Source organism: Geotrypetes seraphini, chromosome 12 (assembly GCF_902459505.1).
Source record: "Geotrypetes seraphini chromosome 12, aGeoSer1.1, whole genome shotgun sequence".
Lineage (NCBI taxonomy): Eukaryota > Metazoa > Chordata > Amphibia > Gymnophiona > Dermophiidae > Geotrypetes > Geotrypetes seraphini.
This window is the reverse complement of record NC_047095.1, coordinates 84,922,049-86,075,481: the sequence shown is the minus strand read 5'-3', so window position 1 is coordinate 86,075,481 and position 1,153,433 is coordinate 84,922,049. Positions and strand designations below refer to the sequence as shown.

The window sequence follows — 1,153,433 nt, the reverse complement described above, 5'->3', positions numbered from 1 at the left end:
GCCAGACCAATGGGGGGTGAAGAAAGAGATGGAAGGAGGAGGCATAAACTTTCTGAAAAGGGAATAGGAGAGAAGATGCCATATAGAAGGGGCAGAGAGAGGGTAGACAGTGGATGAGGAAAGCAGAAATCAGAGAAGACAAGATAGAAAAAAATTCTATTTTTTTTTTTTTGGTTTTTTTTTTTTTTGCTTTAAGGGAGATGCATCGCCGTTTCTATGGTGTTGCATTGTATGCAGAGTCCAGCTTCTTGATGCTTCAGTTTAACCTTTGACTACGTATTTTTATTCTATCTCCCTATTTACAAAACTCTAGAGCATTTTTTAACTTTGGCATCTGAGCTGTTACCACCATGGCTAAACACCACACTACAGTTTTGTAAAAGGGGGAGGGGTTAGTTTGTGATTACATACTAGGCAAAGGTGTTTTCTGTGTTCTGTGTGTTCGAAAAGACATGGTTTTCTGTTAGGATTGACTGTGTAGGATTGATCTGTACTAGTCTGGCTTGTTTAGTTTTACAATGGGTTTATTGATGTACTGCTCACTGCAGTATGTAAGATGTTGCCTTTTCCTAGGTACACTCTTGTGTGACGTGTGGATTGTTACTAAAAATCATGTTTTTCATACAGATGGGGGGGTGTCAAAAAAATGATGGGCCCCAGGTGTCACATATGCTAGGTACGCCACTGTTGACAAGTAGAAAGAAATAGCCTTAATCTTTCTTGGTTAACTGTTGCCACATCTGGAAAGACCCATGGGGCTTGATTCTCTAAAGGACACTGATCTCGACAGCTGCCTAAGATGCGGCCGCCGATCACATGTAAATCACGCATCGGCGTCCTTTAGAGAATTGTGTCTACTTTTACTAATAGATGCATTTTACAGGCCTACATTTAAGGAGTCTGTCTACAGAAAAGCTTAGGGACGCATACGGATGCCCAAGGCCAATTCCTATTGAGACCATGCCCACGTTACATCTTTGATGTCCATAAGCATTTCTACATGTCTCGATATATGCGATATACGCCTACAATGTAGGCATCCTTCCCCCAGCTGCATTTATTTTTTAAAACGTGCATCCTGATTGGCTGTGAGACGGCGGTAGGATGCCAACCACCACCTACAATCGGGATGCCCAATTGTTGAATCATCCCCATAATCTTTGCCCCAAAAGTATAACTTGAGAATTCCCAAAGTAGAGATGTGCCAGTCTATTCAAAATCTTGCTGAAAAACATGCAGCACCAGTAAAGTAGTCTTTTCATGTACTTCTACTACATATGTAGTTATATCCAGACTATCAACTGTTAATGGTGCCTCTAAAGCAGTGGTCTCAAACTCAAACCCTTTGCAGGGTCACATTTTGGATTTGTTGGTACTTGGAGGGCCTCAGAAAAACTAGTTAATGTCTTATTAAAGAAATGACAATTTTGCATGAGGTAAAACTCTTTATAGTTTATAAATTTTTCCTTTTGGCTAAGTCTTAATAATAATATTGTAATTTATAGCTAAAGAGACAGACATATGATCAAGAAACTGTTTTATTTTACTTTTGTGATTATAATAAATATACCGAGGGCCTCAAAATAGTACTTGGTGGGCCGCATGTGGCCCCCGGGCTGCGAGTTTGAGACCACTGATCTACACCTTCTTCTTCCTAGGAATTACTCTGCTTCCCTCTTGGAAGAAAAATATTTTATTCACAGGTGGAAGACACTGCTGGAAGACACAACACTTCCATTAGATATTTCTAAAAATCAAATAATTACTAAGGACACTATATAGGCAACTTTGAAGAAATTTAATATACAGAGATTTCAGCATCTTAAAAAGTTATTAAAGCCAATGTTTTGAATCCACTTGCAAGGTTGTGAGATTTCTGACACAGGCACAGTTGCCGAAACACAGCTGTTTTGAGCCCTTTCAACATGTGGATTTGTTATTAGTTCAATAAAGTTTCTTATATCGCACACTATTAAATTTTGTTCTCTGGGTGTCTCACTTTCTCCTCGTTTGCTGTTGCACACCTGTGAGGCTTGTATCTCCTGTTCTGTGCCCCAGTTCTGTTCAATACATTTGTGAGCAAACTTGTCAACTATTTGGAAGGAAAAGTTTGCCTTTTTATGGATGACATGAAGATTTGCAATAGAGTAGATATACTGGAGGGAGTAGAGAACATGAGCCGGGATCTACACAAACTAAAAGAATGATCTTTTGTTTGCCACTTAAAATTTAATATGAAAAAGTGTAGAGTGATGCATTTAGGAAGAAGAAAGCCAAAGGAGCTGTATGTGATTGGGGAAAAGAGATTCATACATATGGACCAGGAGAGGAAGTAGGGGGACCAATATTCAGACCACAGGAGGGAAGCCGATTAATTCCTGCGGTCGGGGCCGAGCCCAATGCCAGCCTGTTTCTGTTGACAGGCATTGAATATTTGGTCTATTTTTGGCTGGCTCAAACTTAGCTGGCTAAGTCAATTTTAAGTGCTGACTGGTTAAGTTATAGCAGCCAAAGATAGACCAGCTATTTGTGTGGCCCGATTTGGCTACTAAACTTAGCTTGTCAGTACTTAAAATCGATGGTTATCAGGTGATATAGCTGGCTACGTTTTAGCCGCTAAGCACTAATATTCAGTGGAGATAGCCAGCTATCTCCCACTGAATATTAGCACTTGGCCAGCCAAACACTATTTAACCAGTCAGGAATCATTCCTGACCAGTTAAATAGCTATGTATATTGGGCAGTAAGGGTCTGAGGATCTCAAGGTAGCAAATCAATGTGACAAGGCAATGACCAAAGCCAGAAGAATCCTAGGCTACAAAGCGATTGGCATAACCAGTAGGAGGTGTTAATGCCCCCATGCTAGTTATTGGTGAGGCCCCACTTGGACTATCGTGTACAGTTTTGGAGGCTGCTAAAATCATATAAAGATCTGAAGTGATTCAGATGGCAGCAACAAATGTATGAGAAGAGACTCAAAGATCCTAACGATATACACTATCCCCCTCTTTTACTAAGGTGCGCTAACCGATTAGCGCACGCTAAACGTTAATGCTTCCATAGACTAACATGCACACGTTAGCATTTAGCATGCACTAAATCGATTAGTGCACGCTAATTGGTTAGTGCATCTTAGTAAAAGAGGGCCTTAATCCAGTGATTTTCCACTTTTATCGTTCTGTCAGAAAAATATGGAACGAAAAAAAGTGGAAAATCACTGGACTAAGTGTTCAGCCCTCAATGGAGAATGCCCTGACTTTGTTGACTGGGCTAAGAACATTTCAGCGGCCCCATGTAAATGACCTTTAAACAAGGCATAGAGGAATATAACCTGCACGAATTGGCAGGTTCAACTCTAGCCACCTTGTTGCACAGACAGATTATACAGGTTATCTACTGTCATTTGCTATGTTACAACATCCTGCTCTATGGTATATTTACACTGAGAGTGACTGTAAGCTCAGTATACTAAGCTGCAAGTTCCAAACACTGATTCAAAAGAGAGACATCCTGTTCCAGAGGCATCACAATTATACAGAACAAATTTATCCCAAAGTATCCATTTATTCTAGTTCAGCCTTACATTATTATTCAGAGATCTCAACATTCTAATAAAAATCTCTCAATGTAATTTCACCGCAGGTGTTTCCCCAGCACTCGGAGCCCTTAAGTGTCTCGTGTTTCCAGCAGGGTCGTTCTGTTCCTTTCAACACCATTTTTATGGCTCCTTCTGTCTCAACTACAATGCTTTCAATACCTGGCGGGAATAACTCACAAGCCATTAATTGCATCATTTGCTGTTAAATAACTTGACCTTTTCAAGACAGCAGCTCCCAGGAAGCTACTGGATTGCCATGGACAAAAATACGCAAGGAGAGAGGATTATAAAATGATTTGAAAAATCCATTCATCTGTCTACCGACAAGCACTCCAACCTACATAGACATTTACTTTAAGCAATGCAAGGCATGAAGCAGAACCTGTCCCCCAGCATCACTGCAGCCCATGTAATACTCAAACCGAAACACATTTAAAGTGAAAGAATTTAAGGTGTGATTAGACAGTTAATTACTCTGGTGTTTCAAAAATATTTTAGTGTAATAAAATGATTGAGGAGGTGAAGCTGTTATTATTTTCAGTGCTTTTCTTCTAGAAAGAAGTGTACTGATCTATCTGCATACTCCCCTTCCAAACAGATATCACTTGAGCTGCATCACTGTCTCTCTCGTGCCCTGCCTTCCCCATACATTGCCTTTTCCTTTGCCTTCACGCTCTCACCAACTTGCCTATCATTTGTTCTTTCGCAACGGGAACTCCAGCAAACAGCCTCCACCAGGAGACAGCCCGAAAGCGATCCTATTCCTATAGCATACTTAAATTATGGAATCAACTCCCTCTTGCCATTACGGCAGAAGATACAAAATCACAAAGCAAAAACATCAATACAAACTCTATCCTAGGAGAATTAGAGAAATTAAGGGGAGGAGAGAACCATCAATCAAACAGTAAACCCTTAAGGAAATCATAAGAAATAATCATAAGAAATAATTAGTCTTATCTAACTAAACCCTGTGTATATTGTATACAAATTACCTAATATACCGGTAATCACTCGTGTTAACCCTTACCAAAAAATGTAGACTTGGCTGATTTCTACATATGAATTAAGCTTTCTAATTGTTTAGAGTCTTGAAAAATATAATCTTTTCCCTGAAATTTCACCAATGTCTGGGGAACTTCAAGAAAAAAAGTCATACCCAAGGACATAGCCCTAGGTCTCAATTTAAAAAATTCTGTATGGATCACTTGAGTTCTCCGAGTAACATCATGAAAAAAATTTATAGGGGAACTATGAAAATAAGCCATCACCAAATCATTCTCCAACAAAGCTACCTTGGAGGCTGCTTCCCCTGTAAAGGAGCACAATTGGTTAATTTTAATATTTATTTATATTCTGCATATCCTACAATTCTATGCAGATTACAAATTATTCAGATACTCAAGCATTTTTCCTTATCTACCCCAGCAGGCTCATACTCTATCTAATGTACCTCAGGCACTGGGGGATTAAGTGGCTTGCCCATGGTCACAAGGAGCAGTGCAGGATTTGAACCCACAACACCAGGGTGCTCTAACCACTGCACCACACCATCTCAGATGTTAACCTTCAAATTTCCACATTCAAAACTTCCTTTGGGACTATTGTTAATTCAAAATCCAGCCTCATACAGCCTCCAAATGTAACTGGTCTAAGAGAAGACTTTATAATCATCTTATCATCGGAAGACAACTCAGTAGTTGACAACATCATCTCAGACAATGCTGCAACAATTGGTTGAGAAGTTCCCCCAATCTCTGTTTGATGACACAAACCTCCAGATCCATTCACACCTCTTAAGGGGTTAGAAGTTACTGGAGTTCAGAGAAGGAGCCTCTACACTACTTTCACTCTTTGATGGAGAAATGTTCTTCACAGCTCTGGTGGAAGAAGCATCTTTAATTACAGTAAAGGACTCCATAGGACTCCTTTGTCCTGTAACTGATCCTTTCCTTTCCCCCCATATCAATAATTTAAGAAAAAAAACCACAAAGTACCTTAAAAAGGAAAGGTTACAGCAGTCCATCAATACAAAGTTTGAAATCCTCAGCTGCACTTCAATAATTCCATATCGACTCCTCAATAACTCCTCAGTTGGCTCCAAAGGGGCTCCAAAGTGGCATGCCCCTTTGGCCATCCCCCTTCAGGCACATGCCCATGGGTCACATACCACGGCACTAAGATGTTTAGATATGCCACAGCTTGACATTTGCAGATGACATCAGATTCAATCAATAGTTCTCAGGAACCCTGCGCCCCTCCTCCACAGCACTCCAGTCGGGGACAGCCGACTCCTCTCCTCCAAAGAGGACCATGGCACTAAGCTGTTTAAATCTGCTGTAGCTTGGCATCTGCAGATGACATCAGATGCTGGTGAAGGTTCCCAGGAACTCTGCTCTCGTACTCCACAGTGCTCCAGCTGACTCCTCTCCTCCAAACCCATGATCACTTTAATCTCTTTCAGTGTGCAGTATGCACCAGAGAACAGCTATAGACTAGATTGGCAACTCATGTGCTTTCTCTTTTTCCTCAGCTCCTAGATCAGGGAGCCAACGCTCAGATGGGACCTGGAGTAGGGTGCTCACCCTATGTGTATTTCTACATGCCGCTTCACTGGACCACCTCCGGAAGAAGATAAGGTTCTAAGTTCAAAATTATGTACTTCCCTCTAAAAACTAAAGTTTTAATTCAATTGGGCTATTTTCCTTGAATAAACCACCCCCTATTCAGATTTGATTGGTACCTTACTGGAGCAGGGGCCCAAAATGTTCTTCCTGTAACTGCATAGGAAAGTGTTTGGCAGCCTGTAATAAGGCTTTAGGCAGAGCGTGGCAACCAGATTTCTTTGCAAAGCAAGTACAGTTGATCATATTTCCCTTGTTCTTAAGAGGTTGCATTGGTTACTATCACTTTCAGATTAAGATTCTGACTTTGATCCAGTGTACTTTATATGAAGGTCTTCCTTCTTCCCTAAATGCATTGATCTCTCCCGATGCCCCAAGTTATTCACTTTATTCAATCAGTGTGTCCAGCACTTCAGTCTATGGGAGTAACATTTTTATGTGCCTTTTTGTTTTGTAAAAGGAAAGAAACTGAAAGATACATTTTATATCTGGATTTTTACAAATAAAGTTGGATTATAACTGTAAAAAAAAACAAACAAACAAACAATGCTTGATTCTTCCGTCCCTGCTCAAACGTATCTGAAATCTTCATGTTACTCTGCTCTTATTTGTATCTCAAGATATAATAATTTAAGAATTTGAGTGCTAGTAACTAAACATTATTAGAGTAGTTAACTTGAGTTTTAAATTAGATAGTAATTTTCTCTATGTATTGCTTTTATGCTCCTAGTACCCCTCCTGAAGAAGACAAATCTCGAAACTCGAGTTGGGGGGTAATTGAAACTCAAGGAGTCAAGTTTACAGCACTACAGCACTTTTGCACAAGTTCACTTTTATAATTTATCCAGTGGTTACGGACGAAATCCAACCTAAGGAGAGACTATCTAATATAATAAAATGATAGGCCGCGCATGCGCACTAAAAAAAATGTGTTCCCTGATCTGTCGCAAAAATACAAGTGCGCATGCGCGGGTTCTACGTCACCACCTACTCGCTTTGTACTCACGGCTGCGGCGGCGGCTTTCAAATTTAAAAAAAAACCTTACACATCTGCGGCGGCCTTCCTCACCCCCACCTCTCACTCTGCATGCTACCGGCTCCTCTCTCGAAATGCACAAAACTCTGCTGTTCTTCGGTCTGCCCTGCTCCTTGCCTTACTATATTTTTAAGTTGAAAGACGAGGCAGCAGCTCCTCTCAGGATTCCCACCTGCGTCGGAAGTCCAATGCAGTCGGGGTTCTTGAGAGGAGCCGCCGCCACTGTGTCTTTCAAATTAAAAATATACTAAGGCAAGGAGCAGGGTAGAACGATCTTCAAAATGGCGGCAACTCGATCTCGAAAGCGTGCATCCCGGTCCCCGCGCCTGCCTACCCCCCCAACACAGCGCTTGAGGCGGTCCCCAGCTCTCGCCAACTCGCATGATTTCCTGCAACATGGAGCGGAGGCTTCTGGGAGGAGGGCTTTGAGGCAAGCGGCTGTCGGCTGAGGGCAGACGCAGGGCCAGGAGCGGCTTACAGGAAGAGTCGGTTTCGGCGCGAGCGGCGGCTGCCAGGAGGAGGCCTTCACAGAGCAGCGCTGGTGGCCCTTCTTCAAGGCAGCACAGCTAAAGCACTCAGGTAGGAAGGGAGGCCTACTACTGGACAGGGGGAGCAGGAAGAGGTGCTGATGGACAGGGAGGGCAGAAAAATGAAGGGAGGCCTACTGCTGGACAGGGGGAGCAGGAAGAGGTGCTGATGGACAGGGGGGGCAGAAAAATGAAGGGAGGCCTACTGCTGGACAGGGGGAGCAGGAAGAGGTGCTGATGGACAGGGGGGGGGCAGAAAAATGAAGGGAGGCCTACTGCTGGACAGGGGGAGCAGGAAGAGGTGCTGATGGACAGGGGGGAGGTAAAACAAAGGGAGAAGGGCTGCTGCTGGATAAGGGGAGCAGTGAAGGGGTGGTGGACACAGGGGAGGTAAAAATAAGGGAGAATGGACAGGGGGAGCACGCAAGGGGTGGTGGTGGACAGCCAAAAGAAAGACAGAAAGAAAAAAGAAAGACAAAAATACAGAAAGCGGCTAAGGAGACAGAGAGAGAAAGAAATAAAGACACACACACATATATATTCTAGCACCCGTTAATGTAACGGGCTTAAAGACTAGTATATAAATAAGTGTGTTACCTATTGATGGGTTGGTAAAAGGCAATGAAGATCAAGACAGCCTAAAATTAACCGCTGAAGCAAGTTATTAATGCATGAATTATTTTCACTGAGCACTTTATTAAATTATAAAATAAAAAAAGTATTTTTAAAGAAAATATATCAATAAAGCTGAGATTTTAGATATTAATACTCTGCTCTTATTGCCATGCCTTTGATGTGGAATACTCTTCCCATTCCTTTATGTAAGGAATTATCTTTAAAAAAAAGTTTTAAGATCTCATTGTTCTTTGTTTTTATGACAAAAAAGGTATCTGACTTCTAGAAATCTTGGGACAAGTACATTGGATCTCTCTTTTTTAAAAAATTTGTTACAAATTATATAACAAACATAAAGGTATATCAGTTACAGCTATCAGCATAAAGAAAATGCTCAATAATACAATCTAAAAAAACTAAGAATTCAATGATCTAGTCCACATTACCTGGCCGCTAGTACCAATTTTAGCAGATTACATTCAGTAAATAAAAACTATCAAACTTTTTGGCAGGCAGAGTATGGCATATATTTTTACATGTCGTCAATTATCCTCCCTAATAAGAAAAACAGAATTAAAAAATTCTAAGGTACTGTCTGCACTGGTTTATCTTTTAGAAAACTATCTAACTGGACTGGGTCTGAGAAGACATATTTATCACTTGCATATGACATAAGGCATTTACAAGGAAATTTTTAAAAAAAGGTCGCACCCACCACTAAAGCTCTAGGCCTAAGCGCTAGGAATTGCTTCCTTTTGAATGAGTCTGTTTAGAGACATCGGAGAAAATCATCACTCGCTAGCCACAAAACAGAGCTTGTTTTTTAGTAAAATATAACTTCAAAATAGTTTGCTTCTCTAGCTCCGTTTTGAAAATTACCAAGAGTGTAGCCCGTTTTGTAATTGTGTCTTTAGATGACTCCAAAAATTGAGATAAATCCAAACTATCAGGTGAAACTAATTTATCAATTTCCCCTTCATCTACCTCTTCCTTGGAAGCCCTCAGAATGTAATAGAGGTTATCAGGTTTGAATGTGTCCACATTAGCATATTGCAAAATCTCCCTCATATACATTCTTACTAGTTCCAATGGAGATAGGGAGTGTGTAATGTGGAAATTGAGGAAATGAAGATTCCTGACTCTTATATAATTCTCCATTCTTTCCATCTTAGCATGAAACAATATACTATCTTTAACATTAGCAAGAGTAGTTCTCTGTAAATTACCCACAGACTGATTCAATTTATCTACTTTATTTCCTAGCTCTGTTATTTGATTTTCATGCTCATTTACTTTAACTGTGGAGAACTGACACAATTTCGAAACAGTATTCTGCAATGAAGATTCAATTCTATTCACAGTAAGCCATATGTCATTTAAAGTGATAACTTTGTCCTTGGGGAGAACATCATGGGTTAACTCCGTAACCATTTGAACAGGAGTCAATCCTTTTGATTTCACACCCTCCAGACTGATCTAATACATTAAGTCCAGTTTGATCACAAGATTGTGAGGAAGAGGCTACAATCTCCACCTTAGAGGGTGTCACTACTCTTCCAGCAAAGGTTGATGGCTGGGGAGGTGGTGAGGGAGGAGAGGGAGATAGACTGCACACTTAGGGCTCCTTTTATGAAGGTACTCTAGCGGGTTTTAGCATGCGCTTAGCACGCATTACAATGCCCCATGCACTAGACGCTAACGCCGCCATAGAGCTGGCGTTAGTATTTTCCAAGTAGCGCGGGGTTAGCGCGCGTGGCATTGTAGTGCACGCTAAAAACGCTAGCACAGCTTCGTAAAAGGAGCCCTTAAAGTTACCTGCTCTTCCATCTGTGTCCTAGAAGGAGCCAAAAGATACTGGTTCAAAGGTCCCATTCCTGAAGGTAACGAATGTAGTTTCGCCTTTCTTTTGCCCATGGTGGAAGGAATTAGTACGTGCCTTCTCCTGACTCCTCACAGACTCCGAAGGGGCTCAAAAGGGGCATGTCCTGCCCCTTTGGGCCACGCCCCTTCAGACTTGCAGCCTCGGGCTCGCAACCGCGGGCCACGGTTAGATAGACTTTTAAGGAGTCCTCCAGGACCCCTCTCCTTGACACTGGCTAGCGTCGGGCTGCTGCAGGGGCTGCCTGCCCTGATGAAAAAAAGTTGTGCTGAAAGCGGCACCGGTGGCTACATTGGATCTCTAAGGGAGAGGAAGGGTTAGTACACGGCATGGATAGGTAGACTAGATAGGTCATGTGGTCTTTATCTTCCTTCATTTTTCTCTGTTTCTATTAAAGACCCATCTGTTTATACTGTTTTTTAAGTCCTAGACTTCAGGGATGTCTTCACAAACCAGGGACCTGGAGCCTATTTATTTGCATTTTTTGTTTGCTTGTTAAGTTATGACTGCCCTATTTTTAATAGAGTTCTGTTTCTTTTATTTCTGTTCTCAGTATTATTTGCTTTAATTGTAAATTACCTTGACCTGTTCACCCCAAAAAAATGGTATAGCAAATTTTTTAATAAACATAAACATATGCTCCTCAAATCCAAGGGGAACAAAGCACCTGATAAAATATCCTCAACCTTTATATATCTGCAAATAATAAATCAATTTGTCTTCTGCTCCTGTACATTATCAGAATAGACAATTAACTAAGCCTGCAATAGCTGACTTAAGAGACAATTTTTTAGTGCGTTCTCAAAAAACTTCTTTCATGTTAGCTTTTCTGATGCAGGACGTGTTAAAATGATCAGGCTGGTATTTTCTAGCATCTTGCTTCTTATACATTAGTCCTATTAATCAAACTATCAGCGTGAGAGGAGAGCAGGTGGGAATTGTTACTCACATTAGCAGTTTGTTATTTCATGTTTTACAGCAATCAGCAGAACAACCGATGACACAGTGCATTCGTGGTCTGTGTGGGTATTATGAACTCATTTATGTAGGAAACAAAACAGCATTTCTGCTGGGGAGGATACAGAGACTATAGCTGACTGAAAGGTTTCCCAGAGCTAAACTTGACGTACCATGGAGGAAAATGCTTGGATTTTCAGCAATCAGCAGAATGCAAATTTGTGCAGATAAAGTACACAGTGCCATTCACTATATAAAAAGGAAGAGAGAGAAGAGGGAAGAGGAAGAGAGAAAGAGGGAAGAGGAAAGAGGAAGAGAAGAGGGATTAAGATTTTAAAAACAGTAGGATGGACTTGGTTTTTCTTTCCCATGAAAGTTTATTGAAATTTCAAAAAACAGATAACAAGAAAACAAAGGAAAAAATACAGACTCTGCACAAAGGTACTGCAGTGGTACTGCGCAAGTCACCAGCATCCTCTGAATAGGAGGAATGAAGTTGGTGCAACCAAGCCCCGTTTAGATTTTTAAAAAGGTAAACATGGCCCCTGAAGTTCAACTGACACCATCCCCAGGATTCTACATAGGTCACACAAAGTCGGATGTGCAAATCTGCATACAAACTAATTAGTTAATAAGCAGTTAATAAATAATTGGTGTTAATTGGCATTCATTTGGAGTTATGTGCAGATCTGGCCTGTGCTCTGTTCTATAATATGCTTGCCTAAATTTTATAACCACCCACTTTGCAATCTTTTATCTTTCACACTTTATATAGAATCAAAATTCCTAAATAAGCTGGATCATTTAGAAGTATCTTACTAAAAATCATTGATCCGCTAAGTTCAACTTCACTTTACATATTCTTTTCATACTTTCTGATTTTGTCTTCTATTTTGTAAATCTTTATATACAACATGAAACTTATCTGCTCATTTTTAAGGACTGTCGGCTGGGCAGGATCTAGTTCTAGAGGCTATGATGGTAGAGGCTGAGTTGGATTTAATGGTGATCACAGAGATGTGGTTCACGGAGAACCATGACTGGGATATAGTTATACCAGGCTATAATCTGTTCAGGAAGGACAGGGTTGGAAGAAACGGAGGGGCATTATATGTTAACGATCATATTATAGCCACACAATTGCTTGATCTACACGGTAAAGAAGAAGTATTGTGGGTCAATCTAGAAGGAGTGGACAGAGATTTAATAGTAGACATTAAAAATATAGCTGGAAAAAGGGAAGTACTACTAATAGGTGATTTTAATATGCCAGATGCTGACTGGGGTATCCATATTGTGGGATCTCCTAGAAGTAAGGAGATCCTGATTCTCTGCAAGAACTGTTCCAGCACTTGGTAATGGAAACCACGGTGGATGGGGCTATACTGGATTTAGTATTTACAAAAGGGGGAAGTGTTTCTGATGTTATAGAGGGCGATCATCTGGCATCCAGTGATCACTGCATGGTGTGGTTTAATATTAAGACAGGTGTAGAGAGGGCTCATTTGAAAGTGAAGGTTCTAAACTTTCAAAAAACCAACTTTGTTCAGATGGGAGATTATGTCAAGGAATTGTTGTCTGGATGGGATCATCTGGAAGAAGTAGGGAAGCAGTGGGCAAAATGGAAAGGAGCTACTGTAAGGGCAGCAACAAACCGTTTTGTAGGAAAAGTAAGAGGAAAAGAATGTGACTTTAGCTCTCAAAAGTAGTAACTGAAAAGGTAGCTTTCATAAACTACAAAAGATTACAGAAACAGGAAGACAGGCTAAAATATCTGTAAAAGTTAAGAGAGGCTGGTCGACTAGCCAGGAAAGCAAAGTTGACTATAGAAGAAAAAATAGCTGACATGGTAAAATGGGAGGACAAGACTTTGTTTTAGGTATATTAGTCATAGGAGGAAATGCAAATGTTGCATTGTGAGACTCAAAGGTAAAGGGGAGACATATGTAGAAGCTGATAAAGATAAAGCAGAATTGTTTAAGAAATATTTCTATTCCATGTTCACAACTGAAGCGTGAGGAGCGGGACTGAAAGGATTCGACAAAATGGAGCAGGGAAAGCAGTTATTTACAATGTCCAGTGTGACACGGACAAGAGGACATAGACTGAAGCTGAGGGGGGACAGGTCCAGGACGAATATCAGGAAGTTCTGTTTCACGCAGCGAGTGGTGGACACCTGGAATGCTCTCCCAGAGGAAGTAATTGCAGAATCCACCGTTCTAGGATTTAAGGGTAAACTAGATGCACGTCTCCTTAAGAGTGGCATAGAGTGATACAGGTAAGGGTAAATTAGATGTCCATCTCCCTTGAGAAGCATACGGTGATATGGGGACTAAAACTAAGCCAGGGAACACCTGGTGTGGCCTCCGTGTGTGCGGATCACCGGACTTGATGGACCCGGGGTCTGATCCAGAGATGGCAATTCTTATGTTCTTATGGGACCACCGAAGACAAATACAAATAGGGATGGAAGTGTGGTAGACCCTTATCGATTTTCAGAGGATTGTAATTGTGAGGAGCTAGCTAAACTAAAGGTATATAAAGTGATGGAGTCAGATGGTGTACATCCAAAGGTACCGAAGGAGCTTAGGGAAGTTCTGGCAGCTCCATTGGCTGACCTTTTCAATGTTTCTCTAGAATCAGGACTGGAATCGAAGCACAAAAGTAGAAGTAAGAAAGAAGTAGGGAACTACAGTCTGGTAAGTAAATTTATGGACACACTTTTAGAACAGAGAATAGTGCAGTTTCTGAAAACCGGTGAATTAGAGGACCCGAGGCAACATGAATTCACGCAGAGGATGTCTTGTCAGTCAAATATGATCAATTTATTTGTCTGGGTGACCAGAGAATTAGATAGAGGTGTATATAGATTTTAGCAGTCTGTGACAGTGTTCAAAATAGACATCTAATAAATAAACTAAATGCCCTCGGGATGGGCCCTAAAGTGACGGACTGGGTCAAGAACTGGTTGAGTGGAAGGCAACAGAGTGTAGTGGTCAATGGAGATCGCTCTGAGGAAAGGGATGTTAGTGGTGTGCCTCAGGGTTCGGTTCTTGGATCTGTCCTTTTTAACATTTTTGTAAGCAATATTGCTGAAGGGCTGTCAGGTAAGATTTGCCTCTTTGCAGATGATACCACAATCTGCAATACAGTAGACACCCCTGACGGAGTGAATAACATGAGGAAGGACCTAGCATAGCAGGTCTGAATAATGGTCTGAAATTTGGCTGCTAAGATTTAATGCTAAGAAATGCAAGGTCATGCATTTTGGCTACAACAACCCAAGGGAACAGTATAGTTTAGGGGGTGAAGAACTTTAGTGCATGAAAGAGGAATGGGATTGTGATGATCTTAAGGTGGCTAAACAGGTTGAAAAGGTGATGATGAAGGCTAGAAGGATGCTAGGGTGCATAGGGAGAGGTATGGAAAAAGGAGGTATTGATGCCCCTGTATAAGACTCTGATGAGACCTCATTTAGAATATCGTGTACAATTCTGGAGACCGCACCTTCAAAAAGATAAAAGATGGAGTCAGTCCAGAGGAAAATGGTCGGTGGACTTCATCATAAGGTATATGGGGACAGATTTAAAGATCTAAATAAGTATACTTTGGAAGAAAGGAGGGAAAGGGGAGATATGATAGAGACATTTAAATACCTAAGTGGCATAGATGTGCATGAGGCAAATCTCTTATTTGAAAGGAAGCTCCAAAACGAGAGGACATAGAATGAAGTTAAGAAGTGATAGGCTCAGGAGTAATACTTTTTTAATAGAAGGGGTGTTAGATGAGTAGTATAGTCTCCCACTGTGCCTGCTTCTTCAGTGTCTCAATGGAGGACTTCATAAGGGTAGCCTGCTTTTGCAGCTAGGTAACCTCCTCTTTCTTGTAAGTCAAACAGTTTCTTAACTCTGTGGCCTCATGTTCTCTGCCACGAGTTAGGGGCAAGATTTCCTGGGTCTTTGACTTCCAGCTATGCATTCTGTCTCTGCAACCATTCTCTCTCTCTCTCTCTCTTACTTCAACTGCTCCTCTCGGGAGCTCAGGGAAATCTCCAAGGTCTGGAGCTCCTCCGGCCTTGTTTGTATTTCTGTCTCTGCAGGGTCCCTTCCTAGGGACTTGGCACTTAGTTGCCTTATCTCCTTAGTCTTCCTTTCAAGGGGTCTCCCAAATTTGTTTTCTACCTTTCCATGCACTGCAACATGCCCTCGTATTCTCTCCTTCCTTTCCCTTGATTTTGCAACTGGTTCTTAACCTCTACCAGTTGCTTCTAAAGGAACTTTTTTCCCTCCCATAAGTGACCCATATATGTAGAACTTGTAGCCATTCTTCATCCAGCATTTTAAGCCAGTGGTCAGTTTCCTCCAACTCGCTAACTAGATCTTGAAGTGGGTCCTAAACTTCTACCAGGTGATCTTCAAAGGGTTCCTGCTGCACATGGGGTAGGTACTTAACCTCTACCTGCAAGTCCCCTTTTCGTAATTGGGGCTTCTGAGATTGTATCACAGCTCACTCTTCTGCCACACACACCTGGCAGGCAGCATAGTATTCATTTCCCTCCCTCTCCCCCCCTCCCCAAGTAACCCACCAGGCCTACTGTGCTTCCCTGGTGGTCTAGCAGCATTTTGAAGCAGGAGTGATTTCCACTCACTCCTGCCCATAATTTCCCAGCAGCTTCGCAAGACTGCCACTGGAAATCTCAGCAGCCATTTTCACTGCAGAGAGAGCATGGGCAGGAGCGAGTGGGAACCATTCTTGCCCCAACACACTGCTAGACTACCAGGGAACCATTGTTGGTTATAAATACCTGTTTGGAGGGAAAGGGAAGGAAGGGAACGCTACACTGCCAGTTTGTGGAAGGGCGGTGGAGGAGGGACACTACCAGGTAGGAGTGGTAGGACACCACAGGGAAAGAAAGATAGAAATGGTGCATTGTCTGTTATTGAGAAAGACATGGGGGAAGCCACTGCTTGCGCTGGATCGGTAGCATGGAATATTGCTACTCCTTGGGTTTTGGCCAGGTACTAGGGACCTAGATTGACCACTGTGAGAATGGGCTACTGGGCTTGATGGACCATAGGTCTGACCCAGTAAGGCTATTCTTATGTTCTTATTCATAAGAACATAAGAAATGCCACTGCTGGGTCAGACCAGTGGTCCATCGTGCCCAGCAGTCCGCTCATGCGGTGACCCTCAGGTCAAAGACCAGTGCTCTAAATGAGACCAGCCTCACCTTACATTCCAGTTTAGCAGGAACTTGTCCAACTTTGTCTTGAAACTCTGGGGGGTGTTTTCCCCTATAACAGACTTTGGAAGAGCATTCCAGCTTTCCATCACTCTCTGGGTGAAGAAGAATTTCCTTACGTTTGTATGGAATCTATCCCCTTTCAACTTTAGAGTGCCCTCTCGTTCTCCCTACCTTGAAGTCTATCTATCTGTCTATCTCTACTAAGTCTATTCCCTTCAGCATTTTGAACGTTTCTATAAAGTCCCCTCTTTTCAAGAAGAGGCCTAGTTTCTCCAATCTCTCACTGTACGGCAACTCCTCCAGCCCCTTAACCATTTTAGTCGCTCTTCTCTGTTCTTATCTCTGTTTATATTCAGATAGGTTTGTAAACAAGTATATTCAGTACTCTCTCAGCACTTCAATGAAGGAAAAGCCTTCAGAGTTAACTGCTTTTCCATTTTTAAATTCCTGCTAAGTCTCTGGTTACTTGTGTCTTATGCTAAACCTACCTCATAGACTCTATTGAATGATTATGACCATTTCAGGACAGATTTTCTGTAGCTCATACTGCACTCCCAGAACTGAAAACTCCAAAAAGAAAAAAAAAAATCTCCTGCGTATAAACTTCTTATAATTTCTCTATCCGGCACAGCTAGTCTCTTTAGTGCATGTATGAACCCTACAGGACCATGCTGAGGTTCCCAAGCCCTGGAGATAAGTGGATTGTCTCTTCTACAAAGAAGCATTTTTCCTATCACCAGGTTTGGCAAGGCTGTGAGATAACATCTTGCGGTTGCTGACTGATATATTAGTATATTCTTCATTCTAATGGTCACAGTAGTGCCTAGGTTTACATTTTATCCTATCACTGCCACAATGGCGGGCTTTAGGACCTCACACAAATGTGGCACACTAAGATATAGGTTGTAGATTTTTTTTTCAAAATGTTAAAAAAGTTATTTATGTCCACAGAGGGAGAGTAATCAGCTCTGTTACTTCACAGGCTTGGTCCTTTTAATGAGAGTCTCTCTCATACACTCTCTCACTCTCACAGTCTCACACACTCTCTCACACACTTTGACACTCTCTCACTCATCACAGAAAATGCTCATAATAGATCTGCCTCCTAGCCAGGCCCAGTCACATTGGCTTCTAATGCTGTCAAAGGCCCCATCTGGGCAACCTCCAGAATCAGGTACTCTTTGGATATACTTCCAGGTCATCTCCCTTGGAAGTCATCATAAGATGACATTGGCCTAGAGACTCTTGCGTGTCATGCATTGCCCCTTGACTGTCCTGTTTAGTCCATGGCCCCACAGTCATGTTGATTCAAAGTTGAAATTCAGATCTTATTCAAGAGTTGCACCACTTGCGTGGCAACCTGCTCTCGTTTCTGAAACAGACCAAGAGTTAAAATTCACCTGTCAGAGTGAAAGAATGCAGGACATCGATGCTTGTTTCCATCCTGTCTCAAAATAAAGTACTATCCTTTCATTTCTGAATTGCCAGCAATTAGTCTTTCCACATTTCAATCTCCTTTTGTGAATGCTGTCGCTGGATTTGATTGCGCATATGCAAATTTGAATGCACTCCACCACTCTGACAGGAATTATAGTGGCTACTAGTTTCATTTCAAATAAATTATGGACTTTTATTGTTGGCCTATAAAGCTTTAAATGGAATGTCTCGGGGGTATCTTGCAGAAAATGTAAATGATTGTCATCTAGTTATGGCTATTGCTCTAGACAGCTTCTGCTCTCTGCAATAAGCTACTTTTCACAATTAGAAAGCTACTATTAGAATGTTTAAATCAAGGATGAAACTATTTTTGTTAAATCAAGCATTAAAATAAGCTTAATTGTTTATGTAGATTGTCATTTAGGACCTTGCTTCATTTTCTAATTGTATTTCAATAATTATATCTTATGCTTTGCATAAGCTGACTTGTAGTGGTTTATGGCTTTTGTTCCAACAGAGATTTTAGTGTTTCTGGATTGCAGTGATGATGCCTGCCAGCTCTGTGCCATGGGAAAATGCTAAGAGCTGATTCTGGCAGCTAGGACTTCTTTTTTTTATTATAACTTGTAAACATATGTTTAACCAATTCCCAGAGTAGACTGCCATCATCAGCTCCAAGACCTGAACAACAATTGTGTTGTGGAGGGCAAACAGAGCTCTCCCTATGGCAGGGGTCTCAAAGTCCCTCCTTGAGGAGCGCAATCCAGTTGGATTTTCAGGATTTCCCCAATGAATATGCATGAGATCTATGTGCATGCACTGCTTTCAATGCATATTCATTGGGAAATCCTGAAAACCCAACTGGATTGCGGCCCTCAAAGAAGGACTTTGAGATCTTCAACAAACCCCACTTCAACAAACCCCACCATCCACTTCCAAGATTGTGTGTAAATTTAAAGATATAGTTAGATAGATAATCTTCATTAAGGACTCCTTTTACTAAGGTGCGCTAATGGTTTTAGCGCGCACTAGACGCTAACACCTCCATAGAGCTTGCGTTAGTATTTCCGTGTAGCGTGGGATTTTGCGTGCGCTAATCTTCAGCTCGCACTAAAAACGCTAGCGCTTCTTAGTAAATGGAGCCCTACGTCAATTGCTATACTAGAGGCCAGGCTCTTAACTTGACAGACCTGAGGTTGCTCCAAGAAGAAAAAAAACAGAAATCTGAAAAGATTCTGCTAGTTTTCTTTTTCTCCCCCTCCTCTATGAGAGTATTAGGCTCCAAGCTTCTCAGTTGGACTTGGCTATTCGCTAGAATTTTATTTGGTCCAATGATGAGACTGCTCTCTAGTGCTTCCAAACATAGTGAATGACAGCCGAAAAAGACCTCTATGGTCCATTCAGTCTGCCCAACAAGGCAGTCAGAGTTATATCAGCCACTCCATGCAGGTTGCGTTCCTCTGTGTTGATTGAGGTTGATAAAAAAAGACCTGCTCTCTGTTCTTGAAACACTGTATGAATTGGGGGCTCATTGAACTAGCCTGAATAATCATAGTTCTAGAAGGCAATAAACGAGGGTGTTGAATCAGTTCATGGGAACTTTGTGCAACAATTTTTTTTTAAAGTTCACCAAGGTTTATCACCGCATTTAGCACCCGAGTGCCAAGCAGGAATCACCCACAAACATCATGTAACACACCCTGCGGCTAATGAAATCTGTATTTTTAAATTATTAGTTAAATATTTAAAACATGCAAAATTTCCCACAATCCCCAGTGCCACAATAATCTGGTTCAAGAAGTCAATAAAACACTAAAAAGTGTTAAATCATTTGAAAGTCGTTCCTACAGTGCCAAATAACAGTGTATCAATCTTCCAACAATCAACTATGGCTATTGAAAAAAGGAACTTATCTCAATCAAAAAACCGCTGACGTTCATCAGTCAAAGAGTCTGTTTTCAGGGATTGCCCTACAGAGCCCCGTTTACTTGTCCTTCATCAAGGGCAAACTCAGGGGCATCTCCCATTGCAAATTGAATTAAGTGCTGGTTCTCTTCGGTGTGGCATTCCTCTATGCCTAGTTTAAAGTGCTGAGGTCATTTAAGTTTGATTTGATTCTATCCACATTCCACATAGAGATCCTCTGTTGATCCTGAAAGACTTCTAAGAACACTTCACCTTCCTTCTCTTTCCCTGGAATGGGTTTCCTGAACCCATGAGGACTTTGGTTTGACAAATCACCTCAAACTCTTCTACACACTTCCATACATCTACTGTGCCTTTGGGAGATTTATCGACCAGCAAGAAAATTGAGATCTGAAGGAAGGATGCAGCTGATTAGCATGAAGGAAGATGGAGTTCATTATGTTAGATCAAAGACGGCTATGTTTTCCATAGCTGGAATAAAAATGTGGAACTCCCTTCATGGAGTTTTGAGATTATGTAGGGGTGATATGAAAACCCAACTATTTGTAAATGCTTTTCTGTAAAATCTAGTCGGACTTGATTCTTCCGTTTGGGTGGCTCATAATTTTAATAACAGAGAAAGGTTGAGAAGGGATGATTTAAATTTGTTATACTATTTTATTAAAATGTTACCACCAAATATAAATACTCCTGTATTTCTGTAACTACTTGTTATTATACTGTTTGTTTTAATAATTATGTATGTTTGATATGTACACTGCTTAAGATTTAAGCGGTTTATAAATTTTAAAAATAAAGACTTCACTCCAAATTAAACTTCAATAAGCACTTCTCTTGTCTGTGACTTCCACCCTGACAAGCCACTATCTGCAGTCTCCATTCCACTTTTCCAGAAAAAAAATACTCAAATGTGCACTAGTGTGAAAACTCGACTGTTTAACAAATTCTAAATTCCTATACCCAACTCTTCCTCGCCATGACCCTTCCACCTCGCCCCCTAATTCCAAGGCCTGAAACTAATTATACTTTCCACCTTGAATCTCATGTACTGACATAATGTATCTTTATTGTAACCCACCTTCACCCCATGTACAGACAAAACGTATCTTTATGGTAACCCACCTGTATCCCTTACTGACAAAATGCACCTTGATAGTAAACCACTTGTATTGTAACCCACTTGCATACCATGTACTGACAAAATATATCTTTACTGTAACCCACTTGTATCCCATGTACTGTCAAATGTATCTTTATCGTAAACCGCTTCGAACTTCGCATATAGCGGTATTATTATTATTATTAGTGTGGTTCTGATACTTAAGGGCCACCTTCACCAAAATCAGAGGAATTTTCCTCTTGAGCACCAAGCGGGGAATTCTTCAAGGGGTGCAAACCAATTGAGCATGGGCGTCATAGCATTTAGCACATGCTAATCGTTAGTGTGTCCTAAATTGGTTAGCACCCCTTGATAAATTCCACCCCCATCCCCCCATGTGTGTCTACAGGAGGCAGAAAGAGATAAAATACACCCTCTTTCCAAAAGCACTGAGATTATATACACCGTGTTTCCCTGAAAATAAGACCTACCCCGAAAATAAGACCTAGCATCATTTTCGGGGTAGGTCTTAATATAAGCCCTACCTCCAAAATAAGACCTAGTCCCAAGATTCGCCGGCAACTCTTCAAATCCCCCCACCCCCCACCACTGCCTCCCCCCACCGTGCAGCTGAACCCCTGCTGACTCTCTATCCTTCCCTCCCTGCTGACCGCGAGCAAGCCCTACCTTCAACAGAAGCAGCGTTGGGCCGGCAGCACTCTAAACAGGCTGCTTGGCCTTGTCTGTCAGTGATTTCACTCTGCCACGTTCTGCTGCACAAGGGATGCTGCACAAGGGATGGGAGGTAGGGAAGGATAGAAGCTGGGCAAATTTCTACTGGGAGGTAGGGAAGGATAGAAGCTGGGCAAATTTCTACTGCATAGGGGGATGGGAGGGAGGGAGGGAGAAGAGGAAAGATGCTTCACATGTGGGAGAGAGAAAGGAAAGAGGAAGAATTAGGGTGAAGGAGAGGAAGGGAGAGATGATCATGTGCATACCCCAAAAATAAGACCTAGTCCCAGGATTCACCGGCAACTCTTCAACCCTCCCCCCCCCCCGCCACTGCCTCCCCCCACCGCGCAGCTGAACCCCTGCTGACTCTCCATCCTTCCCTCCCTGCTGACCGCAAGCAAGCCCTACCTTCAACAGAAGCAGCGTCAGGCCGGCAGCACTCTAAACAGGCTACTTGGCCTTGTCCTTCAGGGATTTCACTCTGCTGCGTTCTGCTGCACAAGGGATACTGCACAAAGGATGGGAGGGAGGGAAGGATAGAAGCTGGGCAAACTTCTACTGCACAGGGGGATGGGAGGGAGGGATGGGAGGAAAGATGCTGCACATGTGGGGGAGAGAAAGGAAAGAGGAAGAATTGGGTTAAGGAGAGGAAGGGAGAGATGATCATGTGCATACCCCAAAAATAAGACCTAGTGCCTTTTTGGGGCCCCAAATGAATATAAGACACTGTCTTATTTTCAGGGAAACGCGGTATATATATATATATCCTATGTGACCTCAGAGTCATGACTCCAGCCTTGACTGTTTCCCAGTCAGGAGAGTCAGCTGCACAATAGTTTATTTGTATTATATGATGGCCTGATAGCTGTGTATGCTGAAGCCTCTAAACATCTATTGTGGTCACTGGATAAAATAATCATAAGCTATAGGACAATAATTAAATTTAATGCAACATTAGTCATATATTCACCTTTATCCTTAAAAACAGGTAAATAGCGTGAGATGTAATACTGGAGAAAAAAAAGTGAACTCAGAACATATATCACCCACTACAATCGCTGCACACAAATCAAACCCCCAAACTTTCAAAATCTCAGCAGAATGCAGCAAGCAAAAAAAGAGAACCTTATCACGTTCAATTACATGCACAAGCACTTGATGATGTTCAGTAGCCACCCATAGCAGACTTGAAGTGGGATATCAAAAGAGAGAACTAGAAACATGTCCAATCTCTATTACTTTGGAGGAAAGGCGGGAGAGGAGAGATATGATAGACGTTTAAATACCTACGTAATGTAAATGCACATGAGTCGAGTCTCTTTCATTTGAAAGGAAACTCTTCAATGAGAGGGCATAGGAGGAAGTTAAGAGGTGATAGGCTCCGGAGTAATCTAAGGAAATACTTTTTTACGGAAAGGGTGATAAATGCATGGAACAGTCTCCCAGAAGAGGTGGTGGAGACAGAGACTGTGTCTGAATTCAAAAGGGCCTGAGATAGGCAGGTGGGATCTCTCTGAGAGAGAAAGAAATAATGGTTACTGCGGATGAGCAGACTAGATGGGCCATTTGGCCTTTATCTGCCATCATGTTTCTATGTTTCTAAAAAAGGCTTCCACTTATTGTATCAACATGGTCAAGCTGCAGGTTGCATCAGCTCGTAGTAGGTCCAAACTTCAAATGTACTGTTTACCTATTTTTAAGGATAAAGATGGTGAGATGACCATTGCTGCATTACATTAAATTCTCCTATACCTTTTCTTATTATTGGACTTATTGCTAAGTTTATTTCCATTTGTGGTTCCCCCACCCCCTTTTTTATTTTTTTTTTTGCTGTGCTACTCGATAAAACAGCCACATTAGTGACAGCAATAATAAATGAGACGGGACGAGATTTGATATGGTGTGAGTGTGGTGTAGTGGTTAGAGCCAGTGGCGTAGTAAATGGGGGGCGAGGGGGGCGGTCCAGCCCGGGCACCATGTTGGTGGAGGCACCGGCACCTCTCCTCCTCTTTGCCACCCCGCCGCGCCCCCTTCCCTTCCCCCATATCTCTAGTTGAAGTTGTTCTTTGCGGCGGTCAACGACATGCTCTTCACGACCCCGTCAGCTCTCCCGCTGGCGTCACTTCTGGGTGCTGCGCTTAGGCAGTGACATCAGAGGGAGAGCCAACAGGGTCACGAGGTGCATGCTGACATTATATTACATTACATTGTGCTTGTTGACCGCGTAACCACAAGTTCAACATGGTTTACAAAAGACTATTAACAATAGCAATGTACAAAATGAGTTAATTAATCAGATACTTAGAAAAAAGATGGGTCTTCAGCTATTCTAAAATGTTTATAAGAATGGGCTGTGAGCAATAACACTCAGAATTCTTTATCATGAGAGGCTGCTTGATACGCTAGTGTATGATCAAGACATTTATTACTTCTACAGCCTTGGACTGAAGGAAAGTTAAACAAGGGATGAGTTTTTCTACTGTGTTTATATGAAGCTAAGGAGAATCTATTGATCAAATAAGAAGGAGCTGATCCATACAGTACTTAATAGCAAAAACAACCCAGCTTAAACAGCACCTGGGCTTCCATAGGAATCCAATGTAATTCACAGTAATAAAATGTGACATGGTCATATTTCTTCAGGCCGTAGATCAGCCTGACCGCTGTGTTCTGTATTAGTATCAGTCACCCTAATTCTTTCTTAGTGATTGTCAGATAGACAATGTTGCAGTAATCGAGAAGACTCAGTAGTAGTGATTGCACTAATAGTCAAAAAGCAGCAAACTTATTATGACCGGGATAGCCATGCAAATGGTTACTCGTAATTGGAAAAATTGGGATCGCCTTAGTTTTACTTTTTGGTGGGCGAATTTATGCTTAAGTTATAAGAATGAGAAAATGAATGCTGACATGCTAGGGCATACTAAGGTGCGTTAGGACATTAGCGCACGGAGTAGCCCACGCTACAATGCCGCGCGCACTAAAACGCTAACGCCTCCATAGAGCTTGCATTAGTATTTTCGTCTATCACACAGTTTTGCGCATGCTAAAAACGCTAGCGCACCTTAGTAAAAGGAGCCCTAAGGTATTCAAATTAGTTTGGGGTCCATTGACGTCTTTTGTGGCTTCGTTTATAGTTGTCTTTTATCTATATTTTCTGTTGTTTTAGCACACATCCAAGGGAGGCTGGATGGGAGGGGGGAATCTCTTTTGTTTGGTTTTATTTCCTGTTTGAAAATATTTGACGGGGGTTGGGGTTTTATTCTTTATGTATTGTTGCTGACAGATTATAAGTGCTTATTGTGATTATTTATATATTTATGTATAGTGTTTGCACTTGTTGCTAGTTTGAAAATTTAATAAAGAATTAAAAAAAAAGAAAAGCAGCAAACTGAAAATAAGATTTAATTGTTCTTAACCTCCATAAGGTAAAATAACTTTTGCGTACTACTGTATATATCTGAGTCTTTATAGTGAGATGCTGATCTAAAACAACTCCTAATATTTTAATCGTATAATGAATTGTATATGAAGTTGAATTTATACTAATGGAGGATTCAGAAGGAGTTTTGCTAAGAGATGCCACAAAAAATTTAGTTTTGTCAGGATTTAGTTTAAATTGCTGCATCCAAATAGACATGTGTTTCATTCTAGTCTCAATTTTAGTGGTGATCTGAGATAGAACTGAGTTAAAAGATATTACAATAGTGATGTAATCAGCGTAACCGAACATTACAATATCCAAACTACTCAAACGCAATCCTAATGTTGAAAGGTAGACATTAAAAAAGAGCAGATCCCTGAGGAACACCAAGGATTTCTCCAAATCGAGGAGAACCGAGTCTTAAACCTGATTTGGTATAGTCTAGTTCAGCGATGGCGAACCTATGGCACGCGTGCCAACTGTGGCACGCGAAGGCCTTGCAGCTGGCACGCACAGGGCCGCCATCAGGGCAGTACTACCAGGGGGTGCACAGGAGAGAGAGCTGAACGGGGAAGATGGGGGACCCGCGGGGTTAAATATAACTCGAGCCGCGAGGCTCGTCTTCTACTCCGACTGCCCTGCCACTCACACAGCCGATCGGAAATCTTCCCCAACGTCAGCGCTGACGTCGGAGGGAGGGCTTAAGCAAAGCCCGCCCTCCGACGTCAGCGCTGAAGTCGGGGAAGATTTCCGATCGGCTATGTGTGCGCGGCGGGACAGGCAGGAAATAGAAGACAAGCCTACGCGGCTCGAGCTACATTTTGCTGAGAAAGTTGCTAAGATGGGCTGGGAGACAAACGGGGAACACAAAAGGGGGAGGGGGTGCGTTTTGGACACAAGGCATGAACTTGGGAGAAAGGAAGGGAGGGAAAGAGATGCTGAGGTGGGGGAGGGAATGGGTTTTTGGACAAAGAAGGCATGAACTTGGAAGAGAGGAAAGGAGGGAAAGAGATGCTGAGGTGGGGGAGGGAATGGGTTTTTGCACACAGAAGGCATGGACTTGGGAGAGAGGAAGGGAGGGAAAGAGATGCTGAGGTGGGGGAGGGAATGGGTTTTTGGACACAGAAGGCATGGACTTGGGAGAGAGGAAGGGAGGGAAAGAGATGCTGAGGTGGGGGAGGGAATGGGTTTTTGGACACAGAAGGCATGGACTTGGGAGAGAGGAAGGGAGGGAAATAGATGCTGAGGTGGGGGAGGGAATGGGTTTTTGGACACAGAAGGCATGGACTTGGGAGAGAGGAAGGGAGGGAAATAGATGCTGAGGTGGGGGAGGGAATGTGTTTTTGGACACAGAAGGCATGGACTTGGGAGAGAGGAAGGGAGGGAAAGAGATGCTGAGGTGGGGGAGGGAATGTGTTTTTGGACACAGAAGGCAAGGACTTGGGAGAGAGGAAGGGAGGGAAAGAGATGCTGAGGTGGGGGAGGGAATGTGTTTTTGGACACAGAAGGCAAGGACTTGGGAGAGAGGAAGGGAGGGAAAGAGATGGTTGTGTACACGGGGAATAGAAGAAAGGAGAATTTTTGGTCATAGGGAGGGAGTGAGGTATAGACAGTGGCATACCAAGGTGGGGGTGGGGGCGGTCTGCCCCGGTTTTATGCCCCAAGGGGGTGCACAGGTGGCCACCCTCCAGTGTTCTCCCTAGGCTGGCAAACTGCGTCTCTTTAGCCACTTGAGTGCCACCGCCGCCATTGGGAACAGGCCGGTACCAAGTTCTCCCTGCTTTTCCCTGTGGGGCCGACCAACTCTCGCCACCCGCGTCAATTCTGATGTCGGAGAGGACGTTCTCGGCCAGCCAATCGCTGCCTGGCTGGCCCAGAACGTCCTCTCCGATGTTAGAATTGACGTCGAGTGGCGAGAGTTGGTCGGCCCCGTGGGGAAGAGAAGCAAGGCGAACTTGGCGCCGTCCTGTTCCCGATAACGGCAGTGGCAGCCTATTCCCCAGTGGCGGTGGCAGCATTTTCCCAATTGTGGTGGCATAGGGGAGGGCAAGGAGAAAGAAAGAAAGGGGGGGGACAGGGAGCAAAAAAAAAAAAAGAAAGAGGGCTGGGTGAAACAAAGAAAAATGGGGCACGGAGAGAGAGAGAAAGACAGACATACAGAATGAAAGGGGGTATGGAGAGAGAGAAAAAGAAAGAAGGGGGCAGGGTGAAACAAATAAAAAGTTTGGGGAGGGAATGAGGTCTGGAGGAGAGAAAGCATACAGGAGGCTGAAAGAAGGGAAGAAATATTGGATACACAGTCAGAAGAATAAAGTGCAACCAGAGACTGATGAAATTACCAAAGGTAGGAAAATGATTTTATTTTCAATTTAGTGATCAAAATGTGTCCGTTTTGAGAATTTATATATGCTGTCTATATTTTGCACTATGGCCCCCTTTTACTAAACCACAATAGCGTTTTTTAGCACAGGGAGCCTATGAGCTTCAAGAGCAGCGTGGGGCATTCAGCGCAGGTCCCTGCGCTAAAAACCGCTATCGCGGTTTAGTAAAAAGGGAGGGGGAATATTTGTCTATTTTTGTATAGTTGTTACTGAGGTGACATTGCATAAAGTCATCTGCCTTGACCTCTTTGAAAACCCGCGGAATATAAATGATAATTAACATTTTCTCTGCGTACAGAGAAAATTTTATTTTTGGTAGATCATTTTGACTTGGCCACAAAGGTAAGGGGGAGGGAGGGGAGCTGCTGAAAGAGTCTACCTTGACGTGGTTGCAGGCTTACAAATCTTTTGGTCAAAGAGTGCGGCGACAGAGAAAAGTATGTGTGTATTCGGCCCATGAATGAAATCATTAAAACATTATAAATTGCCAATAAATTGAAATGAAAACCAAAGGATTGTGAATCAAATTGATTCTCTGACAATACAAAGATTCCAACCTTTAAAAATGATGTTACATAGTTCAGGCAATTTTATAAAGAGTTTTTAGATACTAAAATCTTGTTATTAAGGTTTAATTGACGTGTTGGCACTTTGAGGAAATTCTTTTAGTTTTGTGCGGCAGTTTGGGCACTCGGGCTCAAAAAGGTTAGCCATCACTGGTCTAGTTTCTAGAAATCCTTTAAACCATGAAATATACATTTCCCTGGATACCTAATGCATCCAGGCAGATCAGCAGAATAATGTGGTCTACAAGATCAAAGGCATTACTGCAAGCAACAATTTCAACTGGAGGTATGGGGAAGGGAAAGGGGGCACGCGAAGCAGGCAGGAGCGGGGGTGGGGAGAAAGAGGAACACCTCGGGTACCTCTCACCTTTGCTAAACCACTGGTTAGAGCTACAGCCTCAGCAACCTGAAGTTGTGGGTTCAAACCCCGCACTGCTCCCTGTGACCCTGGGCAAGTCACTAAATCCTCCACTGCCCCAGGAATATTAGATAGATTGTGATCCCACTGTTTTGAATATGGTTGTATAACTACAAAAAGGTGGTATACAAATTACTTTTCCATTCTGCAGTTATATACTGTATTGCCATCCTGTATGTCAGCAAGTTCTAGGCAAACACGGTCATCATATGTCCCATTCAACGGAGTTACTCTCTCTCTCACTCCTTTCACTGTTTACACTCCATCCACGGCATGCAGAAGTGACCATCTCAGGCGATGGAAAGGTTTGTGAGAATCCAAGCTTTTGTGGGAAGAAGCTACCTTCTGACTATCCATTACACTTCCCCCTCCGTATTCGCGGGGTTAGGGGCAGAGCCGGCCCACGAATATGGAAAAACCGCGAATAATATTTGGGCTGGTTCTGCCCTTATCCCCCGCTTCCCCCAGCTATTTGTAGCCCTGTAAGCCCCCCCCCTTAAGCCTTACCTGGTGGTCTAGCGGGTTTTCAGGCAGGAGCGATCTTCTCACGCTCCTGCCCCGTGCAGATCCCTCACAGGAAATGGCTGCCTTGAGCTCCCGTAGTCTCTCGAGCCATTTCCTGTGAGCGATCTGCATGGGGCAGGAGCGTGGGGAAATCGCTCCTGCCTGAAAACCCGCTAGACCACCAGGTAAGGCTTAAGTGGGGGGCTTACAGGGCTAAAAATAGCCCAAAAAATAGAAAAAAAATTTCTGGGCAAAAATCGTGAATAACCGAATCCATAGTTACGGAATTCGCGAATACAGAGGGGGAAGTGTACTAGTTCCCACTTAGTGCCTTCTGTGAGGAAATTGCCACTTAATTACTACACAGCCCTATCTCCACTGGAACACCTGACCTATAGACTGCTCATATCATCTGAGCACGTATAGAATGTATAACTCAGAGAAAGCAATATTTCAGCACTACCATAGGAACTTGAGGGATTTATATTTATTTGAAATAGTTGCAAGATTGTGCGTCATACCCTGTGAGGCATACGACTATGTTTGAAAAGCAGTTGCCATCTGTTAACCTGTCATCTGAAAATATTGCGTATGTGTTGTCGAAATAAATATAGAATTGTTTTGAGGTGCTGCCATGGTGGTGCTGAAATATTGTATTGCCTGGAGTTTCTCCTTTCATGCCTCTTCTTTTTCTCCCTGTTCATGTTACCTTCACTTCCATCTTTCCCTTGTACTACCACATCTCCTCCATCTATAACCCCAATGCCTGGTATTAGCTGAATTTTTACACGGTATTTAAGTCTGAGTTAATACCTAGCCCAAAGCTGTTTAAAATTTAGGAGTTATAATGCAGAGATCTCAAAGTCCCTCCTTGAGGGCCGCAATCCAGTCAGGTTTTCAGGATTTCCCCAATGAATATGCATTGAAAGCAGTGCATGCAAATAGATCTCATGCATATTCATTGGGGAAATCCTGAAAACCCGACTAGATTGCAGCCCTCAAGGAGGGACTTTGAGACCCCTGTTATAATGCATATACTAGACCAGGGGCAGGCAATTCTGGTCCTCGAGAGCCGGAGCCAGATCAGGTTTTCAGGATATCCACAATAAATATGTATGAGATAGATTTGCATCTCAAGGAGGCAGTGCATGCAAATCCATCTCATATATATTCATTGTGGATATCCTGAAAACCCGACTAGATTGCGGCCCTCAAGGAGGGACTTTGAGACCCCTGTTATAATGCATATACTAGACCAGGGGCAGGCAATTCTGGTCCTCGAGAGCCGGAGCCAGGTCAGGTTTTCAGGATATCCACAATAAATATGTATGAAATAGATTTGCATCTCAAGGAGGCAGTGCATGCAAATCCATCTCATATATATTCATTGTGGATATCCTGAAAACCCGACTAGATTGCGGCCCTCAAGGAGGGACTTTGAGACCCCTGTTATAATACATATACCGTATTTTCACGCATATAACGCACGCGTTATACGCGTTTTTACCTACCGCGCATACCCCTCGCGCGTTATATGCGTGAGCGCGGTATACGAAAGTTTTCAAACATAGTTCCCACCCCGCCCGACGCCCGATTCACCCCCCCAGCAGGACCACTCGCACCCCCACCCCGAACGACCACTCGCACGCGCTCCCACCCGCACCCGCATCCACGATCGGAGCAAGAGGGAGCCCAAGCCCTCTTGCCCGGCCGACTCCCCGACGTCCGATACATCCCCCCCCCCCCGGCAGGACCACTCGCACCCCCACCCCGAAGGACCGCCGACTTCCCGACAATATCGGGCCAGAAGGGAGCCCAAACCCTCCTGGCCACGGCGACCCCCTAACCCCACCCCGCACTACATTACGGGCAGGAGGGATCCCAGGCCCTCCTGCCCTCGACGCAAACCCCCCTCCCCCCCAACGACCGTCCCCCCCCCCAAGAACCTCCGACCGCCCCCCCAGCCGACCCGCGACCCCCCTGGCCGACCCCCACGACCCCCCCACCCCCCTTCCCTGTACCTTTGGAAGTTGGCCGGACAGACGGGAGCCAAACCCGCCTGTCCGGCAGGCAGCCAACGAAGGAATGAGGCCGGATTGGCCCATCCGTCCTAAAGCTCCGCCTACTGGTGGGGCCTAAGGCGCGTGGGCCAATCAGAATAGGCCCTGGAGCCTTAGGTCCCACCTGGGGGCGCGGCCTGAGGCACATGGGCCCAACCCGACCATGTGCCTCAGGCCGCGCCCCCAGGTGGGACCTAAGGCTCCAGGGCCTATTCTGATTGGCCCACGCGCCTTAGGCCCCACCAGTAGGCGGAGCTTTAGGACGGATGGGCCAATCCGGCCTCATTCCTTCGTTGGCTGCCTGCCGGACAGGCGGGTTTGGCTCCCGTCTGTCCGGCCAACTACCAAAGGTACGGGGAAGGGGGGGGGGGGGGTCGTGGGGGTCGCCAGGGGGGTCGCGGGTAGGCTGGGGGAGCGGGCGGAGGTTCTTGGGGGGGGCGGTCATTGGGGGGGAGGGGGGTTTGCGTCGAGGGCAGGAGGGCCTGGGATCCCTCCTGCCCGTAATGTAGTGCGGGGTGGGGTTAGGGGGTCGCCGTGGCCAGGAGGGTTTGGGCTCCCTTCTGGCCCAACTACCAAAGGTACGGGGAAGGGGGGTGGGGGGGTCGTGGGGGTCGCCAGGGGGGGTCGCGGGTCGGCTGGGGGGGCGGTCGGAGGTTCTTGGGGGGGGGGTGGTCGTTGGGGGGGGGGGGGTTTGCGTCGAGGGCAGGAGGGCCTGGGATCCCTCCTGCCCGTAATGTAGTGCGGGGTGGGGTTAGGGGGTCGCCGTGGCCAGGAGGATTTGGGCTCCCTCCTGGCCCGATATTGTTGGGGAGTCGGCGGTCCTTCGGGGGGAGGGATGTATCGGACGTCGGGGGGGGGCATCAGGCTTTCAGGATGGGGACAGACCTTCAAGGGGGGACAGTGCACGGAAGTCAGGGGGGGTGAACGGAGAGTCGGGACAGCGCAGGAGAGGCGGGGCAGTGCACGGAAGTCAGGGGGGGTGAACGGAGAGTCGGGACAGCGCACGGAAATTCAGGGCAGTGCACGGAAGTCAGGGGGGGTGAACGGAGAGTCGGGACAGCGCACGGAGAGGCGGGGCAGTGCACGGAAGTCAGGGGGGGGTGAACGGAGAGTCGGGACAGCGCACGGAGAGGCGGGGCAGTGCACGGAAGTCAGGGGGGTGAACGGAGAGTCGGGCAGCATGCGCGGTATAATCGTGAGCGCGTTATGCCAAAGTTTTTGTGCTTATCATCGTGATTTCTGCGCGCTATACACGTGTGCGCGTTTTATACGGGTGCGTGTTATTTGCGTGAAAATACGGTACTAGACCAGGGGCAGGCAATTCTGGTCCTCGAGAGCCGGAGCCAGGTCAGGTTTTCAGGATATCCACAATAAATATGTATGAGATAGATTTGCATCTCAAGGAGGCAGTGCATGCAAATCCATCTCATATATATTCATTGTGGATATCCTGAAAACCTGACCTGGCTCCGGCTCTCGAGGAACGGAATTGCCTACCCCTGTACTATTATTTACTGTGTAACCACCCATATTATTTACCATGTACCCACCAGCCCCTGAATTCTATAAAAAGTGCTACAACTTATATGTACAAATTTGGGCATACACTCTATTTGCATGCGTGGAAACTGTAAACAAATAAGCACTAGCTTGTGCTCTGAATTAACAATTGTTTATTAATATATCAATATATGAGGACATACACGTCCTAAATGTAGACAAGGTATGTTCTAAATTCTGATCAGAAGCCAGTCCTTTATATAGGGAACATGGCACCTTAATTACGGAGAAATCACATGACTAAATACAAATACATTCATAATCACAGGTGCCTAGATTAATTTACTTTTCCATGATACTCTTTCACGCCTTGACCATCTGGTTGCTTAGTGGAATTTGGAGCTATAAGTTGTTCACTACTCAAATTTAATTGAATTGCAAAGTTTTAGTTCTAGAAAAATCCTAGCTTAATACCAGTGATACATTTTTTCCACACATGTGTAATTTAATTGAATAATGAGACAATTAGTACCAATAATTGGAATCTTAATGAGCAATATTGGTGCTAATTCATTTTAATTAAAGTTTTATACATATAAATTTAGGTGCAGGATCTGGGCCTAAATTTTACATGTAAGTCCAAAAAGGAGACAAAGAAATGGGAGGGTCATGGGTGGATTGAAAGCGTTCCTCCAATTTATGCACATAGATACGGAATGAGAGGGATCCAGGCTTAATTTAGGTGCGAGAATTTGTGCCACGTTTCTGTTGGTGTAAATGACCACATCTAAGTTAGGCACAGTTACCAGCACTAAGCGCTGCTAGTCCAGTGATGGCTAACCTTTTTGAGCCCGAGTGCCCAAACTGCCGCACAAAACCAAAGAATTTCCTCAAAGTGCCAGCATGTCAATTAAACCTTAATAACAAGATTTTAGTATCTAAAAACTCTTTATAAAGTTGCCTGAACTATGTAATATCATTTTTAAAGGTTGGAATCTTTGTATTGTCAGAGAATCAATTTGATTCACAATCCTTTGGTTTTCATTTCAATTTATTGGCAATTTATAATGTTTTAATGATTTCATTCATGGGCCGAATACACACATACTTTTCACTCTTTGACCAAAAGATTTGTAAGCCTGCAACCACGTCAAGGTAGACTTTTTCAGCAGCTCCCCTCCCTCCCCCTTACCTTTGTGGCCAAGTCAAAATGATCTACCAACAATAAAATTTTAAAAACACAAAGCACGCTGTACGCAGAGAAAATGATAATTATCATTTATATTCCGTGGATTTTCAAAGAGGTCAAGGCAGATGACTTTATGCAATGTCACCTCAGTAACAACTATACAAAAATAGACAAATATTTCCCCTCCCTTTTTACTAAACCGCGATAGCGGTTTTTAGCGCAGGGACCTGCGCTGAATGCCCCATGATGCTCTTGAAGCTCATAGGCTCCCTGTGCTAAAAAATCCTATTGCGATTTAGTAAAAGGGGGCCATAGTGCAAAATATAGACAGCATATATAAATTCTCAAAACGGACACATTTTGATCACTAAATTGAAAATAAAATCATTTTCCTACCTTTGGTAATTTCATCAGTCTCTGGTTGCACTTTATTCTTCTGACTGTGTATCCAATATTTCTTCCCTTTTTTCAGCCTCCTGTATGCTTTCTCTCCTCCAGACCTCATTCCCTCCCCAAACTTTTTCTTTGTTTCACCCTGCCCCCTTCTTTCTTTTTCTCTCTCTCCATACCCCCTTTCATTCTGTATGTCTGTCTTTCTCTCTCTCTCCGTGCCCCATTTTTCTTTGTTTCACCCAGCCCTCTTTCTTTTTTTTTTGGCTCCTGTCCCCCCCTTTCTTTCTCCTTGCCCTCCCCTATGCCACCACCATTGGGAAAATGCTGCCACCGCCACTGGGGAATAGGCTGCCACTGCCGTTATCGGGAACAGGCCGGCGCCGAGTTCGCCTTGCTTCTCTTCCCCACGGGGCCAACCAACTCTCGACATTCGACGTCAATTCTAACATTGGAGAGGACGTTCTGGGCCAGCCAGGTAGCGATTGGCTGGCTGAGAACGTCCTCTCTGACATCAGAATTGACGCGGGTGGCGAGAATTTGTCGGCCCCACAAGGAAAAGCAGGGAGAACTTGGCACCGGCCTGTTCCCAATGGCGGCGGTGGCAATCAAGTGGCTAAAGAGACGCAGTTTGCCAGCCTAGGGAGAACACTGGAGGGTGGCCACCTGTGCACCCCCTTGGGGCGTAAAACCGGGGCAGACCGCCCCCACCCCCACCTTGGTATGCTACTGTCTGTACCTCACTCCCTCCCTATGACCAAAAATTCTCCTTTCTTCTATTCCCCGTGTACACAACCATCTCTTTCCCTCCCTTCCTCTCTCCCAAGTCCTTGCCTTCTGTGTCCAAAAACACATTCCCTCCCCCACCTCAGCATCTCTTTCCCTCCCTTCCTCTCTCCCAAGTCCATGCCTTCTGTGTCCAAAAACACATTCCCTCCCCCACCTTAGCATCTATTTCCCTCCCTTCCTCTCTCCCAAGTCCATGCCTTGTGTCCAAAAACCCATTCCCTCCCCCAACTCAGCATCTATTTCCCTCCCTTCCTCTCTCCCAAGTCCATGCCTTCTGTGTCCAAAAACTCATTCCCTCCCCCACCTCAGCATCTCTTTCCCTCCCTTCCTCTCTCCCAAGTCCATGCCTTCTGTGTGCAAAAACCCATTCCATTTCCCACCTCAGAATCTCTTTCCCTCCCTTCCTCTCTCCCAAGTTCATGCCTTCTGTGTCCAAAAACCCATTCCCTCCTCCACCTCAGCATCTCTTTCACTCCCTTCCTCTCTCCCAAGTCCATGCCTTCTGTGTGCAAAAACCCATTCCCTCTCCCACCTCAGCATCTATTTCCCTCCTTTCCTCTCTCCCAAGTTCATGCTTTCTGTGTCCAAAAACCCATTCCCTCCCCCACCTCAGCATCTCTTTCCCTCCCTTCCTTTCTCCCAAGTTCATGCCTTGTGTCCAAAACGCACTCCCTCCCCCTTGTGTTCCCCGTTTGTCTCCCAGCCCATCTTAGCAACTTTCTCAGCAAAATGTAGCTCGAGCCGCATAGGCTTGTCTTCTATTTCCTGCCTGTCCCGCCGCGCACACATAGCCGATCGGAAATCTTCCCCGACTTCAGCGCTGACGTCGGAGGGCGGGCTTTGCTTAAGCCCTCTCTCCGACGTCGGGGAAGATTTCCGATCGGCTGTGTGAGCGGCAGGGCAGTCGGAGTAGAAGACGAGCCTCGCGGCTAGAGTTATATTTAACCCCGCGGGTCCCCCATCATCCCCGTTCATCTCTCTCTCCTGTGCACCCCCTCGTAGTACTGCCCTGATGGCGGCCCTGCGCGTGCCAGCTGCAAGGCCTTCGCGTGCCACAGTTGGCACGCGTACCATAGGTTCACCATTGCTGCGCTAGTCTATAAATGGCAGCAGTAGTTGCGCAGTGGATGGAGCTACAGCCTCAGCACCCTGGGGTCATGGGTTTAAACCCTGGGCAAGTCACTTAGTCCTCCATAACCCCAGGTACGTTAGATAGATTGTGAGCCCACCGGGACAGATAGGGAAAATGCTTGAGTACTTGATTGTAAAACTGCTTAGATAACCTTGATAGGCGGTATATAAAAACCTAATAAACTTGAAATGGCATGCAACTTAGAGCAGAAGACAAGCAGGAAAAACTGCCTTCACAATGGTGAGGGGCACGAAAACAACAATGAAGGAGACCAGATGGTGCTCAATCCTTTTATTTTAAAGCAGATTCTACACGATCATGTTTCTGTCCATGAAGGCCTGCCTCAGAAGTCTAAAATGAGACGTGTATTGAAATTATACAAATATATCGGAAAACCGCCACATAAAACAAATACAAAACATACACATAAATGTATTCATAATATACAAATGGGCATAAATACTGAAGGGACACGTCTTGTAGTTTTCCTTAAGCTATATTTAAAGCTGTAAGAAAACCAGACCCCGTTTGTTTTTCCTTCTCTGAAATAGTGCAAGGACATTTATGTTTGAAAAGATGTGTGTTATCTTGTTGTGAAGTGACTTCAATTGTTTTCATAAGCCATATTTGCAATCAGCTTTAGATAAGAGGCTCTGCTGACCACAGCACCCTCTGTGGACTTCAGTCTCTAGATAGTAAAAATGCTTGTTATTTTCTTTAAAGTTTCATGTGACCTGTGTCCATATATGGTTTGTGTTTACGTCATATGCTGACAACACTGATTCATGTAAAATGATATAAAAGAGATGTAAAGCTGACAATAAATTGGACATGTTTCGGAGATCATTTTTTGCCTCTACAATATGTCCCCAGATGCATCTGACTTCCAAATGACAGAGAGAAAGTATGGGGCAGGAATTGGGACCTAATCCTTTTCAAATACATTCATATATATTGTAATATTATAAATATAAATAACATTATAAATCAATAAAAACATGTTACAGATAACCTTTATTAAAAACAGCACATTAATATCAAAAATAAGTTAAAAAAAAAAAAGAAACAAATAATAATAACTTAGAGCGTCATTTATAGACCAGCACTCAGCGAGGTGTTTTTGTACTGATTTTTTTATATGTCATGTATAGAATCTAGTCCTAAATGCTATTTTGTCCTTATCATGCTTTATGTGTCCATATAGTCCTAAACTTCTACTGGGTGATCTTCAAAGGAATTCTTCTTATCCCCTAGCTGAGACACCATGAAAGACAAACAATTCAGGTCATAGAAACATAGAAACATAGAAGATGACGGCAGAAAAGGGCTACAGCCCATCAAGTCTGCCCACTCTGCTTACCCACCCCCTGTCTATGCTCTAATGACCCAATTTCCTTATCTTGACCCTCGTAGGGATCCCACATGGGTATCCCATTTATTCTTAAAGTCTGGCACGCTGTCTACCTCGATCACCTGCACTGGAAGCTTGTTCCAATGATCAACCACTCTCTCTGTGAAGAAATACTTTCTGGTGTCGCCATGAAATTTTCCGCCCCCGAGTTTGAGCGGGTGCCCTCTTGTGGCCGAGGGTCCCTTGAGAAAGAAAATATCATCTTCCACTTCGACACGTCCCGTGAGGTACTTAAATGTTTTGATCATGTCTCCCCTCTCCCTACGTTCCTCGAGAGTGTAGAGCTGCAATTTGTTCAGTCTCTCTTCGTACGAGAGACCCTTGAACCCCGAGATCATCCTGGTGGCTGTCCGCTGAACCGATTCAATTCTGCGCACATCTTTACTGTAATGTGGCCTTCAGAATTGCACACAGTACTCCAGATGAGGTCTCACCATGGCCCTGTACAACGGCATTATGACTTCAGGCTTTCGGCTGACGAAACTTCTATTGATACAACCCAATATCTGCCTTGCCTTAGATGAAGCCTTTTCCACTTGATTGGCAGTTTTCATGTCTGCACTGATGATTACTCCTAAATCTCGTTCTGCTGAAGTCCTAGTTAAAGTTTCTCCATTCAAGAAGTATGTACTGCATGGATTTCCGCTTCCGAGGTGCATGACCTTATATTTCTTAGCATTGATGCCTAGCTGCCAGGTTGAGGACCAACTTTCCAATGTAAGCAGGTCCTGCGCCATATAATTCTGTAAACTGCATTCACTTACTATATTACATAGTTTGGTGTCATCGGCGAATAGTGTTATTTTACCTTGAAGCCCTTGAGTCAGATCCCCTATGAATATGTTGAAAAGGAGTGGACCCAGGACCAAGCCCTGCGGCACTCCACTGGTCACCTCCGATGTTTTAGAGAGGGTACCATTAACCACCACCCTCTGAAGTCTGCCACTCAGCCAATCATTGACCCATGCAGTTAGTGTCTCTCCTAACCCCATCGATTCCATCTTGCTTAGCAGCCTGCAGTGTGGGACACTGTCAAAAGCTTTACTGAAGTCCAGGTACACGACGTCCAAAGACTCTCCCAAGTCCAACTTTCTTGTTACCCAGTCAAAGAAGCTGATGAGATTGGATTGGCAGGACCTTGGTGAATCCATGCTGACTGTGATCCCGAAGATTCCCTTCATTCCCTTCAGTCACCTCTGGACTACACATGAGGTGGGTCATCACTTGGGCTGCACATAAGGTAGGTACCTGATTATAAAACCGCTTAGATAGCCTTGATAGGCGGTATATAAAAACCTAATAAAGTTGAATAATAAACTTAACCTCTACCTGCAGCCCTTAACAGGTCCCCTTTTCTTCTTTGGGGCTTCTGAGCTTGGATCACAACTCACTGTTCTGCAATCATGCCTTCTGTGGACAGTCCCACTTCCTTATGCTGCATTGCCACTTGTTTTGCTTCTGGCTTTCTGCTCTTGTCAGGGTACTTAAACACCTGAAGCCCTTTGACCTTGGGCAGGTCACTGCTGGTTTCTTTCTAGTAGCTCCTTGGCAACCCTAGGTGTTTTTTTTTAGCAGTCATCCCTTGAGACTGTTTTATGGCCCTCTTCTTGGTCTTGCTTCTCTTTTCTAAAGACACTTCAGCAGGGCTTCCCAAACTTCCTGTAATTCCTGACCCAGACTTCCATTTTGGAATCTTTTTCTATCTCTCAAGCACACCAACTGGTCTCCCACTAGTATAGCTGGAGCACTGGCTTAAAACAGTTACTCAGGCTTTCCCAACTGCTCCAGTAGTTGAATGGCAGCAGTTTACTTTCACTAATATAAATCCTTCGCTTCTAAAATCACTCATCAGTGGGAGAAGCTGATTGGCATAAAAATACCCAGTGGAGGAAAAAGACCTCAGAGAATGTCTACGGCCCAATAGATATAGGGCTAAATATCTCCATCATTGGTCAGAAAAAAAACCCTCCACTGATCAAAAGGAAAAACTCCATTCTAAATTTGAAAAATGCTTTATTTCTTCTTATATGTATAAAAGTGTGCTCAACAGCTCCATGGAGTGCAACGCAACACACTGGGACCCACCCCCTGTCTATGCCCTAATGACCCAATTTCCTTATCTTGACCCTCGTAGGGATCCCACATGGGTATCCCATTTATTCTTAAAGTCTGGCACGCTGTCTACCTCGATCACCTGCACTGGAAGCTTGTTCCAAAATAGTATAATTCAGTGACCAAAGCTAAAACATTTTCCGGCGTAGCTGAAATCAATAGCTCCCACTAAGTGGGGAGAGTGTGGCACAGTGGTTAAAGCTACAGCCTCAGCACCCTGAGGTTGTGGGTTCAAACCCGCGCTGCTCCTTGTGACCCTGGGCAAGTCATTTAATCCTCCCATTTCCCCAGGTACTTTAGATAGTTTGTGAGCCCACCGGGACAGATAGGAAGAAATGCTTGAGTACCCGACATGTAAACCGTTCTGAGCTCCCCTGGGAGAACGATATAGAAAATTGAATAAATAAATAAAATAAAGAATTCACAGTAGATTTTCAGCCAAACTGCTACTACCTGACAGGAACTCTCCGTTTCACCTATAGTTACATCAGGGACTGCTGAAGATCTACAGTGAATTGGAGGGATCTGCTCCCAGCACTTTGGACAACCACATAACGAACGTGGGGCAGCAGTCATCTACCAGATGTTAACAGAATGGACAACAATGTGGAATGTCTTGAGAGGTGTGGCAAACTGGCCCACATTATCTGGAACATTAGCCAACCCTATGGTTATTTGGGAGATGTTGCAGGGTGTCACACCTACCCCGCTCCTGTTCACGGCAGCGAGCTGGCACGCTGCGACTGTCCCTGTCCATACGTGTACCCTTTTAACCAGGGTACCCTTCAGGCCTTCCTAGGCGTCTGCCTAGGGTATAATATCAAATTCCATGACATTACCAAAAGAAAAACAGGCAAGGGAAAAGAAACTCACACACCTCAAAATCCAGTATAGTAGAATAATCAAACAAAGGTTTTATTATGTTCACTGGTTGCATTGAACAAAAGGAAAAATGCTTCAGCTTAGCAGACCTCAAAACAAGCACTCAAAACTATGAGGCAAAACACAAGCTGTTCAAACAGAGCAAAACTTTCAAAGAAATCCAGTGTCCAGGTTTTTCGGTGTGTCTCATCTTAACCTATCGTTCCACAGCCTCTGGACTTTGTTAGCACATCTATAAACAGTGTTCACCAGAGTAGTTTGGATTTAGTAATTTTCACTAAGCTGCTTCAGCTCCAGCAGCTGGGTCATTTCACAGGCATGAAAAAATTCAGAACAGAAACACACTTTAAACCACAACTGGGCAACAAGAAACCTGGCCAGCATGTCACCTGGTTTTCACAGCCTAACGTGGCTTATCACATACTGTAGCTCTGTAAACCGTATTCTCTTCTTTAGCACAGAATTCACAAGGTCCGTGCAGGCTCTCAGCACAGCTCCCTGCTTTCAGGTAATTAATTATGCACAGCTGTGAGGAAGAAGCTCCGGCTCAGCTTGGCTGCTAGCAGAGAGAACAAAAAAAATGCCACAACATTTGCTAGCTTTGTACCTAAAGCTTTCAAGCAGCAATTAACAGTTCATTATCAGCAGGGAGAGAAATACAACTCCCCTTTAAACTATCACTGGCATAACTGGTAGCTTCACTACTATGGACACAGGCAATACACATCCCCTTACTGCTTATCAATGTCCATGGACACCTCCTCCGGTCCTACCAGACTCTCCTGGATTTCCATGGGTTCCCCTGGGGTTCCTTCCTCACTCCCTGGGTCAACAGTAAGCTCTTCTGTGTCCAACATTTGCCAGTCTTGGTTCAGCTCCTCAGCATTCCGTTGAGGAGGAGAGGGTTCTCCACCGAGCACACCCTGAAGCCTCCTCAGCTCCTCCTCCCCCTGAAGCCTCCTAGCTGCTCTGTTTTAACCCCCTCTAATTCGTCCCTCCCTGCTCTGACGAGGGGGAAGGGAGAGAAAACTCTCTGCAGCTGTGCCTGTCTCAGTCACAGCTTCCTGTGCTGAGACTAGCCTTCTGGGAGCTGTAGTTTCTTAGCTCCTGGGATAGTCCAAGTGAAGTCAGCTTTTCATATTCTGCAGGGCCAACCTGACCAGCTCTCCTGCCTCGGGGACTACCTATCTTCTTCACCCCTGTGTCAAAGCTAGGGAGAGAGCTAGATTTGTCACAAGGGGCAGAGTCAGGACTTGGCTGGTTAAGTGCCAATATTCAGCACTAAACAGCCAGGGCAGCTGCATAAATGGGACCACATAAAACAAAGTCCTATCTTTGTGCAGTAACCCATGGCCAACTGGCGCTGCAGAAACCGCATATTCAGTGCCGAAACCTGGACATGGCCTAGCATTGAATATCTGGGAATAGCACTGGCAGTAGTCAGCAAAACACTCATCGCCAACAGCTGAACTCCGCCCCTAGGTCTTTAACACAGCATTTAGCGCATGGTAACATTTAACATACTGAGTTAACCGATAATGCAATGCCATGCTGTAATACTCATAAAAGTCACGTTCAGCACATAACATAATTTACTAAATATCGAAAGTGCAATATTTATTTGTCCAAGAAGGTTGCAAACATGTCAGTAGTGAAAAATAAGTAAACTAAGAGAATATTTTGTGATGGAGTGGCAAGGTTTTATGTAGCTTTCAGTTTTCAAAAGCACCCATGCACTTGGCACTGAATTCTAACCATATAAGTGCTTTCAATTAAACAAGCTGACCTAGGAAACAGATAACTTTTGTACTATGTAATAAAATGTGAGAAAAAAATCTCATACTAATTTTTTATTGCAGATTTTCATTTGCTCATAAATTTTAAAAATATGTCAATGTCTGCAGTATGCTAATGACACTAATGCATCCGTCATTATGAGTCCACAGTAGCAAAAAAATAAGCTTATAGTTTATAGATTTACTACACTTTCTATCCAGCTTGGCTTACCAAAATGTAAGATCACAGTGGTTTACAACATAAAATCATGCATAAAAACTGGAAAAGAAACACCATTTAGTAGATTGTAACAACTCAAATTCACAAGACCATACGTATCTTTCTTGGGATTGGTGATAAAGTGTATTCTTGGTTTTAAGAATTTTTGATGAGGAAAAATATCTGAAGAGTGGACAGCGTTAAGTGGTGTGCCTTAGGGCTCACCACTTTCTCAAATACATTTTGGGCTCCTTTTATCAAGCTGCGCTAGCAGTTTAACGCGTGTAATAGCGCACGCTAAACTGCCAGCCGCGCTAGCCGCTACTGCCTCCTCTTGAGCAGGTGGTAGTTTTTGGCCAGTGCAGGGGTTAACGCGTGATTAAAAAGTTGCGGGCGTTAACCCCGCTAGCGCAGCTTGATAAAAGGAGCCCTTTAAAATGTACAGATGTCAATCCTGGGATATTAATCTTGGATGAGAGAGGCCGTCTATATTTTTCCCATGCAGATGATTTGTCTTCCTGTTTTTTAAGAATGAAAATAAGATTAACAATGTGATATGTGAAGTTATAAGTCTAGCTGATGATTGGGCAGATTACATGAAACTGAAAATGAACAAAGATAAAACCAAGTGATTATACTCAAATGGTATTTCATAATACCCCATTGAAACTGGAATTGGAATTGAGAATTTGGGAGATTATATTTGATAGGCATCTGAAATAGGAAGCACAGGTATGAGCTTTAACTAGGAGTGTTTGTGACATTGAGAAAATTAAAACAACCTCATCATTGCTTTGATAGAGGTCACTTTCAGCTCTTGTTTCCATCACATGTATTGTCTCAACTTGATTACTATGTAATATTCTCTATGCAGGTTGTACAGTAACTATATGTGAAAATTACAAACCATCCAGAATGTTGCTGCTAGGCTTATACTCAACAACAAGATATGATAAGGTGATACCTTTATATCTCCGATTGTATTGGCTTCTTTTTGAAGCAAGGGGTATTTTTAAATTATGTGCTATGGTTTTCTTGATCTTACATGGAGAAATCCCAGATTATATAATGAATTTAGTAGAACTAATGTTTGTAAAGAACTATAGCTTGATTTGCAGTCATCTGAGGTTAAGATTTTTGAATCCTAGAGGTATTAAATATAAAAAAAAATACACTCTATATCTTTTCTTTATTTGGCAGCAAAATAATGGAAATCTCTTCCAGAGAGTTTCCATAAAGGTCTGAAGACCTATTTATTTGCAAGATCTCTCATTTATCCCAGGACAAGCAGGCATGATATTCTCACATGTGGGGTGACGTTGTCTACGGAGCCCCGATGCGGAAGCATTTTCAAGCAAACTTGATTGAAGATTTAAGTTTGCTCTGCTGCTCCACGCATGCGTGCCTTCCTGCTCCACTAGGGGGTGCATCCCCTCGTGGTCTCCAGTTCAAAATTTTCCGCGAGCCTAGAAGACGTGTTTTTCAGGCTCTGCCCCAACTGCCTTCTAGCACCGCGATTTTTTCTTGTTTTTCCACGATTAAGTCGCTGTGCGCGAATTCCTTACCTTTTTACTTGATTCCTGCTTCGTTTTCGACGACCCGGAGGCTTCCGGGTCCCCGTGGCCGCGTGGCTAATCGAGCCGCGGCTACTTTCGATTTTATGTCCCGGCCTTTGACCGGCTTTAAAAAGTGCACCCGGTGCGAGCGGCTTCTTTCTCTCACAGATCCGCATCGCCGGTGCATCCTTTGTCTGGGGGCGGCTCATCCAACCGACTCCTGCCCCCAGTGCGCTATTTTCCAAAACCGGGCCCTTCGCCGAAGAAAAGCCCGCATGGCGGATCTCTTCACCCCGGACCAACCCTCCACCTCGGCCTCGAGGTCGGCCCTGGCCTCGGCCCCGGCCTTGACCTCGGCCCCGGAAACCTCGGCATCGCCTCGAGACTCGACCCCGAAGCCCTCGGGACAACAGAAAGCCTCGGCTCCGGGTAAGTCCCCTCTTCCCTCTTCAGGTTCTGTAACAGCGAAGAAGCCAGCCTCGGGGACAACGGCGATGCATGGCGGAAGCCCCATGCTTACAGCCCCGTCTAAGCCCTCCAAGCCTTCGGGCCGTGCCTCCACCACACGGGAATACTCTGATACGAGGTCGCCCCCGGTGGAGCGCACCGAGGCAGTGGACATGCCTTCGATGCTGTCCGTGCCCGTCTTCCAGGACCTACTCCGAGCGATGATCACGTCGGAGCTGTCCGCTGCAATGGCCCAGTTTCAATCGGCCTCGACCTCGAATGTGCCAGACCAGCCTGAGCCTCATACCGAACAACCTCGAGGAAAGATGCGCAACTCTCGCCGCATCCCATCCTCCTCGGACTCCTCGCCGAGACGCCCGAGACGTTCCCCCTCTGCGGACCGCCGAAGGGCAAAACGTCGGGCTAGAACGACAGAAACCTCGAACCGCCGTACCTCCAAGAAGGCCCGAGGTTCACCAACCCTACGAGGCCGTTCTCCCACACCTCGTACGGGACCACTAAGGGTGGCTGAGTTATCACTCTCCAACCCGCGCATCCTCCGAACTCCCCCTCGGACGCATTCTCCGAGGGAGTCCGGATCGAGGTCACCAATCCGACATCGATCGGTACCCCTAACCCCGGCATCGTCTCCGAGGGGCTCCTCGAGACGCCGAAGATCGACAACCCCGGAACACTCTCACAGTGCTTCCCCAGCCTCGGAGCATGGATCAGAGCATGAACCTCGATACTCGAGGGAAGCCTCCTTATCCTTCTCCACCCGACGAAGGTCTCGTTCCCCGACCCCGCACGGGGCCCCGGGGACATCTCGCCCATCCTTCACTCGCTTTGTCCAAGACATGGGCCACGCATTGGACTTAGACCTCCAGTCCGACTCCAGATACTCTAAGGAGTACCTGGCGGAGCTGGATATGCCATCACTGCCCAGAGAGTCCCTTCGCTTACCACCTAACCCGGTACTCCAACAGGCCTTCTTCAGGAACCTGGAGACCCCCTACATGGTCACGGCTGTACCCTCCAAAATGGAGGCCAAGTACCGCACAGTACCTTACCCGGGATTCGAGCAACCACAGCTCTCCCACCAATCGCTGCTAGTGGAATCCTCCTTGAAAAAGGCTCACCCGTCCCGGGTCTCAGCAGCGGTCCCCCCAGGCCGAGAAGGCCGAACCCTGGACAAGTTCGGCAGGAGACTATACCAAAACGCAATGATGGCCTCTAGGGTGCAAAGCTACACTTTCACCTTCACATCATACCTCAAACACCTCATTGGACTATTGAGAGCCTTTGAGACTGACCTACCGGCCTCCCGACAGGGAACGTTCGGCCTACTCTTAGAGTCCCTCTCCAACCTGCGCCTTCATTTATTCCACGCGGCCTACGATGGCTTCGAACTCTCCTCCAGAGAAGCAGCCTTCGCTATCGCCATGCGCCGACTAGCTTGGCTGCGCCTGGTCGACATGGACCCCAACTTACAGGACCGGTTGGCTAACCTCCCCTGCGTGGGAAAGGAATTGTTCGATGACACTATTGAGGCGGCAACAAAACGCCTCTCCGAACATGAACGCTCGTTTGCCGCCCTTGTCCGGCAAAAGCCTAAACCGCCAGCGCCCAGGCCATACAGGGCCCCTCCGCGCCGCTACCCACAAAAGTCCACCCCTGCTTTCTCGCGGCCCCCACCCAGACGTCCGCAAGCCCATCACAGGGCCATGCCCAAGTCTCAACCGCCCGCGACCACCAAACCATCCCCGTCCTTTTGACGGGACACGCGGAAGGGGGCGGGCCCCCTCCGCCATAGTCCCAGGCCGCCTTCCCATCGGAGGTCGACTCAAAGCCTTTTACCCTCGCTGGGAACAACTCACGTCGGACACATGGGTCCTTGGCGTGATCTCATCAGGGTACTCTCTCAACTTTCGGGCCATTCCCCCGGACAATCCCCCAAGGAATTGCCCTCCCAACCGGACTCAGCTACCTCTACTCTTCTCCGAAGCTCGAGACCTGCTTCGCCTGAGAGCAGTGGAGAAGGTCCCCCGACCAACGGGGGAAGGGCTTCTACTCCCGTTACTTCCTGGTACCGAAAAAAACGGGAGACCTACGCCCAATACTAGACTTGAGACGCCTCAACAAATTCCTGGTACGGGAAAAGTTTCGGATGCTCTCACTACCAACACTCTACCCCCTGATCGACGAGGGCGACTGGCTCTGCTCCCTCGATCTCAAGGAGGCGTACACACATGTCCCAGTGCACCCCGCTCACCGCAAGTTTTTGCGTTTCCAAGTAGGGGACTGGCACCTACAATACCGAGTCCTCCCCTTCGGACTAGCATCATCACCTCGGGTCTTCACCAAGTGCCTCGTGGTGGTAGCAGCAACCTTATGCTCCCAGGGCCTCCAGGTATTCCCCTACCTGGACGACTGGCTAATCAAAGCCCCGTCCAAAGAAGGGGTTATCTCAGCGACCCAACAGACTATTACCTACCTACAAAGTCTGGGGTTCGAAATAAACTTCCCAAAATCTCAACTACGCCCCTCGCAGTCCCTACAGTTCATCGGGGCCACGCTGGACACGGTTCGCCTCCGTTCCTTCCTCCCCCCTCCGCGCCTGGAGGCGTTAGTAAGTCTGAGCCGAAGGATCTCTCGGCTGACCTCAGTATCAGCTCGACAGATGATGACCCTCCTGGGCCACATGGCCTCCACCGTCCATGTCACACCCTTCGCCCGCCTCCATCTGAGAATCCCTCAATGGACCCTGGCGTCTCAATGGCGTCAATGGACCCGATCGACCACTCCGTGACAGTGACTCCTTCATTGCAACGATCGCTCCGCTGGTGGGCCGACTCTTCAAATCTTTCCAAAGGTTTGCTCTTCCTCACCCCACCCCACAGCAAGGTACTCACCACGGACTCGTCGGAGTACGCTTGGGGAGCCCATCTGGACGGCCTACGCACCCAAGGAATGTGGTCAGCACAAGACCGCCGCTGCCACATCAACGTGCTAGAACTTCGGGCCATCTACCTCGCAGCTGTAGCCTTCCAACATCTGCTCCGCGACCGAGTGGTTCTTATCCGAACCGACAATCAAGTAGCGATGTACTACGTAAACAAACAAGGGGGCACAGGGTCTTGGCCCCTTTGTCGGGAAGCCCTGCGCCTCTGGAAATGGGCAATCTCCAACAACACCTTCCTTCGAGCGGTGTACATACAAGGAGAACAAAACTGCCTGGCGGACAGACTCAGCCATCTCCTCCAGCCACACGAGTGGTCACTACACTCTCAGACCCTGCGAGGAGTGTTCGAACAGTGGGGGACACCTCAAATAGACCTGTTCGCGTCCCCTCACAATCACAAGCTGCCTCTCTTCTGCTCCCGGATATACTCCCCGGACCGACTCGAGGCCGACGCCTTCCTCCTCGACTGGGAGGGAAGGTTCCTATACGCGTTCCCGCCGTTTCCTCTGATACTGCGGACGCTTGTCCACCTGAAAACAGTACAAGCCACCCTGATCCTGATTGCCCCTCGCTGGCCACGCCAGCCCTGGTTTTCCCTGCTACTTCAACTCAGTGTCAGAGATCCACTGCCTCTGCCTCTGTTTCCCTCTCTACTGTCACAGGGTCAGGGTTCACTATTACATCCCAATCTTCAGTCTCTTCATCTGAATGCTTGGTTTCTCTCCCCCTGACTGCTCTCCCCGTGTCTCAATCAGTCAAGGAGATATTGGAGGCCTCCAGAAAAACCTCGACGAGAACCTGCTACTCCCAAAAGTGGACCAGATTCTCAACCTGGTGCTCCTCCCACAGCCAGGACCCGGTGTCGGTCCCCGTCCCCCTGGTCCTTGACTATCTACTTCAACTATCTCATTCCGGCCTAAAGACCGACTCCATTCGAGTACACCTCAGTGCGATTGCGGCCTTTCATCAGCCCCTGGAAGGGAAAGCCCTCTCGCTCCATCCCTTAGTCACTCGCTTCATGAAGGGTCTGCTGAACGTCCACCCCCCTCTCAAACCTCCCCCGGTGGTTTGGGACCTTAACGTGGTTCTGGCTCAATTAATGAAACCTCCATTTGAGCCACTAGACAAATGCCATCCAAAATTCCTCACTTGGAAGGTAATCTTCTTACTCGCGCTCACGTCCGCACGGCGGGTTAGTGAGCTGCAAGCGCTGGTAGCGGACCCACCCTTCACGGTATTCCATCACGACAAGGTGGTACTCCGCACCCATCCAAAGTTCCTACCTAAAGTAGTGTCTGATTTCCATCTCAATCAGTCCATTGTCTTACCTGTGTTTTTCCCCAAGCCCCACTCTCACCCCGGAGAAGTGGCGCTACACACTCTTGACTGCAAAAGAGCGTTGGCCTTTTACCTCCAACCAGTGGCGTACCTAGGGTATGTGGCACCCGGGGCCCATCATTTTTTGACACCCCCCCCCCCCTCATGGAAAAATTTTTTTTTTTTTTGCAATAACCATGAAATGGAATAAATGGTCAGAATAGAAACAGGCAGTGAAAATTTTCTTTTATTGAACCTCATTTATGTAACCATTATTCCAAACATAACATAACATAAATTATGTCGGAATTGTCATGACATCAGAAGTACATATGGAGTAGTTGCAGGTGATGCTTGGGACAGTTCTGATTATGTTAGTTTGGTTTTATGTGTTTTTTGAATAGAAGGGTTTTTATTTCTTTTTTTAAGGTTTTGTAGTTTGTGGTCGAGGTCAATAGGTTGTAGAGTTGGGGGTCAAGTGTTGCAGCTCGAATGGCTAGGAGGTTGTCGAACAGTTTTTTTCTTTTGACGTTTTTGGTTGGAGGGTGTGTGAATGGTGCGTGAGTTCTCCTATGTCTGTTTGAAGTGGATTGAATTATTTAGCTGAAGAAATTAGTTACCCCCCCCATTCCACACACATTAATTCTCTTCCATTTTTGTTCCCATTATAAAAAAACACTGATAAGTTCCCAGGAAAAAAATACATTAAAATAAGAAGTGAAAACAAAGGCCCCTACAGATGAGAACATAACATAAGAATAGCCTAACTGGGTCAGACCAATGGTTCATCATGCCCAGTAGCCCATTCTCATGGTAGCCAATCCAGGATACTAATACCTGGTCAAAACCCAAAGAGTAGCAACATTCCATGCTACCGAACCAGGGCAAGCAGACACTTCCCCCATGTCTTAATAACAGACAATGGACTTTTCCTCCAGGAATTTGTCCAAACCCTTCTTAAAACCAGCTACGCTATCTACTTTTAACATAACTTCTGGCCACTTCATTTTTAAGCTTAGATCTTTCCTTCCAAACAGAGACCTTGCTAGATGTCAAATACAGCACAAGGTAACTTCACATGGACTTAACTGTGCAGGAAATGAATCTCCTCATACACCCACCATATAGTGCAAAAATGTGCAAAGGTCTGTTTTTTTCTTTCGATCACTACATAGCCTAATGCCACACAAGCAGCGCTGTTACAAACATATTCTGAAGGTCAATGCTAAGGTTGACAAAGTTTCCTTCCTTGGACCAGAAGGAGATACTGACAAACCACTGGAAGAGATTCTAAAACAACTACCCAGAAATAACACCCAAAGACCCACTCAGTGTGTGAACCAGTTGAGTGGAGTGGACTAACTGGGGGTGGAAATGGGCCCAGAGTTTGCTCAGCAGAATTTCCCAGACTACCTCTTCCTCTCAACACACTGACATGCTACCACCACCACCAACACTAGGAACACCTCACCGAGTATGCCAGCAATGCTTATAAACTTTATAAAACACATTATTATATTTTCTTATAAAGCATATATTTTAACTGAACTCAGCCTTGCCATTCACAAAAATAGAAAAGTTCCCTTTTCAAGCTGTCTCATGTACACTTTTCAAATCTAACATATTGTAATCACAAAACAGAAAATAAAATTATTTTTTCTACCTTTTGTTCTCTGATCAATATTCAAATCTTGTTGGTCCCAGGCTCTTGTTGTCTTGCTTGCCAGGGTCTCCTTTCTCCGTGCTAACCATCCGTCTGCCATCTCTGTTCTCCCCTTCCGTTTCCCTTCCCTCTCCCGGAGATCTGGCATCTTTCCTTTTTTTTGTCTCCATCCACAGATTCACCTTTTCTCAACTCCCCACCACCCCAGGATCCACCATCTCTCCCTTTCTGTTCCCAACTATCCTCCTATACAGTATCTCTATCCCCCCTCCACACCATCCCCTGTTTCCAAGTTCTCTCCCTTTCTGTTCCTTCCCTCCCTAAATCCCATTATGCACCATCTCTCTCCCACTCCTCTGTTTTTAGACCCATTATTTCTAACCCCCAAAGTCTGGCATATGCACGTATCTTTGAACCCCCCCTTCCCTCTCTCCCTCTGTGTACTTTTACACCAGGACCCCTCTCCCCCGAAGGTCTGTCCCCCATCAGAAGGGCTACACCCCACCCCTGAAGACCTGCACCCCCCGAAGGACTTTACCTCCCACCCGAAGGTCTGTCCCCCTCTGAACGCCTAAACCCCACCCCTGAAGGCCTGCACCCTCCCCGAAGGATTGTACCCCCCACCCGAAGGTCTGTCCCCCCCTGAAGGCCTGCACCCATCCCGAAGGCCTGCACCCACCCCGAATGCCTGCACCCACCCCGAAGGCCTGCACCCACCCCGAAGGCCTGCACCCCCGAAGGCCTGTCCCCCCCCCCTTGAAGGCCTGACCCCCCCCTTGAAAGCCTGCCTGCTTGTCCCCCCTTGAAGGCCTATCCCCCCTTAAAGGTCTGCCTGTCCCACCCCCTTGTAGGCCTGTCCCCCCCTTGAAGGCCTGACCCCCCCTTGAAGGCCTGCCTGCTTGTCCCCCCTTGAAGGCCTGTCCCCCCCTTGAAGGTTGGCACCCCCCCAAAGGCCTGCACCCCCTTGAAGGCCTGTCCCACCCCCTTGTAGGCCTGTCCCCCCTTGAAGGCCTGCCTGCTTGTCCCCCCTTGAAGGCCTGTCCCCCCCCTTGAAGGCCTGCACCCCCCCCCTTGAAGGTTGGCACCCCCCCAAAGGCCTGCACCCCCTTGAAGGCCTGTCCCACCCCCTTGTAGGCCTGTCCCCCCCTTGAAGGCCTGCCTGCCTGTCCCCCCCTTGAAGGTCTGCACCCCCCCCCGAAGGCCTGCACCCCCCCGAAGGCCTGTCCCCCCACTTGAAGGCCTGCCTGCCTGTCCCCCCCTTGAAGGCCTGCACCTCCTTGAAGGTCGGCACCCCCCCTGAAGGCATGCACCCCCCTGAAGGCCTGTCCCCCCTTGAAGGCCTGTCCCCCCCCCTTGTAGGCCTGCACCCCCTTGTAGGCCTGTCCCCCCCCCCTTGAGGGCCTGTCCCCCCCCCTTGTAGGCCTGTCCCCCCTTGAAGGCCTGCCTGCCTGTCCCCCCCTTGAAGGCCTGCACCCCCTTGAAGGTCTGCACCCCCCCCCCCGAAGACCTGCACCCCCCCTTGAAGGCCTGCCTGCCTGCCTGTCACCCCCCTCCCCCTTGAAAGTCTGCCTGCCCGCCCGCCCGCCCCACCCTGAAGGCCTGATGCCCCGACCCACCCCGAAGGACCATTCGCCCCCCTGGCCTCCCCGCACTACCTATGAAGCAGCCGCAGCAGGATCGCGACGTCAGCTATCTTTGCGCTGCTTAGGAGCTGCTTCCTGCGCCGGGCTACCTTAAGCTACTGCCCCCCCCCACGCCCGAAGGACCGCTCGCCCCACTGACCTTCCAGCACACCTATGAAGCAGCCCGCACCAGGATCGCGACGTCAGCAATCCCGCAGCTGCTTGGGCGCTGCTGCCTGCGCCGCGGTCCCGCCCCCTCCTCTGACGTCAGAGGAGGGACGGGACCGTGGCGCAGGAAGCAGCGCCCAAGCAGCTGAGGGATTGCTGACGTCGCGATCCTGCTGCGGGCTGCTTCATAGGTGTGCTGGAAGGTCAGTGGGGCGAGCGGTCCTTCGGGCGTGGGGGGGGACTGAGCGGCAAGGCCGGGAACACCCCCTCAGGGCTGGTACCCGGGGCGGCCCGCCCCCCCCCCGCCCCCCCCTAGGTACGCCACTGCCTCCAACGCACTCAGCCACACCGGAAAGTCCCACAACTGTTTCTGTCCTTCGACCCAAACCGGTTAGGCCACCCAGTTTCCAAACGCACCTTGTCCAACTGGTTGGCCGATTGCATCTCCTTTTGCTACGCTCAGACTGGTCTCGCACTGCACGGTCGAGTAACGGGACACAAAGTCCGAGCGATGGCAGCCTCCGTAGCGTTCCTCAGGTCCACACCTATTGAGGAAATCTGCAAGGCTGCCACATGGTCTTCGGTTCATACGTTCACCTCCCACTACTGTCTGGACTCCCTGTCCAGAAGCGATGGCCGGTTCGGCCAATCGGTATTGCGAAATCTATTTGCTTAAATTGCCAACTTCCCTCCATCCCTCTTCAGTAAGCTTGGAGGTCACCCACATGTGAGAATATCATGCCTGCTTGTCCTGGGATAAAGCACAGTTACTTACCGTAACAGGTGTTATCCAGGGACAGCAGGCATATATTCTCACAACCCGCCCACCTCCCAAGGTTGGCTTCTTGGCTAGTTAAGTGAACTGGAGACCACGAGGGGATGCACCCCCTAGTGGAGCAGGAAGGCACGCATGCGTGGAGCAGCAGAGCAAACTTAAATCTTCAATCAAGTTTGCTTGAAAATGCTTCCGCATCGGGGCTCCGTAGACGACGTCACCCCACATGTGAGAATATATGCCTGCTGTCCCTGGATAACACCTGTTACGGTAAGTAACTGTGCTTTACACTAAGGGCTCCTTTTACGAAGCCGCGTTAGCGGCTTTATCACGCGTGACTTTTCATCACGCTCCAACCCCCGTGCTAGCCCGGAAAACTACAGCCTGCTCAAGAGGAGGCAGTAGCGGCTAGTGCGTTAAACCGCTAACGCGCCTTCGTAAAAGGAGCCCTAAGAGATGATTTTGTAAAGGTTTGAAAACCTATTTTTCTGCAAGATATCTCATTCACTTTAACAGATGAAAAGATCTTCTATATATTTACGCTTTGATTTTTAATGTTAAGATTGTAATTCTTTTTTTAGTTCAAAAATTTTATTGATTTTAATGTACAAGAAGTACAAAAAGAGAAATGTTAACGAGGCAAGACACAGACAAGTTGTTTTCCTGATGATGGCCAGCTTCTTATTAACTTGGAAATGGTATTGAACTTGTATTAGAATATATTAGTGATTCATAAATATTTATGTAATGTAATGTATAAAAATCTTCTAAAAAGAGTTCAAAATCAAATCAGATTCTAGTCTAAAATCATGCTGTAGACCAGGGGTGTCCAACCTTTTGGCTTCCCTGGGCCGCATTGGCCGAAAAAAATGTTTCTGGGGCCGCGCAAACACTGCAGCAAGACAGAGGAGGGAGCCGGGAAGACAGTAAACACCCAGGGGCATCAGAAGAAAACACTGCATTGCCCTCGACTGGGGCCGCACAAAATACTTCACTGGGCTGCATGCGGCCCTTGGGCCGCAGGTTGGACACCCCTGCTTGTAGACCCTAAATAAATATTAATGATAGACATGGCATTGACTAGTGGCACTAATTCTTAAATGGAAAATTTTAAATAAGGCAATATCTAAAACACTACTAGAAATGCATGATGTAATCAGCATTCATTATGCTCCTTATTACCACATATATCAGCCTTCCAGATCCTCCGCGGGGCCACCATATACTCAAATCATTCTCATAGTATGTGACTTTATGCTCCAAATCGTCACTGGATCAATTATAATATTACTTTTTTTATATTTTAGCTTATTTATCCTTTAATAATTATGTACAAAAAAAAAATACTTAGTTGAATGGTCTCGCCTCGTACAGGGATAGATACACCAACATGTTTCACCCATTGAACTTTAATAGGTTTTTTCAAGGCTACTATTCCCTATAATCAGTAAAGAGAAAACACTTACCCCCCCCCCCCCTCTTCTACAAAGCCGCGCTAGCGGCTGCTGTGTGGCAACAGCCCCAAAACCCTTTAAATCTCTATGGGCTTCGGGGCCATTACCACGCGGCAGCTGCTAGCACGGTTTAGTAGAAGAGGGGGTTAATCCCTAATCTTCCCATAACCCAGCTTGCTAACAAATACATAAATATATCATTGTTAGAACTCCTACTTAAAAACTCTAACCCGCCTAATTTCTTACCTATTTTGCTTTAAGCCATTCCAACAGACCACAGCATCTAGTAAGAATGGCAACCGCTTCTTCCTCATTCAAATTTAAGCACGCCCTAGACCCACCAGCTGACGCTTACGTCAATGCTTCAAGCATCAACATCAGACGTCCGGGCATCCTCTACAGCGTCTCTGTACTGCCTTTGTAATGCCAGATGATACTTCAAAGGACCCACCCCCAAAACGTCCCCACTAGACAAGAGTGGCCCATTCCAACTCATACATATTTACATTGGGTTGCTTGCTAAAAATAATGGAGGGGTAGAATGCCTAATGGAAAGGGTTCCTCAGGAAAGCCCTTGATTCACTGGTGGCCCTGTGAGCCCCATGAAACAGATCCCCTGGGAAGAGGCCTCAAACCCTGGTGGCAGTTGACCCTGGTTACCATTTCTGAAAGCAATTGCAATGTACTATATGTGGTGCACATCTGGATGGAGTATTGTATGGCTGTCCCCTGACATAGCCCTATGAAAAAGCAAAATAGGAGGACCCCAGTTGGGAACAAATTAGGGAACATGTTCCAGTTTAAGAAGTCTAATCATTCTTGAAAGATTGAGATAAGTAATTTTCTGATAATTATCAGAACCCACCCCATAAGATGTTATGAGCACTATAGACAGTAACATTATATGGCTGTCCCTTCAATAGATATAAAAGTGTAATCACTTATCTTCAATCTTTTTCAGTTCCCCTTCCAGAATTGACGTCGGAAAGGCTTCCGAGTTCAAGTAGTTTGCAGCAGAGGAGCAGCGGCGGTGGACCTAAATCGGGCCTGGAGGGAGGCTTTTGTTTTCCGCGGTAGGGAGGGGGAGGAAGTAGGCATGCATGCAGGCAGGCAGGCTGGCTGGCTGGCTCTGGGGGAGGGAGGTAGGTAGGCAGGTTTTGGGGGAGGTAGGCAAGCAGGCTGGCAGGCTAGCTGGCTCTGGGGGAGGGAGGGAGGTAGGCAGGCAGGCAGGCTCTGGGAGAGGCAGGCAGACTGGCTGACTTTGGGGGAGACAGGCAGGCTGGCTTTGGGGGAGGCAGGAAGGCTGGCTCTGGGGGAGGTAGGCCGGCAGGCTTTTTGGGAGGGGGTGGGACAAAGACTGGAAGCAGTGAGGGGACATAGGAAGGAGGGATGAAGGAAGGAGAGAAAATGGCAGAGAAGGGGGAGGGGATTGTAAGTAGAAGAAAGACTAAAGAGATAAAGGCCTGGACCAAAGGGGAAAGACAGGAGGCAGAAGCAGCACTTTGGGAGGTGCAGACAGAGGGGGAGAGCCCCTGAGGAAGAGCAGAGAGAGGCAAGATCATAACAGAGGAGGGAGACCTGGAAAAAGGTACAAAGGAGAACTGACACTGGATCTGGAAGCACTAAGGACATAGGAAGGAGGTACTGGGGGCACTAAGGACATAGCAAGGAGGCGCTGGGGGCACTAAGGACATAGGAAGGAAGTAGGGAGGGAATAGAAAGGGACAATTGTTGGGCCTGAGTGCAGAAAGAAATGAAAGATAGGATGCACAGTCAGAGGGAAACGCAATTTGACACGGACTAGAGGAAATGTAATGAAGCTAAGGGGGGACAGGTTCAGGACTAATGTCAGGAAGTTCTGCTTCACTCAGAGAGTGGTTGACACCTGGAATGCCCTCCCAGATGAGATTATTGCGGAATCGACCGTCCTAGGCTTCAAGAGCAAACTAGATGCATATCTCCTTAAGAGAGGCATGTAAGGATATGGTGGACTATAAATTACGACAGGTGTACACCTGGCAGGGCCTCCGCGTGTGCGGATCGCCGGACTTGATGGACCGAAGGTCTGATCCGGAGATGGCATTTCTTATGTTCTTATGTTCTTAACCAGAGACTCATGAAATCACCAGACAGCAAAGGTAGAAAAAATGATTTTATTTTCAATTTAGTGATAAAAATGTGTCAGTTTTGAGAATTTATATCTGCTGTCTATAATTTGCACTATATTTGTCTATTTTTCTATAGTTACTGAGGTGACATCGTTGAAAACCCCCCAAATATAAATAATTAACATTTTCTATGCGTATAGGATGCTTTGTGGTTTTTTTAAAATTTTATGGTTACCATTATGAAATAATAAGATATTGTGGTGTACATGAAAAATGAATGGAAGAAATTGAGGGGGGGCTAGGGTGGGATTGGGGGCGGGGCTAGGGCAGGATTGGGATGGGGCTAGGGCAGGATTGGGGGCGGGACTGAATATTAATAGATGTCCCGTTTTGATGAAAAAAATAAATGGTCACGTTACATATGAGGGAGGAGGATGGGGTAGAGCTGTCCCAGGGACCATGGGGGCTTTGGAACCTCTGGGCCACCAGGGACTTGGCATCCATGAAAAGGGCCCAGATAAGAGGTTCATTGGTTTAAAGACCTTGGGTTAGTAAGTCTCTTGCTAAAGAGTCTTATGTCAGATGCTCTATTGCACAGAGGTCCACAAATTAGGGAGCCCAGATTTTAAAATGTTAATTTTTAAAATCCATTTATTTCAGTAAAAGTATATTGAAATAAAAACATTTACTGCTTTGGCTAGCATTAAAACCATCACTATGATATAAAATTAAAATAACTTCAGTGCATGCCTGTGTTAGAAGTAATTTCATATGCAGGTCTTTTTCATACATTTGGATGGAACATATGGTAAAGCACATTATTAGCATATGTTTTCCTTGCTAAAATCCATATTAAGTCTGGGAGTAAAATTAGGGTTACAAAGATGTCCATTCCCCCGCTGCAATAAGAATTGCATATCCATCTTTTGGCCCTTCTATAGTCCCACCTAGAACACGCCCAGACCATGCTCCCTTACCCATATGGATGTACTACAGATTTAAATGTCCATATCCTGGCTTTATAAAATCAGAATTTGAGGTTAGATTCACTAAGCAAACCGATCGTGTACCGATCGGTTTGCGAGCCCTTTGCGACCCGATTTCCCTCCTGCAGTATTCACTAACCTGTTTTGCGATCCGATTCTGATCCGCGCATGCAAATGAGGGAAACTGCATACAAAGTAGGCAGGGACGTGATTCACTAAACAAATCTGCCGATTCGACTGTGCTGGCCGATCAACCCAAACAGCGACTGCTGAGGACCAGTTGCTGAAGCCCTTTCCGACTGCCTTCTGCCACCCTGCTCTCAGCCCTGTCATCCCCGATCTACCTGCCTGCCCCAACTGTAGCTGCCCTGATCGCCTGCCTGCCCCGATCTGCCTTCCTGCCCCGACGCTACCTTCATCGCTTGCCTGCCCCGACTCTCCCACCCTTCCCCACAGTGTAAGCCCGTGGTTTTAACCCGCAGGCTATAAAGCGGCTTAAAACCACGAGCTGTAAAAAAAAGGGTTTTTTTTTTTAAAAAAGTGCCGGGCCGGAGGTTCAGCGTATACGCATCTAAAGATGGTCTGTGCATGCACGGGGATCACTATAGAGTGATCCGTGTCGGCAGATGGGGGCGTTCCTCCAATCGCCCCATCTGCATGTTGCAGTTTGGTGAATTCATCGGACCTGCCCAGATTGGGCCTGATTGGGCAGGTTAGTGAATCTAGCCCTTGGATGCTCATGCAATATGAACATCTAAATTCTGGTTTTCAGACATCCAAAACAGGAATAGAGCTTCTAAAATCACTACCACAATGCCCGATAAAACCCAAATCAATAAGTGTGTTGAGGCTGGCCTTCTTTATTACATGAGGGAAATCCACTGGTGAAAAAAGTGGCCTGAGAACCAAGGACTCTATAGTCTAAAGCGCACTTGATCCATCGATGCTGCACATGACTTTGGGCAAGTCACTTCACTCAGCATTGTCTCAGGTACAACTTAGATTGTAAGTTCTCTTGGCAGGGAAAAATAACTACTGTACTTGCCCTGTAACTTGTCATGAGCACAGATTTGGAAATCCCCAAAAGAATAGGGTTGCCAACTAGATTCAGATTCGACTGACAGGTTGATCCAGTACTGAGTTTAACCCAGTGCATGCAGGGACTTGTAGTTCTAATTCCCCCACTGCATTCCCTAAGAAAAGCAAGACTACAAGTCCCTGCACTTGGTTAACAGAAGGCACAATCATGACCTATGGTTAGTTATATATTTGTTACTTGCAAACCTTTTGTATTGCTATTGTTTGCATTGCTGACCCTGGGGTGGGGGAGGGAAGTGGGGTTTGGTTTTATTGGCTGTGTTCTTGTGCATTGTACCGAAGAATTTCAGTACAACATTTTGCGTTATTGAGAATTTGAGGGGTAGAGAGGGACTGTTTAATGTGGATTTTTGATTTGTATTTGTAAGCCTCTGAGACTTTGTATTTTTTCTGAAAAAGTTTCAATAAAAATAAAACCAAAAAAACACAAGGCACAATTGAAGATGTCCAGAATCATGGATTACCGACAAGGACCAGAGCACAGATATAGGAACTCACATGATAACCAGGAACCTGGAAACAGAACAAGAACAGCAAAAACACTGGATCAATAGGGAAAAGAGTCAGAAGTAGGGAAGAAATGTCCCAGTCAATCTGAGCTGGTTCTCATTGGGCCAATCAGAACACAGGCAGCAGTAAACTCCCTGGACAGTGACTTGCAGAAAGCCAAATAATTTTCTGTAGAACAGTGGGCTCTGGAACTAGCAGGGCAGTGAGCCAAAACTATCCCATGGCTAACATATTCCATCCCTTAGAAGTAAGATAGAATTTTTATGAGAGCAAAAAGATGTGAAAGTTTCATAATAAGAGAAAGTATTGCTTTCTGTCATAAATGACCTTATTCATTGATTCGTTCAGGTGGGCAAAGATGCAAATTATACATTGAAAAGCTGGTATGATTTTTACATTCATTTTTATTTGTGTTCTGGCACTTTAAATGTCACGGTGTTATACATTAAATTAATCACTGATCCATGCAACACACCACATCAACAACTAGGTCTGGCACATCATTTAATATCTAACTAGCACAGATGGAACACAAAGGCAAGAAAACTCAGTTCTACTGAAACGTAAAACCAGAGACATCCCAGAACTTTTCAAGCTTGTCCAAACCAGAATGAGGATTATTTTGCGCACCTGTACGAATGATACATTCGGGACATGCATCAGTTGCCAATTTCTCATGATCTTGCATGACAGGTTTGGTGCACTATAAATTGTGATTTCTTTTGACTTGAAATTGTTCTGTGGGAGCACTAATAGTTACAAATTCAAACATGTATTGATAGAAAGGGAATGACACCTTGAATGGCCTCTGAATAAATCACAGCTTGTAATGAAATATCTGCCACACTTTCCTTTGTATTCTTCTTAAAAAGACAAATTCATGCAGGAGTTTTGCTTTCTCATCATTGGCTATAACACTGCCTCAAAAAAAAATCATCTTTAACCTGAGCCTGTTCAAGAGAGCAAAAGTCAATCCTATTGCTTAGCTGTAATATAAGAAAAGAGCACATCGATTCTCCCCTCCTCCAGGTTAGAGAGGGAAGCCCATAGTACACTGTATAGATTGAAGCCCTCTTCTGATGACCAGTGAACATATAACTTGCCCATCTCTAAATTTTTGGTCACTGACCCCCAAATTCTGTATATAGCGCCATACACTGTATGTGCAAATCGGTGCGCACAGATAATTTGCATGCACAATTGAATTTTTTTTTTAAATATCTTTATTCATTTTGAAGCCAAAAATAAGTGCAACATATTATACAATCATATTACACTATAATAGCACCTAAATTCAATCAAATTGTAATCTATGACAAATATATATTGTCTTCAAATTCAAAAATTGCACTCAAATTAAAGACTAAAAGTATATTCCAACCCCCCTCCCATCCCCCCACCCTGGACGTGCATGATCAAGGGGCAAAATCAACAGCAATCACTCTTTGCAATATTTTGTCAATGGCTCCCAAATATCCAGAAACTTCTTATAATGTCCCTGTTGTATAGCTATAATATGTTCCATTTTAAAGACGTGACACAGAGACTCCCACCAAAAGGTATAGTTCAATCGATCCCAGTTTTTCCAATTCCTTAAAATAAGCTGTATGGCAAGTTGGCAACCCCTGTCATAATAAAGAGAAGTTTGTTATTGTGAGATGATATTTGGCTTTTAGCTCTCATCAAAGTGCCAAATATCACAGTGTCATATGTTAGTGCCACTGGATTTTCTAGTTCTTTGTTCACTTGATCCCAAACGGATCTCCAAAATTGAAGTATCAAGGGACAATAATATAACAGATGATCTAACGTCTCAGGTTCAAGATGGCAGTGCCAGCATTTATTAGACTTGGAACCATCTAATTCCTGTAATTTAACCGGAGTCCAAAATGCCCTATGTAACAAGAAAAACCATGTTTGTCTCATAGATGCAGACACCGTACATCTCATCTTCCAAGTCCAAATTCATGACCATTGAGATGCAGTAATCTGATGCTTAATCTCTTTTTTTTTTTTTTTAATTCTTTATTCATTTTTAAATCAAACAAGTGCACAAAAATATATCATAAATGGATTCCAATATAGCACTATAAAATCTAACACATAAAGTCTAATAGACCATTAATGATAAAACCCTATCCGCCCACCCTTCATCAATTATTCTATATAAAATATATTATACTATTATTATAAACATAGTTATAAAAATTTCCTCCACAAATCCTCCCTCCCCCCTGAGTGTGCATATAATAAATCTAAAAAAGGAAGAAAAATGATGCCTATTCATTACAATACTTTTCCAATGGCCCCCAAATCTTTGCAAAGTTATTATAATTCCCTTTTTGCAACGCTATTGCTCTTTCCATCTTAAAAATATGACATAACGAATTCCACCAGAATGTATAATTAAGATTATTGTAATTTTTCCAGTTATTGGTAATATGTTGAATGGCAACCCCTGTCATAATCAATAAGTTTGTTGTTGTGTGATGATATTTGACTCTTTTTTCTCATAACCATTCCAAATAAAACAATATCATAGGAAAGTGCAACATGGTTTTCCAATAAAGAATTTACTTAAGTCCAAATTGAATTCCAAAATAACTTAATACAGGGACAATAATAAAGTAGATGATCTAATGTCCCTGGTTCCAGATTACAGTGCCAGCATCTATTAGATTTAGAGCTATCTAACTGATGCTTAATCTCAATGCTCCAAATGTCGCGAAAACCAGTTTTTGGTTTCTTATTTAAAAATCCAGGTATTAATTTAGACCACTGAGCGGCCTGGTGACCCAGGAAATCCGCCTGGAAACACAGGAATGACAAACTATCCTTTGTCCTATACTGATTTTGAAGATTTTTACAATCAGGGAACCCTCCTGACACAATTGAATTAACAAGGCTAATTGGCACCAATAATTGGAAATTAGCACCTCATAATCGATGCTAATTGGCTTAAATGAAAAGTTACGCACTCTATTAAGAGGTGCACACCATCAGTTCTAGTGCACAAATCTGAAAAAGGGGCATGGCCAGGGGAGTAGCATGGGTGGTCCATGGGTATTCCTTAAAATTACATGCGCTGTTATAGAATACAGGTATTTAGGTCTGGTTTTACCTTGGTCTAAATGGGTGCATCTAAATGTTATGCTGTGTATGTCCGCTAAGCATGATTCTATATATGGTGTGTTCAGGGCAGGATTAACCAATAGGCCAAGTAGGCACCGTGCCTAGGGCCCGAAATGGTCAGGGGGGCCCGATGAAGGAGGGCATCAACATTGATTTTTCCAAATGGTGATGGGCCCCTATAGCATCGATTGGCAATGCGGGACCCCTGATCAGTAGCGCGGGCCCGCCCCCCATCGACGGAAAGTAAGACAAGCAAGCAACGGGATCTGTAATTGTGCAAGCGGTGCTGCTTGCCCAAAGCTTCCCTCTGACGCAGCTTCCTGTTTCCACCTGGGCGCATGGTAGGGGTGAGGCGGGGCAGGGGGCCCAGTGTACTTGTGTGCCTAGGGGCCCGCGACTAATTAATCCTGCCCTGGGTGTGTTCCTTTTATAGAATCATAGAATCACTCTAAGCACCATTATGATCGGCACCAATTTTTGTAGGCACTATGGGGCTTATTTTCAAAAGAGAAAAACATCCCAAAAATGGCATAAAGTGGCATTTGGACTTTTTTGCTAAAACATACAAATCACTATTTTCAAAACTCATATTTTAGACATTTTTCTAGGCTTGATGTCCCCTGTTCGTCTAAATTCCAAGATGACTTGTTGAAGGCATGTTTTGGGTTGACTTGGGACTTAGATGTTTTGCAGTGATACAAATTTTTTTTCTTGGTGCCTTGGGTTTTTTTTTAACCTGTTCCTAAGGTTATTTTGGGCGCTGATTCAGAAAATTGCATTGGATAGACCACATCAGCTCTAGTTTCTTAGCTAAGTTTGAATTTATTTACTGCTATTTCCAAGATCTCTTCTGCAGAATCGGGATGTCATAACATCCTCTGAAGGAATATATGGTGGTTGGAGGACAAAATGTAATCAATGAATCTTTGGTAGTATGAAATAGAATCATATTGCCACCGCTACATATAAAGCTAGGCCTGATGCAACAATTTGTAAACATAACAACATAAGAATTGCCGCACCTGGGTCAGACCAGTGGTCCATCATGCCCAACAGTCTGCTCACATGGCGGCCCTTAGGTCAAAGTCCAGTGCCCTGAGACTAGTCTTACCTGCGTACGTTCTGGTTCAGCAGGAACTTGGCTATCTTTGTCTTGAATCCCTGGAGGGTGTTATCCCCTTTAACAACCTCCAGAAGAGCGTTCCAATTTTCTACCACTCTCTGGGTGAAGAAGAACTTCCTTACGTTTGTACAGAATCTATCCCCTTTTAGCTTTAATAATAATAATAATAATAACAGCTTATATACCGCAATACTGTGAAGTTCTATGTGGTTTACAAAGATTAAGCAAAGGTACAAATTGATTGACTTTAAGAGGGGAGGAAGAAAGAGGGTTAATAGGACAGGAAATCCATTTTTGAGGAGAGAGTGATCAATAGAGCAAGTTAATCGCTATAGAGGGGAGAGAGAAGAGAGGATCAGTTCTCTAGATACTTTAGGAACAGGTGTGTTTTCAGATGTTTCCTAAATTCCTCATAAGTAGTGGGCGAAAGCAATTGTTCTAGGTCTTTACCCCATGATGCTGCTTGGTGCGAGAGAAGATGTTCATGGTGTTTTTTCAGTTTACAACCTCTCACTGGGGGAGAAACAAAATTGGAATGTGAGCTTCTCTTGTGTCTGTTGGCTGAGAAGACGTAAAGGTCAGTTATATATTTAGGGGCAAGTACGTGTAGTGCTTTAAAGTAGAAGCAGGTAAATTTAAACTTTACGCGTGCTTCCATTGGCAGCCAATGCAGCTGCCGGTAGTAAGGTGTCACGTGGTCAAACTTCCTCAGCCCAAAGATCAGTTTGACCGCTGCATTTTGCATCAATTGTAAACGCTGCATGTTCTTTTGGGAAATTGTTAAATAGTCGATGTTACAGTAGTCAAGTAGACTCAGTACGAGGGACTGGACTAGGGTTCTGAATGCCGCTGTATCGAAATAAGCTTTAATGGATCTGAGTTTCCAGAGAGTGAAAAATCCCTTTCTGATCAAGGAGTCCACCTGGTCTCTCAAGGATAGGCACTGGTCCAAAGTTACACCTAGTATCTTTATGGTAGGTTGTATAGGGTAATTAAGATTATTGATACATAGTGGTGATTTGATGTCAAGCGGATGAGGCGAAGCAACAAAGAAAGTTGTCTTTTCTGAATTAAGTTTGAGCCTAAAGATTGTCATCCAGTGCTCTAACACGTTTATGGCTTCTGAAGCTTTAGGAATAGTTTCAGAGATAGAATTAACGAATGAGATGATGATCGTAAAATCATCTGCATAACTAAATAGTTTTATCCCTAACTGGGTTAGCTGCGTGCCTAGTGAGGACATGTAGACGTTGAAGAGCAATGGAGATAGCGGAGACCCTTGTGGCACACCGGATGGATTGCTCCAGGTATCTGAAAGTTCATAATTAAAACGTACTTGATAAGTGCGGGACATAAGGAAGCCACGGAACCAATTCAGCACCTCATCCCTGATACCAATGGCGTCTAGGCATTGCAGCAGTTTCCCATGGTCTACTAGATCAAAGGCAGAAATCATATCGAATTGCATAACCAGGGCATTAAGGCCCTTACTAAACAATAGGCGCAGATTGTCTAAAATAGCCACAATTACTGTCTCAGTACTGAATAACGGTCTAAAACTGGATTGAGTTTCATGTAGGAGAGAGAACTGATCCAGATAATCCATCAGTTGGGTGTGTACCAATCCCTCCATAATTTTTACAATAAACGGAATGGATGCTACTGGTCTGTAGTTGGATATTATAGCTAAAGATTCTTTTTGATTTTTTAGAATTGGGGTTATTATTATGTGACCATTATTAGAGAGGAACTTCCCAGTTTTTAGGTTATGAGCCAAATATTGCATCAACGATAGTTTAAATACTAAAGGTGCCGCTTTCATGATTTCTGGGGGGCATGAGTCCAGAACGCAATAGGATTTAGAGTATTTGTTATATAATCTGCTGTAATTGTTCCACTCTAAATCTTGAAAGGAGCTCCAGATCATGTCTGCCGGTGTATCATTTCCTTGGGTGATAGGTATCGGATGATCACTAGGGTCATTTGTTGAACAATGAATTCTAAGGTTTTTAATTTTCGAATCGAAGTGTAGTGCTAAGTCATTTGCAGAGGGTAACTTAGAGTTGTGTGTGGGTGTGGTGTAGCGAGCGGTGTCAAATAAATTTGTGATCAAGTTGAATAGCTCTTTTGTATTGATTCCTTGTGAACCATTACAAGATGAGTTGATTTTAATTGAGTAGAATGCTTTACATTTGTCTCTTATCATTTGTTTGTAGATTTTTATGTTAGCTCTCCATTTGTACGGTCTGTTAGTTCTCCTGTTTTTTTCCAAGTTCTTTCTAGTCGTCTAGCTAGTTGTTTCAGTTTTAGAAGTTCGGTGTGAAACCATTTGTTATATTTATTTGCATTGCTTTTGCTATTGCGTATAGGGGCGATTTTATCTAAAATGGATGTGCTGGTTGTCATCCAGTGATCCCAGAAATCGATTCCTTCTTCTATCTCTGATTGCAATTCATATTGTGACCAGAAATCTATTGGATTAATATAGCCTCTGGTGTGATGTTCTCTTTTTATTATTGTGCATGTTTTAGATTTAGAATAAGACCAGATTAGCTTGAAATAATAAGTAAAATGATCAGACCAGATATCATGATACCAGGTGCCTTTACGTATAGAGATGGCAGGGTTTGGGATGTCCTTTGTGGACATGGCTACCATATCTAACTGATGGCCTTTTTCATGTGTTTGTGTGGGTAGAGGGAGGTTGTAATTGAGTAGGGATAGAAAGTTTTTAAACTCTTTCGCGTTTATATTGTCCTCTTCATCTAGGTGTAAGTTTATGTCTCCTGCGATGATATTGTAAGAAGAACCGAGTGAATTGTTTAGGACAAATGCACAAAAGTCTTCTTTGGCTTTTGGCCAGCTTTTTGGTGGGACATAGAAGAATATGCATGATAGGGATTCTTCTAGATGACGGTTGCTAATTTTACAGGCTAGAATTTCTAGTTGGTCGGTCCTCTCATTTTCTCCGCCTCGGAGAGGATGAACAATCTCTCTTTCTCTACTAAGTATTCCCTTCAATATCTTGAATGTTTCGATCATGTCCCCTCTCAATCTCCTCTTTTCAAGGGAGAAGAGGCCTGGTTTCTCTAATCTCTCACTGTATGGCAACTCCTCCAGCCCCTAAACCGTTTTAGTCACTCTTCTCTGGACCTTTTCGAGTAGTATTGTTTCCTTCGTTTAAGGAATGGAAAAGGTCAAAAATGAACGAAAACTGGAAAAAGCACAAACATCAAAGCAGGTGCGATAAGGCAGTAAGAGGGGCCAAAAAAGACAACGAGGAAAAAATAGCCAACGAGGCAAAAAACTTCAAGCTGTTCTTTTGATATATTAAGGGGAAACAACCCGCGAAGGAAGCGGTGGGGCTGTTTGATGATCATGGAATAAAGGGAGTGCTAAAGGAGGGCAAAGCCATCGCCGACAAACTAAACAAACTTTTTGTGTCTGTATTTACCGAAGAGAATATACACAACATACCGGAAGCCTATGCAGGAAAAGAAGACGGGAAACTGACGGGGGTTGACGGTCAGTCTAGAAGAGGTATGCAGGCAGATTGATAGGCTTAAAAATGATAAATCCCTAGGACCGGATGGCATCTATTCGAGGGTAATCAAGGAACTGAAAGGGGCTAGAGCTGAACTGCTTCAACTAATAGCCAATCTGTCAATCAAATCAGGAAGGATTCCAGTAGACTGGAAAGTGGCGAATGTTACACCGATCTTCAAGAAAGGTTCGAGGGGTGATCTGGGAAACTATAGACTAGTGAGTCTGACCGGGAAACATGGTAGAGGCGTTGATAAAGGATCATCTTGATGGACACAATTTAAAGAGGACCAGCCAGCACGGTTTCAGTAAAGGACGATCTTGCTTGACGAACTTGCTGCACTTCTTCGAGGGAGTAAACAGGCAGCTAGACAAGGGTGACCCGGTCGACATTGAGTTTATGATACAAATTTTGTGCTTTTGGTATGATCTTTTATATTGTACACTTTTCTTTTAATTTTTAATGTTTTTCCTTCAAGCTTAAAAGATATATATATTAATTTAAACACTACATTAAAATATCCTGCTTGTATAATGGCAGAGCAGAGTGAAGAGTAGTATATGGCACATGTTCTGTATCTCAAAAACTAGAGCTGGTAGGAGAAAACAAGTGCCATTTTTGGTATCAGCAAGTCAAATATACCCAGAAACAGGACTAACATATGAGGTACCAAAATGAGTGTTAGCCAATGTAATAAAATAACAAACCGTCCAGGTCACCATTTATACATTTGAGACTATACCTGTTTCAACAATGAATAAGGGCCACAAAGATTCCCAAACTGACCAGATTACACTAGAGAGATTATAACATGGCCTCCCCTTATACCCCCAGTGGTCACCAACTCCCTACCTCCAACCAAGATGTGAAAATAATAGTACATTCCAGCCTAAATGAGTTTCACATGGTCACACAAACATATCTGAGTAAAGCAGAGGGACACTCTAGGGCAGGGGTGCCCACACTTTTTGGGCTTGCGAGCTACTTTTAAAATGACCAAGTCAAAATGATCTACCAACAATAAAATTTTAAAAAAACACAAAGCACACTGTATGCATACAATTGTTAATTATCATTCCTATTTCGGGGTTTTTTCAAAGAGGTCAAAGCAGATGACTCTATGCACTGTCACCTCAGTAACAACCATACAAAAATAGACAAATACCCACCCCCCTCCCTTTTTACTAAACCACAATAGCAGTTTTTAGCGCAGGGAGCTGCGCTGAATGCCCAGCGCTGCTCTCAACGCTCATAGGCTCCCTGCGCTAAAAACCTCTATTGCGGTTTAGTAAAAGGGGACCTTAGTGTAAAATATAGACAGCAGATATAAATTCAGACATATTTTGATCACTAAATTTAAAATAAAATAATTTTTCCTACCTTGTCTGGTGATTTCATGAGTCTCTGGTTGCACTTTCTTCTTCTGACTGTGCATCCAATCTTTCTTCCCTTTTTTTAGCCTGTATGTTTCCTCTCCTCCAGACCTCATTCCCTCTCCCAATTTTTCCTTCCTCTCTCCCTGCCCTTTCTTTCTCTCTGCCTCCCTTATTTTTTTTTCTGTTTCTCTTCTTTCTTTCTGTCTCCCTGCCTGCCCTTTTTCTTTCTTTCTCCCTGCCCTCCCCAAGCCACTGCCACTGCCATTGGGGACCAGGACCCAAACCGCCACCAATAACAGGCCCCAAACCACCACCAATAACAGGCCCGAAAGCCGACGCCACCCCAAGCTCTCCCTGCTTCGGCCGACCAGCACTCCTCTCCCCGACGTCAATTCTGCCGTCGGGGAGAGGAAGGCTCATCGACCTATTGGGGGAAATGCTGACGGGTCCTGCCTTCGCGGAAACAGAAAGTAGGCAGGACCCAGCAGCAATAAGAGGAAATGCTTCACTAACCTGTCTCCCGCCTTAGCCCATAGCGAACGCTTGCTTCAGGGCTCTCAACATGTGCGCGCCGGCTTCCTTTCTCCTCCACCCTCCCGGACATAACTTCCGGTTTCGGAGGGACGAGAAGGGAAGCCGGCACGCACACGTTAGAGCCCGGAGCATAAGTTCGCTGCGGGCTGAAATCTCCAAGCCGGGTTTTTTTTTTGTTTTTTTTTATGTTCAGCGGCGGCAGCAGCAGTAGATGACAGCTGGGCGGACCGCCCAGCTAAAGGGCCCTAGGGAGAACATTGGAGAGGAAGGCTGATCAGCCCGGTAGATCAGGACGGCAACACGAGTCTTTCACGGAACCCGGGATGGGCTTCGGGATCGACCCACGTTGCCTTCCTGAGCTACCGGTCGATCGCGATCAACGTATTGGGCACCCCTGCTCTAGGGGATGCTGCAGTAAATGTTACGTTAAAAAGTCCCAGGTACATAGCTCACCATAACCTGCTTATGATGAGCCCTCCAAAACCTACTGTACGTAAATAAAGATGACTGGATGGGTTTTGGAAATTTACTAGTAAGATTCTGGCTTTAAAAATAGTGATAAATTGATGTGTGCATGTGTGTATATACAAGGATGGGTCTGATTCTGTATAGGACGCCAGTTTCTGCAGCCGCCCAAGAAGCTGCTGAGAATCACACACCGACGTCCTATACAGAATCGCGTCTGCCCTAAGGGACAGATGCCCAACCCCACCTAACTGAACTGATTCTCTAACCGGTGCGCATGTCACAGGCACCAGTTAGAGAATTGCACCTGATTCCTTGCCATCAGCAGATCACGGCAAAAGAATCCCCCTGATGCTATCAGCTGAGCAGCTGCAGCAAAGAACCCTGACCCCCTCCCCATGAAGTAGGCTGGCAGGAGGGATGCCCACTTCCTCCTGCTGGAATCTCCAAACCTCCATGTGAACTTGGCTGGCAGGAAGGATACCCATCCCCTCCTCCCAGAACTCACACCCGCAAAGTATGATGGGTAAGAGGGATGCCCACTCCCTCCTACTCTGGAACCCCCCTCAAAAGCAAGCTGGGCAGGAGGGATGCCCACTCCCTTCTGCTCCAGAGCCACTGGGCTGCTCCTGGAAGGCTGCAGGCACATAAGTCTCAAGCCGTTAGGCAGGAGGTGAATAAATTAAGTCCAGCTGATACTAGGGGGAAATTAGAGCCCAGAACACACTCCTGCCTGGACATTCCCTCCACAGAGGAAGAACTGCAACCTTTTGCCACTCAGAGAAGGACAAACAGAAATTCCCCAAGCAGCTAAGAACTAGGACTTTGCAGAGGAGTTTGTAAGGGAAAGGCAAAGTTATTCTACAGGGGGGAAGGGGAAGTTTGGCAAGACAGATCCTCTAACTCTCATGAAGGGGGATGGGAAGTGGAAAATGTAGAATAAGATATGGAAATGAATGATTATGACTGTGACGCCAGTAATATGGGGTGGGAGAGCCATGCCAATACACAGGAAGAATATAGTATACTAGAAGAAAGTATGGAGTTTTAATTTAACTGCTTGTCAGCACTGCTCTTTTTGACATTTTTCTAGCCAGAATAATACATAAGCTGGGGGAATGCTGAGGAGGGCTGAAGAGTGCTAACAGGAAAAGGATCAAGCAGAAGAACCAGGGGGTTTGGCAGTTCCCCTGAACAATATTCCCAGCTGCCTTGAAGTAGAAAGGGGTCTCTGGAAACTCAGGTGGTGCATAAACAACTGTATGCAACGGAAGGGTTGTTTGTTTCCACCCCCACTGCTAGGCAGCACAGGAAAGGTCCCAGGAAATAAAACCAGTGAAATCCAAGAATGTGAAAGCCAATAAAAGGTATTTTTTTCTTTTGGACTGGCTATAATGTACAAGTTATTGCATTGAAGAAGTGGAGTGAGCAGGCACAACACTCCCATAGATTGGGGCCCCACTACCCAGGGGTAGGGGTCCAAATACAGACTGCTATATTGTTTTTGCTTTATTATTGTGGGCAAATGAAGCTCTGTTAGGAATTAACTTTAAAACTGAAATACAGCCTAATTGAAACTATTGCTTAACTCAGGTGGCAGTGAGGACTGAAGTGTGCAAGAACCATTAGTGGGTTTAAGCCTGATATTCCGCTATCTTGCTTTACATCAGAGCTGCTAAATTCTCTATCATCGATTCTAAATCAGGTTGAACTTTGGATGTCAGCGTTTCGTTTAAAGTTAAACCCAGAAAAAACTAAATTCTTCTTGGCAGCCCCAAATGACAAAATCAAGGAAACTACGCTACATTTGAATGGGCTGGACTACTGTATTGAGCAATCCTTAAAAACACTAGGCGTCACTTTAGATAAGCATCTCACTTTGGAGAAACACTCCGACCTAGTATTTAAGAAAAGTATCTCGGTGCTCTGGAAACTCCGCACCATAAAAAAATACTTTGATGACGCCTCCTTTCGTCTGCTGGTACAATCTTCTATGCTGAGTGTTCTGGACTACTGTAATATCATATACTTAGGCGCCTTCAAGAAAATCACCAGGAAGTTGAGGTTGGCCCAAAATACTGCCGTCCGTCTCATCTTTGGCTTGAAGAAATGGGAACACATAACCCCTTTCTACCACAAGCTGCACTGGCTGCCATTCGAATCCAGAGTTCTATTTAAGTTCTCATGCATCTGCTACAAAACAGTATTCGGTATGTCGCCGGATTATCTTTATCCTCACTTCAACCTGAGCCACAACAATAAGAGCTCCCGCAGAATAAACCTGTTCGCTTTTCCCTCACTAAAATCGTGCCACCTGAAAAGATTCTTCGAAAGAACCTTCTCCTTTCAAGCGGCCAAACTAAATTCATGGCTCGCCCAAATTATACTTGATGCCTCTTCATATCTCCATTTTAGAAAGCAGATTAAAACTCAGCTATTCAACAGACCGAATCCTTAATCTTACCCCATGACCTTCCCCTCTCACTTTTCTAAGATTGTGGCTCCCTTCTTACGGCTTGTATACTTTTTTTCCTATAGGCTCCTTCCTTATGGCGTGTATGCAGTTCTCCTCTCTTAAACTGTATGCATGTACTTATTGTACCTATTGCATGTATTTTGTTGCATGTACTTACTGCTGCATGTAATACTGCATGTTCCTATGCATGTCCTTATTCCATGTACTTATTGTTCTCATTGTACAAATTGCATGTATTTTTTTGCTCCCTTCACTTAAATTGTAGACGTATAACCAGCATGTTACTTTTATAATTGCTTTGCTCATTTTTGTTGTCAACTTCAACTGCACTGTTTGTACTGAATCTAACTGATGTGAACCGCCTAGAACTCCCTGGGTATGGCGGTATACAAAATAAAATTATTATGATTATTATTATTATTATATTCCTTTTGGGGGGTTTTAGTGTGGTTGGAAGAGTGTGACAATAAATTGTGACCACTGTTTTGAACTGAATCCAAGGATCTGTGTTTTTCCTTTTTCTACCAACCAAACCAAAGGTGCTGAAAATCTTGCCTGCAGTCCAAGCCGGGTCTTTCTCTAGCCAAGAGCCATATATATATATATATATATATATATATATATATATATATATATATATATTTCACTATTTTTAAAGCTAGCATCTTACTAGCAAACCTTTAAGTAACATCAAAACTATCTACTTTGGAGATCCTTCCAAATACTTTTGACCTGGATTGACCTCTGATGGAAATGGTATACTAAGCTTGATGGACCTTTGGGCTGACTCATTACAGCAATTACTCCTATGTTATGTTCTGAAGAGCGAATTTGCCCTGAAAGCAATTGGTAATTCTATTCTCTGATACCTTCCCTGCCTCAATAAAAGTAATAATTTCAGGACCTTGGACAGTTCTAATAATCCAACAAAGGATTCCTTGCAAAGGTTGAAATCTTTTCTAGACCAAGTAAAAAGGTTTCTGCATAGAAGTTATGTACATGAGATTTTGAGGATGTCTTAGTTCCTGTCTTCAGAATTTTAATACATAAAGGACAATGCAGGCTATTTCTAATACTTCCATAAGGCTGTGTCATTAACACATTAATCTAAAACCCTCCATAGTAATGTTTCTAGGTAAAGGAGATGTGGTTCATAGTGACATTTTCTCCAGGATCAGTTAAGTATATCTATGGAGGTATAGTTATCAAGTTCAAGTTTATTAAAATTTTGATATAAACGCAATATCAAATATTTTCAATGCATATAACAATTAAAAAATTTGGGGGGGAGGACAACATAAAACAATTTAAACAATTTAAACATACCAACAATGTACACAATCAATAAGTGATACATAAGGAAAAAGGATTGTATCAAAAGATTTCCACAAGAGAGTCCTCAGTCACTTATATCACACAGGAGTCCTTTTACTAAGGCCCGCTAGCCGATTTAGCGCATGCTAAATGCTAACGCGTCCATCATATTCTATGGACGCGTTAGCATTTAGCACATTCTAATATTTAGTTTGCACTAAATCGGCTAGCGTGCCTTATTAAAAGAGGGGGACAGTTATTAAAAGAAAAAGAGTCTATCTGGAGCTGGAGCACAAACTTCCTAAAAATGAAGAAAAAGACTTCAGTGCTCCAACGGTGACACATTGTCTTCAACAGTCGCATACTTTTGAATCCCTGTGATGTAGTTTTAGCATAGGTGAACTTATCTAAACGGCGGGGAAATATTTTTTAAAACAGTTTTGAGGCAATGGAAACAGAAATGGATTTTTTTGCCTACACACTGTGGAGCCAATTGGGCTTGGTCAGCATTTTTTTAAGGTGTATTGAAAGTTTGCGCCAGAAAAAAGAGAGCAGCACGAGGATTGGTTGGAGCAAGAGGGGGCGTGTTTAAAGTTTTAAATGCTGGTGTCTTTGGGTCTCAGGCGCCATTCTTTCCAGAACAGAGCCATAGAAAGGAAGCAGGATCTATTTCCCCCTGACATGGCAGTAGTAAAACAGGGACTTCCCTATTGTGGTATCTAGACAAAGCAGGCATCTGATGACAATGAGAGACGCTTCAGGGACAATAGTCAAGATAAGTAAATAATTCATTTCTTTGTTATATGGTATATTCCTGCCCTTGAGGGGAGGTTTTTTCTGTAACTGGTTGCACTGCTATAGTGGGGGGGGTTTTCTGACAAATGATGCTATGTGGGCCTCTGCCCTTATATTGCTGAGGTAATGGGAGGGTGCAGTTATATCTGGTCTTTTTTCTCCACGTTTAGCAAGTTTGTGCTCCAGCTCCAGATAGACCCTTTTTCTTTCAATAAGGTATAGTTATAATAACATGCATTAACATCTGTACCACCTTGCCTGACCTTTTTCTACCTCCCTTTCCCCAGCATTAAAATAAAATGTAGTGTTGGATGTTTAATGCAGAATGTAGTGCCTTCTAATGATAGTTACTAATAATGATATTTTAGCATTCATTTACTGCTTAATACATGTTAAAATTTATGTTAGCACCTGCTGGAATAACCAGCAGAAGACGGTTGGTGTTGATGCCCCTGTATAGGTCATTTGTGAGGCCGCACATGGGGCCTGTTTTACAAAGCCACGCTAGCAGCTGCTGCATGGCAACAGCCCCGAAGCCCTTTAAATCTCTATGGGCTTTGGTGCCGTTACCGCACAGCAGCCGCTAGCATGGCTTTGTAAAACAGGCCCTTGGAGTATTGTCTTCAGTTTTGGAGGCCTTATCTGGTGAAGGATATAAAAAGACTTGAAGTGGTCCAGAGGAAGGCGACAAAAATGGTAAGGGGTTTGAACCAAAAGAAGTATGAGAAGAGACTGGAAGACCTAAATATGTATACTCTGGAGCAGAGGAGAAAAAGGGGAGACATGATAGAGACATTTAAATAATTGAAAGGTATTAATATACAACCAAATCTTTTCTAGAGAAGAGACAATGGTAAAACTAGAGGGCATAATTTGAGATTGTGGGGAGGAAAAATCAGGAGCAATGTTAGAAAATTATTTTTCATGGAGAGGGTGGTAGATGCCTAGAATGCCCTCCCGAGGGAAGTGTTGGAGAGGAAAACAGTGATGGAATTCAAAAAAACGTGGGACAAACATAGAGAGGATCTCTAATTAGAAAATGAAGAATATAAATTAAAGAGCTAAGGCCAGTACTGGACAGACTTGCATGGTCTGTGTCCCATATGTGATGATTTGGTGTAGGATTGGGCTGGGGAGGGCATCAATGGGAACTCCACTAACTTGGAACACGAGGATGTTACTGGCCAGACTTTATGGTAGATATCCTGCAAGCAGGCTAGAGTGGGCATCTGGAACCTAGGACAATACCAGGTGGACTTTACAGGCTACAACCCAGAAATATCAAAGAAGAGACAAGTTAAATTAATCATGTATTTTTAATTGGTATAACTAAAGGGCAGACTGGATGGACCGTTCAGGTCTTTATCTGCCATCATTTCAATTGCTATGTTACTATGTTAAACCCCTAATCCACTTTAGTACATAGCCATAATAATATACAGAACTTTTTTTGTTTGGTTCAATAAGTTTCACAACGTCCAGAAGTATCCCACATGTCTTGGAATGCAGCAGCAATCAGTTTTATTTCTGCAAAGAATGGCAATAAAGGACTATGGTTTTACACAGCACTTTCTGAAGAATTTCACCTCTCTTTTTATCTGTTTATAAAGCCTAAAGTAATAGGAATATCAAAAGTACTTGAAGTATTTTTTTTAATTTGTTTGTTTCTTTAATTTCCTCTCCAATTAATGCCTTTTCTATATTGCAATACAAAATGCTATAGGGGATAGAAGAAAATATTAGGGGGAGAGAGGTTAAGCACACGGATATTAAGACACAGATTTAAAGTTGATCATTTTTTTAGTCATTTCTAATGCTAAAATCCTCATTTAGTTTTACTGATATTAGGATTGATGTTAAATTGAATCCAGATCACTTCATTTCTATACATAAATGAAATAGCAATCACTTTTCTAAGAAAACTATCATCAGATCAGAAGGAGACAGGTGGAGAACACCAAGAATATGGTTTCCTCTCGCATTTCTTTTCACCCATGGTTTCATCAGTTATAATACTGCAATTAGACTTTTTAACCAAATGCTCAAGATGGTTTACATTATACTTCTGGCATGCAATTTGCTTCTTCATTCGAGGGACCTCAGAACGCCACCCAAATCAACGTGATTGGTGTGGCAGCACTCCTCACAGATGCCCTTCTTTTTCCGGTGTGTAAATTTTTTTATAAATATTTTGTTATATAAAATGCATTCATTTGGAACCTTAATCTTCAAATATTTCATGGGTTACCTCTATATGAAATGATTCTTAAAGTGAATTAGTCAGAGAACTTGGCTCTTAATGTTGCTGCACCAGTCCCCACGGACTTGATTTGGGTGGTGTTCTGAGGTCCCGAACGAAGAAGTAAATTGCATGCCAGAAGTATAATGTGCTAGTGATTGTGATGTTATGTGAAGCAGTAATAGCGTGTGCCTATAAGAACAAGATGGTTTATAGCATTGTTAGAATTCTTCAAAAAGCATGTGATATAAATGGGTACCTGAGGAACCATAAGTGGGTAGGGCCTTTCCATAGGAAAGAGCTTTTTTTTTTTTTTTTTTTTTTTTAAAAGGGGGGCTTGTTATTCAAAGCAATTTAATTGAACAGGGGAGCCTTCTACCCAGTTAAAATACTTGTGCCTGTCTAACCACTGATATTCAGTGGCACTTAACCAGACAGTGCCACTAAATATCAGCAGTAGCCATCCCTGCACAGCCCAGTTAGTGCTGGGCAAACTTTGAGTAATGCTCAGGCAGAGCCCTCCTTAACTGGTTAGCAACAATATTTCATTCATTTCATTTCGCGTATTAAAATTTATAACCCACCTTATCTCAAGGCAGGATACAAAGTAAAACCACTAATATTCAGATCACTAACAGGTTAAATACTGTAAATGGCTATTGCAACTCCATTTACTCGGGCATCAAGACCACGCCAATCCACAAACTTCAACTCATCCAGAACACAGCTGTAAGACTGATTTTCAACCTAAAGAAATACATTTCGATCTCAACCTTCCTCAAACAACTACACTGGCTTCCAATATCATCCTGGATAAACTTCAAAATATCATGCATCCTACACAATATATTGCATGGAAAACTCAGCTGCTCCCCTTATCCAGATATTCCCATCGACTTGGTCTACATCCAGAAGAATCCTTAACAGAATTCAGCTGAGCCTGCCGTCCATAAGGAACCTTCAATACAGGGGAATCTTCAACTTCATGCTAACCTATCTGGGAGTAAAAACCTGGAATGACCTCCCAGAAACAATCAGAAAGGAGGCCAACTATACCTTATTCCAAGAAACCCCCCTGAAAACTCACCCATCTGCCTTCTCTCTCTTTCCTCCTACCTGTCCTCTGTCCCTCCCTTCTCCCCTCCCCTTCCCTCCCTGTTTTCTCTTTCAGTCGCCTAGAGCTTGTACAGGTTTATACGACTCACAAATAGAAGATTAGATTAGATAGATTAGATTAGATTAGTGTTAGGAAACCATAAGGCTGTGTTAACTTTAGCCACCAAGCTAACTGGGCACCATTCTGAATATTGGTCAGTGCCTGGTTAATTTCCACATAGATGCACAAAGGAACTCTGGTACCCTCTCCCTTCCTCCTAATCCTAATCCCATTCCTTTTCCCCTGAAGACAACAGAACCCCTTTTCCCAACTCCCCCATTCTACCCACCTCTAATAGGGCTACCTGGCAAATTCCACGGTTTGGGGCAGGAGCTTTATATGAGTCTTAAGTTGGCCTCCCTAAATCAAAAATCCCAATGGCCTTCATTTGAGGGAGTCAGCGTTGTGGGGTCATCTAGGGAGGTTGAGAAAACAGAGGCTTTTGAAGTGAAAATAGATCAGCCTGGCCCGTATAAGAAATAGCCTGGGATCATTGGGCCACAGCTTTGCAGCTCAGTGCTCCAAGGATGAAATAAAATACTAACAGCTCTTTGCTGGCAGTATTTCCATGAATAATACAGTTTTGAATTGTTCACTACAAGCCACATTATTCAATTTACATAATAATACGTTTTTCTGAATGCATTGCATTTCATTACTATATATCTCATGGTACATCATATTAATATAAGTTATGGTAATACAGCCCTTTAATACATATTAAAGGGAAAACTACACATGTTAGGGACAGGGGTTTAGGGTCCTCTAGACCTTTTTTCCAGCAATTCTAAGGAAGCCAGTGAGTTTTAAAGATAGTTTCATAAATTTATCTGGGCAACTCTGTCCAATGACATTCAACGGTGAATAGTCAGCTACAGTTATCCAGATACCTTTGATGCAGCGGCCTAATATGGGAGGAACCTTAAGTGCCTGAGCCAATTAGGGCCTTAGGCCCCTCCCGGTGCATCCCAGGATGCACTAGGAAGGGGAAGGCCCACCATTCTGTAGAAGCAGGCCTGCTGGCCAGAGGGAGTAAGCATCCCTACAAGAAAAAGGTACAGGGGGATCCAGGTGGGCTTTGAGGGGTGTCAGGTGGGAGCAAGTTTTCAGGAGGAGTTCTGGCAGGAGGGAGTGAGCATCTCTCATTCTGTGATCTTTGGGAGTGGTTCCGGAAGGAGGGACTGGGCATTCCTCATGCTGTATCTCTCATGCTATTGATCTTCGGAGGGGGGCTTGGTCCCTTTCCAGAACTGTTCGAATTCTCCGTGCAGAAATTAGTGGAATTTGGAAAGATTGTTGCTTCTGGACGCTGTCTTACCAGTCCCTCCAGAAGAGTAAGGATAGGCAGTTACTCCATTTACTTCATAGTTTGAGTTTGAACTTGAAGAAGGTCAACAAGATCTTACAAATCCTTTTGTTCCAGACAGAAACCTTATGATCAGTGATGGTAGCCATATGGCAGAGAGAGTTTTTTCATCTTTCTGGATTGCACAGAAGCATATCTTAATATCGTTGCTCAGTCAGAGCACCAAATGATCCTGTGCTTAGTAGTGTTAATTATGAATTGCTTATGATCCACTTGACCCCACCCCACCTACACATATGCACACACACAAACATTTCTACTTCATACAATAAATCATTCTTCATGGACAATGTTTTCTTCATTGAATCCAACTGTAGCCTTTTTTCAGCATTGTTTTAATATTCAGTCTCCCCATTATTCTCTAGAAAATACAATACAATACAGCACAATACAACGTGATCTTATAGTTCACATATACCGTAGAGTTTAATGCAGATAACAAGATAAAAGAAAAGCGATCAAACCTTGAAAATTATAAGAAAAATAACCAAAAATCAACCTCAAAATATTAGATATCATGGCTTAAGTATTGAAGTAATTCATAAAAAGAATTTTTAAAATATGTAAGAATTTTTAAAATATGAGTACAGTATATGATTCTATTTTCCTAATAGAAAGATGAGTTGAGAAAACCAGTTTTGGGTTGGGGATAAACAGGGTTAAAAGATTTATGGAATCACTCCAGAATCTCATACCTCAAATGTTCTATTCTACATTCCGTATGGCTGCAGGAGCCACTTAAAAAAGAGTTTTGGGGGTGTTTAGGGCAGTGCACATGTTTCAGTATCAATGCAGTGATTACAGGGGCTTATGGGCATGGGTCCTCCTCTCTATGGGTCCCTAACCCACCCCCAAGACGACTTAAGCTTCCTCTGGGCTGGACAACTAGGCTTTCCTATGCCAAGCAGCCAGGTGATGATGGCCTGGAGGCTGAAATTTAAAGTTGTGAATAAAATTTTTATGGGGGTGGGGAGGGTTGGTGATCACTGGGGTAGTGTGTGGGGGTCTGTGTTATGTGTCTGCAGTGCTTATCTGGTGAGTTTAGGTGGGTTTTTGTGACTTGTGTTTTACATGGTCTAAATCACAACGTCCAAGTTCCGTCTAGGCTCTGTTGTTAAACTTTCGGTTATATATACTGTACGACTAAGTCTAAGCTGGCCCATGTACCACCCAACTCCCGCCCTTGACACGCCTCCGGAAACCCCCCGTTTAGCTTTGGACGTTGAGCGGCAGTATGAAGGCCTAGGTTGTTTTTAAATACGTCCAAAACCCGGTTTTATTATCGGCGCTTGGATGTTTTTGAGAAATGTTCATCCAAGTGCCGACTTAGGCCGTTTTTGGGATGTTTTTCTCTTTCGATTATGAGCCCCTTAGGGTTCCTTTAACTAAGGTGAGCTAGTGGTTTTAGCGTGTGCTTAGCACGCGCTACAATGCCATCTGCGCTAAATGCTAATGCCTCCATAGAGCTTACGTTAGTATTTTTTGTTTATCGCCTGGTTAGCACGCTAAAAACGCTAGCGCACCTTAGTAAAAGGAGCCCTTAGTCCAGTGATCTTCCACTTTTTTCGTTCCATTGGAAAAATACGGAATGAAAAAAGTGGAAAATTGCTGGACTAAGGGCTCCTTTTACAAAGCTGCGATAGCATTTTTAGAGCACACAGAATTTTAGCACGCACTAAACCCGCGCTTCGTGGCTAGAACTAATGCCAGCTCAATGCTGGCTTTAGCATCTAGCATGCGCAGCAATTTAGCACGCGCTAAAACCGCTAGCGCAGCTTTGTAAAAGGATCCCTAAATGTATAGCCCTCAATGGAGACTGCCCCAACTTTGTTGGTTAGGATGAGAACTTTTCAGCTGCTGCTCGTAGATATCATTTATTCTATAATTTTTATTATCTTTATATTTTATTATATTATTATATACATATTTCATATTTTGTTTTTAATTTGTATTTTTTAAATTTGAATTGCCAATTGTGTTTTACATGTTATTTATGTGTATAAAACAAGAGGAGCTCATAGATGGGGCATCTTCTTGTATCTCAATATACCCACCTAACATTTATGAGACCTCCAAACATTCATTCTCCTTTTTTTATTCCCAGCTATCTGTTTACATAGATCCATAACTGTACCCCTGAGGAAAGCTTTCTCTATGCTGAAACGTGAATTCATGTTGGGTTCTTCTTTTACAATAAAGACCTCTGGAGAATTACTGCCAAACTAGGAGTCATCACTCTAACCTTTTATTGGATCCTTATCCTGTAGTTGTTTGCAAGGTTTTCTTTGCTCTTTGTTTGCAAAATTCCTAAGATGCCTTTGTCCAGTGGTACTCAACAAAACAAAAAAATAGGAACTATGTAACCAAAGCGGTGCTCAGAACCATGTAACGGTAAGAAAATCACAAATCGGGAAATACTCCCCTGTAGGTGTTTTCAATCATCTATCAATTTACCATCTTCATTTGGTAGAAAGGTGATAAAATAAACTTCAAAAAAACTTTTGTCCAGTGGTAGACAGAAAATACACACCAAGTGCAGATCACATTAAATCTCACTTCTCCCTTTTCTCATAGCATTTCACTTATTTGGCTACCTTTACCTCTACCCAATTTGCCTTCTACTGCTAGATCTCTCTGGTATTCACACTGCCAAAGAAGAGATACCCGTACTCCTTTGTGAGAGTGCTGCCTTGAACTTCAGCTTGGGTCTCATTGGATCCTCTGTGGTATTCTTGCAGATCTCACCACTGCCATGATGTGTAATAAAGTAGGCTGTCTCTCAGACTGTATTTTGTTCCTCAGATTTCTTTTCTGCTCCTGTTCTGATTGCAAGATGCTGGTCCACCTTAAAATATCAGAGTTTCACAGGCTGTTATATTTAATTTACTGTAGGTTCATAATGTCCCTCAGGCAATGGCAAATCCCTCAGACATTTAAAGAATATTTCACGAGAGCTCCTCAGCTCCTAAATAAACAACTCAGACTGGCACTTTAGCTGAAATTCAAAAGAAAAATAAAAGATTTCAATCCTCATTATAATCTTTAAACAGTCTTTTTTAAAAAAAAAATTAATTAAGAGGACACGTTCTCAACCATCTCTACAGTTCTTTCAGATACAACTTTTTACACTGTAGTTCACAAAGCAAAAGAAAAGCCTGTTTTCTGCCATCCAATTGTAAATTCTGAACTTTTCACTGGCATTAGAAGTCAGCACTACCCAATGACAAACATTATTAGTGAAAACTGAGTTTACAGAGGAACTACTCTATCCAAAAAAAATCCAACTTATCCAAGAAATAATTCTTTATCTTGTTCTTCTTTGTGCAGACTGCAATCTTTTCTACCTTCAGTCCCATTGGAGAAACAGCTCTCATCCTTTTGTCTGGCTTTTATACTGCTGGAGATTTGCCACTTTTGCACCCCAGTCTTCCCCATTGCCCTGGAAACTAGGCCCTCCCTCTTACCACAGAGGTTGAGGATAATTTGTCGGTTGCTGCAGTCTTCCTGTTTGTCTGCTGAGGTTAATTCTCTGGTTGCTGTTTCCTCCCTTGGTCTTCTTGTTTTGAGTGGCTAGGAAATACCAGGTGGACTCCTTAATCAGAAAGGGTTTTTTCACTGTCTGGAAACTTAGATCCATCAAATCATATTTTGATAAGCCAGCATTCAGAATCCTGGTACAATCCCTTGTACTAAGTCAACTTGATTACTGTAACATCGCCTATTTAGCAATTTCTCAAAAGAATATGCGACGTTTACAATTAATGCAAAATGCAGCGGTCAGACTAATCTTCGGACTAAAGAAATTTGATCACGTGACACCTTAGTACCAGCAGTTGCACTGGCTGCCAATGGAGGCACACATAAAGTTTAAGTTCGCTTGCCTCTGCTTTAAAGTACTATATGAACTAGCCCCTAAATACATAACTAACCTTTTCTCCTTCTCAGCCAACAGACACAAGAGAAGCTCACACTCAAACTTCGTTTCCTCCCCCAGTTAGAGGATGTAAACTGAAAAAACACCATGAACACCTTCTCTCACATCAGGCAGTATTATGGGGTAAAGATCTAGAACAATTGCTTTCGCCCACTACTTATGAGAAATTCAGGAAGCGCCTAAAAACATATCTGTTCCTGAAATATCTAGACAGCTGACCCGTACATCTCTTTCTCCTCAATACGGTTCTCTTGACCTATTAACCACTTTCTTTCACCTCTTTTAAGTTCATTCAATTTGTAACGTCTTTTAATCTTTTGTAAACCGCATAGAACTTCACGGCATTGCGGTATATAAACTGTTATTATTATTATATATACCATCACACTCTCTCAGGGTAATTCTATAAAGAGCCACCTACTTTTTAGGTGGTAGTAATGCACCTCAATTGTGTTTTTCTAATCATTCATGTACATAAGTGGCCACTTAAGCGTGTAAATACAGTCAGAATTTACATTTATCTATATAATAAAACCGTAGGCGGCGCATGCGCAGTCTTATCGGCGTGCTTCCATGATCCGTATGTCCGTGGCCGCCAAGACTGCAGCATGCCCCGCGCTTACTACGGCCCCATGTGCAGCTCAGTTCGGCACGGCAGTTTCCCCAGATAGGGGAAGCCGAAAAACTCAATCCCGCCTCATGGTCCTGCCGCCGCTCACGAATTCCCCCCCCCCCCAATCCTCCTGCAACAGCCGCTACCGCTCCTGTTCAAAGCGGCCTGCTGAGGTTCGCGGCCGCTGTAACGAACCTCGCAGGCCGCTCTCCACATGGTAGCACGTTCCCTCTGACGCAATCGCGTCAGAGGGAACATGCTACCGAGTTGGAGAGCGGCCTGCGAGGTTCGTTACAGCGGCCGCGAACCTCAGCAGGCCGCTTTGAACAGGAGCGGTTGCGGGAGGAGGAGGGGGGGAGTTTTAACAGGAGGAGTCGCCGAAAAAAACCTTCAGCCGCAGCAGGCCAGCACACGGGAAGGGAAGGGGGAGGGGCCGAACGGAGCAGGGCAGCTCAAGGTAAGAAGGGAATGGGGGGTGGGGGAAAATGTTTCTACTACTCAGCAGGGACCTGGAGGGGAAGGGAAAACCGCTGCTGCTTCTGCAAAGGAAAGTGGGGGGGGGTAGACACAGAAAGAAATACAGACAGACAAAGGAGGCTAGGGAGAGAGACAGACAGAAATAAAGACAGACAGGGGACCAGAGAGACACAGAAATAAAGACAGACAGGCAAAGGGTGCCAGGGAGAGAGAGAAAAAAATTGCAGGAGGGAGAAAGACAGAAAGAAAGGAAGAAAGAAACAGGAGCAGGGAGAGAGACATAAAGAAAGAAAGACAGACAGCCATATATTCTAGCACCCGTTAATGTAACGGGCTTAAACACTAGTATTTATATACTTTTATAATTGATAAATTTGTATTAATCAATCATTTTTAATTTCATTTGTTAATTTGGATGTTATAGGACATTATGTATTAGAAATGTTGTTCTTTTTTTGCTTTCCTCTTTACATGGAGTTCTTTTCATATATTTGATTAAGTTATATTGTAAACCGCTTTGATGCTTTGTGGCTGTATATGCGGTATATAAAGATTTTAACAGACATAAACATAAATGGCCTCTTACAGAATATCAACTAGAGGAAGGCAATGCACTGTTTAATGACGCATCCTTTACCTGTAGACATGCACATGGTTGGAGATGGGTGGAACACACAAATAGATGTTTTAGCTTTCTACAATTGACCTGCATTCTGGCTAACATCTAGGTGCCAGTACTTACACAATTGGGTTGGTGTAAGCAATCATACCTTCAATGAGTGTACATTTTCAACCAGTTACACTTGCTTTCTCTAAAGAAAAGTAGGTGTTTGCTTACCCTCTTATCCTAGGCATCCTGTTATGGGTTGATCCTTTGAATCATTGTTCTAATGTATAGAATCCTAGGAAAAGTGGACACAACCACAAAAAGTGGATTATTTCATTTAATTTGAAAACCTGTATTATAAAGCAATATATAACATGGCAGTACACAATATGAATGCATACACAGTCATAAAATTATGATCATTCTAAAATGACTGTGTTTCAACACAATTGTCTTCTTCAGAGCTTTGAGCTTGCAGTCTTAGCGCAGAGATTATCGTTGCAATTAATCCATAAGTCTATAGGACCAATAGAGACGCCTGAAGAAGACAATTGTGTCGAAACACGGACCGTATTGGGTCCACATGTTTCCAGTGATTCAGGCCCTAGATGTTTTTATGTGGATTATTTATTTGTCTTAATAAAGCCTTCATCTTGGACATCAACTCTCCACAAACCTTTTGTTTTTTGGTCGTGTCCTCTTTATGGAGGGATCAGGGTCAATTTTCTTAGTCTAAAATTACTAAAATGTTTCCCACAACCAGCCTACAGTTACAACCCAGCCTCCTTTATTAGTAGCAAAGGATTTACATCTAATTGTCTAGGTAACTAAGGACTTTACCTTCTCTAGGTAAATCTCTATCTCTCTCACTAACAACTACTCAAAATCTTTCAATCTCACTACAGTTTCTAAAATGGTAAAATGGTCTACCAGTTTATCCCTTGAACCTTTATTCTCACCAGTTTTGCTCAAATCTTTCTCATCTGTCCCACCAAAAGAAAATCTGCCAAACATTTACACTCTGGTCTGCTCTGGTCAGAACACCTATTACCTATCCCTGCCCTAAATAGCCTATTCACGCCTCAACAGCGCCTCTATCACATCTGAGAAATGATTTCTTTTAATCCTTTCAAATAACTGCTAGTATTTTCTAGCTTCCATCTACTAATTATTTTTATCTATGATAGTCTTACGGCCTCTTTTACAAAGCCGTGCTAGTGGCTGCCATGCGGCAACAGGCCCAATGCCCTTTATATCTCTATGGGCTTCGGGGCCATTAGCAAAGCGCAGCCGATAGCGTGGCTTTGTAAAAGAGGCTATTAGTTTTTCTTCAATGATACTCCATTGCTCAAGCAAGCATCTTTGATCTTTCGATTCCCCACTAAACCATCCACTTCTCATATTGATTTTCTTGTGCCTTAATTTCTTTACAACAGTATCATCCAATACTCCTTTTATATCCCTCTACCTACACCTCAGCAACTTATCCACTGTCTGAACTGAAGGAGGGAGGAGTAGGTAATCCTAAAAGAACAGGAATGCGAATAGTCTGATTTGATGATCTGGTGGCTGACATGGAGGGAGAGCTATGTTTTTCTTTTATGCGTTGATGATTAATGAGGTTATATGTGCATTTGTATTGCACCCTGAGTGGGGTGGCTGCCAGACTGACAAATAATAAATGTTCATAAATAAATAAATATTATTTATCATGGACCTTTTCAGCCTCTCTCCTGAATCTATAAGAACATAAGAATAGCTATAATGGTCCATCTAGCTCAGTATCATATTTCCAATAGGGACCAATTTAGGTCATAAGGACCTTGCAGAAACCCAGATATTAGCAATATTGCATGCTACCGATCCCAGACCAAGCAGAGGCTTTCCCCTTATTTCTCATCCACTGCAACCTACTTTTTCCTTAATCTAACCCTACCTTCCCCTCTTTCTAACTGAAAAAATCAACAGTAAGTGGTCTGAACAAAGTGCATCATGCTTTTCTAAAATCTTCACCTTCTTTTTTTTTTGTGTGTGTGTGTGGTTCTGGGAATCAGGAGTGGATTGACAGTGATCTGGGCCCCTGGACACAGAGGGGCAAATTCTATAAACGGCATCCCGATTGTAGGCGGCGGTAGGTGTCCTACCGCTGTCTAACCAGCCAATTGGGACACACATTTATAAAAAATAAATAAACCATCCCGAGGCAAGCAGTCTACATTGTAGGTATTTTTGTGAGCCTAGGAAGCCTAGGGTGTTATTGCTGCCTAAACTCACCCAAGGCTAGGCAAAGGTGTGGTTTTGCCTGGAAGTGGCCTTAGGCGAGCTTAGGAAGCCCTAGACTTCTCTATAGGGCTAGAATAGGCACCTGAAATGTAGGCCAGCAAAATGCTGGCCTACATTTCAAATAGACACGGCTGCTGAACTGATCGTGGCAAAGGAATCTCCCTGCCGCGAGCAGTTTAGCGGCCGCAGCAGGGAACCCACCCCCCTTTGAAGTCAGCCGACAGGAGGGACACCCAGTCCCTCTGACTAGAACCCCCAAAGCCCCCCCAAAAAATGTCCGTGGCAGGTTGAGTGCCCAATTCCTCCTGCCGCCATCCCTGAAGATCACTGGCAGGAAGAATGCCCAGTCCATCCTGCTGGAAATACCCCCATCTCCCCCAAAGATCAATGGCAGGTGGTATGCCCAGTCCCTCCTGCCAGAAAAAACTGCCCCCGAAGATCAACAGCAGGAGGGATGCCCACTCCCTCCTGTCAGAACCCCCCGTGTAAAACTTGCCCCACCCCAACACCCACCAAGCCCACCCAGATACCTTTTTCTTGTTGGCCTGCCAGAGAGATGCTTACTACTTCCATCCAGCAGGCTCACCTCAACAGCAGTCTATCCCATTCTTGGTGCATTCTGGGATGCACTGGGAGTGGCCTAAGACTCCGATTAGTCAGATCCCTTAGGGTACTAAGACTGTAGCTTTAACCACTGCACCACACTCTCCCCCACTTGAAGTGGTCCAGAGGAAGGTGATGAAAATAATATCAGGATTGCATCAAACGACATATGAGAAGAGGCTCATACGAGTTATCTGAATATGTATACCCTAAAGGAAAGAAGGGAAGAGGAGATATGATGCAGACATTTAAATACTTAAATGGTATTAATGTACAAACAAATATTTTCCACAGAGGGAGAAGATGTAAAACAAGAGGACATAATATGAGGTTGTGGGGTGGTAGACTTAGGAGTAATATTTATTCGTTTTTTGTGCCCTTACTGGGGTGATGTGTTCATCATCGGTTTTGATAAAGTGACGTGTGCAAATTGATTTTTAAATTATTTTTAACAGACTCTTTAAGCACTTTATAACTTTATAGAGCTTGTTAAAAATAATTTAAAAATCAATTTGCACATGTCACTTTACCAAGACCGATGATGAACACATCACCCCAGTAAGGGCATGAAAAACTAATAAGTAGTGCCTTGGATGTTTGTGGTCTGGTAATAAAATCTACTTGATACGAGTTTGTTCTCCATTGATTTCAAGTTAGTTTATTGAAGATCTCTGAATTTTTCCTTATTCAGTTGATTGAGACTTAGGAGTAATGCCAGGAAATACTTTTCATGGAAAGGGTGGTGGATGCCTGGAATGCTTTCCCTGCAGAGGTGGAGGAGGCAAAAACAGTGATCGAGTTCAAAAATGCTTGGGATAGACACAAAGGATCCCTAAATAGAAAGAGGATAGTATCAACATGAAACTTAAAAGATCATCAGATCAACAACTATAATTTCATTTATGATGTGCAGAAGTAGCACTTAAATGCAGCCCCAGTTGTGGGGAAGTGAAGCTGATGCCGGATGGACTTCTACAGTCTTTTTCCCGTATATGACAAAATGGATCAGGAGCAAGTATGCATATTTTATACCACATTCAGAAACTTGTCCAAACCTTTCTTAAACCAGCTATGCTATCCGCTCTTATCACAACCTCTGGCAATGCGTTCCAGAGCTTAACTATTCTCTGAGTGAAAAAAATTTCCTCCTATTGGTTTTAAGAGCATTTCCCTGTAACTTCATCGAGTGTCCCCTAGTCTTTGTAATTCTTGATGGAGTGAAAAATCGATCCACTTGTACCTGTTCTACTCCACTCAGGATTTTGTAGACTTCAATCATATCTCCCCTCAGCCGTCTCTTTTCCAAGCTGAAGAGCCCTAATTGTTTTTCCTCATACGAGAGGAGTTCCATCCCCTTTACCATCTTGGTCGCTCTTCTTTGAACCTTTTCTAGTGCCACTATATCTTTCTTGAGATAAGGAGACCAGAATTGAACGCATCGGGAGCAGCCTACAACTGCCATCGCTCCTTAGCAAAGGGGGGGGTTAAATTTGGATTTATAATAACTCGCCCCCTATCCAGAGTGCAGGTCTTGCTTGTTGTGGGGGGAGGGGAGGACATCTTATAGAGAGACTTAGCAAGTAAAACAAATAATTACTACATTAATGTGATTGGGTAGTCTGGATGGACCACGCAGGTCTTTATCTGTCGCCATTTACTATGGAAACTAGGGGATAGTGGGTCTGATTTCATAGGATGCATATGTTAGAAATCCATAAAGGCACCTATTTGAAGCCTATTTTTTTAAGGCAACATAGGAACTGATGCAATGTTTTAAAACAGGCAACCAGATCCAGTCTCAATAGTGCACAAATACACACATTTACAACTGCTTCAGAGCAGGAGTGAATGAGTGCATGGAGGAAGCTTGCTCCACTTGACTGCCAATCAAGTGGAGCAAACTTCCTCCAAGGCAAGGCAAATCATAGGTTGCATACGCAGGAGTTTCGTCAGCCGTAAACCTGAAGTCATTATGCCATTGTATAGATCCATGTTGAGACCTCAACTGGAGTACTGCGTGCAATTCTGGTGGCCGCATTACCGTAAGGATGTGCTGAGACTAGAGTCGGTTCAGAGAATGGCCACCAGGATGGTCTCCGGACTGAAGGACCTCCCGTACGAGGAGCAGCTGGAGAAGTTGCAGCTCTACTCGCTAGAGGAACGCAGAGAGAGGGGAGACATGATCGAAACGTTCAAGTATCTCACGGGCTGCATAGAGGTCGAAGATATCTTCTTTTTCAAGGGTCCCACGGCAACAAGGGGGCATCCGTGGAAAATCAGGGGCGGGAAACTGCACGGTGACACCAGGAAATTCTTTTTCACTGAAAGGGTGCTTGATCGCTGAAATACTCTTCCACTTCAGGTCATTGAGGCCAGCAGCGTGCCTGATTTTAAGGCCAAATGGGATAGACACGGATCTATTCACAGTGATAGGTAGGGGAGGGTCATTGGGGTGGGCAGACTGGATGTGCCGTGGCCCTTATCTGCCGTCTATTTCTATGTTTCTATGGAGGCAATTCTTTAAAGGGCGCTAAAAATTAGGTGCACCATATCTTTGCCCTAAGATAGTACAGTGTTCCCCCAGTTGTTCGCAGTCATGGTATTTTCAGACCGCGAACCACCAACAAGGAGAGGACAGCGGGAGAGGCAGGAGAGAGCAGCTGAAGCGCTGCGAGTGCAGGAAATCACTCGCGGTTCGCTCCGACCGCTCTTCCTGCACGTAGTAGGGCCTTATCCAATCTGCAGCCGCTTTGACACGCAGATCCTGATTGGATAAGGCCCAACTTTGTGCAGGAAGAGGCAGTCGGAGCGAACTGCGAGTGATTTCCTGCACTCGCAGCGCTCCGGCTGCTCTCCTGCTGTCCTCTCCCGCTGCCCTCTTAAGGCTCCCCCATGAAAAACCGTATTCACGTTTTTTTGAGATTCGCAGGAGTTCCTGGAATGGAACCCCCATGAATCTTGGGGGAGCACTGTATTCCAAAATTGTGCCAACATTTAGGCACCAACATTAAGTGCTAAACGTTAGTCAGGTATAAATATGACACCCAAAAGTTAGCATCTAGGTGCACAACTTACAGTATTCCATATCTTTGGCATCTGATAATGTATGAGGAGTCACTGAAAAGTTCTCAGCCCAACCAACAAAGTTGGGGCAGTCTCCATCGAGGTCTATACACTTAGTCCAGTGTCTATACACTTAGTCCAGGTCTATACACTTTGTCCACTTTTTTCATTTCGTTGCAAGAATATAGAATGAAAAAAGTGGACAATCACTGGACTAAGTGTATAGCCCTTCATGGAGACTGCCCCAACTTTGTTGGTTGGGCTGAGAACTTTTCAGTGGGCCCTCTTAACCTGCTCATTTATCACTCATGTCTTACCCACATGCACACCTCCTTTGCTTTTACGCTCTAAGGCACTTAAGCACTCAATTATAGAATAGCGCCGCGGCCTAAGGGCTCCTTTTACAAAGATGCGTTAGGGCCTTAATGCACGAAATAGCGTACGCTAAAACGCCGCACGCACTAGACGCTACCGCCTCCTCTTGAGCAGGCGGTAGTTTTTTGAGTAGCATGCGCTAATCCTATGCGTATGCTAAAAACGCTAGCTCACCTTTGTAAAAGGAGCTCTAAGTGTCATTTAAGCCGTGTTTTTGCACCTAACTTCTGTGTGAGCATCTAAAACTAGGCGTCTAATCCACTGAGGTCTTCTCAATGTATGTATATTAAAATCTTCCAAAGCAATGATTTTCAACTTAAAAAGAATTTCCTAATTCCTCATGAACCTCAACCTGAATCCTGGTAGGCAATAAACCAGTATCAACCATAAGTCAGCAGCCTGCCCAACCCTAACTGTAACATGCTCACAATCCTCCACTTGCTTAAAATGCTACTGTTATATAGTTTATTTGAATTATGAGATATCTTCCTCCATTTGTGGGCTAGATGGATATTTCCCCTTAGGGGTAAAATTGGTTCTTTTGTGGATAACGTATATTTTCTTTGTATTCCATATCGTATTATGTTTATTTAAATGGATGTAATAATGTTGAAAATTTTTAATTTAAAAAAAAAAAAAATGCTACTAAATGCTCTAGATAAATGAGAGAAAAAGTCTGCCTTTAAGTAAAACTCAAGTTTTCATCTGTGTTGTGGGAAAGAACAATATAATGAACAGGTCTGGAAAGAGGTTTTTTTTCCTACTCTGCTGGGACATTTTAAGATGCTCACTTGGCTTAGTCATATGGGCTTGCCTCAGGGAGTTTCTCAGTATAAAAGCTATTTTGCCTACTTCTTAAGATCTAGTGGCACTTCAGTCGGTTTTAGTAAAGTAAATTTAAGCAGGAGTGAACTGAAATTTGCAAAAGACTTTGTAAAAAAAAAAAAAGGATAGACCTATGTCCTCATCTGGAGATGTGCCTGCCCTGTAGGGCAGAGAGATATAAATGGAACACTTAATCGTGTTAATGAGACACAACCAAGAAGCTTTTAGCAGATTGTCATTAAGTTTCAAGGTTTCACTGCAGCTAATTCCAATCTGTTAAGAATGAAAGAATTTCATTCTCCCTCTCCTTCCCTATTTCTCTCTCCCTCTTCTCGTTTCTCTGATCTCTGCGAAAATTCAAAACAAAAGAGTTGTGTCCTGGCCAACTGTTCTTATGCAGGATATATAGAAACATAGAAGATGACGGCAGAAAAGGGCTACAGCCCATCAAGTCTGCCCACTCTGCTTACCCACCCCCTGTCTATGCCCTAATAACCCAATTTCCTTATCTTGACCCTCGTAGGGATCCCACATGGGTATCCCATTTATTCTTAAAGTCTGGCACGCTGTCTGCCTCGATCACCTGCACTGGAAGCTTGTTCCAATGATCAACCACTCTCTCTGTGAAGAAATACTTTCTGGTGTCGCTATGAAATTTTCCTCCCCTGAGTTTGAGCAGGTGCCCTCTTGTGGCCGAGGGTCCCTTGAGAAAGAAAATATCATCTTCCACTTCGACACGTCCCGTGAGGTACTTAAATGTTTCGATCATGTCTCCCCTCTCCCTACGTTCCTCGAGAGTGTAAAGCTGCAATTTGTTCAGTCTCTTCGTACGAGAGACCCTTGAGCCCCGAGATCATCCTGGTGGCCGTCCGATTCAATTCTGCGCACGAGGAATAGCAACATACCAAGAACGCAGACTGCTAAAGACTTACAATACACCAAAGAGAGGCACGTTATTATATAAAGACTGCTTGTATTCATAATTACAAATTTCAGAAAGGTACTCTGAAATAAGCAAACAAAGACAAAATGAGATCAAGGCTTCAAAACCTTTGATAGATTATAAATGGTTAGCAAAACTGCACCAACTCTCCAATTTACTGACCTCAACCACAGACTATAAAACCTTCAAAAAAGAAACAAAAACCCTACTTTTTAAAAAATACATTAAACATAATAGGTCTTTGATTGTGAGTTAGTTTTTGTTTGTTTATTTTGTTTATTTATTTTCATGTACACCCAGGGAAGAGTGGGAGGGGAGGGTATTTCTGTCCTAATTTGACCTTTGAGTATTTACACTTGGGGTGGATGGGAGGATGGGAGGGTATTATTAATTTGAAATGGGTAAGGTTATTGGGAAAATCTATGTTTCTGTGTTTTATTGAATAATCATTGGGTCATTGGGTGGGAGAAAATGGTTGGTTATGTATATTTGTAGGTTGAATGTGCTTTTATTGACTTATTATATGTTATATATTTGTATATTTGCACTATTGAAGTTTGGAAAATCAATAAAGATTTAAAAAAAAAATAATACATTAACCAAACTAACGCAGCCAGATCTATCCCAAGCATCACCTGCAATACTCTCCAACCCTCGCAACTTAGAAACTGACCAGACTACTCCTAATTTTCTTCTAATTTCTTATGTAATCCGCCTTGAACCGCAAGGTAATGGCGGAATAGAAATCACTAATGTAATGTAATAATTAGATATCATCCTTTCTCAGTCTTGCTGCTGTCTCCAAATAGGGAAAGAACCAGCCTGATCTCTATTGCAAATATCAAAACAATTATATATATTTTTATCTTGCAAATAAAAAGCATGTTAACAATAATGTTCAAAGCAATATTCAATTTCTTCCACAATCCAAGTTTTGTCCATGCACCTACATTTTGGTCATTTAAAAATAATAGAGACATCCACTGAATATTTTTTTAGTTCATTTACCCCCTTTTACTAACGCATAGCGTGGGTTTTAGCGCTGGCAGCAGCAGTAACTGCTCCAGCACTCATAGAATTCCTATGAGCGTCGGAGCAGTTATTGCCGCTGCTGGTGCAAAAAACTCCCGCTACATATTAGTAAAAGAGGAGGTTAAGCTTTATTTAATTTTATTTATTTATTTTGTTACATTTATTCAAAACAAAGTAAAATACAACAAAATTGAAAAAAGAACAAAAAAGTAAAATGAAAACACTGTCCCTACCTATTAAATGTTTTTAAAACCCTCACCAGGTTTGTAGACTATCCCTTTCAGGTCCTGCCAAGCTCATATCTAATCCCTTTATGACCCCAAGTTATGCCTTACCCTCATCTGCCTGTTCTTCTACTGCCCTTTGGATCCTGTATTTCAAAATGGCAGTAATAGACCTGAGTCTAGTGCCATTTTGAATCTTTGCCATAAAAATACAGTATAATGATTATTCAAAATGGCCTCTTCAGGTCAGCTACTACTACTATTTTATAAACTGTAGACAAGGAGCAACTGAGAGTCATTCTTCCCCCTCCCTCCCCTCCCCACACCCAAGGCTTCACAGATGGGTTAAGGTACAGAGTTGGGGTCCCTCACAAGCTTGGGAGTCCTGGAGAGGCCCAGCCATGAGCATGGAAGTGATTTATTAAATTTCAGTCAGCAGGAATTAGTTTTCACACAGACTGAGCCTGGCTCCAAATTTTGAAAATGAAACGAAACAAAAAGTGAATGAAATTTTGTTCATTTTTATTACATTTTCAAATCACAATGAAATGAAAATGAAAATATTAGTTGACTGTTTTGCTTCATTTCAATGGAAAGCAAAGCCCTACAAATTAGTAACAGGTGCAAATTGATACTTTTCCCAGATAGATAGCCAGAGGGATGCCTATTCCCTCCGGTCAGCTGGCCTGCCTCTTCAAAATGGTGGGACTTCCCCACCCAGTGCATCAGAGCCTCAGGCCCCTCCATGGGGCATCCCATGCCTTCTTGAATTCAGACACAGTCTCTGTCTCCACCACCTCTTCCAGGAGACTGTTCCACACATCTACCACCCTTTCTGTAAAAAAGTATTTCCTTAGATTACTCCTGAGCCTATCACCTCCAAACTTTATCTTATGCCCTCTCATTCATTCCAGAGAAAGTAGAGAGGGACAGATTCTTCAAACTTTCAAAAACTACAAGAACGAGAGGGCATTCAGAAAAATTGAGAGAGGACAGATTCAGAACCAATGCTAGGAAGTTCTTCTTCACCCAAAGGGTGGTGGACACCTGGAATGCACTTCCAGAGGATGTGATAGGACAGAATATGGTATTGGGGTTTAAGAAGGGATTAGACGATTTCCTGAAAAAAAAGGGAATAGATAGAGGAATACTAAATAGGTCCTGGGCCTGATGGGCAGCTGCATGAGCGGACTGCTGGGCACGATGGACCTCTGGTCTGACCCAGCAGAGGCACTGCTTATGTTCTTGTGTTCATTTCAAATTAAAGAGACTAGACTCATGCGCATTTACACCACATCTCTATCATAACTCCCCTCTCCCACCTTTCCTCTAAAGTATACATATTGAGATCTTTAAGTCTATTCCCATACACTTTATGACAAAGACCATGCACCATTTTAGTAGCCTTCCTCTGGACCAACTTCATCTTTTTATATCTTTTTGAAGATGGGGTCTCCAGAATTGTATACAATATTCTAAATGAGGTCTCACTAGAGTCTTATACAGGGGCATCAATACCTCCTTTTTCCTACTGGCCATACTTCTTCCTATGCACCCTAACATCCTTCTAGCTTTCATCATCACCTTTTCAACCTGTTTGGCCACCTTAAGATCATCACATACAATCACACCCAAGTCCTGCTCTTCTATCATGCATATAAATTCCTTCGGGTTTTTTGCAGCCCAAATGCATGACTTTGCATTTCTTAGCATTAAATTTTAACTGTCAAATGTCAGACCATTCTTCAAGCTTCACTAGGTCCGGGGAGTCTACTCTTTTGCAGATTTTGGTATCATCCGCAAAGAGGCAAATATTACCTGATAGTCATTCAGCTATATTGCTTATAAAAATGTTAAAAGAACAGGCCCAAGAGAACCTTGAAGCACACCACTGGTAACATCCCTTTCCTCAGAGCGATCTCCGTTGATCACTACCCTCTGTCATCATCCACTCAACCAGTTCTTGACCCAGCCCATCTTTTCGGGGCTCATCCCGAGGACACTCAGTTTATTAGATGTCTGTGTGGAACACTGTCAAAGGCTTCGCTAAAATCTAAATACACCACATCTAGCACACTCCATCTACCCAATTCTATGGTCACCCAGTCAAAGAAATTGATCAGATTTGTCAGACAAGACCTGCCTCTAATGAATCCATGTTGCCTCTGGTCCTGCAATCCATTGGCTTGAGAAACTTGATCATTCTCTGTTTTTAAAAAGCATTTCCATTAATTTGCTTACCACAGAAGTCAGACATACTGGCCTGCAATAACCTACTTCTTCCTTATCAACTGTTGGAACAGTTCTGCTTGTAGAGAATCCAGGATTTTCCTACTTCTAGAAGACCCTGCAATAGGGATACCCCAATCAACATCCAGCATGTTAAAATTACCTATTAGTAAAACTTCCCCTTTTTTAGATATATTCTTAGGCCCCGATTCTATAAAGGGCACCTAAGTCATGCCTAAAGTTAGGCATGCTTTAGGCATCCAATCTAAGTAGTTAATGAGCCAATTAAGGGTCATAACAAGTGATAATTAGTACTTAGGTGTCCAAAGGATGTAGATGCAGCCACAATTTTATGGACGCCATTGTTTAAAACTCGCACCTAACTTGAGCGTGGATGTGGAATGGGCAATGACTCAATTTGGACGTCCTTTGATTCATTTACATAGCACTGAGCAACCTAGGGCGTCCATATCATGCCTATATTGTAGGCGAATGAAAACCAGGTCTACTTTTGAGCTTAATTTGGGCTTCAAATAGATCTGTGTTCTATGGACGGAACTTAGGCACTCTTTGGACGTTCATAATGCAATCTGCTAAATAGCTCGCTGGGATTTATTTTTGCTTTATTAAGCTCAAAATACATTTAATAAGGCACCACATAAATGGGGCACATCAAAACAGATATATTGAATGCAAAGCCTTCTATTTTTGTGAACAAACAGCAATGCTATTTGCTAATTAAAGGAAAAGATTCATTAACTGAAGCACAGCACATGAAAAACATAGCTTTAGTTTTCTTGCTAAAAAAGCTACCCTTTTTTTCTGACTAAACAGTGCTCCAATCAGCTCATTCTCGAAAGCAAAGAAAGCACATGACAAAAAATATATAGATTGCATATATAACTTCATTTGGAAAAGGTTAAAAACAGAAAAAAAAAACAGATACAGACCTTAGCATGGTTTCTACTTAATTGCAAATGGAGGTTTACAGCTGCACAATGGTGATTTCATTGTGAGATTATCAAGGTGTAAGGTAGAATGCCACAATTAAAATATGTGCTGGGGGAGCTGGTTGGGATTTGAACTTATGACCTCTAGAAGAAGAGCATAGGGCTTTTACTTACTGAGCTATAGCACCTTCCAGGCAGTCCAAGACACCTGCCTTTAGTACATATGTAAAAGTATTTGACTACTAGCACTTTAAGGTACTTTTTAAGCACCTTGAAACTATTGCACTTTAAAAACTGCACTTTAAATATTGAAATCTGATTAGGATAAAAATGTGGGCCAGTGAGGAGACAACACGTCAAGCTTATTGCTATGATAACTATTTGAGCGATGAGTGGTGTTTCTGAGGTCTGAAGCTTCAGTAAAGTTATGAAATTTATAGCTATTAAGAGTATATTTATCACTTGGAATTTATCACTTGAAATAAGAGTTATTTAAAAGCTATATGCGATTCCAAATTAGATTAATATTGAAGAAATAACCATCTTATTGGGACTCAAAGCATGTTGATATGCATGACCTACAGCTTCCATGGAGTATTCAAGATCTCATCACATGCTTCCTAGCAACATTAGTGAATTATCTGTCTTAGCCAAAAAGCAAGCAACATCTTTGTGCCTCAGTGAGCCTGTCCCAAATCCAACAATCCTTCATTCCATGGGCATTAATGGCTAGATTCTATAAACCGCACCTAAATCAGTAGACACCTTGAAAAAAGTGTCAGACTAAGGCGCCGTTTACAGCATCGCACCATACAACGCCTATCATAAAACTTAGGCGCCAGTACTATAGGCCAGGGTTTTACTGGACTACATTGCAGGCACCTAAGTTATTTTCGGAATCATACATAATAGCGCCTATCTCTGTCTCTACCCCAAACACACCCATTTAGGTGTTAGGCGCCACTAGCCACCTTGCAATAATAATAATAACTTTATTTTTGTATACCGCAAATACCACAAGCAGTTCAGAGCGGTTTACAGAGGAAGAGACTGCACAAAGACAGCGATGTCACAGAAAATATTTTCAAATTACATTGGTAAGTCAGGAGGGTTAGATATATCCGGAAGAATAACATGGATACAACAAGTATTTCGGGAAGGAGTCAAATAAATTTATCGAAAGATAAGTTTTAATTGCTTTCCTAAAGGAATTTATAGAATCAGGTAGGCACCTTTCAGCCATTTTTTTTTTTACAATTATGAGCTTGTTAAAGCTCATTTAGGGCCTGATTCTGTAAATGGTGCCTAGGTTAGACATTACTAGGTGCTCTAATCATAGATGCCTAGCGACACCTAACTAAAGTTTGTGCACAATAATTTTTAATCAGCATGGTAATTGACCACACCATTAAAAACCAGTTTAAAAAAAGTAAAAAAAAATAGTTAATTAGTGTTGTGTGCAGAATACCATGTGGTGCCTAGTATTACCTACCGACGCCTAATGACACCTACCTAAAAAGTAGGTATGGATAGGGGCAGAGAATAAGAATGGTTGACTAAGGCCTGGCCTAATATGCCAGCGCTTACCACAAGGGCACCTAGCAATGCCTAAGCACGCCTATGCACTGCTACAAGTGGTTCTATGAGCGGTGCCTAGCAGTTGATTGACAACCACTCTGACTGCCACTTACAAGTTAGGTGTGGTTAGATGTCATTTATAGAATCAGGCCCTAACCACCAGATTTTATACAAGTAGGTCGCCCAACATTGGGCATGCAATTTTGATTGTGGACTGCAATTTTGATTGTGGTGCTTAAACTAAATAGCTAATTAGATGATATGTATTGGTGTTAACAAGCATTTAATTGGCAGTAATTAGGAGTTACGCATAAATCTGCCCTACCCCTAATTCTATAACATGCATGCTTACATTTCTAAAGAGGCGTGGCCATGGGAGAGGCATGGGTGGTTTGGGATATTTCCAGAAATTAGGCACGATGTTGTAGAATACCTACATTTGCATTTGCATGCCTACCTGCCATCAGTTGGGCACAAGCATTTATAATAGCCTTTACACCTAACTTTGAGTTTGAGCATTTAAGCCTGCCAAAGATCTACACTATAAAAGACATCTGCAATTAGGCATCTAGATCAGTATTTGACAAAGTACCTCGTGAAAGATTTCTGAGGAAATTAGAGAGTCATGGGATTGTCCTATTATTGATTAAGAACTGGTTGAAAGATAGAAAGCAGAGAGTAGGTTTAAATGGTCAATATTCTCACTGGAGAAGGGTAAATAGTGAGTTTATCAGGGGTCTGTGCTGGTTCCGCTGTTTTTTTGTTTAAACATATTTATCAATGAACTAGAGAAGAGAATAACTAGTGAGATAATTAAATTTGCTGATGACACAAAGTTGTTAAATCTTTATTGATTTTCCTATCTTCAATAGTGCAATACATAAATATATCATATATAATAAGTCAATATAAGCACATTTAACTTTCAAATATACATAGCCAACCAATTTCTCAACCCCACCCACCTAATGATAATTTAATAAAACACAGAAATATAGATTTCCCCAATAACATAGTAACATAGTAGATGACGGCACATAAAGACCCGAATGGTTCAATCAGTCTGCCCAACCTGCTTCAATTTAAATTTTTTAAATTTTTTCTTCTTAGCTATTTCTGGGCAAGAATCCAAAGCTCTACCCAGTACTGTGCTTGGGTTCCTACTGCTGAAATCTCTGTTAAAACCTACTCCATCCCATCTAAACCCTCCCAGCCATTGAAGCCCTCTCCAGCCCATCCTCCTCCACATGGCCATATAAAGACACAGATCGTGCAAGTCTGCCCAGTACTGGCCTTAGTTCAATATTTAATATTATTTTCTGATTCTAGATCCTCTGTGTTCATTCCACGCTTCCTTGAACTCAGTCACCGTTTTCCTCTTCACCACCTCTCTCGGGAGCACATTCCAGGCATCCACCACCCTCTCCGTAAAGTAGAATTTCCTAACATTACTCTTGAATCTTCCACCCCTCAACCTCATATTATGTCCTCTGGTTTTACCATTTTCCTTTCTCTAGAAAAGATTTTGTTCTACGTTAATACCCTTCAAGTATTTGAACGTCTGAATCATATCTCCCCTGCCCCTCCATTCCTCTAGGGTATACATATTCAGGGCTTCCAGTCTCTCTTCATACGTCTTCTGGTGCAAGCCTCCTATCATTTTCATCGCCCTCCTCTGGACCGCTTAAAGTCTTCTTACGTCCTTCGCCAGATACGGTCTCCAAAACTGAACACAATACTCCAAGTGGGGCCTCACCAATGACCTGTACAGGGGCGTGAACACCTTCTTCCTTCTACTGACTACGCCTCTCTTTATACATATAGCCTAGCATCCTTCTGGCAGCAGCCACTGCCTTGTCACACTGTTTTTTCGCCTTTAGATCTTCGGACACTATAACCCCAAGGTCCCTCTCCCCGTCCGTGCATATCAGCTTCTCTCCTCCCAGCATATACAGTTCCTTCCTATTATTAATCCCCAAATGCATTACTCTGCATTTCTTTGCATTGAATTTTAGTTGCCGGGCATTAGACCATTCCTCTAACTTTTGCAGATCCTTTTTCATATTTTCCACTCCCTCTTCGGTGTCTACTCTGTTACAAATCTTGGTCTCATCTGAAAAAAGGCACACTTTTCCTTCTAACCCTTCAGCAATGTCACTCACAAACATATTGAACAGGATTGGCCCCAGCACCGAACCCTGAGGGACTCCACTAGTCACCTTTCCTTCCTTCGAGCGACTTCCATTAACCACCACCCTCTGGTGTCTGTCTGACAGCCAGTTTCTAACCCAGTTCACCACTTTGGGTCCTAACTTCAGCCCTTCAAGTTTGTTCAAGAGCCTCCTATGAAGAACCGTATCAAAGGCTTTGCTGAAATCTAAGTAAATTACATCTAGCATATGTCCTCGATCCAGCTCTCTGGTCACCCAATCAAAAATTTAAATCAGGTTCGTTTGGCACGATTTACCTTTTGTAAAGCCATGTTGCCTCGGATCCTGTAACCCATTACATTCAAGGAAGTACACTATCCTTTCTTTCAGCAACACTTCCATTATTTTTCCAACAACCTTACCCTATTAGCCATATCCTTCCATCCCCTCCCCCCCTCCCCTGCATGTGTACCAAAATAAACAAAAACTGATTCACCATCAAAAACCTATTATAGTGAGGTAACATAAGATGTCAACGGCCCCCATACCAATTTAAATATATTACCATGCCCCAAACTATCATCATTCATCCTTTCAAATCTATAACACCGTGTGGATACAAAGTTGTTAAATTGCAAGAGAATTGTGAAAAATTGCAAGAGGACCTTGTGAGACTGGGCATCAAAATGGCAGATGTCGTTTAATGTGAAGAAGTGCAAAGCGATGTATGTGGGTTCTGTGTTAGGAGTCACTGCCCAGGAAAAAGGATCTAAGTGTCATTGTTGAGGATACGTTGAAAACCTCAGCTCAATGTGCGGCAGCTGCTAAGAAAGCAAATAGAATGTTAAGAATTATCAGTCAAGGAATGGAAACAAAGATGAAAATGTTATGATGCATTTGTATCGCTCTATGGTATGGCCAAACCTCGAATACTGTATGCAGTTTTGGTCATCATATCACAAAACAGATATAGCGGAACTAGAAAAGGTACAGAGAAGGCGATAAAAGGGATGGGACAAATTCTCTATGAGGAAAGGCTAACATGACTAGGGCTCTATTGCTTGGAGAAGAGATGACTCAGGGGTGAAATGATAGAGGTCTATAAAATAATGAATGGAGTGGAAAGGGTAGATGTAAATCGTTTGTTCACTCTTTCCAAAAATACTGGGACTAGGGGACAATCAATGAAGTTACTAAGTAGTAGATTTAAAACAAACCAGAGAAAATATTTCTTCACTCAACGTGTAATTAAACTCTGGAATTTGTTTCTGGAGAATGTGGTGAAAGCAGTTAGCTGAGCAGGGTTTAAAAAAGGTTTGGAGAATTTCCTAAAAGTCCAGAAGCCATTATTGAGAAGGCTTGGGGAAATCCACTGCTTATTCCTAGGATAAACAGCATAAAATTTGTTTTACTCCTTGGGATCTTGCCAGGTACTTGTGACCTGGGTTGGCCACTGTTGGAAACAGGATACTGAGCTTGATGGACCTTCAGTCTGCCCCAGTATGGCAACTTTTATGTTCGAAAAGAGTGCGCCTAAGATCACTTTAGGTGCCGCTAGGCACAATTCTATAAACAGCACCTAACTAATGATTGACAATTGCGCTCCTCAGCACCTACATGTTAGACATTGTTTGTAGAATCATGGCCAAAATATGCTTTAAGCTAGCTTTGTATAAAAGTTGTTCCACACAGAGCTCCCTTTACAGAACACTAGCTTAACGTGGATCATCCCAGCACCTAATTTTGTTCATCATTTAATGAATTTTCCCCTAGTAGTAGCAGTAAATACCTAAAGCACTCCTTTCTCTCCTAGCTGTACTATTAACTCAATCCCTGAATGCTGAGCTCCCCTTAGCCCTTCCACGCCTGCTTCTCAAATGGACACAGACGCCAATGCATTGCTTTCCACTGTAAATGAATCTTAGCATCATTTTATTTTAAGCCCTGTAAGTGCCAGTTAGTAAATTGATTTTCTTCCAGGGTGGAAATCCGATTCATTTAGCAGTTAGATTGCTCTTGTTTACCAGGCGGGCTCTGTAGCACTGTAGCTTTTCATGCTTTTCTGTACTGGTTTATTTTTTATTCATAGACACACTGTCTGCCTGGGAATATTCATTTATTCCTTTCTGCTCCATTAAGAACTCGGAGAGTCTGTTGCTGCTTTATTGAATTGGCTCATTTTCCTTCCCTGATAAGATGAATGACAATGACACCGCAGAACCAGAGTGATGTCATCTGCACCATCTTAATGGGTTCTGCTTATTACCTGTGCTCACTAACCCTCGCTTTTACAAAATCGCAGAAGCGGTTTGTAGCACAGGCTGACGCGCTGAATGCTCTTCGCTGCGTCTGACGATCATAGAGCTCCTATGAGCGTCGGGAGCAGCGCAGAGCATTCAGCGCGCCGGCCTACACTAAAAACCGCTTCTATGGTTTTATAAAAGTGGGGGGGGAGTAAGTTAGGCCAAATTTAGGCATAGGTAACTACCTAGGACATCAGATTTTGAAGGTACCAAATACCTGGGCCAGAGAGGATCCTGCACCAGCTTTCTATGGGACTTTACATATGTGCTGGTTCAAAGAGGCAATACTGTGGAAATATGGTTTTCCTCTGCTCCTTTTGGGATCTCTGACACCACTTCTCTCCATGCTTTGGGATCTGCTGTTTAATTTTGCCTCTAGGCACCCAAATCTTAAACGCAGCCCTGATTACAGTTTGACTTATCAAGGGGGGAGTAGGATGATGGTTTTCCTTCTTTCTTGGGGCAGTTGTTTGCCAACTGGCTCAATTTTTTTCAAGATGGATGACTCCAGTGCTTGGTTATACCTCATTGTATACATGGACACATAGATCTGATTTCCTTAATGAAAGCCAGATACACACTGTGCACATAGTTGGGTAAAACCATATTGGATAAGCCTGTCCTAAAGAGACGGAGCCAGTCAACAAATATATAAACAGTATAACAGATAGCAAATGGGTAGAACTTGTAGAGAACTAACTTGTAGGCAGCACAGAAGTGCATGTCACACAATCTCAAACGTGTATATTAGATTTCCAGTGTTGGCGCATTTTGGAAAGAAAAAAAAATGGTTGCCATTGTAGGGTCAAAATGTAGGGTCATGAAATAGTTAACTGTTGTTTAAAATATTGCTCTGGCCTACATAGCTAAAAACAGTGTATAATCTATTGACTGCATCTGCCTGAAATGTATGTCCTTGCCCTACCACATTGTAAGCTGAATAGATAAGAGTTTGAGCCATGATGTGCCCTGCCCTTCTGTACATGTAGCCTTTAGACCTGTAAGATTTAGATAAGCAGAGAAATGAGCTAGTTTCCTATAGGACTATAAGTTGTATCCCTGAGCCTATCATAAGTGCTGGCTTAGGACCAATAATAATTGTAGAAAGTTATAGAAGTAACAAATGAAAATTGTAGTTTTTGCATATATTAGTTTGCGAAAAGGGCATAAAAGTCCGTGTATTTCCTGTTTCTGACACTCTAGTAGGCAGGCTATTAACTGCACTAGAGTCCCGGCATGCTGTGAATAAAACTTGTATTTTCTTCACGCCTCTGACTTTGTGTATCCAAGTGACCTTTCATTTGGCGCCCGAACAGGGACTTGAAGGTCTCTTGACCACTGGTTACTCGATTGGTCACTTGTTTCTGGTCCTACGGCTGATATGTCTGCTTAGCCGGCTGCCTTCCTTTTGGGGGGTTGGCAGACCTCAGGACGTTGGACCGCTTCAACTGACTTATCTAGTCTCAGTTTAAAGTACAAGAATCTGTATCTGTATCTGTATCTGTACCTGGAGTGGCCACTATCTGGTAAGTGGGGATTGATCATCCCTATCCTGTCTCTCGTCTCCTGCCTAGTAAGCCACGTGATCTGTCGCTGAAAAGTTGTGGGAAAGGGATTCTAGGAACTGTTATTTTCTGGTTGAGTAACTGAACTGAAATCTGTTGTGTTTTGTGTGTTTGAGAGTGTCTGAGACGTCCTTGAGGACGAAGCGAGTGTGGACCTGTTAGTACTGCGTTTCCCTATTCCGGAGACGGGCGGGGCCAGGAATTCAGGGAAGTGTTTTTGTCCTCCATTGCACAATGGGGGGATGTCTGTCTACCTGTGGGGATCCCTTGATATGTTAGCTAATTTTAAAAAAGGAATTTGTCTTTGATTATACTTAACAAATCAACCCTTATTTGTCTGTGCCAGTTAGAATGGCCGATATTTGGTGTGGGCTGGCCCCCTCTGGCTCCCTGGAAGAGGACATAACTCGTCAGGTTTTTATGCATTCGTTTGCTGTCAGTTCCTCTTCCAGTCAGCCAATTTTTGCATTCCAATGGGAAAACCCTTCCACTGGACAAACCTCCTAAGTAACCTGGACCCGTCTACCCCAGGGCTTTAAAATTAGCCCCTCTCTATTCAGCACTGCCCTTGCTTCAGACCTTGCCAAATTCTTCCCTTCATCTGATTCCCAAGTCCTGCAGTATCCCGGGTTCTTTATGACTTCTGTCTGTTCAAATGTATCAGTGAAGTTTAAACTGTCAGTTGTTCACAGCATGAGAGGAGAGTACTTTTCCTTTTGTGCTGATAAGGGCCATGAAGTGTGTAGCACTTCCAATGTGGTTTCTCCTGAAACAGATAAGTGGTTTTGCATTTGAAGTTTTTGGCTATGTTATAAAATGTATATGCATATTCAGAAATGCATATAAACGAAAAATATGATTTCTGGAACTTATATTCCATGCTAAAAAGAAGTTCTTTGTCCAAATTTAGTAGTTATTTGTCAAATTTAAAAGTTCTGAAAAGGACTACATCTGTAATTTGATCTCTTTGATCTTTAAGCAACTCTCTCTCCTTTGTGAAATTCTGTAGGAAGGGGGAGTAAGTCTCTACTGAGACCCATGTTGATTGTAAAAAAAAATAAAAATGAACAATGTTTAAACTTGTGAGTACAGTAAAACTTTGGTTTGGGAGCATAATTTGTTCCAGAAGTATGCTTGTATTCCAGGGCACTAGTGTACAAAAATATACATACTTGTATTGCAAGCCCTTGCTCGTTTGGAACAGTTACTGCATTCCTGCAGCGTCATATAGAGAGGAACCATTGGCTCAGTTGTGAAAATGTGATGCTTCTATACTGTATGTACGTGTATTGCAAGACGTTGCTGGTATAGCAAGTTAAAATTTAATCATTGCTTGTCTTATAGAACACTTGCAAACCAAGTTATTTGCAATCCAAAGTTTTACTGTATATTCCAATCTTTGTTTTGTATTTCTGTATATAAAAATGTAAGTTTAGGTATAACAATGTAATTTTTAGGAATGCTTTTGTATTGAAGTAAATATTTTTGCCAGTCAGCTGATAGTGAAGGGACTGCTGCTTTAGAGAGCGCTTGTGTCAGACTACCCTGCTTAGTGGGTGGATCCAGAACTGCATTTAGCTTAATTTTATAAGTCAGCTCTTTGGGGTAGGAACCTGATATAGAATAGGGATTGAGAACAATTCTTATGTGTTAGTGCACATCTTAAGTTCAATTATTTTGTACCTTCTCTAAGCTTTTGTAAACCACATAGCTCTTCACGGTATTGCGGTATATAAACTGTTATTATTATTATTTATCTGTCTTTTAAATTTTCCGGTGACCATATTTACATTGATTTCAAGTATGCCTTCCTCGTGTCACCTACCTTGGCTTTCAAATCTCCAAGGGTACCAGGTCCCTTCCTACACCGAGGTCTAGGCTGTCTGTAGTCTCCCTGTCCCTGATAACTGCAAGGCTCTGAGCACCTTTCTCAGTATTGCAGGATACTGTCCCATCTGGATCCCTGATTTCTCTACTATTGCTCGTCCTCTGTATGATTCCACCAAAGGCGCTGACTCAGCCCCTTTTGTCTGGACCCAACTTCAGGAGCGGTCTTTTCGCTGCCTCCAAAAACTTCTGACTCAGGCCCCTGCCTTCTGGCCCTTCTGCCCAAGAAGCTGAGCTTTATGCCCTCACTTTTGCCCTGCGCCACTCTGCCTCTCAGTCTTGCAATATATATATACTGACTCCAAATATGCTTTCCTTAACTTGCATTCCCATAGGGCCATCTGGAAACATCGAGGTTTCTTTATAGCCTCCGGCCGCCTGATCCATCATGCTCCCCTCATTCTTGACCTTCTTGAGGCCGTACAACTACCCTCATGTGTTTCTGTTATGCACTGCCATGCTTACAGACGCGTGATGGACCTTGTCTCTCGTGGCAATGCCCTTGCCGACCGCACAGCCCGAGCTGCCAGTCTCTGCCCCCTCTTTCGGCTCCTCTGTATACAATCATTCCTTTTCTGGATTCCCTTACACCCCAGTACGCTTCTCAGGAACAGACTTGGGCATGCATTATTTTGGGCCAGTCTGTCCTGAAAGGGGGGTGGATACAAAATGCACCAATTCAAGTGCCGATCCAGACCCACACACTGATACTTCAAATGCAAGCACAGCACCCTCATAGTTATTCCTCAACACCTGGCCCTCACGATTGTCAAAAGATGCCATGATCTGGCACACTCTGGAGAACCCGCTATGAAAATTGACTCTCAAGAGACATTTCTTTATCAATCACCTTGATCAGCTAGTCCGGAATATGGTCCGACAGTGTGTTGTCGGTTCTAGAATAAAATTCCCAATCAGATGACTGCCACCTCTTGGATACCAACCTATTGGAACATATCCGATGCAGGTTCTGTCTGTAGATTTTACCCACATGCCCATTTCCCGTTCCCTCAGTCACTTCCTAGTCTTCACAGACACCCTGATTAGATGGGTCAAAGCCTTCCTTACTTGCACTGAACGCGCCAGAGACGTAACCAAACACCTCCTGAATAATTCCGTGCTTTGGTCTCCCTGTTTTTATAGGCAGTGACAATGGCCCTGCTTTCATTGCCGATGTTGTCCAACAAATTGCTCAGGCCCTCCAAATTGAATAGAAATTATATGCTGCTTACCATCCTGAGAGCTCTGGTCAGGTCGAAAGAATAAACAGAACTCTTAAGACCCTTCTCACAAAATGAATTGAATAAACTAATCTGTCCTGGCCTGTCCTGCTGCCTTCTGTTCTTTTTCAGATTAGATGCATCCCATCTAAGCCCCATTTGAGCTCATGTCCGGCCGGCCACCACCCATTGTGAACCCAGATCCTGGTTCCTTTGCTACTCTGGTATCAGATATCCTCCAGAGTCAGGTCCAGTCTTTAGCTAAAGCCCTTTAAGAGCTCCACAAATGGGTCCTGGAAAGGGCCCCACTATCGATAGCTACACAAGTCCATGGGTATGTCCCTGTTAAATACAGTATGGCTAAAACTTGGAAGTCAGACCCCCTGAAACTTAGGTGGATAGGTCCTTTTACTGTAATAATTTCTTCTCTTACAGTTGTCAAGGTGTCCGGACATGAAACTTGGTTCCACTACAACACGGATCTTCAGCTGAAGCTTTCTAAGACCTCAAAAGTTCTGAATATTTACCACTGTACTTAGCAGGTGTTCTGAATATAATTCTTTATAAGTGTTTGAGTTTAATTGACTGCCTGTGGTTCACACTGCCTTTAGCAAGTGTCTTGAGTATAACTGTTTGAAGTTTTCTAAGTTGTGCCTGAAAGAAAAATGAGCTTCCTATGTTAGTATATATAGATATGATATTTGTGTTGCCCTCACTTATGTTTCTTTCTTCTGTATTTTGTACTTAACAAGTGCAGCCCTTTGCCTGATGTTTGTTTGCATGAAGGAGTTAAGTACAGAAAGTGTCAAACATTTGAGGGTATTTTCTGTTTCCAACCTACTGGTGATGAAGTTTAAAAGTGGGCGGAAATCTGCATTGATGATGTTGAGGGTCCACTTATCAACTAGACTCTTATTGTAGACCCCACTCGCCTGGTGTCTTTGTATTGTGATACATGTGTGCTATTTGATGTTTCTCAAGGTCATGGTACTACCCCTAATTCAGTTTTGTGTGGCTCCCTAGATTGACAGCGTTATTATACCAAATGTGCTAAGTATTTAGGTCTGTATAACCTGATGCCTTTAAGAACTGCCCCTATGAGGAAACCTTCACTAATGGTGGAGCCTGTCCTTTATGAGAAAGAATACCCCGTCTGCCTCCCTTACTATAGGTCCTAGCTCCGGCCCCTTGTGTACTACAGGCTACTGTAATCCCATGGTTTTCACTATCACTGACCCATATAACTGGAATGCCAATGTCCAAGTCCAGAAGGCCAGAGACTGCATGGCATTGTATATTGATGGTAAAAGGTGAGACCCAGGTACTGATGTATATGTCCGAATTGTATCCCATTCATGTGCTCCTGTCTATCACTCTGTGGTGTTTCCCCAGTTTTATGAAATTATGAAAGTAGATACTAATATCCTGTAATCACTAGAAATCTGTTTATATAGTTTGCTGAAACTATAGGTCAGACTCTTAGGAGTAAATTCTCTATTAGTACGTTTAACTTAGGCGTGCTTTGGACGTCCGGTAAACGTAAATACCAATTAACTATATTTAGGCGTGAGATAGACGTCCCGCAAAATAGACGTGCGCAAAATAGACGTCCCTCGTCGCCCAAAATAGACGTGCTCAAAATAGACGTCCCTCGTCGCCCAAAATAGACGTGCTCAAAATAGACGCAGGTTTATGAAACGTCTCCAATGGACCCGTGATAGACGTGAGTACGGGTTTTTTTTTTCTTATTTGTTTTTTTTGTTATTATACTTTATATATACTCTTTATTATCACACATTCAAGCATTGATAAGTATAGGATGATGAAAAACATAACTAAAACACAGTATCAGAATGTTATGTTTCAAAGGAAAACTAGAAAATGAAACGTACCGAGTGGGTGTTAAACTTACATTATCAGTATGGAAGGTGGGAACCGGTAGATGTGTGCTACACAGAAAGCTGTACAGGAATGTCATACTCACCTCCTATTAGAAGTGGAAAGGATAGGACTTTGAACACCATATAGACTTTTTATAAACATCGTTTAACTTCTACAAAGACTGGCAGGAAAGGCACCCTAAGTCATCCAATAAGCTTTCTCTCGATTTGCCAGAGACATTATTTCAGAGAGGATAGTTTAGAAGTGATATCTTGCTCGAAAGAACACTCTCCTGCTCTTAAAACATTGCAACAATCACCTCATTCTTCACAACAAGAAACAGAATCAAAACACAGATTAAACCTGAATGTGGCTTCCAGTTCACAGGAAGAGGAAATAGCAAGCAGCACAATGCTGATCTCATTGTGACATCATCAAGGTGCACCTGGAAGGTAGATATGCCACAAGTAAAAGACAAGCCGGGACTTGAACTCACAACCTACAGATGATCGATATAGTGCTTTTACTCACTGACCTACACCTGTGTCTCTAATTCCCCTGTCATAGCATACCTTAGTAATGTGCTAAAGTATACTCTACTTAGCTATCATATCACAGTCAGTTGAGGCAAAAGACTGGTAGCTCAATGGTGTAAAGCACTGTTGTCACGGATGCAACACCCATATTCTTAAGTATGGTTCAATAAATGTAATACAGAATCAAAATTATGCTGTTTATTTTATCAAACCCAAGCTCAACTTTGTAATGTATTGTGTATAGTCTTGCTAATGTGTTTGTGATGAAACTTAGATGCGATACGTGTATATATATAAACCCTAGCCACGCATGCGCACATACCTGCGTGCTTCTGTGATCTCTGCTCTGTGATCAGTAGGTCTGTGGCCAGCAGGAGTGCAGATGCAGCAGCCAGGTGACTCCCCCCCTCCCTCCCTCCCTCACCACCAAAATCACCACCGCCAAAGCTTCCTCCTTCTGGCCAGCCGGGAGGAGGGCTCTGAGTCGCTGAAGACTGTCCCAGATCGCTCAAAAATTAACCTTTTCATCTGAGGTGCGAGGCTGCGGGGACCTTCCTCCCCGGCTCACTAAGGTTTCATCTTAAGAAATTCAAATGCATTGTAGAAAATGCAAGTGACTATTCTCTGTCATCCTATACACCCCTGCAACACCCCAACAACACACTCCTGCAGCATAAACCCCTCATGTTATAATCAAGTAAAAGACAAGCTGGGAGTTGAACTCACAACTTATGGATAACTGGTACAGCATGTTTACTAACTGAGCTACCGAGCTACTTAACTGTAGCCCTAACCCTAACCATAAAGTAGCATCTGACATTATAGAAGCCGTTAGAATTTTAAAATCGTTTTGGACGTTCATTGGGTGTTCTCAGATCAAATACACCTGTAGATACTTGCAATGATTACCCCTTGTCAAATCTTGTACCTAAAGCCATTTCTGGAGACTTCCATTCCCAAGTCCCCAACATAGCTCAGTGCTTAAAAGCACTGCATGTATGTTGCAAAGGTCAGGGGTTCAAGTCCTGACTAAGGTTACCAAAGGCATAATATTTTTTTTTCCACCCACCCAAACATGCATAGCTAAGCATGTGAACCTCTTCATTTATTTAATTTATAACGTCATTGTGTTTGGGGGGGGAGGTGAAGTTTCATTAGGTTTACATGGTAAGCTTCTAAGCTTGTACCTAAAGCCATTTCTGGAGACTCCCATTCCCAAGTCCCCAACATAGCTCAGTGCTTAAAAGCACTTGCATGTATATTCCAAAGCTGAAGGGTTCAAGTCCTGACTAAGGTTACCAAAGACATAATATTCTTTTTTTTTTCCACCCACCCAAACATGCATAGGTAAGCTCAAATATGTGAACCCAATCTTCATTTCTTTAATTTGTCATTGTGTTTGGTGGACGTAAGCTTTTAAGCGTTCTGCTGTACTTTTTTATATAACAGCGATATCGGCGTACTATACAGTATTTCTGTAGCGCGGAGCGGCTGCTGCAAGCACGCCCAAGCGGCACAAATACGTCATCGCGTTTTTTTGCGTTGTGACGTCATAGAATCGTCCGTTCTTCATACGCAGTTATTTCTCATAAAATGGCTGCCAGAAGACAGCCAAATTTTACCACACAGGACACCAGGCTGCTAGCCAGGCTGTTTCTCTCCCGGGAGCACCACTATTTTGTAGTGCCTGGCCATCGCAGGTCATACCTGCAATTCAGGGAGTCATGGAGCCGCCTGACCCGGCGGTACAATCGCAGAGCCTCCTGTCCCAGGGAAGTAAGTATTCCAAGTCAGGCCCTCACAAATAATCATGTAAAATGTAATGATGGAAACCTGTCTCAATCAAATTGTTCATGTTTTGTGTGTAAATTTTGATTCCTTTTAAAAACTACAATTGTGCATAATAAATCTTTTACATTGAATACTGAAATTAAAGCACATCCCAAAGGAGCAGTAGTAGGATTTCAAATGACAAATTCAGCTCCTAGAAGGCATCTATTCCATTCACAACATGCACACAACTAATTTTTGGGTCACAAGCTTCGCATTTGTAATAGAAACATCTTGAAATCAACTTTGCCAAAGGAAAACAAATACCTTCACCTTTCCTGTATCAATCTGGTGGTCTAGGGAGATAGTGGCATGACGTTTAAAGTGACAGCATCAGTACCCTGACATCAGGGGTTTCAAGCCACGCTGCTCCTTCTGACCAAACTATTTTATTGCCCCTGCTGCATGATTGTAAGCTCACCAGGACATGCTGTAATGTGGGGCAGTGCTGATAGGCTACAGCCTCAGCACCCTGGGGTTGTGAGTTCAATCCCACACTCCTCCTTGTGATGCTGTCCATGTCACCTCACCCCCCCCCCCCCCCCCCCCCCCCCCACTGTCCCAGGTACAGTAGAGAGATAGCGATGCCTCCAGCACAGAAAGGTGAAAATGCTGGAGTACGTGAATACATTCATGTAAAACATGTGGCAGAAGGGGGTGGAGGCAGACAGCAAAGCGGATAGGGGCTCTTGGAGGGCAGCGTACTCCATTTTTATGTGCTTATAGAGGTCAAGACTTAAATAAACATGTTATGCCACAGTGCTAGATGGCACTCATCATATCCCTCCCTCTCTGTTCTTTCTCTCTCTCTCTCTATTATCCAGGTTGAGGATCTCAGGAAAAGGGGGCGGCTGCTGAGGCGCCAGGAGCGGCCCTTCCTTGAGGGGGTGAGGGAGGAATTGCGCGCTGAAGCCGGTGAGTAATGAGTCCAGCGTGTGTTTCTTTGTGATCAGCCTACCAGAATAAATAGATGAAAATGCTTGAGTAGCTGTCAACCATTCTTAATCATAAAATCTGCAGTAAAGCTGCTATTGTGATATCATGTCACAATGGCGTTATGGTGTTCTACTTGCCTCACTTACTTACGCTACATTTTGATGTTTACAGTGGAGTAGGTGTTTTGCATCCTGTTATTAGCATTTGAAGAAAATAACGTAGTAAATAATGTCATGTTCAAAAGTGTTGTGGACATATCTGACTGTATCCTATTTCTCTCTTGTCAAGCAGCAGCGCAGGCACCCCCTCAGGAGGCCCCGCAGGTGATGGAGGGAGCCCCACCCTGGTCCTCAGCAGAGGAGGAAGAGGAGGAGGAGGCCTGGCAGCCCTCAGGACCGCCCACACCACCACTGCCCCCTGGACCTCCACCACTGCCACCTGGACCTCCACCACTGCCCCCACCACTGCCCCCTGGACTGCCTGCCCCACCACTGCCCCCTGGACCCCCACCACCTGCCCCACCACTACCTCCAGGACTACCACCACCATCCCCTGTTGGACCTTCCCCTTCCCCCACCCATAGCCCTTCCCCTCACTCTCCTGCCCTTCCTGTTCCCATCCCACCCCCTTTCCTTGCTGTTCCCCCCCAGGAGCAGCCCGACCAGCCTCAGGAGGGGGCGGCCAGTGAGATGGCGGCCTACTCTGCCATCTTGGAGGAGGTGCAGGTAATGAGAGGGTGTGTGGAGAGGATGGAACATGCCCTCTTGCGGCTGGTAGCCGAAAGAGGGCATGGTGCCAGCAGCCATACACCCTCTCAATGACTGCACCTCTTCCGCCCCCCTCGCCTGAGGTAGCTCAAGCTGCTCTTGGGGGGCACCCACCCTCTTTCCCTGCGTTGTGTGTTATGTAAATAGTTATTTTTTTCTAAAGTTTACATTTAAAAAAAAGTTTTCTATTAGAATAAACATTTTTTTTATAGTTTAAACTTTCCTGTGTGGTTTTAACCTTGTAGCATGAGCAGTTTAGTGGACAGAGTCCAAGGTAGATAGGGGTTCAGGAGGGACTGCTGAATGGGCCCTTTTCAATATAACAACAAGGTGACATATAGAAAGTTTGACAATCTTTATTGGGGTCTGTCATTCATTCTATTACCTGCTAGCCACTCTGATGTCAAATCATTGCAGAATCTAGGAAAAAAGTAAGTGAATGCAAGGGTATATGCAACTGTAGGTAGATGACGACATCTCAGCTATGATGTGCAAAGTAAGCCAGTCCCTGTTCCAAAGTAAATGGCTACATAAGGAAGAGAATATAAGTCACTGTGGTAGATTTGTTGTTAAGGAATAGGGTTACTGCTACTAAGAGTTGGCTCCACACCAGGAGAATCCAAATGAGACATGTGGGTTTTTCTTCCTTTCACCGAAGGTGATGGAAGTAAAGGCCAGATACCTCAATCTATCCTCCTGGTTCTTGAGCTGCACTATTTTGGTTAAGCAGGTGTGGAAACCACAAAGATGCTCACAGCTGCAATGCTCTCAGTAATACAAAACTCCATCTGACAATACTGCAGTTGCCTGTCTAAGACACCTGAAAACAGAAAAGAGGAGAAGCTGGTTTACACAAGGTTCACAAACAGGGGGTTCAACCCCCAAGGTCCATATCTGTCCTCCCTTCCCTGAAGCAATGTGTTAACCTCATTTATGTTGAGCTGCTTAGATGTCACCGTGGTAGAGTTGTTAAAGCAATAGCCTTAACTCGCTGATGGTGTGGGTTAATATCACCTGTAATCCTCCACTGCTACTGTTTAGAACTCATGTGAGGGAATAGACTAACTGAAAACAAAAAGTTTGTGTGCATATAACAGCAGGCATGCGTGCCATGGTGTTCTATGAGGCCAACATTATCAATTTACTATTGTTCCTGAAAGTCACAATAGAAGTGTGAAACATTTATTTCACTCATCAGAAGAGTGACTCAAGTGAAGAATAGTAGAGTATCATTCTCACCTACAACTGTTTGGCTAGGTGCAAGCTGGTGTGCTGAGCTGATGAGCATAGTTAACCTGAAATGAAGAATAGAGAAACTGTTAACAAAGACCTATGTCTCCAAAATGAAACACTGAAGTTGTGGCAGAACACACACCTAGAAGTAACAGAGGTGCTAACATACCTTTAGACTCCTTATTAAAAATGGCAGCCATTAGCCACTCATTAGGAATTTTCCACCTGAACCATGTACACTGATTGGATGTCCACTGAATGGCAGTGTTTCCCCCCCCCCCCAACACACCCAACCTATTCTTATCAATGAGTTAGTACACAGAACCATTCCTCACCTGATTTTAACTTGCCTGTAATTTGATTCTACAAAGAATTAACTTTAGCTCTATGAGTAAACCCTCTCAGATGTGTGAACACATCCATTTTACTTACATATCCATATTTCTACCAGTAAAATATCTACCAGCATGGTCTTTATCAGTCTTCTCAGTCATTTTTGTCAGCCCTGTGGAATGGAGAGTAAGAGATATCAGAAATAAAATAACTATTATAAACAATTGCACACAACGAAAGCCCATAAAGAGAAGTCAGTTGTTGCTGGTTGGTTTCTTTAGTTCTATCATAAGGACACCTAAGTAGCTTACAAATTATCATTCTCACCTGGACTTACTATCTGAGCTGCTTCTAGAAAAGATAAAAAAACATATTAGAATGACATGTAGCTTGTTAATGGCTCTGTAGAATAGAGAGAAATGGGAGGCAGAGATAGGAAAAAAAAAGTAAAAGACTAAGACAGAGTAAAGTCTCAAACATCTGCATAAGGAATAGGACAGAATAGAAAAGAAACACTGCTCACCTAGACCTTCTTATACCCATGCACGCCTACTTAGCGTCTGACGTCAGTAGGACGGGAAAAGTTTCTCAATGCCTATTGGGCACCGTTCGGGTGCGGTTCCTTGGCCCGCTTCCTAACCACGCCCATCACACCTCATTGGCTATCCTATGGGGGGGTGTTTGAACGTGTTCTACAAGTAGCCTGAAAAGATATCTTCACCTTACAACATGGCTCCAAAACGGAAATCGAATTTCTTGCATGGAGAGTTGCAGATATGGAAAATGGAAGTGGGGCAGACATTATGAAAGCTGGGAGAGTGGTGGGTGTAGGCATCTGTGTGTAACCTGGCCTGGCCCCTTCTTTTCCCTAACAATTGATTCCCCTCCACACTTAACACAAAACCTAAGTCCTCAACAATCCCTCACACCAACACCCAGAAAAATCCATAAACTAAAGAAATACAGATAATGGGGGTGGGGAGGAGTGTCAAAGGCAGAAGGGAGTATAAAGGAGAACAGGCAAGTCATAGCACAAAGTTTCATCATTGAGGAAACGGAACACCACAAACACCAACTCACATGAGGGGGTCTTACAAAGGAAAAATGGCTGTGCCAAAGCTTTCTATATACTAAGGACGCCTAATTAGCGACTGACGTCATAGGAACCGTTAGGATTCAAATCTAATTGGATGTGCATTGGATGTGGTTTTGCAATATACAGCTGTAGTGACATTGTAGTAATTTCCTTCACATCTCTAAGCTCTATGTTCTAAACAATGTTACCTCTATAGCTCTATGCCTTAATGCATTGCTTTTCATCTTCCATACATCAGGGGGTTCAAGTCTTGAGTAAGGTTAGCAAATAGTTTATATTCATTTCTCAGCCAGGACACCTGGTAACTCTTTAGCCTTGCCTTTCCATATCAATATTTTGCTTCAGCTTTTATTATGTGCAGCCCATTGTCTAATATTTAATGCAACCTGTTCTCTCTCATGCTGAACACCCTCCCCCCCCTAACTGGATCATTCTTCAACACCTGTCCAAGCCCTCTGAAGTTTGATTTAACTCATAGCTGTTGCCCAATGCCTATATTGCATCAAAAGAAACACATTCCTACTAGAATGGCTTGCAGTTAGGAGCAAATGAAAATATCTCATGCACCTGTGGCTGCAGAATGCTGAGGAGAAACAGCAAATTCCACCACTTCTGAGAACTGTTAGGATGCCAGGAAACAAAAGTGAACAACAAACAGCAGTGCAATCGGCTCTCTTTTGAAAGCAAAGAAAAACCAGCACACATTATCAGCACTTAAAAAGAGAATAAACAGATACACACCTTAACATTCCAGCTTCCCTCATTGCAAAATGGAGGTGTTCAGTTGCACAAAACTGACCTCATTGTGACCTCATCAATCTGCATTTTCCAAAGTAATATGACACAATTAAAAGATATGCCGGGTGTAGAACCCACAACCTCTGGATCTTAGGAGCACAGGCTGGTTCCTAAGCCACAGAGCTACAGCTGCTTGACTGAGCTGTCTGTGCTTCATTAGGAATCATATCAGGATGAACTCAAATAAGTTTAAGCAAAGGAATGCCTAAAGATTTGGAACGTTTTCAAGTAGAAAACAAATATGAAATATGTATTAAAGAATTGCAGCACAAAGAACGCCTACACGGAACAGATTATTTACAGTCCTATATATGCATTAGTACAGTGCTTAAAATGAAGATTAGCGTGTGAGAAAAACGGAGCTCCACCTCACATGCATTCAAGCACACTTGGGAATATGGGTTTGGGGCTCAAGGAAAGCAGCGCTTTTAACCATTGAGCTACCACTTGTTTTGTCTCAGCCTACTATGACATTATAGCTAAACTCCTTTTCCCTTAGCACTTCACTAAGATATGATATGACAAGGGAGCCAGAGGCATTGTAGCTGTGGGTCAGTGAGGAAAGGCACTCTCTACCAATCTTCCGGGCTTTGAGGGTTCAAATCCCAGCCTGTATTTTACTTGTGGCGTATCTGCCTTCCAGGTGCACTTTGATGATGCTTTCCATTTCTTATAGGAGTTGAATATAACATTTCTCCATTTAAACATGGCATACTTTGTTAGTTTTTATCGTGGTAAAGTATACATTTCTGAAATGGTGAAGAAACAATAAGCGGTATAAGCAAATCCAAACTGCTGTAAGCACAAGAAAGCATGTGTAGCTCAACATGCTAATGCTCCTCTTCTGAGCTCTGACCTCTGAAACTCCCCGGTTCGACTCCCACCTTTGCTCATTTTAATAAGGTGCTAGTTTTTTCCTGTTAGCTCTTATAACATTTCCCTTTGCAGGCAAACCTATTTTCAACTTACCATGGCTCGGACATCCTACGCAGTGATGAGAGAAACCTTTCCTCTGACAGCAAGATGACATTTGTGGATCGCCTGCTTAATGTGCTCTCATCACTGCGTAGGATGTCCGAGCCATGGTAAGTTGAAAATAGGTTTGCCTGCAAAGGGAAATGTTATAAGAGCTAACAGGAAAAAACTAGCACCTTATTAAAATGAGCAAAGGTGGGAGTCGAACCGGGGAGTTTCAGAGGTCAGAGCTCAGAAGAGGAGCATTAGCATGTTGAGCTACACATGCTTTCTTGTGCTTACAGCAGTTTGGATTTGCTTATACCGCTTATTGTTTCTTCACCATTTCAGAAATGTATACTTTACCACGATAAAAACTAACAAAGTATGCCATGTTTAAATGGAGAAATGTTATATTCAACTCCTATAAGAAGTGGAAAGCATCATCAAAGTGCACCTGGAAGGCAGATACGCCACAAGTAAAATACAGGCTGGGATTTGAACCCTCAAAGCCCGGAAGATTGGTAGAGAGTGCCTTTCCTCACTGACCCACAGCTACAATGCCTCTGGCTCCCTTGTCATATCATATCTTAGTGAAGTGCTAAGGGAAAAGGAGTTTAGCTATAATGTCATAGTAGGCTGAGACAAAACAAGTGGTAGCTCAATGGTTAAAAGCGCTGCTTTCCTTGAGCCCCAAACCCATATTCCCAAGTGTGCTTGAATGCATGTGAGGTGGAGCTCCGTTTTTCTCACACGCTAATCTTCATTTTAAGCACTGTACTAATGCATATATAGGACTGTAAATAATCTGTTCCGTGTAGGCGTTCTTTGTGCTGCAATTCTTTAATACATATTTCATATTTGTTTTCTACTTGAAAACGTTCCAAATCTTTAGGCATTCCTTTGCTTAAACTTATTTGAGTTCATCCTGATATGATACCTAATGAAGCACAAACAGCTCAGTCAAGCAGCTGTAGCTCTATTAGTTAGGAGCCCAGCCTTTGCTGCTAACATCCAGAGGTTGTGGGTTCAACACCCACCACATCTTTTAATTGTGGCATATTACTTTGGAAGATGCAGATTGATGAGGTCACAATGAGGTCAGTTTTGTGCAACTGAACACCTCCATTTTGCAATGAGGGAAGCTGGAATGTTAAGGTGTGTATCTGTTTATTCTCTTTTTAAGTGCTGATAATGTGTGCTGGTTTTTCTTTGCTTTCAAAAGAGAGCCGATTGCAGTGCTCTTTGTTGAGACAAAAAAGGGGGATGTAAAAGCCATGTGAAAATTATATTATGGTTTGGGCTGAAATGTGGTTTGTTATCCATGCAATATAATGTGTTCCATTGTTATGGTGTCATTATATTTATTAGGACAGAGAAAATATGAAAACTACCTATTGAAATTCACTATTGGAATTATTGATGAAAAAACACAGTGGACGTCTGCCTCGCGTGTAACAAAGAGCCGCAATTACGATAGTTGAAACGGCATTGAAATCCAAGTTAGACCAGGGTTTCTTACGTCTACATAATTCACGAGATTTAGACGCACAGGTTCGCCCAGGTAGCGCCTATCCAGCGTCCCCACGTGGCACGCCCACGGAACGCCCACGGAACGCCCACGTCCAGAGCTGCAGACGGGACTATGCTTTCGATAGACGTTAGTTCGTTATGTACTACCTAGGGACGTCTATGTGTCGTTCATTACCCAATTAACATTAATTAACACCCTTAACTCCGTGATTATTCAATTATATCCGACGTCCAAAGCACGCCTAAGTTAAACGCAGTAATAGAGAATTTAGGCCTAAATGTTAGCAATTATTTTGTATGAGGAGGGACTGGTATGGGAGAACAGTGGCTATGGGAGGCAATGCAGCTGGACATGTTAAACCTGACTTCACAGACCCTCACTTTTACGTTAGGTCCACGACCTTCACGATGGGCCTTGTGAACCTCCATTGTTGCTTCCCACTGTCTTCAGCCCTTCAGACACTGCTTAATGGAACTTCCTATGAATTATGGTCAGCTCCTGATAGTTGATATTGGCTCTGTGATCCGTTTGCCTACTCTTGGTTGCCTGCTTAATGGACTGGTACATGTGTGCTTTGCATGATCCGTCCCAGCTTCTTCCTGTTACCGCTGGCCGATGGTGAACACCTGGGAGCCCCTGTATTCAACACCAGAGGTCGCCAAAAGCAGTCTACTTCCACCAATTCCCTTAAAATAGGTGAATGGGGTGATGACTGGCCTGCAGAACGGATCATTGCTGCTTATGGACCTGCCACATGGACCGAGGATGACACCTGGGGCTATCGGACCCCAATCTATATGCTGAACTGCATTATTTGTCTATAAGCTGTACTTGAACTGATAACCAATGAGACCTCCCGAGCTTTGAGTACCATTGGCAGAGCGAATGCTAAAATGCGCACTGCTATTTATCAGAATCGTCTAGCTTTGGACTATTTACTAGCTGCTGTGCCTGTGATAAATTCAACCTCTCCAACTGCTGCCTTGAACTTGAGTAAAGTGATTGAGAACGATGTGGATCGTATCACCAAACTGGCTCATGTTCCTGACCAGACCTGGCGTGACCTTACTGCAGACTGGATCTCTGGTACCTTCAGCTCCTGGTTGCCCTCTGGTTCAGCATTGAAGATCATCTTGCTGGTTGCCGCCCTGTCTTCTCTGCTCCTTTGCTGCCTGCCCTGTATGGTCCCCATAGCCATAAAGCTGCTCCACTGAACTATGGACTCTGCTGTCAACCGTTCCACTGCTGAATTGGCCCTTGCCCTCTCCCAGTATCGTCCCTTACCCACTGGGGACCCCGACTTTTCTGACCCCTAACTTTATTTTGTCAGGCTTGGCTCCTTAGGTACGCCAGCCTGAAAGGGGGGAATGTAGGGTCAAAATGTAGGGTCATGAAATAGTTAACTGTTGTTTAAAATATTGCTCTGGCCTACATAGCTAAAAACAGTGTATAATCTATTGACTGCATCTGCCTGAAATGTATGTCCTTGCCCTACCACATTGTAAGCTGAATAGATAAGAGTTTGAGCCATGATGTGCCCTGCCCTTCTGTACATGTAGCCTTTAGACCTGTAAGATTTAGATAAGCAGAGAAATGAGCTAGTTTCCTATAGGACTATAAGTTGTATCCCTGAGCCTATCATAAGTGCTGGCTTAGGACCAATAATAATTGTAGAAAGTTATAGAAGTAACAAATGAAAATTGTAGTTTTTGCATATATTAGTTTGCGAAAAGGGCATAAAAGTCCGTGTATTTCCTGTTTCTGACACTCTAGTAGGCAGGCTATTAACTGCACTAGAGTCCCGGCATGCTGTGAATAAAACTTGTATTTTCTTCACGCCTCTGACTTTGTGTATCCAAGTGACCAAAAATGTAGGGTAGCAAGGAAAAGCATTTAGGCCCATATTCTATAAATGGTGACATAACTTAGGAACTGGTAGGCGCCCTAACAGTACCTATGTTAAGAGAAAAACGCTCTTTAAAAGTGCTGCTAAAAGATACTTTCAGGTGCCTATTGGCCCTAAAAATGGTGCTGAATTACGCCAACATAGGCACTTTGACGTCTAAAACCACTGTAGGCGTGGCTAATGCCAGAAGTGGCGTTAGGCACTGTAAAGTGCCTCTATTGGTGCAATTCATGTCAAAGGTAGGCAACGAAAATGTAGGCCTTGAAAACTCTGGCCTGCATTTCTGGTGCCTACTTTTGCCAGAGGCATGATTTTCTAAACAACACTGTCGCAGGATGGATACATGATTGGCCATTTTTAAGGCAGTCACCAACAATGGCACTGTATAGAGAATCTGGGCCTTAGGGCCTGATTCTATAAATGGTATCTAGCAGTGCCTAATATGTAAGCGCCCCACCACGCTAGGTGTCCTTTATAGCAGTGTTTCTCAACCTGTGGTACGTGTACCCTAGGGGGTACACGGGCCACCTGTTGGGGGTACGCGGTCTGACCACCGCCAGGGATCTCTCCCTGCCCACTGAAGCTGCCACAGCACCCACCACAGCCCCATTCAATCATCCCCCGCCGCCGCAACTCCGGGCAAGGTGCAGGCAGCGATTGCACACCGCCAGCCCACAAGCCTTCCCCCCACATCAATCTGACGTCGAAGAGAAGGTCCAGGCCAGCGCATGTGTGTGACATCATCACGTTGCCATCCATGCATGCACAGAGACCCTCCTGAGCTCGGGGTCTTCAAAAACCCAGACAAATTCTAAAAAAAGGACATGTCCAGGTTTTCCCAGACATTTGGTAACCCCAGGAAGAAAGCTCTCCATCTTCTGCCTCACTCAGAATAATGGCTCACTACTTTGTACCTTCTTTCTCCTGATTCCACATCTCCCCCAGTTTTGGAAAAAATTTTCCTAGATATTCAAGATTCCCTACTCTTTTTTCCTTCTGCTCTCTTTTCAAGGCACATTTCTTCTGACTGGCTGTTCCTTAGTCTCCTCGATTTGTGCCTCTTGTGGTTTTGTTCTGTTTGTTTATGTTGTTACTGTGAACATCTTGTAAAGCAGCCTGGTCAAAGGCGTTACATACATAAATAAATACAAAACATTATTTTAAATTGACTTAAAAACAATGAACAATCAAACTGGCCACATTTCTGCGACTGTTGTGGTTAGATTTTACTCAAAAGACTTGCCAGAATAATCAAAGCAAATGTACGTGGGTAGATTTGCTTTGGTTATTGTCCAACTAAACAGAACCCACACAAATTTGGACCTGCTTTATGTGAGGTTGTTTTTTTCAAGGCAAAAACAAGCACACGGTCTGATTGCTTGAAACAGTACATGTATTTACCTAAACAGATCTATTCCTGCTCTGGGAACATCTCCAAATGCCCACAGATAAAAATATACACATTATTGATAGACTAACATACTTTTTCCCTGTCTAAAGCTTAAGCGGAAATCAAAAAGCCAATATCCGTGGGTAAAACAGCTTTTTACTGGAGGAAAGGGCTTTCATTATTTCCCTAAAAGCATCTGTCAATACAATTTGTAGTGTATCTAACTTCACAGATAAGAGCCTTTCCCATTAGGTCACTGGAAACTGCTATGTGACATTGATACTCTGTGTTCTTCAAGTAAAAAAAAAAAATCAAGCAATTTCTTCTTGTTCCAGAAAAAATTTGAAGCAAACTCTCTCTCTCAATTTTCTTAGAGTACATAAGGCCTAAAAACTTAATTACTCTTTATCATATAGAATGAACTCCCAGCATCTCTCTCTACAAGAAATCAGGAAGGACGGTCACTTAACTCCATTCACCTGACCCTCCCAGTACCATTAAATCATTTAGTTCTTTGTTAGCAGTGATCAGCAAAACATTCCCCTTGCTCACACTGGCCCAAGCTTTCCCTCTGATCCAACTGCCTGTTTGCAGGACCAGGAAGTTGTGTCAGAGGGAAGGCTCAGTCAGCATGAACAAAAGGAATGAGTTGCTGCTCACTGCCGGAGAAGACCTAAAGGATTTAAAGGTATTGAGGGGCAGGGCAGGATTAACCAATAGGCCAAGTGTCTAGGGCCCGAAATGGTCAGGGGGGCACGATGAAGGAGGGCATCAATATTGTTTTTTCCAAACGGCGATGGACCCCTCCAATCGGCAACGCGGGCCCCACCCCGATCGGCAACGTGGGCCCCCCCCCCATCGACGGAAAGTAAGACAAGCAAGCCACGCGGGTAAGAAAGGCAACGGGAACTATAATTGTGCAAGCGGTGCTGCTTGCCCAAAGCTTCCCTTTAAGGCAGCTTCCTGTTTCCACCTGGGCGCATTGTGGGGCGGGGCAGGGCAGGGAGGCCCAGTGTACTTGTGTGCCTAGGGGCCCTCGACGAATTAATCCTGCCCTGCTGAGGGGGGGAGGGTTAGGGGAGCAGAGTTACATGACCACCTCAAATCATTTGGGGGAGAGAGATAAATGCCGGGCAAGGGTGGGGTTGTTGTGCCCGCCCACTTTGGGCTCAGGAAAGCCCGAAATTGGGTGTTTTGGTTACTCCCTTGTAGTTAGAGTTGGATTAAGGATCATCAACACCAGGGTTTTGCCGAGCAGCCACAAGGCAGACATCATTTTGGTACCATTCACTGCTGAGAAGCCAAGTCTGTGCCCCATCCTGACTGACATCATCAACAGCAGTAAACAATGTAAGACCCGCTCTCTTATTCTTGAAAACACCTTAAGGGTACAGGGCTCTAAAGGTTGATTTGAATCAATAAAGATTTTTTTTTATATATAAAATTACTAACTACAGGGTATTAAATCAGTTCATGGGAACTTATGTGAAAGTTTATCTCAACTTCACCAGGGTTTGATACCGCAAGTAGCATCCATAAGTGCCAAGCAGAAATCACCCACAAACATCACATTATACACCCTGTAACAATCAAATCTATAGTCTATATTAATAAATAGTTTTTTGTAGTGTTTTAAAACATGCTAAATAGCCCAAATACCCTGGTGTTTAAACAATTAAGTTCAAGAATGAAAAAATTCCTGCAGTGCCAAAAATTCATGTGTCCACTTTATCAACAATTAATAAGGCTACTAAAAAACAGGAATCTTATTCAACAGACCACTATCATTCTTCAAGGAGTGCCAGCTGATCGCTCTACAGAGCCCCGTTTCGTGACCTTCATCAGGGGCAACCTCAGGGGCATCTCCCGTTGCAGTTTAAATGAAAGTGCTGGTTCTCTGCGGTGTGGTTTAACTACAAATGAAAGCGAGTACTTAAATATTCAGGAGAACTCCACAGCCCTGCACTCCAGCTTATCCAGATTCTGCTAATCAGAATAGATCTCGTTTGATTTCGGGGCTGTGCATAGGTTGGAAGGGTTGCTTTGTCATATGACGAGATCTATTCTGATTAGCAGAATCTGGATCAGCTGGAGTGCGGGGCTGTGGAGTTCTCCTGAATATTTAAGTACTCTCACTTTCATTTGTAGTTAAACTGCACCGCCATTCTGTAGAAGCCGACCAAAACTGTGTTTTTCACTTTGGGCTGAAACTGAAACTATCTAACCTAGTTTTCAAGTTTCAAGTTATTATTAAAATTTGATTGATCGCTTATCCAATTTCTATGCAAATTTACAGGTTAAAAAAACAAAGAAAACACAAACGAAAACATGATAAAAAATAAAACAGGGAACATTTCAGGATCCAAGATGGCCGACGGGGCAGCTAGCTGAGCGTCCCGATTAGAACCGAGAGCGAGTACCTGCTTGTTTTTTCCTCCTTCGCGGTGTTTACCTCATCCAGCAATGCCGAAGAGACGGGGATGAAGTGCCGCTGTAGCCTCGCGGCGCCCTGACCCCGCTAGACTCGGCAGTATCGAGGAACGAATATGCTGGATGCAGGAAGTGTCGGCGGTGGCGTCGGCTTCCCCGCTGGGAGCACTCGTTGGTGAGCAGGGGCTTGGAAATATCGCTAAGCCCCGACGCCAGAACTCCACCCCCTCTTCCTCAGCATACCAGCTCCCCTCGGACAGTAGAGCCATCTGAGGTTGGTGAGCTCCTGTCCAGTGAGGCTTTGGTCATCGGACAGGGGAGAATGGATGTGGACTCCTGTGTCGTGAGTCCGGTAATGGCTGAGGCTCAGAGCAGCAAGAGGGAATGCAGCTTCCAGGAGAACAGCATGCAGGAGGAAAGGTCAACTATAGCAAATTTTCCTATACAAAAAGTACAAACTGTTGAAATAGAGAAACCCAGAGAAATAACTCTTGAGGGGATATGGGATCTGGTGGCAGATTTGGCAAAATCTATAAAATCCCAAATTTCCCAAATTGAATCAAAGCTAAATATCCATGAAACAAATATTAAAGGTTTGCAAACAGATTTTCAGGACCTTAAAGATTCAAATGCTGCCACTAAACAACTTAGTGAAACGTTAATGAAAGACAATATAAATATGAGAAGAAAATTGGAAGCTTTATATAATCTTTCTCGTAATAACAATCTTAGGTTGATTAATTTTCCTAAAGTGGCAACAATATCTCTGAGAGAGATGATAAAAAGATATATGGTAGAAATTTTGGATATCTCAGAAGAACTGCTTCCACCTTTAACTCAGGCTTATTATCTGCCTATTCGGAAAATTGAAGGACAACATCAACAATATCAAGAACCACAACAACTACCTATAGAGGTCCAACAGAATTTAAATGTTTCACTGATATTAGAACAGTCGGACAAGGAATTTGGGACACCAGCAACTTTACTTCTCACTGTTGCCTTGGCACCGGATAAAAACTGGTTGCTGAGACTTTTCTTCAAAAACAAGTCAAAAGAATTTTTGGGATTTAAAATACAAATATTTCCAGATCTGGCTCGAGATACCCAAAGGCGTCGTCGTGAATTTCTGATTTTGAAGCCGGGAGTTATCGCTCTTGGAGCCTCTTTCTTCTTAAGACACCCATGTAAATGTGTGATATTATATCAAAAGCAAAAATATGTTTTCTTTGAGCCTATACAACTGACAACCTTTCTGTCAGCTGCACACCTGAAAGCTGGGATTAATACAACATGAGCGTTCATTATTTGATTAGGTCACTTCCTTCAGCTAAGTGTTCCTGTTCTTCTTCTTATTGATATATTGCTAAGATTTGTGTAAGGCTCACCGTTTTACATCTTGGATCCATAATATGAGGACTTGAGGAGGAGATTAAGATTATTTTTCTTTGATTATAATTATTGTCTCGCTTGGAATGTGTTCTTTAATGCCTCTCCTTTCTGTACAAGTGTATACTTGATTGTTTATTTGAAAATTGATAAATAAATAATAAAAAAATAAAAAATAAAACAATGCCATTGACATTACCAGGGAAAATACAATTAAAAGAAAAAGAAAACACCATCTAATGAATGGCATAATGAGGGGGACAGATGAAATAGACAAATGTGAGTCAAAAGGGAAAAGGGGTTGGAACTACAAATTTGTTAGGAACGGAAGCCAAATAAGGGAAAAAAACAAAAGGAAAGGGAGCAATACTACTTGTTTCTAAGAAGGAATTGGAAAGATACTCTGAGGAATTAAATCAAGTGTTGAAAGCATCTTTGAATAGATGACTCTTAAGTAAGCCTTTGAAACGTATAAGCTTAGCCTCCTCCCATACGGGAGCTGGTAGGGTATTCCAAAGTTGTGAGGCTACAACTGAGAAAATGTCGTGCTTTTTGGTTCCAATTATTCGAAGGGAAGGGACCGTAAGCAATTTACGATCAGATGATCTACGGATGCGGGATGGCTCATATTGAATACGATATTTATCAATAAATTGGGGTAATTTGGAATGAATTGGAATAAATTGTTATTAATGTGATTTTGGCCAACACTGAAACTGCAGCTGAAACTTGCTGCCTGGTTTCAGCTGATTCCGAAACCAAAAACGGCAGTTTGGTTGTCTCACATGCTAATCCTGTGCTAACCAGTTAGCATGCGGTAATGTATAAGAGGGTGCTGAAAGGTTCTCAGCCCATACAACCAACTTCTTAAATTTTGAGCGTTATTTTGCCACTGTAGCTGAAAAGAGTGTTATCTTATTTTGTTAAGTGCCTGCTTTCAGAAACTAAATTCTGTTTTGACTTTGTTTCAGATCCTTGATTGAATCATATCCACTTCATCCTCTTCCTAGTTGGGTTGAGAACTTTTCAGCACCCCCCTCATAGCTGCACTAATTGATTAGTGCAGAAACTTCCGCTCTCCACCCTCAGGTATGCTCCCTCCATGGAAAAATTAAACTATATATTTTAGCATGAAGTTTGCACGTGCTGATTAGGAATTTACCAGAATGCCTGAGCGCATCCCGCAGTAATCTTTTTTAAGCTGCGGTAAGTAGGGATACCAGATTTTCCGTTTGGAAAATCCGGAGCCCTACACCCATCCCCAGGCCCGTCCAGTTCCACCCATTCCCGCCCGTCACATCCGCCACCAGTCCTGCCCTAGCCCCACCCCCTGCTCCCTGCTCTCATTGGGCAGGAGGGCATCCACGCATGCGCTATGCAACGCGATGATGTCACGCGCACGTGCACATGCGTGTGGCATCTTGCATGATGTGCGGATGCCCTCCTGCACGACGGCAATTTGAGAGAAGTTTTTCAAAACCCTGACAGAGTGCCGGGTTTTGAAAAGCCATCAGGACCCCTGGACTTGTCATCAAAAGGAACCGGAAGTCTGGTAACCCTAGCATGTGCTGGCTCTTTCTGCAGTGTAGTAAAAGGGCCCCAAATTGTTCTAGAGATGGAGATCCAAACTGGGAGCTCAGCTCTTCCAGGAGTACCTGCCAGATCTCTAGTATTCCTTGCTGAGCTCTCACTTTGATCTAGTGGAGGATTTCCACTGTTTTTGCTATATAGCCTGATAGAAATTGGATGTTACACAATGTTTTCATGCTAAAGACAGAGTTTTCTTGGCCATGAGGTGATTATCTCTCATATCCTGTGTAAAACAATCTTGGATGCAAACAGGAGAAACTGCCTTCATACCGTCTGCTGTTCATTAGAGCTGCAGTTGACCTATAGTTTACTACGACTCCTGAAGCAGGCCTTTGTGGGCCGAAACAGTGTCAAGTCTACTTACAAATAAAGAGACTGAACACCAATTGGTCACCTTTGTTGTTGTATTTGCTGTGTAAAACAATACCATAAAGATTTTTTAAGAAAAAAGAAAAAAGGTTGTCTCCTCAAATACATTTCAGCTGTAAATATTTTTTTTATGAATTAGGACAACTATAAATCACCTAAGAGTTGACTTCACCCCCACAGAGTGCCCACAAAATAGACAGTTTTCAATTAACCAGTTAGTACACCTATGTACTAACCATCTAGAGCAGGGGGGCTCCAAAGTATGGCCCATGGGCCACATCCAGCCCACGATATGATTTCATCCGGCCCACAGAAAAATTGTGTGGAAATGCACCAATTGGACTAATTTTCCAATGAGAATCCACAAAAACAAAACAAAACATGGGGTGTTAATAGATTTCAAATACAGTGGTACCTTGGATTACGAGCATAATCTGTTCCAGGAGCATGCTCGTAATCCAAAATGCTCATTTATCAAAGCGAGTTTCCCCATAGTAAATAATGGAAACTCGCTTTGATAGGTTCCCCCCCCCCCCACGAGAACCAGCATTGCTCCCCCCGAAGGACCCCCTTGCAATCTAGCACCCTCCCCCCCCCCACGATCCGGCACCCCCCCCCCCTGATTCCCCCCCCCCCCCCGACACGATTGGGCACCCCCCCCCCACCGTGATTGAGCACCCCACACCACTTCTTACCATCATCTGGGCACCGGCACCGGCATGTCCTGTGCTTGGTGCCAGTACCCGAAGATCGGCCTCCTCTTCTGCTGGACCTTGAGCATCTGCGCATGCTCAAAGCCTGCGAGTTCAAATGCAGACAGGAAGCGATTCGCAAAAATAAAAAAAGCAACACCGACTGGGCTGGCCGATCCAAAGTAAGCGACTGCTGAGGACCAGTCCTTTCCATCTGCCCTGCCTTCTGCTGCCCTACTTCTCTGTTGTGATCTACTCTCTGCCCAGTCTTAGCCCTGATCTCCTGCCCTTCCCTGCACTGCGAGCCCATGGTTTTAACCCGCGGGTTTAAAGCGAGTTTAAACCACAGACTCACTGAGCTATTTAAAAGTAAAAGTTTAAAAAAAAGTTGCGTATCTTAGACGCATGCACAGACCATCTACAGATGGTTTGCGCATGCATTGGGATCACTCTCTAGCGATCTGTGCGGTGGGTGGGGGGGCATGTCAACGATCATCCCCATTTGCATGCAGGCTTGTTGTGAATTTGTCGGCCTACATGCAATCAGACACAGATCGGATACGGAATCAGGGGTTAGTGAATCTAGCCCCAAGTCTTCAGAACTCCAGATCAACCAAGACAATGTTCATAGCCTCTGACAAGCAAATGAGTTGTCATCAACAGGAATGGCATATGGTCGTTGGGTTTAAAACCTGTGATGTGGAGCATAGGCTTCCAGGACCAGATTCTGTATAGGATGCCATTAGGCACTGCTAGGCACCCTAATCGTGCACGCCTAGCGATTCCTAACTGGCATCCATGCCCAACTTTTTTTTAATTGGCGTGGTTATTCAACACCCTGGTAATTAGCCAATCAAAAATAAAATTTTGATTACGAATTAAGATTTCAGCACTAAACTCTTAGGATGCCTAGCAATGCCTAAGTCAAGGCACCCTCCAACACCTAATGACACCTACCTGAAAAGTAGGGAAAGGGACTGGGACTTGGATACCACCTTTTTGTAGTTTTACAACCACACTCAAAGCGGTTTACATACAGGGACTTCAAGCATTTCCCCTATCTGTCCCGGTGGGCTCACAGCATGGTTAGGGATGGAGAATAGGCATGGTTGACTTAAGCGTTGCTAGGCATCCAAGTTAGGCGCCAGTAAATTAGGTCAAGTAAAACCTGCCCTAATATACTGCTAGATGTGATTCTATAAATGGCACCTAGCGGTTGATTTGCTGAGGCGCTAGGTGCCATTTATATAGAATCTGACCCTCAGAGATGTTTGGGGAGGCTAAAGTAGGCAGGCTTGAGTGGGCAGGGCTGTGTTAGGGCTAGAGCATGGCAATACGGGATGTGGTGGAGAGAAACAGAATGGCAACATACCCCCAATTTTTTTTTTTTTAATAAATTTTTATTGATTTTCCAAACCAACAATAGTGTAATAAACAAATAGATGTACATATAGTAAAACAAGAAAAAACACCTTTGTCTTTCATAAAAACAAGAACAATCACTTTTACCTTTCTCACCCACCCACCCACTTGACTGAACAAGAAAAAATAAATATTTATACAAAGATTTCTTCAATATTCATCCCCAATTTAAGATATACCCAGTCCATCCACCCATCCCTTGGATGTGTAAGTTATAACCGAAAGTATATTAATAAATCAGTCAACTATTATTAATAAAGTTAGTCAATGGACCCCATGTTAATTGAAATACCTTAGTAATTCCCCGTTGACCATTTTTTATTTTTTCCATCCTGTAACAAAGGCATAATGAGTGCCACCAAAAACTAAAATTTAAGCAATCAAATATTTTCCAATTTTTTGTGACCATTTGGATGGCTAACCCAGTCCTAATTCCTAATAGCCTATTTTTATATTTATCAATTGGTGGCTTAAGGGATAATAAAGAAGAACACCAGATTCATCTGGTGTGCTATAACATTAGCTGAGCTGATGTCACCGGCTGGTAATATTTATTGAATGATGGGGGGAGGGAGGACAGAGGGTAAGGGGAATATATGAGGTGTTATCAAGGGTCTGTAGAATAAGGATTGACAATTTTATAAGAGGAAGTAAGAAAGGGTTAATAGACAGAGCTTGTAAGAAAGAAAAAATGATTAGGGAGGTTGCTAAGGTGATGGGGTGGAGCAGTCACGTGATTGGTTGGATGTTGTGGCAGGCTGGAGTGAACTCTGTGAGGAAAGGGGAACAGTAGAGTAGTCTCTTCAGGAAAAGATTATCCCTCCCATTTGTGCTGGTGTTATGTTTTGTGTTAGTGTTGTGGGGTGGGGTGGGGGATGTACATGTTATATGTCGACATGGGTGGATTTGGTGGAGCTTATGGGGTTGGGGGGAGGTGGTCGCAGCTTTGGGTGGGGCGGAAAATGGGGTTTGGCCCAGTTGGATCTGGGAGATGAGCAGTTAATAAATAAATAAATGTAACATTCGTATGCGATACCGCTGCGAGGGGAAGCATGGCCTTGCGTCACCGTGGATCATGTTTGGGGGGAGGGGAAGCATGACCTTGCATCACCGTGGGTCATGTTTGGGGGGAAGGGAAGCATGGCCTGGCGTCACCGTGGGTCATGTTTGGGGGAGAGGAAGCATGACCTGGCGTCACCGTGGGTCATGTTTGGGGGGAGGGGAGGGGAAGCATGGCCTTGCGTCACCGTGGGCCATATTTGGGGGAATGTTATAAATTTAAAGACTTAACGGGAGCTAGTTTCGACACCGAATAGCTCCCTGGGAATGTGTGAAATATGCATTGGGGGTTTGTTGGTTTTTGGACATAGATTGTATTGTAAGTGAAGATAATATTCAGATAGATAATAAAGCTGCGGCCAAATATTTATTCCAATAAAACTGAGTTGTGTGATTATTGATTGATGGTGATTAGCTTTCAGTTGCAGGTGACGGGAATGCGAATGCTAATGTTATGATCCACAGATTATCGTTTCATAAGATAATGGAATCACAGTCTCTAAAATCAAATTAATATGTCCCCATATTGATTTCCGAAAGATGAGTATCAAAGGACAATAGAACAGCAGATGATCCAGTGTCCCTATATCAAGATGACAGTGCCAGCATCTATTAGATTTAGAACTATCTAATTTCTGTAAATGAACAGGGGTCCAGAAACTTCTTTATAACAAAAAAAACATGTTTGTCTCATAGATGCTGATGCCGAACATTTCATCCTCCAAGTCCAAATTCGTGGACATTGAGTCGCAGAAATATGCTGCTTTATCTCAATGATCCAAATGTCTCTAAGACTAGTTTTTGATTTTTTATTCAAGAATTCAGATATTAATTTATACCACTGGGCAGTCTGATTTTTTAAATTATGCCAATCAGGGAACCCCTTCTGAATGGCTTGCTTCAACTGCAACCACTTACCAAAAGATTGTTGCAGTCATGAAAAATCAAGCATTTTCCCATTTGAAATAACATCATCTAGTGTACGTACGTCTATCTGCATCCAGTGCTTCCAGGCGATCTTAGACTCGCCAATTTGAATCTTGGAGTTTAGCCATAAGGATTAACACATGGATTTCTCTACTAGAATTTCTGTTAAATTGTTAATAAATTTCAAGGTTTTCCAAGTGTCCAATAAAATACTATTGTCCTTAACATAACTAGGTAACTTGATACTCAACACATGAGACAACCGTAATGGGGACATAAGTTGCCACTCTAAGTACAACCAATCAGGAAGATGTTCCATGAGCTCAGGAAGGACCCAATACATACCCTGACGCATTATGTAGGCCTGATAGTACTTATAAAAGTTTGGGAAATTTACCCCACCCACTGCAATTGGTTTTTGTAACGATACTAAAACAATTCTAGCAGTTGGTAAGAATGCTATTCAACTTCTTGTAAAAGGACCCCTGAAAATAAACTGGCAACATACCCATTTGGTAGCAAACCACAGGCAAAATCATCATCTTAACCGTTTGGACTCTCCCCCACCAAGACAAATGTAGTGGGTTCCATTGCTCACACATATTTTAACTTTTGAGGTGTGTTCCAATTCTGTCTTTCTCCCCTCACTCCCTAGTAGTCCTTCTCTCTCTTTCCTCCCATGAGTCCCATCCCTCACCATCATCCCATCTCATCCCCTCATCCCATAATCACCCCATCTCTGACTCACTGATACCTATGTCAGGCTGCTGCCTGCCCGAATCCATGGTAGAAAGAACAAATAGAAAAGGTAATCTTCCCGTCCTTGATGCTGTCTCCCCAACTCTGGAGGCTGCAAAGAAAATTAAATCATACACTGGGCCAGAGCCCTTTTTGTACCGCTGCCGGCTCTGCTTGTCTCCCTTCTCTTCCTTCTCATCCACCCTTCCCCGTGATGTAACTTCCTGTTTAGGGAGAGGGAGGAGGAGAAGGAGGAAGAGGGGGATGAGCAGAGCTGGCAGCAGTATGCACAGGGCTCTGGCCTCATGCATGATTTAATTTTCTTTGAAGTCTCCAGAGTCAGGGAGACAGCAGCAGGAAAAGAAAGATTACCTTTCCCCCACAGACTCGGGAGGGAGGGAAACTTTGTGCTAGGGGCTGGGAAGGCTTAGCCTCCTCAAGTCTCCTATAAGGGATATCTATGACATGGGGTTAGCAGATATGTGACTCCAGGTTTCAGGATTATTACTGCTTTGATTGGATCAAGAAAGTGTGAGAGGGGGCATGGTCCACTAAGGCAGGAAGAAAACATTCCTGGAAAGTCTCATAACACCCAAATTCTAGCCCTGATTCTAACAGAAGGGGAAGAAAGAATGAAATAGAAGGAATTTTGGTGCATAAAAAAAGAAAAGAAAATGATAGAGGTGACTTGAACTGAGTTTGGCAATGCAGCCTCACAGAGAAATTTTGAGACAAAAACTGTAAATTAAACATGAAAACTCTAACACCTGATTCACTTCATTTTCTGGTGAGGGGCTGTAAGAAATGCTTGACAGGTTAATGGTTATGAGCTGATGCAGGAACAACGGGTTTGCAGGAGAACCAATCAGAGCAAAGTACCAGGAGCCTGAAAAGAGCAATTGCATCCAAATGCTAAATTCAGGCCATTTGTGCTCTGCAAAAAATGCAAAATTCATCACTAGATATTAACTGAATCCCACTAAATTTGTGACACAAGCCGTAAAGCCCCTGGAAACTTGAAATAGCATCCAAGAATGTGATAGTTATTACAATGGGGATTTTTGTTCTGATGGTACAATGACAAAAAATGATTAGACATTAAATCAAAGGAATGGGATAACGAAGCTGCAAATCACAGCAAATGGGGGAGTATGTAGCCTCAAGGGAAAAATGTGTGTAAAGGTACAGGCACTCCCATAACATAGCACTGCGGTTTAGCACTTGCTCAATAGCAGTAAATCCCCTCATTAAAAGGAACTTTCAACCTGTGCAAGCTTCAATCAAAATAATGAAACATTAAATGTCTTGATCTTTTACGAATCAGCTGCAATTTGAGAGATAAAGAGGGTGAGAGTTGGGAAAGAGGCTGTATAATAAGTGGAAGATGGAGAAGGTGGTAGGGAGCGAAAGGAGGCAGAGAAGGAGGGAGGGAATAAAGCCTTTTGATTATTACATTACATTACATCGGTGTCTTCTATCCCGCCAATACCTTTCAGTTCTAGGCGGTTTACAACAAGAGTTGGCCTTTGAGTTAATTATGGGATGTTATAATCTTTTTTTTTTTTTTTTTGCACTGAATGCTCTCACCTAGTCTGATGTTTAATAAAGAAGCACAGGCCAGTCAGCGCCTTGTAAAGGTAGGCAGGATAGTACAGGGCACATTGTACTCTTTGAAAGCTAATATCTAGGGCCAGGTGGCCTAAACATTTTGCCTCTGTCAGAAAAATAGTAAATCCTGCATAGTGTCAGGACAGGGAACAGGCAATTTGGAAGTACTGTAGAGTCTCAATTATTTATTTATTCAATTTTCTATGTTGCTCTTGCTAGGGAGCTCAGAAGGGCTTTTACATGAATTTATTCAGATCCTTGTCTGTCCCAGTGGGATCATAATCTAGCTCAGTGATTCCCAACCCTGTCCTGGAGGAACACCAGGCCAATCGGGTTTTCAGGCTAGCCCTAATGAATATGCATGAGAGAGATTTGCATATGATGGAAGTGATAGGCATGCAAATTTGCTTCATGCATATTCATTAGGGCTAGCCTGAAAACCCAATTGGCCTGGTGTTCCTCCAGGACAGGGTTGGGAACCACTGATCTAGCTAATGTACTTGGGGCAATGGGGGCGGTTAAGTGACTTGCCCAGGGTCACAAGGAGCAGCATGGGTTTGAACCCACAACCTCAGAGGGCTGAGGCTGTAGCTTTAACCACTGCGGCACTCTCTGACATAAACGGGACTGGCCCATTGTCGAATAATTGAAAAGTCGGTTAACACGGAACACATTGAAATTGCATAGAAAATGTGTTTTCATGTGCTGCAGTGAAAGCAGGGACTCAATAGCAAATCCAAACAGAGGGTAGGTGCTCCTCTTCCACTGAATCAGATGCCAGGAAGGTATGAAAAAAGCCATGATGACATCATCAGGGGGGGCCTGTCAAATATGCCAGATGGTCAGATTAAAGAAGGTTGGATAATCAAGACTCTACTGTACATATAAAGAGAGACATGCAGAATAACTTTAAAGTCTACACCCTTCCTGACTCTTCCAGTGAGTGTCAGCTCTTCGCGACCTTAGAATTACAGGGTTCTAAGTGACAATTTTTAGAATTTTTAACTCCGATGACTTCCGGGTTCTATCTGACATGTAGATGTTACAATACTCACGAGGATTTATTGCAACTTAACCGTTCCTTCATTTCATAAGAAATTACATGGTTCTATGTACAGAAATTAGTCTATGCATGGGATTACAAGGTTCTAACTGCGAATGACTTTCGGTACAGTTTGAACCATGTAATTCTAAGATCACGTCTTGCTTGTCAGTGTCCTGACCAGGGAGGTCAGCATATAGCAAGCCTTAATAGAGAGAAAAAAAGGGAGCAATCTTCATATAGCCCATATGGTTGTCTGATTTATTTATTTATTTTGTCTTTGAAGACAGCATTTCCAAACTTCTTAACAGTATGCATCCTAGTAGTTGCCCACGAAGATCAAGAAGCAAGAAAGGAGTTTTTTCGCCGTGTATACTTCCAACTATATTTCACAGGGAAAATACCAATATTGTTTCCCTTTGAAAATTAGCAGCCACAAAGAATATGCACTAAAAGTGACCGCAACTATTCGTGCAGACAAGTCTGTTGGGGCAAAATAGCACAGGTGTATTGTATTTGAAAATCATGCAAGCTGTTTCAGTCCTTTAACCTAATCCCACCCACAACAATGCCTCTCCTTAATCTTGCTCAAATTATAGATACAGTGGAAGCCTGCCTCTTAGCATTTTTTTTTATTTTTTTTTTATTTTTTGCTACTTCAGTTTATCTGCGGTGTTCTTTGCTCACATGTTTAAAGACAATAGACTGTTTTCAGTCCAATTCTTTAAATGTGAGGTTACAAACCATTGGACCCCTGAGGAAGGCGTGTTTGCCAAAACATGGACCGTGTAGGGTCCGGTTGGAGTTTTATCACAGTATTTTTTTATCATTGTACTTTTTTAATTGAATTTTCATGGTTTTCTATGTCAGTGTTTAATAAATTATCTCCAGAACATCTGTATCCACAGTTTTTGTTTTTGTTTTCACCGGTGGATTGTTTTCACTGTGGATCATTGGGTCTCCCCATTTTTCTTTGTTAGCCTGCTGGATATTTCATGAGTGTGACCATTATGAGGGAGTGTGTGGTGCAGTGGTTAGTGTTACAGTCTCAGCACCCTGAGGTTGGGGATCAAATCCCACACTGCTCCTTATGATCCTGGGCAAGTCACTTAATCCCCATTCCCCCAGGTACATTAGTTCCAGTGGGAGCCCACCAGGACAGTTAGGGAAAAATGCTTGAGTACCCGAATAATTTGTAATCCGCATAGAATTGTAGGATATGCGTAATATAAATTATTTAAAATAAATAAATACTGTATGTTTTCCTGGGGCCCATGTAAAAGATTTTCCACACTAAGACCTACCTGGATCATTTGAAACTCCCTTCTGGATGAATTAAGAGCTGGGACTCACATTACCACCTTTGGGAAGAGCTTTAAGATCAGGCTTTAAATGTTTTTGATACTCAAACTGTGGGGTCAGAGGTCCTCAATCCCAGTCCTCTAGGTCCACAAGCAGCCTGGTTTTCAGGATGTCCACAAGGACTATCTATGAGATCTATTTGCATGCAATGGATCCTCCTATCCTTGCTATGCCACTGATTGAATATTCAATTCTGGTCACCAGTAGAGAATGACACGGTGACAAAATTCATCATCGTCCCCGTCCCCGCAGATAACCGCGGTAAACCATCTTCATGTCATTCTTTAAGGAGAGAGGGAAAAATCAGAATATGAATAACCACAACCACTGACCCTTAAGCTTTGCTTTGAAGAATGCTGGTGTAGAAGGACTGAGGCTGAAATAGACACAAAAAAATGACATGGGATTATTTCCCACGGTTATCCGCGGGGACGGGAACGGTGATGAATTTTGTCACCGTGTCATTCTCTAGTCACCAGAAACAGCATGGCTTAACACAACAGCGGACAGCAAAAGCACTGCTTGCCGGTGGTTGAATATCAGGCCCTAGATCCCTGATTTCACATTGCTTCTTTTATGTTTTGTTATGTTAACGCTGAATGCCCATTCATATTCGGTCTAATAATATTTTTTCGTTATTTATATTCGGTCAAATAGTAAAATATTTAGGTCAACTTTAACCAATCAAAATATTCAAATTATAGCCTAGGAGGAGTGTGTGGCGCAGTAGTTGGAGCTACAGCCTCAGCACCCTGGGGTTGTGGGTTCAAACCCCGCGCTGCTCCTTGTGACCCTGAACAAGTCACTCAGTCCTCCATAGCCTCAGGTTTGTTAGATAGATTGTGAGCCCACCAGGACAGATAGGGAAAATGCTTGAGTATCTGATTGTAAAACCGCTTAGATAATCACAGTATATAAAAACCTAATAAACTTGGAAAACTTGTGCTGCTTATAAAGTCAACACAATATACATTGTGTCTGTATTATATGAACTGTATAGGTTTAAGCAGGGTACAAGTTTATAAATAAATAAAACATCTTAATAGAGACAACAGGTTGTAAACAGAGGTGGAACATATAGACAGGTAAGCTAGAGTTAGATTAGGGTACCAGATGTCCGGATTTCCCCAGACATGTTTTCCTTTTGTGGACTTGTCCAGGGGTCCGGATGGCCTTTCAAAACCCAGCACTTTGTCCAGGTTTTGAAAAGCTTTCCTTCGTGTAGGAGGGCATCTGCGCATGCGCGGATGTCCTGCCCAATGAGAAAAGGCAGTGGGGGGGATTGGAGGCGGGCCATGGGGCGGGCTTGGAGATGTGATAGGGCAGAACTGGGGGCGTGACGAAGCAGGGATAGATGGGTCTGGGCAAGCCTGGGGGCAAGTCTAAGGGTCCGGATTTTCCAGACGAAAAATCTGGTAACCCTAAGTTAGACAGAAAAAAAAGTTTGACTAACATCAGGAAAGATTACACCCAAAGTCAGAAAAGATGCAGGAAAATGATTTCAGTTAGATTAGGACTGGATAAGCATATTCTGTTACAGTATGTACGGCTAGTTTTAGTCCATGTTAGTTGCTTCTTTCATTATTTTCTTCTTACTATCCCTCACATATTTTTCAATTTGCAGCCTATGCCAGAATCTCCACAAATCCACAGCTCTTTCCTTGCATTGCAAAGAATATAAAGGGATGGTTAAAATCTCTGTCTTCGCACATGTACTTTACCAAAGACACAAATAATAGATTCAAGGAACATGTTTTACAAGTAAAGACAGCAGAGTTTTGGTTTGAAAATCTGACTGGGACACCCAGGCAGGGGCAGGTGGGGGCAGGGCAGGGTGAGGCCTATCTATAGCAATTTTCCACCATAAAAATGTTAGCATTTTACTAAGCTGTGCTAGAAAGTGGCCTGCACTATTTTTAGTAAGTGGGTTTCCCGCACCCTGAGGCCACGTCTAGCATGGCTGTAAAATGGCCACACACTCGTAATTTCCCAATTCGCGTGTGGCCATTACTGTGTAAGCTCTTACCACCACCTATTTTCTGGGTGGTAGGGGCTCTCTCACTAATCTATTTTAGAGCATGGGTAGCATGTACCATTTCCATAGGTACCTACTGATGTAGGCGCAATTTACAGAATCAGGCCCTATGTTTAAGTTGAAAATAAAAAAGTGAAAAAAAGAACTCATAATTGGTGAAATTTTAAGAAATTAAGAGTCCCTTTAATAAAGCGGCAGTAGCAATTCCCTTACAGCAAATACAATGCAGCCCTATGGACTGCATCACATTTGCCCCGCCAGGACTTGCTACCACAGCTGTCATAAAAGGGGCCCTAAAGTGAGTGATATTTATCAAACTGTTCCCTTCCAAAAAATAGGCTGATGTTAGACCCAAAAATTCATACACCTAATTCGAATTGACTTAAATTGATGAATTAGGATCTCAAACGCTCGCAGTTATGAGTTAACAAAACTAGTTTTGGCTCATAACTATTTCGCGAGCTATCATCGGTTCTTATTTCTCTTTCATTCAATTTAAAGTGTATGAAAATTTTCCTTTTTTCAATTATTTTTCCTATATTTTCACTACATTTTTAATACTCTTCTTTTAAACACTAATCTTGTATAATACTATTTCTTAAGTTCATTTTTATCCTTATTTCAATTTTATAATGTAGAAGTACCGATACTTAGCTCGGGTGTATGTTTTCATACCCGGCCCTCTGACCACAGCAGCGACGAAAGATCTCCATTTCGCTCTCATTTATGGTAGAAGAGCTTCATCAGGACCAGAGTGGTTAATTAATTAACACTGGCTCTGAAGACAAGAATCCTGAAGGTAGGCTTTCTTCAGCCTACTCTCCTCTCATTTCCCAGTCAGGGCTGGGAAGCTGCACTGCCTGGTCTGGGGTAAACTCAGAATGGGACAGGAAGCTCAGGATGGGACTGAGCTTACCCCAGACCAGGCAGTGCAGCTTCCCAGCCCTGACTGGGAAATGAGAGGAGAGTAGGCTGAAGAAAGCCTACCTTCAGGATTCTTGTCTTCAGAGCCAGTGTTAATTAATTAACCACTCTGGTCCTGATGAAGCTCTTCTACCATAAATGAGAGCGAAATGGAGATCTTTCGTCGCTGCTGTGGTCAGAGGGCCGGGTATGAAAACATACACCCGAGCTAAGTATCGGTACTTCTACATTAGAAAATTGAAATAAGGATAAAAATGAACTTAAGAAATAGTATTATACAAGATTAGTGTTTAAAAGAAGAGTATTAAAAATATAGTGAAAATATAGGAAAAATAATTGAAAAAAGGAAATTTTCATATACTTTAAATTGAATGAAAGAGAAATAAGGACCGATGATAGCTCGCGAAATAGTTATGAGCCAAGACTAGTTCTGCTAATCATAACTGCGAGCGCTTGAGATCCTAATTCATCAATTTAAGTCAATTTGAATTAGGTGTATGAATTTTTGGGTCTAACATCAGCCTATTTTTTGGAGGGGAACAGTGTGTTACACAAGTTTATTGAAGTGACGTTTTGATATTTATCAAAAGCATAACGAGATGTTGAAGAAAATAGGAATATGAAAGATTTTATTTGGAATTGAATAGTCTATAGCAGTGGTTCCCAACCCTGTCCTGGAGGAACACCAGGCCAATCGGGTTTTCAGGCTAGCCCTAATGAATATGCATGAAGCAAATTTGCATGCCTATCACTTCCATCATATGCAAATCTCTCTCATGCATATTCATTAGGGCTAGCCTGAAAACCCGATTGGCCTGGTGTTCCTCCAGGACAGGGTTGGGAATCACTGGTCTATAGTATATTAAATCAAAATAGAGATAGTTGGGTTGATGATGAAACCATAAGTTGGAAGGCTTAAACAATGACATGAACTTTCTGATTTGAGCTTAACTTTCCTAACTAAGGCCAGCTTTTATCAAGCTGAGCCAGAGGTTTTTAGCATGAGCCAATGCAGTAAATGGTCCAACGCTCATAGACTTCCTATGAGTGTTGGAGCACCTACCCTGCTGGCCTGTACTAAAAACCTTTAGCACAGTTTAATAATAGAGGGGGGGTAAATCAATGTAGATATTTTTATCAGAACAGAGAGACTATACTGATGAAATTTTGTATTTTGTTTAGATGGTTGATTATCAGGTCTTTAGAAAATAAACATAAAATTTGTTGTAGGCAACCCTGTTATAAAAGTCCCTTTGTAGTGTTGTACCTTCCAGCATTATAACCTTGAACATATCCCTTCAGCTCTTAATTATATTTGCTATCAAACATCACTCACATTTATCTCATTACATTTTTGTATAAAGGTATAAGCTAATTGATGTTACACTCAGGACTTTATTAATTTTCAGTTAATTAGGCAATTAAAGGCATATCTTTGTCAATCTGGCTTAAGGCAGTTTATATAGGCTTTAGTTTTATCTCATGTAGACTACTGCACAATCTTGGTCTTCCTAAATGATCATTAGCTTGATTCCTACTAATTCCAAATACAGTGTTAAAATGATTGCCAGCAGTAAATGTGTGAGCTGGACAATTGCTCTTGTCCTTGCACTGATTTTTGAAGTAACAAACTTCTTTCAAACTTCTTGCTGTTGTTTTTAAGACATTGAATGGTAATGGCCTCCAATATATGCCAAGCTAGAGATTCTGACTGTTCAACTATGCAGTTTTCCGATGAGGCTAGAGTGTTTCTTCCACATCCCCTTGCATCATTAGTTGTTGTCTAGGGACACTTGAAAAGACCTACCTGTTTAGTTCAATAAGTTCAGCACCAAAGAGGCAGAGTCTAAGGGGCATGGTTCTCTCTTTGGGAGTCTTGAGGGCAAGAAGAAAGCAGCAGATTTTGGGAGGTTGGTCCCATGCTAAATTTTCTATTTTGTTTGTTCATTTATGTTTTTAATATTTGTAATAATTTTTCTCATTTCTATTAGCTTTGAGTACTTTATACTCTTTTCCCTACTGGATTTCTGGTCGTCTTTCTCAAAACATCCCAAACTCAGACTCGGACGTCCTATCAAAATGCCTTCCAAATTATGCAATCTATTCAGGTAGTTGTAGGAAGAGGTAGATCTGCTGGTTGTTTTAAAATGGGCCGCCCTTTGCACAAACCTAGAAATGGTGTTATTTTATATAAGAGCATAAAGAACAAAAGATTTGCCGCTGCTGGATAAAAGCATCAGGTAAAACTAGAAAAGGTTCACAGAAGACCGACCAAGATGGTAGAGGGGATGGAACTCTTCTCATATGAGGAAAAACTAAAAAGGTTAGGGCTCTTCAGCTTGGAAAAGAGGCGGCTGAGGGGAGATATGATTGAAGTCTACAAAATTCTGAGTGAAATAGAACGGGTACAAGTGGATCGATTTTTCACGCCATCAAAAATTACTAAGACTAGGGGGACACTCGATGAAGTTACAGGGAAATACTTTTAAAACCAATAGGAGGAAATATTTTTTCACTCAGAGAATAGTTAAGCTCTGGAACATGTTGCCAGAGGTTGTAGTAAGAGCAGATAGCGTAGCTGGTTTTAAGAAAGGTTTGGACAGTTTCCTGGAGGAAAAGTCCATAGTCTGTTATTAACATAGACTTGGGGGAAGCCACTGCTTGCCTGGATTGGTAGCATGGAATGTTGCTACTCCTTCAGTTTTGGCCAGGGACTAGGGACCTGGATTGGCCACCGTGAGAACTACTACTACTACTACTATTTATTATTTCTATAGCGCTGAAAGGCATACAATTTAACATACAATAGACAGTCCCTGCTCAGAAGAGCTTACAATCTAATTTAGACAGGACATTTCAGGGTTGGGGAGGTCATAGTGACAGCAGTGAGGGGGAGTTGAAGAGCTGAAAGCAGTTTCAAAAAAAGTGGGCCTTTAGCTTGGATTTGAACACTGCCAGGGACGGAGCATGATGTATTGATTCAGGCAATCTGTTACAGGCCGCAAGAAAGAAGGGACGGAATCTGGAGTTGGCAGTGGAAGAGAAGGGTACAGATAAGAGGGGCTTGCCCGATGAGCGGAGATCACAGGGGGGTGGGGGGCGGGAGCATAGGGGGAGATGAGTGAGGAGAGATATCAGGCTACTGGGCTTGATGGACCTTTGGTCTGACACAGTAAGGCTATTCTTATGTTCTTATGAGAGGACTGACTTTTATGAAGTCCTATTTATGAAGTTGACCTGGCCAGTTAAGTTTTGAATATCAGCACATAACTAGCGGTAGAGCACCCTTAAAATAGCCCATTTTGAGTTTAGTGCTAACTGGTTATTTTCAGCAGCGCTAATAGTTTATAGTTTATAGTTTATTCAATTTTTGATTAAACGCTTTTTCGTTTCTTCAAAGCGTTGTACAGAATAAAAATAACTTTACAGATAAAAAATAAAACATTTAATACAAACTTTTAAGATCGACATGACTGACGTGTTAGGTAATTATAGACAGGCATGCAATAGACACGATTGGTAAAGGGGGTAAGAAATACAATTGATAAAATAAAAATAAGAAACATTTAAGGTAAACACAAAAGGAATTAGGGGGAAGGGTATAAATTAAAAACTAGTATTAATGATTTGATGTCTGAAATGTGCCTCTTTTTTTTTTTTTTTTTTTTTTCAGTTAAAAGCTTCGTTAAAAAGGAAACATTTTAAGTTACTTTTAAATTTTTTTAAGTTTTTTTCCATTTTTAAATATAGTGGAAGAGTGTTCCAGATTGTTGGGGCTGTAACTGAAAAAATTGAGGTGCGGCGTGTGCCGATATTTTTTAGGGAAGGAATGTTGAGGTTAAATTGAGATATGGACCTTAAGGATCTTGGTGGGTCGTATGGAATCAGTAATCTGTCTATGAAGGCTGGGGCATTTGACTGCAGAGTTCCGAATGTTAAAAGGGCGATTTTATATGTTACTCTGATTAAGTGCTATTGAAAATGACTGGTTAGCCTTAAAAATGTGATTTACCTGGCCAGGAGTCTGACAGGCTTAGAAAACATCTATATTTCTGCACTTATATCACATTTTTGTACCATGTTAGGTTGTCTTTATATTTTTTTGTTAACTTCCATTTTCTTGGTGATGGCAAGCGAATGTTCACAGTTCCTTTAAGGCAATTATACAATGCAAGTAACTGGGAGGTTAATAAACAGCTGTGAGAACATAATTAGTGCTCTCCAACATCTCTTCCCATCTTTAACACCTTAACACGACACAGCCTGCAACATCTGTGCTGCTCGTCAGCCAAGTCGTAACACTTCTCTCAGCACTCCTGATGGAACAGCTGTCACCTGACATGCAAGGTGAGGGTGCAAGTTATAAGCTGTTCTCAAGTGAAGCAAACTGTTAGAAATCTAGATGCTGGAACCACTGAGGTGGAACGCTTTTCAATAGAAACCTGTAATTAAACGTTATTTACGGAGGTAGCAATTGTTTATCACTGGAAGACATATACACATTAATATCTCCAAATTAGTTTGTTTTGTACATTCCATAATGAGAATGAACCTCAATCCTTTGTCATATATAATGTAGATATGTGAGTGGTCTAGTCGTAGAAACATGATGACAAATTAAGGCCATATGACCCAACCAGTCTGCCTATCCACTATCTCCTCCTCTTCCACTGCTGGAGTAGAGAAGTGAAAATGATTCCATTGAATGTTTAGCAGATCCATACACACACCCGTTTACAAAGCCATAGAGCAGTTTTTAGCACCGGTCGCAGCGGTAACAGCTCTGACGCTCACAGAATTCCTATGAGCGTCGGGGCTGTTACCGCCGTGGCCGGCACTACAAGCTGCGCTTACAGTTTTGTAAAAGGGGGAGTTAGTGAAATTTCAAGAATTACATCTCAAATCCAGTGAAAGATGCCAATGGATTTTCAATCTTGAAGTAAAGGGCCTCTTCATACCATACTGGGATATTTTTAGCAATGGAAAAATCCAAAATTTGGTTTACAGATTACAGTCCACCAATTGGCTAATGATTTATAATTTTTTGTGTGCTTTTGCAATCCCACCTAATGATACACATAGATTTCAAATTCACAAATTATTTGGGGAATCTATAAGATCATCAAAGGTAAGCCAAGCTTCCTTTACTTCGCTCATCACACTCTTGCACGTTCTGTGTCTGTGTATGGCCGTTTGGTGGAGGATGGGCAGGGGAGGGCTTCAATGGCTGGGAGGGTGTAGATGGGCTGGAGTAAGTCTTAACAGAGATTTTGGCAGTTGGGAGATTTTGGCAGTTGGAACCCAAGCACAGTACCGGGTAAAGCTTTGGATTCTTGCCCAGAAATAGCTAAGAAGAAAAATTAAAAAAAATAAAATAAAATAAAAAAAATTTAAATTGAATCAGGTTGGGCAGACTGGATGGACCATTCAGGTCTTTATCTGCCGTCATCTACTATGTTACTATGTTACACTCAGAGGGTGATTTTGTAACAGGGTACCCAGGCCGTGAAAGCTCTCACCCAAATGTACATTTGTTCTGAAGCAGACGTAACTTTCCTGCCTAAGTTTGCACGGATGCACATATATTTTATAGTTAAATCATTTTTACTGAGAAAAAGAGCGGTTACAGCTAGGGCACAGAAAATAATAATCTGCAATCAATAATGAACAACATTGCGGCACATGAACAAAAACTTGTACAAAGCAGAAAACTGTGCCCCACTGTACAATACACCAACAATTCACAGGCCCTCCCCAAAAAAACACACAAAAAAATTCTTGGTGCCTTGGGTTTTTTTTACCTGTTCCTGGGGTTATTTGGGGGCGCTGATTCAGAAAATTGCATTGGATAGACCACATCAGTTCTAGTTTCTTAGATATGGTTTTGGGATAAGAGATATGCCTTTGGGATAGTAGAGCCAAACATGAACATTGGGCAAAAAAGATTGGCCTCCAAGGGAATGGTGGTTGAATGACAAAATGTAATCAATGAACCTTTGGTAGCACAAGATAGAATCATACTGCCACCACTACATATAAAGCTAGGCCTGATGAAACAATTTGTAAAGGCTTTGAATAAAGATGGTCCATGCATTAAATACATAGCACATACTGTATGTTACCTGGACTTACCATGGAAAAACTGAAGGCAGGAATTTTCGATGGTCCACAGATCAGACAACTTATAAATGACCCACATTTCATAGCATCAATAAATGAAATTGAATCATGTCTTCATTTGTTCTTGTTGTGAAAAACTTTCTTGGCAACAAGAAGGCAGACAACTACACACAACAGGCTTGGCTGTAACATGAGTGTAAAAGTCCCTTATCTGCACAGTCCCTTAGATCACTTTCCAGAGAACCTTGATGACTTAAGTGAAGAGCAAGGTGAAAGATTTCAAGACATAAAAACAATGGAAGTCAGATGCCTAGGAAGATGAGATGCACACATGATGGCAGACTACTGTTGGAATCTTCTGCGGGATTGTCCTGGCAGATCCCACTCTCAGAAGTCTTACAAAAGGAGCTTCTTGTGTGTCGAATGACTGGTAATTTTGTATCATAAGCTTGTGCTTTTGGTATGAAATAAGTAGATTTTCATGTATACTTTTCTTTTAATTTCCTTCAAACTTAAAAAATATTAATTTAAACACTACATTAAAATATCCTGATTTTATAAATGGGCGAGCAGAGTGGTTTATGGCACGTGTTCTGTATCTCAAAAACTAGGGCCCTCTTTTACTAAGGTGCGCTAACCGATTAGCGCACGCTAAACGCTAATGTGTGCATGGTAGTCTATGAAATCATGTACTAGTTGTCTAAATATTACACCATCATACCAAAGGCTAACTGTTCAATATCTCATTTCCTTTCTACTTTATTACTGATACTTCTTCTTTTTAGTAAAAAATTTTCATTTGCAATTAATTTTTTGTATGGACCTTCAGGAAGCAATCAGGCAAACAAAGCCAGATGCTTGAACTCTGCATCAGTCCAATCTTTATTAATCTCGTTTATTTTTATTTTGATGTGACTTTTTCTTTATCTTATTAATATGAAATAAAAGGAACCTCACTTAACTTATAGTGAAGTGCTCCTGTGTTCTCCTCTCCCAACATGCATGTTTCAAGATGAAACCTTTCTTCAGGGTCGAGGGATACTATAAAACAAAGTTAGAGATAATTGAGCCTTATTTACTCTTGAGAATCTGACAACGTATACAGCAGAATCTGCCTCAATTCACCTAACTTATTAAACAGAAAGAGCAGAAACACTTACCGTCTGCGGTGCTATCACGAGTTGTAACCATGGCCACGGGTTGAAAACTAGGCTATTAAATACAGCTGGCCCGACGCACATATTGAAGCGTGTGACATCATCAACGCAGCCTCAGCCAAGCGGCACCATTTCAGCCAATGGGCATATAGAGCTTCATAAGATTGACAGCCATTCAATCTCCTCATTTAGACCTGAAGGAGCTAAGGATTTAAGATTGTATATCCATCTTTATTCCTTAACAGCTAAAGCTTTATGTATGTTACCACCCTCCCACCCTGTTGTCACAGAGTCTATTATTCTCCATCTGATATCAGACCATTTATGTCCCATCAACTGCCAGTGTCTAACTAATGGTGCAGTGTCACGCTTAGTACGGACTCGAGATTTGTGCTCATTTAAACGGACTTTAATGGACTGCATGGTACGCCTCACATAGATTTTATCACATGGGCATTGGATCAAGTATATCACACAGGTGGAGTCATAGTTGATAGAAGTGTCAGTATAGTATTTAATGCCTGCGTCAGGATGAACCCAGGCACGACCCAGGCATGTCAACGCCAGCCCGCACCATTGGCATCTACCTTCCCCATGGGAACCTTTCGTGGGCGTGCATTTAGCCAACTCACCGATGTTTCTAGTACGTTTAAAAGAGAACATTGGTCTGTCAGGACATTCAGGGACAGCTAGCCTGGCAACATGCCAGTATTTAAGAATTATCTTATTAATTTTGGCGGAGAGCAGAGTAAACTTCTGCACAAAGATTAATCCTATGTCCTCCTTGTCATCATGATAGGTCAATAGTGTTTCTGCTCTTTCTGTTTAATAAGTTAGGTGAATTGAGGCAGATTCTGCTGTATACGTTGTCAGATTCTCAAGAGTAAATAAGGCTCAATTATCTCTAACTTTGTTTTATAGTATCCCTCGACCCTGAAGAAAGGTTTCATCTTGAAACATGCATGTTGGGAGAGGAGAACACAGGAGCACTTCACTATAAGTTAAGTGAGGTTCCTTTTATTTCATTTTAATAAGATAAAGAAAAAGTCACATCAAAATAAAAATAAACGAGATTAATAAAGATTGGACTGATGCAGAGTTCAAGCATCTGGCTTTGTTTGCCTGATTGCTTCCTGAAGGTCCATACAAAAAATTAATTGCAAAAGAAAATTTTTTACTAAAAAGAAGAAGTATCAGTAATAAAGTAGAAAGGAAATGAGATATTGAACAGTTAGCCTTTGGTATGATGGTGTAATATTTAGGCAACTAATACATGATTTAATTGAAGGTACAGCAGTGACACTTCTGTTGGCATGTTAGTCTATGGACACGTTAGCATTTAGTGCACGCTAATTTGATTAGCGCGCACTAATCGGTTAGCGCACCTTAGTAAAATAGGACCTAGAGCTGACAGGGGAAAACTGGTGCATTTGGAATCAGCAGGTCAGTTATACCCAAAAACAGGTCTAACTTTTGAGGCACCAAAATGAGTGTTGGCCAGTGTTATGAATAAGAAATGCTCTTCTTCTGTCCCTTAATACTTAAATTTTGGCAATCCATTTGGAGTCAAATCAATAGAATACTGGAAGTTCCAATGGCATTGACATATAATACAGTGCTGTTTGGCACGTTATTGAGGGCCAAGAGTCCAATAACCTCATGCAATAATAGACTACTTTTCATCATGATGGGAGTTGCCATACAGCTCATTTTAAAAAATTTGAAAAATTGGGATAGGTTAAACTACAGTTTTTGGTGGGAATCCTTGTGCCAGACTTATAAATTTGAATGTATGAGTGCAATACAATTGGGACATTATAAGAAATTCAAGGCGGTTTGGGACCCATTGACAAAATTTTGTAAAGATTGAATATTAGTTTAGCCCTTTGATTCTATACGTCCAGGATGGGTGGGTGGGAGAGGAGGGGGGGATATATATGCCTTTAATTTATTATTTGATCACACTTTTGTTTGTCTTGATCATTGGTGTTACTCTTGATTGTCTTTATGCTGTATGAAAGGGTGGATGGGTGGGGAGGAAGGGATATGTATTTATTATATCATTTGATGGAATTAAGTGCTGTTTATTTGTACATTGTTTTATAATATGTTGCACTTGATGTTAGTTTTTAAAATGAATAAAGATTTAAAAAGAATAAGAAATGCCCCTATCCATCTCCCACCACCACCAGACTTGAGAAAAGGATATTTCAAGGTTTTAAGTTATTTATTTATTTATTTCATTTTCAATCCCATTCTCCCCAAAGAGCTCAGTACAGTTTATAGGTTAACATACATAATATACAGTTAAAAGGTAACAACTTGCATAGTTACAATGCAAGGTTTTTCAATAAACGTTTTTATCCTAATGTGACACATATTGAGGATCTAGTACCATAGTTAATAATAATAAACTTTATTCTTGTATACCCGTCCAACCATGAGTTCCGGGCGGTTAACAATCAAGAAGGATTGTACAATCAGTGAAGCATACATGTAAACAGGTTAAGAGAATAATCATGATACAAACTTATCAAACAAATAGGTTTTCAACAACTTTCTAAAGGCATGATACAACTGAGTTTGAGGAATCAGAGAACTTAACCAGGAATTCATCTTTCCTAACTGGAAAGCAAAAATCTTATCTAAAAATCTATTGTAACAACAAGCTTTTACAGATGGAAACATAAACATACAGAAGTTACGAGTATTTTTATTTGACTTATATATTTTAAATTGGGAGGATGGAGCCAAACCAAATCATGGAGCCAGACCAAAAAGAGCTTTAAAGCAACTGCAGCCAAATTTAAAGAGTTCACTTTTCGAATGGCAACCAATGTAGTTGTTGATAAAAGGCACTCACATGATCATATTTTTTTAATCCAAAGATCAGGCGCACTGCTGTGTTCTGTATTACTCGAATGCGATTTAAAGTTTTCTTATAAGATGCTAAGTGGATGATGTTACAATAGTCAAGAGCAGATAGAATTAGAGATTGAACTAATAATCTAAAACAAACAAAGTCAAAATACTTTTTTACAGTTCGTCAGTGTCAAAGTAATCCAAAAGGGTTCTAATATCCTCTGAAAGTGAACCCCTTTGAGTCACATCAAATAATAAATCTCCAGTCTTTTCATCATTAAGAGCTGTATCATATGTGATATCCACTTCGAGATGTGAAGAACATCTTTCTGCATCCAATTGGCCAATAGACATTTTAGAGATTAACACTACACGCTTCCAAAAATCCCTCAGGCCCGGAAGCACAGAAAGGAATATCTTAAAGGAATTAAACAAAACTCTGGGTTCCGCACTAATAGTCCGAGTCCACATTTTTGCTACTGTAGACAAGACAGAAGGCCATAATTGCATTAGCACATGTATTTTATAACTAGATCCCTGAGTTCCGAAAGTGCCACATTGCTGAAAACAAAGGATAACCCTAAATATGCCATGACTTTCACATGTGCAGGAGTCAAGCTATGGAATGGCCTTGTTGGCCAGATTCGAAAATGTTGAGAGGAATTCATTTAGGAAAATGTTAAAGACTCAACTATTTGTAGATGCATTTCTTTGAATGATTGATTTTATGTAAGACTGAATTTGTCTGTTTTTTAATTTTTATTTTGTATAGACTCAATATTTTATGTATATAACTCCTTGTAAACCGTTTTGGAAAAAACGGTATAGAAATTTTAAAAATAAATAAATTCTTTGTGGTTTACAAATGATAACCGTAGGGGTTGATATTCAAAGAAATGTAATTGGGCAGGATAAATCATTCTGTCTGGCCCAGGAGCTGATATTCACGATCACTTGATGATCCAGGGGCAGAGTCGGGGAGGAGCCAGAAATTATGCATCAGTGATATTCATTGCTGGTGCACCATAGTTATCAAGACGCACAGAACTACACAAAAGGCAGTCCTAACTATATTCATTTAACTATACAGATACAGCACCGAGTATCAGCCATATCTGCATAACCTCTTTGTATTATCAGTGACTCAGATATTCAGTGCTGCGGTCCACATAGGACCTGGCACTTAATATCTAATTCTAAATTAGCCAGTATTAAAAAAAAACCCAAAACACGTCAACCACCATTGGCTGCATATTAACCCATTTGGTGTTTATTTTCTAACTAATCGGAGATTCTTCATGAGTATAAATTATCTGTGTTGTCATGGCACAGGTCCTATTGCTGGGTACCTTTTCCAGTGGAATCAAATATGTACATTATGCAACTAAGGTATTATTAGTGTGGAAAAGACACAAAACATGATGGATGATCCTCGACAGGCAACAGAAAGGATGAGAGAAATAGAAAGCATTAGGGTCCATAGTCCTATCAATGTTTATTAGAAGCCTTATTTATAACACATCTACATCTTTTCCAGCTCTGTCCAACCTCCACTCCAGGAATGCCTCCATATAATCTCATAAAAATTTGCACATGTGGTTCAGTAGTGCATGTGTCTGTGTGTATAGCCCTGGGCAATAAAAGAATATAATCACAGATCAGGGTGAGATCAATAGAAAAGCTTCAGTATATTACATGACTTACTATGATTTCTAAAATCCATCCAAATAAGGCACCTTCAGAGCTATTTTCAAAAGCAAATCAGTGTTGTCTGTAACTGTTTACAGCAGTGTCTCTCAAACTGTGTGCCACGACAAAGTGTGCCCTGAAGAGATTCCAGATGTGCTATAAGGGATTCCAGAATGTTACTCTATTTTTTTTTAATTTCCTTCATAAATATATACTAGAATAGATGACATGTATGTCATGTACGCAAGAGTCTGTCAATGTTATGAGCATCTGTGTGCATAAGAATACAACTGCCCAGACAAGAATCATCATTCTTTGACATAATTGGTCCTTAAAAACAAAAGGCAAATAATTTTAGTTTTATTCTTATTTTTATGCAGTAGTTATCCTAACTTGAGCAAAACAGCAATCAAAGCTATTTGTCCATCACAGCCTGTGATACATTAAGTAGAAAGATGTAGATAGATGGTTTTTCTGATTTGGAAGGCCAATGGAGGAGGTATGGAAATCTGATGGTGTTGTATGCTAACATAAAAACTCATAGTTAGGGAGGGTTTTGTTTATTATTATTATTTTCTTGCTTCTTTTCTGCCAAGCATCCAGAAGGGCTCAAGTAGAGTGAATACCTAAATCCTGAGGGGCCCAGGGCAAAAAATTAAAAAAAAAAAAAAAACAGTTTTCCTTTGTTCCAATCCAGCTAAGGGTTGAAACTCAAGGCTGGAGCTGACAGATTTTCTTAAATGTGATCCAGTGTCCAGTGCTGGTTTAAAGAAGGAGCTGAGTTACGAGTTTGTCTAGTTCTGAAAACCCACCTGAGTATAATTAAGCCCTAATACTATCCCAACACTAATACAATACTCAAAGAAAATTTATAGTCCACTATTATCTTACAGCTCAGTAGAGATTGCAAAAGATTAACTAACCATTGCTAGGATATCACAGTCATAATTTATATTTCACAAGGATCATTACAAAAATAACATTATTACAAGATCACTGAGGAGGGAAGTTATCTATGTGGGCTACCATTAACATAGTAAGATAAAGACCTGAATGGTCATCCAGTCTGCCCAATAGTTACTTGCTTTATGAATTCATGATAAAAAATTTTCTTTGATATTTCTGGGCCATAGACTATAGAAGTCTGCCCAGTACTGTCCTTAGGTTCCATATACAGAACACAGACCTTGCAAGTCTGCCCAGTGCCAGCCTTATTCCTTTAATTTATACCATTCATTTTCTTTTTCTTTTTTGTAAATCTTTATTAAATTTCCAAACTACCGTAGTGCAAACAATTTCAATATACATAAGTTTACATGAAATGCACATTAACTTACAGACATTAATGTACAACCATCCCCCCCCCCATCAAATAATCAGAAAAAGTACATACCTACAGGAAACCTCTATATATTCCCCAAATGAAATTTCAATGCAAAACCCTCCCCCCTCCATTCATTCATTTTCTAATTAGAGATTTTCTGTGTTCATCCCACAGCATTTTCATCTCCACCATCTCTCTCGGGACGGCATTCCAGGCATCTTCCTGGTCTTATAGCATAAAATGAGTCCTCTTCTGCCAACTCCAGACCCCATCCTTTCTATCTTGCTGCGCTGTATGCTTGAAACAAACTGCCCAAATTCCTACAGTGTGCTCCATTGCATGGCAATGTTCAAGTTAAAAGCCCCCTGATCTTATTTAAGCGCAGGTTACCTATGGACCTGAGGGAGGAGGAGCAAGTTCACATATGGACCTGAGGGAGGGGGGATCCAGGTTCACCGCAATCTTCCCAGTCTCAACCTTATCCTAACTTGCCCTCCATATTTGGCTGACTCATTTCTCACACCCATACCTCGCAGACTCTTGCTTTCCCACTTTCCCACACCTCCTACTTGATACCTGTCTCTCCACCTCCCTTCTATTTCCACTCACTCACTCACCTTATTTTCTGTCTTTTTTCTGTCTCTATCATGTGCCAGGAGCTGCAGAGTGAGTGTCTTACCTGTGTCTGTCTGCTATGTCTGAGGGGGGTGGGTTGTCTGATTGAGGACTGCTGTTGTTGGCTGTGTCTGGGATAGCGAACATCTGGGGGGTCATCTGTCTAGGGAGAGGAACACAACCTTAGGTAGTTGGTGGTAGTTAGTGGGGATAGTGTGCTGTACCTGTGGTAGCAGGTCATGGACGGAATTAATGGACTGGTGGTGGCTGAAGCTCTGCTGCAGGAGGGAGAGAGAGTACAGAGGGGGAATCTTTAGGGCTAGCTCCTCTTCCAAGACCTCACTTTGACAGGGCACCTATACTGGATCTCTGTCAGCAGCTGAAACCCTTCCTGTAGGCACTCACACACAGGAATAACTCCATGCCCATCTACCTCAAGGTCACTGCTTCTCTTGCATTCCTAGACACCAGAAGCTTCCAGTTTCTCCTAGCAGCCAACACAGGACTCACACAGCCTGCCATCTCAAAGTGCCTCACCCAGTTCCTACAAGTCTTCCTCACCCAAACCCATGACTACATCACCTTCCTTACCACCCCCAGACCCTACAGAGCACCATGTTTCAAGTTTCAAGTTTATTTAAAATTTCTTATACCGCCTATTCGGGCTTCTAAGTGGTGTACAATAATCATAAAAATATACATCGACTAAAATACAGACATAAAATTACAAGGTATCCTTTAGGGATAACTAGAACATTCAAAGACGTTTAAAACTTGGACAAACAGAAATGGAAGGAAAAAAGGGGAGAACTACACAATAGCCCACTTCCTATTGGTCATAGATATCATAGACTCATCACACTCAGCCCCTCCCCCCCGATCAAACGAGGTCACCTACAGAAACAGGAAAGCACACCATTCAATGGACATGTAAGTTGTGTGCAATGCCCAGGGGAAATAGTAGACGTGTGTGCTTGATACTCTGGCTCTACCCATGATGCCTACATCTTACAGCACTCTGGAATGTACAGGAAAGTGACCTGAGGGGAGTGCAAATGTGATTGGCTGCTAGGTAAGCACTGAAGGGACACACCAACCCTACACCCTTAGCTTTCCTATCATCCCCCCAAACACTCCCTCCCTACCAGCTCCCACCAATCTCCTCCTGCAAGTCAGCTGGAACTCACTACCCCCACCTATGTCTCTCCCTCTCTTTGCTTTCCTCCCACAGGTGACAGAGGCTATCCACAGCAAGCCTGGCGGTGATAACGAAGAGGGGGCTACTCTTGGAAAAGCACAATGCGAAACATGTTGATCAGTCCCTTCCCAGCACAAATGAGTAACCAAACCGAAAGTTAAAGCTGACAGCAAAGCAGCGTAAAAGCTAAGTGGAGTTTATATATAACAATTGAATGCTCTGTAGCATCGTATTTTAAGTAAAAAAAAAAAAAAAAAACTGGATAAAAAGGAAGGTTTTATGCACATGAAGCATTTTTATATAAACAAAATTTTGTAATAAAAAAGCAGATTTAATGATAAACTTAATGTCTAAGAAGAATTCACACAGCCGTGTTTTTTTAAGCACAATTAGGCTGGTGGGGGCATTTCTGAAGAATCTGTAAAAACAAACAAAAATATTTGATTTAAATAGATGGGCACCACTAGCAATTAACTGGTCACACATTTCCACCATATCATCTATGGCATTTTTTTCTCTGGTGTTCACAAGGTCTCCATCATCACTATTATCCTCAAGCTGTTCTTTATTTAACACCATTTCAGCAATCTCGCCATCACCGAAGAAATGCTCAACAGGTGCATCTTTGTCAATATTCAGTACTTCATTAATATCAGCTGCCTCTAACTTATTAACATTTTCGGATGACTTCTGTCATAAGCAATGAGGGTTGATATCATCAGCGTTTCATCACTGACTTGGACACCTTCAAAGTCTTCCTCTATAGGTTCATTTTCATTGAACATTGTTGATGGCCAAGGTTTATGCCAAACATTTTGTAATGCTGATCTAGTTCAATTTTTCCAGACATTGGCAAGTGTATAAATAGCATCCGTAAGACTGAACTCAAGAAAGTCTTGAATTCTTATGTGTCTGTTAAATGCATCAAGCATACAACTTGGAAAACAGTTTTTATTTTCTTTTATACATGAGTTTTCCTGTTTAAATTTTTTTTATTGAATTTATATAGACAGATGTGAACCAAATTAAAGTCACATAATATTTACTACAAAGGCAAAGGTACCTGTAAATTAAATTGAAGTCTGACAATAGTCATCTAAGGGGTCCTTTTACAAAGGCGCAGTACATTACATTACATTACGGATTTCTATTCCGCCTATACCTTGCAGTTCAAGGCGGATTACAAAAGATTTGACTGGACATTTTCCAGTGAAGATACAATTTTTTTTTTTTTTTTTTTTTTTTTTTGACAGAGGAGAGATAGCTGGATAGATTCCTAAGGGGATTTAGGGGTTGGATAGTAAAATGACAGTGCTGAACTGTGTGATATGGACAAAGAGAATATTGTTAGAGTAGGTAAGATTACCATCTAATTTTTGGGTCTGTTTGCTTGGAAGGTGTTTAGGTGGGTTATTTGGGGACGTAATATCTTGAGGTAGGTGAAGAATGGTTAAGATATTTGGATGAATTTTTTGAAAAGCAGGGTTTTGATTTCTTTTCGGAATGTTTTGAAGTCGTCCGATGTTGTCAGCAGATTGGAGATGGTATGGTTGAGTTTTGCTGCTTGTGTTGCCAGAAGGTTGTCAAACAATTTCTTGCGTAGTGTGCCTTTGAGTGGGGGAAAGGTAAAAGGGTTTGGGGTTCTTCTGTGTCTTGAGGTGGAGATCTGGTATAAGCGGTTGTTTAGGTAGGAAGGGGAAGAGCCATGTAACGCTTTGAATAATAGGCAGTAGAACTTGAATTGAATTCGTGCTTGTATGGGTAACCAGTGGGAGTCTAAGAAGGCAGTAGTTATGTGATCATATTTTCTGAGTGAGTAGATCAGTCTGAGGGCGGTGTTTTGTATGGTCTGGAGTCTTTTTATCATAGTGGCTGGACAAGGAAGATAGAGGGAGTTACAGTAGTCCAGCAGACCTAAGACTAGGGATTGGACAATTAGTCTGAATTGTGCTGGGTTGAAGAATTTTCTGATTTTACGTAGATTTCTCATGGTTAGAAAGGCTTTCTGGGTCGTCTTGTTGATTTGGGACTGCATTGTGCAGCATCTGTCTATTATAACTCCTAGGAGTTTTAGTTCGGGTTGTATTGGGTATTTGGTGTTTTTGATTTTCAGTTCTGTGATGGCTGGCGTTTTGGCCTGTTCGAGCAAGAGGAATTTTGTTTTTTCTGAGTTTAGTTTTAGTTTGTGATCCAACATCCATTTTTCTACTGTATCTAAGGTTGTTTCCAGCTTTGTTGTGGTGGTGGTATCTGATGGGTCGAAGGGGAGGAGTATGGTGATGTCGTCTGCGTAGCTGAAGGATGTGACATTTAGGTTATCTAGAGTGGCTCCTAGGGAGGAGAGAAAGAGGTTGAAGAGCATAGGTGAGAGTGGAGATCCTTGTGGAACTCCGCAGGGGTTTGCCCATGGCTCTGATTTTATATCATTGTACTTTACCCTGTAGGTTCTTGATTTGAGGAACCCTTGAAACCAATTGTAGACCTTGCCTGAGATCCCTATGGTGTCGAGTATTTGTAGTAATATGGTGTGGTCAACTAGGTCAAATGCTGCGGAGAGGTCTAGTTGTATTAACACCATCTTTTTTCCCTTACTGATGTGTTGCCGGGCTGCATCTAGAAGTGAGACAAGTAGTGTTTCTGTACTATGGTTAGTTCGAAATCCTGATTGTGAGGGGTGGAGTAAGTTATGTTTTTCCAGGTAGTTAGTGAGGTATTGAGCTACTAGACCTTCTATTATTTTAACGTATATTGGTATTGAAGCGATAGGTCTGTAGTTGGCGGGGCTATCTATTGGGCCTTTGTGATCTTTCATGATTGGAGTGATTAAAATCTCTCCTAGGTCCTGTGGGAATTGGCCTTCTGTCAATGTGGTTTGAATCCATAGCATGAAGTTAGTTTTGAATGTGATGGAGGCGTTTGATAACAGGTAGGTGGGGCAATTATTTAGGTCGCTGGAGGCATGGCTGTATTTATTGTATAGTCGATTCATATCCGACCAAAGTAGGATTGGGAAGTTGGACCAGCTTCTGTCTGCAGTAGCGGTTTAACATGCGGAATACCGCGTATTAAACCACCTGCCGTGCTAGTACCTAACGCCTCCATTTAGGAGGCGTTAGGATTTTAGGCTGCCGCGGGGTTTAGCACGCCTTGATAAAAGGAGCCCTAAAAGTCTCCAAACCTTGTTAAAAATGTTTGATAAATTACACATTTTGAGGTCCTTTTACTAAGGGCTCCTTTTACGAAGGTACGCTAGCATTTTTAGCACCGGATTAGCACACGCTATAGTGCGCGCTAGCCAAAAAAACTACCGCCTGCTCAAGAGGAAGCAGAAGCAGATAGCGCACAGGGCATTTTAGCACGCACTATTCTGCACATTAAGGCCCTAACACACCTTCATAAAAGGAGCCCTAAGGCGCGCTAGCCAATTTAGCACACGTTAAATATTAGTGCACACTAAATGCTAACATGCCCATTATATTCTATGGACACATTAGCATTTAGTGCATGCTAAATCAGCAAGCGCACCTTAGCAAAAGAGGGACTTTAACAGCAGCTATCTCTTCATATTTCCTTTCTAAGCAAACAGCATTCCACCAAACACATTCAGACAAAACTGAGTTATTTTTCCAGTTTGCTATTTGTTGTATCGCTATTTCTAATAAAATATCTAATAACCTAGCTTCTGATTTTTGCAAAATATGTGATAAAGCTAAAGATCGTAAAACAATATTTATAAGACAATAAAATTTGAAAATGAAATATGATTTCAATTTTACCCCATATGGAGCACCAAAACTGCTTCACATGAATATGTTTGTTTGTTTTTTTGCGTGACTTTTTCATTTTTAAGAAGAGTCTTTTGCAGCACAATAGACTTTTAAGCATATCCACATGAAGCTTTTATAAATCTAGGGTTTTCTTAAGGCATAGCTTTTCACAGTTTGTTACAGCATTCTGCTGTTCACTTTCCCCCCTTTTATGAAGCCGTGTTAGGAATTCTATGAGCGTTGGAGCTTTTAGTGCCGTGGCCGGGGATAAAAAAAACACTAATGCGGCTTCATAAAGTGTGTGTATGTGTGCGGGTTATTATTAAAGCTACACATTGCTAAGGGTAACTGTTCTCTCTTGCTGCATAAGATTTTTTCTTTTATACATCTCCACACATCTTCTGTTGTTCGTTGAAGTACATTTCAGTATATATTATGTTGGATGCCATTAATGCTGCTTTCTACCTGTTGTTAAATATTCTGTAATATCTTTCAGCTTTCCTTGAGGATAGCCCTCCTTTTATATATATATACCTTTTCATATATTATTCATCAACGTAACAATACAGTTATGGTCATATGGCTTTTATATGAATTCTTAACCATTTGAACATCAAGTATGTGCTTATGATTATTTTAATTTCCCTTAGGGCAGTGGTCTCCAACCTTTTTCATGCACATGGGCCGCAGTGTGAATATGAGAATGCTCTGAGGGCCACCAGTACAATAAATAGCTTGAATTTCTAGCTTAAAACTAATTTTGTGAAGCGCCTTGACCTGCTTGCTCAGACTGGATATTAAACATTAAAAATTAATACTGATATTGATTCTACAATGTTTTGAGGATATATTTTAAAAACTCATTTTATTCTGGATTGTCAACACTAGCAAATTCCATAAATGAGGCATCTGAGTATCACACTTAAAGAGATTGTTTGCAGGTTACTATATCAAGTGGGCAAGATTGAAATGAACACATTTACAGGATTTGAAGAGCCACAATGGAGGACTTTGGGGGCCGCATATTAGAGAGTATTCATTGTATTAGTGGCTTAGTAACCTGCTAGCCATGACTCATGCAACTTTAGCATATGGATGCATTGGTAGGTCTCCTTTGATTGAACTTTGCACTTTGTTTCTACCCAGGCCCTTTCATAACTAATGCCCCTGCTTCAAGAGCTACCCTCTTGATCATGTTAAGTACTGAAAGTGATGATTAGGGTGTTAAAAGCATATTTTGCAAAGAAAGAAGTTAATTGTTGTGATAAATTTGAGTTTTTCCTGACATGGCTAAAGTCACTCGTACTTAATTTAAAGACTTGAGTATCTGCAGTACAAGTAGCTTTTTTTTTGCAATTTTATTGTAGATGTTCAGTTACTTATATCAACATGAAATATGCCTTTTTTGATGATAAAGAAGATGAAATTTGTTCTTATCTGCTAACTTTCTTTCCTTTATTCATACTAGACTACTCCAACCCACCTGGGAAAACTAAAGCTCTTCAGGTTATTCTCAATTTTTCTCAAAATCTGGATTTAAGTCTCAATTTTATCTTTGCAAAGAAGCTCAAAGGTTGTTTACTGCGTACATCGGAATTTTTTTATTTTTTTTTTAAATGTGTAAGTGTTTTAGTCTTAACTTTGGGAGTAGTATACTGGGAAGTTCTATTTCTTATACTGTTGATGACATCACAGAATGTCAGAGTTCTCTGCCTCCATCTTCTTGTTGGGTAACACAATCCACTTGTCTGTACTAGGCCAGCAGAAATCTAGGACAGGAAATTAGTGGATAATAAAAAATATTTCACAATTGTAAGCCATGTTACTATTCGCATGATTGCAAGGGAGACAAGCTCAGAAATCCACATTTTAATATTTTTCAGTCTATTTGTGCTGGGAATAAATAAGCATTTGTAACTGGTTTTTTAAGGAGGGTGTGGAGGAACTGATTAGGAGGAAAATTTACTTCAACAAGATAATGCACCCTTGACCTATAAAAAGCCATTAATCTTGCATAAAACATGAAGATATAATCAACATCAATATTAAAAAAAAATGAAAGCAACACCTGCAATTGGTGACTAATAATAACATACTCTATTTGTGTTTTTCAGAGGAAACTAATTATCTCCAAAATAGATCCCAAGCAGGAGTGTCATGCATTAGACTGCAAGATCAGTTACTACTACTGTAAGGATTAGCCCCCAAAATGTAAGGTTTTGGAGGGGTAATGTTGAAGCAAATAAGCCCCAATGATATAATGTGGCGGCCTTACAATCCGCCAGGCCCTGGGTTCGATACTCTCGTTGAAGATTCAGTAGGAAGTAAAATCAAATGACAAGCACAGCCAGAAGTAATTACATAAAGAATATAATGTGCAGAAATAGGCTTAATATTACAGAAAGCAAGATTTATAAAGATACATCAAGCATATATTGGGTTACAATTGTACAGAAAGAAATAGAAATAAGCTTTACAAATACAGAGTGGATTCAGAGACTACTTGTGTGTGTGCCAGGAGAGAGAGGACAATTTACCTGCATTTAGAGTCCAGAGGAAAGAGAGAGAGAGGGGAGGGGGTGATGGTCCAGACTTTAGGTTCAAGAGAGAGAGAGAGTGGGGAGTTCTAACCTCCCATATTTATAAGTTTGAGGCTTGTTCTAAAAATAGAATCTATTGAAGTTAAGTACCCCTATCTTTTGTAAACTGTTTGAAACAAAGGTGAATAAGGTCAGTGGGGTGTGAGAGACTTGGAGAAGAAAAGAGGGAGAAACTGTCACTCACAGACTGGAGTTGAATGGAATTTCCAGTATCACTCTGACAATGGTTTCTGATTAACTCTAAGGGACTCATAATCGAAAGAGAAAAACGTCCAAAAACCGGCCTAAGTCGGCACTTGGACGAACATTTTTCAAAAAGGTCCAAGTGCTGATAATAAAACCGGGTTTTGGACGTATTTCTAAACGACCTAGGCCTTCATAGTGCCGCTCAACGTCCAAAGCTAAACGGGGCATTTCGGGAGGTGTGTCGAGGGTGGGAGGTGGGCGGGACGTGGGCCGGCTTAGACTTAGTCGTACATGTAAAACCAAAAGTTTTACAACAGAGCCTAGACGGAACTTGGACATTGTGACTTAGACCATGTAAAACATGGTCTAAGTCACAAAAACCCACCTAAACTCACCAGATAAGCACTTCAAACACATAACACAGACTCCCACACACTACCCCAGTGATCACCAACCCCACCCCACCCCCATAAAAATTATATTCACAATTTTAAATTTCAGCCTCCAGACCATCATCATCTGGCCTGGCAAAGGAAAGCCTAGTCGTCCAGCACAGAGGCAGCTTAAGTCGACTTGAGGGTGGGTTAGAGACCCATAGAGAGGATGCCCCATGCCCATAAGCCCCTGTAATCACTGCCATTGATATTGAAACATGTGCACTCCCCTATACACCCCCAAAACCCTTTTGTACTGACATATAAGTGGCTCCTGCAGCCATAGGGGCTATTGGGGTGGTCTAGGGGTCTAGGGGATTCTGGAGGTGGTTTGAGGGGCTCACCGTAACCTATAAGGGAGCTGTAGTGAGGAGAAGCCATGGCACCCTTTTTGTGAAGTTCACAGCAGTGCCCTGGGTGTGCAGTCCATCACTTTGCAGACCCCTCCCACGTCCAACAGTGCTTGTTCTAGGCGTTTTGGACTTGGAAGGAAAGTTGGATGAAATTGTGGTATTAAGATGGACGATTTAGTGGCTTGGACAATCAGATCGGCAGGACGTATAATTAGACGATTTTCAAAACTAAAAAAAAGTTGGACGTATCTTTCGGAAATGTGTCTTAAGCTGTTTTTAACTTTGGACGACTTGCGACATGGACGTAAACGGACTTAAGATGTCCCTTTCGATTATGCCCCTCCACCTATCTGTGTTAGACCATGCAGCTGGGCTTACTGTATATCTTAAGCACAGACATTAACACCTCTTCGCACCTCAGGGTTGTATCAAAGTCTTTGTTACTTTATTCTAAGGCTGCTAGTCTATCTACACTGACATGCCCTAAGGTCAGATATGAATGATATGATTTCCTATAAGCCTTTCCTGACATTGGTAAGGCCACCAGAAAATGCTTACAGCTAGGGCTGGGCTGAAAACTACTATTTATCATTTCTATAGCACTGAAAGGCGTATGCAGCGCTGTATGTTCAACATGAGAAGATCCCTGCTCAGAAGAGCTTCTAATTAGGACAGACAGACAGAACAAATGGACCAGATAGGGAAAGCACTAAACTTTGAACAACCACCTGAAAATCAGACTTCATCAACAAAGGCTTCAAGTTACTTAAAACCTTTAATTTAAAAAGCAGCATTGTACCAACTTAGATACTTTAGCCTACATTGTCAACTGTAAGTCAATAATAATCCCTTAGTAGTATGTTGGTCAAGCACCTGGGCTTGGGTATCTACAGCTTTAGTAATCAAAGTTAAATCTCCCACAAATTTAGAGGATAAATTCAATACAGAAACAGTGAATACCTGAATAGCATCCCCAAATGACTCCATAGTCACTACTGTCGGTATCTGCAAGTCTTCCACATCAAATCTTGATGCCACAACTTCCCCACTCAGTATGAATTCCTCAAAACCTCGAGACCCGAAGCTGGCAGCAGATCTGAATATTGAGGCATCTCCTGGAAACAGCACCTGCGAAACGTGGATCCATGCAAAGTCCTGTTCAACTGCATAAAACGCTATGAAAAAGCTAAGTTAAAAAACGAATTTATTGCATAAAAATTATTTATAGTATAAAATTAAAAATGAAGAATATTTAACATAAGGAGGACCAATGAGGAGGCCAGCTACGTTTTGAAATCTGTACTTAACAGACTTGATCTTGTGCAGATGTAGCCACTGAAGTCTATTCCCGTAATGAAAAATAAGAGGAGTTGAAAAGTTGAAAAATGATGAATTTACTATTATGAACTGTAGAGATATATTAGAGAAAAGTGTCTACTAAACTTCTCAAGCTTATATGAATCTGTTACTGAATGAGGATATTGCTGAGATATATACTTTCTGTTACCCCCGCCATTTCTTCCCTCTTTTGAATTTGTGGGGAGTGGATATCCACTACAGCTCACATCCCCACATTCATTTGAGCCCACAAGTTTTATTCCCATTCATTAGCTAACCTCTAAAAATGCATAACATTTCACCCAAGTGTCTGAGTGTTCATTACATTAGGGATTTCTATTCCACCATTACCTTGTAGTTCAAGGCGGATTACAAAAGAATTATCAAGGAAGTATTACAAAAAGATCTTACCAAAAAGAAATTTGGTCATTTTCAAAGAGAGTAAGAAATGAGTATGGCTTTTTGTTTAGGGTAGTTGGCTTTAGTGAGAGGCGGTGTTTGAAACTTGCGGTGTTATTTCTTTTTCAGGGATTTCTTGAAGAGTATGGTCTTTATTTCTTTTCTAAAAGTTTTGTAGTCTAGGAATGCCGTTATTAGATTGTCAATTTGGTTGTCTAGTTTGGCTGCTTGAGTGGCTAGGAAGCCATCATATAGTTTTTTCCGTTTGACCTCCTTAATTGGGGGGTACGAGAATAGGGTGTGATTTTTCCTATGTCTGGTTGAGGTGTTGTGGATGAGGCGGTTGTTCAGGTAGTTTGGATTGTCTCCATATAAAGTCTTAAATAATAGACTAGAATTTAAATTGTATTCTTGCTGGGATTGGAAGCCAATGCAATTTGAGATATGCTTCTGTAATGTGGTCATGGTTTTTCAATGGATAGATAAGTCTCAGTGCTGTGTTTTGGATTGTTTGTAGTTCTTTTGTTATTGTTACAGGGCAGGGGAGATAGAGTCCAATAGTCCAGGAGGCCTAGTATTAGGGACTGTACTATGGGCTGGAATTGTGTTTTCTCGAAGAATTTCCGAACTTGTCTTAAGTTTCTCATGACTGAGAATTATTTTTGTATTGTTTTATTGATTTGCGGTTGCATGGTGCAGCATCTGTCGATTGTTATTCCTAGTAATTTTAGAGTGGGTGTATGGGGTATTTGATTGCGTTGATTTCAATGTTGGTTATGGTTGGTATTTTGTTGTTTTCAAGGAGGATGAATTTAGTTTTGTCTGGGTTCAATTTCAGTTTGTGATCTTTCGTCCAGGTTGCTACTGATTTTAGTGTTTGGTGTATTGTGTCTGTCATGGAGAGTTTTGGTTGATCGGAGGGTATGAGAATGGTCATGTCATCTGCATAGCTGTAGGAGGTTATGCCTTGTTTGTCCAGGTGGGAGTTGAGGGAGGCTGTATAGAGGTTGAAGAGTGTAGGGGATAGAGGGGATCCTTAGGGAATTCCACAGGTTCAGATTTTTCTTTGTCTGATTTTACTCTATAGGTTCTTGATTTTAGGAATCCTTCAAAACACGAGTATACTTTATCTGTGATACCTTTTGTATCTAGGATTTGTAGTAGGATGTTATGAATCTGTTACTGAATAAGGATATTGCTGAGATATATACTTTCTGTTACCCCCGCCATTTCTTCCCTCTTTTGAATTTGTGGGGAGTGGATATCACTTCAGTTATTCTGCTCAGCTCACATCCCCACATCTCATTTGAGCCCACAAGTTTTATTCCCATTCATTAGCTAACCTCTAAAAATGCATAACATTTCACCCAAGTGTCTGAGTGTTCATCCCTCAGTGCATAGAAACATGATTGCAGATAAAGGCCAAATAGGCCATCCAGTCTGTCCATCCACAGTAACTGTTATCTCTTCTTCTAGAGATCCCATATGCCTATCCCACACTTTCATAGATACATGATTTGCATATGAAGTTACCTCTCTGCACACTCAGCCATGAAACTTTCATAAATTGGATACAATCCTGCAGTCAGATATGTGGCAGATGTTTTTTTTAACATAAACAAATAATTGCTGGTTTCAAACTCACTGTCCGCAACTTGCACCTCTTTCTAAGCTCGGTCAGAAACCCACCCCCATGAGGGTTTCACACACATACTACAGGTAATCAGTGACAATTTAAATCCTAACAGGACTTTTAATGCACATCTTGTCCACATTAGTATCATTCAGGTAATTGTAGGATTGCCAGATGGTTTAGGATCCACAGGGATAGGACAGGTGAGCTCTGATTTTATCCCACTGGCTCCAGCTCTTGTACTATTGATTTATTTAAAAACAGCAGGATTACAAGTCCCTACTTACAGCTGAACAAAACCAGGATTGAATCCCCAGGTTCTTGACAATCTGTAGCCATCTGGTAAATGTAAAGTTCCTAAAATGCATCTAAAGAATACATATTGCTAACTTTTATGATTTGAATCAGAAAAATGTCCTTTATTATGCTATAGTGATGGCGGTGCATGTTTATATAAAGTAAGCATAGATATGGCTCATCTGCTTCATCGTCATGGGATAGTTCTTATATTCATTCAATGAAATGAATCATACCTTGTAAAGGATAAAGTTTCCTCACCAAACTAAATTCCAGAAATCTACAATACAGGGAAAATGATTTCTTAATATATGTCATATTCAAGTCCAGAAAAATACAGGATGTGTTGTGCTTGATCAGCTGACCCTCCAGCTGTCGCTATATCATGCAAGCACAGATGGACATGTTTGCTGTTAAAATCACCATGGGCTTCCCAGGAAAGTATACAGTCTGTTCAATTTAACATTTTATTTGCATTGAAAGTGGTGATATTTGAAATTCAATACAACTGTCAACCTGTTTTATGAAAGCAGTAATACTCCACAGGAAATTTGGAATAGACAACAGAACAGGGTGGGTCTCTGGGACCATGGTCCAACAAACCTTTTACCACACATATCATCAGTGACTGGGAAGCTTGGGGGGAGGGGCAGGAGTAGAGTTTGGTTCGGTTGGTACCACCTGGCTAAAAGATGTTCTGAGCGGACTTAGACTTGGATGTCTTGCAGCTAATTAAACTTTCCCCCAAGACGTCCTGAACAGAATTTAGCCGTTCAAAACATGCCTCCAACACTCCCCCTTGACTTTTGGATGCACAGCAGCTAGGACATCTCGCAAGATGTCCAGAAAGACAGTTTTGAAAATTGGCACTTGGATATCCTGGCTATTTTATGCCACCTTTTGGACATCTTTTTTCCTTCATCCCTTTATCCTCCGGCCCCACTCTTCAGCTCGAGTTTTCAAGCAAAGTCCTGGGCATCATCATAGACTCTTCTCTCTCCTTCAATGACCACCTCAACTCCTTGGTAAAAAAATGCTTCTTTAGCCTTCATATGCTGAGGAAAGTGAGATCCTGCTTTCATCATTCTCACTTCGCCGTCCTTGTTCTATCCACCATCCTCTCTAGACTGGATTATTGCAACTTCATCTTTATAAGCCTAACTAAGAAAAACCTCCATAGACTTCAGCTAATTCAGAACGCCGTGGCTAAGCTTATTTTTGCAAAAGGCAAGTTCGACCACATCTCTCCACTCCTGTCCAAACTCCACTGGCTTCCAGTGCACTCTAGAGTCCTCTTTAAATGTGCCTGCTTAGCCTTCAAGATTCTACACGGCATCCTTCCTCCCGTTATTCCACTCCTTTGGAACTCCTCTAACCCTAACTCCACCAGATCTTCCCAAAAACTGAAACTATCATTCCCTTCTACAAAAGGTATATCCCGCGCAGGAAAACTAGGAACATCCCTCCCCTTTAGAACCACAGAACTCTGGAACAACCTCACATCCCCGCTCAGAAATTCAAACTCCCTCCAATTCTTCCGCAAACACCTGAAAACTTGGCTCTTTTCAAAAATCTAACACCTCCTGCTCTCTAGGACCCTTGTCCCTCTCTTTCTTCTTGTTCCTTTCCTATAACCCTTCATTGGAGTTCCTTTCTTCCTAACTCTGTAAACCGTGCCGAGCTCTACGCTTGTGGAGATGGCGCGGTATACAAACCTAAGGTTTAGTTTAGTTTTTTGAAAATGCCCCTAATTGGGTTTAAGGACTTTGTGAAAGGATCCATCATCTCTCCTTCTTCCCCATCAAGCATGTTTCTGTCCATGCCCCCCTCCCCCATCAGAAAATCCTTTTCCCTTTCACTATTATTTAGTCTTCCTCCTTCTACTTCATCAGTCATGTCTCATAGTACATGCAGACAATTCTATAACAGGGCACCTGGTAGGAGTCTATTCTGTAAGGGAACATACGTAGATGTCTAAGAGGATTAGATTATATGCCTGCTATAAAAGTGATGTAAATGCTTGCACCACAATGTCAGAAATATGCATGTAATTTACAGTATTCTATATTACACACAAAAGGGTACATAAAGGGTATATTTACAGAAGAATACTTAAATGGAATTTTGGCAGTTACACATATATGTTAATAGTTGTTATTTATGTTTTATTACCTCACACTGTATGTATAATCTGATAACTTTATGTAGTAAACATATTTAACTGTATTAAAAATTGTAAGTAATAATATGTTGCCTGTAACCCACCTAGAACTCTAATGAGGATTTGACGGGATACTTGTAACATAACATATATGTGCATAGTAGGTATGTAACGGATATAGACTTATGTTATAGATTTGCCCCTGTACTACACAGCCCAGTCCAGTCCAGTTATTTTCCCCCTTTCCTCCCCATTTTCTACCAGCATCCCCCTCAATCAGTGACACATCATCATGTTGGTCAGGGAGACTGAAAGCAGCCCTGGCTGCTTGCGGCTGAATCGTTAATATCTTTATCCCTCTTTACTCTCCAATTGCTGAAACACGCTTTCCATACTCTTGTGCATCCAAGATATCACCCGGGTCTCCTTGGCACTCTGAATATCACTCATTGGCAGATGTCGCAATTTTTTTTTTTCTTATGTGGGAGGAGAGCAATTGGATTATACCTCTATCTTGGATGCCGCTGTCACTCAGTCCTCCAACTTGGAAAATCGTAACTATTTTTTCTTTCTCACTTCTCCAGGTTTCTTGAGCTCCATGGAGTCACTCAGAGTTTTGTTTTTGGCTTCCTAAACCACCACAGGTAGTGAGACAAATACACTTGAAAGATCTCAGGTTCTTCAGTTCCTCAATCACCCTTGATTTGATAGGGTGATTTAGAACAGTGATTCCCGACCCTGTCCTGGAGGACCACCAGCCAGTCAGGTTTTCAGGCTAGCCCTAATGAATATGCATGAAAGAGATGCATGTAAAGAAGATGATAGGAATGCAGATCTGCCCCATGCATATTCATTAGGGCTATCCTGAAAACCCGACTGGCTGGTGGTCCTCCAGGACAGGGATGAGGACCACTGATTTAGAAAATGTTGAAATCATATCTTTTAAAGAAGTTCTTTGGAATTTATGCATTGAGAGGCTCAGTTATCAAGGCGAATTATTGTTAAGATGTTATTTTTCAACAAACATGCTAATTTAGGACTCTGCTACTTCTACTATTATTTATCACTTATATAGCGCTGAATGGCATACGCAGGGCTGTATATTATGACATTTAATAGACGGTCCCTGCTCAGAAGAGCTTACAATCTAACTTGGACAGGCAGATATGACATATAGGGTTGGGGATGCAGAACCCAAGGTGAGAGGAGTTAGGAGATGAAAGCCCTCGTAACCCACAGCTTAAATGTCACATCTGTGGAACATGTCCTTTCCCATTTAGCAGGACTATTTGTTTATGCTCTACTTTGTGACTTCAGGGCAGGTTCCTCCAGGCAGTAAGGACATAGATACATATATATCTTGCTTTCTTCATGGGCAGAGCCAGTGGGGTGAAACACCTAGCCGACTGAAAACAAATTCAGTTCTAAATGCTTGAGGCCTGCCCCACCAGGGCCTTTCTTCTGCCGGATCACTTCCGATGTGGCAGAGGAAAGGCCCTGGTGGAGCTGGCCTCAAGCAACCTGTTTATAGCATTTCCTCTGCTGGCCAGCTGCCGCTGCTGCTTTGGGAGGACCCTCGGGTAAGAAACACCGGCTCCACAAAGGGAGAGGGGGTTGATTGGAGGCCAGATCGGCAAGGGGGCGAGAGGGGGTTGTCGGTTCAGGAGCAGGACGGCAGGGAGATGCCAAGGGATGTTGGTCGTAGAGTGATATAGGGCATAGGATGTCAAATTTTCCAATTGGAAAATTTGGACCCTCCCTAGAGCCGCCACCAGGCCTATCCAGTTCCGCCCATCCCTGCCCTGTAATGCCCTAATCCCATCCCCAGTCCCGCCCTGGCCCCGCCCCCCTGCTGCCTGTTCTTGTTGGGCAGGGAGGAAGTCCGCACATACGCAGATGCCACACGATGATGTCACGTGAATGCACATGTGTGCGTGACATCCTCGCTTTCACGGATTTCCTCCCTGCCCGACGCGATTTGAAGTGGTTTTTCAAAACCCAGACAAAGTGCTGGGTTTTGAAAAGCCATCCAGACCCCCGGACATGTCCGGGGAAATCCGGACGTCTGGTAACCCTAGAGAGGGCAGACCCACAGGAGGAGGGTGAACCAGAATTGGGGGGGGGGAAGGAGGGGACATGGATGGTGTGGCCACAGGGTGAAGGGGCTGTGTATATAAGTGTGAATTGAAAACTGGTTCGGAAAAGAAGGATAGAAATAGAAAAGGAAGTTCTGGAAAGAAGAAAAATTGTTTTAATTTAAGTTGAAGACTAAGTTTAAAATAAATAGCCTATTTTGTCATGTCCTCCAATCTTCACCCTTGAACAAAAATCTGCTTACTTAGCTTGCACCCAGGTATTCAAACTCAAGTCTAATCCAAGCGTAGTTCTCTCAGTCTAAGATCGTTTGCACCCCCCTGGCTCAGATCCTGGCTATGCCCATGGCTGCCCTTGTCTAGCAACACCACTTCCACTGGGTTTCTCCTGTCCTGCTATTGTCTGTCCATGTGGAGATGCTGTGTCAATGAAGTGGATCGATTTTTCACTCTGTCAAAAATTACAAAGACTAGGAGACACTCAATGAAATTGCAGGGAAATACTTTTAAAACCAATAGGACAGTGGCATACCTAGCATATGTAAGGAGATAAACACTTTCAATAATGATTACTGTGACGTCCTCGGGTATAATAAAATAAAATATGAGAACAGCATAGGCTATAAACTCATTCAAAAAAAGAAGGAAAAAAACCTCAGAAAGGGTCCTCCCACCTCCACCAAAAGGTTTTAAAGAGGTGGTTAAGCGGTCAATTCATTGGCAAAAACCTTCAATGTGTGTTGAAGCCTTATGCTGTGCTCCACCCTGAAGAGTCAATCAAAAGTCTATGATAGAAGAAAAAACTTTTCTACTTATCTTCACTGATCAGTGTACACACATTGAAGGTTTTTGCCAATGAGGTGACCGCTCAACCACCTATTTAAAACCTTTTGGTGGAGGTGGGAGGGCCCTTTCTGAGGCTTTTTTCCTTCTTTTTTGAATGAGTTTATAGCCTATGCTGTTCTCATATTTTATTTTATTATACTCGAGGACATCACAGTAATCATTATTGAAAGTGTTTATCTCCTTACATATTGTGTTTTCATGATATCTGAGTCACTAGTACCTAGCATATGTGACACCCGAGGCCCATCATTTTTTATCACACACACACAGACACACTGATCTGTATGAAAAACATGATTTTTAGTAATGCAGTTACAAAAATCCTTAATACGAGTTTATTTTGCAAAACAAACTTCCAGTCCTTGAACTGGAAACGACAAACAATAAACAGGAAGAAAAGGGTTTATAATGTTTAAATATGTCATGCTGCCTAGCCTAATCAGCCTTATACATTCAACGGGAAAAGGATATATGAATTAAAAAACAAAAAACCTAAGGAGAGCCTACAAGGACACAGAGAAAAGAGTATAAAACTGCGGAGAAGAGATACTTACAATAAAGGGGGAAAAAAGCCATATAAGCCGAAAACCATAGCAATAAAAAACAAAGATAAAATCCTCAACAGTGCACAAGAAAACCCATAGTCAGAAATAGATGACTTAGACGAATTACTTCAGAAATGCAGGGGGAAAAATTCAATCCTCCTGAATCAGCCCTTTGTTGCAGTACTCACTCCCGGAAGGAACATGCCTGAAACCCGCGTGTGCCCTAGGTTCAGAAGGCGAGAATGAATGAAAGAGCAAACATTTGAACACTCACATCGGTGAGAGTGCACGCAGTTAGGCTCCCACCACTGACGAACGCCTTACCATCTCCCCGTGTATCTCAGCAAAGCACCGCGCTGCCTCTACCATGTCTTTCTCACCTGGCCATCATAGGTTCTTCCTGCACCTCAGCTTGGCTGCCGGTCCACCTCCTATGACATCAATTTGTTCCTGAACAGAGATGGCAGACGCAGTTTCAAGTTTCTTTATTTTTTATATACCATCTATCAAAATAAGTGTCTAAACAGTGTACAATATACAAAATTGCAAAAAACAATTTCAATAAATAAATAAAAGCAATATTTTATCAAATATTTAAAAAATCTTAGACTACCTTGCTATTCCTCCCCACGGCTGCTGGCTCTGCTCCGGAACAAGTACGTCGGTGGGGGTGGACCGACAGCTGCGCTGAGGTGCAGGTCCCATGGCAGAGTAGGGCAGGAGGTTCTGGATCCAGCCAGCTGTGCACTCCCCTAAGTCGTGCACCAGGGGTGGTCCCTCCTTTCCCCCCCCCCCCCCCCGCCCTTGGTATGTCACTGCAATAGGAGGAAATATTTTTTCACTCAGAGAATAGTTAAGTTCTGGAACGCATTGTCAGAGGTTGTGGTAAGAACAGATAGCGTAGCTGGTTTTAACAAGAGTTTGGACAATTTCCTGGAGGAAAAGGCCATTGTCTGTTATTAAGACATGAGGGAAGCCTCTGTTTGCTCTGGATCAGTAGCATGGAATGTTGCTACTCTTTGGGTTTTGGCCAGATACTAGGGACCTGGATTGGCCACCGTGAGAACAAGTTACTGGGCTTGACGGACCATTAATCTGACCCAATAAGGCTATTCTTAGATTCTTATCCTGTTTACTGACAGCGTGGGGATGGATAAAAGGGGAAGTGTGTGTGCGTGGCTAAACCTGTGCTTTAGAGCCATGTCAGAAAGTCAATGGAGCACTGTTGATGTCTGTTCAGCCTATTGTTCATAATGCTGTGGGACATTTATGGATTGTTAAGGATCGTGATGATTTGGGATCAATAGTTATATGAGCATATTTAGAGAATGGAATCCCTTCATGTTCCTGCAGATATGCTTCTTTCCAGAGGATGGTCTGATGGGCACATGTGTGCAGTCAGTGGCCCCAAGGATGGAGGGGAATTGTGTCAGCCTATAAGAAGCTATCATACCTCGGGAGCAGGTGTAAATGTTTACACACATATTTTATGAAGTGTGTGCGTAAATTGCGACTCTTCCCACTTTCCACTCCCAAGCATACCAAGTCACATAAGAGGATTTACATTCTTGTCACCACATGTCCTTTTACACAGGAGGATTTTGTTAACTTGCGTATATTACATTACATTACATTAGTGATTTCTATTCCGCTTGTGCCTTGCGGTTCTAAGCGGATTACAAGTTAGAAGACTGGACATTTCCAGTAGCATTGCAGTACATATAAACAAGAATGCGTTAAGTTACAATTGTTGTTCTGGACTTTTCCAGGATAAATTGGTAGTAGATAGTAGATAGTGATAGGTTGTTTAGACGAATAGAGATAATATTGTCCGGATTCTGTTGTTTAGACGAGTAGAGATAATACTGTCCGGGTGTTTCTGGTGGTGGTGTTTGGGTAGTCATGAGAGCATTTTCTAATACTTTTGTGAGGTTATGATGATGGGAAGTGTTTTTTGAAGAGATGAGTTTTGATTTCTTTTCGGAATGCTTTAATGTCTATTGATTTGGTCAGTAGATTGGTGATGGTAGTATCGATCTTTGCTGCCTGTGTCGCTAAAAGGCTGTCATATAGTTTCTTTCGTCGTGTTCCTTTGAGAGGGGGGTGAGTGAATAGGCTCTGGGTTCTCCTTAATCTGTGTGAGAGGTTACGGTGTAGTCTGTTGTTTAGGTAGCTGGGTGCTGTTCCATGTATTACCTTGTATAGTAGACAGTAGAATTTGAACTGAGATCTTGCTTTTATTGGTAGCCAGTGTGAGTCTAAGTATGCTTTGGTGATGTGGTCGTATTTGCCTAGCGAGTAGATGATTCTGAGGGCTGTGTTCTGAACTGTCTGTAATTGTTTTATCATGTAATTTGGGCATGATAGGTATAGGCTGTTACAGTAATCTACAATACTCAGTACTAGGGATTGTACTAATATCTTGTATTGATCTTTGTTGAAGAATTTTCTTATTTTTCTTAGGTTACGTATTGTGAAGAATGCTCTTTGGATGATTTTGTGGATTTGAGACTGCATTGTGCAATTTCTGTCTAGTAGGATTCCCAGGATTTTGAGTGTGCTTTGCATTGGGTACTTGATTGTGTTTACTTCTAGTTCTGTGAGAGATGGTTTTTTTTCCCTTTCCAGTAGAAGGAATTTAGTTTTTTCCGAGTTCAGTTTTAGTTTATGACTTGACATCCATTTTTCTACCGTTTCCATTATCATTTTCAGGTGGTTTGTGGTTAAGGGGTCTTGAATATTAAAGGGGAGGAGGATAGTTATATCATCTGCGTAGCTGAATGATAATGTGTTTAGGGCGTCTAGGGTTATGCCTAGGGATGCTATGAAGAGGTTAAATAATATGGGTGATAATGGTGATCCTTGTGGTACTCCACATGGGTTTGACCATGGGTCGGATATGTGCTCTTTTGATTTGACTTTGTAAGTTCGTGTTTTGAGGAAGCTTGAAAAGGTTTTTATAAACTTACTTTCTTTTTGAATGGAAATAAAGGTCAACAACCAAATTGTAGGGTGATACCTTTTCACTGGACTAACGCAATGAATGTGACAAATTCTTTTGAGAGCTACCTTTTCTTCATCAGGTCTGTGGAAAAATGATACTGTTATACTGGGTTTAAATAGTACAATCTCGAATAGGTTTTAGGTTGTCTGCAAGTTATTGCAGCTCAGCAAAAGCAGATGGGGGGGATAGACAGAGCTGATGAGCGCAGGCCCTGTACCTGATAATGAGTGAGAAAGCCAACATCTCATACTCAGAGTGTTTGATCATTCTAATTTTGAATGTTTTCCATTCCTAAGTGCTCCTGAAGTTTTCATTAAGCACCTTTATTGTAAGGTCATTAAATTAGTGGTCTTCACCTCAGAAAAGTTAGCCTGTTCTGCTATTACTGTGGTATTATTTTATAGTAGTATAAGTTAGGTCTATATATATTTATATGTGTCCTCAACTTTTAGCTTGTTTCTCGGATGTACCTTATGTTTTCACATTTTCTTTTTTATATATATATATCTTTATTAATTTTTAATAACTCATGTCCTCTACAAAAGAAGAATACAACAACAGTGTTAATTTACAAGTCTAGTACAAAGATAAAACACTATAGATTATCACAATAGCTAATTGGTAAAAGTCATCCATTGGAGCCCAAACCCTCCTCAACCACTGCACCCGTCAGTGTTTAACAAAAGCCACCTCGTCATATTTACGCACAAGATACACTCTAGCCCACCATGCATTCAAAGATAATGGAAGAATAGTGCTGCACGCTGACAAAATGTGGGGAGTGTGTGGCACAGTGGTTAAAGCCACAGCCTCGGAACCCCGGAGTTGTAGGTTCAAATCCCATGCTGCTCCTTGTGGCTCTGGGAAGTCACTCAATCCCCCATTGCCCCTGGTACATTAGATAGAGTATGAGCTTACCAGGACAGATAGAGAAAATTGTTTGAGCACCTGAATGTGAACCTCTTAGGCTATAAGTGGTATATAAATCCTAAAATAAATAAAATGTGCTGAAGTGCCAAACCCATAAGAATGTCAAAAAGCCTAGCTTTTCCCTCTTGCACCGGAGGAGGCCAAGCTGCTGAATGTAGAATAATAATTTTATAAGTTAACTCTTCCTCAAGTGTTAAAACATCTTGAATCATGCGCCAGACCAAATCCCAGAAAGCTTTTATATTAGGACAACCAAATAACTTATGATAAAAGCTACCCTTAGTTGACTTACAAGTCCAACATAGGCTAGACCACAGGTGTCAAAGTCCCTCCTCGAGGGCCGCAATCCAGTCGGGTTTTCAGGATTTCCCCAATGAATATGCATGAGATCTATTTGCCTGCACTGCTTTCATTGTATGCCAATAGATCTCATGCATATTCATTGGGGAAATCCTGAAAACCTGACTGGATTGTGGCCCTTGAGGAGGGACTTTGACAATCCTAGGCTAGACCTATGAGCATCGAGAGCAGCGCAGGGCATTCAGCGCAGCTCCCCGCGCTACAAACTGCTATCGCGGTTTAGTAAAAAGAAAGGGGGTATATTTGTCTATTTTTGTATGGTTGTTACTGAGATGACATTGCATAGAGTCATCTGCCTTGACCTCTTTGGAAAAAAACCCCGGAACATGAATGATAATTAACATTTTCTCTGCCTTTCGGTGTGCTTTGTGTTTTTATAAAAATTTTATTGTTGGTAGATCATTTTGACTTGTTCATTTAAAAAGTAGCTCGCCAGCCCAAAAAGTGTGGGCACCCCTGCTCTAGGGTCTCCACAGCAGCAAACCAAAACACCGCAACAGCTACAAGGAATGCATAATGATGCAATTTAAAATCTGGAAAATTCACCGCAGCCCCAAACTCTTTGAGCAACTTAAGCTTCCGTAACACGATAGGCAGAGGTTTCCCTTTCCAAAGAAATTGGGATATTTTACCCTCCAGAGCCTTATAATAATTCTTAAGTTTCTGCAACTTGGTATATGTATTCATAGGCCTGCCATGAGACCTGGTGAGATAGGAGGGATCCCTCCACCTCCTGACCCAGCTGATTCTAATTATTGCTATCTCCCTTCCGCCTCCCCACATACCTGTAATTTCCCTGGTGGTCCAGCAGTGAATCGCAGCAGGAACTCTATGTGATACTCTCCATAATCCACAAATGAGCATCACCCTCAACTATTCATACCGTATATCATTTTTATTTTGCTAGGTTTGTCATATTTTATTTTATTTTTTCTATTTCTTTTCTCCTGCCTGTTACAGTAAATTTATATTATCTTGTTAGATTTACTTTTCTATCTTTTTCTCTATAATGTAACCAATCTGCTTCACTTTTCCTGGTTCTCTACATCTCTCTGGGGCTCCTTCTTCCTTCTCATCTTCTTTCTATTTTTATCTAAGAACATAAGAATAGTCTTACTGGGTCAGACCAATGGCCCATCTAGCCCAGTAGCCTGTCTCCAATCCAGGTGACTATTACCTGGCAAAAACCCAAAGAGTAGCAACATTCCACGCTACTGATCCAGGGCAAGCAATGACTTCCCCCCATGTCTGTCTCAATAACAGACTATGAACTATGAACTATGAGCAGGCAGGCGAACGCAGAGGCTTCAGGGCTCGCTGCCGATTCCAGCGGCAGCGAGCAGGAAAGCGGAGAGGCGAGGGGGACGCGGTGAGCCAGGGGCGGGCGAGAGTTAGCTCCGCCCACCCGCATCGCGTCAGCGGCTTCGGCCAGCGGGCTCCCCCTTAAAAGGCAGGGAGCCAACGGCGTGCAGCCGTTCGGCGCGCGGCGAAGGCGCCTTTGCGGAGGAGCCTTAAGGAGGAGCCAGGAGCACAGGCAGCACAGTAGAGAAATTCCTGAGGTACATTTTCTCTAAATTTATTCTCTACTCATTCTCATTCTCTTTCCCTCTCTTCTGTTACAGAACACAGGAAAGAAAACAGAGAAATGGAGGCTGCAGGAATCCAGCAGGGCTACCCAGTATACTGCATCGCATGTCATATGTATGGCTACCTCCCCTCTGGGAGGCAGGCATACACATGCAATCGATGCCAGGAACTGGATAGCCTGAAGAGGGAGGTCGGAAGACTGCAGGTTAGAGTTCAGGAACTGGAGGGACTCTGCTCAATAGAGGAACAGTGTGGGGAAATTGAGGATACTACCAGAGAGAGCCACATCACAGAACAAGTCAGAGAGCTCGAGAAGTTCATAGAGGAGGCCTGGCAGATGGCAGAGGCCCAGGACCACCAGCATATCAGACGGGAACCGGCAGCCGGAGGTCAGGAACCACCAAACACCATGGGAGAAGGACCTTGCGAAAGGTCTGAAAATGCGGATGATGACACCCAACAGGACCTGGCGGAAGGACCAGCGGAGATCCAGCAGAGCCCGGAGGACACGGACCTGAGACCAGAGAGACATCTGAAGAAAGGGAAATCTGCTGTTGTAGTGGGAGACTCAATCCTGAGAGAAGTGGACAGTCACATTGCCGGAGGGAGGGAGGACCGACTTGTGACATGTCTCCCGGGGGCAAGAACAACGGACGTCATCAGCAGAATTGATAGAATCCTGGAGGGAGATGAGACGGAAGAGACGGCAGTTGTAATCCACATTGGAACCAATGACGTCAGCAGGAAAAATTTCAACCGGACTACACTGACAGAGCAGTTCAGGATCCTGGGGCGGAAACTGAAGCTGAGATCAAAGAGGATAGCCTTCTCGGAGATCCTGCCAGTACCGAGAGCAGACGCAAGAAGACAGAGCGAACTACAAGAAATGAACGGATGGCTGAGGAGATGGTGCGAGGAGGAGGGATTCCACTTTGTTCGAAACTGGACGACCTTCTTGGGGAAGAACAAGCTCTACAGGAGAGATGGACTGCACCTGAGCACAGCTGGGACGAGGCAGCTGGCAAGAAACATCCAAAACGCCATAGATCTAGCTTTAAACTGAGGAGAAGGGGAAAGCCGGAAGTCGATCTGGCCTCGACACACCGGACATTGGTATCAAAAAATGATGCTGAGCAAGGACATTGCAAAAGAGAGCTTGGGACCGAGTGGGATCTGATGGACAAAGGGACTGAGAGAAAATTCTTGGGCAAAGGGACTATGAGGGGCTTCTTGGACAAAGGGACTGAGGGGACACTTTTTGGTAAAAGGACCGATTGGGAACTCTGGGACAAAGGGGCTGAGAGGGACTTTTTGGACAAAGGGACTGGGAGGGAACTTTTGGACAAAAGGGATAAGTGGAAATCTTCAGAAAAAGGGCCCACAGATGCAACAGGAGAGCCAGGGGACCATCCAAAAAAGGGGATACTGGCTGGGGGTAGAACAGACACGCCACGGGAGGTGGAGGACTGAGTAAAGGAAAGCCAGGTGGGACTGTTGAGCCAAGGAAAGAAAACAGCAGGGCGGGCGACAAATCAGGACCTATATTGCCTCTACACGAATGCGAGGAGCCTCAGGGCCAAAATGGGAGAGCTGGAAATTATAGCCAGTCAAAAAGCCCTGGATATAATTGGAATCACAGAAACATGGTGGGCTGATGACAATAAATGGGATGTGGTCATACCAGGGTACAAACTTTACAGGAGAGACAGAACACACAAGAAGGGTGGAGGAATAGCGCTATACATAAAGGACTCCATACCCTCAACCAAAATGGAAACAACAGTAAGGTCGGAAGGCTTGGAATCAATATGGGTTAAACTACCAGGAGGATCTGGAGCAGACATCAAATTGGGCCTATACTATCGTCCGCCTGGCCAATCGGAAGAAATCGACCGGGACCTGGAGACGGAACTGCGGCAGGTATGCAAAAATGGAAGTGTGGTGGTGATGGGGGACTTCAACTACCCTGGGATAGACTGGAGTATCGGGCACTCAAGTTGCGAGAGAGAGACCAAATTCCTGGAAGCCACGAGGGACTGCTTCCTGGAACAGCTGGTCACGGAACCTACACGAGGAGTAGCCACTCTTGATCTAATCTTCGGTGGACTGGGGGGACCTGCAAAGGAAGTAGCAGTATTAGACCCACTGGGGAACAGCGATCACAATATGATCCAGTGCAGACTAGAACTGGGATCAACCAGGGTGAAAAGAACCACAACGACAGCGCTCAACTTCAGAAAAGGGAATTATGATGCAATGAGGAAAATGGTGGGGAAGAAACTCAACGGCAGCACAAAGGAGATAGAGTCCGTAGAAAGAACCTGGTCCCTGCTCAAATGTACGGTGCACGAAGCACAGAACCTGTACGTCCCCAGGTTCAGAAAAGAGTGCAAGAAAAATTGAATTAAGAACCCAGCATGGATAACGGCTGCGGTAAAAAAAGCGATCAGTGACAAGAAAGCATCGTACAAAAAATGGAAACAGGACCAAACGCAGGCCAACCAAAAGGAACACAAGGAAAGCCAAAAGGAGTGCCACCGAGTGGTTAGGAGAGCAAAGAGGGAATATGAAGAGAGACTAGCGGGAGAGGCAAAAAATTTCAAATCATTCTTCAGGTACGTAAAGGGAAAGCAACCAGTGAGGGAGGAAGTGGGGCCCTTGGATGATGGGGATAGAAAGGGAGTATTGAGGGAGGAAAAAGAAATAGCGGACAAGTTAAACGACTTCTTTACGTCGGTCTTCACGAGGGAGGACACATCCAACATTCCGGAACCAGAGGAAATAGAAAATGGAGATCAAGATAGCAAGCTGGTCCAATTAGAGGTGAGCCAGGAGGAGGTCCTCAGGCAGATAGACAAGCTAAAGAGCGACAAGTCGCCAGGCCCGGACGGCATTCACCCAAGGGTGCTCAAGGAATTAAGGAATGAAATAGCAGAGACACTTCAGCAAATATGCAACCTATCCCTAAAAACTGGAGAGATCCCGGAGGACTGGAAAATAGCAAATGTCACGCCCATCTTCAAGAAGGGTTCAAGGGGCGACCCGGGAAACTATAGGCCGGTAAGCCTCACATCGGTCCCGGGAAAGATGATGGAGGCGCTGATCAAAGACAGCATCTGTGACCATATCGAAAAAAATGGACAGCTAAGGTCGAGCCAGCATGGGTTCTGCAAGGGTAGGTCGTGCCTCACAAACTTATTGTACTTCTTTGAGGGGGTAAATAACCAGGTGGACAAAGGTGAACCCATAGACATAATCTACCTAGACTTCCAAAAAGCCTTCGATAAGGTACCACATGAGCGGTTGCTCAAGAAGCTATGGAATCACGGGGTGCGAGGGGAGGTCCACCGATGGATCAAAAACTGGCTGGCAGACAGGAAGCAGAGGGTTGGTGTAAAGGGCCACTACTCGGACTGGCAAGGGGTCACGAGCGGGGTTCCTCAAGGGTCAGTGCTGGGACCGCTCCTGTTTAACATATTCATTGACGACCTGGAGGCGGGAACAAAATGCGAGGTCATCAAATTCGCAGATGACACCAAACTATTCAGCAAGGTTGAAACCACGGTAGACTGCGAGAATCTCCAAAGGGATCTTACGACATTGGAAGAATGGGCGAAAAAGTGGCAAATGAGCTTCAATGTAGGGAAATGCAAGGTCATGCATATAGGGAGAAGGAACCCGATGTTCACTTACAAAATGGGGGGATCAATGCTAGGGGTCAGTAACCTTGAAAGAGACCTGGGAGAGATGGTAGACACAACACTGAAGGCGTCGGCACAATGCGCCACAGCCTCGAGGAAAGCAAATCAAATGTTAGGTATCATTAAGAAGGGTATCTCGACCAGAACGAAGGAAGTCATCCTGCCACTGTACCGGGCTATGGTGCGCCCGCACCTGGAATACTGTGTACAGTACTGGTCACCGTACCTCAAAAAGGACATGGCAATGCTTGAGGGAGTCCAGAGAAGAGCAACTAAACTGATTAAGGGTATGGAAAACCTTACATACACTGACAGACTGAAGAAGCTGGGGTTGTTCTCCCTGGAAAAGCGGAGACTCAGAGGAGATATGATAGAGACCTTCAAGATCCTGAGGGGCATCGAAAAGGTTGACAAGGATAGATTTTTCAATTTGAAAGAAACCACAAGAACAAGGGGTCACTCGATGAAATTGAAGGGGGACAGGTTTAAAACAAACGCAAGGAAATTCTTCTTCACACAGAGGGTGGTGGACACATGGAACACCCTTCCGGAGGCCGTAATAAGAAATAGCACAGTACAGGGTTTCAAGGATGACCTGGATAGGTTCCTGGAGGACAAAGGGATTGAGGGGTACAGATAAGAGCAGTGGAAAGTTTAGAGATAAGTGTTGAGGTAGGCATAAAATTAGTCAAGGACCGCAGATCAGGCAATATGCCTAATGGGCCACCGCGTGAGCGGATCGCCGGGCTAGATGGACCTCTGGTCTGCCCCGGCGGAGGCGACTACTTATGTACTTATGTACTTAACTTTTCTTCCAGGAAATTGTACAAACCTTTCTTAAAACCAGCTAAGCTATTCGCTCTTACCACAACCTCTAGCAATGCGTTCCAGAGCTTAACTATTCTCCGAGTGAAAAAAATACTTCCTCCTATTGGTTTTAAAAGTATTTCTCTGGAAATTCATCGAGTGTCTCCTAGTCTTTGTAATGACATAATGACTCTATGACATTAGAATTTCACATAAGTACTCTCTGTTCTTGCCTACACACTTGCTGAAACAAAAATGTTTTCAAACCTTTTTTTAAATTCCTTTACATCTAGTGATATTTTCAGATAATAAGGTAATGTATTACAGAGTTTTGGCCCAATAATAAAGAAAATAGTCTTACAACTTGAAATGAAGGCATATCAAATTAGCTTGACTCACTGATACAATTTTATTTTTTCTCATTTTAATATTTATTGAATTTTTTACATTAATCACAAGAATATTCCTCTTGCACAAGTAAAACAGAAGATAAAAGAAATTAAACAAACTCACATTTAGTGCTTCAAAGAAATTAGTCCTTCTTTCTTAGACCACTAATTCACAGGAGAGAGGAGAAATCAATATATTGAGAAGATAACAAAGATAAGAAATAACTAATTCTAATTTGAAAAGTTTAACAATCTTTAACCCCCACTTTTTTTTCTTCCTGCTCTTAAACATTCCGAGTAGCTAGACTTTTTCTATCTAAGAAAGCACGTAAATGTTCTGGTGCATAGTAGACATATTTAACACCTTGATATTTAATCAAACATTTGCATGGGGATGCTAATAAAAATGTCGCTCCAAGGGTCAAAGTCTCTACTCTCATTGCCAGGAATAGTTTTCTTCACTCCTGCGTTGTTCTCGTGACATCTGGGAAAGTCCATACTTTCTTTCCCAGAAACATTTGTTGAGGATTTCGGAAATACAATCTCATAATTGCATTCATATCTTGTTCGAAGACAAAAGATATGAACAATGTGGCCCTCTCTGTAGATTCGGAAACAGTATTTTCTAATAAATCAGTGACATTGAGCATCTGTTGTCAAACATTCCTCTGCTCCTGGATTAATACCCTCAATTTTCTTCTTCGGCAAATAATAAATTCTATTGAGTGGAGGTAAATGCTCAGGGGAAATCTTTAATATTTCAATTATGTATCTTTTCCACATATCAATAGTTGTAACTCCCAGGGTTTTCGGAAAATTCAACAGACGCACATTTAATCTTTGGTTGTAATTTTCAATTTGTTCAATTTTTTTACTCAAAACTGTTCGTTCCTTTATCAAATTATTAGTTATGGCTTGAATATTTACCACATTGTCCTTAACTTCTTTTACCTCCATTGAAAATTCTCCTTTAGTTTACTCCAAGGATTTCCCCAAAGCGTCCACAGTACTTACAAGTGTTGTCAAATCTCTTGAAGATCTAGCCACTTGGATGTTAAGCCTCTCTAGAGAGTCCCAGATCTTCTCTAGGGTGATCATCTCCGACTTTGCTGGTTCAGAGCCAGTGAAACTACTGACTCTCTCTTCTCCCTGCTCTCCTTCCCTTCTCGCGAGTCCAAGCCCGTGGTACAGGATCTCCCCAGCGCTCACTTCCGCCGTAGAAACCTCCATTCGGGCCACGAGTTGAGCAGGGTGCAGGGGTGGAACAGGCTCCGGAGGGGAGAGTAAAACCTCCTGCCCAAAGTCATCAGCCTCTCCTCCAGCCGGAGAGAGCCCGGGCCTACTCCCAGAGCATCGGTGTTAAAGGGAGCTGCGGCGAAATCTAGGATTGATCTCTGAAGGGGGGTAGACGTCCGGACCACAGCGGGCTCAGCACAGACATTACCCTTCCGTTTGGAATGAGGCATAAAGTAATCAAAAAGGAAAATTTCCCCCAGACCGCTGTTACCGCCGCTTGCTTCAAACTGCCGCCATCTTGACTCCTCCTCCCCTTGGCTGATACAATTTTAATCTATCTAAAAGAACAACAGAGATGGTATTACTCACTGCCTTAAATACCAACAAAAAAACCTTAAGTTTAATTCTTTGTTGGATCAGCAGCCAGTGTAACCGTTTTAAAAAGGTGTAATGTGCTCTAAATATCTACCGAAAATTACTCTGGCTACTACATTCTGGGCCACTAGTAGTGCTCTCATTAAGGTCCTGATGCACAAAATGTTTCCTTGTAAGTAAAACTGAATTTAGTCCCCTGGGAAGGACCCTAGGCACCTGAGCCAATCAGAGCCCCAGGACCCTCCAAGTGCATCTTTAATATATGAACGATGTTCTTTATCTCTTAGGCACTTTAGTTTAGATTGTGAGCCTGTTCGGGACAGAGTGTGAAGTCCAAAGTGCCTAATGCATTTAGTTTGTAAACCACTTAATACTCATGTACAAGCGGTATATCAAATATAATAAATACAATACAATTCTCCTGAGTCCATCACCTTTCACCTTCATCCCTTATCTATTTGTATTAGAGCTTCCTTTCTTTTTTTTTTTGTATTTCAGCGAACAATAATAAATTATTATTAATAATGACAGGGGTTGCCATTCAACAAATCACATATAACTGGAAAGATTGGAAAAGACTAAATTATACATTTTGGTGGAATTCTTTATGCCATATATATAAAATGGAAAGGTTTACTGCGTTACAAAAGGGATATTTTAAAAAATTTCAGGATGTATGGAAACCATTAACACAATATTGTCAAGATTAAGTAGAAATATTTCCCTTATGTTTATTAATTTATGAAGAAAGGGGGGGATATTTTATTTTAACATATATCATACAAAAATGAAGTTTAGGGATGGGAGGGAGGGAAGAGGAATAGAGATATAAATAACACTTAATGTAATTTATGAATATGAATAAAGAATTTATATGATTATAGAACATATGATAGAGAGGGATGGGAAGGAGGATGGGGGAAAAAAGGATGTACTGCACAAATAATAGAATGTTAAATGATATATTTATTGTTAATGTGATTAAATATATATATACATTTAATGTAATTATGAAAATGAATAAAGAATTATAAAAAAAAAAAAAAAAAGAGCTTCCTTTCAAATGAAAGAAATCTGTCTCCTGTGCATATATACCATAGAGGCATAGGTGTCAGAATGAGGGGGGACATGGGGGCCATGGCTTCCCCAACAATTCAGGGTAGGGTTTCTAAGGGCTTCATTCTGCTAAAGGCAAGCTTCAGGCCGCTGGCAGTGTTAGTCAGCTGAACATGCTGCCTTCAGTGGCCCAGAAGCTTTGCCTCCTTGGGGACAGGAAGTTAATGCTGAGGGAAAGCTTCCAGGGCCACTGAAGGCAGCATATTCAGCTGCCTGACACTGCTGGCAGATTGAAGATTGGAAGCAGCAGCCTGCCCCAGAGAAGAAAAGAAAAGAGAGGTACCCATCTGATGGAGGAACCAGGGGAGCAATGTCACACCCATTTTGGGGGAGGGAGGAGTAAAAGAAGAAGCCAAATTGGGAGGAAGGAGAGAAGAAAGCGGAAGTCCATGAAATGAAAGGGAGAGGGGAGAGATGCCAGACCACAGGGTAACGGAGGGAAGGGAAGGGAAGCAGAGGAGAGAGATTCCAAAACACAGGGAGGGGGAAAGAGAGATGGAAGGGAAGGATACATAGATGGCAGGCCATGGGATGGGGCAGGGAAGAAAAGAGAAGAGAAGGGTGAGAGAAGAAAGATGCTGGACTATGGGAGTGAGGGAGGGATGGAGAGGAGAGGAGAGAAATTCCAGAGCATGAGGAGAAGAGATAGAAGGGAAGGAAACATGAGATGCCAGACCATGGGGTGGTGTGGAGCGGAGTTGGTAGGGAAAGAAGGAAGGAAAGCAGAGGAGAGATATGCCAGAGCATTGGGAAGCAAGAAGGGAAGGAAACAGAGATGCCAGACCTTGGGGTGTGGCAGTGGCGTACCAAGAGCAGATATTGAATGGAAGGGGTAGAGAAAGAAAGGGCAGATGTTGGATGGAAAGGAGAGTGAGGGGCAGATGCTTGATAGAAGGGCAGAGAAAGAGGACAAACACTGAATGAAAGGGGTAAACTAAACTAAACTAAAACTTAGCATTGTATACCGGGTCTTCACCCAGAAAGGAGCTTGACTTGGTTAACAGTAACAAAAAAAATACTTTAAAAAGTAACAATCAGAAAATATTAATATGACTAGTTTCCAAAGTGTTTGGCAAATAAAATAGTTTTTAAAGATTAACAAAAAAATTGAAAAGGACCAGGACCCCTTAAAATAAGAGGAAATTCGTTCCATAGTTGAGAAAATTTGAAAACCAAGGGTGAAAAGAGAATAATAATAATAATAACTTTATTCTTCTATATCGCCATAATCGTGCGACTTCTAGGCGGTTTACATTGAAGAGAGCTGGACAATCAGCGAGTTACAATATGCAGATAGTCAGTGGAATTACAGTATGCAGAATCTTAAAAAGTAGCGAATTACAATATACAGTTTGCTTAGGATTTCAAAGGGGCCCTTTTAGAAAGAAGTAGTGAAATACAAAATACAGTATGTTAAGAGTTTCAAAGGGGGCATATTAGGGAAAAAAAGAGATGGAATTAGTGTTTGGTGTAGTTAATATTTAGGTGATATATCTGTCAAATAAAGCAGTTTTTATGACTTTTCTAAAAGCGAAGTAGGTCAGTCTAGCTCCATTAATGTAGTTGTCTAGCCATTGCTGTTTGTTTGCTTGGTACATAAATGTTCTATCTAGAAAGGTTTTGTATTTACAGCCGGTAATGCTTGGATATGCAAATAGATTGCTGTTTCTGGTTTGTCTTATGGGATTGTATAATATGAAGTGAGATAGCAAGTATGTAGTCCCCAGACTAGCTTGAAGCATATGCAAGAGAACTTGAAAATTATTCGTGCCTCGACTGGCAACCAGTGCAGCAGTCTATAGTAGGGGCTGATGTGGTCGCTTTTTTTCAATCCAAATATCAAGCGGGTCGCTGTGTTCTAGACAATTCTGAGTTTCCTCACTGTTTTTTTGGGTATACCCATATAAACGACATTGCAATAATCCAGTGTAGAAAGTACCAATGATTGCACTAGTATTCTAAATGAAAGAGCAGTCTAAAAGAAAGAGCAGATGCTGCATGGAAAGGAGAGAGAGGGGCATACGTTATTGATTATAGTGTGGCAAAATTGTTCTGTTGGCCATGAGTGACATTTTGCATTAATTAACAATATGCCTGGTACAGGTTTTGGGATTTGGATTAATATCATATCCTTCTCAGTAATAACTCCAGTGCATGTTACATTCTGGTACAGTGGGTATTTTGCTGGCTCCTGGAGGTTTGGCATCTCTCTCCTCTCCTCTCCTCCTTGTAGCCAGCACCTGAGTCTTGGAACTGGACTCTGCAGTGCCTCCAGTGTCCACAGTCCAAAATTATACTAGCGTGTAACTCAGAGAGGAGTCACCCTGCAGGGTTTAAAGGAACTATACAAAAACCACCAACACAGTTCCAGGATGATAACAAAAGAAAATTTACTGATCAAAATAAAGTTCAGAATGGCTGAGTCTCCCAACATACTACCAAAAAAATGCATATAACAAAAAGAAATGGCCAGCAGAAAACTCTCTCAGTGAGTCAGTCTTTATCTTGTTATTTCATGTTTTTTTCTGACTCTGGCTGATACATTGTCCCTGCTGTTGTGGAAACACAGCAGAAAACTCTGGCAACCTTCAGGATTTTCACTCCTAATAGAAACAGTTCTCCCTGTGATTCACTCTTTCACAGAGCCACTTTTCAATAAAGCTTCCTTCTCCCAAGTCTGCTCCTAGCAGCGCTCAGGTAAGCACAGTTCAGAAAACCAAAGTTCAGTTCCTGGAGAATATGCTTTCTCACTCAAACATTCCTAGCACCAACACATAAAAGCCTCCAGCCTAAAATGTAGCAGGGCTGGGCAAAGAGGAGTGTCTCAAGTTTGCTTAGCAAAGCACTAACTGCTTTTCAAAATTCCCATCCAGATGAAAGCAAACTTCTCCCCACAACACTCCCAGCTTTACAGAAAAATATACAGTCCAGGAAGTCCATGAATGTGACTGGGAGCAGAAAAATAACCCAGCCAACAATAGTAAAAAAAAAAAAAAACCCTCACAGTCTTGTTCTCAGCTAGAGCTGGTTGCCACTCCTACTTCCATCAGCTCAGTTCACCTTGCAACTCCATGGGCATCTCCTAATCAGTTGCTAATAACTCTGAAGTGGCTTCAGACTCCTCCACTTCCATAGGCACACAGGCATTACCCTCGCTTGAACCAGGCAGCAAGACTTCAGGGAGAGCTCTAAGCTTCCTCCCTAACCTTCCTATCAACATGTTAAGGACTGCTGGTTTTTCAAGGGGGAAGACACGCCCTGTTCTACCTGAGTCAGTACCTAGCTGCTCTTTTCTTTGGCTCCCCCGGTGGTGACCTGGATAATAGTTATTCTGCTTGCTCTCAGGTCTGGCTTTACCCTCCAGGATCCTAGCTCTGCTGTGTTCATGAGAAGGTTTGTGTAAAGTTTTCCCAACTCCCGGCTCTTGGCTGCTAGCAGGCTTCAGGGAGATCCAAATAGTGACAGGGCCGGGCCCTGGGCACCCCCTTTTTGGGTTTCCTGTCCCCTTTCCTTCCAACACCCACAGGGACCTTGGCAGGCACGGAGCCTGACTGGTCACATCCTCCCCAGTGGTCTGGCATCTCTCTTTCCTCTCCCTTCCTGTTCATTTTCTTGCCTTCTCTGGTTTTCTTTCTTCCTTCCTCCATCCCTCCCTTCCAATTCTATGACAATGCACCCTGGCCATGGCTTCTTTTCAAATGCATGCACTGCAACTGGCGCATACTTTTTACAGAATAGTGCTTTCCCAGTTATGCATGTAACGTTTAATGAGTCCAAATTTAGCAATAATTATGAGGTGTTAATTGCCAATTATCATGCTGATTAAGTTGTGCACATACAATGGCTAGGTGCACAGATATACGTGTACAACTTTAAGTGCCATATTTAGAATTTGGGGATAGTGGGTAGGAATGTTAGGCAACTTTTCCTTAGTATGAGCTGAGATCACAGCTGGACCATGTTCAGATGTCCTCAAATAAATTCTAGCTACCTCAGAGGTGCCAACCTACCTAGTTCCAGGCTGAAGATTTTTTAGCTAATCGTGGTTTTGAACTTATATCCTAGAGCAGTGTGGGATTTGTAGTGCATGATCCTGCCCATTGAAATCAGTACTACAAGTCCCTTATTGTACCAGGATAGGGTAGTCATAAATCCAAGACAGTCCCAAAATCTCCAGCCTGGAATTGGGTAACTCAGCATCTCTGTCATTTTTGTATCAGGAAAGAGATGTCCCTATATCTGACCAGGAATAATAAGGGTTATGAATATTGTCATGAATCTACTAATTTTTATTGTCTGATTTGGAGTTGGAAACACTCAGTAAAAGGGGTTTGATTTTCTTGAGATATGTGGAGTCCCTGAACTACTGGTGGGCATTAGCACAGGCTAGAAATATTTTTATTCACTGAACTAGACTAGATTTTGCCAGAAATGTTGAGACATCTCAATGTTGGCTGAATTGAAACTTTAAATGTGCTGAAATCAGAAAGATCTTGAACAGCCATTCAGTGTAAAGAGTGAGAACACACCCGATAGCATCATGTGTTATAAAAAACATTCTTAATTGGTTACAGTTTATATTTTCTGTACCCCTTTAGCGAGCAGTGTTAGTATTGGCACTTTTCGGAGCTTCCCTTCAGCTCAGCAAAAATGTAAATGTCTGCTGTTTCTATTCTCTGCAAAATAAGGAGAAAAAAATCATTCACCATTATTCGTTCGTATATATACATTTATAAAAGTTCTATGGAGTTCTGTAAAATAGACAATGGACATGAAGATTGCCTCCTTTAAATCAATGGATTTAGTTTGTGATACTCTTTTCTTTCTTACTTACTTTTTACATTTTTATTGAATTCAAATTTGTGATGCCATTTTCTATGTAGTAATGATTGTAGTCTTGCAATCCTGTTTGATCTCTAAGGCATTTACCTATATAGCAGGTAAATGCTTACCTATGACCTTTGCCATGGAGTTTGAGCTCCAAATCAAACGGCTTTTAGCCTAGACTTACATGGTAAATGATAAGATGGATATTATGCCTCTTAATTGCCCAGAGATTACCACAGAGGTTCTGGAGCATCAGTTTAATAAGGTAACCTCCAAATTGAAGTATCTTGGTATATTATTTATATTGTATTGTGATTCATAGATGTGCTGTATGATTTCCTTTAAATACCAATAAAAATGTATTGAACTACAAAATCAGACTCCAAAATGAAGTAACTTGGGGTGAGAGAGAGTAAATCTAAGCCAGATTGGTTTGGAACATTCCATTCCACATAAAGATTTCTCTTCCAAAAGCGGCACAATCTGAAAAAGTAAGCATGTAGTTTAGTCCATCAGGACTGAGAAACTTGCACTTTATGGAATAAACAGTTTCTAAACATGTTCTTGATATAGTGTCACATGTCTTATTCCTTCTTTCTCATTGCTCTCCTCCTCCCCCTTAGGGCTGACTTGCACTGCCAACCACATGTGCAGCTCAAAAAAATCAGTCAGGCCTTAGGCAAGTGATAATGGTGGAAGACTTGGTCTATTGCACAGCTGTTGTCCTCATCCTTCTGATGACTCAGCAGCCACCAAGAGGAGTGGAGGAGCAGGGAGGGGTTTCATCTCTGGGCTGGCATGGACAAGTTCCATTGGGTTGCCTCAGTCCTACTACTCCTACTGTGTATTGTTTCTATAGTGTTACCAGGCGTACGCAGCATCATACATTATCCTCCTCCACTTCCCAGGATATGATCAGGGCTGAAGATGCAGTCTACTGCTCAAGAGCCTTGACTACAGCAGACTCTACATCTTCCTGGTGGGACCCACGGGCCTGATTCTATAAATGGCACCCTAATCGCGGACGCCAAGCGACACCTAACTAGAAGCTGTGCGCAATTAAATTGGTTAAATTAATTGGTTAAATGGTGTGGTAATTGACCAAGCCATTAAAAAATGATTTAAAAAAATTTTTTTTATTGCTATTTAACCCCCCCTTTTACAAAACTGTAGCACTTTTTTTAGCGGCGGTAACAATTCTATGGTTTTGTAAAAAGAGGGGGGTAAAGGTTGTGCACAGATATCCCCACAACACCTAGTGATGCTCTAATGCCTACCTGAAAAGTAGGGGTGGTTAGGGGTGGAGAATAAGCATGGTAAATTATGCCAGTTAAACCTTGCCTAATATACCAGAGTCTACCTCAACCATGCTTAGCAACACTTAAGGACACCTAGATGCACGCAGACCGGCATCTATAAGTTAGACACTGTTATAGAATCGGGCCCTATGGCCCGAATTCTATATACAGTGCTGCGATTGGCAGCCATCCACAAACGCAATGCCGATCGCATGTCAATCGCACAATAATGCTGTTTATAGAATTACACCTACATATAGATAGGCATTGGAAATATAGGCCAGGGGATTCAAGGCCTACATTTTCAGTGCCTGTAACAAGGATCATGACTATGGAAGCGCCTATTTTACAATTCCGGTGCCTTTTATAGAGATGCTGTTTTTTTTTTTTTAATGTGATTATAATTGTTTTTAAACAACATGATCAATTATCACATAACATAACATAAAACTCACTTGTATACCGCAAATACCATTAAGTTCAATGCGGTTCACAAAGACTAGTAATACAAATGAATAAACATCCAATATCTAACTTCCGAAAGATTCCCTAAAAAGATATGTTTTTAAGGCACGTCGAAATTGTTGATATGAATTTAGGAATATGAATATATGAGTTAAATCCATAAGGCTGCCTGAAAAGATAGAAATCCTGAAATTTCTTATATTTACATCCCTTTACAGAAGGGAATGAAAATAATGAGTGAGATTATTTAGAATATTTAGAGTTTGTAATGATATAAGATACTCAGGAATTAAGCCTTAAAACAAATACAGCCGAGCTTAAATTGAACCTGTTCATCAATTAAAGGCAATTATACCAATTAACTAGCTAGCAGCCTAACTAGCAGCGCTGTTTATTGAATTTTGGTCTATGTGCGTAATGCATGTTCAGTTGAAAAATGGCATGGCATGGCATGGCACAGAAGGTATGCCACATAATATGTACTAAAAAAAAAACCACTTAAAAATGTACAGAGAGGAAGTTTTTACCCAAACAACTTATTTTCTCAGCCATTTAATTATGACTTGTAACACTCTGCTTTATATTAAAAACATACTTGTTCAATAAATTCCTAGTATAGCATTAAACCTTGTGCTCTTTCCACGTGTCTCACACGTTCCTCAAGACAACAATAAAGCTCCATGCACAATTTCATACAACTCTTACTCCTTGTGCCCCCCTCTACCCATTTTTGGGTCTCCATATCTATATAAGTACCGGTTATCAAAAGCTGTTCACTCACTTGAGTTCTTCTTTTTTGTCATATTAACTTACCATGATTGTATTTGATACTGTCTTGCTCTTAAGTTATTTTCATTTGTACCCTTACCTCTCATGTACGGTCTTATAATTAATTCCTGTTAACTGCATCAAACTTCACAGTGTATTGCGGTATACAAATAAAATTTTATGTTATATTTCCTTTTAAATCACTGCTTTATATCTACAGATGCTACAGAGAAATGTTCTATATGCGTCTTCCTTCCCTTTTCATCTATAATCTTGGCTCTTTCTGCCATCTGTTGGTCTATCCTGAAATCTGATGGATTAATAAAAATACTATTAAATTATATATGTGTACAGTGAGCAGTTAAGGGACCAAATGTCTAGGACCCAAAGCAAACGGAAATTGTTCCCTGAAGTAGGTCTAATTAGAAAAGCACTAATGTAAAGAAGCAGGTCAAGTGCAATTACTTTGCTTATTGATCATACCTCATAATAGATCTTGGTGGCAAACTGGAGGGCGAAACATTCTGTAATTCCTCCCTCCATATGAACATCCTCTTTCTAGGTCTGACATTCTCAGCATTTCGGAATCCATTCATGTTTTATTTTCTAGTCCATCAAACACCTAAGTAGATTACAAAACAACATACGTAAAAAATAAAAACAATGAAAACCACAATATACAATCTTCACACATGCTCTGTATTGTCAACTACCTCTAAGCATGAATAGGAGCATTTTCAACTGCCTTCTAAATACACTAATATCTCTAGATTGTCGCAAACTAGGAGGTAATTGATCCTAAAAGGGGTCCGCTATTGAAAAGGTATAATTTCTATTATCTTCAAAACATAACTTTCCTAAAGAGGGGACTGGCAGCTGACTTTCCTCATCTGATCTCAACGTCCTAACAAGATAATAAAACTGTAATTCCTGCTTAAATTGGAAAGGAAAGTCTAATCTAATCTAATTTTCTATTTGTGAGTCGCACAAACCTGTACAAGCTCTAGGCGACTGATAGAGGAAACATTAAGGGAAGGGGGAGGGAAGCAAGGAAGGGATAGAGGGCAGGAGGGCTGGGAGGAGAGAGAAGGCAGATAACATTAGTTGTCAAAAAGGTGAGTTTTCAGGGGTTTTTTTGGAAAGAGATGTAGTTGGCCTCTTTCCTGATTGCTTCTGGGAAGTTGTTCCAGTTTTTACTTCCAGATAGGTTAATATGGAGTTGAAGATTCACCTGTAGTGAAGGTTCCTTATAGACAGCAGGTTTAGCTGAATTCTGTTAAGGATTCTTCTGGACATAGACCAAGCTGATGAGAATAGCTGGAAAATCCTGCAAATCATTTACAAAATCATACGTTTACAAAACCCATTTATTAGAGATGGCTTATATTCTCCTAGTATTTTACTTCTCCTCCACTGTTTCATTCAAGTCTATGAGCCAAGGCAAAGGGAGGATGATGAAGGGGTTGCAGTACTGGAGACAGGGAGCCATTAGCATCTGAGTAACATTTGAAGCAGACCTTAAGAGACAACCTATATTCTCTTTTCACCTACAAGGAATCTTCTACTTGTTATTTATATCTCTTCTATTCTTAGATGTTTATCAATTATACATTTAGGTATTTACAGTGGCGTACCTGGGGGAGCGGAGGGGGCGGTCCACCCCAGGTGCACGTCCTAGGGGGGTGCATAGCGGTCCAGGTCTGGAACGTCCTGCCCTACTGTTGAGAAAGACCTGCACCTCAGCGCAGCTGCCGGTGCACCCCCTCCAATATACTTGTTTTGGAGCAGAGTAGGCAGCCGCACCTAGATGCAGAAAGGTTCCACGATGATTACGTCTGCCGTCTCTGCTCCGGAAGAAGTAAGTTATGTCGGAGGGGGTGGACCCGGAAGATGCAGGGAATTGCGATGACTGCGTCTGCCTGGTCCACCCCCTCCGACGTAACTTACTTCTTCCGGAGTAGAGCCGGCAGACGTACTTATCGCGGGACCTTGCTGCATGAAGGGATCAGGAGTTCAAGAGTGGTGGAGGGAGAGAAAGGGGGAAGGGTGGTACTGATGGAAATGGTGTGCAGGGAAAGGGAAGAGAGGTATAAAGGGAAAGGATACTGGATGGAATTGGATTGGAGGGAAAGAAAGAGGAGAGAGAAAGGGAAGGCATTGGATGGTAGGGGGAGGATAGAGGGGGAGCCTATGCTAGATGGAAGTGCGGATGGGAGAGATAAGGGAGCAAATGCAGGAAGAAAAAGGGAGGAGAGAAAGAGGGGAGCAGATGCTGGATGGAAGTGGACAGAGAGAGGAGAAGGTACTAGATGGAAGGGGTAGAGAAAGAGGGCATATGATGGAAGGCGGGGATAAATAAAAGGAGGGCACATGATGGGGTAAAAAGATTGAATTAGTGAAATACTGGAGGGGGTGAGGGAAAGAGGTGGCGAGCTGTAGGTAGACAGTAAAAAAAAAAAAATTGATGAGAGGGTAGTAAGAATGTAATCTAGACGGATGCAGAAAATAAATTGAAAAGGAAAATGAGGGAAAAAAGGGAAAGGGTTTGCAAAATAGAGGTGTGGGAGAGGGAAGGAGAGGAGAGAGATGCCAGACCAACGGGGGTGAAAGGAGAGATGGAAGGGGGAGGCATACAGTTTCTGGAAGGGGCATAGAAGGAGAGATGCCATATAGGGGCAGAGAGACGGCAGACAGTGGATGGAAGGAAGAGAGTAACAAGAAGATGAGGAAATCAGAAACCAGAGAAGACAAAAGTAGAACAAAAATTTTGTATTTATTTATTGCTTTAGGAGACATGTGTCACTGTTTCTGTGGTGTTGCATTGTATGCAGAGTCCAGCTTCTTGCTGGTTCAATTTAACCTTTGTCTATGTATTTCTATCTTATCCCCCCTTTTACAAAACTGTGGAGCATTTTTTTAGCGCCAGCTATGATGGTAGCAGCTCTGATGCTCAGAATTCTATCACCATGGCTAAAAACCACACTACAGTTTTGTAAAAGGGGGAGGAGTTAGTTTGTGATTACATATTCCATACTAGGCGAAGGTGTCTTCTGTGTTCTGTGTGTTCAAAAGACATGGTTTTCTGTTAGGACTGACTGCAGGATTGATCTGTACTAGTCTGGCTTGTTTAGTTTTACAATGGGTGGACTGCTCACTGCAGTATGTCAGATGCTGCCTTTTCCTAGGTATACTCTTGTGTGACGTTTGGATTGTTACTAAAAATCATGTTTTTCATACAAATGGGGGAGTGTCAAAAAACGATGGGCCCCGGGTGCCACATATGCTAGGTACACCACTGGGTATTTATTTCCCAGCTAATTAGAGGTTATTGAGGATACAAAAAACTGTGTGTTGGTGTTTTTGTATCACAGGCACTATTGGTGACTTACTTTTCCCAGTGGAATCAAATATGTATAGACTTAGTAGATAAAGATAGAAAACGATAGGGCACTCGCTAAAATTAAAAGAGGATAGATTCCGTACAAACATAAGGAAGTTCTTCTTCACCCAGAGAGTGGTAGAAATCTGGAACACTCTTCCGGAGGCTGTTATAAGGGAAAACACCCTCCAGGGATTCAAGACAAAGTTAGACAAGTTCCTGCTGAACCAGAACGTACGCAGGTAAGGCTAGTCTCAGTTAGGGCACTGGTCTTTGGCCTAAGGACCACCGCGGGAGCAGATTGCTGGCCACGATGGACCACTGGTCTGACCCACAGCGGTATTTCTTATGTTTTTGTTTGTTTGTTTTTTATTTATTTAATAGATTTTCAATTTAATTACCAAGATAACTTGTACAGAAAGCAAAATTAGACATATAATTATTCCATCAATGTTGACAATATCCAGATAACAAAAATAAATTAGACTAATTATGCTCAAGTCCTCAAATTGGATCCAAAATGTTATAATCTAGCGAGAAACAGAAAGCAAATTTAAAACATTAAGCATTAAGTTAGGTGTATATTTCATCAAATAGGGCTCAGGATTGTTCTGTTTCCAAGCAGGATAGAGACAAAAAGGTTGTCAACTGGATTGGTTCATAGAAGACATATTTAACAGCTTGATATAAAACAATACATTTACAAGGGTGCCTCAAATAAAAAGTGGCACCCAAAGATATAACCCCAGGCTTCATTAACAAAAATTTTCGATGACGCCTCTGCGTCTCTCGTGTTAAATCAGGAAACATCTGTACTTTAAGACCTATAAATTCCTTTTGCCTATTTTTGAAGAACAATTTCAACAAGCATGTTTTATCAATTGAAAGAGCTACTGATATAATCAAAGTGGATGGCACCACTGCCTCTTTATCAGATATTTCCAATATTTCAGTTACATTTAAAGATTTTTGAACTTGACTTTTTCCAGGAAGATAATATACTGAAGAAAATGGAGGCAATGTCTCCTCCGAAATATCCAATATTTCAAGTAAATATCTTGTAAGTATTTCCCTAGTAGTTACAGACGTAAGCCTAGGGAAATTTATCAATCTTAAATTATTGTACCGTGAGTTATTTTCAAGTGTCCACTTTTCTTCTAAGACTAACATTATCTTTTATCAAGTTCGCATGCAATTGCTTAAAACTTATCATGTCCTGGTCATGTTTCTGAAGCAAAAGATTAGAGGCAGTCACTTCAACTTTCATATCTTTAAGCTCTTTAGAATGTTCCAGTAGTTTCCCTTCAGTTTGTTGAAGATTGGGACTTATGGCCTTAACAAAACCAGCCATAAGATCCCATAAAGACTCCAGGGTTACCACTGCTGGTTTCTCAGGTAAAATCAAGGATTTAATGTTAAGAATACTCTCACTGGTCTGTAAATCTTCTTGTCATTCACCCACCTGGCCTAGACCGTCCACTGATATAATAGCCTCAGATGATCCAGCTGGAATTCCTAGAATTGGGGTTCCAGCCTCCAGGCTCACCTCCAAGGTATCCCTCGCCTCTTGGGAAGAGTAGACTCCGAGGCTGCGGGGATGGGACCCTAACATCAGGGCTTAACGTTGTTTCTAGCCCAGGAGGAACTGCATGGCCTCACCTGTTCCCTGCGTCCTCAGCAGGCTGCTTCCCAACTCCACCGACACCTGCTGCATCCGTCTTAGAAGATCATCAATACTGCCGACAACGGGCAACCTGGAGCGCCACGAGGTGGTAGCAGTGTTTCAGCCCCTCCATTTCAGCATATCAGGTAGGAAAAAGTTCTCCAAAGCACAATTCTAGGACGGAGCTCTCAACGCTCGTCCATTCAAGTCGCCATCTTGGATCCAATTCTTATGTTATTATTGTAAACCGTCCAGATACCTGTGATGGTCGGTATATGAAGCTACAAATAAACTTGAAACTTGAAACTTCTTACGTATGTTTGTGTCACTTGAGTCATTAGAGCAGAAAAGGCACAGAAAATGAGGGAAGGCTACAAGATGTCAGGGGAGAGGGCGATAATAAAAGAGGAAGTGGTGGTTTTCCAGTGTTTATCCAATAAACACCTATTTTATTTTATTTGTTATTTACATGGGAATTGTTTTATCAGTGTTTATCCTTTAAAACCTAAAATCAGAAGCCTATTTATTATAGCACCTGCCTCAGGATTTGGTCAGTGATGGCCAGGTGTCACATAAAAGATGAAGTAAATATTGAAGATGAAGTAAATATTGAATAACTGAACAGCAGCAGGGGTTTTTAAATGTGCAAGACCACGGGGTTTTTAAATGTGCCACCGGGTTTTTAAATGTGCAAGACCAGGGGTTTTTAAATGTGCCACGGCTTTGTTGAGAAACAAGTGTGGTTTGAGTAAGGAGGAATAGGGAGTTGATCAGAACAGAAGTACACCCCCAGGAGGGGGGCACACACCGAGGACACAAAATGGAGGGAGGGAGGGAGGAAGAGGGGCATATTGGAACACGGGAGGAAGGGAGAGGGCATGAACATGGGACAATTTTATTTATTTTGAATGTAGTTTCTACAAAGTTGTGGTCAACCATTATGAGGACAAAATAATCCTGCAGTCAACTGTTATATGGCCAAACGTTGGCAGCCAAATGTTACCAGCCAAACATGGTCTCCCCAGTAGTTAACACTCTTATTGCTGGAAAGGAAAGGGATGTTAGGGTCAGATAGTTAGAGAAGTTGTAAATCAAAAGCTGCAGAAAAGAATGCATTCTTGAATTTAGGATGCTGACAGCATAGTTGAATGATTGGCTTTAACTGGGAGTTTGTGATTTGTAGTGAGAATTTCTAAATCACCTGCATTAGAGTCCTGATATGGTGAATGTGGGAGAAAGCAACTGAACTCTAGAATTTCTGTCAGAGGAAGCTTGTCTCCTGTGGAAGAGAGAACTCTCATTCCTTCTCTTTCTTCCTTTTTGGAAATTAAAGATTCGATGGTTTCTAGATTGTATTAATCAGTCAGACCTTGCTAGAGAAAAGCAGACTGTTTTCTTTCATCCCTTGATTGTAGTTTGTTGGCTGGTAACTATACTTCTCTTTATCGCTTCTTTTTTCCAGATATTCCTTGATAAAGATTCTTTTCTTCCTGACTCCCTCTTGCTGTTCCAGCTTTCATAATCCAAATCCAATCTCTCTCTCTTTCTCCCCCCCCCCCCCCTCGTGGCGTACTAAGGGGGAGCGGGGGGGGCAGACCGCCAAGGGTGCCATGTCAGTAGAGGCGCTGGCACCTCTCCACCCCACCCCGGCACACCATGCCACACTCGTGCCATCCCTCCCCTCCCACCTCGAACCTCTGTAAATCTTCGCTAGCATGAGCAACTTCTGTCTATTGCTCGCGCCAGCCTGGTTCACCTCTGAATCGCTTCTGGGTCACGGATCAGGAACTGACTTCAGAGGGAAATCCAACGCTAGCATGAGGAGCATGCTGCAGAAGCCACTCATGCTGGCGATTTGGAGGTACAGGGGGAGGGAGGCTTAAGTGTGGAGTGGGAGGCAGGAAGGAGTGGAGGTGCGGAGAGGAGGGCAAGGGGAGTGCGGGGGGGATGCCACTAACCCAGGTGCCTTCTAACCTTACTAAACCACTGTCCCATCCCCCCATCATTGAAGGAAGTTCTTCTCGCCCAGTAATCCCCCCTGAAATACTATAACTGATTGGTGCTTCCACTTACTTTGGTCAATTTATTGTCGAATCAAAGGTGTGGCCTGGATGGTACGTTCCCTCTAATCAGAACATGTGAGCAATCACTCATACATTCTAGCAGCGTCGCTCACAGATTTTACATGGTCGCTCATAAAAATACATGCTAATCTGGAAAATTGTTGGTTTTTAGAACTTGAGCACATGAAAAAAAAATTGTAGAACTTGCTGCAAAGTTGAGAAAAAACTTGCATGTACCCAGCCAATCCTTGGAGAGAGCATTGCCTGAAAGCCGTTCACAGTGCACTGACGTCATGCCACTGCTTCAGCAAGTTTGGCTGAAATGCTCTTTCTCAGATCTTGCAGTCCTGAGAATCTGACCCCCCCCCCCCCAAATCTCCAGGGGAGATAGTTCACAAAATCCACACTATTGCATTATGAAGGCAAGGGCTAGAATTATTACTGTAGCCCCTGCTCCACCCTTCTCGTGGTCTGTGGTCCCTGAGTGTGAATTCTCTGTAGGGAGATTCAAGTCACATACTTCGTGGAAGGCAGCACAGTCCTATTCCAGTTTCCTGCCTGTGGATTTCAGGGTTCTGGAATGGAAGCAGATAATCTGGGTTTGGCCCTACTTCCACTGCTATTTATCACTTCTATAGCACTGAAAGGCATATGCAGCGCTGTACATTTAATAGACAGTCTCTGCTCGGAAGAGCTTACAATCTAACTTGGAGTTAGGAGTTGAAAGCAGTCTCGAAGAGGTGGGCTTTTAACTTGGACTTGGACTGCCAGGGATGAAGTCTGCCGTAGGGATTCAGGCAGTTTGTTCCAAGCATGCAGCGCAGCAAGGTAGAAGAGGTGGAGTCTAGAGTTGTCAGAGGAGGAGAATGGCACAGATAGGAGGGACTTACTACCAGCTGAGTGGAGCTTGTGGGGGCACCATTTCCCTTAACAGTATCCACAATATCCTGTTTGTCTTGGCTGTTTAGATTGCAAGCTCTTTCGAGCAGGGACAGTTTTCTTCTTCTTTGTGACTCTGTGCAGCGCTGTGTGCGTCTGGAAGCGCTATAGAAATAATTAATAGTAGTAGTAGTAAAGAGACGGCTGAGGGGAGATATGATTGAAGTCTACAAAATCCTGAGTGGAGTAGAACAGGTACAAGTGGATCGATTATTCACTCCGTCAAAAATGACAAAAACTAGGGGACACTCGATGAAGTTACAGGGAAATATTCTTAATACCAATAGGAGGAAATTTTTTTTCACTCAGAGAATAGTTAAACTCTGGAACGCGTTGCCAGAGGATGTGGTAAGAGCAGATATTGTAGCTGGTTTTAAGAAAGGTTTGGACAAGTTCCTGGAGGAAAAGTCCATAGACTGTTATTGAGAAAGACAAGGGGAAGCCACTGCTTGCCCTGGATCGGTAGCATGGAATGTTGCTACTCCTTGGGATTCTAGAATCTTGCTACTCTTTGTGGATTCTGCATGGAATATTGCTACTATTTGGGGTTCTGGAATCTTGCTTACTCTGAGATAATGGAATGTTGCTACTCCTTGGGTTTTGGCCAGGTACTAGTGACCTGGATTGGCCACCGTGAGAACAGGCTACTGGGCTTGATGGACCATTGGTCTGACCCAGTAAGGCTATTCTTATATATGGTCTTATGTAGATAAGTGAGGAGAGATAGTGGGGGACAACCAAGTGAATGCATTTGCAGAGAAATTTGAATTGTATTCAAACTGCCACCTACTACCACTTCCACAAACTCAGTCCGGTCCAGACATTATGCCTGCTCAAGAGCAGATGCGCATTTAAATTCATGTTTTATAATCTAAGTACAGTACATACTACATGGCTCGGCCTGTGGTTTGTCCAGGTCGCACCCCCAGCAATACCTACAGCAAGAATACAAGCATGCATGCCATCGAGGGTACTTTCATGCTCGGCACAATTTTATGAGCCATTTTAGGTGAACATTTGTTTCATACGAGTGAAAATCACTTTATAAAATCACCCTTTATATGTGGGCGGGAAGAACTCTAAACAATATGTGTCACCAACAGTTTGAGTCATCGCATTTTCTGAAACCAAAAATTAGAATGACAATAAAAAGTGCACGAATCGACATTACACATTAAACTGTCTCTCAAACGTCGTCCTCAGATTCTATATAGGGTGCCTAATTGCCACCGATTTGGAATCGGTGTACACTTTGCGACATGCTATTCTATAATAATGTGCACCTATTAATCCAAACGGCACTCAATTTTTATATATAAATGTTTTTGTGAGGGTCACCAATCAAACTCTCACCAAGGTATATACCAAGCTCAGTATATTTTAGGGCCCTGACCCACCCATACGCCTACTTTGGCCACATCCCCTTTGAGTTGTATGCTATAGGATTTGTTGTGACTCTCAGTATATATCTCAAACTCCTCACCTCCAATATATAATCCCCAGCACCACAGAAGTACCACCTGGGCTTAAAGGTTTTCACTGCCCTAGGCTTTATGTACTACCGCCTCATTGGAGCCGCAATTAAAAGCTAAGTACCCTTGAAATATGCTAGAAGGGTTATTAAATAAAAATTTTAAAGTAAAGTTTGTTAGTAAAAATTGATAGCGGCTCCAGTGAGGAGGTAGTAAATAAAGCCTAGGGTAGTGAAACCATTTGAGCCCAGGTGGTACTTCTGTGGTGCTGGGGATTATATATTGGAGGTGAGGAGTTTGAGATATATACTGAGAGTCACAACAAATCCTATAGCATACAACTCAAAGGGGATGTGGCCATAGTAGGCGTATGGGTTGGTCAGGGCCCTAAAATTTGCATGCACTATTATAGAAATCTGAAGATGTGCACCCGCAAGGAATTACATCTATTTTCAGCAGGCATAAGTCCTAGCATCCAACTTGGATGCCGAAATCAACACTTAACTCTAATTCTATAATGATTGTTCACCTTTGAGTGACAATTTATTTTTCAGTGCCAGTGTTTGAGCGATGTTTACTGAATCTAAGCCCTGTATGTCTGCCTTGAAGATGTGACTTTTTCAGCAGGCTTTTAGAGTTCTGATATTGTACATGATGCTTGATCTTTATTTCATCTTGTTATTCTGTTTTTGGTTGTATTCAGCACTGGTTCTGCCAGAGTGCTACTGATGTACTTGTATGCATTATGGTTTTGCCTAATAGAGATTGTACTAAAAAAAAAAAAAGTACGGAGGGGGGTTCTGGCTGGCTGCTATTAGACATGCCTACCATTACATGTGCCCACCACTAGACATGCCCTGTACCCTGTCCCGGCCTACCAGTAGACCACCAGAGGGGAGACAGGGTACAGGGCACACCATTTGGTTCAGAATTTTTTTTCTTGGTTTTTCCTTCTCTACAGGTGGGTGCGTCTTATGGTCAGATATGTCTTATAGAGCGAAAAATACGGTATGTAGATTTTATGACATGGTTTATTTTATCTTATATATGTTCTAAAAACAAGTTTGATGAGGATGAACTTGCCATTTGAGTGACTGAACCTAGAATCAATTGGCTGGTAGTTTGTGATTTGTAGTGAGAAGTTCTAAATCATCTGCATTAGAGTCCTGATAGGGTGAATGTGGGAGAAAACAACTGAGCTTTCCATGCTCCTGCCTGGTCCTGCGCTGCTTTCTGATTGGTTGCTGTAAGTTCTCGTGGGACTCGCAAGAACTGACGGAAGCCATTCAGAAAGCAACGCAGGGCCAGACAGGAGCGAGGAAAACTTGCACCTGACCTCCACGCTCCTGGCCGGGAAATAGGAGACAGCTAGCAAGGGAGGAATCACACTGAACCACCAGGATGTTTTTAACAAGGTACGACGGCGGCGGGTGTTTGCAGGGGGGGATGTTTTTTAAAAAGATGCGGCGGTGGGTGTTTGCGGGGGGGATGTTTTAAAAAGGGGTGTGCAGCAGGGGGGATTTTTTTAACGGTATGGGGGGGTTTAAAAAAATTATACCTTCGCTTCATAAGACGCACTGAGATTTCCACCCACTTTTGAGTGGAAAAAAAGTGCGTCTTATGCAGCGAAAAATACAGTAATTAAACAATTTCTTCTCTGCAAATGTCAACTGATAAATCACAAGAACACAATAGCAAACATGGTTAAGCAGATTCTTTTCTTCAAATGCCAATTAATAAATCACAAAAATGCAGTAACAAACAACAGAGTTTTTAACAGTTTCTTAAATTGAAACCAGTTTTCACACAGTTGCAATTGGCCCACCAGAACATTCCACATTTTAACACCAGCAATACAGAAAGTCATTGTTCTAGTATCTACTTAATCTCCCTGCGCTATTGGAATTAATAGCTTTTGATTTTTGGATCGTAAAGATCTATTAGGCTTATAAAGTGCTACAACTTGTCGAAAGTGCCATGGTGTTTGATGGTAAATAATGTGATGGACCACAGAAACAACTTTATGTTGCACCAAACTGGGAACAAACTGGGAGAGTGGTTGAATAAATGGCAGATGAACTATAATGTAAAGAAATGTAAAGTCTTGCATACAGGAAACAGAAACCCGATGTACAGCTATACGATGGGAGGGCTGGTAATGGGTGAAAGTAGCCTAGAGAAGGACTTACGGGTACTGGTGGATAAGACGATAAAGTCGTCGGCACAGTGCGCAGCGGCCTCAAAGAAGGCGAACAGAATGCTAGGTATTATCAAGAAAGGTATTACAACCAGAACGAAGGATGTTATCCTTCCGTTATATCGGGCGATGGTGCGCCTGCATCTGGAGTACTGCATCCAGTATTGATCGCCATACCTTAAGAAGAATATGACAATACTCGAGAGGGTTCAGAAAAGAGCGACGCGATTGATAAAAGGTATGGAAAACCTTTCATATGCTGAAAGATTAGAGAAACTGGGGCTCTTTTCCCTGGAGAAGCGAAGGCTTAGAGGAGACATGATAGAGACGTACAAGATCATGAAGGGCATAGAGAAAGTGGATAGGGACAGATTCTTCAAACTCTCGAAAACTACAAGAACGAGAGGATATTCGGTAAAATTAAGAGGGGATAGATTCAGAACCAATGCTAGGAAGTTCTTCTTCACCCAAATGGTGGTGGACACCTGGAATGCTCTTCCAGAGGGTGTGATAGGACAAAATACGCTATTGGGTTTCAAGCAGGGATTAGATGATTTCCTGAAGGAAAGGGAGATTGAAGGGTATAGATAGAGAATTACTGTACAGGTCCTAGACCTAATGGGCCGCCGCGTGAGCAGACTGCAGGGCGCAATGGATCTCTGGTCTGACCCAGTAGAGGCATTTCTTATGTTCTTATGTTCAAAAATATAACTGTAATCAATGTAATTGCTTCAGAACTAGCATAAATGTCAACTCCCATTACTAACCTAGCTGCGGTATTTTGTACCAATCGTAACACTCTCCCTCTTGTTTTCAAAATTCTAAGGTAGAGAATATTACAATAATCTAACCTAGGCAGAACCATCCCCCGCACAACAGTCCGAAAATCAGAAGGCAAAATCAGCGATTTCAAGCGATAGAGATTTCAAGCGATAGAAGTTGGTTGAAATATGCTTAACAGTCTTAACTATTTGCGGCTTCACAGTCAGGCCTCTATCCAAACAACCCCCAGAACAGTCATTTCTTTCCTCACAGGCAGTCACCCCCCCCCCAAAAAAAAACAAAAAACACTTAAGGCCACAGCTCTTCCCCACTCCTTCCAACAAACATTACCTCTCTGATTTCCCACAGTTAAGCATAAACCATGCTTTCTCAACCAATCTTCTATCTTCAACATGTAATGATTTATGGACTGTTGCAAATCCATCCCCCACTTATGTTCTGGGAAGAAAAATAACAAGTCATCTGCATATTGTTGGTATGAAATCTGCAATTGTTTGAATACTTTCCCCGTTGATACTACATAAATAGCCTTTTCATGAAGAGATTCACCCAAAGCAGTTTACACTACATTGAAGAAGTGATCAGGTACTCTTAAGTAGCTTCCTTATCTGTCCCAGCAGGCTCATGGGACAACAGAAAGTTAAATGACTTGCCCAGGGTCACAAGAACCAGTGCTGGGATTGAATTTGCAATGTCAGGATGTTGAGGCAGCAGCTCTAACCACTAGGCCACGCCTCCAATCCACTTATGAAGTGTTGATTGCCAATTATCAACACCGATTAAGCTTATTAAATAATTGTTAGGCACCTAGATTGGCTAGGTGCATCAACTTAGGTGCCTGACTATAGATTTCTTTTATAGAATCTGGGCCGAAATGTGTTATGCATGCCCAATAAAAAGATATCACCTTTTACTACAACTACTACTATTTATCACTTATATAGCACTGGAAGGCTATAGACTTTTATATGTAACTAGTCTTTAAGCCCGTTACATTAATGGGTGCTAGAATAGATGTGTGTGTGTGTCTCTTTCTTTCTTTCTCTCTCCGTGGCCGCATTTTGTCTGTCTGTCTTTCTTTCTTTCTTTCTGTCTGTCTCTTTCCTCGGCTGTCCACCACCATCCCTTGCCTGCTCTCCCTGTCCAACAGTAGCCCTTCTCCCTTCCTTTTATCTCCCCCATGTCCAGCAGCACCCCTTCCCTGCTCCCCTGTCCAGCAGCAGCCCTTCTCCCTTCCTTGTATCTCCCCCATGTCCAGCAGCACCCCTTCCCTGCTCCCCCTGTTCAGCAGCAGCCCTTCTCCCTTCCTTATATCTCCACCGTGTCCAGCAGCACCCCTTCCCTGCTCCCCCATGTCCAGCAGCACCCCTTCCAACAGGGAATTTTTACCAGCATGGGACACCTCGCAGCACCTGCACAACACCCTCCAGCCATTCCTCTAGGTGCCAGCTATCAGGAGTGAAACCGCCACTGCCGCTCAAATCACTGCACGTGCAACCAGCTGGCGCAAATCAGCGCACATGCCGCCAGCTGGCGCAAGCCTCAAATAGAATACGGCCACGGAAGGACACAGCACGCTGTCAGGTATCACGGTCTCCTAATTGCGCATGCACGCTTAGGTTTTTATTATAGAGGGTATTTTTTTGGGTAAATCTTTAATTCCATGCAGATTAACTGGAGATTAACTGACATCACCCTATCTGTTTCATTTATGATCTAAGTTAAACTCTATCCAATGAAGTCCATTCACTGGTGAAGTACTAACAGGGTATTCTATTGAAATTCCTGTTGTGCCTTGTATTGATTTTGTCAATCTTTTTCTGCATGGTGATGGGTGACAGATAGCTCCAGTGTAGCCAGCACAATAGATTACATTTCCCAGCCAGGCATTGCTAAATCATTTATTTCCTAGCTCACTAATCAATATTTTATCACTAGCAGCAGACATCAATGCAGTTCAGTTCCTCTTGAGAAAGAATCTAGGAGTCTATATGCACTATAATATAAAGGAGCATCTGTAAATGTTTAGATTAAATATTTTCTCCTGTTTTCTATTTCAAAATATCCACGATTAGAACAGTCATGGAAGCAGGACTTGCAGCAATTAATAAATCCTAATAAATAACAAAAGATACTTCAAAGAAGTATTGTGGAGGGCTCTGGGAAATGGGGTTGGAACTTTGGGAACTGTCCTTCTGCAACACTTAACACAAAATACATTATATCAGGAATACATTCTGGCAGTTACTACAGACTATGAATTATTACAATAGTTAGGGTATTCTGTCTCTCTTTATAAATATACAGATATAGATATGTGTTTTCATAATTATGTCAATATTATCAATGACCAACCCCCAAAATGAGTAGTCAAGGATTTGTCTCACCCAGTGCTCCAAGAATATGAAGTGTGTCAGGCAGTCTTTCCTGTCCCCACGTTCCTCTTGCTCCTTATGGTGGACATTTCTCTTCTATTCTTGCTGTGCTGTTGTAGCTTTTCCTGCTTTTTCTGCAGGTATTATCTGTTCAGTATTTTTTATGTGCTGTTGCAGCTTTTCCTGCCTCTTTTGCTGGTGTTATCTGTTCTGTTTTTTTCTGCCCAGCTGAGTCCCATGGCACATCTCTACATTTGCTGAAAGATTTGCCCCTAATGATACATTTGTGGAAGGGGGTTTTCATCCAATATGCTAATGCTAGGCTAAAGGTCTTTTAGTTGGATAGGTATACCATTTTACAGGGCCATGTCATTCTGCATGTCAATCTTTCTCCCCTTTCTCTCACAGCAAGGATCAGTCAAACAAAGAGACAAATCCAATTCTGCCAGAAAAATCTAACCCGGCTTTATCAAATAAAAATAATAGTGCCTTGGGTTTAAAATATGTGGGAACTGAAGGCTCTGCATATCTACAAAAAAAGCAAAACAGAGGCACTTCCTTTTCCATATCATTTAACTAGCCTCTGCAGTATAGAAGTCAACTTTTTAAAATAATTGTGGGTGCTAAACCCAACAGAAATTATCCCTCCCTGGACACAGATAAGGAATTACCGTAAGAACATAAGAATAGTCATACTGGGTCAGACCAATGGTCCATCGAGCCCAGTATCCTGTTTCCACAAAGGTCAGTCCAAATCATAAGTACCTGGCCAAAAACCCAAAGTGTAGCAACATTCCATGCTACCAATCCCAGGGCAAGCAGTAGCTCCCCCCATATCTGTCTCAATAGCAGACTATAGGCCTTTCCTCCAAGCCTTTTCCAAACCCAGATACATTAACCATTGTTACCACATCCTTTAGCAACAAGTTCCAGAGCTTAACTATTCTGAGTGAAAAATATTTCCTCCTATTGATTTTAAAAGGATTTCTATGTCCCCCCTAGTCTTCGTAATTTTTGATAGAGTAAAACATCAATTCGCTTGTTTCCATTCTACACCACTCAGGATTTTGTAGACCTCAGAATGAAAAAATATTTCCTCCTATTGATTTTAAAAAGGATTTCTATGTAACTTCATTGAGTGTCCCCTAGTCTTCATAATTTTTGATAGAGTAAAACATCAATTTGCTTGTTTCTATTCTACACCACTCAGGATTTTGTAGACCTCAATCATATCTCCCTCAGCCATCTCTTTTCCAAGCTGAAGAGTTCTAACCTCTTTAGTCTTTCCTCGTATGAGAGGAGTTCCATCTCCTCTATCATCTTTGTTGCTCTTCTTGGATCCTTTTCTAATTCCACTATATCTCTTTTTTTTTTTTTAGAGAGAAAGAAAGTAACCAAAATTGAATGCAATGTTCAAGGTGAGGTCGCAACATGGAGCAATAGAGGCATTCTAATATTCTTGGTTATTTGTACCATCCCTTTCCTAAGAATTCCTAGCATCCTGTATGGTTTTTGGCTGCCACCACACATTGCGTTTGTTCAATACTGGAAGTGCTCAAGCACCCACAGAGCTGGCTCCTATGCTCTGCAGTAAAAATAGTAATATACAGTATGTAGCTATTCTATCATTGTGAATGCTTCCATGTATTCAAGAGATACTCATAAAAATGCTTCCAATTCCCAGGTTCTTATCCAAAACCCAGGGTCGATTCTCTGGTAGGGAAAAGGGTATACCCTTCAATATGACTGACATCTCTTTAGATCTTATAATAGCTTGTGAAGTTCTATGTTCCTGCCTCCTTCATGCAGACACACCCCTTCAAAAAAAAATAAATAAATAAGTTTTTTATATTACTCCTATCATTTCCCAAAGAGATCTAGGATCTGGACTTGGTAGAAATATTAAAACCAAGGAAAAAGAACAGCAGCATAGGTGATAATTAGGGGCATTTTAAAAACACTAGGACGTCCAAAAAATTGCATAAATTAGCACTTGGAATTTTTTCTTGCCAAAATGTCCAAGTACCCATTTTGAAACCATACTTCTGGATGTTTTGCGAGGTGTCCTAGCCTCTGTACATCCATAAATAAAGGGGGGCACATTGGTGGCATGTTCTAGGTAGGCTTAGACTTGGACATCTTGCGGTAATAAACCTTTCCTAGGACGTCCTGGATAGAACTTTGACGGTCTAAGCTAGACCTGTTTTAAAAGCATCTATGTGCCAAAAAGGTACCCAAACTGACTAAGTGACCACTGGAGGGATTAAGTTATGACTCCCCCACACTCCCCCAGTGGTCATTGACTCCCTCCAACCCCCCAAAATTATGAATGAAACAGTACATACTTGTTTCTAGAACAGCAGCACCGAGTACAGTGGTCTCAAACTCGCGGCCCGGGGACCACATGCGGCCCTCCAGGTACTATTTTGAGGCCCTCGGTATGTTTATCATAATCACAAAAGTAAAATAAAACAGTTTCTTGATCATATGTCTCTTTAGCTATAAATTACAATATTATTATTAAGACTTAGCCCTCCAAGTACCTACAAATCCAAAATGTGGCCCTCACGTTTTGGTGGGTAAATGTGTGTACCACATATAAGTATGAAAGAATGATGGCAGAACGTTTGGGGACTAGTAAGTCCTTTAATGATGTATGGAGTCCATTTACTACTTTTGTTGCATTACAGTAAGAGTCATGTTTCTCCCCTTTTCATTAGATTTCTTTACACATCCAGGGAGGGTGGGTGGGAAATGTACTATGAGGAGTTGAAATATTGAAATAACATCATATATATTATTGTACTAATAATTAAGATGAGGATGAGAGTAAATGACTGTTTAATGTAATAATTGTATAGTTATTAGTGCATTCTATGCAGTATTTATGATTTACCAATTGTATTGCACTATCAAAGTTTGAAAATCAATAAAGATTTAAACAAAATGTGGCCCTGCAAAGGGTTTGAGTTTGAGACCACTGACCTAGTATATATAAATTTTTAATTATGTAAATAGTATGGGAAAGCCTAGTAGATTATCACACAGGTGTTTTAAATCGCCTGGTGAGTGGGCTAGTGAGGCATAAAGAGGAAGACCCAGGCCCATAAGCCTATCTAACCACTATATTTATGATGAAAAGTATGAGGCCACCAAAACCCTACTCTACTACTATATAGCTATTGGGGTGGAAGACAGGTGGGTAGAGTAGGTTTTGTGAGAGTTTTGGAGGTCTCACTATAAATTATAACCCCATTATAATTTATGGTGAGATATACTTCTACCACCCTTTATGTTAAGTTCACAGCAGTTTCCTCTAAGAAGCCCCACTGCTCGACTGGCATGTCTATGTGGCCAGTCCATTACAATCCATTGGTCCCTTCTGCATCCAAATGGTCTAGATCTGGTCATTTTTAACTTGGATGGTTTTGTGGTCAAAAATGGCTTACAAAATTGAACATCCCAGTAGCCAAGTTGTCTAAATAGATGATTCCCCCCCCCCCCCCCAAATATTGAGACTTCTTGTGGTATTGCTGGTTTCGAAAATGGCCGTTTCTCCGTCTTCAACTTTGGACGTCTTGCATGAAATATCCATAGTTAAACTTAGACACCCTATCGAAAATGCCCCTCAACATAAGCTAGGAGCATCAACTAGTTTAATTTTCTGTCCAGCCAAGCCTAGCCAATCCAAAGTTTGACCCCCACCATATATGTGGAGCTATAGTGCTGCTTTTATTTTGGGAGGGAAATCAAAACTACAAGTCTATGAATGCTCTGGGGGAGAACGAAGACTTGTTCAGTCCATCCTGAAAAGGTAATCAATAAGAAATCAGACAGAGTTCATGAGGCTCAAGAAACAAGGGAGAAACAAAGTATTGTAGAGTTTTTAACAAAAAGGCTACAGATGCAATGAGAGAAGCTAGCAAGGTAGGAGCTGCAGAAGTCAGGCCTGTTTTAGCTGGTGATATAAATGATTGAATGTAGGAAAAGTGCAGCAGTCGGCAAAGGTATGATTTATGATATTGGAGGAATGAGCATAAAAGGAAAGAAAAAAGATCAGATTTGTAATCAAAGGAATAAACTTGCCTGTGCATTTACTGATTTTGTTGGCATACTGTTTGATCATCTTGGCTAAACAGATGTACTATTTATAACTGGCTCTGTATACCCGGACTGTAACTAGAGATGGATGTGAGGGCAGCTGCCCAGACTTTAAAGGGAGGATCAGAAAAATTACTGAAATTCAAATATTAACTTGCAGATGAAAAGTCAAGAGGCATCGTCAGTGGCGTAGCGAGGGTGAGAGGTGCCCCTCGTCTGCCCTCTTCTCCACACTCACACACACCTCCACACACCCCTTCCCCACCCCCTGCTGCCACGCGTGTGCTGCTTAAAACAAACTGGTAATTATGATAGACCCCTTCAAAATAAACACACGTATAATTTCCCACTGACTGTATCATGTAGGAACTTTGAGAAACACAATGGTATCTTTAATTGATTATAACATGTTTTAATGCACAAAGTTTCTGATACGCTGTGATAGTTCGCCGAGGCTAAAAGTGTTTTCCTGCTGATTTTCATTTGTACTCAGTGTCCAGTGCATCTCGTTGCAGTGTCCAACAATAGTCAGCCAGCATTGATGGATTCCAGTCACCTGAATATCTTTTCTCCATAGTGGCAATGTCCTGTTGAAACCTTTCGCCATGTTCATCGCTGACTGCACCAAGATTTACGAGGAAGAAGTCCTGGTGTGAATGTAGAAAGTGTATCTTTAGTGACATGTTGCACTTCATGGTTTTGTATGCTCTAAGAAGTTTGTCAACCAGTTGAACAGAGTTTGGCACTCTGTAATTGCCATGAAAATTCTCAACAACATTCTTGAACGCTTTCCAGGCAATTTTCTCTGGCCCGACTAACAGATCTTCAAATCTCTCATCATTGATGATGTGTCTGATCTGTGGACTGACAAAAATGCCTTTCTTAATCTTGGCATCAGTTGGTAATTATTAATTGCATTAGCCTGAAAGTATAACAAGAAATTGTAAAAATGTACTTTTTTGTTAAAATGATACGATACATAATTTTAAACGTGATTGATGTGATCAGCAGCCAGAAATCTGTAAGATACACCCGAAAATGTTGAAGAAGCAAAATCTTTGTTGTCTAGTGTTATTACTAAGGCCCTCTTCTATCAAACTGCGATAGCAGTTTATAGCACAGGGAGCCACGCTGAAAGGCCCGCGCTGCTCCCGACGTTCATTGAGTTCCTATGAGTGTCGGGAGCAGAGCGGGCTATCACAGTTTGATAGAAGAGGGCCTAAGTCTCATTGTATAAAATGGGACCTGTGCTAAAACATCATGAGTTCATGTTAAAATAACATTCTTAGGGGGGGGTAAGTTATCAATCATGTGCTACCATTAAACTGTGTTATTTTGGTATTTAAGGGGAAGGTTATCAACAGGCTACTATTGGGTTACTTTACCACAAATTGTTTTAGCAGAGGGTTTCATTGCATAAAAAGTGACCTGTGCTAAAATAATCCAACTTGTGGTAAGATAACTCTACCACTGCAGCCCATGTTGATAACTCATGCTACTTTAGCACAGGTCCCATTTTATGCATAGAGTCCTAGTTACTAATAACTATTACAGTAGACTCTCAGTTAACCGGTACCCATGGGGATTGATAGATGCCGGATAAATGCATTTTCTGTTTGCTTGAGAGTTACTATTAAAATAGGCCTAATACTATACCCCATTCTATGCCATACCAAAAACTGTTCCAGACAAACTACCGGAAATGTGGTAGGCATAGCATGGGCGTATTCAGGTGTGGCATGCCAAGTTTACACTTAAATTTCCACCAGAAATTAATTTTATTTTCATTTTTATTTAAAGTATTACAGTATTTCTTTGAATTTTTATTTTTTTTTTTGCTGGTTGCTTGAGTTCCGGTTAACAGAGAGTCTACTGTATTAACAGTAAAATAACCTGTTTTAACAGAAAGGGGGGGGGGTAGTATACTCATTACCAACTGATTTTATTTCTTTAATGGTTTTTTTTTATAAAACAAATATTCTAAACAAGAGCATGACTTACCAGTATCCCATGTTGATAACTTTTGATAGCAATAATATTATTAAGCAGGATATAAGGAGGACCCATAACCCAATATGTATGAAACACTCCTTGCCTGGGAAACCTGAAAATACACCAGTATATAAATAAAAGATGATGTTGAAGAATATAGAAATGCTTCAGTTACAGTAAAAAGAATATTGCTTGGTTAGATGTCTGACTCAGTTACATCCTGTTCCATTAACATATTAGAGGAAGTACTTAAGGTCAGTGTGCCCTAAATGGACACGTTGTTACAAGTTGAGCAATGCACTGAAATAGAAATCACCTCTAATGCTACCGGATGTGAAGCTGAATAGCATGTGATAACTAAGTCATTATTGCTATGGAAAATTACTAAAGAAATAAGATTGGAAAGAAATCATGTGATCAAAATTAACCAAAAGAATATTGCTGGAGTAAGCATTTTATCACTGGATCTTAATAAAGTAACTATAATTCAATTGGAAGATGTACTAACTACATACTGTATGTTTACTAATGAAGTAAGTGATGTCATAAACCCAATAAAATGGCCAGTCACTTGTAATTCAGGGAGATTCTTGGTTTGTATTCTACCAGTTAGTAGAAAGCCAAGAACTCCCAAGGCCTTGAAATGTTTAAACTTAAATTGTGTCTGGTAATTATTTCCTTAGCCTCCACCAGAGATGGAAGAAAGAGCTGAGGGGTATGAAACCTGTTTGTATAGGTATTCAGAGCAAATAAATATTGTAAACAAGAGCATGATTTACCAGTATCCCATGTTGATAACTTCCTCCCTATATCTCCTAAAAAGATGTATATTCTCACACAAATTTAAAATTTACAAAAAGATAACATAGTATATGATGGATACTAGACAGACATTATCCATAAGAGTATTGTCTTCATTTTTTGATACCCAATGGGCTCGTTGACTGGAGTACTAAACTACTGATATTCATTTCTGTTCCTTCTAAGTCTTGTTTAGAGATCTCTATAATAGGCACATTAAAATCATTTCATAAATGGACATTAATTTCACTGATGTCTCATTTCAGTGTTCATAGTGAAATGTAGCCAGTAAATCTTTCTCTACAAAGGCGTGTGGATTCATTAGATTGTGCAGCAAATGACAGTGTTATTAGTATTACATAATGTATTATTGGCTTGTAAATGTACCTTATGAACGTTGAAAATCAAGTTTATTCTACTGCTTTATTTATGCATACATAATAATAATTAAAATAAATCTCTGTATAAGCTTTTCATTTTTAGTTTTATTTATCTTGTGGACATCCAACAGTATTCAAAATGTGTAAAGAAAATATAGCTGATAAGTGCTAGGTCTTGGGATAAGATGCCATGGTGACTGTAGTCCTGGGTAACAGCATGCAGGTTTTTGTGACTCTATAGAATAACTTCTCCCAGTGAAGCCATGTCCATATTGGAGAATACTATGCCCTATAGCCTGCCACTGCAAAGTAGTGGGCCATCAGAATCGCTCTAGGGAAAAAAAAGATAGAAATTGTGAGGCAGTCAGTTCAATGCATGTGATAATTAACTAGTAGGTTATGCTGGGGTCTCATACAGGGACAAGCAGGAATACAGGAAGCGGCAGCCAAGAAACAAACCAGGAGCAAGGATTGTTCTGCTTTTTGCAGCTGTTGACCTCCACAGGCTGAGCAGTTGGGTTCAGGGCTGGTATGACAACCAGGGCAACTACCCTGGGCCCATGTAGGGACTCCAAGCCTGTCTCAAGATGAAGTAAAAAGATTAAAGGATTTTAACAACAAAAGAAAAGCCATAATATAAAGCCCCCAATCTACTACTAACATATTAAAAGAGTCTACTGAATAATATATACTGTATAAATCTATGAGATTATCCCCAAATCCTAAAACTATATATATTATTACAATTATTAACCTCTTTTACCATATCATATTTTGTGATAAAATATAGAGCCATAAGTATACTCTGTGTTAACATAAGAGCATAAGAACATAAGAATTCCCATACTGGGACAGACCAAAGGTCCATCAAGCCCAATAGGAATATCGAAAGGAAAGAGAACCATAGCGACAACTTTTAACTTCAGGAAAGGAAACTACGAAGCAATGAGGGGAATGGTAAGGAAGAAACTTAGAAACATTTCCAAAAAATGGCAAATGGTAGAACATGCCTAGTCTTTTTTTAAGGACACGGTGAGCGAGGCGCAAAATCTGTATATCCCCAGATTCAGAAAGGGGTGCAAAAAGAGTCAAACAAAAGACCCGGCATGGATAACTAATATAGTGAAGGAAGCGATAGGCAATATGAAAAATTCATTCAGAAAATGGAAAAAGGACAAAACCGAGGGGAACTGGAAAGAGCACAGGCAGTATCAAAAAGAATGTCACCGTGTGGTTCAAAAAGCCAAAAGAGAGTATGAAGAGAGGCTAGCCAGGGAAGCACAAAATTTCAAACCGTTCTTTAGATATGTTAAAGGGAAGCAACCGGCTAGGGAGGAGGTGGGACCGCTGGACGACGGTGACAGGAAGGGAGTGGTGAAGGAGAAGAAAGAGGTCGCGGAAAAACTTAACATCTTCTTTTCGTCTGTATTTACAAATGAAGACACAATCAACATACCGGAATCTGAGCAATTCTTCAATGGAAATCAAGCAGAAAAATTAACATCCATGGAAGTGAGCCTTGAAGATTTGCGCAGGCAGATAGAAAAACTAAAAACTGACAAATCCCCAGGTCTGGATGGAATCCATCCAAGGGGTCTTAAGGAACTAAAGGAGGAGATAGCGGAACTACTGCACCAAATTTGCAACCTATCCCTGAAAACAGGCGTGATCCCGAAGGATTGGAAGATAGCCAATGTTACGCCCATCTTTAAAAAGGGAAACTACAGACTGGTGAGTCTGATCTTGGTTCCAGGGAAAATGGCGGAAGCGCTGATAAAAGAAAACATCAATGAACATTTTGAAAGAAACGAACTTCTGATAACCAGCCAACATGGTTTCTGCAGGGGGAGATCGTGCCTAACTAACTTATTGCACTTCTTCGAAGGAATTAACAAATGGATGGACAGAGGAGACCCCATAGACATCATATACCTAGATTTCCAAAAAGCCTTTGACAAGGTGCCTCATGAACGTCTACTCCGGAAACTGAAGAACCATGGGGTGGACGGAGATGTACATAGATGGATCAGATACTGGTTGGTGGGTAGGAAACAGAGGGTAGGGGTGAAGAGCCACTACTCGGACTGGAGGAGGGTCACGAGTGGTGTTCCGCAGGGCTCGGTGCTCGGGGCGCTGCTATTTAATATATTCATAAATGATCTAGAAACAGGGACGAAGGGTGGGATAATAAAATTTGCGGACGATACCAAACTATTTAGTGGAGCTCGGACTAAGGAGGACTGTGAAAAATTGCAAAGAGATTTGAACAAACTAGGGGAATGGGCGACGAGATGGAAGATGAAGTTCAATGTTGAGAAATGTAAAGTATTGCATGTGGGAAGCAGAAACCTGAGGTACAACTATATGATGGGAGGGATGTTATTGAATGAGAATATCCAAGAAAGGGACTTGGGGGTAATGGTGGACATGACAATGAAGCCGACAGCACAGTGCGCAGCAGCCGCTAAGAGAGCGAATAGAATGCTAGGTATAATCAAGAATGCTAGGTATAATCAGGAACAATTACTATCAGAACGAAATAAGTTATCCTGCCGTTGTATCGGGCGATGGTGCGTCCACATCTGGAGTACTGCATCCAATATTGGTCGCCGTACCTTAAGAAGGATATGGCGATACTCGAGAGGATTCAGAGGAGAGCGACACGTCTGATAAAAGGGATGGAAAACCTTTCATACGCTGAGAGATTGGAGAAACTGGATCTCTTTTCCCTGGAGAAGAGGAAACTTAGAGGGGATATGATAGAGATTTACAAGATCATGAAGGGCATAGAGAGAGTAGAGAGGGACAGATTCTTCAAACTTTCGAATAATAAAAGAACAAGAGGGCATTCGGAAAAGTTGAAAGGGGATAGATTCAAACCAAATGCTAGGAAGTTCTTCTTTACCCAACGTGTAGTGGACACCTGGAATGCGCTTCCAGAGGACGTAATAGGGCAGAGTACAGTACCTTTTCCTGCTGGAAAAGGGGATAGAAGGGTATAGATAGAGGATTACTGCACAGGTCCTGGACCTGTTAGGCCGCCGCGTGAGCGGGCTGCTGGGCGCAATGGACCTCAGGTCTGACCCAGCGAAGGCATTGCTTATGTTCTTATGTATCCTGTTTCCAAGTGGCTAACTCAGGTCCCAAGTACTTGGCAAGATCCAAAAAATCCTAAGGAGAAAACCAGATTTAATGCTGCTTATGCTAGGAATAAACAGTGAATTTCCCCAAACCATCTTAATAATGGCTTATGGATGTCTCTTTTAGGAAATTATCCAAACCTGTTTTAAACCCTGCTAAATTGATTTCATCACTTTCTCCGGCAATGAATTCCACAATTTACTTATACGTTTGTGTGAATAAATATTTTCTCCAGCCTGTTTTAAATCTACTAAGTACAGTGTCTCTCAAACTTTCTCGAGCTGGGGCACATTAAAGGTAGTGGTCACGACACAAGGCACCCGGAAGTTCACAGACGTGGCCGTGATGACATCACGCGCATGCATCACATCATCACATCGACGTCCATGCATGCACAGAGGCCCTCCAGACAGGCCCTGAGATGCCAGTAGGGGGTGTCAGCATGGAAGAGGGCCAGAGAGAAGGAGAGGCATTGACACAAGCTGATTGCCTACAACAGTGTTTCTCAACTATTTCATGCTAAGTACCCCCTATGTCTAACAAATATCAACTGAGTACCCCAACCACAGACCTCCCAAGCTCCACCCTAGGCCCACCCAAGCTCTGCCCCCAAATCCCACCCCCTTTACTAACTGGAATGCAATTTTTTCCATTCATTTTTCATATACACACACAATATACACAGCAGATATAAATTCTCAAAACTGACACATTTCAATCACTATATTGAAAATAAAATCATTTTCCCTACCTTTGTTGTCTGGTTACTTTATTTTTGTGTGCTTTTAACTATGTTTCCAGGGCTTTCTTGTCCATTGACTGTTTTTCTCTCCTTCTTCACTTTCTGCCTTGCATACATCTTTATAATAATATCGGAACACTGCCCAAAAAATTACCTAAATGAAGCTATACATATGTAAAGATCAGCTCAGAGACATAGAGGGGCTTTTTCAGAAGGTAACCCCCCCCCCCCTATTTTGCCGATATTACTATATAAAAAGTTTTTCACTGCCTGTCTTCTTCTTGAGGTATCTTTACTCCTTCACCCTGAATCTTTTTTGACTGAAGTTTGCATCCATCTTTGGCATTAACTTAACATTCAATTTTTTCCATTTTTCTGCTTTCTTCTCATAATCTACTTTTCCATGTCTTATCTTCCTTTCCTATCTCTCCCTCCTACCCTCCCTGTTTCCATGGGCTGGCATCTCTCTCCTTCCCTCCTTTCCCCCCAAGTAGTCCAATATCTCTCTCCTTTCCTGCCAGTAGTCCATCTATCTCCTTCTCTCCCTCCTCCCTGTGGGCCAACATTTCTCCCTCCTATTCACCAGTCCAACATTTCTTTCTCTCTTCTTCCTGCATGCTGCTTCTCCTCCAGTCCTCCTTCGCTCCCCAAACCTTCTATCCATGAGTCCAACTTTTCACTCTCTTCCCACTCCCCCTTCCCCCAAGTGTGACATTTCTCCTTCCCTCCTTTCTGCCCTCCCCATCCAACTCACCCTCTCCATGAGTCCAACACTTTCTGCCTCCTGCATGCTTTCTCTCTCTCTCCTTGCCTCTTCCCTCAAGTGACATCCCTTCTTTCCACCCTCCAACCCAACATGCTCTCTCCCTATGCACCATTTCTCCCTCTCCTCCACCCCATGTCCATTTCTCTCTCTCTCTCTCTCTCTCTCTCTCTCTCTCATCATTCTCACTCCTCCTGCAACAATTTTCTTTCCTTCTCCCCCAACCCACTCACAACTAATATGATCTCTCCCCATGCACCATCTCACCCTCCCCTCCAGTGTACAGCACCTTTCCTTTCCCTCCCCTTCTGCCAGGTCCAGCAGTACCTCTTTTCCTTTCCCTTTTCCTCTCCCCTGTCTAGCAGCACATCTCTTTCTCCCCATATTCAGCAATGCCTCTCTTCCCTTCTCTTTCCCTCCTCCCCATCCAACAGTACTTCTCTTCTCTCTAGTAGCATCTCACTGTACCTTTAACTTCCCCACACAGCTGCCGCTAGCATTAGTATAGACGTGGTTCCATCAGGCAGCCTTGAAGTAGACCAGCCTAGCAAAGACCCCGAGACTGCCTGAAGGAACCACATCTGAACTAATGCTAGCGGCAGCTATGTGGCAAAGTTAAACACGCACTGAGCTGCCGCTGCTGGTCCGGGGGTGGGAGAGAGGATAAGGAATGCGGGAGTCCCGGGAGATAAACAACAGCAGCAGGAAGTCGCTAGACATGCAGCACTGGCATCGTATCACGTTTTGAGAACCTCTGGCCCTACAGGACGTGCCTCTCGCAGCAAGAGGCACGCACTGTAGGCAAGTCAGCTGGCCGGCGCCTCTCTTCCTCCTCAGTGTGCTGCAGCACACGTAGAATCTCAGGAGGCACACGGTTTGCAATACACTGACTTAGTAGCTTCATTGCATGCCCCCTAGTCTTAGTATTTTTGGAAAGAGTAAACAAGCAATTCACATCTACCCTTTCTAATCCACTCAGTATCTTATAGACCTCTATCATATCACCCCTGAGCAGTCTCTTCTCCAAGCTGAAGAGCCCTAGCCACTTTAGCCTTTCTTCATAGGGAAGTCGGCCCATCCCCTTTTATCATTTTTGTTGCCCTTCTCTTTACCTTTTCTAATTCCGCTATATCTTTTTTGAGATATGGCAACCAGAATTGCACACAGTATTTGAGGTGCGGATGTACCATAGAGCAATACAAGGGTCTTATAATATTTTCATCTTTGTTTTCTGTTCCTTTACTGATAATTCCTAACATTCTATTTGCTTGCTTAGCCAGCACCGCACATTAAGCTGAGAATTTCCATGTATCTTCAATGACAACAATGACATCTAGATCCTTTTCCTGGGCAGTGACTCCTAATGTGGAACCCTATAGGTCAGGTTCTTCTTTCCCACATGCATCACTTTGCATTTGCTCACATTAAACTCCATCTGCCATTTTGACATCCAGTCTCCCAATCTCACAGGGTCCTCTTGCAATTTTTCACAATCCTCTTGTGATTTAACAACTTTTAACAACTTTGTGTTATCAGCAAATTTAATTATCTCATTAGTTATTCCCATCTTTAGATCATTGATAAATATGTTAAAAAGCAGTGGTCCCAGCACAGACCCCTGGAGAACCCCACTATTTACCCTTCTCCATTGAGAATATTGACCATTTAAACCTACTGTCTGTTTTCTATCTTTCAACTACGTACATGATGGGAGTCATTAGCCAGGATCGCTGCGGATAGCCTCTATCACCTATGGGAGGGAAGCTGAGAAAGAGAGGGAGAGACGGGGGAAATTGTTAATTCCAGTTGATCTATAGAAGCGGGGAATTGGTGGGAGCATGCAGGAAGGGAGTGTTTACAAGGGGGTGGTCAGGAGGCTAGGGGTATATGGTTGGTGTGTTCCTGTAGTGCTTACCTAGCAGTCAACCACCATTGAACTCCCCTTGGGTTACTCTTCTGTACATTCCAGAATGCTATTGGATGTAGGCATCATGGGTAGAGCCAGAGGATCTAGCACACATAGCCAGAGGATCTAGAAGGGTAAATAGTGGGGTTCTCCAGGGGTCTGTGCTGGGACCACTGCTTTTTAACATATTTATCAATGATCTAAAGATGGGAATAACTAATGAGATAATTAAATTTGCTGCATCACCCTGGGCATTGCACACTAATTACATGTTCATTGAATGGAATGTTTTTCTGTTACTGTAGGTGGCCTTATCTGCCCGAGGGGGGGTGAGGTCTATGTGCAACAAGTGTGCAGTGTAAGACACCTATGACCAAGTGTAGACCACACCCATGCTGCTCTGTAGGTCCTGGAGGGTTGGTAGGAAAGGTAATGTAGTCATAGGAGTGGGTGAGGAAATCTTGTAGGAACTGGGTGAGGCATTTAGAGATGGCAGACTGGGTGAGTTCTGCATTGGCTGTTAGGACAGACTGGAAGCTTCCTGTTCCTAGGAATGTGATGGAAGCGACCTTGAGGTGGACGGGTATAGGGTTATTCTTGCATGTGGGTGCCTGCAGGAGGAGTTTCAGCTACTGACAGAGATCCTGTATAGCTGCCCTGTCAAAGCGGTATCTATACATTGCTGGTCTGTGAGATCTAGAAAGCAGGAGCGAGCCCTGAAGACTCTCATGTGGAGGTATTTCCCCTGGCTCTACCCATGATGCCTTCATCCAATAGCTAATTCGTAAAAATTTTATTATGCACTATTTTGATAATTTTAGTGTCTCTAATTATTGGCTTTTAACTTTTTTAGTTCTATTCAACTTCTTTTATTGTTTGTTTGGTTTTTTTAACTATTGTAAAACGCATAGAATTTTACGGCCTTAAGGTATATAAACTGATTATTATTATTATTTCCTGTGGGGCTCTCCCTCATCTCTCTCTTCCTCCTGCAATAGAATGTCAACCACCACCAGTGCATTAATTCCATCCATGACCCACCACCACTGATGCAGCCCAATATCCCCACGAAGTCCCACCTTCTACCAAGGGTTATGCTCCCCTCCCTATTCAGACAACACCCAGGCACTTACAGATACTGCCTGCAACAACAGTCCTCAATGAATCAGCCCACCCCCCTCAGGCAGACACAGGTGAGATAATCAGCACTCACTCTGCACACAGGACAGACTGAAAGCAAGGTGAATGAGTATGTGTAAATAGAAGGGAGGTGGACAGGTAGTGAAGTATCAGGTAGGAGGGGTGGGGAGGTGGGATGGCTAGGGTTGCCAGATTTTACGATTGTAAAATCCGGATACCCTAGACCCAACCCCCCCCCCCCCAGGCTAGCCTATCTCCGCCCCAGTCCCGCCCTAGCTCCCCCCCCTGCTGCCTGCTGTGGTCGGGCAGGAAGCAATCCGCTCATAAGTGGTTGTCTCCTGCCCAGCGCGATTGAGAGGAGGCTCATAACCCGGACAAAGTGCCTAACATTACTGATGATTTCATGCCTGTTTCTTCTCTTTTTTATGAGCATGAAGGGCCTACAATTTTTTCTTGCCTCACAGAAGGGGATGCTAAGTTTGTAAAAAAAACAGCAGGAAGATGAGAAGCTGAGGCGATCATGTCACTGAATGCAAATTTAAGAGAGAGATACTATGGCCATAAATTGTAATATCCCTGCCTGCAGACATTTGAATGATATCTTATCAGTAATCTTTATGCTCTGAATAACATTCCAGACATGTAGATACATATAATGTATGCGCATACAACTCCAGGTGCTGATACAATTTTTTTGTATGCAAAATATCGATTCTGCTGCTAGCGCATACTCATGTGTACATGTTTCCATGGCAACCGGCATGTCCTCACATGTTTGCACAAATCTTTTGAATGCAGACTATTTGCATATGTTTAATTGCTGCCCTGCCTGGGCACAAACATTTTGCTGTGTGTACATTAGGGAACTGTGCTTCAGTGCGGTGCTATAACCCTGGCTTACACATTACTACAAGGCCATACTATTGTTTGGGAGAGGGAAGGGGGCAAGCTGCCTGGCAGTTTTTCTTCTGCTTCTTCAGATTACCTGGTCCAATCTTTATTTGCAACCACTCAAAGTTTTCTGTCATTTTAGCTGCTCTCCTCCTAGCCATCATTGTGACTGTTTTTTGGCATTGGTCTCAGGCTGTAGCCAGGACCGGATTAACACTATATTGTGCCCTAGGCAAAAAATATTTGTTGGTCCCCATACCAGGGGGACCCTTCCCACTCTCCCTGATTTACTTTTTCTTACCCTCCCCCTTCCCCCCCCCAAAAAAAATGTTTCACTTTTCTAGAATTAACAGGGAAAATGCACAGAGCCTGTCTGTGGACATCAGAAGCGAAGCCATACCTGTTTTTGGGTGGCCCTGGGGTGGACTGGGTGGGCCTGACCCATACATTTCTGCTCTATCCTACCTGCCCCACCCCCTCCAACCCACCAAAAAAATAAAAATAAATACTTTAGCTAGCGGGGATCCCCAGGCCCCACCAGCTAATCGGTCCTTTCTGAAGTCCTGAGCAGACATCCTCCTGGCAATCAGTGGCGTGTTTTCAGCTGCCGATACCATAGATAGACATGATGTCAGTAATAGTTTGTGGGTGAGCAGGAGGGCCCTGCAAGCACATGCCTCAAATGGAGAGGCTTAAGGTTAGAGCTGGAGAACTGCCAAGTTACCCAGTTCCAGCAGGGAGATTCAGAACTAGTCCTGCAACCCTATACTGGTACATTATAATAATAATAGTTTATATACCGCAGGTCCATGAAGTTCTATGCGGTTTACAATGATTAAAAGATGGTAAAGAATGAGTTAAAAGCTAGTGATTAACAGCTCTAGGGATCAGTTATTGTGGAGAAAAAGTTGTGCTGGTCAGCTGCCTAGATACTTCAGGAACAGATATGTTTTTAGAGGTTTCCTAAATTCCTCATAAATAGTAGGCGTAAGCAATTGTTCTAGATCTTTACCCCATAGTACTGCCTGATGTGAGAAAAGGTGTTGATGATGTCTTTTGAGTTTACATCCTCTAACTGGAGGGGAAACAAAGTTCAAATGTGAGCTTCTCTTATAGACGTGAAACACAGATTTCACATGGCAGTATCAGAGACTACAAATAGCACACTGAATTGGAATGTATGTTTAACCACCGGACTAGCCAAAAGTCTCCTTACTGGAGCTGGGTAACTTGGCAGCTTTGCAGCAGTGAGCCGAGAACCAGAGAAGCTGTGCAAGCTATTTTCACCCTCCATTGCCTCTAGTGCAAACTAGAGGTGCCAAGGATCAAAGTAATTGAGGTACATCAGACCATGGGAAATCGCTGGCGATCTCCCACGATCTGCAGTGATACCGTAAATTCAATGCCAGAGCCGATTCCGGCCGCCAGCATTGAATTTACCGTCTATTTTCGGCAGGCCGAGATATAGCCAGGTATGCCATTATTCGGTGACTAGCCAGCTAATTCTCAACAGTCAAAGATATATCATCGTTCTAGGCAGGTGTCTATTGACCCCTAAATTTAGGCCAGCGAGCTGCTAAATATTGGTGGTAGTCAGCTATGTTGTGTGGCATATCCGCTAAGCTGGATTATCTCATGCTGAATTTATTTTATTTATTTAAAAAATGTATATACCGCATACAACTATGTGGTTTCCATACTGCATACATAAAATCTTGTTTCCCTCCGATTATCACAAATAACATAGACATGTCTTAACAACATCGTTAATCGTCCCTGTTATAATAGGGATAGAGCACAAATTCATTCAATTTAGAAATACAAGCAAGCTTTAAATCATACATTGATGTCAGAAAAATTCTAAAAGACGATTATCAACTGAAATATACCTTAGCATAAAAAGGCAGTGGCAAATAATTGAGCTTTTAGCATTTTCTTAAAATACTTAATTTCATCCCATTTACATCTCTAAGCTCTCTTCTCGGTTTATAGATGTGGAAGAAATTCTTGAATATCAGCAGATAGCTGGCTACGTGCTATTTAGACGGCTGCAAGCCATTCCCAGCCATCTAAATAGCACTGCATATTAGGCTCTATAATTATAAAGTTCTACCTGTGAGAAAAGATTCACAGAGATAAGGCAATATTAGAACAGCCTTCAAAGGAATTTGTTCAAGAAACTTAATAGCTAGCTGGGTAAATACTCCAAACTGAAAACGTCCCTTTGTTTAATAGGCATACAAGTACATTAATAGCAGTGGACTTTCAAAGGGAAGCTCAACCCACAATTCAAAGGGAGGCTAGGAAGGTTTTATTTATATGGCACAGAAATTTAAAAAAAAAACAAAACCAGATGCACTTGCTGCCAGTTCTTTTTCTCAGCCTTCACACTTTCTCCCATTCTTCTTAAATTCTCCCTCCCTTACAAGTTTTCAAGTTTCAACTTTTATTTAACATTTGAAGCAAACGCTTATAAATATTTCTTCTTTTTTTAAACATTTTTATTATTTTATTAAATTACAATAGTGTAATACATTTAATTGAAAATAGCAAAATGTTATAAAGAATACACTTTCAAACAAATAATATATAAAATCATAACTATAGCCCAACCCCCTTTCATCATTATTAATATTAGCAATATTAAACAACTTAAAATGAAAATTTAATATCCATTTTCCCAATACCTTTCCCTACCCTGCCCCCCTACCCCATCCCAGATTGTGTAATGAAAAAACTCAGAAGGCAATATATATTATCTTTTAAATGTGAAGCAGCAAATAAAGCCAATGGACTCCATATTTTGTAAAATAAAACCCTAAACCCTAAACATTCTGCGTTCACTCTCTCATATCTATATGTATTACATACATTTGTCCGCCAAAATGTATAATTTAATCTGTCATGGCTTTTCCAAATTTTTGTGATCATTTGAACCGCAATTCCAGTTAAAATCAAGAAAAGACGGCTTTTAAATTTATCAAGGGGAGGTTTAATATGTAAAATAGTACCACAAATTATTACTTCGTATGTTAATAGAATATCCGATTCTAAGACTATATTTATTTGTCCCCAAATTGACTTCCCAAAACTAAATATCAGCGGACAAAAAAATATCAGATGATCTAAAGTCCCTATATCTGAATGACAAGCTTATAAATATTTCTAAGCGATGTGCTGTGCCTGTACTGATACAAATAAACTGACAATCCCATTCCCCAGAATAATCAGTAGTTCTACCTACTCTCCGGCCCTTGTAGCTCAGCCCCTCCTTCCTGTGAAAAGTAGCCCCCACCCCCATTGGCTGGATCCTATCACAGCCTCTGCACTAGTGCTGCCCGATTCGCTGATAAGGATCAATTTGTCACCCAAAAAAAATTGGACTCACTGATTTAGTGAAAATCACACACACACCCCGGTGAGATCTGACATAACTCCAGGCCTCCTAAAGCAGCAGCAGCAGCAGTGGTGGCGGTGGCCAGTCAGCAGAGGCAACACTCTGAATGGGCAGCTCGTGGCCTGCCACACCGGGGCCTTCCCTCTGCCATGTCACTGATGACATCACTGATGATATGGCAGAGGAAAGCCCTGGCAGGGCAGGCTGCAATCAGCCTGTTCACAGCACTGCCTCTTCAAGGCTGGCTACCACCATGTTGCTGCTACTTTGGGAGGCCCATAGGTATGTCAGGTCTCATAGTGGGAGGGTTGGTAGGGTGCTGCTGCACATGGGGATGAGAAGGAGGGATGGAAAACTGCTGCACAGAGGGTGGGTGGGAGGGGAGGAAAGCTGCTGCTCAGGTGGATGGGAAGGGAGGAAAGATGCACCTGGGGGAGAGAGGAGAGGAAGAGAGAGATGAAACAAAGAGGTAGAAAGAGGTAAGAGGGAGAAATCCTACATATGGTGGAGAGGATGGAGATATGCATGAAGAAGAAAGAGGGAGAAATGTTGGGACATAGGGTGGAGGGCAGGGAGAGATGGTGCATGGGAAGAGAGAAATGTTGCACATGATAATGGAGGGGAGGAAGGAAAAAATGATGCATGGAGGGGAATAAAGAGGTTTGACCCAGGATATAAGGGAGAGAGAGAGAGATGATAGTGGGAAATAAACAAATGTTGAATATAGCAGTGGAAGATAGAAAAATAATTTTAGTTTCTATTTTGTATTATAATATGTCAGTTTTGAAATATGTATCCTACGAAAGCTGGTGTTAGAGAGTGAGCATGAGCTAGGACCTAACAGAGAGAGGAAAAGTCTTTTTTGTTTATTTTGTTTACACCAGGGGTGCCCAATAGGTCGATCGCAATCAACCGGTAGATCACCAAGGCAAAGTGAGTCGATTGCGGAGCCCATCCCGGGCTCCGTGATAGATTCATTTTGCCTTGGCGATCTACCGGGCCGGTCAGCCTTCCTCTCCCTGATGTCAATTCTGCCGTCGGAGAGGAAGTTTGGGTCAGCCAATCGCTGCTGGCTGGCCTGGAACTTCCTCTTCGACGGCAGAATTGACATCGGGGGAGAGGAATGCTGGTCGGCCTGACGCAGGGAAGCAGGGAGAGCTTGGGGCGGCGGCGGCTTTGGGGTCTATTACCCGATGGTGGCGGCGGCTTGGGGCCTATTCCCTGATGGTGGCAGCAGTGGCTTGGTGGAGGGCAGGGAGAAAGAAAGAAAGGGGGCAGGCAGGGAGAAAGAAGGAAAACAGAAAAAAAAGAAAGAAAGGGCAGGGAGAAAGGAAGAAAAAGTTGGGGGAGGGAATGAAGTCTGGAGGAGAGAAAGCATACAGGCTGAAAGAAGGGAAGAAAGATTGGATGCACAATTAGAAGAAGAAAGTTCAACCAGAGACTCATGAAATCACCAGACAACAAAGGTAGGAAAAATGATTTTATTTTCAATTTAGTGATCAAAATGTGTCTGAATTTATATCTGCTGTCTATATTTTGCACTATGGCCCCCCTTTTACTAAACCACAATAGTGGTTTTTAGCGCAGGGAGCCTATGAGCGTCGAGAGCAGCGCTGGGCATTCAGCGCAGCTCCCTGCGCTGAAAACTGCTATTGTGGTTTAGTAAAAAGGGAGGGGGGTATATTTGTCTATTTTTGTATGGTTTTTACTGAGGTGACAGTGCATAGAGTCATCTGCCTTGACCTCTTTGAAAAAAACCCCGGAATAGGAATGATAATGAACATTTTCTATGCGTACAGTGTGCTTTGTGTTTTTTTTAATTTTATTGTTGGTAGATCATTTTGACTTGGTCATTTTAAAAGTAGCTTGCAAGCCCAAAAAGTGTGGGCACCTACACCATAGCGCCAGTGTGGGATTGGAGAGGGAAATTGGGGGGGGGGTCAAAAGGCTACAAAATAAACCCACCAGGACGTTTGGGCAGGAAAATAGAATCAAAAAAATCAATTCAATAGACCAAATCGAATTGAATTGAAATTTTTTTCCCTGAATTGGGCAGCACTACTCTGCAGTGTCCCATGCACACTTGCTGTCCATTTTCTGCCCTCCTGCATACAACACTCATGCAGTCTTCTCTCTTTGCTCCCCTCTCTTGTTACCCCAGGAGCTGGAGAAAGTTTTCTCAATTCTAGATGCTAATTGGCTCATTCTGCTAGCCCAGCCATTCCCAACCCAGTCCTTGGGGCATACCTGGTTCCATCAGGTTTTGAGAATAGCTACAATGAGCAATCATGAGACAGATTTGCATACACTGCCTCAACTGCATGCAAATCTAACTCATGAATATTCATTGTGAATATCCTGAAAACCTGATGGAACTAGGTGTGCCCCAAGAGCTGGGTTAGGAATGGTTGGCCTCTAGACCAGTGTTTCAGTCCTGGAGTACCCCCTTGCCAGTCAGGTTTTCAGGATATGCACAATGAATATGCATACATTTAATTTGCATACACTGCCTCCATTATATGTAAATGTCATTCATGCATATTCATTGTGGATATCCTGAAAACCTGACTGGCAAGGGGTACTCCAGGACAGAGTTGAGAAACACTGGCCTAGACTCTTAGGACTGCATGATACAGACCCTACTCCTGTCTGCCAGCCTGGGTTTTGGGAATATTTAACCTCCCTAAGTGTCTTATATAGGACACCTATGGTAAAGAACAACTTTTGTTTTCTATCATTTTTCAAGCTCTAGAAAGCCTTTGTGATTAGACAATGCTGATTATTTTATCCTTGATGCCTGTCTGGAATCATGTCTCTTGTGCAGGGTTAAAGGAAGCCTTCTTTTACTTCCACTAGTAGATCTGAGGGCTTTACAGTACTTTTAATGCGTTGATAAGATTATGAAACTCAAAAAACTGAAGCTTCAGTGTACTCTGGGGCACATTTTCAAAAGTGGCACCTAGGGAATGACATGGGGACAAAGTTTGTCCCTATCCCCACCTCATCCCCTCCAACTCTATCCCCGTCTCCCCACGAACTTTGTCTGAACCCATCCGCCCAAGCCTCGAATAGTTATGATTTTATATTGAAATCATTTTATCAAAGCATAAAACAAAACAATATTCTGTATATCTGTCATTTTATAAATCACAAATACAGAACAAGGATCAACAAAACCTCTTCTCTCCCCTTCCCTCCCTCTTACAAATATCCCCTCCACTATCGAGACAACTGAACAAGCCAGATTGCCGAGAAAAATGCTGCATAGAAAATCATGCTAACAGAATATCTCGGTCACACACACAGAACACAAATGCCAAATCCATAATAGCTGACCCAAAAATGATAAACCTTAACATAGGGGGAGAGTGTGGTGCAGTGGTTAAAGCTACACCCTAAGGTTGTGGGTTCAAACCCACACTGCCCCTTGTGACCCTGGGCAAGTCACTTAAGCCCCCTATTGCCCCAGGTACATTAGATAAGATTGTGAACCACCAGGACAGAGAGGGAAACATGCTTGAGTACCTGAATAAATTCATGTAAACCGTTCTGAGCGCCCCTGGGAGAACGGTGTAGAAAATTGAATAAATAAATAAACCAAAATCCCAAGAAGCCACACCCTGCATATAGTACAACACTTGACTAGACATATAAAATAAAGAAAGTTGGGGTTGAAGGTTGATGTAACGACTCCACAGCCCTGGTACAAACTCCTCAAGAACTGAAGCTCATTGATGTGAATCCAATACTAAATAATTCCCTGGGGAGCGGGGGGCAGTAGAAACTTGTCTTGGTATGGAAGAAAGTATGATTTTTGATTAAAAAAAGTGAGAACAAAGCAGCAAATTGGAAGGAAAAAGTTAATTCTAGAGAGGGTATGGAAAACACACCACCGCAGCATTTTATGTGTCTTTCCCCTTTAAACTACCGTACAGTTGTTAATTAAATCTGGCGCTTACCTCCCCTCCCAAGTGGTGACATTATATTTGCCTAATCTGTAGCGTATTCACACTTTTCTTAGGAGAGCATATGGTGGTGGCCAGAACAGAAAGTGTAAATGATAATAGCTGAAACAAGAAAATTAATTAACCCCCTTAGGATAAGGAGATTACTTCAGAGAATAACAACCTGATTACTGAAGAGATGGGGCCCAGTAAACATAGGACTTGTTCAATGGAAGATTTAAATTAAATACTGAACACAATCGGTACCCCCTAGAAAAAACAGTGGAAAAGCAGAGAAGAACAGGGTCAGAGAGCAGCAGACATGAATAGCTCTTTGCCTATTTAGGAGTGACACTAGAGCTAGATCCTTAGGATGGTGTATTCTACCTTGTCAGTCTCACATTTCATGAGGGCCGCTGAAAAGTTCTCTGCCCAACCAAGAAGAGAATGATGTAGAGCAGGGGTCAGGAACCTATGGCTCGCAAAGCCAGATGTGGCTCTTTTTGATGGCTGCATCTGGCTCGCTGCCAACGTGACACTCTGACTTCCGGGGGGGCGGAGCCTAAAGAGAGCGGCCGCACACTACTAACGAGCTCCTCTGCTGCAGCGGAGAAAAATCTTCTCCAAGACATGCAATGCAGCAGAGGACACCCGAGGAGACCTACCCAGACCATCAGGGACATTCTGCGGTCACCCGAAGCGGGAGGCTGCCTACACAGAGCCGGATCGGATTTGAGCCAGGACGGGGCAGCGGCGGCCATCTTCTGACGCTCTGCACAGTGTGGCACCTCCCCCAGCTGCAGATTCTAGCCTGGACCGCAGCAAGCTATACCAGTGAAGGGGACAAGTTGTGAATGTGCCTACTTCATTTGTTATTGCTCCAGAACCCCCCTTAATCTCCCCAGTGCCCCTCTGTGACTATATGAACGCATGGGAAAAATCCGTGGCTGGGGCATGCTGGAAAGAAGAACACGTCTTCTTTCCGCCCGAGCGCAGGCCACGCCCTCCTCTGCATCGCATCCGCATTCAGCATCCCTTGGGACCACACCCTACCTTGCCCCGCATGCAATCCGCGGCCGAACGGGCCTGAAGCCCGCATCGTCCTTCACAGGCAGCCCAAATCGAGGCCCCGGCCAGTGGCGTACCTAGGGGGGGGCGGGGAGGGCGGGCCGCCCCGGGTACCAGCCCTAAGGGGGTGTTCCCGGCCTTGCCGTTCAGTCCCCCGCCACCCCCGAAGGACCGCTCGCCCCCACTGACCTTCCTGCACAACCTGTGAAGCAGCCCGCAGCAGGATCGCGAAGTCAGCGTCAGCATCCCTGCGCTGCTTCCTGCGCCGCGATCCCGCCCCTCCTCTGACGTCAGAGGAGGGGCGGGGACCGTGGCGCAGGGAAGCAGCGCAGGATCGCTGACGCTGACTTCGCGATCCTGCTGCGGCTGTTCATAGGTGTGTGCGGGGAGGCCAGGGGGGGCGAGCGGGTCCTTCGGGGTGGGTCGGGGCATCAGGCCTTCAGGGTGGGGCGGGGCGGGGCAGCAAGCAGGCTTTCAAGGGGGGGAGGGGGTGACAGGCATGGCAGGGCAGGCCTTCAAGGGGGGACAGGCCTTCGGGGGGGGTGCAGACCTTCAAGGGGTGCAGGCCTTCAAGGGGGCAGGCAGGGCCTTCAGGGGGTGCAGGCCTTCGGGGGGGGGGTGTAGGCCTTTGGGGGGGGTGCAGACCTTCAAGGGGGTGCAGGCCTTCAAGGGGGGGGAACAGGCCTTCAAGGGGGGAAAGGCAGGCAGGCCTTCAAGGGGGGGGACAGGCCTACAAGGGGGGGGGGACAGGCCTACAAGGGGGGACAGGCCTTCAAGGGGGGGTGCAGGCCTCAGGGGGGTGCAGGCCTTCAAGGGGGAGACAGGCCTTCAAGGGGGGGAAAGGCAGGCAGGCAGGCCTTAAAGGGGGGGACAGGCCTACAAGGGGGGGACAGGCCTACAAGGGGGTGGGACAGGCCTTCAAGGGGGGGGGACAGGCCTTCGGGGGGGTGCAGACCTTCAAGGGAGTGCAGGCCTTCGGGGGGGGGGTGCAGTCCTTCAAGGGGGTGCAGGCCTTCAAGGGGGGAAAGGCAGGCAGGCAGGCCTTCAAGGGGGGGACAGGCCTACAAGGGGGGGGAGAAGCTACAAGGGGGTGGTACAAGCCTTCAAGTGGGGGACAGGCCTTCGGGGGGGGGGTGCAGACCTTCAAGGGAGTGCAGACCTTCGAGGGGGGTGGTGCAGGCCTTCAAGGGGGTGCAGGCCTTCAAGGGGGGACAGGCCTTCAAGGGGGGAAAGGCAGGCAGGCAGGCCTTCAAGGGGGGACAGGCCTACAAGGGGGGGGGGAGAAGCTACAAGGGGGTGGGACAGGCCTTCAAGTGGGGGACAGGCCTTCGGGGGGGTGCAGGCCTTCGGGGGGTGCAGACCTTCAAGGGGGGGACAGGCAGGCAGGCCTTCAAGGGTGGGACAGGCCTACAAGGGGATGGGACAGGCCTTCAAGGGGGGTGCAGGCCTTCAAGGTGGGACAGGCAGACCTTTAAGGGGGGACAGGCCTTTGGGGGGGGACCATGATTTAGAAGTACACGGAGGGAAGGGGGTGTTGAAAGAGACATGCATATGCCAAACTTTGGGGGGGGGAAGAAATAATGGGTCTGAAAATAGAGGAGAGGGAGAGAGATGATGGACCATGGGATTTAGGGAGGGAAGGAACAGAAAGGGAGAGAAATTGGACACAAGGGATGGTGTGGAGGAGGGATAGAGATACTGGATAGGAGGGTAATTAGGAAAAGAAACGGAGAGATGGTGGACTCTGGGATGGTGGGGAAGGAGGGAGAGATGCCGGATGAAAGGGTATTTAAGAAAAGGTGGATCTGTGGAGGGAGATGAAAAAAAGGAAAGATACCAGACTTCCTGGGAAGGGAAGGGAAATGGAAAGGGAGGACAGAGTTGGCAGATGGATGGTTAGCATGCAGAAAGAAGGAGACCCTGGCAAGCAAGTTATCAGAAGAAAACCAGAGCCTTGGACCAACAAGATTTGAAATATAACCAGACAACAAAAGGTAGAAAAATTAATTTTATTTTCTGTTTTGTGATTATAACATGTCAGATTTGAAATGTGTATCCTGCCAGAGCTGGTGTTGGACTGCAAACGTGAGCTAGGATTTAACAGAAAGAGGAAAAGTCCTTTTTGTTTCTTTATTTTATTTACACCACAGCGCCAGTGTGGTTAGGAGAAGCCAAAGGGGGTGAAAAAGCTATAAAACCCACCAGGAGTTTTGAAAAAAATCACCCAACTGGGCAGGAAAATCGAATTGAAAAACCAATTCAATTTGGCTGAATCGAATCAAAAATTTTTTTTCCTGTATCTGGCAGCATTAGTTTGCGCTACTGTCTTAGACTTTAGGACCTGGGATTGGGGAGAGATGGCATCCTCAGTACTTTATAATGCAAGTGAAACGAGGATTTGGTCAGACTTTTGAAGGGTCTGCAGAAAAAAAATATTGTATAGGCCGGGGACATGAGACAGCAGGAAATGGGAACTTTTCTTCCTTCTATTTTTGTGAATGGAAAGGCTGAGGATGTCAGAGAGGTCAGTTAAAATATGTGCTTTATAAGAAAATATAATAATGTGTTTTATAAAGTTTATAGCATAGCTGGCCTACCCAGTGAGGTGTTCCTAGTGGTGATGGTGGCAGCGTGTCAATGTGTTGAGAGGAAGAGGTGGTCTGGGAAATTCTGCTGAGCAAACTCCGGGCCCATTTCCACCCCCCAGTTAGTCCACTCCACTCAACTGATTCACATACTGAGTGGGTCTTTGGGTGTTGTTTTGGGATCTCTTCCAGTGGTTTATCTCCTTCTGGTCCAAGGAAGGAAACTTTGTTATCCTTAGCATTGACCTACAGAATATGTTTGTAACAGCGCTGCTTGTGTGGCATTAGGCTATGTAGTGATCGAAAGAAAAAAAACAGACCTTTGCACATTTTTGCACTATATGGTGGGTGTATGAGGAGATTCACATTTCCTGCACAGCTAAGTCCATGTGAAGTTACCTTGTGCTGTATTTGACATCTAGCAAGGTCTCTGTTTGAAAGGAAAGATCTAAACTTAAAAATGAAGTGGCCGGAAGTTATGGTAAAAGCAGATAGTGTAGCTGGTTTTAAGAAAGATTTGGACAAATTCCTGGAGGAAAAGTCCATAATCTGTTATTAAGACATGGGGGAAGTGTCTGCTTGCCCTGGATCGGTAGCATGGAATGTTGCTACTCTTTGGGTTTTGACCAGGTATTAGTGTCCTGGATTGGCTACCATGAGAATGGGCTACTGGGCATGATGGACCATTGGTCTGACCCAGTTAGGCTATTCTTATGTTATGTTCTCATCTGTAGGGGCCTTTGTTTTCACTTCTTATTTTAATGTATTTTTTTTCTGGGAACTTATCAGTGTTTTTTATAATGGGAACAAAAATGGAAGAGAATTAATGTGTGTGGAATGGGGGGTAACTAATTTCTTCAGCTAAATAATTCAATCCACTTCAAACAGACATAGGAGAACTTGTGCACCCTCCAACCAAAAACGTCAAAAGAAAAAAACTGTTCGACAACCTCCTAGCCATTCGAGCTGCAACACTCGACCCCCAACTCTACAACCAATTGATATCAACCACAGACTGCAAAACCTTCAAAAAGCAATAAAAACCCTTCTATTCAAAAAACACATAAAACCGAACTAACACAATCAGAACTGTCCCAAGCATCACCTGCAACTACTCCATATGTACTTCTAATGTCATGACAATTTAGACATAATTTATGTTATGTTATGTTTGGAATAATGGTTACATATATGAGGTTCAATAAAAGAAAATTTTCACTGCCTGTTTCTATTCTGACCATTTATTCCATTTCATGGTTATTGCAAAAAAAAAAAAAAAAAAAAAAAAATTTTTTACATGGGGGGGGGGGTGTCAAAAAATGATGGGCCCCGGGTGCCACATACCCTAGGTACGCCACTGGCCCCGGCTTCCCATCACACCAGCTACACCCGCAATTGGCTACCCTGCCTTCATTACCTCTGCCCTGCCCCACAGACCACTACCTGGGGTGGTATCCTCCTCACCTCAGTCAGCTAGCTAATTGCAGAAACCCTTTTATTGAAGAAGATGGCTAAAAGAAAAAAAGATGAGGAGTATCGTACTTTTCAGCAGGAATGGACAGAGGAATTCGCCTTTGTGGAGAGAGCAGGTTCTGCAGTGTGTCTAATATGCAATGATAAAATTGCATCGATGAAACAGTCAAATATAAAGCGGCACTTCGACATATGCCATACTACATTTGCATCGAAATATCCTGCGGGGGACAGCAGGAAGAAAGTATGTCAAGAGCTACTGTGCAGAGTGCAAGCAAGTCAGCAGCAACTCCATGTTTGGACCCAACAAGGTGATTGGAATTCAGCTGGCTTTGCTGGTGCTTTAGCAATTGTGAGAAACGGAAAGCCATTCACAGATGGGGAGTATGCCAAAACATTCATGCTTGATGTTGCCAATGAACTTTTTGATGACTTTTCGGATAAAGACAAGATAATCAAACGAATAAGTTCTTGCCTCTGTCGGCAAGAACTGTTCACGATCATACCATCATGATGGCAAATCAAATTGAGGCAACACACGTGAAGGACATAAATGCAGCACCATTCTTTTCTCTCGCTTTGGATGAGTCAACAGACGTAAGCCATTTATCCCAGTTCAGCGTGATTGCAAGGTATGCTGTCGGTGACACACTATGTGAGGAAAGTCTTGCTGTTTTGCCTATGAAAGGGACAACAAGAGGGGAGGATTTATTCAAGTCTTTCACTGAGCTCGCTAAAGAAGAAAATCTACCGATGGATAAACTTATTTTGGTGTGTACTGATGGTGCTCCGTGAAAGGTGGGGAAAAACAGAGGATTCGTAGCGCTTCTCCGTGAACATGAAAAGAGACCCATCCTAAGTTTTCACTGCATCCTACATCGGGAGGCGCTTTGTACTCAAATGTGTGGTGAGCAGCTTAGTGAGGTGATGTCGCTGGTCATTCAGGTGGTCAACTTTATTGTTGCCCGAGCTTTAAATTATCGTCAGTTTAAAACACTGTTGGATAAAGTTGGGAATAATTATCCTGGTCTGCTTCTGCACAGCAATGTACGTTGGTTGTCAAGAGGGAAGGTGCTTAGCCATTTTGCGGCTTGTCTGAGCGAAATCCAGACTTTTCTTGAAATGAAAAACGTCGAGCATCCTGAGTTAGCTAACACTGAGTGGCTCCTGAAGTTCTGCTATCTCGTGGGCATGACTGAACATCTGAACCAGCTCAATGTGAAAATGCAAGGCGTTGGAAATACAGTCTTATCCCTTCAACAAGCAGTGTTTGCATTTGAAAACAAGCTAGAACTCTTCATTGCCAACATTGAAACAGGTCGTTTACTACACTTTGGAAAAACTGGGAGAGTTTAAAGATGCATGCACAGCAAGTGACCCTGCTCAACATCTTGATCTTCAGCAGCTAGCGGGTTTCACATCTAATCTCCTGCAGTCATTCAAAGCACGCTTTGGAGAATTTCGTGAGCGCGCTCGTCTTTTTAAGTTCATCACCCAGCCACACGAGTGTGCGGTGGACAGCGCCGACTGAGTTACATCCCCAGTGTCTCCGTCAGAGATTTTGAGCTCCAAGCTGCTGATCTGAAGGCCTCAGACATGTGCATGAATAAGTTCAAGTCACTGAATGAAGATTTGGAAAGACTTGCACGAAGCAAGCAGAGTTGGCGAGCAAACAGAAGTGGGGAGAAATGAAAAAACTTCAACCCGCAGACTAGATGATTGTCAAAACTTGGAACGCGCTTCCCGTCACATACCACACACTGCAGCATATGAGTATTGCTGTACTGACAATGTTTGGCTCTACGTATGCATGTGAGCAGTCTTTCTCACATCTAAAGAACATTAAGACCAACCTACGATCACGTTTAATGGATGGAAGTCTCAACGCCTGCATGAAACTTAACCTCACCACGTATCAACCAGACTACAAAGTCATCAGCAAAACCATGCAGCACCAGAAGTCGCATTAATGGTAAGAACTACTTTATTCATCATTGGTTAGCAACAGCATAACAACGTTATTAAAAAGAATTCAGAGACTTATTGTACTTTAAAAGTATTGGACTTACATAAAATGCACACATTTACTTGCATTTAGTTTTAAACATATTGTATGGCTCTCACAGAATTACATTTTAAAATATGTTGTGTTTATGGCTCTCTCAGCCAAAAAGGTTCTTGACCCCTGATGTAGAGCCATGAAACTTACGAGTTATTCCACACAAATGCATCTAGTAAATGGGCACAAATATAGCAAAACCAAACCATTGTGACATCATTGATGAGGCTGGCTCTTAGGCATTGGTGGAATGAGGCTTTATGACATCACATGAGGCAGTATGACATCACAATATGAAGAGCAGCTGAAAGGTTCTCAGCCCAACCAAGAAGAGAATGATGTAGAGCCAAGAAACTTATGAGTTATTCCACACAAATGCATCTAGTAAATGGGCACGAGTATTGGGAAACCCAGCTATTATGACATCACTGATGAGCCTTGCTCTGAGGCATTGGTGGAATCACAATACGAGGGGCCGCTGAAAAGTTCTCAGCCCAAACAAGAAGAGAATGATGTGGAGCCATGAAACTCACGAGTTATTTGACACTTTTCATTTCAATGATATGAAATGAAACAAAAAGTATGAAATAACTTGTAAGTTTCATGGCTTCACATCATTATCTTCTTGGCTGGGCTGAGAACTTTCCAGAAGGCTCCTCATATATAATGTATGTAGGCCCCCCTCCACCTTGGACTGCCACCCAATTTACTTATTTATTTTTAAAATTTCTATATCGTTTTTATCCAAAACGATTCATAAGGGGTTACAAACATAAAATGTTAAAAGTCTATAAGAATATAAGTCTATAAGTCTTATAAGTCTATAAGAATATAAAATTAAAATACTCAGTATAGCATGAATTCAATATAGTATAAATCAATTGCTCAGAAAAATGCATTAACAAATAGCTAAGTCTTCAACATTTTCTCACCAGCTTTCCCCATCCCCAAATTTCATCGCTCCAAATGCAACAGGGACAAGTACAGAGCCTAGTGGCTGGTATAGTGGTAGGAATAATTTGGGAGTGAGCATGGGGAGTAAGCAGGCACAAAGTTCACATGGAGTGGCATAATGGTTAGAGCTGGGGAGCTGAAATGTTTTCCGATTCTAGGAGGATGTTTTTAGGCCAGTCTTGGATGTCTGACAACTCTATCCTGGTACATTATGGAATCTGAATCACTGATTTCAATTGGTAAAATCAGGGAGCACAAATAGCATAGAGGGGCATAATCAAAAGGGACGTCTAAGTCCGTTTACGTCCATCTCGCAAGTCGTCCAAAGTTAAAAAGAGCCTAAGACACATTTTCGAAAGATACATCCAACTTTTTTTTACTTTCAAAAATCGTCTAATTATATGTCCTGCCGATCTGATCGTCCAAGCCACTAAATCGTTCATCTTTATACCACATTTCCGTCCAACTTTTTGTCCAAGTCCAAAACGCCTAGAACAAGCCCTGTTGGATGTGGGAGGGGTCTGCAAAGTGATGGACTGCACACCCAGACATGCCACCTAAATAGTGGGGTACCTTACAGGGCACTGCTGTGAACTTCACAAAAAGGGCGCCATGGCTTCTCCTCACTACAGCTCCCTTATAGGTGATGGTGAGCCCCCCAAACCACCTCCAGAATCCCCTAGACCCACTTATCTACCACCCCAATAGCCCTTATGGCTGCAGGAGCCACTTATATGCCAGTAAAAAAGGGTTTTGGGGGTGTATAGGACAGTGCACATGTTTAAGTATCAATGCAGTGATTACAGGGGCTTATGGGCATGGGTCCTCCTCTCTATGGGTGATCACTGGGGTAGTGTATGGGGGTCTGTGTTATGTGTTTGCAGTGCTTATCTGGTAAGTTTAGATGGTTTTTAAGACTTAGACCATGTTTTACATGGTCTAAGTCACAATGTCCAAGTTCCATCGATCCTGGGCTGTATAACTTTCGCTTATACATGATGTACGACTAAGTCTAAGCCAGCCCACGTCCCGCCCAACTCCTGCCCTCCACACGCCTCCCGAAACGCCCCATTTAGCTTTGGACGTTGAGCAGCACTATGAAGGCCTAGGTCGTTTAAAAATACGTCCAAAACACGTTTTTATTTTCGGCGCATGGACATTTTTGAGAAATGTTCATCCAAGTGCCAACTTAGGCCGGTTTTTGGACATTTTTCTCTTTCGATTATGAGCCCCATACTGAATTAGGATGTAAATTTAAAAAAACAGGACTGGTCATTTGATCTAGTTCACTTTTGTATTTCAGGCCAAATTTTCAAAGGGAATCTAGTTATATAATACTGTCCTCACCAGAGACCCAGAAACATACATGCATATTCTCTTTCATCACATCCATAGAGAATGACACGGTGATAGAATGTGTCACCATATCTGTCCCCGCAGGAAACCATTCCATGTCATTTTTTAATTTCTATCTCAACTTCAGTCCTTCTACACCAGCATTCTTCAATGCATGGCTTGAGGGTCAGTGGCTGTGCCCATTCAGACTCTGATCCTTATGTGAGCCAAGCATAGGATAATGAAGCCATTGTGACATCACTGATGTGATTGGCTCTTAGGCATTGGTGGAATGAGGCATTATGACATCACAATATCTGTTCTGGATACCAGAGACTGGCTCTTAGGCATTGGTGGAATGAAGCATTATGACATCACAATATCTGCTCTGGATACCAGAGACTGAAATTCTTTAGTGTCTATCTCAACCTCAGTCCTTCTACATCAGCATTCTTCAATGCAAGGCTTGAGGGTCAGTGGCTGTGCCCATTCAGACTCTGATTCTTCCCTCTCTCCTTAAAGAATGGCATGGGGATGGTTTCCTGTGATTATCCACGGAGACAGTGACTAATTCTGTCGTTCTCTTCTGTCACTCTTCAGAAGCATGCATGCACATTTATTTAAGTTTATTTGTATTTGATATACTGCCCATCAATGCAGATCTAATCAGGTACTCTTGAGTATTATTCCCTATCTGTCCTGGTTGGATCTCAATCTGGCTATTGTACTTGGGCCAATGGAGGGTTAAGTGACTTGCCCATGGTTATAAGGAACAACATGGGGCTCAAACCCAAAACCTCAGGGTGCTGAGGCAGCAGCTCTAACCACTAGGCCACTCCTCTACTTCCATGCTCACTCCCAAATTAATCTTCAGGCATGTACATGCATGTGCTTTCACTTTGTCTTTAGCATTGCTTTGAGATGTACTGCTCCATTCTTTTAATGCCAGTGACCTATCAGGCATTGGATTCATTCGCGTGTTGTAGTTTTCCAAAAGAAACATCCTGGACCCCTGAGGAAGATGTTTTAATCAAAACACAAACCGTGTTGGGTCTTTGTTTCTCTTTAATACAGTTGGACCACTTTTTATACGTTTCATTGATTTCAATAAAGATCCTTCATCAAGTACATAAATTCTGCAATTTCTCTTTTGGCTTCCGTTGCTCGACACTTACTGCAGATCTGCTGGATCTCATTTTTCTTTGTATTCTTTCACTTATCAGATACACACTCTCTTTTCTAGTGCTGCCTCGCTGTTCATCTCAGTCAGCCCCACTCCCCATCAGGTCTGCCCACCATTATGTACGGTTCTGGCATTTGCTGCCAGCTCTTTTTCTCAGCCTATCCAAATAAACTAAACACAGCAGCAGACCCTTTATACTTACCACATTCCTCTTACATTCCTACTCCTTCTTGACAATCCCCCTCCTCCAAAAGCACTAGCTGGCTTCACTGGCGCTTGCAAGGCCCTATGCAAAGCTTCATTTCCAACTAGGGTTGACAGCACTTTTACAAAGAAAAACCCAGCACCTTTCCTGATCCAAGTCCCTCCCTTGCATTTCTATACTAGGGTTACCATATGGCTTCAGAAGAAGGAGGACAGATTGAGATATCCAGGTTTTACTTCTACTGAAAGCAATGGAAGTAAGGAGGACAGATAGGGGCATCTGGGCTTTACTTCCATAGAAAGCCATGGAAGTAAAACCCAGATGTCTCAGTCCTAGGTTACCATATTTTTCTCTGGGAAACACCCAATTCCGCTTCCAGCCCCGTCCAGTTCTGCCTCCAACCCCACTCCCACAAAGCCTTCTCTCTTCTTCTGGACAAGCTCCAGCAATGTCTGGAGAGCCTGGAGCATGTGCGGATGTGTATGACATCATCAGTGCATGCTCAGAGGCCCTTCAGATAAGGCCAAAGTTCATTGGGGCTTTCCAAAACCTAGACAAATGCTGGGTTTTGGGAAGCCCATCCAGAAGCCCAGACAGTCCTCTACAAAGAGGACATGTCCTGGTTTTCCCATATGCCTGGTAATCCATCCTCCTGTACCTGGAGCCATATGGTAACCCTATCGACAACCAACTGTCCACACTAGGATTAACATCTCTTAAAAAAAAAAAAAAAAAAAAGCTGCCACATGTACATATGTTCTATGATTATTTCATAAACTTTTGACATAACAGTAGCAGAGCTCCAGTTACCAGTCCTTGCAGAAAACAAAAACATTCCAGACCTATTTAGAAAATCTTTCATAATAAAGCAGCACTAATGTTCAAAATTCAAACAGCAGCAACCCTACCTATAAAAAAAAGTATCCTAGGATACCAATAGGCTTCCTGCTGTAAAAATCTTGATGTTAGTTTATAAGGTTCACTACTCTAGACTACCACTCTATTTGCTCAACTATTGATTCTCTATGCTCCAATTAAATTACTAAAATCTTCACAACACAACTGTCTAGTTATTATTCCATATTATCTGCCTCACCATTCTCAGAATGAAGCTTTTCAGAATAACAGGTCCCACCCACCCTCTAACATTCTCCTCCTATATCATGGAATGCTCACTCCAAAACTTTAAACATGGCCTAAAGACATTCTTATTTCAAGATTATTCACTCTTCACCACTTAAAGATCAATCCAGAATAATTCCCCATTTCCTTCTTTACCACCTTTGGTCCCTCCTGGGAGACAATAGGCAAATTGTAAAACACAGATAGACCCTCAACAAATATGAAATAAGGGACCACACTTCAGCAAAAGTGGTTTGAAGGCATAAAAGTGAACTAGAAATCTCAAGAAGTCAGACTCTGCAGATCCAACAGTACTAGAGAAATAGAAACTGAAATGCAAGATATCAGAGATGAACATTTTGTCAAAGCTGATGTATTCTTTAATAAACTCAGAATAAAATATTTTCTATCTTTTTTTTTAATTGTTTATTTATATTTTCAAAAATAATCAACCAAGCATAAAACATCTTGTACAGAAAGTTAGATTATGATAATATAAGATCAAAAACTAAATCCAAAATATGGAATTAAACTTTAAAGAAAGTACATTTCTTAATCTATCTCAAGTCCACAATAAATTGAGATCCAAGATTAAATCAGAGTGATAGAACAAGAAAATAATGAATATAATTATTAAGGCTATAGTCTGCAGCTGGTAGAGTCATTCTATTCTTTAAAGGTTGTTATATTGTTTTCTTTTCCAAGACTTTGAGAGATATGAAGATGGCTCCAGAAAAACATATTTTGCTGATTGGTATCTTATTATGCACTTGCATGGAAATCTAAGAAAAAAGATTCCACCCAATGAGGTTACACCAGGTCTCAATAACAAAAACTGTTGCCTCTTTTTTTGTGTTTCCCTGGAAACATCAGGGTAAATCTGGATCTTGTGTCCCAAAAATTCTTTAGATCTGTTCTTGAAATACATTCTCATGATCCATTCCTTATCGGGCAAAAGAACCACTTTCTTCTGAGGCTTCCAATAGATTAGTTATGTTGGCTTTTAACCTCGACTTGCTGTCCTTGTTTCTGAGGAATACAATAATCTCTAGCAAAAGGAGCAATAGACTGCTCAGGTATATTTAATACTTCCATAAAATAAATATTTTTCTATCTTTGCTGTCTGAGCATTTTATTCCTCCATTTGCTATGGTTCCAGTGTCTCTTTTCTCTAGTTTAATTCTCTCTTGCCAAAGTTTCCTGTCTATTTGACAACTTCTCATTCCACATCTACCACATATCTTCCCTCTGTATCCCTTATCCAGCTTATCTAGCATTTATCTATGTCTCTCTTTCTATTCTCCTTACTTGTTCTTCATCTGCCTTTTGTGTCCCTATCCCCACCAACACACACACACACACACACACTGGGGCAAATTCTATAAAAAGCATCCTAATTGTAGGACGTGGTAGACATCTTACTGCTGTCTAATCAGCCAATCAGGACACGTTTTCTTTTTTTAAAAAAATCCGAGGCAGGCCGCCTACATTATAGGGGTCTGTTGCGGGTGCAGGGAGGCACCTGACACTTAAGCTTGCCCAAGGCTAGGTGTGGGTGTGGTTTCGCCTGGAAGTGGCCTTGGGCGAGCTTAAGCAACCCTAGGCATCTCCTTAGGGCCGCAATAAGCGCCTGAAATGTAGGCCAATAAAAAGCTGGTCTACATTTCAAATAGACATGACCCGGAAATCTCCCTGCAGCAATCAACTGGAATCAGTAGAAAATCTCCCTACAGCAATCAACTGAGCAGCTGCAGCAGGGAACCCCTGAACCCCACCACAAAGTCGGCTGGCAGGAGGGATGCCCACTCCCCTCCTGCCACCACCCCAAACCCCCACACGACACTGTCCATGATAGGAGGGATGCCCACTCCCTCCTGCCACTGACCACATCGATCCCCCAAACCCCTGACACTCCTGATATCCCCCCTCACACACATACACACACTCATCCAATTGGGAGGAGGGATGCCCACTCCTTCCTGCCACTGGTCCCATCGATCCCCCGAATTCTCAACACGCTCCAACACCCACCCAACATTCCCCCACCTGACTCTCCCTGACACTCCCCAACACTTCCAAACATACCCTAACACCCCCCAACACTCCCTCACATCCCAACATCCCCCCTGACACCTCCCAAATGCCCCTTGTATCTTTAGGAGATGACCGTCCATGGAAGTGGCCTTTGGTATTTGGCCAGTCAGAGACTTAGGAAATGCACAATGCACTGGGGAGGCGTAAGACTCCTATGGGAGGGACCTTAGGCATCGGGGCCAATCAGAGTCACAGACCCCTCCCCAGTGCATCCCATAATGCACCAGGAAGGGGAAGGCCCACCATTTTGGAAGAGGCGGGCCTGCCGGCAAGAAAGAGTGGACATATCTCTTGCCAGCCATCTCCTAAAGGTACGGGGGGGGGGTTTCAGAGGGTATCACGGGGGATGTTGTGGAGTGAGGGAGTGTCGGGGGTGTCATGTGCATTGGGGAGTGTTTGGGAATGTCAGTTGAGTGTCGTGGAGTGTCGGGTGGTTATAGGAAGTTTCACCCCCTACATTTTGCCCCAGGTATGTTTCACCCTTGGAATGTTCATCCTCACACTTTTCACCCCCAGTAAGTTTTGCCCCTCCACTTTTCACCCCCAGGATGTTTTACCCCTCCACATTTCACCCCTGTGTACTTTTTGTGGAATTCTGTCACCTGTGGTATGAGGGATAAGCCACCTCCTATGTAGCCTTCCCTGTCACTTACTATCTCCCACTGGCAGGGCCTCCCTTATTCATCCTAACTTTACAAAGGGGTTTAGGGACTACCCTCACACCCAAGTTGTTTTCTGGTATTGTCTTTCCCTGAGGATTATCTCCCAGGGACATTTGGCTCCCCGTGATGGGACGTACACCCTGTCACACAGAATCTCAGCACTAGAAAAGAGGATCTTGGAGAGCTTTAGTAGGCTAAACTCTTGAAAAAATATCCACACACTTATCCATCCTTCTGGATGGATCCTTTTTGGAATCCTGAAAAAATCTAGACAGTTGGCAATCCTAGTCTCCTGAATTGTGAGCACATCTGACAGAACCCCTTAAACTGAGATATCCTGAAAAAATCTGGAATATAATGAATGGCTATCCTGGAGGCGTTAGAAAATACCCAGGGGCGATATGTGTGTGTGTGGGGGGGGAAACATCCTGGGGCGTGTAGGCATGAACCATCCTGGGGCAAAAGGTGTGGGGGATAACATTCCAAGAGCAAAACAAACCCAGAATGAAATGGGGGGGGGGGGGGGTTTGAAACTTTCAGATCCCACAGTTGCAGGGAGCCTGAGGTGACAAAAAAATCAGCTTTTTTTGTTTCCAGTTTTAAGGTCTGCCAGCAGCCAGCTCGGCCACTGCAAAACTGGCTAGGCCAGCTGAAAACCAGCCAGTTAGCAACCCTTTCTCCAACAGAGCACTTGCAGCTCAACCACTCTTCCCTGTGACTAGAGCAGTCTTCCCACTGACTGGATTTCACCTCAGCCTCTACTCTGTAAGGAAGAGTTTTAGAGGGCTAAACTCTAAAAAGTAACCAAACACTTAAGCCATCATTCTGATTTTGAAACAGTTAATTTAAAAATCTATAGACTCCTGAAAAAATCCGGACAGTTTGTAATCCTAGCCTCTGAAGTCCTGAGCACTTCTGCCAGGGCATCCTAAGCTTGTGGGCCCCAGACACTACTCACCTTTCTTGCAGTCAGGCACACGACCTCCTGGATCCTCACTGTGCCAGCCAATTTACTTACTAACCCTTCTCCTCTTCTTCCCTTGCCCTGGGCCAGGGGTGTCAAAGTCCTCCTCGAGGGCCGCAATCCAGTCGAGTTTTCAGGATTTCCCTAATGAATATGCATTGAAAGCAGTGCATGCACATAGATCTTGCGCATATTTATTGGGGAAATCCTAAAAACCCGACTGGATTGCGGCCCTCGAGGAGGGACTTTGACACCCCCTGCCCTGGACTGAGTACCTCAAGCTCCTCATTATCTCTTGCTCCCTCCAAATTATTTCATTTCTTATCATTGACACGAAAAGTGTGGAATAACTTGTAAGTTTCATGTCTCCATATCATTCTCTTCTTTCTTGGTTGGGCTGAGAACTTTCAGCAGCCCTTTGTAATGCAAATATTTTGTACTGTTTGTAATCTTTTCTGTAAAAATTTACACTACCCTAGTAAATAATATTATCCTACAATAGTAGTCCAACTGGGATAATACATGGGACTGCACTAACAAGCTAAATTGTTCCAATTGAATATATTTTAAATTCTTCTTAGTTTTTGTAACATCAGAAAGGATTTTTTTTTATAAGTGAATTAACCTGTGGCTCCATCGATAAGCAGTAATCAATTATTATTCTTAATATTTTCAAAGATGTCTCAAGATGATCATCTACATTGTCCAATTTAAAAGAATAATTAGAATTAAAATCTCCATCTACCTCATTAATAAAAATTTAGCTTTCTCCTTTTGTAATTTAGATAGTGATTAGCCATCCATGTTTCTATTAAGGAAATACATTTATGAATTATCTTTAAGAGTAAAATTCACTGGAAGCAAGATTGTGATATCATCTGCATTAAACTATCTGTCGATGTCTTCTAGTGCTAGTGGAAGAGCAGAAACTTAGGGCTTCTGTTACTAAACCATGGAAGAACTTCTTACCGTGGGCTGGCGAGATAAATGCTCTGACGCTCATTCATTTCCTCCGAGTGTTGGAACATTTACCTCGCTGCGAATCTTAGTCACTTGTACTATTGCCAGGGCAGGATTAACCAATAGGCCAAATAGGCACGTGCCTAGGGCCCGAAATGGTCAGGAGGGCAGGATGAAGGAGGGCATCAACACTGTTTTTTCCAAACGGCAATGGGCCCCTCCAGCATCGATTGGCAACGCGGCCCCCCCCTACGGCAACATGGGTCTCACCCTGATCGGCAACGTGGTCCCCCCCCCATCGACGGAAAGTAAGACAAGCAAGCAACACGGGTAAGAAAGGCAATGAGAACTGTAATTGTGCAAGCAGTGCTGCTTGCCCAAAACTTCCCTCTGATGCAGCTTCCTGTTTCCGCCTGGGCGCATGGTGGGGTGGGGTGGGGCAGGGGGCCCAGTGTACTTGTGTGCCTAGGGGCCCCAGACAAATTTATCCTGCCCTGATTATTGCAATTCTTTATTTACAGGACTGGCCAGAGAGAACTTAAAGAACTCCAACTGATTCACAACTCCCGTGGTAAAGTTGTTGTATGGTGCCAGGAAGTTTGTTCATGTCAGTCACCCCGTTGCTGTATTAGGTTGGGATTTGTATACCATCTTTTTGTAGTTATACAACCACACTCAAAGCAGTTTACATGCAGGTATTTCAAGTATTTTCCCTATCTGTACCAGTGGGCTCACAAATCTATCTAATGTACCTTGGGAAGTGGAGGATTAAGTGACTTGCCCAAGTTCACAAGGAGCAGTGCAGGATTTGAATCCACAACCTCAGGGTGTTGAGGCTGTAGCTCTAACCACTGCACCACTCTTCTCCTGTACTGCAGGCATTGGCTCCAATGGCGTAGCAAGGGTAGGAGATGCCCGGGGCAGTGGAGCCCTCTGCACCCTCCTCTCTGCCCCCCAATTCTTCTGTGCCATGCCCTCCTCTCCACTCCCCTGCTCCTTCCACACCAACCACTTCATGCCTTCCTCTCCGCTCCTCCCACTCCTTCTGCGCCAAACTCCCCCCTCCACACACATACACACATACATACACCCCACACTCAAGCCCTCCCTTCCCACCTCCGTACCTCTTTAAATCTATGCCAGCACAAGCAGCTTCTCTGGCCTGCTGTTCACGCTGGGGTTGGCTTTCCCTCTGACATCACTTCCTGGCCCCGCAACCTGGAAATGATTTCAGAGGAAGCCAGGCTGGTGCAAGCAACAGATTAGAGTACTTGCTCGTGTTGGCAAAGATTTTAAAGAGGTACGGGAGAAGGTAGGGCATGAGTGTGGAATGGGGGGGGGGGTGGAGAGTTGCCGGTGCACCCACCAAGACGGCGCCCAGGGTGATCTGCTCCACCCCACCCCACTTACTACACCACTGACTGGCTCCCAGCTATTTTTCATATTACTTTTAAGATTTTGGTGAATTGGAAAGGTTTGGCAAGAAAAACATTCATCTGCCCTGTTATGCCACATTTTGGACATTTTTGTCTTTTGAAAATGAGCCCCTAAATACGGTATCATCTTATTTTCTTTCTTTGTTGTTTTTTTTCTTTTATTTCAATTTATTACCTGTTTTATCCTGCAACCAGTGCCATATTTCTGAATCTTGGGTCCTTTGGTTCACCTGCACTAACAAGAAGACAGTTAGTGGATCATTCAGGAAAACTCTGTTGCTTGTTTCAGAATTTCTCTGGGTCATTCCATTGCGGGCAAGGGGAGATATGATATGATAGAGACGTTTAAATACCTACGTAATGTAAATGTGCATTAGTCGAGTCTCTTTCATAGGATGAAGTTAAGAGGTGATAGGCTCTGGCGTAATCTAAGGAAATACTTTCTTACAGAAAGGGTGCATGGAACAGTCTCCCAGAAAAGGTGTTGGAGACAGAGACTGTGTCTGAATTCAAGAGGGCCTGAGATAGGCATGTTGGATCTCTCGGAGAGAGAAAGAGATAATGGTTACTGCGGATTGGCAGACTAGATGGGCCATTTGGCCTTTATCTGCCATCATGTTTCTAATTTTTAGCGTCATTGCCAGAACCCTACTTTACAGTAATCATCCTCATTTTGGTCAGATTTTCTAATCATGACTTAAAAGCAAGTTACAACAGGGGAAAAAAGGCAAGGGAGCACTGGAAGAGAAAGAAAGGGAAAACCGTTCCCTGGTGCTCACCAAATAAGGGGAAAGCTATTTAATGGGCATTGATTTTAATGGACCTCCTGGATTTGAATGCTGTCTCTACCAGCACGATTTTATCAGTGCCTGTGCGTGGCTAATGATTAGCATAGCAGCCTTGACAGGTTTGTGTGACTACAGCATCTCTGAGTGTTGCAGCCCACAAACTCTCGCCATCCCTACAATTCAGAACTGAATTGTCGAGCTTTGAAATTACCATGGAGATATATTTATGGGTTGATGTTTCAGAAAAAAAAAAAAAAAAAGTTTCTCCATGTACTGTGACTAAAATATTTCAAGGTGACAGATTAAAAGTACATTACTCTTACTAGAATGATTGAAAAGTCCCTGTGCAAATCCCAAAACAGCATAGAAAGTGGACCTATTCCAAGTTGAAATAGCTGATATATTTTTGATAGATACCATGACAACCTGCAGTGATCACCTCAGCTTACCTGTTTCCCTATTCATTAGAGAGAAAAAGTGTTGACACGCTAAATGTCTTTACTGTTTATGAAACCAATGTGCTAAAATGTGTTAATGGTATTGGAATTGTTAACAGGCATTAAAAGTGCTGTTAAAATGATCAAGTTTGGTTTCCACACAATAACGGTACTGTTAATGTGCATAACTTACCCCCTCCTTTATAAAGCTGCGCTAGCGTTTTTTAGTGCTGGTCGCCGCAGTAACAGCTCCAGTGCTTTGTAAAGGAGGGGGTTAGTTTGAGATAGTTAACATGCAGACTCTTTGCTAATAAGGTAATGAGATGCAAAGCAGCTCCTTACCTATGAGTACAGTGGGAAAAAATGCACAAAGTAACAGAATGAAAGATTAGATTCTTACCTGGATAGTTTTCTTTCTGTTAATACACACAGAAGTCTGTACGGCCCGCCCTGTGGCTTTTGCAATTCACCTGCTTTCTGACTCAGCCAACTCTATAATCCAGAACTGGAGTTCTCCTGTCAGTTGGAAGAGCATGTATGAATAAATTACTAATAAAGTACTGAATGAGTTGAGCTTTGAAGTAGAGAATGACACGGGGACCATTTACTGTGGTAAACAGTGGTCACCGCAGTAAATCAGCAGGAATGGAGACATTTGCAACTGGTTTACCGCAGGAATGGGGGACAAGACCTTTCACCACCCCGCGGCATTGAAACAAGACCTTATACCACCATGGGAGTGGTGAAAAGACTTGCTCCTGTGCTAAAAACAATTGCACCCGTGTCAGACTCGGCATCTCCTCCCCAGCTCCTCATAGAAACATAGAAATAGACGGCAGATAAGGGCCACAGCCCATCTAGTCTGCCCACCCCAATGACCCTCCCCTACCTTTCTCTGTGAATAGATCCCACGTTTCTATCCCATTTGGCCTTAAAATCAGGCACGCTGCTAGCCTCAATAACCTGAAGTGGAAGACTATTCCAGCGATCAACCACCTTTCAGTGAAAAATAATTTCCTGGTGTCCCCGTGCAGTTTCCCCCTTGTTGCCGCGGGACCCTTGAAAAAGAAGATATCTTCTTCCACTTCGATGCGGCCCGTGAGATACTTGAATGTCTCAATCATGTCATCCCTCTCTCTGCGTTCCTCAAGTGAGTACAGCTGCAACTTATCCAGCCGTTTCTCGTACGGGAGATCCTTGAGTCCCGAGACCATCCGGGTGGCCATTCTCTGGTCCGACTCCAGTCTCAGCACATCCTTACGGTAATGCAGCCTCCAGAATTGCACACAGAATTCCAGGTGGGGCCTCACCATGCATCTATACAATGGCATAATGACTTCAGGCTTAAGGCTGACCAAACTCCTGCGTATGCAACCTATGATTTGACTTGCCTTGGATGAAGCTTGCTCCACTTGATTGGCAGTCTTCATGTTCTCACTGACGATCACCCCTAAGTCTCGTTCTGCTTCAGTTCTTGTTAGGATCTTGCCATTAAGGGTGTAAGAATCAGTGGCACTTTGCTGTACCAGAATAAAGCAACCATTGCCAAAAGGGTCTGGTGAGCATTCCAGGATCTAAAGGGTTAACTGCAAACTGAATCTGAAACACTTCTTTAATCTACATTAGTGTCTTTCAAACTGAGATTCCAGGTCTGCCATGAGAGATTCCAGAATTTTATTTTATATATTTTTTTAAATTCCCTTCATAAGTATACACTAGAATCGATGACATATACATCACGAATGCAAGAGTCTGTCAATGTTATGAGCATCTGTGTACGTAAGGATACAACATCCCAGACAAGCATCATTCTTTGATGTGATTGGTCCTTGAAAACTAATGGCAAGTAATTTTAGTTTTATTTTTGTGCAGTAGTTATCCTAACTTGAGCAACAAAGCAATCGAGGCTTTGTTACTGTTTGGAACTTCTTATCTTTGCAAACTTGGATTTTCAACTATGACAGAAATTAAATTGTAAAAAAAAAAAAAAAAAAAAGAGAGAGACTGACTGCAGATGGTGGATGATGAAATGTGTGTTTGCTTGTCAACTATCGAGCTGCATTTTGAGTTAATTTGCATTGAAAACCAAGCACATCCATTGCATCGATTCGCAATTCTATTCTATTTACACACACACCCCTTTTACAAAACCATGATAACGTTTTTTAGCGCAGGCCTGCTTGCTGAATGCTCTGCGCTGTTCCCAACGCTCATAGGAACTCTGTGAGTGTCCACAGCAACGCAGAGTATTCAGCGTGCCGGCCTGCACTAAAAAACACTATCACAGTTTTGTAAAAGGAGGGGTTACATAGCTTAAAGAACTTTAAATAAATAACTCAAATTTAATTTTCTGTTGGGTTTGCAATTTTATCATTTCAATTATAGTGCACCACAAAAAAACATTTGGTGTGCCAGAGCTAAAAAAAAAAAAAAAAAGGTTTGAGAAACACTGATCTGCATTAAGAGAAATAATACTTTGCTGCATATTTTATACTCAGGAAAAAATGGCCAAGAAACAATTTCCAGGAGGAGCAAAACTTTCCTGCATTGTGCTGGAATCATTTGCATGAAGCCATCCATCACATCACAAAGAGCCAGTGGTGCCGGGCCTTGGGCTCCAATCTGTAACGGTTACTAAGAATTTCATTACGCTCTCAAATTACTGCAGTTAACTTGTTACAAAAATGCACAACTCCATAGGGTGATTTTCTTCCTGTTTTTTAAGTAGGTAGTATTTAACCTATTTAACAGTGAGCAGCTCATCTTTAGCTACATTTCTTTTTAAATCAAAACTATGTCACCAATTAAATTAAAGAAAGTATGGTGGACTTTGCTACATAATTTAGATCACTGTACAGCAGTGGTAAAAAAAAAAAAAAAAAAAAAAAGCTATGTGCCAGCTTATTATAACAATCCAGCACAAGCTAGCCCTGAGGGTGTTATCATAAAAAGATTTTTCCAAGGCAATTATTAATCGCAGCAATTAAAATATGCAATCATTGTGTGGAAGAGCTGTGATTTGTAGTATTGGAAGCTATCTCTTTCTCTGACAGAGGTAATAAGAGTAATTCTATAAATTAGCATGTCAGTCTCAGCATTCCAGTGCTGTACATAGAACCATTTCTATCACAACATGTAGGTGTCAAGATTCCATTATAGAATACTGGCCATCATTGGTGCGCCTTCTCATGCCATGTCAATGGCAGATGCAAGTTGGTGCATCTAGCTGCACCATATGATGCATGCAGTTTATAGTATTTTACAAATTATGCATCTAACTGGAAGATACGCCCATGACTCACCCATGCTCCACCCATCTAAATCCCCTTGTAGTCAGGTGCTATGACATTCAGGCATTTCCTTAAAGACACTGCTCCCTAAGCTGAGCAGGAGTCCTCCAAATGCATTGCTACCAGTAGGGGGTGATGCTTCAATATTGTGTTTTTAATTGCTAGGGACAGGCAGGTTCTTGCCTCTATTATGACTCTCAGTGTTTATCTAGGAAATAAAAATAGACTTTTAGTTGATACATGCTACACCTCTTGGGATTAAATCATGGAGTGACAATCACTTCTATTAATTAGGACTGCTGGTTAGTCATTATGGCTTTTGGACTTGTCCCTGTTTAAAACGGGGAAACGGGACTGTCTTTTGAATAATGGCTTCCTAGTTTGTATTGTCCAGTTGAGATGCTGATTTGGAGCCTGCCTAGATCTAAAGATAGAGTGGGATACAAATTGTTTAAATAAATAATAAAATACTTTAAAATACGGTTGTTGTGTTAGTAGTTATTTTTTTTGTAATTGTGGTTCATTGTTATGTCCAATAAAGCTAGAAAATCTCATAATACTAGGGTTACCAGACGTCCGGATTTACCCATCACAAATTGGGGTGGAGGCTGGGTGCGAAATTTGGTTGACTTGTGTGTACCTCTAACATCACAAGCAAAAGGGGAATCTGCTGCTCTTGTTTTCACTGGTCACTTTATCGTAGAAGAACACAGGTTACAGGATCCAGGACACAAGTGTACCTCACGAACCCAAGATCACAACAGCATTTCTAGTGCAGTGTGTCTAGTGGTACTGAATGCTAGGATCTTGTATCAACAGTTACCAGATGTCCAGAAAAACCTGGACATGTCCTCTTTTTAGAGGACTGTCCAAGTGCCTGGAGGGATTTCCAAAACCCGACAGTTTGCTCGGGTTTTGGATGGCCTCAAGTTCAGGGCTGTGTCTGGATGTCCTCTGCGCATGCATGGATGTCGGCGTGATGATGTCACACACATATGCATGACCTTCTGTCAATGTCCGTGCATGCGCAGAGGATATCCAGACACAGCCCCAGGCTCAGGGAAGGAGCAGTGGCGTACCTAGGGGGAGGCGGGGGGGCGGGCCGCCCCGGGTACCAGCCCTAAGGGGGTGTTCCCGGCCTTGCCGTTCAGTCCCCCGCCACCCCCGAAGGACCGCTCGCCCCACTGACCTTCCTGCACCATCTGTGAAGCAGCCCGCAGCAGGATCGCGAAGTCAGCGTCAGCATCCCTGCGCTGCTTCCTGCGCCGCGATCCCGCCCCACCCTGAAGGCCTGATGCCCCGACCCACCCCGAAGGACCGCTCGCCCCCCTGGCCTCCCCGCACCACCTATGAACAGCCGCAGCAGGATCGCGAAGTCAGCGTCAGCATCCCTGCGCCGCGATCCCGCCCCTCCTCTGACGTCAGAGGAGGGGCGGGACCGTGGCGCAGGAAGCAGCAAAGGGATCGCTGACGCTGACTTCGCGATCCTGCTGCGGCTGTTCATAGGTGGTGCGGGGAGGCCAGGGGGGCGAGCGGTCCTTCGGGGTGGGTCGGAGCATCAGGCCTTCAGGGTGGGGCGGGCGGGCAGGCAAGCAGGCTTTCAAGGGGGAGGGGGGTGACAGGCAGGCAGGCAGGCTTTCAAGGGGGGACAGGCCTTCGGGGGGGTGCAGGCCTTCAAGGGGGGCAGGCAGGCCTTCAGGGGGGTGCAGGCCTTCGGGGGGGGGTGTAGGCCTTTGGGGGGGTGCAGACCTTCAAGGGGGTGCAGGCCTTCAAGGGGGGAAAGGCAGGCAGGCCTTCAAGGGGGGGACAGGCCTACAAGGGGGGGACAGGCCTACAAGGGGGGGGACAGGCCTACAAGGGGGGGGGAGAGGCCTTCGGGGGGGGGTGTAGGCCTTTGGGGGGGTGCAGACCTTCAAGGGGGTGCAGGCCTTCAAGGGGGGGAAAGGCAGGCAGGCCTTCAAGGGGGGGACAGGCCTACAAGGGGGGGGGACAGGCCTACAAGGGGGGGGACAGGCCTACAAGGGGAGGGACAGGCCTACAAGGGGGGGGGACAGGCCTTCAAGGGGGGGTGCAGGCCTTCAAGGGGGGTGCAGACCTTCAAGGGGGAGACAGGCCTTCAAGGGGGGGAAAGGCAGGCAGGCAGGCCTTCAAGGGGGGACAGGCCTACAAGGGGGGGACAGGCCTACAAGGGGGTGGGACAGGCCTTCAAGGGGGGGACAGGCCTTCGGGGGGGTGCAGACCTTCAAGGGAGTGCAGGCCTTCGGGGGGGGTGCAGTCCTTCAAGGGGGTGCAGGCCTTCAAGGGGGGGAAAGGCAGGCAGGCAGGCCTTCAAGGGGGGGACAGGCCTACAAGGGGGGGAGAAGCTACAAGGGGGTGGTACAAGCCTTCAAGTGGGGGACAGGCCTTCGGGGGGGGTGCAGACCTTCAAGGGAGTGCAGGCCTTCGAGGGGGGTGGTGCAGGCCTTCAAGGGGGTGCAGGCCTTCAAGGGGGGACAGGCCTTCAAGGGGGGAAAGGCAGGCAGGCAGGCCTTCAAGGGGGGACAGGCCTACAAGGGGGGGGAGAAGCTACAAGGGGGTGGGACAGGCCTTCAAGTGGGGGACAGGCCTTCGGGGGGTGCAGGCCTTCGGGGGGTGCAGACCTTCAAGGGGGGGACAGGCAGGCAGGCCTTCAAGGGGGGGACAGGCCTACAAGGGGAAGGGACAGGCCTTCAAGGGGGGTGCAGGCCTTCAAGGTGGGACAGGCAGACCTTTAAGGGTGGACAGGCCTTTGGGGGGGGACCATGATTTAGAAGTACACAGAGGGAAGGGGGTGTTCAAAGAGACATGCATATGCCAAACTTTGGGGGGGGAAGAAATAATGGGTCTGAAAATAGAGGAGAGGGAGAGAGATGATGGACCATGGGATTTAGGGAGGGAAGGAACAGAAAGGGAGAGAAATTGGACACAAGGGATGGTGTGGAGGAGGGATAGAGATACTGGATAGGAGGGTAATTAGGAAAAGAAACGGAGAGATGGTGGACTCTGGGATGGTGGGGAAGGAGGGAGAGATGCCGGATGAAAGGGTATTTAAGAAAAGGTGGATCTGTGGAGGGAGATGAAAAAAAGGAAAGATACCAGACTTCCTGGGAAGGGAAGGGAAATGGAAAGGGAGGACAGAGTTGGCAGATGGATGGTTAGCATGCAGAAAGAAGGAGACCCTGGCAAGCAAGTTATCAGAAGAAAACCAGAGCCTTGGACCAACAAAATTTGAAATATAACCAGACAACAAAAGGTAGAAAAATTAATTTTATTTTCTGTTTTGTGATTATAACATGTCAGATTTGAAATGTGTATCCTGCCAGAGCTGGTGTTGGACTGCAAACGTGAGCTAGGATTTAACAGAAAGAGGAAAAGTCCTTTTTGTTTCTTTATTTTATTTACACCACAGCGCCAGTGTGGTTAGGAGAAGCCAAAGGGGGTGAAAAAGCTATAAAACCCACCAGGAGTTTTGAAAAAAATCACCCAACTGGGCAGGAAAATCGAATTGAAAAACCAATTCAATAGGGCTGAATCGAATCAAAATTTTTTTTCCCTGTATCTGGCAGCATTAGTTTGCGCTACTGTCTTAGACTTTAGGACCTGGGATTGGGGAGAGATGGCATCCTCAGTACTTTATAATGCAAGTGAAACGAGGATTTGGTCAGACTTTTGAAGGGTCTGCAGAAAAAAAATATTGTATAGGCCGGGGACATGAGACAGCAGGAAATGGGAACTTTTCTTCCTTCTATTTTTGTGAATGGAAAGGCTGAGGATGTCAGAGAGGTCAGTTAAAATATGTGCTTTATAAGAAAATATAATAATGTGTTTTATAAAGTTTATAGCATAGCTGGCCTACCCAGTGAGGTGTTCCTAGTGGTGATGGTGGCAGCGTGTCAATGTGTTGAGAGGAAGAGGTGGTCTGGGAAATTCTGCTGAGCAAACTACGGGCCCATTTCCACCCCCCAGTTAGTCCACTCCACTCAACTGATTCACACACTGAGTGGGTCTTTGGGTGTTGTTTTGGGATCTCTTCCAGTGGTTTATCTCCTTCTGGTCCAAGGAAGGAAACTTTGTTATCCTTAGCATTGACCTACAGAATATGTTTGTAACAGCGCTGCTTGTGTGGCATTAGGCTATGTAGTGATCGAAAGAAAAAAACAGACCTTTGCACATTTTTGCACTATATGGTGGGTGTATGAGGAGATTCACATTTCCTGCACAGCTAAGTCCATGTGAAGTTACCTTGTGCTGTATTTGACATCTAGCAAGGTCTCTGTTTGAAAGGAAAGATCTAAACTTAAAAATGAAGTGGCCAGAAGTTATGGTAAAAGCAGATAGTGTAGCTGGTTTTAAGAAAGATTTGGACAAATTCCTGGAGGAAAAGTCCATAATCTGTTATTAAGATATGGGGGAAGTGTCTGCTTGCCCTGGATCGGTAGCATGGAATGTTGCTACTCTTTGGGTTTTGACCAGGTATTAGTGTCCTGGATTGGCTACCATGAGAATGGGCTACTGGGCATGATGGACCATTGGTCTGACCCAGTTAGGCTATTCTTATGTTATGTTCTCATCTGTAGGGGCCTTTGTTTTCACTTCTTATTTTAATGTATTTTTTTTTCTGGGAACTTATCAGTGTTTTTTATAATGGGAACAAAAATGGAAGAGAATTAATGTGTGTGGAATGGGGGGTAACTAATTTCTTCAGCTAAATAATTCAATCCACTTCAAACAGACATAGGAGAACTTGTGCACCATTCACACACCCTCCAACCAAAAACGTCAAAAGAAAAAAACTGTTCGACAACCTCCTAGCCATTCGAGCTGCAACACTCGACCCCCAACTCTACAACCAATTGATATCAACCACAGACTGCAAAACCTTCAAAAAGAAATAAAAACCCTTCTATTCAAAAAACACATAAAACCGAACTAACACAATCAGAACTGTCCCAAGCATCACCTGCAACTACTCCATATGTACTTCTAATGTCATGACAATTTAGACATAATTTATGTTATGTTATGTTTGGAATAATGGTTACATATATGAGGTTCAATAAAAGAAAATTTTCACTGCCTGTTTCTATTCTGACCATTTATTCCATTTCATGGTTATTGCAAAAAAAAAAAAAAAAATTTTTTTTACATGGGGGGGGGGGGGGTGTCAAAAAATGATGGGCCCCGGGTGCCACATACCCTAGGTACGCCACTGGGAAGGAGACACGTGGTTCATGTGAGGGTGGGGATAAGGGCAGAGTGGGGCGAGCCAGGTGTCCTCTTTTTTTAAGAGGAAATCTGGTTATCCTGCTTGTATCTGAACTAGCAAGTTGCTTGCAGAAAACTGTCGATCACGTTTTCAACTCCACCTCCTTCCCAGGGAGCTGCTCCTGTCCCCTCAGTTTGTTTTCTGTAAGCAAGTTACTCAGAAGTGTTTTTGATCTGTTCTACGGTTTTATTATTTTCAGGTATTTTTTTTCTCAGTGTTCTATGGAGGCTTGGTACCCTTCTGCCTCGGAGAAGACGCAGACTCACACGGCAAACGTTTGCTGTTAGCAGGATCAGCCCTTGGAAGCACCTAGCTAGCCAGCCTTCTTTTATATTTTTTGTGCTCAGGAGCCATCCCCTGCATAGCTGCTCACATCCCTGATTTAGCACAGGTTTGGGTTGGCTGGGACTAACAGTGGCCCAGCTGCATGGTCCTTCCCCCCTGTTGTGGCAAGGTTTTCCAGGGGTTGAGGTTCAGTCCGACCTCAGTCTGAGTGGCAGCCAGAAGACCAGGTTCATTCAGCGAATCTGTGAGGCAGATTTCTTCTCCATTGATTCCAGCTGAAATCGTATGCTGAAGAAGGCAGGCACCACATTGCACAGTGAGTAAGGCTATTGTAGCCTATGGGGAAAATTGTGTGTGTGGGGGGGGTTCCACAAGAGTTGAGTTTGAGGGTTTCTGACCCAAGAGCATCTCCTCTAAAACCCCTTTCCCTGTGATTTTTTTCCCTTCAGAGAGGTTTCCAAGGGCCATTTTTGTCGCAGTTTTTCTGGCAGAGGTCATCTTGGATTTTAAACAATTTTTTTCTCTAGCCTCCATTTGCCTCAAAACCCTTCTATTTTGTTCAAAATCAACTGGAGTGGACTCCTTGGGCCTCTTCACCCCTATATCATGCCAGGTTTGCGCTGGCTGGCCAAGGAGTGTCCCATGTTCCATGTGTGAATGAACACATGGGGAGGGGCGGGAGCCTTGGGCTCAGCCTCCTCCGAGTTCTCCAGGGCTGGGAATCCACAGGATGCACATTCCCAGTGGAAGAGACCCTTCAAAACTGTACTGGTCAAGCAAAAGTCAAGTGGGGTTCGCGGAGCCCAGGAGGACTGGCAGGGGTCCCTGCTGGGGTCAGTGAGACTCCCAGTATAAGGCTTCACCCTGGAATTTGTGAGCCTTATGTGGAATGCCTATTTGAACTGCCAAGGGTCCTCAGCATCTGTTAGCGCACCTATGGCAGCGGTACAGGGGTTCCCCCCTAAGCAGGTGCCCCAACCAGATGAAGATGCAGACTTGGACCAGGAGGTTCAGTCTGTCACAGAATGGGAGGATATTGCAGAGTAAAGCCTTAAAACATCAACCTCCACATATCAAATTGCTTATAGGAAAAAAAAGGGGGTTATCCAGATGATCAAAAATGGACAATTTGAGTGATGAGTTTCTCAAACAGATTTTAAACGTTATGATAACAAATCAACTATTGTCATCAATTCCTACCATTCACTTTTTTGCATATGTCTCTATTGATGTTTTTCTTATTCCCTCTCTGAGCAGTTAAACTTGTGGTGGACATATCATAACTATACAGACATCAATCTTTAGAACTTCTTATGATATATATATCATTTCAAGTTCCTGTCTTGTATATTTTTATAATTATTTATGTCCACCACCTCCTACCAATCCCTTTTGAATCTTTATTTATAATCTTTAAATTTATTTTTATTTTTAAATTAATAGTATCCATAAATAATTTCTTTAAAAAGCATTGAAAATCATGTGAACAAAAGACTTCTAATTCTAATTGAAAGGCAACACTTATTTTAAAGTTTGGTGGATCCTGCCACCATCAACGTTGATGTTTAACAACTCCCGACCCCCTTCCTTTTTGTGGGTGTTTCAACCCCAAATGGGTCTTCCTCGGGGGATAATGAACATAAGCTGTCTCTCTAGTATTTATGCAGACTATCTTTTAAAAAAATGGGAGCATATCACTCCTTTCTATCACAAACTGCACTGGCTACCCGGTGGAGTCTAGAATATTGTTTAAGTTATCTTGTATTTGTTACAAAGTAGCATTTGGTCTGTCACCAGGTTATCTTCTTTCTCATTTTTCTTTGAGTCATTTTAATAAAAATACACGGAGAGCGTAGTTATTTACTTATCCTTCTATAAAATCTTACCGCTATAAGAGGTTCCTTGAGAAAACTTTCTCTTTTCAGGCCGCTAAAATGAATATATGGCTCGGAAAAATGTTAGAAGCTTCTTCTTATTTAGATTTTAGGAAATTACTAAAGACTCAAATATTTAATAGGCTGACATAAGAACATAAGAAATGCCTTCACCGAATCAGACCCTTGGTCCATCTAGTCCGGTGACCCACACACGCAGAGGCTTAAATAGGTGCTTCCTGATGAAGACCTAGGTGTTCCCAGATGAGACCTTGTTTACCTGTATCCCTCAATGTGATTTGCAAGGAGGTGTGCATCCAACTTGCCCTAGAATCCCATAATGGAGGTCTCCGTCACAACCTCCTCCGGGAGAGCGTTCCAAGCGTCCACCACTCGCTGTGTGAAACAGAACTTCCTGACATTTGTCTTGGGCCTGTCGCCTCTCAATTTCATAATGGTTTCCGCCGTTTCTCTTATTTCAACCATGTTGCATTTTATGCTTATGTTTCTTACCTGCAAGGTTTGCACTTTCATTTTGATCAACCTTATTGAAATGTATGTACTGCCTTTTATTGTATTATCAAGATTTTTATTGAAAATGTATGTATTGTTTTTTTCATGCTGTGAGCCGCTTAGAATCTCCCCGGTATGGCAGCATATAAATAAATTATTATTATTATTATTACTATTATTATTAATCTCCTCGGCGTGTATGCATTTATCTCAATTTGAGTTGCGACTGCCCAACAAGCAGTGTAACTTCTAACATTTGTGGCATATAGCTCAAAAATCTTCACAGAAGAGAGAAGTACTTTCCTATAAACAGAATGGGAGGATGGCAGGTCCAAATTCATGCCGTTTTTATCCCAGGATGAAGTTTCCCTGGAAGAGTCTGCTTCTGTGCAGGAGGACAGCGGTCATGAGATGGTGGTGACTTTGGAAAGGGTAGATGTGAATCACTTGTTCACTCTTTCCTAAAATGCTAGGACTAGGAGGCATTCGATGAAGCTACTAAGTAGTAGATGATTCAAAACAAACCAGAGAAAATATTTCTTCATACAACGTGTAATTAAACTCTGGAATTCATTGCTGGAGAAAGTGGTGAAATCAGTTAGCTTAGTGGGGTTTTAAAAAGGCTTGGATAATTTCATAAAAGAGAAGTCCATAGGCCATTATTGAGATGGCTTGGGGAAATCCACTGCTTATTCCTAGGATAGGCAACATAAAATCTGTATTACTACTTGGGATTTAGCTAGGTACTTGGGCCTTGGTTTGGCCACTGTTGGAAACAGGATACATGGCATGATGGACCTTCGGTCTGACCTAGTATGGTAATTCTTATGTTCTTATGTCCTGATGGCCAGTGTGACAGACCGTTGCCCCAAGTCCTTACTAGAGAGCAGAACCCAGACAGCCCTGAGTTCGGGACAGGGCAATTTTTGAGGATCCTGAAGATTTTGTACATATTTAGGAGGCCAAATAACACAAAGACCCTGGGAAGGAGGTGAAGTTGAAAACATGATTGACAGGTTTTCTGCAAGCAACTTGCTAGTTCAGATACAAGACCCTAGTGTTCAGGACCACTAGACACATCTACAAGAAAGATTACCAAGATAATCTTTCTTACTTGCAATTGCAGTACAAAAAAAAAAAAAAGAAGAAGAAGAACCCTTGCAATCCCTGGTAGTCTAAAGGTGCAGTACTCACAGAAGTGATGCTCCAGTCACAGCAGAAATTTTGAGACAGAATCGGAATCAGCAGGAACAAACGGGAATCACTCCTGCCCCAACTAAACTCCTAAACTATTCAAGATCACATTATAAGTCCAGGGAGGCAATTGGGTAGGGGGCTGTGGTGTATTAAGGGGGCGAGGTGGGCAGTCTGCCCTGGACGCCATGTTGGTGGGGGTGCCGGCACCCCTCCTACTCCTCTCCACCCACATTTTCCCATTCCTCCCCTTCCCTTCCCGCATGCCTCTAGTTGAAGTTGTTGTTTGCGGCAGTCAATATACTCTTCGCGACCCCATCGGCTCTCTCATTGACATCTTTTCTGTGTGCCACACATAGGAAGTGACATCAGAGAGAGAGCCGACGGGGTACACGCTCTGGTTGGCTTCTGATAACTTACAGGCTGTCGTCGTCTTCAGGAGCACGTTGACTCTGCCAGTCCCGCCCCTCCTCTGATGTCATGGGCAGGATCGCGGCAGATTGCACATGCTCCTGAAGACGACGCTGCTGTAATTAAGTGAAGGTAAGAGCGGGAGGCCAAGGGGGAAGCTGGAGGACACCAGCACTTCCTGACTGACCCTTGCCCCCTAAAGCAGGAGCGGCAGTGGATGGCCAGCAAGAGGCAGCACTACCACTCCTGCTTTAGAACACTAAAGAAACAGGAAGGAGGGTTGGGCCCCAAATCGTTGAAGCCGATTTTTTTGTAAATATAAATCGATTCGAATCGTAAATCGGGCAGCACTAGTCCTGAGAGCTGGGTCAAAAATTACTGCTCTAAAATAGCATCTCTAAATCCAGTCCTTGGAACACACCCACCCAATCTAGTTTTCAGCATATCCACAATGAATATGCATGAATTGATTTGCATGCACTACATCCATTGTATGTAAATCAATCTTCTTCATATTCTTTGTGGATATCCTGAAAACAAGACTTGCTGGTGCATCCCGAGGACTGGGTTCACAACCACTGTTCTGAAAAATGTAAAAAAAATTAAAAAAAACCCTGATATAGAAGGAGTATAAGCGAATATTTTAAGTTATTGTGAGGAAAAGAGACATTCATATCCCCAGAACTGCAAAGTCACTTTTATTTCTTTTTTGTCTTTTCAAAATAACCAGAATGCTGCATTTTAAGCTCCCGGTCTCAGCAAGATTGAATTCGCCCTCAGCCCACCAAGTGTGTCATGTCTGGCATTACATGGTCTTGCCACATGTCAAACAAAAAGCCCACACTGCAGCAAGTGGACTGCAAAAGTAACACTGCTTAGCCTTAGAGGCAAAGAGAGAAGGAAAGTGGAACTGTGCACCCTGAAGTTGCTTGTCATCACAATGTCAATAATATTGTGCAAGTGCTGTGCAAACTCCTTCCATTTAGAAGGAAAGGCTTTCTAAAAATGTCTGAGCATAGCAGGGTCCATGATAGGGCACTCACTATCAGTGTCAACCTGCCACTCAGAACACAAACACTGTTTCCTAACAATAGCAACAAACGATCCCATTCTTCCAGTTCTGACACGTCAGCATTAAGCTGTTTCGCATTAGTGCACAGACAGATCCATCTTGATGGCACATCATGAGAGATGGAGGTGTGGTTAACAACTTGACACAGGGTTTCACAGACCTGTCCTGGAGACTCCACATTCAATTGGGTTTCCAGGATATTCAAAGTGAGATAAATTATCATATACCACTAGGGCCCAGATGCACTAAAGCCAGTGATCGTCGCTAAACCGGTTTGAACAGCTTTAGCGATGATCGCATGTGCCGACCCGAAGCGCATGTGTGAGAGTCATTCTCACAGCGATCCATGTGAATAATTGCATGCAGACTTTTTAGTGCATCAATAGCTCTTTCTGAATCAGCCCCAAAATTGGATCAGTGCAGACCCACATGGTCTCACCGATCCTGCCACTCTTTAATTTAAATTGGGGAAGGGGTCAGGTGTATGGGGGTTCTGGGTGGCCAAGGCAGGAGGGAGTGGGTTTCCCTCCTGCCAATATTTTTTTTTTTTAAGTTTGAGGTGTGTTGACTGTCATGGGGGGTGTCCCAGCACAACTTTTAAAAAAAATTTATAATGGGGACAAATATTGTGCATAACTCGCACTACATCTATACCCATTTTTTTTTTTTTAAGTTGTTATTCAGTGCTTTTTTAACACTACCAGCACCTCCAGACCTGTCAGAGATTTTGGAGAATTAAAAACCGATGCTTCATTTTGTATATCATATGGGCATTGATTGGGATGCTCATTTTATAGTTATACACTTCTCCCTCCGTATTTGCAGTTTCAGCAATCGCGGTTTCGATTATTTGTGGTTTTTAGCTTGCTGGCTCCTCCCCCCCAAATTACATCAGCTTGCATAGAGAAATCACGGATTCCAAGCATTTGCAGAGAAAATCGCCAATTCCCAGCACTGTCTTCACCGTGCTTTTCCTCTCCTTCAGGAACAGGCCAGGTCTCCCACCATGTTATTTGCGGTTTCACCATATTCACGAAGGTTTTTAATAGAAAACCATGAATAACATATGAAAAAGTTATTCGCGATTTTGTTAATCCCCTATCACAGCGAATATGCGTTTAGAGGCAGGGGAAAGGCCTAAGCTGGTTTTAGATACGTCTAAAACCAGCTTTGGTTATGGGTACTTGGATGATCAGGCTTTTTGATCATCCAAGTACCCATTTAGGCCACCTTTTAGACTTTTTTTTTTTATTATGAGCCCCTTAGGCTATAAGTGGTAGATCAATGCTATAAATAAATAAGCAAAACACATACTTTGGTGCTTTTGGTTACAGAGCATTGTAAAAAGTGAAGTGCTTGGAAAACCAGCAAGAAATCGACCCTTAATTCCACAGAAAATGCAAATCCAGCGAAAACAAAAACTCTGTGGAGATGGTGATGTTCAAGATACAGGCTTTATTTAAAAATATACAAATTCATAATCCACATAAAATATATCTAGGACCCAAGCCGTTGGGAGATATGAACCCAACACGGTCCGTGTTTCGACAACGTTGTCTTCCTCAGGGGTCCTTAAAAATCCTGATATTAAAACACGTGGATTAAGACTAAAAACAGTAGTGAATCGTAACAGTGCATGAATGAGGAATACTCAAGAGTGAAGTGCTAACAGCTTTATTAGATATTATTCGGTTCCTTTCTCCCCTGTATTTCTCTCCTATGAAGCCCTCTTTCTCTTCCTACCTAACCGCTCTAGTTATCACAGACCAATGTTAGTAACTTGTATGATGTAAGGACAGAATGGGGCTCAGACTAGCTCTGCAGGAGCCTCTGTGACATGAAGAAATGCCCAGTAATACAAACTATTTGTAAAGAAAATGGGAAAATATTTAGGAAAGTTGTGCTAGTGACATTTCCTGTGAAATCACTTTGTATTCATGTCATCTCTATGTCTGCTTTGTATTTCTTCTTTTGGCATCTGACTGAGGAAGGCATTACCAAGGAGGGCTAGGATTTGACTTCTGAGGTCCTGCTGGTGTAGCACCACATATTTACTCAAGGGCCTCATTTACCCTGTTACATCAAGGCAAGTTCATATAGCAAATTGAATCTTGGGCAAGCCCTGAAGCAAGAAGCCAGATGGGCATCATTCTTATCACCGAGGAATGCTCGAGTTTTTCAGAGCCAGGCTGCTGCTCATTTTCAAAAGAAAATCTTTCCTTTCACAAAGACATTTCCAAAAAGCATCCCTCAACACGCATCCTGCCACCCCACAAATCTCATCCACCCCCCTCCTGCATTTGTGGTGCAGCCTGGAATCTTGCCAGGTTAGATTTGATGCCAACTGAGACGCTAAACGCCTTCTAGCAATGGAAACAATTATATGGCCATAAAGCTAGCTCTAATAGATTCAGAGACATTGATTTCTTTTGGCTATACAGTACTTTGTTATTTTCTGTCATCTAAACATTGAAGGCATCCAACCGTAGTATAGAGTAGCATATGAGATGGACAGGACCCTTTACGGATAGGGACTTCACAGGAAAACAAAAAAACATCTGTTACAAAGCATAAGACTCTTTCACCTAAAAGTTAACATGTGAGAGTTGAAGAACCAAACTATTGGGAGAGTTCCCAGCACTTTAAAAAAGACAGATGTCCATTCGATTCAAGGCCCTCCTTATCATATAGCGCTATGCTTCCACCAATTTGATCCACCCTATCACTGCAATATAGTTTGTACCCCGGTATGACAGTGTCCCATTGGTTATCGTCCTTCCATCAGGTCCCAGAGATGCTTATTATCAATCATAATAAAACCCTAAGCGCGCATGCGCACTTCTAACGCTGTGATCCCTGCCTCCGTGATCCGTAGCTCCATGGCAGAGACATAGTAGTACAGCGAGCAGTGTATGCACGCGTGGCAGTTTGCAGCGCTTTCCTGAACTTCCTCCACCTGGAGCCTGCGGCAGTTTGTGTACAGCTGTTTCCCTGCGTCAGACCCTGCCAAGACGAAGAAAAATGCTGCACAGGGAAGTAAAAGGTGAGAGAATGCTGCTGATGCTGCACAGGGAAGGGTGGGAGGGAAATGCTACTGCTGCACAGGGAAGTGGAGGGGAAAAGGGACAGGGGGCCAGGGAGCAAACTTGCTATGCTTTGGAGGGAGGGGTGTGCTGGGGGGCAGGCAGAGATCTCGGTTTGCTCTGGGGGGGGACATAAGGGGGCCACGGAGAGAGACAGAAAGAAAGGCAGGCAGGCATGGTGCCACAGCGAGAGACAGGCAGGCAGGGGGCCACGGAGAGAGACAGAAAGTCAGGCAGGCAGCACACGAGAACAAAAGACAGACACACAGAAAGACAGCTGGCAGGGAGAGACAGAAAGCAAGAAAGACAGACAGTGGGCCAGGGAAAGAGACAGACAGAAAGCAAGAAAGAAAGACAGACAGACTGGGGGCCAAGGAGAGAGAGACAAAGAAAAAAAATACAGACAGACAGCGGCCAAGGAGAGGGAGACAAAGAAAAAAAAGACAGCCAGCCAGAGAGACCAAGGAGAGAGATAGAAAGAAAAAAAGACAGACATACTAGAAAATCCAGAGGAAAAGCGGGGAAGTGGGGTGGCGGGAATGTGGGGAAACCGAAAGCTACAAGGGTAAAGGCTGAGGGCAAAGCTACGAGGGTAAAGGCTGAGGGCAAAGCAGAAGCACAGGAAACAGGAGAACTGCCCGAAGTTCAAGGGGAGGCGGCCCAGGTAAATACAGAGGTGGAGGAAAAACTACGGGACCTGCGGTGCTTGTACGCAAATGCAAGAAGCCTCATGGCCAAGATGGGTGAACTAGAGGTCGTGGCCAAGGGGGAAGACCTGGATATAATTGGAATTACAGAAACATGGTGGACAGAAGAAAATCAATGGGATGTGGCGCTGCCGGGGTACAAGCTCTACAGGAGGGACAGGACCCACAAGAAGGGGGGGAGGCATAGCAATATATATAAAGGACTCTATCTACTCGGTCGGGATGGATATGGCAAAGAAGGCAGAGGGGCTGGAATCGCTATGGGTCAAATTGCCAGGAAACAAGGGTGCAGGCATAAAACTGGGGCTGTACTATCGCCCACCTGGTACACCGGAAGGAGTCGGACACGACTTGGAAGCTGAACTGAGACAAGAATGCAGGACTGGAAGTGTAACAGTGATGGGGGACTTCAACTACCCGGGGATTGACTGGAGTATGGGTCACTCCAACTGCACTAGGGAAACAGGATTTGTAGAAGCTGTGAGGGACTGCTTCATGGAGCAACTAGTCAGGGAACCGACGCGAGGGAGTGCTACTCTTGACCTCATCCTAAACGGATTAGGGGGGCCTGCAAGAGGGGTAGAAGTGGGAGGACCACTAGGCAACAGTGACCACAACGCGATCAGATTCACATTAGAAAGGGGGGACACCCACAGTAAGGAGGACCGCAACGACTGCGCTCAACTTCAGGAAAGGGAACTATGTTGCTATGAGGGAAATGGTGGGGAGGAAGCTCAGAAACATCCTTAGGATGGAGACTGTAGGAAGCGCCTGGACCTATTCAGGGACACCCTGCAGGAAGCACAAAGAATGTACGTCCCCAGTTTCAGGAAAGGCGGCAAGAACAAGCGGTCAAAGGACAAGGTTTGGATCTCAACAGAAGTAAAGAGGGCAGTAAATGACAAAAAAGTATCCTTCCGGCGATGGAAAAAGGACCCAACGGAGGAAAATCACCAGGCGCACAGGAAATGCCAAAAGGAATGCCACAGAGAGGTTAGAAAAGCAAAAGGGAAATACAAAGAGGGGCTGGCCAGGGAGGCGAAAAACTTCAAGGCATTCTTCAGTTACGTAAAGGGGAAGCGACCAGCGAGAGAGGAGGTGGGGCCGTTGGACGATGGGGATAGGAAGGGAGTGATTAAGGAGGATAAACAGGTAGCTGAGAGGTTGAACACGTTCTTCTCGTCGGTTTTCACGAGAGAAGACACATCTAATATACCGGACTCAGAGGAACTCATGAGTGGGGAACAGGCTGAAAAATTGGAACACATAGAGGTAAGTAAGGAGGATGTCCTCAAACAGATAGACAGGTTAAAATGCAGCAAATCGCCGGGCCCAGATGGGATCCACCCAAGGGTTCTAAAGGAACTAAGACAAGAAATAGCGGGCACAATCCAGCATGTTTGCAACCTATCCTTGAAAACTGGAGAGGTACCAGAGGACTGGAAATTGGCAAACGTCACACCTATCTTCAAGAAGGGATCGAGGGGTGACCCCGGGAACTACAGGCCGGTGAGCCTGACTTCAATTATAGGGAAGATGGTGGAAGCTATGATCAAGGACAGTATTTACGAGCACATCGAGAGAAATGGCCTACTGAGATCAAGTCAGCATGGATTCTGTAAGGGAAGGTCATGCTTAACGAACATTCTGTACTTCTTCGAGGAAATAAGCAGTCGGGTGGACAATGGGGAACCTATAGACATCATTTACCTCGATTTTCAAAAGGCTTTCGACAAGGTGCCACATGAAAGGCTGCTTAGAAAGCTGTGGAACCACGGGGTGGGAGGGGATGTGCACAGATGGATCAAGCACTGGTTGTCGGGTAGACTGCAGAGGGTCAGGGTGAAGGGCCAATATTCTGACTGGCAGGGAGTCACTAGCGGTGTGCCACAGGGATCGGTGCTGGGGCCGTTACTCTTCAACATATTTATTAATGACCTGGAAAAGGAGGCAAAATGCGAGGTTATAAAATTTGCAGACGATACCAAACTGTGCGGTAGAGTTAGGTCCAGGGAGGAGTGTGAGGACCTGCAAAGGGACCTGGACAAGCTGGAAGACTGGGCAAACAAATGGCAAATGCGCTTTAACGTGGAAAAATGCAAGGTCATGCATATAGGGAAAAAGAGCCCGTTGTTCAACTACAAATTGGGGGGGGGGGCATTGTTGGGAGACAGCAGACTTGAGAGAGACTTGGGTGTACTGGTGGATGCATCACTGAAGCCATCTGCACAGTGCGCAGCAGCCTCGAAAAAAGCCAACAGGATGCTGGGCATCATAAAGAGGGGCATAACAACCAGGACGCGGGAAGTCATCATGCCATTGTATCGAGCGATGGTGCGTCCACATCTGGAATACTGCGTTCAGTATTGGTCGCCGCACCTCAAGAAGGACATGGCGGTACTTGAGAGAGTCCAAAGGAGAGCAACGAAACTGGTAAAGGGGCTGGAGCACTGCCCATACGCCGAGAGATTGGATAGGCTGGGGCTCTTCTCTCTGGAAAAAAGGAGGCTCAGGGGAGATATGATAGAGACCTACAAGATCATGAGGGGCATAGAGAGGGTGGATAGGGACAGATTCTTCAGACTGAAGGGGACAACAAGTACGAGGGGGCATTCGGAGAAACTGAAGGAAGATGGGTTCAAAACAAATGCAAGGAAGTTTTTTTTCACCCAAAGGGTCGTGGACACTTGGAATGCGCTACCGGAGGAAGTGATCAGGCAGAGTACGGTACAGGGATTCAAACAGGGATTGGACGGATTCCTGAGGGATAAAGGGATCGTGGGATACTGAGAGAGGTACTGGGATGTAACACAGGTATAGAAAGCTAACAAGGAAATAAGTAAAGAAACCCAACAGGTCGTGCATGTGCAAGATCGGAGGATTAGGACTACGATGGGAAGATAGGACTTAAATGAGAAACCAAGGTGGCAAGGGAGCCCCTTCTGGTGATTCAGACAGGAGCGGACTGCCGGGCAGGATGGACCTATGGTCTGACCCGGCGGAGGCACTGCTTATGTTCTTATGTTCTTATACACACAGCGGCCAAGGAAAGAGACAAAGAAAAAAGACAGACAGTGGGCAAGGAAGAGAGACAGAAAGAAAGGGGGCAGGGAGAGAGAAAGAAAGACAGACATACAGAAAGAAAGAAATAAATTAAATAAATAAATGCAGGGAAGGGGTGCTGCTGGACACGGGGGAGGTAAAAGTAAGGGAGAAGGGCTGCTAGCACAAGTTAATGTAATGGGCTTAAAAACTAGTATAAGATAAGCAGCATAAAATCTCTTTTACTACTTGGGATCTAGCTAGGTATTTAGGACATGGGTTGACCACTGTTGAAAACAGGATACTTGGCTTTATGGACCTTCGACCTGTCCCAGTTTGGCAATTCTTGTGTTCTTATCTACTATGTTATCAGTTAATTCATATTAACAATACTTATATTAATTGCAAGACATATTCCCTGCTCTTTTTTTGCCCTTAGTTTGAATTTTCACATTAAGGGGTAGATTCCAGAAAGAGTACCAAAATTTAGGTGCGGGATGATGCCACTCTAGGTATGAATTCTAAATGGTAGCTCTGTGTAGAACTGTTGTTATAGAATACTGGCATAATTCTGCAGTTTTGCACCTCACGTTAGCCGCAGGTACACATGCTATGTCAAAGACTGGTGACAGTGCTTGTTCTGAGGCTTATCCCAGAGGATCCCAGACAGATAAACTCATTAGGTCTGTAGCCTATAATATTACCATGCTGGACTCTGTGATTCCTTAAACAAGCTTTTTTTAATTCAAAACTTAAAACAAAGAAATAAATAAATTTACAGTTCAGTTGATCTCAAGGAATTTCTTCTTTACAGGATCCATACTCTACAAGCACCTCCTATGGATAGGGAAAGCCAGAAGTGTATATCACATACTCTTTGTGATAGTGATAATACTGTTCTCCAACTTATCCAACTAAGCTGTATTTAGATTAATAGTTTCAAAGGTCAAAATCAGAAGGGGAACAGTACTTTCTCTATGGCCACATGCAACTCTAAAATGGAGTCTACATGAATATGGGGACAGAACAGTGCTTGCACCTAACTCATGGCAATTAGGTCCATAACTCTTAGTATTCCGTAGCATGCGCTTTTAACTCCTAGGTATTTCTTTGCCTTCCCATGCCCCTCCTACATCCACATCCACTATAATAGAATTTGTGCATGCAGCTTCTGGAATAGCAACTAGGGGCTGTTGGCAATTAACACCAAGTTAAGCCAATAATTAATGCCAACAGCCAAGTTAAACCAATAACTAAGTTGCATACACAACTGACCTTATTCTATAAATTGTGAGCACAAATATATGTGGGCTTCCCTCCTGCCAATTTTCTCTCACACAGGGAGGGAGTCACCATGGCAGGAGGGAGTGGGCATCCCTCCTGCCAATTTTCTTTCACGTGGGGGAGAGTCACCATGGCAGGAGGGAGTGGACATCACTCCTGCCATTTTTTCTCATGCTTGGGAGGGGGGGTCGACATGTCAGGAGGAAGTGGACATTCCTCCTGCCGTTTTCGCTGCTGAAGGGGGTGTCAGTTCTCCAGTGCCAGTTCATTGGAGAGGGCTGTCATCGGCGGTGGAGGGAAGGGGCATTTTTCTTTTTTTTTTTATAATGGGGCAGATATTGTGTGTGTGTGTAACACGCACAGCATCTATGCCCATTTAAAAAAAAAGGTTTCCTGCCCCGAACAGCTGAGTGGCAGGGGGCTGATTTTGGGGCCTCCCCTGCCTCTCAGCTGTTCGAGCTTTCCCTACCGGCTCTGTGCATGTGTGAGTGTAGGGTTGCCAGATTTTACATTAGTAAAATCTGGATTCCCCCCAAGACCCGCCCCTCAGACCTGCCCAGTTCCACCCATCCCTGCCCTGTTACACCCCAATCCTACCCCCAATCTAGACCACCCTTCAAGAACCTCTGCTATATTCCCAATAATTGTTATATGTGACTGCAAAACTTGTATTATTCCTTAAATGTTGTAATTTGCTGTTTTCTCCCTCTTTTTTCATTCTGTAAACCACTTTGAACTGAAAGGCTTTACTGTTGAAAAGGATTAAAACTATCTGCAACGATACCAGGTGGAGAAAAAAGCCTTAGAATAAAGTGACAGTTAAACAGGTAGTATAGTGGTGTCATGAAATCAGTCACTGGCATAAAAAAAACTCCAACCTGTATAACCATACCTTGTAGCATAGTTGAAACACTCACAGCTGGGTTAATGGTGCATTAGAGGTCACTTATCTAGTACGGTCCTGTAAATCCGGGCTTCTTCTCACAGCTATATAGCTTCCAAATACTGCCCAAGGATCAGTTCCATTCAGATGAAAACCCAACAGGAAATCTTGTTTCACCAGTCAAGCCAGCCACTTCAAGGGAAATCTACCAACCCTGTGTCCTATCTTTGGGTGCCATTTACAGAATCCAAAGTACAGTAAAACCTTGGATTGCAAGTAACTTGGTTTGCAACCGTTTTGCAAGACAAGCAAAATATTTTCTTAAATTTTAACTTGATATACAAGCAATATCTTGCAATACAAGTATATACAGTATACACACATCACAGCTGAGCTCATGGTTGTGATGTGTGTATACTGTATATACTTATATTGCCAATGGTTCTTCTCTCTCTGACGCTGCAGAAGTGTAGTGACTGTTCTAAATGAGTGAGGTCTTGCAATGCAAGTACGTATAATATTTTGTATTAAAGTTTTTGGGCTGTGGAAAGAATCATCTAAGTTTCCATTATTTCTTATGAGGAAATTCACTGTGATATACAAGAGTTTTGGATAACAAGCATGTTTTCGGAACAAATTATGCTCGTAAACCAAGGTTTTACTGTCCTCGGTAACCTGATAGCCCTGTCATCTGATAGACGTATAAGGAAATGCATCATAACTAGGCAGCTTTCAAACATGGCTTTCGTGATTGTTTTTTCTGAATCCATACCATGTGTGCTACAGAACATTGCTATTATAAAAGATGAAAACAAAACAAAACATCCCTGTGCCCTTGGTGGATCATTAACTTGAGGCCCGAAACTCTTGATTCAGAGCCCCTTTGAATGAAGGGTTTGACCCCTCACTGTTACTGTTTACACTGTAGGAGTTCTGCCAAGCTCCATGACAATCCATCTGTCTTAATACTCTCCAAGTTATAGCTAAAAAAAAGGTCTGGCAAAGGATTTTTTTTAAAACCCTAAGCTGTGCAAATATTGCCACCTTCTGTCTCAGGATGCTTGTGCCTAGGCCAAAATCATAGCATATGTTGGGAGGTATATGCTTCTCCCCTGCCTGCAGCTCCAGATGCTGAATACTGATGTTCATTCTCTGGGCTAAAATGCAGACCCATTCACCCTAGACCAGTAGTCTCAAACTCATGGCCCGGGGGCCACATGCGGCCTGCCAGGTACTATTTTGAGGCCCTCGGTATGTTTATCATAATCATAAAAGTAAAATAAAACAGTTTCTTGATCATATGCCTCTTTAGCTATAAATGACAATATTATTATTAAGACTTAGCCAAAAGGAAAGATTTATATACTATAAAGAGTTTTACCTCATGCAAAATTGTCATTTCTTTAATAAGCCATTAACTATTTTTTCTGAGGCCCTCCAAGTACCTACAAATCCAAAATGTGGCCCTGCAAAGGGTTTGAGTTTGAGACCACTGATCTAGACAGAACTGGGATAGAGGTGGCTGACAAAAAATCAGATGTCTCTGCTTCCTCTCCCATCCCCCTTTTATCCATGTGTGCACTGAGATTTATTAATTGATTTTTGTTCTTTAGCTCATCCTCCCAAAAAAGCCCAGAATGGGTTACAAAAATATTTACTGTAACAGCCTTTAATTCACCTTGAGCTCTTACTATAAAAAGGTATGAGAAAAATCCCTTCCCCTTCCTCACTTTCAGTGTTGTTTGCTTGTTTTTTACCTGGGTGGAAAAATGTACTCCAAGTCCAGAGATACTAAGTTATCCAGTTCCAGGCTGCAGACGTCCTGGTTTTGACCTTACATTTCAAAGCAGCATGGGATTTGTAGTGCATGACCCTGCCCATTGAAATCAGTGCTGCAGTGCAAATCTCTCATAATGCACCAGGATGGGGGTTGTCAGAAATTTAGGACTGCCCCAAAATCTCCATCCTGGAGCTGGGTAACTTGGCATTTCTGCAAGTCACGCCTCCAAAATCCTTGATTGTATACCAAGCGTATCGCTTCTCAGACTGTCGCGCTCATAAAAACGCCATCACTTTGGATGTACCCTAGAGCAATATAGAGGCAATCACCAATGAATTCAAGCAACTGTCTTGTTCCAGAGGTGCCGCAGTACAGAAAAAGGCCAGTGAACATGCAATGAGTGAATTCCTGATGTATAGGTTTAAAAAAAAAAAAAAAAGTGTAAAAAAGCCCTCTGCTGACATTATCCACCTTACATTTCAAGAAAAATAGAAACTGAGATTTTGGAAGTGCTCCAGAATATCCTGTCAATCAGGAAGGGCAGCCAGAGGAAACCAGCAAGACTGGACTCCTTTTCCGCCCATCCTAAAAGGGCTCAGAGGCTTCAGAATTGCAAATGGCTCATTAAAGCGAGACCTACATACTGGGAGAAGCCTTAAAATCTCTCATATTTAAGCATGAATCATTTCCCCGTCCTGTGCCTTTTCAAAATGCTCCTTGGCAATTCAATGTATGATTGAGAGAGCTTTCTGTCTGCTCTACTGTCATTCATCAGTGAGGCTCTACAGAGGAATCGGTGCAGGGTGAATGGCAGCGAGGTTGGGATCCAAGAGGGAAAAACATTTTGTTGCAAGCAGTGAAATGTTTTCAGTATTTAGCATGTCTTCCGTGCTATGTTTCGTCATGCACACTTGCCCTACCATTTTTGCCAAGATGTGTCATATTATATTAGCCATACTTTGTAATACTATGTTTCCCATGCTATGTTCGCCATGCTATATTATTTCACTACAGTACTCCACCAATATTACATTACATTACATTACATTAGTGATTTCTATTCCGCTTGTGCCTTGCGGTTCTAAGCGGATTACAAATTAGAAGATATCTGGACAATACCGAGAGAATTATATAACAAAGATTCAGGTACATTACATGATACAGTTGAGAGTTACAAATTAGAGGATATCTGAAGTTATCCGATGGAATTATATAACAAAGATTCAGATACTTACAGGAAACAGTGGAGAATAACAATATATTCGGGTAACTCAAGAGGGTTACCTAACATTGAAGGGATAGGTTTATTGGATACATGTGGTAGATGCTTGTTTAGCGGTCTGGATATTGACTAGTGTGTTATTCACGGGGGAGAAAGCATGTACGAGTGGGAGGAGATTAGTAAGTAAGGACGTGTTTTTTGAATAGAACTGTTTTGATTTCTTTTCGAAACACTTTGATGTCTGTTGTTTCGATCATCAGTTTGGTGATGGTGGGGTCAATTTTCGCTGCCTGTGTCGCCAGAAGGCTGTCGTAAAGTTTCTTACGTTGGGTACCATTATGAGGGGGGAGGGTGAATAGGTTCTGAGTTCTCCTTGGTCTGGGTGAGTGGTAGCGGTGTAGGCGGTTGTTTAGGTAGCTGGGGGCAGTACCATGGGTTACTTTAAATAGTAGTCAGTAGAATTTGAATTGAGTTCTTGCTTTTATCGGAAGCCAGTGCGCGTCTACATAGGCGGGAGTGATGTGGTCAAATTTGCTAAGTGAGTAGATGAGTCTGATGGCTGTATTTTGAACGGTCTGTAGTTGTTTTATTATGTTATTTGGGCAAGGTAGATAGAGGCTGTTGCAGTAATCTAAGGTACTAAGTATGAGGGATTGTACAATGAGCTTGCAGTGTTCTTTGGTAAGGAATTTTCTTATTTTTCTTAGGTTTCGCATGGTGAAGAATGCTTTTTGTATGATTTTGTGGATTTGTGTCTGCATTGTGCAGCATCTGTCTAATTGTATTCCTAGAATTTTGAGAGTGCTCTGTATTGGATATTTGGTTGCGTTTACTTCCAGTTCTGTTAGGGATGGTTTTTGTTCCTTCTCGAGTAGTAGGAATTTGGGTTTCTCTGCATTCAGTTTCAGTTTATGGTTCTTCATCCATTTTTCTACAGTTTCCAGTGTTGTTTTCAGGCGTCTGTTGGAGATGGGGTCTTGGATGTCGAAGGGGAGGAGGATGGTTATGTCATCCGCGTAGCTGAAAGATGTTATATTTAGGGCGTCTAGGGCAGTGCCTAAGGAATCTATAAAGAGGTTGAAAAGTATGGGCGAAAGAGGGGATCCTTGTGGTACTCCGCATGGGTTTGTCCAGGGGTCGGATAGAAGATCCTTTGACTTAACTCTGTATGATCTAGTTTTAAGGAATCCTTGGAACCAGTTGTGGACTTTACCTGATATTCCTATGGCATCTAGTGTCTGGAGTAGTATTGGATGGTCAACTAAGTCGAATGCTGCTGAAAGATCGAGTTGGATGACTAGTAACTTGTTTCCTTTGCTGAGGTGCTGTCTGGCTATATCTAGTAAAGATACCAGTAGTGTTTCTGTGCTGTGATTAGCTCTGAAACCATGCACACTTGCCCTACCATTTTTGCCAAGATGTGTCATATTATATTAGCCATACTTTGTAATACTATGTTCGCCATGCTATATTATTTCACTACAGTACTCCACCAATATTCGTGGGGGTTCCATTCCAGGAACCCCCGCAAATGTTGAAAAACCGAGAATACGGTTTTCAGCGGGAGAGACAGGAGAGAGCAGCCAGAGCGCAGGCAAGTGAAGGAAATCACTCACGGTATGCTCCAACCGCCTCTTCCTGCACTAAAGCCGGACCTCACCAATCAGGAGCTGCATGTCAAAGCAGCCAGAACAGGAATAATGTTGTTGAAATGTTCCTGTATTTTCATGACTGGTTTACCTTTTTTTTTTTTTTATACAGTGGCTGATTGAAAAGTAATGAGACTGCCTCTGTTTTTCTTTCCAAGTAAACATACAGCGGTGTAGTAAATGGGGGGCGGTCCACCCCAGGCGCCATGTTTTATGGGGGCGCCAGCCCCCCTCCTCCTCTCCACCCCAGCCTCTTCCCACCCCTCCCCTCACCACATGTGCCCCTTCCCTTCCCTTGTTCCTCTAGTTGTTCACCACTGCAACAACACCAACGTGCTCCTCGCGAATGCGTCATCTCTCCCGGGTGCCACGCATAGGAAGTGATGTCAGAGGAAGAGCCGACGGGATCATGGGGAGCACATTGAAGTTCTTGCTGCTTGCGGCGGTGAACAACTAGAGGTACGGGGGAAGGGGCGCGGCAGGGGGGAGCAGGAAAGGAGCAGGGGGCAGAGACAAGGGCAAGGGAGGGGCACCACCTGCCCTAGGCACCTCTCACCCTCACTATGCCACTGTAAACACGGCAACGCTTGCTGGGTTTTGTGAAGCTCCTACGTCAACATTTCAGAACTTGCAATTGGGCTACCGTAGTCTTCATTTTTGGGTTGCAACGAGAGGAAGAACTTCATACATAAGAACATCGTCCCACTGCCCCCTCCCCCCCCCCACACACACACACTCCATTTCAAATTGTACTGCAGATTTATCTTTCGATATTATTAGAATGCGCTCTTTACACCCATGTTTTAGCCTTTGCTCATGTGAGCCAAAATTGATTGATATTGATATCTATTGGTATTCAACAAATTCTCCAGCATTGGAAATCTGCATCTTTATTGAACTTTACCTTTTGGTGGAATTCTCTATGTCTATATAAGCAGGTTGTCCTGGAATCCCATTGACATTTATCTACATTCTACACAACAATTTCCCTGATATTTGTATATATCATAACATTGACTTTTGTGAACTGTAAATGTTACTTAATGTTACCTTTTTGTTAGTCTTCAATAAAAAGATTGAACTAAGAGAACATAAGAATAGCCTTACTGGGTCAGACCAATGGTCCATCAAGCCCAGTAGCCCATTCTCACTGGTAGATGAAGATGTGTCTGTGAGAGTGTGCCAGAGGTGTATGATTGAATTTTGTGTTAAACTTGGAAAGAGCGGTAATGATACTGTTGAAATGTTACGGAAAGCATAGCATACAGTCCAATCACATTCCTCTGGCACACTCTCACAGCCACGTCTTCCGCATCTGCCATGACAAAAACGTACACAGGTCTTCCTCTCGCTGTGACCCAACAATGAAGATTATGGAGGAGCGTCACAAAACCCAGCACAGCGCTCCCACCTCTACGTCTTGAAAAAGAAAACCCGAGGCAGACTCATTACTTTTCAATCAGCCCTCATCCTTAACTAGATTCTCGATATGCTGCCTTTCCGTGATATGGCCAAAGCAGTTTGCATCCTACATTCAGGTGCCTGCTCTGTCCCTAGTGAGCTCACAACCTAAGTTTTGTACCTGGGAAAATAAGAGGGTTGAGTGCCTAGCAGTGGGCATCAAACCCTGCTGTCTCGCTGTTAAGACCACTGTACCTCAAACAATGGAGGGTTAAATGACTTGCCCAAGATCACAGTAGGATTGGAACCAGTGGCTTAGTAAGGGTGAGTGGTATGCATGGTGATGGAGCCCTCCCCCCCTCCGCCACACATTTGTTTGTTTATTTCTCACTGCTCTTATCCAGGGCAAGTTACAGATTTACATACAAAATAAAACATTTACATTGGTCATACAAACTACATTTGCCCCCTTCCCGTTCCCCGTGAGCAGCATGTCCACATCGGTGTTGGCTCGCCCTTTGATGTCGCTTCCTGGGTGCGGGTCCCGGAAGTGACATCAGAAAGAATGCCGACGCGGGCAGCAACCTTGCAACCGGGGAAGTAAAAAACGTACGGGGAAGGCAAGGGGTGAGCAGTAAGGAGTAGAGCAGGGGAGGGGGGCAGAGAGGATGAGGAATGTTGCACCCTTAACAAGATGGCGCCCGGGGTGGACTGCTCCTCTCCCCCCTTACTACACCACTGGAACCCTTGTTTCCTGGTCTGTTTGGATAGCTGTAAGAACAGAAATAACTTGGTCAGATACCTGACTCTAGGTCACACATGCCAAACACAAGGCCCAGGGGCCGAATCCGGCCCACCTGGCCATTTTATGTGGCCCGCAGTAACTTTGCAGCCCCAGTCCCAGTGGCGCTCCACGCTCCTCACCACGCTGCCTCAGTACCCATTTGCAGGCAGAAGAACCCAGTCCCAGTGTAAAAGCTAGGTTGGAGCATGGCACTCCACACAAGTGCCTGACCGCGCTACAGGGGTGTAAGGGTAAAGAAGGATCTATGCTTCTACTAAGACTAAGTATCTTAATAAAAAATTTGGCCCTCGACAGCCTATGTTTTAGATTTCAACCGCTTATGTGACACCCCTGCTCTAGGTAGTTGGAGTTTTTTTGCAGCAGCTCAGTGGTTTGGCTTAAGAAGAGAAGGGCACAGGGTGTGAAATAATCAGTAGTCTTGTATGCTCATGTAGTCTGGGGGTCAACTGGATCCTCCTTACGCTCATATGCTGAAGATGAGATCTTGCTAATAATGAAGACAGTGAGAAAGGTTCTGGTTGAACAATTAAATATTTTAAGCACTCGCACTCCCTGGCTGGCAGTTGACATACACCCTTTTCAAAGTGGACAGCAATAACTGGACAGGCTGCATGGACTGCTCAGTCTTCCTCTGCCTTCATCGATGTTGTTCAGACATATTCTGCACATATGATGGATTAATTAACTCATGAGGCTATCACAGACACGCAAGAGGCTGTCCTAGATTTATGACTTGGCAGAGGTATAATCATAAGCGCCACACAATTACTTTTCTTCAAAAGAGCTCAATTAGAAAAACAACAAAGACAGAATCTTGACACTGTCATATTCATTGTATGTTGAAGTGGTTATAAATTTAGTCCTCATCTTTTAATTAAGGAACTTATATTTTAAAAGATTGTGCAGTTGGGTTGGTGCCCATGCTGACAGTGAAAACATAAGTCTTTTTTTTATTATTGTGCTTCTGTGTACAGTTTTCTGCACAGGTATTGTCACTGTAGATTATATGCATAAATCTTATGCACAGGCAGGGAGGCAGGGTTTAGAACAGGGATCTCAAAGTCCCTCCTTGACGGCCGTAATCCAGTCAGGTTTTTAGGATTTCCCCAATGAATATGCATTGAAAGCAGTGCATGCACATAGATCTCATGCATAGTCATTGGGGAAATCTTGAAAACCCGACTGGATTGCGGCCCTCAAGGAGGGACTTTGAGACCCCTGGTTTAGAGTGAATTATGGGTGCTAAAGGTGTACATAGAGGAGAGTAATCGATAAAGTAGGTGTTAACATATACACACCAGTTATGCGCATAAACGTTCAGAATTCTGTTACATAGGCACATACAGTGCTCCATAAATCCAGGGTTTTGGCCCTGGGTGCATCCTTCATTTTAAAATTTCCTGCGAAGTGCTGTGTTTCACTACAGGGGAATTTTTTTTTATTTTTTGAACCAAAACAATTGTTGGAATTTATTTTGGCCAAAGAGGAGGGGGGGGGGGGCGTGATGATTTGCCTGATAGCTTTTCCTGCAGTTTAAAGTGTCGGCTGTTGGGGGGGTTTCTATCTTACTCTCCCAGGGCTGCCCTTGAGATTGATATGTATTTGCATTACTGGTGTAACTGATGTTAGCTTTTTTTTTTTTAATTATTATTACAAATCTGTATTCAAGTATTGATTTGCTTGTTTAAAATTTGAAAAGTTGAACAAATAAATAATAATTTTTTAAAAACCCTACAGTATATGCATATCTCCAATAGCATGAGTCTGGGCCACTTGGGGCGGGACACAAAGTTACACACATAACTTAAACACAGGACACAGGCACACACACTTATACCAGTTCTATAGCTGGCATAAGTGCTCACACCTGCACATATGTACCCAATTACACTAGTATTCTGTAAAGGAAAATAGGTGCCTACTTTCCTTCTTAGAATATGTGCTAATCAGGCATTCTTTGGGCATCCATAAATAGGGGCACAATTTTAGAATTACTCCCAGAGTGACAACATTCAGCCAGTCTGCATATACCTTCTATATGTAAATTAGACCAGTAAAAGAAGGCCTTACTTATGCAGAGAAGTGACAACACAGTTGAGACTTAAATATATATGGGCTAGCACCATAGAACATATGGTTAACGTAAAGCACTGTTCAGTATTCAGCTCTTATGTTATTAATGCCTTGCTCACTCATCAATTCCAACAAACTACAGATTTAGAGATATAGCATCAGCATAAGCTCTTTTATTAGGGCATCAGATGTGTTTTCCTCATTTGATCACTTTTAATCAACGGAAATATGTGTAACGATAACATGAATTTAATCGTTACTTAGCAAAAGATAAGTGCTTTTTAAGCATATTTAAAAATCGAAATTTCTAAAATGTATCAATAAAATGTGTAAAACGTATAAATAAAATGTAAAAATAAAGCGTATGAATAAGACGCATAAAATTGGGTCAGTGAAGAGTGCTAAGTAACGATTAAATTCATAATGGCATTACCTAAGCTGTGCACATATTTCCACATATTAAAAGTGATCAAATGCGGAAAGCACATCTGATGGCCTAACAAAAGAGCTTATGCTGATGCTATAGAGGCTCTACTCCTCTCTCTATTTAAAGTAAAGCACTGCCACTTTATTTTATCCAGTGGCCAAGGCTGCTGAAAATCAGACCCTAAGTTGTTAAATAAAGATCGTTTTATTGAGCCACAATTATATGGCAGTTTTTATGTGAATCTGATAGCTCTTAATTACTGGTTACAGTTTATGGTTTGTTTATGAGCACTCTGTTTTGTCTCTCCTTTTCCAACAAAGCTGAAGATATGACAGTGATATCACTCTTGGACAGCAAGGATTGGCAAGCAACCCTCCATCTCTTTTGGTACCCTAGTTTCCCAGACTTCTGTCAACCATTTGAGGCATAGGCCGAACCCTGCTCTTCACCCAGCCTGGACTAACGGGAGGAGCATAATTTAACCATGTCATCAGCTGCTGCCACACAAAGCCAGGACTGTGGTAGGACTTGGATCTCATGGCTCATATTGCAAGTCTGGACCCACATAGAAGCAGATAACATGCAATTAAATTCTGCTCCGGCTGCTGGCGCAAAGGAGAGGATGGCAATCAGAAGAGCGAGCAACTACAGTATGTCATAGTGAAAGCAGAGTTCATGACAAATCCTGATATGCCAAGGAGGGTAGAGTGAAAGAAAGGGACTGTCCACACTACAACTACTTATGGGGAATTTAGGAAACACCTAAAAACATACCTGTTCCTGAAGTATTTAGGTAACTGATCTGTACAATCTTATTCCACAATAACTGATCTCTAGAGCTGTTAATCACTTTAACTTTGTTAACTCTACTCAATTTGTAGCATCTTTTAACCATTGTAAACCGCTTAGAACTTCATAGTCCTGCGGTATATAAACTGTTATTATTATTACTACTTTGGGCAATCTATGGAACTGGGGAAGCCATCTATAAATCTTTAATACAAATAAAGGTGTACTGGAGGGAAGGAGTGGAAGAAAGGAGGGGCTAAAAAGAGTGAAAAGTATACAGAGGGAGAGGTAGAGAAAGGAAGAAAGTGTCTGGATGGAGGTTTGGAAAAAGGAAGAAGGGGGAAGTGTCTGCAAGGAGGAAAGGGAGAAGGGAGGATGGGTGAAAGAAGAGCACTGGGAGGGCAGATTGATGGAGGAAGAATGTCTGGAGGGAGAAAAGCAGAGGGAAGGAGAAAGTGTCTAGATTGAGTGTCTGGTAGGCAAGTAGCAGGAGGGGCTGAGAAGTATACATGGTCAGGGATAATGACTCCAAATGGGTTAATTTTGCACAAATCATGGCAGGAATGAACTCCACTCATATTCAAAGGTATTTATTTATTTTTCTATATCGTTCTCCCAAGGGAGCTCAGAACAGTTTACATGAATTTATTCAGGTACTCAAGCATTTTTCCCAGTCTGTCCCAGCAGGTTCACAATCTATCTAATGTACCTGCGGCAATGGGGGGATTAAGTGACTTGCTCAGAGTCACAAGGAGCAGCGTGGGTTTGAGCCCACAACCTCAGGGTGCTGAGAATGTAGCTTTAACCACTGCACCACATATTGTGGAAATAATTGTTGCACTGTTCCAAAGAGAACATTTTTCTGGTTTCAGGGGGGTATGGAAGGGATGACAGATTGAAGAAAGGGATAGATCTATGAAGAGGATGTGTAGAAATGAAACTGTGGAAGAGCTGAACGACAGGGCATGGGAAGCTGGGTAGGGAAAGAGGCTGGATGTTGTAATTTTTTAATATTTTTTTTTATATTTGATACTGATATTTTTGATATTGATATTCTCCACTTTTGTAGTTGGTTTTTCAACAAGTGTGTGTGGTGGGTTTTTGTCTTTTTTTTCTGTCACTCGCCTATCGAATTAGCTGAATGTTGTTATCAAAGAATTTCAATGGTACTTTTGCCGGGTGGTTGACATTGGCCAAGGTTTTCTTCTAATGCCTTTTATAGCTCATTTAAAGGTGATGGGGGAAAGGGGAGCAGTCCTTTGGAGATGGGTGTGGCATATGAAAATGTCATTTGGGCTGACCTCACCCCACCTTGCCCACTTGACCCAGATGCTTCTGTCCAGACAGACCACTACCTGCTCTGCTAGCACACATCACACCATCACCGTGAAATGATTCAAATTTTACTTTTTATTATAAACATTAGCAAAATAGTATTCCATAATAACATTTGATATATGCTTAATTATAAAATAAAACCAGCTCTGCATTACAATTTAAGAATTATATATAAATTTGAACAAATAATTGCAATTTTTGGTATTCCCAAGTTCCTCTTTTTCTCTTGGGTGAAGCATGTAATGCAAAGTCTCAGAGCAGAAACACATATCTGTTTCAGGCTGTAGCTCCTCCCCATGTGTGCAAATAACTAAACAGAGGACATCTGGTAGACTATATGGAAAACCTCAGTATTTTCCTGATATAAGCACGTTGAAGGCTTTGATGATGAACAACATCCCCCATATCTCTGTCCAGAAATTTGTGTGATTGTGATATAGAATATTAGAATAGCCTTACTGATCCGACCAATGGTCCATCCAGGGATTTCAAAGTCCCTCCTTGAGGGCCGCAATCCAGTCAGGTTTTCAGGATTTCCCCAATGAATATGCACTGAAAACAGTGCATGCACATAGATCTCATACATATTCATTGGGGAAATCTTGAAAACCCGACTGGATTGCGGCCCTCGAGGAGGGACTTTGAGACCCCTGATCTAGCCCAGTATCCTGTCTTCACAGTGGCCAATCCAGGTCTCAAGTACCCGTCAAAAACCCATATGGCTGTATAGAGATAGGGATGCAGTTAAAGGGCAATTTTCAAAGCTATTTAAATCTATAAATAGCTATTTAAAAAACAAAGCAAAACTGCAGGAAAATATACAGGGTACAGGAATTTATTCAAATAACAAAAATGTTAAAACAGATGCATAAAATACATAAAATATATCCAAAGAATTGGTCCTAATATTCATGTGAACCGGACCCGACACGGTCCATGTTTCGAAGAAACACTCAATCCTCAGGGGTCCCAAATATTGGTAATTAGAGTATCAGAAAACCAGAATGGATGAAATAAACAAAATCGAAAGTAAACAGGTGTGAAAAACTCCTGTGTAAGGCGCTGCACTATGTTTTGCTTGTTAAATAGCTCTTTATCCAGGTGAAATGGCTGAGCTGAAGTTGCCTGCAGAGTGGCTAAGCGCGGATACTTTCAGCTGCAGGAACAAAACATTCCCCTGGGCATTTTAAGTTGATATCAACCGCAACAGGTGAGGACTCCAGTAGAAATCAATCCTTGCTGATTATAATACCGCTCTCAGAACCCTGTGATGTCCTAACACAATAGTGTTTGGAACCATATTACCAGGTAAATGATGTCTTTCATTGAGTCGGTAAGTTGTGTGCAAAAAACCACAAACATGCAGCAAGCTCATATGAAGTGCTAAATGTAAATATAATAAATATGCTAAAAGTTATATCAAAACATTTTTTTGCACTTATCTTTCACAGAGCTGGCTTGTAGTGCATAATTGTTCGTGCATGGCTAAACGCCCAACGGGACCCGTTTCACCACAAATAAAGGGCTTCTTCAGGGGTCATGCGTTTAGAAACTGCAAATGAACAACAAAAACAAAAATGTATAAGTAAATTATCTAAATGAATATCTAACCAAGCAAAAACTTCTTCTACATAAATGAGACGGGTGTGCTTACTGTGCAACCGTATTGACGTTGACACAAAAATGGCGCTGGCGAAATACAAACGCCACACATGCGCCTTATATTGTCTTCTGAAAACATCACGTGCGCATGCTCATGCAAGTGTAAATCAACATTTCAAAAAAATATATAAAAAAATTTTGAAAAATATACAAAAAATGAATTAGAAAAAACATTAGAAAAAACATATGAATGAACATTAGAAAAAGGAATACCAATCAATACCAGAATTCAACCCATTCGGTTTGATCGTGTTTAATCGAAATATCCAACGGGACTCTCGCTGATGCAACCTACGTTGCCTATTGCCCCCTCTCGCATTCTGTTCCTCTTTATCAATCCCAAAACTTATTAAATCGGAAAAAGCATGGTTCATCCTGATGCAATGTTCAGCTAGGGGTGCATTACGTTTAAAGCATTTGATGTTGGACTTATGTTCCCCCAGCCTCGTCTTCAAAGATCTTGTGGACATCCCTACATATAACTTGTTGCACGGGCACCGGATCACGTAAACAATGTGATCCGTAGAACACGTTAAAAAATGTTTAATTTTAAAGATCTTCCCATCCAAAGGATTGATGAATTCATTCTGAGTGACCGTGATACCACAAATACTACAATGTCCACATTTGAAGAAACCGACCACTGGAGAAATTGGAGGCTTGACAATGTCACAGACGGTCGGAGACAATATATCTCTTAAATTCTTATTCCTAGAAAAAGCTATTCTAAGATGAACATCTTCAAACAAAGGATTAGTCTCCATAATTTTCCAATTCTCTTTCAGAATATGAGCAATGCAATTCCCATCATTAGAATAACGGAGGGCACACGTCATAATGGAGTCATCTGATGTCACTGCTTCTGATTTCTTATGAAATAGCCATTCCTTATGATAATGTTTAGTTCGCTTCAAAGCTCTTTTCAACGTTCTTTCAGGATAACCTCTATCCTCAAATTTTGCTGTCCATTCTTTAGTTCTTTTTTTATATGTTTCTTTAGATGAACAGTTCCTTTTTAATCTCAAAAACTGAGAAAAAGGAAGATTGTTTCTTAGACTGAGGGGATGACAGCTGCGATAATCTAAGAACATATTTCTGTCAGTGGGTTTGGTAAAAACGTCAAATTCAAAATGATCTCCTCTTTGAAAAATACACAGATCTAAAAACTCAATCTTGGAACCAGACCAACTCATGGTAAAATTCAAATTGATATCGCAGCTGTTAAGCCACCGAAGGAAATCCTGAAGACGCTCTTCTCCTCCTTTCCACAAAACTAGAATGTCATCAATGTATCTGTACCAACTGTACAGTTCTTCATTAAAAGGGGAATGATCAACCCAACATGACTCAAAATCCGCCATGTAAAGGTTAGCAACCGAGGGGGCAAACACCGCCCCCATTGCTACCCCTTTCCGTTGTCTATAATACAGTTGATTGTATATAAAGAAATTCTCTTTCATCGTGATTTCTGCAAGTTTTGCTAAAAATTCAGTGGGAATGACTTGTGGTCTTTCTCGCTTGTCCAAAACCCCCGTGATGATATTCAAAGCGGCGTCCTGGGGAATGGAAGTATACAACGCAGTCACATCAAAAGAAACAAGAATGAAGGGGAACGCCTCATTAGAAATGTCATTCAGCTTCGTTATGACATCTCTAGAATCCTGTAGATAAGAGTGTATTTTAGGAACCTCCTGTTTTAAGAATTCATCGAGGAATGTTGAAAGGGGTTCCAACAACGAGCCTCTGGAGGACATGATAGGTCGTCCCGGAGGATCTATCAAGCTTTTGTGTATTTTAGGCAACACATAAAAAGTAGGTGTCATAGGTGTTTTTCTGTTTAAATATTTGTGAGATGTCATAACGAAGCTGAATGACATTTCTAATGAGGCGTTCCCCTTCATTCTTGTTTCTTTTGATGTGACTGCGTTGTATACTTCCATTCCCCAGGACGCCGCTTTGAATATCATCACGGGGGTTTTGGACAAGCGAGAAAGACCACAAGTCATTCCCACTGAATTTTTAGCAAAACTTGCAGAAATCACGATGAAAGAGAATTTCTTTATATACAATCAACTGTATTATAGACAACGGAAAGGGGTAGCAATGGGGGCGGTGTTTGCCCCCTCGGTTGCTAACCTTTACATGGCGGATTTTGAGTCATGTTGGGTTGATCATTCCCCTTTTAATGAAGAACTGTACAGTTGGTACAGATATATTGATGACATTCTAGTTTTGTGGAAAGGAGGAGAAGAGCGTCTTCAGGATTTCCTTCGGTGGCTTAACAGCTGCGATATCAATTTGAATTTTACCATGAGTTGGTCTGGTTCCAAGATTGAGTTTTTAGATCTGTGTATTTTTCAAAGAGGAGATCATTTTGAATTTGACGTTTTTACCAAACCCACTGACAGAAATATGTTCTTAGATTATCGCAGCTGTCATCCCCTCAGTCTAAGAAACAATCTTCCTTTTTCTCAGTTTTTGAGATTAAAAAGGAACTGTTCATCTAAAGAAACATATAAAAAAAGAACTAAAGAATGGACAGCAAAATTTGAGGATAGAGGTTATCCTGAAAGAACGTTGAAAGAGCTTTGAAGCGAACTAAACATTATCATAAGGAGTGGCTATTTCATAAGAAATCAGAAGCAGTGACATCAGATGACTCCATTATGACGTGTGCCCTCCGTTATTCTAATGATGGGAATTGCATTGCTCATATTCTGAAAGAGAATTGGAAAATTATGGAGACTAATCCTTTGTTTGAAGATGTTCATCTTAGAATAGCTTTTTCTAGGAATAAGAATTTAAGAGATATATTGTCTCCGACCGTCTGTGACATTGTCAAGCCTCCAATTTCTCCGGTGGTCGGTTTCTTCAAATGTGGACATTGTAGTATTTGTGGTATCACGGTCACTCAGAATGAATTCATCAATCCTTTGGATGGGAAGATCTTTAAAATTAAACATTTTTTAACGTGTTCTACGGATCACATTGTTTACGTGATCCGGTGCCCGTGCAACAAGTTATATGTAGGGATGTCCACAAGATCTTTGAAGACGAGGCTGGGGGAACATAAGTCCAACATCAAATGCTTTAAACGTAATGCACCCCTAGCTGAACATTGCATCAGGATGAACCATGCTTTTTCCGATTTAATATGTTTTGGGATTGATAAAGAGGAACAGAATGCGAGAGGGGGCAATAGGCAACGTAGGTTGCATCAGCGAGAGTCCCGTTGGATATTTCGATTAAACACGATCAAACCGAATGGGTTGAATTCTGGTATTGATTGGTATTCCTTTTTCTAATGTTCATTCATATGTTTTTTCTAATGTTTTTTCTAATTCATTTTTTGTATATTTTTCAAAATTTTTTTATATATTTTTTTGAAATGTTGATTTACACTTGCATGAGCATGCGCACGTGATGTTTTCAGAAGACAATATAAGGCGCATGTGTGGCGTTTGTATTTCGCCAGCGCCATTTTTGTGTCAACGTCAATACGGTTGCACAGTAAGCACACCCGTCTCATTTATGTAGAAGAAGTTTTTGCTTGGTTAGATATTCATTTAGATAATTTACTTATACATTTTTGTTTTTGTTGTTCATTTGCAGTTTCTAAACGCATGACCCCTGAAGAAGCCCTTTATTTGTGGTGAAACGGGTCCCGTTGGGCGTTTAGCCATGCACGAACAATTATGCACTACAAGCCAGCTCTGTGAAAGATAAGTGCAAAAAAATGTTTTGATATAACTTTTAGCATATTTATTATATTTACATTTAGCACTTCATATGAGCTTGCTGCATGTTTGTGGTTTTTTGCACACAACTTACCGACTCAATGAAAGACATCATTTACCTGGTAATATGGTTCCAAACACTATTGTGTTAGGACATCACAGGGTTCTGAGAGCGGTATTATAATCAGCAAGGATTGATTTCTACTGGAGTCCTCACCTGTTGCGGTTGATATTGCTTTGTAGAAGAGGACTTTTTGCCTTTTAGAGTGGTCATGTTTAAGTTGAGCAAGGAAAGCAGCATGCATTCATTTGCTCCCCTCCTTTACTAACGTGTAGTGCGGGTTTCAGCACCGGCAGCGGCGGTAACTGCTCCGACACTCATAGAATTCCTATGGGCATTGAAGCAGTTACCGCCGCTGTCGCAGCTAAAACCCACGTTACGTGTTAGTAAAGGAAGGGGCTGATTTGCAAACATATGTGCATTATTTTTCCCTCCTGCCCCATCTTCCTCTCCCACACACAATAGCAGGAGCAAAATACACGGATGCTATTAACACGCACACTTTACATTCACTAATTTTCACAGAGAAACTACACAGGTAATTCCTCTTGCGACCTGAATAAAGCATAAATGTTAGAGGGACCTTTACAGTATTCAACAATACAGGCAATTTAAACATTTCCTCTTTGATATTTAGCTTTTGGAAAGCTAAATTTTTATGCAAGCAAATTCAGTACGTTTAATTTTTTTTTATATATAACATTTCTCTATAATAATTTGAAAGTCTCTCCATTGCCTTTTTTTCCCCAAAAGTCCTATATATTTGGGGAAATTGAAAAAGAGTAAAGAAAAACACAGGTATATTAATGGCAGGGAGGTTAAATGTTTTGACTAGCAGTGTCTTATACTGAGAGGTAAAGTTTTTACAGCTTTCATTGCTTCTACTCATGAGGTTTCACAGGCCTCCAAAAGTAATCCGTATCCCCAACTGCCTACAGTATGGTCTTCCTATAACTTTGCTACAAAATCTGTTTAAAATGCATGTACACAAATGTATTAGAAACACGAAAATCTACTGTAAATAGAAGTAGGGCAAATTATCCCCACCCAGAGAAGGTAAAAGCACCTTCTGTGTCCTACAAACATAAGGCACAGCAAGTCTGAAATCTAGATTAAATTGTTTGTTCTTGGTGGCTGTGTTGGGTAACGTCGCTGAGAAAGCCTCCTGGGCTGGTTCAGGGTATTACTCCTGGCAGTGGAAAGCTGTAAAGAGAAAGATATTCCTTTTATGTTATATACAGTCTCTCTTCACAGAGTTCTGGACACAAGTAAAAGTACAAAGTTAACCACTTCTATTAGAAGTCAGGGATGTGTAAGTTTCCCTGCACAGCTCTACCAGCGCACCACAATCTCACACTAGACATTTCCTTGCTGATCTTTTAGGAAATTGCAATAGATAACCAGAAAAAATATTGATATATGAAAATTTGAACCATGACACCAAGAAACTATTTAACATGCCCCATAGAAATAAAAAAATGCAATGGGACAGGACAGGTGCAAAGCCCAACCATTGTTTTAAACCTGCTTTGATACCCCCTGAGATTTTCCTTTGCCTTTCTACTACTTTGTCCTTGTTCCAATTTATCTTAAATGCCTTACTGTTTCTGCATCCACTGGCAACAGCAAACTCACCCTGAGTAAGCCCAGACCCCTCATCAGAGGCAGATTGTGACCAAAATTTGGCCTGGCCCTGAGGACCCTAATCCTGGCCTGACTTCCCTCAGTCTTTCTCTCCCTCCATCTCCCCATCTAATCTTGATGTTGCAGCCTGTGAAGTGTCGTCGTCCGTCCGTCCCCCCCCCCCCACCCCCTCCCCCCCGGTTGCTATCCCTGCATACCCTTATCTCAACTGATATAAACAAATTCCAGCAGAAGTGTTCCCTCCAAGACTTCTTTCCTAAAGGCACAGGAGTTTGTGAACTGGCAACTGTTCCTATATTACTGCTCTGCAAACCCCTGAGCCTTTAAGAGAACAGCCTGTTTGTTTAGACAGCAAAAGCACAAACAAAAGGTTGACCCTTGATGCTCCACAGAAATAAAAATCCAACAACACTGTGGAGAGGATGATGTTCAAGATGCAGGCTTTATTAAAAATACAATCCAATAATCCACATGAATAAACATTTGGGACCCAAAACGTTGGGGATTTTGGACCCAACATGGTCCATGTTTCGACAGAAACTGTCTTCCTCAGGGGTCCTATGAATAATGATATGATAAATGGAATGTCTACTAGAGTAATGAAATGATTAATGTGCAATAAATCATGCTGTAATTTACCATGTTACTATATTACTATTGACATGGCATTAGTGAGTGCACTTAAATGTTTGCACATAAATTTTGATATTCATAAGAACATAAGAATAGCCTTACTGGTTCAGACCAATGGTTCATCAAGCCTAGTAGCCCATTCTCACGGTGGCCAATCCAGGTCACTAATACCTGGCCAAAACCCAAGGAGTAGCAATATTTCATGCTATCAATTCAAGCAGTGGCTTCCTCCATGTCTTTCTCAATAACAGACTATGGACTTTTCCTCCAGGAAATTGTCCAAAACTTTCTTACAGGTGAAGGAAGCCATAAACCATACAGGTGAAGGAAGCCATAAAAGAAAAGAAGGACTCTTTCAAAAAATGGAAATGCATAAAGACAACCGAAGCCTGGAACAAACATAAATGTCACAAGGCGGTGAGGGATGCAAAACAGGAATATGAGGAAAAAATAGCCCAGGAGGCCAAAAACTTCAAGCCCTTCTTTAGATACGTGAAAGGGAAAAAACCTGCAAAATAGGCAGTGGGACCCCTGGACGACCAGGGAAGAAAAGGGTACATCAAGGAAGATAAACAAATCGCAGACAAACTAAATTCCTTCTTTGCGTCCGTCTTTACGAAGGAGGACACCTCAACAATACCTGAAGCGGAGAAAGTGTTTGCAGGAGAAATAGAAGACAGCCTCACCACAGTTGAAGTGGACTTAGACCAGATATACTATCAGATCGACAAACTTAAAAGTGACAAATCCCCTGGACCGGATGGGATTCATCCGAGAGTCTTAAAGGAATTGAAGGTTGAAATCGGAGAGTTATTGCAAAAACTTGCAAACCTGACAATCAGAACTGGACAGATACCGGACGACTGGAGGATAGCGAACGTCACCCCAATTTTCAAAAAAGGATCGAGAGGGGAACTGGGCAACTATAGACCTGTGAGTCTTACGTCTGTCCCTGGCAAGATGGTTGAAGCACTGATCAAGGATAGCATAGTCCGGCACTTGGACGCACACGACTTGATGAAACCCAGTCAACATGGATTCAGGAAAGGGAAATCATGTTTGACGAATTTACTCCAATTTTTTGAGACCGTGAACGAGCAAATTGATAGTGGGAAGCCGGTGGACATAATATACTTGGACTTCCAGAAAGCGTTCGACAAAGTTCCACACGAAAGACTTCTCAGGAAACTACAAAGCCATGGCATAGAGGGGGATATACAAAGGTGGATAGGCAAATGGCTGGAAAACCGAAAGCAGAGAGTGGGCATAAATGGGAAGTTCTCCGACTGGGAGAAAGTGACTAGTGGTGTACCCCAGGGCTCGGTACTTGGGCCGATCCTTTTTAATATTTATATCAATGACCTGGAGGAAGGAACATCCAGTGAGATCATCAAGTTTGCAGACGATACAAAACTATGCCGGGCGATCAGATCGCAGGATGATAGAGAGAAACTCCAGAGCGACTTGTGTCGGTTAGAAACATGGGCGGAGAAATGGCAGATGAAGTTCAATGTGGAGAAATGCAAGGTAATGCATTTAGGCAATAAAAATAAGGAATACGAGTATACAATGTCAGGTGCAACTCTGGGGAAGAGTGAACAAGAAAAGGACCTGGGTGTACTGATAGATAGGACCCTGAAGCCGTCGGCACAATGCGCGGCAGCGGCAAAGAAGGCAAATAGAATGTTGGGCATGATAAAGAAAGGAATCTCGAGTAGATCGGAGAAAGTTATAATGCCGCTTTATAGGGCAATGGTCAGACCACACTTGGAATACTGCGTCCAACATTGGTCTCCCTACCTAAAGAAGGATATAAAACTGCTGGAGAGGGTGCAGAGACGAGCAACAAAACTGGTGAAGGGTATGGAGAAACTGGAATACGAGGACAGACTTATAACACTAGGATTGTTCTCCCTTGAGAAAAGGAGACTGCGTGGGGATATGATCGAGACCTTCAAAATACTGAAAGGAATCGACAAAATAGAGCAGAGAAGATTATTTACATTGTCCAATTTGACACGGACTAGAGGACATGTAATGAAGCTAAGGGGGGACAGGTTCAGGACTAATGTCAGGAAGTTCTGCTTCACTCAGAGAGTGGTTGACACCTGGAATGCCCTCCCAGAGGAGATTATGACGGAATCGACCGTCCTAGGCTTCAAGAGCAAACTAGATGCATATCTCCTTAAGAGAAGCATATAAGGATATGGTGGACTATAAATTAAGCCAGGTGTACACCTGGCAGGGCCTCCGCGTGTGCGGATTGCCGGACTTGATGGACCGAAGGTCTGATCCGGAGAAGGCAGTTCTTATGTTCTTATGTTCTTATGTTCTTATGTTCTTAAAACCAGCTACGCTATCCGCTCTTACCACATCCTCTGGCAATGTGTTCCAGAGCTTAACTATTCTCTGAGTGAAAAAAAGTTTCCTCCTATTGGTTTTAAAAGTATTTCCCTGTAACTTCATCGAGTGTCCCCTAGTCTGTAATTTTTGACGGAGTGTAAAATTGATCCACTTGTACCTGTTCTACTCCACTCAGGATTTTGTAGACTTCAATCATATCTCCCCTCAGCCGTCTCTTTTCCAAGCTGAAGAGCCCTAACCGTTTTAGTCTTTCCTCATACGAGAGGAGTTCCATTCCCTTTATCATCTTGGTCGCTCTTCTTTGAACCTTTTCTAGCATCAATATATCTTTCTTGAGATAGGAGACCAGAATTGAATGCAATACCATACTGCATCTTACCACCTAACCTTTGGTGACCTTTATGTAATTACCCCTGAAAAACACATTAGTAACAATGCCTGTAAGTATGTTGGGGGGGGAGGAAACAGAGAAAAATAAATCCATGTTATTGCAAATACAAGTTGATCGCACCAGATCGCAGCCGTCATTCTGACTAAGCTAGAATTATAAAAGAAACTTCTGGGTCAAAAAACATAACAAAACTCCAAAACACACCAAATTTCAACTAATCACACAATAGAAGCTCCTATCAGAGAAATTCAGAATACATGATTAGACCAGCTCTGAAGAGAGCCACAGTCTGTGGCCTTTTAGACTTTAGTAGGAAGTCCTAATTGGAGAAACTGGGTAATGAAATCCTATGGCACCTCAGTTTTGAGCCCTTTCTTATAAATGGCAGTGAGTGGAGGACAGTTTCCAACAGGGCTGAAGGTTCAGATATGGAGAAAGGAGCCAGTATAAAACATGAAATGACCTCCCTCTACTAACATTGTAATTTGGTGAAACTATAGCCTTCCGCCCCCAGTTTTTATAGCATTAGATAGAACCATGAGGATTATTTTGCTTCTATTTTCTTCCAGATCTTATTTTATACTAACTTTCTTTTCATATACACCTCTTCTGCCATAAATTCAGGGAGCTGAGAGCCAGACCCAATAGCAACTGCTGTCACCAACTAAAAACTGTCCCTTGGGAATATAAAAGATAAATACATAGGGGCTGATTCTCCAAACAGCATCCTAATTGTAGGCGATGGTGGACGCCCTACCTCCATCTCACCAGCCAATCAGGATGCACATTTAAAAAAAAAAAAATCCATGCCGTAAAGGACACCTACAATATAGGAATCTGACTCACACCTACAGCGGTATCTAGGCACACCTAATAATGCCCAAAGCCGGTGTGAGCATGGTTTCCACCAAAAGTGGCCTTGGGCACCCATAAACGTCCCTATATTTTTCCATAGGTGCAAGACAGACACCTTAAATGTAGGCCTGTAAAATGCTGTCTTACATTTAAGGTCTCTTTAAAGGACGCCGATGCGTAATTGACAAGCGATCGGTGGCCGCTTCTTATGTTGCCACCGAGATCAACATCCTTTAGAGAATCAGGCCCGTAGTACCTTTCCTTCAGATACAAAAAATATGATTCCTCTTTAGACCACTTGGGTATAGGGAAATAAGGGTCAACAAACAAATTGTAGGTGATACCATTTTATTCGATTTACTGAATGAAGGTTTGAGAGTTATCCTCTCCATCACTGACCTGAGCAAGACAAAATAATGCTTAAAAGCTTTTAAAAGATAATTTAAATTACTCCAATAAAAATGTGTCACCCAAATTCCAAATGCCAAATATAGAAAATGCCACTAGAATTCAGAAGAGCTGAGATGCATGCTCCTACCTCTTGGGGATTAAATAATGGTACAGTCCCTTCCAGAGGCAAAGGTGTGAAGGCAGGTGAAGGATTAGATGTGCCCTCCTAAAAAAATAAAGGAAAGAAAATTATTGACATTTACACACAGCGCTCTTAAAATCCCAATAGCACACTATGAGGGTGGTTTGAAAAGTTTGGTAAAAAAAAAAAAAAAAACAACCAAGTTAAACAACGTAGTGTCCAGTTTTTTCCATATCATATGAAAATAGCTTACGAAATAATCTGGAAACTCGCTGGACTAAGTGTATAGCCCTCCATGGACACTACGTTGTTTAACTTAGTGTTGTTTTTTTATCAAAACTTTTTAAACCGCCCTCATATTAAGTTCACTAAAAAAGAGTTGTTGCATGATGGAAGGGAGACAACATGCCAACCTTAACAATGAACAAAACTCACCTGGAAATATAAGTTAAAAATAAAGTCAAAGGCTCCTATAAAATGAGTTTTAATTTAAAAAAACAAAAACATTACTGCACTTGATAAGCTGTGCTAGTCCAAATAACCAATGAGGCTCATAACTGAAACGGAAATACATCTAAAAACCAGACTAAATAGGCACTTGGGCGATCAGTAAGACAAGTCATCCAAGTGCTGATAATCAAACCGGGTTTTAACATATCTAAAAACGACTTAGGCCTTTTCAGTGTTGCTGTACGACCACAGCTAAAAGGGGCATTTTAGGAGGAGTGGTGATGGTGGGATTTGGGTGGGACGTAGGCTGATCTACACTTAGTCGTACTGCAAGTATAACCAAAAGTTTAACGAGGCCGCCTGGATGGAACTTGTACGTTGTGACTTAGGCCATGTAAAACCAGGTCTAAGTGAAAAAAATGTATTCAAAGTGCCCTGATAATCACTGCAGACACAAAGTACAGACTGCCCCAGTGATCACTGACCCCCCCCCCAACACCATAAAAATCGGAATTAAAAACATACATACCTGCCTCCAGAACATCAGAACCTGGCATAGCAAAGCCTAGTAGAGCAGCACAGAGGTGGCTTAAGTAGTGTAGGGGGGTGGGCTAGTGAATCATAGAGGAGGAACTAGGCCCATAAGCCACTCTAGCTACTGCATTTATGGGGGAACATGTGCACCCTCTCCCAAACCCTACTGCACTGCCATATAGGTGCCACCTGCAGCCGTGAGGACTATTGGGGTGAGTCTAGTAGGTTTTGGGGGTGTTTGGGGGTACTCAACCTGACCTATAAGGGAGTTATGGTGAGATGTTTATGGGTAACCCTTTTTGTGAAATTCACAACAGTGCTCTCTGTAAGGTGCCCCACTACTCTGTTGCCATGTCTAGGTGTCCAGTCCATTACTTTGCTGGCCTCTCCCATGTCCATAAGGTCCTTTTCTAGGTGTTTTTGGCATGGACAAATTTTTGGACGAGAATGGAGTATAAAGATAGATGACTTAGCAGTCTGGGCGATCAGACAGCTGGACGTACAGTTAGATGACTCTAGAAAAACAAAATATTTTGGACGTATTTTTCGAGAATGGACTTTAGACACTGCCAACTTTGGGCGACTAGCGACTTAGGCCCAAAACAGACAGTTTCTTTTGAATATGCCCCTCCACATTTTTAATAAAACTTTGGACTGTTAAAAGCAAGACTAGTGATAAAGATGCCAAGGCCAAGGGCAGAAATCTGGAAGATTGGTGGATATCCTGTGGCTTGGAGCTCCCTATAGTATGGAAGTCTAGGGTAATCTGCCATATTTGCACTGTCCCTAGTGGCAGCCCTGAGTAAAAGGATAAGTATGCCACGTTAACGTTTCCCCAGCAGTATGAAAAAACAACAAAACAACCAACTAGCCAAATTTTGTGTATAAAAGGATCCATTTTGTTCAGCCAGAGGACCCTTTTACTAAACTGCGTGAAGTGCTAACATGCTTAACTCAGAAGTAAGGCCTAAAGCAGGAAGCGCTAAAGTGTTCTGCGCTAGTTTTGTGTGTGCTAAGCACATGGTTTGTTTACGTTTTTTTTGAGGAACCATGTCGGAGGAAGGGAATGAATGTGAAACTGCTATTCAGCTAATCTACTGTAATTATCAGCGTTCTAGCTGGTTACACATCCATAATGTAGAAGCCTTTAGGGAGAAATTCTGTATAGGACGCTGGTCCTCAGCAACTGCCTAAGTAATGGCTGGGAATCGCAGACTGGCATCCTATACAGAATCGCGTCTGCCCCTAATGGACAGACACCTAACCCCGCCTAACTACTATGATTCCTAACCGGCACCATGTACACAGGTGCCGGTTAGAGAATCGCACCTGATACCTTGCCATCAAGCTGATCGCGGCAAGGAAATCTCCCTGCCTCGATCAGCTGAGTGGTAGGGACCCTTCCACACACAAAGTTGACCAGCAGGGGGTATGCCCACTCCCTCCCGTTGCCACCCCCGAAATCCACAGCAGGAGGGTACAATTTTAAACTAGCACTTCTTTTCTCAAGGAATCTCAGCTAGGAAGATTGGATGGGTCATTTTGTTCTTTCTCTGCCATCATCCACTAATTATTGTGATTTCAATTACTGATACTTCCATAAGGGAAAAACTCACACAGAAAAAAAGTTCAGCAAGATAAAATCTGCATTAAGCACCGAAAGATTTTTTGCCATATCCACAATGAACAGCTCTTTTCACACAAGATTTCTAATGTGTCAATTTCAGGATTTTTCCCTTTGCAATCAAACTGACTTGCAGATATGTTAGATTTTTTAACCTCCTCCTTGTCCTGTGAGCATAAATGTTATATAGCTGAATTCTGTATTGTTCCCTAGCCTGTAAGTCTCTTGAATTAAATGAGACTTAAGAAAAAGAGCCTAATTTTGTGACTTATGAAAAAGATCCTAGTCTTTCCTTAACTTTGATTGCATTTCAAGGCATATTCCTCAGCACATTGGAATGGATCAATCATTTTGAGTTGACTTGAGTGAAACAGTAACCGTCACACACGAATCCATCCTTTATCTCCATCCCGTGTCACAAACATTCTGGACCCCTGACTTCTCTACACATCTTCTCTGCAATATAAGAACATAAGAATTGCCGCTACTGGGTAAGACCAGCTGTCCATCATGCCCAGCAGTCCGCTCACGTGGCGGCCCCAGGTCAAAGACCAGTGCTCTAAAAGAGTCCAGCCTCACCTGCGTATGTTCCAGTTTAGCAAGAACTTGTACAACTTTGTCTTGAATCCCTGGAGGGTGTTTTCCCCTATAACAGACTCTGGAAGAGCATTCCAATTTTCTACCACTCTCTGGGTGAAGAAGAACTTCCTTACGTTTGTATGGAATCTATCCCCTTTCAACTTTAGAGAGTGCCCTTTCGTTCTCCCTACCTTGGAGAGGGTGAACAATCTGTCTTTATCTGCTAAGTCTATTCCCTTCAGTATTTTGAATGTCTCGATCATGTCCCCTCTCAGTCTCCTCTTTTCAAGGGAGAAGAGGCCCAGTTTCTCCAATCTCTCACTGTACTGTACTGTATTAAAGTCTCCCACTGAAAACAGGCCAGAGGTTTTCTAAATAAACCAGCTGCTAGGGATATGCTTTGACATTGAACCCCCCTTGCCCACTGCCTTTTTAATCAGTACCTGATGCTCGCCTTTTCCCGATACTGATACTCTTCTGATGGTGCTGTCCTTTGTCTCCTTTGTTCCTTCATGAACAAAATAAACATAAAAACTCAGACGCAGTATCATTATCATATTTTCACAGCATGAACATATTTTCCAAGGCCATGCATGAGAGAAAATGGACACGTGACATGTGCAAGGTAGAGGCGAAATCTGTCCATAATTTAACCTGCCGTTCCTAGAGAAAGGATTGATACCAGTGTGAGGTAGGTGAAGAGATGGAGGGGAGGAGGAAGGTAATGAGATGAAGGGCTTGTTGAAACTGGAGGAGGCAGAGGAGGTGGAGGTAGTGCTGCCGTCATTTCCTGAGGAAGTAAGCAAGGTTGCATTAGAAAAATCCTTCCGATCTCTGCCCCATTATTAAAAGTTTGATACCCTAAAAATTACAGAAGTGAATATACCACCTTTGCAGAAGATTTATTATCTAAAAAAGGACAATAAAAGAGACTGAGACAACTACTAAACAAGACGTATCAACCTTTTTAGAATCATCAAATCTTGAATTGTCTGGACGAGCTACATTAATAGTATCTTTTGTATTCCATCAGGATAAAGAAATGATTTTGAGATTGTATTATGGTCTAAAACAAGTTGCTTTTTTGGGAGAAAGAATATATATATACCCGGATGTTTCAAAATGGACTCAGTCAAGAAGGAAAGAATTCCTTACATACTGGGAAAAAAGTTGTATCATTAGGAGCCTCCTTTTTCAGTTAAGATTTCCTTGTAAATGCTTTGTTTGTACATCAAAACAACTAGATATATTTTTTATGATTCAGATCAATTACGTTTCTCTTAGAAGGAAAGGAGTTTTGTTTGCACCATAGTGATTTTCGGTATAACTCAAGTCTATTATTTGTGCCATCGGTTTTACACTTAATTTCCTTTTCAATTTACAATATGTGATCTTTCCCTGGAAGATTTTCTCTCTTGTCACCTCCCCTCTCTATGATGAGGACTATGTTTAAAATTAAATATGGGTTTTTCCTTTTTGTTATATTATATTGATACCAATAGGAAATTGGAGGTTATTTTTGTATTGCCTTTTTGATTTATTTTGTTTATTAATAGAAAATAATTGGATGTACTAATATCGTAATGTTGCCTGTAAGCACAATTGTTGATACTTATCTAAAAAATTAAAATAAAGTAAAAAAAAAAAAAAAGTTTACAACCCATTATGCTTTCAGTAGAGTGAACCCTATGTGAATAGAGGGGTCTGCACATAACACCATTTTGTTGAGTTATTCAGTCTCCAGTTTTCTACTTGTAAATCGCACTGTGTTACAGCTGTTTGCAAGTGGTGAGATTACAAAATCCGGCCAAGTGGATGACGGCAAAACCAACATGGCCTATCAAGTCTACCCAGCAAGCTTGTTGGAGTTGTACCTTCCATACAGTGCAGATTACTTGCCCCATGATTTCTCAGCTGTTTTGAGCTGAGATACAAGGCAAGAGGATAAAGTACATACTGTTATTTTTTATAGAATTCAATTTAAGATTTTAATGTTGGCACGTTCCAGCGGGGGCACCTGACACTGTCTTCACTCCTCCCCCATTCCAGCAGGGGAGAGCCAACGAGAAAGGGATCGCTGAAAGCACTGGGGAAGACAAAGAGGTGGAGAAGGACACTGAAAGCACATAGGGAAGACAAAGGGGTGGAGAAGGACGCTGAAAGGACATGGGGAAGACGGGGGGAGAAGGACGCTGAAAGGACATGGGGAAGACAGAGGGGGGAGAAGGACACTGAAAGCACATGGGGAAGACAGGGGGGAGAAGGATGCTGACAGGACATGGGGAAGATGGGGGGGAGAAGGACGCTGAAAGGACATGGGGAAGAGAGAGTGGGGAGAAGATGCTGGCAGGGAAGAAGACAGAGATGCCAGACTATGGGGGGAGCAGAGGGAAGAAGATGTGTGCCAGACCAATTTGGAAGGGGGGAGAAAGGGAGGCACAGTAACAGAGCAAATGGAAGACGCAGAGAGAAGAGAGACAGTGGATGGAAGGAATTGAATGAGAACACGAGGAAAGCAGAAACCAGGCAACAAAGGTAGGAAAAAAAATTATATTTCTTTTTTTTTTTTGCTTTAGGTTAAAGTAGTATATTAGTTGTGTTGATAAAAATTTATAAACATTAGAGGCTCTGGTCGAAACCCTTTTACAAAGTATGTATTCTTCCCAATTAATATTTCCAAATTAATAAAGTCTTTTTGCTTATTTGTAAATGGGTTTCTACCAGAGCCTTTAATTCAGTGCATAATTAAATGAAATAACTATTTCTGTTTGTTATATGGACAGGTGGGGACAGAGGGGATTCCTCGCGGGGACAGGTGGGGACGGAGGGGATTCCTCGCGGGGACGGGGGGATTCCTCACGGGGACGGGTGGGGACGGAGGGATTCCTCGTGGGGACGGGGGGGGACGGGTAGGACTTTGGCAGGGACAGGTGGGGACGGGTGGGATTTCTGTCCCCGCGCAACTCTCTAGTTAGAATGCCTGCCTCAGCAGCCTGAGAATATGGGTTTGATCCTGGGCAAGTCACATATTTTTTTTAAAAACCTACTAGCAAGCTCCTGTAATTAGGATCTGTACTGGGCCTATGCAGAAAACTGATTTGCTGTTCTGCACAGTTCTTCCCCCTTTCACCAGGCTGCTCAGTGCAAATAGCATGCATATAATTTGCATGCCATGTGTGCTGAGCATAGCCAGATAAATAAATTCACTCCCCACCAAGTATTTTATACCGAGTTGCCAGAGCATTGTCATCTGGTCCTTAGTGGTTCCTTCTTATTGAATTATAGGATTATATAGAATATGGACAAAGATATTCGGTTATACAAGTCCTACATTGTGGAATAATCTACCACAGTGTCTTTGTGAGGAACATTCAATACATATTTTTTAAAAGGAACTGAAGACGTTCTTATTCAATTATATTTCTAATTAGCTTGATTCCTTGAGATCAGTAGGCAGATCTTGGTGAAACACCATCAGAGCACTAGAATTTTTATCTTTATTAACATTATAGATGGATTCAACTTGTGCATTGTATTAAATCAGCTCATTCACATGTTAAATTTAAAGATGAACAACCAGACTGTTTAACTCTTTGCCCTCGTTAATGAATTGGAACGGTACAATTTCTCAATGGCTAGCAATAGCCAACCAAAGGGGCAAAGTACGTGGGAGTTTGATATGAATATAAAGTTGAATGAAACTCAGTGGAAGATGATATGGTTATCTGTTACAAATTCACTTCATTCGGTAAGTGTAATACAATCTCTCTTTTTCCTAATGCACAAAACTTCATGGATGCTACTGAAGTTATCCAAAATAAATGCTAATCAGCAGAACCTTTGCTAGTCCTGTAATTTGGCAGTTGGAACTTTAGAACATATGATATTTGCTTGTCCTTACGTAACTGCATACTAGTGGAAAATCTGGTCATCTATATCTGTGATATTTTCTATATCAGAACCCTTAATATATAAGATAGCTATTTATTTTCATTTTTTACAAATATTTTATTGGATTTTAACATAATAAATGTACAAATAAAATAAATCAAGGATATTTTACAGTTAAGATATCACTTACATTCAAATCACAAATAAATTAAAATCAATGATATTATATAATTAAAATGTTTCTTACAATCAAATCATAGATGCAGTGAGGACTAAAAGCATCTATGTTATCAATCCAAAGTTTGTATGAAGTCATTTATTCACACACAGCTATAAAAACTCCATATAGATCAGATATTAGATCAATTTTGATTATAAAACCTACTAAAATTATTTATGCAATATACTATTCACAATAATTACCAGTTGGAAAATGTCCCATGTCCATGAATTAGGTTAAAAAGAAAAATTTCCTATTAGTGACCAAATTTTTTTAGATTTGAAGCTTTTATTAACAAGGGAGTTGGCTTTGCCACTCATATTTACAAATCATCATAATCGTCGCTCACCCAGAAAGACAAATTTAACAACTGAGCTGACTTTCAAGGAGAAAGAATCATTTGGAATGCCATTTATTCAAGTCTATCAGGCAAAGCAAGGGATCGAAAGAACAATTATTAAATAGATACTCTTGGTTTGAATATTTAAATTAGAAAATTATAAAGCGCCGTTCTTAAAAAATTTAGGCAATTATAACTTTTAAATCTATCCCCTCCTTTTACTAAACCACGATAGGGTTATTAGTGCAGAGAGCTGCGCTGAATGCCCTGTGCTGCTAGACCATTCAGCGCGGCTCCCTCCGCTACATAACCGCTATCGTGGTTTAATAAAAGGGTGGTATATTAGCAAACCTGGAAAGACTTTTCAAATTCGGATTATAATATACTGATGAATACGCTGTGTTTATATGTTAAATATGAAAAAAATGTTGGCTATTAAGAGAGGAAAACATGGGGAACTTTTATGTAAAATATGGAAATAAATGTGGGTATTATATAAGATGAAGTACAACATCCGAGGACTATTTATAACTGTAAACAATTATTTGATAAGTATAATTTTAGTTGTTTGTACATGTATAGTATTGTTCTATTTGTTTTATAGTTTGTATTCTCTAAAAAAAAAAAAAAAACACCTCAATAAATTATTCTATGGAAATAAATTAATAAAATAATTTAATAAACTTGAAACTTGACTTAGGTAGCAGCACTTGCTACCAGACAAATATCTCTGAATATCAAACCGACTGAATCTTTCCCAGCCCCTGTTGTTACCTGCTGATCTGGCAGAGAAGAGTCTGAGACAGAGGGGCCAGTGCTGCTACTTTTCTTGGACAGCCCAGCGGTATTTACAGGCTTCGATCGAAACCAACCAAACCAGCCATACCCTGAGCCCTATATAAAATTTTTTAAAAAGGCAAAATTAAAATTAGATAAATATTAAATCAATGAATACCATAAGGAAAGAGACTTTAGATTGAGAAGGTGGTTTTAAGAAAGGTTTGGACAAGCTCATGGAGGAAAATACCATAAACTGCTGTTGAGACAGACATGGGAGAAGCCACTGCTTGCCCTGGATCGGTGACATGAAATGCTGCTACTATTTGGGATTTTGCCAGGTACTTGTGACTTGGATTGGCCTCCACGAAGACGGGATACTGGGCTAGAAGGACCATTGGTCTGACCCAGTACGACTATTATGTTCTTAAGGAGTATATTATGCTTAAAAATTTGATTAAGTGGTATAAAAACATTTTAACTTAACTTGAAACTTGAAAGTAAGGAGTATTATGATTATTATTCTTTTCTTTGGGATACATTGTTTGACTTTCATGGCAAAAGCTAATGTTGAACGCAATAGTGTAGCTAGAATAGGCTTCATGAAAACAATTCCTGAATGCTCCATTCCTCCAAATTTATAAAGAAGCAGATAATGCTAAATATAAAGGAAGTAAACGTGAACTGCTGTTCCACTATCAGCAAGGAGATTAAGAATTTTCCCAAATTTACCTAAGAACATAAGAAAAGCCTTACTGGGTCAGACCAATGGTCCATCAAGCCCAGCAGCCCGTTCTCACAGTGGCCAATCCAGGTCCCTAGTACCTGGCCAAAACCCAAGGAGTAGCAACATTCCAGCATCTCAGAGTAAGCAAGATTCCGGAACCTCAAATAGAAGCAACATTCCATGCAGAATCCACAAAGAGTAGCAAGAATCCCAAGGAGTAGCAACATTCCATGCTACCGATTCAGGGCAAGCAGAAGCTTCCCTCATGTCTTTCTCAATAAAAGACTATGGACTTTTCCTCCAGGAAATTGTACAAACCTTTCTTAAAACCAGCTACATTAACTGCTCTTACCACAACCTCTGGCAATGCGTTCCACTCTTATTCATCATTTCAGTCTTTCTAAACAAAGTAGCAAAAATGGGTGGAATTGTCCAATCAGAAAGGTGCACAAATAAAAGTGTCTTTCAACTCATCTGTTATCTGCGCGCAGTCTTTCTAAACAAAACATTCTAATTCCCCTGTATCAGACAAGTTCAAATGCATCTATTTTTGTGGCTTAAGAACACAAGATGTGCCATGCTGGGTCAAAGATCCAACAACACCAGCAGACTGTCTCCAAGAGCACCCAATCCAGAACACAGGGAAGCACCCAGCAGATCCCAAACAGGTGAATATTTGTTTTAAAAGCTAGCTGTGGCATAGAAGCAGTGGTATTATATATGTAATACACTGGAGCAGTAAAGGGGGCAAGGGGGGGCAGACTGCCTGCGCAACTCTCCTCTTCTCCCCACCCCACCACACCCCATACTTCTTCGAATCTTTGCTTAGTCAGAAGCAGCCTCTCTTACCATGCTGCTCGTGCTGGCTTTATCCCTACCTATGACATCACTTCCTGTTTATAGGGACCAGGAAGCTACTTCAGAGGGAAGGCCAGCGAGTAAGAGATGCTGCTTACAGCCGTAGAAGATTTGAAGAGGTACAAGGGAGGAGGGCAGTGGGGAAGGGGGAGCACAGCTCGTCCTATGCTGGATGCCAGCTATCCTCACTACACCATTGATGTAATGTGAGTATTCAGCACTAACTAGTGATATTCAGCTGCTGTTCTGGAAAGCTATGAGGTTTTCTTCAACGGGTGGTGGACACCTGGAATGCGCTTCCAGAGGGCGTGATAGGACAGAGTACAGTATTAGAGGTCAAGAAGGGATTGGACAATTTTCTGAAGGAAAAGGGGATAGAAGGGTACAGATAGAGGACTACTACACAGGTCCTGGACCTGTTGGGCCGCCGCGCGAGCAGACTGCTGGGCACGATGGACCTCTGGTCTGACCCAGCAGAGGCACTTCTTATGTTCTTTTTTTTTTTTTTTTATAACTGTTTATTCAAGAGACAAAATACACGCAAGAAGCAGAGATCACAATTTCCAATACATAACAAGTACCAAACAATCAACAAAGAGAACCATGAAAACATGTAGAGTCCGTGCCTGTATGTTCTTATGATCTTATGTTCTTAAGCTGTTGTTGTTAGCAGTGGCCTATCAAAGGTAAGAGGCGCCAGGGGTGGTGGTGCCTCTCCCCCGCCCTCTTCTCCGCCCCCCTCTCCTTCTCTGCCCCTCCTGCTGAGCACGTCCCTTCCCTTCCCCTCCCCTGTACTTCTAACTTTCCCGGCACGAGCAGCATCACGAACTTGCTGCCGGCGTCGGCTCTCCCTCTGCTGTCACTCCCTAGGCGCAGGACCCAGAAGTGATGTCAGAGGAAGAGTTGACTCAGGCACAAGCAGCAGGTTGGAGTTGCTGCTTTCGCCCCAAAGGGGAGGGGGGAAGGAGTGGAGAGGAGGATGGGTGCTGGTGCCCCCAGCAAGATAGTGTGCAGGATGGACCACCCCTCCCTTACTACGGCACTGGTTGTTAAGAGCTATTGACTCATTTTCAAGTCCCAGTGACTTGATGGATATCATCAAGTCTTTGTGGCAGAATACAGAAGTAGATTGCCGGGCCTTCCTTCAGTGTAGTATAAATTCAATGTTGTCACCATTGTCGCATCCTCCACCTTCAGCATTGCCCATCTGCTGCTGCCAGATGGGTGGTACATTATTAGTCTGACATCTCTCTGAGACCTGTCCACCTTGGGAGTGTTCCCTCTAAGCGGGCGGGTGTTGTGAGCAAACTTTTTTCACTGTGAGCTAAAAATATCGGGCGCCAGCAAGTTATGAGCCAAATAAATATGTTGCTTTCTACCACAGAACTTCCTTACGTTTGTATGGAATCTATCCCCTTTCAACTTTAGAGAGTGCCCTCTCGTTCTCCCTGCCTTAGCTACTAAGTCTATTCCCTTCAGTACCTTGAATGTTTCTATCATGTCCCCTCTCAATCTCCTCTGCTCAAGGGAGAAGAGGCCCAGTTTCTCTAATCTTTCGCTGTACGGCAACTCCCTCCAGCCCCTTAACCATATGTGACAAAAAATCAATTCATGTAGCAAATGCTACATTTATCTTTTGGCATGGCCCATCATGTAGCAAATGCTATAACTGATGGGCCATGCCAAAAGATAAATATATATATACTAAAAAATAAAAAATAAAAATAAATATATACTAGGAGTAAAGGGGCATGCAATAAAGCTTTTAAGTAGTAGATTTAAAACAAACCTGGGAAAATATTTTTCATTCAACATGTAATTAAAAAAAGATTTGGATAATTTCCTTAAAAAATCTGCATGACATTATTAAGATGGACTTAGGAAAGCCCACTGCTTATTCCTAGAATAAACAGCATAAAATCTGTTTTACTCTTTTGCACTGTTGTGCTTTCAGCAAAATGTTTTAAACACAAAAACAGAAAATCACATGCACAGGCATTAGGTCACCCAGGCAATCTAGAATTAAGCAATCTTGCACAGCCAGCCTATGATTGACAGGAGCTGCCAAATCACATTGAAAAGGATGATAAGGAAGGCAGATAAGAGATGGTGGAAGGAAGACAAAACGAAAAGGCAAAGAACAAAACTGAAGTAGAAACGAGCCCAAACATACAGTATAGCATACAAAAAATGTATGTTTTCCTTTGGCTTCCAAAAACTGATTGGCATCCAAGTTCCCTAAAGTTTCACACAGTCATCTTCTAATAATGTCACCATATACAGTTGGCCTTGCCAGAAATATGTTTAGGATGCCACTGCAACTCTACCAACAGCATATTAACTTAACAGTGTAGCTTCAAAATAACTGCATCTCTATCCTTCCCTCCCCCTGTGGTTTATTAGCATATCTCTCTTCTCATTTCCTCCACTCAGATCTGATCATTCTCTGCTCTCTCTTCCCTTTTCTTCTCTGGTCTTCCTTCTCTATTTTCTGCCTCCATCTAAATTAAATTCTTTCTTACTATTTAGTCCCGTTTCCCTCTTTTCACTGTGTCTACACACAGCTTGTCAGTCACCCCTTTCCCTCACCCCTCCATTATCTACTATTTTCTTCCCCCTTTATTTATCTCCTCCTTCCATCCAGTATGTGTTCTTTCCCCACTTCCATTCAGCATCTGCTCTCCCTTCTCAACTGACATCCATCTGCCCTTCTGCTCTCTCTCCCTTCTTCTCACTTCCATCATCTGTCCCCTTCTCTCTCTCTCTCATCTCCTCCATTCCATCATCTGCCCCTTCTCTCTCTCTCTCTCTCCCCCCCCAACTTCCATCATCTGCCCCCCATTCCCCTCACCTTTGTGGGTCACTTTCTTTCCCTGAGGGTGGCTCATGTCACAGGGGAAGCTTTGGCCGAGCAGAACCGCTTGATTGACAGTGGAACTTACTTGATTGATGTCGATGCTGGGGCCCGTTGCCGTTTTGAAGGAAAAAAAAAAAGGTGGAAAAAAGGAACCTGTAAAGGCGGAGAGGAAGGGAAACCTCCAGGACAGCTGCTTTTTTGCCCTCCTTCAGCGGCCCAAGAGTTCAGGACCAGCAGCGGCAGCTCTGTATGCTTTTAACTTCGGCACAGAGCTGCCCTAATCAATAGTTTAGCGCGGTTTCATGAGGCAGGCCTCGGGGCCTTTGATAGCCGGCCCGCTCGATGATGCGATGTGGGGCCGGCCTAGGCAAAGGCCCCGAGGCTGCCTTATGAAACCGCGCTAAACTATTGATTAGGGGCAGCTCTGTGCCGAAGTTAAAAGCATACACAGCTGCCGCTGCTGGTCTGGAGGTGCGGAGACAAGGCAGGAGGCAACGCGGTGGAAGGCAGGAGTCCCGGCGCAGGCAGGAGTCCCGGCACAGCGACTTACAACAGGAAGTTGCAAGTCAGCTGACGCCGGCCTTTCGTTGCGGCGGGGACCGAATCCTTCGCGGGACCGGCAAGATTTTGTTTGCGGACCGGGCGGTTGAAGAACTGTGCTCTACACTGTGTGCGCTGTGACGAGAAACTTGTGCGCTGCGAGGTAATATTTTGTGCGCCAGCGCACCCCAGCGCAGCTTAGCGGGAACACTGATTTAGGCCCTGGTGGTATGAAACTACTGATGGCATAACATTTAGCTTCTCTAATTGCACGCAAGCCCCAGTGGCATGACAAGCCCATTTACCATGGACCTGCACAGCTAGACAGATATGGATGAATGTGACCAACTGTCCATGGAGTTATGTAGAATGCCCTCATCATCTGGATAATGTACACAGCAAAAATCAGCAGGTCAGCTGTATATAATAATCTTCACAGTGGTAAGCAAATTAATGGAAACGCTTTTAAAACAGAGAATGGTGAAGTTTCTAGAACCTAGTGGATTATAGGACTGGAGGCAACATGAATTCACTAGAGGTAGATCTTGTCAGACAAATCTGATCAATTTCTTTGACTGGTTGACCAGAGAATTGGATAGAGGGAGTGCACTAGATGTGGTATATTTAGATTTTAGCAAAGCCTTTGACAGTATTCCACACAGACGTCTAATAAAGAGTGCTCTCAGGATGGGCCCCAAAGTGACAGGCTGGATCAAAAACTGGTTGACTGGAAGACAACAGAGGGTACTGGTCAATGGAGATCACTCTGAGGAAAGGGATGTTACCAGTGGTGTGCCTCAAGGTTCTGATCTTGGGCCTGTTCCTTGTAACATTTTTATAAATTATATTGCTGCAGGGCTGTTCGGTAAGATTTGCCTCTTTGCGGATGATACCAAAATCTGCAATAGAGAAGACATCCCAGATGGTGTAAATAACATGAAGAAAGACCTAGCAAAGCTTGAAGAATGGTCTGAAATTTGGCAGCCAAAATTTAATGCTAAGAAATGCAAGGTCATGCATTTGGGCTGCAAAAACCCGAAGAAACAGTACATAGAAATATAGAAACATTGAAGATGACGGCAGAAAAGGGTTACAGCCCATCAAGTCTGCCCACTCTGCTTACCCACCCCCTGTCTATGCCCTAATGACCCAATTTTCTTATCTTGACCCTCGTAGGGATCCCACATGGGTATCCCATTTATTCTTAAAGTCTGGCACACTGTCTGCCTCGATCACCTGCTCTGGAAGCTTGTTCCAATGATCAACCACTCTCTCTGTGAAGAAATATTTTCTGGTGTCGCCATGAAATTTTCCGCCCCTGAGTTTGAGCGGGTGCCCTCTTGTGGCCGAGGGTCCCTTGAGAAAGAAAATATTATCTTCCACTTCGACACTTAAATGAGGTACTTAAATTTTTTGATCATGTCTCTCCTCTCCCTACGTTCCTCGAGAGTGTAGAGCTGCAATTTGTTCAGTCTCTCTTCATACGAGAGACCCTTGAGCCCCGAGATCATGCTGGTGGCCGTCCGCTGAACCGATTCAATTCTGCGCACATCTTTACTGTAATGTGGCCTCCAGAATTGCACACAGTACTCCAGATGAGGTCTCACCATGGCCCTTTACAACGGCATTATGACTTCAGGCTTTCGGCTGACGAAACTTCTATTGATACAACCCAATATCTGCCTTGCCTTAGATGAAGCCTTCTCCACTTGATTGGCAGTTTTCATGTCTGCACTGATGATTACTCCTAAATCTCGTTCTGCTGAAGTCCTAGTTAAAGTTTCTCCGTTCAAGAAGTACGTCCTGCATGGATTTCCGCTTCCGAGGTGCATGACCTTACATTTCTTAGCATTGAAGCCTAGCTGCCAGGTTGAGGACCAACTTTCCAATGTAAGCAGGTCCTGCGCCATATAATTCTGTAAACTGCATTCACTTACTATATTACATAGTTTGGCGTCATCGGCAAATAGTGTTATTTTACCTTGAAGCCCTTGAGTCAGATCCCCTATGAATATGTTGAAAAGGAGTGGACCCAGGACCCGAGCCCTGCGGCACTCCACTGGTTACCCACCGATGTTTTAGAGAGGGTACCATTAACCACCACCTTCTGAAGTCTGCCTCTCAGCCAATCATTGACCCATGCAGTTAGTGTCTCTCCTAACCCCATCGATTCAAGTTTCAAGTTTTCAAGTTTATTAAATGGCTTGATTAACCGCCTTAAACAAAGTTTCTAAGCGGTGTACATTTAAAAAGTTACATAGATTAGGTAACAAAACAGTCCATACAATTAATAAATAAACTTATTATGCTAAAAATTAACATTGTTAAACACAAGGTAAGGAGGGATGAAATACAATTTGTAAAGTAAAGAAGAGACATAAAAGGAAAATACAAATGGGTAATAAGACATTAAGGGGAATAAAATAAACAAAACAATAAGATAAAAGATTAACTTGCAGCCTGCGGTGTGGGACACTGTCAAAAGCTTTACTGAAGTCCAGGTACACAACGTCCAAAGACTCTCCCAAGTCCAACTTTCTTGTTACCCAGTAAAAGAAGCTGATGAGATTGGATTGGCAGGACCTACCCTTGGTGAATCCATGCTGACTGGGATCCCGAAGATTCCCTTCATTCAAGATCGTGTCCAATTTGCTTTTAATTAGTGTTTCCATGAGTTTGCACACTATTGATGTGAGACTCACCGGTCTATAATTCGCAGCCTCTGCCCTGCAACCCTTTTTATGCAGAGGAACGACATTAGCTAATTTCCAGTCCAGGGGAACTTTCCCCTTACTTAGGGAGAGATTGAATAGCTCAGCCAATGGTTTCGCCAGGACATCGCTCAATTCTCTGAGCACTCTTGGGTGCAAATTGTCTGGTCCCATGGCTTTGTTCACCTTGAGTCTTGCCAGTTCACTGTAAACTTCACCTGGTGTGAACTCAAAATTCTGAAACGGGTCTTCTGTGCTTTGTGTTGCATTCAACTGTGGACCGTGTCCTGGTGCCTCACAGGTGAAGACTGAGCAGAAGTATTCATTCAGTAGTTCGGCTTTATCGGAATTTGCTTCTACATAACTTCCGTCCGGTCTTCTAAGGCATACTATCCCGCCTGTGTTCCTTTTTCTGTCACTAATATACCTGAAGAAGGATTTGTCCCCCTTTTTAATGTTTTTTGCCAGAATTTCTTCCACTCGAAGTTTTGCCTCCCTAACTGCCATTTTGACCGCTGTAGACCTGGTCCTATATTCTACCTTTGCCTCTCTTTTCTCTGTACACTTCTAGGAGAGAAATGCTTTTTTCTTCTCCTTAATGAGGTGCGAGATCTCCGCGGTGAACCATTGGGGTTTATTGTTTCTTTGTCGTTTATTTACTGATTTTATGAAGCGGCTAGTTGCTTCATGTATGGTTGATTTCAGTGTTAACCACTTAGCTTCTACATCATCGGACTCCGCTTGGTCCTGCAGCATCCGATGGATGAAATCTCCCATGCGTGCGAAGTCTGTGCCCCGGAAATTGAGTACCTTTGTTTTTGTGTTTGATCTAGGGAAGCCTTTCCTAAGGTTAAACCATACTATGTTGTGGTTGCTGGAGGCTAGCGTATCTCCTACTGAGACCTCTGAGACGCTTTCCCCGTTGGTGAGTACCAGATTGAGGATCGCCTGGGCCCTAGTGGGCTCCGTTACCATTTGTTTGAGACGTGCTCCCTTTATGCAGGTTAAGAGCCTCCTGCTACCGCTGGTTGTCGCTGAAAATGAGTTCCAGTCTGCATCAGGCATATTGAAGTCCCCTAGCAGTACAGCTTTTCCTCGTAGAGTGATATTCTCTATGTCTTCAATTAATTCTGCGTCCATGTCTTCCAGTTGTCTTGGGGTTGAAGAACTTATGCGCACGACAGAAGATCAGAACTTGGGTGTGATTATTTGTCATGATCTTAAGGTAGCCAAACAGGTTGAAAAGATGACGGCAAAAGCTAGAAGGATGTTAGGGTGCATAGGAAGAGGTATGGCCAATAGGAAAAAGGAGGTATTGATGCCCCTGTATGACTCTGGTGAGACTTCATTTAGATGGGATGGAGTAGGTTTTAACGGAGATTTCAGCAGTTGGAACCCAAGCACAGTATCGGATAGAGCTTTGGATTCTTGCCCAGAAATAGCTAAGAAGAAAAAATTAAAAAAATTTCAATTGAATCAGGTTGGGCAGACTGGATGGACCATTCAGGTCTTTATCTGCCGTCATCTACTATGTTACTATGTGAGAGGTGTACCCTGGGACCTTTGATGATACGTTTATTGCAGTGCCCCTTAGGGTGCCCCACTACTCTGCTGGGATGTCTGTATGACCAGTCTTTATGAAAACTGGCCCCTCTTACATACTGGTTTTACTACTACTACTTATTTCTACAGTGCTGCCAAATGCATGCAGCGTTGGGGGCTTGATAGTGTGAATTTTTCTTTTGGACTTTTACGAAAAATGGTCCTAAATGATAGATGCACTTAGCTAAAAACATCTAGCACATGGTCATTTTCAAAACAAAAAGTTCGCCAAAAATGGCCATTTTTTCTACTAGATAGTTACTATGTATTTAGAATATTGTATACAGTTCTGGAGGCTGCACCTTCAAAAAGATATAAAAAGGATGGAGTCGATCCAGAGGAAGGCTACTAAATGGTCCTCATCATAAGGCATATGGGGATAGACTTAAAGATCTCAATATGTATATACTTTAGAGGAAAGGCGGGAGAGGGGAGATATGATAGACATTTAAATACCTACATGGCATAAATGCGCATGAGTCTAGTCTCTTTCATTTGAAAGGAAGCTCTGGAATGAGAATGCATAGGATGAAGTTAAGAAGTGGTGATAGGCTCAGGAGTAATCTAAGGAAATACTTTTTTACAGAAAGGTTGGTAAATGCATGGAACAGTCTCCTGGAACAACTGGTAGTGACAGAGACTGTCTGAATTCAAGAAGGCATGGGCTAGGCACGTGGGATCTCTTTGAGAAATGAAGAGATAATGGTTCCTGCCAGACTAGATGGGCCATTTGGCCTTTATCTGCCATTATGTTTCTATGTTCCCTCTATACGGAGCACGTGAGCAATTGCTCATACATTCTAGGAGTGTCGCTCCTAGAATGTACACAGATTTTACACAGTCGTTCACAAAAATACTTCAAATATCTGGAAAATTGTTGGTTTTTAGAACTTGTTCACATGAAAAAAGTTTTATAGAATTTGTCGCTCACATGAGAAAAAATTTGTGCACACCTGGCCAGTCTTTAGATGCATAAAGTTGTTAAATCGCTAGAGGATTGTGAAAAATTTCCAGAGAACCTTGTGAGACTGGGAGACTGGCATCAAAATGGCAGATGGCGGTTAATGTGAGTAAGTGCAAAGTGATGCACGTGGGAAAGAGGAACCCAAGCTACAGCTATGTGATGAAAGGTTACACATTAGGAGTCACCACCGAGGAAAATGATCTGATGATGTGTTGAAACCCTTTACTTAGTGTGCAATGGCAACAAAGAAAGCAAAGAGAATGTTAGGAATTATCAGGAAAGGAATAGAAAACAATCATGAGAATGTTATAATGCCTTTGTATCACAACACGGTGCTGCCGCACCGTACAGAGAAGGGTGATAAAAATGATTAAAGGGGATGGGACAACTTCCCTATGAGGAAAGGCTAAAGTGGCTAGGGCTCTTTAGAAAGGTCTATAAAATACTGAGTGGAGTGGAATGGATACATGTGAATTGCTAGAACTAGAGGCTATGCAATGAAGCTACTATGTAGTAAATTTAACAAAAACCAGAGAAAATATTTCTTCACTCAATGTGGAATTAAACTCTGGAATGTATTGCCAGAGAATGTGGTGAAAGCAATTAACTTAGCAGGGTTTAAATAAGGTTTGGATAATTTCCTAAAAGAAAATTCCATAAGCCATTGTTTAACATAGGGCTCTTTTTACTAAGCTGCGTTAGGGCTTTAACGCGCAGAATAGTGCGCGCTAAATTGCCGCCCGCGCTAGACCTTAATGCCAGCATTGAGCTGGTGTTAGTTTTAGCCGCGTAGCGCAGATTTAGCGCGTGCACTAAAAACGCTGACGCGGCTTAGTAAAAGGAGCCCCTAGTCTTAGGAAAATCTACTGCTTATTTCTAGAATAAGCAGCATAAAATCTGTTTTACTCTTTTGGGGTTTTGCTAGGTATTTGTGACCTGGATTAGCCACTCTTGGAAACAGGATACTGAGCTTGATGGATCTTTGTCTGTCCCAGTATGGGAACTCTTATGTTCTATTAGGAGGAATAACAGAGTAATTCATACTACTCGCCCGATGGAAGCCCCTTTTCTCCAGGGTCGAGACTATCTGGCCCTTGGAGATTTATCTCAAACTAGAGCATGATACGGGGACAAATTTGTTCCCGTCCCCACAGGTATTCAATTTCCCCATCCTATCCCCGTGAGTTTTGTCACTGTCCCCATCCCTGCCCCATTCCTGCAAACTCTGCCTTAACCGCACAAGCCTCGAACACTTATGATTTAAGTGTTTGAGGCTTGTGCAGATGAGGACAGAGTTTTCAGGAACGGGGCAGGGACAGGAAAAGAACTCGCTGGAGCGGATGGGGACAGGGAAAAATTTGGCTCCGTGTCATTCTCAATCCCAGACTCCAAACATTTCCTGTGAACACCTTTAGTAATTTCTAGCACCGCTGCCTGCTTCAGGAGTGGACACTCTTCCCTTCCTGGTTAAAAAGACTATGGCTATTTATTTATTTAAAATGAGAACGAGAGGGCACGCTCTAAAATTGAAAGGGGATAGATTCCATACGAACATAAGGAAGTTCTTCTTCACCCAGAGAGTGGTAGAAAACTGGAACGCTCTTCCGGAGTCTGTCATAGGGGAAAACACCCTCCAGAGATTCAAGACAAAGTTAGACAAGTTCCTGCTGAACCAGAACACACAAAGGTAGGGCTAGTCTCAGTTAGAGTGATGGTCTTTGACCAGAGGGCCGCCGCGTGAGCGGACTGCTGGGCACGATGGACCACTGGTCTGACCCAGCAGCGGCAATTCTTATGTTCTTAGATGAATCATGATCTGGCTTGCTTCTTCTTCTTCCTAATAACATATCAGTGCTTTTGTCACAAATTATTATTGTTCACAAATTGCATGTTTAATGTGCTTTGGCCCCATTGTTAGCAAAGGCCAGAATAAGCAAAAGATTCAGCAGCTGTAACAAACACTCCCATACCGTTTTACTCGCTGCTTCTTTTGTCTCCGGCCCCTGCAAACTCTCTTGGGTATCTTCAGTGTCTCTCTCACTGCTATCTCCTGAGTGTTCATCCTCGACAGAGATGGCGGAACTCTCAGAAATGGATCTGATCCTTGCAACTGGCACATGCTGGGCCTAAAGAAATTAACCAAAGATCTGTTATGAGGAAACAGGATGAAGTCAGTAAACCACAGAACAATTCAGAGGCGGTGGCAACACTTCAAGCTTCTTGTCCACCTGAAAGATCAACTGCCAGCTGTTTTGCTGTTTGTGTCCTATGTTGTACATGTTTTTATGATGTTTTTTTCTACACCGTCTTGGAGGAATTTGAAGTCTTAGCAGGCTCTGATTCCTGTTAAAGGACTTATTTAAACAATATACTATACATTATTTATTTTCATATTATCATGTAGTTATAATATACTTTTAATCTTTTTATCTATACTTATTTTAGTTTACATTGTGGAGAGGTTTTTATTCATTAGTTTTAATACTTGTATTAGTTACTTAGATTTTATTATGTATGATGTTATTATTATATTGTATGGATTCTAGAATTTGGAGACTTGGATGATGGCAGGCTAACAGTTTAGCTCCTACCTCTGAGTGTCATTATTTAAGATTCAAATGAGCAAATCTTTCTTCTACTAAGGAAAAATTCTCCAAAATGACTTCAAATAAGCAAAAGATCCAAGAGACACCTGTAAAATCTACAGGTAAAGTGAAAAGACTAAAGGAAGATCCACAGGTTCCTAGTGGGAGCCCTCTCCCAATGGATGCACTAGATATAATTGAGGTCTTGGAGGAACTGAGAAATATCAATCTATCAATAAAAGAATTGAGGAAAGAAATGAACCTCATGAACAGCAAATTGGATGTTGTAAACAACAGATTGGACAGGATGGAAAACAGAGTTGAAAAGATAGAACAGATACAACAAGACAACAAAGAAGACCACAACATATTAAAAGAAATGAAAAATAAAATGACAGATCTGGAAAATAGATCCAGAAGACAGAACATATGAATTTTAGGTTTAAAGGAAGGAGTTGAAGGGAAAAACATGCTTTCCTTTCTGGAGGAAATGATACCAAAAATCCTGCCGTTGAATTTTAAAATGCCTATGGAAATAGAAAGAGCACATAGGATTGGAGTGAAACAATCTCAAGGTAAAAAACCAAGACCTGTGATACTAAGGTTATTAAGATTTCAGCATGTATTTGAGATTTTAAAAACAGCAAGAGAAACAAAAAAATATGACATATAAAGACTCCAAATTGCTCTTTGTACCAGACTTTGCTCAGGAAACTGTACAAAAAAGGAAAAAATTTCTACAATTCTGACAACCATTGAAGGACATGGGGCTATGGATTATATTATCCTGCAACGATGAGAATAACTTATAAAGAAAAATCCTATCAATTCAATGATCCTGATAAACTTAAGGAATTCCTGTCAGTACAAGAAACACCTTTGAACTAGAGGAATTATATGGATCTAAAACTATTTTTGGTGTTTACTTTTTAATACCTTAATGTGAGAAATTGAAAAATACAGAGATAACTTAATAATAACTTTTATGGATATTGTCATCAAAATGGTTGCTGCAACTGAATTAAACTGTCATGGAACTTTGGGTGTAATCACCATTTTTAAACAGATAAAGATTCTACATTTGAATAAGAGAAGTAACTAAAACATTAAAATATTCTTTAGTCACCTGACGTCAGATGCAACAGTGGAAGAATGGGGAAGGAGGAGTCGATTGACAACAAGAGTTTGTTCTTGTGTGGAACTGTAGGGTGCGGGATTTCTTTCTGAGGTGGTGAGTTGTGGGAGCCATCAGACTGGATCTTGAGGTGAGGTACTAAATATGGAGATGACACTCTGTTTTGGCTTCTTTTTGAGAGGGGGACATTCACTTGGCCGGGAACTTGGGTAGGAGGAGGAGTGAATGCTGACAGCTTCTGGTTCTGGCAGAACATGGAATTGAAATGGTGGGGCTGATATTCGGCCTTGCTAGCCGTTGATTATAATTTGGTCTAGCAGTCGCCGCACAGGTCCTGGATGCTCACTCTCAGAATAGCAGCGCGGAGCCTCGCTAGAATTGCCTGACACGGGCAACGCCTCCTCCTCCCCTTCGGATCTGCTCATTGTTATGGTGACATAATCATAAAGCCATCATTTTTCCTGCAGTGCATTGGAAGAGGAGGGATGCTTCCGGCAGGAGATGAATGCGGCAATTAAGCTTGTGGCAGCGGCAGCCGGGCTTGGATCTTGGGCGACGAAGGTGAAGAGTAGAGGGCGGAGCTCTGGGCACACGATACTGATGGCTGCAGAGCAGAAACTCTTTGCTTGCAAGGGCAGGGTTAACAGAAGGCCAGGTTGTGGGCGCTGATGGACTCTGCTGCCTGAGATCGGATTCCCTTCTAGAATGCTTTGCAATCCTGTGGCGCTTCTAGACATGGAGGAGGTGGTCCCTGCTCCAAAGATATTTAAAGAAGGCTGCCCATAGAGCTTTATAAAACCCAGTATACAAAGAAAAATTTCTAATTGCCAAGGCCACAGATCCTGGAGAAATTTGTGCAGCGGATGATGGAGGCATCCCAGCATCAGAAAAATGAACTTACTTTTAATAGAGTTCATCTGCAGAGGTACCTGATGTCTTTGGGCTGTGTCATATTTGTGAAGAATTGTAGCAACTTTGAGATCTATTCTGTGTTTTATGAGAATAAATTCTAATTAATTCTAATTCATGAACAAAAAGGAAATGGATTTTAGATAGATGATATTTCTAATTTAGCAAATTAAAATATTGATTATTTTATGATTAATTTAAATGGTTTTAATATTTAAATTAGATTTGATAAATTTAAATAATGTAATATATTTTTAGTTTAAAATAACTTAATATTATAAATGAGAAATTATAAGGGGAATCTTATGTAATTTTACAATTTGAGTGATATATTGAACAGAATATAACTTTTATTTAAACATTTGCTTTTTCCAATGAACTTATGCAAAATTTTATGTATTAACTTAGAGTGTAGGTTTCATTAACAAGAATCATATAAAAGGGAAAATTGATCCTTGCAACTGGCACATGCTGGGCCTAAAGAAATTAACCAAAGATCTGTTATGAAGAAACAGGATGAAGTCAGTAAACCACAGAACAACAATTCAGAGGCGGCAGCAACGCTTCAAGCTTCTCGTCCACCTGAAAGATCAACTGCCAGCTGTTCTGCTGTTTGTGTCCTATGTTGTGCATGTTTTTATGATGTTTTTTTCTACACCATCTTGGAGGAATTTGAAGTCATAGCAGGCTCTGATACCTTTTAAAGGACTTATTTAAACAATATAATAGGTTCATAGACAATAGCGCGAAAGACAAAAGCGCGCGCCGACAATTGAGCGCAGCGCACGCCGCTGCGCCGCTCTAAAATTACAGTTTTTAGGGGCTCCGACGGGGGGTTTTGTTGGGGAACCCCCTGGGCGCGCCTTTGTCCCAGCGTGCTTTTGACCTGACACCGTTATAATATACTTTTAATCTTTTTCTCAAATAAAGATATAGAGGCACTAGAAAAGGTTCAAAGAAGAGCAACCAGGATGGTCAAGGGGATGGAACTTCTCTCGTATGAAGAAACACTAAAATGGTTAGGGCTCTTCAGCTTGGAAAAGAGACAGCTGAGGGGACATATGATTGAAGTCTACAAAATCCTGCGTGAAGTAGAACGGGTACAAGTGGATCAATTTTTCACTCCGTCAAAAATTACAAAGACTAGGGGACACTCGAAGTTACAGGGAAATATCCTTAAAACCAATAGGAGGAATTTTTTTTTCACTCAGAGAATAGTTAAGCTCTGGAACGTGTTGCCAGAGGATGTGGTAAGAGCAGATAGCATAGCTGGTTTTAAGAAAGACGGGGGGGAGAAGGACGCTGAAAGGACATGGGGAAGACGGGGGGAGAAGGACGCTGAAAGGACATGGGGAAGACAGAGGGGGGAGAAGGACGCTGACAGGACATGAGGAAGATGGGGGGGAGAAGGACGCTGAAAGGAAAGCATAGCTGGTTTTAAGAAAGACGGGGGGGAGAAGGACGCTGAAAGGACATGGGGAAGACGGGGGGAGAAGGACACTGAAAGGACATGGGGAAGACACATGGGGAAGACAAGTTCCTGGAGGAAAAGTCCATAGTCTGTTATTGAGAAAGACATGGGGGAAGCCACTGCTTGCCCTGGATCGGTAGCTTGGAATATTGCTACATCTTGGGTTTTGGCCAGGTACTAGTGACCTGGATTGGCCACCATGAGAATGGGTACTGGGCTTGATGGACCCAGTAAGACTATTCTTATGTTCTTAGTGCAAAGCGGCAATGAGACCAAACACTGTGTGGAGTCTTTACCTATAAACACATGCTCAGGCACTACTGTGTCCCACTCCCCCCACCCCTACCCCAACACAGACTTCCTATTGGAGGGAGAGAGGACACAGCAGAATCCTGGATTTACTCTTTTTAGAGGGCAGGTCCAGGCATCTGGGCGGCTTTTCAAAACCTAGCACTTTGTCCAGGTTTTGAAAAGCTTCTTTTTTTGGAACCGCGTTGGGAGGGCAAAGCGGTGATGTCAGGTGCACATGCATGTAATGTCATCGTGCTGCATCCACTCATGCCCTCCCAACCGACGAGAACAGGTTGAGGGGGTGGGGCAGAACTGGGGCGGGGCTATGGGTCTGGATTTTATTTAATTAAAATCTGGTAACCCTAGATGGGTGTGGGTCTGAAAAATGAAATGCTGCTCTCTCCTGCACCAGAGCCATGCCCCTGACCTCTAAGCTGAGCATGTGAGCAATTGCTCATACATTCTAGGAGTGTCGCTCACAGATTTTGCATGGTCGCTCACAAAAATAGTTTCAAATCTGGAAAATTGTTGGGTTTTAGAACTTGTTGCTCACACGAGAACATTTTTCTTAGAATTTGTCACTCATATGAGAAAAAATTTGCATGCACCTGGTCAATCCTTAGAGGGAATACTGTCTGACTTCCCCCCCCACACACACACAATTCTGCAGCCATTTTACATAAAAAGATACAATAAACAACTCTAAATGTAGAAAAGAGCCTACCCATTCTTCCTCTGAACTATACAGAATTCATTAGATTATTTTCAAATATAAGGGCTAGTTTTCAAAACTCTGGCAGTAGTTACAGACCAAAGCCAGTGTTAAACATACTTGGACCCCCAAGCAGAGAATTGGGAGGGGGTCCTAAAACCCACACGCAGGCTGCATCCCTTTCATCTTTAAGCGGGCTTAGGGGACAAGGGCAACAGTTCAGTTTGCACCTAATGCTGGTCCTGGTCTGTGTGTATTTTTAACCTGTGGACTTTGCATCGGTTTTTAAAAGGAAAGCATGCCCGTGCCTTCCCTTTTGAGAACCGCCAAGAGAAAAAGCAACAGCAGAGATTTGTATTTCCTTATCCGAGGATACTCTTTCCCCCTTCAAAACAGCGTGCATAGTTTTGGAAATGCAAAACTACATTTATTGTTGTCTCACTTGAACAAACCCTGCTTCTAAGTCAGCCTACTTTTCCCACAAGAAAAAGAATGCATTTTGTCAGTCCTTGGCATGTATGTTTACCTGAGAAAAAGGTAGGCCCTTTCCAGTCAGCCTGTTTACCCATGTCAGTAGTTTTTTCCAAAATGCTTTCATACCACTGAGTCTCACCTGCTGTACTGGAGTTTCCTTGCCATCCCCAAATTCCTTATGCTGTTCCTGGGGCTGTGCCATCACTGCAAAATTCCCTGGAATCGGTGACAGGAAAGAGTTCAGCTGAGAAATGAATCCTTTTGAATAGACTCTCCAAGGCCTAAGCACTGCACAGCCTAATGCAATATAATTCAGACTTTATTTTTTTTTTTAAAAACCTGTCTTCCAATACAAGAGATCCCATTTCCTGTGGATAAAAACAAAGATGTCAACTCTGTGCAAAATAAAATCACTTCACCTTCTGGTTGGTTTGTTTTTTTAATTCTTTATTAATTTTTCATTCAAAACAATATACTAAAAATTACAAATATATATAATTAACAACAAAATTGCATTTTCATCAATCATAAAAATCCTTCAAAAACATTCCCCCCTCCTATCCCAATATAAGAACCAAAAACAAACCGTATTACACCAATCAATGCACTTATTGATTAATGATTACCTCAAAATATAATATAATACCCCTCTGCCCACCCACCCACCCTTCCTGGATGTGTAACTCTAATGAGAAATCAGGAGAAAAATCTAGCTAATCAACTTTAACAAAATTTGTCAATGGACTCCAAGCTGATTTAAATAACTTATTATTACCCCAAATTCCTGAGTTAATTTTCTCATACTTCTAACATAAGCAAAGAGACTCCCACCAAAAGGAGAAACAAAGCCGATCCCAATTTTTCCAGTTTTTAGTAACTAACCTTCTGTTTTAATGTGAGAACATTCCCCTGACCTCGAGATCCAGCTGCAGAATTAAGGGTGGTGACTATACCTGGTGACTGCAGCCAACAAAGTGGTCTGTGCCTTCAGTAGAAATTAACGGCCTAATATTCAGCAGGAAATAATTTATTAGGAAGGCTCCTAACCACTTATCTCCCACTCACTGTGTGGTCCCTGGATTTTCAGTGACATACGTATAACTACATAGAACTGCTGCAAACCTGGGGCAGCTGCCTTGGCCCTATCAATTTACTCCCTATCTATAAGATTGTGGGCACATTTTCACACTTAGGGGGAAATCTATTTATGCTGCCTACAAAGTCGGCACAGAAAAAAATCTATGGTTAGCGCTCTTATATAAACTGCATTCGGAGTTAAGCGCAGTTTATAGAATACAAGTAGCACCCATCTACATGACTAAAATTTAGGCGTGACCATTTACACTTCTGAAAACCTGGGATAAAGCCTGCATCTAAGCTGTGTGCTGATCTGCATATTCTATAACAGTGAACCTAACTTTTAGGAATGTCCATACCCACTAATGCCCCTCCCCCAGCCATGCCCCCTTTTGAGATCCACCTACTGGAACTTACTTTATAGAATTCGCTTAGAAAGTTGTGTGCTGACCTTTTGAATACTGTCCGTTAGGCACATAATTGGCAGCATTTAGGCACGAGTGTTCACACCAGCCTGGGAGCTGAGGAGCGGCCTGTGGTAGAGCTGCTACCTCAGCACCCTAAGGTTGTGGGATCAAATCCCAGTGCTGCTCCTTGTGACCCTGTGCAAGTCACTTACTCCCCGGGATTCTCTAACCGGCGCCCGTGTCAGTGGCCACCTTAAAAGCCGCCGCTGATTGCGTCAGGCATGATTCTTGCAAAGACAGGCATCAGAAATAGAGGCAGTTCCAGGGAGTCCTGCCAGCTCAGCTGATCAGGGATTCCTCTGCCACGATCAGATGACGGCAGGCTGTGAACTATTGTCAGGATCCCCTGGCAAAGATAGGCAATAGAAATATAGGCCAGGGTTTCTGGGCCTACATTTCTGGCACTTATCTCTGCGTTAGAGGTCTGCACGGGAACGGGGATCGCGGGGATCCCGCGGGTCCCGCGGGGTTCTCGCGGGTTCCCCCCCTGGCCCACGGGACTCCCACGGGGATGCCCCCTGGCCCACGGGACTCCCACGGGGATGCCCCTCTGACCCATGGGACTCCCACGGGGACGCCCCCTGGCCCACGGGACTCCCACGGGGATGAAAACAGCCTACCTAAATTCTGGCGATGCAGGCATGCAGCTTACAAGTCCAGCGTCGCGGCAGGAAATAGCCATGCTGAGCAGTGAGCTCAGCACATACACAGATGAAAGCCTTGCTTGCTGATTGGTCCAGCGGCCCCGCCCCGCCGTGCCGCCGGACCAATCAGCAAGCAAGGCTTTCATCTGTGTACGTGCTGAGCTCACTGCTCAGCATGGCTATTTCCTGCCGCGACGCCGGACTTGTATGCTGCATGCCTGCATCGCCAGAATTTAGGTAGGCTGTTTTCATCCCCGTGGGAGTCTCGTGCGCTATGGCTCTAAGTCAGGGGTGCCCAACACGTCGATCGCGATCGACCGGTAGCTCAGGAAGGCAACGTGAGTCGATCGCAGAGCCCATCCCGGGCTCCGTGATAGACTCGTGTTGCCGTCCCTATCTACCGGGCCTATCAGCCTTCCTCTCCCCGACGTCAAAGACGCCGACGCGGGCATTAGGCTGTTTTTGTCATTTCGGGTGGGGGGTGGCAGCGGCAGCAGCAGCAGCCTGAAAAAGAAATCATCCTGGCCGGGGTCGGTGTCATGCTCCGGAGCTTCTACAGCCTTCCTATCTCCCTCTCCCTTCTACCTGCTTCCGGCCACACCCCCTGCTCCGCGGCTCTCTTCGGCAACTCAGCAGCAGCGATCGACACAAGCTTCTGACGTCAGGGCCTACCCTCTGCGAGTCCCGCTTGTTTCAACTTCCTTTTTCCACAAAGGCGGGACTCGTAGAGGGAAGGCCTCGATGTCGGCAGCTTGTCTTGATCACCGCTGCTGACGAGTTGCTGAAGAGTGCCGCAGAGCAGGGGGGTGTTGCCAGGGGGTGTTGCCAGGTGCAGGTAGAAGGGAGATGGCCAGATGCAGGACTCATGGGTGAGGGAGGAGAAGAGAGAGAGAAAGAGAGAGGGGAGGGAAACAAAAGGAAATATTTCATACTGGGCTGGGCCGGAGTGGAGGGAGGGTGGAAAGATTCTGGCTACCGGATGCAGTAACAAAGGAAAAGGGGGGAAAGCTGAAAATGGAGATAGTGACACAAAGAAGAGAAAGGGTAAGCAGGACCTACTGAATAAGGATAGAGATACAGAGGGGACATGAAGAGGAGGTGAAATAGAGACATAGAAGTAATGCTGAAAAAGTGTGGGGGGGGGAGATAAAGACATTGAAAGGGCAAATGGTGAACATGAGGTAAAGACAAGGACAGAGACAAATGAAGATTCTGAAAAAGTGGTGAGATAGGGATATAGGTGAGATGGACACAAAGAAGGGTGATGCTGGAAAATAGGTGGAATGGTAATTCTGACAAACACAGAAGGGAAATGCTGGATCAAGGAGAGATGGGGCTCAGGCTAGATGGAATGAGGAGAAATGCCTTGTTGGCCCGGAACTTCCTCTCCTACGTCAGAATTGACGTCAGGGAGCGGAATGCTGATCAGCGCGATGCTTCTGCAAGGAAAGCTTGGGACGGCGGTGGCTTGGGGGCTATTCCCCGATGACGGTGGCAGCAAACCGAGTGGCTTGGGAGAGGGCACGGAGAAAGAAAGAAAGGGGGAAGACAGGGAGACAGAAAGAAGGGGGAACAGGGAGACAGAAAGAAAAAGTTGGGGGAGAGAATGAGGTCTGGAGGAGAGGAAACATACAGGAGGCTGAAAGAAAGGAAGAAAGATTGGATGCACAGTCAGAAGAAGAAAGTGCAACCAGAGACTCATGAAATCACCAAACAGCAAAGGTAGGAAAAATGATTTTATTTTCAATTTCGTGATCAAAATGTGTCTGTTTTGAGAATTTATATCTGCTGTCTATATTTTGCACTATGGCTCCCTTTTACTAAACCGCAATATCGTTTTTTAGCGCAGGGAGCCTATGAGCATTGAGAGCAGCGCAAGGCATTCAGCGTAACTCCCTGTGCTAAAACCTACTATTGTGGTTTAGTAAAAAGGGAGGGGGTGTATTTGTCTATTTTTGTATTTTGTTACCGAGGTGACATTGCAAAGAGTCATCTGCCGTGACCTCTTTGAAAAAACCCGGAATATGAATAATTAACATTTTCTCTGCCTTTCATTGTGCTTTGTGTTTTTTTTTTTATTTTATTGTTGGTAGATCATTTAGACTTAGTCATTATAAAAGTAGCTCGCAAGCCCATAAAGTGTGGGCACCCCTGCTCTAAGTCTTCTTACTCTGGGGCACCAGACCTCCCTCATACAAAGGCCGGGAATGCAGAGTTGGTTCCATTCTCGGTAGGGGATGCCTTGGTAGGCTCACTGCTCAGCCACTGGGAACCCAGATTCGGTCCTGTTCTGGGTGGAGGACACTTGTTGAGTGGGGTGGGGTGGGGAGGGGGGCTAGTTTGCGCCATCGTGCAGGCTCACCACTCTGCCTCTTCCGGCAAAAGCACAGTCTGTCCCAATCTAGGGGGAGAAAACCTAGCAGGGACCAGGCTGCACCACAATACTGGCTTCTAGAAAACACAATGGACTGGGGGGGGGTCTAGCAGTGTGTGGCACCATTTGGACCCGTGTAGACTTGCACGGCCATTCAGATGCTGACCTGAGGTCCCTTTCCATCCAGCATCTGCCCCTCCTCCTCTTTCCATCCAGCATCTGCCCCTCTGTCTGCTGCTTCTGCCCAGCATCTGATCTGTCTCCTCTCTTCCTCCTTTCTGCCCCCTCTGTCATCCCATCCATCATCCACCCTTCTTTCTCCCCCTTCCATCCAGCATGTGCCCATCTTTCCCCCCCTTTCAGCCCAGCATCTGCTTCATTTCTCTTTCTCCCCTTCTATTCAGTGTCTGCTCCATCTTTCTCTTTCCTCCCTTCCATCCGTATCCTCCCCTTCTCCTCCTTTCCATTCAATGTCTTCCTCCCCTCTCCTTTTCTTTACATCCATCATCTGTCTTTTTCTCTCTCCCCAGGCATTCCAGCTTGTCTTATCGTTCCCCTTTCATCCAGTGTGTCTGATCCCTCCCCATTTCTATCTACAGTCTGTCTCCTCTCACCTCCTACATCCAGTATCTACCCCCTCCCACCTGACACCTCAGCCACCGCCAGACTGATGCAAAGCCTTCCCTCCGATGTCAGCTCTGACTTCGGGGGAAGACTTCTGGGTCGGCTACATATGGCTTGCTGCAGGCTGCCTCCAACCCCTGCTGTTATCTGGACTCGAATGAAGTGGTGGAAGGGAGTGCATTTTTGGACACAGAAGTCATGAACTGGGGAGAGAGGAAGGAAGGGAAAGAGATGCTGAGGTGGGGGAGGGAATAGAAAGAGAGAATTGGGTGTGGGTGTGTCAATGATCGGGAAAGAGAGATGGTTGTGTACACACGGCAAATGGAAGAAAGAGGAGAATTTTTGGTCGTAGGGAGGAAGGTACAGAATATGATAGGGAAGAAAAAGATGAGAGTGAGAAATGTGGCAAGGGAACAATGGGACAGATTGAAAGGGATGCAAGAGGGAGGAATATTGAACAGTGGTGAAGGGAATGGAGGGAGAGATGTGGCATAGTCCTGGAGAGGGGTGATCGAAGGAGAAATGTTGGGCATGGGGCTGGTGGGCAGGCACGAAAGATGAGAAAAATATAAATGCTGGACCATGGTAGGGGGAACCAATGGACAGCAACAGAAGAATTTACAGAAGATGGGAAAGCGGAAAAAAGAAACTGGGACCAACTTTATGGAAAAATAAGTCTCCAGACAACAAAGGTAAAAAACGGAATTTATTGACTAAAATATGTTAGCTTTGGGAAATGTATATGGCAGATGTCTTTGTTTTGTGTTCAAAAGAAAAGGAAAAGCATTTCTGGTTTTATTTCTACAGTGTTGAAGTACTTGTTGACCCTTGCTGTGACTGGTGGGGATCCCCAAGCACTGCCAGCAGAGGACCTCCTCTAGAGATGGCCAGAACTCCCCTCCACCAAGCGCAGCAGTCACTGGCAGCATCCATGAGGTGCCAGCATCTGTGACTCAGGGACGCTTCTGCTGCCTGCCAAGCTTGGCAAAAGGGACCCCCGGCCAACTGCAAAGGAAGTCCTCAGCTGACAGTTTGTGGGTTCTCATCAGCTGAGTATTTATATTTTATATTTACATTAGAGGTTCTGGTAGAAACCCATTTACAAAGTATGTATTCTTCCCAATTAATATTTCCAAATTAATAAAGTCTCTTTGCTTATTTGTAAATGGGTCTCTACCAGAGCCTTTAATTCAGTAGCATAATTAAATAAAATAACTATTTCTGAAGTTTATAGGGAAGGGTGGTGACGGAGGGGATTCCTCGCGGGGACGGGTGGGGATGGAGGAGATTCCTCGCGGGGACAGGTGGGGACGGAGGGGATTCCTCGCGGGGACGGGTGGGGACGGAGGAGATTCCTCGCGGGGACGGGTGGGGACGGAGGGGATTCCTCGCGGGGATGGGTGGGGACGGAGGGATTCCTCACGGGGACGGGTGGGATTTTGGCGGGGACGGGTGGGATTTCTGTCCCCGCGCAACTCTCTACTCTGCGTGAATCATGCCCACATAGGTGCCTTAGGCTGCCTCACACCACTTCACCACACCTACTTTGGCATTCGGCAGCTTAAAGTACCCACATGGGTGTGATTCCAGCGCCTTTTATTCAGGCGCCGGTAGGTGCTTCAACTTCACCATTTTTTTTGCCATTTATAATGGTGTTTTTCAGTTAACTTAGGCGTTTTCCTGTTAATCCTCCATTGCCCACGGTTCTGAATATATAACCACAAAAAGGCAGTATACAAGTCCCATTCCACTCCCCTAAGACATGGCATAAGTGGTTGTGCCTACAGTTAAGTGCATAAATGCTGACTTATGCGAGCAATCTATAACAGTCATTAAGTGCATAATTGCCAATCTAGAATTCACACTTAGCGTGCATTATCCAAGTACCTGACTTTAACCAACTTTTACATAATTACCCTCTTAGTACCAGGGCAGTCCAGAGGCCAGTTAGGCCAGAACCAGAGTTTATACAGTTAGCAATCATATTCAGACCACTAACCATGTAATAAACAGATAAAGGCCCGGATGTACTAAACCCACCGTGCATTTAACAATCATCGCTAAACCAGTTTGAACTGGTTTACTGTCAAAGTAATTTACTGACTGATGCACACAATGGCTCACCACTGGCTTTTCCATACGTTCGTTGCAGCCTCCGACTCTGCTGTGCAAACAATCTCATTAATATTAAAATGAGGTCATTAATATTAAAACGAGCACGCCGACTGATGCTCTAACAGCACTTAGGAATGCACAAAATCTAGCGCCGACTTCTAATGACCCCAAATTACCGACACAAGACTTGTCAGTAACTGTGCTACCAATAGGTCTGCCATATACACATATGTTAAAGGCGCATTTTATATGTGCCCTTCTTATCAGCCACTTACCCACGGATGCCCTAACCCAGGGGTAGGGAACTCCAGTCCTCGAGAGCCGTAATCCAGTCGGGTTTTCAGGATTTCCCCAATGAATATGCATTGAAAGCAGTGCATGCAAATAGAACACATGCATATTCACTGGGGAAATCCTGAAAACCTGACTGGAATACGGCTCTCGAGGACCGGAGTTCCCTACCCCTGCCCTAACCCCATCCCCACCCTCATGAAGATCTGCAAGAGGGACGCCCACTCCCTCCTGCCTCGGAAACCTGGACCCCCCACACTCTCAACCCCCTCCCCACAAAGATCATTAGTAGGAGGGATGCCCACTCCCTCCAGCCTTGGCCACCTTGACCCTCCCCCATTCGCCTTACCCCCTCCCAAGAAGATCATGGCTAGCCAGATCCCCCTGCTCTCAAACCTCCCCCCCCCCCCCCACGAAGAGTATCAGTAGGAGGGATGCCCACCAGTGGCGTAGCAAGGGTGAGAGGCACCCAGGGTGGTGGCACCCCTCCCCCACCCTCTTCACCCCTACCCACTACTTTCCCACCCCCTCCTGCCAAGTGCGCGTACTCACCCCTTCCCTTCCCCCATACATTTTAAAGACAGCAGGAGGGATGTCCAGTCACTCATACCGACAGACCCGCCTCTTCAAAATGCAAATGCATTGGGAAGGATAAGGCCTGCCATTTTGAAGAGGTGGGCCTGCTGGCAGGAGGTGACTGGGCATCCCTCCTGCTGTCTTCTTCTGTAGAAACTATGGGGGTAGGGTGGGGGTGTGGGGTGGTCCGGGTGGCCGAGGCAGGAGAGAATAGGCATCCCTCCTGATGAAAATCTTTGTGGGGAAGGAAGGGGGGTCCAGGTGGCTGCAATCTTTGTGGGGGACTTCAGAAGTGTGGGGGTGCTGAGTGGCTGTGATATTCGTAGGGGGGTCAAGAGTGGGGGGGCTTGGGTGGCTGAGGCAGGAGGGAGTGGGCATCTCTCCTGCCAATGATCTTTACAGTGGGGGGGGTGTGGAGGTGGTAGGTTTCTGAAGTAGGAGGGAGTGGGCATTCTTCCTGCTGACGATCTTTGGGAGTGGGGATCGGGAGTATGGGAGGTGTTTGGGTTTCCGAGGCATCCCTCCTGCCTATCTTTTTTTTCAGGGACCATCTTTGGGGGGACCGTCAGGGGGGGCCAGCACAACTTTTTTTTATAATGGGGACTGATATTGTGCGTGTGTAACATACACACATCTGTGCCAAATTTTTTAAAAAGAAAAAAAAGTCTTCCTGCCCAGAACAGCTGAGTGGCAGGAGGCTGTTTCAGGGCTTCCCCTGCTACTCAGCTGTTCAGGCTTCCTTTGCCAGCTCTGCATATGTGTCAAAGTTGCTTTTCCAACAGATGGGATTACGGCAGACCTCTGCGAAACTCATTTGTATGTGAAGTCGTTTGATCATTGATTGCCATTTTCAAATTGAACAATGTGTTGGCTTCACAGCAACCCACAGGATTTTAATGATAATTTTTGTGCATTACATTACATTAGTGACTTTTATTCTGCCATTACCTTGCGGTTCAAGGCGGATTACATAAGAAGTTATCTGGACATTTCCAGAAGAGTTACAGAGTTGAACAGGTTACTTTGGGGGATTGAAATGCTTTCTGTGGTGTTAGTTTGTCTTGATGGATTTTGTGAATAGCAGGGCTTTTATTTCTTTCCTGAAAGTTTTGTAGTCTGGTGTTGTGATCAGTAGATTGGATAGTTGGTGATCTAGTTTCGCTGCCTGCGTGGCCAGTAGGCCATCGTACATTTTTTTGCATCTGACGCCTCTGATTGGGGGGTGCATGAATGGTGTCTGGGTTCTCCTTTGCCTGGTTGTGAAAGTTTGGATAAGGCGGTTGTTCATGTAAGCTGAGCTGTCTCCATTCATGGCTTTAAATAGTAGACAGTAAAATCTGAATAGTATTCTTGCTTGTATTGGGAGCCAGTGTGAGTTGAAGGGCTGTGTTTTGTCTCAGGGTTGTGTTTTATACTGTTTCTAGTTGTTTTATCATGACTGCGGGGCAGGGGAGATAGAGGATGTTGCAGTAGTCTAGAAGTCCTAGAACTAGGGATTGGACCATGAGCTGGAATTGTTTTCTGTTGAAGAATTTTCGGATTTGCCCTAAGTTTCGTATGACCGCGAATGATTTCTGTATTGTTTTCTTGATTTGTGGTTACATGGTACAGCATCTGTCTATCATCACTCCCAGAAGTCTTAGGGTGGGTTGAATGGGGTATATGATTGAGTTTATTACTAAGTTTGTTATGGTTGGGGTTTTGATTTTTCGAGTATAAATTTTGTTTTGTCTGGGTTCAGTTTCAGTTTGTGTTCTTTCATCTATGTAGCCACTGTTTCTAGTGTTCTATGCAGTGTGTCTGTCATGGAGGGTGCTGGTTAATCAAAAGGAAGGAGGATGGTGATGTCATCTGCATAGCTATAAAAAGTTAAGCCTAATTTGTCTAGGCAGGTGCTGAGGGATGCAATGTAGAGATTGAAGAGTTGGGATACGCCACAGGGGTTAGACCATGGTTCTCATTTTTCTTTGTTTGTCTTTACTCTGTAGGTCCTGGATTGTAGGAATCCTTGAAACCATGTGTGAAAAAGGCTGTCCTAAATCTATCAGGTCTGTTATTTAGGCACCAAGATAACTTCCAGCAGCCATGCAAACCACAGCTATTCAATGCCAGTGTTTCAATTAGGCCTGGCATTGAATATCAAGGTTAAGTTCTATCTACAAAGGTCAGTGCCTCAAAAATTGCTAACCAATGAATATTAGCCCCTATAATAATTATACTGTACAAATATTATTGTGTTAGCTCTGCTAGTGTCTAGAATGTCACCATCAGGAACCTGGATAGACTTTTCTTGTCCACTCCTAACATGATTTCATTCTGCTATTGAACAGCTCATGGAGACAAGCATCTTCAGTCAGCCTAGAAGCCAAATTTTATGCAAAGTGTGGGTGTTTCTTGTCTCCTATTAATATATTGTTTGTACTATTAATCTCACTTTAATATGTGTTTTGTGTGGACTTTGGCTAAAAAAAAAAATGCATGAGTGGAATTACATTACCATCATTTTCAAGCTACTTTCTGAGCTCATACCTGGCCCTGGTGGTCCACAGTGTTGTTCATTCTCTGGACTCCATGGTGATTCTGTTGCCTCGCTGAACCCTGGTTGCAAGGTATCACTGATCCTATCAACTGACACTGGAATTTCCTGTGGTACTTCTCCCATGTGATAAGTGCCAGGGTGGTAGGAGGGGTGCTGAGTAGTGCCAGTTTGATATAGGCCCATGCCCTGAGCCATAAAATGGTTATCCTGTGGGTATCCAAGTTTCTCTTGATTTCCCCAAGTCTGTATCTCCCTCCGTGAATCTTCCAGACTATCAGAACTTTGTGATAATGCTTGAAGATCTAAGACAGCACAAGCAACAAAAGAACAGAAATGTATTGAAGTAAAGTGTATCTTCTTGGTTTGGCTATTCTTTCTTGTATGTCCTGAGGACAAGCTCAAGGTAACAAGGTGTATTATTAAGAAGGGACAGATTCTTCTATGTTTAGAAGTGCATTACAAATTGATAAAAATGGAGAGGCCCTGGTAGCTAAGCTGTGAGCCACCATGAGGAGGAACTGGGCTTGATTACTGGTTTGAGTCTTCTACCTGTTAAAGAACTAATAAAACAGATTTGGAAGGAACATTAGCTGTCAAAAGCAAGCAGGTTACTTCAGGAATTTTCATGCTGAACATATTAGGACAAAGTCCATAGGTACTTTAGTCTTTAAAGACTTTGCACTAATTTTCAAAGCGAGGACATGCTTTAAAACTTGCTACAGACATGTGTTACTTTTCACTCTGACACATTTGCCATGGAAAATAATAATAATAACTTTATTTTTATATACAGCCATATACCACAAACAATTCTAAGCGGTTTGCAAGGGAAGAGACTGTATACAGACAGCGACATTGCAGAGAACTTTCGAAATTACATTGGCATGTTAAGTTTAGTAAGGTTTATCTGGAAGTGTTTTGGAGGTACATCAGGTTGAAGTGGGGTCAGAGAAATTTGACTTCCTAAACGTTTGGTATGAAAGTGCGTTTGAGATGAAGTTGGTTAAACATTTGTTCCATTTGCCTGCTTGGAATGATAATGTTCTGTCGAGGTATCTCTTGTAGTTACAGCCCTTTAGGGATGGAAAAGCGAACAAGTAGGTACTGTGTGTATTAGTTGTGCCTGGAAATTCGAATTGGTGAGACAGATAGGTTGGGGATGAACCTGCGTTGGTTTTGAAGCAAAGGCAAGCAAACTTAAAAATGACTCTTGCTTCCACAGGCAGCCAGTGTAGTTTTTTGTAATATGGGCTTACACGGTCTGATTTCTTGAGGTCATAAATGAGACGGACTGCAGCATTTTGGATGATTCTCAGTCGTTAGATGGTTTTCTTGAGAGATCTCAAGTATATAATATTGCAGTAGTCTAAGGTACTTAAGATCAGGGATTGAACCAGCAGTTGAAAGGAAAAGAAATAATGCTCAAAGATTTGAAAGTGTAACCTAAGTGCATTATTTATCTAAAATGCCCACACTTCCAACCCACCCCACCTCCAATTGCCTCCTCTAAATGTGGCACCATGTCTATGTACCATCAAATAATGTGGAATAGCAAAGGTAAGGGTGCTGCAGGGGTGGCACAAACAGCCTCTGGGGGGGAGGGAGCCACAGTCATCACACCATTATAAGAACCCCCAGTGGTCAGAACTAAGGCCTGTTTTCAGAGACATGGATAGAGCCCTGATGCTTGGTCAATGACTCTCGCTGCAATGGCCAGTGGTTCCTATATTGGAACAAAGTCCACTGTACTTCTGTGCCAAGGACTTTGCATGCTTGAGATGAATTTGCATGTAAAATTTATCTCATGCATATTTCCTGGGGATATCCTGAAAACCCGGCTGGCTGGTCATGTCACGAGAACTGGGTTGAGAACTGTTAGACTAAACTAAATAAAGTTGGAAGAGATTCAGCTCATGCTTTTTTCAGTTGTGGCTGAAAGTGAGTTACATTCAAGTACAATAGGTATTTTTCTGTTTCCAAAGCGCTCACAGTCTAGCAGGGGTGGACAACAAGGGACACAATCCAGCCAGGTTTTCAGGATTTTCCCAATGAATATGCATGAGATCTATTTGCATACAATGGAGACAGTGCATCCAAATAGATCTCATATTTGTTGGGGAAATCCTGAAAACCCAACTGGATTGTGGCCCTCAAGGACCGAGGTTGCCCACCCTTGATTAAGGGATTAATATTCAGCCTTTGGTGGTGAGGGTTTTGCTCACCACCAATGGCGCTATTCCTGGATATTCAAAGTCGGGACTTGTGTGGGCTTCAGCTTTGAATATCCAGTTATTTTTAATCTATCACTTAGCCACTTAAGACAATATTCATCATGGGTTACCATATAAAAAATAGGACAGACATTTATTTGGTCGCATTTATGCCCTAATTCTAGCTGCTTAAGTGCTGACTATCACAAGCGACCAAGTGCTGACTCCACCCCCAGAATGCCCCCAAGAGAGCCTGTTTTGTGGTCAGTATTAGCCATAATATTCAACAGCACTTAAATGGCTATTACCAGCTAGCCCCAACCAAGAAATCTAACCAGTCAGCGGCCAACTATATCGTTTCAAATATCGGCCCCTAAGTTTGTGCCTGAGCCAACAGCAGGTTAAATGACTTGCACAAGGTCACAAGACACTGCAACGTGATTTGAACTCTGGCTTCCCTGGTTTTTAGCCCTCTACTTTGACCATTAGGCCATTCCCCAGCTAGTTACAAATGAGAGCCCATGGTTCTACATCCCAGCCCTGGTTCTGAAAGAACTGTAAGTAAAACAAAGTGTAAGGAAACTACCAAGTCAAAACAAAAAGAGAGGAAAATAAGACATTGAGCAAATGGGAACAGATTTTCACCATAAGAACATAAGCAGTGCCTCTGCAGGGTCAGACCAGAGGTCCATCCCGCCCAGCATTCCGCCCCCGCGGCGGCCCAACAGGTCATGACCTGCCTTAATCACCAGAAGGGGCCCCCTTGCCCCCTAGGTTTCTCATCGAAGTCCTATCTTCCCATCAATGTCCTAACCCTCCAGCCTTGCACCTGCACGACCTGGTGAGCTGTCTATACTTATGCAACACCCCAGCACCTCCCTCAGTACCCCACGATCCCCTTTTCCCTCAGGAATCTGTCCAATCCCTGTTTGAATCCCTGTACTGTACTCTGCCGGATCACTTCCTCCGGGAGTGCATTCCATTTGTCCACGACCCTTTGGGTGAAGAAAAACTTCCTTGCATTTGATTTGAACCTATCTCCCTTCAGTTTCTCTGAGTGCCCCCTCGTACCTGTCGTCCCTTTTAGTCTGAAGAACCTGTCCCTGTCCACCCTCTCTATGCCCCTAAGTATTTTGAAGGTCTCTATCATATCCCCCCTGAGCCTCCTCTTTTCCAGAGAGAAGAGCCCCAGTTTATCCAGCCTCTCGGCATATGGGCAGTTTTCCAGCCCTCTTACCAGTTTCGTTGCCCTCCTTTGGACTCTCTCAAGAACTGCCATGTCCTTCTTGAAGTGCGGCGACCAATATTGAATGCAGTATTCCAGATGTGGGCGCACCATCGCTCGATACAGCGGCATGATGACTTCCCGCGTCCTGGTTGATATGCCCCTCTTGATGATGCCCAGCATCCTGTTGGCTTTCTTCGAGGCTGCTGCACACTGTGCGGATGGTTTCATGGATGGATCCACTAGCACACCCAAGTCTCTCTCAAGTCCGGTGTCTTCCAGCAATCTCCCCCCCATTTTATACTCGAACAACGGGTTCTTTTTCCCTATGTACATGACCTTGCATTTATCTACGTTAAAGCGAATTTGCCATTTGTTTGCCCAGTCCTCCAGCTTATCGAGGTCCCTTTGCAGTTCCTCACACTCCTCCCTGGTCCTAACTCTGGCGCAGAGTTTGGTATCGTCTGCAAATTTTATAACCTCACACTTTGCCTCCGTTTCCAGGTCATTGATAAATATGTTGAAGAGTAGCGGCCCCAGCACCGATCCCTGCGGCACACCGCTCGTGACTCCCCGCCAGTCAGAATATTGGCCCTTTACTCCAACCCTCTGTAGTCTACCTGACAGCCAGTGCTTGATCCATCTATGTACATCCCCGCCCACCCCGTGGTTCCACAGCTTCCTAAGCAGCCTTTCATGTGGCACCTTGTCAAAGGCCTTTTGAAAATCGATGTAAATGATGTCTATGGGTTCCCCTTTGTCCACCTGACTGCTTATTCCCTCAAAGAAGTACAGAAGGTTAGTCAGGCACGACCTTCCCTTACAGAATCCGTGCTGGCTTGTCCGCAGTAGGCCATTTTTCTCAAATGTGCTCGCAAATGCTGTCCTTGATCATTGCTTCCACCATCTTCCCTATAACTGAAGTCAGGCTCACCGGCCTGTAGTTCCCGGGGTCACCTCTCGATCCCTTCTTAAAGATAGGTGTGACATTCGCCAGTTTCCAGTCCTCTGGTACCTCTCCATTTTTCAAGGATAGGTTGCAAACATGCTGGATTGCGCCCGCTATTTCCTGACTTAGTTCCTTTAGAACCCTTGGGTGGATCCCGTCCGGTCCCGATGATTTGCCGCTTTTCAGTCTGTCAATCTGCTTGAGGACATCCTCCCGACTTACCTCTATATGCCCCAATCTTTTGGCCTGCTCCCCACTCATGAGCTCCTCTGAGTCCAGTATATTGGACGTGTCCTCGCTCGTGAAGACCGACGAGAAGAACGTGTTCAACCTCTCAGCTACCTCTTTATCCTCCTTAATCACTCCCTTCCTATCCCCATCGTCCAATGGCCCCCACCTCCTCTCTCACTGGTTGCTTCCCCTTTACGTAACTGAAGAATGCCTTGAAGTTTTTCGCCTCCCTGGCCAGCCCCTCCTCGTATTTCCCTTTTGCTTTTCTAACCTCTCGGTGGCATTCCTTTTGGCATTTCCTGTGCTCCTGGTGATTTTCCTCCGTTGGATCCCTCCTCCATTTCCGGAAGGACACTTTCTTGTCACTGATTGCCCTCTTTACTTCAGGTGTCATCCAAACCGGGTCTTTTGACCGCTTGTTCTTGCGGCCTTTCCTGAAACTGGGGATGTACAGTTTTTGCGCTTCCTGCAGTGTGTCCCTGAGAAGGGTCCAGGCGCTCCCTACAGTCTCCATCCTAAAGCCGTTCCTGAGCTTCCTAACCCACCATTTTCCTCATAGCAACATAGTTCCCTTTCCTGAAGTTGAGCGCAGTCGTTGCGGTCCTCCCCACTATGGGTGACCCCCTTTCTAATGTGAATCTGATCACGTTGTGATCACTGTTGCCTAGTGTTCCTCCCACTTCTACCCCTCTTGCAGGCCCCCCTAATCCGTTATGGATGAGGTCAAAAGTAGCACCCCCTCGCGTCGGTTCCTTGACCAGTTGCTCCATGAAGCAGTCCCTCACAGCTTCTACGAATCCTGCTTCCCTCGTGGAGTTGGAGTGTCCCGTACTCCAGTCTATCTCCGGGTAGTTGAAGTCCCCCATCACTGTTACACTTCCAGTCCTGCATTCCTGTCTCAGTTCTGCTTCCAAGTCATGTTCTATTGTTTCTGATGCACCAGGCGGGCGATAATACAGCCCCAGCTTTATGTCTGCACTCTTCTTTCCCGGCAATTTGACCCATAGCGATTCTAGCTCCTCTGCCTTTGTTGCCGTATCGATCCCAATCGAGTAGATATAGTCCTTTATATACAGCGCTATGCCTCCCCCCTTCTTGTGGGTCCTGTCCCTCCTGTAGAGCTTGTACCCTGGCAGCGCCACATCCCATTGATTTTTCTCTGTCCACCAGGTTTCTCTAATTCCTATTATATCCAGGTCCTCCCCCTTGGCCATGACTTCCAGTTCACCCATCTTAGCCATGAGGCTTCTTGCATTTGCGTATAAGCACTGTAGGTCCCGGTGTTTGTCCTCCACCTCTGCCTTTACCTGGGCCGCCTTCCCTTGGGTCTCGGGCCGTTTTCCCGCTCCCGGTGCCTCTGCTGTGCTCTCCGCCTTTACCCTCGCAACTCTCTTCCTCCCCATGTCCCCTCCACCCCACCTCCCCGCTTTTCCCCGGGGAGTACCAGCCCCCTCCCGTGCTATCGTCCCCTGGGCCTTGGTTTGTTCCCCCTTGTCTTGTGGCTCCCCTTTGCCCTGTGGCTCCACCTTATTGCCTTCTGTTTGCACCCTGGTGCCATCTTGTCCTCCTGAATCCCCTGTTTTCCCCTTCCCCTTAGGCTTCTCCCAGCAAGTTGCTGTTACCTGGTGTTTCCCTCGCTGTCTGATCGCGAGTTCCATCGGACCCCCGTCCTCCTCCCTGCAGTCAGCCCATTCAGCATCTTTTCTGGATACTGCTGTCCGAAGCGTCATCAGGTCAGCTGTCGGCTTTCCCCCTCTCTGTAGTTTAAAGCCCTCTCGATCTCCTTCTTTACGTTGGCTGCTAGTATTCTTGTTCACGCTGTGCTCAGGTGCAGGCCATCCCGCCTGTAGAGCTTGCTCTTTCCCCAGAAGGACGACCAGTTCCTCACAAAGTGGAAGCCCTCCTCCTTGCACCACCTCCTCAGTCATGCATTCACCTCCTGGAGCTCGGCCTGCCTTCTAGCATCTACCCTCGGGACCGGCAGGATCTCCGAAAATGCTATCCTCTGTGACCTCCGTTTCAGCTTCCTTCCCAGGACCCTGAACTGGTCTGTTAGCGCAGGCATGCTGAAATTCCTCCGGCTCACATCATTTGTTCCGACGTGGACAATTACTGCTGTCTCCTCCGTTTCGGCTCCGTCCAAGATCCTCTCGATTCTGTCGGCAATGTCCTTTGTCCTGGCCCCAGGGAGACATGTCACCAGCCGGTCCTCTCGACCTCCGGCTACGTGACTGTCCACCTCCCTCAGGATCGAGTCTCCCACAACAATTGCAGTCTTTCCCTTCCTCAAGAGCCTCCTCTGCCTCAGGTCCGTGTCCATGGTGAATCTGGGCGCTCCTCCCTCATGGTCCTTGGCCTCCTCTGCCCTCCTCTCCACTAGGTTCATCCTCCGGTGGGTCCTGGCTCTCGTCTGATGACACCTGTCTGAGTTGCTGCTGGTTCTGCTGGTGTTTTTGTTGCAAAAACAAATGAAAACGAAACTATATTTTTGATTCAGCTAGACCAGTGGTCTCAAACTCAAATCCTTTGCAGGGCCACATTTTGGATTTGTCAGTACTTGGAGGGCCTCAGAAAAAAATAGTTAATGTCTTATTAAAGAAATGACAACTTTGCATGAGGTAAAACCCTTTATAGTTTATAAATCTTTCCTTTTGGCTAAGTCTTAATAATAATATTGTAATTTATAGCTAAAGAGAGTTCATATGACTTTTATTTTACTTTTGTGATTATGATAAACATACCAAGAGCTTCAAAATAGTGCCTGGCGGGCCGTGAGTTTGAGACCACTGATCTAGACTGTATACTCCTTCAGGCCACAAATCTATAGTGCTGTAACTAGAAAATCAGAGCATCCTTTTCTAAGCAGAAGAAAGAAAAGCTTTTTCATTAGGTTACCTGCTGCTGGTCTGCTGGCACATGCAGTATCTACAGAGGCAGATGTTGGGCTGTCATGCTCTCCTTCCACCTAACAAATTCACAAATGAATATTAATGACATAGAATTTGCTGTATAAAATCTTTGTAAAGCAAAAGCCAAGGGGAGTCATCTCCATGGGAACAGTGAGTTGCTGCAGTGGCGAGAGGTCTGCCAAAGTGACAGATTCAGGGGTCGCGGAGATTGACAGCACACGTGGACACTCACCTGCGCTCTGCGTGCTTTTCCAGGGACAGGGGATGGGGAGGAAGACTCAGCTTCAGGCTCATCTCTTTTGTCAGACAGACAGAGAAAGAGAGCTAGATATGAAGAAAAGCAATCATATGCAGATTGCACACATGTAAATGGTAATTTCAGAAACCTGCTATTTATATGTGAAAGCTGAGTTACACAGATTTCATGAGGGTTCGTGAGGGTATGGTTGGGTTGACCAAAACTCTTCAGTTGGAGTTGGGAAATCCTGAAAACCAGACCTGGTGAGGGATGAGATTGGACACCCACTGTTCTAGAGTGAAAAGCCAAATATTGAATGGCTGCTCTATATTGGAAAGGCCATGAGATTCTCTATACCAGGGGTAGGGAACTCCGGTCCTCGAGAGCCGTATTCCAGTTGGGTTTTCAGGATTTCCCCAATGAATATGCTTGAGATCTATTTGCATGCATTACTTTCAATGCATATTCATTGGGTAAATCCTGAAAACCGGACTGGAATACGGCTCTCGAGGACCGGAGTGCCCTATCCCTGCTCTATACAGTTGGGGGGAGTGGGGTTTAGAAGGGAATTTTATATTAATCATGGTTCAAGGAAAAAGAGTATACTTCTTGGTCCAAGTCTATATCTACAATTAGTATTCTGCTATGCTGTTTTTGTATTATCATGGATGATCGTACTTATATTGTTAATCTTCAATAAAACAGAAATTGAAATAAATAAACTGTATCTACTGAGAAAAGTCAAAGCTGAGAGTCATAACACGGGATTAGAACTGAACATAAACAAGACAAAGATCATGAACATGGAAAATGATGAAAATTTTGAACTTGAAGGCGATAGAAGTTGTAAAGGATTTCAATCTCTTGGGCTCATTTGTAAACAAAGACGCAACTAACAGGGAAGAAATACGCCGCAGAATAGTATTTGGTTGCTCTTCAATGAAGGCTCTCGACAAAGTACTCAAAGGCAAGGAAATAACACTCCAAATGAAGATCAGGCTTGTCCATGCACTCATTTTCTCAGTGGTCAATTACGGATGCGAAAGCTGGTGTTGGAGAAGGATTTTATGTGTGCCGTGGACTGCCAGAAGAACTAACAAATTGATTCTGGAAGAGATCAAACCGGCTATGTCACTAAAGCCCAAATGATGAAGTTACGACTGTCTTATTTTGGTCATACTGTCAGAAGAGAAAGATCATTGGAGAAGGACATCATGTTTGGAAAGATATAAGGAACCAGGCAAAGGGTCGACCTACAATCAGCTGGCTGGACACGTTGAAAACAGCCCTACCCGCTTTCCTTTTGTTTCTAGTTTATTTTTTTGTATGATTTGTTCAACATTTTAATTATGTTTGTATTACCCCCTATTTTTAAGAATGTATGATGTAAACCGCTTAGAAATGTAAAGCTATATTTCAAGCCTTAACAAACTTGATGATGCTGGAGGACCTTATCGGACTAGCAGAAAACTGATTTCTTTTTAGATCTGTAATTCATCAAGTCTCTAGGATTCAAACCTATCTTTAGCTGCCATTTACTAAATCTAACTCTATATTGTGACAGGGAAACTCTTGTCATGGTTAAAAAGACTGCTAACCCAGTCCAAAGTACAGCCCTCAAACCTGCAATCACTAAAATAAAGCCTGTACACCCTGCTAAAAGCCCTAGTTTAGGACAGAAAGAAAGAAAAGAGAAAAGGCAGGTGATGTCACAGCCAGGAATTCAGCCAGGGAGGGCACAGAAAACACAGTCTATCCCCTATTATTCCTTTCCCAGAGCTAAGGAGAAACATAAGATCAACCCAGAAGGGGGTGGAGTTAGCCACTGAGCTCTGCAGTCATGTAAGCCTCAAGCAGGAGGACTGCAAATGGATAAATTATCCTCAACTAACTCTAACAGGAGAAGCAGAACGGAACACACTGAAAGCAGCCCAACGCTCTCTGCAAACCCCCAGAAACGTATGATTGCCCCAGGCCAACAAGCAGGGAGAAGAATCCAGCAGCCGGCTAGGTACTGTGAATTCCCAGGGGAGCCTGAGGGGTTAGGGCTAGAAGTTCTTTCAGACAGAGAAGAATCTAGCCAGGAAACTTTCCCAAATCACCCAGGGACACAGGGTGGGGGCGGTGCAGTGAGGCTGAAGCAGAGTTAAGTGTGCCAGAGAAATGCATGGAAACCTGATTCATAAGTTATAAGATGTGTCATTCCTCCTTCCAAAGTAAGGACTGCACAGAGCAGCCTGTGCTTAATTAATGCCATAGAAGCAGAGGGCAGCAGAGTCTGTCCATTTGAACCAGGCTTAAAAGCCGTATTAGCAAGTAAGGTCCCTAGGTAACAGAAGCTCTAGGACTGTGGTAGCATTTGGAAGGGCCTGAAGAACTTAGTGCAAAGGGAGGCTTGCTCCACACAGCCTGCAAAACAGGGCTGTGAAAGTCCTTATAGGGGACCAAGTGCTAGAGAGGAAAAGCAGTGGCAGAGAAACCGTGCTTTTTTTTTCTCTCTCTCTGGGAAAAGTGTTTGGAAGAAGGATGGGCACCTGCAATGCTCAGCCAGTGTTGGCAAGCATTGGTTCTAGTAGAAGCCAGCTACCCTAAGGAGGGAGAATTGGGGGCATGTGAGAGACTGAAAAGCCTGTTTTGATTTTGGTTTACCTTTTTGCTGACAAGGATTGTCCAGTCCATGAACTAAATCACTGGAACTAAGTGGAAGGATCTGTATAATTGGTGCCTGTGAGAAACAATTGTCTGTTTTGGAATTTTTCTTTTGCCTTATAATAAACCCGGTGAAGTTGTGTTTGAGATAAATCCAGTGTCCGGGTTTTCCTTCCACCAGCCTTATAAAAGGCGCATCAAAAATCTTTCCTGTGGTCTGAGTCAGGTTTTAACACTCACTCGGGGCCTTGCCCAACCACAATATGTATAACTTGTATGTTTGGCTTTGGCACCACAAGTTACGAGGGGGCATTCAATAATTTATCTATCTGAGTATAAAAGAAAGTAGCAAGCATGTTTAAACACGTCTGTGCATGTTGTGACATGTCTCAAGGTTACTCAGTTGCAGCTCAGTGCAAGTCTAACATTCCAAGATACAGGATGTCAGGAGAGACCTCAAGTGAATCAAATAAAAAAACTGCTAGATTTGGAGCACCATTCAGTAATAAAATTTCTCACAAAAGAAGGGAAAAAAAACAAAGGAGATCCATGAACGCATTACTGCAGTTTATGGTGAGTCTCTCCAATCATCCTACAAAATAGAATTTTGCAGCAAGCAGTTTAAGTGGGGTAGAGAGTCCATTGAAGATGACCCTCACACTTGACAGCTTATGGAAGCAACTTCCACAGAAATGTGCAAGAAAGTCAAGGAGTTAATTTTGTCAGAAAGACAGACAAATTAAGGTTTCCCGAATAGCAGAAAAAATGGGCATCTCGGCAAGTTCAGTTTGGAAAATAATTCATGAAAAGTTGGGCATGTACACAGTTAGTGCAAGATGGGTTCCAAGAATGCTGTCGCCATGTCAGAAAGCCAAAAGGCTCCAGAACTTGGAGATGCTCCATGAAGACCAAGTGAATTTTTTTCTTTTGGTGACTGAAGATGAGACTTGGGTCTATCACAGAGATCTTGAGTCCAAAATAGAGTGGAAGCACAAGTCATCCCCCACCCTAAAAAAAGTTCAAGACAGAAAAATCTGCAGGCAAAGTCATGGTAACTGTCTTCTGCGATGATGAAGGACTTTTGCTTCTGGAGTTTATGCCACACAAAACAACCATAACCAGAGACAGTTACGCCAACACAATGATCAATTTACAGGAGTCAATCAAGGAGAAAAGATGAGGAAAACCCACAGCAGGCGTGCTGCTTCTTTACAACAATGCACCAGTACACATATCATGACAATCACAGGCCGCCATCTGAGAATGTGGATTTCAGCAGCTGAACTATCCACCCTACAGTCCTGACCTGGCTCCCTCAGATTAATTCCTGTTCTGAGTTTTGAAGAAATCTCTCCGTAGACAGCAGTTTTCAAGTGATGAAGACACCAAGGAAGTTGTGACGTCCTGGTTTGAAGGTCAAACAGAAGAATTCTTTTCAAAGGGGTTAAATTCATTGCAGGAAAAGTGGATAAAGTGTATGGAACTATCGGGGGACTAAATTGAAAAACAAAACAAATATTTTTTAACTCTTTTCGTTTCTACTGAGGTAGATAAATTATTGAATGCCCCTCGTAAACCTAGGTTTGTCCATCTAAGCCAAATATTTAAGGTTTGACTATAGGGACCAAAGTGTGTGTCATACATATAGTTGGTATTGACCTTGGAATGCCCCAACTGTGACCCCTCTGTTTCACACAGCACTGAACATCATGCTCATTCTCTTTACAAGGAAGGAGCACCCTATCCCCCATTCAGCACTCATATAGTATAAAGTATTTTAAAGCTGCATCAGCTATTTGAGAATTGACTCCATAAGAGACAGAGCAGATAGCGAAAGGCAGAACTACCAAGTGGATAATTTTTACCTGTAACTGTTGCAATCTAACTCGGAGCTGTATCAACCAATCAGGATCCTGGGTCTCCTCCTGATCTGGTCTTTCCAATAGGCGTGGATCCGAAAGCTTCAGTCGCTCGGCTAGCTGCACAAGGATGAGAAGATTCTCAGCTCAATGATACAATAACAGATGGAGAAAGATGGGCAAGAGACTCCCCACAAAGACCACCTTTGGTCTGACCCAGTAAGGCTATTCTTATGTTCTTATTCACAAATGTATGCAAGAAAGTATAACAAGCACCACCCACAATATCTTGATAAGCATCGATACTTTCTTGATAGTCTCTACACTGATCATATTTTGTGGCAGTGTGCAGTGGCGTAGCGAGGGTGAGAGGCGCCCGGGGTGGTGGTGCCCCACCCTCTTCTCCGCACCCCCCCCCCCCAACCTCTACATGCTCATTCCACACCTGCTCCTGCCAAGTGCACCCCGCTTCCCTTCTCCCATACCTTTGTAATGTTCCTGCACAAGCAGCAACTCCCAAGCTGTTGTCGCGCCAGTGTCAGCTCTTCCTCTGACATCACTTCCTAGGCGCAGGTCCAGGAAGTGACATCAGAGGAAGAGCCAACACTGGCACGACAGCAGGTTAGGGGCTGCTGCTTGCACCTGGAATATTACAGAGGTACGGGGAAGGGAAGCAACATGCACAAGCGGCAGTGGGAGGAGGGGGTGGAGAGGAGGATGGATGCCTGTGCCCTTACCAAGATGGCACCCGGGGTGGACCTCCCCCTCCTGTCTCCCCTTACTATGCCACTGGCAGTGTGTTCCTGTTGTTTCTGCCATTTCTGCTACCGCTTAGTCAAGATATTGTGAGCGGTGCTTTTTATACTTTCTTGTATATGTTTGTAAACAGTCCCATCAAAATTGACTCTGACCCCCTGAGGAAAGCACAATAAAGGAAGTCTACATTAGGCATCGCTAGATGCCCTAATTGCAAATGCCTAGCGACACATAACTAAAATCTGCCTACAACCCAAATTGTTTTAATTAGCTTAAATGGCATGGTTTTTCTTATTTTTAGCAGCATAATTACATAGCAAAGAAGCACTCCCCTTTTGAAGCTTTGATGTAAAACGGTGGAGGCCGCTGTTGGGAAACAGATAAATGCTCTTTTTTTGTTAAGCTGCTGCTCATAGAAGATATCATTTTTTTTTTCACTTTGCATATTATCAAAAAAGAAAATGCAAAAATTATGAGAAAGTAGAGAGAAATATAAACACAAGGTTTTTGACCCATGATACGAAAATATGCCCTAATGTACTGTGTTGACACTAAGGCATAGTACACAGCATCTTGAGGTCTTTTCCTCATTTTAATAACATCTTTTCTGCATGTTCACCAGTTAATATTCACATAGTAATTGACTGTGCCATTGAAGTTAATTGATAAAATTTAAAAATAAATAACCAATTAAGAGTTCCGTGTGGAACTCAGAGTGGTGCCTAGCAACACCTAAGTCAAGGTGGCCTCCACTGTCTACCTGAAAAATACAGGTAGCAGAGAATAGGCATGGTTGATCGGCATCACTAGGTGTCCAAAATAAGTGCTGGTAAATTAATGTACAGGAATCTAATTCTAGGATGACAAGAAACATTTAAGCACACCTAGCCACCACCAGGCGGGATTCTATAATAGATGCCTAGCAGTTGATTAACAACAATGTAGGCGTGCTTAGGTGTCGTTTATAGAATCTGGCCCTTTATGCCAAAACACAGTTCTGCATCAAGTCTTTAGTGGATGCATAATAAACCCTTGTGTTGGAATCAGAGTGGTCCTTCCCAGTTACACCAATGTCCCTACCAATAGTGAGATGAGGTCAGTGAGGAATATATCTCGGAGTGTATTTCTATAAAATTTGTAGAGCACAACGGAGGAGTCGTGAGGATAAGATGTCAATAATTCAGCTACGGGTATACAGTTCAAAGTACGCTTTATTAGTAGTAGTAGTAGCACGGCGAAGACTCATCACGTGACCATTAGCATTGCTTTGGACACTGGTTTTTGTCTCTGCTCGTTCTAAACATTTACCTGCACCTAATGCACTATTCATGCGATAGAGAAATTATCCTTCAAGTAATATCTCTTGACAAAGGTATTGATTCCGAAACACTGTCAGTGTCAAGTCTTCGAGTCTTTGCCATACTACTACCAATAAAGCATACTTTGAACTGTATACCCGTGACTGAATTATTGACATCTTATCCTCATGACTCCTCCATTGTGCTGTGCTCCTGTCGTCGTTGAGGCCTCTTTGGGCTTTCTCTCCAGTTTCTATAAAATTTGTAGCCCACTTTGGCTTGTGGCCTTCTCTGTCCTGTCATAGAAGTATATACAGAGCTGTCCCACCTAGAAGTGGGAGTGGGAGTTTCTTAAAATCCAAAAGGATGGTGATACTGGACAGACCAGAAGCTAAGATTGCCGAAATGAAAGCTACACCCATCCTTCTTGTTTTCCACTAAATTGCTATTTCAAGGGTCTGATGAAATAGTTTTGGCATGATTTCAGAGGGAGGACTACCAGTCAGGTGGAAATTTTACAGTTACTGTCTAAAAAGAACTCAGCAAGAGCAGGGGAACCAGAAGAACTATTCAAATTCTTATCATGACAAGAAAAAATTGATATCAAACTTTAAAGGTACTAGACTAGGAAACCCAGGAAGGGATCCTCACTAAAGAGTGTTTTATGAGGTAGGGGTTGGTGGAGAAACCCCTACAATGTGCTTAGAGCAAGTGATTATTTTGGACTATTTTGACCATTTTCTTTCTGTGCGGATTGCACCAGACTTCAATGCCAAGTTATTCTTCTGACTCAGCATTTTTTCCTTTATGTTAGATGCCAAAGACTAAGGGACAGGCCATGAAATGACTTGGGGGGAAGTTATCAACATGAGCTAATGTTAAGTCAGCTTATTTTACCACGAGTAAGGGCCGTGCTCTTCAACATATTTATAAACAACCTGGAAAATTTGTACGACGAGTGAGGTGATTAAATTTGCGGACGATACAAAGTTATTCAGAGTAGTGAGGACACAGAAAGATTACGAAGACCTACAACGAGACATAAACGCACTCGAGGAATGTGCTGCGAAATGGCGAATGAGGTTCAACATGGATAAGTGCAAGGTGATGCATATCAGTAAAAAAATCATATGCACGAATACAGGATGTCTTGGAGAGAGCCCCCAGGAAAGAGACTTGGGAGTACTTATAGACAAGTCCGCGCAATGCGCAGTGGGGGCAAAAAGGGTGAACAGAATGCTAGGAATGATTAAGAAGGGGATCACAAACAGATCAGAGAAGGTTATCATGCTGCTGTACCGGGCCATGGTGCGCCCCCACCTGGAATATTGTGTCCATCACTGGTTGCCGTACATGAAAAAAGACATAGTACTACTCAAAAGGGTCCAGAAAAGAGCAATAAAAATGGTTAAGGGACTGGAGGAGTTGCCGTACAATGAAAGGCTAGAGAAACTGGGCCTCTTCTCCCTTGAAAAGAGGAAACTGAGAGGGGACATGATCGAAACATTCAAGATATTGAAGGGAATAGACTTAGTAGAGAAAGAGAGATTGTTTACCCTCTCCAAGGTCGAGAGAACGAGAGGGCACTCTCTAAAGTTAAAAGGGGGTAGATTCTGTACAAACGTAAGGAAGTTCTTTTTCACCCAGAGAGTGGTGGAAAACTGGAATGCTTTTCCAGAGGCTGTTATAGGGGAAAACACCCTCCAGAGATTCAAGACAAAGTTAGACAAGTTCCTGCTGAACCGGAACGTACGCAGGTAGAGCTCTGGTAAGGCACTGGTCTTTGACCTGGGGGCCACCGGGGGAGCAGACTGCTAGGCACGATGGACCACTGGTCTGACCCAGCAGCGGCAATTCTTATTATGTTACCATTTGGATCTTCTAATCTTTGCAAATTTGGATTTTCAGCTCTGACAGAAATTAAATATAAAAAAAAAGAGAGAATGACTGCAGATGATGGATGATGAAATGTGTGTTTGCTTGTTAACTATTGAGCTGGGTTTTGAGTTAATTTGCACTGAAAAACAAGCACATCCATTGCATTGATCAGCAATTTAATTCTATCTACTTTAGTTTCACTATTGTTACAATTACCCATACATAGCTTAAAGAACTTTAAATAAATAACTCTCAAATTTAATTTTTTCCTGGTTTTGCAATTTTATAATTTCAATTAGAATGTGCCGCAAAAAACATTTGCCCCGTTTAGTGTGCCAGAGCTAAGAAAGTTTGAGAGACACTGCCTTAACATGAGGTCTATATTTAAGAGGCAATGTTTAAATTCCTTGCATCAGCCCCAGGCCCTACTGAAACTTGGTGCCACCTCTAGGTAGGACTGGGTAGCAAGGGGAAGAAGGAAAGGCATTCTAGCCCTCCCCCATCAACCAGCCAGAGGAAGGGGGGAGAGGGGGGTGTTCCACAGTGCTCTACTGAAGACCTGTGGCTTGAAAGCAAGCTCCTCTTCACACCATACTGTACCTAGCACTCTTTACAATTACTTATGCATAAATGCAGGCCTGGAGCTGGGTGGCTCCTTAGTCACCCAGCAAGATCCATTTGAAAACTGATCTTTTCATATCAACTGATCACAGGAAGCACAAAATGCTAACAGTCTGCCCAATTCTGAAAGGATTAACAACCAAAACATTTTTATAAATCCCAAAAAAGTATCTGGTGGCACATTCTATACCTAAGAACAAAAGAGAAGCTTTCAGCCTTTCTCAAAAGGAAAATCAATTATTTATTTGCAATTCATGTATAGTACTTTCTAGATAAAGTTAATTCTATTTACAAATCATTAATTTCATGTTCAGTCAGAGGCAGCTTCCTCTGGATGCAAGGGACATGTGCTTCTATTTTCATGCTAAACAGGAAATTAATTTTCTACTTTGGCTTCCTGTGTTGGGCACGGAGATGAAATCTCTGACCCAATGGTTAATTAAAGCAGCTCAAATGTTCCCACATTAAAGATTGATGACTTTTAGATACAACTGCCTGTAATTCATGGTGCCTGATTTCCCTAATTAATGCCGATAATAAAATTCTTTTTCAAATTTTTACAACTTCAGTTAGAAAAGATGAGGTTGGATGTGACTGACCCTGAGGTTTTGTCAAAGAGATTGTCATGGAGATAACCTAGTTAGTTGCAGATAATGTCTTTAACAGCCAGGAATTTTTCTATTAGAGAAATATAACCTCACTGGCCGTATTCTACATATGGCACAAAAAAAAAAAAAAAATCTGCATCGAATAATCGGTGCTTAGGTCGATTCTGTATCACAACTTTTAAGAAAACCTATTTAAGCCAATGAAAACTAGGCCTAAATCCCTGCATGGAACTTGATCGCTTATTGGGCATATTCTGTAACAGTGCGCTTAAGTTCTAGGCATGCCCATGATCTGCCCATACTCCTCCCCTGGCCACGCCCACTTTGCAGATTCATGCATTAGATCTGGCGCGCAACACTTTATAGAATGCACCTACCAAGTTATAAGCATAACTTTTATTTAGTGCCAATTGGCGTCAATTATTGGTGCCAACCAAGCTTATTAAACAATTAAGTTGTGTGGACAAATCAGCTGTGTGCACCAATTTGAATGCACAACATAAGGTGCCATAAACAGAATTTGGGAGTCAGAGTAATTTTACAGGGGAGGAGGCCTAGTGCAATAGTATTTTCAGGTACCTGTTTTAGGTCAATTATGGAAACATTAGGGCCCATATTCTGTAACCGGCGCCTAATGTTAGGCACCTATTTTGGAGGTGGTTATCTGGCGCCTATCTAAAATCGACTAAAGCTCAATTAAGCTTTTTAATCAACAATAATTGAAACGTAGGCGCCTATCAAGAGAGAACGATTCTGCAACAAGGCGCCTCTAAAAATTTAGGCGGCCTTCAAAAAACAGGCGCTATGCACGTTAGGCATGGGCATGGCTACATGTTAGGCGCCTTGTTGCAGAATCGCTGCTCTTAAGCGTGCCTAAGCGCTCAGCTAGGCGCCTAACTTTTAGTTGTGCCTAGAGCTGGCCTATTTCTTGGGCGCCTCCAAACTAGGTTCCGCTTAGCATGATTCATTAAACAGCGCCCAATTTTACTTGAATCGCACTGAACAGTGCCTAATGAGGCGCCTAACTTTTGGGCGCTTCTTATAGAATTTGCCCTTAGGTACCTACTCCTCTTAATAAAATAAGAACATAAGAAGTTGCCTCCGCTGAGGCAGACCAGAGGTCCATCTCGCCCAGCGGTCCGCTCCCGCGGCGGCCCTTCAGGCCCATTGCCTGATCAGTGGTCCCTGGTTATTCCTATACTTGCCTCTCACTCCTATCCCTGTACCTAACTCTACTCTTATCTGTACCCCTCAATCCCTTTGTCCTCTAGGAACCTATCTAAACCTTCTTTGAAGCCCTGCAACGTGCTCTTGCCTATCACAGCCTCCGGAAGCGCGTTCCATGTATCCACCACTCTCTGAGTGAAAAAGAACTTCCTAGCGTTTGTTCTAAAACCCCTTTCAACTTCTCCGAGTGCCCCCTTGTACTTGTGGTTCCCCATAATTTGAAAAATCTGTCCCTGTCTACGTTTTCTATGCCCTTCATGATCTTGAAGGTTTCTATCATGTCTCCTCTAAGTCTCCGCTTTTCCAGAGAGAACAGCCCCAGCTGTCGGTATATGAGAGGTTTTCCATACCCTTTATTAGCTTTGTTGCTCTTCTCTGGACTCCTTCAAGTACTGCCATGTCCTTCTTGAGGTACGGCGACCAGTACTGGACACAGTACTCCAGATGCGGGCGCACTATTGCATAGCATAACAACAAATTACTTTTCATCATGACAGGAGTTGCCATACAGCTTATTATGAAGAATTGGAAAAATTGGGACAGGTTAAACTATAGTTTTTGGTGGGAATCCTTATGCCAAACTTATAAATTTGAATGTTTGAGAGCAATACAATTGAGATATTATAAGAAATTTAAGGATGGTTGGGACCCATTGACAAAATTTTATAAAGAATGATTATTGGTTTTAGCCCTTTGATTATACACATCCAGGCTGGGGTGGGTGGGAGGGGGTATGTAATTAATTTATTATTTGACTGCAAGGTTGTTTATCTTGATCATTTGCATTATATGAAGTGTTTCTACACTTTTAGGAAGGATGGGTCGGGATGGGGAGAGGGTTATGTATTTATTGCATCATTTGAAGGAACTGAGTGCTGTCTATTGCATTAATTGATTGATAATATGTTGCACTTTGTGGTTTTAAAATGAATAAAGATTTTTTTTAAAAATTAGCATAAGTGGCAGAAACTGTACCTACATTGCAGCTACTGACATTTGTATATGCCTTGGATAAGGTAAAAAGTTAATTACTAAGTGAATTTTCCAAAATTAGAGGTATATCTGGTATGTTCTAGGTTTTCAATGCCTGCCGGTCTGGCCAGATCACTGGGGAATCAGATAGTTAAATTTATGGTCTATTACCAGCAGCCTTCAGCTGTGTTTTACATAGGTTCTCAAAGGCTTATGCTTTGTGAGAATCTCTCTTAAAAGAACAAAATATTGTCTGCTGCACCACTGCTACTAATTCCCTTGGATACCTATTTCAAAAATGTTAATTTACAGGTTCAGAATTATCAGTCTCGTGGAATAAGGACAATTTTATGGCTTTCTTGTGAAGTAATGCGTCAGTAAAAAGCACAGACCCCATTTCTCCTTGAGAAATGCTCTCAATGCACAAGGAAAAACAGAGGCACCCGACTGTCCCTTTGGTCATTTATAATGTTAAAAATGCAGTTTGGCCTATTACCCATGAGCCTGATTTCTACTAAAAATAAAACAGAGAATGTGACATACTAGATCAGAATAGCCTGAAAATGACCTAACACTTGACAGTGCAGCAATTCAAGACCTGGTGAAGAAGCTGAGGACTTAATGCAACTCCACAGGCCCCATTAGCAAACAGAAAATGCTATTACCCAGCCAGCTGTGATTTTGAAATACATATACAGAACGCTCAAATAGCAGCAATCTCCTACAGCTTGCAATTCCTGTGCCCTTTTAAGCATAATTGTATAAAATCATTTTCACACACAGGTGACCCTATATGTAAATGACATAAGAATATAACATAGCCTTACTGGGTCAGACCAAAGGTCCATCTAGCCCAGTATCCCGTCTTCGCGGAGGCCAATCCAAGTCACAAGTGCCTGGTAGTAAATTTCAATTGGCTTAAAAGTGCACATGAGCCAGCAGGCATCCATGGAGGCAGAGTTTTGGTAAAGTAAGGATGGAGACTGTAAGTACATGCATAGATTATAACACAGGCTAATTTAAGCATATATGTAAATAATCTAGGCATAGATATTTAAACCTGCTCGCAAGGTTCAATGTTGCCTGAGGTCAAGCCATCAAAGCATTGTACACTACAATATTATTTCATAACTAGTGTTTAAGCCCGTTACATTAACGGGTGCAAGAATAGATGTGTCTATCTGGTTTCTCTCTCTTCTTGGCCGCTGTCTATCTGTCATTCTGTCTCTTTCTCTCCTTGGCTGCTGTCTATGTGTCTTTCTGTCTCTTTCTCTCTCTCTCTCATTAGCCGCTGTCTGTGTGTCTCTCTGTCTTTCTGTCTCTTTCTCTCTCTCTCTCCTTGGCTGCTGTCTGTGTGTCTTTCTGTTTCTTTCCCTCCCACCCGTTCCCCGCCTGTGCCCTGCTCCCCTTCCTTTGCACTCCCCCTTGCCTCCCCTCCCCCCCAGCCCACCCCACCCCCACTCTGCGGCAGCGCCACCAGCCTCCAGCACCATGGCAGCAAATAAACAGATCCTAATCCTCGACCCGCCCAACGAACTCAAATTCAGAGGTAAGGGGTGTTGGTTTGCCGCCGGGCGGGCAGAGAGCACATCTCCTGCGAGCTGCAACAGTGCTCTGACCCAGAGGGGAGAGTGGAGGCAGAGAAGAAGACCGTGCAACCAGGGAGCAGCAGTGGTTGTGGCCTTCCCTCCCCTAGCTCCGTAGCTCGGTCACCGCCACCTCCTTCTCTCCCCAGTGTTAGTTCTGAACGTGCGCACATGCCGCAAATCGAACATGGCCATGGAGTCAGAAACCACGGTGGCAGGGACCACAAAATTGTAAGTGCGCATGCGCGCTTAAGGTTTTATTATAGAGGATAAGAAACAGAAATACAATTATAATAGGAGAAAAGCAAAAATTAGCCAAGCCTACTGTGCTCCATAGGACCTTATGATCAACAGTTGTCCAGCTGCCCTAAATAGGGAGAATATGTCATACATTAAAAGCTATGTTCAAGCAGGTGTAACTGCCCATGCCTGCAATGTAGAATAATTGATGATATCACTAAACTGGACTAGTGAAAACAGTTTCAAATAATAGCTTTACTTTTATAATGTTTCATGAGTATGCCTCAGCCCCACCACTCCACCGCTGTGCTATCTTGTGACTGCGTGGAGATTTATGTGGCACTTCATCATCGGCTGCTCATATTTTTTAATATGAATGTAAAACCGTGAAAAATCCTTCATGCAATCATAAAATATTATCCTCTATATAAAGGTGATGCAGATACTTAGCTCTGTCAGCCAACGTCTGGGAGTCTAACCTGACATGTTTCGCGCCAAACGGCGCTGTATCAAGGGTCTCCCTAAATACAGATTAGAAAGGAAACAGTTACCAGTGTGTTCTGCATTACTGTCCCTCAGCTTAACCTTCTATTTCAATAGCGTTAAAGTTTAGAAAAATAGTGCTTACCGAGTACGCGCTAGTCATCCGACTCATAGTTATGTTAAGAGTAAGATGGCCGCGGCGTCTGACCTCGGGTTATATACAGTGACTACAGTCATTCATTCATAAAACCTACTCCTCCCCCTCCCTCAGATTCTGAATGAATGAATGACTGTAGTCACTGTATATAACCCGAGGTCAGACGCCACGGCCATCTTACTCTTAACATAACTATGAGTCGGATGACTAGCGCGTACTCGGTAAGCACTATTTTTCTAAACTTTAACGCTATTGAAATAGAAGGTTAAGCTGAGGGACAGTAATGCAGAACACACTGGTAACTGTTTCCTTTCTAATCTGTATTTAGGGAGACCCTTGATACAGCGCCGCTTGGCGCGAAACATGTCGGGTTAGACTCCCAGACGTTGGCTGACAGAGCTAAGTATCTGCATCACCTTTATATAGAGGATAATATTTTATGATTGCATGAAGGATTTTTCACAGTTTTACATTCATACTAAAAAATATGAGCAGTCGATGATGAAGTGCCACATAAATCTCCACGCAGTCACAAGATAGCACAGCGGTGGAGTGGTGGGGCTGAGGCATACTCATGAAACATTATAAAAGTAAAGCTATTATTTGAAACTGTTTTCACTAGTCCAGTTTAGTGATATCATCAATTATTCTGCATTTTGGGACTGGTATAAACAATTACTATCATAGCCATATTTGTGGAAGCATGCCTGCAATGTAAGCATGATTTTTGCCTCTTAAGCTAATATTTTATAAAGGCAACTAGGCACATACTTCTCTTCCAGAGAAGGGAAATAGGTAAAACTAGAGGACATACATTGAGGTTGAGGGGTGGTAGAAAACTTATTTATTTATTTTATTTTATTCGTTTTCCATCCCGTTTTCCCTAAAGAGCTCAGAATGAGTTACAATTACCAGGTTACAATTTACCATAGTTACAGCACAAGTTTTTTGATACAAGTTTTTATCCTAACTTGATACATACTAGGGATCTAATACCAATATACACTTCTCCCTCCGAATCCGTTGTTTCAGTATCCGCGGATTTGGTTATTCGTGATTTTTTTTTTAATCGTTTTTAATTTTTTGGGGCTATTTTTAAGCCCTCTGAAACTCCCCAGTATATACAATCGTATATACAAAAAATAATCCAATCCAAAACTTATTGTATATTAAGTTTAGTAGAAGAGTTTCATTCATACCACATCAAAAAAGATACGGTCATAACACAATTTTGTATATAAAATAATAATTACAAAAAACGGAGAAAAACAAACCTCACCTGCAAGCAGCCGGGACTACACAAGTACCCTAAGCCGCTTGCATCATCATTGGTTTGTAAAAAAAACTCCGTACAAACATATATACTTTCATTTCAATCATGTCCCAAAAGGATTTATATTTTCAGCATACAGTTAATCCCGTATATCAAAAAGGGTGAATGGAAGCCCAATCTATCTAAAACAGTAATGAGGGCAACAGCTCAGTCTCTAAAGGTTCTTACAGACGTGGAACCAAAGAACGACAATATCAGATGTAGAAAAATTCACTTATCTTAAGGTGCTTTAACAAACATCTTCTCATCTGATATCTGGCTACTCTTCCCTGGGAAGCCAGATATCAGATGAGATGAGATGAGTAGCCAGATATCAGATGAGAAGATGTTTGTTAAAGCACCTTAAGATAAGTGAATTTTTCTACATCTGATATTGTCGTTCTTTGGTTCCACGTCTGTAAGAACCTTTAGAGACTGAGCTGTTGCCCTCATTACTGTTTTAGATAGATTGGGCTTCCATTCACCCTTTTTGATATACGGGATTAACTGTATGCTGAAAATATAAATCCTTTTGGGACATGATTGAAATGAAAGTATATATGTTTGTACGGAGTTTTTTTTACAAACCAGTGATGATGCAAGCGGCTTAGGGTACTTGTGTAGTCCCGTCTGCTTGCAGGTGAGGTTTGTTTTTCTCCGTTTTTTGTAATTATTATTTTATATACAAAATTGTGTTATGTCCACATCTTTTTTGATGTGGTATGAATGAAACCTTCTACTAAACTTAATATATACCGTCATGTGACATATACCTAGTACCAAAATACATTTCTTTTGATCCATCGGTCGTGGCGTAAGAGTTAGATGAAGAGGTATGTTTTTATTGCTTTACTAAAGTTGAGGAGTCCTTCAAGGGATCTGATCTGTGGGGGCAGTCGATTCCAGTGGCTCGGTATGAAGTGGGAGTAAGAACGTCGTTTGACAGTTTGTAGTTGAAGGGTGTTTTGAGGCATTTTTCATATTGAGAGCAGAGGGACCTGTTCGGCACATATTGAGGAAGCTTGGCCATCATGTAGCCTGGCATTATGTCATGCAAGGATTTGAATTCTAGCATCAGGCTCTTGAAGACACAGCGTTTGGCTTCGGGCAGCCATTGAGCCGATGATAAAGCCTGGGAGGCAGGCTAGTGGGCATGCAAGATTTTTATTAGTCTGATCACTGCATTTTATATACGTTGGAGACGTCCTATGTTCTTCGCCATGAGAGCATTGACTAGGGCATCGCAGTAGTCCATGCAGGAGAAAACTAAGGCATAGAGTAGTTGAGTGAAGTCTTAAGAGTAATGTTAGGAAAGTTTTTTTCACAGAGAGGGTGGTGGATGCCTGTAATGCCCTCCTGAGGGAGGTGGTGGAGAGGAAAACTGTGATGGAATTCAAAAAAGCGTGGGATGAACATAGAGGATCTCTAACAAGAATATGAATAGGCAAACTTTCATAGTCTGAATCCAGCAAAGGAGATGGTTTGTGCTGATCTATAATCTAACAACAGCCTTCAAATCAAGATGCATATAATTTGTTTGATGAAAACCATGCTGAAGCGTCTTTCTACTACTTATGTACATTTCAAATATGAGTGCCATTTTTAAACAGATTTCATAAGCACCGGCAAGCACCGTTCTGACTTTGTGTGCAACTTGCTTTAAATTAGTCCCCTTATTTTCTTAATCCTGTTGCTTGACGTTATCTAGTGCAGTGGTTCCCAACCTGTCCTGGAGGACCACCAGGCCAGTTGGGTTTTCAGGATAGCCCTAATGAATATGCATGAGAGAGATCTGCATATAATAGAGGTGCCAGACATGCAAACCTGCTCCATGCATATTCATTAGGGCTATCCTGAAAAACCCGACTGGCCTGGTAGTCCCCAGGACAGGGTTGGGAACCACTGATCTAGTGTATATCCATCTTGCTTACACCCTATGCTGTCTATTAAAATGTTTTATTGAGTATTGTGTTGATATTGTAATATCAAAACACAAAAAACCCAATGAAGAAAGAATATCTGAAACAGTATACAAAAATTATTCTTTCACAATGAGCTCACTAAGAGATATTATCAATTGGTAACCACACTATCAAATTCTGTGACAAAAAGTAAATTGTGGAAAAGTGAAGGTCCTCAGTATTCACAACTCATTTGCAGGAACTTCCTGCTCCAAGAGTTGTTAGTTTTGTATTATACCCAAAAGGGTAATTAAGCGCGAAACATCCTTGGATCTTTTGGTGTGTGTTTCATAAACCAAAAATATTGTGAAAAATCAACGCCTGTAAAATCTCTTAAAGTGTGCTTTTTCTTATAATAATTATACATAAATTAGAGTCCATTCTCCTGATGACATCCCCTTCTGAGTTATCACTATAGTCCACACAGTGAATGACAAAAATATACTTATCTTGAAGGCGTTAACAATAGTATAATTCACTGTCCATAACGTGTCAGATGGTTACCCAACTCTACAGAGCTACGTTTCGGAGGACACAGCCTCCTTATTAGGGAGCAATCACACTGTTCAGGATGGGAGAGACGATCACGAAGAGAGGATCTCATATTGGAAATGGGTGCTCACTTTTCCACAATTTACTTTTGTCACAGAATTTGATAGTGTGGTTACCAATTAATAATATCTCTTAGTGAGCTCATTTTGAAAGAATAATTTTTGGATATTGTAACATAGCATACTGGAGGAGAGTGTGACATAGTGGTTAGAGCTACAGCCTCAGCACCCTGAGATTGTGGGTTCAAATCCTGTGCTGCTCCCTGCGACCTTGGGCAAGTCACTTAATCTTCCACTTCCCCAGGTACATTAGATAGATTGTGAGCCTGCCGGGACAGATAGGAAAAATGCTTTACGTACCTATATGTAAACTACTTTGACTACAAAAAGTCCCAATTCCTATGCCATATTTTGTATTATAGTTTGAATATTTTTACTGCTGTGATTGTCTATTGCTTGCTCTTGCTGTACACCGCCTTGAGTGAATTCTTCAAAAAAGGCAGTAAATAAATCCTAATACATAAATACATTTCCACAGGTAGAACAGTGATGTGGAAAGGGGCTATGCTAAAACTGCCTGTCCAATTAGAGAGAGTAATGACTATCACGGGGGATAGGACCAGGGAAGAAGGAGATAATTTATTTATCTATTTATGTTAAAGTAGTTTTTATCGAGCAGATATCAAATGATCAATACAAATTGTAATAGCACTGTAATGACATGAAAAGAGAGAATAAACCAAGTCATGAATGGGAAAAAAAACCCCGTTTCTGCTCATTTTGTCATGGTCAAAGCACCACAACTAACTAGGAACCATTGTTCAAATTCTTTCTCAAGCCACATCTCTACCCAAACCCCCCCCCCCCCAACACACACACAACCCTACTGCAGGTTATTTTATTTATTTATTTAACTCCATTTGATATACTGCATTGAGGAGTTGGACCGTAGCGTCAGGACAGTGGCACAGTATAACCGTAACAATTAACATTTGTGGCAGGGGTTGCAGGGAAGCAAAGTGTCAGAAAAGGGAGAGGGACAGGGGAGGAGAAGCAATTCTATATCAGAGGCCTAATTTGTGCTATGCATGTGGAGAGCAATTTTATTACTCATTGTGGCCTTGTTCTGGAACGTCTTCTCGATATGCACTGTTCTACTGTCTGTGCTGTGTTTATGTGAGTCGGTGAGATGCCTGCTAAGGTTCTCAAGATGAATGATGTAGGCAGGCTGATTTGAAAGTTGTGTGTTGGGGGGGTGGAAGGGTAAGATAAGAGACAGGGCCTGCCGAATGCTAGATTCAGAAAGGGAATTTATATGCTCATCTGCTTAGGATGGTAGAGAACCAACCAAAAATTGACCTGGATAAGGAGAGATATGCTTTAGGGGACCCCCTTCCACAACTGATAACGTCGTAGCGTCAGGACAGTGGCACAGTATAACCGTAACAATTTAACATTTGTACATCATAATTATCTATGATGATATTAAATGAAAACCAAGTTAATATGGGAACGGCAGGGGTTGCAGGGAAGCAAAGTGTCAGAAAAGGGAGAGGGACAGGGGAGGAGAAGCACTTCTATATCAGAGGCCTAATTTGTGCTATGCATGTGGAGGGCAATTTTATTACTCATTGTGGCCTTGTTCTGGAACGTCTTCTCGATATGCACTGTTCTACTGTCTGTGCTGTGTTTATGTGAGTCGGTGAGATGCCTGCTAAGGTTCTCAAGATGAATGATGTAGGCAGGCTGATTTGAAAGTTGTGTGTTGGGGGGGGGGTGGAAGGGTAAGATAAGAGACAGGGCCTGCCGAATGCTAGATTCAGAAAGGGAATTTATATGCTCATCTGCTTAGGATGGTAGAGAACCAACCAAAAATTGACCTGGATAAGGAGAGACATGCTTTAGGGGACCCCCTTCCACGACTGATAACTGGCAGCGTGGGCCAAAATGCCTGAGCAGACTGGATGAGTCATTTGGGGTTTTGGGCCTCCACCATCTGCATGGCTAAGTTACTTAGACACTGCTGGCAGAGGTCTAGCAGATGCTTGCAAAATAAGCTAAACACTCCTTAGAAACGGAATACAAATCAGAATGAAAAGAGGAAGCTTAAGAGTTTCAACGGTCAAACTGAATTGTCTCATCATTTTTGGATTTTTTTTCTGGTTTAAGACTAAACTGTCATGGTGTGGTTTGATAGGGTCCTACCTTGATGAGTTCTGTGAGAACCACAAGATGTTTAGTACCGTTCTGATCAAGGAAGGCAGAGCCGATCACTTCACAATAATGGAGAGCCAAAGAGGGGAGTCCATAGTCTGCTAAGCGAGAGGCATACAGCAACTTATACACCTGTTGGACAAAGAGTAAAACGAGTGTGCTTCAGAAAAAAATGTTAGTGTAGCAACAGAGGTTTATATCACAGAAACCAAGTAAACCAGCCCCACGTTAAGCAATACAGAAAAAGAAACCAAGAGGAGACTGTGCACATCAACCTTGGAAGCAACAACTTTTATTAATGTAGATTCAAATGAAAACTGAGCGCACACATAAATAAATAAATACAGGAATAAAATGTCTTTAGTCTTTAGGGACCCATATATAAATACTGGAATAAAGGGCTCCTTTTACTAAGGTGCGCTAGCATTTTTAGCGCACACACAAGATTAGCGCGTGCTAGCTGAAAAATGACCACCTGCTTAAAAGGAGGCGGTAGCGGCTAGCGCGTGGTAATTTAGCGTGCACTATTCCGCGCATTAATGTACCTTTATAAAAGGAGCCCAAAATGTCCTTAGTCTTAAGGGACCCTTAAGACTAAGGACAATTTATTCCTGTATTTATGTACTTATATATATGCTCAGTTTTTATTTGAATCTACATTAATAAAAGTTGTTGTTTCCAAGGTTGATGTGCACAGTAACACTCCCCACTTGGTTTCTTTTTCTGTAACCGAGCCTTATGTCAACAATTCTTCCTTGAAGCACACATTTGAAAGTTGTTAAGGTATCTTCCCTTGTACTCACAAAAAGCTTTCCATGATGCAAGACATTTTTATCCAAATGTTCAATTTTAGCTCAATTCGTGTTGTTTAATATAATATAATTTTTCCCAATAGCACAACAGTAACTTTTCACAAGGGATTCAAATCAATGACTTATTCCTCCAAAGATAGCAACACCTTCAACTATCTTGGTGTACCCTCATGCATATATATTATTATACCGTTCTAAAGGATCCTCAGCGGCATCACTTAGGGCTCAATTCAATCTCATTGCCCAAAGCTTTACGTGTCAAATCTTCATCGGGTCCTAACTTAACTTAAATATATCATTTTTATATATGTCATTTTTACTTATGTTTTGATTTAATCTATTTGATCTACTTTTCAAAAAGCAACACTTAGCTTAGTAACTTGTGGTCTCTGGCTCCTATAATACAGAATTGACTATTCCAGTAAAAGTGTTACTATCTCTTTAAAACCGGCAGGCCGGCTCGTGACGCTGTTGCCACGTAATCACGGGTGTACAGTGTACTCGGGCTCGGCATTATTTAACTGCAGTTTAGAACGCCGCCGCCATCTCTTTAGGTAGAGTGGTCGGGTTGCTGGCGATTGAATATCTGGTAAAATACGTATTGCTATTTTTGTGTCTTTTAAATACACTTGGGGCACTTAGAGGGCTATAATAATGTACACTACTTAATATATACTTTTGTTGTTCTCCAGGGGAAGGTCCTTGATAAAGCTAATAGCGAAACATGTCAAGGTATGACAATCCCTGGGCCAGAGACCACAAGTTACTAAGCTAAGTGTTGCTTTTTGAAAAGTAGATCAAATAGATTAAATCAAAACATAAGTAAAAATGACATATATAAAAATGATATATTTAAGTTAAGTTAGGACCCGATGAAGATTTGACACGTAAAGCTTTGGGCAATGAGATTGAATTGAGCCCTAAGTGGTGCCGCTGAGGATCCTTTAGAACGGTATAATAATATATATGCATGAGGGTACACCAAGATAGTTGAAGGTGTTGCTATCTTTGGAGGTTTAATATAATATAATCATAATTTATAATTATGCCAATGTTCTTATATAGAAAAAAGGCCTCAGAAACACCTCCTCCGCCTTTGATAATAGACATATCTTGCAGGAGTTGCAGTGTAGAATATTCCTCACCGGCCTTAATTCATTCAAACTTTTGTATGCCACTCTGGATCTAATCCTAAATGGGTTAAAGGGACCTGCAAAGGAAGTGGAAATAGTAGGACCGTTGGGAAACAGCGATCATAATATAATCAAGTTCAAGGTCGAAGTAGGAATACCGAAAGGAAATAGAACCATTGTGACAACTTTCAACTTCAGAAAAGGAAACTATGAAGCAATGAGGATAATGGTAAGGAAGAAACTTAGGAACACTTCCAAGAAATGGCAAACGGTAGAACATGCCTGGTCTTTTTTCAAGGACATGGTGAGCGAGGCGCAAAATCTGTATATCCCCAGATTCAGAAAGGGGTGCAAAAAGAGTCAAACAAAAGACCCGGCATGGATAACTAAAATAGTGAAGGAAGCGATAGGCAATAAGAAATATTCATTCAGGAAATGGAAAAAGGACAAAACTGAGGACAACTGGAAAGAGCACAGGAAGTATCAAAAAGAATGTCACCGTGTGGTTCGAAAAGCCAAAAGAGAGTATGAAGAGAGGCTAGCCAGGGAAGCTCGAAATTTCAAACCTTTCTTTTGATATGTTAGAGGGAAGCAGCCAGCCAGGGAGGAGGTGGGACCGCTGGACGATGGAGACAGGAAGGGAGTGGTGAAGGAAGAGAAAGAAGTAGTAGAAAGACTTAACATGTTCTTTTCGTCTGTGTTTACAAATGAAGACAAATCCAACATACCGGAACCTGAGCAAATCTTCAAGGGAGATCAAGCAGAAAAATTAACATCCATGGAAGTGAGCCTGGAAGACGTACGCAGGCAGCTAGAAAAACTAAAAACTGACAAATCCCCGGGTCCGGACGGAATCCATCCTAGGGTTCTGAAGGAACTAAAGGAGGAGATAGCGGAACTACTGCAGCAAATTTGCAATCTATCCCTGAAAACAGGCATGATCCCAGAGGACTGGAAGATAGCCAATGTTACGCCCATCTTTAAAAAGGGATCAAGAGGTGACCCGGGCAACTACAGACCGGTGAGTCTGACCTCAGTTCCAGGTAAAATGGTGGAAGCACTTATAAAAGACAACATTGATGAACATTTTGAAAGAAACAAACTTCTGACAACCAGTCAACATGGTTTCAGCAAGGGGAGATCGTGCCTAACTAACTTATTGCACTTCTTCGAAGGAATTAACAAACGGATGGACAGAGGTGACCCCATAGACATCATATATCTAGACTTCCAAAAAGCCTTTGACAAAGTACCCCACGAACGCCTACTTCGAAAACTGAAGAACCATGGGGTGGAAGGAGATGTACATAGATGGATCAGAAACTGGTTAGCGGGTAGGAAACAGAGGGTGGGAGTGAAGGGCCACTACTCGGACTGGAGGAGGGTCACGAGTGGTGTCCCGCAGGGCTCGGTGCTTGGGCCGTTGCTATTTAATATATTCATAAATGATCTAGAAACAGGGACGAAGTGTGAGATAATAAAATTTGCGGACGACACAAAACTATTTAGTGGAGCTCGGACTAAAGAGGACTGCGAAGAATTGCAAAGAGACTTGAACAAACTAGGGGAATGGGCGACGAGATGGCAGATGAAGTTCAACGTTGAGAAATGTAAAGTACTACATGTGGGTAGCAGAAACCCAAGGTGCAGCTATACGATGGGAGGGATATTATTGAAGGAGAGTACCCAAGAAAGGGACTTGGGGGTAATGGTGGACATGACAATGAAGCCGACGGCACAGTGCGCAGCAGCCGCTAAGAAGGCGAATAGAATGCTAGGCATAATCAAGAAGGGTATTACAACCAGAACAAAAGAAGTTATCCTGCCGTTGTATCGGGCGATGGTGCGTCCTCATCTGGAGTACTGCGTCCAATATTGGTCGCCATACCTTAAGAAAGATATGGCGTTACTCGAGAGGGTTCAGAGAAGAGTGACACGTCTAATAAAAGGGATAGAAAACCTTTCATACGCTGAGAGATTAGAAAAACTGGGACTCTTTTCCCTGGAGAAGAGGAGACTTAGAGGGGATATGATAGAGACTTACAAGATCATGAAGGGCATAGAGAGAGTGGAGAGGGACAGATTCTTCAAACTTTCGAATAATAAAAGAATAAGAGGGCATTCAGAAAAACTGAAAGGAGACAGATTCAAAACAAATGCTAGGAAGTTCTTCTTTACCCAACGTGTGGTGGACACCTGGAATGCGCTTCCAGAGGACGTAATAGGACAGAGTACGGTACTGGGGTTCAAGAAAGGATTGGACAATTTCCTGTTGGAAAAGGGGATAGAGGGGTATAGATAGAGGATTACAGTCCAGGTCCTGGACCTGTTGGGCCACCGCGTGTGCGGACTGCTGGGCACGATGGACCTCTGGTCTGACCCAGCGGAGGCACTGCTTATGTTCTTATGTTCTTATGTTCTTAGATGCTTTAATTATTTATTCTTTTTTTAAAATATATTTTATCCATTCATCTTCAGTATCAAAAAAGATAAATATGTACTATATATTCAAATGATGAATTTCATACTTAACTTAAATTCATCTCAGCTTTAGTTGGACCTGGGAGCTACGGATCCAACATGTTTCGCAATACACTTGCTTTATCAAAGATCCCCCAGTGCCGCTACTGTCATCTGACTCACCCTAACTTTTAAGTAAGAATATAAGTCTATTATCAAGGGCGGAGGAGGTGTTTCTGAGGCTTTTTTCTATATAAGAACATTGGCATAATTATAAATTATGATTATATTATATTAAACAACAAGAATTGCGCTAAAATTGAACATTTGGATACCCTGATGCTAGATTGAGAATGCAAGTGTGATATTATCTGGGTAATTGAATTTTTGTATATAAATTTGTGAGACCATCTGGAGTGCAAGACATTTTATGGCACATTCTATATGGCACTGAATTCCTTCTTCCTGTATCTAACCCAAAAATCTAAGGGCCAGGTCTGCTTCACATCCAAACCGATCCTTCGGATCAGTTCATCCAGTCCTTCCAGGAGCAAAAAACTAGGTGAGATATGTTCCTTGACAGGCCAGAAACTGAGGTCTCAGGAATGTGCAATATACCACACAAACACCCCCCCCCCCCACACACACACACACACACAATATTTCCTGTATTTCTCAACTTACAATATAGAAGTGTTTAGCAGCAGCACAATTGGTCTGATACTGGCAGGGCTTCAATGGCAGCGATTTTCAATTTAGCCCACTCAAATGCAGAGTCCAGGGGTACTTCAGAGCCACAGACTAGACAAATTTTGTTTTTTGAATGGTCCCTTTTGATTGTTTTCTATCTGAAGGCTTTTTCTGGGGCACGGGTGATTGCTAGCCTCACCTCCGTGTTCTTTAATGGACAAAATTTGTGATTTTGAGCACCCGATTTTAAATTCAATTCATTTTGCTTAATATCTTGAAAATATACTCATATTATTAAAAGGTAGTGAAAATATCTTTGGGTATCCCATGATTATTATTTTTTTATTCTTTATGCTTTATACATGTTTTTTATGTGATCTAAACCTGAGAGAGAAAAAAGCACAAGCACATTGCAAAATGCAACATACAAGCCCGACTCCCGTACCAGCCTTGTGCCAGTTAAGAACAGCAGAAATCATCTGGTGAAGCTGGTAAGGGCTGACCATTATGTACCTGCAGTACAGGAGCAGGATTATGAAGTTCAGGCTGAGAGACCAGACAGAACTTTGGCCAGGATTCACTAACCTGCCCGATCGGACAGATCCAACAAATTCAGCAAACTCCAACATGCAGATGAGGGCGATCGGAGGAATGCCCCCATCTATAGGCATGGATCGCTCTATAGCGATCCCCACACATGCGCAGACCATCTGTAGATGGTCTGAGCATGTGCTGGACCTCCGAGCTGAACACTTGGAAGGTGACCAGACCAGGCTGGTGAGTGAAACATTGGTTTTCTTTTTTGTTACAATTGCTGTTCATACTTCTGGACTCTTTTTCCTAGTTTTGGTTTTTTTAAGACTGAATGATAAATAAATTCGGCTTGATTATTCTGACTATGTACCTGTGTGATATTATCCTGACTGCTACACACTGGGTAAGCTCTCTACCACAGGGACTTCCTCCCTCTTGGGGAAGCACACCAGGGCGATATGTGCGCCGGTCCTGCCTTGCTCTAAGGGACGGCCACGCTACAACATGCATGCTGAGTCCTAATCCTACCCAAACAAGCCACTGAGAATGCCTCCCCATAACACCGCCTATATACACCACAGAGCCCTAGGTTAGGCATACTATATTGGCAGAATAAGGGTAGAGAGCTTTGCAATAACTCTTTCACCTAGACAAATTGCTATTTACGCAGATAAATGTAAATTATTACTGGCCAGCTAAGTGCTGAAAGGGGAGGGAACAGCGCTGCTGTTTACAGCAATTTACAACAATATCAAAAGATGACTATGCAGCACTGGGAGATGAGAGTTCAGTGCTGGGATTCCTAATTGAATGTTGAGCAATTAGAGAGTGCTGCTGGAGTTTCTAACCAAGTGTTGGGAAATGAGGGTATAGTACTGGGGTTTCTAAAGGAGTTGGGAGAAGAGGGTGTGGTGCTGGGTTTTCTGACCGAATGTATTCTATGTATGCATTTTTGTAACCCACTTAGGTTTTAGGCAGGATATAAGCTCATGAAATAAATAAATAAATAATGGGCGTGGTGCTGGAGTTTTTAATTGAGTGTAAGGAGATGAGAGTGCGGTGCTGAGGTTCCTAATTCTATTTGGGGAGGCAAGAGTGCAGTGCTGAGGTTCCTAATTCTGTTTCAGGACTGAGAGTGCAGTGCTGAGGTTCCTAATTTTGTTTGGGGAGGCGAGAGTGCAGTGCTGAGGTTCCTAATTCTGTTTAAGGAGGCGGAAGTACAGTGCTGAGGTTCCTAATTCTGTTTCGGGAGGCGAGAGTGCAATGTTGAGGTTTCTAACCTAGTTTTGAAAGGTGAGAGCACAGTGGTTTATAATGACTAGCAGTACATTAGCTTTGATTATAGATGGCAAATGCATACCCATTGGCTGTGATGTGGCTTCGGCTGTATCATAGGGTTCCACTGAAGTGACTTTCTCTCCAACAGAAGCAGAATCCCAAGACACTTCATTGAGTACATTACACCCTCTCTACTCTCCTAATTGATTCTTGTGTTTTTCATTAAAGTATAAATATCTGTGATAAATAAGCTAGAAAAATCCCAGCAGAGCAGTCACAGGTCATCTCAACTTTTTTAAAAAATCAATTACTATGGTAACTGAGTAAAACAAGAGAAATGACCCAATGATCTCCACAGACAAATCCAAGAAGAAACAAAAAACAAAGTGGAGAAATGATGTTCCTGAGATGGACTTCATTAATATTAAACCACCAAGTCTTAAATAAGTGAGATAGCCAAGCGACTGCACTCACATTCATGATACCAAAGGACACGCGGGGACAGTGAGGACAAAATTAAATTGTTCAAAGACTTGGAAACTTCCGTTTAACACAGCAGACTTCGTTTGATCACCTATGAAAGGGAAGGCCAGTTTCTTCCCTCAACCCCCTTATGAAACTGTGACTTTTATTTTCTATAAACTATAGATATCCCAGCGGGCCACATAACAATCTGAAAATAAGTCAGGAGTTTCTTACAGTACCTGGAAAGAAGGAATGAAGGACTTGGAGTGCCTCAGGAGTTGACAGTATTCAAAGATTTCAGTCTGCTGAATAGACTCAGTTGAGGTGAACTTCGGAAATGTTTGACTAGAAAATGCAAAAAAGGATAGCTCTGAGAATGGAAAGTGGAAAGGGATGTTTTTTCTGAATTACTTAACAATTCAGTCAACATGGCTTTTTCCTCACATTGAATGTAGAAACAGGAGAGGACAATAAAGAGGCAGTATAGCTCCTCCTGGAAAGCTGCTGTCTCCTAACCCAAGGGTCACAGATTCCAGTATGGCTTAAGCCAAATAGCTATTAACAATGGAATACAAATGAAATTTAGGGCTCCTTTTACGAAGCTGAGGTAGTGGCTTTAACGCGTGTGACTTTTCATCACGCGCTAACCCCCGCCCTAGCCCGGAAAACTACCGCCTGCTCAAGAGGAGACGGTAGCGGCTAGTGCGGCCGGCGGTTTAGTGCGCGTTATTACTCGTGTTAAACCGCTACCGCGGCTTCATAAAAGGAGCCCTTAATGACACTGAAATTACATGACCTATAAATGACACTGGAAATCTGATTTCACGCCATTTATCCAAATAGCCACTTTATCAGGGTGGTGCCACTCCAACCAATATTCAAAAGAAGTTAACTGGTTGAGAACAGACACCAACCAGTTAACTCACTTATCGGCTTCTATCCAGTCATTTTCAGTGGCACAACCAATTATTTTCACTGAATATGACCAGTTAGCGTCAAAGTGCAAGCTGGCTATGTCAGGGGTGTTCTGAGGGTATTTCAGGGGTGTTAGTTTCAAGTTTCAAGTTTTATTTAAATTTGATGATTCGCTTAATATTTCTAAGCGAATTACATAAATATATAATTGGGATAAAACATTAAAATTAAATTAACATTACTACATTAAATAAGTAAACAGGGGAATACTAAACTGACAATACAGACATTATGGACAGTACTGGAATACTTTGGTAAAAACGTAAGGGAAAAAGTTACAATGTTTTATATCTTAAAAGAAGAAAAAAGAACGTTGGTAGGGGAGGGATAAAACACTAGGGTTGGGTTTAAAATACTGAAGTTTTAAATGATCATGAAAAGGAAGAAAATTTTAGAGGCTAAATGAAGCTTTGAAGAGGAATGTTTTTAAATTGGTTTTAAATAGATTAAGATCTTTAATGTTTCTAATGTACAAAGGAAGGGTATTCCAGATAAGTGGTGCCTTAACTGAGAAGATATCATGGCGTCTGGTTCCTATTATTTTTAAAGATGGGACCATTAATAATTCTTGTGTATTAGACCGAAGAGAACGATTTGAAGTAAGTGGAATTAGAAGAGGGTTAATAAACTGTGGTTCATTAGTAGTTATTGTTTTAAATATAAGTAAAGCTATTTTATAAGTTATTCTTTGATTGATAGGTAGCCAATGTGAGTCTATTAAATAAGGCGTTACATGATCATATTTCTTTCCGTGGTGAATTAATTTAATAGCAATGTTTTGTATTATTTGTAGTCGTCTTTGTTCCTTGCATGTAATATTTAATAACAATGAATTACAGTAGTCTAATCTAGAAATTATGAGAGAATGAACTAAAATATTCAAGGATTTTGACTCTAGATATTTAGACATTGAGCGTATTAGCAAATAAATAAGACCGCATAGTGGTCCTATATGTGCTAATGAACTGGCCAGTTAGCTCTGAATATCAAGTTAACTGAGCATGTGCTAGCCAGCTTTTAAAAAAAACAGATATTCAATGCTGCAACCAGATATGGTCTGGTATCGAATATCTAGTTTAATGCCTGTGGTAGACATTTACAGCATTGCCCGCCACCGGCAGAATACTGGGGGGACTGAATATGTTTATGTTTATTAAAATCTTTATACAGCCCAAAAAGATCAAAGCAGTTTACATTATAACTCAATCAAATTTATAAAAAGAATTCCATTTAAATAGGAAAGAAAAAGAAAGAAATTAACATTTTTAATACATAATACCCTATTACAACCAAATTAGCAAATAAAACTAAAAATTAATTAATACAAATTAAAAATTATAAAAAATAAAATAAAATTATATAAATGCAGATTGCAGTCCCGAATTCAGCTCATCAATTTAAAAAGGCCATTTGAAAAAAATGTGCCTTTAGATGTCTTTTAAAAATTTGGAATTATTCTTCCTTTCTCAAATCCATCGGCAAGCTGTTCCATAATATAGGGACTAAATAAAAAAATGCACCATTTCTAGTTGAAGCAAGATGAGCCTTTGAAATATTGTGAACAACTACGCTATCATTCAAAGATCTTAATAAATGCCTCAAAAGCAGGACTGTCCCAAGCTGGAAATGTGCCCCATGCCACATAAACAGCTCCTATCCTGCCTACTACATCACAACCAAGCAGGAAAGGCAGTGGACAGTACCATATACAGTTTTGGAGCCCCCACCTCCCTTGTGCTCTGGGGCCACACTGCCTGCAGATAGCTTGTTACGATCCTGGTCAGAAGTATCTGGAGGCAGAACTTGGGCCGAGCTGGGAGGTATGCAGTTAACATGTAGTGGGTGGCCTTGTGCTTAGAGCTACAGCCTCAGCACCCTGAGGTTGTGGGTTCAAATCCCATACTACTCCCTGTGACCCTGGACAAGTCACTTGATCCCCCATTGCCCCAGATATATTAGCTAGAGTGTGAGCTCACCAGGACAGATAGGAAAAAATGTTTGAGTAACTGAATATAAACCACTTAAGCTATAAGTGGTATATAAATACAGAAATAAATAAACATTCAGTCTGCTGAGGATAATAATCCAGATAAAGCTGAAACAGTAAAAAGACTCTCCTAACTTTATCCGAGATAACGGTCTTAATATCGCTGTTATCCAGATCTAGATATTCAACCCCAGCCACTATCTGTATAGCAGCTTTAAATATCCAGATTTAATTCAGCCACAATGGCAACCATTTAAAAAAAATATACTGACTGTCCCTGCTAAAACATCGATCCATGAGATGACAGGATCAGAGGTCTTTTTAATTGAGACTTTAGAAAGAAACATAACACAGGATAGAACCTGGACCACAGAGGAAGGTGGTTGTTACAGCAAAGAAGTTGCCATGAGGCCAGTCTGGTAACGAAGCTGCAGTGTCCCTGACATACCATGCTGCACCCCAGCCACTCCTATCCTTACAGGGTAAAAAGTACTCCGAGCTTTGCATGTGATGACTGTCAGAACTGGAAGCACCCCCCCCCCCCCCCCCCGTGAATCGTTCTGTCTGCCCGACATCATATTCACAGTAGCTGCTTAATGCCATAGTACGATGGCAAAGCCCTGGGAAGTGGCTTGTTTTCCAGGTAAGAACTCCTGCTTTGCAAATCGTATGAAAGTCTTTCTGTGCACTGTGTGATAACATCTCATATGCAATGGCCCATAACAATAGTTCAAATGCCAGGACACTGACAGGCAGCTTCCTTCAAAGATAGGGAATATATTGGGCTCTCTCGTTGTACAATAAAAGCCAGAGATAACATTCATAGAATAGTCCTGAATCCTTTCAATGCCTTTAAGATACTTTTTATAGACACACAATTCTGAATAAAGGACAAAATGAAAGAACAATGGCACAAGGCTTTCAGATGTTGTGGAACAGATGTTCTTGATGCATAAGAACATAAGAATAGCCTTACTGGGTCAGACCAATGGTCCATCAAGCCTGTTCTCATGGTAACCAATCCAGGTCACTAGTACTGGCCAAAACCTAAGGAGTAGCAATATTCCATGCTACTGATCCAGGGCAAGCAGTGGCTCCCCCATGTCTTTCTCTATAACAGACTATGGACTTTTCCTCCAGGAAACCTTTCTTAAACCAGCTATGCTATCTGCTCTTACCAAAACCTCTGGCAACATGTTCCAGAGCTTAACTATTCTCTGAGTGAAAAAAATATTTCCTCCTATTGGCTTTAAAAGTATTTCCCTGTAACTTCATCTGTCCAATCTTCTATGTGAATTATCACATTTATTTTATGTGTTGGATCTAATAAACACCTGCATTAATAACATCTGTTCCATAACATTATTTTTGTTTTTGGGTTTTCCCTTTTTTTGTGGAACTATTGGGTTTCTTTAGTTACTAACAAGGACCTTCAGATATAGACAGAATCTTCCTCTCAGAATGCCCTGGCCTCCTAGAAACATGGCCAGAGGCAATGCAACTGAGGTCTAATAAGGTGTTACCATGCCCCAGGCCACAGGAAGCATCCTGAATCAAACTGGTCAGCTTGCGACAGATGTAAAATGTCATTCTGAGCCAGATAATCCTTTATAAAGCTATGTGTGATTCAGGAGTGACCTCTAGTGCACAAATGAATATACTACATAGAAACAGAGGGCCCGAAACTCAAAATGTTTACATTGCAGTCAGCTGTTTGTCCACTGATATTCACTGCCATGTAACCAATCAGTGCCACTGAAAATTGGATCACCTCAGCCCTGTCTGAACTGTGCTTGCCTGGTCAGAACTAGAGGTGGAGTTAGGGCAGATCTGGAAATTATGCAAGAACTGATAATATTCAGTCCTAGTGCCTGCATAGCTAACCAGGCAAGCCAGACCACTTAAACAGCAGTCCTAACTTTGCACAGTTAGCTATGTGGTGTGACAGGGAAGCTCCTGTCACAGTGAAAACTACTGCTAAAACTCCCCAGAATGCAGCACAGGGCTCTGTAAAACCCGGCATGGAGCCAGGACAGCTGGCTCAGCCAAAAGAATGTAAGCCCAGGCAGGTCCCAGCACAGCTGAAGAGCCAGTTAAGGAAGGCTCTGAAAACCACTAATTGCCCCTATCACTCCTTTCCCCAGGTCAGGGAGAAACCTGAGACCAATTTAGAGAGGGGTGGAGTCCGACCCGGGAGTTTGCCTTATAGGCAAAGTCAGTTTGCAGATAGGGAGGAGAGAGAGAAGGAGGACACAGCTGACTCTGATGAGAGAAGCCAAATCACTCAAGGAGGTTCCAGGTCACAGAGGGTGCCTAAATCCCAGCATGAGCGTATGGCAGGAAGCCAGCACCTAAGGAAAGGTGGTACAGCACTTGGGAGGTACAGTGACTGGCAGCTTAAACCCCAGAGGGAAAGGCTGGGAAATTATCCCCAGGGAAAGGCTGCAGGTATTTTGGCAGACTTGCAGAGAGGGGGATGGGAAGCACAGCCTGGGAGAAATGAGGAAACATTAAGCCAGAGTTCCCATGAGGGTGAATGGGAAATGTGCAGTGTCCTGAGTGATAATATGAGTGAAGAGGACATGGACCTGGGGGAATACAGTATTTGAAAGTCCTCAGCTAATCTCAAGCAGAACGTTCTCCCATTGTTTATTTGTTTCATACGGAAGCCAGAGCAGTGCTGGCAAAGCTAATTAGGTAATAAAAACATGTCAGGAAGATAAAGGGAGCTGAGAGGGGAAAAGACTGGACGCAAGCCGTGCTCAGCTAGAAAAGCCAGAAGGTGTTAAGATCCAGGGAAATCAATAAGTCCCAGTGGGGATACGATCCAAGGAAGGCATTGAACTGATATAATATTTTGATGTTATAGTATTTTTGCTTTTGATAAGGAGATGCAATCCAGCTCCTCAGTAAAACACCTGGACTGTAATATAATAGTGTGCAGGATGCACCCAAAGGACTGTAACCAACCAAGGTGAATGTTTTCTTTTTGCTTCTGTTTTCTTTTCTTTGTACTTTGGGACACTAATAAACCTGGTACTGTTTTCCAAGGAATCCGGTATCCGGGTCTTCCTTTCACCACCATATAAAAGGCGTACTAAAATTCTTGCTTGTGGTCTGGGCCGGTGTTTCCCACCTACTCGGGGACGGGCCCGGCCACAAGAAGTTGGTGGCAGTGGTGGGATCGCGCCGCCCACAGGTTAGTGGAGGAAGTACGTCCAAAGACTTGGAAAAAAACCCAAAAAACACCAAGAAGGAAAAAAAAACAAAACATGAACTTTGGTTTTTGGTTTTGTTTTTTTTTTGCATAGCAAACTGCTGACCTTTTTGAGGTGAAGACTAGTGCCAGAAAGTATTGTGTTCAAAGGCTGGCAATACAGTATTTTGGGAATTGTGGAACAATTCGAGTGGGTTTTTTTTTGAAAGCCATAATTTTTCTAAACCTGACTTTGTTTGAGCTGTGGATTACAAATACCCAGAGGCAAAGCAGGAAGAAGGAGCAACATCCGGTGCAGTGTGGGTCCTGGTGGAGTACAAGGCAGCATCAAGGCGTCCGGAGGACACAGTCTGCTAAGGAGTGGAGCGGAGGCCGGAGGAGCGGTTCCAGGTTCCTGAGTTCCTGGTCGGAGGAGTGGCTGGGGAGGCCCTAATATCCCAAGGCTGAGACACATCAGTCCCTAAGGTAACGGTGCTTAGGGGTGGCTGATGTGGATTGGTGGGTAAGGGGGACCAGAGGCTCGGGGCTAGTGAGGGAAAACCCTAGCATTGAAAGTCCGCACTTGGGTTCCTGTTCTCTCTTGTTTGTATTCCAGGATGGAGGCATCTAAGTTCCTAACTGGTCTGGAAGGGGAGATGCACAAAATGCAGCAGCGTTTTCAGGAGATGCTGCAGTCGCAGGCAGAGCTCTGGAAAGCAGACCACCAGGCACAGCAAACGCGGCACACGGAACTTTTGCAGCAAATGTCCGCCCAGATACAGGCCATAAACAACCTGGCACAGAGGCCTGCAACACCGGTGGCCGGCAGCGGTGGTGGCGTCGTCGGGCCGGTAGGCGCTCCTTTTGGGGAGCCGATAAGACTGCATAAATTAAATGTAGATGATGACATACAAGATCAGACCTTGAGCGCTGAACAAGCAGCTAATTATCCCATACTGAAGCAAACTTTGCTAGGTTATTTAGGGAAAAGCCCAGGCCACTATCGGAGCCAGTCATGGTTAACCCGTTTGGCCCCGAATGAGTGCCCTGGAGCCTTGAAACAAGGCCTTGAAAGATGTTTCAGGAGGTCTGGGGGAAGGTACCAGGGGCGGGCCAGGGTTAAGCTTGCTGGTAAGTGTTTTGCCTGTGGTAAGCCGGGGCATTGGAGATTGCAATGCCCGGTCAGGAGGAACCTGACAAACAAGGTTGGGTCCTCGGTCCTGGGTTCCCAGAAAGCATGTATGGTCAGGATAAAAATAGAGGGAATTCCGGTAGTTGCCCTATTAGACTCTGGGGCCGATCAGTCCATACTGGCCCAGAAGGTGTGGCAGAGGATCTTAAGAGCCCGCGGTCAGGGAATTGATGGACCTCAGGGACAAAAGGAGATACAATGCATGCATGGGACCTCCTTAACCTATGAAGTGAAGGAAGTATGGGTAGAGTATCAAGGGAGAGAGGATGCTCTGAAAATGGCCCTGATGCCTAGGCCCCCATATGATGTGATCCTGGGACGGGAATGGCCCTACTTCGGGGAATGCTTTGGCACGTGAGGGGTGAAGGCTTCCCCAGTGCAGGAGGAGAAGTTAGCTCAGATCTTCCCCCTGGAAGGTGATGTCCTAGAAGAACCGTCCCATAAGAGAATTAAAAGCCGAGTGGAGAGGCGGGCAGACAAAAGATCTTACACTCAAGGCAAAGGAGGGGGGAGTCACTTATCTTGGAGACCCTGGGTGCCTTACGAGGTGGCCCAACGATTCCCTACTCTAAGCCGGGAACAAAGGAAAGATCCTTCATTAAATCCGGCTATAGAGCAGTGGGAAGTTGCTGGGGAGAGGGCTTGTGCGTTCCAGGTGGTAGGAGGACTCCTCTGTAAGAGAGGATGGAATCCTAGGGCCCGAAAAGCTCAGAGGTGCTTAATAATACCGGCCAGCTTTAGAAAACAAATATTTTGGTCCATCCATAGGGACCTAGGGAAGGAGCATTTGACCCAAGACCCGACCATTAAAGGGATCCAAATGAAATTCTATTGGCCCGGACTAGCCCGAGAGGTAGCGGCATGGTGTAAGGAATGTCCGAAGTGTAGTCAGGGCGGAAAGAGTCCGCCAGCAAATCCTGAAGAGGAAGGCCTGAATAGGGACAGGGGCGGAAAGAGTCTGCCAGCAAATCCTGAAGAGGAAGGCCTGAATAGGGACATGGGCGGAAAGAGTCCGCCAGCAAATCCTGAAGGGGTAGGCCTGAATAGGGACAGGGGCGGAAAGAGTCCGCCAGCAAATCCTGAAGAGGAAGGCCTGAATAGAGACAGGGGCGGAAAGAGTCCGCCAGCAAATCCTGAAGGGGTAGGCCTGAATAGGGACGTGGGAGGAAAGAGTCCGCCAGCAAATCCTGAAGAGGTAGGCCTGAGTAAAGACATTAAAGAGGTTCCCTTGGCAAGGGTTACACCGGGCAAGGAGAAGCCCATTTTAAAGGTTATGCGGCTATCTCCCAAGGCTAAACTGCCAGTCCGCACAGCACCTGGAGAGAACCTGATATCATTGCTGCCAGCAGTGCCAGTGAGCACTGTAAGTTTGTAGGGCCCATGTGGAGAGAAGGAGAGCGGAGGGAGACAGGAAGGATGCCAGATCTGCAGGTGGGAAGGGGATAGAGGGAAGTAAGGACTGATGATGAAGCCACAGAAGGGAACAGGGGGAGAGAGAAGGGAGAAGGGAACATTCTGCATATTGATAGAAGAGAATGGAGGGAAATAATAAATCAGTGCTAAAGTTAGAGGCAATGGAATTAAAAAAAAAAAAGCATCAAGGGCCTCGTGGATTGGACTAATGATCCAATTCGATCCTTGCATGCAAATGAGGGGAAATGGCATGCAAAGCAGGAAGGCAGCGATTCACTAAACAAAATCAAGAACACCGATTGGGCTTGCCGACCAGAAAAGAAGTGACTGCTGAAGACCAGTCGCTTCGATCCTTGCCAACTCTCCTGCCCTCTTCTGCCCTTTAAAACCATGGGTTCCTAATGCTTTTAGCAGAATATATAAAAAAAAGGAGCCCGTGGTTTTAACCCGAAAGTGCCCCCCGTCCCTGAACCAAAAACAATGCCCCCCCTGCACCGATGACCGCCGGCATCACCACTGCCATCGGGCCTGATGCTGCCCACCCACCCCCCTCCCCAAGCGTGAATAAATATGGCAGGAGGGATGGCAACTCCCTCCTGCCATCGCAAACCTCACACCGCACTGAAATGCCCCCCACACCGATGCCTGTCACTGCTGCCATCGGGCACAATGCTGCCCACTAGTGTTGCCCGATTCACGATTCAAATCGGTTCACCGATTCAAATCAGATGAATCGATTCGAATCAGTTCATTTTTATTAAAAACCAGACTCACCGATTTAGCCGCAAGACGAGTTCGGACTATTTCATGCCGCCAGCCACCGGACTCTTCCCATCTAATGTAACTTCCGGTTTTGCGAAACTGGAAGTTACATCGGAAGAAATGAAAGGAGTGGGAGAGTCAAGCGGTGAGCGAGCGGACCTCGTGCAGCAGACCTCAGCACTCGGCAGCAACAAATAATAGTTTTGACTGGCTCTTTCCCCGCTATTTAATATCCAGTTCAGGGGGGCTAGTGAATCTTGGGGGCTGGGGATGGAAGCTCTGAATCGGCAGGGGGGCTGGTGACTCTTGGGGGCTGAGGATGGAAGCTGGGAATCGGCAGGGGGGCTGGTGAGTCTTGGAGGCTGAGGATGGAAGCTGGGAATTGGCAGGGAGGCTGGTGACTCTTGGGGGCAGAGGATAGAAGCTGAGAATCAGCAAGGGGGCCGGTGAGTCTTGGGGGCTGGGGATGGAAGCTGGGAATCGGCAGGGGGGCTGGGGATGGAAGCTGAGAATCATTTCTGTAGGCTATCAGAAATTTGCTTAATTATCTACTCACACAGAAAAGCGGTAAAAGTCAATAGGTTCTCTGAGTGGGAACAACCTGTTTGATCTTGCACTCGTGTGATTGACCAATTGTATATCGCTGTTTAATTTATCACATTGATTAATTTGAGCACATGTGAGATGCCTTATGATGGTGTGCAGGCAGAGGGTGATTAACCTGTGCCTTATTGTATAAAGCGCTGGAGAATTCTCTCCCCTCGCTTACCTCTCACTAGAGAATGACATGAGGAAAAATTCTGTCCCCGTCACTGCCCCGTCCCCAGATCACCATCCTCTTCACCGCCCCGTCCCCACCATCTCCTTCACCGCCCCGTCCCCATCTCTGCCGTTCCCTTCACCGCCCCGTCCCCGTCTTCAGCGCCTTCTCCTCTCCATCCCCCCACCCCCAGCACCCTTCATGCAGTCCAGCAGCTCCCTCCCGCCGGCCAGCCGTGCATTTCTCTCCCTCCCTCCCTCTTACCTTCTCTTGTGGCAAAACTGGCAATTTGTATAAGGCTATGCGCTGTATTACAGCCGAAGCCTTGAAGTCGCTTCGGGTTGCCTGCTAGAAAAGTCTCCTACGATGCAACTGGAAACAGGAAGTTTCGTCAGAGGAGATTTTTCCAGCAGGCAACGTGATGCAATTTCAAGGCTCTGGCTGTAATACAGCTCATAGCCTTATAGAAATCGCCAGTTTCAACAAGAAAAGGCAAGGGAAAAGGAGGGAGCTGCCGGATCGAACGCTCATTCACCACGCATGCTAACCATTCACCGCTCCACGTGGCGGTGAATGGCCTTGTCCCCGATCTCGCGGTGACCTTTTTTTTTGGTCACCGTTTTGGCAGGTTACCCGCGGCTAGCCGCGGGTAACAACCACCGTGTCATTCTCTACCTCTCATGCTGAGGACACCCTGCTTCAGTATAATCATTTATATGATTTATCTTATAAACATTATTACGTGGTCTTTTCCTCAAGTGCTGAGACATCAGGTTGTTCCCACTCGGAGAACCTATTGACTTTTACTGCTTTTCTGTGTGGCTTTAACATTTTTGCTATTCATTATACCTAAACTATTATTCAGTAGAAAAAATTTAGTTTGTTCAATTAAATCCTGTCTGGACTTTGGACTTCTATGAGTGAATGTTCTGCTTGATTGAACAAACTAAACTTTTTCTACTGAATAATAGTCTAGGTACAATGAAATTAAATAGCAAAAATGTTTGAGTAGATAATTAAGGAAATTTTTTTCATATTGCTTGCTTATGGACTAGAAAAAAAGACTGTTCAAGCAAATGTATCCAAAACTACTTTAATGGAAAAAATGTGATTTTTTTGAAGTACTTTGTGAAATTTATTATTGTTGTGAAATTTATTTTTGTACTTTGTTTAAACTTAAAAAGCTGTGTCATTAACAGTGAATCGAATCAAAATATTTTTCTCTGAATCGGGCAGCACTACTGCCCACCCCCTCCCCGCGTACGCACAAATGAATATGGCAGGATGGAAGCCAACTCCCTCCTGCCATCGCAAACCCGCCATTGGCCTGGCCCACCCCCTCCCTGTACCTTTAAAAAGTTGGGAGCAGGAGGGGTGCTCAGTCCCTCCTGCTCGAGGCCTCCTCCTCTGATGAACTGTGGCCTTAGGCCCCACCCCAGTGCATCATGCATAATACCCTGGTTGGCTGAGGCGCTTCGGGCTCCTCCCTTGGGTGGGGCTTGGGGTGCCTCAGCCAATCAGGTACTTCCTTAGGGAGGAGTCTAAGGAAGTCCCTGATTGGCCATTGTTTTTGTCCAGAGACTTCCCCGTGCATCACCTGATGCACTGGGCGGGGCCTAAGGATGCAGTTCATTGGAGGCCTGGAGCAGGAGGAACTGAGCACCCCTCCTGCTACCAATTTTTTAAAGGTACGGGGAGGGGGGTGGGTTGGGCCAGGCCAGGCTCGGCCGATGGCGAGTTTGCAATGGCAGGAAGGAGTTGGCATCCCTCCTGCCATATTCATTCATGCGCACGCAGGGAAAGGGTGGGCAGCATCGAACCCGATGGCAGCAGACAAGGGCATCAGTGCGGTTGGGGGTTTGCGATGGCAGGAGGGAGTTGGCATCCCTCCTGCCATATTCATTCGCACTTGGGGAGGGGGTGGGTGGGCAGGAGAGGAATATAAGGAGAGAAGAGAGGAGAGATATTGAGGAGCTGCAGAGGAATTTGACTCGAGGAGAGGGATAATGTGAAAATAGCGAAATTGGTGAAATACAAGCCATGAAGTAGAATTTTGAATGGACAGAAGGGGAGAAAGAAGGTTTAGTGAGAAGCAAGTTGCAGTAATCTAGACAAGAGATGACAAGAGTGTTGATAAGGGGTTTGATAATGTGCTCGGAAAGGAAAGGTCAGATTTTGGTGATATAATAGAGAAAGAAATGACAGGCTTTAGCGGTCTGTTGGATTAGTACAGAAAGGAGTCAAAGATGACTCTTGAAGCTAAAAGCTGATGAGACAGGAAGAATGAGAGTGTTATTCACATAAATGGAGAATGGGGGAAGAGGAGAGGTGGGTTTAGGTGGAAAGATAAGAAGCTCAGAAGAAGGAAAAGAAAGAAAAAGCAAATGGACTCAGGGTTAGTCATGGCCACAATAACATTAACAGTAGATAGGGGAGTGAGTTAGAGATAGAGAGGAGATAGTAAACTGAGGAAGGAGAAAGACAGAGGGGGCAATAGGATTGCTGGAGAGGGAATGAGGAGAAAAGCCAGTAGGTGAATGAGAGGTATATGTTTATATAGTGTAGCATGTGTATTTTTGTTTAATGAGATTATGCATGTTTAATTTGTAACCTGCCTAGAATGATTGGATAGTGTGGAATAAAAAATTGTTAAATTAAGACTAGAAGGTGAGAGGAAGAATGAGTAATAAAAATCATATATAGGTGGATATAGGGTCAAGGAAGATATAGAGAAGAATGAAAAGGTAAAACTGAAAAATAATTTTGAAGAAAACCAACACAAAAAGCTAAACGAACTGGGAACCACCCAATTAAGAAAGAGTTTAGACAACAAAGGTAGAAAAGAAAAATATTTTTATTTCATACTTTTCAAGGATTGAAATGTATTTTTTGGGGGACATGTACGTCTGTTCTATTTTTGTATTTAGCAGAGTACAGGAGAAAATGCATTTCTGTTTCTCTTTTATCAGTACTAGCACTGTTTACACAGCAGTAGCATAACCAGCCCTGCAATTTGGGGGGCCCAAGAATTTGGGGGGCAACACATTCCCACTTCTCTGCCCTCCGCCCCCCCACTTTTGCTTCCAGAGATGCCTCCCTCCGCCAGCCAAATAAATACAACACAAACCCTCCCTGCTGCTTCCTTCGTGCTCTTAGCAAGCTGGAACTTCTCGCTCAGAGCATGTGCAAGAAGTCCCGGCATGCTCAGAGCAGGAAGGAAGCAACAGGGAGCAGCAGTGCTGCGTTTATTTTTCTGGGCAGGGGGAAGCATCCCTGCCAGCATATTATCCCCTCCTGTAGCTACGCCCCTGCATCAGACTCCAGAATCTTGTAAGTTTGACAGTTCTTGATCAAAACAAATGACATGAGACACCTAGACCTCTTCTTTTAATGATTCTGTTGAATTACTCACCTGCAGCTACTGCCCAGAAGGACAAGGGGATGCTTTCTAATACTGTAGTAACCAAAAGTGACATTGGCCATCAAATAACAGAAATGAGCAGCTTCTATTAATCCTTTCCCAGCTGCAGAAATGAAAGATAACAAAAATCAATTAAATATTTGATAACTGAATTTAGTGTACATAGAAATATAAGAACATAAGAGCTGCCATACTAGGACAGAGCAAAGGTCCATCAAGCCCAGTATCCTGATTCCAACAGTGGCCAACCCAGGTAACTAGTATTTGGCAAGGTTCCAAAAAAAGTAAAGCAGATTATATGCTCTTTATCCTAGGAATAAGCAGTGGATTTCCCCAAGTCTTTCTTAATAATGGCTTATGGACCTTATGAACTTTTAAAAACCCTGCTAAGCTAACTACTTTCACCACAATCTCTGACAACGAATTCCAGAATTTAATTACATAATATAACATAAAAACTTATTTCTATACCACAATACCTAAAGTTCTATATGATTAACAAAAGAAATTTGAATTGCAATCTAGAGAATGACACGGTGGCGGTTTACCCGCGGCCACCGCATTTTAGCCACGGGTCACCGCCGAAAACGGGGAAGAAAACTAGCAGTCGCTGCGGCGACGGGGACAAGGCCATTCACCGCCCACGGGGCGGTGAATGGGTCTTGTCCCCGCAGTGAGGCATGAAGGATCGCGCGGTCCCCGCAGCTCACACCCGCCTGCCCAATCGATTCTAGTGTTTAGCCAGCTCTCTCCCTTCTCCTCACCTTAGTTTGTAGATTTTCTTTTTCGGCGACCCACACGCTATCAAAGAGCCGCTGCTGCTCAGTTTCGATCTTCTGCTCTGACGCAACCGGAAACAGGAAGTTGCAGCAGAGCAGAAGATTGAACACTGAGCAGCCGCGCGTGTGCGGCTCTTTGGGAAAGCGTGCAGGTCGCTGAAAAAGAAAGCCTGCTAAATAAGGTGAGGAGAAGGGAGAGAACTGGCTAAACACTAGGATCGATTGGGCAGGCGGGTGGGGGCTGCGAGGACCGTGCGATCACCCGTGTTCCCGGCTCAGACTGTAAGGAGGGAGTGAAAGGGAAAAGGATTCTGGGCCAAGGTGATGAAAACGGAAAGAAAAACCCACAGCAGGAAAGAAAGGGAAGGACAGGCAGGTGAGCCAGATGCTAGAAGCAGGGGGGGGGGAAGAAAGAGGGAAAAAAGCTAGATGGGGTTGAAAAGAAGAGACACACTGGTATGGAAGAGGAAGATAGGGGAAATCTGGACACAGGAAGGTAACAGAAAGAGGGGAAATTATGTGCATGGGGCATAGGGACAGAGACAAAAAGGGGACATGCCATGGGGATGGTATATGGACACAGGGGGGGGCAATGGCAGATACATAGGGGAGATATTAGAAAAGTATATAAAATCGTACCCGTTTGAGGCTTTTATGTATGCAGCGGTGACGGTGACGGGGCGGTGAATGGGGTTGCAGTGGCGGTGACGGGGCGGTGAATGGGGTGGCAGTGGCGGTGACGGGGCGGTGAAGGGAATGACGGTGACGGGGCGGTGCAGAGGATGGTGAGACGGGGACGGGGCGGTGACGGGGACCAATTTTTTCACCGTGTCACTCTCTATTGCAATCTAATGAGAATTTCAACTACAATTACCCAGAAAACTAGCAAACAGATAGGTTTTTAAGTTTCTCCTGAAATATTGATTGGTACTAGATGTCATGTTGAGTGAAGAAATATTTTCTCCAGTTTGTTTTAAATCTACTACTTACTAGCTTCATTGCATGCCCCCTAGTCCTAGTATTTTTGGAAAGAGTACACAAGCGATTCACATCAATCTGTTCCACTCTATCATATCTCCCCCCGAGCCATCTTTTCTCTAAGCTGTAAAGCCCTAGCCGCTTTAGTTTTTCCTCATAGAGAAGTCATCCCATCCCTTTTATCATTTCATCAACTTTCTCTGTACCTTTTCTAATTCTAATATATTTTTTTGTGTCCAATGGTCTGTTCAGAACCGTAACCCATGCTAACAACCAACAACTCCTGGCACCCCACCCACTAAACCTCAAATTTTCTTGTACTGTATGTTCCAGTTTTCTTCTTCCTAACCATGTGGCAGACTTCCTCAGCCCACACTCTAAGACTGTTCCATTGCTTCCTACTCCCAAGCTCCTTTCCAGCATGGCTGGGGCTGTGTTTCTCAGTCCTTACCAAGACAGTCACCCATAGCAACAAGGGTCCGCTGCTGTAGCTCAACATCTTCGACCTGATTGGTCAAAATCACTGCCAAGTGCGGTCTCCAGTCTTCCCACCTCAGATCCCCGCAACACTGATGGAAAAGGATGGGGAAAAAAAATCACATGGAGATACCATACTGCTCATAGATGCCTTATTAGCATGGCATTAACAACCACACATGAGAAATGAGCACAATAATGGTGATCAGTGATCACAGGCTGAAATTACAGAACCACAATAAAACCAAATTCATAGAAAGTGCAATAGAAATATTAAAATCTCCTTTAGAAGAATCTTGCACCATGGCAGCTTATGATAATAAGCAGCTAACTTATGAAAAATTATTCACAAAAGAGGATGTGGACACCTAATTAAGAAGCTCATGTTTACATCTAACTACCCACTATACATCTCTCCCATTCTGCAAATATCCCAGTGCTCTAAGAATGTGATAAAGGAGCCATGAGCAAGTATCCACAGGAACTCAGTGTTTATTTACTGGACTTTTTAACAAAGATTTATCTTGCTTTGTTTATAGATAAATTTTATATGTAGCTCCTTAAGACATAATTCATCTCCACTTGCCCAAATGCACATTGGACAGAGGAATTTTTCTGGTCGTAAAATACCATACCGTAGCTGCTCGGGGGATGCGGCCTGCCATGAGCTGGAACAATGTCTGTATGGGGTCATTGATGGCCAAAGTGTTGGTGAACCTACAGAAGGAAGTGCATATAGTGTCACGTTTTGATTACAGGGCAATGCAGAGCAGAAACTAATCAACAGAAGGGATTCTTCAAAAGGCAGACATATTTTTGGATTGTTTGAGATAGCCAAATTTAGGGTGTGAGTAGAAGAAGCAGGGGATGAAGAACAGAGGAGTCAGACCAGTGGGAGGCAGGGTTCTATAGACTTTTACATGTCAATACATAGTTTTCACACTCTTATAACAGGTAACATTATTATATTTCAAGTTTCAAGTTTTATTAAAATTTTGATGTATCGCAATATCATTAATTCAAAGTGATTTACAATTAAAAACAGGGTCTTAATTATTAACTACAACAGACATACACAAACATGACGAATTGATACATAAAGGAAGTAGGGAGAACTACAATAAACATAGTAAAGGACACATGAAAGGTAAGTACAAAGGGAGGGTAAAAATTTTAAAAGTATTAATAAAAATTGAAAAGAAAATTAAGACCTTTTTAAAAAATTTAAAAAAAATTAATTTTCTCAGAGTCTTAGACAGAGGACATGCGAATTTATGCAGAGAATGGGATCAAAAGAGACTCCAATGATTAGGTCTCAAAAGCATCCTTGTACAACCAGCATTTTAACAGTCCTTTAAATTTACTTAGTGATTTTTCTTCCTTAATAAATGATGGTAAGGAGTTCCATATTCCGGGCGCTGTAACTGCAAAGATCGTATCTTGTCTTGTATTTATTATACTAAGCGACGGAATTACTAGAAGGTTTTTGTCCTCTGATCTCAAACTTCTAGTAGGACCCCTGAGGAAGATGTGTTAATCGAAACACAGACCGTGTTGGGTCCTGGTTTCTCAACCACAAAGGTGGACTACTTTTATACAACGTTTTATTGACTAAAATAAAGTTCCTGCATCAAGTACAGTGGTGCCTTGCATAACGGACGCCTCGCACAGCGAACGCTGCGCACAACGAACTTTATGTCTTGATCCGTACAACGAACTTCGTTTCACACAACGAAGTCGCCCGAGCTGCATCCTTCTGCGCAGGCACTGCGCTTAACTGCCCTCTCTCCGCCTGGTTCCCTCTTGCCCCCCCCGACTCCCCGACACGATCGGGGCAAAAAGGAGCCCAAGCCCTCTTGCCCCGCCGATTCCCCAACTCCCCACACAATATCGGGCCAGGAGGGAGCCCAAGTCCTCCTGGCCACGGCGACCCCCTAACCCCACCCTGCACTACATTACGGGCAGGAGGGATCCCAGGCCCTCCTGCCCTCGACGCAAACCCCCCCTCCCCCCAACGACCGCCCCCCCAAGAACCTCCGACCGCCCCCCCAGCCGACCCGCGACCCCCCTGGCCGACCCCCACGACACCCCCAACCCCCTTCCCCGTACCTTTCTGTAGTTGGCCGGACAGACGGGAGCCAAACCCGCCTGTCCGGCAGGCAGCCAACGACGGAATGAGGCCGGATTGGCCCATCCGTCCCAAAGCTCCGCCTACTGGTGGGGCCTAAGGCGCCTGGGCCAATCAGAATAGGCCCGGGAGCCTTAGGTCCCTCCTGGGGGCGGGGCCTGAGGCACATGGGCCCAACCCGACCATGTGCCTCAGGCCCTGCCCCCAGGAGGGACCTAAGGCTCCCGGGCCTATTCTGATTGGCCCAGGCGCCTTAGGCCCCACCAGTAGGCGGAGCTTTGGGACGGATGGGCCAATCCGGCCTCATTCCGTCGATGGCTGCCTTCCGGACAGGCGGGTTTGGCTCCCGTCTGTCCGGCCAACTACAGAAAGGTACGGGGAAGGGGGTTGGGGGTGTCGTGGGGGTCGGCCAGGGGGGTCGCGGGTCGGCTGGGGGGGCGGTCGGAGGTTCTTGGGGGGGGCGGTCGTTGGGGGGAGGGGGGGTTTGCGTCTAGGGCAGGAGGGCCTGGGATCCCTCCTGCCCGTAATGTAGTGCAGGGTGGGGTTAGGGGGTCGCCGTGGCCAGGAGGACTTGGGCTCCCTCCTGGCCCGATATTGTCGGGGAGTTGGGGAATCGGCGGGGCAAGAGGGCTTGGGCTCCCTTTTGCCCCGATCGTGTCGGGGAGTCGGGGGGGCAAGAGGGCTTGAGCTCCCTCTTGCCCCGATCGTGTCGGGGAGTCGGGGGGGCAAGAGGGCTTGAGCTCCCTCTTGCCCCGATCGTGTCGGGGGTGCCAGGGACCACACGGAGTCACCCACCGTACCACCCGATTCGGGTAAGCGCAGGTATCGGTGGGTGGCTTATTTGCGGGGGGGTGCCTTATTTTACATTTTTTTCTAAAAAGGGGGGGCTGTCTTATTTGATGGCCCTGCCTTATCATCGGGGAAACACGGTAGAAAAAAAAAAAAAAATGAACAGTTAAGTCCCAGTTTTTGCCGCTGAGACTCTGCCCTCTCACTGTAAAATTAGACTCTACTTAGTCTGTCTTTAAATTTAAAAAATGTGTGTTGTTTTAAAAAACAATTATGTTTTTAGATGTATCTAAATAAAAATAATAACCAAAAATTTATCTTTTTTTATGTCATCTTAGCATATTTTATGCTACAGAACAAATTATTTTTTTTAACATGTATTGTTATGGGAAAACGCGTTTCACACAACGAACGTTTCACATAACAAACTTGCTCCTGGAACGGATTAAGTTCGTTGTGTGAGGCACCACTGTACATCAGTTCTGCAGTTTTTTCCTTTGGATTTAGCAGTTCCCACCAAACATGAGTCCTCTGTCGGCCTGAGCTTCTTTCTCTGACACAGCGAAACCAGCCCTGCTGCAGCACTCATCCTCCCAGACACTCAGCCTGATCAAACATCTTTTGTGGTATCCCCAACTTGGTATCCACCACATATTGTGGATTGGGACAACCTCTCGCTGTTTCTTTTCTCCTGGAGATTTATTTTCTCATTTTCTTTTAAATCTTTGTATTTTGTTACCTCTGCGCCAAAATTAATCCTAGCTTACTTCCAAAGGTTGGGGAAGAAGAAAAGAGACACACAACAGCCAACAGGACCCCCAAGAAGAAGTGTGACCCTCAGTTACAAAGGAATGACCCTGGGGGGGTGAGGGGTGAAAGGACACTGCCCCACTAGGTTCTGCACTTCTGAGCCTCCTGAATGAAACCAACGAATCCAAGCCCTACTGCTATAAAGGAGCACCTTGGCAGTTAAACCTCTGGTTGGACAATCACCAGACCCTCCAAGCCAGACACAGGCTGAACAGGTCTACCTTTCTAGAAATTGAGAACTACTGTTTTGCTGTGAGCTGCATATGATTCTATGTAAGGTGATATCATCAAACTAGTAGTTCTCTGTCTATGTGCTGGCAGGAAAGTGTAAACACAATGCATTTGGTCTGAACTGGAGAGATGATGAGGAAGCATGAGATAAATTTGCACATATCAGACACCCGTTATATGTGAATCTGGTGATCCTAAATTCTGACCAGCAAGCCTCCAAGTGCGGTTTGAGAAGCACTGATCTAGGGTAGATAAAGAGAGAGGGGGAAAGAAGACGAGACAAGCAGCAGCATAAAAAAGACTGCTGGAGAGGGAGGGCTACAGAATCAAAATATCGACTCCGTTCCTTCTAAAATACCCTAGGCCCTCTCTTTATAGTTTATTGAACAAACAGTGGAATCAGCTGAAATATGTATCAATATTACTATTCAAAAGATAAAATGTGAATTAAGTAAGAAACAGATATTTTTAAAATGCAGGACTGAAAGTTAGGCACTCAGCTCCAGGAAGGAAGGTGGGACAATCTGTCAATACAATGTGCAATGTCCACTAAGCACGGTGTCATCTTCCACTGGGTTTTTGATGTCAGTTTAAATTTAAAAGATCACAGAAGAAAAATAACTCTTACATTTCTTTTATACCTAGATAGTTTGTAGGATGAGTGGCAAAGAGAATTAGTTTACCAGTCTTGGCATCCACAGCAGCTTCTAGAAATACTGAACATTGGTCCCCTGTGTATGGCCTGTGTGCCTCTCTGCCCAGGGTTTTCCATAGATATGCCTACCTGCTCATAACCTCACTGTAAGTCCTCAGATCCATCTTGCTAGACAGAAACAGGGCATGACCCCAGAGCTGGCTTTTCATTGCCAATTCCAGGGCTTCCTGAAACAAAAACAAAAAAGATATATATGTTTAACTCTATTCCTTTTGAAGCTCAGCAAATCCAATCCTGTAAGTCCTCCAAAGGTCAGAGGCTGTAATTAGGTTTTCTCACTAGATGCAAATTCACCCGACAGGGTTGATCCAGTCCTGGGTTTGCTCCATTGCATGCAGGGACTTGTAGTTCTGATGTCTCCATTGCATTCCCTAAGAAAGGCAGTGTGGTAGACTTAGGACTGGATCAACTCAAACAGAGAAATAGATAATGGTTACTGCGAATGAGCAGACTAGATGGGCCATTTGGCCTTTATCTTCCGTCGTGTTTCTATGCTTCTAACTCTGTCAAGTGAATTTAGATCTAGTTGATACCCTTGGTCTGTCTGCAGTAAAAGCAGGTTACATTTGTGCTAAGCCAATTGCAGAAAAACCTCAAAGCTTACACTGAAATATAGCCAAGCAACTGGTACCACAGTGATGGGAAAGGCAACCTTAGTTGTTCTGCCCCCACTTTGTGTGGGCTTTTGTTCAGCTTCTTGTATGATAAGTTTAAGTGTTTATGCTAACATGTATAAATAAAGTGTGCTCTGTGGAGTTAAATCCACAGAGGGCTTTGCTGCTTCCAGAGAGCTAGGCTGCATCCATGAAACTTAAACCTGCCCTTCTTCTTCAGTCTGAGAGAGAACAGTTACCATATTTGTAGACCGCATGCTTGTATGAGAACCTGAGTTTAGCATTGTTCTCCCACCAGGTTTTCACCCTTTATTTCTAATAATCTAACACAGCTTAGTTTTATATCTAAGTCTGGAAAACAGTGTTATTTCCACAAGGTGTGGACACACTCCCAGCTCCTTTTTGAATAGGAGGGGCTGGTAGACTAAGAAGATTCTGTGACAAAGTTGACCTGCCTTGAAAATATCAATTGTACGTGTTTATTCTTTACTTCATTTTATTAAAGAAAGTTGTTCAAGACTACAGAGTCTGGCTGATAACACTAAGACAACAGAAGTAAGGGTTAACTGAATAGGAGCTTCATACAATTGCCAATATAACTCAGCGTGAGTTCAACAGTGTTTGGCCATTCAGAGGAGATTTCAGTGAGGAAATCTATAAAGACTGTTCAGGGAAGCTGTAAACCAGGGATGTCCAACCTGCGGCCCCATGAAGCATTTTGTGCAGCCCCGGTCAAGGGCAATGCAGTGTTTACCTCTGCTGCCCCCGGGTATTTATCATCTTGCCGGCTCCCTCCTCTGTCCTGCTGCAGCATTTGCGCGGCCCCAGAAAAATATTTTTGGGGCCAATGCATCCCAGGGAAGCCAAAAGTTTGGACACCCCTTCTGTAAACTATCCAGTCAGCACATGGTTTCAAATCCCTTCACAATGACACAAAAACCTAGAGAAACAGAAAGATGTCTACATCACTTTTCAGCCACCTTGGGCAACTCTCAGGGAAATCTCTTCATAGCCAAGTACAACAGGGGCTCTCTAGGCTAATAACTACACACTTGCCTAATAACTATAAACACTTGTAATAGTTACATGCAAATACATCAATAGTCAAATTCCAATATATGTAAACACAGCTTTCATCTGAGCCAATGCTCAGCTCTAAGATGGAAATCTGAAGGCTGAATGTGTTAATTGTAGATCTGAAATGTTTAATAAAGAAAATGGAGAAAATACAACTATTTTATATAATACAGAAATATAGTCATACATGGACTCATGCACTAAAATTTAGCAAGCACTGTGCTATGTACCAAAGAGTGAATTTCCAAACAAATCTATCCTGCTATATAAGGGCAAGCGGCTATGTTTGGTCAGCCAAATTTTGAGCAGGGCTGAGGAATGGAATTAATTCAAGAGAAGAAAGCCCGGTAGCTAGCTCTGATTTTGAACAAATCAGCTGCCTGATTTGACCATTCAAATTTGGGTGCTTCCATAGTCAGCCTAAATATGAACATAAGAACATATGCATTACCATACCGGGACAGACCGAAGTTCCATCAATGTCAATGTCAATATCAATATGGCTCTTATTTACCACTATATCCCCTCAACAGCCCAAAACAGATAATCAACAGATCCCTAATCCAGGAATGGCTCAAGGCAATCTGCTGTCTGAGGCGAGGGATGAACTAGCGTCCCCCACCCTCTACTGAGCATCCAAAATGGGGGTGGGACAAGGGCTGCCCCAACTATTAGGCTTTCCGCTTTTACCCTTCTTCCCCCCAATTGGCATTTTTCCCATTCCACCCCACCCCTTACCCCCACTCCTACCTTCAATCTGTTGTAAAAATTGCTGGTCAGCGGTAGCAATTCACAGAGCTACTCTGCTACCTGTCCTGGCATCTTCTCTCCACTGCAGTCCACGCCAGCAGAAACAGGAAGTTGTTAAGAAAGGGCAGGCCGCAGTGGAGAGAAGATACCAGGACCGGCAGCAGGGTAGCTCTTTGAATCAATACTGCTGCCTGAGAACTTTTATGACAAATTGAAGGTAGACACGGGTGGGGAGGGTGGAATGGGAAAAATTCCGACAGGGGGAGAGAAGGGTGAAAGCATTAGATGCTGGGAAGGGAAGTGGCAGAGATAATTGACCATCAGGTAGGCTGGCCAGCAGCAAGATGCTGCTCCCTCAACAGTGCCGCCTGAGGCTGCCGCCTCAGTTGGCCTCATTATAAGGCCACCCCTGCCCCAGTCATATATAGAGCAAACAGAGAGTACTTGCCTCGTAGGAGAGCAACAGAAGGAAAACAAAAAAGGCAAGGGAGATGTCTTAAACAACCTGTGTGTGACATTTATTTTTAAAATGTCCCAACAAGGATCCAAGTTTCAGCATTAACAAATGCCTTCATTAGGGGATACTGGAAATATCTCAGATGGAGTCAGAAAAACTGGGAGTCAGGTCACAGAAGTGCTTGTGGTTCGGCAGTCAAGTCAATCAGGGCCTTAGACTACTCCTCCTTGTATCCCGGGATACAGAGGGAGGAGCCTAAGGCCCTGATTTGTTCAGACACCTAAGGCCCCTTCCAAGGGGTGGGGTGTTAGGCATCTGAGCCAATCAGGGCTTTAGGCCCCTCCCCTTGTATCACATGATGCACCAGGGAGGGAAAGGACTGCCATTTTGGAGTGGCAGGCCTACAAGCGGGACTGAGCTTGCATCCTGCATCTCTAAAAAGGTACGGGAGGGATTCAAGGGATAGCAGGGGATGGCGGGGGACCTCTGGTGGGCATTCCTCCTGCCTTTTTTTCAGGGGGAAAGGGGGAGGGTAGGGGATGTTTGGGGGATGTCCGGCGCAGAAGTGGGCCTTTGGTGGCAGGAGGGAGTGCACATCCCTCCTGCCGTATTGCTGCCACTGGGGGGAGGGGAGTCACATTGGCAGGAGAGAGTGGGCATCCTTCCTACTGTATTGATGTCATGGGAGGGGGCGAATGGCAGGAGGGAATGGCCATCCCTCCTGCCAATTTTTTGCTAGCGTGTGGGGGAGGGTCTTCCCGGTGCTACATTCATTGGTTCATTAGGGAGGGCCGTCATAGGCAGGAGGAGGGCTTTTTTTATGGGGCAGATATTATATGTATGCAACACACACAGCATCTGTGTCCATTAAAAAAACATTAAGACAAAAAAAAAAAAGGTTTTCTGCCCCAAACGGCTGAATGACAGGAATCTGTTTTCATGGCTTCACCTGCCTCTCAGCTGTTTGGGTTTCCCCTGCCGGTTCTGCACATATGTGAGAGTCGCTCTCACAGAAGTCAATCGGACAGCAGAGTCGGGGATTATGACAACATCCGCGTGAATCATTTGCATGCAAACATTTTAGTGCATCAATAGCTCTTTCTGAATCAGCCAAAAAATTGGATTGGTGCAGACCCATACGGTCTTACTGATCCTCTTAGTGCAACTAGCCCTAGGTAGGAATGAAGCATACAGGAAGGAGGGACTGTTGTCTTTGAAGGGAGGGATAACAATCACATTAGAATGTTGACACCCATACACAAACCTCACCAAACATTTTATTTGGGTATAAGGGACAGATAATTGCAGGGAAGAGAGGACAAAACCTCCACACTTTCAATATAATTCCAGTAGATAGGACAAGACTTAGGGCTAGAATCACTAAAGATAGCAACTCAATCGCTGTTGGACGATTCTCTGGCCGATTTTCAAACAGCGATTGAGTCGGTGGGTTTGCATGCAAATGATTAGCATGTAGGTGCAAACCATTTCCATGCAAACCCACCGACTCAATCGCTCAGACATGCGCAGAGCCCTGACAGTAGTGACAGGAGAAGCAGCCTCCTGTCACTGCTGTCAGGGCTTCTGCTGAGTTTTTTTCTTTTTTTTTTTAATGGCACAGATATTTTGCGTGTATTACACATGCAAAATATCTGCCCAATTAAAAAAAAAATGAAAAGCCCTCCCCAACAACTAATGACAAAGCCCCCCTCCCTCCCTGAATCAAAAAAATGGCAGGAGGGATGCCCACTCCCTCCTGCCACCAGACGCCCCCGCTACAGCCGAACTTTTAAATATGGCAGGAGGGATGCCCACTCCCTCCTACCACCAGATGCCCCCTCACCACCGCTGAACTTTAAATATGGCAAGAGGGATGCCCACTCCCTCCTGCCACCAGACACCACCCTCCCTCAGCCTCCTCCTCTTCCCTCAGCCCCCCTCCTCCCTTTAGTCAGGAGCAGGCGGAGTCCCTCCTACTCCTCTACCGGCCGCCGGCCTGTGCAAAGCAGGTTTTAGGCCCCTCCCCGGTGCATCATCAGATGCACGGAGAGGGTCCTAAGGCCCTGATTGGCTCAGATGCCTCAAGCCCCTCCCTTTGGGCAGGGTCTTAGGCATCTGAGCCAATCAGGGACTCCCTTGGGCTCCCTCTGTATCCTGGATAAAAGGGGGAGGAGCCTTAGCATTAGTTCCTTCCCCTTGTATCCGGGATACAGAGGGAGCCTGAGTCTCTGATTGGCTCAGATGCCTAAGACCCTGCCCAAGGGGACATTTGAGCCAATTAGGGCCTTAGGCCCTTCCCCGTGCATCTGATGATGCACAGGGGAAGGGCCTAAGGCCTGCATTGTAGAGGACAGCAGCCGGCAGAGGAGAAGAAGGGTCTCTTTCTGCTCTCGACTAAAGGTAACAGGAAGGAGGGGGACTGATGGAAGAGGGGGGCTGAGAGAGGGTGGCGTCTGGTGGTAGGAGGGAGTGGGCATCCCTCCTGCCATATTTAAAAGTTCATCGATGACAGGGGGAAGGGCGTCTAGTGGCAGGAGGGAGTGGGCATCCCTCCTGCCATTTTTTTTGGCTCGGGGAAGAAGGCAGGGAGCTTTGTCGTGGGTCGTGCAAAATATCTGTGCCATTAAAAAAAAATGAAAAAAACCTCTGTTACCGACAGGTCTACAGCAGTCGGGTTTTAGGCTCGTAAAACCCTATGCAAAATAGCCAAACAAATGTAAGTGAATCAGTCACTGGGCTATTTTGCATGGGGTTTTACTAATTTGCATGGCCGGATTGGAAACACGTGGTGGGTCATTTTGTGAATCGAGTCGATTAGCAGCGATCATTGCTAAACCTATGAAAACAGGTTTAGCGAAGATCGCTGAATTTAGTGAATCGGGGCCTTAGCTAGCTAGTACTCATTTTCAATGGTATTCATCTAAGTTTACAAAACCACAATTACACAACCTAAATCGAACCTCTTACATATTAAATGCTTAAATGTAGAGAGATTTTCATCTGAAAATCAGCTTAATTTAACTCTGTTCATTTTTAAAAAATTGATCCCTAAAGCCACATAGGGGGAAATTCTATAAGAGAAGGCGCATAAAGATCTATAAAATAGATGCATAAATAAATAGGCACCTAGGGTTAGGCGCCTAACTTAATTAGGAAATTGGCTTCAATTATGAGCTTTAACAAGTTTGTGAATGAAAAAAATAAAAATTGGGTGATAGGTACCTATCTTCTTAGGCGTGATTCTACAAAAAAAGGTGCCTACCACATGGAACCTAACAGATCCTAACTCCAAAGCAGGCATTTTAAGGGGCGGAGAAGGACTTAGGCACTGTTAGGTGCGATTCACTAAAGGAGTTATGTGTCTATAATGTAGGCCTTTAAAACCCTAGTCCAGAGGTGCCCACACTTTTTTGGCTTGCGAGCTACTTTTAAAATGACCATGTTAAAATGATCTACCAACGATAAAAATTTTAAAAACACAAAGCACACTGTATGCAGAGAAAATGTTAATTATCATTTATATTCGGAGTTTTTTTCAAAGAGGTCAAGGCAGATGACTTTAAAATATGCAATGTCAGTTCAGTAGCAACTATACAAAAATAGACAAATATACCCCCTCCACTTTTACTAAACCGTGATAGCAGTTTTTAGCGCAGTGAGCTACGCTGAATGCCCCATGCTGCTCCCAATGCTCATAGGCTCCCTGCACTAAAAACGCTATCGCGGTTTAGTAAAAGGAGGGCCATAGTGCAAATTATAGACAGCAGATATACATTCTCAAAACGGGCACATTTTGATCACTAAACTGAAAATAAAATCATTTTTCCTATCTTTGTTGTCTGATGATTTCATGAGTCTCTGGTTGCACTTCCTTCTGACTGTGCATCCAATATTTCTTCCTTTCTTTTTGCCTCCTGCATGCTTCCTCTCCTCTAGACCTCATTCCATTCTCCAATCAACATCTCTTTCTGTCTCTCCATGAGTCCAACTTTTTCTTCCTCTCAACCTGCCCCCTCCCCTTGCTTTCTTTCTGTCTGTCTTTCTCTCTCCTTGCCCCCTTTCTTTCTGTCTGTCTCTCTTTCTCTCTCCCTGCCCCCTTTCTTTCTGTCTCTCTTTCTCTCTTCCTGCCCCGTTTGTCTTTCTTTCTCTCTCTCACTGTCCCCTTTTCTTCCTTCCTGTCTGTCTTTCTTTCTCTCTCTCCCTCCCCCCCTTTCTTTCTTTCTGTCTTTCTTTTTTTCTCTCTCTCTCTCTCTCTCTCCCTCCCTGTCCCCCCCTTTCTTTCTTTCTGTCTGTCTTTCTGTCTCTCTCCCTGCCCCCACCAAGCCACCACTGCCAATTTCTCCCTGCTTTCCTGATACCAGGCTAAGCACGTACAAGTGCCGGGCCCACAAGCCTTCCCTCCTGATGTCAATTTTGACTTCGGAGAGGAAGTTCCGGAACTTCCTCTCCAATGTCAGAATTGATGTTGGGGGGGAAGGCTTGTAGGCCCAGTGCTTGTATGCACCTGATCTGGCGTCGGGGAAGCAGGAAGAACAGAACCGCAAAGGCAACATGAATCTATACTGGCTCCGCGATCGACTTGTGTTGCCTTTGCGATCTACTGGTCAATCGCAATCAACCTTTTGGGCACCCCTACCCTAGCCTATATTACAGGCACCTAAATTCTAAGTTAGGCATGATTCGGTAATAGGCGCTTAAGTGTGATTCACAAGAAATAGGCACCTATCTTTTAGATACAGAATTTCCCCTTTAATGCACACTAGTCCAGGATCAAAGGAGGTTAGTAGATACTAGATAGGCACTAAAATTAGCATGTAACTGTATGAAAATGAGGGAATATTATCTGCAAATTAAGCTATAGCCAGTACACAGTAGCTAGCGTGAGATGACACACCAACTCTGGACCAGGTGTTACGTTAGTGTGCCCTGCAGGGCTGACATGGCGACATTTAACACTGGGAGAATGCCATGCAGATAAGCCTAGTTTGGACTTGTATTGGGTATTTTTGCCTATCAGTTTCTACCTGCTCCCAGTACCCAGATCTATATTTCCAGTGCCTGGGAAGTTTTCCATATTTTTATTTCCATTTCCCAATTCAGCCCTGCCATTACATTAAGAGTCCTCCACAAGGGGCAATAAACCAGGACTTTTTATGGAATCTAATTACTATGGACCTTAAGTTTTACCACCAGATGTCACTGTTAAGACTTCCTCCTACTGGGATGCATATGTTGCCTCTTCAGTTCCTCTGCACCTATCAACCAGGTCCCTTTCATGGCAAGAATACTGCTGAGCTGCTGGGCCTGTACAAGTTCAAGTTCTTTTGACTAAGATGAAACTGAAGAAGATAAACATACGAACACAAGAATTGCTCACTGGGTCAGACCAATGGTTCATCTAGCCCAGTATTCTGCTTCTATCAGCAGCCACTCCAGGTCACAAGCTGGTGATATCTTTTCAAAATATTAAACTGAACCATTAAGAGGCTATGCAGACAGGAATCAAATTTTACTTGCTTTCTTTCTGCCAAAGAAAAGGAGCTTGGTGAACTTTTCTACAGCTGTGGCTGCTGTCTCAGTGCTGCAGGGAATCTCGCCTGTCAGGAGGTCAGGAGTGCCAGAACCAGGCAGCAGCCAGGCCTCGTCCGTCAAGTTGATGAGATTGGAAATGGTTTCCTGCTTTGTGTATTTCACCCGCCGACTGTTATGCATGAGGAGCTCAGCAATATCAGAACCAACCATAGTCTGCAAACAGAGCATCAAGATCATCAGACCTTCAGGTAGAATGACGAGTCCTAGAAACACAGAAAACTACTTGTTATCACCCCAGGCTTCCAGAAAAAAAAGTGGCGTGAGCAAACATGGAGTAGTAAGTTTAATCTAATACGCAAACATTCACATTAACCACTACATACCCCGTTCTGCCTGCAAAGGAGGATCAGAAGCTGCCAGAGCAGAGCCAAATCGTGATTTCTTCTACTGTCCATCTGGCCGATTAGAGCAATTTTGCGTTGACAGTATGTCATCACATCCAATTTGTGCAAATCTTCTCTATGGCAACGCACATAAAAGAAACAAGCAGAGGTATATGAGAGGCAGCCAGAACCATGGAACAACCCTCAAAGAAGAAAATGAAAGCTTGCAGACTCTAGACTTGCAAAGCAGAAAGGACAAAGGAACCAGCCAACTTCCAAAGATGAGGTAATCAAAAGACAGAACTGAAAACTCCTTGGGACTCAGAGGAGTGAAGAGCTGGAAGAAGGAGAGACGCTTTCAGACTTTGGCTAAAGTTTAAAGAAGCTGCAGCAAAGTACTACTCGATGTGTGAAAATGCAGGCGTTCTATTTAGGTTCAACAGATGAACAAAGATACCTCCAATCCAAAATAAAGAATTTTATGGAGCGTGCTCTAAAACATAGAATCCAGGTGACATAATTTTTAGAGGTATTCCACAGCAGGGATAGCATTATAGCTTCAGCCAAAAAGCACTGTAATGTTTGCACAAAGCTAATTTCCAAATGTGGGTTTCTCCTATTTCCTCTGGATCTTGATAAATCTAGTGCCATTGGAAGCCATCCCACAAGTGGCCTGATTTATCTGGTTCTCCATTTGACCCAAACTTCAAAAGTTCCTGGTCTTACATCAAGCCTACCAACGCTATGTGAAAGTGTGAGAGTCACTGCTGACAAATACTGCTCTGCTTATTGGCATCAAGACTTGCCCAAAAGTGACCAGTACATTCAAAAGATAAGCTTTGCTCTTCTAAACACAAGCAGAATGATATCATTTTCAAGGCTTGGAAGGGTAAATTGACATTAACCCAGGATGCTCCAGGTGTCAGCACCAAAAGTATGAACCACTATTACTACAGGGCATTCAATGAAGATAAAGTTTTAAGGGGTTATGTAAAACGTGTTAATTTTCAACTCTGCAAAATGCAAAATTTTGGGGTCTTTCCTATCTCGTTAATAGTGCACACTATTCCTCAATAAGAGAGTAAGTCTATAATAGGGTGCTTTCATTGTACCTACTTGAAGCCTACCTTTCTCTATAGAATACCAGCATAACAAGCCAAGAATGTAACTATTTTCTAGAGACAACTACTTATACCAACCATTGAGTTGGTCTAAATGTTCATACCTAGTTCAGTCAAGTAATCTGTATGCATAACTGTGCACTCTACCCATGCTTCACCCAAACTCCATTTATGTGAACGCCCACCCGAAAACTATGCTCTATTGCACATACATATTGGGTTTATACAATAGTGCATAACCAGTATGCTAGTCATTTACATACAAACAGTATGTATCAACATAACACGCATAAATGTCTAGAATATTTATATTTATATGCATTCTTGTGATCAACTTTAGGAGACGCCTTACAGAATTACCCTGTCAGGGTTCTCCAACATTGGTCCTCGAGGACCGCAATCTAGTTGTTTTTTCAGGATCTCCCCAATGAATTTGCATGAGATCTATTTGCATGCATTGCTTCCATTGTATGTAAATAGATCTCATGCATATTCATTTGGGAAATCCGACTTGGTGAGGGCTGAGGTTGGCCGCCCCCTGTCCTAAGTACTATTAAAGTGCTCAAATTATTTTGAAAGGTATTTACTGAAGAACAGTGTGTACCACTAAACTATAGGGTGCACTATTAATGAAAGTGTCCTAAAACAAAAATTCTTTTTATAAAATTACATTTTTTTTGTCTGCACATCTCTATAAAGCAATTTATGATGTAGTATTTTTGAAAGTTTGGACCCTAATTTTCCTACATTGGTGTTACGAAGTCCACTCCTGACATCTCTGTGTGTGACAGTGATGAAAGCTCTGGAAGTGTTGTGAAGCAGGAGCAGAATGTTACCTGGCCAGAGGCCCAGGAAAGGCTCGCATCTCCTCCTGTTCAGCTGTATCATGGAGAAGGACCTGAATAACAAAAGAAAATCACTCACTGGAGCCCATTATAATATCTGTAGAATGCAGAGCTACACCAGGTCTACCTACCAACAAGAAATGCAATCAGAGACGAGGAAAAGGTACCAGAAAGAGAGAGAAATTATGAGTGGGCACCACTGGCTTGATTAAAAAAGAATTTCCACATATATCTTGATATGTCACCTTTCTATCTTACATCTTATAACTCTAGGAGGAGGCCTCCTTTTGGAGGAATGCAAGTGATGAGATATTAGCAGCAAATCTGAAAGAATGAGATAATCTCCCATAAATCCTGGCACAGGAATGAAAGAAAAATTAGGTTCTTACCTCGGTAATCTTCTATCTTATAGATGTGTCTAGTGGTCCTAAACACTAGAGTTTTGTATCTGAACCAGCAAGCTGCTTGCAGAAAACTGTCAATCATATTTTCCAACTCCACTTCCTTCCCAGGGAGCTGCTCCTGCCCCCCTCAGTTTGTACAAAAGCAATCAAGTAGCACTGTAATAAAAGACATAACTGGAAGGAGGAAAATAGGTAAAAATCCCTGACACTACAATTTTGTTCTGCTCTGTAACAAAAAGGAAATAACATTATAACATTCAAATTTGTGCAACCAGCATCAGTTATATATAGATTTCAAAGCTACTCGCATAACCTGCTAACAAAGCAGAGACTGAAACCAGATTGTATGGTCATGATGATTTACCTATATAACATTTGTCTTTCTTTTTTCTTTTTTGTTCTTTTCAGTTCTTCTAAGAGACAGAAAATTCTTCAAATCCAGATTGATCCTAAGGCAGAAGGCAAGCAAAGCCCATACACAGGGAGGATCACTAGACACATCTACAAGAAAGAAGATCACAGAAATAGGAACCTAAGCTTTCGTTCTAGTGCAATGTGTCTAGTGGTCCTGAACGCTAGGGACGTAGCAAAGTAGTCCCCAGAGTTTAGGGTGTGTCCACTGAACCTGCCTTTAAGATGGAGACCACAAAGTAGCGTCCTTTCCAGCTGCTGTGTCTACCCTATAGAATCTGGTGAAGATATGAAGAAGTGGTGTTTCAGAAATTAGGAGTACAATATAGGCTCTAATCAGATGATATATTATTTTTTCCAGTAGGTAAAAACTTACAAAACATAGAGAGGTGTTTGCAAAGCTGTAAGGAGAAGATTATGGAATGGATTTTTGCTCACAGTCTAAAATTGGATGTTGACAAAACAGAGGTGATGATTGTAAGAAAAAACCCAAGAATTGTTTGAAATTGGAGTATGTAAATGTGATGGGGGAGCAACTACCGATAAAAAAAGAGATGACTGTGTTGGGGGGTGTTTATATATGTCATTGACAATGGGAAGTAAAATTTTAAGAACAATTCAGGTAGATTACATGCAGTTGCACCTGCTGTATAGGTTAAAACCAATGCGTCATCATTATTTTCGGACTGTGGTGCAGGAATTCATTCTGAGTAGAACTTATTATTGTAATGCGCTATATTTGGGTGTTGTAAAGGTTAAGAGTAGGAATTTGCAATTCCTGCTGCAGTTAGGCTTATTATTGATGCATCTAGAAATAACTGCATTGGTTACCTGTACAACAAAGAGTACAATATAAAATACTTTCATTCGTACATCAGATACTATATCATGTAGCCCCAACTATGTTTCAGGAGTTGTTAGAAGTTTATCATCCAAGAAGGACTTTAATTCTGAACAGAGAAAGGGGGATTATACATTCCAAGATCAGTAATGCCATGCTGTCAATAGGTGATGTGAAACTTTGGAACACCTTACCGGGATCTTTGCGCTTATATGCATCTAGAGTTAGATTTAAAAAATTGCTGAAGACACAACCTTTTGTGAATGCTTTTATGTACACTTCCCCCTCTCCATTCGCGATTTCTACACTCGCGATTTCACATAATCGTGATTTTTTTCTGGGGAGGGGGGAAAATTTTAAAAAACATATTTTTTACCCCTCTGCCGCCTTCCCGGCCTTACCTGGTGGTCTAGAGGGCTTTCGGGGCAGGAGCGATCTTTCCGGCTCTGCCCATATCCCCCGCAAATAACAAGGGAGAAGTGTAATCTAACATATGTACAAGAGATGAGAAGTGTTGCAAGGTGGGAATAGAGGCTTTGTGATGAGATATGCAAAATTTTGTCCTTGGCTACTCTGATTTAGCTGATTGTTGATGTTTTTATATTAGGGAGATTTTGAGTAAATATAATTCTCTGATGATTTATGTAAGTATTATTTTTTATTTTTATGCATGTTTATTATGTAAACCGCTTAGGTTTTTAGGTGGTATAAAAAAATTTTAAATAAATAAATAATAATAAATAAACTATGTAGCAGCTCTACATATCTCCTCGGGCGAGACAACCCTAGTCTGCCCATGAGGCAGCAACTCTTCTAGTAGAGTGTGCTTTCAATGTGATCAGTGGTTGTTTACCACAGCCGACGTGCACAGAGGAAATGACCATTTTAATCCATCTGAAAATAGAGACTTTAGACGCCAGCCTCCCTTTCTTGGCATGACTTGTGAGAACAAAAAGGTGATCCAAAACTTCCTGGTAATTTCGAGATACCAAAGAAGCACTCACTTGACATCCATCCTGAAGATCCTTTAACATCACTCCTCCTGGGGGGTTGGGATTTAGGTCGTTTGGGGGGATAGGAGAGAAGGAGGGAGGTAGGGGGAGGGTTAGAGTGTATGGGAAGTTTGAAAACTCTATTGATGCTAATAACTGATGATTACATTTCAACACTCTGTAAACAGATATAATGATGTTACTGTTATATAATGTAATTTTGAAAGTTTGTTATAATATCGCTGTCTGTATACAGTCTCTTCCTCTGTAAACCGCTCTGAACTGTTTGTGGTATTGCAGTATATAAAAATAAAGTTATTATTATTTAGGCTTTATCTATAATAAACATGATATAAACTAACAAGAGCCCACCTTCACTAGGAAGGGAGGTTTGTTTACTAACCTGTGTCACCAGCAAATCCACTTTTGGCTGCACAAACAGGAAATCTGGCGCCATCGGATTCAGTTTGGTCATAGTTTTCACCACTCAAAGGGCTCCCTCTAGTGACTCCCAATGATCAGTGACCAGTTTAGTGATGTCCAGATGTGCAGGAAAGAACACAGTCAGAGTCACAAAATTGCTCATGAGTGAGCATCAAGAAAAAGAAGCTGGCTTCCAGCTTTAACTCTTGCAACAAGGTGGCAATAATGCTCGAAAGCACAGAGGCCTTGAAAAACCATTGCACTGTGGGGTCTTTCCCTAATCCAGTGTTGCCACCATCTCTTGACTGCTGTCCTCCTGCACGGAAGCAGACTTTGCCAGGAAGACTTCATCCTGGGATAAAAGTGGCATGGAATCAGACTTGCTATCCTCTTAGTCCATGACAGACTGAACCTCCTGACAGACAGCGAAGAACTCCAGAGAGATTTGAAGCAACTTGAGAGATGGGCAGAAAATTGGCAGATGAGTTTTAATGTAGAAAAATGCAAAGTGATGCACCTGGGCAGTAAAAACAAGGAGCATGGGTACAAACTGTTAGGTATAACATTGGGGAAGAGCGAACAAGAAAAAGACCTGGGAGTACTGATAGATAGAACCCTGAAGCCATCGGCTCAATGTGCAGCGGCGGCAAAGAAAGCTAACAGGATGTTAGGCATGATAAATAAAGGAATCACGAGTAGATCAAGGGAGGTCATAATGCCGCTTTATAGAGCAATGGTCAGACCACACCTGGAATACTGTGTCCAACACTGGTCTCCATACCTGAAGAAGGATATAACACTACTGGAGAGGGTGCAGAGGAGAGCAACGAAGCTAGTAAAAGGTATGGAGAACTTGAGCTACAAAGATCGCCTCAGAAAACTGGGACTATTCACCCTTGAGAAGAGAAGACCGAGAGGGGAATCTGATAGAGACTTTTAAATTGCTAAAAGGGATCGACATAATGGAGCAAGCTCACTCACCAGCAGGGGGAAAGAATGGTGAGCAAGAAACAGCGTTATTCACATTGGCAAATGTAACCCAGTCTCGGACCAGAGGTCATGGCCTGAAGCTGAGAGGGGACACGGCCAGGACAAACGTCAGAAAGTTCTGCATCACACAGCGAGTGGTGAACGCCTGGAACTCTCTCCCGAAAAAGCTGGTGGAGGAAACCACCATTCTAGGATTTAAGGGAAAATTGGACGCACATCTTCTTGCAGAAGACATTGAGGGATACGAGTGACTAGTGTATTCACCAGGGTGTGCCTGGCTGAGCCTCCGCGTGTGCGGATCGCCGGACTAGATGGACCCCAGGTATGATCCAGTGCAGGCATTTCTTATGTTCTTATGTCCTGTTCTAAGTCTGCGTCCTCATCTGGTTGGGCCACCTGCCAAAGGGGTAACCCTTACGCCGCTACCACTGGTACGTTGCTAACAGTTACTGAGGACTTTTGGCAGTTCAAATACAGTCTACATAAGGCTCACATAGTCCGGTGTGAAGCCTTGTGCTGGGGGTCTCTCTGATCCCTGCAGGGACCCCCTGCTGTCCTCCTGGGCTCCGCGGTCCCCACATGACTGTGCTTGGCCAATACAGATTCAGAGGGTCCCGGGAGAGGTCTCTTCCTCTGGGGATGCACCTCCTGCGGATCCTCAGCCCTGGAGGATTCAGAGAAGGCTGAGCCCAAGACTCCCACTCCACTCCCACATGTTCTGTTGCACATGGGACATGGACACTCCTCAGCCGGCCATCCAACACAAACCTGGCATGATATGGGGTAAAAAGGCCTGAGGAGTCTATCCTAGTCAATTTCAAACAAAATCACCCTGAAGGAAAGAAAATCACAGGGAAAGGGGTTTTGAATGTGGGGGGCCTGGGCTCTGTAGTCAGAAACCCTCAAATTAAACTTTTAAGACTCTGCCCTGATTTTCCCCATAGGCTTCAATAGCCTTACTGTGCCATGTGGTGCCTGCCTGTTGCAGCATAGAATTTCAGCTGGAATTAAAAGGAAAAAAAACCTGTCTCACAGCTGGAATTAAAAGGAAAAAAAATCTGCCTCACAGGCCCAAAATTATAAAACCAAAAATATTTCTGAGCAACTTGCTTGCAGAAAACATAAGAAGGGGCAGGAGCAACTCCCTGGGATGGAGGTGGAGTTGGAAAACATTGACAGTTGAAAAACATTGACATTGACAGTTGAAAAACATTGACAGTTGGAAAACAGTTGCAGGTTCAAATACAAGACCCTAGCTTTCAAAACCACTAGACACATTGCACTAGAAGTTCATTTATGTAATGGTATGCACAAAACTATCCCATCTGGATACATTATCATAAGAACAATGCCTAGCAGCTCCAGATCATATTCAAAACGAAAGAGAAGGAAGAGTTTATGATCTTCTTTATATTACTGTTTTAGGAATTGATTATATTTTTCCTTTGGAACTGGACTCCAGCAAAGACTGAGGCCCAAGTGAGTACTACTCCAAATTATCATGCCCAGTACATACATTACATTACATTACATTAGGGATTTCTATTCCGCCTGTGCCTTGCGGTTCTAGGCGGATTACAATAAAGATGATATCTGGACATTTCCAGTAGAATTACATTACAGGAGAAGAGTAGATTACAAGTAACAGTGAAGAGTTATAATACATTCAACATCGCAGCAGATATAACATAGCCACGGATTACAATAAGGAAGATATCTGGGCATTTCCCGTAGAATTACATTACAGGAGAAGTGTTAATTACAGGTAATAGTGAAGAATTACAGTACATTCAATATCACAGGAGATGTTACATAGCAACTGAGTCAATTTATAACTGGTGGAGAATAAGAATTACAATATATTCTAGATTACAAAAGATGTTACATGAGATGAGTCAAGTTTCTTCGGATGGAGAGTAGCATCATATGCCTATAAGTGGAGGTGTATTTATTGTTTTGATGATTGCATGATGTTGGTTAATTAATGTTGATGATATGGACAGTAGGGGTGTTTAGTTTGGGTTGGATAAAGAGATTCTATTCCCAAAGGAATTGGTTGGGAACTCATTAGATGGCGGTTTAGATTGATGGGAGATATTTTTTTGAACAGTAGTGTTTTTATTTCTTTTCGGAACTCTTTTATGTCTGTAATTTCGATCAGTAATTTTGAGATGTCGGAGTCAATATTAGCTGCCTGTGTCCCTAGTAGGTTGTCATAAAGTTTCTTACGTCGAGTACCATTGAGAGGAGGGTAGGTGAAAATGTTCTGTGTTCTCCTTCTTCTGGATAAGAGATAGTAGTGAAAGCGGTTGTTTAGGTAGCTGGGTGCCGCGCCGTGGGTTACTTTGAATAGGAGACAGTAGAGTTTGAATTGTATTCTTGCTTTTATTGGTAGCCAGTGAGATTCTGTGTATGCTTTGGTAATGTGGTCGTATTTGCTGAGTGAGTATATGAGTCTGAGGGCTGTGTTCTGGACGGTCTGTAGTTTTTTTATTGTGTTGATTGGGCAAGGTAGGTAAAGGCTGTTGCAGTAGTCTACCATACTTAGCACGAGGGATTGGACAATGATTCTGAATTGGTCTTTATTAAAGAATTTTCTTATTTTTCTCAGATTTCGCATTGTGAAGAATGCTTTTTGGATGATTTTATGGATTTGTGTTTGCATAGTGCAGCATCTGTCTAGTTGTATTCCCAGGATTTTGAGGGAACTCTGTATTGGGTACTTGATTGAGTTTACTTCCAGTTCTATATATAAAGGACTCTATCCACTCGGTCGGGATGGATATGGCAACGAAGGCAGAGGGGCTGGAATCGATGTGGGTCAAATTACCGGGAAACAAGGGTGCGGGCATAAAACTGGGGCTGTACTATCGACCACCTGGTACACCAGAGGGAGTCGGACACGACTTGGAAGCGGAATTGAGACAGGAGTGCAGGACTGGAAATGTAACAGTGATGGGGGACTTCAACTACCCGGGGATAGACTGGAGTACGGGTCACTCCAACTGCAATAGGGAGATAGGATTTGTAGAAGCTGTGAAGGACTGCTTCATGGAGCAACTAGTCAAAGAACCGACGCGAGGGGGTACTACTCTTGACCTCATCCTAAACGGATTAGGGGGGCCTGCAAGAGGGGTAGAAGTGGGAGGACCACTAGGCAACAGTGATCACAACACGATCAGATTCACATTAGAAAGAGGGACACCCATAGTTAGGAGGACCGCAACAACTGCGCTGAACTTCAAGAAAGGGAATTACGTTGCTATGAGGGAAATGGTGGGGAGGAAGCTCAGAAACATCTTTAGGATGGAGACTGTGGGAAGCGCCTGGACCCTATTCAGGGACACCCTGCAAGAAGCACAGAGAATGTACGTCCCCAACTTCAGGAAAGGCTGCAAGAACAAGCGATCAAAGGACCCGGTTTGGATGTCAATAGAAGTTAAGAGGGCGATAAAGGACAAAAAAGTATCTTTCTGGAGATGGAAAAAGGACCCAACAGAGGAAAATCACCAGGCGCACAGGAAATGCCAAAAGGAATGCCACCGGGAGGTTAGAAAAGCAAAAGGGAAATACGAAGAGGGGCTGGCCAAGGAGGCGAAAAACTTCAAGGCATTCTTCAGTTACGTTAAGGGGAAGCGACCAGCGAGAGAGGAAGTAGGGCCGTTGGACGATGGGGACAGGAAGGGAGTGATTAAGGAAGATAAAGAGGTAGCTGAGAGGTTGAACACGTTCTTCTCGTCGGTTTTCACGAGCGAAGACAAATCTAATATACCAGACTCAGAGGAACTCATGAGTGGGGAACAGACTGAAAAATTAGAGCACATAGAGGTAAGTAGGGAGGATGTCCTCAAACAGATAGACAGGTTAAAGTGCGGCAAATCACCGGGCCCGGACGGGATCCATCCAAGGGTTCTGAAGGAACTAAGACAGGAAATAGCGGGCACAATACAACATGTTTGCAACCTATCCTTGAAAACTGGTGAGGTGCCGGAGGACTGGAAATTGGCAAATGTCACACCCATCTTCAAGAAAGGATCGAGGGGTGACCCCGGGAACTACAGGCCGGTGAGCCTGACTTCAATTATAGGGAAGATTGTTGAAGCTATGATCAAGGACGGCATTTGCGAGCACATCGAGAGAAATGGCCTACTGAGAACAAGCCAGCACGGATTCTGTAAGGGAAGGTCGTGCCTAACGAACCTTCTGTACTTCTTTGAGGGAATAAGCAGTCGGGTGGACAATGGGGAGCCCATAGACATCATTTACCTCGACTTTCAAAAGGCTTTCGACAAGGTGCCACATGAAAGGCTACTTAAGAAGCTGTGGAACCACGGGGTGGGAGGGGATGTGCACAGATGGATCAAGCACTGGTTGTCGGGAAGACTGCAGAGGGTTGGAGTAAAGGGTCAATATTCTGACTGGCGGGGAGTCACGAGCGGTGTGCCACAGGGATCGGTGCTGGGGCCTTTACTCTTTAACATATTCATCAATGACCTGGAAAAGGAGGCAAAGTGCGAGGTTATAAAATTCGCAGACGATACCAAACTGTGCGGCAGAGTTACGACCAGGGAGGAGTGTGAGGACCTACAAAGGGACCTGGACAAGCTGGAAGACTGGGCAAACAAATGGCAAATGCGCTTCAACGTGGACAAATGCAAGGTCATGCATATAGGGAAAAAGAACCCGTTGTTCAGCTACAAATTAGGGGGGGTATTGTTGGGAGACAGCAGACTAGAGAGAGACTTGGGTGTGCTGGTGGATGCATCACTGAAGCCATCTGCACAGTGCGCAGCAGCCTCGAAAAAAGCCAACAGGATGCTGGGCATCATAAAGAAGGGCATAGCAACCAGAACACGGGAAGTCATCATGCCTTTGTATCGAGCGATGGTACGTCCACATCTGGAGTACTGCGTTCAGTATTGGTCGCCGCACCTCAAGAAGGACATGGCGGTACTTGAGAGAGTCCAAAGGAGAGCAACGAAATTGGTAAGAGGGCTGGAACACTGCTCATATGCCGAGAGGCTGGATAGGCTGGGGCTCTTCTCTCTGGAGAAAAGGAGGCTCAGGGGAGATATGATAGAGACTTTCAAGATCATGAGGGGCATAGAGAAGGTGGATAGGGACAGATTCTTTAGACTGAAGGGGACAGCAAATACGAGGGGACATTCTGAGAAACTGAAGGGAGATAGGTTCAAAACAAATGCAAGGAAGTTTTTTTTCACCCAAAGGGTAGTGGACACTTGGAATGCGCTACCGGAGGAAGTGATCAGACAGAATACGGTACAAGGATTCAAACAGGGATTGGATGGATTCCTGAGGGATAAAGGGATCGTGGGATACTGAGGGAGGAGCTGGGAGGTAACACAAGTATAGGAAGTAAATCAGGTAATGAGTATAAACTAACCTGGTCGTGCATGTGCAAGACCGGAGGGCTAGGACTTCGATAGGAAGGCAGGACTTAAATGGGAAACCAAGGTGGCAAGGGAGCCCCTTCTGATGATTCAGACAGGTCTTGACCTGTTTTGGGCCGCCGCGGGAGCGGACTGCTGGGCGGGATGGACCTGTGGTCTGACCCGGCGGAGGCACTGCTTATGTTCTTATGTTCTTATGACTACCTTCCCTCGGGAAGGCAGACATACATATGCAGTCGGTGTTCTAGTAGTAGGAATTTAGTTTTGTCCGTGTTCAGCTTCAACTTATGATTTGTCATCCATTTTTCTACTGTTTCCATTGTAGTTTTCAGGCGTCCTGTGGAGATGGGGTCGTGGATGTCGAATGGAAGGAGGATGGTTATGTCGTCCGCATAGCTGAATGATGTTATGTTTAGGGCATCTAGGGTGCTGCCTAGGGAAGCAATGAATAGGTTGAAAAGTGTGGGAGAGAGGGGAGAGCCTTGTGGCACTCCGCAGGGGTTAGACCATGGTTCTGATAGTATTTCTTTTTACTTGACTCTATATGTTCTTGTTTTGAGGAAGCCTTGGAACCAGTTGTGCACTTTACCTGAGATTCCTATTGCGTCTAGAATCTGGAGAAGTATGGAAGACCATCATTGTAACAGGACTCAGTCCCAGAGCCTTGACTATAATTACTGGATATTTATGCATATTATGCACACATTATATGCATTTTTACAAAACATCAGCAGAAGAGATGGAGTAGACAGCAAACCAATGGAAACAATCACTAGTCTGGCTTTATTGGTATGATATATGTTCAAATAACTCGACACAAGTCATGTTTCGGCCTACAGGCCTGCATCAGGAGTCAAATATTCTGATGTATCAATGCACAAAGAGATGAATGTCCTGAAGATCATGTGATACACATGGCAACTAACAAAAAACAACTCGGAAATGTGAAAACTTAATAATATTAGAGTAAACACTTTCACCAAAATAATAGAATGAATGTCACAAAAAATCAGTGCTGCTGCAGTTTCAGTAAAGGAAGTTTCAAATGAATGGAGGAAAAAGCCTCAGATTGGAACCCTTCCACCACCACAATGGTGGTCCAAGGTGGTTGGGCAAACACGCAGCAGCCCAACAGGTCCAGGACCTGTGCAGTAATCCTCTATCTATACCCCTCTATCCCCTTTTCCAGAAGGAAATTGTCCAATCCTTTCTTGAACTCCAGCACCGTACTCTGCCCTATTATGCCCTCTGGAAGCGCATTCCAGGTGTCCATCACACGTTGGGTAAAGAAGAATTTCCTAGCATTTGTTTTGAATCTGTCCCCTTTCAACTTTTCTGAATGCCCTCTTGTTCTTTTATTATTCGAAAGTTTGAGGAATCTGTCCCTCTCTGCTCTCTCTATGCCCTTCATGATCTTATAAGTCTCTATCATATCCCCTCTAAGTCTCCTCTTCTCCAGGGAAAAGAGACCCAGTTTCTCCAATCTCTCAGCGTATGAAAGGTTTTCCATCTCCTTTATCAGACGCGTCGCTCTCCTCTGAACCCTCTTCTTTACCCAATGTGTGGTGGACACCTGGAATGCGCTTCCAGAGAGAAGAGAGCCCCTTTATTCAGAAAGGGTTGGAAGTTTAGTTCTGAATGGTGAGGGGGGTCATCATTTTTTTAGGGAGTGGGGCAGTTGGTTGGTAGCCTTGGTAGCTACAGAGGGTAGCCTTAGAGGGTGTTGGGGGTAGCTGTACAGGGGTAGTTTTGGGGTGTGGGGCAATTGGGGGGGTCACGGTATAGTTGCAGCAGCAGTTTGGGGGGTGGCCGTCTTTGGGGGGGGTAGAGGCGGTTTATGAGTGATGGGGTTTTTGAAGGTACAGCCTTTGAGTTGGTGGGGTAGTTTTGGAGCAAGGTGATGGTGGAAGATGTTTTTAGTAGGTGGAGAGCAATTTCAGGGGTATTTGATTGAGGATTGCTTAAGGGGGTACATTTGAGGTTGGAACCATTTGCAGAGTGCAGAGTTACAGTAGTTGAAGGGGGACAGTTTTAGCAGAATGTAACATGTTTTGACACAGTTTATATAAATTATATTTTGGGAAGGGGTTGGGAGTTATTGCTTTCTTTTACTGAACTACCTTTTGCTTTATGCGCATGGTTGTTTGAATGCTATATAAAATGGGCATCTTTTTGCACATCTCACATATAAAATTACTTCCCATGCTATATTTTAACATTTCTTTGCATAAAACAACTCAGAATAATGAAATGGTTGGAGAAGGGGATACATTGGATCTTAGTGGCAGAGCGCCTCCACTTTTACCCCCCACCCCACCCCTTTTACTAAGTCATATTAGATGTATCCATCACGGCCCAGAACACTAAATGCTCCAATGCTCATAGGAATTCTATGAGCGTCAGAGCAGCATTGGATCATTTAATGCTCTGGGCCGCAGAAGAAATCTCTACCACAGCTTAGTAAAAGAGAAAGGGGTTAACGACAATATTACTAGCATTTGGCTGCTGTTACTAGTTCTTACCTCCAGGCTGTGTATTTCAATGAGTGCTGGCTGCCCTTCAGCTGGGAAGTTGGGACACACACGGACCAACTGTCCTCCAGCTCCAAAGCACACAGTGACATGAGGCAGGGAGTACTTCAGGGGTTCCACTGTATAAGGTGTAGACGACAAGTCTTCCTCTAGAGCGTAAACACAGACATTGGTAACAGTTTGACTGTCTAAAGAAAGCAAAGTGCCTAATATACACAGATATGTTAGGCATTCCTGGAAATGCAGTTTGGGTAGAGCAGTGATGAATTCGTGCAGTTTCTAAAGCACACACATTTATACCTTTGGAGCTGGTGTAAATTTATCTGGGAGAATATGTGCATAAGTGATAGTTCTGAGACCTAATTTTAAATGGCTTACAGGTACCTATGTTGCCTTTAGGAGGCGTGTGTGGCACAGTGGTTGGATCTACAGCCTCAGCACCCTGGGGTTGTGGGTTCAAACCCCGCGCTGCTCCTTGTGACCCTGGGCAAGTCACTCAATCCTCCATAGCCCCAGGTACATTAGATAGATTGTGAGCCCACCGGGACAGAGAGGGAAAATGCTTGAGTACCTGATTGTAAAAAAACGCTTAGATAACCTTGATAGGCGGTATATAAAATCCTAATAAACTTGAAACTTAATAATAAACTTGAAACTTTACAAAATAGTATAGCCAAAGTGCACAAACTTTATACAAAATATTCTTCTAAATCTATCCTTTAACCATTTGGATGAATATAAAAATCAATAGTATGTCACCATATAGCCAATATACAAGGGTGAATCAAAAATTAAAACCAATTGTTAAATTATGCAATAACTAGAACAGAGCTAGCACAATGCAACTTATGTACTTGTGCACTGCCCTGTTGGATAGTTCATCCATGCACAGTGCAGCATTTGGCCTTTAGTCACAAGGTCAGAAACACGGACACTCCATTGCAAGATTGCACCATCGAAGAACAATATGCAGTAGTGTGCTTTCTTTGGACAGAGAAAGTGAAAGCTGAGGAAATTCATCATTGGACATTGACTCAGCATAGACATGGGTTCCCAAACAGCTTACTGATCTACACAAGCGATAGCATGTGGAGGTTGCAACCCAGTTCCTGAGATGGCGTGAAGAAGATCCGCATATTCTGGAGAGAATTCTCCCTGGGTGTATCGCCATGACCCGGAGAGCAAAAGACAACGCATGGAGTGGAAACATATGTTTTTTCCAGTGAAGAAGAAATTCAAATGTCATCCCTCCTCCAAGAAAGTCTTGCTAACCTTCTTTTGGGACATGAAGTGACCTTTTCTGGTGAATTTCCAAGCGCACGGGCAAAGAGTGAACAGTACAAATTACTGTGCATTACTGCAAAATGAACTTAAACCTGCAATTCACAGCAAAAGAAGAGGAATGTTGTCCAAAACAGTCTTGCTGCACCATGACAATGCACGTCCTCATACAGAAGCAACAGAAGAAACAGTGCAACAGTTTGGGTTCGAACATCATCCTCCTTACAGCCCAGAGCTGGCACCTAGCAATTATCACATCTTCAGTCCACTGAAGGACATGCTGCGAGGAATACAGAAGCTAGTTGAATGATACAACAAATGCATCATCTTGTATGGGGACTATGTGGAAAAGTGATATGTTCAATTACTCACAGTTCCTTCTATTAAAGCCATTTAATGTATTTTGCCTTTACCTTTTGATTTACCCTCGTATCTTTTGTCAATAATATGTGCGTATATCATCTCCCTCTGTAACTTACACCTCACCAGTGTTGTGCAAATCTCTCCAAACATCTGATCCATGCAATATAATAATATGCCACTTATCTAATAAATGTCCAAGTCTCTGCACTGTGATTAGCAAAGGTTTTTATTGCTGCAGGTGATTTTGACCCCCGAAGAAGGCTTTTGTCAAAACATCGATGTTAGCTCCATACTAGTTGAGAGTCTGTATATCGCAAATGGACATTTATAAAGCTTTGCAAGAATGACACCAAAGTTATCCTCATAAACTATGGACTGGAATAAAACAGTGATTACACAAAAGGGGAAAAAAACAAAACCACAAATGCAATACCAGAAACCAAAAAGGTGGAATTGTCCAGAATAGAATGATGTGCACTAAAAAAGTGTCCACAAGCTAATCTGAAGATGTAGAAATCTTTATTCTTCCAATATCATCATGGTACAATCAATGATTCAGTGACTCGACACTGTGACCAAGCAGACACAAGGCCTGCCATGGTCCCAGATAAGCTGGGGGAAAAAGTAAAAACAAAACCCCGGAAGGAAAAACCCAGGATCTCCCAGAGGTATATTGTGGGAGATAATGCCAGTGACCACCAGGAGGAGCCAGTTTTATCTGAGGAAGAAGGGAGTGAGTTTGATCCTAGTCACCACCAGGGGAGCTCTAGAGGCCCCTGGACTTCTGCTGACACTCCCAGAATAAGGCACGCCCCCTAGAGTACATAAGCCAGCAGTGGCATTCAAGCTAGCAAGCCAGTTAGGGAGGAAGTTTAGGTCTTGCCTCCCTAAGGATTCACCTGGGCCTAACAGGGACAACAGGCCTATACCGATGGAATGGACTGAGGCTGAACAAGCAGAAGACTTACCATTCCAGAGCGAGGAGCTTATGGACTTCCAAGAAGCTTGTACTGGCTGTGAATCCAATTATCCTGAATTAATGCAGGTGGACCTGGCTTCAAGCCACAAACAGTGAGTGTGATGTGTTTTAGACTGTTTGTGTGCTGTTTTCTGGAATGTTGATTTTGAGGAAGCTGTGAGAGAGTGTGGGGAGAGGTTTTGCTTCCACCTTGGGAGGGAATTTGTGAAAGCCTATCTTAAGGCCTTTATTTTGGCAAAACCTATTGCACTCTCCTGTTCCTGGCAGACATATACTGTTGCCAGAGGCTATCCTTTATTTTCTTTAATGACTGAGAATTAAGGAAACTAGAATGCTGAACTTTAGTTTTGATTTAATGAAATACCTGCTTTGGAGCAGGCAGAGCTGGCTCTGTAGCGAGCTGAAGTCACAAGAGTAATTGAGACTTATTAAGCAGTGGAAGAAAGTTTGGACTTTATTTTTGGACTGCTTTATTTTCTTGCCCCTTTTGGCAGTTGTGTTTTTTTTTTATTTTGTTTTTTATGCTGTAAGGCAGGGGTGCCCACACTTTTTGGGCTTGCGAGCTACTTTTTAAATGACCAAGTCAAAATGATCTACCAACAATAAAATAAAAAAAAAAACACAAAGCACACTGTACGCATAGAAAATGTTAATTATCATTCCTATTCCAGGGTTTTTCAAAGAGGTCAAAGCAAATGACTCTATGCACTATTACCTCAGTAACAACCATACAAAAATAGACAAATATACCCCCTCCCTTTTTACTAAACCACGATAGCAGTTTTTAGCGCAGGGAGCTGCGCTGAATGCCCAGCGCTGCTCTCGACACTCATAGGCTCCCTGCGCTAAAAACCTCTATTGCGGTTTAGTAAAAGGAGACCTTAGTGTAAAATGTAGACAGCAGATATAAATTCAGACACATTTTGATCACTAAATTTAAAATAAAATCATTTTCCCTACCTTGTCTGGTGATTTCATGAGTCTCTGGTTGCACTTTCTTCTTCTGACTGTGCATACAATCTTTCTTCCTTTCTTTTAGCCTGTATGCTTCTTCTCCTCCAGACCTCATTCCTTCCCCCCAACTTTTCCTTCCTCTTCCCTGCCCTTTCTTTCTCTCTGCCTCCCTTTCATTTTTTTCTGTTTCTCTTCTTTCCTTCTGTCTCCCTGCCTGCCCTTTTTCTTTCTTTCTCCCTGCCCTCCCCCAAGCCACTGCCATTGCCATTGCCATCGGGGACCAGGACCCAAACGCCACCAATAACAGGCCCCAAGCTCTCCCTGTTTCGGCCAACCAGCATTCCTCTCCCCGACGTAAATTCTGCCGTCGGGAAGAGGAAGGCTGATCAGCCCAAGATCGTGATCAACCTATTGGGGGAAATGCTGCCGGGTCCTGCCTTCGCGGAAACAGAAAGTAGGCAGGACCCAGGCAGGAAGAAGAACAAATGCTTCACTAACCTGTCTCCCGCATTAGCCCGTAGCGAACGCTTGCTTCAGGGCTCTCAACATGTGCGTGCCGGCTTCCCTTCTCTCCCTCCCCCCAACCCCCGACATAACTTCCGGTTTCGGAGGGAAGAGAAGAGAAGCCGGCACGCACATGTTAGAGCCCGGAGCATAAGTTCGCTACGGGCTGAAATCTCCAAGCTGGTTTTTTTTGGGTTTTTTAAATGTTCAGCAGCGGCAGATGATAGCTGGGCGGACCGCCCAGCTAAAAGGCCCTAGGGAGAACACTGGAGATGAAGGCTGATCGGCCTGTAGATCAGGACGGCAACACGAGTCTATCACGGAGCCCGGGATGGGCTCTGCGATCGACTCACGTTGCCTTCCTGAGCTACTGGTCGATCGCTATCGACGTATTGGGCACCCCTGCTGTAAGGAATCCTGATGAATGTAACAAAGTTTGAGGAATTACTTACCTGCCTTAAGAGTTGATTAAACTGAACTATTGCTCTAAGCAACCATATTGTTGGAACTTTATTTTTGAGTTTAATTTTGAGTGCTGTTGAAGAGTCCGGTCCTGCAGGGTGACTCCATGTCGGGTCACACGCTGGTGCACTGTTTGTTGTAGTCACCAGGATTTCTCCAGAGCCCTGTTCTGGGCTATAGTGGTGGCCACAACACGTACATGTTTCGGCCAACAGGCCTGCCTCAGGAGTCTTAAGAATCACAAAGCCAAAAATAATTTTGCTGGCAAAACACATGAACACTGCCAAAATTCAAATGTGAAATCTAAAAGAAACGCATTGAATAGTTCAAACCAACCAAACTCATGGCGTCTTTAATATATACATTTGAAAATGTGTGATATGTACTTCATAATGTTGCCACAGCAAAGGGAAGTACCAAACTGCACCATAGCAAGACAGTCCAACAAAAGAACAGAGAGGACCAGGTCTTCAACCAGATAAATCTTTAATAGCTTTTTTAGATTTTTTTAAAGATTTTAACAAGTTATTAATTGGTTTTATAATTTTAATACTTTATGTGTACTTTAATCATACTTTTTTAATGTTTTTATTTGCACATTTTATTGTTTATATTATTCGCACTGTTTTATTTGTTAAGAACATAAGAATTGCCGCTGCTGGTCAGACCAGTGATCCATCATGTCCAGCAGTCTGCTCACATGGCGGCCCTTAGGTCAAAGACCAGTGCCCTAACTGAGTCTAGCCTTACTTGTGTACGTTCTGGTTTAGCAGGAACTTGTCTAACTTTGTCTTGAATCCCTGAAGGGTGTTTTCCCCTATAACAGACTCCAGAAGAGTGTTCCAGTTTTTTACCACTCTGAATGAAGAAGAACTTCCTTACATTTGAACGAAATCTATCCCCTTTTAACTTTAGAGAGTGCCCTCTCGTTTTCTCTACCTGGGAGAGGATGAACAACCTGTCTTTATCTACTAAGTATATTCCCTTCATTATCTTGAATGTTTCGATCATGTCCCCTCTCAATCTCCTCTTTTCAAGGGAGAAGAGGCTTAGTTTCTCTAATCTCTCACTGTACGACAACTCCTTCAACCCCTTAACCATTTTAGTCGCTCTTCTCTGGACCCTTTCAAGTAGTACTGTGTCCTTCTTCATGTACGGCGACCAGTGCTGGACACAGCATTCCAGGTGAGGGCGTACCATGGCCCGGTACAACGGCATGATAACCTTCTCCGATCTGTTCGTGGTCCCCTTTTTAATTATTCCTAGCATTCTGTTCACCCTTTTCGCCACTGCCGCACATTGCGCGGACAGCTTCATCAAATTGTCAACCAGTACTCCCAAGTCTCTTTCCTAGGGGGTCTCTCCAAGTACTGCACCGGACATCCTGTATTTGTGTATAAGATTTTTGTTACCAAAATGCATCATCTTACAATTATCCACATTAAATCTCATTTGCCTTGTCGCAGCCCATTTCTCGAGTGTGTTTATGTCACGTTGCAGGTCTTCGCAATCCTCCTGCATCTTCACTACTCTGAATAACTTCGTATCATCTGCAAATTTAATTACCTCACTCGTCGTACCAATTTCCATATCATTTATGAATATGTTGAAGAGCACGAGTCCAAGCACCAAACCCTACGGCACTCCACTTGTGACGCTTTTCCAGTCTGAGCATTGTCCGTTTAGCTCCACTCTCTATTTCCCATCCGCCAGCCAGTTTTTAATCTACGTGAGTATTTCAGCCACGGAACCTTGTCGAACACCTTCTGAAAATCCAGATATACAATGTCGACTAGGTCACCCTTGTCTATCTGTCTGTTTACTCCCTCGAAGAAGTGCAGCAAGATCTTCCTTTGCTGAAGCCGTGCTGGCTGGTCCTCATCAGATTGTGTCCGTCAAGGTAATCAATAATGCGGTCCTTTATCAGCACCTCTACAATCTTTCTTGGTACCAAGGTCAGACTCACCGGTCTGTAGTTTCCCGGATCTCCCCTTGAGCCTTTCTTGAAGATTGGTGTAACATTTGCCACTTTCCAGTCTTCCAGAATCCTTTTTGATTTGATCGACAGATTGGCTATAGCCGCTTTCAGTTTCTTGATTACCCTCAGATGGATGCCGTCCAGTCCCAGGGATTTATCATTTTTAAGCCTATCAATCTGCCTGCATACTTCTTCTAGACTGACCGCCAACCCTGTCAGTTTCCCATCTTCATTTCCTGCGTATAGCCTGTTGGCTTCCAGTATGTTGTTTTTATCCTCTTCGATAAATACAGACGCAAAAAATGTGTTTAGTTTGTCTGCGATCTCTTTGTCCTTCTTTAGCACTTCCTTTATTCCATGGTCCTCCATCGGACCCACTGCTTCCTTCGCGAGTCGTTTCCCCTTAATATATATAAAGAATGGCTTGAAGTTTTTTGCCTCCTTGGCTATTTTTTCCTCGTAGTCTCTTTTTGCCCCTCTTACCGCCTTATGGCACCTGCTTTGATGTTGTTTGTGCTTTTTCCAGCTTTCATCCATTTTTTACCTTTTCCATTCCTTAAAAGAAGTCTTCTTGTCTTTGATCGCTTCCTTCACCGATAAAGTGAGCCACGCCGGTTCCTTGTTCTTTGTCCTCTTGGATCCCTTGTTGATACGCGGTATATATAGATTTTGCACCTCGGTGACTGTCCTTAATAAGGGACCACGCTTTCTCTAGCGTTTTTACAGTGCTTATCCTCTTCTTAATCTTCTTCCCTACCATGAGTCTCATCCCTTCGTAATTCCCTTTTCAGAAGTTCAGTGCTGTGGCTGTCGTTCTGGATCAATGTTTTGCCCCTGTGTCCAGGTTGAAGCGGATCATATTGTGATCACTGCTTCCCAGCGTCCCTTCTACTTCTACACCTTGCGCCGGTCCTCATAGTCCATTTAGAATTAAGTCCAGAATTGCATTTCCTCTCATAATTTCCTTGTTTGTCCCCACATGGATCACCACCGCCATATCTTCCTCTTCCACGCTGTCAATGATCCTGTCGATGTGGCTCACTATATCTTCCACCTTGGCTCCCGGTAGGCAGGTCACCAGCCGATCCTGTCTTCCTCCTGCTATGTGGCTCTCGACTTGTCTGATGATGGAGTCCCCCATGATGATTGCTGTCCTCTATCTTTTCTTGCCTATCTAGCCGCAGGCTTTACGAGAAGCAGGCTCTTTAATCAAAACATAGTCCATGTCGAGTCTGGTTGTTATTTACTTTGCCTGGTTGCTATTAAAGATTTATCGAATTTGAAGACCTGGTCCTCTCTGCTCTTTTGTTGGATTAGCTTCTTAATGTTGCCACCAGATGAGAGATGAGTGCAGCAGTTTCTGATATGGGAGAAGCAAAAAACATGACATTTGAAAATCATCATTTTATTAACAAACAAGTAATAAATGTTAATTGTTTCAGTAAACCAAGCACAGAGTGAGCTTGAGAGTGAGTATGTTTAACTGTTAACATGCTTCAAATTAGTCTCCAATCCCCAACAAACTGGCTGGCTGTAGGATTATGGAGTTGTGCAACACTGTATGCCTTAATAAAACGATAATTTAAAATGTCATGATTTTTGCTTCTCCCCTACCAGAGACCTATGCACTCATCTTTCACCTGGTGGCAATATTAAGAAGAACATGTCACACACTTTCAAACATATATATTAGATTTCCAGTGTTGGCGCTATTTTTGAGAGAAAAAAATAGTTGCCATGACTTATGAATCAACCCTCATATGTAATTCTCCCTCTTACTTCAGTGTAAAATAATAAAGCTCAGGCTGACGACAGAAGCCACCTAATTGAAGTAAATCTGTGAGGATTTCCTCTCCACAAAGCAGATATATCCAGTCACTGCCAATGCTCAGTGGCTCGCCAGCTACGTTCAGTGGCCAAAGACAACTGCCTAAAAGGGTAGTATACACTTGGTCATTGAGACTTAGCTGGCTAGTCACTGTATATTGGCATAGCCAGAAATGTCTCAGCCAGTCAAAAATAGTCCGGAAATTCAATGCCAGTGGCCAGATATGGCAATGATACTGAATTTCTGGTATTGCAGCAAACTGCAGTAGATTGCTGGTGATCTCCAGCAGTCTGAACTTAAGCCTGAATGTGTCCTTTTATCCGTATCCCATAAGCCAAGTTTCATCCCATTCCATTAAATTTTCAGCTGTTTTCTTTCCAGACATAATGACTGCTTCTGTATATTTCTTTTCAATATCCGTTGGGTTGGAAAGAATAAAAAAGGAATAGAAGAGAATAGATATATTTTCTCTATAGGGTTACCAGTCAACAAACGTTTTTCAGAATAAATTCAACCAATCGATTGTACACCACTGCATGTGAGCATGTATAGTTCTGATTTCCCTAAGAAAAACAGCTCTATAAACGTAAAGGGATAACAGCAGGACTAGATTGGCTGGCCCTGAAGGAATAGATCCAGTTGGTGGCTCTGGCTGTATGGCATGCGGTTCTTACCTGCTTGGACTGAACTCCAGCTCCTTGAGTGTGCTCGGTCATACTGGTCAGAGGAGTCCACCATGTACTGGCTTAGCTCATAGCTGCTGGATGAGAGACCAGAGTCCCGATACTGCAAGAGCAGACTTGGTTCATTGGCAGTGGAAAGCTAGGAGAAAATCAGGAAAGGGGATTAGTCTGAGAAGGACATGTCCTAATGAGAAAAGCAAACAGCATGAGGTGCTGAAGAGCTGCTGAGACTCTGGCAGTGAAACAGCATAGGTGCTGTGGTCAGGGAATGGGAAGAGCGACAAAGGGAAAGACTAACAGAACAAGAACTTAAATATATTACAAAATGAAGATTAGAAGAGATGGAAAGAAAAAACATCTGACACCAAGCATACCTGAGGGTTATACATAAGAACATAAGAATAACCTTACTGGGTCAGACCAATGTTCCATCAAGCCCAGTAGCCCATTCTCACGGTACCTGGCCCAAACCAAAAGAATAACAACATTCTATGCTACTGATCCAGGGCAAGCAGAGGCTTCCCCCATGTCTTAATAACAGACTATGGACTTTTCCTCCAGGAATTTGTCCAAACCTTTCTTAAAACCAGTTACGCTATTAGCTTTTACCACAACCTCTGGCAACGTGTTCCAAAGCTTAACTATTCTCTGAGTGAAAAATATTTCCTCCTATTAGTTTTAAAAGTGCTGTTCAGCAGCAGTGCTGACACTGCCCCTGCCCTGCCCATTGAGAAGAGGCGTTATCAGGGTATGGTAAAAAGCGAGCTTTTACTCCATGTTCATTTACCATGGGAGTCACCAACATCCCAGTATTGCTGACTACCATGGCAAGTGAATAACACAGCTTTGCGAGCTGCATTATTCCAGTAGCTGAAAGCATCTGGTCTCATAGCCATGACCCAAAGAGGCCCCAATGCTGTCCCTTCCAAACCCCTGATCACATCCTCAGCCCAATCATATCCTCTCCCCCCCCCTGATCCTGACCCCACCCTATTTAATCTGACTCTCCAGCTCTCAAATGTCCTTCCCACAAGTCTGGAATCTTGCTGGCACATATCTGCTGGTCTCATGGGTCCCAGGGCAGATGCAATCCCCAGTAGCTTCTGCCCTTGCTGACACCATCTGTTAATATGGTGCCCCTAGAATTATAAAATTTACATAGCAATCAGCTGCTTTACATGCATTTGTATATTTTTCATTTCATTATATATAACCCGTGGTGACCTGGTTATCACTGTATTATGGTAATCTAACTCATGGTAGTGCCCTTTAACACGGGTTAACTCCAGTCATGGTACATGCCACTAGAACTTGTGCTCATCTATGAACCTGAAAGCTGTGCCATCAGTAGTTTCACTACCAGGAGGGCCACCCCGAGGTGGACAGGTTTTAGCGGAGATGTCAGACTAACATTGTACCACCCATCTGGATAGCAGCAGATGGGCAGTGTTGGAAACGGAGGATTGTATTTGATATAACAACATCAAATTTATACTGTGCAGAAGAAAGGCCCGGTAATCTATTTCTGTATTCTGTCATGAAAACTTGATATCATCAAGTCACTAGGACTCTAATATGAGTCAATGGCACCTAACAACACAGGTTAAAGGATAAATAACACAACTTAGAGCCCTAATGCAACTTAACTCCCTCACCCTCCAACTCTCATAGCAGCAGAAAGAGGAAATGTTTTCTGCAACCCTTCCCTCACTGCTGACATTCAAAGTTTGGGGAAGAAAGCAACAGCAAAAAACTGAGGATATATAGAGAAGACCTAAAAGATTAGAGCTTTACAGTTCACACGCTGTGAACACAAGAACAGCCTTACTGGGTCAGATCAATCTCCATCAAGCCCAGCAGCCTGTTCTTATGGTGACAATCCAGGTCACTAGTACCTGACCAAAACCCAAAGAGTAGCAACATTCCATGCTACCGAAATTGGCAAGTACACCTTCTGAAACAGCACTGATTAGAAACATAGAAGATGACGGCAGATAAGGGCCATAGCCCATCAGGTCTGCCCATTCTACTGACCCACCCCCCAAGTCTACTATCCTAGGTATCCCACTCCTGGTGACAGGTTCCCTTGGCTTAACTCTCTAAGGGATCCCACATGGGCATCCCATTTGCTCTTAAATTCTTGCACGCTGTTTGCCTCGATCACCTGCACCGGGAGCTCGTTCCAAGGATCAACCACTCTCTCGGTGAAGAAATATTTCCTGGTGTCGCCATGAAATTTCCCGCCCCTGAGTTTGAGTGGATGCTCTCTTGAGCAACACTCCTCACTTCCAAACCCCAGCCTCCTCTCACAGAAAAAAATAGCAACACTGAGGAAGATTTCTCTATATATTTGATGCTCATCTCCTTGGCACATGGAGAGTCCATAAGATAGTGCATGCCCTATCAGGACGGTCAGTGCAGCCATCCCGGCACTCACCGACAATGGAGTAATCGGTCAGCACATTTCTAAAAAAAAAAAAAAATTCAAGGTCTAAAGACAAGCTACCACAAAAGGGTCACAAAGGGCTCAGAGAAGCCACCACTCTGTTTGCAATGTTGCTTGAAAATTCACCCTCTCCCTCCATTCAATTATTACCTCATCTTGCTGAGGACCAGACTCTTCTGGCAAATTCCTCTGCAGTTCCTCTCCATCCCTCTTCTGCCTGGAATCCCAGATGTAACTCTCATCATAATGCTCAGCCCTGCAGAGAGAGAAAATCAGTCAGAGTAGATATGGGATGCTCTCACAGCCTGAGTATATCCTAAGATGATAAAAACATAAGAATAGCCTTACTGGGTCAGACCAATGGTGGCCAATCCAGGTCACTAGTACTTAGCAAAAATGCAAAAAGTAGCAATATTCCATGCTAACGATCCCGGGCAAGCAGTAGCTTCCCCCATGTCTGCCTCAATAGCAGACTATGGACTTTTCCTCCAGGAATTTGTCCAAACCTTTCTTAAAACCAGCTACGTTAACTGCTCTTACCACAACCTCTGACAATGCATTCCAGAGCTTAACTATTCTCTAGAGTAAAAAAATATTTCCTCCTATTGGTTCTAAAAGTATTTCTCTGTAATTTCATCTAGTGTCCCCTAGTCTTTGTAATTTTTGACGGAGTAAAAAATTGATCCACTTGTATCCGCTCTACTCCACTCAGGATTTTGTAGACTTCAATCATATCTCCCCTCAGCCATTTCTCTCTGTACAACTTCAGCAAGGGCATACTTCTATGAAGGGACACTAACCAGAGCCAAATGGCAGGTGCAACAGGATGGCCTGGGAAGTGCTATTCCAATTCTGTCCTCAGCACTTCCTCTAACTGTCCTATCCTAACGATATTTTTTTCAACGTTTCTATATTATAAACTTTATACATACAGTATATGTAAAGCACATAGGTGGACCCCAATGGGTGGTATAACAAAGAAAAAGAAACTTGGAGCTTAAAATTAATCTGTAAAGAAAAGTAGGTGCTTACTTTCGCTGACAGAATGCATAACAGGCCAAACATATCCCTATGTTTTAGGCACAAGTACATAACTAGCCATAGAGCGGGTAAAAATGCTCACACACGGGCATCGGAGGAATCAAGATGGCGGCGGTATAGTCGGCTGCTTTCCAACGCGTCTCTAGGCATTTCAAATTTACCTTCGGGCAGCGCTCTGCTCGTTTTTACAGATGCCTCACTCTAAGAGGAAGGGTGCAATTCGTTCAGACCCCCTCCTGACGAGGACTTCCACCCCAAATCAAAGATCGATTCTGGAGTATGCTGCAGCCATCAGCGGTCCGATGGATTCTGGAGGACCTGAGCTTTCATCGGCAGGTGGAGCTGCCAGCAATTTGGGGTCCCCTCCAGCGACTGTCCCACCACTGTGTCCTGCTCTTCTTGAGGCTCTGTCAGGTGATCCTTGTATGGAAGGAACACCAAGGGAAATCCTGTTTGAAGGGGCAGTAGCTGAGAGGAAACAAGAGCAGAGAGTCCAGGGAGCTGATTTGGCTGAACTTGGAGTTTAAAGACCCTTGAGATCATACGGGTCGCTCTCAAGAGATTAAACACAACGGTTGCAGGATCTTCCCAGGAATTGAAAACTCTCGTAAGTACTGTGGACAATTTGGGAAAGTCATTAAAAGATACCAAAGAAGAGTTTTCTACAGAAACTAAGAAGCTTAAAGAAAACCCAGACAAATTACAACATGGAAAAGAGGCCGTTAATATTTTTTCTCTTCTTTAAAGTTGTTCATTTGTATGAATGTTTTTCCTCTGATTTTCTTGTACAAGAGATCTCTTGTGAAATTATATTAAAATTTCAATAAATAAAAAAAAAATATGCTCACACAGATATGCTCCCAAGATGAAATACGCCTACACATACCCCCAGGTCATGCCTTCCAGCTCCAAATTGCCCAGAAAAGATCTCACTCCTATTTCCTTCCAAACCTTTGGAATAATCTACCGCCACACATCAGGCCTTCTAAACTTCAGGAAAGCTATAAAAACATACCTCTTTGCCTAGCCTTAATTACACCTCCTCACACTGCCTTTCTCCTCTTCCTCTGTAACTGTCCCCAAGGAAACTTCTATAGACTGAAGTCATTCAACTGATACTTGTAGATATGGGCCATCCTTGTATAAACAATGCCCGTATGCAAGACATCATGGTAGCCAAATTATCTGTCACATCTATGCTAAGCTAGTTCAACTCCTATGGAACATATATGTTACACTGTACTAATTAGATAGATTTCTCATACGGCACACCTTGATTGCAAAGTCATAACCCCACTTACTGCCAAATGGTAACCCTATGTAATGTTTATTGTAACCCTATAAATGTCAACTGTAACCCTGTGTGATGTTAAACTGTAACCCGTCCTGAGCTCTCTGGGGAAGACGTGATATAAAACCAAATAAATAAATAACATCCACTAGCCTCCAAGAATATAAGGGACATCAGTGAATGGTCCATAAAAGTGGTTCTACCATTTAGGGTTTACTGTGGGGAGAATGACGCCAGCGGACTGTAGATATCTAAGCAACTCTGAGTGTCCCAGGCAACACTGAGCTGAGCTGTGGCCCACCACAAAAGACGCTAACAGGGTCTTATTGTTATGTTCCCATTTGTTGGAGCCAGTCATGATTCCTAGAGTCCAGTTTCCCCTTCCTGTCCCTCATACCTTCTCCTTGTCTATGTCTCACCCCTCATGTTCAGTAGAGTTAGCGCAGGGGCCCCCGGCCCTCACCCAATCCTAAGGCCATCTGCAAATAACAAAGGTGGATGAGGGGGGTTGCTGTACTCCTAGCTGCCTCTTTTTTAACTTACAGTCCTCAATATCCCAGTAGTTATGATTGACTAGGTTGAGATGCTCACAGATGGCCACCACCACTCGTCCCATGCTGGAGGTGCCTCATGACTGCTGCCCCTATGCTCTCCAGTGGCTAAGCACACCTGCTAGCTCGTGCCTGACAAGTTTCTAGGGTGAGACAACAGACATGTGTCAAGCTTGTCCCAATCCTCTTCATATGTATATACTCCAGAAGTGTGTATCTCCTTCATTTCACTGCAATACCCAACCCCCTCCCCCCATTCATTAGCACATCTATTTATTAAAAGCAGTATCATTTAAAATCATCTTTTTAACATTTCTCATGTCTATATCTGTAACATACTCTCACCTCTTAACAAAGCACTGGAATCAACTTCCTTCTAACATCAAATCCCTTGATGGTTTTTGAGCTTTAGAAAAGCAATTAAAACCTACCTCTTCACCTGACTCTTCAGGACGTTACTCCCAAACTACTCTTAATAGATGTTCAACAGACTCTCCCTGTGCACATACTGACTCTCTCCCTGTGAATGCTTCAGGCTTCATGCATCTCCCAATTTATCAACTTTCTGAGATCGGCATCGACTCCACAGTCTTAAAATAGTTTTCAGACTTCTTACATTCCCGCTCCTACACTGTCAACACAAAGGCACCACGTCCGCTCCTTGGAAACCGACTTGCGGAGTCCCGCAGGGATCACCCCTATCCCCTATTCTCTTCAACATCTATATGTCCTCTCTGAAACTCTTCCATCTGTCTCCCTTCGAAACTATCTATACATATGCTGATGACATCCTTGTCCTTCTCAAGACAAACTCAAACCTTACCAACCTCTCTGAGAACATCACAGCCTGCATAACAAAACACCAATCCTGGTCCTTCTCAGTTCAAATGAAACTGAATGAGTCCAAAACGAAACTACTCTGGCTCGGCCCAAAATTAGAACAGCTTCTCACTACCCTCTGGAGCCACACTGCAGCTCGAGTTCTCTAGCAAAGTCCTAGGCATCATTATCGACTCTTTTCTTTCCTTCAATGACCACCTCAGCTCCCTGGTAAAATCATGCTTCTTTAGCTTCCACATGCTGAGGAAAGTGAAATCCTGCTTCTGCCAACAACATTTTGCCGTCCTTGTTCAATCTATCATCCTCTCCAGACTAGACTATTTCAATTCCATCTATTTAAGTCTAACTAAAAAAAGTCTTCAAAGACTTCAGCTAATTCAGAACACTGCAGCCAAGCTGATCTTCGCAAAACACAAATTTGATCATGTTTCCCCACTTCTGTCCAAACTTCACTGGCTCCCAATAATTTCCAGAGTTCATTTCAAATGCGCCTGCCTAACTTTTAAGATCCTACACAGCATCCTCCCTCTATTAATCTCGCTTTCTTGGAACTCCTCGAGCCCTGACACCACCAGGCCCACCCAAAAGCTTAAACTATCCTTCCCCTCACTAAAAGGGATCCTCTATGCGGGAAAATTGGGCAAATCTCTCTTTTTCAGAATCACAGAGCTCTGGAATAATCTTACTGCCCCACTACGGATTCTGGGCTCCTTCCAACTATTCCGTAAGCACCTGAAAACTGGGCTCTTCACAAAATTGTAATGTTCTCTTCCCCCCTGGACTCAACATCCAACCCCTCTATGCTACTCCTTCCTTTATTAAACTCTTGTAAACCTTGCCAGGCTCTATAATTATGGAGAGGATGCGGTATATAAACTTAAAGTTTAGCTTATTTTATGCATATTTCACCGTCCAATTGTCTGCTAATCTAGAAAATTGAACTAGACACATCTCACTGTACCCATATTGCCATAGAGGGGCATAATCAAAACAAACATCTAAGTCGAATTTGGTCATATGGCAGTGGGAAAATGCCCATTCTCAAAAACTTTGTCTAATATAATTTTTTTTTTCCCCAAAAATCGTCTATCTGGACATTCAGGCTATTGTTCATCCAGACCACCAGTATGTCTATCTTTATACCACATTTACGACCAAAATTTTATCCAAGTCCCAAACAACCAGAGCAAAACCATTTGGGCATGGGAGGGGCCAATCTTGTATTGGACTGGCCTCCCAGACATCGCAACAGAGCAGTGGGGCTCCTTACAGGGCACTACTGTAAAAATGATGACACACAAACATCTCACCATAACTCCCTTATGGATTATGGTGAGCCCCCCCAAAACCCACTATGCCCACCTGTCTACAACCCCAATAGCCCTTATGACTGCAGCTGGAATCCTATATGGCAATATAGTAGGGTTTGGGGGGGGTTGGTGGGTGCACATGTTCCACCATAAATGTAGTGGTTAGAGTGGCTTATGGGCCTGGGTCCTCCTCTCTATGGTTCACTAGCCAACCCCCTAGGCTATTTAAGACACCTCTATGCAGCTCAACTAGGCTTTCCTATACCAGGTGCTGATGTTCTGGATACATGTACTGTATGTTTTTATTCCGATCTTTGTGGATGCATTAGGAGTTCAGTGAATACTGAGGGAATGTGTGGGGGTCTTTACTTTGTCTCTGCAGTGGTTATCTGGTCACTTAGGATAACGTTTTGGCACTTTTACATGTTTATGCATTATCTAACTCATCACGTTTACGTTCCGTCCAGGATGTCTAGTAAAATCTTCAATTATCCCTCCAGGATGACTAAGTCTAAGTCGGCCCACATCCCGCCCTAACAGCTCCTCCAGATACACCCTTTTTATCTCTGGGCACACAGCAGGATTCAGAGGCCTAAAAATTCCCTCGACACGTCCCAAAAATCAGTTTGATTATCGGTACTTAGACTACCTGTCTTTTAGTTCGTCCAAGTGTCGAATTGGGTGGGTTTTTAGACGTGTTTAAGTTTTGATTATGATTCCCTTAGACTTCTGTGCTTTGTTATTAATTGTTATATGCCTTGTTATGTATATTACTAAGTAACCCGTTCTGCGCTCCTTGCGGAGGACGGGATATAAATTGAATTAAATAAATAAACACATGTATATTTAAACATGACCTTTTAAACATTATTAAACATTAATTAACATGTCTACTATTTAACATGTTATAATGAAAAACATGTCTACAGGAAGCAGCTGTTTGTGCATTTCCCAAAGGCCTCAGCCATGTAGGTAGGGCCTCAAGAAGCATGCTGAACAGAGAGCAAACTCTAGTCTATGCACTGCCTTGGCATATCTTTAGGTTTATACCACACAAATTGCTAGAGCAAGACAACAGACCTCTACTTTGACCATTCTGCTACTACTAATCATTTATATATCGCTACTAGACAAAGCATCAAAATAATAATAATAATAATTGTATTTCTTACATACTGCTATACCATAAGTTCAAAGCGGTTTACAACAAGATACATGCAATGAGAGTATGAGATGATTACAACAAGATACATAAGTTCAAAGCGGTTTACAACAAGATACATGCAATGAGAGCATGAGATGATTACAACAAGATACATAAGTTCAAAGCGGTTTACAACAAGATACATGCAATGAGAGCATGAGATGATTACAACAAGATACATACAATGAGGGTAAGAGATGTAATGGGAACATAAGAAGTTGCCTCCACCGGGATCAGACCAGAGGTCCATCACACCCAGCGGTCCGCACCCGCAGCGGCCCATCAGGTCCATGACCTGTCAAGTGTTCCCTGCCCTAAAAAACCTATCCTTACTTCTATCTGTATCCCTCAATCCCCTTTTCCTTCAGGAATTTATCCAAACCTTCTTTGAATCCCTGTAGTGTTTTCTGCCCCACCACAACCTCCGGGAGTGCGTTCCATGTGTCCACCACTCTCTGGGTGAAGAAGAACTTCCTGGCATTGGTTCTAAACCTATCCCCTTTCAGTTTCTCCGAGTGCCCCCTTGTACTTGTTGTTCCCCACAGTCTGAAGAATCTGTCCCTGTCTACCTTATCTATGCCTTTCAGGATCTTGAAAGTTTGTATCATGTCTCCTCTAAGTCTCCTCTTTTCCAGGGAGAACAGCCCCAGCTGTTCTAGCCTGTCGGCATACGAAAGGTTTTCCATACCTCTTACCATTTTCGTCGCTCTTCTCTGGACCCCCTCAAGCAATGCTATGTCCTTCTTGAGGTACGGCGACCAATACTGGACACAGTACTCCAGATGCGGGCGCACCATTGCACGGTACAGTGGCATGATGACTTCCTTTGTCCTGGTCGTGATACCCTTCTTGATGATACCCAGCATTCTGTTTGCTTTCTTTGAGGCTGTCACGCATTGTGCTGATGCTTTCATTGTTGTATCCACCAGCACACCCAGGTCTCTTTCAAGGGTACTTACAACTAGCAATGTATAGCTGAACATCGGGTTTTTTTTCCCAACATGCATGACCTTGCATTTCTCTATATTAAAACGCATCTGCCACTTTTTGGCCCACTCTTCCAGCTTCGTTAGGTCCCTTTGCAGGGAAGAGAAAAGAACTTTCAGGGATACAAAATTACAAATGGAAGAGACCCAAGTTGGTTTGAATCAAAAGGGAGTCTGTCAGAGAAGGGGAGCGGGGGAAAACAATTTGGGTGGAATGCAATTACAAATGGGAAGAGCATGAGTTAATCTAAGATCAAGAGAAATTGGTGAAAGGGGAAGATGGCTGGGCGGATAGGACAAGAATTGGGATTAGTATGTGTTAAAGAGACGGGTCTTCAGTGATTTTCTGAAGTCAGTGATTTTCTGAGACAGTTCCTTCTCAAAAGAGCTTACATCTCTCTCTATGGTGTGTTTGACCAAGAGGTAGGGCTGCAGGGTGGGGCGTTTCTGGGCCTGCTACCTTGATGTTAGCTGTGAGGGTCAGGCAGGGAAACTTCCAGTTGTTATGTCAGTCACAGTGGTAGGATGTGGGCCTTCACCTGGGGCCAGCAGGGCATCATTGTACCTCACCTATTTGTCCAGGGACACCCATGCTGGGACCATGGCTTAGATCCCAACATGGAGTTTGCCTGGGATAGCAGTAGCCCAAGGAATTGTTGCCTGGATGGGAACATCTGGAAGAAGTAGGAATGCAGTGGGCAAAATTGAAAGGAGCTATTGTAAAAGCAGCAAATCATTTTGTAAGAGAAAATAAAGACAGCTTTAGTTCTCAAAAGTAGTAGCTGAAAAAGAGATTAGCTTTCATAAACTACAAAAGATTGCAGAAAGAAGAAGACAGGTAAAAATATCTGGAAAAGTTAAGAGAGGCTGATCGAGTAGTCAAGAAAGCAAAGATGCAAATGGAAGAAAAAATAGCAGACATGGTAAAACAAGAGGGAGGAACAAGACTTTTTTTTTGTTATATTAGTGATAGGAGAAAGAGTAAAAATGGCATTGTGAGACTCAAAGGTGAAGGAAAGGAATATGTAGAAGCTGATAAATATAAGGCAGACTTGCTTAACAAATACTTCTGTGTTCACAGCTGAAGCACTGGGAGCAAGACCTTAGAAAGCAGAAGCAAATAGGATTGGAGGTACGACAAACCCTGATCGATTTTCAGAGGATTGTGTACATGAGGGAACATTAGGGAAGTTCTGGCAGCTCTGCTGGCTGACTTTTCAATGCTTCTCTAGAGTCAGGAGTGGTACTGGAGGATTGGAGAAGGGCAGATGCCTGTGTGGAACACTGTCAAAAGTTTTTTGCTGAAATCCAAATACACCACAAATAGCACACTCCCTCTATCTAATTCTCTGGGCATCCAGTCAAAGAAATTGATCAGATTTATCTGACAAAATCTGCCTCTAGTAAATCCATGTTGTCTCAGGTACTAAAATCCATTGGATTCCAGAAACTGCACTGTTCTCTGTTTTTTAAAGTGTTTCCCCAATATTTGCCACAGCATTACTTACCACAGAAGTCAGACTTATCAGCCTGTAATTCCCTACTTCTTCCTTACTTTCACTTTTGTGTAGAGGGACCACATCTGCCCTTCTTCTAGAGAAGCATTGAAAAGTCAGCCAGCAGAGCTCCTAGAACTAGCGGCGTTCCTAGCCTATGTGACACCCAGGGCCCATCATTTTTTTGACACCCTCCCCCCATCTGTATGAAAAACATGATTTTTAGTAACATTCCACACGTCACACAAGAGTGTACCTAGGAAAAGGCAGCATCTTACATACTGCAGTGAGTAGTACAACATCAATACACCCATTGTAAAACGAAACAAGCTAGATCAATCCGGCACAGTCAATCCTAACAGAAAACCATGTCTTTCGAACATACAGAACACAGAAAACACCTTTGCCTGTTATGGAATATGTAATCACAAACTAACCCCTCCCCCTTTTACAAAACAATAGTGTGATTTTTAGTCATGGTGGTCCACCCCCTCCGACATTTACATCTTCCTGAGTAAAGGCGGCAGACAGCAGTCATCGCGGGACCTTCCTGCACTTCAGCAAGGCTGCCGACTGCTTTGGAATAGGTACGGTAGTCGCGCTGAGGTGCAGGTACCATTTAGAGCAGCATAGGAGGTTCTGGACCCGGCCGGCCGGCTATGCACCCCCCTAGGGCTGGCACCCGGGGCGGTCTGCACCCCCACCCCGCCCTTGGTACACCACTGGCTAGAACCTCCCTAAGTTCCCTCAATATCCTCGGATATACACCATCCAGCCCCATCACTTTGTCCACCTTTAGTATAACAAGCTCCTCATGGAACACAAACCTCTGAAAATCGATCAGGATACTGCTTTCTTTCTGCCCCACCTCTACCTCTCTGCATACACATAAGTCCTTCTATTTTCTTCCCTCCCCCACCACCTTACTTGTAGTAGGCCCCGTTCCTCTGCTGAAAAGACCCATGCTCAGGCTCCTGCTGGTATGTGCTGTAATAGCTCTGATCCCGATACACCGCTGTCTGACTGTCATATGAGCCAGTTTGTCTCCAGTCTACAAAGAAAAAGAGTCACCATGATTGATTGTTTAAACCTGAAAAGAAGGCAGAAGCTCACCAAAGACCTTGGTTCAGAGTGACATCAGATCACATATGATTACTGTAATCTGTTGATCCCAGCTGCAGGGATTTCTTAGTAGGCACTTGTTTAGTTAAGAAAAATATCCCCCATAATTCTGCACAATTTTACTAAACAGTTTTAGGATTTAGCTCACACTTTAGCAAACTCTGTGCAGGAGCATGCAATAAAAGCAGTTAATGTAGTTGTGTTTAGCAAATTCTTGGAGGAAAAGTCCTTAAATAGTTAGGTAGACCTGAGGAATGCCACTGCTTATCCTTGGGGTTAAATAGAATAGAATCTTATCACTTTTTTGGTCTCTGCCAGGTATTTGTGACCTGGATCTAGAATACTGGACCGACCCAGTAGGACAACTCTTATGTTCTTAAGTATTTTTCTATCTCCGGAGGGCTTACAATCTATGGTTATAGCTAAGGCAATAGAGGATTAAGTGATTTGCTTGAGGTTACAAGAAGCATCAAAAGGGATTTGAACCCTGGCTTCCCTGGTTTCAGTCCATAGCTCTTAAAATCAGACCACACCTCAACTCTGTAGGAGTGACCACAAGATGCTGTAGGACTGAAATGTATTATGTTACATGATAAATAATTTCTGGGTGCACAAAATACAGTATAAAAAGTATAAAAGGAATCCCCGAATAAAGAAGATGGGGATCATCGTAGGCGACTCCATTATACGACATGTGGACAGCCACACCGCAGGAGGAAGAGAGGACAGAGTCGTCACCTGTCTGCCTGGAGCAAGAGTGAAGGATGTGACCAACAGGATCTCCAGGATCATAGATGGCGCACGGGGAGAGGACACCGCTGTGCTTATCCACGTGGGAACAAATGATGTGAGCGGGCGGAAGTATGACAGGGAAGAGCTGAAGGGCCAGCTCCGCTCACTTGGAAGAAAACTGAAGATCAGGGAGGTGAAAGGGGCCTTCTCTGAGATCCTCCCAGTACCAAGAGCAGATGGAAAGAGACAAGGGGAATTGCAAGTAATCAACGCCTGGATGAGACGATGGTGCGAAGAAGAAGGCTTCGACTTCGTGCGCAACTGGACGGCGTTCTGGGGAAAAAGCAAGTACTACAGAAGGGACGGACTACACCTCAACAAAGAAGGAGCAAGAGTTTTGGCAGGCAACATGAAGAAGGCAATCGAGAAGGCTTTAAACTGAAAGATAGGGGAAAGCCGACAGTCGACCACCGGTCGATGGCACGGATAGCAGGATGCCCCGACGAAGAAGCCAAGGAAAACTACTCCTACACAAGAGAAGACGACCTCACGGCAAATAAGGGAGAAAAAGCAGGAAGTGACAAATCAGACACAGGAGGGGACGACCACACAGCAAACAAGGGTGATAACACAGGAGCAGTTAAGGATATCGTAATTGAAACTACAGGGACGGCCAAGAGTAGAAGGTCCAAAAAGGTAACACGTAGGGAACTTAGATGTATGTATACGAATGCTAGAAGTCTAGGTAACAAAATGGGGGAACTAGAGACAATAGCAAGACATGACATATTGGATATCATTGGCATAACAGAAACATGGTGGAATGAAGAAAACAAATGGGACACAGTACTACAGGGATACAAGCTGTATAGAAGAGATCGAGTAGGGCAGAAAGGTGGAGGTATTGCTCTATATATTAAGGAGGGAATAGATTCTGTTGAAATGGTTACAACAGAAATGAAAGAGAAGCTTGAGTCACTCTGGATCAAGATTCCTGGTCAATTTGGAGCAGATACGAAAATTGGCCTTTACTATCGTCCCCCAGGACAGGCGGAGGAAACTGACTCAGAAATGATGGAGGAAATCAAACAAGAATGCAAGACAGGCAATGTAATTATATTGGGAGACTTCAATTTCCCAGGGATAGACTGGAAACTAGCAACCTCCAACTGCGGCAAGGAGGCCAAGTTCCTGGAGGTGCTAGGGGATTGCTTCCTGGAACAAATGGTAAAAGAGCCGACAAGAGGCAACGCCACCTTGGACTTGGTCCTAAATGGCCTCACGGGACCGATAACAGTAGTGGAAGTCATGGTTCCACTGGGAACGAGTGATCACAATGTAATTAACTTTAAACTTGACATCGGGAAAGGGAAACATGCCAAAACCTTAACCACCACATTGAACTTTAAAAAGGGTAAATACGATAGCATGAGAGCCATGGTAGAAAAACGACTCGAAAAGAAGGTGGACAAACTTGAAACGGTAGATCAGGCATGGTCCCTACTGAAAAATACTATCACAGAAGCACAAGATCTCTACATTCCGAGGATTTCCAAAGATCGGAGATCAAAGAGCAAAAGAGAACCGGCATGGCTTACCAAACAGGTGAAGGAAGCCATAAAAGAAAAGAAGGACTCTTTCAAAAAATGGAAATACATAAAGACAACCGAAGCCTGGAACAAACATAAAGATGATCAGAAGAAATGTCACAAGGCGGTGAGGGATGCAAAACAGGAATATGAGGAAAAAATAGCCCAGGAGGCCAAAAACTTCAAGCCCTTCTTTAGATACGTGAAAGGGAAAAAACCTGCAAAAGAGGCAGTCGGACCCTTGGACGACCAGGGAAGAAAAGGGTACATCAAGGAAGATAAACAAATCGCAGACAAACTAAATTCCTTCTTTGCGTCCGTCTTTACGAAGGAGGACACCTCAACAATACCTGAAGCGGAGAAAGTGTTTGCAGGAGAAATAGAAGACAGCCTCACCACAGTTGAAGTGGACTTAGACCAGATATACTATCAGATCGACAAACTTAAAAGTGACAAATCCCCTGGACCGGATGGAATTCACCCGAGAGTCTTAAAGGAATTGAAGGTTGAAATCGGAGAGTTATTGCAAAAACTTGCAAACCTGACAATCAGAACTGGACAGATACCGGACGACTGGAGGATAGCGAACGTCACCCCCAATTTTCAAAAAAGGATCAAGAGGGGAACCGGGCAACTATAGACCTGTGAGTCTTACGTCTGTCCCCGGCAAGATGGTTGAAGCACTGATCAAGGATAGCATGGTCCGGCACTTGGACGCACACGACTTGATGAAACCCAGTCAACACGGATTCAGGAAAGGGAAATCATGTTTGACGAATTTACTCCAATTTTTTGAGACCGTGAACGAGCAAATTGATAGTGGGAAGCCGGTGGACATAATATACTTGGACTTCCAGAAAGCGTTCGACAAAGTTCCACATGAAAGACTTCTCAGGAAACTACAAAGCCATGGCATAGAGGGGGATATACAAAGATGGATAGGCAAATGGCTGGAAAACCGAAAGCAGAGAGTGGGCATAAATGGGAAGTTCTCCGACTGGGAGAAAGTGACTAGTGGTGTACCCCAGGGCTCGGTACTTGGGCCGATCCTTTTTAATATTTATATCAATGATCTGGAGGAAGGAACATCCAGTGAGATCATCAAGTTTGCAGACGATACAAAACTATGCCGGGCGATCAGATCGCATGAGGATAGAGAGAAACTCCAGAGCGACTTGTGTCGGTTAGAAACATGGGCGGAGAAATGGCAGATGAAGTTCAATGTGGAGAAATGCAAGGTAATGCATTTAGGAAATAAGAATAAGGAATACGAGTATACAATGTCAGGTGCAACTCTGGGGAAGAGTGAACAAGAAAAGGACCTGGGTGTACTGATAGATAGGACCCTGAAGCCGTCGGCACAAAGCGCGGCAGCGGCAAAGAAGGCAAATAGAATGTTGGGCATGATAAAGAAAGGAATCTCGAGTAGATCGGAGAAAGTTATAATGCCGCTTTATAGGGCAATGGTCAGACCACACTTGGAATACTGCGTCCAACATTGGTCTCCCTACCTAAAGAAGGATATAAAACTGCTGGAGAGGGTGCAGAGACGAGCAACAAAACTGGTGAAGGGTATGGAAAAACTGGAATACGAGGACAGATTTATAACACTAGGATTATTCTCCCTTGAGAAAAGGAGACTGCGTGGGGATATGATCGAGACCTTCAAAATACTGAAAGGAATCGACAAAATAGAGCAGAGAAGATTATTTACGTTGTCCAATTTGACACGGACTAGAGGACATGTAATGAAGCTAAGGGGGGACAGGTTCAGGACTAATGTCAGGAAGTTCTGCTTCACTCAGAGAGTGGTTGACACCTGGAATGCCCTCCCAGATGAGATTATTGCGGAATCGACCGTCCTAGGCTTCAAGAGCAAACTAGATGCATATCTCCTTAAGAGAGGCATGTAAGGATATGGTGGACTATAAATTACGACAGGTGTACACCTGGCAGGGCCTCCGCGTGTGCGGATCGCCGGACTTGATGGACCGAAGGTCTGATCCGGAGATGGCATTTCTTATGTTCTTATGTTCTTATGTTCTAAACTTATTTTTGTCTACTAAAAGATGTGTGTGAGATCTGAAATAGGAGGTGAGGTTTCAGGTCACATTAAAGGCATGCTGGCGTGTAGGTAGGAGACCCTTGCACTGAAAGTTAGGACTATGGTAGATTGTACAAATTGAATGAGGGTTTATAACTGGAATAACCGAGAGCTGTAAGTGAGAATGAAGATCCTTTGGCTGTACTTTGTGACGCAAGTTGGTGCAACACTTATCATGTCCATGATCAACCCTTCACATCCACATGCACTTTCAGCACCTTCAGAATGGCATACAGTAGCATTTTTCATAGGAATTTCTCATACCTATATCCTCCTGTGCTGTCCTGGGATATCTGTGGTAATACCCTCTATAATAGTCTTCCCTCAGTGAACCTTGGGCCGGATAGGTCTGATAGGCCTCCTCATAGCCCTGCCTGAAATGAAACCAAGAATAACTGAGACAGATGTAGGCAAAAGCATACACAAGCTTGACTACCTGTAGGATATCATTACTTCTTCAAATCAGTTTTATTGACTTTCTTTCTTTCTTAGTTCTCTACCTTTCTGGGCAAATATGCAAAGAGGTTTCCACATTTAAACTCTTCTCCAACCCACATCTTTCTCTTTGTTCTACTGCCTTCTGTATCTACCTCATGAATGCTAAATTCAGTCACACTATTGGTTTTTAACCCCTTTGTGAGACTATTCCAGGGAAGCAAAACAACAAGAACAATCCAACAGATCTACAGTTAAAAGTCAACTGTAGAAGCGATGTACAAAGCACAGGATCCTTTATTGAAGTAAATACAGTGTGCTATTCCCAATTGAGGTTCTCATATGTGTAGACACAGGTCCCGACATGGTCCGTGTTTTAGAGAAACACTCCTTCCTCAGGGGTCATGAAAGGAAATGTAAGGAAATGAGGTGTGGAATATAGTGGGGTGCTGAGGTGTGCATGTCAAAGCTTGAACCGATGAAGTGTAATGGTGCTATATATGAGGATTAGTGAAAAAATGAGGAACCAATGGTGAGAGGGTGATGAACTGAGAATTATGTGCCAATTACGTGTCAGAGTGCTGACTAAAAATTAGCAGTCTAGAAATGAGATGATGGTGATAAACAATGACAGGTCATCCAATAATCGAAATGGGGTTTTAGACATATCTAGAGACTTTTTAGGCCTCTGAATGCCGCTGTGCACCCAGAGCTCAAACGGATGTCTTTGGAGGAATGGTTAGGGCAGGACGTGGGCAGGAAGTGGGCCGACCTAGACTTAGTTGGTCTGCAGTGATAATCGAAAGTGCAAGTTTAACGAGACTGCCTAGACGGAACTTATACATTTTGACTTAGGCGATCTAAAAACAGGTCTAAGTGCCCAGAAGGTATCCAAAGTGACCATATAACCACTGCAGGGACAAAGTACAGAGCCCCACACACTCCCCCCAGTGATCACTGACCCCCTCACACCGCCATAACAATCAGAATAAAAATGTACATTGTAACTAGTCAGCCACGATGCCTGCCAAAGATCCCTGTTAAGACAGAGGGGAAAGTAAAGCAGAAAGGGAAGTTTCAAGGTCCCTCCTGATCCTGAGCATGGTAATTTCTCAGTTAACCCCCAGGGGGAGCCCGAAATCTCTGAAAAGTCACAAGGCAGTCAACATCCAGGTTGCCACCGGGGGAACCCCAGAGCGGTGCTGTTGTCTGCTGACTCAGCTAGATCAGGGCGTCGCCCTGCTCTAGAAAAGCCAGCAGCTTGGGAGAAGCAGGCAGGCAAGCTAGGGAGAAGGATCAGGTTCCTCTCCCAGGATGACCCCCCCGGTTCAGGCAGAGGTGATACCAGTACACCTATGGAGGTGGTTGAGGCTGGAGACACCTTGGATCTTCAGGATATTGATGAAGAAACTCCGATGGATTTTCAAGGGAGCTTGCCTGAGGAGTTCTTTGAGGATCCTGAACCTATGCAGGTTGGACTTACTGCCAGGTGCTTTCCTGCACTGTGAGTTTTGTTGGGACTTTTTGGTTTGGGAACTCAGCATTTTGGGGTTTAAATTCTTGAAGCTAAGAGTGCTCATTTGGGCGAGGTTTGCTAACACCCTGGGCAGATATTTTGAATAGCTGTTTGAAAAGCTAATTGTAAGGCAAACCTGGGACACTCTTGTTTGACCCAGCAGGGCTTCTTACTCTGCTGGAGGCTTCTAATTGATATCTGCAAGTAGTGCTGAGAGCAGTGCAGAGAACTTTATTAGTGGTTCCTTGTTTGGGAGCAGTTGAAGAGCACAATCTGGCCATTTGCTCTAAGGAGAGCCAGTGCTCAAGAACATTGTTTTTTCCTCTGGTGAAAAGAAGGAAAAACTTAAACCTTTTATTTTTCTCTTTTGTTATGTGGTTTTGGTTTTTGCTTCTATTGGACAAAACTGATTATCTATTTTTGTTTGTCATTCTTGACCTTATTTTGATGAAACTAAAATTCACCTTATTACATAACTTTGGAATTGTGTGTTGCTGTGTTCCTTTTATCACTCCATTCCTGCAGGGTGACTCCAGTTTGGGTCACACGTCTGTGTAATTTTAATGTTCAACCACTAGTAGTGCTGTGGAGTCCCGATCCCGGGCAGCAGAGTGGTGACAACATTCCTGCCTCCAGAACATCAGCACCTGGCATAGGAAAGTCTATTAAAGCTGCACAAAGGTGGCTTAAGTAGTCTGGGGGGTGGACTAGTGAACCACAGAGACGAGGACCCAGGCCCATAAGCCACTCTAACTACTGCATTCATGTTAGAAAATATGAGCCCACCAAAAAAACCCAAACCCAACTGTACTGCCATGTAGGTGGCACATGCAGCCATAAGGGCTATTGGGGTTTTAGACAGGTGGGTATAATGGGTTTTGGGGGGCTCACCATGACCTGCAAGGGACTTGTGGTAAGATGTTTATTTGGCACCCTTTTTGTGAAGTTCACAGAAGTGCCCTTTAAGGTGCCCCACTACTCTGTTGTCATGTCTGGGTGTCCAGTCCATCACTTTGCTGGCCCCTTCCATGTCCAAAAGGTCTTGTTCTGGGCGTTTGGAACTTGGATGATTTTTTGTTTGAAATATTTTTATTGAACAGAAAAATCATTGAATTGGATGAATTTTTGGACGAGAATATTGTATAAAGATAGATGACTTAGCAGCAAATGGCTGGACATATAAGCAGATGATTTTCAAAAAAAATTGGATGTATTTTTCGAGAATGGACTTTAGACATTGCCGACTTTGGCGACTAGCATCCTAGGCCTAAAATGGACTTAGACCTTTTTTTTTATTATGCTGTTCTAAATAAACCGTTGAACAAATCCAATCCAAAATCTGCTATAATCACCAGTCATTTACATTACATCTAATGTATAATAATTTTTGATGGATTCTCAGATGGCTGTTGAAATAACACAGTTCATCTAGAGATCAGCCAATAACAGCTGTTAAGAGTCAAAAGACTCTTATAGAAATCAGCCTCTATCTTCATCAATCCAGGTATTTTTTCAATACAAGAAAATGTGTATATATGTAATTCTCTTCTTAATCAATTTTCTTATAATCAATAGTATATGAATTTTTTTCAAAAGAACTTATCTTTAGTTGATTTGGCTTCAAGTATAGATATCTATTTCACCCCTCTCGAAATGAATTCATGTTTCATAACTTTCTTCAGGGTTGAGGTGCCACATAACCAATCTTTTTCAGTGCACTGAACCTCGCTCAATTTTCTCTTATTCACAACATATGTGATTTGTGTTGGAGTAACAGCGCTCAAACCTGGGACCCCCATGGGCAGAGACTGCTGATCTGCAAATAGAACCACAGTTCTATACAGCCTTCACCCAATCTCTAGAGCAGATGCTGTAGAAAGAAGTCCCTGCCCCCCCAGGAAACCCATTGGATCAAAAAGGAGCATGTCTACCCTCATATAATGAAATCAGCCCAGCATACCCTTGCTAGTCAACCAAGTCATCTGATGGGCCTCTTCTGTGCCTGACTTGTATCCTGCTCTCCTTTTCACAGTTTCTACCTACTCAATACCTGTTTTAATTGCATGTTGTACAATCTGCTTCTTTGCTCCTGAGACCTGCTATATTACTTGGTTGTCACCCATCTGCTCTCCTGGTTCCTGTACCCAGCCTACCTGAACCATCCAGCACTTGGCATAACTTCTACACCACTTTCAAGTGTAAGACCTGATTCTATGGGGGCAATTCTATATCTGGGTGCATCCATTTAGGTGTCCCAGGGTTCCATTATAGAATATTAGTACAACCCATTATCTGCACCTAACACATAGGCACACACAGTTACACCAATCATAAAGCTGTGTAAGCACAACCACCTAAGTGTGAATGTAACCCGAGTAAATTACGTACGTCAGAGGAGGGGCGGGACCTTGGCAGAGGGAACTTGATGCAAAGGCCGATGGCAGCCTGTTAGGATTGCTACAGCTGACCGGTGATCCTCTGCAGGCTGCTTTAATGTGAGACCAGGGAGCCGGGATGGAAGGTGGAAGGAACAGAGGGCCAAATCTTGGTGACGGCAGCCAGGAGGACCAAAGGCAGAGGAAGGAGCTCATGAAGAGCAGCAGCAGTCGTGATTACACTGGCAGCAGGCAGGGTGCAGGCAGCCGGCAGGCCAGCTTAAGTGCAAACGGAAGGGAAGAAGAAAGAAGGAGACCCTGACAAGCGAGTTATCGGAACACAACAAGAGCCTGTGACCATAACATGATCGGAATAATGACCAGACAACAAAAGGTAGAAAAAAAATTTTCTGTTTTGTGATTACAATATGACAGATTTGAAATGTGTATCCTGCCAGAGAGAGAAAAAGTCTTTTTTATTTATTTTGTTTACATCACAGAGTCGGCGTGGGTTGGAGAGGTTGTAACCCTCTACTTCTACTAAGACTAAGGGGTCCTTTTATTAAGGTGCGTATTTAGTGTGCGCTAAATTGATTAGTGTACCTTAATAAAAGGATCACTAAGTATCTTAATAAAAAATTTGGCCCCCGACTTAGCCTATGTTTTAGATTTTGGTCTCTTATGTGATTGAGTTTGACACCTCTGATCTAGGGGATGCTGCTCACTGCTGCCAAAGATTTTGAAGAGGTAGGTGGGCTGGACGGTGCCCAGAGCAGACCACCCCCTTTGCTACACCACTGTATGTACAACTGGACATCTAGGTTACAGAACTAAAGAGCGTTTTTCTAAAACTCACTAAGTCCATGGTATTTTAATGATTTTGTGTTGAGTACTGTATGCAAAACTCACTCAGTCCAAAAGCTGATACCTATTTTTCTCAAAACTGCTGCTGATGGACTGAGTTTTGGAGAAGTGCTCTTCAATTGTCCTTCACGTGCTTCCACAGGCTCAGTATCTTATTGCTCTTATATGGGTAATTTTAAAACTCATCTGGACACTCAAAACAGTGATTTATGCACAGGAAACAGATTTTTTTTTTTTAAATATCCAATGTAAAGAGGTAAACGTATAGGTGTAATGTAATTTCACGCATACTCTACCTTCCACAAGTGGAAGTGTTCCTGGAAGCAGAGTTGAGAGAGACTTCATACATCCTCCTGGATTTTCAAATGAAAATATGTACATTTTCCAGAAAATTTTGTGTGCATTGAATAGCTCAATAATGAAAGAGGGTTTTTTGTTTAACTAGTGAAAGTTTGGTCATGCAGCTGCTTCAAAGGATTTCTCACACCTCAGCCTAGGTGAAAGATAATGTTTAGCCTTCTTTAATAAGAACATATTCACAAACCTTACCTCGAATATGGCCTGTGGGGATAGCACCCTTCATAATACTCAGTCCAAGACTCCTGCTTGCTCTGATTACTTGTTCTGAAGGAGAGATTTGGATGGTGATGGTAGGACCCTGTCCAAGAGTTCAACCATGGTTGTGGCCCACATCTAGGATCCAGCGGCTGAAAATACATTTCACTATTAGGCCTAGGAAGTGGTGTGGACCTGTGGTGGTACCCATCCCTCCAAGGGCCCTTGTCCAGGATTTCTGTCCTGGCTATATATCTCCCTTGAGGCTGGGAATGAGGGAGAAGTGCCCCAGGATCCATCCCGATCCTAATCTGGCTACCAAGGTTCACCCTGGGCTCGTTTTCTTCCATCTAGTGCCCTGGAAGACAACAAAATGACAGATCTACATTCACCAAGAGAAACACAATTCTACGGCACTTGTACAATGTATCGGTACAGCAAGAGAAATGTTACTTGCGCTGATATGTACAGTAAAACCTTGGTTTGCGAGCATAATTTGTTCCAGAAGCATGCTTGTAATCCAAAGCACTCGTATATCAAAGTGAATTTCCCCATAGGAAATAATGGACACTCAGACGATTCATTCTACAACCCATAAACATTAATACAAAATACACCGAAAACATGCTTGTAATCCAAAACACTAGTATATCAAAGCAAATTTCTCCATAGGAAATAATGGACACTCAGACGATTCGTTCCACAACCCAAAAACTTTAATACAAAATACACACGTACTTGTATTGCAAAACCTCGCTCATTTAGAACAGTCACTACACTCCTGCAGCGTCAGAGAGAGAAGAACTGAAATGGATAACCTGGACACACAGATGGATAAACTGGACATACTGGCCTCACTTGTTTATGCTGGACACTACAGACCTATATTTTCCCATAGCCAGGCCCAGCCTGTACCTTGCTGTCTGTGAACACATGTATCCTTTGAAATGCTAACCCAGCTGGCCTTTGTGCTGCAAAGTTCCTGTCTCCATTCCCTGCTGGGAGGATATTTCTCCAAAGTTCTGCTGAACTGTTACCAGTGCTGTATGACTTCATATGCCAGGCACCCTGGAAAGCCATAAAACATTTATAATGAGCAAGGATCCCTGCTGGACGATGTGGATGTAGCGAGATGAGAGAACTTGGTACCAAAACATTTGCTGAACCAAGTTATGGGAACCAAGCAGCTGGATTGTTGAAAGGTCACATTTGCCAACTTTCAGCAATCAAGGACGCCATCCTGAAGATGCACAGAATTGTAAAACCACAAATTAGCATCTGCAAGGTGATAAGGATCTCAGAGCTGGAGGAAGAAAGTTCATGAAGAATTCTCTGTTTCTGCTCGGGCCCCCCTCCTGGGGGGGGGGAGTGAAAGAGGCGTGGACTGAGAGGAGGAATAGTTAGATATACATTTTTGTACCAATAGGGAATTACATGACCAGAATTCGGGGATGTACTTTTTGGAACAAAGGAAAAATTTATCTGTATAAAAAACACGTGCATCACAGGTAGAGCCAGAGAGAAATTCACTTGGGTAAGCCAGCAGGGACATGCTAGCCCCCTGCTAGGCATATGGGTGTAAGTTCTTCTCTCCATTGCATATTCTGAACTGACAATATATTTTTCTGCTATGCCTTTGCTGCTGTAATTTTGTAAGTTTTTATACTAACAATAAACAAATATTGTCTGTTTTTGGAACATACAATGCTGTCTCGTAGTCATTCCAATGAGGTAAAACAAAGCAGCCTTTACTTCAGAACCATCGGCTCAGTTGTGATGATGTGATGTGTATATGCTGTATGTACTTGTATTGCCAAGACATTGCTTGTATATCAAGTTAAAATTTAATAAAATGTTTTGCTTGTCTTGCAAAACACTTGCATACCAAGTTACTTGAAATCCAAGGTTTTACTGTATCTTCATGAGCACTCTCTTCTCTTCCGTTCCTCCAGTCCTCACAGCAATAAACTGTATCATAATTTGTTACTCCTAATCTTTTCCAGCTCTAACACACCTCATTCCTGGCCCTGCAGGCCATTGCATTTCACTCTTCATCAGCTATAGCACTTCTAGCCTACAAGATAGAACACCCTGCTATCATGGTAACTTACTTCTCCAAAATGATCTTCAGTAGACGTGCACACAAGCGGAAGAAGGTGCAAAATTCACATCTGAGAGAACTAAATGGCAGTTTCTCTGATCTGTATATATAGATATATCTATGAAGGAAAGACATACATGTATCTAGAGAATAAACATAAAAAGGACTGCAGAATGGAATGTACAAGATTCAGGAATGTTTATTAAAAATATATATAAAACTGTAATCCAAAGTAGTGACTCTCATACACATGGAGTATGGACCCAACATGTTTCGGAGAAACACTCCTTCCTCAGGGGTCTGAAATGTCCAATGTATCACAAGTACAGTTGTTTAAAATAACTAAAAATGTGTGTGTCGAAGGCAAAACTTCTTCCGGGCAAACTCACACTGTGCATATATGAGAGTCACTACTTTGGATTACAATTTTATATATATTTTTAATAAACATTCCTGAACCTTATACATTCCATTCTACAGTCCTTTTTGTTTGTGTTCACCTTCACTGTTCGATTTCTCTTTGTTTTGTCTAGATTAGAGAATGACACGGAGACAAATTTGTCCCCATCCCTGCAGGAACTTAATTTCCCTGTCCTATCCCTGTGAGTTTTGTCACTGTCCCTGTCCCAATCCTGTAAGCTCTGCCTTAACTGCACAAGCCTCGAACACTTATGATTTTAAAGTGCTCGAGGCTTGTGCAGATGAGAACGGAGCTTGCAGGGATGGGGCAGGGACAGGAAACGAACTTGCGGAGATGGGACGAGAAAATGAGTTCCTGTGGGGGACGGGGAAAAATTTGTCCCCGTATCATTCTCTAATCTAGATCTCATTGTTTAAAACTTTTGAAAATTTCCCCTGCCATAGCAAGTCCAACCACATCAGGGCCCCATTTAGACATCATACAAAGAAAGCCCGAATCCAGCACAAACAGCCTGGCAGTGCATTCAGGAAAGAAGACTTTAGGGAAACAAAACTGAATTTGATCATGAAGTGCACAGCTTTTATTTAAAGAAAAAGAAAGCGCAAAAACATGAGAAACAAATTACGACCACAAAAAAATTAATCAAGGAATAAGACCAAAAGAGAACATAAGAGTTGCAATACAGTCAGACAGGTCCATCAAGCCCAATATCCTGTTTCCAACAGTGTGCCAACCTAAGGGCCTGTTTTACAAAGCCGCGCGGTAATGGCCCCCAGAGCTTTGTAAAACAGGTCCTAAGTCATAAGCACCTGGCAAGAACTCAAAGAGTAAAACAGATTTTGTGCTGCTTATCCTAGAAAAAAGCAGTGCATTTTCCCAAGTCCATCTTAATAACGGTTTATGAACTTTTCTTTTATAAAATTATCCAAACCTTTTTTAAACTCTGCTAAGTTAACTACTTTCACCACATTCTTTAACAACAAATTCCAGAGTTTAATTACAAACTGGGCAAAGAAATATTTTCTCCGGTTTGTTTTAAATCTACTATTTAGTAGCTTCATTGCATGCCCCCTAGTCCTAATATTTTTTGGAAGGAGTAAACAAGCGATTCATATTTACCAGTTCCACTCAACTCAGTACGACTGCCAAAAAACAATAAGCTACTATTTTAAAAAACCCAACTACAATTATCACTTTAAACTAAGGATACTGAGGACAGGATGCACATCGCTCTGACAACACAATAAAAAATACTGTGTTGAGAATAATTTTCTTTTACAGGGCTATGCACAAACAAAAAGCATGCAAATCATATGCATGCTATTTGTTCAGAGTAGCCCCTTAAAAGAGGCTTTTATAGGTACCATCAAGCTTATATTATGTGTCAGGGTATGTACTGGATCCTCCCTGAGCTCATGGAAAATCTCCCAGACTGGTTATTGTTGGAATGGCAACTCATGTCACCTTTGAGTCTGAGTCATGTGTTAAGTATTAAGATGCCTAGATTATATAAGGATAACAGAATCCTAGTAGATACATGGAAAACCTTAAAATGTGTGAATAATTTAACACTTATTTCGGTTCATAAATCAACTTATCAGACCCTATGGCTAAACTCCAAGATTCAAATTGGTGGATTTAAGGTCTTCTGGAAGTAGTGGATGAAGGCGGGTATACTTACTTTGGATGATGTTATTTCAGATGGTAAGCTGCTTGATTTTTCACAATTGCAACACAAATTTGGTTTTAATAAATCACAAAATTATAGATGGTTGCAGTTGAAGCAGGCTATTCAGGTTGGGTTCCCTGAATGGAAAAATCTTAGTAATCAGTATGGTTTGTCGCTCTTATGCTTTCAGGTGGATTTCCTGGGACATCAGGCCACTCCGTGGTATAAATTAATATCTGGATTTTTAAATAAGAAACCAAAAACTGGTCTTCAGGACATTTGGAGCATTGAGATCAAGCATCAAATTACTGCATCTCAATGGCCACTTATTTGGGCTTGGAGGATGAGATGTACAGTGTCTGCATCTATGAGACAAACTTGTTTTTTTCTGTTACATAGAGCATTTTGGATCCCGGTTCATTTACAGAAGTTAGACAGCTCTATATCTAATAGATTCTGACACTGTTATCTTGAACCTGGGACATTAGATCATTTGTTATTCTATTGTCCATTGAAACTTGTTTTTTGGAAATCAATATGGGGTCAAATAAATAGTTTGTTAGATAATCTGGAGGTTTGGCATGTCAATGAGGGCTAAAAGCCAAATATCCTCTAATAATAATAAGCTTCTACTCATTATGACAGGGGTTGCCATACAACAGATTATGTATAATTGAAAAAATTGGGATAGGCTAAAATATAGCTTTTGGTAGAAATCTTTGTGTCACATATTTAAAATGGAAAGGATAATGGCCATGCAGCAGGGAAATTTTAAGAAATTTCAGGTTATTTGGGAGCCATTAACAAGATACTATAAAGATTGAAATTACTGCATAGAATACATATTAACTTTTTCCCTTTTGTTCATACACATCTAGGGTAGGGTGGGGGATGTGGGAATATTTTATGATTTCTTTTGCTTAGGAATAATTGTTGGGTATAAGGGAGGGGGGATATTTGATGAGAGTTAGAATTTGATGATACATTAAGTGATGTTAAAGTATAAATTAATTGTATTATGTATTACATTTATTGTGAGTTTTAAAAATGAATAAAGATTAATAAAAAAAAGAGGGGAGGAACTGTGCCTGGCGCCTGCTCAAAAGAACAATTACTAGGCATAGCTCCTTCTCCTGATTGCAACCACCATTCTCCTCTGCTAACCAATGACGGCTCCAAAGTTGCAATCAGCTAAGAACTGGCAGAGAGCGGCGGCTGCCGCCTTAACTCATTCAGGGCTTCCCCTGCCGGCTCCTGAGCCCCAGATGATCAGGGCTTCTCCTGCCGGCTAGCCGCAATCAGCTGATTGAGGCTTTCCCTGCTGGCTACAGTGCAAAAGATGGCAGAGGAAGCCCTAATCAGCTGGGGTTTTGGAACCGGCAGGGGAAACCCCTAATGAGTGAAGCCAGCAGCCCCCATCAGCTGGGCAGAGATGGAAAATTACAAGTGAAGTCTTTGGGGTGGGGGGTTGGGGAGGGCACAGATGTTGTGCATGCATTGTGTGAGTGCACAACAGATGCACAAAAGCTACTGGCAGCTCCGGAGCAGTCAGAAAATTGTGATCCTAAAAGGAAGGGGGGGCATTCCCTTTAGTGCATCATAAGGAGAGCTTATAAGAATTATAATGAGCTCCTTGTAATGCATTTTCATAAGGTTCTCGGTGGCTGATACAAGGATCAGTAACAGCTATGAAGAACCCTTTTGAATGATGGAAGGAGAGTGCTACTGGCACAGAAACCTTTTGAACATCGGGGCCTGAATCAGCAAAGGCCCTACTTCTCAACAGTATTTATAGCCCAGGCAATCTCCTCTTGTCCTGCTGGAACTTTTACCTCAAACTTCTCCCCCTTCCTACGTTTGCTGTGCAAAACATTATCTTTGAACTCAGCTGCATTCTATTCCCAGGGGCATACTTTAAAGCCCCTTAAGGGGGGAGGGGAATTCCTTGGTTTTTGGATTGATTTAAATCCATTCTGCAGTTCCCTCCCCTAAACTGGGGGCAGGTGGACACAAAATAGAAAAGAATGAGAGAAAGGAACGAAGGACACCTGAGTCACAGAAAGCAGAGGCACACAGAAGAAAAACAGAGAGACGGAGGGGGTAGGGAGAGCAGAGGCAAAGTGTCAACCCAGATGGGCTCTGGTGTTCTACCTACCTGGGAGAAAAAAGGACGCTCCTTATGTTGCATCAAAGAGGTCCATTTGGGACCCCTAAGCAAAGGCTAGTTGCTACATGGACTGGCCCAGCCACTGAAGCCTGAAGCAGCTGCTCTGTCTGATCACTGCTCTACTGTTCAGCTGATAACAAAGGAGCAAAGTGCAACCTGGATTTCTGCAGGACATAAACAAACTCTGCCTTGGGCAGCTGGGGAGAGGCTCTGATCTCTCAGTAGGAGACTGTACAAGACATGCAGAAAAGTGAGTGCAACTCCAGCTGTTAACTGGATCTGCTTGCACCCAATGTGGTGTTCTGGTGGAAACACCTGCCACTACCACTTTTCCTTTCATTTTCTCTTTCAAGGACTGAGATTACAATAGTAAATACAGTCTGGCTTGGCATCTGGACTGAATCTGGCACAAGCCATTTACACAGGGCTCAATAGAAAATTTGAAAATTCCACTACAGGAACAGTTTTTTGGTTTGATTTTGTGTTTTTGGGGTTTTTTGTAATTTCATTTTTGACACCACTTGATACAGAACAGAGAAACATTAAGCAATAAACAATCATGCAGAGCCCTGTTCCCTGCCCCCTCCAAAAGCCAAACCTCACCCCCTCCCCTCCCTTCCCAACCATCACCACCACCAGACTTAGGGCTCCTTTTACTAAGGTGCGCTAGCGTTTTTAGCGCATGCAGGAAATTACCGCGCGCTACGCTTCTAGAACTAACACCAGTTCAATGCTGGCGTTAAGGTCTAGTGCGCGCGGCAATGTAGCATGTGCCATTCCGTGCGTTAAAGCCCTAACGCGGCTTAGTAAAAGGAGCCCTAAATAATAATAATAATTTATTTTCTTGCATACCGCCCCACTGACAGTTCTAGGCGGTTCACAACAAAGGTACTGAAACATTTCAGTAAAAATACAATTTCAAACACACTGCTACTATAAATACAACATCAGTTAAAAGGTACAATTAAAAAACATATCCTAATAAAACTATTGTAAATATGCAATAAAGAATCAACATTCTTGTTTATCAAATAGGTACATTTTCAGTAATTTCCTAAATGTAAGATAAGAATAAGCTTGGGCAATCAAAGGACTTATCCTGGAATTCATCTTCCCCGCCTGATATTCTCATGTCCTGTCCAAAAAAGTTTTGTAACAACAGGTCTTTGGGATAGGGAAGATGAACATACCCGAATTTCTGGTACATTTTTTTTTTTTTAATTAAACAATTTCAGGTAAAATACCAAATAAGAGAGTAATAAACCAAAGGGAGCCTTGTAACAAATACACCAAACTTAAAAAACACTCTGGCCTCAAAAGGCAACCAATGTAGTCTGGCGTAAAAAGGACTGATGTGATCATATTTCTTAAGACCAAAGATCAAACAGACTGCAGCATTCTGAACTAGTCGAAGTCTTAATAAAGTCTTTTTTGGTAACCCCAAATAAACAATATTACAGTAATCCAAGGTAGATAGTATAGTAGACTGGACCAACAACTGGAAGGACTCTATATCAAAATATTTCTTAATGGTCCTCAATTTCCACAATATTGCATAGCATTTTTTAATGAACAAATCTGTATGCTTCCTAAAAGTTAAACTACAATCCAGAGTTATTCCCAGTCTATGCCTCAATTGTAGCTGAAGAGATTTGGAAAGGATGGAGTGGAGCTTCGGTGATAGCTTTAGCAGTTGGAGAGCAAGGCTAGAGCCAGGCAAATGTCTAAGGACAGTGCCCTGACAATGGCAAGGACAAATCAAGATCAAGCATGCCTGTATAGTATCACATCACACCCTATGCTATGAATTTATCTTGTTGGGCAGACTAGATAGACCAGTGTCTCGTAAACTTTTCCAGCCGGCGGCACACTAAATCCAGTGCCCAGGCCAGAAGACACCCGGAAATTGACGCGATGATGACATGCGCATGCGTGACATCATCATGTCAATGTCTGCGCATGCGCAGAGGCCCGTCTGGCTGCGACCCTGCCGTTACAGGGATCCGGGAGGTGTGGGGAGAAGAGGAGATGCGCTGGCCAGGAGGAGAATCAGCTGCGCTGGCTGACTTCCTACAGAACGTGCCTCTCACGGCGAGAGGCACGTCCTGTAGGCAGGCAGCTGGCGTGGGCAACTCTCCTTCTTGCCAGTGTGTCGCGGCACACCAGAAATCTCAGGAGATACACAGTTTGCGATACAGTGGGATAGACCATACAGGTCTTTTATCTGCTGTCATCCACTGTTACTATGTTAACAACTATACTTTCCTAACTTTTAGAACCCCTCTCATTTCACACCATTTTCCAATCATTTAGACCAGGAGCGCCTACACTTTTTGGGCTTGTGAGCTACTTTTAAAATGACCAAATCAAAATGATCTACCAACAATAAAATTTAAAAAACACAAAGCACACTGTACGCAGAGAAAATGTTAATCATCATTTATATTCCGCGGGTTTTCAAAGAGGTCAAGGCAGCTGACTTTATGCAATGTCACCTCAGTAACAACTATACAAAAAATAGACAAATATACATACCCCCTCCCTTTTTACTAAACCGCAATAGCGGTTTTTAGCGCAGGGAGCTGCGCTGAATGTCCTGCGCTGCTCTCGAAGCTCATAGGCTCCCTGTGCTATAAACTGCTATTGCGGTTTAGTAAAAGGGGGCCATAGTGCAAAATATAGACAGCAGATAAAAATTCTCAAAACAGACACATTATGATCACTAAATTGAAAATAAAATAATTTTTCCTACCTTTGTTGTCTGGTGATTTCATGAGTCTCTGGTTGCACTTTCTTCTTCTGACTATGCATCCAATATTTCTTCCCTTCTTTCAGTCTCCTGTATGCTTCCTCTCCTCCAGACTTCATTCCATCCCCCAACTTTTTCTTCCTCTCTCCCTGCCCTCTTCCCCTTTCTTTCTTTCTCTCCGTCTTTCTTTCTGTCTCCCTGCCCCCTTTGTTTGTCTCCCTGCCCCTCTTTATTTCTGTATGTCTGTCTTTCTCTCTCCATGCCCTTTCTGTCTGTCTCCCTGTCTTTCTCTCTCCATGTCCCCTTTCTGTGTCTCTCTGTCTGTCTTTCTGTCTCCCTGCCCTCCCCCAAGCCACTGCCGCCGCCATCAGGGAACAGGCCGCCATTGCCACTGCCATCAGGGAACAGGCCGCTGAAGCGCCGGGCCGACCAACCTTCCCCACCCGACTTCAATTCTAACATCAGAGAAGAAGTTCCGGGCCAGCCAGGCAGCAATTGGCTGTCCCGGAACTTCCTCTCCGATGTCAGAATTGACATCAAGTGAGAAACGTTCGTCAGCCCGGCACTTCAGCGTCCTCTTTACAGGGTCGGGAAACAGGTAGAACGGAAGGCAACATGAGTCTATCACGGAGCCCAGGATGGACTCCGCGATCGACTCACATTGCCTTCGTGATCGACCTTTTGGGCACCCCTGATTTAGACATTCTCTTTATTGGGACTTTTTGAAGAATACCAAGCGTGCTTCAAAATGCTACCTAACACAACTCATATTCCTACAGTCGGGACCAGCTCAAAGGGTTATGGCACCCTGAGCCAACTTCGATTGTAGCATCACCCCCCCCCCCCCCTCCCCACAGTACCCTGCTTCAAAAGCTTAAGTTTTCTTCACACACACACACACAAACTTGGTCCAACATTTCTCCCCTTCTCTCTCCAGTCTGGCATTGCTCCCTCTCCTCTCTTCATCCTTCCTCTTTCCCCTGCCATTCTCTAAACATTACCTTGCTTGCTAGTAACAACAGCATGCACAGCAGGCTGCTTTTGGCCAGCCCTGGGTTTTCCCTCTGCCACATCCCACCTGCCTCTGATGCAATTTTCTGTTGGCTACTTACAGCTACTATACAAGTTAAAAACTATACAATTTCTTCCTTAGCCCTGCAGGAATCATTTAGGATCCAAAAATATTATCATTTCTTAAAACACACTCAATACAACCCACAGCATTACCCCAAAATATAATTTGGGGAAATCTCACCAAATGGGCAAGAGTCCATTCATCATAGCAACCTCTCCAACATAATTTAGGAGATTAAAGTATTCTCTCAGGGTTTCCCCGGCTGGCATCATGCTTGTAAAGATCATCATGCTTGTAAAGATCAATATCCAAACGACCGAAATGCAAGGGACCTGGGGAAAGGAAGAAGCGATATGGATTGCTCTGAAAAGAGAAGATGGAACTTCTATCTATGTGGGTGTAGTCTACAGACCTCCGACTCAATCGCAGCAAATTGATAAGGATCTGATTGTGGATATCCAAAAGTTTGGAAAGAAAGAGGAGGTTCTGCTGTTGGGAGATTTCAACCTGCCGGATGCGGACTGGAATGTTCCGTCTGCGGAATCGGAAAGAAGTAGGGAGATTGTGGATGCCTTTCAAGAGGCTCTGCTCAGACAAATGGTGACGGAACCCAGAAGGGAAAAAGCGATATTGGATCTGGTCCTCACAAATGGAGAGAGTATCTCTAATGTTCGAGTGGGTGCTCACCTGGGTAGTAGCGATCATCAAACGGTTTGGTTTGATATAACGGCTAAAGTGGAGAGCGGCCGCACGATACTTAAAGTCTTAGATTTCAAACGTACGGACTTTAATGCAATGGGAAAGTACCTGAAGAAAGAGCTGTTAGGATGGGAGGACATAAGAGAAGTGGAAAGACAGTGATCTAAGCTGAAAGGAGCGATAAAAATGCTACGGACCTTTATGGGAAGAAAATCAATAAAAACAAGAGAAAAAGGAAGCCGATATGGTTCTCCAACCAAGTGGCTGAGAAAATAAAGGCGAAAGAGTTGGCGTTCATGAAATATAAAAAAACCCAAGAAGAGGAGAGCAGAAAGGACTACAGGGTGAAACTGAAAGAAGCCAAGAGAGAGATACGTTTTGCGAAGGCACAGGCGGAAGAACAAATGGCTAAAAATGTAAAAAAGGGAGATAAAAATTTTTTAAGATATATTAGTGAAAGGAGGAAGATAAAAAATGGAATTGCTAGGCTAAAAGATGCTGGGAACAAATATGTGGAGAGTGATGAGGAGAAAGCAAATGTGCTAAACAAATACTTCTGTTCTGTGTTCACAGAAGAAAATCCTGGAGAAGGACCGAGATTGTCTGGCAAAGTTACACGAGAAAATGGAGTAGATTCTGCGCCGTTCACGGAGGAGGGTGTTTATGAGCAACTTGAAAAACTGAAGGTGGACAAAGCGATGGGACCAGACGGGATCCATCCCAGGATACTAAGGGAGCTCAGAGAGGTTCTGGCGAGTCCTATTAAAGACTTGTTCAACAAATCTCTGGAGACGGGAGTGATTCCTGGGGATTGGAGGAGAGCGGATGTGGTCCCTATTCATAAAATTGTCACAGGGATGAAGAAGGAAACTACAGGCCGGTGAGCCTCACTTCAGTTGTTGGAAAAATAATGGAAGTGTTGGTGAAAGAAAGGATAGTGTTTTTCCTTGAATCTAATGGGTTACAGGATCCGAGGCAACATGGCTTTACAAAAGGTAAATCGTGCCAAATGAACCTGATTGAATTTTTTGATTGGGTGACCAGAGAGCTGGATCGAGGACATATGCTAGATGTAATTTACTTGGATTTCAGCAAAGCCTTTGATACAGTTCCTCATAGGAGGCTGTTGAACAAACTTGAAGGGCTGAAGTTAGGACCCAAAGTGGTGAACTGGGTCAGAAACTGGCTGTCGGACAGACGCCAGAGGGTGGTGGTTAATGGAAGTCGCTCGAAGAAAGGAAAGATGACTAGTGGAGTCCCTCAGGGTTCGGTGCTGGGGCCAATCCTGTTCAATATGTATGTAAGTGACATTGCTGAAGGGTTAGAAGGAAAAGTGTGCCTTTTTGCAGATGATACCAAGATTTGTAACAGAGTAGACACCGAAGAGGGAGTGGAGAATATGAAAAAGGATCTGCAAAAGTTAGAGGAATGGTCTAATGCCTGGCAACTAAAATTCAATGCAAAGAAATGCAGAGTAATGCAATTGGGGATTAATAATAGGAAGGAACCGTATATGCTGGGAGGAGAGAAGCTGATATGCACGGACGGGGAGAGGGACCTTGGGGTGATAGTGTCCAAAGATCTAAAGGTGAAAAAACAGTGTGACAAGGCAGTGGCTGCTGCCAGAAGGATTCTGGGCTGTATAAAGAGAGGCGTAGTCAGTAGAAGGAAGAAGGTGTTGATGCCCCTGTACAGGTCATTGGTGAGGCCCCACTTGGAGTATTGTGTTCAGTTTTGGAGACCGTATCTGGCGAAAGACGTAAGAAGACTTGAGGAGGTCCAGAGGAGGGCGACGAAAATGATAGGAGGCTTGCACCAGAAGACGTATGAGGAGAGACTGGAAGCCCTGAATATGTATACCCTAGAGGAAAGGAGAGACAGGGGAGATATGATTCAAACGTTCAAATACTTAAAGGGTATTAACGTAGAACAAAATCTTTTCCAGAGAAAGGAAAATGGTAAAACCAGAGGACATAATTTGAGGTTGAGGGGTGGTAGATTCAGGGGCAATGCTAGGAAATTCTACTTTACGGAGAGGGTAGTGGATGCCTGGAATGCGCTCCCGAGAGAGGTGGTGGAGAGTAAAACTGTGACTGAGTTCAAAGAAGCATGGGATGAACACAGAAGATTTAGAATCAGAAAATAATATTAAATATTGAACTAGGCCAGTTACTGGGCAGACTTGCACGGTCTGTGTCTGTGTATGGCCGTTTGGTGGAGGATGGGCAGGGGAGGGCTTCAATGGCTGGGAGGGTGTAGATGGGCTGGAATAAGTCTTAACAGAGATTTCGGCAGTTGGAACCCAAGCATAGTACCGGGTAAAGCTTTGGATTCTTGCCCAGAAATAGCTCAGAAAAAAAAAAAAATTAAATTGAATCAGGTTGGGCAGACTGGATGGACCATTCGGGTCTTTATCTGCCGTCATCTACTATGTTATTATGTTACTATGTTACTATGTTGCAGGTTTCCAGGACTCGCTGAGTCTTTCTCAGGTAGAAACTGACATTTCAGTCATCATGTTGTGGCTTTTCTTCAGGGTATGCTCTGAAGTCTGCAGAGTGACTTTGGTAATAGTGAGTTCACTGACCTGATTGGGAACAGGGCAGTCCACCAATTAGAATTTTGGCAGGAAAGTCAGTTGGTCAGAAAGTTGAATTTTGTTGTGAAAGTCCATAGAATGGAAAAGTCTCTTGTAGGTTTAAAGATATTCTCCCCATGGAGCTGGGTTAGATGTTCTCTCAGGGTTGCCTTTAGCCTCTAGGCATCAGGTACCACCTACATAAAAATATATAATAGTTCTCCTTGAGCAATGTAGAAATTTGAGGTACAACTTGCTTGAATATAGATCTCCACCCTTCACTAATTCCCCTCCTGAATTCCTTTACCAATCCCCCACATATTATATTTTTATAAACCCTGCAGAGCCAGATTTAAGGACCAGGCACAAATACAGCAATAAAAAGCTCATTTTTTTCCACCCCTCTATGTTCCGCCTTAGATAGCTGGGCTTAAAGAGCAGACATGGACCTCCATGCCTATTTTTCCAGGTCACCTGACCCACATTAAGAACCTGATCTTGATCTATACTTAGATTCAAAAATATATGGAGGAGGGCAGGGGTGCGTGGTGGTTCACTATGGGGGCAGGGCACAGAGCAAAGGTTCACCTAGGGCAGTGGTCTCCAACTTACAACACCCAAAGTCCTCCACTGTGGCCCTCAAACAGTTGGCTGAAATGTTCAAGTCCTGCAAATTTGTTAAGTTCAATCTTGTCTACTCGGATAGTTCATTAAATGTCTGAAAAAAGGATTTCCGTAGGTCAGGTGTGGACGAAGACTGGCACAGGGCAGGTGTAGGACCTACTATGCCATATATACAGGACATATAGCTGTAGGACAGGTCAAAGGTCAGGATTACTATTTAGATGCATATGTACTGCAGTGGTATGACAAAGCTAGAGATACCATCAGACACTTACGTTCAGAGACGTGTGAAAGCCATGCCAAAGTTATGCTAAAGTGTAGAAGAGTGCAAGATGAAAACAGAATTTTCAATGATGTATTTAACTAGTATAGGCTTAAATGTGTAAACTTGAAATCTTTTGGTGGCCCTCTGAGTTTTCTCATATTCACATTGTGGCCTTTTACAAGAAAAATGTTGGAGACCACTGTCCTACAGCTTCAGATACCCTTGGACTGGCCCTGCCAGGGACCAATTTAATATTTATTTTAAAAATTTCTATCCCGCTTATATCCTAAAATACATAAATTTGTTATTTTTATTCATTTATACATGTGGACATTGTAACTCACTTAGGACATAAGCGGATTACAATGTCCACATGTATAAATGAATAAAAATAACAAATTTATTTATTTATTTATTTTAAAAATGTATGTTCTGCCTAAAACCTAGACGGATTACAAGAAAACAAACACAGAATGTTTCACATAATCTTAACAACAAAACAAACTGCAACAAGTAACCCCACTACATCATTCCCTCTTCGAAAATTTCAAATATAAAATCTCACAAAGACATTCCAATCTAAAAGGAATATGTTAGAACATTTCTCTCTAGAAAAAAAGCTCGTACAAATAAGTAAGTTTTCAATTCCTTTTTTAAAAGATTTTAACTCCCTACATAATCTCAAATGACCTGGAAACTGGGTCCACAGTCGTCCTTTTATAATGAGTCTCCCCAACTGACTCCATCGACATCAAACTCCCATTTCAGATTCAGTCCTAATAGGAAAAAATGGATATTGGCATCCCCTCATTTATAAAATGCTCCTACAAATAGATGGGTCTTTAAAGATTTTTTTAAAGGATTTAAAGTCTGCACTAGTGCTGCCCGATTCAGAGAAAAATATTTCGATTTGATTCGATTCACTGTTAATGGCACAGCTTTTTAAGTTTAAACATTTTATTTAACCAAGGCAATATCATATCAAAAATTCCCAGCTTCCATCCCCAGCCCCCCAGACTCACCAGCCCCCTGCCGATTCCCAGCTTCAATCCACAGCCCCCAATACTCACCAGCCCCCCTGCCGATTCCCAGCTTCCATCCACAGCCCCCAATACTCACCAGCCCCCCTGCCGATTCCCAGCTTCCATCCACAGCCCCCAATACTCACCAGCCCCCCTGCCGATTCTCAACTTTCATCCCCAGCCCCCAATACTCACCAGCCCCCCTGCCGATTCTCAACTTTCATCCCCAGCCCCCAATACTCACCAGCCCCCCTGCCGATTCCCAGCTTCCATCCACAGCCCCCAATACTCACCAGCCCCCCTGCCGATTCCCAGCTTCCATCCCCAGCCCCCAATACTCACCAGCCCCCCTGCCGATTCCCAGCTTCCATCCCCAGCCCCCCAGACTCACCAGCCTCCTGCCGATTCCCAGCTTCAATCCACAGCCCCCAATACTCACCAGCCCCCCTGCCGATTCTCAGCTTCCATCCCCAGCCCCCAATACTCACCAGCCCCCCTGCCGATTCCCAGCTTCCATTCCCAGCCCCCCAGACTCACCAGCCCCCTGCCGATTCCCAGCTTCCATCCGGTGCTTGCGCTAAAAACGCTAGTGCACCTTCGTAAAAGGAGCCCTAAATATTATATGAACTCCAGAAGAAATATGAAGAAATATGAACTCCCTAAAAATATTATGAACTCCAGAAGAAAGCTCTGGGGTCCTTTTACTATGGCACGCTAGCCATTTTAGCGCAAGCTAAATGCTAATGTGGCCATTATATTCTATGGGTGCATTTAGCATACGCTACAACAGCTAGCACGCCTTAGTAAATAAACCCCTCTATCTGACACAGAAAGGGTGGTAGATTTCTTCACAGAAAGGGTGGTAGATCACTGGAACAAACTTCCTGTGCAGGTGATCAAGGCCACCAGCGTGCTCGACTTTAAGAAAAAATGGGACATCCACGTGGGATCCCTACGAGGGTCGAGTTAAGGAACTAGGTTATTAGCACTCAGACTTATTGGGGTGGGTCAGTAGAGTGGGCAGACTTGATGGGCTGTAGCCCTTTTCTGCCGTCATCTTTCTATGTTTCTATGTTTCTAATGTAAATATTAAGGAGCAATAGTGATAATTTTTTTTTTATATGTTATGTAATTTTCTTGCAAACTTTAAAATGCAAACAAGAATCATTCAAATACAGTCAACTCCATCTAAGTGCATGTTGGTTAAGCGCACACTTCGGTTATCCACAGCCTACCACCACGGTCCCGGTTTTGTTTTGTTTTTTTACATTAAAGTCAATGGACATAAATTCCAGATATTTGCATTTCAGATAAGCACACAATCCGCTTATGCGCTTATCCGCACTGATGTCATAGGTCCAACCTCTATTCTTTCAAATTACATTCACTCCGGTTAAATGCAATGACGTTCTGACTGGGAATGGCTAGGCTTCACACAGCAGCTTAAGTGTTGAGACAGCTGGGAAAGTGAGTGCTCCGCTTCCACTCAAGCTGTAGGGCATAGTTTTCCTGTACTTTAGGCTCCAGCAGCCCACGTGCCATATTTAAACTGAGCCGGCTTAACTACAGCCTCCCCCTACCCTCTCCCCCCCCACTCCTATTAAGCGCACACTCTGTTTAAGCGCACGTGGAGACCCAGTCCAAAGGGTGTGCACTTAAGCGGAGTCGACAGTAACTACTGTATAACTATATTAAAGTGCACATTTTCATTTTACAGGAAAGAACTGTCATAATAAACAAAAGGAAAACAAACTGCAAAATCATAAGACAGCTTGTATAATTCACAATATCCATTCAGCTACCTCCCATAAATGCCCTCCCCATAACTATTATGCACAGCACATCTACAAAAAGCTATTTCTACTTCCTCTAAACAGGCATTTAATTTTGACTGTTGCATTTACTGCTTGAATGAAAAATACGTCTTTGCAATCAACTTCTCAATTACATAGATATTCCATACTGTCTTACAGCAGTCATTCACACTGAACGATTGCTCACTCTTCCATTTGGCAGCTAGAGTGAGGCATGCTGCCATCAGTAATAAATTCACAAACTTAATTTCTGCAATAATTTCAGCTAAATGCTATAGAGGATGTGGTAAAAGCAGTTAGTGTATCTGGAGTTTGAAAATGGTTTGGACAAGTTCCTGGAGGAAACATCCATAAACTGTTAAGAAGGTACCGTAGTCCCAGGAAAAGCCACTGCTTATCCCTGGGGTCAGTACTTTAGGGATTTTGTCAGGTACTTCGGACCTGGATGGTCATTGTTGGAAGCAGGATACTAGGCTAGAACTAACTTGGGTCTGATCCAGATAACTATTCTTATGTTCTTATCATCTGAAAGGGGAGGGGGGATTTGATATACCGCTTTTCTGTGGCTAAAATCAAGGCAGTTTACATATAATATACAGGTGCTTGCTAAAAAAAAGCATATAACCCTCCAGTACTGTATGCCATATTGTTTCCTATATAATTCTTTACATGACCTGCCAAAAATTCTTTACAAATGGGCATTCTCACCACATGTATCTGAACGTGATTTTATAGGTGCACCTTCTCCAACATATATCAACAGCAATAAATTTGAGATTGTATATAACATACCCAAGTTTACAAATGAGGCTGCACAAAACAAACCCTTGTAGAGGCACTGCTCTGGGAAACTAGTTTTATACCTAAAAGACAGATACATTTTGCATATTAGGGACAAATTACCCTGTTGAAAAAGAAACTTTGCTTTGTCCCCCTCCAGAAGACAGTTGTATGAATAATTGGAGATATTTCACTGTCCAAATACAAACAATTAAAAAGAAGCAAAATTATAACTTAATAAATGTTTTGGTTGGTTTATAATTAATAGTCTGCTCATATTATGTTCTTTTGAAATATTATTGTCATCAAAAAAGATTGTGCTAAATGACTCCTTCCAATTTCTCTGGTTCTTATTTTTAATTATTATTAGGTCTATATATACTGTAAATTATTTCCAAATTTCTTCCAGCTTTGGGATGGAAATATATAAATGTTTATAAATAAAATGTTCAGTAACTAGAGCTGTGCAAACCCCTTGAGTTCCTATGAAGTATTAGTTATATCATTCCACACAGCAGAACGGTTCAGAGTCCAAGAGAGCTCACTGACTGAAGGCATGGAGAGTTGCAAACTGTTGACAGCTACTGTAAGAATCATACTGTGTTAAGTAACATAGAAAATAAGAGAGATAAAAACCAAACCTGAGCCATCAGCAAGTCAGGGACAAGATATTAGTATCTTTCCACTGAAGCAGTGTTGGACAAATTTAGAAAGGTTAATGGGGTAGGGTTTTATTTTTTGGTTCATCCATTCCGGCTCCCTGCTGGACCCAAGGCTCCCAAATCCTAACCTCCTCTCCTCACCATAATTACCGATGGAGAAAAAGCCAAAGCAATTGCCATAGAAATATTAAATGTGAAATCGCCTTTGGGCTAGTCTGCAATTTGTCACTTAGAGCCGTCTTAGCACGAATGAAGCTTAAAGGAATGCTGCAGCTCAAGCACCTAGGAGAGAATAAATAAAAGCAGATCTAATCGATGCTGCATTCTCATCTTTGCAAAACTCTTAGCGGAAGGCAGCAGGAAACAGGAAAACCCCGCGTTAACTCAATATTTACACACACACAAACACTTGGCAGATCAAGAATTCTCTGAGCCAGACTTACCCTGCCTGCCATAGAAGCGAAGCATCTTCCCCATCCCATGCTGCCACGTCACCGAGCGGAACCCTCGTGCACCTGCCTGTCTAGCTGTACGGACAAGATTGTTGACACTCTACAAGGAGGAAGCGTACAAGCGGCACATAAATGGCAACCATCTCGAGAAGGTCATGATGGAGACCTTGCAGTGTTTTCGTTTGAGATGTAGGTTTGATGATAACGCATAAGTCCCTTTTAAATCTCTATGCGCTGAAGAGAGAAGGGAGCCCTAGCATTTTGCATGTGCTATGAAATTTAGCATTTGCAAAAATGCCTCTGATGTATTCTGTTCTTGTTTACTGTATTTCTAAGTATATTCATTATTTATTATTTCAATCTTATAAGGACATTATTATCGGCAAGCTATGCATATTTTCAATATATAAGACAGTTTTTGGAACTATGTGATTACCATATGTTTCTAGGTTTTACTTCTATTGAAAGCAATGAAAGTAAAACCCAGATGTCTTGACTCAATCAGTCAATACTCGGAAGTAAAACCCAGATGTCTCATTCCGTTCTCCTTTTTCTGGAGCCATATAGTAACCCTATATCATGTGATAGCTTAAATCTCTTGTTCCCAATCTATTGAAATCTCCATTGCAACTCTGCTAATACATCAGGATGGCTATATGAAATTCAGCATTAGCTTAAAATATAGTAACATAGTAACATAACATAGTAACATAGTAGATGACGCCAGATAAAGACCCGAATGGTCCATCCAGTCTGCCCAACCTGATTCAATTTAAATTTTTTTTTTTTTCTTCTTAGCTATTTCTGGGCGAGAATCCAAAGCTTTACCCGGTACTGTGCTTGGGTTCCAACTGCCGAAATCTCTGTTAAGACTTACTCCAGCCCATCTACACCCTCCCAGCCATTGTAGCCCTCCCCTGCCCATCCTCCTCCAAACGGCCATGCACAGACACAGACCGTACAAGTCTGCCCAGTAACTGGCCTAGTTCAATCTTTAATATTATTTTCTGATTCTAAATCTTCTGTGTTCATCCCACGCTTCTTTGAACTCAGTCACAGTTTTACTCTCCACCACCTCTCTCGGGAGCGCATTCCAGGCATCCACCACCCTCTCCGTAAAGTAGAATTTCCTAACATTGCCCCTGAATCTACCACCCCTCAACCTCAAATTATGTCCTCTGGTTTTACCATTTTCCTTTCTCTGGAAAAGATTTTGTTCTACGTTAATACCCTTTAAGTATTTGAACGTCTGAATCATATCTCCCCTGTCTCTCCTTTCCTCTAGGGTATACATATTCAGGGCTTCCAGTCTCTCCTCATACGTCTTCTGGCGCAAGCCTCCTATCATTTTCGTCGCCCTCCTCTGGACCGCCTCAAGTCTTCTTACGTCTTTCGCCAGATAAGGTTACAGATGTCCATACATTTTTTTGGGGGGGGGGATTATCCCCAATTTACAATTAATAACCCTGGAATCAGTGTCTGTGGCAAGCTCTTGTCCAGGTTTGGATAAATGCTATATTGAGCCCTAGGCAAACATACATTTGTGGGCCCCAGTACTATGGAGCTCATTTCTTCTTTCATCAACCCTTCCCCTGAATTACATCCATTTTTCATGCCCCCCCCCCCCGATCTTTATGGCATTCCGCACCTTTAAATTGAAGGACGGCAGGAGGGATGCCCACTCCCTCCCACTGCTGGGGTCCTCCACCCCCCCAAGCCCCCAGACACCATTAAATTCAAGGACAGTAGGAGGGATGCCCACTCCCTCCCACCTCTGCCACAGCCGGGATCCCCTGACCCCTTTATAACAAAGGCTAGCTGGAGGGATGCCCACTCCCTCCCATCTCTGCCACAGCCGGGATCCCCTGACCCCTTTATAACAAAGGCTAGCTGGAGGGATGCCTATTTCCTCCGGCCGGCAGGCCTGCCTTTTCAAAATAGCGGGACTTCCCCTTCCTAGTGCATACCTGGAATGTATTGGGGAGGGGCCTAAGGCTCTGACTGGCCTAGGCACCTAAGGCCCCTCATAAGCAAATGTGGCACACACACAAACACAACAGACCTTTACCAAATACAGAACAAGGGATTACAAACAGAAATAGAAATTAAACTGGAAACCCTAAGAAATTAAACTCAGAAAGTACTACAACAATGAAGAAAGAAAAACAGATATGGACTTCTTTTTGTCCTGAACACACAAGAGTCTTGGGCCCAGGTCCCCTCCCCCACCCCCAAACTAGTCACCTCCCTTGCTGAGGCTGGTGGGGATCCTGAAGCCCTGCCAGTTGAAGATCACCTTCTCTGGTCTGGCAGCCAGAAATCTCCATGCTTTGCAGCTGATGGGAGCTTGGAGATACTGCAGAGCTTGGAGAATTCAGACTGCCAGACTGGTGGAAGAGGTCTTCAGCTGACAGGGCTTTGGGATCTATATCAGCTTAATGAAAAAATTAGGTATTTATATTTTGCATTTAGGCAAGGGGTAGGGCAGGGAGAAAATGTAATGCTCACCCACGTTGAGCTCACGGCCAGTGCCACTTCCCTCTCCCCCCATCAGCTGTCTGGTAAGCCAGTGAACACAATACAAAGATCTGTGATGCACATATCCCAGAACTAACATATTCCATTAATAAATTCAAAATAAAACACTTTTTTCTAAGTATGTTGCCTAGAAACAGTGGCATAGTAAGGGGGGTGCAGATAACTCTGGCCACCATCTTGGCAGGGGGCCAGCACCTCTCCTCCTCTCCCCCCCCCCTCCTTCTCACATACCTATTGAAATGTTCCACAGCGCAAGCAGCATCTTCTACCTCCTGCTCACCCTGGCCTCGGCTCCCTTCTGACGTCACTTCTTGATTACGGGACCAGGACCAGGAAGTGACGTCAGAAAGGAGCCAAGACTTGTGTGAATAGGAGATGGAAAATGCTGTTCGTGTTGGTGAACATTTCAAGAAGTACATGGAGGGAGCACTTGAGCATTGAGGAGGAATATCCCCACAGCGCAGCGATGCTGAGCGCCCCAAGTGCCTCCCTCATTCACTCCGACACTGCCTGGATATTTTATTTTTCCATCATGTTGGTCCCATTTTGTCTCTTCTGCTTTCCTGTGTCTTCTGATAATTTCTTTTCCAGTGGTTGCTATCCATTTGTCTTTTCTCATCTTGTCACCAGTAGCCTCAGGGCAATGGGTCCTAGGGCACCAGTGACAAGAGAAAATTCTTGTGGGCCGCTACGGGCTGCAAAAGGAAAAAATAGGCAACTAAAAGGAAACACCACAGCACCAGGTAAGTGTATCTCATAAAAAAAATTGCTAAATCTAAATAGCTAAGGATAAGCAGGTCCGCTAGAATCCTGCAGAGCTTGCCTGTCCCTCACTATTGAAACTATGATAATTAAACAGTGCCACCCACTTTTAGGACTGTAAGAAGAGGACTCCCATTCAGCTTAGAGAGAATAGTGATTAGGACAGTCTTCAAAGGATTTGCCCAGGTAACTTAATAGTTAGCTGAGATAAATTCTCCAGACTAAACATTTCCTTTCATATAGGAGCCGTATTACCAATGCCCTTATTCAGAAGTATGAGCTTTACTGTAGATGCAGCATCATGAGTTGATGAACATCTGTATGAAATCTCTGGACCATGTTCAACCTGCAAATACAAAGAAAGTATTACTCTTCTTTAAAATGGTAATTGTACCCTGATAGAATAGGTCTTTGCAGTATATTTGTATGTACTGCTTTTAACAAAGTTTATTTTAGCTTTAACTGTTTTTTTTTTGTTGATTATTACTTAAATACCTTAGAAGTAGTTTTCAACAAATATGATGTTGGATTGGTAAGTCTCTTGTTGCATTGCTAAGCATTGCAGTTTCACATACTATGCATTAGAGGATGCTGTCACATAAACTATCCCAAGCTGACTTCCAAAGCTCAGTCCCTTACAGCCCATGCAAAAAGATTCCTTGCACATTTCAATATTGTCAATGTGCTCATAAATGTATTTCCCTTTCAGCTTTCAGACATTATTCTGTGTTGACTAAATATGTTTGGAAGCTTGGGTAAACATTCTTATGTAAACCCTGAATTACTGTATATTTTAAAACATTTTTTAATTTCAAGACTGAAATTGAGGTACATTTGAGTTTTAGGCTTTTAGTAGAATTCTAAGAATCAAATATTATTAGCTCCAGTTACCATTAAGTGAGCCTGGCAAAAATCCCAATGTCACCTAATGGCAAGAGCTACCTGCTGTTGAACCAGAGTGCCTTATTGGCTTCCTGCTCTCTGTCCCTGCTGTCTGACATCAGTATCTCTCCCTTCTTCATTACCCCATCCCATCTCAAGTCCAGCATCTCTCCAGCCCCCATTCTTCCTCCACAGTCCTCCAAACGTATGCCCACAGCAGCAGCAACGAAAATTGTCTGCCTCTGGCTGGCCCCACCAGAACCTTTCCTGTGCTATGTCCTGCCTCATTTGATGTAACTTCCTGTATGTGAAACATGGCACAGGAAGGTCCTAGCAGAGCTGGCCAGAGGCAGCCTGTTTTCATTACTGCCACATCCAGTGTTAAGTGCGGACTGGAAAGGTACTAGAGAGAGATGCTGAACGCACGGTGGAGGTGGGGGGAAGAGAGAGGAAAGGAGAAATTCTAGACCAGGGGTGCCCAATAGGTCGATCGCGATCGACTGGTAGCTCGCCAAGGCAAAGTGAGTCGATCACCCAAGACTCACTTTGCCTTGGCGATCTATCGGGCCGATCAGTCTTCCTCTCCCCGACGTCAATTCTGCCGTCGGAGAGGAAGTTCGGGCCAGCCAATCACTGCCTGGCTGGGCGGAACTTCCTCTCCGACGGCAGAATTGACGTCGGGGAGAGGAATGCTGGTCGGCTCGAAGCAGGGAGAGCTTGGAGCGGCGTCGACATCGGCTCTGGGCTTGTTATCCATTGGTGGCGGTTTGGGTCCTGTTCCCCGATGACAGTGGCAGTGGCTTGGGGAAGGGCAGGGAGAAAGAAAGAAAGGGGGCAGGCAGGAAGACAGAAGGAAAGAAGAGAAACAGAAAAAAAGAAAGGGGACATGAAGAGAGAAAGAAAGAAAGGTCAGGGAGAGAGGAAGAAAAAGTTGGGGGAGGGAATGAGGTGTGGAGGAGAGGAAGCATACAGGCTGAAAGAAGGGAAGAAAGATTGGATGAACAGTCAGAAGAAGAAAGTGCAACCAGAGACTCATGAAATCACCAGACAAGGTAGGAAAAATTATTTTATTTTAAATTTAGCAAAGTGGAGGTAGTATTACCACAGTTTTCAAATGAATTTGCCCAAATAACTTAATAGTTAACTGGGTAAATTCCCAGAGATGAAAACTTCCTTTCACTTACTATGCACAGTTCTGAATTTATATCTGCTGTCTATATTTTACAATATGGTCCCCTTTTACTAAACCACAATAGTAGTTTTTAGCGCAGGGCGCCTATGAGCGTCGAGAGCAGCGCTGGGCATTCAGCGCAGCTCCCTGCGCTAAAAACTGCTATTGTGGTTTAGTAAAAAGGGAGGGGGGGTGGGTATTTGTCTATTTTTGTATGGTTGTTACTGAGGTGACAGTGCATAGAGTCATCTGCTTTGACCTCTTTGAAAACCCCCGGAATAGGAATGATAATTAACATTTTCTATACGTACAGTGTGCGTTGTGTTTTTTTTTTATTTTATTGTTGGTAGATCATTTTGACTTGGTCATTTTAAAAGTAGCTCGCGAGTCAAAAAAGTGTGGGCACCCCTGTTCTAGACCTACACAGGAGGTCAGTGGAGAGATGCTAGACCTGCAGGGGGAGGGGGCAGGAAGGGAGAGGTGCGAAACCCGCATGGGGGGGATAGAGAAATGTAGACTCATGTTGGGGAGGGGGAGATAGAAAGATGCCAGAGGAGAATGAGAGGGGGGGCAGATGCTGGACCTGGGGGAAGCAGAGAAAAAGAGAGACCCAAATCAAAAGGAAAGGTGGAGAGATATGGGGCCTGAGGAAGGGGGGGGAAATATAGCAAAAAGAGAGAGTCTGGACTGGGGCTAAGAGAGGGAAAGAAATGCAGAACCAATGGCGGGAAGGATAGAGAAATGCTGGACCACAAGGGGAGGAGGTGGAGGGGGACATGGGAGAGATGTCGACCCTGGGTTGAGGAGGGGTAAGGGCAGCAGGAGAGAAAAAGGAAGAGATGCTGGCTACAGGGTGTGGGCTATAGAAAGAAAGGAATATAAAAGGGAAGCAGATATGTTAGATAGATTGTGAGCCCACCGGGACAGATAGAGAAAATGCTTGAGTACCTGATTGTAAAACCGCTTAGATAACCTTGATAGGCGGTATATAAAAACCTAATAAACTTGAAACTAGACATGAGGAAGGACAGGGACACAGAGTAGAAATGCTGGGCATTGAGAGAGCATAGGGACAGAGACACAGAGGGGAGAGGCTGGACAAAGTAAAATAGGGGAACAGAAGAGAGATGCTGAATATGAGGAGAAAATAGGAACACTGAGAGAGCACATGCTGAACTTGGGGGGATGGGACGATAATAACAGACACAGAGGGGAGACACTGGACTTGATTAATAGGGATGCAGAAGGAAGATTGATGGTAGACACAGAGAAAGAAGAAATGTTAAAAAGACAGAAGAGTTAATTAAAAAAAAAAAAAAAACAAAGAAAAGAGACACTCGGACCAAAACAGTGTTCAGAAACAAAGGTAGAAAAAAGGCCTTTTTTTCTGATGTATTAATTATAATACATCAATTTTGGAAAAGTGCCTCTCTGATATTTAGCATTTCAGTTTCTGTTTTTATTACCATAACAAGTTTTCTATTCTGAAATGTGTGTGGTTTTTGAAGGGTTTGTTTGCTGGAGGTCTGAAGGGAATTCTTGTGCTATCCTACCATGAGAGAAATGGTGTTATAGGTGGGCCTGTCTTAATTTTTCTCCCCACTGATTAGCTTGATTACTGCAACTTATGTTCTTCATTGTTAAGTGATATGAAAGAATAATTCATTGCATGTGCAGATTGGATTGGCGGGAGGATTGAACACTTTAAAACTGTGCTGCTGGATAGCTGAGCTGAAAGTCATTGTGAATGCAAAGTCCCCCTACAGACGTGCAGCAGACATATTTTACAAAATACATCTTTGCAGAATAGAATAGTTTTGCTTAAAAAAAAAGACTACAATGAAGTATTCGGTCTTCTTAACTACTCAGATACATTGTATGGAATACAGTACAGTCTTGATTTTTTGACCTTGACAAATCTGACCATTCAGCATATCTGACAGACCTCCCCCCCCCCCCCCCCCCCCCCCCCGTGTGAGATCACCATGTATCTGTTAAGAAGCGCACAGGTTGTCTTCCTGTTTTCTGGCCACACATGCTGCAATGAAGCCATGGGTAAGACTTATAGTCCCACCCACCCTCCCCAGGGTTCACTGCTCATATATATAGAACCAAATAATCAAGACAAACTCAAATCAATTCACTTCCCAACCAATCAAGATGACCTTTCTACAAGGCAATCACTGTATTGCTTTAATTCCAAGACACACTATTTGGAGGCTTAAGGCTTGACCCATCTGTCTTCTAGTTGATAGTATTAAGGAGGAGCTCTGCAAACTTAAACAGGAATTGAATACAATTAAAGCAGCTTCCATCACTCCACAAAATCATACCAACTTACCACCTCTACCTCAAAGAATAAAAAACCCCAGGAATAAATGGATCACAGTAGGTTCAGGAAGACTGCAACATGTAACACAGAAACATCCACCTTCACAAATATTACCTCTACAGAATTCCTTTGCTCTACTAGTGCACTACGATACTCAAGAAACAGAACTGAGTTGGGACTGGAACCAGTGTAGGTAACTCAAGAGAGAAAGCGCACCCTAGGCACAAATAAAAAAGCCCAAAACAGAAAACTATTGCTGCTGGGGATTCCATCGTCAGAAGCATTAACCTTGGAACACAGGGCAAGGAGACCAAAATAATGAAATGTCTTCTAGGATCCTTAGCTACCAGGAGTTCCAGGCAAAAACTGACTATAATTAAGGAAGAAACTAAGGATTCTAACACCGATGTTATTATCCATCTGGGAACAAATGACCTGGCCAACAACTCCACACTTGCATCGCAGAAAGCTTTTCGGCAACTTGGTGAGAGCTTGAAACCTTTTGTAAAGACCGTAGCTTCTTCAGAAGTACTGCCTGCATATCGAAAGGGAGAGCAAAGAGTAAAAAACACAGAGGACTTCAATAGATGGCTCAAAGCCTGGTGTCATCAAGAAAGCTTTAAGTACATAGGTGGATGGGGAAATACATAGAAAGACAAAAGACTATATTGTAATGATGGGTTACATCTTACTATAGCAGGAAAAAGAATCCTTGCTGAGAAATTTAGACAATATGTTTCCAGCCATTTAAAGTAGAAGGTGGGGGTGGTGTATGTATGAAATACAATTATGAGACCCCCCCAGCAAAAACCAAGATGTAATGGTAGTACAGAAAACAATGTAAACAATATTAGCAACTCACTTCTTAGCAATGTAATAGAAAGTGAAACTAAACATAAACCTATACAAAAAACAAGTTTATCACTGAAAGATAGCTGTAAAGTGATGGCCACAAATGCTCGCAGTTAAGCAACAAAGTTCATGATCTCCAAGCCTTGATGTTAGAGGCAGACCTGGATATTGTTGCTGTCACAGAGACCAGTGACTCCCATGGATGGGATGCAAACATACTGGGATATAATATTTTTAAGCAAGGACAGAAATGGTCAAAGAGGTGGAGGAGTAGCTCTCTGTGTAAAGATCGATATCCAAGCAATTGAAATGCAGGGGACCTGGGGAGAGGAAGAAGCGATATGGATCGCTTTGAAAAGAGAAGATGAAACTTCTATCTATATGGGTGTAGTCTACAGACCTTCGACTCAATCACAGCAAATTGATAAAGATCTGATTGCAGATATCCAGAAGTTTGGAAAGAAAGAGGAGGTGCTGCTGTTGGGTGACTTCAGTCTGCCAGTTGTGGACTGGAACATTTCATCTGCAGAATCAGAAAGAAGAAGGGATATTGTGGATGCCTTTCAAAAGGCTGCTCAGATAAATGGTGACGAACTCACGAGGGAAAAAGCGATACTAGATCTGGTCCTCACAAATGGGGAGAGTATCTCTGATGTTCGAGTGGGTGCCCATCTGGGAAATAGCTATCATCAAACGGTTTGGTTTGATATAACAGCTAAAGTGGAGGGCAGCCACACAAAACTCAAAGTCCTAGATTTAAAATATATGGACTTTAGTAAAATGGGAGCGTACCTGAAGAAATAGCTGTTAGGATGGGAGGACATAAGATAAGTGCCGGGGAAGATGGCGGAAGCGCTGATAAAAGACAACATCGATGAGTGTCTAGAAAGGAATAAACTGATGAAAACAAGCCACCATGGCTTCTGCAAGGGAAGATTGTGCCTAATGAACTTATTGCACTTCTTTGAAGGAATAAACAAACGGATGGACAAAGGGGACCCCATAGACATCGTATACTTAGATTTCCAAAAAGCCTTTGACAAGGTACCCCATGAACGCCTACTACGGAAACTGAAGAACCATGGGGTGGAAGGAGACGTACATAGATGGATCAAAAATTGGTTGGCGGGTAGAAAGTAAAGGGTGGGAGTGAAGGGCCACTACTCAGGTTAGAGGATGGTCACGAGTGGTGTTCCGTAGGGGTCAGTACTCGGACCGCTGCTGTTCAGTGTATTTATAGATGATCTAGAAACAGGGACGAAGTGCGAAGTAATAAAATTTGCAGACGACACCAAACTATTTAGTGGAGTTAGGACTAAAGAGGACTGCGAAGATTTACAAAGGGACCTGAACAAGCTGGGAGAGTGGGCGACGAGATGGTAGATGAAGTTTAATATAGAGAAATGTAAAGTCTTGCATGTAGGAAACACAAACCCAAAGTACAGCTATACGATGGGAAGGCTGGTAATGGGTGAAAGTACTCAAGAAAAGGACTTGGGGGTAATAGTGTACAAGACAATGAAGCCGTCGGCACAGTACACAGTGGCCACTAAAAAGGCGAATAGAATGCTAGGTACTATCAAGAACGGTATTACAACCAGAATGAAAGAAGTTATCCTGCCGTTGTATCAGGTGATGGTGTGCCCCCATCTGGAATACTGCGTCCAATATTGGTTGCTGTACCTAAAGAAGGATATGGCGATACTCGAGAGGGTTCAGAAAAGAGTGACACGATTGATAAAAGGTATGGAAAACCTTTCATATGCTGAAAGATTAGAGAAACTGGGGCTCTTTTCCCTAGAGAAGCGGAGACTTAGAGGGGACATGATAGAGACTTACAAGATCATGAAGGGCATAGAGAAAGTGGAGAGGGACTGACTCTTCAAACTTTTGAAAACTCCAAAAACAAGAGGGCATTCGAAAAAGTTAAGAGGGGACAGATTCAGAACCAATGCTAGGAAGTTCTTCTTCACCCAAAGGGTGGTGGACACCTGGAATGCGCTTCCAGAGGGTGTAATAGGACAGAATACGGTATTGTGGTTAAAGAAATGATTAGATAACTCCCTGAAGGAAAAGGGGATAGAGGATCACTATACAGATCCTGGACCTGATGGGCCGCCGCGTGAGCGGACTGCTGGGCATGATGGACCTATGGTCTGATCCAGCAGAGGCACTGCTTATGTTCTTATGTTAAGTGGAAAAACAGTGGTCTAAGCTGAAAGGAGCAATAAAAATGGCTACTGACCTTTATGTGAGGAAAATAAATAAAAACAAGAGAAAAAGGAAACCGACATGGTTCTCTAAACTTGTGGTGGAGAAAATAAAGGCAAAAGAGAGGAGGAGTACAGAAAGGACTACCAGGTGAAACTGAAAGAAGCCAAGAGAGTGATACATCTGGCAAAAGCGCAAGCGGAAGAGTAAATGGCTAGAAATGTATAAAAGGGAGACAAAATTTTTTTTCAGATATATTAGTGAAAGGAAGAATATGAAAATTGGAATTGCGAGACTAAAAGATGATATGTATCAATATGTGGAGAGTGAGAGGAAAAAGCAAACATGTTAAACAAATACTTCTGCTCTGTGATCACGGAAGAAGATACTGGAGAAGGACTGAGATTGTCTGGCAAAGTTACACACGAGAATGGAGTAGATACCGTACCATTCATGGAAGAAAGTGTTTATGAATAACTTGAAAAATTGAAGATAGATAAAGCGATGGGACCTGAAGGGATCCATCCCAGGATATTGAGGGAGCTCAGAGAGGTTCTAGCGTGTCCTATTAAAGATTTGTTTAACAAATCTTTGGAGACGGGAGTGGTTCCCGGGGGATTGGAGAAGAGCGGTCCTTATTCACAAAAGTGGTCACAGAGATGAAGCGTGAAACTACAGGCTGATAAGCCTCACTTCGATTTTTAGAAAAATAATTGAAGCATTGTTGAAAGAAAGGATAGTGAAATTCCTAGAATCAAATGGGTATAGGATCTGAGGCAACATGGTTTTACTAAAGGTAAATTGTGCCAAACAAATCTTATTGAATTTTTTGATTGGGTGACCAGAGAATTGGATCAAGGACATATGCTGGATATAATTAACTTAGATTTCCGCAAAACCTTTGACACAGTTCATCATAGAAGGCTCTTGAACAAACTTGAAGGGCTGAAGTTAGGACCCAAAGTGGTGAACTGGATTAGAAACTGGTTGACAGACAGATGCCAGAGGGTGGTGGTTAATGGAATTCGCTCAGAGAAGGTAAAAGTTAGTAGTAGAGTCCCTCAGGGATAGGTGTTGGGGCCGATCCTGTTCAATATGTTTGTGAACAACATTGTTGAAGGGTTAGAAGGAAAAGTTTGCCCTTTATGCGGATGATACCAAGATTTGTAACAGAATAGACACCAAGGAGGGAGTGGAAAGCATGAAAAAGGATCTGCAAAAGTTAGATGAATGGTCTAATATCTGGCAACTAAAATTCAATGCAAAGAAGTGCATTAATGTATTTGGGGATTAGAAATCGGAAGGAGCCGTATGTGCTGGGAGGTGAGAGGCTGATATGCACAGATGAGGAGAGGAACCTTGGGGTGATAGTGTCTGAAGATCTAAAGGCAAAGAAACGGTGTGACAAGGTGGTGGCTGTTTCCAGAAGGATGCTAGGCTGTATAGGGAGAGGCATGACCAGTAGAAAGAAGGTGTTCATGCCCCTGTACAAGTCGATGGTGAGGCCCCACCTGGAGTATTGTGATCAGTTTTGGAGTCTGTATCTGGCAAAGGACATAAAAAGACTTGAAGCGGTCCAGAGGAAGGTGACGAAAATAGTAGGAGGTTTGTGCCAGAAGACATATAGGGAGAGACTAGAAGCCCTGAATATGCTGAAAGATTGGAGAAACTGGGGCTTTTTTCTCTGGAAAAGTGGAGGCTTAGAGGGGACATGAGAGACTTACAAGATCATGAAGGGCATAGAGAAAATGGGGAGGGACAGATTCTTCAAACTACAAAGACTACAAGACTACAAGAACGAGAGGGCATTCGGATAAATTAAGAGGAGACAGATTCAGAACCAATGCTAGGAAGTTCTTCTTCACCCAGAGGGTGGTGGAAACCTTGAATGCGCTTCCAGAATGTGTGGTAGGACAGAGTACAGTATTGGGTTTCAAGAAAGGATTAAATGTTTTCCTGAAGGAAAAGGGGATTGAAGGGTATAGATAGAGGATTAATATGCAGGTCCTGGACCTGATGGGCCGCTGCATGAGCAGACTTCTGGACATGATGGTCCTCTATTCTAACCCAGTAGAGCCACTGCTTATGTTCTTATGTATACCCTAGAGGAAAGGAGTGACAGGGTGAAGCACTGATTAAAGATAGCATAGTCTGACACTTGGATACACACGACCTGATGAAAGCCAGTCAACATGGCTTCAGGAAAGGGAAATCATGTTTGATGAATTTACTTCAATTTTTTGAGACCGTGAACAAATTGATAGTGGAGAACCGGTGGACATAATATACTTGGACTTCCAGAAAACGTTCGACAAGGTTCCACATGAAAGACTTCTCAGGAAACTACAAAGCCATGGAATAGAGGGAGATATACTAAGATGGATAGGCAAATGGCTGGAGAACAGAAAGCAGAGAGTGGGCATAAATGGGAAGTTCTCAGACTGGGAGAAAGTGACTAGCGGTGTGCCCCAGGGCTCGGTACTTGGACCCATATTATTTAATATTTTCATCAATGACCTAGAAGAAGGAACATCCAGTGAGATCATCAAGTTTGCAGACGACACAAAGCTATGCCGGGCAATCAGATCGCAGAAGGATAGCGAGGAACTCCAGAGTGACTTGTGTCAGTTAGAGAAATGGCAGATGAAGTTTAATGTGGAAAAGTGCAAAGTAATGTATTTAGGCAGAAAGAACAAGGAACACGAGTATAGAATGTCAGGTGCAACTCTGGGAAAGAGCGAACAAGAAAAGGACCTGGGTGTATTGATAGATAGGACCCTGAAAACGTCGGCACAATGCGCAGCAACGGTAAAGAAAGCAAATAGAATGTTAGGCATGATAAAAAATGGAATCACGAGTAGATCGTAGAAAGTTATAATGCCCCTTTATAGAGCGATGGTCAGACCACACTTGGAATATTGTGTCCAACATTGGTCTCCCAACCTAAAGAAGGATATAAAACTGCTGGAGAGGGTGCAGAGACGAGCAACGAAGCTAATAAAAGGTATGGAGAACTTGGAATACGAGGAACGACTTAAGAGACTGGGTTTGTTCTCCCTTGAGAAAAGGAGACTGCGAGGGGATATGATCAAGACTCTCAAAATACTGAAAGGAATTGACAAAATAGAGCAGGAAAAAAATTTATCTATAATGTCCAATGTGACACGGACAAGAGGACATGGACTGAAGCTAAGGGGGGACAAGTCCAGGACAAATATCAGGAAGTTCTGCTTCACGCAACGAGTGGTGGACACCTGGAATGCTCTCCCAGAGGAGGTTATTGCGGAATCCACCGTCTAGGATTTAAAAGCAAATTAGATGCACATCTCCTTACAAGAGGCATAGAGGGATATGGGTGACTAAAATTACACCAGGTGTACACCTGGCTGGGCCTCCGCATGTGCAGATCGCCGGACTTGATGGACCGAAGGTCTGATCCAGAGATGGCAGTTCTTATGTTCTTATGATATGATTCAGATGTTCAAAATATTAACATAGAACAAAATCTATTCCAGAGAAAGGAAAATGGTAAAATCAGAGAGCATAATTTGAGGTTGAGGAGTAATGTTAGAAAATTCTTCTTTACGGAGAGGGTGATTGATGCGTGGAATGCACTCCCAAGGAAGATGGAGGAGAAGAAAACGGTGACAGAGTTCAAACAAGTATGGGATGAGCACAGAGGATCTCTAATCAGAAAATAATGGGTATACATTGAAGGAACTAAGGCCAGTACTGGGCAGGCTTGCACGGTCTGTGTCCCATATATGGACATTCAGTTGAGGACGGGCTAGGGAGGGCTTCGATGGCTGGGATGGTTAAGATGGGCTGGAGTGAGCTTTGATGGAGACTCCAGTAGATAGAACCTTAACACACTGCAGGGCTCTGGGTTTCTGGCCCAGAAATATCTAAGAAAATTGACCAGTTAAATTAAATGATTACTTTATGGAGCTTGTATGGTTGGGCAGATTGGATGGACCATTCAAGTCTTTATCTGCCATCATTTATTATGTTACTATGGGGGTCTGAGCTGAGATCATGCTTTTCTAGTATTTGCAGTAATTTTTGGACCTGGTCCTTTGCTTTTGCAGCAAATGACCCATTTTTGATCTGAGACCATGCTTTTCTGTAAGGGAACTATGCTTTGCAGCTGATACTCTATCATGCATCCCTCATCGCCCTTAAGAAGGACTTGGCTTATCTTCCAGGTGTTTTGATTGGGAGGGCTTCTATTTGCAATATGTGAAATAATGTGTTTTACTGAATGTATATTTGTGAATTGATTCGATAAAGTTGTTATAAGGAAAAAAAATTCATGAGAGAATTAATATTTGATAAATAGCTTCTTCGCAATATGATGTGTTAATTAAGTTTTAAGTTAGGCACCACTGTGATTCTGTAATGGGTGCCTAAGAGTGATTAACATGCAATAGGCGCCTGTCTTTTAAAGTGCAATTTTCAGAATCCAGCTCTTTATGTGAAGTTCACTTCAGTGCTCCCTAAGGTGCCCCACTGCTCTGCTGGGATATCTATGTGGCCAGTCTACTACAAATGCTGACCCCTCTTACCAGTGGCATAGTGAGGGGACGGACCACCCTGGGCACCATCTTGGCAGAGGCGCCAGCACCTCTCCTCCTCTTAACCCAACCAACTACCTCTTTAAATGATTGCTGGCAGCGAGCAGCATCTCTTACATGCTGCTCACGCCGGCCTCAGCTCTCCCTCTGACATCATTTCCTTGTCACAGGACCAGGAAATGATGTCAGAGAGAAAGAGCTGAGGCCATCACGAGCAGCGGGTTAGAGGTGCTAATCACTGCCAGCGATCATCTGAAGAGGAATGCTGGGGGGGGGCGCACACAGCAGGGAAGGAGTACAGGAGGGAATAGTGCAGGATGGGGAGCGCACAGTGCAGTGATGCCAAGCGGCACCAGTCAGGCGCCTCTTTACCTGACTATATCACTGCCGCCTACATCCCAATGGCTTGTTCTGTGCATTTTTCATTTGGGCTTTTTATTTTTCAAAAATGATCAAAAAAGATAAACACACTAAAGGCAAATACATCTAGAAGTGGTCATTTTACAAAAAAGACGTTTTGCTGATTCAAAAATTACCATTTTCTCTACCTGATTTTTGGCACACTTCTGAAAAAGTCTAAACTCAGATTCAAAAATTCCCCTCCTCGTGTACCAAGTATACATTTTGTGAGAAAGATGCACCACTAGTATGCATCTTATGCTGTTCAGATGCCAAGGTGGTAGAATATACTTCTTGCTGCGCTGAAGAATCAGGTGGTTTTAAGAGGAGTTTAAACACACATTGGGGGGGGGGGGAGGGTGATCAGGGATGTACTATCTGCTGTCCTGTTATTTTATGTGATGCTTGTTTGGTATACCACACAGGGCAGCTTTAGATAATTTGGGGGATGACATTTCCAGAGACATAAATTAATGGGGGAGGGTTCCAAGCAGGCATACAGCAATGATAAGGATATGTTTTAAATTGAATGATATTAGTTTTTAACTAGTTCTTTGTTGTCATTTTACGTTAAGATTTAATGTTTTATACTGGATTATTATGCAATCTGCCTTGATTTTAGGGTAGTAGAAAGTCAGTATAGCAAATGTTAAAAATTAGCATGGTATATAAATGTAAGTAAATGCATAATTTGGAGCATACTGTGCATTCAGTGGCTTTCTAAGTAGCTGAGCCTATCACAGAGCTCACGCCTCCAGGATCTGTTCCTAAGCAGAGCCAGTGAGTCATTCAACAACCAAGACTGCCCACAAAGCTTATGAAAAAAAGATATTCTATGTAAACAGTGTTTTCTTCCTCAAAATTATGCATTTTAATTCTCTGTACTGAGGGGAAGAGAGAAGGCTATTTTTAACCCTTACTAGACAGAAGTGTAGCTTTAATAAGAAAAACAATCCTTGTTTTAGTCAACATTTTTGTATTATTGATGGTCTTTTGATCTGATGAATCCTATGAAGGGCAATAATTCTTATCTTTAGTTCTTGTATTAGAGGATAATCAAAATCAACATCTTTTCAAGTTATGGTTTCCAAAGCAAATAATTCACTGACGATCTGGAACAAATTCTTTCCTGGGGTTTTATTTTATTATTATTTCTTTCTCTCTAATTAAGGGCAAGTGAGTGCATGTGCAAATATATTTCTGGCAGTGGTAAGTAAAATACAATCTAAGCCACTCAACGCTGAAAAGGGGAAAATTCAGCTGTTCTTTGGCACTGTTCCTGTTCTATAGAGCAGATTCTTTAAAACAGCAGCACCCGTCATATGAAAATGCCAAGGCAGTGACTATCTGACAGCACAAACTTGTGTATGAGACCAATGTTAGCCTTTTGTTATTTCACTGTAATTTCACAACATCTGCGGCAGTACTGTGTTTGCATTTATTAATGATCAGTTTCGACTGCTCCCTATCCACTTCCTCATTAATTGCTAGGAAATACTCTTCTTGTCAGTGGCATGAAACTAGGAGTGTGGGTTGTCTTAATCAAAGTCAGTTCCAAATCCAACTAACCTAAAGGCCAATTATTACCAGTAGTTAAGCTTTGTTTCTCTGATCTCATTTAAGGAGCTGAGTATGCGCCCAGCCTTGGGACAGGAAGTGCTGTAGCTCCCTATGGTTCAGTAGAATTATTGGTCCAAATGATTTACTTCAGATTTCACCAGCATAGCTGTGCTAGACAGGCCTCCTAAATGTGAGAGATAGAAGGATGAGGGCTCAAAGTCCGGGAAAAAGAACACACTGAGGAATGTGAACAGCTGAGCAGCCCAAGCACAGCTGACGGCATAAAAATAGAAATAATGCTGTTAAACTGATTAAATTAGACCAGATGTTTTTCTCTGGTGTCCTTCAGTGACAAGCCACAAGCCAAGTGGGCCAGAAAACCCACTGAACTTCTTTATTGACTGAGCATTCAAGTCCTTTTGTGTACTCTTGTCTTCTCTGGATGCGAAATGGAAATAGATTAGTCAGCACAGGTTGGCCGGTTGACCAGAATTTGCTCTGATAATCTGAGGGCTGTGAGTAGCTATAGGCCACAATAGGCTCATGTAAGGCAAGAATCTCATGAGAGAGAGCTGTCCAAATCTGCTAGAGTCCTTATATGTATTCCTTCAGTATGGGCCAGGGACCAACACTATGGGACATGCTCATTTAAGTTCCCAATTGTTTTTCTGACTATTGAGCACCAACAAGCAGAGCAAAGTATGCATTAAGTTTGCTTCCGCAAAGCTGTACTCTTACTTATCTATTCACAGATTGGAACGGTTCCCAGCGTACTGAAGCTTGTTCCCTTTTTGAAAGAATAGTTAAGTTCATCCTTTTGGTTATCTATTGCAACTGATGCAATTACTTTATTTAAATGTTTCTTTTTAATACAGCAAATTACATTTTTCTTTCTTTATATTCACAACCCTGCCCTTTTCAGTTCCAACTTAAGGTAACAGAGACCCTGAGTAGTGGCTCGTGGCCAGCGCTGGTTATGGGACGGAAATGGGAATGGATGTTAGGACATGATAAGTGCAGTATTTTTTGTGAAGTTTTTCTACAAAAGGCCAGTTTTTCGTATGATTCTGGGTATTTCTAGTTAGACAAACATCTGTGTCAGTTAAGGACTACGCCCAAATAGAAGCGTACGGAAAAACAGGTGAATAAAAATTTAAATATAATGTAGCTAAGGCCAGAGAAAAACACACTAAGGATTAATATAAGGGAAAGCATAATAATATCTGTGTATGTACTTTGCTGTTGAGCCAAATCATGGTGGAAATCAGGATTACATGGAATCCATTTTGGGTTCTTTGTGTTTACCAGTGACTAGTTTCTGTCTTCTTTGTCCTCTCTGAGTTTTTCCCGCTCCCAGCAGCGTGGTGTTAAGTAATACCACATGTACTGTAGACTGGCTAGGAAGATCACGTGTCCTAAACTAAGAGATAAAATGCATTAAGTATGAATGTGTGCAAGGGGCCCCGAATGAACGAAGGAATGATTGATATGAGAGATATATGAAAGAATGGTGTGTACTTAAATTCTAATATTTTATATATTTTAAACCTGAAGAAACACTAAGGAAAATCCTAAGGCAGCATCTGGAAGTAATTAGAGTCAGTCTCAAGAATAGGAAGGAGGGGGCATTGGAAGCCCACGCTTCAGGGAGAGGAGAGGGGGACTTAACCCCCCTCCTCCTCCAGAGTAAGGTTTCTGTGTAAGGCTATGCAGTTTGAACCTGTCAGCTTAGGAAGAGTTTTTTCCTTTAGGGCTGAGAATTTCTCAGCACCATGTTAATAATTGTAGAATTCTTTTGCATAATGTTATAATATTAATTCAGAAATCAAAAGTAATTTTCTGAAACTTTGTCTAACTTCTAAATGTGGAGGAATGTTTCTTTGTCCAACTTTAAGACCACCCATAGGATTGTTATTGGTTGATTATGATGATGATGTCACCGAAAAGCCAACAGTATATAATAGAAACTCTGGAGCTAGAAAAACGAGACCATTGTGAGAAGGCCAGCCTTTGGCCACGATGATGATCTCCCATGAGCGCAACGTAAGCAATTATGCTGTTCTTTTGATCTAATAATGGAAAAATAGAAACAATAATTCAATAAATCTTGGTTATAATTTTTAAAACCTTGCGCTGGTGTCATTTTGCATGTATAATTATTTTCAAATCTGAAGCTTTCACAAATGGCATCAATGACCCTTGCTCAACCCCCATCAGCCCTGGAGGAAGTTTCCATCTGACTCACTCACCCTATGATAGGCAAGAACACTAGGAGCAGTTATCTCACCTTTGTCCCCATTCTCAAGTATGTTGTCTACTAAATGCAATAGATTCTTCTAGCCTCTTTAAACAGAAAATGAAATGAACACGAGTCTCCTGTGGTTGAAATACAGGGCTGGCAATAAGCAGGGCAGTCTAAAACGACTGCAGTTGATACAGAATCAGGTGGCGAAACTCATTTTTGGGAAGAGAAAGTACGACCATGTCTCTCCCTTGTTGAGAAAGGTTCACTGGTTTCCAGTTCGTTTTAGGATTCAGTTTAAATGTGCATGTATTGTCTTCGTTTCTTTATGGAATTTTTGACCCTTTTGTCTCCTTACATTGGAATACTTCTAGATGTTGCCACTCGAGAATTATACAGAAATATAAACTATTGTTCCCTTCTTTTAAAGGAATTAAATCTGTTGGGAAGTTTAGCCAATCTCTTGTGTTTAAACTGGTAGAAACATTGGCAGCGACTTGGGCAGAAGACCTTCAATGTGAGCTTACCACCTGCCAGGTACAGCAAGTGGTGAAAAATCTGAGGAAAGTATCCTCCAAAGTTCTACACTGTGAATTGCATCTTAAGTTTATCCTTCGCCTATATATTTCACCTACGCGAGCATGTTGGATGGGCATCACCCAGGTACATCACTGCCCGAAATGTACTCAAGCATACACCTCGATGGGACATATGTTTTGGTCATGCCAATGTATTCTACAATTCTGGCAGTGACTGGGTCACTACATCACCTCCCTCTGGGGTAGACAGTGGACTCCGACTCCCAGAGCACTATTTGGATTTTATACTATTGCTTCTCCCAAACCCAAAGGCTTTTCAGCTTTTGTGGCTCGGGTGATGTTACTTGGCAAGAAGGCAATTTTGTCTCAGTGGCTGGCCAGCGAACCCCCAACTTTTAGTCATTGGAGATCATTGATGATCCTGCATGCTTCTATGGAGCGCCAGCACTTTTCAGACCTGGACACTGGCCCTGGCCGCAGATTCTGTTTGATTTGGGAGCGCTTTTGGCAGAGTCTTACGCCTATTGCTAGAAGTTGACTATTGAACTTATAATATGAGTATTTTTTTTTTTTGTTTCCTGTCCTCTGGATCTTTTTTGTTTCTGTTTGGGGGGATGGGGGGGTTCTGATATTACCTGTGCAAAATTTGTAATTTTATTGCTTTGTTTTACTGAAGTTGTTTGCTTGCGCACTGAAACTTAATAAAAAACATTTAAACATAAACTGGTAGAAACTTGGAATAAACTCCCTGACTCTGCTAGATTAATAGGTCATTTTCAACAATTCCATAAAGTTTTAAAAACATTATTGTTTTCACAATATCTTAATGACTTACCTTCTGAATCGATGAACTAATAGTGTTTTAACACTTTCTTCTTATGTTCATATTTTATGTTCCCTGACATTAATTATTTGTGAACCGAGTCGAGCTCTATCATGAGATGACCCGGTATATAAATCGAAGATTAGACTAGACTCAGTGGCGTACCTAGGGGGGGGCGGGGGGGGGCGGGCCGCCCCGGGTACCAGCCCTGAGGGGGTGTTCCCGGCCTTGCCGCTCAGTCCCCCCCCACGCCCGAAGGACTGCTCGCCCCACTGACCTTCCAGCACACCTATGAAGCAGCCCGCAGCAGGATCGCGACGTCAGCAATCCCTCAGCTGCTTGGGCGCTGCTTCCTGCGCCGCGGTCCCGTCCCTCCTCTGACATCAGAGGAGGGGGCGGGACCGCGGCGCAGGAAGCAGCGCCCAAGCAGCTGAGGGATTGCTGACGTCGCGATCCTGCTGCGGGCTGCTTCATAGGTGTGCTGGAAGGTCAGTGGGGCGAGCGGTCCTTCGGGCGTGGGGGGGGGGCAGTAGCTTAAGGTAGCCCGGCGCAGGAAGCAGCTCCTAAGCAGCGCAAAGATAGCTGACGTCGCGATCCTGCTGCGGCTGCTTCATAGGTAGTGCGGGGAGGCCAGGGGGGCGAATGGTCCTTCGGGGTGGGTCGGGGCATCAGGCCTTCAGGGTGGGGCGGGCGGGCGGGCAGGCAGACTTTCAAGGGGGAGGGGGGTGACAGGCAGGCAGGCAGGCCTTCAAGGGGGGGTGCAGGTCTTCGGGGGGGGGTGCAGACCTTCAAGGGGGTGCAGGCCTTCAAGGGGGGGGACAGGCCTACAAGGGGGGGGGGGACAGGCCTACAAGGGGGTGCAGGCCTACAAGGGGGGGGGACAGGCCTTCAAGGGGGGACAGGCCTTCAGGGGGGGTGCATGCCTTCAGGGGGGGTGCCGACCTTCAAGGGGGTGCAGGCCTTCAAGGGGGGGACAGGCAGGCAGGCCTTCAAGTGGGGGGACAGGCCTTCGGGGGGGTGCAGGCCTTCGGGGGGGGGTGCAGACCTTCAAGGGGGTGCAGGCCTTCAAGGGGGGGACAGGCAGGCAGGCCTTCAAGGGGGGGACAGGCCTACAAGGGGGTGGGACAGGCCTTCAAGGGGGTGCAGGCCTTTGGGGGGGTGCCAACCTTCAAGGGGGGGTGCAGGCCTTCAAGGGGGGGGACAGGCCTTCAAGGGGGGACAAGCAGGCAGGCCTTCAAGGGGGGGGGGACAGGCCTTCGGGGGTGCAGGCCTTCGGGGTGGGTGCAGGCCTTCGGGGTGGGTGCAGGCATTCGGGGTGGGTGCAGGCCTTCGGGATGGGTGCAGGCCTTCAGGGGGGGACAGACCTTCGGGTGGGGGGTACAATCCTTCGGGGAGGGTGCAGGCCTTCAGGGGTGGGGTTTAGGCGTTCAGAGGGGGACAGACCTTCGGGTGGGAGGTAAAGTCCTTCGGGGGGTGCAGGTCTTCAGGGGTGGGGTGTAGCCCTTCTCAGGGGGGACAGACCTTCGGGGGAGGGGGGTCCTGGTGTAAAAGTACACAGAGGGAGAGAGGGAAGGGGGGGTACAAAGATACGTGCATATGCCAGACTTTGGGGGTTAGAAATAATGGGTCTAAAAACAGAGGAGTGGGAGAGAGATGGTGCATAATGGGATTTAGGGAGGGAAGGAACAGAAAGGGAGAGAACTTGGAAACAGGGGATGGTGTGGAGGGGGGATAGAGATACTGGATAGGAGGATAGTTGGGAACAGAAAGGGAGAGATGGTGGATCCTGGGGTGGTGGGGAGTTGAGAAAAGGTGAATCTGTGGATGGAGACAAAAAAAAGGAAAGATGCCAGATCTCCGGGAGAGGGAAGGGAAACGGAAGGGGAGAACAGAGATGGCAGACGGATGGTTAGCACGGAGAAAGGAGACCCTGGCAAGCAAGACAACAAGAGCCTGGGACCAACAAGATTTGAATATTGATCAGAGAACAAAAGGTAGAAAAAATAATTTTATTTTCTGTTTTGTGATTACAATATGTTAGATTTGAAAAGTGTACATGAGACAGCTTGAAATGGGAACTTTTCTATTTTTGTGAATGGCAAGGCTGAGTTCAGTTAAAATATATGCTTTATAAGAAAATATAATAATGTGTTTTATAAAGTTTATAAGCATTGCTGGCATACTCGGTGAGGTGTTCCTAGTGTTGGTGGTGGTGGTAGCATGTCAGTGTGTTGAGAGGAAGAGGTAGTCTGGGAAATTCTGCTGAGCAAACTCTGGGCCCATTTCCACCCCCAGTTAGTCCACTCCACTCAACTGGTTCACACACTGAGTGGGTCTTTGAGTGTTATTTCTGGGTAGTTGTTTTAGAATCTCTTCCAGTGGTTTGTCAGTATCTCCTTCTGGTCCAAGGAAGGAAACTTTGTCAACCTTAGCATTGACCTTCAGAATATGTTTGTAACAGCGCTGCTTGTGTGGCATTAGGCTATGTAGTGATCGAAAGAAAAAAACAGACCTTTGCACATTTTTGCACTATATGGTGGGTGTATGAGGAGATTCATTTCCTGCACAGTTAAGTCCATGTGAAGTTACCTTGTGCTGTATTTGACATCTAGCAAGGTCTCTGTTTGGAAGGAAAGATCTAAGCTTAAAAATGAAGTGGCCAGAAGTTATGTTAAAAGTAGATAGCGTAGCTGGTTTTAAGAAAGGTTTGGACAAATTCCTGGAGGAAAAGTCCATTGTCTGTTATTAAGACATGGGGGAAGCGTCTGCTTGCCCTGGATTGGTGCACTCAGCAGCAACAAATACTAGTTTTGGCTGGCTCTTTCCCCGCATTTCTCCTCTCTTCCCCACGATTTAATATCCAGTTCAGGCAGTAAGTAAATGCATCGGCAGGGGGGGTCTGGCAAGTCTTGGGGGCTGGGGATGGAAGGTGAGAATCAGTTCTGTAGGCTATCAGAAATTTGCTTAATTATCTACTCACACAGAAAAGCAGTAAAGTCAATAGGTTCTCTGAGTGGGAACAACCTGTTTGATCTTGCACTCTTGTGATTGACCAATTGTTTATCACTGTTTAATTTATCACATTGATTAATTTGAGCACACCTGAGGTGTCCTATGATGGTGTGCACTGCAGGCAGAGGAGCCTTATTGTGTAAAGCACTGGAGAATTCTCTCCTCTCGCTTACCTCTCACGCTGAGGACACCCTGCTTCAGTATAATCATTTATATGATTTATCTTATAAACATTATTACGTGGTCTTTTCCTCAAGTGCTGAGACATCAGGTTGTTCCCACTTGGAGAACCTATTGACTTTTACTGCTTTTCTGTGTGGCTTTAACATTTTTGCTATTCAGTATACCTAAACTATTATTCAGTAGAAAAAATATGGTTTGTTCAATCAAATCCTGTGTGGACATTGGACTTCTATGAGTGAATGTTCTGCTTGATTGAACAAACTAAATTTTTTCTACTGAATAATAGTCTAGGTACAATGAAAGTAAATAGCAAAAATGTTTGAGTAGATAATTAAGGAAATCTTTTTCATATTGCTTGCTTATGGACTGGGAAAAAAGACTGTTCAAGCAAATGTCTCCAGAACTGCTTTAATGGAAAAATGTGATTTTTTTTTTTTTAAGTACTTTGTGAAATTTATTGTTGTTGTGAAATTTATTGTTATACTTTGTTTAAACTTAAAAAGCGGTGTCATTAACAGTGAATCTAATCGAAAAATCGATTCAACAGGGTGAATCGAATCGAATGAAATATTTTTCTCTGAATCGGGCAGCACTATTGGCTACCATGAGAATGGGCTACTGGGCATGATGGACCATTGGTGTGACCCAGTTAGGCTATTCTTATGTTATGTTCTCATCTGTAGGGGCCTTTGTTTTCACTTCTTATTTTAATGTATTTTTTTCCTGGGAACTTATCAGTGTTTTTTTATAATGGGAACAAAAATGGAAGAGAATTAATGTGTGTGGAATGGGGGGGTAACTAATTTCTTCAGCTAAATAATTCAATCCACTTCAAACAGACATAGGAGAACTCACACACCATTCACACACCCTCCAACCAAAAACGTCAAAAGAAAAAAACTGTTCGACAACCTCCTAGCCATTCGAGCTGCAACACATCACCTGCAACTACTCCATATGTACTTCTGATGTCATGACAATTCCGACATAATTTATGTTATGTTATGTTTGGAATAATGGTTACATAAATGAGGTTCAATAAAAGAAAATTTTCACTGCCTGTTTCTATTCTGACCATTTATTCCATTTCATGGTTATTGCAAAAAAAAAAAAAAAAAAAAAATTTCCATGAGGGGGGGGGGGGGGTGTCAAAAAATGATGGGCCCCGGGTGCCACATACCCTAGGTACGCCACTGACTAGACTAGACTAGAAAAATGCATTGGATATGTCAATGTTTCTGTATCCAAGTTGACTAACATCTCAACTCAACTCAACTCAACTCACTCAGCTTTGTTCGTAATGGACTAGGAAATGAAGTATCTTTGTTGGTGCAAATTACCACACACTGAATACTTATGTACCACTTTCTTGCCCTGCTGAATATCAGATGGGTTACGTAAAGCAAATGTTTATAGTATATAAGGAGATCAGGGTAAGATCAGCTTAAGCTGGGAGGCTAATGGCACAAGAAAATCCAATTAATTTAGACCTGAATTTAAGTTCTGAACCAAACGGTTTACTTAGACTTGGATTCTCAGGCAAGGAACATAGGACAGCTTACAGTCTAAAATTATGTATGTTAAACTGTGAGCCGCTTTGGAGAAAAGCAGATTATAAATGTTTTAAATAAATAAGTTATATACAGGCAGAGGGAAAATAGTTTGTCACTTGCAGTCTCTAGCAGATACACACTCTCTCTTTGCTAGAAATCCTAGGCAACAGTCTTTGACAGCTTTATTCATTCTAAGGGCTCCTTCTCCAAAGGGAAGCTTGTCTGAAATTCAATTGTTTCTATTTTATGTTTCTTAGATTCTTTATTTGTATTACTTAGGTAAGGCTATCTGAGATTTAGCAGATGATCCCTTTCTTGATGGGAACTCAGCTACTGTGATTCTTTATATTTATGGATCTTCAGGGACTTTGCTATGATCCCCTCCTGTTCTTTCAGGCTTGATCTTTCAGAATTTCTCTCTCATTCTCCTAGAAAGAACAACATGGTGATGAGCTGCTTCCATGTTCCAGCTAGTACCTGTAGCAATGCAACAGCTTTATAGACTCTATTATTGCTCTTCACTCATTCTCTGTTCAGGTGTAGCGACTGTGTAAGCCAACCCGTTTTCCAGAGAAGCAGGAAGCAAATGCAAGGGATTTGAAATTTGGCTGGGGTTTTATACCAGCAGTTTCCCTCCAAGAGGTGTATCCTCCTACCGTTGTCAGTCACTGATAGGTGAGCTAGACCCTTTTGTGGGGATATTTACAAGTCAAACTTTATTACATTGATAGAGCCACTAGAGGTCATTAAGAGGGACATAATCGAAAGGGACGTCTAAGTCCGTTTACGTCCATCTCGCAAGTCGTCCAAAGTTAAAAAGAGCCTAAGGCACATTTTCGAAAGATACGTCCAACTTTTTTTTATTTTCGAAAATCGTCTAATTATACGTCCTGCCGATCTGATCGTCCAAGCCACTAAATCATCCATCTTTATACCACATTTCCGTCCAACTTTCCGTCCAAGTCCAAAACGCCTAGAACAAGCCCTGTTGGACGTGGGAGGGGTCTGCAAAGTGATGGACTGCACACCCAGATATGCCACCTAAATAGTGGGGCACCTTACAGGGCACTGCTGTGAACTTCATAAAAAGGGTGCCATGGCTTCTCTTCACTACAGCTCCCTTATAGGTGACGATGAGCCCCTCAAACCACCTCCAGAATCCCCTAGACCCACTTATCTACCACCCCAATAGCCCTTATGGCTGCAGGAGCCACTTATGTTCCAGTAAAAAAGGGTTTTGGGGGTGTATAGGGGAGTGCACATATTTAAGTATCAATGCAGTGATTACAGGGGCTTATGGGCATGGGTCCTCCTCTCTATGGGTCCCTAACCTAAGATGACTTAAGCTGCCTCTCGGCTGGACGACTAGGCTTTCCTATGCCAGGCAGCCAGGTGATGATGGTCTGGAGGCTGAAATTTAATGTTGTGAATAAAATTTTCATGGGGGTGGCGGGGGTTGGTGATCACTGGGGAAGTGTGTGGGGGTCTGTGTTATGTGTTTTCAGTGCTTATCTGGTGAGTTTAGGTGGGTTTTTGTGACTTAGACCATGTTTTACATGGTCTAAGTCACAACATCCAAGTTCCGTCGATGCTGGGCTGTATAACTTTCAGTTATACATGCTGTACGACTAAGTCTAAGCCAGCCCACGTCCCGCCCTCGACACGCCTTCCGAAATGCCCCGTTTAGCTTTGGACGTTGAGCAGCATTATGAAGGCCTAGGTCGTTTAGAAATACGTCCAAAACCCGGTTTTATTTTCGGCGCTTGGACGTTTTTGAGAAATGTTTTTCCAAGTGCCAACTTAGGCCGGTTTTTGGACGTTTTTCTCTTTCGATTATGAGCCCCTAAGGTCTCTATTCTTATTTTAACTCATCTCTGTCCCTTATATTTGTGTAAAGGGGTCAAGAAACTGTCACTTCCAGTGAGCTATGTATCTTCAAAGACTCACAGTCATGATGAATGTTTAATAAAGGTCAATACCATATGTCAACCTACCTGATGAATGTCCTCCTCTTTAATTTCTTTACTCACCTAAGAAATGACATTTTTTTCCCAGTTCTAATTTTGTAAACCACTTTGAGGTTAAAGCGAAGGGCAGTCTATAAATTTTAATAAACATAAACATGATGTCAAGGAAAAGATGAATCAGTTTTCAATGATACTTCTCAATAAGAGGTGTCTAAAGTTTAGTGGATCTAATGAAGTAGCACAATCATTTCAGAAAAGTTTGTCTCATGTAGTCTAAGATTAAAGATAAAGCAGCATAGCCACTGAGTGGGCCTGAACCTAGTGGGTAGGCAAAAGAACCCTGTCCCTGCCTGGCATCTCTCCCTTCCCTCCCCTTCAGGAAATCTAGTGTCTCTCAACACCCCTCCCTCATGTCCTTCTTAAACACTTACTTATTTTGCTAGCAGTGAGCAAAGACTCATACACACTACTTACAATGGCTCCAGAGTCAATGTTCAATGGCAGAACAAAGATATCTGTAGTTTAGGGGACAATTGAGGTGGTGAGATAAGAAGGGGATCTTGTGGACCTTGTGAGATATCAGGACCTAATGTTGGAGCCTATAAGAAACAGGAAGCCAGTGATGCAGGAGAAGTGAGGTAATATGGTCAAAGCAGGAGGCATGGGACAAGAGATAGACTTGACTGACTGTATTCTTTTTTGGAGACAAGAAAAGAGACTAGCATATGTAATGCAGAGAGGAAGGCTGTGAGATTGGGGGCAAGTGCTGTGTATGAGTTGGATGCTTGATTGCCTGGGTAGTGGGGGGGGGAGGAGAGGAGGGAGAGATGGCAGTAGTTTTCAGCTATGGGGCTTGGGAATCACTGCCAGCCACATCACCCTAGACATGGTGTGCCATGCCTATGGTGACCAGCTTTCCCCATTCCAGAAGGGATACTTTTTGATCAGTCCTAGTTTTAAAATTACATCCCAAAGCAGTGTAGTATGTGTAGTCCATAATTCTATCCATTTAAATCAGTGCTGCAGGTCCCATAATGCACCAGGATGAAATCCAGGACTGGCCAAAAAGTCTCCCTTCTGGAATAGGTAACCTGGTCACCCTAGCTGTGCCACTGCTGGATGGATCCCAGCTGTGGCTACACGACTGGTATAGAGCAGCCATGAAGGGCTCTGAGCAGGAATCTGATGTGGATCAGGACATAAGAACAAATTTTTGGTTAAAAGTCCAAATAAACCAATCTCTGGCTCTGCCTCCAAGCTCTCCATTTGTTGATGCTGTCTTGAGCAAAATATTAGTAGAGCTGTGGCCCCAATGACCCACCCCCTTCTGCTGCCTATGGTGTGGATTCTTGTTGAAAGGGAATATTCTTAGGGTTGGCCCAACCATTAGGCAGGACTAGACAATCTCCTGTGGCAGCAGCATCTGGAGGGCAACAAAGATCAGCCAGAATCAAAGCAAGCTATATCCTAATGTAGCCTTGGGCAAATAGTATGCACTGAAGTGAGGAGTTAAGGGATGCATCTATTTCCCAGAACTACAAGTTGAGAGTTTTAAAATTATCAGTGCTATGTACTGATGTAGGAAGGGCAGCCTAGCAGTCAGAGCTGCACAGAGTGTTTGGCAGTTGGAGTAAAAGCTCACGCACCTGGGTCTCCATGAAAATCACAGACTACATACAGACAGGCAGGCACCTCTAGAAAAGGCTAGGGACTAAGGACAGGAGTTTCAGCAGCCTAAGAAAACCCCTGAAAAGCCAAGCCAGTTCCTGGACTTCCTGGAAGGTGGTCTCAGCTTTGTGACCTCACTCCAGAAGAAATTTAAGAACTGAATCTAGGTGGTAGATTTGTCCTTTGGTCAGACCCCACTAGGATTTCCAGATGTCTGGGAAAACCTGGACATGTCCTATTTTTCAACGACTGTCCAGATGGTTGTTTGTTTGTTTTTAAATGGAGGAGTCTGTCCGACTCCCTCACCTACCTCCTCCCCGGGCCCGGCCACTGTCATTTCATCTTCGGGCAGCCGGCAGTAGCAATGAGGTAAGCCTGCTACCACCAGCTTGCTCTGGAAGCCGCCTCTCTGCAGTGACTTTCTGTTCCCACATAGGCAGGACTTGCAGAGAGGTGGCTTCCAGGGCAGGTTCAGGGTAGCAGGCTTACCATGTTGTTGCTACCAGCTGCCCGGGGAGAAGGTAGGTGAGGGAATAGGGAGCTAGAGTATGGCAGAGTCATGGGTCCTTTTTTATTTTGTCTTAGACCCCACCAATTGATCACTATAAGATCTGATTAAGAGGTTTTGCTTCTGTTAATCTGAGCCCACCATAAGAGCATTGTAACTGAAGTTTGGAAATTATAAATAATATCTTGGAGTGAAGGATAGAAAGCATCTGTATATAGTTGGACTGTGTTCTGAAAGCAACTGTTAAAGAGTGTGCCTCTTCCTTGTTCTAAGAAGACGTAAAGTTGGAGGTTTGGATTTACCTACATTGTGGTCTGCATTATTCTGAGGGGAGAGTGAAAGTCTGGTGCCTGCTTGCTGTGTGATCCCATTCTATGAGTGGGTCCCAGCGCTGGTTCTAACAAATTCAATTAACTTTGTGTGCCGTTTGCCAGCATCCAGGAGAAACAGGGGGTTACACTAACAATCACTAAAGAAAATAAATTACAGGAGGGAGGGTCCAATTTTTTTTTTTTTTTAATAGTCCATTTAGTTTCCGCAGGGCATGGTATTATGCTGATTATGATTGTTAGGAGGGGGGAAGAGTTAATTGGAGGGAGCACAATGCTAAAGGTATACCTATGGTGCTTAATACCCTTGAACCCGCCCTGAGTTTTCCCGATATTCTTGGTGCTTAAAACACTTTTTAAATTAGTGTGCTATAGGAAAGTCTTTCCTGAGCTTTGGTTTGACAGTGCCCCTAATCTGAGGCAGCAAAAAATAGTTCTCTGCTTCCTGCTTCTGCCTCACCCCTCCTGTCCCAGGCAGCATGCAGGAAACAGGAATGAGGGGATGAGCCTGGAGCAGAACAGAGACTCTTCTCTCTAATCTAGCCCCTCCTCAGCTATCATTCAAGGATAAGAGAAAAAAGGTTAAAGCTAGATCAGACTACCCCATGCCACAGCTCTGACTCCAGTGCATGATTTCTGAGAGAGATAAAGAAGGATAGGTTCTGTGATTTGTCTTTTTCCTATTGTCTCCCTCTAGCCGTGTTTGATTTTTATTTTTTTATCATTGTCTTGGGTGCATTTTATGGTGCCAATCATATTTTATCTTCCTTAGATGTTAACTCTATTGTCTGTGCTTTACATTCTGTGCTATGCTTATATTTTTACTGGTATCTGTAAACTACTGTGATGTATTGTGAGCAGGATATAACAAATGTTCAAATAAATAACACTGGCCAGCACTCATTTTGGTGCCTCAAATGTTAGACCTGTTTCTGGGTATATATGACCTGCTGATTCCAAAAATGACACCAGTTTTCTCCTATAAGCTCTAGTTTTTGAGAATCAGAACATGTACCATATACTATTCTTCCCTCTGCTCACCCATTAAAAAACCAGGATATTTTAATGTAGTGTTTAAATTAACACATTTTAAGCATGAAGAAAGCATATTAAAAATTACAAGAAAAGCGTACAGCATGAAAATCTACTTATTTCATACCAAAAGCACAAGTTTATGATACAAACTTTCCAGTCATTCATCACACAAGAAGCTCCTTTTGTAGGACTTCCGACAGTGGGATCTGCCAGGACAATCCCACATAAGATTCCAACAATAGTCTGCCATCATGTTTGCATCTCATCTTCCTTGGTATCTGGCTTCCATTGTTTTTATGTCTTGGTGAAATCTTTCACCTTGCTCTTCACTTAAGTCATCAAGGTCCTCTGGAAAGCGATCTAAGTGACTGCAGATAATGGACTTTAACACTCATGTTACAACCAACCTGTTGAAATGAAAGAGCATATCCTCTATTAATTAAGTGTAGTTGTCTGCCTTCTTGTTGCCAAGAAAGTTTTTCACAACATAAGAACATAAGCAATGCCTCTGCTGGGTCAGACCTGAGGTTCATCGTGCCCAGCAGTCCGCTCACGCGGCGGCCCAACAGGTCCAGGACCTGTGCAGTAATCCTCTATCTATACCCCTCTATCCCCTTTTCCAGCAGGAAATTGTCCAATCCTTTCTTGAACCCCAGTACCGTACTCTGCCCTATTATGCTCTCTGGAAGCGCATTCCAGGTATCCACCACACGTTGGGTAAAGAAGAACTTCCTAGCATTCATTTTGAATCTGTCACCTTTCAACTTTTCTGAATGCCCTCTTGTTCTTTTATTATTCGAAAGTTTGAAGAATCTGTCCCTCTCTACTCTCTCTATCATATCCCTTCTAAGTCTCCTCTTCTCCAGGGAAAAGAGACCCAATTTCTCCAATCTCTCAGCGTATGAAAGGTTTTCCATCCACTTTATCAGACGTGTCGCTCTCCTCTGAACCCTCTCGAGTAACACCATGTCCTTCTTAAGGTACGGCGACCAATATTGGACGCAGTAATAATAATAATAATAATTTTATTTCTTGTATACCGCTATACCATAAGTTCAAAGCGGTTTACAACAAGATTCATGCAATGAGAGTATGTGATGATTATATACTCTCATTGCATGAATCTTGTTGCCAAGTACTCCAGATGCGGACGCACCATCGCCCGATACAATGGCAGGATAACTTCTTTCGTTCTGGTTGTAATACCCTTCTTGATTATGCCTAGCATTCTGTTTCCCTTCTTAGCGGCCGCTGCGCACTGTGCCGTCGGCTTCATTGTCATGTCCACCATTACCCCCAAGTCCCTTTTTTGGGTACTCTCATTTAATAACATCCCTCCCATCGTATAGTTGAATCTCGGGTTTCTGTTTCCCACATGTAATACTTTACATTTCTCAACATTGAACTTCATCTGCCATCTCGTCGCCCATTACCCTAGTTTGTTCAAGTCCCTTTGCAATTCTTCGCAGTCCTCTTTAGTCCGAGCTCCACTAAATAGTTTGGTGTCGTCTGCAAATTTTATTATTTCGCACTTCGTCCCTGTGTCTAGATCATTTATGAATATATTAAATAGCAGTGGCAAGAGCACTGAGCCCTGCGGGACCCCACTCGTGACCCTCCTCCAGTCCGAGTAGTGGCCCTTCACTCCTACCCTCTGTTTCCTACCTGCCAACCAGTTTCTGATCCATCTATGTACGTCTCCTTTCACCCCATGGTTCTTCAGTTTCCGGAGTATGAAGACTAGGCATATGATTTAATTTCATTCATTGATGCTATGAAATGTGAGTCATTTATAAGTTGCCTGATATGTTGGTCACAAATTTGAAAATTTGGCAGGCAAGTTCATTGATCACAAATTTGAATTGTGGAGGGCAAGAACATTGGTCACAATTTTAAATTCTGACGGGAAAGTCCATTGTCACAATTTTTAAAATTCTGGCAGGAAAGGGCTGGAAACTATGAGAGGGAGGAAAAATGCATTTGTCCTCGGCCCCAGTTCTTTTTGTGCTAAATTTCTTTTGGATGAGCGCTTGCCATGTTTTGTATATGGAGAGCCCTTTTACTCCATTGGGGTGTATTGCTATCTCTATTGCCTCTTTGATTCATCTCAGACACATACGGTCTTCTGCCATAATCAACTGCTCATCCAAAAGAAATTTAGTGCGAAAAGAACTGGGGCCAAGGACAAATACGTCCCTCCCTCTCAAAGTTTCCAGCCTTTTCCTGCCAGAATTTTTAAAAACTGTGCCAACAGACTTTCCCACCAGAATTTAAAATTGTAACCAAAGTTCTTGCCCTCCACATTCAAATTTGTGACCAACAAACTTTCCCGCCAAAATTCAAATTCAGGATCAACAGACTTTCCTGCCTCAGTCACCTCAAGCCCTAGCCAATCAGGTTGGAGGACCTACTGTATATAAACAGACCTCACAGCACACCCTAAAGAAAGCCACAATATGATGGCTGAAATGTCGGTTCTACCTACCTAGATGCAGCAATACCTAGACAATTGTAACAAATTATTCATAGTGTTACATTTTTTAAAACTCCAACTTTCAATATCCAAAAAGCATGCAACTTATCTGCATTTTTTAAATGCCTCCCTTCAAATGTGTGATCAAATGCCGCTTTGAACCTCACGGTATAGGGTATATAAGAAATAAATTTAAAAATTAAATTAAATTAAAATGCATTTTTGGGCTGTCATCAGTCAATATAGAACGTCCTGCCGATGGTAGCCAGCCAAGAATATCTGTCAGCCAAGAATTAATAGTGATGGTCTTAGATCTGAAGCTTTTTCCTCCTGTTTTAACATTATATAGTTGTTCTTAGTCTTTTTTGAGTTTGCCTTACAATTTTGAGATGCAGGAAGTTGTTTTGTCTATGATTATTCTTGTGGCTTTCTTATTGGTTCTTTTTGAGTGGGATTTTTTTCTGATCCTTACAGAAGCTCCAGCAACCCTAAAAATTGCAATTTAAAACTTCCCCGATGACTCCCATAGGCTACAAAAACCTGTACTCACAGTTACTGCTGGTGCTGGTATGGCTTTAGCTAGGACTCCAGCTGAAGTACAGAGAAGACTTCTGCCTCAGACAAGTGTGTAAGTGGCTCCAAAAGCTTGTATCTTCGGGCTGCCAGTCAAACCAATAAATGTGATTGAGACCTTAAACCCCTTAAACTCCATGCACATTGATGGGGGGAAGAAAATGCAGCCAACACCCAATAAAGCCCTCAGAACTGGCACAGGGCCACACAGCCTGTGCTCAAGCTCTGGATAACCACAGATGAGCTCTGCTATGAGTCCCTGAGCCTCCAAACTGTTAGTGCAGGCTGGCTAGGCAGGTTCTGGCTAAGAGTTGCCCTGCTAGTTACAGACTCATTCCAGAGATTTTGTGTCTTTTCACAGAGTTGTCCCAGAAGCATTGAGAACCTCTGCAGCACCAAAAGCCTCACAATCCAGATAAAATACCCCAAAATAATAAAAATTATCTCAGACCAGATTAGAAAACTGCTTTCCAACTTGTGTGTAGAAGGGACAACTGAGGAGGAGCAGAAGGTGGAGCCGAAGAAAATGTACTCCTATACAAACTCACAGGTGGTGATACAAAACCCACTTAACAAGACTCCTGTACCTTTGCACAAGAGGAGGGATGTTATTCCAAATCTAGCACTTTGGAATGAGAAAGATTGTTCACAAATTTACTTCAGATTAACGTGTTTTCTTGAAGCAAAGCCTAGATTCAATTTATACTTATTTCTCAAGTTGGACCTGTTATTGGGGAAATATCAAAGTTTGCACAACATCTTCTGAATTAAGTAAAAAAAAAACTTTTGTATACCATACAGGCAATTTTAAAATAAAGACGTGAATCTATTTTAAGCCAGTAAAGTCTATTTAAAAATGGAGTTTCCTTGTGAAATTTGCCTAGATTAAAAATAAAATGTGCAGATGTCTTTTGTAACAACTGTAACTTTCTTTGTAATTTTTGTGAAATAGAAAAATACAAAGGGCTCCTTTTACTAAGTTGTGCTCGCGGTTTTAGTGCACGCTTAGTGTGCTACATTGCCGTTCACACTACACGCTAACGCCTCCATAGAGCTGGTGTTAGTATCTTCAGTGCGTGCTAAAAACGCTAGCGCAGCTTAGTAAAAGGAGCCCAAAGTGTTACAATAGGCCAAATGAGGAAACAAAATTGCCTGAGCAATTAGTTCAAAGCTCAAAGGTCTTAATGATGAATGAATTGTTCATAATTGATGTAAATTGAAAAAGAACTTCTTTGTGCATTCATCTGAAAATCAAATATGAGACTTGAATCTAAAATTCTAGATTTATGTTTCATTTGAGAGCTTCTCCAGTGGATACAACAATAGTTCCTGGAATTCTTTGAAAATTTCCAAACCATTATCATTTGTTTTTCTGTATAGTTTTAGAAAATTAATACTGGTTCAGCTATGCACTAGAGCAGGGGTGCCCAACACGTCGATCGCGATCGACCAGTAGCTCAGGAAGGCAACGTGAGTCGATTGCAGAGCCCATCCCGGGCTCTGTGATAGACTCGTGTTGCCGTTCCGATCTACCGGGCCTATCAGCCTTCCTCTCCCCGACGTCAAAGACACCGACGCCGGGCATTAGGCTGTTTTTGTCATTTCGGGGGGGGGGGGGGGTGCGTGGTGGCATGGCGGCGGCAGCAGCAGCAACAGCAACAGCCTGAAAAAGAAATCATCCTGGCCCGGGTCGGTGTCATACTCCGGAACTTCTACCTCTTCCAGCAGCCCTCTCCCTTCTACCTGCTTCCGGCCACACCCCCTGCTCCGCGGCTCTCTTCGGCAACTCAGCAGCAGCGATCGACACAAGCATCTGACGTTGGGGCCTACCCTCTGCGAGTCCCGCTTGTTTCAACTTCCTTTCTCCACAAAGGCGGGACTCGTAGAGGGAAGGCCTCGATGTCGGCAGCTTGTCTTGATCACCGCTGCTGACGAGTTGCTTAAGAGAGCCGCGGAGCAGGGGGGGTTTTGCCAGGTGCAGGTAGAAGGGAGAGGGCCAGATGCAGGACTCGTGGATGAGGGAGCAGAAGAGAGAGAGAAAGAGAGAGGGGAGGGAAACAAAAGGAAATATTTCATACTGGGCTGGGCCGGAGTGGAGGGAGGGTGGAAAGATTCTGGCTACAGGGTGCATTAACAAAGGAAAAGGGGGGAAAGCTGAAAATGGAGATAGTGACACAAAGAAGGGAAAGAGTAAGCAGGACCTACTGAATAAGGATAGAGATACAGAGGGGACATGAAGAGGAGGTGAAATAGAGACATAGAAGTAATGCTGAAAAAGTGAGGGGGGGGAGATAAAGACATTGAAAGGGCAAATGGTGAACATGGGGTAAAGACAAGGACAGAGAAATGAAGATTCTGAAAAAGTGGTGAGATAGGGATATAGGTGAGATGGACACAAAGAAGGGTGATGCTGGAAAATAGGTGGAATGGTAATTCTGACAGACACAGAAGGGAAATGCTGGATCAAGGAGAGATGGGGCTCAGGCTGGATGGAATGAGGAGAAATGCCTTGTTGACCCGGAACTTCCTCTCCTACGTCAGAATTGACGTCAGGGAGTGGAATGCTGGTCAGCGCGACGCTTCTGCAGGGAAAGCTTGTGACGGCAGTGGCTTGGGGGCTGTTCCCCGATGGTGGCAGCAAACCGAGTAGCTTGGGGAGGGCATGGAGAAAGAAAGAAAGGGGGCAGACAGGGAGACAGAAAGAAGGGGGAACAGGGAGACAGAAATAAAAAGTTGGGGGAGAGAATGAGGTCTGGAGGAGAGGAAACATACAGGAGGCTGAAAGAAAGGAAGAAAGATTGGATGCACAGTCAGAAGAAGAAAGTGCAACCAGAGACTCATGAAATCACCAAACAGCAAAGGTAGGAAAAATGATTTTATTTTCAATTTAGTGATCAAAATGTGTCTGTTTTGAGAATTTATATCTGCTGTCTATATTTTGCACTATGGCTCCCTTTTACTAAACCGCAATAGCGTTTTTTAGCGCAGGGAGCCTATGAGCATAGAGAGCAGCATGAGGCATTCAGCGTAACTCCCTGTGCTAAAACCTACTATTGTGGTTTAGTAAAAAGGGAGGGGGTGTATTTGTCTATTTTTGTATTTTGTTACTGAGGTGACATTGCATAGAGTCATCTGCCGTGACCTCTTTGAAAAAACCCGGAATATGAATAATTAACATTTTCTCTGCCTTTCAGTGTGCTTTGTGTTTTTTTAAAAAATTTTATTGTTGGTAGATCATTTTGACTTAGTCATTATAAAAGTAGCTCGCAAGCCCATAAAGTGTGGGCACCCCTGCACTAGAGCAATATAATGTTTCACAAATTAAAATTTTATCAAAAGTATTTTGCTCTGGACACAGTATAAAAATGTTGTCAGCATATAATTTAAAAAAATGTTTAAATCCACCAGTTCCCAGAGAACTCTGATAGACGTTAAACAATTGTAGAGATCCTTGTGGAACCCCACATTATGATGTCCAAATGGTGGATTTGGTGAATTCTTCCCCATTCTTTTTGACATTAGACGTTCTATTCTTCAAAAAAGTCTCCAACCAGCTAATAGCTCTACCTTCATTCCCATTTTGCTAAACCTTGACAACAGAAGAGAGTGGTTGAGTGCATCAAAGTCCATGGAGCGTGGTTCAGTTCATCAAATTGCAAAGGAATGAAATTCTTTTCCACATTCTTACACACATCATCTGTTACATTAGTGGTACCAAAAATTCCTATTAGGGATATAGGGGTCCTTTTATCAAGCTGAGGTAGGGGTTTAATACGCATAATACTATGCGTTAAACCACCTGCCGCGCTAGCCGCTAATGCCTATATTGAACAGGCATTAGTTTTTTAGCCGGCCGCGGGGGTTAGCGCGTGATGAAATGTCCAACGCGCTAACCCCACTAGCACAGCTTGATAAAAGGACCCCATAATGAAAGAGAGAAGGAAAAGAGAATCTACAGGTCTGACAAATGTTTTTCACCTTCTAGCTAATATCTTTAACTGTATTTTCCTCAAATTAAAATGATGTAGAACTAGGGTTACCATATTTGGATCCTCACAAAACCGATCGCATGGCCCCACCCCATTCCGCCTCCAACCCCTCATAGTTCTACCTCAAGTCCTGCCCATTTCCACCCCCAGCCCCGCCCCCTACCCCGACGAGTTCCGGCTACATCTAGAGGGTCTTGAGAATGCGCGGATGTGTGTGACGTCATCTGCACATGCTCAGGGGCCCTCCAGATGTGGCCAGAGCTTGTTGGGGCTTTCCAAAACCTGGACAAACTGACGGGTTTGGGGAAGTCCGTCCGGGAACCCAGACAGCCCTCTCTAAAAGAGGACATGTCCGGGTTTTCCCGGACATCTTGTAACCCTATGTAGAACCAGATTAAGGCAAACTAGGCACATGCCTTGGGCCCAAACATTTAGGGAGGTCTTGTCAGATTTCCTCAGGATTCAGGAGGTTAGGATTGCCACCTGTCTGGATTTTTTCAGTATTCTAGAAAGTTGTAAATTACCTGTCTCAAAGCCAGAAGGATGGCTAAGTGCATGCATATTTTTCAGAGTTTAGTCCACTATAGATCTCCATGCTTCCCCCTTCCACTGCAGAGGCTGCTCTAGTCACAGGAAGGAGGGACTGAGTTGCAAGAGCTGTGGGGAAAGCCAAGCTCTGCACAGGGTCTTTGGAGAGAAACAGTGGAACTAGTGAGAGGTCTGGGGGTGGGAGTTGTTGAAAACGTTTAGATACTGGTGTAGTAAGGGGAGGCAAGGGGGTGGACACCTAGGGTGCTGGCACCACTCCTCTTCCCCCTCCCCATGTATCCTTCCCCCTTCCCATGTATCCTTCCCCACCCCATGTACCTCTTCATATCTTTGCCGGCTGCATGGAGCATCTCTTTCCTGCTGTTTGCACTGGCTTCATCCATATCTCTGATATCACTTCCTGTTCACGGGGACCAGGAAGTGACAAAGAGAAGGATGAGACCGGCACAAGCAACAGATAAAAGATACTGGTTGTGGCCAGCAAAGATTTGAAGAGGGATGGGGTGAGGTGTGAGGAAGGATGCATAGGGGTGCATGATGCTGAGAGGGAGCAGGGGGCACATGACCAGGGCCGCCATAAGGGCAGTACTACCAGTCCTGCATTCAGGGGCCCAGAGGTGACAGGGGGCCCTGGCTCCCCCAGGGTCCTAGGCAGTGTTCCCTCTAAGGCAGCGGTTTCAAACACATGGCCCGCGTGTGGCTCTCCAGGTTTTATTTGTGGCCCGCAGTCTGGAGGCGATCATTCTCTTCCTTTTGGAGCAGCAGCCGGCTCGTTCGTTCAAAGCCACGGGTTGGCGGCTCCTTGCGCTATCCACTCCTGCATCGGAAGCCTCTCTGATGTCACACCATCAGAGAGGCTTCAGACACAGGCGCGGATCTCCCAAGGAGCCGCCACCCGCGGCTTTGAACGAATGAGCCGGCCAGACACGCTGCTGCTCCAGTGGCGTACCAAGGGGGGGGCGGTCAACTGTTCTCCTTAGAGTGGGCTCGCGGCTCGTCTAGAGCACTGGTGCCCAACCTGCTTCCCTTCCCTTCTCACTGCTGCCATCGGGGATCAGGCCGGCACCGTGTCTTTGATCTCCCTGCTTCTCTTCCCTGCTGGGCCGACCAATTCTTGCGGTGGCCCGACGTCAATTATGACGTCGAGAGGACGTTCTGGCTAGCCAATCGCTGCCTGGCTGCCCGGAACGTCCTTTCCGACGTTAGAATTGATGTCGGGCGGTGAGAGTTGATCGGCCCCATGCAGAAGAGAAGCAGGGAGATCTCGGCCTGTTCCCGATTGTGGCAGCGGCAGCGGCAGCAGCCTATTCCGCGGCAGTGGTGGCATGGGGGAGATAGGAAGGAAGAAAGAAAGAAGGTGTGTGTGGGGGGAAGGGGGACAGGGAGCCAGAAACAAAGCAAAAAAATGGGGCACAGAATCAGAGAAAGACAGACATAGAGAAAGAAAGAAAAAGTTGGGGGAGGGAATGAGGTCTGGAGGAGAAGAAGCATACAGGAGGCTGAAAGAAGGGAAGAAATATTGGATGCACAGTCAGAAGAATAAAGTGCAACCAGAGACTGATGAAATTACCAAACAAAGGTAGGAAAATGATTTTATTTTCAATTTAGTGATCAAAATGTGTCTGAATTTATATATGCTGTCTATATTTTGCACTATGGCCCCCTTTTACTAAATCGCAATAGTGTTTTTTAGCGCAGGGAGCCTATGAGCGTCGAAAGCAGCGCTGGGCATTTAGCGTAGATCCCTGCGCTAAAAACTGCTATTGTGGTTTAATAAAAAGGATGGGGGGTATATTTGTCTATTTTTGTATGGTTGTTACTGAGGTGACAATGCATAGAGTCATCTGCCTTGACCTCTTTGAAAAAAACCCAGAATAGGAATGATAATTAACATTTTCTCAGCGTATAGTGTGCTTTGTGTTTTTTAATTTTATTTATGGTAGATCATTTTGACTTGGTCATTTTAAAGTAGCTCGCAAGCCCAAAAAGTTTGGGCATCTCTGAGCTAGATCGTTGAAACTGTGTATTTCTATTTTATCCCCCCTTTTACAAAACTGTGGAGCGTTTTTTAGCACCAGCCATGGTGGTAGCAGCTCTGATGCTCAGAATTCTATGAGCGTCAGGGCTGTTACCACCGTGGCTAAAATCCACACTACAGTTTTGTAAAAGGGGAAGGGGTTAGTTTGTGATGACATATTCCATACTAGGCGAAGGTGTTTTCTGTGTTCTGTGTATTTGAAAGACATGGTTTTCTGTTAGGATTGACAATGTAGGATTGATCTGTGCTGGTCTGGCTTGTTTAGTTTTACAATGGGTGTATTGATGTACTGCTCACTGCAATATGTAAGATGCTGCCTTTTCCTAGGTACTCATGTGTGACGTATGGTTTGTTACTAAAAATCATGTTTTTCTTAAAGATGGGGGGGTGCCAAAAAATGATGGGCCCCGGGTGTTACATATGCTAGGTACGCCACTGTATGTAAAGATACCAGAAAGCTGGTGTAGCAAAAACTTCTAAGTTTTGAGTATTTAACCCTCCTACAATCTCACGGGCACTCGTTTCAAGTTTCAAGTTTATTGAGATTTTGATTTAAACGCAATATCAAATATTTTCAATGCGTATAACAAAAATAAATTTGGGGAAATAAATAAAACCATTTGAACAATAAACATACAAACATATCCATAGATGATTAAAATTACATAAGGAGTACAAGGATAAACTACATTTATTTAAAAATGCGTCCTTCGCGCCTGCTCATAAATTTGTGGAGTATGTAACTTGTCGCTCATGTATATTTTTTTTTGCACACACCTCATCAAACCTTAGAGGGAACATTGGTCCTAGGCCACCATAGCACAAATTCCTGTATTATGCTTCTGCTGTGCACAACAATAAACACTGCTGTCATACTTTTTTTTGTCCCCTACCGATTTCCTGATAGCACCCCCCCCCCCCGGACAAAAGTGGGGGGGAAAGGGGTGCGTGGGGGGGCCCAATAGGATTGCTCAGTAAGGGGCCCAGAAATTTCTGATGGCGGCCCTGCACATGACACAGCTATACCAGGTGCCTCTGCCCCAGGCACAAACTTCCCTTGCTACACCACTAAAATTAGGACCGAAGAATGGGGGAAAATATGAAGAGTTTGCTGTTGGTTGAGGAAAAGAACTGACAGCAAATGCCAGAATTTACATGATGGTGGACATGTTTGAGTACACTGCAGTGAGAGCAGGAAGAAGCTGATTGGGTCACTAGCTGCTGCAAACTCTTTCCTAAGAAGCACTTTTTGGAGACTGAGACATTTATTAGAATTCAAGTTGGGTTTCCTGAAGAAGTTAGCATAACATGGTCCATGTCGGGACCCTGAACCTACTAAGATAAGTTTCAGATTTTTTATCACAAACAATATATCCTCTCCCCCCCCCCCCCCCCTTTTACAAAACCATGATAGTGGTTTTGCGCAGGCTGGCACGCTGAATGCTCTCTGCTGCTCCCGACACTCATGAGTGTCAGGATTAGCGCAGAGTTTTAAGCGCACCAGCCTGCACTAAAACCCGCTATCATGGTTTTGTAAAAGGTGAAGATATTAAAGTAATTGTGCAATGATTATACCTTGAGCTGCATTAGAGACAACAAGAATAATGTTTTTGTCTCTGGGGGCTCCTTTTACAAAGGTGCATTAGGGCCTTAACCAGCATAACAGTGCGTGCGCTAGCTGCTACCGCCTCCTCTTGAGCAGGCGGTAGTTTTTCAGCTAGCACGCGCTATAGCGCGCACTAATCCGGTTCATGCACTAAAAACACTAGTGCATCTTTGCAAAAGGAGCCCTGGGTCTCTGAGTACAACTCATAAAAAAGTTGGATAATGATTTATTGATAATTTTACTGATACACTCGTTTAGTTACCCTTCCATAAAAGCCTGTCGTTATAAGAAGTTCCTCGAGAAAACCCTCTCATTTCAAGCTGCTAAACTGAATTCATGGCTTGGAAAAATCATTCTAGAGGTCTCTTCCTATTTTGATTTTAAAAAATTGCTATAGACACAACTTTTTGATAGGTTGGTATCTTAACGCACTGCTATTTTTTAACAAGTCTTTTTAGTTCTATTTGATGTATTTTTATCTACATTACATGCATCAACTTTGCCGGTTAGATTAGTTTTTTAACTACATTCTTTTTTAAACTGTTAATTAGTTTAGATTCAGCTGATATTTTATTCATATTATTTGCATTTCTTTTGCCTGTTAAGCTGGTATTTTATCTGCTTTCTTTTTATTTTTAATGTATTTTATCCGCATTATATTGTAAATGCATTCCACTCATTATTGTTAAGTTTCTCTTATTCCAATCTGTTGTATTTCATCTGTATTTTTATGTACTTGCCAAGTTTGTTGTGAACCGCCTAGAACTTTTTTTGGCATGGCGGTATATAAGAATAAATTATTATTATTATTATTATTGGTTTTAACAGTACTTTATATAGAGTTGGAAGCATTAGTTCCTTTTTTGCTACTTAATTTGTGTATTTATGCATTTGGTATTTATGTATTTGTATTTGGTACTTAATTTTTGTATTTATGATTTGCCTTTGACAAATTATTTAGTTTTCCTCCCCATTTTTTTGTTAATGAGAGCACAATAAATATTACATTTGGCCCTCAATAACAATACATTTACTGTTGAAAAACTAGAATAAACCGAACTGTTACATATTGCTACACAAATACTGCACACTACCAGAATCTTTAATTGAAGTTGCACAAAGAGAACAATGGACTTCACCTAATAATGAAATCTAATAATGAATAGGGAACCACAAATTAGAAAGAGAAATATGCAAACAAAACCTGAAATAAAAATCCTCAAGAAAAGCAGACTCTATGGGCTCCTTTTACGAAGCTGCGTTAGCAGCTTTATCGCATGAGACTTTTTATCACGCGCTAACCCCTGCGCTAGCCGAAAAACTACCGCCTGCTCAAGAGGAGGTGGTAGCGGCTAGCGCAGCCAGCAGTTTAGCGTGCGCTATTACCCACGTTAAACCGCTAATGCAGCTTCTTAAAAGGAGCCCTATAAGTTATGAAATAGTGAATAAGAAGGAAGTTATATGTAATTCCTCTGTACACTGCAAAATATAAAAATAGAAAAGGTAAATTTCCTAAAGTGACAAATTTCAGTTCCCAAAAATGTAGAATAAATGTTTTAGGGTGAAACGGGGCCCATAGGGTTGTAAGCTGTAAAAAAACCAGCCATGAGCACTAGCAGCATCGAAGTATCTTTATAACCACAATCACAAGTTAAGTACTATTCTTTGCTTTAAAGTTGCTCTTCAGCATTTATTTGATATTTTGTATCACTTAGCACGTTATGATATTTAAAAGCTATAAAAAAAAGGTCCAAAAAAGTTTAGGAGTTTAGCTCTAAGCTCAATGAAAGATACCTTTTTCCTGCAATAGTTGGCCTTTAAAAGAACTTTGTAAGACCAACGCAGGCATCTGAGAGCTAATGAGCGTACTCACTGCTGACAATTTAACAAGTCCTGTTTTGTGTTTGCTGTACAACAGAAAGGACTTGATCCATTGTTGTTTACTGAGTGTGGTTCAAGATTTTTGTGTGCCATTAGTGGGGGAATAAAGCAGAAAGGCAGGCATTAACCCTCGCTTTTTTTGGGGTATAGGAATTGATGCGCATTCTGTGGTGATCAGATTGCCAGCATTCTGGTATCATCAGCAATATCGCTTATAAAAATGTTTAAAAGAACAGGCCCAAGAACATAACCTTGAGGCACAACACTGGTAATATCTCTTTCCTCAGAGCGATCTCCATTGACCACTACCTTCTGTCGCCTTCCACCCAGCCAGCCCCTGACTCAGCCTGTCACTTTGGGGCCCATCCTGAGAGTACCCAGTTTATTTATTAGATGCCTATGTGGACACTGTCGAAGGCTTTGCTAAAATCTAAATACAGCACATCTAGTGTACTCCCTCTATCCAATTCTCTGGTCACCCACTCAAAGAAATTGATCAGATTTGTCTGACAAGACCTATCTCTAGTGAATCCATGTTGCCTCTGGTCCTGTAATCCACCAGATTCCAGAAATTTTACCAATCTCTGTTTTAAAAGTGTTTCCATTTGTTTGCTTAACACAGAAGTCAGACTTACCGTCCTGTAATGACCTACACTTCTTCCTTACTTCCACTTTTGTGAAGAGGGTCCACATCTGCCCTTCTCCAGTCCTCCCATACCACTACCAACTAGAGTAGCATTGAAAAGGTCAGTCAGCGGAGTCACCAGAACTTACCTAAGTTCCTTCAGCACCCTCAAATGTACACCATCCGGCCCCATTGCTTTTCCTGCCTTTAATTTAGCTAGCTCCTCACAAACACAACCCTCTGAAAATCAGTCAGGATCTATCACTCCTCCATCCCTATTTGCGTTTGTCTTCTGTGATTTCACTCCCGGCGCTTCAGCCATGAACACAGAACAGAAATATTTGTTAAGCAATTCAGCCTTTTTTTTTTTTTAATCAGCTTTTACATGTTTCTTCCCTTCACCTTTGAGTCTCACAATGACACTTTTGCACTTCTTCCTATCACTGATATAGCTTAAAAAATGTCTTATCTCCCCGTTTTACCATGTCTGCTATTTTGTTCTTCCATTTGCATTTTTGCTTTCCTGACTACTCAACCAGCCTCTCTTAACTTTTCCAGACATTTTTGCCTTTCTTCTTTTTTCTATAATCTTTTGTAGTTTATGAAAGCTCAGCGTCTACTTTTGAGAACCAAAGCAGCCTTCTTTTCCTCTTACTTTTACTTACTTGCTTCACAAAAAATGTTTGTTGCCCTTTCAGTTTTGCCCATTGCATGTCTACTTCTTCCAGACATTCCCATGCAGACACACCCACATCAGACTCTACAAATGGCCTTCTGGAAATAATGTGCCTTCAGGCACTTACAAAAAGATAGACATGTTGAGATTTGATGAACTGCTTCTGGAAGTGCATGCTGCAATTGAGGGCCTGCCACACAAAAACTTGAGCATGAACAGACAACTTACTTTAATTGTCAAAATTAGACTATTTCCAATAAATGCATGGACTGAGAACTCAAAGGGTAAGAAAGCTTTTAAGGCACAATCATTTTAGCAACCACCTCAGGAAAAACTTGATGTAATGCCTTATACATTAAAACCACAAGCTTGAACTGAATCCTCCAAACAATTGGAAGCCAATATAAATCAGTCAACAAAAGGGACATGTTCACAACATGAAATGTTCTAAATCACTTGCGCTGCCACATTCTGGGCCATTTGCAAGGCCCTCAATGACTTCTTAAGCAGCCCACACAAAAGAGCATTGCAATAGTCAAGATGTGCATAACCTGACAAAAATTGGTGGGAGAGAGCAAATTTCATAATTTCAACACTAAACAAACCTTAAAAATACATTTCTAACTACAGCAGCAATGTGGCCATTAAATGACAATGATAAGTCTAATAAAAACCCTAAGGGGCTCATAATCGAAAGAGAAAAACGTCCAAAAACCGGCCTAAGTCTGCACTTAGACGAACATTTCTCAAAAACATCTAAGCGCCGATAATAATACAGGGTTTTGGACGTATTTTTAAATGACCTAGGTCTTCATAGTGCCGCTCAACATCCAAAGCTAAATGGGGCGTTTCAGGAGGCGTGTCGAGGTCGGGAATTGGGCGGGACGTGGGCCGGCTTAGACTTAGTCGTACAGTATGTATAACCGAAAGTTTAACAACAGAGCCTAGACGGAACTTGGACGTTGTGACTTAGACCATGTAAAACATGGTCTAAGTCACAAAAACCCACCTAAACTCACCAGATAAGCACTGAAAACACATAACACAGACCCCCACATACTACCCCAGTGATCATCAACCCCCCTCCACCCCCATAAAAATTTTATTCAGAACTTTAAATTTCAGCCTCCTGACCATTATCACCTGGCCGCCTGACATAGGAAAGCCTAGTCGTCCAGCCCAGAGGCAGCTGAAATCGTCTTGGGGCTGGGTTAGGGACCCATAGAGAGGAGGACCCATGCCCATAAGCTCCTGTAATCACTGCATTGATACTTAAACATGTACTCAGCCCTATACACCCCCAAAATCCTTTTTACTGGCATATAAGTGGCTCCTTCAGCCATAAGGGCTATTGGGGTGGTAGATAAGTGGGTCTAGGAGATTCTGGAGGTGGTTTGGGGGTTCACCGTCACCTATAAGGGAGCTGTAGTGAGGAGAAGCCATGGCACCCTTTTTGTGAAGTTCACAGCAGTGCCCTGTAAGGTACCCCACTATTTAGGTGGCATGACTGGGTGTGCAGTACATTACTTTGAAACCTCTAATGCGGTTTAGTAAAAGAGGGCCTTAGTCATCTTACAGAAGATATTTTTTAATGTATTCTGTGGCAGATATTTTTCCCTTCTACACGGTTATATATTGTGTTCTCCCTTTTGGTATTTTTTGATTTGTCAGATTTTTTTTAAACATGTGGAAGGCTTGTTGGAGGTCAACACTAACAGCTATCACATACGCTATCTTAACACAATTTGCTAAGTGGACTCTTGAGTTTGCTATTTCCTTGTCCTTTCAGGACACTCTTTTCACTCCCTGGTGGTAGTCTACTTCTTTTCATGTTTCTTGCTTTTGATGTGCTTGAAAAAGTTTTCATTACTAATGTTTGTCTCTTTGGCCAGCTTCTTTTCAAACTTTCTTTGATCTAATTTATGACTGTTTGATCTAAATTTATGACTGTTTACATTTAATTTGGCAGTGTTTATGCTCATTCCTAGTATCTTTGTTTTAACTTCTTGTTTTCCATTTTGTAAAGGATGCACCGTATATTGGGTTTAATAACCTGACCAGTTGTTTGTCTTGCTTCATCTTTTTTTAATATGTGGTATACTTTTTTTCTGAGCTTCCAGGATGGTGTTTTTGTTTCGTGTTCTTTTTTTAAAATAAATATCATTGCCTAATACACATTGCAGCCAGCACACTGGAAGATATACTGGAGTTGTGCTGCCAGCTATCTCAAACTGCCATAGATTGAGGCACATTTAAACGTGTAGGTGGATTCGCTTGGCAGTTTCTCAACATAGTTTAATCCTTTGTGAAACAAAAACAACAAATGACTTCAATCAAAGAGCAGGAACCGCGCCCTCCTCCACCAGTGCTTGCACTCATTTCCCACGGCTTACACAGTATTCAGGACTCCGCGAGTTAGCTCTTTTGGCGATTGTTCAGGTCTGATTCGAACGTTTCCACTTCTCCATGCGTGGTGCTGGTTCTCTACGCTCCATTATTCAGGTCTATCTCCCAGGGATGCCGCGAGCCGCCGGCCGACAGAACCAGCGAGCGGCCGCTGAGATTGAAATTTCCTCGGGCGCTTAGACGCGGTCGCAGCCGCGAGCTTTCCCTTTCGCGCTCGCGGGCTGTCACGCGGAGATGTGTGTGCGTGCTCGCGCGTGAGCTCTTCCCTGTCCACGAGTACCCGGTGGGGACGGAAATACCGGGAGAGGGTAAAGTAGCTCCATGGCCAGCGGCCGGACCTTGGGGCATAGCAGGACAGAGGCCGCCAGGGACTGACGAAAAAGCCGGCGGGGTGGGGGGGAGAAACGGACTGGAACGAGAGAAGGCAGAAGCGGCTCCGGGGGGCAGAGAGGCGAGACGGAGCGGGCTAAGCCCACCGGCAGAACCGAACCGCTACGGGAAGCGAAGCCAGGCGAGCCCCGGGAATCGGCTTTTCATGGTCTGGGAAGACTTGGATATGGTATTGGGGTATCGGTTCGAAGCTTAAAGAGACGAGATAGCTCCCGAGTCAGAAGAGGAGGCGTAGCGGGCCGGAGCCCAGAGTAACCCCAACAGTTCCATATGTGGAAGAAAGAGCTAAGCGCAAACGTTTCGGAACTCGGATATTTCGCTCAGGAACACGGTCCGTCCAACCGTCTGCTTGAGCTGGAACAATCCTATTCATGAGCGAGCTGGGGTCGTGAAGAGTACCTGCGAGAGCTCGAGACCCGGGACTCGTTCTTTCGACTAACACGACGATGATGGATCACTCGCAGGGCGCGGAGTCCTTACCTGGCGCCCAGGACAACTTTCAGGGGTTTTCGGGCTTGGAGCAGGACTCCGTGCCGGACGACCTGGATTCATCTCCTCTTAGTGGCACTTTGGACCGCATCCTCCTGGAGTCTGTCTGCCAGCAGCAAGGCTGGGTGCGAGTGTATGGTAAGCACCAGAGTCCTTATTCGTTTTACACTGTTCTGTCAAGAAAAGAATATGTCTCGGTCTTTGGGAAATTGGGTTCTTGCACCGCGATTTACCGTTTTTCTTCTATATGTCTTTTTTTTTTCCCAATAAAGTTTGGAAGTACTGTAAGCTGTTTTTCTTTGGGTCACAACACAGTATCTTTCTTGCTGTATTTGCACGAGTTGAAAGAAGCCATGGGTAATTGCTGGAGTTTCCAGGAAGCTAGGATCAGCAGGGCTATGGAGATAACAAGATTAAGAGCTCTAAACAACTAACGAGAATAACTATTAAAGCTGTTAAGTGATATGTGTTTCACCAGGTTGATTACTTTTTGGGATAAAGTTGAAAATTTTGATGAATATGAAATTACCTAAATTCATCAGTTGGTGCACTGAGATAATAGAGAAGTAAATAAGTTGAAGTGAAACCTTATTATTACATTTGCACCTGCAACTTGTTTGTTGGTCTTTAAGTCTATAAAGAAGTTTATTTTTTTAGGTAAATGCAGGAAAACCACCATTTATTGTAGGGAATGGACCTTAGGATTTGCTGGTTACTTAGCTAGCAGGATTGATAAAGACTTGAATGCTGGGCTCCATTCTGATTCTGAGTTCAGCATATGGTGTTATGACAGGAAATAATTGTACACTATATAGGACAGTATGTAGGTTCTTTAATCATGAAACTGGATATGTTATTAAAATATTGGAAGGTAACAAAGTGCTTTATTAACATGATATTTGGTCTTCTCATTTGTGGCTGTGAACAATATTTCTTAACTAGTCTTTAAGCCCCTTACATTAACGGGTGCTAGAGTAGATGTCTGTCTGTCTGGGTATTTTTTTTCTTTGTCTCTCTCTCCTTGCATGCTGCCTGTCTGTCATTTTTTCTGTCTGTGAATCTCCCTGTGCCTCCTTCCTATGTCCATAGTGCCCCTTTCTATGTCCTTAGTGCCCCCAGTGCCTCCTTCCTCCCCCCCCTCCGATGCCAGCCTGCCTTCCATTGAAAACCCCCCACCCCCTCCGTTGCCTCCCATAACCCTTCCATTGAAACCCCCCCATGCCAGCCTGCCTCCTATCCCCCTGAGCAGCATATTTCCATGGAAATCCTCCCGATGCCATCCTGCATGCCTGCCTTCCATTGAACCCCCCACCCCCCTCCAATGCCAGTCTGCCTCCCATTCCCCTGAGCAGCATGTTTCCATGGAACCCCCCCCCGATGCCATCCTGGCTGTCTGCCTTCCATTGAACCCCCACCCCCCTTCCGATGCCAGCCTGCCTGCCTCCCATTCCCCCCCCATGCCTGCATGATGTCATCAGGGAAGCGGCAGAGAAAATTAGGCCAGTAGAAGACCCGAAGCAGCGTTTAGTCTGCCTGCGACGCTGCTGCTCCTGCCGGGTTTGCCAGCCTTGTAGCGGTGGGAGGGTCAACGGGGGGTCCAGCTCCGGTGCGTCGCTAGCAGCGGCTTGAAAAAAAGGAGACTGTGACGTTAAGTGCGCACTCGTGCCGTCGCAACGGAACAGGGAACACGACTTTCGAGTGCGCATGCGCGCTTAACATTTTATTATTATTGATAGTCCAAGTATTATTAACATAACATCAAAGTTGCCTAGTCTGGAAAACAGGTGTTCAGAACAATGCAGTACAAGTTCATATTTTCCTTTTGTCCTTTTTGTATGTTAGATGTAGCAGAATAATTCTGTTATCATTAAAAGCATTTATACAAAGATGACCACAGATTTGGAAGTGAGTAGTTTTTCAGATTTGCAATTATATTGTAAGTCACTTTCATGAATCAGTCCCCAGATGTAGTCTCCCATCAGGTTCTCATTATATTGTCCTTGGTAGCAGCGTTCGAAGTCCAGTATATCATGGTGAAAGCGCTCACATTGCTTCTCTGATTATGCTCCCATGTTCTCCTGGAATGTGTCTAGATGAGCATCAAGCCAAAAAACAAAAAGAACTGCAGAGAATGTACAAGATGCAGGCTATGTTTATTATGGTTTGTTTGAAGGGTGGTAACATTAACCGCATTTACATTTGATATAATAAACATAGCCTGCATCTTGTACATTTTGTCTGTAGTTCTTTTTGTTTTTTGGCTGCTTGTCGCATTTTTACTGCAGTTCCTGTTGGATTTCTTCTTTCATTTCTGTGAAGATGAGCATCAAGAACATGGACTTTGAGATTTATCCTACAGCCCATTTTACTATAATTCTTCACCAGATTCTTAACAATCTCTATATAGTTTTTGGCCTTATGATTGCCCAGGAAGCCCTGAACCACTGCGACAAAGCTGTTCTAAGCTGCATTTTCCTTCCTAGCTAGCTTCTTGGGAAATTCCTTACACTCCAAAATGGTTTTAGTCAAGGGAAATCTTGCCTCACCAATCTACTGCATTTCTTTGAAGGGGTGAATGAACCTGTGGATAAAGGTGAACTGGTTTGTTATTGTGTATTTGGATTTTCAGAAAGCATTTGACAAACTACCTCATCAAAGACTTCTGAGGAAATTAGAAAGTCATGGGATAGAAGGTAATGTCCTTTTATGGATTGAGAACTGGTTGAAAGATAGAAAACAGAGAGTGTGTTTAAATGGTCAATATTCTCAATGGAGAAAGGTAAATAGTGGAATTCCCCAGGGGTCTGTGCTGGGACTGCTGCTTTTTAATGTATTAATCAATGATTAGAGATGGGAATAACTAGTGAGATAATTAAATTTGCTGATAACACAAAGTTGTTAAATCATAAGAGGATTGTGAAAAATTTCAAGAAGACCTTGTGAGACTGGAAGACTGGGCATCAAAATGGCAGATGACGTTTATGGTGAGCAAGTGGAAAGTGATGTATGTGGGAAAGAGGAACCCTAACTATAGCTATGTGATGCTGGGTTCTATGTTAGGAGTCACTGCCCAGGAAAAGGATCTAGGTATCACTATCATGGGACTCCACTCTACTAACGGCAACAAATCAAGTATGCAGCCTAGGAGTAACCTTAGACGGACACCTATCCCTATCCACCCACATATCCCAAGTAGTCTCTATCTCCTTCTACTACCTCCGCCAACTGAGAAGGATCAAACCCTACATCTCCACACCTGACCTAGCCCAACTCCTCTACGCATATATCCTCTTCAGAATGAATTACTGCAACTCCCTATTTAATGGAATAACTAAAAAAAATCTCAAGCGCCTCCAATGGGTCCAAAATGCAGCTATCCGCCTCCTACACAGCCTCAACTACCATGATCCTATCTCCCCAAAACTCCGCGCTGAACACTGGCTCCCAATTAGCCAACACTGTGCATTCAAGGCCCTGGCAATAGCACACAAAAGAATTTATGCCACCACCCCCCGTACATAAAATCCAAGCTACCCATCTACATCCCCACCCGCACTCTCCGCTCAGAAACGGAGATACGCCTATGCATTCCCCCCCCGGAAGGTCCCTCCTATCAGAAACTGCCCGCAAATACTCCTACAGCCACTTCATTCCCCAACTCTGGAACCAACTCCCCCCTCAACTCAGACTACAGAACTCACTAATGACATTCCGGAAAATGGTAAAGACCCTCCTCTTCAACTAAAGGTCACCTTCAAGTCTACACCCAACCCCTTAAACCCCACCTCTACCCTTCTTTCTCCATTCTAATCTTCTGCCAAAAATTTCTGTATAGTCCATTCTCAGCCTATATCAAATAACTTGTATCTAAACTAAACTACTTATATTTAAACTACTGTTCTTAATTTGCTGTATAGTCCCTATATTTACACTGCTGCACAGTCTCGTATGTCCAAGTATTTAAATCTACTGTATAATCTTGTATGTCCAATTCACTCCATTGTGAATGTTTACTTGTAAACCGTTCTGAGCTACTGGGAGGACGGGATAAAAATCTAAATAAATAAATAAAATAAAATATGTTGAAACCCTCAGCTCAATGTGTGGTGGCTGCTAAGAAAGCGAATAGAATATTAGGAATTATCCGGAAAAGAATAGAAACTGTTATAATGCCCTTGTATTGCTCTATGGTACAGCTGCACCTCGAATACTTTGTGCAGTTCTGGTCACCATATCTCAAAAAAGATATAGCGGAATTAAAAAAGGTACAGAGAAAGGTGACAAAAATGATAAAGAGATGGAACAACTTCCCTATGAAGAAAGGCTAAAGCGGCTAAGGCTCTTCAGCTTTGAGAAGAGTCAGTTCAGGGATGATATGATAGAGGTCTATAAAATAGTGGAGTGGAAAGGGTAAATATATTTTTCACATTTTAAATAGGTAAATTGAGTGAATTGCTTGTTCACTCTCCAAAAATACTAGGACTAGGGGACATGCGATGAAACTACTAAGTAGTAGATTTAAAATAAACTGGAGAAAATATTTCTTCATACAACGTGTAATTAAACTCTGCAATTTGTTGCTTGAGAATGTGGTGGAATCAGTTAGCTTAGCAGGGTTTAAAAAAGGTTTGGATCATTTCCTAAAGGAGAAGTCCATAGGCCATTATTGAGACGGCTTGGGGAAATCCACTGCTTATTCCTAGGATACACAGCATAAAATCCGTTTTACTATTTGAGATCTAGCTAGGTATTTGGGACCTGGCTTGGCCACTGTTGGAAGCAGGATACTGGGCTTGATGGACCTTCAGTCTGTCCCAGTATGGCAATTCTTATGTTCTTATCTTCTTTATTTATGGTCCAATGAAGGCACCAGCTTTGACCTTTGTCTTAAACAGATTAGGGAAGATGTCTTGAAGGTACTTGAAACTGCCGGCTCCTTATTTAGAGCTCTGACAAATTGTTTCATTAGGCCCAATTTGATGTCCAGTAGTTGCATTGGCACCTCTTGAGGGTCCTTCAGTGGTTCCTATTTAATGTTATTTTTCCCAACAGAGAACTTGGTCTGCCGTGGCTAGTCCCGCCTTTGATAGTGTGCCTTTGTGTTCCTGCTGTCCCAAAGGCAGAGATAGCGGCGAAACTTGGTAAAACCGTCTTGGAGTAACCCATTAGGAATGCCACTGACTCAATCGCTCAGTGAGTGATTTAGACATGTGTAGAGCCCTGACAGTAGTGACAGGAGAAGCAGCCTCCTGTCACTGCTGTCAGGGCTTCTGCTTTTTTTTTAATGGGACAGATGTTCTGCACAACTTAAACGAGCACCATCTTCCCCATTAAAAAAGCTGACAATCGCCTGCCACCGCCACCTGTTCCCCCCAAAAAAAACTGGCAGGAAGGATCCCTACTCTCTCCTGCCACGAAGAATCCCGCTTCACTGAAAAAAAACGGCAGGATGCCCACTAACTTCTGCCACTGCAGTTCCCCCTCCCTTCCCCGCCAAAACAAATGGCCAATCAGGGACTTCCTTAGGCTCCTTCCTAAGGAAGTCCCTGATTGGCTGAGACGCCTTAGGCCCCTCCCTGTTCATCGCATGCAGGCTGGGCGGAGGCAGAGGAGCAGGAGGTGTTTGCAGTTCCTCCTGCTCCCAACAGAAGAAGGTATGGACGGGGGCACGGCAGTGGCAGGAAGGAGTGGGCATCCCTCCTGTCAGATTTTTCGGGGAAGCAGGTGGGCCGGCAGGAGTCTTTGTGGCAGGAGGGAGTGAGCATCTCTCCTGCCGTTTTTTGGGGGAAATGGGTGGGCCTGTGGGAGTCTTCGTGGCATGGAGTGGGCTTCCCTCCTGTCATCTTTTTAGGGTTGGGGGGAGCAGTTGCTCAGGGGGCATGTGATTGTCAGGGGTCGTTGTGGGAGGGCTGTTGCGAGTGGTGGGGGATTTTTTTAAATGGGGCTGATATTTTGAGTGTGTAATACATGCAAAATATCTGTGCCATGGAAAAAAAAACCCCACAACAAACCCAGGCAGACCTGTTGGTAACATAGTTACCTTAAAAGATACAAAAATGAATAGGTAGGACTTGCCTGAGGTACCACAAGCCTTGTGAAAAGAACGCAAAAAAATCAATAAATTTATAAAACGAAGTGAGCGTCCTCAGTGTGAGGTTGTAAACTCCCATGCATGCTTTCCAATAAGCCGGCAACATGAAGTACGCCAGCCGCACACATTCTTAGGAGTGCTCACGTGTGCTAAATTAATGGATTTTTTAGTGCAACAACAGTGCCAGTAAGTGTTATAATAAAGTGCATAGTTGAATAATTTCACAAGGCTTGTGTTATCCCTGTAAGCCAAAACTCGCAGACCCAGGGCAAAAAACATCACAAACTCAATAATAATAATAAAGCTCTGAGTACTTAGCTTGATGAATAAAAGCTGTTACAGTAGCTGGATTAGCCATAATGCAGTTCTTGAAAGTCAAAACTGGGTCCAAAACAGTCCTACTGCGTTCAGTTTCAGGGCCAAAGACCCCTACTTCCGGAACCAGACCACAGCTGGGAAGCCACCACAGGTTGAGACAATCTACAAGTTGGCAGGCAAATAGGGGTTACCGACAAGTCTACAGTAGTTAATTTTAGGATTGTAAAACCCGATGCAAAATAGCCAAGCAATGTAAGTGAATCAATTGCTTGGCTATTTTGCATGGGGTTTTACTAATTTGCATGGCTGGATCGTAAAATGGGCGATTGAGGGGAAAAGCACGCGGAGGGCTGTTTTGTGAATTGGGTCGGTTAGCGATGTTTAACTGCTAATAAGTGCCAATTAAATCCAGTTGTTACTGAGTGGATTAGTGCCAGTTCTCACCTTTATTAATAAACATTAAAATAACTGCCAGTATTCTGTAGCCTATGCTTGCAGTTTTTGCACTAAGCACGAGGTGCACATGCAGGATTATGAAATAGGATTTTGTTTAGCTCATATTTTCAGCAAAGAGAGCCCCTATCTGTCTCAAGGGATTGTTTTGAGGGACTTTTGTGATAGATCCTTGAAAGGATATCCCTCTCGCCTTTCCCAGAGAAAAGTTGATTCCTGGATAAGAGTGTGTGTTAAGTCAAGGGGGACTGGGAGAAATAAATCTTTTGAGGGGTTTTTTAGTGCCAGTCCCTCAATGTACCACCCCACCACCCAAATACCTGCTTACACTTATTAACCATAACTATTTGTTTGCAATGGGTAAATAGTAATGCATCTATCATGAAAATAGGCCAACACTGTATGTCTTCCACAAGTCAATTGTGGTATTTGTATTTGAAGAACTGCTAGCAAAAATCGTACACAAGGAGGTGATAGGACGTCAAAATGAGGACAACAGCTGCAGGGTAGTCATCTAAGACCAAACGTAGCACTAAATAAATGGGTCTTCTTATAATTTACCACTCCTAACCAATATAAGATAAAGGGCTCCTTTTACGAAGGTGCGCTAGCGTTTTTAGCGCACGCACCGGATTAGTGCATGCAGGCTGAAAAACTACCACCTGCTTAAGAGGAGGCGGTAGCGGATAGCGCACACGGCATTTTAGTGTGCGCTATTCCGTGCGTTGGGGCCCTAACGCACTTTTGTAGAAGGAGCCCAAAGTATTTTTGCTGGAATTGCTTTAAAAAGAATGTGAAACTTCAGAACTTGCAAAAGAAGATTATATTCAAAATAAGTGTATAATCAATAAATGCACATTTCTGGGTTTTGCATATATATATATATTTCACTGCTCTAGAAGCCTAAGCTCCTCTTTATATTACATGATTACTCATTTTCTAATGGTTATTATTTATAAATTGTTCTCAAAATATGGTATAGAGCATAACAATATGGTTTATAACATGAGTAACGGCAAAAGCAAGAAGACCCAAATTTCCACTGGAAAAGAAGAGCAAATTCAAACAAACAAGACTGTGGAAAGTCAATGTTCTCGGACCTTGAGTTGTAATTTATTCAAAGTATTTTTGACAATAACAATAGAAACAATAAGCACAATAAAAACTCTATCCACATTTATCATAAGAAGACCCAACACGGGCTATGTTTCGGCTAAACACACCTTCTTCTGTTAGTCTAAGTGTGTATGAATATTTTAAATGAAACAATAAATGGTGTCCAATAAAAAATATAAATTATAAATTGCAAGCAACAGTGTGGTTCAAAAATGTTATCTGTATGTGATTGGTGCAGAGGCATAACCACATATGGGTAAAGTGCTAGTGGAAAACCAGTATTGTCCATGTGAAGGAGTGGTGAATATTTAATATATGATACTAAATATGTGAATTTGGAAGTGATAAGAAAGTCAAACACATGTAGTGAGAGGAAAAATAAGAAAGGAAAACATAAATAGTAAAAGAAAAAAATGAGAGAAAAGAATGGTGAAAGTAGTAAGTAGATGAATACTGGAAACATACCAAGATATATTTATGAAGTCTTTAATAGATGTGGACAAAAATCTTGACAAGCCTAAAACTGTGCAAATTCACAATTTGAGACCACATACAAATTAACATAAAAAGCAGACAAATGAGCAAAAAGTGATACAAGTCCAGCATGGACTTGTACATGTTTAATGTACTGAAAAACTTACTAAAAGAACATGAGCTGAAAAGACTTACTAAGAAACCGTGCCTTTTAAAAATTCCACAGGACTACAAAATTGGATGAACAGGCACAAGCAACTACAGCCCGTGTCCCCCAACCATATTTTAAACAGCCTGGGCATACCAAAGAGTGAAACGAGGGGAACTGGACAGAACGTCTGGACTTGCACAGGACAGCACTGCTATTAATGACTAAATAACTAGAGAAAACTGACCAAAGGCTATTAGATAAAACAGAACTGAAAGCACACCGAGTGCATACCCGCTCAAGCCAGTACTAGAGCAGAGGGCAGTTAAGAACTGAAATGGATATTTATTTAATGTTATTGCAAATGCAGGACAAGGAACAGGGTAAGCTATTTGTAGGGCATATAACATGAGATATCAAATGAATACAGTATGTATCAGAACAAACAAATTTAATTTTTAAATTAGCTGCGGTATAAAGTTACAGAGTAATGTGAATCAAGTCTTGCTGATAAAACTGCACACTACGTTTTTTGTAATATGAAATCAGCTGATTCTGAAAGGCCTTAGTATTTTAACTATTTTTTCCCATTGGCACAAAATTGGAGAAAAACCTTAGTACATAATCCACTTGGACAAAGACATCTCTTAGGGCTGACAATTTTATTCTGATTAAGATTGTGTGGGGTTTCGTTTTTTGGGTGGTGATTTTTGTTTAGCTTAAGTTCTTGGACATGATTGCTGTTAACAGCTAGTTTGTGTGAAGCATATCAAACCTTGAAAGATGCCATTTTTATAGCTCTGAAGTATGTTCCAGATCTAAACTGTACAGAAAGCAAAGTAAGGTATCTTACCGTTTTTCCTTACAAGCAGCATAGCCATCAAGGCATACTTTGTTTGTGCTGATGGTAGCTGCCAATGTGTTTATGAATTAAAGATACATGTATGCAGACACTGCAAGTATTAGCAACTGGTAATAGATTTGTATTAACATAATATATCCTTTGTAATGTAAAAGATCTCTATAGAACCCCCACTAAAAATGATTCTTAAACATTGAAAATACATCTTCCTAAAATTATTTAATTATATATAGTTGCTTTTGTTTTCCTTTAGGTGTGTGCACTACATGTTTTGTGAATGTTATTTTGTGGTGTTTAAATGCTTGGTAACCTTGATGATAGAGGAAAGAGGAAATGGATTAGAGAAGGTGAAGTAAAATTGTCTTGAACAAGTCTCAAGATCTGTGAAGTCCCAGGACTTGATACTCTAGCAACTACATTATTAAGTTATTGTTAGGCAATTTTCCTTTCAAGACCAAAAAATCTTTAGTATTTTGACAGCTGGTCAGAATTTGTCCTGTGATAGAGGCTTGGATCACTGATCCTCAGGGAGGATAAGGATAAAATTAACTGTGGCTCTTATCACCCTAGTTCTAATTTTAAATTTAAACTTTAAGTATAAGCAAAAAATCTTGGCTGTTAAGACTGTTAAATTCTTACTAACATTTTATACATAAGGACGAAGCTGGGTTCATTCCCTTAAAAGGCAAGTGAAAATAGATCTGACACACTATGCATATGTGCCAGATACCCTTAGCATGATACTGACAATTTGTGCTAAAAAGCCTCTGATGGGTTTTAATGGGAGTATCTTGGTGAATTATGGATTTTGCCTTTGATTTATTTTATATATAAAATTTACACTCATCTGAAGCATGTGTAAGAATAAATGAAGATTATTCAATTTTTTGTGTGTGTTGGCAAGAGACATTAAGCATGGTTACCTGTTTTTCTATGGAGCTCTTTATTCTGAAGATCTCAATAGGACAGGTATTTTGGAGTGGTTAGAAGCTAATACAGGGATCTCAAAGTCCCTCCTCGAGGGCCGCAATCCAGTCCGGTTTTCAGGATTTCCCCAATGAATATGCATTGAAAGCAGTGCATGCAGGTAGATCTCATGCACAGTCATTGGGGAAATCCTGAAAACCCGACTGGATTGCGGCCCTCGAGGAGGGACTTTGAGACCCCTGAGCTAATACCAAGTTTGATGAGGGTACCCTTCAATTCTTGTCTGCCTCAAGTTAACTATTATTAAATCTAAAGAAAGAAATAGATCACTGTGCTGCCATTTATGGGTTCAAAGTGTATATAAAATTGTACTAATCTTTAATATCACCTTTGTGGATAGCCACGAATTTCAGAGATATGTCTAAGACCATTTTCTGTTTTAAGAAATACATGGCAGGAAGACCTTAGAAAATTGGAAGACTGGGCGTCCAAATCGTAGATGAAATTTAATGTGGACAAATTGAAAGTGATGCACATTGGAAAGAATAACCCAAATCATAGGGTCCACATTTGGGTAGGTGCTCCCCCCCCCAAAAAAAAAAAAAATCTAGATGTCATCGTAGACAATATGCTGAAACCTTTTGCACACAAAAGTATGGTAGCTGCCAAAAGAAACCAACAATACGCTAGGAATTATTAGAAAAGAGATGGTATACAAGACTAAGAATGTTAAAATGCCTCTATCACTCCATTGTGCAACCTCACCTTGAGTATTATGTTCAGTTCTGGCCGCCTTATCTCAAAAAGATATAGAAGGACTAGAAAAGGTTCAAAGAAGAACAACCAAGATGATAAAGGGGATGGAACTCCGCTCATATGAGGAAAGACTAAAGAAGTTAGGGCTCTTTAGCTTGGAAAAGAGACAGCCTAGGGGAGATATGATTTAAGTCTACAAAATCCTGAGTGGTGTAGAATGGATACAAGTGGATAAGAACATAAGCAGTGCCTCCACTGGGTCAGACCCCGAGGTCCATTGTGCTCAGCAGTCCGCTTGCACGGCGGCCCAACAGGTCCAGGACCTGTGTAATAATCCTCTATCTATACACCTCTATCCCCAATACCATACTCTGTCCTATCACGTCCTCTGGAGGCGCATTCCAGGTGTCCACCACACGTTGGGTGAAGAAAAACTTCCTAGCATTTGTTTTGAATCTGTCCCGTTTCAACTTTTTCGAATGCCCTCTCGTTCTTGTAGTTTTTGAAAGTTTGAAGAATCTGTCCCTCTCCACTTTCTCTATGCCCTTCTTGATCTTGTAAGTCTCTATCAAATCCCCTCTAAGTCTCCTCCAGGGAAAAGAGCCCCAGTTTCTCCAATCTCTCAGCGTATGAAAGGTTTTCCATACCTTTTATCAAACGTGTTGCTCTCCTCTGAACCCTCTTGAGTATAGAGTGAAAAAAACAACTCTCAAAATTAAAAAGACTTAGGGCCTCTTCTGTCAAACTGCACTTGCAGTTTTTAGCGCAGAGAGCTGTGCTGAATGGCCCGCGCTGCTTCCGATGCTCATAGGAACTCTGTGAGCGTTGGGAACAGCGTGGGCCATTCAGCATGGCTCACCGCCCTACATATTTCTAGTGCAGTTTGATAGAAGAGGCCCTAAGGGACACTCAGTGATGTTACAGGAAATATTTTTTTGCTCAGAGAATAGTTAAGTTCTAGAACGCATTGCCAGAGAATGTGGTAAGAGTGGTTAATGTAGCTGGTTAAAAAAAAAAAAAAGTTTGGACAAGTTCCTGGAGGTAAAGTTCATTGTCTGCTATTGAGACAGACTTGGGGGAAGCCACTGTTTGCCCTGGATTGGTAGCATGAATAGTTGCCATTACAGTAGAATTTCAGTTAGCCGGTATTCATATAACCAGCCAAAAAAAAAAAAAAAATTGATTACAAAAAAAAGTCTTCTGCTCTCTTTGGACAACATCCAAAGTTGTGCTCCTGACCCAACAGCACACCTACTGCCCTCCATCCAGCCCCAGAGGCATCAGCCTCGGATTTCTTTTCCCCCTTCCCTGACTTCCAATGTGGCAGAGGAAAGGCCCTGCCGGGGATGGCTGGACATAGCCTGTTTACCAGTTTTTCCTGTGCTCATCAGCTGCTACTCCTGCTTTGGGTGAGTGAGGGGGGAGGCGGTTGTCAAGACTGGCTCTGCTGCTTTGGGGAATGGAGAGAGGGAGGGGGGTTATCGGACTGGCTCTGCTTCATTGAATGAACAAAGGGAGGGAGGAGGGGTTGTCATATGGTTTGCTGCTTCAGGAAATGAAAGAAGGGTTGTTGGGACCAACTCTGCTGCTTCTGGTATGGAGTGGGGGGGAGAGAAAGTGACCAAAAAAAAGGGAAGAGCAGATGCTGGACCTACAAATGGGGTTGGGGGAATGATAGAGTGCGAAGGGAGACAAAACTATTTTTACAGTAACTCAAAAAACCAGAAACTACAGTTATCCGTCATCCACCAGTCCCCATGGGTGCCAGATATCTGAGAGTCTACTGGATTTTGGCCAGGTACTCGTGAACTAGATTGGCCACTGTGAAGATGGGATACTGAGCTAGATGTACCATTGGTCTGACCCAGTAAGGCTATTCTTATGTTCTAAAGTAGGTACATATGTGGGCTTGAAAACTGTGCTACAAAAATGTGTGCCAGTGTTCTTAAAAACTGTATGGGAGAAGCAGCATAATTAATAAAATAGCCGTTATCTCTGCTTGTACACATGTAGAAATGCTTACATAAAAGGCAATAGCTACAGCTTGCTTCCAGTTTGTTAATTGACAGTACAGTCAATTGACGTGCAGTTAGTGACCAGTTAACTCAAATGGCCCCTCCTTCTGAAACCACTCAGTATCCTACAGACAACAGATGCTGTACAAGCACTGCACAAGAATGAGCACAACAGTCTGCCCAGTTTTCTATGTTTTGCTTTTGTTTAAGTACCACTTAGAAGGCTCGTTTAGTTGTTTTAGCAGACTGGGCAATTACCTAGTTCAGCAACTACTGGGAAGTGGCAAAGAGCAGCTGCAGTCAAAATATAACCAATATTCCATGTTGTCCAACAGATCAATCCAGAGACTTGTGGGTTATGTCCTTCTACCAGCAGGTAATGATAAAGAGAATGCCAGTGCTCTGCCATATATCCTCCTGTATAGCAGCCTCATTTCCAGTGGATGGACATACCCTATGCAGCTCTCTGGTGGTGCTAGCTCCAGGCCTGCCTATTAGGTGCAGTTGAGCCTAGGGTTTGGAGAGTTTGTAATTGTTCTCTGGAGTACACCTGGTGGCACCAGATCTCTCCCTGCTCTTCTTGCCCTCATCATCATCATTATTATTATTTTTTTTTTGTGGTGGTGGTGCGGTTTCTTCCCCTGTGGTTACAGAAAAAAAAAGGGTTGTGACTAATCTCCTGCCACTTTAAGAGGTTATAATGAAAAATCAGAAGAGAGAGAGCCAAACACTGAAAGGGAGCAATCAGTGCTGTTTTCCCTTGGAGTGAGCTGAGTGAGCACTGTGTGGTCTAGATTGTGCCTCTGCCAATAACTTGAAGTCTCACTGTAAGTGCCTCTATTTTCTTCCTTGACGCATTCATCTCCGGCTTTTCTGACAGGTCCACAGGCAGATCATTTGGCAGGCTTCATGGTTCCTCCTCCTTCCTGCATATCTGCAGATTATAGTTAGTTGAAATGGCCAACCTCCTTAGGAGGTGTATAAATATAGTATATTTAGCTGCAATAATAAACCTAGTTTATATGTGTATATACTGTGACAAGGAGGCACCTGTCACGAGGAAAACCCTGCTCTAAAACCCACAATTCCTAGAACTAAGCCAGTCCAGCAGCCAAAGAATAGGGTTTTAGGCAGAGTAAAACAAGCAGGGTTAAAACAAGAGAGCCATCCACTAGGAAACCCAGTGGGGAGGGCTCCCAAACCATAGTCTAATATCCATTATTCCTTTCCCAAGAGCAGAGACGTTTCCCTTCAAAACCAAGTGGTGAAACAGGGAATCAAGCCAGAAGGGGGTGGGGATTCACCAGGGAAGCTGCAGTCACGTAAGCCTTCATATGTTAAACAAGAGGTGAATAAATTAACCCCAGGTGAGGCTAGGGAGGAGATTGGAGCCCGGCACACAGCTCCATGCTGGACATTCCCTCCACAGAGGAAGAAAGACAGCTCTTTGCCACCCAGAGAAGGACAAACAGAAATTCCCCAAGCAGCTAAGTACTGGGACCTTGCAGAGGGATTTGTAAGGGAAAGGCAAAGGCAAAGTTATGCTACAGAGAGGAAAGGGGAAGCTTGGCAAGACAGCTCCATTAACTCTCATGAAGGGAGAGGGAAAATGGAAACAAAGAAGGTATGGAAATAACTGCTTGTGAATATGACTCCAGTAATTTGGGATGGGAGAGCCATACTAACACCCAGGAAGAATATAATATGCCAGAGGAATTTATGGAGCTTCAATGTAACTACTTATCAGCACTGCTCTTTCAAACATTTTTCCAGCCCACATTGTGTGCATGTACGTACGTACGCTGAAACTCGGATGAGGCATAAAACAACTGTATGGATAGGAAGGGTTATTTGTTTCCACCCCCACTGCTAGGGAAAACGGGAGAAGTCCCAAGGAAATAAAGGCAGTGAAAATGAGAAGTTGGAAAGCCAGTGAAAGAGGTTGTTTTTTTTTTTTTTTTTTTTTTGGGGGGGGGGTTGGACTGGCTAGAATGTACCAGTTATTGCATTGAGGAAGGAGAGCAAGCAGGCACAGCGCTCCCAAAGTGGAGACCCAGCTACCCGAGGGTAGGGGTCCAAATACAGGCTGCACTATTGTTTTGTTTTATTATTATGGGCAACTGAAGCCCTGAGAGAAATGAACTTTGCAGCACAATGGAAATGATTGCTTAACCCATGTGACAGTGAGAACTGAACTGTACCAGAATTATCACTGGGTTTAAACCTGATATTCTTTTGTTTTTTCTTGTGATTGGTAGAGAGTGACAAATAAAGCCTAACCAGCGACAACCAGCGGTAGCAGGAGGCTCTTAACCTCCATAAAGGGAGCACGTCTCAAACAAATGGTAACGGAGCCCACTAGGGCCCAGGCGATCCTCAACCTGGTACTCACCAACAGGGAAAGCGTCTCAGAGGTCTCAGTAGGAGATACGCTAGCCTCCAGCGACCACAACATAGTATGGTTCAACCTTAGGAAAGGCTTCCCTAGATCAAACACGAAAACAAAGGTACTCAATTTCCGGGGCACAGACTTTGCACGCATGGGAGATTTCATCCATCAGACGCTGCAGGACCAAGCGGAGACCGATGATGTAGAAGCTAAGTTGTTAACACTGAAATCAACCACACATGAAGCAACTAGCCGCTTCATAAAATCAGTAAATAAACGACAAAGAAACAATAAACCCCAATGGTTCACCGCGGAGATCTCGCACCTCATTAAGGAGAAGAAAAAAGCGTTTCTCTCCTACAAGCGCACGGAGAAAAGAGAGGCAAAAGTAGAATATAGGACCAGGTCTACAGCGGTCAAAATGGCAGTTAGGGAGGCAAAACTTCGAGTGGAAGAAATTCTGGCAAAAAAAACATTAAAAAGGGGGACAAATCCTTCTTCAGGTATATTAGTGACAGAAAAAGGAACACAGACGGGATAGTACGCCTTAGAAGACCGGACGGAAGTTACGTGGAAGCAGATTCCGATAAAGCCGAACTACTGAATGAATACTTCTGCTCAGTCTTCACCTGTGAGGCACCGGGACACTGTCCGCAGTTGAAGGCAACACAAAGCACAGAAGACATGTTTCAGAATTTTGAGTTCACACCAGGTGAAGTTTAGAGTGAACTGGCAAGACTCAAGGTAACAAAGCCATGGGACCAGACAATTTGCACCCAAGAGTGCTCAGAGAATTGAGCGATGTCCTGGCGAAACCGTTGGCTGAGCTATTCAATCTCTCCCTAAGTAAGGGGAAAGTTCCCCTGGACTGGAAATTAGCTAATGTCGTTCCTCTGTATAAAAAGGGTTGCAGGGCAGAGGCTGCGAATTATAGACCGGTGAGTCTCACATCAATAGTGTGCAAACTCATGGAAACACTAATTAAAAGCAAATTGGACACGATCTTGAATGAAGGGAATCTTCGGGATCCCAGTCAGCATGGATTCACTAAGGGTAGGTCCTGACAATCCAATCTCATCAGCTTCTTTGACTGGGTAACAAGGATGATCTCGGGGCTCAAGGGTCTCTCGTACGAAGAGAGACTGAAAAATTGCAGCTCTACACTCTTGAGGAACGTAGGGAGAGGGGAGACATGATCGAAACATTTAAGTACCTCACGGGACGTGTCGAAGTGGAAGATGATATTTTCTTTCTCAAGGGACCCTCGGCCACAAGAGGGCACCCGCTCAAACTCAGGGGCAGAAAATTTCATGGTGACATCAGAAAGTATTTCTTCACAGAGAGAGTGGTTGATCATTGGAACAAGCTTCCAGTGCAGGTGATCGAGGCAGACAGCGTGCCAGACTTTAAGAATAAATGGGATACCCATGTGGGATCCCTACGAGGGTCAAGATAAGGAAATTGGGTCATTAGGGCATAGACAGGGGGTGGGTAAGCAGAGTGGGCAGACTTGATGGGCTGTAGCCCTTTTCTGCCGTCATCTTCTATGTTTCTATGTTTCTAACCACTATTTTGAACTGAATCCAGAAAATTCAGTGTTTTTCTTTTTACCAACTAATTGAAAGGTGCCCAAAATCTTCCCTGCAGTCCGAGCTGGGTCTTTCGATAGCAGAGGGCTTGGCCAGGCCACAATACATAGGATGATTGATTTGGTAAACTTATGCATATAAGTAGGATAATCAATGTGCTAGTAACATAAGTAGGATGATTGATTATGGCATAATCAATATCTCTGTATTCTAATACCACCACAGAGCTCCATGTATCGTTACCATACAGAGTTACAAAGAGCTTCTATGAGGTGTTACATCTCTACGGAAGCTCATGTAAACTGCTCTGAATTGACTCCCCAGTCAATAGTAGGTATAGAAACTCTCAATAACGTGCTTTGAGGTTGCAGGATTGCTAGTGGCTTCATTGGTTTTCCCTGCTTTCGGGGGCTCAAATTACTTGTTTCTGGTAAGGGTGGGCCAGATTTGTCGGACACTCTGTTTTTCCCTGAAGTTTGTTCTTTTAATGCAGAAGGCTTTTTGCTGAAGAGCCCTCCAAGTTTATTCTACATTTGATATATCGACCATCAGTGAGTGATTGGTTTACAGAGTAAAATTACAATGTAAATTATAAAAATTAAAATATAGTTTTAAAAAACAAAAAGGTCATTAAGTATTTACATAATTAACGGACATGACTTAGACTGGTTTGATATATAAGGTAGGGGGGTAAGGGTGGGAGAATAAAGTACATCGAAGTAAAAAGAAAAAAATTAAAAAGGAAGGTGGAAAGGGGAGGAAAGGAAACAAAAGGAGGGGGTCACTTTTTAAAAGCAGTTCAGTTTCTTCCTTGATCAGATGAGGGGTGGGAGAAATGTTCTGGTCTGGAGTGCAGTGGGATACTCTTGAAATTGGCTTGAGGGTGCCAACGATCATAGCCCAACTATACCCCTTCCCTCTGGGTGAGTTGGATTCCTTACGGCTACCTAAGTAGACCTCCTGATTGATATGGTGACTAAAAAACTACGCTGCCTGGAGAGGGTGGAACAGAGTCAACGTCTTTACTCCCTCAAAATGAATTGTCATAGAGGATTCCAGGTCTCAGGTGGGTGATGACAGCAAAGAATCTGTGGCAGCTCTAGACCAAGGAGAGGACCTAACGGTGGGCAGACATTTCAAACTGGCAGATTGAATGGAAGTCATTACAGTATTTTTGTGGGAATTATATTTGGAACTCCCACATATTTCAAAGTACGCTTATGACCCAGTACACATATTTTTTCCTTTGAATTCAGAGATAACCATGCTGCTGACGGAGCACTGAGAAGTGCCAGAGGGCTCTCTGAGGGTTGCCAAGACTATAATAAAAATGTACCCAATGGCTCTTGATTTCCAGCAGTTTTTTTACACCAGTGATTCTCAACATGCGATACTCATACCCTTGGGGGTACGCAGACTGCTTGTTGGGGGTACATGGACTGACCACCAATTCTCTTTCGTCTGTAGAGGCAGCCACTGCAAATCCCGTGTACCTCCCCCCCCCCCTGCCGAAGTGGCTTCCGGCGATCTCTGCCTGCCCCCCCCCCTCCAAAGCTGACACAGATACCATCTTCTTTTAGCCGCACTCGCTCCTTCGGTCTTCAGCAGTACTCCTTGCATGGACAGCACACGTAGTGATTCACACGCTGCACATAAGTAGCTGACCCAGAAACCTCTCCGATGTCAGTGTTAACGTCAGAGGGCATCACTGCAGTGTGAATCACTGCTTGTGCTGCCCCCTCCCCTGCTGAAGACAGAAGGAGCGAATGCAGTGCAAACAAGAACTGGGTCGGTTTCGGGAGAGGGAACCCCGAGAATGGCAGGAGGCGGGCAGGAAGGCGACATCCCCGGAAGCAACGGTGGATTCTATGGAGGGGCAGATACTTACGTGCAGGGAGGGGGAGAGAGCACGAACTCGACACAGATGGAAGAGAGGGCATGAACATAGAACATAGAAGAGGAGGAAGGGGGCACTAACTTGGGACATAGGAGGGAGAAAATAGAAAGGGAGAATTGTTGGGTATGAGTGAGTGAGAGAGAAAAATGGTAGCACATGGGGAAAGAAAGAAAAAGGAAAATTTGGCATGGTGAGAGGAGAGGGAGATGCATGGGGAGAGAAGGATGAGAGGGAGAAATGTTGGATATGGTGGTGGAGAGGGAACAGAGGGACAGATTGAAGGGGATTGCAATGGGGAGGAATGTTGGACATAGTGATGGAGGGAGAGATGTGACATTGTGCTGGAGAGGGATGATAGAAGAAGAAATGGGCATAGGACTGGTGGGCAGTGGTGAAAAATGCTGCACATGATCAGGGGGATGAGAGAGGGAGAAATGTTGGATGTGACAGTAGAGGGGATAGGAGAAATGCCTGGATCTCCCAAGACAGATGGACAGTGAGAGAGAGGGAGACTTGTTGCCAATAAGGGTGGAGGAGAGAAGAAGAAAAGTTGGACTCATGAAGGGACAGAGAGAGATGTTGGTTGGGGAAGGGAATGAGGTCCAGAGGAGAGGAAGTTTGCAAGAGGCAGAAAGTGTTGGACTCATGGAGAAAGAGAGAGTGAGAGATGGATGAGGAGGAAGGAGAAATGTCACATTCAGGGGAAGGGGAGAGGGCAGAGAGTAAAAATTTGAACTCATGGAGAGAGAGAGAGAGAGAGAGAGAGAGAGAGAGATGTTGGTTGGGGGGAATGAGGACTGGAGGAGTGGAAGCATGCAGGAGGCAGAGAGAAAGAGATATTGGACTAGTGGAAATGAAGGAGAAATGTTGAATGTGGCAGTAGAGGGAGTGGGAGAGATACACCCTGGATCTCTCTCTCGTTCCCCACTCCCTTTGCAGCAGGGGAGGGAATGAGAGAGAGAGGGAGACATGTTGCCAATGGGGGCAGAGGAGAGAGGAAGAAAAGTTGGACTCATGGAAGACAGAGAGAGATGTTGGGGAATGGAATGAGGTCTGGAGGAGAGGAAGCATGCAGGAGGCAGAAAGAAAGAAATATTGGATGCACAGTAAAAAGGAAGTGCAGCCAGAGACTTATGAAATCACCAGGCAGCAAAGGTTGGAAAAATGATTTTATTTTCAATTTAGTGATCGAAATTTGTCAGTTTTGAGAATTTATATCTGCTGTCTATATTTTGCACTATATTTGTCTATTTTTCTATAGTTGTTACTGAGGTGACATTGCATATTTTAAAGTCATCTGCCTTGTGACCTCTTTGAAAAAACCTGAATACAAATGATGATTAACATTTTCTCTGCATACAGTGTGCTTTGTATTTTTTTTAATTTTGTGGTTGCCATTATGTATTAAGATTATATTTTGTGTATATAAAAAATGGATGGAAGAAATTGCATTACAATTAGTACTATTATTATGGGGTTGGGTTCTGGGCGGAGCTTGGGCAGGGGTTCTCGGTTGATATTTATTAGACTTAGGGGTACTTAGCTTGAAAAAGTTGAGAAACATTGTTTTACACCACCTAAGGTGGATTCGTTAGTAATAATAATAATAATAACTTTATTTTTGTATACCGCCATACCCCGAAGAGTTCTAGGCGGTTCAAATTGGTTAGAACAAATTACAAGAGGTTACATGCCAAATTGATCATAGAGTTGCGAATAGCAAGGAGAAAGTAGTTACAAGTGGTTACATTCCAAATTGATCATAGAATTACGAACTACAAGGAGGAAGAAGGGGGAGAGGAGGGAGACGGGGGGAGAGAAGTTCCAATATCTTCATTTTTACTCGATAATTCTCCGATTGTATTAGTTTCATCATTAAAAATCTTAGGTGTAACTATTGACTCCGACTTAAATTTCCATGACCACATCAATCAAATTGTCAAATCCTGTTTCTACAAACTCCGTCTTATACGCTCTATTTCCTCTTTTTTAGAACTTAAATCCATTAGTATACTTATTCACTCTATGATAATATCAAAACTAGATTATTGCAATTCTTTACTTTTCAATATACCACAAAAGGATAAAAAGAGGCTACAAATTATCCGAAACACCGCAATAAAATTAATCTATAAAGCAAAAAAATATGACCATGTAACCCCTTTACTGATTAAATCCCACTGGTTACCCATTAACCACCGAATCACTTTTAAAATAGCACTATTAATCTTTAAAACTATGGCATCGAATGAACCACAATTCATTTCCAAAATGATTATTCCTTATCATTCTTCTCGCTCCCTTCGTTCAATATCTCAAGATCTATTATCAGTCCCTTCTTTAAAAATAGTAGGCACAAGAAGAAACGAAATGTTCTCCGTGTTAGCACCCCAAACTTGGAATTCCTTGCCCCTCTATATAAGAAAAGAAAAAGACCTCAATTCCTTTAAAAAATCTTTGAAAACTTTTTTATTTAAAGATGCTTTTACTATTTAATATTTTAAATTCTGTTAAAAATCATTGTTTTTCAAGCTCTTACTTTTATTCTTCTAAATTTACTATTGCCCCTTCCCTATGTATTTACCTTTAATGTTTCTTCCATCTTGACTGAAAATTGTAACTGCTCCCCATTTTTCCCTAATGTATCTAGTTAGTGATGTAATCCCTTAAGTTCTAACTTTGTATGTCATAAATTTATGCTTTTCAAAAATTTGTTAAGAAGTTTTGTTTTTAATACTGCTTGTTATCATATATGATTTAAATTGTACATCGCTTAGAAAGTGTTATAGGCGATTCATCAAATAAAAGTGAACTTGAACTTGAACTTGAGGGAGGAGGAGGATTGAAAGAAGGGGCATTATGGGACTTTAAGGGTCTTGCTCTCGGAATAGGTGGGTTTTAAGTGTTTTTCTGAAATCGAGGTAGTTGTGGGCTTTGAGGACATTTGGGCCAGCCAAGGGTTTAGTTTGGTGGCTTGGAAGGCATAGGTTTTGTCAAGGATTTTTTTTGAGTGGCATAGTTTTAGGGAGGGGAAGGCGAAGAGTTTAATTTTGCGGGAGTTCTTATAGTTGTGGTTTAGGGTGAATTGAGGGGTGATGTAGCTTGGGGATAAACCAAATATTGTTTTGTAGCAAAAACAGGTGAATTTGAATATGATTCTGGATTCTAGTGGGAGCCAGTGGAGTTTGTGGTAGAAGGGGGTGATGTGGTCCCATTTTTTCAGATCGAATATGAGGCGGACAGCAGTGTTCTGGATCATCCTAAGTCTCCTGATGGTTTTCTTTGTGGTGCTCAAGTAAATGATGTTGCAATAGTCCAATATGCTGAGGATGGAGGATTGTACTAAGAGGCGGAATGAAGTGTCGTCGAAGTATTTTTTTATGGTGCGGAGTTTCCATAGTATCGAGATACTTTTCCTGACTGTGATATCGGTGTGTTTCTCAAGAGATAGATGTTTGCCCCGCCCCCAACAGCCACTTTCGGCTTGTCTGCCTTTGCAGCCCTCTTAAGGGCTCTGAATAAAAGACCCAGCGTCAAAATCCAGCACAGTGAAGGGGAAGGAAGATCGAGGCATCCCCCCTTCACTGCACCGGAGGAGCCCGTGATCGGCGGTTTGCCCCGCCCCCAACAGCCACTTTCGGCTCGTCTGCCTTTGCAGCCCTCTTAAGGGCTCTGAATAAAAGACCCAGCGTCAAAATCCAGCACAGTGAAGGGGAAGGAAGATCGAGGCATCCCCCTTCACTGCACCGGAGGAGCCCGAGATCGGCGGTTTGCCCTGCCCCCAACAGCCACTTTCGGCTCGTCTGCCTTTGCAGCCCTCTTAAGGGCTCTGAATAAAAGACCCAGCGTCAAAATCCAGCACAGTGAAGGGGAAGGAAGATCGAGGCATCCCCCTTCACTGCACCGGAGGAGCCCGAGATCGGCGGTTTGCCCCGCCCCCAACAGCCACTTTCGGCTCGTCTGCCTTTGTAGCCCTCTTAAGGGCTCTGAATAAAAGACCCAGCGTCAAAATCCAGCACAGTGAAGGGGAAGGAAGATCGAGGCATCCCCCCTTCACTGCACCGGAGGAGCCCGTGATCGGCGGTTTGCCCCGCCCCCAACAGCCACTTTCGACACAGTCCCTCCTTCCTCCACTCCTCAAGCAAGAGAGATTTATCCTGCACTGCTCATTTAGGAGCCTTGCTCTCCTCAGCTCATTCGAGTGCTACTTTTTTTTTTTTTTTTCTTCTTTTCTCAGCCCACTGCTGGTCGCCAAGGGGGAAGAAGAAAGGGAAGAAAGAAGGAAGGGGAAGGGAGGGAAAAAAAAAAAAAATGGGGCGTGGCTTGATTGCCGCGGTGATTACACATATGGTGTAACGGCTCCTTACACCCGCACCTAGTTTTAAATTAAACCGTGCTTTTATATCTTATATTTTTATACAATCAAAGAGAACTTGATGCAAAGAACTTTAATTTGTATCTGAAACCAAATATCTCGGAGTTATTGAACTCATCTGCCTAATAAACAAATCAGATCGCCACAACTGGGGTCCCTGTCGACGGTTGTTGGTAAATGAGCCCTCTTTTAGTGCGCAACAACCCGTCATGCCAGTAAAATCGGCGAAAACGCCGAAACACAAAATTGACTACTCCATGCTCAAAATGGCGGCGTCACCAATTCCCACTCCAACCTCGATACACTGGAGTGAATGGGCACAGGAAATTTCAAAAATGGTCACTAAATCCTTGGAAGATAAACTTCATAAATTACAATCAGCAGTTGACTGTATTAATGACCGCTTTGAAACACAGGCTGGCCGTATTACAGCAGTAGAACAGAGGATATCTGAAAATGAGGACGCAGTACTACATGAACGGGAGAGTGTGATTAGTTTACAGACCCAGGTGACAGCACTGACAGAACGTTTAGATGCTCAGGAGAACCGTCAGCGTCGTAATAATATACGAGTAGTGGGGCTACCTGAGCTCCAAGCAGACCAAGACCTCTATCACTTCTTCCAAGTTTGGCTACCAAAGCAACTTGGCCTGGTAACCCCAACGACTGGTTTTTTATGCGAACGGGCACACCGTTTGGGCCAACGTACAAGTGAGAACAACCACCCGCGAACAACAATTGCTAGATACATCAACTGGAAAGAAAAGGAGCTTATCATGCAAGCTTTTCGGAAATCTGGCCGGCTTGAATATAAAGGACAAAAATTGCTACTATTCAATGACTACTCTTTACATGTATCCTCCCTTCGTAAGGCGATGGCACCACTATGCTCCATACTTCATCATCGAGGAGTGCGATTTGCACTTATATATCCTGCATCCCTACGCATTTGGCATGATGGGAAATCACACACCTTCACAGACACAATAACTGCTCAACAATTTATAGATTCTATACCTGTGACAGTAGCTGGCGGCGCCCTGGCGATGGATCCAACGGTCTAACTCCTCTTATTTTTGCATCTTCTAAACCTACCTTAGATTGATCAATATAGATATATGACATCCTGCTTGGATAGCTCCAAATTCACTGTCTATTTTGTCTATTCATCTTCTTATAATTCGTAATGAATTGTATATACTATGTCATATATTCTGCTAAATCAAGCACACTAATCTCAAATTTTCTATTATTGAATAGGTGTGGAATTTACTAGTTGTTCCATATGTGTTATTATTCCGTGGTCACAGGATCACATTTAAATTGTTTTAAAATATGTAGAATAGTGTGGTCCATTCTTTTTCTGACCATATACTATGCTGATATTATTGATTTCTTTTCTTTTACTTTCACACTTTTCTTTATCTCTCTTCTTCTTAGACAGGAGTGTCTGCCCGAGCTTACAATTATATCAGATATTTTTCTGGACAGAGGAGATATAATCTATGATTCAATAATATATATCATATATTATGGCTGATTTACATGTTTTTTCCTTTAATGTGAATGGTCTTAACCATCCCATTAAAAGGAAAAAGATAGCTAATTATGTATCCAATAAACATCCTGATATAATTTATTTGCAGGAAACCCACCTCCTACCCGCTGCTGCCTCGAAATTTCAACTAAAGGGATTTTCAACTCACTTATATTCCCCTGCAACTCATCAAAAGAAAAATGGTGTGTCAATATTTCTCAATGATAAACTATTTCCCGTTATTCACAATTTTAAAATAGACACTGAAGGAAGATGGTGTCTAGTACATGCTGCGATACACTCAACTAATTTTATTTTTCTTAATATATACGGCCCGGTCAAAGACCACCCAGACTTTTTCAAAGAGCTTCAGCTGGCGATAGTTGAATTTGACACTTGTTCTCTGATATTGGGAGGGGACTTTAATCAAATTCAAGATTTATATATTGACAGATCTTCTTCTTGTAAACCCTCCAAATCCAAGTCTTTCACAGCTCTTCATGCTTTAAAGGACGCCTTTTCTCTTGCGGATCCTTGGCGCTTGCTTTACCCGAAAGGTAGAGAATACACACATTTTTCACCTCCACATAATACATACTCGAGAATTGATTATTTTCTCTTATCCCCTTCTCTTATTCAAGATCTCACCAATACCATTATACATCCAATCTCTCTCACGGATCATGCTGCCATCTCTTTATATATATCCATCTCAGCCCCACATAAGGAATCCCCCTCATGGCGGCTAAACAACGCCTTACTGCTAGACGAGGAAATTATTGAAAAAATCAATTCTTTCACTGCGGAGTTTTTTGAAAATAATTCTGAAGATCCTGAAATTTGCCCTTCCATTGTCTGGGAAGCATACAAAGTAACCCTTAGAGGCGAATTGATTAAAATTGCCTCTTGGAAAAAGAAACAGTCCATGAGAAAGGAAAAAGATTTAGAAAACTCCATCAAAACCTTAGAATTACAACATATGTCTAATCACATACATGACCCAAATACTTTCCAACGTATTCAAAATCTTAAATATGAATATAATACTTTAGTTTCATATATAGCTAGGCGTGATATTTTCATCTCTAACTCTGGTCATTACATGGGAGATAATATAATGGGTCGTCCTTTGGCCAGATACCTTAAAAATAAATCTAAAAGACTACATATAACGGCTATTCAGAATCCATCAGGTCAATTAGTCAAAACCAGATCTCTAATTTCCTCTCAATTTGAAAAATTCTATACTTCTTTATACCAATCTGAATCTACCACTCCTGAAGCAGATATACCGTATTTTCGCGGATATAACGCGCACCATTGTAAAACGCGCACAGGGGTATAGCGCGCAGAAATCACGATGATATGTACAAAAACTTTTCTATACCGCGCTCAGGCATATAACGCGCATGCTGCCCGACTCTCCTTTCGCCCGCCCTGACTTTCCGTGCGCTGTCCCGACTCTCCGTTCACCCCCCCTGACTTCCGTGCACTGCCCTGACTTTCCGTGCGCTGTCCCGACTCTCCGTTCACCCCCCCTGACTTTCCTGCACTGTCCTCCCTTGAAGTCCTGTCCCCCCTTGAAGGTCTGTCCCCATCCTGAAAGCCTGATGCCCCCCCCGACGTCCGATACATCCCCCCCCCCGGCAGGACCACTCGCACCCTCACCCCGAAGGACCGCCGACTCCCCAACAATATCGGGCCAGGAGGGAGCCCAAACCCTCCTGGCCACGGCGACCCCCTAACCCCACCCCGCACTACATTACGGGCAGGAGGGATCCCAGGCCCTCCTGCCCTCGACGCAAACCCCCTCCCCCGAACGACCGCCCCCCCCAAGAACCTCCGCCCGTCCCCCAGCCGACCCGCGACCCCCCTGGCCGACCCCCACGACACCCCCACCCGCCTTCCCCGTATCTTTGTGTAGTTGGGCCAGAAGGGAGCCCAAACCCTCCTGGCCACGGCGACCCCCTAACCCCACCCCGCACTACATTACGGGCAGGAGGGATCCCAGGCCCTCCTGCCCTCGACGCAAACCCCCCTCCCCCCCAGCCGACCCGCGACCCCCCTGGCCGACCCCCACGACCCCCCCATCCCCCTTCCCCGTACCTTTGGAAGTTGGCCGGACAGACGGGAGCCAAACCCGCCTGTCCGGCAGGCAGCCAACGAAGGAATGAGGCCGGATTGGCCCATCCGTCCTAAAGCTCCGCCTACTGGTGGGGCCTAAGGCGCGTGGGCCAATCAGAATAGGCCCTGGAGCCTTAGGTCCCACCTGGGGGCGCGGCCTGAGGCACATGGTCGGGTTTGGCCCATGTGCCTCAGGCCGCGCCCCCAGGTGGGACCTAAGGCTCCAGGGCCTATTCTGATTGGCCCACGCGCCTTAGGCCCCACCAGTAGGCGGAGCTTTAGGACGGATGGGCCAATCCGGCCTCATTCCTTCGTTGGCTGCCTGCCGGACAGGCGGGTTTGGCTCCCGTCTGTCCGGCCAACTTCCAAAGGTACGGGGAAGGGGGTTGGGGGGGTCGTGGGGGTCGGCCAGGGGGGTCGCGGGTCGGCTGGAGGGGAGGGGGGTTTGCGTCGAGGGCAGGAGGGCCTGGGATCCCTCCTGCCCGTAATGTAGTGCGGGGTGGGGTTAGGGGGTCGCCGTGGCCAGGAGGGTTTGGGCTCCCTTCTGGCCCAACTACACAAAGGTACGGGGAAGGCGGGTGGGGGTGTCGTGGGGGTCGGCCAGGGGGGTCGCGGGTCGGCTGGGGGACGGGCGGAGGTTCTTGGGGGGGGGGCGGTCGTTCGGGGGAGGGGGTTTGCGTCGAGGGCAGGAGGGCCTGGGATCCCTCCTGCCCGTAATGTAGTGCGGGGTGGGGTTAGGGGGTCGCCGTGGCCAGGAGGGTTTGGGCTCCCTCCTGGCCCGATATTGTTGGGGAGTCGGCGGTCCTTCGGGGTGAGGGTGCGAGTGGTCCTGCCGGGGGGGGGGGATGTATCGGACGTCGGGGAGTCGGCCGGGCAAGAGGGCTTGGGCTCCCTCTTGCTCCGATCGTGGATGCGGGTGCGGGTGGGAGCGCGTGCGAGCGGTCGTTCGGGGTGGGGGTGCGAGCGGTCCTGCTGGGGGGGTGAATCGGGCGTCGGGCGGGGTGGGAACTATGTTTAAAAACTTTTCTATACCGCGCTCAGGCATATAACGCGCGAGGGGTATGCGCGGTACGTAAAATCACGTATAACGCGCGCGTTATATCCGCGAAAATACGGTAGACTCATGTCTTACCTCCTTAACTCATCCGACCATTCCAGAACCTGTTAAATTGGAACTTGATTCTCCAATAACTATATTAGAAATTGAAACTGCCATATCTTCCTTACCTGCTGGGAAAGCCCCTGGCCCAGACGGCTTCACGAACGAATTCTTTAAGCAATTTCGCACCCTACTAGCTCCTCATCTCCTTAAATATTATGACTTCCTCCACTCCACTCCGGACAAGCAATTCAATTTCACTGAGGCCACCATTGTAGTAATCCCTAAACCTGACAGAGATGACACTTTAGTTAAAAACTTTCGCCCCATCTCTCTCCTCAATTTAGACTACAAGATAATGGCAAAATTACTTGCATTAAGACTTACCAAAATAATCCCACTGCTTATACATAAAGATCAAACAGGGTTCATTAAACAAAGATATATAGGAGACAACCTGCGCCTATTTCACTATATTAACGCTCATGCTAAAACAATGTCAGACCCTGTAATAGGCCTAGCTATTGATGCTGAAAAAGCCTTTGACCGAGTGGAGTGGCCTTTCCTTTTCCGTGTCCTGAAGTGGTATAATTTTGGCCCATTTTTTACAAACTGGATAAAAACGCTATATCATCAACCCACAGCTCGTATTAGGATTAACAACTCTTTATCCAATAAATTTCCCCTCCATAGAGGTACTCGACAAGGCTGTCCTCTCTCACCATTGCTATTTAATTTAGTGTTAGAGCCACTCCTTTCAGCTATACGACAAAGTCCCTCAATTAAAGGTATTCCCTCCTCTGATCGAGATTTCAAATTAGCAGCTTATGCTGATGATGTTTTACTTTTTCTGAGAGACCCTTTACTCTCCCTTCCCAATCTTATTCATATTATCACTCAATACTCCCTCCTTTCCGGATACTCTGTTAATTGGGAGAAATCAGAGATCTTCCCTCTAAATGATAATATACTTCCATCAGATTTGGCTCATTTTCCTTTCTCATGGTCACATGAAGCTGTGAAATACTTGGGGATTTTAATACATAAAGATTCGGTTCATGCTCAAGATCTTAATATATCTAAAGTCAAAAATCTAGTTCTAAACACTACATCTCGATGGACTCCACTCTTTCTATCCTGGTGGGGTAGAATTGCATCCATCAAAATGACTCTGGCCCCTCAAATTAATTATATCCTTTCTATGCTCCCTCTGTTATGCCGGAAATCATTATTTCATTGGCTAAATATGAAAATATCTGAATTCATTTGGAACAAGAAAAAACCTCGAATTGCTCTCGCCAAACTGAAAGCCTCTAAGATCAACGGTGGTCTCAACTTTCCTGATTTCTATCACTATTATATTGCTTCATTAGCCAAATATGGAGCTTACTGGCTCACTAACTCCTCCACTCAAAATCTTCCCACTCAAGATCTTCCTGCCTGGTTTGAAATGGAATGTTTTTTATGTACGCCTTTACACATCTCATGCTTACTAACGGTGTCAATACCAAGGCACTTAAAGAGATACTCTTTATTGGGTGCAACGCAGCATGCTCTTTATCTTATAGATACATTGACTGAAATCTCAGTTAAGGTTAGTCCACTCATGTCCCTTTGGAACAATCCCAAAATTCAAAATCACGACAAATCTCTATCATGGAAAAGGTGGCAGCGGGCAGGTATATGGTTTGTCCATCAATTGTCTACCCTCAACTCGTTAATTCCATTCGATATACTGTGCTCTACATACTCGCTGCCTCCTTCTACTTATTCACAATGGCGTTCTCTCACTGGAGTGTTGCCTTCTTTACATATACGATTTGACTATATGACTTCCAAAAATACTATTTACAACTGGTCTTCTCTGTCTCTATTAAAAGGCAAGGCGATATCATCCTTCTACAGTATTTTAAGAGATCACTCCTTCACTTTTTCACCTCACTCTATGAAGCACTGGGACGCTATACTTACCACTCCGCTTTCTGACATTGATTGGGAGCTTTTCTGGTCATCAACAAATCGCCCGCTTTTATCTTCTAGAGTATCACAATCAATGTACTTCCTTATGTGGCAGGCAATATGGACCCCACTTCGCATGTGGAAAGCTAACTTAAAGCAAGACTCTGTTTGCTGGAACTGTTTGAAAGAGGAAGGAACTCTTGATCATATGCTATTTCATTGTACTCTAGTCCACTCTTTTTGGACCTACGTCTGGAACACCATACAATCTATTACTAACTGCTCAGAAGAAATCTCTATAGACATTGTAATCCTTCGCTCTCAACACCCATGTTTCACACAATCAAATTGTCCACCTAAACTCATTGATACCATGTTGGTGACTGCCCTCATGCACATTCTAAAAAATTGGAAATCACCCTCGCTATTAGATTATACCTTTTGGTGGAACTCTCTGAGTATGTATCATAGATTTGAATCCTACGCATATGAGAAGAGAGTTACATTCCGAACCTGCATGAACTTGAAATACAACAAATCTCCATGGTCATTCTTAGATTCCTATGTACGCTCATCTTCTTAGACACTCCTGTTATCCTTTTCTTCTCCTCTCTTCTCTCTTTCATTTTTCTTTCCTTTTTCTTTACTGCTCTCTCTCATCTTTATCTTATATATCCCTTACATACATTTTTAATAATTGGAGCCTTTGCTCCTATACAGTTAAACATAGATTTATATATTTTATATACAGAAAGCTTTATTTTGTTTCTATGTACTTTAAATGATTCTTTTATCCTTTAAAATACTTAAAAAAAAAAGATGTTTGTCTAGTGTTACTCCTAGTATTTTTAAGGTTTGTTCGAGGGGGAAAATGGATCCTTTTACTTGAATTGTGGTGTCTTTGATTTTGTCTTTGGGGGTTGCTAGGAAGAATTTTGTTTTGTCTGGGTTTAGTTTTAGTCTGTAGGATAGCATCCAGAGTTCTATCTGATTCAGTATGCATGTGAGGGAGTTGAGGAGCTCTTGGGTGAAACTGGTTAGAGGGATGACTATGGTAATGTCATCTGCGTAGATAAAGAATTTTAGCTTGAGGTTTTGCAGGAGGTTTCCTAGGAAGGTGAGGTAGATATTGAACAGGGTGGGGGACAGGGGGGAGCCCTGAGGCACACCACAGGAGTTTACCCAGGAGTAGGAGAGGGAGTCATTTTTAAATACCCTGTAAGATCTGTTCCGTAGGAATCCATTGAACCAGTTGAGGACCTGGCCGGAGATGCCAATGCAGGCAAGGCAATTTAGGAGAATGTCGTGGTCGACTAGATCGAAAGCACTGCTCAGGTCCAGTTGTAAAATCAGGGCACTGGATCCCCAGCTGAAGAGTGTTTGTATGTGGTCTAGGAGGGAGGCTATGATGGTTTCGGTACTGTGATTGGAGCGAAAGCCTGATAGTGCAGATAACTAAACACACTTTGCGCCTTAGTGAGGGAGGAGTGATATTAAAGGATGCACAGGATCGCAGGGTGGACTTGGTCCCAAAAAAAAGAGTTTGAGCCTTTAGCTATGGGTCTGAAAGTGGTGGCTGCAACTTCCTTCATGGTGCACGCCTGTCATAAGATGCTGCGTTGGACTCCATCTGCAGAGGAGAGCGCATGCCCCCAAGTGTTACTGTCTATGGTGTATTATATAGTAGGTGCACTATATGATGTTTTTAGGATCATGAGCAAGGTGTCTGCTTATTCTGTCTCTGCCTGAAGAATGCTCTGGATCAGGCGGTGGAAGATTCTTCTTCTAAAGCTACTTTGAACATGCAGTATTCTAGTAGCACTAGAGATCTCTGCTATGCATTTTAGAGAGCAGAACTTGAGTGTTTTTCTACACATGGAACAACAAATTAACTATTTCATAAGAACATAAGAATAGCCTTACTGGATCAGACCAATGGTCCATCAAGCCCAGTAGGCCGTTCTCACGGTGGCCAATCCAGGTCACTAGTACCTGGCCAAAACCCAAAGAATGTAAAATTTGATCCCACCACAGTGGGGAAACCAGTGGTAATCTAAGAGAAAGCGATGGGATCAAATTCTTTTAAATTAAACAGAATTTTGATGACTATTTTGGATGAACAACAAATGATTGATAGAACAAGCTTTAATTACAAGATACAAGGCATTAGAAAAATTCAGTCATTTAAATAGAAGGGCCAATGGCATACTTAATATATTTGATACCTGGGGCCAATCATTTTTTAACACCCCTTCTCTAATTAAAAAATTACTTTTAGTAATAATACATGAGTTGCACAACAAGGGTGCACCTAGGAAAAGGCAGCTTCTTAAATACTGCAGTGAGCACTAGATCATCAATACACCCATTGTAAAGCTAAACAAGTCAGGTTAATACAGATCGATCCTGCACAGTCAATAATAACAGAAAGCCATGTCCTTTTCATAAACACAACACAAATACACCTTCGTCCACTATTGAATAGGTAATCATAAACTAAAAATAGAAATATGTAGACAGAAGTTAAACTGAACTGCCAAGAATCCAGACTGTATTCAGTGCAACACCATAGAAACAGTAACATGTCTCTAATACTGTGCAAAATATAAAGACAGCAGATGTAAATGTGAAAAAACTGACATAACAATCGCAACTTTTAGAAATTAACAAATAGAAATGAGACAAAAAATGAAAAATAAAAAATATCATTTTATTGGACTAATCCATTTTTCAGTTAGCTTTCAGAGGCCAAAACCTTCTCCTTCAGGTCAGTACAGTATACTACTGTTATGGTATCCTGTCTTGACCTGAGAAAGGGGGTTTAATCTCTGAAAGCTGATAACAATTGTATTAAAATTTGTCCAATAAAAACATTACCATATTTCCATTTCCTACTACTACTTCTAATCACTTATATAGCGTTGAAAGGCATATGCAGCGCTTACATTTTGACATTTCCTATTTAGAAATGTCTATCAATATAGCTAGAATACCGTGTTTCCCTGAAAATAAGACAGTGTCTTATATTAATTTTTGGTCCAAAAAACACTAGGGCTTATTTTCGAGGATCTTATTTTTTTCATGTACAACAATCATCTCTCCCTTCCTCTCCTCTACCCCAATTCTTCCTCTTTCCTTTCGCTCCCCCCCATGTGCAGCATCATTCCTCCCCTCTCACCCATCTCCTTGTGCAGCAGAATCTCACTGACCCTCCCACCGTGAGACTGATATACCTCTGTTCTGAAGCCTCCTAAAGCAGCAGGGGTGGGGGTTGCTGAATTGACAAGTCTGATTTTTTTTTTTTTTTTTTCAGCAAATCAGGCAGCACTAGTGTCAGGGATGGAGTCAGGGAGTGTTGGGGACATTTGGGAGAGGAGCTTCAGGGGTCGATCTTAACTAGGGCTTATTTTTGGAGCATCTTATATTAGGAGCATCTTTAAAAATCATGCTAGGGCTTATTTTCGGGATAAGTCTTATTTTCGTGGAAACAGGGTATTACTTTATTCTAAAGCAACAAAAAAAAATCTCTTTTCTACCTTTTGTCGTTTCTGGGAAAGGAAAGGGAATGGGACTTGTATACTGCTTTTTGTTGCATTGGCATTTCAAAGCTGACATTCAAAGTGGTGGGCACTGGAGGATTAAGTGACTTGCCCAGGATCACAATGAGCAATACTGGGATTTAATTTTGCATCTAGGTAGCAGCTCAACCAGTAAGCCACAGCTATTTCTTCTTTAATCATCTTCTCTTCACTCTCTCCCTTCCATGTAGCCTCTGACTTCTCTGCCCCTTCCATATGGCATCTTCCCTCTTTCTATGTTCCTTCCATAAACTGTCTATCCTGTGCCCCTTCACTCCTTTGTGCATGATTCATTTCAGCTTCACCCCTTCTTCATTTTTCTTTGTCTCCACCCCCTCCCATATGCTCTGGCATCTATCTTCTCCTTTCCTTCCTTCCTCCCCACCCACCCCATGGTCTGGCATCTCCGTCTCCTTCCCTTTCCTCTCCCCACATGCCCTTCCATCTCTCCCTCCCCCTCCATGCTCTGGAATCTCCTCTCTTTTCCCCCTGGTCTGGCTTCTGTCTCTTTCTATTCCTCTCCCCATGCCCTGGCATCTCCTTTCCCTCCCTATGGTCTGGCTGTGGCATCTCTCCTCTCCTTGGTCTTCCTTCTCCTCAATCAGATGCAACATTTCTCTTCCTCTCCTTCGCCCCTCCCTCTCTCTCTCGCGGAAACTCATTTTCCTGTCCCATCCCCACGAGTTCTTTTCCTGTTCCTTCCCCATTCCTGCAAACTCTGTTCTCAGCTGTACAAGCCTCAAAACACTTTAAAATCATAAGTGTTTGAGGCTTGTGCGGTTTAAGGCAGAGCTGACAGGGACAGCGACAAAACTCACGGGGATGGGACAGGGAAATTGAGTTTTTGCGGGAACGGGGACAAATTTGTCTCTGTGTCATTTTCTTCCTGAATGTAAACTGCTTAGGGCCCCTTTTATAAAGCTGTACCAGAAGTTTTTAGTGCGAGCTGGCTTGGTAAATGCGCCAACGCTCATAGAACACTTACCGGCCCATGGTAAAAACATCTAATGCAGCTTGATAAAAGGGGGGCTTAGACTTTAAGCGGTGTATAAATACTATAATTAAAAAAAAAAAATGGGAGAGAGTAAGAAAGTCCTTTATTTCCAAAAAGGGACAAATCAAGCATAAAATGGAGAGCAGAAGTTTAACCACATTTGAGATCTAGGAGTTAGGGTGTACACCATTTTTATTATGAGTTTTGGGTTTTTTTTTAACCCCTAGTTTCCTCTGTTTTGCTCTCTTATTTTTTTTAAAGATATGATTATTCATTCTGAGTCAAAAGAAAATTATTTTTCTATCGCTTCTCAATGAATCTTTTCCAAATTAAATATTGTTGGCAGCCGTAGCTAATTAAAACACCATATATGTTCTCAAAGAATCGGCTGTTCATAAGTGGAAGTAGGAAATGTGGGAGTTCTTAACCCTGATCTGGGACCTGCTGAATTACAAGCTGTGCTGTGAGAAATGGTTGTCTGGATTTCAAAGTCTGCCAACTATTAAATATCTTCAGAGTACTGCATTTGATGAAATAAATGGTTTGTGTTTAGGGTTAAGTTTTGCACAGCTAGTATAGCGAAGTCAAAATGTAATTTTTAAAGACTGTATCATTCCTGTTTCCAGGAAGTTGTTTTTGCTGTCTGGTATGTGAGTTAGTCATTCTTCATGAGAGTTTAATATTGATATGAAGCAATTGGTGAGCAAACCCAAGTTTCTGGGCTCTGGTTGTTTGGAGAGAAGCTTGCTGAGAAATTTTACAAACTTTTTCTAAGAAGGAGAGTCAGCTTTATTTTGGTTAGCAGTGCACTCACTGCAGTTTGTCATTCATGAACCAGAAATAAAATGGACAAGATTTTGAAAAAAATGCTTTTTATAACCAATAACCAAACATAACATAACAGCCATGTCCTGTATTTAACTACTCCTAAGACTATTTAGGAATACAGTATTATTTGAGCCATATTATTTTTAACTGCTCTGTTGGGTTGAAGTGGAGGAGTGACCTAGTGGTTAGATCAGCTGTCTCAGCACCCTGAGGTTGTGAGTTTGATTACCATGGAAGTTCCTGGTGACCCTGAGCAAGTCACTTAAACACTTCATTGCCCCAGGTACAAAATAAGTACCTGTCTAAAATATGTAAAACCACTTTGATTTTAACCACAGAGGAAAAGTGGTATATCAAGTCCCATCCTCTTCATCCCTTATATGCAAAAGGTGGTATACAGGACTGGTTTTAGACATTGTAGGGCCCAGGTCAGAAATTATGAAGGGGGATCCCAGATCCCCTCTCCTAGTCCTTCCTCCCCCCCCATGCTGCTATTTTTATATTTTCCACTGAACAGGAGGACACAAGTCACTGTTTCTCTTTTTGTGGTATTGTATTGTGCGCAATGTCTGGCTTCTTAAGGGTCCATTTAATTTTTGTCTGTATATGTTGTATTTTTATCTATTAACCTTTAGAGTGGAATAACACAGCTATGACACTAAGAACATAAGATTTGCCGCTGCTGGGTCAGACCAGTGGTCCATCGTGCCCAGCAGTCCGCTCACGCGGCGGCCCTTAGGTCAAAGACCAGTGCCCTATTTGAGTCTAGCCTTACCTGTGTATGTTCTGGTCCATCAAGAACTTATCTAACCTTTTCTTGAATCCCTGAAGGGTGCTTTCCCCTATAAAAGCCTCTGGAAGAGCGTTCCAGATTTCTACCACTCTCTGGGTGAAGAAGAACTTCCTTACGTTTGTACGGAATCAATCCTCTTATAACTTTAGCGAGTGCCCTCTCGTTCTCTTCACCTTGGAGAGGGTGAACAATCTCTCTTTCTCTACTAAGCCATTTCCCTTCAATATCTTGAATGTTTCGATCATGTCCCCTCTCTGTCTCCTCTTTTCAAGGAAGAAGAGGACCAGTTTCTCTAGCCTCTCATTGTACGGCAACTCCTCCAGTCCAGTTAACCATTTTTGTCTCTCTTCTCTGGACCCTTTCAAGTAGTACTATGTCATTTTTCATGTACGGCGACCATTGTTGGACGCAGTATTCCAGGTGGGGGCGTACCATGGCCCGGTACAACTGCATGATAACCTTCTTCGATCTGTTTGTGATTTCCTTCTTAATCATTCCTAGCATTCTGTTAGCCCTTTTCGCTGCCGCCACGCATTGTGCGGATGGTTTCATTGACTTGTCTACAAGTACTCCCAAGTCTCTTTTCTGGGGGCTCTCTCCGAGTATAGTACCGGACATCCTGAATTCGTTCATATGATTTTTATTACCGACAAGCTTCACCTTCCACTTATCCATGTCGAATCTCATTTGCCATTTCACAGCCTATTTCTCGAGTGTGTTTGTCTCGTAGGTCTGCGCAATCTTTCTGTGTCCTCACTATTCTGAGTAACTTTGTATCTTCCGCAAATTGTCGTGCCAATTTCTAGGTTGTTTATAAATATGTTGAAGAGCACAGGTCCGAGCATCACACCTTGCGGCACTCCACTCGTGACGCTTTTCCAGTACGAGTATTGTCATTTACCCCCACTCTCTGTTTCCTTTCCGCCAGCCAGCTTTTAATCCACGTGAGTTCTTGGACCAATATTAGTCAACATATTCATAAATGACCTGGAAGAGGAAATGACGAGTAATATAATCAAGTTCGCAGATGACACGAAACGAGGTCGATCAGTTGGATCACAAAAGGACATTGAAGAACTCCAGAGATATCTGAACCAGCTAGAGAAATGGGTGGAAAAGTGGCAGATGAAGTTTAATATAGACAAATGCAAAGTGATGCATCTGGGTACGAAAAACAAGGAACATGATTATATAATGTTAGGTGTGACATTGGGCAAGAGCAAACAAGAAAGGGACCTGGGGGTACTGATAGACAGGACCTTGAAGCCATCGGCACAATGTGCAGCGGTGGCAAAGAAAGCGAACAGGATGTTGGGTATGATAAAGAAGGGTATTACGAGTAGATCGGCGGACGTCATAATGCCGCTTTACAGAGCAATGGTCAGACCACACCTGGAGTACTGTGTCCAACACTGGTCTCCTTACCTAAAGAAGGATATAACTCTGCTGGAGAGGGTGCAGAGGCGAGCCACGAAGCTAGTAAAAGGTATTGAGAATTTGAGCTACAAAGAATGCCTCGTAAAACTGGGATTGTTCACCCTCGAGAAGAGAAGGCTGCGAGGGGATATGATAGAGACTTTCAAAATACTAAAAGGTTTTGACAAAATAGAGTAAGAAGCATCATTATTGACGTCAAATGTGACTCGGATGAGAGGTCATAGACTGAAATTGAGGGGGCGACAGGCCCAGGACTAATGTCAGAAAGTTCTGTTTTACACAGCGAGTGGTGGATGCTTGGAATGCTCTTCCGGAGGAGGTGGTGACGGAAACCTCCATTATGGGATTCAAGTGCAAGTTGGATGCACACCTCCTTGCAAATCATATTGAGGGATACGGGAAAATAAGGTCTTCATCAGGGAACACCTAGGACGTAAACAGGGAACACCTGGATTGGCCTCCGCGTGTGCGGGTCACCGGACTGGATGGACCAAAGGTCTGATTCGGTGGAGGCATTTCTTATGTTCTTATGATTCCATGGCTCACAATTTTCTGAAGTAGCTGTTCATGCGGAACTTTGTCAAACGCCTTCTGAAAATCCAGATATACAATGTCGACCGGGTCACCCTTGTCAATCTGCCTGTTAACTCCCTCGAAGAAGTGCAGCAAGCTCGTCAAGCAAGATCTTCCTTTGCTGAAACTGTGCTGGCTGGTCCTCATCAGATCGTGTCCATTAAGGTGATCAATGATGCAGTCCTTTATCAGTGCCTCTACCATCTTTCCGGTCTGTAGTTTCCCGGTCTGTAGACTCACCGGTCTGTAGTTTCCCGGATCTCCCCTCAAACCTTTTTTGATGATTGGCATAACATTCGCCACCTTCCAGTCTTTCGGAATCTTTCCTGATTTGATCGACAAATTGGCTATTAGTCGAAGCAGTTTGGCTATAGTCCCTTTCAGTTCCTTGATAACCCTCGGATGGATGCCATCCTGTCCTGGGATTTATTGCTCTTAAGCCTATCAATCTGCCTGCATACCTCTTCTAGACTGACCGTCAACCCTGTCAGTTTCTCGTCTTCGTTTCCAGCCTATAACCTCTCGGGCTCCGGTATGTTGTGTATATCCTCCTCCGTAAATACAGACGCAAAAAATGTGTTCAGTTTGTCGGCGATGGCTTTGTCCTCTTTTAGCACTCCCTTTATTCCATGGTCATCCAACGGCCCCACTGCTTCCTTCGCGGGTCGTTTCTGTTTAATATATCGAAAGAACGGCTTAAAAATTTTTTGTCTCCTTGGCTATTTTTTCCTCGTAGTCTCTTTTGACCCCTGCTTTGATGTTGTTTATGTTTTTTCCAGCTTTCATCCGTTTTTGTCCTTTTCCATTCCTTAAACGAAGTCCTCTTGTCTCTGATTGCTATAGTGAGCCACGCCGGTTCCTTGTTCTTTTTCCTCTTAGATCCATTGTTGATACATGGTATATATAGATTTTGCGCCTTGGTGACTGTGTCCTTAAAAAGGGACCATGCTTACTCTAGCGCAGGGATCTCAAAGTCCCTCCTTGAGGGCCGCAATCCAGTCGGGTTTTCAGAATTTCCCCAATGAATATGCATTGAAAGCAGTGCATGCACATAGATCTCATGCATATTCATTGGGGAAATCCTGAAAACCCGACTGGATTGCGGCCTTCAAGGAGGGACTTTGAGACCCCTGCTCTAGCGTATTTACAGTACTTATCCTCTTCCTAATCTTCCTTACTATGACTCTCATCCCTTCGTAGTTCCCTTTTCGGAAGTTCAGTGCTATGGCAGTCGTTTTGGATTGATTTTTTGTTCCTCTGTCTAGGTTGAAGTGGATCATGTTGTGATCACTGTTTCCCAGAGTCCCTTCTACTTCTATGCCTTGTGCCGGTCCTCGTAGTCCATTTAGAATTAAGTCCAGAATTCAATTTACTCTCGTATTTTCCTTGACAAGTTGTTCCAGGAAGCAATCCCCTACAGCATCCAGGAACTTGGTCTCCCTACTGCAGCTGGAGTTGCCTAGGTTCCAATCTATCCCTGGATAATTGAAGTCGCCCATGATAAGTGTGTTGCCTCCCTTGCATTCGTGTTTAATCTCTTCCGTCATTTCTCCATCATTCTTGTGTGGTCTGGTTATTTAATTTTTCTCTGGTTTCTACCTTCCTGTTTTCTCTTAAATCTGTCTTGCCAGAGTTTCTTATCCATTTGCCATTTTTCTCTCTTCTCCTGTTGTCTGCACTTTCTTCATTACATCCAGCTCCAGCATTAATCTTTTTCTGTCAATTTCTTCCAATTATTTTTCTGCCCAGTTTTCAATTTCCTTCTTTTTACTATAGCTACTTAAAGGTCTCCATTCCCCTTCTCCTTCCTCATATTTTTTAGATTTTCATGAACTGTGTCCTCTCCTCTTATTCCATCCAGTCTCCTCCCTCCCAACCAACCAGTGTATCCTCCTTTTCTCTCCCTTCCAACCAACCAGTGTCTCCTCTCTCTCGCTCTCTCCCAGCCACTGTTTTCCCATTTTTCCCCATTTATCAAGAATCTCTCTCTTCACCCCCCCTTCAAGTTTATTAAAAAATGATGCAAACACTTATAATATTATTTCAAAGCAAATTACATATATTAAAATCAGGGGTAACAGAAACTCATAATTATACGTACAAGGACAAATTCTGAAGATAGACAAACAGAAACAGGAGGAGAAGGGGGTAAAACAACAATCTTTTAGAGAGAGCCATCCAGGATCTCCTGTCTATCTCTCTAATAATGGTCACATAATAATAACCCCAATTCTAAAAAATCAAAAAGAATCTTCAGCTATAATATCCAACTACAGACCAGTAGCATCCATTCCGTTTATTGTAAAAATTATGGAGGGATTGGTACACACCCAACTGATGGATTATCTGGATCATTTCTCTCTCCTACATGAAACTCAATCCGGTTTTAGACCGTTATTCAGTACTGAGACAGTAATTGCGGCTATTTTAGACAATTTGCGCCTACTGTTTAGTAAGGGCCTTAATGCTCTGGTTATGCAATTCGATATGAGTTCTGCCTTTGATCTAGTAGACCACGGGAAACTGCTGCAATGCCTAGACGCCATTGATATCAGGGACGAGGTGCTGAATTGGTTCCGTGACTTCCTTATGTCCCGCACTTATCAAGTACATTTTAATTATGAACTTTCAGATACCTGGAGCAATCCATCCGATGTGCCACAAGGGTCTCCGCTATCTCCATTGCTCTTCAACGTCTACATGTCCTCACTAGGCACGCAGCTAACCCAGTTAGGGATAAAACTATTTAGTTATGCAGATGATTTTACGATCATCATCCCATTCGTTAATTCTATCTCTGAAACTATTCCTAAAGCTTCAGAAGCCATAAACGTGATGGAGCACTGGATGACAACCTTTAGGCTCAAAGTTAATTCAGAAAAGACAACTTTCTTCGTTGCTTCGCCACATCCGCTTGACACCAAATCACCACTATGTATCAATAATCTTAATTACCCTTTCCAACCTACCATAAAGATACTAGGTGTAACTTTGGATCAGTGCCTAACCATGAGAGACCAGGTGGACTCCTTGATCAGAAAGGGATTTTTCACTCTCTGGAAACTCAGATCCATTAAAGCTTATTTCGATACAGCGGCATTCAGAACCCTAGTCCAATCCCTCGTACTGAGTCTACTTGACTACTGTAACATCGCCTATTTAGCAATTTCCCAAAAGAACATGCAGCGTTTACAATTGATGCAAAATGCAGCGGTCAAACTGATCTTTGGGCTGAGGAAGTTTGACCACGTGACACCCTACTACCGGCAGCTGCATTGGCTGCCAATGGAGGCGCGTGTAAAGTTTAAATTTACCTGCTTCTGCTTCAAAGCACTACATGGACTTGCCCCTAAATATATAATTGACCTTTTCGTCTTCTCAGCCAACAGACACAAGAGAAGCTCACATTCCAACTTCGTTTCCCCCCCAGTGAGAGGTTGTAAACTGAAAAAACACCATGAACACCTTCTCTCGCACCAAGCAGCATCATGGGGTAAAGACCTAGAACAATTGCTTTCGCCCACTACTTATGAGGAATTTAGGAAACGTCTGAAAACACACCTGTTCCTAAAGTATCTAGACAACTGATCCTCTCTTCTCTCTCCCCTCTATAGCGATTAACTTGTTCTATTGATCACTCTCCTCAAAAATGGATTTCCTGTCCTATTAACCCTCTTTCTTCCTCCCCTCTTAAAGTCAATCAATTTGTATCTTTGCATTATCTTTGTAAACCGCATAGAACTTAACGGTATTGCGGTATATAAGCTGTTATTATTATTATTATTATTTTACATCCCTACAATCAACATCTTCTCTATTACTTGCCCATCTAACATGCCTTTTTGTCTCTCATCCTCTAACATTACCCTGTCTCCCCCCCCTTTCAGCATCATCTATCTCTTTCAAAAACACTTCTATCCCACTCTTTTATTCCTTCATTCATGCTGCATGGTCCAATCTCCTCTTTCCCTGGTGTATTTGGATTTTAGCAAAGGCTTTGACAGTATTACACGCAGATATCTAATAAATAAACTGAGTGTCCTCGGGATGGGTCCCAAAGTGACGGGCTGAGTCAAAAACTGATAGAGTGGAAGGCCACAGAGGGTAGTGATCAATGGAGATCGCTCTGAGGAAAAGGATGTTACCAGTGGTGTGCCTCAAGGTTCTGTTCTTGGGCCTGTTCTTTTTAACATTTTTATAAATGATATTGCTGTAGGGTTGTCAGGTAAGATTTGCCTCTTTGCAGATGATACCAAAATCTGCAATAGAGTAGACAGGCCAGATGGTGTGAATAACATAAAGAAAGAACTGGCAAAGCTTGAAGAATGGTCTGAAATTTGGCAGCTAAAATTTAATGCTAAGAAAGTAATGCATTTGGTCTGCAAAAACCTGAGGGAGTGGTACAGTTTAGAGGGTGAAGAACTTATGTGCATGACAGACTTGGGTGTGATTGTGACGGTGAAAGCTAGAAGGATACTAGGTTGCATAGGAGAGGTATGGCTAGTAGAAAAAAGGAGGTTTTGAAGTCCCTGTATAAGACTTTGGTGAGACCTCATTTAGAATATTGTGTACAATTCTGGAGGGTGTACATTCAAAAAGATATAAAAGGGATGGAGTTGGTTCAGAAGAAGACTACTAAAATGGTATGTGGTCTTCATCATAAGGCCTATGGGGACAGACATAAAGATCTCATTCTGTATACTTTGAAGGAAAGACGGGAGAGGGGAGATATGATAGAGACATTTAAATACCTACATAATGTAAATGCGCAAGGAACAGTCTCCCAGAAGAGGTGGTGGAGATGGAGAGACTGTGTCTGAATTCAAAAGGGCCTGGGATAGGCACATCGGACAATGGTACTGCGGATAGGCAGACTAGATAGGCCATTTGGCCTTTATCTGCAATCATGTTTCTATGGTTCTATGTTTCTATGTCTGGACATCCATTGGAGTGCTCATTTTAATACATTTACATATGATTATAAGTGGCTGCTTCAAAGCTCGGAAAAGACCACGATTAGCCATTTTGTGCATCAGTTACTAAAATACTTTGACGCTAAACCGGTTCGATCTGGTTTAGCGTCGATCGTTCAATGCATGGTAGGTTTTGAGCATCGAGGCCTGGGTTTCTACCAGTGAGATGCAATGATACCTTAAGGCAGGGGTATCAAACTCAATAACATTAAGGGGCTGAAATTTAAAACACAGGCTAAGTCACTGTCCAGACCCCGCCCAATGTCCACCCCAGACCCCACCCCCATAATAGTACTAATTGTAACGCCATTTTTTCCATTCATTTTTCATATATACACACAATATAATCTTATTAATAACACTAAATTGTTAACCACAAAATTAAACTACACAGGCACAGAATCTTTTCTGTACTTCATTAGAATCTGTCTTCCATCACGACTACACACATGCTTTCTCAGCTCTTTAATCAAGATTAGGCTATGGGTCATGAAATCCTAGTAGCCATTGATGTTCTATGTGTTCAAACCTGGGGGAAAGGGGAAGGGGAGAGGGGCTTCATAAGAAGAATGAGGGTCTTCCCCAGGTACATGTGCTCTTATGTCTTCTATGTCAATGCAGCCTTGGGAGAAGTAAGTTCTGAGAGTATGTCCAAAGATGATCAGGCCATCCAGAAGCTCTTGTTCCGATTTAGGCTTTGCTGGAAAGTACTTCCATAGCTTTCAAGTAGTATATCTTCTGGCCGGCTACCTCCACCTTATTTCCACAGTGTGCTCAGAAGCTGAACCAGAAGCCTTCTCTCTGACGTCGCAACATCAGTGGGAATGCTTCTGGATGAGGCACGGGACGCGCAAGGAGCCTGCAGCTTTGAGCACACTGCAGAAATGAGGAGGAGGAAGCTAGCCAGAAGATAAAACATCCAGGTGTGGCAGTGAAAATGCCGCATCGTACCACGAACCGCATAAAACAGCCAGGCAGGCCGAATTCGGCTCACAGGCCTTGTGTTTGACACCTGTGCCTTAAAGGACTAATTTGCTAAACTTTTTTTATTGCCTGTAGACATGAATGGAAGAAGAGCCTTAGTATTTTTGTTTCTAAAGAAGCTGCTGGGCAACGGGGGTGTGGGGTGAAGAAGGTTAAAGATTTCAACCACCAGCTGCTAGAATTGGACAAAATTTGTTGAGGCCTTTACTGCTTTGTTGCGAATGTTGAAATGCATTTATGTAAATATGTAAATAATGTTGTTTATCATGCTGAATTTTATGCAAAGTTTGGATACTATTCACGTAGACACAATACAGTGAATTGTGAAATGCTCAGAGAAGGGGGCAGAACTGTTTATTGAAAGTCTCTTCTGCTGGAAAACTCCTTTGTTAAATTCAGAATCAGTGTACTAATGAAAAAATTTAGATATTCGTAGAAAATTAAGAAGCTTTGAAGCATGGCAAATTAAGCAAAATATCATTGTTAAGACTTATATTTTATTTGAATGTAACAATATTTCAAGTTTCTGGTCTGATATATGGTTAAAAATGTATTCAATATTAAATATTCAAGAACTATTAAGTTTCAAACATGTCATTTGGAAACCCATATCTCATACACATTTTAAATTTATTTTAAATTTTTTTTTTAATTTCTGTTTCTTTGAAATTGTTAGTTCAACATCAGAGGCATAACTTGTCCTTAACAATATCCCCCCCTTTTACTAAACCACTGTAGCAGTTATTAGTGCAGGGAGCCCCGCTAAATGCTCTGTGCTGCTTCCAACGCTCATAGGGCTCCTTTTACTAAGCTGCAATAGTGTTTTTAACGCACGCAGGATTTTAGCACACGCTAAATCTGCGCTACGCGGCTAGAACGCCAGCTCAATGCTGGATTTAAGGTCTAGCGCGTGCAGCAATTCAGCGCGCGCTAAAACTGCTATCACAGCTTAGTAAAAGGAGCCCATAGAGTTCCTATGAGCATTGGGTGCTGCGCAGAGCATTCAGCGCGGCTCCCTGTGCTAATAACCGCTATTGCGGTTTAGTAAAAGTAGGGGGTATATCTTTGGTGGAATACCATATTATTATATAGAAAAATAGGAAGATATTGTTGACCTTGTTCACATATTAGTAAATGGAAAGTTTTGAATGATTATCTGGCAAGACCTGTTTCATCTATATAGTAATGATTTATTGTAATTTCAACTTTATTAATGCTCATTAATTTTCAGTTTAAATATTCAAGTGTTTATTCCTTGTTTCGTAAAGTTAACAGTTGTACATTACCCTTTCTCTTTGGAAGGTATTTATTCTTATAGTAAAAGCTATATTTTTTTTTATTTCCTATCATATCACTCTGTTATCCTATGCATATTATTCATTCTTATATAATGAAAATTATTCAATAAAAATGATTTGGGGAAAAAAAAAGACATAATATTTGAAAAAGAGCTGATCAGTTTGTAATTTCAATATATAATACCAAATATATTAAATATAGCAATGTTATTTACTGTGGCAGGTGTTTTTTCATAGACAGCAGGTTTGATAGGCACACACATAGGCAATGCTATCGAATGGCACCAAAATGAAACTGCTGTCCCAGAGCTTAGAATCTTGAGTAAAGTTCCAAGTATGCAGAGCCATAAAAGGAAAATGCCTCTCTTGGGAGATGAATGGGATTGTATGTTTTATTCAGCCTGCTGTCTGTAGAAGACATCTGTTACAGGTAGGCAACATTTGCTTTTTCTGATGACAAGGAAGATTGAGTTAGGCACACAAGTGAGTGAATCACATGTTTAGTGAAAAAATTAGAGTTGCTAGCTGGTCTGGCCCTATGATTGAACATCAGTTGATGAAAGAAAAAAACAAACAAACAGTTTAATCAGTTTAATAAAATGTGAAGGGAGGACACAAGTGTCCTAAAGATGGCATCTAGTGAGACGTACTTTGAGACCTGATTGTTGAGCTGAGGGAGAGATTTAAGAGAAGTGGAATCATGAAAAGAATGGTCCAGTTTGACAGCTTGTACATATATGCAGATTTAAAAATTTTCTGACCACAAACTCTAGAAAAGCATTCACCATTCACTAATGAAGACATCTAAACTGAGCAAATAGAAGTGGTAAAGTGAAAAGAAAGAGAGAACTGTTAACTTGGGTAGATGACTTATACCTTCTTAGGTTGGAAAAATCTCTTTAAGAATTTTAAATTATAGCTAAAGGCCTCTCTCAAAATCATAAATACCAGAAGACAGTATATTTTCTCAGTTACAGCACCACAAACATGGAATTCTCTCCCACTTTATTTAAGGGAGGAGAAAAACCTCGACAAATTTAAAAGCCAACTTAAAAGTTTTCTTTTTATAGACGCTTTTAATCCTTAATTGAATTACTATTTACTCTGTACAACTCCCTTTTACTTCAGTCAGCTACATATTTATTTTGTTTTCCCATCCATTCTGTGTATTTACCCTTATTTACCCCTTCTTTCCTATTATAAATTGTATTTCTTCCCCCTCTTTCCCAATGTTTCCTGTCCAGATTTGTCTGGTTTGTTTTAAATTGATTTTAATATTTTATTATATTATTGTTAATTTTTATTATGTATTTTCTGTAAATGTAAATCGCTTAGTAGTTACGATAGGCGATTAATCAAATATTGAATAAACCTTGAAACTAAGTGCTAGATTCACAAAGCAAACCGACCGGTTTACGACCCCTTAGCGACCAGTTCACTTACCTCTCTGCCGACTATCCTCTGACTCGCGCGTGCAAATGAGGGGAGGAACATTCAAAAGTAGGGAAGGCAGCGATTCACAACACAAAATTCTCAATCCGACTGGGGTGGCCGTTCAACTCCTAAAGTGACTGCTGGGGACCAGTTGCACACACTTTACCGACTCTCCTGCTCCATTGCCGCTTCTGTCCTGCTCTCTGTTGCCCTGATCTCGCTGCCTGTTTCAGGGGCTGTAGAAGTCCTGAGGTAGGGGGAGGAGCAGTGCCCGTTGGCTCCCTGAATATGAAATTGCTCCTTTCGTCGCCCACACTGATCTCTGCTGCCTTCTCTGCAGTGCGAGCCCACGGGTTTAAAGCGGGGCAGCACGCCGCAGTGCAGCCCTGCTTTAAAACCACAGGCTCACACTGCAGGGAAGATGCAGAGAGCAGGTAACATGAGCGAAGAGGCTGCCGGTGCTGCCGGGAAGAGCCTGCCACCGCCGGGGATAACAGAAGGAGAGTTGGGCCTGAAAACCCCCCCAGTAAAAAAACAAAACCCAAAACAAACAGACACAAAACGCATACGCAGACCATCTGTAGGGAAAGCAGATGTTATCCCAGGACAAGCAGGCAGGTATTCTCACATATGGGTGACGTCATCGACGGAGCCCGGATGCGGACGCCTCACAAGCAGACTTGCTTGAAGAAACTCGAAGTTTCGAGTCACCCGCACCATGCATGCGCGAGTGCCTTCCCACCCAGCACAGGGCACGTCTCCTCAGTTCTCAGTTTTCCGCGGAGCCGAGAAGTCCGTCTTTGACTCTCTGCGTTTAACTTCGTTCCTTTGTGCCTTCTCTCAACTGAGGTTTGTGTTTTTTTCCTCACGAATCGCTGTTTTTAGTTTATTTCTTTTATTTTAGTTAAAAAAAAAATAATAATTTTCTTCTTCCGTTAGTTTTCTGGGACAGGCTGCTTGGCTGCAGCCCGAGGGCTTCGATTTTGCGGCGGCTATTTTTCCTTCTACGTCCCGGCCTGCCACGGGCTTCAAGAGGTTTAGCAAGTGTCAGCGCGTGATCTCTCTTATGGATGCTGCCTCAAGTGCCTTGGGCCGAAACATCATCCTAGGTCGTGCCTGCCTTGCCAAACACTTCAGCCTCATGCTTTCAAGCGTCGTTGCATTTTGGTGGACAAGCTCCTCGACTTCGAAGTCGTCTTCATCCTCGACTCCCACCGAGGCTCCTTCTGCGCCTACTGCTTCCATCTCGAGCCTCATCAGACCTTCGTTGTTTGCAGCGGCTCTTGCTTCTACATCATCTGCTGTATCTTCCCCCGTTTCCTCAGGTCAGATAGCTCAGCAGTCGGTTCCGCCGGTGGTGGTTAAAGTGTCTAAGACTCTCAGGTTGAAGCACACTCACACTACCTCGAAGGAACTTCCAGCCAAAGCAGGTGGTCTGGTTTCAGATGTGGATCCATCCTTGCCAGCATGTTAAAGAAGCAGTTTCTTCAGTTCCTTACTAACATGGGACCCAAACTGTTTCCTCTTATCCAGCCTGGGCATTCAGCAGACTCCCGTGAGGTCGAGCCGCTTCCTTTACCCCAGTCTGAACTTGCACACTCTTTGCAGGGAGCAGAGTCTCTGCGAGTGTCTGGTCTGGCATCCAAGCACGTAAAGCAAGGAGCAGATTTTTTGCGAGTGCCTCGACGGGAATCCTCACACTCCATACAAGGAGCAGAGTCTTTGGGAGTGCATCGAGGTTCCTCCACCAAACCTCTGGAGTTTCGATCTACAGCCTCTAGTTCTATTCATCCGATGGCATCGGCTGCTCTCGTCTCCTCGATCCTCGAGATCTGGTTCCAGACACAGTTCTCATCGACGTTCGAGGCCTTCCTCGAGGCATCATTCCAGGCATAGCTCGTCTTCTCAAGACAGACCATCTTCCTCTAAGCCTCGATCTACTCCAACCTCGACCAGACCACCGACGCCTCGTTCGAGGTCTCCGATGCTGGACCTCGAGGACATTCCGGTTTCGATTGCCTCATCCAAGTCACCAGGTTCCTTTGATGCCGAAGCTTCATCTTCGACTCATGCTGCCTCGACGTCCTCCAGTCCTTCTCGAGGCAAAGCATTGGCAGACCAGCTATCTTTCTCGTTTTTCCTTCGTCAGATGGCTGTGGACTTGAATCTTCAATTAGATACTGGCTCAAAATACTCTAAGGAGTATCTAGAAGTCATGCATCTTCATCAACCTCCGGCCGAGTCTCTTATGCTTCCACTTCATAAGCTTTTGAATCAGACTTTTGGTCGATGCATGGAGACACCTTTTTCCATACCAGCTGTTCCAGGAAAATTGGACTCTAGGTATAAAACTGCATCGCAAAGGATTTGACAACACTCCTTGTCGAGTCCTCCTTAAAGAGGTCCCATCCTTCCAAGGTTTATGCCACCGTTCCTCCTGGAAGGGAAGGGAAGACTATGGACAAATTCGGACGTCGCATCTATCAAAATGCTATGATGCCCTCTAAAGACCTCAATTATAATTTTCAGTTCATCATTTATTTTGAATTTCTGATTTCTTTATTGCCGAAGTTCTTGCATTATTTGGATACTCAAATGCACTTTGAATTTCAAGAAGTTATTGCTTCTTTGTCTCAACTCCGGTTACATCTCCTCCAGTCATCTTATGATGCATTCGAGTTGTCTGCTCGAGCAGCTGCTTGCTTTGTGGCTTTGCGTTGTCTTGCCTGGCTTCGTACCATCAATATGGACCCTAATCTTCAAGACCGCTTAGCTAACATTCCTTGTGAGGACAATGACCTCTTTGATGAATCTATCGAGGCAGCCACCAAGAAATTGTCTGACCATGAGAAATCTTTTGCTTCAGTTGTCAGACCTAAGCCAAAGCCAGCTCCTGCCAAGCATGCATGCCCTGCTCTTATCTACCAACGGCGTTATGCTCCAAAGCCGGCTCCATACACTCGCCCTCCTTTTAAGAAGCATCAACCTCGGAAGCAGCAAAAACCCCAACCTTCTGTTGCACCTAAGGCTTCTCAGCCTTTTTGACTGTTTAAAACAGAGCATAACCTCCACCATTCTGACTCTGTCTCATTTTCCCCCTATAGGAGGTCATCTTCATCATTTTTATGACCGATGGACTTTAATTACCTCCGACCTCTGGGTGCTTACCATCCTCAGAGAAGGATACTCTCTTCATTTCACTCAGATTCCACCAGAGCTTCCTCCAAGAGAGTATCCTTCCAATCCATCCCAGACCGCCCTTCTTCCTCAGGAAGCTCAAGCTCTGCTTCATCTCCATGCCATCGAACCAGTTTCCTTGGAGCAGCAAAAACAGGGGGTTTTACTCCCATTACTTCCTTGTTCCGAAGAAGACGGGCGATCTGCGACCCTTTTTGGATCTCAGGGCTCTTACAAATTTCTAGTCAAAGAAAAGTTTTGAATGTTGTCCCTGGTATCCCTTTATCTACTTCTCGAGCAGAACGACTGGTTATGCTCTCTGGATCTCAAGGAGGCCTACACACATATTCCCATTCATCCGGCCTCCCGTCAGTACCTCAGATTTCGGGTGGGGAATCTGCATTATCAATACAGAGTACTATCATTTGGCCTGGCCTCGTCTCCCAGAGTGTTCACCAAGTGCCTGGTAGTGGCAGCAGCAGCTCTAAGGAATCATGGTCTTCAGGTGTTTCCCTACCTCGATAACTGGCTCATCAAGGATTCCACATCTCAAGGGGTTATTGTAGCGACCCAACAGACTACTTGGTTCCTCCAAAGTTTGGGATTCAAGATCAATTTTCCCAAATCTCAGCTTCAACCCTCACAGACTCTACAATTCATTGGAGATGTTCTGGACACTGTCCAACTCAGAGCATTCCTTCCACAGCAACGTCTGGAAGCTCTACTTCAACTCTGTCATACAGTGTCTTCCCGATCTTCCATCTCAGCGAGATACATGATGGTACTCCTAGGTCACATGGCCTCCACAGTACACGTGGCTCCTTTTGCCAGACTTCACCTCAGAATTCCTCAGTGGACCCTGGCATCTCAATGGACGCAGGTTTGCGATCCTTTCTCGACACATCAAAGTCATTCCTTCTTTGAAGCAGTCTCTCCGTTGGTGGATGCTCTCTTCCAATCTTTCCAGAGGCTTGCTTTTTCAAACGCCCCCTCATCAGAAGGTCCTCATGACAGACTCTTCAACCTACACTTGGGGTGCTCATCTCAATGGTCTCCGTACTCAAGGCCTCAGTGTCATATCAATCAGTTGGAACTCAGAGCGATCCTCAAAGCTCTCCATGCTTTTCAACATCTACTTCACGATACAATAGTTCTCGTTCGGATGGACAACCAAGTCACCATGTATTATGTCCACAAACAGGGAGGGACAGGGTCTGCCTCCCTTTGTCAAGAAGCTCTGGCGGTTTGGGACTGGGCAATCCGCCACAACACCTTCCTCAAAGCCAAGGAGTAAAGAATTGCTTGGCAGACAACTTGAGTCGTCTACTGCAACCTCAAGAATGGACTCTACATTCCTCGCCTCTTCATCACATTTTTTCACAGTGGGGAACGCCACAGATAGACCTCTTTGCAGCTCCCCACAACTACAAACTGCCTCAGTTCTGCTCCAGGATATACTCTCCTCACCGCCTCAAGGTAGATGCTTTTCTTCTGGAATGGACAAATCTTTTCCTCTACGCATTTCCTCCACTCCCTCTCATTCTCAAGACTCTGGTCAAATTGAAGAACGATCATGCCACCATGATTCTAATCACTCCTCGGTGGCCGAGACAACCCTGGTACTCCCTTCTACTTCAACTCAGCAGCAGGGAGTCATACCTTCTACCAGTTTTTCCTTCTCTGCTTACATAGAGTCAAGGATCTCTGCTTCATCCCAACCTGCAGTCTCTACACCTGACAGCCTGGTACCTCTCAACATAACCCCTCTTCAGTTTTCTCAATCTGTAAGAGACGTTTTAGAAGCTTCTAGAAAGCTTACAACTAGACAATGCTATCACCAAAAATGGATTAGGTTTTCTACATGGTGTTTTTCTCTTCATAAGGAGCCTCAGCATGCCTCCTTATCTTCTGTTTTGGACTATCTTTTGCACTTATCCAATTCTGGCTTCAAGTCTACATCTATACGAGTCCATCTCAGTGCAATTGCGGCTTTCCATCAGCCTATTGAAGGAAACCCCTCTCTGCTCATCCGGTGGTTTCCAGATTCATGAAAGGACTTTTCAATGTCAGACCTCCTCTCAAACCACCTCCTGTGGTTTGGGACCTCAATGTTGTCCTTACTCAACTCATGAAGCCTCCATTTGAACCAATTGATAAGGCTCATCTGAAGTATCTCACTTGGAAAGTGGTGTTTCTCATTGCCCTCACTTCTGCTCGATGAGTCAGTGAGCTACAAGCTTTAGTTACTGACCCACCATTCACGGTGCTCCATCATGACAAAGTTGTTCTTCGTACTCATCCGAAATTCCTACCTAAAGTGATCTCGGAATTTCATCTCAACCAATCCATCGTACTTCCAGTGTTTTTTCCAAAGCCTCATTCTCACCCTGGAGAAACAGCTCTTCATACTCTGGACTGTAAACATGCTTTGGCCTTCTACTTGGAACGCACCAAACCACACAGAACTGCTCCTCAAATTTTTGTTTCCTTCGACCCAAATAAGTTGGGCCATCCTATTTCTAAGCGTACCATCTCCAATTGGATGGCGGCTTGCATCTCTTTCTGCTATGCCCAGGCTGGATTACCCCTTCACAGTAAAGTCACAGCCCATAAAGTCAGAGCTATGTCAGCTTCAGTAGCTTTCCTCAGATCTACACCTATTGAGGAAATTTTTAAGGCTGCTACTTGGTCCTCAGTTCATACCTTCACTTCTCACTATTGTCTGGATACTTTCTCCAGATGGGATGGACAGTTTGGCTGAACAGTATTATAAAATTTATTCTCCTAAATTGCCAACACTCCCACCATCCCATTCTGGTTAGCTTGGAGGTCACCCATATGTGAGAATACCTGCTTGTCCTGGGATAAAGCACAGTTACTTACCGTAACAGGTCATGGACAGCAGGCAGCTATTCTCACATATGAGTGACGTCATCGACGGAGCCCGGATGTGGACGCCTCACAAGCAGACTTGCTTGAAGAAACTCGAAGTTTCGAGTTTCCCGCACCGCGCATGCGTGAGTGCCTTCCCACCCAGCGCACGGCGCGTCTCCTCAGTTCAGATAGCAAAGAAGCCAACCAGGGGAGGTGGGTGGGTTGTGAGAATAGCTACCTGCTGTCCCTGGATAACACCTGTTACAGTAAGTAACTGTGCTGTCTGCGCATGCGCAGGGATCACACACCAGTGATCTGGGCAGGTAGATGGGGGCATTCCTCCGATCGCCCCAATCTGCCTATTTATCTTTAGTGAATTTGTCGGACCTGCCCGGATCGGGCCCAATTGTGAATCTGGCCTTAAGGTTAGTGAATCTGGCCTTAAGGCATTTGATGTGTCCTCTTTGTAGACCTTATTTTGAACAGAATGATTATCTTACATTTTTACCCGTTTCCTCTTGTTTCCTTCTGTGTTTTCTTCCCTTCCATATATTTTAAATTTTTCCTTTCCTTGTAAACCTAACTATCTAGAATGTCGTCATGTCAAGGTTTATTTACCATGTCAGTTTTATTTGTTTTCCCTTTACCCCTAGTTTTATTATTGTAAACCGCTTTGTTTTAACATTCCTTGTTAATTGCGATATATCAAATAAATATAACTGTAACTGTTTAGAGTTCAGCAACAAAAAAAGAGTAGGTGCATAACGTAGAGTGGAAATTGAGTGAGTTACTAGTAAGTATGCTTTTTTGGAAATCTGATGAGTAAATGAGCTAGAAGGGCCATTGTGTTGTGGCCCAATATGGTAGGGATGGCACTGAGTGCTGAAGTTTAAACCAGTGCTTTGATAGATAGTTTTTTTTCTACTTTGGAAGAAATGTTTGGATTGATAGTGCCCATAATAAAAGGAGGAAAGTTTGAGAGAAAACAGCAGGAACTGAAAAAGTGTGTGTGGGGGTTGGGTGGGGGTGGGGCAGGAAATGGGACTTGTATTCTGTTTTTTTGGTGGATTTTCATTCAAAGCAGTTTACATATATACAGGTACTTATTTTGCACCAGGGTCTCAAAGAGCAGCTCTGGGATGTCGCCTTGAACCTTTTCAGGTACAGAGCGACTCATAAATACTAGATTAGATTAGATTCAATTCCACAACTTCGGTGCTGAGGCAGCAGCTCGACCAGTAGGCCACTCCTCAATTGTATAGCTGAGAGGCAAAACTGTGACTGATTGAACAGTGAGAAGTTCCTTGGCCTGATAAAAGAATAATAGAAGTGCATGCTCAAGGGGGGGGGGGACTGACTTGGGTGATACTTGTAATGAGGAAGGAGTGAGATACTGGGAAGAGGACTGGGGGTTGCAGTTTCGGTCCTTGCATTTGCTTGATGTGCGTAGAATTCTATTGCACTATCTTCAGATTACTAATGACTTTTCAGCACACATCATTGTCTTATTCAGATCGCCTCTTTGTCTTGTCTTTGTCTCCAAGACCTCGGTGGCTCACTGGGTCAGGGAGGCTATTGCTTCCGCTTACTTGTTGGCAGGGAGGCATTTGCCTGAAGCTTTCCATACTCACTCAACCAGGGCGGTGGCTACTTCTTGGGCCGAGTCCAGGGGATTTTCTTTGGAAGAAATTTGTAGAGTTGCCACTTGGTTGTCCTCGAACACATTTTCTAAGCATTACCGATTGGATGTGGCAGTGTGTAGAGGTGTCTTTTGGTGCTTCGATCATTGCAGAGGTGTCTTTTGCTTCCCACCCTGTTTGAGGATTGATTTGCTACATTCCACTAGTCTTTGGAGTCATCTGCTGCTGTTGCTAAGGAAGGAAAAATTATATTCTTTCTTGTTAATTTTCTTTCCTTTAGACACAGCAGATGAATCCAGAGCCCCACTGTCTTGATTTCTGCTGTTGCTTCCCTCGTGGGTTGTCTCTGATTGGTTCAAGTTTGTTGTGGTTTTTACATATGGGAAAGCAGTTTTTGACTTATGCAGTTGATTTGTTCCTGATGCTTGGGCAAAGAGCGATACTAATTGGCCAGGAGAAGTTCCATCCAAGAGGAGCACCTGCAAATCAGTTTTCTATCTCCACCCGCTAGTAAATATGTGCTATCCCACTAGTCTCTGAATTCATCTGCTGCGTCTAAAGGAAAGAAAATTAACAGGTAAGAACATGATTTTTCTTAATGAATATGCATGAGGCAGATTTGCATGCCTGTCACCTCTATAATATGTAAATCTATCTCATGCATATTCATTAGGGGTATTTTGAAAACCTGACTGGCTGGGGGGTCCCCCAGGATAGGTTTAAGAGCCACTGACTAAATCTGAGGCAACCAACCTCAGCCCTCGCCAGGTCAGGATTTCAGGATTTCCCAAATTAATATGCATTCCAACACTACAAATGAGGGTACAATTAAACAAACTGTCTATCCAAAAGTTTTTGATACATATAATATAACAAGACAGGCTTTCTACATAAATACACTATATAACTCAAATCATAGCACCATTTTACATACTAAACAAAATGAATGGATCCATACTCCACGGGTTCACAAGCCCGCTCTCCCCTCAGAAAGGATCCAAAAAGCTGAAGCTTCAGCTTTTTTGATCCGTTCTGAGGGGAGAGCGGGCTTGTGAACCCGTGCAGTTGCTACTCAATGTTGAATTGAAGAAGTAATGAAGTTGAAAACCTGCCACAGCTTAAGCTTCTAATGACGCTGCAATAGCGAAACGTGGTGCTACATCGGACTGTCTGGATACAGTCTGAATTGGAACAAGAAGGCATTTTATCATCTTTGTCTAAGAACCAGCAAATGCTTGTTAGAGCATTGGAGAAATGCAATAAAACATACAATACAGACCATGTGGTGTAACAGGTTGACGTTATTCAGAAAAGGTAACATAGTAACATAGTAGATGACGGCAGATAAAGACCTAAATGGTCCATCCAGTCTGCCCAACCTGATTCAATTTAAATTTTTTAAATTTTTTCTTCTTAGCTATTTCTGGGCAAGAATCCAAAACTCTACCCGGTACTGTGCTTGGGTTCCCACTGCCGAAATCTCCATCAAAATCTACTCCAGCCCATCTACACCCTTCCAGCCATTGTAGCCTTCTCCAACCCATCCTCCCCCAAACGGCCATATACAGACCGTTCAAGTCTGCCCAGTACTGGTCTTAGTTCAATATTTAATATTATTTTCTGATTCTAGATCATCCCACGCTTCTTTGAACTCCGTCACCATTTTCTTCTCCACCATCTCTCTCGGGAGTGCATTCCAGGCATCCACCACCCTCTCCATAAAGTAGAATTTCCTAACATTGCTCTTGAATCTACCACCCCTCAACCTCAAATTATATCCTCTGGTTTACCATTTTCCTTTCTCTGGAAAATATTTTGTTCTACGTTAATACCCTTCAAGTATTTGAATGAACTGAGTGTAAGCTCCAGGTTTTCTTCCACCAGGGTGCTGCCTAGGTGGTTAACACAGATTTTATTAATTAGAAATAAAAGATGGATCCATTCATTTTGTTTAGTATGAAAAATGGTGCTATGATAAATATAGTGTATTTATGTAGAAAGCCTGTCTTGTTATATTAAATGAATATGCATGAGATCTATTTGCATACAATGGAAGCACTACAAGCAAATAGATTTCATGAAGAATCATTGGGGAAATCCTGAAAACCCGACTGGATTGTGGCCCTTGAGGACCAACGTTGGACAACCCTGGACTAAATCAATCTAGTTTTCAGAATATCCACAGTAAATTTGCATGCAAATCTTTCTCATTCATATCTCTTTGTGTGTATATTCATTACACTCACATTATAGAATCTACAGTTTTCTTTCTTACAGTTTCTTGTTCAGGATAAGTTCAGAAGCCAAATAGTATTTCATCAGTCAACCAGTTTTTAATCCATTTTACCATTTTAACTTTTGACAGCCTGTTCAGTTTATTCAGGGAACTGTATCATCATAAACATATGAAGTGTTTCTGGGCATTTTCTTATTAAATATTTGTGCAATCTTATGCTAAATATTTGAACCCATTGGCAGCTGGCAACCAAAGAAGCTGTAGTCAATTTATATGGAATTTTTGAAAATGCTTATGTTAACTATCAAAGCATATATTAAACTTTTGCTTGAATGACTTAGGGCCTATTTTACAAAGCCGGTCTAGCGGCTGCAGCGCAGTAACAACCCCGAAGCCCATAGAGATTTAAAGGGCTTTGGGGCTGTTGCCGTGCGGCAGCCACTAGCGCGGCTTTGTAAAACAGGCCCTTATAGTTTTGATAGATGGCTTTCTCCTTATGGCCAATTGCAGTATTAATCTTTTTGCCAAATATGAAATTTCAGCTGTCATGAAGAAAGACACCAAACTATTTAGTGGAGTTAAGACTAAAGAGGACTGTGAAGATTTACAAAGGGACCTGAACAAACTGGGAGAGTGGGTGACGAGATGGTAGATGAGGTTTAATGTGGAGAAATGTAAAGTCTTGCATGTAGGAAGCAGAAACCCAAAGTACAGCTATATGATGGGAGGGATGAAGGATCCCTAGCTAGCTGACATAGCTGGGTCACGGTGTAGATGAAGAAACTCCATTTTAGATCAGTGGGTCATAATTAGTACAAAGAACAACCTGTGACTCCATTTTATTGCTCTGAGAAATCACGTATACATACAGGCCTGTTCTATGTATCTGTCTTAAGTGCCAGGCACGGCAAGGAGGCAACAGGATGTTAGCCTGTTAGTTAGCCTTGATGTATAGATTATAGGATGGATTTATGGTTTTGTTTTTCTCTCTTTTGGTCAGAGCTGGTTAGACTGGTTTGGACTGGTTAGGACCCTATATAACTTTTGTGTCGGAGATCCTCAGGGTCTTCTGTTTATGCAGCCAGTTCTGCTCAGAAGTCCAGCATATATGCTTGTTTAATAAAAGCCTTTTTAAATCTCTTCAGTCTCTGGCTCAAGTCTCTGCACTACTAACGGAGGGCCTTATCCTAAAAGGTACCTTCATTTGGCGCCCAAACAGGGACTTGATCTACAGACTTGAGCCTGTTTGGCACGATCGTCTCCCTCGGAGGATTTCAAACCTTGCCTCCTACGAGACCCGTAATAGCCGGCATTAGCCTGATGGTTGATCAGGAACGGTTTCTCGTCGAAGACAACGGATTGCACCTCGAGAAGGAACGAATCGGTGGAGATTTCTGGCTCCTGGTTTTGTTGTGCCGGTACCGGACCTGTCTTGGTAAGTGAGAAGTTGATTCCTTCTCTATCCTGTCTCTACCTCTTCTGTCTAGTAACTTCTTAATCCGTTGTGAAGCACAGAGAGGATTCTGGTTTCTGGAAATTGGAACTTTTGTTGGGTGCATATATAGATTGTATAATATGGGTCAGAGCACCACCGACCCCCTTCAGATCATGCTTAAATATTTTACAACTGCCTTTTCTGGCGATTATGGCGACCCTAAGATTTTTTATTGTTTTCTTCATCCTTATTTTTATTGTTGTCAAAGGCTTAGTATTTGGAATTTAATCAACTTTTTGTCATACTTGTCAAATTAATAAAACAAAAGCTCTGGGGACACCTGACAAGACACAGAGAACGAGAAATTGGTGATGTTGAGAAATTACCCGGGGAGATGGAAATAGCATTTAGGTTGGAAACCTGGGAAAGGTTGGTAAAGCAAGCCAGCATGATTGTTTTGCCGAAAGTTGCAGACAGGATAGTGTAAGTTGCTTAACAGGGTAAAATGCATGTGGATCAAGACAGAATTAAGAATGTGAGTTCGCACTGATGAACGAGAATAAGGACTGTGATTTTAGATATATGTTGCGTGCAGTGGATTTGTTACAGACAGTGAGTAATTTAAAGAAAGTTGAGCCAGATAGTTTACGTGTTCTCGCAGTTGTCAAAGTGTGTCTGCTGGTAATAAAAAAGAAAAAAAAAAAGCAACCGTTTGTTAGATATGTGGGGTTTGTGTTGGGCACATCCCTGCCTTTGTATCCCAGTGTTGGGGGATTTAAAGTACAAGACTAACAATGATAGAGGTTAAGTATCCATATTTTTCTGAAAATTGAAATATGTGCTAAACATGGGCTTGATAATTCAAGTTCAAGTTTCCAGTTTTATTATTATTTGATGAATCGCCTATACAAACATTCTAAGCGCTGAACAATTAAAAAAAAAAACATTTTAGAGGACAAACAATTTTAAGACACAAGTACAAAGTTAAATAACAAAGTTTTTAAGAGTTTTATAAAAGAGATAAGATCTTTTTCTTTTCTGATGTACAGTAGCAGTGCATTCCACGTTTGTGGCGCTGTAACAGAAAACATGTCATTTCTTCTTGTACCCACAATTTTTAAGGAAGGGACAGTTAATGAGTTTTATTGATAACGGATGGATTGAGATTACTTCTTTTGTGCTAACAGTCTCCCTTGCTTTCCCGTATTGTGTCTTTATCCTGGTGTTCTTTATGAATTCTTTCTTCCCATGCATGTTTGTATAAAGTGTTATTATCAATCAGATTCTAAATACAATTGGAAACAGAAATACCTTTCAAATAAACTTGGTAGCTCAAACTCCAGAGGAAGGGGGTAGTTATTATGTAAGGACAGTGCAGAGTAAAGTAGCTACATCTAGTCTGCAGCAGTGCCCACTCCTCAGAGTGTAGCGGGACCCAGGTGGCAGACAAGGGTTCCAGGTCTGCCTGCAGGGAACATGGCTAAGTGACCTCAGGGGTGGTGTCACGTTAAAATGTCTCTTCTTTGTCTTCGCAGTCATACATACAGAGCTGTTCTGGACCTGTTACAATGAGCCTTTTTCTACCCAGAGAAGGAGGACAATGTTCTGCTTTCAGTAACCTTGAAATGACCTTGCACTTAACATTTAACATGTTTCTTTTTTTTCCCTTTGAATTGACATTGCCATACTTCAGAATACCTCTATATTTAACATTGTACACTGTACCTAGTAAGTTTTGCTTATTTTTCAAGATTGAAGCACACCCTAGCAGTTGCGTCCCTGTCTGCCTTATGAATGTAATTGGCAGGGCACCAAGCCAGAGTGATCACATTCTTACGTTTTCTCTTTCGGATGTTCCAGTAACCATTAATAGATGCCTTTTATGATTATGTGATTATTATGCCATGTGTTATATCGCACTTTACTTTGCCACTGTGTGCACACAATTATGATTCGTGCTATGATGGACGTTTGTTTTTGTATAACTGTGCATTTCTCTGCAGATCTAAGTTCAGCTCTGAATCCTTGCCAGCTGGAAGAAAAGTTCCATGCCTTTTCTGTTTTCTATGTTTGTTTATGCCCTGTAATCTTTGTGTTGTCTATCTGTTTGGTTTGTGGGGTACCCCAGGGAAACCAACTATACCATTGGCCATTTTTGGAGATTTTTCTCTCCCTTTTTGCATTTTTGTTTTTTTCCTATCTAAATTGCCTTTCTAGCTGTTCACGCCCACGCTGCCCTCTGGCGCCAGCGTTCCTTCCTCACCTCCTCTGGATCCCCTATCCAACACCACCAACTCATCCTGGACCTTTTGGATGCTATCCTGCTACCCTCCAAAGTTTCTATCATGCACTGCCGGGCCCACCGTCGCCTCCGTGATTTTATCAGCCGCGGTAATGCCTTGGCTGACCGCTCGGCTCGCCAGGCGGCCCTCCAAGGTCCGCCCACACCCCCTCTTCTGTTATCCCTTTCCTCCCCTCAACCTTTCCTTCATTCCCTTTCCCCCCAGTACACTGACCCCGAGCGCAAGTGGGCCACGCAGCAACCTGGCCATTGCACCCTCCCATCCGGATGGATTACTATACCCTCCTCCCACACATCCACCCCCCTCCTGTATGTTCCACAACTCCTGGCCCTCACTGTTGTCCAGCGTGCACACGATTTTTCTCATGCCGGTAACCCAGCCCTCCGCACTCTTCTCCGACAGAATTTCTATATCCCGAATCTCTCTCAACTCATCTCCCATGTTCTGCTCCACTGTGTCATTTGTCTCCGACACAACCCCTCTTCTGTCAGATCCCCCGTTCCTGGCCACCAGCCTATCGGTTCACACCCCATGCAAGTCCTCTCTACAGATTTTACCCACTTGCCCCCCTCCCATGGGTTCCGTTACCTCCTGGTTTTCATTGATTCCCACACTGGGTGGCCAGAGGCCTACCCAGTGTGCACAGAGAAAAGTAGGGAAATAGTAAAGGCTTTACTCCATGACATCATCCCTCGCTATGGCCTGCTCCTAGTGATTGGCAGCGATAATGGCCCCGCCTACATATCACAAGTCACACAAGCAGTCTCTCGGGCTCTGCAAATCACCTGGAAATTACATGCGGCCTATCACCCCCAGAGCTCTGGCCAAGTTGAACGCATCAACAGAACTATTAAAACCCTCCTCGGAAAAGCGGCAGAGGAAAGCTGCCTGCCATGGCCCAAACTGATTCCTTCTGTTCTATTTCGCATCCGCTGTACCCCAGGTAAACGCAATCGGTTGTCCCCATTTGAGCTCATGTATGGCCGACCCCCGCCGATAGTCAGTCTAGACCCCGAGTCTCTTGAACAGATAGGGAACGCTATCACAGACGCAGAGATAAAGCAGCTAGGAAAGACCATTATGAAATTACAGAACTGGGTCATTTCTAGAGCCCCGCTGCCAATTACAACCCCTGTTCACCTCTACAAACTTGGGGATCAAGTGTGGCTGAAAGTATGGAAGAAAGAACCGCTGAAACCCCTTTGGACAGGGCCTTTCACTGTCTTACTTGCTTCCCCCACAGCTGTCAAATTGTCCCGCCACGAGTCTTGGATTCACTACAGCCGTGTGAAGCCCGCTGCTGAGTATATTTGTGAAAAAGGGCCTACTGACCTTCAACTGAAAATCACGCGGCTGCCCCACACTCTGGAAGAGTAATCACGCACGTCTGATCCAGAGATCTGTCAAGATATTTAATATGAACTCTGTTGTATATATACTGCTTGTGATTTACGTCTTGCCAACATTGTCCATGTCCCCTACCCCTCCCACGCCTGGGTGTGCCCCTTGTGTGGCACTAGTGGACAATGGGGGCAAAACGGAAAATGTTATTAGATTTCAAACTAATTATGAGTGTAAGGATCAATTAGTGACCCCTGTATGTATATATAACAAGGTTGAATATTCTATATGTAATAATGGAGATTCACAGATCTGTTTCGACCCCAAAGCAACTAATAGGGATACTTGGATAGAGGTCAGGTCAGTCTGGGATCAGGGCCCCCTGATTCAACAAACCCTGGTCACTAATCCCTATGTCCCGGCTTCAGTCCTCTTTGATGCTTGCTATGCCATGGACCAAAACCCCACCTTCCTTGGACGTTGTGGTGCCCTAGCATGGAGGAGGGAATATATGCACAACGATAAATACATGTGCCTGGCGGGACAGAAGCCGTCCCACTGTGAAGGGTCTTCCGAACACTACTACTGTAATTACTGGAGATGTGTATCCTGGGCTACTTGGGGTATGACCCGACTGCCTACCACCCGAGCCATATTATCCAAAGGGGTGACTACCTCTGACTGTGGCCTCCAGAACTGTAATCCACTTAACTTCACTATCCTACAGCCGTTTAAATGGAACCTCGATGATAGCCTCCGGAAAGCTCGCTATCTTGTGGGCCTACAGATATACGGTAAGGGCACAGACCCTGGTACTGTCTTACACATCAAACTCGTTGAGAGACACCGGATCCCTGAACAACACAGCATTGTGTTTCCTGACTTTTATGAACATATGAAACTAGACCAACAAGACTTTGTGCCCTCTGCCACCACCCGCAACCTTTTCATACAGTTCGCTGAAGCCATAGGAGCCACCTTAAATCTGACAAACTGTTATGTCTGCGGGGGCACAAATATGGGAGAGAAATGGCCATGGGAGGCTAAACAGGTTTCCATGCTCCGGCTGGCCAGCCTCCCGTCTTTCAACTACACCCCCAACTTACAGCGGGCACCCAGCTCTGAAAAACTCCATTCTGGCAAAACACTGCATACAGCGTCTCGGACCATCCTTTACCACTCGTGTTGGACACCTGCAGTGCCAATCCTTATGGACTAAAAACAGCACCTCTCAGCCCGGTTGGACTTATTGGACCGGAGATCCTAAGTTAAAAATACCCAGACGATGGAATACTACTGGCAATGCTACCACATTAAATGTCTACCTCAACCTGCCTGCTTCTGCCCCTTGGGCTGCACCGGAAGGATACTACTGGATCTGTGGGAAAACGGCATACCCCACTCTACCCTCAAATTGGACTGGCACTTGTGTTCTGGGCACTATCAAACCAGCCTTCTTCTTCCTCCCGTTATCCAAAGGAGAACATCTGGCTGTCCCAGTATTCGATCAACGGGCCCGTTCTGAAAGAAGTTTGGAAATTGGTAAATGGGATGACACTTGGCCCCCGGAGCGCATCATTGCTGTCTACGGTCCTGCTACTTGGGCTGATGATGGTATGTTTGGGTACCGGACCCCAATCTACATGCTTAACCGCCTCATACGACTGCAGGCGGTTTTAGAAGTTATCACCAATGAAACAGCTAGGGCCCTGGGAGCCCTGGCCAAAGCGAACACTATGATGCGTACCGCCATCTATCAGAACCGACTGGCCTTAGACTATCTATTGGCCGCTGAAGGAGGGGTATGTGGCAAATTCAATCTCTCCAACTGCTGTCTACAACTGGATGATGAAGGATTTGTGGTTGAAGAAGTCATAGATAAAATTACCAGATTAGCTCACGTTCCTGTCCAGACTTGGAAGGGTTTTTCTGCTGATATGTTTGGACTCAACTCACTGACTGATTGGGCCTCCAAACCGGGACTCTTTAAAGCTCTCACCATAATTTTCCTGGTATCCTCTGTCATATTTTGTGTCCTTCCTTGCTTGTTACCATGTTTATTGAAAACCCTTAACCATACTATTAGGACTACGATTGACAAAAGTACCACCGCTCTAGTCCTGGCCCTTTCCTCCTATCACCCAGTCCCCACCTCTGATACAGATGGCCCTGACCTCCCGTAACCCAGCTAGTCAGCTAGCCTACAGAAGAAAAGTTGGGAATGAAGGATCCCTAGCTAGCTGACATAGCTGGGTCACGGTGTAGATGAAGAAACTCCATTTTAGATCAGTGGGTCATAATTAGTACAAAGAACAACCTGTGACTCCATTTTATTGCTCTGAGAAATCACGTATACATACAGGCCTGTTCTATGTATCTGTCTTAAGTGCCAGGCACGGCAAGGAGGCAACAGGATGTTAGCCTGTTAGTTAGCCTTGATGTATAGATTATAGGATGGATTTGTGGTTTTGTTTTTCTCTCTTTTGGTCAGAGCTGGTTAGACTGGTTTGGACTGGTTAGGACCCTATATAACTTTTGTGTCGGAGATCCTCAGGGTCTTCTGTTTATGCAGCCAGTTCTGCTCAGAAGTCCAGCATATATGCTTGTTTAATAAAAGCCTTTTTAAATCTCTTCAGTCTCTGGCTCAAGTCTCTGCACTACTAACGGAGGGCCTTATCCTAAAAGGTACCTTCAAGGGATAGTAATGGGTGAAAGTACCCTAGAAAAGGACTTGGGGGTAATAGTGGACAAGACAATGAAGCCGTCGGCGCAGTGGCCTCTAAGAAAGCGAATAGAATGCTAGGTATTATCAAGAAAGATATTACAACCAGAACGAAAGAAGTTATCCTGCCGTTGCATCGGGCGATGGTGCGCCCGCATCTGGAGTACTGCGTCCAATATTGGTCACCGTACCTTAAGAAGGATATGGCAATACTAGAGAGGGTCCGGTAAAGAGCGACACGATTGATAAAAGGTATGGAAAACCTTTCATATGCTGAAAGATTAGAGAAACTGGGGTTCTTTTCCCTTGAAAAGAGGAGACTTAGAGGGGACATGATAGAGATTTACAAGATCATGAAGGGCATAGAGAAAGTGGAGAGGGACAGATTCTTCAAACTTTCAAAAACTACAAGAACGAGAGGACATTTGGAAAAGTTAAGTGGGGACAGATTCAGAACCAATGCTAGGAAGTTCTTCTTTACCCAGAAGGTGGTGGACATCTGGAATGCGCTTCCGGAGGGTGTGATAGAACAGAATACGGTATTGGAGTTCAAGAAGGGATTAGACAATTTCCTGATGGAAAAGGGGATAGAAGGGTATAGATAGGGGATTACTATACAGGTCCTGGATCTGATGGGCCGCCACGTGAGCGGACTGCTGGGCTTGATGGACCTCTGGTCTGACCTAGCAGAGGCACTGCTTCTGTTCTTCTGTTCTTATAAGAGCAGAATATGTTTCACATCTGATTTCTTGATTGTATATGTTTAATGTGGAGACTACTCAATAAACAACAGCAGTCAATTATCCACTCATATGAAGAGGTCTATACTCCTATCGCACTCCACTCTTATAAATTTGTTATTTAATCATACTTGAAGCATGGTGTTCATACAGAAAAAGGCCTCAGAGATAGGGAGTACTACGCTTCTGGTTTCTTTAATGGTTATTACCAGCGTAGGTGTCTTTCAGACACGTACTCCGTGCTGCAGTCATTGGCCAAAAACCTGCTTGATGCAGTTTTTTCTTCGTATTATGCTTTTACTGATTTAGGCTTTTACTTGTTATCCTACACCTTCTATTATGAACTTTATCTACAAAATCTTATTCATATATAACTAATGTGTATTATAGTGCTTGTTTAAGTGAAGACCACTTCAATATTTGAAAAGACTAACAGAATATTACGTAGCTTTAGTCTTCATGTTATTCTATTTTCTTTCTGCGCTTCATTAATTCTGTGCCGTCTCGTACTGTCGGGACCAGAACCGGGGGTATACAGCACCTACGGGACTAGAACCGGAGCCGATGCGGTTGGCATTTTGCGGACCGTTAGTTTACACCACTCAGCTAGATTCCCTTAATGTGGAAACTACCTCATGATTTTTTTCATTATTGGTTTGATGGAAGATGCTGCACAGAACTAAAGGTAAACACAAAATAATGATACAGTTGAACATTAGTATCATATGCAATTTGCTTGTAGTCATATTTTTGGCAGTGTTATCTTTTATTCTGATTTGCTTGTTCTGTGTCTTGTTGGTAAAGATTTTAACAAATATGAAGCTTGTGCTATATAATGTGCTTATTTCTCTGTTGATATTTACTTTTATCAGAATAACTATAGTATTATAAAACTAGTCTTTAAGCCCATTACATTAACGGGTGCTAGCATGGATGTATCTGTCTTTCTTTCTTTCTTTCTATCTGTCTGTCTATCTGTCTGTCTGTCTCTTTCTTCGGCTGTCCTGCTCCCCCTGTCCAGCAGTAGCTCTTCTCCCTTCCTTTTACCTCCCTCATGTCCAGCAGCACTCCTTCCCTGCTCTCCCTGTCCAGCAGCAGCCCTTCTCCCTTCGTTTTACCTCCCCCCTGTCCAGCAGCACCACTTCACTGCTCCCCCCTGTCCAGCAGCACCTCTTCCCTGCTCCCCCTGTCCAGCAGTAGGTCTTTTCCCTTCCTGTTACCTTACCCCCTGTCCAGCAGCACCTCTTCCCTGCTCCCCCTGTCCAGCAGTAGGCCTTCTCCCTTCTTGTTACCTCCCCCCCTGTCCAGCAGCACTTCTTCCTTGCTCCCCCTGTCCAGCAGCACTCCTTACCTGTTCCCCCTGTACTCTTCCCTGCTCCCCCTGTCCAGCAGCACTCTTTACCTGCTCCCCCGTCCCTCTTCCCTGCTCCCCCTATCCAGCAGCACTCTTTACCTGCTCCCCCTGTCCCTCTTCTCTGCTCCCCATGTCCAGCAGCACTCTATCTGCTCCCTCTGTCCCTCTTCCCTGCTCCCCCTGCAGCCGGCTTCCTGGTGTCTTTGAACCACTGATGCTCCTCTTCAAAGCAGCCCTGCTGAGGATCACGGCTGGCTGTAGCAAAACTCGTAGGCCGCTCTGCACCTCGGTAGCATGTTCCCTCTGGCGCAATCGCGTACGTCAGAGGGAACGTGCTACCGAGATGCAGAGCAGCTTGCGAGGTTCGCTACAGCCGACTGTGATCCTTAGTAGGCTTCTTTGAAGAGGAGCAGCGCCGTCAGTAGCGGTTGGGGAGTGAGGGCGGGAGGGGAGAGTCGCTGGCATGTTCCCTGCCTCCGTGTTCCAAAATAGAATTCGGCATGAAGGGACAAGCATAGCGGCAGCTATCACAAAACCCTAAGTGTGCATGCGCGCTTAGGGTTTTATTATAGAGGATTTCCTAATGAAGTTTAAATAAAGAGGAGTCTCTTAACTTTATTTTATTCCTGTGTTATTTTGAAGGCAGCATATTTTTCTGGTTTTACTGTTTGATTCAAAGACAGCCTGACAGCTAAACTCCTAGAATCTGTTATGGCACATTTCCTTGTAACTTAAGATATTCTGGCAACATTGATAATCCTTTTAAAGAGGTTCTTGTTGCTTTTATTCTATAAAATTAAATTTGTGCTAGTGGATTTCTGCAGTAGGGAAAATGCTGTGCCGCTAAATGGAAGTTTTCTTACAAATGTATCTTGCATTGCTGCTGCTCTTTATGAAGGAAATGGCTTTCATTTTTATAAATAGTGCAAACCTAATCAGTATTTCCTGGCTTGATTTAGGGAAGCAGCTAGCTATCAGATCTCATCAAAGCACTCATGATCTTTGACCCTTCAGAATCTTGCTTTCTTACTTACTTGGATCATCTTTTCCTATGATTGCACCAGGGCATAGAGAGGGATCTAAGAGGCTGAACCATTTTTTTTTCTGTGTGTTTTTGATGCACTGTGAATGAGAAGGAACTTTCTATAAGAATAAATTTATTGCACAATTGAGAACCACATATAACGCCACAGAAAATATTTTTAGGTTTGATATTTCAGTTGCCTACAATACTTGAAATTCATATACTTTATCATATTCAAGTGCTTAGAATTTTTTCTTTAAATCTTTTGGCTATATAAGATTAACATAAAGAGGGTGATTTTATTACAAGGTATGGTATCTAGACAGGAAAGGCACACAGGTTGAGCCTGTTTTATATATGTAAGCAACCTCCTATTGGTTGGACCACTTGGTTTATTTCTCTAAGGCTTGCCTCTCATGAAAGAAATGATCAAGATCAGTACACCATTGCTGGCTAAATTAGGCCCAGATATTCAGTGCCAGGCCATATTCAGGCACTGGCATTGAATACTCAGGTTTGATTTTAGCAAAGCCTTTGACAGTGTTCCACATAGACGTATTAATAAATAAACTGAGTGCCCTCGGGATGGACCCCAAAGTGACGAGCTGGGTCAGAAACTGGTTGAGTGGAGGATGACAGAGGGTAGTGGTCAATGAGATCACTCTGAGGAAATGAATGTTACCAGTGGTGTGCCTCAAGTTTCTGTTCTTGGGCCTGTTCTTCTTAACATTTTTATAAGTAATATTTCTGAAGGGCTCTCAGTAAGATTTTCCTCTTTGCGGATGATACCAAAATCTGCAATAGAGAAGAGATCCAGGATGGTGTGTATAACATGACCTAGTGAAGCTTGAAGAATGGTCTGAAATTTGGCAGCTAAAATTTAATGCTAAGAAATGCAAGGTCTTGCATTTAAGCTGCAAAATCAGGTGGAACGGTATAGTTTAGAGGGTGAAGCATTGAGCCCCTCAATTGCTATACATCAAATAGAGGGTGGTCAATGTAACACCAATTTTTAAAAAGGGTTTCAGAGGTGATCTGGGAAATTATAGATCAGTGAATCTGACATCGGTACCAGGCAAAATGGTTGACTATTATAAAGAACAAAATGATAGAGCATATACATAAGCATGGATTTAGTCAAAGGAAATCTTGCCTTCCCAATCTACTATATTTCTTTGAAGGGGAGAATAAACATATGGATAAAGTTGAGCTGGTCAATATTGTGTTACTAGATTTTCAAAAAGCATTTGACAAAGTACCTCATGAAAGACTCCTAAGGAAATTGGAATGTCATGGGATAGGCGGTAATGTCATATTATGGATTTAGAATTGGTTAAAAGATAGAAAACAGAGAGTAGGGTTAAATGGTCAATATTCTCAATGGAGAAGGGTAAATAGTGGTGTTCCGCAGGGGTCTGTGCTGGACTACTGCTTTTTAACATATCTGTCAATAATCTAGAGATGAGAATAACTAGTGAGAACTGAAAGATAATTTATCATAAGAGACTGACATATTATGCAATATTTTATTATGATAATATTTGCTTTCTGTCCTTTCCTGTTTCAGTTTGAGCTATATTTTTATGTTGATATGTTTGTTGTTTTAGCAAAAGTCTGTTTTATTATGAACCAAACATGCAAGTAACAACAACGACAATAAAAATACACCAGCAGTACAGATTCAAAAATACATATGGGTCATTTTTAAACAACAATAAAACCTATATAAACCCCCAATGCTGGCCCCCCTCCTATCTTCAATTGTGAGAATAGCCAGTGTCATGACTCTTAAACACTCCAACTATATGAAAAAAAATCCTATGTGCATTCCCTTAGGAGAATAATTAAAATAATAAAAAAAGTATAAATATTAGCTCTCTACCACCCCTCCACCCCTTTCTAAATCATCTGTGACCACTAGAGGTGCCTAGCATAATCACTATAGATTCGTAAAGCCGTTCAGTATTTGACTTCAGGCTGTTGGTGATAAAGTTTGAATATATTTATCCCAAACCTGTAAAAGGGATTTCTGTCTCCTGTGGTGACCCCTAACCCCATAAGAATCTCCATATCATCAGGGTATGGAATTTGTTACGCAAGTACCAAAAGGAAGGTGACTGTTCTTGGAGCCAGTAATTTAGGATTTTTTTTCTTCCCCACCAAATAAGCCATACCTAGAAATCTACGCTCTCCACTCTTTAACGTGCCAAGGAAATTGGTATCATGAAATAAAATCCCCAAGGCAGAGCAAATCAAAACACATTGCAAGACCCGTTGTAGATATCAGAAGAGAGCCTTCCAAAACATCTGAATTTTTGGACAATCCCAAATGCCATGATAAAATGTGTTAAGGGTCCAATGACATTTATTACATTGAGCCGTAGTTGTACACCCTGCCAAAAAGGCTCTGTGCTGCAAAAAAAATAAGCTCTATGAATTACTCTATACTGGCATTCCTGTAATTCTGCATTATGGACTAACTGGGAAACCATATGGGGGAAGTCTAAGGATGGGACTGGAATGCCAAGGTCCCGTACCCAGGTGTTTGAATCACTGTGTAATCTTTTAGGGGGAGGTTTGAATCAGTAGCTAATGGAGGCTCAATATTGAGACATGATCGTCCTCATCCCCCTGAAGGAGCACTCATACCTTATTGCCCACTTCAGGAGTCAAATGATGTAGCCCAATGGAACATATATAGTGGATAATTTGAAAATAAACAAAAAAATCTGCAGGATGAGTAGCTATTCGCTGCTGAAATTCATCAAAGGTTTCCCGTCTTCCCGCATCAAATGCTCGATCAATCGAATGCCTTATGCACCCCATCTCTGAAAAGTTGCATTATCTTGTCCCTGGATAAAGGCTACATTACCTACTAAAGGAAGCAGGGTGCTCACAGTAGCTTTACAACTCCAACTCTTTTTTAAATACTGCTAGGCCTCCCACAGAGGTTTCAGCAAGGGACTCCTTTTAAGAGTCTCCGGTAAGTGAGTGTGTTGGGCTGGTCCAAATATAGTCACTCTCAAATCGGGTATCTGTAAAAGTAGAGGTGGCAAGAATCCAATCTTTAATATGTCTGAAAAGATAGGCTTTAATTATACAATCTCAAATTGGGGACTCCCAGATCTCCCTCCAACCAACCCCCTTAACATCAAGGCTCCCTTCACTTTTGCTTTCTTTTTACTCCAGAAAAACTATTTAACCACGCAAGGTCTTTGGGTTAAGAGATAAAAAGGCTGCGTTTGCAGTTTCTACCCACGCTGCTCCCGACACTCATAGGAACTCTATGAGCATCGGGAGCAGCGTGGCCATTCAGCGCAGCTGTCTGTGCTAAAAACCACTAGCGCAGTTTCGTAGAAGAGGGGGTTAGTATATTATATTTACGCCATCCTTAATAGGTTAACCATTTTGACTAAGTATTGTGTATTTACATGTATCCTAAAATAGCTCTAGCAATGGTACTATATTCGTTTTATTTACTCTCATCCTAGATAATTCTAGTTATACTCATCCTAATTTATTATAGTTCCTTTTTCTATCTTCATCATATCAAACATTTCTGTAAATATCTGTTGTTCTTCAGTTTACCCCCTCCCTCTCCCCTTTTTACAAAACTGTGATAGCGGTTTGTAGCACAGGCTGGCACACTGAATGCTCTGCACTGCTCCCGACGCTCATAGGAACTCTGAGTGTCGGAAGCAGTGCAGAGCAGCTCTAGTAAACACAATAACTATTCAGCATCAAATCAATTTGCCTCTTATAACCTGAACCAAAAAGGTGAGTTCATTACAAAATAAAAATATTCCCTCCCTTAATAGTACCTGCACTACTCTCATTTGCTAATGCCTATTTTATTAATTAAAATTTACAGGTGTACAACAGCTCCACCCAAATGCAGACCTCTTACATGTTCTTGTTAGTACCTATACTTACATATGTGCTTATACATCCACACAATTTTATAAAAGTCATTTCCACATTGTAGAACATGACTCATTAAAACTGTACTGTTTGACAGATTCATCTCCTAAACAAGCCACACTAAATTTATAAATTTACATTTTCCTTTTGTCTATTTCTTGAGTAATATGTTGTGACTGAGCATTTCATGATATTAGATTAATCAACTATAGTACTAAGTGCACTTTAGTGTATGTTTCTCATTTTTTATATAATTATTTATTGAATATTTAGACTTGTGGAGATTTTGTCTCATAGAAACATAGAAACATAGAAGATGACGGCAGATAAGGGCCATAGCTCATCAGGTCTGCCCACTCTACTGACCCACCCCCAAGTCTACTATCCTAGGGATCCCACTCCTGGTGACAGGTTCCCTTGGCTTAACCCTCTAAGGCGATGTTTTCAATCTTTTTACACCTATGGACCGGCAGAAATAAAAGAATTATTCTGTGGACCGGCATCGGTCCGTGGACCGGTGGTTGAGGAACAGTGGGCTAAGTCGTGGGCCAGACCCCTCCCATCTCCACCCCAGCCCCCGCCCCATAATAGTACTAATTGCACCTTGCACATTCCGTGCCTCATCAGGAAGCCTTCCCTCTGACGTTGCAACGTCAGAGAGAAGGCTTCCAGTTCAGGCGCAGGATGCCCATAGGAGCCACTGCCCGTGGCTTTGTGCACTGAATCAGTTAGGAAGAGGGAGCTGGCTTGAAGATAATACTGCATCGATTGCACCATGGACCGGCGGTTGAAGAACACTGTTATGGGCCTGATGCACTGGTCCATGGACCGGTGGTTGAAGAACACTGCTCTAAGGGATCCCACATGGGCATCCCATTTGCTCTTAAATTCTTGCACGCTGTTTGCCTCGATTACCTGCACCAGGAGCTCGTTCCAAGGATCAACCACTCTCTCGGTGAAGAAATATTTCCTGGTGTCGCCATGAAATTTCCCGCCCTTGAGTTTGAGCGGATGCCCTCTTGTGACTGAGGGTCCTTTGAGAAAGAGAATCTCTTCTTCCATCTCGATACGGCCGGTGTACCCTCAGTTTTTGCATTCTGTAATTTGCTGATTGTCCAGCTTTCTTCCTTGGGTTGCATACTTGAGATTCATATTTTCCTTATGTCTATTTCTTGTGTAATATGTTGTACCCTCACTTTTTGCATTCTGTAATTTGCTGATTGTCCAGCCCTCTTCGATGTGAACCGCCTAGAAGTCATCTGACTAAGGCAGTATAGAAGAATAAAGTTATTGTTATTATAAATAAAAATGCTTTATGAAAATATATTCAAACTAGTTAAAAGGGAAAATTTATTTTTTTGTCTTCAAAATAATAATCAATTAAAGCTGCAGTACAGGGCATAGAAAGATCTCGAATTTACAGATTCCAAGGTAGTAAGTGTGGGAACTATAGTGCATGCATGGATAAATTTGCTTGCGATGCAGAGATCCTCACAGTATGAAAGTCTTTGCATTGCACTATAGTTCCCACATTTACTATGGGTCTTTTGCTACTGGTTGTTATTGCCCATAACATTGATATAGACCTTTTGCTGCACAATTTACCAGCAGGACTATTTGTTCACATTTGCTCTTTGCTTCTTATCTACACAGACCATTGTTGTACATTTTGTCAACTGGATTGTTTTTATCAACTGGTCCATTTGTCTGAATAAACTCTGTTGGTCCAGACCATTGGCTCCAGTCTTTCTGCTTTTGGTTTTGTGGTTTTTCCTAATTCCAATGGAGCACTGAGGTTTTTTTTATTTGTTGGTCCCAAAAAAGACCAGGGGTCTCTGTCCAATTCTGGACCTCCGTGCTCTCAACAAATACTTGGTGAAGGAGAAATTTTGCATCATCTCTCTGAGAACCCTATTACCATTGCTTGAGAAGAAAAACTGGTTGCAGTATCTCAAAAAAGATATAGCAGAATTAGAAAAGGGTGACGAAAATGATAAAAGGGATGGGATAACTTCCCTATGATGAAAGGCTAAAGTGGCTTGATCCCTTCAGCTTGGAGAAGAGATGGTTTAGGGGTGATATGACAGAGGATATAAAATGAGTGGAGTCTTTCCAACATTGCTCACACAGAACGGGGGCGCTCTCTTCCATACCAATCTCCATTAGTTAGCTCTCACAGAGTGGTATCTCTCTCCCAGTCAGTAGATGCTTTTCAACTAGCTACACTAGTGTCAACCATTATTGAAGGCTCTAGGAAACTCTCTACTCAGTGCTGCTATTGTTTCAAGCGTACTCCTTTCATAATCTGGTGTCATCATAACTCACTTAATCTGATCATTCTCTCCTTTCGGTTCTGGACTTTCTTCTGCACCTCTCTGACTCGGATCTCAAAACTGCTTCAGTTAGAGTTCATCTCTGTGCTATAAGTGCTTCTCATGCACTTCTGGATAAAAAACCATTATCTGGTTTCCTGATTCACGAAAGGCCTTTTATTATACCAAACCACCAATCAAGCCTTCTCCAATTGCTTGGGATCTCAATGTTATCCTTTCTACTCTGATTAAGCCTCCCTTTGAACCACTTGGGTCTTCATCTCTGACTTATTTGGAAAGTAGTGTTTCTCATCTCTCTCACGCCAAGTCAGTGAACTCCAAGCACTTGTGTCAGATCTACCTTATACAATATTCTATCATGACAGGGTGGTTCCTCATGTTCATCCCAAGTTCCTGCTGAAAGTAGTCTCTGAATTTTATCTCAACCAATCTATAGTGCTTCCTCAACCAATCTATAGTGCTTCCTGTGTTTTTTCCAAGACCACTTTCTCACCCTGGTGAAACTGCACTCTACACTTTGGACTAAATATGTGCTCTAGCTTATTATTTGGATAGGACCAAAATTCATAGATCTTCCATTCATCTGTTCCTGTCATTCGATCCAAACAGACTTGGAGCTCCCGTCACTAAGAGAACCGTCTTCACATGGCTTGTGGACTATATTTCCTTTTGCTCTGCTCGGGCTGGGCTGATGTTTGAAGGCCGTGTTACTGCACATAAAGTTCAAGCAATGGTGACTTCAGTGGCTCATTTACGTTTAGCTCCTATTGAAGACATCTGTAAAGCAGCCAGCTGTTCCTCAATTCATATCACATCCCACTATTGTTTGGAGAATCATTCCAGACGGGATAGTCGGTTTGGCCAAACAGTTTTACAAAATTTATTTTTTACTTAGATGCCAACTCCTCCAACCCTTTGGTTTCACCAGGCTCATGGTAGTTATTGATAACCCTCTTCTCCGAGGCATGATCCTGACAGCTAAGGAGTCCCACATGTGAGAATATGCTTCCTGGTTGTCCTCAGATAAAGCATAGTTACTCACCTGTAGCAGGTGTTATCTGAGGGAAGCAGGTAGATATTCGCACTAGAGAATGACACGGGGAAAAAAATCTGTCCCCATCACTGGACCACCTTCCCCTTCACCGCCTCGTCCACATCCCAGCAGCATCCACCCTTCCCTCTCGCCACCTCGCCGCCCTTCAGAGGCTCGAGAATCTCCCTCTCTCCCCCTTACCTTTGCGGTGTGTTAGTAAAGAAACTTACTGAAGCTGGCGGAGACTGCCTGCCTGTGCCTGCAGTCGCGTGTGTGTGGGCGGAAGCTTCTCCTCTGAAGCAACTGGAAGTTGCATCAGAGGAGAAGCTTCTGCTCACACATACACGACTGCAGGCACAGGCAGGCAGTCTCCGCTAGCTTCAGTAAGTTTGTGCCGCGAAGGTAAGGGGGAGGGAGGGAAATAGATTTGACCGTAGGTAGGTAGGGAGGGGGCCGCGCGCCTTCTCTCCCTTAACTGCGAGGGCAAGGCCATTCACCACTCTACAGGGTGGTGGATGGCCTTGTCCCCGTGCCCACAGTGAGCACTTTTTCCCCCCCTACCGTTTCGGCGAGTTACCCACAGGTAACTGCTACCGTGCCATTCTCTAATTCTCACAACCCTCCCAGTTGGCTTCTTGGCTTTGTTCCCGCGAGCTGACATTGAGCAGGAAGGCACCAGCATGCGTGCAGTATAGGCGGTCTTAAAGATTTAAAGTGATTGTATACTTTTTGACTTCTCTGTGCCAGGTTCTGTAAATGATATCACCCCACATGTGAGAATATCTGCTTACTGCCCTCAGATAACACCTACTACAAGATGAGTATCTATGTGCATGAGTTGAGTTTCTTTCATTTGAAAAGAAACTGCAATGAGAGGGCATAGGATGAAGTTAAGAGGTGATAGGCTCCGGAGTAATCTAAGGAAATACTTTTTTACAGAAAGGGTGGTAGATGCATGAAATAGTCTCCCAGAAGAGGTGGTGGAGACGGAAGCTGTGTTTGAATTCAAAAGGGCCTGGGACAGGCACTTAGGATCTCTCGTAGAGAGAAAGAGATGATGGTTACTGCGGATGGGCAGACTAGATAGGCCATTTGGCCTTTGTCTACCATCATGTTTCTATGTTTCTTTTTATACCAATGAGCATATCTAGCAGATATTGTGTTGTGCTTTGTGATGCACAATATCTATTGTTTAAATCCTAGATTTGAGAAATAAATTTTAATACTGCCATGCAATATTTTTTCATTACATTTCAAGTTTTGTAAAGCCTCACAGACATGATCCACTGATGCTTCATCTTTTGCCAGGAAACAGAAATAAAGCATATGCATACCTGTGTCTTCTGAGACATGTTTATATGGTACACAAGCCCTAATGCATGCCATCCTAATATACATCTATTTTAGTTTCCATATTGCAGTAAGATTTTTATGGTTTTTTTTTTTTTTTTCCTGTCCTGACATATATGTGTTAGAGATTTTTTTTTCACTGTCCTAATGTTGTAAGAGCTATGGCAGGTAATGCAAAGGACGGTGGTCATCATGCATTACAATTATACCCATCTCATCTAAAAATAAACTGTTTATTCATACTCGGACGTCACTAAAGAATAGAAATAACATCCACCTCCCATCTCCTATCACTAAAGCCATCTGCTTCCCATTGTAAGACTTCCTGTGGGTGATGAACACCTTATTGTGATTTCTCAAATAAAAGTTACATTGGCCAATTAGTAATTTAAAAGTGGAATCCTAGTGATTACCCAGTGCATAAATAGACTTCTTGATTTCATAAAACTGCCACATGCATGCAGTCTAAATCATGGTTGGTTGGTTGGTTGGTTGGTTGCTTGCTTACAGCATTTCAGTAAAACATTTTTGTTTTCTCTTTATGAAGGGAAAAATAGTTTATGAAAGCATTTTTCTTTTAAGAATTTCCAAATTTAGGGCTCTTTTACAAAGCCGCAGTGCTGTCATGGTAAATGCACCAAAGTCTATAAGAATTGAATGGGCTTCGGTGGTGCATTGCTACTATGGCTTTGTAAAAGGGCCCTTAAAGTCTGAATGACACAAGTAATACACAGAAGAGAAACTTTTTTTTTTTTTTTCACAAGGAAAATAAAAAGTTGCTTAGCTCATATAATATGGGAAGGAGAATTACAAAGAATAAAGAAAAGGAAAACAACAATATAGGAAGATAAGATTCAATAACCACATACCATACCTAAATTTAACATATCTTTAATTCAGTTACAGTCATTAACAAATTAAGCAATACATCTCAAGTATGATTGATTAGCTCCTTATTACAAAGAGAATTGTCAAGATGAAAGGGTCAAAAAATACACCAAACTGATGCCAGAATAGATAATATGAAAGTCCTGATATTTTTGCCATTTTGTGAAATTAGACAGTTTGTGATTGCTAGAGTTCTAATTTTACAGAGAGAATACTGTATATTTGGATGCTGTTTTGTAATTATTGTTGGTTTTGACTCTTCTTCCTATCTCATATCAAAAAAAAAATTTTGTCCCCCAATTTTACCATATCGACTATCTTTTCTTCCATTTGTGTCTTTGCTTTTTTCTGAGAGCTTTTCCCGCTATCTTCCTCTTTCTTCAACGTCTTGTAATTTATGAAGGCTAACCTTTTTCCCCTCATGTTTTCAGCTACTACATTTGAGAACCAAACCAGCCTTTTTTTTCTTTCCTAACATAAAGGTTTGGCACCTTTAGAATAACTCCTTTCAGTTTCACCCACTGCTTTTCTGCTTCATTCAGCTATTCACATCCAACTAACTCCTTGAGGTGGTACCCCATCATGGCAGTTAGAACCTTCAGACTTGAGTAAGTCCTCTCGTCTTGCATTTTAATATTGAACCTCTCTATTCTGTGATCACTGGATGCCAAATGATCACCCACCCTAACCTCAGAAACACTTTTCCCGTTTCTAATCACCAAGTTCAGAATAATTCTGTTCCATATGCTTTCTATTACTAATTGCAGGAACAATTCTTCCTAGCAAATCCAAGATCTCTTTGCTTATAGACGACCCTCAGCAGGGACGGTCAAATCAACGTCAGGCATATTAAAATCACCTATCAGTAATACTTTCCCTTTCCTAGCTATCTTGTGAATATTTTAATTACATCTTTGTCCTTTTCTTCTGACTGAAGAAGGCCTATATATCACACCAACATAAATACATTTTTCATTTCCTCTTTCCAGACTAACCCACAGTGCTTCTTTACCCCCTATATCATTGAATATTATTCTTAATATATAATGCCACTCCTCTACCCTTTTTATCAACCCTATCATAAGAACATAAGCAATGCCTCTGCTGGGTCAGACCTGAGTTCTATCGTGCCCAGCAGTCCGCTCACGCGGCGGCCCAACAGGTCCAGGACCTGTGCAGTAATCCTCTATCTATACCCCTCTATCCCCTTTTCCAGCATGAAATTGTCCAATCCTATCTTGAACCCCAGTACCATACTCTGACCTATTATGCCCTCTGGAAGCGCATTCCAGGTGTCCACCACATGTTCGGTAAAGAAGAACTTCCTAGAATTCGTTTTGAATCTGTCCCCTTTTAACTTTTCTGAATGCCTTCTTGTTCTTTAATTATTCGAAAGTTTGAAGAATCTGTCCCTCTCTACTCTCTCTATGCCCTTCATGATCTTGTAAGTCTCTATCATATCCCCTCTTCTCCAGGGAAAAGAGACCCAGTTTCTCCAATCTCTCAGCTTATGAAAGGTTTTCCATCCCCTTTATCAGACGCGTCACTCTCCTCTGAACCATCTCGAGTAACGCCATGTCCTTCTTAAGGTACGGTGACCAATATTGGACGCAGTACTCCAGATGCGGACGCACTATCGCACGATACAATGGCAGGATAACTTCTTTCATTCTGGTTGTAATCCCCTTCTTGATTATGCCTAGCATTCTGTTTGCCTTCTTAGCGGCCGCTGCGCACTGTGCCATCGGCTTCATTGTCATGTCCACCATTACCCCCAAGTCCCTTTCTTGAGTACTCTCATTTAATACAAAAACTGTAACTCCACAAGTCTAATTATTCAAATAAAATATAATAAATACTATAAACATTCTATCTTGTGAATTAAATTTATGAAGTGGTCAGTCACCAACCAAACAGTGTCATATAAAATGCCAGCAATGGTTGTAAAGAGGGACCAACATAGCACTCTGAGAGTCCCTCTAACTGCCCTCCATAAGACAAATACAAAAAGAATTACTTATATACTTGTGATTATCGTTACTTATCTGTTTTTAATGAAGTCACTTATGGGGGCAGAAGCTTGGCAATGAAGTAGAATAGTAATCACTAAAATCCAATTCAAGTGCTGTGAATACTCTAAAAACCTGTGTTCATTAAACTATTGGCCTTCCTTCGAATTGAGTTTCGCCCAAAGCGTCATTAGGAAGGGGGCAATCCAGCAACGGTTGCATCTGCTGCGCCCCAGGGGAAGGGGAGTCCTAAAGTGTAACAACTGAAGTTAGCTTGGCTGCAGCTTAGTTTTATGCTAGCTGCGCGGCAGGTGGGAGGGACAGGCGAACAACACAAACAAGTGGTCCGACCGACGAAAGTCGTTAGTCACCTCCAAATAATGCAGAACAATCCTGCGCACATCCAGGAAACGCAAAGAACAGAAGTGCTCCCCCCAATCCTCCTGCCGAAAAACCGGGAGGAATAAACACTGGTTCACATGAAAGGAAGAAACCACCTTAGGCAGAAAGGACGGCACCATCCGAACAGACACCCCAGCATCCGAAATGCGCAAAAAAGGATCCCTGCAAGACAGCGCCTGCAACTCCGACACCCGTCTGGCTGAAGCCATAGCCACCAAAAACACCGTTTTCAACGTGACATCTTTCAGAGTAGCATTAGACAAAGGCTCAAAGGGTGCCGCCTGCAATCCCCCAAGGACAAGCTTAAGACTCCACGCGGGACAGGTTCGTTTTACAGGAGGCCAAATATGGTGAACCCCTTTGAGGAATCGGACCACGTCAGGTTGAGACGTTAGTGCAGAACGAGAGACCCGGCCCCTGTAACAAGCAATGGCCGCCACCTGAACCTTCAGGGAATTATAGGCCAACCCTTTTGCTACGCCCTCCTGCAGAAAGGAAAGAATAGCTGACACAGATGCCTGGAAGGCCAAAAGACCCTGCGCCCTACACCAAGACTCAAAAACTCTCCAGACTCTAGCATAGGAGGCAGAGGTAGAAATCTTTTTGGCTTGAAGAAGAGTGGAAATAACCTGTTCTGAATAGCCCCTATGTCTCAGCCGCGACCGTTCAAGAGCCAGGCCGTAAGACCAAAGTGGGACGTATTTTCCATGGAGATCAGACCCTGAGTCAGTAAGTCCGGAGTCACCGGGAACGTGACAGCTGACAGCTGAATCAAGTCCGCATACCACGGCCGACGCCAGTCACCTATGAAGGATGTCGCCTGTCCCTCCCAGCTGCCGTGCTGCTGGCATAAAACTAAGCTCGTTAGGCATGATCTTGCCTTGCAGAAACCTATCCCCCCTGAATAGATTATAGCCAGGTATAACTACATCCCAATCATGGCTCTCTGCCACTAAATCCAATTCAGCTTCTACTATTAGAGCTTCTAGATCTGGAATTTTGTTTTCCATAATATGGGCATTAATATATAAAGCTTTTCAGCTATCGCCCTTTTGTCTCATTTCAATAACAGTATTTGATGTCTTATATTCCTAAGAGCTATTAATTACCTTGGTGCATTTTACACCCATCCCCAGTAAATTTAGTTTAAAGCACTTTCAGTACAAGTACCTTAGCCAATCTTTTACCAAAGACACTTCAACACTTTAATACTTGGACATTTAACCCTGCTCAGTTTTCCATCTTTTAACCAGTTCTTAACCTTTTCTTATCGTGTGTCCTGGATGACGGGACATTCCAAAAATGACATAGACAATGGATAAACAGTCTGTATGGACTAATAAAGAGCCAGGAATACAAAATATTTGAATTTACAGACTTATGACTTATTTACATTATGTTTACAATATCCGTAAATGATAACGGAGAATAATACAAAACTTTGCTAAAATAATTACGATTGGAACCAGTGTAACGTAAAATTTATTACGATAGGAAAAGGTTAATTCACAATAGGACATTGCCTCCTATGACTTTCTCGTTTCTTCAGGAGTCATTCATGAAGTAATTTATCAAATGCCTTCTGAAAATCCAAATATTTTTATCCACATATTTATTCATCTCTTCAAAGAAATGTAGTAGAGTGTTGAGGCAAGATTTCCCGTGGCTAAATCCATGTTCCCTAGCAACAGCAGTAGATGAATCCAGAGACCAATGGGATAGCTCACATCTACCAGCAGGCGGAGATAGAGAAACTGATTAACAGGTGGTCCTATTGGCTGGCACTCCTCCTGTCTCATCAGTATTCTCTATCTCCCAGCAGGAAAAGGTCGCTATTCAACTAGCTCCTGAATTCTGGCTGTGACTGGAACTTTATTTTCTCCTGTTGAGGTTTCTCTTCAGTGAGACTGCCATTCTGTTTCTCCTGTTGAGATTTTCTCTTCAGTGAGCTAGCAGTGCTATTTCTCCTGTTGAGATTTTTCTCTTCAGTGAGACAGGGGTGTCCGGCTGAACGGTGCCGGACACCCCTGTCATGTAGTTCAGCTTTAGAGGTTACACTTGGGCCCCCCCTTGTCCCTGCCTCACCCTCCCTCCATTGCTAGAGGGTCTGACTGGGTCTCAATTTTTTTCTTCTTTCCCTTCTCTGTAAAAAAAAAAAAAAAAAGAGACCACAGTTGTTACATTCTGCCATGCTTTTGCTGCAAACTGGCTTCAACCGGCCCTAACAACAAGCTGTGAGTATGTCTGGCTTTTACGTTGTTTGAACTTCAGGTTCTGTTTGGGAGTCTTAGTACTGTGGGTTCGGTCATCGTACATTTAAGGCATGGATATTTTATTGAGGCTAAGTTTTATGACTAGATATCCGTGGAGGGAGCCGGGACTTCCCGCCCTTTGCATGCACGCGCTTGGTTTCCTTGTTGGTTACAGCGCGGCAGTAGCGGTGCGATTTCTTGCTCGCACTTGTTCTCATTGTTGGGTTTCAGTGCAGCAGTAGTCCTGTTTATTCTGAGGCTCTCTTTCATCGGTGTTTGTTACGGCCATGTGCAGCTGATTGTGCAGGTGCCGGTTTATAGCAGCATGAGATGGGACATGTTTTTTCCGGCGCTGTGGGCCGTTCTTCTGGTTATTCACTGAGTCTGATTTTATTTCTATGCGAGCCACGGCAGGGTAAGTTTTGCGGGGCTTGAATCCAACTATGTTTCTAGGAGCGTTGATGCAGCGGCCATGTGTCAGTGAGAATCCGGCGTGCGCTTGGGTCTCCGGCGATGGCAGGAGAGCTGCAGCATTCCGGTAGTTTGTTTCCAGCTGACTTTGGTCAGGGTATGCCGGGGCTTCTCTCCTTTCCGGTTCAGACAAGTTGTATGTGTGTCACCAGCTTTGGGACAAGCTTGGGCAGCTTTATATGTCTATGTCTGTGTTCCTGCTGTACTCCCTTGAAGGAAGCTGCTTGTTTAATCGGACTCTGGGGTTTGCACTCAAGGGGTTTACCAGAGAGACTCTGCCCTGTGCTAGGTCACCCAGTCTCGGTTTGTCTCCGGACTGGGGCGACATACGGCAACTCATGGCATGGTGAGATCAGCAGTAAGATAATGCCCTGTATTTCACACAGGTATCTCATTGTCTCTCTTGGGGTCCCTGCAGATTGAGCCTTTGTCTGTTGGTAACTGTCCTTATTTGGGCCTCTGTGCTGAACTGCATGTGTCTAGTAGTGGCATAGGATATATATGCCTAAAGGTAGTACAGTTTCCAAGTTTGGGCTGTCTCTATGGGCATAATGACACTGCGCATTTTCCTGCGGCCAGGACTCTCTTTCTCTATTTCTGAGGGGGCCTGGACTTCAGATTTCCATGCTTATCACGCTGGTTTCTCCTGTCACCATTTTCTCATGGCACATGCTAGACAGGCCCCCCGACCAGACAGGAAGGGCTGTACAGCTCCTTTTAACCAGGAGCCAGTTACCTATTCTATCAAACCCGCAGAGGATCACGCGCTATGTGGCTGTTAGCCTCATCCCTGAAGCTCTCATTAGCGATGTGAGCTTTGTCTGATACCTGTAAGGATGTTGTTGTTTTCCACGGGGCGGTAGATGCAGCATCTTGATGAGTGTAGTATGTATTCACTTTAAAGGACATACGTATTTTGCTCATGTTGCATGGGGTTAGTACTGTTTTCATGGTTCCAGTATATTCCTCTTTACATTGTGAAACTTGAATTTTCCTAGGAGAATCTTCTTGCAGATCCTACAGTCTCATCCTGCCATTCCCTGACCTTCTGCACTTCATTCTGAGGGGATCTTGACTTCTTTCAATGACTCTTCAGGCTTTCTCATGAGGGAGAAGGCGCTATAATGTCAGGTCAGGGGGCTGTGAAGATTTTTCAGGATGCTTGCATCTTTGCATCCTCCTCAGGTTTCCAGTTCGTTCTTGGAGTCTCTATGTTTTGTGTTTCCCTTTTCCGTGTTACTGGTCCTCAGGACAATTCTTGTAGTTCTTCGGGAACTAAGGGACGTTGTTCCACTTACTGCATGGTGCCTGAGACGGGGGCATTGGGCAGGCTGGATCCCATTCTTCTGAATTAGTTTCTCGGGGATACACATTTCTGCAGACAACATGGTAGTATATTTACATTTTCTCTATGGACTCCGAATCGGCACTTGGTTTGCCTGCCTCCCTTGGAGCAGTGCTTTCGGTTTTGGCACGTGCCAAAGCCTACCCAAGGCTTCACGAATGTTTTAGTTGATGTGGGCGGTGGTACCATTTTGGCGCTACCAGGCGATTCATCTAATTTCTTCTTGACTGCCTGCTTGATTCTGACGACTTCCAGTCGGGCCATTTGACTGACACGAATAGGGTGGTATCTTTTCCTCAGTTCTTTACACGTGCATCTTCGAATTTGCACAGCGCTCTTTTCTCCTGTACTATTTATAGGTATATCGGGGTAATGTTTTTATTCATATAGGAGAGACATGTGTTTCTTTCCGGAGACTTGGGCGTGAGGTCTCAGTCTCAGATTGGTATTCTTCTTAGCTTACCATGACCAAGAGTATGGGATTCTGTACAGTTTCTGTGATCCATATTGCTGACTCCACTGGGAACTTCGGCTTGCTTTCCCCTTCTTACGCTACAGCAGTCGCTTTTGTTCCGGTGGTTCCCGGTATCTCAGGGCTCCAATTATTTGGTATGCTCCTCCTGCATCGCTCTGTATGATTTGGTGGCTCAGCGCGATTTCTCTTTTCAAGGCATGCCTCGGTCTTTGCTGGACTAGCTCATGACCACTGACCATCTCGGGCTGTCGGGTTGGGGAGCTCAGTGGCTTCCATCCTCAGCTCCAGGAGTCTGGTCTTCAGAGGCGACTCAGTACTTGTTCATTCTTCTACTCTTGAGCAGGGTCAGGCTACCTTTCTGGAGCTTCAGATCATTCTTCCGGATTGCCACTGAGGGTCCTTTTGGTCAGTATTATGATGGGGGTATTTCTCTACAGCTTGGGCAGTAGGTGTTGTACTCAGTTGGCAGGTGAAGTTGGTCTGCTTCTATGGGTGGACTCTCATCTTTGTCTTCTGTTGGCAGATCCTTTTATGGATCAGGATAAGAGTTTGGATAGACTTTCTCTCCGCGGAATCTGAGCATGGCCCATTTCTTATATGTTACAGTGTACAGCGCTGTGTACGCTCTGGAAAGTGTGCATGTTAGTAATAGTGTAATCTTCTGCATCCTGGATATTGAGATTTGGGGCTCAGGCATTCTAGCTCTTTTTATGGACGTGAGATCTCCTTGACCTAGACCTCATGGCCTCGTCTCTCAATTCTAAGCTTCCTAGCTTCTTTGGCGGGCTCAGGAAGTGGGAGTTAGAGTGGGTAGCTGCATGGCTCCTTTCTCGCCTCTGCCTTCTCTTTTCCAGTGTTTTCCGCTGGCTGATGATGGCTTGGATTGCCATCTCGAGCTGGCTTCCCGGGCACAGTATTTGTAGAATCTCTGGATTGACGGCACCATCCTTACTATGCGGATTTGATTGAGTCTTTCGACAGCCGGACTAAGAAGTTTCCTGGTATCTCTGGCTTTGCTCGCCTAGGGTCCGATCAACATGGATATTTATACTACTTTAGTATTACGACCTAGTTTTTTGAAAAATCTTGGTTGATGTGTAAGGGTTATGCGAAGCAGGTTGTTTCTTCTCTTATCCAGGTGCTACGGACGTCTTCTCCTGTGGCTTCTGCTTCCTTTTGGAGGTTTTTCCTTTCTTGGGTGCTTCTTAACGTTTGAAACACTCCAGAGTTCTTTTTTGGCACAAGGGTATTGCCGAGGGCTTAGCTTTCAATTCCCTTCAGCTTCTAGTGCCATTCTTGGCTTGTTACAAGGGCTAGGTATATTGCTCTTCACTTACTTCTCAGCTTCATGTAGTTCAGTTCCTAAACAGAGTGCGGTATATTCTTGCGCCTCTTAGAAAGCCTGGTTTGGAGTACAATCTTCATGTACTTCTTTTCAGTTTAACGAAGGCTTCATTTCATCCTTGTCTTTTGGGACTCTAAAGGGCTGTGCCGTTGAACATGGGGTTTCTTGTGGCCATGGCTTCAGCTCTGCAGTTTTCTATGTTGCAGGCCTTGTTTAACGGGGATTCCTATTTCTGATTTCCGAAATATGGGGTATCAGTTCGGATGGTACCACTATTTCTTTCTAGTAAGGTGTCATCCTTTCTTTTATGTCATGCTCGCTTTTCCTTCCTTCTTCCTGGGAGGAGAAATTGGGAGCAGTGCTTTTATTCACTGCATTTTTTGATGCGTACGTAGCGTTCTCCGCGAGCTCGGTTTCTAACGACTTTTAGTTGTTTATATCTCCTTTTTGTATTCTTCAAGGGACGCCTCAAACGTATGGCGGCGTCCGAAGCCTCCATCGCTCGATGGGTCCAGGAGGACATTCTTTATGCTTGCTTGCTGGCAGGGAAGCGGTTGGCGAAAGAACTTTATGACCATTCCACCGGAGCGATGGCTACTTCTTGGGCTCGGCCCAGAGGTTTTTTCCTTGGAGGAGATTTGTCTCGCGGCTAATTGGTCTTCCGAGAGTGCTTTCTCTCCGCATTTCTGCTTGGATGTGGGGGCGCATGTGGTAGGGGCGTTTTGTGCTTCGGTTGTTGCGGAGGCGGCGTTTGCTTCCCACCCAGATTGAGGATTGCTTTGCTACATCCCATTGGTCTCTGGATTCATCTGCTGCTGTTGCTAGGGAAGGAAAAATTATGTTCTTACCTGTTAATTTTCTTTCCCTTAGACGCAGCAGATGAATCCAGAGCCCCACCCTTTCTGGTATTGTCTGTCTGTTTTTTCTTGTGCAACTTTCGCGGTTTGTTGTGGTTGATAGTTGTGTTCTGTATCATTGCCTTTTGTGATTTGTTCTGGGAAAGAAGTTTTTTTTTTTACATGCTATGCCTATTGCTGGTTACGTGTGCTGGGGCAAGGAGCTATACTGATGAGACAGGAAGAGTGCCAGCCAATAGGACCACCTGTTAATCAGTTTCTCTATCTCCGCCTGCTGGTAGATGTGAGCTATCCCATTGGTCTCTGGATTCATCTGCTGCGTCTAAGGGAAAGAAAATTAACAGGTAAGAACATAATTTTTCCTTGCCTTTGACCCATTAATTTATGTCTATATATATATATATACATATATGTTCAATAACTTTTTTTCTTTATAATAGTCCTTACCATAGCCAGGCACCAACGTCTGACTCATAGGTCTATAATTTCCTGGGCTACCCTGGATCCCTTTTTAAAAATTGGTGTTACCTTGGCTACTCTCCTAGTATCATGCTTAATTTTAAAGATAAATTATATATTACTAATAATAACTTTGCAAGTTCATTTCTTAGATCCGTCAGTTCTCTTGGATGTAAACCATCAGGTCCAGGTGATTTGCTACTCTTTAGTTTGTCAAATTGCCTCATAACATCTTCCAGATTTACTGAGATTTATCTCAGTTCTTTGAATTCATCACCATTAAATAACTTTTCTAGCATGGGTTTCTCCCACCACATCTTCCTCAATGAAGACTAAAGCAAAAAATTCATTTAGTTTCTCTGATATAGCCTTGTGCTCCCTGAGTGCCCCTTTAACCCTTTGGTCATCTAGTGGTCCAACTGATTCTGTTTACTAACTTCTTGCTTCCAATATACCGTATACTTGAATATAAATCAACCCGAATATAAACTGAGGTAACCTTTTTTTACTCCTAGAAGGAAAAAAAATGACTCAAATTTAACTGGGGGGAGGGGGGTTAATATTCAAGTGCAGTGCCTTGCTCTGTTCTGTCAAGCTCTGCACTTTGTCCCCCTCCCTCCTGATACCTTGCAGGTCTCAACTGAGCCTGCTATATGTCTTGGTGATCCAGCCAGGACAGAAGGGATCCCTCCTGCCTCCTTTCCCAGCCAATTCTAAGATTTTTTACCTCTCTCCCGCCTTCCCTGCATACCTTTAGAATCCCTGGTGGCCCAGTGGTGAACTGTGGCAGGAGTAACCTTTCTTTGCTCCTGCCCATGCAAAGCCACTAGCTGTCACACTGAAAAATCTGCTGGCTTTGGTAGTGATTTAGCAATGTTGCCCTTGGCTCCCCTTCCTGCTTGCCATCTGCCGCGGTCCACCTGGGCGGAAAGAGGAAGTTGCGTCATTGGAGACAGACCACAGCAGACTGAAAACAGACCATAATACTTTGTATCACTAGCCTGAAATTCTTATTCTCAAGATAGTTTTTTTAACTTTTTCAGTAATTTCAGCTTCATAAAAACATTACCCACCATTTTCTAAACCTGATTTTTCATAGTTAATGCTGAATCAAGCGCAATTGTCCACTGGCCCCAGTACTGGTACCTCTTAAACCAGTTTATTTGCTTCCACTCTTGTTGGTTTTGTAATTAGTTGCTCCATAAATTAATCCTTGATTTCATCTAAGAACTTTACCTTCCCAGTATGCCCTGATATTACATTTATCCTGTCAATAATCCTGTCTGTTTGATTAATATATAGTTATAGGTAATTGAAATCACCCATTATTATTATTGTGTTACCCAGTTTAATTTCTCTAATTTCTGTTAACATCTCTACATCTATTCATTCTGACCAGGCGGACAGTAATAAACTCCTATCAGTAGGGTTATCAGGTTACCCATTTCAGAAGGGAGATTTTTGGACTAGTCCTGGATTTCTGACAACCTCATCTTGCTGCACTATGGGACCTGCAGCACTGATTTCAGTGGATAGAATCATAGACTACAAATATTACACCTCTTTTGGGATGCAACTTTAAAACAGGACTGGCCAAAAAGTCTACCTTCTGGAATGGGTAACTTGGTCAGCCTACATATCACTGTCCTTTTCCTCTTGGCACATTGTATTTCTATTGAAAAGACATGCTGCAGATCTTTTCATAAACTGACCTCGCAATGCCCCAATTGCTGTACACTTATCTCTCCCTGTTCGCAGGGGTTAGGGGCAGAGCCAGCCCGTGAATAGGGAAAAATCACGAATAACTTTTGGTCAGCTCTGACCCACCCCCGGACCTTACCTGGTGGTCTAGCGGTGACGTGGGGCAGGAGCGATCTTCCTGCCCCGTTCAGAGCCGTGCTGCTGAGTTCCCGTGGTCTCACAAGACTACAACAGATTGATCGCCTCCCTCCGCCTCCGATCGCCCCCCCTCGCCGCCACTGATCACCTCCCTCCAAGTCCTGAGGCCGTTTTTTTTCAATGCCAACGAGTGATTCTGAGGGGGGGTGCTGGGGGAAAAAACCGCAGATAATTAAAACTGCAAACATCAAAACCACAAATAGGGAGGGGGAAGTATATATAATATCGGTTTATTAGCAATAAACAAAAGGCAGCTTACATGAAACAACAAAGTACAGCACATTGGGCTAAAAGGATAACATACATACATGGATCCATCCTCTCTGTTATGCCAGACGAAATGCCACTTATATTCTTTAGTTCAGTAGACTAGGGAACAACCTAGTTACAGATTACATACTCACTTTCCATTGGTTTGTCACATGCATCATTTCTATTGGCTGTATGGTCACTCTATACACTTATCATGGAGCCATATTGAAGTATGATGTCACCTAGTGTCAAAACTGACCTCTCTATTTCCTGACACTGCATTCCTAATACTAAGGTCAATAATTTCTGAGAGCAGGCCCCCCGCTGTCCTGAGCTTGATTGTAGTTCTGTCAATAGTTCTGATAATTCTTTGGTAGGACATTTTATCCTATACTGTTGCTTGAGTTTATCCAATGATGTCACAGTCAGCAGATCTCTTCCAGTTACTAGAGCAAAGGTGAATCTCTCATAGAGCATATTGTCTCCTGCTGACCGGGAGAAATATGATTGTCCAGAAACTTGAATTCATAGGCACAATGTCTCTCTTAGAAATATAACTTTTTTGGGGGTCTCGGGAGTCTTCGCCTACATTTTCATGCAGGTTTTATTCCTGATTCTTCCTCACTATCCATAAGGATTCTAAGGTGTATTTTGTATGTTGTAGAATTTCTATGTCAGACATTCAAGACCCTCTTTAACATATAACTTTCCATAGCACAGCAGCAGATGAATCCAGAGACTAGTGGGATAGCTCACATCGACCAGCAGGTGAAGATAGAGAAACTGATTAACAGGTGGTCTTATAGACTGGCATTCCTCCTGTACATCCAGTATGCTCTATCTCCCAGCAGGGGTTCGTAGCTATACATCTAGCTCCTGGATTCTGGCTGTGCCGGGTGACTTTATGTGCATTTCTATTCTTCTGTTGAGACTAGTTCTCTTCAGAGAGACAGGGGTGCCTGGCTGAGTGGTGCCGGCTTTGGGAGCAACACCTGGGCCCCCCCCAGGTCCCTTCTCCACCCTCCCCTCTTGTAGATTGAGGGGTTTACTTGGGCTCTACATTTTCTTCTTTCCAGTGTTAAAAAAAAAAAAATTGTATTGAGCCTCCCTATGCTGTGCTGTGCCTTTTGATCAGCTTCCTGTTACAACTGCCAGCCATAACTTTTCTTGCTGTTGTGCTGAAAGGATAGTGTTTGGGTGAGTAATTCTTGCCGGTTTGAGTGTGTCTAGTGCGGTTCGGTCGGTACCTGGTGGTTGTTGTTTGGAGGGCTGCATCGGCGGTTTTGGCGGGCTTTCTCCGTTTAAAAAAAAAAAAAAAAGATGGCGGCAGAGGCTGTGAAAAGGTGTTCGCGCTGTGGGAAGCGCAGAACACCGTCGGGGCTGTGCTCTGCCGGTTGTGCAGACGCGCCAGCTGAAGATTCATTCCTGCTGACGAGTGATTTGGCATTTTCCCGCGCTGGGGAGGCGCAATCGAGCTCCTCTTCCCTCGCAGTTGAGTCGGCCATGCTTCAGAGTGCGCCTGCGTCTGAAGAGAGTTCGGCGGCTGTAGCTGCATCGGGAGCGCTGGGGGAAGCCGCGGTTTCGCTCCACTGCACGGGGCAGGCAGGGCCGGCGGGATTTGGGCTGGGCTTGTTTTCGCCGGAGTTTGCCTTGCTGATGCACCGTGCCTTTGTCTTGCAGAGCTCTCAGCCTGCTCAGCCGGTGCATTTGAATTTTCCTTTACTGCCTGCTCCTTCTACTACTACTACTGGTGCTGCTACTTTTCATACTGTTTCCCCTCCAGTGCAGTCTCAGGCGGCGAAGCGACGCAGACTTGCGGCCACGGACGAGGGGGACCCTGCCCCAGTCTCCCCTTTCTCTCTAACTCTTCCTGAGTCGCTGGAGGAAGGTGAGGTGCTGGAATTGGACGCGGAGGAGCCACAGGGTAGGGACGTGGATGATCTTTCTGCGCTCCGGCTTTTTCACAGGGAAGAACTTTCCTCTTTAATTTCTAAGGCATTACAGGGATTGAACATCTCGCAGGAGGATCCTCAGGTTTCTGGGTCCGCGAACCCCCTTATGGCAGGGACGCGAAAGCCGCCTAGATTCTTTCCGGTTCATGAAGCCATGCAGGAGCTTATCGCGATGCAATGGGACACGCCGGAGGCCAGTCTGCGGGTGTCGAAAGCCATGCGGCAATTGTATCCTATTGCTCCGAATGAACTCGAGAAATTTAAGTTGCCCAGGGTTGACGCGTTGGTGGCCACGGTCACCAAAAAGACTTCCTTGCCGGTGGAGGGGGGTGTTGCGCTGAAGGATGTCCAGGATAGGAAGATTGAATCTTCGCTGAAAATGTCCTTTGAAGTGGCAGCGGTCACCTTACAAGCCGCGGTTTGCAGTTCGTATGCCACGCGTGCATGTCTGCAATGGTCTCAACTGATGGCAGATAATATGATGGAGTCCGGGGGTTCTGTCCCCTCAGAACTGGCTGATCTGGAGTCTGGTCTGGCGTATTTGGCGGATGCCTTGTATGATATTATTGGCGCTTCTGCCAAGCAAATGTCTCGTTCTGTAGTTTCTCGCAGATCTTTGTGGCTCTGTAATTGGGCAGCAAATGCGGCATCCAAGCTTCGGCTCGTGAAACTCCCTTTTAAAAGTCGTTTGTTGTTTGGGGAAGATTTAGATAGGTTGGTGAAGGATTTTGGTGATACCAAAACACAGCGGTTACTGGACAGGCCTAGACCCCCTTTGAAATCCTCGGCTGCCAGACCGCGCTTCCGGGATGTTAAGAGATATAAGCCAGGTAAGCCATCCTTTCAGCCCGCTTACAGTTCCTTCACTACTTCGGGACCTAGGTTTCCACAAAAGAGTTCCTTTCGTGAGCGAAACCCCCAACAGTTCAGCCAGCCCGTGCTCCAGCAAATTGCACTCCACAATGACGGAGTCTCTGCTCCCTCCGCCATTCCCTTGGGGGGGGCGGCTTTCTGCCTTTCTGGCGGAGTGGGCCAAGATAACGTCAGATCAGTGGGTTTTGGACATTATTCGAGACGGTTACAAGTTAGAGTTTTCCTCTCCCGTCGCCGATTCTTTCTTGGTGTCCCCGTGCAATGGGGCGGCCAAGGGAGACTCGGTACGCCTAACTCTTCAGGTGCTTCTGGATCTGGGGGCGGTGGTGCCGGTTCCCCCGGAAGAGGTAGGTCTCGGCAGGTATTCCATTTACTTCATTGTGCCCAAAAAAGGGGGGTTGGTCAGACCAGTGCTGGATCTCAAGAGGGATAACAAATTTCTCAGGGTTCGACATTTCCGTATGGAGACAGTTCGCTCAGTTATTGCAGCGGTACAACCTGGGGAGTTCCTCACGTCCCTCGATCTCAAAGAGGCATACCTCCATATTCCGATATGGCCTCCGCATCAGAGGTTTCTTCGGTTTGCGATCCTAGGCCAACATTATCATTTTTGGGCGATGCCCTTTGGTCTTGCCACGGCTCCCCGCACCTTTTCAAAGGTGATGGTGGTTGTGGCGGCATTTCTACGCAAAGAGGGAATTCGTGTGCACCCTTACTTGGACGACTGGTTGATCCGCGCCTCTTCCAGACAGGAGAGTTTGTCGGTTACTCAGAGAGTGATCTCTCTCCTTCAGTCTTTGGGGTGGATCATCAACTTTCCCAAGAGCTCTCTGTCCCCGTCCCAGTCATTGGAACATCTGGGAGTGAGGTTCGACACTTGTCTGGGGAAGATGTTTCTACCCCGTGACTGGGGAGAGAAGTTGCAGTTTCAGGTTCGTCTGCTTCTCCGGTCGCCTAGACCTCGGGTTTGGGATTTTGTACAGGTTCTGGGCTCGATGGTGGCGGCTCTGGAGGTGGTTCCCTGGGCTCAGTTCCACATGAGGCCGTTGCAGAAGTCTCTTCTTTCCTGGTGGTCCCCTGTGTCTCAGGACTACGGTCGGCGTCTCCAGTGGAGTCCTCAGGCATCCCGCAGCATGCAGTGGTGGCTCAGCGAGATCAATCTGTTCTGGGGCATGCCGCTTGCAACGCCGGATTGGGTCGTGGTTACGACGGATGCCAGTCTTCTGGGCTGGGGAGCCCAGTGCCTGCATGTCTCGGCGCAGGGAGTTTGGTCCCAGGAGGAGGCGCAGTGGTCGATCAATATGCTGGAGTTGAGGGCGATCAGGCTTGCGCTTCTGGCGTTTCAGTCCATGGTTCAGGACCATCTGACCAGGGTCTTTTCGGACAGTGTCACGGCGGTGGCGTATATCAATCGGCAGGGGGGTACCCGGAGTCCTCAGTTGGCCGACGGGGCGATGGTTCTGTTTCAATGGGCGGAGGTGCATGTTCCTCTTCTCTCGGCGGCACATATTGCGGGTCACGAAAACGTTCAGGCGGACTTCCTCAGCAGAAATCTTCTCGATCCAGGCGAATGGGAGCTGTCCGCTTGGGCGTTCGATCTGCTGGTCTAACGGTGGGGTCTTCCGGAGATGGATCTCATGGCCTCGTCCCGCAACACGAAGCTTCCTCGGTTCTTCAGCAGACGCAAGGAACAGGAGTCGGAGGGGGTGGACGCGTTAGCCCTCTCGTGGCCTCCGGGTTGCCTTCTTTATGTATTTCCTCCTTGGCCGATGATAGGTCAGGTGTTGCACCGCGTCTCTCTCTTTCCGGGCAGGGTGATCCTAGTGGCTCCGGATTGGCCGCGTCGGCCGTGGTATGCGGACTTGATTCAGCTGTCAGGCGATCGGCTGACGTTCCCGGTGACTCCGGACTTACTGACTCAGGGTCTGATCTCCATGGAAAATACGTCCCACTTTGGTCTTACGGCCTGGCTCTTCAACGGTCGCGGCTGAGACGTAGGGGCTATTCAGAACAGGTTATTTCCACTCTTCTTCAAGCCAAAAAGATTTCTACCTCTGCCTCCTATGCTAGAGTCTGGAGAGTTTTTGAGTCTTGGTGTAGGGCGCAGGGTTTTTTGGCCTTCCAGGCGTCTGTGTCAGCTATTCTTTCCTTTCTGCAGGAGGGCGTAGCAAAAGGGTTGGCCTATAATTCCCTGAAGGTTCAGGTGGCGGCCATTGCTTGTTACAGGGGCCGGGTCTCTCGTTCTGCACTAACGTCTCAACCTGACGTGGTCCGATTCCTCAAAGGGGTTCACCATATTTGGCCTCCTGTAAAACGAACCTGTCCCGCGTGGAGTCTTAAGCTTGTCCTTGGGGGATTGCAGGCGGCACCCTTTGAGCCTTTGTCTAATGCTACTCTGAAAGATGTCACGTTGAAAACGGTGTTTTTGGTGGCTATGGCTTCAGCCAGACGGGTGTCGGAGTTGCAGGCGCTGTCTTGCAGGGATCCTTTTTTGCGCATTTCGGATGCTGGGGTGTCTGTTCGGACGGTGCCGTCCTTTCTGCCTAAGGTGGTTTCTTCCTTTCATGTGAACCAGTGTTTATTCCTCCCGGCTTTTCGGCAGGAGGATTGGGGGGAGCGCTTCTCTTCTTTGCGTTTCCTGGATGTGCGCAGGATTGTTCTGCATTATTTGGAGGTGACTAACGACTTTCGGTCGGACCACTTGTTTGTGTTGTTCGCCGGCAGGAACAAAAGTATGGCTGCATCTAGGGCTTCCATTGCTCGTTGGGTCAAGGAAATGATTGCTTTGGCGTACTTGATAGCGGGGAAGCGGTTGCCGGAGCAGCTTCGTGCTCATTCGACTCGAGGGTTGGCTTCGTCTTGGGCGGAGTCCGGAGGTCTTTCCTTGGAGGAGATTTGCCGTGCGGCTACTTGGTCTTCTGGGAGCCCGAGCACGAGGCAGAACTCGGCGGCGGCTCGAGAGTACACTGTTTACTTTTACTTTTACCTTGTTTACTTTTACTTTGCTTCTGTTTGTGTCCTGCAGCGCGGACCGGGAAGCTGAGGGGATACAGGCAGGCAGCCGGGCAAAGCGGAGGAGAGATAGAGAGGGGCGGAAGCCGGCAAGGAAGGGCAGAAGGCTGATTGGGTAGCGGCGAGAGCAAGCTCCGCCCACCCCCACAGCGTCGGAGGTCGTCTCGGAGCCCGGGCTCACCCTTAAAAGCAAGGGAGCCCGAGCACGAGGCAGAACTCGGCGGCGGCTCGAGAGTACACTGTTTACTTTTACTTTTACCTTGTTTACTTTTACTTTGCTTCTGTTTGTGTCCTGCAGCGCGGACCGGGAAGCTGAGGGGATACAGGCAGGCAGCCGGGCAAAGCGGAGGAGAGATAGAGAGGGGCGGAAGCCGGCAAGGAAGGGCAGAAGGCTGATTGGGTAGCGGCGAGAGCAAGCTCCGCCCACCCCCACAGCGTCGGAGGTCGTCTCGGAGCCCGGGCTCACCCTTAAAAGCAAGGGAGCCAACGGCTCGCGGCCGTTCGGCACGCGGCGCCTTCGCGAAGGAGCCTAGAGAAGGAGCCAGAAGCACAGGCAGCCCAGCAGCAAACTCAAACTCTAACTCTAACTCTAACCTAAAAAAAAAAAAATTATTTTTTCTGTTCTCATTCTTCTCTTCTCTATCTATTTTTTCAGCTAGCTGCACACCGTGTACCACTCCTAGTCACAAGGAAGGAATAATGGAGGCAGCAGAAGGCCAGCGAAGCTTTCCAGTATACTGCATCGATTGTCACATGTATGTCTACCTCCCTTCCGGGAGGCAGGCCTACATATGCGGTCGATGTCAGGAACTGGCTAGCCTCAAGAAGGAGGTCGGGAGACTGCAAATCAAAGTACAGGAGCTAGAGGGACTCCGCTCCATAGAGGAACCAGGGGAATTTGAACCAACTGAGGACACCACCAGAGAAAACCACTTCAATGAACAGGTCAAAGAGCTCGAAAGATTCATCGAGGAGGCCTGCAGGATGGTAGAGACACAGGATCACCCGCTCTTCAGAAGGGAACAAACGGATGGAGGACAGGACCCGCCAGGAGCCATCAGGACCCATCAGGACCCACCAGGAGCCGAGGGAGAGGAACCTTGCGGAGGAACCAACCAGGAGAAGGAAGGATTGGAGGACCCACCAGGAGCCGAGGGAGAGGAACCTTGCGGAGGAACCAACCAGGAGAAGGAAGGATTGGAGGACCCAATCATCACCGACACAGACCTGAGACCCAGGAGGAAGCTGAGGAGAGGAAAATCTGCTATCGTGGTGGGAGACTCAATCCTGAGAGAGGTGGACAGTCACATAGCAGGAGGCAGAGCGGATCGCCTAGTGACATGTCTCCCAGGGGCGAGGACAAAGGACATCTCCGACAAAATCGAGAGAATCATGGAGGGAGCTGAGACAGAGGACACAGCAGTGATAATCCATGTCGGAACAAATGACGTCAGCAGAAGGAATTTCAACATGACTACACTGACCGAACAGTTTAAGATCCTGGGGAGGAAGCTGAAGCTGAGGACAGGGAAGATAGCCTTTTCTGAGATCCTGCCAGTACCAAGGGCAGATGCGAGGAGGCAGACCGAGCTGCAAGCAACAAATGGATGGCTGAGGCGATGGTGTGACGAGGAGGGCTTCCTCTTTGTACGGAACTGGTCAACCTTCCTGGGGAAAAACAAGCTCTACAGGAGAGATGGTCTGCATTTGAGCACGGCTGGGACAAGGATGCTGGCACGTAACATCCAGACCTGCATAGACATGACTTTAAACTGATAACAAGGGGAAAGCCGATAGTCGATCTGACTTCGACACATCGGACCACAGTATCGAGCAAAGATACTGAGACAGAAACTGGCAATAGAGGACTAGAGACAAAATGGACACTTTATGGACATAAACCCAAAGAAGCAGCACAGGGAACCGAGGGGCATTTAGAGCTAAAGAGCAAAACAAGGAGGAAACAGCCGGAACCAGAGGGCTATCAAAGAACAAAGAAGCGGGCAGAGGACGGAATAGACACACCGCAGGAGGCAACACGCGAGGAGACCAGCAGGAGCAACAAATCAAGAGTAGATCCGAAAGAAAAGGTAACAAACTGGGACTTAAATTGCCTATATACAAATGCTAGAAGCCTAAGAACTAAAATGGGGGAGCTAGAAGTTATAGCCAGAAAAAAGGACATAGACATAATAGGAATCACAGAAACATGGTGGTCAGAGGACAACAAATGGGATGTGGCCCTGCCAGGGTACAAACTCTACAGGAAGGACAGGGCTCACAAGAAGGGGGGAGGAATAGCACTGTATATAAAGGACTCCATTGTCTCATCCAGAATCGAAACAACAATAAGGGCAGACAGTCTGGAGTCACTATGGGTTAAGCTGACAGGAGGGGAAGGAGCTGACATCAAATTGGGACTATACTATCGCCCACCAGGACAGCCAGAAACAAACGACCTAGACCTGGAGGCCGAACTGAGACAGGTGTGCAAAACAGAAAAGGTGGTGGTTATGGGGGACTTCAACTATCCGGGAATAGACTGGGACATTGGGCACTCAAAGTGCACGCGAGAAACTAAATTCATAGAGGCAATAAGGGACTGTTTCATGGAGCAGCTGGTCACAGAACCAACGAGAGGGGATGCCACTCTAGACCTAATCCTCAATGGGCTAGAGGGACCCGCAAAGGAAGTGGAGGTACTAGCACCGTTAGGGAACAGCGATCACAACATGATCCAATACAAATTAAACATGGGAACAACCAAGGTGAAAAGAACCACAACGACAGCACTCAACTTCAGAAAAGGAAACTACAAGGACATGAGGAAAATGGTAGGAAAAAAGCTCAGCAGCAGCTCAGGAAAGGTGAAGACCGTAAAGGAAGCCTGGACACTGCTTAAATGCACAGTGCTCGAGGCACAAGACCTGTACGTCCCAAGGTTTAGGAAAGGGTGCAAAAAAAATCGAACTAAAAACCCAGCATGGATAACATCTGCAGTTAAAAAGACGATAAGCGACAAGAAATCATCCTACAAGAAATGGAAAAAGGAACCAACAAAGGAAAACCAGGAAGAGCACAAAAGACACCAGAAAGAATGTCATCGAGAGGTCAGGAAAGCAAAGAGAGAATATGAGGAAAGACTGGCAGGAGAAGCAAGAAACTTCAAACCCTTCTTCAGGTATGTGAAAGGGAAACAACCAGCCAGAGAGGAAGTGGGACCACTGGATGACGGAGATAGGAAAGGAGCGATAAAGGAGGAAAAAGAGATAGCTGACAGGTTAAACAAATTCTTCTCGTCAGTCTTCACCAGAGAGGACACAACCAATATTCCAGAACCCGAGGAGATTATAAACGGAGAACAAGATGAAAGGCTGGTAAAACTAGAGGTGAGCAAAGAGGAAGTCCTCAGGCAGATAGACAGACTAAAGAGCGACAAATCACCAGGCCCGGACGGCATCCACCCAAGGGTACTAAAAGAACTGAGAAATGAAATAGCAGAGACACTTCACCAAATATGTAACCTCTCCCTAAAAACAGGGGAGATCCCAGAGGACTGGAAAATAGCGAATGTCACGCCTATCTTTAAGAAGGGATCAAGGGGTAACCCGGGAAACTACAGGCCTGTGAGCTTGACCTCGGTTCCAGGGAAGATGATGGAAGCAATGGTAAAGGACGCAATATGCGAATACATAGAAAACAATGGACAACTGAAGGCGAGCCAACATGGCTTCTGCAAGGGAAGGTCATGCCTCACGAACTTGCTGTACTTCTTTGAGGGAATAAACAGCCAGATGGATAAGGGGGAATCCATAGACATCATTTACCTTGACTTCCAAAAAGCCTTCGACAAGGTACCTCACGAACGGCTACTTAAAAAGCTGTGGTACCACGGGGTACAAGGGGATATCTACCGATGGATCAAACACTGGTTGGCGGGCAGGAAGCAGAGGGTTGGAGTAAAAGGCCAATACTCAGACTGGCAATGGGTCACGAGCGGAGTTCCTCAGGGGTCAGTGCTGGGACCTCTACTGTTCAATATATTTATTAACGATCTGGAGGCAGGGACAAAATGTGAGGTTATCAAATTTGCTGACGACACCAAACTCTGCAGCAGGGTTAGAAACACGGAAGACTGTGAAGACCTGCAAAGGGACCTAACGAAACTGGAAGACTGGGCAAAAAAGTGGCAAATGAGTTTTAACGTAGAAAAATGCAAGGTCATGCATGTAGGGAAAAAGAACCCGATGTTCAGCTACAAAATGGGGGGAACACTGCTAGGGGTGAGTAACCTTGAAAGGGACCTGGGGGTGATGGTCGACACATCACTGAAACCATCGGCGCAATGTGCGACAGCCTCAAAGAAAGCAAACAGAATGCTGGGCATCATCAAAAAAGGTATTACAACCAGGACGAAGGAAGTCATCATGCCGCTGTATCGCGCAATGGTGCGCCCGCACCTGGAGTACTGTGTTCAATACTGGTCACCGTACCTCAAGAAGGACATGGCGGTACTCGAGGGAGTGCAGAGGAGGGCGACTAAACTAATAAATGGTATGGAAAATTTTTCATACGCTGACAGGTTAAAAATGCTGGGGCTGTTCTCCCTGGAGAAGAGGAGACTTAGAGGGGACATGATAGAAACCTTCAAAATCCTTAAGGGCATAGAGAGAGTAAATAAGGACAGATTCTTCAAACTGAGGGGAGCCACAAGCACTAGGGGTCACTCGGAGAAATTGAAAGGGGACAGGTTTAGAACAAATGCTAGAAAATTCTTTTTTACGCAGAGGGTGGTGGACACATGGAACGCGCTTCCGGAGGAAGTGATAGGCCAAAACTCTGTACAGGGGTTCAAGAAGGGTTTGGATAGGTTCCTGGAGGATAAAGGGATAGAGGGGTACAGATAGAACTTGAGGTAGGTTATAAAAGTGGTCAGAAACCACTTCACAGGTCGCAGACCTGATGGGCCGCCGCGGGAGCGGACCGCTGGGCGAGATGGACCTCGGTCTGACCCAGTGGAGGCAACTTCTTATGTTCTTATGTTCTTATGTTCTTAATACCTTTTCGAAACATTACCGATTGGATGTGGCGGCTCGTGCAGAGGCTAGTTTTGGCGCTTCGGTTATTGCGGAGGCGGCGTTAGCTTCCCACCCAGTTTGAGTTTTGCTTTGCTACATCCCACTAGTCTCTGGATTCATCTGCTGCTGTGCTAAGGAAGGAAAAATTATGTTCTTACTTGTTAATTTTCTTTCCTTTAGGAGCAGCAGATGAATCCAGAGCCCCACCCTTTCTGCGGACGGTCTGTCGGTGTTCTGTGTGGCGCGTTTCAGTTGGGTTATTGTTGGTAGTTGTGTTCTGTAGTTTAATATTTGTGATTCGCTACTGGAAAGAAGTTTTTTGGATGCTCATTTTCCTATCTCTGGATTCTTGGGCAAGGAGCGTTACTGGATGTACAGGAAGAATGCTAGTCTATAAGACCACCTGTTAATCAGTTTCTCTATCTCCACCTGCTGGTCGATGTGAGCTATCCCACTAGTCTCTGGATTCATCTGCTGCTCCTAAAGAAAAGAAAATTAACAGGTAAGAACATAATTTTTCCTTACCCCTCCACCAGTTTGATCTACTCTGTTACTGTGATATGTGTACCCTGGTATGACTTTGAAGAAGTGAAACCCAAAGTGGAAAAAAGAATAGAAAATCACCGGACTTGATGGACCCAGGGTCTGATCCGGAGATGGCAATTCTTATGTTCTTATGTTGAGATTCCTGAAATCTCTGAAGAGGAATCACCGGACTTGATGGACCCAGGGTCTGATCCGGAGATGGCAATTCTTATGTTCTTATGTTAAGATTCCTGAAATCTCTGGAGAGGAAGAAAAACTTTTCCCACTTGAGCATCAAAATAAGCTCCTAAGTATTCCAAATTTTAAGACATTAGATTGCTTTTATTGAAGTTCTCCATCTACCCAAGAGACTGTAAAAGTTGCACCACTTGAGCAGTGACTCACCTGCTCTCATCTGCTGAGGTCATTGTGATGAGTCAGTCATTTTAATGCAGGTAAGCAAGTTTTACAGGTAAGCAAATTTTGCAGTTACCACTACCTTGACTTTGGAAAAGGTCCTTGGAGCAATAGCCGATTGAAAAGGAAGAGCTTGAAACTGATAGTGGTTGATGAAAATTGCAAAGCTTAGAAATTTGATGAGGAGGCCACATTGGAACATGAAGATAAGCATTTGAGATCTAAGTAGGTGAAATTCACCTGGGTAGACTATGGCTGTGACAGATTGCAATGGTTCCATATAAAACTATGAAACCTTTTTAGAGCACGATTTACACTTATCTGATTCAGAATTGCATGGAAAGAACCTTCTTTCTTTGACAGATAAAAGACCTATTTGGTCCATCCAATCTGCCTAACAATCACATTCATAATCAAGGTAATATTGAACCAAAAATCCAGTAGTATTACGTTTTACTTACTAGGTTCCATTATAAGATGTTTTCTCATCCTCCATTGATAGTATATTATATGAATGTGGTATAAACAATGCATATTTGCTTCTGATCCATCCTTGCCATTTTCAGGGCTGAGACTATAAAAAAGTCTTCCCTGCATTGGTCCTACTTCCCAACTTATTACTGGAGTTGCCATCAAAAACTACTCCAGTACATCTTGATCTGTCTTTCCATATATGGTACACAGATCATGGAAATCCATCCAGCATTGTCTTCATTTTCCCACTGCTGGAGCTGCCATTTAAGCACCACTCCTGCACATCATAAATGGACATAGTTGATTGTTGGATGTATCTAGATAAAAGGAAGGATGTTTTGTTGGCTCTATTAGATTTAAATGCAGTTTTTGATACCCTTGATCATGGAATTTTATTGAGTAAGTTAACTGATATTGAAATTTGCGATATTGCTTTATTTTGGCTTAAATCTTTTTGGACAGTAGAACTTGGACAATGTATGTTGATTGATTCTGAACTTTACAAGCTTAAATATTTGAAATATGGAGTGCCATAAGGTGCTACTTTTTAATCTCTGTGTGGCCAGTTATTGATGTTACTTAAAAACATGGAATCCATATTAATTCAGATATCCAGTTAGATGTTCCTTTATTTTAGTATTTATACATTACATATAACCAAAACAGTTAACATTCAGGTATTTAACTATTTTCTCCTTATCTGTCCCGGTGGGCTCTCAATCTGACTAATCATTAGATCAAGAAAACCAATTGAAGAGATTGTGGATCTGTTTGACTAAAATAAAGAATTGGATAAGTTGGATAAGTTGCAATTGAATTCATCTAAGAATTCATAGAGTAATTATTCATTCCCTTATGCATCTTTGCTATGGGAAAGTTCTAATATAGTGGCTAAAGCTCAGGTATATAGTTCGGGAGTTCTTTTTGTTGCAGGTTTTGACTTTTGAGACTCGTATCACAGCTAGTTTTGTCGTCTTTTTATTCTTTACATCAACTTCGGAAGATTCGTCCTTATTTTGCTATGTCAGACATTTCCAATCATTCTATGCTTAAATGATTTCACATATTGATTATCGCAGTGTAGTTTGTTGGTCTGTCTTGCAAGAGTTTGAAAAGATTGCAGTGTGTCCAGAATGTTGTTGCCTAGATTTTGATGAATTTGGGCTTATTTCACCATATTACACAGACTTTCTTATCTTTACATTGGCTCACAACTGACAAAACGTATTTTCAAAATGCTAGTGTTGGCATTCAAGATTTTTCATGTGATGTATCAGTCTGTTTCAGACAAATTGCTACTTATTCCTGAACATTCATTATATTATACTCCCAGAGTAAGATGTTTTATTTAGCCTTTAGGTCTTTTCATCTCAATATGCTCGTTCTTGAGCATACTCCTACTCTTTCACCTGGTTGTAGAACAAAATCCTTCCCTCTGTAAGGTCTATTATTGATTTATTAGGGTGTCAGAAAGCTATGAAAATTTATTTGTTCAATTAATGATTTGATGTACTCCATGTAAATTTGAGAAATTATATTTTGTATAGTTAGTTTATATTTTATGTCTAACTGTATTATGCATGTAACTTTGTAACCCATTCTGGGAGTTATTGGGAGGACGGGCTAAAAGGCAAAATAAACTAACATATAGCTGCTGTTCTGTTAAAATTTGTTTTGATACTGTCCTCTTTCTATTTAGGGACCCTATGAATCTGTGCCTCTACCAACTTCTAAGCTGGTATTGGGGAGGGAAGAGGGAGGAAGAATAGGAATGTGTGTTCTATAAAAAATAAATAAATTCATACTTTTGAATATGACAGCACAGTTATATAACCTTACCATGAATTCTTAAATGTTTTTCCTGTGTTGGCTTTGCTGGTTAATATTTGTATTGCCAGGTGTGGTTCAGCAAAACACTTTAAAGAAAACAGGAAAGAGCACTATGAACCACTAAAACTTTGGCTTCCACCTGACAAGGTAGAATAAAGAAAAAACAACAACAAAGGAAATAAGGTGATACCTTTTTTATTGGACAAACTCAGTGCATTTTATGATGAGCTTTCAAAGGTGTAACCCTTCTTCAGATCAGTAAAAACAAAATATTGACAAATATCAGTATATATAAGGAAAACATGAAAGCATTTTGGGGCTAGGAAGAGGGAGGTGTGGTTGGGTGGGCATGAGACAAAAAGGTGGCAGAGCAGTTTTAAATGTCTTTATAGTGGGAAAGAATCCCAGATCTCTGTTAAGATATTTTGATACCTACTAGACAGGTATCATTTTAATTTCAAAGGTTTTATGTTTTTGGATTGTCTTAAAATTCCCTTTTAGTATTCTCACCATAAAATCATTGGTGCAATGGTCAGTTTTTTGAAATGTTGTTCGACAGAGGTGACATCCTGGTTGGTATTGCAATTCTTAATATGATAACCTTCTGGTCTTTAGCATTTGGCTTGGTTCACCGATGTAACATGCCTCTTTGCATTAGAAGATGAATATGTGAAGGATCCATTTTTTTCTGAATGTGTTTGTTCCTATATGAGTGACCGTGGGATCCTTTGAAATGTGTTTGCAGTTTGTCACATCACAAGGATGTATTCATTCTCTTCTTCATGGGTCTGTGTGGGGAGTTTGCTTTTTATCATTTTTTGTTTCAAATTAAGTGACTGACGGAAGGCCAGCACAGGAAGATGAATTACTAAAAGAAATATTCCCAGCTCTACCTCTCATAGCCTTCCAATAACTTGTTGGGCTATTCGGATAGTAGTGCTGCACAACCTAATGCTCCCTTTTCTTGTCATCAACAGCAGATGAATCCAGAGACTAGTGGGATTACTTCCATCAACCAACAGGTGGAGATAGAGAGCATTGAGTTGTCCTTAGATATATTAGATGCATAGCTTCCTGGCCAACCAGTATACTCTATCTCCAGCAGGCGGATGGATGTGTTCCTCACAGCTCCTGGCTTCGGTCAATGCCTGGATGTTTGCAGAGGAGGGGTGTATGGCAGAATGCTGCCAGCTTTGGAGGATACACCTGCCCCTCCCCCCAGCTCCCTACCTCACCCTCCTGGGGGTACACCTGCTCACCGCAGGTCCCTACCCACAAGCTGCCATTATTCCTGATGACAGCTTCTCCTTTTCCAGGAAGAAAAAAAAAAAGAGCAGGCATGGTTGCAAGGGATAAGGGCTTTCTACAGCTGCTTTACCCTTCTGATGCGGCAGACTGGTTCCTGCTGGGTCCAAGGTCTTGGCTCCTTCATTGTGGGTGAGTATTGAATTTTTATTCATTATTGTGGCCAGCTGAACGGGTTGTTTGCGGCTTGGTGGAGCAATTTGGACCTAGCTCAGCCGTACTTCAGTGCGGGAGCTGTGTGGTCTCCATTTCTCTTCAGAAGGGCACGGGTGGGGAGGTGTCGGTTCCTTCCCACGCAGGGAATCGGAGGCTGAGTTTTCCTCAGTCCTGCGCGATCATTTTCTGTAGTTCTAAAGGTCGTTTGGAGCGCATGTAGACAACAGTTCCTGTGGGTGTTTGACCTGTCATATAAGTTTTTTTCCGGCTGGGTTGCAGCTTCTAGGCAGGTTTAATATGGTTTCACTTTAGCATTGTTGGGGGTTTTGTGCGGTTCACGTTTTGGGCAGCTGGAGGAGCTGACATGAGCTCAGTTGAGCTTCTGGGCTAGCTCCGTCCTAGTTTATGCCCCTATTCAGAGGGCTCTGGTGGGAGAGGTCGGTGGACTTTTCACGCGTGGGGTGCTGGAGCCGATGTTTTGCATCAGGCACTTGTGACCATTTTGCAGTGCATGTGGAGGCCACGTGGAGTGCATGTCGTCAGCGGTTCACGGTGGTGGCCAGGCAGAGTTCGCAGGTCATGTTTCCTGGCGGGTTGTTGTTGCATTGCACTTTTTGAGGCATGCTCGATATGGTTGGGATGCTGGATCGGGAGTGGTATGGAGCCGGTGGTCACCAGGGCTTCTCTACCGGCAGTCAGTTTAGGCGGGCTTCAGCGGTGGATGTGTTGTGGGGTCCTGAGCAAGCCGCATATTTTACTGGTAATTTGGCTAGGATTATTCCCCGGTGGTGAGTGGCTGGCACTGTTTTTATGCTCCATGCATTTATCTGTCGGGCTGGAGTTTTCTTTCCGGTTTTGGTATTTCTCCGGTGGAACCCAAAGGGCTGTTTCAGTCTCTGTGGTGTGCAAGTGTTTATTGTGGCTGGAGATGGTGTTGGGGTTTGCTGAGGGTATTTTCTATCCTTAGCCTGAGGCTCTCAACTTCTTTGAGGTATTTGCTTTTGTGCAGTATGTCTCTTGGTATGGGCAGGGACTGGTTATGGGGCCGTGCTCATGTGGGTTCTGTTGCATGGTCTGGCCTTGGTTGGGCTGCTTGCCTTCTGCCAGGCTGTTTGTTTTTCAGTTTCCATCACCTTGTTTCTCCTACTCATGGGTGAGGCTGTCATTTCTATCTGGGTGTCTTTTTTGTGTTTTTCAGGGCTATATTTCCTGTCAGCTTCTTTTGCATAGGCACAGTAGGCTTTGACGTGGTATGTCACCCTACTCTTTCATCGCAAGCTTGGTTACCGCCTGTCTTTGGACAGTTCCCTGGGCATTCTGGTAACCATAGGCATCTTGTAAATTGTCTTGAACCTATTCTGGGAAGGTGAGGTACTGAAATTCAGGTTTGGCCATACTTCTCCTGTAGCATTCAAGGGATATGGGTATGGGTCATTTCCTCTCTTAGATGAGGATTTCTACTTGAATTTGTTCAGCAGTTCGCCTCTTTTGAAAGATCGGTTGACCTCTTACTTGGAGTGGCATCTTCTTTAGGTAGTGTGCCATTGCTTGTTGTGCAAGGGAAGGGGGTTGTTATGCGGTTGTGCTTTTGTTTTCTGAATGTCATGGCTTTGCCATAGGCTAAGGACCATTGCCAGATATGGTGGATTCAGTCGACAGGAGTTTTGCATAGAGCCTTGGCATCTTGAAAGTCTGGTGCTCTGCAGTCATACTATTCGTGGAGGAGACTACAGCTGGGATTTCCGCAGCATGGTGTTCTCGGGCGATGATTGCTTCTGCTCACATGTGCTATGAGGATTAGCCTCTGTATGATTGTGAGATACATACCCTCTGTGTTTTCGTATCTTCTTGCACGTTTTGCAGGGCATGATTTGCCAATGGAGGATTTCACAATAGCTGGTTTATTTCCCTCCCTATGTTAGGACTGCTTTGGTACATCCCACTAGTCTTTGGATTTATCTGCTGTTGATGACAAGGAAGGAAAAATTATGTCCTTGATAATTTTATTTCCTTTAGTCACAGCAGTTGAATCCAGAGCCCTACCCTGTTATGGTGTTTGTCGCTCTCAGGCACAGTTTGGACATGCTTTTTCGGCTGGAGTTGCATTCTTGGTTTTTAAAGTATCAGTTGTTCGTGTAGGGGTCACTCGGAGAAATTGAAAGGGGACAGGTTTAGAACAAATGCTAGAAAATTCTTTTTTACGCAGAGGGTGGTAGACACATGGAACGCGCTTCCGGAGGAAGTGATAGGCCAGAACTCTGTACAGGGATTCAAGAAGGGTTTGGATAGGTTCCTGGAGGATAAAGGGATAGAGGGGTACAGATAGAACTTGAGGTAGGTTATAGAAGTGGTCAGAAACCACTTCACAGGTCGCAGACCTGATGGGCCGCCGCGGGAGCGGACCGCTGGGCGAGATGGACCTCGGTCTGACCCAGTGGAGGCAACTTCTTATGTTCTTATGTGTAGAACATGTGGGGGGAAAGAGTTTCATATGTTTCATGTCTTTTATGTGCTTTATTTCGACTGCTCTGAGAAGACCTATACTGGTTGGCCAGGAGGCTGTGCATCTAATATATCTGAGGACAACTGAATGCTCTCTATCTTTACCTGCTGGTTGATTGACATAATCCCACTGGTCTCTGGATTCATCTACTGTGATTAAAGGAAAGAAAATTATCAGGTAAGGACATAATTTTTCCTTAAACTCTTTTCAAATGAGACTTCATGGGGTGGGAATGGTCCCCTACACCTTTTCACTAAAGCAAGCCAGCACCAGATTTCAGACCTGGGACTTGCCCCAGTCTCTGATTCTTTGCTTCTGTAGCAAGTGCTTATAATGTCTAACCTGGATGGTATAGATAGGCTGAATCTGCATCACAGCTTCAGGAGTAGTGTTTTGCATGCGAGTTCTGCGAGTATGGTGTGCGTTTTTCGTGTGCATTTTTTATTTGTGCGGCTCATGACCACAGAGGGTGTTAAGCGGTGTTTGCGCTGTGGAAAGCAATGTTCACCGTTGGGCCTCTGCATGGCAGACTGCTCGGACAGTACCCTCGTGGAATCCAATATGGTGGCAGGAGCAGTATGGTTTCCCATGCACCTGAGGCTGCTTTGTTTGTTCCTACTTTGGCGGGCCTTTATGGCTTTGGATTCGTTGGGCCATGGAAAGGCCCAGAAGTAGGGACGCTAGCAGAGCATCTCTGGGGCTTGGTTCATCGGATCCAGCCCGTCTACCCGCTGTTTTTTTGGCAATGCCGTTTCCCCTGGAGTTTGTGTTATTGATGCATCAGGCTTTTCTTATGTGTGGATCCACTGCGATTCCGTCCAGGATATGTTCGTGGGATGAGTGCCTTTTAATGGACCAGTTACCAGGGACAGCTGGGGTAAGAGCTCAGAGTGCTCAAAGATACAGGATGGAAACTGCAGCGGCGGTAGACCCTGCTGTGAGCCCTGATAGGTCTCCTTCTCTCATGAGCTCCGTGGTGGATGGGGATTTGCAGGATCTACATGATTTGGACATAGGGGAGTCTTGGTCGAGCGAGGCAGACAACCCCACAGCCCTTTGTCTTTTCCATAGAGAAGCGCTGCCCGCGTTTATTACTAAGGCACTACAGGAGCTATAGATTTCTCAGGATGTGCCAGTCATCTGCGCCACCTTACCCTCTCATGGCCAGCACAAAGAAGCCCTCCAAGTCCTTTCCGATTCATGAAGCCATGAAAGAGCTCATTGAGGCTCAGTGGGCTTCTCCGAAGGTGTGATTGTGAGTGGCAAAGGTGATGCACCAGTTGTATCCACTGGTGCTGGATGAGATGGAGAGGTTGCGGTTACCTAAAGTGGATGCGCTGAGGTAGCAATTACCAAAAAGACTATCCATCTGGTGGAGGGGGGATTGCTTTCAAGGACACGCAGGACAGAAATCTGGAGGCATTAAGTCATTGTTTGTGGAAGCCCTGACTTTGCAGGTAGCAGTGTGTAGTTTGTATGCTTCCCAGTGACGGGATCTCGGCTCCCTCCTTCGATGTGATAGGGGGACAGCTATCCTTCTTTCTTGCAGAGTGGGGCAAGATTACTTCCGACCAGTGGGTCTCAGACATTAATCGAGATGGTTACAAGTTAGAGTTTTCCTCTCCCGTCACCGATTCTTTCTTGGTGTCCATGTGTTCAGGCGCTCCCAAAGTGGCGTCGGTACAAAGCACCCTCTAGGTACTCCTGGACATAGGGGCTGTGGTTCCAGTGCCTCAGGAGCAGCCAGGGACAAGGGAGATATTCCATTTACTTTGTGGTGCCAAAGAAAAAGGGGTCTGTCTGGCCGGTTTTGGATCTCAAGTGAGTCGATCAATTTCTCCATGTCAGACACTTCAGGATGGAGACAGTGAAATCGGTGATTGCTGCGGTTCAACTGGGCAAATTTCTTACAGCTCTGAACCTCGAGGAGACATACTTGCATATCCCCCATCTGGCCCCCGCACCAACGAGTTCACCCTTACTTGGAGGATTGGTTGTTCTGGGCTTCTTCCCATCAAGAAAGTTTGCGGGTTACTCAGAGGGTGATTTCTCTGCTGCAGTCATTGGGCTGGGTGATAAACTTTTAGGAAAGTTCCCTCGTTCCTTCCCAGTCATTGGTGCATCTGTAAGTCAGATTTGATACGGCCCAGGGGAGGGTCTTTCTGCCTGAGGACCAGGGCATGAAGTTGCAGTCTCAGGTATGCTTGCTGATCCGGGTGCCATGCCCACAGGTGTGGGATTTTGTCCAGGTTCAGGGCTCTATGGTGGTGACTCAAGGTAGTTCCCTGGGCCCATTTTCATATGAGGCCTCTTCAGCGGTCTCTTCTCTCCCGATGGTGTCCGGTGTTTCAGGATTACAATCATTGCCTTCGATGGACGCCCCAGGCCCTGCGTAGCATGGATTGGTGGCTGGACAATGCCAATCTGTTCCAAGGAATGCCCCTTGTGACCCTGGAATGGCTGGCTGGTGGTCACAACAGATGCCAATCTGCATGGCTGGGGGGCTCAGTGCCTGTAGGCATCGGCGCATTGCGTGTGGTCACTGGAGGAGGCTCAGTGGTCCATCAATCTGAAATTGAAAGCGATCAGATTTGCGTTGTTGGAGTTTCGGAATCTGATTCAGGGCAAGTCGACAAGGGTCCTCACAGACAGTGTCACGGTGGGCGCCTACATCATCAGACAAGGGGGCACGAGGAATCCTCAACTAGCTCAGGAGGCTCAGACTTGGCTTCTGTGGGCCGAGTTGTGTCTTCCGCTTTTGTCAGTGGCTCACATAACAGGGTCAGCCAATGTTCAGTTGGACTTCCTCAGCAGAAATCTTCTAGATCCAGAAGCATGGGAACTGTTGCAGGAGGCGATTTAGCTCATAGTTTAAAGGTTGGGGCGTCTGGAGTTGGACCTCATGGTCTCGGCTCGAAATGCAAAACTTCCTAATTTCTTCAGCAGACGTCGGCAACCATCTTCCGAGGGGGTAGACACATTGGCTCCCCCATGACCTCCAGGGAGCCTTCTGTATATCTTTCCCTCCTGACCAATGATAGGCCAAGTGTTACATTGGGTTGCTCGCTTCAGAGGGAAAGTAGTCTTTGTGGCTCTGGATTAGCTGTGCCGTCAAGTTCAAGTTCAATTTTATTTGATGAATCGCCTATAACACTTTCTAAGCGATGTACAATTTAAAATATCATTTATGATAACAAACAGTATTAAAAACAAAACTTCTTAACAAATTTTTGAAAGGCAAAAATTTATGACATACAATGTTAAAACTTAAGGGGTTACATCACTAACTAGGTACATTAGGGAAAAAAGGGAACAGTTACAATATTCTCGATCTAAGATGGAAGAAACAGTAAAGGTAAACACATAGGGAAGGGGCAAAAATAAATTTAGAGAATTAAAAATTTGAGCTTGAAAAACAAAAAATTTTTAAACAGAATTTAAATTATTAAATAGTAAAAGCGTCTTTGAATAAAAAAGTTTTCAAAGATTTTTTAAAGGAATTAAGGTCTTTTTCTTTTCTTATGTAGAGGGGCAAGGAATTCCAAGTTTGAGGTGCTAAAACGGAGAACATTTTGTTTCTTCTTGTGCCTACTATTTTTAAAGAAGGGACTGATAATAGATCTTGAGATATAGATCGAAGGGAGCGAGACGAATGATAAGGAATAATCATTTTGGAAATAAATTGAGGTTCATTAGATGCCATAGTCTTAAAGATTAGTAATGCTATTTTAAAAGTGATTCGGTGGTTAATGGGTAACCAGTGGGATTTGATCAGTAAAGGGGTTACATGGTCATATTTTTTTGCTTTATGGATTAGTTTTATTGCGGTGTTTTGGATAATTTGAAGCCTCTTTTTGTCCTTTTGTGGTATATTGAAAAGTAAAGAGTTGCAATAATCTAATTTTGATATTATCATAGAGTGAGTAAGTATACTAATGGATTTGGGCTCTAAAAAAGAGGAAATAGAGCGTATAAGGCGGAGTTTATAGAAACAAGATTTAACAATTTGGTTGATGTGGTCGTGGAAATTTAAGTCGGAATCAATAGTTACACCTAAGATTTTTAACGATGATACTGATACAATTGGGGACTTATCGAGTAAAAATGAAGATATTGGGACGATGTCTTTTTTCCAGGTAAAAATCATTGTTTGTGTTTTCTGTATGTTCAAAGATAGCTTGTTGGAGCTAAGCCAGGTTTTAATTTTTTCTAGTTTAGAGTTAATTTCTGTAATTTCATCGTCCTTTTCAGGGTCAAGCGGGTGAAGAAGTTGGATGTCGTCCATGGTAAGCAGATATGCTGGATCTGGCGATGGGGATTTCTTTCCGGCTGCTGGTAATGATGGACGTGCTAATGCAGGGTCTGATATAGATGGATGATCCCTCCCGTTTTGGTCTTATGGCCTGGCTATTGAGTGGTTGAGGCTGAGGCATAAGGTATTTTCGTAACAGATAATTTCTACTCAGCTGCAGGCAAAGAAGAGGGCTACATCAACGCCTTATGCCCGGGTTTGGAGAGTTTTCGAGTCATGGTGTAGTCAGCGGGGTCTTTCCCATTTCCAGGCTTCTCTGTCTCATATTCTAGACTTCTTACAGGATGGAGTATCTAAAGTGTTGGCATACAATTCCCTCAAGGTTCAAGTGGCAGCCATCTCCTGTTACAGGGGCTGAGTGTCTCGCTCTTCTTTGGCTTCTATGCTTTCTTAAAGGGGTGCAGCGTCTTCGTCCTCCTTTGTGGAGGACCTGTCCAGACTGGAGCCTTTACCTGGGCGCGGCTTCCCTCAAAGATATCACTTTGAAGATGGTCTTTCTGGTGGCTCTGGCGTCGGGTGTCTGAGCTGCAGGAATCCCTTCCTGTGTTTTCAAGTTTCAAGTTTTATTTAAAATTTAATAAATTGCTTAATCACATTTCAAACAATGATAAAAAAAATTTACATTAAAGGGGACCAGATATCTAATGTACAAAAGATACACAGGACTTATTGAACCTAAAAGGAAAGAAGGGGAGGAAATACAATATTAGGTAGGAAAGAAGACAAATAGGGGAAGAACAGCAGGACTGGGAAATAAGTTTTTTTTATATACATTCAGTTGTGTGGTTCCTGAAGCTTGAGCAAGGAGCGATACTAAATGGCTAGAAGGGGTTCCATCCAAGAGGACCACCTGCAATTCAGTTCTCTATCTCCACCTGCTGGTAGATGTGCAGTATCCCACTAGTCTCTGGATTCATCTGCTATGTCTAAAGGAAAGAAAATGAACAGGTAAGGCATAATTTTTCCTTCTTTTCCCCCCCAAATTATTGTACACCGCTCAGCTTTATAATGAGCAGTATTTCAAAACCTAAATAAATTTGAAACTTGAATGATAGTGCCCTGGACCATCATTCTAAAGTTGTCAGCAGTTAGAAAATCTTTCAGACGCCTAACAACTTTTAGTTTGAGATGGAAGTTCAATAGGAAAACTGTGAGGCCCCCAAAACAAATTAAAAGATTTTCTTTGATTGTGACACTGCTGGATTTCTTGTTTCTCAGCCCTGACCTTGACCTTAATGTAAAATGCTATATAACAACCTAGCAAATTCCTATAAAATAAATGCGCTGTGATATAAATAAATATAAAATAAATATAAATATAAAATAAATGCCAAGTCTCTTCCCTGAAGAAGCCCTTTCTGGAAACGTCAATCGCTCCTCCTAAACTTACTTGCTCCACTTCATCACTGACGCTGAAACCGTGGATTGAAGACAAAGTTTTATTTTATTTTTCTTTCCAGCTTATGATTTATCTTTAATCTTATCTATTGTTTTGCCTTTTGTCTTTGTTTTGTTCTATTTCTATCATTTAAATTTCTCCAGAATTCTACTGTTCAACGGCTCCCCCTTCTGCTTCTATTCCTTTCTCTCCTCTCTTCTACCTTCCAAAGTATTTAGATCAATGCTGTCTTGTTAAAATGTTTATTTTATTTTTATTTTTCCTCTAACTCTACTTTTCACTTCTCTATTACCCTCCAGGTACTTTAGTTAGATTGTGAGCCTTCGGGACAGTAAGGGAATTTTTCAAGTACCTTTCTTATTTCTAATCTTAATGTATATTTTCTGTAAACCGCTTAGAACCTAACGGATGTAGCGGTATATAAGAAATAAATTACATTACATTACATTACATTACATATTTTTACTTCACAAATTGCAAATTATCCATGCAACCACTACAGAAAGTTATGGAGTAGACAGGTACAGGAACAAAAAAGGAATTATATCTATACAGAAATAAATGCACCTTTCTATCTTACCACATTATGGTTGTAAAAAGTTTTTCATTATATTTACAGCTTGAGTCTATATCTTTCATGCATTTTTTTATGGGACATAAAAAAAAGATAAACTGTGAAATTTTAGCTGGGCATTATACCCTTAGTTTACTCTGTTGTACTTCCTAAACGATGTCAAATTACCCTTTGGCGCCTGCACTTAGAAGTTTTCCATTCTGTTGAGCACTCTATTGTGCCTTTGTGCACAGCACCAGGAAACTCTGACAGCCGGCATGAAATAGATAAGAAGTCTTTTCTGCATATGCATACCTTCTTTGTGAATGAAAACATGGAATTTGCTGCTATAGCTGGGGGAGGGGGAAGAGGAGTGAAAAGGTTTACTACAGCAACAGAATTGTTAAGCTAGCAAGTGGTTGATTGTACTGCAAAACTGATTCATTGGCAAAGTTTCTAAACCTTAATTTTTTTGGAAAACAAAATAGACTTCCTAGTCTCAACTGGTGCTCTGAACAGGGGAAATATATTTGCTGTGGCTCAGGGACAACTTCCTAATTTATTAGTCTCTGTTTCAGAGAGAGCAGCAGTCGGTTTATTTATCGGGATTTATTTATATATTAACTACCGAATATAAACCGAGGTAACCTTCCCCCCTACCCCCAAAAGGAAGAAAAAAGGTTGACTTGAATATAAACTGAGGTTAGAAATTTGGGAATGTGTCATTTGTCATCCTCACCAGAACACCTGGCTTCAGTCACACATGCAGAAAACAGAAAAAAAAAAATCCTTTTCAACTACAAACCCACAAACTAAAACTACTATTGGACACAAACAAAACCCTAATATGCCAGACTCTGCACAAAGTACACCACAAGAGAAGTAGAAATAAATGTATTTCTTCCTGAACAGTCCAAAATATAAAAGCAACAGATGTAAATTTTCAAAGTTGACATATTTCAATCACTAAATTGAAAATAAAAATCATTTTCCAACCTTTGCTATCTGACGATTTTATTTTTCTGGTCATCTTGTTCCATCTGTGCTCTTAACTGTTTCCAAGACCTCATTATGCATTTGCTGTTTCTTTCCTCTCCTTCACTTTTTTGCATACATTCTTCTTTGGCACTGATTTTCATATTCAATTTTCTGCCTCCATCTCAAATCTATCTTTCCAATTCTTTCCCTTCCCTCCGTCCATGTGCACCATCTCTTCCCTCCTTCTCCACTTCCCTCCATCCATATGTCCCATCTCTTCTCTTACCCTCCGTCCATGTGCACCATCTCTTCCCTCCTCCACTTCCCACTTCTCTCCATCCATGTATCCCATTTCTTCCCCTTCCCAACATCCATGTGTCCCATCTCTTCCCACCATCTATGTGCTACCATCTCCTTCATCTTGCTGCCCACAGCCTCCCCTGCATTGTTCTTTTGCTGCGATCCACCCAAGTGGAAACAAGAAGTTGCTTCAGAGGGGGTGGGCCGTGGCAAAAGAAAAGTACAGAGGAGGCCACCATCTTAGGTACTCCTTTCCTTACCAACAGCAGCAGATGAAGCCAGAGACTAGTGGGATAGAACACATCTACCAGCAGATGAGGATAGAGAAACTGATTAACAGGTGGTCCTATTAGCTGGCATGCCTCCTATATCTTCAGTATGCTCTATCTCCAGCAGGCAGACGGTCGCTATTCAACTAGCTCCTGAATTCTGGCTGTGTCTGGGCAATTATATTTCTCCTGTTCAGGTTTATCATCAGTGAACGGTGCCGGCTTTATGAGTTATACCTGGGCCCCCGCCTCACCCTCCCTCCAATTATAGAGGATTTGACTGGGTCTCTATTTTTCCTCTTTGTCGTATTCACGAGACGCAACAAAGGTATGGCAGTGTCCAAAGCTTCTATTGCTCGATGGGTCAAAGAGACCATTGCTTCTGCTTACTTGATGGCAGGGAAGTGGTTGCTGGAAGAACTTCATGCTCGTTCAACCAGAGCAATGGCTACTTCCTGGAATCACTCCATAGGTTTTTCCTTAGAGGTGATTTGTCGTGAGCCTACTTGGTCTTCTAAGAATAACTTTTCTAAGCATTACCGGTTGCATGTGGCAGTGCATATAGAGACTACTTTTGGTGCTTCGGTCATTGCGGAGGCGACGTTTGCTTCCCACCCAGATTGAGGATTGCTTTGCTACATCCCACTAGTCTCTGGATTCATCTGTTGCTGTTGCTAAGGAAGGAAAAATTATGTTTTTACCTGTTAATTTTTTTTCCTTTAGACACAGCAGATTAATCCAGTGCTCTGCCCCTTCTTGGATATTGTCTTTTGGTTAAATGCAGCAAATGAATCCAGTCCCCTGCCCCTTCCTGGATATTGTCTGTCGGTTTATCTTTTGCAAGTTTCAGAAGTTTTGTTATGGTTGGTAGTTGTATTCTGTATTATTACCTTTGACCTTGGTTATGGGAAATAAGTTTTTTACATGCTAAGAACATAAGAATTGCCGCTGCTGGGTCAAGCCAGTGGTCCATTATGTCCAGCAGTCTGCTCACGCAGTGACCCTCTGGTCAAAGACCATCGCCCCGACTGAGACTATCCCCGCTAGCACGCATCCCTGTTCAGCAGGAACTTGTCTAACTTTGTCTTGGAGGGTGTTTTCCCCTATGACAGACTCCGGAAGAGCATTCTAGTTTTCCACCACTCTCTGGGTGAAGAAGAACTTCCTTATGTTTGTACGTAATCTATCCCCTTTCAATTTTAGAGAGTGCCCTCTCGTTCTCCCCTCCTTGGAGAGGGTGAACAACCTGTCTTTATCTGCTATGCCTATCCCCTTCAGTACCTTGAATGTTGTGATCATGTCTCCTCTCAATCTCCTCTGTTTGAGGGAGAAGAGGCCCAGTTTCTCTAATCTTTCGCTGTACGGCAGCTCCTCCAACCCCTTAACCATCTTAGTCGCTCTTCTCTGGACCCTTTCGAGTAGTACCGTGTCCTTCTTCATGTACGGCGACCAGTTCTGGATGCAGTACTCCAGGTGAGAGCGCACCATGGCCCAGTACAGCGGCATGATAACATTTTCCGATATGTTCGTGATCCCCTTTTTTATCATTCCTAGCATTCTGTTCACCCTTTTTGCTGCCGCCGCACATTACGTAGACGGCTTCATCGACTTGTCGATCAGAACTCCTAAGTCCCTTTCCTGGGAGGTCTCTCCAAGTACCACCCTGGACATCCTGTATTCGTGCATGAGATTTTTGTTACCGACATGCATCACTTTACACTTGTCCACATTGAACCTCATCTACCATGTCGATGCCCATTCCTCGAGCCTGATTATGTCACGTTGCAGATCTTCCCAATCCCCCTGCGTCTTCACTACTCTGAATAACTTCATATTGTCTGCAAATTTAATCACTTCGCTCGTTGTACCTATGTCCAGGTCATTTATAAAGATGTTGAAGAGCACGGGTCCAAGCACCGAGCCCTGTGGCACCCACTGGTGACGCTTTTCCAGACCGAGTATTGTCCATTTACCCCCACTTTCTGTTTCCTATGCTCCAGCCAGTTTTAAATCCACATGAGTATTTCACCCTCGCTTCCATGGCTTGCAATTTTCCGAAGTAGTCGTTCATGCGGAACCTTGTCGAACGCCTTCTGAAAATCCAGATATACAATGTCGACTGGGTCGCCCTTGTCTATCTGCTTGTTCACTCCCTCAAAGAAGTGCAGCAAGTTCGTCAAACAAGATCTGGTTCCGGATGTTTGGGCAAGGAGCAATACTGAAGATACAGGAGGCGTGCCAGCCAATAGGACCACCTATTAATCAATTTCTCTAGCTCCACCTGCTGGTAGATGTGTGCTATCCCACTAGTCTCTGGATTCATCTGCTGTGTCTAATGGAAAGAAAATTAACAGATAAGAACATAATTTTTCCATCCTCCACTACCTGCTCCTCCCTGCCCCAGACTAACATTGCACTTACAACCCGGTGCTCCAGAAGCCAACGCCTAAGCTCTGTGCTGGGCTGGTGAAGGGCCTTGAGTATCTGCGCTTGCTCAAGGCTTGCTGGACTCCCTTCGAGAATCCTGAAGAGGGCGGGAGTCAGCAGACCTTGAGTATGTGCTCAAGGCCATTGCAGCCCAGCAAAGAGCGCTTGCATCAGCTTCCGGAGCATCAGGACTGTAAATGTGATGTCGGTCTGGGGCAGGGGGGAGCAGGTAGTGGAAGAAAAAAATAGCTGACAAAGTAAAACAGGGGACAGAACATTTTTAGGCATGTTAGTGTCTCTCAAACTGTGTGCCAAGAGAGATTCCAGAATTTTGCTTTATTTTTAAAAATTCCCTTCATAAGTATATACTTGAATAGATGACATGTTGTATGATGTTGTGTATGCAAAAGTCTGTCTATGTTTTGAGTCTGTGTGCATAAAGATACAACGCCCAGACGTGATTGGTCCTTGAAAACACAAGTAATTTTTTTGCAGTAGTTATCCTATCTTGAGCAACAAAGCAATTAAGACTTTACCGTTTGGATCTTTGCGAATTTGGATTTTAAGATTTGACAGAAATTAAAATGAAAAAAAGAGAATGACTGCAAATGGTGGATGATGAAATATATGTTTGCTTGTCGACTATCAAGCTGTGTTTTGAGTTAATTTGTACTCAAAAACAAGCACATCCATCCCATTGATTAACAATTCTTATCTATCTACTGGTACTTTAGTTTCACTGTTGTTAATAGCTTAAATAACATGCATAACATAAGACTTTATTTATATACTGCAAAATGCCTTTCGGTTCGATGTGGTTACAGAAATGTAAGTACAGCAAAAAGAAGTTAAAATATAACAAGAAATAGTAAAACAATTTATATAGAGTAGTAAGCACATTGAATTTCTCTAACTGTCCCAACTGTGCCTAAAATGTAATGGTTAGAACTGTATGTGAATAAAAAGAGGAAATAAAGTTCTAAAGGTTAAAAAAAAATCAATAAACTGAAAATAAATAAAAAAAAGATCAAATTCAGACAATAAGGTAAAATAAAAAAAACAGAACAAGTCCTTGTTCAATGACAGATAGCGGCTGAATCAACTGTACTTCAATGGTCAGTTGTTCCCAGCAGGCCGATTTGTCGGGATCTCTGCTTAGGCTAAAGGGCCTCCACTGCCCTCGTTTCAGGCTCATCCTTGAGCCACACCTCATCTCTGAGCAGCGCCACTGTCCCGATTCCTTCCAAACCATACCACCGGCAAAGACGGAGAGCATCAGTCAATGTTGGAGCTCAATGACATGGCCAACAATTGCACCACATCGCCACAGCACAAGGCAGGCAGGCAGGGTCCCGAATGGCCAGCAGCTGCACAATAGATTGGACTGCCTTCATACTAATCCATCTGATCACTGCAGGGCCCTCAAACGAGCGGTCTGTTTCCGAGGTAGTGACTGTGTCCTCAGCATGATGGAAGACTTCAAATGCCACATCTTCCATCGACTCAAATCCCTCACGTCCTCCACAATACACCACTCTCACACTGGCAAGCCACACAGAAGGAACGCGAACATCCCCCCACAACTCTCCACCACCACAGCACCACCAAACATCAGTAGGCAAAATGAAAAAGATCACCCCACCACAAAAGGTAGGTAGGATGCTTACTGCTGTTGAAACCGTTAGGCCATAGAAGCAATGGACAGGCACGGAGTAATAAGATACAAATTAAATTTCTGTTAGGTCTGTAACACAAAGTGAGTCAGAAATAAAAGGAAAAGTTAAAAAGATAATTACTAATGAAAGATGTATTGGAAGAACTGGAAACAAATTTAAAATAAAAGAAATAAAGGAAGGAGGCACCACCACCTATGACCTATCCTGGTGCCATCTTGGACCCCCCCCCCTCTAAAAAAACAAAAAACACCTCTCAAATTTAATGTTTTGATGGTTTTGCAATTTTATCATTTCAATTATAATGTGCTGTGAAAAACATTTGCTCCGTTTAGTGTGCCAGAGCTAAACAAAGTTTGAGACACTGAGATGGTGGATGCTGTGGATGAGCAGACTGGATGGGCCATTTGGCCTTTATCTGCCTTCATGTTTCTGTGTTTCTAATTGCTGTAATTCTTAGTATGCATCTATCTAAAAAGTAAAACAATCCTAGTATGAGTCCTCTGAAAAATGCCTGTATCATAAAGACAGACACAGTGGATTTTTGAGAGGGTCACTAAGCTGAAATGGTTAGGGAAGCATAGTGGGAGGAGAGGAGGCCCCTTGTTTCCTGATGGGAGATGGGGGGAAAATTATAAATAAACAAAGTGGGACAGAGATTCCTGGCTTTTGATTGATCCTGATTTTTCTGCCAAAGCCCAGTGTACTGAGGGATACTCCTATTGTTTCCTGGGAGAGGACAGAGAGGAATGAAATAAAAGAAAGGACATGGTAACTGTTGGGAAAAAGAAGAAAAATAGTCATAGGGAGACTTTAGGGCTTGGTTTTCCTCATTCTCCTGCCAATGCTCTGTGTGCTGAGGGAGACCCCTTTGTGGTTCCGAGGGGAAGGATAGATATAGACTTAACTGCCATGATCAATTAAGAGGAAAAAAACATGGTTAGACTGTTGTGAAAAGTCTGTCTAAACTAGATAACTGCCAACATTGAAGGATGTGTCAATAGTTAAGCTGAAACCAACAAGCAAGTTAAATAAAAGGTTCTACTTTGTTAAATTGCATCTTGGACTTTGGCTGGATTTCTTTCAGATAGGAAACTGTGCCTGATCTAAGTGAGTGGCAATCGAGACCCAGGATTTCAACTCTTCCGGCCTACCGGATTGATCTGTCCCCAGCCTGCACCCAAGCTCAAGAGAGACTGTGAAGTTGTGATCACTGAGAACTGAGAGATTCATCTTTTTTGAGCCCTAGTCACAGGTTCTTGACCTGATGAGCTGGCAAGAGCCCGTGGGGTGGCCGTGGGATCAGGGCTACCTATACCTCAAATTATTGCTTGCACAAACTGATATTTTTTTTTTTTTTTAAAGAGAAAATCAAGTTTCAAGTTTATTAAAATCTTGTTATACCGCCAAATCAGAATTCAAGGTGGTGTACATCCAAAAATTAAAAATACACATATTTAAAAGTACAAAGTATAGTGGCAGTTTGTCCATACATGGACTTGTCAGGACAAACTGGTACAAGTGGGAAGCAGTAGAACTACAGTACATTGTTTATAAAGAAAGTACAAGTGGAACAAACATTAGGAAGGGGAGCTGATAACAGGTAAATCATAAACAAATGAGCTTCAAATTTAGACTGCTAAGTTAAGCTCCTAAATCGGTGTTCTATTTTTAAATAAAACTATGTACATAAGTTGTGAAAAATCATTTTTCCTTAATGTGGGGATCACTAGCTTATTTTGCTGGGTGGTCTAAGAGTTCTTGAAGGCGCATAAGAGATGAGAAGGCGTATTAGATAAGCAGGTTCACCAGAACGTAAAACGTTAGACAAGTAGCAGAGTTTTGTATGTTATCTGATGTGCGATAGATAGGGAGCCAGTGTGCCTGTTTCAGCAGAAGAGTGATATAGTTATATTTCTGGGCATTGTGAACTAATCGGATGGCTATGTTCTGAATGACTTTGTTATCTACGGAAGTCCTTGTTTCTGAGGCCTGCATAGAGGGAGTTACAGTAATCTTAACTGTTGGAGGACTAGAGCGTGGAGTAGGATGTTTAATACTGAAGGGAAGAGCATAGAACACATTGTGCAGATTCAGAGTTTGAAAAATTAGTGTTTCACTACTTGAGAAATTTCAGGGCAGAAGGATAACTGTGAGTCCAGTATGATGCCTAGTATGCGGTGGAATTAACCAATGGGACAGGAATATTGTGAAGTAGTATGGGCAGAGGCAAATTACCATATTTTTGCACCTGACCATAAGACGCACCCTAGATTTAAAGGAGGAAAACAAAAAAAAACACATTCTGACCCAAATTCTCCCTGCCAGGCTCTGCACCCAACCTCACACTCCTTGCCAGGCTCTGAACCCTGTCCCGCCTCCCTGTCAGGCTCTTTACCCTGTCCCCCCTCTGGTCATCTAGCGGTAGGCCGGGACAGGACACAGGGTGGGCAGGCACAGATGTCAAGGCAGATGACATTTTTTAAATATGCAATGTCACCTCAGTAACAACTATAGAAAAATAGACACATATAGTGCAAAATATAGACAGCAGATATAAATTCTCAAAACTGACACATTTTGATCACTAAATTGAAAATAAAATAATTTTCCTACCTTTGTTGATTTCTTTCTTTCTTTCCTTCCTCAGGCCTAACAATTGTCCCTTCCTCCCTCCCTCCTATGTCCCTCTCAATGCCTTCCAGCCTTTGTCCTCTTCTTCTCCCCCCCTCCCCCGGTTGTCTGGTGATTCCTTCCTTTCTTTCTTTCTCTCTCTTTCCTTCCTCAGGCCCAACAATTGTCCCTCCCTCCTGTGTTCCCCTCACTTCCTTCCAGCCTTTGTTCTCTCCCCCCTTCCTCAGACCCAACAATTGTCCCTTCCTCCCTCCCTTCTATGTTCCCTTCACTGCCTTCCAGCCTTTGTCCTCTTTCCCTCTCCCCCCCAAGCCTGCCCACCCGCTCGCTGGATTTAATTACCTCCCGCTGCTGCCGCCGCTGTGGAGACACGTCGCTGAAGGGCGACTGCTCCAGGCCGGACAAAGCAGCACCGGCGGGGGGTGGACGCCTTGCTCAGCAGCGGGTCGATCTCGTCAGCGTGGCACTGCAAGCCATGGCCTTGCTGCTGCCCGAGAGCGAGGGACGAGTGGGGAGCTGGCACAGAACGAATTGCTGGGAAAGGGCCAGGCGGGTGCAGCGATTGCATACTGCCGGCCCAGAAACCTTACCTCCAACATCAGAATTGATGTTTGGGATAAGGCTTCTGGGCCGGCAGTGTGCAATTGCTGCACCCGCTTGGCCTTTCCCTTCCTCTACCTGTGGTGGCGGGCAATGAGTAGCAGTGGCGGTGGTGGGTGGGTGAAAAACCCTGATCTAACTAAGGTAACGGGGGGGGGGGGGGTGTTGGTTTGGGTATTCGCTCCATAGGACGCACCATTTTTTTCACCCACTTTTTTGGGAAAAAAAGTTCATCTTATGAAGCAAAAAAATACGGTAGCATGTCTCTTACTATCAGATATATACTATCAAAATATACGATGGACTATTAGCCACCAGAGCAGCAAAACTAGATCACCACCTCTCCAATCTGCTGACTATAACGCCTAACTAACAAAACATTCCGGAAAGAACTTAAAATCTTTCTATTCAAGAAATTTATCAAATGATCTAACTAAACCTGATCGACCCTCCATAGATACCGACACATACTACATCTATTAACTATGTATTCTCTCTGGAAATGCCCAGGCCAACTCTTGTTGTAAACCACCTAGAACTATGGGATAGAAGACAACAATGTAATGTAATATTTTGATGTGTCTACTATCAGATATTTTGATTTGTCTGGATTTATAATTTGAGATTGTGTTAAGATTGCTTGTTTATCACTGCAGCTGCAGTGATTGATGGGGGGGGGGACAGGTTTGTTATAAAAAGGGCCTTTTGCTACTGTAGCAGATGCATACTGGATCTTTTTAGGGAGCACCACCAGCTAATATAGGTGAGATCAATGGGAGATCTCAGCTTTTTTTTTTCTCTGTCCATCTGCTGGTAGAAGGGGATAACACCCAATTGTGCAGAACAGTGTAACTGACTAAAGGAAAGAATATGATCAGGCAAGATATAAAGCAAAAGTTTTGCTGTTTAAGGAGAAATTGTCATGGACACAGAGGCTTGGATTCTGTAACTGATGCCGTTTTTGGTCACCACCTTAAATGCGGCTACCGATCATGTGTCAATCAAGTGACTATGCCAGGTACAGAATCTCACCTCTGGCAAAGGTAGGTGCCGGAAATGTAGGCCAGGGTTTTCCAGGCCTTCATTTCTGGCACCTAACTTTGATGTGAGTCGTAACTCTGTAGGCACTTTAGGCCATCTAAAGCCACTTTTGGCGTTAGCCACACCCACAGTGGCATTAGGCAGCTTAAAGCACCTACAGATATGGAATACTGGTGCTGATTTTTTTTAGGTTTCAGTAGGCACCTTGAAACTCAGTTAAAATGTCATTTAAACAGTGGGTTTTTTTGTTTGTTTGTTTGTTTGTTTTACTGAGCTTGGGTACCTACTGGTGAAATATTTGGCACCATTTAGAGAATCCGAGCCAGAGTGGCTAATGATAATGCCATAACTGAAAAAATATGGACTGTTGTAATACTGGTAGTCTGCCAACTAGATTTTCTGTAGCGCACAATAACTATTCAGATAATCCTATCCTCATTGTCCTTTTATTGTCAGAGATAAAAAGGGTGGGGTGAGGTAAGGGGGAGCATTAATTGTGCCAAAATTCCAAAGTGCTTGATATAATATGTGGAAAAATCCTACTAATAGCGTTTGTAAATTGGACTATCTGCAGAGGAAAATAGTTGTACAAGAATTTTAAACCTTGATTAGTACTGTATTTGTGGAACAGTTTAATGTTTTCAGTGATTTCATCACTATGGTCACCAGCTCACTATTTCCAGATACAGAAATGGCTTGTTTCTTGAGCCAGGACCATTTTGTCTTTTAGGCTGGAAGCCAATGTGATTAAGCAATTCTTTTCTCTGAGAGCTGTATGCTAGCTCCTTTATTATTCTCTATTAAATGATTTTGTTTTCTAGGGATTCTTTAGTTATGCGCAAAGTACATCTATGATTTATGTGACCTGTTGTGTGAAAAGATATCAAAAGTCAGGTATGTGACTTATTTATACCACAAGATAGCACACAAAACTTTCAAAAATGAAGGTTGCCCAAAGTTACCCCTTCAAACTTTTATAATCTGTTTGCTTAGCGCAGTGTATCTCAAACTGTGTGCCTGGGCACACTAGTGTGCCTCCTGAGATTCAAAGTGTGCCCAATTCGCCGAAGGCCTGCAAGTTTCCCCCTTCTCTCTAGCATCCTCCAGCTTCTGCCCTGGCCTCCTGGTCTCACCTTTAAAGCTAATTACAGTAGCCTGCAGAGGATCGCCGGTAGGTAAAATGATTTTATTTTCAATATACACTTCCCCCTCCATATTCATAGTGGTTAGGGGCAGAACCGGCCTGCGAATATTTAAAAAACGCGAATAATATTCGGGCCAGTTCTGCTCCTAACACCTGCTTCCCCTGGCTATTTTAAGCACTGAAAGCTCCCCCTTAAGCCTTATTTGGTGGTCTAGCGAGTTTTCAGGCAGGAGCGATCTTCCCATGCTCCTGCCCCGTGCAGATCGCTCACAGGAAATGGCTGCCTTGAGCTCCCGTAGTCTCTTGAGCCATTTCCTGTAAGCGATCTGCATGGGGCAGGAGCGTGGGAAGATCGCTCCTGCCCTGAAAACCCGCTAGACCACCAGGTAAGGCTTAAGGGGGAGCTTACAGGGCTTAAAATAGCACAAAAAAAGAAAAAGGAATTTTAGGTTTAAAATAGCGAATAAGTGAATCCGTAGATACGGAAACCGCAAATATGGAGGGGGAAGTGTAGTGACTGAAATATGTCAATTTTGAGAATTTATATCTGCTGTGTATATTGTGTGTATATGAAAAATGAATGGAAAAAATTGCATTACAATTAGTAAAGGGGATGGGATTTGGGGCAGAGCTTGGGTGGGCCTAGGGAGGTCTGTGGTTGGGGTACTCAATTTATATTTGTTAGACTTAGGGGGTACTTAGCTTGAAGTAGTTGAAAAACACTGCTGTAGGCAATCAGCTGGGCCAGTGCATCTTCTTCTCTCCGGCCCTCTTCTCTGCTGGCACCCCCATCTGGAGGGCCTCTGCACATGTGCGGACTTTGACGTGATGATGTAATGCTTACATGTGATATCATCACGGTGATGTCCGCACACATCTGGATGCCTCAAGCCGTGGCCATTACCTTTAGTGTGCCCCGGCTCAAGAAATTTTGAGAGACACTGGCTTAGCGGGTTACTTATGGTATGTACAGTATAGAATTTATTCCTTTTCTGTTTTCCTGTGCATGCCCAAATGCTAATATTTTCAAATGAGAATTTATTACTGTAACTGCATTGCTCATCAGCTTTGGTGACAATTTTTCATTATTTTGTGCCAATCTCATGTAATCAAATATCCCACTCTTTGTACTTACTGCACTCCTATCTAGACTTGTTACAAAGTTGATGCTATTTAGACCAGTAGGTAAATATTTTTAATAACCTGTGTGACATAAGTTAGCAGAAGAAAAGCACTGACTTTTGGAGGATGTCATTCCTTCAGCTTTTAAAAATAATCTGGGGAAGGAGAATGATAGGAAATATGTGCTCACAGAATCCAAACCATAGCTAATGGTATAAAGTGAATTGCAATGTCAGCAATTTATTATCCATAGTTTAATTTGGGTGAAAAGATTTAGACTGTATAGACTATGTGCTTTGCAAGCATTTGGATGTGAGCTGAGCTAGTTTCACATGCTTATTTTAAGGCATTGGAACCCAAAACCAAACTCTGGTTGGCTCAGACAGTGTCTGTGGTTTTGTGATTTTGTTTTAGTCATTTCCTGATAAACTTAATGCAGAAAACGTTGAATAGCGCAGGAAGTGATAGTGGTCTTTGAGCAAGATTTTTGTTCATCTTAGAAATCCAAAGCAGAAAAGTTTGAGATGGGGACACAGCAACAGTATTGAGGTAATCTCTTAAATGAATAAAGCTCATTAAGGAAAAACCTGTGCTGCCTAAACAGAATGACTTGATTTGTATCTGATGGTTTTAGCTGCAAAGGAAGAAAAAAGGACATTTGAATTTAAACACGTGTATAGAAACAGCAAGAAATGGAAAAAATTGTCTTTAAAAGACAGAAGAAACCTGTTCTTACGAAGTATGGCAGGTCTTTGTCAGAACCTACTGGTAAAGGAAGCTGTGAAACAGGTGCTGGTTTAAAGGACTATCAATGGTATCATCAAACTAATATCAGAAAAAGTGTGCCTGAACAAGCTGTTTTAAATTCTCTAGTGAGCAATCTTAGAGACTACAGATGGAAGTCACTTTTCAGCTATCATTGGAAGATGAGTAGAAAGGCGCCACTGAAAAGTTATTCAAATGAGAAACACAGCGAGATAGTATGTACCAAATGTCCTTACATATGCAATACCGACATTGAATTGGCTGATTCAACAATGAAGTGGACCCATATATGCAGCCAGCCTTTGCAGGTTTCTTTTAGCAGATCACTGTCTGAGCCATCAGCATCCAAGGATGGAACTGTGCAACTGTTACAGTCAGTGGATTCTGAACAAGGATATTTATTCCATGGTATCTTTTCAAACCTTTCTGACAGCTTATGCAACATGCTGAGCCCAAAAAGAGATATGAAAAATGCAGCATCAGTGAATGAAGGTACTGTATATCATAATAATCTTAAAAGAGTGGGGTTGAGACTATTTAGAGTCAACAGTAGTGGGAAAATAAAACAGTGATTGTTGAAACCAGATACATTGAGTTAATCAGACTTAATTTGTATTTCTCTCTGTTTGAAATACTAGATAGTTTTATGGGAGTAGGATAGCCTTTTTTTTAATGCATGCTTATAGCCAATCTTTGTTAATCACTTAAGGCTTAAAGCTCTTGTTTGGTTTATGTAATTCCTATCTTGTCTTTTGGTTGTTTACGAGCAATCATTTGTTGAAATCCTGCCATTTTTTTCTGGACATTTTTCCTGAATGAACTGTTTTAAATTGACTTTCTTATTTCTTCCATTTACTGTAATTACAAATATTTCGAGCTTCTTAAAAAGGGAAAATTTGGTGGATAGAGGAGGCTATTTTAATCTCCTTTTGAAATAAGAGAACCTTGAAAGTAGAAAGTGTTAAATTTTGGTCTCTGCTGGTAGCATATCATTCAGGTAAAAACTTAGTAATTCCTATTTGATTCAGCTATCCACCAGACTACAGTAGAATCCCAATTAACTGGCATGCTCAACCAGCAAAAAAAAAAACCCCAAAAAATTGCCAGCAAAAACAAAACATTTTCTCATGTGCTCCCTCCCTCTAGCCCCAAAAGCATCAAAGCAGCCCCAAATCTCCCCCTCCTCTCCCTCTCACCAGCTCCCAAATTATCAAAGCAACCTCAAATTTTCCTCCCTCCCTTCTACCAGCCCATGAATCATCAAGACAGCCCCAAATTTTCCTCCCTCCTTTCCACCAGCCCCCAAAGCATCAAGGCAGCACCAAATTCTCCTCCTTCCATTCCACCAGCCCCTGAAGAATCAAGGCAGCCCGAAATCTCCCTCTCTCCAGCCACTAATGCATCAAGGCAGCCCCAAATTTCCTTCTCTTCTTCCCTCCCACCACCCCCTGAAGCATCAAGGCAGCTCACTCCCTCCAGCTCCTGAAGCCACAGCTGGTTCTAACAACACTCACTCACTCACTCCCTCCCCCCCAAAAGCAGCAGCGGAAGCCAGCCCTGACAACCCCCCCACCCTCCTGCCCACCCAACCCCAAAGCATCAGAGTGATCCTGACAACCTACCCTCCCTCATTTATCCGAAGAAGGAGGCAGCCAGTGAGCAGAGGAAGCATTGTAAACAGGCTGCTTCTGGACAGCCCCAACAGAGCCTGTCCTCTGTCGCGTCGATGCTGGGGCTGCCTTGATGCTTTGGGGGCTGGACAGAGGGAAGGAGATCTGTGGATGCTGCTGATGCTTCAGGAGAGCCGCAAGTAAGGGGGTGCAGATCAACACTGAGGGAGGGAGGACAGACCGGGGGAGGGGGGTGAGGAAGGGATATGAATTCTGGTCCTACAGGGTGAAGAGCAGGGGATATAGATGGATTCTGGACCCATAAGTTGGGGGAGGGGGAGAGAGAAAATGACTTGGGCCAGAAGGGGGAGGTGGGAAGGGAGACAAAACTGCAGTTGGAGTGAGAGAGAGAATATAGGAGGCTGGAACCTGAGAAGGATAAGGCAGAAAGGAATTTCAGGCCTTAGGATAGGGAAATATTTTTCTTTTATTTACTGTATTTCAATATTAAATTCAAGTCAATATAGAGTTTATGGTATGGGGCAGGGGTAGGCAATTCCGGTCTTCGAGAGCCACAGGCAGGTCAGGTTTTCAGGATATCCACAATTTGCATCTCAAGGAAGCAGTGCATGCATATCCATCTCATACATATTCATTGTAGTTATCGTGAAAACCTGACCTGCCTGTGGCTCTCGAGGACCGGAATTGCCTACCCCTGGTATGGGGTATAGTATTAGGCCTATTTTTAATGGTAACTCTCACGCAACTAGAAACTACATTTATCCGGCATCTACCAATTCCCGTGGGTGCTGGATAACTGATTGACTACTACAGAGGTGACCAAGTCAAAATGATATACCAACAATAAAATTTTTTTTAAAAGCGCAAAGCACACTGTACGCAGAGAAAATGTTAATTATTTATATTTGGGGTTTTTTTTAGAGGTCAAGGCAGATAACTTTAAAATATGCAATGTCGCTTCAGTAACAACTATACAAAAATAGACAAATATATCACTCCCCTTTTACTAAACCGTGATAATAGTTTTTAGCACAGGGAGCTGCGCTGAATGCCCCACGCTGCTCCCAACACTCATAGGCTCCCTGCGCTAAAATCCGCTATCACAGTTTAGTAAAAGGGGGCCATAGTTCAAAATATAGACAGCAGATATAAATTATGAAACATTTTGATCACTAAATTTAAAATAAAATCATTTTTCCTACCTTTGCTGTCTTGTGATTTCATGAGTCTCTGGTTGTACTTCCTTCCTTCTGACTGTAAATCCAATATTTCTCTTTCTTTCTTTCTGTCTTCTGCATCTCCTCCAGACAAACTTTTTCTTCTTCTCTCCCTGTCCTCCTCTCTCTTTCTTTCTGCCCGTCTTTCTCTCTGCCCCCAAGCCACTGCTGCCAATTTAAGCCACCACCACCAATTTAAGCCTGCTTCCCCGACGCCACAAAAGCCAGGCCCGTGCAAATGGCGGGCCCACAAGCCTCCCCCTCCCCTCCCCGACGTCTATTCTGCCAGCCAGGCGATTGGCTGACCCGGAACTTCCTCTCTGATGTCAGAATTGATGTCCGGGGGAGGAGGGAGGGCTTGTGGGCCTGGCGTCAGGGAAGCAGGGAGAACAGAACACAATGGCAACGTGAGTCTTTCGTGGAGCCCGGGATGGTCTCCGCGATTGACCTTTTGGGCACCCCTGGTCTACTGTATATGACCATGAATAAATTGCTGACTCTTGCTTGGCTCAAATCTACTATTCTGTGTTCGTGCAGTTATGCATGTGAGTAAATCTATTCCTTGAGCTTCCCAAACCATGGGTGGCAACCTGTGTGGGCTGTTCATAGGACATTGTTGACCTGTGTCACCAAACAATATCACAAACTTTCTATAGCTACGTGAATGGGGTCTTAAAGATTTGATGAGCACTGCCTTAAATATAAGCTGTTTAGTGCATTTTAACAATGTAAATGATCTTAAATAGTGTGGTGTACATCAGAGGTTCTCAACATACGGTCCTCGTACCCCAGGTGGTTACGCATACCAGTGGCAGGTGTATGTGGCACTGTCATCTCTTGCAAATCCCTTGTATTTTAGTTGTGGATGGAAGATAATATCCTTATGGAAATAATGGATTAGGTTAGCTTTTATTGGAGAAAAAATGGCCCTTTTTCTTGTAATCCTGCTCTATAACTCAAGGTGGAAAGACTATAGATCAGTGTATCACAAATCGTGTGCTGCGGCAAGATTCCAGGTGTGCTGTGAGACGTTGGTAAGAAGGAGAGGCACCGGTTGACTGCCTATAGGACAAGCCTTGTTCTGTAGGCAGCCGTGCCTCTCCTCCTCTATGTGCCTCTCCTGTTGCAGCACCCCCCCCCCCTGGCAGCTCAGGGCTTTTGTGCATACATGGACATTGACATGATGACGTCACACATGCACATGATGTCATCACGTTGACATCCGCGCATTTCCGGATGCCCTCCCAGTGTTCTCCCCAGAAATTTTTTCCATCCAGGTGACATGAAAAAGTAGCCGGGTGGGGCGGAATGGGGAAATTTGGTGGTGGGAAAAATTAACCCCCTCTTTTACTAAGGTGCGCTAACATTTTTAGCATGCGCAAACTCCTGCACTAAGCGGGAAAACTAAAGCCAGCTCAATGCTGGCATTAGCGTCTAGCGCATGTGGTAATTCTGCACGTGCTAAGCACACGCTAAAACCATTTTCGCAACTTAGTAAAAGGAGCCCTAAATGTGTACTATTTTTATTAGTTAATTATTATTATTTTCCAATGCTCAATATGACTTCCTTTTTTAAGGTTTGACACTTGTACCAAAATATTTTTACTAAATTTAAGAAGCATCCAATGCTAGAAGGGAATAATTAGATATTTGCCCTCTTTCAAATGGTATAGAGGTTTAAAAAAGGGAAAGGCGTTAATGAAGTCATTAGGTTCAATCTAGCCATTTATTTCTGCATGAATTTAAACAACTAAAAAAAAAAGATAAATATAGCTCATCCAGTCATACAAGAATAGCTCTACAGCAGGAGTGCCCACACTTTTTGGGCTTGCGAGCTACTTTTAAAATGACCAAGTGAAAATGATTTACCAACAATAAAATTTTTAAAAACACAAAGCATACTGTATGCAGAGAAAATGTTAATTATCATGTATATTCCGCAGGTTTTCAAAGAGGTCAAGGCAGATGACTTTATGCAATGTCACCTCAGAAACAACTATACAAAAATAGACAAATATTTTTACTAAACCACAATAGCGTTTTTTAGCACAGGGAGATGCGCTGAATGCCCTGCGCTGCTCTCGATGCTCATAGGCTCCCTGCGCTAAAAACCGCTATTGCGTTTTAGTAAAAGGGGGCCATAGTGCAAAATATAGACAGCAGATATAAATTCTCAAAACGGACACATTTTGATCACTAAATTGAAAATAAAATAATTTTTCCTATCTTTTTGTCTGGTGATTTCATGATTCTCTGGTTGCACTTCCTTCTTCTGACTGTAAATCCAATATTTCTTTCTTTCTGCCACTTCCCTTTTCTTTCTGTCTCTCTTTCTTTCTCTCTCCCCCTGACTGCCTGTTTCTCTCTCCCCCTGCCCCCTCTTTCTCTTTCTCTCCCCCTGCCTGTCTTTCTTTCTCTCTCCCCCTGCCCCCTCAAGCCATCGTGCCGATTTCTCCACTTCCCCGATTCTTTCCCTACCCCCTAAGCTACCACGCCAATTTCTCTCTGCTGCTTCCCTGAGCCAGGCCAGGCACGTACAAGTGCCGGACTCACAAGACTTCACCTCTGACATCAATTCTAATGTCGGAACGGAAGTTCCAGGCCAGCCAGGCAGTGATTGGCTGGCCCAGAACTACCTCTCCGACGCCAGAATTGACGTCGGATGTGAAGTCTTGTGAGTCTGGCACTTGTACGCGCCTGGCCTGGCTCGGGGAGGCAGGAAGAAAAAGATTGCAAAGGCAACACAATCGACTCACATTGCCTTTGCGATCTACTGTTTGGGCACTCCTGCTGTTATGGTATCCTGTCCTGACCTGAGGAAACGGGTTTAGTCCCAAAAAATTGCCTTATTTCAATTTCCTATTTATAAACTTTAATTAATACAGTTACAATACTACTTGATTCTATGTAAAGCAACAAAAACATTTTTTTGTCTACCATTTGTCGTTTCTGCTTTAATCATCTTCTCTTCGCTGTCTTATTTCTATTCAGCATTTGTCCTTGCTCCCTTCCATGCAACATCTGTCCTCTCTTTGCCCCTTCTACCCAGCCTCTGCCCTCTCTCTCTCTCTCTACCCCTTCCATCTACTGTCCACCCTCGCTCTGCCCCTTTCATCCACTGTCCACCCTCTCTGCCCTTTCCATCCAGTGTCCGCCCTTTCTCTGATCCATATGGCATCTTCTCTCTCTCTATATCCCTTCAGTAAACTGTATATCCTGTGCCCTTTCTCTCCTTTGTACATGATTCATTTCAGCTTCACCACCTCCCCTATGCTCTGGCATATCTCTCTTCTACTTTCCTTCCTTCCCTTCTCTCCCCCATGCCCTGGCATCTCCCTCCTCCCCCTCCCCCCATATGCGCTGACATCTCTCCCCCCTCCATGGTCTCGTAGCTCCTTTCCTTTCCCTCCCTCCCATAGTCTTGGTGTCTCTTGCCTCTTCTCTCCCTTCCCTGGTCTTCCTTCTCCCCTCTCTCTCCCCAGTTGGGTGCTGCTGCAGCAGCACTTCTCATCCCCCTCCCCCTCCCCAATTAGGTACTGCTGCAGCACTTCTCTTCCCCTCCCCCTCTCCAATTGGGTGCAGCAGCAGCTTTTCTCTCCTCCCTCCTATTGGGTGCATCAGCTTTTCTCTTCCCCCTCCCCCCAAAAATCGGGTGCAGCAGCAACATTTCTCTTCCCTTCCCCCAAAATGGGTGCAGCAGCAGAATATTTCTCTTCCCCCTCCCCTATTTGGTGCAGCAGCAGCATTTCTCTTCCCATTCCTCCCAGCTCACAAACCCATTGGTAGAGTCGCTAGGCAAGTTGTAAGCTTCCCTCCATCGCTGACCTATCCCCCTTCCCCAAATTGGGTGAAGCAGCAGCACTTCTCTTCCCCTCCCCCCTCTCCAATTGGGTGCAGCAGCAGTTTTTCTCTCCTCCCCCCTATTGGGTGCACCAGCTTTTCTTTCCCCCTCCCCCCAAAAATTGGGTGCAGCAACAACATTTCTCTTCCCTTCCCCCCAAAATGGGTGCAGCAGCAGAATATTTATCTTCCCCCTCCCCTCCCCTATTTGGTGCAGCAGCAGCATTTCTCTTCCCATCCCTCCCAGCTCACAAACCCGTTGGTAGAGTCGCAAGGCAAGTTGTAAGCTTCCCTCTATCGCTGACCTATCTTTCATAGGTCAGCAACGGAGGGAAGTTTACAACTTGCTGCTTTTACTTGCTTCGGGCCTTCCTCGTTGCCGGGTCCTGCCTACTTTCTGTTTTCACGAAGGCAGCACCCGGCAGTGAGGAAGGCCCGAAGCAAGTAAAAGCAGTAAGTTGTAAGCTTCCCTCTGGGGCTCTATTGTGTGCATGCCGGCTTCCCTTCTCTTCTCTCTGAAACCGGAAGTTGCGTCCCGTGGGGGGAGGGAAGAGAAGGGAAGCCGGCACTCACACATTAGAGCCCTGGAGGGAAGCTTACAACTTACTGCTTTTACTTGCTTCAGGTCTTCCTCGCTGCCAGGTCCTGCCTTCATGGAAACAGAAAGTAGGCAGGACCCAGCAACAAGGAAGGCCCAAAGTAAGTAAAAGCATGCTGGTAAAAAAAAAAAAAAAAAAAAAGGCAGGCGTCAAACAAAATTTTAGGCGGAGAGTCAGCCCAGGAAGGAGCATCAACGGCAGCAGAAGGATTCGCCGGGCGGTCATCTAAATTAGCCGGGCGGTGCGCCCAGCTAAAAGGCCCTGGGGAAAACACTGCCCTACAGCTGTGCCGCAGCTTCCAGAAGTTTGCGAGACACTGCTATAGATGTATATTTTTGTAAATTTTCACTTATAACTGGCCAAGTAAACAAACCCCTATCTGGAGATTAGAATTAAACTTTTGTAATAATTGCTTTCTTTGGTACAACAGAAATTTTTACTACTACTACTACCTACCATTTCAGTAACACTAGACATAGCCAGCGCTAGGCTATACATTAAACATGTAAGGGACAATCTGTGTTCAACAGAGTTTACAATCTAATCAAAATAGAGAGGACAAATAGGATTCATTTGAAAATGGCCAGAGACTGAGCTTGACATACTGACTCAGGCATATGATGCAGCAAGGTAGAAGGGACAGCAAATTTGCCATGATATTCCTGTAAGATATAAGAATTTAAATCTGATTATTTATAATAAAGGCCTGAACTATTATGTACGCAGGCAAACTGCTTCTCTGTTCTCGCTCCTTGGCTTTATAAAGAGCGACTGTAGAGGGTTACGGCTGTTTTGGCCACTCTAAATGCCCATGACTTCATGAATAGATGGCCAGAAAGAACAAGGTTTTTGGTTTTGGGTATTTTTTTAAAAAAGGATAAATCCTTGATTGGCAATCGTAATGTTGAACTGAAATTGATAGGAAGGGGATTAGAACAGTGGGTAGTTTGTGAAGAAGGAAAATGTAAAGAACTAGGAAGCTCTTTTACTTAAGTGTGGCTAAATCTGGGTTTAGTGCATTCTAATTTGGGACTTTCCTATACACTAAGCCTAGATTTACCATGGTTTTTATAGGACATTTCTTTCTTTTTTTTGCAGGTTGTGTAGTAATGCTTTCAGTGCATTATACCTCCAAAAAATTAATATGGGAGTACTTACCACCTTCTGATCTAAGCCTTCCTGCATTAGTTCTGCATTATCTAGTCAGCGTTTGTTAATCTTAATGCACTAACTGGATAATGTGGGAATGCACACTAAATGCAAAACACTTTAACAAATTTTTGAGTACCCTGTTAGCACACTAACCACCCTTTAGTAAAAAAAAAAAAAATCCTTTAAGGTTCCCTTTTACAAAGCTGCGGTAGTGAAGCTGCCATGGTAAATGCACCAAAACCTATAGGAATTGAATGGGCTTTGGTGCATTTACTTTGGCAGCCTTGCTACCAAGGCTTTGTAAAAGGAACCCTAAGTAACTTGTTCCTCTGCCCCCTTGTAATAAGTCGGGATATTTTTGGGATATTACCAAATGAAGCATTATGGACATTTGCTAGATTAAAAAAAAATTTTAAGTGAGGAGGTGTGGGAAAGATTACAAGGTGGGTTTTAACTGGACTAAATCTAACATTATTGTCTTAAAAAAAGTTTTGATGGAGGCTAACCTGCCCTGGGATTGGGATAATGTAGCACAAAAGTGGACTAGAGACTTGGTGGAGAAAAGAGTGATGGAAGACTCCATTAAAGCTTTGATGAAGAGTGTCAATAAACTGCTATTTATTATTGCTGCAAGAATAGCAATATACATTTGGTGCAACTAGGTATTTCTGAGAGGGGAGAATGTCCAAAATACCTGCAGGAGTAGGCTTCCTTAGCCACATGTTTTATTCTTATAGAAAAAAAAACATAGAAACATAGAAAAAAGCGGCAGAAAAGGGCTATAGCCCACCAAGTCTGCCCATTCCAAGTATCCCCTCCCCTGAATTTACTCCCTTAAAAATCCCACGTGAGTATCCCATTTTTTCTTGAAATCCGTCACGCTGTTGGCCTTTATCACCTGGAGTGGGAGTCTGTTCCAATGATCCACCACTCTTTCGGTGAAGAAGTACTTCCTGGAGTCGCCATGAAACTTCCCTCCCCTGATTTTCAGCGGATGCCCTCTGGTGGTCGAGGGTCCCATGAGCCAGAAGATATCATCTTCTGACTCAATGCGTCCCGTGATGTACTTATATGTTTCAATCATGTCTCTCCGTTCTCTTCTTTCCTCAAGTGAGTACAGCTGCAATTTTTTTTAGCCTTTCTTCATATGTGAGATCCTTGAGCCCCGAGATCATCCTGGTGGCCGTTCGCTGAACCGACTCGATCCTCAGCACGTCCTTTCGGTAGTGTGGTATCCAAAACTGAACACAGTACTCCAAGTGAGGCCTTACCATGGCTCTGTACAACAGCATCATAGCTTCAGGTCTCCTGCTGACGAAACCTCTGCGGATACACCCCATCATTTGTCTTGCCCTGGAGGAAGCCTTCTCCACTTGATTGGCAACCTTCATGTCCTCACTAATGATCACCCCTAGGTCACGTTCCGCCGTGGTCCTAACCAAGGTCTCACCATTTAGTACATAAGTTCTACGTGGGTTTCTCTTACCCAAGTGCATTATCTTGCATTTTTTAGCATTGAAGCCTAGCTGCCAAGTAGTTGACCATTGTTCCAGCAGTAGTAGGTCGTGTGCCATATTATCAGGTAATAAGTTGTTGCCTACTATGTTGCAAAGTTTAGCGTCGTCGGCGAACAGTGATATCCTTCCTCTAAGTCCTTGCGTCATATCTCTTATGAATAAGTTAAATAGAATCGGGCCCAGGACCGAGCCCTGCGGTACTCCACTGATCACGTCCGATGCTTCGGATGGGGTACCGTTCACCACCACCTTCTGAATTCTATCGCTCAGCCAATCCCCAACCCATGTAGTTAGAGTGTCTCCTAATCCTATCGATTTCAGCTTGTTCAGTAATCTTCGATGAGGGACGCTATCAAATGCTTTACTGAAGTCCAGATATACCACGTCCAGTGACTCTCCGGCGTCCAGTTGTCTAGTAACCCAGTCAAAAAAGCTAATCAGATTAGATTGGCAGGATCTACCCTGGGTGAACCCGTGTTGGTGTGGATCACGCAGTTTTTTATCGTCTAGGATTGTGTCAAGATTCTGTTTGATCAGTGTTTCCATGAGTTTACACACTATAGACGTAAGACTCACTGGTCTGTAGTTTGCTGTCTCTGTTCTGCAGCCCTTTTTGTGGAGTGGGATTACGTTGGCGGTTTTCCAGTCCAAGGGGACCCTTCCTGTGCTTAGGGAAAGATTGAAAAGAACAGATAATGGTTCTGCCAGGACTTCCCTTAACTCCCTGAGCATTCTGGGGTGTAGGTTATCCGGCCCCATGGCTTTGTTTACTTTGAGTCTTGATAGTTCGTCATAGACGCTACTGGGCGTAAATTCGAAATCTTGAAACGGGTCTTTCTGGTTATCTCCCGTCTGCAGTTGTGGACCAGCTCACGGTGCTTCGCGGGTGAACACTGAATAGAAATATTTGTTTAGTAGTTCCGCCTTCTCAGAATCTGATTCCACAAAGTTACCGTCCGATTGCTTCAGGCGTACTATCCCATCTTTGTTTCTTTTCCTGTCACTAATGTAGCTGAAGAAAGATTTATCCCCTTTCTTAATTTTCCGTGCTAGCTCTTCCTCCATTCGGAGTTTGGCTTCTCTGACTGCTGTTTGGACAGCTTTAGATCTGTCTAGATAGTCCTCTTTCGCCCCCTCTCTGCCTAAATGTTTGTAGGCGATAAATGCGTCTTTTTTCTGTTTAACTAGGTCTGAAATTTTTTTACTGAACCATTGGGGTCTTTTGTTTCTCCTGCGTTTACTTACTGTCTTTATGTATCGGTCTGTTGCTTCGTGTAGGATGGACTTCAGAGACGACCACATATCCTCTACATTGTCAGATATTGCTTGTTTATGTAGCTCCTGATGGACAAAATCTCCCATACGGTTGAAGTCTGTGCCTCTAAAGTTGAGAATCCTTATTGCTGTGTTTGTCTTAGGGAAACCTTTCTTGAGGTTGAGCCATACCATATTATGGTCGCTGGAGGCCAGTGTGTCTCCTACTGAGACTTCCGTGACGCTATCTCCGTTGGTGAGAACTAGGTCAAGTAACGCTTGGTTCCTGGTGGGCTCCAATACCAATTGCTTGAGACGTGCACCCTTTATGGAGGTTAATATTCTTTTGCTGCTACCCGTAGTCGCCGAGAGTGTGTTCCAGTCTGCATCTGGCATGTTGAAGTCTCCTAGCATTACTGTGTCCCCGCGCAGTGTGATGTTCTCTATGTCCTCGATTAATTCCATGTCTTTGTCCTCCTGTTGCTTGGGAGGTCTATATATCACTCCAAGATATAGGCATTTTTCATTCCCTCTGGCCAGGTTCACCCAGAGGGATTCCCCGGTGTATCTAACATCTGTGATTCTGGTGGTTTTGATGCATTCCTTAGTGTATAGTGCTACTCCTCCTCCCAATTTACCCTCTCGGTCGCAACGAAGTAGGTTGTACCCTGGTATAACCATATCCCATCCATGCGATTCCGTGAACCAGGTTTCGGATATCGCTATCACGTCAAGATCGGCGTTTGTTATCTCAGTCTCTAATGCTAGAATTTTATTGTGCATTAACATACATAGCTGTGTGCATTAACATACATAGCCCTCCATATCTGTGAAGAGATTCCTTTACGAGCTAGTGTGGCTCCTAAATTACTAGTGATATTTCTCCCTGAATTATTGTGGATATCATTGGTACTTACCTTATACTTGGTAGTGTGAGTGCGACTTGCCTCCTCAGGGTGGTTTCTTACTGCTCTGGGATAAAAGTATGTACCCTCCCCCAACTTACCTAGTTTAAAGCCCTATGGAGTAGGCGGGCCAATCGATGTCCAAATACGTTTCTACCTCTTCTGGTTAGATGGAGTCCGTCTGGTCCTTGTAGTCCCTTGTAGGTGGAGTCCGTCTCGCCGTGGTTTAGGAATCCAAAGTTCATTTCTATGCACCATTCTCGGAGCCATTCGTTAGTCCGTTGAATACGCTCTTCTCTAGCTCTGCCTTTGTTTCTTACTGGAAGAATTGATGAAAAGACCACATGTGCTCCTATCTGCTTCAACTTCTTTCCCAGCGCTCCAAAATCTCTGGGGATGTTCTCTGTGGCATTCCTAGCAGTGTCGTTTGTGCCTACATGGATGAGAAACATGGGAAAATGATCATTAGGTTTTAGAATTTTGTCTAGGCTAGTGGTAATATCGTGGCTCCTGGCTCCAGGGAGACAGCAGACCTCTCTTGACTGCAAATTAGGCCTGCAAATTGGTCCCTCGGTGCCTCTTAGCATGGAGTCACCAATGACTACCACTCTCCGTTCCTTTCGAGGAGGCCGGTCTGCGTGCTCTGGATTTGACGTTGTGAGTTGGGTATCCTCATGAGTCCCTTCTGCTATTTCCTCGGTGGTTCCATCCTGTAAGATCTGAAATCTATTTCTGAGAGTTAGCTGTGGTATAGATGAACGGCTATCCTGTTGAAGAGAGAAAGAAAAAGAAGAAGAGAGTGAGAATGAGGTGGGTTTACTTCGTTTGCCCGTAGAGGATGTTACTAGTTGCCAGGGGCCAGCATCACCAATCATCTCCTGTACTCCAATCGTTGTGTTTAGTGCTGTGGGTTTGGGCGTGTCGAGGGTGGACCTGTCGTGGGTTCTCTCTGTGTGTGTGATGTGCGACAGTTCCAGGATGGCGTCGTCGATGAAGGCCTCGTCATCCCTGATGCTCCTCAGGCGTTTTACCTCCTCCCTGAGGCTCTGTAGTTCCTGCAAGATATCCTCGCCTAAGTTTCCTAGCTCCTCTGTCTGCGTAGAAACTGTAGTGCACTTTGGGAGGGGGGGAAGGTCTCGGTCTGCACTGAGACCTCTGCCCTCTGATCCATGTCACCCTCTGCCTTTTGTGTACAGACCTTGACCATCCCCTGGGTCCCTCCGGATGATGGAGTGTCGATCTTGATAGTAGCCTTGGTACTCCGTGTCCTCCCTGCCATTTCCAAGTTAGAGGGATTTATTTCTGTAAAGAGAAAGGTTTAGATGTCAGAGAGTATGCAAGTTAGAGAGATTTATTTCTGTAAAGAAAAATCTTGTTCACAGATTCCAGGCTTTAGTAGGAAATTAGCTCTTTTGGGCTTTTAGGCACAACTATGAAAAAGGGGGGGGGAGGGGAGGAGGAAAGGGATGGTGGGAGTGAGGGGCAAGGTAGTATCATATTTTTCTTCTGTGGAGAAGGACACAAACAGAGCAGAGCTGATGGGTATGCTTCACACAGACTAGAGGAAAAGAGGTAGGGGTAAGGCATAGAAGTAAGGGTAAATTTGCAATTATAAATAGACTGGAATCCCTGGTTAGCAGTGTGAATCGATTCTATTATTGTTTGGAAGACCTTTTTGATAATGTGCTGTATATTGAGTTTAAAGAAACATCATTTTAAAAAGTGGGGGGGAGTAAAATAAATAAAAGTGGGGAGGGGGAACATTTTTTAAGGGTTAAGAAATTGTGACCAGAAAGAGAAAATACTGTTAGATTGCTAGAAGAGTAATACAATACTGATGACATCAGGTAAGGCGCAGGTTATTTTTTACACTCTGGTAACACAAGCTGTTTGTTACCTAGATATGAGCTTGTGTTTCGGTGACGTTGCAAAGTTTATAGTCTCGGACAATGAACTTCTTGTTTTCAGCCCTCTACAGTGAGGTTGAACTGTGGTTGAAACACACCTACATTCCCCTTAGGAATCTCATCATAATTGTCTTAAACTCAGATTGTGGACTCTATAATTATACTGTGAATTCATAGTTTAAAAGAGATTTTTTTAAAAGTGTGATTCATCTCTGTCTATTGTGCAGGGCATACAGGTTTTCTGACAGTTCAAGCTTGTTGAATGACAAAGTAAGAAAGCAAGGATCGATTACTGTAGAAGTTTAGTATCAGTCGGATATTTTTAAAGCAGTTTACAGGGCTCAGTGTTTGAATTAATTGACTTTCTATTTGTAAGTATATACATAGGTAGCTCTCCTACATTATTCCTTATAATACCTGCCTGCTAATAAAATGCTGGCATTGGTTCAGCATCCCACAACCACCACTTGTACACTGTTCCTCCAAGTATCCTCCTATAGGACATGCAGGAACACAGAGTTTTTGTAGCTCATGCCCCTACAATGGAGGTGGGAGGGGGGAGGGGGGATACAGTTGAAGAAGTTTTTGTTTTGTGTCCCACAAAGAAATGAAAGAAGTCATATAGAATTGTTATGAGCTTATGTATTAAGATCATAACAATTCTTATGTAATCCACCTTGAATCGCAAGGTAAAAGAAGCGAAGAGTGGTTGGTAGTCATTGGCGATTCCCTGCTGAGGGGCACCGAGGGTCCAATTTGCAGACCAGATATGCAATCAAGAGAGGTTTGCTGTCTGCCGGGGGCCAGGATCCAAGATGTAACCGCCTGCCTAGACAGACTAATCAAGCCCCATGACCACTTCCCCATGCTTCTCATCCACATTGGAACGAACGACACTGCCAGGAACACCCCGGAGAACATATCTGAAGACTTTGGAGCCCTGGGTGAGAAGCTGAGGAGTATGGAAGCGCAGGTGGTCTTCTCCTCGATCCTCCCAGTGAGGGGCAAGGGAAGAGCCAGGGAGGATCGTATCCAGAGGACAAACGACTGGCTGCACGGATGGTGCAGGGATATGAACTTCGTATTCCTGAACCATGGAGAGGCGCTGCAAGGACTACAGGGACCAGAAGGACTCCACCTGACCGGAAGGGGAAAGAACGTCTTTGGACACCGACTAGCCCGCCTACTTCGTAGGGCTTTAAACTAGGTAAGTTGGGGGAGGGCACCCACTCACGTACTGATGCAAGTAACCATCCTGGCTGGCGAGGTAAGTTGCCAATCCATTTCTGAGTCAGGGGTAAGTACACACTGCATTTCCGAGTCGGAGGTAAGTACACACATTGCAAACAGTACTATAGGAGTCCAATTAGCTCAAGCAGGAATATCTACACAGAGACATAGCAAACATAAGGTATGGAGGGCTATGTACGTTAATGCCCACAGTTTGGGCAATAAGATCCTGGAATTAGAGATGGAAATGAAGAACGCCGACCTAGATGTGGCGATATCCGAGACTTGGTTCACAGACTCCCAAGGGTGGGATATGGATATACTGGGATACAACTTACTTCGTCGAGACAGAGAGGGCAAAATGGGAGGTGGGGTAGCACTATACACTAAAGAGGACATCAAAGTTACCAAAATCGCAAACGTCAAGTACACCGGGGAATCCCTCTGGGTGAATTTGGCTAGGGGGAAGGACAAATGCCTGTATCTTGGCGTAGTATACAGACTTCCTAGACAACAGGAGGACATGGATATAGAATTAGTCAAAGACATAGAGAATATCACTTTGCGTGGAGACACAGTATTGTTAGGAGACTTCAATATGCCTGACGTGGATTGGAACAAACTTTCCACTACGACCAGCAGCAGCAGGAAGCTATTAACCTCTATAAAGGGAGCAAGACTCAGACAAATGGTATTAGAGCCCACTAGGGCTCGGGCGATACTGGACCTAATACTCACAATGGAGAAAGTGTCACAGAGGTCTCGGTAGGCGATATGTTGGCCTCCAGTGATCACAACATGATATGGTTCAACCTCAGGAAAGGTTTCACTAAGTCAAGCACATCAACCAAAGTCCTCAACTTTAAGGGCACAAACTTCAAAAGCATGGGAGATTTCGTCCATCAGACACTGCAAAACCAAGCAGAAACATAATGTAGAGGTAATGTGGTCAACTCTGAAAACAACCATATACGAAGCAACCAACCGCTACATAAAATCAGTAAGTAAACGGCGAAGAAACAATAGACCACAGTGGTTCTCTGCAGAGATCTCAGACCTCATAAAAAAGAAGAAAAGAGCATTCATCTTCTACAAACAATCAGGGAAGCAAGAATCTAAGGAAGACTATCTGGCCAAGTCAAAAGCAGCCAAAACAGCAGTCAGAGAGGCCAAACTCCGAATGGAGGAGAATCTAGCGAAGAACATCAAGAAGGGCGATAAATCCTTCTTCAGGTATATTAGTGACAGAAAAAGAAACACAGATGGGATAGTACGCCTTAGGAAACCCGACGGGAACTATGTAGAATTGGACTCCGATAAAGCCAAACTTCTAAATGAATACTTCTGCTCAGTCTTCACTTGCGAGGTGCCAGGATCCGGCCCTCAGCTGCAGACAAAGGAAAGCTCGGAAGACCCGTTTCATAATTTCGAGTTTACGCTCATAGTGTCTACTATGAGCTATCAAGACTCAAGGTGAACAAAGCTATGGGACCAGACAAACTACACCCCAGGGTGCTCAGGGAGTTGAGTGACGTCCTGGCGGAACCGTTATCCACACTCTTCAATCTTTCCCTAAGTACAGGAAGAGTCCCGTTGGACTGGAAAACGGCTAACATCATTCCATTCCACAAAAAGGGATGCAGGACGGAGGCTGCGAATTATAGACCGGTGAGTCTCACATCGATAGTGAGTAAACTTATGGAAACACTAATCAAACGCCAATTAGATACGATCCTGGACGAGGAGAATCTACGAGATCCCCATCAACATGGTTTTATGAAGGGAAGATCCTGCCAATCAAATCTGATCAGCTTCTTTGACTGGGTAACAAGAAAACTGGATATAGGGGAGTCTCTGAACGTCGTGTACTTAGACTTCAGCAAAGCGTTTGACAGCGTCCCACACCACAGGTTATTGAGCAAGATGAGTTCGATGGGATTAGGTGAAACATTAACTGCATGGGTTAAGGACTGGCTTAGAGATAGACTTCAGAGGGTAATGGTAAACGGTACCCTCTCCGATATGACGGAGGTGATCAGCGGAGTGTCGCAGGGCTCAGTCTTGGGCCCGATCCTATTTAACATCTTAGTAAGAGACTTGGCTAAGGGGCTTCGAGGTAAAATTACATTATTCGCCGATGACTTAGCATGGGTATTGGACGCCAGCGCACTCATAAAGCTGCAGTTAAAGCTGCTAGCTTTCACTCAAGGTGTGAAAAATAACAAAAACATGAAAAATGACGCTAACACAAGATTTTACTAAAATATAATTAGTTATTTATTGTTTTTATTTTTTCATTATGAAACCAAAAGAATAAAGAATAGTTGCGTTAGTGGGAGATCGTTATAGTTGCTTAAATGCTGGCCTTCTGATAACGAGCTCAACTCGATACTTCGAAGCTCTTCAATATATACCTTCAGTTCAGTTTGACATCATTGGCCCGTGGGCCAACCAAAAACAGAGGTGGTCTTAAGTTAGACAAAGAAAATTCCTTTATATGTTTAAAAGTTTCAGAAATCATATTTGTTTGTTTACATTCATTTCTGAATATACATTAATATTTTATAACATATCCAATATTCCTTTTATCCTTTTCACAAAGGTATATTAAGAGAAATCCGCATTTGTTAAAAAGGTGCTGAGAAATTCTGAGCCTCAGAGAAAAAGGCAGTCAAGGAGAAGGAGGGGCTGTTCCCCCTCTCCCTAAGCTGACAGCTTCATGTTACACAGTCCTAAGTATGGGCTTCTCCTATGTGGTTCATAGACAACTCGGCGAAAGACAAAGGCGCACGCCGACAACTGAGCGCAAGACGGAGGCGCGCGCCAAAGAAAATTACAGTTTTTAGGGGCTCCGACGGGATTTTTTTGTTGGGGAGCCCCCCCAGTTTACTGAATAGAGATGGCGCCAGCGTTGTGGGGGGGTTTGGGGGGTTGTAACCCTCCACATTTTACTGTAAATTTAACTTTTTCCTTAAAAACAGGAAAATGAAGTTTTCAGTAAAATGTGGGGGGTTACAACCCCCCACAACACCCCCACAACGCGGCGCGATCTCTATTAAGTAAAGTGGGAGGTTCCCCCCCACGCCCCCCGTTGGAGCCGTAAAAAGAGTAATTTTCTGCGATGCGCGCCTCCACGCTGCGCTCAATTGTCTGCCCGTGCCTTTGTCCCGGCGCGCTTTTGACCTGACACCCTCCTATGTTTGAGGCTAGAAGAGCAGCCTCTGACTAATTATTTCCAGATGTTGTGCTCAGGCTTCCTTTAAATTTCTTTTTATAAACCATTTCATTTTTAATATAAATTCTTTCATATCCATTCATACTTGGAGCCCCAAACATTCATAATTTCATTCATAGCTTCACACATTATATGTCATTCATATTTAATGCATGTTATATCTTAGTTTGGGATACGTAATCTAATATACTTTTTCTAACCAGCCTAAGGCACATCTGGTATCAATTAGAACCACGATGCTAGAAGCAGGAAACCTGAACAAAGACAGGGAAAAAAGTTGAACACAAAATGGAGTTCAGCCAAACAGATACAGAAAGACAGAGAACAAAATGGAGTCCATGTATATCCTGATTTCCTTTATGATCTAGCCTAATAGCAAAGTACATAAAAAGAATATTATTATGCTTTCCTTTAATATTAATTTGTAGTGTTTTTCTGGCCTTGGATACATCCATATTCAGATTTTTATTCACCAATTTTTCGTACGCTTCTATTGGACATGGCCTTAACTAATATGTTTGTATCTAACTAGAGTTACCCAGAATCATACGAAAAACCAGCACTTTTGTAGCAACATTCCACAAAAATACTGCACTATCATGTCCTGACTTCCATTCCATTACCATCCCATAGACATCATCCCCTACTGGCCACGAGCCACTACTGCTTATGACGCCAAACTATGCAACATAGTAGACAAAAGCACAATAGACAAAAGCACAATGCCCAACAAAAGCTCAATGCCTGATAGTATGAACCAGGACCTACTCCTGCTGGAGCATTGGTCAAAGACTTGGCAACTAAGTTTCAATGCCAAAAATGCAAGGTCATGCACCTTGGCGGCAAAAATCCATGCAGGACTTACACCCTAAATGGTGAGATCCTAGCAAAGACTGTAGCAGAACGTGACTTGGGAGTGATCATTAGCGAAGACATAAAGACTGCCAATCAAGTGGAGAAAGCTTCATCCAGGGCTAGACAAATCATGGGTTGTATCCATAGAAGTTTTGTCAGCTGTAAGCCCGAGGTCATAATGCCGTTGTATAGATCCATGGTGAGACCCCATCTGGAATACTGTGTACAATTCTGGAGGCCACGTTATCAAAAAGATGTGCTGAGAGTTGAGTCGGTTCAGCGAATGGCCACCAGGATGGTCTCAGGACTCAAGGATCTCCCATATGAGGAACGGCTGGGTAAGTTGCAGCTATACTCACTCGAGGAACGCAGAGAGAAGGGAGACATGATCGAGACGTTCAAATATGTCACGGGCCGTATCGAGGTGGAAGAAGGTCTCTTTTTTTCTTAAAGGACCCATGGCAACAAGAAAATCAGGGGTGGGAAATTTCATGGCGACACCTGAAAATATTTTTTCACCGAAAGGGTGGTTGATCGATGGAATAATCTTCCACTACAGGTAATTGAGGTCAGCAGCATGCCAGATTTTAAGAAAAGATGGGATTGGCATGTGGGATCTCTTCATGGAGGTAGTTAGGGGGTGGGCCATTAGTGTGGGCAGACTAGATGGGCCTTGGCCCTTTTCTGCCGTCATGTTCTATGTTTCTATATTGGTGCTAGGTTTTCACACAAAAATACAATCTTTTTGAACTTCAAGAGAATATGGTGTGCTATATTTATTATAATGTAGTTGGTTCCAAATTTTCAGTCTTAAATGTTGATTTAATGAATCCATTGACAAATAAGAGTAGTAAATAGCTCAGATTACTAAATAACATAGTTTAGGACAAACATTTTCACCCTAATGTGCTATTAAATAATGAGCTTCTTCAAAGCGTGCTGTAGCCATTTCCCTTTCCCAGCATGTATTTTATCCTTGGGGGTCTAGTGGTGAGCAGGAGTGATCCCCGGTTCTCCTGTCCTGGCAGCTCTCTCTTTTGAAAATGTCATTGCCAGAAGTCCTGGCAGTAATCTCTTGGTACTACTGTTAAGAGTTAGGCTGCAGATCTCTTATTTATCTACCTGACCCTTAGACTAGTGGCTCAGACAGGAGTAACTGGGAATCACTGCCCACTAGACCCAAAGGTAAATAGTATGTGCCAGATTGGATGCTGGGTTAGGAGCTAAGGGGGAAAATAAAAAGTTTTGGATAAGGGTTAAAGAACTGAGAGACAAGGCTAATTTGGAAAATGGGCTTGAGAATAAGGGGGCTTTTTTAACAGTGAGCTAGTGTTGGAGCACACTATTTTGGTCTTGCTCAAGTTAGGAACACATTACCAGCTGTGGTACCTTTTTTGTCTTCCTACTATATTTCTGTGATGCAAAATTAGTCATGGAGTTAAACCAATCCAACCCTCATAGAAAAGACTCAATCTCTTAGTTTCCAACAGTTTAATGCAGACTTAAAAATAAAGACTTGACTGGGTTGGAGCAAGATGGCAGCACATTTCTAAATTTTGCTATAATCTAGGAAAGAGTTCTTGGGGAATGCCTCATAAATGCCTCGGCAGTGTCCTTACCCACTCCAAGACAATCTAAGATTGTAAGTTGTTATCAGCCAGCACATATGGGACAATGTCCTTTGAGGTCTCTGGTGGTGACTGACAAGAGGAGACACTGTCTTTTGGAGAAGGATTTTTTTTTTATCCCCTTTGGAAGGAACATCAGTTGAGATTGAATGGAATCTGTCAGACTGCTGTTGCTTCCATGGTGCAACCTGATGAGATCATCACTGGTAATGTGCAGGATGATGGGAGACCACATGAAAGCACTGAAAGAGAATGTCAGTAATGTCAGTGGGAATGGAATTAGCCAGCATGGTGACTGAGACTTTTTTTTCTTTCACTATTGTCTTTACCCTGCCGAGACTATCTAACATTTCCTTGGAAAAATTTATTTGGTCTGTACTGGTAAGACTGAATGAGTTATTAAATGATTCCGCTAAAAAACATTGCTGCTGTTAAGAGGAGTAAGTCTAAATTGTCCCAGACTCAAGGGGACTCTTAACTGGGGTTAAATGCAGACTTGAAACAGTAGAGCATTGTGTGTAGGAATTTAAACAAGAGAATCTAGCATCGATTAAAGATAAGGGACTGAGGCCTAGATTCTCAAAAAAATGCGTTAAAAATCGATGGGCTGCTATTGTAACCGTTCTGGTAGCGAATTTAAAAAAGCGAGTCATTCTCCAAAAAATACTCATGTAAATGAGGTTGGCAGAGAGTAGCGAAGACTCGCTAAATTTGCATGTGGCCATTGCTGGTGATAGCGATAGGCACATGTGCAGAAAAAAAACACAAAAAGAAAAAAAGCCCAAAAACACAACAGTGGGAGAAATGTTCAATCTCTCCTGCAGCCAACCAATTCCCCCCCCAAGGAGAGATGCCCACTCTCTCCCACTGCCAAGCAAACCCCCGTCCCCTTCAGCAGCAGGAGAGATGCCTATTCTCTCCCGCTGCCACACAACACTCCCCTTGCTTCCGACTCCTCTCCCCCATACCTTGAATTAGATGACTGACCAGAGAGATGCCTATTCCCTCCAGACAGCTGATCCTCCTCTTCAAAATGGGCCTTCCCCTCAGGATGCACCGGGGAGGGGCCTGAGGCTCTGATTGGCCTAGGTTCTTTAAGGGCTCACCTATGGGATGCCCCACAGGAGGGGCCTTAGGCGTCTGAGCCAGTCAGAGCCTTAGTCCCCTTTCTGGTACATCCCCTAGCACCGATCCTTGAGGGACTCCACTACTCACCTTCCTTTGAGTGAATTCAATTAACCACCACCCTCTAGCATCTGTTCGTCAACCAGTTTCTAATCTAGTTTACCATTTTGGATCCTAACTTCAGCCCATCAAGTTTGTTCAGGAGCCTCCTATGAGGAGCCGTGTCAAAGGCTTTGCTGAAATCTAAGTAAATTATATCTAGCATATTCTATTTATTTATTCATTTGCTCATTTATTTAGTCCGTCTTCCAAAAGGAGCCCAGAATGGGTTACAAAAGTACACTCACAATATGGCGGCAACATGACATAGACGGCATAATTGACAATATAGATATGACAAAAAAATAAACACATTTCCCTATGCAGCATGTGGGTGACATTAGGTGGCACAGTGATGTTGAACTAGGAGTGGCGTTTGTGTTCAGTAGGTCGGATGGTGGAGGTGCTAGGTTTCTAGGCGCATGTCATTAAGGCACTGGGTTTGTAAACAGTAAGGTTTTCATGGTCTTCCTGAAGCTCCATAAACCATCTAGTGTTCTGACAGTTGGGGGTATGATGTCTGGGTATGAAATGCGAGTAGGAGCGTTTACAGGCTATTTCGGTCTTGAGAAAGCGACATAGTGGTATAATCAGTTGTTTCTTTCCTTGGGATCTCAGTGGTCGCTTTGGGAAATAGATTTGTAATTTAGTTGTCATAAAGTGCGGAATCATTTCATGGAAGATTTTGAAAGCGAGGACCAGGGCTTTAAAGGTACAGTGTTTGTGTATGGGCAGCCAGTGCATGGATGCTAGTGCAGGGGTAACGTAGTCGTGGATGCCTAGGTTTTTCAGGAGGCGGATTGCAGCATTTTGCATACTTTGGAGGCGGGAGATGGTTTTGCAGGCAGACCCACTAGTAGTGTGTTGCATAATCTAAGTGGGATAGTATGAAAGCGTACAGTAGTTGGGCAAATTCGGATTCTGAGAAGTATGCACAGATGCATTTTAGCTGGATACATGTCAATGATAAGTTTGAATCAAGCATTACTCCTAGGCTGCAGACATTGGGTTAGATCAGTGGTTCCCAAACCTGTCCTGGGGGACCCCCAGCCAATCAGGTTTTCAAGATATCCCTAATGAATATGCATGAGAGAGATTTACATATAATGGAAGTGACAGGTATGCAAATCGCTCTCATAGAAACATAGAAAGATGACGGCAGAAAAGGGCCACAGCCCATCAAGTCTGCCCACTCTATTGACCCACCCCATTGAGTGCTAGTGACCCAGTTCCTTAACTTGACCCTCGTAGGGATCCCACGTGTATGTCCCATTTATTCTTAAAATCAAGCACGCTGGTGGCCTTGATCACCTGCACCGGAAGTTTGTTCCAGTGATCTACCACCCTTTCCGTGAAGAAATACTTCCTTGTGTCACCACTAAATTTCCCCCCTCTGAGTTTGAGGGGGTGCCCCCTTGTGACCGAGGGTCCCTTGGGAAAGAATATATCGTTTTCCATCTCGACGCGACCAGTGACGTACTTAAATGTCTCAGTCATGTCGCCCCGTTCTCTGCGCTCCTCCAGGGTATAGAGCTGCAGTTTGCCCAGTCTTTCTTCGTATGAGAGACCCTTGAGTCCGGCGACCATCCTGGTGGCCATCCGCTGGACCGATTCAGCTCGAAGCACATCTTTCCGGTAATGTGGCCTCCAGAATTGCACACAGTATTCCAGATGAGGTCTCACCATGGTTCTGTAGAGTGGCATTATGACTTCAGGTTTGCGGCTGACAAAGCTTCGATTGATACATCCCATCATTTGCCTTGCCTTAGATGAGGCCTTCTCTACTTGTTTAGCAGCTTTCATGTCTGCACTGATGATTACCCCCAAGTCCCGTTCCTCTGACGTCCTAGCTAGCTTTTCTCCATTCAAGGAGTATGTTCTGCATGGATTTCCGCTGCCGAGATGCATGACCTTACATTTATTAGCGTTGAAGCCCAGCTGCCATGTCGAGGACCAGTTTTCCAGCGTGATCAGATCCTGCGTCATATTGTCCTTGAGGTTGCTTTCACTTACTATGTTACACAGTTTGGCATCATCGGCAAACAGTGATACTTTACCCTGAAGCCCCCGGGTTAGGTCTCTTATGAATATGTTAAAAAGGGATGGTCCCAGGACTGAGCCCTGCGGCACTCCGCTAGTCACCTCCGAAGTCTCAGAGAGGGTGCCGTTGACCACCACCCTCTGAAGTCTTCCACTCAGCCAATCATTGACCCATGCAGTTAGTTTCTCACCCAACCCCATTGATTTCATCTTGTTTAATAGTCTACGGTGTGGGACACTGTCGAAAGCTTTACTGAAATCCAAGTATACTATGTCCAGAGCCTCTCCTGAGTCTAGTTTTCCTGTCACCCAATCAAAGAAGCTTATAAGATTAGATTGGCATGACCTGCCTCTTGTGAATCCATGTTGACAGGGATCCCTTAGATTCCCTTCATCCAATATCGAGTCTAATTTACCTTTGAGTAGAGTTTCCATGAGTTTACACACTATTGATGTGAGACTCACAGGTCTGTAGTTCGCTGCCTCTGCTCTGCAACCCTTTTTGTGCAGAGGAACGACGTTTGCTGTTTTCCAGTCCAGGGGTACTCTCCCTGTACTTAGGGAGAGATTGAAGAGCATGGCTAACGGTTTTGCCAGAACATCGCCTAGTTCCCTGAGCACTCTTGGATGCAACTCGTCCGGTCCCATGGCTTTGTTCACCTTGAGTCCTGACAGTTCTCTGTAAACATCAGCTGGTGTGAACTCAAAATTCTGAAATGGGTCTTCCTTGCTTTGCATTGCTTCCAGCTGTGGCCCGTGTCCTGGTGCCTCGCAGGTAAAGACCGAGCAGAAGTAATCATTCAGTAGTTTGGCTTTTTCAGAATCTGTTTCCACATAATTCCCGTCTGGCGTTCTAAGGCGTACTATCCCGTTTGCGTTCTTTTTCCTGTCACTAATGTACCTGAAGAATGATTTGTCCCCTTTCTTGATGTTCTTCGCTAGAGTTTCTTCCCTTCGAAGTTTGGCCTCCCTAACTGCCGTTTTGACCGCTGCAGACTTTGTCCTGTATTCAATGTTTGCTTCTTTTTCCCCGGTGCGTTTGTATGAGAGAAATGCTCTTTTCTTCTCCTTGACGAGGCGCGAGACCCTATCAGTGAACCATTGGGGTTTCTTTCTTCTTTGTTGTTTAGTTACTGATTTTATGTAGCGGATAGTTGCCTCATGAAGGGTCGATTTCAAGGTTGACCACATAACCTCCACATTATCCGTTCTTTCTTGAACCTGAAGCGTCTGATGGACGAAGTCTGCCATTTGTGCGAAGTCAGCACCCCGGAAGTTGAGTACCCTTGTTTTTGTTTGTGATCTAGGAAAGCCTTTCCTAAGGTTAATCCATACCATGTTATGGTCACTGGTGGCTAGCGGTTCTCCCACCGAGATCTCTGAGACACTTTCCCCGTTCGTAAGTACCAGGTCCAGGATGGCCTGGGCTCTAGTGGGCTCTAGTACCAATTGTTTGAGCCGTACTCCCCTTATGGACGTCAATATCCTCCTGCTATCACAAGTTGTCGCTGAGAGTGTGTTCCAGTCTACATCAGGCATGTTGAAGTCCCCCAATAGAACAACGTCCCCCCGTAAGGTGATATTTTCAATGTCCTCAATTAAATCAGCGTCCTTGAGCTCCGATTGTCTTGGAGGTCTGTACACTACACCAATGTACAGGCATTTTTCTCCGCCTCTGGCCAGGTTTACCCAGATGGATTCCCCAGTATACTTGACATCCGTGATCCTCTCATGCATATTCATTAGGGATATCTTGAAAACCTGACTGGGCTAGATTCACTAACCCTCCGATCCGTGTGCGATCCGTTTCCGTTTGCATGCAGGCCGACTATTCACTAAAGGCCTGCATGAAAATGGAGATGATCGTTGGCACGCCCCCAGCCAACTGCACGGATTGCTAAAGCCCTGACAGTAGTGACAGGAGAAACAGCCTCCTGTCAGGGATTCTGCCGCCGGCTTTTAAAATTTTTTTTTTCATCAGGCAGATATTTTACATGTTTTACACAGGCAAAATATGTGCCCGATTTATTAATAAAATTAAAAAAAACAAAAACAAACTTCCCCTCCCAACAAGTGCCCCAAACACCCCTCCTTTCCTGAACCCCACAAAAAATTTGCCCCGCCGCCACCGTTTAAAACACCCCCCCCTCCGACTGGCCCACCGCACCACTCACCCGAATGGCCCATCCCCGGCCAGGCCAGGCCAGGCCTGGCCTGAACTGGCACTCCAGGAGGGAGGCCTAAGGAGTAGGAGGGATTGAGCACCCCTTCTGCTCCCAATTTTTACGTACCGGAGGGAGGGAGGGAGGGTGGGTAGGTAGGTAGCTAGCTAGCTAGCTAGCTAGCTGCAACTTTTTTTTTTTTAAACTTTTCCTTCGTGCGAGTTGGCTCTCCAGGCAATCTTGCAGCCCAGACTCTCCAGCTCTCTGCTGCCTTCCGTGCAGTGCGAGTCCGCAGGTTTAAAGCGGGGCTGCACTGCAGCGTGCGAGCCCCATTTTAAACCCACGGGCTCGCACTGCATGAAGGGCAGCAGAGAGTAGGAGCTCGGGGCAGAAAGCAGGGCTGGAAGATTGGGGCGAGCAGGCAGGAGACACGGGGCAGAGCAGGTCTAGAAGATTAGGGCGAGCAGGCAGGAGACAGAGCAGGGCTGGAAGATCGGGGCAAACAGGCAGGAGACATGGGGCAGAGCAGGGCTTCTATGGAGCTGGAGAGTCGGAACGACGATTTTGACTTGGCTCCAGCAGTCGTTTCTTGGGTTGATCAACCAGCCTAGTCAGATCGGGAAATTTGTTTAGTGAATCATGTCCCTACCTACTTTGCATACAGTTCTCCTCATTTGCATGTGCGGATCGGAATCAGATCGCAAAACAGGATAGTGAATACTGCAGGAGGGAAATCGGGTCGCAAAGGGTTCGCAAACCAATCAGTACACGATCGGTTTACTCGGTGAATTTAGCCCGTTGTCTTTGGCCGTAAGGATGTCTGTGCCCCAGGAAAAGGGCGCGTGGGGGTATGCGCAAGGATCTTTGTGGATCCAGAGAAGTTCTGTCTTGGACTCATTTAACTGTAGTTTGTTCCCGGTCATCCAGGTCTTTATTTCAGTTAAGCATAACCAAGATTTGTCTGTCTTGGTGTCGACTAGAGGGAAGTAGAGTTGTAAATCATCAGAGAATGAGTGGATTTTTGTTTGGTATTTTTCTGCTGTTTAGTACTGGTCTGACATAGAGGTTGGTGAAAGTAAGGCACCATTAGGCACTCCATAGTGGAGTGGTTTAGGTTTGGATAGTGAGTGTCCTAGCAATCTTTTGTTCAAGAATGAGAACCATTCCAGTATGACATTGCGGTTCTGATAATCTTTAGCCTAGACAGGCGGAGAGAGTGGTATCGAAGGCGGCACTTAGGTCTAATAGTACCAGCAATGCATCGTTTCTCTTACCTAGGATTTTCTAGCAATCATCTATGGTGTCCAGTAGCACTGTTTCTGTGCTATGATGTTACCTGAAGCCTGATTGGGTGACGTTTGTCTCCATGAAGTCTTGTAGTTGCATGAGTACTGTTTTTTCCAATGTTTTTGAGACAGGTCTAAAGCTGCTTGGGTTGTCAGGGTTCATGGTGGGTTTTTTCAAGAACGGCTTTACTACAGCAGATTTCCAGCTCTGTGGAATTACTCCTGTTGTTAGGGACTCATTTATTAAGGGTAGGATGGATTTCAGAAATACCTCATTGGTATCTAGGAGTGGAGTGGAGGGACACCTCCAGGATAGTATGACACAAGATCTGATCACGTTAGAAAACTGGTCCTCGACATGGCAGCTAGGCTTCAACGCTAAAAAATGTAAGGTCATGCATCTCGGCAGAGGAAATCCATGCAGAACATACTCCTTGAATGGAGAAACGCTAGCTAGGACTTCAGAGGAAAGGGACTTGGGGGTAATCATCAGTGCAGACATGAAGGCTGCCAAACAAGTAGAGAAGGCCTCATCAAAGGCAAGGCAAATGATGGGATGTATTAATAGAAGCTTCGTCAGCCGTAAACCTGAAGTCATTATGCCACTCTATAGAACCATGGTGAGACCCCATCTGGAATACTGTGTGCAATTCTGGAGGCCACATTATCGGAAAGATGTGCTTCGAGCTGAGTCGGTCCAGAGGATGGCCACTAGGATGGTCTCGGGGCTCAAGGGTCTCTCATACGAAGAAAGACTGGGCAAACTGCAGCTCTATACCCTAGAGGAGCGCAGGGAAAGGGGTGACATGATTGAGACATTTAAGTACGTCACGGGTCGTGTCGAGGTGGAAAACGATATATTCTTTCCCAAGGGACCCTCGGTCACAAGGGGGCACCCGCTCAAACTCAGAGGAGGAAAATTTAGTGGTGACACCAGGAAGTATTTCTTCACAGAAAGGGTAGTAGATCACTGGAACAGACTTCCGGTGCAGGTGATCAAGGCCACCAGCGTGCTCGACTTCAAGAATAAATGGGATATCCACGTGGGATCACTACGAGGGTCGAGTTAAGGAACTAGGTCATTAGCATTCAGACTTAATGGGGTGGGTCAATAGAGTGGGCAGACTTGATGGGCTGTGGCCCTTTTCTGCCGTCATCTTTCTATGTTTCTATGACATGGATTCAGGACCGAGGTCATGGGGCGTATGGAATTGATTATAGTTTTAAGGTTCTCATGGGAGTCCGGTTTGAAACTGTTCAAGGTTTCTGTCTTGTGTGCATTGTCATCTTGAGTGATCTCTGGGATGTTTGGCAGTGCTTTGGCCTCTTAGTTCAGGTTTGCACATATCTTTGATATTTTGTCTTGGAAGAAGGTAGAAAGGTTCATTTGCTAGGAATGTAGTGGCTCTTGGGATGAGGAGAACAGGTTTTTCATTAACGAGAAGATGACCTTCGATCTATTTGGGATCTTGGATAGTAGAGTGCTGAAATGTCCTTTTTTGCTTTGTGTGTAGCTAGTTTGTAGTTTTGTAGAAGGCTTTTACAGTGGATTTGGCCTCAGTGCTGAGAATTCTGTGCCAAGTTCTTTCCACTTTTCTAACTTTGCTTTTTTGTCCTGAAAAATCTAGATAACCTCCTTGCCAGTGTCGCTGATCGCTGCCCTAGATTTCTCCCTGTAAACTTGTCTCACTGGACTTTGAGAGGGGACCTTAGTACTCTTTGTCCCTCCCACAGGTTTCATCAGGGATTCTCGGGCTCTTCTGCCCAATGATATTCCCAGAGATATCATCCCCATTACAACACTCCCAATTGAAGATGTCCTTAGGCATCTGGATGCCGTACAGCTGCTGCCCTTACAAAGCTCCAATGATGCCAGAGGTTAGGCGGGGCTCCCTCATATTGATGGCCATCTTTCTCAGTTTTACCAAGACCAGATTTGCATAACTTTGGATCAATGGGTGCTGGACACAATTCAGGAGGAGTACAAGATACATTTCTTTTGCCTGCCTCTGGAATTGTTTCTGGACTCCCCAGCAGGTTGGCCAGAAAAGAGGTCAAAGGTCTGTGCTACCCTACAGCGTCTCTTGGACAACCGAGCAGTAGAGTCCGTGGACAGCTCAGGAGAATGGAGATCCATTCTGGACCTTAAGTTGGTCAATCACTTACATAAGGTTACATAAGTAGTCGCCTCCGCCGGGGCAGACCAGAGGTCCATCCAGCCCAGCGGTCCGCTCACGCGGCGGCCCATCAGGCATATTGCCTGGTCAGCGGTCCCTGACTAATTTTATTGCCTACCTCTACAGTTATCTCTAAACCTTCCACTGCTCTTATCTGTACCCCTCAATCCCTTTGTCTTCCAGGAACCTATCCAGGTCTTCCTTGAAACCCTGTACTGTGCTATTTCCTATCACGGCCTCCGGAAGGGTGTTCCATGTGTCCACCACCCTCTGTGTGAAAAAGTACTTCCTTGCGTTTGTTTTAAACCTGTCCCCCTTCAATTTCATCGAGTGACCCCTTGTTCTTGTGGTTTCTTTCAAATTGAAAAATCTGTCTTTGTCAACCTTTTCGATGCCCCTCAGGATCTTGAAGGTCTCTATCATATCTCCTCTGAGTCTCCGCTTTTCCAGGGAGAACAACCCCAGCTTCTTCAGTCTGTCAGTGTATGTAAGGTTTTCCATACCCTTAATCAGTTTAGTTGCTCTTCTCTGGACTCCCTCAAGCATTGCCATGTCCTTTTTGAGGTACGGTGACCAGTACTGTACACAGTATTCCAGATGCGGGCGCACCATAGCCCGGTACAGTGGCAGGATGACTTCCTTCGTTCTGGTCGAGATACCCTTCTTAATGATACCTAACATTTGGTTTGCTTTCCTCGAGGCTGTGGCGCATTGTGCCGACGCCTTCAATGTCGTGTCTACCATCACTCCCAAGTCTCTTTCCAGATTACTGACCCCTAGCATTGATCCCCCCATTTTGTAAGTGAACATCGGGTTCCTTCTCCCTATATGCATGACCTTGCATTTCCCTACATTGAAGCTCATTTGCCACTTTTTCGCCCATTCTTCCAATGTCGTAAGATCCCTTTGGAGATTCTCGCAGTCAACCGTGGTTTCAACCTTGCTGAATAGTTTGGTGTCATCTGCAAATTTGATGACCTCGCATTTTGTTCCCTCCTCCAGGTCGTCAATGAATATGTTAAACAGGAGCGGTCCCAGCACCGATCCTTGAGGAACCCCGCTCGTGACCCCTTGCCAGTCCGAGTAATGGCCCTTTACACCAACCCTCTGCTTCCTGTCTGCCAGCCAGTTTTTGATCCATCGGTGGACCTCCCCGTGCACCCCATGGTTCCATAGCTTCCTGAGCAACCGCTCATGTGGTACCTTATCGAAGGCTTTCTGGAAGTCTAGGTAAATTATGTCTATGGGTTCTCCTTTGTCCACCAGGTTGTTTACCCCCTCAAAGAAGTACAACAAGTTTGTGAGGCACGACCTACCCTTGCAGAACCCATGCTGGCTCGACCTTAGCTGTCCATTTTTTTCGATATGGTCACAGATGCTGTCCTTAATCAGTGCCTCCATCATCTTTCCCGGGACCGATGTGAGGCTTACCGGCCTATAGTTTCCCGGGTCGCCCCTCGAACCCTTCTTGAAGATGGGCGTGACATTAGCTATTTTCCAGTCCTCCGGGATCTCTCCAGTTTTTAGGGATAGGTTGCATATTTGCTGAAGTGTCTCTGCTATTTCATTCCTTAATTCCTTGAGCACCCTTGGGTGAATGCCATCCGGACCTGGCGACTTGTCGCTCTTTAGCTTGTCTATCTGCCTGAGGACATCCTCCTGGCTCACCTCTAATTTGACCAGCTTGTTATCTTGATCTCCATTTTCTATTTCCTCTGGTTCCGGAATGTTGGATGTGTCCTCCCTCGTGAAGACCGACGTAAAGAAGTCATTTAACTTGTCAGCTATTTCTTTTTCCTCCCTCACTACTCCCTTTCTATCCCCATCATCCAAGGGCCCCACTTCCTCCCTCGCTGGTTGCTTCCCCTTTACGTACCTGAAGAATGATTTGAAATTTTTTGCCTCTCCCGCTAGTCTCTCTTCATATTCCCTCTTTGCTCTCCTAACCACTCGGTGGCACTCCTTCTGGCTTTCCTTGTGTTCCTTTTGGTTGGCCTGCGTTTGATCCTGTTTCCATTTTTTGAACGATGCTTTCTTGTTACTGATCGCCTTTTTTACAGCTGCCGTTATCCATGCTGGGTTCTTTATTCGATTTTTCTTGCACTCTTTTCTGAACCTGGGGACGTACAGGTTCTGTGCTTCGTGCACCGTACGCTTGAGCAGGGTCCAGGCGCTTTCTACGGACTCTACCTTCCTTGTGCTGCCGTTGAGTTTCTTCCCCACCATTTTCCTCATTGCATCATAATTCCCTTTTCTGAAGTTGAGCGCTGTTGTTGTGGTTCTTTTCACCCTGGATGATCCCAGTTCTAGTCTGCACTGGATCATGTTGTGATCGCTGTTTCCCAGTGGGTCTAATACCGCTACTTCCTTTGCAGGTCCCCCCAGTCCACTGAAGATTAGATCAAGAGTAGCTTCTCCTCATGTAGGTTCCATGACCAGCTGTTCCAGGAAGCAGTCCCTCGTGGCTTCCAGGAATTTGGTCTCTCTTTCGCAACTTGAGTGCCCGATACTCCAATCTATCCCAGGGTAGTTGAAGTCTCCCATCACCACCACACTTCCATTCTTGCATACCTGCCGCAGTTCCGTCTCCAGGTCCCGGTCGATTTCTTCCGATTGGCCAGGCGGTCGATAGTATAGACCCAATTTGATGTCTGCTCCAGATCCTCCTGGTAGCTTAACCCATATTGATTCCAAGCCCTCCGACCTTACTGCTGTTTCCATTTTGGTTGAGGGTATGGAGTCTTTTATGTATAGCGCTATTCCTCCACCCTTCTTGTGTGTCCTGTCTCTCCTGTAAAGTTTGTACCCTGGTATGACCACATCCCATTTATTATCCTCAGCCCACCACGTTTCTGTGATTCCAATTATGTCCAGGGCTTTTTGACTGGCTATAATTTCCAGCTCTCCCATTTTGGCCCTGAGGCTCCTCGCATTTGTGTAGAGGCAATATAGGTCCTGATTTGTCGCCCGCCCTGCTGTTTTCTTTCCATGGCTCGGCGCTCCCACCTGGCTTGCCTTTACTCGGTCATCCACCTCCCGTGGCGTGTCCGTTTTGCCCCCATCCAGTATCTCCTTTTTTGGATGGTCCTCTTGCTCCCATTGTTCTCTTTCAACCATGTCTGTTAGGCTCGTTTGTGCACTGGGCCCCTGCATTGCATCTGTGGGCCTTTTTTCTGAAGATTTCCACTCAACCCTTTTGTTTAAAAGTTCCCTCTCAGTCCCTTTGTCCAAACAGTCCCTCTCAGCCCCTTTGACCAAGAGTTCCCACTCGGTCCCTTTGTCCAAAAGTGTCTCCTCAGTCCCTTTGTCCAAAAAGTCCCTCTCAGCCCCTTTGTCCAAGAGTTCCCACTCGGTCCCTTTGTCCAAAAGTGTCTCCTCAGTCCCTTTGTCCAAAAAGTCCCTCTCAGCCCCTTTGTCCAAGAGTTCCCACTCGGTCCCTTTGCCCAAAAGTGTCCCCTCAGTCCCTTTATCCAAGAAGCCTCTCATAGTCCCTTTGCCCAAGAATTTTCTCTCAGTCCCTTTGTCCAAAAGATCCCACTCGGTCCCAAGCTCTCTTTTGCAATGTCCTTGTTCGGTATCATTTTTTGATACCAATGTCCGGTGTGTCGAGGCCAGATCGACTTCCGGCTTTCCCCTTCTCTTCAGTTTAAAGCTAGGTCTATGGCGTTTTGGATGTTTCTTGCCAGCTGCCTCGTCCCAGCTGTGCTCAGGTGCAGTCCATCTCTCCTGTAGAGCTTGTTCTTCCCCAAGAAGGTCGTCCAGTTTCGAACAAAGTGGAATCCCTCCTCCTCGCACCATCTCCTCAGCCATCCGTTCATTACTTGTAGTTCGCTCTGTCTTCTTGCGTCTGCTCTCGGTACTGGTAGGATCTCCGAGAAGGCTATCCTATTTGATCTCAGCTTCAGTTTCCGCCCCAGGATCCTGAACTGCTCAGTCAGTGTAGTCCGGTTGAAATTTTTCCTGCTGACGTCGTTGGTTCCAATGTGGATTACAACTGCCGTCTCCTCTGTCTCGGCTCCCTCCAGGATTCTATCAATTCTGCTGATGACGTCCGTTGTTCTTGCCCCCGGGAGACATGTCACTAGTCGGTCCTCCCTTCCTCCGGCAATGTGACTGTCCACTTCTCGCAGGATTGAGTCTCCTACTACAACAGCAGATTTCCCCTTCCTCAGATGTCTCTCTGGTCTCAGGTCCGTGTCTTCCGGGCTCTGCTGGATCTCCGCTGGTCCTTCCGCCAGGTCCTGTTGGGTACCATCATCTGCATTTTCAGACCCTACGCTAGGTCCCACTCCCATGATGTTTGTTGGTTCCTGACCTCCAGCTGCCGGTTCCCGTCTGATGCGCTGGTGGTCCTGTGCCTCTGCCATCTGCCAGGCCTCCTCTATGTACTTCTCGAGCTCTCTGACTTGTTCTGAGATGTGGCTCTCTCTGGTAGTCTCCTCCGTTTCCCCACACTGTTCCTCTATTGAGCAGAGTCCCTCCAGCTCCTGGACTCTAACCTGCAGCCTTCCGACCTCCCTCTTCAGGCTATCCAGTTCCTGGCATCGATTGCATATGTATGCCCGCCTCCCAAAGGGGAGGTAGTCATACATATGACATTCGATGCAGTATACTGGGTAGCCCTGCTGGATTCCTGCAGCCTCCATTTCTCTGTTTTCTTTCCTGTGTTCTGTAAGAGAAGAGAGAGAAAGAGAATGAGAATGAATCGAGAGTAAATTAGAGAAAATGTACCTCAGGAATTTCTCTACTGGGCTGCCTGTGCTCCTGGCTCCTTCTTAAGGCTCCTCCGCAAAGGCGCTCCCGCTAAGGCGAGCGCCTTTGCCGCTCGCCTTCGCCGCGCGCCGAACGGCTGCACGCCGTTGGCTCCCTGCCTTTTAAGGGGGAGCCCGCTGGCTGAAGCCGCTGACGCGATGCGGGTGGGCGGAGCTAACTCTCGCCCGCCCCTGGCTCACCGCGTCCCCCTCGCCTCTCTGCTTTCCTGCTCGCTGCCGCTGGAATCGGCAACGAGCTCTGAAGCCTCTGCGTTCGCCTGCCTGCTCTGCTGTCCTGGCCGCGGCTCCCTGCCTTTTAAGGGGGAGCCCGCTGGCTGAAGCCGCTGACGCGATGCGGGTGGGCGGAGCTAACTCTCGCCCGCCCCTGGCTCACCGCGTCCCCCTCGCCTCTCTGCTTTCCTGCTCGCTGCCGCTGGAATCGGCAACGAGCTCTGAAGCCTCTGCGTTCGCCTGCCTGCTCTGCTGTCCTGGCCGCGGCTCCCTGCCTTTTAAGGGGGAGCCCGCTGGCTGAAGCCGCTGACGCGATGCGGGTGGGCGGAGCTAACTCTCGCCCGCCCCTGGCTCACCGCGTCCCCCTCGCCTCTCTGCTTTCCTGCTCGCTGCCGCTGGAATCGGCAACGAGCTCTGAAGCCTCTGCGTTCGCCTGCCTGCTCTGCTGTCCTGGCCGCGGCTCCCTGCCTTTTAAGGGGGAGCCCGCTGGCTGAAGCCGCTGACGCGATGCGGGTGGGCGGAGCTAACTCTCGCCCGCCCCTGGCTCACCGCGTCCCCCTCGCCTCTCTGCTTTCCTGCTCGCTGCCGCTGGAATCGGCAACGAGCTCTGAAGCCTCTGCGTTCGCCTGCCTGCTCTGCTGTCCTGGCCGCGGCTCCCTGCCTTTTAAGGGGGAGCCCGCTGGCTGAAGCCGCTGACGCGATGCGGGTGGGCGGAGCTAACTCTCGCCCGCCCCTGGCTCACCGCGTCCCCCTCGCCTCTCTGCTTTCCTGCTCGCTGCCGCTGGAATCGGCAACGAGCTCTGAAGCCTCTGCGTTCGCCTGCCTGCTCTTGTGGATTCTTCATTTCCGAATAGAAGCCATGCACATGGTCTTAGCTGCTCTCTCTCCTTGGATCTCACAGAAGCTTGCCTCCATATTCCAATCTACCTGGAACATCGCAGGTTTCTGTGTTTCCATGTTCTGCAGTTTGCAGCTCTGCCCTTTGGGCCTGCGACAGCGCCCCACACTTTCACCAAGGTGATGGTTGTTGTACCGGCCTTTCTCTGCAGGCAGGGTGTCCAGGTCCATCCTTACTTAGACGACAAGTTGATCCAATTTCTGTCTCAGCAGGAGTGAGAGTGAGCAGAGGAAATAGTTGTGTCTCGACTACAACGCTTGGGTTGGACTTTCAACTCCAAGAAGAGCCACTTGATTCTATCACAGACCTTGGAGTATATAGGCCTTCTCTTTGACTCCCTAAAGGGTTGTGTGTTTCTTCCCGAGCTACGCAAACAGACAGAAATCATTCAAATCATTCAAACTTCAGAAGCAAATCAGAGATCTGGATCTTCCAGTTCTCTCAGCCTGGCATTATTTGCCAAGTTTCCAAGTTTATTTAAAAATTAATATACCGCTTAAAATGCAATTGTCTAAGTGGTGAACAAAACAGGTAAAATATAAAATTTAAAATCAATGAGGTGACAATATTAATTGATATATGTGGAGAGGGGGAGGAAATACAATTTGTGATAGGAAAGAAAAACAATGAAAGGTAAGTACAGTAGGAGGGATTTTTTCTTCCTTCGATGTTATTCTTTGCTGATATGAGAATTGTAAATTGTAGGCATCTTTGAATAAGAATGTTTTAAAATTTGATTTAAATTTGTCAGTAGAAGTTTCTTCCCGCAGGTGTTGTAGCAATGAATTCCAAATTGTTGGGGCTGTCAGGTGCTGGGGTCCATGATGACCTCTCTGAAGGTGGTCCCTTGGGCTAGAGCACACACCTGCAGGAGTCTCTCCTCTTTCGGTGGTCTCTGCAGTGTCATCCCTTTCAGAAGCTGTTCCCCTGGACAGAACTACTTGCAGCAGTCTGTACTGGTGGTTTCAGGGAAAAGCTCTGTGCCAGGGCAAACCTCTTCGGATCATGGAGTGATTCCATGATGGATTGCAGCCTACCAGGCTAGGGTGCTCACTGCGGGGACCGCTCCATTCAAGGGGAGTAGACTCCACGTCCAAAGCGTGATTCGGGCTATTAATCTGGTGTTTCTTGCTCTCGTGCCCACTGGCAGGGACAGAGGGTGTGAATGTTCTCTGACAACACCACAGCGGTAGCATATGTGAATCATCAAGGGGGCACTAGCAGCACTTTCTTGAGCCAGGAAGCTCACATGTTGTTTTCACTGGGTGGAGTTACATCTTCTGTCTCTCTCTGCAGCACACATGGCCAGAGTCCAAACTGTACAGCTGGACTTCCCCAGTCAACAAGCCCTGGACCTAGAAGAATGGTCCCTCTCACAAAGAACATTCTATCTTATCATGCAGTGCTGGGGCCCAGTACAGATGGACTTGATAGCTTCAGCCAGGACCTTGAAAGTCAGGTGCTACTTCAGTTGAAGCACAGAGTGCGGAAGTTTAGGTTTGAACGCCTTGGTTTGGCCCTGACCAGCTCACAAACTTCTTTAACTGTGGTCTCTGGTTGGGTCATCTGCTGGATAGTGTCACATCCCAGCCTAGTGAGCCTAGTGACTCCAGATTGGCCTTGTCTTCCGTGGTATGCTGATCTCGTACATCTTCAGTGGAACCGGAAGCTCAAGCTCCCTCTTCATCATGACATTCTCAGTCAGGGTCCGATACCCATGGAAACCCAAGGTGCTTTGGTCTTCTTGCATAGCTCCTGAGTGCTCAGCCTTGATGGAATGTGGTTCTTCTGATGTCGTTTTGATGCTTTTGAAGTCTAAGAAACCCTCTACTTCAGCTACTTATGCTAAAGCCTGAAAGGCTTTCTAACAGTATTGTGCCAAGGACCCAGTAGAGCTTCAGTGTGCTCCTGTTCCGGTGGTTCTTTCTTTTCTTCCAGGCGGCTTGGATATGGGGTTTAGCTGTGGTTTCCCTTAAGATTCAGGTAGCAGGCTTTTTGTGCTTCCGAGCACATAAAGGTTCCAGTTCGCTTACTACTCATCCTGCTGTGACCAGGTTTCTGAGAGGGGTGCTTGGCTTGCTTCCTCCCTTGTATTTTTCTTTCCCTATATGAGTCTTATCCTCATTCTTCGGAGCCTTGTGGAAGCCCCATTTATGCCACTGAAGGTTGATTCTTTTCTGGATCTGATGATTGAATCTGTCTTTCTGGTCACCTGTCTCTTGGCACGGTGTATTTCGGAGTTTCAGGCTCTTTCGTGCAACGAACCCTTTTCTTTGGCTAACGGAAGCAGGGGTGGTTCTCCGTTCAGTATCTTCATTTCTATTAAAGGTGGTTTCCAATTTCCATGTTATCCAGGAGGCTCGTTTACCTGTGTTTCACTCCATGGGATTGGAACAAAAGGATCAGATCTTAAGCTATTAGGACATCAGGAGACTCTTGCTCCACTATTTGGAAAAGACTAATGACTTTCAGCTATCTGATCTTCTCTTTGTCCTGACTAATCCATCTTGGTGAAGTAGGCTAGCTTCTTAGTCCTCGATCACCTGTTGGATTAGTATCACCATTTCAGCAACTTCCATTGCCCTTGATAAGCAGCTGCTGGTTTATCTTACTGCCCACTCGGCTAGGTGTGTTACTGCCTCATGGACGGAGTCTCGAGTGATTCATCCAAATGACATTTACAAGGTGGCTACTTGGTCCTTTCTCTATATCTCTGCCCAGATTGCCGAGTGGATGTGGAGGCACACTCTGATGCCACTTTTGAGACCTCGGTGTTGTAAGCAGGCTCTTCTGTCCCTCCCTAGACGCTGCCATTGTTTTGGAACATCACCTAGAGTCCAGAAAGGATGTAACAGAATGGAAGATAAGGTTTTTACCTTCAATAATCTTCTTTCTGTTAGTCCCTGTAGGATTCCATATGACCTGCCCTCTCTGTGTAAGCTCAGTTATTTGGAATTGCCTGCTTTCTTTCTGCCTCGGTTATTCTCCTTACAGGCTTTGGAATCTTTCAGCCAGTTAACAGATTCTGTGGACAGTTTGCTCTTCTGTGAGTATGCAACTTGCCGATGGCTGTTTCATTTTGGGTGTTTATTGCACACAGCAGGTTAGTTTTACATTGTTCCTCGATGTCTTTGTGTTGCCTTTTGCCTGTTTATTAGATATTAGATCATTCCTCTAACTTTTGCAGATCCTTTTTCATATTTTCCACTCCTTCTTCAGTGTCTACTTTGTTACAAATCTTGGTATCATCCACAAAAAGGCAAACTTTTCCTTCTAACCCTTCAGCAATGTCACTCACAAACATATTGAACAGGATTGACCCCAGCACCGAACCCTGAGGGACTCCACTACTCACTTTTCCTTCCTACGAGCAACTTCCATTAACCACCACCCTCGGACAGACGCCAGAGGGTCGTAGTTAATGGAAGTCGCTTGGTTTAACATGTAATAGTGTTCCACATATTATGACTTCATAAGTCAATGGGATTGATGACTCAAGTACAACATTAATTTGACTCCATATCGACTTCCAAAAATTAAAGTATCAAAGGACAATAGAATAACAGATGATCCAAAGTCCTTATATCAAGAAGACAATGCTAGTAGCATCTATTAGATTTAGAATTGTCTAACTTTTGCAAACGAACCGGGGTCCAAAAAATCCTATGCAACAAAAAAAAATATGTTTGACTCATAGATGCTGACGCTGTACACCTCATCCTCCAAGTCCAAATTGGTGGCCATCGAGATGCAGAAATATACTGCTTTATCTCAATATCTCAATGCTCCAAATGTCTTTAAGACTAGATTTAGATTTTTTATTCAAGAATTCAGAAATTAATTTATACCACCGGGCGGCCTGATGTCCTAAAAAATCTGTCTGGAAGCATAGGATCTTCAAGCTATAATGAGTTTTAAAGTTTCGCCAATCAGGGGAACCCACTCTGAATGGCCTGCTTCTACTGCAACCACCTATAATTTTGAGACTTTGAAATACTGAATGATTGTTGGAGTCGTGAAAAATCAAGCAGTTTCCCATTAGATAAAACATCATCTAATGTACGAATCCCTGCCTGCATCCAATGCTTCCAGAAGATCCCAGATCCGCCTATTTGAGTTTAGCCATAAGGATTGAAAAGTAGATTTCTCTATTGGAATATCTGTTAATTTATTAATAATTTCAAAGTTTTCCACGTGTCCAATAAAATACTATTGTCCTTAACATATCTAGGTAATTTGATACTCAACACATGAGACAGTCATAATGGAGACATAAGTTGCTATTCTAAATATAACCAATCTGGGAGATGTTCCATAAGCTCGGGGAGGATCCAGTACATACCCTGATGCATTATATAGGCCTGATGGTGCCTATAAAAATTAGGAAAATTTACCCCACCCGCCGCAATTGGTTTTTGTAAAGATACTAAAGCAATTCTCACAGTTTTACCTAGCCAAATAAATTTGGTAAGAATGCTATTTAATTTCTTATAAAAGGACCCCTGAAAATAAACTGGGAACATACCCATTTGGTAGCAAACCACAGGCAAAATCATCATCTTGACTGTTTGAACTCTCCCCCCACCAAGAAAGATATAAAGGGTTCCATTGCTCACACATTTCTGAGACCTTTAGCAATAAGGATTTTTCATTTACTTTCATCGTCTCTTCCAATGTTTTTTTGTATCCAAATACCTAAATATTTTATACCCTCTTCCTTCCAAAGAAAAGGGAATGTATCAAATAATCCTTTTGGGCAATGTACATTTAATGGAAGAACCTCTGATTTACTCCAATTTATTTTGTACCCAGAGAATTTCCCAAATCTGTCAATCAGATCCAGTAAATATGGAATGGTGGTTTCAGGATTCCTCAAATGAAGCAAAATATCATCTGCATAAGCAGAGACCTTATATTCCTGACCTGCATAAGGAATACCCTGTATCTCCTCTGCCTGTTGAATAGCAAATAACAAGGGTTCCAGAACAATATCAAATAGCAAAGGAGATAATGGATACCCTTGTCTAACTCCTCTCTCCAGATGAAACCACTCTGAAAAAGTATTATTTATATATAACCTGCAGAAGGGGAACAACTATACAAGGTTTGAATCATTTGTATAAATCCTGAATCAATACCAAACCAATCCATTGCTTGATACATGAAGGTCCATTTCACACGATCAAAGGTCTTCTCTGCATCCAAGGATACAGAGAAGGCCGGATCATCCATGGTTTTCGTTAAATTTAGCATGTGAAGAGCCAATCTGGTGTTCTTTGAAGAATGTCTTTGAACCACGAAACCCATTTGGTGCATACCTATAACATAAGGGAGAGCCTTAGCCAAGCCCAAAGTCAATAACTTAGCCAACAGTTTTCCATCTACATTAATCAAAGAAATAGGCCTGTAATTTGAAACCAACATGGGATCTTTATTTGGCTTCGGTAAAACAATAGTTAGAAATTCTGCCATAGGACCTGGAATGCAACCTTTAGTTAGTTGAGCCTGATATAAATTTAAAAGATAAGGTAATAGGGTAATTTGGAATGATTTATAAAACTCTACAGTGAAACCATCACCACCTGGAGCGGATCCAACTCTAAGGGACTTCAACGCTGTTTGTAATTCTTTCAGTGATATAGGCGCCTCAAGATTTCCTTTTATATGCTTGGAAATTTTGAAAGGTATTAATGGAGAACAAAATCTTTTCCAGAGAAGGGAAAATGGTAAAACCAGAAGACATAATTTGAAGTTGAGGGGTGGTAGATTCAAGAGCAATGTTAGGAAATTCTACTTTACGGAGAGAGTGGTGGATGCCTGGAATGTGCTCCCGAGAGAGGTTGTGGAGAGGAAACGGTGACGGAGTTCAAAGAAGCGTGGGATGAACACAGAGATTTAGAATCAGAAATTATAGTAAATATTGAAGAACTAAGGTCAGTACTGGGCAGACTTGCATGGTATGTGTCTGTATATGGCCTTTTGGTTGAGGATGGGCTAGGGAGGGCTTCAATGGCTGGGAGGGTGTAGATGGGCTAGAGTGAGCTTTGACAGAGACTTCAGCAGTTGGAACCCAAGCACAGTACTGGGTAGAGCTTTGGATTGTTGCCCAGAAATAGCTAAGAAGAAAACATTAAAAAAAAAATTTAAATTGAATCAGGTTGGGCAGACTAGATGGACCATTTTTTTTTCTATGTTACTATTTGTTTTTATATTTTGCAGAAATCAGAAATTGTTTATGTTGCTGGGGAGGTTCCCCCGTGCCCCCTTATTTGTCATTGATTGGTTCCGGTATGTTACTTGGCTTTGGGACTTAACTACAGGGGGCTCTAACTCTCTCTCTCTGAGGTGGGAGGAGCATGTGCTCAGAAAAGTGTTTGGATTTTTGCAATTCCTGGATTTCGGGAAGGGATTGAACTGTAACACATAGAGTATGGAAGCCTACAGGGACTAACAGAAAGATTATTGATGGTAAAAACGTAATCTTCCAATATCAAATCCCATCCCCTTTTCTGCTTTAGTCATCTACATCTTTCGTTTCCATTTCTGGCATCCATTGCCTCTGACTCTCCCCCATCCCAAACATCTGTATCTCTCCTCCTTCCTTAGCTTTTTCCACAATATTCATTTCCCCTGCTTTTTCTCTTTGCCCCAGCATTCATCCTTCTTCTATATTTGTCCTTGCTTTTCTCCTTTCCCCAGTTTGTGCTCTTCATCTCACTTCCTAAAATCAGCTCTCTTCTTTCACTGCTAGTTGCGAGCACCAGCAGGACCTGTGTTAGCAGCCAATCCCATCATAAGGCCCTTCTCCCAAATCAAACTCCAGTACCAGAGTCAGTCATCTACCTTATCCCATCACTAGCCGCTGCATCAGCTTCAGCATCAGACCTTTCTAACATGATGCCCCCCCTTCTCCATCAGCTTCCTCTCTCTCAGTCCGGTTCTCCCTTCTTCCAATTCCTTCCTTCCTGTGTCCAGCATATCTCCTCTCTTCCCTTCCCACTAGCATGGTCCAGCATTTTTCTTATTACCACCCCCCCAACATACTTGTAGTCCTGTATCTTCCTTCTCCTCCACTCTATCTCCTTACTCCCACATGGTCCTGCATCTACCCTTCTTACCCCTGACCTACCCATAAGATCTAGCATGTTCCCTCTTCTTTTTGTTTCTGTTCTTCCCAAACTAACGCCTTCCCGTCTTGTTCCTCCCAACATGGTCCAGTAATTTCTAGCTACCCTCCTGCTCCCACCTCCACCTGCCCCATCATCTCCCTTTCTTTCTCCCCCTCCCGTGGTCTGGTATCTTCCCTTTCCTTTTTTTTGTGCCACCTTTCTATTCCCATATGGTCCAGCATCTTCCCCACCTAGTCTAGCATATTCTGCCCCATTTAGCAATGTCCCCTCTTGTCCTCCCCCCTCTAACATGGTCCCTATCTCCAATGCTCCAGCTTTTCCTTCTCTCTTGTCTTCTCTTCAAATCTCTCCTCCATTCTGCATCAGTGTACTTCCACACCACCCCCTCCCCAGTCTACTCACCTTCTTTCAAACTGCTCCTCCATACCCACCAGTGTCAACAGTGAAAAGAACAGCAGAACACCTCCAGCTTTCATGCCACAGTTTCTCTGCAGTGTTATGTCCCTACGATATACAGGAAGTATGTGTTGGATGGGACAGTACCTGGCAAAAACTTCATGATACTTTTGCCTAAAGTCACCTTGCTGTTCTTTTTACTTTTGGTCTGTATCAGAATTAGGGCAGGATTAATCATTTGATGGGCCCTAGGCAAACAAATACACTAGGCCCCCTGGCTCTGCCCCTCGCACCATGCCCCAAGGAGGAGGGGAGAATGAATGTGAGAAGATAGCCTAAAATACTGGGGGGGGAAGTACCCATATACAGGAGGGGGAATATCAATGGGGATGGGGGAAGAGGAACCCATACTACTGAGGGGTGAATGAGAGTAGGAGGAACCCAAGCTCTGGGATAGGAAGCCACATTAAGAGGAGATGGAGGAAGAGCTCACACAGAGGTAGGAAGTTTCATGAGAAGATGAGGGAAGAGCTCACATGGAGGGAAAGAGGTTGCACACAGGGAGGTGAGTTCATAGGAAAATATGGGAAAAACAAACATGGGGAAAGGGCCTTATGGGAAGTTGGAGTAAAAGCTCACACGGGGGAAGAGCTCACAAGGAGGAGGACTTATGGGAATATGGGAGAAATACACATATACCACACTATATACCACACATTATGGAGGGATGGAGTCTGCTGCAAAAAAGGACAGAGGACATCTTCTTTGATGCCAGAGGCAAGAGCTCTTATGTTGCAAGATTAGGAAGACGTGTGGCAGACAGACCTGCAGCTTTAAATACTACTACTATCAGGTTCTTTGATAGTTGAATATACACATTCTAGCAGCATCATTCTTTACACACAATATGTCACCTTATAAGCCACTTATATGTGCTTTGTTGCCCCTCTTTTGAACTCTACAAGCCTCTAGGCCTGCCTACACCTGCACAAATTATTGTTCCCATTAGGTGGTAACTGCTTGCCTCTTCCAGCACTGCAACTGAATCTTTGGGTAGCTGGCAGCAGCAATGAGGTGAGTCAGCTGTTGCCTCTCAACAGTGTTCTGTGTAAGCAGGAACAGAAAGTTGCTGCAGAGAGGCAGCTTCTGGAGCAGCCTGAAAGCAGCAGGTTCACCTTGTTGCCGCTGCCCGAAGATTCGGTTGCAGTTGGTGGGAAGGAGTAGAGGTAGGTGGGGAAGTCAGGAGAGCCAGGAGTGTAAGGTGGACAGTTAACACACCAACAGCTAGTGGGCCTCCTGAAATATTTGGGCCCAAGGCACGTGTCTACTAGGCCTACCCTTTAATCCATCCTTGATTAAAGAGGGAGCAGAATACTAGTGCTGTATGAAGGCGAGATGCGAGGATTGTGGGAAGGAGAAACACTGGTGCACTATGGAGGAGGAGTTTGATAGAGTAGGAAGGCGCTCTGATACAAACCTTGATAGATTACATGACACGTTTAACTTATGAGTATAAAAGTTACAGGACCAAGCAGGAAGTATTTTATGTTATCTATACACTGATATAGTACAAACTGAATATAAACATTCACTTAGGGCAGTAGGGGCAGAATAGTAACACACAAAATTTCACCACATGATTCAATAACAAAATTACCATAAATTAGTGAATCCTGCAGTAAAATAGCACACAAATGCACTATTTTACCATGGCTTAAAAATGTGGTCCTAATCTTGCAATCAGTAGCTTGGTTAAGTAGGCTCAAAAGGTCTCTTCTACCACTCTGCTGCCAGTCCCTAGCACAGCATTCCTTGGAAAGTATTTGGTTGTTTCTCTTTCTTGCAGCTGCCAGAGTAAAGTGCTTAGGAAGCTTGGCAGGGAGAGCATTTCCCTGCTTGACATACTAAATATAACAAAAAGGAATCTGTGTTGAAGGTCTTTTGGAAAAATCTTCCTGACTCAACACACTGTGGTAAGAATTAGGATGTGAAAGATAACATATTTCCATTACATAAATTTTTTTTTTTTTAATCATTAATTCCAGTAATCTAGTGGGTTGAAGAACTTGTAATTTGTGCTTTCCTTGTTCAATGAATTAGACTGCAGAATGCCAGTATCCCCACCCCCTGTTGAACATGGTTTAAGCATTAGGGGTATAGCATGGGCTGTTGTATTTGGGGCAGTTTATCACATAATGATGGCTAAAATATGCAAGTGTCTTATGGCCCATCTGTACTGCCCAATTTGCAACATTTTTCCATTGCAATAGATTAAAGTTTCCTAGCCAGTTTGCTTTCAGACCAGATTGGGTGTGCCACAGAAAAGTCACTATTGCCTAATGCTGAGCTCCAGACCAGTTTGTGGAGTTTGTTTTCAGCACCTTGCGGCAACAAGAGACTTCTATATTTGTAGGAGTTCATTTCTTAGTTCATGTGTACTCCTAGATACAACATTAACCCAGAATGTCGAAATTAATAGCATGCAGGGCACAGATAACTAAGAGTCCTGGTTTGTACAACACACACATTGCAAATAGCACCACCACCTCTTCCCTGAGCAGCTGCCTATTGGGCTTTCAGTACTTCCCTAGCTTTTTTTGGCAGTATGAGCTCTCTCCAAGTCCATACTAGAGAGCTGCATGGGAACAGTGGGGCTGGTGGGGAGGGATGAAAGATGCTGCACAGGGGCAGGGGGATGAAAGAGGGAGAAATGTTTGATGTGGTAGTAGAGGGAGTGGGAGAGATGCACCCTGGATCCAATTTTTCTCTTTCTTTCTTCCCACTTGCTTTGCGGCAAGGAAGAGAGTGAGAGAGATGTGGACAGTGTGAGAGAGAGAGACATTAGACAAGGGGATGGAGGAAAGAAAGGAAGAAATGCTGTGCAGGAGGGGGGAGGGAAAAAAGAGGAAGATGTATTCAGGGGCAGAAAGGAGTGAGGATGCTGTACAGTGGGAGGGAGGAAAAAGAGAGGTAAAAATTCCGGACCATGGTAGGAGAAAGAGAAGAAAGAAAGAAAGAAAGAAGGGACAGAAGGATGCCAGTGTCATCGTTGAGGATATATTGAAACCCTGAGCTCAGTGTGTGGTGGTGGCTACCCACAGTATTCAAAAGAGAAAGGCAAGAGAACCAAACTGTCAGTCTTGCAGCTAGAGTATTGGTGACCCCTGAAGAAGGTGGTTATCCACCAAAATATGGCCCTGTGTCGGGTCTTTTTATCTTTTGGTGCTTTGTTAATAAGAGCGCTTTATATTTTATACTCATGTGCAGGAAAGTTATTGGTCCACCTCTACTTCTGTTTGTTCTTTGGTTTTGCTTCGTAGGGGTTTTCTCCTTCCTTTGTTTCTTATGTAACTTAAGGCAGTGTATGACTAGCTCCATAATATAAACAGACATTGGATGGATTAGAGTGAGTCAGGGCTGTGGGGTGAGGTTAGGAGCTGGAAGAATCTAATTCTGAATGAGGGAGAGAGATCTCTGAGCATATTTGTTAGGCATACCCTAAGGGTCTGGTTTAGATATATTAAAAAAAAAAAAAAAAATACATGCTGGTGGATTAGGGTTACCAGATGTTTGAATTTACCCGGATATGTCCTCTTTTTAGAGGACTGTCCAGCTGCCTGGATGGGTTTTCAAAACCCAGCAGTTTGTCTGGGTTTTGAAAAGCGTTGAGCTCAGGGCCGTGTCTGGAGAGCCTTTGTGCATGCGCAGATGCAATGACATCATACATATTAGTATATAGGCTTATAGATAGAAAATATTTATAGAAGAATGCGTACTGTTGCAACCTAAGGGGTGGGATACACTATAGCCCTCCCCACAATATCTTCTATATTACAACTGTTTATTAACAAAAGTCTTCAGGCCCTCAGAGGTGCCACCAGATGCTCAATTATGTCTCATAGCAACTGGCTTTATGCCCCCTATCGTCATCGGGTCTCTTTAGTTTTTTAAAGTTGTTTTTGTGCAATGCTATATTTTTGTGTTAATTCAATAAATAGTTGATAAAAGTTAGAACTTATCTTGGGTGGTTCAGCCAAGAGGGATAGAGTACTGTCAACATGTTTCACCCTATTCGGGTTTCCTCAGGGCACAATCCCTCAGAACTGTGTGTGCTCTATACGACGTGGCCACCCGAATGAATGATCTAAGATCTTTAAAAAACTAAAGAGACCCGATGACGATAGGGGGCATAAAGCCAGTTGCTATGAGACATAATTGAGCATCTGGTGGCACCTCTGAGGGCCTGAAGACTTTTGTTAATAAACAGTTGTAATATAGAAGATATTGTGGGGAGGGCTATAGTGTATCCCACCCCTTAGGTTGCAACATGACATCATACATATGCATGAAAGCAATTGACCTCATCTTGTTGCAATCGGGCATGCGCAGAGACCCTCCAGATATGGCCCTGAAGAGATGAGGTTTGTGTGGTGCTGGGGCTGGGGGTGAAACAGGGTGGGGCTGTGGGTAGAATGGGGCAGGGCAGTGGGCAGAACAGGGCGGGACCACACAGCCTGTTTTTTGAAGAACAAATCTGGTAACCTTATGGTGGATGCAAAAGTAATTTTGGCACTGACTCCTGTTTGGATGCATAAGATATATTCATAGGAGCCAACTTTTCAAAATAATTGGGAATGTTAAACCCAATGGAAAATTATCCCTCCCTGGACATAGTCAAAGAGTTTGCTGAATATTGAGGGTGCTCAAGCATCCATTAAACTCACAAAGTTGGCTCCTATGGATATACGAGTCACACTCCACTGCATGCTGGAGAAAATGTAGAAATCAGTATACTTTTCTGCATATGTGGTTGGAATGTTGGCTAGTGTGAGAGTTTTAGGAGCGCTTTTTTAGTATTATGGAGGACGTCAGCTGAAAAGGAACCTGCAGTTTTTTTTGTTGCAAATAGGAAGTGAGAATATTACCATGTTCTCAAATATAAACCAACCCGAATGTAAGCAGAGGGTAACCTTCCCCCCCCCACAAAAAAAAAGGAGAAAAAAAAGGTTAACATGAATATAAACTGGGGGGGCGGGGGGAGGTAATATTCAAATGCAGTGCCTTGCCTTGCCAGGCTCTGCACCCTGTTTCCCCTCCCAACCTGCTCTGCCAGGCTCTGCATCCAGTCCCCTCACTCACTCCCCTGCCAGCCTCTGCATCCAGCCCTCCTCCCTCCCGATGCCTTGCAGGCCTCCATCAAGCCTGCTGTAAATCCTGGTGCTCCAGTAGTAGGCCGGGATAGCAGGTATCACACCCGCCTCCTGTACCAGCTGATTCTAAGAATTTTTACCTCCCTCCCACCTCCTCCACGTACTTTTAGAATCCCTGGTGATCCAGTGGTAAACCGACGCAGGAGCAACCTTCCTTCACTCCTGCCCATGCAGACCTTCTAGCTGATTGGCTGCCGCACGTTCTTGCGGGACCATGAGAACGCGCAGCAGCCAATCAGCTAGCAGCTCTGTGAAGGAAGTCGCTGCTGCCGCAGTTCACCACTGGACCACCAGGGATTCTAAAGGTTTATGAGGGAGGCGGGAGGGAGATAAAAATTCTTACAATCAGCTGGGACAAGAGGCGGGAGGGATCCCTGCTGTCCCGGCCCACCACTGGACCTCCATGAACTTAAAAGGTACATTGGGGAGGAAGAGGGAGGTAAAAGTTATTGGAGTCGGTCAGGACAGGAGACGGAAGAAATCCCTCCTGTCCAGGTCTCAAAGCAGGCCTAGCAGAAGGAGGGGGGTAGGTCAGCGCTGACCCGAATATAAACAGAGACCTCCCATTTTTGGGCTATGTTTGGCCCAAATATCTCGGTTTATATTCGAGTATATACGGTAAACTAAGGAACCAGAAAATCTTGAAATATTTTATTGTCGCAGCACAGTGTGAAATAGCAGCCGCTGGAAGGGCTGCACAGGACCCCCAGCTATTTAAGGTTTTGCAATAGGATGAACAGTTATCAGTTGAATAGGTTGACAGTTTTAAAACATCCAGACAACTGTGTGAAATGGAATTTCAGTGGGCCAAATACTGGAAGTGGCTGTGGAAAGAGTAGTAGAGTTTGTTTTCTTTTTTCTCAATGAAATTGGATTACATATATACCCATTTCTTCATGCAAACACATAGCTTGCCCACTGGAGGAAGGATGGGAAATTGGAATAAAGGGAGGGTGTTTAAATTGCGGTTGTGTTATATAATCCTCAGGTATGACTGAGATTGTTGTAGCATTAGAGGTTAGTATGTATAACACTAATAACCTGTTTTTTTTGTTCTGATGTTGAAAAATTAATAAAGAGTTAATTAGAAAAAATATACCGTAGAGGTATTGTAGAGTTGAAAATAGAATTTGTACAGTTTCCCAACGATAGCAAATGAGATTTGTGGCAGCTGTAGAGTGCCACTGCCAGCAATTGACTCTGTACAGTGGCATAAATTGCCTTTGGCAACAAGAGCTGTTTTTTGGGGATTTACTGACCTCTAGTGACAAAGCTCCTATTAAACATTAAACAGTTCTTACAGTCTTTGTACTTGTGATGCAATACAGTAATAATGCATGATCACCTACCTTAATTTGAATAATCAGCTCAAAAAATAGCCTGATATTTTTTCTTACAGTTGCCATAGAGGAGGCCATCAATTAAAAGTAAACAGTCCTGAAATTGTATATTTTAAGAGGAAAGAAATTACATAAAGCTGCTTTCTTGCCATCTAGTAATATTTTATGGGAAAGGATATTGGAAGAAGGTTTAACTACTATGATGATGTACAAGTTTCCAAGTTTTTATTCGTATTTAATGAATCGCTTATTTAATTTACTAAGCGATGTACAATATAATAAAAAAATGTACAAATAAATATCTGGTACTGATGTACAAAGTGACATTGACAATATAGGGTAAAACTAACGTGAGTCGTGAGGGAAAAAAGGGGGAAAAGTTACAATGCTGATCAAGTAAGAAAGAAAAACATTAATGGAATGAACAAAAGGGAGGGTAAATTTGGTGCCAAATTGGCTTCATATATTATTAAATGAAAAAAAGATTATTAAATGGAAAGTAAAAGATCGAATGCATCATTGAAAAGGTAAGTTTTTTAAAGGTTTTTTTAAACAATGATAAGTCTTTTAGTTCTCTAATATGTTGAGGTAAAAGGTTCCATAGTTGAGGGGCCATAACCGAAAACATGTAGTGCCTTCTGATACCTATGATTTTCAGAGAGGGAATGGAAAGAAGATTATGGGAAGTCGAACGGAGAGATTGTGGGGAATTATATGGTATTAACATCCTGGTTACGAATTGAGGTTCATTATAACTCAAAGTTTTAAAAACTGAGAATAGTATTTTAAAAGTGATGCGATAGCTGACCGGGAGCCAATGGGATTTAATCAACAGGGGAGTAACATGATCGTATTTCTTCGCATCGTAGATGAGTTTAATGGCCGTATTTTGAATTAGTTGGAGCCTTCTTTTTTCTTTTTGTGAAATATTGAGGAGAGAGTTACAATAGTCAACTTTGGAAATTACCAAGGAATGTATTAAAATGTTTATGGATTTAATCCAAATATCTGAGTATCTATAAGCTGTCTGGTAACTAATCTTTTGTTAGTACATATAGTAATTTTATGTGACTACTAGTATTTTAGCCCGTTACATTAACGGGTGCTAGAGTAGATGTCTATTTTGGGGTTTGTTTTTTTTCTTTGTCTCTTTCTCCTTGGACGCTGTCTGTCTGTCTGTCATTCTTTCTGTCTGTGTCTCTCCCTAGCCCCCTGTCTATCTTTCTTTCTGTCTCTGTTTCCCTGGCCCCCTGTATTTCTCTGTTGTGCCATGCCTGCCTGTCTCTCAGTGGCCTTCTTCCTATGTCCATAGTGTCCCATCCTATGTCCTTAGTGCCCTCAGTGCCTCCTATGTCCTTAGTACCCCAGTTCTTCCTTCCCATGTCCTTAGTACCTCTTCCAATGTCCTTAGTGTCCCCAGTGCCCCCAGTGCCTCTGTCCTGTGGCCATAGTACCCCCAGTGCCTCCTTCCCATGTCCTTAGTGCCCCCAGTGCATCTGTCCTGTGTCCTTAGTGCCCCCAGTGCCTCCTTCCCGTGTCCTTAGTGCCCCCAGTGCCTCTGTCCTGTGTCCTTAGTGCCCTCAGTGCCCCTTCCTATGTCCTTAGTGCCCCCCAGTGCCTCCTTCCTATGTCCCCCCTCACTGCCTTCCAGACTTTGACCCAACCCCACCCCCGAAGCCAGCCTGCCTGCCTGCCTCCCTCCCATCCCCCTGTGTAGTAGACCCAATGAGCAGTATCTTTAAATTTCTACCCCCCTTCCATTCCCCCTGTACAGTAGAACCCGGCATTTTTATTTCCCTCCCTCCCATCCCCCCCTGTGCAGTAGAACCGGTGATCAGCCTGTTTCCATCTTCCCCCCCTACCCCCACCACCATGCAGCCGACCCCATTGACCCTCCCATCCGCCCCTCCCACAGCGAGATGAACTACAAACCAGGGTATCCCATCCCGAACCCTGTTTACCTTCCTCGGCGTTTCGTTTCGGTTTCGGCTCTGGGTACGTTTTACATCGCGGCTGTGTTAAACCCCCCCCCACCCCCTGGTCTCTCTCTCGCCACGTCCTTCCACTCAGATCGGGGGCTCTGTTGGCTGCGCCTATGCCCGGGTTGGGGGGGGACCTGAGGATCGGCGCTGTCTCCAACCCGCCGCCGAGCCTGCAGCTGCCGACATCCGCCTCGCATGCGCACTCCTACCTGTGGTGCCCTGCAGCACACGGAAAGCGGGAGCACGCAGGTGGGAGTGCGCATGCGCGCTTAGGGCTTTATTAATTAGATACTCAATTTTAGTTTAATTCAGTACATTATGACATGGGATTCTGATAAGCAACAAAACGATCTCATTTTAATTATATTTAATGATCTTAAGATCACAAAACAGTGAGCCATCATTTTAAATTACCAGTAGTGCAACTCCACAAGGCCACACAGGGCCCATGTTCTAAAAGCAAGAAACTAGAAGTTGTGGCAGACATGGCTGCCAGATGGAGCCACTGAAAGGAGCAGAGCAGAACCAATTGGGGGAAAAAATGGATCTAGAAAATCTGTTTTCATGTCTTCTTTTACAAAAACAAATTGGAGCCAGCACTATAAAAACTAAATACATAAAATAACTATTAAAGCAATCAAATAAAAGTACAGAGCTATGCTAAGATGCAATATTGGAAAAAATATAATGTGGTAAAAACTGTAAATAGCCAAGCACTTCTATTTGTCATCAGAAACAAAATAGATACATACATGTTAGAGAATGACACGGGGACCGTTTACCGCGGTAAACCGCGGGTCACCGCAGTCAATCCACAGGAATGGAGTCATTTGCAACTGGTTTATCGCAGAAATGGGGACAAGACCTTTCACTGCCCCGCGGGAATGGGGACAAGACCTTTTCCACCCCATGGGAGTGGTGAAAAGTCTTACTCCTGTGGTAAAAAGAATTGCGCCTGTGTCAGACTTGGCATCTTCTCTCGCGCCTATTTTACCTTCAGGAGCCAGCCATGCCACGATGAAGACAGAAGAAACCTAAAACCAAAGCCTGAGACCAATATGATTTGAAGAATAAAATTACCAGACAACAAAAAGATAAAAAATACATTTATTTTATATTTTGTGATTACACTTCTCCATCCGGATTAGCAGAGGATAGGGGCAGAGCCGGGCCGCGAATGGTGAAATACCGCGAATATCTTCTGATCCGGCTCTGACCCACTCCCACCTCCCTCCCGCCTTCCCTCCGACATCCCGGTCTTACCTGGTGGTCTAGCGGGCTTTCGGGGCAGGAGCGAATAGATCGCCAATAGGAAATGGCTGCCGTGAGTTCCCGTAGTCTCTCGATATTATGACGGGAACTCCCCACAGCCATTTCCTATTGGCGATCTGCATGGAGCAGAAGCGTAGGAAGATTGCTCCTGCCCCGAAAGCCCGCTAGACCCCCAGGTAAGACTGGGATGCCAGGGGGAAGGCTAAACTATGTTTTTTTTTCCCCGCTCCCCCCCAAAATCGCAAATATGTGAAATTGCGATTGCCGAAACCGCAAATGAGGAGGGGGAAGTGTAGAATATTTTAGATTTGAAATATGTATCCTGCTAGAGCTGGGATTAGACATAACTGGGGACTGCAAAGTGCAGGCTGTGCTTCTTTAGCTTCCAGCTGGCTTAGGGCTCTCTCTTTGACCAGGGGGCAGTTGCCCTAGTTGTACTCCCCTAACATTATTCTTGCCATATATGACTAAAGTATTCTGTTAGCTTGATTTTTCTATGTAACATTCTGTAATAATTTGGTTTGTTCAGTTTTCACAATAGTGAAGGGGATATTTGTGAAAGGGAGGGGAGATGGGTTTTCTTGAACCTTGCTCTGTTTTATTTGTGTTTATAAAATGACAATTGCATACACACGCGACTGCAGGGCAGCACAGGCAGACTTCGCCAGCATCAGTTTCTTTTCTAAAGCGCTGCGAAGGTAAGGGGGAGGGAGGGAGGGAGATAGATAGATTTGGCCGGAGGGAGGGAAGGAAGGGGCCACACGCGATCTGTGACCGCGTACCTTCCCTTCATTAAATTTCTTTACACCGCAAAGGTAAGGGGGAGGGAGATTCTTAGGCCACTGAAGGGCGTTGAGGTGGCTAGAGGGAAGGGTGGATTCTGCGGGGATGGGGCGGTGAAGAGGACGGCGGGTTTGGGGATGCGGCGGCGAAGGGGACGGTGGTCTAGGGACGGCGACAGATTTTTTCCCCGTGTCATTCTCTAATACATGTATCACACACACTAATACAGGGGCACTATAACAAGAGCCCAGAGAAGCAGAGCAACCAATAAAACGAAAAATGAGTAGTAAAAAGCCTCAGATCCCAAACTCCACCCTACAGAAACACGTGACAGGTAGAGCAGGGTAAGCCTCATAGGCATAGAAAACCTTGCTATATACAAATTAAATTGGTGTTCTATGCAGTGCAAGTAAATCCGCTGAAATTCCAAAGATTAACAAAAAATGGCTTATCTGCTATACCTGTCACCTGTCTCTGTAGGGTGGAGGTTAGAATTTGAGGCTTTTTCCTCATTTTTCTTTTTATTGGTTGCTCTGCTTCTCTTGGCACTTGCTATAGTGCCCCTGTATTAGTGTTTGTGATATATGTATGTACCCGTTTTGTTTCTGATGAGAAGTAGAAGTGTGTTTGGTTATTACAGTGTTTATCTACTTTCTTTTGTACTGGTTTCTAAAAACTGGACAACGTTCTGGGGCAAAAGCAAGCTCTACAGGAGAGATGGACTGCATCTGAGCGCGGCGGGAACAAGACTTCTAGCAAACAACGTCAGGAGAGGAATAGAACAGGCTTGGATGTAAAACAATTTTTTTTTTCAAAATCCTCTATATGCCTCAAACCCCCTTGATTTTGCTCCCAATCAACTGGGATGGACTCCTCAGGGGGTGAGGACGTAAATTTCATGCAAAATGTCTGTCCACCACGTGCCATTAATGCACACGACAGAGGGGCAGGAACCTCGGGCTTAGCCTCATCCTCATCCTCCAAGGCTGGTGAACTGCTTTGGGTCCGTGACATGGGCAGAAAATACCACCCTCAAGAAGGGATTAGACAATTTCCTGAAGGAAAAGGGGATAGGAGGGTATAGATAGAGGATTACTATACAGGTCCTGGACCTGATGGGCCGCCGCGTGAGTGGACTGCTGGGCATGATGGACCTCTGGTCTGACCCAGCAGAGGCACTGCTTATATTCTTATGATGGTATGTGGTGCCTGGGTACCCTGCAAGAGCCCACCCGGAGGACTTGCAAGCTTCATTTACATCCCCTGCACGAGGCTTTTCCCTGGAATTTGTGCATCTTATATGGAGCAGCCTACAGGCACACAGCCTTTGATCCAGGGAGCATCTTCATCACTAGAGTCTGCTTCTCGAATAAGCAAGCTGGCCCCTGGCTCCAGTGACCTTTTGGATCACAATGGGTCGGATGGAATGTCAGATTTCAAGCCACTTTTGTCCTAGGATTCAGACTCATTCGGACTGAGAGGTCTCCCTGGCTCCTGATCAGGGGGACGATACTTTTATCCGCTGCCTTTTCAAGTCGGTCTCTGTCCACTATTTTATTTCTGATACAGTTTCAAAATTGAAGCTGGAAGCACAGCCGTCCACTTCTACTGGTTGACAGACATAAACCCACAAGTTCTGGACTGGACTAGTCTGCTAGGTCTAAAGGAAAGAAAATGATCAGGTAAGATATACTTTCTCTGTTCTCATGTTAAATCTAGTCTGCTTTTTTGGTATCTGCCAAATACTTGAGATCTGAGCAGGCAACTGTGCTTGAGACAGGATATTGGGCTTGATGGACCTTGGTCTGATACAACATGGTTTAGCTTATGTTTTTGTCATGTGCTCTTAGAATTGAGAACTTTTCAAAACATTAGTTCAAAAATACATTGAGTGAAAGATATTTACTTCCTATTAATGCGTATTATGTCCAATAAACATTTTTCCATTGGTCTAATTGAGACATGTTTATCAAAAATAGAGTTGTCATAATTATCTTAAGCTATGAAACAATTCTTAATTCTCGGATGATGAGATCTAATTGTGTATGTCTTCCCTATTCTCTTGCAGATGTGAAAGGACCACCAACCCATAGACTGTCTTGTGGACAATCACCCTACACTGAAGCACCAACCTGGGAAAGGAAATACTGCATTTTGACTGACAGCCAGTTAGTGCTGCTCAACAGGGAAGATGAGGTGAGATGAATTATTATCACAGGGCTTTCTTTGAATGCAACCATTTACACAAAGTCTAATACTTCTTTTAATCTGTCTGAGCCAGAGGCATAGGTAGGGTTAAGGTTACCATGTGTCCGGGGAAACCTGGACATGTCCTCTCTTTAGACATAACTGAACTGTCTGGGTGTCCGGATGTTTTTCTTAATGGGGTGGGTATCTGTCCTGGTTTAGTCAGCTCTCCTGATTCCCCCACCAACCTCCTTCCTGGCTGCTGCAATGTTGAATCTTTGGCCAGCTGGCAGTGGCAACAAGGTGAACCTGCTGCTGCCGACTTGCCCCAGAAGCCTTCATTCTGCAGTGACTTCCTGTATAGGTGGGGCACTGCAGAATGAAGACTTCTGGGGTAGGCCGGCAGCAGCTGGCTCACCTCGTTGCCGCTGTCGGCTGCACAAAGATTCAAAATTGCAGCATTGGAGGAAGTAGGTGGGGCCGCAGGGCACAAAGCAAGGGACAAAGGGAATTTTTTTTACCAGATTTCATCTTAGGGTTTGTCTTGCTACAATGTTGCACAGCTTTAGAAGTATACCATACCGTATTGATTTCTTGTATCCTGCAAGTGTTAGCTAGGAATCATTGCAGCTCACACAATATTAGAAATGACACAGAGGCGTAGATGTCTTAAAAATGATTGCATTAGAATAGGTCAGTGCAGGTCAGTGCAGTGAAGAGAATAGATGTCTGGTACAGATGCTTTCATGGGCCTGCCTATGCTAAACATTCATCTAATTCCAGCTTCTTTTTGGTTTTCAAGAACAGTATTAGAAAGGGAAGCTACTTTATATTCTCAAGTGGCTGCTTGAACACATAGCCACTATACAGTACTCTTAAATAGCTCCTAAGCAGGCTAATTTGGCACTGCTCTCTTCCCTTGTTTCCTCCAGGCTGAAATTGGTAGGGAAGTCCTCTTATTACTTAAAACTGGTTCATTCTGATTATTGGAGAGACAATAAGATAGAGTTTATGAGAAGAACCAGAGAGGGAAAAGAAAGGTGGTTTATGGGGAGGTAGACATAGGGAAAGAAGGAGAAGCAGAAGCAAGAGTAAGGGAAAGGCATAGTAGTGAGACAGCCTGAAGCCAGAGAGATGAACAGAAAAATAAGGAGGGAAGAGATGAGATAAGGAGATGGACTCGATGGTTCTATACGCAGAAAGAAATGAGGAAAGATGTCTCTCACATTCTCAGAATAAAAACAACATATGTATGAGCTGCTTATATTGATATAGCAGTGTTTCAGGATGTGGGGCTTATTTTTACTTTTTTTTTTTTTTTTTTTTTTTTTTTAGCATTTCCTGCAGGACATAAAAATAGGCCTAAAGCCAGATGCAGGGGGCAGGGACATGTGTCTTCTCTTTTCTTTTCTTTGTCTTCACAAATATGGTAGCCTTAGTTGAGGTTGAATGGAACCTGAGTGGAAAGCTGGGTCCTCTATTGTATCAGCCTTCTCTGGGTAGTGGAGATGGAAGGAGGAGGGGAATCCTTTCAAAGCTCCAGAAAACAAACTCTGAAAAAGCAAACACATTCTAAACCTATGTGGAAAACCTGTCGCAGAAAATAAACTGAAATGCAAGATGTCAGAGATGTGCATTTTCTATTGATGACATATTATAATTAATAAATTCAGAAAAAACATATTTTTTAACTTTATTGCCTGAGCATTGCTTTGGTCTCAGTGTCTCTCTTCTGTATTTCTCTTTTTTAAAATTAACTCTTTGTATCCTGTTGACATTTATTTTCTTAGGCCCCAATGCTCAAAAGCTTTCCATGCTGGTAAGACTCATTAAACCAGTCTTACCTGGAATGGAAGCTCTGCTTTCGATGCTCAGAATGGTTCTCTGTGGCTGCGAGTAGCCACCGAGAACCTTATGCAATTGTATTACAAGGAGCTCATTAGTATTTTATTAAGCATTCCGTGTAGTGCTCAAAACGGAACACCCACTTTTTATGTGCAAATTTTTTTAGCAGGTCAGGTGCTGCTGGTAGCTGTTTGTGTGTGTGTGTGTGTTTGTTCCTGTATGTCCAACACATATAACACATGTACAACAGCAGCTAAAAAAAACAAAATCAAAGCCACAGCCAAGCAGGCAGCCCTGTTGTCCCCTGCTGGCTCATCTAATCAGGGCTCTGGAGCCATGATCAGCTGAGCCGGCAGGACTCAACAGTTGCCGATCAGCTGAACTAGCATGGGGAGAGCAGAGAAAGATGGAATACTACACTATATGGCTTGATGATGTTGACAATGTGTTTTATGAATTTCCAGTCTTATTTGTTCTTACTGTTAATCTTCATGCAACATGTCTATAGAGTGATTAATAAGGATGTTTCATAACATGATTCTTCAATTTATTGGCTCATTGTGTCTTGACAATAAAAAGTGTTTAATGCACTCCTCCTCCACCAATCCTCCAAATACACAGCAGCTTGCTGTTAGAGGTAGCTTTGAAAGCAGGCAGTCTCTGGCTGGCTCTGCCAGGGCCTTTCCTCTGCTGCATTCCACCCAGAAAAACAGGGCTGGCGTTAGGGGAGGGCAAACAGGGCAGCTTCCCTGAGCCATGCGGTCCGGGCATCTCTTCTCCTCGTTGGTCCTTTCCTTCCCCTCACCTTTGCAGTCGCCTTAGAAGATCAAACTTTTCCTTTTCAGAGGTGCACCGGCATGGCAGACACAATCAGCCAGCAGCCGCCCTGAAGCATTCCCTCTACCGTAACTTCCTGTTTCTGCCTGGGTGGTTTGTGGCAGAGGGAAAGCTTCGGGGTAGCCGCCGGCTGCTTATGAGAGTGACCTCTGAAAATGAAAAATTTAATCTTCAAAGGCAACCGCAAAGGTGAGGGAAGGGAGGGAGCTGGACCAACAAGGGGAAGGAGGGGGGCAGATGAGAGAGAGGAGAAAATGTCGATCACAGGGGGGGGGGTCGGGCGGATGAGAGAGAGAGGAAAAAATGTCGATTATGGGGGGGGGGGGCGGAAAAACTAGAAGAAAAACAAATTATGAAAGAGGTGTGTGGGGGTGTGGAAGGGAAAGAGAGACCAAGAGATAGTGAGCAATGGGATGGAGGGAGGGATTTTATAGAGGGGGGCCCCCAGGGATAGACTGTGTGTGGGGCTGCACATTCCTCCTTTCTCTCCTCCTTCCTCCTTGCGGTCCAGTGTCTATTTCCCGTACCCCTATGCTGCCGCATTAGTTCTACAGCATAATCTCTTTCAAGGTAGCCTGCCTCTTGCCGATTTGGAAGCTATCTCTCTGAACAGTACTGCAGAGAGAAAGCTTCTAAGTTGTCAAGAGATGAGGCTGCCTTGAAAGAGCTGATTCTGGGGAAGGGGAAAGTGAGAGAGACACTGTACTGCATAGTCTGTAGGGTGGGGGAATGTTGGGCAGTATATGCACTGCCACTGGGGGAGCCTGAGCTAAGAATGGGGGGCTGGGCCCTTGAGGGCCTCCCTGTGGCTATACCCTTGGAGAGAGAATAGCAGAGATGCTGGACCCAGGGGAAGCAGGCTGGATAGAAGAGCAGTTGGGAAGAACAAAAACTGTTGGAGCAGAGGATGAGAAGGAGAAATGTTGGATGATGGGATGGGTAGGGGAGTGATTCTGAATCATGGGGCAAGAGGAGGGAAGAACATCAGGAAAGAGAGCGAGAGCAATATTGGACCATGAGGAGAAGGAGAGAGGATTTGAGATGATGGACGGGAAGAGGAACAGAAAGGAAGAGAGATGGGATAGGAAGATGGTAGAGGAAAAAGGACAGGGAAAATGTCAGACCATGAGGGGGAGAGGGACCAGGAGATGCTGGGTTACAAGAAAAGAGGGAAGGGATATACTGGAAATTGTGGAATCAAATGGAAGAGACTGAGGGGGTGGCAAAGAGATGGATGAGAGGAGGATGCTGGAAGTACTGTGGCATAGCTGAAAGATATAAGGAAATAGACCTAGGAGCAACTATCCACTTCTCAGCTGAGGTTAAATATCTTTTAGTGATATTGGATTCCCATTTGTCCTTTCAGTCTCACATTCATGCAATGATGAAAAAGATTTATTTAAGTTGAGATTGTTGAGCGATCTCAAATCTTACTTGTCTGGGGCCAATTTTAAGTATGTCCTTCAATCAGTCATACTGTCCAGTTTGGATTACTGTAACTTGGTGTGGCATTCCTAAGAATGCGATTCATGCCTTACAAGTTACTCAAAACTCAATAATTTGATTTCTGTTTGGTGCTGGGAATTTTGATCATGTTTCTGATTTCTATTTAAGGTTATATTGGTTGAAGATTGAATTCAGGATACAGTGTAAACTGTTGTTCTTAACCTATCTTTGTCTCCATGAAATGGCACCAAAATATCTGATTGAATGTATATCTGTACACATATCATCTCAAAGTCTACGCTCAGCTCAATTAAGGGAGTTGATTGCTCCTACTCTTAAGCAGGCAAGGTTACATGCAACTAAAGTGGGAACATTTTCTTGTGCTGGTCTGGACGCTTGGAATCAAATTCCCTTTTATATTAGAAAGCAAAAGAATGTAACTGTTTTTAAGAAGCATTTGAAGAGACATCTCCTTTGCGAAATTAAATATGGGTGCTGAGCACTTATCTTATCTGCTTATTTTGTATGATATGTGGATGAAATTTATGTGTGTCTATATTTATGGTTGTTCCGCAATATTTACTGTGACTGTATTACTATAACCCACCTTGCTAAAGGGGGCTATAACTAAATAAACTATAAACTATGAGATGGGAAATGGGAGAGCTAGAGCATGAGAAACGGAGACAGAAAGTTGTAAGTAGCTGAAAAGTAAAAAGGACAACAAGGGTGAAATTTGAATGGACGGAGATGTAGGAAAGTAAAAAAGGGCTTGGAGAGCTCAAAGGAAAAATATCAGTATATCAAAGACAGGAGTAGTGAGAGAAGGAAACAAGACAGGAAAGAGGAGAAAATACATATGGACAGCAACCACTGGATAGGGAATTATCAGAAGGCAGAGGAAAGCAGAAGAGACAAAATGATGAAAAATAAAATGTCAAGATGATAAAGGTAGAAAAAAGTATTTTATTTTAAATGTATTACTTGCCAGCTTTTGGATATGCAAACAACACCCAACTGTTTTGTTTTATGCTGTCGGCTGAATCAGACTAAGGGCTAGATTCACTAAAGTCAGCGATCGTTGTTAACCGACCCAATTCACTAAACAGCCCACTGTGTGTTTTTCCCCTCGATTGCCCATTTTTCGATCCGATCCAATCCAACCCATGCAATTTAGTAGAACCCCATATAAAATAGCCAAGCGATTGATTCACTTACATCTCTTGGCTATTTAGCATCGGGTTTTACCGATCCTAAAACCCGATTGCTGTAGACCTGTCGGTAACTCTGTTACCAACAGGTCTACCTGGTTTTTTTCCATATTTTTCAATGGCAGATATTACACGCACAAAATATCTGTCCCATAAAAAAATGAAAAATAATCTGCCACCACCGCCGTAGGCCCTCCCTCAGTGACCCCCTACAATCGCGTGCTCCCCCCCCCCCCCGTGACAAAAGCGGTGACCCACCCAGACCTAAAACAAATGACAGGAGGGATGCTCACTTCCTCCTGCCATGAAGGACCTCCTCCCCCAAAAAAGGTAGGAGGGGTGCCCACTCCCTCCTGCCATCTGAGGCCCTTCCCCTCCAGGACCCCGTACCTTAAAAGTTGGAAGCAGGAGGTACTGAAAATGTCTCCTGCTCGTCCTCTCTCGCTGACGATACTGGGCCTTAGGCCCCTCCCCTCACATGATGCACCGGGGAGGGTCTTAAGGCCCTGATTAGCTCAGACACCTTGGGGCTTGAGGTGTCTGAGACATGGGAGGGGCCTTATACAACCTGGGCCAATCAGAGCCTCAGGACCCTCCCAGGTGCATTCCAAGATGTACTGGGGAGGGGAAGGCTCATTTTAGATGACGCAGGAAGCTGAGAGGAATGAGTCCACATCTCTCCAGCTCATCAACTTTCAGATAAGGGGGTGGGGGAGGCAGTGGAGATGGTGGTAGGGGGTTACTTGCCAACGGGGGAGAGTGGACATCTCTCCTGCTGCGGTGGGGGGGGGGGTTTGCGGAGATGGCTGCGATGGCAGTGGGGGGGTTACTTGCCAGTGAGGCAGAGTGGACATCTCTCCCGCTCCTGGGGGGGTGGGCGGAGACGGTTGCGACAGCGGCGCAGGGTTACTTTGCCAGCGGGGAAGAGTGAGCATCTCTCCCACTGCGTGGGGGGGAGGTTGACGGAGGCAGCTGCGATGGCAGTGGGGGGGGGGGATTATTTGCCAGTTTGAAAGAGTGAGCATCTCTCCCGCTGTGTGTGGAGGGGGCTCAGCAGAGATGGTGGCAGGGGGGGTTACTTGCCAGCAGGGGAGAGTGGGCATCTCTCCCGCTGTGTGGGTCAGGCCAGGCCGGGGATTTTCATTCAATGGGAGAGTGTGGGCATCTCTCCCACTGCTGGGGGTGAGGGGTCGGGTCAGTTGCGGTGGAGATTTATGCAGTGGGCGAGTGTGGGCATCTCTCCTGCAGCTGGGGGGCGTTTGTTGATTGACAGTGGGCTGTTATTATGTTTGGGGGGGTTCTGTTTGGGGGGGGGGTTCTATGCATGTGCACATTGCTGTTACCAGCATGGGTACATGCAAATTTAGCGAATCTTCGCTGCTGTCTGATAATGTTATTTGCATGCGGGGTTTCATGAGTAAATCAAGAAAAATAATTGTTGTTTACCAGTAATTACATCACTTTCTTTTCCAGAGATAAATAAAAAAAAAAGATTTGACATAGATATGTGAACATTTCTTAAAAAGAACTGAATATTTAATGTGGTGTCCTAACTTTTTCACATGACTGTAGCTGACACACTGTATGAAATTATACGTGTCCTGGGTAAAGCATCAGCTTATTTAGTTTCTGCTCTTAGAATGCTCTGTATCAGCAATGGGCCGGTGATTCCACCTCTAAAGCTACTTTTGCTAGACTCCCTTTTAAGGGGCAACTATTATATGATAAAGACCTGGATGATCTCATGAATTGCATTGTGGACTGTGTCCCAAGACCCTGCCTGATAGCAGACCCAGAACCTCTATAAGCTCAGGGCACTCTAGATTGGCTCCAGGCTTTCTTAACAGTATTCTAGTTCCACATCAAGGCTACAGGCTACCAGACTTCTGCTTCCCAATGATGCCAGGCTGGGGGAAGCCCCTCTTCATATAGGGGGTAGACTCTTGGCATTTCTGCAGAGCTGGGTTCAGATTTCATCAAACCGTTGGGTGCTGGACATCATTCGGTCTGGTTACAAGCTGGAATTTGCCTGACCTCTTAATGGATTGGTTTGTGGACTCTCTCCTGCAGGGGGCCTGGAAAAAGCAATCAAAGTGCAAGCCACTTTGAGCAGGTTACTTAATATTCAGGCCATAGAGCCTGTACCATCTGAAGACTCGGGCTCAGGGAGATACTCCATATACTTTATCATGCCAAAGAAAGGCTCTGACTATTGGAGACCTATTTTAGACCTTACTCACGTGAATGCAGCGTTCAAAGTTCTGCACTTTCGAATGGAGTCAGTTTACTCTGTCATAGTGGCGGTTGCTAGCCTCTCTAGATCTTACAGAGGTCTACTTGCATATTCCTATTTTCCCAGACCACAGAAAGTTTCTCAAATTTCATTTTCTGGAAAATCATCAATTTTCAGCTCTACCTTTTGGCCTGGCGACAGTTCCTCGCACCTTCACCAAGGCGATGGTTGTGGTAGCAGTTTACCTGCACAAGGTGGGACTGGAAGTGCATCCCTACCTGGAAAACTGACTGATCAGAGCCCCCTTGTTCTCTGAGGGTCGGCACACAATGGATCAGGTGATCCATGTACTGGAGGACCTCGGTTGGATTGTAAATTACCGAAAGAGCAGTTTGATACCGACTCAATCCCTGAAGTACCTAGGAGTCTCATTTGACACGGCTGCTGGCCAAGTCTATCTACCAGAGGCATGCAAACAGAAGCTGTGATATCAGATTTCTTCACTCTTGGACAAGTCAGCTCCATTGGCATGAGACTATCTTCAAGTCCTGGGGTCCATGATAGATATGGTGCTTTGGGCAAAAGCCCACATGTGTACTCTTTAGAATGTGTTACTTTCATCCTGGTCTCCACAGGTCTTACAGACGCCTTACAGAAGTCTCTGTCCTGGACACTGGAGGCTCAACCTAGCATGGATTGGTGGCTTCGTTCTCAGTTTCTTTTTCAGTGAAAAGCCTCTGTGCCTTGCTTCCTGGGTGGTCATAACAACAGATGTCAGTTTCCTGGGCCTGGGAGCCCATTGCAACAGTTGTCCAATTCAGAGGCATTGGACACCCTCTCTGAAAAAGTGGTCGATCAACAGGCTAGAATTGCATCCCATTCGGTTGGCTCTGGTGAAACTGCAGAATACTCTCAAAGGTCAAGCGGTCAGAGTCTTCTCCGATAATGCTACAGCGGTGGCATATGTTATTTGACAGAGAAGCACCAAGAGTGCATCTCTATGCCTGGAAGCCTGTATGTTCTTTCACTGGGTAGTGCGGCATCTCAGGCACTATCGGCAGCTCATGTTGTGGGCGTGGACAGTGTTGAAACCAACTTCTTCAGCAGATAGACCTTGGATCCTGGCGAGTAGATGCTGTCAAGTAACCTTTCCCTTTGTGGGACCTTAACGTAGTTCTGCAAGGACTCGCCAAAGCTCCATATGAGCCACTAGAAGAAGTGTCCCTCTTGGACTTGATGGTAAAGGCATTTTTTCTGGTAGCAATAACCACAGAGTGATGTATCTTGGAGCTCTGGGCTATTTCTTATAGAGAGCCTTTCCTTAAAATTTCAGAGACTGGAATCTTCATATGCACTGTTTCTTATTTTCTGCCGAAGGTGGTTTCAATGTTCCATGTTAATCAAGAGATGCATTTACCTGTCTTCTAAGAAACAGGACTGCATTTTGAAGAAGTTGGATGTGAGAAGAGTGCTTCTTCGATACCTAGAGATCATCAATGAGTTTAGACTCTCTGACCATCTGTTTGTGCTGACTCATTCAACCAAGTGAGACGCATCTGCTTCCAAGGACACATTTTCCAGATGGATCCATAAGGTCATTTCATCAGCCTACATTATATGTGGGAAATGGTCCCGTTTCTGTTAAGGCACATTCAACCAGAAGTGTAGCTTCATCGTGGGCAGAAGCTAGGGCAGTTTCTCCAGAGGATATTTGTAGAGCTGCAACTTGGTTCACTCTACATACCTTTGCCAAGTTTTACAGGGTGGATGTTACATCAAGAGAGGACTCTGCCTTTGGCTCCTCAGTGTTACAGGCTGGTGCAGTCAGCCTTCCCTAGATTTCTGGAACTGCTTTTGTACATCCTGCTTGTCCAGAATGATGTACCTATTGCACTGGAAAAAGAGAATATGTCCTTAACTTGATAATATCTTTTCCAGTAGATAGGTGTGTCATTCTGGACCCCCGCCCTGTCCTTCCTGCGCTTGCCTATTGTCTCATTCTGTTTATGCTTCTCCAAGTTTGTATCTTGAATGTCAGTCAGCCCTTTGGACCCTGAATAATTCTGTATAATATGTTTATAGTGTCTACAGGGGATGTTTCTGTTGGCTGTTACTTGTTCATTGAGTGTTCAAGTGTTAGTATGTTTGAGCAGAACAGTTGATTTGTTTGGGAAATTTCCCATTTTGGCCTTCATATAATTTCAATGGAGCTCCTGTTTACTTGGTTACTAACTGCAGGTGGCAGTAGAGCTCCCAGTAAAGTAGGAAGATCACAGAACAAATCCAGAGTGGATTCCTTCTGCATATGGCTCGCAGCCTTGGGGAGATAACCCGCTTGTCCAGAATGACACATCTACTGGAAAATATATTATCAAGGTAAGGACATAATCTCTTTTTATGGATAGATGGGAATAGGGGAGAAGAAAGAGGAAGGAGATGGTACACATGGATAGATGGAAAGAGAAGGTAAGTCATAGAAAAGTAAATAAATTTTTAGAAGAAAGCAGAAAAATGGAAGAAAGTTGAATGTTAAAAGTTAATGAAGAAAGTGAAGAAGGCTTGGAAACATAGTTAAGAGCACAGACAGAAGGAAGTGAAACCAGAGACTGGGAAAAGATGATTAGAAACATAAAAATCACCAGACAGCAAAGGTAGGGAAAATGATTTTATTTTCAGTTTAGTGACTGAAATGTATCCGTTTTAAGGGCCATGTGATGTGCATGGGCTAAACAAGATGCCCCGAGGAGCAGCTCCGGGAACCGTGCTACAAATTCTGTGAATCTCTCTGTTTTTCCGCGCAAGGACCTTTTTCAAACTAGCATGAGTTATATACTTTAAAGCAGAGGGATATCATCCACGTTCCAGCTGAAATTCTGAGCCACATAAGGGAGCCTGAAGTCACCACACCGCACCCAGTAAGCCTGCACTTAAGATGATGGTGGAAAACGAACCTCATGGCTACTACACCTCCGGTAATTCTTTGGGAGGAAGCGGTACTGGAACTTTAAAAATACTTAACTGCTATCTTTGACAATAAAATGTCTGGCCTGAAGGTAGTTATTCAAGAGCTTAAAGATAGACTTACCGCCGTCAAACACTCGGGTGGTGTATATGGAGGAACGCCTCATGCAAGCAGAAACCACGATAGATTCCCACTTGAACCGACTCAACATACTGCTCAACAATTGCAGGACAGAGTGGAGGATCATGAACATCGAGCCCACAGGAACAACCTGTGGGCTATAGGGATCCCAGAACCTATCAAGGAGGGGGGAATCTCCGGTCCGGGTTAGAAACATGGCTACCCTCGACATTGCAGATGGGTGAGGACCTCCCGCGCTTGTGCTTGGAGTGCACACACCGACTGGGGTAGCGCAAGGATGGGGACAGAAAACCACACCCAGTAATAATGAAGTTTTTAAACTTTGTTGAAAAAGAGAAAGTCTTGCGAAAATATCGGGAGCACAGGGCCCTATCCTATGAGAATGGCACGATCCTCCTGTTTCAGGACTTTCCTCGGTGGTGGCGGCAAAGCACAAGGAGATAGCTCGCTATTGTAACACCCTCTACAAGTGTGGCCTTCGTACAACTCTGCAGTACCCAGCCTGGGTGCGTTTGGCCTATCAAGGGAAAATTTTGTCATTTGACAAGTCAAAGGATCTCGAGGCTTTTGTGCAGGCCCTGGGTCTTATCAGCCGATTTCCTTCTTAAATCAGGATGTCAAGTTGCTGGCGTCCATTTTGGTCAAGAGATTGAACAACTTCTTACCGGAGCTGGTTGGTGATGATCAAGCTAGCTGGCTTTGTACCTGGCCGCTACATCTCTATGAATCTCTCGTAAGGCTCTTTTGGCAATTCGGGAGGCTAAAAGGAAAGATGATAGAATGGTGCTTGCTAGTTTAGATATCGAACAGGCATTCGATAGTGTTCTGTGGCCTCATCTATTCTGGATATTTGATAGATTTGGTATTGACAGTAAATTTGTTGATTGGGTGAGAGCGCTGTATTTTGCTCCGAAAGCGTAACTTCTAGTGAATGGCAAATTGACTGAGCAATTCCCTTTGTGCCTTGGTATGAGGCAGGGCTGCCCTTTGTCTCCACTTTTATTTGCCTTAGCCCTTGAACCTTTGGCGGCGCGTCTCCGACAAGCCCCTGAATTGGAGGGTATTCGGATCACATCCCAGGAAATTTGTCTTAGTTTATTTGCGGACGATATGTTGCTCTGTTAGTTATGCTAATCACCAGCTACCGCTCTATCTGCATTGGGTGCGGATGTTCGGCTCCTTTACGGGTTTACAGGTAAATTGTAGTAAATCTGAGGTATTGCCCTTAAAGGGTGCGGGGGTTGAACCCTGGCATGGGACCCTTCCTATCAAACCATTGACTCATTCGCTTAAGTACTTGGGTATCTATCTACTTACTTCTGATTCTGACTTCTATAAATTGAATGTTACGCGAGTTTTGAATCAGCTGAAACTTATCTGCACTTCTTGGATGGATCTTCCCCTCTCCCTGATGGGACGAGTAGCGCTGCTGAAAATGATATTGATGCCTAAGATCTTGTATCCTATCCAGGTCCTTCCAATATGGATTCAGCGGAAAGATGAATTGGAGTTTAAAGCCATGCTTAGGGGATTTTTGTGGCGCAATAAAGTAGCCTGGATAGCTTATAGTAAACTTGTTCTGCATAAGGACTCAATGTGCCGGACCTTCGTTTCTATAATGTAGCCGTGCTTCTACAGGGGGTCCATGAATGTTTGTCTGATGAGCAACACTTTCTTCCTTTGGTTCTGCTGAAGGCCTGGTGTCATCCTTTTAGTTTTATTAACCTTCTTCATGTGTCTGCTGGGTCTTCCTCCGATTGTAAACATCATCTTCCCTTCCTAAAGCTATTTTGGGCGGCTTGGGCATGGTGGCGCCACAAGTAGGGCAGGACGGGGAGGGCATCTTCGTTACTGGGCTTGGTGGATAATCTGGAATTCACTCCTGGGGTGGGGGTCTCCCCCTTTGCAGTTTGGGCATGATGGGGATGTAGGTCCCTACATCATCTGTTGGTCTTGGAGGTGAGGGGTTTCCTTCCTTTATTTTGATGAGAGCTAAATGAGAGCTTCCTGGTTCCCACTTCTGGGCTTATCAGCAGGCTCACCACTATTATGCCCAGGTGAGATGAGAATGGAGTCCACAGGCAGAGGGTACCAAATTGGACAATTATTTTTTTTTTTTACTCGGGTCCATGAATACACTTTCCAGGTGATATAAGATACTTAAGAATTGGTGGGTGTGACTGGCATGTCTCAGGTGGCTTGGAGCTGGGAACATGATTTGAACCACCCGTTGGAGGTTGAACAGCTGCAAGACATTTTTCAGGTGGGTTTGGGCTTTTTTTTTTTTAAAGCGACTGATTTGAGGGAAACTCATTTTAAATTGTTACATAGGGCATACCTGACTCGGGCTCGAGGCTATGCTTGTGGGTTATGGACCACGCCCCATTGCCTTCGCTGTAAAATTCATGAGGACACCTTTGTGCACACCTTTTTAGAGTGCCCTAAACTGACCCTGTGGACCACGGTACTTCCTCTGGTGGAGAGCTTGGTAAAATGTTCTTCTCTTGGGACTATAAGACACTGCTATTGGGGGACCAGCGCCTCCTGTTGTATGCTCGTGTGCCTGAATCTGACCGCAGGTTCCTCGCCATAGCATTTTTGAGGGTGGTAAAGACCATCTTGACCTGCTGGTTAGAGGAGGAGACAGTCCATCAGTCGCTATTTGGACTTATCTGATGGTGCACACAGCCAAATTTGAACTTTCTCTGGAACGGGAGAGGGGTCAGACTCTGCCACGCTTAAGATAAGAACATAAGCAGTGCCTCCGCCGGGTCAGACCATAGGTCCATCCTGCCCAGCAGTCCGCTCTCGCGACGGCCCAAACAGGTCACGACCTGTCTGACTCACCAGAAGGGGCCCCATTGCCACCTTGGTTTCCCATTGAAGTCCTATCTTCCCATTGAAGTCCTAACCCTCCGGTCTTGCACATTCACGACCTGGTTGGGTTTCTTTACTTATTACCTGGTTTGCTTTCTATACTTGTATTACATCCCAGCACCTCTCTCAGTATCCCACGATCCCTTTATCCCTCAGGAATCCGTCCAATCCCTGTTTGAATCCCTGTACCGTACTCTGCCTGATCACTTCCTCCGGTAGCGCATTCCAAGTGTCCACGACCCTTTGGGTGAAAAAAAACTTCCTTGCATTTGTTTTGAACCTATCTCCCTTCAGTTTCTCCGAATGCCCCCTCGTACCTGTTGTCCCCTTCAGTCTGAAGAATCTGTCCCTATCCACCCTCTCTATGCCCCTCATGATCTTGAAGGTCTCTATCATATCTCCCCTGAGCCTCCTTTTTTCTAGAGAGAAGAGCCCCAGCCTATCCAACCTCTCGGCGTATGGGCAGTGTTCCAGCCCTCTTACCAGTTTCGTTGCTCTCCTTTAGACTCTCTCAAGTACCGCCATGTCCTTCCTGAGGTACGGCGACCAATATTGAACGCAGTATTCCAGATGCGGACGCACCATCGCTCGATACAATGAACATAAGAACATAAGCAGTGCCTCTGCCGGGTCAGACCAGAGGTCCATCCCGCCCAGCAGTCCGCCTCTGCGGCGGCCCAACAGGTCATGACCTGCCTTAATCACCAGAAGGGGCCCCCTTGCCCCCTAGGTTTCTCTTCGAAGTCCTATCTTCCCATCAATGTCCTAACCCTCCAGCCTTGCACCTGCATGACCTGGTGAGCTGTCTATACTTATGCAACACCCCAGCACCTCCCTCAGTACCCCACGATCCCCTTTTCCCTCAGGGCCTCCTGTGGTGAAATTTGTCAGGTGTTATTTAGAGCTGGGGTCCTGTATGTGCTCTCATCTAGATGCTAATCTAGTTTCTGTTGTTCACCTCTTAGGGGGAAGGGGGTGGGGGGAGTGTCTGTGGCTTGCATGATGTGTGCCTGGCAGGACACACACAATTGAGAAGGAGAACAAGACATGAGCGCCCATGGAAGCCAGAAGATGAGCTTTCCAGTCTTCTGCACCGGCTGCAATATGTATGACTACCTCCCCTCGGGGACTAGGGCATACATTTGCAGCCAATGCGAGGAGCTGGACAGCCTGAAACTGCAAGTTCGGCTGCTGGAGGGAACTGTGATGGAACTCGAAGAACTCCTTGCCAGGAAGGAGGAAAACTGCATGCAGGAGAAGTTGCTAGGGGAGTCTGATACCAGCGAAGGGATCGTGGAACTAGAAAGATTCATCGAGGAAGCCCACCAGCAACACGTAGAGATCCCAGGGCTGGAAAGCTGTACCCAGGATACCCAGAAAGAAGGCCTGGAAGAGAGGAGAGAAGATACCCATGCAAACACAGAAAAAACCGAAGATGAGGTAGGAGACATCCGCACACCAGGAGGAAGAGAGAGAACGCAGGAAGACGTCCCCCCATCTGAAGAGCCGAAAACAATTTCAAGAGTAGCACTGGAGGAAGAGGACTGGCCCTATACCATAGACGTGGACTTACGATCCCCAAGAAACCCCCGAATAAAGAAGATGGGGATCATCGTAGGTGACTCCATTATACGTCACGTGGACAGCCACACCGCAGGAGGAAGAGAGGACAGAGTCGTCACCTGTCTGCCTGGAGCAAGAGTGAAGGATGTGGCCAACAGGATCTCCAGGATCATAGACAGCACAGGGGGAGAGGATACTGCTGTGCTCATCCACGTGGGAACAAATGATGTGAGCGGACGGAAGTATGACAGGGAAGAGATGAAGGGCCAGCTCCGCTCACTTGGAAGACAGCTGAAGATCAGGGAGGTGAAGGTGGCCTTCTCCGAGATCCTCCCAGTACCAAGAGCGGATGGAAAGAGACAAGGGGAATTGCAAGCTATTAACGCCTGGATGAGACGATGGTGCGAAGAAGAAGGCTTTGACTTCGTGCGCAACTGGACGGCGTTCTGGGGAAAAAGCAAGTACTACAGAAAAGATGGACTACACCTCAACAAGGAAGGAGCAAGAGTTTTGGCAGGCAACATGAAGAAGGCCATCGAGAAGGCTTTAAACTAACAAATAGGGGAAAGCCGACAGTCGACCACCAGTCAATGGCAGGGACGACAGGATGCCCCGATGAAGGAACCATGGGCTACTACTCATACACAGGAGGGGACGACCTGACAGCAAACAAGGGAGACAACACTGGAGCGGTTAAGGATACCGTGAAAGAAACAGTAGGGACAGCAAAGAGTAGAAAGTCCAAAAAGGTAACACAAAGAGAACTCAAATGTATGTATACGAATGCTAGAAGTCTAGGAAACAAAATGGGGGAACTAGAGACAATAGCAAGACATGATAAGTTGGAAATCATTGGCATAACAGAAACATGGTAGAATGAAGAAAACAAATGGGACACAGTACTACAGGGATACAAACTATATAGAAGAGATCGAGTAGGGCAGAAAGGTGGAGGTATTGCCCTATATGTTCAGGAAGGAATAGAATCTGTTGAAGTGGCTACGACGGAAACGAAAGAGAAGCTAGAGTCCCTCTGGATCAAGATTCCTGGCCAAAACAGCGCAGACACGAAAATTGGCCTTTACTATTGTCCCCCAGGACAGGCGGAGGAAACTGACTCAGAAATGATAGAGGAAATCAAACAAGAATGCAAGACGGGCAATGTAATAATATTGGGAGACTTCAATTTCTCGAGGATAGACTGGAAACTAGGAACCTCCAACTGCGGCAAGGAGGCCAAGTTCCTGGAGGCGCTAGGGGATTTCTTCCTGGAACAAATGGTAAAAGAGCCGACAAGAGGCAACGCCACCCTGGACTTGGTACTAAATGGCCTCACGGGACCGACAAAAGAAGTAGAAGTTACGGTACCGCTGGGGACGAGCGATCACAATGTGATCAACTTTAAGCTTGACATCGGGAATAAAAAACGTGCCAAAACCTTAACCAAAACCTTTAACTTTAAAAAGGGCAAATACGATCGCATGAGAGCCATGGTGAAACAACGACTCAAGAAAAAGGTGGACAAACTTGAAACGGTAGACCAGGCATGGTCCCTACTGAAAAATACTATCACAGAAGCACAAAATCTCCACATTCCGAGGATCTCCAAAGAAGGGAGAACAAAAGGTAAGGGAGAACCGGCATGGCTTACCAGACAGGTGAGGGAAGCCATAAAAGAAAAGAAGGACTCTTTCAAAAAAATGGAAACACATGAAAACAACCGAAGCATGGAAAAAACATAAAGATGATCAGAAGAAATGTAACAAGGCGGTGAGGGATGCCAAAAAGGACTATGAGGAAAAAATAGAGCAAGAGGCCAAAAACTTCAAGCCCTTCTTTAGATATGTGAAAGGGAAAAAACCCGCGAAAGAGGCGGTGGGACCCCTGGACGACCAGGGAAGAAAAGGGTACATTAAGGAAGATAAACAAATTGCAGACAAACTAAATTCCTTCTTTGCGTCTGTCTTTACGGATGAGGATACCGCAAAAATACCAGAAGCAGTGAAAGTGTTTAGTGGAGTAATAGAAGACAGCCTCACCACAGTTGAAGTGGAGTTGGACCAGATATACTACCAGATCGACAAACTTAAAAGTGACATATCCCCTGGACCGGATGGAATTCACCCAAGAGTCTTAAAGGAATTGAAGGTTGAAATCGGAGAGTTATTGCAAAAACTCGCCAATCTGACAATCAGAACTGGACAGATACCAGATGACTGGAAGATAGCGAACGTCACGCCAATTTTCAAAAAAGGATCGAGAGGAGAACCGGGCAACTACAGACCTGTGAGCCTTACGTCTGTCCCTGGAAAGATGGTTGAAGCACTGATCAAGGATAGCATAGTCCGGCACTTAGATACACACGATTTGCTGAAACCCAGTCAACATGGGTTCAGGAAAGGGAAATCATGTTTAACGAATTTACTTCAATTTTTTGAGACCGTGAACAAGCAAATTGATAGTGGAATGCCGGTGGACATAATATATTTAGACTTCCAGAAAGCATTCGATAAGGTTCCACATGAAAGACTTCTCAGGAAACTACAAAGCCATGGAATAGAGGGAGATATACAAAGGTGGATAGGCAAATGGCTGGAAAACAGAAAGCAGAGAGTGGGCATAAATGGGAAGTTCTCAGACTGGGAGACAGTGACTAGTGGTGTGCCCCAGGGCTCGGTACTTGGGCCGATCCTATTTAATATTTATATCAATGACCTGGAAGACAGAATATCCAGTGAGATCATTAAGTTTGCAGACGACACAAAGCTATGCCGGGCAATCAGATCGCAGGAGGATAGCGAGGAACTCCAGAGCGACTTGTATCAGTTAGAGAAATGGGCAGAGCAATGGCAGATGAAGTTCAACGTGGAGAAATGCAAAGTAATGCATTTAGGTAGTAAGAATAAGGAACACGAGTATAGAATGTCAGGCGCAACTCTGGGTAAGAGCGAACAAGAAAAGGACCTGGGTGTACTGATAGATAGGTCCCTGAAGACATCAGCACAATGCGCAGCAGCGGCAAAGAAAGCAAACAGAATGTTAGGCATGATAAAGAAAGGAATCATGAGTAGATCGAGGAAAGTCATAATGCCGCTTTATAGAGCAATGGTCAGACCACACTTGGAATACTGTGTCCAACTTTGGTCTCCAAACCTAAAAAAGGATAGAAAACTGCTGGAGAGGGTGCAGAGACGAGCAACGAAGCTAATAAGAGGTATGGAGAACTTGGAATATGAGGAACGACTCAAGAAACTGGGACTGTTCTCCCTTGAGAAGAGGAGGATGCGAGGGGACATGATTGAGACGTTCAAAATACTGAAAGGCATCGATAAAATAGAGCAGGAAAATAAATTATTTACATTGTCCAACGTGACAAGGACAAGAGGACATGGTTTGAAGCTAAGGGGGGACAAGTCTAGGACAAATGTCCGGAAGTTCTGCTTCACGCAGCGAGTGGTAGACGCCTGGAATGCTCTCCCAAAGGAGGTTATTAAGGAATCCACTGTGCTAGGATTCAAAGGCAAATTAGATGCACATCTCCTTACGAGAGGCATAGAGGGATATGGGTGACTAAAACTACATCAGGTGTATTCCTGACTGGGCCTCCGCGTGTGCGGATCGCCGGACTCGATGGACCATGGGTCTGATCCGGAGAAGGCAGTTCTTATGTTCTTATGGTGTATTTTTTTTTTTTTTTCTCCTTTTCTTTTCAATTTTCTCTGCTTCGCTTCCTTACTGGTTTGAGTGGGGACTTGATTTGTTTGGGAGTTTTCAATTATAAAATGGGCTTTGGACGGTCTACCTAGGAATGGATCTTCTTTGTGTTGACGTTGTCCTTATTGGACTCCCTTGTAGTGCTTGTACCAATTTTCTTATCTTTGTACTATGTTTTGGTGATGCCCTGTTCCTCTGTAATGACCATGCTGGAGTCCTAATAAATATATTATTTTTTTTTAAAAAAAGAGAAATGTATCAGTTTTGAGAATTTATATCTGCTGTCTATGTTTTACACTGTTCAGGAAGAAATTAATTTCTATTTCTCTGGTGTTGTACTGCATGTAAAGTCTGTCATCTTTGGTTTTTGTTTGTGTACGAGTATATTAGTACTTTTAGTTTGTGATCCTGTATTTGAATAGGGGTTATCTGTGTTGTAGATGTGTGACTGGTAGGAATGAATGTTGAGACAACTTCAAATCTCCAATCGCCACAAAAACACTAAAAACCCTGCATCCATTTCTAACATCCTATCTCTGCGAAGTGAGGTTTTCTGCAGTGACAGCAACCAAAACGAGATTACGGAGTAGACTGGACATAAGGAACACACTTTGGATTTCACTGTCTCCTATCACCCCCAAATGGGACAGTCTAGTTGTGGGAAACAAACTTAGGGCTCCCATTGATTTTTTATTATGGTGATTTGTATTAATATATTGTGTATATTACAATGTAATAATAATATAAATAAAGTTCATAATATAAAATGTAATAATTACATTTACATCATATATGTAATAATTAAATTATATATTATGCACTTTTTGTTACTTCCCGTCCAGAGTCAATCCAATAAATGTTTTATCTCAACCCATGAAATGGGTCTTGCAGAAAACCACACACTTTTTTTCCTCTGCTCCTCCCACTTAGCTGAGGAACACAGAGCTCCCTTCAATTTTTATTTCTGCAAGTGAGGTACAGCTATACGATGGGAGGGCTGGTAATGGGTGAAATTACCCAATAAAAGGACTTGGGGGTAATAGTGGACAAGACAATGAAGCCGTCGGCACAGTGCACAGCGGCCTCTAAGAAGGCGAATAGAATGCTAGGTACTATCAAGAAAGGTATTACAACCAGAACAAAATAAGTTATCCTGTTGTTGTATCGGGCAATGGTGCGCCCGCATCTGGAGTATTGCGTCCAATATTGGTCGCCGTACCTTAAGAAGGATATGGCGATACTCAAGAGGGTTCAGAAAAGAGCGACACGATTAATAAAAGGTATGGTAAACCTTTCATATGCTGAAAGATTAGAGAAACTGGGGCTCTTTTCCCTGGAAAAGTGGAGACTTAGAGGGGACATGATAGAGACTTACAAGATCATGAAGGGCATAGAGAAAGTGGAGAGGGACAGATTCTTCGAACTTTCAAAAACTACAAGAACGAGAGGGCATTCGGAAAAGTTAAGAGGCGACAGATTCAGAACCAATGCTAGGAAGTTCTTCTTTACCCAAAGGGTGGTGGATACCTGGAATGCGCTTCCAGAGAGTGTGATAGGACAAAGTACGGTATTGGGGTTCAAGAAGGGATTAGACAATTTCCTGAAGGAAAAGGGGAGGATAGAGGAGTACTATATAGCTCCTGGACCTGATGGGCTGCCGCGTGAGTGGACTGCTGGGTATGATGGACCTCTGGTCTGACCCAGCAGAGGCACTGCTTATGTTCTTATGCAGAACTACTTCTGATATTCTCTACTTCTTCTTATTTTTTTGCTTAAGTTCATCTTTATCTCGGTGGCTCTGGTACTTGAGACCCCTTTTGGAGGGGTTCTCTGCTTTGGAAAGGAAGCAGTTTCTGCACGGTCGGACTGCAGCAGGTGGACCTGTGGAGCCAGCTTGCTGTGAGCCACCTCAAAGCTCGGGGTCCATTCCCCTGGGAGCAAGTTTGCCTCCTGACCTTATTAGAGGCTTAAGTGCAAGCTGTTTGCGCTCTGAGTAAGAGCCCTTGGGGTATCAGGGTGCAGGCTGTGTTTTCCTGCCCCTGGTTGCATGGCAAGGTTCCAAGGGGGCAGAGTTTTCAGTTGGGGTCCGTCTGACTGGCAGCCCGAAAATCCTAAAGATTGGACCATTTGTTGAAAATTTGAGGCAGAGATTCCTCTCCCTTCAAGCTATTGTGGGCATTTCAGAGACACTGAGTACTGTTCTGTTATATCCTTTGGGAGAATCAGGAGAGGTCTAAAAATATTTTTAGCAGTTTCTGGTGGTAGGGTTCAGGTCTCCCACCTCAAAACCACCTATTTTAGCATTTTTATTTTTTCAAGTTGTCTCCCCAGGCCATTTTTAATACGATTTTCCTGGTGGCTGCCTTCTTGGATTTTATCAATCTTTTTTTTCAGTCTTTTTTCTGCTTCAAACACCACCTTGATTTTGTTTAAAATCGATAGGAATGGACTTCTCAGCCCCTAATCTACTGCATTCATGTATGGTTTGTGCTGGTCTGCTGGCAGAGGAGCGTCTATGTGTCGTGGTGTGCATGGGGACGGGGCGGGAACTTCTGGTTGTCTGTTCTTCCTGGATTCCTCTCAGGCAATTTTGGAATCCCCCCTACTCCAATTGTGATGGGCAGTTTCAAAATCCTACCACTACCACAAAATGTGATCATGTGATTGGGCTGAGTGGCTATTACCCATCACCTCTTCACTCTCCAGGTGCTCCGGTCTCCCACTGGGCTCTGTTAGAACAAATACAACACTGTTAACAACAAACACATCCTGTTAAAATACATGACTCCATTCTTCTGCAGGTCCTCCATGACCCTCATTGACCCTCCTAGACACCCTCTTGTGAGAATATATGCCTGCTGTCCTTGAAGAATACCTGCTACAGGTAAGTAACTTTGCTTTCTGTGGTCACCTCTCTGTATTATTTACTTATTTTGCAATGGACTTCCTCAAGAGGAGTGAGTTCTGTGATCACATTAAGCATGCTGATGAAACCTGTTTTACTGGAGTTGCTCATAGTCTGAGTGGAGAAAGTCATCAGTTTTGCCTGTCTGATCTTGATAACAGCTGGAAGAACTTTTTTACTGAATGTATTTTTTTAAATTGTAGATGCCTAATGAAACAGCCCAAGAACAACAAACTGAATCCACCAAAGGCCGTAGTCTTCGTCGAACTGTTAGTGTCCCTTCAGAAGGCCAATTCCCTGAATATCCACCAGAGGGAAGTGCCAAGCTTGGTGAGTTGCAATGCCTTATTTTTCATTTATAAAGGAAATATCTCATTACTTTTCATGGTACTCAAAGAATAAATCAAATCTGCTGAGATCATTGGTTTGACTACTAACAAATGATGCAGGATTTCTTAATTATATATAAGAAGTTACTGCATGTCACCATTTTCTTGTTAATGCTAACTTGTCTGATTCAGTAAGCACAAACTGAAGACTGTATATTTAATAAATTGTATGTATATTATATATATATATATATATATATATATATATATATATATATATATAATAATAAAACCCTAGAGTGCGCATGCGCTCTTGAAAATTCGTGATTCCTGGCGCCTTCTGTGGCAGTATTCTATTTGACACCTCACGGCGCTTGCAGGGGCTGGAGGCGCGCGTCCTCGGCAGGGAACACACCTCCCGCCCTCACTCGCCGCTGCCGCCACCACCGCTGATCCTCCTCTTCAGAGCAGTCTGCGATCGTGGTCTGCTTTAAAGAACCTCGCAGGCCGCTCTCCAACCTCAGTAGCACGCTACCTCTGACGCACAGGATCGTGTCAGAGGGAACATGCTACCGAGTTGGAGAGCGGCCTGCTAGGTTCGCTAAAGCCGGCCACCACGATCACAGGCTGCTTTGAAGAGGAGCAGGCCAGAAGACGCCGGGATGGAGGGAGGGTAAGAAGGGGATCAATACCGGGAGCCAGGGGGAGAGGGAAAGGGAAAGAGGGCTGCTTTGGTGGGAGGGGTGTGCTGGGGGGAGACAGAAGGGGCCATGGATAGGGTGAGGGAAAGGGGGCTTCTTTGGGGGGGAGGTGTGCTGGAGACAGACAGCTTTGCTCTGAGAGGAGACAGAAGGGGCCATGTAGAGATAGGGAGAGGGCAATGGGGCTGCTTTGGTGGGAAGGGTGTGCTTGGGGCAAACAGCTTTGCTCTGGGGGGGAAGACAGAAGGGGCCATGGAGAGACAGGGAGAGGGAAAGGGGGCTGCTTTGGGGGGGAGGTGTGTGCTGGGGGCAGACAGCTTTGCTCGGGGGGGGGGGGGGAAGACAGAAGGATACAGACAGCGGCCAAGGAGAGAGAGATAAAGAAACACAGACAGACAGACACATCTATTCTAGCACCCGTTAATTTAGCGTGCATAAAGACTAGTATAATATATAATATACATATATATACATAATATGATATATATATATATATATATACACACACACATACACAGTGGTACCTTGGATTACGAGCATAATCCGTTCCAGGAGCATGCTCGTAATCCAAAATGCTCGTTTATCAAAGCGAGTTTCACCATAGGAAATAATGGAAACTCGCTTTGATGCGTTCCCCCCCCCCCCCGAGAACCGGCATTGCTCCCCTCGAAGGCCCCCCACCCTGCGATCTGGCACCCCCCATGCCTCGATCCGACCCCCCCCCGACACGATTGGGCACCCCCCTGCCACGATCCGACCCCCCCGCCACGATTGTGCACCCCCCACCACGATCTGACATCCCCACGACACGATCCGACATCCCCCCCGACACAATTGGGCACCCCCCCCCCCCCCCGCCGCTTCTTACCCTCATCTGGGCACTCTTGAAAATCGGCTTCCTCCTCTGCTGGGCCTTGAGCATCTGAGCATGCTCAAGGCCTGCGAGTTCACGTTCAGAATTACGGGATTGCGGGGGGGGGGGGGGGTGTGCTCGTAAATCAAGCCATGCTCGGTTTCCGAGGCACCGATTTTGCAAATGTTTTGCTCGTCTTGCAAAACACTCGCAAACCGGTGCACTCGTAAACCGAGGTACCACTGTATATATATTATGTGTATATATATTATACACATATTATGTGTATATTATATATATACTAGTCTTTAAGCCCGCTAAATTAAAGGATGTATATATATATATATATATATATATATATATATATATATATATATATATATACATAATATGATATATATATATATATATATATATCTCTCTCCCTAATATAATAAAACGGTAAGCCGTGCATGCACACTTCCTATGCGTGCGCCGGTTTTCCGTGAGCTGTAGCGACCCATAGGAAGTGCGCATGCGCGGCTTACGGTCTGGCCTGCTACTTGCCGTATTGCATTTTTTAGTTGAAAGACGCAGCGGTGGCTACTCTCACAATCCCCGCCTGCTTCGAACTTCCGACGCAGGTGGGGGTCATGAGAGGAGCCACCGCTGCATGTTTCAACAAAAAAAAAAAATACGGCAAGGCGAGCAGGCCAGACCAGACCGGCAAAAGTGAGAGGTGGAAGCCTAATAGCCCCGGCGGCTGTCGGCCATTGCAGCTGTAGACCTAGGTGGCTGTCGGCGGCTGCAGACCGCTGCGGCTAAGCACGGAGCCACCACAAGCGACGGCGAGGAAGGAGTGGGAGCAGGCCGCAGAGGCTGTCGGTGCCTGCAGGCCGCGGCGGCTTTAGGTAGATGTTGGTGGAGGACAGACAAAAAAATAAAGGAGGTAAGGGTTGCTGCTGGACAGGAAAAGAGGTGCTGATGGATGGGGGGGGCAGAAAAGAGGTGCCGCTAGACATGGGAAAAGGTGCTGATGGACGGGGGGGGGGCAAAAAAAGGAGGGGGACAAAGAAAGGAAGGGAGGCCTACTGCTGGACAGGGTGAGCAAGAAATAGGTGCTGATGGACAGGGGAAGAGGTGCTGATGGACAGGGGGGCAGAAAAAGGAAGGGAGGCCTACTGCTGGATAGGGGGAGCAAAAAATAGGTGCTGATGGACAGTGGGAGAGGTGCTGATGGACAGGGGGGCAGAAAAAGGAAGGGAGGCCTACTGCTGGATAAGGGGAGCAAAAAATAGGTGCTGATGGACAGTGGGAGAGGTGCTGATGGACAGGGGGGGCAGAAAAAGGAAGGGAAGCCTACTGCTGGACAGGGGGAACAGAAAAGTGGTACTGCTGGACAGGGGAAAAGGTGCTGATGGATGGAGGGGCAAAAAAAGGAAGGGAGGCCTACTGCTGGACAGGGGGAGCAAAAAAGAGGTTCTGCTGGACAGGGGAAGAGGTGCTGAGGGACAGGGGGGCAGAAAAAGGAAGGGAGGCCTACTGCTGGACAGGGGGAGCAGAAAAGAGGTGCTGCTGGACGGAGGGGGGGCAGAAAAAGGAAGAGAGGCCTCCTGCTGGACAGGGGGAGCAGGAAAGAGGTGCTGCTGGACAGGGGGGAGTTAAAACAAAGGGAGAAGGGCTGCTGCTGGATAAGGGGAACAGTGAAGGGGTGGTGGTGGACACAGGGGAAGAAAAAGGAAGGGAGAATGGACAGGGGGAGCAGGCAAGAGGTGGTGGTGGACAGCCGAGGAAAAAGAAAGACAGAAAGAAAGAAATACAGAAACAGGCTAAGGAGAGAGAGAGAAAGAAATAAATACAGACACACACACATATTCTAGCACCCGTTAATGTAACGGGCTTAAAGACTAGTATAAATATAAATTGCTTTCATTCAAACGGGATCTCAATACTTATTCTCCTTTTTGTAGGAATATTTTCATGTAATTACCCTTAACATAAGTCCCTTTCTCTTCCTTCACCAGGCACAAATGACCATTTCCGAGCTGATAAGTTCTTGACTTTGTAAAGAAAATAACAAGTTATAGGATTGAAAAAAATGTATTCACTCTACATATTTACCACTGAGCTCCATACACTTATAATTTCATAGCAGCAAATCAAGGCTATTTTTACTCCAACCCTTCTGTGGGAACTCTTGCAACAAATCATCAACTGCTGTAATCTTTTTATAAGTACCAAGTTTTTTATCAGAATTTGGTCTTCTGCAGTGAAAAACATATTGCTACAGAGACTGTTTAAAAACTGTCATCTGCTTCTGCGCATATCCCATAACATCAATTCATTTTCACAAGGTAGCATTTCTGCATGTATCCCCATAGCAATGATTCATTTTCACAAGGTAGTGTTATGGTGCGGTGGGAAATAATTATATTTTACATCAACTTCATTCAGGACACGACGCACTAAATTTCATAAGAATTGGCTGAGTTCTGTTGAAGATAGGACAAAAAACATTTTGGTGTAGTTATTTTTGGTTCACAGTATGTGTGTATATATCAAGTTTCATCCAGAGTTACGAGATGGTTCAAAAATCTAAAGAGACTGATGTTTAGTTGTGTTTGTTTTAATTATTATGTATGTATTTATGTACACTGCCTTAGCATAAGGTGGTTTATAAATTTATAATAAATGAAATGAAAATCCCACAGGATCCTTCTGAAATTGGTCCAAAATGGATTGTAAGGCAACCACTTGATCATGAATCTGGTCAGCATTGACACATTTGGGAACCAATTTGGCTGAGAGCTTTCCATGTCTAAAACCTCGTAAATAATATAGTCTACTTATTATCAGGATATCTCCAGGGTCTTAGCTATCTTTTTAGCAGATATTCTTCAATTGTCCAGGATCATGGAATGAATGGCATCTAAGTTTTCTGGAATTGTCTGTATACTTTGGAGGAAAGGCAGGAGAGGGGAGATATGATAGAGATGTTTAAATTCCAACTGATTCCAACTGATACCTTTCTAAGATCCAACATTGAAATTCAAAAACAGATAGAGAAAAAGCCTCAAAAACATTTTAAATATGCAGCTGTGGACTTGATTGGACTTGAATATGTGCTGTGGGAGTTTTTGCCTGCCATTGAAAAAAGAAGTAGCAATTCATACTGGTGGAGTTCCTTCAGTTCTGTCCTCTGGTGCCAGAGCTAAGTATTTTGCTTCCTTGTTCAGCAATGTTGCATTTAGAACTTTATGTTTCATATATTTATTCATAAAAAGTTTTAAAACTTTTTAAAAAAATATATACTGTGCACAGTAGTGGGGTTTTCCCTTTCAGATCTTTTTACATTGTGCTGCGGGTGTGAGTTTTTTGCCTATGATAAGAAAAGAATTCCAGCTGTGAATCATCAATGATTGCTGCATATTTAAAACGTTTTTGAGGCTTTTTCTCCACCTGTTTTTAAATTTCAGTGTTGAATCTTAGAGAGGTAGCCCACTGCTGGTGAGTGACATTTTTTGGAATTGTTTGGGTTTTACTGTCACTACTCTTTTTGATCTTGAGAGACATTTAAATACCTACGTAATGTAAATGCGCATGAGTTGAGTCTCTTTCATTTGAAAGGAAACTGCAATGAGAGGGCATAAGATGAAGTTAAGAGGTGATAGGCTCCGGAGTATTCTAAGGAAATACTTTTTTACAGAAAGGGTGGTAGATGCATGGAACAGTCTCCTGGAAGAGGTGGTGGAGACAGAGACTGTGTCTGAATTCAAAAGGGCCTGGGATAGGCACGTGGGATCTCTTGGAGAGAGAAAGAAATAATGGTTACTGTGGATGGGCAGACTAGATGGGTCATTTGGCCTTTATCAGCCATCATGTTTCTATGAGTTGTTCTCCTAAAACATTCTTTGTCTTCTGTGCTCCAATGTCCTATTCTAAATGCATTAAATTCATTTTCATACCCAATACAACCTACTTTAAAATTACTTGGAATCACGATTGACAGAAGCTGTAACATGCAACCCCAAATTAACAAAATAATAAAGACATCATTCATGACCATGAGAAATCTGAGTAAAACCGGATCATTCTTCGAAAAGAAGCAATTCCTACTACTGGTACAATCTCTAATCCTTGGGATGCTGGACTACTGCAACATACTATACCTACCATGTCCCGTGACCATGTTGAAGCAATTGCAGACGGTGCAGAATACAGCCCTGAGACTTGTCTATTCACTAAAAAAATATGACCATATCACAGAGGCATACCATGACTCGCATTGGCTTCCAATAGAAGCGAGAGTGAACTTCAAATTCTACTGCTTACTTTACAAGGCTGTCAACAGAGAAAGTCCAACTTACTGGAATAACAGACTAAATCATTCCTCCTCAATCAGACACAGAAGAACACATTCACTATTCTATTACCCACCATCCAAAAATGTCAAACGAAAAAAACTTTGTGACAACCTAATAGCCTCCAAAGCAGCTAAGTTGGACAAACAACTCACCACTCTGTTATCTTCATCCACAGATTACAAAACCTTCAAGAAAGAAATTAAAACCATACTCTTCAAAAAAACATGTTAAACCTATCCAGCACAACAATCCTAACCCAATATCCAACACTCTATAAACCCTTAGTACTCTCTAATTTTTCTAGTTAGCAAACATTATCTAAAACCCATAATTCTCGCTTAAAATTTTATCTCATCGTTGAAATGTAATTCTTGTTTTAGTTTGGATGTAATCCGCCTTGAACCGCAAGGTAATGGCGGAATAGAAATCACTAATGTAATGTGATTAATCAAATTCTTTACTGTGGAATAGGAAGCACATTTATCCCCTAATGTAACTGATATATCATTGTAAATTTGTTTGGCCAAGTTCAATTCAGGAAAAAGATATTTCATCACTGCTTGGCACTCTTTTACAGTGAAATCTCCGTTGTTTTGCTCCATTTTCACTTCAGGCTACAATTATGAAATTTAGCTCAGAGACACATTCGAAACAATAATTACCTAAGCAGAGGGAATGGTTCGTTGTGCAAGCTGTCTTCAACTTGAATCCCTCATGAAGGAAATAAAGGAACTGAGAGAGGAGGTAGCAAGACTGAACAGCGTCTGTGAGAATGAGAGGTACATCGATGAAATGCTTCATGACACATCAAAGATTTCCAGCAGTGGGGAAGAAGAAGCCATTCTGAGGGAGTACAGCTGGACTCAGATTATTGGACCCTGCAGGATTGATACTGTGACTCCACCTGCCCTTAAACTAAAAAAAACGGTATGCAGCCTTGAAAGTGGAAAGCATCCCAGGGTGAGGAAGGACTAAAGCTTGAAATCCCTAAAGTTGCTGGATCTGTGACCACTAGGAGGCATAATGTAGTTCTGGTTGTTGATTCCCTTCTGAAAAGTACAGAGGCATCCATGTGCAGACAAGACGCGATGCTAAAATCCAAGATGTTATGGAGAGCTTGCTGAGACTTATCAAGCTTAATGACTATTATCTGAGGCTGCTTATCCATGTTGGCACTGATGATACTGCTAGGTACTCCTCTGAACATACCAAAAGTGACTTTGGGAGAGAAGGTGAAAAAGTCAGGTGTGCAGGTGGTATTCTCATCAATCTTTCCTGTCGAGGGTAAAGGGCAGGGCAAAGAAGCTTGCATTCTGGAGATGAATGTGTGGATGGTGTCGTCAAGAGTGTTTTGGCTTCCTGGCCCATGGGATGATTTTCCAAGGGCTGCTGAGCAGTGATGGTGTGCATCTATCGAAGAAGTGTCTTCAGCAGCAGATTGGCTAACATACTGAAGAGGGCTTTAAACTAGAATTGTTGGGGGCAGGGTGAGTATAATCCTCCAAGAAAGTACACTTCTCCCTCCGTATTTGCGGGGGTTAGGTGCAGAGCCAGACCGTGAAGTGTGAAAAATCGTGAATAATTTTTCGGCCAGCTCTAACCCACACCGCCTCCCTCCTGCGTCCCCGGAACCTTTTCATAAATTTTTTGCCAGAGAAAGCTAATAATTCCCTGTCTCTGAGCTTGTTAAATGTTCAATTTTAATAAAGGCTTCACTATTGTACTTTAAAACAAATCTGGATATGAACCTTCTGAAAATGATTTACTATATCAATCAATACTGCTGTTTGATTAGCTATGTGCCAGGAGGATGTCTGCCCACCCCCGCCTCCCTCCTGCGTTCCTGGAACCTTACCTGGTGGTCTACCGGTGAAGCGGGGCAGGAGCTATCTTCCTATGCTACAACGGGAACTCACGGCAGCCATTTTGATGACGGCTCTGCACGGGGCAGGAGCATAGGAAGATCGCTCCTGCCCCGCTTCACCATTAGACCACCAGGTAAGGTTCTGGGGAGGCTCAGACGGCTTAAAAAATAGCCCGAAAATTGATCTTAAAAGAAAAATCACGAATAACCGACTCCGTGGATACTGAAACCGTGGAAGGAGAAGTATAAATCACTAAATACCTCTACACAAATGGGAAAAGGGGGCAATATCTGGAAAGCAGTATATACGAATGTTTGAAGTATGGAAAACAAGGTTCTGGATCTAGAGGCTATGATGGAAAAGGCAGAGTTGGATTTAGTGGTGATCATAGAGATGTGGTTCATGGAGAACCATGACTGAGATATAGTTATACCAGGCTATATAATCTACTCAAGAAAGATAAGGTAGGAAGAAAAGGAGGTGGATGGTGCTATATGTTAAAGATCACAATTGCAGGATCTGCAGGGTAAGGAAAAGGCACTGTGGGTCAGTCTGGTAAGAAGGAATGGAAAATGTATTTAATTTGGTGTGATTATACAATCCTCCTTCACAGACTGAAGAATTGGACAGATTTAATAGTAGACATTCCGAATATAGCTGTAAAAGAGGAAGTATTACCAATAGGTGATTTTAATATGCCAGATGTTGATTGGAGCATTCCTATTGAGGGGTCTTCTAGAAGCAGGGAGATCCTGGATTCTCTACAAGGAGAACTGTTCTAGCAGTTGGTAAAGCTACCCATGTGGGATGGGGCTATACTGGACTTAGTGCTTTCAAACAGGGAAAGTGTTTCTGATGTTATAGCGGGTGATCATCTGGCATCCAGTGATCACCGCATGGTGTGGTTTAATATTAAATACTACAATTAATAAAGGGATATTTGAAAAACTTTCTGCCATTTGTTCTTTAATCTCTATCCTTTCAATGCCCTATTATTAACTATTAAATCATTTTAATGAAACAATTTTTCTTTTTGTTTAAAAGTATTCAACTTTCCAAAGCTAATACTTAAATAGTGATAATAATTATTAATTAAATATAGTGATGTGCTCAGTGAACCTTAGTCACGGCTATACCCGAAGATATTAGAGCTCTGATAATGAGGAAACCATATGTTCCCATAACCAACCAACGTGCTTGATATTCTACTGCTAGATCAAAATTAAGAACTTTACCAAAAATACAAGTAAAGTACTTACCTTAGTTGTTTAGGCTCATTCGACTCCTATCAATTGCTCTTCAAAAAATTAGGGTTCCTCTTCGGCATGGCCATGTCCCAGTGAAAACTATGATGTGTTTATAAAAGGTGCAAAATATCAATTAAAATCCATCTCTTAAAGACTGTCCTGGTGTTCATTTTTTCTCTCCACACATAATCATCTCCTACTGCCGCTGGTTGCCTCCAACTCAAGCTGAGTTTCGACTAGATCGTCGTCAGGAAGATTTAGAATTCCATGTGATACAACAAGCTGATCTAAGCCTATACATGGATATTATTGCATGAATTTCATTTATATGTTCAACATGTCTGTATCTTGCCTCGTTAACATTTCTCTTTCTGTACTTATTGTACATTGTATATTAAAATCAATAAAATATTTGAACTAAAAAAAAAAAAAAAAAAAGATTTCCAGTGCTGGGAGCTGTCATACAGCGCACTCGTTACTCATTTGAAGATTATCCAAATATAAAATTATTTATCTAAATTTTCTCTGTTGAGATCACCAGCTGGGCAGAACGAATGAGGGGATGATCACTGACACACTCTTTTTAACTACAATCTACCTTCTGTTCCTCGACTCCCCAGCCGGACAGCCAGAGGAGGAGGTCAGAGTCCGAGCGACAGTGCATAAGCTTCAAACACTTATAATTTAAAGTGTTTGAGGCTTATGCAGATGAGGACAGAGCTTGTAGGGATGAGGCAGAGATGGAGACAGAACTCGCAGGGATGGGTATGGAGATAGATTCTGTGAGGAAGTGGACAAATTTATTCCCCATGTCATTCTCTAGTTGGGTATTCCTGTAATCAGGAGCTACCGGCTTAGTACATCTACCAGCTCTGTCTGACCCTTCTGTGATGGACTGCTTCCGACTTTGGAAATGGCGTCAGTGGGTTGGGGGAGGAGGACCAGAGTCATATCTCAGTTTCCCTGTAGGGATGCATTGGGACTCGTGGTCCCTATGTTTTTAATGGGAACCATGACTATTTTGTCATCATCTTTCCTTTTGCAGCTGCTGTGCAACAAAAGAGCTTACAGCCTCCACTGAAGTTTGGAGAAGGGTTTTTTATCTTACCCTTCCTGGATCCACCTGTGGAGGGGTGTGGTGTCTGGATGGGGCCCCGGGAGAGTTTTGGCTGCAAAAGTTAACCCACATAATTAAACAAGTCATGTAGGTGGAAGCTGGTACATTGACTAGTGGTGGGGACCAGTGATCCTTGCTTGTAGTCCAAATATCACCAAGGGGAGGCAGAGGGTTTCTGAGGCCACAGGTGTTTTTTTGGTGAATTCAGAGGCTTTCAGACCCTCAATTCTCTTCTGTTTGAGATTTGGAACATAAGGCTCCTTGAAGAGAAGAGGAGGAGGAGTGGTCCTACATCATCTATCTTTTTCACTGGGATGATCTCTCTCGTCTTGTTGATAAGACTACCGAGGTCATTGGGCTTCTCAAGGCTCCTTCTGCTGACTCTTCAGAGGAAGACCTTCTGTTGGAAGACTTGGTGGGGGACTCTGAAGCATTTTCCATTTCAAAAGACTCTCACCTGCATGATGTTGGTGGATGGGATTTCCCAGATTGGATTGAACTATTTGTGGGGTCTTGGACTATCTATATTCTTTTGCTCCTGAAGAGGTGATCAGTACTGGATGTACTCCAAGATGGATGCACTAATTTTAGCCATTTCTAAGATGCCATTCTTGTGCAAGGGGGATTCTGCCTTCCTGGAGCAGCTGTTCTGAAGTGAAGGTTATCTGAAGTGAAGTGTAGCTGCTATTGTATGTTTCACATGCTGTGGAATGTTGGCTGCAGCAGCTGTTGGAGTCCCCCGAGGTTGCTCGCCTGGGAGGTGAATTTGTCTGAGGAGTTACCTGCTCCCTACCTAGGTGCTGGAATATCTAAGAATTCCTTTTGGCATCTCTTAGGAGATGGTTTTCCTCTCAGAGGACTGAGTGGCAAAACTGCAAGCTCAGAAATGCAGGATGCCTACTTTAGTGTTTGGGACTTCTGCAAATCTGAAGGTGTTGCCTTGGGCATGAATGCACATACAGTCTCTATAGTTAACACTAGTGCTGCCTGATTCGGTGAAAAATATTTCGATTCGATTCGATTCATTTTCAGTGACACAGCTTTTTAAGTTTAAACATTTTATTTAAACAAGGCAATGTCAAGGAAATCGGGCAGCACTACCCTATTCCCTCTCCCCAGCCCTCCTCCCCGATTCTCAGCTTCCCCAGAGCATCCCCAAAGAAAGGACCCCATATTCCCCCTCTCCAGCCTACAGAGATGATTCTTGGCTTCCCCAAATAGTCTCCATATTCCCCCTCCCCAGATCCCCCGATTTTCGGCTTCCCCAGGCCCAGAGCATCCCCAAAGAAATAGGCCCCATATTCCCCCTCCCCAGCCCACCTCCAGTGCACACCTCCTTTCGTTCTTGGGTCTGAATTTGGTCCTCCATGTGCTCGTTGGAGTTCCTTTTGAGCTATTATAATGCGCCTTAAAGACCTTAAATTCAAGGTGTCTTTTCATGTAGCAATCACTTCATCTCAGAGAGTCTTGAAGTCACAGGCGTTATCTTAAATCCATACCTCTTGTTTTTGGAGGATTTGGTGTCCATCTGTATGGTTCCCACCTTTCTGTTTAAGGTGGATTCTCAGTTCCATATGAACCAGGAGGTCTGTGTGCCCTCCTTTCCAGAGAAGGATTCCGATTCTTTGGCTCAGAGATTACATAAGTTAGACGTCTGGAGGACATTGCAGTGCTACTTGGAGCAGACAATGAATTTCACATTTCTGACCATCTCCTTGTCCTGTTCTGTGGCCCTTGTAATGGCCTCCAAGGCTACTATTGTGCAGTGGATCAAGGTGGCTATACAGTCAGCCTATATTTGTATGAATTGTCCAGTGGCTCTGGGTTTGAGAGCACACTTGATGAGGGCTTAGGTGACCTCATGGGGGAAACCCAGAAGGTTGCCCCGAAGAAGATCTACAGTGTGGCGATGTGGTTATTGTGCCTTTATTTTTTAAAGCATTTCAGGTTGAACATACTTGCCATGGCCCACTCAGACTTTGGCAGAGCTGTCCTCAGAGAGCTTTGTCTTCCCCCACCCAGTAGTTCTGCTTGGTTACTTGTTCGGAACAGTGTAGCCAACAACAAAGAGGGTGAAATTGTCTTGCCCAATAATATAGTTCAACACATCATTTTCATCAGAGTTAATGTTGGGTGGGTTTTGTAGTATTTTTCATACTGATTTCAAATCTGTGTTTAGTTTCTCATTAGCACATCACATTTTTGTAATGAGGCTCATTATATATAATTATAAACATTAATTGGGTGATATATCATGCGTTTATAGTTTAAGGAGGGTTAATGACAGTTGTCTTTGTTTTTTTATGCTACAGACGGTGATTAATATCAGTCTTTATCTTGCCAAGACATTGAACTAATCATCCAGATAGTTTCTGTTACTTCTGTGGTTCATTCGCGACAAAAGCACAACGTTGCCCGATTACTGTAGATCTGAAGAAGGTATACAAATTGTATTTTGGCTGTCGAGTGGGTGACCAGGAAAAGTCTTGGGCTCCACATATCATCTGTACCAGTTGTTCCAACGGACTTCGTGACTGGCTCAATCAACAAAAGGCAGCGATGTCATTTGCAATCCCAGTGATATGGAGGGAACCGCAAGATCATATTAAAGATTGCTACTTTTGCCTTGTGAACACAAGTAGATTCTCAGATAAAACGAAGCACAAAATTATATATCCTACTCTGGATTCTGCTATTAGGCCTGTCCCTCATGATGACTCACTGCCTGTCCCTGTACCTCCACAAGATGGGCTTGCTTCTGTGGAACATGATAAGGAATGTGATGATGCTTCAACAGCTGGTCACAATTCAGAATTGTCTGATCCTGATGATATGAATGATGAAGATTCAGAACCAGAGACCTTTACACAAGGTGAGCTCAATGATCTTATTCATGATCTAAATCTTTCAAAAGAAAAAGCAGAACATCTTGCTTCAAGGCTTAAGCAAAAGCACTTGCTTGCAAAAGATGCTAATATAACTCATTACAGAAAAAGGAATGTAACTTAACAATATTCTTTACTATAAATGGCTCATTGTGCTTTTATCATGACATCAACGGGCTCTTCAACAGTTTGTCACAAGTGCATTGTCCAGCTGAATGGTGTCTCTTTATTGATTCTTCACAAAGAAGCTTAAAGGCAGTATTTCTGCAAAACGGAAATTCCAAACCAAGTATACCAATTGCCCATTCTGCTCATATAAAGGAGTCTTATGAGAATATGAAGAATTTACTAGAAGCAATCAGTTATAAAACACACCAGTGGAACATCTGTGGTGATCTGAAGGTCATTGGCATGCTAATGGAAATGCAAAGAGGATTCACTAAATACTGCTGTTTCCTGTGCTTGTGGGATAGCATATCTACAGCTGAACATTATGTCAAGCATGTCTGGCAGCTGAGGGATACCTATAACCCAAGAACAAGCAGTGTGAAATTTATGCCATTGGTGGATCCTCATAAAATATTTCTTCTACCTCTTCATATCAAGCTGGGGTTGTTGAAGAACCTGGTAAAGGCCTTGGGTAAAGCAAACTTACCAGGTTTTCAATATCTTGTTAAGAAATTTCCAAAAATCTGCACTGCAAAACTGAAGGAAGGGATATTTATAGGCCCACAGATCAAGTCCATTATGTAGGATGAAGATTTTAAGCAATCACTCTCAGCAGCTGAGCTTGAACCTTGGGAGGCATTCAGGTGGTTAGTGGAAAACTTTCTCGGCAACCATAATTCTCCTTCATACAAGAAAGGAGTTCAGAATCTCTTTGACTCATATCAGAAACTTGGCTGTCGCATGTCATTAAAAATACACTTTTGCACTCACATCTAAACTAGACTAAACTAAACCTTAGGGTAGGAAAGGGCATGAAATAAAGATGGGCCTATACTATCGTCCACCCGGGCAAACCGGAGATAGCGATAAAGAAATGGATGCCGAGATGAAGCGAGAATGCAAAAGTGGTTACACAGTTGTTATGGGAGACTTCAACTATCCTGGGATAGACTGGAGTCTTGGAAGCTCAAGATGCGCTAGGGAGACAGAATTCCTGGAGGCTATACAAGATTGCTTCATGGAGCAGCTTGTTAGAGAACCGACGAGAGGAAATGCCACTCTGGATTTAATCCTAAATGGACTAAGGGGACCTGCAAAGGAAGTGGAAGTAGTGGGACCGTTGGGAAACAGTGATCATAATATGATCAAGTTCAAGGTTGAAGTAGGCATACCGAACAGAAAGAGAACCATAGCAACATCTTTCAACTTCAGGAAAGGAAACTATGAAGCAATGAGGGAAATGGTAAGGAAGAAACTTAGGAATACTTCCAAAAAATGGCAAACAGTAGAACATGCCTGGTCTTTTTTCAAAGACACAGTGAGCGAGGCACAAAATCTGCACATCCCCAGATTCAGAAAGGGGTGCAAAAAGTGTCGAACAAAAGACCCAGTATGGATGACTAAAATAGTGAAGGAAGCGATAGGCAATAAGAAAAATTCATTCAGGGAATGGAAAAAGGACAAAACTGAAGGGAACCAGAAGGAGCACAGGAAGTATCAAAAAGAATGTCACCGTGTGGTTCGAAAAGCCAAAAGAGAGTATGAAGAGAGGCTAGCCAGGGAGGCACGAAATTTCAAACCGTTCTTCAGATATGTTAAAGGGAAACAGCCAGCTAGGGAGGAGGTAGGACCGCTGGACGAAGGAGACAGGAAGGGAGCGGTGAAGGAGGAGAAAGAAGTCGCAGAAAGACTCAACATGTTCTTCTCGTCTGTATTTACAAACGAAGACACAACCAACATACCGGAACCTGAACAAATCTTCAATGGAAATCAAGCAGAAAAATTAACATCCATGGAAGTGAGCCTTGATGATGTACACAGGCAGATAGAAAAACTTAAAACTGACAAATCCCCGGGTCCGGACGGAATCCATCCCAGGGTTCTGAAGGAATTAAAGGAGGAGATAGCGGAACTACTGCAGCAAATTTGCAACCTATCCTTGAAAACGGGCATGATCCCGGAGGATTGGAAGATAGCCAATGTCACGCCCATCTTTAAAAAGGGATCAAGAGGTGACCCGGGAAACTACAGACCAGTGAGTTTGACCTCGGTTCCGGGGAAACTGACGGAAGCACTGATTAAAGAACACATCAATGAACATCTGGAAAGAAACGAACTTTTGAAAACAACCCAACATGGTTTCTGCAGGGGGAGATCGTGCCTAACGAACTTATTGCACTTCTTCGAAGGAATTAACAAACGGATGGACAGAGGAGACCCCATAGACATCATATACCTTGATTTCCAAAAAGCCTTTGACAAGGTGCCTCACGAACGTCTACTCCGGAAACTGAAGAACCATGGAGTGGACGGAGACGTACATAGATGGATCAGAAACTGGTTGGCGGGTAGGAAACAGAGGGTAGGGGTGAAGGGCCACTACTCGGACTGGATGGGGGTCACGAGTGGTGTTCCGCAGGGCTCAGTGCTCGGGCCGCTGCTATTTAATATATTCATAAATGATCTAGAAACAGGCACGAAGTGTGAGATAATAAAATTTGCGGACGATACAAAACTATTTAGTGGAGCTGGGACTAAAGAGGAATGCGAAGAATTGCAAAGGGACTTGAACAAATTGGGGGAATGGGCGGCGAGATGGCAGATGAAGTTCAACGTTGAGAAATGTAAAGTATTGCATGTTGGAAACAGAAACCCGAGGTACAACTATACGATGGGAGGGATATTATTGAATGAGAGCAACCAAGAAAGGGACTTGGGGGTAATGGTGGACATGACAATGAAGCCGACGGCACAGTGCGCAACAGCCGCTAAGAAAGCAAATAGAATGCTAGGCATAATCAAGAAGGGTATTACAACGAGGACAAAAGAAGTTATCCTGCCATTGTATCGGGCGATGGTGCGCCCGCATCTGGAATACTGCGTCCAATATTGGTCTCCGTACCTTAGGAAGGATATGGCGTTACTCGAGAGGGTTCAGAGGAGAGCGACACGCTTGATAAAAGGGATGGAAAACCTCTCATACGCTGAGAGATTGGAGAAACTGGGTCTCTTTTCCCTGGAGAAGAGGAGACTTAGAGGGGATATGATAGAGACTTATAAGATCATGAAGGGCATAGAGAGAGTAGAGAAGGACAGATTCTTCAAACTTTCGAAAAATAAAAGAACAAGAGGACACTTGGAAAAGTTGAAAGGGGACAGATTTAAAACGAATGCTAGGAAGTTCTTCTTTACCCAACGAGTGGTGGACACCTGGAATGCGCTTCCAGAGGGAGTAATAGGGCAGAGTACAGTACAGGGGTTTAAGAAAGGATTGGACAATTTCCTGCTGGAAAAGGGGATAGAGGGGTATAAATAGAGGATTACTGCACAGGTCCTGGACCTGTTGGGCCGCCGCGTGAGCGGACTGCTGGGCATGATGGACCTCAGGTCTGACCCAGCAGAGGCATTGCTTATGTTCTTATGTTCTTATGTATACTGCATCATCTCAACATTCGCAGAGCTCGACACGGTTAACAAGAATTAGGGTGGAAAGGAACTTCAGTGGAGGGAAAGATGAAGAGGAAATTTAGAGGACTAGAGTAAACAGAGAGGGAGGAAGAGTTACATTTTTGATAATAACCAGGTTTTCAGATGTTTACGGAAGAGTTGGAGGGAGCTCAGATTCCTAAGTGGGGAGGTAAGGTTGTTCCAGAGCTCAGTGATTCTAAAAGGGAGGGAGGAACCTAGTTTTCCTACAAGGGAGATGCCTTTTAGAGAGGGAAAGGAAAGTTTCAGTTTTTGGGTGGATCTGCTGGAATTAGGATGAGAGGAGTTCCAAGAAAGAGGAATAATGAGGGGAGGATGCCGTGTAGGATCTTGAAAGTAAGGCAGGCACATTTGAAGTGGATTCTGGAGATTATCGGAAGCCAGTGGAGCTTGGACAAAAGCGGTGAGACGTGGTCGAATTTGCTTTTTACGAAGATAAGCTTAGCAGCGGCATTCTGAATCCTCTGGAGTCTTTGAAGGTTTTTCTTTGTTAGGCTTAGGTAGATAGAGTTGCAATAGTCCAGTCTGGAAAGGATGGTGGATTGGACAAGAACAGCAAAGTGTTTTTGATTGAAACAGGTTCTCACTTTCCTCAGCATGTGAAGGCTGAAGAAACATCTTGACTTTTTTCCGGAAAATCTTGGTTTGGTGAGTGATGAGCAAGGAAAACATTTTCATGAGGACATTCGTTTAATGGAGCGTCGATACCAAGGTTTCCGGAATAAGAGTATGATGGATGTTGTGCCGTGACAATCCAGATACAACTCACAAAAAAAATCATAAACTAAGTATTTTTGAAGAAATATTGGTTGCTAAGTGACACAGTCCAGTATAACTAAGCTATGTTGTTTGCTTATTTGACTTTTGGACTGAAGATACTGCAATATTTCTTTAAGTTAATGCTGCAGTTCTTAAAACCCTATATGCTAAAATGCTATAAACTAACATTAATCATAATTTTAAAAGTTTATGTAACTGAAAAAAAATGAATAACAGAACTAAAAGCAACGTGAAAACTGATTTAGAAAAATGTGCTATGTTGTAAGATGATTCTGAAAAATATTTTTGGTTGCCTTGTGTAATTTTCTTTCCTTTATTTGGCTGCACCGTTCTGAAGCCAACTCTTAGAAGACTAAGGCCTGGGGCTCAGAGTGTTCAGTTATTTCCCTTAGAGTTTAAAACAAAAACAAAAAAAACCTGAAAGAAAAACCCAACAAGACAAATCTTTCATTTACAGGGTAGTGAGTGCCACTCTGAGGTGGAATGCTCACTTGATGATCATTGCAGCTACAGTGGTTGATGGGGCATGGCTGTGTGTCACAAAGGGACCTTCTTCTTTTTTGGCAGAGACTTATTGGCGTTTTCCACGGATTACCAGCAGGTTATACTTGTGAGTTCGCTGAAAAAGATCAGTTTTTCTCTTCCTCCATCAACTGGTAGGAAGGGATAACACTCAATTGTTCAGAACAGTGCAGCTGAGTAAAGGAAATAAAATTATCCAATAAGACATAATTTCACCTTAGGTGTGAAGAAGTTGAGTCTGCTGTTTGATTTAGTAACTGATGCTGTGCAGATCTTATCCAAAGCCCAAGTGCAACCTTCTGATGAGGTTTCTATCCTTAAGACTCCAAAGTTCTGTCTATTAGAGTCTAGCTAAGTAGGAGGCACCCAAGGGCATATTTTGGGGCCAAAGATTTTTAGAAAGGCTCTAACTGCTTCTGTGCAGGGAGCTGGACATGGGAAGGAGGTATTAAGGACATGGGAAGGAGGAACTAAGGACATGGGAAGGAGGAACTAAGGACATAGGAAGGGGCACTAAGGACATAGGAAGGGACACTGAGGGCACTAAGGACATAGGAGACACTAAGGACATAGGAAGGGGCACTAAGGACATAGGAAGGAGGCACTGAGGGCACTAAGGACATAGGATGGGACACTAAGGACATAGGAAGGCGGAACTGGGGGCACTAAGGACATAGGAAGGAGGCACTGAGGGCACTAAGGACATAGGAATGAGGCACTGAAGGCACTAAGGACATAGGATGGGACACTATGGACATTGGAAGGGGGCCACAGAGAGACAGGCAGGCATGGCGCATCAGAGAAATACAGGCAAGCAGGGGGCCAGGGAGACAGAGACAGAAAGAAAGACAGATAGACAGGGGGCCAGAGAGAGACACAGAAGAAAGAATGACAGACAGACAGCGTCCAAGAAGAGAGAGAGAGACAAAAAAACCCCCCCCCAAACTGCCAGACATCTACTTCAGCACCCGTTAATGTAACGGGCTTAAACACTAGTTTAATATAAAGGTCTTGTCTTAATACATCCTCCTACTTACCCGTGAACCCTTCTTCTTCCCTCCCCCCCCCTCCCCCTTAATTGGGACAAGCAAAAAAAAAAAAAAAAAGTGTCTGCATTGTTAGTATATTCATAGCTTTTCCCAAAGACAGCAGGCACCCTGTGCACTGAAAAAGTGAGAGAGCAATAGCAAGGGCAGCTATTGTTTGTCACTCCCAAGCTGCATTCCAAACCCTCTGAGGCAGTCCAGAGCAACTATATGAGAGGAATATACTGTTTGCAATTTCTTGATGGTGTAATAGGGAGTAATATGATCAAGGCACGGAATGCAATACACAGGTAAGAATCTTAAGATATTGCTGCCTTATTTCTCTAAACCTCTTTCAAAAGTGAACTTCAGGATTCAGCCTATTTTCTTGTAAACACCTACTATGTTTCATCTGAAGTACAAGTGACATCTAGTGATATGCAAGTCGGTTTCATTTTTCTCTCAGCTAATCGGACGGAAGAGCTGGTGGCAAAGTGCAAAGGGAGGTACTTTTGTAAAAGAATATGTTCAGAACTGTGAATAGGTAGGAGAGTAAAGGAATGCTGGATTCTGATGGCAGCATTGGATTTTGAAATATTAATTTCTCTTGAAGTACTTAACATTTTCTGTGTTGTGCTCCTTATAGAATTAGGGATTTTGCAAACTCTTCAGAGAAATGCAGTGGAAGTTTTTAAAAGGGAAGAAAGAGAAGGAGACCTTTTCCATTGTGATAAAAGGGCATATTTTTAATAGAAGAGTTAAAATTGGTGTTCCTGGTTTTATATTGGACTGTTGTGGAAAAATCTCATTCAAATTTCTTTATTGTCATGGAATGAGTTAAAGTTCATCTAAAACAAGTCTCAGAAGTTGTTTATACAGAAGAGACTTCCAGAACTATTATGTTGAGGCCACCTTTATGTAGCTTCAGTGTAATAGCTTGAACTTTGATATTGAGGTTTAGACAAATTCCAGGAGGAAAGGTCCATAAAAAGACAGCCAGTTAGACTTGGGAGCACAGTTATGCGAGGCTAGCAGCGCAGGCTTGGATGCTCTGGTTCAGCCCTGGCCACAGGAAGGTCTCCTATATGTCTTCCTTCCATGGCTCATGATAGGGTGTTGAAATGGATCGTGGCCCACAGAGGTCCAGTGAGCCTAGTCACATCTGATTGGCCAAAGCAGCTGTGGTATGCCAACTTGGTTCGGCTCCAGCAGGGTCGGGGGCTCCATCTACCTTGTCATTCTCGCCTCCTCATGCACGGTCCGATTGCACTGCAGGATCTGGACCGCTTTGGTCTTACCAAAGCATGTCTCTTGAGTGCCCGGCCTTAGCTAGCTGGGGCTGTTCTTCGGTTGTGATTGCTTCACAGTAAAAGAAAAACGCAGTTGTGCATCCCTAAAATGAAGTATGGGAAATAGATCTAGTTTTTGATATTTGCTTGGTATTTGTAGCCCAAATTGGCCACTGTCAGAGAATGAATGCTGGGCTTGGTAGATTTCATCTGACTTAGCTTGGCTTTTCTAGTGGGTAAGCATTTTTTTAAAAGCATTTTCACAATAGCTACATCCCTGTATTAGACTTTATTTGCCATTAGAGGATGTTAAATTCATAATTGTCACCTGTCACACACTGGGGATAGACAAGTCATTCAGTTTTCCCCTGAAAGCCCCTTTGCTGCATGGAGAGTTACCAGTTTAACCAGCCTTTTTATGGGGTAGGGCTTGCTCATTGGTTTGTTCTTGATTTTAGCGAGCTTATAGGAGTACATTGAATAGCAGGTACTTTCTGATCTACCGTATTTTCACGTAGATAACGCGCACCCGTGTAAAACGCGCACACGGGTATAGCGTGCGGAAAACACAAATTTATGTACAGAAATTTTTGTATACCGCGCACACCCATATACCGCGCATGCTGCCCGACTCTCCAGTCGCCCGCCCCGACTCTCCTCTGGCCACCCCGACTCTTCTTTTGCCTGCCCCGACTCTCCTCTCCCCCTTGAAGTCCTGTCCCCACCCTGAAAGCCTGATGCCCCCCCCCCGACGTCCGATTCATCCCCCCCCCGCAGGACCGCTTGCACCCCCACCCCGAAGGACCGCTCGCCCGCACCCCCACCCTGAAGGACCGCTCGCACCCCCACCCTTAAGGACCGCTCGCACCCCCACAGCCTCCCGACCCCCCCCATCATGTAGAAGCTCCTACCGGTGTCCTGCTGCTTCCCATCTTGCCCCGCCGACTCCCCGACACGATCGGGGCAAGAGGGAGCTCAAGCCCTCTTGCCCCCCCGACTCCCCGACACGATCGGGGCAAAAGGGAGCCCAAGCCCTCTTGCCCCGCCGACTCCCCAACTCCCCGACAATATCGGGCCAGGAGGGAGCCCAAGTCCTCCTGGCCCTGGCGACCCCCCCCCCCTAGTTGTTCGGGCCAGGAGGGAGCCCAAATCCTCCTGGCCACGGCGACCCCCTAACCCCACCCCGCACTACATTACAGGCAGGAGGGATCCCAGGCCCTCCTGCCCTCGACGCAAACCCCCCTCCCCCCAACGACCGCCCCCCCCCAAGAACCTCCGACCACCCCCCCAGCTGACCCGACCCCCCTGGCCGACCCCCACGACACCCCCACCCCCCCTTCCCCGTACCTTTCTGTAGTTGGCCGGACAGACGGGAGCCAAACCCGCCTGTCCGGCAGGCAGCCAACGACGGAATGAGGCCGGATTGGCCCATCCGTCCCAAAGCTCCGCCTACTGGTGGGGCCTAAGGCGCCTGGGCCAATCAGAATAGGCCCGGGAGCCTTAGGTCCCTCCTGGGGGCAGGGCCTGAGGCACATGGTCGGGTTGGGCCCATGTGCCTCAGGCCCCGCCCCCAGGAGGGACCTAAGGCTCCCGGGCCTATTCTGATTGGCCCAGGCGCCTTAGGTCCCACCAGTAGGCGGAGCTTTGGGACGGATGGGCCAATCCGGCCTCATTCCGTCGTTGGCTGCCTGCCGGACAGGCGGGTTTGGCTCCCGTCTGTCCGGCCAACTACAGAAAGGTACGGGGAAGGGGGTTGGGGGTGTCGTGGGGGTCGGCCAGGGGGGTCGCGGGTCGGCTGGGGGGGCGGTCGGAGGTTCTTGGGGGGGGGCGGTCGTTGGGGGGAGGGGGGTTTGCGTCGAGGGCAGGAGGGCCTGGGATCCCTCCTGCCCGTAATGTAGTGCGGAGTGGGGTTAGGGGGTCGCCGTGGCCAGGAGGGTTTGGGCTCCCTCCTGGCCCGAACAACTAGCGGGGGGGGGTGTCACCAGGGCCAGGAGGACTTGGGCTCCCTCCTGGCCCGATATTGTCGGGAAGTTGGGGAATCGGCGGGGCAAGAGGGCTTGGGCTCCTTTTTGCCCCGATCGTGTCGGGGAATCGGGGGGGGGGGGCAAGAGGGCTTGAGCTCCCTCTTGCCCCGATCGTGTCGGGGGTGCCAAGGTTGGCTGGGGCAAGAGGGCTTGAGCTCCCTCTTGCCCCGATCGTGTTGGGGAGTCGGCGGTCCTTCGGGGTGGGGGTGCGGGTGTGTGCGAGCGGTCCTGCGGGGGGTGAATCGGACGTCGGGGGGGGGGGGGAACTATGTAAAAAAAAATTTGTACAACGCGCTCACGCGTATACCGCGCAAGGGTATGCACGGTTTGTAAAAACACGTATAACGCACGCGTTATATGTGTGAAAATATGGTACTCGTGGGCTGAAAAACTGCTTAATGCAGAATTTGCACAGAATTCCATGAAGGGAACCCAAAAATAAAAACAACTGCACAGCCACAAGGAAGAAACCACCAGAGTCAAAAATTGAAAATGCAGGAAGGAGTGTCAGTGTCAGCTGCATAAGCTGGAGAAAAAGAACACTGCAGTACCAGCATCAGTCAGTGTAGCCAAAGGCAGGAGAGAGTGAGACAAAGTTAGGGAGCACATGTAGGCACAGCTTGTCCCTATCTTTTTACTATTTAAGCCTGTTCCCTGGGTTCCATTATTAGGGATAGCTGAACCTAGGTGTTCAGGAGCTGGCTGAAGATTGAATCAGTATGCTGCTCTCAAGCCAAATAGTGACCCTGCTCCCTTCTGACTTTAAAGTGAAATAGTGTTGTCCTGAAAAACCTAAAGTTGGAAAAACTGTGCAAATTGAAGTTTTTCCCCATTAAATATTGTGCTTGATCAGAAAATAATTTTTTTAAAAAATTTTTGAGCCCATCATGGGGTCTTTCAAAGCCATTGATTACATAAAGCTCTGTTTTTCTTAAATGTTGCCATTATTTTTGCTTAATGGAGCAAATGTCCTGGTATTATAGTTATAACTTTTATGTTTTTATACTCAGGACATTGATAAAAAGACATTTTATGCAAAAAATCTAGCAACATTTTATTAAATGAATCTTCAATATCTGCACTTTATTGTGGAAAATAGCAGAAATCTTAACATACTTTGCTAATAGCTAAACACGTACACTTTGGTATAGTCATCTACCAATGGCTTTCCAAACACTCAAGCATTCATTGTTTTCTAGAGATAGTCAGGATAAAACCTGTGATGCTGTTCAACTCCTTGTAACAAGGCCACGCTGCACTGGGTCTGTGGTGAATGCAGTGGCAAAGCCAGTTATCAGTTTAACACCTCACTCAGCTGTGTAATTAACCACCTTCACTGGGTTGACAAACTATTTAGCAGTATGGAAGTTTGGATCTTCAGACCACCTGTCCATTGCCTTTGCTAACCATTAAGTAGCAATACCAAGAGCATGAAACAGGAAATGTGATTCAGATCCAAAGAATGGTTGAAGATCCAGAATTCCATAGGACAGTCTGCAGAATTTGGCAGAATTCTAGAATATTGTTCATAAGAATTTTAATTATTTTTTTTCCACCAAATTTTTCCACTTTTAATCATATTGTCCAGAAATGCAGTTCTTTAGCACGCTCCAGACCAGTAGAGGTTAGTCTTTATGAGTGGGTTATATACCTCATCATGATCAGCAGGTGGAGACTGAAACAAAACTATGGAATAGTACATAAAGGATACCTTCCGCTATTCCTATCAGTCTTCTTTAGTCTCTAGCAGGTGTTGAGAGAGCTGTACCTATCTCCCTTAGTAGGGCTGTTGGAATTTGTTTAGGGAGTTTCTAGTCCCTGTTTTTTGCCATACAGAGCTTGGGTGGGCCCTGTTTGGGGGTCCATCTGACCTCAGGAGTGTCAAACCTGGCGGGTCTTGAGTGGGGTCCCTCCCCCCACTTCCTCCACCTTCCCACATTTTTTTAGAGGAGCCTCAGCAGTAAGTCTTGCCCCCTAAGTCAAGCAAGGCATATTGCTTTGAGAGCCTGTGGAGTCTGTTCTGAAAAAAAAAATTCTGAGGTAGTGCCTGTCTGCAGGGTTGCTTCCCTGTCAATTTACTGTTTTTTACTGTATTTTTCTACTAACCGGCACTTTAAATTCAGCTAAGGTCACTTATGGAGCAATTGTGCACCTCTCAGGGGGAGAGGTACACAATTTAGTCCAGCCACAAGGCACTCGCGGCCGGCCTGAACTCGGTGTGGTCGTAGAGCTCCGTCGGCAGCGGCTGAAGGTGTCCAGAGCTCCCTGGCCTTAGTGCCTCACGAGTCAGCTGGAGGCAGTGAGGCAGCCCAGTCTTTTCTCATTGCCTCCGGAGGGATTCCCCAAACTGCCGACGGTAGGGGTAAAAGGATACCCTCTCAGCTGATTTTTCTATCAGCTGTTGCCAGCTTTCCTGTTTTAGCGGTTGGGACAGTTCAGGCTTCTCAGCCGCTATAGGCCCTGGAAGGGTTATTTTGGTGGGATCTTCACCATTTTAACAGACAGTCCCCTCTATTTTGTCTGCAACCTCAAGTGACTTTTCTCCTGTTTTGCAAACACAGGAGCAGGCTTCAGCAGGGACCCCCTGCTGGGGTAGGGAGTCCCTGGGGACCTCGGGAGTTTTTTCCCCTGATTTATATTTTTCTTTTTGCAGAGCCTATTTTCAGGCAGTTGGGGATCCCATGTGCGCCCGGGGGATTTCGGGGGGGGGGGGGGAAATTCCTTCCGCACCCCCTGTGGCTTTGCCTCCCTCTTTTCATCTGGCGTCCCCTCTTCCTCCTCCCTCATCCAAGCGCCCACAGGGGACTTGGATTGCGGATTGGTGGTCGGAGGAGCATGTTGGGGTGGATGAGGACCTGGTCGTTTGGAGGACTTCCAGGATCCTCTAGAGGGGACAGCCGCTGGCAGCAGGGCATCAGGTTTCCTGCCTTCCAGCGCGGAGGCGTCTGTGGTGCACCTTTTTTACGGAGGGATGAGCTTTTTGACCTGATGTAGCAGGTCTCCTTGGTGCTGCGTTTTTGAAGATGTGCCACTGGAGACCCCGCGTATGGGGGTCGGTTTGCTCAGTGCATGCAGTCCTTTCGGGGGGGCCTGTTGGGGAGCTGGGAATCCCCCCCTGCCCATCCTGCACAATGGCTCTTTGCCAGCGACTCCTTTGGTTCCAGTGGGTGCCTGGCTGCGCGACCTGTTTTCCAAGTGGACCGAGCTTACGTCCGATCAGTAGGTCCTGGAGGTGGTACGGGACGGTTACGCTCTGGAGTTTGCCCACTCTCTGCCAGATCTTTTCTAGCCTCTCCTTGTCAGACGGCATGGAAGAAGCAGTTTTGGTGCCCCCTCTGGAGGGTGGCGCAGGCAGGTACTCAATTTACTTTGTGGTACCCGAGAAGGAAGGGACTTTTTGGCCCATCATAGATTTGAAGGGGGTCTACAGGGCTCTCAGGATTCCCTCTTTTTGCGTGGAAACTCTGCAGTCTGTCATTCTGGCGGTTCAGCTGGGGGAGTTCCTCACTTCTCTCGCTCTGACGGAGGCCTACTTGCATGTTCCCATTCGGTCCTCCCATCAGCACTTCCTTCGCTTTTCGATCTTGGGTCAGCACTATCAGTTCTGTGCGCTTCCCTTTGGCCTGGCCACAGCTCCACAGACGTTCTCCAAGCTGATGGTGGTCATTGCGGCGGCCTTGCTGTCCGAGGGCTTTCTGGTGCATCCCTACCTGGATGACTGGTTGCTTTGGCCGAAGTCGTTGCAGGAGAGCACCCGGGTTACGGCTCAGGTGGTGGAGTTTTCTCCAGTCTCTGGGTTGGGTAGTCAACCTTTCCAAGAGTTGGTTGATCCCATCTCGGTGTCTGGAGTTGCTTGGGGTTCTGTTTGACACCTTGGGGAAGGTCCTCCTTCCGGAGGCCCGGGTAAGCAACTTGCAATCTCAGATTCACCTGCTTATGGCATCCCAGTGTCTTCGGGCGCAGGATTTCCTCCAAGTCTTGGGGTCAATGTCGGCTTCCCTGGATGTAGTAAGGTGGACGCGGGCCCAGTTGCGTCCTCTTCAGTATGCTCTGCTCCGGAGGTTGTCACCCCAGAGACACGGGTTGGATCTCCCGGTTCCGCTGCACGGCTTGGCGCGCTGCAGTCTGCGTTGGTATCTCTAGACCGTACATCTTGTTCAGGGGAGAAGTCTGGGTCCACCTCAGTGGATGGTGCTTCTCTCGGATGCCAGTTTCCTCGCTTGGGGAGCTCAGTGTCTAGGTCACTCAGCTCAGGGCAACTGGTCCATGGTGGAGGCATCCCAGTCGATCAATGGGTTGGAGCCCAGAGCCATACGTCTTGTGCTGTTAGCCTTCCGCTCCCTCTTGTCGGGCAAGTCAGTCAGAGTTCTGTCGGACAATGTCTTGGCCTCCCACATAGCTGGCGTGGGGAATGTTCAGGCAAACTTTCTCAGACATCACATATTAGATCCTGGAGAGTGATGTCTAAGTCCCGTGGCTTTTCAGTTGTTAATGCAGTCTTAGGGTTAGCCAAGAGTGCAATGCCAAACTGCCCCGCTTCTTCAGTCGTCGCAGAGATGGTCGGGCCGAGGGCCTGGATGCTCTGGTTCAACCATGGCCAATGGAGGGGCTGTTGTATGTGTTCCCTCCGTGGCCATTAGTGGGCAGAGTTCTTCTCCGCATCATTCGCCATCTGGGTCTTGTGGTTCTGGTGGCTCCGGAATGGCCTCGACGTCAGTGGTACGTGGTTCTGGTGCGGCACCTGGTGGTGGATCCTCTTCCTCTACCTCTCTTGGACAACCTTCTGACGCAGGGTCCCATTCCAATGTTCGATCTGGGTCCCTTCTGTCTTACGGTTTGGCTCTTGAAAGGGGTCGCCTAGGTAAGAAGGGGTATTCGGATAAGGTGATCTCAACTCTTGTGGGGTCCCGGAGGCTTTTCACCTCTTGGGCTTATGTGAGAGTTTGGCGTCTGTTTGGGGAATGGTGTGAGGTGCGTGGAGTGGTCTCTTTTTGCGCTTCCCTGCATAACCTCTTAGAGCTCTTGCAGGATGGTCTGGACTGGCTTGGTCTTCTCTCTGGTTCATCTTGCGGCCTTGTCAGCCTTTTGTGGGTTAGTGAAAGGTCAGCGTTTGACAGCCATTTCTGATGTGATTCGCTTTTTGTGGGCGGCCAAGTTGATCAGGCCTCCCGTGCGGCCCTCTGTTCCATCTTGGGATCTCAATCTGCTCTTTGACGGACCTTACTTTGAAGGTGGTCTTTTTGGTGTTTCTGAGTTCAGGCTCTCTCTTGTAGGGTTCCCTTTTTGGAGTTTTCTAGGGAGCGGGTTGTCTTGAGACCTGTTCCTTTCTGCCAAAAGTAGTTTCTCCTGTGGCTCAGCTGGCGAGCTGTAGGGACATTTTCTTACTGGTGTCTCTCCTCTGCATTTTCCAACAGCATTTGGGTATGTTAGTTATTACTCCTGTTCAGAGTATTGTTTATTTCTGTTACCAGTTCTTTGTTCTACTTGGGGCTATTCGGCAGATTGATAGGAACAGGGGAAGGTATCCTTTATGTACTATTCCACAGTTTTGTTTCAGTCTCCACCTGCTGGTCATGATGAGGTATATAGCCCACTCGTAAAGATTAACCTCTACTGGTCTGGGGAAGCTAAAAAAGTAAATTAGCAGGTAAAAACCTAATTTCTCCCTATAGAAGAAAAGGTAACTGCCTATCTCCCCTTTATTTTTTCTTTCCTATAGCAGTTGTAGTTCCTTTCTAATTTCTGTTTTTATGATTAGAAATGACAAAGCAGTGTACAATAATGAAAAGTAGTATACAGTATTAAATAAAATAAACCATAAAGCTCTGGCAGTGTATATTAAAAAAAAAAGGATGGAGATCTGAATTTAACCAAGCAATTTTTTTTTCAGGTGGAAATAATACACTTCCCCAGATTTAATCTGGATGAACCTTAAAGAGGTGGGGGAAGGTTTGACTAAAGTTATGTTTTTTGGATTTTACTGTTAAGCATTGCAGTTACTTTATTCTCAGGTCTATATTATGCATTGAGACTACTGAATTAATAGATAACTGTGAGCCACAAAAAAAGATAAATGCTTTTTTTGTTTTCACATTTGTTTTTACCATCATTTCTATGACAATATGTCCTGTTTAAATCATGAAGGAATGTATTATCATTTGACAAAATTATGATCTGTGCTGAGAGTAATCCACAAGTTTGTTTTGTCCTTTACTTCTACCGAAGGTATTATGTTTATCACTTCAGAGAAACATTGATAATCCCATGTAAGTATGAATAGGTTCAATTCCTTATAGTGCACGAATTGGACATTTTCCAAATTGAGTTAGCTCTAGCTAGCTAAGTGTGTTTCCTGAAGATGTGTTAATAAGTGTTTTGACAGCATTCTAAAATGTGTTATCTTCTTCACAAGAGCCATTTAGGGAATTTATATAGTCTGAGAGTTTGAAGCAAATAGGAACTTAATAGAGATTTTGGCCCGGATGCTGTATAGGATGCCCGGCTTTTGAGAATCGCACACAGATGTCCTGTAGAGAATCACGCCTAAGCCCACCTAAAAACCCGATTCTCTATCCAACGTCCCTGTTATAGGCGCCGGTTAGAGAATCAGGTTGCTGCTGAGTTTATCATTGCAAGGGATCTCCCTGTTGCAATAAGTTAAACGGCAACCCGTCCTCACCCCTCGCGAAGTCTACCGGCAGGAGAGATGCCCAATCTTTAAGAGGATAGCATTCAAAGCAGGCTACAAGGTCTCTCAATCTGTTTGAAGGCATAGGGCCCAGTGCTCTATGCACTCTATCAAAATCTGTCATGGGAATGTCCCCCTCAGGCTCAGCTGCTCGCAAAAATTGATGGCAAATTTGTGTCATAAGGGCAGCCATATTACGATCACATCCCAAGTTTGGCACTCCATGAGCCCTTAAGTTGTTTCATCGGGACCGATTCTCCCCATCTTCAATTTTTAACAGAAGATAGTCACACTTTGTTTCTAAACTGTGACAACGAGCATGCAGGTCTAGAATGTCCTGATCATGGGTAATAACAGGCTTTTCAAAATCATTTAAGCGCTGCCCCATTTTATCAATTTTATCATGCTAGCCACCCATGTCGGTTCATAGCTCCAGTTTCAGGTTAGAAAGGGATACTTGAATAAAAGACATCCAGCACTGCAAATTCATCCAACTAGCCAGAGAGGTGCCAGCTCTCCTATCCATTGAATCCGTCCTTGCAGAGGCCTCTGCCATTCCCGTGGATTCGGGAAGGTCTGTCATGTTGTCCACCATGTGGTGCAAAGCTGCTGGGGGTTTATAAGCAAATGCTTGTAAATCCGCTCTCATTTTTTTGCCCACCATACAGCAACCTCATCAAAAAAGCAGGAATGCGCTGGAAACTGCAAGCTAAGAGTTCTGGTGCTGCTAATTGTTGCTGAAAATGCTGGTGGTAAGGAGAGCTCCACGATCAGGCTGCCATGCTAGTCGGTCACCGGAAGTCCATAAACAGACCTTCCATTGGGCCAGTAACTTATTAGCTGCAGTAGGCCACATGATTAATACTTTCTCCTGAGATTGAAATCTTCTGTCCTTGGCCCTCTGGTCATAGTAGGTTTTCTGATGGCTCTGAGCTTGTCCTAAGTGTTCCTTGGCAATCTCCCCTTTTTTCACCAAATTTTCTGTTTGTACGTACTCAGGTACAGATGTTGCTTGGGTTCCTCCTCCAACCCAGCTCTCTTTCACCACCTCTAACAAATTTTGAGGCTTCCTCCCAAACATAAGTTCATAGGAGGAGAATCCTAGGATGTTTGCAGCACTTCCCTGTATTCAAACAGAACATGAGGAATAACTCAGTCCCAATCCTGAATGTTGTTCCCTAAACATTTTTTTTAACCATACGTATCAGACTTTGATTGAATTGTTCAGCTAAGAAAAGTTTTACAAAATATATGACTGTATCTTTGAATAATATATAAAATTTTATAGTGTTGTATTTAAATTACTTTTCTTTGATTATTTGTTTTGTTTTCTTATTGTCTGTACATGCTTTATGGCCCAGCAGCAATGCTGTACACTGCCATGCAGGACACAGGTTCAGATCTTAAATCTGATGATTCCTTTCTGACTACAGAAGCAATAATGCAACAGTACCACACCTCCAAAATAGATTCAGGGGGTGTGGCATCCCAAATTGAAGATTAGTTTGGCTATAAAATGAAGTCATTGGGTGAAAATTCTGATGGGAGGGAATGGGATTGGGATCTGTTCTGACTAACCTAGAAATTCAGGTGTTTATAGATAAGATAGCCAGCCAAAAAACTTACATTTCTGCTATGTAGATTGCTCAAAATTCAAACTCTTTGAAGGCAGAGGACCGTGGAGTTTCTATTCCAGAGTTTAGCAAATGCAACTGTCAAAGGTAGAAGCTCTTAGAAGAGGATAGGAATGGAGCAAAGTTTTGTATATCAGTAAAAATGCTGTTGCCATCTACATACAGCAAAAATTGATGATCTATTAATTTTAGCTAAGAGGTATATTAAGAATTTTTAAGGTTTTCTATGGCAGAATGTGATCCTTGTCCCTCCCTTGGAAACCGATCTGTGGAGTTCCTCAGGGTTCACCTCTATCCCCGATTCTTTTCAATATTTGTATGTCCTCCCTGAAACTCCTCCAACTATCCCCCTTGCAAACACTTTACACTTACGCTGATGACATCTTTGTCCTCCTCGAGACCGACTCTAATCTCACCAATCTCTCTGAGAACATCTCTTCATGTATTTCAAACCTCCAATCCTGGGCCCTCACCGTACAAATGAAACTAAACGAGACCAAAACAAAACTACTTTGGCTCGGCCCAAAATTAGATCAGCTACCCACCCTCATCCCACTATCCTCTGGCACCACATTGCAGCTTGAGCCCTCAAGCAAAGTTTTGGACATCATCCTTGATTCTACACTGTCCTTCAATGACCACCTTAACTCCCTAGTAAAAAAATGCTTTTTCAATCTTAAGGAAAGTGAGATCCTGCTTCCATCAACAACACTTTGCTGTCCTCGTACAATCCATCATTCTTTCAAGACTGGATTACTGTAATTCCATCTACTTAAGCCTAACAAAGAAGAGCCTTCATAGACTTCAACGGATTCAGAACACCGCGGCTAAACTAATCTTCGCAAAAAGCAAATTTGACCACGTCTCCACGCTTATGTCTAAGCTTCACTGGCTCCCAGTAATCCTTAGGGTCCACTACAAATGCGCCTGCCTAACCTTCAAGTCTCTACACGATATCCTGCCACCCCTTTTTCCACTATCTTAGAACTCCTCTAATCCCAACACCACCAGATCTACTCAAAAATTCAAACTATCCTTCCCCTCTTTAAAAGGCATATCCCATTCAGGAAAATTAGGGACATCCATTGTCTTTAGGATCACCGAACTGTGGAACAGCTTTACTGCCCCGCTTCGGAGTCTAGGCTCCCTCCAACTCTTCCGAAAACATTTGAAAACTTGGCTTTACTCTAAAATATAATTGACCTCTCCCTATTCAATATACTAAGTCCGTCTAAACTTTCTCTTTACTAAGTCCTTCTACTTTCGTTGGAGTTCCTTCTATATCTATTCCTGTAAACCGTGTCGAGCTGTACTTCTGTGGAGATGATGCGGTATACAAACTTAAGGTTTAGTTTTTGTTTAGTTTTTCTATCTGGAAAAACACCAATACGGTACAATCTTGATTATCTGATCTTCATAAATCCAACTATCTGGCAGACCCCCTAGTAATGTCATCACATCATTATTAGGAATTGTGCGAGTTCTCTTCCTGTTTTCTGGCTTCAGACACTGCAAGGAAGCCATATTTATTTCAAGCTGAGACCATGCATTTCCAGTATATGCAGCAATTTTTAGACTTGGGTCCCTACTTGTACCTGTTCTTCATTCAAAGTATGTTTCTGTGCATTTTTTAAAGGGGGTACCATTGTTTTCTGTATTATATGACTTATCACTTGCTGATAACGGGTCAATCCTGTTTACTTCAGATAACTGAGACTTTATTTCATTTTTTGGGCCTTTTCTAATGGTAGGTGATAAATCTCAAATGCTGTATTCACTGAAAAAGTTAACCAAGTTTGTTGCGGAATGGAGTTCAAGCAGAGTGGTTTTTATATGACTTGAGAACCTGCTGCTACACTGCAGACTGCATTCACAATTTAAAAAAAGAGTAGAGGTTGCCAGCTTTACCCCTCCCCATTCTTTTTCTATTCTGCAAGCCAGTAATATTACAGGCCTCTTCAAACTCACTTTATTTTCTGTTGGAGCCCTTCTTCCCATCAAAACAGAGAGAGATTTGAAGCCAGGAGGAGGCTGAGGCCAAGCTGGCTTTCCAACCACCAGCTCTCATTCTGATGAGGAAATGTTCTAATAGCTTTAATGGCGCTGTTGGCAGCCAGAAACAGATTCCATTATTGTCGATCAATGCAGCTGACATGCAGAAGGGTGGGGGAGTGTTCAGAGCTTTCTTTTAAAAGACTGATCAGCCTAGCATTGCATAAAGAAAATAATTGTAGAGAGGGTGGATGCTCTTGAGTATTTTGAAGAAGCCTGGAACTTCACGGTTTTAGTTGTACAGTAATAGATTAGCTTATATTTTTTTAAAAATCAAACAAACTATTCTTTCATTTTATTCTTGCTATATTTTTAAAATTCTGTTCCATTCACATCTGGTAAATTATTGAATATTTTGTTCAATGGCCTGAGGTTCTCCTGTTATGAAACGTCAGCTTTTGTTTTTTTTGTTACTTTAATTCCTTCTCAAGCTTTTCAATTTGAAAACCGTTTTTTTGTCTCTGGTTTACTCTGTCTCTGTGCTGACTGAGGTTTTGCTGTTTGGAAGAGGGAAAAGCAAACATCCCACCGCAGCTCCTATTCAAGCTGATCTTGTCCTATGGATCTTTCAGAAATGTCATTGGGTGTCCCACGTCTTTATTGTTCTAGTTAGTCCAGACAGGCCTAGTGATTCAAATCTCTGCTCTTTTCCTGGTTCAACCACTAAATTGTGGTCCTTCACGGAAAGTTTTCCAGACAGAACATGAGTTTCCTATCACCTGGTGATGTCGAGTGGCTGGACAGTAGCACTGAGGAAGAAAGAAGTCTTCTATCATTTCTCGGTATGGTAGAGTTCTCTTTTTTTTTAAAAAATGTTATTTAGTGCTGTTCTTGGTACATTAGGTATATAAAGGAGTAAGGCAGAACGCAACCACAGACTGCATGAATGGATAACCATTTTTACTTTAACCGGAGGTGGGGGGGGGGAGGAGGCTGCATATTTTTGTCAAAAAAAATTGATACTGTATATTTGCTGATAACATTTGTAGTGCTAGCTTTTCTAGTTTTTCCTGTAGTATCTTCCCTAATAAATGTATTCTTTTGAGTCTAATCATTGTTTTAGAATAAATGTTTGAACTAGCTAGTCAGCATATTCTAGTGGGAAGGCTAAGGATTAAAGCAGCATGTCTCTTGGGAGACTACATAACAGACTCCTTCCTACCAGAGAGACATTTTCAGTCTGGAAATAAATTGTAAAATAGAGTTAGGCCAGTCTGAGCCCTGTCTCTTGTATTTAGCAAGTTATAACAGTTATTCCTGTAAAACAAACTAAAAAGTCTGAACTTTTCCAGGTATTCTTCCTTCAAGGCAAACATCTAAACCCAGCCTTCTTGACCTTAAAACTTAACTGATCAGTGTTCAGCCAGTTAAACTAGACCTGAATATTCAGTGCTGGGCCCTATCTAGGCATTGACATTCAATATCCAAGTGTTTGTTGGTACTGACAAATTATCAGCTTACGGCCAGTATTCAGTGCAATACTTGTGTAGCTTATCAAATATAAGTCTGCTTTTTATGAGGTCCAACGTGTTTGGTTAGCTATCTGGGCACTGACATACTGACAGCGAATATTATCAGTGCTCAGATAACTCCTGACTCTACCTCTGTATAGCCCTGGTACTAGCCAGAAAGTGCTATGGTAGTCAGAGCAAATATTCAGCAGCATTGTCCAGTTAAATGCCACTTAATATCTGCTTCTGGGCTAGCCAGTATGATTTAACTGGGCAGAAGCATGTCCTGCCCAGTTAATCACTTTGAATATTAACCTATAATTGAATAAATAAGGTTGCCATCCTATAGTTTGCGGCTGTCTAAGGCCCACTGTTGTGAACCTTTGATATGAATGGAGACAGTCCCAGAGCTTTGGTGGTGGTGTTTGCTTGCATGGCAGAAATTGGGGGGGGGGGGGGGGTTCGGTTTGAATCTGTTACTTGTTTTCTCTGACATATGATGGTATGTTTTGCCCCTGCCCTTATATTACTTTGGTAATGGGAGGGTGCAGTTATATCCGAGTCTTTTTTCTCCACATTTTTTTCAATCGGTGCACTGGTTTCAGATTATCCTCTTTATCCGTTCTATATCTTTTGTGTGATATATGTGATTAGAATTCCCCCTTTATTGGTGTTTTTTTTAAGAAATTGGGGGAACCAGGCACACTTTGGTAGAAGCCTGTGATAGCTGACTGGGCTGGTAAGGAGGATGCATCAGAGTTAGAAGGGGGAGATGCTGGAGTCAGAGAGGAGGTATGCTGAGGTCTGACTTCAGTATTATTCTGACTTCCAAGCTACATTTAAAAAATTAAGTATGTTTTGAGATTAATGTGTTTTAATGCAAGATTTTAACAGCAAGCCCAAAACTAATGCATCAAGAAGGGGCATTCCCAATAATTTTCATTATAGGTTGTATATTAATATTCTTATTAGTAAGTGGTACCTGCTGAGAGTTAATATGGGACCATATACTACCACCTGTTTAGGAGGCATAAAGTAATACACTAGCTGGCTAAAACTTCTGTGCCCATTTTCTGCTCAAGTCACTCCCTTGATAGAATAATTCTGAAAATTCAATAATAGGCAAAGCATTGCAAATTATCCCAGGACAAGCAGGCAGCATATTTTCACAGATGGGTGACATCATCCACAGAGCCCAGTATGGACAACAAAAAGTGTACTGTCACTTTAAGCTTCAACGAAGCTTTGCGACTGCCCACACTGCTCATGCGCGCGTACTTTCTTACCCATGCCGACTCGCAAGGTCTTCAGTTTTTCATTTCCCCCAGAATGAAGAAGACATATCTGGACTTGTCTAGTTAAGTTTGCCTTCCTGCTTCGATTTTTGTTATTGCCACTATTTCCTTTTTTTAAGTTAGTGTCTATTAACTATTAATTTAAAAGGTTCCCCAACTGATTCTATTCCTCCCTTCCTCCTTAAGCGATTCTTTAAGACTTTCGGGCCAGCAATTCTTACCCTGGTTAGTAACAGTCTAAAAAAAGGTATCATTCCCACGGTTTGGAAACACTCAATTATTCATCCGATCATTAAAAATCACAAAATTAGTCCTGAAGATATGTCGAACTACAGACCGATAGCCAATATTCCATTTTTATCTAAACTAACTGAGAAGGTGGTGTTTAACCAGATTTCAGATTTTATCGAAAAAACTAATATTCTTCACCCCAATCAGACTGGCTTTAGGCAACATCATTCTACAGAACATTCACTAATAGGCATGACTACCATTATTCACTACTTTCTAGACCATCATCAATCAGTTCTCTTAGTTTCTTTGGATCTTTCGGCGGCTTTCGACACAATTGATCATGAGCTATTACTAACAAGGCTCCAGTCAATTGGTATCACAGACCAAGTTCTATCTTGGTTTCACTCTTACTTTTCTGATCGTTCTTCATCTGTTTTTTTCAATAATTCAACTTCCAATACTTTCCCCTCTTCAAACGGTGTCCCACAAGGTTCTATACTTTCTCCTCTTCTATTTAATATATTTCTTGCTCCTTTGTTAACTTTATGTCAATCTATCGGCTTTAATGTCTTCGCTTATGCCGACGATATCCAACTACTGCACCCCATTGATACCAATAATCCTTCTGATATATCAGTAATCAATACAAAATTAGAACAAATACATAATTGGTTAAATAATAATAAACTTGCATTGAACATTTCAAAATCTAATGTACTACTTTTTCCCTGGAAGGATAACCCCAAACTAAGCCTCCCAATTTCTATTAAGGGTCATCCTTTACAAGAGGTAAACAATATTAAAATACTCGGAGTTACTTTCGACCACTCTCTCTCCTTCCATGACCATATTAGTAATGTTATAAAGTCCTCATTCTTCAGGCTTCGACAAATCCGCTCTGTATCACAGTTCCTTAATGCCAACTCTCTAAATATCCTCATTCATTCACTTGTCATTTCAAAGATAGATTACTGTAATGCCCTGTTCAAAGGTATAGCACAAAAGGAAATAAAACGCTTACAGATTATACAAAATACATCCATCAAACTTATCTATAACGCAAAAAAATTCGATCACGTAACGCCGCTCCTTAAAGAAGCCCATTGGCTTCCGGTGGGTCATCGAATAATATATAAACTCTGCTTGCTCACCTTTAAATCCCTTCTCTATAAAACTCCGGCTTTCATTCACAAACTGCTTATCCCTTATACAGCTAATAGAACTTTAAGATCAGCTGCACAGCATCTTCTAACGATCCCATCGCTAAAAATAATAAATACGCGTCGTCAGTTTATTTTTTCAGTCACTGCTCCCCAGACATGGAATTCTCTACCGAGCTTTATAAGGGAAGAATCTAATTTAGGAAAATTTAAATGTAAACTAAAAACATTCCTATTTAATGACGCATTCTTAAACTAACTATGCTTCTAAGTGTTTTTTTTAAATAATCATGAGAATTTTATAAAGTTTTCTTTCAAGTCCCTTTTTCAATTTTACTCTCCTACTAAATTTTATCTTTTTAATATTATTATCTTTATCCCTCCCCTATGTGCTTTCCCTTTATGTTTATTCTTTTTATTTAAAATGTAACTTTTTCCCCATACTTTCCTCTTGTCTCCAGTTTCGTCAAATTTGTTTTATAACCTTGTTAGTATTATCTTCTATGGAGCTGTTTCTACATTGTATTTTATCATATTGTACATCGCTTCGAATTTAGATGAAGCGATTAATCAAAAACATATTAAACTTGAAACTTGAAACTTGAAACTTATACAAGGTTGTTTCATATCAAAATAATCTGTTCAGGAGAGACAGGGTAGGAAGAAAAGGAGGGGAGGAGTAGTATATGTTAAAGATCATATTAAAGCCACATAATCGCAGGATTTGCAGGGCAAGAAATAGTCATTGTGGATCAAATTGGAAAGAAAGAATGGTGAATATATTTACATTGGTGTGATATACAGGCCTTCTTCACAGACGGAAGAAGAGGACAGAGTTTTAATAGTAGATATTCAGAATATATCTAAAAAAGGGAAGCTTTACTAATAGGTGATTTTAACATGCCCAATGTTGATTGGGGTATCCCTATTGCGGGTCTTCTAGAAGTAGAGAGATCCTGGATTCTCTACAAGGAAAACTGTTCCAGCAGTTGGTAAAGGAACCCATGCGGGATGAGGTCATACTGGACTTAGTGCTTATAAACGGGGAAAGTGTTTCTGATGTTAGTGGGTGATCATCTGGCATCCAGTGATCACTGCATGGTATGGTTTAATATTAAGATGGGTATAGAGAGGGTTCATTCAAAAGCCAAAGGTTCTAGACTTTTAAAAAACTAACTTTGTCAGATGGGGGATTACGTCAAGGAATTGCCTGGATGGGAAACGTCTGGAAGGAGTGGAACTGCAGTGGGCAAAACTGAAAGGAGTAATTATAAGAGCGACAAACCTTTTTGTGAGGCAATTAAGTAAAAGTAAGAGGAAAAGAAGGCCGCTTTGGTTTTCAAAAGCTCTGAGAAAGTAAGGAATAAAAGGTTAGCTTTCATAAACTACAAAAGATCACAGAAAGAGGAAGATAGGCAAAAATATCTGGAAAAGTTATGAGAGGCTGGTCTTGTAGTCAGGGAAGCAAAGATGCAAATGGAAGAAAAAATAGCTGACATGGTAAAATGGTGCAAGACGGTTTCTTAGACCTTTAGAGTGGCTAGGACTACATCGGAGTAGTCCCTCTGAATTAAGGCCCTGCACTCAAGAGCCATGCCATAAGATTAAAGTGCTGGGGGTTCTCTGTAGGAACCAATCCCTGACTGAGCAGGTCGCAAGGAAGAGGGAGCTTGAACTTCTTGGTCCGCTGAAGACTGGCAAGATCTGCACACCATGGACAGCGAGGCCAAATGGGGGCCACCAGGAACTCCAGGCTTGGATAAATTGCTATGCTGTGAAAGACTCGCACACCATGAGCCAAGGCAGAAAGATGTAATGGAGCTCTCGAGTTGGTCAGGTCCCAAAGATGCACAATGAGATAAAAAGCTCTCTGTGAGAGAGACCACACTCTCGGGTCCAGGACTTGTCAACAGAGAAAGTCTGCTTGCACATATTATACTCCAGCTACATGTGCTGGGGAGAGAGCCTGAAGGTACAACTCCACCCAGCGGAATAGCATCTGAGCCTTCTGATTCAAGTGAGAACTTCTGGTACCTCCCTGTTGATTCATGTACATCACTACTGTGGTGTTGTCAGAAAAAATCCTTAACGTTTTTCCTTCCAAGGTGTTTGGAGAGCCCAGAACGCCAGCTCTAGGCAGGTGATCAACCAACCCTTTTGATGGGGAGTCCACTGGCCCTGGATGGAACGGTCCCTGCAATGAGCTCCCCAGCAGGAAAGACTGGTGTTGGTCATGAGAATAGTCCACTCTGTGACTTGAAGAGGCATCCCCTTCCTCAGAGTTTCTGTCTCAAGCCACCAGCACAGCGTACTGTGAGCTGGCTTTGTCTAGGGAAGGGGCATCTGAAGAGGATGGTGTTGAGGGGATCAATGAGATAGGAGAGACTCCTGCAGAGGCCTCATATGTGTCCTGGTCCAGGCCACAACCTATAGGGAGGCTGCCTTGGACCCCAATACTTGAAGGTAATGCCAAGCTATGGGGTTCAGATGAAAAACACATCCATGGTGCGTGTCGAACTGAACTCCCAGATATTCCAGCATCTGAGATGGACTGAGCTGTCTCTATCTAAAATTGACAATTCAGCCTAGGCACTGTAGAAGAGATACCACCATCTTCACAGCCTGCTCGCACTCCTGACTGGACATACCCCTGATCAATCAGTCATCCAGATACGGATGAACATGGACTCCCATTCTGTGTAGGTGTGCCATCACTACCACAGTCACCTTGGTGAAGGTGTGGTGGGCTGTTGCCGGCCCAAAAGGAAGAGCTGTGGACTGGAAATACTGCTAGAGAACATGAAAGCTCAGATACTTCTGGTGTCCTGGAAGTATAGGGATATGAAAATAAGCCTTCCATAGATGTGGAAGCTATGTGGTCATCCCTGAAATCTACCATACATGAAGCGACAAGCCTCTACATTAAATCAGTACACAAGCGGCGGAGAAACAACAAACCCCAATGGTACTCCGCAGAAATCTTGCACCTCGTCAAGGAGAAGAAAAAAGCATTTATTTCCTACAAACGAACGGAGACTAGGGAAGCTAAACTAGAACATAGGGCGAGGTCTGCAGCGGTCAAAACGGCAGTCAGGGAGGCCAAACTTCGTGTGGAAGAGACTCTGGAAAAGAACATGAAGAAAGGGGACAAATCCTTCTTCAGGTATATTAGTGATAGGAAAAAGAACACAGAAAACCAGATGGGAACTGCGCAGAATCAGATTCCGATAAAGCAGAACTACTGAATGAATACTTCTGCTCGGTCTTCACCTGCGAGGCACTGGGGCTCGGTCCGCAGTTGCAGGCAAGGTCCAGCGTGGAAGACCCGTTTTAGAATTTCGAATTCACACCTGGCGACATCTACTACGAACTGGCAAGACTCAAGGTGAACAAAGCCATGGGACTGGACAATCTACACCCCAGGGTGCTCAGTGAGCTGTGTGATGTCCTGGCAGAACCGCTATCAGGACTCTTCAATCTCTCCCTAAGTTCGGAGAGAGTTCCCGTAGACTGGAAAACAGCTAACGTCATTCCACTGCACAAAAAGGGTTGCAGGGTAGAGGCTGCAAACTATAGACCGGTGAGTCTCACATCAATAGTATGCAAACTCATGGAAACACTAATCAAACGTAAATTAGACGCAATCTTGGATGAGGAGAATCTACGGGATCCCAGTCAACACAGATTCACCAAGGGTAAGACCTGCCAATCCAATCTCATCAGCTTCTTTGACTGGGTAACAAAACAGCTAGACTTGGGAGAACCCGTGGACGTCGTATACCTAGACTTCAGCAAAGCTTTCAATAGTGTCCCGCATCGCAGGCTGTTGAGCAAGATGAAATCAATGGGGCTGGGAGAAACACTAACTACATGGGTCAGTGACTGGCTGAGTGGCAGACTTTAGAGGGTAGTAGTTAACGCTACCCTCTCTAAAACATCGGAGGTGACCAGTGGAGTACCGCAGGGCTCAGTCTTGGGCCAGCTCCTTTTCAACATATTCATAGAGGACCTAACTCAGGGGCTTTAAGGTAAGATAACGTTATTCGCTGACGACATCAAACTATGCAATATAGTGAGAGACGGCAATTCACCCGATAGTATGACACAGGACCTACATTTGTTGGAGCTTTGGTCTTCGACCTGGCAGCTGGGCTTCAACGCTAAGAAATGCAAGATCATGCACCTTGGCAGCAGAAATCCATGCAGAACTTAACACCTTGAATGGTGAGACCTTAACTAGAACTTCAACAGAACGAGACTTGGGAGTGATCATCAGCGCAGACATGAAAACTGCTGATCATGTGGAGAAGGCTTCATCTAAGGCAAGACAGTTGTTAGGTTGCATCCGCAGGAGTTTCGTCAGCCAGAAGCCTGAAGTCATAATGACATTATACAGAACCATGGTGAGACCTCATTTGGAAATCTGTGTACAATTCTGGAAGCCACACTACCGAAAAGATGTGCTGAGAGTAGAGTCGGTGCAACGGATGGTCTTGGGGCTCAAGGATCTATCGTATGAGGAAAGGCTGAAAAATTTGCGGCTGTACTCACTCGAGGAACGTAGGGAGAGAGGAGATATGATCGAGATGTTTAAGTATATTACCGGCCGTATTGAGATGGAAGAAGAGATTCTCTTTCTCAAAGGACCCTCAGCCACAAGAGGGCATCCGCTCAAACTCAGGGGCGGGAAATTTCATGGCGACACCAGGAAATATTTCTTCACCGAGAGAGTGGTTGATCCTTGGAACGAGCTCCCGGTGCAGGTGATCGAGGCAAATAGTGTGCAAGAATTTAAGAGCAAATGGGATGCCCATGTGGGATCCCTTAGAGGGTTAAGCCAAGGGAACCTGTCACCAGGAGTGGGATCTCTAGGATAGTAGACTTGAGGGTGGGTCAGTAGAGTGGGCAGACCTGATGGGCTATGGCTCTTATCTGCCGTCATCTTCTATGTTTCTATGTTTCTAAGAAATTCCCCCTGGAGCCACTGCTGTGAAGAGCGAACACACTGTCTCCATATGAAAGTGCAGGATCCTCAGGAAAGCATTGATCATCTTGAGACCCAGAATGGGTCTTTAGTCCTCTTAGCCTCACTTTGGCGCCATGAAGTATGAGGAGTAGCTGCTGGAGGCCTGATTCACTTTCGGGAACTGGCTCTATGGTCTGAATATCCAATAGACGCTGCAATATAGCCTGTCCTGCAACTCCTTTTCTGGTTTTCCTGCTGGAGAATCCAGAAATAAATCCGACGGGAAAGAAAGAACTCTATCTTGTGACCCTCCCAAAGGATGTCCAGCCCCCACCAGTCTGAGGAGATCTGTTTCCATTCCTGCAGAAACTGACAACTGGTCTCCATAATGAGGACGCATGGCTCGAGTCCTAACATCATTGGGACTTCTTAGAAGAGGGGCTGGTGCAAAAACATAAAGCCCATTGATGTTTGGGATTATTAAAGTGCTGTCTGTATCCCTGAGCGTATCCCAGAATGGAGGAGCTCACTGAAATCTGGCGATATCTGAGTGAGGGCTTTCATTTGATCTAATATATACACCTTGTCTCTTTTGATTCATTAACTGACAGGTTTTCACCCAACCAGGCTTTACACATCCCTGCCATCAACTCTTTCCCTACCAAAATCCCTCCTCCAGGCACAATCTCTGACTCTGCCCCCATTAATACTAACTGTAATACCATTTTTTCCATTTATTTTTCATATATACACACAATATAATCTTATAAACAACACATAATGGTTAACCACAAAATTAAACTACACAAAGCACACTGTATGCTTCTCAACATTCATTCCTACCAGAACACCTGGCCTTGGTGACACATGCAGACCACAGATAACCCCTATGCAAATACGGGATCACAAACTAAAAGTACTAATACCGTGTTTCCCTGAAAATAAGACCTTTTCCAAAAATAAGACCTAACATTGTTTTAAAGGTGCTCGTAATATAAGCCCTACCCAAAAAATAAGCCCTAGTTAAGATCAACCCCTGAAGCCCCTCCCAAAAGTCCCTGACACTCCCTGACTCCATTCAGGGTACTAGTGCTATAATAATAATAAATTTTCTTGTATACCGCCCTACCTGGGTGGTTTACAGCAAGAGAAACAAACATTTCAGTCCGATTCAACAAAAAAAATCGGACTCAATTCAGTGACCTAACATACCTCCTCTCGGAGGCCTCCAAAAACAGCAGTGGCAGCAACGCTTCCCCACCAGAGCCGTCACTGTCAGTGACACGGCAGAGTGAAGACCCTGGCGGGGAAGGCCGCGAAGCAACCTGTTCTGCTGCTGCTGTTTTTGGAGGCCTCGGAGCGAATGTATGTCAGTCTCAGGGTAGGAGGATCAGTGGGATTCTGCTGCACAGGGGGTTGGGAGGGTGGGATAGAAAGATGCTGCACAAGGGGATGGTCGAGAGGGTTGGTGGGGTTCTGCTGCACAGGGGGATGGGAGGGTGGGATAGAAAGATGCTGCACAAGGGGATGGTCGAGAGGGTTGGTGGGGTTCTGCTGCACAGGGGGATGGGAAGGAAGAATAGAAAAATGCTGCACAAGGAGATGAGTGAGAGGGGAGGAAAGATGCTGCACATGGGGGGGAAGGAAAGAGGAAGAATTGGGGTGGAGGAGAGGAAGGAAGAGATGATTGTTGTATATGAAAAAAATAAGATATCCCCAAAAATAAGCACTAGTGCATTTTTTGGACCCAAAATTAATATATGACAGTGTCTTATTTTCGGAGAAACACGGTATATATAAACAAAACTCTAGACCCTGCGTGCAGTAAAACCCCAGAGAAATAGAAATAAATGCATTTCTTCCTGAACAGTGCAAAATATAGACAGCAGATGTAAATTCTCAAAACTGACACAATTAAATCACTAAATTGAAAATAAAATCATTTCCACTACCTTTATTGATTTTGGTTTTCAAACCATCCCAGTCTCTGGCTGCACTTCCTTCTGTCTGTGCTCTTAATTATGTATCTAGGGCCGCCTTATCCATTTACTGTTTTTCTCTCCTTCACTTTCTGCCCTACATCCATCTTTAGCATTGACTTTTAACATTCTACTTTCTTCCATTTTTCTGCTTTCTTCGCAAAATCTATGTACTTTTTCCATGTCTTCTCTTCCCATCTATCCTTGTGTACTATCTCCTCCCTCTTTCTTCTCCTTTCTTCCCATCTATCCATAAGAAGCATTTCTTCTTATCTCTTCCCTACCGCAACCATTGTTGTGCACCATCTCTTCCCTCTGTCTCCCTTTCCCCTTCACCTCCATCCCTGTAAACCATCTCATCCCTCTCCCATGGACAGACATCTCTGTTTTCCTTCTTTCCCTCTCATATGGTCTGGCATCTTTCTCCTCTCCTTCCCATAGCCTGGAATCTCTCTCCTCTCCCATCGTCTAGCATCTCTCTCTCTCTCCTTCCCTCCCTCTTCATGAGGTCTAACATCTCCTTCTCTCTTCTCCTTTCTGTGGTTTGGCTTCTCTCTCTCTCTCCTTCCCATTTCAGTGTTCTGACATTTCTCTCTTCCCTCCTTCCATAACCCTTCTCCGGAATGTGACATCCCGCCTTCTTTGAATAATCTCTCCTCCCTCCCAGTATAACATTTCTCCCTCCCTCCTCTCCACCACTATCATGTCCAACAATTCTCCCTTTCCCCATGTACATCATCTCTCTTTCCCTCTCCCTCCACACACCTGTGTCCAACAATTATCCATTCCTTTTCTCCCCCTACCGGCAGCATTTCCTTATCTCCCTTCCCACTACCCCATCTGTGCAGCATCTCTCTTTTCCTCCTTTCCTAACCCCCCCATCCAGCCCATGCATTTGTCCTTCCCAACCCTCTCACATTACATGCAGCATCTGTCCTTCCCAAACCCCTCTCAACCCCTGTAACACCTGTCCTTCCCTGCTTTCCCACCCCAACCCTGTCCCAATATGTGCAGTATATGTCTTTCCCAACCCCCCAAGACCCTGAGCATCTATCCTCCCTACCTCTAGTCTGTAGTGTATATCACATACTCTTTCCTTTCTTCCCCGCTAGCGGGAATGTGCTACACGACCTCTCTCTTCTGATTCCGACTAGCCCATGCCTACTGCCTCACCGGTGTTTGTTTATTCAGCAGTAGCCCGCCTATGCGGAAACAGGAAATCACTGCTGAATGAAGACTTCCAGGCCAGGCCAAAGGCAGCATGCTGATCTTGTTGGCGTTGCCCAAAGAATTAAAGTAAACACTTAGGAGGAGGTAGGTGTGGGGGAGTCGGGAGCCGAAGAAAGAGGTCGTGCGGCAGGGTCCCGCTAGGGGTGAAGAAAGGAAAGAACATGATACACACCAACAATTTAACGGCCAATGGGGGAACAGAGCCACCACCAATTTTAATGGAGGCCACAACCCCTATGTCCCCCCCCACCCCCCCGGTTCTGATTCCTGTGCTTTACACATCCCTGTGATCAACTCATTCTCTGCCAAAATCCTTCCTCCAGGCACAATGGAGCAGTACTTTTAAGATTCATTGACTGACAGGATTTTCACCCAACCAGGCTTTACACATTCCTGCGATCAACTCATTCCCTGCCAAAATCCCTCCTCCAGGCACAATGGAGCAGTACTTTTAAAGGTCTTTATAGCTCCATTCACTCATTCTGTTTCAGTGGGGACGGTGCGAGCAGAACATTTTTTACCCTTCCTTATCCCTACTTTTCTGTGGCACTCAAATGGCCATGCCATTCATGCGTGGACGCTCCACGGTGAGTTTACTTTTAAAAATTTGCCCTCCTTTCATCTTATGAGACTTGGCACCACTCATCTGTCTTCCACCATCATATCCAGGACAATTCTCACTGTTCAATTATAAGGCAGGTACTTCTCACTCCCTCTCCTTCCCAATGATTCCTGTTTACCAATTCCTCTTACTGCTACTGACCTTCCCCATTGCTCCCTCATCACAAGCCACTTAACCTCCCACCACCACCCAATCACTTTTCAGCTTTACCACCTCACCCTCCCTCTTCTCCCTTACCCTTTTCTCAGCCCTAAAGCTACTATACTCTCTCCCTTTCATTCAGAGATTCCCACTCTACCTATATGCATCTTGACCACGGCGTAGCCCCCATGCCTCTCCAGCACTCACTCGTATTCTCCTACTCCTTCTCTTGCTCTCTATTGGGGACATCAGTCCTAATCCCGTTCCTCCCAATCATCCCTCAGCCTACTCATGGGGTTCACACCACAATCTAACCAATCTTATTTCTCTTCCCCATGACCACCTATTAACTCTTTTACAAACCACCTCACCCTCAACAACCCGCAAAATGTTTATAAGATCTAAAATTTACCTCTCTAGCTAATCATTGTAACTCTGTTCTTTTTTAAATTAACCTTTTGTAATCCGCCTTGAACCGCAAGGTAATGGCGGAATAGAAATCCCTAATGTAATGTAATGTAATGTAATTCCTCTCTGCCCTTTTCATGTGCCCTGTGGAATACCTGCTCCATCTCCAACAAACTTATCTTCATCCCGACTTCTTTATCTCTAGAAAGCTCCACCTGCAAGCACTAACTGAAACCTGGATCTGTCCTGATGACGATACTTCAGCTAGCACCCTATGTCATGGAGGATACCTTTTCTCACATACACCTCACCCAGATGGTCATGGAGATGGTGTTGGACTCTTACTTTCACCTTATTGTAAATATCAACTCCTTCTTTAGCCTCAATCTCACTGTTATCCTTCCTTTGAAGTTCACTCCATCCATCTATTCGCCCCCCCCTGTCTCTCAGAGTAGCATTCATTTACTGACCCCCTGATAAATCCTTCTCTTCCTTCCTCACTGACTTTGATTTCTGACTCTCCTTTCTTGAACTCTCATCTCCCTCCCTTATCCTCAGCAACTTCAACATCCATACCGATGACCCTTCTGACTCCTATATGTCCAGGTTTCTTGTTCTAACGTCCTTATGCGATCTCCAGCTGTGCTTCACTGCCCCTACTCAACAGAAAAATGGAATTGCTAAAGAGAAGTGGAAAGACAGTGGTCTAAGCTGAAAGGAGCGATAAAAAAATGTCTACGGACCTTTATGTGAAGAAAATAAATAAAAACAAGAGAAAAAGGAAGCCGATATGGTTCTCCAAACTAATGGCGGAGAAAATAAAGGCGAAAGAGTTAGCGTTCGTGAAATATAAAAAAACCCAAGAAGAGGAGTGCAGAAAGGACTACAGGGTGAAACTGAAAGAAGCCAAGAGAGAGATAAGTCTGGCGAAAGCACAGGCGGAAGAACAAATGACTAAAAATGTAAAAAAGGGAGAGTAAAATTTTTTCAGATATATTAGTGAAAGGAGGAAGATGAAAAATGGAATTGCTAAACTAAAAGAAGCTGGGAACCGATATGTTGAGATTGATGAGGAAAAAGCAAATGCACTAAACAAATACTTCTGTTCTATGTTCACAGAAGAAAATCCTGGAGAAGGACCGAGATTGTCTGGCAAAGTTACATGAGAAAATGGAGTAGATTCTGCGCCATTCACGGAGGAGAGTGTTTATGAGCAACTTGAAAAACTGAAGGTGGACAAAGCGATGGGACCAGACGGGATACATCCCAGGATACTGAGGGAGCTCAGAGAGGTTCTGGCAGGTCTTATTAAAGACTTGTTAAACAGATCTCTGGAGACGGGAGTGGTTCCCGGGGATTGGAGGAGAGTGGATGTGGTCCCTATTTACAAAAGTGGTCACAGGGATGAAGCAGGAAACTACAGGCCGGTGAGCCTCACTTCGGTTGTAGGAAAAATAATGGAAGTGTTGCTGAAAGAAAGGATAGTGTACTTCCTTGAATCTAATGGGTTACAGGATCCGAGGCAACATGGCTTTACAAAAGGTAAATCGTGCCAAACGAACCTGATTGAATTTTTTGATTGGGTGACCAGAGAGCTGGATTGAGGATATATGCTAGATGTAATTTACTTAGATTTCAGCAAAGCCTTTGATACGGTTCCTCATAGAAGGCTGTTGAACAAACTTGAAGGGCTGAAGTTAGGACCCAAAGTGGTGAACTGGGTTAGAAACTGGTTGTCGGACAGACGCCAGAGGGTGGTGGTAAATGGAAGTCGCTTGGAGGAAGGAAAGGTGAGTAGTGGAGTCCCTCAGAGTTCGGTGCTGGAGCCGATCCTGTTCAATATGTTTGTGAGTGACATTGCTGAAGGGTTAGAAGTGTGCCTTTTTGCAGATGATTTGTAACAGAGTAGACACCAAAGAGGGAGTGGAAAATATGAAAAAGGATCTGCAAAAGATGAAAAAGGATCTGCAAAAGTTAGAGGAGGGGTGGGACCACGGCAGAGGAAACAGCTCCAAAGCTGTTTGCAAACATCGCTAACACCACGATCTTCTGTGCAGGATGCTCTTCAAAGGTAAACCATGCAGGAAGGCCAGGGGGGAAGCCGGATACCAATGGGAGGCCAGGGGGAACTCACAGGCCTTCCGGGGGGAGGGGAGTAGTCCTTCGTTATGGGGGGTGGGACAGTCCTTCAGGGGGGACAGGTAAGCAGGCCTTTAGGGGTGAACAGGCAGGCCTTCAGGGGTGGGATGCAGGCCTTTAAGTGGGGGAGGGGGACAAGCCTTCAAGGGGGGGGAGACAGGCCTTTATGGGGAACAGGCAGGCAGGCCTTCAAGGGGGGAAACAGGCAGGCCTTCAGGGGTGGGATGCAGGCCTTTAAGGGGGGGGACAAGCCTTCAAGGGGGGGGGAGACAGGCCTTCAAGGGGGGACAAGCTTTCAAGGGGGGGGGAGACAGGCCTTCAAGGGGGAAACAGGCCTTCAGGTGGGACAGGCAGGTCTTCAGTGGTGGAGTGGAGGCCTTCAGGGGGGACAGACCTTCAAGGGAGGGGGCCCTGTTGTAGAAGTACACGGAGGAAGGGAGGAAAGGGGGGTTCAAAGAGACGTGCATATGCTGGACTGGGAGGGAAGAAATAATGGGTCTAAAAATAGAGGAAGAGAAGAGAGATGATGGACAATAGGATTTAGGAAGGGAAGGAACAGAAAGGGAGAGAAGTTGGACACAAGGGATGGTGTGGAGGGGGGATAGAGATACTGTATAGGAGGGTAGTTGAGAAAAGAAAGGGAGAGATGGTGGACCCTGGGGTGATGGGGAAGGAGGGAGAGATGCTGGATGAAAAGGTAGTTAAGAAAAGGTGGATCTGTGCAGGGAGACGAAAAAAGGAAAGATGCCAGAGGACAGAGATTGCAGGTGGATGGTTAGCACGGAGAAAGAAGAAGGAGACCCTGGCAAGCAAGTTATCAGAAGACAACCAGAGCCTGGGACCAACAAGATTTGAATAATGACCAGACAACAAAAGGTAGGAAAAATAATTTTATTTTCTGTTTTGTGATTACAATATGTCAGATTTGAAACGTGTAGCCTGTCAGAGCTGGTTGTAGACCGCAAACGTGAGCTAAGATTTAACAGAGAGATGAAGTCTTTTTTGTTTGTTGATTTTGTTTACACCACACCGCCAGTGTGGTTAGAAGGCAAAGGGGGTGAAGAGGCTATAAAATAAACCCACCAGGATGTTTGAAAAAAACACCCAATTGGGAAGGAAAATCGAATCGAAAAACCAATTCAATAGGCTGAATTGAATCAAAATTTTTTTTCCTGAATTGGGCAGCGCTACTTGAAGGGTATTAACGTAGAACAAAATCTTTTCCATAGAAAGGAAAATGGTAAAATCAGAGGACATAATTTGAGGTTGAGGGGTGGTAGATTCAAGAGCAATGTTAGGAAATTCTACTTTACGGAGAGGGTGGTGGATGCCTGGAATGCGCTCCCGAGAGAGGGAGTGGAGAAGAAAATGGTGACGGAGTTTAAAGAAGCATGGAATGAACACAGGATCTAGAATCAGAAAATAATATTAAATATTGAACTAAGGCCAATACTGGGAAGACTTGAACGGTCTGTATATGGCCATTTGGGAGAGGATGGGCTAGAGAGGGCTTCAATGGCTGGGAGGGTGTAAATGGGCTGGAGTAGGTTTTGACAGATTTCGGCAGTTGGAACCCAAGCACAGTACCGGGTAGAGCTTTGGATTCTTGCCCAGAAATAGCTAAGAAGAAAAAATTTAAATTGAATCAGGTTGGGCAGACTGGATGGACCATTCGGGTCTTTATCTGCTATCATCTACTATGTTACTACGTTTATCTACCAACAATAAAATTCTTAAAAACACAAAGCACACTTACACATAGAAAATGTTAATTATCATTTGTATTCAGGGCTTTTTTCAGAGGTCAAGGCAGATGACTTTATACAATGTCACCTCAGTAACAACTATACAAAAATAGACAAATATACCCCTTCCCCTTTTACTAAACCGCGATAGCGATTTTTAGTGCAGGGAGCTGCGCTGAATGCCCCTTGCAGCTCCCGATGCTCATAGGTTCCCTGCGCTAAAAACCACTATCACGGTTTTGTAAAAGGGGGCCATAGTGCAAAATATAGACAGCAGATATAAATTCTCAAAACTGACACATTTTGATCACTAAATTGAAAATAAAAATCATTTTTCCTACTTTTTTGTCTGGTGATTTCATGAGTCTCTGGTTGCACTTTCTTCTGTAAAACCAATATTTCTTTCTTTCTCTCCCTGCCTGCCTGTCTTTCTTTCTCTTTCCCCATGCCCCCTCTTTATTTCTGCCTGTCTTTCTCTCTCTCCCCCTGCCCGCCTCTTTCTTTCTGCCTTTCTTTCTCTCTCCCCCTGCACCCTCTTTATTTCTGCCTTTCTTTCTCTCTCCCCCTGCCTGCTTGTCTTTCTTTCTCTCTCCCCCTGCCCCCCCAAGCCATTGCACCGATTTCTCCACTTCCCCGATTCTTTCCCTACGCCCCAAAGCCACCACGCCGATTTCTCCCTGCTGCTTCCCCGAGCCAGGCCTGGTGCTTACAAGCGTCAGGCCCACAAGACTTCACCTCCAACATCAATTCTAACGTCGGGGAGGAAGTTCCAGGTCAGGCAGGCCCAAGCTGGCCCAGAACTTCCTCTCCGACGTCAGAATTGACGTCGGAAGTGAAATCTTGTGAGTCCGGTGCTTGTACGCGCCAGGCCTGGCTCGGGAAAGCAACAAGGAGAAATAGATCGCAAAGGCAACACGATTGACTCGCTTTGCCTTTGCGATCTACTGGTCGATTGCGATCGACCATTTGAGCACCCTTGCTGTAAGACATGCTAAACCCCAGCCCTGGTTGACCCCCAAAATCCATTACCTGTGCTCCTGTGCCCGAGCTGCTGAATATCGTTGGCTTAAATCCCACACACATGCCGACTTCATTCATTTCAAATTCATGTTGACGTCCTTCCAATCTACCCTCTCGCTTTTCAAACAAACTCTCTTTCTCTTTGCCACACTTAACTCTCTACTCAAAGTGCCCCCACCTCCTATCCCCTCTTCACTTTCCACCCAGACGATGGCAGAGTTCTTCCATGACAAGATTACATTACATTACGTTACATTGCATTAGGGATTTCTATTCTGCCATTACCTTGCAGTTCAAGGCAGATTACAAAAGAATTATCCAAGATGTATTACAACAAGAACTTAGAAAAAAAAAAAAATGGTCATTTTCAAAGAGAGTAAGAAATGGGTAAGGTTAATTGTTGGCTTTAGTGAGAGGCGGAGTTTGAAACTTGCGGTTGAATTCTCAACCATGTCACCTCCCCCACCACCCCTTCCGACTGTTCACTCTGTCAACCTCCCTTCAACAATCCCGTACAACCCTTTCTTTCTTTTCTGAAGTCACAGAAGAGTAAACTGTTCACCTTCTCTCCTCCTCCAAACCCACCACCTGTTCCTGTGATCCGATTCCTACCCGCTTTCTCGGATACATCGCTCCCACTGTAATCCCTCCTACCTGTCACATCCTCAACCTTTCGCTCTCCACTGTTACAGTTCCTGATGTCTTCAAACATGCTGTAGTTACACCCTCCTCAAAAAGCCCTAACTAGACCCCACATCCCCCTCCAACTACTGCCCCATCCCTCTCCTCCCCTTCCTATTCAAACTACTCGAATGTGTTGTTCACCACTGTTGCCTGGACTTCCTTTCTTCTCATAATATTCTTGACCCACTTTAATTGGGCTTTCACCCTCTTCATTGTACAGAAACTGCCCTTGCTAAAGTCTCTAACTACCTATTCCTGGCCAAATCTAAATGATTCTACACTATCCTCATTCTTCTCAATCTGTCTGCTGCCATCGACACTGTTGATCACCACCTCCTTCTCAACATGCTGTCCTCACTGTGTAGAAGGCCTGTATAGCACAAATAGCACAGAAGAAATAGCAGGGTGTGGCAGAGACCTGTCTAAGTCTTGATCAGAGGGTCTTATATGCAAGCAGACACATTTAAAACTTACTTCATGGCTTAATTAAAGCCAGACCTCTCAGTCTGGCCTGTGGTAGTTGGAGGGAAAATATAAGGTTTCACATTTTTGAATGCAGATAGTTTATATCAGCGGTCTCAAACAAGCGGCCCACGGGCCGCATGTGGCTCTCCAGGTGCTATTTTGCGGCCCGCGGTCTGGACGCGATGATCAACTGTAAAGCGGCGCTGGCTCCTCGCGCATTTCTGTTCCCCCTTTCCTTCTGGAGCAGCAGCGTGTCTGGCCGGCTCAAGTCGATCGATCCGTACAAAGCCGCGGGTGGCGGCTCCTTGCGCTATCCACTCCTGCATCGGAAGCCTCTCTGACGTCACAACATCAGAGAGACTTCTGACGCAGGCGCGGATCTCGCGAGGAGCCACCACCCGCGGCTTTGAACGGAATGATCGATTGGGAGCCGGGCAGACACACTGCTGCTACACAAGGAAGGGAACCGAAGGGGAGGGGAAAGAGAAATGCTCTGCTGCATATGGAAAGGAGGACCCAGGGAAATGATGCTGCTGCTGCACAGGGAAAGGGAGAGGGAGGGAAGGGGGAAGAGAAATGCCTCTCCTGCACAGGAAAGGGGGAAGGGAAATTCTGCTTTTGTTGCTGCTGCACCCAATTGGGGAAAGAGAGGGAAGGAAGGAGAAGGAAAACAAGGGAGAGGAGAGGAACAAGAGATGCCAAGTTCATGGGAGGGAGGGAAGTAAAGGAGATATCAGACCATAGAGGGGGAGGGAGAGATGCCAGGGCAAGGTGGGAGGGAAGGAGATAGATGCAAAACCAGGGAAAAGGAAAGAAGGAGGGAGGGAGAAAAGGAAGGAAAGAGATGTCAGACCATGGAAATAGGGATGGAAGAAGAGAGAGATAGAAGGAAATGTAAGACATGGAAACGTAGATTTTGAAAAGAAAGCAGAAAAATTGAATATTAAGTTAATGCCAAAGATGGATGCAAGGCAGAAAGTGAAGACGGAGAGAAAAACAGTCAAAGGACAAGAAGGCCTTGGAAACATAATTAAAAGCACAGAAAAATAAAGTCACCAGCCAACAAAGGTAGGGAAAATGATTTTATTTTCAATATAGTGATTGAAATGTGTCAGTTTTGAGAAAGGAAAGATATTAAACTTTAAATGTGAGGGCTGCAGAAAAAATAGAGTACTTGGAGGGCTGCAGAAAAAATAGTTAATTTCTTATTAAAGAAATGACAATTTTGCATAAGGTAAAACTCTTTATAGTTTATATATCTTTCCTTTTAACTGTTAAAGGAAAGTTTTTATAAACTATAAAGAGTTTTACCTCATGCAAAATTGTCATTTCTTTAATAAGACATTAACTATTTTTTCTGCGGCCCTCCAAGTACCTACAAATCCAAAATGTGGCCCCGCAAAGGGCTTGAGTTTGAGACCACTTGTTTATATGTACTTTAACAATAATTATTCAAATATAATGTGTTGGGTGTGAGTAAAGGGATCCCTATGTGTGTTAGAATGTGTGAGAATATGTGTGATGGAATGATTTGTACTTAATTTTAAACTTTTTACATTTATAAGATTCAAAAAACTTTGAAGGCCTAAGAGCAACATCTGCAGCTCGTTAGGATAAGGCTGAAGGAATGGTTACCATGGAAACCCTCTAGAGGCTCAGGGTAAACAAAGGTCTGCTAGTTTGACCTCCAGCGTAGGAATTGGGTTTTATTTTCTTTCTTGTGTGTGTGTCAGTGAAACTTGAAACTATCAGTTTTTCCAAAGCATGAGTTCTCCTTATACAAAGGGCTGGTTTGCTTTAAATTTTTAAAGATTACCGAGAGAGAAAGCGTTCACAAAAATATAATTTGTAAAACTTTTCTTTGAGCTTGGTAATTATGTTAAAAGGAATTTCTTTGTTCAAACCTAAAGATGGCCTCTGTTGGCTGATTGGTTGATGAGGAGTGATGTCATACTAGTCACTGCGGAAGTATATAAGTGAACTGAGTGTAAGTGGTTCTCTGAGCCCATATTGTTTCAAGAGAGGTACATGTTTCATGCCTGATTGTATGTGGCTCCATTGTACAAATGCCTTTTGAATCAAGATGTCTGTTAAACTTTAATAAACAATATGTGACTAGAAATATTTATACAATTATCATTATTCCTGAGCACCTAAGGGCAGAGGTTAGCAGATTACACTGCTTAACTGGGATTCCAGGGTTCTGTTCTCTCCTGGTTTTCTTCCTATCCCTTCTTCTCCACTGCCAACTCCAGACTCCGTCCCTTCTTTCTTGCCACACCATATGTCTGGAATAGGCTGCCTGAATCAATATGTCATGATCCATCCCTAGCAGTATTTAAATCCAAGGTAAAAGCCCACCTTTTTGAAACCACTTTCAGTCACCGCTTTTGAAACTGCTGTCAGATACCTTTACCCACTGTATCATTTCCACTACCATAATCTCCCCAACCCTGAGATGTCCTGTCTGAGCAGGGGCTGTCTATTGTATATTAGATGAACAGCGCTGTTCTTTTTGAATGACAAAAACAAAAGGGAAGCATCAGAGTTCCTAGTTCTGTTCTGCACCCATGATTAGGGGTGCTCCTGAAAAGGTAAAATGTCTGCAAGATTGAAAGTGTTTGGATATTCGTCATGGTTCTGTCTGATTTTCTTAAAGGTCATTAGCACCCGGCATACTAACATCTCAATTTCAGCTCCCCGACTCTGGAATTCCTTACCAGTCTATCTTAGGGAAGAAACAGTATTAGATAGGTTTAAGGGTTCCCTGAAAAGTTTGCTTTATAGGGACGCCTTCGATACAGGCAACTATTTAGGGATACAGGCAACTCTATAGGGATGCCTTCAGATAACAGGCAACTATTTATTTTAAAAATTTATATTCCACCTATCAACTAGGCGGATTACAAATAAGCATAAATAAAATGTCAGACCTACAAAAAATAGAAATTCAAATAAAAACATACTAAAATACAAACTCAGTAAAAAATAGATTCAACAAGAATGATCATAGGAAAGAAGTACATCAAAACAGTAAATCCTTATTACTAGAAGGCTTTTACAAATAAATGAGTTTGCAGTAGTTTTTGAATTACCCAAACCTAAACTCTTGTTCTGCTCAAAATCTACCGCATATAGCCCTATTCACAGCTACTCCAACCCCCTCCTAAATGTACTACCCTTATATGTTCTTCAGTATATTGTAGTTCCATTCCCTTTTCCTGAGCATTAAGTGAGTCACGTTTTATGTATGTTCTTATATGTTATTTTGTTAATGTACATCACTTAGAAATTTTTATAAGCGTTTGCATCAAGTTTTAAAGAAAACTTGAAACTTGATATATCTAAAACATCAGCGCCTTAGAGGTTGGGTTGGTTGGCGCCTTTAAAAATATTGTCGTGGAAGCCCAGACCATATGTATTCCAGGTATCAGCAAAGGTGGAAAGAAGAGGAAACGAGTGCTGGAGTGGTTAAAAGGTGAAGTGAAAGAGGCTATTAGAACCAAAAAAACATCCTTTAAAGAATTGGAAAAGGATCCGAATGAAGAAAATAAGAAGAAACACAAGCACTAGCAAGTTAGATGCAAAGCATTAATAAAAACAGCTAAGAAAGAATATGAAGAGAAACTTGCAAAAGAGGCAAAAACTCATAGCAATTTTTTTTAGGTACATCAAAAGCATAAAACCTGTGAGGGAATCTGTGGGACTGTTGGATGACCAAGGAGCAACAAGGGTGCTCAGAGAGGATAAAGCCATAGCAGAAAGACTGAATGAATTCTTTGCTTCGGTTTTTACGGAAGATGTAAGAGATCTACCTGAATCGGAAATGGTTTTCAAGGGTGATGATGAGGAACTGAAAGAAATCTCAGTGAATCTAGAAGATGTACTGAGCCAAATCGACAAGTTAAAAAGTGATAAATCGCCAGGACCGGATAGTATACTTCCCAGGGTACTAAAAGAACTCAAACATGAAATAGCTGACCTGCTGTTAGTGATCTGTAATCTGTTGCTAAATTCGTCTGTAGTACCTGAAGATTGGAAGGTGGCCAATATTACGATGATTTTTTAACAGGGCTCCAGGGGAGATCTGGGAAATTACAGACCGATAAGCCTCACTTTGGTGCTGGGCAAAATGGTAGAAATGATTATAAAAAATAAAATTGTGGAATACGTAGACAAACATGATTTAATGAGACAGTCAGCATGGATTCAGCCGAGGAAGATCTTGCCTCACAAATTTGCTTGACTTCTTTGAAGGTGTAAATAAACATGTGGATAAAAGTGAACCAGTTGATATAGTGTATCTAGAATTTCAGAAAGCTTTTGATAAAGTTCCTCACGAGAGGCTCCTGAGAAAATTAAAGAGTCATGAGATAGGTGGATCTATTATCGGATAGAAAATAGAGGGTAGGGTTAAATGGTCATTTTTCTCAATGGAGGAGAGTAAGCAGTGGAATGCCTCAGGGGTCTGTACTGGGACCGGTTCTATTTAACTTATTTATAAATTATCTGGAAATTGGAACGACGAGTGAGGTGATTAAATTTGCAGATGACACTAAAGTGTTCAAAGTTGTTAAAACGCATGGGGATTGTGAAAAATTGCAGGTGGATCTTAAGAAATTGGAAGACTGTGCATCCAAGTGGCAGATGAAATTTAATGTGGACAAATGCAAAGTGATACACATTGGGAAGAATAACCTGAATCACAGTCCACCTTGGGGGTTAGCGCCCAAGAAAGGGATCTGGGTGTCATTGTAGACAATATGATGAAACCTTTCGCCCAATGTGCAGCAGCGGCCAAAAAAGCAAACAGAATGCTCTGAATTATTAAAAAAGGAATGGTTAACAAAACTAAGAATGTCATAATGCCTCTGTTTCGCTCCATGGTGCGACCTCATTTGGAGTATTGCATTCAATTCTGGTCTCCTTATCTCAAAAAAGATATAGTGGCGTTAGAAAAGGTTCAAAGAAGAGCGACCAAGATGATAAAGGGGATGGAACTCCTCTCGTATGAGAAAATACTAAAACAGTTAGGGCTCTTCAGCTTGGAAAAGAGACGGCTGAGGGGAGATATGATTGAAGTCTACAAAATCCTGAGTGAAGTAGAATAGGTACAAGTGGATCGATTTTTCACTCTGTCAAAAATTGCAAAGACTAGAAGACGCTCAATGAAGTTACAGGGAAATACTTTTAAAACCAATAGGAGGGAATTTTTTTTTCAATCAGAGATTTAGTTAAGCTCTGGAATGTGTTGCCAGAGGATGTGGTAAGGGCGGATAGCGTAGCTGGTTTTAAGAAAGGTTTGGACAAGTTCCTGGAGGAAAAGTTTGTTATTGAGAAAGACATGGGGGAAGCCACTGCTTGCCCTGTATTGGTAGCATGGAATATTGCTACACCTTAGGTTTTGGCCATGTACTAGTGACCTGGATTGGCCACCGTGAGAATGGGTTACTGAGCTTGATGGACCATTGGTCTGACCCAGTAAGGCTATTCTTATGTTCTTAATGTTAATAAGAAAAAGAAGAGCAATCGCAGAGACCAGGCATATGTGCTTTTTGGGCCATAATCTATAAATGACGCCATAAATTGCCACGGAGGCCATTGTGGTGTCGCCGCCGTCGTCGTCCGCCGCCACTGCCTATCTGCAGGCCACAGCCAAGATCGTTCTGAAGCCCCCCGGGAATCACCTGCTGAGTTGTGGCGGCGGAGGCTTAGGAAGCGCCGGCTTCAGCGAACTGCCGAGACAAGAGATGGCCGGTCCCCCGGCCCTGGGAGGCTCCACCTCACCCCCTATGACCGGCTTCAGCACCCTGTGGTCGGTACAGACCTCTTCGCCGCCTCCTCCTGTCTCCGGCGCACCTAACCCTGGTGACAACGACCAGATCAATGCTTTGCCCGGCCCGGAGACTGAGAACTTCTACCCTGGGATCCCATCGTCCATTAGCCCGGCTTTTTTCCAGAGTTTCTCGCCGGTGTCGCACAAGCCGTGCGCTGCGATGAACATGCCCGGCTTCAGTAGCCCCTTTTCGACTCAGATCTCGTTACCTCAGCAGCAGCAGCAAAACAGGGGTCCCCTGTCAGCCCCCAATAGCACCAACACCAGCACCAGGCGGCTTTTCGCAGCAGAGAAATTCCTACAATCACCATCAACCTCTTCTGAAGCAGTCTCCTTACTTACTTACTAACTTGCTCCACTTCATCACTGACGCTGAAACCGTGGATTGAAGACTATGTTTTGATTTTATTTTTATTTTTATTTCCTGTTTATGAATTATTTTAATCTCATTTATTGTTTTGCCACTTGTTTTGTTTTATTTTTATCATTTAAATTTCCCCAGAATTCTATTGTTCAACGGTTCCCCCTTCTGCATCTATTCCTATCTCTCCTCTCTTCAACCTGTCAGAATGTTTATTTTCTTATCTTTTCCTCTATCTCTATTTTTCTCTTCTTTATTACTCTCAAGGTACTTTAGTTAGATTGTGAGCCTTCGGGACAGTAAGGGAATTTCTAAGTACCTATCTTACATATAATTTTAATGCACCCTAATGTATATTTTCTGTAAACCGCTTAGAACCTAACGGATTAGCGGTATATAAGAAATAAATTACATTACATTACATTACATAACTTAGGCACTGGTAGGAAGTGAAAAAATGCCGTTTAAAATACCTTTTAAAATGATTTTCAAGGTGCCTATTGGCGCCTAAAAAAACCAGTGCTGGAATCACGCATTCAGAGGCATTTTATGGTACCTAATGCCGCTATAGGAGTGGCTAACGCCGGAAGTGGTGTTAGGCCTATGTAGGTTTAAAAAAAAAAAAATCAAAGATAGGCGCCAGAAATTTAGACTTGGAAACAATGGCCTACATTTCCAGTGCCTACCTTTTCTTGAAGGTGCAATTTTTTTAAAAATGACACTGTGGATTGATTGACACGCGATCAGTGACTGCTTTTAAGAGAATCTGGGCCTTTGTGTCTCCATGCTGCTGGCTTGTCATCAGTGCCACTGATCTGATTGTCAAGAAGAGTTAAAGGGCAGCATTTTAAACCTAGCAAATTTTAGTATTGCTTTATCAAGTAGGTGTTTCATATTCTGAGGCTGCATCAGTGACATGATTTTCAATTCTAAACAGAACTGAAAGCAAATTTTGTTATTGCCATTGAATCACCAAAACTGAAACATTGATCATTTGTAACTTGTCTGTATCTTGCTTTCTCGAGCTAAATATATACAGTATGAAATTTTAGAAAGTTTGTTGACGGAGTCATGTACCAACTAAATCCACTGTTAAATCACTTCATCAGTCTTATTCTTTATTCAACTGAATATTTTTTCTGTTGAAATGTTTATTTCTTCTGTTGTAAAATATTAGTCTTTCTATGCATTCTCAGGCCCTGATGTTCTAAACTTATTGTGCCTTTAACAATCAACATTATGCCTGTTCTAACTGGTTTAGTGTCAAAATTTTTTAGCTTCTTTCTGATGCATATAATGTCTCTACGTGGTATTTTCCATGCTTCATAGCATCCTCTGATGATAATATGTAAATGGTAATATAACAGTCATTAATATTAAAGTGAGCGCTGGACCACCAGGGATTCGAAGGGTATGCAGGGATGGGGAAGGAAGTAAAATTTCTTAGAGTCAGCTGGGACAGGAGGTAGAAGGGATCCCTCCTGTCCCGGCCCACTGCTGGACCATCAGACCTGGTGGAGGCCTGTAAGGCATCGGGAGGGAGGGGGGGGGATAGGGTTCAGAACCGGGCAGGGAAGGAGGGGGGCTGGGTGCAGAGACTGGCAGGAGAGGGAGGGGGCAGGGGGCAGAACCTGATAGGACAGACATCACTTTAATATTAACCCTCCCCCGGTTTATATTCAAGTCAACCTTTTTTTTTTTTTTTCCTCCCTTTTGGGGGGGTGAAGGTTACCTCGGTTTATATTCAAATATACAATATACAGTAATTGAAAATAGTGTTATGCCCAAGTAGGATAATGTCCAATTCAAAGAAAGTGGCTTCGTTTAAAATTCAATTGTGCAAAGTCTAATGTGTGGTTCATAGTGTCTTTAAAGAAAAACATATAAATCACCGTTCACTTTGACAAATGGTGATTTGGTCTGTTTGGTATGTTTTACTTTTAAGGCACTATGGACCACACATTAGCATAACACAGACTTTGCATAATTGAATTTTTAAATGAAGTCACTTTCTTTGACCTGGCTATTATCCTACTTTCAATTTTCACTTTTACAATTATTCACTTTTACAAATTATTCAATTATTCACTTTTACAAATTGGATATAATGTCATCTCGACTGAATGGATAGTAGTAGTAGTAGTAGCATGTGTTTTTTATTTTTATGTATATGTTCAATTTTCTATGCAATGAATCTATGCATGATTTTCATTTAAATTCAAATGTTCTCTATGCAATGAATTTATGCAAGACTTGCATTTTTAATGTAATAGTTTATTATATCTGGTAATTTTAATTTATATATATAGTTATTTTATATGTTAGTTTTATTTATATGTTTATATATAGTTATTTTATATGCCTTATACAGGCAGATTTGCTGATACATGGCCCATGTCGCGTTTATTCAATAAATGAAGTGTGGTTGCCTATACTTGAAAGCCCTTTATGCTTTTCTTTTTCTTCCTAACATTTTCTGACACATGCACACATTTATGCCTCTTTTCGTGGATTATTCTGTGCATATGTCAGTCACTTTCCCTAAAGGACTGATCTGATGGAATTTCCGTGGACCTCCTTGGAGTTCATTTGCATGCAAAGTTTTGTAGCAACGCTTGTCTTTCTGAAATTGGAAAATTTACTGGAACTACAATGACAGGATTTTAACAGTAACTTTAGAACATTGGGGCTTCAGCTCTTGAGAATAAGTTGTTCAGAAATTGGATATAAATGAATGCAAACTCCATAAAGTTCACTGATTTTTACAGCAGATGAAAAGAATATAAGAGTGATGTTTAAGCATGGAGAAGGGGGTAGGAGAAGGAACCAGTATCTAATTTTGGAGATGGTATAGATTTCCAAATGACTCAGCAAAAAAATGCTATTTGGAAAGTATAGCAGCTTCATTGATACTGAAATGAGTAAATGAGGTTAGACAAGTACCTAAGTGTTTGCTGTTTTCTTGGGAACAAATTGCATATATTTGAATTCAGCCCTGTACTATAATTGTGCTGTGTGCATGAAACTGATTTTACATGGTGCTTGCTTTGCTAGTTTCTGTATCACTTCCTAATAATATTCAGTAATTTATACAGCTCTGATAATAACTGAAGAAACTGAAGGTCCAGGATTATAAGCTGCAGTCTTCTAGGAGCCTATAGCAGAGAAGAGGGACTACATTCATTCTCATCTTTTTTTGTGAGGCACTTGACACACAGAGAGTGAATCAATCAGTGCTAGCAATAAGAATCATTTATACTAATTTGAGACTTAGCATAATCTTCTAGACACTTTCTTCTTTGGTTGTGATAATTTTTATAACAAAGCGTTTTCTTCTTTATTATTGTATCGATATTACTGTATACTAGAAGTGCTACATTTAAAAGCAGATGCAGATTTGTTTTTATGATTAACTTCAATTTCACCTCAAATGTGTACTTGTTTAGTAGAGCAATGTATATATTTTCATTCGTGAACTTTGAAGATAGACTATAACTGATAAGAAAATTGTATCAAGATAATCTGACAAAGTATATACTTCTGCAGTATTGGCTGTCTACATTTTGGTGTCAAAATCTGTCATCCCAGTTATGTTACTACTTTACTACAAGAAGCAAGCTACATAAAAATGAAAATACCCCAGAAGCGCAGGATTGCAGTCAGTTCTATATTATCTCAGATAGAGCATTGGACTATTAATTTTAGGCTGAAACTTAACACAGAAAAGTCTAAAATTTTTTTAGCCAATCCTAATGATAAAATAACAGAAACATTGCTTTGTCTTAATGGATATGCCTATCCAATAACCAGTTCCATTAAAATTATGGGAATTACGCTTGACCGTCAGTTGACTTGGATCAATCATACAAATTTGGTGGTAAAAAATGTTTTTATATATTATGGAAACTATGGACCATTAAAAAAATATTTTGATCCAGTGTCTTTTAGACTATTGATGCAATCATTGATCTTACCCATTCTGGATTACTCTAACATCATTTATTTGGGATCTTCCCAAAAAATTTTAAGAAGACTGAGAATAATTCAGAATGCCGTGGTTCGACTGATATTTGGTTTAAAGAAGAATGACCATATTAGCCCACTGGGTTGGAAGCAAGAGTTCTATTTAAATTTTCTTACTTTAAGTTGATATCAGGAGAGTCTCCAATTTATTTGTCTCCTTATTTTGAGTTATATAGACCATCAAGGAATACAAGAAGTTCTTGCTTATTTGTCTATCCTAAGCCAAATGGTGTCAGATATAAGACCTTTTTTGATAAGACTTTAGCGTTTCAGGCAGGTAAATTACAATCCTGACTTGGTGATTGTAATCATCAAGCCAAATCTTACTGTTCTTTTCGAAAATTAGTTAAGTCTTCTTTGTTTGACAAATTTATTTCTTAGTTGGGTATTTTTAAGATTGTAATTCATTTTTAACTTTTTATAATGATTTTATTTTTATGGTATGAATGTAGTTCGCTGATTGTTCAGTTTCTTATGGTGTAAACCGCCTAGAACTCTTGGTAATGGCGGTATAAAAGAATAAATTAATTATTATTATTATTATTCTACTGAACAGGCTATAGATTACCAACCACAAGTTCTGTTCTGTTGTCTTAAGTTTCGGCAGACTGACTACCTGGTCCTTGGTGATGACCATATAATGACCATTTGGCCTTACATCTGCTTTATCCTGTGTATTTTCCAGTTAATAACTACAGATATTGGCTTTTGATTATTGAAGTAGCAACAAATTTTGATGAACGTCTTCTCTGTACATTGTGCCTAACATTTAAGTGACAGTGAATGCTTGTTGTTGAGACTCTGCCTCTTTACAGGCAAAGCCTAGCAAATGACATCATTAGACTATGGCTCTTAGGTCTGTGTGTGCCTTGCTTTTTTGTTTTTTGGACTTCAGAGATAAGCAATGAATGAAGTAAAATCTAATGTGGAGCTATACTGGCAATAATGTGCCTCTTAGAGAGTTTAATTAGAAGGATAAATTGCTCTTGTGGCACTGTCTGGCTCCAGATTTCCTTAAATGTTTGTTAGTACTGTGAATCAGGTGCTTTAATGAAGATCTTTTTCTAAGGGGTAGACAGCAGTTAGGCGTGTGTTAATGGCTGGAAAGTAACTGATGAAGATGTGCCATCAAAAGGATTGATTGAATAACTGCAGTCCTGTGTGTTTTGCCAGGGAGAAAGAGAAGGAGACTTGAGATTCATTTTTGCTGAAGTAGAAGTAGCACAGATCCCCAGCCTCAGGGATGGATGTTTATGCTTCTGCTTTTTATTAAAATGAGGTCTATAGGCATCAAAACTGTCAGCTTTTAGAGTACACTTGTTTGTTCTGTCTCATTAGGACAAGGAGATGAGTATGCTTCACAGAATGTGATTCCCTAGTTCATTTGCGCCTACAGTTTATTTTCTTTTGGTTTTTTTAAACTTGATTACAACTAACACTAGCATATGTATTAGAGATGGGCAGCAGTTGCAATAAAGGTACAGGTTTGTCTATTTGTATGTATAAAATTTTGTATTTGTTTGACCCAGGTGCTGTACCACATAAATTTACAGTATACATGTTTATAAACTACTGATTAATTTATTACTAGACAGATAATGATTTGCTTCTCGCCATCATATTTTATGTCCACTAATGTATCTTTATGGGATTGACTGGTAGGTGAAGGATTAGAAATTGTATTGCTTGTTTGAATTTCCTATTGCTTGTATCTTTGTTTATTTATTTATTTTTTATACAGGAATTGGAGCTATGAATGTAAAATGTATATTTGAAAAAAAAAACAAAAAACACCAACAACATTATTTATCTTTTTAACTTTACAGAAACTTAGATGGAAATATTGATTTTATTTTCATCTTTTCCCCCCTCTCCTTTTGCAGAGGTACCTGCAGAGAGGTCTCCTCGCAGAAGAAGCATCTCAGGGACCAGCATATCGGAGAAGACAAACTCCATGGATGCCTCAAACACGTCTCCTTTCAAAGTATCAGTAAGTATGGCCATAATCATTCTTGTAGCATAGAGTATTTTCCTGGAGAGTCAAGAGAGTAGAATTCTGCCCATACAGATCCTACTTAAATCATGAGTGGTATGGAATAACAATATGTAACAGTTAAATATTTTTGCTTATTTATTTCAAGCACTTATTACCCGCCTAACACCTGTTTTTTTTTTACTTTAACCACCTAGCTGGTTTATAGTAAAAAAATAAAGATCACATATATAAATCTTCAGTAGACCATTCAGCTATGGTAATAGCAGCCAACAACTTTTTCCTTTTCATTAAAAACTCTCTGGACCATGTGTTACCCCCTCTTAGCAGAATGTCTGAACAAAGATATAAGTTTTTAAATAATTTATTTAACATCAGAGACACTTCATGAAACAATAACAAATTAAAGCAGATTTTAAGAGTTTTCTTTTTTAGTCCTTGTACAGTTAAACTATTGAGCTTGTTGCCAGATTATGGAGTCAAATGTAGTAGTATGGCTGTATTAAAAAATATATATATATTTTACAAGTTTCTCCAGGACTGTGCTATTAATAGTTATTAGCCAGGCAGACTTAGAGATCATAATAAGCAATAGATATCCCCATTTGAATCAGCCAGTTATTTCCAAGATACCAGAACTGGCCACAGAGTGGAACTGCACGGGCCTGTCTTCAATGTGGTCCAATTGATCACGGATGGTATATTAGAGTCCAGGGTGGCTCTACCCCCAAATTTTCTGGATGTGTGGCCAGGGCTGGCATATCTAGCAGATGCCTTATATGATATGGTTAAGGCCTCAGCTAAGCAGATTTACCTGGCTGTGGTGTCTAGGAGGCGCTTATGACTGCAGCATTGGGCAGCAGCTGCGGCGTCTAAGTTTGGTACATTTGCCATTTAAGGGTCAATTGTTGTTTGGAGAAGACCTGGAGAGGTTAGTTAAGGAATTTGGAGACTCTAAGTCTAAGAGGAGGATAGGACAAGGAATTTGTCTCAGTCGCTACCCTCTAGACCACATTTTAGGGATACCAGGAGGCATAGCCCAGGGAGATCGATGTATAGGGCATTGTATGACATGTCCTACAATGCCAGGTCTAGGTTTGCTCAGAGGCGATATGGGCATCCTCCCAAGCCTTCTTCCACCCAGTCAGATGGTCCTCAGACGTCACGGTCTGCTAAGTGACGGGTTAGGGGATCATTCTGTTGAGTGGGTAGGGGGACGGCTGGCCTCCTCTGAGGCTGCGGGCCAGTTGATATAGGACATTAGGTCCTCATTATTTTCACGAGTTACACATTGGATTCTTCTCTCTCTGCGTAAATTGTGTTGGAATCCCCCATCTTCTAGTTATCCGGTGGGATTCAGGGGGTCAAGCAGGTCTTACTTCCTCCTAAGGCTGGTTGGGTTTTTTTCAGAGTTTTTAGACGAGAGGATATAAAGTGCTCTGGCACTATCCTTATGTTCTTTATGATTTAGGAGGTCGGTTTACCTCTTTATACTCTTCCTGATAGTAGAAAGGGCTGTGCAGCCTCTAAGGCCTTAGATGTTTTCATCTGTCAGGAAGCAGCAAGTTTGTCCCACCCGGTTTCAGGTTTGCTTTGTTACATCCCAGTTGTCTCTGGATTCATCTGTTGCCAGCACTAAGGAAGGTAAAATTATGTCCTCCCTGTTAATTTGAATCCAGAGCCCCACCCTTTTGTGTTCTCGGAGAGGGGTTTTGGTTTTTCTCACGCAGATTGGTTTCCTTGGTGGATCAGGATGTTCTTTTTGCTTATGGGAAAGAAGTTTGTTGATGTGTCGCTGAATTGTTCCTGATGCTTTGGCAAGAGTGATACTGGCTGGCCAGGAGGGATTCCATCCAAGATATACACCTGCGAGTCAGTTCTCTATCTCCACCTGCTGGTAGATGTGTGCTATTCCACTTGTCTCTGGATTCATCTGCTGCGTCTAAAGGAAAGAAAATTAATAGGTAGGACATAATTTTGCCAGAATGCCTCTCTACTGCTCCATGGTGTGACCTCACCTTGAGTTTTGTATGCAATTTTAATCACTGTATCTCAAAACAGATTTAGTACAATTAGAACAGGTTCAAAGAACAGCAACCAAAATGATTAAGAGGATGGAACTTCTCTCATATGAGGAAAGGCTCAAGAGGTTAGAGCTCTTCAGCTTGTAAAAGAGACAGCTGAGGAGAAGATATTAGAAGTCTACAAAATCCTGATTGGTGTAGGGTGGGCAGGGGTGAATCAATTTTTTTGTTCTTCAAAAATTACAGAGACTAGCGGACATTCAATGCACCGTAGTGGTACTTAAATGGAAGCTCAGCAGTGGGGAAATGAAGACAATGCTGAACAGCCTTCTACAGTCTCCGTCCCATATGCGGCAAGAAGGATTAGGAGCAATTATAAGTATTAAGACTAAATTTAAATAATCTGAGCAAAGGTCTCACTGATCTCAGGGAAGAGGGGAAGGCATCTTATACTAAAACTTAGCAAGTAAAATGAATAATTACCTGTTAGTTGCCTTGAGAATAAATGCGACTGTTAAGCAAACTAGATGAACTACACAGGTCCTTTATCTGCTGTCATTTGCTAGTGACTGTGTTATTATCAGGATTGAGATTAAACAGAAAAGAAAAATGCTGAGAATGAAAACACCAAATAACTTTGCTTTCTTTTCTTTAGAATATCCAATAAAACTGTTCCATGTGAGGTATAATAAATATCTAAATTGAACAAATTCAGTAGACGCATAAGAAATTGACATGAAGTCTCTATGGGATGACTTTCTTCATTACGTATAATATGAAGTACTGTATAATTGGATATACAGGAATAATGTATACCTTTTAGTTCTGCTTCCTTTTAAATGGAACAGAATACAGTCCAGCTAGAAGTGATGGTCAAACCTTATGGGATCTCCCTGTTGCCTAGACACATATCATATGCAGTCAGACAAAGCTGAAGAGTGACTTTTTCAATGTCACTTTGTTGTGTAGAAAAAAAATCCCCTGCTACAAAATCTGATCATATTTCATTAATTTCTGAAGTTCAGATATCACAACATATCCTGGGATTCCCTCATGAAAAATAAAATGGTAGAGGACTGATGCAATTAACTTAATTTATATATATATACCTATATGTGTGTGTGTATATATATATATATATATATATATATATGGCATTTTCGGGGTCATGTGATGCAGCCTGCCTGAAAAGATGTAGCAGAAGAGAGCTCCGCTCTGACCCCGACAAAATCAGCGTTCTACATCAGCTTTTGTAACGCATCCTGCTCCCTATCTGCATTGGCAAGTAGTGCAGAATATCCAGACACTAATTGGCAGCATTTGGGACACGGAGAAATATTTGGCATGCCAATGCAAGCAGCGAAATCGTTTTGAGATAAGCCCCAGTCACCCTCCACTGTACATATTAGATATTCTTAACCTGTTCAGTTCTGTTCTTAATGTTTTAGGACCAATGCTTTTATTGACTCCATGACTTATCATTTTTATTTTCATCAGTTTGTTATCTTTTACGCAGTTTGCTTTATACCTTAACCACCATGGTATGTTTTTTCAGTTTTTTGTTACCTATATGCTGGTTTCCTATTCACATACTCACTGCCCCTTTTTCATTATGCAGTATCACTTCCGGTTATTAAGATTTGGTTTATTTTTATTGTTGGTCTGCTCCATTTCTCGTTTCACCACCACTTCTGGTTCCCTTTTCTTTTCTTATATTTGTGATTTGTTTCTTCCGTCTGTCACGTATCCCTATGTTGATATTAATTGCTTTTCATTTGACACGTGTCACTTTATTTCTAGTTTTTCATTCAGTGATATTCTAGTCATTAAAAATCTTTGCATCCTTTTGCACTATATCATTATATATTTCAATCACACTCAGAGACACTCGATATTATTTGTACATTTTTACTTTTTCTCTTTAATATGTTCTTGTATGACATTATCACCTTTGTCACATTACCATTTGCTTGCTTCACCTTTTTATGTTCACACATTATCTTAAGTATTTATGCTTAAATTCATTAGGACCCCTGAGAAAGGTGTGTCATCCGAAACACGGACCGTGTCGGGTCCCTTGGTTGGCTATAAGGTTGTATATGCATTTACTAATAAACAACGCCTGCATCTTGTATATTGTCTGCAGTCTGTTTGTTGTTTTCTTTGCGAATGTGACAGGAGGTATGTGTGGGAGTATGGATGTTGTGAAAGGATCGTTAGGAGTGCGGTTGGGGGGGGTATTTGAGCCTTGGGTGTGGAGGGGTGTGAGCCCTGTGTAGCTGTGGAGACCTGCTGGGAAGCTGCGTTGGAGCAGCCTCATATCTACATGCCTCATGATTCCTGCCTTCATTTTTCTTCCACTGTTCTTGTTTCTCTTTCTCTGCTTGCAGTGGGGATGCTGCTTGGGGTACAGGTGTGTATGTGTGTGGGGGTGGGGGGGTCCTTTGCTTCTGCTCTTATCATTTACCTCTATTACACAGCTCTAGGGTCCATCTGGGAGGCCCTGGAGTGGCTGGTACTGGTGTTCTGCTGTTTGATTTTTCTTTCTATAGGAGAGAGTATGGCTGATTTGAAAGTGACCACTCTAAATGTGGATCCAGTGAAGAGATCTAGAGTTTTGTCCACTTTTTGTAAATTGGGCACTGACATTGCTTACCTACAGGAAACGTATCTCTCTCAGCTGGAACATGCTAAACTTAAGTGCAGCTGGGTGGGGAAGGTGGACTCATCAGCCTTTGGGGGCTGGCAGAGAGGGGTAGCCATTCTCCTACACAAGAGCCTACCCTTCCATCCCCATAAGCAAATTCAAGATAAAGAGAGGCGCTTTGTGATGGTGCTGGGCGAGCTGTGGGTCCTTAAGCTATTGCTGTGCAACTTGTATGTTCCTAATGTTTATTGTCATAAATTCTTTTCCTCTGTCCTTTCCCACATCTCTCAACACACTGAATACCATTTGGTTTAAGGTGGGGACCTCAATATCACTGCGAATCCAGGGGTGGATTGTAAGCCACTCCAGTCGCGCACCCAGGATCATGATAATCAGGGGGTGGGTTTCCTAACTCAGCACTTGGATTTGGTAGATGTCTGGCGCACTCTACATCCTTATGACACTGATTTCACCTTTTATTCCCATGCTCATAGAGTGTATGCTCGGCTGGACTACATCCTCCTGGATAAGCGCCTGTTTTCTATGGCTATGAGAGCACAATTTCTGACCATTCACCTGTAGGAACACTTCCTGGAAATTACTTCCACACTTACATCATGACCCGGATTTTCGCACCTTTTTGAGAGTGCGATGGGTAGATTATACACTTACAAATGACACGTCTGATATAGGCCCTGTCACTTTCTGGTATGCCTCCAAGGCAGTCCTTCATGGGCACATTATTGCGTACCTAGCAGGTCAATGAAAACAGCGGTAGGAGGAGCTTCTGCGACTGTCCGGCAGACTTCATGACCTCAGAAGAGCCCATATCAGCACGCTGTCAGAGGCGGACCGCACGAAACTCTGGGAGGTTAGGAGTCAGCTTGAGGAGCTTCTTAATAAACGCATGGAACGCTCTTTGTATTATCAGCGGTATCAGCTCTATCGCTGGGGGGGCAAAACTGGGAAATTGATGGCCAACCTGATTCGCCCGCATTAAAAACGACAGGTTATTACCTCCATTAAGGACACCAGGGGCATACGGCATGAGAAGGAGCGCAATATTGCTGCCCAATTTGTCCAATACTATCAGTTTCTGTATGGGCGTTGGCCTCTGGATAGGGAAGCTTTGTGCACTTTTTTTGCGAGCCTGGGGCTGCCCCGGTTGACAGAGGATTAGGTGGCGATCTTGAATGCACCGCTCATGCCAGATAAGATGTCTGCCATGATTGGCTCCCTTACCCTATCCAAGGCACCAGGCCCGGATGGCTTTGGTCCAGAATTTTATCGGATGTTCCGGGACATAGTGGTTGGTCCACTTAGTCACATGTGTTACGCTGTAGCGGGTGTTGATGGCTGCTTTCCTGAGAATTTGGCGCATATTGTGCTATTATCAAAGCCAGGAAAGGATCCTGAATTGGTGGGCTTCTTTCTACCCATCTCCCTTCTGGACCAGGATATTAAGTTATTAGCTATGACGATGGCACGGCGTCTTAATCGTTTTTTGCCGGCTCTGATTCACCCAGATCAGGTGGGATTTGTGCCTGGTCGCTACACCTCAATGAACCTGATGAAAATTTTATGAGCCATTCACGTACATAGGGGTAAGGGGGGGGGGCATGCTGCAGTTATGGGATTAGATATGGAAAAAGCTTTTGATAGTGTCTCCTGGGTGTAGTTATTTTAGGTTTTGGAAGGTTATGGCTTTACGGGGCTCTTTCTGGCTTGGATTAAGGCACTGTACACCCATCCCAGGGCCCGGCTGCTTATAAATGGGGGATTGACGGACGTGTTTGGGTTGCAACTGGGAACCTGGCAGGACTGCCCGCTTTCACTCTTGCTGTTTCTTTTGGCTGTTGAGCCTTTGGCTCTCAAGATCCATCAGGCCCCTAGTGTTTGGGGACTTTGGATTGGGGGGAGGGAATGCAAAATTAGTCTGTTCATGGACGACATTTTATTGTATTTGGATCAGACCTCCATCCATTTGAGCAAAGTGTTGGCAGTTGTAAGGGACTTCGGGGCCTTGTCAGGTCTGCATATTAATTGTAGTAAATCTGAACTCTTGCTGCTGGCTGGGGGACCCTTGGAATCGTGGCATGCTCTGCTCCCTATCCCGCCTTCGGCTGCTCCGGTCCATTATCTGGGAATTTATTTGAGTACCACTCCTGCCACGTTGTATTCTATGAACGTACTCCAACACCTTGATGTTATTGGGAAGCTGTGCCAGGCGTGGCAGGATCTAACATTGGGTCTGTTGGGACGAGTGGCATTGGTGAAAATGGTCCTGCTTCCTAAATTACTCTACCCCTTTCAAACAGTGCCGATTTGGCTCTGTCGCCAGGATGAACTGCGCTTTAAATCTTTAATTTGTCAGTTTATTTGTAGGTCTAAGGCTCCACAGGAAGCTCTGGCCAAGCTGACCTTGGCTAAGGGAGCTGGCGGACTGAATGTTCCGGACATATGGTTGTATAATGTGGCTGCCCTTATGCGATGGATTCACGAGGGCTATACGGGGTGTGATCGTTATTTTCCCTCCAGGTGGGTTGAGGGATGGTGCCACCCCTTCCAGTTCAACTTACTGCACTCCCAGCTGGATCATCTTGCTCAATGAAGGGGTTCTTGTTTCTTGTTGCCCTTTAGACAGACTTGGCGCTGGTGGCACCATCAACAGGGTTTGCCCACTGCGGTATCTCCATATTTGCTGTTCGAGGGTAACTCAGGGTTTCTGCCCAGTTGGGGGTGGTCCATGTTCCGGCAGTGGGCACAGCGAGGCTGTGCCGTCACATGGTATAGCTACTGGACCTCTTGGCGGCTTCCTTTCCTTCTTTTCAACAGGTCCAGGTGAAATGGAAGCTACCCCCTGCACTTTTCTTCTCCTTCCTTCAGCTGTGCCACTACTGGACTACTACCCACCGGGATTGTGTGGGAGTTTGGGACTCTGGCTCCCTGGATCAGATCTTTGCAGCTACTCCACCTGTACTCAATCGGTTGTCCCACTGGTATGGTGTCTTATGGCTCTCCTCTCGAGTTCCTGGGATGAGCATATTGAGGGATTGTTGGTAGGTGCACTTAGGGCAGAGTATTACTGAACCGCAGTTCCTGGACTGTTTTCGAACCCTTTATATTTTCTCTAAGTCAGCAGACTATCAGGAGCTGCAGTTTAAAATTTTGCACCACGCTCACATCACCTGGCACAGGGGGGCACAGCTTGGATTGTGAGATAGTGATCTCTGTATCAAGTGTAAATGTAAGCCTGGCACATACATCCACTTGTTTCTTGAGTGCACTGAGCTTACCCTTTGGCAGGGACTCCTGAGCCTTCTTGAATCTGTCCTCCAAAGGCCTGTGGAGTGGGATTATGGCACCCTCCTGTTAGGCTTCCAGGGCTCTCTGCGAGAGCAGGGCTTCTCCCCTCCCCAATGTAGATTTCTGTACAATGCCCTTCTGATTGCCAAAAAATTGATTCTGACCTACTGGATTTCTGAGGACTCTCCCCCTACCGCTCAATGGTGGGCTAAGCTGAGAGAGGTGGCTCAATTTGAGATTCATTCCTACGCTACTTCCCACAGACTGGACATGAGGCATTATGTGACTTTATGGGGGGGCTTGCTGGATCTCCTTATCACCTGATTTATCTTTGACTGAGGCAACACCTTAGGTTTCCCAGAGTGCCCGCTCAGGGCAGTGATGCATCCTTACCTGTACTATGCTGGATGGGGGGGACCTATAGGGGGGGTTTGTTTGAGTTGAGTGTCTGAGTTGGATGTTGTATGTTTGAGATATGATTGTTGTGTGGATTGGGGTGTAAGAGCTGCTGCAGGTTTGTTTGAGGGTTGTTGGGTTTCTTAATAATAAACACTATGGCTGTTGGTCTAGTCGGGAATTGTACTGCTACCAGAGGGTGGGGACTTGGACTAATTCGCTGTGACATTTCAATATGATGTCCAAATCCGAGTTTAGACTTTTTGCGGAACTAGTACAAAAATTCATTCCTACACATCCCTTCCAGATTCATTACGCTAAGTGGTCAGTCCCTTCCCACAATCTGGGAGTTGTAATAATCCAAACACTTTTCTGTGCACATGCTCCTCCCACCTCATAGAGAGAGTTAGAACCCCCTGTAGTTTTCATTTTCTGCAAGCAATCCATGCAGAAGTCTTGGATTTGCTCTGCATCTTTTTCTTTTTTTTTTTGCTTAAAGTTCATCTCTTTGGTGGCTTGAGTGCTTTGAGACCACTTTGCTGTAGTCCTCTGTCGGAGGAAAGGACGCAGTCCTGCTTCTTCACTGAGAAGCTTCAGTGGATCTGTGGAGCCAGCCTACTGTGTGCCACCCTTCCTGGACTTGGGGTCCATTCCCCTGGAAGCTTGCTAAGCGTAGGCTGTATGGAGGATTTCCTCCATATTCCAATATTTGTGGAGCATCGCAGATTTCCGCATTTCCATGTTCTGCAACAGCATTTCCAGTCTGCGGCCCTTCCCTTTGGGCTCACCTCAGCTCCCCACACTTCAAGGTGAAGGTACTTGAAGCGTTTGTTTTCCTCAGGCAGGGTGTCCAGGTCCATCCTTTCTTGGGTGACTGATTGGTCTGGCCTCAGTCTCGACACGAGCGCACCTGTATGGTAGAGACAGTGGTTTCTCTGCTACCGAACTTGGGTTGGTTTGTCAACTTCAAAAAGAGCCAATTGACACCGTCTCAGAGTATCTGGGCCGTCTCTTTGACACTCGGCAGGGTAGTGCATTTCTTCCCGAGCCATGCAGTCTGAAACTTCAGCAGCAGATCAGAGATCTCTTGAACCTTCCAGCTTACATGCCCTGGCATTATCTTCAGGTGCTGGGGTCCTTGACAGCCTCCTTGGAGGTGGTTCCCTGGGTCAGTGTGCACATGAGCCCTCTACAGGAGTCCCTTCTCTTTCGGTGGTCTCTGCAATGTTATCCCTTTCAGATGCCACTCCTGGAAAGAACCAGCGTGCAGAAGTCTGCACATTGGGCTTCAGGGAGAGACTCTCCTCCAAAGCAAGCTTCTTCAAATCTTAGCGTGGTTAGCTCTTATGACAGATGTCTGTCTGTCGGGTTAGGGTGATTGCTGCAGGGTCCACTCCATTCAGAGGCAGTGGTCTTTCGTCAGTGGTGTTGGTTGATTTATTGTTTGGAGCTTCAGGTGATTCGCTTGGCGTTACTCACTTCCAGCCCACTCTGGAAGGAAAAGCAGTGCCAGTGTTCTCAGACAATGACACGGCGGTGGCATATATAATTCATCAAGGGGGCATAAAAAGTACTCCTTGGACCAGGAGGCTCCAGCTTGCTTAGCTAAGATGATTTCTGATCATCCTGACTCCTGTTGGAGAAACTGTAGCCTCCAGTGTACCTTCATACACCTTTGGATGTGGTGGATGTGCCCTGTGATAATCACCTTTTGGACCCAGCTGTTACATACTTTAAGAGAGAGATTGGATATTTCTTATCCCCAACACATAGAGGTCTGCTTACTACACCTTAGGCCCTCAGGGATCCCAAAACAGACACATAAACTTGCAACATTTTTTTTTTTTTTGTGGCTGCCAAGTTAGTTTTGGCCCGACATTGGAAAGAAGCCCAGATGCTCTCTTTAGAATTGGTTTTGGGGAAATTGGATTATATTTGTTTGATTTCTAAACTCACTGCGTATAAATATGGTAGGCTTGCTGTTTTTCACAAGATTTGGGACAGTTATATCAATTGGAGATCTAGCTGAGTTTCAACTATGTTTTATCTTCTTCCTTTTTTTTTAAAGCAACTGTCTCTGTGACAGGTTTGGGGATGGGGGTGAGGAACATAGTAACATAGTAACATAGTAGATGACGGCAGATAAAGACCCAAATGGTCCATCCAGTCTGCCCAACCTGATTCAATTTAAATTTTTTTTTTTTTTTCTTCTTAGCTATTTCTGGGCAAGAATCCAAAGCTTTACCCGGTACTATGCTTGGGTTCCAACTGCCGAAATCTCTGTTAAGACTTACTCCAGCCCATCTACACCCTCCCAGCCATTGAAGCCCTCCCCTGCCCATCCTCCACCAAACGGCCATACACAGACACAGACCGTGCAAGTCTGCCCAGTAACTGGCCTTAGTTCAATATTTAATATTATTTTCTGATTCTAAATCTTCTGTGTTCATCCCACGCTTCTTTGAACTCAGTCACAGTTTTACTCTCCACCACCTCTCTCGGGAGCGCATTCCAGGCATCCACTACCCTCTTCGTAAAGTAGAATTTCCTAACATTGCCCCTGAATCTACCACCCCTCAACCTCAAATTATGTCCTCTGGTTTTACCATTTTCCTTTCTCTGGAAAAGATTTTGTTCTACATTAATACCCTTTAAGTATTTGAACGTCTGAATCATATCTCCCCTGTCTCTCCTTTCCTCTAGGGTATACATATTCAGGGCTTCCAGTCTCTCCTCATATGTCTTCTGGCGCAAGCCTCCTATCATTTTTGTCGCCCTCCTCTGGACCGCCTCAAGTCTTCTTACGTCTTTCGCCAGATACGGTCTCCAAAACTGAACACAATACTCCAAGTGGGGCCTCACCAATGACCTGTACAGGGGCATCAACACCTTCTTCCTTCTACTGACTACGCCTCTCTTTATACAGCCCAGAATCCTTCTGGCAGCAGCCATTGCCTTGTCACACTGTTTTTTTCGCCTTTAGATCTTCGGACACTATCACCCCAAGGTCCCTCTCCCCGTCTGTGCATATCAGCTTCTCTCCTCCCAGCATATACGGTTCCTTCCTATTATTAATCCCCAAATGCATTACTCTGCATTTCTTTGCATTGAATTTTAGTTGCCAGGTATTAGACCATTCCTCTAACTTTTGCAGATCCTTTTTCATATTTTCCACTCCCTCTTCGGTGTCTAATCTGTTACAAATCTTGGTATCATCTGCAAAAAGGCACACTTTTCCTTCTAACCCTTCAGCAATGTCACTTACATACATATTGAACAGGATTGGCCCCAGCACCGAACCCTGAGGGACTCCACTAGTCACCTTTCCTTCCTTTGAGCGACTTCCATTAACCACCACCCTCTGGCGTCTGTCCGACAGCCAGTTTCTGACCCAGTTCACCACTTTGGGTCCTAACTTCAGCCCTTCAAGTTTGTTCAACAGTCTCCTATGAGGAACTGTATCAAAGGCTTTGCTGAAATCCAAGTAAATTACATCTAGCATATGTCCTCGATCCAGCTCTCTGGTCACCCAATCAAAAAATTCAATCAGGTTCGTTTGGCACGATTTACCTTTTGTAAAGCCATGTTGCCTCGGATCCTGTAACCCATTAGATTCAAGGAAATACACTATCCTTTCTTTCAGCAACACTTCCATTATTTTTCCAACAACTGAAGTGAGGCTCACCGGCCTGTAGTTTCCTGCTTCATCCCTGTGACCACTTTTATGAATAGGAACCACATCCGCTCTCCTCCAATCCCCAGGAATCACTCCCGTCTCCAGAGATTTGTTGAACAAGTCTTTAATAGGACTCGCCAGAACCTCTCTGAGCTCCCTTAGTATCCTGGGATGGATCCCGTCTGGTCCCATCGCTTTGTCCACCTTCAGTTTTTCAAGTTGCTCATAAACACCCTCCTCCGTGAACGGCGCAGAATCTACTCCATTTTGTCGTGTAACTTTGCCAGACAATCTCGGTCCTTCTCCAGGATTTTCTTCTGTGAACACAGAACAGAAGTATTTGTTTAGCACATTTGCTTTCTCCTCATCACTCTCCACATATTTGTTCCCAGCATCTTTTAGCCTAGCAATTCCATTTTTTATCTTCCTCCTTTCACTAATATATCAGAAAAAATTTTTATCTCCCTTTTTTACATTTTTAGCCATTTGTTCTTCCGCCTGTGCCTTCGCCAAACGTATCTCTCTCTTGGCTTCTTTCAGTTTTACCCTGTAGTCCTTTCTGCTCTCCTCTTCTTGGGTTTTTTTATATTTCATGAACGCCAACTCTTTCGCCTTTATTTTCTCAGCCACTAGGTTGGAGAACCATATCGGCTTCCTTTTTCTCTTGTTTTTATTGATTTTCTTCACATAAAGGTCCGTAGCCATTTTTATCGCTCCTTTCAGCTTAGACCACTGTCTTTCCACTTCTCTTATGTCCTCCCATCCTAACAGCTCTTTCTTCAGGTACTTTCCCATTGCATTAAAGTCCGTACGTTTGAAATCTAGGACTTTAAGTATCGTGCGGCCGCTCTCCACTTTAGCCGTTATATCAAACCAAACTGTTTGATGATCGCTACTACCCAGTTGAGCACCCACTCGAACATTAGAGATACTCTCTCCATTTGTGAGGACCAGATCCAATATCGCTTTTTCCCTTGTGGGTTCCGTCACCATTTGTCTGAGCTGAGCCTCTTGAAAGGCATCCACAATCTCCCTACTTCTTTCCGATTCCGCAGACGGAACATTCCAGTCCGCATCCGGCAGGTTGAAATCTCCCAACAGCAGAACCTCCTCTTTCCTTCCAAACTTTTGGATATCCACAATCAGATCCTTATCAATTTGCTGCGATTGAGTCGGAGGTCTGTAGACTACACCCACGTAGATAGAAGTTCCATCTTCTCTTTTCAGAGCAATCTATATCGCTTCTTCCTCTCCCCAGGTCCCTTGCATTTCGGTCGCTTGGATATTGATCTTTACATAGAGAGCTACTCCTCCACCTTTATGACCATCTCTGTCCTTCCTAAAAAGATTATATCCCGGTATGTTTGCATCCCATCCATGTGATTCACTGAACCATGTCTCTGTGATAGCAACAATATCTAGATCTGCCTCTAATATCAGGGCTTGCAGATCATGAACTTTGTTGCTTAGACTGCGAGCATTTGTGGTCATCGCTTTCTAGCTATTTTTCAGCGATAATCTCCTTTTTCGTATGGATTTTTGTGTCGTTTCACTTTCCGTTGCAATACTAAGAAATGAGTTGCTGATATTGCTTATGTTGCAGCCTTTACTACTATCACATATTTTCTTTTGCCGGGGGTGGTCTCTATAATTGTCCTTCGTACATACACCACCCCCACCTTCTAGTTTAAATGTCTAGAAAAATATTGTCTAAATTTCTCTGCAAGGTTTCTTTTTCCTGCTGTAGTAATATGTAGCCCATCAGTGCAATATAGCTTCTTGTCCTTCCATGTATTTCCCCATCCTTCTATGTACCTGAAGCCTTCTTGATGACACCAGGCTCTGAGCCATCTATTAAAGTCCCCTGTGTTTTTCACTCATTGCTCTCCTTTTCCATATTCAGGCAGTAGTTCAGAAAAAGCTAAAGTCTTTACAAAAGGAAGATGGGGTTTACAGAGGGAATGGGGTTTTTTGTTTTTATTTTGGGTTTTCTTTTCCTTACATTGTTAGGAAAGTGAGATATTATTTCTTTTGTACTTAACTATATTAAAGATGTTATAACTTTAGCCTGAACCCCCCCCCCCCACTTTCTAGTATATGTGGATTCACAGATTGCTAATTGTTTTTGATGTAATTATGGTTTAAAATGAAAATGAAACATTAAAAAATAAATAAATAAATCATATGGGGACAGATGTAGACAACTTAATACTTCCAATACACTTCCAGATAAACCTGACTAAACTTAACATGCCAATGTAAATTCGAAAGTTCTCTGTAATGTCGCTATCTGTATACAGTCTCTTCTCTTGTAAACCGCTTAGAACTGTTTATGGTATGGCGGTATATAAAAATAAAGTTATTATTATTAATATGTATAATCTGGAAGAAAGATGGGAGAGAGGGAATATGATAGAGATGTTTAAATATCTCTGGCGTTAATGTACAGGAGGTGAGACTTTTTCAAATGAAGGAAACTCTGAAAGGAGAGGTCATAGGATGAATTTAAGAGGTGATAGGCTCAGAAGTAATGTAAGAAAATACTTCTTTACAGAAAGAGTGGTAGATGCATGGAATAGTCTCTCGGTGGAGGTAGTGGAGACAAACTCTGTATCTGAATTCAAGATAGTATGGGACAGGCATGTAGGATCTCTTAGGGAGAAGAGATAATGGATGCTGTGGATGAACCATTTGGCCTTTATCTGCCATCATGTTTCTATGAATAAAACTATACGGTGACAACAGTGTTCTAGTGTATGTAAAAACATATTTATAATATGAAAACCTTACTTCTAGTGCAATAGGTGTGCCATTTTGGACACAAGGGTATTCTCCTTATGTTTGTGAGCCATACAGAAAGAATCCATTCCAGGTTTTCCATTCCTTCAGAGGGCTCTGCTGTCCCCTACAGTTTTTTCCTCCTGCATGGGAGCCAGGTGTCTTTCTGATTTGTTCTGTATATTTCTTTCTTGTGGCTGTCAGTGTACCAGAGCTCTCCAGTGTGTGGGTAAGCTCTTCCTATGTGAAGAAGAAGCAGACATGGGTCTGTATCTGGCAAGCTAATCCTTTGGATACCTGTTTGGCCAGCCTGCAGAAAACTTTGTGGACCTTGAGGTCCGTATCCCTCACAGCTTAGCCCGCCTACTGAATCGCAGGGGCTTGAGCGCAGGCTGTTAGGCATCTGCAGGGGGGTCAGCGGGGCTCATCAGGATGCTGATTGCGATTTTACCTCTCCCCCTTCGTGTGAGCAGTTCCGCAGGGATTGAAGATCAATCCAACTTTTGTCCGACTGGCAGCCCGAAGATCTCCGTGTTGGAGGACTGGCTGATTGAAGCATGGATTTTTCACCCAGATCCAGCTATTGCCACATCCTGTAGGGTCCCCCACCTCTAATAACCAGACATCTTGGATTTCCTGATTTTATTTTTCAAAATTCTCCAAATCCTTCAAATTGCCTCATTTTTCCTCAAAACTGGCAGGGATAGAGTCCTCAGGCTCTTTTACCCCTAATTCATGCCAGATTTGCACTGGATGGATCCCGGAAGAGCAATCTTGTACTGTGTCGTACAGCATGTGAAAGGGAGGCGAGAGCATTGGGCTTAGCCTCCCCTTTGATCTCTAGGGCTAAGGATCCTTCGAGAAGCCTGTTTACCAGAAGAAAATCCCTACCAGAGCCCCAGAACAACAAGTGTAAGAAAATGGAAGTCGCGGAGCACAAGAGACATAAGGTGGAGTTACCTAAAGCAGTGGTTCCCAACCCTGTCCTGGAGGAACACCAGGCCAATTGGGTTTTCAGGCTAGCCCTAATGAATATGCATGAAGCAAATTTGCATGCCTATCACTTCCATCATATGCAAATCTCTCTCATGCATATTCATTAGGGCTAGCCTGAAAACCCGATTGGCCTGGTGTTCCTCCAGGACAGGGTTGGGAATCACTGACCTAAAGGACTCAGTGATGCCTAGTAAAGCCTTTTCTCCTGAATTTGATAATTTGATGTGGAGAGCTGCTTTGAATAACCAGAATCCTCATCTGAGGTCTGGCAGTAAGCCAGAGGTTGCGCAAGGGGGCTTGGGCAACCAGGGCACCTTAGGGTCATTGGCAGAGGCTGACTAGGATCTGGTATACCTTTTTAACAGGGATTTGGAAGGCGAGTCTATAGGTCCTTGCTGTCACAGAGCAAGTCTTCCCTGTTTGGCAATAATAGGTCACAAACTTTCACACAAACAGAGTAGCAAGCCAAAAATCTCAACTAAACAACAAAGATTAGTCATGAAGAAAAATGAAAGCATGCAAAGTCCACACGTTTGAAATCCAGGACATTGAGTTTTGTGTGGCTGCCCTCCACTTTAGTGGTTATATAAAACCAAACCATTTGATGATCACTACCACCCAGGTAGGCACCCACTTGGACATTAGAGGCACTTTCTCCATTTGTGAGCACCAGATCTAATAGCGTTTTTCCCCTTGTTGGTTCCATAACCATTTATCTGAGCAGAGCTCCTTGACCATCACGATCTCGCTACTTCTTTACGATTCTGCATCTGGAACTTTCCAATCTGCATCCAGTAGGTTGAAATCGCCCAGCAACAGCAGCTCTCCTTTCTTCCCCAGCTTTTGGATAGTTGCAAAAAGATCTTTATCAAATTTCTGTGATTGAGTAAGTCGTCTATAGACAATACCCACTTAGATAGAAGTTCCATCTTCTCTTTTCAAAGCGATCCATTTAGTTTCTTCCTTTCCCCCAGGCCTTCTGCATTTCAGTCGCTTGGATATTAGTCTTTACATAGAAAACTGCTAATCCACCTTTTCTACTATCTCTGTCCTTTCCAAAAAGATTATAGCCCTGTATGTTTGTGTCCCATCCTTGGGAACCACTGAACCATGTCTCTATGATCGCTACAATATCCAAGTTTGCCTCTAACATCAGGGCTTTCAAATCATGATTTTTGTTGCCTAGGCTGTGAGCGTTTGTGGTCATTGTTTTCCAGCTAATTTTCAGTGGCAATTTTATTTTTGTCTAGTTCCTGCTGCTTTGCTAAGAAGTGTAATGCTAATATTGTTATTTATATCGCTATCTTTTCTACCGTCACTGCTTGTTTTTTGCTGGGGATGGCCACCATAAATGCCCATACATATGCCACTCCCACCTCCTAGTTTAAATGCCTAGAAACACATTGCTTGACCTCCTTCCACCAGGTCTCTGAGATACCTATTATTTCCACCTCTTCATTTAGTTCTATATATTCTTTCGCTCCCATCTTATTTTGTAGGCTTCTAACATTTTATACAGACACTTCAAATTGTGTGTTTTCCTTGCATCTATACACTGTGTAGAAGTTGACCGATGCAGGGGGATAATTTGCAGCCTTTACAGGGCTTTCCTCTTAAATACTTCTGGCTTTTTTTTTTATTCACTATTATTGAAACCTTATTGGGATTCCCTAAATCTTCTGTTTCAATAGTATTCTTCAAGGATACGCCACACTGAATCATCTGCTCCTGGGCAACTGTCGGCTTTCCCCCCATCTTAGATTAAAAGCTGTTCTATCTCCTTTTTAAATTTAGCACCAGCAGCCTGGCTCTATCCTGGTTAAGGTGGCATCCATCCTTTCAGAATAGGCTCCCCCTTTTTCAGAAGGTTGCCCAGTTCCTAACAAATCTAAATCCTTCATCTCTGCACCATCTTCTCAACCATGCATTGAGACTTCGGAAGTCTGGCTGCGTCTTGAGTCCTGCATGTGGAACGTGGAACATTTCTGAAAATTTGTTTTACTACTTGGGATCTAGCTAGGTACTTGGAACCTGGGTTGTCCACTGTGGGAAACAGGATATTGGGTTTGATAGAACTTCAGTCAGTCCCACTATGGCAATTCTTATGTTCTTAATGCTATCCCAGTGGATCTGGATTAGAGAATGACACGGTGAAAAAATTGGTCCCCGTCACCGCCCCGTCCCCGTCTCACCATCCTCTGCACCGCCCCGTCACCGCCATTCCCTTCACCGCCCCGTCACCGCCACTGCCATCCATTCCATTCACCGCCCCGTCACCGCCACTGCCATCACATTCACCGCCCCGTCACCGTCACTGCAGCATGCATAAAAGCCTCAAACTGACACATTTTGATCACTAAATTGAAAATAAAATCATTTTTCCTACCTTTTTGTCTGGTGATTTCATGAGTCTCTGGTCCTTCTTCTGATCCTTCTTCTTTCTTCTCCTGCCCCCCTCTTTCTTTCTCTCTCCCCCTGGCTCCCCTCTTTCTTTCTGCCTTTCTTTCTCTCCCTCTTGACCCCCTCTTTCTTTCTGCCTTTCTTTCTCTCCCCCCTTGGTCCCCCTCTTTCTTTCGTGCCATCGTGCCAATTTCTCCACTTCCACGATTCTTTCCCTACCCTCACCCCCAAGCCAGCAGCCGATTTCACCCTGCTCCTTCCTCGATGTCCTGAACTTCATCGGGCAGCAGCAGCATTCACAATTCACTTCTGTTGCCCGCTTCAGGCCTTCCTCTCTGTCGGGTCCTGTCTTCATGAAAACAGGAAGTAGGCAGGACCCGGCAGAGAACAAGGCCGAAAAAGAAAACCGGCAAACTAAGGAAAGCTGGAGAGCAGTAGCGTACCAAGGGGGGGGGGCGGGAGGGGCGAAAAAGGTAATGGCGCCAGGCCTTGGAGCACCGAGGCAGACCGAACCCCCGAACCTCCTCCCAGCCGAACCCCCGCTGATCCTCCTATCTCCCCCCCCCAAGTGAACCTTTCCGACTTTCCCAGCGAAAGCAGCAAACCTCCCAACAGTAGCGTCATCAGTGACGCGTCAGAGGGAGGAGAAAGCCGCGAAGGAGGTTTAATTACAGGTGTGGCAGTAGCGATTGGTCCTCTTCTTAGGGGGCGGAGTCAATGCGGCAACGTGCAAGTCGGGTTGAGGAGACAGACCACGCGAAGACAAACATGGCCGCCGGAAAAAAAATGACACCCGGTCAAGACCAAAGATTCACGGTGAAGACACGGTAAATAGCAGTTCTTTGAAGGGGGTACATTGGCCTGCGGGGACAAATCTTTTCACCTGCGCCTGCGGGCGGTGAAAACTTTTTTCCCCGTGTCTGCGGCGATTTGAGTATAGAGTCTCTGAAGCCCGCAGCTAAACCGCAGGCTCCCTGCGGCTCACTGCGGGGATCTCTCCCCGTGTCATTCTCTAATCTGGATGTCAGCTTTGTACCTTAAAGCCTAAATTTGACTTCCAGAACCTCCCTCCCACATTTTCCTTTGTACCAAGACAGCTGACTCCTCCCTAGCACAATCCAGAATCCTATCTATGTGACACTGAAATTCCTTGTAACCCTTGCCAAATCACTTAACCCTCCATTGCCCCAGGTGCAAAAACTTTGATGGTAAACCCACTAGGGGCAGAGAAATTTACCAATATATAATATGTAAACTAGAGAATAATACGGAGAGGGGTACCCACATTTAACCATGGAGCAGGGACGAGGACAGAACCTATGGGACAGAGCAGGAACAGAGACAGAGTGCCTGGGGATGAGACAGGGACATGGACAAACTTTGTCCCCATGTTATTCTGTAAAATCTTGAATTTGGTATCAATATGTAAAAACATAACATATCTTAGACAACTGCCCCCACTGAATTCAGTGATTTAAAAAATTGCAAAGCAGCTTTTGGATTTAAACGTACTGTTAAAGGTCTTCATTTGTGCCTTTGTCTGCCTTTGATGTGCCAACAAGAGTCATTCTCTGCTGATCAGATTCCTACCATCTGCAACATCCTTCCATCATTTGCCCACCAGGGCACCTCAGGGTCATTGGCAGAGGCTGACCAGGATCTGGTGAACCTTTCTGACAGGGATTTGGAAGGCGAGTCTGTAGGTCCTTGCAGTCACAGACCAAGTCTTCTCTACTTGGTGATAATAGGGTCACAAACAGGAGCTACAGACTGAGCCAAAGATTGAAAAACTGCTTGAGTCCTGCATCTTACTGTTATTGCAACAGATTCATCCATTGTTGCTAGCATTTCCAACATTTAATAGACTCTTATTTTCCTGTTCATCTAGTACACAGTTTGGGTTCTCTTCTATACCCATGTCTGAAAAACAATCCAATTAACTTCCCAGATGATGTAAAATCATAGGCAACTGATCGAAATGGAAGTCTCTATTTGTGATTTATAAATAGTTGCATGAAATATTGTCCATTTTCATACTTTAATAAAAAGATTTAAATATAAAATCATAAGTGTTCAAGGCTTCTGCAAATGAAGACAGTCTACAGAGACAAAGTCCGTGTCATTCTCTAAATTTTCAAAACACAGAAATGTCCAATAATCGGCACAAATAATTGGAACAAATAACTTGGATGTTTTGCAGGAAGTTCACCCTCCAAAACTCAGAAAGAGGCATGTTGGAGGTGAGTTTTGGGTTGGCTGTTGGCCGGGTTAGATTTGGACATTTTGTGGCAATAATAGAGCCCTTTGCAAGATGTCCTAGATGGAACTTAGACATTCCAAGCTAGACCTATTTTAGAAGCATCTAAGTGCCAAAAAGGTATCCAAACTGTCTAGATCACTGTTCTTCAACTATCGGTCCACAGGGCCAGCACGTGCATCAGGCCCAAAACAGTGTTCTTCAACCACCAGTCCACAGTGCGATCGGTGCGGCATTACCTTTGAGCCAGCTCCCTCTTCCTCACTGATTCAGTGCACAAAGCCACGGGCAATGGCTCCTACGCGTGTCATGTGCCTGAACCGGAAGCCTCTCTGATGTTGCAACGTCAGAGAGAAGGCTTCCAGATGAGGCATGGGATGAGCAAGGAGCCGCTGCCCACAGCTTTGTGCACTGCATCAATGAGGAAGAGGGAGCCGGCCTGAAGATAACGCCGGGGGCGGCATAAAATGGCCAGGCGGGAGCAGGCCAGAAGGTAAGGCATGGAGGGAGGGAGACAACAAAGGTAGGGGGGAATGATTTTATTTTTTTATTTAGTGATTGAATTATGTTAATTTTGAGAATTTACATCTGCTTTCAGTGTGCTTTGTGTAGTTTAATTTTGTGGTTAACCATTATGTGTTGTTAATAAGATTATATTGTGTATCTGTGAAAAATGAATGGAAAAAATAGTGTTAGTACTATTATGGGGGCGGGGTCTGGGGTGGAGATTGGGTACAGATAGGCGGGGTCTGGCCCACGACTTAGCCCAGTGTTCTTGAACCACCAGTCCACAAAATAATTATTTTATTTCTGCAGGTCCATAGGTGTAAAAAGGTTGAAGAACACTGGTCTAGATGACCACTGGAGGGATTAAGTAATGACTTCTCACACTTTCCCAGTGGTCACTGAACCCTTCCCACCACCCAAAAATATGAAGAAAACAGTACATGTCTGTCTCTAGAAAAGCAGCAGCTGGTATGGAAAAGGTTAGTAGAGCATCACGCAGGTGTGTTAAGTAGGCTAGTGAGTGGGCTAATGAACCATAGAGAGAAGGACCTAGGCCTATAAGACACTCTAACCACTACTTTTATGATGGAAAGTGTGAGTCCATAGAAACATCCAAGATTAAAACATCCAAATCTAGACCATTTGGACATGGGAAAGGCCAGCATTATAATGGACTAGCCACATATAGACAACCCAGTAGAGCAGTGGCGCACCTTAGAGGGCACTGCTAAGAACTTCACATAAAGGATGCCAGATATACTTCTTACTATAACTCCCTTGGGACATCCAAATAATTTTTTTTTAATCCCCTACTTGGACATCTTGGCTGCCAAAATGTCTAGGCCACCACGACATCTAACTTTATTCGCCATTTTTGACAACAAAAATGTCCCAAGTTAGAAATGTCCAAATAAGCACCATTTAGAAGTGGGAGGGGCAACATTGGCATGGACTGGCCACATAGACATCCCAATAGAGCAGTGGCGCACCTTAGAGGGCACTGCTAAGAACTTCACATAAAGGATGCCAGATATACTTCTTACTATAACCCCCTTATAATATATTGTGAGACCTCCAAAACTCCCCTAAAACCTACTATTCCTACCTGTCTACCATCCAATAGCCTTTATGGCTGCAAGTGGCACCTATATGGAAGTAGAGTAGGATTTTGGTGGGGTTTGATGGACTCAAACTTTCCACCATAAATGCACTGGTTAGTGTGTCTTATGAGCCTACTAAACTTTCCCATACCAGATGCTGCTATTCTACAGACAGGTATGTACTGTTTAATTCATATTGGGGAGGGGGGAGTCTACCAAAACCCACCAAAATCCTACTCTATACTGTCATATAAGTGCCACCTGCAGCCACAAGGGCTATTGGGCTGCCAAACAGGTGGTATAGTAGGTTTTGGAGGGTTATGGTGAGATGTTCATCTGGCCCTCTCTAAATCAACTTCACAGCAGTGTCCTCTAAGGTGCCCCACTGCTCTATTGGGATGTCTGTGTGGCCAGTCCATGCCAATGTTGCCCCTCTAAATGGTGCTTATTTGGTCATTTCTAACTTGGGACATTTTTGGTATCAAAAATGGCGAATAAAGTTAGATGTCGTGGTGGCCTAGACATTTTGGCAGCCAAGATGTCCAAGTAGGGGATTAAAAAAAAAATTATTTGGATGTCCCATTCTAAAATGGCCATTTCTCCACCTCTGACTTTGGATATTTAGCAGTAAACGTCCAAAATATGACTTAGATGTCCTATCAAAAATGGTCCTCCATGTAAATCAGTTTCTAAAAGTACTACTGCTGATCTAGAAAAGGATTTCTGCCCCCACACCTCCTCTGAAATTCATTGAGGATAATATTGAAGAGATGGAGAAGCAAGAGATGTCTCAGCTGCTGGCTCCTAGATTTAATGAAAATTTGTTGAGGCCTACTTTAAATGGATGTAGTAATGCATAAATAATAAGAGAAACTCTAGAATTTTACTACAGACCTTATCAAATTAATCTTCTTTATGAATGTGATTATTTGTGAGACATGAGAACTTAACCTGATAGGATGACTAAACAGGGATGTGCTAGGACTGGATTGTTAAAAAGTACAGGAAAGAATGTGAACTTTGGGTAAAAAATATTTCATAAAAATAATATTTATTATAAAAATTGTGAACATATTGTCATTTTACTATTTTGAATGTCACTTTGTCATGTTTTATCTTGACAATATTTCTATATAAAGAGCATTCTAGAATGAATCTCATTAAACATGGCACCCTATTACCCTCCATAAAGAGTCTTTACAGTATGAGTTTCATTATAACATGAGTAACTGTATAACATATTTGTACAGTAATATTTACCTTGAGAAATTTCATTTTGCCCAACTCATTGATAAAAGATCCAGTTGTATAGTGAGACTCTAAAGCACTACTGGTTGCTGGCTGAGTTCATCATCATTTCATTTATGCAATTAGCAATATATTTTCTTTTAAGTTGGCCTTTTCTGTAAAGAGTTATTAGCATGAGAATTCTACTATTCATTATATTCTTGTTCCATTTCCTGCTTCCAGGGTTTCTTTAGTAAGCGCCTTAAAGGATCCATCAAGAGAACAAAGAGTCAGTCAAAGCTGGATCGAAACACAAGCTTTCGGCTTCCATCTCTCCGCAACACTGAGAGTGACAGGTAGGATTTCTTAAGAAGAACAAAAATGAAGACATTTAAGTGACCATAATTCTATATACATATCTGCTAATGGACTAAAGGTTTGGCAGATTTTTTTTTGCTTTACACAAAATGGTAAATTTGATTGCTTGCTCTTTACTTAATCTTCTACCCTAAAGCAGATTGTCAAAGTGCAGTAAGCGTTATGTAGTGAGTTCAGCAAATACATATATACATATATATACAAACATATATATAAACTGATATATTTAATTTTAGGCATATGAAGAACTGTGCTGCTGTTAAAAATTGTACCAGTATATACTATAAAATGTTCCATAAGGTGTGTAGTCAAATCTGCTGTGTTGCATATGTTTCATGTCTAAATTAGTATAATGTAAATGTTTTGACCATCTTAATGCTGCTTCTGAACCCTAGCAGCAATTAGATACTGAATTAAGCCACATAGTTTCTCAAATGGATCTAAATCTATATTTTATATGTATTGCTATAGTTTGATGTCATCACATTTTTATTATTACCTAGAAAGATACAAGGGGGCATGTCTATGAATTTAATAAATGCTATATAGAAAGAAGTAGGAATATTGCCAAAGTTCTTGATATGCTCTGTGACTTACTGTATGTATTCAAATATAAGTCGGTCTGAGTATGATGAGGTACCTTTTTCCCCCCCAAAAAGTGGAAAAACAGTTCATTCGAATATAAAATGGGGGAAGAGGGTGGAGAGGCTGGTTAATATTCATGTGGCTTGCCAGGATCTATGCCCTGCCCCCCCCCCTACCAAGCTGTGCACCCAGCCCCCCTCACTCCCTGCCCGGTTTTGCACCCAGCCCCCCTCCCTGCCCTGTATCCTGTCCCCCCCCCTCTCTCCCGATGTCCTGCAGACCTCCACTGGACCTGCCTTATGACCTGGTGGGCTGGAACAGGAGGGATCCCTCCTAACCTGGCCGACTGTAATTTTTTTTTTTTTATCAACCTCCCCCCTGCATATCTTTTTGAATCCCTGGTGGTCCAATGGTGTAATGGGCAGGAGTGAGCTTTCCATGCTCCTGCCCTTTCTGAGCCCCTCCCTGAATGGCCACCTTGAGTTCTCGCGACACAGCAGTGTACCGGGCATGAGTGAGCTTTACTCGCTTCTGCCTGGTGCTGAGCCACTCATTGAATGGCTGCCACGAGTTCTCACAAGGCCCACAAGAACTTGGGGCAAATTACATAGGAGTTATTTCCCTGCCTAGATTGGGTTTATAGTTGTTTTACTTTTGTTGCGGATACACAATAGTCTCTACTGGAGCTGTTGATTCCCACTTCCTGCGAAACTGCAGAAGGGTATCACTTAAGAATTTGAACTCCTCCCCTTCTGTAGTGGAAAACAGTTCCCTCCTCAGTTTTTCCTTCTGCAAGTGAAATGAGATGGTATGTTTTGCTCTGCTCTGCTTCATAGTTTAGACTTGGGGCACGCCAGATATGGATCTCATGGCCACAGCCAAGAATGTGAAGGCAATCCGCTTCTACAGTCATAGAGTTGAGCAGGAAAGTGCAGGGTGGGACGCCCTGGTTCAACCCTGGCCCACAGATCTACTTCTCTATGTATTTCCACTGAGGCCATGGTGGGGTGGATCATCTGCATGATATCAACCCGTCAGGATCTGGTAATTCTGGTGACTCTGGACTGGCCCCGAAGACCTTGGTACATGGATCTGGTGCATCTGCAGAGGGTCAGACCTTGAAACTTCCTGTTTATCCAGGGCTTCTCAGTCAAGGCCCAATTCCAATGGAAAAGATGGAATGCTTTGTTCTTGTGGCATAGCTTTTGAGGGTGCAGCCTAGATTCGGAAGGGTTATTCAGAGGTTGTGGTTATGACTTTCCTTAGGGCTAAGAACCCTGTGACAGTTGTGACTTATGCTAAAACCTGGAAGACTTTCCACTTGTGGTGTGTCAAAGACAGGTAGAACCAGAGAGAACTCCTGTTCTGATGATCCTTGCTTTCCTACAAGCTTGTCTCGAAAAGGGCCTTGCGGTTTCAGCCCTCAAGCTGGTATCTCATGCTTTCGGGCCTTCAGTCTCTGACTTCTCACCCGGACATCACTCAATTTTTGAAGGGGGGGGCTCTCAGACTGAGACCGCCGTTGCACACACTGTTCCTGTCTTGGGACCTCATTGTGGTCTTGAAGGATTGGCTTGTGCTCCTTACGAGCCTTTTTCAGAGGCTTCCCTGCTAGACTTTACGGCCAAGACAGTGTTCTTGGTTGCCATAGTTTCAGTAAGAAGGATCTAAGAATTGCAGTCCCTCTCCTGCAGGAAGCTGTTTCTCTGTTTCAAGGAGTTGGGTGTTTCTCTGTGCATAGTTTCTTCCTTTCTATGGAAGGTGGTTTCCACCTTCCATGTCATTTAGGAACTTCGTTTACCCACCTATCAGCCTACAGGTTCTGCCAAACAGGACAAGCTTTTGTGTAAACTGGATATTCGTAAGCCCAGCTTATCTTCCTGGAGAGGACCAATGAATCCAAGCTTTTTGATAATCATCTTTTCCTTAGCAACAGCAGCAGATGAATCCAGAGACCAGTGGGTGAAGATAGAGAAACTGATTAACAGGTGGTCCAATTGGCTGGCATGCCTCTTGTATCTTCAGTATGCTCTATCTCCCAGCAGGTGATGGTCGCTATTCAACTAGCTCCTGGATTCTGGCCGTGACTGGAAACTTATTTTCTTCCGTTGAGGTTTTCTCTTCAGTGAGATAAGTCTATTTCTCCTGTTGAGTTTTTATCTTTAGTGAGACGGGTGTCCGGCTGATCAACACCTGGGCCCCCCAGGTCCCTGTCTCACCCACCCTCCAATGATAGAGGGTCTGACTGAGTCCCTATTTTTCTTCTTTCCCTTAATTAAAAAAAAAAAGGGACACCACAGTTTCTAAATTGCATTTCTGTCATTGTGCTGAGCAACCGGCTTTTACCGGCATCTACCAGCACTTACAAGCCCTGACAACAGTTTGTGAGTATGCAACTTTTGGTTTGCGGGTGCTTCATTCGCGGGTGTGTGTTTGTTAGGGACGTTTTGGAGTCCTATGTGGTGATAATTTTATTTAGCTCGCTGTGACTTTTAGGGCTATAGAGGTTGTGAAGTCGTGTTCGAGTGCTGGTAACCTCCAAGCTCTTTTTGGCATGGGAATTAGCAGTTGCTTGGGGCCCTCCGGGTTTGAGATTGGGCAAGAAGTCGGAGTGGCTAGGCTTTTGCCATGCGCCAGAGATGCGCGCTTTTTACTTGGCGCTGTTGGTGGCAACTCTGAGTTAGCGAAGGAATGGCGTCAGAGGAGCTAGGCCTTTCCCACTCGCAGAAGGCACGCATGCGTGTTTTATTGTACGGGCGGTAGCTTCGCGGCTTTCACATTGGCTCCGGAGGAGCTGGAGTTTTCCGCTTGCTGAAGTCACGCGCGAGCTCCGCAGCGGTCACAGTTTTTTTCCCCAGAGATGGGTTTACTTTCTTTCTGCTGCGGCTACTGTGTGCTCTGAGACAACACCGTTGCCAAGATTGGGGCAGGGTTTGCTAATAGGTGGGTTTGCTACAGGTGGGTTAGCTACATTCGTTTCTCCACAGTTTAAGTGTGGGGGGACCCCTTATATTCTGCCTTGGGGTGTTTGTTGAAGAGATCTTTCTTCTGTATTCTGCTGCCCAGGCTTGTTTCTGGTCTGGGTCGGCAGAAGGCAAATCACCGCAGAGTGTACTCAGCGGCAGGAGAGTACTCTGTTTTCAGTGCAGGTATCTCCTCCTCTATCCCAGGGTTCCTGTAAGGTGGGATGTATAGCTGTTTTATTATTGACCTGTTTTATTTTTATTAGTGCATCTCTGCAGCATTGCATACGGCTGGTTGCGCTTGAGAATTGAGTGGAGGATTTCCTGCCGGCTGAGCAAGGTGACTTGGCAGACCTTCTACTCTTCCTGCGGGTAGGTTCGTCTTTTCTATTTCTAGGGCCTCCAGGTTTTAGAACATATCGAGGCTATCGAGCAGAATTCTGAGACCACCTTCTTCTCACGGCGCTGGTTAGATGCCCTCTTTTTTTATATGCCTCTGCAGCGTTGCCGGTGTCTGGTATCGCTATAGAAATAATTGCTGCCCGAATGCAACAGTCTCTAGGGGCATAATGGCTTCTCTCTTTTTCATGAGGGCAACACTGTCTTTATATACGTCTAGGGTGCCAGGACATACAGGTTCTGAGCTTCTCAAGCCAGATTCTCAGGTGACCAAGGATTGCAAACCCTATGTGGCTGTTGGTATCATCCTGGGAGTTCTCTTTAGGAGTGCAAGTCTTGTCTTCTAGCCGTCAAAGTGTAGCTTGTTTTCCATAGGGCGGTGAATTCAGCTCCCAGATTCCAACTAGTGCGCCTTTACAGGCTGTAGGTTCTTGGGGAAGTTTACATGCAGTTGATACTGGATTTTAGGGTTTATAGATTACAGAGATTCCCGCACCTTAATCCTAATGAGTTCTTTTAGTGTTCTCACCATCACAGTTCTGTTTTCAGACTTGTAACGTGTTTCTTCTTACATCGCAACACCAGATTTTTCGCAGGAGAGTTACTTCTTTCATAAATTACAACTATACTCTAGTCTGTTCCCCAACATTCTGTGTTTCACTCTGAAGGGGGTCTTGATCTCATCAGCGCTTTAGTTTCTCATGGAGACAGGGACACAATGATGTCAGGTCAAGAGCCTTTCGACATTATTCAGGGTGATTGCAACTTTGAATCTACTTCTCCCATTTTCGATTCTTTCTTGGGGTCACCGTGTATTCAGCTTCCAACAGGTTGCATCGTTGCAAGACCCTCTATGTGTTACTGGAACTCAAGATAGTTATTTCAGTTCTTTCAAACTCAGGGAAGTTATTCCAGTCACTTCATAGTTCCCCACAACAGGGCGTTAGTCAGATGGGGGCTTGATTTCTTATGGGTCACTTAGTTTCTCAGACTTGGATTTTTCCAAGCGCAGATTGTGAGTTTATTTGCATCTTCCTCATGGCACCACATCAGCAATACATTGCTCAGCTGTCCTCGAGCAGCGATATCAGATTTGACTAATGCCAATTGGCCTAGCCATGGTTCCACGAGAATTTTAGAACATGAGGGTAGTGGTGGCGGTAATTTCTCGCAAAGAAGGTATTCAAGTATATTCTTTCTTGGTCGACTGGTTGATTTGCACTTCTTCCAGCCAGGTTAATTTCTCAAACTCAAACGGATGATTTCTTTTCTTCATTCTTTGGCTGTGCATCTTCACATTTACATCTTGTCCTGTGCCTATTATTGGAATTTCTGGCTATGCTCCTCGTAACGAAGGTCAGGAATGTTTTTCTTCCCAGGGACTGGGGTGACAGCTTAGTCTCAGGTTCGCTGCTTTCTTTAAGTCATCAAGAACAAGAGTATGAGATTCTGTACAGGTTCTAAGATCCATGGTGGTGATTTCACTGGGAAGTTCGCCTCATTTTCATGTGAGAGCGCTGCAGCAGTCGCTTGTGTTCCGGTGGTTTTTGGTATCTTAACGCTTCATTAGTAGTATCGCTGCATAATTTGGTGGCTCAGCGAGATCAATCTGTTCAAAAGCTTGCACACGCTACTCTACCTCATTGTTTCCAAGATTGCCGTCTGTTGGGTTGGGGAGCTTAGTGCCTTCAATCTTCAGCGCAGCAACTCTGGTCTCAGGGGGAGACTCAGTGATCGCTCATTCTTCTGGAGTTGTGGACAATCAGACTAGCGCTTCAGGCGTTTCAGGCCATGCTTCAGGGGTGGCTGATGAAGGTCTTTTAAGACAGTGTCGCAGCAGTGGCATTTCTCAATAGCCAGGGAGGTACACGAAGTCCTCGGTTGTCGAGCAGGGCTAAAGTCCTGCATTGGTAAACGGTTCCTCTTCTTCTATCGGTGGCTCACTTTTCAGGACAGGAGAAGTATTTAGGCTTATTCAGCAAAACTCTTCTACATCCCGGAAATTCGGAACTATCAGCTCAGCTCTTCTAGCTAATTGTGTAGAGGTAAGACCTCCTGAACTTAGTCCTCATGGCCTAGTTTCAAAATACATGCTTCCTCCGTTCTTCATTAGATGCAGGGAGTAGAAGTCAGAGGGAGTTGATGCATTCACTCTTTACTGGCCTCAGGGTCGTCTTTCTTAAGTGTTTCCCCTTAGCTGATAGTTGGGTGTGTGCGACATCTCATGGCTCATTCTGGTTGCTACTGTTGTGTTGCGCTGTCCATGGTATGCAGATCTCAGGAGTAGGGGATTCCAGGTACCTCCTGATTTCATCACCCAGGGGTCGAGCAACATAGACCTTTGTTCCACTTTGGTATTAAGGCCCAGCTCTTGGAAAAGTCGTGGCTGAGCCAGGAGGCTCATTTAGAACGGGTTATATCTACTCATCTCCAGACAACTCAGACTTCTACCTCTGCGACTTATGCTTGCATCTGGAGGGTTTTAGATTCTGGGCTAGTACTCAGTGTATTTTGCTCTTTAAGACTTCTCTGTCCTATATTCTTGCCTTTGCCAAGAAGGGGTGGCTAAGGGCTTAACGTATGCTTCACTTCCGCTTCAAGTGGCAACCATTGCTTGTTACAAGGGCCAAATGTCTCATTTTTTCACTTGATTCTCAGTCTGCTGTAGTTTGCTTCCTGAATAGACTACTGCATCTTTGTCCATCTGTTAAGAAATCCTGTTCAGACTCGAGTCTTAAGAGAGTTTTTGAAAGTTTACAAAAGGCTCCGTTTGAACCTTTCTCTAATGAGGCTCTAAAGTATGTCGGGTTGAAGACGGGGTTTCTTGGGGACATACCTTTTAGTTTGGTAGTTTTCTGAGTTGCAGGCTTTGTCCTGCAGGGATTCCTTTTTGGTGAATTACAAATTCTTTGGTGTCAGTTTGAACAGTACCACAGTTTCTTCCTAAGGTGGTGTCATCCTTTCTTCTTGCTGCTCTCACTTTTCCTTCCTGCTTTCTGAGAGGAGGAAGGGAGGCAAACTTTTCTTCTCTGCGTTTCTTAAAAGTGCGTAGACTGCTTTTACACTATATGTAGGTTCTAGAGCCTTTAGTCGTTTATACCACCTCTTTATATTATTCAAGGGACGTGATAAAGGTATGACAGTGTCCAAAGCCTCCAGCGCTTGAGGGGTTATGGAGGACATTCTTTCCACTTCATGGCTACTTCTTGGACTCAGTACTGAGGTTTTTTCCTTGGAGGAGGTTTGTCATATGGCTACTTGGTCTTCCGACTTTGCTTTATCTATGCATTTCTGGTAAGATGTGGAGACGCGTTTGGAGGCTGTTTTAGTACTTCGGTTGTTGCGGAGGCGGTGTTTGCTTCCCACCCAGATTGAGGATTGCTTTATTACTTCCCACTGGTTTCTGGATTCATCTGCTGCTGTTGCTAAGGAAGGAAAAATTATGTTCTTGCCTGTTAATTTTCTTTCCTTTAGACGCAGCAGATGAATCCAGAGCCTCACCCTTTCTGGAAGTTTCTGTCGGTTTATGTTTCGAGATTTCGGATGTTTTCTTATGGTTGGTGGTTGTGTTCTTTGAGATTTGTTCTGGGAAAGAAGTTTTTTACATACTATTCCTATTACTGGTTCCGGATGCTTGAGCAATGAGCAATATTGAAGATACAAGAGGCATGTCAGCCAATTGGACCACCTGTTAATCAGTTTCTCTATCTCCACCTGCTGGTAGATGTGTGCTATGCCACTAGTCTCTGGATTCATCTGCTGCGTCTAAAGAAAAGAAAATTCCCTAGCCCCTGCTTGTTGCATTATAGCAAATTCAGTCTTAATTACTTATGTGAATGATTAATTGTTCTCTGTTTGCTTGTTAATTGATTTTTGATCATTGTTCTATTTCCTAAGTGTCAGAGCATAGCAGAATATGTTTTTAACCGGGGAAGTTCCCCGTGCCTCTCTTCCTTCTTATTTTTTCAGTGGCATTTGATTGCTTTAGTACCAGCTGAGGAGGGAGCTGTTCTCCACTTCAGCAGGGGAAGAGTTTACGTTCTTAAAGTGATACCCTTCTTCAATTTTGCGAGAAGTGGGAATCAACAGCTCAAGTACAGACTCCTGTGTATTCTAACAGAACCCAGATTATTGAGTTAAGAACCTAATCTGTCATTTGGATTAGCTTCTTTCTCTAAAATACAGCCTATGCCTTGTTAATCTCATAACTAATAGTACAGAAGATGTTACAGATTTATTGATATACCACATTATTACACAAGGCAAAAAAACAGCACTGAACAATCCATAAATAAGAAATCTATAGAAAAGAACTCCATTTTCATAGGATCAAGAGTTTTATCCAGGGAGTACCTCAGGGATCCCCCCTTATCTCCAATCCTGTTTAATATATTTGTTCACCCTTTATTGTACTTGATTGAGCCATATGGTATTAGCATATTCATATATGCAGATGATTTATTATTGATTCATCATACTCAAAAAAACTCAAGTAGATCTACCCTCTACTAAATATAATAAAATATACCATTATATTACATCAAACCATGATGTCTATGCTCTTTAGTGTCTCCGAGACCTAGTCTGCAACCAATTCCCTCACAAATGCTTGCTGGAACAAACATGCCTTTAACCCTTTTTTTAAAAAAACAAATTAGGGATAATTCTTCGTACAGTGCATTCAGTGATGTAGTAGGAATGGAGCACCCCAGGTACCATCTTAGTGGGAGCGCTGGCACCTCTGCTCTTCTCTGCCCCCCCCCCCCAGCACACACCTCTTAGGCTTTTTGCCGATGCAAGCATCATCTCCAACCTGATGCTCGTGCCGGAATATAGGATGTTCGGGGCGGTACTTGGAGAGACCTCCCAGGAAAGGGACTTGGGAGTTCTGATCGACAAGTTAATGAAGCAAGGCAAGTTCGTGAACTTAATTGTCAAGCCTCATAGATGTTATTCCTCCCCCCCCCCCCCAAGAAACCCAGTAGTAAAATGCCAAAGAAAGGTACACCAAACTGAAGGAAAAAAGGTGTATATTTTGATTAAGGCCAGCATCTAAGAGCTCAACCAGCCTTAGGCTCTGAACATTCCCAAAACGTAACAGCAACAATCAACAAGGTGGCATTGACAGACCATTATCCAGTCTCAATCCATGGTGACAAGCTCTCTCCCAGTCAATTGATATCACTTACAAAAAGTTCAAGGCCCACAAGTGCTTCAAATTAGCGGGAATCTAAGGAAGATTCTTAGCGAAGGTGTTCAACCCTCACATGGAGAGTTGCAAAGTCCAACTACCAAGATATATAGAAGCACTCCCCTCTCACTCATACTCCCACATCCATTTCTTCCCTACACACGATCAATCAAATCCCCCACTCATACCCCATGCACGCACTCACTTCTCTTCATGCATATGTGTATCCGTCATAAGAGTCATAAGCCCTTATACGCTCCAAATCCCTCTCGAAGGTCCAACGAGATCAATGTCCCGTGTGGTTGTTACACAAGTAGATATCTTCAGGACATGAACATCTGACCGTTGATCAGGGCATCGGACTGCTCCTTGAAGCTCCAGTTGACATAAAGGCCTGAGCTGATGCCACATCCTTGTAGTAGTGTGTAGTTCCCTGATTGATTACTCACAAACTTGCTGGGTACAACAGCACAAATCGCATCTTCTGGGTGAATAAAGTAGAGCAAATTGTGGCAAAACTGTGTCTCTGCTGAATCACTTTGAAGGAATAGTCCTGAAAGCATAACACACTCTTATTATCATAGCTCAACATTTGACTTCCATACAGTACAAGATGGCCTGTTTATGGACCTAGTTTAAGAGTTTGTTGATGACCACCCAAGGCTGCGGGGCTTCTATCTGACACATTCCAAGCCTATGTGCTCTTTCATTGTGGAGAGGGCCTAGATAAGTTGGTAAGGTTAAAGAACTAGTCAACCAACCTTCAAGAAAAACTTGAAGCTCTCCATCAGTGATGGTCTCCGGGTGTCCAATGATGCAGAGATTATTTCTCCTCGCCCTATTTTCTAAGTCCTCAATTTTTTCTTTGAGTGCCATTAGAAGATTTTGATGTTGGGTCTGGGTAGCTTCCATTCCAGTCACCTGATCTTCAACATTGCTTACCCTTTTCTTCGACCCGTTCCAATTTAGTGTCTATGGGAAAGACCTGTTTATCTAAAATATGCTCCAAGGCTGTGGTGACTTCTGCTGTAACTTCGGTGATGCAGGCCGCTCCCAACTGAGGTCCCCACAGGGCTGTGTGAGTCTGCCTTCTTTTATTGGGTGCCTACTGAACACTGACCTCAGCAGGCACCCAATAAAAGCACCCAATGGCCCTGATCACCAGCAGCAAGATAACCGGTACTGGGAACATAACAAAACAGGGTTTTCTGAGAGGGAGAGACACTATCTAGCATATATACCCGTGCATGGCATCACATGATCCCAATGGAGAGTATTTAAATGATTCTTGGAGATACAATATGTCATGGGAGAGGTTAGAAATATATGCCTCAGATTTTTTCCTCTTAAAGGGGCTATTTAATCCCTTAATATTTAAGGAAATAATATTAAGAAGAATATTCATTTATCCTCACAATTAGAAACTTATGGTGAAGTCAGATCAGAATATTCAAAGTGGAGCATGATAAAAACAAGATGATCATATTTTAAGGAACAGAACAAAAACTGTAATATCATAGATGGTTCAGACATACAAATAACTGTGTGCAAAGACAACAATGTACATGCCTCCATGACACCAGAAAAGAAACATAGGACCCCTTTTTCAAAGCCGTGGTAGCAATGCTGCTGCAATAAATGCACTGAATGAAGCCCATTCAGTTCCTATGGGATTCGGTACATTTACCGCAGAAGTATCGCTACTGTGGCTTTATCGGGGCCCATAAAACAGTGTCTCCTCCGTATACTAATAATTTGTCATTGACTAGAATTTACAAACAGTTTAGGAATAAAGATAAAGTTATTTCCAGTTTATAGTATAAATTGAGCAGGAATTTACCGAACCGTAGATAATGGAATAAACTTGTTAAGGGGAAAATATAAGTATGAATAATAAAGACTGATCAAGTCTCCAGAAGACTGACTGGTGGGCTGTTGTCCATTGTTGATCCAGATAATCTTGAAGAGCATTAGGATCTTCAAAAGATTTAATACTTTTGTTTAATGTGATCTTCATGGTTGCTGGGGAAAAAAGACCATATTTCACATCGATTCTTCTCAGTTGAGGCCACATGGTCAGAAATTGCATTCTGCGTTGTACATTGTTTTTATATAAATCAGCTACTATTAAAATCAAGTGAGCTTCAAATTTTAAAGAAACTTTAGCTTTGGCTGCTTGAATTATGTGAGCAGCATGCTGATATCTGAGAAATTAAACCACAATTGGTCTTGGACATGTTGAGCCTTGAATTTTATAAAATGACATTCAGTATGCTCTCTCCAGTTCAAGGGGTGGAGAAAAGTGAGCTGTAGAATATTTGGGATCCAGTTAGACAAAAAACTTGAGATGTCAGATCATTCACATTTTTCAGGTGATCTTAAGATTTTAAAGTTACTGCGATGTGACCTGTTGTTAAGGTCTTCATTGTCATCAATGTCTTATTCAAGAATTCGTATTGTCCTGGAGAAACCTGGTAAAGACCACAACTGTGTGTCATGTGCATTCAATTTGGGAATCATGCAATGAAATCTGCTGTTTTATATATAATACGTTGTGCTTTAGCTCTCCCTGTTTTCTCTTATTAATTCTTTTACTTGTAGCAATTCCTGTAATGGGGTGAACAACGATATGCTTCTTTCTGGTCAAGTGGAGTTTTGATAACATAGGAGGTTCCTGCATGAAGCGTTTTAACTCCATGTTGATGCGATGAGGAATCCTGGTTTTGTTATTTGGGTGAAGCCATCCTAGAAAGCTGATTTTAGAATTAGATTGAGATTGGTATAAATCAAGTTCTGATCTGTTGTTTACGGAAACTGAAAGGAGACAGACTGAGCAAATGCTTTATGCTGTCATCTTGTCTAGAGCTGCATCTGCATTTATTATGATAGCAATTTGATTTATATATTGTAAGGTTTTAAGTTACAAAGAAAGTAATCAATTAACTTTTCATATGACATCTTTGCAGCTGTGTTTGTAAACAGCAGTCAGAATTAGGTCTTTTTTCCTCTCTTCTGTCCTACTCATTCCCACCCAGAAACCCAAATTATAATTCAGTTTATAGGAAAACTGTACTATTCAAAAGAAATGAAACAAGCTGCTGTAATATTGAAAATGACAGCTTCTCCTAGAATGGAAAATACATTACATCTGATCTGACCCTTTAGCAAACCCTTAGCCAACTGATTTTTTAAAAGCTTCCAGTTACCGGTAGCTAAATTGTGAGATGCTGGTTACTTTAAAAGGTCACCTTTGCCATATTTGCAGAGCATGCTCCCTGAGTCTTGCTTTTTGCTGCTTCTACTTTGCACTGCCTGCTGCTCTATGCTCCTTATAGGTGCATCGTCATGGCAACAGGCCCAGAGTGGAGCCGCCTGGGCACACTAGGGTCTTGTTTATGTTATGAGAAGCGGTGTGAAGTAGAAGAGGAGAAGGAAGCATGGAAAAAAGCATATAAGGCTTGCTTTCTGTACAGGATTTTTCCCCCTATGATCAATGTTTGTCTTCTGAAGGCTTGGAATTTACTTTCATTTGGTGGTCTAAAGGTTACCAAAGTACAGCTCAAACAAGGGATACTACTTGAAATGATGGCTTCCTTCATCTGTACATGGGATTTATTTTGGTGCTGAGATGTAACCAAGAAAGAAAAAAAAAAAAAAGAGCAAGAAAGCTTTGGGGAACTGTGACATGAAGCAGCGCTATGATTTGGGGATGTACTGCCAGGTGGCTTTATAATTGCTTCATGTAGGTATGCTGGTTCTATTTTAGAGTGACCAGAGTAGATAGCTTAAGTCACTGGAACATTTGTTACACTCTGTCTTATTTGCTGTCTAAAAGCATTGTGGGATATGTAACTCTGCATGTTATTGTAAGAACAGAGCTACAAATTCCGTGATTCTGTGACAGAACTAGAATATAATGATCGGCAAAAGCATGTTTCAGGAAAGATGAATCATTCTGACTTCATTTACTTTATATGGTTGAAGGTACTGTATACTGTATATTTTATTTTAGAAGGAAGGATAGAACAAATCAAAAGCAAATCATTCAGACCAAGTAAATGTGTTTGAACTTTTTTTTTTCTTTGACAGACTTCTTGATTGATTTCTTTTTGATTGTGTAAAAATAAAACTGAAGTAACCAGAGTAACAACCTCACAACCAGTAAACTATTCTGTTTATTCAGCAACTTTTATTTGATGGACTTGACTGTAAAATCCTTCATCCTGTTAGTTACTGGTCTCAATACGAAGAAACATGTAAATTGTATTCATTCAGTGCTTCTAAAAATTTGTTGCAGCGCTTCTTAATGACTGTCAGAGCACTATATTTCTGACAAGCCAGGAATATATTGAGCAATGTACAGTAAGATAAGAACTAAATTAATTTTCATTTGAAGAGGGACATAATCTAATTGCTTGGTTAGGAGACAATTCAATAACACGTTGCATAGATCCAAGTTTTCAAGTTTATTTACAGTTTGATAGACAGGCCATCAGCAAGTATCTGGTCAGTTAACAATACTAAAATAGGAGTTTAAAATAGTTAAAATAAAATGAGGTAGTATATGAACAGGACAAAGACAACAGGGAAGGAAGGGTTGATACAGAAGGTGCTAAGGGAAGGGAAAATTCAAAAAATGCATTGAAGTTAAAATAAAAATTAAAGGGTGGGAAGGAGCTGGGGGGGTTGCTTCTTAAAAGCAGTTCTTAATAAACTTTGAAAAATGGCTAGAGAAAGGTCTAACTTGTATTTTGGTAGGTGTCTTGGAATTGAAAGATTTTAAGTTTAATTTTGAATTTGTCAAGGGAGTTTTCAAGGCGAAGGTGTGTCAGCATAGCGTTCCAGAGGGAAGGGGTGGTAGCAGAAAAGTTGGTGTTTCGAGTGTAAAAAAAGTTCTTTGATTGAAGGATTCTGAACGGCAGATCTCAGGGGCCCAAGAGGAAGCATAGGGGATGAAATGTTTATCTGAGAAGGATGGGAAATGGGTCAGCTTGATTTTGAATGCGAGTAGGAGGATTTTGTATGTGATACAATGGGAGACTGGTAACAAGTGTGATTCACAGAGAAGCAGAGTGATGTGGTCGTATTTTCTTACATTGTGGATGAGTTTGACGGCGGTATTTTGGATGAGCTGCAACCGACAAATTTATTTTTGAGTTATCCCATGGTATAAAGATTTACAATAGTGGATGTGTGAGATGATCAGGGAGTGAATTAAGGTTTGAATGCAGGTGGGTTCAAGAACTTAGTTTATAGAGTGGATTAGGCAAAGTTTGTAAAAGCATTTTTGGGTGACTAAGCTGATATGGTCATGATAAGTGAGGTCTTTGTCTAGGGTGACTCTGAGTAGTTTAACTTTGGGTTTTATTTGGATTTGCCGGGATTCCATACAGATGGGGCTAGTTAATGTTTCATTATTTTTGACCGGAAAAAGAATACCTAGTTATTTGTCTATGTTCAGAGACAGTCGATTTGTTCAGAGTCATAGGCTGATTCTGTCAAGTTTGATGTTTATTTCTTGTATGTCTTTTGGGTTTGAAGGGTTGATGGGGTACAGAAGTTGAATGTCATCAGTGTAGGCAAAAGTGGTAAATCCTATTGATTGAGCTAAGGTCAGTAGTGGGGCTAAGAAGATGTTGAAGAAGAGTAGTGGGAAGAGGATAGAGCCTTGAGGAACGCTGTAGGTCTGAATGATTGGGGAAGATGATGTACTTCTAGAATGGACTTTGAGGCTTCGATTTGAAAAGTAGGAAGAGAACCAGAGGAGAGCAGATCCTGAAATTCCACTGGTTTTAAGACGATGGAGGGAGGAAGGTTGTGGTCAATTGTGTCAAACACAGCTGATAGGTCGAGGGATATGAGAATGGATTTACGGTGATCAAGATTATAGTAGATGGTGGTGGTAAAGCCAAGGAAGGATAGTTCTGTGGAATGATTTATGTGGAAACCTGTTTTTTGGGGTGAGCGCGTTGGTTTTCTCGAAAAAGTCGGAATGCTGATTGAATACTATTTTTTCGGTGAGTTTAGCAGCAAAGGGTAGGTTAGCAATGGGACGGTAGTTCTCACATTTGGTTTCATCTGAGTCATGGTTTTTTGATTTAGGGAAAACAAGAGCGGATTTCCAGGAGTTTGGGACTGTGTTTCAAGGAGGAAAGGGCCGAATAAAGGAAAAAAATTTTTTTAGAGTGGATGGCGGAATGTTTTCGATAGGGTTATTAGAAGTGTTAATTAATTATACATTTTGGTGGGTGAATGTGTGTACTATATACAGATACGAATGAATTAACGCAGAATGTAGGGGTTTTAGTGAGGTATTTAATAAAATTTGGAGCTCATTGACTAAATTTGTAAAAATATAATAATGTATTTTCATCATATCTCTTCTTTTCTTTGGTTTATTTATCTTTACACATCCAGGGGGTTGGGGGGTTGGAGAGAGGGGAATAAATATTGATAGTGATATTTGGGTAACTTTATTCTTTATTTATATTGTATATTAGGATATATTATGATATTATTATATGCAGGAAAATGAAATTATTGAATTATATTTATGTTACCTGTATAGATAATAGTGTAATATGTGGAATATCTTTTGTTCTTTTATTTGTATGACACTGTTTTTGATTAAAAACCAATAAAGAATTAAAAAAAAAAAAAAGAAGTGTTCACAGACTGAATGATTTTGAAAAGATCTTCTAGAGTCGGAAGTTTGAATTTTGAGAAGGTGCTGAAAGATAAAAGATTGTCCTGACTGAGAGGGTCAGGAGGCCCTATTGGTGGTGTAGGTGCAAAGCTTTTTCTGATGTTTTTTTATTTTTAGGTTGAAGTGGTTAGCCAATTCAGTTGCTGATGGTTGGTTGCGATGGGGAGCAGGTGTTATTTGTGTATTTATTTTTGAATAAGGAGAAAGAGAGGGAGCAATAGCGAAGAGAGCTGATGAATTATGAGCGTTTGTGATGTGTTTTGAATAATATTCCTTCTTAGTGGTTTGGATAGCACATTTGTAATGGGTTGCTAGTTCTTTGAATTGTCGGAGGGAGGTGGAAGATCAAGATTGATGCCATTTACGTTCAGAGGAGCGGAGTTGGCGTCTCAGGAGAATGAGTTTTTTGGTAAACCAGGGTTTCTTTGTGGGATGTGAGCATGTAGTTTTTTGTTGTGAGGGGGCTAGAGTATCAATAAGGGTGCGGGTTGAATCATCCCCGAGATCTGACTGTTCCTCCATTTTGATAATCACAAATTCTTTTTGATCTAAGTTCAGTGATTTCTGGATTGCAGAAGCGGTAATTTTGCTATAGTCTCGAAAGTTATAGGTGTGATCAAGAGCAGGAGAATAGTCAATGGGCGAGAGGAGATTAAGTATGATTAGGGAGTGATCCGACCAAGGGAGAGAGTGGGTTACTAGGTTTTTGAAAATGTGAGTGAGTGCTAAAGGTCCGAATATCATATCAATGGTGTGCCCCACTAGATGAGTGGGGGATGAGATCAGAGGAGTGAGGAGATGTCTGAAATTAAAGTTAAGAGTTCAAAGGTGTTGGGTTGGTTAGGTTGGTCGAAGTGTATATTGAAGTCCCCCAGGATGATGGGATTAAAATGGGAGATACTAAAGTCCATGATTGCGGATGAGAGAGAGGAAAGAATGGCTTTGGTGACTGGAGGTGGGAGGTAAATGAGTAGGAAACTTAGAGACGGATTATTGAGAAGAGAGAATTGCAAGATTTCTGCTGGATGAAAGCTGAAATTTGAGGAGCTTACAATTTTAAGAGGAAGGGAGGAATGGAAAATTACGGCTACACCACCACCTTTTTTGTTTGGGTAGCAGTGTGTTTTGAATTTATAGTTATTGGGGCAGACTTGTTTGAGGTAGGCCTCTGATTCTTCAGTTAGCCATGTCTCTGTTAAATAGAATATGAAGATTATGTTGAAGGATTAGATCGTGGACAATGTGGTATTTATTTTTAATGGAGCGGACATTTAAGAGGCCGATGTTGGGGTCAACGAGATGATTGTAGAGTTTTTTATGAGGCTGAAAGGAAGAGATGATGGGAATAGTTTTAAGACGGAGACAAGGGTTGGCCCGTGGGGGTGGCTGGTGGCCCTAGAAGACAGATATTGAAGAGGCCATAAGATTAAATGGGGGGTTGGGAGTTGGCAAAATAGGAATAGTAAGAAGATTTGAAGGAAAAAAACTGCTGTTTGATTAACTTGATTGTGGAGGATTTGGTCGGGAGAGGTGTTTTGAAATCCGTTAGGGAAAATAGTGTATGAAGGATGCGCATGAAGGAGTGTATAAAGAAGCAGGAAAAAACAACAAATCATATACATCATCTATGCATTTGCAGACTGGTTTGGTTAAGCATGGTGAATGTAGTCTTTAAGAATATGCTTCTTTTATGAACTTTTGTTTCCTTTTTCCATCACAGGTCACGAGGGTTACCCAAACTGAAAGAATCTCGTTCCCATGAATCTTTGCTAAGCCCTGGCAGTGCGGTAGAGGCCCTGGATCTTGGAACAGAAGATAAGGTCTTTGTGAAACCACTGCATAGCAGTATTCTGGGTCAAGACTTTTGTTTTGAGGTATGTATATTATCTTTATCTGATATTTTAACATTATGAGAGCAGATCACTTTACACACTGGATGTGAAAAACCTGAGGATGGGCAAACTGATGCTTTTGAATAGCATGGTTCTATTTTTATAAAACATTCCTAATTTTTTTATTTTTTAAAATTTTAAACTCCCACTTTTGATAGTACAGAATAACAGTTACATCTGCTATTTTCCCAGTTCCATTTATTTAGAACTTCTTTTTTTAATTTATTCTTGTGCTGGCCCTTGCTCTCCCTTCCTTATGTTTTGTTATGACACCGGTGGTATGCCTTAGGGTTCAGTTCTTTGGCTTGCTGGGTTTTTTTTGTAAGCTACGTTGCTGAAGAGCTCTCTGGTGAGATTTGCCTCTATGCAGATGATACCAAAATGTGCCATAGACACCTGATGGTGTTGATAACATGAGGAAAGACCTAGTCAAGCTTGATGAATGGTCTGAAATTTGGTAGCTAAAATTTAATGCTAAGAAATGCAAGGTCATGTATCTGGGCTGCAAATACTTGAGGGAACGATACAGTTTAGAGTGTGAAGAACTTTTAGAAATATAGAAAGATGATGGCAGAAAAGGGCCATAGCCCATCAAGTCTGCCCACTCTACTGACCCACCCCCCTAAGTCTACTCTCCTAGAGATCCCACACCTAATGATCCAATTCCTTAACTCGACCCTCGTAGGGATCCCACATAGGCATCCCATTTATTCTTAAAATCTGGCAAGCTGATGGCCTTGATCATCTGTACTGGAAGCTCGTTCCAATGATAACCACTCTTTTGGTGAAGAAATACTTCCTGGTGTCGCCATGAAATTTCCCGCCCCTGAGTTTGAATGATTGCCCTCTTGTGGCCGAGGGTCCTTCGAGAAAGAAAATATCATCTTCCACCTCGACACGTCCAGTGATGTATTTAAACGTCTCAATCATGTCTCCCCTCTCCCTGCATTCTTCGAGAGTGTAGAGCTGCAATTTGTTCAGTCTCGCTTCGTACGAGAGACCCTTGAGCCCCGAGACCATCCTGATGGCCATCCATTGAACCAACTCGACTCTTAGCCCATCTTTATGGTAATGTGGCCTCCAGAATTTCACACAGTATTCCAGATGAGGTCTAACCATGGTTCTGTACAATGGCATTATGACTTCAGGCTTCCGGCTGACGAAGCTTCTACGGATACAACCCATCATCTGCCTTGCCTTAGATGAAGCCTTCTCCACTTGATTGGCAGTTTTCATGTCTGCGCTGATGATTACTCCTAAATCTCGTTCTGCTGAAGTCCTAGCTAAAGTCTCACCATTCAAGGTGTAAGTTCTGCATGGATTTCTGCTACCGAGGTGCATGACCTTACATTTCTTAGCGTTGAAGCCCAGCTGCCAGGTCAAGGACCAATGTTCCAATATAAGCAGGTTCTGCGCCATATTATCCTGCAATTTGCATTCGCTTACTATATTACATAGTTTGGCGTCATCGGTGAATAATGTTATTTTACCTTAAAGCCCTTGAGTCAGGTCCCCTATGAATATGTTGAAAAGGAGCGGACCCAAGACTAAGCCCTGCGATACTCCGCTGGCCATCTCCGATGTTTTAGAGAGGGAACCGTTAACCACCACCCTCTGAAGTCTGCCACTCAGCCAATCATTGACCCATGCAGTTAGTCTCTCTCCTAACCCCAACGATTTCATCTTGCTCAACAGCCTGCGGTGTGGGACGCTATCAAAAGCTTTACTGAAGTCCAGGTACACGACGTCCAGGGACTCTTCCAAGTCTAGCTTTCTTGTTACCCAGTCAAAGAAGCTGATGAGATTGGATTGGCAGGACCTACCCCTGGTGAATCCATGTTGACTGAGATCCTGTAGATTCCCTCGTTCAGGATCGTGTCTAATTTACGCTTAATTAGTGTTTCCATGAGTTTACACACTATTGATGTGAGTTTACACACTATTGTGCTTGAAAGAGGTGGGACTTGGGCATAATAGTATGTGTTGATCTTAAAGTGGCCAAACAGGTTGAAAAGGTGATGGCGGAAGCTAGAAGGATGCTTAGGGAGAGGAGTGACCAATAGGAAAAGGAGATACTGATGCCCTTGTATAAGGCTTTGTGGTAAGACCTCATTTAGAATATTATGGACAATTCTGGATGAAGATGGTCCAGAGGAAGGATACTAAAATGGTCAATGGTCTATGTCATAAAGCATATGGGGATATAAGAACATAAGAATAGCCTTACTGGGTCAGACCAATAGTCCATCAAGCCCAGTAGCCCATTCTCACGGTTGCCAATCCAGATCACTAGTACCTAGCCAAAACCCAAGGAGTAGCAATATTCCATGCTACCAATCCAGGGCTTGAAGATCTCAATATGTATGCTTTGGAGGAAATGTGGGAGAGAGGAGATATGATAGAGGCGCTTAAATACCTATGTGGCATAAATATGCATGAGGTGAATCTCTTTCAATTGAAAGGAAACTCCAGAGAGCTGTGGCATAGTGAGAGTGACCAGTACCTGGTACAGTGGCGCCCCTCTCCCAAACTCTCCTCTCCCCGGCCGCGCGCACCCGTGCCCCTTCCCCATACCTTTTTAACTTAACTTTGGCATGAGCAGCGACGAACTTGCTTCCCATGTTAGCTTTGGAGCTCTCTCCTATGTCACTTCCTCCCAGAAGTGATGTCAGAGAAAGTGCCCAAGCTGATGTGGGCAGCAAGTTTGTCACTGCTCGCGCTGAAGTTTAAAAGGTACGGGGAAGGGGCGTTGGTGTGTGCAGCAGGGGGAGGAGTGAGGAGAGGGAACCAGGGCGGACCGCCCCCTCACACACACCCTTACTACGCTACTGCCAGAGAGAGGGCATAGGATAAAATTAAGAAGTGATAGGCTCAGGAGTAATCTAAGGAAATACTTCTTTTTTTTTTTTTTACAGAAAGGGTGGTAGTTGTATGGAACACACTCTCAGTAGAGGTGGTGGAAACAAAGACTGTGTCTGAAGCTTGGGACAGTCACATGGGATTCCTTAGGGAGAGGAGAAAATAGTGGATGCTGCAGATGGGCAGATTGGATGGGTTATTAGGTCTTTATCTGCTGTCCTATTTCTGTGTTATTTCTCTGTGGGAAATGGTAGTCATTGAATTACTTTCTTATGTTTGTTCTGTCTGCTTTGCAGGTTACATATTCCAGTGGCAGTAAATGCTTCAGCTGCTGCTCAGCTGCAGAAAGAGACAAGTGGATGGAAAATCTGCGGCGGACAGTGCAACCTAATAAGGTAAATGAGAAAATTGAAACAAATTTACTAAGCAGGAAGTCTTCTCACCAGATTATTTGCTTATAATATGATGGACTAGTTAAAATAGTAATACACCTTGTGTTTTTGTTCTGGAACCAGAAATTTTTGACTGAAACCCAAATTTTAGGTCAGTTTCGATGCCCAAACCAAAATTCATTTGGCTCCTAGTTTACTTATTGCTGCTTGATATATCACCTTTCACAAAACAATTAAAGCAGCCCACAGGTTGGGTTGCCTCATATTCTATATGCATCTACAGAGTGCTAACCAAGGTACATTTACTTTAGCCATAGTTTTATGGGGAGAGTGTGGCACAGTGGTTAAAGCTACAGCCTCATCACCCTGGGGTTTTGGGTTCAAACCCACGCTGCTCCTTGTGACCCTGGGCAAGTTACTTAATCCCCCCTTTACCCCAGGTACATTAGATAGATTATGAGCCTGCCAGGACAGACAGGGAAAAATGCTTGAGTACCTGAATAAACTCATGTAAACCGTTCTGAGCTCTCCTGGGAGAACGGTATAGAAAATTGAATAAATAAATAAAAAATAAAATATAAATATTATATTTGACATTAACTGATACCAACCAACCTCTCCATAGGTTAGATGTTAAGGAAATCTAGTTATCAGCCACACAATCTTCCCTCCCTTTAGGAGGAACATACTATCTTTATTGTTTATAGTACAGCTAATGAGGGCCAGCCCGAGGATATCTGATACCCTAGACAAACCTTCAAGTTTTATTTTGATTTGATGAGTCGCTTATTCAAAATTTACTAAGCGAGTTACAGTAAAACAAAAATAAACATATTTTTCGACATACTAATTAAAATTTAAGTATAATGGGTTAGACCGACAGACTTACAGACACAATGGATACACAAGGAAAAAGGGAATGAAAGTTGCAAAAATTGGTGCTTAGAGAAGCAGAAAGAAAACCATGTAAGGAAAGAACACGGGGAAGGGCAAATGTCTCTCTGAAGGATAACTACTTCACTGTGAACCCCCCTCCCTTAGGGCATCTCAGAATTCTAGTGCAATGTATCTAGTAGTCCTGAACGCTAGGTTATGCTGTCAATCATCCTTGAACTCCTTCCCAGGAAGCTGCTCCTGCTCCCTCAGGTTTTTTTTTCTGCAAGCAAGTTGCTTAGAAGTGTTCCTGCTCTGCTCTGCAGTTAAATTATTTTCTGGTATTTTTTCTTAGTGTTCAGTTGGAGGCTCAGTGCCCAGATGTTCCCACTTGTTGGGACCTCTGCTTGGGAGAAGACGCAGACTTACACTGCGGAAGTCTGCTGTTAGCAGGATCAGCCCTCAGGAACACCTAGCTAGTCAGTCTGATTTTGCATTTTTTGAAGCTCAGGGGCTATCCCCTGCGTATCTGCTCACATCCCTGATTTATCAGGAGCTTGAGCACAGGCTGTTTGGCTCTGTCCTGGTTTGGCCAGCTGTGTTGTCTTCTCTCCCTTCTTGGTGTGAGGTTTTCCAGAGGTTGAGGCTCAGTCCAACATCAGTTGAGGTACAGTTCTTCTCCATTTGTCCCAGCTGTACTCCTATTTATTAAAGTACCTGTAAACCGTGCCAAGCTCTATCTTTATGGAGAGGATGTGGTATATAAACTTAAGGTTTAGTGTAGTGTAAGCTGAAGCAGGCAGACACATGACACAGTGAGTAAGACTATTATAGCCTGTGAGGAAATTGGGGGTGTTCCAAAAGTGAAATTTGAAGGTTTCTGCAGCCAGAGCCAAGATCCCCAACCTCCAAAACACCTTTCCCTGCATTTTTTGTACTTCAGGGAAGTCTCCACAGGCTGTATTTGGTGTGATTTTGCTAGCAGTGGCCATCTTGGATTTTAAATTATCTTTTTTTCCTAAAACCTCCATCTGCCTCAAGACCCAAACCCCTTGATTTTACTTAAAATCAATAGGGATGAATCCCTCAGGCCTTCCTATCCCTATATCATTCCAGATTTGTGCTGGATGGATGGCTGAGGAGTATCCAGGTCCCACGTGCGATAGAGCGCACGGGGAGGGGTGGGAGCCTTGGACTCAGCCTCTTCTGAGTCCGCCAGGGGACCACAGGAGGCACAACCCCAAAGAAAGAGACCCTTTCCAGAGCCCTCCAAAGGTGCATTGGCTGTATGGGCCCTCGAGACCTCCAGTACAAGGCTAAAATAAAGGTAGACAAAGCAATGGGGCCGGATGGTGTACATCCTAGGGTGCTGAAGGAACTTAGGGAAGTTCTGGTAGATCTGCTGACTGACCTTTTTGAGTCTCTAGAGTCAGGAGTGGTACCGGAAGACTGGCGAAGGGCGGATGTTGTCCCTCTCCAGAAAAGTGGAAGTAAGGAAGAAGTAGGGAATTACAGGCCGGTAAGTCTGACTTCTGTAGTAAGCAAATTAATGGAAACACTTTTAAAACAGAGAATGGTCAAGTTTCTGGAATCCTGTGGATTACAGGACCGGAGGCAACATGGATTCACTAGAGGTAGGTCTTGTCAGACAAATCTGATCAATTTCTTTGACTGGGTGACCAGAGAATTGGTAGAGGATGTGCGCTAGATGTGGTGTATTTAGATTTTAACAAAGCCTTTGACAGTGCTCCACACAGACGTCCCAAAGTGACAGGCTGGGTCAAGAACTGGTTGAGTGGAAGGCAACAGAGGGTAGTGATCAATGGAGATCGCTCTGAGGAAAGGGATGCTACCAGTGGTGTGCCTCAAGGTTCTGTTCTTGGGCCTGTTCTTTTTAACATTTTTATAAACGATATTGTTGAAGGGTTGTCTGATAAGATATGCCTCTTTGCGGATGATACGAAAATCTGCCGGATGGTGTGAATAACATGAAGAAAGACCTGGCAAAGCTTGAAGAATGGTCTGAAATTTGGCAGCTAAAATTTAATGCTAAGAAATGCAAGGTCATGCATTTGGGCTGCAAAAACCCGAGGGAACGGTACAGATTAGGGAATGAAGAACATATGTGCACGACAGAAGAACGGGGCTTGGGTGTGATTGTATGTGATGATCTTAAAGTGGCCAAACAGATTGGAAAGGTGATGGCGAAAGCTAGAAGGATGCTAAGTTGCATTGGGAGAGGAATGGCTAGTAGGAAAAAGGAGGTATTGATGCCCCCGTATAAGACTTTGGTGAGACCTCATTTAGAATATTGTGTACAATTCTGGAGGCCGCAATACAGTGTTAAGATTCCAGGATGGGAGGAAAGGAAGTTGTTCTTCTTTTCGGACCCCCCCAAGGAGTGTGAACAGGGCTGTGAGAGGCAGCGGCATCTCACATCATCTGCCACCACCACCGAGAAACCAGCTTATAAAAAGAGTGTGCCTGTGTGACCGTCAGAGGAAGCTGCTATTGTTTTCAGACTCCCTCCCAGGGAGTGAGAACAGGGCTGCAAGAGGCATTGGCATCTGACATCATCTGCTGCCACCAAGATACCAGCTTAAAAGAAGAGGGTGTCTGTGTGGCTATCAGAGGAAGCTACTCTTCTTTTTAGACACCCCCCCCCTCCATGGAGTGAGAATGGGGCTGTGAGAAGAGGCAGCATCTGACATTGTCCACCACCTGTAGATACCAGCTTAAAAGAAGAGTGTATCTGCATGTCTGTCATAGGAAGCTACGCTTCCTTTCAGAACACCCCCTGAGAGTGAGAACAGGGATGTGAGAGGCAGTGGTGTCTGACATTATCTGCCACCGGTGAGATACCAGCTTAAAAGAAGTGTGTGCCTGTGTGACTGTCGGAGGAAGTTGCTCTTCTTTTTGGCCCCCTCCTCAGCGAGTGAGAATGAGGCTATGAGAGGTAGCGGCATTTGACATCATCCACCATCACAGAGATTACATTACATTCTATTCCACCAATACCTTTCGGTTCTAGGCGGATTACAAAAGAATTGGTCTGGGCATACCCAGTGAAGATTATAAGATAATTAACAGAAGCATTAGGGTCTGGGGATATATTGAGAAGGTTAGTTTGACTTGACAAATTTCCTGAATAACTTGGTTTTTAATTCTCTCCTGAAGGTTCTGTAGTTGGACGTTGTGATCAGCAGGTTGGAGAAGTGGTGGTCTAGTTTTGCTTAAAAGAACATTATCCCAGGACAAGCAGGCATGATATTCTCACATGTGGGTGACGTCATCTACGGAGCCCCGATGCGGAAGCATTTTCAAGCAAACTTGATTGAAGATTTAAGTTTGCTCTGCTGCTCCACGCATGCGTGCCTTCCTGCTCCACTAGGGGGTGCATCCCCTCGTGGTCTCCAGTTCAAAATTTTCCGCGAGCCTAGAAGCCGTGTTTTTCAGGCTCTGCCCCAACTGCCTTCTAGCACCGCGATTTTTTCTTGTTTTTTCACGATTAAGTCGCTGTGCGCGAATTCCTTACCTTTTTACTTGATTCCTGCTTCGTTTTCAACGACCCGGAGGCTTCCGGGTCCCCGTGGCCGCGTGGCTAATCGAGCCGCGGCTACTTTCGATTTAATGTCCCGGCCTTTGACCGGCTTTAAAAAGTGCACCCGGTGCGAGCGGCTCCTTTCTCTCACAGATCCGCATCGCCGGTGCATCCTCTGTCTGGGGGCGACTCATCCAACCGACTCCTGCCCCCAGTGCGCTATTTTCCAAAACCGGGCCCTCCGCCGAAGAAAAGCCCGCATGGCGGATCTCTTCACCCCGGACCAACCCTCCACCTCGGCCTCGAGGTCGGCCCCGGCCTTGACCTCGGCCCCGGATACCGCGGCATCGCCTCGAGACTCGACCCCGAAGTCCTCGGGACAACAGAAAACCTCGGCTCCGGGTAAGTCCCCTCTTCCCTCTTCAGGTTCTGTAACAGCGAAGAAGCCAGCCTCGGGGACAACGGCGACGCATGGCGGAAGCCCCATGCTTACAGCCCCGTCTAAGCCCTCCAAGCCTTCGGGCCGTGCCTCCACCACACGGGAATACTCTGATACGAGGTCGCCCCCGGTGGAGCGCACCGAGGCAGTGGACATGCCTTCGATGCTGTCCGTGCCCGTCTTCCAGGACCTACTCCGAGCGATGATCACGTCGGAGCTGTCCACTGCAATGGCCCAATTTCAATCGGCCTCGACCTCGAATGTGCCAGACCAGCCTGGGCCTCACACCGAACAACCTCGAGGAAAGGTGCGCAATCCTCGCCGCATCCCATCCTCCTCGGACTCCTCGCCGAGACGCCCGAGACGTTCCCCCTCCGCGGACCGCCGAGGGGCAAAACGCCGGGCTAGAACGACAGAAACCTCGAACCGCCGTACCTCCAAGAAGGCCCGAGGTTCACCGACCCTACGAGGCCGTTCTCCCACACCTCGTACAGGACCACTAAGGGTGGCTGAGTTATCACTCTCCAACCCACGCATCCTCCGAACTCCCCCTCGGACGTATTCTCCGAGAGAGTCCGGATCGAGGTCACCAATCCGACATCGATCGGTACCCCTAACCCCGGCATCGTCTCCGAGGGGCTCCTCGAGACGCCGAAGATCGACAACCCCGGAACACTCTCACAGTGCTTCCCCAACCTCGGAGCATGGATCAGAGCATGAACCTCGATACTCGAGGGAAGCCTCCTTATCCTTCTCCACCCGACGAAGGTCTCGTTCCCCGACCCCGCACGGGGCCCCAGGGACATCCCGCCCATCCTTCACTCGCTTTGTCCAAGACATGGGCCACGCATTGGAATTAGACCTCCAGTCCGACTCCAGATACTCGAAGGAGTACCTGGCGGAGCTGGATATGCCATCACTGCCCAGAGAGTCCCTTCGCTTACCACCTAACCCGGTACTCCAACAGGCCTTCTTCAGGAACCTGGAGACCCCCTACATGGTCACGGCCGTACCCTCCAAAATGGAGGCCAAGTACCGCACAGTACCTTACCCGGGATTCGAGCAACCACAGCTCTCCCACCAATCGCTGCTAGTGGAATCCTCCTTGAAAAAGGCTCACCCGTCCCGGGTCTCAGCAGCGGTCCCCCCAGGCCGAGAAGGCCGAACCCTGGACAAGTTCGGCAGGAGACTATACCAAAACGCAATGATGGCCTCTAGGGTGCAAAGCTACACTTTCACCTTCACATCATACCTCAAACACCTCATTGGACTATTGAGAGCCTTTGAGACTGACCTACTGGCCTCCCGGCAGGGAACGTTCGGCCTGCTTTTAGAGTCCCTCTCCAACCTGCGCCTTCATCTATTCCACGCGGCCTACGATGGCTTCGAACTCTCCTCCAGAGAAGCAGCCTTCGCTATCGCCATGCGCCGACTAGCTTGGCTGCGCCTGGTCGACATGGACCCCAACTTACAGGACCGGTTGGCTAACCTCCCCTGCGTGGGAAAGGAATTGTTCGATGACACTATCGAGGCGGCGACAAAACGCCTCTCCGAACATGAACGCTCGTTTGCCTCCCTTGTCCGGCAAAAGCCCAAACCGCCAGCGCCCAGGCCATACAGGGCCCCGCCGCGCCGCTACCCACAAAAGTCCACCCCTGCTTTCTCGCGGCCCCCACCCAGACGTCCGCAAGCCCATCACAGGGCCATGCCCAAGTCTCAACCGCCCGCGACCACCCCCGTCCTTTTGACGGGACACGCGGAGGGGGCGGGCCCCCTCCGCCATAGTCCCAGACCGCCTTCCCATCGGAGGTCGACTCAAAGCCTTTTACCCTCGCTGGGAACAACTCACGTCGGACGCATGGGTCCTTGGCGTGATCTCATCAGGGTACTCTCTCAACTTTCGGGCCATTCCTCCGGACAATCCCCCAAGGAATTGCCCTCCCAACCGGACTCAGCTACCTCTACTCCTCTCCGAAGCTCGAGACCTGCTTCGCCTGAGAGCAGTGGAGAAGGTCCCCCCCGACCAACGGGGGAAGGGCTTCTACTCCCGTTACTTCCTGGTACCGAAAAAAACGGGAGACCTACGCCCAATACTAGACTTGAGACGCCTCAACAAATTCCTGGTACGGGAAAAGTTTCGGATGCTCTCACTACCAACACTCTACCCCCTGATCGACGAGGGCGACTGGCTCTGCTCCCTCGATCTCAAGGAGGCGTACACACATGTCCCAGTGCACCCCGCTCACCGCAAGTTTTTGCGTTTCCAAGTAGGGGAGTGGCACCTACAATACCGAGTCCTCCCCTTCGGACTAGCATCATCACCTCGGGTCTTCACCAAGTGCCTCGTGGTGGTAGCAGCAACCTTACGTTCCCAGGGCCTCCAGGTATTCCCCTACCTGGACGACTGGCTAATCAAAGCCCCGTCCAAGGAAGGGGTTATCTCAGCGACCCAACAGACTATTACCTACCTACAAAGTCTGGGGTTTGAAATAAACTTCCCAAAATCTCAACTATGCCCCTCGCAGTCCCTACAGTTCATCGGGGCCACGCTGGACACGGTTCGCCTCCGTTCCTTCCTCCCCCCTCCGCGCCTGGAGGCGTTAGTAAGTCTGAGCCGAAGGATCTCTCGGCTGACCTCAGTATCAGCTCGACAGATGATGACCCTTCTGGGCCACATGGCCTCCACCGTCCATGTCACACCATTCGCCCGCCTCCATCTGAGAATCCCTCAATGGACACTGGCGTCTCAATGGCGTCAAGAACGGGACCCGATCGACCACTCCGTGACAGTGACTCCTTCATTGCAACGATCGCTCCGCTGGTGGGCCGACTCTTCAAATCTTTCCAAAGGTTTGCTCTTCCTCACCCCACCCCACAGCAAGGTACTCACCACGGACTCGTCGGAGTACGCTTGGGGAGCCCATCTGGACGGCCTACGCACCCAAGGAATGTGGTCAGCACAAGACCGTCGCTGCCACATCAACGTGCTAGAACTTCGGGCCATCTACCTCGCAGCTGTAGCCTTCCAACATCTGCTCCGTGACCGAGTGGTTCTCATCCGAACCGACAACCAAGTAGCGATGTACTACGTAAACAAACAAGGGGGCACAGGGTCTTGGCCCCTTTGTCGGGAAGCCCTACGCCTCTGGAAATGGGCAATCTCCAACAACACCTTCCTTCGGGCGGTGTACATACAAGGAGAACAAAACTGCCTGGCGGACAGACTCAGCCGCCTCCTCCAGCCACACGAGTGGTCACTACACTCTCAGGCCCTACGAGGAGTGTTCGAACGGTGGGGGACGCCTCAAATAGACCTGTTCGCGTCCCCTCACAATCACAAGCTGCCTCTCTTCTGCTCCCGGATATACTCCCCGGACCGACTCGAGGCCGACGCCTTCCTCCTCGACTGGGAGGGAAGGTTCCTGTACGCGTTCCCGCCGTTTCCTCTGATACTGCGGACCCTTGTCCATCTGAAAACAGTACAAGCCACCCTGATCCTGATTGCCCCTCGCTGGCCACGCCAGCCGTGGTTTTCCCTTCTACTTCAACTCAGTGTCAGAGATCCACTGCCTCTGCCTCTGTTTCCCTCTCTACTGTCACAGGGTCAGGGTTCACTGTTACATCCCAATCTTCAATCTCTTCATCTGAATGCTTGGTTTCTCTCCCCCTGACTGCTCTCCCCGTGTCTCAATCAGTCAAGGAGATATTGGAGGCCTCTAGAAAAACCTCGACGAGAACCTGCTACTCCCAAAAGTGGACCAGATTCTCAACCTGGTGCTCCTCCCACAGCCAGGACCCGGTGTCGGTCCCCGTCCCCCTGGTCCTTGACTATCTACTTCAACTATCTCATTCCGGCCTAAAGACCAACTCCATTCGAGTACACCTCAGTGCGATTGCGGCCTTTCATCAGCCCCTGGAAGGGAAAGCCCTCTCGCTCCATCCCTTAGTCACTCGCTTCATGAAGGGTCTGCTGAACGTCCACCCCCCTCTCAAACCTCCCCCGGTGGTTTGGGACCTTAACGTGGTTCTGGCTCAACTAATGAAACCTCCATTTGAGCCCCTAGACCAGGGGTGTCAAAGTCCCTCCTCGAGGGCCGGAATCCAGTCGGGTTTTCAGGATTTCCCCAATGAATATGCATTGAAAGCAGTGCATGCAAATAGATCTCATGCAGATTCATTGGGGAAATCCTGAAAACCCGACTGGATTCTGGCCCTCGAGGACCGACTTTGACACCTGTGCCCTAGACAAATGCCATCCAAAATTCCTCACTTGGAAGGTAATTTTCCTACTCGCGCTCACGTCCGCACGGCGGGTTAGCGAGCTACAAGCTCTGGTAGCGGACCCACCCTTCACGGTATTCCATCACGACAAGGTGGTACTCCGCACCCATCCAAAGTTCCTACCTAAAGTAGTGTCTGATTTCCATCTCAATCAGTCCATTGTCTTACCTGTGTTTTTTCCCAAGCCCCACTCTCACCCCGGAGAAGTGGCGCTCCACACTCTTGACTGCAAAAGAGCGTTGGCCTTTTACCTCCAACGCACTCAGCCACACCGGAAAGTCCCACAACTGTTTTTGTCCTTCGACCCAAACCGGTTAGGTCACCCAGTTTCCAAACGCACCTTGTCCAACTGGTTGGCCGATTGCATCTCCTTTTGCTACGCTCAGGCTGGTCTCGCGCTGCATGGTCGAGTAACGGGACACAAAGTCCGAGCGATGGCAGCCTCCGTAGCCTTCCTCAGGTCCACACCTATTGAGGAAATCTGCAAGGCTGCCACGTGGTCTTCGGTTCATACCTTCACCTCCCACTACTGTCTGGACTCCCTGTCCAGAAGCGATGGCCGGTTCGGCCAATCGGTGTTGCGAAATCTATTTGCTTAAATTGCCAACTTCCCTCCATCCCTCTTCAGTAAGCTTGGAGGTCACCCACATGTGAGAATATCATGCCTGCTTGTCCTGGGATAAAGCACAGTTACTTACCGTAACAGGTGTTATCCAGGGACAGCAGGCATATATTCTCACAACCCGCCCACCTCCCCGAGGTTGGCTTCTTGGCTAGTTAAGTGAACTGGAGACCACGAGGGGATGCACCCCCTAGTGGAGCAGGAAGGCACGCATGCGTGGAGCAGCAGAGCAAACTTAAATCTTCAATCAAGTTTGCTTGAAAATGCTTCCGCATCGGGGCTCCGTAGATGACGTCACCCACATGTGAGAATATATGCCTGCTGTCCCTGGATAACACCTGTTACGGTAAGTAACTGTGCTGTGTGCCTCCATGAGACTCTAGGAGGAAACTGCTATTCTTTTTGGATCCACCAGGGAATGAGAACAGGACTGTGAGAGGCAGTGGCATATGACATAATCCATCACCGCTGAGATACCAGCTTATAAGAAGGGTGTACCTGTGATGCATGGTGAGCCTTAAGGGGTGTGCCACAGGGGCACATTAGGCCCCTTGGGAGCCCCTTAGGAGATGAAAGGAGCTGGAATACTGGTCCAAGCTATTGTTTCTTTTTCTTTATTACAATGGTGTAACGTAAAGGGAAGATTAAGGGTACTAGTACTCGACATCAGGCCCTATGGCCAAACATGTTTATGTGCAACTCCCTTCTTCAGCTGCAGATGATTTATCTACTTCTGGTGCCTCATTGAGTGAAGGTAGAAGATCCATTCATTCCCCTCCTTTTATTCCTGTTGGTCCTTTAGGGACCTCTTCCGAAGCTGGTGTGGTCCCAAAGGACAAGATGTCTACAGATTTACAGATGTCTGCTATTTTCTTTGCAACCAGAAGCTGTTGGTGTGATTCCAACAATGGTGGTTTGGCCTAACATGACCAAATTGTTTAGCCTCAGGAAATTTCTTTGAAAAACATTTGGCAAGTGGTAATTAGGAAGGAAGAATATATAAAAACTACTAATCCACAGCTTTGTAGGTTCTCTCAGCACACTGTTGATAAATTTCATGATATGGATGCTAAAATTGGCATGATGGATACCAAACTGTCACAAATTTATTCTTCTATGCTTAATTGCCAATCAGCCTCAGCTGCTTTTGTTTAGGACAATTTGTTGATCCATAGACCGGAAACAGGAAATGCCTACTATCTGCACTTTCAGCGATCCAACCAACAGACCCTTCTGAAGTCCCTCTTGCAAAAAGTCCAGGACTACCAAAATTGAAGCTCACAAGGGGCTCTACATCATCCACAGCACACCAGGTTGCCACTATTGATGGCTTCTTAGTTCTAAGCAGCGTGGCAATGACCATGTCTGAGTAACCCTTGCTCATCAGGGCTTCCTGCTCAAGAGCCATGTGTTAAACTCAAAGTGTTCCGAATTCTCTATGGGGACCAGTCCCTGAGTGAGAAGATCCACTAGCAGTCGAGGGCTTTGTCCCTCTGGAAGTGAACTAGGTCCTCATACCATGGTCTGCGCAGCCAACTGGACACCACTAGGACTACCAACTCCGGATGACTTGCAATCCTAGTATGGGCCACAGGGCACACAAACAAGAGTCCCTTCTTTGGCCATGGTTAGACTAACAAGCCAAGCCCCCATGCTTCCGGGCTCATATCTTTGGCTGCAAAAGCAACCCCACTTTGTGTTTACTGCTGAGGACATCAGATCCAGCTGTTAATGTCCCCACTACCAAACAATGGAGACGGTGACCTTTCCCTTGGGTCAAGAGTCTGCTGACTGAGAAAGTCAGCCTGCATATTTTTCGTTCCCGCTATGTGCGTGGCCTAGAGCCTGCAAATGAACTTCTGCCCACTGAAAGAGGAGTTGAGCTTCTAGGCTTAATGGGGCACTTCTGATGCCTCCTTTCCTGTTGCCACCACTGTCACATTGTCTGAAAAGACCCCCAACTGCCTTGCCTTCCAGAGACTTTTCCAGTGCCTGAAGTGCTAGCCGAATGGCTCTGAGGTCTAGACAATTAATGGACCACTTTTGCTGAGCCAGTGACCGATGACCCTGAACTGGGTGTCCGTTGCAATGATCCCTCCCAATCATAAATGCTGGCATTGGTCGTTGGTATTTCCTAGGAGGAAATGCAGAGAGGCATGCCACTCAAGTTTTCTGCAGCCAGTACCGCAGGCTGTTCCTCACTTCCGGCAACCATGAAAGTGATTGCTGAAGTGAGTCCATCTAAGGAGACTAACGAGAGAGAAGAGAGTCTTGGAGAGGACTCATGTGTGTTCTTGCCCAAGGGACCACCTCTTTGGCTGTCGTCATTGACCCCAGGACCTGTGGATAATATCATGCCATGGGAGTCAGATTGTAAAAGGTCCAAAAATCTGCTCCTGGGGCTTCAGTCTGTGTGGCTCTGGAAGAAATATCTGGTAGAAGGCCATGTCGAGAAAAACTTCCAGGTACTCCAAGCGCTGGGTTGACTCCAGCTGACTCTTCTTGAAGTTGACTATCCAACCCAGGCACTGGAGGAGATGGATCACTCTTGAAACTTCCCATTCTTCTTCCTCTCTGGATGGGGCTCTGATTAGCCAATCAGCCAAATATAGGTGCACATGGATCCCTGCCTTGCGAAGGTGCACTGCTACCACCATGACCTCGGTAAAAGTGCAAGGTGCAGTTGCTAGGCCAAAGGGGAGCACAGAGAACTGGAAATGCTGCTCCAGCACATGAAACCGCAAGTACCTCCTGTGGGCCGGAAAAATGGAAATGTGGAGATAGGCTTTCTTCAAATCAGGATAGGCAAGAAATAATAATTGGAAAAATTGGGGTAGACTGAATTATAGTTTCTGGTGGAACTCTTTATGTCACATATATAAAATGGAAAGGATAATAGCCACACAGCAGGGGAATTTTAGAAAATTTCAGGATATTTGGGAGCCATTAACAAATTATTGTAATGAATGAATATTATTTTTCCCCTTAACTATGCATGTCCAAGGTGTGGGGAGGGGGTAGATTTTGGACTTTGTATAAATGTAAGGAATGTGGGGATGGGGATTATTATATGTTTTCTGTGTTTAAAGATTGTTATTGATTAGAGGGGAGGGGGGAGATAAATTCTGAATATTAAGTGTTGTATCTGAGTTTAAAATGTTTTTATATACTGGCACACTTATTGTAAGTTTTTAAAAATAAATAAAGAATTAAAAAAGAAAAGGATAGGCAAGAAATTCTGATGACATTATTTACCCTCTCTAAGGAGAAGGTGTCTTCCCTAATGGGATTCTGAGGCTTTTCCTCCTGTCATTTGTTTGTTATATGCCACTTTTCTCTTCACTGTTTTGTTTACAGCTTTTGGATATTTTGTTTATGAGAATTCTAGCTGTACAGGCTTGTTTATAGTGAAGCAAGAAATTTCCCCAAAGCTACTGCCGCTATGACTAACTGAACGGTCTCCATGCAGAAGTGCGGCACTTTGAGTGCAGCATTGACTAATGTGAGGTCCAGAATTGGCCTCCAGTCATCTGAGCCTTTCTTTGGCACGAAGTATATGTAGTATCTATCTGAGCCTGATTCTTTGTCTGAGATTGGCTCTATAGCACAAAGATTCAGTAGCCTTTGCACTACTGGACTCAGGGCTCTCTCCAGCCGGCCATTCGGAGAATCTACAAAAATGTCTGGAGGGTAGGCACAGAACTTGATTTTGTAACCTTCTCAAACAACTTCTAGGATCTAACGGTCTGCGCCAAATGAGTCCAGACCAACCAATAGGACGAGAGCCTGCCACCTATCTGGGGAAGGAGGAGGCTTGGCCCCTATCCTGTAATTATTGTGCTTTCTTAGGGGCTGGAGAGGCGAGAGCCAGAAGCTCTCGACCTGTCCGCAGCCTTTGACACTATCGACCACTCTTCTTATTACCAGACTAAAAGACTGCGGTATTACAAGTTCCGCTCTTTCTTGGTTTATATCTTACTTTCACGAACGTAGCTCTAAAGTCCACGTAAAAAATGAAACTTCTTCAACCATATCACAAACCTTCAGAGTCCCACAAGGTTCAATTCTATCTCCATTACTATTTAACATCTTTCTATCTCCTCTTCTTACACTGGCACAATCTATAGGATTCACTATCTTTGCCTATGCAGATGATATACAACTTCAAACATCTTACACGTAAAAGATATAAACAATAAATTGGACTGGCTCTACTCAAACAAACTCTCCCTTAATATTGATAAAACCCGTGGGCTCCTACTTCCAATCAAAACATCTGAATCTTTACTGGGAACAATTTCTATTAAATCTATTCCAATACAAATGGAGACTAAAATAAAACTATTAGGTATCATCTTTGATAGAGATCTAGCTTTCCATGACCACATTAGTTCGGTCGTAAAAATCTGCTTCTTTAAACTCCGCATCATTCGATCACTAACTTCCATCCTAGATACCGATTCAATTAATATTCTGATTCATTCATTAGTTATTTCTCACTTAGATTATTGTAATTCTCTTCTCAACGGTCTCCCCCAAAAAGAAATCCGACGTCTACAATTAATACAAAATACTGCAATAAAACTTATTTACAAAATAGGCAAATTCGAGCATGTCACTCCTCTTTTAAAAGAGGCTCATTGGCTCCCTATCACCCACCGCATCACTTATAAAATCATCTTACTTTCCTTTAAAATAAAACTCTCTCACCAACCCTCATTTCTTGATAAACTTATCATACCACAATGTTCCCCACACACTCTAAGGTCAACTGATCAAAAACTTCTCTTCATTCCCTCCCTAAAAGACTTTTATTACACCCGGAAAACAAATTTCGCAGTAACTGCCCCTACATTATGGAACTCTCTGCCACAACAACTCCGCGACGAACAACAATTAGTCAATTTCAAAACTAGTCTAAAGACTTTCTTATTTCGGGACGCATTCGACTGTACTTAGATCTCCCCTTTTTTTTTTTTTTTTCTTTCTCCTTCTCTTTTATCACTTCCTCTTTTCTTCAAGCAACTATTTGCTTCAACAAAGCGCCCCTACCCTTTCGTTTTATCCCTACCCCACCTTCTCCTTTCTTCTCAATTATGTAACTTCTCCCCCTCCTTCCCTCTTACCCTCACCTTCAAGTTTGTCTAGTCTTTGTCATCTATGTTCACTCTATTTAATTTTTTAAATGCCTATTATTATTTTCATCTACCTTTTTAAATTTTATTGTTAACCGGCCAGACATTTGTTTGATGGTCGGTATATTAAAAACTAATAAACTTGGAAACTTCTCCTTCCCCTGCTGAACCTCTGCTGTGACCTCTGCATCACTTGGTTTCCCGTACCAGACTCCGAGCCATCTGGGATCTGCAGTCCAGTGAGGACACTGGCTATCAGGTCATCCAGACCCTTGCCAAATAGCATCTAACCTGAAGGGGAAGCCTGCTCAGTGTAGCTTTAGAGGCTGAATCTCATGCCTACTGTCTGATCCAGAGCATCTGTTGGGCAAAGACAGCATATGCTGACTCCTTGCTCATGACTCTGATGATGTCATACAGAGCGTCCGCTAAATATAATTCAACCAAGATAGAAGCATTTGGGGGTCTTCATCTTCCTCTGAGGCCAGGACTCGAGATAGTCAGGTGAGGCAAGCACATGCCACTAAAGAAGCCATGGCCAAAGCTTCAAATTGTTTTGAGGACCATTTCCACTTTACGGTCCTGAGTATCCTTTAATATCACACCTTCTTCACTAGGCAAGGATGTTCATTGGGTGATCTGCCACCAGCGAATTCACCTTCAGATGAACAGACAGTGGTTGGAAATCTGGAGCCATAGGGTAAAGCTTGGACATAGTCTTAGCCACTCGCAGGGACCCCTCTGGTTTCTCCCAGTGGTCCATGACCAGCTTTGTGATGTCCAGATGTGAGGAAAGGAACGCAGTCAAAGTAACTGAGCCAGCTGAGCACTGCAAGGAGGGGCCTCAAAGAACTTCCAGCTTCACAGTAAGGTACATATAATGCCCGAGAGTGCAGAGGCTTTGATTAGTAGGCGCACCATGGGGGTCTTCTCCCGGTCCAGGGCCATTACCACTTCTTGACCACTATTCTCATGCAGAGAACCAGACTCTGTCAGAGAAACTATATCCTGGGACAATAATGACATGGAATCGGACTTTCCAACCTCCCAGTCTATGTCAGACTGAACATCCTGGTCCAGCTGTGTCCTCATCGGGTCAAAGCGCATGCTGAAGGGAGATTCCCTGTGCTTCCACATCCATCATGCTTAACACAGATACTGAGGACCCTTGGCAGTTCAAATAGGCATTCCATGCCAGGCTCACCAAATCTGGGGGTGAAACATGATGACAGATAAAGGCCAAATGGCCCATCTAGTCTGCCCATCCACAGTAACCATTATCTATTTCTCTCTCCGAGAGATCCCACATGCCTATCCCAGGCCCTTTTGAATTCAGATACAGACTTTGTCTTCATCACCTCTTCTGTGAGATTGTTCCATGCATCTATCATCCTTTCTGTAAAAAAGTATTTCCTTAGATTACTCCAGAGCCTATCACCTCTTAACTTCATCCTATGCCCTCTCACTGCAGAGTTTCCTTTCAAATTAAAGAGACTCGACTCATGCGCATTTACATTACGTAGGTATTTAAACGTCTCTATCATATCTCGCCTCGCCTGCCTTTCCTTCAAAGTATACAGATTGAGATCTTTAAGTCTGTCCCCATACGCCTTATGATGAAGACCACATACCATTTTAATAGCCTTGCTCTGGACCGACTCCATCCTTTTTATATCTTTTTGAGAGACTTCCTTTATGGATCTTATGGTCAAGATGATGTTTCTGGTGGCAATTGTCAGTGAGACGAGTGTCTGAGTTGCAAGCTCTGTCCTATAGGGAGCTGTTCCTTAAGATTACAGAAGCAGGGCTATCCTTAGTTCCCTCCTTTTTACCGAAAGTAGTCCCTGCATTCCACATCTATCAGGAAGTCCATTTGCTCACTTTTCACCCTTCAGGATCTAAGAAAAAGGTGCAAATGCTGAATGTTATGCGAGTGTTTCTCCAGTACTTCAAAGTTATCAATGAGTTTTGCATATCAGTTCACCTTTTTGTTCTGAAAGTCATGCTATGAAAGGGAGGCCAGCGTCTAAGGCCTCGATTTCCAGAGGGATTAAAATGGCCTTTTCCTCTGCAAATGTGGGTTGTGGTAAGCAGCCGCCAATTGCATTAAAAGTGCAGCATCCACAAAATACACCAAGTTGAGCCAATCCTTGGATCCAGGAGTTTAGAATATAAAATACTTTATTTCAAACTGTGAAAAATTTGTGAAAAAAATGTCTGTCATTATAGTGCTGCTTTATTGCTTTTGTACAAACTGAGGGGGCAGGAGCAGCTTCCTGGGAAGGAGGCATAGATGACTGACAGCCTTCTGCAAGCAACTTGGCAGGTTCAGATACATAGCCCTAGCATTCAGGACTACTAGACACATCTACAAGAAGGAAGATTATCGAGGTAAGAACCTAACCTTTCTAACCTAACCTAACCTTCCTCCCCTCCCCCGGGTTGCCAGTATCCTGTCTTTTTTCCACACTCCATGTCTAGCATCCTCCCCACTTTTCCCTTTCCCATAATCACAGTTTGCCTGCTTCATTTGAGGGGGCAAAAGATATGAGTTCAGATTAGTTGTTTTGGCAGGGGGACTTCCTGCTCACTTGAGGTTCACATCTGTTAGTTTTCTCTCCTTCCCTTACCGCCACTTTTCAACACATATAACTCTTATCACTTACACAGCACCTCTCTTTTTAGGCCTGCTGCCACCATCTTCAACATTCCCACCTATTTTCAGGCCTTTTATTTTCTAGATTTTCCCTATTAATTTATTTTATTTTTTTCCACATTTCCTCTCCTCTTTGTTAAACTCTGCCACATTCCTTCTCTCATATGTGCACTTCTGTTGCTCTATAGCAGTGTCTCGCAAACTTTCTGGCCGGCGGCACACTAAATCCAGTACCCCGGCCGGAAGGCACCCAGAAGTTGATGCGATGAGATGCGTGACGTCAACGTCCGTAAATGTACGGAAGCCTACCTGTCCATGACCCCGCCGTTGGAGCGATCCGGGAGGTGCGGGGAGGAGAGACGCCAGCCAGAAGGAGAATCAGCACAGAGCCTTCAAACACATACCTGTACTCAAACACTGCATAATCCCATACTCCTATGATATGGCAGCATTTCAGTTCAGACCTAGGCTTAAAGGGAATACACTAGCTCACAACAGGTTTAAAGCTGCACTGCTACTCCCCAAATTCTGTCCATTCTAGACAGATGCTTAGTCTACCTAGTGGCAGGGCCAGTCCATAAACAAACCATGCTGGTGATCCTTTCACCTGCCTTTTTTATACCTGAGAGAATAAAAACACTATACTACCAAATATGCTAGTCTATTTTGTTGTCTCCTCATTTTCCATCTTATGCATTTTTTTGATAACTCATGCCCCTCATTGAACAAATACTCTAGTACATACTCCTGGCAGAATTCTATGTAACTGCGCAGCACAGAATTCCCCATCTGTGCAGAATTCTACACAAACCTCCTTCTCCCCTGTGCGGGTCTGGCCTCTGTTCCTTTGATCAACACCCCCACCCACCCACCATAAGATCAGACATACCTGGGGGCCTACCAAGGAAGCAGCAGAGGCAGCAATGAGAACGGGCTGTTTGCATCCAGCCCTGCCAGGGTCTTCCCTCTGCCGCATCACTTCCTGTAGATAGCAAGCAACCCGTTCACAGTGCTGCTTCTACCAGCTGCCTCTGGGAGGCCCACAGGTATGTCTCATCTCATGGGAGGGAGGGGATTTGGTTGGAGGGAGAGAGGCCATACCCAAGCGGAGGAGGAGGAGGGGACCGGAACATGGATGCTAGATCACAATTTTTTTTTTGGGGGGGGAACATGGATGCTAGGCTGTGATGGGGGAAAGAAGAGGGGACATGGTTGCTGGACTGCAAGTGTGGGTGGATTGGGGAGAGGGGGGTTGAGGAGGGGACATGGATCCTGGACTGCAAGTAGAGCATGGATTATAAACCTGCAGGGGGAGGAGGAGAGGGGTGGGGACATGGATGCTGCACTACATCTGGGGGGGAGGAAGGAACTTGGATGCTAGATCTACAGGGGGAGGAGGAGAGGGCAGGGACATGGATACTGGACCCATAAGTATAAGGGAAAGGGGGTGAGAATGAGACCAAGGCCAGAAAAGGGGGTGAGAAGGAAGAGATGCTTGACCATAGATAGAGGGGAAGAGAGAGATGCCAGATCATGAGGAATAGGGAAGGAATTCAGGGTGCAAGCGAGAGGTGATGGATGCTGGACCCATAAGTGGGAGTGAGGGAATGTTTGAGAGAGGAAGAGAGAATGACCAAGACCAGAAAGGGAATGGGGAGGGATAAAAAGATTCTTAGACAGTGGAGAAAGGGAGAGAGAGATGCCAGCCTGTGGGGGCCAAGGAGGGGATTCATGTGAGAGAGGAGTGGGATTTAGAGGGAGACAGAACTGCAGTTGGTGTGAGAGAGGGAATTGAGGAAGATGAAGCCTGAGAAAGGAAAAAGCAGGCCTCAGCATAAGGGAATTCTACGTAAAACACTAAACTTTGCAGAATTTTGAGATATTGTGGGCAGAATTTTCAAAATTTTATGCAGAATTCCACCAGGAGTAAGTACAGTTTGCAGAAATTGAGGAATAGTACAAGAGTAACTACTAAACCAATAAGCATTCCAAAAAAAACCCTCAAAACTCCCAGAGGTATACCTCTAATAATGGAGTCGCCAGTATTATCATAGTCATCCAACCTTAGGAGAGAAAAAAATACTACAGATATATCCTTTATCTCTGGAAAAAACCAGCTGTACTAAAAAAAAAAGGGAAAAAAAAGGAATAAAGTATCTACCACTTGAAAATTTGCTTAGTTTAACTGAAAAACAAATAGTTCTCAGGGTGACATTGTAAACACAACTATTGGTGGCCCCTCTCTTCTAAACTAATCTACTTATCAATTGATTTTATTTATTTATTTGCATATACACTACTCCCTCCGTATTCACGGTTTTGGCACTCGCGGTTTCACATATTCGCGATTTTTCATCGGCTGACTCCGCCCCCAAAATTACATCATGATTAAAGTTCTTTTACTTATGCTGTACTGAAAAAAAAGTTCAGCGTTTACCAATATTCACTCTGCTTCCATGCTTTCTCCTTCAAAATCAAAGTTTCAAAACTTTCACCCTGAAAATCGCTGGTTCATATACTGTATAACTATTTTCTGTTATTTATTTTCAAATGGTTGGTTACAGTCTTAACTATATAAGTTCCAAGGAGATCCTAATCCCAATCCATAATATCCTTCGTTGTTATATATACCCCTCCTTTCCTACACTTACCGTATTCTATTCCTAACTGTATGCGCGCTCCCCCCTTGCCTCTGACCAATCAGAGAAGACATGAATGACACTGAAAAGGGATGAGTGCTTTGAGGTTCAAACCCCTCGTCTATCTCTCTGTACCCTCGCCCATCAAAAGCCCTGCAATTATTAGCTCTCTTGAAAAGCGATAATCGTCTACCAGCTGCGAACTGTAAGCAATTTCAGAACCTCTAGAAAATAAAAGCCAGAACAGAGATGGCAGAGGCAGCAGGAACAGCATGAGACTAGGTAAATCTCACCGTCCATTTCCCCAGGAAGAGAAAGATGTGAGAGATGAGCAGTTTTTTAGCCTAGTCTTACAGAATGTCCTGCTCGCGCCTGTAAAGCGCAGCTGGAACCTGCTCTCTGCGCGTCCAGTGCCATTGTCACAAGAGCCAGGGATGCACAGCTGGAATGCACGCAGGATCAACACGGTCTAGCAGGAACAATAGACGGCAGGTCAAGCGCATTGTAGTAGTCTTTTCCAAAAACTATTGTATATGTTATTCGCAGTTTTAATAACAAAAACACTGTCTTTTACAAAAAATCATGAATAACATATACCATAATTATTTGCGGTTTTTCCATATTCGCGGCTATAGCCGGAACGCATCCACCGCGAATACGGAGGGAGAAGTGTAATCTGTATTTGGTTTGAATATTTTCTTCAGCTGGTTCTGTGGGCTCATTGATTCTAAAGCCTTTTTTAGTCCTTTCTAATTCTCCCATCCACTGTTACTGAACCCTCTGTTGCTAGCATCTAAATTCAATCAGCATTCCCTTTTCCTTCCTAATTCTTTGTTTGATGCTGAAGAGAAAGGGAGATAGCTGAATTGACTAAGGGCTAGATGCACTAAAGCTTCCAATCCTCTAACGATCATCACTGAACAGCTTTGACTGGTTTATTAACCAATAGTATTTGCTGACCCGATTGTCTAAACAGGCTCACTGCGTGGTTTTCGGTGTAGTCCTACATTCTCTGATCCTGGCATGCAAATGAGGCCATTAATATTAAAACCAGGCATCAGATCAATGCTCTAAACTTGTATGCCAGAATCGGGTCAGCCTGACTGTTTTTCCATTTTTTTCTATGGGCACAGATGTTTTATGTGTGTGTAACACGCTTATAATATCTTTCCCTAAAAAAAATGCCTTGATGCCCCCCCCCCCCCCCGATGAACTCCCCCCCCGAAACCACAATAACCCTCCTGCACCTGCCAAAATCAGCAGGAGGGATGTCCACTGTGAAACTCCCCCTACACTGGACCCCCAATCTGATCCCTCCCTGCTCCCCTTCCTACAAAAAATAAATTGGTAGGAGGGATGCCCCCCGAACACCCCCCATACCACACCAAATACCCCTCCTTACCTGTAAATTAGTTAACAGCAGGAGGGATGCCCAGTCCCTCCTGCTCTTCAAGCCCGCCACTGCAAAATAGCGGGCCTTCCCCTTCCCAGTGTATCCCGGGATGCACAGGGAGGGACCTAAGGCCCTGATTGGCCCAGATGCCTAAGGCCCCTCCCCGTGCATCTCAAGATGCATCGGGAAGGGGAAGGCCTGCCATTTTTTTAGTGGCAGGCCTGAGGAGCAGGAGGGACTGGGCATCCCTCCTGCTGTTAATTAATTTAGAGGTACCGAAGGGGGGAGGTTTGGTGGGCATCCCTCTTGTCAATTTTTTTGTAGGCAGGGGAGGGGACAGTGTGTGTCGGGGGTGGGGGAGTTTCACAATGTGCATCCCTCCTACCAATTTTGGCTGGCGTGGGAGGGGGCCATCAAGAAGGGCTAGGGGCAGATATTGTATGTGTGTAACACGCACAACATCTGTACCATTTAAAAAAAAAAAAAAAGTTTAAAAAGCTCCAACAGCTGAGTGGCAAGAGACTGCTTTGGGGCTTCCCCTGCCACTCAGCTGTTTGGGCTTCCCCAAACTGGCTCTACACATGTGTTGAAGTTGCTCTCAGAGCAAGTGATCGGACGGGATTAAGGTGAACCTCCGTACAAATCATTTGCTTGGAAACTTGTTAGAACATCTATCAGCCAACAACGACTCACATGGTTTTAATGACTGTGTTTTGTGCATCTAGCCCTAAATGCCTTAAACCCTACTTCTGACATAGCTCCCATTGATGCTTTTGTATCCTGAGTATAAGGTAAACTCTAAGGACAAGACATGAGCAGGATAGGCAGAAGTTCTAATTTAAGGACTTTTATTAGTTCATATAACTCATTTTACCTTAGGATTGTTAAGTTCAGATTCCTAAAAAGCTATCTTTATAAAGATGCATATGAATCTTAGATCAGATAATCTTTTTTGATTTTCCTATTTACTTCTAGATTAAGCCTTTTTTTAAACATTTTTTCCAAACCAAATTTCATTAAAAAAAATTTTAATACCCTTCCTGATGTTGTTTCTTTCCTAAATGTTTTTTTCTTTTCTTTTAAAACAAATGTAGTTTTTCCTGATATTCCTTATATATCTTTAATTAACTATGGATAGGTTTGTATGTTTATTGTCTCAAATGATTTTATTTGTTCCCCCAAATTTTTATTATTGTTATACGCATTGAAAATACTTGATATTGCGTTTAAATCAATACTACAATAAACTTGAAACTTGAAATGTAGGCTGTACTTATCACAGCATTCTACAAGAACATTGAGTTCACATAAGGAACTAGCATAACGTAAATGTTCATAAAGTATGAATACAAATAACCACAAATCAGGAGGCAAATCTGATTTTTCCCTGTTCTGCATAAGGATAACTGTCGCCGAGCTGAGAATGTATTGAGACTCTGGATCATCGAAGCCAAGGATCTAGCCCCTAAAAAGAAGTACTTTTGTGAACTCTGCCTTGATGATACATTGTTTGCCCGAACCACCAGCAAGACAAAAGCAGACAATATCTTCTGGGGTGAACATTTCGAGTTCTATGGCTTACCTTCCCTTCACAGCATTACAATTCACATTTACAAAGATGTGGAAAAGAAGAAGAAGAAAGACAAAAATAACTATGTGGGCCTGGTAAATATTCCCATGGCTAGTGTGACTGGTCGGCAATTTGTAGAGAAATGGTATCCAGTTAGCACACCTACGCCCAGTAAAGGAAAAACTGGAGGACCCTGCATTCGCATCAAATCCCGCTACCAGACAATCACGATCCTGCCCATGGAACAATACAAGGAGTTTGCAGAGTTCATTACTAACAACTACACCATGCTATGCTCTGTGCTTGAGCCTGTAATCAGCGTTCGAAACAAGGAAGAGATGGCTTGTGCATTGGTGCACATCCTCCAGAGTACTGGCAGAGCTAAGGTAAGCCAAGTAAACACTGCTCTTGTGCCAAATATTTACTGTAGCTGGTCAAATATCACTTTAAAACGTATAAATAAATTTATAGCAGCAATGAGAGATTTTTCCAATTTTTCTGAGTTTTTCTCATAAATGATAGGTGACATTGTATAATTTGGTATACTGTAACATTTTTAACAGTAGAGGAAATAAACTAAAGCTGCTTAATGCAGCAAATTTTCAAAAAAGATATACCGTATTATTTCATGTATGTGCTGCTGTGTATAATACTCACACCGACTTTTTAAAAATAACGTAATACAAAAAACTGTATACCTATGTATAATGCGACACAGCATAAGCTATATATGTTAAATCATTGACAAGTGCTACGATTACTAGATAGGGAATTTAAATTTGGAACACATTGAACTACCTGTAAGTATTAGATTTGAGTTCTAGACATTATATTCTATAAATTACAAGCGTTAAAGTAATACCATAGGTAATTCAACACCTTCTGACCGAGCCCGGTTATCATGGTGTGTATACCTATGTATAATACGCACCCAGAGTTTGACATTTCTTTGGATGAAAAATAAGTCTGCATTATATACGAGATAATATGGTATATTTTATTGCTAGTTACTTCTGAATTGATCAGTGGAAGTTCATTAGTAACCAGCTTGACATGAGTGTTTTGCCTAACCAGGAATGCTGGGGAAGCAGCCTTTTTTTTACAGCGCTTTGACAGAAGTCTTTGTACAGTAGTGATATCTGATGGTCAAATTGATGGTACACATGTACCACATCAGGAGGTCTGTTGCCCTGTCTAAAATATTATTGTCATGAAAATACTTGGCTAGACAGAATGGTCGTAGTTGCTAATAAGTGGGGGGGGGGATGGGCAAGAAATACCCAGGTAATTACAAATAAAAGTTAATGGCACCAGAGACCCAGTAGAGGCTAGTTCTGATTGAGTAGGAAACCCAAAGGAGTAGGAGGAAACTGCTAGGCAAAAACAAACTGTTTGCCAGTGGTGCAGTGTAGGAAAACACAGCTGAACTGACCTCTTATGAAACTGCTTAGCACATGTAGAGCTCAAAAATTTCTGCACTTTCAATGAATGCAGGGAGAATTTGACTTTTTCTTGAGTTAATATTGTAAAATATTTCTCATTGATTTTTCTTTTCCCTTTTTAAAGAAAAACTGAGCATTCCCTTGCTTTTTCCCTCCCTAGTCTAAAACCCATCCTTTGTACCAATATTTATGCTTTTTTCCCCCTCTTTACCTAATAGTAGAGGCTGTCTCTTTCCTCTAGCAGCATAAGAGTTTTGGAGATAGGGTATGTTGAGTGTTGAAAGGCCTTTTCTGTAATAATAAAATATTTACAACTTCTCAAATGAATTGGATAAATTAGTGTACTGTGAATTCTCCAATGAGATGTATTTATATAGTGAATTTATGTAGACTTACCTTTATGCATAGTGCTAGTCCAAGAGACAACAGCAAAGAAAACAAACAGTCTACTGTCTAGAATGTTTTCAAATAAGTGTACAGAAATTTTCCTATTAATGTCCACAGAGACTCACTTACTATAACCAGCCTTCTGATCTCCGTGGTGACAATATACTCCATGATGGCAGCACTTAAAACCATTGTAGAAAAGTGACATTGTTAAATTTCAGAAGAGATTTTTGATTAGAATGATGATTAAGTCTGAAAAAGCAGAACTCCATGTGGGCATTTTTCAGCACAATGCCCCCGGCCGTCCCTCTTAATCATGGCCCCAGTTCCGAAAACAAACAAAATATAAACCGGAGTCCTATTCCATTATTCCTAGCTGAAGTATTCAGGCGACCGGCTTGCTTTGAACACTCTAATTTTTCAAAGTAAACACTTCGGACCCCCGGGACACTCAGTCAAGAGCATCGAGGAAGCGCCGAGAGGCAGGGACTGGGACAGGCGGTAGCTTGCCTCGCGGCGGACCGCCAGCTCGATCCCAAGATCCAACTACGAGCTTTTTAACTGCAGCAACTTTAATATACGCTATTGGAGCTGGAATTACCGCAGCTGCTAGCACCAGACTTGTCCTCCAATGGATCCTCGTTAAAGGATTTAAAGTTTACTCATTCCAATTACAGGGCCTCGAAAGAGTCCTGTATTGTTATTTTTCGTCACTACCTCCCCGAGTCGGGAGTGGGTAATTTGCGCGCCTGCTGCCTTCCTTGGATGTGGTAGCCGTTTCTCAGGCTCCCTCTCCGGAATCGAACCCTGATTCCCCGTTACCCGTGGTCACCATGGTAGGCGCAGAAAGTACCATCAAAAGTTGATAGGGCAGACATCCGAATGTATCGTCGCCGTCACGGGGGACGTGCGATCGGCCCGAGGTTATCTAGAGTCACCAAAGCGGCCGGGCGAGCCCGGATTGGTTTTAGTCTGATAAATGCACGCATCCCGGGAGATCAGCGCTCTTCGGCATGTATTAGCTCTAGAATTACCACAGTTATTCAAGTAACGGATGGAGCGATCAAAGGAACAATAACTGATTTAATGAGCCATTCGCAGTTTCACTGTACCGGCCGTGTGTACTTACACGTGCATGGCTTAATCTTTGAGACAAGCATATGCTACTGGCAGGATCAACCAGGTAGCCGCGCTCGGCGGGGCCGCTGTGGACCGGACAGACGGGACACGGGGAAAGGTGAGCGACCCTCCGCAACCTCAGGGGAGGAGGCAGCGGACAGTGATTCCCCCCCCCCCCACGCGCAGGACAGCAGCGGCAGCGGTGGCCCGACCTCCTCCGCACCGCGGCAGAAGGGAAGAAGGGCCTCGGCGCAGCTAGCAACAAAGGGGTGATGGGAACTCTCGCTCTCTTCTTCGTTGGGGAGGAAAGAGAGAGAGAGAGACGGAGCTGATCCCGGGGTGGGGGACGCCCCCGGGAGCCAGAGGGATGCGCTTTTTTTCGACAGGCCCGAGAGACGCGCGAGAGAAGATAGGGAGGGTCATTCGTTAAAGCCGGACCCTTTCCGTCTCGTGGCGCGTGGGGGGGGGGGACCTTGAGAGCATACACCTGCCTGCGGGCTCACCTGGCTTTGTTGGTGCCGGAGAGCCCGACCTGCTGGAACTTCTCGGCCTCGCTTCACCGCAGACGGACTACGGGGGCCGTGACCTAGCCTCACGCAATCCTCTTTACTCGAAAAGACCTGCACAACGAGGGAGGAACCGCTTTGCCTGAACACCGGACTCGCCGGCCCGCAAGGGCACTCCCCGTTAGGGCCTGATGTGCCAAATCGATCGGTGGGGACGGTGAAGGGTGAGAAGAAAAGAGACCCTGTTTTGGGGTTGTTGGTTTTTTTCCCCAATAAAGGGTTCTTTCTCTCTCCTTCCCCGGCTGCCTGGTAAAAACAATAGTCTCATTTTTTTTTTTTTTTTTTTTTTAAGAAATAGGCTCATTAATTTTTTAATCAGATTTTTATATATCTCAGTGAAGTCTGATACTGAATGCAATTCAAGAAGTACTATATGCCTTAAAAGGGTAAAAATAAATTAATAAAATATCTTCGGGTTCAGTTGAGGGAGTAGAAAAATATTAGAAGAGAATACATTTCCTCACATGTGCAAAGGCTCAATTTGTGGGGGAAAAAAATAGCCTGACCAAAGATAATCGAGCTATATATCTTCCTCCTTCCAAATCATCACTACTATTTTAATTTTTTTAATGTAAATTGCTTAGAAATTATATAAGCGTTTAATCAAATTTTTAATAAAACTTGGAAACCAGCAGTAAATAGGGTATCAAAAATTTGTTTTCTGCTGTCTGATCAATGTGAATAGAAATAAAAGTCTGATTTTATTTTTCTTACCTAGATTAAGTGGCTGATATTGAAGAATATCAAAAACTCACAAGAGGTAAATTTTAAAAGACTGAGGGGCTCATAATTGAAACTTAAACATGTGTAAAAACCCGCCCAAGTTGGCACTTGGATGACCTAAAAAACAGGTCGACCTATTGTGCTTTTTATTAATAAAGCAAGTTTTGGATTATCCACTGCTAAATGATTGACATCATTTTCCTCATGACTCCTACAGTTGGATTGTTGTTTTCGTCGTCAAGGCCTATTCGGGCTATTTTCTCCAGCTTTTTTATTTTCTTCATCCGGATCCTTTTCCCATTCGTTGAATAATTTTTTGTTGGTTCTAATAGCCTTCTTTCACTACATCTTTTAACCAATGAAGTGTTACAAAAAGAGACCTTCTGGTTCTTGGGCAGATGCATACCAGGGAACACCCTAACTTATATAGGTAATATCACTGATAGGGATTCAATTTTTCTCTACCTCCACTTTCTAGTAGGAAGGGATTAACACCCATTCATCCAGATCATTGTAGCTCACTAAAGGAAAGAAAACTATCAGGCAAGACATGATTTCTCCTTCAAGAATCTTAGCTGAAAATTTACTAGGTATTACTGCTTATCATTTTCATACTATTTCTAGACATATGCAATAGAGAGATGCATGGGATCAGAGATGGGAATCCCGCGGAACCCACGGGGTTCCCTCCTGGTATTGTGGGGATCCTACGGGGTTGGAGTAACCTCGAGGGGGCTTAAATACCTTAGTGCGCCTCCTTTTCCTGCCCACCATCTGCACTCGCCCCTCCACAAAGCAGCATGCAGAACTCCCAGCACACCACCCCTAGCTGACCTAGAAGCCTTCCTTTGACGTAAGAGCAGATGTTAGAGCGAAGGTTTCTGGGTCAGCAGCGTGCAGAGTCCTGTGAAGAAGTGCGGCTGGAAGGCAGGAAGAAGGCGGCCGACCTGGACGGCTCCAGTACAGTCTTGTGGGAGGGGGGCACCAAGGTAATTAGGCCACAGAAAGGAGGGAGCGAACGAGCAAATGAGTGCGCACATTTTGGACCCCAAGGAAGGAAGAGAGAGGGGGGCATGAACTTGGGATAAAGGAGGGAGCACAAACTTAAGACAACAGCTGGAAAGAGGAGGGGGCACAAATTTGAGACACAGAAGGGAGGGAGGGAGCTCATTTGGACACAAGGAAGGGAGAAGGAATGAACTTGGGACAGAGAAAGGAGAGGGGAAGGGGGCACAAACCTGGGACATAGGAGGGAGAGAAAGAGATGCTGAGGTGGGGGATAGAAAGGGAGACTTTTTGGGCATGAGTGTGTGAGTGAAAGGGAAAGAGAGATAGTGAACATGGGGAATGGAAGAAAAAAGAAAATTTTTGGGCATAGGGAGGGAGAGGACTGAGATACAGATGCATGGGGAAGAGAAAGATGAGAGGGAGAAATGGTGGATATGAAGGTGGAGAGGAGACAGTGGGACATATTGAAAGGTATGCAAGAGGGAGGAATGTTGGACATAGTGGTGGAGGAAATGGAGGTAGAGATGTGGTATGGTGCTGGAGAGGGATGATAAAAGGAGAAAAGTTGGGCATGGAGGGGTCTGGGGGGAGGTGTAGAGGGACTAGGGGGGGTAGAAGGTTGGTCCATGGAGATTTGACCGGCAGCCCAAAGATTCCAGTGAAGTGGCTGAAGGCAAGGGGCCTCACTTAGTATAACTACACTTAAGAGAAGCTGAAGCAGGCAGCAGAAGCACCATTTCCCCAGCCCATGGTCTGTGAGTAATGATGTGACAGCCAATAGGAAAGATTGGGTGGAGTGTGGGTCTTCAAAAGCAGTTTTTAACTGTTTCTGCAGTTAGGGCCTCTCCTAAAATCCAGTTTTTTGAGGTTTTTGGTCAGCCTTGAGGTGATTTAAACTGTTTTTTTAGCACTGAAATTCACCAGCAATGGCCATCTTGGATTTTCCCAATGTTTTTTTTTTTACGTTCTCAAACATCACCAAAACACCTCATTTTGCTTCCAAAGTGCCAGGGAAGGAGTCTTCTGACTCTAATAACCCTATATAGTGCCTTGCTTGCAAAGGATGGGCAGCGTAAGAATGCCCTTGCATCACATTCCATGTCCAGCGAAGCAGGGAAGTGGGAACTTCAAGTTTAGCTCCCACACAGCCTCTGGGACATGGCACACAACTTTTGAGCCTATTAAGGGAGCAAGAATTTCCCCAGGAGCCCTGGAATAGTGGCATGGCGCACCGAGCTGGTGCAGCCAAAGAAGAAGTGTGTCTTCCCTTCTAAAGGGGAAGGAGAGTTGCCTACTAAGGCCTTTACCCCAAGGTTCATTAATGTGCTCTGGCTGGTGTATGTGCATGGCCAAAATATGCAATTTAGGTCCGCTGAAGAGCAACCCTTGGTGCACATCTCTAAGAATCCTCATATTGCTTCTTCTGTACTACTACTATATATCATTTCTATAGCGCTGTACATTTAACATACAATAAACAGTCCCTACTCAGAAGAGCTAACAATCTAATTTGACAGACAGGACACCTCAGGGTTGGAGAGATTATGGTAGAGGAGATGATACAGTGGGTATAGGTATCTGACAGCAGTAAGTGGGAATTAAGAGTTGAAAGCAGTTAAAAAAAAAGTGGGCTTTTTGCTTGGATTTGAATACTGCTAGGAATGGGGCATGACATATTGATTCAGGCAGACTGTTCCAGACATACGGTGCGGCAAGAAAGAAGGAATGGAGTCTGGAGTTAGCAGTAGAAAAGAAGGATACAGATAAGAGGGACTTGCCCGATGAACAGAGTTCACGGGGAAGAGCATAGGGGGAGATAAATGAAGAGGGCTTCAAATCGAATGCACTTGTAAGTCAGTAAGAGGAATTTGAACTGTATTCGGAAATGGATGGGGAGCCAATGAAGTAACGTGAGAATAGCGGCTCTCACATAATTTGAGTCGTGCAGCAGCATTTTGAAAGGGTTGAAGAGGTGAGAGACGGATGCGCGGGAGGCCTGAGATAAGTACGTTGCAGTAGTCTAAGCGTGAGGTGATCCAAGTTAACAAGTTCATTTAAAAATTTGTTCTACTGCTTATCACAGGGGTGGGCAACGAGGGCTGGAATCCAGTCAGGTTTTTAGGATTTCCCCAATGAATATGCATGAAATCTATTTGCATGCACTTCCTTCCATTATATGCAAATGGATTTCATGCATATTTATTGGAGAAATCCTAAAACCTGACTGGATTCCGGCCCTTGTTGCCCATCCCTGGCTTATCATAATTCTAAGCGGTGTACAGGTGTCATAAAAGAGGGGTGCTTGCGTGTGGTGCTTGCCCAGAAAGGATATTCAGAAGTGGTCATTACCATCCTACTGAAGGCCAAGAAATCATCCTCTCTTTCAGCATATGCCAAGGCAAGGGATTTTTTTTCAGCACAGGTGCAATCTGGAGCCCAACAAACCCCCAATATTATCAGTACTAGTCTTCCTTCAAGAAGGACTGAACAAGGGATTGGTAGTAGCATCCCTTAAGGTGCAAATGGCAGGCCTGACTTGCTTTAGCCAAGAGAAGTGGGTCTTCCTGGCTGCTCACCAAGACATTATTAGATTCTTCAAAGGAGCCCTGATCCCTTTCGAGAATCTCAATATCATGTTAGAGGGTCTTTGAAGGGCCCTGTTTGAGGAGTTACATTTTTGAGAATAACCAGGTTTTCAGATGTTTACGGAAGAGTTGGAGGGAGCTCAGATTCCTAAGAGGCAAGGTAAGGTTGTTCCAGAGCTGAGTGAGTCTGAAAGGGAGGGAAGAACCTAGTTTTCCTACAAGTGAAACGCCTTTTAGAGAGGGAAAGGAAAGTTTCAGGTTTTGGGTGGATCTGGCGGAATTGGGTTTAGAGGAGTTCCAAGAAAGAGGAATGAAGGGAGAGAGGATACCATGTAGGATCTTGAAAGTGAGGCAGGCACATTTGAAGTGGACTCTGGAGATAATCTCTTCCCCCCCCCCCTCCGGGAAGTAACTTCCAGTTTTGGAGGGAAGAGAAGGGAAGCCGGCACGCACACCTTAGAGCCCCGAAGCATGAGTTCGCATCTCCAAGCTGGTCAGAGGTGTTTTTTTAATGTTGAGCAGCGGCAGGATTTGCGATACATGACAGCCAGGCGGTCATCTAAATTATCCGGGTGCAGCGCCCAGCTAAAAGGCCCTGGGGAGAACACTGGAGAGCCATTATCATATTAGTCTCATCCATTTTGGCTCATCATTAAAATCCCAAGGGTCTAATATTTAGTGTAAAGATATTTTTTACTTTTTTTATTAGATGGGTATGCATAACATTACACCAGTTTGTTAATGTGCTAAGAACAATAATCTGCAATTTACTATAAACTGCAAATAATTGACATTTGGGGTATTCATATTACTAAAAATCCAGAAACTTTTTATATTACTTTATTTTGCAAAGAGGTCGATAAGATAATTATGTATGTTTTCATAGCTTTTATCCTTATGTTAATAGCCAGCCTGCCAATTAGTTTCTCCATTGGTGATATTCATGCTTTTCTATTCATAAATTTGAGGATAAGGGAATTGTTGGATTGCTGTTTTTTTTTTTCAGAGAGATTTTCCCAGGACAGTAGTACTTTGAGTTTACAAGAGAGTTAGATATGCTCATTGGGAATATTTATTAAATTATCAGTGAAAGCTTACTTCTAGATTAACTTCTGTAAAGCCATATACCTTGGTGATTTCCTCTGTAGTAAACATACAGTATAAATTTTAGCATGTGCTTTCAGTTTTTCATCTTTTTCAAGAACCTCCATTGATAGCATTTTAGCTTAGAGCTAATACTGGGAAGTTATTAAATCTCAGAGAACTAATACTGGGGAAGAAATCTCGGAGACCAGTAATCTTTTCCAAGTATACACAAAGCATATGATAAATACTCCTGGTATAGCTTCACTATTGCGGATTTGGTATGGAAATTGACCATTAATAGTTTTGAGATTAAATCTAAATGTATTGCTAGCTGCAAATCCTTTTACCTTATATTCTCAAATATAAACCAAGATTTTTGGGCCAAAAAATGTCCCAAAAAGTTCAAGTTCAGTTTATTTAATATACCGCAAATATAAAACCAAGGTTAAAATCTAAGGGCTCCTTTTATCAAGCTGCGCTAGCGGGGTTAGCACGTGCAACTTTTAATCACACACTAACCCCCGCGCTGGCCAAAAAACTACCGCCTGCTCAAGGCAGGCGTTAGTGGCTAGTGTGGCCGGCGGTTTAACGTGCGCTATTACACACAAACCGCTAGCGCAGCTTGATAAAAGGAGCCTTAAGTGGTTTACAATGAATATAAATTGGGGAAAGGAAAAACAATATATAAAAACAAACTTCGTTATACTTAAACAAAAAAACAGTAAGATTAGACTCCAATAAAATTTGCATAGGAAAATTAGGGACAAGGAAAATAAAGGGGAAAAAACCATAATATATCAAAGAAAACAACTATGAGCAAAACGCTTGAGAAAACTAGAATTCCTTCAATTGAGCTTTGAATATGAATAATGATTTTTCTTCACGAAGATAAATAGGAAGAGAATTCCAAAGTGTAGGCGCCATAACTGAAACTGAAGTGTTTCTATGTACATCAAGAAATAACTACCTAAAAGAAGGACCACTCAATAGATTTTGATTTGAGAAATGAAGAGTTCTCCATGCAGTATAATGAACTAAAAAACTAAACAAAAAAGAAGAATGTCCAGAAGACATAACGTGAAAAGTAATTATATTATATATATATATATTTTTTTTTTGAATGTTTTTTATTTTTCAAATAAAATACATCAAAATAACACTAAATAATACTAATATTCATTATATGTAGACATAATACAAAAATTTAACAATTAACATAAAATAACATAAGCTTCAAATTTCCACCCCAGAGAATAAAAAGTCATGAAGGACTTCCAACCAAATTCCTACAGTATTCATCCAAAGGGGCCCATTTACTAGTAAAATTATTAATATTGTTTAGTTTATAAGCTATTATTTCTTCCTATTTTCTAATTATACATAAATGATTCCACCACGGTAGAATGCCGCAATTGAAATATGTGCTGGGATTTGAACCCATGACCTCTGGAAGATAAGCACAGGGCTTTTACCTGGTGACCTTCAGCTGCTTCCTTTTGGTTGTGGGGGTTCTTACCATGAGAGCTTCATGATCCTAGCCATGTGAAAGTGAAAATACCTGAGAAGATCATAGCTTAGCAGATCCCTAAGCTATCATATCAGATGTGAAGAAGAAAGATATTAGTGGAAGCTTCTGTGGCTCAAAGTGGTAAAAGCCTTTTCCCATCTTCCAGAGATCACAGGTTCAAATCCCAGCATATATTTTAATTGGCATTTTCCTTGCAGGTGCACCTTGATGATCTCACATTGAGGTCAGTATTGTGCAGTTGCACACCTCCATTTGCAATGAAGTAGAAGCCATGCTAAGGTCTGTATCTGTTTTTACCCTTTTGCAAATGAAGTTATGCATGCAATCTATATATTTTTTCATGTGCTTTCTTTGCTTTCAAGAATGAGCTGATTGGAGCACTGTTCAGTCAGAAAAAATGGTAGCTTTTTAGCAAGAAACATAAAGCTGTGTTTTTATGTGCTGTGCTTCAGTTAATGGATCTTTTCCTCTAATTAGCAAATAGCATTGCTGTTTATCCACAAAAATAGAAGGTTTTGCATGTAGTATATTTGTTTTGATGTGCCCTGTTTATGTGGTGCCTTTTAAATGTACAGTGGTGCCTCACACAACGAACTTAATTCGTTCCAGGAGCAAGTTTGTTATGCGAAAAGTTCGTTATGTGAAACGCGTTTTCCCATAACAATACATGTTAAAAAAAATAATTCGTTCTGTAGCATAAAATATGCTAAGATGACATAAAAAAAGATAAATTTATCTTGTTAGAGCTGTTAGCATGATATAGAGGGGATATATGTGAAGGGGAGGGGAGACAGGGGTTTTGTTGATCCTTGCTGTGTATTATAATCACCCCCCACATACTCCCCAGTACCTTTTTTAATTCCTCCCATCTTTCCCAGCCAGTGGCGTACAGGCCAGAAGCGCAGAGATCAGGAGCAATTCCTCTGCACGCCTGTGTGGGCCCATGCCGATCTCCGAATGGCTGCAGTTAGTTCTTGTGAGTCCCGCGAGAGCTGACTGCAGCCATTCAGAGATCAGCGCAGGCCCAGGCAGTAGCACAGAAGGCTTGCTCTTGATCTCTGAGCTTCTGGCTGGGAAATTTGCTAGACCACCACGAGTGAGCGGGTGAGATTAAAATTGCAGCAGTGGTGGCTTTTTTAAAAAAATATGTGGCGGCGGGGGGAGGTTTAAAAATATGCGGTGGCGGCAGAGGCTTAAAAATATGCAGCAGCGGCGGCAGGGGGGTTTAAAATATGTAGCGCCACTGCACAGGGAGCCAGGCGGAGAGAGGGCAGTTAAGCGATGCAGCTCGGGCGACTTCGTTGTGTGAAACGAAGTTCGTTGTGGGAAGCAAGACCTGAAGTTCGTTGTGCGCAGCGTTCGCTGTGCGAGGCGTCCGTTATGCGAGGCACCACTGTATTTTGAGTTTAATAAAGCAAAAATAAAAACCTAGAGAGCTATTTAGCAAATCACATTAAGGACTTCCAAACAGTTCCGTCCATAGAACTTAGATCTATTTGAAGCCCAAACTAAGACTATAAGAATTGCCGCTACTGGGTCAGACCAGTGGTCCATTGTACCTAGCAAAGTCCGCTCATGCGGCGGCCCTCTGATCAAAGACCAGCGCCCTAACTGAGACTAGCCCTACCTGCACAAGTTCCGGTTCAGCAGGAACTTGTCTAACTTTGTTTTGAATCCCTTGAGGGTGTTTTCCCGTATGACAGACTCTGAAAGAGCGTTCCAGTTTTCTACCACTCTCTGGGTGAAGAAGAACTTCTTTTAGTTTCTACGGAATCTATCCCCTTTCAATTTTAGAGAGTGCCCTCTCGTTCTCCCTACCTTGGAGAGGGTAAACAACCTGTCCTTATCTACTAAGCCTATTCCCTTCAGTACCTTGAATGTTTCGATCATGTCCCCTCTCAATCTCCTCTGTTCAAGGGAGAAGAAGCCGCAACTCCTCCAGCCCCTTAATCATCTTAGTCGCTTTTCTCTGGACACTTTCGAGTAGTACCATGTCCTTCTTCATGTATGGCGACCAGTGCTGGATGCAGTACTCCAGGTGAGGGCGCACCATGGCCCGGTACAGTGGCATGATAACCTTCTCCGATCTGTTCATGATCCCCCTTCTTTATCATTCCTAGCATTCTGTTTGCCCTTTTCGCCGGCACCGCACATTGCGCAGACAGCTTCATCGACTTGTCAACCAGATTAGAACTCCCAAGTCTTTTCTACAAATGGGTGTCCATGAAATTATGAACATGTCTACAAAGTGATGTCCACATCTTTTGGACGCCTGAGTGCCAATTATCGCTTGTTAAGGCTCTTAAATGGCTCATTATCCACTTAGTTTGGAAGCCTAAGTCACACTCAGCTTTAGATGTTATTTAGGCGCTGTTTATAGACTCAGGGCCAAAGTGCGTAACTGCTCTGTTTCTCATTGGAATGAAGCAAATAACTCCAATTTTTGTTGGTGGATCAAAGATGTATTTCTCGAAATCAACATTGTGGAACTATATTTGAAGTCTCTATAGTTTATCTCCACTCTGCTATCTAGAGCCCTTGAGGTCTCACTGATGAGTCAGAATAGATATGCTGATTTGATATGATGCTCATTTTTGAATAGTTATGCATTTTCATGGGATTTACTATATGGGACACCCTAATGCTGGGTTTTTTCTATTTGCAGTAGTGAGGAAAGGAATACAATTATTTGAATATGGATTTTAAATGTTTGTTTATGTTTATTTGTATTTATATACCGCTCTTCGTTATAACATCAGTGCAGTGTACATCAGTTAAAAAAGGAAAAGAACACCAAATAATCATGATACAAGGATAGGTTGCATGTTGAATGAACAGTGCTGCATATGCTTTTCAGTGCTAGAAGAGACACAACCACTGGCAAATTAGATGCAAAGCATTGATAAAGAAAGCTAAGAAAGAATATAAAGAGAAACTTGCAAAAGAGGCTAAAACTCATGACAATTTTTTTAGGTACTTCAGAAGCAGAAAACCTGTGAGGGAATCCTTTGGACCATTGGATGATTAAGGAGCAAAAGGGGCGCTCAGGAAGGATAAAGCCATAACGAAGAGACTGAATTAATTCTTTGCTTCAGTCTTTACGGAAGAAGATGTAAGAGATCTACCTGAACCAGAGCTGGTTTTCAAGGGTGATGATGCAGAGAAACTTAAAGAAATTTCGGTGAATCTGGAAGATGTACTAAGCCAAATCGACAAGTTAAAAAGTGATAAATTGCCTGGACCGGATGGTATACATCCCAGGGTACTAAAAGAACTCAAATATGAAATTGCTGACCTATCCAGGTACTAGTGACCTGGATTGGCCACCGTGAGAATGGGCTACTGGGCTTGATGGACCATTGGTCTGACCCAGTAAGGCTATTCTTATGTTCTTATGCTGTTAGTGATCTGTAACCTGTCACTAAAATCGTCTGTAGTACCTGAAGATTGGAGGGTGGCCAGTGTTAAGCCAATTTTTAAAAAGGATTCCAGAGGAGATCCGAGAAATTACAGATCGGTAAGCCTGACTTCAGTGCCAGGCAAAATGGTGGAAACAATTATAAAAAATAAAATTGTGGAACACATAGACAAACATGATTTAATGAGACAGAGTCAGCATGGGTTCAGCTGAGGGAGATCTTGCCTCACCAATTTGCTTGACTTCTTTGAAGGTGTGAATAAACATATGGATAAAGGTGAGTCAGTTGATGTAGTGTATCTAGATTTTCGATTTTCAGAAAGCTTTTGACAAAGTTCCTTATAAGAGGCTCCTGAAAAAATTAAAGAATCATGGGATAGGTGGCAAAGTTCAGTTGTGGATTTTGAATTGGCTATCGGATAGAAAACAGAGGGTAGGGTTAAATGGTCATTTTTTTCAATGGAGAAGAGTAAACAGTGAAGTGCCACAGGGATCTATACTAGGACAGGTGCTATTTAACTTATTTATAAATGATCTGGAAATTGGAATGATGAGTGAGGTGATTAAATTTGCAGATGACACTAAACTGTTCAAAGTTGTTGAAATACATGCAGATTGTGAAAAATTGCAGGCGGACCTTAGGAAGTTGGAAGACTTGAGTGTCCAAGTGACAGATGAAATCTAATGTGGACAAATGCAAAGTGATGCACATTGAGAAGAATAACCCAAATCACAGTTACTGGATGCTAGGATCCACCTTGGGGGTTAGCGCCCAAGAAAAGTATCTGGGTATCATCATAGACAGTACGATGAAACCTTCTGCATAATGTGCAGCGATGGCTAAAAAAGCAAACAAGATGCTAGGAATTATTAAAAAAGGGATGGTTAACAAGACTATGAATGTTATAATGTCCCTGTATCACACCATGGTGCGACCTCACTTGGAGTATAGCGGCACTAGAAAAGATTCAAAGAAAAGCAACTAAGATGATAAAGGGGATGGAACTCCTCTTGTATGAGGAAAGACTAAAAAGGTTAGGGATTTTCAGCTTGTAAAAGAGATGGCTGAGGGGAGATATGATTAAAGTCTACAAAATCCTGAGTGGAGTAGGTACAGGTGGATCGATTTTTCACTCTCTCAAAAATTACAAAAACTAGGGGACACTTGATGAAGTTACAATAGGAGGAAATATTTTTTTTACTCAGAGAATAGTTAAGCTCTGGAATGCATTGCCAGAAGTTATGGTAAGAGCAGATAGTGTAGCTGGTTTAAAAAAGATTTGGACAGTTTCCTGGAGGAAAAGTCCATTGTCTGTTATTGAGAAAGATATGGGGAAAGCCTGCTTGTCCTGGATCGATAGCATGGAATGTTGCTACTCCTTGGGTTTTGGCCAGGTATTTGGGACTTGGATTGGCCACCGTGAGAACGGGCTATTGGGCTTGATGGACCATTGGTCTGACCCAGTAAGGCTGTTCTTATGTTCTATTATAGTTTCTACTCTTTTGCCTGGCACTGAAGTCAGGCTTACCAGTCTGTAATTTCCCAGACCACCCATGAAACCCTTTTTAAAAATCAGGATAACATTGGCCACCCTCCAGTCTTAAGGTTATATGGATGATTTTAGCAATAGGTTACAGATCGCTAACAGCAGATCAGCAATTTCATGTTTGAGTTCTGTTAGTATCCTGAGATATATACCATTCAATCCAGGGGATTAATCACTCTTTAACTTGTTGATTTAGCTTAGTTGATTTAGCTTAGTCATGTTCACCAAGATTTCTTTCAATTCTTTTGCATCGTCGCCCATGAAAACTATGTCTGGTTCAGATAGATCTCTTGCATTTTCTTCCGTAAAGACCAATGCAAAGAATTCATTCAGTCTCTCCACTGTGGCCTTATTCTCCCTGAGTGACCTACACAAAGAGCCACACAAAGTGCCCTTTGGCATAGCCCTTCAGATAGGGCCTGCCAGTTGAACAGACCCACTTGCAAGGCAACCCTCTTGTAGGACTTTGATGGTGCAGGTCATGTCACCACATCAGGGGGGTGGAGCTTCTCACTAATCTTGCAGTCCTAGAGCAAGGAATCTGAAAGCCTCTCTGGAGGGGTAAGGAACAAACAGATGGTTAAAACAGCTCCGTATCCAGCTAGACCTGACTGGAAGTTTTTCTTGGGGGGCAAATCCACTTTCTTGTGATCTCCTGCATAGACTAATGTAATGCCCTCTATAAAGGCATAACAAAAAAAGAAATAAGGCACCTTCAGATAGTACAGAACACTGCAATAAAAATCATATTTAATGCAAAAAAATACGACCATGTTTCCCCCCCCTCCTTTATAAAGCACATTGGTTACCAGTAGAACATAGAATTAGCTATAAAATCCTTCTACTAACATTCAAAACCCGTCTAAGTAACCAGCCCGAATTCATCGACAGACTTCTCATCCCTTATAGTTCATCTAAAGCTCTTCGTTCCATGACTCAGAGCCTCCTTACTATTCCATCCCTAAAGCACATTAACACAATGAAATCAAATATTTTTGCAGTTACTGCACCTTCCCTCTGGAATGGTAAAGTTCTCTCATGGTTCAAGGGGGTTTCTTGAATCAAGATTATATCAGGTCAGATTCAATGATTCATCTACTGCTTCTTGGAAAACCCTCTGTGATGTTCCACAGGGGTCCCCACTTTCTCCCACACTTTTTAATGTGTATCTCTCCTCATTGGTAAACAACAGAAATGTGGGGTAAAATAACTTGCCAAAGATCATAAATAATTAATTAGTCAATACTGAAAAGAGTGATAAGGCTGAGCTTTCATTCAAAATTTAAAACTCATTTATGGTGGGACCTCAGAAATTCATTCCCCAACTCACTATAGGGCAGCCTAAGCTGATCCATTCGGGGGATTAATTTATCAATCACCGGTCAATCACCACTCACCAACCTTAATGCAAAATCTTATTGTGTAAAAACAATAAATATTATAAATATCATAAATATTCTGTAAACATTATAAGTGTGGAACTGAACTTCAAACAGCAATGAAACTTCACAATCGTGATCTCAACGGGGCCCGTTTCTCCCGTGGCTTCGTCAGGAAATCAAGAGAAATGACTATAACTGAACATGTTCCAATCACATTTAACATCCAGTGACTTTTACATCAGTTGATTCTCTCAGTCCTCAGTTCTTTCCTCATTGGGGTAATGTTGAATAACATGGGTTTAAAGCTGTTCAGCTATGCTGATGATATTATGATAGTCATTCCATGCTGTGCAGCTTTATCCAAAAGTATTCAACTCATTGAATCCGTATTGAATCGAATGAATTCTTGGATGCAGGAATTTAAACTGAAATTGAATCAAGACAAAACAAAATTCTTTTTTGTTTCTTCACAAAAGATCCCCTATGAACAACTATTAAGATCAATTCAATGTCATACACTATAAGCCCAACTATTAAAATATTGGGAGTTGTTCTCGATCAATGTTTGACTATGAAGCTTCAGATTGATGCTGTGGTTCAAAAAGGATACTATTCTTTATGGAAATTACGTACCATCAGATATTATTTTGAAGCTGCTGCTTTAAAAATATTAGTTCAGTCGCTACTTTTGAGTACACTCGATTACTGTAATATTGTTTATATGATGAATATTAAGAAAAACCTGGCTAGACTGGCCTTAGTTCAGAAAACAGCAGTACGATTAATTTATGGTTTGAGGAAATATGACCAAGTGACACCCGTTGAGGTCTGGGTGATCTTTAAATTGGGATGTTTATGTTATAAAGTCAACGATATCGCAAAAACTCAAAAATGAGGGAAGAAACCCAAGCGATAGAAAAACTGATCTTCCCTGATCCTAATACAAGGATGAGGGGGAGAGACAGATAGAACCACTAAAGACTAAAATTTATAACAATATGTGATAAACGGGGAGCCCTCAGTCACACATCTCGCAATGGAGTTTACACGGCCCCTAAAGCACCAGCTGTCACATCAATGTGCCCACATGGGCATAGTCTGTGAAACATCCTCGGGCTCACCCAAAAGTGATCAAATGTGTACTAGTGCACCAAAGAAATGTGCTAAAAGTGCAAATAATAATCAACAAAAGTAGTAAAAGTTGTCTCTGCCTCTCATCCGAGGGTACAAAAGCGACCAAAATCAACCATAAAGGCAAGGGCAAAGAGAACAAGCTGACAGTCTAAAAGTACTTAGCTTCTCCATGGATAAAGGCTCAAGGCAGCCAAAAGGCTTATATAAACATGTCCGTCCGTTTCAAGGGTACAACAGACCCCCTTCCTCAGGAACCAACCGCTGAGTGCTGTGATCCAACTCGCTTGAACCTGCCTGAATGGAATAGTAAGAAATATCATGAGCACACTCTTTCATATAAAGTAGCTTATTGCGATAAAGATTTCAGTCCATTGCTACTTCAAAATTTCTAACTACCAGTAATTAGATCCTTTGCATTCTTTACATTATAACATGTTGGGTTTTTTTTAACATGATTTTTTTGTTAACCGCAACGAACTCATGGTTATGTGGTCTAAAAATCCGCTGTTATGTTATAGCACCTGTCTTGTTGCTGGACTGCATCTGAATATTATTGAGCTGTTTAATTAACCTTGTTAAGGTACTTGGAATATTAGACTAATATAAAGAGCCTTAGGATTATACTGTGTGCTTTATTTAGTATTTGATTTTTAGCAAATAATAAAATATAATAAGAATCTGTAATAAACACTCTTCCTGTTATCCTAATGAGAGTAATTGACTTTAAATTTAGACTATAAGTGAAGAAGTGTGGTGGGGTGGGTGACTTGCTCAAGGGATATCAGTAGGAGAAACAGGATTTAGACTCCGGCCTCCCAATTTTCAGCCCATCACTCTCTAAATAACAGGATAGTATCATCGGGTATTGTAGCATATATACTACTTTTCTGAAGTATCTTTGTCAACAAGTAAGATTGTTGCTATCAGTAACTAGTATTAGTTCTGAACTAAACATTATCTATAGCCTTCCTGGGCATGACTGTTTAGCAATTTGTTTAAACATATTCTCTCAACCTTGCTTCCTTAGGACTTCCTTACAGACCTAGTAATGTCAGAGGTAGATCGCTGTGGAGACCATGATGTTTTAATCTTCAGGGAGAATACCTTGGCTACGAAAGCTATTGAAGAGTACCTGAAGCTGGTTGGGCAAAAATATCTTCATGATGCATTAGGTAAGAATATAGTGGGTAGTCCACTTTCATTCACTTTTCATTCTGCCAATGCAAAATATTTGCAGCTTTGGTTTCTGTTTTTCTTTTTAGTGACATGGATGCCAGTTAGAGAATTGGGGATGTTAGTGGGGTTAGGTGGACAGATGTGTTTCTGTATAGAACGTCCATGTACGATTCTCAAAAGTCGCTTAGATGGCTGCTGAGGACGGGTGTCTTATACAGAATCTGGCCCAAAGATCCCAAGACTTGGTTTGATTAGTTGTACTATGTTTAGTTTATTGCTAATCAAGATTTATGATGATGACTTATGGCTTGTCCATATCCTGTCTTGTTAACATTTGTGTACTTTTGTACTTATTGTTAAAGTCAATAAAAATGTTTGAACAAATTCAACATTGCTGACCATTTAAATACATGAAAAATTGCAAGCATTCTTTGCCTTCCCTTTCTTTTCTTCCTTCTTAGTATCTTTGGATTAAATCAGGTTTCAGGTTTATTGTTAAGAACATAAGAATTGATGCTGCTGGGTCAGACCAGTGGTCCATCGTGCCCAGCAGTCTGCTCATGCGGCGGCTCTCTGGTCAAAGACCAGTGGCTTAACTGAGACTAGCCCTACCTGCGTATGTCCCTGTTGTTGTTTTTTTGTTAATGTATGTTATCTTTAGTGCTACCAATATATGTATACATGATTTTTGTATCAAATCCGATTTGTTAATCATTTCTGTGATTTGTTATGTCACGATCTGTTTATATTTGAAAATTCAAATAAAAATGTATTGAACTAAAACAAAATTTCTTTTTATATCACCACCTATAAAACTTCTAAGCAATGTACATGATAAAAATATAGTTATTATATTACAGCTTATAGAAAGAGTTGAGCAAAGATCTTAGATTTAAGTTTCAAAGGCGTCTTTATACAAGAAATATTTCAGAGAACTCTTGAATTTGTCCAAAGACGGCACACCTCTAAGGGGAGAAGGCATGGAGCTCCACAGTTGTGGTTCATATACAGAGAATATCTCATCTCTTTTTGTGCTAAATTTAATGGTTCTTTCACCTCTCTGATTTCCTATAAAGGCACAAGAGCTGCAATGCAAAATATGACCAAAAGATCTTTAGGCAAAGCAGCATTCTCCTTAAAAAAAAAAATGGAATTTCCCATGTGAAATGAATTGTCTTAAGAATCCACCATCACAATTTGGTACCATCCTTGTGAGGAGGAGTGGCCTGTTGATTAGAACTACTGCCTCAGCACAATGAGGTTGTGGGTTTGATCTCCATGTGACTCTGGGCAAGTCACAATCACCCCATTGCCCCAATTACCTAATATAGACTGTGAGCCTGCCAGGACAAACGGAAGTACCTGAATGTAAAATCTGCCCTGATATAAGTACCTTAACAAACAATCATCATTGGAAATGCTCATTTTAGAAGCACAATTCCGGTTTTAGACATGCATAAACCAACATTTAGATGTTTAAGCAATGTAAATGTCTATATCCTAATTTTTACAAAACATATATTCTAAATTATAAAACATGCATATGGCAAGGGGGCATTGTGTGGGTAGGACTACGGTGGACCTAAAAAAAGAAAAATAAGGGAATGCACATTTTTCAAGTACCTTTCCTATTCCTAATCTTAATGTATATTTTCTGTAAACCGCTTTGAACCTAACGGATGTAGCGGTATATAAGAAATAAATTACATTACATTACATTACATTGATGTCCAGAGAGATCAACATCTTGATTCCCATCTGCTACTGGGAACATCTAGGTTTTGAAATAGTGTTCCTATTAAATGCTGTACCACTGGAAGTTGCCCCCTTAATCACCCAGTGGTTAAGGTTCATCTCCCTGTCTCCTCTTCTCCCCTTCCCCGAAAATGAAACTGGCATGGGATACCAGACTGTGACACCTGTGTGAAAAATAAACCTATTGGTAGGACCATGGCCCTTGTAGCCTACCTCATTCTGCTACCTGTGTATGTATTATGTTGGAGTAGGGGTGGGGGGTTGGCATTCAAAAGCAATGAAAAATATATACAGAATCATTCACAAGATGATGAGCTCCTTTCTGTTGGTTTTTTGTTGTTTTACTTCTGACATCTCCAGTGTTAGGAAAAATTATTGGAATATTCATTTTTGTTACTTTGTTATGCCATTTATTTATTCAGTTGGTGAGTGGGGAACATACTTGACATCATTTCTTTAATTATATCACTACACTGTTGCGTTATTGGTAGATGAATGCAGAGTAGAAACATAGAAACATAGAAAATGATGGCAGAAAAGGGCCATGGCCCACCAAGTCTGCCCACTCTAATGACCCACCACCCCTAACTTCTTCCCCCAAGAAATCCCACATGCCTATCCCATTTTCTCTTAAAATCTGGCACACTGCTGGCCTCAATCACCTGCAGTGGAAGTTCATTCCAATGATCAACCACCCTTTCGGTGAAGAAATACTTCCTGGTGTCGCCAGGAAGTATTTCTTCACCGAAAGGGTGGTTAATCATTGGAATGAACTTCCGCTGCAGGTGATTGAGGCCAGCAGTGTGCCAGATTTTAAGAGAAAATGGGATAGGCATGTGGGATCTCTTGGGGGAAGAAGTTAGGGGTGGTGGGTCATTAGAGTGGGCAGACTGAGTAGAGCCTGAGTATGTCATCTCTGGTCATTGTCCATTAAATAAGCACATTTTTAAAAACTTTTCATATACAAACGTTAAAATTACATAAAGGAACTGTTTATGTTTTTTAAATCTTTCTTCCCAGGAGAGTTCATCAAAGCTCTGTATGAATCAGATGAAAATTGTGAAGTGGATCCTGGCAAATGTTCCTCTAGTGAGCTAACTGATCATCAGAGCAACTTGAAAATGTGCTGTGAGCTAGCCTTTTGCAAAATTATCAACTCTTATTGGTAAGAACATCACATGTTCCATCCTGGGTTCATGTTGGCCCGTTGTCCTCTGTACTACTCACTGCAACACACTTGTGGCTCTAAGACCCTTAGAAAATTGCATTCAGAGCCTGAAATTTGAAATAATTAGACTTGCACTAGAGTTGCAAGGCTGTGAGAAAGTTTTTGAACTCCCTAGCATATTCTGTATTTTCTCAGACTTTACATTCAAAATATGATTAAATATACCCCTGAATTCTATATATGGCACTCAAAATTGTGTGTGTAAACCTGGGTGCACCCAATTTGCATGTGCAATTTAATTGAATAACGAACCGATTATCACCAAAAATTGGCCCTAATAACAGGCCAACCCCCCAATATGTCTTGGTGCCTTAGGTTTTTGACCTGTTCTTGGGGTTATTTGGATGCGCTGATTCAGAAAATTGTGTTGGATAGCCTACATCAGCTCTAGATATGGTTATGGGATAGTAGAGCTAAACATGAACATTGGGCAAAAAAAAGATTGTCCTCTGAGGGAATGTATGGTATTTGGAGGACAAAATGTAATCAATGAACCTTTGGTAGCACAAAAAAGAATCATATTACCACCACTACATATAAAGCTAAGCCTGATGAAACAATTTATAAAGTTTTTGAATAAAGATGGTTCATGCATTGAATACATTGCGCATATGTTACTTGGACTTACAATGGAAACACCGAAAGCAGGAATTTTCGATGATCCACAGATCAGACAGCTTATAAATGAATGAAACTGAATCATGTGCCTGGTCTTCATTTGTACTTGTGAAAAACTTTCTTGGCAACAAGAAGGCAAACAACTACACACAATTAGTAGAGGATATGCTCTTTCATTTGAACAGGCTTGACTGTAACATTAGCTGATAGGAGAAAACTGATGCCATTTTTGGAATCAGCAGGTTAAATATACCCAGAAACAGGTCTAACATTTGAGGCACCAAAATGAGTGTTGGCCAGTGATAATCAGTTCTGTTACATCCCTTCCAGATTCCTTACACTAGGTGTTCAATCCTAATACGCAATCCAGGAGTTGCAAAAATTCAACACTTTTCTAAGCCCATGCTTCTCCCCCTTAGACTGAGAGCTAGAACCATATCTAATTTCTATTTCTGAAAACAATCCGTGCAGAAGTCTTTTGAATTGCTTTGCTTCCTTTTCTTATTTTTTCACTTAACGTTCATTTTTTTTCAGTGGCTTCATTGCCTTGAGAACCCTTTACAGTGGTCCCCTGTCAGAGGAAAAGATGCAGTCCCGTGGAGCCGGACCTCTGTTTCACAGAGAAACTTTGTTGGATCTGTGGAGCCAGCCTGCTGTGTACCAACATTCTGAGACTCGGGGTCCATTCCCCTGGGAGTTCGCTTACCCACTGACCTTGTCGGGGGTTTAAGCTCAGGCTGTATGCGTTTGGAGTGAACCCCCCCCCCCCAGGTTTCAGGGTGCAAGCTGCGTTTCACACTAGAGAATGACACAGAGGAAAAAATTTGTCCCCGTCACGTCCCCGTGAGCTTGGTCCCCATCACCGTCCCGTCCCCATAAACCATTTGATCTATCCACACAAGCCTTGAATAGTTTTATACTGAACTTATTTTATTAAAGTATAAAAAGAAACAATATTCTGTACAATTGTCATTTTATAAATCAAAGTTCTGGCTGTTTTTGAAGAACCAGATTTCGATTCTTCCCAATCACAAGTGGCTTGAGCTTTTCAACTGAGTAGCAATGTCAGTTGTTCCTTTGGCACCTTGAAGCCAACAGTTTCACTGCATTTGAAAGCCAATGTTCCATCCGGGATGGCACACCAGTACAGGCCCATCTCATAGGCATTGAAAATGTCGCATGGTTCATATCCACCAATGACTGATGACAACACTTCCATGACACATCTTTCTGCACCAAACTCATCTGCGTCTTGTTTTTCGCCATGCTGCTGCTTAAATTTTATGCCATTACGAACTTTCCACCTCTCTAGCCATCCGTTAGTTGCTTTGAAGTCTTCTACACCCAGTTCTTCGGATAGCTGTGCTGCTTTCTCCATCAGCAGAGGCCCATTGATTAGCAGTTGATGAATTCTAGCTTCAGCAAACCATCGCAGCAACGCCTGTTCAACGTCTCGAGCCTTACCAATTCTTTTACGTTTCCTGGTAGGATTGCTGTTGTTTTGCCAGTCTTTCAATATGGCTTGCTTTTTTTTTTTGTGAATCCGAGAAATCTGACTAGGAAGAACGCTGTAATGTTTTGCAGTAGAGACCTGACTCTCCTGTTGGTCAAGTGTCTTTAAGACATCGACATGTTTAGCCAAAGACAATGACTTTTGTTCAGCATGGTAGACATATTCAGCCAGAGACAATGACTTTTGACCAACCAAGGTTTTTCTCCACGAGACGCCATGGTGCAGTTTTGAAAGTTTGAACACCTGGCCAGGCCCTAGACTGCTGATCCGAAACACCTGGCTCATCAACATGAGAACATGATTGCTTTTAACCAGAGTGAACGTAACGTGAACGCATAGAGGTGGGAGCTATAACATCAGTGCGCATAAGCGGATTGTGTGCTTATCAGAATTTCAATTATCAGGAGTTTATGTCCTTTGACTTTAATGTAAAAAAAATGGCTGCGGATAACCGAAGCATGCGCTTAACCGACATGTACTTAGGTGGAGTCAGCTGTAATGTATTCAGTATACTATTCAAGGCTGAATCAACTCAAATACTGTATAACTGTTTGGTACAGTTCTAATAGATTTTTCAGAAGAAACAATTTTTTTCTACAATTACTCTCTTATCTAGTAAGTGCTGTAGCATTGCCATCATTAAAGAAATGACACTGAAGAAGGGTCATGTATAGTTTTGGGTTTCTTTACTTTCTACTGGATACTGATATCTCACCAGCTCCATTTCTTTTGCTGCCCCTCCCCCCCCCACCATACACACACCCTTTTTGATATTTTCTGGAACATAGCTGATGCACTGAATAGTAATATCATATTTGGCTTGATAAATCATCAAACAAACCACTAATTAGCAAACTACAGTATATTAATAAAATATCATTTGGAAAAAGAGGCCAAAAATCTGTATATATGCAACAAGTTTAGAGATTTTTTCAAGCACTGAAAAATTCTATTAACTGTGTTAAATAGTTTGCAGCCATTCTTTTAAAGTATGCTTTTACTACAGCAGCTTCTCAAGTTGTATAATTCCAGAATCCCTATGCAATCAGCATTTTATATATAACTTTGAATTTCAACAAGGCTGATCTTTTCTGATTATGCTGAAATGTTAGTTTAATACTATCAAATTTATAAAATATAATACCTAATGAACCCTTCTTTTTCCTGTGCGTTTTGTGCAGTGTATTTCCACGGGAGCTGAAAGAGGTGTTTGCATCTTGGAAACAGCAGTGCTTAAACCGAAGCAAACAAGATATCAGTGAAAGATTAATCAGTGCCTCATTGTTTCTACGGTTCTTGTGTCCTGCCATCATGTCGCCCAGCCTCTTCAACCTCATGCAAGAATATCCTGATGACCGTACATCTCGCACACTCACCCTTATTGCCAAAGTCATTCAAAATCTTGCCAACTTTACCAAGTGAGTGGTACAGAGTTGTAATAACACAGTTTCAGAAGTAATGTGGTACTATTTAATATTTTTCCATGAATTTTCAGAAGTCTTGTTACCGATTTTAGTGTTTCAAAACTTTACAAATATGTTCATGGAAAAGGAAGCATCTAGTAAGGTGATTAAATTTGTTAATCACACAAAATTATTCAAAGTTATTAAATAAGTACTGTACATTGTAAAGAATTGTAGGACCTTACAAAACTAGGAGGAGTGTGTATCTGATTGGCAGATGAAATTTAGTGTACATGAGTGTAAAGTAGGGCTGATTTTGATTAAAATGTTTAATTGTGGGGCATAGCAGCAGTCCATGGAGGGAAGACTGAGAACAACTGAGTGATGTCACTTATGTTTTTAGCCTTGAGACAGCTAGTATGTCTCAGTCTTCTCAGCAGATGGGTGAGAAACAGATAAATGAGTACAGCCCTGCTCTATTCACTTAAAAAAATAAATAACTAATGCTGTGCTTTTTTGGCCCAACTCAAACAAACAAAAAAGCTCAGGCAACTGAGCTTGTTTGGGGAGTACAAGTGTTGATGGTTGGAGGTGTGCTGCTGACTGCTCACTCCTATTAGGACTAGAGGGGATTGCAAGAAACTAATAAGTAGCACATTTACAACAAGTCAGAGAAGTATTCTTTTATACAATAAAGCTGTAGTTATTGTTTTTGGAAGATAGTAGCCCAAGGCAGGTAGGACAGCTGCATTTAAAATGAGTTTAGATAAGTTTCTAAAGGACAAGTTCGTAAACCACTATTACTCTTGGAAAATTTACCACTTATCTCCTGCAGACGATTCTTGCCAAGTGGATATATGCCCTCCAACCGTCAGAAAGGGACACTGAGAACCACTGAGTGGTATCACTTATGTTTGCAGCCTTGAGCCAGCTAGTATTTCTCAGTCTCCTCAGCAAACTTGTGAGGTACAGATAAATGAGTACAGATCTGTTCTATTCAATTAAAAATAACTAATGGTATGCCTTTTTGGCCCAGCTCCCCCAAAAACAAACAAACAAGTTGAGACCACCTTTGTCTGCAACTGCAGTTTGGGGCACTTTAGTTGCAGGACACACGCTAAACACCGGGACCCTCCACCCTCTACCGGGTGGGACCTGTGCCTTAAATTGTTTTGTACTTTTAGAGGGTTTTGAGACAACTGTTGCCCTCAAACAAAATTAGAGGAAAAACTTTTGGAGCCATTTGTGGTCTTTCCTGTGCTCCAGAGTTAAGGGGACCAAGTACTTGGGAGCTTTGGTGGAGGGAGGCTTTGCTGTGTGCTCCATGGTTTATTTCTTGGCAGCTCATAGAAACATAGAAATAGACGGCAGATAAGGGCCCATGGCCCATCTAGTCTGCCCACCTTAATGTCCCTCCCCTACCTTTGCCCTGTGAATAGATCCCATGTGCCGATCCCATTTGGCCTTAAAATCAGGCACGCTGCTGGCCTCAATCACCTGTAGTGGAAGACTATTCCAGCGATCAACCACTCTTTCAGTGAAAAAGAATTTCCTGCTGAAAAAAAGTGCCACTGCTCTTTCTTTGCTACATGGTGCCAAGTCTTTACAATTTCAGGCCTTTGCCATTTCTGCGCAGCATCAGTGCTAGAAGACACGACTGTGCAGGGAATAGGCAGCAGTTTTTCTAGGATTGCCTGAGAGCAGACAGCGAGTCTGGCTGCCATAGTTGAGATACCTCAGAGGCCCCTATTTTGGAGATGTGTGGGGCAGTTGCTGCTGCTTTTCTAGAGCTTCTGGTTTTCTCTAGGCATGATGCAGTGGGGTCAACTCCTTTTTCCCTGGAGTTCAATCTCCTTCATGAAGCCTCCTGCTTAAAGTTGGGGCCGCCTGTACCTACTTCCCTGTAGTTCTCTGGGACTCAGTAGGAACAGGTTGAGCCTTCAGTCCATAAGAAGCGCCGCCTATATCTTGGCAGGAGGCAGATGATTTTGATGTCTTGGCATCCTATTCCTCCTTTGGATGAAGGCCTTGATATGGATATTTCTGGTTTGGAGGGTCCTCTGGAGAATAGTACTGATATTCCCCTTGGCGAGGGATCCCTCTATGGTCTGTATTTTTTGGAGGACGGAGCTACCTTGCTTTATCTCTCAAGTCTTGCAGATCCTTAGTTTAGAGAACAGTCAGCCTCCAGGGACCTGGAAGGGGATCCTCTTTTGAAGTGGATTTGTCAGCCTCTCCCCAAATCTTTCCTTTTAATGAGGACTTTAAGAAGAGTAGAGGCTGAGTGGCAAACTGTGGATGCTGCTCTTAGGACTGAACAAGCCATAGCGAGGCTTTATCAGCTTCCTTATTTGGACCTTAGGTAAATTCCCTAGTCACAGCGTTCACTATGAAGACTGCTATTCCAGTAGAACAGGGTATGGCTCTTAAGGAACATCAAAATCACCACATGGAATCACTCTTAAATATGTTCTTGAGGTATCTGTCTTGACCTTACCTCTGTAGAGGTTATGCTGCCAAAGTCTGTTTTCGTCGATTGGAGCATCTCCCTGTTTATCAGGGAGAGAGAGAGTTTGGAAGCTGTCATTAACTTGGAGATGAGCACTACCTTTTTAGCGGATGCCTTTTATGACTTGTTTTGTGCTTTAGCTAAGAATTTGGCCCTCTCAATGTCTGAAAGGCATTTTCTTTGGCTCAGGAATTGATCCATTGACATAGCCTCTAAGGTGCATCTTAGTTGCCTTTGCGGAGCAAATTGTTGTTTGGCACGGATTGACAAGTTGGTTTAAGATCTTGAGGAGTCCAAGTGTCTTGCCTTATTGAGGACAGGTCCCACTTCATGGCCCAATCTTCTAGGGGCTACTTTAGGGATGCTCTCAAATATCACCCTAATAACACTGCACAACAAAGTTTTTGCTTCCTGAACACTGCTGGGTGTTTCTTATAGAATTTTGGGTGCTGATCATGAATATTACATCAAAAATTACCCATCACGTACCATTTCAGAGAAATCTTCAATTTTGTCGTGATTTTTTCTTATATTTGGATGCAAACAATTTTTTCTCCCATAAGTGTCTTATCAACAACGGTTTGTGCCGCCTGGGTATGTCCATGCATAAAATCTAGCCAGGTTGGAAGCTGTTTTATGGAAGATGACATCCTGGGCATGTCTGGGCAGGTCTGAACGAGCTTGCGCTGTCTCACCATGCTATAATGGTGGCTTCCATACACCGATCCTGCTCATTTGGTTAATATAGATAGTCCGTGTGTGTATATAGTATCAGTATAGTAAAGTATAGTAGTATAGTAGCTGTAGCAATATAACAGTAAGTAAGCTTGATGCTATAGACGTTTTGGTGTCGGGCAATATGTCTCGTCGGTGTCGTAACAGCCGCGACACATTCTGCTATATCTGTGGGGAATATACACTTACGCCTCAGAGACGTTCGATGACTGCCCTTGTAAAGAAAGCCTATCATCTGTATTTTGGCTGCAAAATAGGTGATCAAGACAAGCAATGGGCGCCTCACATTTGCTGTGCGACATGTGCTGTTAGTCTGAGAGCCTGGCTCAGAGGTACTCGAAAGACGATGCCATTTGCTGTTCCGATGATATGGCGAGAACAGAAAGACCATGTGACGGACTGTTATTTCTGTTTGACTAATGTGTCTGGTTTCTCTGCCAAAAACAAGAAGTCAATTGAATATCCTAATCTGCCTTCAGCAATGAGACCCATGCCACATGATGACAGTCTTCCAGTTCCGAAACCACCAGAGGATTGGACCTTAGACGAACCAGATGAAGAAACTGCAGTGCAGGGTTCTAACAGTGACATTGACCCGGATTTTGAACCATCCTCATCAGGCGATCCACATCTGATAACACAGTCCGAATTGAACGATTTGGTCAGAGATTTGGGTCTGTCAAAAGCAAAAGCTGAGCTGCTAGGTTCGAGACTGCAGGAATGGTGTTTGCTATCACCAGGTACGAAAATTTCTGTGTTTCGAGACCGGCATCATGATATAACCAAATTTTTTGCACAAGTCGACAGTCTCTGTTTCTGTTGTGACATTGAAGGATTGTTCTCGGTCTTTGGTTGTGATCACAACCCGGAAGAGTGGCGTCTTTTCATTGATTCGTCAATGTTAAGCCTGAAAGCTGTTCTGTTGCACAATGGCAACGTTTATCCTTCAGTACCTGTTGGCTATGCAGCACATATGAAAGAAACATATGAGAATATGGAAATGTTACTAAAGTATGTCCAGTATACCAGGTATAACTGGAATATCTGTGGAGACCTCAAAGTCGTTGCTCTGTTACTAGGACTGCAGCTTGGCTATACAAAGTACTGCTGTTTCATCTGCGAATGGGACAGCCGAGACAGAGAGTCGCACTATTCTAGAAAGAACTGGCCACTCCGTAAAAAGTTAGTTCCAGGACAGAAAAATGTAGCACATGAATCGCTTGTTGACCCGACAAAGATATTTTTGCCTCCTCTTCACATTAAACTGGGACTCATGAAGAATTTTGTGAAAGCAATGAACAAGGAAGGGGAAGGTTTTCGTTATTTAAGACAGATGTTCCCAAGAATAACTGATGCCAAGATCAAAGAGGGTATTTTTGTTGGCCCCCAGATCAGACATGTTATGAGTGACAAGCGATTTGAAGATCTGTTAGTTGGGCCGGAAAAAATTGGCTGGAAAGCCTTGAAAGACGTTGTTGACAATTTTCTGGGCAATTACAGAGCCCCAAACTACATTCAGCTGGTAGACAAACTTCTCAAAGCATACAAGAGAATGAAGTGCAATATGTCACTCAAGATTCATTTCCTCCATTCACACTTGGACTTCTTCCCCGCAAATCTCGGTGCTGTGAGTGACGAGCACGGTGAAAGGTTTCATCAAGACATAGCTACGATGGAGAAACGATACCAGGGCAATTGGAATCCGTCAATGCTTGCCGACTATTGTTGGATGCTACAACGTGATGCACCAGACACTGAATATAAAAGAAACTCGGGAGCAAAACACTTTTAATTCTGTTTCATTTAGTCGCTTGTGCGAAACGTAAACTTGACTATATATTTTATTGTCAGTAAACATAAAAATGTCTATTTCTCATAGTTCTTACGTGATGCAGTAAAACCAAAACCATATTTGAGCATACCAAGTTGGTACCTGTCATAATCACCAAAAACTTTTCAGGAATCAAGACTTAACCAAAAAATTGTTGTGCAGTGTAATGTGAATGCCTTCTAGCAAAGCCAGTTTTGGTCCCAGGGTCAGGAAGCTGGACAGGCAGTGTCCAAGCCTCCCATTCTACCCAGTGAATATTTTATGGCCCATCCTCCAGTTATCAAGGAAGGGGTGCTTACAGTGATTTCATCAGAGATGAGCCCACATAATTTCAGACTAGTGGTTCCTGAAGGTTCTGCAGTCAGGTTAAACTCTGCAATTTGTTTGACCATCTTGCAGTGCCATCCTAGTCTCTCTTTGCAAGTCCCCATAAAAGGTCCTGGTGGTTTATCAGATTCTGGCCAAGCTTTTGGTACTAGAGGCAGTTGTTCCAATACAGGCAAAAGAGAGAGGTTTTGACAGATATACCATCTATTTTGTAGTAACAAAATAGGAAGGTACCTTCAGGCCTATCCTGGACCTCAAAGGAACCAACAGAGCCATCAAGGCTTCCTCCTTCCACATTGGAGACTCCTTTCATTTTCGCCTGGGGAAGTTCCTGACATTCCTGGATATCTTGGAGTGTTATCTTTACATTTCTATTTGCACAGATCATGAGAGATTTTTGTATTTTGCAATCTTAAGAAAGCACTTGTATTCAAAAGCTCTTCTTTTGACCTTGCCACAGCTCCCAGGACCTTTTCCAAGGACATGATTGTGGTGGAAATCCATCTCTACAAGGAAGAGAGTGTTGATTCATCCATCATATAATTTAGTAATAGACCATATGGCCTTATAAATAAAACAGGCAATGAAGTTGTCTATAATATGTTGACATATTATCAAACTTTTTTAAAGCCCAAAATAAGACAAACGGCTGAATTTTGAATGATACAAAGTTGATTGTAAGGCTTCCAGACACATATGACACACAAGATTACAGTAATTTAAGATGCTGAGTATCATTGATTGACATAAAATTTGATAAGAAAGGATATCAAAATAAGAGTGAATAGACCATAGTCTCCAGAGGGCAGTAAATCCTTTTCATACATCAGAATCAACTTGAGCTTCCATAGTTAATCTGAGCTAATATCATTCCTAGGATCTTGATGGCAGGATGTAATATAAGCAGTTATCTTCAATAATAATCCCATCTTCATTCAAATTTGAACAGTTTGCAAAAATAATTTGGGTTTTCAAAGGTTTCAATTTTAATCTAAGGAAGCAAGCATCAGCTTTTTTATCCTAGGCAGAACATAATCTTCAGGCTCTCTTGATATCCCACACAATAGGATTAGCAAACATGGAGAATTTCTCAGCAGAAACATGATAGATCCAGGGGAATGATATCTATCAGAGGATACTTTTAAAGCATTAGATGTTGGAGTCCTCCAGTCATGTATTTCATGGCCACCACTACAAACGCAAAGGCTCTGCACTTTTTCAGTTCTAGACAGAAGTTGTTTTTGAGGAATTGTATGCCCATCAACAACCTTGGCCCACTGAAGGCAGACTTCATGCTTTTCTTCCGTGGATGTTGACATCAATAACAGATTCTTCTGTGGATGTTGACATCAAGAACAGGTAATGCTTGTGTCTCTGGATTGATTTCATCCATGGTAGGTCTGCTTGCAGATTGCAGAGTCTTGTCTGCTGCCTCTCTTGGATTCCCTACTTCTCCACATCTCCATTTGCATACTCGATTCTTGCTTACGGCCTTGCTATTGACTGGTGCATTTGAGGAGGAAAGAATATTCCTCCAGAGTTATCTTCATCTTGCTCAACTCCAAAAATCATTCTACCATGGTAGCTTATGTCTGGTTTGGTATATTTTTGAAGATTGATATAAAACCTTGGTTGCAGATGTCTTGCATTTTCAATATGGTTTGGATAAAGGTCTGGCATTGTCATTTTAGAGCTAAGTTGATTGCCTTGGCTTTCTTTTACGGTCTTATTCAGGGCAAGCCTTTGGCTTTACAGTCAGAGATTTCTAGGGAGTAAAGCATTTGAAACCCCCATTTCTGAGAATTGTTCCCCATGGGACATGAATCTAGCTTTGGAAGCTCTGACCAAGGGTACCGTTCATGCATTTATATATATAATTTTATATTCTGCGTACTTCAAAGATCTCTCATTGAAGGTTATCTGTTAGTAGCTATCACTTCAGCTCAATGCAGTTTGGAACTTCAGGTTCTTTCCTGTCAAGGCTTTTCTTCTCCTTTCTAAGGAAAAAATAGTTCTTCAGACAGTGCTATTCTTTTAGCCAAATGTTGTATCGCCATTTCATTTCATTTCAGACCATTTCCTTGCTGGGGGGGGGGGGTTCCCTTGTCATGAGACATCAAGTTATTTATCTCATCTAAAAGTTCAGTGATCTTTGCACTTTTATTTGACAAGCATAGAGGAGTTTCACAGAACAGATATACAAGGAAAGGTGAGGCTGCCTCCAAGCCTACAGTTGCTAGATGGATTAAAGAGGCCATCTCTTTTGCTTATTTGCTTGCAGGTAGGCAGTTACCTCCTTTGCTGAAGGCACTTTCTACTATGGTACAAGCCTCATCTTGAGTAGAATTTTGTTTGGTTCCAGCACAAAACATATGCAAGGCAACAAAATGGTTGTCCCTCCATTCCTTTACAAAACCATAGATGTCCAGGTATGGCACAAGACAGCTTTTGGAGCTTCTGATCTGGCTCAAGAGTGGTCTGCTTCCTGTCTTCATTAAGTACTGTTTTAGTACTTACCATTCATTAGAAATGGTGTAGAAATGATAAGGAAGGAGAAATTAGATATACCTTCTAATTTTCTTTCCTTGAATCTCTCCAGACCATTCCTGAATCTTATATGCCTATTTATTTTCTGCCTATTCAGATATGGTGCTAGTAGATTCTGAAGCAGCAGATTGCAGTAAGGCTTGAATGGGCTCCAGTAATCTTTTCACATGCTGTCATATAAAAAAAGAGAGTTGTGTTCATGGTGGTTTCCTTTACTGTCTGATTACTGGGAGAGATCTATCTATTACCATTCTAGGTTTGTCAAAAGAAATACTGGCTGGCTGATGACTGCACACTGCCTTATTAGGTGATATCACTCAGTCATCAGGAATAGTCTGGAGAGATTTAAGATAGAGAATGACACGGGGACAAATTTGTCCCCATCTCCGTGGGAACTGTTCCTTTGAGTTCTTTTCCTGCCCTTGCCCCATTCCTGCAAGCTCTGTCCTCATCTGCACAAGCCTCAAACACTTTAAAATCATAAATGTTCGAGACTTGTGCAGTTAAGGCATAGCTGACAGGAATGGGGCAAGGACAGGGACAGTGACAAAATTTACAGAGACGGGATAGGGAAATTGAGTTTCTAATGGGATGGGGAAAAATTTGTCCCAGTATCATTCTCTAGTTTAAGGAAAGAAAATTAGCAGATAAATCTAATTTCTCCAGGGATCTGCTGTTTGGAATCCTACCAGATACTTGTGGCCTGGATTGGCCACTGTCTAAAACCAAGATTCTGAATCTGATGACCCAGTATGGTACATCTTATATTCATTCTAGAAATTAGCATTTGAAAGATGATTCAGCTAATTAGATCATTCAGCTGATGAACCACCTTGAGTCATCTTATTTTTTAGGTTCACTCCTCTACAAGGCTTCCTTCCTCTAACTTATATTTGGAGATGTGGGTAGTCTTACTAGTTTTTTCCAAAATATTTCATTTTGACTTTCTGCTGCAGCCAATAGGATAAAACTCTTCTGAAGAGTTTCTGCTGCCACTGTTTTTTCATACCTTTTGTTTCTTCTTTTCTCTGAGCTACAAAGATCACTACTAACACACTCCTGAGGTTTGAGCTTGCCAGAAAAATAATAATCCAGCCTTAGTTTTCTGTTCTGTGGCTCTCAGCTGAGTTCTAAATATTTGTTTTGAATAAGACACCACCTTAATGCAGTGAAATAGCTAAGTACATTACCAGAGTTTGTGGAAATGAGAATTCGTTCTGTCCCTTTCTTTTGTACTTAGTACTAAATTAATGTTTTCTAGGTTCTGCTTTACATCTTTTACCCTGCACGTTTCTTTTGATTTTATGTAGTACTAGTGTTTAAGCCCGTTACATTAACGGGTGCTAGAGTACATGTCTGCCTGTTTGTTTTTTTTATTTGTCTCTCTCTCTCTCTCTGGATGCTGTCTGTCTGTCATTCTTTCTGTCTGTCTCTCCCTGGCCTCCTGTCTGTCTATCTTTATTTCTAACTCTATCCTCTTCCCTCAATTCTGCATGTGCCCTTTTTTCTTTCTCCTCCCCATTTCCTTCCAACGTCTGCTCCCCCTGCCCTCAGACTTCCATTCAGTGGCTGTCCTTCCTCTCGCCCACACTTCCATTCAGTGTCTGTCTCCCTCTCTTATATAGGATGTGTGTCTTTATTTCTATCTGTCTCTCTCCCTTGCCCACTGTCTTTTTTTGTTTCTCTCTCTCTTCTTGGACTCTGTCTGTCTGTCTTTCTTTCTGTCTGTCTCTCTGGTACCCCATCTGTCTGTCATTATTTCTTTCTCTCTCTTTCTTCTTGGCCGCTGTCTGTCTGGGGGTTTTTTTTTCTCTCTCTCTCTCTCTTTGTCCTTGGCCTGTGTCTGTGTGGTTTTTTTTCTTTTTCTCTCTCTCCTTGGCTGCTGTCTGTCTGTCTTTTTTATTTTTCTCTTTCTCCTTGGCCGGTGTCTGCCTGTCTTTTTTTAGATTTATCTCTCTCTCCTTGGATGCTATCTGTCTGGTTTTTTTTTCTTTCTCTCCGTCTACTTGGACGCTGTCTGTCTGTCTTTTTTTTTCCTCTCTCTCTTCTTGGATGCTGTCTATCTGTATGTCTTTTTTTTATTATTATTTCTCTCTCTCTCTCCTTGGCCGGTGTCTGTCTGTCTGTCTTTTTTTTATTTCTCTCTCCTTGGATGCTGTCTTTTATTTTTTTCTTTCTGTCTCTCTCTCCTTGGCCGCTGTTTGTCTGTTTTTTTTTTCTCTCTCTCTATCTCTCCTTGGCCGCTGTCTGTCTGGTTTTTTTTTTCTCTCTATGTCTCCTTGGCCGCTGTCTGGCTTTTTTCTTTCTCTTTCTCTCTTTGGCCGGTGTCTATCTGTCTTTTTTTTTCTTTCTCTCTTTTTCCTTGGCCGATGTCTGGTTTATTTCTCTCTCTCTCCTTGGCCGGTGTCTGTCTATCTGGTTTCTCTCTCTCTCTCTCTCTCTCTCTCTCCTTGGCCGGTGTGTGTCTTTTTTTTTTTTTTCTTTGTCTCTCTCTCCTTGGCTGCTGGCTGTCTGTATGTCTTTTTTTCTTTGTCTCTCCTTGGCCGGTGTCTGTCTTTTTTTTCTTTCTCTCTTTCTCCTTGGCCAGTGTCTGTCTGTCTTTTTCTCTCTCTCTCTCTCTCTCTCTCTCCTTGGATGCTGGCTGTCTGTTTGTCTGTCTCTCTGTCTCTCTCCCTGGCCCCCTGCCTGCCTGTATTTCTCTGTCTCTTCATGGCCCCTTCTGCCCCTAGCACACCTCAAAGCATCCCCTTTCCCTCTCCCCCTCCACTTCCCTGAGCAGTAGCAAAATTAGCAATTTACCTTGTAGCTGCTGGACACAAACCGCCAGAGCAGGACACCCTCCTGCTGATCTGTGAGCTAGCTAACAAACCGTAGCTCCTGGAGACAAACTGGCACCGCACGACACCCTCCTGCGCGCCAGCCTGAAGAAATTAACAATTTGAAAGCAGCGTGTGCGGCAAGCCACCGCTCGCGCATGAACACTTTGACAGCTGGGGCGCGTGCGGCAAGCCGCCACTCGCCGTTTGGAGGTCGGGCGCGTGTGACAAGCCGCCGCTCGCGCCTGAAGATTTTATGTTGAATCAATTTTTTATTATTATCAAATAACACAGAACAGACCAATAGGTCAGAACCACAGTAACAATGGAAAACAGCAGAAACAAAATAGGAGATCCAACAATCCCACCCACACCACCCCCCCCCCCAAACCCCCTAGTCTGAAACGAGAAAAAGTGAGTGCAGTAGGCTTGGACTCAGATAGCCCACTGCCCAAGACAATAAGGAACACCAACACAGAAAGAAAGAAGGAAGAGAGCAAAGAAGAAGAAGAAAGAAAGAGAAAGAAGCATACCTGGCGCCCCTCAAGGATGGAACACAAGCCCAGGTCTCCGAAAAAGTCACAAGGAATTTAGAATGTCACTTCTAGCCCGTGGTGAGAGTGAAAAAAAGGTAAGAATCCCAGATCCGAAGAAAGAGTCGCCTCCGTCGTAAGCTATAAGACGCATCTTTACACTCCAGCAGCAGCAGAGCATGCAAACGGTTCCTCCATTCCCAAAAGGATGGAGAAAGTTCCCCAATCCAGACAGATAGAATTACTTTCTTCCCCAAGACCCCCACCCGTCTCATAAACTGCCGCTGACCCGAATCAGACAAGCGGAAGGCCTCATACTTATCCAGCAAGAGACCAGCGGCAGAAAAAGGTAATGTAGTACCAAAGACGCTCTCCACATATGTTACAACCTGCCGCCAAAAACGTTTGATTTTCACACAAGACCAGAAGGCATGGATAAACGAATGGGGTTGCTGGAGGCACTTAGGGCATAAAGGAGAGTCCGTGTAACCCGAATAATATAACTGACTTTTCGTAAAATAGCCCCGATGAAGAACCCTAAACTGACACTCCCGTAGATCTGCATTAACGGAAACTCCCGGGAGTCTTGCAATCAAGGAAGGGAGATCCAAAGCGTCTCGTGCTATCCCCAGATCCTGGCACCAACGGGCGTGTAGGACAGCTCGATCAGCCGGACCCAATAATCGATGGAGATCCTTATACAGACCCGAAACTGTAAACCCATCCTCCAAATAGGGATCCAGCAGCGCCGCAAATTTGTTCTCAATAGGAAAAACCAAAGCGGCTCGGGGGAGGGATCGAACATAATGTTGAAGTTGCCGAAACGCAAGGAAGTCTCCCACAGAGAAAACACCCGACCGGACCAAAGCATCCCAGGACATTAAAGAACCATCTGCCTGAAGAACATGGGTAAGTAACGTGAAGTCCCGGGATGCCAATTTACGAAAACTAGCAGTCTCCATGCCCGGGCTGAATTGCAGATTCCCCTGAATAGGTAAGTATCTAGTAGTCGAGGGAGTACCCTTCCAGGAGTCCAACACATAAGACCATATGACACGCAGCGAGTGCAACAACAAACTCCCCCGAAGAGCCCCCGGCAAGGCAGAACGGGGCGCGTGCACCAAAGACAAAATATGCCAAGGTGCAAAAAATTCTTTCTCATAACATTTTGGAGTAAAATCCCGACGATCCGAAAGCCACTCCCCCAAAAAACGCATCAAACAGGCAGCATTATATAACCGAAAATGTGGTAGCCCCAGTCCCCCTCCTCCCCACGCGCCGAGCAGATAACGCAGCGCCACCCTTGGTCGCCGTCCCCCCCAACAAAATCTAGAGAGCATAGAATGTAACTTGGTCACATCCCGTTTCAAGAGCCATAAAGGGAGCAACTGCAAAGTATAAAGCCATTTTGGAAAAAGAACCATATTAAACAAATTGATCCTACCCGACAAGGACAGAGGAAGAGGAGACCAACGAGCAAAACACTCAGCCGAAGAACTGAATAAAGAATCAATGTTAACACGATATAACTCGGAAGTACGAGGCGTCAGCAGAATCCCTAAATAACGAAACGAAGAAGAAGCCCATTGAAGGGGAAAGGATCCAGGCCAAGAATCCCGCAAGACCGAGGATGTGGCCAACGCCAGAGATTTATCAAGGTTAAGCTTAAAACCCGAATAGTCTCCATATTCTTGAAAAGTGGCCATCAGATTGGACAGAGACACCACGGGTTCCGAGATATGGACCAGGAGATCGTCCACAAATGCCGAGATCTTAAATTCGGAAGAACCAATTCGAATACCCGGAATAGCTCCATTAAGCTGAATATCACGGATCAAAGGGTCTAACGACAGAGCAAAAAGCAATGGTGAAAGGGGACAGCCCTGACGCGTGCCACGACATATGGGGAAGGAAGGAGAACAAAGACCATTGGCCCACACAAAAGCTGTAGGAGAGTGATAAAGCACCCGAATCGCATCCTGGAAAAAGCCCGTAATGCCATACCGAGTTAAAACCTCGAATAAAAATTTCCAAGAGACCCGGTCGAAGGCCTTCTCAGCATCGAAGCTGACCAATAGAGAAGAAAGTTGGGTTCTCTCCACGAATTCCAAAGACGCCAATATAGATCTAATGTTTTTCACACTCGTACGCCCCTGCACAAAGCCCACCTGAGGGGAAGCGATCAACTCAGGAAGAACACAAGCCAATCGATTAGCCAAAACCTTGGCGAACAACTTGGCCTCCACATTCAGCAGCGAGATGGGGCGATAAGAAGAAGAGAGGGCTGCATCCTTATGGGGTTTCAATAGCACAACTATTTGAGCCGAAGTGAGAGACTCCGGAAGGGCACCCCGTTGAATAGCTGCTGTGAAGGTATCAGCTAAGACTGGAGCCACCGTAGGAAGTAAGAGTTTATAAAATTCCATCCGGAAACCATCCGGTCCGGGGGCCTTTAACAAGGACCCCTTCTGTATGACGCCTGCCACCTCCTCTGCCGTTACAGGGGCATTAAGTTTAGCTACCGCCCTATCAGACAGGCATGGAAGGGAGAGGCCATCCAAATATGCCGTGCCGTCCATTAAATCAGATTGCTGTGAATAAAGCTTCCTATAATAGTCAAAAAACACTGCATTAATCTCGGCGTCCGTCCGGACCAAACCCCCCCCTGCCGCTCGAAGTTGCAAGATATGTGTACGTCCCGCCGAACGACGGAGCACCTTTGCCAGAAGCGCCCCTCGTTGATTCCCATGACGAAAGAATTGATATCTATAATAAGCAAGTGACTTGACTGTTCTAGCATGCAACAATTCCTGAAGCTTACACTGGGAAGCTAAGAGCTGGGAACGCAAAGAGGAAGCGTGAGATAGACTATAAAGCCGACGGAGGTTACCAATCCTACGTTCCAACTGCAAAAGCTCCCTATCCCGAGCACGACGTTGATGGCTGGAATAGGCCATAATCTCACCACGGAGGACCGCTTTCGCAGCCTCCCAGAAAAGCGTAGAATCAGCCCGATGGTCCATATTATGTAGTTGATAGTCAGACCATTTCTGAAGCAAGAATTCCTGAAATCTCGAGTCCTGATACAAACGGAGCGGAAATCGCCAACGGAAAGAACCCGGTGGGGAGACATCCAAGTGCAAGAGTAACAATAGCATGGCATGATCGGAAACGTCAAAGGAACCAATCGAGGCCGATTCAATCTGAGAAAACAAAGCGCTAGAGGTCAGCCAGTAATCAATCCGGGATAAGGACGCATGGGCTCTAGATAAATGAGTGTAGTCACGCTCACCTGGGTGAAGCGTCCGCCAAACATCAATAACGTCCAAGGAGGAACAAAGTAAAGAAATACCTTTAGTAGGCTGCATCCGATCCTGGGGAGCAGGAAGTGATTTATCCAGCAAGGGATCATGAACACAATTAAAATCTCCCCCCACGAGCAATGGCACATCCGACTGTTGGCCCAGTAGGCGAATAAGTGAGGAGAAAAATCGAGAGTCATAAGTGTTAGGAGCATACACATTACAAAGAATCAGGGGCCTATGATTAAATAGTACCTTGGCTATGATGTACCTACCCCCAGGATCCGTCCATTGCTGTTGAATAACAAAGGGTAGCCCCTTCCGAATCAAAATCAAAACCCCGGCCTTACGATTGCTCGCAGGTGCCCCCAAATGCTGACCCACCCACCAGGTCTGTAGTTTAGCATGCTCCGCTGCTGACAGATGCGTCTCCTGCAGAAAGACCAGATCAGCTCTCTGACGGTTCAGGGCTCTCAAGATCTTATGTCGTTTAATAGGCGAAGTGACACCATTTATATTCCAAGAAATACATCTAAGAGGCTTCATAAGAAAATGGATATAGACAAAAATCAGGCAAAAATCCAGAAAGAAAACCGAGAGCAAGGCCGTCCCAGCCCGCGACCAGCTCCCAGAACCTCAATCTAGACCCGAGCATCCACCAAAGGATAAAAGCCAGCCACAGGGCACCAGGAATACGGAAGGAGAAAAAGAAAAGAAGAAGAAAGAGAAAGAGGAAAGAATAGAAAGAGAACAGAAGAAACCCCCAGCATATCCACCCCCCCACCCCTCCCCCCGCCGCCCCTTCCCCATCCCTCATGTGACCCACTAGTGGTCCTAGGGTCCTGTGGAACAGCTCCCAACTCCCCCTCCCAATAAACCACACCAAGAAGAACCACCCCCCAGCCCCTCACAACAAGCCCACCGCCACACATCCAAAATGAAAGCCTCCTGAGTCCTACCCAACCCATACATAAACCGATCCAAGAACACGTGTGATGTCCAATAACAGGTTGAGCAGCAAAATAAACCACTACAGGGCAGAACAATAGAATGCTCGTAAACAGTATATAGTGGCCTAGCGAGCCTCCATATGTGCCACCCAAACCACCCACCCCGCATGCAAACCTTCCCACCCGTATCCTCTTCATACACACCACTCCCCCAACCGGTCAACAACTGCAAGAAGGACGTACCCCCCCCCCCCTCCAATACAGAACTTAGCATCCCCTTCAACACCAACAAGCTCTCCCCCCCCACCATCCATACAGTCCCCGAAAGAAGAAAAAGAAATGTCCCACAAAAGTCCAGAACAGTCCATCGCCCCAGGCTCCAGAACAAGGCTGTCAGGCCAGCAAAAAGCAGGCACTGCAACGATCAGGCCCCCGCCTGAGCAGGCCAGCAGGTGCGAAGGCCTCCAGGAGATAACAAGCTGAGGCAGTCCCCAGAGCTCTGTGCATCAAACTATTGCAACCTACAACAAAGAACGAACTCCAAAGCAGTCAAGGAGCCGGGTCTGGTGCCTGCATGGAATGTAGGAATCGTAGAGCTTCAGCCGCCACAGTAAAGAAGCGGGTCTGACCAGCATGTCTGATCCGCAAGCGGGCAGGATACAGCAGAGCAAAAGGAACTTTCATCTGGTACAGCTGGGAGCAAATGGGGGTGAATTCCTTCCGTCTGGCTTGCAAAGCAGGAGAATAATCTTGGAAACACAGCACCCTGGAGTTGTCATACATCAGGGGTCCCGAAGTACGAATAGCTCGCAGAATTTCTTGTTTATGGGCTGAGTTCAATAACTTGAGTATGACCGTGCGAGCTCTCGAGCCAGGCTCACCCAGCGGGCCCAAGCGATGCGCGCGTTCAATTCTCAGGGGACCATGCGCTGTGGATAGTGCTAAAGAACGCTGCAGCCAGGTTTCCAGAAAGGAATGGAGCTCACCATCCTTCACAGATTCAGACAGGCCAATCAATCTCAGGTTCCCCCTGCGAGACCGGTTCTCAAGGTCCTCAAGTTTAGCTTCCATGGCGACAAGCTGAGCCCGCATTTGCTGGTGATCCCCTTCACAGTGCTGCACTTGATCTTCCAGAGTGGTGAGACGCTGCTGGTAGGAGGAAAACTCTCCCTGCAACGTTTCCAGCCGAGTGTCCACAGAGTCCAATTTATCCACGATAGGCTGTAGTTTTGAGGTCAGGGATCCCTCCAGCAGCAGCTTCACCTCTGCCACAATCTCGGACACCCACGCGGTCGGCGCCGGGAGCGGCGGTGGAGACTCGCGGTCGGCCATCTTGGCTTCACCCACGCGGCCGCGGTCTCTCTCCCGGCGGGGCAGCCTGCTGGTCATAAAGCCCCGAACTCCTCCAAACACCTCACAAACGCGGCAGCGATGTAATCGCCGAAATGCAGGGGCGAAATCGCGGCGCTCCGGGGTCGAAAAACAGCTGATGGTGGGAACGGGACCGGGAGCTTACCCCACCGACGTCTGCTCAGCAGCTCGACATCACGTGACCCCCGCCTGAAGATTTTAAAAGCCAGGGCGCGTGTGGCAAGCCGCCGCTTGGCGTTAGGAAGTCGGGGTGCATGCGGCAAGCCGCTGCTCGCGCCTGAAGATTTTTAAAGCCAGGGCACGTGCGGGAAGCCACCGCTCTGAGTTGGGACGGGGTGCGTGCAACAAGCCACCGCTCACGCCTGAAGAGTTAGGAAGCCGCGCCGCGTGCTGTAGAATGCTGCCACGGATCAGAAATCACGGCGGCAGGGATCACACCGTTTTAAAAGCGCATGCGCGGGTAAGGTTTTATTATATAGGATGCTTATTGTCTGACCATTAAAATGTACAATGCAGCACCAGCATAGGTTCCTATAAGATATATTTGCTACACTGGATCAGATCAAAGGTCCATCTACCCTAGTATCCTGATTCTAACAGTGTCCATTTCAGGTTACAAGTATCTGGCAGAATCCCCAAAATAGCAAAAACCCATGCTATTGACTCCTGGTGATAAGTAGTGTATTTTTTCCCTATCATAGACTTTTCCTCAAGGAAATTGTGTAAAGCTTTATTAAACCAAGATACCCTAACTACATTCTCTGGCACAGAGCTCCAGAACTAGAAGGATGTTTGGCAGCAACAATCAACTCTAAACCTCTGGTTCTCACATCACAGCAGTTTCCAAGAAAACCCAATGACACCAGGTCATTAGCTGTCACCTCACAGATAGGTGAATGGTTGTCAGCTTATTGGGAGACTTGAGTGCAGATTTGCCAGGACAGCTGGGTGCTGGATAACATTTGAGAGGGTTACAAAATCAAATTTTTTCATTCTCTGGAGGACTTGTTTGTGGATTCTACGGCCAGATAACCAGAGAAAGTGGTCAAGGTCTAAGTGAAACAGCTCTTAGATATTCAAGCCATAGAGTCTGTACCCTCTGAAGAATCGGGTTTGGGCAGATACTCTGTATACTTCATAGTGCCCAAGAAAGATTTGGACTGGAGACCAATCCTGGATCTGAAGTCAGTCAATGCATCACTGAAAGAGCCCTGATTCCATATGGAGACCATTTAGTTATTGTGATAGTGGCACTGAGGGAATTTCTAGCCTCTTTGGATTTGACAGAGGCCTACTTACACATTCCCATATTTCTGAATCACTGGAAGTTCTTGAGATTCCATGTGCTGGGGTGATATTTCCAGTTTTCAGTTCTCCCCTTCAGTCTCGTGACAGTGCCTTCACTAAAGTGATGGTAAAGGTAGCAGGGCATCTCCTTAAGGTCGGGGTCCAGGTTCATCTGTACCTGGACGATTGGCTGATCAGAGTTCTGTCCGATGAAGAAAAAATAATGGTTCAAGTTATCCAGCTGTTACAAGACTTGGGTTGAATTATCAATTTCTGGGAAAGTCACCTGGAGCCGACCCAGTGCATGGAATACTTGGGAATCTGTTTCAACACAATGGAGGACTATGTTTTTCTTCCTGAGCCATGCAAACTGAAACTCACATGTCTAATTTCAGACCTCCCAATGATACCAGCTCTTGTGGCTTGGCATTATCTCCAGGTGCTACGGCTGATGGCGGCAACCATTGAGGTGGTTCATTGAGTGAAAGCTGATATGTATCCTCTTCAAGACACGCTACTGTTCTGCTAGTCTCTGCCACTGGTCTGGCTTGTGTTGGTGGCTCCAGCTAGTCATTGACAATGGGAATTCTTTGCATATCCTCTTGGGAGATCCTGATGACAAATGACAGCTTTTACAGCTGGGGGAGTTATTACAAAGGTTACCCTGTTCAGGGACATTTGTTGCCCTCGCAGAGGAAATAGTCAATGAACCGAATGGAGCTGCAAGCCATTTGACTGATGTTACAGATGTTGGAGGACTCCCTGAAAGGCAAAGCGGTCATGGTTTTCTCAGACAATGCCACAGCAGTGGCCTATATCAACAGGTTAGGAGTCATGCATGCCCCATTGTGACTAGAGGCCCAGTTGTTCTGTTGGGCGGAAGTCTACCTGCAAGCTCTTTCGGCAGTTCATGTTGCGGGAGTAGACAATGTGCAGGGCTACTATCTCAGTCGGCAGACACTGGATCCAGGAGAATGGTTGTTGTCCCGGAAGGCCTTCAACATCATTATGTGTCAATGGGAACAACCAACATTCGATCTGATGGCTTTAGCAACCAACAAGAAAGTACATTTTCTTTAGCTGAAGATTCAAGCCTGGAAGTGCTGGGTTGGATGCTCTAGTGCAACCGTGGCCAAAAAGAGAACTGTTATACATGTTTCCCCCGTGGTCCATGATAGGCTGGGTCCTTTGCAGAATAGTGAGCCATCTGAGGCTGGTAATCCTGGTCACCCCATATTGGCCTCATCAAATGTGTTTTGCGGATCTGTCACAGGGCCCAGTTCTCATGGAAGAGCCAAAATGCTCTGGGCTTTCAGCATGACTGTTGAGCATGCCACATTAGTACAAAAGGGCTATTCAGAGGTGGTCATAGCTATCTTCCTAAAGTCTAAAAAGCCAACAACTGTCACAGCCTATACTAAGGCTTGGAAAATATTCAGCACTGGTGTGATAATGAGAATATGAAGCATTTAAGAGCTCCAATGGACACAAGAAGGATCTGGTGGTGGGCACATTCAAAGTGCAGGTAGCCTTCCTCTCATGCTTCAAGGCTCATGTGGAGAAATGTTCGCCAGCTTCTCATCCAGACGTAGCCAGATTTTTTAAGGGTGCACATAGGCTTCATACTCCTTTTCAATAGCCCTTCTCGTTGTGGAATCTTAACACTGTTTTACAAAGCTTCTGTAAGGCTCCAGATGAATCTCTGCAGAAGGCATTCCTAATGGATCTTACTGTTAAGACAGTTTTTCTGGTGGCTATTGCCATTCTGAGAAGAGTCTCAGAATGGCAGGTGTTCTTATACAGAGAACCTTTTCTTAGGTGACAGAGGCTGGGGTCTCTGCATATGGTATCTTCGTTTGAGAATTGTGAACCCAAGTTTTGTCTAGATGGAAGTTAGAGCTGATTCTTTGAATCCCTGAAGAAACCATCGGATTGTTGGTGAAACAAGATCTTGGAGGAGTTTGTGGCCTGCCGCCATTGGTGGAGCTGAACGTTGAAAAGAAGAGAAGTCTGTAGAAGAAGTTACTGGTGGAGTTGGTTAAGCAACAGCAAGTGTTCTGGCACCAGAGCTAAGTTATATTTTTTTGTTTTTCTACCTTTCATCTGTTTTTGCCTTTAGAAAAATGGGCTTTTTTGAAAATTTAATAAAGTTAAAAATTAAAAAATATTTACTAATTATACTATCCTTACTTTGCACAGTAGTGGGTTTTGTATCTCTCTAGATCCCTACATTCCTTTTGGTGTGAGTTTTTTGCCAATGACAAAAACAACGCTAGCTTAAAAATCAACAGTGATTTCTACGTTATAAAGTATTTCTTGATGCTTTTTCTTCACCTTTTTGGATTGAATGGGGAATCTGAGAAATTGAGTCTACTGCTGATGAGTGACATAGTTATATCTTTTTGGTTTTCTGTCACTAAGATCAATTATCTTCTTTTTTTTGCCAAAAGTGGTCTCGGCCTGCTGTGTAAATCAGGTAGATGTAGAAGGGACACTGGAAAACAGCAATCACAATATGATCCGCTTCGATCTGGACGCAGGAGGAAACATCAGTCCAGAACGACAGCCACGGCACTGAACTTCCGAAAAGGGAATTATGAAGGGATGAGACTCGTGGTGGAGAAGAAGATTAAGAAGAGGATAAGCACTGTAAAACACTAGAGCAAGCTTGGTCACTTTTTAAGGACACAGTCATTGAGGCGCAGAAATTATATATACCACGTATCAACAAGGGATCCAAGAGGAAAAAGAACAAAGAACCGGCGTGGCTCACTGTAGAGGTGAAGGAAGCGATCAGAGACTAGAAAAATTTGTTTAAGGAATGGAAAAGGTCAAAGACGAATGAAAACTGGAATAAATACAAACAACATCAACGGCGGTAAAAGGGGCCAAAAGAGACTACGAAGAAAAAATAGCCAAGGAGGTGAAAAACTTCAAGCCGTTCTTTTGATATATTAAGGGGAAATGACCCGCGAAGGAAGTGGTGGGACCGTTGGATGACCATAGAATAAATGGAGTGCTAAAGAAGGACAAAGCAATCGCTGAGAAACTGAACTTTTGCATCTGTGTTTTCCGAAGAGGATATACACGGCATACCAGAACCCATCAGGCTATATGCTGGAAATGAAGATAGGAAACTGGCAGGGTTGACGGTAAGTCTAGAGGAGGTATGTAGGCAGATTGATAGGCTTAAGAGCGATAAATCCCTGGACTGAAGGGATCCATACGAGGGTCATCAAGGAACTGAAAGGGACTATAGCTGGACTGCTTCAACTAATACCCAATCTGTCGATCAAATCAGAAAAGATTCCGGAAGACTGGAAGGTGGCAAATGTTACGCCGATCTTCAAGAAAGGTTCGAGGGGAGATCCGGGAAACTACAGACCGGTGAGTCTGACCTCGATACCGGGAAAGATGGAAGAGGCGCTAATAAAGGACCGCATCATTGATCACCTTGACGGACACGGGCTGATGAAGGCGAGTCAGTATGGTTTCAGCAAAAGCAGATTGTGTTTGACGAATTTGCTGCACTTCTTTGAGGGAGTAAACAGGCAGATAGACAAGGGCGACCCGGTTGACATTGTATATCTGGATTTTCAGAAGGCATTTGACAAGATTCCACATGAACGACTGCTTCAGAAAATTGCAAGCCATGAAATTGAGGATGAAATATTCACGTGGATTAAAAAGTGGCTAATAATAATAATAATAATAACAGCTTATATACCGTAATACCGTGAAGTTCTATGCGATTTACAAAAGATTAAGCAAAGGTACAAATTGACTGACTTCAAGAGGGGAAGAGGAAAGAGAAGTAAATAGACAGGAAATTCATTGTTGAGGAGAAAAGTGATCAAAAGGACAGTAGGTCGCTATTGAGAGGAAAGAGATAAGTGGAACAGTTGTCAAGATGTTTTAGGAACAGGTGTGTTTTAGACGTTTCCTAAATTCCTCATAAGTAGAGGGCGAAAGTAATTATTCTAGGTCTTTACCCCATGATGCTGCTTGGTGTGAGAGAAGGAATTCATGGTGTTTTTTCAGTTTGCAACCTCTCACTGGGGGGGAAACGAAGTTGGAATGTGAACTTCTCTTGTGTCTGTTGGTTGAGGAGAAAAGGTCAGTAATGTATTTGGGGGCAAGTCTGTGTAATGCTTTAAAGCAGAAACAGGCAAATTTGAACTTTACGCGTGCCTTCATCGGCAGCCAATGTAGCTGCCGGTAGTAGGGTGTCACGTGGTCAAATTTTTTTAGTCCAAAGATTAGTCTGACTGCCGCATTCTGCAACAGTTGTAGGCGTCTCATATTTTTTTGGGAAATTGCCAAATAGGCGATGTTACAGTAATCAAGCAGGCTTAGTACAAGGGATTGGACTAAGATTCTAAAAACCGATGTAACAAAATAAGCTTTAAGGGATCTGAGTTTCCAGAGAGTGAAAAATCCCTTTTTGATTAAGGAATCTACTTGGTCTTTCATGGTTAGGCATTGATCCAGAGTTACACCTAGTATCTTTATGGAGGGCTGGATAGGGTAACTAAGGTTATTGATACAGAGGGGTGATTTAATGTCAAGTGGATGTGGTGAAGCAATGAAAAAAGTTGTTTTATCTGAATTAAGTTTGAGCCTAAAGTTTGTCATCCATTGTTCCATCATGTTTATAGCTTCTGAAGCTTTGGGAATAGTTTCGGAGACAGAATTGGTGAATGGGATGATAATCGTAAAATCATCTGCATAACTAAATAGTTTTATCCCCAGCTGGGTTAGCTTCGTGCCCAGTGAGGACATGTAGACGATGAAGAGCAATGGGGATAGTGGAGAGCCTTGGGGCACACTGGATGGATTGCTCCAGGTGTCAGAAAGCTCATAATTAAAACGAACCTGATAGGTGCGGGATATAAGGAAGCCACGGAACCAGTTCAGCACCTTATCCCGGATACCAATGGCATCTAGGCATTGCAGCAGTTTCATGTAGTCCACTAGATCAAAGGCAGAACTCATATCGAATTGCATTATCAGGGCATTATATGATTTATTGTGTTTTCTTGTGAATTAGTGATGTGTAAAATTGATAGATCCGGGTAGTTGAATGATTGTAATTGTGGGTGGAGTGAGTTAACATATTTGATGTTGCCAATTAACAGACAGATCACTAAAATCAGGAGGGGATTCATGTTAGCAGGGTAAAGTATTATTCCTAGCACAAAAAGTGTAATGGAATGCCTGTGAATTCTTGAGTTATCGTTTGTATGGTTGTTAATTGGATTGGCGTAGTTTTGAAGGTGGCCCAATTAGATATAGTTCGTTAAGCAATTCTATTGCAAGTCTCTAGTAATTACGCAAGCATCTAACAATTACTCATTCATTTAGCAACTATATGTATCTTTGATGATAACACAAGCCTCTATAGTTCCTATGTTGTCCTAATTCAAGTCTCTAACAATTATACATGGATTCCGCACTAACTACAGCACGGAAACCGTTCTAGCATCTCTAACTGATTACCTCCTCCAACAATTCTCACAGGGAAACAGTGCCCTAATACTCCAGTTCGACCTCAGTAGTGCCTTTGACCTGGTAGATCATGACATTCTGCTCAGCTACCTCGATACCTTAGGCATCTCGGGACAGGTACTAACCTGGCTCACAGGCTTCTTAAAAAACCGCACATACCAAGTACACCACGAAGGAACCTACTCCCACACCTGGTCCAACCCCTGTGGAGTTCCACAAGGCTCCCCCCTATCACCTTCCCTATTCAATATCTACATGACTTCACTGGGACACATGTTATCTGACCGAAAGCTGAAATCCTACATCTACGCAGATGACATCACAATTGTCATCCCCATCTACTCATTCTCACAAGAAACAGAGCAACACATCGCATCAGTACTCACCATGGTCGAACACTGGACCACTCAGTCCAAACTGAAACTAAACCCAGAAAAGACCAAACTCTTCCTAGCTAGTCCCAACCACAAACTAACGAACACCACCTTACAACTCAACGGCCGAACTTATCCTATTAACCCCACCATCAAAATCCTTGGAGTCATCCTAGACCGCTGCTTGACCTTCGAAGACCACACCAACGCCCAGGTCAAAAAATGCTTTTATACCCTCTGGAAACTCCGTACCATCAAACATTACTTTGACTTCCCCTCCTTCAGACTGCTGGTCCAATCCCTAATCCTAAACACACTGGATTACTGTAATATAATTTATACTAGTGTTTAAGCCCGTTACATTAACGGGTGCTAGAATATATGTCTGTCTGTCTTTATTTATTTATGTCTCTCTCCCTGCTCCTGTCTCTATCTTCCTTTCTTTCTGTCTCTCTCCTTCCTGCAATTTTTTTCTCTCTCTCCCTGGCACCCTTTGTCTGTCTGTCTTTCTTTCTGTCTCTCTCTGGTCCCCTGTCTGTCTTTATTTCTGTCTGTCTTTCTCCCTAGCCTCCTTTGTCTGTCTGTATTTCTTTCTGTCTCTCCCCCCCCACACACACACTTTTCTTTGCAGAAGCAGCAGTGATATTTCCCTTCCCCTCCAGATCCCTGTGAAGTAGTAGCAGCATTTTCCCCCACCCCCCCATTCCCTTCTCTCCCCCCCACCACTTTCCTTTGCAGAAGCAGCAGCGGTATTTCCCTTCCCCTCCAGGTCCCTGCTGAAGCAGTAGAAGCATTTTCCCCCACCCCCCATTCCCTTCTCTTACCGTGAGCTGCCCTGCTCCGTTCGGCCCCTCCCCCTTCCCTTCCGGCGGCTCTTCTCATGATCCCCGTGGTGGCTGATCCTCCTGTTCAAAGCAGCCTGCTGAGATTCGCGGCCGGCTGTAACGAAGCTCGCAGGCCGCTCTCCAACTCGGTAGCATGTTCCCTCTGATGCGATCGCATCAGAGGGAACGTGCTACCATGTGGAGAGCGGTCTGCGAGGTTCGTTACAGCCGGCCGCGAACCTCAGCAGGCCGCTTTGAACAGGAGCGGTAGCGGTTGTTGCGGGAAGGGGGAGAGTCGGCGACGTGCAGGCCGCTGTGAACAGGAGCGGCAGCGGCGGCAGGACCATGAGCCCTCTTCCCGCCATCCGCCGCCAGCGCCGCTCCTGTCGCCCGATGCACCTAACTGGCGCATACGCCTCAAGCCTCAGCCACGGACAGACACAGCACACATCTAGTCCAAACAGGAGATGAGCCGCCGCTGCTGATGGCCAAGGTAGGCTGGGAAGAAGGCTGGGGACTCACTCATGCGGCCATGGAACTACAGATCATGGAAGCACGCAAATAGGAGTGCGCATGTGCGAGTTAGCCTTTTATTATATAGGATGGGCTCCTACAAGAAAACCATCAAACGACTGAGACTTATCCAAAACACCGCAGTCCGCCTAATCTGTGGCCTCAAAAAGTCAGACCATATCACCCCTTACTATAGAAAACTGCACTGGTTGCCAATAGAAGCGAGAGTCATCTTCAAATTCGCCTGCCTCTGCTTCAAAACCCTAACTGGCTTGTCCCCGATATATCTGTCTCACCACTTCGTGTTCCCTGGAACCACTCAAACGCGCAATGCCAACCTGTTTACCTACCCTTCCCCAAAGGGATGCACCCACAAAAGATTCCTCAATAGAACACTCTCATATCAAGCTGGCAGATGGACAAACTGCCTGACCACCCTCATCTCATCTGCCCCATCCTACTCATCCTTCAGGAAATCTCTCAAATCTTTCCTCTACGACAAATTTCTTGAACTCCCCTCATCACCAAATAATCAAATACCTCTATCCTGTAATTGATACTGGTTATCTTCTTGACATCCACCACCCTGTATTGGTTTGGTACACTGCTTTGTTCTTTATAAGCCTCTCGCATTGCCTCTCTATTATATATATATATCTCTGTAGTATATGTACAATCTCCTGCATGGTAAATCTACATTGTTCTTCGCTGTTTAAACACCTTTACTGAATATGTACAGTTCTCATTGTATCTTCGCTGTAAATGTACAGTCTCTTACGTTGTAAACCACTCTGAACTTTTGTGGTACTGCGGTATATAAAATAAAGTTATTATTATTATTACATGCAATTAACAGTTACACCTCCATCTAGTAATTGTATGTCTCTGATGGAAACATATGCCTAACAGTTATATATGCAAGCAGGCAGTTCTGTCTTCTAGTCTATGGGCTCCCGGTAGTTGCGGCTGGTCCCGCTGCTGCTTAGGTGTAAAAGTAGTTGATCTCCCGCTGCTGCTGATATTTAAAAGCAGGCAGATTGATCTCTCCAACGGACTGCAGGGAGAGGAGCTCACACGCCTGGCTGGATCGGGGCAAAGGGCTCCCGGTAGTGGCGGCTGGTCCTGCTGCTGCTTAGGTGTAAAAGCAGTTGATCTTCCTAGCGGACTGCAGGAGGGGCGGAGCTCACATTCCTGACAGGATCGGGTCTGTGGGCTCTCTGTGGTTGCGGCTGGTCCCGCTGCTGCTTAGGTGTAAAAGCTAGGGCATAGGAAACAGAAAGTGGGAGTAAATGGACAATACTCGGACTGGAAGAGCGTCACCAATGGGGTGCCTCAGTGCTCCGCGCTTAAACCTGTGCTCTTCAACATCTTTCTAAATGATCTGGACATTGATACGACGAGTGAGGTGATTAAATTTGCAGACGATACAAAGTTATTCAGAATAGTGAAGACACATGGGGATTGCGAAGATCTGCAACGTGACATAATCAAGCTCGAGAAATGGGCATTAAAATGGGCATCGACATGAGGTTCAACGTGGATAAGTGCAAAGTGATGCATGTCAGTAACAAAAATCTCATACACAAATACAGGATGTCCGGGGCGGTACTTGGAGACACCTCTCAGGAAAGAGACTTGGGAGTTCTGATTGACAAGTCGATGAAGCCGTCCGCGCAATGCGTGTTGGTGGTGAAAAAGACAAACAGAATGCTAGGAATGATAAAAAAGGGGATCATGAACAGATCGGAGAAGGTTATCCTGCTGCTGTACCGGGCCATGGTGCGCCCTCACTTGGAGTACTGCATCCAGAAGGACACGGTACTACTCGAAAAGGTCCAGAGAAGAGCGACTAAAATGGTTAAAGGGCTGGAGGAGTTGCTGTACAGTGAAAGATTAGAGAAACTGGGCCTCTTCTCCTTTGAAAAGAGGAGACTGAGAGGGGACATGATCGAAACATTCAAGATACTGAAGGGAATAGACTTAGTAGATAAAGACAGATTGTACACCCTCTCCAAGGTAGGGAGAACGAGAGGGCACTCCCTAAAGCTGAAAGGGGTAGATTCCGTACAAATGTAAGAAGTTCTTCTTCACCCAGAGAGTGGTAAACAACTGGAATGCTCTTCCGGAGTCTGTTATAGGGGAAAACACCCTCTAGGGCAGGGGTCTCAAAGTCCCTCCTTGAGAGCCGCAATCCAGTCGGGTTTTCAGGATTTCCCCAATGAATATGCATGAGATCTATGTGCATGCACTGCTTTCATTGCATATACATTGGAGAAATCCTGAAAACCCGACTGGATTGCGGCCCTCATGGAGGGACTTTGAGATCCCTGCTCTAGGGATTCAAGACAAAGTTGGACAAGTTCCTGCTAAACTGGAACGTACGCAGGTGAGCTGGACTCATTTAGCGCACTGGTCTTTGACCTAAGGGCCGCCGCGTGAGCGGACTGCTGGGCAAGATGGACCACTGGTCTGACCCAGCAGTGGCAATTCTTATGTTCTTAGTCCAGCTACCCGCATTCCAGCCCATGAGCTCAAAGAAAAGAGACAAAGGCCCTGATTCTCCAAAGTGCCGTCCCGATTTTAGGCAGCTGTAGGCGTCCTACAGCTGTCTAATCAGCCAATCGGGATGCACGTTTAAAAAAAAAAAAATGCTCCCCAGGCAGGCCTGAAGGCGTCTCCGGGAGCCTAGGGAGACCCGCAAGATGCCTAAGCTCGTCTAAGGGCCTTAGGCTGAACCTAGGCGGCCCTACGCGTCTCCCTAGTAGAGGAGAAGCTTAAAATGTAGGCCAGCAAAATGCTGGTCTACATTGTAAGTAGACGCGGCCACTATACTTATCGCGGCAAGGGATCTCTCTGCCGCGATAAGTATAGCGGGCCGCGGCCTGTCCGATCGCTGGCAGGAAGGGTGCCCAATCCCTCCTGCCCGAAGACGCACCCTCCCGACACTACCGACTGCCCCCCCTCCCGACATTACCGATCTACCCCCCCCGACAATATCGATCGCGGGCAGGAGGGTGCCCAATCCCTCCTGCCCGAAGACGCACCCCGTCCCCCGGCGCTAACAACCCCCAAACCTCCACTCCACCAAACCTGTTCTTACGGCGAGATGGGTTTTGCACATCCAGCCGGCAGGCAAGCCTGGTCGAAATGAGGCAGGCCCGCCCCTTCCCGGCCCATCCCGCCGAAGCCTAAGGCCTGATTGGCCCAGGCTCTAGAAGCCTGGACCAATCAGGCCTTAGGCATAGCAGGTCCGCCCATCCCCACTTAATCTAAGGCCTGATTGGCCAATCAGACCTTAGACTTAGTGGGGATGGGCGGATCCGCTATGCCTGGGCCAATCAGGCCTTAGGCTTCGGCGGGATGGGCCGGGAAGGGGCAGGCCCACCTCATTTCGACCAGGCTTGCCTGCCGGCTGGACGTGCAAGACCCATCTCACCGTAAGAACAGGTTTGGTGGAGTGGAGGTTTGGGGGTTGTTAGCGCCGGGGGGGGTGCGTCTAAGGGCAGGAGGGATTGGGCTCCCTCCTGCCCACGATCGATATTGTCGGGGGGGGGGGGTAGATTGGTAATGTCGGGGGGGGGGGGGGTCGGTAGTGTCGGGAGGGTGCGTCTTCGGGCAGGAGGGATTGGGCACCCTTCCTGCCAGCGATCGGACAGGTCACGGCCCGCTATACTTATCGCGGCAGAGAGATCCCTTGCCGCGATAAGTGTAGCGGGCCGTGTCTAATCTAACCCCATTCTCTAACCCGCGTCTGTAACATGGACGCCGGTTTACAGAATCGGGGTTTAGTTTAGGCCGATTCTGAATAGGACGCCTCTCCCGGGCGTCCTATACAGAATCAGAGCCTAGGTGTCTTGCGGGCCTCGCCTTCAATATAGGCGGCCTGCCTGGGGAGCATTTTTTTTTTTTAAACATGCATCCCGATTGGCTGATTAGACAGCTGTAGGACGCCTGCAGCTGCCTAAAATCGGGACGCACTTTTGGAGAATCAGGGCCAAAGTGTTGAGGTTACAGGATGTTTAGGAGAGTTCTTCTCCGTTATCTTGAGGTGACAAATGATTTTCATCTCTCAAATCATCTTTTTGTGTTCACCGGTCCTAGTTGACTGGGAAGGCCAGCTTTAAAAGCTTCTGTTTCCAGATGGATTCGCAAGGCAATTTCATATGCATATATTGGCTGTGGTAAGTCGCTGATCTCTTTGAGGGCACATTCCACTAGAAGTGCGACTTCTTCATGGGCATAGCTGCTTTTAAGAAAGTTTTGGACAAGCTACTGGAGGAAAAATCTATAGTATGTTATTGAGAAAGACATGGGGGAAGCCACTGCTTTTCTGGATCGGTAGCATGGAATGTTGCTACTCCTTGGGTTTTGACGAGGTACTAGGGACCTGGATTGGCCACTGTGAGAACAGGCCACTGGGCTTGATGGACCATTGGTCTGACCCAGTAAGGCTATTCTTATGTTCTTATGTACTGCCTTTAAGATTCTGACAGGGAATGCCCCCAACTAACAGAGTTGGCCACCCTTCTCCAGGGTGCCTCCAACATATATTCAACCAGAAATCTTTTCCAATTAAAATTCCCAGCATGTAACAATATAAAGTCTACCAGGCAAATTAACTTATCCATCCAATATTAATTAACAAAATGCTGGAACTAACTACTACTTACACTACGATCTTGTGACCACTATCTCAGGTTCAGAAAACTTTTTAAAGCATTTCTATACCAAGACAGAGAGCCATCCAAGAAGTAACTGAAATGGTAATTGTAAAAGCCCGTTTCTAAGCTGTCCAATGCAACACCTGGGACATAACGATGAGTCAAATATGACCAACTATTTGTAACTATAACCTAACTGTATTAATAACTGTACTGATCTACTTGTACTAGCAACTATATTGAATGTTCGTGTCAAACTGTCCATTGTAACTTCCTGGGTAACTGACCCAACCTCTTGTCATGCAATCCAAACTTGAACTGAATAGGTAGAGATGGAGTAGAAAACCTGATTAACAGAACATATCGATTTTACCTGCTTACTGTTTCAGACGGGTATGGCAACTCCTCCTGCCAGACATCTGAAGAGTAAAGAGACCTCACTAGTATTAAGAGGCAAGTGAGAGTATGATAGTTCCACAGGTGGTAGTGCTGGTTGCAGTAGATAGGTGACTTGTTTGTTCCACCTAAGTCATTTTTATAGACTTTGTTTAATAATAATTGTTGCAGAGCAGAAGGGAATGGAGACTTGTATACTGCCTTTTTGTGGCTTTAGCTTTGGCATTTCAAAGCTGACATTCAGAACAGAAGTGACTTGTAGGGGAGGCTCCCCATACCCCTCCTTATGTTTTCCTCTAACAATGGTTTACAACTGCTTTAAGACAAATTGGGGAGCTACAGCACAGCTCACTGAGGAAGGAGGCGAAGCCAAAAAATGTACACGACGTCTTCTACACAACTTGCAGTTAGAGAGTAAACTAACTCACTGTTCAAGACTGATGTACCCTTCTACCAGAAAGATGATTAGCAAGGTACAAGAGAACCTAATTTTTCTATACTTGTTAACGGCTACCCATATTGTGCCCAGAACACACCTTTAAATATCTTAATGATGGAGGAGGAATTTAAGAAAATATGTACAAACTGGAATTTAGACATCCAGGTAAGGAGGACATGTCAAGTTCAAGAACAGGATCTGCCAATTTAAAGCTTGTTCTAGAATACACAGAGAAATGGATGTTTATGTAGCAGGAGGATCCATTTTAGAATCATAAATGTCTATCATTGGGTCAAAATGAGCATGTAAATAATTGTTACAAATCACCAGCATAAACATTTCTCACCCATTTTAGAAACAAAAATGTTTTTGGTTTTTTTTAAGCTATCACAGACCCCTTTACCAATTCTAGTTTTACTTTGGCGGTAGGTGGGTGGAGTACATCAACCACTGGGGGATTAAGGAGTTGCTAGGAATACTTTTGGGAAATTGATATGTACAAAATAGCATGTTATGTTTTTTAGATCTGCCCTATTCCAGCTCAAAACACACCCAGACCAGGCCCTCTTGCCTTATGCACATTTTATATTTTTTAGATGTGTATATCCCAGTTTTGTAAAATCAGGATTTAGGTGTTATACACATCTAAAATCCAAATAGCACTTTTAAAATAAAGCACCATAGTCTGAGATATGTATATATGTATGTATGTATATGTATATATATATATATATATATATATATATATATATATATATATATGTATGTGTGTGTGTGTGTGTGTAAAGGATACCTAAGCATTCTAAAATTGCCTCCTTAAGTAGGGAAATGCCAATGATACATATGTAATTCACCTAGAGACCTGAATTAGAAAAATGAGTTGTCAGATCTAAAATCTAAATAATTTTTATAAGTCCTAACTTTAGACTGTTTATTTGCCCTTTGGAAATGATTTTTCCATGATGCTGATTGTTTCGTTATTCCATTCTTGTCCTTGTGCTTTTTTTCTGTTCTTTTTATTTGCCTCCCTTCATTCCTCCTTTGTTCTGTGTTATTTTTGTCCATTTATCCTTCCTTTCACTCTTTCTCAGATTCGGTAATAAAGAGGAGTATATGGCCTTCATGAATGACTTCTTGGAGCATGAGTGGGGAGGAATGAAACGCTTTTTGCTGGAGATTTCCAACCCAGATACTATTTCTAACACACCAGGATTTGAGGGCTATATAGATCTAGGCCGAGAGCTCTCTGTACTGCACTGCCTCTTATGGGAAGTGGTATCACAACTGGATAAGGTAAGTGTAATGGACATTTGGAGTTCAGTCTTAGAATCCTGATGTTACTGAAGCAGCAGAGAACATTGAGGATTATGGGGATAAAGGCTGTTCTGTTTTGAGAAGCAAAATTACCTTATATGCATTCAAAATCTAGTACTACATTGGCAAATGAATCTAGCAGTTTCATCCAACCTGGTTGCTGAATTTGCACAATTTTGTTGACTAGCTGATCTCTGAAAGCCTTTAGAGAGTTCCAGATTGCCGGGAGCTCCAAGAAGAACACAAAAATCCAGAGAGACTCAAAAACAAAAGATTTTTGGAGCCAGAGCTGAATCATCAATGTTAGTAAGGGCATTGGAGTCTGCTCCTACATTGACATTGAGGTTAGCATTCTATTGGCATGACTACAAATGAGAACAGCCTAATGGACCCTAGGTTCCCAGTGGTCACAGACCTTCAAGAACCTAGCGGATGTCATCCAAATAACACCAGACCTTCCACAGTCCCTGCTGTGGTGGACAATTCGATCAAATTTGACCATAGGACTTTCATTTTAAATTCTTCAGCATCACAATGTGCTGATGATAAATGCTTCCAACCTGGGATGAGGAGCTCATTTAGATGGGCTTCATACTCAAAGGTCATAAGAACATAAGCAGTGCCTCTGCTGGGTCAGACCAGAGGTCCATCATGCCCAGCAGTCCATTCACGCGGTGGCCCATCAGGTCCAGGACCTGTATAGTAATCCTCTATCTTTACCCTTCTGTCCCCTTTTCCTTCAGGAAATTATCTAATCCCTTCTTGAACCCCAAAACCGTACTCTGTCCTATAACAACATCTGGAAGCGCATTCCAGGTGTCCACCACCCTTTGGGTGAAGAAGTACTTCCTAGCATTGGTTCTGAATCTGTCCCCTCTTAATTTTTCCGAATGCCCTCTCGTTCTTGTAGCTTTCGAACGTTTGAAGAATCTGTCCATCTCCACATTCTCCATGCCCTTCATGATCTTGTAAGTCTCTATCATGTCCCCTCTAAGTCTCCTCTTTTCCAGGGAAAAGAGCCCCAGTTTCTCTAATCTTTCAGCATATGAAAGGTTTTCAATACCTTTTACCAATCGTGTTGCTCTTTTCTGAACCTTCTCGAGTATCGCCATATCCTTCTTAAGGCGACCAATATTAGACGCAGTACTATAGATGTGGGCGCATCATCGCCCGATACAACGGCAGGATAACTTCTTTTGTTCTGGTTGTAATACCTTTCTTGATAGTACCCAGCATTCTATTCGCCTTCTTAAAGGCCGCTGTGCACTGTGCCGACGGCTTCAATGTGTTCTCCACTATTACCCCCAAGACCTTTTCTTGGGTACTTTCACCCATTACCAGCCCTCCCATCGTATAGCTGTACTTCGGGTTTCTGTTTCCTACATGCAAGACTTCACATTTCTCTACATTAAACTTCATCTGCCATTTCGTCGCCCACTCTCCTAGTTTGTTCAGGTCCCTTTGTAAATCTTCGCAGTCCTCTTTAGTCCTAACTCCACTAAATAGTTTGGTGTCGTCTGCAAATTTTATTACTTCGCACTTCGGCCCTGTTTCTAGATCATTTATAAATACATTGAACAGCAGCGATCCGAGTACCGACCCCTGCGGAACACCACTCGTGACCCTCTTCCAGTCTGAATAGTGGCCCTTCACTCCTACCCTTTGCTTTCTACCCGCCAACCAATTTTTGATCCATCTATGTACGTCTCCTTCCACCCCATGGTTCTTCAGTTTCCATTCTCATCTAGTGAATATTTCAAAGTGAAGCAAATATCACCTACACAACTTATCTGTGTCGCTCTTGTGCTCAGCGTTGGGTGGGGACCGGTATCACTGACATATTTCACCCTATAGCAGTGATGGCTAACCTTTTTGAGCCCGAGTGCCCAAACTGCCGCACAAGACCAAAGAATTTCCTCAAAGTGCCAGCACGTCAATTAAACCTTAATAACAAGATTTTAGTATCTAAAAACTCTTTATAAAGTTGCCTGAACTATGTAACATCATTTTTAAAGGTTGGAATCTTTGTATTGTCAGAGAATTAATTTGATTCACAATCCTTTGGTTTCCATTTCAATTTATTGGCAATTTATAATGTTTTAATTATTTCATTCAATTTAATGAATTTAGGAAGAATTTGATTCAGTTACACAATATATTTTAAATGTATTATTCACATAACATGTCAAATGTATCCTGAGTAAAAAAAAAGATAAACTTCTTAAAACTGTTAACTGTGTCAAGACTCGGTGTGTATTCCCAAAGAGTCTATACATGTTTATTTGTAAAATTTACAATCAAATTAGAAAATAGTTAAATCATTACATTTCTAATAATAAGATGTAAAGAAAACAAAAGAGCTTTCAATTAAACCAACCGTTTTTATTGGAAATTCCAGATTGGAATACAACAGGGCCATGTAAAGTCCCTTTTTTAAATAACATCTTTAAATAATATTTAAATAACTTAGAAAGTGTCTTAACTGCAAACACTGCTTCATGTAAACATATGCATTGGGCATGCTCTGAAAAAAATTAATGTGATTTTTGTTGTTGCATGCATGCTGATAACTTGTCAATCCTTGGCTCATAGTGCGTTAATTTCAGAGCAACACATGCAGCACTCATGTCATCCGTTAATCTGTTTCTAGCATCAGATTTTATATGATTCAAAGCCGAAAACAGCTGCTCACAAGCATTGGATGACCCAAACAAAGTAAGAAGAGCAATCCCAAGTGCTTTCATGGACTTAAAATTGTCTGCCAGAGAATTCCACGCTTTTAGGATTTCATTTTCAGAACTGCTAGCAGTGATTTCATTTGTCACCCTTTCACACTCAATACGTTCAAGAGCCGCACGCAGGTCATTGAATTTACTTTTCCAGATAGAGCTTTCTTGAAATTCCAGTAGCTCCATTTCCAAATTTTGAATATCCAACCACTGTAAGCAGGAAAGATCAAGATCTTCAAATGTGGACTTTTCTGGGGAAGTTATAAATGAAAGGGTTATCTCCATCTTACGAAACTGAGAAAATCTTTTACTAAAATTCTCCTTTGCTTCGGCTACAATGGTGGAATATGCTTTGTGGATTTCCTGGTGTTTTTTATGACTGTCCACAAATGTTGTAGAATTATCCAAATGTATTTTTAGGTTGGGAAAATATTTTAGCTGTCCACTCTCAAGGTCTTTTTCAAAAACATGCAATTTTCTCTCAAAAGCTTTGATGTCACTAAACATGCTTTCTGCTGTTTTTCCCATGCCTTGTAATTTTTTGTTTAGTACATTAAAGTGGTTAGTAAAATCTGTAAAGAACATGAGGTTGTGTGGTTTTGCAGCATTTACAGACTTGGAGCAATGGTATGATTGTTTCACTTTTGACCATTTGCCATTTAAAGACTACTTGCTACCCAAAGACTTCTAAGACTCCTGATGCAGGCCGGATGGCCGAAACGTGATCATGTCGAGTCATTGAGTTGCTTTGGATGTACGATTTTGTTTTGGATTAATAAAGACCATTGGATTTATCAGATGAGTTGAAAGACACTGTTTTTGTGCACCATCTTGATTGGACATTTCCACTTTGCCCTTGCTTCTACAGCAGGGGTGCCCACACTTTTTGGGCTTGCGAGCTACTTTTAAACTGACCAAGTCAAAATGATCTACCAACAATAAAATTTAAAAAAAAAACCCACAAAGCACACTGTATGCAGAGAAAATGTTAATTATCATTTATATTCCGTGGGTTTTCAAAGAGGTCAAGTCAGACGATTCTATGCAATGTCACTTCAGGAACAATTATACAAAAATAGACAAATATACCCCCTCCCTTTTTACTAAATCGCAATAGCAGTTTTTAGAGCAGGGAGATGCACTGAATGCCCTGTGCTGCTCTCGATGCTCATAGGCTCCCTGCGCTAAAAACCGCTATTGCAGATATAAATTCTCTAAACAGACACATTTTGATCACTAAACTGAAAATAAAATCATTTTTCCTATCTTTTTGTCTGGTGATTTCATGAGTCTCTGTTTGCACTTCCTTCTTCTGACTATAAATCCAATATTTTTTCTTTCTGCCCCTCCCCTTTTCTTTCTGTCTCTTTCTTTCTCTCTCCCCCCGCCCCCCCAAGCCATCGCGCCAATTTCTCCACTTCCCCGATTCTTTCCCTACCCCCTAAGCCACCATGCCGATTTCTCCCTGCTTCCATGAGCCAGGCCAGGAATGTACAAGCGCCGGACTCACAAGACTTCACCTCTGATGTCAATTCTAACGACGGAGAGGAAGTTCCAAGCCAGCCAGGCAGCGATTGGCTGGCCCAGAACTTCCTCTCTAACGTCAGAATTGACGTCGGAAGTGAAGTCTTGTGAGTCCGGCGCTTCTACGCGCCTGGCCTGGCTCAGGGAGGCAGGAAGAAAAAGATTGCCAAGGCAACGCGATCGACTCACATTGCCTTTGCTATCTACTGGTCGATCGCACTCGACCATTTGAGCACCCCTGCTGTTATGGTATCCTGTCCTGACCTGAGGAAAGGGGTTTAGTCCCCAAAAAACTGCCTTATTTCTATTTCCTATTTATAAACTTTAATCAATAGATACAATACTACTTGATTCTACGTAAAGCAACAAAACAATTTTTTCTACCTTTTGTCATTTTTGCTTTAATCATCTTGTCTTCACTCTTCTTTCTAGCCAGCTTCTGTCCGCTCTGTCTTCCATACAGCATCAGCCCCTTCCATCCACTGTCTGCCCTCTCCCCGTTCCATATGGCATCTTCCCTCTTTTTATGCTCCTTCAATAAACTGTCTATCCTGTGCCCCTTCTCTTCTCCTTTGTACATGATTGATTTCAGCTCTGCCACCTCTCCATTTTACTCTCTCTGTCACCATCCCGTCCCCTATGCTCTGGCATCTCTCTCTTCTCCTTTCTTTCCTTCGCACCCCATAGTCTGGTATCTTCCCTTCCCTGATTCTCTAGCATCTCACTCCTTTCCTTTTCTTCCATCTCTCCCTCCCCCTCCATGCTTTGTCTTCTCCTCCTTCCTTTTCTCTTGGTCTGGCATACTTTCCTCCTTCCCTCCATGCCCTGGCATCTCTTCCTCCCTCCCTTCCCTCCAATCCCTGGCATCTCATTCCATTCCCTCCCTCATCTTCTTTCTCCCTCCAGTTGGGTGCAGCAAGTCTCTCCCCCTCTGCTCCCTTTCCTCCTTCTGTCACCCATGACTTGGCGTCATGAACTTCTTCAGGCAGCAGCATTCACAATTTGCTGCTGTTGCCAGCTTCGGGCCTTCTTCTCTGTCGGGTCCTGCCTTCATGGAAACAGAAGTAGGCAGGACCCGGCGGAGAGGAAGGCCTGAAGCTGGCAACAGCAGTGAATTGTAAATGCTGATGCTAGCCGAAGAAGTTCATGACGCCAGGTCGAACACCCGGGGCAGACTTCTACTCTCCCCCCCACGACCCTCCTAACTCTCCCTCCCTCCCATCACGAGACTCTAAACAGGCTGCTTCAGGACTTTCTCCTGCCGTGATTCCCTCTGGCATGACACTGATGAGGGAAGGAGGGAGAGATAGGAGGGTTGGATCGGGTTGGGATTCGCCCGGGATGATGAGGCTGCTGCTGCTGCCAGCGAATCCAGCAAGGGTGAGGCCCCAAAGCACAGCACTGGCAGGCCCCCCTGACTATTTCGGGCCTAGGCCTGTGCCTAAAGGGCCTATCCTTTAATCTGGCCCTGCTTCCTCCCCCCCCCATATGCCCTGACATCTCTCTCTTCCACTCCATGGTATGGTATCTCCTTTCCCTCCGTCCCATGGTCTTTGCATCTCTTTCCTCCTTTTCCTGATCTTCCTTCCCTCTCTCTCCCTAATTGGGTACAGCAGTATTTCTCTTCCCCCTTCCCCCACTGAGTACAGCAGTATCATCAGCATTTCTCTCCCCCCCCCAATTGGGCACAGCAGAAGCAGCATTTATCTTCCCCCTCCCCCTAATTGGGTGCAGCAACATTACTCCTCCCATTCCCCCCCCCCCCCCGTCTCACACACCTGGCAGATTCGCTACAGACAAAGGCAAGTTGCAAGTTTCCCTTGGTCGCTGACCTATCTCCCAAAGGGCAGCGACAGAGGGAAGTTTACAACTTGCTGCTCTTGCTTACTTCGGGCCTTTCTCGTTGCCGGGTCCTGCCTTCACGGAAACAGAAAGTAGGCAGGACCCGGCAGCGAGAAAAGCCCGAAGTAAGCAAGAGCAAGTAAGCTTCCCTCCGTGGCTGGCCTATCTCCCGCATGCTCCGGGGCTCTAATGGTCTGTGCCGGCTTCTCTTCTCTAACCTCCCCCCCCCCCCCGACGTAACTTCCGGTTTCGGAGGGAAGCCGGGTTCGAGTCGCTTGCTGGGGGGTTTTTTTGTTTAAAGTCCGGCGGGTTTTTCGGCGGCTCTTCAGGCTGCGCATTAAGCAGTGGCGGCAGCAGAATTCAGCAGATGACAGTCGGGCGGGCATCTAAATTTGCTGGGCGTTGCGCCCGCCTGCCCTGATGGCGGCCCTGTCGGTCGGGTTAGCGCCACAAAAGTAAGGGGACCTGGCCGGCTGTGCTGCACACGGGGCGGGGCGGACCGCCCCCCTCCCTTGGTAGCCGCGAGGCTACTCCTCCTTACCTACCCTGCCTGCAGTACAGAGCCGAACGGAAGTCTTCCCGACGTCAGCCCTCCCTACCTCCGACGTCAGCGCTGACGTCGGGAAGACTTCCGTTCGGCTCCGTTCTGCAAGCAGAGCTGGTAGGGAGAAAAGCCGCGCGACTTAGTACATCCAGCCCCGTTCCCGTGCAGCTCTCTATTGCGGACCTTCCCGCGTGCCAGCTCAAGGCCTTCGCGTGCCACAGCTGGCACGCGTGCCATAGGTTCGCCATCGCTGCCCTATAGCTTCTTCAAGGAAGTACCCTGAAATGATGAGTCACAATTAGTGCTGGACAAAGGTACCAGTCCCCACCCAACTCTCAGCACAAGAGCGACACAAGTTATACAAATGATCACTTCACTTCCAAATATCCACCAGTTCAGAATAGAAATATTTAAAAATGTGCTCGATCAAATGACAAATTGAGTGCATTACATCCTGTGGAGCACAATCGAGATCCCACGGGAAGCACCCCTGAAGATTCTGCAAGAAGCTAAACACAGTAAGAGACTGTCTGGCATTGTGGCTTAAGATTTAAAGTTGGGTAAATATAATGAGATATCTTCAAAAGTGATAAGGAAAGATTTGTTTTCCTTGTCAGCCCAGGAGAAAGATTATCACATCAACTTCCTGAAGCTTCGGGCAATTTCTTTCAGAGATTAGCTAGTCAAATTGTGCAACTTCAGCAACCAGATACTATACCAACAAGCAAGGGGGAACAGGATCATACCCTCTGTGTCAGAAGGCCATCAAGAAACAGGATTGGTCCATCCAGAATGGGTTGTTTCTGAGAGCCACATACCTGGTGGGGACATCCAACATAAGAATAGCCTTACTGGGTCAGACCAATGGTCCATCAAGCCCAGTAGCCCATTCTCATAGTTGCCAATCCAGGTCACTAGTACCTGGCCAAAACCCAAGGAGTAGCAATATGCCATGCTCCCGATCCAGAGCAAGCAGTGGTTTCCCCCTGTCTTTCTCAATAACAGACTGGACTTTTCCTCCAGGAAATTGTCCAAGCTTTACTTAAAACCAGCTGCGCCAACAGACTGAGCAGGGTAATGCAACCACATGAGTGGTCTTTTCAGTGCAGTCATTTTCAGGGAGATCTTTCAAGTGTGGGGCACCCTCTTGGTGTATCACTTTGATATTCTATTCCACAGGTGTCAAAGTCGGTCCTCGAGGGCCAGAATCCAGTCGGGTTTTCAGGATTTCCCCAATGAATCTGCATGAGATCTATTTGCATGCACTGCTTTCAATGCATATTCATTGGGGAAATCCAGAAAACCCGACTGGATTCCGGCCCTCTAGGAGGGACTTTGACACCCCTGTTCTATTCAATCACAAAGTCTCTCATTATTGCTCCAGGCTCAGATCACATGACAGACTAGCATCAGATGCCTTTCTTCTGGATTGGGCAACAGGTCTTCTGTATGTGAATCCTCCAATACCTCTTATATAAAAGACTTGATGAAATTTAAGCAGAACCAGGGAACCATGATTCTGATTTCGCCATATTGTCCCAGACAGATCTGGTTCCCTCTTCTTTTGGAACTTTTATCCAAAGAACCATGGAGACTGGATTGTTTTCCGACTCTCATCACTCATGACTAGCAGTCTCTTCTACATTCCAACCTCCAGACTCTGACCCTCACAGCTTGGATGTTGAGAGGTTAGCATTTGCTTCCTTGCATCTTTCAGAAGCTGTCTCTCCAAGGTTCTCCTGGCTTCCAGGAAAGATTCCACTAAGAGTTATTATTCTTTTAAATGGAGGAGGTTTGCCATCTGATGTGAGAGCAAGGCCCTAGATCCTCTATCTTGTCCTACACAGAATTTGCTTGATACCCTTCTGCACCTGTTTGAGTCTGGTCTCAAGATCAACTCTATAAGGTTTCACCTTAGTGCAATTAGTGTTTATCATTCTCTAAACAGCCTCTAGTTGTTCGCTTCATGAGAGGTTTGCTTTTGACCAAGCCCCCAATCAAACTCCAACAGTGTTCTTACCCAACTGATGAGAGCTCCTGTTGAGCCGCTGAATTCCTCTGCACTGAAGTACTTAACTTAACTTAAAAGGTCGTCTTTTTGGTGGTAGTTACTTCAGCTCATAGGGTCAGAAAGCTACAAGCCCAGTGATAATCCAATTTACACTAAATTCCATCACAACAGAGTAGTTCTCCACCCACACCCTACGTTCCTTCCTAAGGTAATAATCAGAGTTCTCTCCTTCCTAATCTAAGCTAAATGGTAAAATGATCCCCAATTGGATATGCTTATAAGCTTTTTGGGAAAGTTCTGTAAATGTTCCTCTAACAGACATGACCAAAAGTTTTGATTTATTTGAGCTACAGTAATTAAAGAATGAATATTAAGTTATTTTAAATGTTTCTGATATACTTACTTATTGAATGTTAGCCTAGTGAGCTAGTAATGAAAGTTATGAGGTTTTTGTGTGTATGTTCCGATGTATGTGTGTGTGTGTGTGTGTATATATATATATATATATATATATATATAAACTTGCAGACCTGCAAGTACAAAATTCAGGGCAAATAAAGGAACCATGAATAAAGTACCTGCAAGCCTACAAATTGACGGTGCCTGTTAAAAATTGCCCTCTGAAAATATTTGTCTGGTTAACATTCATCTTTCCAATTCATTTATCAGCATTCTTTAGCTTGCCACAAGAAAAAACTGAGAGGGGGAAATAGGGTATGATATCATTGAAATGAGTTACAAAGCCTCAGACACGGGAGTGGTTACTATGGGCACTCAGAACAGCACTATATGGTTTTTGAACAAAGAAATGAGTAGTTTAAAACAGTATAAAATGGGCCATTTCATGTCAGGTGGTCTAGCCTCCCCACTTGACCATCTCAGAAGTTGATTAAATTTTTACTGGACATACAATAGGACATACAATGAATATCTGAAAAATCTTAGAGCAGGATTTCACGTCTTTCAAAGTTAGGAGCCTCGTTATTGGGGCCACTTTTTTTATTCCATGGAAGAGAGTGAAAAAAAATCAACTTTTGGTTCAGGTTGTGGAAAGGATAGTTGCTTGTACAAGCTAAAAGTCATATTTCTAGTACAACGTTTGTGCTGAATTCAAATATACCACTCAGATCATTGGTGCATGCTTTAGCGTAGTGTTCTTCAACTGCCGGTCCACAGAAATTTCCTGCCAGTCCACAGGGCCAGCATGTGAATCGGGCTCCAGACAGTGCTCTTCAGCTGCCGGCCCACGATGTCATCGATGTGGTGTTGTCTTTGGGCCAGTTCTCTCTTCCTCAGTGCTGCAGTGCACAAAGCCGTGGGCAGAGGCTCCTACACACGTCCTGCGCCTGAACTGGAAGCCTTCTCTATGATGTCACAACGTCAGAGGGAAGACTTCTAGATGAGGTGCGGGATGCGCGAGGAGCCGCTGCCCACGGCTTTGTGCACTGCAGCATTGAGGAAGAGGGAGCCAGTCCGAAGATAACACCAGGGGGCAGGCCAGAAGGCAAGGCATAGCATGAAGGGAGGGAGACAACAATGGTAGGGGGAATGATTTTATTTTTTAATTTAGTGATTGATTTACATCTGCTGTCTGTTCAGGAAGAAATGCATTTGTTTCTTTTCCTCTAGGGTTGTACTGCATGCAGAGTCTTGCATCTTAGGGTTTGTTTGTATATATTAGTACTTTTAGTTTTTGGTCCCGTATTTGCATGGGGTTATCTGCGTTCTGGTAGGAATGAATGTTGAGAAGCATAGTGTGCTTTGTGTAGTTTAATTTTGTGGTTAACCATTATGTGTTGTTAATACGATTATACTGTGTGTGTGTGTGTGTGTATATATATATATATATATATATATATATATATATATATATATGAAAAATGAATGGAAAATATGGTGTTACAATTAGTACTGTTATGGGGGCAGAGATTGGGTGAAGATGGGCAGGGCCCACGACTTAGCCCAGTGTTCTTCAACTGCCAGTCCACAAAATAATTATTTTATTTTCGCCGGTCCATAGGTGTCAAAAGGTTGAAGAACACTGCTTTAGCGTATCACTGGGGAACCACTAAAGTTGCTGAAAAAGTTTGTCCTGGAATACACAGATAAATGTTTGACACAACATAGCTCCTGAACAGAAATTACAATAGGGCTCAGATTTTAAGAACTAGAAGAGATTACGGCCAGTTACTGCCCCATAAATGTTTAGGCACACTTCACTTTTCTCTTATGAGATAAATTTTTATTAACCGTCCCCCCCTTTTACGAAGTCATATTAAGCTTTTTTATCACTTGTCACAGCAGCATTAGCTCCAATACTCAAAGGAATTCTATGAGTGTCTGAGCTAATATTGCCATGGCCAGAGATTTAAAAAAGTCTAATACAGCTTCATAAAAGGAGGGGGGAGGAGATTGTTGAAAAAAAATTTATGCAAATTTTGTATTTAATGTCATCTATCACAACTGTACATCCTCCAATCTTTCTTTCTTGCTCTATTGAAAGATCAGGTTTTTGGCTACAAAACTTATCGTCACATTTTTGACCAACTATTCCTAATAGCTTAGAATAGGCCTGAAATACACCAAAGTTTCCACCTGCATCTAGGCCCCCTTTTATCAAGCCGTGTTAGGGTTTTTTATCGCTGGCTACTGCGGTAAAAGCTCCAAAGCTCATAGAATTTCTGTGAGCGTTGGAGCTTTTACTGCAGTGGCCGGCGATTAAAAAAAACCCTAATTTGGCTTGATAAAAGGGGGACCTTAATGTTGGAGATGTAGACAGGCACTGGAATGAAAGAAACTTTGAATTAAAAATTTGTGGCTTTCTAATAACTGTAATTTTTTATTAGAATAAAAAATCAATGTGATCAAAGAACAGTATGGTGCGGAAAGAGCAACAATTTCAAAGACAAATCTTGCTTCACAATCACTTCAAATGCTGCTCATGATGCAGCTGACCTGAATACAATGCCTTGAATTTGTTGTCATTATTGAACAACATAGTTAGTGAATAGTTGTATTGCCTTCCTGTTAAGGTTGTCATTAGAGCTTCAAGAACAATAAAAATATGTTCCTCTGAAACCCACAGAGTATCTTTTTTAATGGGCCAAAGAAAGGATTGAGCAGGGCCTTTTGGATGCAAAAAGTTAATTTAGGCATCATTGTGTTCTGAGGAGATTTCAGAGATATTTCCAATCCACCAATAATTGTCATACATGCAAGCAACATATTGGCCAGACTGCAGGTTGACAAGTTGAATAAATGAAGGATTATGAGTTTTAGTGTCCATTTTGAAGGGCCATGTACAAGAGTATGTGTAAGCTGAGGATGTTGTAACCAGAGTTAGCATGGTAAGCCCAACAAGTTTAACTGCACCATGCAATTTTATACCTTTAGCTCATTTGCATATTACACAATAAGATGCCAAAGATTCCCTTTTTTAACACGTCATGTATATACATATGAATAATGCATGCATTTGAGACCTAACTTCTAGCCAAAATAAGGCCAGGTCAAATATGAAACATAATGGCTTTTGTAGCAAAAAAAAAAAAAAGGTGCTCTTTCAAGTGATATAAAAAATTTTTTAAAAAATTGGACAATGCACAGATTGAGATATTTGCACCCAAAAAAACAGCCAAAATTTGTATAAAGCACTAATATCATTTCTTTGTGTAATTATATCTGTGTTTCCAATTGTCTGCAAAGCCTCTTAATGTACATCTATGTGCATGTAATGTGCCATGACTGCTGATACAGTTATGACTTGAACTGAAATACAGGTTAGGTGCAATGAGAAGTTATTTTATAACATTTTTGCCTACTTTCATGGCTCATAAAAGGGGAAGTAAACTAATGTTACATTCCAAACTTTGTACATGGAGTTAGTGCCAGGGGTTGTATTAGTCCACAAAATTTCAATTCTCTTGGAGGCTTTGTTGGGCTATAGTGGCTGGACAAATTTGCCATTTTGTGTTAAGCAGAGCACAGTACTCTGAGAGTGACCTACATTCAACAGTCTCTAGGTCTCAAACCAATAGAGATCCAGCAGAAAAATTTGACATGGTTTTATTTGAGGCTGAAGGGGAGTATCAACACAAAATTTTAGTCAATTTGGAAGAGGTCGAGTGGGGATGATTTTCAGCATTGGACCACTTGACATGGAATGACCCAAATACTTTTTCACAAATTCAAAGGCACCAAGGGATGATACAGAAGGTAACACCTATTGGAGTGCTGATATAGGACAGATGGCATGTAAATGTACTGTCTCCATATATCCTCCAGTACCTCTTCCAAGAACAACTTCCTTTGTATGTTGGCATGTATTTTTTACTACATGAGCCACTTTCTCTTCCTTTTCCTGAAAATTTTGTCCAAATAACTGATTCTGTAGTTTTGGATTCCCTTTTAGTCTATAATTATTTTGCCTCACTCATTCCATTAGTTTTAGTTTGCTTTGCATGCCAGTGTTGAATTGGAATGGCATAAGTTTGGTTTGGTCGAGCATGTTTAATTTTTTTTTTTTTACTCATTTTTTTTTCAATCCTAATTTCTTTTCTGTTTCCTTTTTTCCTCAATGTCTGCTGCACCCTGTTTGGTCTGCTTCATTCATCATATGGCCGGCTATGCTGCTCCATAACAATGCATTATGGCTTCTGCCACATGCTCACAAATATTCCCTACCCACCCTCTTTTTTTCCACCCTTTACCATTTGGGCAACCATGTCAAAATGGCGGATGTTGCCATGCTTATTGTCCAATCAGGGTGAAAATTCCTTCCTACAGGCAACTGTTGCAAAACTTGGACCCCTTCCTCGTATCTTAGCTGACATCACCAAGTCACTGACCAATCCCACACCAATACAGCAGCAACTGAGACGCTTCACTGAACATGGCTCTAGTCCCAATGTCAGTGGCAGCCTTTCCTCTGGCCTTCAGAAGATATTTGAAGATCCCACCGACAGGTATGTGAAGCCAGAGTATTACTGAATCTTTTTTTTATGATGGTGATAGCTTTTTTTTAAAAAAATAGAAAACTTGTACAGTAGTACCTTGGATTACGAGTATAATCCGTTCCAGGAGCATGCTCGTAATCCAAAATGCTCGTTTATCAAAGCGAGTTTCCTCATAGGAAATAATGGAAACTCGCTTTGACGCGTTCCCCCCCCCCCCCCGAGAACCGGCATTGCTCCCCTCGAAGGCCCCCCCTGCGATCAGGTGGCCCCCCTGCAATCCGGCACCCCCCGTGCCTCGAACCGGCACCCCCCCTGACACGATCCGACCCCCCCCAACACGATCCGACCCCCCCCGACACGATTGGGCACCCCCTGACACGTTCCGACCCCCCCCCCGACACAATTGGGCACCCCCCCGACACGATCCGACATCCCCCCGACACAATTGGGCACCCCCCGCCGCTTCTTACCCTCATCTGGGCACTCTTGAAGATCGGCCTCCTCGTCTGCTGGGCCTTGAGCATGCTCAGATGCTCAAGGCCCAGCAGACGAGGAGGCCGATCTTCAAGAGTGCCCAGATGAGGGTAAGAAGCGGCGGGGGGGGGATGTCGGATCGTGGCGGGGGGGGGTGCCCAATCGTTGCGGGGGTGCTGGTTCGAGGCAGGGGGGGTGCCGGATTGCAGGGGGGGGTGCCGGATTGCGGGGGGGGGGACTCCTAAATCGAGCCATGCTCGGTTTCCGAGGCACCGATTTTGCAAATGTTTTGCTCGTCTTGCAAAACACTCGCAAACCAGTGCACTCTTAAACCGAGGTACCACTGTATATGGTTTTATGTTTTCGGTTTTGATGACAGATCATACAAATACTGAAAGAAAGAACACTTGCATCAATCTTTTCTCAACCTTACTTGAATCCCCTCCTCCTTTATCCTATGTTTTCCACTCAGCTTCCTGAATACCCATCTACGTTTTCCCCTTCGGGCCACACTGCTCCAAAACTGAGCTTGACATGTTTTCCATGCTGGTGGGGCCTAGGGCTTATTATAGACCTTGCTTCTTCTTGTCTTTGTCTCCCAGAGGCAGATACTCTGAATATAAGAAGGGGATCACCACATATACACATAAAAGACCCTCATGTTTATTGTGAGACTTATCTCTGTACTTTGATGAAATTTCAAATCTTTGTGCACATATTGTGGCCACTACTGATTGAGGCACTTAGCAAAGGAGTTGTAATACTGCTCTTAAATCTGACCATCTTAAAAAGCACAAGAACCAAAGGGATTTGTTATTGTTTACACTGGTGCAAAATAAATAATTGATAGCAGCATGCTTGGGTATCTATAGACATAGAAATATATATGTCAATAGGTATGGAATCTGGACACCATAACATTTAACATCCGACGTTCATAATGGTGAAAGTTTTGGTTCTATATATCTGTTTCCAGTGCAAAACAAACATGAATCTTGACCAGTGGGGTGATTCATCTCTACCCACAAGTTTTGCTCTGTCTCCTTGTGTCAGTGGGCAATGCCCCATCTCCTCAGTTTTTCCTTCTGCAAGCGAGTTGAGAATGTGTCTTTTCTTCTGCTCTATAATTGATTTATTGTTTTTGGATTTTTAATCTGAAGTTCGAGGCTTCAAGGTGCTCCATAGGTTCCTAGGATCTCTGGGACAACTCTGCCTGGGAAAAGATAACAGTCTCTGGTTCAGAGGACAGTAGCTGGAGGAGGTAACTCTTCCACAGGAACCTAACTAGCCGACCTGCACTACCACTTGGGATAGCTCAGGGTGTATTCCTCTGGGAGCTCAGCTCATCCCTGATTTATCAGGTGCTTGAGCGCAGGTTGAGTGGTCCCGTTTTGGTCCAGAGGGCTGTAGCAGGTGCTAACTGCATACCCCCCTTAAAGACATGTGAGGAGCTGGTGGGGTCAAGGGTTTCAGGCTCTCAGAGCTTGTCTACAAGGCAGCCCAAAGATACAAGTGAATTTTAAGTTCTTGTACGCTTGTCTGAGTCAGAAATCTTCTCCATTGTCCAGCTGTAGTATAATCTGCTCCCGGCACAGCACCACACAATTCTGTGAGTACAGTCTATTACTGTCTATGGGAGACTTCAGGGTGGTTCAACAGCTGGACTTTGAGGGTTTCTGGGGCTTCCTATAGGGTCCCCTATCTCCAAAAAAACCTTTCCTGAGTTTTTGAACCTTATGTACTCCTGGGCCATTTCTTTTTGTGCCAAAACACTGCTGTGGCAGTCATCTTAGATTTCCTGATTTTATTTCAAAAGCCTCTGTCTGCCTCAAAACACCTCTATTTTAATCATAATCAATTTTTATGGACTCCCCAGGCCTTTCTACCCCTGCATCATGCCAGATTTGAGCTGGATGGCCGGCTGAGGAGCATCCATGTGCCACATGCCATGGCGTATATGAGAAGGGGGCGAGAGCGATGGGCTTAGGCCCCTCTGGTCCCTTCAAGGTCTTGGAATTGCTGTTTGGGAGCTCTAGGAGAAATTTTTGATCCAGCATTCGAGTTTCCTGCAACTCGGCGTCATCAGCAAAACGCATATGCGCAGACTCCTTGAGGAGACAGGAAGAATCCCTAACAGAGGTCTTTAGAAGATCCAGTTCAGGGATTTAACTCTGATTTTGTCAGTCTGATATTTGAAGCTTATGTGAAATATAAAGGGTCATTTGGACAGCCTGGTAATATGCCAGTGGCTGTTCAGGAGGTTTTCCCTTACAGAGTGCTAGTCTATCATGGAAGGGTATGACTGGGGGTCAGGATCGTTTACTTTGCACCCATAAAGTGAGTCCTCAGGTTTAGAGAATTCCAGGTTGCAAATGGGTGCTACCAACCAAGAGTCTGTGGCAGCCCTGGGCAGGAGAGGACCAAACGGTGTGCAGACTGTTTAAATCAGTGAACTTAATGAAAGTCATTACAGTATGTCTGAGAGAGTTAAATTTGGAAACCACACAGACTTCCAAGCCTCAAATTTCTCTTATGAGCAGTTCTAAGACCCAGTTCACATCTTTTTCCTTCTCATCAGAGATCACCATGATGCTGATGGAGCATTGGGGGGCTCCAGAAGGCCCTTTCAGGGTTGCCACCTGGATGTGACCACGTTTCTGAAGGGAATGTTGCAATTGCATCCTCCCATGTGATAACTATTTCCAATGTAGAATTTTAACATTGTACTATGAGCCCTTACAAAAGGCGTCAACAATGAATCTGACCATCAAGATGGTTTTACTGGTGGCTATTGCTTCAGCAAGAAGGGTCTCAGAACTTCAGACTCTGTCATGCAGAGAGTCACTCTTCAGATTTATGGAGATGGGTGTGTCTCGATGCATGGTGCCTTTTCTGCTAAAGGTGATGTTGTCGTTCCCTGTCAATTAGGAAGTACAACAGCCTGTGTTCTAGGCTGCAGGAGTAAAGAAAAAGGACAAAGTCCTAAAGCTACTAGACAAGAGGAGAATTCTCCTCAAAGTGATGAATGAATCTTGTCTTTCAGATTATCTTTTTGTGCTCACCAGTCCTGACAGTTTGGGACAGCCTGCATCTAAGGCTTCTATTTTCAGATGGATCCATGTGCTATTTCGTCTGCATACAATGGCTGTGACAGCCGCCAATCTCATTGAAGGCACATTCCACCAGAAGTGCGTTATCTTCATGGACAGAATCCCGGGCAGTTCCATCCGAGGATATTTCTAGGGTAGCTACATGGTCCCTGCTCCTTACTTTTACAAAGTGTTGTTACAGAATGGATGTGATAGCACAAATGGGCACCACTTTTGGGTCCTCAGTGCTAACAGCTGCCTCACTCTAGACTCAGGAGACAGCTTTGGTATCCCACTGGTCAAGACATGTTCCTTTTGCAGTGGAAGGGAAGATTAGGTTCTTACCTCGATAATCTTCTTTCTAGTATAAAGGAACATGAGAATTGATGCTTGCCCTGTCTGATATCAATTTAGCCTGCTTCCTGTCTGAGCATGGGTATTGGACACCAGCGCACTCATAAAGCTGCAGTTGCCCATTAAGCTGCTAGCTTTCACTCAAGGTGTGAAAAATAACAAATATATGGAAAATGACGCATAACGCAAGATTTACCAAAGTAGTTTTATTGCTTTTATTTTTCATCATGGAACTCAAAAGCTAGTTGCGTTAACGGGAGATCGTTATAGTTGCCAAAATGCTGGCCTTCTGATAACGATCTCAGCTCGATACTTTGAAGCTCCCCAATATATACCTTCAGTCCATTGTGACATCATTAGCCGTGGGCCAATCCAAACTAACAGAGGTGGTCTTTAAATTTAGACAATGAAAATTCCTCTACATGCTTAAAAGTTTCAGAAATCATATTTGTTTTGTTTACATTCATTTCTGAATATACATTAACATTTTATTACATATCCAATATTCTTTTTGTCCTTTTCAAAAAGGTATATTAAGAGAACCTGCATTTGTTAAGTGCTGAGATATTCTCAGCTCTCCCTGTCATTACAATAAAGGAGAAGGAGGGGCTGTTTCCCCCTTCTCTCTGAACTTAGCAGCTTCATGTTACACCTACACAGTCCTAAGTGTGGGCTTCCAATGCCCCCCTTCCTATGCTTGAGACTGCTACAGTTTCTGACTCTAATTATTTCCAGATGTTGTGCTCAGGATTTTTCCTTAGTGTTCTTTTTATAAACCATTTCATTTTAAGTACCCCTTTAACAAATCATTCATATCACCACATATTCAGGGCCCCCTCCATTCTTTCAGACCATGTATTTCATTCACATTTAATGCATGTTATATCTCAGTTTGGAATATGAAATCTAATATACTTTTCCTAACCAGCTTAAGGCACATCTGGTATCAATTAGAACCACGAGGCTAGAAGCGGGAAAACCCTGAACAAAGGCTAGGGACTTAGGCTGAACACAAAATGGAGTAAAGCCAAGCAGAAGATACAGAAAGACTGAGAACAAAATGGAGTCCATGTATATCCTGATTTCCTTTATGATTTAGCCTAATAGCAAAGTACATAAAAAGAATATTATTATGCTTTTCCTTAATATTAATCTATAGTGTGTTTTTCTGGCCTTGGCTACATCCATATTCAGATTTATATTCACCAATTTTTCGTACGCTTCTATTGGGTGTGGCCTTAACTAACACATATGCTTGTATCTAACTAGAGTTACCCAGAATCATACGAAAAGCAGGCGCTTTTGTAGAAAATTCCACAAAATACTGCACTATCATGTCCTGACGTCCATTCCATTACCGTCCCATAGATATCACCCCCTACTGGCCACGAGCCACTACTGCTCATGTCTCAGACATGCATGTGTGTCTCCAAATGTTTGACTTATAGCAGCCTAGAGAGCATAAAGATGAGGGTTTTTTTATTCTACTGTCAAGCATATACAATAAGTGATGTGATAGATCGCTATGGCAGTCTGTGGCAAAGCCTATAACAACTATATAAATGTTAGTGCTGGTTGCACTCAAGTAGGTGGCTTGTTTGGTTCCATCTTGTTTATATTAAGTTTCATGGGGTTTAGTTAATTAATTGTCTTTGTTGCAGAGCGGAAAAACTTTGACTTGCTATTTCTCCTCTCTTAGTGGTGATCAACTGCTTTGGTACGAATTGAGGAGATGGGGTACTGCCCACTGATACAAGAGGCGGAGCTGAAAATCTATAGATGATTACTTCTGCAAAACTCACGGGTAGAGGTGAATAACTCCACTGGTCAAGACTCATGTTCCTTTATACTAGAAAGAAGGCAAGAACCTAATCTTCCCATGCATAGATCAGTGAAAGAGATGTATATTTAGGAGAGTAAAGTTCACTGTCATAATCACAGTAAAGCAAGATGGTACTTGTTTTTGCAGGATGCAGTACCTGAATTTCTAGAGATATCATTGCTGGTTGATTTCAAGGAGGGTTAAATCCTTGTAGCTCATGTAATTAACGCTCAGTACAGAATAGTGAAATAAATATACATACATATATATATATATTGTTTTGCATACTAGCAATTGATTCTTGCACATTAACAATTGACTTTTTTGCTAATATTTTTGAGAATAGCTTTCTTGCTATTTATATAGATGCATATACTTTTTCCCATCACCTTTGCACCAGTTTTCAGAAAATATGCTTGTATTATTTTGAAAATTACCCGAGTAAAAAAAGTATTCAACAGATGTTTGCTTTTTGGGGGGGCCCTTAGGATACTTTTTCAGACAAAAAGTATCCCAAGGGCCTCCCTTTCATTTATCATCTAATGTGTCTGTTACACAGGGTGAGAGAGTTTTCAGATAGCCTGTTTTCTTGGATAAAATATTGTTAGCCATGGGAATGGCTTTGAAACTTTTTCTTAAGGTGTTATCTCTTGCGTGTATAACAGCTGGAAAAAAGCTAGTAAAAATTCATTATTCCTCCACAGTGATTTGCTGAAATTGAAGTCTCCAACCTTGGAAAGCACAGATGGCTATTTTAAGGGCAAATCGTTAGTACTGGTCCAGCAGACCTCCACCCAAAGTATGGCATGTTCTGATAAAGATGAGAGAGAGAACATTATGCCCAATGGACGTAGTATCTCTCTTATGGACCTCCAGGATCCACATGGCACTCACAGTGATCGCACTTCTGTTGTACATGAGGTACCTTTGCGCCTTACTGGCAGTCAGGTTTCCATCCCACAAGTGGCCAATATCAGACAGCTGCGGGAGACGCAGAGCACCCCACTGAGTGCTCCACAAGTCAGGAGGCCATTACACCCAGCATTGAATCAGCAGGGGAGCCTTCAACCCTTGTCCTTTCAGAACCCAGTGTACCAACTCAACAATCCACCTCCAGCCTTTCCTAAAGCTTCTATGGACTCTAGCTTAGAGAATTTGAGCACTGCCAGTTCTCGGAGCCAAAGCAACAGTGAGGAATTCATCCTCAGTGGGCCCAGCAATAGCAGTATGGAGGATTTCTCCAAACGCAGTACACAGAGTGAAGACTTTACTAGACAGCATATTGTAACAGAGAGACACATACCTATTGCACTTCCCCGCCAAAACAGCACTGGACAGGCACAGATCCGCAAAACGGACCAAGCTGGGCTTGGTGCCAGGTCAAAAGCACCACCATCCTTACCACAGAATGCTTCATTACGAAGCACAGGGAGTATGTCTATGATCTCAGGAGCAATGCTAGCAGAGCAAGTGCAGAATGGAAGTCGGTCTCGTCAGCAGTCCTCATCCTCCAGAGACAGCCCTGTTCCAAAAGTGAGGGCAATTCACCGGCAACAGACCCAGCAGGTAAGAACAATTTGAAAAGCACTTCTTTAAACAGCCTTAATGATGATGAGAGGAAGCAGCAAGAAATAGTAGTACACAATGGTAAGCAGTTGGTACATGAATTAGCGTGAAGTAACTTAACATGCAGCCTATGGTATCCATTGCTGTGCTGGCATAACAGTGCATTCTAATTTTGGTGCTATAACCTGTTACAGGGCAGAGATTGGGCACGGACTGTGCAGTTAGTACATGAACACTTATCACACACTTACTTATGACCGGTAGCACATATGCATTTACTGCCTCATAAGTACATCATTACTATTCAGTAGAGTGTTTCTGTGTGTTAACTAAATAGAAAGATACTGGGAATGACCTCAACAGTTGGTGCACAGGATCTGAACTTAATACTCACAGAAACTGCAGAACTTTACCACACTTTAGTAAAAGGAGCCCCATTAGTCATTTAAGGAATCTATAGCCATGTATCTTAAAAACAATTCTATTATAATGAAATACCATTAAATTGTCACATTTTTCTATATTTTCTATCATTGTTTAGTATTGAAGATTTAGAGTACGGTAGTTTGAAATTACTTCACTTATTCTATTTCTTTTCTGCTTTTAATTTGATATTCTTGTAATACTGTCTTTTTTTCACAATGCAGCCATTCTTATCATAGTACCTCATGATATTCTTGTTTCTCCAAAGACAAGCAGGCAATAATAATCTCACATGTGGGTGATGTCATCAATGGAATCCAATAGGGACACTACCAAGTACATTGTCACTTTAAATTATCAGGCAGTGCTCATACCGTATGCGTTCTAGTGCCTTCCCGCCCAGCATCAGCTCTCAGGACCATCAGCTCTTCATTTTCCACAGAGCTGAGAATCTGTCTTAAATTTTCTCTTCAGTATGTCAAACTTTTCAAGTTTTTTGTGTCTTTCCATCCTTAGCTTTCTTAATAATTTTTTGTTTTTATCGTGTTCCAGTATTTAGCCTGACTTTTAATTTAATGTTATCCTTTATTCACTTTTTGGCCTTCAGGCCATCTTGAGCTTCTTCCTTACCCAGGAGCATCGATCATTTTCTGGATACTTTTCACTCGGGCTTCCTGGGTCATTGTGCCCTTTGATTTATGTTTTCCCTCCATGTCAAAGACTGTTCTAAGTGACTTTTAAAAATGCTCTCAATATAATCGGACCATCTCAGGCTCTGACTCACATAATTAGTGTTTCCAATGTCTAGGTTCTCAACATAAGGACATATGCAAAACAGTTAACTCAAAGTCTATAAACTTCAATTTGAAAAACCTTTCAATACCACATCAACGTCCAGTATGGTGGAGGACTCTGAACTCAACATTCAGCTCCTATGACTTCAGCATCGGTGCAGAGTGCATTGACACTGCAACCAGAGCATCGGACATGAATAACGTGACCATTTATTTTTTCATCAAAACGGAACATCTATTAATTGTCAGTCGGGGTTACTGCAGTCATAGTGTTCACAGGCATTAAAGGCCTCCATGTCTGCCTCAGCCCAGCCCAAGGATACATCAGAGCGTTGATTGAAGTTGAAGTCACAAATCCATTCAATTTATCCATCGTCATCGGTGGAGGACTTATCTTCTGTCTAGGAACATCAACCCACACCTCAGTGCACAGTTGATACTCCTCTCGATGCACACTCCCTAATTCCCCTAATAAGAAGTACTTCGAGGAGTCTGATTCGGATATCTCCAACTGCTCAGATGAGGATTCAACAGAAGAATCCTACGGTATGTCTAATGATCCTTCCCCTCCTCCTCAATGGCGCACATCTCCACCAGAAAGTATATATTTTACTGGCTTCATGAGGCAGCTGGGACAAGCTCTTCCTTTCAAGATGGAAACAGAGGAGGAACCTCATTTTGAACTTTATGAATTCCTCGATTTTGAAGCATTAAATGAATGCATTAAAGTACCTTTAAACAAGTCATGCAATTGGGAGACTCCCCTATCAGTCCAAGTGGCTCTTAGAAAAATAGATATAATGTACAGAATTCAAACATATCTAGGGACAAGGGACACAAGCACACACAAGGGAAGCAAGAAATGGAAGCCCAAGGAAGTCAGAAGGTGAGCTTTCCGGTCTTCTGTATCGGCTGCAATATGTATGACTACCTCCCTTCGGGGATCCAGGCATACATTTGCAATCGATGCATGGAGATGGATAGCTTGAAATATCAGGTAAGACTACTGGAAGGAACAGTGATGGAACTCGAAGACAGAATCCGAGCACAGGAGAAGATTCTAGTGGAGTACAGCCCAAACGACGATGTCAAGGAACTAGAAATGTTCATAGAGGAAGCTCATCAGCACCATGTAGAGAGTACTCAGGAAACTCAGGAAACCGATGTGAGGAGAGAAGACACCCATGCAAACACAGAAGAAACCGAAGACGAGGTAGGAGACAACCGCACACCAGGAGGAATAGTGAGACCACAGGAAGACATCGCCCCACCCAAAGAACAGGAAACAATTTCAAGAGTATCATTGGAGAAGGAAGACTGGCCCTACTCCAAGGACGTGGACCAACGCCCCCCAAGGAACTCCCGAATAAAGAAGATGGGGATCATCGTAGGCGACTCCATCATACGACATGTGGACAGCTACACCGCAGGAGGAAGAGAGGACAGAGTTGTCACCTGTCTGCCTGGAGCAAGAGTGAAGGATGTGACCAACAGGATCTCCAGGATCATAGATGGAGCAGGGGGAGAGGACACCGCTGTACTTATCCACGTGGGGACAAATGATGTGAGCGGGCGGAAGTATGACAGGGAAGAGCTGAAGGGCCAGCTCCGCTTTCTCGGAAGACAACTGAAGATCAGGGAGGTGAAGGTGGCCTTCTCCGAGATCCTCCCAGTACCAAGAGCGGATGGAAAGAGACAAGGGGAATTGCAAGTAATCAATGCCTGGATGAGACGATGGTGCGAAGAAGAAGGCTTCGACTTCGTGCGCAACTGGACGGCGTTCTGGGGAAAAAGCAAGTACTACAGAAAGGACGGACTACACCTCAACAAGGAAGGAGCAAGAGTTTTGGCAGGCAACATGAAGAAGGCAATCGAGAAGGCTTTAAACTGATAGATAGGGGAAAGCCGACAGTCGACCACCGGTCGATGGTACGGATAGCAGGATGCCCCGACGAAGAAGCCAAGGACAACTACACCTACACAAGAGAAGACGACCTCACAGCCAATAAGGGAGAAAAAGCAGGAAGGGACAACTCAGACATAGGAGGGGACGACCACACAGCAAAAAAGGGTGATAACACAGGAGCAGTAAAGGATACCAAAATTGAAGCTACAGGGACGGCCAAGAGTAGAAGGTCCAAAAAGGTAACACGAAGAGAACTTAGATGTATGTATACAAATGCTAGAAGTCTGGGTAACAAAATGGGGGAACTAGAGACAATAGCAAGACGTGACATATTGGATATCATTGGCATAACAGAAACATGGTGGAATGAAGAAAACAAATGGGACACAGTACTACAGGGATACAAACTGTATAGAAGAGATCGAATAGGGCAGAAAGGTGGAGGTATTGCTCTATATGTTAAGGAGGGGATAGATTCTGTTGAAATGGTTAAAACAGAAAGGAAAGAGAAGCTTGAGTCACTCTGGATCAAAATTCCTGGTCAATATGGCGCAGATACGAAAATTGGCCTTTACTATCGTCCACCAGGACAGGCGGAGGAAACTGACGCAGAAATGATGGAGGAAATCAAACAAGAATGCAAGACAGGCAATGTAATTATATTGGGAGACTTCAATTTCCCAGGGATAGACTGGAAACTAGCAACCTCCAACTGCGGCAAGGAAGCCAAGTTCCTGGAGGTGCTAGGGGATTGCTTCCTGGAACAAATGGTAAAAGAGCCGACAAGAGGCAACGCCACCTTGGACTTGGTCCTAAATGGCCTCACAGGACCGATAACAGAAGTGGAAGTCATAGTTCCACTGGGAACGAGTGATCATAATGTAATCAACTTTAAACTACACATCAGGAAAGGGAAACATGCCAAAACCTTAACCACCACCTTGAACTTTAAAAAGGGTAAATACGATAGCATGAGAGCCATGGTAGAAAAACGACTCGAGAAGATGATGGACAAACTTGAAACGGTTGATCAGGCATGGACACTACTGAAAAATACTATCACAGAAGCACAAGATCTCTACATTCCGAAGATTTCCAAAGATCGGAGAACAAAGAGCAAAAGAGAACCGGCATGGCTTACCATACAGGTGAAGGAAGCCATAAAAGAAAAGAAGGACTCTTTCAAAAAATGGAAATGCATAAAGACAACCGAAGCCTGGAACAAACATAAAGATGATCAGAAGAAATGTCACAAGGCGGTGAGGAATGCAAAACAGGAATATGAGGAAAAAATAGCCCAGGAGGCCAAAAACTTCAAGCCCTTCTTTAGATACGTGAAAGGGAAAAAACCTGCAAAAGAGGCAGTGGGACCCCTGGACGACCAGGGAAGAAAAGGGTACGTCAAGGAAGATAAACAAATCGCAGACAAACTAAATTCCTTCTTTGCGTCCGTCTTTACGAAGGAGGACACCTCAACAATACCTGAAGCGGAGAAAGTGTTTGCAGGAGAAATAGAAGACAGCCTCACCACAGTTGAAGTGGACTTAGACCAGATATACTATCAGATCGACAAACTTAAAAGCGACAAATCCCCTGGACCGGATGGGATTCATCCGAGAGTCTTAAAGGAATTGAAGGTTGAAATCGGAGAGTTATTGCAAAAACTTGCAAACCTGACAATCAGAACTGGACAGATACCGGACGACTGGAGGATAGCGAACGTCACCCCAATTTTCAAAAAAGGATCGAGAGGGGAACCGGGCAACTATAGACCTGTGAGTCTTACGTCTGTCCCTGGCAAGATGGTTGAAGCACTGATCAAGGATAGCATAGTCCGGCACTTGGACGCATATGACTTAATGAAACCCAGTCAACATGGATTCAGGAAAGGGAAATCATGTTTGACTAATTTACTCCAATTTTTTGAGACCGTGAACGAGCAAATCGATAGTGGGAAGCCGGTGGACATAATATATTTGGACTTCCAGAAAGCGTTTGACAAAGTTCCACACGAAAGACTTCTCAGGAAACTACATAGCCATGGCATAGAGGGGGATATACAAAGATGGATAGGCAAATGGCTGGAAAACCGAAAGCAGAGAGTGGGCATAAATGGGAAGTTCTCCGACTGGGAGAAAGTGACTAGTGGTGTGCCCCAGGGCTCGGTACTTGGGCCGATCCTTTTTAATATTTATATCAATGACCTAGAGGAAGGAACATCCAGTGAGATCATCAAGTTTGCAGACGATACAAAACTATGCCGGGCAATCAGATCGCAGGATGATAGAGAGAAACTCCAGAGCGACTTGTGTCAGTTAGAAACATGGGCGGAGAAATGGCAGATGAAATTCAATGTGGAGAAATGCAAGGTAATGCATTTAGGCAATAAAAATAAGGAATACGAGTATACAATGTCAGGTGCAACTCTGGGGAAGAGTGAACAAGAAAAGGACCTGGGTGTGCTGATAGATAGGACCCTGAAGCCGTCGGCACAATGCGCGGCAGCGGCAAAGAAGGCAAATAGAATGTTGGGCATGATAAAGAAAGGAATCTCGAGTAGATCGGAGAAAGTTATAATGCCGCTATATAGGGCAATGGTCAGACCACACTTGGAATACTGCGTCCAACATTGGTCTCCCTACCTAAAGAAGGATATAAAACTGCTGGAGAGGGTGCAGAGACGAGCAACAAAACTGGTGAAGGGTATGGAGAAACTGGAATACGAGGACAGACTTATAACACTAGGATTGTTCTCCCTTGAGAAAAGGAGACTGCGTGGGGATATGATCGAGACCTTCAAAATACTGAAAGGAATCGACAAAATAGAGCAGAGAAGATTATTTACATTGTCCAATTTGACACGGACTAGAGGACATGTAATGAAGCTAAGGGGGGACAGGTTCAGGACTAATGTCAGGAAGTTCTGCTTCACTCAGAGAGTGGTTGACACCTGGAATGCTCTCCCAGAGGAGATTATTGCGGAATCTACCGTCCTAGGCTTCAAGAGCAAACTAGATGCATATCTCCTTAAGAGAGGCATATAAGGATATGGTGGAATATAAATTACGCCAGGTGTACACCTGGCAGGGCCTCCGCGTGTGCGGATCGCCGGACTTGATGGACCGAAGGTCTGATCCGGAGAAGGCAGTTCTTATGTTCTTATGTTCTTAGAGCTGAATTTCAACATTTTTGGAATCTGCCGTCATGCGTTCACAAAGCTCACGTACTTTTCCTTTTCCAGTCAGAGAAGCTAGGACATTGGACTCTTCTGGAAAGTGCATATTCCATTCATCTCTGCTCCTTAACAGAATTATGGACTACCAATTTTACATATCCATTTACTTCAAATCTTTACTAAAACTACTGTCAGAGTTTGAGGAATTTCTCACCCCCTCCAGACAAATTAAAACAGTTTCAAAAATTATCAAAGAACTTGTTTACTACTAGAAAATTCATGACTGGAGAAACTTTTTATGCCTTTGATATTTCTTCCAGAATGTCTGGAGTAGCAATTACAATGTGCCATTTGGACTGGCTTTGAGTTTCTGATCTGGAAACATCAATTTAGGAATGCCTTTCTAGTGTCCCATGTAAGGCAAATGATCTGTTTGGAGAAAAAAAAATTGAAGAGACTGTAGATAAGATCAAAAACATAAATACCTTGACAACTTTATCTAAATCACAAACCTCTCAATCTTCTTCTTCATCTAGAAGATATAATAGAACATCTGGTGAGGCAGAATAACACCAAAAGATGTTACAATAAGCCACCTTCATTATCTTGTAGGCATGCTCCTCAGCAACCTTATTCAAGACAAAAAAGAACACAAAAATCACAACCTCAGTTTCAATCCAAACAGCAGTTGTCTTTTTAACTCCTTTCTAGATAGCAGTGCCAGCATTCCCCTTACTCTTCCTCACAATCTTCCCATCGAAGATGGATTAATTTAATTTTATCAACATTGGACTCTTATTATAACAACAAACCAGTGGGTGCTTCCAATTGTCGCCTAGGGCTTTGCCATACACTTGCTCAGAAAACCTCCAAACCACCCTCCAAAAGAGTCTTTTCAACCCCCTTCAGGAGACCCTCCTTCACTAAGAATTCTTGGCCCTTCTCCAGCTAAAGCACAGCAGAACCTGTACCTCTGCAGCAGAGAAGCCAGGAGTTCTGCTCTCAAGTATTTCCTAATACCAAAAAAACCCAGAGATCTTCCACCTATTCTGGGCCTCAGTGGCCTAAACAAATACATGCTGAAAGAGATGTTCCACATGGTCTCTCTGGGAACTCGTCTACCCCTCCTAGAAAAAGTTGATTGGCTCTGTTCTACAGATCTCAAAGAGGCCTAAATTCACATAGCCATCCTACCTGCTCACAGAAAGCGTCTTCACTTTCAAGTTGGAACTTAACACTTCTAGTACAAAGTCTTGTCCTTCAGACTGGCTTTAGCCCCCCAAGTCTTCCCGAAATGTCTAGTGGTAGTGGTGGCAGCCTTTTGCTCACAGGAGTTTCGCGTATTTTCCTATTTGGATAACTGGTTGATCAAAGCATCTTCATCGAAACTAGCTCAGCATGCCATGATTGCCATTCATCTATTGGAGCTCCGTGGGTTTGCTTTCAACTACCAAAAGTTACATCTACATCCAGTTCAGATACTGCAGTTTATAGGAGCTCTCTTACCTTCTACACAAGGTTGAATTTTTCTTCCAAGGCAGTCAATTATCTGATTTACCTGTGTTAAGCAATCTCAACCCTTTTGCACATTACTGTACATCAGATGCTACCTTTGACAAAGTGTCTACTATATATGTCACCCTGTTTTTACATCTTCACCTCAGAATCCCATAATGGACCATGTCAACCCAATGGTCTCAAGCCATGGGATATTTGTCTGCTCCAAACCAAGTCACCCTGCATCTCTGCCACTCTCTCCAATGGTGAATAAATCTTCACAATGTCACTCGAAGTCTTCCTTTTCAGCCCCGTCATCTCCAAAAACTCATAAGGACAAATGCTTCAGGATATTAGGATTGGGTGCTCATCTGGAGGGCCTCCACATTCAAGGAGTATACTCTCACCAAGAGCAAATGCTCTGTATCAGTCTTCTAGAACTACAGGCAATAGTCAATGCTTTTAAAACATTCCAAGACAGACTCTTCCATGTTTTATCTGAACAAGCAAGGGAGCATAGGCTCTCACCCCCTTTTCATGGAAGCAATCCAGATTTTAACTTGGGCAACTGCTTGCAGCATACTTCTCAGGGCAGTATATCTAACGGGAAAGCAAAATGTATTAGCAGACAAATTTAGTAGGCTTCTTCAACCCCATGAATGGTCTCTCAACCATCTTGCATCATATTTTCTCCACCTGGGGGACATTGAACACAGATCTCTTCACTTCTCTCCAAAACAAACTTCTGTTATTCTGCTCCAGACTCTATACCCCCAATTGTCTGGAATCAGATGCTTTCCTCATTCATTGGGGAGACAAGTTCCTTTATGCATTTCCTCCCCATCAGGAAAAATTTAATCAAAAATTGCCAAGAGCAGGCACCTTGATACTCATAGCACCTCAGCCATGTCAACCGTGGTTCCCACTCCTCTTAGAGCAGTGTTTCTGAACTCGGTTCTGGAGTACCCCTTTGCTAGTCAGGTTGTCAGGATATCCACAATAAATATACATGAAATAAATTTGCATATAGTGGAGGCAGTATATGCAAATCAAGTTTATGCATATTCATTGTGGATATCTTGACAACCTGACTGGCAAAGGGGTACTCCAGGACCGAGTTCAGAAACACTGTCCTAGAGCACCCATCCAAGGAACCATGCAAGTTGCAGCTATTCTCAACATTACGAATACAGAACAAGGGATCCCTCCTTCATCCCAATTCTTGATTGTTAGCACCAACAGCATGGTTTCTTTCATCAACCAAGTAAATGCTTTTTTCTTCTCAGCTGCTATCATTGAAGTGTCTAGAAAATCTTATACTTAGCAGTGTTATCAGTTCAAATGGATGAGATTTTGTTCCTGGTGTACAATGCATTCACTTCAACCAGTCATTTGTCCACTTCCATCCATTTTAGTATACCTTATTTATTTATATATTTATTTAATTTGTTTAATCCCATTTTCCCCAAAGAGCTCAGAATGGGTTCCAGGTAAACATACATAATATACAGTTGACAGGTTACAATTTGACATAGTTACAGTACAAGTTTGCACTACAAGGTTGTATCCTAACTTGATACATACCAATGAACATACTATAGAGTTTACAGGTTACAATTTGCCATATTTATCCTTACAGTGCAAGTTTTTTTAATACAAGTTTTTATTCTAACTCGTACGAAGAAAGGCTGAACAAATTGCGGCTATACTCTCTCAAAGAACGTAGAGAGAGGGGAGACATGATTGAGACGTTTAAGTATATCACTGGTCGTATCGAGGTAGAAGATGATATTTTCTTTCTTAGAGGACCCTCGGCCACAAGGCGGCATCCGCTGAAAATAAAGGGCGGGAAGTTTCATGGCAACACCAGGAAGTACTTCTTCACCGAAAGAGTGGTTGAAAATTGGAATGAGCTTCCGGTACAGGTGATCGAGGCCAGCAGCGTGCCAGACTTTAAGAACAGATGGGATGCTCATGTCAGATCTCTAAGAGGGGATGGATCATCAGAGTGCGATCTCTCAAAGGATAGCTAGGTGGGTGGGTCAATAGAGTGGGCAGACTTGATGGGCCTTGGCCCTTTTCTGCCGTCACTTTCTGTGTTTCTATGTTTCACACTAGGGATCTAATACCAGTATACATAATGTACAGTTTACAGGTTAAATTTGCCATAGTTACAGTGGCAGATTTTTCAAGTTTTTGTCCTAACGCAACACATACCGAGTTCTAGTACCGATATACTTTCTTTCTAATCATTGGTCATGGGCGGGGGTGGGGGCGGGGGAAAGTTAGGTGAAGAAGAGGTATATTTTTATTGCTTTCCTAAAGTTGAGGAGTCCTTCGAGGGATTTGATCTGTGGGAGCAGTTGATTCCAGTGGCTCAATATGAAGTGAGAGTAGGAACGTTGTTTGACGGTTTGCAGTTGAAAGGCATGACCAGAAGGTATTTTGAGGCATATTTCATCCTGGGAGTGGAGGGATCTGTTCGGCATGTACAGCGGAAGCTTTGCCATCACATAGCCAGTGCCATGTTATGCAAGAATTTGAACGTTAGCATCAGGCTCTTGAAGGCATAACATTTGGCTGTGGGCAGTCAGTGAGCTCATACTAGAGCCTGGGAGACAGGATCGCAGGTTTTTAGAAGTCTGATTGCTGCATTTTGTACACACTGGAAGCGTTGTACATTCTTAGCTGTGAGACTGTTGAATAGCGTATTGGAGTAATCCATGTGGGAGAGTAGTAAGGCATATAAAGTATCTGGGTGAAATCAGACTCAGAAAAGTAGTCCCTTACTTTTCAGAGCTGTCACAGGTAGTAAAATGAGGAAGATATCACCTGAGAGATATGGTTGGAAAGTGGCAGGTTGGAGTCAAGGAACTATTCCTAGGCTGCTTGCTTGGTGTTTTAACAGTTATGGTAGTCGAGTTCCAGCACAGCAAGGAACAGGCATGGTTGCAGTGTCTTTGCAGATCCAAAGGAGTTCTGTTTTAGAGGCATTTAGTTGCAATTTGTTGATGAACATCCAGTTTTTTATTTCTGAGAGGCAGTTTAGGAGTTTCGTGATTTGGGCATCTCGGGTTTCTCCTAGCGGTAGATATAGTTGGATGTCATCCATGAAGGAGTGAATCTGTATTTGGTATTTGCGGGCTATGTCTAGGACAGGTCTCATATAGAGATTGAATAATAGGGGGGATAGTAGAGCCCCCTGTGGAACACCGTATTTGATCGGTTTCGATAGTACATCGTTGAGCAGAATGCTTTGGGATCTGTTATTCAGGAAGGAGGTGAACTATCACAGTGCAGTGTCTTGGAATATTAGAAAGCCATTCAACAAGGAGAGGACGGTCAGTAGCGTTGAATGCCAAGCTGAGATCCAGCAGCATCAGATGATATTGAAGCATAGTTTCAGTACTGTAGAATTTCCTGAATCCCGATTGGAAGGCAGATAGGTCTCCTTTCTGTTGATGGAGTGCAATTGGTTTAACAATATTTTTTCCAGGATCTTGGAGATGAAGGGTAGGTTAGAGACAGGTCTAAAGTTGCCAGGCACATTAGGGTTAAGTGTAGGTTTTTTTCAAGATCGGTCTGATGACTGCTGATTTCCAGTTTCTAGGTACTATGCCTGTTCATAGAGAGGTGATAATGAGGGGAAGGATGGATCTATAAAAGCATCTTTAACAGCCACTAGGAGGTGTGATAGACAAGGGTCTAGGTTTGAGCCAGAAGGGTGAATAGCGTCTAGTATTTTGGTGATGTCATCATGGGTGACAGTTTCAAAGTGAGTTAGGTTCCCAGTTGTAGTTTTAATTATCTTGTATGAGTCATGGGGGAACGACATCTGTAGCACTATTTAGACTTTGTTATATGATAGTTCCTCATTTATTAGACATACTATCTTGCTGGCTTACAGGGTGTGGGAAAAATTTCTAGACTGTCTGTTCTCTCATCTTTTATGCAGGGCTGGGCCTCCCACTTGTATGAGCGATAAGATCATCGGGGTTTGATGTACATCTACCAGTTATTTTTCATGGGACATTTGTACTCCTTTAGTGCCTTAAGACATAATTACCAGCTTCCTCAAATGAATTTTTATACATACAGTACTTGCAAATTAGGCATTGATTTCAAGTTTGTTTATTCAAAGATGGGCTCCAATATAAGTTGACCCCTCTTGAAGAGATACTCTCTCAAAGGCTGCAACAACAAAAGCTGATATTTAAATTATATGACTTATTGGGCTCTGTTATTTCAACCAAGCTCCTTCCTTTCTTGGTCATTGGAAAAGTGATCTGTGTTGCTCTTTTATGGATCAGGACTGGCCCGTTGCCCACAAGAATACTTTTTACCTTTCTGTTTCATCTAACTGAGTGGAGAATGATGTCAAAGTACTGTATAGATGGTACCATTCTCCCTCCTTCCTGGCTCAATCTCTGCTCTTTGGAGACTAAAAATGTTGGTGAGGTTGTGGCCTAGAGGGCACATACTTACATGTCTGGTGGGAGTGCCCTTTGGTTAAAAAAGCTTTAGGATGCATGTGCTCAAATGTTTCAGTACTTATATAACTGCTGATCCAATTTTGCTTCTCCTCCACATTCCTCCAGACAATACCACTTAATATGGTTAAGGTAGTGATACCATGCTTGACAATAATACTGCAAGGGTTGCATGCCATTGGAGGTCTATGACGCTACCATTGACATCCTCCCTAAGTGTGTGGGATGCATTTTATCTGAGTAAACTTAATGCTATTAAATGAGGCAGGGTGGAGACTTTTGACAAGGACTAGGAACCCTTTTTATTTATCTTGGTATCAGAAAACTTGATTGGAAGTCCATTACATATTCGCATCTTTGGAGTTTGTGGTTCTCTGAGCCAATTTCTACGTGTGTCTCATCTTTGGCTAGTCTCAGTGCTAGCATTTAACTTACCGTACTCTTTATATTCAGCACTACTATTTCATATATAACTTTCACTTCCAAGGTAAAAGGCTGCATATCCACCCACCCTTCCTACTGATAAGCTTTACTTCACTCAGTTCTATTTTCGTGTCTCATCCTGATTATGGCTACATTATTAAAAAAAATAAAATGTAATCTTGCTGTGCCATTATTTTATAACCCCATATTATTCAAGCACCCAGAAGCTACTTATTCTCAAACAAAATTCTTTACATTTTTGAAATGCAAATTGCTAAGCATTTTGAAATATAAGGAAGACTTTTCTTTATCTGTTTTCCTGGTGGGTGTTGTAATGTGGTTGAAAACAGTTTTGCTTTCATGCAAGCTTCTTTTGTTTTCATATAGAAAGTATTCATTGTCTGACTGATTGACCCCTGCTTCAGTCTGCTATTTGCATGCACAGAGTAGGTGGAGAAAAGAATTTCAAGTTGAATTTTAAATATTTTCCTTATCGTATGCTCAAGTGGCTTTTAGAAATTCCTGTTAACAGCATGTTAGATTGTTTTCCTATATACAGTCATGGTCAAAAGTTTGCAGCCATTACTTTTTTTAATTTGTATTACAGATTTCCAAAGACGCACAAAACAAGGTGCTAGGCATTGATCTTGCCAGTTTTCTGCAGAACTAGCTTTGATCCATTGTGTCAGATTTTCTACATACTTTGGATTGTTTATCACCACCTTCTGTTTCATCACTATCCATACATTTTCAATAATGTTCAAATCAGGGCTACTGATATTTTTTTGCCAAAGTTCCAGCAGTTACACTCATTACTGAGCCAGCCATGCTTTACGAGGGGCTGATGAAACGTTTTCAGCCCAGCCAAGAAAAGAATGATTTAGAGCCATGAAACTTATAAGTTATTCCACACTTTTCTTGACACTTTTCGTTTCAATGATATGAAATGAAATGAAAAGTATCAAAAAAAGTGAACATAAGAATTGCTGCTGGGTCAGACCACTAGTCCATCGTGCCCAGCAGTCTGCTCACGTGACAGCCCTTAGGTCAAAGACAAGTGCCCTATTTGAGTCTAGCCGTACCTGCGTATATTCTGGTCCAGCAGGAACTTATCTAACCTTTTCTTGAATCCCTGAAGGGTGCTTTCCCCTATGACAGCCTCTAGAAGAGCGTTCCAGATTTCTACCACTCTCTGGGTGAAGAAGAACTTCCTTACTACTGCTGCCCAATTCACGATTTGAATTGGTTCACCAATTCACTTTGGGTGAATCGATTCGAATCAATTTAAATTAAAAAAAATTAGCTTCCCGATTCGGTTGACCCTCGCCCCCTAAAGCAGGAGCGGCAGCACTGCTCTTGCTGGCCAGCCGCTGCCGCACCTGCTTTAGAGGGGGAGGGTCATTTGGGAAGTGCTGCTGTCCGGCTTCCCCCCTTTTCATCCAGTTCCCCTCATCTGGCGTCTGGCTTCCCCACCCCCCGGCCTCCCACTTCCCCCCCTGGCCTCCCCACACCGTTTACCTTTGAGGAGCAGCCTGCAGACAAGATCGTGGTGCTAGCGATCTTTGCACTGCTTCAGAGCTGTTTCCTCCGCCGCAATCCTGCTGATGTCAGAGGAGGGGAGGGACCGCGGCAGAGGAAACAGCCCCGAAGTAGTGCAAGGATCGCTAGCACCGCGATCTTGTCTGCAGGCTGCTCCTATAAGGTAAACAGTGCAGTGAGGCCAGGGGGGAAGCTGGACACCAGTGGGAGGCCAGGGAGAACACGCAGGCCTTCCGGGGGTTGGGGTGAGCAGTCCTTCGGGGTGTGGGGTGGGACAGGCCTTCAGGGGGGACAGGCAGGCAGGCCTTCAGGGGTAGGATGCAGGCCTTAAAGGGGGGACAAGCCTTCAAGGGGGGGCACAGGCCTTCAGGGATGGTGGCACAGGCCTTCAGGGGGGATAGACTTTCAGGGGAGGGGGCCCTGGTATAGAAGTACAGGGAGGGAAGGGGGGTTCAAAGAGACATGCATATGCCGGACTTTGGGGGGGAAGAAATAATGGGTCTAAAAATAGAGGAGAGGGAGAGAGATGATGGACAATGGGATTTAGGGAGGGAAGAAACAGAAAGGGAGAGAAGTTGGACACAAGGGATGGTGTGGAGGGGGGATAGAGATACTAGTAGTTGGGAAGAGAAAGGGAGAGATGGTGGACCCTGGGGTGGTGGGGAAGGAGGAAGAGATGCTGGATAAAAGGGTAGTTGAGAAAAGGTGAATCTGTGGAAGGAGACAAAAAAGGAAAGATGCCAGACCTCCAGGGGAGGGAAGGGAAACGGAATGGGAGGACAGAGATGGCAGATGGATGGTTAGCATGGAGAAAGAAGAAAGAAGGAGACCCTGGCAAGCAAGTTATCAGAAGACAACCAGAGCCTGGGACCAACAAGATTTGAATATTGACCAGACAACAAAAGGTAGAAAAAATAATTTTATTTTCTATTTTGTGATTGCAATATGTCAGATTTGAAAAGTGAGCTGGTGTTAGACCGCAAATGTGAGCTAGGATTTAACAGAGAGAGGAAAAGTCCTTTTTTGTTTCTTTATTTTGTTTACCCCACAGGACCAGTGGGGTTAGGAGAAGCCAAAGAGGGTGAAGAAGCTATAAAATAAACCCACCAGGATGTTTGAAAAAAATACCCAATTGGGCAGGAAAATCAAATTGAATTGAAAAACCAATTCAATAGGCTGAATCGAATAAAAAATTTTTTTCTTGAATTGGGCAGCACTATTCCTTACATTTGTATAGAATCTATCCCCTTTTAACTTTAGCGAGTGCCCTCTTGTTCTCTTCACCTCAGAGAGGGTGAACAATCTCTCTTTCTCTACTAAGTCAATTCCCTTCAATATCTTGAATCGATCATGTCCCCTCTCACTCTCCTTTTTTCAAGGGAGAAGAGGCCCAGTTTCTCTAGCCTCTCATTGTACGGCAACTCCTACAGTCCCTTAACCATTTTTGTCGCTCTTCTCTGGACCCTTTCGAGTAGTACTATGTCCTTTTTCATGTACGGCGACCAGTGTTGGATGCGGTACTCCAGGTGGGGGCGCACCATGGCCTGGTAGGGTTGCACTGTTCGCTGACGATGCCAAACTTTGCAACATAGTAGGCAAAAGCCTATTACCTGACAATATGACACATGATCTACTGCTGCTGGAAAGATGGTCAACTACTTGGCAGCTAGGCTTCAATGCTAAAAAATGCAAGATAATGCACCTGGGCAAGAGTAATCCGCGTAGAACTTATGTACTGAATGGAGAAACATTGGTTAAGACCACTGCAGAATGCGATCTAGGGGTGATTATTTTTTTTTTTTTTTTTTTAATTTTTATTTATTTATCATTTTAATGCATCCTATACAAGATGTTTAAAGAAATACAGAAATATATTATTCTCTTAGTCATATTACATACCAAGAATTGAAATTTAAACATCCATATAAATCATATAATACAGTCCACAACTTAAGGAGAAGAGACAAGATGAAAGTAAAACCCCTCGGGAAAGGGGAATATACAAAGGAAACTAAAAACTTTAAGAAATAGAGCAGTCAGATCTTACCTATCCAAAGTAACCTTAACCGCATTATTAACCTGTATCATTCGGACTGTGTAGAGATTCCTTTACCTTCAAGGAAAAAACCTAATTGGGAAGGTTCGAAAAATATATATTTACTTCCTTGATAGGAAATAAAACATTTACAAGGAAATCGCAACTGGAAACTTGCCCCCAAAGCAATCACCTTTGATCTATGTAACAGAAATTCTTTCCTTCTGGACTGCGTCCACCTTGAAACATCAGGAAATATATATACCCTTTCCCCCAAATAGGAAATCTGCTTTAAATTGAAATATAATTTCAGCAACATTTCTTTATCTTGAAGAAATACCAACGAGACCAATAAAGTTGCTCTTCCCTGAATTTCAATGTCAGAAGATTGCAGAATATCAGAAACATCTAATTGAACATTTTCATCTGCTGTAGCTTTTTCTTTCTGCACTTGTTTTATATAGTAAATTCTTTGTATCGGGGGAAGACTTACTTCAGGTACATTTAAGACATTCAACATAAAGTTCTTAAAGAGTTCTTTAGTAGACATAAACTTGGCAACCGGAAAATTAAGAATCCTCAAATTTAAATTTTTCTGCTGATTTTCCAGGTTTTCAATCTTCCTCAAAATCATCATTTTTTCTGTTGTTTGTTTGGTAATTAGATTCTTAGTCTCTGTTGTTGCTTTATCTAAGTTTTTTAATTCCACTTGGTGTTGCTGAGTAATAGTCTCTAAGGAGCTTATCCTGGAGGTAGAATTCTGGGTCATAGTAACAAAGTTAGAACATACCAGGTGAAGATTCTCAATTACAGTCCAAATGGAGTCCAGAGTAACAGCCTGTGGTTTTACCAATGGTCCAAGGAGGGGGACACCAGCCGACCCAAGCACGGCTCCTGCTCCAGCGATGGAAGTCTGGGCTCCTGCCACCTCCCCACCGCCGGTCACCGTCGGCTCCTCTCCCCCAGAACGCTGCCTCTCCAACGTCGAGGTCAGCGTGTCTGCTGCATGTTCCACTTCCGGGTCAACTTCGGAGAGAGAGCAAGCCTCACCCCACACTCCGGGGGAGCCCTCCCGCCAGCTCCGCTGCAGCGAAGATTCTCCGGGATTGGGAGGGGTATGCGGTCCTCGCGGGCTCAACGAGAGCGACATCTCGCCGTCCAAGCTATGGATTCCCGGTTCCACAGCAGCGGAAACGCCCGACATGGAAGAGGGGACTGTGAATGCTGTTATCACAGTCTGCCTCGGCGTCGAGAAGCCCGGGGTAGGTGGAGGGATACCCCTCGGTTTCCCTCTTCTTTTAGGCATGAAATTATCGTTTTTAAAAGTAGAATAAAGAAATTTTTCCCTTTCAAGACGGGAGTGCTTCTCTCAGCGTCCTGCTCCTGACGCCATCTTGTCCCCCAGGGGTGATTATTAGTGAGGATATGAAGGCTGCCAATCAAGTGGAGAAGGCTTCCTCCAGGGCAAGACAGATGATGGGTTGCATCCGCAGAGGATTTGTCAGCAGGAGACCTGAAGTAATGATGCCGTTATACAGATCCATGGTGAGGCCTCACTTGGCGTATTGTGTTCAGTTCTGGAGACCACACTACCGTAAGGACATACTGAGGATCGAGTTGGTTCAACGAATGGCGACAAGGATGGTCTTGGGGCTCAAGGATCTCACGTATGAAGAAAGACTAAAAAAGTTGCGGCTGTACTCACTTGAGGAAAGAAGAGAACGGGGAGACATGATTGAAACGTATAAGTACATCACGGGATGTATCGAGTTAGAAGATGATCTCTTCTGTCTTATGGGACCCTCAACCACCAGAGGGCATCCGCTGAAAATCAGGGGAGGGAAATTTCGCAGCGACTCCAGAAAGTTCTTCTTCACTGAGAGAGTGGTGGATCATTGGAATGGACTCCCATTGCAGGTGATTGAGGCCAGCAGCGTAATGGATTTTAAGAGGAAATGGGATATTCACATGGGATCTCTAGGGGAGTGAACTCCGGGGACGGATAATTGGAATGGGCAGACTTGGTGGGCTATAGCCCTTTTCTGCCGTCGTTTTCTATGTTTCTATGTTTCATGAGAATAACACATCATTCTCTTCTTGGTTGGTCTGAGAACTTTTCAGTGGCCCTTTCTGTACAGCATTTGTTTCATAGTATGGTTTATCATCCTGTTGAAAATAGGTAATATTGTGCATGTGCATGAAAATTGGGAGTTTTTCCTTTGGTACATTTGAATAAGCCATCCCATTGACTGTTGTATTCTTTAGCGTAATCCATCACTCTACTCAAATAGGCCCTAAGACTGTACATAGGGACCTATATTACCTTTCTAAAATAGACTTCAGATAGATAATGTGTTTGGATTTCTCACATAAATATCCAGTTTTAAAGTCAGGCTCCTGATGTTATCCTTTTATCATCTCATTAAACTCTGCCTCATTTTAAATCCAGTATAATGAAATGCATGGAAAACTTTTTAGGTATAATGCTACTGCTACTAATCATTTCTATATCATCTTCTATAGAAAGATGTACACAGCGCTGTACATTTAACATTCAATAGCTGGTCCCTACTCAGAAGAGCTTGCAATCTCAGGGTTGGGGAATTTCTGGTAGAAGGAATGGTACAATGGGTAAAGGTATCTGACAGTGAGAGGAATTTAAGAGTTGAAAGCAGCTTTAAAAAAAAGTGGGCTTTTAGCTTGGATTTGAATACTACTAGAGGCGGAGTATGACGTATTGACTCTGGCAGCCTGTTCAGGCATACAGCTTGGCAAGAAAGAAGGGACAGGAATGTGGAGTTGGCGGTGGAAGAGAAGGTACACATAAGAGGAGTTTACCTGATAAACGGAGTTCGGGGGGGGAGATAAGTTAGGAGATTTATTGAGGGGCTACAGAGTGAATATACTTATAAGTCAGTAAGAGGAGTTTGAACTGTATTCAGAAATTGATGTGGAGCCAATCAAGTGACTTGAGGAGAGGGATAATGTGAGTATGGCGGCTCTCACGGAATGAGTCATGCAGCAGCATTTTGAAAGGATTGAATGGGTGAGAGATAGATGAGCGGGAGACCTGAGAGAAGTACGTTACAGTAGCCTAAGTGTGAGTTGATGAGAGAGTGGACAAGGGTTCTAGTAGTGTGCTCAGAGAGGAGAGGTTGGACCTTGGTAATATAGAGGAGGAAGCGACAGGTCTTAGTGGTCTGCTGGATCTGAGCAGAGAAGGAGAGACCACCCCGAGGTTGCAAGCTGACGAAACAGGGAGGAGGTATGTGTTATCCACAAAAATAGAGAATGGCAGGAGGGGGGAGCTGAGTTTAGGCGGAAAGATAAGGAGTTCAATTTTAGCCATATTTATTTTGAGATAGGAGTGAGACATCCAAGTGGCAATGTCAGACAGACAGGCAGGCAGGCTGAGATTCGGGCCTGAATTCCTGTAGAGATATCTGGTGTGGAGAGGTAGATCTAGGAGTCATCAGCATAGAGGTGATATTGAAAACCATGGGAGGCGATCGGAGTCCGGGCGCTCTGACGCTGCTGGTGACTCGCTGGGGGTGGGTGGAGCTTCCTCTCGCCGCTACCCCGCTCTGCCTGCCTTCACCTGCTCTCTCTCCCTCGCGTCCTCCATGCTCTCACCAGCGCTTCTCCTCTCACCCTCTGCTCTCCCGCTGGTGCCTGCTTGAGCCTGCTGCCTCCCCGACTCGGCCCGAAGGGATCATCTGGTTGCAGGAGAACAAGTTCAGGGCTCCCACTGATTCAGAACCAATGCTAGGAAGTTCTTCTTCTCCCAAAGAGTGATGGACACCTGGAATGCACTTCCGGAGGGTGTGATAGGACAGAGTACTGTATTGGGGTTCAAGAAGGGATTAGATATTTTCCTGAAGGGTATAGATAGAGGATTACTATACAGGTCATGGACCTGATGGGCCGCCACTTGAGCGGACTGCTGAGCATGATGGACCCCTGGTCTGACCCAGCAGAGGCACTGCTTATGTTCTTATGTATTATGATAAATTGTATAATTTCTATTACGATATTATAACTTAATAATAATAGAAATGTAATGTATATTATATATAAAATTGCCCTACGAACCCACCCTGAATCCTCCCCTCTCCCCCTTACTGGTCCCTGGAAAAATTTGCTTCTATAAAAGCGGTCCTTGGTGTCAAAAAGGTTGGGGACCACTGCTGTATAGGATGCCTGTCGGCTTCTGAGACCAGGCGTCCTATACAGAATCTGGGCCCTAGAGTATGGAATCCTACAGGGACTAACAGAAGATTATCGAAGGTAAAAACCTAATCTTCCAATGGTAGAAATATGGACTACAGTACATTTCCTCTCTCACTGAGATCTTGATGTTATTTGCAGTTATTTGCATTTTTTCCAGAAATTTAGCTTATCAGATTATGATCCTAATTGATAATTTGGTTATGACTTGCTAGTTTTAAGTTCTTGTATTTCCAGACATTTTAAACTGGTTTCTTGTCTATGGAATTCACTCTGAACTGTTAAGGTAGTGGCGGTATAGAAGACATGGTATAATATAACAAATGTAGCATAACAGATAGTCATTACTTTAAAATTTACTTAATTTGCATGCTCAATCAGTAGGTTGCAATTGTTAGCATATTCTTAGAATTGTGATATGCCTTTTCTAGGTTCAATCACCTGTGGACTCTGCAACAATGTCCCCTGTGGAGCGGACTGCTGCCTGGGTCTTGAATAACGGACAGTATGAGGATGAGGAAGAGGAGTCAACGGAACAAAATAAAGATGATATTAAACCAGCTGAGAAGGTTAGGAAGCCTCAAAATCTGAACACTAGTATGGTCTCTAAATAGTAACCAAAAAAATAAATACATTTATATTGAACACATGATAACAAACACAAAAAGGGATTGAAATAGTACAAGTCTAAAATTTGTGAGCAGTAACAATAATTTTCAGTAGTGAATCTAGTTAGCATTTCATGCTTACTGGACACCATCATGTTTCTTGATACCTAAAAATGTCATATTTTCTTTTTCATTCAAATCATATTTAAGATAATGATATCTTTAATATTGTCAACTAGTGAGTTCTAGAGAAGATATCAGAAAATAAAAACTTTTATGTTCTACAAGGGAGTGTTCAATATTTACCTGAGTAGGGAAGAAGAGTTTTCAAAAGCATTTTATTTTTCAGTATAGTCCCCTGATAGTTTAGTTTATTTCTAGTCCATCCACCTTTATCCAAAGCTTCATACACTTCAACCACTTTTCCTGCAATTACTTTTAACTCCTTTAAAAATAATTTTTCTGTTTGACCTTCAAACCAGGATGTCACAGCTTCCTTGATGTCTTTATCACTACAGAGATATTTCTTCAAAACTTGGAACAGGAAATAATCTGAGGGAACCAGGTCAGGACTGTAGGGTGGAAAGTGCAGCTGTTGAAAACTAGATTCTCGAATGGCAACCTCTGATTGTCATGACATGTGCACCGGCGCATTGTCGTGAAGAAGCAGCATGCCTGCTATGAGCTTTTTCCTCATCTTTTCTCCTTGATTGTCTCCTGCAAAGTGGTCATTGTGTTGGTGTAACTCTCTCCAGTTATAGTTGTCTTATGTGGCATGAACTCCAAAAGCAAAAGTCCTTTATCATCCCGGAAGATATCTCATCTCCAGCCACCAAACGATGAGAAAAAATTCACTTGGTCTTCACGGAGCATCTCCAAGTTCTCCTGACTGCATTGGAGCTTCGTGGCCTTCTGGCATTCGTGGCCTGTCTTGCACTAACATTGGACATGCCTGACTTCATGAATCATTTTCCAAACTGTACCTGCTGAGATGCCCATTTCTTCAGCTATTTGGGAAAACTTAATTCGATTGTCTGATAAAATTAAATCCTTAACTTTCTTGCACGTTTGGTAGAAGTTGCTTCCACGGGCTGTCCAGTGTGAGGGTCATCTTCAATGGATTCTCTAACCCATTTAAACTGGCACTCCAAAATTTTACTATGTAGGATGATTGGGCAGACTCACCATAAACTGCAATCATGTGTTCATGGATCTCCTGTGGCTTTTTCCCTTCTTTTGAGAGAAATTTTATCACCGAACAGTGCTCCAAATCTAGCAGTTTCTTACCTGATTCGCACAAGGACTTTCCTGACATCCTGTCTCTTGGATTGTTAGATTTGCACTGAGCTGCAACTATGCATGAGTAACCCTGAGATTTGTTGCAACATGCTACTTTCTTTCATACTCAGATAAATTATTAAATACCCCTCATATTTTAGATTTCTTAGGTATTTTGAGAATTTTCTGATGCAATAGTTAATGAGAAATTGTAAAGTTAATTAGTATTGAATGAAGGTTAATAGAGCATGATAGGTAGAGCTGATGTCACTTCACAATGAAGGTAATTTCTGTAAAGTTCTTTTTAAAAAAGCAACCTTGTAAAATTTGTTTTCCTTCAACAAACAGGACTGAATGAAGAACATATGTGGGTGATATCTGACAACACTGTGACTGAACTTATCTTCTAGAACTCAGAAGTTTAGTGTAAAATTTAGAGCATGCATGGTCCTTCGCACTTGCAGCTGTTTCTGCAGCTTGTCAATGTTGTTGTTTCTGTTGAATGGATGCGAAACAAAGCTCTCCTGACAAAATTTCATCTTGCTTTGCATTTCTTTTCTTTTTTTTATGCTGGCAAAAGTTCTTGGTTTTCTCACTTCTTGGGATACCTCTCTTGATATTTAGAATTGAACAAAATGGAGTTTTTATGATTCTGTCGGATTCTGTGTGGGAGGCCTCTGAGCTGAAGATTTTCAGCCCTTCTGCTTGTGTTGTATAACTTCGGGTCACAACTTACAAAACTGTATACTCTTCGCAGTTATGATGGTGGCTCAACAGAATGACAGTGTAGAACATCCACTGTGATCATCTTTATACTCTCCATGAATGTTATCTACCAGACAACCCATATTATGATGATTTCCTTCATCAATTTCTTGAGGCCAATATATCCCACCTGCTCAGGAGCTTGACAGGAGCACTGTATGGAGTCGTCTGCACCTTGCTGTAAAATTCATGTGACGCTTCTATTGTGCAATAGTGAGCAAGTACTTCAGTAGGCAGCCTCCCCCAGGCAGTCATCTTTCTTCACCCCTGTGCTTCTCTGGCGCACTGATTTTGTGCAAGCCCAGCAGAATTGTACAGGTCTGTATGCTGCCCATCATAATGGTGCATTATTTTCTTTCTGTACAGAATTTGAGGTCTATGCTGAATCTCTGTTCCAGGTTCCCATAGTATAGTTTTCCAGATGACCTTCCACTGCACAGTTGCACACATCCTCCTGTACAGTCTACAGTCTCCCACTGCACAGTCTCTGGATGGCACCCTTCTACCATGCTTTCCATATTACTGTACCAATATTCCTGTCCTACAGAGATGCTACTTGCTTATCTCTTCTTTAAGAATGTGTTAAAAGCATTCTGACAAGGATTTCTCCCTCAGGACACTTCTATTTTAACTATATTTCTGTGATCCAAAATCTACAGTTATATTGTTTCTAAATGTCTCTTCATTACATTCCCTAATGTGGTGATAGTATGGCCAGGTTAACATCTTGCAGACAGTGATAAGAATCACACAGTATAGTTACTCTACCTTTGCTATATAGGGTTCATCTTATTTTAACCTGTACCTTTTCTTGTTTATTATTGATGTGTTCATACTGGTGAATTCATGTGTTTTGTATTGGTCCATACTGGTTTATTATTGATTGTCCATATTTGTGAACTCATGCCAAGTATTCTGTTTCTAACAGTGGCCAATCCAGGTCACAAGTACCTGGCAAGATCCCAAAAGAGTACAACAGATTTGGTGCTGCTTATCCTAGAGACAGGCAGTGGATTTTTCCCATCTATCTTAATAATGGTTTATAGGGTTTTCTTTTAGGACATTATCCAAACCTTTTTTAAACACTTCCAAGCTAACTGCTTTTACCATATTCCCTGGCAACAAATTCCAGAGTTTATTTACAGATTGAGTGAAGAAATATTTTATCCAATTTGTTTTAAATTTTACTACTTAGTAAATTCATTGCATTTCCCAAGCAATTCACATCTACGCATTCCATTACACTCAAATTTTATATTTATTTATTCAATTTTCTATACCATCCTCCCAAGGGAGGTCCGAATGGTTTACATTAATTTATTCAGGTACTCAAGCATTTTTCTCTGTCTGTCCCGGTGGGCTCACAATCTCTCTAATGTACTCCGATCAAATCTTTCTTAAGCCATCTCTTCCTCATATGGAAGTTATCCTATGCGCTTTATCATTTTCATTGCCCTTCACTATAACTTTTCTAATTCTTCTATATCTTTTCTGAGATGCAGCAACCAGAATTGTATACAATATTTGTGGTAGAGTTGCACCATGGAGTGATACAGTAGTACAGTGGTGCCTCACACAACGAACTTAATTCGTTCCAGGAGCAAGTTTGTTATGCGAAAAGTTCGTTATGTGAAACGCGTTTTCCCATAACAATACATGTTAAAAAAAATAATTCGTTCTGTAGCATAAAATATGCTAAGGTGACATAAAAAAAGATAAATTTTTGGTTACTATTTTTATTTAGATACATCTAAAAACATAATTGTTTTTTAAAACAACACACATTTTTTAAATTTAAAGACAGACTAAGTAGAGTCTAATTTTACAGTGAGAGAGGGCAGAGTCTCAGCGGCAAAAACTGGGACTTAACTGTTCATTTTTTTTTTTTTTCTACCGTGTTTCCCCGATGATAAGGCAGGGCCATCAAATAAGACAGCCCCCCCTTTTTAGAAAAAAATGTAAAATAAGGCACCCCCCCCCGCAAATAAGCCACCCACCGATAACTGCGCTTACCCGAAGCGGGTGGTACGGTGGGTGACTCCGTGTGGTCCCTGGCACCCCCGACACGATCGGGGCAAGAGGGAGCTCAAGCCCTCTTGCCCCCCCGACTCCCCGACATGATCGGGGCAAGAGGGAGCTCAAGCCCTCTTGCCCCCCCGACTCCCCGACACGATCGGGGCAAAAGGGAGCTCAAGCCCTCTTGCCCCCCCGACTCCCCGACACGATCGGGGCAAAAGGGAGCCCAAGCCCTCTTGCCCCGCCGATTCCCCAACTCCCCGACAATATCGGGCCAGGAGGGAGCCCAAGTCCTCCTGGCCACGGCGACCCCCTAACCCCACCCTGCACTACATTACGGGCAGGAGGGATCCCAGGCCCTCCTGCCCTCGACGCAAACCCCCCCCCCCCCCAACGACCGCCCCCCCCCCCAAGAACCTCCGACCGCCCCCCCCAGCCGACCCGCGACCCCCCTGGCCGACCCCCACGACACCCCCAACCCCCTTCCCCGTACCTTTCTGTAGTTGGCCGGACAGACGGGAGCCAAACCCGCCTGTCCGGCAGGCAGCCAACGACGGAATGAGGCCGGATTGGCCCATCCGTCCCAAAGCTCCGCCTACTGGTGGGGCCTAAGGCGCCTGGGCCAATCAGAATAGGCCCGGGAGCCTTAGGTCCCTCCTGGGGGCAGGGCCTGAGGCACATGGGCCCAACCCGACCATGTGCCTCAGGCCCTGCCCCCAGGAGGGACCTAAGGCTCCCGGGCCTATTCTGATTGGCCCAGGCGCCTTAGGCCCCACCAGTAGGCGGAGCTTTGGGACGGATGGGCCAATCCGGCCTCAATCCGTCGTTGGCTGCCTGCCGGACAGGCGGGTTTGGCTCCCGTCTGTCCGGACAACTACAGAAAGGTACGGGGAAGGGGGCTGGGGGTGTCGTGGGGGTCGGCCAGGGGGGTCGCGGGTCGGCTGGGGGGGCGGTCGGAGGTTCTTGGGGGGGGGGGGCGGTCGTTGGGGGGGGGGGGGGTTTGCGTCGAGGGCAGGAGGGCCTGGGATCCCTCCTGCCCGTAATGTAGTGCAGGGTGGGGTTAGGGGGTCGCCGTGGCCAGGAGGACTTGGGCTCCCTCCTGGCCCGATATTGTCGGGGAGTTGGGGAATCGGCGGGGCAAGAGGGCTTGGGCTCCTTTTTGCCCCGATCGTGTCGGGGAGTCGGGGGGGCAAGAGGGAGCCAGGCGGAGAGAGGGCAGTTAAGCGCAGTGCCTGCGCGGAAGGATGCAGCTCGGGCGACTTCGTTGTGTGAAACGAAGTTCGTTGTAGGGAGCAAGACATAAAGTTCGTTGTGCGCAGCGTTCGCTGTGCGAGGCGTTCGTTATGCGAGGCACCACTGTATTATAATATTCTCAGTTTTGTTCTCCATTCCTTTCCTAATGCTATGTTCCAGTTAACCAGTTCTGATGTCAATTGAGTACATTTCTGGTCTCATGACATGCTTCTGTAAGATCATTGACTTATTATATTTTATACTTATCTATTATCATTTATAGCAAAGCATTGAACAGGTATGTATACTTTTATTGCTGCCTTTCTGACATCCATCTTCAGGTAACAATTACAAATACATCAATAAGCTCAAAATATCAGGAAATAAAATCAAAACATAACCACAATTTTCCCAGTACTTATTTTTCTTCAGCAGTGGGTTTATGTATGCCATACTCACACTCTCCCCCATGCAGTCTTTGTTTTCCAGTTTGTAGAGTTTTGGCCTCCAAAAGCTAGACAAAAAATTTCCACAATAAAAAGGTATCATCTTATTTTCTCTTTTGTTTTATTTTTATTTATGAAATGTTAGAGTGCACTAACATGGCCACTACATAATTTATTCTAAAATAAAAACAATTTCTACCTTTGTTGACTGCTAATTTAATTTCTATTTTTTTATTTGCATTTTGAGATAAGACATAGTTCTCTCATAATCAAATGGAAAAGAAAAGGAAACCATATAGATTACTATCCCTAGAGAGATACAAGAAAAGAGAAATCAGAAACTTGATGAATTAACAGCCCATATTATAGGAGAGGGTAAGATTAATCATAGAGGAAAATCTAAGAATATGTCTTAAATATCATGAGACTGGTATTGAGTGTGCTGAAGTGTAACATAGCACAGGGAAATGAAAAAAGTAGCACCTATAGCTAATACTCAGTTCTTCAAAGCCAAAAATACTTTGCTTGATAATTAAGTGTTCAGGACACATCTAGAAAAATCTGTGTAGTTTTTCTGCAGAAAACCATAGATTTCTTTTTTTAAGTAAGCTCTTAAAACAGCAGAATTATCCTCTTCATGAAGGAAAGTTATCAGGGAGGTGGCCCTAGCAAGGATGAAATCTGTAGAATATTTCAGAAATGCAGTCAGATCTGCACTAACTGCTGGACCCAAAACTGCCTGGTCACCCTCCTGACCTTCCAAAGAGAGCTTTACTTGTGGACAAGTAATAATACTTAACCAAAATCATGTCTTCAAGGTCATTTCATTTTTTCTAAATGTATTGGTCTCGGGCTTTGGTTTCTGTTTTTCACTGTCATCTCAACTCTTTTACCTGTCTATTTATCGTTTCTCTTTCTTCCTTTCTTCATTCCCTCGACTATCCATCCCCAACATTGATTTTTTTTTTTCAGCTTTCTTACATTTATTTTTCTTCCTCTGTCCAGATTTCATTGGCTCTTATTATCTAGTCTTCAGTTTCTCTCTTTTATACTATCTAGTCTTTAGTTTTCCATCTCTTTGCCTCATCCCAGCTCTCCCATTCCTCTTCCTCTTGTTCCCTAGTCTTTCACTAATTTCTCTCTCACAGTTCATAGTCAAATGCGCGCAAGACAAAAACGCGCGGACAATTGCGCGAAGACAATTGAGCGCAATGACAATTGCACGCAAGACAACTGAGCGCAGGACTTTTGCGCTTAATTGTCTTGCACTTAATTGTCTTGCGCTCAGTTGTGGTTGCGCTCAATTGTCTTCGCACAATTGTCCGCACACGTTTGTCTTACGCCCATTTGACTTGCCACCCTCTCTCACATACACAAACACATTCTCCGTCTTCCATCTAGCATCTTTATTCTATCTTCCTACCATCAATTCAGCATCTCCCATCTTTCTCCTTATCTTTCCATCCAGCATCTTCCCTCTCTTTCTGTGTTTCTTCCTTTCCATCCAGCGTCTCTCCCCTCCCCTAGCATTTTGTGTTCCCCTTCCCATTCACTCCTACCCCTTTCCACTGGTACCCTCGCTATTGCAGCTTCCCTGCAGCAGCAATAAAAAGAAAACGGGCACAATTCTGCTGGCTCTACCAATCCAATTCCCCTCCAAAAACAAGAAGACAACTTTGGAGGGTATGAGACCCACAGAGCTGCAGCCACATGAATAGAGACTGTTTTCTGTTGTTCTGCTGCTGCTGCTACTACTGCTGCTGGTGGTCTTGAGAAGCAGCAGAGGATGGTGACAGAAGGATGGAGATAGAGAAGGTTATGGTTGGGGCTAAGACTCCATAAGCTTATATCAGGTTCCTATGATTATTCCCTATAGCATTAACAAAGCCAAGTAGTTTTCTACCCCCAATAACTCCGGCAAGAAAGACTGTTTTCTTCTTGCAAATAATTATCATCCATGTCTTAAATATACTGTATAAAGGCAAAGACAATATATAAGGTGATGAAATGTGTTAACAATTTAACACTATTATAGCTTCAGTAATTCCTGTTTACCAAGGCAAAGACTGTGGAAAACAATATTCTTGAGATGATCTTTATTAAAAGCAAATGATCTTTATTGAAAACAAGTACATCCTCTTATAAGGAGCAGCTGACCAATGAATAGCAATGGGTTAGCTACTCCTTACAAGTGGATATTACATTGAGATTGAGGGGGTAGGGGAGTGAAATGTTTTTCATGAATATTATTGAAAGATGATAGTGTTGTTTTTCATGTATCTGTATGCACTGATTTTAATTTAAAAATGAATAAAGATATTAAAAAACAAACAAACCCCCATACACAAGATAAAAACAAACCATGGCTCCAGAACATGTGCCTGCTTGGAGAAGAGCAAACTGTCTGCATCTGGCAGAGTGCATCCTTCAGGGATCTATTCAGCCAGCTTGCTGAATATTTGTAGAGCTAAGGGTTCCGGGCCCTCAGCATTTGCTTGCATCCTTGACTCAGTCAGGAGCTTGAGCGCAGGCTGTTAAGCCTTTGGGGTGAACATAAGAACATAAGAAATGCCTCTGCTGGGTCAGACCCGAGGACAATCGTGCCCAGCAGTCCGCTCACGCGGTGGCCCAGCAGGTCCAGGACCTGTGCAGTAATCTTCTATCTATACCCCTCTATCCTCTTTTCCAGTAGGAATTTGTCCAATCTTTTCTTGAACCCCAGTACCGTACTCTGCCCAATCACATCCTCTGGAAGTGCATTCCAGGTGTCCACCACACGTTGGGTAAAAAAGAACTTCCTAGTATTTGTTTTGAATCTGTCTCCTATCAACTTTTCCGAGTGCCCTCTTGTTCTTTTATTATTCGAAAGTTTGAAGAATCTGTCCCTCTCTACTCTCTCTATGCCCTTCATGATCTTGTAAGTCTCTATCATATCCCCTCTAAGTCTCCTCTTCTCCAGGGAAAAGAGACCCAGCTTCTCCAATCTCTCAGCATATGACAGGTTTTCCATCCCTTTTATCAGACGCGTCGCTCTCCTCTGAACCCCCTCGACTAACGCCATATCCTTCTTAAGGTACGGCGACCAATATTGGACGCAGTACTCCAAATGCGGGCGCACCATTGCCCGATACAACGGCAGGATAACCTCTTTTGTTCTGGCTGTAATACCTTTTTTGATTATACCAAGCATTCTATTCGCTCTCTTAGCGGCCGCTGCACACTGTGCCGTCGGCTTCATTGTCATGTCCACCAATACCCCCAAGTCCCTTTCCTGGGTACTCTTATTCAATAATATCCCTCCCATTTTATAGTTGTACCTCGAGTTTCTGCTCCCCACATGTAATACCTTACATTTCTCAACGTTGAACTTCATCTGCCATCTCGTCGCCCAATCTTCTAGTTTGTTCAAGTCCCTTTGCAATTCTTCACATTCCTCTGTAGTCCGAGCTCCATTAAATAGTTTAGTGTCGTCCGCAAATTTTATTATCTTGCACTTCGTCCCTGTTTCTAGATCATTTATGAAGATATTAAATAGTAGCGGCCCAAGCACCGAGCCCTGCGGGACACCACTCGTGACCCTCCTCCAGTCGGAGTAGTGGCCCTTCACTCCTACTCTTTGTTTTCTACCCTCCAACCAGTTTCTGATCCATCTATGTACGTCTCCTTCCACCCCATGGTTTTTTAGTTTCCGGAGTAGACGTTCATGGGGCACCTTGTCAAAGGCTTTTTGGAAATCTAGATATATGATGTCAATGGGGTCTCCTTTGTCCATCTGTTTGTTAATCCCTTCGAAGAAGTGCAATAAGTTTGTTTGGCATGATCGTCCCTTGTAGAAACCATGCTGGCTGGCTATCAGAAGTTCGTGCTTTTCAAAATGTTGATCAATGCTTTCTTTTATCAGTGCTTCTGCCATTTTCCCAGGAACTGAAGTCAGGCTCACTGGCCTGTAGTTTCCCGGATCACCTCTTGATCCCTTTTTAAAGATGGGCGTAACGTTGGCTATCTTCCAATCCTCCGGGATCTCGCCTGTTTTTAGGGATAAGTTGCAAATTTGCTGCAGTAGTTCCACTATCTCCTCCTTTAATTCCTTCAGAACCCTTGGATGTATGCCATCCGGACCCGGGGATTTGTCAGTTTTTAGTTTTTCTATCTGCCTGCGAACATCCTCAATGCTCACTTCTATGAATGTTAATTTTTCTGCTTGACTTCCGTTGAAGAATTGCTTAGGTTCCGGCATGTTGGACGTGTTTTCGTTAGTAAATACAGACGAGAAGAACATGTTCCTTTCTGCCACTACCTTCTCCTCCTTCACCACTCCCTTCCTGTCTCCGTCATCTAGCGGTCCCACTTCCTCTCTAGCTGGCTGCTTCCCTTTAACATATCTGAAGAACGGTTTGAAATTTCTTGCTTCCCTGGCTAGCCTTTCTTCATACTCTCTTTTAGCTTTCTGAACCTCACGGTGACATTCTTTTTGATACTTCTTGTGCTCTTTCCAGTTCCCCTCAGATTTGTCCTTTTTCCATTTCTTGAATGAATTTTTCTTATTGCCTATCGCTTCCTTCACTGTTTTGGTTATCCACGCCGGGTCTTTTGTTCGATTCTTTTTGCCCCCCTTCCTGAATCTGGGGATATACAGATTTTGCACCTCGTTCACCATGTCCCTGAAGAAGGACCAGGCATGATTTACCGTTAGCCATGTTTTGGAAGTGTTCCTAAGTTTCTTCCTTACAAACTCCCTCATTGCTTTTGAAGTTAAAGGTTGTCGCTATGGATCTCTTGCCTTTTGATACTCCTACCTCAACCTTGAACTTGATCATATTATGATTGCTGTTTCCCAACGTCCCCACTACTTCAACGTCCTTTGCAGGTCCTCTTAACCCATTTAGGATTAGATCCAGAATGGCATTACCTCTCGTCGGTTCTCTAACAAGATGCTCCATGAAGCAATCTTGTGTGGCTTCCAGGAATTTTGTCTCCCTAGCGCATTTCGAGCTTCCAAGCCTCCAGTCTATCCCGGAGTAGTTGAAGTCTCCCATAATAACTGTGTTGCCACTTTTGCATTCTCGCTTCATCTCGGCTTCCATTTCCTCATCGATATCTCCGGTTTGCCCGGGTGGGTGATAATATAGGCCCATCTTTATTTCAGGCCCTTTCCTTCCCGGTATTTTAACCCATAGAGATTCCAGCTTGTTGGTCGTCTCTGCTGTGTCCATTCTTGTGGATTGTATGCTTTCTTTTATGTACAGGGCTATTCCACCTCCTTTTTGTCCTGACCTGTCCTGGCGATAGAGCTTGTATCCCGGCAGTGCTGTATCCCATTTGCTTTCCTCATTCCACCATGTTTCAGAGATTCCAATGATGTCAATGTCTTCTGCATCGACCACGGCTTCTAGTTCCCCCATTTTGTTTCTTAGGCTCCTTGCATTAGCATATATGCAAGTTAGATCTTGGTATTTTGTTGTCCTCCTTTCCTTTCCCTGTGCTTCGGTCCTTAATTTCTTTTCTTTTGCTGTAAACATTGTAACCTCTTCTGGGTTAGTCGATTCCTGCAATTTATCCATTGTTTCTTCCCAGCCATTTTTCCCCTCAGTATTTTCACAGGATACCGTCTTCCGAATCGTCGACCCTAGGTCAACTGTCGGCTTTCCCCTTCTTCTTAGTTTAAAGCCAAGTCTATTCCTCTCTTGATGTTGTTTGCTAGGAGTTTAGTTCCCGCTGTGCTCAGGTGGAGTCCATCTTTCCTGTAGAGCTTGCTCTTGCCCCAAAACGCCGTCCAGTTCCTCACGAAGTGGAATCCTTCTTCCTCGCACCATCTTCTCATCCACGCATTTATTGATTGTAGTTCCTCCTGCCTTTTCACATCTGCCCTCGGTACTGGTAGGATCTCTGAGAACATTATCTTCTGGGCCCTCATCCTCAGCTTCGTTCCCAGAATCTTGAATTGTTCTAGTAGCGTGCTCACAGTGCAGGCTATGGTTTCACAACCCCTCCCCTTTTCTCTTTGGATCAAACAATGGGCGGGTGATTTGACCTCTAAAGCGACGCTGAACAGGCTACTTTTTAGAGATGCTGATTGGCAAGGGTCTAGATGATCTAATGACCAGTGTACAGGATCACCAGTCCAAATCGTTACCAGACAGCAGACCACAAGTGCCTAGAGGCCAGAGCTGGGAGGGTCTTTTCATGACTCGCGGTGCTTTCATCAATATTCCACACCACCCTTCACTCAGAGAGCCTTTCCAGGTTCCAAACAAAGATTTTCTGAGTTCATGAGGAACCAAGGTTCAAGTTCCCATTCCTCAGTGCCCTCCAAAAAGTCACAATTACGCCACCTCTCACGACACTCCTCTGAAGTTTGGAGGTTGGCTCCCAGATATTCTGGAAGCTTAGCCATGTATACCGTCCGACCGCTTGGTCTTGAACATTATCAAAGAGGGTTACAAGATAAGAGTTTGCACAATCTCTTTCCAACTGGTTTGTGGATTTGCCTGCAATCTGGTCAGAGAAAGCAACCAGAATCAGAGCAATGCAGTGCAGATTGCTAGATATCCAAGCCATAGAACCAGTTCCTTCAGAAGACTCGGGTTCCAGCAGATACTCCATATATGTACATTATCATGCCAAAGAAAGGCTCAGAGGAGTGGACCTCAAGCATGTCAATGCAGCATTGAGAGTTCCTTGGTTTCGGATTAAAACTGTTCACTCAGTCATTGCAGATGTGATTTTATTCTCTCTTTTCTCCTGTATGAGACCTACCGGTAATTCTCCCTAAGTTCCTGTCTAGGGTGAGGAAAATAGACATCCCTTTTCTTTTGGGATACTGGTTTTCCTTATTCCTTTTTTCCTCATAAAGTGGCCTAGTTTCCTGGTCTTTATGAAGTCTTTATGAAAGATGCATAAAATAAGCATGTTTTAAATTTTATATCAATATCTCTTGTTATAAAATTCTCATCCACATGTGCAACATGCTAAATATTTACTAGACGACCTAGTATGGCTCAAAATTACTAAAAATTATTTACTGACACTTTTAAAATTGAAAACTGTTCTATTTATGATGGCTACTTTTGTAATTTATTTTTCTTTGTTTTCTCTCCCATTGTTACATTTTTGAAAGGTATATAGGTGTAACAGAAGGTTTTGCTGTTAAACTAGCTGACACCTATTGAAAATTCAACAGAAAACTTCAGCTGACAGGATATTATCTCCCTAGTTGGATCCACAACATATTCTTTGGCCAACCACAGTACAGTTTCCCCCTCTTAACTGTACAGCAGTAGCTGTGCAGCTGTGTTTTCTGAAGTTTCACAGCCACATAGGCTGGATCACTCCCCCCTGCTCCCACTCCCCCTCCCCCCCAAAAAAAAATTGTGTTCTGGTCTAGAGAGTTGCGCGGGGACAGAAATCCCACCCGTCCCCACCCGTCCCCGCCAAAATCCCACCCATCCCCACCCGTCCCCGTGAGGAATCCCTCCGTCCCCACCCGTCCCCGTGAGGAATCCCTCCGTCCCCACCCGTCCCCGCGAGGAATCCCCTCCGTCCCCACCCGTCCCCGCGAGGAATCCCCTCCGTCCCCACCCGTCCCCGCGAGGAATCCCCTCCGTCACCATCCTTCCCTATAAACTTCAGAAATAGTTATTTTATTTAATTATGCTACTGAATTAAAGGCTCTGGTAGAGACCCATTTACAAATAAGCAAAGAGACTATTAATTTGGAAATATTAATTGGGAAGAATACATACTTTGTAAATGGGTTTCTACCAGAACCTCTAATGTAAATATAAAATATAAATACTCAGCTGATGAGAACCCACAAACTGTCAGCTGAGGACTTCCTTTGCAGTTGGCCTGGGGTCCCTTTTGCCAAGCTTGGCAGGCAGCAGTAGCGTCCCTGAGTCACAGATGCTGGCACCTCAGTGGCTCATGGATGCTGCCAGCGACTGCTGCGCTTGGTGGAGGGGAGTTCTGACCATCTCTAGAGGAGGTCCTCTGCTGGCGGTGCTTGGGGATCCCCACCAGTCACAGCAAGGGCCAACAAGTACTTCAACACTGTAGAAATAAAACCAGAAATGCATTTCCTTTTCTTTTGAACACAAAACAAAGATATCTGCCATATACATTTCCCAAGGCAGATGACTCTATGCAATGTCACCTCGGTAACAAAATACAAAAATAGACAAATACACCCCCTCCCTTTTTACTAAACCACAATAGTAGGTTTTAGCACAGGGAGTTACGCTGAATGCCTCGCGCTGCTCTCAATGCTCATAGGCTCCCTGCGCTAAAAAACAATATTGCGGTTTAGTAAAAGGGAGCCATAGTGCAAAATATAGACAGCAGATATAAATTCTCAAAACAGACACATTTTGATCACTAAATTGAAAATAAAATCATTTTTCCTATCTTTGCTGTTTGGTGATTTCATGAGTCTCTGGTTGCACTTTCTTCTTCTGACTGTGCATCCAATCTTTCTTCCTTTCTTTCAGCCTCCTGTATGTTTCCTCTCCTCCAGACCTCATTCTCTCCCCCAACTTTTTCTTTCTGTCTCCCTGTTCCCCCTTCTTTCTGTCTCTCTGTCTGCCCCCTTTCTTTCTTTCTCCGTGCCCTCCCCCAAGCCACTCGGTTTGCTGCCACCGCCATCGGGGAATAGTCCCCAAGCCACCGCTGTCCCAAGCTTTCCCTGCAGAAGCGTCGCGCTGACCAGCATTCCGCTCCCTGACGTCAATTCTGACGTAGGAGAGGAAGTTCCGGGCCAACAAGGCATTTCTCCTCATTCCATCCAGCCTGAGCCCCATCTCTCCTTGATCCAGCATTTCCCTTCTGTGTCTGTCAGAATTACCATTCCACCTATTTTCCAGCATCACCCTTCTTTGTGTCCATCTCACCTATATCCCTATCTCACCACTTTTTCAGAATCTTCATTTGTCTCTGTCCTTGTCTTTACCCCATATTCACCATTTGCCCTTTCAATGTCTTTATCTCCCCCCCCCCCACACACACTTTTTCAGCATTACTTCTATGTCTCTATTTCACCTCCTCTTCATGTCCCCTCTGTATCTCTATCCTTATTCAGAAGGTCCTGCTTACCCTTTCTCTTCTTTGTGTCACTATCTCCATTTTCAGCTTTCCCCCCTTTTCCTTTGTTACTGCACCCTGTAGCCAGAATCTTTCCACCCTCTCTCCACTCCGGCCCAGCCCAGTATGAAATATTTCCTCTCTTCTCCTCCCTCACCCACGAGTCCTGCATCTGGCCCTCTCCCTTCTACCTGCACCTGGCAACACCCCCCTGCTCCGCGGCTCTCTTAAGCAACTCGTCAGCAGCGGTGATCAAGACAAGCTGCCGACATCGAGGCCTTCCCTCTACGAGTCCCGCCTTTGTGGAAAAAGGAAGTTGAAACAAGCGGGACTCGCAGAGGGTAGGCCCCGACGCCAGAAGCTTGTGTCGATCGTTGCTGCTGAGTTGCCGAAGAGAGCCGCAGGTAGAAGGGAGAGGGAGATAGGAAGGCTGTAGAAGCTCCGGAGCATGACACCGAACCCGGCCAGGATGATTTCTTTTTCAGGCTGCTGCTGCCGCTGCCATCCCCTACCCGAAATGACAAAAAACAGCCTAATGCCCGCGTCGGGAAATAGCCATGCTGAGCAGTGAGCTCAGCACGTACACAGATGAAAGCCTTGCTTGCTGATTGGTCCGGCGGCACGGTGGGGCAGGGCCGCCGGACCAATCAGCAAGCAAGGCTTTCATCTGTGTACGTGCTGAGCTCACTGCTCAACATGGCTATTTCCCGACGCGACGCCAGACTTGTAAGCTGCATGCTTGCATCGCCAGAATTTAGGTAGGTTGTTTTCATCCCCGTGGGAGTCCCGTGGGCAAGGGGGCGTCCCCGTGGGAGTCCCGTGGGTCAGGGGGGCATCCCCGTGGGAGTCCCGTGGGCCAGGGGGCGTCCCCGTGGGAGTCCCGTGGGCCAGGGGGGGAACCCGCGGGATCCCCGCGGGACCCGCGGGATCCCCGCGATCCCCGTTCCCGTGCAGACCTCTATTCTGGTCTCCAGGTTCCAACTTGTTAAGTAGTCAGATGCCATTTATGCAAGCATGTCTGGCTTGCACCTGAGTATTGATCACTGCTACTAGCCCAGATATGCATCAGAACCAAGTGTATTATATGTATAGCTAGCAAAATCTGATAAACTAATGGAGGGAGAGAGAGTACAGAATGAAGATAAAAGACAGTGCTCTGTTAAATACTGTATTTTGCTTTATACTTTATCTGAGATAAGTTTCTTAAATAATACCTGAAATAGTTTGATTCTCAATAGAGAATACCTATAAGAAGTTCAATTTTCACATTACTGTTCAGATATGACGAGTGTAAAATCAATAAACTTGTTGATGTATATGCTGTAATTATCTTATGCTCATCATCTTTGTTTTTTTGCCTTTTGCACCTAAACCCTCCCTCTCAAAAGTATGAGCAAGAAATAACTAAGCTGAAGGAACGACTCAAGGTGTCCAGCAGACGGCTGGAAGAATATGAGCGCCGCCTCCTGGTGCAAGAGCAGCAGATGCAGAAGCTTCTGATGGAATACAAGGCCAGACTAGAGGACAGCGAAGAGCGGCTGCGACGGCAACAGGAAGAAAAGGACAGCCAAATGAAAAGTATCATCAGCAGGTAAAACACCTGGTGCAGATTTCAGTATGCAGTATGTACAGTAGAAATGTATAGGATGAGGAAACTTCGATAATATTAGAAGATAATAACTCCTGTCCTGGGGTAATAGAATAAAATGGGACAAAATTAGGGCTCTACTTCGATTAAAATTTTTAATTGCGATTGAAATTTTTAACTGCATGATTAATCACATAAAGTGCCCCCTCACATTTCCTCCTGTATAGTGCAATATATATACTGTAAATAGCAGTTGTAAATTCTCAAATCTAACATATATCAATTACTAAAGTTATAATAAAATCTTTTATCTTACCTTTGTTGTCTGTGATTTTGTCTTTCTAATCATCTCATTCCAGTCTCTGGTTCTGCTTCCTTCTACTCTGAACTCTTGTGCTCAGAGCATACTATCTGTATGGTATTTTTTTTTCTCCTCCTTCACTTCCTGCCCTATGTCCACCCTTAACATTCAACTTTCTTCCATTTTTTTCTTCCTTCTCAAATCTATCAAGTCTCTATCTTCCCTTCCTTTCCCCTCCATTTATGGGCATCATCTTCTTCCTTCTCATTCCCTCTCTTCCATAGGCATCATATCCTCCTTTTCTTCTCCATGAGCACTATCTCCTCCCATCTCTCTTTTTCTCCTCTTTCCATCTATGGGCATCATTTCCTCTTTTCCTCCTCTCCAGGGGCACCATCTCCACTTTCCCTCCTCTCTATGGGCTCCATCTCCTCCTTCCTTCCTCTCTATGGGCACCATCTCCTCCTTCCCTCTTCTCTATGGGGCACCATCTCCTTTCCCTTCCTTTCTCCTCACTTCAATAGGGCACTGTTTCACTTACCACATAGAACCCCACTTATGCTTTGGTTCAGGTCCCCCTCCTCTTCAGCGCTGGCATCTTTTTCTCTCCTACCTACACCACTGCCAGATTTTCTCTCCTCCTGCCCCTATATTTTTCCATATTGCATTCCCCCTCCCACTCATGGTGCTGCCCACCCACCACTGCACACTCCAGCAACTTTTCCCTCCTGCTGCCCCTGTGTTCTTTGGCATTGCATTCCCCTTCCTTCTCGTGACCCCCAACTTGTCTGTTCAGACAGCAGCGCTAAGCACAAGCTGCTTCTCTTTCATCAGAGCCTTCCCTCTAGCATCCTGTTGCCTCTGAAGAAACTTCTGTTTCCTATGGGCAGGATACTAGAGAGGGAGGGCCCTGGAAAAAAAGCAGCACGTGCTTAGTGCTGCTGTTTGAATAGGCAAGTTCAGGGGGCTGTCAGAGGGAGGGGAAGAATGTGATTAATGCATTAAATGTTTAGCCCTAGTCAAAACAACAAATAAAAGATGCAATGTGCAGGAAACAGTATGGTATTTGCAATTTTCAAGAACAATTTATGAATTAAACACAAAGGGCCTGATTCTATATAGGTCACCTAAAAATTTGGCGTTGACTAGTGCAGTGCTAAGTTTGATTCTATAAAAGTTAGTTGCACTCTATATAATTCACAACTGCACCGCCCAACACTATGGAGCAAGACCTGCTTATATTGGAAAAATGGTCCAGTACTTGGCAACTAAACTTTAATGCCAAGAAATGTAAAGTAATGCACCTTGGGAGCAGAAATCCATGCAAAACATACACCTTGAACGGTGAAAACTTACAAGAACTACTGCAGAAAGGGACTTGGGAGTTCTCAATGGGGAAAATATGAAAGCTGCTAATCAGGTAGAGAAAGATTCAGCAAAGGCCAGACAAATGCTGGGTTGCATCAGAAGGAGCTTTATCAGCCGAAGGCCGGAAGTGATACTACCATTATACAGATCCATGGTGAGACCTCACCTGGAGTTCTGTGTCCAATTTTGGAAGCCACATTATCAAAAGGATGTGAAGAGAATGGAGTCGATACAGAGAATGGCTACTAGGATGGTCTCAGGATTTAAAGACATCCCATATAAGAACATAAGAACATAAGCAGTGCCTCTGCCGGGTCAGACCACAGGTCCATCCTGCCCAGCAGTCCGCTCCCACGGCGGCCCAAACAGGTCACGACCTGTCTGTATCACCAGAAGGGGCTCCCTTGCCACCTTGGTTTCTCATTTAAGTCCTGTCTTCCTATCGAAGTCCTAACCCTCCGGTCTTGCACATGCACGACCTGGTTTGGTTTCTATACTCATTACCTGGTTAGCTTTCTATACTTGTGTTACATCCCAGCTCCTCCCTCAGTATCCCATGATCCCTTTATCCTTCAGGAATCCGTCCAATCCCTGTTTGAATCCCTGTACCGTACTCTGCCTGATCACTTCCTCCGGTAGCGCATTCCAAGTGTCCACGACCCTTTGGGTGAAAAAAAACTTCCTTGCGTTTGTTTTGAACCTATCTCCCTTCAGTTTCTCCGAATGCCCCCTCGTACCTGTTGTCCCCTTCAGTCTGAAGAATCTGTCCCTATCCACCCTCTCTATGCCCCTCATGATCTTGAAGGTCTCTATCATATCTCCCCTGAGCCTCCTCTTTTCCAGAGAGAAGAGCCCCAGCCTATCCAACCTCTCGGCGTATGGGCAGTGTTCCAGCCCTTTTACCATTTTCGTTGCTCTCCTTTGGACTCTCTCAAGTACCGCCATGTCCTTCTTGAGGTGCGGTGACCAATACTGAACGCAATATTCCAGATGTGGACGCACCATCGCTCGATACAATGGCATGATGACTTCCCGTGTTCTGGTTGTTATGCCCTTCTTTATGATGCCAAGCATCCTGTTGGCTTTTTTCGAGGCTGCTGCGCACTGTGCAGATGGCTTCAGTGATGCATCCACCAGCACACCCAAGTCTCTCTCAAGTCTGCTGTCGCCCAACAATACCCCCCCCAATTTGTAGTTGAACAACGGGTTCTTTTTCCCTATATGCATGACCTTGCATTTGTCCACGTTAAAGCGCATTTGCCATTTGTTTGCCCAGCCTTCTAGCTTGTCCAGGTCTCTTTGTAGGTCCTCACACTCCTCCCTGGTCCTAACTCTGCCGCACAGTTTGGTATCGTCTGCAAATTTTATAACCTCGCACTTTGCCTCCTTTTCCAGGTCATTGATAAATATGTTAAAGAGTAACGGCCCCAGCACCGACCCCTGTGGTACACCGCTTGTGACTCCCCGCCAATCAGAATATTGACCCTTTACTCCGACCCTCTGCAGTCTGCCCGACAACCAGTGCTTGATCCATCTGTGCACATCCCCTCCCACCCCGTGGTTCCACAGCTTCTTAAGCAGCCTTTCATGTGGCACCTTGTCGAAAGCCTTTTGAAAATCGAGGTAAATGATGTCTATGGGTTCCCCATTGTCCACCCGACTGCTTATTCCCTCAAAGAAGTACAGAAGGTTCGTTAGGCACGACCTTCCCTTACAGAATCCGTGCTGGCTTGTTCTCAATAGGTCATTCTTCTCGATGTGCTCGCAAATGCCGTCCTTGATCATAGCTTCCACCATCTTCCCTATAATTGAAGTCAGGCTCACCGGCCTGTAGTTCCCGGGGTCACCCCTCGATCCCTTCTTGAAGATAGGTGTGACATTCGCCAATTTCCAGTCCTCTGGTACCTCACCAGTTTTCAAGAACGTCTGATCAGACTGCGCTTATATTCTCTCGCTTATATTCTCTCGAGGAGCGCAGAGAAAGGGGGGACACGATTGAAATATTCAAATACATCACGGGTCACATCAAAGTGGAGGAGGAAATATTTTTTCTAAAGGATCCCATGGTGACAAGAGGGCATCCACTAAAACTTAAGGGAGGAAGATTTAATGGTGACACCAGAAAATACTTCTTTACCGAACGGGTGATTGATCGATGGAATGATCTTCCACACCAGGTGGTCGAGGCCAGTAGCGTGCTCGACTTCAAGAATCGATGGGACAAACAGTTGGGAGTACTACAGAGTTATGCTCAAACAATAGATACTCCAGGGAAGAAGGGTTCTTGAGTAGGCAGACTAGTTGGGAGGGAGGGTTCTTGAGTGGGCAGACTTGTTGGGCCTTTGGCCCTTTTCTGCTGTCATACTCTATGTTTCTAAACAACGTTAGGCATCCTAACTTTAAGCGCACCGTATTTATGCCAGGGTTTTCTTCGCCTAATTCAAAAACTGGTGCCTAACTCGAAAACACGCCCATGATACACCCCTAAACATGCCCACATTTAGGTAGGCACTTTGGACTAGGTGCCTACTTTTTATAGAATCACATTTTTTGAGTTAGGCACCTGATTTTCAATTAAATCCAATTATGGCAATTATGAGGTGTTAAGTACCAATTATAGGTACTGATTAAGCCTATTAACCAATTAAGCTAGGTGCGGTAATGTAAGCACCTAACTTTAGATGGACTATATGGGATTTGCCATAAAATGTCTCCATTTGACATCTGCTGTGCTTCAGCAGTATAACTGCCTGCTTACAGGGCTGTCATCCTTCACAAAATAGTGCCATTCATCCTACAACTCTTCAACTATTTAGTCATCTGCCCAAAGTGCACATATAAACAAAAAAAAGTGCCCAAAAAAGCTTTGCTGCAGCCACTCCAAATCTACTCCTGGCAGAATTCTGTGCAACTGCGCAGTGCAGAATTTGCACAAAATTCCTCATCCATGCAGAATTCTACACAAGCCTTTCTTTCTGCCCTATTCTCGTCCCCTCCTCCTCCCCCATGCGGGGCTGGCTTCTCTCCCTCTGACTGACCCCCTGCCATGAAATTCAGCATACCTTCAGTCTCCCAAAGAAATAGCAGTGGTAGCAGCCAGCCTGTAGAGGCAGCACTGTGAACAAGCATCTCACAGCCAGGTTTGCCAGGGCCTTCCATCTGCTTCATCACTTCCTATAAATGGATGATGCAGCAGAGGGAAGACTCCAGGAGGGCAAGCCATGAGCAGCCTGTTCACAGTACTGCCTCTGCTACCCGACTACTACCGCTACTGCTGCTCTGGGAGGCTTGCAGGTATGTCTGATCTCACAGAGTAGGGGGCGGTCAGTAAGTTGGGGAGAGGACATGGATGCTAGATCACAATTGTGGGGAAGGACGGAACATGGATGGTAGGCCTGGGGGAAGGGAGAGGAGGGGACATGGATCCTGGACTGCAAGTGGGGGAGGGAGAGAAGGGGACATGGATCCTGGACTGCAAGTGGGGGTGGGAGAGGAGAGAACATGAATGATGGACAAGTAAGTAGAGGGGAAAGGGAGTGAGAAGGAAGAGATGCTTGATCGTAGAGAGAGAGAAAGAGATGCCAGACTGTGAGGAATGGGGAAGAGGATTCAGGGTGCAAGCGAGAGAGGTGGGGTGAGGGGACATGAATACTGGACCCGCAAGGAGGGGGTTAGGGGGTGATAAAGAGAGGAAGAGAAGAGTGAGCAAGACCAGAAACAGGGTGGGAAGGGAGGAAGAGCTTCTTAGCCAGTGGAGAGAGGGAGAGAGAGATGCCAGATTGTGGGGTCCAAAGAGGGGATTCAGGGTACTGCAAGTAAGAGAGGAGTGGGGTTTAGAGAGAGACAGAGCTGCAGTTGGAGGGAACTGAGGAGGCTGGGACCTGAGAAAGGAAAAGGCAGGAAGGAATTTCAGACCTCAGGATAGGAGAATTCTATGCAAAGCACTATAAAAAAAACTTTGCAGAATTTTCAAAATTTCTGCGCAGAATTTTCATATTTTTTGCACAGAATTCTGCCAGGAGTACAAACCACACAAGTGAATAAATTTCTAAACAGTTCAGAATATCCTTATCTCATAACTGTTCAAATGGCTTCAGCACTGTAGGACAAACATTGATATTTTGTGAAGGATGATAACCCTAGAAGCAGGCAGTTATGCAACCAAAACACAGTGGATGCCAAATGGAAAAAACTAAAGGAATTGACCCCAAAATATCCACAAAGAAGAAAATCCAGAGAAAAAAAAAAAACAACAACTCTGTGGAGTGACGATGTTCCTAAATGGACTTTATTTGAAAGTGTCAAAGTTCCAAAGGTACACTGAAATCATACACATAAAATAATTCCATCCACATAAGAGCTTAAAGGACCTAGTCCGTTAGGGAAACAGGACCCAACACGGTCCGCGTTTCGACAAAAAGTCTTCTTCAGGGGTCCCTGGGGGTCCTATAAAGGTGAGTACGTGGGAAACAATTGTGTGATGAGTCTGAAGTGAGACACTGCTTGCATTTGCAATGGAAAGGGTTAGGATTAGGGTTTCACTTCTGGCTCACCACACAATTGTTTCCCACGTACTCACCTTTTTAGGATCCCCAGGGACCCCTGAAGAAAACTTTTTGTCGAAACGCGGACCGTGTTGGGCCCTGTATCCCTAGCGGACTAGGTCCTTTAAGGCTCTTATGTGGATGATTTACTTTTATGTGGATGGAATTATTTTATGTGGATGATTTCAGTGTACCTTTGGAACCTGGATGTCAAATGGAGACATTTTCTGTTTAACTGATGTTCTTGAAATTTGCAAGATTTGATTTTGACCCATTTTGTGATATTATCCCAGGAGTTGGTTATCTTCTAATATCATCAGTTTCTTCATCCAGTACATTCCTAGGTGTAATGGCTGATACATATATTTTATGTTTAAATCATGTGCATTGGAAATGATGAATTTCTACAACAATAATGACAGACAGGAGGGCTGACCACAATGGACAGGAACAGAGCAATTAGGTGCAGCCCCAAGTTCCAGAACAGTATTTCCATAATTTTAGATATCAACCAAACCCATACCCAACCTCTCAAACCCACCCTACTTGCTCCCAGTATGCACAAAATAATGACCACAGACCAAAATTAAAGAAAGCTCAAAACTCTGCTTCATGCAACATGTGGCATAGAGTTCCAGAAAGGCTCCCAAGTCTGTTGAAACAATTATCTTTTAGAATAAGACAGAGAGTTGACACCCTGTCGTTCCAGTGTCAAGAGCGCTATCATATGAGTACGCCATACACTCCACTCTCTTCCCTACTGTCACAGCTTTATAAAGGAATCTTCGTAAGCCTTTACAGAGAGGCCATGTCCTGCCAGAAGACCCAAACAGGAGAGCAGCAGACTCCACCAGTCTACATTTCCAGTGATGGGATATAAAAGGTAGTATAGCAGACTAAAAGGCCCAAACTGCTGAGCAATACCAGAACATATGACCCAGGGTTGCCCAACTAACATGACACTTGGGACAGGAGTCACTAGATCAGTAAGAAGCCATATAAGCTTGATGCTGTGATATATACAGTTGAATGAGGAATTTGTATTGTATTTCCCACATGAGGGAGCCCTCTGGGATAGCACAAGAATAAGTAGCATAGGATCGCAATAGAGATTCTGGGATGACAAATTGTAGATCCTCAGACCAGGTCTGCGCTAGCAGCTGATAAGAAATTGAGGGTGTCGCCTGCCGGTTGGCAGCATGATGACGTTGAAGAGGTACTTTGCTAAGTGAACCAAAAGAATAAAAGGATGACAAACACTCCTGTTTCTTCTGTTAGATGTTCCTTCAGCAGTGAGCTCAAATAGTGATGCAGCTGGTGATAGGCAAAGATGTCCTTATTATTAAGGTGAAATTATTGTTGCAGGTCCACAAATGACTTGAGAGTCCCCTCAGAGGTCAAAACATGGCAGAGAAAGCAGACACCCCACCCTCCCAGTTCAGGAAACTTGTTGTCTTTGCCTGGCAAAAAATCTGGGTGGTTCTGTATAGAGAGGAAGGGGGGTTATATACGGAGACAGCTTCAAATAGGGGCAAGTCCACTGCCAAATGTTGCATAAAAGGTGTACCAATATACAGTCTTTAAGGCGCACTGATAGCTGAACTGCAGGTGCATTCAAAAGTGCATTAAAATATATTGCAGAATGCAACTGCCTCTCCACAGCAGTGAGAAAAACAGTGGAATTACGATACCAGTCATTTATATGTCTCATGCGACTAGGTAACATCAAATGCCTAATATTCAATAAGCCGAACCCCCCTTTGTCCCTGGGCAACATCACTTTGAACACAGTGAGCCTAGGTTTTTATACCATGCCACAGGAATTTCTGGAGTACAGGCAGTCCCCTGGATAAAAACGAGTTCCATTTTTTAAACCGTTCTTAAGTTGAATTTGTATGTAACTCAGATCCTAGTATTCTTCTCACCTTCTCCAGCTCATTGATGCCCCTCTTGCATCCCTTTCCATCCATCTCCACTGTTCCCTCTTCACTACCACATCCAACATTACTCCCTCTTATCTCTCTCTTCCCCATGCATCTCTACCTCACTCCTCCCATCAACGAACTTGATAGGTGCGAGACATGAGAAAGCCCTGAAACCATTCTAACACCTCTAATGCCAATAGCATCCAAACATTGCAGCAATTTCCCATAGTCCACTAAATCAAATGCAGAACTCATATCAAATTGCATGATCAAGGCATTAAGACCTTTACTAAATGAAGAACGTACATTGTCCAAAATAGACGCAGTTACTGTCTCGGTACTAAATAAAGGTCTAAAACCAGATTGAGATTCATGCAAGAGAGAAAATTTATCAGGAAATTCCATTAGTTGAGAATGGACCAATCCTTCCATAATGCTACTGGTCTATAATTAGTGATTAATGCTAATGATTCTTTGGGGGTTTGGGGGATTGGAGTTATTATAATATCACTATTATTAGCGAGAAATTTTCCATTCTTTAAATCAGGGGTAGGAAACTCCGGTCCTCGAGAGCTGTATTCCAGTTGGGTTTTCAGGATTTCCCCAATGAATAGGCAGGAGATCTATTTGCATGCACAGCTTTCAATGCATATTCATTGGGGAAATCCTGAAAACCCGACTGGAATATGGCTCTCGAGGACCGGAGTTCCCTACCCCAGCTTTAAATTATCAGTCAGATAATTCAACAAATTCAGTTTAAAAATCTAATGGAGCTGATTTCATAATTTCCGGTGGACAAGAGTCCAAAACCCAATATGATTTAGCATATTTGTTATATAATTTAATATAATTATTCCATTCTAAAGCATGAAAGGAGCTCCAAATCATATCCGCTTGTATTACATTTCCTTGCATATTAGGCATTTGATATTCATGAGTATCATTTATCGAGAAATTATTTCTTAAGATTTTTAATTTTTAAATCAAAATGCTGAGCTAAATCATTTGCTAAAGGTAACATAATATTATGTATAGATTGAGTGTGGCGTGTGGTATCGAATAAATTTGTAACCAAATTTAACAGTTCTTTTGTATTGATACCCATTGAACCCATATTAGATGAATCAATTTTAGATGAATAAAATTCTTTACATTTTTCTTTTATCAATTGTTTGTAAATTTTTATGTTAGATCTCCAATTATTCCAATCTAATAATTTTCCAGTTTTTTGCCAGATCATTTCCAATCGTCTTACTAATTGTTTCATTTTTAGGAGTTCATTATCAAATCACTTATTATGTTTATTCGAACAACGTTTACTTTTTCATTTAGGGGCAATTTTATCTAAAATAGATGTACTTGTATCCAATGGTCCCAAAAATCATCTTCTTCACCAAGCTCCATTAACAACTCATACTGTGACCAATATACCTCTGGATTAATATGGCCACTTATAAGATGTTCTTTTTTATTCTTGAATGATTTTTAAATTTTAATTGATTCCAAACTAAATTAAAATAATAAGTGAAATGATCGGACCAAATATCTTGACACCAGATACCATCAGAGAGAGATAGAAGGCTCTAAAGTCTCCTTTAAGGACACAGCTACCATATCCAAATGATGATCTTTTTCATGTGTTTGTGTAAGTAAAGGAAGACTATGGGCTCCTTTTACAGAGGTGCGTTAGGGCCTTAACGCACAGAATAGCGCGTGCTAAATTGCCGGACGCGCTAGCTGCTACCGCCTCCTCTTGAGCATGCGGTAGTTTTTTGGGTAGCGCATGCTATAGCACACGCTAATCCGGAGTGTGCGCTAAAAACGCTAGCGCATCTTTGTAAAAGGAGCACTATAATTAAGCAAAGATAAAAAGTTTTTAAAATCATCAACACCTATATTATCCTTTTCATCTAAATGTAAATTTGTCTCCTGCGATAATATTATAGAAATAAGTAATTGAGTTATGTAGAACAAATTCACAGAAATCCTCTCTTGCTTTTATCCAGCTTTTCAGTGGAACATAGAATAATATACAAGAAAGAAGATCCTCTAATTCTTTGTTACTTACATACTACTTTGATTTTTAAAGTTAGAATTTTAAAATGTGCATCAATTGCTTTTTGCAACTTTCCTTTGTCAGTATTCCTCTCTTCCAGTTTTTGTATAGCCTCTTGAGTTATTTTTATTTTGATATTAAGTTTTAACAAAAAAATATTCTTGAGTTATATTTTATGTTTCAGTAAGTATTACAGGGGAAGGAAGTGGATACAAAATTAGGCAAAATACAAACTCATATACCACAATTCCAACAGTAGGAAAGCAGACCCTAGGAATACAATCAAAAGGAAAAAGCAAAATGTGCTTAATAGGCCAGTTAATTTATTTATGCCCCTTAACATCATCAGTTATCCTAAGATTTAGAATCAACTGCTAGTCTACTCTGGTTAGTAACCAAAGCTTACTAACTCTGTATGTGTTTTCTTTGACTCCTCATAGTAAAAATATGTCACCGTGTGAAAGTACTCTGAGAGTAATTTGTTCTCTCCTTATTAGAAATGTATAGTAGTTAACCAGTTTTTCCGTTGAATTTGTTGTTCTCGTTGATTCATAGCCATTTCCTAATGGAGGACTTCTTTTTTTGCCAGATTTCAGGTTCTGTCATTGTTTTTTAGCAGTAACAAACACATTAGTATCCAAGCTAATTACTGCATTTCTCTGAATCATCAGAACTGCAAGCTATGTCAGTCCTGGTTTTCACCTATTGCATTTGTATGCCCACACTTCTGCTCATCTTAGAGAACTTGCAATTGTAAGCCTACAAATAATAATAATCCAGGTACAAGATCTTTTATCCAAAATCCTTGGGAGCATTCATATTTCATTTTTGGGATTTTTTGTTTTGTTTTTGGAATAATAATGTTAAGTCAGAGAAAGACAGACCATAAGATCATAAAATTGCCATTTTTATTTCAAAATAAGGCAAACATTAAACACTTCAAACACAAACTTGTCTACACTGGTTGACATGTCCAAGTCTCCAATTTTCATGTAGGACAATCTAAAATAAAATATAGGAGTGCACATCCTAACAATTTCCATAGTCTCTTATTTTCCATGTTGTATAGTAATCTGTACTCTTTCAGAAAGAATGTGCACAACAGAGGAAAAAGTCACACTATTCACAAAGGGCCCCTTTTACAAACCCTTCCACAGCATACAATTTACAAAGCTGCTACAAAGCTGCTACCACAGCATACAATTTAGAAAACAGTCTTTATACTTGGTCTTCATGGAACTTAAAATTCTTTGGTCACAAGGCTATAGTAAGGATGTCACATTGGGTGAGAGGTAAATGGCAGAAACATTATTTTTCACAAGAAGTTCTTGAGGTAGATGTGCAGAGCAGTTGTCTAGAACCAATAAAACTTCACAGTTCTCTTCAGCCTCCTTACAATGAGCTTTTGCTACTAGCACAAAGTGGTTATGGAACCAATCACTAAATGTTTCTTTGGTTATCCATGCTTTCTTATTATAATAGTCCACAGGTAGATGACGTACATATTTGAAACATTAGGGATACTGGCTTTTTCCAATCACTTCCAACTTTAAATTTGTGCTTGCAGCATTGATACCTGCAAGAACGGTTACCCTGTCCTTTGTGTCCTTAAAACCAGATGGTGCTAGTGACCTAGATTTGCCACCGTGTGAACAGGCTACTGGGCTTGATGGACCATTGGTCTGACCCAGTAAAGCTATTCTTATGTTCTAGGAATATAGTGCCAGCAGAAAGCTGTTTCATCAGCACAGTAAATTTGTTCAGGACCATCAATGTAACTTTCAGCTTCCTCATAATTAGCAGAAATATTTTCACCACAAATTTTGAGATATTTAACAGCATGTCGCTTCTTAAGATTCTGCAGCCAGTCTTCTGAATATTCACACTCTGGAAAGATTTCCATGGGGAACGCAAGCAGCCCGATAGGTGGATGGTGGAGGGGGGAGATGGACTTGGGAGAGATCATGGAGAGGGGAGATGGGGAGGGATAGAAGAAATAATGGATCTAAAAACAGGAGAGGGAGAGAGATGTTGGACAATGGGATTTAGGGAGGGAAGGAACAGAAAGGGAGAGAAGTTGGACACAAGGGATGGTGTAGGAGGGGGATTGAGATACTGGATAGGAGGGTAGTTAGAAAGAGAAAGGGAGAGCTGGTGGGGAAGGAGGATGCTGCTCAAGCTCCACCTCAAGGAAACTGCAGAAAAACCAGCCTGATTTCATCTTGGACATCACACTAGAAGTTCTCTGAAGGCCTGGTCTTCATTGACTCATGCCTCTTCCTTGACTCTTGAGTTTGGTTGAGGGGTCAGCCCCTATAAGAGTTGAATCAGGTTCCTTCAGACTCAACATTGCAAGGCTTTCGAGTAGCTTAGATGGTTCTGCCATGGTACTTGCCTCATACCAATCCGGTTGAGATGGGGGGTCGTTCCTGTTGTTCTGGTTCTGCGACCTCTCCAGTTATTGAGTGGACCTTGGAAGGTGAGCCCCCAGACATGGAGCTGATTTGTTTCCCAATAATGCTTCACTCTCTCTCTTCTCAAACAGATGGATCCTCACACTTCTCACTGCTGGTAATTATGGGCACCCTCTGGGACAGTCGGGTGCAGTTCATTGGTCTGCACCACCACAGTGTGGTCCATTATGACTGCAGGATTGTGGTCCTCTCTGGTATTCACAGCACCAAGATTGGTGAGGGTAGTAGTCCACTCAGAGCATGTGGAATGTCCTGAGACAAAGATTTGCTTAGCGTCTCCATTGCGAGTTGCTCATGTTCTGCCTCACAAGGGAGTGGTCCTCCAGGGTGTGGTTTAAAAAGGTCCCTCACACTGTTTCACACCTTCAACTGGTGGCAGCCCTTCCATTAGCAGGCTGCACATCTAAATTCTTGCGAGGATCAAGTCACCATCCAGTCTATCGCCCAAACCTCACTCTGCATTCAGCTCTGAACACTCATTGTTGTGGTTGGTTGGCAGGTATAATTTTTGTATCTCAACTTCAAAATCTCCAAAAGTCACTGTTATGTAATCCAGTAGTATGGTCAATATAATGTACTTGCTCTCACAGTCCCTGCAGTTTGGTCGCCATTTATGTAACCTCCTGTTTCTCCTGGATGCTGGCAAGAGGCATACAAAGTTATTTTTATTTAGGTGAGACCAGAGCAGGAGCCAGTTGGACTCCACAGAAAGCATGCATCAGGCTTCCACTTACTCTCCCAATAATATTAGACCACACCAGTAAGTAGCTGAATAACTCAACCTTTACTTCTCCTTGGTACACAGAAGAGGCAATAGTCTTGAACAGTAACAGTTTCTTTCAACCACTCCAATGAAGTGAAGACTCACTTAAATGTAAATAATTCAGAAGCACAGAAATTCTCCTTGTTGGATGGATTTATTGCAAGTCCAGATCTAAATAGTGGAAGATAGGCCTAAAATTAACTTTAGTTCTTATTGTGTTCAATTGGTTTGTTTTCCCAAAAGACAAACCTTCCCGCCCAGAGCTATGTGATCTGATATACTGTTGGGCTTCCTAGCTGTGGCCAGCTAGCTGTTCGCAGCCTGCTCCGCTAGGGCTTCCCTCTGCCACATCATCAGTGGCACGGCAGAGGGAAGATCCCTGTGAGGCAGGCCTTGAGCAGCCTGTTCAGATTCATCAGTGACACGGCAGCGGAAGGCCCCGGTGGGACAGGCCATGAGCAGCCTGTTCAGAGTGCTGCCTTTGCTTGCTTTTGCTGCTGCTGGTTTAGGTGGCCCTCCCTGAAGGTATGTCAGGTCTTGGCGGGGAGGGGGGGAGGAGAAGGGTTGGTTACTGAATCAGTTTAATACCTGAAAAGATATCTGAACACACAAGGCATTGATAAAGTCACCATCTGTGAGCTATAGAAGACCATGCTTCATAGAAATCATCATATCCTGCTTCGATACTTCTAAATATTCTAGGTTCTTGGGAAGGACTCTATATTTAGAATGCCAAATCCAGCCAGATTTATCAAACTGTATGAAACCATAATAATAATGAGTGGTTTATAGATACCTCAACAAATAGCTCTAAGCATTGCATATGTCTGGTAGCGCTATAGAAATAATTCATAGTGGTAGTAGTAAGCAGTTGAGCACCTAAAGAACAGGCAGGTAATAAATTCCCACTGTAAGTTTGCGCTTTTGAAGAAATGATCCAGTAAGTGAAGAACATGACAGTAGATAAAGGCCAAATGGCTTATCCAATCTGCCCGTCAACTTAAAATCTACTTTAAAGTCAATTTTACATTTTGTCAAAATTTTTAATTTATTGAGTTGTACTAGTCTTTGGTTTCTACTTTTTAGAGTAGTTTTCTGCATAGTTTAGTTTACTTTTTTAAACATATTTTTCTTTTTCCTACTTTCAGGCTAATGGCTGTTGAAGAGGAACTAAAGAAAGATCATGCTGAAATGCAGGCAGTTATCGATGCAAAGCAGAAAATTATTGATGCACAGGTAAGTGTGTTTTAAACGCTGGCAGAAAAAACTTTTCTATGAGCTGTTCTTTCCTTTCACATTTCATAGAGCAAACTACTGCTGTTCATAAATTTACAAAAAGGACAAACTACAAGGCATTCAAATACAACGTTTCAACTTATGTTTTGGGGGATCTTCGATCCTTTCATAGTTTTTGGATGCTTTGATAAAAAATAAATAAATTAGTGTTGTAGGGCAGCTTTTCAGAAGTGTCAAACTTTGGTTTGATGTCCTTTGTACACTGTCGTAGGTGGGTATATGCATATAGTAGGCAAGGAATGAAATGCAGCAAGAAATGGAGACACTAACCCCTAGATTCTAATATGAAACCCAAAGTTTTTTCGGGCACTTGCCCAATTTACACATGCAATTTGAGTAGCGTAGGTGGGTATATGCATATAGTAGGCAAGGAATGAAATGCAGCAAGAAATGGAGACACTAACCCCTAGATTCTAATATGAAACCCAAAGTTTTTTCGGGCACTTGCCCAATTTACACATGCAATTTGAGTAGCAAGCCAATTAACACCAGTAATTGGGTGCTAATGATTATTGGTGGTGGCAACAATTTGGATTTGTTGCATGTATTTTACTATAGATACACCTCAAATCTTTTAGCACATAACAGAAAAGGGGTGTGGCCATGGGAGGGGCATCGGCAGGTCAGGATTCATTAAAGATGCATGCAGTATTGTAGAAGTCAGGGGATCCATGCCTGACTTATGTGCCAGGGTTTATACCAGGTTTCAGTTGGTATAAATCCTCAACCCAAAGTTGGACATAGATCCCGACACTACAAGCCAATCTATAAATGGCACTCAACTTGGAGAATAGCACTCTGTGCATTTTTTCTGTGCCCAAATTTGGACACCATTTACTGAGTCTAGTCCTAAGGGATTTGGTTCAGTAACTGATACAGGAACACTGATGTTAATGAAATGAATAACTGATTCTTGCTTAGAAAGGCAAGAGTCTGAAGAATTGAGAAATGCTATGCTAATGTAAATTATTTCCCTCTGTAATTTACGTCAGTGATAAAAATAGATGATTTTGTGTGCTATAAAACAATACCATGTTTTAGGCAATTACTTCCTTTCCAGATGGCGGGAGAGATTTAACAATGTAACATTATCCAATGGTCTGTTAGGTTAGCTGACTATAGATCAGTATGTCAATAATGAGTTTTGCACTGTGGTGTAGGCTGATAAAAGGTATAAATATAATGACCTTCTGTTGCATCACTTCCGTGTTTACAGGATTTCATTTGTATATTTCCAAAGTATTATATAAGTATTGCATATTAACCATTTGTATGAGAATCTGTTAATGCTCTAAAATGTATATTACAGTGATACAGAAGCATATTGGTTTTTGGTAGTCTTGAGTGGGACAAAATCCCCATGAGTTAGTAAACATCTAAAAGGCAATTTTTAAACCTCTTCAAAACTCTGAACTGCGTGCAGGGGAAGAGCAGGAGAGCAGGAGAGGCACAAGGAGCAGAAGGGCAGTAGGAGAGCCGCAAGGGAGAAGGCAGACAGGCAGGCAGCTTAGGGTAGCGGTGAGAGGGAGCTCCACCCACCTCCACCGCATCAGAGGCAGCGTCAGCGCCCAGGCTCCCCCTTAAAGGAGATGAGCCAGAGCGCGACTCACTTCCTTGGACCGCGAGAGCTGCGTGCAGGGGAAGAGCTGGAGAGGCACAGAGGAGCAGGAGAAGGGCGGTAGGAGAGCCGCGAAGGAGAAGGGAGAAGGCAGGCAGGCAGCTTGGGGTAGCGACGAGAGGGAGCTCCACTCACTCCCACCGCATCAGAAGCAGCGTCAGCGCCCAGGCTCCCCCTTAAAAGGGGAAGAGCCAATGGCGCGCAGCCGTTCGGCGCGCAGCGAAGGCGAGCGGCAAAGGCGCTCACCTTAGCAAGAGTGCCTTTGCGAAGAACCTTAAGAAGAGCCTAGTCGTCAACACAAGGAGACAGCAAGGTAAAAACATAAGATAACACAACTGCACAAGCAAACAAACTAGAGGGCAAACCAACTAACACACAACTAGCGCCAATAAGCACACAGAAGAGACACAAAGCCAGTAAGACAGCAACAGTCAACAGAGACACATAGCCAGCAACAGACAGCACCCAGCAGAAACACACACACAGCAAGACCAACAGAGACAAGTTCAGGAACGGCAGGGAAGACTAGAAGCACCAAGACTGCAATCAAGATCACCGCTCCGGCTGCAGAAGAGATCCAGATGAAGACCACAGTCTCCGTGCAGACCGAAGGGGACACCCCCAGATGCATAATGGAGGTCTCTGTGCAGACCGAAGCTGACCCCCAGCTGAAGACTTCGGTCTCCGTGCAGACTGATGAGGACACCCAGCAACAGCCCATCGGAGACATCCTACAAGAACTGACGAGTCTGAGAGAAGAAGTACGACGGCTAAGAAGTATCCGGGAGGGTGAGGTGTCCATCGATGAAGTCCTCCAAGAACTGTCTCAAAACTCCAAGCAAGTGTATGAAGACAGGTCCATTGTCGAGGTATCTGAATCGCCCAAACTTGCAGTATTAGAAGCAATGACTGGGGCGCAAGAAGAGACTCGAGACAATGACACCTGGCAACTAGTCACCTCTGCAAGCAAGCACAGAAGGTGGTCCTCCTCTTTGTTATCTTCATGCAGGCACAACCACCCCACACCGACACCACAAATCACCCTGAGCTACAGATTTCAACTCCTACAAGAAGGAACTCAGGAGGATATTCAGGAGTGTATTCTTGAAACCCAGCAGACGACCCCAACTCAAGAGCCAACAAATCAGCACCCCCCCCCCCCAAGAAGCGCTGAGTGGTTGTTATTGGGGACTCTCTGCTGCGGTAAACCGAGGGACTGGTATGCAGACCAGATCTATAATCAAGAGAGGTTTTCTGTCTTCCAGGAGCCAAGATCCGGGATGTGGCTATGTGCATAGGAAAAAATAATCAAGCCCCAAGACCACCATCCGATGCTCCTCATCCACGTTGGAACGAATGACACAGCCAGGAACTCACCGGAGAAGATACCGGAAGACTTTAGAGCCTTAGGTGCGAAGCTGAAACAGATGGAAGCGCAAGTGGTTTTCTCCTCCATGTTTGGTAATCAGCAAACTAAAGGCTAGTGGAGCTGAAGTCTGGTGGCCTTTTAGCAAAAACATAGCTAGGTCAATTATTTTATAGTTGTAGTGCAGTGAGACATTGCAATAATAGGTGAAATCAGAAAGGAGGGGAGTTAAACTTTTTCACTGTATTCCTATTTAAGTTACTTTTAATATGTATATCATATATTTTATGTATAGCTTTATAATTCCTTTCCAGTTAAATAGAAATAATTTAACCTCACTTTTTTTTAAAATATAGGGAGTGTTACATCACTTTAAGCTATTCAGGAAAGTGCGTCTTATAATAATTGTCAATCAATGCCATATATATGAATGTTACCGGATCATGATGTGACATATGAATACTATTTCTACTTTACCATTTACGGTATATTATATGTCTGACCAGTTCGTTTGTTAGGTTAGATTTGTTGTAGGACGTTTCCTACTTAAGTTACATTAAGTTCCAGTGATTGTCTATATGTACTTTCATTTTTATTGCATTGTATTGTTGCAAGTCAATTGCTGGATGTATTATTATAATATGAAATTTTCAATAAAAATGATTGAACTTTAAAAAAAAAAAAAATACAGTGGTACCTCAGTTTAGAAGTGCACTGGTTTGCGAGTGTTTTGCAAGACGAGCAAAACATTTGCAAAATTGGCACCGTGGAAACCAAGTTTGCCTCGATTTGCAAGTGGCGCCCCCTACGATCCAGCACCCTCCCCCCCGTGATCCAGCATCCCCCCTGCTCGTGTCGCCCCCCCCCCCCTTTCCCTCCGCCGCGATCTGGCATCCCCCAGCACCCACCCGAACACACTGCTTACCACCATCTGGCACCGGCACCAACGCACAGGACACTGCATCTTCTTGTTTGCTGGACCTTGAGCATCTGCGCATGCTCAAGGCCTTCGAGTTCACGCTCTCTCTGAGATTCTCGGAGAGAGCATGAACTCGAAGTCCTTGAGCATGCGCAGATGCTCAAGGCCCAGCAAACAAGAAGATGCAGATCTTCGGGCACCGGCACCAGCATGTCCTGTGCATTGGTGCCAGTGCCAGATGGGGGTAAGCAGTGTGTTCGGGTGGGTGCTGGGGGATGTTTTAATTTTTTCATTTTGTGTTAAATTATCCTCTAAAATACTAACTCCTTGGTTAGTTTCAATAATTAATATAAATTCATATAAGAAGCCAAAATTACTTAGCTTAATGCCATATCTTTAAATTTGTGTTTCAATGCATAATTCTTCTCATTTTCAGGAAGGGACTGACCAACATGTTTCGCCCCTAGGCATTTTCAAGATTAGCCCCTCTTCACGATCACTGCATACCATCCCGAGCTTAATTATTTGTTGAGTGAAAAAATATTTCTCCCCTTTTACCTTCATTATATGTCCCTTCATTCAGAGCTTCTTCATTTTAAAGGTATTACCACGTAACTTCATTGAATGCCCTCTAATCTTTATCATTTTTGAAATCGATTCACTTTTTCCCATTCTGCGCCACTTAGAATTTTATAGACTTTAATCATATTTCCCCTCAGCTGTTTCTTTTCAAAGCTGAAAAGCCATTATCTCTTTAGCCTTTCCTCATATGAGAGGTATTCCATCCCCTATATCATTTTGGTCACTCCTCGTTCTCCACATTCAAGTGTAACTTTGTACCATAGCTTTTCATAATGGTTTTTAGGTGCTAAGTTCCCTTTATGAAAAAGGTATAACTTATGTATACATCTACTACACAAGTTAATTGAACTGTTATAAAATTGCCCACTAAGATCCCTTTTCCCCCATAAAAGGACCAAATAAATTAACTGGGGGGAACAAGAAATGTAAGAAAATAGTTTATAGTTTATTATTTAATATCTGAAAGACCAAGCTTTGCTTGGGAAAGTCGGGTGAGTGATTGTTTTGGGGTTGTTGTTCAGGTTATCTTGTGTAGCTATTTGACTGTGGTGGTGTAATTTTCAATATTGTTGGAGTAACTGTCAGTGGTTTGTTTATAGTTGACCAGTGACCTGCAAGGGGGAGGCGGGAGCAGTAGCTACAGAGCTGCAGATACACACTTTTGCTTTTACTTGAACTTTTACGTTCTAATATATTTACTTTTACATTCCAATATGTTCTACCTCAGCCTCTCTTACTCTCTCAACCCCTTACCTACTGCAATTCTTCTGTGTTGTCTGCTATTAGTCTTGCTTTTCCTTGCAGCCTAAGCTTCTTTACCAATGTCTGACCAATGGGCTGCTGATGTAAGCAGGAACAGTAGCCACAGAGACACTGCCTTAGCAATCTTCAGTCCTGCTTTTCTGTGCAGGCTATTGGCTGGTTAAGTTTCTTTAGGAAGTCCACCTTTTCAAGATTTCTTTACAAAATATCTGAAGCCCTCTCTATTCCACTGGAAGCGGACTCTAAACATAGCAAACAGTTCCTGGAGGCTTTAGACTATGACCATCCCCCCAAAGAACTACTCAAGCTTCCTCTTCATGACATTTTGCGAGAAACTTTCTATAAAAATCTAGAGACACCGCTTTCTATCCCTGTTGCTCCTCGGAAATTAGAATCTTTATGCAGAGTGGTTCCTATTCCCGGTTTTGACAAACCTCAGTTACTCCACGAGTCTCTAGTAGTGGAGTCAACTTTTAAAAAGTCTACAAGGGCTAGTGTCTACGCATCAGTATCTCCTGGCAGAGAGGGCAAAGCCATGAACAAATTTGGCAAGCGACTATATCAGAATGCCATGTTGACCAGCCATTCTGGAAACTATAATTTCCATTTTTCCTTTTTCCTCAAGCATCTCTTCAAACAGATTTCACACTTTCAGAAATATCTATCAGAACGCAAGCTTCCTGCTTATCAACAACATATGTCTGACCTTTTTCAATTAAGAAAATATATGGTTCTACCTATGACACATTTGAACTTACCTCCCAGGCTGCAGCTATGTCTGTGGTCATGAGACGCCTGGCCTGGCTTCGTGTTTCAGAGCTTGATGTGAACCACCAGGATAGACTAGCGAATGCCCCGTGTCTGGGAGATGAAATTTTTGGTCTATTCATGGACACAGCTACACAGAAGTTGACTGCTCATGAGACCAGATAGGACACTCTGGTCAAGCCTAAAAAGAAGCCTCCTCCTCCTTGTTCTTTCAGACAGGCTCCTTCTTACCAATGCAGGTTTGCTGCTAAGGCTACTACTCCTGCTCAACCTCAACCTAGAAGACAGAAGCAACAACCTCGTCAGCAACCTAAGCAGCAGGCTACTCCCCAGAAACCTACACAGCCTTTTTGACATGTTTCTTCAGGGCATAGTCACAGTCAACATTTCACATTTTCTACCTCAGCCCATCGGAGACCGTCTCCAATTTGTCATCTCTTGTTGGGAACTCTGGGTCTTAAACATCATTCATCAGGGTTACACTCTCCATTTTCACTTTCTGCCTCCAGATCTTCTGCCAAGAGTGTCTGTTTTGGACCCTGCGCAGTCCTCTCTTCTTCTCCGAGAGGTTCAATCCCTTCTCCTGCTGAATGCCATCAAGGAAGTTCCTCTTTCCAAGCAGAACCAGGGATTTTACTCCCGTTACTTCTTAGTTCCAAAGAAGACGGGAGGACTGCGACCCATTCTGGATCTCAGAGATCTCAACAAATTTCTAGTCAAGGAGAAATTCCAGATGCTCTCCCTCGCCCTGCTTTATCCACTTCTCACTCAGAACGACTGGCTATGCTCCCTGGATCACAAGGAAGCCTACACACATATCCCAATTCATTCGGCTTCCAGGAAATATCTCAGTTTTCAGCGACATCAACGTCATTACCAGTTCAAGGTCCTTCCCTTAGACCTGACATCTTCTTCCAGAGTCTTCACAAAGTGCATGATGTGGCCGCATCATGTTGTCCAAGTCTTTCCTTACCTGGACGACTGGTTGATCAAGGCTGTTTCTTCTCAGGAAGTGGTCCAAGCAACATCATAGACCATTTCTTTTCTCTAGGCTCTAGGATTCGAAGTCAACTTCCCCAAATCACAGCTCATTCCAACTCAACGTCTTAAGTTCATTGGAGCCATCCTAGACGCCACTCTCATGAGGGCGTTTCTTCCTCCAGATCAACTGAATACTCTCGTCCACCTCTGTCAACAAATACTCTCTCTTCAATCCATCTCTGCGAGACGCATCATGGTTCTTCTAGGCCACAGAGCTTCCACTGTGCATGTGACACCACTGGCAAGGCTTCATTTTTGCATTCCTCAGTAGACCCTCACATCTCAATGGTCTCAAGCGACGGATTGTCTCTCACAACATATAACTGTCACATCATCTCTTCTGCAATCGCTTCAGTGGTGGATGACTTCCTCCAATCTATCCAGAGGTCTCCTTTTTCACTTACCCCCTCATCACAAGGTACTTACGATGAATGCATCTCCTTATGCTTGGGGGGTACATATGGACGATCTTCAGACCCAAGGACTCTGGACTGCCAGGGAATGGAAATTTCACATCAGTTTCCTAGAACTCAGAGCGATGTATTATGCACTCAAGGCTTTCCATCATCTTCCCTGCCCTCAAGTCCTCCTTCGCATAGACAATCAAGTATCAATGTAATACATAAACAAGCAAGGAGGCACGGGCTCTCTCCTGTTATGTCAAGAGGCTCAGAAAATCTGGACTTGGGCGATGGCTCGCAACTTTTTCTTAAAGGCTGTCTACATTCAAGGGGAGAAGAATTCCCTAGCAGACAATCTCAGCAGAATTCTTCAACTTCACGAATGGCCTCTCAACTCTGCAGCTCTCCAGTCCATTTTTGCTCAATGGGGCACTCCACAGGTGGACTTGTTTGCAGCTCCCCACAATCACAAGTTGCCCCAATTTTGCTCCAGACTTTCCTCTCCATCTGGAAACCGATGTCTTTCTCCTGGATTGGACGGGCCTGTTTCCCTAAGCATTCCCTCCAATTCCTTTCATGTTAAAGACTCTTTTCAAACTCAAACGAGAGGCAGCCACCATGATTCTTATTGCTCCTTGGTAGCCCAGGCAACATTGGTTCTCCCTTCTACTTCAACTCAGCTCCAAGGAGCCCATACCTCTTCCAGTTTTTCCTACTCTGCTTACTCAGCATCAGGAATCACTTCTATATCCCAACCTGCAATCACTGCACCTGACAGCTTGGTTTCTCTCGGGCTGAACACATCTCACTTACATCTTTCTCAACCCATTCAACATATCCTTTATGCCTCCAGGAAACCAGCCACCCAACAATGTTATCAACAAAAGTGGACTAGGTTTTCTTCCTGGTGTCTTCTTCATCATCACGATCCATCTTCCTTATCAGTAGATTTGGTGTTGGATTATCTTCTTCATCTGTCTGACTCTGAACTCAAATCTACTTCTAGCAGAGTCCATCTCAGCACTATTTTAGCTTTTCACGTACCAGATGAGGGAAAGCCTCTCACTGCTCATCCTCTGGTCTCCAGATTTATGAAAGGACTTTTCAGTGTTAATCCACCTCTCAAGCCTCCACCTTTTGTCTGGGACCTTAAAATGGTACTTTCTACTTTGATAAAGCCACCATTTGAACCATTGGCCACAGCTCATCTCAAGTTTCTCACCTGGAAAGTTGTCTTCATTATTGCTCTCATCTCTGCCAGGAGGGTCAATGAATTACAAGCTTTAGTGGCAGATCCACCCTTCACAGTTTTTCACCATGATAAAGTGATTCTACGCACGCATCCAAAGTTTCTACCAAAAGTTGTCATGGAGTTTCATCTCAATCAGTCGATTGTTCTGCCAGTATTTTTTCCTAATCGTCATTGTCATTAAGGAGAAACCGCTTTGCACACTCTGGACTGTAAGCGTGCTTTGGCCTATTACATCGACAGGACAAAGCCTCATCATACTTCTCCCCAACTCTTTGTCTCATTTGATCCAAACAAGTTGGGCATTCTGTTATCAAGAGAATGATTTCCAACTGGTTGGCTGCCTGTATCTCATTCAGTTATGCTCAGACTGGACTGGCACCGGAGAGTTGCGTCACAGCCCACAAAATTAGAGCTATGGTAGCTTCTGTTGCTTTCCTTAGATCTACTCCCATTGAGGAAATCATCACTTCTCACTATTATCTGCAGTCTTTCTCCAGATGGGATGGGCACTTTGGCCATCTGTATTACAAAATTTATTTTCCTAAAGGCCAACACTCCCACCATCCCATTCTTGTTAGCTGCCTGCTTGTCCTGGGATAAAGCACCGTTACTTACCATAACAGGTGTTATCCAGGGACAGCAAGCAGATACTCTAACCACCCACCCACCTCCCCAGGTTGGCTTCTTAGCTGACTTATCTTAACTGAGGGACCACACGCCTACATTGGGCGGGAAGGCAATTGCGCATGCGCAGTGCAGGCTATCGCAAACTTTCTAAAGACTTAAAGTGGCGATGCACTTTTAAAGTGGTCCGTACTGATGCTCCATAGGTGACGTAACCCATCATTGAGAATATCTGCCTGCTGTCCGTGGATAACACCTGTTATGGTAAGTAACTGTGCTTTCGCACACCTGAAAACTATAAATTCACCCCATTTAATCAAAATCCTTTGGGCAGTTTTCAACATCTAATTCAGAGACATACATACAAACATACAATTATTGATCTGTTTATATCTATAATTATAAAACCCTAAGCGCGATGCGCACTCCTACTTGCGTGTTCCCTGATCCCTGATCTGTAGGTCTATGGCCGCAGGAGTGCACATGCGCGCTTAGGGTTTTTTTCCTGTAAGACAAGTTCGTCTTCGGCGGCAGCATCTTCGCACCCCCCTCCCCGGCACACCCAAACCCCCATTCAGCCTCCTATCTGACCCTCCCATCTGCCCCTCCCTTCCCGCAGTCTGGCCGGCTCCTTTAGTCCCTTGCCGCCACCCCGCTTCCCTTCCCGTGGTCCCGACAAACCTCCTGACTCCAGCAGCGGCCACAGCACTCTAAACATGCTGCTTCGCTGCCTTCTACTGCCCTGATTTGCTCTGCCTGTCTCTGATGATGTCATCAGGGACATGGCAGAACAAATCAGGGCAATAGAAGGCCGCAAAGCAGCGTGTTTAGAGTGCTGCGGCCGCTGCTGGAGTCAGGTGGTTTGTCGGGACCGCAGAAAGGGACGGGAGGGCGGCAAGGGACTAAGGGAGCTGGCCAGACCGCGGGGACGGCACGCGTCAACAATGTGCAGGCGGGCGGCGCGTGAAGGAGTTTGAACAGGTGGTGGCAGTTTCGCTCAGAGGAATGGCTGGAGGGTATGTGCCGGTGCTGCAGGTGTCCCATGCAGGTAAAAATTCTTAAAGGAGGGGGAGGGGAGAAGGAAAGGGGGCTGCTTTGGGGGAGGAGTGTGCTGGGAGGCAGACAGCTTTGCTTTGGGGGGGGAAGACAGAAGGGGGGCCACGGAGAGACAGTCAGGGAGGAACTGGAGGGGGAGAGGGAAAGGGGGCTGCTTTCTAGCACCCGTTAATATAACGGGCTTAAATACTAGTACCGTATTTTCACGCAGATAACGCGCACCCGTGTAAAACACGCACACGGGTATAGCGCGCAGAAACCACGATTTTATGTACAAAAACTTTTGTATACCGCGCTCACGGGTATACCGCGCATGCAGCCCGACTGTCCTTTCGCCCGCCCCGACTCTCCTCTGGCCACCCCGACTCTCCTTTCGCCCTCCCCGACTCTCCGTGCGCTGTCCCGACTATCCGTTCACCCTCCCTGACTTTCCGTGCAAAAAAATCCTTGTTAATTTTGGATGCCATGGCTGCCCACATGCCCATGTGCCTCAGGCCGCGCCTCCAGGTGGGACCTAAGGCTCCAGGGCCTATTCTGATTGGCCCACGCGCCTTAGGCCCCACCAGTAGGCGGAGCTTTGGGACGGATGGGCCAATCCGGCCTCATTCCGTCGTTGGCTGCCTGCCGGACAGGCGGGTTTGGCTCCCGTCTGTCCGGCCAACTACCAAAGGTACGGGGAAGGGGGGTGGGGGTGTCGTGGGGGTCGGCCAGGGGGGTCGCGGGTTGGCTGGGGGGGGCGGTCGGAGGTTCTTGGGGGGGGCGGTCGTTGGAGGGAGGGGGGTTTGTGTCGAGGGCAGGAGGGCCTGGGATCCCTCCTGCCCGTAATGTAGTGGGGGTAGGGGGTCGCCGTGGCCAGGAGGGTTTGGGCTCCCTCCTGGCCCGATATTGTCGGGGAGTTGGGGAGTCGGCCGGGCAAGAGGGCTTGGGCTCCCTCTTGCTCCGATCGTGGATGCGGGTGCGGGTGGGAGCGCGTGCGAGCGGTCGTTCGGGGTGGGGGTGCGAGCGGTCCTGCTGGGGGGGGGTGAATCGGGCGTCGGGCGGGGTGGGAACTATGTAAAAAAAATTTTGTATACCGCGCTCACGCGTATAACGCGCGAGGGGTATGCGCGGTAGGTAAAAACGCGTATAACGCGCGCGTTATATGCGTGAAAATACGGTAATAGGATATTCCACGTTTATCCAAAGGAGGATCACACCAGAACATACATAATTGAAATATAATACAGATTCAAACCAAACAGACTCAACAAACATTAGAATGCTAATTTCATTTGACAAAAGAGATGACTTTTATAAAGGAAAATGAAAACACAATTTAATATACGCATTTATGGAAGTATATGATGGCCTCCTGGCCACTCAAGCAGCCAAACTAGACAACCAAATCGCCAATCTACTGACGACATCCCTCGACTACAAGACTTTTAGAAAAGAAATAAAGACCATACTCTTCAAGAAAACTCTGAAAAAAGAAATAATACCGCAAGTCTCAAACTCCACCTCTCACTAAAGCCAACTACCCCAAACAAATAACCTTACCCATTTCTTACTCTTTGAAAATGACCAATTTTTTTTTTTTTTAAGTTCTTGTAATACATCTTGGATAAATCTTTTGTAATCCGCCTTGAACTGCAAGGTAATGGTGGAATAGAAATCCCTAATGTAATGTAATGTACAGTATTATGATTGCAGTAGAATTTTGATAAATCTGCCGCAGGAATTAGTTGGGGGGGACTGTGATCTTAAGTAGGTAAGTTTTTACCTTGAAAATTCCAACTAGTTCTGCACTTTATCACAGTTGGTGTACAGTGTGGAGGAGATTCTAAAATAGTAGTGGCTAAACTATCTCTTACTGTCTGCCAAGAAATTATTTTCTTGGTTTTTAGTTGCATGTGTCATAACACAATAGAGAAATAAAATATATCAGCAAAAAGTTCATAATTAATAGCACTTTATAAAGTATATTCATTATCCCCCTCTCCTTTACAAAGCTATGGTAGTGGCTGCTGTGCAGCATTCGCTCCGATAGTAACATAGTAGATGACGGTAGATAAAGACCCAAATGGTCCATCCAGTCTGCCCAACCTGATTCAATGAAAAATTTTTTTTTTTTTTTTTTTTTTTTTCTTCTTAGCTATTTCTGGGCAAGAATCCAAAGCTTTACCCGGTATTGTGCTTGGGTTCCAACTGCCGAAATCTCTGTTAAGACTTACTCCAGCCCATCTACACCCTCCCAGCCATTGAAGCCCTCCCCTGCCCATCCTCCACCAAACGGCCATACACAGACACAGACCATGCAAGTCTGCCCAGTAACTGGCCTAGTTCAATATTTAATATTATTTTCTGATTCTAAATCTTCTGTGTTCATCCCACGCTTCTTTGAACTCAGTCACAGTTTTACTCTCCACCACCTCTCTCGGGAGCGCATTCCAGGCATCCACTACCCTCTCCGTAAAGTAGAATTTCCTAACATTGCCCCTGAATCTACCACCACTCAACCTCAAATTATGTCCTCTGGTTTTACCATTTTCCTTTCTCTGGAAAAGATTTTGTTCTACGTTAATACCCTTCAAGTATTTGAACGTCTGAATCATATCTCCCCTGTCTCTCCTTTCCTCTAGGGTATACATATTCAGGGCTTCCAGTCTCTCCTCATACGTCTTCTGGCGCAAGCCTCCTATCATTTTCGTCGCCCTCCTCTGGACCGCCTCAAGTCTTCTTACGTCTTTCGCCAGATACGGTCTCCAAAACTGAACACAATACTCCAAGTGGAGCCTCACCAATGACCTGTATAGGGGCATCAACACCTTCGTCCTTCTACTAACTACGCCTCTCTTTATACAGCCCAGCATCCTTCTGGCAGCAGCCACTGCCTTGTCACACTGTTTTTTTCGCCTTTAGATCTTCGGACACTATAACCCCAAGGTCCCTCTCCCCGTCCGTGCATATCAGCTTCTCTCCTCCCAGCATATACGGTTCCTTCCTATTATTAATCCCCAAATGCATTACTCTGCATTTCTTTGCATTGAATTTTAGTTGCCAGGCATTAGACCATTCCTCTAACTTTTGCAGATCCTTTTTCATATTTTCCACTCCCTCTTCGGTGTCTACTCTGTTACAAATCTTGGTATCATCTGCAAAAAGGCACACTTTTCCTTCTAACCCTTCAGCAATGTAACTCACAAACATATTGAACAGGATTGGCCCCAGCACCGAACCCTGAGGGACTCCACTAGTCACCTTTCCTTCCTTCGAGCGACTTCCATTAACCACCACCCTCTGGCGGCTGTCCGACAGCCAGTTTATGACCCAGTTCACCACTTTGGGTCCTAACTTCAGCCCTTCAAGTTTGTTCAACAGCCTCCTATGAGGAACTGTATCAAAGGCTTTGCTGAAATCCAAGTAAATTACATCTAGCATATGTCCTCGATCCAGCTCTCTGGTCACCCAATCAAAAAATTCAATCAGGTTCGTTTGGCACGATTTACCTTTTGTAAAGCCATGTTGCCTCGGATCCTATAACCCATTAGATTCAAGGAAGTACACTATCCTTTCTTTCAGCAACACTTCCATTATTTTTCCAACAACTGAAGTGAGGCTCACCGGCCTGTAGTTTCCTGCTTCATCCCTGTGACCACTTTTATGAATAGGGACCACATCCGCTCTCCTCCAATCCCCAGGAATCACTCCCGTCTCCAGAGATTTGTTGAACAAGTCTTTAATAGGCCTCTCTGAGCTCCCTTAGTATCATGGGATGGATCCCGTCTGGTCCCATCACTTTGTCCACCTTCAGTTTTTCAAGTTGCTCATAAACACTCTCCTCCGTGAACGGCGCAGAATCTACTCCATTTTCTTGTGTAACTTTGCCAGACAATCTCAGTCCTTCTCCAGGATTTTCTTCTGTGAACACAGAACAGAAGTATTTGTTTAGCACATTTGCTTTCTCCTCATCACTCTCCACATATTTGTTCCCAGCATCTTTTAGCCTAGCAATTCCATTTTTTATCTTCCTCCTTTCACTAATACATCTGAAAAAATTTTTATCTCCCTTTTTTACATTTTTAGCCATTTGTTCTTCCGCCTGTGCCTTCGCCAAACGTATCTCTCTCTTGGCTTCTTTCAGTTTCACCCTGTAGACCTTTCTGCTCTCCTCTTCTTGGTTTTTTTTATATTTCACGAACGCCAACTCTTTCGCCTTTATTTTCTCAGCCACTAGGTTGGAGAACCATATCGGCTTCCTTTTTCTCTTGTTTTTATTGATTTTCTTCACATAAAGGTCCGTAGCCATTTTTATCGCTCCTTTCAGCTTAGACCACTGTCTTTCCACTTCTCTTATGTCTTCCCATCGTAACAGCTTTCTTCAGGTACTTTCCCATTGCATTAAAGTCCGTACGTTTGAAATCTAGGACTTTAAGTATTGTGCGGCCGCTCTCCACTTTAGCCGTTATATCAAACCAAACCATTTGATGATCGCTACTTCCCAGGTGAGCACCCACTCGAACATTAGAGATACTCTCTCCATTTGTGAGGACCAGATCCAATATCGCTTTTTCCCTTGTGGGTTCCGTCACCATTTGTCTGAGCTGAGCCTCTTGAAAGGCATCCACAATCTCCCTACTTCTTTCCGATTCCGCAGACAGAACATTCCAGTCCGCATCCGGCAGGTTGAAATCTCCCAACAGCAGAACCTCCTCTTTCCTTCCAAACTTTTGGATATCCACAATCAGATCCTTATCAATTTGCTGCGATTGAGTCAGAGGTCTGTAGACTACACCCACATAGATAGAAGTTCCATCTTCTCTTTTCAGAGCAATCCATATCGCTTCTTCCTCTCCCCAGGTCCCTTGCATTTTGATCGCTTGGATATTGATCTTTACATAGAGAGCTACTCCTCCAACTTTATGACCATCTCTGTCCTTCCTAAAAAGATTATATCCCGGTATGTTTGCATCCCATCCATGTGATTCACTGAACCATGTCTCTGTGACAGCAACAATATCTAGATCTGCCTCTAACATCAGGGCTTGCAGATCATGAACTTTGTTGCTTAGACTGCGAGCATTTGTGGTCATTGCTTTCCAGCTATTTTTCAGCGATAATCTCCTTTTTCATATGGATTTTTGTGTCGTTTCACTTTCCGTTGCAATACTAAGAAATGAGTTGGTGATATTGCTTATGTTGCAGCCTTCACATCTTTTCTTTTGCCGGGGGTGGTCTCTATAATTGTCCTTCGTACATACACCACCCCCACCTTCTAGTTTAAATGCCTAGAAAAATATTGTCTAAATTTCTCTGCAAGGTTTCTTTTTCCTGCTGTAGTAATATGTAGCCCATCAGTGCAATATAGCTTCTTGTCCTTCCATGTATTTCCCCATCCTCCTATGTACCTGAAGCCTTTTTGATGACACCAGGCTCTGAGCCATCTATTAAAGTCCTCTGTGTTTTTCAATCTTTGCTCTTCCTTTCCATATGCAGGCAGTATTTCAGAAAAAGCTAAAGTCTTTACAAAAGGTTTCACGCCCTCACCAAGCTCCCGAAAAGCTTTCTGTGCTGCAAGTGTGGAGTTGTTGGCCAGGTCATTTGTTCCCAGATGGATAACAACATCAGTGTTAAAATCCTTAGTTTCTTCCTTAATTATATATAGTCAGTACTAGCTGATGCCCCGGCGTTGCACGGGTATTTAATTATAGCAATAACACAGTAAATGGATTGAAATAAAGATACTTTATAGTGGTGAATGAAATTATTTTTTTACAGCTTTATAAAAAGTACAATATTCAAATTATAATGTGAAATATTTGACAAAATGAATACAATACAACTAACACAAAACTTGATTATAAACAACAATTTTAGTTTCACCTCCAGGAGCAAGAACATATAAATTCTTGGGTGAACCCACCCTTGATCAAGCAACATAGAGTTGTCCATGGGAAAAACAGGGGGATCTTAAATCCACTCCACAGTATGTAATAGTCTGTCCCTGTGATTTGTTGATTGTGATAGAAAATGCAAGTCTCACTGGAATTTGCAATCTCTTAAACTGAAAAGGAAGATCTGTTGGAATAAGTGGCATACAAAAGTTTTGTTGAAAAGAAACTCCATGCAGTTTGTTCCCGGTTCAGAATGGAACCTGTGTTCCTAGTTCAGGATATGTGAGTACTCATGTAATGTAATAACATTATGAACTGGGGTGCATGAAGGAAACAGTTACAAACACAGTTAGAACATACAAACTCTATATGTATGGTGTCCGTGGTAGAATAGAAACGATGTCCCTAGTGGTTATAGTGTCATAGAAAGTGTTTTATAGTTGGAATTACTGTGAGAATGGCAGCTTTATACATTTTTTCCATTGACATGAATGGGTGAAATCTGATTTTCTGTTTGTAGCTCCGCACACGTGTGCAGGTAGGCCGCGAGACCCCCAGAACATATCACCCCAGGTAGTGAGGGATCTGCATACCAAGTTTAGTTCAAATCGGGCAAGCCGTTTTTGCGTTGGCAGCTTTTTACATTTTTGCTATTGACATGAATGGGTGAAATCTGATTTTCTGTTTGTAGCTCCGCCCACGTGTGCAGGAGGGCCGCGAGACCCCCAGAACATATCACCCCAGGTAGTGAGGGATCTGCATACCAAGTTTCGTTCAAATCGGGCAAGCCGTTTTTGCGTAGGCAGCTTTTTACATTTTTGTCATTGACATGAATGGGTGAAATCTGATTTTCAGTTTGTAGCTCCGCCCACATGTGCAGGTGGGCCGCAAGACCCCCAGAACATATCACCCCAGGTAGTGAGGGATCTGCATACCAAGTTTCGTTCAAATCGGGCAAGCCGTTTTTGCGGTGGCAGCTTTTTACATTTTTTCCATTGACATGAATGGGTGAAATCTGATTTTCTGTTTGTAGCTCCGCCCACGTGTGCAGGTGGGCCGTGAGACCCCCAGAACATATCATCCCAGGTAGTGAGGGATCAGCATACCAAGTTTCGTTCAAATCGGTCAAGCCGTTTTTGCGTGATCGCGGCACATACACACACACATACATACATACATACATACACACATACATACCTCTGATTTTATATATATATAGATTTGCCTGGAACTCCTGGTAGCTGAGGATCCTAGAAGACATTTCACTATTTTGGTCTTCTCGCCCTGTATTCCAAGGTTAATGCCTCTGATGATGGAATCCCCAAACAGTAATAGTTTTCTGTTTTTGGCTTTTTTTATTTGTACTTAGGGTGCGCTTGTTCTCTTGAGTTACCTTCATTGGTTCCAGTCCCACCTCCCTTCTGTTTTCCTGAGTATCGCAGTGCACTAGTGGAGCGAAGGAATTCTGTAGAGGTAATATTAGTGATGGTGGATGTTTCTGTGTTACATGTCGCAGTCTTCCTGAGCCTACTGTGACCCATTTATTCCTGGGCTGTTTTATTCTTTGAGGTAGAGGTGGTAAGTTGGTATGATTTTGTGGAGTGATGGAAGATGCTTTAATTTTATTCAATTCCTGTTTAAGTTTGCAGAGCTCCTCCTTAATACTGGCAAGTTGAAGACAGATGGGGAAAGCCTTAAGCCTCCAAATAGTATGTCTTGGAATTAAAGCACCACAGTGATTGCATAGAATAAAGGTCATCTTGATTGGTTGTGAAGTGACTTGATTTGAGTAGTCCTGATTATATGGGTCTCTATATATGAATAGTGGTCCCTGGGGTTGGTGGGACTATAAGTCTTACCCTTATTCCTATGAAGGGAAAGGGGAAGAGGAAATGAGATATAACAGAGGAAAGAGAAGGGTTTATTTTTTTGTGCTTTTTTTTTAATTTTTTTTTTAGTAAGAAACAGGGATGAGAAGAGAAATTAAGCAGATATAATGCTGAAAACCAGTGAAAAGAGCAGAATATGAAATGCAGAGCAACTTATCTTATTGAAGTTCCAGGGCAGCCTTCCGATGCCGATTAAATCCCTATGTGCATCAGATCGATTAACACAGCTTATAAAAAGGAGCCCTATATCTATTAATTACCAGTCAAGCTCTGGGTGATTTACAGCAATATCAAATAAAATAAATAAAAATTGAGCAAAACAAGCATAGAAACCAACACTCAAAATTGTAAAAGAAAAGTAAATTTACAAAAGAAAAATAAATTGCAGTAATAAAGAACTTGTTCTTACATTAATTCCAACCACACACAATTCTTTTAGTTTTTTTTCTCTATTCATTCAGCTTTGCCAAATACTTCCGTTTGCCAAATAAACTAGGCTGCTAACAAGGATTACTAATTCCATCACTCTTGAAGCAATTACTTGTAAGGATTCAGCACTTTGGCAAATAAAGGATTTAGTTAGAGACATATCCTGAGCATATCTTATAGTCTGCAGTAAACTTTTCCTTGTAGTATTTGCCTGTCATTGATCTGTCATGCAATATAAAAGGTAACACCTCTTCTGTTATGCTATTTACCTTATTCCATACATCAATGCCATCCAACTCAGCTATTTTAATTTTAAAAAGATTGTGGGCTTGTATTGCAGTCCAGATTGTTTAGGTTTCTTACACTTTTCTTTGATGATCACCTATTCTCCATCGACAAGCAGTGTTGAATCTTTATAAATTAATATTGAAAATGATGACAGATAAAAACCATATTGGCCTATCAAGTCTGTCCATTCATACCATCTACTATACCTTCCTCACCCTTAGAGATTGTACATATTTGTCCCACGCTTTCTTGAATTCAGATAGTCTTCACCTCCACTGGGAGGACATTTCATGCATCCACCACCCTTTCCAAAAAGAAGTATTTCCTGAATTTCCCCCCTTTTACCTTCATTTTATGTCCCTTCATTCCAGAGCTTCCTTTCATTAGAAACAGACTCGGTTCCTCTGCATTTATGCGACAGAGACATTTATAGTCTAACTATTTTTATTGAGCATAAGAACAATACAAAGTACAAAATCTGTTAATGGATATCTATGGTTATTGTTCATATATATAAACTTTCGTGAATCGTGCCTGTTTTCTATTGTTTATAATTGACAAAATAAAACAGATTGAACTAAAAATCTGTAAATTCTTCCATATTGACACTCATTTCTGGAATAAGACAATCAATTGCCCTCCCCCCCACAAGGGTCCCAAGAAAGTTAAGCCTCAAAAAACTAGCAACCAGAGTTACCCATTCAAAATGCGACTAGGGGCCACAGAGGTCATTGTGTTCCAGAATGGTTCCCACAGAGATATTTAAATATCTCTATCATATATTCTCTCTCCTGCATTCTTCCAAAGTGTACATATTGAGGTCTCTAAGTCTGTTCCCAGACCATTGATCAATTTAGTAGCTACCCTTTGGACCCACTCCATCCTGTCTATATCTTTTTGAAGGTATGTACACAATTGTACACAATATTCTAAGTGAGGTCTCATCAGTGACAGAAATGGAGGCACTACCACAACCTTTTTCCTTCTGACTTGCCATCACTTTTTCTACCTATTTTGCCACCTTAAAATCATCAGATACCACCATCCCCAACTCTTGCTCTTCTTTCGTAGATCTCTCCTCACCACGTGAGACATTTAAATCTCTCACAGAGGAGCTCTCATACACGTAGGTCAAGTCATTTGACAGAACCTGCTCAGAAATATTGTCCAGCTCGTTTATATCAACTTTTTGGACCATTGCAGCATGCACACACACACACACTGAGGAAAATGGGCACACTTTTCTGTGATCTCCTCAGATTACATAAAAAATTCGTTATTTTTATTATTCCATTTTTTTCTTAAATTTGTGTGTGATATAGATTGTTCCTGTAGGTTCTGTCATACTTTCAGATGACAAGAATGAGCATTGAGTACAAACTCACATATTCACCCAGGAAATCGAATATGATAGTTACTGTTAATATGATGCCAGCAGCAGAATCGGCTCACACAGCTTCTGGTTTTAGATGGGCAATATTCATGGCAGTCTCTAACTTCCTGTGGATGGGGAAGAGCCAAATTGATGGGTCTGGCTTGCAGAGATGCAATTAAATCTCCACAGAGATGGAATATCAGAGAAAAAAAGCCAAAGAAAAGGAAAAAAAAAAAACCTCCAGAGAAGTTGTTCTTTCCAAAATACTAGTGTATATTGCAATTATACTCCTGCTCTGTCCAGCCCAAGTGGGACAGAGCCTAACCAGAATGACCAATCAAGTATGTGTAAATTTGAACAGAGTAACATATACAGTCTTCTGCACTTACACAAAAAAGGAATGTTTCTGTTCCTCAGTTACTAATTAATAAGGGAAGATGAAAATCTCTGCTTATGGCAGGAGTATTCAGAGACAATGCTATATAAACATAGGTATGTCAAATAATGAGGCCCAAGGTAAAGCTTTGAAGACATTATCAATATGGATTACCATTAAGATGTGTTATTTTACTGTTAATCTCAGTTCTTAGTAACTAGGTCTCTTTGCATAAATGAGACTTATGCTAAAATAGCATGTCTTATTGGTAGCCCACACTGATAGTTATGCCTCTTAACCTTTCAAGAGAAAGGGCTTATTCTAGCAGAAATTGGTTTCTTACACATGGTAAGTTCATGGAAGATATAAAATTCCAGTGTAAGTGGGCAGAAACAGTAATATTGTAATTTGTTTAATTTGAATTAATTGATTTAGTAGAAGGATTATTATGTAACATTTCATACAATCTTTTTATTATAAGGATTCCATTATTCTTGTTTTCTAATATGAGCCCAAATAGAATGGAAACAACAAAATAAGTCTTACTTGTACATGAGCTTGACTTGTCTCTCCATAATAGACAAGTTGTTTTTTGGGGTTTTTTAGATCAATGACTATCTTTGCAGTTTTTCATTTTCTCCTCTTGATCTTTAGAGGGAGATTTAGTCTTTAACAGCTTCCAGATAATGCAAGATGCTTTTCCAGGGTATTGCTAACAGTTACTTTAGTGAAGGACTATTAATAAGATTCAGCATTGCAGTGTAATGTGTCTACTAGGCTATAGATCATTGGCTTCACACAGTTTTCTGTATCTGATGCTACCCTTTTTCAGTCAGATCTCCAAGTAGGGATTTGGGGACCTCTGGTCTCGCGAGTGCTCACTCTTCTCAGATCTTCAGGGTGCAGCCTCCTGCACAGAATACTTCAGAGCTGATGGCTCTTAATTATTTAAAACTTCTAACTAATTTCTGAACACAGTAATGGAGTTACTTGCTTAGAGAAAATAGGATGTATTACTGAATTTTTTAATAGGTTGTTGACAGTCACATGCTTTGCTGATTCACGGCCTTTGCTATTAAGCAGAATCAATTTATTGTATTTTTCTGCCAGAAGCAAGAAATCTTAGGAATAAGACTTGGGTCAACTAAGAGAATGTAATCTGAAAATGTAGCAACATGCCTAATACTGTAAACAGGCTGTCAGAGGGAAGCCAGAGAGTAGAAAAAGGCTTCAGGGTGTATATTGTCCCCTTGTGAAGCATATCTGCAGAGCTTAGTATTCAATTGCTATCGCATGTGACATCTTTGCTGTGTTGAATTACAGGTCGTAAATGGGAATGAGATTGCTCAAACAGGCAAGTAAATGGAATCCATTGTATAGCTGAGTAGTACCTCAGACTTGGCCCAATGCACTGACTTCCTACACATTCCAGCTCCTCCCATGGACACCCCAGAATTAATTTAAATTTGCTCCAAAAGTTACAAGCTTTGAGAATGTTAAATATTGAAATAAGAGTGGCTTGGACCTGAAAAATTGCAAATATTCCTCTTACTCACCAGTGCATTGTGCATTTAAATCAAAATTTCTATTTTTTTGCCTTTTCTTTATATATTCAGAAATTTTGCCCTACTAAAAAAAAAAAAAGAGGTTACTTATTTTTAGTTATGGATTTTCATCCCTTTGTTCACAGTTTGAAAAAACTCTGCTGCTTTAGCGTTAGAAAATGAGGAGCATGATTTCATACAGTTCTTATTGCTGTGGAGTATAATTTGTTATATGGAGAGTTTTGATCTCTCTTGAAACCAACATTGCCACATGTCCTAGACAGCAGCAGCAAAAGTGGGGAACTAGGGAAAGGGGGCTGCTGGTTTGGAGGATTGGAGGAGATATTTGATCATGAGGCATGGAAGAGGGAGAGGGGAAGTGGCTTGATCAAAAGGGGAGGGAGGGATGAGAGGTGAGATATTGAATGGGAAGGGAGGCAGAAGGGGAGACTTAAAAGAAAGACCAGGGAAGAAAAGAAAGTTGAAGACCAAATGGAAAGAAAGGGGAATGGATAGAGAAAAAGAAAAATAAATAGAAGAAAGCCAAAGGAAAATGATTAGCATTTGTGATGACTGAAGTGGAAGAAGTGGAAAGAAAAAAAATAAGAGTAAAGAAAAAAAATCTCAAATGGACAGAAGATCCTGAAAAGAGAGTAAGAGGAAAGCAGAAACTAGAATTTTATTTTCAATTTAGTGATTGGTATATGTCAATGTTTGGAAGATATGTCTGCTACTTTTATATTTTGCACAGTTTAGGAGGACATGTTATCTCTTCCTACCTATCTCTCATGTATTGCACTTAATGCAGAGTCTGGCTTCTTCAGATTTCAGTTGTTTGTGGCAAGTTATTCTGTACTTCTTGAGGGTCCTGTCTATGTTCGGTTAAAAGGGAGTTTCAAGAGGGAAGATCCAAGAAAGGAGGGAGGGAGGCAGCAGAAGGGCCAGTAAAGTAATTGAATGCAAGAAGAATATTATGCAAAGACTTTATTATTTAAAAATAATAATAATAATTTGCAAAATTTAATATTCAAATATTTGCCTATGTCTATCTTCTCATCCTCTTCTGCTGTCAGCTCACTTACTGTTCACTTTTCTCTAATGTAGCCCATGCACCATCAAGATGAGTATGGCACATAAAAGAAAGTGAAACTTTGGAGCTTGGGGAGGGGGTGCAGGGATGACAAAGCTAGATTAATGAGTCTCACCTCCAGTTCACTGCAGGATGCCTGATAGAGATAGGCTGGAAAAAGATGTTGTATAAGAGAGAGCAAGGTGTATAAACATCTGCACACTTGAGTCCATCTTGACACAAGGAAGAGGTAGTGAATGCAGAAGGCAAGGTCATTGTTCTCCCTGCTACTAGTTTAGAGGTAAATTACTCCTTGCTTTCTCCTTCAGCTACTTTACTGCCACAAATTTTTTAAAAATTCAGTTTTATAATCATTCTTGGAGGATATTATAAGAACCTTTTCAAAGATTTGCTACATTCTCTGTCAAATTCATTTTGGACATACAGTACTTCAAAGTATAGTATATCACCATCTCAGTTTGAAACATACTGTTGTAACTCCAGATGTCAAAAGCTGTCCGAGTTTATTGATTTGACAAAGTCAGTCCATGGGGACACTCCTACTACAGTGGACTTGGCCAGTGGCTAGTGTTTGCTGTCAGCTTCTCAGCTATAGAAAATTCATCATATTAGAAATGGAAGAATCTAAGAGTCTGCCATCATAAGAACATAAGAATTGCCGCTGCTGGGTCAGACCAGTGGTCCATTGTGCCCAGCAGTCCGCTTACGCGGCAGCCCCCAGGACAAAGACCAGTGCTCTAAATGAGTCCAGCTTAACCTGCATTACCCCTACTGCCCAGGATGACCTCTCCACTATCTGAACTTTGTTAGAAAAATGTCCAAGTAGGCTTATCATTTCTTTATAATAGAATCAGCCCTGTCTTGAAATTTTGAAGAATGCACTCCTGCAGTAGGATTGCAGTTTTGCCCTAGAAGGCCAACAAAGTACAGAATACTATCAGATATTTTAAGCATACACTGGGGGATAGGATTCTTCTACACCTATCCAATCATTTCTCTAATTTCTAGAACATTGCAAAATATACAAGACAGGGCTGCTATAATCTTCATAACCCTATCATGGCCCTGTCATTTTGTTTCCTTGTCTATATCAACTGTCATTCAAAATGTATATACACCCAGAAGAATCTCACTACCCGATAACTTAATATCAGGGAAGAATTCTCCATCTGAACCTTCATTCACTAGCATTAACAACATTTCTTCAGCTCTCTTCACAGGTAAAGGGTATACTGTAGTAATAGCAGCTGGTAAGAAATCCATAAGGAAACCATACAACTTCTATTGGAAAAGGTGTTCTGTTTAATACTTTAAGGGGAAAGTGAATCCAATTACTTGCACTCCAAGGAATCTGCTATGAAATTTACATTGCAACAAGAGAAAATAAAAGCAGATACATTACACAGCCTATCCAATCTGCCTATCCACCAAGCTCTACAATCACCTTCTCTCTCTCAGAGATCCCCTGAGCTTGTCCTATACTTGAATTCAGACATTTTGATCCCCTCTGCTGGGAGGCTATTCACATTATCCAGCATCTACCAATCCCCAAGGGTGCTGGACAACTGAGAGTTTACTGTGCTTGGTAAATAACATGATATTCTGAATACTAAAATACCTATCTCAAGCACACATTAACTTACTAATTTGAGTCCATTACTTACTGAGGAGAAACTAAATAGCATGCTAACTGAGCATTTTCTTAAGATAAGTCAGCTAACTGAAAACAGAAGGCCTGAGAAATGAAATCTAGGGAGAACCTAACTGAAATCCATTGCAGATGAATACATATCACCTCGGTTCTCTTTGTCAAAACAAAATACAGCTAAGTTATACTTTTTGAAGAAATGCGCACACTCACTCAGTATGTCTTACACAATGCAGTTGCACATTTCAAAGGGCACATAGATTTCTTGCTGGTCTGGAAACGGACAGAATCCATAGTATTGCCATAACACTCAGGTTTGTTGCTATATTTGCTGTAGATAATATTGTCATTGAGCATTGCTGGCAATTAAAAAAAATATTTTCATGACAGTCTTTTTAGCTTTCACCCCACACCTTGATTAGTTACAAAAGCAGGTGATCCCGTGTGATCCTCCAGTTATTGTTTTATTCCCTCTGTAATATGAAAATAAAGCTTCCACAGACTACCAGAAAGCCAAGGTAGACATGGTGGAGAGAAAAAATGATATGATAGAAAGAATAAAAAAATGACACCTCAAAAAATAGATCTGTCTTTCTTTTACACAAGAGAAATGATTTTCAAATACTAGGTTGGCAGAGGTCTCTACTGACATTGAAATTATTGTGACTAAGACTACCGTAGGCATTGAGAAGCTTGAGCTTCAGTGGCAGTATGAGACCCAAAAGCTTTTACAATTGGCCAGTTGTTTTGGGGTTTACTGTAGATCTCATTTCTTTGAGCCTTGAGATGATATTGGTCTATATGATACAGTTGCTGAGGTGCCTACAGTGAGATTGGCCATAGAAGAGGGAATGGTTAGATGCCAATGCTCTTCCAAGCCAAGATGGCTACATTGCTCCCCTATATCTCCCCCTTGCATTCTTCCATTTTCCTCAACCACATCCTGCTTCACTTTTCAAATATCCTTACTGACACACAAGATACAGTCTGAACATTCAGGTACATCAGCTTTGTTTTGATCTCCTGTTAGAGAGTGTCATATGTGTTCCATATTTTCCCTCTGCATTGGCAAGTAACGTTTATGAGCCAGACTTGTAAGTCATCTGAAACCAGCAGGAAGAGCCAAGAAAACAAGAGACCTGAGCATGCTCACTGTAACATTCTCAGTACATTTAGATTGAATCTGTACATAAGAAAAAACACTACCAGAGACAATATTATTTTGCATCACTTAAGTGATCTTTTAACAGGCACATACTTTTTTTTTTTTTAACAAGACTACATTTTAAAATGCTTTGTATGAGGCTTGGAGGCTGCAGAACACTTGGGCTCCTTTTACAAAGCCACGTTAGGGCCTTAATGTGTGGAATAGCACACGCGCTAGCCACTACCACCTCCTTTTGAGCAGGTGGTAGATTTTCAGCTAGTGCACGCTAATCCGGTGCATGCGCTAAAATCACTAGCGCACCTTCACAAAAGGAGCCCTTGGTTGGAGTGAGCAAACAAACCAATGTCATGCCACTCCCCAAGCTCTCTATTTGCTTATGCTGTGTTGGGAAAAATATTAGTAGGGCCACATGTCCAGTGGTCCACCCTTTGGTGAGGTTTATTTATAAACTCCTAAATGGTGTTTTTATATTGATCCATCATTATTATTGAGCTTAATAAACTCTCTTGTGCTCATTAGTTTCTCAGAGCTGCAGTGGCACAAGAACTTATCTCTCAGAAAACGTCAGCCATTATGCAGAATTGTTCAGCACCATTTGAGAGCTGCTCCCTGTAGAGGATTTTTTCCCCTGTAATCAACTGTCTCTGTACTCCTCATTCCTCATGCATGCAAGTGCAAAACAAAACAAACTATAGGGCCAAAAACTAACTAATCTTTGACATAAGTAATGACTACTGACTTATCATTTAAATACAGACAGATGGCAGAATGAATTGGGAGAAGACTAATAAGGAAACCACTTGCACTCAATGTGGAGCAGCGTGCAAAAGTTGCCAACTGGACATGAGCTTCCTTTTAAGGCTTTGTGTTGGCAGAGGATACTGCTCCATATCTGCCTGAGCAAATTTTCAAGCTCTCAAAACAACCTTCAAGAGGCAGAAGAAAATACCAGCATATCTGTTGCTGGACTATCTTTTCTGGTCGGTACAAATTAAAACAATAATTGAGGCCATGACTTTGAATCATGTTCAATGTAAAGATAATCTCAACATTTTGTTTCACCTAAAGAAATTCACAGCTAGCAATTAGGTTTTACAAATTGTGATTAAGCTATGATGGCATTCCTTCTACTTCACCAACACATATATGGTTTCTGTTGCTTGAATTCTGCCACTTAATAATCCTAATAACCTTCTTAGAGGATTCATGCTTCATTAATTGCATTTTATTTGTAGTTTTAAGTTATTTCAGATGATTTACTACTACTATTAATCATTTCTATAGTGGTTGTGTACACATCTCTATCCTTAATGGGCTCACAGTCTAAGTTTTTGTACCTGGGACAATGGAGTTAATAGAGAAGGCAGTACCCTTTCATGTAACCACTTGCTCTGTGTTGGAAAGCCTGCTGCTATTACCTTCTCACTTAATCTATTGGCAATTGTCTTAGACCTTTACTTTTTAATAGTGAAGTATATCAAATAGCTAGATTTACCCTCACTGTTGTCTTAATGAGAGAAGAGGTTGAAATTTGTATTCACATCCACTTCCAAGGTTTGCTTTTAGTGGTGCACAGATTTATTGAGTCCTGGAGTACCTTGCTCAGAGCTGGAATGGTTTTAGGAGCAGTGCATTTATTTTTTGTTGTGTTTGTGTTTTGCGTTTTCCCATCCCATGTGCCCCAGTGCACAATCACCTGGTTCGAGCTTTTGATTGCTGCTTCTCACATTGCTGTGCGCTCTCCTCCTGTTGTCAGTCACCATAGCCTGTTGTGCACAATTTTCTTTTTAAAATGAATGTACTGTGTGGATGTAATGTGTTAATGGCAGTCTTATCAGCAAAGACTTAAAACTGCCCACTGTGTTTTCTATATGAAATGAAACATTCAGAACTACGTTCTGTTACTCTCTTTGGATCTTATCTTCATCAAGGCACTAAACTGGGGAATTCTATAAATGGCACCTACATTAGGCGCCACTGGATACCCTAATTGCAACTGCCTAGTAATGCTAAGTTAGGGATCCATGCCCAATTTTTATTTTTTAATTAGCTTAATCGGCGTGGTAATTGGCCACACCGGTTTTCAGCCAATCAAAAAAAATCAACTTGAGAGTTTGGCATCAAACTCTTAGGATGCCTAACGACACCTAAGTGGAGGCACCCTCCCACACCTAAGGACGCCTAATGATGCCTATACTCAAAAGCAGGCGTAGTTGACTTAGGCATCATTAGACATCTGACATAGGTGCCACCAAATTAGGTGAGTGAAAAGCTGGCCTAATGGAGCAGCAACTATGTCTAGGACGCCTAGTGAGCCTAAGTTGACTTAGGCGCCGCTAGGCATCATTCTATAAATTGTGCTGTTTTTTTTTATTGACAACCGCACCGAGCAACATAGACTCGGGCCCTAAATTTGCAAAGGCAACAACATTTATGCAAGAAGCAATATTGTAGGAAAAATTGTTTTGCATTTACAAAGAATATATTGGTTAACATCTAGCAGGCCGATTGTTGTAAAGTATTCTAGCAATGAGCACACACACTCCATAAACCTGTCTGTTCCTTTTTCCTGAATACATTGTATAACCCTGTTGTTCCTACAGTAAGCTAGCACATAGGTAATGTAAAGGTGTAGAAATCACACCATCAACAGTTCTTGCTAGTTTTGGCCACTAATATATTTAAGAAAAAGAAGATTTTTACAAAAGATTTTTCCCATTTTGTGCCTGTAAAAGAAATCTTTATTAAATAATCCCTATTCCATAGAAATATGGCAACAGATAAAGTGAAATAGCCCATCCAGTCTACCCATCTGCAGCATCCATTATCTCTTCCTCTCCCTAAGAGATACCATGTGCCTGTCCCATGCTTTCTTGAATTCAAACAGTCTGTCTCCACCTCCTCTATTGGGAGACTATTCCAAGCATCTACCATCCTTTCGGTAAAAAAAGTACGAGGGTTATTTCATAAATAATGCACACTATTTTTTAAAATTTACATTTTTTTTGTTTGGTTTTTTTTCAAGTATTTCTTTACAATCCTTCAATATAGTCTCCCTGCTTTGCAATGACCGAGTCCCAACATCCGGGAAGCTTCATTATTCCATCCAAGACACCGTATTAGTTCAGTTACTGAATGGCTCGGGTACCGGCGGAAGAAAGGTCTTCCAGAGATGCAAAACAATGTCCACGCATAGGTTGTTTCAACTTTGGAAAAAAGTCAAAGTCTGGTGGTCTCATGTCTGGACTGTAGGGAGCATGAGGTAACACTTCCCAGTCGTATTCATGAAGTTTTTCAATGACATTCCCTATGTGCGGGCAAGCGTTGTCGTGAAGAATGAGTGGCCCAGCCAAGAGCAACTGAGGTCGGGTTTTTTGCATTTTTCTGTGCATTTTTTACAAAAAATTACGATAATACACTGTTCTGACACTTCTTCCACATGGAACTTTGTCTGTGATGATGATGCCTTCATGATCATCAGCAAAAATCATCATTTGTTTGACTTTTGATTGAGCTCATTGAAATTTTTTTGGTCATGGGGAAGATGGAATTCTCCACTTGTCATTGAAAAACTTTGCAAATACGACTGGGAGGTGTTACCTCATACTCCCTACAGTCCAGACATGAGTCCACCAGACTTCAACCTTTTTCCAAAGTTGAAACAACCTATGCGTGGACATCATTTTGCATCTCTGGAAGAGCTTTTTTCCGCCGGTACCGGAGCCATTTGGCAACTGAACAAAACGGTGTCTTGGATGGAATAATGAAGCTTCCTGGATGTCGGTCATTGCAAAACAGGGAGACTATATTGAAGGATTGTAAAGAAATACTTGAAGAACAAACAAACATGTAAATTAAAAAAAAAAAAAAATAGTGTGCATTATTTATGACATGATCCTCGTATATCCTTTGATCACTCCCGAGCTTATCATCTCTTAACCTCATTCTATACCCTCTCAGTCTGGTGTTTCCTTTCAACTGAAAGAGACTTGCCTCATGTATTTTTGCCACATAGGTATTTAAACATCTCTATCATATCTCCCCTCTCCCACCTTTCCTCCAAAGTATACATATTGAGATATTTAAGTCTGTCCCCCATATATCTTATGATGAAGACCACCAACCATTTTAGTTGTCTTCCTCTGTTTATATCTTTTTGAGAAAGTGCGATCTCCAGAATTGCACACAGTATTCTAAATGAAGTCTCGCCTAAGTTTTATAGAGAGGCATCAATACCTCCTTTTTTCTATTGACCATTCCTCTCCCTACGCACCCAAGCATCCTTCTAGCTTACACCGACACCTTTTCAACCTGTTGGGCCACCTTAAGGTCAACACATACTATCACATCGAAGTCCTGCTCCTCTTTCATGCACAAAAGTTCTTCACCACCTAAGCTGTACTGTTCCCTCAGGTTTCTGCAGCCCAGATGCATGACCTTGCATTTCTTAGCATTAAATCTTAGTTCCTGCCTTCAAACTTGGTTGGCTTGTTTAGGATTGTGAAATAGCTGTGTTTATTGCTGGTTTTAAAAAAAATATATCTTCACAGTATATGATGAACATGAGAAGGTCAAAGCCAGACATGATAGAGGATTTATCTAGGCAATCCCTGTGGAATTTATTTTCACTTCTGACCTCTTCATATCCATAATAAACCCATTCAGAGGAAAGGGGACTTGTTATAATCATCAAATCATGAAAATAAATCATCACCTCCCTGCTTCCCAACCTAGTGGCAACCTTTTGAGTGATAATATGAAGGAAACTTCTGTTTCTAGCAAGATCACTGTCTAGCATGTTTTCTTGTACCCATTACTGTAATAAGGAAGCAATGAAAATCTTTTCCCTTACTGTTCTACAAAGAAATTGATATTGGTCGATCTATTGGCTCACAAACAATTGCAAACTGTATTTAGTACACTGTATGCCATTCATTTTCTGGAACAAAAGGGTTTATATTGTTCTTGCATTTCTTTTAATCTTGATTAAAACAGATGAAAGTCTCAACAGCTCATAGATTTATGCAATAATTCTCCCTAACATATACACCCACATCTTCTCATCTTCCATGGCACTTCAGTATTTATTTATTATTTTAAAAAAGTATAATATACCTAACCGGGTTACAGAATACACTTCTCCCTCTGTATTCACTGTGATAGGGGATTAACAGAACTGCAAATACAGAAAAACCACAAATAACTTTTTCATATGTTATTCGCTGTTTTCTATTAAAAACCATCATGAATATGGTGAAATCGCGAATAATATGATGGGAGACCTGGCCTGTTCCTGAAGGAGAGGCAAAACACGATGAAGAAAGTGCTGGGAATCGGCGATTTTCTCTGTAAATGCTTGGAATCAGCAATTTCTCTATGCAAGCTGATGTAATTTTGGGGGAGGAGCCAACAAGCTAAAAACCGTGAATAATCGAAACCATGAATGCTGAAACCGCGAATACGGAGGGAGAAGTGTACATACAAAAATATAACACTGCCCTATTAAACAAGAACATGATATCTGTAGTAAATCAAATTTCAAGAAAAGGAAACTTTTCTAAACACTCATTTGCCAATCTGACTATATTTTGGTTCTAAAGGATTTTATTAAATACCAAAAAAGCCCCTTGGAAACTAAATATATTGTCAGGTTTGCAATGGAATGTTAGAGAAGTTTACTATCCTTGAAATGTGATTTAGTGCAGGTACAGCGCTCTTACTTAGCAGGGCAATTCAGTGGGATGTCCTGATGATCATGGTGCAAAACATGACATTTGATTGCCTAAACTACATAGACAAACTTAGGAAAGATTTATGGAGCTCTTAGATAGGATTGCCTGCTGTTGTGACAAAGAGCAATCAGCCACATTTCTATAATGTTCAGAGTTTACTTTAAAATCAAACTGAAGCAGCAAAGAACTGTTAAGTTAAAATGAATACAGTGGTTGCCTGCAGAGTGTAGAATTCCTATATCAATCTCTGTCTTAAAGAACTGGGAAAAACAGAATGGAGTTCCATTTTCCATATCATAGCTCATATGTAGAAGGATATGTAATCTCTTGGGTCCTGCCCTCAAACAGTATAAATGTTGCTAAAGAAGGGATTTTAAAAGCTGTTGGTATTACCCATCAGTAAGCTTGAGCATTTGAACAGTACTAACATATTGGTGTATGTTGATTTCAGGAAAAACGGATTGTGTCACTGGATGCAGCCAATACACGGCTAATGAGCGCCCTGACCCAGGTGAAGGAGCGCTACAGCGTGCAGGTCCGCAACGGCATCTCCCCAACCACTCCCACCAAGCTTTCCATCACGGAAAATGGTGAATTCAAGAACAGCAGCTGCTAGCCACCAGCTTAGGGGAGCTTTCTTTGCCTCCCCTTGATCAGTTTTGTTTGTTTTTTTGTCAAACCACAAAATGCTGCTAAACCAAACAACTGAAAGAAAACCATGTAATTAATTCAATAGTAATGCCTGTCTGAGATGCAGAGGAAAAGATAGCATGCATTTTTACACTCTGTTTCACTGTGTATATAATTTAAGGCTTGGAAATTTGTTCCCTGCCATGTACAGAAATATATCCCTGTAATATACCAAAAGCAAGTTAATAATGTAGAGCTTATCTTTTAAAAATATTTTTATTTTGTGATCTGTGATATTTTTTTTTTTTCTTATTTTGTTGAAGGCACTGGCTATCATAGAAAAGCAAGCATAGCGTTTCCAGCAGGAAAACCAGAGTTTAGTTCAGAACTTAAGCGCTGTACTTGTTACCAATTACAAGCACATGGAGTTGGACTGTGACCATATTCCAAACTAAGAGATTTCAGGAATGGATAGGAGCTTTACCCTTCAGTCTTTCATTGTGAAAGCTTAGGAGAGAAAGGTTATGCATTTCAGAAGGTAGCCAGACATGTGGCTAAATGTTTGGAGTAGATCTTCACCACTCCATTGTATCCAATAGAGAAAATCACAATTGTTCAGTTTAAGAAGGCTTTTTCTGTTTTGGATTGTAATAAGTGTTTATTTAGAGTTTACAAAATGTAAATACTTATTTTTTTTCTGAAAGGTAATAGAGCTGTTCACTTCCAAGAAAACATTTATATCCCATGGAATATAATCACCAAACAGATTCTTTCATTCACATGCTCCTGCCTAGTAAACAGGATTGTTATGCACTCTTGAGACTCGGACCAGGCTTAGTCTTAAAATTTACAAAGAAAATAAAGGGCTAACCAAAGGGTACCAAGCACCTATAATAGACATAAACATGCACAAAAATAGCCACAGGAATCTTTTTCTTATTTATTTATTTTTATGGTTTTGCTTTTTCAGTTTGTTCCATTCATTTTGAACCTTGTATGTTTGAGTATCCAGGGATTTTATCTAAAGTTGTACCATTTTTGAAACCTTCATTGAAATTAGCTATTTTAATAATTATTATTATGATGATAATAAAAAGAAAGTTCTGTATTTACCTAAGCAAGTCAGACTCTTAATCTCTGTTTTGTGAGTTCTTCAGCAATGGTGGAGCTAATTAATGAAATCCATAAACAGAAATCTACACTGTTAAATGGATAAAGTCATCTCAGTACATGTCTCTGGTAAATATATTGTTTTAAATATTCAATATTTAATTATGAGTCAGAAGAAGTTGATGCTTTTCTTTCTAACTTTACTGTTTTATTGAAAGATACGCATGAGAAAAGACCAACATTAATGAGCCATTATAATTTTAGATAGAATACATCCATACATTTTATCAAAGCAAATACATATCACTTAAGTGCATACGAGTATATGACTTTTGTACCTATATTCGTATGTGAAAAAAATAAAACTGCTCTTCACTACACTCTGTCCTATGCACCAGAGAAACAAATATTTCCTGTTAAAGTAAATAATCAGTTTAGATTCCAAATTACACCTATTTCTCAAGTTCTGTACAATAAAAAGCACTTAAATTCTATATGACCTTTTCCCTATTAGGTCAACTGACATGTCTTATTTGCATATTCTGTCACATTCTCAGGAACCAATCATAGAAAGGTGAAGAATAGGGGTCTTTCACCTGACAAATTGCTCTTTAGTTTGCTATAACACACACAAAGAGTAGGGTGGACCAATAAGCTTGTGTACAAAAGATACAACAAAGATTTTATCAAAAAGTTCAGATTTATTGACATCAACTAGTAAAAAGGTAAATAGGTAATTTATATTTGAGTTGACCTTTTGGTGGGAAAAAGGCTACCTCTGTTTATATCTGTGTCGCCTTATATTCAAGTATATACAGTACTTCTCTCTGTGCATGAGATACATGCAAGCTGTGAAGAATATCTAGGTAAGAACTGGGATGTCCAAATCGGAACATTTTTGGAACCTAGAGCCTTTAGCAAAATGTCTGGTGAAACATACAGCAAGAGCATCAACTTCATAAAAGTACACTTCCTCGAGAGTGGCAGCAACAGGGCTTTACATTCTAATTGCCAGTAAATACATGTGTTGGTGCAAATTGTACCACATATATTTAGATTTGCCAGCATTTCCACATGTAAGTTCCAGGTTTTACACATACAAGAGGAACCAATTAAGTAGCCCAATGAAAAAGCAATTTTTTAAAATATATGTGAGGTGGTATTACACACTCTGAGATAATTACAATTGCACCCTCAGTGATGTAAATCCTGGATCCAAATGAGCAGTTAGTTGATATTTAACACCTACCTTGGAACAAGTGTAAATGCCAATGTAAAAATACATGTATATTGCCATTGTAAAATGGGAAATACACATAAATTTTGGACTACCCAATCCATACCCTGAAAATGTCCCCTGAAAATCTGTGCATACTGTGGCATAAACATGTGAATTGTCACAGGGAAGCCTCTGTGACATTAAAGGAAGCCCTGCAGTGCCTAGAAACAAGGGTGGAAAATAAAGGGGTAATGCCAAAACCTTTACTTTGTCCACCTAAACACATTGTTAGAGCACTGCAGGAAGATAAAACTCCTTTAAACCGTAGCCCTATGTTAACAAAACCGCCAGGGCTGGAACAGCTACTGCAACCAGTCCAGCTTCAGGACACAGGTTCTAATCAGCTGAGAAAGCACCAGAATGCTGCTGTAGGCAGGCTTGGAACTCAGCTGCAGTTAGCATTAATCATAGCTTCCAAGCAACTACTTTGACTACTGTGGAAAGCAGAATTCTCCAGCTTAAAGTAGACAACAGACCCTCTGGATAAACAGGTACAAACTTTTTATGTTGAATCTGCGAATGTTTTTGAAGATATTGATAGGGAGCAGTCTAAGTTAGGGGAAGAATTAAATCCCTTTGAAATGGAGAATGAGGTGTTTGAGGTGCCCAGTACAGAATGTATGGGAGCTAAACTGAAGGCTCTCCTAAATTTAATGGCATCTGAAGAAAGAAAGAAAAGGAAAATCCTGAAAGTACTGTTTGCAATTAAGGAAGATAAAGCACTAAATTGCAAGTATTGATATTTTGTGTTATGACAGCAGAACAGTAGGCAGCCATGCAGTTACTTATGGGCCAGGAGCCATTTTGTTTTGCAATACTGCTGGGAAGAAATTGTGTTTTTTTTAAAGACAGTGTTTGCTGGTGCCACTGTCTTTCAGATAAAGGTCTCTGTGGCTGTCATCCTGTTGGGATCTTTGGGTGGGGATATGAAAAGTGGATCTAAAAGGGTTTAGGAACAGATCCCATGCTCTGGGGAAGTTGAGTTGGTGTTTTCCCCCAGAGAGTTGCCACATGGAACAAACTGTTGAACTCTTGGAAAGTGGCAGTTTTCTTTATCTGTTTTAAAGCCTGTGTGAAGAGTTTGAGACAGCAGTACAAAGTGAGATTGCAGAAGTGTCTTACCTGTGATGGTTGCTTTGCACCATATTTTGCTATTTTGAATGTTTGAAAATTATACCAACCTGAGCAATGGAATAAAAGATTATTTGGTTGTTTCAGTAACTTTGACTTTCTATATTGCCTACCCTAAATCACCTACCATACCTTGCTTTCCACTTGGCCAAGGTCTGTGTGTCCAGACAAGGCCTCTGACTCGCCCGAGTCTGGCCACACCCAGTCACAGTATGTAGCAGCACCATAAAATCAGTATTTATACATGTTTTTCACCCAGTTAAAAAATTTAAATATCTGGAAGTGTGGATGGATTCCCTCCTGTCCTTTAGTGTTAATATGACTGAGGTCATTAAGAAGGATTTACTTCATTGAGATTGTTGCATTTTGTAAGAAGATATTTTGGGGCAAGGATCTAGAACATCTGATCAAGCTTCCTAATTCATATGTGGAATTTAGGAGACATCTAAAGACACATTTGTTCTTAAAATATCAGTAATTAGCTTGTATTGATAATGGTAAGCTTAGTAATCTATTTAGATTTGTATAATGTCATTTTAACCATTTTATTTCTATTTCTTATTCAGTTGTATTTTTAATCTTTTGTAAACCGCACAAAACTTCACGGTACTGCGGTATATAAGTTATTATTATTGATGAGAAGGCCCTATATACATTCATTCATGCATTATGTTGAAGCTAGTTTATATGTGGGTTGCTTGAATGCAGAGCTGAGGAGATTACAAACAGTGCAGAATGTGGCATTGAAATTATTAGGGAATTATAAGAGATTGGATCATGTAACCTCCATTATATTTGAAATATCATTGGTTACCTATAAATTATAGAATACATTTTAAATTATCACTGACACATAAAACCTATTGTACTTTGTCCAGGATATTCGTAATCCATGGTTATTTCATATTCCTTTAGTAGAGTATTGAGATCATTGCAGGATATTATATTAACCACTCCTCAACTGAAAAGAACAAAATGGGCCACAATGAGAAATAAGGCCATTTTTTAATTTTGTCCCTTAATTATGGAATTCCCTTCCATTAATTTTGAGACAAGAAGAGTTTTATGAAATTTAAAATTGCATTGAAATCATTATTTTTTAAAGAAGTTTTTAATATGGAAGTAGATGAGAATTTAAAGATTTATTAGGTTGTCTGCAACATGGCCAGCACAGAAATAGGATGATGGCCTTTATGAGCGATCTTATTGTGAATGGAGTTGAGGTCTAGTAAGAATGGAGTTCCTATTGCTTTTCTTTTATGTACTGTATTATTATAGATTGTAAACCACTGGTATTGGTAAACGGCATATTAAATGTTTTCATAAACATTTACCTGTGTGAATGTAAAAAGCTTTCTTAAATTACCCAACATAACATTTTGCTCTAAGCCCGAGGGCAAAGTGTGTCCATGCTGGATATTTTAATAAACAGACTTTACTTTTAGTTTTTATGTAATAATACTACTTTTTAAAATCATATATAGATGACCTCAGGGTGAATTTGATTTAAATCAAATTGATTTAAATCTCTAGTCAGAAAGACTTGGGGCTCCTTTTACTAAGCTGTGTTAGCGTTTTTAGCGCACACAGCATTTTAGCGTGCAGTAAACCCACACTACGTGGCTAGAACTAACGCCAGCTCAATGCTGGCGTTAGCAGCTGGCACGCACAGCAATTTAGCATGTGCTATTCCGCGCATTAAAACCCTAATGCGGCTTAGTAAAAGGAGCCCTTGATTTAAATTTACATTGATATGGGGCTAAGGTCTTTTTATCAATTATATTTTATAACATTTTTGCTGTAAAGAAGCATGTTATTTCTGCAGAGACAAATGCACAGTTTTGAGAAATCTTCTATGTAAAAAAATTGCTCATGACTATTATGAATGGATTAATAGAATTCATTTACCAAAAAATGTAAACATTGCATGAATATACAGCCTCATGCTACATAATTAAAAACATCTTTATTACATAAGAATAGCCATACTGGTCAAACCAATGGTCCATTTAGCCCAGTATCTTGTTTCCACAGTGGCCAATCCAGATCACAAGTACCCGGCTAAAATATGAATAGTAGCAACATTGCATGCTACAGATCCCAGGGAAAGCAGTGGCTTATTTCATGAGGAATAACTTGTGGGCTATAATGTTTAAAAAGAAAACTAGCTAGATTTTTCCTGAAGAAAGCATTTTATTTTTTTAAATCCAATTAAAATTTTTTAAAAATCTTTTTTTTTTTTTAAATCATTGGCCTCCATAACATCCTAAAGCCCTCTTTTACTAAGCTGCGGTAGAGGTTTCTTCTATGGCCCGGGGCGCTAAATGCTCTAACACTCGTAGGAATTTTATGAGCATCGGTAGAAACCTCAGCTTAGTCAAAGGGGGAGGGGGTTAAATCAGGTTATAGGATATTTTATGTTGAGCATATTCTCTTCCAGACTGTGTTATGCTTTTAGTTTCTAGATTTATTCTAATTTTTTCTATGAGGATAAGCAGAATATGTCATCCTCGCTAATGATTTTTAAAAAAGTTCTATATTTACTGAAATGGATCAAACTGATAATCTCTGCTTTGTGGGATCTTCATTGTGGGTGATCTCTTCTGACAAAACACAGCACAGTAAAAGATCATCTATCTCTTGAACTGTACAGAGCTTCCCAGCATAGTCATTTATGTGCATAACTTTCTGCATTGGCGGCATCACAGTTTTATTTTATTTTTTATCCTCCAGATATGTCTGATGTGGTCACTTCAGTAATATTCTCTCTATCCCTCTAGTCACTCAAAATAGGTGTCTTCAAATATTTTTGCCCAGCTGCAGCCCTTACTGAGCATTGTTAGATAAATTTTTTGCAACAGCTCAAGTTTTTGCCACAAAATTAGTACTCAATAGTATATTCACACATGACAAGTACTAACTATTGATACTGTTGCCCTCTTAATGTGGCCCCAATTAACTTTAAAGCCCAACTTGCTAGTTTGGCTCAATCTCCAATTATCTTTAGGAAAGTTCCCAGAAGACATAAGAACATAAGCAATGCCTCTGCCGGGTCAGACCTGAGGTCCATCGTGCCCAGCAGTCCGCTCACGCGGCGGCCCAACAGGTCCAGGACCTGTGCAGTAATCCTCTATCTATATCCCTCTATCCCATTTTCCAACAGGAAATTGTCCAATCCTTTCTTAAACTCCAGTACCGTACTCTGCCCTATTACGTCCTCTGGAAGCGCATTCCAGGTGTCCACCACCCGCTGAGTAAAGAAAAACTTTCTAGCATTTGTTTTGAATCTATCCCCTTCCAATTTTTCCGAATGCCCTCTTGTTCTTTTATGTTTTGAAAATTTGAAGAATCTATCTCTCTCTACTTTCTCTATGCCCTTCATGATCTTGTAGGTCTCTATCATGTCTCCTCTGAGTCTCCGCTTTTCCAGGGAGAAGAGCTCCAGCCTCTCCAATCTTTCAGTGTATGAAAGGTTTTCCATGCCCTTAATCATTCGTGTCGCTCTCCTCTGGACCCTCTCAAGTATTGCCATATCCTTCTTAAGGTACGGTGACCAATACTGAACACAGTACTCCAGGTGCGGGCGCACCATTGCCCGGTACAACGGCAGGATGACTTCTTTTGTTCTGGTCGTAATACCATTTTTAATAATACCCAACATTCTGTTTGCCTTCTTCGCGGCTGCTGTGCATTGCGCCGTTGACTTCATTGTTGTATCCACCAGTACACCCAAATCTCTTTCAAGGTTACTTCCCTCTAATACTAATCCCCCCATTTGGTAGCTGAACATCGGGTTCTTTCTCCCTATATGCATGACCTTGCATTTCCCTACATTGAATTTCATCTGCCATTTATTCGCCCACTCCTCCATTTTGTTTAGGTCCCTTTGTAGGTCCTCACACTCTTCCGTAGTTCTAACCCTTCTACAGAGTTTAGTGTCGTCCGCAAATTTTATAACTTCACATTTCGTCCCCGTTTCCAGGTCATTAATAAATACATTGAACAGCAGCGGTCCAAGTACAGACCCCTGCGGAACTCCGCTCGTGACTTTCCTCCAGCCCGAGTAGTGACCCTTCACTCCAACCCTCTGTCTCCTGCCTGCCAACCAGTGTTTGATCCATCTGTGTACGTCCCCTTCCACCCCGTGGTTCCACAGCTTCCTAAGTAGCCGCTCATGGGGTACCTTGTCAAAGGCCTTTTGGAAGTCAAGGTAAATGATGTCTACAGGTTCCCCTTTGTCCAACTGGCTGTTTACCCCCTCAAAGAAGTGCAGTAAGTTTGGCACGATCTTCCCTTGCAGAAGCCATGTTGGCTCGCTTTCATCAGCCCATTTTTTTCAATGTGCTCACAGATGCTGTCCTTTATCAGTGCTTCTACCATCTTGCCCGGAACCGATGTCAAACTTACCGGCCTATAGTTTCCCGGGTCTCCTCTTGACCCCTTTTTAAAGATAGATGTAACATTTGCTATCTTCCAGTCCTCCGGAATCTCTCCAGTTTTCAAGGATAGGTTGCAAACTCGTTGGAGTATTCCCGCTATCTCATTTCTTAGTTCTTTTAGTACCCTAGGGTGGATTCCGTCCGGGCCTGGTGATTTGTCACTTTTCAATCTATCTATCTGTTGGAGGACATCCTCATGGCTCACCTATATTGCTGACAGTTTTTCTTCTTGGTCACCATGGAAGATCACGTCGGGTTCCGGTACACTGGATGTGTCCTCGCTTGTGAAGACTGACGAGAAGAATTTGTTTAACCTGTCGGCTACCTCTTTTTGCTCCTTTATCACTCCCTTTTTGTCTCCATCATCCAACGGTCCTACTTCCTCCCTTGCCGGTTTCTTCCCCTTAACATATCTGAAGAATGATTTGAAGTTTTTTGCCTCCCTGGCCAGTCTCTCTTCGTATTCTCTTTTCGCTCTCCTAACCACTTGATGACATTCTCTTTGGCGTTTCCTGTGTTCATTCCAGTTTTCCCCAGTTTGGTCCTTTTTCCATTTCTGGAATGATTTTTTCTTGTCTCCTATCGCTTTCTTCACCTCATTGTTTATCCATGCGGGGTCTTTTGTTCGGTTTTTTTTGCACCCTTTTCTAAATCTGGGGATGTACATATGTTGTGCTTCTTGCACTGTGCCCTTGAATAGAGACCAGGCTTGCTCTACAGTTTCTGTTTTCCTTGAGCTGTTTCTAAGTTTTTTTCTTACCATTGCTCTCATAGCATCATAGTTCCCCTTCTTGAAGTTGAACGTTGTTACTGTGGTTCTCTTCCCTTTTGCTGTACTTACTCCTAATTTGTACTGGATCATGTTGTGATCGCTGTTTCCTAGTGGTCCTACTACTTCCACTTCTTTTGCAGGTCCCCCTATTCCGTTGAGGATTAGGTCACGAGTGGCATATCCCCTTGTTGGTTCCTTGACAAGCTGATCCATAAAGCAGTCCCTCACAGCCTCTAAGAATTCTGTTTCCCTCGCGCAGTTTGAGTTTCCAATATTCCAGTTTATCCCGGGGTAGTTAAAATCTCCCATTACTGTCACATTCCTGTTGTTGCCTTCCCGCCTCAATTCTGCTGCCAGTTCTTTGTTGTTTGCTTCCGTTTGTCCAGGTGGATGATAGTATAGACCCAATCTTATGTCAAGGCCACTTTTTCCTAGTAATTTGACCCATAATGACTCCAGTCCTTCCGCCTTTGGTTCTGTATCCACTCCGGACGAGGGAATGGTGTCTTTTATGTATAGTGCTATTCCTCCACCTTTCTTGTGGGTCCTGTCTCTTCTATAGAGTTTGTACCCTGGCAGCACTACGTCCCATTGGTTATCCTCGTTCCACCATGTTTCCGTGATTCCAATGATGTCTAGGTTTTCTTTTTTGGCTATGGCTTCTAATTCTCCCATTTTGGACTTTAGGCTCCTTGCATTAGCGTACAAGCAATTTAAGTCCTGGTCTTTTCTTTTCTCTACTAGTTTTACATATATTTTGCTCCTCTTACCATCCCCTATTTGGGCTGCCAGTCCCTCATTTCTGTTCCTTTCTTCCTCATTTTTTGGTGTATCTTTTCTGTTCCTTTCTTCCTCATTTTTTGGTGTATCTTTTTTGTCTGCAACCTGATTTCCTGATCTCTCCTGTTCCTCTAATTTTATCTGTTGTTCGTCTCTTGCCTGTTCCCAGCATTTTTCCCGCTCAGTATCTTCTTTGGATACTCTTGTCCGAACCGTCGACTATCGGCTTTCCCCTTCTTCTCAGTTTAAAGCCTGCTCAATTCCTCTCTTGACGTTGTTTGCTAGCAGTCTCGTTCCTGCCTTGCTCAGGTGTAGTCCGTCCCTCCTGAAGAGCTTGTTCTTCCCCCAAAAAGTTGTCCAGTTCCTTACAAAAAGGAATCCTTATTCTTCGCACCATCTCCTCAACCATGCGTTTATTGCTTGTAGTTCAGTCTGCCTCTTCACGTCTGCCCTCGGTACTGGCAGAATCTCCGAGAATGCTATCTTCTGTGTCCTCAACTTCAGTTTCCTTCCTAGAATCTTGAACTGTTCAATTAGCGTAGTCCTGCTGTAATTTCTCCTGTTGACATCATTTGTTCCCACGTGGATTATCACTGCTGTCTCTTCTGTTTCTGTGCCGTCCAGGATCCTCTCGATTCTGTCGGTGATGTCCTTCGTTCTTGCTCCTGGGAGACAGGTCACTAGCCAATCCTCTCTCCCTCCTGCTACGTGACTGTCCACTTCTCTCAGGATTGAGTCTCCCACGACAACTGCAGATTTCTCCTTCTTCAGCTTCCTCACTGGTCTCAAGTCTGTATCCTCGGTGTGGTTTAGTCCTTCTCTTCCGGGGTACCCGCCAGTCTTCGCCCTCTCTGCTTGCACGAATCTTCCATGTGATCCTTCATCCTCGGCGTCCGTTGGCCCCTGTCTTCCATCTGTTGGCCCATGTCCTCCATCTTGTGTAGTCGTAGCTTCCTCGCTCCAGCGCTGCTGATGATCCTGCTCTTCTACCTGCTTGTAGGCCTCCTCGATGAATCTTTCGAGCTCCCTTACTTGCTCCTCGATGTGGCTTTCTCCTGCAGGGTCTTCAGTTGCCTTTAAAGGTGCTTCAGAGATGTGGATTCCCTCCAGCTCTTGAACCCTGCACCGCAGTCGACCAAATTATGATAACACCTATTAAAAAGAATAATAAAGAATCATCAAATAACATATCCAATTTTATACCCATTGCAAGTATTCCACTGGTCACTAAGTTAATGGAGGAGATGGTAAATGTTGAACTAACTACCTATCTAGATAGGTTTAACCTATTGCACAATAACCAGTCAGGTTTCAGATCTGGCTTTAGCACAGAAACAGTCATGGCCTCATTACAAACTACTTACACTCTCTTTTTAGTCAAGGTACCAGTGCCATGATTTTGCAGCTGGACCTAAGCTGCGCCTTTCACCTGGTAGATCATACCATTTTATTGGATAGTCTAGAATCCATTGGTATTACAGGAAATGTTTATAATTGGTTCCAGGGATTTCTAGGCAAACGATTTTATCGGGTATTCAAGGATGATAATCTATCTCACAGCTGGAACAATATCTGTGGAGTACCTCAGGGTTCCCCCCTGTCTCTGACGCTGTTTAATATTTATCTCACTTCATTGGGTAATCTGCTGCAAAGCCTAAAGCTCAACTTTTATATTTACGCAGATGACATCACTGTTGTGATTCCACTAACTTGTTTGTCGTCTGATTTTATTAATCTTTTAGCTAATATTTTAAATCAAATTGAGCTTTGGATGATTGCTTTTAAATTAAAATTAAATACTGAAAAAACCAAACTTTTTATCGCAACTCCCAATGAAAGGATAAAAGAAGATTCGATTCAAGTGAGCGGACGAGAGAGAATACAAAATTAAACAATCTATAAAAATACTAGGCGTAACTCTTGATAAACAATTGACCCTGGAAAAACACACTGATTTATTATTCAAGAAATTTATTTCAGTCTTATGGAAGCTTCGTGCCATCAATAAATTTTTTGACAAACCTTCTTTTCGTCTATTGGTACAAACATCCATTCTGAGTATTTGGGATTATTGTAACATTATATATTTAGTGGCTTACAAAAAATTACTCAAAAAACTAAGACTAATCCAGAACACTGCGGTTCGCCTCATTTTTGGTCTAAAAAAATGGGAACACATTACCCCTTACTATCAAAAACTTCACTGGTTGCCAGTGGAGTCTAGAGTTTTGTTCAAGTTTTTCTGCATTAGTTACATAGCAGTTTTTGGGATGCTACCTGATTATCTTGCCTCCCAGTTTTCCCATGAATAGTTCCAATAGGAGTACTCGTAGAATAAACCTATTTAATTGCCCTTCTTTTAAATCATGTCAATACAAGAAGTTCTTTGACAGAATTTTATCATTCCAGGCCGCCAAACTGAATACATGGCTTAGAAGATTAATACTTGAGGCCACTTCCTATCTTGACTTCAGAAAATCACTAAAAACGTGCCTGTTTGATATGTTTTCTTCTTAATTATGTTGCTGTCAAATCTATTATGATTTTTAATAGCTTTTTACTTACCAATTGAGCTAGTGTCCTAACTTTTACTGATTTTTATCTGATGTATTCTTTTTTACTGATTGTTTTTATTCTGTATTAGACACCACTTGTTTATTCTGTATTTTAAATATTGGCTGTATGTATCCTTTGTTGTGAACCGCTTTGAACTTTTGGTATAACGGTATACAAGAAATAAATTATTATTATTATATTTTTTATAGAGCTATGTGTTAACCACTCAATATCTAGCAGCCAGGACACGGAATTTGTGTTCTGGGATCCAACTCAGTTGCAGCAATTTCTGCTGGCTAGAGAAATGAAATAATTACTGTTTACCGTTCACCTATTACAGATAATAGAGAATTAATGTAATTATGACCGTAATATGCTTGATTGAATCTGGGTCTAAGCGTTTTTTCTTTTAGAATCGTATTTCAGTCTTCTGTTTACCTTTATTTTTTCTAAATTTTCAATGTGGCTCCTCAGTGTTGTGGGCTTGAAAGGTAATACTGAATGTGTTTTCCTTTATGTAAATGTTATAACTTTCTTTTTTCCTTATTCATTATGTTTGTAATGTAATGATTGAAAATTTATAAATAAATAAATAGCGGCCACACATATATAAGAGATTTTTTTTGTATGGACCTTCAGAGTGCAACTAGGCATTTCATTAATGCCACCTCTCCCGACATGCATGTTTAAGAACATAAGAAGTTGCCTCCACCGGGATCAGACCAGAGGTCCATCGCACCCAGCGGTCCGCACCCGCGGCGGCCCATCAGGTCCATGACCTGTCAAGTGTTCCCTGCCCTAAAAAAACCTATCCTTACTTCTATCTGTATCCTTCAATCCCCTTTACCTTCAATAATTTATCCAAACCTTCTTTGAATCCCTGTAGTGTCTTCTGCCCCACCACAACCTCCGGGAGTGCGTTCCATGTGTCCACCACTCTCTGGGTGAAGAAGAACTTCCTGGCATTGGTTCTAAACCTATCCCCTTTCAGTTTCTCCGAGTGCCCCCTTGTACTTGTTGTTCCCCACAGTCTGAAGAATCTGTCCCTGTCTACCTTATCTATGCCTTTCAGGATCTTGAAAGTTTGTATCATGTCTCTTCTAAGTCTCCTCTTTTCCAGGGAGAACAGCCCCAGCTGTTCTAGCCTGTCGGTATATGAAAGGTTTTCCATACCTCTTACCATTTTCGTCGCTCTTCTCTGGACCCCCTCAAGCAATGCTATGTCCTTCTTGAGGTACGGCGACCAATACTGGACACAGTACTCCAGATGCGGGCGCACCATTGCACGGTACAGTGGCATGATGACTTCCTTTGTCCTGGTCGTGATACCCTTCTTGATGATACCCAGCATTCTGTTTGCTTTCTTTGAGGCTGTCGTGCATTGTGCTGATGCTTTCATTGTTGTATCCACCAGCACACCCAGGTCTCTTTCAAGGATACTTACATCTAGCAATGTTCCCCCCATTGTATAGCTGAACATCGGGTTCTTTTTCCCAACATGCATGACCTTGCATTTCTCTATATTAAAACGCATCTGCCACTTTTTGGCCCACTCTTCCAGCTTCGTTAGGTCCCTTTGCAGGTTTTCACAGTCTTCCGTGGTTCTAACCCTGCTGCAGAGTTTGGTGTCATCTGCAAATTTGATAACCTCACATTTCGTCCCTGTCTCCAGATCGTCTATAAATATATTGAACAGGAGCGGTCCCAACACCGACCCCTGCGGAACTCCGCTCGTGACCCGTTGCCAGTCTGAGTATTGGCCCTTCACTCCAACCCTCTGTTTTCTGCCCGCCAACCAGTGTTTAATCCATCGGTATACATCCCCCTCCACTCCGTGGTTCCACAGCTTCCTAAGCAGCCGTTCGTGGGGTACCTTGTCGAAAGCTTTTTGGAAGTCGAGGTAAATTATGTCTATGGGTTCCCCTTTGTCTATCTGGCTGTTTATTCCCTCAAAGAAATGTAGTAAGTTTGTGAGGCAAGACCTTCCCTTGCAGAAGCCATGTTGGCTCTCCCTCAGCTGCCCATTTTTTTCCATGTGCTCGCAGATGCTGTCCTTAATAAGTGCTTCCATCATCTTACCCGGAACCGAAGTCAAGCTCACCGGCCTGTAGTTTCCTGGGTCTCCTCTTGATCCTTTCTTAAAGATAGGCGTGACATTTGCTATTTTCCAGTCCTCCGGGATCTCCCCAGTTTTCAATGATAGATTACATATTTGCTGGAGTGTTTCCGCTATTTCCTTTCTCAGTTCTTTTAGTACCCTTGGGTGGATTCCATCGCTTTGTCGCTTTTTAATCTATCTATCTATCGTAGGACATCCTCATGGCTTACTTCTATTCGCTCCAGCTTTTCATCTAGATCCCCACTTATAATCTCCTCTGGTTCTGGCACATTGGATGTGTCCTCGCTCGTTTCAAAAATAAATTTTCTTCAGCACCCTCAATTGTTCCCCTCGACCCTGAAGAAAATTTATTTTTGAAACATGCATGTTGGGAGAGGTGGCATTGATGAAATTTGAGAATCTACTTTAAAGGCTCCTTTTACTAAGGTGCGTTAGGGCCTTAACGTGCAGAATAGCGCGTGCTAAATTGCCCCGTGCGCTAGTGTATTACTATTTAAAAAGGCAATAAAAGGCCTTTGGTCACTTTCCTCACTGGGAAGAATACCAGGAGATCAAAATAGTATACAAATTAAGTTTTATTACATAAATACAATATTTCTAGCCATAATCATTGATTAAGTACAGAGTTTGAATCAATACGTTACCGGTTATTGCATCATCACTCCGTCGGGGGACCACGAACAAGAGGCTTAATCAATATGTCATCACACAGCTCGTCAGCAGTGGAAACGTTCCTCCTTTTCTTTCTGGGAAGGCACTATTTATATCCATCCTCTCCTTGTGGATTGAGCTAACTGAATGCCGGGGTGATGTTTACCAATCAGTATGTGTTAGAAACTCCTAGCCTGCCTCGTGAGCTGACTACCCATCCCCTCCTTGTGGAGGATGTTTACCAATCTGACTACAAATCCCCTCCTTGTGGATTGAGCTAACTGAATGCCGGTGGGATGTTTACCAATCAGTATGTGTTAGAAACTCCTAGCCTGCCTCGTGAGCTGACTACCCATCCCCTCCTTGTGGAGGATGTTTACCAATCTGACTACACATCCCCTCCTTGTGGATTGAGCTAACTGAATGCCGGGGGGATGTTTACCAATCAGTATGTGTTAGAAACTCCTAGCCTGCCTCGTGATTACGACTTGTTTTCATAGTACCTGTTCTTTTAACGTCTGCCCCGGATCCAAGGCAGTGTCATTCAATATTAATAATTCTCTCATACCATCCGTTTCACATTTGTATCACAGCTAGACCTTAATGCCAGCATTGAGCTGGCGTTATTCTAGAAGCAGTTTGCAAGGTTTAACACACGGTAATTTCGTGTGTGTGCTAAAAACGCTAGCACACCTTAGTAAAAGGACCCCTAAGTAGCTATATTAACTTTATGAACAGCATAAAAATAAAGATTAAAATAACAAAATGAAACTGTGAAGCTAAGAGCTATTTTAAAATAATGTCAATAAAAGATTGGACTGACAAAGACTTTAGCAGCTAGTAGTATGAAATGCCTAGTTGCACTCTGAAGGTCCATACAAAAAAATCTCTTATATATGTGTGGATGCTAGATATAACGAGGTTTCAGTATCAACGGATACTTTTTTTGAACATCAAGCAGTTTGATTTTCCATCGATGTTCCAGAAGAAATAATCCCACATCAAGTACAAGCAGTGTGCTGGAACCAAATCAGTTACTAATACACATAACTGATACCTGGCATGCGTTGGTCTTAATCATGATTTCTTAAAGTGTCCTAAGTGCCTGCTTATGTCATCTAGAGCAATGTTTTTCAACCTTTTTACACCTATGGACCGGCAGAAATAAAAGAATTATTCTGTGGACCGGCATCGGTCCGTGAACCAGCAGTTGAAGAACATTGGGCTAAGTTGTGGGCCAGACCCCGCCCATCTCCGGCATCGGTCCGTGAACCGGCAGTTGAAGAACATTGGGCTAAGTTGTGGGCCAGACCCCGCCCATCTCTACCCAATCTCCACCCCAGACCCCGCCCCCATAATAGTACTAATTGTAACACTATTTTTTTCCATTCATTTTTCACAGATACACAATATAATCTTATTAACAACACATAATGGTTAATCACAAAATTAAACTACACAAAGCATACTGACAGCAGATGTAAATTCTCAAAATTTACATAATTCAGTCACTAAATTCAAAAATAAAATCATTCCCCCCTACCTTTGTTGTCTCCCTCCCTCCATGCTATGCCTTACCTAATGGCCTGCTCCTGCCTGGCCATTTTATGCCGCCCCGGTATTATCTTCAGGCCGGCTCCCTCTTCCTCATTGATGCAGTGCACAAAGCTGCGGGCAGCGGCTCCTTGCGTGTCCCGTGCCTTATCTGGAAGCCTTCCCTATGATGTTGCAACATCAGAGAGAAGGCTTCTGGTTCAGGCGCAGGACGCGCATAGGAGCCACTGCCCATGGCTTTGTGCACTGAATTAGAGAGTTGCGCGGGGACAGAAATCCCACCCCTCCCGCCAAAATCCCATCCGTCCCTGCAAGGAATCCCCTCCGTCCCCGCCCGTCCCTATAAACTTCAGAAATAGTTATTTCATTTAATTATGCTACTAAATTAAAGGCTCTGGTAGAGACCCATTTACAAATAAGCAGAGACTTTATTAATTTGGAAATATTAATTGGGAAGAATACATACTTTGTAAATGGGTTTCCACCAGAGCCTCTAATGTAAATATAAAATATAAATACTCGGCTGATGAGAACCCCCAAGCTATTAGCTGAGGACTTCTTTTGTAGTTGGCCAGGGGTCCCTTTTGCCAAGCTTGGCAGGCAGCAGTAGCATCCCTGAGTCACAGATGCTGGCACCTCAGTGGCTCATGGATGCTGCCAGTGACTGCTGTGCTTGGTGGAGGGGAGTTCTGGCCTTCTCTAGAGGAGGTCCTCTGCTGGCGGTGCTTGGGGATCCCCACCAGTCACAGCAAGGGTCAGCAAGTACTTCAACACTGTAGAAATAAAACCAGAAATGCATTTTCTTTTCTTTTGAACACAATACAAAGACATCTGCTATATACATTTCCCAAAGCTAACATATTTTAGTCAATAAATTCCATTTTTTACCTTTGTTGTCTGGAGACTTATTTTTCCATAAAGTTGGTCCCAGTTTCTTTTTTCCGCTTTCCCATCTTCTGTAAATTCTTCTGTTGCTGTCCATTGGTTCCTCCTACCATGGTCCAGCATTTATCCCTTTCTCATCTTTCGTGCCTGCCCACCAGCCCCATGCCCAACATTTCTCCTTCTAATACCCCTCTCCAGCACCATGCCACATCTCTCCCTCCATTCCCTTCACCACTATGTCCAACAATCCTCCCTCTTGCATCCATTTCAATCTGTCCCACTATTCCCTTTCCACCACAATATTTCTCCCTCTCATCTGTACCTCACTCCCTCCCTATGACCAAAAATTCTTTCTTCCATTCCCGTGTACACAACCATCTCTTTCCCTCCCTTCCTCCATCCTCTTTCCCAAGTTCATGCCTTGTGTCCAAAAACGCACTCCTTCCCACACCTCAGCATCTCTTTCCCTCCCTTCCTCCATCCTCTTTCCCAAGTTCATGCCTTATATATGTGACTACTTGTGCCTCATCTTGGATGATCTATGTCATCGTCTGCCAATGCCACAAGATATACGTGGGCCGTACTAGCAGACAGATTAAGATCCGCCTTGCTAAGCACAAAATCAGGATTAATACTTATGCCTTGACATCCCCAATGGTGAGTCGCTGTACTGAATACCAACATGGATTCGCTGACCTTAGATGGTTGGTGATCAAACAGATCCCCAGTAACTTCCAAGGGGATAAAATGGCTCGCATACAATTGCGTGAGCAGTTTTGGATCTTTGAACTGCAGGCAGTTAAACCATTGGGGTTGAGTGACATGATCAAGTGGAACTCTCTTATCTGAGCTTTTCTTACCTTTTATCTGCGTTTGGGTGAACTTTGTAACCACTGCTTTTTTTTCATCGCTGTTATGTTTTGCTTAAATCGGTGTATCAGCTGTTTCCTGTCTTCTGGCATCATGGTTGGAGTGAGAGTGAAAGAAAGGCTCGGTGTTACTCTGGCTCCTCCCCCTTTTTGCCTAGCCAACTCGTAGATTTTCGACCCATGGTGGCTTTTTCGCTGGGGTCCAGTTCCTGAAGAAGAGGCCTCCTGCCTGCACTGCCCCAGCACACATAGCCGACCGGAAGTCTTCCCCGATGTCAGCGCTGACGTCAGAGGGAGGGAGGGCTTTGCTTAAGCCCTCCCTCCGACGTCAGCGCTGACATCGGGGAAAATTTCCGGTCGGCTGTGTGCTGCGGCAGAGCAGGTAAGAGAAAGAAGATGTCTCATGGCTCGAGTTGCTTCGAACCCCGTAGGATCCCCGTGACCCTAGGGGCGTCCTCACAGGATCCCCGTGACCCTAGGGGGCATCCCCACGGGATCCCTGTGACCCAAAGGGGGAACCCGCAGGATCCCCGTCGTCCCCGTTCCCGTGCAGCTCTCTACACTGAATCAGTGAGGAAGAGGGAGCCGGCTCGAAGATAACGCCACATCGATCGCACCGTGGACGGCAGTTGAAGAACACTGTTTTGGGCCTGATGCACGTGCTGGCCCTGTGGACCGGCAGGAAATTTCTGTGGACCGGCACCGGTCCACAGACCGGTGGTTGAAGAACACTGATCTAGAGGACATCAAGGCTATGATGAGTGCATAAAAAGAGAGGTTTGCTACAGAAATATTTAGATGCTATTCTTTAATGCTGTTTGAGGTAAAGGGGATACAGGGGATTTGGTTCTTGTTTAAAGTTGTTTTATGTTTTTTTTTCTATTGATATTTTATTGGAGGGCCTTATGTCAGACTTTCTCTGTTTTGTATTATGAATAAAAATTCAAGTATAAAAAAAGCCTATAGGCATCCGTTGGAAATTAGTAGAAGCCATCAGGACTATCCAGCAACAATCCCCACTTGAAGTTGAAGTATTCCAACTTTTTATTATCAGCATCGACAGACTCTACTGCCACACATCAAGCAGAGGCCATCAATTCTCATTGAAGCAGAATGCTAAAAGCATGGCGATATTGGCAACTGCCAGCAATCCATCAAAACACACCATGTAGAGGACTGCTCATCATATTGCCCTCTGAGGTATGATAACCTTCAAGGGTCCAGGGTTTGTTTGTTTCAACTTTCACACAATATAAAATAAGAGGACACACCATGAAATTAATGACAAAAAAGTTGAAAAGTAGAATTTTCTTTTCACATAGTACATAATTAAGTTGTAGAATCGGTTGTTGGAAATATTCAAGGCAACCAAAATCATAGAGTTCAACAAGTTTGATCCTGGAGAACAGTTCTATACAAAAATTATTAGCCAGATAGACCTGAGAGAGCCATTGATTATTCCCGGAAATGAGCTATGAGAACAGATGTACTTTTTGGGATCTGCTGGGTTCTTGTGACCCTCACTGGTAACTGAGATAGGATATTGGATTTGATGGACCTGGATTTTTTTTTAATGGTCTTATAAGTTACAGTTCTTGGAAAGCCTGTCACGTTGCCTCATGATCAGTCTCCTCAGCCTTGTATGCTTTCTTCGTAGTCTTGTATGCTTTCTTCGTAGTCTGGGGAAAGGGATTTGTGTGTGCTTATTCTCCAGTGCTTCTAGTAGCAAGGATAATACTAGAAGTCAGGAGAGACTGAGAAACTATGAAAGTCATAGCTTCTTATTGGCTGAGATATATCTGGTTCCTGCTGCTCTGAGACTTATACTTCAGGGAACCAATTAGGTGGTGAGCTTCACCAACCCTAATCATGCATAGTTAGGGCACTGATCTTTGACCAGAGGGCCATCGCGTGAGCGGACTGCTGGGCATGAAGGACCACTGGTCTGACCCAGCAGTGGAAATTCTTATGTTCTTATGAAAGGTACAAAAAATATTTGTATTTTCACCAGTGTGCAAAGAATGGGCATGAACAATGTCAGAAACAGGAAACAACAAGAGCACCCAGACACCAGGTGTAATTTCACCTATCTGAGGCTAGAGAAGTTAAGGTAGCAATGGACAGCCCTCCATGAGATAAAGGAAGGATAAAGGGTTATGTATTTGATATACTGCCTTTCTGTGAGTACAACCAAAGCAGTTTACATACACAGTTTTATATGTAGATTGAGGGGGGGGGGTTCTGTTCCTAGAGGGCTTAAGATGAATAGAGGATTAAGTGATTTGTCCAGGACCACAAGGAGCTGCAGAGTCATTAGGGGCCCATTTTGCCACAATTACTGGCTTTCTCAAGGGTCCACATAAGCTGCTGCATAATTATTCAGCAATAATATTCAGTCTCTGGGCTTCCTACTGAGTGGCGAAACAGGTCCCGTCGGGCTATGGCTGCCTGCAACATTTAAGATAAGTACCTTGAAGATATATTTAATACCATTCACATGAATATGGTTTTAATGAAGATTTAATGAAGAAAATTTTAAGACAAATTATCAATAAATCAATAAAAAAATCACTATAAGTAAAAAAAAATAAATAATATAGGAAGGAGGAGGTTTTTAGGATCAATGGAACCTTGTCAGACTTTGCTTAGGTTTATTCCCTGTCACCAAGCAGGTTTCTGAGATCCTTTTATTCTCCCTGTTTATACCCTATGCTTTGAAGAGGGGGATTTTTTTTGTCAGTTTTAGATTCCCTATACCCTTCCTTTTATGTTTACTCTTAACAGTTTTCACTTTAAGCAGCTATTATAATGGCCACCAGTCGTATTTATATCCAAACCTTGATGTATCAATAAATCTATATATGCTTATTTGGTCCAGATACCGTCACTTTGTTCTTTAAGAAAGGACGCCTCAGCCCCACCGCTCCACCGCAAAAAATATTTTTATATCGCGGGAAGTCTGATGTGGTGCTTCATCATTGGCTGTCTTTTCAATGTGCAATACTATTCTAGTTAATCCTTTTTGCTTTTGTATTTTTTACAGCATTTAAACCATGCAACATCTTTCTAGTACATAGCTTAAGACAGTACTTATCTTAATTTATTTCAGCCAAAACTCGGGGAGCCAGACCCGACATGTTTCGCACATAGTGTGCTTTTTCAAGGGTCTCCCTAGAAAAAATCAGGAAGGAGCCATTAATATACAATTGTAAATAGCCACCCCCCTACAAAAAACTTGACTTAATATAATATAATATACAGCTCACCGAGGTCGCCGCCGTCATCCGACTCCACTATGTTAATGAGTACAAGATGGCGCCGGCGTCCTCGGATCACAATTTAAATACTTGTAACTTCCTTGTTAAACCACGCCCCCTTAACGCTCATTGGTCCAAATCCACTTAGCCGGTTATATCATAGAACTCCATTCTATCATGTTGTTAAGTCCCCGGGGTTCTACTGTATCAACCTGAAAAATTAATCGTTGTTCAGCTTCATTAAGCTGCCTCATATCATCCTCTCCCCCTACATCATGAATCTTATAAATAATCCGCCATCTCAGTTCCTCCACTGTATGCTTATATTTAGCCCAATGTTCCACTAAAGGAGCTAGGGCCACCCCATTTATTATACAGGACTTGTGTTCGTTCAGGCGTAACTTGATCTTCCGATTGGTACGTCCAATATAGATAAGGTCGCAGGGGCAAACTATAGCGTATATCACTCGCTGGGAATTACAATCAGTATCAGTTCTAGCTCTTAGATTCATATTCCTTCCTGGAACCTGCCAGTTCTCACCCTGAATGGAAAGCGGACACCATTGACACCTCCCACAACTACCATGGCGCCCACCTATCATTCTCCTCTTGATTCCATACCTCTGGAAATAACAATGTTGTCCTATTGATTTACCACGGGAATATGCAATCAATGGAAAATTCTCCAAAGATTTGTGACTCTGAACTATATACCAATATTTTCTAATCATATTTACCAGGATAGGAGTTGCCCTAGAAAAAGGTACAATACAAGTAAGCTGGCTATAATCTTCCTCTGATTTATCTTGTGAATCTTGCAGAAGAAGATGCCTCTGCGCAAACTTTCCCCTTAGATACGCCTGTCTAATAGAACCTTCAGGATAACCCCTCAAACGTAGTCTATCCCCCAAAATTTTAGCTTCCATTTTATATTGATGCATCGTAGAACAAATCCTACGAATTCGCAGGAATTGTCCAATAGGAAGATTATATCTAAGTTTGTACGGGTGAAAACTGTTGTAATGTAAAATGGTATTTTTAGTCACTGGTTTTCTATAAAGAGACGTAGTAATTGAACCTCCCTGAATCTCAATAGAGACATCTAAAAAATTAATCCTGGTTTGATGACATTCCATAGTAAATTTTATGTTAGTGTCTACAGAATTTAAGTGTTGAAGAAAAACATCAAGATCTTGTCTCATACCATCCCAAATGAAAAAAATATCATCTAAAAATCTCCCCCAGAATAAAATTTTGGGGTACCACATAGATGTATAAACCCAGGTTTCTTCGAATTTTGCCATGTATAGGGCAGCGACAGAAGGGGCCAAAGTGGCTCCCATCGCTACCCCCTGGGTTTGCTGGAAAAATTTTTGATGGTATTTAAAATAATTTCTCTTAATCACCCAGAAAGCCAGTTGTACAAGAAAATCTATAGATATACGATGGGGGACCCTAGCCTGAAGAGTCTGGCGGATGGTAAAAAGAGCTTCATCCTGTGGGATCTGGGTGTACAACGACACAACGTCTAAAGTTACTAACCACTTATCCGACATGTCTATATCTAAATTACTCAAGTCCCTCAAGAAATGGGAAGAATCTCTAATGTATGATTTTATCTTAGGGACCTCTTCCCTAAGGAAGAAATCCACCATCTTAGACAGAGGTTCTAAAATAGAGGAACGGGTGTTTACAATGGGCCTTCCTGGGGGGTCCTTTAAGGATTTGTGCACTTTAGGAACAAAGGAAATTTTTGGAGTTTTAGGATGTTTTTCAAATAGAAATTTATACTCCTTCATTGTGATCGTCCCTTCCTCCTTGTGTCTATTTAGAAATTCTAAAATTTCCATCCCTAGAGATGTAGTAGGATCTTCTGACAATAAACAATAGGCCTTTTCATCGCCCAATTGACGTAAAGCTTCTCTGTCATAATCTGTTCTATTGAGAACGACAGTGGCTCCTCCCTTGTCAGCCTTCGTGATGACTATACCATCATTATCTAAAAGATCCCAAAAACCCTCCCTTTGAGCCCTAGTAGTATTCAACCGACCCTGATTCTTCCAGGATTTCTGCAAATCTTTCAAATCTTTACTAACAAGTTCAGAAAAAGTAAATATTAAAGGGTCCATAGGGCCCGGGGGGGTCCATGCTGATTTTGACCTACAAATAGAGATAGAATTATTATCTATTGAAACCTCCTGATCATTTGGGTCAACTTCATTCTGTGGGATGGTGTCACTGTTCTCAAAAAAAACCCTAAGTTGCATCTTCCTTATAAAGCAATGAAGTGCCTTATGCAGTTTGAAAAAATCCGGAGGGTGGGACATCACAAAATTCATGCCCTTTTCTAATATGCTTTTTTGATGGATTGTCAATTGAGTAGAGGACAGGTTGATCACTGTCGAACTCCTCCCGTCCGGGTTGATTTGTAAGTCTCTTGCTGGGCTGCACCTCTCGTGCGCTGTTGCCTTGTTCGTCCTCGGCCTCGAGTATCCACAGTCAAGGATTCCCCTGATTTTTCACTTGTAGTCTCCGTTGAACCTTCACTCAACCCTTCTGAATCTCCTGAGGAACTCTCAAATGCAATCTTTTTCTTCTGTGGGATCCCCATAATCTTTCTTTGCCATGAATACACACGATCGTGTAAGTAGTCACGCTCATCCCTTTTCCATTTCTTGATCTTGTTGGTCTTAATCTCCTCTCTAAATTTAACCATTGAAGCTTTTAAATCCCTTAATTTCTGATCAAAATCAGTAACTTCTTGCCGCTGTTGGAGTTCATTTTCAATCCCACTCACTTTTATACACAGTTCTTTTTCTGTTGCCTCTGTAGTTTCCACTAGGAGAATCATTAGGTCCCTGGAGCATTTATTTAAGATTGCTGTCCAACGCTCATTAAAGGACTTGTCGGTAGAAATCATCTTCGGTTCTTTTAGGATACGGAGTCCCCTGGGGATCATTGTGTTTTTTAAATACTGTACTAGCGTACTACAGTGCAATTCCGCCCTTATAGCAAAAAGGATTAACTAGAATAGTATTGCACATTGAAAAGACAGCCAATGATGAAGCACCACATCAGACTTCCCGCGATATAAAAATATTTTTTGCGGTGGAGCGGTGGGGCTGAGGCGTCCTTTCTTAAAGAACAAAGTGACGGTATCTGGACCAAATAAGCATATATACTCTTAACAGTTTGGCATTGCTATGGTATGAACTGAGATGCTGAGGCACAGACCACTGAGGAAGGAGGTGGAGGCGGAGAAAAGAATGTGACTGATATCTTCTGCAGGATCTCACAACCAATGGAAGATAAAACTCATCTGACTTTCTACTAGAAAGATTATTATCAAGGTAAGACTCTAATCTTCCAATGTATACCATATCAAACCAGAAAGCTTAGAAATAATGTATTAATCCAAAAAAGGCAGTAATCATAATACACTGATTAAAAAACATTTTTTAAATTAATCTAACAGACCCTAGCTGCAATTTTGATACTTTTAGATCAACCAAGTTTTTAACTTTATGAAATTTTAAATAATCTTAAATAATTTTGGTATTTTATTGCAACAAAGATAAAACAGTTTTCTTGCAAAAATTAATTAGGTTTAATGAACCAGTAATATGACAGGAAAACGTATTCATGTGGATCAGTCTAGTGCAGGGGTTGGAAACTCGAGAGCTGTATTCCAGTCGGGTTTTCAGGATTTCCCCAATGGATATGCAAATAGATCTCATGCATATTCATTGGGGAAATCCTGAAAACCCAACTGGAATACGGCTCTCAAGGACCAGAGTTCCCTACCCCTGGTCTAGTGGAATGATAGTAAACTGATAAAGAAACTAGGTGAGATAGATAACCTAGACACATACAATCAAGAATTTTAAACACTTGGCATAAAATCTTACATTCAATTCTGGGGAAGAAAATATGGTGGCTTGGGGTGGACTGAACACAAAGGAGATAGAGGGAAGATTGTACATACAAGATGGAGAGAGCAGAGCAGCTGGTTAGAATGAGGGAGAGGGAATGTCTGCTCTGTGGGATAGGGAGAGCGGAGTGTTGCTGGATGGAAGGGAAAGGTAGAGATAAGCTGCTGATGGAAGGGGGAAGGAGAAGATAGAGTTGAAGCCCTGGATGGAAGAGGAGATGACAATGAGACACTGGATAGAAGGGGGAGAGATGGTAGATGCAGGATGGAAATAGGAGAAATAGGGGGAGAGAGGGAGCTGCTGAATGGAAAGAGATGAGATGCTGGATAGAAAGGGGAGATAGAATCTGCTAGATGGAAAGAAGAGAGACAGAAGTGAGGAGGAAGGAAGGGAACAACAATGGAAGCTGCTGAACAGAAGTGGGTTGAGTTGAGCCACAACAAAAAGACCTCAATATTCCACTTAGAATAAACTCGGTTGTTCAGCTATTTACTCCACTTCCCTCCTTTTTGTTTCATGGCTTTTAACAGGTGAATAAATTATTAAAACAACCAGTAAATACTAACAATAAATGAATTGTCAAATAAAAATAAAAATATCCAATGAAAATCCTGCCGGCATCTACTTCTCCCCTCCTCCCTTTTGCCTGCTCACCCACCCGCTGCGTTTAACTTCTTAGAAAAGCGCTGCACCGTGCTCAGTGCAGGTACTGACTGACCCACATTTATCTGGCCAAAAAGTCTGCTAACCACTTTATATTAAAGATCCGACTGCAGCCTCCCAGATTAGAAACAATAGAAAGAGGGGCAGGAAATTGGGAACAATCTCCTACCTGCAAAAAAGCTCTTGTGGGCATTTCCTGCTTTTGCAGCCTTGCAGAATTAGACTTTCTTATGGGGGGAGCTGAGTGTTAGGTAGGGGAAATAAAATGCTGACAGGCAAGCCTAAGTGATGTAGACTTGCCTTCAGAGTGCTGACCAGCAAGGACGCTGGCAGATAGCTAGGTGTAGAAGGGAGGAGCATATGGGACTGGGGGGAGGGAGAGATATGGACAGAGGAAGTAAGAAAGGAGAGATGGACATGAGGGAAGCAGGGAGAAGGGAAAAATGGATGTGAAGGAGGCAAGATGGGGAGAGATTCAGGGAGGGGACAGAAGGGGGAGGGAGAGATATGGATAGAAGAAGTAAGAGAGGGAGAGATGGACATGATATTTGTGCCTGTGGGCCAAAAGAGACCAGGAAGCCGGATGCTGGACAGGGGGAGCAGGGAAGACGTGCTGCTGGATGGGGGGAAGGTAACAGGAAGGGAAAAGGCCTACTGCTGGACAGGGGGAGCAGGGAAGTGGTGCTGCTGAACAGGGGGGAGGTAAAACAAAGGGAGAAGGGCTGCTGCTGGATGGGGGGGGCAGGGAAGGGGTACTGCTGGACACAGGGGAGGTAAAACAAAGGGAGAAAGGCTACTGCTGGACAGGGGGAGCAGGCAAAGGGTGATGGTGGACAGCCGAGGAAAGAGAGAGACAGAAAGAAAGACAAACAGAAAGCGGCCAAGGAGAGAGAGAAAGAAAGACAGACACACATCTATTCTAGCATCCGTTAATGTAACGGGCTTAAAGACTAGTTTATACAATAATCATCAGGTTAAACACTTATATTCATAATCAATAACAATGCATAATTCATTTACATTTTCATCAAGGAATAAAACAAAGCAAAGATATAACCACACATGCACCCCATCCCACCACCCCACCCTCCCATGGATGTGTATGAAAATAAACAAAAAGCGATAAAAGGCAACTATAATGAATAATACAAGACGCCAATGGGCCCCAAACCAATTTAAATGAATTACTATGCCCCAACATATTTGCGTTCATTTTCTCGTACCTGTAACATAGGCATAAATTCGCTCACCAAAAAGGAAAATTGAGTCAATCATAATTTTTCCAATTACAGTGGAACCTTGGTTTACGAGCATAATTCATTCCTGAAGTATGCTCGTAACCCAATTGCTCATATATCAAAATGAGTTTCCCCCTAGGAATAAATGGAAACTCGCTTTGATTCGTTCCCCCCCACCCGAGGCTACCGGCGCTGCTCCATTCACCCCCCCCTTGAGGCCACCGGCGCTGCTCTATACCCTCCCCCCCCCCGCTCGCGTCGCCTCCCTCCCCCGCGATCCTACATCCCCCCCGAGTACCAAAACGACATCCCTTACCCCGATTGGGCACCGGCATCAGCACCAATGCACAGGACATGCTGGTGCCCGAAGATCCTCCCTCTTTTGTGCTGGGCTGGGTGGTGCATCGGAGATCCTTCCTCTTGCCTGTGCTGGGCTAGACTGGGCCCTGAGCATTTGAGCACGCTCAAGGCATTCTGGTCTCGCTCTCTCCGAGATTCTGAATCTGAGAATCTCGGAGAGAGCGAAACCAGAAGGCCTTGAGTATGCGCAAATGCTCAAGGCCCAGTCCAGCCCAGCACAGACAAGAGGGAGGATCTTCAGGTACCGACATGTCCTGTGCGTTGGTGCTGGTGCCGGTGCCCAATCGGGGTAAGGGATGTTATTTCGGTGCTTGGGGGGGGATGTAGGATCGCAGGGGATGACGATGTGAGCGGGGGGGGAGGGGGGACACTCGTAAATAGAGTCAAACTCGCTTTCCGAGGCGCCAATTTTGTGAATGTTTTGCTCGTCTTGCAAAACACTCGCAAACTGGTGCACTCATAAACTGAGGTTTGACTGTACGATTAACCATTTGCAGGGCAATCCCGGTCATAATCGGGAATAGTCGGCCTTTATAATGGTCTAATAGGGGCTTAAGATGCAATAATGTCCCACATATGACAACCTCATATGTCAATGGAATTGACTCCAAAATTATATTAATTTGTCCCCAAATTGACCTCCAAAAATTAAGTATCAAGGGACAATAGAACAACATATGATCCAGTGTCCCTATGTCAAGAAGACAGTGCCAGCATCTATTAAACTTAGAACTATCTAACTTCTGTAAACAAACTGGGGTCCAGAAAGTTCTATGCAACAAGAGAAACCAAATTTGTCTCATAGATGCTGACGCTGTACATCTCATCCTCCAAATCCAAATTCATGGCCATTGAGACACAGAAATCTGCTGCTTTATCTCACTTGAAACATTCGGAATCGATTAACAACTTTAGTGATCGAGCGCAAGTGAGGGACAGCCAGAAGGTTCCTAGCTTGTGATCTTAACGGACAACATGGTACGTATGTCTGCAGCAAGAACGTATTCACCCTTGGTAACAGGTCGCAAACAGATTTAAAACCCAAAGTCATTATCTTAAATTGTATTCTCCATGTAACTGGCAACCAATGGAGATCCGCAAGCACAGGTGTGACGTGAGCAGCGAGGCAGTCTTTGCTATAATCTTAGCAGCTGTATTCTGAAATTCCTAAAGATTTACAGAAATAGATAAAAGGCAAACATTTACTGAGGTAAACTATTTAATATTTATATCTGAATCAGTAGACTATTAAAAAAAACAACATTGTTTGTACAAAATCCAGAATACATTAATTTATTCTATATTCATGGCTACCTAAGAGGCTTCCTTTCCATTAATTGCATAGTGTTAAAACAGCAGAGGATTTAACCCTCTGACTGCCTCTCTCCAAATGCAAACCAGGTGTCATCTCAAGTTCCATGTTGCAGCCAGCTGGGTAGGAGGAGTCACTCCTTGATGACACATAGACCAGCTGTCCCAATTAAGCTGCCATCATTTGCACTAAATGCCATATACTGTATTGAAAAGTAGCCTATATTGGCACCAATCTGACTGTCCTAATTAACTAGCAATGGCATATTATCTGTTCCAAGTTGTAAAACTTGGATATTAGAATTAAGCAAAGAAATTGGATGGTAAAAATTACAGTCCATATTTAATTATGCATTTAGAATGACAAAGATACAGTAATGATACTAAGTTCCAGAAGAGACACCAGATTTTTTTCTTGTATTTTAGGAGTTCTACTAGTGGGAAAATATTTTAACAAAATGTAAGGAAACCCATCCAGGTCTCAAAGTTATCCAGACTTTATCTTTAGGAATTTCAGGTTTAGTTATAAGTGCACATCCCCTAAGGACCAACAGGGCAGTACATATCTCTTAATATGGACTAGATAAGAAATTGGGGGAGGATGAGTGAGTACATCTTTATTCCACTCTAAGAGAATTACTGGAATTGGTCTGATTCATAGACAATCCACTTCAGCTGGAAAGTGTCCTTGGGTAAATGACTTCCCAGAGGTTCCTCCACCTAAAACTGAAGAAAAGAACTGAATTGAAAACTTCCATCAGATTATGCGATCTGTTATGTGCTGTTCTTTCCTCACTGGATTAGTTCTTGCTATCTGTGTGCCCCACTGACTATCTCCTATGAATGAGGCAAAAAGGAGTGGAAATTTGGCTGTGCTGCATCTATACACCTGTTACTGTCATTCTGTCTTTGGTGAAAAGGTTTATAGAATGAGAAGGAATATTTCTTTATAGAAAGAGTAGTGGATGCATGAAACAGCCTCCCAGTGGAGGTGGTAGAGATAAGGAAAGTATCAGAATTCAAGATAGCTTGGAGCACACAGATAGGTTGTAATAAGTCAATTTAACAAACTGAAAAATAGCAAATTGCCAGATGATATACAACCCAGAGTACTGATAGAACTGAAAAATGAATTTGCAGAGCTATTGTTAGTAATATGTAATTTATCTTTAAAATCAAGCATAGTACCAGAAAATTGGAGGATGGCCAGCGTTTTGCCAGTTTTTAAAGTATTCCAGAGGTGTTCAGGAAATTAAAGACCGGTGAGCCTGATGTCGATACCAGGCAAAATGGTAGACGCTATTTTAAAGAACAAAATTACAGAGCATATACATAAGCATGGATTAATTACATAAAGTCAACATGGATTTAGTCAAGAAAAATCTTGCCTCGCCAATCTATTACATTTCTTTGAAAGGGGTGAATAAGCATGTCAGTGTATACCAAACTGTGTGCCACCGCACACTAATGTATCACAAACTTTGTGCCTCCCGAGATTTTAGGTGTGCTGCGTTCCACCAGGGAGGAGGAGAGGCACCGGCTGACTGCTTACTGGACGTGCCTCTCATGGCAAGAGGCACATCCTGTAGGCAATCAGTGGGTGCCAGTGCTTCTCTGCTCTTCATGTCTTCCCTTCCAGCACCCCCCACTGGCAGCTCAGGGCCTTCGCTCATGTGCAGATGTCGACATGATGTCACACGTGCCTGTGACATTACGTCAACGTCCACGCACTTCTGGATGCTTAGAGCTCTGACCACTACGTTTAGTGTGCTGTGGCTTGACAAAGTTTGCGAGACACTGGTCTAAGTGCTTTGAAAATATGCCTCATTGTGTATCTGGATTTTCAAAAGGCATTTGACCAAGTACCTCATGTCATGGAATGGGAGGTAATGTCCTATTGTGGATTAAGAACTGGTTACAAGATAGAAAACAGAGAGTAGGGGAAAATGGTTAGTTTTCTCAATGGAGAAGGGTAGATAATGGAGTTCCTCAGGGGTCTGTGCTGTTTACACAATACCTAAATGGTTTACCTATAGAACCAAAGAATTGATAGCATTGCAACATTTTTCTTCCCATGTTCTTCTTATGTACTCTGGTCTTTAATTATTTGTGAACAGAGTTGAGCTCCATTGGGAGATGACCTGATATATAAATCGAAGACTAGATTAGATTAGACCACTGCTTTTTAACATAGTTATGTTTAAATATTTTTTACTGAGCAGAATTCAAACAAACTAAAAGCATTTCACTGTCAAAAGTGGATGAAACATGTCCTTATGCTCATACATTTTACCAGTGAAAGTTATAACCTCAAACCTCCACCCATCCCTACCCTAACCAATGCAACTCCTGCCTCTCTCCAAATGCAAACCAGGTGTCATCTCAAGTTCCATGTTGCAGCCAGCTGGGTAGGAGGAGTCACTCCTTGATGACACATAGACCAGCTGTCCCAATTAAGCTGCCATCATTTGCACTAAATGCCATATACTGTATTGAAAAGTAGCCTATATTGATTGGCACCAATCTGACTGTCCTAATTAACTAGCAATGGCATATTATCTGTTCCAAGTTGTAAAACTTGGATATTAGAATTAAGCAAAGAAATTGGATGGTAAAAATTACAGTCCATATTTAATTATGCATTTAGAATGACAAAGATACAGTAATGATACTAAGTTCCAGAAGAGACACCAGATTTTTTTCTTGTATTTTAGGAGTTCTACTAGTGGGAAAATATTTTAACAAAATGTAAGGAAACCCATCCAGGTCTCAAAGTTATCCAGACTTTATCTTTAGGAATTTCAGGTTTAGTTATAAGTGCACATCCCCTAAGGACCAACAGGGCAGTACATATCTCTTAATATGGACTAGATAAGAAATTGGGGGAGGATGAGTGAGTACATCTTTATTCCACTCTAAGAGAATTACTGGAATTGGTCTGATTCATAGACAATCCACTTCAGCTGGAAAGTGTCCTTGGGTAAATGACTTCCCAGAGGTTCCTCCACCTAAAACTGAAGAAAAGAACTGAATTGAAAACTTCCATCAGATTATGCGATCTGTTATGTGCTGTTCTTTCCTCACTGGATTAGTTCTTGCTATCTGTGTGCCCCACTGACTATCTCCTATGAATGAGGCAAAAAGGAGTGGAAATTTGGCTGTGCTGCATCTATACACCTGTTACTGTCATTCTGTCTTTGGTGAAAAGGTTTATAGAATGAGAAGGAATATTTCTTTATAGAAAGAGTAGTGGATGCATGAAACAGCCTCCCAGTGGAGGTGGTAGAGATAAGGAAAGTATCAGAATTCAAGATAGCTTGGAGCACACAGATAGGTTGTAATAAGTCAATTTAACAAACTGAAAAATAGCAAATTGCCAGATGATATACAACCCAGAGTACTGATAGAACTGAAAAATGAATTTGCAGAGCTATTGTTAGTAATATGTAATTTATCTTTAAAATCAAGCATAGTACCAGAAAATTGGAGGATGGCCAGCGTTTTGCCAGTTTTTAAAGTATTCCAGAGGTGTTCAGGAAATTAAAGACCGGTGAGCCTGATGTCGATACCAGGCAAAATGGTAGACGCTATTTTAAAGAACAAAATTACAGAGCATATACATAAGCATGGATTAATTACATAAAGTCAACATGGATTTAGTCAAGAAAAATCTTGCCTCGCCAATCTATTACATTTCTTTGAAAGGGGTGAATAAGCATGTCAGTGTATACCAAACTGTGTGCCACCGCACACTAATGTATCACAAACTTTGTGCCTCCCGAGATTTTAGGTGTGCTGCGTTCCACCAGGGAGGAGGAGAGGCACCGGCTGACTGCTTACTGGACGTGCCTCTCATGGCAAGAGGCACATCCTGTAGGCAATCAGTGGGTGCCAGTGCTTCTCTGCTCTTCATGTCTTCCCTTCCAGCACCCCCCACTGGCAGCTCAGGGCCTTCGCTCATGTGCAGATGTCGACATGATGTCACACGTGCCTGTGACATTACGTCAACGTCCACGCACTTCTGGATGCTTAGAGCTCTGACCACTACGTTTAGTGTGCTGTGGCTTGACAAAGTTTGCGAGACACTGGTCTAAGTGCTTTGAAAATATGCCTCATTGTGTATCTGGATTTTCAAAAGGCATTTGACCAAGTACCTCATGTCATGGAATGGGAGGTAATGTCCTATTGTGGATTAAGAACTGGTTACAAGATAGAAAACAGAGAGTAGGGGAAAATGGTTAGTTTTCTCAATGGAGAAGGGTAGATAATGGAGTTCCTCAGGGGTCTGTGCTGTTTACACAATACCTAAATGGTTTACCTATAGAACCAAAGAATTGATAGCATTGCAACATTTTTCTTCCCATGTTCTTCTTATGTACTCTGGTCTTTAATTATTTGTGAACAGAGTTGAGCTCCATTGGGAGATGACCTGATATATAAATCGAAGACTAGATTAGATTAGACCACTGCTTTTTAACATAGTTATGTTTAAATATTTTTTACTGAGCAGAATTCAAACAAACTAAAAGCATTTCACTGTCAAAAGTGGATGAAACATGTCCTTATGCTCATACATTTTACCAGTGAAAGTTATAACCTCAAACCTCCACCCATCCCTACCCTAACCAATGCAACGCAACTGGAAAAAGAACAAATAACATCAAAGCAGGTGCCATAAGGCGGTAAGAGGGGCCAAAAGAGACTATGAGGGAAACAACCCGCGAAGGAAGTGGTGGGACCGTTGGATGACCATGGAATAAAGGGAGTGCTAAAGGAAGACAAAGCCATCGCCGACAAACTGAACACATTTTTTGCGTCTGTATTTACCGAAGAGGATATGCACAACATACCGGAAGCCGACAGGCTATACGCGGGAAACAAAGAGGGAAACTGACTGGGTTGATGGTCAGTCTAGAAGAGGTATGCAGGCAGATAGGCTTAAAAACAATAAATCCCCTGGACTGGATGGCATCCATCTGAGGGTAATCAAGGAACTGAAAGAGGCTAAAGCTGAACTGCTTCAACTAATAACCAATCTCTCGATCAAATCAGGAAGGATTCCAGAAGACATGAAAGTGGCGAATGTTACTCCGATCTTCAAGAAAGGTTTGAGGGGAGATCCAGGAAACTACAGACTGGTGAGTCTGACCTCGGTACCAGGAAAGATGGTAGAAGTGCTGATAAAGGACCGATTCATTGACCACCTTGACAGACACAATCTGATGAGGACCAGCCAGCACGGCTTCAGCAAAGGAAGATCTTGCTTGACGAACATGCTGCACTTCCTCGAGGGAGTTAACAGGCAGATAGACAAGGGTGACCCAGTCGACACTGTATATCTGGATTTTCAGAAGGCGTTCGACAAGGTTCCGCATGAATGACTACTTTGAAAAATTGCGAGCCATGAAATTGAGGATGAAATACTCACGTGGATTAAAAACTGGTTGGTGGATAGGAAGCAGAGAGTGGGGGTAAATGTACAATACTTGGACTGGAAAAGCGTCACAAGTGGAGTGCCACAGGGTTCGGTGCTTGGACCTATGCTCTTCAACATATTATAAATGACCTGGAAATTGGTACGATGATCGAAGTGATAAAATTTGCAGACAATGCAAAGTTATTCAGAGTAGTGTCACATCCGCGCTCTGGAGCAGCGCTGTGAGCCCCGGGATCGTGACACAGTTCTCTGGCTTGACGTGTCCCTTACTACCAAGGAACCCTTCAGGACTTCGCCTGGCTTCTTATCAGCCTAATAAGGGCATGCAAGGGAAGATTCCAAGTCAGAATGCATTAAATCAAGGTTTTATTATGGTCACTGGTTTCAGTAAGTAAAAGAACAGGCTTCAGCAGTTTCAAAACAAATAATTCCTTCAACTTTGGCAAACATAAGCCACTCAATCAGAGGCAAAAAAAAAAATCCCCTAATCCAGTGTCCAGGTTTTGATAAGTACAGCACTAGCATTCAGTCCCCTGTCTCTGGACTTTTCCAGTACTTTGCTACACAGTCCTCTTCACCAGAGCAGGTAATTGAAACACATCATTTATGGAACATTTACTAAGCTGCTTATGCTCCAGCAGCTGTGCCAGTTCATGGGCATGTAAAGCCCAGAAAAGAAAAACAAACTCCCAACAAAACTGAGCTACAAAAACAGGCAAGCATGTACCCTGGCTTATCTCCAGCTTAACGTTTCTCCATATTTTTGTTCAGAGAATAGGCATAACCCTCACCTGCATAGGTTTTTACAAGGCACCTTTAGCACAACCAAGTCGGTGGAGAAGTTTTCTGTGTGGATAGCCTTGGCTCTGGGAACGTGCAGGGCTCTCAGCACTTTTCCCTGCTGAGATATTGCTGTGATTAATTATGCACAGTTGTGGGGAAGGAACGGACTTGCCTCAGCCTAGCAGCTACCAGGAAAATACTTCCAAACATTGTTTAGCCTCAAAATAAAGCTCTCAGGCACAAACTTAAAGTTCCCAATAAACTGAGAGACATACAACTCCCCTTCAAAACAAAACTCTGTCTTCTCTGGAGGCTCAGAGGTTGTGGGCAAAGGTACTGCACATATCTCTCACTGCATTTCAATATCCATGGGAAAATGCTCCAGTCCTACCAGACTCTCTTGTGTATCCATGGCTTCCCCTGGAGTTCCTTCCCAGCTCTCAGAAGCAGAAGCAAGCTCCTCTGCGTCCACCATCTGCCAGTCTGTGTCTCCAGCCTCCTCCTGGTAAAGAGAGAGTGGCTGTCTCTCTTCAGGCTTACTTTCTCCCATTTGCCTCCACTCTGTTTGCCCCCCTAGTGTTCTGCATTGCCTCGTTTTAAGCTGTGGAGAGACCCACCCACTCAGCCTAGGTGGGGGAAGGGCCTTACACACACAGGCTTGTTCCATCTGGCTAAGTGCAGGTTCCTTTCCAGCCTTGACTCTTGTATGAATAAGCTGCTGGAAAGGCAGTAATCTTCTAGCAGTCTTAGGGACAGGTTTAATCTGTGCGCAGGTTTCCTGCTTCAACTTTTCCTGCCCTGCCTCTTCTGACTTCCCTTCAGTGCCTAAGCAGTAGTCAGCTAACTCTGTGGTGTGTGATTCTACTTGGTCAGCTCTCTTGCATAGGAGTATAGTGTATTTCTTCCCTATCCCTATGGCAAAACACAGACCAGACTTGGGTTTGTCATAGACAAAACCCAAAACGGACTTGGGTTTGTCACAGTAGTGAAGACGCAGAAGGATTGGGAAGACCTGCAGCGTGACATAAACACACTCAAGAAATGGGCCGCCACATGGCAAATGAGGTTTAACGTGGATAAGTGTAAAGTGATGCATGTTGGTAACAAAAATCTTATACATGAATACAGGATGTCTGGTGCAGTACTTGGAGAGACCCCCCAGGAAAGAGATTTGAACTGGTTGACAAATCAATGAAGCCATCCACTCAATGTGCGGCGGCGGTGAAAAGGGCGAACAGGATGCTAGGAATGATTAAAAAGGGGATCACGAACAGAAAGGAGAAGGTTATCATGCCGCTGTACCGGACCAGCACTGGTCACAGTATTTGAAGAAGAACACAGTACTACTCGAAAGGGTCCAGAGAAGAGCGACTAAAATGATTAAGGGGCTGGAGGAGTTGTCGTACAGTGAGAGGTTAGAGAAACTGGGCCTCTAATCCCTTGATAAGAGGAGACTGAGAGGGGACATGATCGAAACAGTCAAGATAATGAAGGGAATAGACTTGGTAGATAAAGACAGGTTGTTCACCCTCTCCAAGGTAGGGAGAACGAGAGGGCACTCTCTAAAGTTAAAAGGGGATAGATTCCGTACAAATGTAAGGAAGTTCTTCTTCACCCAGAGAGTGGTGGAAAACTGGAACGCTCTTCCGGAGGCTGTTATAGGGGAAAACACCCTCTAGGGATTCAAGACAAAGTTAGACAAGTTCCTGCTGAACCGGAACATATGCAGGTAAAGCTAGACTCAGTTAGGGCACTGGTCTTTGACCTAAGGGCTGCCGCGGGAGCGGACTGCTGGGTACAATGGACCACTGGTCTGACCCAGCAGCGGAAATTCCTATGTTCTTAACAAACTAAAAAAAGGGGGGTGGGGTGGGGGAAGAAAACATATCAAGGTACAAATTGCACATTACAAATTGCACATTATAGTCTATATGTATCAAAAGTTCAAAATATGACATCTTACAGCAGAATTTTTACATATTTATAAATGATATGGATATGGGAATAATGAGTGAATTAATTAACTTTGTTGATGACACAGTTATTCGAAATTGTTAAATTGCAAGAGGATTGTGAAAAATTGCAAGAGAACCTTATAAGATTGACCATTCCAATGGTAGATGACGTTTAATGTGAGCTCGTGAAAAGTGATGCACATGGGAAAAAGGAACCCAAATTATAGCTGTGATACAAGGTTCCATTTTAGGAGTCACCACTCGGGAACAGGAGCTAGGTGTCGTCATTGATCATATGTTGAAACCCTCTGCTCAATGTGCAACAGTGGCTAAGAAAGTAAATAGAATCCTAGTAAAGGACTGGAAAACAAAAATGAGAATGTTATTATCCCTCCAAATTGTTCCATGGTGCAACTGCACCTCAAATACGGTGTGAAGTTCTGATCACTGTATCTCTAAAAAGATATAGCTGAATTAGAAAAGGTACAGAAAAGGGAAACAAAAATGATAAAGAATATGACAACTTCCCTTTGAGGAAAGGCTAAAGTAGTTAGAACTCTTCAGCTTTGAGGAGATGGCTGAGGGGAGATATGATAGAGGTCTATAAAATACTGAGTGGAGTGGAACTGGTAGATATGAATCATTTATTTACCCTTTCCAAAAATATTGGGACTAAGCTACTATGTAGTAAATTTAAAATAAACTGGAGTATAAATATTTCTTCACTCAATGTGTAATTAAACTCTGGAATTTGTTTGCCAGAAAGCGTGATAAAAGCAGTTAGCTTAGTAGGGTTTAAAAAAAGGATAGGAAGTTTCCTAAAAGAAAATTCCATAAGCCATTCTTAGGATGGACTTGGGAAAATCCACTGTTTATTTATTTATTTATTTATTTTTTAATTCTTTATTCATTTTCAAATTTACAATAAGTGTAACAATATATCTAAACAAATTAACAATAAATATAACACTTAATAATCATCAATGGTACAAATAATATGCTCTTATCTCCTACCTTCCCATCCTTTCTTATCATATAATCAATACCTTATACAATATGTAACAATAAATTTACCCTCCCCCGTCACAATCAAATTTGTAAATTTAAGGGAAAAAAAATAAAATAAAATGTCATCTAATCAGTACAATACTTTGTAAATGGCTCCCACACATCCTGAAATTTCCTGAAAAAAACGCGCTGTATTGCAATAAATCTTTCCATTTTATAAACATGACATAAGGAATTCCACCAGAAATTATAATTTAATCTACTCCAATTTTTCCAATTATACGTAATTTGTTGAATGGCAACCCCAGTCATTATAAGTAATAATTTGTTATTATTTGTAGAAATCTGACTTTTTGCTCTCATTGCCATACCAAACAGCACAGTATCATATGATAATGCCACTGGGTTGTCTAATAAACAATTATTTCTAAAATAAGTGACATAAAATCTGTTTTACTCTTTTGGGATCTTGTCAGGTACTTGTGACCTGGATTGACCACTGTTGAAAACAGGATACTGGGCTTGATTGACCTTTGATCTTTCCCGGTATAGCAACACTTATATTCTTATGGATTGGTTTTTGAAAGGTCACACCTAAAGAGAAAGAGATGTTGTGATCAAGTAGTCTCCACATTATTTCAAACTAGGAAGTACGACTATTTCACTTCCAAAGCATATATGAGAGCATGGGAGATTTTTTTTTTTTTAACATGGTGTTCTGCTTCTGCAATTTCTCCTTTTTTAGGGTTACCAGATTTTACAATCGTAAAATCTGTACCCATGGCCCCGCCCCCATGCCCACTCAGTTCTGTCCAAGTCACGTCCCATTACGCCCCAGCCCCGCAATATCTTCTCATGCTCAAAGCCGCGTTAGGAGGGCATCTACACATATGCAGATGTGATGTGATGATGTCACAAGTATGCGTGCATGTGTGTGACATCACTGCATTGCCTCTGCGCATGTGCAGATGTCCTCCCAATGTGGTCCCGAACTGGAAGCTTTTCAAAACCTAGACAAAGTGCTGGGTTTTGAAAAGCCATTCGGACACCCAGACAGTCCTCTAAAAAGAGGACTTGTCTGCGTAAATTCAGACATCTGGTAGCCTTATCATTTCTCTGCCTCCTTGCTTCCTTGGTCTCTTAAAAGTATAAGTAACTCCTATGGCTTGCTTTAGAGCAGTGGTCTCAAATTCACGGCCCGGGGGCCACATGTGGCATGCTAGGTACTATTTTGAGCCCTCGGTATGTTTATCATAATCACAAAAGTAAAATAAAACAGTTTCTTGATCATATGTCTCTTTAGCTATAAATTATAATATTATTATTAAGACTTAGCCAAAAACCTGGGAGCTCATACTGCAGGGAAGGCAGCAGAGAGCAGGAGAGTCAGGGTCAGTGAGTAGCCAGGGATCGTCTTTCAATACAACTTTAGTTGAAGAATAGCAGGAAGGTCAGGGCCCCAAAATAACCCCCCCCTCCAAAAAAAAATAAAAAGCAGCAAAAATGAACACGAACGCATGCGCAGACTATCTACAGGGAAAGCAGATGGTCTGTGCATGCATCAGGACTGCACACTAGTGATCTGTGTCGGCGGATGAGGGCGTTCCTCCGATCGCCCCCATTAGAATATTTTTGGTTTCTGAATCCATCGGACCTGCCCAGATCGGACACGGATCGGTCACGATCGAGCAGGTTAGTGAATCTAGCTCTATCCTCCTTTTCTGATGATTGTTAATTAAACTAATGTTATTAATTCTTTTGTATGATAATGAACAATTGAAGAGTATAGTCTTTGTTTCTTTAGTATAGTTCTTGTGCATGCTCTGGTCACTTCATTAAAAAGTATTATCTTCATCCCTTCAAGGTCAGTTGGGACAGAAGATAAAAAAATCCATTTTCAGAATCAAATAGCCTGCATCTGCTACGACATAAGGAGAGGGGCATATGATGTGCGAAGACACAAATTCTTACTGCATACTCTGGTGCCCTCTAGTGGCAATTTATCAATATAGCCACTCTACTGTAGTGTTAAAATGGATATAAAGAAACTTTCATAGAAACATGTACAAAATGCATTCAAGTCACAATATACTAGATATAATAGAAGTTTATAATTGTTTTAACATGGCACTACATATAGATAATGTGGGTGTTTTCTTATTTGTCTCATATGCTGAAATGTCACAAAAGTGAGTGGTGGTCATGATAGAAGAAACAAATAAAGTGGTACCTTGGTTTACGAGCATAATTTGTTCCAGAAGCATGCTCGTAAACCAAAATACTCGTATATCAAAGTGAGTTTCCCCATAGGAAATAATGGAAACTCGCTTTGATACATTCCCACCCCCCGAGGCCAGCGGCGCTGCTCTATCCTCCCCACCCCCCACGAGAACTGGCATTGCTTCCCCCGAAGGGCCCCCCTGCAATCCGGCACCCTCCCCCCTGCGATCCGGCACCCTCCCCCTGCCGCGATTGCCCCCCCCCCCATCGCTTCTTACTGTCATCTGGGCCTTGGCACCGGCATGTCCTGTGCGTTGGTGCCGGTGCCCGAAGATCGGCCTCCTCTTCTTGCTGGGCCTTGTGCATCTGCGCATGCTCAAGGCCTGCGAGTTCAAGCTTTTCAAGCTGCTCTTTCTTCTCATCATCGGCATAAAAAACTCCACCCATAAAATACCAAAATCTCAACAACAGGGAATAGACCCACCACTGTGCACTGGAAAAGTCTAAATCTGTAATTTTTACTTAGCTAAAAAAATTCAGGTGTCACAATGTCCAGTGCTGGTTCCTCTCACAGCTTTCAATAATCTTGCCATGCCACATCTGCTTTTACAAATAAACTTCAAAACGTTAATCTCTTCAATCTCCATCACTGACCCAATCGAAACACATATCTTGATTGCTGTATCATCTAAAACATACTCCGACAAGGGCCCTGTTTCGCCAAGTTACTTGTCAGTTAGTGCATTCCTAGAAATGAAATAAGAAATAGGTCTACTTTTTGGGATCTGTCGCATGGTGGATCTTAGTCTGGCTCAGCATGGCTTTGGCTTTTCTTATGTTCTTAGTACAAAGGTCATTTGGAATTTTAGAACAAATGCTCAGCCTCGCTAGTTATCTGCATGCTTCTGGGGTGTGTTGTAGAGCCGGGTTTCTCAACCAACACCTCGGTAGTCAGGTTTTCAGGATACTACAATGATTGTGCATGAGAGAGAATTGCATGGCCTACTTCCATTGTTTGAAAATCGATCTCATGTATATTCATTGGGTCTCCCTAAAACCTGTCTGGCAGGGTGTGTCCTGAAGACTGTATTGAGACCTGCTGTTATGTCTGCTGCTTTCTGCACTAAGAAAGAAAACAGAAAAGTGGGACGTGTAGAAAAAAAACAGGATTCTCACATAATCTGTTCACAGTAGAACAAAAAAAAAGGGCAAAAAACCAACATCTCTTTCTAATGCACTCTTCATTCACAGTGGAATAGGTGTATAGAAAAGTCTATACTAATACATGGGCACAGGAGTAAGCTTATACCAGAGTCCAGATTTAGCCAGACATGTCCTCTTTTTAGAGGACTGTCCAGGTGTCCGGATGGGTTTTCAAAACCCGGCAGTTTGTCCATGTTTTGAAAAGCGTTGAGCTCGGGGCCATGTCTGGAGGGTCTCTGCACATGTGTGTGGATGCGCCACGATGACATCAAGTCACATCTGCGCATGCATAGAGCCCCTCCAGACACAGCTCCAAAGAGATGAGGTATGTGTGGGGCCGGTGCTATGGGCAGAACAGGGCCAAGACTTGGACGGAATAGGGCAGGACCCTGCATACTCTTTCTACGCAGAAAAAAATCTGGTAACCCTACACAGGAGGTGAGCGGGCACTGCATGGTATTTGCAGATGGTTCCCTGGTAGAGCAGTGAAAGGATGAATGGGAGGAAACTGACATCTCTGGACTTGGGTTTCAAAAACACCAGCTAAGTGATCCCTCTGTAATCATTTCAGTATGTGCTTTTCTAATAGTTTTAAACTGAAGAGCTCAGAGCCAGTTGCCTTTTGTGTAGTCCCAGGATCTGAAGCCCCTTAGGGTTCACTATTCAAAGACTGGGGAAACATACTTTGAGGAGGGAGGGGTTCTCTTTGCCTGGGATACAGGTTTCACGGGATGAGATCAGCAAGTGCCACAAGGCTGTTGGCTCTGAGGATCACTTGTTCCTCTCACTCTCCACTCCCAAAATTGCAAATCTGTTCAAACACTTCATGACACTGCATGATGGGCCCAATACAACTTGACAGGTTAATCGAGTCTATCTTATTCATATAGGGCATTTCAGGTGAAAAAAAAAATCATCAAGTCGTATTGGTACATCATGCAGTGTCATAAAGTGTTTGAACATCTACCTCGATTCGCCTATTCTTGGGGGAGAAATATACATGAATTAGTATCTAGGTCATATTTCATGGAGTATGTCCAAAGGGACAATGAAAAGAGTAAAGTTTATTATCAATGCGGACATTGCAGGATATGCAAACAAGCAATAGAAACTAATATGGTTGTGCATCCACACACAAAACAAGCGCACATCTTGCTTAGAGAGATTGTGCATCTTTATACCCTGTATGTTTCTTTAAAAACACCCGAAGACTCATAAGACTCCTGATGCTGGCTGAGTAGGCTGAAACATGTGCATGTTGGGTCATTGAGTCATTGGACAAATTTTGGATGAATAAAGGCATTTGAATTTATCAGATGAGTTGAAAGACACTTTTTTGGTGTGTACCATTCTGAATGGGACAATTCCACTTTGGTTCTGTGCTTTTGAGTTTGGGATATGGCTATACCAGGATATAACTTGCTCCGTCGGGACAGAGTAGGCAAAATAGGAGGAGGAGTAGCACTATACAGTAGAGAGGATATCAAAGTTACTAGGATCACGGATGTCAAGAATATGGGAGAATCCCTCTGGGTGAATCTTGCCAGGGGCAACGACAAATGCCTATATCTTGGTGTTGTTTACAGATCCCCAAAGCAACCAGACAACATAGACAAAGAATGAATTGCAGACATCGGAACCATCACTCTGTGTGGAGACACAGTGCTGTTGGGGGACTTCAATACGCCTGATGTAGACTGGAACAAACTTTCCGCTATGACCAGCGGCAGTAAGAGGCTAATGGCTTCCATGTGGGGAGCAAGCCTCAAACAGATGGTATTGGAACCCACCAGGGATCAGGCAATTCTGGACCTAATACTCACTAACGGAGACAGTGTCACAGAAGTTTCAGTAGGAGATGCTTTGGCCTCCAGTGACCACAACATGGTGTGGTTTCACCTCAGGAAGTGAGTTACTAGGTCAAATACATCGACAAAGGTTTTAAATTTTAAGGGAACTAACTTCCAGAGCATGGGATATTTTGTCTATGAGGCACTGCAAAATCAGGGCATGACGGACAGTGTGGAGGTACTATGGTCAACCCTGAAATCCACCCTGCAAAAAGCAACCAAACTACATAAAAACCGTGAGTAAACGACGGAGAGATAATAGACCCCAATGGTTCTCCACGGGAATCTCTGAACTAGTAAAGCAAAAGAAAAAAACATTTTTATCCTACAAACAATCACAACGAGCGGAAGCTAAAGAAACATATCTGATAAAATCCAGAACTGTTAAAATAGCAGTCAGGGATGCCAAACTCCGGATGGAAGAAAATATAGCTAGGCAGGTTAAAAAAGGGGATAAATCCTTTTTCAAATATGTTAGCGACTGAAGAAAGAACACAGACGGGATTGTGCGCCTAAGGAAACCTGACGGTAACTTTGTAGACTCAGACTCAGATAAAGCCAAACTACTCAACAGCTACTTCTGCTCCGTCTTTACCCGTGAGGCACCAGGATTCAAACCGCAGCTACAGACAAGAAGGTGCTCGGAGGACCCGTTCCGAGATTTTGAATTCACCGAGAGCAACGTCTATCACAAACTATCGAAGCTAAAAGTAAACAAATCCATGGGGCCAGATAATCTACACCCCAGAGTACTTTGGGAATTAATAGATGTCCTGGCGAAACCATTAGCCGCACTTTTCAATATTTCCCTAAGCAAGGGAAAAGTCCCCTTGGATTGGAAAACTGCTAACGTCATTCTGCTTCACAAAAAGGGAAGCAGGTTGGAGGCTGAAAATTACAGACTGGTGAGTCTCACATCAATAGTGTGTAAACTTATGGAAATGTTGATTAAAAACCATATTGGATACGTTTCTGGACGACGAAAGACTGAGGGATCCCCAACAGCATGGATTTACAAAGGGAAGGTCTTGTCAAACCAATCTGATAAGCTTCTTTGACTAGGTAATGAAACAACTGGACGGGGGACAATCTCTTGATATCGTGTATTTAGACTTCAGTATTTGACAGTGTCCCACACTATAGGTTATTAAACAAGATGAATACGATGAATCTGGGAGATACATTGACTGCATGGGTTAAAGACTGGCTTAGTGGCAGACTTCAGAGGGTGGTAGTAAATGGTACTCCCTCGGAAATGTCGAAAGTGACCAGTGGAGTGCCACAGGGTTCGGTTTTGGGTCCGATACTATTTAATATCTTTGTAAGGGATCTACCTCAGGGACTTTGAGGTAAAATTGCGTTTATTTGTGGATGACGCTAAATTATGCAACATTGTGGGCAGCGCAACCGAGCCCGACAGCGCAACCATGCCAGACACTATGAGGCAGGACCTACTTTTATTGGAACAATGATCTAATACTTGGCAACTGAGTTTTAATGCCAAAAAGTGTAAGGTGATGCACCTTGGTAGCAATAACCCCTGCAGAACATACACCCTGAATGGTGAAAACTTAACAAGAACCATCACAGAACGAGACCTGGGTGTAATCATTAGTGAAGATATGAAAACTGCCAATCAGGTGAAGAAAGCTTCAGCCAAGGCTAGACAAATACTAGGTTGCATCCGGGGACGTTTTATCAGCCGTTAGCCTGAAGTCATAATGCCGTTGTACAGGTCCATGGTGAGACCTCATCTGGAGTACTGTGTTCAGTTTTGGAGGCCACATTATCAAAAGGATGTGAAGAGAATGGAGTAGGTTCAGTGTATAGCCACTAAGATGGTCTCAGGACTTAAAGATCTCCCATATGAAGAATGTCTAAGCAGGCTGCAGTTATATTCTCTCGAAGAACACAGATAAAGGGGTGACATGATAGAGACATTCAAATATCTTATGGGCCATATTGAGGTGGAGGAAGATATCTTCTTCCTTACGGGTCCCACGGCAACCAGAGGGCATCCGCTCAAACTCAAGGGTGGGAGATTCATGGTGACATCAGGAAATACTTCTTCACCGAAAGAGTGGTTGATCAATGGAATGGTCTTCTACGTCAGGTAGTTGAGGCCAGTAACACACTCGACTTCAAGGGACGATGGGATAAACATGTAGGTTCGCTCCGGAGAAATGCTTAAAAAGAAGGTTCTTGTTGAGGAAGGTTTCTTGGAGTGGGTTCGCTCCGGGAAATTCTTAGAGGGAGGGTTCTTCGAGTGGGCAGACTTGTTGGGCTGACGGCCCTTTTCTGCCATCATACTCTTTGTTTCTATCATATCTGTTATTTGAATGTTTTTTTTTCTGTTCTGTCTGTTATGGGTATTGTTTGTACTGACATTTATCAAATTTCTGTTATAAGATTGTTTTATAGTGATGTTAAATGTGTGTATTTCTGACACTATTATGTTAGTCCTGTTACTAAGTTTCAATTTGCCATTTCCATGCTTACTTCATTTGATTGTATTTAATTGCTTATATTGATCATTTTACTGTTATGTTGTTAGTAAAATTGTAAGTTTTATATTAAATGACACTACATAGCCTGGGGTGTATCTCTTCATAAAGGCAGTTAATAAATCCAATAAATAATGTTTCTTAAAATTTGGCGGGAGTTCCTCAGCAAACGTTTGGAGAGAACTATTGAAGATCCTGACATAAGTCGTTAGGAATTTGACAAATTGGGGACTCTAGCACCGGAAGTGTATTGGAGGGAGCGGTAGAGAGTTGTCTCTCTGGGTATCAAGAGAAGAATGGGGCAATTTCCCTAGGCCAGCTAGGTCTAACCAAAGGGAAGATAGAGAGGAGAGGCTCACAGACCAGGGAAGAGTCTTTAGAAGAAACCAGCAAATCTTTTTCTGCTGAAAGCTGCAGAGAGTTGTAAATACTAAAGCTCAGAAATTCAAAGGCAAGCCACACCTGAGCTCTGGAATTGAATAACTGGGTAAATATGATCACTGGAACCTAACTGTGAACTAGCTGATATTCAGATCGGTGCCTGGTTTGAATGGCAGATAACGTTAGGACAACCTTTAATCTTCTGACCGGGTATTAGAAAGACCTGTGTTCCATATATATGGTGATTTGGTGTAAGATGGGCTGGGGTGGACATCAATGTAAACTCCACTAATATGGAACAGGAAGATGTTACTGGCCAGACTTTATGGTAGATGTCCTGCAAACAACGGGCTGGTTGGATAGGCTGGAGTGAGCTTGGACGGCAACTTCAGCATTTGGAACCTAGGACAATACCAGACTTTACAGTCTACGGCCCAGAAATATCAAAAAGGAGACAAGTTAATCTAATCATATATATTTTAATGAGTATAACTTATGGGCAGACTGGATGGACTATTCAGGTCTTTATCTGCCATCATTTACTATGTTACTATTGGTAAGTAAATAGATAATCACCGTTAATCCGTTAAATGCTAGCTTTGCCCAGGCCAGGAATGTAGCTACCATTCAGTGAGCTGGTCAAATGCCCTGGGCTACCCAATGGTAGGGGTCACTTGAAATTGTATCATCCCGTCCTTTCTTCCCCCCTCGTGCCCAGGTCTGACGTATCTCCCTCTCCCTTTCCCCTTCCCTACTCCTGAAAATGCTGCAGCGGGGTATAGCAGAGGCAGTGATGAAAGCTGCTCTCTGTCTGGTGGAGCCTTTCCTTTGTGCATTCCACCTCTCTGATTCAACTTCCTGTGGGTGAAACATGGCAGAAATGGAATGCACAGAGGAAAGGCTCCACCAAATAGAGAGCAGTTTTCAGCACTGCCTGTGCTGCAACATACTACAGCATTTGAAGGAGTGGAGAGGAGGTAGAGAGATGCTGGATATGCATGGGATGGGGGTTGTTGGGGAAATGTCAGACCTGTGTGGGAGGTGGGGCTGGGAAGAAGAGAAACCCCAGACCATGCAAGTGAGGGGAAGAGGAGGACAGACGCTGAAACTGGGGTTGGCAGCAGAGGAAATATAGAAATAGACCTGGACCAAAGGGGAAGGGGAACAGAGGGGGCAGATGCTGGACCTGGTGAGGGGGAAGTTGAGAGAAGAGAGACCAGAGGGAAGACAGGAGGAAGGGAAGAGAGGATAGAATCTGTATAAGAAGGGACAGACACATAAGAGATGTTAGCAATGGAAGGAGCTTAGGTATAGGGAGAGGCGTATAAGAAAGGTGGATGGTGAACATAGAGAGCAATGTCAAAAAGATAGGAGACCCTGGAGAGAGAGAGAGAGATAGAGAGGAAAAATGCAGAAGAGACACTAGGACCAAAGCAATGCTCAGACAATAAAGGTAGAAAAAAGTATATATTTCTGAATTTATTAATAGTAATATATCAGCTCTGGGAAATGTGCATCCTCCATTTCCTTTTCCCTGACCCCTCAGTCCTAACTACTTTGGAGCGATGGTGTTATAAGGAGGGGAGAGAATCTCAGTTTTTTCTCTCTGGGGCCCACGCAGTGCCCAGGCTCTGTCCCAGACCACACCAGCACTAACTGGATAATATCAAGGTGGTCAGAGGTAATATTCAGTGGCACTATTCCCTTAAGTGCCATTGAACATTGGTAGATGTCCAGTTCAGTAGGGTTTAACTGGGCAGAAGCCTCCCAGGCTCAGTTAAACCCTTTTGAATATGAGGCCCTAAGCTACTAAGGAGTGGAAGAGTAGTCCCAAGGTTAGAGCATCAGGCTGAGAACTAAGGAAGACAGGGTTCAAACCCCACTTATGCTTTTTGTGATCTTGGACAAGTCACTTAATCCTTCATTGCTTCAGGTACAAAGTTAGATTACAAGTTTTCTGTGAATAGAGAAATACATAGGGGCCAATATTCAGACCGCAGGAGGTAGCCTGCTACCTCTTGCAGTCAGCAGTGAACCCAAAAATTCAATACTGGGACAGTATCGGCCACGGTATTAATTTACGGTTTAAGTTAATCCTTGTTAAACACAGCTGACCAAGGTGATATTCATTGGCTGACCACCTAAGTCACAGCAGCCAAAGATAGTGTAGACCTGCTTTTAAGGCGGGTCTATCTGGCCACAAGATTTAGCTGGTCAGCCAATGAATATTGGCACTGATCAGCTATTTTGTGCAAAGTAGCCAGTGACCAGGCTATTCAGCGAGAGATAGAGGACTGTCTCCTGCTGAATATTGGCAATTAGCCGGCCTAGCGCTATTTAGCTAGCCAGGAGCTGTTCCCTGTTAGCTAAATACTGCTGAATATCAAGTGGTTACTGTATGGAACCTGTCTTGAATTACTACTGAAATGGTGAACTAAATTCAAATCCCTTACCCCTTTTAGGCACCTAGAGGTAGATTTTTACGTACATTTTTACGTACGTACAGATTTTTAGTTCAATTTAAATTGGTACACCGCACTTACTTTACTAGGCTGAAGGGGGTGCGGGCAGGTCTATGGGACTCCGTTGACTGTGTGAAATGTGGGCGCCTGCCTGGGACCTTGAGTGTCCCGCTTTGGGCACTTACCGGAATGGGTTGCTGGATTTCCTGGTAAAGATCCTGGGGGTGCCAGTCCAGTGGTCCTTTGGGATTATGGTTTTGGGTCATGATGCGGAACTGCGGGACCAGGGGTTGGGAGAGGACCATTGGCGTTTCCTTTATATTGCTATCCTAGTGGCCAAGCGGGGAGTGCTCCGTGTGTGGATGAATGGGGCAGTCCCGGAGCTTCTGAATTGGAAGCGGTCCCTTCGAGAATTAGCTCATTGGGAGTTGCATGGGGAATGGGGGAGCCTGATGGGGTCCCCTCAGCTGTATGGATTTCACTGGGAGCAGGTCCTAGCTGAGATTAACCTTTTGTGACACTGTTCTGTTTTTACTTCTCCAGTCGCTGGGGGGGTGGGTTTGGAGGGACAGGTGGGGGGTCTTCTGTTTTTCTGTAGTGGGGTTTTTTTGGGTGGGTTTTTACCCATAAAAAAATTGAGAGGTGGGCTCGCTGACTGTGTACACATCTCCTCTCTCTCTGTCTATTCTTTCTTGAGTTAGTTGCTTTACGGCTGGCACTCAGTTAGGTTTCATTGGGTTTCACTCCCCCCCTTTCTTGGGTGGGGCTTCTACGGTTGGATAATAATAATAATAATTTTATTCTTATATACTGCCAAAGCCATGAAAGTTCGAGGCGGTTTACAACAAGAAGCGCTGGACAATCAGCAAAGAGGTCACAATTCAAAGTCATCAATACAATCTACATAATGGAAGAAAAGGTTCTCAAAGTCATCAATGCAATCTTACATAATGGAAGAAGTGGAAAGCTATATAGATCTTAAGGTTACTGGTTGAATTAGCAGAGGTATAAAAATTATTAGTTTACAAACCGATTGAACAAACTCGTTTTTACCAGTTTTCTAAAATTGAGGTAGGTTGAAGAGTGCGTGATGATGTTAGTCAGCCAATAGTTCCATTTGCTTGCCTGGAAGGCAATCTTTTGTAGTGGCAGGCCTTTATTGTTGGATAGGTGAACAGATGTGTTCTTCGTGTGGGCCTAATAGAACTTGCCAGGTTAAATTGGGAAACTAGGTAAGTGGGGCCAGACCAAATATTGATTTATAACACAGACAAGAGAACAGAATTCGCTGGTCCTCCTTTTTTTGCTCTCTTGCATTCCCTGTGATCCGAGATTTGCATTGTGTACCCTGTTTCCCCGATGGTAAGACACTGTCTTATTTTTTTGGGAAGGCCAAAATATGCTCTAGGGCTTATTTTCGGGGGGATGCCTTATTTACATTTTTTTCTAAAAAGGGGGGGCTGTCTTATTTGACGGCTGAAGAATCGGTCGGCCGAAAAATCGTACCGTGTATGGCCAGCTTTATCCATCATACCATATATTGTACCATTTAATGTCCCCAATGTTCTCCATCAGGGAAACACAGTAAAGAGATTATTCTGTAGTGCAGCATCAGAGGGGACTTGACAATGTGAAACCATTGTTTATATACCGTATGCATTTTAAACAGGCTTTATATACAGTAAGTGGTATTGCTCACAGCAAAAGAAACCTGTCTGCGTGTCTCACTTTTGGATGTTCTGGCCGTGAACAAACTCCTGCAGTCTCCGTTAGGGAGGGATGAGGGAAGCTGCCTGTGTTTCCTTGCGCGGAGTCACGTGCGCGCGCTGCAGTCCTGTCACTTCCTCCTCTTCACTTCATGAAGAGGCGCGGCACGCAGCCATGGAGGCAAATATGGTAGACGGAGGGACCACACGGAGTCACCCACCGTACCACCCGATTCGGGTAAGCGCAGGTATCGGTGGGTGGCTTATTTGCGGGGGGGGGGGGTGCCTTATTTTACATTTTTTTCTAAAAAGGGGGGGCTGTCTTATTTGATGGCCCTGCCTTATCATCGGGGAAACAGGATAATGCTCTGTTGTTTTCCCATGTACCATCTTTTTGGATATTGTTCGATCTTGATTGTGTTTGCACTGCCTGTGTGTTTGCTTCACAATAAAACTATGTCAAACCAAAAAAAAGGAAAAACCGTTTTGCAAGCTTTGTAGTTTGTCTTTGGGAGAGGAATAGTAATGTTTTCCATATTATGTATCTCCCCAAACAGGTATTGTTGAGGCATATTGTGAGATTTTCCATTATTGAAAATTATGTGGCACTAACACCAAATGTGCTTTGCCTGACGTGCTGAGGAAGTTATTGCAATGTATGGAGTGTTTTTGTGACTTGAGGAATAGAGAAATCCTGGTATATCCCATCCAGGACTCAAAAGGAGAGAAACAGGGTATCCACCTAAGGACACTGGAAGAGGATTCTAGCAGAGAATGAGGAAATGGTATCTTTTTGGGATCATAATAATGCAAAAAGACAGAACTGGGACATTGCCTACTTTATCCTCTCAGCTTTGCACTACCATCTTAGATCCAGCCCTGCCTGGAGTGGAATTGTGATTTTTGAAGTGTGGATTTTTGTTAAAGGTATAATTACTTAGTAGGGCCTTAGGGCAATCTCCCTCGCCTTGCCCGTCAGAACCCCTTTGTTTTTCTTGGTTTCCAGAATTTTATAAATATTTTTGTATACCCTCTGGAGCAACCCTCACCCCACCAAAAAAGGGGTTACATCTATGTACAATAAAGACGACAAAGGGCTTATTGAAGGTACAAGAGAGAAGTGCAGGAGCAAAGAGCGCTGTGACATGTTAGAAATTAATTTTACATTCTTTCAAACAAACAAAATGTTATGTACAGGAGATAGCGTTGTTCTCCATTACATGTACTTAATTGCACTGATCTTGTGTGAGTGGAAAATTTCTATAATGAACTGGCAAGTTGCCATTTGTGAGTCACGGAAACCATTCTATCATCAAAGTGAGTAAGCCTTTCATCTAATGGGCAACATGATGGATTTTTTATTATTATCCCTAGTGTCTGCATTTCATGGTAATTTTCCTAATTATTTCAATTATTTTTCTTGATTACCATATTATTTTAGCTAAAGATTATGGAGGCAATTTTAGAAAGTTTACACATGTCAATTAACGCATGCAAAAGTAATGATTCAGGCAGATATTCAAATGGCAGTCAGTGATTTTTAAAAGCCACAGATACTTAGTGCTGGCAATATCTGGGCATCAGCACTGAATCAGGGGCTAATTGTAATTCCACTGGCTGCAGGAACCTATGCAGATCCCACCTAAATAGTGACCAAGACCAGCATAAACATATGTAGGTGCCTCTGCCTCTCTGATCTCTCCTTCCTTCTCCTCAAAGATGTGTCAAAGCTCCCTAGTGGTCTGGGGGGGGGGTCATGTGGGGAGAAGCTATGCCCACTCCTTCCTGCCCATTGAAGGATCTAGCCACAAAATGGGGTGAAGAACTTGTGTGCACAACAGAAGAACAGAACTTGGGGGTGATTGTATGTGATGATTTTAAGGTGGCTAAACAGGTTGAAAAGGTGACGGTGAAAGCTAGAAGGATGCTAGGGTGCATTGGGAGGGGTATGAGGTATTGATGCCCCTGTACAAGACTCTGGTGAGACCTCATTTAGAATATAGTGTACAATTCTGGAGGCTGCACTTTCAAAAAGATATAAAAAGCATGAAGTCGGTCAAGAGGAAGGCTACTAAAATGGAGCGTGGTCTTCGTCATAAGATGTATGGGGACAGACTTAAAGATCTCAATCTGTATACTTTGGAGGAAAGGTGGGAGAGGGGAGATATGATGGAGACATTTAAAGACCTACGTGACGTAAATGTGCATGAATCAACTCTCTTTCATTTGAAAGGAAGCTCTGGAATAAGAGTGCATAGGATGAAGTTAAAAGATGATAGGCTCAGGAAACTAAGGAAATACTTTTTACAGAAAGGGTGGTAAATGTGTTGAACAGTCTCCCGGTAGAAGTGTGGAGAAAGAGACTGTGTCTGAATTGAAGAAGGCGTGATATAGGCAAGAGGTATCTCTTAGAGGAAGAGCTAATGGTTATTGTGGATGGGCAGACTGGATGTGCCATTTGGCCTTTATCTGCCTTCATGTTTCTAAGACCTCCAGAACAAAGAACCTGGAAAAATAGAGCTCCTATTTTTAGTTTGTGGTTACTTATTCTATATGTTGTGAGGGTCTCTGTTCTGTGTTTGTGAAAGAGAACAGGTATTCTGTTAGTACTGAGGCCCAGATTCTGTAACTGGCGCTGTTGTTGGCAGCCACCTTATAAGCAGTCACTGATCACACATCAGTTACGTGACCCTTATTGCTTGGGGGCACAGATCACTATCAAACCCCCCCTGCCCCACAAATTTGTCTAAAATATGTTAGTTTTGCAGAACTTATCTTGTAGCAGGTAGGCGAGGAGAGATACCACTCAGAAGGGCATTTCTAGTTCAGACATGCAAAGCAGAATGGATAATTGGTTGTAGATACCTGAAAGACAGATAAGAGGCTTGAAAAACAGTCATGAAGGACTAATGAGAACAGACCAACCAATTGTAGCTAATATGTTTCATTCAAGGCTCAAAGCAAGTTGTATATCCTAGCTATCAGGGAGGTCAGGGGAACTGACTTGTGGATTCAATTAAACTGATGATGATGTTAGAGATGTATTTGTTGAGACATATTGTACCTCCTAGTTAACAACCAATCAGTGATGCTTAGAGGCAGTCTTGGGTTACAATATCTCATCTCCCAGCACTCTGAAATTCTTAGACTGCTTTGTTGCTATAAGAGTCCCTCCACCCCATCCCCTCACGAAGATCTCTTGTATTAGAATGAGTAAATGTGTGATAACAGACATACATCATCAGTTTGACTGCTTGTTTTTTTTATTTTTACTTAATCTTGAGCACTTGCTACACAAAATAATTCCTTTCACAATAGATTTTTATGGAGTCCTTGTTGGTATGTGGTCTCCAGCTGACTAAGAACAAAATCCAAGACTATATGTCCCAGAGTGCCTGAAGATGGAAGGAGGAAACCAGGGTTGTCATGTAGAGGTTAATTCTATATAAGGGTGCCTACTTTCCTTTATAGACTGCTAGCAAAGCAGGACAAATACAAGCTTATATTTTAGGCCACACAGCTGATGTAAATGCTAGCACTAACGATGTTTATAGAAACATGATGGCAGATAAAGGCCAAATGGCCCATCTAGTCTGCCCATCCACAGTAACCATTATCTCTTTCTCTCTCCAAGAGAACCCATGTGCCTATCCTAGGCCCTTTTAAATTCAGACACAGTCTCTGTCTCCCCCACCTCTTCTGTGAGACTGTTCCATGCATCTATTACCCTTTCTATAAAAAAAAGTATTTCCTTAGATTACTACGGAGCCTATCACTTCTTAACTTCATCCTATGGCCTCTCATCGCAGAGTTTCCTTTCAAATGAAAGACTCAACTCATGCGCATTTACTTTACATAGTTATTTAAACGTCTCTTATATCTCCCCTCTCCCACCTTTCCTCCAAAGTATACAGATTGAGATCTTTAATTCTGTCCACATATGCCTTTTGATGAAGACCAAATACCATTTTAGTGGCCTTCCTCTGGACCAACTCCATCCTTTTTATATCTTTTTGAAGATATGGCCTCTAGAATTGTACACAATATTCTAAATGAGGTCTCACCAAAGTCTTATACAGGGGCATCAATACCTCCTTTTTCCAACTGGCCATCCTCTCCCTATGCAAACTAGCATCCTTCCAGCTTTGACCGTGACCTTTTCAACCTGTTTGGCCACCTTAAGATCATCACATACAATCACACTCAAGTCCCACTCTTCTGTTGTGCACATACGTTTTTCACCCGTTAAACTGTACCGTTCCTTTGGTTTTTTGCAGCCCAAATGCATGACCTTGCATTTCTTAGCATTAAATTTTAGCTACCAAATTTCAGATCTTTCTTCAAGCTTTGCCAGGTCTTTCTTCATGTTATTCACACCATCCGGCAGTCTATTGCAGATTTTGGTATCATCCACAAAAAGGCAAATCTTACCCAATGGTGAGGATTGAATCGAAGAGATTCAGTCAAATAGGTGAAGTAGTCTTGTTTTGCAAGTGAAAGGGCAGATTGGGAAAAGGTCAGCAGGAATTTGAAGTGTAAGAAGTCAGCATGAGTGCAGGATTTTAGCCAGTGACGTTCTGCAGATTGGACACAGAAATGTAAGTAGCAGATATTAAAAGGTCAGCCAGGATTGGGGTTTGATGCATCTTACAGAACATGACATGGGAGTAGCAAGGGTATCAAGAGCAGAGGAGAGGATAGGAAGAGACTGCTTAATTGACAGATTTACATAGCGTAGTGCAGCGTATTACAAATTGTGTGCTGCGGCACATTCGGGAGGAGGAGAGGCGCTGGCATCGGCTGACTGCTTATAGGACATGCATCTCATGGCGAGGGGAGGGGTTAGGGGGTGGGGTGAGGGATGGTGTAGGGGGGATGGATGTTCATTGGCTTATACAGGGGTGGTATGGCTTGCTCCTTGGAGCTTGCAGCAGCTGGGGGGGTAGTGGGGGGGCATGGCTGGAACGCCCCTCTGGTATTGTGTTTGAGGTTTCTCCGTACCTGCATTTTTTTTCTTTGTTTGGTTCTCTGGAATATAAATTGACTTCTTGGAATATTGGGGGCATTCACTCCCTCATTAACCGTACTAAGACGTTTTTAGCTTTTTTGCAGGAAACCAGGTTATCCTCCGCAGAGCATGCTAAACTTTGTACTTGGTGGGTGGGTGATCATCTGGAGGCACTGGCCCTGGGAGAAAAGGGGTGTATGATGATTCTAATTCATAAGGGTCTCCAGCTGCAGACTGATAAAGTTATCAGGGATCCTCAGGGGCATTACCTCATTGCTTCAGTGACTCTTAATATGAAGGCCCTACTTCTATGTAACATCTATGCACCTAATAATCCTTCTAACTGGTTCTTCCGGATATTGTGGAATCAACTCTTGCAGTTTGGGAATCTTCCCCTGATTGGAGGGGGGGGGATTTTAATGAACTCCTGGATCCAAAGTTGGATCACTCTATCTCTTCTGGGAGGGAGGTTTCTAAGGTTTGCATGGGAGCTGTATTATTTGCAACTTCTTTGGGGCTTCTGGATGTCTGGAGAGTTTTGCACCCTTTGGAGCATGATTATTCTCATCTATCATGTGCACACGCGTTGGTGGGCCTTCATTGGAATTGGGGAAACTCCCAGGGGGGGGTGTCATTCAAATTGGAGATTTCTGTGTCATTTATATAAGAATGTTCGCTTCCAGGAATTTCTTCTGCAGAAGTGGGGGGAATTTAAGCTCAACAATCGGGAGCATCGGGAGGATCTCATCCTTTATTGGGAAACGGCAAAAGGGAGAAATTATGGCGTTTGGGTCTTTTGGGGCTACATCGCGACATCAGGCTGTTATTGCTTTGGAGCATAGAGTGATGTCTTTGAGGAGACTATATGGCCTCCGGGCCTCTTTAGCGCTTAAGGCATAGCTTTTGGAGGCCCAACAGGAATTGAATTAACTTTTGCAACAAGGGGTACAGAGGGCATGGGATTATTATAGATTTCAGTTATTCCGCTTCACTAATAAAAGTAGTCGCTTGATGACCCGCTTGGTAAAGTCTCATCGGGGTTCAACGGGTATTATGGCTCTTTGTGATATGCATGGTACTCTCCATCACAAGACAAAGGAGGTCGGTGATAGCTTGCGGACTTTTTTTTGCTTTGTATGATTCTTCAGGTCCTGAGCTTCTTGAAGGTCGGGTGTATTTTGAGTGTCTGAATCTCCCTTGTTTATCTGCTCGGGACTCTTGATAAGTTGAAGCACTCTATTAGTGCTGAAGAGGTGGAGTAGGCGATTCGGGCCAGTCCTCTGGGTAAAGTGCCAGGGCCGGATGGATATCAGGGAGAATTTTTTAAGCTGCTTGTAGATGAGATTGCTCTGGTGTTGGCGGAGGTATTCAACTTGTAGATGAGATTGCTCTTGTGTTGGCGGAGGTATTCAACTTAAGTGTGGCTAAGGGTTTCCTGCTTTGTTATTTGAATCTTGCACAGATCATTGTTCTTCCAAAGTCAGGCCGCGATCCAACTTTGCCTGAATCGTATCATCCCATTTCATTATTGAACTCTGAGGCTAAAATTTTGGCTAAAGTCCTTGCTAATCGATTCGCCCAAGTTTTGCCTTCTTTGGTGTCAGAACAACAGGTGGGGTTTGTGCGAGATCAACCGGTATCTAAGAATCTATGACAGATTTTGTTGGCCTTGGAGAATAATAATAATAACAGTTTATATACCACAGGACTGTGAAGTTCTATGCGGTTTACAATGATTAAAAATGTTACAGATGAGTAGTACTAACTGAGTTGAAGTTTAGCAATCAGTCGTGGGGAAGGATTGTGCAGTGCAGCTGCCTATGTACTTTAGGAACAGATATGTTTTTAGGTGTTTCCTGAAATCCCCATAGGTATTCACAAGCATGAATAATTGTTTCAGATCTTTACCCCATAATGCTGTCTGATATGAGAAGAGATATTGATGATGTCTTTTAAATTTACATACTTAATTTACGAGAAGGCTTGTGCAGACGGGAACCCCCTCCTTACTTATTAGTTTCGATGCCGAAAAGGCTTTTGATCGTGTGAGGTGGGGTATCTGTTTGCTGTGTTTCAAGCATATGGGGTGGGCCCCTTTTTCTTTAATGCTATCCAAGCGTTGTATAGTGATCCGGTGATGCAAATCTCTGTCAATGGGGAACTTTCGACCCCTTTTGTCATCTGGAGGGGCACGCGGCAGGGCTGCCCTTTGTCGCTGTTGTTGTTTGCACTTTCCTTGTACCCCTTGATTAGAGAGCTGCAGTCTAATGGGGACATCACTGGTTTACAGTTGGGCGCTAATCATTTTAAGGTTGCGGCATTTGCAGATGACCTTTTGGTCTTTTTGACTGATCCGCATCGGTCTTTGCCTACTTTATTGGAGAGCTTTTGGGAATATGGGGACTTTTCTGGTTTTGCTCTGAATCTGGGGAAGTCAGAGGCGTTGGCTTCCTCTGAGCAACTTCAGTAGTCAGGGGGGGAAGGGGGGGATTTTCATTGAAATAAGCCGGGTCCTCTTTTTGTTACCTAGGGATTCAGTTATCTATGGATGTCCAGCAGCTTTATCGTCTCGAATGTGGACCGTTTGCTTTCCGATATCGGCTCTCTTTTGGCTAAATGGCAGGAGCAACCACTCTCTCTGATGGGGAAGGTGAATCTCTACTGGATGGTTTTGTTTCCTAAATGTCTCTATGTTCTCCAGATGCTTCCATTCTGTCTCATACAAAAAGATGTTAGGGCCTTGAATTCCTTGGTATCGAAGTTCTGTTGGGGGGCAAAAAACCTCAGTTCCGTTAGCCTTACCTGCTGGGCTCTGGGGGGAGGGGGGGTGTTGGGCATGCCAAATATTATTATTTATAATCAGGCCTGTCTTCTACGACATGGTCGAGATTGGGTCCTGGTTCCTTCCCTGTATACTGATCAGTCTCTGAAACAGGATTATTTTTACCCTATTCACCTTCTGTCTCTCCTTCATTCTTGGTTGGTAGAAGTGCCTCAGCCAAGCAGAAGAAGTGTTCTGTTCCGGCCTCTTTAGCTGGTGTGGCAGCGGTTACTTCTGCTGTGGCATCAGGATCCCGATGTTAGTGTATTTCTACCTCTGGTGGGCAATCTTTCTTTCCCCCCGGGGGTGGCTCCTTCTGGGCTGGGGGTGTTGAGTTTCTTTCCCACATCTTGGGGGATGATGGAGCACTCATTTTGTGTGATGAGTTGTTGCAGAGAGGCATCTCTCAATCTGGACTTTTTTATGCCCATTGTCAACTGAATCATCATGTGGGGGTCCCTGCCTGTGGGTTCATTGTCTTTGGACTTTGGAATCCATTTTCTTGCTTTTTTAGAGATGGTTCCTGGGGCCAAAGTTTTGGTTTCCTATTTTCACCGGCAGCTCAGGATTTTTCTTCTATATTGGGGGCCTGGCAGCTTGATCTGCAGAGGATACCTAATGAGGACCTCTTGTTTAGAGCTCTCAACCACATTCCTGTGCTTGTTCATAGTGCGGAGCTTAGGGAATGCCATTATAGAATCCTATTGAGAGCGTATGTTTCCCAAAGTCAGGAGTATCACATGGGATGTGTGGATATACAATTCTGTAAAAAGTGCATTACTGAAGTGAACTGTTATTTTCATGGCCTTTGGCTCTGTGAGGGTATTCAAGGTTTTGGGGGGGCATTGGCATCTTTCCTGCAAAAGCTGTTGCATGTTCATTGGAAACTGGTTAAAGCAAGAATGTAGCTGGATTACATGCCAGAGTCTCTTCATAATAGTAACAAAAACCCTGATATTATTAGAGAAAGGGAGCACACAGACCAAATTATTAGAACTAACAGGGGTAGATTCTTCATGGAGCAGATCTCTATTAGCATAGCGTGCCCTTAAATATGCCTCACGAATAGCTCACGCTTTAAAACGATCCTTCATCCGATGCAGGCCTGCAGCGTTCTTGGAGAGGGACTTTTCCCTTACAATGGGCGGATTCCTCGTTTCGCTATTTGGGCGTGCAGTTGTCCATGGATGTTCGGGAGCTCTACCGGTTGAATGTCGCTCGTTTGCTCTCCATTACCGGTTCAGTGTTGGCCGCTTGGCGTAATCTGCCGCTTTCTTTGATGGGGAGGGTGCAACTTTTTCGGATGGTTTTATTCCCTAAGTGGCTTTATGTCTTACAGACTTTACCGCTGTATCTTTTGCGTAAGGATATCCGGGCTCTCTCGTACTTGTTGTCTAAATTCTTTTGGGGGGGTCGGAGACCGAAGTTGCGGTGGCAGTTGCTGGTGGGTCCCTGGGCCCGGGGCGGTTTTGGTGTGCCGGATATGGCTCTTTATAATCAGGCGTGTCTTTTACGCCATGTCCGGGACTGGGTCTTGGGTACTGACCTTTATACTGATATTTTCCTGGAGCGCGACTATTATTATCCTTCTCATTTGCTTTTTCTATTGCAGTCTCGGCTGACAGTTCTGCCGGGGTTCTGTCGCCGTAGTGTTTTGTTTCGCCCCCTTTGGGAAGTGTGGAGACGGGTGTTGTCTTTATGGCGTCAGGATCCTCATGTTAGTGTGTTATTGCCCATAACTGGTAATCGCTCCTTTCTCCCGGGGCTGCTTCCTTCTATCTTTGGGCGTTGGCGGGCTCGAGGGTTTGAATTTCTTTTTCAAATGATGCGGGAGGATGGGACGCTCCTCTCTTGCGATGAGTTGCTGCGTTGTGGTCTGCCTCCATCGGGCCTTCTCTTTGCTCATTGTCAACTGCGGCATTATGTGAAGTCACTTCCGCGGAGCGCTCTTTCTTTGGAGTTTGGGATCAGTTTTCGTGTCTTTTTGGAGGGGGGAGAGGACCTGGCCTCTGGGATCTCGGTCTCTGTATATCACAAACAGCTTGGGGCACTGGGGCCCCCGAGGGATTTTACCGTGGTGCTGGAGGCTTGGCAGAGGGATTTGGGGCAGGAGCTGGGGGTGGGGTTTTTGCTGCGGGCTATTCGCCATATTCCTACTCTGGTGCATAGTGCGGAGCTTCGAGAATGCCATTTTAGGACCTTGATGAGGGGGTATGCCTCCCAGAGCCGGGCCTACCATATGAGGTGTGTCGCTACCCAATACTGTCTCACCTGTCAGGCGGAGGTGAACTCTTATTTTCATGGACTTTGGGAATGTGAGAGTATCCAGAGTTTTTGGGGGGCCTTGGCTTCCTATCTTCAGGGTCTCCTACGGGTGTCTGTTCCTGTCTCTGCATTCCATATGCTGTTCGCTCATTTTTCTTTGTTTTCAGTGTATACCTCGGCAGAGAAAATATTTTTGAGCAAATGTTATATTTTGGGGAAGAAATGTATATTGAACTTCTGGCTGGCGGATACCCCGCCCTCCTTCTGGTACTGGAGAAATAAATTACATGACCTTTTAGGGTGGGAAGCCACGTTGGTATCTGCTTCTCGCCGCCGAAGCAGAGACTTTGTTCATATTTGGACTCCATATTTGGACAGTTTATCTCCTCGGATTCGTAGTCGTATCTTGAATAGATTGCAGATGTATGCCATTCCGCCTGTTTGATTTGGGGGGTGGGGGAGGGGGGTGTGGGGTTCTGGGTGGGGGGGTGCATTGGGGGGGTTGGGGGGGTTGGGGGGATGGGGCACAGTGTAACCTGAGAGGACATAAGAGTCCAGTCCTCTTGGGGAGGGGAGTTATGTGGTCAATATTTGCCTTTTTGCCTACTGTTTGTACTTGTTGTAATTCGTTGTTTAATAAAAAACAGTTTTCACTAAAAAAACGATCCTTCAGATCAGCAGCATGTAATTCAAATTCAGTTAGTGTAGAACATACACATCTCAACCTTAAGAACTGACTATGACTAATAGGGAGCTTAAATTTTAACATATATGGATGGAAACTAGAGAATTGCAAAAAAGTATTTCTCGAAACTGGTTTCCTATAAAGAGTGGTAAGAAAACTGTTCACAGATTTAATAATCTTAAGATCCAAAAACGTAATGGAAATTTAACGAGTTTCCAATGATAGCCTATTCTAGGGCTAGAACCATAGGTGAAACTCTTGACCATCTTAAGTTTGAAATTAAGGAAAGAAGGGGAGAGTTTGTCTACTCCCATGGTATCTGTGCTGGTTGCCAGTGGTGTGGTCAAGCACTGCAGGGTGATACCTAGAAAGATCATTAAACGCATAGAACTATTAAAAGTTGGGAAAATATTGATTGTAATAGTGCCTGGGTAGTTTATATCATAGTTTGCCCTTGCAATCTAGTATCTATATGTTGGGCGTACTAGTCGCCCCATAAAAATCTGTTTGAACGCCCATAAATCTCGGATATTGGGGAAAATAATGCAAACCCCCCTGTTATAACACTGGCAGCAGTTCAAACATGGCATAAAGGAGGAGATGGCATGTGACTGATGTTGTGAAACTGGTCAGGAGGGTGGAAATTTGGAGAAAATTTTAAATTTCAAGGAACAATTTTGGATTTTTTCTTTAAATAGGGTGGCCCCTTGTGGGCTAAATCAGGAAATGGCTATTGCTGATTTGAATTGATCTTCTGTGCTGAGGTATGAGTGGGATGTTGACATCAGTTGGAAGGAAATTATAAAAAGTGGGGGGTGTGGCCTTTCGTCTGCATGTCCAGAACAATGTTCCCTCTAAGGATTGATGAGGTGTGTACAAAAAAAAATATGCATGAGCGACAAGTTACATACTCCACAAATTTATGAGAGGCGCGGAGGACTAGTACCCGTGAGATTGTGGGAGGGTTAAATACTCAAAACTTAGAAGAATAACAATTTACTTCAAGTTTTTGCTTCGCCAGCTTTGTGGTATCTTTACATACAGTGGCGTACCTAGCATATGTAACACCCGGGGCCCATCATTTTTTGGCACACCCCCCCATCTGTACAAAAAACATGATTTTAGTAACAAGCCACACGTCACACATGAGTACCTAGGAAAAGACAGCATCTTACATATTGCAGTGAGCAGTACATCAATACACCCATTGTAAAACTAAACAAGCCAGACCAGCACAGATCAATCCTACACCGTCAATCCTAACAGAAAACCATGTTTTTCGAACACACAGAACACAGAAAACACCTTCGCCTAGTATGGAATATGTCATCACAAACTAACCCCTCACCCTTTTACAAAACTGTAGTGTGGATTTTAGCCACGGTGGTAACAGCTCTGACGCTCATAGAATTCTGAGCATCAGAGCTGCTACCACCACGGCTGGCGCTAAAAAACGCTCCACAGTTTTGTAAAAGGGGGGATAAAATAGAAATACACAGCTTCAACGCTCTAGGTCAGGGGTGCCCAAACTTTTTGGGCTTGAGAGCTACTTTAAAATGACCATGTCAAAATGATCTACCAACAATAAAATTTTTAAAAAACACAAAGCATACTATACGCTGAGAAAATGTTAATTATTATTCCTATTCTGGGTTTTTTTCAAAGAGATCAAGGCAGATGACTCTATGCATTGTCACCTCAGTAACAACCATACAAAAATAGACAAATATACCCCCCTTCCTTTTTATTAAACCACAATAGCAGTTTTTAGCGCAGGAAACTGCGCTAAATGCCCAGTGCTGCTCTCGACGCTCATAGGCTCCCTGCGCTAAAAAACACTATTGCGGTTTAGTAAAAGGGAGCCATAGTGCAAAATATAGACAGCATATATAAATTCAGACACATTTTGATCACTAAATTTAAAATAAAATCATTTTTTCCTACCTTGTCTGATGATTTCATGAGTCTCTGGTTGCACTTTCATCTTCTGATTGTGCATCCAATCTTTCTTCCCTTCTTTCAGCCTGTATGCTTCCTCTCCTCCAGACCTCATTCCCTCCCCTAACTTTTTCTTCCTTTCTCCCTGCCCTTTCTTTCTTTTTTCTCTCTTGATGCCCCTTTCTTTTTTTCTGTTTTCCTTCTGTCTCCCTGCCTGCCCCATTTCTTTCTTTCTCCCTACCCTCCACAAAGCCACTGCTGCCACCATCGGGGGAAACAGGCCCCAAAGCCACCACTGCGGCTGCCCCAAGCTCTCTCTGCTTCCCACCGTCGGACTGACCAGCATTCCCCCGACGTCAATTCTGCCATCGGAGAGGAAGTTCCGCCCAGCCAGGCAGCGATTGGCTGGCCTGAACTTCCTCTCCGACAGAAGCCTTAGGGGGGGTGCACAGCCGGCCATATCCGGACCTGGCCGGCTGTGCACCCCCCCCTAAGGCTGCACCCGGGGCAGATCTCCCCCCCATTGGTACACCACTGAAGACGTGGCAGCGGTACCTCTAACAAATCCCCATCTGCGTCGGAAGTCCGATGCAGTCGGGGATCTTGAGAGGAGCCACCGCTGCATCTTTCAACTTAAAATACACTAAGGCGAGCAGGGCAGACCGCCGCCGCCGCTTCCTCTCATCTCCGCCCGCCCTCGATTGAGCGACACGAGAAAACGTATGAGCAACGCCACTGAAAATAGTGAGCGATCGCTCATGCGCTCAGCTTAGGGGCATTCAGTTGATTCATCAATTTGAGGTGAGAATGTAGTTATATGATGTGGGTTAATATTTTGAATCTATTTAGCGAGAGTCTTAGTTTTTGTTCTGTTACTGTTGCAGGGAGAAACCTTGATAAAACTGCTGTCATCTGGTGAAACATGTTGGATTTACTCCCCTTGGCTGATGGATAGAATGTGCTTTTGAATGTCTTCAAACTAAGATAAGTAATTAGTCTCTATTCACCCTTGTAAAGTTAGGTAAGGTGTTTGGGGTTTAAAAATTTTTATAAAAATATTTATACATTATGGGGCTCATAATAATAATTTAAAAAAAAACGTTCAAAAAGTGACCTAAATCGGTACTTAGACGATCAAAAAGCCATATCGCCCAAGTACTGATAACCAAAGCTGGTTTTAGATGTATCTAAAACCAGCTCAGGCCTTTACCCTGCCTCTAAACGCCTAGAGCGATAAGAGGCATTTTTAGAGGGAGGAAAGGGCGGTAGGTGGGCCGACCTAGACTTAGACATACAGCAAGTATAACCAAAATCTTTGGTTGCCCAGTTGGAACTTATATGTTTTGACTTAGACCAAATCAAAACAAGTATAAGTTCTGAATAGGGGCTGCTGAGCTGCCACGGCAACCTGCCCACCCCCCCACCGCAACAATCGCGGCAGGAGAGATGCCTCATCTCCCCTGCCATGATCGCAATCCCCCCATAACTGCCGTGAACTGCGGCAGAAGAAATGCCCAATCTCTCCTGCTGCGATCACGATCCACCTCATCTCTGACCCCCGACAATACCAGCAGGAAGGAGCCCAACCCCTCCTGCCGGAAGGTAACCCCCCTTCAAATACGGGCAGGAGGGATCCCAGGCCCTCCTGCCCACGGCGCACCCCCCACGACCCGCAGAACCCCTGATCGCCCCCCAAATCCCCAAACAGCCACCTTAACCTCGTGACACCCCCCTCAACTTACTTTACGTTGGACGGATGGATGGGTCCCAAGCCCGGCCGGCTGGCAGGCCTGCCATCCTTCAAATGGTGGGCCTAAGGCAACTGGGCCAATTCCGGTTGGCCCAGGTACCTTAGGCCCCTCCTATGTCCCAATCAGGCCCTAGACCTGCCATTCAGAGGATGGCGGGCCTGCCAGCAGGCTTGGGACCTGTCTGTCTGGCCAACGTAAAGTTGAGTGGGGGTGGCAAGTGGGTCGCGGTGTGCCATGGGCAAGAGGGCCTGGGATCCCTCCTGCCCATATTTGAGGGGGATTGCCTTCTGGCTGAAGGGTTGGGCTCCCTCCTGCTGGTAATGTCGGAGTGGGGGTGGGGGGTCACGGGAAGGTGCACCTCAGTAGGAGGGGTTGTGCTCCCTCCTGCCAGTATTGTCAGGATTGGGGATGCGCCTCGGCAGGAGGGGTTGGGCTTCCTCCTGCCGGTATTGTCAGGGTTTGGGGGTGGGGGATGGATAGTGATCACGGCAGAAGAGATTAGGCATCTCTCTTGCTGAAATCATTGCAAGGGGGGGAGGGGAATTCTGTAACTGGTGTTGTTTTTGACAGACACCGGTTACAGAATCCAGCTTTTAGGCGAAGGACTGGTCCCTCATTCACCTAAAAGGTCTTGTTTTGAGCATTTGGGAAATTTTTTGGTTGATAATGTGTTCTAAGGTTAGATGTAGTGGTGGTCTAGATGATTAAACTGCTGAACGTAGAGGTAGGCCATTCTCAAAAAAAACTCTCATTTTGGATGTTGTTGTTTTTTTGAGAATGAACATTTTCCTTGCTGCTACTTTCAGCGTTTAGGGCCTTAGGCCATAAGGGGACTTAGTTTTTTTTTATTAAGCCCCTCCACGTATTAATTACACTAAATATATAAAAGAAATATTTTTTTCAAAACTGATGAGGTTGGTGTGTAAAGCTCCTGGCAATGAGAGGATGGCTGAGCTTGGAGTGACACCTCTGAAGTTTTGATATAAGACTGCCATAGATGTGTTATCTTTATGTGGAATTTCTTTCTCATGTGGGTATCGATTGCTGATGCTGATTGCAATGTTTATGACATTTTCTTCTTGTGATCTTGTGTTTGAAGCTCACACATCATTGTTTTTTGCTTCAGATTAGGATGGCTACCAGAAAGCTCTCATTGAAAAACCATGGACCTTTTGGTTTTTTTCATAAATTCATTCTCTAGTAGCAATGACTGTAGCTATTTTGGGGTGTTATATAGCTTTTCCAGTTCTTAGTTGAATCTCACTCCTTGGTTGCTCTCTTTCTGTTTTCATGTGGTTATTTGCCTTTTTGTAAGTACCGTATTTTCGCGGATATAACGCGCGCGTTATACGCGTTTTTACCTACCGCGCATACCCCTCGCGCGTTATATGCCTGAGCGCGGTATACAAAAGTTTTTAAACATAGTTCCCACCCCGCCCGACGCCCGATTCACCCCCCCAGCAGGACCGCTCGCACCCCCACCCCGAACGACCGCTCGCACGCGCTCCCACCCGCACCCGCATCCACGATCGGAGCAAGAGGGAGCCCAAGCCCTCTTGCCCGGCCGACTCCCCGACGTCCGATACATCCCCCCCCGGCAGGACCACTCGCACCCCCACCCCGAAGGACCGCCGACTTCCCGACAATATCGGGCCAGGAGGGAGCCCAAACCCTCCTGGCCACGGCGACCCCCTAACCCCACCCCGCACTACATTACGGGCAGGAGGGATCCCAGGCCCTCCTGCCCTCGACGCACACCCCCCCCCCCCCCCCCAACGACCGCCCCCCCCAAGAACCTCCGACCGCCCCCCCAGCCGACCCGCGCCCCCCCTGGCCGACCCCCACGACCCCCCCACCCCCCTTCCCCGTACCTTTGATAGTTGGCCGGACAGACGGGAGCCAAACCCGCCTGTCCGGCAGGCAGCCAACGAAGGAATGAGGCCGGATTGGCCCATCCGTCCTAAAGCTCCGCCTACTGGTGGGGCCTAAGGCGCGTGGGCCAATCAGAATAGGCCCTGGAGCTTTAGGTCCCACCTGGGGGCGCGGCCTGAGGCACATGGTCGGGTTGGGCCCATGTGCCTCAGGCCGCGCCCCCAGGTGGGACCTAAGGCTCCAGGGCCTATTCTGATTGGCCCACGCGCCTTAGGCCCCATCAGTAGGCGGAGCTTTAGGACGGATGGGCCAATCCGGCCTCATTCCTTCGTTGGCTGCCTGCCGGACAGGCGGGTTTGGCTCCCGTCTGTCCGGCCAACTACCAAAGGTACGGGGAAGGGGGGTGGGGGGGTCGTGGGGGTCGGCCAGGGGGGTCGCGGGTCGGCTGGGGGGGCGGTCGGAGGTTCTTGGGGGGGGCGGTCGTTGGGGGGGGGAGGGGGGTTTGCGTCGAGGGCAGGAGGGCCTGGGATCCCTCCTGCCCGTAATGTAGTGCGGGGTGGGGTTAGGGGGTCGCCGTGGCCAGGAGGGTTTGGGCTCCCTTCTGGCCCAACTACACAAAGGTACGGGGAAGGCGGGTGGGGGTGTCGTGGGGGTCGGCCAGGGGGGTCGCGGGTCGGCTGGGGGACGGGCGGAGGTTCTTGGGGGGGGGGCGGTCGTTGGGGGAGGGGGTTTGCGTCGAGGGCAGGAGGGCCTGGGATCCCTCCTGCCCGTAATGTAGTGCGGGGTGGGGTTAGGGGGTCGCCGTGGCCAGGAGGGTTTGGGCTCCCTCCTGGCCCGATATTGTTGGGGAGTCGGCGGTCCTTTGGGGTGGGGGTGCGAGTGGTCCTGCCGGGGGGGGGGGATGTATCGGACGTCGGGGGGGGGGCATCAGGCTTTCAGGATGGGGACAGACCTTCAAGGGGGGACAGACCTTCAAGGGGGGACAGGACTTCAAGGGGGGGACAGTGCACGGAAAGTCAGGGGGGGTGAACGGAGAGTCGGGACAGCGCACGGAAAGTCAGGGCAGTGCACGGAAGTCAGGGGGGGTGAAGGGAGAGTCGGGACAGCGCACGGAAAGTCATGGCGGGCGAAAGGAGCGTCGGGCATCATGCGCGGTATACCCGTGAGCGCGGTATACAAAAGTTTTTGTACATATCATCGTGATTTCTGCGCGCTATACCCGTGTGCGCGTTTTACACGGGTGCGCGTTATATCCGCGAAAATACGGTACTTGAAAATGAGCTATAACAATAAAAACAAATCTTAAAATTAACCTTAGGCTTATATACCTTCTTCTCTATAAACAATAGTGCTTGGAACGGTTTACAAAAATTAGCAGATAACAAATACAATATGATTTTGAGATAGTAAGGGGAGAAATGGAATTTCAACTTTGAAAATAGCCAGGTTTTCAGATGTTTTTGAAATACAGTAAAACCTTGGATTGCAAGTAACTTGGTTTGCAAGTATTTTGCAAGACAAGCAAAACATTTTATTATATTTTAACTTGATATATAAGCAAGGTCTTGCAATATAAGTACATACAGTACACACACATCACAACTGAGCCGATGGTTCTCTCTCTGACACTCTGTGACTGTTCTAAACAAGCAAAGTCTTGCAATACAAGTGCATACAGTATACACGCGTCACATCATCACAACTGAGTCAATGGTTCTCTCTCTGACACTGCAAGAGTGTAGTGACTGTTCTAAACAAACAAGGTCTTGCAGTACGAGTACATACAATATACACACGTCACATTATCAGAACTGAGCCGATATGTAGGAGTGTAGTGACTATTCTAAACAAGCAAGGTCTTGCAATACAAGTACATACAGTATACACACATCAGAACTGAGCCAATGGTTCTTCTCTCTCTGACGCTGCAGAAGAGTTAGTGACTGCTCTAAACAAGCAAGGTTTTGCAATATGAGTACATACAGTATACACGCGTCACAACATCACAACTGAGCCGATGGTTCTTCTCTCTCTGACGCTGCAGAAGAGTTAGTGACTGCTCTAAACAAGCAAGGTCTTGCAATACGAGTACATACAGTATACACGCATCACAACATTGCAACTGAGCCGATGGTTCTTCTCTCTCTGACGCTGCAGAAGAGTTAGTGACTGCTCTAAACAAGCAAGGTCTTGCAATACGAGTACATACAGTATACACGCGTCACAACATTGCAACTGAGCCGATGGTTCTTCTCTCTCTGACGCTGCAGAAGAGTTAGTGACTGCTCTAAACAAGCAAGGTCTTGCAATACGAGTACATACAGTATACACGCGTCACAACATTGCAACTGAGCCGATGGTTCTTCTCTCTCTGACGCTGCAGAAGAGTTAGTGACTGCTCTAAACAAGCAAGGTCTTGCAATATGAGTACATACAGTATACACGCGTCACAACATCACAACTGAGCCGATGGTTTTTCTCTCTCTGATGCTGCAGAAGAGTTAGTGACTGTTCTAAACAAGCAAGGTCTTGCAATACGAGTACATACAGTATACACGCGTCACAAAATCACAACTGAGCCAATGGTTCTTCTCTCTGATGCTGCAGGAGTGTAGTGACTACTCTAAACAAGCAAAGTCTTGCAATACAAGTACATACAGTATACACACATCAGAACTGAGCCGGTGGTTCTTCTCTCTCTGATGCCTCGAGTGAGTGATTGTTCTAAACAAGCAAAGTCTTACAATACGAGTACATACAATATACATGCGTCACATCATCACAACTGAGCCGATGGTTCGTCTCTCTCTGACATTGCAGAAGTGTAGTGACTGTTCTAAATGAGCGAGGTCTTGCAACACAAGTACGTATAGTATTTTGTATTAAAGTTTTTGGGTTGTGGAACGAATTGTCTGAGTTTCCATTATTTCTTATGGGGAAATTCGCTTTGATATACGAGTACTTTGGATTACAAGCATGCTTCTGGAACAAATTATACTCGCAAACCAAAGTTTGACTGTAGTTGGAAAGAGCCCAGATCGTGCAGCTGAACAGGAAGATTATTCCAAAACTCAGTAATTTTGAAAAGTAGAGATCTTCCTAATTTGCCAATGTAGATAACGCCTTTCGATGTAGGAAAAGACAATTTGAATTTTTGAGTAGATCTGGTAATATCAGATCTTGCAGAATTCCATGACAGGAGAATTAAAAGAGGGAAGATGCCATGCAAGATCATAGATGTTAAGCAGGCGCATTTAAAATAAACCCTAGAAATTATTGGAAGCCAATGAATTTTTTGCAAAAGCGGAAAGACACGATCAAATTTACTTTTTGTAAAGATCAGCCTAGCCACAGTATTCTGGATCTTTTTTTTTTTTTAAATCATTTTTATTAATGAAGCAACAAGAGAAACAAGCAGTATTCTGGATCAATTGAAATCTTTGTAAGCTTTTCTTGGTCAAGCTTAGATAGACTGAATTACAGTAATCCAGACTCAAAAGAAAAATTGATTGTACAAGAACAGCAAAATGTTGTTGATGGAAACAGGATCTCACTTTTCTCAACATATGGAGACTGAAAAAACATTTTTTACCAGAGAATTAAGATGGTCGTTGAATGAAAGTGTTGAATCTATAAAGACACCCAAAACTTTACTTGAAAATGCAATCTGCAGTGAAGGCAATAGAATGGACGAAGGTAGCTGCTCTAATTATGGACCAAGCCAAAGTAATTTTGTTTTGGACTCATTCAGCTTCATTTGGGCCCAAGACTGGAGTTTCGTTATACAATCTATTATGTTCCCGACAAAGTTAAAGAGATTCGAATCTATCTCAAGGATAACAAAGATGTCATCTGCATATGCATATAGTGTTTCACAGGGAGATAAACACAAAAACTTCAAAGTAGTCATGTAGATGTTAAAGAGGATAGGAGACAAAGGTGATCCCTGCGGGACTCCGCATAGTGGCTTCCTGGAGGGTGACATAGTGCCATTCATATTAATAGTACAGTATATGAAATCTATCACATAAAACAATCAAAGACAGAATCACCAAATCACATAACATATGTAGACTGTTCAGAATTCTGCATTTCTACCACATCCCAGTTGTTTCATCGCTTCCTAATAATCACTATTTAGGAGCCTGGTCATAAAATTAAGCACAGGAGTTGCTAAGGAAGTGCTTAGTCATATCACCAAGCTTTCAGTTTTCCCTGAAGGATAATAGTTTTCGACTGCAGTTCTCAAGGAACAGATAAAGAGCAGAAAAACTAAATGCTTGCTGTGTTGCTGCCATTTGACCAATAAAACCGGAGATGACTTAAGACTTTTCCCCACAAGAAAACAGTAAAGAGCTTTTACCAAACAGTGTGGAATGTCACACTGCAGTAGATTCTCCTTGAATGTGTCAAGTAAAGATGCAAGTTTCTTGAAAATGATTTTAGTGTTATGGCTGTAATATTTAAGCCATTTCTGTCTAAAACTGCATTTTAAATATAGAAATAGGATCTCATAAAACTGCCTAGAATATATACACATAAAAGTAGGCACAGACAGCCTACCTGTACACAACTATATCTGGAATAAGCATAAGCATTCCAGGATGTGTGGAATTAAGACTTACACACCTACATTATAAAATATGCATAGATGTAGGTAAATGTCACTGGAACATATGCACGAGCCTAAGAAAAACATGTAAATGGGGGCACCTACTTTCCAGGCTAGAAGGTAATTTTATAATAAGTATGCAACATACGGTAAATTCCATTTATAAAATTTGCACAACTTATGCACATTAAACCAGTCTCACAAGTAGGCATCCCGTTATAAAAAATTACCCTCAGTGCCTTTCTGTTTAGGACTTTAAGGTGTTTGGCAGGGCAGAGGCTGCGAATTATAGACCGGTGAGTCTCACATCAATAGTGTGCAAACTCATGGAAACACTAATTAAAAGCAAATTGGACACGATCTTGAATGAAGGGAATCTTCGGGATCCCAGTCAGCATGGATTCACCAAGGGTAGGTCCTGCCAATCCAATCTCATCAGCTTCTTTGACTGGGTAACAAGAAAGTTGGACTTGGGAGAATCTTTGGACGTCGTGTACCTGGACTTCAGTAAAGCTTTTGACAGTGTCCCACACCGCAGGCTGCTAAGCAAGATGGAATCGATGGGGTTAGGAGAGACACTAACTGCATGGGTCAATGATTGGCTGAGTGGCAGACTTCAGAGGGTGGTGGTTAATGGTACCCTCTCTAAAACATCGGAGGTGACCAGTGGAGTGCCGTAGGGCTCGGTCCTGGGTCCACTCCTTTTCAACATATTCATAGGGGATCTGACTCAAGGGCTTCAAGGTAAAATAACACTATTCGCCGATGACGCCAAACTATGTAATATAGTAAGTGAATGCAGTTTACAGAATTATATGGCGCAGGACCTGCTTACATTGGAAAGTTGGTCCTCAACTTGGCAGCTAGGCTTCAATGCTAAGAAATGTAAGGTCATGCACCTCGGAAGCAGAAATCCATGCAGTACATACTTCTTGAACGGAGAAACTTTAACTAGGACTTCAGCAGAACGATATTTAGGAGTAATCATCAGTGCAGACATGAAAACTGCCAATCAAGTGGAGAAGGCTTCATCTAAGGCAAGGCAGATATTGGGTTGTATCAATAGAAGTTTCGTCAGCCGAAAGCCTGAAGTCATAATGCCGTTGTACAGGGCCATGGTGAGACCTCATCTGGAGTACTGTGTGCAATTCTGGAGGCAACATTACAGTAAAGATGTGCGCAGAATTGAATCAGTTCAGCGGACGGCCATCAGGATGATCTTGGGGCTCAAGGGTCTCTCGTATGAAGAGAGACTGAACAAATTGCAGCTCTACACTCTCGAGGAACATAGGGAGAGGGGAGACATGATCGAAACATGTACGTGTCGAAGTGGAAGATGATATTTTCTTTCTCAAGGGACCCTCGGCAACAAGAGGGCACCCGCTCAAACTCAGGGGCGGAAAATTTCATGGCGATACCAGAAAGTATTTCTTCACAGAGAGAGTGGTTGATCATTGGAACAAGCTTCCAGTGCAGGTGATCGAGGCAGACAGCGTGCCAGACTTTAAGAATAAATGGGATACCCATGTGGGATCCCTACGAGAGTCAAGATAAGAAAATTGGGTCATTAGGGCATAGACAGGGGGTGGGTAAGCAGAGTGGGCAGACTTGATGGGCTGTAGCCCTTTTCTGCCGTCATCTTCTATGTTTCTATGTCCCTGTCTTTTGGGTCAGAATGTATATAGTAAAGTGGCTTCATGTGGCTTAGTTGTGTAAATAATACATTTATCTAAATCAGTGTTCTCAAAGTCGCGGCCCAGGGGCCACATGCGGCCCGCCAGGTACTATTTTGAGGCCCTCAGTATGTTTATCATAATCACAAAAGTAAAATAAAACAGTTTCTCGATCTTTAGCTTTAAATTACAATATTATTATTAAGACTTAGCCAAAAGGAAAGATTTATAAACTATAAAGTTTTACCTCATGCAAAATCATCATTTCCTTAATAAGACATTAACTATTTTTTCTGCGGCCCTCCAAGTACCTACAAATCCAAAATGTGGCCCTTCAAAGGGTTTGAGTTTGAGACCACTGATCTAAATTGTATGCATCTCTTTCAAATATTTAAAAGCCATCTTTTCAGAGATTAGGAAAGCTGTCAATTGGGCAACTGTATAATAATGGGTGATTTCAACTACAAAACTACAAATGGGTGATTCCAACTACAACTCTTACTCATATGCAAAGGTAAGAAACTATTTACTGACAGGGAAACGCCGTATTGCCATAAACATTCACTGAAAAAGGCTCTTGTCCTAACCCGATCCCACAATATTAAAATTAAGAGCAAAAAGGCCTCAGATGAGCTTCATAGGCCAAAAAAACTCCCAACAGTTCTTTTAGAGGTCTTGCTTAATACGCTGTTATCATATCAAAATACTGTATAGTAATTGGTCAAGACAGCCCCCTGCAGAAAAGTTTTCCTTCAAAGCTACACAGCAGCAGATATCAAAAAGAATGTCACTTAGCTCTGTTTGGTGTCAGACTGTGCTCCACTCAGTATTCAGCGAATCTTCCCCATGGTGTTTCTTCCAGTCGCTTTTCTTCTTACTTGAAGTAGAGGTGCGGAGATCCAACTACCATATTGACTGGATAAATGTTACATCAGGGAGTGCAAAGGAGGTAAAATTCCTAGATGTCATAAATGACTGCTTGTTGGAGCAACTGGTCAAGGAACTGACAAGAGGGGGAGTTATTTTAGATTTGGTCCTTAGTGGAACGCAGGACATAGTATGAGAGGTAACTGTGTTGGGTCCGCTGGAAAACAATGATCATATCATTATCAAATTTGAGCTGATAACTGGAGTGATGTCACTAAAGAAATCTACTGTAGCGGTATTTAATTTTTGCGAGAGCAACTACAATTAAATGAAGAAAATAGTTAAAAAGAAGCTAAAAGGGTCTCTGACAAAGGTCTGAAGTGTAAACCAAGCATGCATATTGTTTTAAAATACCATCGTTGAAGTCTAGACCAGATGTATTCCAAGCATTAAAAAAGGTGGAAAGAAGAGAAAACGAGAGTCGACATAATTAAATTGTGAAGTAAAAGATGATATTACAGCCATGAAAACATTTAAAGAATGGAAAACGGATCCCAATGAAGAAAATAGGAAGAGACATAAGCACTGGCAAGTTACATGCAAAGCATTGATAAAGAAAGCTAAACAAATATATGAAGAACAATTTGCAAAAGAGGCAAAAACTCATAGTAAGAAATTTTTGAGGTACATCAGAAGTAGAAAACCTGTGAGGGGAATCTGTGGGACCACTGGATTAACAAGGAATAAAAAGTGCGCTCAGGGAGGATAAGGCCAAAGTGGAGAGACTAAATTAATTCTTTGCTTTGGTCTTTATGGAAGAAGATGTAAGAAATCTACCTGAAAATGGCTTTGCCGTAAATGTTGAATAGGTAAGGTGACAAGATGCGTCCTTGCCTGATGCCACATTTTATTGGAAACCAATCGGTGTTGTCATATTCAGTTCTCACTGCAGCTCCTTGATTTTTGTTGAGGCTCTTTATCAGATGAGATGTGTGTATGTGTATTCCCATTTGTGCTACAGTTCTCCATAGTTTATCCTGATCCATACAGTCAAAACTTTGCTGTAGTCAATGAAGCAATAAGTATAGGGGCTTTTGGTATTCTTTGCTCTTCTCCAATATCCATTTAACATTGGCAATAATGTCTCTTGTTCCTCAACCTTTTCTGAAACCAGCCTGAACTTCGGGTAGTTCTTACTCAACGTACGACTGTAGCCTTTGTTGTATTATTTTCAACAATATTTTGCTGGTGTGTGGAATTAATGCAATCACTCTGCAGTTGTTATAGTCCTTGGTGTTATCTTTCTTCGGTATAGGTATGAACAGTGATCTTCAATCAGTTGGCCATGTGTTTTCCTTCCAAATCTGTTGACAGTCGAGTGAGGACCATGATAGCACCTTCTGCGCCTTTGATTAATTCAGTCGGAATACCGTTGATACCAGGTGACTTGTTTATAGAAAAAGTTTTAATTGCTATGACTTCTTTTAAAATATCTTGTTCTTCTTCAGCGTCAATTTCCAGTTCAAGTTCCCTCAATGTTATCCTCATTGCCTTTGTTGTATAAATTTTCTGTATATTCTTTCCATCTCTTTTTAATGCTTTCTGTGTCATTCAATATCATTGCCTTGTTCTATGTATCTTGAATTGTTTATGTAAAGACTTTGTAGTTTGTAAGTAAATACTTTCAATAAAATTTTGACTGCTTCATATCTCTATGCAGTAAGGCATTAGAGGGGACAGCAGGGTCTAAAATCTTTGAAGCAGCTTTCTTGGTACAAGAAGATTCTTCTTCTAAATTTGGAGCCAAGGCATTGATCTCTTGAAAATCTAGGTAATCATGGAGTTTGAGGTCACAGATTTTAAGCGCCTTTGAGTTCATCTTCTTATAGTCTGGGCAAGCCTGAATCACGAATTACTCCCTAGACCAGTGTATCACAAACTGTATGCCTCCTGAGATTTCAAGTGTGTCGTGACACAAAGGGGAGGAGAGGCGCTGGCGGGCACCAACGCCTCTCCGGCCCTCTTCCCTTCTGGCACCCTCCACTGGTGTCTCAGGGCCTGTCTGGAAGGCCTTCACGCATGTGTGGATGTCAGTGATGTCCACACACTTCTGGGTGCCTCGAGCTGCGCCATTACCTTTAGTGTGCCGTGGCTCGAGAAAGTTTGCGGGACACTGCCCTAGACAGTAAATGCAGCTGATGCATGGGTCCATGATAGACATGTTATTGCTGCAGAAAGAACGTTTGAAGGCAGGATTCTTGTCTACCTTGGGAAAAATGTTTGAAACAAAATCAAATTCTTGAAAATAAATTATGGTGGGGAGAAAATTTATCTGAAGTACTAGCCAATGGGTGATACCATGGAAAAAATAAATACAATAAATTGGGGGAGGGGGGTGTCATAATACAGTACTTACTATGCAGACAATAGGCGTGAAGGGGGTATGCAAGAGCAGAAAGCTCTTCTAGCTTGTTGCTAGCTGGGTTGGCTCCATCATGCTGCGACATAACCTTCTGTGTAGTTGGTACAGATCCCTTGTCCATGGAGAAAGTGGGGGAACAAATTCCAAACTAGGAGGTGGGGGTGTGACGTCACAGATGCTGAACAAAGGAAGGCAATGAGAGAGAGATAGTATACATTCAAGTTTATTAAAATGTTGATAAAACGCTAATCATGAATTCTAAACGTTTTACAATTTGTATTTAAAAAAAAAAAAAGGGGGAAACATTAAACAGATAAGTACCAACTAAACAATACTTGACAAACATAAAAAGAATAGGAAAGTGGGGAGAACTATAATTTTAAAATCAAAGGAAACATAAAGGTAGGAGAAAGAAATGAAATGATTATGGGATCTGTGAGAGAAGGAGGAAGAGGGAGAGATACTGGACTTGCAGGAAATGGGAGTTGGGAGTAAGAGTAGCGGCAGAAGAAAGAGAGAGATAGAGATCTTTACTGAATTTCTGGTGGGGGAAGCATAAGGAAGAGGGGATATAGAATGATACTGAACAAGTGGGGGAAGGAATAGGGACACAAACAAATGATGATAAATACATCATGAGGGATACCTAACAGTGGGAGGATATGAGCAGGGGCGCAGTGGGAGAGGGGGCAAACAGCCCTGTGTTCCATCTTGGTTGGGGTGTCGACACCTCTCCTCCCTCCCCGTACCGCTTTGGTTCATCGGTGTGAGCAAATTCAACCTGCTGCTTGCCCCAACCTTGACTTCCCTGATGTCACTTCCTGGTCACGAGGTTAACAAGTGACATCAGAAAGAGAGCCATGCAGGCAGCAAGTTGGAGATGTAGCTTATATCAGCAAATAGCCACAGAGGTATGGGAGGGGGAGGAAAAGCGCACATGCGGTGTGGGTTAGGGGAGAAGAGGGCAAGGGGGTGCCTTTGCCAAGGGCGCCTTCCATCCTCACAATGCCACTGAAGGGGCAATGCAAGAGTGATTGCGATACAGAAGCAAGATGAGATGAATGGCAGCCATGGAGAAAGAAGAAATGCCAAATATACCCTGGCCAGAGAGCTAAAAGAAGACAGGGAAAAGTAAAACAAAAACAGAGACTACTACCAACATGATGAAGAAAATTAAATGACCAGATGATTTTTATCTTTGGAACATACATCTTCCAGAGCTAGCTTTAGATATAGCTGGGGGTCCAGCAAAAAAAAGCCTTACCCACTTGGCCTTTTACCCCTTGTAGATATTAGTCTCCAGCTTTGGGATGAGCCCACTCTTTGGCCTCTTCGAAAATCCTATTGACATGCAACAAATATTTTTAAAAGACAAAAAAACAAACAAACCCTTGTATTACAAAAATAAAAACCAAAGATAGTTTCTCTAGTTAGATTATAGCTGAATGACTAGAAAATGCTAGACAAGCCTCTACTGTTGAAACCGCCCCCCCCCCCTCCTTCATCAAACGTGAACGCCGGCAAGCCAGAAATGTTAAATCTCCCCACCCCCATCTTCTCTCAGTCGAGGGTGGTGAACCATCTCTTCATTGACACTTGCAAGTACGCGCGCTCGAGCTTACCACCACTTCACTCCTCCCCCCCGCTCCTCTAGTCACCACCTCTTTGGCCGGTGGGTGTCACGCGCCCCTCCCATCCCCGGAGCGGCCGCAGCTGAAGGAAGAAGGGGAGGGGGGGAAAGACCTGGGGGCGCCGCGCAAGCGAACAGTGGAGCGAGCGAATTCTGAGAGAGAAAATTTGGGAAGGAGCCTGGCCATACCGACCTCGGGGGCGCGGTGGGCGGTTCAGGTTCGTAGCTGGTGTGCGGTGTTGGGGGTTATTTATTTATTTATTTTGTACGGGAGAGGGGACGTGCACTGCAGGTTTCTCCTCCCTTCAGGCCAGCCCTGCGTGTTGTTCCCCCCCCCCCGTCCTCTTCCAGAGTGTGGGGGGGGGGTTCCTGCTATCCGTAAGGGAACGTCGGCTCCGCCCCCTCCTCAGCTACTATTTAAGCGTGCTCATCCGCGGCGGAGGAGGAGGGTGGTTCCTTCTCCCAGGCCTGCGGAGTGTGCCAGTTCCTCTCGAGGGTGGGAGTCAAGGAGGTAGAGCTACAGTCCTGCTTAATAGAGCCCGCCATGCTTTTTCTTCCTTCAATCCGCCCACTGGCTTGGGGGAAATTTGAAAGGGATTTTTTGGGCGGAGGGAGCGTGTGATGGTCAGTCGTCTCTAATGCTTCGTGTTCCCTGTAGGGAGATTGCGTTCCCAAACTAGTTGAAGCCTGTATTCGAGACAGAGAGAAACAATACATATTTATTCTGGTAGAACAAGAAGCAGAGCTTTGATTCAAATGTTAGGTATATTCTGAAATATTCGTCGTTTTCTTAAAACATTATTATTATTTTTTTTGCCTCCCTTTCCGTTATTTCTTGTGAACAAGGTATAAGGCTTTTGATTTTATTATAACTTTTCAGCTTGAATCTCTTAACTAAAAAAAAAAAGGCCAAGGCAAAACTAGATAGTGTAATAGTTGCTCAAACAAGATGAAGGAGAGAGTTTCGAGGAATAGAAAATCTTGATGAGAGTAGTAGGGTACTCGTGCTGAACCTAAAATTGAAAAGAGAGATACTGGACATGCCATTTTATTTTAAAACTTACAGGTAGAAAGTCTTACAGAACTCTGGATGTTATTGTCTAGTGTGGGGACAGTAGGAGTATGAACTGAAGCAGTTCTTTAAAGTTTTGCCTTAAGTTGCTTAGTGCGGATGTTTTTGACCCTTTTTGGATTGTAGCTGCTACTAAGGGGGTGGGGGTTTTATACAGTAGTTCAGTAATATACTATTATGCACCTGATGTGTATAAATTCTGTGATACTCTAAATAATAATAATTATTTTTTTTTTTTTAACCCCTAAAGAAAAATCTAACATTGATACAACCAGTGGGTTTAGTATATTGTTTAATGACTGTCCTGACAATATCACTTGCAAAGCTTCACCTGTAATACTACTATTACTACTACTATTAATTATTTTTATAGCAAGATATTCATACAACTTTGTACAATTTTTTTAATGTGCTGTTTTTAAAACATGCATATCTCAGTTATACAAAGAGATGTATGAACATTTTATTGCCCAGTTTACTCATTTGGTGCAAAAATTTGTGCATAGTTAAGCAAAAGGAAACATATAAAATGACATAATATATTGGGGAGTTTTTCCATATAGCAAACAGGGCAATATATTGGTCAGCTCTTGATCACAGGCACTAAATAGGGGTGTGTGGCTCAAAAATGTTCTTTTTGGTTTCTTTGTTTATGGGAATTTTTCATTTCATTCAGGATTTAAAAAATGTTTTAATTTCAGGAGCAAAATCAGTAGTGTGAAAGAGTGTACATACCCTTTGACACAGGAAAGAAAACAGTTTTTCCAGTGCAGTAGGTGAAGCATTCTAGACAGTAGGGTTATTTCCCTTTAGCTGCATGGTGCAGAAGGAATACACGCTTGGATGCAATTGTGTGTGTGTGTTTGGCGCTCCCCATTTTATTATTTTTAATATGATATAATTTCATCCCCTTTTTGGGTAATTTGGTACTTGGAGCGATTATAAAGCTCTGCCTGCATGAGAATTCACAGACTTTAGTCTGTAGCTGACAGGCTGATCCCACTGGATACTTGTTAGCCAGCTTGCATAGTTTTCTCTGAAGCTTAGGGCCATCCCTGAGGTGGTCTCACCTTTTAATCAGGGGGTCAAGCGCAGGCTGTTAGGCGTCCTTAGGAGGCCTGGCGGTGTCTTGTAGGGTGCTGGCTGCATCATTGTGCCTCCTCCCATTCTGGTGCGCATCTGTTGGTCCACAAGGATGGAGATGTAGTCATTGGAGTTTAACTGGCAGCCCGAAGATCAGCTTTCTAGTAGCATTCCCAGCATTGTAGCAGTGGATATTTTCATCCAGCTTCTATGAGAGAGTTGAAAGCAGACTTCCAGCACTGATCCTGTCAGGTCACAGTGAGTACACAGGCTGAAGCCTGTGAGACACGTCGGGTGAGGTTTGAAAAGTGGGGTTTTGAGTGTTCCTGAAAGTTCCCCTATGTTCCCCCTCCTGAAAAATCCTAAAATTGCCGTTTTGTGAGTTTGGGAAATGTGAAAAATATCTCAATTTTGGTGCTAATTTTGTGACGGTGACCGTCTTGGATTTTTAGCGCAGTCCCAATCCCACCTACATGGCATCTGTCTGTGGTGTTACTCCTTTGGACATGGCCTAGATTCACCTGCTCATTTTGTCTGTGCTGCCTGACCCTGATCTGGGGGTATCCAGTTTCGGATGATTTGCTTACTGATCCCATTTTTACAGGTGCAGAGCTTCCTGGGGCGGGGATCAGGGATTGCGCTGGATCTGTGGATCCCTCTGGGTTTTTGGGAGCCTGGAAATGCTCTCATGAGCCTGCGCCAGTTTGAATTTGCAGCTTTGCCAGACCTTCTTTCTGAATCTTTCCAGGAGTCTTTTTGAACTATCAGCCGGCTCCGTCCACTTCTTCCTCTTGGCTTTGTGGTGTGTGTTTGCTACCTTCCCTGGTACCGTGATATATGTTCAGGTCTTGGGGCTACGCTGGAATTTTATGGCATGGGAGTGTTAGCAATTTTTGGATCAGCCCAGGGTAGATTTTTTGGTGACACAGGTGACAAAATGCATCTTTCTTCCCTATATGTATGGTTTAGGGTTGGAAGCTATGCAGGACTACCATGTGGAGCTGGTCCTCAGGAAGCTCTTTATTTTATTTTATTTTATTTATTTATTGAATTTTAAATACAACAATGTATAATAATAAAACAGTTTTTTAAATACAATAATATTATTTAAAAGACAAACAAACCCAAGGATGCATAACAATAATACAGTATTACAAAGCAAAAAAACCCCACCAGTTGCATATAATCAAAACACAATAGAGTCAATTAGAGTTATTAAAAATTTCACAAAACTTATCTAGAGGGGCCCACGTTCTAGTAAAACTAGAAATATTATTTTGTTTGATTGCTATTATTTCCTCATACTTCCTAATAACGCACAGATGGTTCCACCATTCAGGAACATTAATCTTACCCCTTCTTTTACAAATGTGCGCTAAGCTTTTTAGCGTGTGCTAAATACACGCTAAATGCTAACACGTGCATATTATCCTATGGACGTATTAGTGGTTAGCACACGCGTTGGCTTAGCACGCCTTTGTAAAAGAGGGCCTTAGAGTTATCTTTCCAGTTGCATATAATTTGATGAATGGCTAATGCAATCATGGAATCAAAAATTTTTTAAAATGATGTTGGTAATGAGACCTGGGTTTGAGGAGCGCAATATGATTGATTTATAAGACAAAGGCAACAAATTATTATTCATATGCAATATTGCTTGAATTCTGGGCTAAACTCTCAACCAATAAATTTGCATGTTGAGGCATATGTAAAGAAGATGCAAGAGGGTCAAGACCAACACACATCAGAAGACGAATGTAGTACTCTAGCCATTTTAGCTGGGGTCCAATAAGCTTTATGTAAAGTAAAATAGATGAATTGATATATAGATGCCAACATAGTGGGCCTAGCTGAGTGAGTCCAAAATAATTTCCAATCCATCTGTTAAAGGCGTCTTTAAAATTTAGGCCTCCAAACCATTTATGATCAAAGAGGACATCCTTTTCTCTTATCAACTTCTCGCAATGTTTTATATAGCATTGACGCCTTTTTCTTTTCTAACAATAGGGGTCTTACATACTTAGAGAAGAGGATCCTTATATGTAGATAATAGAGAATTAAGAGGTATTGAAACACTCTGCCAATAAATATCTAATTCAGTACACTCCAGAATATACTCTAATTCTTCTCAAAAACAATCTACCCTTAGTGGTAAAGTGAGAAAGAGCCCAGATATTTTTGAATTGACTTAGTGTTTTTATTTTATATAGAATTTGGGAGTCAAAGATACTACTAAATCACAGAGGGACACGATCCCTTTCCCTAATATCACCATTAATAGCTTTGTAGAATGAAAAAAATATTCTGGGCTGAGGAATTAATTATTTTTAAATTGGTATTAAAAGGATATTTGTCCATGAATGGTAACAAGTGTATGGGATTTGGGAGAACTAATATTTGTTCAAAAGTTACCCATCTAGGGGCATTCCAATTGTCAAAATTTTGATAACCACATTAGTCCCTGAGCCAGCCTAAATGCTAGGTGATACCTTTTAAAGTTCGGAAGGAAGCTCTTTGACACAGCTGCTTTTGGCATTGAATCTGCTTTAGTGGTGTCTTGTGTTGTGTATGCCTGTCGTGCTCAAAAGCATGTTCTGGAAAGTGAGGCAGTGGTTCCCTCTCCTTAACTTTTATTGGGTGGGCACAGTTTATATGCAGGATGCATTGTATGTCCTTATGCAAGCTTGACTTAGGTATTAGAATACAGTGCTCCCCCGCGAGTTTGCGGTCCGCGATACGTGGTCCTGGTCATTCGCGGTATTTTCCGACCGTGAGTGACCGGGCAGCTGGAGCGCTGGCGAGTGAAGGAAATCACTCGCGGTATGCTCCAACCGCCTCTTCCTGTACACGCAGCTCCTGATTGGTGAGGTCCGACTTTAGTACAGGAAGAGGTGGTCAGAGTATACCGCGAGTGATTTCCATCACTCGCCGGCGCTCCGGCTGCCCTCTCCTATCTCCCCTGCTAAAAACCGTATTCGCGGTTTTTCAACATTCACGGGGGTTTCTGGAACGGAACCCCCGCGAATATCGGGGGAGTACTGTACTCCATCTCTGTCTGCAGTGGGCTGCTGTTCGCACTTTCAAGGCTTCTTTGGCTTGCCTTTTCAGGAGCAGTGATTGTTTGACAAACATCTGGATGAATTCATGGATGCTGGAATGGACCGGCGCCCTACAACTTGACCTGATAACAGACTCGGCCCTTCTGGAGTTCTGGTCGTTCTGATCTAATGGCGCCCAGCGCTTCCAACTGCGTGCAAGTGCCATGCAGCAGGTGTTTATTCAGGACTACCAATGATGGTACAATGGTTACGGGCGTTCCTAGCTTTCCTACTCCAGTTTTGCGCCTCCTGCTGAACAGGCACAATGGTGTCCGGTCAAGGGTTGCCCCTCTGCGGATTGGAGGCCATCTTGAAACATTTCTGCTTGCCTAGATGCATGTTACATCCAACCAGTGAGTCTTGGACATTATTTGGTCAAGTTATGAGCTTGGATTTGCTCGACCTCTGACAGATTGGTTTGTGGATTCGGCTTCAGATTGCCCGAACACAGCGCTTAAGATTCCATTCCATTCCATTCCATTTGTGATTTCTATTCCGCCTGTGCCTTGCGGTTCTAAGCGGATTACAGTTAAAAGAGATCAGGACATTACCGAGAGAATTACATTACAACGATTTAAGTAAATTTCATGTTGTGGTATAGAAATACAAGTATAAGATATCTGGATTTATCGATAGAATAACTTGACAGGGTTCAAGTAGTTACAAGGTTCAGTGGGGAAAACAATATAGGCAACTGAAGAAAGATACCTAACTTTGAAGGAATCAGTTAAGTGGATACCTAAGGGAGATGCTTATTTAGAGTTAAATGGATACCTAAGGGAGATGCTTATTTAGGGGTTTGGATATTTTTCGTAAATGAGGTTCAAGGGGATGACTAGTGTGTTATTTGCAGGGGAGAGTGCATGTGCGATTGGGGAGGGGAATATTAAGTAAGGACGTGTTTTTTTGAAAAGAAATGTTTTGATTTCTTTCCGAAACACTTTGATGTCTGTTGTTTTGATCATCAGTTTGGTGATGGTGGGGTCAATTTTCGCTGCCTGAGTTGCTAGAAGGCTGTCGTAAAGTTTCTTACGTCGGGTACCATTATGAGGGGGGAAGGTGAAAAGATTCTGAGTTCTTCTTGATCTGGGTAATCGGTAGCGGCAAAGACGGTTGTTCAGGTAATTGGGGGCCATACCATGGGTTACTTTGAAAAGTAAGCAGTAGAGTTTGAATTGAGTTCTTGCTTTTATCGGAAGCCAGTGAGAGTCTACATTGGCGGGTGTGACGTGGTCAAATTTGCTGAGCAAGTAGATGAGTCTGATAGCTGTGTTCTGAACGGTCTGTAGTTGTTTTATCATAGTATTTGGGCAAGGTAGGTAGAGGCTGTTGCAGTAATCTAAGGAGCTAAGTATGAGGGATTGTACAATGATCTTGAAGTGTTCTTTGGAAAAGAATTTTCTTATTTTTCTTAGGTTTCGCATGGTGAAGAATGTTTAGCACTTACTGGATATTCAAGCTATGGAGCCAGTACCGCCCGACCTCTTGAGCTCAGACAACTTTATTTTATATTTCACCTAAGAAATGGAATGATGCGAAGTAGGAATTCTATGAATTCCTCATTACAAATACAATGGTAGGGTCCTATAATCTTTTGTTGGGCGATAGTAATATTCATTTAGAACAAAATGATAATTTAATACAATTGATTTGTATTCTTTTCTAGTTTCATTGGGATTTTTTAAACCTACACCAGTAAAAATGCACCAGAAGGGCCAACAATTAGATTTGATTACTTATTCTTGTAAAGAGCTGATGAATCCAAAAATTGATTTTAGACAGGCAAGTTGGACTAACTATCTGGTCAGATCATTGTATTTGTAATTTTACACTAGGTTGGCAGGAGAGATCATCCCAATGGAACCTCTTTAAAGATAGGACAGAGAAGATAGTGATTTCTACTAATATGTCCCCCCTGAAAATTCTTAAACTGTATATTGTAATTTTTGATGTATTTTTTGTAATTCGCGACATTTTCCTAACAGGTCCTCTCGGAAATTTCTTAGCGAACTGTACATGTTATATTTTCGCATGGGCGGAAAAGTGGCAGATGAAGTTCAACATAGAAAAATGCAAAGTGATGCACCGGGGTAGGAAAAACAAGGAACAAGAGTATAAAATGTTAGGTGTAACATTGGGCAAAAGCGAACAAGAAAGGGACCTGGGGGCTCAATGTGCGGTGGCGGCAAAGAAGGCAAACAGGATGTTGGGCATGATAAAGAAGGGAATCACGAGTAGATCGGCGGACGTCATTTTGCTGCTTTACAGAGCAATGGTCAGACCACACTTGGAATTCTGTATCCAACACTGGTCTCCATACCTAAAGAAGGATATAACCCTACTGAAGAGAGTACAGAGGCGAGCCACGAAACTAGTAAAAGGAATGGATAATTTGAGCTATAAAGAGCGCCTCAAAAAACTGGGACTGTTCACCCTCGAAAAGAGGAGACTGCGAGGGGATATGATAGAGACTTTTAAAATACTAAATGGATTTGACAAAATAAGAGCAAGAGGCACCGTTATTCACATTGTCAAATGTGACACGAACAAGACGTATGAGGAGAGACTGGAAGCCCTGAATATGTATACCCTAGAGGAAAGGAGAGACAGGGGAGATATGATTCAGACGTTCAAATACTTAAAGGGTATTAACGTAGAACAAAATCTTTTCCAGAGAAAGGAAAATGGTAAAACCAGAGGACATAATTTGAGGTTGAGGGGTGGTAGATTCAGGGGCAATGTTAGGAAATTCTACTTTACGGAGAGGGTAGTGGATGCCTGGAATGCGCTCCCGAGAGAGGTGGTGGAGAGTAAAACTGTGACTGAGTTCAAAGAAGCGTGGGATGAACACAGAAGATTTAGAATCAGAAAATAATATTAAATATTGAACTAAGGCCAGTTACTGGGCAGACTTGCACGGTCTGTGTCTGTGTATGGCCGTTTGGTGGAGGATGGGCAGGGGAGGGCTTCAATGGCTGGGAGGGTGTAGATGGGCTGGAGTAAGTCTTAACAGAGATTTCGGCAGGTGGAACCCAAGCATAGTACCGGGTAAAGCTTTGGATTCTTGCCCAGAAATAGCTAAGAAGAAAAAAAAAAATAAAATAAAATTTTAAATTGAATCAGGTTGGGCAGACTGGATGGACCATTTGGGTCTTTATCTGCCGTCATCTACTATGTTACTATGGACTCAAACTGAGGGGCGGCAGGTCAAGGACGAATGTCAGGAAGTTCTGTTTCGCAGAGCGAGTGGTGGATGCTTGGAATGCTCTCCCGGAGGAGGTTGTGACGGAGACTACCATTTTGGGATTCAAACGCAAGTTGGATGCCTACCTTCTTGCAAAACACATTGAGGGATACGGGTAAAAATTTAACATTCTTCATGATCATCAGTCTGGGTTTAAACAAGGATTTAGTGCGGAAACCGTAATGGCTTCTGTGATTGATCACATCTATGGTCTATTTAGTCAAGGCACTAGTGCGTTAATTCTTCAGCTAGACCTCAGTAGCGCCTTTGACTTGGTAGACCATGAGATTGTATTGGGGTGTTTAGATGCCATGGGAATATCTGGAAAGGTTTGGGATTGGTTCAAAGGTTTCTTGAAAAAAAGATCATATCAAGTATTTACTAATGGTCAATATTCAAACTCCTGGATTAACATTTGTAGGGTATCACAAGGTTCCCCATTATCACCTTCTCTGTTTAACATTTATGTTGCTCCTTTGCGGACTTAGTCTAAATCTGATACTGTATTTCACATCTATGCAGATGATATCACCATTCTGATGCTAGTTACTTCCATTACTACAGAGCTACAAAATTAGATTACTTACATCTTAAATCAGATTGAACAATGGACAATTAATTTCAAGTTGAAATTAAACACTGAAAAAACTAGATTTTTTCTTGCGAGTCCAAATGATAAAATCACTGACAAGACTCTTAATCTAAGAGGCCTTGAATACCCTATAATCGCTTCTCTAAAAGTTATGGGAATTACATTAGATCGCCATCTAACCTTCGTGGAACAAACTGATATACTTGTAAAGAAATGTTTTTTTTGCATTATGGAAATTGCGAACCACCAAAAAATATTTTGACCCAATTGCATTTAGATTGCTAGTGCAGGCGTTAATTCTTTTCCATTCTAGATTATTGTAATATAATCTATCTGGGATCCTATAAAACAATACTTGGAAGAATGAGACTAATCCAAAATACAGCAGTTCGCTTAATCATTGGGTTGATAAAACAAGAACATGTCAGCCCTTATTACCAGCAACTGCATTGGCTACCTGTTGAAGCTAGAATACTTTTCAAATTTGCTTGCATTTGTTATAAACTGTTGTCTGGATTAACTCCAGGTTGCCTTATCTCTCATTTTGAATTGTATATAGACTGATTAAGTTACTCGTACTATATTATTTATATTTCCGAATCAAAAAAATTGCTGATATTAGAAATTTTTTGATAGGGCCTTGGCCTTTCAAGCAGGTAAAGCTCAATCTTGGTTAGGTAATTTGATTCACCAAACTAAATCAGGAAATTAGTGAAGACTTACTTGTTCAATAAAATTTTAAGAACTATGCAATTATATTTGTCTGATGTCGGAGGCAGGATCACAGCAGAGGGAAGACGGCTCCTGAGGCCTATGCCAACATGCAAGGATCGCTAAAGTACCGGCGATCCTCTCTGCAGGCTGCTCTCTGCTGGAATTAGGTAAATGGATGCGCGGGAGGCCAGGGGGGAAGCCGGACACCACAGCATTTCCCGACTGACCCTCCCCCCTCGCCCTCTAAAGCAGGAGCAGCAGCGGCCGGCCAGCAAGAGGAAGCGCTGCTGATCCTGCTTTAGGGGGCAAGGGGGGAGGGTCAGTCAATGAATCGGAAGACCGTTTTTTTTTTGTTTTTGTTTTTGTTTTTAATTGATTCGAATCGATTCACCCGAAATGAATTGGTGAATCAATTCGAATTGTGAATCGTGCAGCACTAGTGTCTCCCCTGTTCACCTAAAGATCTAGCACTACTGGACACTGCCGACTTAAATATTTATTTAAATCTCTGGTTACATTGCTGCAGCAGTTGATGGTATAGGAGAGATGGAGGCAGGGGAGGCACAGATGTTAGAGGGGGATAGGAAATGCAGGCGCAGTTGGGGAGCGGGCTGATGAAGGGAGAAGCAGGACAGAAGGTATACCTTACTAATGTATTAGAACTGCTTTGAATGTGTAAATATTCGTGTCAAAAGTGAACTGGTCAATATAATACTATATTTCATTGATTCTACGAGTGGCCACTGAAAAGTTCTTGGCAAAACCAACAAAGTTGGGAAGTCTCCATTGAGGGCTATACATTTAGGGGTCCTTTTACTAAATATTAGCACGTCCATTATATTCTATAGACACGTTAGTGTTTAGCGTGCTAAATCGGCTAGCGCACCTTAGTAAAAGAGGGAGTTAGTCCAGTGATTTTCCACTTTTTCATTCCATCGGAAAAATATAGAATGAAAAAGCAGAAAATTGCTGGCCTAAGAGTATAGCCCTCTATGGAGACTGCCCCAACTTTGTTGGTTCGGCTAATAACTTTTCAGCGGCCCCTCGTAAGACACTAGTGAACTTAAACTGAACCTACTTTTCACAGATGTTAAAACTGGCAAAAAGGTGTGTCTTAGTATCAAGGTCCAATATTTCAAATCATGTGGCCTAATTCCTTATTCTTGTGCAACAGGACTGGTAGTCATGACCAGTGAGTAAACCCTCATTTATTTATTTATAACCCGCCTATCTTCAAGTCTAGGCGAGGAACAATAAACACAAGGGTTGTAGAGAGCCCATTGTTTTGTTTTCATGCTCCACTTTCCATCACTCTGGGATGAGCTCCACCTCCCCCCAGTCTTATTCTCTAGAAGCGAGGATTATCTGGTCGGAAGTAGATTAAAACTTTTCAAACCTTGCTTCCAATGTAAATCATTGTATTTCCAAGCTTCAGAATTGGGAACTGTCTGTTCAAATGAAACTAAATGACGCTAAAACTAAACTTTTATGGATAGGGCCAAATCTGGATCATCTTCCTCCCATGATAATACTAACCTCAGGAATTAACATTACAGATCAAATTCCCTTCTAAAGTTTTAGGAATTCTCTTAGATTCCTCACTTACGTTTAAAGGTAAAATAAATTCTCTGGTTAAGAAATGATTTTTCAGTCTGCATATGTTGAAGAGGATTAAAGCATTTTTCCATCACCAACATTTTACAGTCTTGGTACAGTCTGTTATTTTAGCTCGGTTAGATTACTGCAGTGCAATCTACCTGGGACTAATCAAAGGCAATTTTCAAAAATTGCAGTTTTTTTTACAAAATACTGCGGCCAAATTGATCTTTGGGAAACAGAAGTCTGATCATGTGTCCCCTTTATGGAAAAACTTCATTGGCTCCCTGGTTGTATCAGGATTCAATTTAAATGTGCTTGAATCGTTTTCAAACTCTTGTTTGGTATATTTATACCTCTGGTTCCATTAATCTGGAATGCCCAAAGATCTAGTTTTTTGTGAAATACACAGATTAAAACTCGCCTTCCCTTCTTTCAAGGGAATTAGATCTAAAGGAAAACTATCAAATTCCTATATGTTTAAATTAATGGAGGTTTGGAATGCAATTCCATCTAGGATAAGAGTTAAACTCTCCAACTATTCTGTAGAACACTAAAAATATTTTTATTTTCCAAACATTAACAACCCATTCTGCTTAATTTTTCTTACTGTTTTATTTCTCTTGGTTTATTTCTTCTCCTTCCTCTTCGTTTTATTCTATTTTTTAATTAATATTATTGTTAGTTTACTTCATGATTGTTAATTGGGTCGAGCTCCGTTTTTATGGAAATGACCCAGTCTATAAATTTAAGGTTTAGTTTAGTGCAGCAAAGGATCCTGTTCACCCCTGGGGGATCTCTGGCTGCGAGAGGATAAAGACTCTCAGGGCTGATGTCTGTGATCCACAGGCACATTCCTCACATGATTCCTGTGTTGCCAATCTGCATCAGTAGTCTCAGAGTTCAGGGTCTGTACCCTTGGGAGCAGTCTCGTCTCAAGTTCTGTCCACAGTGGGCTTGAACGCAGACTGAGCAGTTCCCGTGGCGGTTTTATCCAGAATCGGGGCCTACTGTGTTCCCCCACGACAATGTGTGGCTCCGGTGGGGGTCTGAGGGTCCAGTTCCACATTGGAGAATGGATGGCAGTCTGAAGAAACAAGCTATTTGTTGACTCCAGGTTTGTTTGAGGCACAAATCTTCTCTACTCTCTGATCAAAGGTTTCCCTATGCAGCTCCAGTACAGAAGAATGGCACAGTGAGTAAGATTATTGCAGCTTTTGGGGAAAATCAGGAGGTGTGTGTGTGTCTTAAAAGGCATTTTGAAGAGTTTCTGAGGTTAGGGATCAGGTCCCCCCACTTCCCAAAACTCCCTCTCTACATTTTTAGAGTTTGTATTTTTTCTCCATAGGCTTTTTTTTTTTTAAGTGCCAGAATCGCTATCGCTGCTGCCATCTTAGATTCCCAATTTTGTTTTCCAGTGCGATAGATGAGACATTCTAGACCAGTGATTCCCAACCCTGTCCTGGAGGAACACCAGGCCAATCGGGTTTTCAGGCTAGCCCTAATGAATATGCATGAGAGAGATTTGCATATGATGGAAGTGATAGGCATGCAAATTTGCTTCATGCATATTCATTAGGGCTAGCCTGAAAACCCAATTGGCCTAGTGTTCCTCCAGGACAGGGTTGGGAACCACTGTTCTAGACAATAGGGTTATTTCCTTATACTTGCATGAACTGCAGAATGAATCCACTCCGGATTTTTCACTCTGCCTCCAGTGTACGTCATAGATCAGCTTAGTGCCCTCTAGCAGTCTTTCCTTCTGCATGCATGGCTACAGCTGTGTGTGTTATGCTCTCCTCATTTTAAAAAAATTATTTACTTATTGCTTTTCAACATATTCACAAGCATCCACTTGTTCAGGAAATACAGAGAATAAGATAATTAACACAGAAAAGAATATTATATTATCCTAAGATAAAAGAAGAAAACAATAATCTCTTCCTTAGACCACAACATTATTCTGGAGGAAGCAAAGTAATTACTAATTAGTTAAATATGCTTAATGGGTTATATCATCAAAGCATTTAAACTAACCCTAGACATTCTGAATTAACTTCCTGGTATCCAGAAAGGCTCGGAGCTGACCGGGGGTAAAAAAAACCATACTTTATCCCAACATATTTGACAAGACATTTACATGGGTAACTTAAGAAGAAAGTAACCCCCAATGCTTTAACTTCTTGTCTCGTATTCAAAAATAATTTTCTACGTTCTTGGGTTGTCTTTGTCACATCAGGGAAGACCCAGATTATTTGACTAAGAAATAGAGCTTGTGAAAATCGGAAAAACGTGCACATTACAGCATTTAAATCCTGCTCTAGTACAAATGAGACAAGAAGGATAGAATGAGATTCAGTTTCTACTGAGGATTTTTCCAAAAATTCAGACAAATTGTTCATGTCAAAAGGTTGTAAATTGTCACTTCCAGGAAAATTCTCTGGCTTCTTTTTTTCAGGAAGATAATAAATTCAATTTATAGGAGGCATTGTTTCTGGTGGAAATTTCAAAATTTCTGCCAGGTACTTTTTAAACATATCAGCTGGTGATATCCCTGCTGACCTAGGAAAATTAAGTAGCCTGAGATTTAACCTTCTATTGAAGTTTTCGATTTGTTAAATTTTCCTTTGAATGAATAGTTTATCTTTGGAGAGAGGATATTTCTTTATCCATCTGTTCAAATTTGTTGGCAGTTTGAGTTCTAATGACTCAACTGATAGTTAAGTCATCAGTCTTACTCACGACCACTGAAAACTCTGCTATAGTTTTGGTTACTACCACTTCCAACCTTTTCAGCATACTCCAGACACCATCCAGAGTCACCACCGCAGGGTAGCCACTTCCTTCTGCTCCCAGGGTGACCTGATTGCCGGGGTTCTTTTCCAGTGCAGCTCCCTCTCTGTGTGGCTGCATTGACATGCCCTGGGTTGGAGCCAAGGCACTGTCGCTGAATTCTGATGTCGGACGTGGTGGGGGTAGGGTGAACAGAGGAAACAGTGATATCTCTAGCCCCGAAACTTCGGAGCCTCCTGGTCATAAAGCGGTCCATTTTCATCTGTCTGGACGATGAGGGATTCGGCCGAATAGAACCCTTTCGCTTAGTATGTGGCCAGTGTTCTCCCTAGGGCCTTTTAGTCGTTTGCTCCGCCCGGCTAATTTAGATGACCACCTGGCTGTCATCTCGATCACGAATCCTGCTGCTGCTGCCGCTGCTCAACATTTTTTTAAAAACCCTCTCACCGACTTGGAGATTTCCTGGGCTGACTCGGCACAGCCTGAATCACTGCTGAAAGTGTTTGACGCCTGCCTGACTTAAAAAAAAAACACGCCAGTAAGCGACTTGAACCCATGCACTGGGGCTCTAACGTGTGCGTGCCGGCTTCCCTTCTCTTCCCTCCGAAACCGGAAGTTACATCTCGGGAGGTGGAGCAAGAAAGGAAGCCGGCACACACACATTAGAGCCCCTGAGCATGAGTTTGCTACAGGCTAAGGCGGGAGACAGGTCAGTGACAGAGGGAATCTTACAACTTTCTGCTCTTGCTTGCTTCGGGCCTTCCTTGCTGCCGGGTCCTGCCTACTTTCTGTTTCCGCGAAGGCAGGACCCGGCAACAAGGAAGGCCCGAAGCAAGCAAGAGCAGCAAGTTGTAAGCTTCCCTCCATTGCTGACCTATGTCAGTGATGGAGGGAAGCTTACAACTTGTCTTAGTCTGTAGAGACTCTGCTGACGGGTGTGTGAGATAGGAGGGATGGGAAGAGAAATGCTGCTGCTGCTCCCAATTGGGGAGGGGGAAAAGAAGTGCTGCTGCTGCACCCAATTGGGGAGAGAGAGGGGAGAAGGAAGAACAGGAAAGGGAGAGGAAAGAGATGCCAAGACCATGGGAGGGAAAGGAAAGGAGCTACCAGACCATGGAAGGGGGGAGAGATGTCAGGGCATATGGCGGGAGGGGGAGGAGACAGATGCCAGACCAGGTGAAAGGAAGGAGGAGAAGAGATGCCAGATAATGGAGGGGGAGGGGGAGATGGAAGGAGAGGAGCGAGATACTAGGGCATGGGGGCAGGGAAGGAGATAGAGATGCCAGACCATGGGGTGGAGTGGGAAGGAAGGAAAGGAGAAGAGAGATGCCAAAGCATAGGGGAGGGGGTGGAGACAAAAAATGGATAGGGGGTGAAGCTGAAATGAATCATGTACAAAGGAGAGAAAAAGCACAGAATATACAGTTTATTGAAGGGACATAGAAAGAGGGAAGATGCCATATGGAACAGAGAGCAGGCGGACATTGGATGGAAAGGGCATAGAAACATAGAAGATGAGGCCAGAAAAGGGCTACAGCCCATCAAGTCTGCCCACTCTGCTTACCCACCCCCTGTCTATACCCTAATGACCCAATTTCCTTATCTTGACCCTCGTAGGGATCCCACATGGGTATCCCATTTATTCTTAAAGTCTGGCACACTGTCTGCCTCGATCACCTGCACTGGAAGCTTGTTCTAATGATTAACCACTCTCTCTGTGAAGAAATACTTTCTGGTGTCGCCATGAAATTTTCCGCCCCTGAGTTTGAGCGGGTGCCCTCTTGTGGCCGAGGGTCCCTTGAGAAAGAAAATATAATCTTCCACTTCGACACGTCCCGTGAGGTACTTAAATGTTTCGATCATGTCTCCCCTCTCCCTACGTTCCTCAAGAGTGTAGAGCTGCAATTTGTTCAGTCTCTCTTCGTACGAGAGACCTGTGGCCTCCAGAATTGCACACAGTACTCCAGATGAGGTCTCACCATGGCCCTGTACAACGGCATTATGACTTCAGGCTTTCGGCTGACGAAACTTCTATTGATACAACCCAATATCTGCCTTGCCTTAGATGAAGCCTTCTCCACTTGATTGGCAGTTTTCATGTCTGCACTGATGATTACTCCTAAATCTAGTTCTGCTAAAGTCCTAGTTAAAGTTTCTCCGTTCAAGAAGTACGTCCTGCATGGATTTCCGCTTCCGAGGTGCATGACCTTACATTTCTTAGCATTGAAGCCTAGCTGCCAGGTTGAGGACCAACTTTCCAATGTAAGCAGGTCCTGCGCCATATAATTCTGTAAACTGCATTCATTTACCGTATTTTCACGCATATAACGCGCGCGTTATACGCGTTTTTACCTACCGCGCATACCCCTCGCGTGTTATACGCGTGAGCGCGGTATACAAAAATTTTTTTACATAGTTCCCACCCCGCCCGACATGTGCCTCAGGCCGCGCCCCCAGGTGGGACCTAAGGCTCCAGGGCCTATTCTGATTGGCCCACGCGCCTTAGGCCCCACCAGTAGGCGGAGCTTTGGGACGGATGGGCCAATCCGGCCTCATTCCGTCGTTGGCTGCCTGCCGGACAGGCGGGTTTGGCTCCCGTCTGTCCGGCCAACTACCAAAGGTACGGGGAAGGGGGGTGGGGGTGGCGTGGGGGTCGGCCAGGGGGTCGCGGGTCGGCTGGGGGGGGGCGGTCGGAGGTTCTTGGGGGGGGCGGTCGTTGGAGGTAGGGGGGTTTGCGTCGAGGGCAGGAGGGCCTGGGATCCCTCCTGCCCGTAATGTAGTGCGGGGTGGGGGTAGGGGGTCGCCGTGGTTTGGGCTCCCTTCTAGCCTGATATTGTCGGGGAGTCGGCGGTCCTTCGGGGTGGGGGTGCGAGTGGTCCTGCCGGGGGGGGATGTATCGGACGTCGGGGGGGGGGCATCAGGCTTTCAGGATGGGGACAGACCTTCAAGGGGGTGAACGGAGAGTCAGGACAGCGCACGGAGAGTCAGGACAGCGCACGGAGAGTCGGGGCAGCGCACGGAGAGTCGGGGCAGCGCACGGAGAGTCGGGGCAGCGCACGGAGAGTCGGGGCAGCGCACGGAGAGTCGGGGCAGCGCACGGAGAGTCGGGGCAGCGCACGGAGAGTCGGGGCAGCGCACGGAGAGTCGGGGCAGCGCACGGAGAGTCGGGGCAGCGCACGGAGAGTCGGGGCAGCGCACGGAGAGTCGGGGCGGGTGAACGGAGAGTCGGGACAGCGCACGGAGAGTCGGGGCAGTGCACGGAAAGTCAGGGAGGGTGAACGGAGAGTCGGGACAGCGCACGGAGAGTCGGGGCAGCGCACGGAAAGTCGGGGCAGTGCACGGAAAGTCGGGACAGCGCACAGAGAGTCGGGGAGGGCAAAAGGAGAGTCGGGGTGGCCAGAGGAGAGTCGGGGCGGGCGAAAGGACAGTCGGGCTGCATGCGCGGTATACCCGTGAGCGCGGTATACAAAAGTTTTTGTACATAAAATCGTGGTTTCTGCGCGCTATACCCGTGTGCGCGTTTTACACGGGTGCGCGTTATCTGCGTGAAAATACGGTACTATATTACATAGTTTGGCGTCATCGGCGAATAGTGTTATTTTACCTTGAAGCCCTTGAGTCAGATCCCCTATGAATATGTTGAAAAGGAGTGGACCCAGGACCGAGCCCTACGGCACTCCACTGGTCACCTCCGATGTTTTAGAGAGGGTACCATTAACCAACACCCTCTGAAGTCTGCCACTCAGCCAATCATTGACCCATGCAGTTAGTGTCTCTCCTAACCCCATCGATTCCATCTTGCTTAGCAGCCTGCGGTGTGGGACACTGTCAAAACCTTTACTGAAGTCCAGGTACACGACGTCCAAAGACTCTCCCAAGTCCAACTTTCTTGTTACCCAGTCAAAGAAGCTGATGAGATTGGATTGGCAGGACCTACCCTTGGTGAATCCATGCTGACTGGGATCCCGAAGATTCCCTTCATTCAAGATCGTGTCCAATTTGCTTTTAATTAGTGTTTCCATGAGTTTGCACACTATTGATGTGAGGCTCATCGGTCTATAATTCGCAGCCTCTGCCCTGCAACCCTTTTTATGCAGAGAAACGACATTAGCTAATTTCCAGAGAGGGGATGGACAGTGGCTGCAAGGGGCAGAGAGAGGGTGGACAGTGGCTGCAAGGGGCAGAGAGAGGGTGGACAGTGGCTGCAAGGGGCAGAGAGAGGGTGGACAGTGGTTGCAAGGGGCAGAGAGAGACAAACGCTGAATAGAAAGAAGAGAGCGAAGAGAAGATGATTAACAGAAACAACAAAAGGTAGAAAAATTTTTTGTTGCTTTACGTAGAATCAAGTAGTATTGTAACTGTATTGATTAAAGTTTATAAATAGGAAATGAAATTAAGGCCATTTTGGGGGGGACTAAACCCCTTTCCTCAGGTCAGGACAGGATACCATAACAGCAGTATTCTGTACTGTCTTGAAGAAAGATTTGGCCTCTGAAAGCTAATTGAAAAATTGATTAGTCCAATAAAATGGTATTTTCTTATTTCTCATTATTTGTTTTATTTCTCTTTGTTAATTTGTAAGGTGGTGATTGTTATGTAGCAGTTTTTTCAAATTTACATCTACTTTCTTTATATTTTGCACAGTATTAGGGGTTGTTTCACTGTTTCTGTGGTGTTGCATTGTAAGCAGAGTCTGGGTTCTTGGTTCAGTTTTTTTGTCTACATATTTCTATTTTTTGTTTGTGATTATTTCATATTTTGAGTTTGTGATTATTTCATATTTGGCGAGGGTGTATCTGTTCTGTGCGTATGAAAAGGACATGGTTTTCTGTTAGCATCAACTGTACAGAATTAATTGACTGTGCAGGATCTGGCTTGTTTAGTTTTACAATACGTGTGTTGGTGTTCTAGTGCAGTGTTCTTCAACCTTTTGACACCTATGGACCGGCGGAAATAAAATTATTTTGTGGACTGGCACTGGTCCACGGACTGGCAGTTGAAGAAAACTGGGCTAAGTCATGCCCATCTCCGCCCCTGCCCCCATAATAGTACTAATTGTAACACCATTTTTTCCATTCATTTTTCATATATACACCCACACAATATAATCGTATTAACAACATATAATGGTTAACCACAAAATTAAAATACACAAAGCACACTGTATGCTTTTCAACATTCATTCCTACCAGAAAACAGATAACCCCATGCAAATGCAGGACCAAAAATTAAAAGTACTATACTAATATTTACAAACAAACCCTAAGATGCAAGACTCCAAGCAGTACAACCCCAGAGGAAAAGAAACAAATGCATTTCTTCCTGAACAGACAGCAGATGTAAATCAATCACTAAATAAAAAAATAAAAGCATTCTCCCTACCATTGTTGTCTCTCTCCCTCCATGCTGTGTCTTGCCTCCTAGCCTTCCCCCCAGTATTATCTTCAGGCCGGTCCATGGTATGATCAACGCGGCGTCTTTGGGCCAGCTCCCTGAGTGCTGCAGTGCACAAAGCTGTGGGCAGCGGCTCCTCACACACGTCCCGCGTCTCATCTGGAAGCCTTCCCTCTGACATTGCGACATCAGAGAGAAGACTTCCGGTTCAGGCGCAGGACATGCATAGGAGCCTTTTCCCATGGCTTTGTGCACTGCAGCACTCGGGGAGCCGGCCTGAAGACGCCATGTTGATCGCATCGTGGACTGGTGGCTGAAGAACACTGTCTTGGGCCTGACGGACGTCCCGGACTAGCAGAAAATTTCTGCAGACCAGCATCAGTCCACGGACTGGCGGTTGAAGAACACTGTTCTAGTGCCTACTGCTGTGTTTAAAATGCTGCCTTTTCCTAGGTGCACCCCTGTTGTGTGACTCAAGGATTACTACTAAAAATAACTTTTTTATATAGCGGAGGAGGTTGTTAAAAAATGATCTGCACTGGCTGTCATATACTAGGTACACCATTAGAATTAATGACCCTATTCTAACTTTACTGTTGACATAGGTGTTGTCCCCCCCCACACACGCAGATGACATCACAATTATTCCCATAACCTCATTGACGCAAGAGACAGAACAACTCATCTCATCTGTCCTCACTAAAGTAGAACAATGGACTACACAATTAAATTAAAACTGAATCCAGAAAAAAACAAGATTTTCTTGGCAAGTCCTAATTACAAGATCATGAATACCTCTTTGAGATTAAACGAGCTAGATTACCCAATTAATTCTACTATTAAAATCCTTGGAGTCATCCTGGACCGATGCTTGACTCTTGAAGATCATACTAACGCTCAGGCTAAAAAATGGTTTTCACCTTATGGAAACTTTGTACCATTAAACACTATTTTGACTTCCTCTCTTTTCGACTGCTAGTTCGATCTCTGATCTTAAGCATTTTAGATTACTGCAATATTATATACTTAGGATCCTTTAAGAAAACCATTAAATGATTGAGAATCATTCATTATCCCAGGACAAGCAGGCATGATATTCTCAAATGTGGGTGATGTCATCTATGGAGCCCCGATGCAGACAGCATTTCAAGCAAACTTGATTGAAGATTCAAGCTTACTGTTCTGCACCACGCATGTGTGCCTCCTGCTCCACTAGAGGGCGCATCCCCCTCCTCGTGGTCTCCAGTTCGTTTTTTTCCGCGGAGCTAAGAAGACTTGTATTTTCTAGCTCTGCCCCAAGTGCCTTCTTTGCACCGCGATTTCTTATTTTATTTGTGTAAAAAGTTGCTGTGTGAGTAGTTAATTGTTTTTAGTTCTTTTCCTGCTTTCTTCGCGTAACGCGATTTCATTTCGCGACCCGGGGGCCCTCGGGTCGTCGCGGCCGCGTGGCCTGGTAGGTCGCGGCCGCCAGTTTTTCTATGTCCCGGCCTATTACCGACTTTAAAAAGTGCACCAGGTGCGAGCGTCTATTATCCATCACAGACCCGCATCGCTGGTGCATCCTGTGCCTGGGGGCCGATCATCCGACCGAGACATGCCCCTGGTGCGCAACTTTCCAACACCGGGTGCTCCGCCGCCGATGGGCCCGCATGGCGGACCTCTTTGCTGCCGAACAACCCTCGGCCTAGAGGTTGGCCCCGGCTTCGGCCCCGGCCTTGTCTCGGGACTCGACTTCGAAGACCCCGAGTTCTCAAAAGTCTTCGGCTCCGGGTAAGTCCCCTCTTCCTTCCTCAGGTTCCGTACCACCGAAGAAGCCAACCTCGGGGACGATGTCCGGGCAAGGGGGGAGTTCCTTACCCATGGCCCCGGCGAAGCCCTTGAAGTCCTCTGGACGTGCCTCCACCACTCGGGAATGCTCAAAGTTGAGATCACCCTCGGTGGAGTGCACTGCGGCCTCGGACATGCCATCGATGCTGTCTGTACCGGTATTCCAGGACATGCTCCGGGCGATGATCTCGATGGAGTTATCTGCTGCCTTGGCTCATCTTCACCCGGCCCCGACCTCGACCTCGCGTGCGCCGGACCAGCCTGAGCCCCGTGTCGAGACACCTCGGGGCAAAGTGTGCCGTTTTCGCCGCCTTTCTTCTTCCTCCGATTCCTCGCCGAGACACTCGAGGCGTTCGTCCCCTGCGGAACTGTGCGGGGCGAAACATAGGTCGAAGCTCCTCGGGCCGCCGACTGTCCAAAAAGGCCCGGAGTTCGCCTCCGACCCGAGGCCGCTCACCCTCGACTTGCTCGGGTGGACCGCTACGGGTTACTGAGCTGTCCCTCACTAACCCCAAACTTTTGCTGACTCCCCCTCGGTCCGAGGCTCCAGGCTCCTCGAGGCGACGCAGGTCCTCGACCCCGGAGCGCTTTCCAAGCGTGTCCCCGGTGTCGGATCGAGGGTCCGAGCAAGAACCTAGCTATTCGAGGGAGGCTTCCCCTTCCTTTTCAGCGAAACGGAGGTTTCGTTCCCCGTCCCCGCAGGGGGCTACGGGAACATCCCGCCCTTCCTTCACGAGGTTCGTCCAGGACATGGGACACGCCCTTGACTTGGACTTACAATCTGACTCGAGGAATTCCAAGGAGTACCTGGCGGAGCTGGATATGCCTTCTCCGCCCCGAGAGTCCCTCCGGCTGCCGCTGAACCCGGTGCTCCGGCAGACCCTTATCAGGAACCTCGAGACTCCTTATATGGTGACGGCTGTCCCATCTAAAATGGAGTCTAAGTACCGTACGGTGCCCTGCCCGGGGTTTGAGCAACCGCAGTTGTCCCACCAGTCTTTGCTGGTGGAGTCTTCCTTGAAGAAAGCTCACCCCTCTCGGGTATCCGCGGCGGTCCCTCCGGGTCGCGAGGGCAGGACCCTAGACAAGTTCGGCCACCATCTGTATCAGAACTCTATGATGGCCTCTAGAGTGCTGAACTATACATTCACTTTCTCCTCTTATCTGAAACATCTCATTGGGCTGCTGGGTGCCTTCTAGGCGGATCTGCCTGCCTTTCGCCGAGCAGCATTTGGCCTCCTCCTCGAGGATTTTTCAAACCTCCGCCTACATCTGTTCTACGCCACTTATGACGGCTTCGAACTTTCCTCTAGAGTCGCCGCCTTTGCTGTGGCCATGCGTCGGCTGAGGTCGATATGGATCCTAACCTCCAGGATCGGCTAGCCAACCTTCCTTGTGTTGGTAAGGAATTGTTTGACGACACTATCGAGGCGGCTACAAAGCGTTTATCGGAACATGAACGGTCCTTTGCTTCTCTCGTCCGTCCAAAACCTAAACTGCCCGTCTCTCGACCTTTTTGGGGATTGCCTCGACGTTACCCCCAGAAGTCCACCCCGGCCTTTTCTAGGCCTCCGCCTCGGCGCCCTCAGGCTCACTCTAGGGCTTTAACGAAATCTCAGCCTACTGCTCCTGCGAAGCCGTCTCCGTCCTTTTGACGGGATGCGCGGAAGGGGGCTGGCCCCCTCCGCGCCACCGTCTGACCTTCTTCCCATCAGGGGATGCCTGAGAGCCTATTACCCTCGCTGGAAAGCCATAACGTCGGACTCATGGGTCCTTGGCGTGATCTCATCAGGGTACTCACTCAACTTTCGGGAGGTTCCTCCCGACAACGCTCCAAGTGCGTGTCCCCCCAATCGAGCGCAGTTGTCCCTCCTTCTATCGAAGGCTCGAGACCTCCTTCGCCTGCGGGCGGTGGAGCTGGTCCCCCACAGTCAACGGGGACGGGTTTTACTCCCGTTACTTCCTGGTACCGAAGAAGACGGGAGACCTGCGCCTGATTCTGGACTTGAGATGCCTAAACAAGTTTCTGGTGCGAGAAAAGTTTAGGATGCTTTCCCTTCCGATTCTTTACCCCTTGATCAGCGAGGGCAATTGGCTCTGCTCCCTCGATCTGAAGGAGGCCTACACCCATGTTCCGGTACATCCTGCTTGTCGCAGGTACCTGCATTTTCAGGTGGGAGACCTTCATCTGCAATATCGGGTCCTCCCCTTTGGCCTGGCCTCGTCTCCCCGGGTCTTCACGAAGTGTCTCGTAGTGGTCGCGGCTGCCTTGCGCTTCCAGGGTCTACAGGTATTCCCCTACCTGGACGACTGGTTGATCAAAGCTCCGACCAGGGAGGGGGTTATCTCAGCGACCCGACAGACTATTATCTCTCTTCAGGGTCTGGGGTTCGAGGTAAACTTTCCAAAATCCCAGCTGTGCCCCTCTCAGTCCTTACAGTTCATCGGACACGGTCCACCTTCGTTCCTTCCTTCCCCCTCCGCGTCTGGAGGCGTTGGTAAATCTGAGTCGCTGGATCTCGCAGCTGACCTCTGTCTCGGCGCGACAACTGATGACGCTTCTGGGCCATATGGCCTCTACCGTCCATGTCACACCATTCGCCCGCTTACATCTGCGGTTGCCACAGTGGACATTGGCCTCTCAATGGCGTCAGGACCGGGACCCAATCACCCGCCCCGTGACAATGACTCCTTCTTTGCAACGATCGCTCCGTTGGTGGGCCGACTCTTCGAATCTTTCCAAGGGTTTGCTCTTTCTCGCCCCTCCACACCACAAGGTCCTAACCACGAACTCGTTGGAGTATGCTTTGGGGGCTCATCTGGATGGTCTCCGCACTCAGGGAATGTGGTCAGCAGAGGATCGTCGCTGTCACATCAACGTGCTGGAGCTTCGGGCCATTTATCTTTCCGCGGTGGCCTTTCAACATCTACTCCACGACCGGGTGGTTCTCGTCCATACGGACAACCAGGTGGCGATGTATTACGTAAACAAGCAGGGAGGGACGGGGTCCTGGTCCCTCTGTCAGGAGGCTCTGCGTCTCTGGGAATGGGCGATCTCTCACAACATCTTCCTTCGAGCGGTTTACATACAGGGGGAGCGAAACTGTCTGGCGGACAGGCTCAGCCGCCTCCTCCAGCCACACGAGTGGTCCCTGCATTCTCGGGTCGTGCGACAGGTGTTCGACAGGTGGGGGACTCCTCAGATAGATCTGTTCGCCTCCCCCGACAATCACAAATTGCCTCTCTTCTGTTCCCAGATATACTCCCCACACCGTCTCGAGGCCGATGCCTTCCTCCTCGATTGGGAGGAGAAGTTCCTCTACGCGTTCCCGCCTTTCCCTACGATTCTGCGGACGCTGGTTCATTTGAAATCGGTGAGGGCCACTCTGATCTTGATTGCTCCTCGGTGGTCTCGTCAGCCTTGGTTCTCCCTGCTTCTTCAACTCAGCGTCAGGGAACCTCTACTTCTGCCTGAGTTTCCGTCTCTGCTATCTCAGAGTCGAGGTTCACTGTTACATCCCAATCTTCAGTCTCTTCATCTGACTGCTTGGTTTCTTTCCACCTGACTTCTATCCCTGTGTCTCAGTCAGTCAGGGAGGTGTTGGAGGCTTCTCGGAAAGTCTCGACTAGACTCTGCTATTCACAGAAGTGGACTCGATTTTCGTCCCGGTGTTCCTCTCATCATCAGGATCCGGTGTCAGTCCCTGTCTCTTCAGTTCTAGAGTATTTACTTCATTTATCTCACTCTGGCCTAAAGACCACTTCCATTTGAATGCATCTTAGCACGATTGCCGCCTTTCATCAGCACCTGGATGGAAAGTCTCTTTCTCTTCATCCCTTGGTTTCTCGTTTCATGAGGGGTCTCCTGAATGTTCATCCTCCTATCAGACTTCCTCCTGTGGTTTGGGATCTTAATGTGGTTCTAGCTCAACTTATGAAACCTCCATTTGAACCTCTGGATAAGTGTCATCTTAAAAAGGTGATCTTTCTGCTTGCCCTCACTTCTGTCCGGAGGGTTAGTGAGCTGCAGGCTTTGGTGGCGGACCCACCTTTCACTGTATTCCATCATGACAAGGTGGTTCTCCACACTCACCCTAAGTTTTTACCTAAGGTGGTGTCTGATTTTCATCTCAATCAGTCCATTGTTCTGCCTGTGTTTTTTCCCAAGCCTCACTCTCATCCTGGAGAGGTGGCGCTTCACACTCTTGACTGTAAGAGAGCGTTGGCTTTTTATCTCAAACGCACCCAGTCTCATCGGACGGTACCTCAATTGTTTTTGTCCTTTGATCCTAATCGATTGGGACGCCCAGTTTCCAAGCGCACCTTGTCCAACTGGTTAGCTGCTTGTATTTCTTTTTGCTACGCTCAGGCTGGTCTCGCGCTGCATGGTCGGGTAACGGGACATAAGGTCCGAGCGATGGCAGCTTCGGTAGCGTATCGGTAGCGTTCCTCAGGTCCATGCCTATTGAGGACATTTGCAAGGCTGCCACGAGGTCTTCGGTTCATTCTTTCACCTCCCACTACTGTCTGGATACGCTGTCCAGAAGCGATGGCCGTTTTGGCCAATCTGTTTTGCGTAATCTGTTTTCTTAAATTGCCAACTTCCCTCCTTCCCTTTTTTGGCTTGCTTGGAGGTCACCCACATGTGAGAATATCATGCCTGCTTGTCCTGGGATAAAGCACAGTTACTTACCGTAACAGGTGTTATCCAGGGACAGCAGGCATATATTCTCACAACCCGCCCTCCTCCCCGAGGTTGGCTTCTTTGCTGGTTATGTGAACTGGAGACCACGAGGAGGGGATGCGCCCTCTAGTGGAGCAGGAGGCACACATGCGTGATGCAGCACAGCAAGCTTGAATCTTCAATCAAGTTTGCTTGAAATGCTGTCCGCATCGGGGCTCCGTAGATGACGTCACCCACATGTGAGAATATATGCCTGCTGTCCCTGGATAACACCTGTTACGGTAAGTAACTGTGCTGAATGCTGCCTCCGCTCATTTATGGTCTCAAAAAATTGGATCATGTAAACCCGTATTACAAAAAAATTACACTGGCTGCTGGTGGAAGCCATTTTCAAGTTTGCCTGCCTCTGCTTCAAAACCATAACAGGTTCATCCCCAAACTACCTGTCGCACCATTTTGAATTTCCAAGCACCATTTGCACACGTAGTGCCTACCTGTTTTCTCTTCCATCCTTGAAGGGCTGTATCTACAAGAGATTCCTTGATAGATCACTATCATTCCAAGCAGGCAAATAGAATAATTGTTTAATCAACTTCATTTCAAATGCACCCTCCTACCAAACCTTCAGGAAGTCAATTAAAACCTATCTCTTTGATAAATTTCTCTGACTCCTTTCCTGTCTTGTATCTTTGAAATGCTTCCAGATAAATTTTTGGGCCATCTTGAATCTTCACTTAAAGCTATATGTATCTAGGCCACCTGTCATATAGTGATAATCCAGCCTCAATATAAATCCACAGATCCAATGTTTACTGAACGGTCCGGATTAAATAGTCTTTAAAGATGGCTATATAGTATTGAAAAGGACGCCTCAGCCCCACCACTCCACCGCAAAACAACCACTCACATTGCGGGAAGCATAGTGTGGTGCTTCATCATTGGCTGTCACTTCCCATTTATTATTAACTCAATACTACTCATTTATTTTTCTTTAATTTTGAATATTTGTACCAAAAATATATTATAAATATCTTATATGCATTGCTGATAAACTGGCTAAGTACTGAGCCAGTTTATCAGCAATGCATATAAGATATTTATTAGAGAATGACACGGTGACGGTTTACCCGCGGGCACCGCATTTAAGCCGCGGGTCACTGCCGAAAACGGGGAAGAAAACTAGCAGTCGCTGCGGTGACGGGGACAAGGCCATTCACCAACCGCGGAAACGGTGAACAGGTTTGTCCCCGCGGGCCAATGTACCCCCTTCTAGGAACCGCTATTTACCCGTGTTTCACCGTGCTCCTCAACCCTTCCTGCCAATCGCAGCAGAAGGGTACCCAACCCCTCCTGCCGGTCCTCCCAATGGCCTCCCCTAAGATCGCCGGCAGGAGGGTACCCAACCCCTCCTGCTGGACCCCCCCCAACGAACCCTCCCACCCCGGAACCCCCTTAGTCTTACTTTCCAAGTTGGACCGGACAGCTCCTCGCTCGTCTGGCCAGCAGGCCTGCCTCCGTCCAAATGAGGCGGGCCCGCCCCTCCCCTCCCCTGCCTAACCCACAGGATCCTAGGGCCTGATTGGCCCAAGCACCTAAGGCCCCTCCTATAGCGGGAGTGGCTTTAGGTGCCTAGACCAATCAGGCCCTAGGATCCTGTGGGTTGGGCAGGGTAGGGGCGGGCCCGCCTCATTTGGACGGAGGCAAGCCTGCTGGCCATACGTGTGAGGAGCCGTCCGGTCCAACTTGGAAAGTAAGACTAAGGGGGTTCCGGGGTGGGAGGGTTCGTTGGGGGGGGGGGGTCCAGCAGGAGGGGTTGGGTACCCTCCTGCCGGCGATCTTAGGGGAGGCCATTGGGAGGACCGGCAGGAGGGGTTGGGTACCCTTCTGCTGCGATTGTCGGGAGGGCCGTTGGGGGGGGTCTACAGGAGGGGTTGGGTGCCCTCCTGCCGTGATCGCTGGGGGGAGGGGAGGGGAGACTTGCAGCCGTAGCCGCGGTCACTATGCTAATCACGGCAGGGAGATCTTTGCCGCGATTAGGTACAGCGGCCGCGTCTAATTACCATATAGGCTAACATTGTAAGCATTTAAAGTACATGTCGTGTTTGTTTTTGCATTGCTAGCCCCAGGGGTGGTGGAAGATTAGTGATTGAAAAACTGTATGAAAAATAACTATTTTAAATTTAGTGATCAAAATGTGTCAGTTTTGAGAATTTATATTAATTAATTTTTTCTCTGCGTGTTTTGTTTTTGTATAGTTATTAACTAATATTTAACTAAGTTTTAAAGTTTTAAAGAATGTTTCCTTTATATGTAAATAAAGAAAAGTGAATGGGATTGCAGTGGCGGTGACGGGGCGGTGAATGGGGTGGCAGTGGCGGTGACGGGGCGGTGAAGAGGATGGTGAGACGGGGACGGGGCGGTGACGGGGATGGTGAGACGGTGACGGGGATGGTGAGACGGGGACGGGGCGGTGACGGGGACCAATTTTTTCACCGTGTCATTCTCTAATATTTATAATATATTTTTGGTACAAATATTCAAAATTAAAGAAAAATAAATGAGTAGTATTGAGTTAATAATAAATGGGAAGTGACAGCCAATGATGAAGCACCACACTATGCTTCCCGCGATGTGAGTGGTTGTTTTGCGGTGGAGTGGTGGGGCTGAGGCGTCCTTTTCAATACTATATAGCCATCTTTAAAGACTATTTAATCCAGACCGTTCAGTAAACATTGGATCCAGATAAATTTTGACATGCTATTGTAATTTGAAAGTCTTTTTTGTAACATCACTGTCTGTATACAGTCTCTTCCTCTGTAAACCGCTCTCAACTGCTTGTGCTTTTGCGGCATACAAAAATAAAGTTGTTATTAAAGAATTAAATTAAAGTTGTATTAACATCAAGCAGCTTTCAAATGACATTATAAGCAAATAAAAATAAAATATTTTTAATACATTGCTAATTATTAACTGCATCTTTACCTAAACTGTTTTGCCCTAGCTCTCACTTTGATCTTTATCTGCTACTTTTTTATTTTGCTGTAGTGCGTGTCACATAGGTCTCCTTCAAGGCTCAGTAATACCTCTCCATAAATTATGTGGAAGAGGTCTGGAAGTGGGGATCGCATCTATTTCATATCCTCAGTGAGACCGCCCGCCCAAACTGAAGCCTTACTCCCCATCTGGCCCCGGCATGCAGCACCAACCCACAGGAGGTACCAGTGCCCAAAGATCGTGCTGCTTGCCGGACTGGGCCTTGAGCATCTGCGCATGCTCAAGGCCTTCTGGCTCTCATTCTCTCCGAGAATCTCAGAGAAAGGAGGGAGCCAGAAGGTCTTGAGCATGCGCAGATGCTCAAGGCCCAGTCCGGCAAGCAGCACGATCTTCGGGCACCGGCACCTCCTATGGGTTGGTGCTGCATGCTGATGCCAGTTTGGGCGGGCGTTTGCAATGGGGGGGGGGTTGATGCCGGTTCGTGGGTGGGGGGTTGGCGTTTGCGACCGGGGGGGAGGGATGTGGAAGCACCCCAGTGGCCTTGGGGATGGGGTGTCTTTTGGGGATGTGGTGGGGTGGGGTAGAGCAGTGCCGGTGGCCGCAAGGATGGGGAAGGAAGTGGAACCAATCAAGTGAGTTTTCCCTTACTTCCTATGGGGAAACTCGCTTTGATATACGAGTACAGTGGAACCTTGGTTTACGAGCATAATTTGTTCCAGAAGCATGCTCGTATACCAATTTACTCGTATATACTCCTCACCCCCTTCTAATGGCCACCGGCGCTGCTCTACCTGACCCCCCCCCGGCCGCGATCTTGTATCCCCCACTCACTCACCCACCCAAACACATTCTCTTACCCCTATCTGGCACCAGCACCAACGCACAGGACATGCTGGTGCTGGTGCCCAAAGATCTTCCCTCTTCCTTGTGCTGGGCCTTAAGCATCTGCGCATGCTCAAGGCCTTCTAGTTTTTGCTTGTCTTGCAAAACATTCGCAAACCGCGGCACTCATAAACCGAGGTTGACTGTAATTTGGTTTACGAGCATGCTTCTCGAATGAATTATGCTCGTAAATCAAGGTTTTAACCAAGGTTCCACTGTATTTATTTTATTATTATTTTTTTTTAGTTGTTTAAATTCATGCAGAAATAAATGGCTAGATTGAACATAATGACTTCATTAATGCATTTCCTTTTTTTTAACCTCTATACCAGGGGTGCCCACACTTTTTGGGCTTGTGAGCTACTTTTAAAAATGACCAAGTCAAAATGATCTACCAACAATAAAATTTTTAAAAAACACAAAGAACACTGTACCCAGAGAAAATGTTAATTATCATTTATATTCCGGGGTTTTTTCAAAGAGGTCAAGGCAGATGGCTATGAACTGTCAGCTTAGTAACAACCATACAAAAATAGACAATATACCCCCCTCCCTTTTTACTAAACCACGATAGCAGTTTTTAGCGCAGGGAGTTGCACTGAATGCCATGCGCTGCTCTCAACGCTCATAGGCTCCCTGCACTAAAAACCGCTATTGTGGTTTAGTAAAAAGGGGCCATAGTGCAAAATATAGACAGCAGATATAAATTCTCAAAATGGACACATTTTGATCACTAAATTGAAAATAAAATCATTTTTCCTACCTTTGTTGTCTGGTGATTTCATGAGTCTCTGGTTGCACTTTCTTCTTCTGACTGTGCATCCAATATTTCTTCCCTCCTTTCAGCCTGTATGCTTTCAGCCTGTATGTTTCCTTTCCTCCAGACCTCATTCCCTCCCCCAACTTTTTCATTTTCTCTCCCTGTCCTTTCTTTCTCCCTGCCTCCCTTTCTTTTTTTCTCTTCATGCCCCCTTTCTTCCTGTTTCCCTTCTTTCCTTCTGTCTCCCTGCCCTCTCCCAAGCCACTGCTGCCGCCGCCACCATCGGGGAACAGGTCCCCAAGCCAACACCGCCCCCAAGCTCTCCCTGCTTCCCTGCGTCGTGCCGACCAGCATTCCTCTTCTCCGACGTCAATTCTGCCATCGGAGAGGAAGTTCCGGGTCAGCCAGGTAGCAATTGGCTGGCCTGGAATTTCATCTCCGACGGCAGACTTGACGTCATGGAGAGGAAGGCTGATCGGCCTGGTAGATTGTGAGGGCAACACGAGTATCATGGAGCCCGGGATGGGCTCTGCGATCGACTCACTTTGCCTTTGCGATCTACCAGTTGAGATCTATACCGTTTGATCTATACCAGTTGATCTATACCAAAGAGGGCAACTATCTAATTATTCACTTCTAGAATTGGATACTTCCTAAATTTAATAAAAATATTCTAGCATAAGTATCAAATCTTAAAATAAGGAAGTTATATTGGGCATTGGAAAATAATAATAATTAACTAATAAAAATAGTACACATTTAATTTTCCCCACCACCAAATTTCCCCGTCCCGCCCCACCCCACCCTGCTACTTTTACATGCCACCCGGCTGGAAAAAATTTCTGGGGAGAACACTGTATGTGGCATTGTACTTTCATGGTCCAGCGATAGTAATCGCCAACTGCTGTCGACGTGCAGGGGAAATATCAGGATAGATAGAGCGCTCACTGACCATTAACCTGCTGCCATCTTCCTTCCCTTTCCTCATTTTTATTATTTTACTTTGACATAGTTTCATCCCCTTTGCGGGTATTTTCACGTCTACAGCAATTTGGAGGCACTGCCTGCTTGTGAATTTAGACTTTGATCTGTAGCTGACAGGTCGATCCCTTTTGGGTACCTGTTGCCAGTCTGCATAGTAATCCTTGGAGTTTAGGGCCATCCCTGAAGTTGTCTCACCGTCCACTAAATGGGGGCCGAGCACAGACTTTTAGGGGGCTCAGCGGTGTCACACCACATAAGGGGGATGGTGCTTCTAAGGCTACCATTGTGTGCTAGATCAAGGAGGCTACTGCTTCAGCGTATCTTCTCCAAATGAAGCCTGTTTGGAATTTTTCAAAGCTCATTTCACTCGGGGTCAGGCAGCTTTTTGGGCTGAATCTTCTCTTGTTCCTCTGGATATATGTAAAGCTGTGGTTTGGTCTTCTCTCAATTCCTTTGTTCAGCACTACTATGTGGACATTCAGGCGTGTTGGGATGTGGAGTTCAGTGAGCATGTTCTTGTGGCGGCCCTTCGAGGGTCTCACGCATGATGAGTACTGCTTTGGTCCATACCATCTGTTTCTGTGCCAGTCTGGAGGGACACTAAACAAGGAGAAATTAGATCCTTACCTGCTAATTTTCTTTCTTTTAGTCCCTCCAGAGCAGCACAGATCCCGCCCTGTCGTTTTGTTCAGTGGTTTTTTTTTTTTTTTTTGCGAACAGTATGGAATTTTTTTCTGCGGGAGTTCTTTGGTGGTTAAGAGGAGTTTAAAAAAGTAGCGATATTTGGTTCAGCTGGTTTAGCTGACGAACTATGGGGGCGTTTCTGAAAGGTTCTTGTTCTAATCAACATCCAACAGTGCTTTTCCTTGTTTTCTCCATGTGGAGTGTGGAGTTGGGATGTTATTGTTTTCAGCCTAGTTATTTTCTGCTTGGCTATTCGTTAAGAATGATTGTAATAGGGACTGCACAGCCCACTTGTACTGTAGCCAAAAGTTAGTATCTCAATCTCCACCTGCAGTCAGGAGCGTAAACCCTCTGTGCTGGTCTGGAGGGACTAAAAGAGAGAAAATTAGCAGGTAAGGACCTAATTTCTCCTTTCTACACCTCTTACAGACCTCTTGTCTATCACGTATCGCTGATACCAATGTTTTAAACTGAGGCGTTCATCTATTTAAATTATCATCATTTTTATATATAATTCCAGAGTGGTAATACTTTTATATCTCGCTATGACACCTTGAAATCTACCATGGGGGCTCTTCACACTTTTTCGAGGATGTCACCGCCACCAGCTCCTTTTGGCAATCTGTCTCCCGGGCCCAAGCAGAGGAGCCACTGTTATAATTAAGTTTCCAGGAAGTGAGTCGGGAGTGGTCTATCTCTAAGCGACTGTATTTGGCAAGTCAGACTGAGTGCTTCAGCGCCTGTAATAGCGTTGAGGGGGAATAAAGTCACCCATATCTACCTAGTTATTTGAACAGGAGAAGTGTTAGCTGGTTGTTGGTTTTTTGTTTTTTTTTAGTTTTTCACTTGAACAGTTCTTATGCTTAGCATGTTCCTAGTATATGCACATAAGCACATTTGTTTTGAAGTATGACTTACGGGGTCCTATGGTCTCAGGACGTGGCACTAGGGAAGTGCTAACAGAAGAAGCACCATCTCCGGATCAGACCTTCGGTCCATCAAGTCTGGCGATCTACCCATGCGGAGGCCCTGTCAGGTGTACACCTGGCATAATTTTTAGTCACAACCTATATAAAGTATCCCGAGTGGTATCTATACACAAACTATACTAAATTATCTAAATCCACTCAAATGGAGAAGTGCATAGAAACATTGCCTTTTGATGTAACAAAGTCTTCTATATGATTAGTGAATCCATGTTAATCCACGCTAAACTAGGCTAAGTAAAAAGGACGATTGGTAAATGGAAAGGAAGAGTCTTTGTACACAGGTTTTTGGCCAATGACTGGAGCAAGGAGCTTATAAACTACGCTGATCTACTCAGTGTATGACTGTGGTAGGCTCCATTTCTGAGGCCTTTCCTGTATAAATGAATAGAAGTTTCTATGCACTTCTCCATTTGAGTGGATTTAGATAATTTAGTGTAATTTTTAGTCACCCATAACCTTCTATACCTCTCATAAGGAGATGTGCATCTAGTTTGCTTTTGAATTCTAGGACGGTCGATTCCGCAATAACCTCCTCTGGGAGAGCATTCCAGGTGTCAACCACTCTCTGAATGAAGCAGAACTTCCTGATATTAGTCCTGAACTTGTCCCCCCTTAGCTTCATTCCGTGTCCTCTTGTCCGTGTCAAATTGGACAAAGTAAATAGTTTTTTCTGCTTTATTTTGTCGATTCCTTTCAGTATTTTGAAGGTCTCGATCATATCCCCTCGCAGTCTCCTTTTCTTAAGTCGATCCTCGTATTCCAGTTTCTCCATACCTTTTACTTGTTTTCTTGCTCATCTCTGCACCCTCTCCAGCAGTTTTATATCCTTCTTTAGGTTGGGAGACCAATGTTGGACGCAGTATTATAAAGCGGCATTATGACCCTCTCTTATCTACTCGTGATTCCCTTCTTTATCATGCCCCACATGCTACGGGTAAGGGGGGTTGGGGCTGGCAACTTACATTAGGCTGTTTGCAACAATATTTGGGGAGGAGGAAGTGAAGGCTGGGACATCTCATCTTCCTAGTTTACAGAGATGGTTACGGCATGATTTCAATTATAGCTTTTGTTTTTATGTCCCTTAAGCTAATTTCTTAGAATGTGGGAGGAATACACTCTCCAATAAAGCAGAAGAAAATTCTCTGTTCCCTTAATACTCAATGCCAATTTGGCTTTTTTACAAGAAACACATTTAACTGCTGAAGAGCATGCTAAGTTGAATACTTGGTGTCTGGGAACTACCGGTACTATTGATTCCCCGGCAGTGGGGAGAAAGGCAGGTGTTGCAATATTGTTTCAGAAGATGCTACAGATCACTGTGCAACAAATTGTTAGGGTCCCTGGGGGGAGATATGTAATTACATTAGTAAGTGTTACCTCTAAACTGCATATAATCTGCAACATCTATGCGCCAAATAACCCGGGAATATGTTGGGGGGTTTCCCCCCCCCCCCAGATAGTAGATCGTCGTCTTACTTTGCTTGGGGATGCCCCGAAACTGGGATTTCAATGAGGTGTGGGAGAGGATTTCAATGAGGTGGCGGAACCCATTTTACAGGGTCAGGGAGAGAGGTATCTAATCAGCAACAGGAGTTTCCTGGCTTTTCTCCTCCCTGGACCTAGTGAACTCCTGGAGAGTGTTAAATCCTTTGGAAAAGGATTTCACCCATTTATCCTGGGTGCATGCCACCTTGTCCCGTATTGATTATATAGTGATCTAGTGATCTCTTATTTCCTCTTCTCAGAAGTTTTACAAGCCCAGATTGGCCCCATTGAAATCTCCAACCATGCCAGAGTTGAGCTCAAGTAGGGACATTCTGATAACTCTCGATGTGCCGTGGGCTGGATATTCCCTTGTTACCTTTATAAAAATGCTAAATTCTCTGATTTCCTTATAGAGAAATGAAGACTCTTATCAGGAGCACAATAAAGGCCATTTGGATAATCCCACCTTTTATTGGGAGATGGCCAAGGCCGTCCTCCGAGGGGAGGTGATGTCTTACGTTAGTTTCCAACGCAAGGCTCGGCACAGAGAAGTACTGCATCTGGAGACATTAGTCTCTTTGAGGAAACACGATGGCCACACATGCTCTGGTTGATACGACCCAGTTGCTGGAGACCCAAAGCACACTCAGTGCATTAATACACCAACAAGCTAACAAATCAGCGTGCAGCATTAGTGCGCAAATGATATTCGGATGTAGTCATTGCTACTCTGCTCATGTCTAAGAAGTTGACTACTGAGTCTGCCTACACTAAGGCTTGGAAGACTTTTCAACTTTGGTGCGACCAGAACAGGTAGAACTGTATGCCGTCCAATTTTGGTGGTTCTCGCCTTCCTCCAAGCGGGTCTTGATAAAGGCCTTACCATAGCGTCCCTTTGGGTCCAAGTTGCTGGGCTTTCTTGTTTCAGAGCCCGGGATCGTTCTTCCTTGCTTGCGTCTCATCCTGACATCGCCAGATTTCTGAAGGGTGCTCTTCATATTAAATCTCTTCTTAAGCCACCGTTCCCTTCTTGGGACCTGAACTTGGTTCTCACTGGCCTTACCAAGGCTCCTTTTGAGTCTCTGAGAGACGCTTCCCTCTTGGACTTGATGCTCAAGACTGTTTTTCTGGTTGCTGTTACTTCCGTGAGATGTGTCTTGGAACTCCAGGTTCTTTCTTGTTGAGAGCCCTTCCTGCAGATCTTGGATACTGAGATTTTCTTGCGCACGGTCCCCTCTTTTTTTCCTGAAGGTAGATTCAACTTTCCATGTTAATCAGGAGGTGTGTTTGCCTGTTTTTCAGCCTTCTGGCTCCAAGTCGCAGGATCGTATTTTGAGGAAATTGGACGTGCACAGGGTTCTTCTGCTTTATTTGGAGGTTACTAATGAGTTTTGTCTCTCTGACCATCTGTTTTGCTGACTCATTCTTCTTCTTTTTCTTTTTTTAAATCATGTTTATTGAGGTCAACCAGAGTAACAAAGGGCATACAATGAGAACAGATGCAAACAAAAGTGGCTGTGAACATTGCAAAACAATACAATCATCATCACCAGCAGAGAACGTAGTAATGATATAAAAGACCACATTATGCGCAGACAAAACCCAAAAAGAAAGAGGAGCCCACGACCCCCCACCTAAAGTTTATCAAAAAGAACAAATACAATAGCCAATAAGAGTATGGGGCTACAGAGCACAACAAGCTCCTCAGTCCATGAGAAAGGAAACAATGAGTGGCAGATAGCTCCAGACCGCGTTTTCATAACTCACCAACCACAAGAACATCCCGGATCCCCCATATGACCCCAGAATTTTTTTTCAATGTGTAGTGCCTATCCCGAAGAATCCCCTACTCAAGATACAACACCCACACCAGCCAACACAAACCAGTCGTACAATCATTCATGCACCACACACCCTCTCTATTCAGACACCCCCCCATCTCCCCTCCCCATGTCGAGAGACTAGAGGTAACTGCAAGAACACACTCCATAAAACCAGGTATGCCCGGACCTCCGGACTGGTAGAACGTTTATGATAGCATAGCTCAAACCGTGCCAGCTCAGACATGAGAACATAAGAATTGCCACTGCTGAGTCAGACCAGTGGTCCATCATGCCAGCAGTCTGCTCACGCGGCGGCCCTCTGGTCTAAGACCAGCACCCTAACTGAGACTAGCCATACCAGTGCACGTTCTTGTTTAGCAGAAACTTGTCTAACTTTGTCTTGAATCCTTGTAGGGTGTTTTCCCCTATAACAGCCTCTGGAAGAGCGTTCCAGCTTTCTACCATTCTCTGGGTGAAGAAGAACTTTCTTACGTTTGTACGGAATCTATCCCCTTTCAACTTTAGAGAGTGCCCTCTTGTTCTCCCTATCTTGGAGAGGGTGAACAACCTGTCCTTGTCTACTAAGTCTATCCCCTTCAGTACCTTGAATGTTTCAATCATGTCCCCTCTCAATCTCCTCTGTTCGAGGGAGAAGAGGCCCAGTTTCTCTAATCTTTCGCTGTACGGCAGCTCCTCCAGCCCCTTAACCATCTTAGTCGCTCTTCTCTGGACCCTTTTGAGTAGTACCGTGTCCTTCTTCATGTACGGCGACCAGTGCTGGACGCAGTACTCCAGGTGAGGGCGTACCATGGCCCGGTACAGCGGCATGATAACCTTCTCTGATCTGTTCGTGTTCCCCTTCTTTATCATTCCTAGCATTCTGTTTGCCCTTTTTGCTGCCGTCGCACATTGTGTTGACGGCTTCATCGACTTGTCGATCAGAACTCCCAAGTACCGCCCCGGACATCCTGTATTCGTGCATGAGATTTTTGTTACCGACATGCATCACTTTACACTTATCCACATTGAACCTCATCTGCCATGTTGATGCCCATTCCTCGAGCTTGATTATGTCACGTTGCAGATCTTCGCAATCCCCCTGCGTCTTTACTACTCTGAATAACTTCGTATCATCCGCAAATTTAATCACCTCGCTCGTCGTACCTATGTCCAGATCATTTATAAAGATGTTAAAGAGCACGGGTCCAAGCACCGAGCCCTGAGGCACCCTACTGGTGACGCTCTTCCAGTCCGAGTATTGTCCATTTACCCCCCACTCTCTGTTTCCTATGCTCCAACCAGTTTTTAATCCACGTGAGTATTTCACCCTCAATTCCATGGCTTGCAATTTTCCGAAGTAGTCGTTCATGCGGAACCTTGTCGAACGCCTTCTGAAAATCCAGATATACAATGTCGACCGGATCACCCTTGTCTATCTGTCTGTTTACTCCCTCAAAGAAGTGCAGCAAGTTCGTCAAACACAATCTGCCTTTGCTAAAACCGTGCTGACTGGTCCTCATCAGCCCGTGTCCGTCAAGGTGATCAAAGATGCTGTCCTTTATCAGTGACTCTACCATCTTTCCCAGTACCGAGGTCAGACTCACCGGTCTGCAGTTCCCCGGATCTCCCCTCGAACCTTTCTTTAAGATTGGTGTAACATTCGCCACCTTTCAGTCTTCCGGAATCTTTCCCGATTTGATCGACAGATTGGCTATTAGTTGAAGCAGTTCAGCTATGGTCCCTTTCAGTTCCTTGATGACCCTCGGATGGATGCCATCCGGTCCCAGGGATTTATCGCTCTTAAGCCTATCAATCTGCCTACATACCTCCTCTAGACCGTCAATCCTGTCAGCTTTCAGTTTTCGTTTCCAGCATATAGCCTGATGGGTTCCGGTATGCTGTGTACATCTTCTTCGGTAAATACAGATGCAAATACAGATGTGTTTAGTTTGTCAGCGATAGCTTTGTCCTCCTTTAGCGCTCCCTTTATTCCATGGTCATCCAACGGTCCCACCACTTCCTTTGCGGGTCGTTTCCCCTTAATATATCGAAAGAATGGTTTGAAGTTCTTCGCCTCCTTGGCTATTTTTTCCTCGTAGTCTCTTTTGGCCCCTTTTAACGACTTATGGCACCTGCGTCCAAGGGAATAGCCCCCTCCTGGGTCAAATACCGTAGAATCGTCCGTTTAACCGTGAGCAAGGTCAAATAGATAAAGCAACGCTGAGGTACAGTGAGGCCTTGTGCTTCCAGCAAGGTTTGATCGCCAAGAAGCAGTGTTTTATAATCCCACTCCAGGTCACACTGTAAGACCAATTGAAGCTGCGTAAAGGAAAAGTTCCATATGGTGAGTTCAGGACACTCCAGAAAGGAATGCAGTAACGTCCCAGGAGCCTGTTTGCATTTAGAACACAGTCGCATCCCATAAACCCATGCGAGCACCCCGCTTCTTAGTAATATAAGCCATATGAAGGATCTTGAATTGGGTCTCCTGCCAAGTCGCGGATTTCACAAAAGCATGTAAGGTGTGGAAGAGCTCCAGGAATGTATCAGGGGTATAGGATGCGGTGAGGTCCCGGTTCCACAGGTCCTGAAGAGAGGTTATAGGCCCCTGAGAAGCAGAGGAACGGACCACCTGATACCACACCAAGTTCTTCTAAGTGGGGCGCTTCCAAGGCCACTATTTCCAGATGGATCTGTAAAGCAATTTCATCAGCATACATTCTTTCCAGGAAACAGTCTCCTGTCTCTGTAAAGGTGCATTCTACCAGAAATGTGGCTTCTTTGTGGGCCGAAGTGAAAGTGGTCTCTTCGGAGGAGATTTGCAGGGCAGTGACATGATTCATTTTGTATACATTCACTAAATTTTACCGAGTGAATGTGGTGGCAAGTCAGGACTCTGCCTTCGGGTCCTTGGTCTTGAAGGCTGGTGTAGTTAACCCGCCCTAGCTCTTTGGGACTGCTTTTGTATATCCCACTTGTCTAGAATGTCACACCTATTGCACTGAAAAGAGATTATATTCTTACCTTCTTAATATCTTTTCCAGTAGATAGGTAAGACATTATAGACTTCCACGGTGTTCTTTCTGTGCCTATCTACTGTCTCATTCTGCTTATGCTTTTCCAAGTTGCTCTTGGATGCAAGTCAGCCCTTTCGGGTTTTGAAATCTGTATGTTTCTTTAGTACAGTCTTTAGTATTTGATTTACCTTTTACAACTCTCAGACCCTACTTCAGTTAGTGTACCTCGGTGCCATCAGTACCTTTCACATTCCTTTTCATGATAAACATCTGGCTACACACCTATTGGTTTCCAAATTTATGAAGACTGATGCACACAAAACCCCCAATCAAAGTACCTCTGGTTTCTTGGGACCTCAGTGTAGTATTTTCCACTCTCATGATACCTCACGTAGAAAGTGATCTTAATTTGCATCACTTCAGCTTGATGCATCGATGAATTTCAGTGGTTTCAGATCCGCCTTATACAAGGGTCATTTCATAAATAATGCACACTATTTTTTTTTTTTTCCAAGCATTTCTTTACAATCCTTCAATGTAGTCTCCCTGTTTTGCAATGACCGAGTCCCAATGTCCGGGAAGCTTCATTATTCCATTCAAGACGCTGTTTTTCAGTTGCTGAATGGCTTGGATAACGGCGAAAGAAAGCTTTTCCAGAGATGCAAAACGATGTCCACGCATAGGTTTTTTCAACTTTGGAAAAAGGTCGAAGTCTGGTGGACTCATGTCTGGACTGTAGGGAGCATGTGGTAACACCTTCCAGCTGTATTCGCGTAGTTTTTCAATGACGACATTCCCTATGTGCGGGCAAGCGTTGTTGTGAACAATGAGTGGCCCAGCCAAGAGCAACTGAGGTCAGGTTTTGTGCATTTTTCTGGCATTTTTTGCAAAAAATCACAATAATACATTGCTGTGACATTTCTTCCACATAAAACTTTGTCTGTGATGATAATGCCTTCATGATCATAAGCAAAAATCATCATTTGTTTGACTTTTGAGCCCTCACACAGGGATTGTCGTCATTGGAAAAACTACTTAAAAAAAAAATAAACATATAAATTAAAAAAAATAGTGTTCATTATTTATGACATGACCCTCGTACAACATTCTACCATGACAGTTTTATCCTTTGTACTCATCCAAAATTCCTACTGAAGATCATTTTGGATTTTCATCTAAACCAGCCTATAGTTATGCCTGTCTTCTTTCCATGACCACATTCACATCCTGGTTGAGCCGTGCTTCATACTTTGGACTGTAAACGAGCTTAATACCTGAATTGAACAAAGTCTCATAGAACCTACATATCCTTTATTCCTCTCATTCGATCGTAACAGACTGGGAACTCCAGTTACCAAGCAAACAGTTTCTACGTGGTTAGCGGACTGCATCTTCTTTTATGCTCGAGCTGGGCTGCTGGTGGAAGGTCGAGTCACAGCACACAAAGTTATAGCAATGGCTTCCACAGTTTCTTTCTACATTTCACTCCTATTGAGGATACCTGGTCTTCCATACATACTTTCATGTCCCATTTACTATGTGAAGACTCATTCCAGACAGGACAGTCAGTTTGGCCAAGCAGTTCTACACAAATTATTTTCTATATAAGTACCAGCTTCCCTCCATCCCTTTCACAATAGCTCAAGGCCCAGTCCAGGAAGAGGCAGGATCTTCAGGCACCGGCACCTCCTGTGGGTTGGTGCCGGTGCCAGATTGGGGGTAAGCCTTCAGTTTGGTTGGGCGAGTGATGCCGGTTCGCGGGGAGGGGGATGTGGAAGCACACCAGTGGCCTCGGGGGTGGGGGGGTCTTTTGGGGATGTGTTGGGGTGGGGTGGAGCAGTGCTGGTGGCCAGGGAGAGGGGAGGTGGAACGAATCAAGTGAGTTTCCCTTACTTCCTATAGGAAAACTCGCTTTGATATACAAGTAATTTGGTTTACGAGCATGCTTCTGGAACGAATTATGCTCGTAAACCAAAGTTCCACTCTATCTAAAAATGTTTTGTTCTCCATTTTACTGTTGGTTATTTTTTCCTCCATTTGCATCTTTACTTTCCTGACTACTCAAGCAGCCTCTCTTAACTTTTCCAGATATTTTTGCCTGTCTCCTCTTTCTGCAGTCTTTTGTAGTTTATGAAAGCTAACCTCTTTCCTTACTTCAGCTTCTACTTTTGAGAATCAAAGCGGCCGCCTTTTCTTCTTACTTTTACTTACTTTCCCTACAAAATGATTGTTGCCCTTACAATAATAGCTCCTTTCAGATTTGGCCACTGCTTTCCTATTTTTTCCAGATGTTCCCATCCAGACAATTCCTTGACATAATCCAACATCTGAACAAAGTTAGTGTGATTTAAAAAAAAAAAAAAAAAAATTAATTTAGAACCTTTACTTTTGAATGAGCCCTCTCCAAACCTTTCTTAATATTAAACCACACCATGCCGTGATCACTGGATGTACCAGATGATCACCCACTGTAATATCAGAAACATTTTCCCTGTTTATAAGCACTAAATTGCTATGGGTTAGTAGCTTTGTTTTCCTATTGTATAGGATGGACAACATATTTGATTTCTTATGCTTCCTACAGACAGGTGGAGGGGCATAATCGAAAGGAACATCTAAGTTCGTTTTCATCTCAAGTCGTCCAAAGTAAAAAAATAGCTTAGGACACATTTTCGAAAAATATGTCCAAATTATTTTCCGTTTCGAAAATCGTCTTAACTATACGTCCTGACGATCTGATCATCCAAGCTGCTAAATCGTCCATCTTTATATCACATTTTCGCCCAACTTTTCGTCCAAGTCAAAAATGCCTAGAACAAGCCCTGTTGGACATGGGAAGGGTCTGCAAAGTGATGGACTGAACACCCAGACATGGCACCTAAATAGTAGGGTACCTTACAGGGCACTGCTGTGAACTTCACAAAAACGTTGCCATATCATTATCTCACTACAGCTCCCTTATAGGTCATGGTGAGCCCCCCAAACCACCTCCAGAATCCTCTAGACCTACTTATCTACCACCCCAATAGCCCTTATGTTTGCAGGAGCCACTTATATGCTAATACAAGAGGGTTTTCAGGGTGTATAGGGGAGTGCACATGTTTCAGTATCAATGCAGTGATTACAGGAGCTTATGGGCAAGGGTCCTCCTCCATGGGTCCCTAACCCACTCCCAAGACGGCTTAATAATAATAATTTTATTCTTGTATACCGCCGAAGCCATGATAGTTCGAGGCAGTTTACAACAAGAGGTGTTGGACAATCAGCTAAATGGTCACAATACAAAATCATCGAATACAGGGCAGACTTGCACTGTCTGTGTCTGTGTATGGCCGTTTGGTGGAGGATGGGCAGGGGAGGGCTGGGAGGGTGTAGATGGGCTGGAGTAAGTCTTAACAGAGATTTTGGCAGTTGGAACCCAAGCACAGTACCGGGTAAAGCTTTGGATTCTTACCCAGAAATAGCTAAAAAGAAAAATAAAAAATAAAAAAATTTAAATTGAATCAGGTTGGGCAGACTGGATGGACCATTCGGGTCTTTATCTGCCGTCATCTACTATGTTACTATGTTACAAGCTTACAGAATGGAAGAAGTGAAAAACTATAAAATTTTTAGGTTACAAATCGATTAAACAAATTCGTTTTTACTGATTTTCTAAAACTGAAATAGGATGAGGAATGCATGATAATGTTACTCAGCCAATCGTTCCATTTATCTGCCTGGAATGCAAGAGTTCTGTCCAGGAATCTTTTGTAGCGGCAGGCCTTTATTGTCGAATAGGTGAATACTACATGTGGGCCTAATAGAACTATCCAGATTAAATTGAGAAACCAAGTACATAGGGGCCAGACCAAATATTGATTTATAACAAAGACAAAAAAATTTAAACAAAACTCGTGCTTCCAGGGGCAGCCAGTGAAGTTTTTGATAATAGGGACTTATGTGTTCCCATTTTTTCAACCTAAAAATCAGTCGAACTGCCGAATTTTGAATAACTCAGAGTCTTTAAAGGGTTTTTTTTTGTTTTGTTTTTTGAAGGTTCTCAAATAAATGATGTTGCAATAATCACCTCTGTGCAGCACGACTAAGCTTTTTCCTATTCTAGGCTGCCAGGTGGTAATGTTCTGGGGCACAATTTTCAAGTTGTGATTAATATTTTTAGGGGGGTGGGGGTGAGGGTGGGGGTCGGTGATCACTGGGGTAGTGTGTGCGGGTCTGTATTATGTGTTTGCAGTGCTTATCTGGTCACTTTAGGTGGGTTTTTGTGACTTAGAACATGTTTTAAATGGTCTAAGTCACAACGTCCAAGTTCTGTCTATGCTGTGCTGTATAACTTTCGATTACACATGCAGTACGACTTAAGTCTAAGCATGCCCACGTCCCACCCAAATCCCACCCTCGACACACCTCCTGAAACGCCCCATTTAGCTATGGTCATTCAGCGGCACTGTGAAGACCTAGGTAATTTTTAAATACGTCCAAAACCTGTTTTTATTATCGGCACTTGGACGTTTTTGACTGATGATCGTCCAAGTTCTGACTTAGGCTGTTTTTTGGACGTTTTTCTCTTCGATTATGAGCCCCATAAAGTATACAAGTCTGAATTTGATTTGGTCTTAATCCCTTTTTTTTTTTTTTTTTTGCAGCAGCAGCATACATTACCACAATGTTTCCATGGAGATGAAGTGATCATATCCCTCATGCCACTTTTAAATACAAAGTCTGAGGACACTTGATGTGGGAAGTATGGACCTCATGAATGGTCAGCCAAGCAGTACTATCCATGCTTCTTCAGAGGTAAAGGTTACAAAAGTAAATGACAACAGATGTATGGCCCATTTAATCTATCTAGAAATGTGGCTTGAGTGGTATCTGCCATTTTGTGTAGGCTACTCTAATCTATACTTTTTTGTTTTTATTTTTTTTATTGATAACATTTTTATTTTCTAACATTTGATATAGAATGTTTTAAGAAATAAGAATATACATCTGAATAATAATTAAAAAAAATAGATAATACTGTGTTCCCCTGAAAATAATCCCTACCCCAAAAATAAGCCCTAGCCCCTGGATTCGACAGCAGCAAAGGAGAACCAGCTTGGCTAACTAAAGGGGTGAAGGATGCGGTAAGGGAAAAGAGGAACTCGTTTAAAAAATGAAAACGCGAACGTACGACGGAGGCCTGGAACAGACACAAGGTCGACCAGAAGAAATGTCACAAGGTGGTAAGAGACGCCAAAAAGGTTTATGAGGAAAAGATAGCGCAAGAAACCAAAAACTTCAAGCCCTTTTTTAGATACATAAAAGGGAAAAAACCAGCAAAGGAGGCAGTGGGCCCTCTCGATGACCAAGGAAGAAGAGGGTGCATCAAGGAAGAGAAACAAATTGCAGATAGGCTAAATTCATTCTTCGCGTCTGTCTTTACCAAGGAGGACACTGCATCAATGCCCGAACCAGGGAAAGTATTCAAGGGAGCAGTTGAGGATAGCCTCACCACAGTGAATGTGGACTTGGACATGATATACTATCAGATCGACAGACTAAGAAGTGACAAGTCCCCTGGACCGGTTGTAATTCACCCGAGAGTGCTAAAGGAACTTTTAAGGAAGAAATCAGAGAGCTATTACAATCCCTGGCTAATTTGTCATTTAGAACCGGGCGAATACCAGACGACTGGAAGATAGCGAATGGCATTCCAATCTTCAAAAAAGGATCGTGAGGAGAGCCAGGCAACTATAGACCTGTGAGTCTTACGTTGTTTCTTGGGAAGATGGTTGAAGCATTAATCAAGGAAAATCACGACCTGATGAGAGCTAGTTAACATGGCTTCAAGAAGGGAAGTCATGTCTGACGAATTTATTTCAATTTTTTGAGAAGGTGAACAAACAAATTGATAGCGGAGACCCGGTGGATATAATATACTTGGACTTCCAGATGGCGTTTGACAAGGTTCCACATGCTAGGCTTCTGAGGAAACTACGAAGCCATGGAACTGAAGGGGATATACTAAGATTGATAGGCAATTGACTGGAGAATAGATTGCAGAGGGTAGGCATAAATGGAAACAGTGTTCTCCCCAGAAATTTTTTCCAGCCGGGTGGCATGAAAAAGTAGCCGGGTGGGGCAGGGTGGGGAAATTTGGTAGTGGGGAAAATTAAATGTATACTATTTTTATTAGTTAATTATTATTATTTTCCAATGCTCGATATGACTTCCTTTTTTAAGGTTTGACACTTGTGCCAGAATATTTTTACTAAATTTAAGAAGTATCCAATTCTAGAAGTGAATAATTAGATATTCATCCTCTTTCAAATAGTATAGAGGTTTAAAAAAGGGAAATGTGTTAATGAAGTCATTAGGTTCAATCTAACCATTTATTTCTGCATGAATTTAAACAACTAAAAAAAAAGATAAATATAGCTCATCCAGTCATACAAGAAATGGCTGTACAACACCTCTAATAATGTTTTGATCACTAGGTTACTTCCTGAGGTCTCACTGAGGATATGAAATAGATTCTATCCCCACTTCCAGACCTCTTCCACATAATTTATGGAGAGGTGTTACTGAGCCTTGAAGGGCACCTGTGTGATTGATCTTTATCTGCTTCTTTTTTATTTTGCTATAGTGCAAAGTAAGAGCTAGGGCAAAACAGTATAAGTAAAGATGCAGGTAATAATTAGCAATGTATTAAAAATATTTTATTTTTATTTGCTTATAATGTCATTTGAAAGCTACTTGATGATAATACAACTTTAATTTAATTCTTTATAATGTGTGTCTGTGTGTTGGGGGGGGACAACACCTTCGTCAATAGTAAAGTTAGAATAGAGTCATTAAATCCAGTGGTGTACCTAGTATATATGACAGCCAGTGCTAATCATTTTTTTAACAACCCCCTCCTCTATATAAAAAAAGATATTTTTAGTAATAATCCATGAGTCACACAATAAGGGTGCATCTAGGAAAAGGCAGCATCTTAAACACTGCAGTGAGCACTAGAACACCAACACACGCATTGTAAAACTAAACAAACCAGATCCTACACAGTCAATTGATCCTGTAGTCGATGCTAACAGAAAGCCATGTCCTTTTCATACACACAGAACACAGATACACCCTCGCCCAATATGGAATAATCACAAACTAAAAATAGAAATATGTAGACAAAAGTTAAACTGAACCAAGAAACCAGACTCTGCATACAATGCAGCACCACAGAAACAGTGACACATGTCCCCTAATACTGTGCAAAATATTAAGACAGTAGATGTAAATTTGAAAAAAACTTCTACATAACAGTCACCACTTTACAAATTAACAAATAGAAATAAAATAATGAGAAATATGAAAATACCATTTTATTGGACTAATCCATTTTTCAATTAACTTTCAGAGGCCAAATCTTTCTTCAAGACAGTACAGTATACAGCTGTTATGGTATCCTGTCCTGACCTGAGGAAAGGGGTTTATTCCCTCCCAAAACTGCCTTATTTCCATTTCCTATTGATAAATTTTAATAATACAGCTACAATACTACTTGATTCTACTTAAAGCAACAAAAATATTTTTTTTTCTACCTTTTGTCGTTTCTGCTTTAGTCATCTTCTCTTCACTCTCTTCTTTCTATTCAGCATTTGTCCTCGCTCCCTTCCATGCAACATCTGTCCTCTCTTTTTGCCCCTTCCACCCAGCCTCTACCCCTTCCATCTACTGTCCACCCTATCTCTACCCCTTGCATCCACTGTTCACCCTTTCTGCCTTTTCCATCCAGTGTCTGCCCTCTCTCTGTTCCATATGGTATCTTCCCTCTTTCTATGTCCCTTCAATAAACTCTATATCCTGTGCCCTTTCTCTCCTTTGTACATGATTTATTTCAGCTTCAACCCCTTTCCATTTTTTGTCTCCACCCCTATGCTCTGGCATCTCTCTCTTCTCCTTTCCTTCCTTCCTTCCTTCCCACTCCACCCCATGGTCTGACATCTCTATCTCCTTCCCTTCTCTCCCCCCTCTCCAGTATCTGCCTCATGTCTTTCCCCTTTGGTCTAGGCCTCTCTCTTTCTCTCCGTCTTTCTTCTGTGAGGAGATCATGTTGATCTTGAACACTGAATAATTCTTCCACATTCTCCATATCACTGTACTGTAGTCTGGTCCAGCAGATTGCTTTGGCACTATTACATGGGTAATAGTAAATTCATTATGCATCAGCTTTCTACACAGAATGCCACAAGTCTCTCTTTCTTGTGCTGTGCTTACATCTGCCAGCGTCAGAAACTTGTGAGACAGATCCCTTGGCAATACTACACTTCGGAGCCCTTTGACCATCTGGTTCTGTATGGTTGCAGGCTTTAAAGCTCTGTTTACTGGAGAAGACTGTCCAGCATACATAGTTGCATCACTCTTAAGGATCTGATCAGAGATTACATTAGACAAGATGGTATTTTTAGGCATGGAAAAACAGGACATGTTCTCCTCAATCTGCTCAGATGCCTTCAAATGCCCTTTAATATTCATTTGATCTCGGGCTAAATCTTGCCTCCTGAGCTGATCTTCAAAGGAGAGCAGAATGAGAGCCATATCGGCAGTGAGATCCGTTTTGGGCCGCATGTTGTGCAGGGCTGGACTAAGGCAAGTTGTAAGCTTCCTTCCATCGCTGACCTATCTTCCATAAGTCAGCAACGGAAGGAAGCTTACAACTCGCTGCTCTTGCTTGCTTCGGGCCTTCCTCGTTGCCGGGTCCTGCCTACTTTCGGAAACAGAAAGTAGGCAGGATCCGGCAGCGAAGAAAGCCCGAAGCAAGCAAGAGCAAGTTGTAAGCTGACCTGTCTCCTATAGCAAATCCATGCTCTGGGGCATGTGCATGCCGACTTCCCTTCTCTTCCTCCCTCAGGACGTGACTTCCGGTTTCGGAGAGAAGCGGCATGCACATGTTAGAGCCCCGGAGCATGGGTTCAAGTCGCTTGCTGGCGTTAAAAACTAAAAAAAAAAAAGAAGTCAGGCTCCTGTGATTCAGGCTGTGCCAAGTCAGCCCGGTAAATCTCCAAGCCGGAGAGAAGGTTTTTTGGTTTTTTTTTAATGTTGAGCAGAAGGCAGCAGCAGCAGCAGCAGCAGGATTGCGATCAAGATTACAGCCGGGCGCTCATCTAAATTAGCTGGGCGGAGCGCCCGGCTGAAAGGCCCTGGGGAGAACACTGTGGAAAGTTCTCGGATTGGGAAGGGGTGACAAGCGGCGTGCCCCAGGGCTCGGTTCTTGGGCCAATCTTATTCAATATATTCATAAATGATCTGGAAGAGGAAACGACGAGTAATATAATCAAGTTTGCAGATGACACAAAACTATGTCGGTCAGTTGGGTCACAAATGGACAGCGAAGAACTCCAGAAAGATTTGAACCAGCTAGGGAAATGGGCTGAATAGTGGCAGATGAAGTTTAATATAGACAAATGCAAAGTGATGCACCTGGGCACGAAAAACAAGGAACATGAATATAAAATGTTAGGTGTGACTTTGGGTAAGAGCAAACAAGAAAGGGACCTGGGGATACTGATAGACAGGACCCTGAAGCCGTCGGCACAATGCGCAGCGGCGGCAAAGAAAGCCAACAGGATGTTGGGCATGATAAAGAAGGGTATCATGAGTAGATTGGCGGACGTCATAATGCCGCTTTACAGAGCAATGGTCAGACCACACCTGGAGTACTGTATCCAATACTGGTCTCCTTACCTAATGAAGGATATAACCCTGCTGGAGAAGGTGCAGAGGCGAGCCACGAAGCTAGTAAAAGGTATGGGAAATTTGAGCTACAAAGAATGCCTCGGAAAACTGAGCTTGTTCACCCTTGAGAAAAGAAGACTGAGAGGGGATATGATAGAGACTTTTAAAATACTAAAAGGATTCGACAAAATAGAGCAAGAAGCATCGTTATTCACGTTGTCAAATGTGACTCGGACGAGAGGTCATGGACTGAAATTGAGGGGCGACAGGCCCAGGACAAATGTCAGGAAGTTCTGTTTCACACAGCGAGTGGTAGACGCTTGGAATGCTCTCCCGGAGGAGGTTGTGACGGAAACCTCCATTATGGGATTCAAGTGCAAGTTGGATGCACACCTCCTTGCAAATCACATTGAGGGATGCGGGTAAAAAGGTCTTCATCAGGGAACACCTAGGTATTCATCAGGGAACACCTAGATTGGCCTCCACGTGTGTGGGTCGCCGGACTAGATGGACCTAAGGTCTGATTCGGTGAAGGCATTTCTTATGTTCCCCCTTCCGCCACGTAGCCGAACCCCCACTGACTCTTCCATCTTTCCCTCCCGTCCGAACCCCACTGACCCTCTGACCACGAGACCTACTACCTCCCTCCACAGAGCAGCGTCGGCAGCACTCTAAACAGGCTGCTTTGTGGCCTTCCCCTGCTGGGGCATTCCCTTTGCCGCATCACTGATGATGTTATCAGCAATGGGGTGCACGGAAGGCCCTGGCAGGAGAAGGCCGCGAAGCAGCCTGTTTAGAGTGCTGCCGATGCTGCTCTATGGAGGGAGGTATGTAGGCCTCGCGGTTGATGGGGTTTGGATGGGAGGGAGAGATGGAAGGATGGTCAGCGGGGGTTCGGCTGTGCGGCCCTGGGGGGGCTGCTCAAGGGTTCTGCTGCATGAGGGTTGGGAGGGAGGGATAGAAAGATGAGGTGCACAGTGCAAGGGCTCAGCTACACAGGGGGATGGGAGGAAGGGATAGATGCTGCAGAGGAAAGGCACAAGGGGATGGGTGAGAGGGGCTGCTCAAGGGTTCTGCTGCATGAGGGTTGGGAGGGAGGGTTGTTTGGACTGTTCTTTATTGCCTGCTGAAACGTTGCTTGTGTGTAGTGTTATTTCCATATTAAATAAAAAATTAAAAAAAAAAAAAATTGAATTTGTGTCTCTACAGAAGAGTAGCAGCTCGGAGTCCTTGAGTGATAAAGGTTCATCTGAACTGAAGAAAAGCTTTGATGCAGTGGTTTTTGATGTTCTCAAAGTTACACCGGAGGAGTATGCTGTAAGCATCTATTTTATTTAAGAAAATGTTCTACTGTAATCTTATTTTATCTATGTAGAATTCAAATATTTTTCATGTGCATGATTAGTTCAGAAACATCTTTTTGCTACATGTCTTTTTGTGTCCAGTGATGCTTAATTGATTCATTTAGGACTGTTAATCTCTACTCATGAAGTACAGCTTTTCTGCTAGCATCTCACTTGGTAGTAAGAGAAACATTGTTCATTAGCATCCTACTAGAGAACTAGACCAGTCCAAATCTATGGGTTATTTCTTCTTACTAGCAGACGGAGGCAGAGGATTCAGATGATATCAGCATAACAGGTGGTGCAGTCAGGAAAATTCTGGTATTCCTCTGCCTCCAGAAGATGCTACAGGTAGACTGGTGCGGCAATCCTTTTTTTTCCCCTTTTTACCTCAGCTTTTGGCTCACACTCCACTAGCCTTGGTTTGTGTTTAGAACACTTGTTGAGGTAGAGGACAGCTGTTCTTCATCAGTGGCTCTAAGCCTTGACCTTTTGGCTTAGTTGCATCGCAGCCCATAGTTGTAAATTCTTCCCTCCCTCAAGGGACCCTTGTAAAAAAAAAAAAAAAAATACTGGGGCAAGCCACTTATTCCAGGCTTCCATCTGCAGCTGTTATCATATATCTCAAGAAGGGCCTTAAGGAATCTCAACATTGAGTGAATCTCAAAAATGTCCTCCACATCTCTGATAACTTTTCTTTGAACATATATGCAGTTATCCCAGGACAAGCAGGCAGGTATTCTCACTAGTGGGTGATGTCATCCGACAGAGCCCCGATACGGACATCTTGCAAGCATGTCTTGCTTGAAGAAACTCAGAAGTTTCGAGATGCCCGCACCGCGCATGCGCCAGTGCCTTCCCGCCCGATGCTCCGGGCGTGTCTCCTCAGTTCTTTTTCTTCCGCGGAGCTGAGAAGTCTATCTTCAATTTGCGCCCATTGAAAATCTTTTTTGCCTTCTTTTTGCCGCGGATTGAGTTCTTTTGGGCTCTCCTGTGCGTTTATTTCTTTCTTTGATTTCTTTTTTCAAAAAAAAAAAAATTTTTCCTTCCGACTCCGGGTTGGCCGCGTGGCTGAGGCCCCGCGCCTTCGACCTTGCGGCGGAGCTTTTCCGGCCTATGTCCCGGCCGATTACCGGTTTCAAAAAGTGCCAGCGCGCGATTTCGCTCACGGACCCTCATCGACGCTGCTTACAGTGTCTGGGACCGGATCACTTTCCGAAATCGTGCCAGCCTTGCTCCACTCTGACGGCGAGAGCGTTTAAGCGCCGCTGTCTGCTCTGGGAGTCCATGTTCAAGATGGATGCTTCGTCAGCGCCTGCAGCTTCGACATCGACGGGGGCTTCGACTTCTTCAGCGAAGCCCGCTGCCTCCCCAGCTGCTTCGGGCCTCCTGAAACCGGCATCATTCACCCCGGTTTCGGCCCAGGCTTCGGCGCCGGTGCCTTCCTCCGTTCCTTCGGAGCAGGTCTCGACCCCGACAGTTCCACCAGTGGTGCTCAAGGTGCCGAAAGCTGGCAAGCAGAAGCACACTGCACCTAAAGAACGCGGAGACCGTGCGGAAGGGCCCCCTTTTGGTGCGGATCCCTCCATATCGGCTTCGCTGCGGTCCATTCTGGAGGCTCAGTTCGTTGAGCTCATGCAAACCATGGGGCCTCGTCTGATTGCCACCATCCAGGGTGACCTCCCAGCTTCGGCTTCGAGGGGCGGACCGCCCCCTCCTCCTCCTCCCCGCCGCACGACCTCGTTGCTCGGCGAGGAGGAGCGGCGAGTGGTGTCCGGGTCCTCGAGGAGGTCCTCCGAGAATGCTATGCCTCCTTTAGAACCGATTCCCTCGAGGAGGGCTTCTCTTAGTGAGATGCCTCCTCTGGAGCCCATTCCCTCGAGGAAACCCTTGTTTAGTGACCTGCCTCCCTTGGAACCGATTACTCTGCCTCGTGATTCAGGGTGGCGTCCACCTTCGGGGCCAACTAGCCCGGGGCATAGCAGGAAGCAGGACGAGTTTTTTCGAACTCCCTATCAAGCCTGGGCGACGTCCAGAGAAGCACCGACTCTCCCACCTTTGCGATCGACCGCATCGAGTCCGATCTGCTCCTTGGAAGCGTCTGATCCAGTCTCGCACAGAAGGACTCGATCCCCTTCCAGGCATCGAGAGGGGCATCGGTCCAGGCACTCTTCGAAGCATTCCTCTCGACACTCAACCGTCTCGCCTCAGAAGAAATTGCCTCGGTTGGGGTATGCTGCTTCGACTGGGTCTCCTCCTCCGGGCCCGGAGTTCGAGGACCCCAAAGTTTTCTACTCGTCCTGTTGCTCACAGGCCTCTTTGGAGCCTGAGGCTTTGTCTTCTTCTAGTCCGTCTCGAGGACCGGCGACGGCGGACCAGCTGTCCTTTTCGTCGTTCCTCAGACAGATGGCGGATGACTTGGACATTACTCTGGATGCGGGGTCTCGATATTCCAAAGAGTATCTCGATACCATGCACTTACCTCGGCCCCCAGCGGAGTCCTTGCGGCTCCCCCTGCATAAGCTCCTCGACCAGACCTTCATGCGCTGCTTCGAGTCTCCTTACTCTATCCCTGCGGTCCCTGGCAAATTGGACTCACGGTACCGCACGGTACATCATAAAGGCTTCGAGGGACCTCAGCTTTCGCACCAGTCTCTCCTGGTCGAATCCTCGCTCAAGCGGTCTCATCCTGGCCAGGTCTACGCTTCCGTACCTCCGGGCCACGAAGGCAGAACCATGGATAAGTTTGGGCGACGCATCTATCAGAATTCGATGATGGCATCTAGAGTCCTGAATTACAACTTCCACTTTGCAACCTACTTGGAATTTTTTCTACCTGTGCTTCGAAAGTTCACTCCATACATCGAGTCCCAGGCCAGGTTTGAGTTTGAGGAAGTGGTTGCTTCGTTGTCCCAACTCCGACTTCAGTTGATGCAATCTGCCTATGATGCGTTTGAGCTCTCTGCCCGGGCAGCGGCTTGCTCGGTGGCGATGCGCCGGTTGGCCTGGTTGCGGACCATTGATATGGACCCGAATCTTCAGGACCGCCTGGCGAACGTCCCGTGTGCTGGGGCGGATCTTTTTGACGAATCCATCGAGACCGTCACGAAGAAGTTGTCTGACCACGAAAAGTCCTTCCAATCTATCCTTCGGCCAAAGCCCAAGCCTCAGCAGTCTCGACCTTCTCGTCCACCATTGATTTATCAGCGGCGTTATCAGCCGAGACAAACTCCTCCTGCGAGGCAACCGGCGAAGCGACAGCCTCCCCAGAAGGGTCAGCCTAAGTCTCAGTCGCCTGCTGTCCCTAAGACCACGCAGCCTTTTTGACTGTCTCGTCGAGGGCATAACCAACCTCGTTCTGCCTCCCCCTGTTTTTCCCATCGGAGGGCGCCTCCATCATTTTTATCATCGATGGGAGGCCATAACATCCGACCTCTGGGTCCTTGCTATCATCAGGGAGGGCTACTCTCTTCATTTCCATCGGGTCCCTCCGGACCACCCTCCAAGAGAGTATCCTTCCAACTTGACTCAGACCGCCCTTCTTCTTCAGGAGGCTCAGGCTTTGCTCCGGCTTTGTGCCGTGGAGCCGGTTCCTACGGACCAACTGAACCAGGGGTTTTACTCCCGGTACTTCCTTGTCCTGAAGAAGACGGGCGACCTGCGACCCATTTTGGACCTCAGGGTCCTCAACAAATTCCTGGTCAAAGAGAGGTTTCGCATGCTGACACTTGCTTCTCTCTATCCCCTCCTCGAGCAGAACGACTGGTTATGCTCTCTGGATCTCAAGGAGGCCTACACTCATATCCCCATTCATCCGGCCTCTCGCAAGTTCCTCAGATTCCGGGTGGGACATCTCCATCTGCAGTACCGAGTGCTTCCATTCGGCCTGTCTTCGTCTCCCAGAGTCTTCACGAAGTGTCTGGTGGTCATGGCCGCAGCACTCAGGAACCAGGGTCTTCAGGTATTCCCCTACCTCGACGACTGGCTGATCAAGGCTCCCTCGGCCTCGGGGGTCCTCTCGGCGACCCTGTCCACGATTCTGCTGCTGCAGAGTTTGGGATTCGAGATCAACTTTCCCAAGTCTCATCTACAGCCGACCCAGTCTCTGCCCTTCATCGGGGCTGTCCTGGATACCATTCGTCTCAGAGCATTCCTTCCTTCTCAGCGCATGGATGCTCTTCTTCATCTCTGCCAGTCTGTGTCTTCTCGCCAGACCATCTCGGCGAGACACATGATGGTCCTCCTGGGCCACACGGCCTCTACAGTTCATGTGACGCCGTTTGCCAGACTCCACCTCAGAATTCCTCAGTGGACCCTGGCATCTCAGTGGACTCAGGTGTCTGATCCGTTGTCTCGAAACATCACGGTCACTCCTGCTCTTCGGCAATCTCTGCTCTGGTGGATGACCTCTTCGAATCTATCCAGAGGTTTGCTGTTTCATTCTCCTCCCCACCAGAAGGTTCTCACGACCGATTCCTCGACCTATGCCTGGGGAGCGCATCTGGATGGGCTTCGCACTTAGGGATTCTGGACCTGTGCAGATCGACTCCATCAAATCAATCTTCTGGAGCTCAGAGCCATCTTCAATGCTCTTCAAACTTTTCAGCATCTGCTGCACGACATGGTGGTCCTCATTCGCACCGACAATCAGGTCGCCATGTATTATGTCAACAAGCAAGGGGGCACGGGCTCGGCCTCCCTCTGCCAGGAAGCTCTCAGGGTCTGGGATTGGGCGGTTCGCCACAACTCCTTCCTCAAAGCTGTCTACATTCAGGGGAAGGACAATGTCTTGGCGGACAAGCTGAGTCGGCTTCTCCAGCCTCACGAATGGACCCTCCATTCCAGGCCTCTTCATCAGATCTTTGCTCAGTGGGGAACGCCTCAGATAGACCTCTTTGCGGCTCCCCACAACTTCAAACTGCCTCTGTTTTGCTCCAGGATCTACACTCCTCATCGTCTCGAGGCAGATACCTTTCTACTAGATTGGGGGAATCGCTTCCTCTATGCGTTCCCCCCCATTTCCTCTCATTCAGAAGACTCTGGTCAAGTTGAGATCGGACCATGCCACCATGATTCCGATTGCTCCTCGGTGGCCCAGACAACCTTGGTTCTCCCTTCTACTTCAACTCAGCAGCAGGGAGCCGGTCCTTCTTCCAGTGTTTCCTTCACTGCTTACTCAGCATCAAGGTTCACTACTTCATCCCAACCTGCAGTCTCTCCACCTGACAGCTTGGTTCCTCTCAACGTAACCCCTCACCAGTTTTCCCAGGCGGTGAGAGAGGTCTTGGAAGCTTCTAGGAAGCCTGCTACTCTTCAATGCTACTCCCAGAAGTGGTCTAGATTTTCTTCTTGGTGTGTTTCCAATTCTAAGGAACCTCAACGAGCCTCTCTTTCCTCTGTATTGGACTATCTTCTACACCTGTCTCAGTCTGGTCTCAAGTCAACATCTATACGAGTCCACCTGAGTGCTATTGCGGCTTTCCATCAGCCTCTACAAGGGAAACCTCTTTCTTCTCATCCTGTGGTTTCCAGATTTATGAAAGGACTTTTTCATGTTAATCCTCCTCTCAAACCGCCTCCAGTGGTTTGGGATCTAAATGTTGTCCTTTCTCAGCTTATGAAACCTCCTTTTGAGCCTCTGAGCAAGGCTCCCCGAAAGTTTCTCACTTGGAAAGTGGTTTTTCTGGTGGCCCTCACATCTGCTTGCAGGGTCAGTGAGCTTCAGGCCTTGGTGGCGGACCCACCTTTCACAGTTTTCCATCATGACAAGGTGGTCCTCCGCACTCATCTGAAATTCCTACCTAAGGTGGTCTCTGAATTTCATCTCAACCAATCCATCGTGCTTCCAGTGTTTTTTCCAAAACCTCATTCTCATCCTGGAGAATCAGCTTTGCACAATCTGGACTGTAAACGTGCTTTGGCTTTCTACTTGGATCGCACCAAACCACACAGAACTGCTCCTCAACTTTTCGTCTCCTTTGATCCAAACAAGTTGGGACGACCTGTATCGAAGCGCACCATCTCCAATTGGATGGCGGCTTGTATCTCTTTCTGCTATGTCCAGGCTGGATTACCCCTTCCCTGTAAGGTCACAGCCCATAGGGTCAGAGCAATGGCGGCCTCTGTAGCCTTCCTCAGATCGACACCGATTGAGGAGATTTGTAAGGCTGCCACTTGGTCCTCGGTTCATACCTTCATCTCTCATTATTGTCTGGATACTTTCTCCAGACGGGATGGACAGTTTGGCCAAACTGTGTTACAAAATTTGTTCTCCTAAGTTGCCAACTCTCCCTCCATCCCATTGAGGTTAGCTTGGAGGTCACCCACTAGTGAGAATACCTGCCTGCTTGTCCTGGGATAAAGCAATGTTACTTACCGTAACAGTTGTTATCCAGGGACAGCAGGCAGCTATTCTCACGTCCCACCCACCTCCCCTGGGTTGGCTTCTCTGCTAGCTACCTGAACTGAGGAGACACGCCCGGAGCATCGGGCGGGAAGGAACTGGCGCATGCGCTGTGCGGGCATCTCGAAACTTCTGAGTTTCTTCAAGCAAGACATGCTTGCAAGATGTCCGTATCGGGGCTCTGTCAGATGACATCACCCACTAGTGAGAATAGCTGCCTGCTGTCCCTGGATAACAACTGTTACGGTAAGTAACATTGCTTTTTCTGAGGATGGGCAGGACACTATATTTTCATATATGGGTGATGTCATCTGATGAGGCCTGATACAGAACTCTTCCTAGCAACTTTCTCAAGGCCTTTGGAAGACTGTACCACTATTAAAAGTCACAATAATATAAATACCACTACAGTCTATGTAATGACAGTTCTGAAATTGGAAATAGCTAAATACAATATAAGTGGAGAAAAAAAGACCTCAGTAGTAAGGCACCCTACTCTTGCAAACTGCTCTCTAAAGGTAGGGGCACATAACCGCCATCATAAGTCAGAAAAAAAACTTCACTTATCCTTTGCTGCTGCTTTCCAAATTCAGAAATCAACCATTCTTCCACACAGGAACACTTAATCCAGATTCATATCTCTTCAGTTCTAGTCACCATTCTTGATATAGTACAATTGTAAATCCACGGAAATCCAAAAATCCATTCAAACCCTAATAGGGTAGCCTTGTTTCACTATTGCTGCGTCAGGCCTACAAATAGCTCCTCACTGCATGGAAGAATAGTCGATTTCTGAATCTGGAAAGCAGCAGCAAAAGATAAGTGGAGTTTTTTCTGACTTATAATGTTGGTTATGTGCTCCTACCTTTAGAGAGCTGTTTGCAAGAGGAGGGTGCCTTACTATAGAGGTCTCTTTTCTCCACTTAGATTGTATTTAGCTATTTCCAATTTCAGAATGGTCATTCCAGTGCAATAAGTGAGACATTCTAGACCCTAATGTTTCCCTCTACTCGCATGGATTGCAGAAGAGAACTAAGTTTTTCACTCCGCCTGTAGGGTACATCACAGGCTAGCTTAGCTCCTCCCTTCAGTCTTTCTCTTCTGCATGTGGTTGCTTTCTCCCATTTATTATTTTTAATTCAACATAGTTTTGTTCCCTTTTGCGGTTCTTTTGCATGTTACAAACATTTGAAGTGCTGCCTGCTTGAGAATTCACAGACTTCGGTCTGTAGCTGACAGGCCGATCCTTGATCCCTTCAGGGTATGTGTCAGCCAGTCTGCTAGTCTTCCTTGGATGTTGGGGCCGTCCTTGACCTTATCTCACTCCCTGATAAGTAGGGGGTTTGAGCGCAGACTGTTAGCATGCTTAGGGGGCTCATCGTTCTGCAATGTGCAGGCTGCATTTTTGTGCCTGTGCCAGTCTCCCTGCACAGTCGGTGGTCCGCAGGGGTTGAGGCATTGTCAGGTAGTGAATTCTGACCGGCAGCCCAAAGATCATCTTGAGGACAGCTTTTCCAGCAGTGTGGCAGTGAATTCTCACTCTGGCTCTTAATTACGGTAGTTCTAGAGAGCAGCTGCAGTTTCTGTGACCAGTGTTTGTGAGTACAGAGGAGCTGATAGGCTCCAACAACGATTTCTAAAACTTAATTTTGAGGGGTTTTGAGTGTTTTCCAGTGATCCTCTTGTGTTCCCCCACCAGAAATATGCTATTTTGGTATTTTTTTATTTTCAGAATGTGCTGTTTTTAGCGTGTTTTTGGTACAAATTTGGTTCTGCAGCCATCTTGGCTTTTCTTTTTTTTCAAACTTTTCCCTGCTTCTTTAAAATTCAGATTTTTGCCAGGAAAACTGCTAAAATGGGGTTCTGAGGGTCTTCTAGCTTGGATTCATGCAAAATTTGAGCAAATTTGCTGCTTTTTGAGCATTTTTGCGCCATGTGCTGCGTGATGCTGTCGGGGCAGTAACTACTGTTTCAGCCTCTCCACAGAAGCAGGTGATTTTGCGCTCAGCTAGCCTGTCGGGGCGGCTGTTTTGGATTTCAGGGCTTCATTCTGCGGCAGTGGTGGCCAGCCGCGAGATGGACCCGCCCCAGCCTTCAATACGTAAGTTTCAGTCATCTAAGGGCGACCGTATGCCCCAGGGTCTAGATCATGGGTGGGCAACTCCGGTCCTCGAGGGCCGGAATCCAGTCGGGTTTTCAGGATTTCCCCAATGAATATGCATTGAAAGCAGTGCATGCAAATAGATCTCATGCATATTCATTGGGGAAATCCTGAAAACCCGACTGGATTCCGGCCCTCGAGGACCGGAGTTGCCCTCCCCTGGTCTAGATACCTTCTCAAGGCGCATGAGATTTTTTTGTGCTCCAAGTTTCCAGCCGAGGATCCGGCTACTGGCTGTTCTGTCCCCCCTGCACAGTCTCTGCCTGACGTTTCCTCCTCAGGGAGCTCAGCATCTGCACCAGCTCTGTCTGTTCCTTCTTTGTAGCCAGATCAGGGGGCGCCAGTGGTGAATCCAGTCCTCGAGGAGCATTTGGTTGCAAGGCTGCGCTGCTCTGAGTGGAGCATCCGGATTTAAATGCTGGATCCACGGATCCCTTAGGGCAGGGGTTTCCAATGTCGGTCCTCGAGGGCCGCAGTCCAGTCGGGTTTTCAGGATTTCCCCAATGAATATGCATGAGATCTATTTGCATGCACTGCTTTCAATGCATACTCATTGGGGAAATCCTGAAAACCCGACTGGACTGCGGCCCTCGAGGACCGACATTGGACACCCCTGCCTTAGGGGCTCCGGATCCTGGCGCTGATCATACTGCTTGATCTGATTGCTCAGTCTTTGCAGGGCTTGAGCTTGGATGCCAAACCGCCTCCTATTCCTGTTGCTTCTTCTCCCTGGCTTTGCAGTGTGAGCTCTCAGTATGAGTCCTTTCTGTGGCATCTGGATATTAGTCTCCATAGTTATGGACCAGTTGGGCTCTCCGGATGGGCTTTTCCGGAATTCTAGCGCTATCTCCCACAAGTATCCTCTGGTGCAGGATTGACAGCAGCTGTTGTGGCTGCCCTAAGTGATTCCTGGAGTGCTAAGATGTCCCGACACGTCACTGCCAGTGCCAGTTTTTTTGATTGATAATTCTGGAGTTAAAGCTGCTGTAGCGATATCCTTTGTGCCACGCCTGCCTAGCTTGCTACATATGCTAGAGATTGTGGCGGTAGAACCTCCTGCTCAGCTGGGATGAACTTCCTGACTGATGGTTCTATGCAAAGGATATGAAACAAATGGGAAGGGGAAGATTTGTAAGTTACTTTGTGTAAATAAAAAATAAAATGAGGGGAGTGGGGGAGGGTAAAATAGAAGGAAAGGATGGGGTATCGCTTCCTGGAAGCGTTTTTATTTTTCCATATTTGTTTGGGGATTCAGTTGGAGTTTTGATAAGCTTCTTTGAGAAGTTATGTCTTAAGGAGTGTCTTAAATTTTTAAGGAATTTTCAGATCGAAGGTTTGATGGCTTTGCATTCCAAAGGGAATGTGCGGCAACAGAGGAAATCGTATTTCTAGTATAGTAGATATCCTTAATAGAAGGGACTATTAGTAGATTCTGATTAGTGGACCTGAGGGCCTTGGATGGAGTATGTGGGATAAGATATTTATTGAGAAAGGCTGACTGATGAGACGTCTTGATCTTAAAGGCTAAGAGAATAATTTTGTAATTTGTTCTATGAGAAACTGGTAACCAATGGGATTCTCGAAACATGGGTGTAACATGGTCTTTTTATTTTTTTGTTAGATGAGTTTAATCGCTGTATTTTGAATTAGTTGTATTCGGCAAGTTTCTTTTTGGGTTATTCCGTGATAGTGAGTTGCAGTAGTCGATATATGAAATGATTAAGGCGTGAATTAGAATGGAAGTATGGAGCGAATTAAACAAATTTTATAGAAGTAGTTTTAGGTAAGAGAACTAATTTGGTCGTGATAAGTGAGATGTTTGTCAAAGGTGATTCCTAAGAGTTTGAGTTTGGACTCGATTTGTAAAGGAACGGAATGGATAGATATTTGTCCTACTAAAGAGTCGTTGTTTTTGATTGGGAATAGGATTCCTCTGGATTTAGCTACATTTAGTGAAAGTCTGTTGCTTTTAAGCCATGTGCTTATTTTGTCCAATTTGATATTGATTTCCGGAAAGTCATTCGGATTGGGAGGATCATTAGGGTGAAGGAGCTGAATATCATCAGAATAGGCAAAAGGAGTGAAGCCAATGGATTGTGCGAGAGTCAAAAGAGGGGCTAAGAAGACGTTGAATAATAGAGGGGAGAGAATTGACCCTTGTGTGACACCATAGGTTTGGAAAATGGGAGTAGAAGTAGTTCCTTTCGAATGAACTTGGAAGTTCTGGTCTGCGAAATAAGAGGAAAACCAAAGGAGGGCTGAATCAGATATCCCGCTATTTTCTAGATGGTTTAAGAGTAAATCATGGTCGATCATGTCAAAAGTGGCTGATAGGTCGAAGGAAATCAGGAGAACAGATTTCCTATGGTTGTGGTAATAGTAGATGGAAATAGTAAGACCAAGAAGAGACAGTTCCGTTGAATAGTTTGGGCGAAATCCAGTTTGGTTCATATGAAGAATGTTTGTTCAAAAAAGTTTGAAATTTGTTGGAAGACAATTTTTTGGGTTAATTTGGCGATAAAATGTAGGTTAGCAACAGGTTGGTAATTAGCACTTTGACTTGCGTCTAGGGCTTGTTTTTGTTGTTTGTTTGTTTTTTTAGCTTAGGGAAGACTAGAGCTGATTTCCAGGATTTTGGAACAGTATTACTTGAGAGACTTTGGGTAATCATTTCTTGCAGATATGGACCAAATAAGGAGGAGAATTTTTTTTTAAGGTTGTGGGGGGAATATTCTCTAATGGGTTGTTGGAGGTGTTCATAGATTGAATAATTTTCAGTAATTCAACTAAAGCTGGCTTGAATAGAGGAGAAGGGGAGATGGCTGCTTCTGCACTACAGCTAGACCCAGGTAGGATAGTTGACTGGTAACAGGACATAATGTACAAGACTCAAAGAAACAATGAGAGAATCAGAAGAAATTGCTTCAAAAAGAATATAGTAGACTTAAAGAAACAATGAGAGAATCAGAAGAAATTGCTTCAAAAAGAATATAGTAGACTTAAAGAAACAATGAGAGAATCAGAAGAAATTGCTTCAAAAAGAATATAGAAGACTTAAAGAAACAATGAGAGAATCAGAAGAAATTGCTTCAAAAAGAATATAGCACGGCTTCCGGTGACATCACGAAGCATGGTGGACGGTTAGAGTTCGAGCTCTGACCTCCGTGGGCACATACCTCCCTCCCAGGGGTGCTCCCAGGGGTGCTCCCTCCCAGGGGAGCCTTGCTATTCCAGCCTTGAAGTGGGTCGCGTGCACAGTATGCCCTCAAAAGAACCGAGCGCGGAGGGGCGGCGGCCCGATACGGGCAGTGACCAATACGGCCTGCGCCATGTGCGTGGGGCCTCGAGCGCCAGAGCGAGAGTCGGGGGAGAGCGCGTCAGAGGACGAGTCGGAGAGAGGCGCCTCTCCGAGACTGAGACGCCAGGACTGCGCCGCGGCAGTGACCAAAGCTGATCTCCAGCAGTGGGCTTACGATATCAAGCAGGAGGTGGCTGCTGTGAAAGGCAAGATCAAAGATGCCGTTAAAGAAATCCGGAAGGACTTTGCTGACCTCCTAGGGAGAGTGGAGGAGACGGAACGGTGCATTGGGGATCAAGAGGTGGTGGTGCAGGATCTGAGTGGGGCGTTCAAGGTAGCGCAAAAGGACTGGCATGAATGTTTTACACGCCTTGAGGACCTGGAGAACAGGTCACGCAGGAACAATGTGCGTATCGGGGGGGTGCCGGAGCTAGCTGAATATCAGGATGCAGTCCATGTGGTTCAAGAGATTTTTGTGGCCCTTTGCCCGCAGGAGGGGGACGCTGTTGGAGCCAAGGCGGTGAAGGTGGATAGGGCCCACCGGGCACTAGGACCCAAAAAGGATGATAGTCCTAGAAATATCATTGCCTGTCTTCATGCCTTTGTGGATAAGGACCGGATGGTGAGGCAAGCCAGAGAGCTGGGCACGTTTGATTGGAAGGGTCATAAAGTGGAAGTTTTTCAAGATCTATCCGCAATTACTCTGCAGAGGAGGCGGGAATTTCGCCCGGTGGTGCAGATTCTGAGAAAGCATAATTTGAAATACCGCTGGCTATTCCCTTTCGGGCTCCTGATTACCATCAATGGAGCGCACAAGAGAGTCACCACTCTGGAAGAAGCTGGGGCATTGCTGTGGAGGGAA

At 43.6% G+C, this 1,153,433-nt stretch overlaps 3 protein-coding genes and 1 long non-coding RNA gene across 16 annotated transcripts in view; 2 read left to right on the top strand and 2 right to left on the bottom strand.

Annotated features, from left to right (window-relative positions):
* Positions 1–290,100: 290,100 nt before the first annotated feature.
* On the bottom strand, positions 290,101–462,866 carry SEC16B (SEC16 homolog B, endoplasmic reticulum export factor). Of its 4 annotated transcripts, none has more exons than XM_033915204.1 (26): positions 462,833–462,866; positions 443,758–444,121; positions 438,283–438,392; positions 433,399–433,522; positions 423,903–424,008; positions 421,298–421,445; positions 412,266–412,423; positions 400,263–400,324; positions 398,306–398,441; positions 397,908–398,135; positions 389,562–389,659; positions 385,455–385,536; positions 384,794–384,911; positions 382,577–382,688; positions 369,119–369,224; positions 361,499–361,639; positions 345,650–345,763; positions 340,884–340,953; positions 333,364–333,675; positions 322,806–322,882; positions 317,060–317,215; positions 304,828–304,947; positions 300,257–300,392; positions 300,046–300,110; positions 296,422–296,499; positions 290,101–291,199 (listed from the first exon to the last, which is right to left on the bottom strand). In XM_033915204.1, the coding sequence occupies exons 2-26, from the start codon at positions 444,111–444,113 to the stop codon at positions 291,104–291,106; spliced, it is 3,309 nt and encodes a 1,102-aa protein (XP_033771095.1). In that variant the 5' UTR covers positions 444,114–444,121; positions 462,833–462,866; the 3' UTR covers positions 290,101–291,103. The 4 variants fall into 4 exon arrangements, with proteins under 4 accessions (XP_033771095.1, XP_033771094.1, XP_033771096.1 ...); XM_033915203.1 differs by lacking the exon at positions 462,833–462,866 and adding an exon at positions 462,369–462,505; XM_033915205.1 differs by lacking the exon at positions 462,833–462,866 and adding an exon at positions 457,232–457,357.
* A 47,825-nt stretch (positions 462,867–510,691) lies between these two features.
* RASAL2 (RAS protein activator like 2) lies at positions 510,692–1,013,090 on the top strand. Of its 4 annotated transcripts, none has more exons than XM_033915463.1 (19): positions 510,692–511,814; positions 694,097–694,224; positions 716,153–716,279; positions 780,600–780,706; positions 804,267–804,379; positions 821,966–822,119; positions 825,293–825,391; positions 848,369–848,923; positions 867,490–867,634; positions 870,414–870,558; positions 873,934–874,170; positions 906,170–906,371; positions 919,828–920,006; positions 926,441–927,302; positions 948,243–948,380; positions 964,621–964,823; positions 979,400–979,487; positions 1,001,490–1,001,520; positions 1,011,800–1,013,090. In XM_033915463.1, the coding sequence occupies exons 1-19, from the start codon at positions 511,634–511,636 to the stop codon at positions 1,011,940–1,011,942; spliced, it is 3,837 nt and encodes a 1,278-aa protein (XP_033771354.1). In that variant the 5' UTR covers positions 510,692–511,633; the 3' UTR covers positions 1,011,943–1,013,090. The 4 variants fall into 4 exon arrangements, with proteins under 4 accessions (XP_033771354.1, XP_033771352.1, XP_033771355.1 ...); XM_033915461.1 differs by having other exon boundaries at positions 510,695–511,814; positions 919,807–920,006; XM_033915464.1 differs by lacking the exon at positions 1,001,490–1,001,520 and having other exon boundaries at positions 510,700–511,814.
* Positions 1,013,091–1,043,414: 30,324 nt separating this feature from the next.
* On the bottom strand, positions 1,043,415–1,090,274 carry LOC117346109. Its single transcript, XR_004536557.1, has 4 exons — positions 1,090,131–1,090,274; positions 1,089,572–1,089,648; positions 1,088,302–1,088,485; positions 1,043,415–1,043,898 (listed from the first exon to the last, which is right to left on the bottom strand). It is a non-coding gene; the product is annotated as an uncharacterized LOC117346109 (long non-coding RNA).
* Positions 1,089,867–1,153,433, top strand: part of RALGPS2 (Ral GEF with PH domain and SH3 binding motif 2) — a 595,760-nt gene continuing 532,193 nt past the window's right edge. For 2 of the 7 annotated variants that reach the window (XM_033915479.1, XM_033915473.1), the window contains exons 1-3: positions 1,090,327–1,090,448; positions 1,134,299–1,134,449; positions 1,140,576–1,140,683. In XM_033915479.1, coding sequence (XP_033771370.1) covers positions 1,134,399–1,134,449; positions 1,140,576–1,140,683 — 159 coding nt within the window. In that variant the 5' untranslated portion in view covers positions 1,090,327–1,090,448; positions 1,134,299–1,134,398. The other 5 variants (XM_033915477.1, XM_033915478.1, XM_033915474.1 and 2 more) reach the window with 5 other exon arrangements.

Coding starts and splice junctions, on each gene's coding strand:
- SEC16B (XM_033915204.1), bottom strand. CDS start 444,113: ATGGAAGAAAACGAGCCCAGGGTGAACCTTGGTAGCCAGATTAGGATC. Junction 384,912..385,454: donor GCATCCCCCGAGCAGCTACG/GTATGGTATTTT, acceptor CTTTTCCATCAG/TGTTGCGGGGATCTGAGGTG. Junction 340,954..345,649: donor TTAGATTGCAACAGTTACAG/GTAAAAATTATC, acceptor TGAATTTGTTAG/GTGGAAGGAGAGCATGACAG.
- RASAL2 (XM_033915461.1), top strand. CDS start 511,634: ATGATGGATCACTCGCAGGGCGCGGAGTCCTTACCTGGCGCCCAGGAC. Junction 804,380..821,965: donor CGCAACACTGAGAGTGACAG/GTAGGATTTCTT, acceptor TTTCCATCACAG/GTCACGAGGGTTACCCAAAC. Junction 822,120..825,292: donor GTCAAGACTTTTGTTTTGAG/GTATGTATATTA, acceptor TCTGCTTTGCAG/GTTACATATTCCAGTGGCAG.